Here is a 989392-nt window from a genome sequence, read left to right on the forward strand (position 1 = left end):
GTAATCGCTTGTGTTCTCTTCCAGATGCAGACGAGTCCCAATGAAGACTCAAACGAATGTCACATATAATTACAAACTATGTAGGAAAGTTAATCCAACAGCAAGAGAGTGTTTTTTTTAAACCTTATCAAGGAACAAGAGTGGCAGGATGTTTATAGTACTAATAACATAGATGATAAATATAATTCTGTCCTTAACACTTTTCTCATGCCCTTTGAGAGTTGCTTTCCATTAGAACATTCTAAACTGGGTACTAGCAGTAATAGGCAGCCCGGGTGGCTGACTAGTGGGATAAGGACATCATGTAGAACAAAGCAGCAACTATATCAAAAAGCTAGTAGTAGCCACAACCAAGCTACAGTACCCATTTACAAACAGGAAGGTGCTTAAAAATGTCATTAGGAAGGCAAAGAGTATGTGTTATGCAAATAGAATAACTAATTCACAGGGTAAAATTAAAACCATATGGTCAGTTGTGAAGGAAGTGTCTGGTCAGCAGCACAAGATCAACAATATGAAGTCAGTTTGTAGTAAAAGTATTTCTGTTACTGATAAATCAGATATATGTACAGTTTTTAAAACTCATTTTCTGAGCTTTGCTGGTGAATTAAATAAAACTGTAGTGAATACAGGGAATCATATAACTTCCTTGGCAAATGCCTTTCTGAGATTGATCTCTGTAATACTCCTCTGTGATACAGACAAGAGGGAGATTGAGTCAATAATTAAATCAATGAAGACTAAGGACTCTTATAGATATGATGGAGTACCAAGCAGAATATTAAAGTACTGTGCTGCACATGTTAGCCCTGTATTTAGCCATATTTGTAATTTTTCCTTTAGGAATGGTCAGTTTCCTAAACGATTAAAGTAAAGCCACTTTATAAAATGGGAGAAAGGGATAATGTAGACAATTTTAGACCTATTTCTATGTCATCAGTGTTTGCTAAAGTTATTGAAAAGGCTGTATATTTAAAGATACTTCATCATTTTATATTGCACTATTTGCTATCAAATGTACAGTTTGGCTGTACAAGTCATTTAACAACAGAAAATGCTGTATTCTCATTTCTCTGTGAGGTACTGGATGGGTGAAACAAAAGGTTTCAAACTCTAGGCATATTTTTTGATTTAACTAAGGCATTTGATTGTGTTGATTACAAAATATTGCTCCAGAAGTTGGACCATTATGGAATACAGGGAGTAGCTCACAATTGGTTCACCTCTTACTTTAGCAACAGACAGCAAAAGGTCATTATTCACAATGTTGAGAATGACTGTGATGTGGGGTCTGAGTGGGGTATGGTCAACTGGGAGATGCCCCAGGGATCAGTGTTGGGGCCACTCCTGTTCTTCATTTATATAAATGATATGCCCTCTAGTATTATGGGTAACTCTAAAATATGTGTTTGCTGATGACACTAGCATGTTAGTAAAGGATGTTGTGTGCAACATTGTCTCAGTTTCAAATAGTGCGGTTCATGACCTAAGTTCATGGCTTATAGAAAATAAACTAATGCTAAATCACAGTAAGACTCAGTTTTTACAGTTTCTAACACATGATTCAACAAAACCTGATGTTTTAATTTCACAGAATGAGCATATGATCAGTGAAACTGAACAGTTCAAATTTCTAGGTGTTCAGATAGATAGTAAACTGTCATGGAAAGCCCACAATCAGGATCTTCTTCAAAGACTTTAGCTGCCATTTTTACTATTTGAAAGATATCTGAAGTGAGTGATTGTTCGACATGAAAATTAGTCTACTTTGCTTATTTTCATTCGCTTATATCATAAGATATTATATTTTGGGGTAACTCTGCCCATTGAAAAAGGATATTTTTGGCTCAGAAACTGGCAGTTCAGGCAACAAGTGGTGTAAGTTCACAAACTTCTTGTTGACCCCTGTTCACGCTGGGTATTTTGACATTAGCGGAGATTGAGGCCTGGCGGATAACGAGAAGAGAGGATATACTGAAGGGCAAGTTCCCATCTCCGGAGTTCTGACAGGTTGGTGTTAGTCGGAAGTATCCAGATAACCCAGACGGTGAAACACTGTGCCAAGATGTGCTGGCCGTGCACCAAGGCATGTTTAGCCACAGGGTGATCCTCATTACCAACAAACACTGTCTGCCTGTGTCCATTCATGTGAATGGACAGTTTGTTGCTGGTCATTCCCACATAGAAAGCTTCACAGTGTAGGCAGGTCAGTTGGTAAATCACGTGGGTGCTTTCATACGTGGCTCTGCCTTTGATCGTGTTCACCTTCCGGGTTACAGGACTGGAGTAGGTGGTGGTGGGAGGGTACATGGGACAGGTTTTACACCGAGGGCGGTTACAAGGGTAGGAGCCAGAGGGTAGGGAAGGTGGTTTGAGGATTTCATAGGGAAGAACTAAGAGGTTACAAAGGTTAGGTGGACGGCGGAAAGAAACACTTGGTGGAGTGGGGAGGATTTCATGAAGGATGGATCTCATTTCAGGACAGGATTTGAGGAAGTCGTATCCCTGCTGGAGAGCCACATTCAGAGTCTGATCCAGTCCCGGAAAGTATCCTGTCACAAGTGGGGCACTTTTGGGGTTCTTCTGTGGGAGGTTCTGAGTTTGAGGAGATGAGGAAGTGGCTCTGGTTATTTGCTTCTGTACCAGGTCAGGAGGGTAGTTGCGGGATGCGAAAGCTGTTTTCAGGTTGTTTGTGTAATGGTTCAGGGATTCCGGACTGGAGCAGATTCGCTTGCCACGAAGACCTAGGCTGTAGGGAAGGGACCATTTGATGTGGAATGGGTGGCAGCTGTCATGATGGAGGTATTGTTGCTTGTTGGTGGGTTTGATGTGGACGGACGTGTGAAGCTGGCCATTGGACAGGTGGAGGTCAACGTCAAGGAAAGTGGCATGGGATTTGGAGTAGGACCAGGTGAATCTGATGGAACCAAAGGAGTTGAGGTTGGAGAGGAAATTCTGGAGTTCTTCTTCACTGTGGGTCCAGATCATGAAGATGTCATCAATAAATCTGTACCAAACTTTGGGTTGGCAGGCCTGGGTAACCAAGAAGGCTTCCTCTAAGTGACCCATGAATAGGTTGGCATACAGGGTGGCCATCCTGGTACCCATGGCTGTTCCCTTTAATTGTGTGCACACACACGTGTGTGTGTGTGTGTGTGTGTGTGTGTGCGCGTGTGCGTGAGAGTGTATGCCTGTCCTATTTTCCCCCTAAGGTAAGTCTTTCCGCTCCTGGGATTGGAATGACTCCTTACCCTCTCCCTTAAAAGCCACATCCTTTCGTCTTTCCCTCTCCTTCCCTCTTTCCTGATGAAGCAACCGCTGGTTGCGAAAGCTTGAATTTTGTGTGTATGTTTGTGTGTCTATCGACCTGCCAGCGCTTTCGTTTGGTAAGTCACATCATCTTTGTTTTTAGATATATTTTTCCCACGTGGAATGTTTCCCTCTATTATATTCATATCATTAATTTGAACCCAACAATTACGTTTGTTATTGTCACTGTTGCATTTCGAAATCTTTTCGGTCGTCTTATTTTCTCTTTCTGTTTTTGCCAGTAGTTTCACTTTGTTCTCACCTTCTCATTTTTACCGCAATCTATTATACAATTTTATCTCGCCTATATATACTCAATAATACGTAACCCACTTCCAAACCATAACCAAAAAAATTTTTTTCCGCTTTCAACACTACCGCTGCTATAAAATCCACCGTTTCTAGTTCACAAACAGTTCCTTTCACCTATTAAACAACCATTTCAGCTAGTTCTAATAACTTTCGCTTTATTTCCATTTCCGTTTTTCCCACATCACTGATAATGTTTAGCCGCTTCCCACAGGTTTTAACGTCATTATTTCTTCGTAAGACAATTGTTAGCCTCATTTTCATAATCTGCCACCACAAAACCACTCCTTTTAATACATTTACACGCAGTTTTTTCGAAATTTTCCCGAATTTCTCCACCCTTTAACGTGTTTTGGCGGCAACACAACCACCTAACCTTTGTGCACATCGTTGTCTACCAACCCAAGTTCACCACAGGATCAACATAGCCCAGCTTTAACCAACACTTTTCGCCTTTTTTCACACCAGATCTCCAGTGACTTTCTGGTTCACCTTTATCTCTCCCCATATATTTATATTTTCATTTTCATTTCAGCCTCATGTTACACTTTCCACCTTCTAATACCATGTCACCCTCACAACACCCCCACATCGACCCCATTAAGTTTTATTTACATTTCCTCCGCAAACATACCTTCGCCCTAGCCAGATTACGCTCGCATATTTTATTTTCTCAGGCTTGTCTGACATTTGGCATTACCCCCAAAGGCCTCACACTTAAAGTTCCCATCTCTGGCTGCAACCCTTCTTTCCATCAGTCCCTATAGCAGTTCCAAACTGAACAATCCATTGCCCTCACCCACCTAATCCTTCACCTACGCATCAACTCAGCCAATGAGCACACCCATCAACTCCTATCCTTAATAAAAGTCCTCAATCTTTTGTCTCCCACATCCACACCGGCTGTTCAGAGCATCCTCCTACAGGCCAACTGCAAATTAGAACAGCATGCCACCCTCCACCTCAAAAAGCTATCCAATCTCGTGGTTTCCAACTCCGGAAAGGCAACTCACTCACCCTTCACAACCTGTCCAGCAAACCTCAACCTCCTCTCATTGCACACAGACCCAGTCTCTCCCATCTACTCAATCTCCCAGTTCCAGCTCCACTCCCCCCAAAACCTCAAAATTCTAATCAACACAATCTGGAACCTCAACACCCTAATTCAGTAGTTAACCTTTCCTCCAAACCTCTCTCCCAATCCGAAACCTTTGTCCTATCCAAAGGCCTCACCTTCAGCCCTACTCCCAGGTTCAACCAAACAGCCCCCGTCAAAGATTTACTGTCCTACAGTCGTACTCTCTGCTGGAAATATCACTTTGCCACAAAGAAAAATGATCATAATCCTACTCCTAATGATCCAGCTCCCCAAGACACTATCCAAATTAAATCCTGCCTGGAACATTTCTGTCCTCCGTCATAGCGGGACCCACCTCCTCTTCCTCAAAATCACCCTCTCCAAACCTTCCAGGAATTTCTGACTTCCAGCCTTGCCTCTCAATCCTTAAAAAACCTTAATCCTACTCCCAACATCACCACTGCTGAAGCCCAGGCTATCCGTGATCTGAAGGCTGACCGATCCATCGTCATTCTTCCGGCGGACAAGGGTTCCACGACCATGGTACTTGATCGTCGGGAGTATGTGGCTGAGGGACTGCGTCAGCTTTCAGACAACACCACATACAAAGTTTGCCAAGGTAATCCCATTCCTGATGTCCAGGCGGAGCTTCAAGGAATCCTCAGAACCTTAGGCCCCCTACAAAACCTTTTACCTGACTCCATCAACCTCCTGACCCCACCGACACCCCGCACCCCTACCTTCCACCTTCTTCCTAAAATTCACAAACCCAATCATCCCGGCCGCCCCATTGTAGCTGGTTACCAAGCCCCCACAGAACGTATCTCTGCCTACGTAGATCAACACCTTCAACCCATTACATGCAGTCTCCCACCCTTAATCAAAGACACCAACCACTTTCTTGAACGCCTGGAATCCTTACCCAATCTGTTACCCCCGGAAACCATCCTTGTAACCATTGATGCCACTTCCTTATACACAAATATTCTGCACATCCAGGGCCTCGCTGCGATGGAGGACTTCCTTTCACGCCGATCACCTGCCACCCTACCTAAAACCTCTTTCTTCATTACCTTAGCCAGCTTCATCCTGACCCACAACTTCTTCACTTTTGAAGGCCAGACATACCAACAATTAAAGGGAACAGCCATGGGTACCAGGATGCCCCCCTCGTACACCAACCTATTCATGGGTCGCTTAGAGGAAGCCTTCTTGGTTACCCAGGCCTGCCAACCCAAAGTTTGGTACAGATTTATTGATGACATCTTCATGATCTGGACTCACAGTGAAGAAGAACTCCAGAATTTCCTCTCTGACCTCAACTCCTTTGGTTCCATCATATTCACTTGGTCTTACTCCAAATCCCATGCCACTTTCCTTGACATTGACCTCCATCTGTCCAATGGCCAGCTTCACACGTCCGTCCACATCAAACCCACCAACAAGCAACAGTACTTCCATTATGACAGCTGCCACCCATTCCACATCAAACGGTCCCTTCCCTACAGCCTAGGTCTTTGTGGCAAACGAATCTGCTCCGGAATCCCTAAACCATTACACAAACAACCTGAAAACAGCTTTCGCATCCCGCAACTACCCTATATCGGACTTCCTTAACTCTTGTGCAGAAAGGTGTGCAGTATACTGCTGCATCCATTTTAAATAAGCTACCACTCACATAAAAAAATCTTTGCAGAAATCCACATGCTTTCAAATTAAAACTGAAGAGTTTCTTCATGGGTCACTCCTATTCTGTCAAGGAATTCCTTGAAAAATTAAGCTGATTATTGTTGATTGAGTTTAATTAATCTTATGGACTGACTTTGTTTGGGTTCACAAACGTTTTATTTTTATCTGTTATTACTTTTATGTTGTAATTTCATGTACTGACATGTTCCATGACTTGGAGATTTGCTCCTCAATTTGGTCCTACAGATCTTGACGTGTAAATAAATAAATAAATAAATAAAACTAAGGAGGAGGAAAGTGCATGACCACAATCTAGCAGCCTACCTTCCCTCACACTTCTACCCTCCAATGTCTTCTTCCCCTCCACCCTGTTGCACCCCCCCAGAACACAATTATCCCTTAATATGGCTCTACTGCACACAATTAATATTTGTTCTTAAGCCACTTCATTTAACATTAAACATTAATTTCACACTATTAAAACACTATTTTGAATGCAAAATCCTATATAGTCAAGGCAGGAATTATCACCTGAAAATGTGGTTGTAATTCCATGAAACCAGTCATACAGCTGAATGTATTTTCCAAAATGCAGACTTTTTTTAATAATATGTGATTTTCCCTCCCCTGCAACATGGAAATTATTAGTCGTAAAGAAAAAATTAATAGGACATTTTTTATAGGAAATGTAGTTTATTTGTGTACTGAGAAACTGCTAGAATCCGCAGTTTTTGAGATACTGATGAAAGACATAAAATTGTGCCCCCACCTCCCAGCCTCATGTTCACACCCTACTGGTCTGCATTTTTAGAATGTTCTTCATGACACTCTCTTCTACTACTGCACAAAAATTGCCAACTGCATGGTTTTCCCACTAATCAATCTTTTTTGGTCTTTGTTAACTGGTGTAATTCTCTGCCAGTTTATCAATTACCTCTCATCGTGCCCTGAAATAAAAATTACCTACCCATTATTATTCCCACCCCTTCCACAGTGGTATTCTGCTGCCCACAAAACCTACTCAGTATTCTCGCTATCCATTGTCTCTCCAGTCACATCCTATATTCCCACCACCTGCCACAAAGGACAACTCCCCTTGTGACTCAGTATCGCCCAGGACTGGAGCAACTGAATCACATTCTCCATAAGGGTTTCATATACCTCTTGTCCTGTCCTGAAATGAGGAATATCTTAGCCACTACCCTTCCCACTCGTCCCACAGTGGTATTTAGCCACCCAAAAAACCTACACAATGTCCTTCTCTGTCACTACTCCAGCTTGCTCCCAATCTCTTGCCATATGGCTGATACCCCTGCAACAGGCCTATATGTAAGATCTGTTCCATAATCCTCCCACCAACATATACTCCAGTCCAGTCAAAAGCGTCTTCTGCTTGCTCAACAGCAAGGCTATGCGTGAAAGCGTTCATGTGATCTACAAATTAAGCTGCAACCACCGTGCTGCTTTATACATGACAAATAGCAGGCTGTCTGTTCATGTGAATGGCCACTGACAAATTGTGGCCAGAAGACAAACTGGACCACCTAGTTGCTGAACATGCTGGCCAATAGGTCGTGTCAAATACGCTGGCTGTTTTTCAAAAAATGGGATGGGTCATAAAGTTTTGTTTTGGTTAGCAGTCTCCAATTATATTTACAAGAAATTGCAATTACATTGTTTTGCTTGGTAAATAGCTACTTCAATTTCATGACATTTTGTGTAAATTCACAGCCAACTGTTTTTTTTAAGAACTACCTTCTTGTCATTATTTCTGTCTGTACTTCTGTTCTAAGAATAAGAATATATTATAAAATCAATAAACTCTTTTACATCACTCGTAATAGTTTTTAAACTATCAGTATTCATTTGCAGCAGAGTGTCTTTTTATTTATATTGTGTTGGCATAAAATCTGTGTCTAGAGAAAAGAAATATCGCTGCCCCAGTGGGCAGTGAGAGTAGTAACCTCTGTATGCTTGCAGTGATTACAAGAGTTATGTATATTGTGCTTAGCAATAAATAGTGTGGAAATCATATCTCTATGGTGTGTCATATTCTGCTATCACACCTCCAGTACCCCTTTTCCCACAGTGGGGACCCACATTGCGCCACAGTTTTGCTGTTAAGTCAAAAATCTACTGCTTTGGTTACACCACCAAGAATGCTGCCACTACAAATGTTACAATATCACTGTTTCTTAAGCAATGTCAAGAACATCTCTCAACAAGTTCTTGCAAATTCCAGAAACAAACCCTATGCAAAATTGCTAAATATCCGCCAAGGCTTGGACAATACTACAGTGCCACATAACATAGCAACAATTCCTTCATTGTTCACCACATCTTCGGACCAACCTCTCACCGCTGATGACATCAAGCAGTGAACTGTGCCAGGTGTAGTGTCGAATTTACCAGGTGACTTCACGATAAACATCTCAGATTTGACACCAAGTGAATCTATTCCTGGTGCTTCAGACAAAAGTTCTGCTGAAAATCACAAAAAACAATGGCTGCCTGCCTCCATAACAAATGGAAATCTAAGTGCCTTTGAACTTTGCACAGGACGAAACATCACGTGTTTCAGTGCTAGTGATTATGGGCACTCGCAATAATGACCTGAACCATATGGATACCTCCCGCAGTGCCATTACAGTTGAACAACAATGGCCAAACCATAACACTCCATTGATCTGGTTCATCACCCATCTGCCAACAGACTGTGGGATCAAGGTTTACATCAACTTTCAGTACCTGTACATTCCAATTTTCCAAATCTGATTCTGACTGTTGCAACTAAACGTGAGTTCTCCAAGAAAGAGTGTGACATCAGTCACAATGCAGCCATGCCAGCCATACTGGACATTACAATCAATTTGCTTCTGGTCCAGCACTATGATTCACATGTGGATCACCTGCATCCAGCACCAACACTAAGTATGGACTCTGAAAACGCATTTTTTACAACCTCACCTTGGCAAGATCAGATACCGTTGCCTCCTGGTTTGAATGACACCACAGGCATGTCAGCCACATCATGAATGACTGTACATCTGCAGGAACTCTATGAGACACTGCCTGTGCCACTGAATAATAAATGGACCATGCCTTCTTCTTTATGGGGCCATGACCTCATTGCACTCTCACATACATTTCCTGCTGTCTCAGACATCTGACATTTGGAAATTCATACCAACTGCATTGACCCTGGAACATCACTCACATGTACAGCCATTCTTCGAAAAACCACCCGAGTTCTACACACATCATTGTGTGATGCTAGTTGAGATGCATTTCCTGCCCATCTCGTGCTCTGATGCTCCTGCACTTACTGCGCCATGCCATAGCCGCCTTGCAATGGTGCCTTACAATCAATCCACAGATAGCCATCATACTGCCCACTACCATCCAAAACTACTGTTGTTCCGTGCAGATTCTTCCCCAACGTGGTTTGCCCTCAGTGAGTGTTTGATGATGGCCTGCAGCATCATTGGGGATGATGAGATGTTCGCCACTCTTCTTAACCATTCAGATAAAGTGTGGACCTTATTAGCGACTTGCTTTTGAATGTTCTAGCTTCTCATAAATACAAAACTGCCAAGACACTACTGTTACAACAACTAACATGCACGCCTGAGCAGCAGCTGCATCTCATCATCAATGAGACCACTTTGGACAATAGCATGCCGTCTTTACTCTGGTGCTGCCTGCGAATTCTACTTAGCCCAGCGCTCTTGACTGACCACATGTTATAAACACTTCAGCTCCTAAAACTGCCAGAGAACATCCAGACTGCAATGCTAGCACATGAGGTGGCACCTCTGGAGTTTAAACTTCGACTTGCTGACAGAATGCAGGTACTATCACAACACCGCATTCTAGTCAACAATCAATGGTACTATGATGCAGCCAGCACCCAGTGTACCTGCACTGAAACCAATTTTCCATGATCCTGGCCGAGCTGCCCTGACATTCTGTGCAGCCGCACACTGCCTGATGATGGCTGGACCAATCCAGACAAGGCTGTGCCCCCTGCCTCTACCATCCTGAGTGCCTTTCACGGCTCCAGCAGACAACAGACATTTATTGCAACAGTTGAATTGTTGCCTTCTGAGATGGCCACAGCCCCAACTGTGTGTATAAACAAAAGCTGCACTGACCAAGTGCATCACCTGCTTCCACACCCAACACACAACAATGCTACTGCTGGTTTTGCACCAGATGTGGCCAGGATGCACAGTGCTGTAGACAACCCTGCATCTACCCAGACTAGAACAGTTAATTAACAAGGTGCCCCTACACAACACAAAAAAACAGCACCAATGCAGTGTTTCAATGGGCAGACAGTTGCCGATTATTCGTCCATAACAGGCACCTGCACATGTATTTCCTCGTTGATACCAGGGCTGATGTGAGTGCTCCATTGCCTGCTCTAACACCTGCTGTTGCGCCTGCTATAATGTCACTGTCACTGCTGCAACTGTGCATGGCCAATGATACTGTAATTGCATCTGCTGAACTGCACACATCATGCTCGTCCTTGGAACAGATATGCAAATACCTTGGACATTTCTAGTGGCAGAGATGGTTGAACCAATTTCCTTGGGAATTTCCAACTACTGCCAGATTTAAATCACACCCTTCTATTATGACAGGATGACCAGCAGCTGATCCTTGATGTGGTCATACACTACCTTCCGACACAGTAACACACTCGGTGACACTGCCCATGCTCGACACACCACTCGGCCTTAAGTTACAAAGCAAAGCACTTTTCAACCAGCTATGCTTAAAGAGAGCCAAGTACTCATAATTACATCATGACAATGACATCACACACCTCAACAACTAACAACTATGGAGATGAATCCTGAACGCCACCACATCATTTCATGCAGCGTAACAACATCTTGATGACCTTCATCGTCTCAACACCAATCACTACCATGGTGCTGCTACTACACACACTTCTCAGGTTATCAATGCTTCACAATCCCCCACTCAAGTGTACTCCTGAGACAATGCCGTGTGACGTTAACAGCAACGGTGAATCACATCACGCCTCACTTCCTGGACTTACTCCATGCTCCCCCATTAGACCACGTACAATCTGTGCCATGCAGGACAGCACAGTCCACCACATCACAACCACACCAGGTCCCCCTGTCTGTCACCACCCGAATTATCTAGCTCCTCACAAACTAAAAGTGGCTTAAGCTGTGGTAGACAAACTTTTATGGGCTGGGCTAGTCAGGCCATCAGACAGTCTTTGGACCTCCCCAATTAAATTAGCTCCTAAAAAAACAGTACTTGGCGCCTGTGCGATGACTACCATTACCTCAACACTCATACAATCATTGTCAGCTGTCCTGTTCTGAAATTGTGGAATTTTTCACATTTGTTGGCTGAGGCAAAATTTTCAGCATTGTCAATAGCAAAGCGCATACCTGCAAATACTGATGGTGGCTGACGATATACCAAACACTTTGATAATGATGCCATTCAGTCTCTTTGAGTTCCTCTACATGCTGTACAGACTAAAACACAAGGCACAGATATAGCAAAGGTTTATTGATACTGTACTGTTCAATTTGTCTTTCTGTTCTATAAGACATTATAATCTTTTCACAAAGCGAGCAAGACCATAACGACTACCTTCATATCATCCATGATAGGCTAGCTTCTCATGGGGTCATGAAAAAAGTGACAAGTACCAACTTCGGCAACTGTCTGGGGTGCATCCTACTCCTGAGGAAACTGACCAGATACGCCTTCTCCCACCTCCCAAAAACTACCAAGAGCTGTGTAAGTTTTTGGGGGTCATAAATTTCTACAGGAACCAATTGGCACACACTGCTGAGACTTCACTATCATAACACTAGCAATGTGCTGCACGAACACATCTGGTACATGATGCCTCGATTGGACATCTGGTACGTGATGCCTCAATTGGACACCACAAATGCAGATGGCCTTTGACAAAGTAAAACAATGCCTGTTTCATGTCAGGACCCCCCGTCCCCTCCCCACCACCACCACCCATCGCCTAACGCACATCTAATTATCATGTACAATGCTATCGATTACACAATCGAGGTTGCTTTACAGCAAAAAGTTGGTGGACTTACTCAGCCACTCAGGTTTTTCCTCCCACGAACTTACCGACACCCAGAAAAAAATGGTCCCCATTGATCATGAACTATTAGCCATATGTGAAGCAGTTTGTCACTTTCAAGATGATGTTGAGGGAAGACCCCTTATTGTATATATAGACCATGATCCATTGGTAGATTCTACACCCAGGAGATTCTGCCACTTTGATTTCATAGCACGGTTCACTACTACGAACGATTCATCAAAGGTGCCAATAATATTGTGACAGACTATTTTTCCCTTATAGCAGATACCTCTGTCAGTTGGACTTCAATAGGATCCCAGATGCACAAGCGACAGCTGCTGATCTCCACAGCTTGTTTAACAAACCAGACACTGGACAACAATTGCAACAACACACGCTATCCAACATGACCAAACAAGACTGGTGTGGTGTTTTGAATTTACGGGTCTGATTAATCATCCAAGAGCCACACCACAGGACAATTTTTGACCTTCTTCACAACCTTGCACATCCGGGTGTGCACCCTATCTTATGCCTCATCATGGAATGATTTATCTGGCCTAACATTAAAAAGGGTTGTGCCACGTGGTCCAGGACTTGCATTCCATACGAGCAGGCAAAAACTGGCTGCCACGCTAGCCCCCCTTTGGTAAATTCCTGATTCCAAAAGGATGGTTTCAGCATGTCCACATTGACATCTTAGGGCCACTCCCTGAATCACATGGTTACCATTACATTCTGTCAGTGATAGATTGTGTGACACAATCCACAATTCCCAACATATCAGCAGAGACAGTAGCAGAAACATTTGTCAACAGTTGGACTGTCAGAGTCTGCTGCCTGTCCTCCTTAATATTGGACCAGAGTCAGCAGTTTGAATCCCAACTGCTCAGTGACATGTCATCTATGCAGATGCCATCAATTCCATACCACCACCTCCCATCCCCAATCCAATGGCCTAGTGGAACAGTGGCATTGGACGATGAAAGCTGCTCTCATGTGCCATTCAGAATCATGGGTGGAAGCCCTTCTATGAGTTCTCCTGAGCATTTGCACGGCACATAAAGATGACCTTGATGCATTGTTACACACCGCACACCAGAGGACTCACCTCCCTTTTTTTAGCAGATGGTACACTCATTGTCACTGCTCTGGCTTACACTGCTGCAGGCCCCACAACACTTCTTGTTGGCGCAACAATGCGAGGCAATGCCGCCAACATGCCTCCCTCTTCAAATACTGTTGCCAACCCAGCAACAACTAAAAACTACATCCTTATCTGTTAATGCTGCTGGCAGCAATGCATTAATCACACTGCCAATGTTACACTGTGGCCATGCCCTGTGTCCCCTGGCACACCTTGCTGACTACAATGTGTCTTCCATCGCATCCACTGTCACACACCTGTCTCCATCACTTCCGATAGATGACACCCCACTGTAGCCTCTCCTCACATGCTCTGCACTATGGGGATGGGGGTAGGGTGTCAGTGGTGGTGTAACACCTCTGACTGGAGAAAAGGAAGATTGCTGCCCCGGCAGGCAGTGAGAGCAGTACGCTCTTATGCTCGTAATGATTACACAAGTTACGTATATTGTGCTTAGCAATAAATAGTGTGGAAATTGTACCTCTATGGTGTGTCACTATCGTGCTATCACACCTCCAGTATCCCATTTCCCAAATATCATATGACTGTGACATTTTCTTTTCTTTCTTTTTCTAGGTGCAGTTAGTTTCTTTCACTTGCAAAATCTGAAAATTCGTAACCATGGCTAGTAAAAGGAAGAAAAGACTGGCAACCACCAGTCACATGAGTAATTTCATTGGAACTGGCTGAGAAATGCAGCCTTCTGAACTCCCAACTCTATGTGATGTTCTAAGATATGGGCTTCTGCTAAGAGAGCACAATGGAGAGAATGTCAGAAATTACCCAGCAGTAGTTCTTACAAAGGATAGTTATCCAAAGTGCTTGAAAAGTGGGGGCTAGCAAACAATTTTTGTGTGGTGCCAATTTTAGATTACAGAGTCACAGTCCTGAAGGACCAATTTTCTTCAAACTGGGCAGAGGAAAACTGGTAGTGAAAGAGACTTTTAAAGCAATGACCAAAAAGATCTTTGCATTCTCACATGCAAGTGTGAGATTAAGCTAAGTTCAGAATTTGAGGGTCTATGTCCAGATGGTGCTGACTGTAAACATGAAGTGCACATCTCCTGCTCTTGCACTAAGCAGTGTCCGTTGGTGACACATCAGGAGGGTAACATCTCACATATCTAGGATTGCCTGCTTTTATAGTTCACTTCTTCGGTTAGTCTTGTTAGTCTTGCTAGAATGGTTAGGATGTGTCTATGCAGTGTGCAAACGCAGGATCAGCAGGCCACAGTTCACGAACAGCTGAATGTGCTGTTGGGTACGGTCAATCACCTTTAGGCTGCTGTCTCAGAGTGTAGCAGTGGTGGAGAATCTGGCATGTTGCATAGGACATCTCACGTGCCATTTGTCTTTCCCATGGGCTCTGCTTCCAAGGTACCTCCTAGTGCACCTGACGCCGTGGATCTGCCCTCACTGAAGGGTGAGTGGTGGGTGGTAATGCATTCGCGTCACTTAAGGCAGAAGGCCAGTGTAAAGACTGGGTAAGACCAGGTGGATTTCCACCCTGTGAGTGGACAGGTGGCCACTCCTTCAGCAGGGTACGGGCAGGCACACGGGCAGAGGGATTTACTAGTTATTGGGAGCTCTGATGTTAGGAGCATTATGGAGCCCCCTAGGCAGATAGCATTCAGAGATGGAAAGAAAGCCAATGTGCACTCAGTATGTTTGCCAGGGGACCTCATCTGAGATATGGAGGCTCCTTGCCTATAGTTATTGAGCATGCAGGGTGCAGTCATCTGCATGTTATGGCTCACGTTGGCATCAACGACCCCTGTCTCATGGGTTCTGAGGCAATCCACTGTTTGTACAGGTGGCTGGCAGAGATGCTGAAGACTGCTACCCTTGCACATGTTGCAAGCAGAGCTCGCAATTTGGGGCATCATTTCCAGAGCTGATCAGGGTCCTTTGGTTTGGAACCGAATGGACAGTCTCAACCAAAGGCTGCAGATTTCTAGACCTGCATTATCATGTGGAGATTTGAAGGACTCCCCTTGATAGGTCGAGGGTGCACTACACAAAGGAAGCAGCTACTTGGCTAGCAGAGTACTTGTGGAGTGCACATGAGGGTTTATAGGCTAGGCAGTGATTAGAAGTGCTCTGATAAATTTTCACCAGTCGACTCATAGCAAGGGAAGTCATACAGCATTTTGAATAAAGACACTTTGCCTGTCACAATTTTATGAGTAAACTCTGAAAGTGTTCATAATAAGGTTCCCGAATTCACTGCCCTCCGGGGAAAGTCCTCACACTCAAATTATTCTTGGGACCAAGAGCTGGTTGGAACCTTAAGTGGAAAGTTCTGAGATATTTAGCAAGTCATGGAATGTATATCAGAAAGACAGATTAGAGGCTGTAGCAGCAGGACTGTTCATTGCAGTTCATAAAAATATTGCCTCTACTGAGGTCGAAGTTGAGTGACAGTGAAGTACTCTGGTCGCGATAACAAGTGTAGGTGAAACTAAGTTAATTGTTGGATGTTTTTACCAACCACCTAATTCTGCTGTGACAGTTCTAGAGTCATTCAGAAAGAGTATATGGTCAATAGTGCGCAAATACCCAGATGATGCTATACTAGTTGGAGGCAACTTTAACCTGCCAAGTATAAACTGGGATGTCTGTGGATACATTGCAGGGGGGGGGGGGGGGGGGGAGGGTACAGATGGGCAGTCATGTGAAATACTTTTGAACACATTTTCTGAACATTGTATTGAGCAGCTAGCTCAGAAAAAGGCTGAACCTTATTGACAATGTCAGTATAGAAACGGGGATTAGTGATAATGATGTCATTATAGCAACTATGATTACGAAAGTTAAGAAATCAGAGTGTTTCTGCTAGACAGAGCAGGTAATCAGTTGTTAGCATCTCACTTAGACAGTGAACTGACTTTCTCTAGTTCCAGTAAGATGGATGTATAGAAATTATGGGCAGAGTTTAAGCATGTTGTAAATTGTGGTCTGGAGAGTTATGTGCCTAGGAAATGGGTAAAAGATGAAAAAGAAGCACCGTGGTTTAATAGCAAAATTCAGCAGATGCTGAGGAAGCAGAGCCTGTTGCGCTCTTGGTACAAAAGGGAATGCATAAATGATGACAAGCAAAGGTTATTAGAGATATGTGCATCTGTAAAAAGATCTATGTGTGAAGCATACAACTACCACCACCACACCTTAGCAAAAGATCTGGCAGAGAACTCAAGAAAATTCTGGTCACATGTAACATTGCAAAGCAGGCCTGAGAATTCCATTCAGTCCCTTGTTGGCCAGTCTGATGTAGCAGTTGAAGATAACAAAACAAAAGCCGAAGTTTGAAATTTCACGTTCAAGAAATCGTTCACACAAGGGAATCATACATTTGACCATCAGATAGACTGCTGTATGGTCAACATAGTAATAAGCACACATGGTGTAGAGAAGCAACTGAAAGATCTGAACACAAATAAATCACCATGTCCAGATGGAATCGCAGTTCCATTTTACAAAGAGTACTCTGCAGTATTGGCCCCTTACCTAGCCTGCATTTATCATGAATCTCTCACCCAGCACAAAGTCCAAGTGACTGGAGGAAAGTGCAGGTGACTCCAGTATATAAGAAGGGTAAAAGAACAGACCCACAAAATTACAGACCAATATCCCTAACTTTGGTTTGATACAGGACCCTTGAACATATTCTCAGTTCGAATATAATAAATTCTCTTGAGACTAAAAAGCTTATGTCCACTAATCAGCATGGTTTTAGAAAGCATTGCTGATGTGAAACTCAGCTTGCCCTTTTCTTACATGATATCCTGAAAACTATGGATGAAGGGCAACAGGCAGATTCCATATTTCTAGATTTCCGGGAAGCATTTGACACAGTGTCCCACTGCAGGCCATTAACGAAGGTACAAGCATATGGAATACGTTCACAGATATGTGAATGGCTCAAAGACTTCTTCAATAATAGAGCCAAGTATGTTGTCTTGGACGGTGAGTGTTCATCAGAAATGAGGGTATCATCAGGAGAGCCCCAGGGAAGTGTTATAGGGCCGCTGTTGTTCTCTATATACCCTAAATGGTTTGGTGAATAGTGTGGGCAGCAATTTGTGGTTGTTTGCTGATGATGCCATGGTGTATGGTAAGGTGTTTAAGTTGTATGACTGTAGGAAAATACGCCGACTTAGAGAAAATTTCCAGTTGGTGTGATGAAAGGCAGCTAGCCCTAAATGTGGAAAAATGTAAGTTAATGTGGGTGAGTAGGAAGATCAAACTTGTAATGTTCAGATACAGCATTACTAGTGTCCTGCTTGACACAGTCGAGTCGTTTAAACATCTGGGCAGGGCTGTATGAGATGGAACGAGCATGTGAGAAATGTGGTAGGGAAGGCAAGTGGTCGACTTCTGTTTATTGGGAGAACTTTAGGAAACAGTGGTTCTTCTGTAAAGGAGACTGTATGTAGGACATTAGTGCAAGTTACTCTTTAGTACTGCTTGAGTGTTTGGGATCCATACCACGTTGGATTGAAGGAAGATATTGAAGCAATTCAGAGGCGGACTGCTAGATTTGTTAACGGTAGGTTCGAACAACACGTAAGTGTTACAGAGATGCTTTGTGAACTCAAATTAGAATCTGGAGGGAAGGTGATGTTCTTTTCAAGAAACACTATTGAGAAAATTTAGAGAACCGCCATTTGAAGCTGACTGCTGAACATTTCTACTACTGCCAACATATGTTGTTGTAAGGACCACAAAGATAAAATATGAGAAATTAGGGCTCATATGGAGGCATACAGAAAGTTGTTTTTCACTCAATCTATTTGTGAGTGGAACAGAAGGGGAAATGACAAGTAGTGGCACAGAGTACCCTCCACCACACACTGTATGGTGGCTTGCAGAGTATTGACATAGATGTAGATGTGGATATAAAGCTGCTGTCAAATAGCTAGTGTTTACTAAAGGTCAAAGAGAGAATGTTGGATCTGCTGGATAGCATCAAACTGTATAAATGTAGGCTTCCAACATGCAAAGTACAGAAATGGTGGTGTTAATAGTAAGGATCCAGATGGCACAGGCTGTGAAGTGGTCATTGAACTGAAACACACTGTGTTGGATAATATGGCATGTCATTTTAGAGGGCAAGAATAAAATTTTGTGATTTTTGTGAATGAAGGGGTCCAAAGATGTGCCTTTCAATGTTAACTTCCTAATCTGAAAGGTTTTTTATTGATAAACATTTGGCTTGGTAAATTTATGCTTGATTATTATTTGTATTGAAATTTTCAACAAAAGGGCATAAATTAATATAAACTCCAACAAAATTTGGTCAAAAAGTGGTTTAATGAACTCATACAATTTTCTTTACATTCTGTCTCTATTATTAAACACTGAAAACACATTGTAAAAAATGTAAAGAGCTTCAACCAACAACATTCATCAAATATTGCTTTGATTCATTCCAAGACATCATTCATCTGTCTGCTTCCTGGCATCTAATGTATCCTCATTTCACGTGAGTACGCAGTTTGCCAGAAGCTTCTGCTACTTGTTTCACACACCTCTCTATAGATTGTCCACGAAATGACAACTGTGAAATTTGCATTGGCTCCTGAACAAACTTTGTTATTTCTGATATTTTGAGTTTAAAAGTAAGTGGAAGTTCATATACTATTCCTGACCAGCTTATTATTTCCAAAAGTGAAGATGCATTTGGATTTACTGCGGGTGTCTTCCTAGGCTGAAAATATAGTTCTCTTTGTGTATCATCATTTTCATTTCCTCAGTTCAGTTATCTTCAGGACTCCTAAACTCCTTTATTCTCAGTCTACTGAACATAATATTGTCTGAAGCACCATTTCACTAAATGTGTAAACTGTGCTGAATGTTGCAGTGCTGGGAAAACAATATCTGCTACTGCCTTCTTTTGGGATTTGAGGAGCTTCAGTTGATAAAGAATATGGTGGGTTCCTTTCACCCAAAAGAATTTCAATTTGATTGTAAACCAGCAGGAATCATAAACACCAACAATACATTCCACAAGGAATTGTAACATCTTCATGCCAATGCCTTTAAGGTCATGTTTTGAAACACATGTGCAACAAATCCTATCTGCAGTTGCTAACCACTGAGAGTGGCTTACAGGACCAATTTCTAACTATCCCAGATCAGTCATAACCATGAGCCTGATCTGTAGAGAAATCTTTGACTATAGTCTCATTCAACAGAACCAAATGTTCTGGAATGGACATCCTGACAAATCAAAGATTGGTTTCAAGTTCTATTGCACTATCAAGCACGTTGCCAATCTTATCACTACACTTGTTGTTAGACAAAATTTTCCCCTCCAACTGTTTGATCAAGCTGTGTGAAGTTAGCTCATTAATATGACAAGCACAAATGAACCTCCTTCCTTGCTAGTCTTAAAATTAATTGAGTCATTACCAGTAGCCTGCAAACTTTTATCAATGCTGTTTTTCTTTAAAAAATTCACAAGATGGTTAACAATAATTTCAACTGATTTCCTTTTCATTAAGATTTTCTATGGAATAGAATGGAAAATATACCTTCCACCTGATTTTTTGCAAACACAATATTTGGAAATTGATGATTTATATTTTTGTTACAGAACTTTAGTGGAATTTTGGCATCCAGCAAAGAAGATACATTCAATCTTGCCCGTGTTGCATTGAGCATGAAATTCTTCATCAACCAATTTCATGACTTTTTCTTAGGCCCTTTTTACTTTATTGTCTCCTTCAGTCATTAATCCAGCATGAAAATACACAGCTGTACACCGACATCTTACTCAGTACCCAATACCCAATATTTTGTAGTGCAACATTTCAATATTGCACTTTATTATACTGCCTCATACTACAAGTAGAAGGTACACCAGAATCATCACATAGTATCTGCAAAGGATCTTCAGAACTTTCATCTTCAACATTTGTTGTCTCTTCATCCTCTTTGGAAAAAATAATTTCATTTGACTGTAATGTTAACTCTTCTTTCCTTTTCTTCTTCTTGTCAGAAGTTCTTCTTAATTCATCTTCTTGCCTCTTCTGCTTTTTGTCTTTTGTGCTCAGGAAGATCTGATAACCCAGTTTGATGCTTTCAATAATTTTTTTTCTGGATTTGTGACCGGATTGTCAATAACCCAGAAAAATTAATAAAATTTTTGCTGCAATACATCTTACATTCCCATAATCCCTCTGGCCTTATCCTTCATAATCCCTGTCCTCCACTTACCTAACCCCTTCCCTGCTCCCAGTCCAGCACAACACAGCTTTCCATCCCTGCCAACACACACACTAGCCCTTTTGCCTTCTCTACTTTCCACATTTTCCACTTCCCTCCACCCTCCCATTTTCCCAAACCTTCTGACTGCACCTAGCAGCCCCATGCTGTCTCCACCATGATGATGCATGCTCTCATTTAGAGAACGTCATTTTGATTTTTCTGTTTGTGTAAGTGCAGTTTTTGGAGGTAGTATTTGGATGACAGTAATAACAGTAGCAGGAAGTCATGCAGATTTTGGTGGCCTTGAAGTATTTGCAGACAAAGGTAATGCATGGAAGATGTTTAGGATATCAGAAAAAACAGGGTTATTTCAGAAGAATCCATGTGGGACAATAGTTATAGTCAAAACACTAACTAATCATACAAGGAAGAAGAGGGGGATAAATTGTGATACCTTTTTATTCTCTATACATACAAATGATCTGATGCACAGGCTGATCAGCAATATGTGACTGTGTGCTGATGGTACTGTGGTGTACAGAAAGTGTCATCATTGAGTGACTATAGTAGTGTACAAGATGACTTTGCCAAAGTTCTAGTTGGTATGATGAATGGCAGCTTGCTCTAAATTTAGAAAAAATGTAAATTAACGCACATGAGTATGAAAAAAAATCCCATAATGTTCAAATACAGCAATGGTAGTGTGCCACTTGACAGTCATGTCAATGAAAGAAATATCTAGGCATAGCAATGCAAAGCAGTATGAAATGAAATGAATACATAAGGGTGGTAGTAGGGGAGGCGTGTGGTCGACTTCAGTTTACTGGGAGAATTTTTGGAAAGTGTAGTTCACCTATAAAGGAGACAGGGTACAGAGCACTAGTATGACCCATTCTTGAGTATTGCTCAAGTGATTGGAATCCACATCAGGTTGGATTAGAAGAAGACAATGAAGATACTCAGAGGTGAGTCACTAGATTGGTTACTGATAGGTTTGATCAACATGTGATAGTATTATGGAGAAGCTTTGTGAACTCAAATGGGAGACCCTGGAGAGAAGATGGCTTTCTTTTCATGAAACACTGTTGAGAAAATTTAGAAAACTGGCATTTGAAGCTGTGTTCTGAATGATTCCACTGCCACCAATGTACATTTCACATAAGAACCATGAATGTAAGGTAGAAATTAGTGCTCATATGAAGGCATATAGATAGTCACTTTTCCCTCACAGGAAAGGAAACTACTAGTAGTGGTACAAGTTACCTTCCATTATGCACTGTATGGTGGCTTGCAGAATATGTATGTATAAGTAAGGGGGGGGGGGGGGAGGTGTACCCAAATAAAACAAAATAAAATTGCCATGGGCAGAGCTTATATGGTATACATTTCTACTGCTAGGTGTGCATAGTGCAACCCATTGTCGGTTCAGTCCCACCTTTGTTGTTGACCTTGCTTGTTCTGTTCATCTGCAGTGATTGTTTTAGCTAGTGCTGTTTTGTTCTTGTTTTGTTTTTTGTAATGGCAAGTTCAAGTGAACAACTTGTAGCTGTGGTATTTTGTTTTATACTCGGTAAAAATGCTACTGAAACTGTTTGAATGATGAAAACAGGTTACCAAGATGATGTTATGAGGAAAACTCAAGTGTACCAATGGTTTGTTCAATTTAAAAATGGCAACATGTTGACTGATGACAAACATCATTCTGGATGTCCATCAACTGCCTGAATCAATGAAAATACTGAAGAAATTCAAGAGCTTGTGCTCACAGGCCACAGACAGACAATTGGTCAACTTCCAGAGATCAGTGGGTTATCTTGCAACTTGGCCCAGCCTGATTTGTGGCAGACAGGACACTGGTTCTTCCACCAAGACAACACAACTGTACACTCAGCCATCTCTGTTAGACAGTTTTGGCTAAAATGGCATAGTTATGCTGTCCCAAGCACTTTACTCTCTGACCTGGCCCTGAAAGGACACTGATTTGGCAACAGTGAAGTAGTCAAGAAAAAAACGAGGGTGGAGTTGTCAGCCATTTCTAAAGATGACTGCAAAAAATGTTTCGAACAGTGAAAGCACTGGTGGGACAAATGTATTAGTTGCAGTAGAGAGTATTTTGAAGGGTACAAGGTTGTTTTGTAAACAATTTTAAAATATATAGCTTTGAAAAAATAGCATCCCAGGTACAGATTAGGCAAATTTGGTGACCAAGACATAAGTGTGAGTTTATTAACATGCACTGTCAAACATCTGTAGCAAAACTCTGGGCATGTGGGAAAGATGTTAATGTTCATATAAGTCATGATGCTTCAATTACTACCATGTATCTCATGGAACCTCTGGGAAAATGCCCCCACAACATAATACTTCTTCCACCAGCCTGCATCTGCAGCACAATGCCTGTTTCGAATAGCCATTTGCCTGGATGAAGGCATATGCAGACAGGACCGTCAAGTTACTGTAACAAGAAACTGAAGTTACACTTGACATTGTTGCTGGGTCAACATGGGAACACACAGATGTTGTCTGCTCCAGAACTGAGTATTCAAAAATGTGTGGTTCACAGTGGGTTCCTAAACACTTGGACCTGCATGAACATTGCACCCTGTCATCAGAACTACCACATATCGCCGAGTCTGCTTAGTGTATTCATCTCTTGGTCTCCCTCTGTGATTTTTACCATCCACGCTTCCCTCCAGTACTAAATTGGTGATATCTTGATGTCTCAGAACTTGGCCTAACAACCGATCCCTTCTTCTAGTCAAGCTCTGCCACAAATTTCTCTTCTTTCGAATTCTGTTCAATACCTCCTCATTAGCTATGTGATCTACCCATCTAATCTTCAGCATTCTTCTGTAGCACCACATTTCGAAAGCTTTTATTCTCTTCTTGTGTAAACTATTTATCGTCCACGTTTCACTTCAATACATGGCTACACTCCATGCAAATACTTTCAGAAACAACTTCCTGACACTTAAATCTATACTCGATATTAACAAATTTCTCTTCTTCGGAAATGCTTTCCTTGCCATCGCCAGTCTACATTTTACATCCTCTATACTTTGACCATCATCAGTTTTTTGCTCCCCAAGTAGCAATAAATATGAAGTGCTCCACAAGCAGGCGAGGGGGATTATTTACCGCATTTATAACTCGAGAGAACGCTGACCCATAAATCATCGAAGACCATCAGTATCCCTGTAAGTAACCCTTGCTATCATTTTAAGAAATGACAGGGGGATATATATATAGGGGATGGATATGTGTGTGTTTGCGCGAGTGTATACCCGTCCTTTTTTCCCCCTAAGGTAAGTCTTTCCGCTCCCAGGATTGGAATGACTCCTTACCCTCTCCCTTAAAACCCACATCCTTTCGTCTTTCCCTCTCCTTCCCTCTTTCCTGATGAGGCAACAGTTTGTTGCGAAAGCTTGAATTTTGTGTGTATGTTTGTGTTTGTTTGTGTGTCTGTTGACCTGCCAGCACTTTCATTTGGTAAGTCACATCATCTTTGTTTTTAGATATATTTTTCCTACGTGGAATGTTTCATATATATTGACGAATGATGCTTTTGATGAATTTATCCAGTTGCAGTCTTGAGAGTGAAGAGTGATTAGAGCACCAGAAAACCTCAGATTCTTTAAAGAATCGAACTTCCGTGTATAAAACAGCGTCAAATGTCTGATTAGTTTAAAAATGAGTTCATGTGTTAAACATTTAACACTAAGCAAGTAAATGACAAAAAATTTAGAAAATGATTGAAATTATGCTTATACATCCACATCTTCACCTACGTAGATTCGTACGGTTCATGGCAGAGGGTACCCTTTAGCATTCTAGTCACTTCCTTTCCTGTTCCACTCGCAAACGGAGTGAGGGAAAAACGACTGTCTATATGCCTCTGTGTGAGCACTGATTTCTCATATCTTATCTTTATGGTCCTTGTGCACAGTGCATGTTGGCAGCAGTAGACTTGTTTGGCAGTCAGCTCCAAACACCAGTTCTCTAAATTTTCTCAATAGTGTTTCTCAAAATGAATGTCACCTTCCCTCCAGGGATTCCCATTTGAATTCCTGATGCACCTCTGTAACACTTACATATAGTTTGAACCTACCGGTAATAAATCTAACAGCCCATCTCTAAGTTGCTTCAATGTCTTCCTTCAGTCCAAGCCAGTACAGATCTCAAACACTTGAGCAGTTCTCAAGAATAGGTCGCACTAGCGTTCTACATGTGGTCTCCTTTACAGGTGACCCACACTTTCCCAAAATCCTCCCAATAAACCGAAGTCGTTATTCCCAGATATTCAAATGACTTGATTGTGTCAAGCAGGACACTAGTAATACTGTACCCAAACATTACAAGTTTGTTCTTCCTAATAATACGAATTAACTTACATTTTTTTCTACATTTATAGAGCTAGCACCATTCATCGCGCCAACTAGAAATTTTGTCTAAGTAGTTTTGTATCTTCCTACAGTCACTCATGTTCGATACCATACTGTACACCACAGCATCATCAGCAAACAACCACAGATTGCTGCCCAACCTGCCAGCCAAATCATTTATGCATATAGAGAACAAAAGCAGTCCTATCGCTCTTCCCTGGAGCACCACTCCTGACAATACCCTCGTCTCTGATGAACACTTGCTCTTGATGACAACATGCTGGGTTCTATTCCTAAAGAAGTTTTCGAGCCACTCACATAACTGTGAACTTACGCCATACGCATGTTGCTTCGTGAACAGCCCGTAATGGGGCAGTGTGTCAAATGCTTTCCAGAAATCCAAAAATATGATAGCTGCCAGTTGCCCTTCATCAATATTTAACAGTATACTAGTGAGAAAAGGGCAGGCTGAGTTTCGCACAAACGATGTTTTCTTAAATCTTCCTAATTCATGGACAGAAACTTCTCAGTCTCAGGAAAGTTTATTATATTTGTACTGAGAATATGTTCAAGTGTTCTGTAACAAACCAAAGCTAGGGACATTGGTCTGTAATTTTGCGGGTCCGTTCTTTTACCCTTCTTATACACTGGTGTCACCTGGGCTTTTTTCCAGTCGCTTGGGACATTGTGTTGAGCGAGAGATTCGCATAAATTCAGGCTAGGTAAGGGGCCAATGCCCTAGAGTACTCTTCGTAAAATCGAATTGGGATTGCATCCGGACATGGCGATTTATTTGCTTTCAAACCTTTCAGTTGTTTCTCTACGCCAGGGATGCTTGTTGCCATGTCGTCCATACGGGAGTCTGTCTGATGGTCAAATGACGGTATGTTTATAAGATTCTCGTGTGTATACGATCTCTTGAACGTGAAATTTGAAACTTCGGCTTCCGTTTTGCTATCTTCGACAGCCACGACATACTGGTAAATAGGACTGAATGGAAGCCTTAGGCCCGCTTTGCGATTTTACTTAAGACCACAATTTCCTCGGGATCTCTGCCAGATATTTTGCTAAGGTATGACAGTGCTAGTTGTTGTATGCTTCGTGCATAAATCTTTTCACAGAAGCACGAATTTCAGCTAACCTTCGCCTAACGTCACTGTGCGTTCCCTATCGGAAAAAAAGGTTCAAATGGCTCTGAGCACTATGGGACTTAACTTCTTAGGTCATCAGCCCCCTAGAACTTAAAACTACTTCAACCTAACTAACCTAACGACATCACACACATCCATGCCCGAGGCATAAATAAATGAACTTGCGACCTTAGCGGTCGCGCGGTTCCAGACTGTAGCGCCTATTACCGCTCGGTGCCTCTTGAACTGAGAGTGCAATGGCCTCTGCCACTTCAGCATCCTCCGAATTTAAACCATCATGGATCTTTTCCATCCTTTATCCACTTACTAGACACACAATCCTCCACACAACGGTTTACAACCTGCTTAAACTTTTATCTATAATTTCTCTACATCCATCTTACTGGAACTAAGTGATGTCAGTTCACTGTCTAATGGCCGAGTGCACCAATCTCGATTAACAGTTAACTGCGGTTAAGTCGATATATAATCCTGTTCAGCGCAGTATTCTGGTGCACCAACATCGATCAAAGTTAAACACGGGAATCGACCGCGGTTATATTTAACCGGGGCTCTTTCCCGGTTTTCTCGACATAACCACGGTTTTGGAAGCATACGCTATTAAGATGGGGGCGCGTTTTGATGTTATGGATGGCATTGAGGAAGATTTGTTATACCTTGACCATTTAAATCGTGACCGAAATCGTGTTGGGGTGATTGTGGAAAGGGGAAACCCTTTTGAAGATTATGGTGACAGGAAGTTTGAAGAGAGATTTCGTCTGTCAAAAGAAACAGTGTGGTGGTTATTAAATCAAATGTTAGAATTTCCTACTGATCAGAATAACCCTGTTTCTCCGATAAACAGACTTTTGATTACTTTAAGGGCATATGCAACAGGTGCATTCAACATTCTTATTGGGGACAACAGTAATATACATCGTACAACAGCACAACGAATCATCAGTGATGTATCAGACATCATAGCATCACTGTCTCCTCGCTTTATAAAATTTCCAACAAGAGAAGAAGTGCGCTCTGTGATGTATGGTTTTAGTCAATTGGACCGATTTCCTGGCGTTCTTGGTACCTTGGATTGTACCCATATAAGAATTCAGTCTCCTGGAGGACATAATGCTGAACTTTTCCGCAATAGGAAATCATATTTTTCCTTTAACTGTCAAGCCATTAGTGATCACAATTTGTTAGTAAGGGATATTGTCGCTCGATGGCCGGGCTCTGTGCACGACAGTACCATATTTCTCAACTGCGCTCGCAGAGCTCAATTTGAAAACGGAGAAATACCACAAGGTCACTTATTGGGAGATAGTGGTTATGCGTGTAAATCCTACTTGTTAACTCCACTTCTAAATCCGCAAAATGAAGCAGAGCATCAGTATAACAGGTCTCATATTAAAACTAGAAACATTGTTGAGAGAAAATACGGCATGTGGAAGAGAAGATTTCCCATATTATCTGTAGGAATAAGATGTAATCCACAGGAAGCAATGTCAATCATTGTGGGTACAGCTGTCTTGCATAATATTGCGAGGAGTGCAAGCAGTGATGAACCACCAGAAGATCCTGAAATTTCTCGACTTTTAAATCAGTTAGGTACGTGATGAGAGAGGCCCCAACATTGAAGACAATGAAGAAGTGCTACCTGGACAGCAGATGTATCGTGATGATACATTACCTGGAAGAGCAGTTCGCCGTGCTATAATTAATGAACATTTCCGATAATCTAACATAAATCCAGACATTGTTCGTAATGAAAAATTATGATTATAGTTATGGGATTTTGCCGTATTTTCAATTTTTCAGATTATTTCAGTATGTAATCTATTTTGTTTCTGCTGTCTAGTGAACATAAAAGTACTCACTGAACTGGGTGTGTGATGCGAAATTTGAGGTTTTGTTATGCCAGGGACAGGATGTGCTGCCTACAGACAATTACCCAGCTGCTGCTTTTCTGAGATATTTTTTTAGTGTGGAACTGTTGCTAATTCATTATTAAAGATATATTTCTTGCATCACATTGGTTGTGAAAGCAATGCTGTACTCTGTTATTTATATACATGTTCAGTCTCTGGGTATGTACTTAAATTTGAGAACAAATGACTCCATTACATTTAGAGAGTGTGAGAGTAAAAGCGAGTGGAATAAAATATCCATTATATTTCTGTATTATGTTCACTATAGATCCTAAACATCTCTTAAATTTTCTACTGTAACAACAAATATGTGAATGTCCAACAGTTTTGCAATATTAAAAGAGCACATTCTTTATTATTAGAACCTTACAGTTTAGAGATTATTTTACTGCACTTCTCCTCATTAGTAATGCAGTCTTATCACCTAGATAAGCTTAAAATTGTGAATATGCAGTACACACATGGGCACAAAATAATCATTTGTGTAATAACATAAAGTGTCAGATTGGGATTGTTTATTTGTTAAATTGTTTCCATATTAATCACTACTCTTTATTTACAATATGATTTTCTTCAAACATAAGTGTGTGTGGCTATAAGGTTGTGCAAAGAATTGAATTACACTGTTAAATCTAGTCAGTCATGCGTGTAGCAGCACTTTACACAATATTATGCACAACTGTATGGCATTAAAAAAAAAAAAAAAAAAAAAAAAAAAAAAAAAAAAAAAAAAAAAAAAAAAAAACATGGAATTGTGTTTAGAAATTGCCACCAAAAACAAGTTCTCATTGCTACAAATGCAATGGAATGTTGTCAGCAATGTCTAATACTTTGGGGATCAGTGCAAGAGCAATAATTAGTTAAGGAGTGTGCTACTTCGGAAGATATGAAAGCAGAACTGTAATGCTGTGAGTTGACAGTACAAAGTGTCATACTTTAAGTTATTACTGAAAACTCCCTCCCTCACCCCGTCACTGATATTGATGCAGTTTTTTCACATATTTAATGCTCACCTGTAGAGAAAGGAATTCCTTGTCATTGCATAGTGCCACAGAAAAATGCCTCACTACAAATACAGTTGTGGCAGAAGTTATGGGTTGCCATTACAAACATTGGCAGGTGCAGAATATTGCTAAGAAAGCCACACATGCTATGACTACTATAGCAGAAACCAGTGACCCATCATTGGAATGCATTTCTGAAAATATCTTGCTACAAATTTTGCTGTGGTAAAAGTTATGGGCTGACATTGTGAACATTAACAGGTGTAGAGTATTGCTAGAGAAGCCACACAATGCTAATCTCACTACTGTCCATATTAGCAATGCATTATTCAATAATGCCTCTCTACAAATACTGTTATGATAAATGTTACAGGTTTCCACCACACACATTACCAACTGGTGTGGTTAGGAAAGCCACATATGCTATGCTTACTTTTGCAGAAAAGAGAACCCACCACAGCAATGTATTTCTCAACATGCCTCACTTCAAATTGTATTGTCATAAAAGATATAGGTTCCCATTATAAACATTACCTGGTGCAGAGTATTGCACGGAAAATGGCACACACAAAATTATGATTTGGAGCACTTTCCCTCATATTCTGGTACAAACAATGCAAAACATGATAACATTGGGCCTCATGTATATAACTGTTACAGCACGTATGTTCATTCCAAAGTTAGAGTAACAATGATGCTTTATTACTATTATTTTGTTTCATTAACAGTCTACCTCATTGTTAAGTCATTTAAGTAGAAATTGGCACCTGACGCTATGGCTGCAGGCCTGCAACTGACATGTATCTTACTTGTGTAAACTGCAGTGTTGCTAATCTGTTTTTATATATGAAGTAATTCTAATTTTAAGTGATTGGATGAAACTTAGTCCAGACCAAATAAGCTGTAAGCAGATATTAGACAGACAACAACTAGGATAGAAGCAGTATCACTAACAGGACAAACACAGAGAAACAATTCGAACTGAGAGACAACTTTAATAAATTAGACAAAATACAACATAGCACAAAAAATTAAAAAAAAATCACTGTCACAGGAAAAAAAAGTCACGTGTCACTGGCATTTTTCTTCTTCCAGTACTTCAGTTTTTCTTTCAGGGCCAGAATCTTTAAATTTTTTATCCTCAGCTCCCTTTGGTGCTCTGCCTTCATCATGAGTAATTGGGCCTCCAGTAGTTCCACTCTCTTCTTGCACACATTGTCAATCACTGTTCCCGAACCTGATGGCCTTGGTTTTGCAGGCATCCTGCGATGATTCCATGTATTTTTTGGCGTGCAAATGTTTTTATTCGGTCGATCAGGAGACTGTGAAACAGACTGCAACTGGGTGACATCCGCCAAAACATTATTTGGTGTCTCTTTACTTAATAATACGACAGGTGTGTGGGAAGTGCTAGGTTGTGTGCACTCTGCTAACTCGACAACTGAAGCAGGTGGCGTATTCTCACTGCACCGCACTTCACTGCTCTCCATGTTGACAACATCCACAATCATGCTGAACTGTGCATCGGAATCATATGCATTTGTTAACGGTTTCATTGAGGAACCAACAATTTCTAATAGTTTAGCCCGATCATGGATCGTGGTTTTTTGGGTAGGCTTCCCCCCACCTGTTTTATACAATTCCATCTTTTATTCTGCAAGGTCTTTTCGAAGTCTTCTTTTCATATTTTCATAACAGGTTTTCAGCCTGTCACAGGATCTTTTTGTCACACCTGAAATAAAATAAATGTAGTTTGTAGTACCATAAATTAATTCTTATATCATTTGCATTCATAAGTCCATTTTGCATTCTGAGGCTCTTAACTTATAACTGCAATAAACATCTAAGATCTGTATATGGATTTTGTGGAAATACAGAAGCGTACGGTGTAATAGGTCGGACGTGATCCAGTATGTGGTTACAGGTATGCACGCTAGGGGCGCTGGTGCATAGGCGTACGCTTTCGCGCATCGTGTAATACGGGCTTTACACCGTCCACGCGGGATATACCTAGTGCGCATGCGCAGCAGCAGACGATACGCGCGCGGAAAGAAAACATAAGTGTGTGCTGTCTTGTAAAGTCGTCCGATCTACCGCGAGCAACTCAGGAACGAGTGTATGATACACTGGATACTTTCAAATTATTTCTGTGAGCTCAAGGTTCGTATTTAATAAGAAATTGTTTTCTTTACCGTTATTTACTAAGTAATTGTTTTCTCTTATGTAGGTTACAACTGCTCTGAGTTACAGACTCACTATTTTTATGTTACGACACTTGATTACACTGGTATATGTATATCGAAATTTACATTTATACAGCATATTACACATGGAAGATCCACTTGTTTTTGAAGCTATTGCCCTGGCAGTGGCAGTAAATCTTCAGATTAGGGCAGAACGGCGACGAAAACGAAAAGCCAAGCCGTTGTTGGGTTCGACCCTGGCTGAAAAGAAGGGACGAAGGCAGGGGAATATATTCACTTTTAATGAAAGAACTGAGGCCCGAAGATCCGCAAGAATTTCGGAACTTCGTTAGGATGGACATGGTCTGTTTCGAGAAGCTGCTGTCTATAATAGAAGATAGAATCAAAAAGTGTGACACAGTCATGAGGGAGGCTATCTCACCTTCTCGAAGGTAAGAATTGTATGTTTATACGTTTTGTGATCATACCAACCAAGATGTCTCTTACAATTTCGTTACATGCCCTGTTACGTTGCAGGCTGGCTGTAACATTACGGTTCCTGGCGACTGGGGAATCTTTTAAGAGTCTGGCTTTCAGCCACAGAATTGCACAGCCTACCATTTCAAACGTTATTGTGGATGTATGCACTGCAAATTGCGAAACTTTAAAGGACCAATACCTAAAGGTACATTTGTGTTATTTTTTCGAATTTGGAAGATACATATGTGTGTATTTATATGTGCCATTCAGACAGTAATTAAGTATATAACATTACAGGCACCATCAACAGAAGAGTGGAATAAAATTGCCAAAGAATTTGATGAACTTTGGCAGTTCCCAAACTGCATTGGTAAGCCACAGAATTAAGTTACATAATATGGAGAAAATGTGACAATAATGAAATGTATTTAAAATGCTTTTAATGAAGTATATCAGACTCAGCTTTAGGCAGTTTTTTATCTCCCACACTGTAAGTCTATGTACTGCTATATAAAACTACTTACTTTTATTTTCAGGTGCAATGGATGGGAAACACACAGCATTTGCCCCACCACGAACTGCTGGCTCAACATACTTCAATTATAAAAAGTTCCACAGTGTTGTTTTACTAGCTATTGTGGACGCTAGGTATCGATTCTCTTTGATTGACATTGGGTGCAATGGAAGAGTGAGTGATGGTGGGGTGTATGCAAATAGCCTGATCAGCAGTGCACTTCGGGAAAACTGGTTGAAGGTACCACAGCAAAAATCACTTCCTGGCACAAACATTGAAGTGCCATATGTGATTCTTGCTGATGATGCCTTTCACCTGGAGCCATATATCATGAAACCTTATAGAGACTGCCAGAACCAGAACTCCAAACAGATTTTTAACTACAGATTGTCAAGAGGAAGGCGAGTAGTGGAAAACAGTTTCGGAATTCTGGCCAACCGCTTCAGAGTTCTTCTCAGTACAATGCGACTACCTGTTGAGAAAGTGGAATTAATTGTTCAGACTTTATGCATACTGCACAACTACTTGATTGAAGAGGCAGACACCACATATGTGACAGCTGCTGATACAGAAAACACAGACTTGTGCACCATAAACAATGGTTCCTGGCGAGGAGAGAAATCTCTCTCTAGCATACCCCAGCAGAGTGGAAATCGCACGTCACTGTGTGCCAGGGAAGTGCGCGAAAAATTTTGTGAATTCTTTAGTACAACAGGTTATGTTTCATGGCAGTGGGAAGCCGTTAAGAAGTACAACTTTTAGCAGTAATAATGTACAGAAGGCAATCTTTTATTTAAAAATGTCTCATCAATGTAATACAATGCCTTAACTTTAAAATCAATTACAGATTTCTTTATGTATGCCATCCATGATACATTTCATGACATTTAATTTCACGTCAGCCTTAATTGCTGGATTTTTTAATTTCTTCAATTAGCAGCAACATACTGACCAAACTTGTCATCTTCATTACTCCCACTAATTGAAACTCTAATGTCTCTTAAGACTGACAATGTTGAGGTGGCTAATTCATCCTCAGTGTCCTTCCTACGCCTCTTTCTGGCTGAAGCATAAGGCTGCTCACTTAGAGGTGATGGTGTTGACGCAGGTGTACTTCCCTCTGACAATTCCACAGTAAATATGTCTTGAGAGTACTGGAAATAGAAAACTGATACAGTATTGTGCTACATGCATATTACAATATCTAACATTAAAGTGGTTATGTAAACTACAGTGGTCTGTTTATAGTTCTCTGTGTAAAATATAAGTAATGTAAGTAACCTGTATGAAAGTGAAGTACTATTTTGTTGGAGCAAATATATACAATACAATCAAAGTGTTACATTCTTTTGGCCAAGAGAGCTTCATGGCTAATGAACTGTCATTGACATACATGAGAATACCGTTTATGCACTTACATTGCTGTTGTCATCTTCAATATATCCCTCATTTACTATGGTCTCTTCAGTAACTGTGGTCACCTCAGTATTCTGAAATAGTTGATGTGTTATTCACTTGTTGCAATTACTATTTACAACTTTTATTTAAATGTAGGTAAATACTTACACAAGGGTCATTGACAGTGGTCGTGCTACATGGATTTGATGAGAGTGACTGTGGTATCTGAAATATTAAAGGCCCATGTTAGTCTATAGCAGATTGTGAACCTCTCATAACACTGAAAAATACGAATACACATGGTAGTATTAAAGCTTGATTTGTTTTCCAAAATATCATTCACTAATATAAGCATATATACTACTTGAGCTGGAATATCCATCTACAACCTGAAATCAGAATAAGCTGTCTTACAGAAAGCAGAATTCCTACAAAGGAAGGCAACAAAATGTTTGTACTTACGATACGGCTTGGGATATTTGTCACTGTTTTCCTCGGTGTCACGTAGTCCTTCAAAAACTTCAAAGCATTGAACCACCACACAGCAGGCTCGTAAACTTCGCTTGCACCTGTACCACTATGCTCACTGGCTCTAATTTTTTTAAGCTCCCCACAAAAGTGCGACCGCAGAGACATGAATCGAGTTTTGCAGTCCTCATCTGTTGCGTTGGGCAAAAGTGCGCGAACTTTACTGCCTATCACTGCCAGTTTCTCTTTCCTGGCATTCTGAAATAAAGCAAGAGATGCAATGAAATCAAACATGAACTTTCGTAAGCTAAGGCATTGATATACGAATCGAAAATCATCGTGTAACATAATATGCATATTACTCAGAAATAAACGATGCCGACGTACCTTATTATGATATAGCGGGTCCTGCGGGTTGTACACTCTTTGACATAAAACTTGACCGGCGGCCGGCCGCTTCAGAGGCTAAGTCCGCGCCGATCGCGACATGGGACAAAAAAACTGGCCAACTCGCTAATTCTCTAAGTCCGGTTATCTGCACAATCTGGCAACACTGTAGACTGCGGCACTTCCTGGAGGAAAACTTGTCCCATGATAGAGAAACTCTAGGCTGATTACGCCTGTGGTCTAGCGGTAGCGTGCGTCGTTTCTATTCATAATGTCAGTGGATCGAGAGCAGCTGGCATAAAATATTTTTATAGCCTCTTCTGTCTGAATGCTGAAGACGTGAATGTAATGGTAGCGCAGATTCAATCTATTTTGCTTTGTGACACACCGATATCAAAATTTTATCCAGTAACGATTTTGCGGCAGATTTCCTGCAGACTGTCCTCCTCTGGACGCCGTATGCGGCAAAGCTCCGGGATCCATTTGCTGGCTACTGGCAGCGGCCGTGGCGACAGCAGCGGCGCTGCACTCCCCCGTTCTTTATCGAAAGCGCCTGCTACCGCTCATCGCTTTTGATGATTTAAAACGCTTTATTATTAAATGTTGCTCCACAGAAAATTTCTACAATTTCCATTCATGCTCAAAAGCAACGGAGACAGACGCCCTTATTAGTAGGCGGGTATTATATTACATTAATCGGCAAGAGCTGAGTATGGCCCGAAATTAATTTTATAGACTGGGACGAAATGAAACCACCTCACTACATTCGATAAATTTATAAATGCTTCATACCTCGTTTCTTTTCCTTTCAAACTCAATTATTTGTGCAACTTTTGGTCAATGTTTGGATGTTTTCGTCAAGCCAGAGTGAGCGTCTGTGGTGTAAAGTGTATTACAGTTCTTGTTTCATTCCTTATGGTAAGTCTATGCGATAAACTGTGTGAATACCTTGCAATGCATGCTCTGTAGCAGTGCAGGAACACTGCACATTTGGAGTTCATGAAGTATTTATTGTTGATCGGAAGTGATAGTTAAGGTCATCAGATTTAAACCAGAAAAATTTGTCGTTTTCAAGGTTTCAGAGAACGGAAAGGAATTGCTAACGCCGGTGTTAGAAAACGTCTACAGTTAAATGCTATTGCAAAAATTTAGAAGAAGGGAACTATATTAATGAACATGTGCACTTCATAAACAACCTTCTGACATGTTAGACCTATATGACGAACAAAGCTCAAATTTATATCGTTGACAGTCGGTTTGAATCTTTTCAGGGTCTATTTTACAGTGAAGCACCTTGGAATTTGCAAAGCAGAAATCCATGATATTAACTTAATTTACTAAGTCGAAACCGGACGAAGATTGATGTTTAAAGGCACTCTTCAGATTTCGCATAAGAAATTTTTACTAGCAGTTTGCAACTCCATTAATTAAAATGGAAAATAAAAGGTTGTAGTCAGCGGCTTCTACCGTGATTCGAACTGCTATGTCTTATAGTACAAGCACTGCAACGCACAAGGGAACCTCTGAGCTAACGACACACTGGCTGCCAGAGGCGGAATATAGTCACTGCGATGTTGCCTGAGCCTCAAAACGCAACCTTAAACACACGAACAGAGGAGGTGGAGATTACTGTTTTAACGTCCCGTCGACAACGATGTCATTAGAGACGGAGCACAAGCTCGGATTAGGGAAGGATGGGGAAGGAAATCGGCCGTGCCCTTCCTAAGGAACCATCCCGGCATTTGCCTGAAGCGATTTAGGGAAATCATTGAAAACCTAAATCAGGATGGCCGGGCGCGGGATTGCACCGTCGTCCTCCCGAATGCACACACAAACAGGTGTTACTTATGTAAAGAACGCCGTTCTTGGAGTCCAGAAATTAAATATACTTTCTAATTGTGTCATCTTGCAGTGGATTATATCGTACGAGTCTTCGATGTGGAAAACGAATGTCAAGTGAATTTAGCGAGGTAACGCCGACCTACACCCGGAAGTAAATGCACTATGAGAGTGTTGACAAATACTTGCTACGACGCTGCTATTTCTAGGTTCTCTGACGAGGCAGCTCTTCAGCGAAATGCTTGCCGTGATTCTCCGATACGGTTCTTCAGAGTGGAGACGCGCGCGCACGTTTGGTTTTTATGCGGCGTTCTCCCCTGATGGTTTCTGACGTCGCCTTGTGGGCTATTTATACATATGAGACATTCAATTATCATTAATCCAGAATCATACAAGTTTCAGCTTCCGGCGTGGAAGAAGGCTGTTGACGCCGACATTATATCATTTCAACGTAGGGAAAGCAAAACGGATCATTCAATGTTTCTCATTCAACATAAAGCATGTGAGATAATTTTCCGTAACGTTCATAATCATCTAAAAATACAAACGAAGTAAAAATACACCGGAAGCTTATTCGAATTGAATATAACGCTTTGCACCTCGATGTCGAATTTGTCCACTTGCAATCTTTTGCAGCATACACATAGAATGTCATGATTACCACGAGAATGAAGAAATATGTTGGTAAGGATGGAAGCAAGAAGAGACGCAGTCAACAAATATTCTATTCCTCATGGCATTCATTTCATTTGGCATGTAAGAAGAGGTAAAGCGGGAATTTACTTTCGTTAACACGAAAGATATGCCGCACATATTGATAACGAGGAAGTCTGCGTCTTCATACGTTTCCTCCTTGAAATGTGTATGCTCTATTATATACTAAGTAGCCCGATCATTGTTTCAGTAATGTTACCCTCTTGTTTGACCCCGTAACGATGAACAGATTCCAAATGCATGTCTCCCTTCCTGGGTTGTTTTTTGTGTTTTATTGCTTGGAATTCCTGAAGCAGACCACTGTGCCTTCCCCCCTCGTGGGTTAGGTCTCAAAACTAAACCGCTTTGTATCCAATGGCATAATTTATTCAGACAGCATCAGCATAAGACTATCAAACAAGGCCTTCCATTTACAGTTGCAGCACTCTAACCAGCACTGACCAAAGTGTAATCCACGGTCATGGTCCTAAATTATCAGCTGTCTGCTACTGTGGCAAAGTCCGTACTACACTTTCGATTCCGCAGCACCATTTTATCTGGTAACACTGTGTAGTTGCACAGTTGTGCTACCAGGTCTGTCCTCACACTGTCAACTTTATGTATGTCACTTCTCCTGCAGCGTAGATCACGAGGAGCCGAAGTAAATGAGTGTATTCTGCATGACGTAACATTCAGTATTCCCTTCTTTCATAGCCACTCTTCATGTGCATCGATACCAAATAGGAATGCGAAAATTCTTGCGCGTGAGAGAATGACAATAACAATCGTAACAAGAACAAGCAAATAATGAATGATGTTTATTCCAACGCAGAACGAGAATGGCTTTAAATATAAAAATCTGTATCTATATCTATATCCATATCTATTGATCTTTGAGTTGGCACAATGCAAATATATTCTTAGCATTTAGTTACTGAATTTAGTTCTGGATGTTTGCAGAGAAAAGGAAAAGTCGGTACTTCTCGCTAGTGTAATATAATGTGAACCAGCAACTACCCTTTCCTTAGAACACGACTCAAGCAGGTCCTCAAGTAGGTAGCAAGGCACTGCTGCATTCTGTTCCCTGACATTGCTCTGATGACGGTTAATGCAGATAGTTCCGATTATGAAATACAAAACGTATTGCAGGTTAGTTCCTAGGATAGTAACATTAAATTTGCGTTGTAGACGGCACATGAACGTGACGACTATCCATATTACTCATCAATATAAAAAGACAATATTTTGGGAATTTAGCAGGATTACTCAAAATGAATTCTGAAATTGGGTGACTGACTGCACAGGTGCTAAACGTCGTCAAGAGTATACGATGTCCTAATCGCATTAGGAATATGAAGATCGTCTTCGACAGCTCGCAACTTTCACATTGCTATCTCCACCCTACTCCAGACAGCCCTCGGTGGAGTTGCACTACGTTGCCGATGTTATGGAAGGCCTTCAAACCGACAACAGACCACATATTGAAAAATACAAGCGAATTGTCTTGCAGCGTAAGCTTATTGTAACTAATCTAAAAATTATTGGAGAGGAACATTGTCCTATTCAAAAAAAGTAAAATGTTACACACTGTTGACGTCAAACGGACATTATTTATGTCCTGTCTTGTGTCCTACTCATCTATAATATCAAGTGTACTATGAAAATGATTATATATAATGGATGATAGGGTAATGCATTGATACCAGATGGTGGGGGCCGGCCGGTGTGGCCGTGCGGTTCTAGGCGCTTCAGTCTGGAACCGCGTGACCGCTACGGTCGCAGGTTCGAATCCTGCCTCGGGCATGGATGTGAGTGATGTCCTTAGGTTAGTTAGGTTTAAGTAGTTCTAAGTTCTAGGGGACTGATGACCTTAGAAGTTAAGTCCCATAGTGCTCAGAGCCATTTGAACCATTTGAACTATTTAACACAAAATGACATTAAAAATTAAAGTCATTCACGAGCAGCTAGTTGAGAATATGTATGAACATTAAATGACACGACGAACTGAAATAATATGACGAAGAGTTCAGCGCTCACTGGGAATAGAGCCCCACACATATCGTTGTTGACTACACACAAAGAGACGTCAGCTACCGAATTTTTCTCCACCAGCTGCTCAGAATAGCATCTTGAACTTACAGTCATCTCGCAAATAGTTCTGTGTCTCACTGGGAGTTAAAAACGTCAGATATCGTTAGTGTTGACAACGAATGAAAATACATTAAAAATCAAAATTATTATCCACCAGCAGATAGGTGTTCTCCTGATAGAGCTTGATAATACATAATTAAAGCTTTAGTGCCGGGCCAGGATTCGATCCCATTCACGCGTAATATGTGAAGGTGTTGAGGAATCTGCAGTTTTGAACAAACAACAAATTGTAGCCGAACTGTATTGCCACGAAGGGATCAAATTCCGCGTTAAGGGCGATCTGAGTTGCATTCCCAGTTTAGAACCAATTTTATCGACATACAGAAGCTCAAATAAAAGATGGAATAAGTGCCCTGTGACCATACATAGCGTCACTTGAAATAAATAACTAGTATAAGAAAGGTTACTGGTGATAGAGTTTCTACATGTCGCCACTCCAGACTTTATTGTGGTTCAACCTACCGTCTACGTGTTAAAGAAGGAATATCATCTTTAATGTGAATTTTCAGACCACGCAGCCATTATATCTCCTTCACTTGGTGTAGCCAGGAGAGAATGGAATCTGTCTCTCCCTATCTAAAATCATTGACGGAAGTGGGAATCGAACCCAGACCATAGGTATAACAACCTACCATCCGTCCAACAGACCACGAAATCCTCTTCTCTGCGAGTCATTTTTCTATCGTAACGCAGTTGCGCCACACTGGATGAGAATTCTGACACACAGACTCCCTGTAGTAATTTGCAGCATGTTCAGTAAATTCATTTACTTGGTTGAGCGAATCACCATGAACTAGCTGCCTCGGCTACCCAGTGCATACATTCGACTATTTTGTAATCACAGAAATAAAATCACGTAACTGCCACCTACACACAACTGCCAACAGTGTAGGATGCAGAAGTTTAAATAGGAAGTGTTCCTTTCCACTTGAGCTATTCTATTGCGCTATCTGTTACTAGAAAACGTCGTTCAGTCCAAAAGAAAAGCTGTAACTGTTTGTCTCTCAGAAGTCAAGACCTGGCCATATGCATAATCTCACAGTGCTGTGGAATCCAAAAGTTCTGGAGGAATAGTTGCCGAGCTCTGGAGCTTATGTAGCTACGTGTCAGCTTGTAGCATAGATAAAATGTCGCGAGTTCGAATACATTCAGTGCTACATTTTTTAAAACGCAATTCTGCTCTCTGCTGAAGGTATCAATCTAATGGAACTTTGAACATAATTCCCTTCACTTCTCAACCCAAAGTAGTCGCATGTGGAAAAAGGGCTAATTACTGTGACATTTTGTTCTATTCAGGTTTAATAGACAGCAGGCAGCAGATGCATCTCGAAGATGTGCAGGGAGAGCGCATCGTGCCATAATATGTCAGAAAAGTATTTTCTACATTAGCCGTCGTGTGGTAGTGATATTTTATTCTTCTTCAAACTTTGTTTGACAGCTTTAACTCAGAACAAGTTTTCTACATGCATGTAATCAATAAACTGCATGTGCATTGTCAGACTGTCATAGGTAACATCAGAGAATTCGCATATATCGTTGATGATTAATTTCTCTCTCATGTTTACTATTGTTTTAACAACACTAAAGGAAACCTTACGAAAATTGTGCACTGTATTATAAGAAATGAAATAAAACTAACCATGATAACCTTACGACGAAAGTATCTGTACACAAGCATGCCTCTATCGACACGAATTAGTAAAATACTACTCACTTAGATTTTGATTGGGTCTGTGTTTAATTGGTATGCTGTGTCATACTCAAGAGGTATGCAAATGTGGCAATTCATAAATATAGTTACGTATTCCTAGAAACCCAAAATTCGCTTGGCAGCAGCGGAAGGAGGCCTTACCTGTTGTGCAGCATTGTAAGTTTTTCAACATTGCACTATGAGCTGAAAGCATTTTCTTGCGATTTCCTTATTGATGTTTGATCTGACTGCTTGTAGCTCTTTCACAGAAGGGATAAAAACGTTACAGTCAGTGAGACTGGAACTGCGAACCGTAACAGACGCTTTTTCACAGGTCAGCACGTTACCACAGAGCTGGCGAGGAGGTATGGGTCTCTGCTTCCTATTACGAGGGCAATAGGAACTCGAACTCGTAAACCGCTATTTGAAGGTCGAGATTAGTTGCGGTTTCCACCTGCAACGACTTTCCTGGGCTGAAAACCGTAAATTTTCAATCTTTTGTTAACCTTCAAGCGATAATAACTCAGATTATTCAATGGAAATGACAGGTAAAATCAAGTGAACTTTGAGGCTTAATTCCGTGCACACCAGGAAGTAACTCGTCGATCACAGAGTTGCCAAACATACGTTGCCTTGTTGCCAAATCTCAGTTACAGTACCAGCAGGAAGAAGACGAACCGATGTGATCCTACAGCGGTCTGGGAAGTGACCATAGCTGGTGTCTCCAAGTCGCGGCTGCTACGGCCTGGAATACGTAATGCGTCTGATTCGCTTTCTGTAACTAGGTTTAGGGACTGGAGCGTAGTTACTAATAATACTCAGAACTGACTGCAGACTGAGCATCATAAATCAGTAACTCTCATTGTTGTTTTTATATTTCTTTCGTAAGTGTACTCAAAACTAAGAAAGTCATTCACAGGCGTTTTCGTGCCTCGCCGATAGTCGAGCACAACATACAAATAAAAATAAAAAAGAATGTGTGTGTGTGTGTGTGTGTGTGTGTGTGTGTGTGTGTGTGTGTGTTTGTGAGAGAGAGAGAGAGAGAGAGAGAGAGAGAGAGATAAATAAAAAGCAATGAGAGAGAGTGTAAAAAATTGTTGTAAAGAAATTGAATCATGGTATTTAAAGAAATCTTTCATTAAAATGACATTTTCCACATCATTACGAAATGTCGTATTCATGATCTATGGAACAAGAGTTAATCTAATGTAATCTAATCTAATCTAATCACATCCTATTGATGATTAGCCATGAAGAGTCATGAATTACCGAAATTTTGGCCCATACCAGTAACCAAATCTAAACTTGAAGATAAAAGACGACAATTTTTGTAATAAATCGTGACTCCTATCAAGACCTGTTATCTAACCACGAAAAATGTCTGATATACCTCCATCCTGAAGTAACAAAGTGTGCATGCATTTAAAGATGAAGTGCATGATGTGAAGTTCTGTGACGGAGATACGAACCCAACACGTAATCCGGTTGTTAACTAAGAAAAATCAAATGTTACGTATCGGTTTTTCTTACGAGCCGCTAGGCGTCTGAATCTAAAATAAGGATACAAACTTTTGTGCCTAAGGGACAATCGAACTGCACACCTACCGTGCATCCACGAATATAGCTTAAGTATCAGTTGCTTACTCATGAACAGTAAGATGTGCGCGTGTTTGACCAGAAATAACGACACCTGTTGCGATTGTTGGAAACACATGAACAGACATTGTAATTGCGCGTTAATTTTCACTAGCAGGTGGGTGTGCACTTGATAAAGCTAGAAATGAAATTATGAATATTTTTGTACTGGATCAGGTTTCAGACCCACATACTTACCTTTGGAGGAGACCTAGAGAAGATTGCAGTCTTGGGAAAAGGAACGGAATGACTGAACTATACTGTTCCGAGAGATTCAGATCCTCGAAAGAGGAGATACGAATTCGAATCACAGTCCAGCACCAAATTTTTAAACGTCTCTAGTTCAATCAAGTACAAGTAAAATAAGAGCCCTGTCCCTTTAAATGGCTATCGGTTCATCAAATAAAATAAAATTTTCTAATGTAAGTAAGCTTACTGACGACTGTATTTCTGTTTACCATGACTTCCGCTGTGTCATTTCCCAACGTAAACCGGCTCTGCCCAGTTGGTAATGAAGGAACATGATGTTTAAATCGGATTCTGGATTATAACGTCTTTCTCTTGAGGTTACCACAGGTAAAATAAATCTGTTTGTGCCTCTTAAAAGTAAATGCCTGAATCCACGCATTGCACCTGTGATAGCTCGTTCCACCATACTATTGTGGCCACATTACCCAGCCCCAAGAGTGTGCTGTAACGGATGATGTGCTTAGCTTACAAAATTAGTCACGGTGGAAAAAATGCGAGTCTATTAAATGGTCAAGTAGAAGCAAGCTTCTGACGCAGAGATTATGCTATTCTCATGACAGCAGGATGTAAAGTCTCTTCTAGGCATCATAGGCTGGATGTGAAGCCATTTTGATTTTTCACAAATTCAGCAAATTTCTTAGTTCGAGAAAATCCACTGTGAAGTGTGAAGTTGCCGGATAATTCGATTATTACTGTTATTGTTAATATCATTTTATTCATACCGCTGCTGGAACACGACCGTAGTCTTCAGGTAAAACGCGAGACCAGCTAATATGACGTCTGGCGACAAAATTTTTATGGCCCCTTTCCTCTCGGTGCTGAAGTTATGAGTGTAATTCAAGCGAATCTACAATATCATATTAGCTGGTCTCGCGTTTTACCTCAAGACTACGGTCGTAGTCAAGAGTAATGTACTAAGACTGGAGTCAAGACTTCCTCTGGGAAGTGCCGCAGTCTACATGTTGCTAGATCGAGCATATTGCCAGACATAGAATTCTGAGAGGAGCACGATTGTATTGTCCACCTTACGTGAACGACTCGGCGGTCAATTTTTTGGTCTGAGACTGTATCTACAACACAATTTGCACGCTGAAGACCCAGAAGAATTTAAAAAAAAGTAGTTTATGAGAGCAGCGTTAACCATAGCGTTTGAAGTATTCATAGTATTGTATACGTGTGTGTAAACGCCTTCCAATGACCACTCAAGAAAGACAAGGATACACAGTCTAGCTCCAATATTATAAATACGCCTCAGTTTGTGGATGAACTCAGAGTTAGGATGATAATAAGTGTGAAAATTTAGCAGCACTGTACCCATTCGTGTTAAACTCGTTTTCAACCAATGATTCCCACAGCTACAGGGATACTACTTGTGATACCTCTTAGACAAAATACTTAAGCAGTGTTATCAGACGAAAAGATCAACCTGACACAAACTGTGGGAAGTTTGTTTTACAACCTTCGTACCTGGATATTCAGCTTTTTCCTATTTGAGATAAATGTGAACGTTGCTACTTAAGACGTTTTAAGCAGAAACTAAATTCCCTCAGCTTCGACAATGTTTAAAGAAATCGTCTTATTGGCACTAAATCGTGGTTTGTGAATTGTTTACCGGCCGTACTCTGCCGTATTTTGCCGGTTGGAAGGCAAAAGCTTGCTGACAAATTTCACACAGAAATTACTGTTACAGTTTACTTATGGAGCCAAATGAGTGAATTGCGTATTTTCCAGTGAGAAAGAGCACTGGCAAACAGTCTTCGCTACATTAGGTTATTTAAACTGGTGTCACTCTGAGCTAGAATTTATGGGCAGCGACTAAGTGTAAGGTCAACGTTTCGGATGCGAGTTTTGCGACTGTGAAATACTTTCCTACATTAAAGAAGCGAATATTAAATTTGAACTAATATTGCGAAAATTTTGTACTTGGACAGCTTACAATGAAAATACTTCTGTTTATTTCAAAGGGAAACAATAGATTTTCTAAAACACTGTCTGTCATACACAACTTGAAACAGGTCATGTCGACCAAATCATGTGGAAGAACTAACAGCAACGTATATCGGAAGGCTGTAAGATCTCTTGCCTTTTGGTTTGTCAGTACTCGATAGCCATTTCTAGGCGAAAGTAAATGAAGAAAGGCAGTGCGTTTTTGTTACCAAGTAACGTCTTCGTCAATTACTTTAGTTTTAAAGTAATCTGCGAGTAATTTCTGGTGTTTGATATTAACATGAAAAGGATTCCGTAGACAGGGAAAGAACCTGTTCTTGGGAAACTACATCTATAGTGACCAAAAGGCATTAAATGATGTTCAAGCACTTGTGTTACAGCAGCGGTATGAATAAAATGATATTAATAATAACAGTAATAATCGAATTATCCGGCAACTTCACACTTCACAGTGGATTTTCTCGAACTAAGAAATTTGCTGAATTTGTGAAAAATCAAAATGGCTTCACATCCAGCCTATGATGCCTAGAAGAGTCTTTACATCCTGCTGTCATGAGAATAGCATAATCTCTGCGTCAGAAGCTTGCTTCTACTTGACCATTTAATAGACTCGCATTTTTTCCACCGTGACTAATTTTGTAAGCTAAGCACATCATCCGTTACAGCACACTCTTGGGGCTGGGTAATGTGGCCACAATAGTATGGTGGAACGGGCTATCACAGGTGCAATGCGTGGATTCAGGCATTTACTTTTAAGAGGCACAAACAGATTTATTTTACCTGTGGTAACCTCAAGAGAAAGACGTTATAATCCAGAATCCGATTTAAACATCATGTTCCTTCATTACCAACTGGGCAGAGCCGGTTTACGTTGGGAAATGACACAGCGGAAGTCATGGTAAACAGAAATACAGTCGTCAGTAAGCTTACTTACATTAGAAAATTTTATTTTATTTGATGAACCGATAGCCATTTAAAGGGACAGGGCTCTTATTTTACTTGTACTTGATTGAACTAGAGACGTTTAAAAATTTGGTGCTGGACTGTGATTCGAATTCGTATCTCCTCTTTCGAGGATCTGAATCTCTCGGAACAGTATAGTTCAGTCATTCCGTTCCTTTTCCCAAGACTGCAATCTTCTCTAGGTCTCCTCCAAAGGTAAGTATGTGGGTCTGAAACCTGATCCAGTACAAAAATATTCATAATTTCATTTCTAGCTTTATCAAGTGCACACCCACCTGCTAGTGAAAATTAACGCGCAATTACAATGTCTGTTCATGTGTTTCCAACAATCGCAACAGGTGTCGTTATTTCTGGTCAAACACGCGCACATCTTACTGTTCATGAGTAAGCAACTGATACTTAAGCTATATTCGTGGATGCACGGTAGGTGTGCAGTTCGATTGTCCCTTAGGCACAAAAGTTTGTATCCTTATTTTAGATTCAGACGCCTAGCGGCTCGTAAGAAAAACCGATACGTAACATTTGATTTTTCTTAGTTAACAACCGGATTACGTGTTGGGTTCGTATCTCCGTCACAGAACTTCACATCATGCACTTCATCTTTAAATGCATGCACACTTTGTTACTTCAGGATGGAGGTATATCAGACATTTTTCGTGGTTAGATAACAGGTCTTGATAGGAGTCACGGTTTATTACAAAAATTGTCGTCTTTTATCTTCAAGTTTAGATTTGGTTACTGGTATGGGCCAAAATTTCGGTAATTCATGACTCTTCATGGCTAATCATCAATATGATGTGATTAGATTAGATTAGATTACATTAGATTAACTCTTGTTCCATAGATCATGAATACGACATTTCGTAATGATGTGGAAAATGTCATTTTAATGAAAGATTTCTTTAAATACCATGATTCAATTTCTTTACAACAATTTTTTACACTCTCTCTCATTGCTTTTTATTTATCTCTCTCTCTCTCTCTCTCTCTCTCTCTCTCTCTCTCTCTCTCTCTCTCTCTCACAAACACACACACACACACACACACACACACACACACACACACACACATTCTTTTTTATTTTTATTTGTATGTTGTGCTCGACTATCGGCGAGGCACGAAAACGCCTGTGAATGACTTTCTTAGTTTTGAGTACACTTACGAAAGAAATATAAAAACAACAATGAGAGTTACTGATTTATGATGCTCAGTCTGCAGTCAGTTCTGAGTATTATTAGTAACTACGCTCCAGTCCCTAAACCTAGTTACAGAAAGCGAATCAGACGCATTACGTATTCCAGGCCGTAGCAGCCGCGACTTGGAGACACCAGCTATGGTCACTTCCCAGACCGCTGTAGGATCACATCGGTTCGTCTTCTTCCTGCTGGTACTGTAACTGAGATTTGGCAACAAGGCAACGTATGTTTGGCAACTCTGTGATCGACGAGTTACTTCCTGGTGTGCACGGAATTAAGCCTCAAAGTTCACTTGATTTTACCTGTCATTTCCATTGAATAATCTGAGTTATTATCGCTTGAAGGTTAACAAAAGATTGAAAATTTACGGTTTTCAGCCCAGGAAAGTCGTTGCAGGTGGAAACCGCAACTAATCTCGACCTTCAAATAGCGGTTTACGAGTTCGAGTTCCTATTGCCCTCGTAATAGGAAGCAGAGACCCATACCTCCTCGCCAGCTCTGTGGTAACGTGCTGACCTGTGAAAAAGCGTCTGTTACGGTTCGCAGTTCCAGTCTCACTGACTGTAACGTTTTTATCCCTTCTGTGAAAGAGCTACAAGCAGTCAGATCAAACATCAATAAGGAAATCGCAAGAAAATGCTTTCAGCTCATAGTGCAATGTTGAAAAACTTACAATGCTGCACAACAGGTAAGGCCTCCTTCCGCTGCTGCCAAGCGAATTTTGGGTTTCTAGGAATACGTAACTATATTTATGAATTGCCACATTTGCATACCTCTTGAGTATGACACAGCATACCAATTAAACACAGACCCAATCAAAATCTAAGTGAGTAGTATTTTACTAATTCGTGTCGATAGAGGCATGCTTGTGTACAGATACTTTCGTCGTAAGGTTATCATGGTTAGTTTTATTTCATTTCTTATAATACAGTGCACAATTTTCGTAAGGTTTCCTTTAGTGTTGTTAAAACAATAGTAAACATGAGAGAGAAATTAATCATCAACGATATATGCGAATTCTCTGATGTTACCTATGACAGTCTGACAATGCACATGCAGTTTATTGATTACATGCATGTAGAAAACTTGTTCTGAGTTAAAGCTGTCAAACAAAGTTTGAAGAAGAATAAAATATCACTACCACACGACGGCTAATGTAGAAAATACTTTTCTGACATATTATGGCACGATGCGCTCTCCCTGCACATCTTCGAGATGCATCTGCTGCCTGCTGTCTATTAAACCTGAATAGAACAAAATGTCACAGTAATTAGCCCTTTTTCCACATGCGACTACTTTGGGTTGAGAAGTGAAGGGAATTATGTTCAAAGTTCCATTAGATTGATACCTTCAGCAGAGAGCAGAATTGCGTTTTAAAAAATGTAGCACTGAATGTATTCGAACTCGCGACATTTTATCTATGCTACAAGCTGACACGTAGCTACATAAGCTCCAGAGCTCGGCAACTATTCCTCCAGAACTTTTGGATTCCACAGCACTGTGAGATTATGCATATGGCCAGGTCTTGACTTCTGAGAGACAAACAGTTACAGCTTTTCTTTTGGACTGAACGACGTTTTCTAGTAACAGATAGCGCAATAGAATAGCTCAAGTGGAAAGGAACACTTCCTATTTAAACTTCTGCATCCTACACTGTTGGCAGTTGTGTGTAGGTGGCAGTTACGTGATTTTAGTTCTGTGATTACAAAATAGTCGAATGTATGCACTGGGTAGCCGAGGCAGCTAGTTCATGGTGATTCGCTCAACCAAGTAAATGAATTTACTGAACATGCTGCAAATTACTACAGGGAGTCTGTGTGTCAGAATTCTCATCCAGTGTGGCGCAACTGCGTTACGATAGAAAAATGACTCGCAGAGAAGAGGATTTCGTGGTCTGTTGGACGGATGGTAGGTTGTTATACCTATGGTCTGGGTTCGATTCCCACTTCCGTCAATGATTTTAGATAGGGAGAGACAGATTCCATTCTCTCCTGGCTACACCAAGTGAAGGAGATATAATGGCTGCGTGGTCTGAAAATTCACATTAAAGATGATATTCCTTCTTTAACACGTAGACGGTAGGTTGAACCACAATAAAGTCTGGAGTGGCGACATGTAGAAACTCTATCACCAGTAACCTTTCTTATACTAGTTATTTATTTCAAGTGACGCTATGTATGGTCACAGGGCACTTATTCCATCTTTTATTTGAGCTTCTGTATGTCGATAAAATTGGTTATAAACTGGGAATGCAACTCAGATCGCCCTTAACGCGGAATTTGATCCCTTCGTGGCAATACAGTTCGGCTACAATTTGTTGTTTGTTCAAAACTGCAGATTCCTCAACACCTTCACATATTACGCGTGAATGGGATCGAATCCTGGCCCGGCACTAAAGCTTTAATTATGTATTATCAAGCTCTATCAGGAGAACACCTATCTGCTGGTGGATAATAATTTTGATTTTTAATGTATTTTCATTCGTTGTCAACACTAACGATATCTGACGTTTTTAACTCCCAGTGAGACACAGAACTATTTGCGAGATGACTGTAAGTTCAAGATGCTATTCTGAGCAGCTGGTGGAGAAAAATTCGGTAGCTGACGTCTCTTTGTGTGTAGTCAACAACGATATGTGTGGGGCTCTATTCCCAGTGAGCGCTGAACTCTTCGTCATATTATTTCAGTTCGTCGTGTCATTTAATGTTCATACATATTCTCAACTAGCTGCTCGTGAATGACTTTAATTTTTAATGTCATTTTGTGTTAAATAGTTCAAATGGTTCAAATGGCTCTGAGCACTATGGGACTTAACTTCTAAGGTCATCAGTCCCCTAGAACTTAGAACTACTTAAACCTAACTAACCTAAGGACATCACTCACATCCATGCCCGAGGCAGGATTCGAACCTGCGACCGTAGCGGTCACGCGGTTCCAGACTGAAGCGCCTAGAACCGCACGGCCACACCGGCCGGCCCCCACCATCTGGTATCAATGCATTACCCTATCATCCATTATATATAATCATTTTCATAGTACACTTGATATTATAGATGAGTAGGACACAAGACAGGACATAAATAATGTCCGTTTGACGTCAACAGTGTGTAACATTTTACTTTTTTTGAATAGGACAATGTTCCTCTCCAATAATTTTTAGATTAGTTACAATAAGCTTACGCTGCAAGACAATTCGCTTGTATTTTTCAATATGTGGTCTGTTGTCGGTTTGAAGGCCTTCCATAACATCGGCAACGTAGTGCAACTCCACCGAGGGCTGTCTGGAGTAGGGTGGAGATAGCAATGTGAAAGTTGCGAGCTGTCGAAGACGATCTTCATATTCCTAATGCGATTAGGACATCGTATACTCTTGACGACGTTTAGCACCTGTGCAGTCAGTCACCCAATTTCAGAATTCATTTTGAGTAATCCTGCTAAATTCCCAAAATATTGTCTTTTTATATTGATGAGTAATATGGATAGTCGTCACGTTCATGTGCCGTCTACAACGCAAATTTAATGTTACTATCCTAGGAACTAACCTGCAATACGTTTTGTATTTCATAATCGGAACTATCTGCATTAACCGTCATCAGAGCAATGTCAGGGAACAGAATGCAGCAGTGCCTTGCTACCTACTTGAGGACCTGCTTGAGTCGTGTTCTAAGGAAAGGGTAGTTGCTGGTTCACATTATATTACACTAGCGAGAAGTACCGACTTTTCCTTTTCTCTGCAAACATCCAGAACTAAATTCAGTAACTAAATGCTAAGAATATATTTGCATTGTGCCAACTCAAAGATCAATAGATATGGATATAGATATAGATACAGATTTTTATATTTAAAGCCATTCTCGTTCTGCGTTGGAATAAACATCATTCATTATTTGCTTGTTCTTGTTACGATTGTTATTGTCATTCTCTCACGCGCAAGAATTTTCGCATTCCTATTTGGTATCGATGCACATGAAGAGTGGCTATGAAAGAAGGGAATACTGAATGTTACGTCATGCAGAATACACTCATTTACTTCGGCTCCTCGTGATCTACGCTGCAGGAGAAGTGACATACATAAAGTTGACAGTGTGAGGACAGACCTGGTAGCACAACTGTGCAACTACACAGTGTTACCAGATAAAATGGTGCTGCGGAATCGAAAGTGTAGTACGGACTTTGCCACAGTAGCAGACAGCTGATAATTTAGGACCATGACCGTGGATTACACTTTGGTCAGTGCTGGTTAGAGTGCTGCAACTGTAAATGGAAGGCCTTGTTTGATAGTCTTATGCTGATGCTGTCTGAATAAATTATGCCATTGGATACAAAGCGGTTTAGTTTTGAGACCTAACCCACGAGGGGGGAAGGCACAGTGGTCTGCTTCAGGAATTCCAAGCAATAAAACACAAAAAACAACCCAGGAAGGGAGACATGCATTTGGAATCTGTTCATCGTTACGGGGTCAAACAAGAGGGTAACATTACTGAAACAATGATCGGGCTACTTAGTATATAATAGAGCATACACATTTCAAGGAGGAAACGTATGAAGACGCAGACTTCCTCGTTATCAATATGTGCGGCATATCTTTCGTGTTAACGAAAGTAAATTCCCGCTTTACCTCTTCTTACGTGCCAAATGAAATGAATGCCATGAGGAATAGAATATTTGTTGACTGCGTCTCTTCTTGCTTCCATCCTTACCAACATATTTCTTCATTCTCGTGGTAATCATGACATTCTATGTGTATGCTGCAAAAGATTGCAAGTGGACAAATTCGACATCGAGGTGCAAAGCGTTATATTCAATTCGAATAAGCTTCCGGTGTATTTTTAGTTCGTTTGTATTTTTAGATGATTATGAACGTTACGGAAAATTATCTCACATGCTTTATGTTGAATGAGAAACATTGAATGATCCGTTTTGCTTTCCCTACGTTGAAATGATATAATGTCGGCGTCAACAGCCTTCTTCCACGCCGGAAGCTGAAACTTGTATGATTCTGGATTAATGATAATTGAATGTCTCATATGTATACATAGCCCACAAGGCGACGTCAGAAACCATCAGGGGAGAACGCCGCATAAAAACCAAACGTGCGCGCGCGTCTCCACTCTGAAGAACCGTATCGGAGAATCACGGCAAGCATTTCGCTGAAGAGCTGCCTCGTCAGAGAACCTAGAAATGGCAGCGTCGTAGCAAGTATTTGTCAACACTCTCATAGTGCATTTACTTCCGGGTGTAGGTCGGCGTTACCTCGCTAAATTCACTTGACAATCGTTTTCCACATCGAAGACTCGTACGATATAATCCACTGCAAGATGACACAATTAGAAAGTATATTTAATTTCTGGACTCCAAGAACGGCGTTCTTTACATAAGTAACACCTGTTTGTGTGTGCATTCGGGAGGACGACGGTGCAATCCCGCGCCCGGCCATCCTGATTTAGGTTTTCAATGATTTCCCTAAATCGCTTCAGGCAAATGCCGGGATGGTTCCTTAGGAAGGGCACGGCCGATTTCCTTCCCCATCCTTCCCTAATCCGAGCTTGTGCTCCGTCTCTAATGACATCGTTGTCGACGGGACGTTAAAACAGTAATCTCCACCTCCTCTGTTCGTGTGTTTAAGGTTGCGTTTTGAGGCTCAGGCAACATCGCAGTGACTATATTCCGCCTCTGGCAGCCAGTGTGTCGTTAGCTCAGAGGTTCCCTTGTGCGTTGCAGTGCTTGTACTATAAGACATAGCAGTTCGAATCACGGTAGAAGCCGCTGACTACAACCTTTTATTTTCCATTTTAATTAATGGAGTTGCAAACTGCTAGTAAAAATTTCTTATGCGAAATCTGAAGAGTGCCTTTAAACATCAATCTTCGTCCGGTGTCGACTTAGTAAATTAAGTTAATATCATGGATTTCTGCTTTGCAAATTCCAAGGTGCTTCACTGTAAAATAGACCCTGAAAAGATTCAAACCGACTGTCAACGATATAAATTTGAGCTTTGTTCATCATATAGGTCTAACATGTCAGAAGGTTGTTTATGAAGTGCACATGTTCATTAATATAGTTCCCTTCTTCTAAATTTTTGCAATAGCATTTAACTGTAGACGTTTTCTAACACCGGCGTTAGCAATTCCTTTCCGTTCTCTGAAACCTTGAAAACGACAAATTTTTCTGGTTTAAATCTGATGACCTTAACTATCACTTCCGATCAACAATAAATATTTCATGAACTCCAAATGTGCAGTGTTCCTGCACTGCTACAGAGCATGCATTGCAAGGTATTCACACAGTTTATCGCATAGACTTACCATAAGGAATGAAACAAGAACTGTAATACACTTTACACCACAGACGCTTACTCTGGCTTGACGAAAACATCCAAACATTGACCAAAAGTTGCACAAATAATTGAGTTTGAAAGGAAAAGAAACGAGGTATGAAGCATTTATAAATTTATAGAATGTAGTGAGGTGGTTTCATTTCGTCCCAGTCTATAAGATTAATTTCGGGCCATACTCAGCTCTTGCCGATTAATGTAATATAATACCCGCCTACTAATAAGGGCGTCTGTCTCCGTTGCTTTTGAGCGTGAATGGAAATTGTAGAAATTTTCTGTGGAGTAACATTTAATAATAAAGCGTTTTAAATCATCAAAAGCGATGAGCGGTAGCAGGCGCTTTCGATAAAGAATGGGGGAGTGCAGCGCCGCTGCTGTCGCCACGGCCGCTGCCAGTAGCCAGCAAATGGATCCCGGAGCTTTGCCGCATACGGCGTCCAGAGGAGGACAGTCTGCAGGAAATCTGCCGCAAAATCGTTACTGGATAAAATTTTGATATCGGTGTGTCACAAAGCGAAATAGATTGAATCTGCGCTACCATTACATTCACGTCTTCAGCATTCAGACAGAAGAGGCTATAAAAATATTTTACGCCAGCTGCTCTCGATCCACTGACATTATGAATAGAAACGACGCACGCTACCGCTAGACCACAGGCGTAATCAGCCTAGAGTTTCTCTATCATGGGACAAGTTTTCCTCCAGGAAGTGCCGCAGTCTACAGTGTTGCCAGATTGTGCAGATAACCGGACTTAGAGAATTAGCGAGTTGGCCAGTTTTTTTGTCCCATGTCGCGATCGGCGCGGACTTAGCCTCTGAAGCGGCCGGCCGCCGGTCAAGTTTTATGTCAAAGAGTGTACATACACTTTTCTTCGCTGTACGCCTGAATAAGGATGCTTAAAGCCTGTTTGTTCCATTCCATTTCTAGAATATGAAGCAATAAATAGAACAATAAGCGTTCACAAGCAGCTAGTGTAAAAGAAAGTCAACTGGCAAAAAAATACTATTTTTAACTGCATTTATGAAAACTTACTGAAAAAAATGTGGAAAAATCTCCAACACGAAAAACTGTAATTTGCCTCTACACACCCAACCATAAACAAACAACAAGCAGAAAGCACTGCGGTACCCGCTTCTGCGCATGCGCAAGTTTTGCAGCCTAGTGCGCATGCGCGGGTTGACGGGAATTTAGAACTGCTCTCTATTCCGGCGCGCGGATAATGTGTCTGCTAATTTTCGTAGTTTCACCCGTTCTACCGCTAGATGGCTGTCGCGACAGACCAGTACCGTTCGCGGCGGACCGTCGTGTAATACCGGCTTAAGATCGGAGGTTTCTGTTGACCCGATTTTGTTTACATATCAGTTCATTAAAAAGAAAGTGGTATAGGCATATATGAAGAATACGGCACAGGGCTAAGTGAGAAACGTATGTTCACAATTTTCAACATAAAAGCTTCCGTTAGTCACATAATATTTAGTTAACAGTAGCACGGCATTGGATTTTAAATTTAAAACTAACAAAACAATTCCAACCGTAAATGTGCATAGTCCTATCACGTATTTCAGTGGTACGCCAATAACAGTTTTAAATTTCAAACTAAAAGCCAGTGTGTCCCATATCCTACGCTTACGATGAACCTAGAAAAGTTATATATTTATGAGTAAACTTACCAGGAGTAGAATTAAATTGCGCCTCCACATGGGACCACATTGCCTGTTTTTTTTTTTAAGCTGCGGCCGTCGGTTTTCTTATTTTCAAGAACGGATTCATTTGCACCCAACAGTTCAAGAAGTACATCTATCTCGTATTTCGAGAAATTCGGTGTTCTTCTTTTATTCTCCATTATTCTCCAAAAAAGAAGCCAACAGATCAGAAACAGGTACCGAGGTACGTAAACACACTTCTGCTTGTCGACGGAAAAAACAGCAAAGATAGAACGTGGCACCAGCGATTATCTGTGCAATTTCTTGTTTACTAACAACTTTGCGTTGCCAGGGGACGTTCCATTGCAATGTAGAGAGTTAACCGCGGTCAAATGCACAGTTGGCTGACGACGGTTTGCTGACCAGCGATTAACGTTGGTGCACTGCAGAAACATTTTAAACGCGATTTACTTTTAACCATGATCGCGGGACCTTGGTTATCATGCTTTTTGACCGGGGTTGGTGCACTCGGCCATAAGTGAGATGCAAACAATTGGTTATCTACTCTATCTAGGAGAAACACTCCCCTAGCCTTCTTGACTGATTTATTAACTTGCGTAATCATGGTCGCTACCACGACGTCATAATTGCTAAACGCCGTTTCTATACTGACATTGTCGATACGGTCCAGCCTATTTGTAGCTACAAGGTCTAAGATATTTCCATTGCCTGTGGGCTGCCGAGCTGGCTCTCTGACTATACCCCCCACGATGAATCCACTGACATCTCAGCCTATACTCGATAGGTTAAAGTCGTCTCCAACTACTACTACATGGTCAGGTTATTTACGAGTTATTGACCGTAGACTTTATTTGAATCACTCTAGAACTGTCACAGCGGTATAGGGTGGTTAATAAAAATATCCAACTGTTAACTTTGTTTCACCTAACCTGTTATATGCGACCAGATAACTGTTATCTTGGTGCTAGTTGTTGCATGCTTCGCCAATAAATCTTTTCACAGAAACACAAATCTCAGCTAACCTTCGCCTGACGTCATTCTGCGTTCCCTTTTGAACTGAGATTGCAACAGCCTCTGCCTCTTCAGCATCCTCCGATATTAAACCATTGTGGATCTTTTCCATCCTTTATCCACTTACTAGACACATAATCCTCCTTCTCTTAATGAAACACTGAATACAATCTGCATAATTTCCGCTCCATTTAAACGAAACTAAGTTTTTCACGCATCTCAGTGTTTATGACGCCATATCTCCTGAATTATATGTCGTACAATGATATAATTTTGTAGGCACATTCAGTGGTGCTTGTGGGTACTGCCTGTAAACTGTGTCATGTATAGCATTGGTAGTAAAGAAATAATAAATTAAAACTATGTCTGATGTTGACTTTTGACTGCATGAACACTGAACATGTAGTAAGAGATAACTTTGCCACTTAGCATTTTGTGGGGTGCGTGAGCAAGGAAAAACTTTATTGGAAGTCACTAAGTGCTTTCATTCTCAAATTCTGGATGAATTAAGTCTGGATATATATGCGAGGTCTGTTATGCTACCTCAAGACCAAAACACACAATTTCTAAGTGTTATACTATTGTGTTAAACATTTAACATAAGATTATGCCTCTGAATGATTAGATTATATCAGCATTTTAAATTTATAAATTCGCTCAGTAATTGTGCGAAACAATGAAAATAAAATTTGTGTTGCCACTCTAAGCTGTTAGATAGGCACCCTAGAATTGGTATTGGGTTCAGCAATGCTCGCTTAGTAATATAGATGGAGAACACTCAGGAAAGCTTAACGGTCACAGATTTGGCCACTATGTCGTAAATTATAGTTGTTGTTGTTGTTGTTGTTGTGGTCTTCAGTCCTGAGACTGGTTTGATGCAGCTCTCCATGCTACTCTATCCTGTGCAAGCTTCTTCATCTCCCAGTACCTACTGCAACCTACATCCTTCTGAATCTGCTTAGTGTATTCATCTCTTGGTCTCCCCCTATGATTTTTACCCTCCACGCTGCCCTCCAATACTAAATTGGTGATCCCTTGATGCCTCAGAACATGTCCTACCAATCGATCCCTTCTTCTGGTCAAGTTGTGCCACAAACTTCTCTTCTCCCCAATCCTATTCAATACTTCCTCATTAGTTATGTGATCTACCCATCTAATCTTCAGCATTCTTCTGTAGCACCACATTTCAAAAGCTTCTATTCTCTTCTTGTCCAAACTATTTACCGTCCATGGTTCACTTCCATACATGGCTGCACTCCATACAAATACTTTCAGAAATAACTTCCTGACACTTAAATCTATACTCGATGTTAACAAATTTCTCTTCTTCAGAAACGCTTTCCTTGCCATTGCCAGTCTACATTTTATATCCTCTCTACTTCGACCATCATCAGTTATTTTGCTCCCCAAATAGCAAAACTCCTTTACTACTTTAAGTGTCTCATTTCCTAATCTAATAGCCTCAGCATCACCCGACTTAACTCGACTACATTCCATTATCCTCGTTTTGCTTTTGTTGATGTTCATCTTATATCCTCCCTTCAAGACATCATCCATTCAGTTCAACTGCTCTTCCAAGTCCTTTGCTGTCTCTGCCAGAATTACAATGTCATCGGCGAACCTCAAAGTTTTTATTTCTTCTCCATGGATTTTAATACCTACTCCAAATTTTTCTTTTGTTTCCTTTACTGCTTGCTCAATATAGAGATTGAATAACATCAGGGAGAGGCTACAACCCTGTCTTACTCCCTTCCCAACCACTGCTTCCCTTTCATGTCCCTCAACTCTTATAACTGCCATCTGGTTTCTGTACAAGTTGTAAATAGCCTTTCGCTCCCTGTATTTTACCCCTGCCACCTTTAGAATTTGAAAGAGAGTATTCCAGTCAACATTGTCAAAAGCTTTCTGTAAGTCTACAAATGCTAGAAACGTAGGTTTGCCTTTCCTTAATCTTTCTTCTAAGATAAGTCGTAAGGTCAGTATTGCCTCACGTGTTCCAGTATTTCTACGGAATCCAAACTGATCTTCCCCGAGGTCGGCTTCTACTAGTTTTTCCATTCGTCTGTAAAGAATTCGTCTTAGTATTTTGCAGCTGTGGCTTATTACACTGATTGTTCGGTAATTTTCACATCTGTCAACACCTGCTTTCTTTGGGATTGGAATTATTATATTCTTCTTGAAGTCTGAGGGTATTTCGCCTGTTTCATACATCTTGCTCACCAGATGGTAGAGTTTTGTCAAGACTGGCTCTCCCAAGGCCGTCAGTAGTTCCAATGGAATGTTGTCTACTCCGGGGGCCTTGTTTCGACTCAGGTCCTTCAGTGCTCTGTCAAACTCTTCACGCAGCACCGTATCTCCCATTTCATCTTCATCTACATCCTCTTCCATTTCCATTATATTGTCCTCAAGTGCATTGCCCTTGTATAGACCCTCTATATACTCCTTCCACCTTTCTGCTTTCCCTTCTTTGCTTAGAACTGGGTTTCCATCTGAGCTCTTGATGTTCATACATGTGGTTCTCTTATCTCCAAAGGTCTCTTTAATTTTCCTGTAGGCAGTATCTATCTAACTCCTAGTGAGATAAGCCTCTACATCCTTACATTTGTCCTCTAGCCATGCCTGCTTAGCCATTTTGCACTTCCTGTCGATCTCATTTTTGAGACGTTTGTATTCCTTTTTGCCTGCTTCATTTACTGCATTTTTATATTTTCTTCTTTCATCAATTAAATTCAATATTTCTTCTGTTACCCAAGGATTTCTATTAGCCCTCGTCTTTTTACCTACTTGATCCTCTGCTGCCTTCACTACTTCATCCCTCAGAGCTACCCATTCTTCTTCTACTGTATTTCTTTCCCCCATTCCTATCAATTGTTCCCTTATGCTCTCCCTGAAACTCTGTACAACCTCTGGTTCTTTCCGTTTATCCAGGTCCCATCTCCTTAAATTCCCACCTTTTTGCAGTTTCTTCAGTTTTAATCTACAGGTCATAACCAATAGATTGTGGTCAGAGTCCACATCTGCCCCTGGAAACGTCTTACAATTTAAAACTTGGTTCCTAAATCTCTGTCTTACCATTATATAATCTATCTGATACCTTTTAGTATCTCCAGGTTTCTTCCATGTATACAACCTTCTTTCATGATTCTTAAACCAAGTGTTAGTTATGATTATGTTGTGCTCTGTGCAAAATTCTACCAGGCAGCTTCCTCTTTCATTTCTGTCCCCCAATCCCTATTCACCTACTATGTTTCCTTCTCTCCCTCTTCCTACACTCGAATTCCAGTCACCCATGACTATTAAATTTTCGTCTCCCTTCACTATCTGAATAATTTCTTTTATTTCATCATACATTTCTTCAATTTCTTCGTCATCTGCAGAGCTAGTTGGCATATAAACTTGTACTACTGTAGTAGGTGTGGGCTTCATATCTATCTTGGCCACAATAATGCGTTCACTATGCTGTTTGTAGTAGCTTACCCGCATTCCTATTTTCCTATTCATTATTAAACCTACTCCTGCATTACCCCTATTTGATTTTGTGTTTATAACCCTGTAGTCACCTGACCACAAGTCTTGTTCCTCCTGCCACCGAACTTCACTAATTCCCACTATATCTAACTTTAACCTATCCATTTCCCTTTTTAAATTTTCTAACCTACCTGCCCGATTAAGGGATCTGACATTCCACGCTCCGATCCGTAGAACGCCAGTTTTCTTTCTCCTGATAACGACATCCTCTTGAGTAGTCCCCGCCCGGAGATCCGAATGGGGGACTATTTTACCTCCGGAATATTTTACCCAAGAGGACGCCATCATCATTTAATCATACAGTAAAGCTGCATGCCCTCGGGAAAAATTACAGCCATAGTTTCCCCTTGCTTTCAGCCGTTTGCAGTACCAGCACAGCAAAGCCGTTTTGGTTATTGTTACAAGGCCAGATCAGTCAACCATCCAGACTGTTGCCCTTGCAACTACTGAAAAGGCTGCTGCCCCTCTTCAGGAACCACACGTTTGTCTGGCCTCTCAACAGATACCCCTCCGTTGTGGTTGTACCTACGGTGCGGCTATCTGTATCGCTGAGGCACACAAGCCTCCCCACCAACGGCAAGGTCCATGGTTCATGGGGGGGAAATTATAGTTACGTCACTCATAAGAAGTGAATGTCTGCATATTTCTTATGATTCAATGACTTTGAACTCATGATGTCACTATCGTTATTAGTGATGTCATAATGTTTGTCAGTGGGAAATAAACACCCTTATTATCTCCATCACATCATAGCGCAGTATTCAAACTAAAAGAGCAAATGAAAATCCAAGATGGCAGAAATAGCCCAATTGAGTTAGTGGAAAAGATCAAATAAAACCTTCCCCCCTCTCCCTTACAAATCACTGTGCAGTATTCCTTATCTGTAACATGGCATTAAAAACCAAACATGGTGTAAATTACCCAATTGTGTTACTGGGAAATTTAAAACTCACTCCCTCTCTCTTCCCATCCTTATCTCCAGCCAATCATAGCGCAGTATTAAACATCCAAAATGATGGAAATAGACCAGCTGTATGCTTTATACCTCATGCCTACTGCCCTCTCCAACCAGAGTGCATTGTTATAAAATGCTCGCACTTGTGTTGATGGGAAATTAATGACCACTCCCCCTCCCCTCTTTATCTCATGCCAATCATAGTACAATACTGAACATCCAAGATTGCAGAAATAGCCCAATTGTGTTAGTGAGAAATTTAAAGAAACTCCAATTAGTTAGAGCATAGTACACAGAAGAGCCAAAGAAACCGGTACTCCTGCCTAATGTCATGCAAGGCCACCGTGAGCACTCAGATGTGCCTCAGCATGACGTGGCATGAACTTGACTCATGTCTGAAGTAGTGCTGGAGGGAACTGACTCCATGAATGCTGCAGCATTGTCCATAAATCCGTAAGAGTACGAGGGGTGGAGATATCTTCTGAATAGCACATTGCAAGGCATCCCAGGTATGTTCAATAATGTTCGTGTATGGGGAATTTTGTGGCCAGTGGAAGTGTTTAAACAGAGAAGAGTTTGCTGAACACACTCTGTAGAAATTCTGGACGTATGCAGTGTCGTATTGTCCTGCTGGAATTGCCCAAGTCCTTCAGAATGCACAAAGGACATGAATGGATGCAGGTGGTCAGACAGGATGCTTACATAGGTGTCACCTGTCAGAGCCATATGTAGATGTATCAGTGGTGCCATATCACTTCAACTGCACACACCCCAGATCATTACACACCCTCCACCAGTTTGAACACACTTATGCAGACATGAAAGGTCTTGAAAACCTGCCATCGTAGCAGCAGTAACCAACCACAGTGCTGTATTCTGCCTGCTTAAATATCTCTGTATTTGAGTACATCTGGCTACACAAGTTTCTTTGGCGCTTCAATGTATTAAAATGATGTGTAAAAATGGTGTTGAATTGGGTTATTTCCAAAACCCACATCACGTATTGCCCTTTCCCTCTCCTGTCCTTATCCACAGCCCACCAAAGAATCGAAAGTGATGGAAACAGAACAATTCTGCTTTTTACTGCGCACATCCCCTTCTTCCAACCAGTCAGTACATGGTATAAACATCATGCATAAAAATTGCGTTGAATTACATAATTTCTGATATACATATCAAATCACATCCTCTCATCCTCTTCCACTCCTTATGTCCATTCGCTCAAGGCGACAGAAACAAACCAACCGTGTTCTTCATGCCCCTCTTCTTTATCCTCTTTCCAACCAATCAAAGTATTGTATTAAAATGGTCTGTCAGAAACACAGTACAAGAAAATTGCGTATCCTCAACTTGGAAGTCAAAAATACGTTCATTATTTCACTGAAAGTCAAAGATATACGTTATTACTGACATAAAAACCTGTCAATTTATATTATTTACTTACAGACCATTTGTGTGCTTTATACCCATTTATGATCTCTTTCCAACCAATCAGACCATAATATTAAATTGATGTGCCAGACATACAGTAAAAAAAGAAAAAGAATGTAGCCCTCAACTTAAAACCAAAGATATATCCACTATTTCTGTGGAAGTTACTCACCTCTAACTTAATATTAAAGCGAAGTCATGGTGAAAGTTATTCATTATTTACCTGCAGATACATGTATTGGTGTAACATTAAAACCATGGGGGTAAAAAAAGAAGGGAGGTGGCATTACATCACAAACTTGAAGCTGATGTCTGCCATCTTAACAAGCCCAAAATATTAGGTTCATCACATTCATACCCTCACAGTTCACCAAGGTGATACTTCCCCATGACGTCAGTCTGACATTCGTGTATTACTAGAGCAAACACGCACTCAAGAACAGAAAAACGTTCTAAATTGCCTTCCTTACACTATGTTATTCATGTAACCTCTATAATTTTTAGTATTTATAACAGTCGTTGCTCACACAGGACAGAAATAATGAGCAAGAATCACTCATAAACAATAGTCTGCTGTGGTAATGTTCTGATCTACTTGATATGGTGGCAGGCCTCACCCACTCTGGATTCAAAACAGTGTACAGCACGAGCCTATAGTGCCATCTACCTTCTTTTTGTGCCTTCATGCTTAAAACGATTCCAAGTTCAAAAATATGTATTATGTAGGTAAGAAAGGTGTTTCTGTACGTCAAAAAATTCTGTATGCGCAATGTGCTCAATACTGAACTGGAGAGACTAGTCAAAGGCATCTTTGCCTAGAAAACCGTGACGCTCTTTGGTGGAGTCGCCATATTGTAACGGGAGATTAGTACTTCTTGTTGTACCTCTGCTTGTGACTTTAAAGTGATTCTGCTTCTTTTTTAACAAAGGGCTGTGTTGCATCCGGATGGAACAATCGATGGACAGCAGGAAGTGGTATTCAACTCTGTCTGTAAGTTACACATGCTTTAATATATGGTAAAAGAAATAGTGTTCGAGAAATTCAAATCCTGTAAAAATATGTCTAATAGAGCTGTGAAAGTAACGAGAAAATGTGTATCCGTATGTATTCGTTACTACAGACAACAATACCCGTTACAAACGTATCGTTACTCGTTACTTTCGTTAGCGATGGTATCGTATAACTCGTATGGAGTCCAGACACATCCATACGATTACATTTTGGTACTTTGGTGTATTTTTTTACTTGAATCAGTTTGAAGCAGGTTTAATGACTGAATAAAAACAAAAACCAGTAAATCTTGAATTATTTAATGTGGCAGCTAAAGACGATTTGTTGCAAATGCACTAGCAAAAACATAACAGTGCAATAATCAAAATAATATGTAGCTTATACAACAGACAGAAAATGTACAGAGAAATGTCTTACAGAAACCTTGGGTTCAAATTTAAAAATAAAATTTCTTCCATGGATTTCAGCTTCAGGGAACTCCGCCTATCAGACAATATTTGGCCTAACTTCGAGAATGCTCTTTCTGATGGTATTGAAGGAGCCATGACAGATAAATATTTTTGTGCTAAGCATGACGTCCAGCTCAGGATGGAGAAGTGTTCGCACCTGCCACCATTTTAAAGGACACTCATGCCTACTTAATAACTTTTCTTCCGTATATTGCCTCATTGAAATTATGCTGGTAACACATGATGTCATAGAGCTTGACGTTGTCTTAGCATCAAATTCTTTCTAAATTGAGACCTCTTTGTCAAAAGGAATGACTGATACAGACACGGGCAACTCTGCTTCAAATGGTGTTCTTGAATGAATATTTGTTTCCAATTCAGTTTCTAATGAGCTTTAGGCGAACTCGTGGGCAGATTCATCTTTAAAAGCAAGCCTCTTAAATCTTGGATCTAATAGGGACACTTTCGAAAGGATGTCTAGCACAGTTTTTAAACCAGTTATTAAATTCTGTCTTCAACTTAAATAGAAAGTTCTTTGCTGTTTCTGCACTTAAATTAGTATGAAAACTGTCAAATATCCCTGTTACAGTATCAGTGGCTGATAGCACCTTTGAAACAGACATTTGCGTTTGTGAGGACATTTCTTCTGTAAACTGTTTAAAAGGCCTTTAATTTTGATACCTTCTGGTAGAGCTAACCATTCAATTTCAAGGAGACTTTCAACATGATTGTGAAGATGTCCAAGCGCCGCTTCAAGGGGATCTTGTAGAGTAGAAATCATTCCCAGCATATCCAGTGTGCTGTTCCACCTAGTTGCAACGTCCATTTTCAGTTTTAAAGGCTTTCGTCCACGCCTGAGATTTTTTTAAAATAAAAATACTTAATTAAAATACGTAGATGTCAAGGTTAAAATCTGTACTTATCAAAATTAAAACAGTAAAATTATCATTTTTATATGATCTAAAAAACGTAGGGCGATTGATATATCTATGGTGCTGGTGTGAACTTGTCTTCCTCTACAATGTGGACTTGTTTTCCTCTAAGAATTAAGTATTTTTATTTTAAAAAATCTACTGAATACAGTATGTGCAAATGGAATGTAACAAACGTACCAGACGCCACCTGTCGGTAATAGTGTTATAATTAGTATAAATGACGTGCACTCTGCCAAACCAATTTTAAGTGAGGCAGCATGTGAAATTTGCTGGATTTGGATGGGTTACTCCTGTAACTGAAATATCAGGCACGTTCTGGTACATTTGATGTTGATTAGATAGGATGAAAAAGATTTGCTTCTGTGAAATAGTAAATTAGTATCATTATTGTTACAGATCTGAAGATGGTTCTGAATGACCCGAAACCGGTCATATGAATAAAAAAATTTGCAATCAAGACGGATTATAAGTAACATTATGAAATAGCATCTACTGCGCCGATGCGCGCGCATATCTTCCGAAAACGGTCGAGTAGAACCGAGCGCAAAGTACGGTACAGTAACGAGTAACGAAATTATGAGTAACGATTCGGTACTTCGTGTCTGCCAAAGTATTCGTTACTCAGTACTGACTTCATACAGTTTGCTACAGCTCTAATATCTAATATCTTTTAAGTTTTCCTCACTTGCATCCAGAACTTATAAAGAAATGGGTGCATGCAGTACGAAGGGAATACTGGACTACATCGAAACATAACGTCATTTGTAGCTCTCATTTTACAAACGACAGCTACATGTTTCGACCAGGAGCTGATGGGTAACTGCTGAAGGATGACGCTATACAACGTTTATTCAGTTTTCCAGGCCATTTGCAAGTGAAAAAACCGGAGGGGGCAACTTGTTCGGATAAACCATTAGTTTCTCACGTAAAACTAGCAATTACAATACAAATTGCTATTTATGTAGCTCTCTGAATTTGTGGTAGCTCGTAATTGTTGCTGACGGATAAAAATTCAAATGGCTCTAAGCACTATGGGACTTGACAGCTGAGGTCATCACTCCCCTAGATTTAGAACTACTTAAACCTAACTAACCTAAGGACATCACACACATCCATGCCCGAGGCAGGATTCGAACCTTTGACTGTAGAAACAGTGCGGTTCCAGACTGAAGTATCTAGAGCCACTCCCCAACAGCGGCTGGGAAGCTCATGGATACATCTAATTTCTTTCAGGAGATGAATGAGACAGAAACTACAAATATGTTGTGTGAATCCGATGGCATCATGCGTGTTCAGCTTGATGTCTCTCACTGAGTTGTGACCCTTAGGAAAAAAGGTGAGACGACTGCAGATGAATAGAATAGAATAAAAAGTTTACTGTCACATGACATTTCATATACAATCAGATGATTGGAACATAGGTGACTTGTCAGTTTAAAGCTACTTCTTATTGTAAGTATAATTACATATATTTTGTAATTTTAAGTACCACAAAATATTGAAAATAAAGTAAAATTAAGAAAATGTGCCTTTTCAGCATGACAGAATAAAATGTAGCATCAGGCACAGTTATTTGTGACAGTCAGTCATAAATTCTTTACATGGTAGTAATATAGATATTTTTTAAATGGTGTCCAAATCTTCTGGTTCATATTTTTTGAATTTGTCACAGACTTTATTTCCCAGCCTCATATCCATATAGCATGGTGTCTTCTCCAGCAGTTTTAGCCTACGAGTTGGTAACTTATACTGATATTTGTTTTTTTATTCATCATCTTGTTTATGCAGGTTATCCTCAAAATGTTATGGTTTTTATTTAGAAAACTTAATTCTCTCATAGATATAGAGGCCAGGAGCAGTAATAAGATCAAGGGCCTTGGACAGAGGTCTGCATGATTGTCATTTTTCTGCACCTGCCATGGCTGGAATGATTTTTTTTCTATAGCCTAAAGACTGTCTGTATGTTTGTTTTCTCTGATCCCCAAAAAATTGTACCATATCTAACCACAGATACAAAATAAGCATGATATACAACTTTTTGACTGGTATTTCTGTCTTACTGCTTATAACATTCATTGCAAATATTAGGCTATTTAAACAGTGACACATGGCATCTACATGATCTGTCCATGATAAATTCTTGTTCAGCATTACACCTAGAAATTTGGAACAGTTTGTGGCGCCAAGGTGATCGTCCTCATATGATATTTCTAGTATATCCTGTAAAGCTTATTTTGTGGTAAAGTTAATGATTTGTGTCTTCGCTAGATCGAATTTCACACCATTATTTCTCACCCAGGCCTCTATTTCAGCCAGAGTCTGCTGAAGCTGGCTAATTAAATTTTCACTTTCCTTGCAACAGACTATTGCTGTAGAGTCATCTGCATAAAGAACAGTGTCTGAATTTATGTTAGTTTACAGGTCATTTGTATAATACAAGAACAATATTGGCCCTAAGATAAATCCTTGTGGCACATCTTGTTCTGTCTTTCTCCAACTTGCGAAGAATCTCTTACCAGTTTCTTCTATTACTATTCTTTGTTTCCTATTTAATAGGTAAGATCTTAGCGAATTTTCACTAAAACCACATGCCTGTAGCTTGCAAAGTAAGAGTTTGCGATCCACTGTGTCAAAGGCTTTACTTAGGCCACAAAAGATGCCCAATACATTCATATTTTTATCTAGATTACTACTAATTTTTGTAATAAGTTCATTAATGGCTTGCACAGAGCAGTGTCTTCTTTGGAAACCATGCTGATTGTTCTGGATAACATTATGCCGATTATTATAGTTAACTATCCGGTTACATGCAGTTCTTTCAATTATTTTAGAAAATATTGATAACAATGAGATTGGTCGATAATTACTCACTTCATCATGTCTGCCTTTTTTGTAAATGGGTCATATTTCAGCATACTTCAGTCTATCAAGAAAACATCCGTCCTCAAAAGATTGATTCGTTATAAGGGACAGAGGATGAGCAATACTATGGGAGACTGCCTTTATTATATTTGTAGGAATTTCATCCCAGCCTACAGAATTTATATTCTTCAAGGACTTTATGATATCAGCTACTTCAGAATAGGATATATGGGTGCATTTAAATTTAGTGTTGTTACATAAACTGGAAACAGGTTACACGATTGGCAGTGAAAGTTCATCAGTTTTACATGGTTTTATGAAGTGGCTGTTAAAGACTTCACAGATTTGTGTAGTGTCCCGAACAGTCTCACCTTCAACCACCAGTTCAAGTTTCCATTGTCGGTCTTTCTTGATACCTATTTCATTCTTTACAATGGTCCATATTGCTTTAGACTTATTTTTAGCATTTGAAATGTAAATATTATTCGCCAATTTTTTGGCTTGTCTGACAATTTTATCAAAGATCTTCTTATATTTCCTTACATAATTTAAGAATTCTGGTGAAACACGTACGTTTCATATGAATTCAGTACCAACGATGGCGAGGCATGACAGAATCTCTGACCAGAGAGTTATTTATCGTTGCTAGTCTGCGCTTGACTGCGCGAGAGTTCAGTAGTGTGAGGCGAGTGGGCAGTTGAGAGTGGTTCAGTTGCGAGTTGCACTCTGTCGGCAGTAGTTGTAGCGAGTGGACGGTTGTACTGAGCGGGCGTCGGCATGGGTCGGCGGCATGCTCCTTTTGCATCTCTGGTCACGGTTCGGGACGAGGTATACTGTTTTAGAAGGTAATGAAGCAGCATTGCACTCAGCTAATAACATATGTTAATTGTAATTAATTTGTTCAAGAATTGCCCCAATAATAATTTTCTTATAAAGTAACTGTTTTAAACAAAAGATTCATATTTCCTATGCATTCCCTCCAAGAATCAAAATTAAACATGGGCCAGCATTGCACGGAGCTGTACCAAAAAGTAAGAGCAGATATAGATGCAGTTTTACTGAGGTAAGAATTTTGGTTTCTCTATTCAGGTTTAATTATTTCACAGGGCCGAAGGTCAGCGTTGCTGCCCTTATAAGATTTATCAGGTTAAATTATTGCTGTTCACATGCTACATTCAGTTGATGCTTCATTATTTAATTAATATTATTGTGGGTTTAATGAGCAATCTTCATTCTTTAACTTTTGTGTGGGGTTTACATTTTTGGGGCAATTATTATTCTGTAATTTTGCAATGAGGTTACGCTTGACTCAGTTTTATTATTCAATTTTGTGAGAAGACAACACTCGGCACATTTTCATTATCATTGACATTTATTTCTAATTTTTCATGGGGAGGTTACACTTTCTTAATCCTAGATAGGGCAATAGTTAAAGAGCTGTTTTGATAGATATAAAGGATAGTAGAAGAGAAGGCAGCAGTGCAGAAAACTAAAGATGAAACAGCAGTACTACAGCTCGGGGCCCTATGCACGCTACGGCACATATTCATTAAAGCGTAATGAATCCCCTGAGGTCTATTACGCGCTACAAATAAATTTCAGCTTTTGCGTTACAGGCAATGGCGGTAAAAATTCTAGTTTCTGTATTACACGCAATGCTGGTGAAAGTACAAAAATAAATTGTCGTATCCAGTTCAAAGCATGTACCTGTGCTCTGTCATTATTAAGTTTATTAGATTTTCTTATAGATAAAAATTGCTCGTAACCAACGTTATCATCTCTGAATTTGTGAACACGTTCATGTTTGTGTGAGAATCTATTTGTCTGTGTCATTTCAGATTTTAAGTTGCGTAGCTTCACGGATTTTAAGTCGCGTAGCTTTTCGGATTTTAAGTCGCGTAGTCTCTGTAAATTATCCAAATTACACTGGCTGTGTGAGTGTGACAAACACTCGCAAAGTGGCGTCTGCTGTGACGTATTATTAACTGAAATATTTTTCATCTCTGTTACTTATTGCTGTAATTTTCTACGTAATGTGTTATTAGACGAATCGATCTCATTAATTGTCTGCTGTAAATTTTGGAATTCAGGTGTTTGGTTAAACAAAATCGGTGCAGTATCGTCTGATTTGCTGTCATTATTACTTTCGATAACCTCAATACGACTGGCCAATTCATCATATTTTTCAGTCAGTATTTTTACCTGATCATCGGTTTTAGTGTCAGAGGCATTAATCTGTTTTTGTATTTTACGTGTGGTTTCGTTCAATTTTTTAACGTCAGCTTTGATGACATCGGAATCCTGTGTTAGTTCTAATTGTTCGAATCTGTCTGTCACTGTCTGAATATCTGCTGTGTGTATATCTGTTTTTGATTTAAGATCGGAAATTTCATCACGTAATTCTGTGTTCAAGTGTTCGATGGTATTAATTTCGTCGGACACTGTAGCAATATTGTTGTCTACGTTTGTTTTTGCTTTCGCGAACAATTTACGTTTGTCTTCTTGCCTCTGTGCTGTGATTGTTTCCATAACTTGTCATTTTACTTTATTCTGTTCCTGTATAAATTTACGGAAACGCGTATCACTGTTTTGTAGGTGAAGATTAAAACGCTCGTCAATTTGATTGTTCTGTTTTTCGAATTTCGCGTCTATCTTTGCATCCATTGTGCGCGAAAGTTCTGCTGTCATTACTTTAAACTCGTCACGTAATTGTGTTGCTTTTTCAGAGCATTGTTTACCGACTGCACTAATTTCGTCTCTAAGTGTTTCTGTTGTAGCTGTTTGCATATTCCTTAATTCTTGAGCAACAGATCTAATTTCCTCACTACTTTTCCTGGCACAAGCCTCAATTTCCTCGCGTAATTGTTCCTTAGTATCATGACACAGCACGGCAACGGCTCTAATCTGTTCACTAAGCTGTCTGGAATTGTTGTCTAATTTTTCATTTAACTGTTTGTTCTGTTCACTAAGTTGTTTGAAATTTTCCTTAAATTGTTTGTTATCTTCACTCTGTTGTTTGAAATTTTCACTAAATTGTTGTTTGAGATTCTCATTTTGTTGTTGTAGCAATCTTGCCATAATTTGTTCCAAGTCAAAATTAGCTTTTCTATTCTCTGTGTTGTTTAGTGGTGTACCTGCAATTGTCACGTTTTGTGTGACCATTTGGTCATTCTGTGATTCACAAAAAGGTTTGCTTATTGGATGTGTACTGTTAGAAACTACCTCGGAATTAAATAAATCCGACGCATTCTGATTACACTGTTCGTTTTCATTAAAAAACTTTGTCTGTTCGTCACGTGAATTTTGCAAACTGGTTGTGTTAAGCTGGGCAGCACTCATTGCAACAGAACGCCCCGCGTCATCAATTGTCGTCAAATTAACAGAGGACACAATTGAATTCGTCTGTTCATCACTAAGATCAAAATCACTATTAGTGGTCGGTACGTATTGATTGTCAGTAAACGGAGGATTGTCATAATTACACTGCGCGTCGCAAGTACTATCGGTCAAGTTGTTTAAGTCGACCATTTCACTCATTATACCTCGCGATGCACTCTTAACATTCTTTCGCAGCATTTTTACACTAGTCACAATTATTCACAAATGAGACAAAGACAATGCATAATCCAACAAATACAAGTACAACAAAGAGCAACGAATTGCCGATGATCTGTTAGAGAAAGTCACAAAATTAGTAAAAGCGTTGCGCCAAATTATATTTAGTAAATAACAGCAGATATCTGACTACTTATCAGAAGATTCTCGAAGAAATACGATCCTGGTCCGGATGTCGCCAAGTGTAACCTCCCCGTGAAAAATTAGAAATAAATGTCAATGATAATGAAAATGTGCCGAGTGTTGTCTTCTTACAAAATTGAATAATAAAAATGAGTCAAGCGTAACCTCCTTGCAAAATTACAGAATAATAATTGCCCAAAAATGTAAACTCCACACAAAAGTTAAAGAATGAAGATTGCTCATTAAACCCACAATAATATTAATTAAATAATGAAGCATCAACTGAATGTAACATGCGAACAGCAATAATTTAACCTGATAAATCTTATAAGGGCAGCAACGCTGACCTTCAGCCCTGTGAAATAATTAAACCTGAATAGAGAAACCAAAATTCTTACCTCAGTAAAACTGCATCTATATCTGCTCTTATTTTTTGGCACAGCTCCGTGCAACGCTGGCCCATGTTTAATTTTGATTCTAGGAGGGAATGCATAGGAAATATGATTTAACTTGAAATGAATCTTTTGTTTAAAACAGTTACTTTATAAGAAAATTATTATTGGGGCAATTCTTGAACAAATTAATTACAATTAACATATGTTATTAGCTGAGTGCAATGCTGCTTCATTACCTTCTAAGACAATATACCTTGTCCCGAACCGTGACCAGAGATGCAAAAGGAGCATGCCACCGACCCATGCCGACGCCCGCTCAGTACAACCGTCCACTCGCTACAACTACTGCCGACAGAGTGCAACTCGCAACTGAACCACTCTCTCTGCCCACTCGCCTCACACTACTGAACTCTCGCGCAGTCAAGCGCAGACTAGCAACGATAAATAACTCTCTGGTCAGAGATTCTGTCATGCCTCGCCATCGCTGGTACTGAATACATATGAAACGTATGCATTTCACTGGGTCTCAATTGCCTATCACCTCCATATGAAATTCTCTTTTCCTCATTCTCGAAATCTGAATACCCCTTTTTATCCATGAACCCTTCTTAGATGTGTCAGTTTTTATAGTTATAAAAGGAAGGCAATCACTTAACACCATCAAGAAGGTCTCCAGAAAGTTACAGAAATTTTCATTTACTTAGGACTTAGCAGTGAGGCTGATTTTATTGATGAATATTTCTATATTTTCTTTTCTAAAATTTCTAATTTTCTTATTTGTGTGCTTTGTGCTAACACAGGGTGCTTTGTGCTAACACAGGGTAATGGCACTAATAGAGCACTGTGGTCTGAGATTCATAAGCTTACTATACATTTTTCTGTTACTTAAGTGGGGTGAAAAAGAGGTGGAAACAATGGCAGAATTGATTAGAGTGTTGAAAAAAAGAAACTGTGTAAATGACAACCTGGAAAATGTTCTTTAGCAAAGTTTTAGTGGCTTTGCTTTAAACTTTAGAGTTACCTCATTGAACTCCTCCAACATTGGTGCAAAGAAGCAGTCCAGGCGATACAACAACTAACCAAACAATTTTCCCCCACCGTACATTTCTATGCTCCTAGGGCATTTAGATTTGTACATTCTTTGTTTCTTCATGGCTGGGTGTCATCACTAAATTCTGATCCTGAACAAGAGGTTTCTGTGTATCTAAAACATAATACCAGTGACAAACAGTATCTTAAAAATTGTGCACCTATTTTTGATAGTATGTTAATTAGGAAGCAGCTTATGTGCAACAACAACAAAAATGTGTATGCAGGTGTTGTTGATATGGGCAACAATGCGAATATAGATGCAGAAGAACTGGCTACTGAAGCTTTAATTTTTCAGATAGTGTCATATATCGAAAAGTTTAAGTGCCCAATTGTATATTTGTTTGTGAATAAACTGTCATCAGACGTAATGACTGAAATTGTCAGAGTTTTTATACCGAAACTGTTTTCTGTTGGTGTTCTTGTGAGGTCAGTAACATGTGATGGTGCTGCTTTCAACATTCGCACACTGAAAAATCTTGGGTGCTCACTGCAATCTGGAAAATTTTGCATGTTACTTCAAGCATCCTGCAAATGACAGTAATGTCATGCAATTCTTGATCCATGCCATTGCTGAAATTACTTTGTAATACTTTTGCTGTAAAGAAAATTATTAAGTGTGAAGCTGGAGATGTGTATTGGAACTTTATTTAGAATTTACAATCTCTGTAAGAGTGTGAATCTTTTAAATTTACCAATTCATCCCTTGGTTCACATGTGAATTTTTATAATAAGAAGTTGAATGTCTCTTTAGCAGACCAGACAGTGAGCTCCAGTATTGCTGATGCTATTGAATTTCTAGGCATTTCCCAGCACCCAGAGTTTCAGGACACCTCTGCCACTGTAGAATTAATCAGAAATATTGATAAACTGTTTGATCTGTGCAACTCTAGGACTGTTCATGCTAAGGGCTTTATACAATCATTGAGAGCTGAAAATGTAAATTATTGGACTGTATTTCTTTGTTCCGCAGAAAACGTCCTTCAAACGTTAAGGATTGATGGAGTATGCGCATTAGTACATGCACGAAAATAATTTGTCCTGGGATCTTTGATGTGCATACATAATGTTAGAAAACTCTCTCAGGAGTTACAGTTTCAGATACTGAACCTCAAAGTATTTTTTAACATACGTACTCTCACAAGATCGTACACAATTCTTTTTTCCTTGAATCAGACGTGGGTTTGGTTGGAACAATAATCCCACCACATTACAGCTCCACTCTGCTCTGAGAACAATGTTGCTCAAGAACAATGTTAGTGCAAGCGACGAGAGTAAAGTAGACGACATTGAGAAAGTGTGCTTTTTTTCACTGTTCATGAATTCATGTGACATAAGAAGCAAAGTGATAAGTTCACTGATGATAGTGCAGCTACTGCTTACTTCGAGGCTCTTGATACAATACTACTGAGTGAATATCAGGGTAATATCATTTATTCGACATCGGGATATGTTGTGAAAAAGATTATGCAAATGTTAAGATGTACTGAGTGCAACGAACTTATTACTGTTCCTTACATGTGCCCAAATGATCACACTTACTGCAAGACTCGTGTGGCAAATCCAGCTGCCTTTACTATAAAGATTGAGAGAGGTGGTTTACTTCACCCATCTGTAGCAGTCTTTAAAGTAGTGCAGCATACAGAAAAATGCTTTCGTTTTGCTCTAGTGAGATTTACCTTAAACTCGAACCACTTTTATTACAGGCTTATTGATTCTGTTTGTTTTTCTTTGGCGAACAAGCCAATGTATTCGGCAGAGTGCATTTGCTAATCCCTGCCATTGACTGTGAAGCCATGCAGGAGTCACAGGTAATACAACGTACTGCTACTGTGTACATTCAGATTACATTAAACGCTCACACAAAAATGCAGCAGCAACTACGCAGGGTAACTATTCCGGCATGAGGCAGAGGCTGGGGAAGCTAATTACATTTGCCATGTATGATGTGTGAATATACATGGTCGTTATAATTAAACTTTCTGTATTTAACATGTCATAACATGGAAACTAATTACCAATGATTACCAAGCTTGGTAGTACTAGTGTCCAGAGTATGGGGTGCATGATTTCCATGCATCACAGTGGCACTGTCCAGTTCCAACTATGGCCACCAGGTTCTGTGATCAGTCTTCATGATTCATAGTCTCTCAAACCTGACCAGTCATAGTGTGTCTGTTGATGTGTCAACATGGGCTTGGGCAAAAGGAAGCTATATCATCAAAACATCAATCATGCTGCAACTGCACTTCAAGAATATTGCTGGCTGAAAGGATTACAGAAGGGTCCTCTTTCTGCACCTGCTGTACAGACCATGATGAAATTCAAATGAACTGGAGAACTGGGCGTTGTTCCAGACAGAGGACGACGACCAGCTGCACCATAGGTGAATGATGGAATCGCTGTTGCTATGGCAGACAATGCTGCGTGCAATTCCTGACTGTCAGGCATAGAGCATGCTGTGTTATGACAGTTGAATGTGGTCCACCATATGGAAGGTGCTTCAAACCATTCTCAAATGGTATCTGTACAAGATCCATATCGTACAGCAGTACACATCACAGGCTACACAACAATGTGTTGACTTCACTCTCCACTTTCTCGCAAGGGTTGAAGTTGATGAAGGCTGGTCCCAGACAATCCTATGGGCAGATTAATCCCATTTTTCACTGACTGGTGAGGTGAACACACAGAATTGTGGAGTATGGGGATCTTCACCTCCAGTCACAGTGCATGAAGTTCTTCTGTATGGTGAACATGTCATTGAATGGTGTGGCTTCCTGGATAAATTCCTCATTAGCCCATTCTTTTTTGAAAAGGTTGGCGCTCAAGGCCCAAAAAATGTGCAGTGTGACTGGTCAGCATTACTGTGATATGCTTCGCCAGTATGTCATATGTGTCCTATGGAAGAGAGATGCATTGAACTCTAAAGTTTTCATCCAAGATGGGCCCCACAGCACGTTGCTGGTGAAGTTCACCTCCTTCTCCAGAACATATTTGGAAACGATCGAATCATCATCAACTGATCATTTCCAAATGCTTGGATGGCACAATCACTTGATCTCACTCCCTGTGATTTCTGGGTCTACCTGAAGGACAGGGTTTACCAAGAGAACATTCACCCATGAGCTGATCTGAAGCGCAGCACATCGAGAGAGATAGCCAGCATACCCATGGACATACTTCATTCCGTTATGCAGTAATGGTTCCAGTATGAAATAGTATGATGTACAGAAGTAACACATTAAAAGCATTTAAGTTGAATTGATTCTATATTATTTCTCTTCCCCATGTCCTTGACATTAATGCTACCAAGATTAGGTACTCGTACAGTAATTAGTTTCTGTGTTGTAATGTGTTAACTAGGAAAAGTTTAGTTATTACCACCCAGTGTACTAAGTGCAGCAAAACAATAAATAAAAAGTAAAATCTGGTGCTTACATTTTACTAATTTAACCACTTGCTTCCTTTCCCAAAATTCTTAGTTGTTAGAGTAACAACCAGTTAAGTGATTTGTGTTAACATTAAAGATGTTAGCAGCTGAAGATGGCAGCCCGTGTAAAAGTCTATCGTGTATCTCGTCAAAAAAGTGCCAATTTTGCTGGTAAAAAGGAAGTGTCTGCACAATATAAAGCTGATATATGGAAACTAAATCGTGTTTCTAAATTACAACTCATGATCAGTGAACTGAAAGTGGATATTAGTAAATTTACATTAGAAAAACGTGAGCTACTGTTAAAGCAGGAAACAACAAAATAAAACTCGACTTATTCGGATAAGTTGACAAAAGAAATGTGCATAAACAGTTCACAGAGTGTCGGAAATCAAGAAAAGTGTGGAAACAGCGTAAATTTAGTTCACAACAACAGCCGTGATATGTTATCTACGATAAATTACGAAAATTCCAAAAGTAAACAAACTGCTCTTGCATTGTCAAGAAGTAGTGTGTTTAGTAACTCCTGTAAAATAAATAACGACAGCTACAAGAAAGTTTTAAATACTGGAAAGATTTTATTTTCTATCTTATAGTCACGGACGACACTGCCCTAGTTTATTAAATCAGACACTTCCACCAAGATATTTTGCGACGTCCTTTATCAAACCAAACGCACAGTTGAAATATTATGTTAATAATATTGAAAAAAAGGTAAAGGACATCAGTAAATTTGACTGTGTTATTGTTCTGGTTGGAACATATGATGTAGAATCAGATCTCTACTCACAAAATCTACGAACACTAAAGTTATTCTATGTACAGTACCCTATAGACAGGGCAGACTAGAACGACAAAATATACAAAATGAACACGTTCTTGATGGAATATGTTGCCCAGTACAGTCATGCTAATGTACTGGATGTAAATCTGTTTTTAAGGAAGACTAATTATACAAAGCATGGGCTAAATTTGGTGCTGAAAGCGAAGGAAAAACTATGCAGAAACCTTGATTATTTAGTCATGATTGAGACCACCACACCGTCACTCATCTGTTTTAACTACTTGCAACAGGCACATCAGTCACTCAACGAAACTGTATGCTTACAATATGGGAAAATAACAGAAGTCGAATTCAAAAAATTAACAATAAATATGTATACTATGGAACGAACAAGTGACAAGGAAGCAGCACAGAAGACAGTATCACTACAGTATACGAAAATAACAGAAGAAGAAACCTAAAAGTTAACAGTAAATATGCCTTCAGTGGAACGAACAAATGGCAGGGAACCAGCACAGAAATCAATATCACCATGTAAAGAGACACGAGGAGGAAACTGTACCAGAGTGGACAGAAGTTAAAAACAGATCACGTTGAAGCACCAGGCAAAAGTTAGCATCCAAACAACACTGCAAAAGAAAACAACCAAGAAGAAATCCATGATCTCCAGGAGGTGAAAATCAGGTCAGAATCGAAAAGAACTCTTCAAAGAACTAACCAGGCAAGAAACATACCTCTCATAGAACTGAATAATTCTTTAACTCTCGTATATCATAATGTACAGGGCTTAACCCATAAGCTATATGGGTTAGAGGTCATTTGAATGGTTCATTGAAGGATATTTCTATCCTGTGTATGACTGAACTCTGGCTGCAAGAAATACAAAAATGAGCAGTTAGGATTTCAAACTTCCAGTTGATCAGCAGCTTTTGCAGGGAAACATACAGAGCGGGAGGAACATGTATATATGTAAGAACAGGTATTAAATCAAAGGAAATTAGGTTTGAAAATGTCTGCTATATTGAAAAAGATTTTGAATATTGTTCATGTGAACTAACCGATAGTAAAATTGTAATTCCATGTATATATAGATCCCCATCTGGCAATTTTGAAATGTTCTCTGAAAATTTGGAAAATCTTCTAAACTATCTAAATAGTCAGTCAAAATACATAACTATGCTTGGGGATTTCAATATTAATTTCAAAGACGACTGTAAAAAGGGCAAAAACTTGTTAATCTACTAAAAAAACACAATATGGACATTTGTGTAGAAGATACTACCAGACACAGCAGATAAAGTGAAAGTACTATAAACCTTACATTCATTGAAAAATCAAAATGTGGCTTTAAATCTGAGGTATTGGATACAGGTTTCTCTGATCATCAAGCAGTTAAATTCACTTTAGATAAATCTCATGAGAAAAGTGACAACAGGAGATATATTGAGAGAAGATTAATAATTGATGACAGCATTAGGATCTTTAATCTAATGTTAAAAAATATAAACTGGCACATGGAAAGCAATAGTTCTGTAGATATGAAATTCAACAAGTTCTTGTCAAATTATAAATATTGCTAGGTATTTCATTCCCTCTGAACAGAATGAAAATAAACAAAAATCAAATTCATGGATAACAAGTGAAATCAAAGAGTCATCAGAAAGTCTGAGAATGATATATAAGTCTGCAAAGCAAAATACTATCTTGAAACTATATGTCAAGTGTTATAGGAAAAAGCACAGGGAAGGTATAGTTGCTGCCAAAAGGAAATATAATGATTCATATATCAGAACAACAAATGAAATCTATGTGGAAAGTTATTCATAATCATACAGCAGAACATGAAAATGCAGTTATAAAATCACCATAAAACACAGAAATGAAATTGTTGATGATCCACTTCTAATAGTTAATATGTTTAATGACCTTTATATTAATGTAGCCAAAAAGCTGATCACCACTAAATATAAACCAAAGACAAAGATAACAAGTCCAATAAATGAAAGGACAATATACCTATATCCTGTAACATCCAAAGAATTACAAACGCCTATCAGCAAATTTAAAAGTAAAATGACCTGCGGATTTGATGGTACCCTGACAAAATTATTAAATATAATATTGATAATGTTGTCTCTCAACTTATGGACATAATCAATGACTCCTTTGAAACTGGTGTGTTTCCAAGTAAACTTAAGCAGTCAACAGTAACATCAGTTTATAAAAGTGGTGACAAGTTTGACATTAAAAATTTCAGACCACTATCATTATTATATGCATTTTCGAAAATAATTGAGAGAATAATGTATAACAGATTGCTAGACATCCTAAACAAAAATAAAATTTTTGTAAATGCACAGAATGGTTTCAGAATAAACAAATCCACACAAACAGCTCTCTTCAGTTTCTAAACTTGTTTACAAAGCTATTGAGGACAAGTAACTGATCTGTGGGTTGTTTTTGGACTTTTCCAAAGCGTTTGATCCTATAAATCATAATCTACAGCTGTTAAAACTGTATAATTATGGTGTCTATAGTATTTCCTACGAGTGAATCAAGTCATATTTAACTGATAGGAAACAAAGGGTACAAATTTCTCAAAAGAGAAATGTGTACCATTCTGAATATAAAAAAGTTAATTATGGGGTGACCCAGGGCTTGGTAATGGGACTACTGTTATTCTTGATTTTTATTAATGACCTACCTCAACAGTTTTCAACAGATGATACCATATTATTTGTTGATGTTACCAACTTCATTATAAAAGGGAATAATGATCATGAGATGCAGCCAAAAAATCGTCAAAACAGCAGAAGTGGCAGAAAAATGGTTTAGTTTTCAATGACAAGAAAACTGTATCGATGAACTTCAACCATATAGGGAACAAAAATAGGACCAATGTAATATTAACGCTATTGAATAGCCGAATTCAGCAAAAGAATCACATAAAATGTTTAGGATTACGAGTAGATGAGCATCTAAGATGGGGAAAACATGTAGAAATGCTTAACAAAAAATTAAACAAGTACTGTTACATATTAAGGGTGCTTAAAAATTGCTGCAATACAGCAACAGTTAAGTGCTTATCACACATACATGCGTAGTCTACTGAAGTATGGAATTGTGTTATGGGGAAATACCTCTTTTGCAAAGCAGTCTTTTAAGCTCCAAAAGAGAGCTGTAACATTAATAAAGTGATGTTGCTTACAGAGCACCATGTAGAGGTGTCTTTAAGGAATTAAAAATGATGAATTTACCAGCTATATTTATATTTGAAAGCATATGCTTCATTAAAAAGCCATCAAGTTTCAGCTTTGAATAGTGAGATCAACAATTATCAAGCAAGGAACAGGGACAACTATCACAGGAATGTGCACAGAAAATCAATATATCAGGAAAGTGCTGTTTACGAACCAAAATTTCTATACAGTGAATTGCCAGATGGCATAAAAAAATACCAAACAGTAATACATTCAAAAAAGAACTAAAAAGCCTGGTAATAAACAACAGCTTCTGCAGCATTAACGAAAACCTGGAATTTTGCTCAAATCTGTAGGTCTGCTTCATAACTCTCTAAACAAAAATTCATAATTATCAACCATTCCTAGATGAAACCAAACTTCTTTCATCCATTTATATATGTAATTATGCACCTAGCTTTTGTGCTGTTGTGTTACTATGCCTAGTTAACTAATGTACTGGTCTTTAACAGTTTTAGTAAAATCCACCTATGGGTTTTGCAAGCTTTTATTCTGTCTGCATCTATGCAAGCAGAATAATGTTTCGTACTGTTCTGTACTTGACAACTCCAATATCATGAACGTCATAATATAGGCACTAAATAACTAAATAAATAAATCAGTAACAAAGCAATCGTTTAGCAGTTTTGTTACCTAAAGATGGGTGCAGAACTTTTCTCGTTACACGCAGAGAGAAATGCACTTTGCTGCACATGTTATTGTGTGAAATTTCGCTTCATATCTGATGAAGTAGCTACAATACGAAATTTTTCGTATCAATATTTTGGTCATTTTATATCACTATGTAGTCTCGTCGCTCAGGAAATAGAATGAAAAGAGCGAAAGTAAAATATCTTTTGTGTAGAGGGAAGATTTTTGAGAGGTATAATTTGTCAGCAGCTTTAACGGCGCTACGGAAATTACGTATGTAAACACAGCAGAATAATTACGACTTTGATCTTCCACGGAAGGGATAGAAGGTAGAAAGCAACTGCAACAGGGAACTACAAAATAAACACATACAGCGTCATATAGTGTACATAAATGGTAATAGTATTTTTCCTATGTAGCAGAACAATGTGCAACCTTGCCTCGTCTTAACATGGCAACTGTGGCATCATGCGTCACTGCTTTGCTTCGTGTGGTATTGAGCTCACAGTGTACTCCTTACAAACACATGTGCTCACTGTATTTGATACGTCAAAGAAATAAGTACTATGCTTGTTAGACATGCCTGTGGCAAAGTTATCTTTTCTCTCTGTTACCTCTGTTAGAGTGAAGTGAAGATCAAAGTAAACATAATTCACCTACACATACATGATGTAACATTAAAACGATTCAAATGTCGAAGATATTCATTTATACATTGGGTACACACCCACCCACCCACCCATCCACACACACAATCTCTGTATTTCATACATCAAATTCTGTACAACCTATGTACAGTCTTAGACATAATAACTGCCCGCCGGCCGGCCGCCACAGAGACCAAGTCCGAGTCGTTCGCTTAAGGTGGCCAATAAAACCGACCGCCCCTGAGAATACTAAGACCGTCCATCTGCACGATCTGGCAACACTGCTAGATGCGGAAGTGTCAGGAGGAAGTGTTGTCTACTTTCGAGATGTAATTAAGTTGGGTGAGCCTGTGGTCTAGTGGTGCCGGCACGGTAGCTCAGCATGCTCGGTCAGAGGGTTAGCTACCCTCTGTAATAAAAACCTTAGTGAATGGATCAACAAAGAACGTGAACGGGTGTCATCGGACGCCCGCCCTGAACAAATTCACCAAACAATGTAGAACAAAATAAGATAAAAAAACTGGTAGTCGTCGCGACTTTTAAACTTATAGTTGCGTTCGCGTCCAACTGTAAATTTTTTTTTTTGTTACCACATTTCGGCCCTTGTCTAATGTTATGAGTCTGATTGAACATCGAAGACAATTCGCTTCACATTCTATCCACCAACAATAAGAAGTACATCCAGAAGCAATTCCACAGGCCAACACGTGGCTGCGTCGCGATCAGAACAGCTAATGCTGGAGCGTTTCCTCGCGCTGCAGCGGCTACCGGGCACCGGCCAGATGCCACTCGCCGCTTTAAATCCGGCACCGCCCAGGTGAACGCGGCGCGACGCTGCCAGTGTTATGTATCAACTGTCATTTTCGAATTCGAAGTTCTAGTTGTCACCTTGCAGTTAAGCACTGGATTTTGCATACTTGAAAATCATGATTTACCGTTAAACGTTGTAAAATTGAGTCGCATGTGGAAAAAGGTGTAACATCTGCAACACAAAATTTACTTTTGCTATAAGAGAGGGGTTAATGCAGAGGAGGCAGCTAGAAAGATTTGAGTTGTGTGTGTTGTGAGTGCTTTTGGGAAAAATACGCCAGAAAAAGATATTCTTGTTTCAACAAAGATCGTTCTGGCATGAATGATTTTCCACATTAAGGAAGTCTCGACTACTGATATATGTGATGGATTACCGTTTAATCACCATGCGACATTGCGTTCAACAGGGAAAGTTCAGAAGTCTGGTGTATGAGTACTGCATGCTCTTTCGAACAGAGTGACTATTATTTAACTTCGTCACGTCGATCATTGAGCATTCCTGTGCAGTACTGTTACTGGTGATGAGTTATGATGCCCTTATCGTTAACTTCCTAAGAAGAAATGAAAGGCTGAGCCCACCAAAGGACGTAAACTTGAGCAAAGAGTATTGTGAACATAATATTTTACATCTGATAGCTCCAAAAGTGTGTTTTGCGCTACGAATTCTGCCCCAAGGTGTGTGCATCACTGCTGGAATTTGTTGCCAACAACTGAGACACCTTTCGGTCGCAGTGTAAGAAAATAGGCCGACGAAACTACATCACATGTGGTAAGGCACTCTTGATTTGATAAACAAAACTGTCCAGGAGATTGATAGGAAAGTCATCTCTCAGGCACTTGTATTGATAGGGAAGTCCTCTCTCAATCAATTGTCCCTCTCATCATATACTCGTAAAATTTTACCTTTCCCACTCTTGATCGATCAACTGTCAAGGCAGTTCATTTCTAGACGAAAATACTCTTGAAACTATACTGGTTTAATGGCATCGCTAGGACCAGTAGATTTCTACAGGCATAGAATTTGTAAACTACTTTAGCATTGTCAGATTGTTTTAGATATTGTGAAAGAAAATCCTGCTGCTGATTAATTTCTCTTTGATGATCACTGTTCCGTTCAGTAAACTAATGGAAAACGCAGTTAAAATATTCACTGTAATAATACAAATTAAATTCATCTTACTACAGAAACATCACGACAGCAATCTATCTTAATAAAGCATTAAGTATCTGTAAGACAACTAACCCTATTTTAAGACGAATTAGTAGGATAATACCGTCCTTTGACTTCGAAAAATTCTGTATTTACATCATATCCTGTATCATTCACAAGTATTAGGAATATGTGGCAGTTCAAAGATAAAATTATGTATTCACAACAACAACAAATATGTCGGAAGGATACAAAAGTGACATTCTGAATTTTGCAGTACTGTAAGGTTTTCGTCCTGACACTAAGGGGTACTAAAATTAGCAAGACGAATTTTGCTCGAGCTTTGTCTTACGACTCCCTTATTGAGTTTGTATCTACCTGGGTGTAGCTCTGCTACAAAAGAATTATAAATCTGCCTTTCTGCGATTCTCGAAAGGCGAACGAAAGCAGCTTGCACCTGGTAGCCAAGCACGTTACCTGGGAACTGGCTTTTTCCTGAAGTGGGTAGACATAATTTTGAAGTTGAATTGTTGGCAAATGTCAGTCAGACATGTGCTGTTGGTGTAAATGTTTTGGTGTGATGAATTTGTGCCAATGATTTATCTATAGGTCTTTTCTGTCCCAAATAGAGAGTTGACATCGCCCTTTAGTATTTTCACGTCATCTTGATGAATTTGGCCCATGGTTTTTTCGAGTGTGTTCCAGAATTTTTCAACATTTTCGGTGTTTTTCATATTATTGGTATTGGTGGGGGAATGTGCATTGATGAATGTATATTTTTTATTAGGGCTCCGAATGAGCATACTCATAAGTCGATTGTTGTTGGGTGTGATTTCTTTGACAGAGTTGATGATAGATCTGTGTTCGAGAAATGCCATGCCAAAGATTGGTGCGCCTTTAGGTATCTTTGGTTGTGTTTTGCTCTTGAAGCTGCGATACTTTCCGTAATGCAAGGTTTCATTGTCAGTTAGTCTTGGTTCTTGAAGAACAAGGATGAGAATTTTTTGTCAGTCAATTTCTTATGTGAGATTATTTAGTTTTCGTTATGGAAAATGTATCGATGTTTGGTTTTCAAATGCATGTTTTCTGTTTGTAGGGAAATTTACCAGAGATCTCCGATATTCTCTGCTGTGCTAGCCTGGACTCCCCAGAATCCGAAAATCTAGCTGCCACCTCTCGACGGGCAGGTTGTGTACCACCTGTGGTAAAGTCAACGTGCTTGCACAGGTCATGTTTCCTTATGTTTCATTGGTTTAGCCTCTGTGATACCAGGACCGGACAGGACCAGAAGCCAGCCGAAGTGGCCATGCGGTTAAAGGCGCTGTAGTCTGGAACCGCAAGACCGCTACGATCGCAGGTTCGAATCCTGCCTCGGGCATGGATGTTTGTGATGTCCTTAGGTTAGTTAGGTTTAACTAGTTCTAAGTTCTAGGGGACTAATGACCTCAGCAGTTGAGTCCCATAGTGCTCAGAGCCATTTGAACCATTTGAACAGGACCAGAGGGTGTTGAATCCTTTGGAAGCAAATATTTTCAGCCGAGCTCTTTGAGCTAACAGACGGTGACCAGGGTACCAGTGATTTTCACTCAGACTTGTCTGGATTTTGGGTTCAACAGGTTGAGTAGCGGTTCAGGATTGTGTTAGTATTTGGCTTACCCCAAGTATTTGATTTCATCAATAGCACCCATATGTGGGAGGCTTTCCCTATCCGCCACATTGGATTATTAATATTATCATTTCTCTTTCCTGTCTCAGACGTTACGCCTGGTTAAAAATGGAAAGTGACGTGGACCTTGATCAAGCGTGATTTCCTTTTAACTGTATGGTATATGTAATTGAACATGTATCAATAATTACAGATTTCTGTAGTTGTATATATACGTTTGGATGTAGCTGTATTGCGTTGATGTACTGGTGGATATTGTGTGGTATGACTCCTGTAGTAGATAGTATAATTGGTATAATGTCAACTTTATCCTGATGCCACAGGTCCTTGACTTCCTCAGCCAGTTGGATGTATTTTTCAATTTTTTCTCCTGTTTTCTTCGTTATATTTGTTGTATTGGGTATGGATATTTCGATTAGTTGTGTTAATTCCTTCTTTTTATTGGTGAGCATGATGTCAGGTTTGTTATGTGGTGTTGTTTTATCTGTTATAATGGTTCTGTTCCAGTATAATTTGTATTCATCATTCTCCAGTATATTTTGTGGTGCATACATTGAAACACGTATGTTGTGAGGCGGCGATGGCGAGGCATTGCAGAGTCTCTGACCAGAGAGCCATTTATCGTGGTTAGTCTGCGCTTGACCGCGCGAGTGTTGCGAGCAGTACGCTAGTAGTCGTCGTGCAGTGCAGTCTGTCGATAGCAGTAGCTCAGTTCAGTTGCGTCCAGTATGTCGGTAGTAGCAGTCGAGTGCAGTTGTGTGTGAGGAGTCGGCGAGCGTCGACATGGCATTCTGGTCAAGATGCTGAATGAGGTATATTGTTAATGTAGGTAACCATCAGATAATGTAAAGTTTATTTATTGTAATTAATTTTCAACAAGTGCCCCAATAATAATTTTCATTTCAAAGCAATATTTTTAACAAAAAAAATCATTTAATTGAACCAACGATTTCCTTCCATTTCCCTTAAAGAAAAGTTTCAGTTAAATTTAAAAAAAAAAATATTATTTGCAATGCAGTTCCTCCAAGCCGTGGCCAACAATAAGAGCAGAAATTTGACATGCAGTTATACTGAGGTAAGAATTTAATTCTGATTTTTTGCACAGGGCCAAACACCGATATTTCGGTTTAATTGAGTTATCATTATCACTGAGATTTTCTTATCACTGAATTGACTTTCATTTTTTTTGTGAGGAACTTATACTTGGGTCAGATTGCTAATTTTTGTTTAATTGTCATTGTCAGTAGATTTCATTGTGGGAGGTTAGACTTGGCTCCCATTTATTATTATATTTTTTATTTAAATATTTCTGTGGGGACGATATTGCTTCTTGGCTCCATTTCTATTAAATATTGTTTTTAAAATTTCGGTGGGGAGGTTACACTTGGCGACACCCATTCCAGGATCGTATTTCGTTGAGAATCTTTTGAAAAACAATCAGATATCTGCTCTTATTTGCTTAGATATAATTAGAATTTGGCGCAACGCTTTTACTAATCTTGTGACTTTCTTTCTACAGGTCAACGGCAATTCGTTGCTCTGTTGTATTTGTGTGTTGCTTTTGCATTGTGCTTATTTGTTTTGTGAATAATTGACTATTGTAAAAATGCCGCGAAAGACTGTGAATAGTGTATCGCGAGGTATTGTGAACGAAATTACCGACTTAAACAACTTAACCGATATTAATTGTGACACGCAGTGTAATGATGACAATCCTGCGTTCACTAACAATCAGTGCATTCCAACCACTAGTGATGACTTTTATCTTAATGATGAACAAACGAACTCAATTGTCTCTTCTGTTAATTTGACGACAATTGATGACGCGGGACGCTCTATTGTAATGAGCGCTGCCCAGCGTAACACACCCGCTTTGGAAAATTCAAGTAACGTTCAGACAAATATTTCCAATGAAAATAGACAGTGTACTGAAAGTACGACGGATCTATTTAATTCCGAAATAATGTCTGACAGTGTACATCCGACTGACAAACCTTTTTCTAAATCTCAGAATAACCAAATGGTTACAGTAAGCGAGAGAGTTCCAGATCCACCACTAAACAGCACAGAGAGTATAAACGCTAAGTTTGGCTTTGAACAAATTATGGCAAGATTGCTACAACAACAAAGTGAAAATTTCAGACAACTTAGGGAAGATAACAAACACTTAAATGAAAAACTTGACAATAATAACGAAAATCTCAAACAACTTAGTGAACAGGTCAGACAACAAAATGAAAAATTAGACGACAATTCCAGACAGTTAAATGAAAAATTAGACGACAATTCCAGACAGCTTAGTGAACAAATTAGAGCCGTTGCCGCGCAGTGCCGTGACACTAAGGAACAGTTGCGCGTAGAAATTGAGGGTTGTTCAAAAAAAAGTAGCGAAGAAATTAGGTCTGTTGCTCAGGAATTAAGGGAAATGCAAACAGCTGCAACAGAAACACTCAGAGACGAAATTAGCGGAGTCGCTAAACAATGCTCTGAAAAGGCTACACAATTACGGGACGAGTTTAAAGTAATGACGGTAGAACTTTCGTGCACAATGGATGAAAAGATAGACGCGAAATTCGAGCAACAGAACTCTCAAATTGACGAACGCTTTAATCTTCACATACAAAACAGTGATACGCGTTTCCGCAAATTTATTCAGGATCAAAATAAAGTCAAACGTCAAGTCATGGAAACAATCACTGCTCAGAGACAAGAAGACAAACGTAAAATGTTTGCGAAGGCAAAAACGTATGTAGACAGTAATATTGCTACAGTGTCCGACGAAATTAATTCCATCAAACAATCGAACACAGAATTACGTGACGAAATTTCTGACCTTAAATTGAAAACGGACACATACACAACCGATTATCAAACAGTGACCGACAGACTCAAACAATTAGAACTAACACAGGATTCAGATGTCGTCAAAACTGACGTTAAAAAACTGAATGAAACTACTCGTAAATTGCAAAAACAGATTAATGCCTCTGACACTAAAACCGATGAGCAGGTAAAAATACTGACTGAAAAATGTGATGAATTGGCCAGTCGTATTGACGTTATGGAAAGTAGTAATGACAATAAGTCAGACGATACTGCACCGGTTTCATTTAACCAAATACCTGAATTTCAAAATTTACAGCAGACAATTAGTGAGATCGATTCGTCCAATAACACGTTGCGTAGAAAGTTATCGAGTTTACAACAAGAAGTAACAGAGATGAAAAGTATTTCAGTTAATAACACATCACAGCAGACGCCACTTTGCGAACCTCTGTCAGACTCGCGCAATGCGTATAATTTGGGTAATCTACAGAGAGTACGGGACTTTGATTCCGAACAACCACAGTTCAACAGATTCTCTTACAATCCTGAACCTGTTCCATCACACAGAGATGATAATTTCGATTACAAACATTTTCTGTCAGTGAGAAAGTTTAAAGTGTTTAAAAATGACAGAACACAGATTCACCCACTGGATTGGATACAACAGTTTAGCTTTGCTTTTCCACCGACTTGGCCTGTTACGCATAAACTTGAATTTATTTGTAGCTTTTTGGAAGGCGAACCGGCAACTCGTATGAGACCGATCGCGAGACAGTGCTATTCGGTAGAAGAGTTTCAGAATGCTTTTCTATCAGCGTACTGGTCGAAGACGACACAGCGCGGAATTGAAGATCAACTAATTAGCTTACCGAATTATGAGAACTTCAATTTCCCCAGCGTGACGCAATTTTTTGAGCACATGGTGCAACAAAACCAATACCTGAATGAACCGTACAGTGAATCTGCACTTATACAATTATGCATTTCCAAATTACCGCGGTCATTACGAGTGTCACTTCTAACGGGCCAGCAAAAAGAAAACATTTCAGCATTCAGGGATCTGTTGCAGCTTTTAGAAGTACAGCAATCTGATTATTCTTTTGTAAACAAAAATTTTTCTTATAATAACCAAGGTCAACAAACGTACAGCAATTATGATCAGACACGTAATTTTAATAGAAAAAGTAACAGACGATTTAGGAACGACAACTACCAAATCTTTAATAACAGCCAAAATTCAGATTATCAATATCGTCAAAATTTTCAGCAACAGGAAACACATTTTGGTAACAATAGACGTTTTCCACCACAACAGCATGAAAGTCAGCCGGTTGGGATACATAACCAACAATGTAATGCACAAGGTAAAAATGGAAATGTCGTGTGGCTAGGGCCTCCCGTCGGGTAGACCGTTCGCCTGGTGCAGGTCTTTCGATTTGACGCCACTTCGGCGACCTGCGTGTCGATGGGGATGAAATGATGATGATTAGGACAACACAACACCCAGTCCCTGAGCGGAGAAAATTTCCGACCCAGCCGGGAATCGAACCCGGGCCCTTAGGATTGACAGTCTGTCACGCTGACCACTCTGTTGTGTTGTCCTAATCATTATCATTTCATCCCCATCGACGCGCAGGTCGCCGAAATGGCGTCAAATCGAAAGACCTGCACCAGGCGAACGGTCTACCCGACGGGAGACTCTAGCCACACGACATTTCCATTTATACCACTCAGCTACCGGGGCGGACATGCACAAGGTCAACCAGGCTTTAATGTTCCGCCGCGTGCGCGTATAGTCACAGATCCAACAAATAGTAACGCACGGCAGCAAGGAAACAACTACGTACAGAGAAGACAGTATTTCAATTCCTATCGCAATGCACCGTATAGGAATGACTTTCACGACAGACGCAAAAACAATGAGCATAATTACCAACATACGTTTAATAACAGTCGGTCTTACCAGCGACAAAGTAATCAACAAGAACATATTCTCATGAATGAACCCGACAGTAGGTATCATCCAGAGCGTAATACGTCTGGAAGAAGTAATAGAACAGTTCAAATAGTAGAAATGCCACAGAATCCTCCTAATAATAATAACACGTCAGATAGAATCTGACTAGATACTACACAGGACGCATCTTCCAATAACACAAGCACTACCTTTGACACGCAAAATGTTGTTCACGAAAATGTAATTACTTTTGACGACATCAGAGACACTCTTTTGCAGGAAAGACCAGTTGTTCAGAAAACTATTTCACATCCTGTCATCGAAATTAAAATTGGTTCATCGAAATTTTCAGCAGTAATCGATTCCGGATCACCTATATCAGTAATAAATGAAGAAACTTTTAACGAGTGTAACAAAGAGAATACTTATCCGACATTACCTTTAGGCAAAACAAAAGTGAAGGGAGCAGTATCGAGTAAAGTAGACGTTAAATTACAGACGCATTTATCATTTTATATTGGAGGTCATACTTTCCACTCTAATTTTTGGATTGTTCCTTTATTGACAACAGACGTTATTTTAGGTACGAATTTTCTGGTACAACACGACGCAGTTATTGATTTTCAAAATTCTTATTTAATGTTAAAGGATGAAAATGTACAACTTGCTTTAGAATTTCAGCACTCACTATCTTCGGAAGAGCAAACAATTAACCGCACAGAGGTCATTTCCGCAACACGTGACATAGACTGTAATCCCCCATTGTTCACGGATACGTACGTACACAACTATAATACTCCAGACGAAGCTGACTACGACGTAATGCAATTGATTTCTGATAAGGTTAAAGAGAGCAGTGCAAATACAGACGACGAACGCACGCAGTTACACAAAATTCTTTTACAGCAAGCTCCAGTTTTTGACAATATCCCTGGTACTATGTCCGGATTTATGTATGAATTTCAAGTCAAACAGCACGACACATTTAAAGCAAAGCATTATCCCATTCCATATATCCACAGAGAACAGGTTAAAAAAGAGCTGCAGGATATGCTTGATCAAGGAATTATAGAACCGGCAGTTAGTCCGTACATAAACCCGCTACATATTGTTAAGAAGAAAGATGGCTCACTTCGCCTTGTACTTGATTCACGTCACATTAATGACATTATTATTAATGAAACAGATCGACCACAGACTTTAGAGGAACTTTTACAGAAATTTCATGGTACTGCTATTTATTCTACACTAGATTTGAAATCGGGATTTTGGCAAATTCAACTTCATCCGAATTGCAGAAAATATACAGCTTTTCTTTGTTTTGGCGATTGTTATCAGTTTTGCAAATTACCGTTAGGCTTAACTATTTCTTCTGCAGCTTTTATTCGCGGTTTGAACACTATACTTCCGACAGAACTTAAAGACAGAATTACGACGAATGTAGACGACATTCTTATTGCAGAAGCTAACTGGTCTGAACACAATGTGATTTTAGAACAACTGTTGCAAACTTTTCGTGAACAAGGACTTACAGTTAATCTTAGTAAATCGCACTTTGGCAAAACTTCCATAAAATTTCTTGGACACGTAATTTCAGCAGAAGGCATTGCACCTGATCCGGAAAAACTTCAAGCTCTACGTGACATTACTGTTCCTACGACGAAGAAGCAATTACGCAGGTTTTTGGGCTTAATTAACTTTTTTCGTAAATTTATTCATCACTCTGCTTTAGACACACCCTGATTATGCCAATTAACAGGTAAAAAAATTACGCAGCTTTTTGGGCTTAATTAACTTTTTTCGTAAATTTATTCATCACTCTGCTTTAGACATACCCAGATTATGCCAATTAACAGGTAAAAACAGTATTTGGTCTTGGGATAAGGAAGCACACTCTGAATTTGTGAACCTGAAACATGCTTTGTTGAATGCTCCACTTTTATCGCACCCAGATCTTACCAGAAATTTTTCTATTGCCACCGACAGTTCTAACACCGCTTTAGGCGTACACATTTCCCAGGAAATTGAAGAAGATGGTTCTACAGTAATTAAAAACATCGCATTTGCAAGCCGCATTCTGTCACCTGCTGAGCGAAATTATTCCGTTACAGAACTGGAAACATTATGTGTTGTATGGGCTTTCACGAGATTTAGGCACTTTCTTTATGGCAGACATACCACCGTTTACACAGACCACAGAGCGATACAATTTTTACTTTCGGCTAAATTCACTCACGACAGATTAAGCAGATGGAAACTTTATTTACAGGAATTTAATTTTACAATAGTTCACATTCCCGGCACACAAAATGTTATAGCAGACGCCTTCGACCATAGATACTAATAGACTGGGCAAACAGTGCAGCGGCTATACATCTGGCGTGGCTGGAACATAGAATCACGTGACTGTTGGGAGAACGTCGGCGGGAGTTCAAGGCAGCATTCTGATTCCTGATTTCACTTCCAGTATTTCTCAGTGGATTTCCAGCTAACTTCACCACATTAAATGTAGCTTATGTAAACACAGCTAGAAATGATAAATTATTGCGTAACCACTGTACAAATTTAGTTTTACAGCCATTACATCACAATGAACTTTGTGAACTGCTGAAACACTTTCGATGTTCGGCAATATATTCGCCGCGAATATTTCAGTGTTACCAATTATGAGATGCATTCTCTACTGACAATACGCGTTATGCACTGCATAAAATGTAAATATTGCGTGTGTGTGTTTTAGTGCCTTGGTTGTAGAAAGTGTTATAGACTTCATAAACCGGCATAAACAACGAAACCTGTAACGTAAACACACGTGTTCACATCGAATGTAACGAACTCAATTGTGTCGTTCACCCACAAAAAGTAAAGCAGTTCCATTTGAAAGCTCTTTTTTGGTTTAAATAGTTTGTTTCGTAGATGTATCAAATAAGATATCTACAAAATCAGTACCTACTTACATGAATACTTGTTCCACAGATCATGAATACGATACTTCACAATTTAATGAAAGGTAGACCTATCATTACATGACAATTCTTCCAATCACTTATTTATACCTAAAAAATCGTCTACTGAGTAGGAGCTGTCATTTATAGATTCTTTTAGTTTGATTTTAAATGCTGGTTGGCCATCTGTCAGGCTTTTAATGCTTTTTGGTAAATGACCAAAGATTTTTGTAGCAGCATATTATTTATCCCATACATTACAGCTTATTATCTGGAAACTAACATAGGCCATACAACAACCTTTTTGCAAATGGTATTCAGTATTTGTTTCTGATATTCGTATGTTTTGTAACTGGGAAGTACAAAATAAAACTAAACCCTGATGAGAAATCAAACCCCTAACTTGTTTTTGCAAATTGTTCTTTAAAATAATACCAGCATAACTCACCCCTTTTTGTACCAAAGTCAGATTTAATCCAGGATAGTAAAAATCATCCTTTCTTCTTATGTAGTAGCAATGCACACTGCCATTGCTTTTGGAGTGGGAAGGGTTATTGGTAATAAATATCTCTCTCTCTCTCTCACACACACACACACACACACAATATATATATATGTGTGTGGGGGGGGGGGGGGTTGCGAAAGCTTGAATTTTGTGTGTATGGTTGTGTGTCTATCGACATGCCAGCGCTTTCGTTTGGTAAGTCACATCATCTTTGTTTATACGTAAATTGGCGGTTTGAAGTGCTGTGTGTGTTTCCAGGCGCACATTGCTTCGAACAGATGTGTGTGTGCGCAGTAGGCTTGAAATCTTTTCGTGTCACTGGCTGTATCCACATCTGCCTGCGCCCTTCATCCTTTGGAAACCTATACGAAAGAGAAAAAGCAGCTTTGTAGCTTACCATTTCAAGAAATATATACGATTGCAATGTGCGCCTGGAAACACACACAGCACTTCAAACCGCCAATTTACGTAACTGTGGCGTTCTGGGTATGGATATGATACACACAATAGTTTATCAGTATTCAAGAAATGCCGCTAAATTATACTAATAATACTTACACGTGAAATTTAATGTTACTTCCCTTCACAAAACGCTCGGTACAACCATAAGCACAACAGGATACCACCATTGTTTTGCCAATAGTCACGTGGTATAGCAGTAGAGATGTTGGTGCCACGAAATATACGTCATGACCAGTCTACCAATATCTATGGTCGAAGGCAGACGCACTATCGCGTTCTCTGAGCAACAATCAGCAAGACGTAGCAACCAACTTCTGCAAAACAAATTTCAGTGTCATGTACATTCAGCAAGTTGCATTTGAAAACTTTATTTCATCGTCATTACAGGACATAGCACAAGAGCAAAATAAAGACAATGTGTGGAAAGAAATTAAACACCTTTGGCAAGATAAGAATAATGTTACGATTAGAAACCATTACACTGTACGCAATGACATTCTGTTTCGCCGCTCTCACCCTGACAGCAACAATTGGTTATTATGCATTCCTGACGAACTGGTTAACAAATTAATCTGGTACACTCATTTAAGTTACGCACATTACGGAGCAAAAAAATGTTTTCTTAAACTGAGACAGAACTGTTATTTTACCAACATCGAGAAACGTATACGACGAGTTTTAGCGTCTTGTAAAATTTGCCAGAAAGCTAAATCAGACACCACTTCACATATTCCTCCTTTATATCCCATTGTACCTGTTAAATTAAGACACATGGCCGCTGTAGACATTTTTGGTCCGATTCCGAGAACTAACAGAGGTTTTTGCTACATCTTTGTCGCTGTTGAGCTCACTTCAAAATTTGTTACTTTCACTCCATTACACAAAGCTACTGCTAAAACTGTTTCGAAAGCATTTGTAAAACATTTTCTATTTCATGTAGGGCATGTGATGAGAGTAATTTCTGACAATGGATCTCAATTTCGTTCTGGCATATGGACACGCATGTTACGAGCTAGAAACATTTCTCCGATTTACATATCCAAGTACCATGCTTCTTCGAACCCTTGTGAACGGTTAATGAAAGAAATTGGTAAGCTGTGCCGAATATACTGCCACAAAAGACATATTGATTGGGATACACACATACTCTCATTCCAAGATGTAATTAATTCCATTCCAAATGAATCCACTATGCTATCTCCGTCTGTTATATTGAAAAACGTTGAACCACCAAACAAAATTAAAGAATTAGTAAACTTCCCTAAATGTCGTCGACTAAGACACCACGAAATAATTGACATTGCGCTGAACAACATCAAACGTGCCGCAGAGCGCCGGAGAAGACAGCAAAAACAGGTTTGTACACGCCGCGACTTTCACGTTGGACAGAAAATATTAGTACGTACACACTATTTATCCAGTAAATTAAAAGGTAAGTGCAGTAAATTTGAACTTCTATACGCAGGTCCATATCGGATTCGCAGCATCCCTCACCCCAATGTTGTACACGTCGAAACTTTGAGAACCAGAAAATCGAAAGGCAACCACCATTGGTCAAATGTTAAACCCTTTATTGAATGAAGACACTGTGTGATTCAACACACTATGATGCCATTTACTAATGCAATTATATTCACCTGACTAATTACTGATGATTATCGTATTTTTTCTTGGCAAGTGCCCGGCAAGGTAAGGTTAGCAGGTCGTTTTTCTTGTTGTTACACATCAGACCGAGCACATTTTCCATTTTTTTTGTGTATATGATTGTACTCCAGTTTTGTTTGTATGTACTGTGAAATAGTTAAGATATAACACACACCAGTTGACTTTGACATTTGTTGCCCTATGACACCTCAAGATCGTGACTGTTTTACATTTTGCTGCTGCATTGTGATATTCTCTGTACATTTTTGCATCTGAACACTGTCAATGTCTTTGACATATTACGTTTTCTGTCATGTTATGCTGTATGGTTAATTATGTCACCATAAACCAGTCATTATTTAGTGGGTATATGATTTAAATGCAAGACATTAATCTTTGTTCATCAATTTCAGAAAGAAATGATGCTTGTAAGAAATAAATTCAACAGAAATGGGTATTTCACCTACGGAATAAACGAAAGAAGATGCAATAACTTTATGAGGAAGAGTAAATGGATCAGGATTAACAAGCATTAACAAGAATATACTATACTCATCGTAGGATAGCAGTCTTAACTAATTTTTTCTTTCAGAATACAAGGTGATTGATGCAGGCTGTCAGACAGAACTACACATCTTAGTTTTAGTGATGAAATATGCTAGAGATAAGGAATAGTTATATAATGAGTAATGAAGTGATTTTTTGCAGATGATAATGAATGCTGATGAATAATGATGAAGAATATGCTATTATGAATAATGAAGTTTTTCTTTACAGGTGATGATAATAATGAAGTTATGATAATATGGATAATAAAGTGATTGATAATGAAGTTTTTTCTTTACAGATGAGGATAATGTTGAAGTTATGTATTTGTGCTATGTAGTTGTTTAAGTATTTGTTGCATTTCGTTTTGACAGCAGGTGTTATATTGCATAGTAGGATGACGGAAAGTTTTGGAAAGGACAGCTATGGAACACATTTTTATACATATTTTACTACCTGTTAATTCGAAGTTCACTACTTTTCAGCATAGTGTGCGTTTCTTCTTTCAGGTCAATAATCCATTTTGTATTTTTTCCAGGACAAGCTTTTCATGATACTTACTAAACCTGTTACTTATTATACCTGTTCTAGTACTTGCATTTTTATTTTTTACCCATTTGTGTTTATCATTTATAAATGTGATCACATATACTGCCTTGTTACATAACCTTGCTACAGCTGACTCATGATGAATGACGTTACCTATCCTCATTTGCAGCAATAGGTCAAAAGCAAATAGTGTTATGCCTCAGCAATTAATTATCGATCCCAACGCAATGCATTGCTAACAAAAAAATGTATTACCAGTCCCAAATAGTGATACCAGTTTGAGAAAGTTCTGAGTAATGCTGATCAGCTCTGAATAGTATGTCACTTCAGTAATGACTTCTTAATGATACAAAAAAAATATATAAAATAATGCTTTGTAACTGGCCAAGGACTGCCACTGTTTATTGTAATGAGACTACTTATAATGGCCATGATTATTAATGCTATGACTGTAATTAACTGATTTTTAATAATGACTTCGTAATGATCTGAATAATACTGAATGAGGAACAATGTTTTATTGTAATGAGACTACTTATAATGCCCATGATTATTAATGCTATGACTGTAATTAACTGATTTTAATAATGACTTTGTAATGATCTGAATAATACTGAATGAGGAACAATGTTTTATTGTAATGAGACTACTTATAATGCCCATGATTATTAATGTTATGACTGTAATTAACTGATTTTTAATAATGACTTTGTAATGATCTGAATAATACTGAATGAGGAACAATGTTTTATTGTAATGAGACTACTTATAATGCCCATGATTATTAATGCTATGACTGTAATTAACTGATTTTAATAATGACTTCGTAATGATCTGAATAATACTGAATGAGGAACAATGTTTTATTGTAATGAGACTACTTATAATGCCCATGATTATTAATGCTATGACTGTAATTAACTGATTTTTAATAATGACTTTGTAATGATCTGAATAATACTGAATGATGAACAATGTTTTATTCTAGTCAATACTTGCTGGCCACTGAGTGCCAATAATTAATGTCACTCAATGAATTATGTTATTAATTATGCCATTAATTAGCTCTTGTTTTCAATGTTGAGTTTTCATGTTTTGGTAAATGGCAAATGAGTGCCAATAATTTGTAACACTCAATGTATTATGTTAATGCTAGGCCAATAATTGACTCTCCTTTTCAATTAAGACTTCTGATGAACATTATTCTGCATACTAAATATGCTTTGTAACTGGCCAAGGACTGCCACTGTTTATTGTAATACGATTACCCATGATGCCAATAATTTAATTTTATGAACATTATTCTGTAATACTAACTACGTGGTACAGAAATGTTCAATAACTAGGCTATGAATGCCGCAAACTACTACTGTAATTCTCAATATTATGTGACTTAATGTCCTTCACCTTATGAGCTAACTACCCTGAATTACTGCAATGTCGATTTGTCCTGTCCATCCTCATGATCATGGAGCACTATATTTGGTTTTTGCGCTAATTCTACGTTGGTGTGCCTTGTAAGAGCGTGATGTTGACATGACATGCTGTCCACCACCGTGAGCGATGAAGACGTTATTATGGTCCCACTGTTTGGTGTACCTAATGTACTGCCAAAATGAAAACATGGAACATTACTACGACAGTTCAGTGTCTTGGCTACGCTGATAAATTCTGATGGGAAAAGAACTTCAAATTGTGTCACTTGGTATTGTACTTCTGTGGAAAGATATGGACTTTCAGAACAGCTGTGTGCAATCTAAAGTGCTACAACCATGATGCAATCCTTCCCTTTCCTATCCTAATTCTTGTCACATAGTGAAAATAATTTTTTTGCTAACATCATTTATGTTCATGGGTTATACATTTTTTTCGATTCGCTGAACTCCAGTGCGAGTACACTTATGGCACTTGTCGACATGTTTTTTTGCCATTATGTTTATTTATTGCGAAAATGCTAAAGACATTTTTTCGATTTGTTCTGAAGTACAGTATATATACACTCTTGTCTTTTATATTGTATATACATTTTTATTTTAATGATATGTTCTGAACTACAGTGCATGTGCACTTAGGTTATGTGTTAATATGTTTTCTACTGAACTTCAGTGCCTGTGCACTTTTCTCATTTTTCAATATGATTTGTACTCATTCTGTATACCTTTTATGATTTCCTGATATGTTCAATACTTCAGTGCGTATGCACTTATGCCATTTGTTACTCATTGTATATACATTTCGTCATTTGCTGATATGTTCTCAACTCCAGTGCGAGTACACTCATGTCACTTATCAACATTATTTTCTGCCATTCTGTTTATTTGTTCTGAAAACGCTAAAGAATTTTTTCAGTGCGTGTGCACTCTGTTATCTGTCAAATAATTTGTATATACAGTTTTCTGATTTGCTAATATGTTTTGTACTCATATCTTGTCTTTGTCTGAAATGTTTTGTACTCGGTGCATGTGCACAACATTTAATTCATGTATTTAAATATTCTGTAAATTGTAAAAGTTCATTAATTAAATTCTCTGATATATTTTGTACTTGGTGCATGTGCACAACATTTAATTCATGTACTACATCTAAATATTCTGTAAATTGTAGAAGTTTATTAATTAAAGAAAAATTTTGCCGCGCTTGGCAAGTCCAAATGACTCACCATCGCTGCCAAATTTTTGCCCCCCCAGTGGAGGGTTATGAAACACGTATGTTGTGAGGCGGCGATGGCGAGGCATTGCAGAGTCTCTGACCAGAGAGCCATTTATCGTGGTTAGTCTGCGCTTGACCGCGCGAGTGTTGCGAGCAGTACGCTAGTAGTCGTCGTGCAGTGCAGTCTGTCGATAGCAGTAGCTCAGTTCAGTTGCGTCCAGTATGTCGGTAGTAGCAGTCGAGTGCAGTTGTGTGTGAGGAGTCGGCGAGCGTCGACATGGCATTCTGGTCAAGATGCTGAATGAGGTATATTGTTAATGTAGGTAACCATCAGATAATGTAAAGTTTATTTATTGTAATTAATTTTCAACAAGTGCCCCAATAATAATTTTCATTTCAAAGCAATATTTTTAACAAAAAAAATCATTTAATTGAACCAACGATTTCCTTCCATTTCCCTTAAAGAAAAGTTTCAGTTAAATTAAAAAAAAAAAAAAATATTATTTGCAATGCAGTTCCTCCAAGCCGTGGCCAACAATAAGAGCAGAAATTTGACATGCAGTTATACTGAGGTAAGAATTTAATTCTGATTTTTTGCACAGGGCCAAACACCGATATTTCGGTTTAATTGAGTTATCATTATCACTGAGATTTTCTTATCACTGAATTGACTTTCATTTTTTTTGTGAGGAACTTATACTTGGGTCAGATTGCTAATTTTTGTTTAATTGTCATTGTCAGTAGATTTCATTGCGGGAAGTTAGACTTGGCTCCCATTTATTATTATATTTTTTATTTAAATATTTCTGTGGGGACGATATTGCTTCTTGGCTCCATTTCTATTAAGTATTGTTTTTAAAATTTCGGTGGGGAGGTTACAACGTGTATGTGGGAACGTGTTGTTTTATTAGTTTATGTTGTATGGCAAGTTGTTGATGTATTATTTTTGCTACATTTTCATGTCTTCTGGGGTATTCTGTGTTTGCTAGTACTGTACATCCGCTTGTGATGTGATCTACTGTTTCTATTTGTTTGCAAAGTATGCATTTATCTGTTGTGGTATTGGGATCTTTAATAATACGCTTGCTGTAATATCTGGTGTTTATTGTTTGATCCTGTATTGCAATCATGAATCCTTCTGTCTCAATGTATATATTGTCTTTTCTTAGCCATGTGTTGGATGCGCCTTGATTGATGTGTGGCTGTGTTAGATGATATGGGTGCTTGCCATGTAGTGTTTTCTTTTTCCAATTTACTTTCTTCGTATCTGTTGATGTTATTTGATCTAAAGGGTTGTAGAAGTGGTTATGAAATTGCAATGGTGTAGCCGATGTATTTATATGAGTGATAGCTTTGTGTATTTTGCTAGTTTCTGCTCGTTCTATAAAGAATTTTCTTAAATTGTCTACCTGTCCATAATGTAGGTTTTTTATGTCGATAAATCCCCTTTCTCCTTCCTTTCTGCTTAATGTGAATCTTTCTGTTGCTGAATGTATGTGATGTATTCTATATTTGTGGCATTGTGATAGTGTAAGTGTATTGAGTGCTTCTAGGTCTGTGTTACTCCATTTCACTACTCCTAATGAGTAAGTCAATATTGGTATAGCATAAGTATTTATACCTTTTGTCTTGTTTCTTGCTGTCAATTCTGTTTTCAGTATTTCTGTTAGTCTTTGTCTGTATTTTTCTTTTAGTTCTTCTTTAATATTTGTATTATCTATTCCTATTTTTTGTCTGTATCCTAGATATTTATAGGCATCTGTTTTTTCTATCGATTATTATTATTATTATTATTATTATTATTATGTCATCAACAAATCCGATATGGTGAATTTTCCCTCCACTGAAATAGATGTGTATTGTTTGATTCAATATTTCCATCACATAAATATTGGTTATAATTACGTTACATAGCTGCTAGCAGATATAGTCCTCACTTTTTCTTAGACAGTTGCTACCAGTTACTCCATCAAAGGAATTTATTGTGGAGCATTGTTGCAATACAGACGTGCAAATTATCCGATTTCTGTAATTTCATTTCGATACCAGATCGTCTAATCGGATTCACCCAGTCAGTCTTAATGTGGGTAATTGACTTCGGCTCTCATCATATGAATATTTATCACGTACCTATGACAGGGCCTTTTCTATGGAAAATACTAATACAATGTGCTTATTACAAATATGTTATTTAAATATAAATATATGAAGTAACGAGATAACAGTTTATTTACAGGAGCAGAACCCCATCCATCAGAGCAGAGCAGTGCAAGATTGGTTTCAGGGCCATGAGAGGATAAAGCTGTTGCCATTTCTTCGACAATCACCGAACATCAACCAGATAGAGAATATGTGAGGAGAGGTAACAAGGTCATTGCCATGTGGACCTACAAATGCAAGCGACATTTGGACGAATATAGAAAACGTATAGTGGGAAGTAAACCATCACGCTACACTATCGACGACTTAATGAAATCAGTGCCCCTATGCCTTCGAGAAATCTTATGTAATGATGGGTGGGTTGGTTACTAAAAGTATAATCGTCCACAAAACCCATGTGGACAATTATCTGATAATCGATCAAGCTTTGCGTTGTCGCAGCTCTTTGGCATACAAGTTCATTTACTTTCAGTCTCCTCCTTACAATTCTTGAAATGCAAGGTAATTGAAAAATCTCATCCACTCGACGCCAACTGAGGAATTGATTGATGCATGTGTTGTTCAGTCGTCACCCCCACTGGAATCAATCACTGTTTGTGTGTGTGTGTGTGTTTTCGTGTTCACGCACAATCTGAATCAACACTATTAACATTAGAGAGACAACCAACAATAAAGATTGCGTCAAATATGAGTTACAAACAGAATTTTTACACAATCCACGTCCTGCATATTACGTTAACTGTGTAAGATGTATTAACTCCATAGTATCGTTAGCAGAGCCAGTGCGCTCTTGATGTCGAGGCTCGCGACCAAGTGCAGCGATTAGCAGTGCCCAATGCCGCCGCGATTTGTTTATACTGGCTGAGCGTGGACACTGCAGCAGACGCTTCGCCATAAACACAAAGAAATCACCTTGGCTCTGACTGCAGTGTGCGGACATCACTGCCTGCATGTTCTTGTAGGAAAAAACGTGAGACGCTACTCACAAGTGCCATGGAGGAATTGGAACGAATACCGTGTCATTAGTCATCAGAATATTAACCAGTGATGAAATGTCTGATCTGTTTGAATCCCAAGAAAATAGGAACCTTCTCACAAAGGAATGTGAGGTGATATCAAAATTTATCCAACATACAAAAATTAACTGCAGAGCTTTCATGCACGCATTAGTAGCACACAAGGAAATGTTATATCTTGGGAGCGTATTTCTTCTTCTCATATAAACGCCCTTGTTTTGGTATGAAGTGAGAAAATAAACACGAAAAACTAAAGTTCCTGAGAAGCATATAAGTCATTTGCTGTCCTCATATCATTGCTTTTGTTTTAGTATGAAGTAAAAAAAATAAACAGTCTAGGGTTCTGAAGCTAATATGACACCAGATTCTTATCATAGGCGCTGTCGGAAACACAAAAAGCTGGGGCTGTCCATTCTTTTGTCCAACAATCTGTTTCCTTTCATGCATTACTACCGCTCGAAGATTCGTATTTAAGGACTTGCGGGCATCAATTTCTTCAGAAGAATAAGCGTTATGTTATTGTGCTAATTACGGTATGGAAAAATGCAACAAAGACGAGTTCCCCTAGAGCAGTGAGGATATTTGCACATGTCAGTATTCAGCAGTGACTGCCAGCTGCCACAACACTTCACAGAAACCATGAGGCAGGCAACACAACTGTGCGTGCGCTTCAGACTTCATTCAGTAAGCCGTCAGGAGATGGATGGAAACGTCAAATTAACGTCGCTTTTCGAGTCGTACTCAATCCAGAATGAGGTGTTATTAAGGTAGTTGAGCGTTCTAGCAATTACACTTTGATAATTCGCACATGAGTATTCCGACAGCCAAAAGAACCTGTTAATGTGAAACCATCGGGAACTGCATTAATACGAGGGTTGTTTTTTAAGTAAGGGCCATCTTTTTTTTAAAAAAAGATAAATACTTTTGTAAAAAAACTTTTATTTTCTGATGCTACACACTTTTACCTATTTTTCTACATAGTTGCCTTGTTTATTTAAGCACTTGTCATACTGTACAACTAAGTTTTTAATTCCCTCTTCAAAGTATTCGGCCGCCTGCTCCGACTGCCAAGAGTTCATGGCCGCTTTCACTTCATCATCGTCATTGAAGCGGTGCCCACCAAGATGGTGTTTCACGTACCGGAAAAGGTGAAAATCGCTAGGAGCAAGGTCGGGGCTGTATGGTGCATGGTCCAAAACTTCCCAGCCAAAAGAATCAATCAAATCTCGAGTCTTTTGCGAGGTGTGAGGCCTAGCGTTATCATGCAGGAGCAAAACTCCTTTTGTCAGCATGCTGCTCCTTTTGTTTTGAATTGCTCTGTGGAGCTTCTTTAGAGTTGCACAGTAGGCATCTGAGTTGATTGTCGTTCCTCGTGGCATAAAGTCCACTTGCAAAACACCGCGCTGGTCCCAGAACACAGTTGCCATAATCTTGCGCTTTGACAGCGTCTGTTTGGCTTTGACCTTGACAGGTGAGGTTGTGTGTCGCCATTCCATTGATTGTCGCTTGCTTTCGGGAGTGATATGGGATACCCATGTTTCATCTCCAGTGACAATTTGACTCAACATGTCATCCTCTTCTTCCTCGTAAAAAGTCCAGTGAAGTGGCAAATCTCTTCTCTTTGTGGTTCCTCTGTGAGGAGTCTGGGTACCCACCGAGAACACAGTTTCTTAAAGTTTAGGTTTTCAGACACAATTTTGCACAAAACCGATCTTGAAACTTGTGGAAATTCCAAAGAAAGAGTGGAAATTGTGAATCTTCTGTCCTCACGAATCTTTGTTTCGACTGCAGCCACCAAATCATCAGTGATCACAGAGGGCCGGCCTGAGCGTTCTTCGTCATGGACCTTTTGATGGCTATTTTTAAACTCTCTAACCCATTGACGCACTTTACCTTCACTCATTGCATTCAAGCCATAAACTTCTGTTAACTGACGATGAATTTCTGCAGCTGATAGGCTTCTCGCGGTCAAAAAACGTATCACTGACCGTATCTCACACGCGGCGGGCGATTCAATAATCGTAAACATTATAAAGTAGCACAGCGATGCGTACACGTCAGCTACAGAGCTGCAACTTGCATTTAGTGTGAACGGGAAGGATGCCGGCAAGTGGCGCGGTGGCTTGTTGCGGAGTCCGCGCGAACTACGGGACTATACGCGCGAACGGCCCTTACTTAAAAAACAACCCTCGTATCAAACAGCAAGAACCTGAGACAATACGTGGACTCATCTCTACGCTGGGTAACCTATTACTGTTATTTAGGATTCTCTCCGTCCTAGGCGTAATGCAAATGGAACTTCACATTCATGAGGGGCTTTCCGCTATTATTGACAAACATCAGCAACTTGTAATCACTGCGAGATGCAACAGTGTGATGATAATGGTACAAGTTTTCAGTGTGTGTGGTGGTGTTGTGCTGTCAAGCTGCTTACAGTAACGTTGATGGTGGCGTACATAATTTAGCGCTGACTATCTACTTAAATAAAGATAGTGTGGTGGCGTCATCGCTTCTCTTTGTTTGGCATCAGCTTGAGTAATCCGATCTAACGAACATAGTACTCCATTCGCGAGCTGCTAATGGTACAGTATCATCTTGCGGGTCTTACATTAATTCTGCAGTGAATTGCTTAACAAATATTACCCTCAGCTTTGCAGTTAGAATGATTCATTACATGAGCACTCTATGTAGCACTTGGTTAAGTGATCAGTTCGCTGCAATCCTGCTTCTACTGTTCGTAAATACTTCTATACTGACCTTTCGTTATTTGACTAAATATGCGCTACAATATGATTCGCATGTATATGACATGGGTTAGCGCCGGCACAAAGCAATGACTAAGGATTGGATGCTGTTGAATCCCAGTTACATTGATGGCAAGACAAATGTTCGCAAATCACCTCTATTGCCTCAAAAAATAATTGCATCTTAAATATCGAAGGACCGACGTCGACACTGTCACAGCGTGTTGAAATACAGCAACGACGGCAGATGAAAATTTGTGATCGACCGGGCTTCGAACCTGGACTTCCTGCTTACTAGGCAGACGTGCTGACCAGTGCACTATTTTTTCCTTTTTTTAAGTTTGAGAAGATTTTCAGCACCAGGTAGGCGGAGGCAAAGAGGGTAGGGGTCGAAGATCCAAGGCCTGGCCACAATGCATCGCCCATACCTGTCACTGAGTAGCTGCGCTATTCCCATGTATTCCATGCTTGGTGCCATATATGCCTTAAATTGTAGAACAAAATTGAAGTAGTAATTAAGGTAAAACAAATTACAGATTGCCACTTCCAATGGCGTGCGTTCCTTGTAGAACATATCTCATAACAGGCAGAAGAGTGACGGAAAAATACATAACAAACATTCATTCAGAAACATATTCACAATTCAAATTGTTATGCACTGGATGCATATGAGGTCTGTAATGAAGCCATATACTTTTCAACAAATGAAAGAATTTTCGGAGCCGGTGGGGTTTTTCTAAATTAGAATAGTTCTGATTTTAGAACCAATATAAAAGAAGATTCCAGGAATAAAAACTGAAAGAATAGTATTCTGCTTCTAATCAATAAAACTGTCCACCTCCTTGTAGCCCACATAAAGCAATAGATGCAAAACTTTGGAACCATTCCTTATATTTGTTATTCTTCTTCAACTTAAAATGTTCTTCTGCAATATAAAACATGTACCCTTCTAAGTTCGAAGTTTTGTTTGTTAACATGTAAAACACAAACTGTCCCAGAAGCCACGAATAACTGTTATTCTTTGCGGATGGGTAACATTTCCAGTCGGGTTGTAAAGCTTCAGTTATTGGTATATGACTTTCTGCGGTTCTGTTGATAAGTTCTAATTTCTTCCTAGTCCAGTTCCAAATACTGATTCTATTTTCACCTAAGAACATGTGCGCTACAGTTTCTACAAGCCGACATTTGTTGCAGTATGGAGATGGTCTCAATTTGATTTTCCATAATCGTTCCGCTGTGGGTATGGTTTCATTTACAGCGTCGTACCATATGGCACTGACTCTAGTTGGTAGAATTTTATTGTTGAAATGTTTTCAGACGTTCATCCAGTTTTTACTGGTTAATTTACCTGAATTGGGTTATGAAGACAATGTCTGGTAATATAATCATAGACGGTTCTAGTGTTGGTTTGTGCTGGTGGAATTCTTATATAGCTCCAATCGACATAGTACTTTCTGACGTAATCTAGGATGGCATCTATATGTGCTACATTAACAGGAGCGTTCCTATCTCTAGGATCTAACGAGAGGAACAGAAGTTTCGTAATGCCTGTCTTAGTGGCGTGTATTAGTTTAAAAGCACGAGTCAGAAACAGTGCGTCACATATAGATTTAACGTATTTAATTCCAAGTTCTCCGTTTTGCCGCTGCAAAGTCGCCGTATGGAAGGATACTTTGAAGATATTTTGTTTCCACACATACCAACACGCTGCAGCTAGTATTTTATGTGAGGTGACCTGCAGTATCAGTAAGATTGCTGTGACATGATGTATTTTGCTAAGTATATATGTATTTATAAAATGAACTTTCTGCAGTCGGTCTAACGATCGCATGTCATGGCCCTTCAACAAGGCTCTGATGACATTAAGTTTCCGCTCCCAGTTGTTCGTATCCATGCGCTTGGGATTCGCCCATACCCACAATCCGAGTTGGAGTCTCTCTTCAGCTACATCTAACCAGTGTGCACCTATTGCACTATTGTAAGAAACGAGATGGAGTATTTTGGATTTAAAATTTTGTAAATTTGTGGTAAGATCTTATGGGACCATGCTGCTGAGTTCATCGGTCCCTAAGCCTACACACTACTTAATATAACATAAACAAACTTACGCTACGGACAACACACACAGACCCATGCCGGAGTGAGGACTCGAACCTCCGACGGTGGACACTATCGGGACACAGCAGTCAACCTCTGTGCAGCACCTATCTACACACGCTCCTCGTCAGACGCGGATTCCCATGCTAGCCGCATACCACATGCACGGTACCCCCCTCTCCCCCTCCCCCCCCACCCTGGCTATTATTCCACTCGCTCGCGGCCACACTGTACTCCCTCGAGGGTTAGGACGATGACGTGCGTCTAGCACTGACAACTTTCGATGACCCATCGAGACCTGAGTAATTATACAGGATGTTTCAGGAGGACTAGTAAATATTGTAGGAGATGGTAGTATAGACAAATTGCAAAAAAATGCCATATAACATGTGTCCAAAGTTTATTGAGTGCATATAACTGGGTTCAATGCATTTTCGTTTCGTATGTTGGTCCTTACAGGACCCAGTTGTCTACACTTCCTTGAAAATGAGCTTCCAGCGTTATTGGAAGAAGTTCCTTTGGCTACAAGAATGCGTATGTTCCTCCAGCATGACGGGGCTCCTGCACATTCTAGTAGTCAGGTGACACATTATCCAAACCTAACATTTCCTGGAAGATGGATCAGTAGATGTGGGCATTTTTCTTGGCCACCAAGGTCCCCGGTCCTTATCTGTTTGGATTTTTGCCTGCAGAGATGGTTAAAGGCAAAGTCTACAAAGAAAAAGTAAACCCAAGAGCCGATTTGATCGTTCGGATTATGAATTCTGCAGCCCTCATAAAAGAAAGCAAAGACGACCTCAGAAGAGCTATACGTGGTGTTCTCAAGAGAAGTCAAATGTGCATTGAAGTTGGTGGGGGAATTTTTGAAAATCAACTTTGAACATCCTCATTTGCCTTTGCTTTGAGTTTGTTAGGGTTAAGTACTAACAGCTGTATCTCTGTACTCAATATAAAGTGGACGCATTTACATGGAATTTTTTTATGCAATTCGTCTGTACTACCAACTGCTAAAATATCTACTATTCCTCCTGAAACACCCTGTGTATGGATATATGTGTGGTGTCTGTTCTTTCAGACAAGTCTGAAGATATTTAATTGGTTAACAAGGCTGTCTATTTCGATTCATAGTGTCTGTTCTTTCGGAAATGTCCGAAAGAAGACAGACACACACACACACACACACACACACACACACACATTTTTATCTTAATTGCTTTTCGGAAAATGTTTGGCAACTCGGTGATAGTGCTGGACTGGAGGTGCATCAACCTACTCATTTCACCAGATATAGTAGTAATTTTCTGAAAAATTCCTGTTTAATAAGTGACAGCGACAGTGTCTCATCGTTTACTTTGGCGGAGACCTGCTTCTTTCTACCGTAGCCTATACTACAGCAATGAGTGATTGTTCACATTCTTGATACCTTACTGGATGTGCTACTGCAACTGTAGCCAAAGATTCAAATCCGGGGGAAAAATATGTTTCAAGTCAGATGGTTTTGCTCCTCCCCTACTGTCAGAGAAAACGATCACAACGAACTTAAGTATAGGAATCCTACGAAACCCTCGCGTTTATACTGCGGTGGTGCACAGATGAAAAAAGATGTTCTTCACAATTATGAGATGACAGATGGAATTTGTCAGGTTCCACTAATTATGACTGCATTATTAATTTTTGGTTCACAGGCGCTTTCCTGCCGCATATTGTAACTGTTTTTTGAATGTCAGAGCTGGAAGAATACAGACATCAGATTTTTGCCATATGGAATATTCGATTTCACCTTAAGTCTTCACGTTTCGAGCAAAGGCAGAATATCCGTCAGAAAAGATGACGACAAGAAGCAAGGCCATGCCTGTCTTCAGATGGATGTGCCAATGACAGTGATCTCAGTAACAATATTGCACAACAGAGATACATTGCCAACTCAACCACTAAAGAAGCTCCAAAATTGTGAATCACGTCTGGTGAATACGCTTGCAAGGTTTCGGTCCGATTAAGACAGTAAAGAACAAATAATTGTCACAGTTATTAATTTATGGCATTTAGTTTGCACTCAGTGGATCGATGTATTACAAGTAGTTACACTCTAGCCACTAAAACTATTTACAGAAATGCGAATAAGACTCATTGACATATAATGAGGATATTGCCGCCCTTGCCACACACAACTTTGGGACGAAGCTATAGTCACTTACGAGGTCAATCACAGAACACATCAGCTGGTATCCTTCCTGGCAGTATAACTGAAACTTGGCAACAGTGCAGAATATGTTTCGCAACTCTATGACCGACGAGTTACTTCCTTGATGGCACGGAACTATCCTGTTAAATTCACTTGATATTATCGTGTCATTTCAATTGAATAATGTGAGTCATTTTCTCTTGAGATGTGACATAAGGGTATCAGTTAATCCTTTTGAGTCAACGAAAGTCATTCCACACGGGAAATACACCTACTCTCGTCTCTTATGTTGCGATTTATCTGCCATAACGGCTACTGGGCCAGTAAGTAAGTCAAAGACACCGCACCTATTCGCTAGCTCCTAGGTAACATGCTTTCCTGTCAGGTGCACGTTGCCTTTGTTCGCCTTTCGAGACTCACTGAGAGCCAGATTTTTAATTATTTTGTAGCAGAGCTACAAGCAGGCAGATACAAACTGAATAAGGGAATCTTAAGAAAACGCTCGTGCAAAATTCGTCTTGCTACTTTTAGTACCCCTTAGTGTCAGAGCAAAAACTTTACGGTACTGCAAAACTCGTAATGCCACTTTTATTTTCTTCTGACATATTTGTTGTGGTTGTGAATACATAATTTTATATATGATCTGCCACATTTCCATAATACTTGCGAATGATACAGGACATGAAGTAAACCCAGACATTTTCGAAGTCAAAAATCGGTAATATCCCACTGATGCGTGTTAAAATAGGCTCAATCGTGTTACAGATACTTAATGGAAACGAGCGTATGGCATCGTTGGCCGGGAGGCACCTACAGATACGTAATGCTTTATTAAGATAGACTGCTGTCGTGATGTTTTTGTAGTAAACTGAATTTGATTTGTATTAGTACAGTGAATATTTTAAATGCGTTTCCCATTAGTTTACTGAACGCAATAGTAGTCATCAAAGAGAAATTAATCAGCAGCAGAATTTTCTTTCACGATATCTAAAACAATCTGACAATGCTAAAGTATGATGTTTAAAGCTTTGCCGGCGTACTGATTGTTCCATAAAAACACGAGAGAACTGCCGGCTATCAGTAACGTCCTACCACAATATTTCGGCGCAGAGTCTTCTGGCCATCTTCAGGTAAGTGCCACTGTAATAGCACTGGCGAGTACGCTTTTTTTTCTTTATTGTATTTCAATTCCCCATCAGGGCGGGCTAGCGGCAGCATATGCGCTGCTCTTCAGCCGAAAGACATAGAACAAACAATAGAAGACATTTAAAAACAACAAAGGAGAGAATATGGTGAACATAGATATAAAAAAGGGGAACATCATGGAAGGCAATAGACAAAAAAACGGGGTGACTGTAAAATGGAGATAAAAAACTGTTTAAAAGTAGCACACACAAAAAGCCACACACTGCGACAATTAAAAGAACACAAGGCACAGTATGACTGGAGCATAGAAGGTATCAACGGATGGTATAGCACATAACAGACACTGACGGCGAACACAATTAAAATCACACCGCTTGACACACAGGAGAAACAGCACTAAACACAACACCGACGTGGCACACTGACGATGAACAAAACGGAGGATCTGCCAGGCACAAGGAGATGAGGGAGACTGGAAGAATGGAGGGAGGGAGGGGGGGAAGAGAGGGGGGAGATGGGCGGGGGTTGCGCTGAAGAGGACCAGGTAGGGAGGGATGTGGGAAGGAAAGAGGCAAGGATGGGGTGCAGGGTCTCAGGGGGGAGGGGGGGGAAGGAGGAAAATCCGCTCTGGGAGGAGGGGAGAGGAAAAAGGGGGTCCTGGGGAGGGGGGGGGACAAGGCCAGGTTATAGTTGGAAGGAAGGGTAGATGTCACGGCGAAGTTCATCATCCGGGAGGGGGAGGCGCTGGAAATTGCCCTGATGAAGGAGATGGAGGGTGTGGAGGTGGAGAGAGGGAGGGATACAGCGATAGAGGCGCGGCAATGGGCGGGGGGTGGAGATGAAGGATGAAAGCAGAGGGTGGGGGGGATCAAGCCTGCGGACAATGTAAAGGATGTGGAGATGTTGGAGGAAAAGGAGGAGGTGGGGGAAGGGGATCAGTTCATACAGGAGCCGTGTGGGGGAAGGAAGGCGGATACGGAAGGCAAGGCAGAGCGCATGGCGTTCAAGGATTTGGAGGGCCTTGTAAAAGCGGGTGGGGGTGGAGATCCAGGCAACGCTGGCATAACAGAGGATAGGATGGATGAGGGATTTGTAGGTGTGGAGGATGGTAGAAGGATGCAATGCCCATGTCCGGCCAGACAGGAGTTTCAGAAGGCGGAGGCGGGAATGGGCTTTCTGCTGGATGGTCTGGAGATGAGGGGTCCAGGTGAGGTGTCGGTCGAGGGTGAGGCCAAGGTGTCTCAGGGTGGGGGTGAGCTGGATGGGACAACCATAAAGGGTGAGATAGAAATCATGGAGGCGAAAGGAGCGAGTGGTGCGGCCTATGATGATTGCCTGGGTTTTGGAGGGGTTGAGACGAAGGAACCACTGGTTACACCAAGTGGTGAACTGGTTAAGGTGGGTTTGGAGGGTACGTTGGGAGGCGAGTACCCGCTGAACTCCGCTATTTAAAGCCGTACTGAGGTGACATTGCGCATGCGCTGCTCAGCGTATGCGTTCATAACAGCTCCGTGCGCTGCGCCTTGCGCCCTCCAAAGAGTAAGCTTGGCGTATCGATGTCAGGTCGATTTTCATCTTTATGCAGAGAACTACGTGGACTGCGAAGTTTCTCTATAACAGGATTCCAAGCAGAGTTTAGCTGATAACCGCTATCTCGATTGATGAGTGTCTCATTGTCACACAATCTTATTTCCACAGATTCATTGATAATCGAGCTCCAAAAGTTTGATGTATGGGCCAAAATTTTTGTGTCGTTGTAATTCATGGAATGGTCTGTGGAAATACAATGTTCGGCGATTGCGGACTTGGTGGGTTGGAGAAGGGGAGTATGCCGTTGGTGTTCCACAATGCGTTACAGCACAGTTCGTGTTGTTTACCCTATATATGATTTGCCGCATTCACACGGAATTTTGTGAACACCTGATTTACGCAGGCCCAGGTCGTCTTTAACGGCTCCCACCAGTGATGAAATTTTGGAAGGAGGGCGAAAGATGACTCTCACTTGATACTTTCTCAATATTCTGCCTATCTGTGAAGAAATATTCCCAATAAATGGTAGATAAGCAGTCGACCTGAAGGCCTCTTCATCTTCCTTGTTCCATCGTTTGTAGGTCTGCATCACTTTGTTCACTTGCCTAGGTGAAAATCCATTTTTCAGAAATACTTTTTGCAGGTGTTCCAGTTTCGCTTCAAGACTGTCGGCGTCAGGTTTAGTATGGGCATGGTGGATCAAGGTTTTGAGAACGCCCATTGTTTGTGAGGGATGGTGGCAACTAGTAGCTTGTAGATACAGATCTGTATGAGTGGGCTTTCGGTACACCGAGTGACCAAATGTGCAATCACTCTTCCGTCGCAGCAAGACGTCTAAAAATGGCAGACAACCATCTTTCTCTATCTCTATGGTAAACTTTATGTTTTCATGTATGGAGTTCATGTGACGTAAAAATTCTTGAAGACGGTCCAGACCATGAGGCCACACTATAAAAGTGTCGTCAACGTATCGCCAAAATATATAGCGGCGTTGCCAGATCGTGCAGATGGCCGGACTTAGCGTTGTCAGGGCCGGTCGGTTTTATTGGCCACCTTAAGTGAATGACTCGGACGACTTAGACTCTGTGGCGGCCGGCCGGCTGTCAGTTTTTATGTCTAAGACTGTGCATGTGTTCTCTCTGTATTTCATACATCAAATGATATACTCCTTCCAGATACGTGATCTGTCTCATGCAATGCCGGCCGGTGTGGCCGTGCGGTTCTAAGCGCGTCAGTTTGGAACCGCGTGACCGCTACGGTCGCAGGTTCGAATCCTGCCTCGGGCATGGATGTGTGTGATGTCCTTAGGTTAGTTAGGTTTAAGTAGTTCTAAGTTCTAGGGGACTGATGACCTCAGTAGTTAAGTCCCATAGTGCTCAGAGCCATTTTTTTTGTCTCATGCAATGCAGTGATTTTTCTCTGTAATGACCTCTCATACAAAAGTAATCATTTCTTCTCTATCACAAACATATTTCTGTCTTTCATTCAACAAACACTGTAGTCCTTCAATGCAAATAGAATCGTATGTGATTCTATCTCTTATGTATGAAAAACCTTAACCTTGTTTTTCATCATGCTCAGAGAAAAACTATGAATACTCTGATCTCTCCAACTTGTTTCATCAGAGACATGCATAGAATACACATATCGATACAGAATATGCTTGCTGTTAAGAGGCAGAGGAAGACTCAGTACAAAGGGAGTTATCTATGAATGGCTCTGCAATCCTGATGAGATGTAGTGCAGGTGACAGACATATAGACACTGTCTCTCAGCTCCACTGGGTTTTATCAGGATAAGTGAGTCATTCAGAAGAAATTCCTTCCACACAGAGGCTTCCTCTGTCTCATAACAGCAAGAGTTCACTGCACTGCGCTCGGTGATATTGAATGGAAACATAGTATGAGTTAGAAGGAAGGTAAACTCAAATACCAAAAAAATATGCTACATATGAAATTTATTATATTTTTTCGTTCATTGTTGGAACACACAAATGTTTTTGCACTATGTGAGCAATTAAAATGGATGACTGAATTTTGATCAATAAAGATACAGTTTACATTATTTACATTTTTACATTAAACTTTTTCTATACAAGATACAATTACAATGGATCATTAAATTTCCATCAATAATATAAGACAACACATTTAATAGATAAACCAAAATTGCCTTTTGTGATTTACACTCATACAGAATGCATGTTGGTTGGCTGGTTGCAGTCATAACATAGAGTCTCGTTTGTATTCCTGTCAGGTACATTTGCATAAGCCATATAGTATAGATTTGTGTGAACACTGCAGTTATAGTGAAGAATATTCAGAGTTTTGGCGATACAAAGGTGCATATTATATTGAGTGGTTTAATAAACATCTATATTAGTTTGCTGGGTGAATAAAGAATTCCCTGTTGAAGAACAAGCTGATAATTATTAGCACTGAAGAGGAATAAGTATTTCAAACAGTGGAAATCTGTCACATTTGCAAATAACACTGCACAAAAAAGATGTGAAACACAGGGATTAGATTTTGTGGTGCTGCACATGATAGCTGTTATGTAAATTATAAAGCCATTTTTATTGTAGCTGTTGTGTTTATAATCTGACATATTGTGACACATATTTAATGATCATCTACAACTGTAAACAAATGGAAGAAACAGCTGAAATAAATCCAGGCCATGTTGCTGTGATTGTGCACAATATGGAAAATAAACATTTACTAAATTTATGAGCATGGATAATTACAGCAACATAAAATTTAGGTTTATAGATTCCTTCAACTTTCTCACTGGAAAAATGCATCCATATTTGGAGCCTAAAGGGTTAAAAATAACTAATGTACATATCCCCTGTAGTGAGCAGTTTAATTTGTTCAACAGGAGAGGCATGTGTACCTGTGAGCATGTAACTGATGTTTCCTTTTTGTTGGAGGAATAATTAACGGTGAGTGGTGCCTCCAAAATCTTGCCCAGCAGTGAAATAGCAATCAAAGAACAGGATTATCAAAGAGCTTGCAAAATACACAGCTCATCTGAATGCAAGACTTTGGAAGACTACTCTAATTTATATTTAAAAACTATCGTCTTGTTTCTAGCAAATGTGTTTGTAAACTTTCGCACACTCTACTTTACCACACATGAAAAGATCCAGTCAACTATGTAACCTTAAAACACCACAACTCTGTGGATGATCATACATTTTTTTTACAAAGTTTGTTTTATTAGTTGTGCCGCAAGGCATAGCGGAGCAGTTTGAGGCGCCTTGTTATGGTCCATGCGGCTCCCCCAGTCAGAGGTTTGAGACCTCCCTCGGACATGGGTGTGTGTGTTGTCCATAGCGTAACTTAGTTTCAGTTAGAGTAAGTAGTGTGTAGGCTTAGGGACCGATGACCTCAGCAGTTTGGTCCCACAAATTTCCAAATTTATTAGTTCTGCTGAAAATTATTCTTGTAAATTTATTGTCAAGTTATAAATGCTATTTGCTATTTAAGAAAGAGAATACACATGGAATGTTAACATTTTGTAAGTAGACATGCTGGCCTAGTCAGGGGAAAGCTATCGTCAACGAGTATAAAAAATTGTAAATACATTATCGCTGGACGTGTGAGTGTGCCAAAAAAGTAGGAGTTCAGAGTCGTGACAAGACGATTGGTGTCCTTAGTTCTCTGCATTTCCTCGATGTGACTATGCAAAAATGCGGAGATAAAAAGTCTGTTTCTGAAGTGCAGAGCAGTGAAAACTGAAATGATTGTTTTGGCAGATGTTTAATATGACAAGCTATGTGTATGGCATTTATTGGGCACAGTACAAATGCAGCAAGAGTAATTCACATAACGTCACGAGTACTGTGGGCCCTTCTTATTGGCTATGGTATGGGAAGAAGATCAACCTGTGACCTATTTTACAGCTAAATGAAGCTACTCGACAATAGGAATCGACTGTATCTATTCTCGTGGAATCATGACTGTTTTCATTAGTATCGTCACGATTCCATGTTTAAAAATAGGTGTTACCTCACAAGCCCTGTGTTATATCATACTTCATAACCTCTGATTATGAAGTAGACAGCACTAGAATTTTAGCTCATTGTGGAACCTAGATATGATAGTGTTGTTATTGACATGTTAGTAGATTGTGTGAAACAGGCTGTTCTGTGATGATTAAATTGCTTAGAAAACTAGAAAGTAAGAATCTGCTGCTATTATGAATGTTAGTCTACTGGATTTACTTCATCAAGTAAGTGTGGCAGAAACTTTGCATGTGGCTAGGTAGAGAGGAGTTATGGAGCAAAAATGTCAAATGTCAGCGTGCAGACGGTTTTTGCTATCGATTTATTGGAGGAATCTTAGAAGATTCTCCACTAGGTGATGTTAGGAGGTTGTATTACAGGACAAGCTCTCTCGATTTGCTTTTTGTTTTATGGGACCTACCATAGTGTACAAAATAAAAATGTGCTTTTGAATTATAGTTCACTTTTGTTGAAAATAAAATGATTGTGTTTTTTCCAAGATGTGAGCGAATGGTGTGAATCGTTGTATTCTGAAACGTTATTTTACATGTCTGGAATGTATGTAATACATATGTGCATGACAATTTACTCATAGACACTGATTTAAATGCGAGGGTCACTCTCAAACCATATAATTTTGTCCACCAAAAAGAAAGGAATCATTTAACATAGAGTGTTTCTTTAGAGCTTAAATTCTGTCTTGTTCTTTACTCCAAAGAAAGTTTCGAAATAATGACGACACATTCTGCAGTGATCGGTAGTTGTTTCAGCTACCTAGTGAACTTTTTTTTCGTTTTTCGGCGTGGTGGATACATATAGGAGTCGTGCGATAAGTTAGTACATCTGTCAGAAGTATAGGACCAATCTCTGCAGTTTGGTCATCTGTAATCGGCTGCAGCACTGTAGTTTTCTTTTTTCGCTCTTTGAATGTGGCAAAATAACGGGTGGCATGGAGGGGGGGGGGGGGAGATGCAAATTGCACCCTGCAGTCGAACTTAAAATCTATACCGAGCTGGCCCATAAAAATAAAAGAAAATGGACTGCCGCTATTTTCGTGGAAAGCGGACATTTATTATCGTCGTGATTGTGCTTTCTTTTTTTAATAGATGTTGGCCTATAAGAGGTGTGTTCATGTTAAATACAAGTGTTCTTCGTGACACAACGGCGTGCGCTTGTGAGTGGAGCTCCTCGAGATGAGAGGACAGTGTGGAGGATGGTGCGGTGCAGCAGCAAGCTGCATTTTAGGCAAACAAGTCGCGCTTGGGGTTGCCATCATTTATCTCGCTTTGTCCCGTGGGTCGCCAGCGTTGTGACCTATTGTGCATGCCGTTAGCACAGACCAATCTCCTGGCCCACCCAGTCATGTGCTCTGCTGTGAACGCACTGGACTGAGGTCTCTGCTCCCAGACACAGCAGGGACTGCTGTCAGCATTATGACCCACCGATTACAAGAGCGAGTTTCTTTTTTTTCATGACAATTTCGATGTGAAATTAGCACAGTGAAGCATTTACCATCAACTGTGGTAGCATGTATTGGCTTTCTTGAATTTCTATTATGTGTATTGTAGGGTGATTGTTGAGCAATAAATACAGCGGGAGGCGTCTGTAGCGAACTCTGACTTCAAAGACTGATAGACACAGTCCTCAGCTTACAGGTAATACACTTATTAAACTCCTCTCTGTCCAGCACGAGCATCTCACCAGTTGAACATATTTCCTGCCAAAAATTAAGCTAGTACCTTCCACTCCAGCCTTTTTTCCCACCAGCTTGTAGGTGAAGGGATCATCCTGTGTAGAGTCTGAGTACAACTACCACTAGTTTCGAGAGGTATTGTGAATTTTTTTCCCCAGCAGGATAACACTAGTTGTATGGTATCGTCAATTTTTGAGCTATATTGCGATGTTAGGCGCTCCTTGTGTAGAATTATGCTTATGGTTGTGTAATTAGGACCACCCTTTGTGATTAATTACGTAATCAGGATCGATTTTTACTTTTGTTTCCCAACCAAAATAAATAAAGTACAATAATCTAACATTCCTCTCCTGCATCTGGATGGTTTCCATATGTTGGGGGAGAGGGCGGGCGGAGGGGGGGGGGGGGGGGGGTTGGACTTGGGCATTCCGCCCAAGAGGACTGGGCTTCGAATCCCAGAAAGAGCATCCAAAATTTTCAATTTTCATGCAATTCCCAGGTGGGGGTGGGGTGGGACGTCAGCAAAGCCTTGGGACAAAGAAACTCCCACTATTTTTGAATTTTGCTCTACATTTCGTCATTCCCAACGATAAGGTAAATGGGTGAGGGAGAGGGGGTGGGGAAGGGTCACAGCTGAGAACCCCCCATGTGCTGGCTGGGGTAAAAACATGACGCCATGTGGGGGTTGGGATTGGGATGGGGATGGGTGTCGGGGTGGGGATAAACAATTGATCAATTTTATTAATTTGTGTATCAATTTGATATAAAAATTGGGTTGATGCTGCCCTTATCCTACTACAGCTGTCACTTCAACAAAACGTCTCACCCCATCGATCTTGTGATGGTACCAGCTAATGATATTGCTGCATGTTCTCAATTCCTGTATCATTACTAAAACACCTCCCTCCACTACTTTGTGAGAGTCATATGCATGTGAACATATCGTGATCCCTGTTACACAGCCTACATCACGACACAAATACTATTTCTTAGTGCAGGAAATAGCTGTCAGCAGGGAGGAGGGGCAAAAACTACGTTCCTTAGCTGAAACACTTTAAAAATTCAACAAGATTTTATTACGATTTGCCATCTCCCTTTCTGTGGATGGAGTCAGAAAGTATTCTCACTTTCATGGTAAAAAGTCAGAGATTCAGTTGATACAAAGCCCTCCATTTCGAATCGAGCTCCCACTTCTTTGAACCTATAGGCTGAGGATCCTGAGCAAAATTCTGTATTGTCTCTCTTTATGCATCTTATAACTCTTCCTCTGTCTTTGAACAACCTTCTGTGCAACATTGTCTCCGATTTCATTTGAAACTGACCAATAGTAGAAGGGTACTATACCCACTACATTCGGTGTCTTGTGACGGTACAGAACAAGCTGTGTTACATGTAATCAATACACTTCAATATCTTGCTTTCAGAGTATAACACCTGTCCGAAACTTGTGCTGACTGGCACTGGTGATGCGGACTGCTTTTCGCATTCCAGTAATGTAACTGCCACTCTGCGAAGACTGTTCTGTACTAGTCTTACTCAAGTCAACCTGTAACATCGAAAATGCAGATAAAATACTTTCTGCACCATCCAAAATTTTTGCTGTTTAATATCCATTGATAACTTGTACTGTACTTCTAATTCTGAATCAGTAAGCTGTACTGCAGAAACTATATTTCATACATAATCGATGTAATAGTGTATTTATCACCTGGCTGATAAGTGATTGTAATTACAATGAAAATATTGTAAATAGCTAAGTGATAGCCAAGGGAACTTTATTTCAATATATCGGTAGCAACGACGAAATGGTAGTAGCTGTGCTGTTGTTTATCTTTGCGTATGGAGAGTCTCTCTCACGTTGTGAGCAGAGAAAAACCGAGCAGCTTGAGTCATGAAGGAGTGCAGAAGTGTTTGTTGGGCGCTCCCGCAGATACGGGGTGTATCTACGACCGCACCAGTGCGGGTACGACTAATTTGCTAACCCGAGAGTACTGTTGAGGACTGTAGGAGTGGACAGGTGGAAGAAGCTGCAGTTCTAGCTGTTCCCTGCCACATAATTATCCGTGGCTCCAGAGACGACTCGGGGTTCTCATCCAGCAGCAGCACCAGCGGCAGCCCAGCATTGTCATTGGCTACATTCTTCATCACCCGCACAGCTACAACATTCCAAGGCTCTTAACTGACAGATATAGTACTGTAGAGGCTTTATCCAGTAAAATTTCTTTCACAAAGTGTGACTAACTTGAAGAATAACATGCATTAGTTAAAACTTGTAGGGCACCTGTGTTGTCATTGTCATCAGACATTATTACCAGGCAGGGTTCATTTCCTTTCCATGGAGTCACCGAGGGTCTAAGAATATGAAAATTGGTTAACTATTTACTGCCAGTTATTTTGTGTTTGCCAATGATCAGTTTCAGCCTAAATTTTCTGCTTCAGTAACTGTTCATTCTTGTACTGCATAAGAGAGACTTAAAAATTTGCAGTTTGGACTGTTAACTTCATTCATTTAAATTAATGTAAAATTTCACTGGCAAAACTGATAACTAAATATACAGCACAAATTAATAATTCATTTATTCTGTATTTATCTTATTGAGTGATTTCTGCTGGCTTGGTATGTATTTTATTGATGTTATTTTAAAAGTAAAATCAGTTGCTCATTTGCTTAAAGTAAATTCAATTCAGTCTTTCAATAATCAAAAGTAAATTGCTTGCTTTTTCTAAGTTTTTCGTTATGTTACACCGAGGTTACTGAAAGTCATTCTTTTACATAACAAACTTTAAGTAAAGCCAGTCATTTATTTAAACAGTAAGTCCATTTAACTTTACATTCAAAATTTAGTATTTCAGAATAAGTAACTGCAAACTCAGTGCTTTCTGGTTCATTTATTTTCTCTTGAACTTTTGTGCTGAGGAAAAGTATGACAACCTTCTGTTGCATGCCAGTAATTGTATAAATTTCGTTGACAATACCTTTCTTAAGAATCTGCAGATTCATTGCCCTGGCAGGTTGGCGACCATTTAATTACCACCTTTCTGGATAATCAGTATTTTCTTTGTATTATCAGTAATTTTTGTAGCAAATATCATGTGGTACCCCTTTTCCCCAGTGTGCTTTTCATGAGCGATTGCATTATATTCCATCCATTTCAAAATTATCAGCAGTATTTAGCTAAGTTTAGAATAGATTCTTCCTTTGGAAGGGTCTGTTGTACACTTTCCTCCAACTAACTGGTGTTGTTTTGTTTCAGTAACGATAGCCTTACTCACTAGCCTTACTCATTGTAAAATTTCATTAGCCATATCCGATCATGGTCAGTTATATCACAACCCCGTAGGCTGATTAGGTGGGGGGAGTTTACAATCCATCCAATTACACACAATCTTTTAGATGGTTGCATGCTGAGGTGTTTGGCACTCCTTATTTGAGTATAGTAGTTATGAGCCTGATACATTTGGCAGTGTTGTGCTGATATAGTAGGCGATTAAGATGAAAAAGAAGGAAAAGAAAAAAATATTTGAATTATGCAAGATGGAGCCCCAGACAAAAGGATTTTGAAACATTTTACATAAATCACTTGTGCTGTCAATTCTGTAGAATTTTTGTTGTGTGTATTCCATACAAAGTAGGTGCTGGGAAGAGAGAAGCGATAGTAGAACATCAACACAAACATATAGCAGTGGTGATTCATGTGTGAAATAATGTGCAATACTGGGATAATTCTGTGAACAGAACACACTCTCTTTCACACACAATATTTCTGAAGCAGATGTATACACAGGGGTTGCAGTACCTCACAAACCCCAGTCTCTAACTTAGATCCAGTGCTGTTAGGAAAATGAAGACTCATTTTATGTCTAAGATGTGGCAGAGAAATAGAGTACTTTGCATACATCAGCGTTCATCTACAGGAGGGTACTGAAACAGGTTTTCTGTCGATGGACATGATTCATCACACATGTGTTGTAAGTCCTCTGCTGACTGCAGTATGGGGAGATTTGTTATTAACGATTGCAGATAGATGACACTCTAAGTCATACACAGAACACACAGTTGTATACTTCTCGTACGCATTATACCACACAACTGATGCACCCCAAGAGTACAATGGGAAAAAATGGATAAATGAGTGATAAAGCACCTGCAGCAACATCTCCCATGTGCAAAAAGGACTGATTTTCCTTGTTGTATACTAGAAGATTGTTTACTCACATGAGGAACACTAGTGGGCCTAAGGCTGAGCCTTGGGGAACCCCATACATGATTTCTTCCCAATCAAAATTACATCTTTGGACTACATTGGTTGAATTCCTGAATACAAATTCTTTTAGTTAGATATCAAATTATCTATTGATTTGCTATACTATCAGTCCCAAAAACTCCAATTTATCTAGGAGATTACTGTGATTCACAAAGTCAGTTGCCTTAGATAGGTCACAGAAAATAACAACAAGACAGATGCCAGCAGCATCAGTGTCTGCTACAGCAACGAGATGAGCAGCAAGAGTGTCCATCCTCTCAAAAGTGGATGACAGTCATTGTCCAGGTCATGCAGGTCAAGCCTTCTGCAGGCCTTTAGAGGGATGGTGACCTCCATGCCACGTCAGCATCGCGTCAGAAGTTGGCAGTGCACCTAGTAGCAGCAGCAACCTTCCAGTCAGACTCAAAGTTCCACAGACGTTCGAAGACAGCTAGGCCTGCTGAGGGTCGACCTCCATAGCCTCCACTCTCATTGGATAGTTGCAGCTGATACATGGTCAGAGACTACACAATGGGCAGTCGGCAGCGAAGCACTCAGCAATTAGTCGTTTGTTAGGAAGGTAGGGTATTCATGATGGTGCTTCCTGTGCACTCTGTGGTGATGGGGATGGCTCTGACATCATGTGTTCTGGTCTTCCTTCACTGCCAGTTCTCCTAGTGACCTCAGACTTTCGCAACTTCATCTTTCAGAAGCTCTTTTCTGCTGGCTTGACACCTGAATAGTTAATGTTGTCTTGTGTGCAGCGTTCCTTACAACGCTCTGCTTTGTCACTAGTATGACGGTATCTCTTGGCTTCCATGATGTCATTATTTTTGCTAGTAGATTTGGGGACTTCGTCATTCCCCAATGTTGTGATAACTTCCGTGTTTACCACAACTCGCTCAGCATTTCCCTCTTCTGATAGCTGCCAAGGTAGAACTTGGACGAAGTTTTCGTGTCTACTGGAGATATTATCCTGGGGTGTAATAAGTCTCTCTGGAAAAACGTCTTGAGTTAGTGATGCATAACATATTTACATATTTCAGGTAAGACCAGGCTTATCATATGCAGAAAAATCTTAAGTGTACCATTAGAAACACCACCGAAACCAGATGAGCTATTATTTTTACGAGAATGTACAATTTTCTTAATTTCAGAAGGAGATGTTGGTGATACATTCATCTGACTGAATTTTATGAGAGTTACTTTTTCAACATACAGTTGTCATTTTTCTCTTGAACTGCCCCTGTACTTTTTACTAAATTTAAGAAGTGGTTAAATATATTTGCTATCTGTAACTCATCATTTATAACCCCTCCACTCAGTTTAACAATGATATTATCCTGTTCTGTGGCTGGTTTCTCTATATTCCATATAGCCTTCAGTCTGTTGTCAGAATTAGTAAGTTCTGACATTATGTGCATGTTCCTTGGTTTATAATAACTTTCTTAGTAATTTTGACTGATATTCATAGTGCGCAACTACTGCTGGACCACTATTTGCTCTTGCCAACAGATACTTTCACGAGATACTTTAATCCCTCTATTGATTCATGTTTTTTTTGTTTTTTTGTATTTTTTTACATGCCTGTTTAATGTCGTTTCTGATTAGCTTATGTGGGAAGCTAATTTGAAATAGTGATATGAATTTATTATAGAATAGCTCAAATTTCTTTTTTTCTTAAAAACGTTTATCCTAGCGTCATTAATAATTCTGACTTATTTACTCTAAGGAGTATCCACACCATAAGCACTATGTTATTTATCCTAACTGTGTATCATGTCCAAGAGAGCATTTGTTACTGGATAAACATTTACTTCCTTGCTTTGAGCTTCACCCAAGGAAACATTATCAATTAGGTCCCTACTTTCTTTCTTTATCCACCAATTTTGGAAAATCGATTACTGAAATCAAATTATAGGATCCAAATAAGGTTTCCGCTTCATTTTTCCTATCAGATTCTTTTAGGAAATCTACAGAAAAGTCACCATAGGCTATTAAGTGCTTGCTACTGTCTCTGAGATAGCACAGCATTAAGTCCAGATTTCTCATAAACAGTTCAAAATTTGTCAGTGGGGATCTACATACAGTTACAATTAAAAGTGAACTGTATTTCAGTATTAATTCACAAGCACACACTTCTGTGGGCTGATCACTACAAAATCTACTTGTCTCAGTGTTTTTGAACTTGTGTTCTGTCTTAATATATGTAACCACTCCTCCTTTTCCCACATCAGTTCCGAATGAGCAAGTTGCTAGAGTGTAATCTTTTATATGTAACTTACACTGAAGTGACAAAAGTCATGGAATATCTCCAATATCGCGTCAGAGCTCCTTTTGCCCAGTGTAGCGCAGCAACTAGACATGGCATGGACTCAACAAGTTGTTGGAAGTCCGCTGAAGAAATACTGAGCCTTGCTGCCTCTGTAGTCATCTGTAATTGGGAAAGTGTTGCTGGTGCGGGAGTTAGTGCATGAATTGACCTCTCTATTACGTCCCATAAATGTTTGATGGGATTTATGTCAGGTGATCTGGATGACCATACCATTCGCTCTAATTGTACAGAATGTTCTTCAAATAAATCGCAAACAAATATGGCCTGAGATACTGGCTAAAAATGGTTCAAATGGCTCTGAGCATTATGGGACTTAACATCTTAGGTCATCAGTCCCCTTGAACTTAGAACTACTTAAACCTAACTAACCTAAGGACATCACACACATCCATGCCCGAGGCAGGATTCTAACTTGCAACCATAGCAGTCGCGCGGTTCCGGACTGCAGTGCCTAGAACCGCACGGCCACTGCAGCCGGCTGAGATACTGGACAGGGTCTATGATGTCAGAATCTAAGTTCCAGGATAGTGGCACTACTTTGTCTTAGGCAAAGGACGTTTGACTGCAGGTCTACGTTGCTAAGTTCGCCATCCAGAAAAAAATCACAGGACAGTTACAGTAGCACGCCGCCATAGAAAGCAAGCAGGGCCAGGCACATTGCTGCCGCAACCGTTTCACCAATGCTGTAGTATTCTCCTTACTGTGACTGAGTTCGCTACCACAAACCTTGGAAATAATATTAAATGTGTTGTATTCGCAACTGGTCGCTAGATGCTCCAGCAGACCATTTGGTCTCGCATACCTGGAGGTTTTCACCTACACTAGCCAGCGTCATATCGTACTGTCCAGAACGTGAGCAGATATATGTGCCTCCTATTCCTCCAATGTCTCTTTCTTCTCCACTGCCACTCCCACAAGTTTGGGCAGTGCTGTCAACCTGTGTGTTGCATAAGACATACAGCATAACCCACCCTGGAGTCGTGTCACACTCAACTGCTGGCAGTTCCATGCAGAGAGACATCTAATGCGAAATGGAATAGGCGGCCGCGGTGGCTGTGCGGTTCTAGGCGCTTCAGTCCGGAACCGCGCAACTGCTGCGGTCGCAGGTTCGAATCCTGCCTCGGGTATGGATGTGTGTGATGTCCTTAGGTTAGTTACGTTTAAGTAGTTCTAAGTTCTTGGGGACTGATGACCTCAGATCTTGAGTCCCACAGTGCTCAGACCCATTTCAACCATTTTTGAACGAAATGGAATATAGTGGCAATGGAAAAATAGTCCGATGATCTGAGTTAGGCTCTGAAGCCGAAAAAAGAGGTTGATGTACTAGGCCTGTGAAATCCGCCGCAAATTTGTTCATAATCCACTACAAATTTGTTCATGGAATGTGTTACAGTCACATTGCCAACATGACAGAGCCATACACACCTCCATGTCGCCATCCTCTAAGTTAAATTCTAAACTGTACAATCAAACAATGGGAGGGTGAGAGGCTTATGGACACACTCCTGTGTTGCCGCCCCAACTTATTGCCCTTCCCATGGTAACTGGTTGGAGGAGGAGGAGGATATTAGTGTTTAACGTCCCGTCGACAACGAGGTCATTAGAGACGGAGCGCAAGCTCGGGTGAGTGAAGGATGGGGAAGGAAATCGGCCGTGCCCTTTCAAAGGAACCATCCCGGCATTTGCCTGAAGCGATTTAGGGAAATCACGGAAAACCTAAATCAGGATGGCCGGAGACGGGATTGAACCGTCGTCCTCCCGAATGCGAGTCCAGTGTGCTAACCACTGCGCCACCTCGCTCGGTAGCTGGTTGGCTCTGGGCAGTAGTGCCTACCACAGTGCTTGGGCAATCAGTCTCAGCAGCATTAGTGGCAGAACAACTGAGAGAAAATTTGGAATACATTTCACATAAATTTTCTCAGCATGTTATAGTCTTAGGTGGAGATTTCAATTTACCAGATATAGACTGGGACACTCAGATGTTTAGGACAGGTGGTAGGGACAGAGCATCGAGTGACATTATACTGAGTGCACTATCCGGAAATTACCTCGAGCAATTAAACAGAGAACCGACTCGTGGAGATAACATCTTGGACCTACTGATAACAAACAGACCTGAACTTTTCGACTCTGTATGTACAGAACAGGGAATCAGTGATCATAAGGCCGTTGCAGCATCCCTGAATATGGAAGTTAATAGGAATATAAAAAAAAGGAGGAAGGTTTATCTGTTTAGCAAGAGTAATAGAAGGCAGATTTCAGACTACCTAACAGATCAAAACGAAAATTTCTGTTCCGACACTGACAATGTTGAGTGTTTATGGAAAAAGTTCAAGGCAATCGTAAAATGCGTTTTAGACAGGTACGTGCCGAGTAAAACTGTGAGGGACGGGAAAAACCCACCGTGGTACAACAACAAAGTTAGGAAACTACTGCGAAAGCAAAGAGAGCTCCACTCCAAGTTTAAACGCAGCCAAAACCTCTCTGACAAACAGAAGCTAAACGATGTCAAAGTTAGCGTAAGGAGGGCTATGCGTGAAGCGTTCATTGAATTCGAAAGTGAAATTCTATGTACCGACTTGACAGAAAATCCTAGGAAGTTCTGGTCTTATGTTAAATCAGTAAGTGACTCGAAACAGCATATCGAGACACTATGGGATGATGATGGCATTGAAACAGAGGATGACACGCGTAAAACTGAAATACTAAACACCTCTTTCCAAAGCTATTTCACAGAGGAAGACCGCACTGCAGTTCCTTCTCTAAATTCTCGCACAAACGAAAAAATGGCTGACATCGAAATAAGTGTCCAAGGAATAGAAAAGCAACTGGAATCACTCAATAGAGGAAAGTCCACTGGACCTGACGGGATACCAATTCGATTCTACACAGAGTACGCGAAAGAACTTGCCCCCCTTCTAACAGCCATGTACCGCAAGTCTCTAGAGGAACGGAAGGTTCCAAATGATTGGAAAAGAGCACAGATAGTCCCAGTCTTCAAGAAGGGTCGTCGAGCAGCTGCGCAAAACTATAGACCTATATCTCTTACGTCGATCTCTTGTAGAATTTTAGAACATGTTTTTTGCTCGCGTATCATGTCATTTCTGGAAACCCAGAATCTACTTTGTAGGAATCAACATGGATTCCGGAAACAGCGAACGTGTGAGACCCAACTCGCTTTATTTGTTCATGAGACCCAGAAAATATTAGATACAGGCTCCCAGGTAGATGCTGTTTTTCTTGACTTCCGGAAGGCGTTCAATACAGTTCCGAACTGTCGCCTGATAAACAAAGTAAGAGCCTATGGAATATCAGACCAGCTGTGTGGCTGGATTGAAGAGTTTTTAGCAAACAGAACACAGCATGTTGTCATCAATGGAGAGACGTCTACAGACGTTAAAGTAACCTCTGGCGTGCCACAGGGGAGTGTTATGGGACCATTGCTTTTCACAATATATATAAATAACTTAGTAGATAGTGTCGGAAGTTCCATGCGGCTTTTCGCGGATGATGCTGTAGTATACAGAGAAGTTGCAGCATTAGAAAATTGTAGCGAAATGCAGGAAGATCTGCAGCGGATAGGCACTTGGTGCAGGGAGTGGCAACTGACCCTTAACATAGACAAATGTAATGTATTGCGAATACATAGAAAGAAGGATCCTTTATTGTATGATTATATGATAGCGGAACAAACACTGGTAGCAGTTACTTCTGTAAAATATCTGGGAGTATGCGTGCGGAACGATTTGAAGTGCAATGATCATATAAAATTAATTGTTGGTAAGGCGGGTACCAGGTTGAGATTCATTGGGAGAGTGCTTAGAAAATGTAGTCCATCAACAAAGGAGGTGGCTTACAAAACACTCGTTCGACCCATACTTGAGTATTGCTCATCAGTGTGGGATCCGTACCAGATCGGTCTGACGGAGGAGATAGAGAAGATCCAAAGAAGAGCGGCGCGTTTCGTCGCAGGGTTATTTGGTAACCGTGATAGCGTTACGGAGATGTTTAATAAACTCAAGTGGCAGACTCTGCAAGAGAGGCGCTCTGCATCGCGGTGTAGCTTGCTCGCCAGGATTCGAGAGGGTGCGTTTCTGGATGAGGTATCGAATATATTGCTTCCCCCTACTTATACCTCCCGAGGAGATCACGAATGTAAAATTAGAGAGATTAGAGCGCGCACGGAGGCTTTCAGACAGTCGTTCTTCCCGCGAACCATACGCGACTGGAACAGGAAAGGGAGGTAATGACAGTGGCACGTAAAGTGCCCTCCGCCATCACCGTTGGGTGGCTTGCGGAGTATCAATGTAGATGTAGATGTAGATGTAGGGCCAGAAATTTCTGCATTGTCTATGAGCACAGGCCAGATAATGGCTTTATCACGCAAACAGGGCAGGAGAGAGAAAGTTACATGCATTCTTAAGTACATCGTCTCTGTACAATTCATGCAGCACGATGCTCTTCTGTCATCCTCTCCTTACACACGTACACAGGCCATTGGAGGTGCGGTCCCCACCAATGGTCGAGTTCGGGGCATCAATGCAGGTGTGGCCAGTAGGGTCTTCTCTGTATAAATGCCTTGTTGTGATGGAAATTTGGTATCTATTTGTATCTACAACACTCAATTTTTACGTATGTTGTACAGACAACACAATTTTCACGCCAATTGTAAGGTGCAATCAACAAAGAAGGAGCAGTATTATGCTTTTAACATGAATACGTTATCGAAAATACTGAACATTACGTTGAAAACAGGGAATTATCATGTTAAAATGTATCTGTGGGCTAGGACAAAGAATTGAGGTATAGGCATGTTCCATGCCTGTTTGAAATCATGCTGCATTTACTGGAGGGGAAGTTTGCCAAGGCTTTGTTTATGGTGAGGCGTCTGGGCGTTTATTTCACGAAACGATAATGCTAAACTTGACAGAACCTATTTAGAAAAAGTCAGCAAGTTCCACATAATATGTAGCCCTAGGCAGTGAAACTTTCAAAATCAGGGTGTAGAATATTATTGGTACTAGCGTCATCTAAGCTATTCCCTTTATAACATAACAGCGCCCCACTTCACATCAACCAGGATGAGTTCAAAACAATTTTTGGGCTGTGTTTGCTGGCGTTCTTTTCGCGATATGTTACTGAGATGGATTAAATTTTAAATTGACACAATCGACAGCTGCAAACAAGTAATGCTACCTCACATTTACCACGATTACAAACTGACCACTAACATCGATGCAGGAAGCAAGAACACAGCGTAACACAAAACCTCCTTTACTCATCCAATAGACATCCAAGCCTAATCACTCAACTTTGTGTATCTCTAACTGCTGGATATTTGAACATTCATGAAGCATTTGACAGTGCACAAAGAAATGTATTGTCTCAAAAGTTAAGCAAGCTAACAAAGTGTGTTCGAGAAACCTGCTTTGCATATTATAACAAGGACGTTAGTTTCAGAGACAAAATCATTGGTGCTAGATTAATAAATAATGTTTTTGTATGTCCATCTTTCTCGCAGGAGGTGTTTTATTTTATCACAATAATAAATAATGATCTACCACAGAGAGCAATGTGTAGTCTCATACTCCACATAATTTGTACACTATATCTCTACCACACTGAAGAGCCAAAGAAACTGGTACACCTGCCTAATATCGTGTAGGACTCCCACGAGCACGCAGAAGTGGCCGTGCGGTTCTAGGCGCTCGAGTCTGGATCCGCATGACCGCTACGGTCGCAGCTTCGAATCCTGCCTCGGGCATGGATGTATGTGATGTCCTTAGGTTAGTTAGGTTTAAGTAGTTCTAAGTTCTAGGGGACTGATGACCACAGATGATAAGTCCCATAATGCTCAGAGCCATTTGAACCATTTGAACGCAGAAGTGACGCTAGACGATGTGGCATGGACTCAACTAATGTTTGAAGTAGTACTGGAGAGAATTGACACCATGAATCCTGCAGGGTTGTCCTTAAATCCGTAAGAGTACGAGAGTGTGGAGATCTCTTCTGAACAGTACGTTGCAAGGCCCATATATGCTCAATAATGTTCTTGTCTGGGGAGTTTGGTGGCCAGCGAAAGTATTTAAACTCAGAAGAGTGTTCCTGGTGCCACTCTGTAGTAATTCTGAACGTGTGGGGTGTCGCATTGTCCTGCCAGAATTGCCTAAGTCCGTTGGAATGTAGAATGGAAATAAATGGATGCGTCAGCCGCTTGCCACACCAGAACTGTTGTGTTCTAGCTTGACCAGCTGCAAAGGTTACCTTTCCCTTTCGAAATCATAAGAGGAAGGATGAAATTCCCTGATTCATTTATAAAGATAGGCGCTGGTAGGTAACTATTATTTAAAATTGATATTAATTGATGGAAATCTGGTAATACCCAGCATAGACTCAATTTCTACTATTCTAAAAGATGTCAATAGAATAGCTATGAATCCACCCTATACCAATGTCACACATTATGACATTATTTGAAAAGGAAATTCTGATAACAAAAATATCTCCATTTTATGAATACAATTACTTGGCGAAAATGTAGCATTTATGTACAAGTCTGCTGGTTAACCTGGAGAAAAATCCTGTCTATAGTCACCCAAAAATGTATGGACAGATACACAAAAAAATGGCCACATTGTTACTTTATTTACAGCAATGAATCGATTCATCCCTTAAACAGCTACCTAGGATCTGCACCTTTCTGCTCACAGTCATTGGAGTGTAGAAAATAACAATTACTAGAAGAGGCCTAAATTTTTATTGCAGAATCATTTGCTGTTCTGGAAGCACTGAAGTGAACTATGGACATTGCTCGAAATAAAATTCTGAGAGTGGCGCATTTTACAACTGTATTATAGTTAATGACAACGAAAACTGTAGTGTATCTTCCAATAATGATACTATCTAGTCCATCAACTAGTATATTCAGTTAACAGAGATGGGAACCTCAACGAAATTATTTGTACAAATGCTGACTGTGGAATCGATACTATGAAGAAGTGTATGTATTTGCAAAAGTCGCTATATTAACAAGGATATATTTAAATAAAAAACTGTTTCACACAATTTTTATAACTCCATCAAATCTAGAAAGATGTACCGAGGCATTTACTGTCCAACAGCGCAAGACAAGATCCCATAGAATTCATGGTCCCAAAAACAATGACAACAGAAGAAACATAACCATATCAATGAGAATGAGTCTAGGGATAGAAAATTTCCCATTCATTTGTAATGTCTTGTGCTACATAGAACAGTGTACTGTCAGCAGAAATGAAACAATTGTCGAAGTAGACAGGGTATGTTCTCATGATTTATTGAGGATTCAGAAGGAAGAGCTAATGGTGAATCTAATAAACGAAAATGTACTGCTGCCTCAGTCCAGCAAAACTCTCTTGTAGTCATCAATAGTTGTCATGTATCTCCTAGAATTAAATATATCAACACAAGTTATTCATGTATTTAGTGTGTGTTATCAGGAAGTACCTCTTGTACATAGACAACAGTGCAAAAGCAATGAAAGAACACATCTTGATTACAGTGTTTATGGTGTGAAATTAAATGTTCGCAGTAGTTATCGTTTTCCTATTGTATAACTTCAGAGTACTAATTCACTGCATTTTGTTAACATTCAGCACCTTAATTAAACATGCTATTCTCAGAGTGAATTTTCTGTAAATGTCTACACAGATGATGGTTTTAAAGTATGCCAATAAAGAACTAATGGCATTATTGACATATCTGAACACAGTGACTCTACACACCCTAAAGGAAAAAATCGATGCATCTTGAAGGAAGCATCTGAACGGGATAGGAATTCCCATATGTGATGTAGATGCACAGACAAACAAATGATTACAGTTTCAGAGAAACTTTGATGCTTTATTCAAGAGAAAGTGGTTCACAAACTGAGCAGGTCAATAATGCATTGGTCCACCTCTGGTCCTTATGCAAGCAGTTATTCTGCTTAGCATTGATTGATAGAGTTGATGGATCTCCTTCTGAAGGATTTGTGCCAAATTCTAACCAATTGGCCTATTAGATGATCAAAATCCCAAGATGGTTGGAGGGTCCTGTCCTTAATGCTCCAAATGCTCTCAGTTGGGGAACATCCAGCAACCTTGATTGCCAAGGTAGGGTTTGGCAAACACAAAGACATGCAAAGGAAAGTCTCACCATGTGCCGATGGGAATTAATCGTGGCTTGCCGTGAAGGGCATAGAATATCACTGACATACCGCTGTATTGTGAGGGTGCCACAGAAGACAAGCAAAGTGGTACTGCTGTGAGAATTAATGCCGCCATAGACAATCACTGCTGGCTGTTGGGCTGTATGGTAGGCGACAATTAGCTTGGCATCCCACAGCTATCCAGGGCATCTGTAGACACAGCTTCACCTGTCACTGGGGCTCAGTTCCAAGAGAGATTGGTTCACTGATTTGGGGGAAGGGACCAAACAGCGAGGTCATCAGTTCCATCGGATGAGCGGAGGAGGGAAGGATGAGGAAGGAAGTTAGCGATGCCATTTCAAAGGAAGTGACTTAGGGAAATCACAGAAAACCTATGTCAGGATGGCCAGACACAGGTTTGAAGTGTCGTCCTTCCAAAGGAGAGTTTAGCGTGTAATCATTGCGCCACCACGCTCTGTCCAAGAGCGATTCATCACTGCAGAAATTCCAACTCCAGTCAATGAGATTCCAGACCAAAGACGTGTCTGGAGATGCCCCACACAGAGGAGGGACACCATACGGCCTGACAACCAGAGTGATAGTCTGAAGTGTCATTTCTTTTCGCATCAGGACCCCTTTGGATGTCCTCTGCAGCACCCTTAGAGCACAGCAGTACATCAGTGATATTCTACACCCTTCAAGGCAACCCATCTTGGGCTTACATTTCAGCAAGAATGCACATAGTGAAAGCTTCTGCTGTTTGTCTTCATGCGTAAGAAATCATACCTTGTCGAGCAAGATTGCTGGATATCAACTCATTTGAGAATGGGAGCATTATTGGCAGGGCCCTCGAACCATCTCGGGATTTTGATGATCTAACGCGCCAATTGAACAGAATTTGGTACAATATCCCTCAGGAGGAAATCCATCACCTTCATTGATCAATGCCAAGCAGAATAACTGTTTGCTTAAGGACCAGAGGTGTACTAATGCATTATTGATTTGCCAAGTTTGTGAAGCTTTTTCTCTTGAGCAAATTATCCAATTTTTCTGGAACTTATTATCATTTGTTTGACTGTAGCGTACATCAGAACTATCAATTTCCATACCATTCTGATAATTCCTTCATGGTGCATCTTTTTTTTTTGTCTTAAAAGTGTATTATATCAATTGTAGTCGACCCTATTTCCAAGAGTCACTTAATGGAATATTAGAATATTTTCATCAGCCATTTTAGACACATCTTTCGATCAGGAGTAAAAACTGTTCACATAATTAATTTCAAATCCTCATGGTGAGCAACCCATAGTGCAGAGGATGGCGATTCAAAAATGCGCGATCATGTTTGCTTTCTGCATGCCTCATCTGAAATGGCTTGAAAACTGGCCTCTAAGAAATTTAATATTTGTTTGAGTGACTTGCTGCACCTGTAAATGATAAAGGACTATTGTTTTATTACGTTTTTATGCCGTTTCAAACTGTTTACTAAGCTGTTAGAAACTTAAGAAACTAAAACAAAATAAATCAGTGACGGCAGCCAAAACATAATGAAGCTATTTATTCCTTTATTAGCACTCTGCCTCTTGCCTTACAAAATTGCCACTACCTAACACTTTGGACACGATGCATGATATACAGACCATGCAGTTAAATGCTGAACACGCAGTTATCCGTTTGTAAAGTGGAGTACTTCTGTGACTCGTTATTTTAACAGTGCTGTCTAAAGTCCCCAAACAGTCAGTTGGTTTGATAGCCATAGACAGTGAGATTCGAAGGTATGTGGGAAATCTTAAAGCGATTACTGTAATTTTTTGAAGTTTGTTCACATATATTGGAAATATGAAATTCTATGGAACTCCTATTTGTTGAGCTAACTGTTGGTGCTTTTGTCTTTCATTATAGTATTGGCCATGTTCTGGGTTCATTGTTTCTAAATAATTGGTACATACTTAGCTGTTGTTATCACTTACGAAAGTCCTGGACGCTAATGAATAAGATCAGTATCCGACGCAGCACTTTCAAGTGCGAATATTAGTACTGCAGTTTTAATGTAAACGCAGTTTTTAGTAACGTAAGTATGATAAATATGGATTACGAATTATTAACAGTTATGGTTTGTAGAAGAACAGATAGGAGCAACGTGGGGAAGTTAAGAACTGTAAATTTGCTGTCGAAATAAGTTATTTGTATTAGTAAATTGATATACTAGTTTTGATGTCGATTTCAGTGTCTGAATAAACTGTACATAGAGCATCGTGCTGTGATGGCCTGTATGTTTGCTGCTTCGAAGGAAAATTTTATGGTGTTCTGTATGTTTGCTGCTTCGAAGGAAAATATTTTCATAAGTAAAGTAATGTAAAAGTATTCGACGGTGAGAAGTAGGTTATTTTTCCATTGTTAAATTTCTTTTTTTTCGTCGCGTTCTGACCTAAGCGATGGGTTATATCTTTATGTGAGGTTAGTGCTTTGGACCGCTTCTGCTTCCTCTGGCCTTTCTACCCCCCTCGAGGTAAGAACGTGGAATGAGTTTCGTATTTAAAGGTAAACTTACCTGGGATAACAGTTAATGGTATTAGCAGTAATTGATTCACGCATTGATTATATTATAGTTTGTATGTTATTTGCCTTGCTGTTTTCTGACTGTAATTTTTGTTTACAGGTCACCGGCTTACCACAATTACACCACATGTTGTAAGCATTGGAACCAACGTCTACAAGTTTCACCAAAGAAAAGTAATTGCCGCGAATATGTAAGTAGAAAACCACCGGTTAACTTCTTTTGGACAGTGTAGTGTAACGAACCTAAAGTGTGCATTTTTTCATATGTTAAAGCTCTGTCACTATATCATAGAATTGGCACCACACTTTCACGCTTTTCGGTGTAACAGAACCCAAATTCAGGAACCTGTATAATATAATTGTCTGTCATGTAACTTTTATCCATTTTTGTGAAACGCTGGGTGCGCTACATTTCCGCATCTTGTGATTTTGCAGTTATGTATTTTAGGTTCCTTGCGTTTACTTTGCAGTTGTAGCTTTTATGACGAAAATGCAGTAATAAGGTGCAAACATAATCGGGCTTTGTTTGAAGTTTTCCATGCAGTTTTGCTGTGGAAGTATAAAGTTCTACCAAAACATATTCATCTAGAAAGATTCATTCATTGGGTATGAAATAGTCACTGACGGAGCGAATTACAAGGAACTGTTGGGGAATGCTATAGTTAATAATGCAATGAAATAGCAGTTGAAATTAAACCATGACCAATTTTTTAAAAAGGGAACAAAAAAATCGCTGAACAAAGGAAGAATGTTAATTTCCTGCATGCCACACTGCACATAACAAAATTCGTTAACATGGCTTTGTTAGCTCTGTTATGTTGTCATTGCCATCAATACGTTCCAGTATGATTTACAGTAGGTGTGAGGATGTGGCAACCCCCATTGCTCAGTTGAAACCACTACAATTGGCCACTGGAGAATTGTTGGGAAAACCATATCAAAATGGGTAAGGACAGGGAAGATGACGCAACACACCACTCTACATTAGACTAATCATCCATGTGGAAATAAATGATTGCCATGAAAGGCTACACTGATGCTTGATAGAATAATGGAATTAAGAGTATTTCATCATTGCATAATCTCAGTTAATGAGTATACAATTGTTGGACTTCATTGTAGATTGTGTTCTTTTATCTCCACTTAAAGCACTAGCATTATCAGTGTAAATTTTTTACATTGTTCTGGCCTTGTGGCTAATTCAGTTGGTAATAAAAGCAGAATCATTCTGTGGCCTATTCAGTTTCAGATGTAGCTTTAATTTAGGCAACTGACGTGCCCAAGGTATTGGCCCCACCACCCTACTTTGCCCCAGTAGTGGTTGTTGAATGAACTGTTTTGATTGTCACCATGAAAATCATCACCACCTTAAATTCTCAAATTGCCATCTCTAAAATGTGACTTTCAAACGTATGTATATTCCAGTCGTCAATAGCTGGTTTTTCCATAGTACAATTAGATTTTGTTTGTCACAAGAGTAATGGCCAGTAGAGTTGCTACTGGAGATTACAGAAAACATCAGATTGCCTCACTGTAGAGGACACAAGACTTCATCTTGATTGTTTCGTTGGTGTCCAATGGAAACTGAAATCCTAGTGGATCTGCCATTCAAAGTGATATTGACTTACCATACTCCATCTCCATTTTGCTTTATTTTTATGCCAAGGAAACTTCAGTGGTACCTGTTCTAAGAAAATCGTGCTGTAAAATGATCAGAAAGCAGTAATTTTGTCCCGTCACTACCAAATTTACTATACATAGGCCTAGTTGTCCGTAGTTGTGACAGCATATGCAGGGATTTGAAGCATTGTACTGCAAAACCAGCTTTCATCATTATTTCCATAAAAATTTGTTTCACAAAGTGGCTAGCATCCAGCGCATGTGGTCTATCGATTATTTATGATTCTGAAATGCATTGCTGTTGGTTTCTGAACAGATTTAATCACATTCTAAGTTGATGTTCAAATGTGTGCATCGTGTATGTGATGTCTCTGCGAGAGGAATATCCGTCACATCTAGAAATAAGCTTTTCTGCAGCCAAAAGGAATGGGGTCATACGAGCTGAGCGGAATAAAGCCGAATTGGTGAATGCCAATTGCTGTTTATATAGTTGACTGGGTTTGCGAAAGATAAGCGTTTTTATAATTACTAGCCAAATCCATAGATTCAGACTACGTGTGGAAATAAGTGACTAACAGTAATAACAGTTAAGAAATATTACATATTATCTTCTCGGTGTATCCAAGAGAATGAAATTTTGACAAAAAAAATACAATTGGCCAGACCGCCAGTTATACAGTCCCCGGCTAGCAACCGCTTAAGTTCTATTCTGGGAGCAGCGTGGAAAATGCATTGTATGAATACGTAATAACACTTTACCGGAGAATAAACATGGAATAACTAAACCGGTAGTTCTGTCAGGGTTTGTGAAGTTAACCAGAGAATAAGTTCTGGCACAGGCAGGAATAGTTACAGAATAAGTGATGACTTGATTGTTTGTTAGGCCGGTATTACACTATCAAATTTCTTTGTCAAAGATTTGATCAAAGAAGTGATCCAATATTCCGTCCAATATATTTGACAAAGATCTTTGACGTAGCGCTACAAGGGGTATTACACTGTCATCAAATTTTTCGTCAAAGTTCAAGATGGCTGACAACAACTTGTTATTAACCGCAGCAGTTCTATGTACTCCAATTGCATTGTGTGCACATGTGGAAAAGAAGTGGGGGGAGAAAATGGAACCATACATACGAGGTTGACAGTCTTAAAAGTCCTGGGATTACAACTTGATAATAAATTCAGTTGGGAGGAGCACACCACAGAACTGCAGAAACGCCTTAACAAATCTGTATTTGCAATTCGAGTGTTAGCAGACATAGGCAACATAAAAATGAAAAAGCTTGCATACTTTCATTCCATAATGTCTTATGGGATAATATTTTGGGGTAAATCTTGAAGTCAAACAAAAGTTTTCAAGGTCCAAAAGCATGTAATACGTATTATTTGTGGAGTAAATTCACGGACCTCCTGCAGAAACCTCTTCAAAGAACTGGGTACTTCAGATTCTTGCATTGGTACTGGGGGAAAATAAGAAAGAAAATGAAACTGTTGGCGGGCCAGAAGTACAGTGAGACTGTCGTTTGGACGTACGAGATTTGCAGCTTAGCTTTTTTTTTTTTTTTGTATTTCATGCCTAGATAACTTCCGTAGAGATATTGTTGCATGTGGATCATTATATGTAATGATTATTACAATACATGCAACGATATGTTTGTACAGTTATCTAGGCATGAGAAACAAACAACAAAAAACTATAACTCTCGTAGGCCCAAATGACAGTCTCACTATACTTCCGGCTCGCAGGTTAACTACTGCCTCTCAGTATATTTACTTCTTAATAAAATTTGTCGTAAATAATATACCACTTTTTCCAACAAACAACTCAGTTCATACATACAATACCAGGAACAAAAATGATCTGCACAAGGACTTAAAAACACTTACTGTTTTTCAAAAAGGGGTCCACTACTCAGGAACACTCATCTTCAATAATTTGCCAGGAAACATAAAAAATTTAGTTAGAAATAAAGATCAGTTTAAAAGGAGCCTGAAAAACTTACTACTGGCCAACTCCTTCTACTCCATTGGCGAAATTTTTAATAGAAACAAATGATGTATTTATTCATACTATTAGTATTTTTATTTCAGCTTTAAAAAAATCGACATGTTCCACATCCACGAGGATCTCCTCAGCACGGATCTATGGAACGAAAAACTAATCTAATCTGGGTGAAGCCGTGGGTTTTACGACGACACGATAAAAGCATTCAACAAAACTTGTTACGTGAGCTTACAGTGGAAGACGTCAAGTCGTACATCAATTACTTAAGAATGGATGAGCATACATTTCTGTATGTGCTCAATGAAGTGTATCCTCGTATCACAAAGCACAATTTTCACTTAAGAACTGCTACATCTTCAGAAGACAGGCTCACTATAACACTCAGATTCCTTGCTACAGGAGAGGGTTATGTTAGGTTAGGTCAGGTCAGGTTAGGTCTCCAATCTTCTTAATCTATTTTTTATTCAGGCTGCCTCACGTTGTAAAGCGCCTCATAAGCTTCAGACATCTCTATTAATTCTGTAGTTGTCGGCACACACCAATTGTATTTACCGGCAATGGTTATAAAAACACTACAGACGACAGAACGCTGCAGCGATGCTAGCGCTCCGCGTGGTAACATACCGCATTGCAGTGAACAGAAGACAAGCGATTTCTTTGATCAAATATACGGCCTCGGCCTAGATTTGATCAAATATTGGACGACATTTGTCAAAGATCCCTATTACACTATCAAATATCTTTGACAAAGATATTGGACAAAGATATTTGATAGTGTAATACCGGCCTTAGAACAGGGAAGAAGGAGAAATGGGGACACTGCACAAATTATGGAAGAATATGAACATTCCAAATTTACATTAAAATTTTGCGCTACTACTTTTTGATGTTGTGAAATGTGAAACTATTTTCTTACAAAGCATTTTGCTTGTAGTAGGCCTAATAGGCATTTGATTTTGGTACTTAATGAATTTTATTCTGATGTGTTAATAGAAATGACCATATGTGCCAAAACAGTTTCATTTATTTGATATGTGTTACAGTTGCTGCAATATTAGGCAAGCCTATTTCGTTTTATCTAGCAGACACATAATCAGATCAAGAAACTGGATCAGTTTAGGGTACTATTTATATTAACAGCTTTTTCAGTATTATAAGACGACAGTGTCCCCCAGCGGGTCCGGGGTAAGAATATGCCAGAGGTATTCCTGCCTGGAGTAAGAGGCGACTAAAAGGAGTTCCTCCCCCTCAAGGAGGTAGCTTGCACCTGCGTCCGGAGGAGGACGGTTCAACGTCTTACAGTTGTGGTCATTTTGGTTTTTCGCTTATTCTGGTTTCTTCCTTTGTTTCCTCTTTGTCTTTCTCCCTCTCTTACTGTCTTCCTTGCCTTCTTCTCCTTGTCCACCCTATGGTCTCCGCCTTGGCGTTTGAGACACTGTCCTTACTCTCCCTTTTTTCCTATTCTTCTTTCCTCCCTGAAGACCGACCCACACGTTCGCACGCGTAGCCGGTGACAGGGTAAAGTGTAATTCCCCACCCTGGGTAGACAAGTAGGGCCCCTGGTAAAGGCCAGGCCCGGGGAGGGGCGATTGCCCGAGCTGACACCTTCCGACCATGCCGATTGGTCCCTCCGTCCGTTTCTCAGGAGGTGTGACCTGAGGTGTAAACATTCACCTAAGGCGGGAGTGCCCTCTTAGAGGGTTTTCACAAGGAAGGAGCATGCCATCAGAGATGCTGGTAATCATGGGGGATTCATCCGCATTGGATTTTTCTTCTTCTTCTCTCTCGACTTCTGCCCAAAAACGGAAACTTGACCAGCCACCAGTGACAAAAGTACTGCCGCCTGCCCCAAAGTTCCTCGTAGTTTCTAGATCTGAGGACGGAAAGGATTTTTCATCTGTCAAACCTTTCGTTATTCAGAAGGGTGTAGATGCCATAGCTGGACCTGTCAAGTCTTGTACCAGGATGCGTAACGGTACCTTGTTGTTGGAAACTGAGAGTGCGTTTCAGGCACATAAACTCTTTTGGGCCACACTCCTGTACACGTTCCCTGTCCGGGTGGAGGCTCACCGCACTTTTCAAAGTGGTGTGGTATCTACTAGATCACTCGACGGATTGACTAATAAGGAGATTCAGTCTTTTCTCGCTGAGCAGGGCGTTACGCGCTGCTACCAGTGTCAGCGTTTTAACCACACCCGCCAGTCTTGTTCTAATGCGGCTAAATGCGTCACTTGTGGCAGGGATGTCCATGAGTGACTGTCCGCCTCCGTCTCCTCGTTGCGTGAACTGTCTTGTAGGGTGCCCATGCAGCGTCCTCTCGCGACTGTCCCATCTATAGGGATGAATGCTGTATACTGGATATTCGGGTCAAAGAGAAAGTGTCCACCTCGGCTGCTCGCGAGCTTTTTGCTAGTAGGAAGCCCACACTCCTCCCAGTGTGGAAATACAGTACCGTTCTCGCCTCTCCTCGGCCTACCGGGGAGGTATCGACGCAGACATGCAATCTGACCTTTGGCGCTACGGTCATCCGTTCGGCCAGGGCTAAGATCACCCAGTCAACGTCTCCTCTTCCTCCCGTCACCCCTAAGACACAAGCACCTTCATCAGCTTCTGCCAAGACTAAGATCCAGAAGTCAGATGCACGGGCCTTCAAGAAGGAACCGTCCCGTGAAGACTTCATACGTACCCTGAACTCCCAGCCATTGACCAGTACGTACTTCGACTAAATTACCTTCCAAGATGGCTCATAGGAAGAAAAGTTCTCCGTCTCTGCCACGGCGCGTTTCTTCTCCTGCGCCACCCAGCGGTTGCCGCCTCAGGCCGTCATCTGTTTCGCCTGACTGCACTGCTGGTAGCCAAACATCTGGCCGTTCACCGGCGGAGGAAGCTCCCCCTCTCGACCATCTTAACATGGTGGCCGACGAAACTATTGAAAAAATGGACGAGGACTCTCCACCTATTGATAGCGGCAGCAATGCTTGCTCGAAGCCAGGCCCTCAGCGGCCTTCGAGGTGACCCCTTCTTGCTTCTCCTTTTTCTTTTTCTTCTCATGATGGCACTTCTTCATTGGAATATTTGTGGCATTCGCTCCAACCGAGAGGACTTAAAGTTGCTGCTACGCTTCACTGTCAGGTCGTAGTAGCTCTCCAGAAAACGAAGCTACGCTCATGCGATCGTATTGACTTGGCACACTATACCTCTGTGCATTTTGACCTACCCCCTGTGGCAGGTATTCCGGCTCGTGGAGGGGCTATGTTGCTGGTCCGGGAAGATATCTACTATGATCACATCACATTGCACACTGATCTGCAGGCAGTTGCCATCCGAATTACTCTCCCCACTTCCACATTTTCCATTTGTACTGTTTACACTCCATCGTCGTCTGTCGCTTCTAGGGCAGACATGATGCAAATTATTGCTCAGCTACCTGCACCGTTTTTGTTGACTGGAGACTTCAATGCCCACCATCCCCTCTGGGGCTCTCCAGCATCCTGCCTGAGAGGCTCCCTGTTAGCGGACCTTTTCAACCACCTCAATCTTGTCTGCCTCAATACTGGTGCCCCTACTTTTCTTTCGGACACAACTCGCACCTATTCCCATTTAGACCTCTCTATATGTACTACCCAACTTGCAGGTCGGTTTGAGTGGTACGCTCTTTCTGATACATATTCGAGCTACAACTTCCCTTGTGTTATCCATCTCATGCATCATACCCCATCTCCATGCTCAACTAGTTGGAACATCTCCAAAGCAGACTGGGGGCTCTTCTCTTCCAGGGCGACATTTCAGGATCAAAACTTCGCAAGCTGCGATAGTCAGGTCGCACACCTCACGGAAGTCATTCTCACTGCTGCTGAATATTCCATCCCTCATACTACCTCTTCTCCACGTTGCGTACTGGTGCCCTGGTGGACAGCAGCTACACGTGCTCGTCGACGTGCTTTACGCACCTTTAAACACCACCCTATGATGGCGAATTGTAGTAATTATAAACGATTACCTGCGCAGTGTAGTTGTGTTATTGAAGAAAGCAAGAAAGCCAGCTGGGCTGCTTTCACAAGCTCCTTCAACAGTTTTACTCCTGTTGTCTGGGGGTAGCCTGTGCCAGCTAAGGTCCACTCACCAGTTTCTGGCTTGACGGTTGCGAATGACATACTTGTGGCCCCTGAGGAAGTCTCCAATGCCTTCGGCCGATTTTTCGCAGAGGTTTCGAGCTCCGCTCATTGCCACCCTGCCTTCCTCCCCCAAAAACAGGCAGAGGCGGCAAGGCCACCTAACTTCCGCTCCTCGAATCATGAAAGTTATAATGCGTCATTCACCATGCAGGAACTCGAAAGTGCACTTGCCCGGTCATGGTCCTCTGCTCTGGGGCCTGATTCTATTCATATTCAAATGCTGAAAAACCTTTCTCCTGTGGGTAAAGATTTTCTTCTTCATACTTATAGTCCCATCTGGATTGACGGTCATGTTCCCACATGCTGGTGCAAATCTATTGTTGTCCTGATTCCTAATCCAGGGGACAAGCACTTGCCTTCCAGTTATTGACCCATTTCCCTTACCAACTGTCTCTGTGAGGTGATAGAACGAATGGTTAACTCTCGTTCGGTTTGGCTGCTCGAATCTCAACGCCTACAATGTGGCTTTTGTAGGTGCCGCTCTGCTGTTGACCATCTGGTTACCTTGTCGACCTTCATTATTCATAACTTCTTGCGGAAGCGCCAGACAGTGCCTGTGCTCTTTGATTTGGAGAAGGCTTAAGACACCTGTTGGAGGGTGGGCATTCTCCGCACCATGCATACATGGGGCCTTCGCGGTCGCCTCCGTCTTTTTATTTGTGCGTTTTTAATGGATCGAAAGTTCAGGGTATGTGTGGGTTCTGTCCTGTCAGACACCTTTCGCCAGGAGAAGGGGTGCTACAGTGCTCAGTTTTGAGCGTCTTTTTCTACGCCATAGCAATCAATCCAATAATGGATTGCCTCCCAGCTGATGTATCAGGCTCCCTTTTCGTGGACGATTTTACCATCTACTGCAGCGTGCAGTGTACATGTTTCCTGGAGCGCTGCCTTCAGCTTGTATTGACAGTCTTTACTCCTGGAGTGTCGCCAATGGCTTCCATTTTTCTGCCGAGAAAACGGTCTGTATTAACTTCTGGCGCTACAAAGTTTCTCCCACTGTCCTTACATCGCAGTCCAGTTACTCTCCCATTCGTGGAAACATTTGCCAGGAAACTTAATTGGTCTCCACATGTCATATTTGGCTGCCTGTTGTATCCGTTCCCTAAATGTCCTCTGTGTTCTCAGCGGTATGCCGTGGGGAGCGGATCGAACCGTCCTACTTCGCCTATATCGGTCGATCGTCCGCTCAAAGCTGTATTATGGGAGCTTTGTATACTACTCTGCACGCCCGTCCATCCTACCCCGCCTCAACTCTATACAACATCAGGGGTTACGTCTTGCGATCCGAGTGTTCTATACTAGTCCCGTTGAGTCTTCGCGCTGAAGCCGGTGAATTGCCACTAACCTACCGGCGCGATATACTGCTTTGTCGGTATACCTGTCGGCTATTATCAATGCCCAAGCACCCGCCTTATCGTTCCTTTTCTGACGATTCTCTCGACCGTCAATACGGGTTGTATGTATCTGCCCTGCTACCCCCTGGAGTTCGCATTTGTCGCCTCTTTCAGCAACTTGATCTTCCACTCCCTGTAACCTTTAGAGTGGGCGAGAGCCAAACGCCAACTTGGCTCCAGGCTCAGGTTCACGTTCACCTTGACCTCAGCTTGCTCCCAAAGGAGGTTACCTAAGCTTCGGTATACCGCTCGCGGTTTGTTGAACTTCGTTCGAAGTTCATTAATATGATCTTCATTTATGCAGATGGCTCTAAGACCAATGACGGTGTCGGGTGTTCTTTTATTGTCGGGCACACGGTTTCAAATATTGGTTCCATGGCCATTATTCGGTCTTCACAGCTGAGCTATTTGCCCTCTATCAGGCTGTTCTTAACATCCATCGCCACCGACATTCTGCTTATGTCATCTGCTCTGATTGCCTGAGCGCCATCCAGAGCCTCAGTGATCCGTATTCGGTTCACCCTTTCGTGCACCGGATCCAACGCTCGCTTCAGCAGCTGGCGGACAGTGGTTCTCCGGTTACTTTTGTGTGGGTTCCTGGTCATGTCGGTATCCCTGGGAACGAAGCTGCAGATGCCGCAGCCAAGGCTGCGGTCCTCCAGCCTCGGACAGCTTCTTGTTGTGTGGCTTCATCTGATTTTAGCAGGGTCATTTGTCAGCGGATTTTATCGCTGTGGCATGCCAATTGATTTACACTTACTGAAAACAAGCTTCAGGCCTTGAAACCTCTCCCCACAGCTTGGACGACATCTTCACGCTCTTCTCGGCGGGAGGAGGTCGTTTTGGCCCGGTTAAGGATTGGGCACTGCCGGTTCAGCCACCGCCATCTGCTGACGGCTGCACCGGCGCCGTTCTGCCCATGTGGGCAATTGCTGACGGTACGCCACATTTTAACGTCCTGTCCGAATTTTAATACACCGCATTGATCTGGGCCTGCCATGTACTCTCGATGAAATTTTAGCGGATGACCCAGGAGCGGCTGCTCGCATTCTTCGTTTTATCCACTTGACAAACATGTCTAAGGACATTTGATTATGCTGTTTTCTTTTAATCCCTTGCCTGTTAATGTGCCTTTTATAGTGTTGTCCTTTTTAGTTGCTGTTTTAACGTTGTGCCTCGCGGTGCATTCATAATTTAGTCTGGGTGCTAATGACCACTGTAGTTGTGCACCCTAAAACAACAAAAAAGACCTTGTCTTTTCGTGTAGTAAAACATTTGATAAGTTTCCCAGAAAGGAAGGCACACCATGTAAAACTGTAGCAAGATTAGAAAGACAAAAATGCCAGGACTTCAGTATAGAAGAAATGTGTACTGTTTTGCTGCTTATCTCCTGTCTTTACTGATTTTATGTAACCAGTATTTAATGTTGTCACACACAACAGCAAGTTATTAGCTAAGAAGCAATAAAGAGTGCCCATTTTCTGAAGAGTTCTTGTTCTCTCGTGTACAAATAATCCCATCCAGTATTAGCTGAGGGTTTTTTTTTTAAAAAAAAAGGTGCTGGATGTAAAACCTGCAGACTGGGAGCAGGAGAGGAACCATGGGACATTTTAATTTCCACTGTTTTGAATGTAGTTTCATGGCATCCATTACAAAGTTGGCATTACACAGAGCGAAATACAGTGACATGCGATAGAAGAATGCTGTGTGAAGAGACTTGATAATGCTCTTTGGCACACTCAAGACCAAATAATGTCCTGTAGAAATAACACCACTGGTCAGAATGACGTCGGATTGCAATGGAATATTTCTGGAGAAGGGGAAAACTTAACGGCAGAAGAAAGGTGGTTACAAAAGGCAGCAATAGAAGGTGCTGTAATCATAATTTAATAGTGGTTGACTACAAATGACAAATGAATCGCACAACTATGCCTAAGGTGTATGTTTGACATTAAGCTAACTGTACTACTCAGTGTGCATGGGTGTACAGGTGTGATACTGTTAGTTACATACGCCCATCCCCCATGGCAAGGTCACAATCACATCGGATGGGAAAAATCGGTTTTTAATTGTCATGAGGCCAAAAACCACATAAAAAGCATAATTCAAATTGGAATATTAATTTCCGTGTGACTGGCACAAAAATTTTCAGTATGCTGTCCACCGTTTCGCACAAGAAGTTGAAATCGAGATACAGCATGTTCCACAGCTGATAAAGCGCGTCCGGGGTCATGTTCAGAATGTGTTGTGCAATGTTTGCCTTCAATGTAGCGAAGTTTGCAGTTGGGTGATAGCCCCACAGCCAGAAGTCACACAGATTAAGATCAGGTGATGGGACAGCCAAGCTGTAGGGAAATGGCGCTGACAATTCTATCATTTCTGAAACCACACTTCAGCAGCTGCTTAACTGGATTTGCAATGTGCAGAAGTGCACCATCTCACATAAAAATGATCCCATCAACACATTCACACTGTTGAAGAGCTGGAATGACATGGTTGTGCAGAAGAACGTCACAGCGCTTGCCAGTGACAGTACAGGTAACAGGACCGGAAGCATCTGTTCCTCAAAAAAATATGGCCCTATGATAAATGATGCTGTAAACCAGCACCACACAGACATTTTCAGGATGAAGTGGTACTGGTTGATTTGCGTGTGGATTTTCCTTTGTCCATATTTGACAATTGTGTCTTGACATATCCTGTCAGATGGAAGTGGGCTTTGTTTGTCCACAAAATCTTCCACGGCCAGTCAGTGTCCACTTCCATGCGAGCAAGAAATTCTAAAGCAAAGGTCTCTCTTTCTGGCAGGTCAACAGGGGGCAATTTGTGCACAGGGGTAATTTTGAATGGATACAAAGAAGGCTGTTTAATAGGATTTTATGCACCGTGCTGACGTGTATGTCCAATGTTCGGGCAATTCTCCGTGTACTACACGTTTGGACTCCACCACTTGTTTTCTCCTGCATTGCTGTGGTGACTGCTTCCCTATATTATGTTGTACAACAAAATAACCCCTCTTTTTGAATTTCCGAATCAGTTTCACCAGACCCATGGCAGTCATCAGACAAACACCTTTTTTTAAACCCTTAAGTGTCCGGAACTTCAGCAGAGTGCCATGTGCACAGTAATCATTCTTGTAATACAGTTTTACAAACAGAGCCCGATCCTGCATCGAGATTGTCGTGGCGAACATCAGACACGAGAGGAGGAAAAGCCATGTACCAGGCGTGTTAGACAAACTTCAGTGGGTCATGCACTTGACAGGTGTTTTCATTTGTGTGTTCAAATACGTAAAATGCTATTTTCACGCTTCCCCGCCCCCGTCATAAGTTTTCCCCCTTCTCCAATAATACTCTGTTGCAACTTGACGTCATTCTGACCAGTGGTGTTATTTCTACAGTGTTTTGAAAGCTTAACTTTAATTATAATCACCCTGTATATCAGACTCTTCAGAAAGATGTGCGCTACAAAATGAACATATTTTTGAAAAGTTAATTTTTTAAATTTTTGGTGACCTATCTCAAACGCTCGAGGGAGGGGGGGACGCCACCATCTAGTATTGCCCCGGTTTAGGAATATCGGGGACTTATGATGTACAGAGCAGTCTGAGTTGTAAAGGGGAGGTGGGTAGTCTCCACGTGACCCTTGTTAACATTTAGTGATATTTGTTTATCTCATGTCAAATGAACACAAAATGGATTTCTGTGGCCAGGAGCTATCAAGTGAATTAAAGTATATCCACATATTTACGGAAGGCTAAAATATGTTGTTAGTTTCAGATTTAATTTTATTTTCACCTCTCTGCAGTCGAGCATTAGTCGTCATGCAGAACAGTGAAGTTACTGTTGTCTGTATGCTAAAGAAATTTGGCTTTTATTAGTCTTTTCTGCTGAGGCAGTCAATGTATTTGAAACAAAGTGTTTATAATTCCACACTATTGGCATAGTTGTAACTATGCAGCATTTTAAGTGCACGTTTTCATTTTCCGCATGTATGGCATTATGCCATAATAAAGAACCGGACAAGAGATAATACAGTACTGGTACTCGAAGAAAATTTACATCCGAATCTGCACATATGAATATGCACTTAGCCGAATTGTGCATTTTAATATGGTTCACAAAATTTCTATGCTCTTGGAGTATCCTCTAAAGCCTTGTTTCTTTTATGACACAATATAAGATCCTTTAATGTTTTACACGGAAGAACAAATGGGCTTCCTGCATCATCATGGCTGTGGAAGCATGGTGACGCCTGTTATCTGGCGCATTGTGGTAACTGCTAAAATGAACCTATTTCGAACAGGTCACAGGAAAATATTGTGAATGTTTGTTTGAAAAGTGCTACTTCCAAAGTAAATTTCCTTATATGAAAGATGAACCTTGTGTGAGAATGTACAATGAATTTCTTAAATTAGTGTTTGACTCTTATTTAATAATAGTCTTTGAGGACAACCATTTAGAAGTATATGCAATTGCAGTCTTTCTTCGCGTATTCCACTGATGAATTCTTCTCGGGTTATCAGCTGAGTGGTGGCGTCTTGTCGCAACGTTTCAATGAGTTTCGTTCCCCCTCATCTTCTGGCAAAGATGATTGGTAGGAAACTCATTGAAATGTTGTGACAAGACGACGCCACCACTCAGCTGATAACCCGAGAAGAATTCATCAACCATTAAGAATTTCGAGCCCAGAAGGGCAGAAATGTCATCAAAAATGTTACTGGCACATTTATGCGATGTATCTTGAAGTGTAACATGCGCAAAAAAGATCATTATATGTGAAAGCTTAGCTTCTCATGCAGCTTATTTATCCCAGAGACCAATACTATATGTGAAAGCTTTTCTTTTCTTGTACCAGCACTATGTATTTTAATTTAAACCACTAACTTTTCTCGTTGGTGTGTTCGCGCTACTTAAGTGATGTTTCTATTGGCTGACTTCATCACGTGTCCCATGCTCTGAATATCTGCTGTCATCTGCTGGTGAGATCATGTGATGTGAGCTATGACTGGCTTACAAAAGCACATTGCAATCTCGATTTCAATGCTTTGGAAAGTAACTTGTTGCGTTTGGTGGAATTCGGATTTCTACTTTCTTGGTACAAAAATATGCAGTTTACATGTTGGTGCACATCAAAGATCTTTCCAAAATGTCCCCCCACCCCCTCCAGTTTAGTTTTCTGAGGTGCCGGGAAATTCTACACCGGTGTGTAAAACCATAACCATTCAAAGGATTGATAAAGTTTTGCAGTTCCGAGGAAACATATACTATCACTTAAAACAGAAAAACTGTTTTTCGCCGGGGACTTTTTTCCCCCTTGTCTACTTCTACACCTTGTCAGTGTATTAATTGTATGTATATTATTCCACATAAAGTGTCGATTATTAAAAACAGTGCTTAAACAACCAGTTATGGCTGGCATACAGCTCAGCTGAGAGGAAAGAAATCATGATTGTAGTATTCCCCGCTCCTCCCACTGGTCATTAATTTACCAGGAACTTAAGGACACTGTCCTCTTCACACCTGGAATAGCAAGGGAGTTTTTTTCAGTTTGGTGTAGCCATATGAATCACATCCTTCTTAACTTTCTGAGCTGCTAAGTTCAATATCAAACTTAGGATCACTGTAGCCATCCTCTTCTGTAAACATTGGCTAAACAGAACAGTGGATAGGATGAATGCTACAAGTTTTGTTGCAGAGTTTTCAAAGCTGCACACTGGAAAAATAATACGTAGTTGCAACCACTTCAACCAAAACACAGCAGCTGGGCTACAAATGTAGGACCACATGCTACCTTGTGGCTGAACACTTAACTATCAGTGCTGATACTGATATAAACAGGGTTTTATGTTTTTAGATCTGTTCTTAAGTGACTGCCTGATGGTCACGTAGGCTTTACATATGTTCATGGGGGACATATTGAACAGCACTCCTTGCCATATGGCTGCAGTGTTTTCACTGCAGAGCTGGCAGCCATATCCCGTGCTCTTTAGCACATGCGCTCATGCCCTGGTGAGTCATTTCTCCTATTTACTGACTCCTTGAGCAGCCTACAAGCTATTGACCAGTGCTACCCTCGCCGTACTTTGGTAGCATCCATTGAGGAGTCCATCTATGTCCTGGAACAAGGTTCTGTCGTTCGGTGGTGTTTGTGTGGATTCCAGGACATGTCGGAATCCCAGGCAACAAACTTGATGACAGGCTGGCCAAACAAGCTACATGGAAACCGCTCATGGAGATCGGCTTTTCTGCAACTGACCTGCATTCAGTACTACACTGCAAGGTTTAGCGGCTTTGGGAGACCGAATGGCATAACCTCAGTACACACAACAAACTGTGTGTCATTAAGGAGACTACAAATGTGTGGAAGTCTTCCATGTGGCCCTATCAGAGGGAATCAGTTGTCCTCTGCTGGCTCGGCATTAGCCACATGTGGCTAACGCATGGTTACCTTCTCCGTCGTCAGGACCCACCTCGGTGTTGCTCTGGCTCACAAATGACCGTTGTCCACTTGCTGTACTGCCCACTTTTAGCTGCTCTGCGGTGGACTTGACTTTCCCAACACCCTACCTTTCTTTATTGGGCAACAATGTCTCAGCAGCAGCTTTAGTTTTATGTTTTTTCGTCAGGGTGGGTTTTATCATTTGATCTAAGTTTTAGCGCATGTCCTATGTCCCTCTTGTGTCCTCCACCCTTGTGCTTTTAGGGTGGAGGTTTTAATGTGTTGCAGAGTGGCTGGCTTGTCCTTTTTATTCTCATGGTCAGCCAGCCATGGTAATCTGTTTTGTCATTTTAATCTCTTCGACTTGTTTCTTGCGTTTCAGTGGTTTTCTTCTCCCCTTTTGTCCATTTAAGTGTGTGTTGCCCTTCCGTCGTTTTTTATGGTTTTTCCTTTCTCTCTGTTTTGTGTTGTCAGTTCCGCTTGTCTTATTCTCACCCTTGTGACATTTTTATTTGGAACAAAGGACCGATGACCTAACAGGGGTCCCTTCCCGCCTCTTTTAAACCAACAATCCAACACACACTAAAACCACCTTACAAATTGACTTATTTAAACACTTCATATCCTCATTATCATTTTCATTAGCCACATTAGCTTGAGGTTCAGTTTAAACTGCCAATACACATGTGATTATGAAGTATTATTACTATGTACACAATGTGAAAACTATAATTATCAGCCCTAGATAACAGTCTGAGAGTGCAGAGCAACGTACTTCCGGCCCATGTGGAAATAAATATCTAAGAAATTGGTAAGACAGCTTTTCGTGAACGTTCATAACTACAGTGTGGGGGCTAGAGATATAGATGTAACAGGCTCGCAAAGGGATTAACAGATATCAGGAGCATGCATACATGCCACAATCTCAAAATTGATGACAGTGTGCTTTGGGCCCTTACGGTTCTCAGTGCCTCAGTTATCGAATAATAAAATGAGCTTGCAAAAAAATCTAATTTTTCCCCTGTACATCAGACTTGGGTATGTTTCAGAAATGTCCCATTTCTCCTTATGGAGATCAGTGTCCAAGAACTCATTAATTTCCAAGGTATTTTCTGCTTTGAGATTTAGTGCTCATGACAACCAAATAGACACATTATCTGTAAGTTACATTCTGTGGTAGCTATTTGCATTAATACTTTGTGAATTTTGCAGGTCTTTCCAAAGAAACGGGGGTGGCTATCGAGGGGGGAACAAATTTGAAGATCGCAGGGGGGGCAAAAACTTCCGGGGAAGAGATGACCAACTTGGTGGTGGACTAAGGAAACCAGCCTGGGATATGAGTATGCTTTCCCCAATAGCAAAGGATTTTTATGTCCCACACCCTAATGTGGCAAACAGGTAAGGTCATGTTCTTAACAATAGCATTTGTCTGTATTGATAGTTGGGAGCTGTAGATTAACTTGGTTTATAATTGTGTGTTTTTCGTCTTGGTTTGTCACTTGTTTTATTATGTGGTAACATTTATGTAATTTTCAGGAATAAGTTTGAAGTGGATGATTATAGACGATCAAAGGAAATAACAGTGAAGGGTATTGATGTCCCAAATCCCATTCAATATTTCGAGGAGTCAAATTTTCCTGATTATGTGATGGAAAGTATTAGGTATGTATTGGAAGAGCTCTCTCCGTGTGTGTGTGTGTGTGTGTGTGTGTGTGTGTGTGTGTGTGTGTGTGTGTGTGTGTGTGTGTTCGTGCCACCCTTTCACCACCTTTCTTCAAGAAGGGGTGTACATTTAACAGATCGGTCATGTACAAATTGCAAAAATCATTGAAAGAATATGGTTATAAAGTCATTCTAGTTTGCACAATAATTTCATTGTTCCTTGCTTGTCAAGACATTAGTATTTTATTTCTGCATTTAAGAATAACATGATCTACTGTGAAATATTAACAAACCAGAAAATTATATTTTTATTGGTTTATTTTCTCTGACAAGATTAGGAACTTGGGCCCTCTCTTAAATCTAACCATCTATTCTACATAGTTGACATTAGATTCATGTCATAAATGACATGTAATATTTGATATTAAATTTTGTAATTACTATAATGGAGGAGAAAGGAAAACATTTCCATTTTTCCATTTGTTCATGAGTACAACAAAGACAACTTAGGAAGGCAGTTTCCAACTAAGGATTGGCAGCAGTGGGCATGATATGAGTGAAAGAGGGAGTGAGAGGAGGAAGATGGTAATCAGTTACACATGGATAAGAATAATAAAGTGATTAACTTCTAGCTAGCTGTTCACAGGGCTGCTAGTTCAGCAACAACTGCTAAGGTAATGTGTTTAGATGCACCTTTTGTGCCATTCAGTATTGCCAAGTTGCACTTCCTATTCCATTCAATATCGCCAAATCACTCTACTATGGCTACTAGACAGTTGCAAACAATGCTTGCACCAAGGCACCAAGTAATTTAACAAATCTGATCAGTTTTCATTGTGTGCTATTTATCTATGAATGGCAAGTTTATTTTATGTCCCAGATGTTTGAAAGTTGTTGTGGAAGTGAGCAGAAGAGTGTGGTTGCTAAATAGAACATTCAGCCTTCTGCTTGCATTTTGTGTGGTCAGGCATGTAAGTTTTCACGCTCTGTGTGGGGAATATTTCAAGAAATTGAAACAATGGTATGACTCCTGCTGCCTCTTAATGAAGTGGAAAGAATTGTAGATGCTTTGAAGATTCATATAAGCACTGTCTTGAAATTTTGTAAGAAGAGACCCTCTGTGTAACAGTAATTGGCTGGTTCATTTCATCTACATACACAAATATTAAGAGAACACCCAAACATTAAAAAAAACCTGTGCATTGCTCACAATGAGGGAGAATTATTCAGTGGCAGTAAAACTTTTGTTTATGATTATCAGAGCTCTCGGTTTCAGGTACAAAAAATTAGTGCAAATATTGTCTTGAATGCTCGAACTTCTGTTTTTGTACTTATTTGTACCTGGTTTACAAATAGAGCAAAACAAGAAACTACCACAAGGATATGAATCGCTATAATTATCTGAAGTGTTTCAAGGGGCAAGTATTGGAAAACATAAAATTGGCCATCTATCATTGTAATGGATAATGCCACAGACCAGTATTTAAAAACAAAACTCCAAATATAGCAATTGAAAAAGTTGACATTGAATGGTTAAAATGTTAGTGTGAAAGTTCAGGGTAGTTGTGTAAGATTGTGAAACAAAATAAGCCACAGTTTCAACGATGTGTTGAGGAGGTGGCAAAAGAACACATTGCCAGCATTCTTTGGCTTCCACAATACCTCTGCCACTTCAACCCCATTGAAATGGTTTGGTCATAGATTTAGCACTCTGTGGCAACAAATAATAAAAGCTTCAGTGTGACAAAAATTTTGGAACTGTTTAAGAAATCAGTGGCCCAAGTAACACCAAAGAAGTTGAGTAATATTGTATGCTACACAGAAACAATTTTTGAACAAGTATAATAAGTGAGTGTAGAAAGTGTTATGGTAAATATGATTATATTCTTGGGCAATTCCATTGACTTTTCCACTAAACACAAATGACCTTGTCAAGGAAGGAAGTGACTTTGAACTAAGCACCATTTAGATTTTTCTAGTGTTTGTAGACATGATATTGGCATACAGCATGCACTATGTAGTGATTATTAAGCACTTGAGCAGTTTATTTTAATGTTTATTGTTGTATTTAAATGGATTCAGATCCAGTTAGCACTCCTTCTTGTCTCAAATACACAAACTAAATGTGAATTCTATTGATTTTTGTTAAAGAAGGTGCATGTTGTGTCTTTGTTACAATGTAAAAGTAGGACACCACCATCACTTTGTACACGCAAGTGACCAGGCCATAACAATATTGCAAAGCACCTGGATTATTGCATGTTAACAGAGAACTAGAGAAGTCAGTACATAAGAGCAGTCTCACTGTTTCTCGTTCCCTTTACCTTTCTTTGTTTCCCTTATTTTCAATGATCTGCTTCGGCATTTGAGGTTCCTCTTTTTCTTCTTCCACTCTGTGCCCTCCTGAAGCCCGTCCCATGCGTCTGACTTGTAACATATGACTTCACACCTAATTCCCAGCCACGGGTTGACAGGTATGGTTTGCACCCCCCTGGTACAGGCCAGACCCAAGGAGGGGGTATTGCCGTAGCTCCAACCTTCCCAAATTGGAGACTGGTCCCTCAGTCCAGGTGGTGTGTCCTGAGGTGTGAACAATCGCCTAAGGTGGGTGCACCCCCTTGTGACGGGGCCGCCAGTTGGAGGGAGCGCGCCATTGGAGATGCTGCAATAGTGGAGATTTTCTCGCAACGAGCCAACATCTATGAAACTTAAACGGAATGAGGCTAGTGATTCAAAGACCCTTCCAGCTGCACTACAGTTCCTCATGGTCTCACATACTGAAGATGGTCAGTCCTTCACCATGGTAAATCTGTTAGTTATTGAGAAAGGTGTTGTTGCAGTTGCCAGCCCTGTGAAATACTGCTCTTGTGTACGGAATGTCACTTTGCTTTTGGAGACTACTTCTGATTCTCAAGCACAACACCTGCCTGCCATCCCACTTCTCGACGTCTACCCTGTTCGTGTTGAGGCCCATAGAAGTTTTAAATTCTTCCCATGGTGTTATTTACACTAGGCTGCTCATTGGTCTGACAGAGGCCAAAATCCAGTCTTTCTTCTTTGATGAGCTGTCATGGCCATACACCGGGTTTTAAAAAAGGTAGATTCCTCCTTAGTGCCCACCTGCACTCTTTTTTTTTTTTCACCTTTGATAGAGTGGTGCTTCCGTCAAAGATCAAAGCAGGCTATGAAAGTATCACAGTCCGACCATACACTCTGAACGTGACGCACTGCTACCTGTTTCATTGTTTCAACCCCTAGAATGTTTTCTCGATACCCCACCGAATGTGTAACCTGTGGTAGGGATGCACATGAGGTTGATTGTCTGATGCCTCCTCCCCACTGTATCAACTGCTATGGTGGCCATGCTGCCTTCTCTCGGGATTGTCCTGTGTATTTTGATGAGCAGGCTGTCCAAAAGATCCGGGTAAAGGAACAAGTTACTTACCCAGTCTCTCGCAAGTTACTGGCTAGTAGCAAACCCTGCATTCTCCTGTCTAGCACCTATAGTTAAATTCGTTCCACAAAGATCATGGCCACGCAGACATGCGACCTCCAATTCAGCTCTGAGGTTGTGAAATCGCAGTGTGTCAAGGTAGTATTGCCATCCCCCTGCCCAGCTGTGCAACAAGTCGTCAAACTCTCGCCTCAAGGGGCAAAGCCAACAGCTACCCTACCGGCAGGAAAGGACAGAAGGGGTACTCCCGCGAAGACTTCTTACATCCCTCCAACCAAACACCCATGTCTTCCGCTGTTAACTGGAAAGGCTCAAAGAAGTCTATCAAAGGCAAACGATCTTCTGCTTCGCTGGAGACTCTCTTCGACGATGTTACCATGTGATACCTTAGCCCGGCCAGCCTCAGTGTCGCCAGTGCGCACCACCAACCGTTTCTTGGCATTAGACTCCACAGACCGACAGCGCTGCTTAGATGTTCCTAGTCAACCCATCTCCCTATCCTCAACTTCAAGCTGTTGCAGTTAGCTTTTTCCTTCCCCACTTGACTTTTCCCTCTTCCATTTATGTCCCTCCGTCATTAGATGTCACCAGGGCAGACTTCCTTCAGCTTATTGGGCAGCTACCTCCCCATTACAGCTACTTAGTGACTTTTAATGTCCATCATCCCCTTTGGGGGGTTCTCCAAGAACCTGTTGTAGAGGTGTCCCCAAAACTGATCTTAATCAGCTCAACCTCTTCTGCCCTTAACACTGGGGCACCCATGTTCCTTTCTGTCTCCTTGCACACCTATTCCCATTTGGACCTATCCTTCTGCACTGCCCAGCTTGCCAATCTTCTTGAGTGGTTCGTTTTTTGACACCTACTCAGGCGACCATTTCCCTTGAGCTCTCTGTTTGCTGACTCCTACCCCACCTGTGTGCACAACCAAATGGCAGCTTACAAAGACCGGCTGGCAGCTTTACTCCTCCCTGGCGACCTTCGATGAACAGGATTTCCCCAGTTGTGATGACAAGGTTACCCTTACTGCTGCAGAATGTTCCATTCCCTGCACTTTCTCTTTACCATGCTGTGTCCTGGTATCTTTGTGGATGGAGGTGTGCCGCGATGCAATTTGCGCACTGAGACATGCTCTCCTCATTTTTAACTGTCATCTTAAGATGGCAAACTGCATTCATTATAAACAGATGTGTGCGAAGTGCCATAGCGTTCTTTGGGATAGCAAAACAGCTAGCTGGATTTCATTCACTATTTCTTTCTACAGTTCCACCCCTTCCTCTGTCACATGGATCAGCCTCTGATGGCTCTCTAGGATTAAAGATCCATTTGCCAATTTCCAGCCTGACACTAGCAGATGATGTTATTGTGGACCCTATTGCTATCTTAAACACCTTGGGCTGCCATTTTGCGGAAATTTCATGCTCTTCCCTCTATCACCATGCCTTCATCGGAAACGAGTGGAGGAGGCTTGAACTGTACCCTTCTCTTCTGTTTGAATCGTGAATGCTACAATGCCGCCTTTACTAGAGCATTCTCTCAGTTCATCCTGCTCCTTCGCCGCTGGGACAGACGGTGTTGACATTCAGGTGTTGCAGCACCTTTTTCTTGTGGGCAAGCACTTTCTGATTAACACGTGCAACCATATCTGGGCAGACGGCCCATTTCCCGACCATCATACCCGTACCTACGCTGGTGAGGACAAAAACCTTCCTTCTAGCTACTGCCTGATCTCACCAGCTGTGTTTGCAAGGTGATGGAACGTATGATTCATGCCCAGCTGGTGTGGTGGTTAGTCTCAAAATTGTCTGCCCAGTGTGGATTTGGTGTGGCATTTCGCAGTTGACCTGTACTTAATTTGTCCCCATTTCATGAATGGTTTACTACGGAAATCTGACTGTGGTCATGTTTTTCTATTTGGAAAAGGCCTAAGACACCTGCTGGAGAAGTGGTATCCTCCATACTCTTTACATATGGGGCTTCCGTGGCCGCCTGACCTGTTTTTTTTTTCCTTCAGGAATTTTTAAAAGACAGAGTTTTCTAGGTGCATGTTGGTTCTGCCTTGTCGGGTATCTTTTCCAGGAAAACTGTGTGCCTCTCGGTTCTGTCCTGAGTGTTGTCCTCTTTGCTATCGTCATTAACCCTATAATGGCCTGTCTCCTGTCGAGCATCTCTGGCTCCTTTCTTTTTGACAATTTTGCCATCCATTGCACTTCTCCATGGACCTGTCTCACTGGGCGGCTTCTTCAGTTACGTCCTGATCATCTTTACTCCTGGAGCATCGACAACGGCTGTTGTTTTTCCACTGACAAAACGGTCTGTATGAATTCCTGGCGGCACAAATGGTTTCTCCGACCACCTTTACATCTTGGGCCCATTGCCGTTCTGTTCGTTTAAACTACACTATTCCTGGTGCTCAAGCTTGATAAGAAACTCTGGGTCCTCCCATGTGTCTTACTTGGCAGCCCGCTGTACACAGTCCCTCAGTGTCCCGCTTGTCCTCAATAGCACTTTCTGGGGTGCCAATTGAACCACCTACCTCCGGTTTTACCGGTCCCTTGTCTGTTAGAAACTCTAGACTATGGGTGCTTTGTTTATGCATTTGCATGTCCATCTCTTACGCAGTCTCAACACTATCCACCATCATGGCATCTGTTTGGCCACTGGTGCCTTTTGCACTAGTCTGGTTGAGAGTCTGTACGCTGAAGCTGCTGAACTACCAATGTCCTACTGCTGTGACTTTCTTCTCAGCAGGTATGTATGCTGTTTGTCTGCCATAACACGGCCACCCATCTTATGCTGCCCCCTTAGATGATTCCCTTGATCACCAGTGTTGAGCATGTCTCTCTCATCTGTTACCTCCTAGAGTCTACTTTCGGCATTTGCTTTGGCCGCTTAACTTCACACTGCCCTCAACTTTTCGGGTGGTTGTGAACCCTTCGCCATCTTGGCTTTGTGAAGTGGCCTGTGTTCACCGTGGCCATCATTTTCTTCTAAAGACACTACTCCTGCTTTGCTCTATCGCCTTCAGTTTCATGACCTTCGCATGGAATTTCGTGATAGTACACTGATGGCTCTCTGACTGACCGTGGTGTCGGGTGTGCCTTTATCATTGGCTCCCACGTCTTCAGATATCAGTTTCCGGCATACTGCTCAGTATTTACAGCCGAGCTCTTTGTCCTGTATCAGGCCACGGAGTACATCTAGCAACACAGTCTTTTCAATTGTGTCCTCTGCTCACTTTCTCAGTGCCCTTCAAAGCCTCTGTGTGTTGTACACCGCCCATCCGTTGGTGCAATGGGTCCAGGAAAACTGTCACGTGCCCACTCTTGTTGGATCTGCTGTGAAGTTTATAAGGGTTCCTGGTCGTGTCGGTCTGCCATGAATTGCTGACGCTGCTGTCAAGGCTGCAGTCCTCATACCTCAGCCCACTCGTTCCTGTATTCCTTAAGCCTCTACCAATGGCTTGAATGACCTCTTGGCCCTCCCACCCAAGTTTTAAGTGTCCGCCACTTCTTGATGGAATGTCCATTTTTCAATGGTTTACATTCCCGCTTGGATTTGCTATCTCGGTTATTGACCATTTTAGCTAATGACGCGCGGCCTGTCGACCACCTTTCACTTTTTGTCCATCAAAGCAATATGGCGAAGGCCATTTAATTTCTAGTTTTGGACCTCCATTTCTGTATGGTGTCCATTGTAGCCCTTTCTCCATGTCCCTGTTTTTAGCTGTCTTGTTTTGTCATTTTGGGATTGACATTTAGCTGTATTTTAACTCCTCCCTGTTTCCGTGTTCTACAGTTGTGACATGGGTACGTATGACCTCCGTTATTTTTGTGCTCTAAAACAAAACAAACAAAAACACACTGGAGAACAGAAATCACCCCTTCAACGTTCAGGTGTGCTTTTTATCACTTCCTTATTCTGTTCCAGATATAATAAAAAATTATGGAAAGTTACATGGTTGGTGTATAAATGAAAAAGAGCAAAAAGTGTAAATGAGGGATGATGGTGGCATTTGCTTTTCTGTTTGATAGAAGAAAATTGGCCACATACATTAATCTTTAGGAAAGTATTATAAAGGAGACAGAAATTGCAGCTTCTCCTTAAGTGTTTAAAGTGTGGGTCATGTGCAAGGTCACTCAAAATTTTTGTGTGTACTGTAGAGTATAGCGAATGTTTTACCTGCAACACATTCTCTTTCCATAATACTTTTTCTTCCAGCTCTTTTCTGGATGATAACCCTGACTAATCCAAACATGTACAGTAGGTACATCATTTTTGTCTATTGTCTGCAACTTGACAGTTGTCTGATAGCTATTAGCCATATTCACTGATTTTTGATTACCTCGGAACCTCCACCTTCCTAATGGGCCTACTGGATTGCAATGTAATTGACTGTGATCACGTGTGCGTGATTAAATTTTGCAATGCTTTAGGCTGTTACTGAAGGAAAATAATACTGTTTAGTAGTAGGAAGGATGTTTTGAAATTTACTTTATCAGATGTGCAAACAAGTCTTTAAAAACAGTTGTTGTATATATATTAATATGCAGAAAATAAATTCTGTGTTGTTAAAAGTAAACTGATAGTGTTCAGAGTGCTGCAGTGTGGGCTGGAGTAAGTCATAGGACACTGAAACATCATAGGTAATGTTCATTGATGGGTTCGTGGAGTATCTTGAAGAAATAATAAGTTTCACTTTCTGCCACCAAATGAAATATGCTACTGCAAAGTCAGAATGTCGAATGTTTCTATACCCTGTGCTCTTCGCCAATGAGGGATGTCTCCCTCCTAACACCCACCCGCGCGTGGGATTGCTGGTTGGCATGCGTCTAGCTACCCTCTGCTGGGATCTCCATTTGCACTCACTGGACTGCACCCCGTGTCTCTCCTCCTGTAACCCCCCTTGGATGGTCCCTAGACCACGGATTAGGACCGCTCTCTTGCAGGGTCCTAAGGTCTCTGTTGCTCCTATGGTTTACTGGCGTCTTGTATGTGCCATCCTTGCAGAGTTCTAGTGTGCCACCGTCTTTTACACTGATGGTTCCAAGACTACTGATAAGGTGGGATACGGTTTCACGTCTCCTACCAGATTCGAGCACCATTTGTTGCCAGGATTGTGTAGTGTATTTACAGGAGAGCTTCTAGTCATTTACAGGGCCCTCCTTTTTGTTCCTCACGCGTCCCTCCATAGAGTTTTAATTTGTTCTGACTCATGAGCAGCCTTCAGGCTGTCAATCGATGCTACTCTCGTCACCCCTTGGTCTCTGCCATCCATGACCTCTCTGCCCTTGAGCATGACGCCTGTTCTGTCATCTTTCTCTGGGTCCCGAGTCATGTGGGAATCCCAGGGAATGAATTGGCTCACTGTTTCGCTAGAGAAGCAGATACTGACCCTCCTTTTCCTTCCACGTTTCCAGCTGCAGATATGTGGATCTACGTCAAATCTCTTTGCCTAACAGTGTAATGCAGTCTGGAGCTCTACTGCTCATAGTAACAAACTCCACACAATCAAGGAGTCTACTGCAGTCTGCGGCACTTCTTTCCGCCCCTCTCAGGAGTCCACTGTTCTATGTCATTTACACTTTGGCCATACCTGGCTCGCCCATTGTTTCCTCCTATGTAATGTCCTGCCCCCACAATGTTGTGGTGCCAGACTGACGATATATCACATATTGGTGGCATGTCCCCTTCTTTCGACCCTTGGTGCTAGATATAGTCTTCCTGCTTCCTTAAATTTAATATTAGTGGACGATCCACAGATGGTTGCCCTGGTCCTCGGTTTCCTCCATGAACGTAGTTTTTATTTCCGGATATAAGGTTCTCCTTTAGGCTTGGAGCAGGGGCAGGTTGGTTGTGATTGGGACTCCTTCTGCAGTCTTCATGGTCTGTGACCCCCATGACCACCTCCCCTTTTTCCAGTTTATAGATTTGGTGTCAACTTTTATGATTATACTGTGTGTGTTTAATGATCATTCTTTTATAATTTGACTCCTCTGAGTGAATCCATTCATTTTTAGCACACCCTCTTATGCAACCCTTTTTGGAATCGTCGGACTGATGACCTTGGTCCCATACACTCTCAATCAATCAATCGATGTCGAATGTTTCCTTTTTTGGCGGTAGTCCTTTGTCACTTGGCTGTGTGTGTGTGTGTGTGTGTGTGTGTGTGTGTGTGTGTGTGTGTGTGTGTGTGTGTGTGTGTGTGTGTGTGTGTGTGTGTGTGTGAGAGAGAGAGAGAGAGAGAGAGAGAGAGAGAGAGAGAGAAGTGACTCTTGGTTTGTAAACACTTAGGAAGGTTGAAGTTGTCTGTGCAAAATGCAGTGAGTATTGAGAAGAAAGACCTTGCATACTGGTAAATTTGTTTTATCAGAATGGTGTCAATAGTAGAGCTCTTTCGTGGGGAATATTGCCGACGGAAACAGCTGGAAAAAAAAAAAAAAATAATTAGAGGGGCAGGAGTGAGAGGGCAGTTAAAATTGCTGTAGTTTCAGCAGATGATGCAGCACATGCTTCAAATTGTGGAGACGGTGGTAGAGTTGTCACAAGAATTCTCTCTCCTGTGGTCAACAGATCCAAAGGTTTTGGAGTGCAGAAGATTCAAAATATGCACCAAATGAAGCCCCGAGATAGGCTCCACAAATGCCTTCGTTGTCAGTCCATCTTTCTTAGAGAAGATGACAGTTCGGAGGCCTGTTACTTGTACAGTGGCATCTGTGTGTTATAAGGACCTCTTTGATCAACATGTGATCATAGCTTTGCAAGGACATGACTGTGTCCACATTTTCACGCAAGATGAGGTGACAACACGTGTTGGTTGCAAGATGAAACACTTGCTTTGAGAAACCTTTGGTAATTTTATCATCTCGTAGGCAATTTTGAGATGAATCCTTCCAGATTGCCCAACCTAAACTGTCACTTCTGGTTGTGAGGATATCTAAAGGATCATGCCTATCAGTGATGATCCAGACTGTTCTTGATCTGAAGGATGACATTGCTCCGATTACACAGGCTATGCTCCAAACAACTGGCTACTGTGCCCTGACAGATGCAGCATGTCGCTGAGTGAGATCATATTTAACAGGTGTTGTGACAATATACTAATAAATGTGCCAGAACCACCATTTATCATGTTTGATCATTTCTCCCATTTTCCTGCACCTGTACTACACTGGCTGCTGACAACACCACATTTTCATCTCCTCCTCCCCACCCCACTCACACTCCGGAAGCTCATAGAGCTTCATTAATGAAGATATCAGTGATGTTTGAGCTTCCCTCAATGTATACAGCCTGCATTGCAGCACTTGGAACATAGTTTAATTATAACCACCCAGTAGTTCATCTGGATATCCCCCTGCGGGTCCGGGGGTTAGAATAGGCCCGAGGTATTCCTGCCTGTCGTACGAGGCGACTAAAAGGAGTCCATCCCCCTCACGGGGGTAGTTAGCGCCTGCGTCCGGAGACGGACGGTTCCACGACCTATAATTGTGGTCTTTTTGGATTTTCACTTCTCGTTTTTTCCTTCCTTTTGTTGGTTCCTTTCTTTGCTCTTCTCCACCTCACTGTCTTCCTTACTCTTTCCCTTGACTTCTCCTTGCCTTCTTCTCCTTGCCTTCTTCTCCTTGCCTTCTTCTCCTTGCCTTCTTCTCCTTGCCTTCTTCTCCTTGCCTTCTTCTCCTTGCCTTCTTCTCCTTGCCTTCTTCTCCTTGCCTTCTTCTCCTTGCCTTCTTCTCCTTGCCTTCTTCTCCTTGCCTTCTTCTCCTTGCCTTCTTCTCCTTGCCTTCTTCTCCTTGCCTTCTTCTCCTTGCCTTCTTCTCCTTGCCTTCTTCTCCTTGCCTTCTTCTCCTTGCCTTCTTCTCCTTGCCTTCTTCTCCTTGCCTTCTTCTCCTTGCCTTCTTCTCCTTGCCTTCTTCTCCTTGCCTTCTTCTCCTTGCCTTCTTCTCCTTGCCTTCTTCTCCTTGCCTTCTTCTCCTTGCCTTCTCTGGTCTCCGCCTCGGCGTTTGAGACAGTCTGTCCTCTTTCTCCCTCTCTCTCTTCTTTTTCCTCTTCTTCCTTCCTCCCTGTGTGTGCCTGAAGGCCGACCCACGCGTTCGCACGCGTAGCCGGTGACGGGGTAACGAGTAATTCCCCGCCCTGGGTAGACATGTAAGGCACGCGCGTACCCCCTGGTAAAGGCCAGGCCCGGGGAGGGGTGATTGCCTGAGCTGATACCTTCTGACCATGCCGATTGGTCCCTCCGTCTGTTTCTCGGGAGGTGTGACCTGAGGTGTAAACATTCACCTAAGGCGGGAGTGCCCTCTGAGAGGGTCCCCACAAGGAAGGAGCGCGCCATCGGAGACGCTGGCAATCATGGGGGATTCCTCCGCAGTGGATTCTACTCCTTCGCTTTCGACTTCTGCCCAAAAACGGAAACGTGACCAGCCCCCAGTGACAAAAGTCCTACCGCCTGCCCCACAGTTCCTCGTCGTTTCTCGATCTGAGGACGGAAAGGATTTTTCCTCTGTCAACCCTTTCGTTATCCAGAAGGGCGTAGATGCCATAGCCGGATCTGTCAAATCTTGTACCAGGTTGCGTAACGGTACCTTATTACTAGAAACTGAGAGTGCCTTTCAGGCACAAAAACTGCTTCGGGCCACACTCCTGTACACGTTCCCTGTCCGGGTGGGGGCCCACCGAACTTTGAATTCGTCTCGTGGTGTAGTCTATACTAGCTCCCTCGACGGATTGACTGACGAGGAGATTCAATCTTTCCTCGCTGAGCAGGGCGTGGCGGCTGTCCATAGGGTCATGAAAAAGGTCAACAATGACCTTGTACCGACCCGGACACTTTTTTTGACCTTCGATAGTGTTAAGCTGCCATCGCGCATCAAGGCGGGCTACGAGGTTATTTCTGTTCGCCCCTATGTCCCGTCACCTACGCGCTGCTACCAGTGTCAGTGTTTCAATCACACTCGACAGTCTTGTTCCAATGCGGCTAAATGTGTCACTTGTGGCAGGGATGCCCATGAGGGTGACTGTCCACCTCCGTCTCCTCGTTGTGTGAACTGTCAGGGTGACCATGCCGCATCCTCCCGCGACTGTCCTGTCTATAAGGAAGAACGCTGTATCCAAGAAATTCGGGTCAAAGAGAAAGTGTCCACCTCGGCTGCTCGCAAGCTATTGGCTAGTAGAAAGCCCACGCTGCTCCCAGCGGGGAAATACAGTACTGTCCTCGCCTCTCCTCGGACTACCAGGGAGGTAGCAACCCAGACATGCGATTTGACCTTCAGCACCACGGTTGTCCGTTTGGCCAGTGCTAAGATCGCGCGGTCGACGTCTCCTCTTCCTCCCATCACCCCACGGACACCAGCCCCTTCATCAGCTTCTGCTAAGACGAAGACCCCGAAGTCAGATGCACGGGCCTTCAAGAAGGAACCATCCCGTGCAGACTTCCTACGTACCTCGACCTCCCAGCCTTCGACCGGTACTTCCACCAAACGTCCTTCCAAAAAGGCTCATAGGAAGCACAGTTCTCCTTCTCCGCCACGACGCGTTTCTTCTCCTGCGCCACCCAGCGGTTGCCGCCCCAGGCCGTCATCCGTTCCGCCTGGCCGCACCGCTGGTAGCCGTACATCTGGCCGTTCACCGGCGGAGGAAGCTTCCCCTCCCGGCCATCCTCCCGAGATGGCCGATGAACCTATAGACCCAATGGACGATGACTGTCCGCCTATTGATAGCGGCGGCAGTGCTCGCTCGAAGCCAGGCCCTCAGCGGCCTTCGAGGTGACCCCTTCTTTCATCTTCCTTTTCTTACGATGGCACTTATTCACTGGAATATTCGCAGCATTCGCTCCAACCGAGAGGACTTGAAGTTGCTGCTCCGCTTGCACCGTCTGCTCGTCGTAGCCCTCCAGGAAACGAAGCTACGCCCATGCGATCAAATTGCCTTGGCACACTACACCTCTGTGCGTTTTGACCTACCCCCTGTGGTAGGTATCCCAGCTCATGGAGGGGTTATGTTGCTTGTCCGGGATGATATTTACTACGATCCCATCACGTTGCACACCGGCCTGCAGGCAGTTGCCATCCGCATTACTCTCCCGACTTTTACGTTTTCCTTTTGTACCGTTTACACTCCGTCATCTGCCGTTACCAGGGCAGACATGATGCAACTTATTGCTCAGCTACCTGCACCATTTTTGTTAACTGGAGACTTCAATGCCCACCATCCCCTTTGGGGCTCTCCAGCATCCTGCCCGAGGGGCTCCTTGTTAGCAGACCTTTTCAACCTACTTTTCTTTCGGACACATCTCACACATATTCCCATTTAGACCTCTCTATATGTACTCCCCAACTTGCACGCCGGTTTGAGTGGTATGCACTTTCTGATACATATTCGAGTGACCACTTCCCGTGTGTTATCCATCTCCTGCAGCATACCCCCTCTCCGTGCTCCAAGGCAGACTGGGGGCTCTTCTCTTCCAGGGCGACCTTTCAGGATCAAACCTTCACAAGCTGTGATCGTCAGGTCGCACACCTCACGGAAGTCATTCTCGCTGCTGCTGAATATTCCATCCCTCACCCTACTTCTTCTCCACGTCGCGTACCGGTCCCCTGGTGGACCGCAGCATGTAGAGACGCTTTACGTGCTCGTCGACGTGCTTTACGCACATTTAAACGCCACCCTACAGTGGCGAATTGTATCACTTATAAACGATTACGTGCTCAGTGTCGTCGTATTATCAAAGAAAGCAAGAAAGCCAGCTGGGCTGCTTTCACAAGCACCTTCAACAGTTTTACTCCTTCTGTTGTCTGGGGTAGCCTGCACCGGCTATCTGGCACTAAAGTCCACTCACCAGTTTCTGGCTTGAAGGTCGCGAATGACGTCCTTGTGGCCCCTGAGGCTGTCTCCAATGCCTTCGGCCGCTTTTTCGCAGAGGTTTCGAGCTCCGCTCATTACCACCCTGCCTTCCTCCCCCGCAAACAGGCAGAGGAGGCTAGGCCACCTAACTTCCGCTCCTCGAATTGTGAAAGTTATAATGTCCCATTAACCATGCGGGAACTCGAAAACGCACTTGGCCGATCACGGTCCTCCGCTTCAGGGCCTGATTCTATTCATATTCAGATGCTGAAGAACCTTTCTCCTGCGGGTAAAGGTTTTCTTCTTCGTACATACAATCGCATCTGGATTGAGGGACATGTTCCCGCATGCTGGCGCGAGTCTATTGTTGTCCCGATTCCTAAGCCGGGGAAGGACAAGCACTTGGCTTCCAGTTATCGACCTATCTCGCTTACCAGCTGTGTCTGTAAAGTGATGGAGCGAATGGTTAACTCTCGATTGGTTTGGCTGCTCGAGTCTCGACGCCTACTTACCAATGTACAATGTGGATTTCGTAGGCGCCGCTCTGCTGTTGACCATCTGGTTACCTTGTCGACCTTCATTATGAATAACTTCTTGCGGAAGCGCCCGACCGCGGCTGTGTTCTTTGATTTGGAGAAGGCTTACGACACCTGTTGGAGGGCGGGCATTCTCCGCACCATGCATACATGGGGCCTTCGCGGACGCCTCCCTCTATTTATTCGTTCCTTTTTAATGGATCGACAGTTCAGGGTACGTGTGGGTTCTGTCCTGTCCGACACCTTTCGCCAGGAGAATGGGGTGCCACAGGGCTCAGTTTTGAGCGTCGCTCTCTTCGCCATCGCGATCAATCCAATAATGGATTGCCTCCTAGCTGATGTATCAGGCTTCCTTTTCGTGGACGATTTTACCATCTATTGCAGCGCGCAGTGTCCACGTGTCCTGAAGCGCTGTCTTCAGCGTTCTCTTGACCGCCTTTACTCCTGGAGTGTCGCCAATGGCTTCCGTTCTTCTGCCGAGAAGACGGTCTGTATTAACTTCTGGCGCTACAAAGAGTTTCTCCCACCGTCCTTACGACTCGGTCCCGTTGCTCTCCCAATCGTGGAGACAACAAAATTTTTAGGCCTTACATTTGACGGGAAACTTAGCTGGTCTCCACATGTGTCATATTTGGCCGCCCGTTGTACCCGTTCTTTAAATGTTCTCCGTGTTCTCAGTGGTATGTCGTGGGCAGCGGATCGAACCGTCCTACTTCGTCTACATCGGTCGATCGTCCACTCCAAGCTGGATTATGGGAGCTTCGTATACTCCTCTGCACGACCATCCATCTTACGCCGCCTCAACTCCATACAACATCGGGGTTTACGACTTGCGATCGGAGCATTTTATACTAGTCCCGTAGAGAGTCTTCATGCTGACGCTGGCGAATTGCCACTCACCTACCGGCGCGATATACTGCTTTGTCGGTATGCCTGTCGGCTACTGTCAATGCCCGACCATCCGTCTTATTGTTCCTTTTTTGACGACTCTCTTGACCGTCAATACGGGTTGTATGTCTCTGCCCTCCTACCCCCTGGAGTTCGCTTTCGTCGCCTCCTTCAACACCTTAATTTTTCACTCCCTGCAACCTTTCGAGTGGGCGAGAGCCACACGCCACCTTGGCTCCAGGCTCAGGTCCGCGTTCACCTTGACCTCAGCTCGCTCCCAAAAGAGGTTACCCCCGGTTCGGTCTACCACTCCCGTTTTTTGGAACTTCGTTCGAAGTTCATCGACATGACTTTCATTTATACAGATGGCTCTAAGACCAATGACGGGGTCGGGTGTTCCTTTATTGTCGGGGCACAAAGTTTCAAATACCGGCTCCATGGCCATTGTTCGGTCTTCACAGCTGAGCTCTTTGCCCTCTACCAGGCTGTTCTTTACATCTGCCGCCACCGACATTCTGCTTATGTCATCTGCTCCGATTCCCTGAGCGCCATCCAGAGCCTCAGTGATCCGTACCCGGTTCACCCTTTCGTACACCGGATCCAACGCTCTCTTCAGCAGCTGGTGGACGTCGGTTCTCCGGTTAGCTTTATGTGGGTTCCTGGCCATGTCGGTATCCCTGGAAACGAAGTTGCAGATGCCGCGGCCAAGGCTGCGGTCCTCCAGCCTCGGACGGCTTCTTGTTGTGTCCCTTCGTCCGATTTTAGCAGGGTCATTTGTCGGCGCATTTTATCGCTGTGGCATGCCGATTGGGCTGCACTTACAGACAACAAGCTTCGGGCCTTAAAACCTCTTCCCGTGGCTTGGACGTCGTCCTCACGCCCTTCTCGGCGGGAGGAGGTAGTTTTGGCCCGGTTAAGAATTGGACACTGCCGGTTCAGCCATTGCCATCTGCTGACGGCTGCGCCGGCGCCATTCTGCCCATGTGGGCACTTGCTGACGGTTAGACACATTTTAATGTCCTGTCCAGATTTTAACACACTGCGCCTAGATCTTAACCTGCCAAGTACTTTCGATGCCATTTTAGCGGATGACACACGAGCAGCTGCTCGTGTTCTTCGTTTTATCAATTTGACAAACCTCGCTAAGGACATTTGATGATGCTGTTTTTTAATCCTATGCCTGTCAGTCTGTCTTTTATCGTGTTTTCCCTTTTAGTTGTTGTTGTCAACTTGTGCCTCGCGGTGCAATCTTAGAGTAGTCAGGGCGCTAATGACCATTGAAGTTGTGCGCCCTAAAACCACAAAAAAAAAATCTGGATATAATTTGCTAAGAAATAGCACTTACGTGTTAATTTGAGTCGGAATAAACTTTTGAATGCAAATGTGAAATTTTCAAGTAATAACAAATGGCCATCTAGAAAGAACAGTCACACAGGAACTTTCATAGTTATGAACATTTGTCTTTATTAATTGATGCTTAATGTGGCTAAAAGGATGCCAGAGAACTGGCTTGTCAAGTTCAGAGGTCAGAGGAAGGCAGGTTGTACCGTGCACAGTGGGAAAGAGTTACATAAAACACTTCCAATGTTCAAACTAAGATGGTGCTTTGTCAGTTATAAAATGTTACTGTTGTCATTGCTCCCCATCAGATGTTTCTCACAATGTATGGTGCTATGGTTTTCATCTAAATGGAGGAAGAATAAATGTACATTCCTTTACAAACACCCAAAGAGCTGGAAATGTGTTGAAGTACACATCTTGTCATGTGGACTATGTGCCCTAAAAAGTGCTACAGTCCAGAATCTATTATGGTGAAAAATAAACATGAGATCTAATGCTACCACATCAGATGAAAACGAGTCATTCTGAATTGACTTAGTATAAGGAATAAAACGTTTACATATCAGATATTTGGAAACGAAAAGGGAAGCAAAAAATTTACTAGTGATGGGAAACTTAAATTTAATAGATGGAAAAGGAGACAATACGAAAGCATACCAGTTGAAGCAGATAAAAAAAATACAGATGTCTAAAAATGCAATTGAAAATGGACAACTGCAAGCACAAAACTAATGTGTACATGCATGACTTAAGTGCTGTGTAGTGATGTGTAAATTCTGTCAGGCGAGAAAGGACTTTGCCTGCTGTCAGATACATGGAATGGCTAGTGCCTTGAAAAGTTTGTATGATGTTCATCAGTGGAACTCAAAGGATGACTGGATGTAATGGAACTGAATTAGGTAGTGTAGAGAGCATTGAATTAGGAAATGACCCTGAAAGTAGTAGGTGTTTAACTGTAAAAAAGATTGAAATTAGCAAGCAAGAAAAGTTTATGAAAAGAGGAATATTTTATGTTTTAAGTCGTAGGAAGCCTTTTCTGACAGTATTTGTCTGGAGCATAGCCTTTTGTGGGGGGGGGGGGGGGGGGGTGAAATGTGGACAATAAACAATACAGACAAGAGGGAAAATGTTGATGTAGTGTCACAGAATACGAAAGACTAGTTAGACTTAATAATGTGGATATGCTTGGTTGAATAGGGAAGAAAATCATCCTTGTGAAAGTATTTATAATCATTTAAAATTTTAAGCATTTCTCTGTTGATTCATATACTTTGTTTTAGGATGCAGAATTTCTCTGAACCTACAGCTATTCAAGCTCAAGGATGGCCAATCGCAATGAGTGGGAAGAACATGGTAGGAATTGCAAGAACTGGTTCAGGAAAGACGTTGGCAGTAAGTGCAGATTCTCAAAATTTGGTATAAATATTAGTTGATGGTAGTTTGTGAGGTGTTGGATGATTTTTTTTTAAGTTAAAATTGAACAGAATAAATCTTGTTGATTGTACAAACATACTCCTTGCAAGTCACTGTACTGTAACTGTGAAGTGTAAAATGTGCTAATATTAGTGACTTAACGCCCATTTACATTCTCGTATTGAGCATAGTGGAAGGTGACTCTGCATGTGCCCATCTGTTTTATTATCTTGATCACAGAACTTAATGTCTCAGATTTAGATTCTTGAGTCAGTTCAGAGAGCCGTGATGAGTCCTCAGAACAATGCAGCTGACAAATGCTGTCTGATCTTGAATGTACAGGTGGGGTGCATATATCATTTGTCCTGTTATATTTCAATGAGGGACTATCACATTCCAAATAATAGAATTGCATACAATCAATGGCTCTCTTTTTCCCTTTGAGACTGTTAAAGCATTTCCATATTATGAAACAAATAGCCATAATGATACCAGCTCACTAGGCCACCTCTGCTCTTTGTGTTTTTCTCTGTCCAGATTTAAAATACTAATGCATTATTTCTCAAGAGCAGTCAGAATGCACAAATGCAGATTTTCTCTCTCTGCCTCACAACTTATATGTGGGGCTGATTAGTTGTTGACATTTTGCTTACCTTCATTTGCAACACATTTTACAACTTAAATATTCCTTAGATATTTAGTTTCAGTTGTGTTCTTTCCCTTGCATGTTCTGCATAATGTTACCTCAGTATAATTTTTACATGTGTAATTACAGGTTGTTGTTGTTAAAACTAGAACTAGTTCTATTACAATCTGTCAACTATAATATATTTCTTTACAGTACATCCTTCCAGCTGTTATACACATAAGTAATCAAGAACAACTAGCACGTGGAGATGGTCCCATTGCTCTTATTTTAGCACCAACCAGAGAACTTGCCCAACAGATTCAAACTGTTGCATCAAATTTTGGTGGCAGTGCTTTCATAAGGAATGCTTGCATTTTTGGCGGTGCTCCAAAACATCCACAGGTAAGACCTGTTATCCCTAAAGGATTTTCACATATCCTGTAAAATTTAGTTGTAAAATGTTTTGATGTGTTTTTCCCCCAATCAGGAACGTGCTCTTCAACGTGGTGTTGAAATTGCAATTGCGACCCCTGGTCGTTTGATTGACTTCCTCGAACGTGGGACTACAAACCTCAGACGTTGCACATACCTTGTTCTTGATGAGGCAGATAGAATGCTGGATATGGGATTTGAGCCGCAGATTCGCAAGATTGTTCAGCAAATCAGGGTAATGCACTAAATAATAAATTTTATATTTTCTCTCAGGATTTAAAACTAGAAAAAATTGACTTTTTAATGGATTGTATACACATAATTATCACCAAAGGAGTAACCACAGGAAATTTCACTGGAGATATATACATTTTGTTGTGTTGGTTGTATATGTTTGAACTGTCAAATTTCTTTCAGCTGTTACTGTTAATTTGGGGTAACTTCCTTTCGTGATCCTTAACGATTATTATTTCCTACACTACTTACTTGTACAAAATTGAGGAGAGAATGATTTTCCACGGAATTAGTTGTGCAATATTGTTTGCATGACCCATTTTGATAGTGTGGTTTCTTTCTGTTACATCTTTGTTGGCTAGTAAATCGCAGATACTGTGGTCAGCCTGCGGGTTCAGGGGTTACAATAAGCCCGAGGTATTCCTGCCTGTCGTAAGATGCGACTAAAAGGAGTCTCTCACATTTCGGCCTTCGTGATTGTCCCTCCCTGCTGCTCCTGCACAACCTCCTTCAGGAGCAATGCCCCTCCCCCAAACCATGGGGATGTCAGTCTCCACTTCACAGCTGGAGGAGCACAAGTCTTCTTCGGCTCCTCTTGCTAGGAAGGGATCCCTTGGGTCACTCCTTTCAGTGGTGTGACTGAGACTGAATGAGTGAAGCCCTCCCAGCCCGACAAACATAAGGAGCAGCAAGAGAAAACTTATAAAGAAAAAGACCCCCATTGCACCCGCACCACTGCCACCTACAAGCTCTTGTGTCTGAGGATGAGGTGGAGATTATGGCATCCGCTGAGGACGTAGATCTTGCTGGGCCCTCAGAGACAACGGATGTTGAACGGACAGGTACTCATCTGCTGGTAGCAGGTGATCGAGGTGTAGACTGCCTCATTGAGTGTTTCATGGCTTCTCAGTATCACGATCACGTAATTCTCCAGTGGAATTGCGGCGGTTTTTCCCCCACTTGGCTGAGCTACGGCAACTGTTAAGCTTCACACCTGATTTCTGCATTGTTCTCCAGGAAACATGGTTCCCGACAATGTGGACCCTTGCCCTCTGTGGCTATAAGCGATATTACAGAAACCGTAGTGACTATAATAGTGTCAGGTGGAGTTTGTATCTATGTCCTGAGCTATGTAGTGAATCTGTGACCCTTGAAACCTATCTTGAAGCTGTGGCTGTCAGGATAAGGACGATGCAGGAAATAACTGTCTGCAATGTATATTCTTCCTCCAGATGGTGCAGTACCCCCCCGAATGTATTGGCTGCGCAGTTTGATCAACTCCCATAAACCTTTCTTACTTTTGGGAGATTTTAATGCGCATAACCCCTTGTGTGGTGGCGCCATGCTTACTAGCCAAGGTAGGGAGGTCGGAAATTGATGATCCACTCACTCTAGTGGAGACATATCGATTTGTAGGGAGACATATCGGTTTGTAAGACTGGTTTTTGATGCCCGATTGATGTGGCTTCCTCACCTTCGTCAGCTTAAGCAGAAGTGCTGACAGCACGTCAGTGCCCTCCGCTGCACAGAGCATCACAAACTGGGGAACATCACTCTACGCCGCCTCAGCCTTACAGAGCCCTTGTTCAATCCCAGCTTGACTGTGGGAGTCTGGTTTACAGTTCAGTGGTGCCCCCAGTGTGATTTCTACTTGACCCAGTGCACCACTGTGGCATTCGCCTCGCGACAGGAACTTTCAGGACAAATCCTGTGATCAGTGTCCTGATGGAGGCAGGAGTCCCTCCATTGAAGGTTAGGCGTGCACAATTACTTGCCAGTTACGTTGCACACGTTCGTAGTTCTCCTGCGCATCCGAATCACCGTCTCCTTTTCCCAACCACAGCGTTGGCAGCCCCTTACCACCTCTCCTTGAGGTCCATTCATGTACACCTCCATGGTGAACACCTAGGCCACAGATGCTTCTGGGCCTTTCACATGGCCCTAAGGACTTCGTTAATCCTGCAGCTCTCTATCATTTCCTCTCGATTCTCGACGTGTATCGGGGCCATGAGGTGGTTTACACGGACGGCTCGGTGCCTGATGGTAACATAGGCTTTGCATAAGTTCATGGAGGACATATTGAACAGCACTCCTTGCCGTATGGCTGCAGTGTTTCCACTGCAGAGCTGGCGGCTATATATCGTGCTCTTTAGCACATGCGCTCATGGCCTGGTGAGTCATTTTTCCTGTTCACTGACTCCTTGAGCAGCCTACAAGCTATTGACCAGTGCTACCCTCGCCGTACTTTGGTAGCGTCCATTGAGGAGTCCATCTATGCCCTGGAACAGTTCTGTCGTTTGGTGGTGTTTGTGTGGATTCCAGGACATGTCGGAATACCAGGCAACAAACACTACGTTCAAACTCGCTAAAATCTTGATAACCTGCCATTGTAGCAGCAGTAACCAATGTAACAACTGTGCCAGACACTTATTGTCTTATATATGCGTTGCCAACTGCAGTGCCATATTCTGCCTGTTTACATCTCTCTGTATTTGAATGTGCATTCCTATAATGATGCTTCAGTGTGAATAGCAGCAATATGTTAATCTGTGTCAGGTAATAGGTTCCTATATAATTCTAATAATTTAATGCCTTAAATTTCGGCAAATAAACAATTAATGATTTCGTGAGCTCATTTGGTTGGTGCTATTAAGTTTTCTATGCAAGCTTGATAGTAAAGTCCTGTCATACAACCTACATGCTGGGTGCTGTGGTTACCATTAAAATATTATTTAATATGTTCACACTGGAATACAGTTCTGAAGTTTGATACCTGCGTACCCAAACTCATATGCACACCGTCTAATAAAAAATTTATTTGGAAAATATTCATTTTATGAATATAATTAATATGTTTGTAAAGCTTAGAAAAAACTGTGAACGGGGTCTGTCCTGAAAGTTCCTAGAATGAATTTTGTAAAAATCTTACTCAATATCAGTTTACAATCTTTTCTAAACTTTTCAAAGTATTCTCCCTTTGCTCCAGTGCACCAATTCCAATGCTTCACCCAAACATTGAAGGCACCCTGGAAGTTGGTTCTCCTTCAGTGCAGTTGTCACAGCTGCTTTTACTGCCTCCAGCATCCCATGCAGAGTTCCTTTCGGGGTTCTTTTGATCCTTGGGAACAAAAAGGAGCTTGTTCGTACCAGATCAGGGCTGTACGGTGGCTGGGGTATTGTTGCCACACCCGTCTTGACCAGCAGCTCGGAGGCGGTGTGGTGCGGCTTTATGCATTGTCATGGTGTGTGATCGAATTGTCATGAATTTCTTTCTAGACGTGTTGAACCCTGTTCAGCAACCGTTTGAGCACCTCTCTCTAAAATTCGCTATTGACTGTTTGTCATTGTTGCATGAATTCACTGTGAACCATCATTTCTGACAAAAAACACAATGAGCATTGCATTGATTAACAATTTGTTACCGAGCGAGGTGGCGCAGTGCTTAGACTCTGGACTCGTATTCGGGAGGACGATGGTTCAATCCTGCGTCCGGCCATCCTGATTTAGGTTTTCCGCGATTTCCCTAAATCGCTCCAGGCAAATGCTGGGATGGTTCCTTTGAAAGGGCATGGCCAACTTCCTTCCCCGTCCTTCCCTAATCTGCTGAGACCGATGACCTCACTGCCTGGTCCCCTTCCCAAAAGAACCCAACCCCACAATTTGTTCGTCCGTGCATTTTTTGGGTGAGGGCACTCCTTGGTGCACCACTTGTTGCTCTGTCGCTTTGTTTAGAGATCGTGCTTGGGAATCCATGTCTTGTACCATGTGGTCATTCTGTCTAAAAATTCTGGATCTGTTTCATAGTTGTGCAATTCCTGGTACTTCAACAAAAGCTGCTCCTTCACCTCACTCATCAGGACTTTTGGCACCATTTTCATGCCAACTTCACTCATCTGAAAATCTTCGGTTAAAATGCAGTGAAAGATGCTTTTGGGTATCCAACAGCCCACTGCAATTATCTGAACACTTAATCACCAGTCCTTGTCCACAATTGATGCACTTCTTGCAACAAGTCCTCTGTGATGTTGATGGGTATACTGAGTGGAATGTCTTGTGCCACATGAAAGTTGGGCTTTGTTTCATCGCCCTGTTACAGTAGGCCTTTCGAAGCATTTCAGGTGTCTCCACCCCGTTCCACCCCAGTTTTACACACAACTAGACTGCATAATGTTGCTCCAAAAACTGGTCCAATTTTTGTTCAGTTAGGATGTAGTGGTGGTAAGTTACTCTGGGACCAAACTTCTGAGGTCATCGGTCCCTATGAGGCTGTAGTAGATACCTCTGCAAAGAACATGACTCTGCCTCGACAACTGCCCACAGCTGACTAACATTTGCCTCTTTTCGAAGCTTAGATTCTCCACCAACTTTCCCTGCCTTCCAGTGTTGCCAACTACCAAAAATAATTCCGGGAACTTTAGGACCCCTGTACAACTATTCAAATTAAAGGTCTACAAGCCAGCCAGATACATTGGAACCTTGCTTAATGTGAAAAACAAATTGTAAAAAAAGTAACTTGATTAATGAGCGATGTTTCACATAAAGAGACGATGATTTAGTGTTAAGTCACCAGTCATTCGTGCACAGCAGGGGAAATGTTTAACAATATGGACACCTTTATTGTCAGCAACAGTATATGAACAATGTCTTTAGTATGTACTGCAGTGTGGGGTTAGCACTCTTTCAGCAATGATCTTAGTGCAGTTTGTTGTGAAACATTTTTTCTAATCTTGTTCATGTAGTTTTTTTGTGTGCAATTTTTAATAACTTTCCTAGAAATGTCCCAAAAATAAAGCCGCAAGATGAGGACTATACGAGAAAGTAAATGACCGTAGAAATGAAACACAAAAATCATTGAAAACCGGTAACATGGTGTGAGCATTGATGACTTAACACACACATACAGTCGGTCTACATCAGCTATTTGCATTACCCCCAAGAACAACAAGGTTAAGGAAACAGATGCTTGAAAAGGAAGAGGCAAGTGTATCTAAACAACAGTTCAATATTCTGGATGATGTCGAAAGGTTGCACCTTGTATGGATAAATGAAAAGAAATTGCAAGGCAACACTATTAACAAGAACATCATTTGTGAGAGGGCGAGAATGATTTTCTCCAACCTCATTAAGAAGATGCCAGGATCATCAGTGGTTGAAGTGTTTAAGGGAAGCTGTGGGTGGTTTGGGAAGAACCGGCATCCAGTGTTGACATGTTCTGAAGCAGCCAGCTCTTGACAAAAAGGCAGCAGAGATCATCATTAGCAACTTCAAGTTGCTTGTAGGTTCTCTAGATTATCTTCCACAGCAGGTTTTTGATTGTAGCAAGACAGGTCTTACCTGGAAAAAGATGCCAAAGTTTGCCTTAATAACATTAAAGTGCATTGCCCAGTCACAAACCAATGAAAGTATGTCTGACAATGCTATTCTGTGCCAATGTGGCAATTTGAAAATCTAAACTGCTGCTTGTTTACCATTCAGAAATTCATGAGCCTTCAAGAAGTGTAAAATCCAGAAGAGCAGGTTAAATGTGATGTGAAGGCCCATTAGGGCTTGGGTGACACATGATCTTTTTCGTGATTGGATCAGTGAAGTGTTCGTTCCCTATGTGAAAAAATACTTGGTTGAGATGAATCTGCCACTCCTTGTTTTGCTTGTTATGGATGACACTCCTCAGACTCCAAGCTTACAAAACCACTTTGTTGAAGAATTCCCTGCCTCCCTGCACATTGCGTTATTCCAGCCTATGGACCAGCAGATCATTTCTAACTTGATATGCCCTATATTGAAGCAGTCTTAGAGCTTTGCTTTGAGTTTGCTGAAGCTACGAATCTCACTCTGAGAGTTTTGGAAATATCACTTCAGCATTGTTTCCTGTGTCAAGATGATGGAAAAAGCATGGGAAGGGGATAGCAACAGACCTCTCACTTTTGCTTGGAAGAACCTTGGCCGCAGTGTGTTGTCAAATTGGACTGTGAGGCATTTGAGTCAGTATCTGTGAAGCCTGTTGTTAATGAGATTGTCGTTGGCCAAGAGCATGGGACTAGAAGTGGATAACAATGGTATTGATGAGCTTGTGGAAGATCACAGCCAAGAAATGACCACTGAAGAACATATGGAGTTGGCGTGTTTCACAGCAGGAAGTTGTAGAGTTCTTCAGATGGTGGTGGTGGTGGTGGTGGTGGTGGTGGTGGTGGTGGTGATGATGTAATAGCAAAGCAGCAATCTTCTGGTGCTGTAAGAGAAATGCTGAAATCATTAACACACCCCCCCCCCCCCCCCCCAAAAAAAAGTGGTTACAAATGATACAAATTTATTTGATGATAATGCTGTGTCATATTTTTGCCAAGTGTTGAAGTGTCGCAGAAACAAATTACTACAGATAGCTTCTTAAAGAAACTTGAGTATTATGAATAATAAATTACAAAATATGGTGTCTATAATTTTCTTTGAATAAATGGCATGAATAACAAAAAACTTAGTACTTTCTCTGCATGGAACGCATTATCGTATCACATTAACTTATACGGGATAAATTTTCACTTAATGAGTGTTTCATGCTAAGAGTAAGATTCTGGAATGGATTATGCTCATTATGCGAGGTTCCATTTTACTACTATTACCACCACCACCACCACCACCACCACCACTACAGCTGCAGTCACCATCAAAACCACCAGTTCACAAAACATCAGAACAAGAACCAGACCATAAGTTGATTTCACATGAATTGATCCCTATGGGATCACAATATAAAGTTTTTGATAGTAGCCCCAAATACTGAAAAGCATTTACTATTTCTGAATTCCTTAATTGCAGCCCTGTGATTTGGGGCCTTATGTGTAGTTTCATGTGTGTGAAGTCATTGCACAATAGTTTCGTGAAACTAATTGGATTTTTTTCCTCTCTTTTTAACTCAGCCTGATCGCCAGACCCCTCATGTGGTCAGCAACGTGGCCTAAAGAGGTGCGGAAAATGGCAGAAGATTTCCTGAAAGACTACATTCAGATCAATGTAGGATCTCTTGAACTTTGTGCAAATCATAATATTGAACAGATTGTGGATGTTTGTCAAGAACATGAGAAAGAAAATAAGTAAGTGTGTGTTATCTTAACTGTTGGTAGTTGGAGAAATGTTGCATTGTTACGAAAACTAAAATATCTTGAGTCATAGGTTTTCTTGTACATTGTCAGTTACATGAAATAACTGTTTGTGTTTGGTATTATTTTTGTGTACTTCCTACATAGACATGTGATGTAACACTACAGTCTAGTTAATGGAAAAACTATCTAGTGTTGCTGTAATGACAGTGTCTGAAGTAAATGGATGTGCACATTAATGAACAGAACTAAATGGTTTCCTCTTCACAGGTTGTGCCGTATCTTACAAGAAATTTCTAATGAAAGTGAGAACAAAACCATAATATTCGTGTCAACAAAAAAGAAAGCAGAAAACATAGCATACAATATAAGAAAATATGGGTATGTGTTTTGGGTTGTTTTGTTAATTAGAATAGTAGTTCAGTCTCCACTGTTATATTTGCAGCTGCTTTTACGATTCTTAAGTAAGACATGGAAAAAATTTAATTCCAGCATGCTGTTTTTTCCAGGTTTGAAGCTGTTTGCATGCATGGGGATAAGTCACAACAAGAAAGAGACTACATTTTAAAAGGTAATTTCACCAGTGCATTGTTTTGACTTTGAAAACATAAGTGAATGGATGAGGGTGTACAAGTTGATACAAAAGTTTAGGAACTGTGTTCGGTATTAGTGTGACACATTTGCTAATAAAATCTTGAGTTCACATACAGGGTGAATAAAAAGACACATAACTTTGGAATGGTATAGAAATTGAGGAACTTACGGAATCTTTAGCATACAACATAGTTTGATTCATGCAGGGCATCAGTACACAATTCCCCCACCAAGTGTATCAGAGTAGTGTACAGTTAAAATGGCTACTTTCACTCTTGTGCAGTGTGCTTCCAGTATCTTGTATCTCTTGAAAACAGGTTGATGAAGATACCATGGATGGGGTGATTTGCTATCAGCAAATTATTCACGTAAGTTCGAAATTTCTTCAATAATGGCTTCATAGGTCAGAGAATTGGCCTTGAAGGGCCAATCACCTGGATTTCTCTTACTGCCCAGACGTGATAACTGCAATTCTTTCTTTGGTGTCACATCAAAGACCATGTGCGTGTTCCTCCTCATCAGTTTAGCTGACCTGAAAAATCAAATGTATGCTCCTGTTGCACAAATTATGCCCAATTTGCTGCAGCGAGTGTGGGAAGAAATTTATTACCAGTGGGATGTTTACTGCATCACTAATTGTCATATCAAGCCACAATTACACTTTCACGTGAAACTTAAGGTTCTTTGCTACAAAATGACACACAAACTGATTTGGTAAGTTCTTGGTAAATTTCTATAAGATTTCAAAGTTCTAAGTCCTTTTAACTCACCCTGTACTTCTCGATTGGTTATTCTTGATGAATTGTGGAACTTCAAAAAATCCAGTGTACAGTATTATGGTGGGTGCTAAATTGATGACTAGGAATACAAATTTATAAGCATTGTTACATTAGGTGAAATAGTTCTGTTCTTTCATCTTTGATGCAAATTTTGGAGGAAGTTAGTGAAACCAAACATTTTGAGGATAAATTGTTTTAAGAGAATTCAGAGAATGGTACAGTGAGAGATACAGTGCATTGTCATAGGAAAATAAAATGTTAAAAACTATATTAAAATAAGAAACATTCAAATAATGCCATTAGATGCAGTGTAAATACTCACGTGCACGAGTTACGTGGACAGTACAGGTTGGTGTGGTTGAAACTTTCCAAGCAGGCAAATTTCTAGTGTTACTGCACAAAAGTGAAGATAGTGTGTTACAAATGTTGTCATCTGTCTAGCATCTTGTAAATGCACCCCCCCCCCCCCCCCCCCCCCACACACACACACACACACACACACACACACACACACACACACACACACACACACACACACACAAGGTGTCCACCTCACATGTCTACCATGTATAATCCACTTAGCTTTCTTCTTTTAACTTGCACAGTGTGTCATAAGTAATTTGTCTTTCTTTTTACTCTCCACCTTTACACTCCTAACTTTTCACCTCTCATCCATTGCAGTCCCCCAACAGTTAGGCTTTCTTCTCATCCTGTCCACTGTCTCGGACGACATGGGGTTCTGGGTGACTTTCATAACATCCCAATTTCCTAAACCTTGTCGGTCTCTTTCCTTCATTCCTCTTACTTCCTCTTCAACCTTTCTGCCAGGAGCAGCTCTGTTTCCGAGTCACTAGAAGAATTTATATTTCCTATGCCCACAATGTTAATTTGCACCCGATTTTGCGTCAACATATTTATAATTTTCCCGTGATTTATGCATTACGAAAAAATGTTAGTGGAGAAGATATGATGCTGGCGTAATTTTGGCCGTACTGTAGTGTTTACAAATATTAATTGGTTAAGTTTCTTGACACCAGGCCACTCTATTCAGTGGATTTGAATGAGTAAAAGTTTTAACAATTTGTGCCGCATCTCCTGCTGCTGCCAAGCTCTACATGGTGTGGTGGCTGATGTGAGTAACTAGGTTCGTTCGAATGAAGATATCATGACTACTCAACTATTTCCAAACGCTCTTTTGCTCAAATGCAATTTTGTGATTTTTGTGATCATCGTGACATCTTTGTCAAACCATATTTAGCTTGTTTTGGCGAATGGCCACATCGAACACTAGTTGACACTTTTGTCTTGCTTAAATGTTTCTAGTGTAAACGCAGTGCTGGCTATGTATTTTATTCATGCTGAGCTAAATGTGTTTCGAGAATTTTTTCTCGTTGTCAAGTGCATTATTTATGTATGTGTTTTTTGTGACTCAAGCTCACCTTTAATTCATCAGGTCTTTTGGTATTACCTTCCCCAGAGAGCAATAACAATTAAAAAAGTCAGATTTGAGTACCAGCAGAATATGGGCACATGTTCACTACACCTCCACTTTGTAATGCTCTTCAGTGTGTTATATGCTCGCATTGCAAAACCAAACTTACTTTTCAGGTGTTGTGGAACACTGTCTTTCTAATGAAGATGGTGTATAAGAGTTTGCAGAAAATACATTTTTTGTAAAAATGGGCTAAGATTAGCAATTTGTGGCATTTATACAAATATCAATTGGGCTTTAGAAAGAGGTAGGATGAAATGTTATATTCTAACGCCATTGGTTAAGTTGTTATATGCAAAGGTTAAAGTTAGTTTCACACTTCTGGAGATACAGAAAGCTAAACTTTTCATTTTTCAAGTGGCTATTTTTGTGACCCACTTCGCTTCAAATTTCCCATATGGAAATCACTAGGGAAATTAGGTTTCAAAAGATCGCCTAGTTATGTTTCCTTCTAGAAAAAAATTGCAGGAGACATTATATTTCAAAGTTGCTTAAAGCTAAAAGGATAAACTGTTGGAAGATGTGCTGTGGGGTCAAACAAATGACTATATCTCTGCAGATATTGAATTGGTGATCGTAAGACTTTGTGTGCCTGTTTTCAATTATCATTGGTAAACACAAAAATTCATGTGGAAATGTCTGGACCACTTGACATGGAAGGACCCCTGAGTTTCTCAGGTCAACGGTGGTAGAAGAAAAGTGTCACCACTCTCAGCCAAAAGGATAAATAGATCCTACAGTTAGTTTACTAAATTATCGATGTCCTGTAATATAAAGGAAATGCTCAGTTGAGCAGAGTTGGCAAATGGACCACCATTGTTGTGTTAGAGGTATCACTCTTCATGAATATGTGGTTAATTTTGATGCATTAACCATAAAAAATGTCTTGAACATTTTAATCCTTTGAGTCCCAGTGATACTAAAAAAATCTTAATTTTAAAAGTTTTCACTAAATTGGGGCCTATATTTTAGTAAACAATGAATAAAAGAAGAAATAGTACCTCAGTGTACTGCTAGACATCTGTCTTGGTGGTTTCATTGGAAAAACTTAAAAAAATCAATAAAATTGTTTCAGGCAGAAACCCATAGTACTCAAAGGTTAGTAGCTAGATAATCTGTCTTAGATGATATTGACTGTATAGTTATACTTGGCAGTGGATGTATGAATGTTACAGTTCCTTTCATTTGGGTTTCCGGAACATGCCTCAGTGACCTATATATTGAAGTGGCCCAGCGTGAAGTCACTTAGTGCAGCCTTGGGTTGCAACAGTTCATTGTGATGGGGTTGTAGGCTCTTAGCAGTTCTGGTCAAACATTTTGAGATATCATGTTAATATATTTCTAGTGCTGCAGCCATGTCCCTTTTGGTGTGTGACTTGGATGGCTCATGGTGTGCTTTGGTAGCTAGAGCATAGCCCATTAGCTGGCTTTAATGTGTGCAGTCAGGAATGCTGATGTTCAAGGGGCCTACTCAGCAGTGCATGCCACAGTTAGGAATGGTGTAGTTGCTCACAGAAGGCATCAGTGGTGTGGAGGTTTGCTGGAGTACGTGAAGGTGATGACAGCATCTGGACACAGAATAACCCCTGCGAATGAAGAAACATGGGACCAGGACACTTGCTTCAGTGTAGGAGGAGGGGATCGGCTGTACTGTCCCAGACTTACATCTGCTGCCCTCCAGGACTGGAGTCAGGCTGCTGTTGAAGTGAGCCTGGAGGCAGTCCAGCAGTAGGAAGGTGCAGAGTCTTGGGAGGATGGCTTGATGCTATAAGATGGACAGGCCTTGACAGAGGCCCATTACAGGTGGTGGCTGCTTGTTGAGCCATATTGCTCTGGTACCTTGTGTAGACATCTTGTCTTAGGGACTATAGAACTGTGAAGACTTCTGCTGAAATGACTGTTATTTATACGAGTTAGCTTATTTTTTGTGGTGAAGCACTGCTTCCAGCCACACATGGAATAACAAATCCATAGTTAAACAGTATTGAAGCTGCTTGGTCTGTCCTGCAGGAACTCTTCGTGCTGTGTTGAAAGACTTGGTGCTCGGCCTGCCTCAGCCTGCAATACATAAACCACCCTGTTGCTGCAGCTGGCTTGCCAAAGCCTTGGTGATTGCCAGCTACTTATAGCTTCTTAAACTGCTGTGACAGAGCTGCTATTTTTCACTGCAGTGGTGGAAAATGGTGCTACAATACCTCCATTGTTGAGAAGACGTGGTCCCGTGTGTCTAACTTGGACTGGTCTGCATCAAACCTGTGCACATATTTACGGCTTCAGCCACAAGGTTGAGGCTGTGCACTTACCCACCCTACAGCATTAGACCTCTGGATTGTCATTCATCTCTGTTATACAACTTATCTGAAATAGTACCTTAAAACTAAAACATCGAACCTTACGTTCGTTCTCACTAATAACCAATTGGTTCCTTGTAAAACTGTGCAACACGGTATACAACTACTAATTTTGCCCATATAGACCTGCCACCAAGGAAACTCCATGTGTCATTTAACTCTGCAGAAAAATGACTTGAAGGCCCCATGCACAGCACGATAGCATTAGAAGACTAGGAAACTATGAGAAACATATTTCTTGACAGTACCCACATTGCAGTGCATGCACACACCCGCGCCTCTATAGTTAATTCAGATTTCAAATTTTCACTTGATATCGGAGCTGGTACGGTGTGCGCAAAATGCCCTGGCAACTAGGTGCAGAGTTGGCTGAGGAAACGTGGAGAGTGGCAGTGATGGGGGTCGGTCAGAATGGCGTAGGGGAAATGCCAAGTGCTACAGGGAAGTGCTGTTCCCAACTGAACCTTATGCTCACACTCTTTGTAAATATTAAGTGGGGTACTTTCACGCCCACACTTGCATGATGACCATTCAAAAGGGTCTACTGTCACCGCTGCTTTCGTTATCTGAAACAAATTCCACTGAAAATGCAATGATTTATTTGTGCCTGACTTGTTAAGTATTCACAACTATCAAAGAAGCATCATGAGTGGTGAATTTTGAGTAAAGCACAAACATTTCTATCGTTGCCATATCAAAATTTGCCTTAGTTAATTGAGGTACTGAGGAAAACTAAAGTCAGTATCTTATGAAAAAGCACATCCCCTGCACAAAAAAGTGTGATATCTTCACATATGTTGTTCCAAAACCCATAGCATTTCTCATTTCACCAGCTGTCAATGGATTTTAAAAATTTCTTTCTTGAAAAAGTCTGTAGTTATTGTGATTATGCTGTAGATAATGAAGTTTTATATAACAAAATGGTAAAATACTCTTCTGTGTGTGCTATGATTTGCCAAAATCTCATTTCGATATCTGAAACCATTTATGAAATAAGAGGAATGGTGTGGATATTTTGCTCTGGCTTTATCGTGGGCACAGCGCAATCACAAATCAGCATGCTGCATAAGACCAATTTTCTTGATTGGTCTCCCCAAGTCTAAAGAAAAATTCAATGTCTTAGCTAAAATTCACATGCAACAACATATTACATAATAGGCACCAAACGCAAATTTTCATTACACACTTTTCCGAATTTCACACAGTGTGTCTTAATTTCACATAAATATCACAATAACTAGGAAAGTGAATTAAATAATGGGCGGCACATCATCATGAACCTGACATAAAGCCGTAAGTAAAGCAAAATGAATTTTTTTTACCAGGTAGTTTTCATAAAATTGTTTGAGAAAGATCGCAGAGTGTGAGCTTCAATTCTGTCATCGCTGACTTGCAAAAACATGGAAAAACGCTTATCAGCCTAACCTTCTGAACAAACGAACTCATCCAGCGCTTTGGACGAAAACTGGACACTGTGCATCAGCCTCTGTATCGTGCCTGAGCTATGGTTCTTTACAACGCTAAAAGTAAATGATGTTGCTACTCAAAAGTGGTCTTAATTTTGCCACTCATGAGATTGTCCCACCAGTCATTGAATTTCCAGATTTGACATCTTTAACTACGGAAAATGAGTAAACTAGACATGGGTCTGTTCTCCTGTTTTTCATCTTTTTTTACTTCTCTCTCTCTCTCTCTCTCTCTCTCTCTCCCTCCCTCCCCCCCTCTCCCTCCCCCTCCCCTTTGTTGCTTCCTCAAATCTCATCCATAATTCTTTGTCATATTCTGCAGTTGGGAAAAGCTATTCCCTTCTCCCTAACCTGAAGTGCGTACAGTCACTAAGACAACTTAAAATTGTCCGTACATATACCTCATCTGCTAAAATTTTCAGTACTTGCCCCATGACAGCTATCTGTGGTACTGAACACGACATGATTACCCTTTAACACACAAAAACAAACAAGGACAGTTAAATGTGCTACTACACTAACACTTCTCACTCAACAAAACAGCAAAGCAAAATCAAACTGTAAGGATACTTAACCTTAACACTGTCATCATACCTCTTATGTAACTTTCAACACTTGGGGAGGGGGGGGGGGGGGGGGAAGAGAGAGAGAGAGGAGAGAGAGAGAGAGAGAGCGCCACTAACTGTAAAGGTGACACATTAATTTGGTGACCGGCACAATTAAAGCACTTGCACATAAGCTTTCAGCCACTCCTCTCCACATTAAACCCACCAGTACTTGCAACAACACAGTACTTACATTCGGCACCAACAGCACTTGCATTTGGCATCTGTCATCCCTGTTCTACCAGAAAATCCTCCCACACAGCCTAGCTACCCAGCAGCCCACATATCTGCAGTGACAAGAAAGAAATCCGTTGTCCAGTATGCTGTGGGTCACACAGACATTTATCCACTAGATGTAGTCCACAAACAGATCTCTTGTGCGATTTTCCCCTCTCATCCCAATCCTCCCACCACCCACAAGAACCAGCATGAAGGAATGCCCCCCCCCCTCCTCCCCCCATCACCCTGGAGCAACTGAACCACAGCCTTCACCAGGACTTTGATTACCCATCATCGTGATCTGAAACGAGGAAAATACTACCCAAGATCCTTCCTACCCCTCCTAAAGTGGTGTTCATTGCCCAGTCATCATCATCATCGTCTTCATCATCATCTTAGTCAATCTCTATGCCACTCCCTATCCCAACCATTTGCCACAAGGATCATATCCTTTTGGAAGACCCAGGTGCAAGACGTAAAGACCCAGGTGCAAGACGTAACCATCTATCAGACCATAATTTGCTATTCCAGTCCTGTCACAGGTTTATACTGCCCCATTGAGGACAAGGCTGCCTGTGAAAGGAGCCATGTCATAGACAAGCTCTGCAGCTATCATTGCACAGCTTCTTATATTGGCATGATTACCACCTAACTGTTCATCAGGATGAACAACCACTGCCAAACTGTGGTCAAAGCAAAGTAGACCATCCTGTCAATATGCAACTGAACATAACACTTCATTTCAATGGCTGATTCACTACCCGAGCCATCTGGATCCTCCCCTCCACCACCAGTTTTTCTGAACTATACAAATAGGAGTTACCCTTACATTCTCCATTCCTATAATTATCTTGGCCTCAACTTACTCCTCATACTGTCCACACACCCTCCACCCAACAGTTTCCACCCCCCCCCCCCCCCCCCAACCCCGTGTCCTATCACCTCCTCCCCATTCCCATCTCCTACACTCTTTGTATGTCACTCTCCACCAAAGCATCTGCCCATCTTTACCCAATTCTCTCCTTTTTTGACTCAGTTTTTCCCCGCATCCTGTCCGACAACTTGATGCTGCACGTGTTGACATTCTAGTCCCTGCACACTCTGCCAGACAATATCCTCCCTCACCCCACCCATACACTGTTACCACTTCCTCTTCACAATCTCTCGTTTCATTTTATCTCAAGCTGCTGGAGTTGGCAGTCGTGTGTGTGAGGTGTGCTTGTTTTTCTCTTGAAGGCTGTGGCTGAAATCTTTATACTATAAGTGTCTTTTAATTGTGCCAGTCTGCAACTAGGCACGTTGTCTTTATGGTAAGTAACCGTCTCTCTCTTCCTGCTATGTCATTATTCCTATGTGGAGTTTTCGTTGCCTTACGTAACTTAACTACTCCACCTGATTATTGTCTGGTCATACTGCTTTATGCCCTGAAAAGTGTTGGTACTCCTGGACAGCATTCGACTTCGCCTTCTGATAGCTACACATAGCTAATACCTTACATACTCCTTGACAATGAGCCACACCACTTGCTCTTGATAACCCATAGTGCAAAACTAATTGTTATTTACATACACACAGACCTAGTTGACACATACTGAATGTAACAATTCATTTACATATTTGGGAGAAGACCCATTGACTCTCCACGGTACTCTGTGATACAAAACACACACAAAAAACTGCACTCAGCCCATAGCATTTTGACAAAACTGCAACCCTGCAGTAATTGTCATCTTCATCCACAGATGACAGTTGTAGGTTTTGTATGTCCCACTTGTCACCAACTGAAGTAGACCTGGGGTAAAGGACTGTTTCTGTGCAGGGCTTTATTGCAGTGGTGGGTTGGGGAGAGGGTACAGGCCAGTGCCAGCTCAGATAAACAGCAAAAGTCAAATATTTTAATAAAACCCGTGCAACTACTTGCAGCATCATGGTGCAGAAGCAAAGTACCATCTCAGTATGTGATGAGGATGGAACATTTTGCAAGATGGTGGCTGGCTTTTGACCAGAAGGCTATGATGTTAGTGTCAAGGAATGCTGGCACTGCAAGGTTGCTCAATGTTGTGTGGCCCAGTTGTGAACAGCACGCTTGTGTGTGGCGCCAGTTGTGTGGAAGACTTCCAGAGTACTTGCAAGGGATGACAGCATCTGGTAATCGATCTCTCCGCGAGTGACAGTGTGATGCAGAAGGATGAGGTGGTGTTCCATCCTGACCTCTATGCTGCCTTCAAGGGCAGGAGCCTTTCTGCTGCTGGAGTTAGCCTGGAGGCAGCCCACCTTTGGAGAGGCACCAAGTCCAAGGATGACGATTCGGTACTAGATGCTGTGGCAATGGAGGTTTAAACTTCTGGCAGCTGCTTGCTGACCCATACTGCACTGGGGCCTGATCCAGCCCTTACCTCATGGTAGGCAGTGGTGGACTGCTGATACCTCTTTTAAAATTGATATTCATTTATATGGGCTAGCAGCCCATTTGTTGTGTTGATGCACTGCTTCCAGCTTCGTTCAGGACAAATTCGTTGTGTGGCAATGTAGAAACTACTTTGCTTGTCATGCAAGAACCCTATCTTACTGCTGTGATGGCAAGATTGCACTGCTTGGCGTAGTCATCTTGCAATGTGTAAACAAGCATGTTGCTGCAACTGGCATGCCAACACATAGGCTACAAATGGCTGCCTACAAATGTGCACACATACACACAGACGGAGTTGTTGTTGGGGGACATGTTGTTGCCTATTGTTGTATATCATCTTATGATTAATGTGCTTTGGAGTCGGCAGCGATGAAACCTGTCCTCTTTTCCAAATATGAATAAGATTCTCTTAATTTGGCTTCGTGGTGGTGAGAATTTGCACAGCTTCTTAAAACCACCATATCCTCTCCAATGTAGAAATCAATTTGCATAGGCTATCATTTTTGTCCAGTTTAAAACTGCGTGTTTTGGTTGCTATGCTAGGTGATTTTTCATTTGATTTATGGTACGAAAATGATGCTGCATTCACCTGTCAAAATATCAGCGGTTGTTGAGGATGATACCTGGTTCTTAAGTTACTTGAATCTTTTCTTTAGTTACAGATACTTCCCATGTTAAAAATAACATAGGCTTTGCCTCACTGTTTTAGTGACTAGGTCACTGATGATATAAAAGTATACCTTTCTTTCATGTGTTTTCTGTTGCTGCTTGGCGAATTATTTTTTATCATCCAATTAAATTATTTTGACAAAAAAAAGTTTTGGAATAATATACATGTTTACACTCCAAGAAGAAACAATTTGAGGAAATAAGATTCATTTTGCATTCTGTAATGAACATAGGCATTTTTTTAGTCTGCGCCACAGCATGTCAACTAGTGAGGAATATAATGAGGTAAGGAACACTGGTTTGGCTGTTTGGAGCTCTGAAAAGTAAGGCATACTTGCAGAATGGTTTTGCTATTCTTTGGCTCAGTTCCATCCTAAAGATGTTTGTTGTCACATTAACTTCTAGTTTTTCCCATATGGCAAGGGCTTTACTGAACACATGCCAACTACAAGGGCCTTTCCATTTTCCTTCTGTCAAGAGTGTAGTGTTTGTCCATTTAGTGTTCATTCTAGCTGTATCCTTCCAGATTTTCTTGCTATGTAATTTTGGGTCATCTTGTTCATTCTATTGATTTTCTAGTTACATGGACATCACAATTCAACCTTCTCTTAAGTATGTGAACCATTCTATAAGTTTTTTGTAGATTTCCTTTTGCATTATTTACTACTAATTAGTTTTATGTTTCAGATTTCCGCAATGGAAGAGCATGTATCCTTGTTGCTACTGATGTTGCTGCACGTGGTCTAGGTAAGATATTGGCAGGCTACAACAATTTTTCGTAGTATTGGACTTTTTTACTTGCTTGATTTTAGTTTTATTGTTCTGACAGAGCCTTGGCTCTTACCCTTACGGCACAGTTTAGACAGGCAACGCAATATGCTGTGTGACTTAGGATAAGATGCAGAATCAATTTGCATTGGGAGTTGCGCATAGAAACATAGTTGTAGGGACTTCGTTAATCACACAGGGATGTCAACAATGAGACACAGACATATATCTGTCATATTGCCTGGTGCAATACAGAATGCTGGCCTCTCCATGCAACTTGTAAGACACACAGTGAGGGAAAAACCAGGTCAAACGATGTGGCTAAAAAAATTGTTTTAGGTAGGTAAAGCAAAGCCGCGTCAGTCTGTAGTTAGTGTTTCAGTACAACTTTTGCTTTCCATGTAAAAAAAGTGAAAAAAACTACTGTTTTGAGGCTTCCCTGCTATGCGGTATTTCTTATTCAATTTTTGAGGGACCTATTTGGTGGGAAAAGATGGTTTTCGTGTATCTTGTTACATGATAATGAACTGGTTTTTTCATTATTGCCCACAGTTATTGTTTAATTTTGCAGGTAAGTAAACCACCAGGTGTGTTTTAGAAACATATAGTAACTGGCCAGTTTGTTTGTTTGGGTTTTAAGACATAAGTTGGAGCATACGAACTATAGCATATATATTGAAATTGTCACTAGTGAGTTCACCACCCGCTGCAATGTCATTGATGGTGAATGGTTTCGCTTCAGTCCAGCATTGTTTATTCTGAATACTATTCAAGCTACATCATGTACTACTTAGCAAAACTGAACAGTTGTAGAAATACTACCCTAACTTTTATTTTGAAGTTTCTCATGCTGAGACCTCATAAGAAAGCTGAACTGTTTAAATTTATAGCACCGTATGGGAGCACCCAGTTCTTAACTTAAAGTTTTTTGAGCTTTAAATAATCCACAATAACATCCCTTGCAGATGAGCTTGTGATTTGTGCTGTCTTGTTGCTTGTCATGTGGTCAGTGGCATTGCATATCGTATCATCCCAGTGGAAATAGGAGTGTTGTGCCACACTACCTTTATTGCAGTCTGTTGAATAGCATATTGTATTGACACCACACCTAATAGTAATTTGGTATCACACTTGTAAATACTGACAGGTATTTGGTGCTTATTTTGTCTTGTGCTTGTAAGTCTGGAACTCTGTATTAATAGAAATAAGTTTTAATTTATGATGTTGTAGAGGTTACAGTATAGGATTATGAGCAGTTTGACTTGATCATTAAATTACCATTGGTTCTTTACCTTTTGATGCTTTATGGAACAAATCCTTCCTAATATCATGTTGGGTCTCCTTTTGCCCGGCGTAGTGCAGAAACTTCACATAGTCTAGACTCAATTAAGTCGTTGGAGGTTCCCTGTGGAAATACTGAGCCATGCTGCCTCTACAGCTGCCCCTAATTGCGAAAGTGTTGATAGTGCAGGATTTTGTGCACGAACTGACCTCTTGTTTAGGTCCCATAAATGTTTGATGAGATTCATGTTGGGCGATGTGGGTTGCCAAATCATTCTCTCGAATTGTCCAGAATGATCTTCAGACCAATAGTAAACAATTGTGGTATGGCACAGTCGTCCATAAAAATTCCATTGTTGAATGGTTGCAAATGATTCAAAGTAGTGGAACGTAACGATTTCCAGTCAGCGATTGTTTCAGTTGGACGAGAGGACCCAGTCCATTCCATGTAAACACAGCCTGCAGTGATGCAGCCAACACCAGCTTGCATAGTGTCTTATTGACAACTTGGGTCTACTGCTTTGTGGGGTCTGCGCCACACTAGAGCCCTACCATCAACTCTTCCCAATTGAAAACAGGACTCTTCTGACCAGGCTAGTTTTCCAGTAGTCTAGGGTCCAACAATATGGTAACAAGCCCAGGACAAGTGCTGTAGGTGATTTCATGCTGTTAGCCAAGGTATTCATGTTGGGCATCTGCTACAATAGCCCATAAACATCAAATTTCGCCACACTGTTGTAACGGATAAGTTTGTCGTACGTCCCACTTTGGTTTTTGCAGTTAATTCATGCAGTGTTGCTTGTTAGCACTGATAACTCTATGCAAACATTGCTGCTCTCAGGTGTTAAGTGAAGATGGTCAGCCAGTGTGTTGTATATGGTGAGAGGTAATGCTTGAAACTTGGTATTCTTGGCACTCTTGACACTGTGGATCTCTAAATATTGAATTCCATAATGGTTTCCAAAATGGAATGGCCCAGTGCTTTTACCTACAATGACCGTTCCATGTTCAAAGTCTGTTAATTCTGTCATGCAATCATAATCATAATCGAAAACCTTAGCACATGGATCACCAGAATACAGGCTCCGCCAATGCACTGCCCTATTATATATCATGTGTAAGCTGTACTCTGCCAGCTGTATATGTGCATATCGCTATCACATGACTTTTTTTCACATCAGTGGAAATGAATCGCATTGCAAGCAGTATGTGCAGCATCATAGTGTTTAACTTGTATATTTTCTTAAGGTAGGGAGAGCTAATCTTTGGATAATGTGGAAAGTAAAGTCTTTACTTTAGAGAATTAGTGCTGTTGCAATAGTTGAGGCAATTCACACTCGGCTAATGTAGCAACAACGGGTAAACTTTGCATTTTGTAACAGCTGCCACTCGAGAGTTTTGGTTAACATTGATGCTTTCATATGACTAAACAACTGTGATAGTTCAGCTCTTGAATCTTTCTTTTCTCTTCTGTTCTCAAAGTTGAAGAGTCTCTCAAATGGTCAGCAGTGCTAAAGAACTATCTGGAAGTTCTGTTGGGCCAGGGAAAGACTTACCTGCGGCAAAAGTGATGTATGAAAAGGTAGCTTTAAGAATGAACCTTCCTGACTTTCATCATCTTATCTGAACCCAAAGGGGAAATTCATACTGGGGAGTATGATAGCAGGGGTAGTGTCAGATGATACATACATAAAGATACAAAGGTCAGCTAGGTGGAAGTAAAGCTCTGGGGATGGCTAGCCAGTCGGTCTTGGTAGCTCAGTTGGTAGAGCATTTGCCTTTGAAAGGCAAAGGTCCCGAGTTACTGTTGTTCTGGCTCAGTTTTAATCAGCCAGGAAGTACCATGGAGTAAATTCCTTACAGATAGGTGCTAAATCAGGTTGCAGTCTATGAAAAAAAATTGTTTAAATATTGAGTTTATAGTATGTTATGACGAAAGGAGTCTTTCAAAAGAGAAAGAACATGACTAGAAGTGAGTCTTAAGGCTGCTGGCAAATTAATATCAGCTCAACGTGTATATTTTTAAGGCTAGGTAGTTCACCGTACAAATCCACAGTTCTTATGGGTGCAACTTGCAACAAGTACATCTAACATTTGTCTTTCAGTAAGAATGTGTTAATCACTGATTTTTCATTCCTTATGTGTTACAGTGAAGGAACTTCAGTCTTCATTTAAAATATGTACTACTTGAATTTTTTGCAGATGTTGATGGGATAAAATTTGTAATCAACTATGACTTTCCTAACTCATCAGAAGACTATATACACAGAATTGGACGAACTGGTCGCAGTCAGTCAACGGGAACGTCGTATGCGTTTTTCACAGCTAAAGATAGTCGTCAAGCTCGTGACTTGATATCGGTTCTTAAAGAAGCGAATCAAGAAATCAACCCTAAATTAGCTGAGATGGCACAGTTTGGAGGATGGAAAGGTTTGTTTTGAGACATTTGTGATGTAATTTTGTGTGGAATGTACTCCCTGTAATTGCATGATTTACACACAGAATTTTTTGTCTACTCTGAAGTATTAGTAGCAGTATATCCATTATATGCATGGAAAAGTAAAACTAGTATTTAGCCTTTTGAAGATACTAATAAGTCATTAAAAATCCGTATCTTAAGTTTGAAAAAAAAAAATTACATGACAGTGGAGTATTAATTACTTTTATAGGAGGCAACAACAAGTGGGGCTACAGCCGGGGGCGTGAGAATAGTTTTGGTTCAGCGAAGAATTCTCACAGACGATGGAATTAATGGTAACACAAATTATTTTTAAAAACTTAAAAGGGTTCATATTACAGTATATTGCTACTAACTATAATCTTACATGTTGCAGGTGTTGTATTGCAGAATCTACACCCATTTTACACTTATCAGTATTGAACGATCTGTGAATTTCTGCCTGTGCAGTCATAGACATGACAGTTAGATATATATGCATGACTTGCTTTCACTATTTATTTTGTAATAGTTCTTCAGTCTTGTATATCTGTGAATTTTTGGCTGTGTAGGAAGACACAATATCTGAGTTCCTTAATTCAGAAGCATTTGTTGTTTCATTCCATTTGCTACTGAAATAATGTAGCTATAATTCAGAGAAGTTTATTTTGTTGTGCACATTTTATGTGTTGGACATCTTCTTTATTATTCAAGGAAATGTGAAAGTAATAAACGTAAGTGAAACAGAAGCTGCTCTTCATTTTTTCATTCTAAGGATTACCTAGTGTCCTAAAAGATTATTCAGTTAAAGATATTAAATTTAACATTTAGGCCAGCTGAAGAATGAAGAGGACCTCCAGTGGAAAGAAATACTGTAAAACTGTGAGAAATGAGAAGATCAGTAAAGGCTTTGTGATAAAGTTGCATAAGCAGAAATATTTCAGGGAACACTCTCTCTCTCTCTCTCTCTCTCTCTCTCTCTCTCTCTCTCTCTCTCTCTCTCTCTCTCTCTCTCTCTCTCTAGCCTCATGAAGGCTGAGTACAGATCATATTGCAAACTTTGCCTCTGTGCAAACAGATTTACAAAAAGTTATGCTATTAACCAATTACAGGTAAGAAACGACGTTAATCATGAAAATGGGACCAAGAAAGCTGGAGTTAAAATATTGTAATCTAGTCAGACATTTTCAAAATTTGGAAATACATTTATTTTTGATAAAATATTCTACCAGATTTCATAAATATAACTAGTCTTCGTAGCAGATATGACATTTTACAATGAATGTCATATTCAGAGTTTTCAGGTTTAGAACCTAATTTCCCTTCAGTATCTCTTAAACGGGGACACAGTCGCGAGGGAACTCCCATAAGGACTCAATGCTACCAAACGTCAGGTACACTTGCTGAAGTAACTAATGGAGATAAAGACCTGAAACTTTTACAGTGTACAGCCGAAACATCATTCTCAAATCACATAAAAATGGTTAATGTATTTTATATATTTCATGAGTAATCATTTTTTTGTTCTATAAGACAAAAAATCAAAACTTTTCTAAACACCTTGGAGCTTGTAAATCTGTTCTTTCTATCACTACTGGTCTATTTTTTATCTAATTAATCATCATTGTATTAACAAGAGATACTGTAAGTCTGATGTCTGTAGCAGTTATAGTTTTTGAGAAAAGTGTACCAGAAGGTCAAAAAATGTGGTTTTGAGAAAAGTGGTATTAAAGTTTTACATGCAAGAAAGTAATGTACAATGTCATACACACACACTTTTAAAACATTCCAGGGCTATACTGTGGCTCAGCTTCTTGATCTTTATCTTCTTTTCATCCTTTCTTTGCTCTTCTGGCTATCCTGGCCTCCTTGGTAGCATTTCCTGCAGAATTATCAGCATAACGGATACGGTCCATGTCAATCTTTTCAGTCCCCTTTCAGTATTGACACCATCCTTTGTTCCCAAGAGTCGTAATGCATCAGTCTTCTTTGACACACCAGCATTGAAGCACATCACTGCATCATGAACACAAAATTTGTGTTTCTTTTCTAATGAAAACAGTTTTTGGTAGCCTTGTCCAAATGACAGAATTCAAACTTATATTTGGGTTTTGAGTTTTTCCATGGAGACACTTTTTCAAGAGCTGTTGTTGGCGAAGGTCTCTGAAAATGGGTTTCACAGCTAGCAGGATTTTTTCTGGAATTGAATGTTTGTGCTTATAGCTGGAAGATGTAGCTGGGTTGTTGAATTTGCACCAGCTGTCAGGTCCCCGTGGGCAAATGCTATGTTGTGGTTCCTCATCTGTTGAAATTTTATGAAAGAATATAGCCGAGATGGCTCTCCTCATTGCTTCTACATTGTTGCAGTTATTTCTAATGGCCATACCATAATAAGTCTGGATCCTGTCTATTTCAGCCTTTGTCAGGCCCTCTTTATCACCTAACTTTTTTCCTTACATAGCTTTAGAAGTCGTGATCCCATTCTTTTCTGTACATGTCCTATACATTCCAGTTTATTAATTTTGACTCTAGGTCCATAAGGTTTACCTTACTACCACTTTCTGATAAGCCTTACTGTCCCCGTCCCCGAGATAGTCTGTATAGAGGATACCTCTTAACTGCACAGACCTTTTGAAAATGTTAGCAACACCAGCCACTTCCATGCCTCCACTAGAACCATCATAGTCCTTTTTGCACACGTTGTATAGTGGGATTTTTGCTACAGATGTCACAGAACTTAATAATAATTTCAATATCCAGAACCTTCCCAGTACCAAAAGAAGTTGCTGACAAGGCCATTTAGGGATGTATGCCCATGTTTCTGCCAACTGCCATCAAAACCAGCAGAAATTTGCCTTGGGTCAGATTTCGTATCATTCAACTGAACTGCTTCTTTGGCTGCTTTCAGCATTGTAGGTTCACTTACCTCAGCTACAACTGCACCAATAGTCTTGTTGTAAACATCAAACTTCTTTGGAGGTGGAGGAATGTTCATCACTGCACAAAGAACAGCACCTGCCCTTCACCCTTTTCCAATAGATCCAAGTGCATACACTAATCTTAGATTGTTTTCATACAATCTTCTTGTTACGTGGGATGACATTGTATTGGTAGTACAGCTACATTCCAAACATGTCAAAACTAAATTACAAACAATTCCCTTGGTTTTCACCACATCTTCGTGCAAAGTAACGTTTCCACCACATTTTTTACAATTTGTGTGTTTTTCGATAAGTTCACATAATAACCTCATGGAGATCAGAATGTTTGTGTCAGTAACAACAGAAACACTGTTCACACCACATATTGCATTGTCACGCATTTGAGAGGCACTTGGAAAACCGGCAGCACCTAGAAGCTTCTTGCATGAAGCACTGACACTCGCACTGACTTCACTTTCAATATTATTTTCTGCCCTCTGTTCAAAACTAGCAGTTTCACAGTTTATTTTTACATATTTATTTCCACGAAACTTAGGCTTATATCCAAACTTCCTTATTCTACCCATTGTGTTATAATGTTTCACAAAATTAATACATTTGTATCACCAAAACGTAAACAACTAGGATGAAGAAACTGACAAACAACAGTCGACAATGCAGACAGGCTGCAAACATCAGAATGACAATTCTCTCTTGCAACCCAAATAAAAAGTATTTATATCCGTGGAACATAAATGATTGTTGTACTATAGTCAATGCTGATTACTGCGCAAGACACTGCAAAAATGGACGTGGCGCTAGTTACCATGCTTCAAGAACAAATTAATAACTTGGAATCTAATTATCAGATTTGTATGAAACAAACGGCATATTGTAGCCAAATAATTGGAGCATAGATTAAGACTAAAAAAAAACAAAAAAAGTTTGATTTTTTTTTTAGTCTGTTCGCGACTGTCCCCCCTTAAAGCAAATGTTGAGTGAAAGTCAACAAGTTAACAAAATCTCTATTAAAAAAAATTGTGGTGGGCATAAAGCTGGTATTGTTAGGGTTAAGGTTCACTATAAGTGACAACTTGTGTTCCATGCACCAGGCTGGCTCTTACAGAACTACAGCACAGTGACACAAGGTTGAATTTCACTCTCAGTGGATACATGTGCAGTGAACTTTGCATTACATATCAATATGGGTAAGAAATACATTGCATATGACGATGAACACTCCTGAAAACTACACAAGCTGGAGTTGGGAAGGGACTTGGACAAGTAATAGTGAACTGATTGAAGGAAAATATAATGTAAGGGTACTGGTGTAAAAAAGGGATGGGAAGACTCCTTGACACACATTATTGTGTCGATCACAGTGTGGTTTTCCTGAGGTGTAGATTTTACACCATTTCAATCTACTCAGTTGTTCCAGTTGAATAGAGAGCAAGGAAATTTAAAATAGCAAAACCTCTGGTCTCAACAGTACCATCACTTGAATTTCTGTGTCCTAAATCTCACAAACAGGTTGTGAACCATTACATATGATATTATCCAATCTGCTAAAGACATTATTCACATTAAGAAATAGCAGTGTGTTACAGTGATCTTATTAACTACAGAGACACAGCTATTAAATAACTTTTTTCAAATGAACCTGGAGACTTATTGTCCCACAATACTATTTTTAGTAGTGTTCTGGCACTTTGTGGATTGTGCATTAATTTGTAAATTATCAGCAAATACTTGAGTATTACAAATCATTGTTGACGCTTAAAACATTTACAAATTAATAATGCTGTGAAATATTTTTGAGCAGCATTAGTTAATGAACTCTGGCATATGTTTTAATATGCGTGATCTATACAGATTTTGATTCCACTCTTCAGATCTTCAGAAGGGCAACACACTTTCGGTGAAGCATTTTGCTGTTGAGAGAAACTTGGCTTTCTCAATAGCTAAGAAAAGAAAACATGGTGCATAGTTAGCTATAATGTAGATGATCTTTGTTTAGATTGTGCAGTTGTATAACCAACATGGAAGAGAGACCACCTTACCTCACCATGTGTAAGTAACACTCTACATATTTCACATTAACATACCACCATACCTTACAAAATTCCTATTTAAATGTGTAATATTATGTATTATGTCGTTAGTTGGTGTGTTGTATATCAAACAGACCAAATACTACTCGAGGGCATAGAAACGGACATAAAACAGTTTATCAGTATTACAGGAAACGAGTTCAAATTTCACAAAGTATTGGAAACTGAACGAGGCATTAATTGCTGGTGAGCCAGACATAACAAATGACTGATATCGTAGATCATCAGTTTCTGAATGCTGTGTATGGACACACAGAAGCCAAACTACTGACATTTCTCACAGAACAGTAATTCATAGATGCAAAATTTAATTTTTATTTTTCAATACTATTACTGATGTACTAGTGGAATCGTCTATTTGTACACTTAAACATACCTGTATGTTTGCTTTTTAGTCTGCTGAAATGGGCAAGTAGTGACAGTAGCTAACAAAAATACAAAAGATTGGGAGCTTTAAATGACTCATTTCTGGGTACACCTTGTTGGACCCTTGAGGGTGCCAAAACAACCCTCTCAAAAACACGTATACCCTCTTACCTGAAGCAAATACATATTAACCCATCACATCATTTGAGGTAACAGGGTGGCAATTCATCAGGAAAATCTTGGGGAATTTCATAAATTGAAGATTTAAAAAAATTTAGTATTTCAAAGTATGTTAATTAATGATACCAATATAATAGAAGGAAACATTCCACGTGGGAAAAATTATATATAAAAACAAAGATGAGGTGACTTACCGAACGAAAGCGCTGGAAGGTCGATAGACACACAAACAAACACAAACATACACACAAAATTCAAGCTTTCGCAACAAACTGTTGCCTCATCAGGAAAGAGGGAAGGAGAGGGGAAGACGAAAGGAAGTGGGTTTTAAGGGAGAGGGTTTTAAGGGAGAGGGTAAGGAGTCATTCCAATCCCGGGAGCGGAAAGACTTACCTTAGGGGGAAAAAAGGACAGGTATACACTCGCACACACGCACATATCCATCCACACATTCGGTAAGTCACCTCATCTTTGTTTTTATATATAAAGTATGTTAATTGTATGAATGTTATTCCATGTAAATTATCGATGTTTAAAAACTGCGGTCAAACTCTCCCATGTAGAAATGATTATGCGATGTACATCATGTAAAACAATTACCAGCTGTTACCGTATTTACTCGAATCTAAGCCGCACTCGAATCTAAGCTGCACCTGAAAAATGAGACTCGAAATCAAGGAAAAAAAAATTCCCGAATCTAAGCCGCACCTGAAATTTGAGACTCGAAATTCAAAGGGAGAGAAAAGTTTTAGGCCGCACCTCCAAATCGAAACAAAGTTGGTCCATTGTAATACGAGACACAATTTAGGTCGAATGAATGACGATACAGCTACAGTAGTTTGGTTCGAGTCGTAAGCTTAGCAATTAAGCTTTACCAGGTAGCCATTGCTATGCGTCAGGCGCTCCGTCCGTACTTATATGGGTACCCTTCCTTTTTCACATGCTTCGTCTGGTTTGAATCGATTGCTTATTTTGCTTTGATCTGATAAGTGCCGTTTTCTTTGTTATAGGTGTTCACGTCACTCTAAGCTGAAAATGCATTACTGTACTGTGTCGTGCATTGTTTGTCGCATTTTGATAGTGCGTGTTTACGGCCTGTCGCCGCTCGCGGCATGACTTGCTTTTGTGCTACCGCCGCTTTAAAAAAAAGAGGAATCGTCTCATTAGCGAAACAATGGCAAGAGACTGCTATTTGTTGTTACTTACACTTTCTTTGATAATGATCAACAAGAACCAAATAATAGACTGCGTATGATAGAACATGTTCTGAACGAGAGTTTAGCGAAAATTTTTCTCCGTTTGTAAATCTTTGCGGCTGCTTCTTTAGTACATCAAATTCTGCACAGAAATTAGTCATCTTACATTTAAAATCTAGTCAGTTGCCATGCTTCATTTCTGACTGTATCACTATTCAGCATAAAAATAATACGAATATAAACATGACTCGATACGTATATTCTTCCGCGTTTGCTGTTGTCTCTCTAGTTTCGTAGTTTATTAGGCAGACAGGATTTAAATGAGATAGCAGCAAACACGAAAGAATACATGGCAAAATGTTTATATTCGTATTATTCTTATGGTGAAGAGAATACTACATGTGATTCACATTTCATCAGGTTCCTATTAGCAACCATCTCTTCTCACAGGTAGGAAAAAACTCGGAACGTAGAGTTGCCCATATTGACAAACATCCCTAACAGTCTTGCCAGTCGGATTTTCGTAGTACATTGAAGTTCTGCTACATTCGAAGATGAACAATACGGAATTTGTATTTACTTCGTTGGATAATGTATGAAAATGCAGTGGTCGAAACTCGGGGCGGATAAAAAAAAGCTCGTCTTCTACCTTTTTTTTTAATTTATTTACTGATGCAGAGGTTTTGGAGCAGGTATTTATCTTTGTGCCCACAAAGCATGCTTGTGTAGTGCTACATATATTCGACAGCAGAAGTTAGTTGTGGCGGCACCTACCAACAGTTTTCAGAACTTCCGCTTGCTTTGCACTAGATTCTAAGCCGCAGGCGGTTTTTTGGATTATAAAAACCGGAAAAAAAGTGCGGCTTAGATTCAAGTAAATACGGTAGATTCCTTAATGATAAAAGCTAGGTGTTAAAGTGACATTGGCTAATATGGTTTGGAAAATATGCAGAGGGTACCAAAAGATAAAACTTTGTATGTCAGCCAATACACAATGCGAGGCAGGATGGCAACAAAATAGCACTTAGATAAAAGTGGAGAAACCAATATTTGGTACATCATGTAATTCTTGACTTACAGTTCAAGGTAAACACAAAATAATATGCGAAGATAATGTTGAAAAATGAAACTGAATGTGTCTGAGCAAGAAGGGTCTGCACAGAGTATGAGGCCACATATGTTAAGCATTTTGAGGCTGTGGGTCCCCACAAAAACAAAATTCTGAGTATGAAACTTCATTCTAAAATTCTGAGTAGTTGGCATCCAGCCCTCCACAAGCCCAGGAAAACTTAAATTTAATTAAGCACGACTCTCATATATGCATGATCAGTATGTGTCCTCCCTATAAAAAGCCTGTCATTTGAAACAAGAGACCAGTGATGCATGCCCTGACTATGAAACACTTTGACAATCACAAATAGCACTCGGTAAACAGACCCCATCACTTCTTGCTACATGCTTGGCATGACTGACTTACATGGAGGATTTTTGTTTTGTTGAGAATTTCATAACCTGTGTGATGTGTGCAGTGGTTCCAATAGAAACGTCTGTAATTGTTTGCAATACTGAAACTAGAGCTTCCGTCGGAGTAGAAATTGTTGGACTAGTTTCATTTTCAAAATATGTGATGTGGTCCTATTTTGAGCCCTGCTCCATAATAAGCTTTACAAAACAAAATTTGTAAGCTGTTCAGTGTTATTAGAATTACAAATGCAAGCAAAAGAATTGTGTGTGTGTGTGTGTGTGTGTGTGTGTGTGTGTGTGTGTGTGTGTGTGTGTGTGTGTGTGTGTGAGTGAGACACCCACACTACTGCAATGTTGTTGGTTTGATTCAGTAGTGGTTTGCCAGTCGGTGATTAGAGCAGGTCAAAATGGCAGACAGAACTGTGGATCATGCCAGTTGTGAAGTGCATGGTGTGGTTAGATTTTTGCTGACAAGTGGAACTTCGTCTGCTGAAATCCCTCCTGAGTTATGCCTGGTGTATGAACCTGAACCAATGAGTGACAAACAAGTTCGAGAATTTCAAAATGGCCATGTAAAAGTTGATGAACAGTGGAGTGTGAGGCCCAGTATTCAGACCAATGACATTGTCGATCAACTGAAACAAAAACTTTGAAGTGGTCTCACTAATGAATTCTAAAATGTTGCTCAAATCTCAATTTCCAGGGTTGTCCCTGAACAACTTGGATGTCAAATTGTGTGCGAGGTGGGTTCCAAAAATGCTCACTGATCAGTGCACAGGGCAAAGGATGTGTAGTGCATAACAGTCATTGGAGGACTATAGAAAAGGTGGAGATGATTTGTTTTCCCACGGTGTTACAGGTGACGAGATGTGAATATTGTACAACACAGAATTGAAACTGAACGCTAACCAAACTGAGATGTGTAATCCAAAATAAACACTGTGGGAAATTGTAATCTTCCATATAATCCTCCTCCATAACAAGGCATGCCCTCACACCAGTGCTGAAGCGAAGGAGAAGATTTAAGATTTTTTTTGGGAACATTTTGAGCATGCTTTGTACAGTCCCAACCTTGCACCAAGGACTGTTCCGCTTCTTGCATTTGGAAAAGTGGCTGGGTTTCAAAATAACAATGAACTCAAGACTGGCGTTAACAACTGGTTAACTTCCCAGGGCAGCCTTCTATGCAGTGAGGTTATAGAAGGTGGTGCAGTGTTACAGAAAGAGTTGGATGTGAATGGCAATTATGTGGAAAAGTAAAGTAGGTATGTAGTAAGATATTGCTGTGACTGAAAACCTTTACTCATGCGCTTATTGTTTTTAATGACCAAACTGACCATAGTTTTGGAATACACCTCGTAAAAGGTTGGGAAATTTGTAATTTAGAAAATTTGATTGCATAGAGTCTTGTATTGTGCATCTGTTCATTGAGTTAGAGACTCTACTTCTGTGCATAAAGAAGCCCATTCAGATGAACAGTTCCATACCAAGAGAGGCCATAGCATGCAGCTCACAAAAGGTGACATTATTTCTACCCCGAGATTAAATAAACACTCATGCCGAATTACATGTATCGATTTAATTGTAATATTGAAACTTATTTTGAAGATACATTCCTCCACCTGTAGCATAGGACTTGCATGCAAGCTACATGTTTGGTATCCAGTATTCGTTTTGAAGTATACAAGAAATATTTTCTGATTGCAGATTTAATAGTCAAATATAAGCTGTTTTTCCATGAATAATTTACAAATCTATACTTAATATATCTGCTTATATATATGACATGCTAAGTGTGTTACAACATCCACTCTTTCATCAAATGACTACATAATGGTAGTGCTGTAGGTAACGGGAGGGAGTTCTCTACTTTGCAGGCCACCTTATGGCGTGTACTTTAGTTCAACATCTTTTGTCCCCTCCCCGTTCAGTTGCGGAGGTGTGTGGAAGGAGCGACTATCAGTAAAGTTCTGTATGTGGTCATAATTTCTCTCACTTTATCACTGCTGTCATTTCATTAGGTGTATGTTGCAGGTACTACCGTATTTACTCGAATCTAAGCCGCACTCGAATCTAAGCCGCACCTGAGAAATGAGACTCGAAAAAAAAAAAAAAAAAAAAAAAAAAAAAAAAAAAAAAATCCCGAATCTAAGCCGCACCTGAAATTTGCGACTCGAAATTCAAGGGGAGAGAAAAGTTTTAGGCCGCACCTCCAAATCGAAACAAAGTTGGTCCATTGTAATATGAGACACAATTTACGTCGAATGAATGACGATATAGCGACAGTAGTTTGGTTCGAGTCGTAAGTTTAGCAGTTAAGCTTTACCAGGTAGCCATTGCTATGCGTCAGGCACTCCGTCCGTATTTATACGAGTACCCTTCCTTTTCACGTGCTCTGTCTGGTTTGAATACATTGCTTATTTTGCTTTGACCTGATAAGTGCTGTTTTCTTTGTTATAGGTGTTCACGTCATCCTAAGCTGAAAATGAATTACTGTACTGTGTCATGCATTGTTTGTCGCATTCTGATAGTGCGTGTTTACGGCCTGTCGCCGCTCGCAGCACGGCTTGCTTTTGTGCGCGCTACCGCCGCTTACAATTAAAAAGAGGGGGGAATCGTCTCATTAGCGAAACAATGGCAAGAGACTGCTATTTGTTGTTACTTACACTTTCTTTGATAATGATCAACAAGAACCAAATAATAGACTGCGTATGATAGAACATGTTCTGAAAGAGAGTTCGGCGAAAATTTTTCTCCGTTTGAAAATCTTTGCGGTCGCTTCTTTAGTACATCAAATTCTGCACAGAAATTAGAGTCATCTTAGATTTCAAAATCTAGTCAGTTGCCGTGCTTCATTTCTGACTGTATCACATTAGGCATAAGAATAATACGAATATAAACATGACACAATACGTATATTCTTCCGCGTTTGCTGTTGTCTCACTCTAGTTTCGTAGTTTATTAGGCAGACAGGATTTAAATGAGATAGCAGCAAACGCGAAAGAATACATGGCAAAATGTTTATATTTGATTATTCTTATGTTGAAGAGAATACTGCATGTGATTCACATTTCATCAGGTTCCTATTAGCAACCATCTCTTCTCACTGGTAGGAAAAAATTCAGAACGTAGAGTTGGCCATATTGACAAACATCCTAAACAGTCTTGTCAGTCGGATTTTCGTAGTACATTGAAATTCTGCTACATTCGAAGACGAACAATACGGAATTTGTATTTACTTCGTTGGATAATGTATGAAAATGCAGTGGTCGAAACTCGGGGCGGAGAAAAGACAAAGCTCGTCTTCCACCTTTCTTTCTTTTTTTTTTAATTTATTTACTGACGCAGAGGTTTTGGCGAAAGTATTTATCCTTGTGCCTACAAAGCATACCTGTGTAGCGCTACATATATTCGACAGCAGAAGTTATAGTTGTAGCGGCACCTACCAACATTTTTCAGAACTTCTGCTTGCTTTGCACTCGATTCTAAGCCGCAGGCGGCTTTTTGGATTACAAAAATCGGAAAAAAGTGCGGCTTAGATTCGAGTAAATACAGTAACACAAGGTCTCTTCAGAAAATTCCAGAACTTTGTCCACAAAATTTTTCTGCTTTGGAAATAAAAACGTGTCTACAGGGGTCAGGTCTGGAGAGGACAGAGGATGAGGCAGCACAGATAATTGATATTTTGTGCAATAGTCACACACCACCGAGGATGAATGTGCATATGTGTTATCATGATGCAAGAGCCATGAATTGTCTCACCGAACCTTTATTGTCCCATTGTGAAGGTTGAACCTTGGTCTCAACATCGTAACCGCAGACCCACATCTCATCGCCAGTTGTTTTCTTAAGGAATATATCATTCTCGTTTGCGCGATCCAAAAGCTCTTCACAGATTGTGAGGTGAGGGTCTTTCTGGTCTTGACTCGTGCTGTGGGATGAACTTGACACAACACGGTGCATCCCAAGATGCTATGTCAGGATTTCATGACATGATCCAATCAAAATGTTGTATTCTTCTGCAATCTCTCGGACAGTCAGTCTTCAATTGGCATGCACAGTTTTGTTGACGTTGCTGACATGAGAGTAGTTGTAGACATTGAAGGGATCCTGAATAAGGGTCTGGCCATTTTTAAATCGTATGAACCATTTGTAACTTCGAGTATGGCAGGCCTCCTGCACCATTTTGGTGTGTGTGTGTGTGTGTGAGAGAGAGAGAGAGAGAGGTAGGTAGGTAGGTTTTCTTGAGTTTCATACAAAATTTAAGGCAGATGATGCACTCCTCTAACACTGTCATCTTGAAATTCACAAACTGCGTCTCACAGTGTTCTTCTCAGTATGGCACTCATCAATAACTGACATATGACAATGAAACTTCTAGTAGTTACACATTAAATACAGGCATGTCAACTGCATTTCGCTCCAACACACCATTATGCAAAATTACAAACGTTACGGAATTTTTTGAATGGACCTTGTATGTTGCTTGACTCTGAAATATACCCTGGACTTGCATTCAGGAGGACAGCAATTCACATCCATGCCCGGCCATCCTAATTTAGGTTTTCCTTGATTTCCCTAAATCACTAAAAACAGATGCCGGGATGGTTCCTTTGAAAGGGCATCGCTGATTTCCTTCCTCATCTTTCCCTAATCCCGAGCTTGTACTCCATATCTAATGACACAAGTGTTGATTGGACGTTAATCACTAATCTCCCTACTTGAAATGTACTCACTCAGAATTTCAACTGTAAACCTTTTAGTAATGCACAGTGCTTATCTCATAGTGCCTGCCTGCCAAATGACAATAGAGGGATTCTTTATACTCAATGGATGAAAAAAAAAAATCAATAATGGTAGATATTACGTGGACAGGACCTGGAATAGTTTGGGTACTTCTGTTACAATTGAGCTAAATAACAGATACAAGGGGAGGAGCCTCATTCAGCTGTGAAAGAGAGTAGTGCAAGACCATTAATAAGAATTTAAGACACATGTTGGAAACAGTTTGGGCAAAAAAGAGTTGTCTACTGCTAGTAGTCATGGGAGGGTTGTAGACCAACAGCTACAGAAAAACTGGGGCCAGGGCACCATATAAAAAGTATTGTAAAATCAGGTAAGAACATATGAAGAGACATACTAGGGATCTGAATGAAGATGATAGGGGAAGCAGACAATAACTTCTTCAAGAAAAGAGAACACTATCAGGAGTGTCATGGAGAAGGTTGGTGCAACAACGTTATACACAAGTGTGGGCTTTGTTGAGGTTCTGCAGTGGAATGTTAAAATCTGTATGAATAAAGTCATCATTAAAGTTAACCAGGAATTCCACTGGGATGCTGTTAACTTCAGGTGCTGCTGTTGGTAGATAAGACTACACAAGATGTTGCCTATTCCTTAACAAGAGCGGGAACAATAGTTTAGCTGAACTGGTAGCAAATATGTGGGGCAGGGGCGAGGGGCAGCAGGAGTGCCACCAATGGTAGAATTCCTATGATTTGAGCTGTGAGAGGTAACACTACTTTAAATCCGCCATTCAGATAGCCTGCTTCAAAAGAGGTACACCTCAACGAACTTGCACACCTTAAAGAAACTAGTTTGAATAATCATACTGTTGTGTGTCAGAATGTTACAAGACTAAAAAACAAAGTTAATGAATTTTTGTGTTAACACAGTCTAGACTGTCAAAAGGAGGTTGATGCATTGTATGTCCAAACACCACGTAAATGCCAAACTACAAATTAGCAGCCCATTTCTGTAGAGAAAATATGGAGAAAGGAGTTAAGTATGTAAAAAAAATAGAGATCCTATTGGAATCTGGTTTTTGCTTTGATCAACAACTAGAAGCCTGTGCCTGCGAATTGTTGCTACCAAAAACATCATAATTATTACAGTATAAAGACCCTCATAGGGAACCATTCAAATACTTTTAGGAAAATTGGCATTATTATGCCACATAGCAGATGATAGTTGGTAAACATTTTGATAGGAATTTTCCGAAAGATTCAGAAGAAAGAAATGATTTAGAAATGTTATTTGACACTTACAATACTAGTTGTTGCGCTAATTTTCCCTACCACAGTTACAGAGGAAATCAGTCTACCAATAGACAACATTTTTGATGGTGAATACTTAAATCAGTGATATATCAAACAATGGAAAATCCAGGATGGAATGTAACAATATGAGAGAAGGAAAGTTGATACTCACCATATAGCGGAGATGCTGAGCCGTGATAGGCAGTGTAGTTTCAGCTCTCTGAGACTGCAGAGGTGTGTGTTTGACCATGATGCACAAGTAGCCATAAAAAATAACTATTCTGATTAGAGTGAGGTAGTATTATGGAAAATGGACAATGGGAAGTTTCAAGGCAGCCTTGCAGGAAGCTGATTGGTGAGTGTCTTATTTTGTGACAGGTGTTAGTTCCAAGTTAAGCATATTTATAGATGAGCTTCTATAAATCTTTAGTAATTTCTTTTTGAACAAAATGAAGTGTGACATTAATAAGACATAAAAAAAATCCCCTAATTATAAAAGGAATCAAAATAACATATGCAAGCAAATGGAAATCGTTAGGATAAACAGATAAGTAGGACTGATAACATATTACAGAGAATACTGTGTTACTTCAAGGAATGTGAAATTAACTATTCAAGCAATAACATTAAATTTATATGTATAATGTTTAATCCTGCCAGTGCATTCTTTTGTAGTGACTCAGTGAAAATAATAAAATTATGATCAGTTGACTATTTTTGACAAATTTATTTCTGTGATTTAGGACCAGAAAACCAAGGGCCACTGAGAAAGTAAAAAACATCCTACCATACCAAGATATTCTTTACTAATAAGGTAAATTCTGAATATACACATTTTGGCACATAATTTGTCTACGTTTCCACTTAGTTGTCTTCATAATCCATGAGCCACCTAACTGTATGTGTTAGTAGAGGATACTTGTGATACCACTAACAGATCCCCACCTACCCTATTCCATTCGCGAATGTGGTGTGGCAAGAATGATTGTCGGTAAGCCTTTGTATTAGCCCTGATTTGTTGAATTTTGTCACAGTGCTCATTTCAAAAGATGTATGTGGGAGGAAGCATTATGTTGTCCGATTCCTTCCAGAAATTGTTCTCTTGAAATTTCAATAGTAAACCTCCCTGTGTTGCACTATGTCTGTCTTGTAACTTCTGCCACTGGCATCTCTGTAATGCCCTTGTGCTGACAACCATCTTGTTACAAAACATGTCTTTCTTCGTTGGATCTTCTCTATGCCTTCTATCAGTCCTATCTGGTAAAGATGCTGTATTGACGAACAATACTCAGTTCTTTTTATAGAGGAGATTTAATTCACCAAAAATGTCATAAATCTTGGGCATAAAACACATTCCATAATTCTACAATAGATTGACATCAACAATACAGGCATATAATTATGTGCATCTGTCCCACAACTCTTCTCGAAAACAGGAATTATCTGCACTTTTCTCCAGTCTTTAGGTATCTTTCCCTGTTCCAGCTATCTACAGCTACCAGAAGGGGAGCAAGTTCTTTCATGTAATCCTTGTAGAATCATACAGGTATCTCATTTGGTCCTAATGCCTTTCCACTACTAAGAGATTGTAATTGCTTTTCCATTCTGCGATCAGTTATCTCAAAGGTGATTTTGACGTTGATGTGATGATTGAAAGGAGGGATCGTGTTACGATCCTCTGTGGTGAAACAATTTTGGAAGACTGAATTCAATATTTTGGCCTTCTCTCTGTTATCTTTAGTTTCGGCACCAGTATGGTCAATGAGTTAATGAAAAGAGGATTTTGAACTGCTTACTGAATTACACAAAACCAAAACCTCTTAGGATTTTTAGTCAGATCAGTTAATTTTACTTTCAAAGTCGCTGAACACCTCTTTCATTGCTCTCCTTACACTCATTTTCATTGTCGTACCTTGGCACCAGTTTCTGTATACCCTCTTCATACCATGTGGCTGCGTGGTTATTCAACCAGGACATGACGGCATACTTCAGATCTTCATCATTTGCAATGCATTCTCAAGATCCTTCAGTTTTTGGAAACAGGAACAAGTCTGATGACACCAAGTCTGTGCTGTAGGGCGTGCAGCAAGGCTTGTGTATGCCGGGCAGTATGCTAATGCACGTTGTTTACAACAGGATAATTTCACACGAGATGTGGTGGTTTCAGATAGTACGACAGAGATGTTCAAGGGTAGCACAGTATGCATCACTATTGATTGTTGTGTTGGGAGGCATGAAATCAGTGAGTAGGACCCCTTTGTAGTCCCAGAATACAGAAGTAACCAGTTTTTGAGTCGATGCAGTTTGTTTAAACTGAAGCAGTATTGTTCTAGATTAGCTCAAATATTGTGGTGTCTGAGATCTTGATGGTAATTGGTTTTCTTCCCGTATAACTAAAAGTATGCAGAGCATTATGTTAAGAAACTGGGGGAACGTACACAATGAAATAGTATCTTCAGAATGGGGAACAATCATTATAGATATACCATAGGAATCAATATTGGGTTCACCCTTGTTCTTGTTATGTATAGATTATCTTCCATCAAACAACAAAGAAATGAAAATAGTTCTCTTTGTCGACAGTGCAAGTATTGTAATCAAACTTAACTTCGAAATTTAAATAATATTTTCTTGAAAATAAATTACAGGTTCTCTGCAAACAGACTTTCACTGAGTTTATTTAAAACGTAATACATGTCAGTCAGTATTGCACAAGACCTGACCACACTGTTAGAAATAATGCATAGGGATATGTCAATAAACTCAACAAAATAATCAAGACTGCCACAAAATAAGCTTTTGACCAACAAGGTCTTTGTCAAAAATAGACAACAGGTGCACGTGCATGCGCTCACACACACACACACACACACACACACACACACACACACACACACACTGGCAGCTGAAGCCAGACTGGCCGAATATTTATTTTGTGAGAGAGTTTTCGTTGTGCCTATCTGCGACTCAACATCTCCACTATATGGTGAGTAGCAACTATCCTTTTCATAATATTGCTACACTCCAGTGATTCTTCCATTGAATGAAACAAAGTATTAATAATTCTTAAGCATTTATGTGAATAAGAACCTGAACTGGAAGTCTCATATTACAGATCATCTTAAAACATCTAAGCCCCAGATTACAGATAATATCAGATTTTGAAGATGAAAATTTAAGAAATTGAATTTCTTTTACTATTTTGTTTCTGTAATGTCTTATGGCATCATATACTGGTGTAACTTGTCAATGAGGAAAAAAGTGTTTGTTGCGCAGATACCATGTAAATGGTTGCATTTTTTTCTTTTTGCACTGAGAAAGTGTACTATAATTGTAAACCTAACTTACTCCACATACAGCGAGACGCGACAATGATGATGAACAGTAAGTGCAAATAACGAAATAACTGAGTCACAGTGCCTACAAGTATCAGATAAACTATACGCTAAATTATAGGCAAACCAATGCGGATACAATTTCGTGATCACTAATGGGACTGGAAAATAATTTTGATAAGCTGGGCATAATCTGTCTTCCACTTGCATAAGTTCTAAATATAGTCAAAGTTTGGTTTCAACTGTTGCAGGTCCAAATAGTGTGACCCTTTTAGATTTAAAATGATCCCACATATGTTCTTTCTTCTTTTGTTAGTTTACACTGTCAATGTTAAGGATTTTTATCATAAACACACATACAGTGTACTGTGATGATGCTTCTAGTCACTAAAACCCCATTTCTGTCACTTTTGCACTAAGAAAACTGGTAGTCAACTTGGGCAAAAAGGCTAGCTCACAACCCTGTAGATTGATCAGGGTTGTTCAGTGACACCGTAGAATATACTCCTTTCAGGCTACTCACTGAGAATCATTTTGGCTACACAAATATTTTTCACACCCTTACCAATCCCAAACAACTGTAAAAATCCCACCATGTCAACTATGTTCGCCCATTCCTATGTCAGTCCTAGCTTATGCACTGTATCAAATATCCCCCCAGTATTCTCAATAGTGCCACAGCTTTTTTTCCCAGTTTGACTTGTAGGATTGTCATGGGTGTGTGAATTTTCTGCTGTAAGGTCCATTTTTAATTCACTTTAAAGGATGGGGCATGATTTTTTCTAACCCTTTGGTTCCCAGTCCTCCCCTATGGTGTCATCACCACCTTGGTTCACCTAGGACTTCGCATTTCTCTATCTTGATTGACTGTCTTCTGCCAGATTTGCTTGTCTTCTTTTGACTATCTTGCTACCTTCTTGTTTATGCTTGTCCTTCTACCTTCAATTAATAATCTAGGTGCCTTTTACTTATGCCATGCTTATGGATGGGTGACCCCTACATTTGTTAGGTGTCTGGTATTATTGCTACGGCGGTCGAAATTGTTCCCCTTGTTCAGATTGTTCTTTGGTCTCAGGAGTATAGTAATGTATCCATGTTTCATCCACAGTGATGAAACGACACTTAAAGTCCTGCGGCTTCTTCCTGAACAGCTGCAAACCATCCTTGCAACACTTCACACAATTCCGTTTTTGGTCAAGCGAGAGCAATCGTGGGACCCATCTTGCGTATAGCTTTCTCATGTCCAAATGTTTATGTAAAATATTATGTACCCATTCATTTGAGATGCCCACAGTACTAGCAATCTCATGCACCTTAACTCTTCTGTCATTCATCACCATATCATGGATTTTATCAATGATTTCTGGAGTCTTAACTTCCACAGGGTGTCCAGAACGTTCAGCATCACTTGTGCCCCTATGGCCACTCCAAAAATTTTTAAACCACTTAAAAACTGTTCTAATCGAAGGTGCAGAGTCACCATAATGCTTATAAAGCTTCTCTTTAGTCTACTGAGGCATTTTGCCTTTCATAAAGTAATATTTAATCACCACACGAAATTCTTCTTCGTCCATTTTTTGACAATCACTCGACTTCCTTGATTGACACGAATGCCAAACACAAAGAAATAGACCAATATGGTTGAAACTTGGTGTGCGTTCTTTCCAAAGATGCTACTAACTAAACATGACCTTGATATGCACCGGCGGTGCCATCTCTCAGACTTTGCACGGACTTTTCAAACGCCCCTTGTATACTCCGCTAGCTACCAAGTGGTGTGTGGTGGAGGGTGATTAATTTTGCTTCTTTCCAGTTGTTGGGGAAGTGGCAATGCATTACACAGCAGTTAATGATTCAGGGGTTTAGTACCAGTGGCTTTTCAGGGAGGTGATTTGAGTGGGCATGGGAAATTTTATCTAACTCAGATGCTGACTTCTCTTTCTTTCTCCTGATGATATTTCTAATCTCTGTTGGGGTTATTTCTGGTTTATCTTCTGTCATCCGGTCGTGAAAGCTTTCATACTATTTCTGGTTTGTAAGTCTCTCTTTCATTTGTTTTTCAGGGCTTTAATGATGCGCCATTCATCTGGCTTCTGGAGGGTTATTTCAGTCATCATGCCCTCCCATTGTTCTTAACGTAATTCCATAAGGCAGTTTTGGGTTCTGTGAGTTAGTAGTTTCGTTTCTTGTCTGTCCTTGGAGTCTGTTCTTTGTCCTGGCTCTGTTCTTCTGGTGCCTTAGTTCCCTTAGCATGGATGGAAGTTCTTCCTTATGATCTTCTATGGTTGTTTTGGTGGCGATGTTTCGTCAGGCAGTTTGTATGGTGACGGGGCAGTTAATTTCGCCATCTGTTTAGTCTATTGTGGACAGATCTGTGTCTTTTCAGGTGTATTCTGTTAAGACGTCTTCTGTACTGGTTCTTGTGAGTAATGAATTTGGTTTTGGGGCGATTTGATGGAATCCGAGGTATAGTCGGAAAAAATATTGGCTGAGAGCTGTATATTTAAGTATTGATTTCCTATTAGATATTCTGTACATCAACAAGTTAGCAGCCTGCTTATCCCCAAGGAGAACAATGGGTTCACACCTAGTGATAACCACTTTGCCAAGTGGCACAATAAAGTTGTCTGATGGGTCCGTCATTCGGTTTCGTCACATATTGGATTTGTCTGGAACACTTCATGTCAATATCACCATTTACACACTTCTGCAAACACTAGCAACCAAGCAGATGTTGCATCAAAATTGCATGGTGAACTTAACCATTGCAGTTTTTGTTGGTAGTGCTGAGAGTTGATTATGTCAACATTTCCCCACACATGTCTCCGCCCACTGCAAAGACCGATATTGTCATTTAGATTTTTGTTCATTAGTTTCAGCAAGTATTTTTGAAGAACACTGATGTGAAGAAATAGCATACTACGTGTGTTAAAAATTTGTTTTTTAACGCAACTAGTGTGCTATTTCTTCACTTCGGATGTCTTATTCCATACACACCACCAGGCCTCCCTCCCCAGTGGAATCGTACTACTTCTTCGTGCCATCTATACTCGGTTCAGATAGTCAAAGAGAAAGACTGGATGTGATGAAAGCTCAAAAAGTAGTAAGACTCATTCACACAGTGAAAGTAAAATTATGTTCACCATAATTTCAAAAGAACATCTGGAAATATTTATTGAAAACTGTGAAAATAATATAATATAAAATAAGAATATTGGCACTCGATATTGCCATTTCAATATAGATTATTGGTGAAAAAACATCGCCAATGTATATTGATATTTTCTGGAAAAAATGTTGATACAGTGATATTTTATCAACAGCCCTAGCAGACAGCTCCCACAATCATGACTCTGTCATCTGTTTATTTCAAAGCATTATGTAAAGTTTTTGCTGTAGAAGGATTACCAGAAACAATTACCTTAGAAAATAGACTCTAATTTACCTCTCAGTTTCAAACATTTTGTAAAGGAAGTCTCATGTCTATTCCATTCCACCCTCCAAGCAATGGCAAACAGAGCATTAAGTTTCAATATTCAAAAACTAAAGTGCATAATCTTCATCAGACATGATTTTCACAATATTCTTGAGAATCTCTGGAATCATGCCAATAAACAGAAATCCAGTGTAGCTCATACCTGGGCTGCCTCTGTCATTCCTGGTTTCACTGACAGCACAGTGATGTTAGGTACTTAAGCAGTTACGCCTTGGCACTACAGTCTGATCTAGGTACACAGTCTGGAAAGATCATGGACTGCAATGACAGGGGAGAGACTGAGTACAAATTGATAATGGTAAATATTTATGTTTTTTAATTTATTTATAGCAGATTTTCATTTATGATTATTGTAGCTGAAGAAAGCAGTAATAAAAATCACTGTTTTAAAAGTCTTTGGAATGTTACATTCCCTCCCTCCAGTGATATGTTGACAGTATATGTTTGTAAAGTATTTGTGAAACAAAAAGTAGCAAATTGTAAACTAACATAATGTGAATAGATAAAAAATCTACCCACCCAGCAGCAGCAGCAGCAGCAGCAGCAGGGGTCAACACTTATGAAGGATATGGAAATGTACAAGGTTGTGGAGTCAGTGGCTCCATCTTCTGGGAGAAGGGCAACGAAGTGGGATGAAGGAAAATGACTGGCAAGGTTTAGGAAATGGGTCACATGTGTGTGAGATGCATTTGGGTGAGGGCGTGCATGTGTATGTTGACCATATCCAATGAAGGCCTTGTTGACCGAAAACTCAGTTTCTGACAGTCTTTTTGTAGTGCTTATCTGTGACTCGGTGTCACACCGTATGGTGAGTGGCAGCTATCCTTTTCATAATATCGTGATGTATTATATTATAATATTGTGAAAGATGACACACTGAGTTGAGTTGCAGACAGGCATATCAAAAAGACTGTTATACATTGATCTTTTGGTGAAAGCCTTCTACAGAAAAGAAGAAAACACGCATATTCACACAAACAAGAACACCTCATACACATGACTGCTATCTCCAACCAGAATGCAAATGTTGCATTGAACAAAAGCAGCAGGATGGGGAAGGGGGAATGATAAAAGGGTACTGGGGATGGGCGAGGGCAGAGGGTTCGCTGTCTGGCGGAGCATGCAGGGACTAGATGGTGACAGGACAAGGCTGTCAGGCACAGCATTGCTAGGGTGTGAGGGAGGAAGGAGCTGGGGGGAATGAGGAATGGGAAAGGGGAGGAGAAGAGAAGAAGAAAAGACCAATGGGTACATTGGTAGAGAGCATTGTGCAATAAGGGTGAGGGGACGTGAATTGGGAGGCGGTAATAGGACAGGGACGGAAACTGTTGGGTGGAGGGTGTGGGGACAATAGGTTACATTAGATTGAGGCCAGAATAATTTTGGCAGTGGAGAATGTGTTATAAGAGTAACTTCCATCTGTGCAGTTCAGAAGAGCTGGTGGTGGAGAGGAGGAAACAGATGGTCTGAGTTGTGACGCAGCCATTGAAATCAAGCATGTCATTTACAGTTGCATGTTGTGCCATGGGTGCTCAACTTTGTTCTTGGCCACAGTTTGACAGAGACCATTCATTCTGGTAAACAGCTGGTTGGTAGTCATACCAATATAAAAAGCTGTGTGATGATTGCAGCAGAGCTGGTACATGGCTGGGCTCCTTTCACAGGTGGCCTGGCCTGTGATGGGGTAGGATGTGCTGAATTGGTGGATTGGGTAGGTCTTACTCCTTTGTCTTCCACAGAATATGATCACTGTGGCAAGAGGTTGGGATTGGGAGGAGTATGGGATGGGCCACAATATTGTGGAGGTTGTTTGGGCAATGGAACACTACTTTAGGAGGGTCTTTGGTAGGATGACCCTCATTTCAATTCATGACAGATAGATCAGGTCTCTGATTATCTATCACCATGCCCTGAAATGAAGGACATGCTTCTCAACATCCTTCCCATCCCTCCTAAAGTGGTGATCTGTCACATACCCAACCTCCACAACATCCTAGTCCATCTGCATGCCAGTTTCAACGGTAAACCCATTGCCACAAGGATCATATTCCTGTGGAACAACCAGGTGCAGGATTTGCCCAGTCCACCCACTCAGCACTTCCTATTCCAGCCCTGTCAAAAACTTATCTTACCTCATCATGAGAGGCCAGGCTGCCTGTGAAAGCAGCCATGTCATATAGCATCTCTGCTGCAATCATTGCACAGCTTTTTATGTTGGTGTGACTACCAGCCAGGTGTCTACCAGGATAAATGGCTACTGCCAAACTGTGGCCAAGAGCAAAGTGGACCACAGTGTTGCTCAACAGGCACCTGAACATTTCAATGGCTGCTTCACAACCCAGACCGTCTGGATTCCTCTCCTCCATCACCGGCTTTTCAGAACTGTGCAGATGAGAGTTATCCTTACAATACATTCTCTGCACTAGAAATTAACCCAGCCTCAAGCTACAGGAACCTGCCGTCCAAAAACACTCCACCCAACGCTTTCCACCTCCTCTGTGCTATCATCTCCTCCCAATTCGCATCCCTCACGCTCACTGTGTGTCTCTCTCTCTGCCAATGCACTCATCAGTCTTTTCTCCTTCTCTGCTCTGCTCCTCTTCCACTCTACATTCCCCTCCTCCCTCCCTCTCTCCCCTAAAGCCTCCCAACACTGCACCTGGCAGCCTTATCTTGCTGCCATCTAGTCCCTGCATGCTCTGCCAGACAGTGCTCTTCTCTGCCCCCGCGCATACCCTGAAATCCCACCCTCTTCCCCACCCCACTCCAGATTGCTGCTTTTGTTCAATGCAACAGTTGCATTCTGGTTGGAGCAGCCACAGACAGCTGTCATGTATTATGAGGTGTGCTAGCTTGTGTGGATGTGTGTGTGTGTGTGTGTGTGTGTGTTTTCTTTTGTGAAGAAATCTTTGGCCAAAAGCTCAGCGTGTAGCAGGCTTTTTGTTGTTTCTGTCTGCAACTCAGCATGAGTAACAATTTATCCATTTTGTAACGTTGTCGATATCCTAAACAGAACTTTTCATTGTTTCATATTATAAGATGCTTTCAAACATTGATTATTTTCAGTGATACATTAGAAAATAAGATAGGCTAAGGGCAGTTAGTAGATTATATTTGTTGCCATACTGTAATCACCGTTGCAGACTTAATCATCTAACAATTAATTGAAAAAATTATAGCTTTGTCAGTGGTGGGCATGATAAGGCATCCTCTGAAATGTTACTAAATCTCTTCTCTGAAAACTACCTATAGCAGATAGTTAGGAACTCCAATCATGATGGTAATATATTGGATCTAGTGGCAACAAATAGACTTGGTCCCTTTGAGGATGTCCACATCTAAACTGGTATCAGTGACCACGACGCGTTTCTGACAACAATGATTACCAAAGTACAAAGGATAACTACAACAAGCAGAAAGATACATTTGTTCAATAAACTACATAAAAAATCAGTAGTGTCATATCTCAATGAAGAACTTGGAACTTTCAGCACAGGGTGTGAGCATCTAGAGGAACTGTGGCTCAAGTTTAAAAGAATAGTTGACCATGCACTGAATTGATGTGTACGTAATAGACCAATCCATAATGGGATGGAACCTCTATGGTGGACAGCCCGATGAAGAAACTTTCGAAGAAACAGAGATTACTTTATAATAGGTATAAAACAAAGCATATGGCTACAGATAGAGAAATACAGAATGAAACGTGATTGGCTGTCAAGAGAGAAATGCGTGATGGCTTCAGTGACTACCATAGGAGATTATTGTTAGCCCCTCTTTTAACTATAAGCTGTTGTAGATCCCTCAAACAAAAAAACCATGCCCAGTTCTAAGCAAAAAGTGCAGGTCACACTTGCCTATAAAAATGGTAGCAGAAGTGATCCATAAAACTAACATCCAATATCTTTGACACTGATTTGTTGTAGAATCTTGGAACATATTCTGAGCTCAAACATAATGAGATATCTTCAACAGAGTGACCTCTACAATACCAACCAGCATGGATTTAAAAAAATGATCATGTGAAACCAAATTTTCACTTTTCTCACATGACATACTGAAAGCTTTGGATCAAGGTTGATGCAGTATTTCTCGATTTCCAAAAAGCATTTGACTCTATACCACACCTATGCTTATTGCCAAAAGTGCAATCATATGGGGCATCAAGTGAAATATGTCACTGGATTGGGGACATTTGGAAGGGAGGATGCAGCATGTTATCTTGTCTGGAGAGTCATTGTCAGATGTAGAATAACTTCAGGTATGGCTCAGGGAAGTGTGTTGGGACCCTTGGTGTTCATGTTGTATAATAATTACCTTGCAGACAATATTAACAGTAACACCAGACTTTTTGAAGATGATGCAGTTATCTATAATGATGTACTATCTGAAAGAAGCTGCATAAGTATTCAGTCAGATCTTGATAAGATTTCAAAGTGCTGCAAAGATTTACAACTTGCTTTTAACATTCAGAAAAGTAAAACTGTGCACTTCATAAAATGAAAAAACGTAGTATCCTATGACTATAATATCAATGACTCACTGTTGGAATCAGCCAATTCTTATAAACACCCTGATATAACTCTTTGTAGGGATATGAAATGAAATGATCACACAGGCCCAGACGTGGGTAAAGCAGATGGTAGACTTCAGTTTATTGGTGGAATACTGGGGAAGTGCAAGCAGTCTACAAAGAAGACTGCTTACAAATAACTAATGTGACCCATCCTAGAATATTGCTCGTGTGTGTGAGACCCATATCAAATAGGAATAACAGGTGATATTCAAACTATATTGAGGACAGCATGAATGGTCACAGGTTTGTTTAATCTATCGGAGAGTGTCACAGAGATACTGAAGGAACTGAGCTGGCAGACTTTTGAAGACAGATGTAAAGTATCCCAAGAAAGTATATTAACAAAGTTTCAAGAACTGGCTTTAAATAACAACTCCAGGAATATACTACAACCCCCTACATATCATTCACATAGGGATTGTGAGGATAAGATTAGAATAATTACGGTACTGCATACACAGAGGCATTCAAACAATTAATCTTCTCACAATCCATGCGTGAATGGAATGGGCAGAAACAGTATTAACTCATACAATTAGACGTTCTTTCTGCCATGCACCTCATAGTAGTTTGCAGAGTAAAGATGTAGATGTAAACGGAAATTATGAAAATTTAGGAACTTGTGCATTAACAAAGGAGAGATTCTAACAAAAAAACAAACAAACAAGAAAGTTTTCTTAAAATTAATAAAGCAAAATAATACACTGCTAGAATAACTTGTTTTTGATTTGCATTAGAATATGATACTCACACAGCTGTGATTATCTTCTGTGAACTCAGTTTGGCAGGTAACGAAATGTTAAGAACAAATGCTGGTCTGGAAACCCAGTATTCTTCTCCAATGCAAACATGACATTCACTAGCTTAACATCATGAAAAATGTAATCAGCTACGTGATATTTAAAGACAAAGGTACATTCTGTCAATAATCTCATTCAAAATTACTTGTTTATTTTACATGCTTTAGTAAAAAAAATCATTTGATACTTAGAATTAATATCTGTTTATGGACTTCATAACTTCTGTATACTGTGTATGTCAATGACTATCAGTCTTCATTTGCTATTAGGAAAAGAAAAAAAGTCATAAAGTTTATAATTTTCAGTCGGAGTTATGCATTTTCTTACCCTGGTGGACTGTCCATGATGTAAAGCCTAATTACAAGATGTCAAGAGATTCCATGCAGTGGACTAATTATGAATAATAAAGTTCATGCATTTTAATTAATTATTTATTCCTGGTCATTATTTACTCCATCTCTGCATAGCTATGGGAAATATGCTTCAATTGTACACCACACATACTTTAGCCTCACTGTTTGTATGCATTTTTTCTTTAAAGTTTTTTTTTTTTTTTTTTTTTTTTTTTTTTTTTTTTTTTTTTTTTTGGGGGGGGGGGGGGGGGGGAATTAACTAGTTGAAAATGTCATCTAAAATGTACTGTAGCTTCATCTGGTGATCGGAGTAATCAAACAATATGAACTTGTTGACAATGTTGTAAATATTTATTTGCTCACAATTATTGCAATAACACTGGCTATTACATGAGTGCTTCTTTGTTTATGGGAGTACTACAAAAAAGTAACCAGCTTAAGAAAGTGTTAATGCTTCTCGAAAATACTTGGTTTTATTCTTTAGAAAATTACAGAACATATTTGTGGCCTTGAAGAAACTGCATCTGGTTTTTGCTGGGAAAATGTTACACTAAACAATCACACATGTTTAAAAATATACGTTTCAAAATGAAACTAACATTATTTTGAGGATCACTCCATCACTGGTTATTTGTAACAAAATTGTATATTAAATATTACATTAGAAAAGTCTATCTACTGCAAAACTGCAAACAGTACTCAGTACCTGCACAAAAACGTAGTCCATATAGCACAATAAAAACACACATTCTCATGGGAAAAATAGTTTTGTATATGAAGAGTCCAGAGGAAAAACTCGATAAGTTCAAAATTCCAAAATTTCTGTGTTTTTTTTTTTTTTTTTTTTTTCCTCCATAATTTAATAGACCAGCCAGTGTAGTTTTACGGAACTGGTCGAAAACCTGATGAGTCAAGAGATATTCTGATATCTTGTAAGCATGTGCAGGCGGAAAACATTATAAGTCCACGCAAAACAGGGATATCCTGAAAAGTCCAGAGAATGCACCGATAAAATTTTATGACTTAATGATCGTTGTTTTATCATTGTTTCCACATGCATTGTTGTGTATAAGTTGACCATTGTTGTTAGCTTTGTGGAATTTGTGGAGGAAGTTAGATTTAGCATTGTATTCTGTCAGTGTAAAATGAATAAAGAAGACAGTGATTCATCTACTTGCGAAGAAAATTATAGAATGTCATCAAAGAAGCTGACAAAGAAAAGGAAGAAATATGGTTGCATTAGAGATGCCTCCAAATGTTTAAGATTGCAGTCACATGAAACAGGAGTACCATGTAAGTGCAAATACAATTGTTTTGATATTGTCAGTGATGAAAATAAAAGGAATATTATTAATAACATGAACCACTTTCAAAATTATGATGAAATAAACCTCTATTTAAGTGATTTAATTACAGTGCTGCCTATACAGCGCAGGCATCCTAGAAGAGAAGTGGAGGAAGCAAAGTTTCGTGATGTATCATATAAATTCAGTGTTATATTACCATTAATGGAAGTGTACAAGAAGTACATGTGTGCAAGCAAGCATTTATGCCATTACATGGAATAAAGAAGGGCAAGGTAGATCATTTACTGAAGAAACTTAAATCTGGAGACCAACCTCTATGAGACAGCCGAGGGAAACACAGATCCCGCCCACAGGCTTTGAAAAATGAAACACGTGCAATAATAAGAGGGCACATTAAATCATTTAAAGGTCATAACAGCCACTACAGTTTGACAAAGTCAGAAAAAATTTACCTACCAGAGTCTTTGAATATTAAAAAAAAATGTTACATTCAAGGAGAAGTTTCAGGATCAGAACATGTCATATGAAACATACCACACTATATTCAACTCAGATTTCAATATAAGTTTTGGATATCCACGATCATCTGTTGAAAACAAAGTAAGGCTCCATTCCGAACTTTGATCCAGTGAAATAGCCCATGAATTGCATCTCAGAAAACAAAAAGTGTTCTATGACAGGAAAAAAGGGCAAAGATGGAATGTCAAAAAAATTCATCAAAGGTTGCAATTATGATGGATTATAGCAAAAACTTTCCTTGTCCAAATATAAAGACCCAAATGAAGTTTATTATAAATGACAGCCTTTTGTATTTATATTCAAAGTTCATGTTTTGGCAACAGGGGACAGCTATTTTTACATGTATCCAGAGAGCAAAGGTCGAAAAGGAGCAGACGAAGTTTCATTGTTCCTTTATCATTTTGTGCACAGTTTTCTAACTCCAGAAGTCGGACATCTGGGGATCTTCTGTGACTCCTGCGGAGGGCAAAACAAGAATGCCACTGTGTTCAGATTCCTTCACCATCTAGTCCATACAGAAAAACGATTGGACTATGTAAAGATGACATTCCTCATAAGAGGTCATTTGTACCTTGAATGTGATAAAAATATTGATATGATAGACCAAACTCAGGAATGTCAAATTCCAAAGGACTGGTGTCAGGTTTTTCAGAATTCACACACACATGCTTTGCCTTTTGTCATCATTGATGTTGAGGAGCAACCAGAGATAATCAAATGCTGGACAGAGCATCTGGATAATACAATATACAAGAAGAAACTCCCTTTCCAGTCCAGGCCAATAAGAGAATTGGAAGTCACATGACACCATGCAGCACTGGTTCGGTATAGAGGAAGCTACAATGGAGCATATGAGCAAGCTTCATTACTTCTTCGTGGAAAGAAAGGGCAAGATTCCAGCCTGAAAGATGGCGAGTTCAGCCTACCCTCTGCTAAATATGAAGGTATAGTATTTCTTTTACAACAGTATGATTTGAAAGTTTTATTTATTTATTGAAATAGTATTTTTTTAGTATTAGGCATACAGCTATTTAAATTAAGAGATTCTGATTTTTTTGCAGGTGATCTTAAAATATCTGCTGAGAAATACAGAGATTTACAAGACTTGAAAAGATTTTGCCATAGTGAAGTGCAAGTGTATTTTGATCATCTTTGGCATTAACCCACCATCGAAAAAGCGCAGGACCTTTTATAGAAGATTATTAAATGATTATATGAGATAATTTGTTGTAACATGAATTTGAAATCTTGTAGTTACCTGCAATATGTTATGAACTTGTCATAATTTTCCTCTGTATGACCTGCCTTCATAATAAAAATGCATCATATTATTGTAAATCTTATTCAGATGTGTATAATTTCAGAACTGCTCTCTCTCTGAAAGATATATTGAGGTCTAAAACAAAAATGAAGAATATAACTTGAGAAAGTAAAATTTTATGAGTCTTGAAACTTTAAATTTCATCTCCTGAAAAAAATAAGAATTGTGACTTATCAGGATTTTCCCCTGGACTCTTCATATGCTAAGTAAATAAATCAGTTACTGTTCTTCCATTTCCACACTTGGAGGTAGGGAATACCAAGGTATGATATACTTAGAAACATAAATATATGATATGTGCATAACAGTTCAGTCAGTTTGGCACTATTACATTCAAGTAATTTATGCTGCTAAATGCTTCAAGATGTTCAGTTTTTTATCAAGATTTTGTGATTTTCTTTGGTGAGCAATGACCACTGGCTGACTGTAGACGTCTCCCTTTCCTGGAATGTGTAGTTTTACGTTTCTTTTTTTTCTTTTTGGCAGTATCAGCTTGGTGTGAAGGTCCAGGTTCTGTATCAGAGCCAGATTGCAAAGCTTGTTGTGTGAGCTGTATAGTGCTATCTGAAGTTGGAATTTCTGTAAGTTTGTGGTATCTTTTCCACTTGAGACTTGTGTGACCCCTGTTGTCTGCATCTGTTGACTGCACATTACGTTGTTGATGGGAAGCAGAAGTGACATTCCTAGATGTATCAAATGATATTCCACCAGTTCTTTGTAATGCAACCAACTTCTTTGAACAGGAACGAAGCAGCATGTCATGAGCTGAGAGATGACCACTCCAATGAGTATCGAGAGTCCCATGACAACTGCATGGTAGAGCTGTCCAGAGCTTCTGGCGCAGTGTTGTACCAAGTTTCACTTGCACCTCGCTGGCAAGGTCACCTACTGTATTTTGCCAATAGCCTGGAGCAGCAGTTGCCCTGTAATTTAAGTACATAATTAATATAACTTTTTCTTATACATTAACATTCCCTATTTCACTTATTGAATTTTTCAGATCCCATCAACAAAAAGAACTTTCAGGAATATGGAATGCACTATGGTATAATTAACAAAAGGGAAACAACTCTTAAAATATTAATCTGTGTTTGGTGTTAACAACGAAACACCACTTTATGAAACACCACTTTATGGCTTATCACTTTACACTTATGTAAGGTAAATTTAGCCTAGTAAAGTAGAAGGACAGAATGTATTTCAAAGAAGCTGCTACTTCCTTGGCAGTGTGGCCTCAGTTGCCTGAGACTGCAGTCGGGTGTGTGAGTTGTGTTCCTGTGAGTGAGTGTGTGTGTGTGTGTGTGGTCTAATTTTGATGAAGGCCTTACTGGCCGAAAGCTATATTTGTGACAGTCTGTTTTTGTTGTGTCTATCTGTGACTCAGCATATCCGCTATATGGCAAATAGCAACTTTCCTTTTCACAATATTGTTACATTTCATCCTGGATTTTCCATTATTTGATTTCTGCTACTTCCTTAGTTATATTCAACAGCTGCAGCATATTGTCTACTGGTTAATGTAATACACTGCCAGACAAAAGAAGTGAATCAATCAGAAGGGGAGTAGAAAATGAAATGAAACTTGGCAGTTTGAGAAGATATGTGATGTTATTTCAATGATTGAATTATTGAGTTAAATTTGCAAAGAACTTGGCAGTATCAGCACACTTATCAGTATGATGCTGCGCCCCTCTAGCCTAGAGGCATGCATTAATTTAGGTGGGAAGGACATCATAAAGCTATTGTATCCACTGCTGATGCAAGCTGGCCTACGAGCTGTTGTAACTGGTTCTTGATATACTGGTTACTGGCACTTGGATGGAGTTGTTGCCCCACCTGGTCCCACACATATTCTACAGGGGAGAGATATGGGGATCTTGCTGATGACAGGCATAGCTCAACAACATGCAAAGAGATCACAGACATATGTGCCATACATGGATAAGCATTGTCCTGTTGAAAAATGACACAATGAAAAAGTCACATGAAAGGTACCGTATGAGGACACTGGATGTCTGTGATGTACCATTGTACCACCAACCATAACCTGAACTCTTATCCAATGGCTCACCTCACCATGAAGCCAACGGTAACACTGGTGTGCCCCTCCAAAAATCAGAGGAATGAGACCTCTCCTTAGGTCACCATTGTAATCACCGATGGTCATGGGGGGTAGTGCAGAAATTTGATTCATCACTGAACACAATCCAATGGCATTCATTCGGAGTCCACACTTTCAGCTCACAGAGCCACTCAAAATGCAGCCTTTTGCCTTGTGATATTAATAGCAGCCTACACGTGATGCTAATTCCCTAGTTAAACTGTTACTAACTAATTTCTAACCAATGGAGCAGGATGACAGAATACTGAAGGGAGTCCATGACTTGCTCTCAGATGGAAGGCACATATGCGAAGTTTTATGATATGTTTGGTGTGCAATGTGGTGCTCCTCCCTAGTGATGGTCAGATGCAGTTGACTGGAACCTTGATGACAAGTACGTCTGCCCTCACGTTCCCATGCTGTCCTACGTTGGGCCACTGTCACATCCAAATGCCCCATGAATTTGAATGACTTGACCAGCCTGTCAAATGGAGACCCACAACAATAAACCTTTCAAACTCACTCAGCTGCTGACTACACTGTCTCACATGAATATGCATAGTCTATCTCTCCTCCACAGTCATAACTCAACATTTGATGCTGTTCGTGCCCCATATATTCACTACCAGACCTAGTAACAATACGAAACATGAACAACAGCACTGTGCTCTGCTGGTCATTCTACCTGTTACAGAGAATAGCAACTCTAATCATTTACATATGCAGTGATTGTGTGTAGATGTTGACATCTGACCATGTCTTCTGGATGCCTCTGTTTTTTTGCATATCCATTTATCAAATAAATTACCTACATCAGTAACAAAACAAATTTTTTTACAAAACAGTAATACTCTCTGATTAGAACTGTTATTTCACATTTGTCATGTGGCATTACAGCAATACCACAGTGGTTGTTCAGCAGATCCAGGGAGTAGCCTGCCAACATGGGTAGTATGCATCAATGCTTGCTGCACCAGTGACAGTGAAATGGACTGCCCCAGCAGTGCCTGATGAGAGATTACAAGTGTAGTTCACATTACTTGAAAAATGCAACTGAACAGACAATTAATGAAGTGACTGCTAGCTCTCACTGGGAGAAGCATGTTCCAAGGTGTGAAGTGACAAATAACAAGTAATTTTAAACTAATTATATCTGTCATGAATAATTACAATGGATACTCCTACTTGTCATGTAGGTAACAGGAATTTTAAATCTTTGAATCTGGATAATCAGATTATTTGTAGTAATGAGATATGTTTTTAATTTTCTTTTGAATTGGTAGGAAATTCCCAACATCTTAGTTTATGTCAGATGAGAGCTTTTTGAATACCTTTTCAGCAGACTCCATAACCCCTAGACAAGGATGCAATGCCTACATAAAATTATTTTTATTTTTTTTATGCTAGTTGCAGTAGAACTGATACTAATTTTTATCATATCAAACAAAAACCATTAAGGCTTAAATTTTCAGTGAAATTCATGTAGGAATTGTTAATGAGGCCACTGCAAGGTGTGTATTTTATCATTTTACACAACATTCTTACTACAGTGCGATCCATGAACGATGGCAATTCACGCATGTTGAGGCATGGACGGGGACTGAGTTGTTGGTGATTCCAAGTGACAGTTGTGGTACGCACATGGGTGTGATTTCTACTTGAAGAGAGCATATGTCCTGGAAATTATGTCTCTCGCTTGCTTATGCAGAATTTATCACTTACCACCACTGTCAGCGATGACAGCTTGCAACAAATGGAACAGAAATTCACTAAACAATTTGCTGCAATCATGTTTAACGCTTGCATTAGCTATGGTATTCACAGCAGAGTGCTCAAAACGCTTCTGAATGTTCATTGGCTGTTGAAGAATGAATGACGCAGATGCAAAGAACAAGCCTAACTCAACAGCCATTGTTCGTGACTCCAACTATAATTGCTTCTTTATTGGATTTATTCATTCATTTATTCACACATCATCTCTCATTAACCAATCATGGAGCAGATCATTCAAGGATGTGAAGTGAGTCATACTGTACATAAATTAGCAGAAGCAACCACTATACGATACTTCTGTAAAGTATTCTAACAACCATTTAAGACTAATTTTAATTTACTCATGTTCATAATTCTGGAAATTATTTCAAGATTACTTTTTATAAGCAGAAAAGCAGCCACTCCTCATTCTCTTACGCTACTCAGACACTGCTTTCCTCTGTTACTTCATACTAAGAATTTAAGTAACTTTACTTGTTTCAGAGACAGCTATAGCTGTTTTTGTAACATAAAAGTTAAAAAAATATTTAAATGCAATTTACATCTCTGAGTCCAAATATTCTGATTAATTATAGAAGAAGTGCCTATTAAGGCGCTCTTTTGCTATGTTTTTGGACATCTGGGGATTTCTACTGTCTGATGTCTACCAGAAATCTATTATGGACTTGTACACCAAAATATTAACCTCCATTCTGAATACTAGACATAGTCCACTTGGAAATTATTTTTATTTCTAGTATTATGGTTGTAAGTTTCACAGTTCATCTTACATTCAGTCTTACATTAACCAGAATACTGTCGGGTAGTAAATGTATTGACACATAAGCTTAAGAATTACAAGATTACAGAAAAGGATTCTGCAAGATATTCGATTATCAACTTCACACGATATTCTCAATGAAAGATTCTCTAAAATGCCTGCTTTTCTGCCTTTAGATGGATTTCTCCTAAAAGCTATACCAGGGGACAGCATTGAGTGAAAGCACGCAATATGTGCTAACAATTTCATCCACAGGTAAACACAGTAAGAGAGATTTATAAGTGCAAGAAGGCTGAACTCATCTTTTTGATTAACATATCCACATGCTGGAGCTACCTCTATTTGTTATCCATCTTGATGCCTAGAAATTTTACACTTGGGGTTTTACTTAGCTTGCAGGGTGAGAAGCCATGATGGCACTTGAAAGAGGTGAGAATGGTGACAAAAATTTGAAAAAGGTGATGAAATTGTGATATAATATTTTAAAAAGATGGTATGAAGGTGACAAATTATTTCAGTAATCAAATATGGTGCAAACAAATTGTCTTAATTTGTTCCCTGCCAAAAAATACAGTTAACATGATGATAAATTTCTCTATTATGATTGCGGATAGTGTGTGGCCATTTTTTTCCTTCATACAAATTTATTAATACATGCAGGTTGTGGCACACCTCCTAGCTAGGGGCTCTCACCATCCTTGGTATCAGCTATTACTGTGGCCAAACAACCCACCTGAACCTGAGATCACATTATCAACTCAGGAAGATGCCACACTTTAGGGGCATTCATATAATCCACCAAAAATTAACTACCTTTAAGTAGCTGTTAAGCCCTGAAACAATTATCAGACTTGGACTAATCAAAAGAAAGCATAGGGAAATTGTAACTACCACAACTGCTTAAAATCACCAGTCTCAGAAGTTATATAAAATCCAAGAAAAAAGAAGCTCTAGTTTCATGTAAAGATTTTGTCCATTCAGCTTAAATAATTAGTCTCACCTAAGCTTCTTCAGTCATTCCCAATTAATGGAACAAACACGTCAATGGTTCTAGCTACAAGTCAGAAACACATAAATATGTCACAAATCTTCATATATTCTGAATCATTATAAGCAGTGGTTGCACCTGTCTCTGTGAAGTTGAATTAGATTCAATGTCATTCAGTTTTACAGAAGTCTAATTGTGGTGCCATGATCCTGCCTCTGTATGACACAAGCAAGAACTGAATCCACAGTTCATTTCATTGACAGCATCAACAAGTTAGGTAGACTACTAATTCTGTAACATTTTTCAGATCCATTAATCCATTAAAAATATCCCCAGACAGGATGCTTGTTGTCTTCTCAGCAATCTTTCTTCTTTTCAGTATTGTCACTGAACTGTCACATGTGGTTAGATGGTGTAATTAAACTGGGGCAGTTATCACAAGCAAACCGTCACAAGGTAAATTGGTACGCTACTGGCCATTAAAATTGCTACACCAAGAAGAAATGTAGATGATAAGCACGTATTCATTGGACAAATATATTATACTAGAACTGACATGTGATTTCATTTTCATGCAATGGTGCGTAGATCCTGAGAAATCAGTACCCAGAACAACCACCTCTGGCCGTAATAATGGCCTTGATACGCCTGGGCATTGAGTCAGACAGAGCTTGGATGGCATGTACAGGTACAGCTGCCCATGCAGCTTCAACACGATACCACAGTTCATCAAGAGTAGTGACTAGCGTATTGTGACGAACCAGTTGCTCGGCCACCATCGACCAGACATTTTCAATTGGTGAGAGATCTGGAGAATGTGCTCGCCAGGGCAGCAGTCGAACATTTTCTGTATCCAGAAAGGCCCATTTTCTGTATCCAGAAAGGCCCGTACAGGACCTGCAACATGCGGTCGTACATTATCCTGCTGAAATGGTGGGTTTCGCAGGGATTGAATGAAGGGTACAGCCACGGGTAGTAACACATCTGAAATGTAACATCCACTGTTCAAAGTGCCGTCAATGTGAACAAGAGGTGACGGAGACGTGTAACGAATGGCACCCCATACCATCACGCCGGGTGATACGCCAGGATGATGATGACAAATACATGCTTCCAATGTGCGTTCACCGCGATGTTGCCAAACATGGATGTGACCATCATGATGCTGTAAACAGAACCTGGATTCATCCGAAAAAAGAAAAAAAAAAAAAAAAGATGTTTCACCATTTGTGCATCCAGGTTCATCATTGAGTACACCATCACAGGCGCTCCTGTCTGTGATGCAGCGTCAAGGGTAACCGCAGCCATGGTCTCCGAGTTGATAGTCCATGCTGCTGCAAACATCATCAAACTGTTCGTGCAGATGGTTGTTGTCTTGCAAACGTCCCCATCTGTTGACTCAGGGATCAAGATGTGGCTGCACGATCTGTTATAGCCATGCAGATAAGATGCCTGTCATCTCGACTGCTAGTGATATGAGGCTGTTGGGATCCAGCACGGTGTTCTGTATTACCCTCCTGAACCCACCAATTCCATATTCTGCTAACAGTCATTGGATCTCGACCAATGCGAGCAGCAACGTCGCGATACAATAAACCGCAATCGTGATGGGCTACAATCTGACCTTTATGGAAGTCGGAAATGTGGTGGTACGCATTTCTCCTCCTTACACGAGGCATCACAATGACGTTTCACCAGGCAACGCCAGCAACTGCTGTTTGTATATGAGAAATCGGATGGAAAATTTCCTCATGTCAGCACATTGTAGGTGTCGGCACCAGCGCCAACCTTGTGTGAATGCTCTGAAAAGCTAATCATTTGCATATCACAGCATCTTCTTCCTGTCGGTTAAATTTCGCGTCTGTAGCACATCATCTTCATGGTGTAGCAATTTTAATGGCCAGTAGTGTAATTCAGTATCAGTAATTTGATACCGGTAATCATAATTCACAAGGAAAATCTACATCACATTTTTACAACTAATGACATTCTCCCTTCAGTACTGGAAAACGATCAATGAAATGGTTTTTGATTACTGATTCTTAGGGATCTTAGCAAGAAATGAAGTCATCATACTAGATTTTCTTTTTGCAAGATTTCTCCTAATGAGTTCCACCTCCTTTCCTTTCACTCTTTATCTACTTTCATGATATATGCACCCTCAATAATACCTTCGGCCAAATGCTTTCTCAGTTTAGCTGAAGCTTCAAAGTGATGTTCTTCTTGTGCCTCCTTAGACAACTGGCATATTTTTTTCCAGCACAGTTGCCTCATACTCAATTGATTTTTTCAAGTTATTCATCATATTAATATCCTATTGAAGATGCCTTTGGTTTTTTTCCGCTTTTTGCTTTTCTTCTACTTCAAGTTTTCTTTTTCCTCTCACATTCTTCCTGATAAGCAGTGTAATTGGTATGTGCTTGCTGTCCATACCTAATGAGCCATGAGTCAATGAGCACATAGTGAAAATGAGGGTCTTGTTCCAAAGCATGCAACACATTCAAAGTACTGTTTAAAAATCTTTCATTCATCGCTGCCTTGTCTTCCCCTAATGTGGGCTCAAAATGAAATATTTTCTCGCTATGTCCACATTTCTGTTGGACAAAGTGAGACAGGTCTCAAAATGTTTTGAAGAGTTTGGGTACTTTAACTCTATGGATTTCAAGTCTCTTTTTGACATGTGCTATTGCCAGTAATTGTCAATGTTTTTGATACGTGAAGCTGAGTTATATTTTTAAAACTGTAGAACTTTCCACTTGTCTAATAAGTAGTCTTGCTGGATGCCAAACAGTGTCATTTTTGCAACCTTTAACATGTCACTGTTGCTTCTACTCTTTATTCTTTCTTTGGGGCCTAAAAGATGAAATCTTTTCAGTGGAGCACTTGACAACCATGTCTTTTCCATCACGTTTACAAACTGTGATGTAATGTTTTTGGGCATTCTTTAGAAACCATAATTCATCACATTCTTCTAGTTTACTAAGCTCTTCAGCTACTTGCCTATTAACATTAGTTGTTCAAAAGACATACATTATCCAATGTAAAGAGTTCATTATGAAGAACTTCAGAAATACTCTCAAATTTTCTCAAAGCGGAACCTTCAAAATATGAACCAAGAAGATTTGGAGTATGCTTTTCCATAATTCAACTTATGTATCAAACTTGTTTGGCTTTAGAAACGTTGTATGAACTTATTGAATAGTCCTGCCAATGAAATTTTGAATAGAAATTCTGCTTTCATTGCTAGTTTTTTAAAGCATTCAAAATGACATTATAGGCTTTGGACTGAACAGTAGCAGAAAACTTTATTAGAGGTGTATGCTTACAAAAGTAATATTGTATACCATCTCACTGTTCCAAAATCCTGGTGGCTTGAAAGTCATAATGTAAGCCACCTTGTGGTTGCATCCTTGGAAACGTGTGATGTGGAATGTTAAACTTAGACTGAATTCCTTCAAATTCTTCCCAGTGAAAAGGCCAACTGCCAAAACAGCACTTAATATTGACCAGAAAATTTGGATGCTTCTTCACCTATACACTCCAAAGCTTTTACATGTGCATTATACACATATGATTGTTGCCAAGTTCTGATGTTGATAAGTTGTCTACCTAGTGTCTCCTGGACATCACTAGCTGAGAACATAAACACTTGTTTATTGATGATAGGTCCCACAGGCACTTATTTTAGGGACAAGTTGGCTTCATAAAGCACTTTGCATAATTTCTGATGTAATGTTTCACCATCTGCTTTGAAGATAAAGAAAGTTCTTAGACAATGTGTTGTATTGCAACACTTACTCTCTGACCAAAAGTAATGGTTTTATCTTTAACACTGGTAGTTTCATTAAAACTTAATTTTCAATCAGATGAATGTACTTCTTCTAACATGTTCCCCGAAATATGGTGTCAGTCCACCAGTTATTAGGTGTCTCATTTTATTCAACAAATGTGAAAAAGGTTCAGAAACACTATCAGGGAACATCGTTTTAAAAATGTTACAAATATCATTTGACAAATCCACAGAGTAATTGGAAATCCCTGGTTTCATTGTCCAAATCAATCCTGCAGTGATGACACTATCCTTGGTCCCTAACTTCCATATTGTAGGCACATGAACCAAAATAGAAGGTTGTTTCTGATATGCAAGTTCTGTCAGTAACTGATGTGGTCCACATTTAACTTTAAATTACACTTATGTTTTGTTGAGAGTGAGTTGTTAAAAACTGTCTGAAAATTAATAGCGCAAGAACACACACTGCAGAGTAGTTCACTTTCACTAACTTTTTTCCTCCATGCAGAGACTTTACTTTTCAATCTGTATATCTTTTCTAACCATTCACTACGGAATTTGCATTTTACCATCTCAAGGTTTATTTCTGAAACTGAACAAAGTACCACAGCAGCAGTTTCACTACTGCAGCAAAATAAAAATCTGGGACAAAAATAGTTGTAATAGAGCAATATTTGACACCGTTAACAGCTGTGCAAAATATGCAAAACACTAAAATACAAAAATAAAAAAAGGAACAATATTTCAGAAGCTCCTTGTGTTAGATTATTATAACTACCTTCATCATTAGAGTATCCCAAAAAGTTAAATGAATGAACATGGATGCAGAAACTTGGAAAAAAAGTAAATAGCTTATTTTCTTCCATAAAGAGCAAAGAAGGTTGAAAAAGGTGACAAAAATTTAAGAAGGTGATTACGTTTAAAAAAAATTAATTGAAGATGGGAGATGACTCCGCACCTTGAGCATGTGTCTACTGATCTCTAGTTATATAAATCATTTTTATGGTCCCATACCACAATCAGGAAAAACGAAACCCTTATAAGGTCACTTTGTTGTCTGTCTGTCTTTCTGCCCAATTGTTAAAAACTTTTTTTCCACACGAATGGGGAAAAGAATCACATTGAAATTTATGTCACACACTGAGGTCTACAGTCCCTGGGCAGAGTAAAAAACTGAAGCTTCTAAGCCACTGTAACCAAAAGATATGGCCATTTATGTCACATGTTTTGATACTTGCAAACCCACTTATCAAAAGCTATAGCATACTTTCTACTGGCCTAGAATAACAAACTTTGGTAATAAGGAAGCTGTCACAGCACAGATAAAGGGAAAAATCCAAAAATAGCTAATTTATGATTATCTCTCATGAAGAAAAATTTTGTCATTTGTTATATGATTGTCTGTCCATCTCTCTGTCAAGATCCCTTTTTCTCAGGAGTGGGTAGACATATATAGTCAAAATTCATGTACATGCTAAGACCTATGGTCCCATGGTGGCAAAATAAATGTAAATTTCTAAGTCATTTCAATCAAAAAATAAGTCCACTGATGTCACATATTTAGATACTTGCAGACTCACTCAACAAAACCTACAGGATACTTCTTGTTGGGCTAGAATAATGAAATTTGGAAAGAAAAAGTTTTCACAGTACAGGTAAACAAAGCCTGCCTGTTTAGCCGTATGATGTAACACACTGCTTTCCGGGCGGGAAGGCATGCCGGTCCCCAGCACGAATCTGCTCGGCAGATTAGTGTCGAGGTCTGGTGTGTCGGCTAGTCTATGGATGGTTTTTAAGGTGGTTTTCCACCTGCCTCGGTGAAAGCGGGCTGGTTCCCCTTATTCCACCTCAGTTACACTATGTCGGCAATTTCTGTGCAAACACTTTCTCCATGTACGCGTACACCATCATTACTCGACCACGCAAACATTGGGGTTACGCTCGTCTGGTGTGAGACGTTCCCGAGGGATGGGGGTGGGGTCACTGGGCTGGGCGGGCCGAACAATACAGGTAAACAAAAAAATCTGAAAATTATTAATTTGTAATTATCTGATATGAAAAGGCAGTCATTTGTTATTACACCACCTGTCTGTCTGCCCATGTGTTAAGATCCTTCCTTCTCAGGAACTGATTAGCATGTCAAGCTGATATTTAAATCACATAATAAGGGGTATGGTCCCTTGGTGGTGTATAACAGTTAAGCGTTTAAGTCAATGTAATCAAAAGATGCTGCCATTAATGTCACATATTTTGATATTCATAAATGCACTCATCATAACCTATAAGGTACCTCCTGTTAACCTTTAATCAGGAATGTTGGCAACATGCAAGGTCTTACATGATAAGTAAAGGAAAAGAATTTGAAAATTGTTAATATGTTATTTTATCACAGGAAAAAGTACTTTTCCTTGTCTTTGATTATTGTCTGTTTCTACCTCAATGCAGTAAAGAATATAACCATTTATGGTACATATTTTGATACCTTACCAGTATCAGTCCCCCTATGAACCATGGACCTTGCTGTTGGTGGAGAGGCTTGTGTGCCTCAGCGATACAGATAGCCATACTGTAGATGCAACCACAACCACATCTGTTGAGAGGCCAGCAGCTTTTTCAGTAGTTGATGGGGCAACAGTCTGGATGATTGACTGATCTGGACTTGTAACATTAACCAAAATGGCCTTTCTGTGCTGGTATTGCAAATGGCTGAAAGCAAGGGGAAACTACAGCTGTAATTTTTCCCGAGGGCATGCAGCTTTACTGTATGGTTAAATGATGATGGCGTCCTCTTGGGTAAAATATTCTGGAGGTAAAATAGTCTCTCATTCGGATCTCTGGGCGGGGACTATTCACGAAGACATCGTTATCAGAAGACAGAAAACTGGCATTCTACGGATCGGAGTGTGGAATGTCAGATCACTTAATTGGGCAGGTAGGTCAGAAAATTTAAAAACGGAAATGGATAGGTTAAAGTTAGATATAATGGGAATTAGTAAAGATCAGTGACAGCAGGAACAAGAGTTCTGGTCAGGTGAATACAGGATTATAAATACAATAGCAAATAGGGGTAATGCACAAATAGGTTTAATAATAAATAATAATTAAAAAAAAAGGAATGCGGGTAAGCTGCTATGAACAGCATACTGGACGCATTATTGTAGCCAAGATAGACACGAAGCCCACACCTACCACAGCAGTACATTTTTATATGCCAACTAGCTCATTTGTTATTGTCTGTTTCTACCTCAATGCAGTAAAAAGATATACCCATTTATGTCACATATTTTGATTTCTTACCAGTATTAATCTGCCCATGAACCATAGACCTTGCCGTTGGTGGGGAGGCTTGCATGCCACAGCAATACAGATAGCCATACCGTAGGTGCAACCACAACAGAGGGGTATCTGTTGAGAGGCCAGACAAACGTGTGGTTCCTGAAGAGGGGCAGCAACATTTTCAGTAGCTGCAGGGGCAACAGTCTGGATGATTGACTGATCTGGCTTTGTAACATTAACCAAAACAGCCATGCTGTGCTGGTACTGCAAATGGCTGAGAGCAAGGGGAAACTACAGCTGTCATTTTTCCCGAGGGCATGTAGCTTTACTGTTTGATTAAATGATGATGGCGTCCTCTTGGGTAAAATACTCTGTAGGTAAAATAGTCCCCCATTCAGATCTCCGGGCGGGGACTACTCAGGAGGACGTCATTATAGGAGAAAGAAAACTGGTGTTCTATGGATCAGAGAATGGAATGTCAGATCCCTTAATCGGGCAGGTAGGTTAGAAAATTTAAAAAGGGAAATGGATAGGTTAAAATTAGATATAGTGGGAATTAGTGAAGTTTGGTGCCAGGAGGAACAAGACTTCTGGTCAGGTGAATACAGGATTATAAATACAAAATCAAGTAGGGGTAATGCAGGAGTAGGTTTAATAATCAATAAAAAAAATAGGAATGTGGGTAAGCTACTATGGACAGCATAGTGAATGCATTATTGTAGCCATGATAGACATGAAGTCCACACCTACCACAGCAGACCAAGTTTATATGCCAACTAGCTCCGCAGATTATGAAGAGATTAATGAACTGTATGATGAGATAAAAGAAGTTATTCAGATAGTGAATAGGACGAAAATTTAATAGTCATGGGGGACTGGAATTCAATAGTAGGAAAAAGCAAGAGATGGGAAAGTAGTAGGTGAATATGGAATGGGGGTAAGGAATGAAAGAGGAAGCCACCCGGTAGAATTCTGCACAGAGCATAACATAATCATAGCTAACACTTGGTTCAAGAATCATGAAAGAAGGTTGTAATGCGGAAGAGGCCTGGAGACACCGGAAGGTTTCAGGTAGATTATATAATGGTAAGACAGAGATACAGGAACCAGGTTTTAAATTGTAAGACATTTCCAGGAGCTGATGTGGACTCTGACCAAACTCTATTGGTTATGACCTGTAGATTAAAACTGAAGAAACTGCAAAAAGGTGAGAATTTAAGAAGATGGGACCTGGATAAACTGAAAGAACCAGACGTTGTAGAGAGTTTCAGAAGGAGCATTAGGGAACGGTTGACAAGAACGGGGGAAAGAAATACAGTAGATGAAGAGTGGCTAGCTTTGAGAGCAAATAATGAAGGCAGCAGAGGATCAAGTAGGTAAAAAGGAGAGGGCTAGTAGTAATCCTTGGGTAACAGAAGAAATATTGAATTTAACAGATTAAAGGAGAAAATATAAAAATGCAGTAAGTGGAACAAAAAGGAATACAAACGTCTCAAAAATGAGATCAACAGGAAGTGCAAAATGGCTAAGCAGGGATGGCCGGAGGATAAATGTAACGATGTAGAGGCATATACCACTAGGGATAAAGAGAACCACTTGTATGAATATCAAGAGCTCAGATGGAAAACCAGTTCTACGCAAAGAAGGGAAAGCAGAGAAGTGGAAAGAGTATACAGAGGGTCTATACAAAGGCGATGTACTTAAGGACAATATTATGGAAATGGCAGAGGACGTAGTTGAAGATGAAATGGGAGATATGATGCTGAGTGAAGAGTTTGACAGAGTACTGAAAGACCAAAGTCAAAACAAGGCTCCAGGAGTAGACAACATTCCATTAGAATTACTTATAGCCTTGAGAGAGCCAGCTGTGACAAAACTCTACCATCTGGTGGGCAAGATGTATGAAACAGGTGAAATACCCTCAGACTTCAAGAAGAATATAATAATTCCAGTCCCACAGAAAGCAAGTGTTTACAGGTGTGAAAATTATCAAACTATCAGTTTAATAAGTCATGGTTGCAAAATACTAACACAAATTCTTTACAGACGAATGTAAAAACTATTAGAAGCTGACAATGGGGGAAGATCAGTTTTGATTCCATAGAAATGTTGGAACACGCAAGGCAATATTTACCCGACAATTTATCTTAGAAGATAGATTAAGAAAAGGCAAATTACATTTCTAGCATTTGTAGACTTAGAGAAAACTTTTGACAATTTTGAAGGTGTCAGGGGTCAAATACAGTGAGCGAAAGGCTATTTACAATTTGTACAGGAACCAGATGGCAGTTATAAGAGTCGAGGGGCATAAAAGGGAAGCAGTGGTTGGGAAGGGAGTGAGACAGCATTGTAGCCCATCCCTGATGTTATTCAATCTGTATATTGAGCAAGCAGTAAAGGAAACAAAAGAAAAATTTGGAGTAGGAATTAAAGTCCATTGAGAAGAAATAAAAACTTAGAGGTTTGTCAATGACAATGTAATTCTGTCAGAGACAGAAAAGGATTTGGAAGAGCAGTTGAATGGAATGGACAGTGTCTTGAAAGGAGGATATAAGATGAACATCAACAAAAGCAAAATGAGGTTAATGGAATGTAGTCAAATTAAATCGGGTGATGCTGAGGGAATTAGATTAGGAAATGAGACACTTGAAGTAGTAGATGAGGTTTGCTATTTAGGGAGGAGAATAAGTGATGATGGTCAAAGTAGAGAAGATATAAAATGCAGATCGGCAATGGCAAGGAAAGCCTTTCTGAAGAAGAGAAATTTCTTAATGCTGAATATAGATTTAAGTGTCAGGAAGTCGTTTCAGAAAGTATTTGTATGGAGTGTAGCCATGTATGGAAGTGAAACATGGACAATAAATAGTTTAGACAAGAAGAGAATAGAAGTGTTCAAAATGTGGTGCTACAGAAGAATGCTGAAGATTAAATGGGTAGATCATGTAACTAATGAGGAGGTACTGAATAGAATTGGGGAGAAGAGGAATTTGTAGTACAACGTGGCTAGAAGATGGGATAGGATGGTAGGACATATTCTGAGGCATCAAGAGCTCACCAATTTAGTACTGGAGGGCGGTGTGGAGAGTAAAAATCTTAGAGGCGAATACACTAAGTGGATTCAGAAGGATGTAGGTTGCAGTAGGTACTTGGAGTTGAAGAATCTGGCACAGGATAGAGTAGCATGGAGAGCTGCATCAAACCAGTTTCTGGCCTGAGGACCACAACAACATCAACTAATATCAATATTGATAGCAAATATAAATCATTGAAATTCTCATTCTTTGGGTGGATGAATCACCTATACAAATAATTAAGTATGTAAAGAACTCTTGGTATATGACTCCTCGTTGCACTTACGTGGATTATTATTTGTTTGGCATTGTGCAATATAAATAGTTAAGCAGTATGCTGTGGCCCAGTTGCTAGCCTGTTCCCTTATTTTCCTGGCTATGTCTGGTACAGAGATACAGGGCTGTTCATCAGTATATTGGTATGGTATCATCTGGTATAAAAGTTCCTGAAAATTCCTCCAAAGTCTTTCATAAATCATTTATGTAAATGGAGAACAGGAAGGCACCAAATGCTGAGCTTTATGGGATTCCATATTTGATAATACTCCACTATCAACAGTACAGTACCTTGTTATACATAGTATAATTTTTTAATGTGTCTCTCTGTTTTCCATTTTTTTGATTGGTTCAACCCATGTGATAACGTTTTAGTTTTGCTAGTTTAACATCCCCTTCAGCAGCCATCAAGATGGATACAGTTGAACCAGTGTGGGTACTGTAGTAGAATAGTGCAGAATGCTGTTATGGAGGGCATTGAATTGTTTTGTGTTTTTGTCTCTACTCATCTCTGGGTGGTGTTTGGACCCTCTGTTCCCACATGGATCAAAGAGCACATTCAGTTTCATTCTCCCTTCCAGGGTTTAGCTCCTTGGCTTTGCAGCCGAGCCACTGTCAGCTAACAGTGAGTGATTTTCCACTGTGTTTTCACACCCTGTGCAGATACAAAAGTGGCAGCAACATTCTTATGCATGTAACTATCTTCTTTCTCTCGTAGTACTACATTGTGGCCACCATGTGTGATGAAGCAAGCTGGGATCTCTTTACTTCCTCTCTTGTTTTCCTATCTGCCTCATTAAATTCATTTTATTTTCATTTTTGCCTAATTACCAATAACATAGATGAATGCAATCTGCATTTTCATGAGAGAGAAAGACTGGCCCTCAGTCTTAAGAAATATAGCATCAGGTCTAATCTTGTGTGTAGTTTTGTGCATGTAATTAATTTCCTAATTTATTTTGACTACTCCTAGTTAATATCTTTTATTATAGGGCAAAATCAGTAATTGTTTTGAGACTTAGATTCTATTGTTAACTTATGAACAAATATAAATTCTATAGCAATTATAAACATTTGGAAGAAGAACTACTAGGATTCTTGAAGTATTTACTTGGCTCCATTTGAAAACATATTAGCAAAGTCAGCCCTTATTTAATTCCAAAATAATTACCAGATTTGTCAAAAGTATTGTTTGCATAACTATATCTGTTAATTTCATTATCTAAACAAATAATTTGGCCTAACCTTTGTAGTAGAAGAAACTGTTAAAAAGAAGGAATTTTTCAATGTATTCAGTTAATTGAATGAGAACACCGAACAATGTATAGTTTCAGTGCCTATTATTGTGGGGATATATAAAGGATAGATTTTTGGTCCTAAGACAGTCCACGGCCAATTTTAGAGGGAAATTATGTACCATTTCAAGTAACAACAATGCATCAACTTAAGAGTGCAATTAATGTAACACAAATAGGCCATGTGTTAAAACAAAGACAGGGTCTGTTCAATTTATTTGAGAAATAGTGTCTCATGTACCTTATTATTCTGCAAGAACTGTGAAGTGTGTGGTTAGGTATTTACTGCTAAATAAATGTCGTGTGACTAGGGCCTCCTGTCGGGTAGACTGTTCATCAGGTGCAAGTCTTTCAATTTGACGCCACTTTGGCGACTTGCACTTCGATGTGGATGAAATGATGATGATTAGGACAACACAACACCCAGTCCCTGAGTGGAGAAAATCTCTGACCCAGCCAGGAATCGAACCTGGGCCCTTAGGATTGACATTCTGTTGTGCTGACCAGTCAGCTACCGGGGCGGACAGTATTTACTGCTCATAGATATTCAACAGCAAACTACTGTAGCAGTATTCTGATGCTTGCCTGCAACCTATTAATGAGGCTTAACATTTACCAATAGTGAACTGGCCATATAACTATGTAATATTGAGGGGGGGGGGAGGGGGGTTGTGAACAGTAAAAGTAAAGAAGTGCGAAACACAACTGTGCAACTGTCGGCTACATCATTTACAGTAGCCAGTGTTGAACTTCCACCCCCCATTTTCTAGCCAGTATAACAATGCAGTAAATCGGCATTGAGGACTATCAATAAGGAAATCAAGCAGGCGAACGTCACACATGGGCCCGGTATTTTAACAGTGCTAACAGTAACAGTTGCACTTCGAGGAGCAGCGACAAAGGTTGCAGCAAGAGCAAATGCAGGAACTGCTCCAATGGAATGCAGAACTGCTCCATACACATGTGTCAGGAACCTACAGAGCAGCCTTCTCTGCCACTGCCCCCTGACACTGACTTCAACAACTCTATGGAAAGATGCGAGAGTTACCTGCACTAGTTTTTGCTGTGTTACTGGGTGAGGCGAATCATTGATACATTTGAGAAGGCTGTCTTGTTATTGTCCAGCAGTGTAGGATTGTGTTAGTATGGTAATTTGCTGGCAGTATGTGATTGGGACCATAAGATTTATTATACACATTAACAAGTTAAACACAATTACATGAACTCTTGTACAATAAAGTCCACAGAATAAAGAAAAAGAGCATCCACAGCAATGTGGAAGATATTTACACAAGCAAGGCACAGGTTCTAAAAAAAATGGTTCAAATGGCTCTGAGCACTATGGGACTTAACTTCTGAGGTCATCAGTCCCCTAGAACTTAGAACTACTTAAACCTAACTAACCTAAGGACATCACACACATCCATGCCCGAGGCAGGATTCGAACCTGCGACCATAGCGGTCACGCGGTTCCAGACTGAAGCGCCTAGAACCGCATGGCCACACAGGCCGGCTGCACAGGTTCTAAATTATAGATCCTTCTTGGGGTGTGATGGTATTTCACTGTCTAACCTTTGAAGCCATAGAGCCTGAGTTTGGGACCATATATTCTGCCTCAGTTGTGGATACAATAAATGGATTACTAAAGGAATTAGAAAAAGTGCTCAAACTTGTAAATACCTAAACTCCATTAAAAAGGACAATAGTGATCCAGTTTTTTTTTCACTACTACAAAAACTACAAAAGGATCTACAGGAAAGTAATCAACACTGCAAAAAAATCAGCCAACAATAGGTTCATAAATTTAGCCAATAATAAAAGTAAAGCTACATGGGCTGTAGTGAAACAAGAAACAGGAACTGTGAAGCAGAGAGGTACAAGCACACAAATCAGGAACAAGGAAAACTTAAAAAGTAACCTGAAAGAATTAGCAAATTATGTGAATACCTACTTTAGCAGCATTGCAATGAACTTACACAAAATTTTTCCTAAAGGTGCTAATCAACCAATACAGAAGCATACAGCAAACTCAATGGTATTGCTTCCAACTACTGAGGAGGAAGTATGCAATGTTGTAAGGCAATTAAAGAACAAAAACTCTGCAGGTTTAGATGAAATTCCAATGTGTGTGCTGAAAAAATGCATAAACGGTATAAAAGCTCCACTAACAGAAATCATAAATGAATCCTTCAAAACTGGTTGCTTCCCTGACTATCTGAAGCATGCCAAAATTTTACCATTTCAAATGGTTCAAATGGCTCTGAGGACTATGCGACTTGACTTCTGAGGTCATCAGTCGCCTAGAACTTAGAACTAATTAAACCTAACTAACTAACCTAAGGACACCGCACACATCCATGCCCGAGGCAGGATTCGAACTTGTGACCGTAGCGGTCGCTCGGTTCCACACTGTAGCACCTAGAACCGCATGGCCACTCCGGCTGGCTTTACCAGTTCACAAGAAAGGTGTTGTAGAAAATGTTAAGAACTACAGACCAATAGCCCTATTGTCATGCTTTTACAAAGTAATAGAAACAATTGAAAAACAGGCTTATGAGCTATCTAAGTAAATTTAACCTCCTCTGCAATGACCAGCATGGTTTCAGGCCTGGTAGAGGTACAGAATCTGCAATAGCACAATTTACAAAAACAGTTTTAGAAGCACTAGGTGAGATCAGCTATGTGACTGGCCTTTCCTAGACCTGTCTAAGGCATTTGATACAGTTGACCACCAGAAGCTGTCGCATAAATTAGAGGCACTGGGAGTAGGGGAGTGGTTCTCAAATGGTTTCAAATGGTTCAAATGGCTCTGAGCACTATGGGACTCAACTGCTGAGGTCATTAGTCCCCTAGAACTTAGAACTAGTTAAACCTAACTAACCTAAGGACATCACAAACACCCATGCCCGAGGCAGGATTCGAACCTGCAACCGTAGCAGTCTTGTGGTTCCAGACTGCAGCGCCTTTAACTGCACGGCCACTTCGGCCGGCTCAAATGGTTTCGTTCATATCTAGAAAACAGAGTACAGTCAGTAGAGATCACACATGTCTCCAGTGGATCAAAGTACATTGAGAAACATATATCTGATCCACAATATATCAATATTGGTGTCCCTCAAGGAAGTGTACTAGGCCCTGTATTATTTCTGGTGTATATAAATGATTTCCCGCAACATTTCAGCCATGGAGAGAAGATATTTTTTGCAGATGACAGCAACATAGTAATCACCAGTAAGACACCAGCATAAATGTTGGAAAATTCTACTGAAGTGCTGCGGGATGTTCACAAATGGTCTCAGGAAAACATAGTAACTCTCAATGTAAAGAAAACAAATACAATATGCTTTAGAATGAACAGAAAACAGAGTCCCTTAAATTTAAAACTAGATAACATCTCCATAGATGATGTACATACAACATATATCTTAGGGTTGCTCACTGACAGCCAAATGAAGTGGCTATGAAACTCTTGAAAAAGATATCCACAAAATGTTATGCACTTAGAGTCCTTGTATCCACATGCAGTAGTGAATGTTTGAGATCTGTATAGTTTAGTTATGTTCATTCAGTAATCAGTTATGGTATTATTTTCTGGGGAAACAGTGCTCAGAATTTACAAACAGTATTTAAAATGCAAAAGAGAGCAGTAAGAATTATAACAAAAAGCAGTAAGTGTGCCCACTGCAGAGAACTTTTCAAAATGTTAGAAATTCTAACTGTTCCTTGTGAATTTATATTCCAAACCATGGTGTACATCAAGAAAAATATAGAAAATTATAACACAAATAGCAGTTTTCATAACTATAGTACAAGAACAAGTCACTGTCTTCACCTAGACAGGAAGAATAAACGTAAGACTCAAAATAGCTTGTTGTATGAAGGTGTAAAACTGCATAATAAATTGCGACAGAAAATAAAAGAAGCAGATAACATGTACCGCTTTAGGAAAAATCTTAAATTGTTTTTGCAGGAACACTGCTTTTACACTATAAGTGAATTCCTTAGTAGAAAATGATTGTAAATAGCTTTTGTTTCACAGTATGTTGATAAGGAGAAAAAAATGATTGAAAATAACTTATATGTCACAATGTTTAACTACATGTAACAAGAAACTGTATAAATATATGACTGTATGCAACTGACAACATCCATAAATTTTAAAATGTCCACGGATGGCTAAATAAATAAATAAAAAGGCTATGATTAGCTGTTTGTTACTCTGCTAGGATATTACTGCTCCTTGATATTTAAAAAGATAAATAGTTGTTGACTTCCTGTCTTCAGAATCTACAGCACAGTCTTCAACACAGCAAACTCTTATGTCACATTCTTCTGCTTTAGAAAACAATAGTTTCAAATTCTTGGTACCTTTTAGATATCTAACGATCCTTTTAACTGCTTTCCAGTGTGGCACACATGGATTTTTACAAAAATGGTTGACAATTCCTGTGAATAAGCTATATATGGCCTTGTTCCTAACTGAGCATACATTAAACTTCCTATTGCTTCATGATAGGGTATGTTCTTCATAGCTTCTTGCTTGTTCTGTTTTTGGACTTATATCATGAATGTGCACTTGGTTATTGTCATGTGGCTTAGATATAGGGTTACTCTCTTTCATATTAAATCTGTTCCGAATTTGCTCCACATAGTGTATCTGGTCTATCCTTAAATAACCTTCTTTGCAGTTCCTAGTAATTCATGTACCTAAAAAGTTTTTGAAAACTTCTTTCTCTTGTGAACTGTTACTGAAAATCAGCATATCATCCACATAAACAATGACTATTAAAATATCTAACCTTTAATTTTTGTAATAAACAGATGGATCAGCTGTCGATCTTTTGAAGTTTAGATTCAACAGTGGACTGTCTAATCTCAAGTTGAAACAGCATTCATCTTATTTTAATGCATATACTGCCTTTTTTAGTGTTTTAATACCAATATTTTTCACTGTCTTTGTGACCGGGTCTACTCCTGAAACTTTCACATTAATCTCTTCATTAAGTCACCTTGTAAGAAAACCATGACATTACTACATGATCATTGCATGTTGAGCAGCCATCTCAAATAAATATCTTAATGAGTTATATCTTATAACTGGTGCGTATGTTGTATAATAATCCAGTCCTTGCTTCTGAGCACAACCTTTTATTACTAGTTGTGCTCTATAGTGCCCATGTGGCCTTTCAGATCTTCCTTTGTTGTAAACACACATTTCATATATATGTATTGGTTTCTTATCTGAAGGTAAAAACAGCAGACTCTCGTGTGTGGTTCTCTTCATAAGACTTTAACTCTTCTTGCAGTGCTTTCAGCAAACTTTTTCAGCACTGTCTGACATCATTATTCTTGCAGTGACAACAAAGGATCAGTGTCTGTTGACTGTTTAGAGTGAAAAGTTATGAAGTCATGCAACTCTTTGACTTTGGAATTCTGGATGACTTTCTTATTGACTCAAGTTGCTGCGGTTGCTCAATTATTTGCATTGTCTGGACTTGATTTCTCACTGCAGATAGTATTCGTTGAAATACTATTTGATGTGATAGTCTCAGGTTCAGGTTCATTTCTTCTAATTCATTTGTTACTTCATTTTGCTTCTTTTCTGTCAGTGGAAGAAACAGTCAACTTGGTTCCTGTAACTCGGTTTCTTCTTTGTATTGTTTAGAAGAACTTTCATCAGAAATAACGTCCCTGGCTTCTATGATCCTCTGGCAAATAGGTTCAAAAATTCTGTATGGTTTTGATCCTTCACAGTATTATATTAAGATATATTCAATACGTTTTTGTCCCATTTTAGTTGCTTGGCTCTCGGAATGAGAACATAGGTCTTCCTTCAAAATATTTTGAGGTGTCGAAGATATGGCTCCTCGTCTGTCCAAGTTTCTTCTTGAGTCGTACTTTTTACTGCCTTAGTTGGAGATATGTTAATTAAGACTGCTTCTGACCAGAATTTATTTGGCAAATTTGCTCCAAAGAGCAAGCATCTTGCTTTTCTTACAATTTTACAGTCATAACACTCAGCTACCATGTTTTGTGCTAGTGTATATGATGCCATAATCTGATGTTGGGACCTTTCTTCTCTGTAAAAGTTAATCAAATTATCATTCACATATTGTACACCATTATCTGTATGCAGAGTCCAGATCTTTTTTTCCAGTTTTCCTTTCAACTAAATTTTTAAATTCTCAAATCAGCTGTTGTACTCAGTTTTTATTACTGAGAGTATGTATACGTACTTTCCTGGAATAGTCATCCATTACAGTAAGGAAGTATTTGGTCCTCCTTCAGTTGACCTAGTTTGTATTAGTCCACACAAACCTTAGTGAACTAGCTTGAGAATTTCCATGGATTTTGAATCAGATCTTGAAAAAGGAATTCTTGTTTGTTTGCTCTCTAAGCAAACTGCACATGGTGCATTAACTGCTTCCTCAAATAAAGTTCCACTAGCGAGGCCTCTGCGAAGTGCCTGTATAGCTCCAGAATACAGATGACTGAGTTTTTTATGCTACAAGTCTGCACTATTTGACCGTAATACTAATTTTGCTTCAAAAATTCAATCATATGGTTGGTGGAGTCTGTACATACCATTTGCTAATGACACATTGGTAACCACATTTTTGGTTGTGTTGAAAATTTGACAGCCTAGTGTGTTAAATGAAGTCAAATGACCTTTTTCTATTATTTTGCTAACAGATCGTAGATTTGTGGTTAGTTGAGGCACATAGAGAATATCCTCCACTTCAATTGTGCCTTTCTTGTTGCCCTTGAGAACATCTACAAATGAAGATCCTATGCCTTTTACAGGTAAGCTGTCATTAATTGCTATTACAAATTGCAATCCTATCACTGTTTTAACATTATTTTCATCAGATGGATATTTAGACATGAGTGCTGATGAGCCTGAATCTACATGCCATTCTGTCTGTGTGTCTTTACCTGCACCTGAACTTGAAAAGAACATCTGGTAGCTCACTGTCTTAGCCAAAGTTTTTCCATCATTTTTGATTTTGCTGTGGCAAACTTTTGCCAGATTCCCATACTTTTTATAACACTTGGGTCTCTTTTTGGAAGTAACAACATCATTCTTTTTCTTGTTCACTCACAGAGCAGTGCCTCTTGTCAATGGTTTATTAGAGGCATCTTGCAGTAATTTATTTTTTATGGAGTCTCCTGTGATTAGCAAGTTTGAATTTTCTGAACTCATACTAATAGGTTTACATTTATCAGGTGATTCTGAATGTAGGATACACCCAATCCATTCTTTTTTAATTTCAAAGCTCAAGTTATTTTATTTTTGTCAAGGAAAAATTATCTCTGACACATATTCTTCAATTGATGAACAATTTTCTAGTCTGGTTGTCAGCAGTGTCTTTGGTAAAACTATTCCTTGAAAGATGCCAGAATCTTTGTAGACTTGCATTAGCTTGTCCAGTGCTTCTTTAGGTGTAGACATATCTTGCACTGAACATATATCAATGGATGGATGAAGGGTATAATTTTGGTTCTTGCTGTACAAACTTTAGTTACATCCATTATTCTGATGCAATCCCAAAACTGTCCATGTTCCAGACATGTTCACACAGTGAACTGCCATGTACTGTGGTTTTCTTTTCCCATTAGTTTCTCAATTGGAGCCAGTGAATTGATATTTAGGGAAACCATTGTACCAGCTATTACATGGTTCAAATTTGCTGCATGCTATGCTAATATCCGCTAGCCAGTGATCTTGTATTTTTTATAGTATTATACTGAATTATACAGCATGAGCCAAAAGCATGTCAGCAGAGTAATTTGCTGGTGGTTTCTGATTAAGACTATAAGATTTATTATACACAATAACAAGTTAAAAACAGTTTTTTGAACTCTTGTACACTACAGTCCATGAAATAAAGAAAAATAGTGTACATAGCAATGCAATAGATATTTGCACAAGCAAGACACAGATTCTAAATTCTCACAGATTGTATGAAGTTTTGCAGTATTTGGAGTCCTCTACTGAGTCTGAGAAACTCAACTTGAGAAACTTTATTAGCTGCTCACACAGTATTTTGGTCATTTAAGTCATGTGGTGGTGGTGTGGTTACTGTCTAACTAGTACCACAAATGTCCCAGCTGGTCACAAGCAGTGTGGATGACTAACTTCCAAGTTCTCTTGTGCAAGTGTCAATCTGAGTGTCCCTAGTGTGCTACCTCCTATGCAGAGTCTCTAGTTATGGATGTGATAGTCCGGTTAACACCTGATCATGAGGTTCAAAGTAGGGCACTGCCTTTGTCCAATCCATCTTTAGATGATGATGCTAAGTTCTTGGAATCACATGAACTTATGGCAGTGACAAAGGAAATGCAGTGATGTCACAATACTGCCTGTGGGCTTGTCAGGTGTGAGTCAATCAAAGCGTTGTGCTCCCCAGCATCATTTTTATGACTCTCAGGATTTCTCCCCTTCCCTGCCTGTTTTTGATCAATGGGCAAGCTGGCAGTCCTGCCCCGATTGTCGTTTAGTGCAACTTCAACAGGCCTGCCCATATGTAGATGCCCTGTGTGTGCTATGCTGCAAAGCTGGCCATTTGGCAACAATTTTTGATTGTTGGAAAGTTACAGAACAGTTGTTGGAAGCCCCAGTGTTTTCCTTGGACTTCGAGGCTGTCTTTGAAACAACACCAGCATCACCCCAGTGTATTCTGCAAACAATGGTTAGTGGATGCGCAACCAATTGAGTTTCAGGTAGACATAAAGTGATAGTCAGCCTAATTAACTTCCTCCATTGTGACAGCCACTATATCTTAAAGTAAACAGTATATTTCTCTGAGAGGGCAATTCTCTGTTTCAGAACATTATAAAAATGTAGAATACATTATAAGAATGTAGAACAGCATCTAATGTTATTGTTCGTTAATTCACCATTGACGCAAAATATTTTTGGGTTGGATGCCTGCCAAGTTTTTGGCTTCCGAACGGTTCAGAAAGTACATTTAGTGTCTTACTTTGTCCCTTTCAAGATTTTGAGTCTCCATGCAGTTTTATGGCCAACTGTGGAAAGAAAATTTCAAGGCACATATCTCCCTTAAGCCATCAACAATACCTAAATTTTGTCACTCCTGCTCCATTCCTTTCACCATGCAAGGCAATTTGGAGTGTTGGCAGGACCCTGGTGTCGTTTATCCTATTTTGTCAAGTCAGTGGACCTCCCCTTGGTGGTGATTCAGAAGCCAAATGGTGCCTTGTGCCTTTGTGGCACAGACTCCTATCCAGTTCTGTGGCTGGAGGAGTTGTTGGCAAAGTTTTCAGGGAGTCGGTGTTTTTTATGCATTGATTTGCATCACCTGCCTTTGGAGTTTTGTCTACACCAGGAGTTTATCAGTGATACTTGGAGATGCTGATTCAGTACTTTCCCTGTTGCATACAACCTACACTGATGACTTCTGGGTCACAGCTCCACGTGAGAGGAGCATTTATGAAATCTGCAAGCAGTCGTTCAATGCCTTCTGGAGAAAAGCATCCATTGCAAACTGGAGAAATGTATTTTTCTATTCCCCAAAGGTGCACTTTTTGGGCCTTGTGCTTAGCAAATGTGGTCTTATCCCTACAGATAAGCAACTAAAAGGCATCATCATCTTGCTGTTACCCAAAAACTTGAAGCAGTTCTGATTGTTCTTGAGCAAAATTTCTTATTATGCATGTTTGCCACCCTCTTCATCGGTTTCACCAAAAGGGCATCAAATTCATGTGGTCTGCAAATTGTCAACAGGCTTTTCAGTCCCTCGAGCAGTGTTTGTGCTATGATCCCTGTTGCACTTCCTTTGCCAGGTAAATCATTAACCCTACCCATCAATACATGCCAGTATGGCATTGCTGCGTTTCTGTCACATCAGAATCCAGATAGCACCAAGTAATCCATCACTTATTCACCAAAGACACTTTCTGCTGCACAACAAAATTACTTGCAGTTGGAAAAAGATGCACAAACTATCACTTTTTGCATTCAAAAGTTTAATGTATTGTTGTATGGAGTTCCTGTTCATTACTGACTGTAAGCCACTGATTTCCTTATTCAGCTCTCGCTTGAAGTTACTAGTCTTGGAAAAATCTAACCAGTCCTTTTATATCCATGGCATTACTGAGAGGGACGTCCTAGCAATCATATCAGCACTTGTGGCTGGGATGACATTTCACCTAAACTGCTAAAGGAAAGCAGGGATGAATTAGTGAAACCCCTGACTCACTTGATAAATACCTCCCTCAGAAATGGAGTATTCCCTGACCTTTTGAAAATTACTGAAATTATACCAGTGCATAAAAAGGGATTAAAAACTGACACTAAAAACTACAGGCCAATATCATTAACCTCAGAACTAGGCAAATTGTTAGAGAGAGTAATACTAAATCAAGTTGAATCATATTTCACCAAACACAATCTGTTAAACAACCTACAACATGGATTTAGAAAAGAGCGATCTACTACAACAGCAGTAGCATCTTTTATTCATGAAATATTAAATAAGCTAGACAAAAGTGACAAGGTAATAGGCACTTTCCTAGATATGAGTAAAGCCTTTGATACTGTGAATCATACCATTCTTCTGTGTAAGCTAGAAGAGTACGGGTTGAGAGGACTAGCCTTGAAACTACTTACCTCCTATTTGAAAGACAGGAAACAGTGTGTAAAGCTAACTTATCAAAATAATGAACAGCTCCTAACAAACAAATCAAACTTCAAGACACTTCAATGTGATGTGCCTCAAGAAAGCATACTAGGGCCTTTTCTGTTCCTTGTATATGTAAATAACTTATTTGAACCCCAAAATTGCATGGTTGTAAGCTATGCTGATGACATATCCTTCATCAGCTGTGGCAGTGATATGCAGTCTGCAGCTAACAGTACCGAGATCAATTTCAATACTCTGTCTGCATACTTTACAGCAAACAAGCTTTTTGTAAATAAAGACAAAACGGTAATAATGAAGTTCATCCACAGTTATAATGCTGCCATAACTGATACTGTATTTACATCCCCATTGGGCCTGGCATATGCAAATTCACATAAATTTTTGGGCATCGTTGTTGATGAACACTTGTCATGGAAAGACCATGTAGATAATATTTGCAAGAAAATCAGTAGAAATGTGTATCTACTGAAACGGGTCTCGGCCTTCTTGGACCATGATTCTTTAAGCAAATATATTTTGGGTTAATTCATCCGCAGCTTCAGTATGGTATTGAGATATGGGGTGGTGCATCAGCAGTTCATATAGATAGACTTTTTAGATTACAAAAAAAGGCAGTAAGAATAATAGCCAAGGTAAAGAAGAGAGAGCCTTGTAGAGACATCTTTAGAAAATATAAAATTCTTACAGTGTACTCCATGTATATATTGCAGACAGTCATGTTCGTGAAACAAAATCCTGAATTTAATATGAGAAACAGTAATGTACACAACTATGATACACGGGGAAGGGAAAATTTTCATAGAATTGTGACCAATAAAAAGGCAACAGACCACAGCCCACACAGAATGCACTACCCTGTGAACTCAAGAAAGTAAATCTAAATATGCTAAAGAGTAGACTGAAGCAATTATTGATAGAGAAGTGTTGTTACTCTATAGAGGACTTTAAGTTGTAGTGCCATCTTGGAAAACAGTGTATATAGACAATGTCTCCGGTCTGTCCGTGGTATGAAAGAATGTAATTATACACTGTATTATGTGTACTGTACTATTATAAATATAAGCTAAATTGTGTTACACTATAGAGGAATCTACTTGTAGTGCCCTTTTGAAAAATAATGTGTACAGACATGTGTATGATCCATATGTTGTTATGAAAGAATGTAAATATTTTAGTGTATATGTGTAATGTAATCTAAATTTTCCTGACAATGTCCAAAAACTTTTTGTTATATGGACAGAAAATAAATAAATAAATGTTCAGCGTCTACTGCGAGAGTCTGCACCATTCATCAATTCTCTGCAGGTCGTTCTGGAAATTCTTACTATCTTCTGCCATTGCTACTTTGGTACAGACAACTGCATCATCTGCGAATAGCCTTTAAGAGCACCTGACACTTTCTACTATATCATTTATATTTATTGTAAACAGCAATGGTCCTATCATACTTCCCTGTGGTACCCCAGATATTATCTTTTCATCTGTCAATTTAGTTCCATTAAGAGCGACGTGTTGAGTTCTATCTGCAAGAAAGTCTTGAATCCAATCGCAGGTCTGCTCCGATACTCAATAAGCTTATATTTTTTTCATTAAATGGCAGTGTGGGACAGTGTCAAATGCCTTATTGAAATACAGGAACATGGCATCAATCTGAGCACCATTGTCCCCTGGGCTGTGGATCTCATGGAGGAACAGAGCAAGCTAAGTTTTGTAGGATCAGTGTTTGTGGAATCCATGTTGATTTTTATAGAGGAGATTATCATTTTCCAAGAACGTCATAATTCTTGAGTATAAAACATGTTCCATAATTCTACAACAGAAAGATGTTAGCGATATAGGCCTATAGGTGTGTGGATCTGTCTTCCGGCTTTTCTTAAAAACGATAATGACCTGCACTTTTTTCCAGTCATTAGGTACCTTTATCTACAATAAATTACTGCAAAAAAAGGGAGCAAGTTCTTTCACATAATCTTTATACAATCTTATAGGTATCTCATCTGGGCCTGAAGCCTTTCCGCTACTAAACAATTGTAGCTGCTTTCCAATTCCACAATCAGTTATCACAATATCTGCCATTTCGATGTTTGTATGATGATTGAAATGAGGGACAGTGTTACATGATCTTCCACGGTGAAACAACTTTAGAAGACCGAATTCAGTATTTTGGCCTTCTCTCTGTTATCTTCCATTTTGGTGCCAGTGTGGTCGCTGAGAGAATGAATAGATGGTTTTGACCCACTTACTGATTTTACATACAACCAAAATCTGTTAGGGTTTTTACTCAGGTCAGTTGATAACATCTTACTTTCTAAATCATTGAACGCTTCTCTCATTGCTCTCCTTACGCTCATTTTTGCTTCGTTCAGCTTTTGTTTGGTTGCTAGGTTTTTACTTCTCTTGAATGTTAGATGAAGTGCTCTTTGTTTATGTAATGATTTTCTAACATGGCTATTAAACCCATGGTGGATCTTCCTGATCCCTTAAAACCTTACTTGGAACATATTTGTCTAGGGCATGCCTTTGAATTTTTTCCATTTATTCTCTGCATCTTCTTCTTCATCGCCATTATTTGATGCTGACTGCTGAGATATTCTGAAATTTGTATCCTGTCACCCTTGCTGAGCAAATAAATCTTCCTACCTTTCTTAACGTTCCTTGTAGGACCCATTGTCATAGATGCTGTCACAGCTTTATGATCACTGATACCTCTACATTAACTGATTCGATAAGTTCAGGTCTGTTTGTTACCAGGAGGTCTACGACTTTACCCTCAAGAGTTGGTTCTCTATCTGCTCCAGGAAATTTTCGGACAAGACATCCAGAACAATGCCACACAATTCCCTGTCTCTGGCACTAGTTTTGATGGCATAACACTCCCAGTCTATAACTGGCAAGTTCAAGTCACCTCCTATTACAACGGCATGATCAGGAAAGTTACTAATGACATTCTGCAATTTCTGTCTGAAACGCTCTACAACTATAGATCCTGACCCAAGTGGTCTATAAAAGTATCTGATCACCATTTTTGACCGTTCTTTGATACTCAATTTCACCCAGATTAATTCACATTTATAATCCATGATAACCTTGTGAGAGTTTATTGAATTTTTTACTGCAATAAACATGCTGCCACCATTTGGCGGCTAGTGTAAAAATTCGTTGTGCGTGTCCGAGAAAAAGTGTGAATTTTGCCGTGAAAAAGAAAAATTGTGACAGTTGTAAGGATGAAATTACAAAGCTCAGCGAACGGGTGTCTAGTTTACAATTTATTATCAGTTCCTTGAAGATGGATATCAAGAAACTTAAAGAAGAAAAAAGTGAACGGAACATGAAAAACTCGCGCCATGAAGGTACGAATATGTCGGAGAACTGGACGGAAGTGAAGTACAAAAGACGCAAACAGATAATACAAGATACAGAAAACGGCGAAAGAAACATAAATATAGTGAACGAAAATTACTTTCAAGCTCTTTCGACTACGGATTGTGAAAGCGAAGTTAACAGTGCGAGTGTACCATGTGGAAAACCAAACGACTTTGTGAATAAGGTAAAACAGTTAAGTAAAAGATCATACGCGAAAGTGCTCACGAAAAATCTTCCACCGCTAAGCTGCTCTACTGAGACAATATCGACATGTGTTAGCAAAAAAGACATAATAAATAGTGCCAAACAAGACTTCGCTTATCGCAAAGATAGGCAGGAAACAGGCAATCTCGGAACAGCAAGTACCGGTAAAATTGAACTGCATGCCGACAGCCAAGGACGAAATACAGCCGCTGAATTTCGGCGTACAAGTAGTCAGAATTTTAGTTTTAACTGTACAATAAAACCAGGAGCAAAATTCAGTGCTGCTACGTCAATGAGTCAAGAAAAAATTTCCTCATTGAACAAAAAGGACTTTTCCATCTTCCTGGCGGGATCAAATGATATAGCTAGGAACGAAAAAAACGATCTCTTAATCTCGCTAAAAAGAAAACTGTATGAGCTGAGAGGAACAAATGTTATTGTTTTTTCAGTGCCACACCGTTACGACTTGATAGAATGGTCCTGTGTAAATAAAGAAATTGAAACAGCAAATAAAGAGATGCAAAATATTTGCAAGCGGTTTGAAAATGTAACATTTGTGAACATCAGCAATTTAGGGAAAAGATTTCACACAACACATGGTTCCCATCTAAATGTACTAGGAAAAAACGTAATAGTAACCAAAATTTTAGAACTTGTAAATAAAATCTCAAATGTGCAGTGTGATGATAGAAAAGTCATACCTCTCATGGACAGGAAGTGTGTGTATCCTGTAGAATCCAATGTGAAATCTGCTATCAGTAAAGCTACACCTCTCCAAGACAAACGTGAAATTTTATTAATGCAAGTGAACACTCCAAATGTTAATAATTCACAGAAAGGCATAGCAGTTATGGAACAACAAACACCAGAAATAAGTGAAACAGCAGCAGCACCATCATTATCAGCAGAAGCAGCAGCAGTAACAGAACCAACAACGACTGGAGCAGCAACACAGCAATGCTTAAGGAGGAGCCAAAGGAAAAATACGTCTGTGTCATTCAGTGATAATTTTTTATGGTTTCAAGCCAAGAAGAAAATAAAAATGTGAAAAACCAGCCTGCTAACTCACAGATAAGTCACAACAACATCCTATTTTTAAACATTCAGGGTCTTGAAAATAAAGTTGAAATTCTGGATGAGTCATTGCCACAGAATAAGTATTCTTTCTTATGTCTATCAGAACATTGGCTTAAACCAGAACAAATACAATACTATGTACCAGAAGGTTATAAATATGGAAACAGTTTTTGCAGATCTCAGTACCGTAATGGTGGTACTGTTATCTATGTTTCAAGTGAAATAGAGTGTAGAGAACTAGATCTTAGTTGGACATGTGTAGAGAAACACTTTGAAATTGTTGTTGTTGTTGTGGTCTTCAGTCCTGAGACTGGTTTGATGCAGCTCTCCATGCTACTCTATCCTGTGCAAGCTTTTTCATCTCCCAGTACCTACTGCAACCTACATCCTTCTGAATCTGCTTAGTGTATTCATCTCTTGGTCTCCCCCTACAATTTTTACCCTCCACGCTGCCCTCCAATACTAAATTGGTGATCCCTTGATGCCTCAGAACATGTCCTACCAACCGATCCCTTCTTCTGGTCAAGTTGTGCCACAAACTTCTCTTCTCCCCAATCCTATTCAATACTTTCTCATTAGTTATGTGATCTACCCATCTAATCTTCAGCATTCTTCTGTAGCACCACATTTCGAAAGCTTCTATTTTCTTCTTGTCCAAACTATTTATCGTCCATGTTTCACTTCCATACATGGCTACACTCCATACGAATACTTTCAGAAATGACTTCCTGACACTTAAATCAATACTGGATGTTAACAAATTTCTCTTCTTCAGAAACGCTTTCCTTGCCATTGCCAGCCTACATTTTATATCCTCTCTACTTCGACCATCATCAGTTATTTTGCTCCCCAAATAGCAAAACTCCTTTACTACTTTAAGTGCCTCATTTCCTAATCTAATTCCCTCAGCATCACCCGACTTAATTAGACTACATTCCATTATCCTTGTTTTGCTTTTGTTGATGTTCATCTTATATCCTCCTTTCAAGACACTGTCCATTCCATTCAACTGCTCTTCCAAGTCCTTTGCTGTCTCTGACAGAATTACAATGTCATCGGCGAACCTCAAAGTTTTTATTTCTTCTCCATGAATTTTAATACCTACTCCGAATTTTTCTTTTGTTTCCTTTACTGCTTGCTCAATATACAGATTGAGCAACGTCGGGGACAGGCTACAACCCTGTCTTACTCCCTTCCCAACCACGGCTTCCCTTTCATGTCCCTCGACTCTTATAACTGCCATCTGGTTTCTGTACAAATTGTAAATAGCCTTTCGCTCCCTGTATTTTACCCCTGCCACCTTTAGAATTTGAAAGAGAGTATTCCAGTCAACATTGTCAAAAGCTTTCTCTAAGTCTACAAATGCTAGAAACGTAGGTTTGCCTTTCCTTAATCTTTCTTCTAAGATAAGTCGTAAGGTCAGTATTGCCTCACGTGTTCCAGTGTTTCTACGGAATCCAAACTGATCTTCCCCGAGGTTGGCTTCTACTAGTTTTTCCATTCGTCTGTAAAGAATTCGCGTTAGTATTTTGTAGCTGTGACTTATAGCTTAATAAGTCACAGTTCGGTAATTTTCACATCTGTCAACACCTGCTTTCTTTGGGATTGGAATTATTATATTCTTCTTGAAGTCTGAGGGTATTTCGCCTGTTTCATACATCTTGCTCACCAGATGGTAGAGTTTTGTCAGGACTGGCTCTCCCACGGCCGTCAGTAGTTCCAATGGAATATTGTCTACTCCGGGGGCCTTGTTTCGACTCAGGTCTTTCAGTGCTCTGTCAAACTCTTCACGCAGTATCGTATCTCCCATTTCATCTTCATCTACATCCTCTTCCATTTCCATAATATTGTCCTCAAGTACATCGCCCTTGTATAGACCCTCTATATACTCCTTCCACCTTTCTGCTTTCCCTTCTTTGCTTAGAGCTGGGTTTCCATCTGAGCTCTTGATATTCATACAAGTGGTTCTCTTATCTCCCAAGGTCTCTTTAATTTTCCTGTAGGCGGTATCTATCTTACCCCTAGTGAGATAGGCCTCTACATCCTTACATTTGTCCTCTAGCCATCCCTGCTTGGCCATTTTGCACTTCCTGTCGATCTCATTTTTGAGACGTTTGTATTCCTTTTTGCCTGTTTCACTTACTGCATTTTTATATTTTCTCCTTTCATCAATTAAATTCAATATTTCTTCTGTTACCCAAGGATTTCTACTAGCCCTCGTCTTTTTACCTACTTGATCCTCTGCTGCCTTCACTACTTCATCCCTCAAAGCTACCCATTCTTCTTCTACTTTATTTATTTCCCCCATTCCTGTCAATTGCTCCCTTATGCTCTCCCTGAATCTCTGTACAACCTCTGGTTCTTTTAGTTTATCCAGGTCCCATCTCCTTAAATTCCCACCTTTTTGCAGTTTCTTCAGTTTTAATCTACAGGTCATAACCAATAGATTGTGGTCAGAGTCCACATCTGCCCCTGGAAATGTCTTACAATTTAAAACCTGGTTCCTAAATCTCTGTCTTACCATTATATAATCTATCTGATACCTTTTAGTATCTCCAGGGTTCTTCCATGTATACAACCTTCTTTTATGATTCTTAAACCAAGTGTTAGTTATGATTATGTTGTGCTCTGTGCAAAATTCTACCAGGCGGCTTCCTCTTTCATTTCTGTCCCCCAATCCATATTCACCTACTATGTTTCCTTCTCTCCCTTTTCCTACACTCGAATTCCAGTCACCCATGACTATTAAATTTTCGCCTCCCTTCACAATCTGAATAATTTCTTTTATTTCATCATACATTTCTTCAATTTCTTCGTCATCTGCAGAGCTAGTTGGCATATAAACTTGTACTACTGTAGTAGGTGTGGGCTTCGTATCTATCTTGGCCACAATAATGCGTTCACTATGCTGTTCGTAGTAGCTTACCCACATTCCTATTTTCCTAGTCATTATTAAACCTACTCCTGCAGTACCCCTATTTGATTTTGTGTTTATAACCCTGTAGTCACCTGACCAGAAGTCTTGTTCCTCCTGCCACCGAACTTCACTAATTCCCACTATATCTAACTTCAACCTATCCATTTCCCTTTTTAAATTTTCTAACCTACCTGCCCGATTAAGGGATCTGACATTCCACGCTCCGATCCGTAGAACGCCAGTTTTCTTTCTCCTGATAACAACATATTCCTGAGTAGTCCCCGCCCGGAGATCCGAATGGGGGACTATTTTACCTCCGGAATATTTTACCCAAGAGGACGCCATCATCATGTAATCATACAGTAAAGCTGCATGCCCTCGGGAAAAATTACGGCTGTAGTTTCCCCTTGCTTTCAGCCGTTCGCAGTACCAGCACAGCAAGGCCGTTTTGGTTATTGTTACAAGGCCAGATCAGTCAATCATCCAGACTGTTGCCCTTGCAACTACTGAAAAGGCTGCTGCCCCTCTTCAGGAACCACACGTTTGTCTGGCCTCTCAACAGATACCCCTCCGTTGTGGTTGCACCTACGGTACGGCTATCTGTATCGCTGAGGCACGCAAGCCTCCCCACCAACGGCAAGGTCCATGGTTCATGGGGAGGACTTTGAAATTACCGGGATCATATGTGATATAATGAAACTTATCATAGTATGTATCTACCATTCCCCTGACTCAGATGATAAAACTTTTTTAGATAATTTAGACAGTGTACACTGCTACATAACGAAATGGAAACAGTATGTAACTGTAATTGGGGGAGACTTTAATTCAAGCTTTGATGTAACATGTAACAAACCCAGCGTAAATAAGTTACTGAATATGCTAAGGCAGCACAACTTCCATCATGTAAATTCAGAACCAACAAGACTACAAGCGTGTTTGGATAATGCTTTTGTCAACTGTGCTCATGATATGTACTCCACCAAGGTAAAGGAGTTTGTTTTCTCAGACCACTCCATGTTAACAGTAAAGTTAAGACATTTTATAAAAGGGGATGAGAGCAAGGCTGGACAAAAGTTAACAAAATCTAATACCTTAATATTAACAAAACACAATCTCATAAAACTAACACACCAATTGAGCATAACAAACTGGGACAAATTATTTCAAAACTGTGATTCCAGTGCCCAAACAGTTTATGAAACATTCCACAATTACTTAACAGGTATTTTAAAAGCCCATCTTGTTCGAAAGAAATACCATAAAACAAGAATAGGTAAATTTTGGTACACCAAAGAACTGGAGAATCTAAAAAATAAGCTACTGCTGTTGAAGCGCCTTGCCAAAGTAAACAATTCTAATGAAATTAAGGATCTCGAAAAAATCACTAAGACACTGTATAAGAAAGAGTTGCAATTAGCGAAACTAAGATACAACACAAATGTCATAAAAAATAGTAAAAACCAATGCAAAACAGCCTGGTCAGTAATTAATACTGTTAAAGGTGAAGTCAGAAACTTCGACAAGACAGTCCCAATACCAGCAGATACATTCAATAAATATTTTGTAAGCTGTGCTGATGATATCAAAAAGCTGATCAGTAAACCAAATGTAACATGTATAGATTATCTGAAGAGAGCAAACCTAAATCATAATAGGGCTGGATCATCATTGAAACACTTCAAAGAGGTATGCCAACATGAAGTTCTTAAAATAGTCAAAGAAATGAAAAATTCGTACAGTACAGATATTTTTAATATGTCAAACAATCTATTGAAAGAAATCATACATTACATTGCAGCACCAACATATTCTATAAACCTGTGTCTCATAGAAGGGTTTTTTCCTGATCCTCTCAAACTATCCAAGGTAACTCCAGTCTTTAAGAAGGGTGTCAAATCAGATCCTGCAAACTACAGACCAATTTCACTAATTCCAGTACTAGGAAAAGTCTTTGAAGGCATAATATATAAGCAGATGTATGAGTACCTAGAACTAAATGGTATGTTAAGTGCATCACAGTTTGGTTACAGAAAAGGAAGGTCAGCTATACATGCCATAGAGCTCTTAGTCAGAGACATTCTAGCAGCATTTGAGGACCATGCGCACGCACAGGTAACCTTATGTGATCTGAGCAAAGCTTTTGACTGTGTTGACCACTCACTTCTGCTCTCTAAACTTGAGTACTATGGAATATGTGATAAAAGTTTAAAACTCATCAAATCATACCTCAATAAAAGGAACCAGGTGGTGAGTTCAGGAAGTCATCTGTCAAACATACTCGAGGTTCAACATGGAGTGCCACAGGGATCTAAATTGGGACCACTTCTTTTCCTTGTACACATAAATGACTTACCAGGAAATATAGATGTAAAGACATATATGTATGCTGATGACACAACTTTTCTATCTGTAAACCATGTACTTGATAACCTTGTAAGTGATATGAAATTGGCAAAAGAAAATGCGACATCATGGTTTAATGCCAATGGTCTGCTATTAAATGAGGAAAAGACCCAGAATATGTGGTTCAGTCTATCAAAGGCTACAAAAATAGAAAAACAAAAGGCAAAGTTTTTAGGTATTGTTCTTGACAACAGTCTAACATGGAACTCTCATGTTGATCACATAGTGGTTAGGTTGTCAAGAGTTATATATTTGTTGAAGAGACTGATGTGTTGTGTGACATTTGAGTACGTTAAGGACAGCGTACTTTGCCTTTTTTCAATCTGTTTTAAGGTATGGGTTAATACTCTGGGGAAACAGCAGAAAAATAAATGAAATTATGGTGATCCAGAAGAAAGCAATCAGAGTAATGGCTAAGGTAGATAATAGAACACATTGTAAACCATTGTTCACTAAATATAGAATTTTAACAGTAATTAATTTATATATTCTTGACAGTGTTAACTACATACTTGCTGAACTACCTAATTTAAGTGTAACAAATGAAAGACATGGCTACTATACAAGAACGTGTACTTCTCTGCTGTTGCCACAAAATAGATTAGCTAAAACTAACAATAGTCGTAAGTATATGGCAATTAAAATATATAGCAAATTGTCTAAAAATGGGTCAATCAAGCCTGACAAATTATTTAAAGACAATGTTCATAACTTCTTGTTAACTAATCCATTCTATTCATTAGAAGAAGTTTTAGAAATGCCCAATATCAACTTAAATATGTAAAATTTTTTTTTTTTGTAAAATTAATAGGTTAAGTGAACTGACGAAGTCTATTGCATGTAACAATGCTGAATGACTAATAAAGAATCTGATAAACATTTCAGTCTGAACTTAGGATTTCATTGGCATTGACGTCTGGTTTTAAGCACCTTTCTGTTCTCAATACTATCTGTGCATTATAATCTTCAGTAAGTGATACTAATTCTGGGACCTTTCCTTGGATGCTCCTGCAGTTTACTAAAATCATATTAATCTTTTCTATCTCTGATCTGCGAGGACCAAGATTCTTCGAGTTTGCTGTGGCTGATTTAACAGGCAAATTGTCTTTGCTCGCAAGGGAAGGGGTCTCTAACCTAAAAAAGCATGCCACAGGTACTCTGCTACCCTAGTAGCTGCTTCCTGCATGTAGTGCATGCCTGACCTATTAAGGAGAATCCTAAAATTCAGCACCCGATAGCAAGGTCGAGAAATTCGCATCCGATACCATTGCAGAGCTATCTGAACCACTGGTTTAGACCTTCCTCTCTGCTTCAAACCAGAGAACCATGAAAGCCCTGGGTGCAATGCTACAAATAGACAGCTTAGCCTGCACCCTACATGCATTGCTAGTTGCCTTCACCAAATCAGCCAGCCGCCGAAAGGAGCTGAGGGTGGCTTCAGAACCCAAGCAGCAGGCGTCATTTGTGTTGACATGTGCCACTACATGCTTTTGTTGTTCCTCACTGAAATGTGAATTGCACACAAAACCAATGTGTCAGATCTTTGTATTTCTGAGGAATTACTCTCACCCATTTTGAAAATTCTACTTAGTTTTTTGGAGGCCTAAAAATATTTGGCTTTAGTTTCTCTGCAGCTGAATCTGCAAGTTAGAACAAAAAACATGGAATTTTTTGTTCTTTTTCTTCTATAAATATGAGTAACTACAATTCTTAACACTACTTTATCATAGCAGCCTTCATCCCTTCAACGTTCACTCACAGTACCGTCAACAAACTCACTAAATAAGTGTAGACAAAAGCAAAAAATACCGTCTGATTACACCTCAACTTGAGTCTCAACCTACAGTGCTGCTCGCAGTTCGTGGGCATATGACCTCCCATATGCCACCTGTGTTAATGTGAGTGGAGTCAGCACACTTTCTCTTCTACTCGCTATGGTCATCGTTAACTTCAGCCACTGTCTCATATCTTCTTGCCTTAATATAGGCTATATACCCACTGCCATTATTAAAAACAGTTAGATGTAAACAAGATACATAAAATAAGAACAATGGTTAAAAAAAGGAACATAATTCTGAACCAGTAATCTAGAGCTTGTAGAAAATGAGGTCTGACATCATAAGGTTTTATCATTATTTAGTAAGATATAAAAATTGTAGATTACAAAAAAGAGAATAACTTTTCCCTGTACTGGAATTTTTAATGATAGGTTTTCTCAGGTGTCTCTACACTTAGTGATTTCAGGTGAAGACTTACTTTATGCTGTTTTATACTTTTTTTAGTGTTTCAGTTACTTGGTCATGGAATGAGTCCACACACACATACACACACACACACACACACACACACACACACAGGTCATAGAATGCTAATTAAAATAATAAAATACCTGTATAATGTCTACTTATTAATCATACAAAACATGCTTTAAATTTTCATTCAGAAAAAAAGCACATACCCCAACATCAATTTTGATTTTATATTCCAAAACCTGAGGTTTTCTTATATCAAATGTTATGCATAGGGACAGAAAGCAACTTACATGTCATCCCATTTTATGACCATCATGCAACAAAAGTGGTACACTGTCAGAAAAGAGTACATGTTCCAGGTTTCCTGCAGACACAGCTCCATTGTGGTATTGATAATTAGTGCATCACAGTGCGGGAATGAAATGGTGTAGCAAAGTTGAAGTATGTTGGAGGAGTGGGGAGGAGATTAGTGTTTAACGTTCCATCAACAACTGTGTCATTAGAGACAAAGCACAAGCTCAGGTTAAGGAAAGATGGAGAAGGAAAGCGGCCATGCCCTTTCAAAGGAATCACCCCAACATCTGCCATAAGCGATTTAGGAATATCGTGGAAAACCCCAAGCAAAATGGCCAGATGTGGGTTTGAACAGTCGTCCTCCCAAATGTGGGTCTAGTGTGCTAACAACTGTGCTAACCCACTTGGTGAAGTAGGTTGGACAGAAATATCTCTATGTCAAAAAAATCTAAATTACACACATATTCAGCATGAAATTCTAATGGTATGTGGACCAAATGCAATGTCGTTTCCAGCCGCAGTCAAATGGTGCCAACAATTTGTCCAAGGTCACGCAACTTGTGTGATGCTGATCAGGAAGTCCAGATCTTGCACCATGAAATTTCCATCTTTATGGCAATCTGAAAGAACATCTGAATGGAAAGAATTTCCCAATGATGAGGAAATTCACACAGCAGGTCCCAAATTGCTGTTATCCAGCAATACATTGTTGATATTCCTACCTGGAGTTTCCATTGTTTGATATGTAGGTATCTGTGTTTGTACATAAGTGTGATACACATGAAGGTGGTGTACTTAACACTGAATTGCAGCTACAGCCTTTAGCATTATTCCAAAACTTTGCACAGATTTTGAAAATGTTGATCATGCAAAACCAAACATACACTTTTCTCACATGACACACTGAAAGCTGGAAGTAAAAGTGGGTGTGCCCCAGGGAAGTATGTTGGGACTAATTGCTGTTCATGTTGTATATTGATGACCTTGTGGACAATATTAATAATAATCTCAGACTTTTTGTGGATGATGCAGTTATCTGTAATGCAGTACTATCTGAAAGAAGCTGCATAAATATTCAGTCACATCTTTATAAGATGTCAAAGTGGTGCAAAGACTGGCAACTTGCTTTAAATGTTCATGACTATAATATCAACGGGTCACAGTTGTAGTTGGCCCACTCATACAAACACCTGGCCCACTCATACAAACACCTGGGAGTAACATTTTGTACGGATATGAAATGCAATGATCACACAAGCTCAGTTTTGGGTAAAGCGGATGGTACACTTCAGTTTAGTGGTAGAATACTGTGGAAATGCAATCAATCTACAAAGGAGATTACTTACAAGCCACTTGTGTGATCCATTCTAAAATATTGCTCAAATGTGTGGGGCCCATACCAAATAGGACTAACAGGGAATATTGAATGTATACTGAGAAGGGCAGCGTGAATGGTCAATGGGGGAGTGTCACGGAGATGCTGAACAAAATGGTCCGGCAGACTCTTGAAGGTAGAATAAACTATCCCAAAAAAGCCTACTTACAAAATTTGAGAATTGGCATTAAATGTTGATTCTAGGAACATGCTACAGCTCGCTAAGTATCACTCCTGTAGGGGTCATGAGAACAAGATTAGATTACTTACAACACACACAGAGGCACGTAAAAAATCATTCTACCTGTGAATGTCATGGGGAGAAACCCTAATAATTGGTGCAGTGGGATGTACTGTCTGGCATGCACTTCAAATTGGTTCAGAGTATATATATATCAACGGAAATAAGGAATTTTTGAAAATATAATACAGTTGGATGGCTCTAAAAGCTTGCACATTTCATTAAACTCTAATGTGTTTTCTCCTGCCATTGCTTGGTGAGCAGATTTTTTTTCTCTATCCAATTACAGCACAGATGTAAATATTTTGTTGGCTATTCATTATATTTGAGGAGGAAATTTAAAAACAGAAAGCATTAATTACCAACAATCAACATAAAGCAGATCACACAGAAAACAGCAGAGAGGGAATGTGATTGAAACATGACAAAATGTGGTTTGTTGCACTCACCCACTGCTTACACTAAAGAGAATTCTCATCTGTTCATGTCTGCACCATTGTAAACCAAGCTTAAGTGAATAATTCATTAGAGCTCTTTGTTATTCACTTCTATTACTTGGTGCTTTTCCCACAAGTAGATACATGGTGAGATTATGTGTTTCTAAACTAAATTATTTCTTGTTATGGAAAATCTATGCACTAAAGAGAAAACAACATTATAAACAGGACTCATTTCGCTTATGAAGCAAATAATATTGTGTAGAAAAAGAGATCAGAAATCACACATTTCTGAACTTTTTCAGCAATTGAAACACTCTATTAAACTCACAGTTATTGACTAGTGGATTATAGCCTAACAGTTTAAGATAGTTTGACCGCGTACAACTAATAAAGACTGATCCGATTAATATTTGCATGGGAATTGTTTCATATCAAAACCAACAAATCTAATTAGGATCTCAGGTAGCAATAATTGTTACATACTTTGTTGTTAATATTCTATATCTTTTGTCTAAACAACCTGAATGAGGTAGTTACTCCCTTCGTCTGACAAAGTAATAATGGTTAACTCATCACAGGTTGCCTATTAATGTTGTCTCATGCCAACATTCTTCATGTGGCACTGAATACACAGTCCTCACTGTAATCTAAATCACAGGTGTCTGGCATGGTTGTTGCGTAATCACAGTGTTCAAATGAACACATAAACTCATCAAACAAATCACTCAGTTAACGCCATTTACATATTTTCTGGAGGTCAGGCCCACACACAGCCATTAAACAATTGTAAACACAGTTGGCCATCCTGCCAAAATCTGCCCTGCTCACTTAACAGCTAACAACTTACTTGCTCGCAGTCTCTACACTGACTACTCTCTAGTGCACTGGGTGCTTGACTATCGATAGTACCTACTGCGACCTGCGTGAGGCAAACATATATTGTTCACAGTACATAAGGGGCCGTTGACCCTTTATGCAATGTCCGAGGCACTTTGGACTCCTAAGAATCAAACATGACTGAATCTCATTTTTTCACACCCACCTACCATTTGTGCATGAGAGAATGTGAAGTTTGCGCTGATGTTCATCTGCTCAGTGTTAAAAATATGCATTTTCTTGTTAGTTATTATTTCAGGCAATATTTTGAGAAGAGTGGCACAACAGGGTAATATGTGATGCCCATTTTGAGGAGAAGTAATTCATGGACAGCAGGAAACAATGACTTGCATAAACAGCAATTCCTCTAAAATTTACACGTTGTAAGGTTTCTCATCAGTATGTGAGGGGTTCAGTGCTAAGACTACTCTGCCATCAATTGAACTGAAAGTGAGAACACCAAGGAGAACTTTCGGTACAGGTAGTCATCTTCTGGCAAAAGTAATGCAAAAAAGTGTGATGCATTTTCCGGACCTGAGAGAAATTATAGAAATTCCTGAAAGAAAAGTTGAAACTGTATGGCCTGTGATGACTGTGATACCAAAGGAAGTAAAAACTGCAACAAAATTCCCATAATGGACACATCTTTTCAAAAACATAACTTCCTACATGTCAAAAATTGAGGGTACCAGTAGAATGATGCATTGAAGAAGCTCAAATAATATTGCCCATATGTTTAGCAGTTTCTGGATCCCTTCAGATTATTCCAGAGCACTGGCTGAAATGCAGTGCAAGAGCAAATAATATAAGTATTCCTCTGTTAAGAAAAATCTACCTCTAATTTTCTTTTATAAATCTTCAGCAGCATATAGAAAAAGGGTATCATATTATCTGAGCTGCTTGGAATCAGATGATGGACTGGTGTCACAAAATTGCTACCAGGTTTTAACAAGGACAGATCAGAGATACTAGCACTTCTTAGTCTGGTCACAGCTCGCTCCCATGAAGGGTGCTGCTGCAGCCACCTCATGTGGGCTTGTTCACTGATGTGAGTGTGTGCTGGTAAACAACGTGACCCAACTTGTCAATCAGTCTCTCACTAATTCACCGATGCTTTAAGTACATAGCATTGTCCAGTAGAGTTTTGACCTTTTCTGTCTTATGTTTTAATTTTAATTGCTTCCTGGACTGTTTGTAAATGCTTTGCTATGCTCTGAACTTGTTTTTTGTTAGCTGTTTACTTGATGAGCTCTGCCATCATCAGCCTCAGGAATTGCCCGTTTGTTCCACCAGTCTCCTGCTACCAGCCAAAGCAGAAGAAACAGAGTGAATTCCAGATTCAACAGCAAATGCAACAACAACAACAACAGTAGCAGCAACAGCAACAATAGGAGTTCCAACATAGCATGAACAGCAGTGGAAATTCCAACAGCAACAGCAGAAACTGCTGTTACAACTGCTGCAAATTAACAACATTTGGAAGTTTCTGGTTCCTTGCGACCCCACCAGCATTCAGTTGCCCCAATATCATTTTGTTGCTTCAATATCCTTTGTTATTCCCTGCAAGGCAAGTCAAATAACTATTCCAGAATGACAGGCTGAGCTCTTACTGTCTTTTAATAATACATTGCATGAACTGGAGCAGAAACTGTGCCCACCCTCAGACACAAGAAGTTTAAGCTTTTCTGATGTTTGTGGCTTGTTGGTTGATTACTATGGTCACCAAACCCAGATACGAGGAGGAATACAAAATTTTTGGGGCTGGTGCTGCCATCTGGAAAGTAGGAGTAATAGATCTTTGACCTGCTAGGTGGCAAGAGCTGCATATCTGATGGGACAGTGTGCAGAGAGGCATTTACCTGGGAGGACGTGTTGTGTGTCCATAGTGATTTCCATAATATTCTAGGTTTGGTGTGTGGCTATTTATGATGGATCTGGACCTTCATCAGACCGCATCTGATGACCCAACCTTCTTGTCATGGGTTATCACCAGAGATGAGAGCTGGATTTACGGCTATAACCCAGAGAAAAAGCAACAATCATCCCAGTGGAAGAGCCTGGGCTCTCCAAGACCCAAAAAAGCGAGACAGATGGAGAGCAAAGTGAAGAGCATGATAGTCGTTTTCTCTGATACCAAGGGAATTGCGCACAAAGAATTCGTCGCACCCAACCAAACATTGAATTCTGCGTAGTACTGTGATGTTTTGCAAAGGCTCCTTGAAAATGTGTGGCAATGAGGGCCGGAACATTAGCATCAAGGGAACTGGCTGCTGCATCACGACAACGTACCCTGTCACACGTCCTTGCGCACCAGAACCTTTTTGGCAAAAAACAACATGGTGGTTGTACCCCACCCACTGTACTCATCAGACTTGGCACCTTGCAGCTTCATGCTATTTCCAAAACTAAAACTCAAGTTGAAAGGCCATCGGTTCAATACTCTAGAGAGGATTCCAGAAGCATCGCTGGTGGTGATAAACACAGGACTTCCAGAAAATGTTTGATCAGTGGCAGAAGCACTAGGACCAGTGTGTACATGCGGATGGGAACTACTTCGAGGGTGATGATGACCATTAGTCCAGATGGCAGCACCAAACCTGAAAATTTTGGATAGCACCTCATAGTTGCAACTAGGCTCATATTTAACCAATGTTTTAGCGATGTAAGCAAACATAAGGAGTTTGGCCTGTTGACTTGCAAGGTTTGGCACACAAGTGTGATTTTTCCTGTAAACAGTGTGGTGCATCATATGCAGACTCATTAATGTGTAATGTTATTAACCACCTTTCTCCTGACAGAGAAGTTAATGTGATGGCTTTGAGTCACTTGATCCAATCCTTAGCGATTTGCTAGTATTTTTTGAAGTTGTTATATGTTTTGATTGATTACAAAGTAATGCCTCAGCATAAAAATAGGAATAATATGTGTGCCCAGCCTTGCAAGTCAACAGCCCATGGCCCTTATATTTGCTTACATTGCTTATTAATGATAATAGTAATCAGTAAGTAATAGATAAGACAGAAAATTACACACACACACACACACACACACACACACACACACACACACACACACAATATTATACACCTATAGTGGAGAGGTTGAATCACAGACAGCCACAATAAAATACTACTAAACACTTATGCTTTCGACCAGAAGGCCTTCTTTGAAAATAGACAACAGATACACACACATTCACGCAAATGCATCTCACATACACAATTGTGGAAGAAGACCTTCTAGCTGAAAGCTTACGTGGTTAGTAGTCTTTTTGTTGTGCCTGTCTGTGACTCAACATGTTCATTATATGTTGTGTAGCAATCTATCCTTTTCATAATATTGCCACATTCCATCCCTTTGAATATATTATGTATCAGCACCAATATTAGTGAATTTATATATGAATGTGAATATGCTTTGGAGTGTCATCAGAGCATGTTACAGCTCTATCTCTGCCACAGTAATCATCTTTTAATTTTATGATTATTGTTAATCCTTTGTGTATGAGTGTGTACTTGAAAACAGTCTCGGAAGAACACCAGACTGCTAAGCCTCCTTTCATTGTGCATCTCCCCGTATCCATTGCTGAGGTGGAACTGGAAGCTACGCTGATCTGAGACTGATATGGTGTTGCATGTTCTGCCTCCTGCATCTCAGTGATCGTGGTTGCACATGCACATTCAGTGATGCAACACTCATATTCACATTTTCCATGATGTACTCACTAGCACTTTGTTATTCATGCTAATTCTCATTCAGTGATGTGCAGGATTGGAGGGGTTCTGTAGTTGCTATAATCTGATAAATTTGTCATTTTCATGCCGAGAAATGGTGTTAGCAACACTATTATTGTCCACCATTCATTATACTGTATTATGTAAGTTCATATCATGGTTGATTAGTCTCTACTGGTTCCCTAAATCCATCATAGGTGTCACAGTTAAACATAATGTGGTCAGATGTTCCCAAAGTCATTGTCTTTCCTGTTAAACCAGTACAGATAAACTGGATATGGGCTGTGTCCCACTAGGTAATGTACCATCCCCTTATTGGGGTTTACGTGGCCAAGTGATAGACATTCTCAAATGCCCATCAATAGTAGACTCTTTGAGAAAATGTAAATCTGTAACCTAGGCCACAGGAATTGCTAGCAAAATTGGCTGGTGGCCATTATTCTTAAAAGATAGATCTCTCTGATGCCTGCTTTCTGTTGACTTTATACGATCAGTCAAAACATGTTTTAGTGGTTAATACGCCATGTGGCACATATTGTTACAACAGTTGTCATTTGGGGCCACCAGAACCCCTGCAATATTTCAGAAATACTTTCAACAGCTCATCCAAGGTGCTCCAAGTGTGTTAATTATTTAGATGACTTGCTCATTACTGGGGCCATGCAGAAGCGGCATTTGCGCAACCTTTAGTTGTTGTTTAAGTGGCTCCAAGACCATGGTCTGCATTGTCACCCTTATGAATGTAGTTTCTTTGAGCTAAGTGTCAAGTACCTGCAACATACATTATGTAAAGAAGGGCTCTTAAGTACCTCAAAGAAGTACAGTTGTTTCTCAAATGAAATTATTATGCAAAGTTCATTCCAAATATGGCCCATATTTTCCACCTGCCTAATCAATTTCATAAGAAAGGTATTAAATTTATGTTGTTAGAGGTGTATCAGAAGGCTTTCTTCCAACTAAAAAGTACCTTAGGTCAGCCCCTTGTTCAGCAGTGTTCCATCACAGCAAACGCTTAATGCTTGTCATTGATGCATCAGATTGTGGCATTGGTGCCACGCAGTCTCACAAATATGCCAATAACACAGCATAGCCATTACATTTCCATTTAAAACATTAAATTTGGAACAGAGGAATTATTTTCAAATTGAGAAAGAGGCATTGGCTATCATATATGGCACAGATCACAGGGCTCTCATTTCACTGTTGGATTCCCATTTGAAACTTCCCAATAAGATCGTGCAATGGCTGCAGTGGTGGGCACTGTTAGCTAAGTATACCTACCAGATCCAATTGGCCCACCACACAGCACTCAAAATGGTGAAGCACTTTTCTGCTTCCCATGTGGCCCAGATGCAGAGTTTGACAGGCACAAGTGGAGTGTTTTACCTTAGGTGCAAATCAGTAACACACCCTCACTGAAATCCTTATTATGGAATGCAAAGTAGTAGCAGAATTATTCTGTGATCCAGTACACTGCAGGGTGTTGTCTGCTCTACAGTGGGTTTGGCCAGAGCACCTGCCTAAGGACACCAGCCTGGAAAGGTGGACCTATTTTTCATTATGACACAGGCTTAACATCATTGATGGGGTCATTTTCTTAGCTACGGATGATTTTGAATAACAAGAAGTAGTTCGCCCTACACTTCGTCCCCGTATACAAAGCCCCTCCACACTGCATATTGGGGAAATGTCAGAATGAAGCCAGTAGCATTGTGTCATGTGTATTGGCCTAGTGTTTATGCTGCCATAGAACACACTGTCTGGAACTATCAGCCCTGTATCCACAATCAAAGCAAGCACACTATTTCAACCCTTGGCAATGCCCTACCCATCCCCAGCAAAGACTCCATGTTGATTTTGCTGGACCATTCTAGGAGGCAATGTGGTCAATGCCCTCTCTAACGTTCCACATGTAACACATGTGGCTACCACTACCACAGCAGCTACTACCCATGCCCTGTCCATCATGTTTGCAATAGAGGAAGCACCCTCCACCCTGGATTCCTACAACAGCCCTCAATTCACAGCATCTGCATTTCAGGATTTTTGTAAATGTAACAGCACTGAGCAACTGACCACTGCCCCTTTCCGTCTCATGTCCAGTTTTGAAGCTGAGCAGATGATCAGAACCTTCAAAACAAAGATGTGCAAGATAATGAGAACTGACTCTGGGGAAGCACACACTAGTTTCCTCATCTCCTAGCAGTTCACCCCCATAAATGGATATAGTCTGGCCTAAATTTTATGTGGGTGCAGACCTTACACTATCTTTGACCTGCTCCACCTGACTGAGCAGGCCATTGCCCACACCCTCAGCAGTATTACTGCATGGGCTACCACAGCTGGGCTTGTACTTACAGGCATGACCCCAGCAGACCCAAGGCATCATTGTCAGCAAATGTTTGAGTCTGTGGCTAGCCAGGAGTGTCTGGTCAAACACTGCAATCAGCTCTAGCCACAGTGAGATATGCTGCTACCCTTTGCTCAGCTGCCAACTAGGCACAACCTATGCAAACATGCCACTGCAATCTTTGCCTTTCTGTTAGGCATTGGCAGGTACTCAATGTTTACCAGCGATGAGAGCCAACGGAGGTGGAACCACTTCCACCCCTTAAGCTACTACCAGCTTCTACCAACATTGGCAACACCTTCACAACATAATTGATAGAGGAGGAACATATTTGGGCTGTGGTGTCCATGGAGGCTGAACTGTTGTCCTCATGTACACCATGGCCAGCACCATCTCCCCTGCAGACTGGACCAAGCTGCGCCCCACAACCTGTAGATTGGCTGGGACTCCCCCAGCACTAGCATATGGATCAGCTGACCATATTGGGGAACTACCATGGGAGCCTTTGGTGAGGATTCTGGTACATCTTTCTCCTTCCTCAATGAAGACATCACAGGTTGAGTAATTTCCAACCTGACATGCGAATTAAAGAGGGCAGGGACTTAGTATCTGACACTGATTCAGATTTCTTGCTCAGCCTGAGTACCAAATTGGAGGACAGGTCAGAGAAGCTTGGGCTTCATACTACATCCATTTTGCTCCCATAGGGGTGCAGCCACAGCCATACCACATGAACCTGTCTACTGATCTGAGTGTACTGGTAAATACTACTGCCTGACTTGACAGTCAGCCTCTTGCTAATTCTCTGAAGTTGTCAGTACATGTCATTGATTAGCCGAGATTTTTCACCTTGCCTTTATTATGCTTCAATTTGGTTTGATCCCTGGACTATATGTACACTCATATTCAGAGAAAACAGAACGCTTTGGATGACTAGAGATAAGATGTTTATATTCACAGGACATCTACATTAGTATGTTCTGCAGAAATGATCAGCATTTGAACCATGTCAACCCGTGTGTTCAACGTCAACATCGTTATTGTGCCACAACACTACCTACCAGCAAAATGTGTCTGCAGCCCCTGTCATCACTGTAAACTGAAGATAATGCATCAATGTGACTTGAGCAGACACGCAAGGTGCCTCGCAGATGTACACATGATCTGTACTGTCAAATCACTGGGTTTGAAAGAGGGCACATTATTGGCATGAGAGAAAGTAATGCATCCATCTGGGAAATTGCTGCTCATGTGGGATGAAGTGTTTCAGCAGTGCAACAGGTGCGTGCAGAATGATTCATGGAAGGCCATCAAACACAATGAGATGAGTCAGGCCGCATAACCCACACCACCCACCTGAGAAGGTCCACGTCTCATCCAAATGGCACTGCAGGACAGATCTGCATCCTCCTCAGCTCTGGTGCAACAGTGGAGCAGTGTAACACATCACAGATGTGACAGTCCATCACCATTTATTACGGCATAGGTTACATGTGCATCATCCATTTCTCCGCCTATCTTTGACTAGTGTGCAGAAACTTGCTAGATGGCAATGGTGTACGGTACAATGTCACTGGAGACAGGAATTGCATCATACAGTGTTTTCAGAAGAATCCAGGTTCTATTTGTTTGAAAATGACAGCTGCATTTTGGTTCACTGCAGACAGGGGGAGCGGCATCACAGTGACTACATCTGCACAGTACATGCAGTACCAACTCAAGGTCTTACGGCATGGGGTGCTATTGGGTGCAAACATAAATCACAGTTGGTTGCATGTCCAGGGCACTGTGACTAGTGTGACCTATGTGAATGACATCCTGCAACCTATAGCCATACCCTTTTTGCAGTACACCCCGGATGCCATTTTTCACCAAGACAATGCACAACCACATATTGCTGTCAAACACATGGATTCTTGGTGTCATAGAATGTCAGCCTTTTGCCCTGGTTGGCCAGACCACCAGACTTGTTGCCAATCGAAAATGTATGGGATATTGTGAAATGACGGGTGCAGTGCTGTGACCCAATGAAAACCACCACAGATGAACTTTAGAACTAGGTGAATGCAGCATGGATGGCATTATCACAGGATGTCATTTGCACCTTATACACGACATTGCCATTGCACATGGAGCAAGTTACCAGGACTCATGTGCCTACTAGGCAACAGAAAGCGTGCTGAAATGAAATGTCGTGTGGCTAGGGCCTCCTGTCAGGTAGGCTGGTCGCCTGGTGCAGGTCTTTTGAGTTGACGCCACTTTGGTGACTTGCATGTTGATGGGCATGACAAGACGATGATGATGATGATCAGGACAACACAACACCCAGTCTCTGAATGGAGAAAATCTCCGACCCAGCCGGGAATCGATCTCAGGCCCCTTGGTATGACAGTCCGTCGCGCTGACCACTCAGCTATCGGGGCTGACCAGAACACATGCTGAGCCAAGGTGATTGAAATGCTAATCATTTCTGCAGAGCATATTAATGTACATGTCCTGTGAACATGAAAATCCTTTCTCTAGTTATTCAAGGTGTTATGTTTTTCCTGAACATGGGTATCATCATTGATCACAGGAACAGCCTGTCTCACCAGTCTCTGCGTTGCCACCAGTGCAAGTGATTCTAAACTGTGATATAATCAAGCCAGAATCATGTTCTGAAACCTTTGATAGTATTTGGTATTGGCATTTCATTTATAAGAAGAAAAGTTCATAAAAAACTATATTCTCTACAATTCATTAATTCATTTATATTACATGTAATGATGATAATTTGGAACCTTTAACTTGACTCTATAAATTTAGTTTTTACTCAGTTTTGCTAGATTATGTATCAATTAACTGAAAAAAGTCTTTGACAATAATGTAAATCATATGAACTTCTTTGCCTCAAATGTGATATTTTTACTACTTCTTGTTTGCATCTAGCAGGAAGTTGTTGTATAATGGAGTCACTTCACATTTGTGATGCAGTAGAAAGGAGACAGGTTTAGTTGGAACCAGTGGCTCCAAGGGCTCGTGATGTTTCACTTTCTCAGCCTGACATTTAAAGAGATGAAAATACATAAGTTACAAAAAAGGACATAGTTTACTTCATTTCATAGTTAGTGACTCACTGAACAATCATAATCCTGAAGCCAGTATATATTCCTAGCACAGTCAAGATCTGTCGACACAGTCATACACTGAGAAGAAGACGAGGAAAATTTCTAGACAATCAGCTAAGTAGAAAGTTATATTTAGTAAAGTGAATGTACCGTTCAGTGACTTTTCTTCAGAACAATGACAAAAGTGCATTCAGTGGATGTGTCATTGTATAGATGTTACTGAAGTGGCATGTTACATGCAGGTGCCTTGTCCTGGGATTTCATATTGTACAGCATGAAGAAATATTAGTCACTAACATATTTTTAAGATAACCTCAAAGAGATTTAAAATTTAAAACTGGAGTGGAAAAGAAACTAAAAAAACTTTTATCAACTGTGAACAATAGGACTGGAGAATAAAGACATGATGGCACATACAACAGTGAAACTTAAGTACATAACATCAATTTTCTCCTTTAATTGTTGCATCAAAGTAGGAAACAGAGACAGAAATGTTATTAGTTGTGATTCTCCTTTTTCAACTGAAATAGTTTTTTTGTAGATTTCCATTATCACTACAATGTTTCAAAATGGCACTAAACAGAGAGAAAAGTGGTTCAGTACATGACTTATTTGATGGGAACGATTAAGGTTAGTACTGAGTCAGAGTATGGAAAATACAGAGAAACCATCATTAGAACATTTTATGTTGGATATACAAACTTATTAGCTGAAACAAACAAACAAATTTTGGATAATACTGAGGCTATAAGTGAAATGGCTAGAAATGATGCTCATCTAAAAAGTGAAATGAACTGGCACAAAACAGTGGCTCTTCAAAGAATTAGTTTGCACAAAATGATGACACTCTGAACAATGATATAGCATGAAACAATAATGCTCCGCAAAACAAGTTAACACTAAACAGTGACATTTTAAAGAATGAGTTAGCAAAAAATGGTGATGTGATTAGAAATGCGTTAGGAAGTAGAACTTATGAGAACTGTGATGCTGGAGCTACGGAATGTAATATTATGAGTATGTGGTGAGTTATCTGTCCACTTAGGCCTTGTATTGGGGAGGGACAAATTTGTGGCACAGCTGAATGCTAGCAGACCCAGGGCACATACCATGCTCCAGCCAGCCTGGCTAGTTTGTGGTTTGCCGGCCAGCCATGTGCAGAAATGAGCAGCATCATCAGAAACGGGTAAATCCCAATGCTGTGAATCTGGATGGCTGTGACTCACATGGCCTTTCTGCAACAGATAATGCTCCAGGAAATGTTGGAGTGTTAGACAATCTTAAAGATGGATGTTAAAGCTCCCTGAACTTCAACAATAAGTCAGAGTTAAATTTTAATGCAAATCTGAGTACTTTGGCAATCCCAGAAGTATGAGGCACATCCAGTAACACAACAGTAACCCCAGTATCTTTAAAACAACAAAGTTAATATTACATAGTGAATAAATGTTTTCCCAATGACCCTCTGAATTAACAGCTTTTAATCAAACCATGTGATTTTAACAACTGGTATCTTAGGTGACAGCACTGCACTATAGCTAGCATACCTGAGAGCTATGTATCTGTTTTAGGTATTGATTAATGACATATTTTGTATCTTTTTCACTATGAAAATGTTTGTCAGAATGCACAGCAAATGAATAATGCGTGAATACCTCACATTTTATCATACTTGTGTGGTTATTTAATGAAAGGTTTACTATTTTGCCTGTAACTTTATTTAAATGTTGACTGCAAGTGTTACCAGACACCACAAATGGAAAGAGAACCAAACACTTCTGTCAAAAAAGCACAAATAATTGTTTAATCAATATTTAAGGACAATCTTCTGTCATTTATTGTGAGCAAATGAGCACACCTGTGCAAGAATGCTGGCTTATTTATTTATGAACTAACCATTACTTATATTTATTGCAAATGATCTGAGTGTAACTGAATGTTAACGACATTTCTTTATTTAAATATTGTTGTTATATATTAATTTTGTCTGGGAAGTGGTCAACTTGAATCAGATCATATCTGTAGAGTTTAAGGATGATGTATTTTGTTGGGGATGGCCTTCAGCTAACGGAAAAGCAGACAGTAGTGGAACACTATGGGAGTCAAGTGGAGGCTGGGATTTGTCAGAAGAACAAGTCATGGGAGTAATTCTAGACACATTATGTTAAGTTCTTGAAGAAGGCAGACACGCCTGTAGTAGCCTGCATGTCTTGGTCTTGTAAGTGATAGATTATGGGTGGTGAGTGGCCGCTGTCATACTTATTTCTGCCATACATACTTCTGAAGGGACTTATGTTTTGAAAGGTTTGGATGTGTTCCAGAGCAGGACTCTAACTTTTGCCGCTTGATTTATGCAACTGAGATTGACAGACTATGAGTAACTATTCTTTGTATAGTGTGTGTTAATTTGTGAATCATCATGTTGAACTCTGATCTGTTTCAAGCTACTGAATATTTCTTGTATTGTGATTACAAAACGGACTTCATTTTTGCATATCTTTGATGACTATTTAGTCTGTGGACTTTGCTACCATACTTGTAACACTTTCAATGTAGCTTTAATGGATTTGATAAAGGTATTTCTTAGTCTGAACTTTACTTGGATATTGCAAGACCATTTCCCATTTATTTGAAATGTTTTTCCTTGGATAAACATTATTCAACATAATTCTCTGTTTTCTACATCAACTACAGACGTTAGAATAGAAACCTTGTTATTAAATTATTCATTTTACTTTTACTTTGTATTTCTATTTATTTTATCAACTTGCAATTCTAGTCAATGCATAGACTATTTGACTTCAGGATCACAACTACATGTTATTAATTGCAGTGAATGAACTGCAGGGCATGAAAGCAGACATGCGTGTCTCAACCCTGTAACCACAGAAAGCTATTCTTCTTTAAACAAAGCCAGGCACAACCCAAGTACATGAAGTATGAGTAACTGCAGGTAAAGATAAAACTGGTTTGCCCATATGGAATGCTGTTTGGAAGAGTAACTACACAGCAGTAGCTGTTAGGAACCATTGCAGGACTCAAATTCTGTCATTCCAGGAAGAACTAAGTAACCAAATAATTACTATGCAAAACAAAGTAAGTGATTAAACTGCAGTCACAAGTTCTAAAATTGTAGAACTAGGCAACAGTGACACAATCACAGAAGCCAGTGTTCACTTCATTGATAAAAGAGTAATTAATTTGAAACTTAATTTGCAAAGTGAAATTTCAGAGGTTGAACTTAAATTGTCTAGCAAAGTTTTATCTATTAATAATAGTTCCAAAACAAAATTTTGTAATTTAAATGAAAAAAATTTGGTGTTGAAGTCAGTTTATGAAAAAGACACTGAATGTGGGAATACTATATCATAATTTGCTTGGTGTTCAAAAACAATTACATAATTTGCTTGAAGATGTATATGCAATAACATTTTTACTACAGGTTATAATGTTTTGAACAACACACCACTGAAAAGTTTTCCTGGTGATGGTAGTTTGCATTCTTTTGATTTCTTACAACACTGTAAAGATGATTTCATTTCAGACAATGCTGATAATCTTAAAATAAATTTGTGAAATGATGTTTGGGTGGGGAGGAATTATCTTGTACACATCAAACTTGTACACAAGATTTAAAATATCAAGCTTCTGAAAAGAGTTTCTTTGATAAAATTTGGTTAGAGTTGGAACAAGCTAGAATTAAAAATGAAATGCTTGATGAGCCAAGTTACAGAGGACACACAGGGGATGAGAAAGAATTCTGTGAAAATCAGTTAAAGAAACTTGTTCATTTGATTCGACCTTTTGATGACTTGACACAATCTGATACATCGCACAGAAGGTTACCTGGGAATGTTCAACAGCACCTGGCCAATCAATTGAACAATTTCTGAAATATGGAAATAAGGTGGATAGGGCATTAGAAAGAAATAACAGACAGGATTCAAACAAGAGGATGGGAGAAATTATGAGAATAATTACAAAAATCAAGAAAGGGGTCCACCAAAATATTTTTATAACAGGGGAAGACAATATAATGGGGAACCTGAAAGAAATTACAGAAACTGGAATAATAATCAGCATCCACCTCAACATTTCAGTCAAGGTGTTGAACTTAATAAACAGGTAAACTAATTGTTGTACCTCTGGATGTACACAATATGAGTGAAGAATAATGAGTTTAATACAGAGCCAATAATTCTGACAGATATTCTAACCAGAATAGCTCCCATCCCAGCAGGAGAGTAAGTACATAGGCATACCAAGTTAACAAAATTAAAGTGGATTAAGAATTTTGGGGTGATTTCTGACAAGACTGGTTAGTGAATAGAGTAGAATAAAAATTTAAAATCCTAATTATTAACTACAAGAAGGAGAACTAGAAAACTTTTACAATATGCTTATGGGAATTTTTTTTAATAAAACTGGTGATGGCAGTTACATATTTTTGAGATCTCTTCTGGAAGTGATGAAGTAGCAGAGGATGAACAGAGTAATAAACATGTGGTAGATGAAGATGTAGCTAGTATTTTTAATGTAAGCGATGTTCTTGACGAGGGAAGAATTAAGAGTAATTAAAATGAAGATGTAGATTATTTTGTTGGTTTAAAGAATAATTCATTGTATGAGGAAGAAGCAGAATTTATGTTATTTATTAAGTTGTGAGAGGTAAGTAAAAATGTAAGTGATGTAAAAGACGTGTCCAGTTCTGTCACAGGTACAATGTCAAATGATGTTCATAATTTAGTCACAGAAAGTGTTCAGAACAAATCTGTTTCTAAGTTATCTGATCAGTCTTCATTTCGGATTTTGTACTTAGTAACATGAGTTTTCTGTACAAAGTTTGTATAGATATTAGGAACAGCTACTTAGTGACTCAGTTTGCCAAAAATTAGCCATTTTGTCAGATGGTTCAAATGGCTCTGAGCACTATGGGACTTAACATCTGTGGTCATCAGTCCCCTAGAACTTAGAACTACTTAAATCTAACTAACCTAAGGACATCACACACATCCAAGCCCGAGGCAGGATTCGAACCTGCGACCGTAGCAGTCGCGCGGTTCCGGACTGAGCACCTAGAACCGCTAGACCACCGCAGCCGGCACCACTTTGTCCAAAAGAGTTCACCCTAACTGGTGGAATTGGAGGAGTGAAGATTTAACTGTGGCTTTGGGTAACTTCTGGAATGATAATTATAGTATGAATGGCAGTAATGTTCCTTGTTTAAATATTAATTGGACTAAGAAAGTAAGTAACTTAGCTAGAGGCAAGCACAAAGGCATTCAGAATAGCAAGGATATGGAATTCAGTGAAGTTGAAAAGGATTTTCTAGATGAGGACACTGATGTGACTATAGATGAGGAGATAAGCAATCCTTTTTCTTACTTAAAAATAGGGTGGTGTAAAGGAAAAGCATTACTTGGTTCAGGCATAATAACTGCAATATCAGAAACTCTGAGTAATGAATTTAGACACAATGCCAATAGTAGGGGTTATGATTAGAGGGATTACTGGTAGACAAAGCAAGCTGGTAAGAAATCACACATTACTGACATAACTGAGGGTGTAGAATTTGAATGTGGTTGTCTGATAATTCCAAAATTAAGTGAAGATTTTAGTTTGGGAACAGACTGGTTACACAAAGTTAATAGAGCTCTTGACTGGAAGAAAAAAATACAGTGTGTGACAGACAAGAATGGAACTATAATCAAAACAAAATTTATAAGGAAGGGAAAGGAGGATGCTTGTGTGAATATAAGTTGCCATTTGTGAAAGTGGGAAATCGTGTAGTAAAAGATAATAGAGAACAAGAAGCTGAAGAAGAAGAAGTGTTAATGAAAATTCTTAAGGAAAAATGAATCTGAAACTGTATGGCTGAATGATGACAAAGGAAGGAGCAAAAAGGTTTATTACTGAAATATGGGGACATACCTAGTGATATGCCAGATAATGAAAGAATTGAGAAAGTGTACTAAAGCTAAAACTCTATGAGCCACTTTTTTACAATAACATATAATAAACCAATTGCAAGGAGGACAGATGTTGAAAAGAAATTGAAAAAGACAGAAAGATAGAGATGATATAGCTGAGGGAAGTAACAGTGGTTTATAACAATCCTTTAGTAGTTGTGGCGCAACATGATGGAGATGCTAGACTTATGTTTAGGTTTAGATTCCAGACACCTGAATAAATTCATACATATAGGAAATATTGTTGTTGTTGTGGTCTTCAATCCAGAGACTGGTTTGATGCAGCTCTCCATGCTACCCTATCCTGTGCAAGCGTCTTCACCACCGAGTAGCTACTGCAGCCTACATCCTTCTTAATCTGCTTAGTCTATTCATCTCTTTGGTCTCCCTCTAGGATTTTTACCGTCCATGCTTCCCTGCAATACTAAATTGGTGATCCCTTGATACCTCAGAACATGTCCTACCAACTGATCCCTTCTTTTAGTCAGGTTGTGCCACAATGTTCTCTTCTCCCCAATTCTGTTCAGTACCACCTCATTAGTTACATGATCTAGCCATATAATTTTCAGCATTCTTCTGTAGCACCACATTTTGAAAGCTTCTATTCTCTTCTTGTCTAAACTATTTATCATCCATGTTTCACTTCCATACATGGCTACACTCCATAAAAATACTTTCAGAAATACTTCCTGACACTTAAATCTATACTCGATGTTAAGAAATTTCTCTTCTTCAGAAATACTTTCCTTGCCATTGCAAGCCTACATTTTATATTCTCTCTACTTTGACCATCATCAGTTGCTTTGCTCCCCAAATAGCAAAACTCATTTACTACTTTAAGTGCCTCATTTCCTTATCTAATTCCCTTAGCATCACCTGATTTAATTTGACTACATTCCCTTATTCTCATTTTGATTTTGTTGATGTTCATCTTATATCCTCCTTTCAAGGCACTGTCCATTCTATTCAACTGCTCTTCCAGGTCCTTTGCTGTCTCTACCAGAATTACAATGACATTGGCAAACCTCAAAGTTTTTATGTATTCTCCATGGGTTTTAATTCCTACTCCAAATTTGTCTTCTGTTTCCTTTACTGCTTGCTCAGATTGAATAACATCAGGGATAGGCTACAACCCTGTCTCATTCCCTTCCCAACCACTGTTTCCCTTTCATGCCCCTCGACTCTTATAACAGCCATCTGGTTCCTGTACAAATTGTAAATAGCCTTTCGCTCCCTGTCTTTGACCCCCTGACACCTTCAAAATTGTCAAAAGTTTTCTCTAAGTCTACAAATGCTAGAAATGTAATTTGCCTTTTCTTAATCTATCTTCTAAGATAAGATGTGGGGTCAGTATTGCCTTGCATGTTCCAACATTTCTATGGAATCAAAACCGATCTTCCCCCGAGGTCAGCTTCTACCAGTTTTTCCATTCGTCTGTAAAGAATTTGTGTTAGTATTTTGCTCCCATGACTTATTAAACTGATAGTCTGATAATTTTCACACCTTTCAACACTTTCTTTCTTTGGGATTGGAATTATTATATTCCCCTTGAGGTCTGAGGGTATTTCGCCTGTCTCATACATCTTGCTGACCAGATGATAGATTTTTGTCATGGCTGGCTCTCCCAAGGATATCAGCAGTTCTAGTGGAATGTTGTCTACTCCCGGAGCCTTGTTTTGACTTAGATCTTTCAGTGCTCTTTCAAATTCTTCACGCAGTATCGTATCTCCCATTTCATCTTCAACTACATCCTCTTCTATTTCCATAATATTGGCCTCAAGTACAGTGCCCGTGTATAGACCCTCTATATACTCCTTCCACCTTTCTGCTTTCCATTCTTTGCTTAGGATTGGTTTTCCATCTGAGCACTTGATATTCATACAGGTGGTTCTCTCTTCTTCGTAGGTCACTTTATTTTTCCTGTAGGCAGTATTTTTCTTACCCCTTCTGATATATGCCTCTACATCCTTAAATTTGACCACTAGCCATCCTTGCTTAACCATTTTGCACTTCCTGTCAATCTCATTTTTGAGTCATTTGTATTCCTTTTTGCCTGCTTCATTTACTGCATTTTTATATTTTCTCCTTTCATCAATTAAATTCAATATCTCTTTCATTACCCAAGGATTTCTACCAGCCCTTGTCTTTTTACTTACTTGATCATTTGCTGCCTTCACTATTTCATCTCTCAGATCTACCCATTCTTCTTCTACTGTGTTTCTTTCCGCTGAATTTGTCAATCATTCCCTAATGCTCTCTCTGAAACTCTCTACAACCTCTGGTTCTTTCAGTTTATCCACGTCCCATCTCCTTAAATTCCTACATTTTTGAAGTTCATAACCAATAAATTGTGGTCAGAGTCCACATCTGCCCCTGGAAATGTCTTACAAATTAAAACCTGGTTCCTAAATCTCTGTCTTACCATTATATAATCTACATGAAATCTTCCAGTGTCTCAATGCCTCTTCCAGGTATACAGCCTTCTTTCATGATTCTTAAACCAAGTGTTAGCTATGATTAAGTTATGCTCTGTACAAAATTCTCTTTCATTCCTTACCCCCATTACATGCCTATTACTTTTCCTTCTCTTCCTTTTCCTACTATCAAATTCCAGTCCCCAGATGATGATGATGATTTATGATGGAGGGCATTAAACAGCTAGGTTATCAACGCCCTAGCATTAATGTTATACCGAAGAGGATTTTCATAATCTATGTAAGGAGATCAATAAACTGGGAAACTACTTTTGATCCCACCACAGAAAATGTAAAGCAACCCCAAAAAGGTGATGTTCAGAAAAACCCGTAATAAAGCCGCAGCAAGACACAGCAGGATAACTAAATAAAATCATGGAGAAAATACCTGTAAAGATGCTGTTAAAAATGGACAAATAACCATGGCTGGACGACAACTTAGAAATAATACATGATCTAGCCACTCTGTGATACATTAAGATTGCACACAAAGTATTTTGGTAAGAATTCTGGACACCATACAAAATTTTAAGACATGAACAACACTTGTCTTGTTATCATTTAAAATATAGGGAAGATCCTGTTGGAGGCCCAGTTCAACCCTCAGGTCATCATATAATACACGCCCAGTTAAAAGATGTCTTACTGACAGCTGCACCCTGCATCTCTGACATAAGAGGAAGCCACGTGTCAATGGACAATGTCCCACTCTAAACCGGGTAAGGGCAACTTCTTCACACCATTGTGAGTGGAAGGAGGTGATTCATGATTGATGGAACTTAGTTTATAGTTCCTCACTTCCAGCCACTGGGACACCCACCAACATATGGCTTTCCTAGTCACAAATGAAGTGACAGGCCACAGAGGGACTGAACAGCAGGCAGGAGGAGGAAGGTAGAAGTGCCTTAGTAGCAGCATCAGTGAGTCCCCAGTCCCCCATGACTATGGTATTTTCATCTCCCTTAATTATGTGAATAGTTTCTTTCATTGTATCAAACATTTCCTCAATCTCTTCATCATCTGCGGAGCTAGTTGGCATATAAACTTGTATTGCTGTGGTAGATGTGGGCTTTGTGTCTATCTTGGCTACAATAATGTGTTCAGTTTGCTGTTCGTAGCAGCTTATCTGTGATCCTATTTTTTTTAATTCATTATTAAACCTACTCCTGCATTACCATTATTTGATTTAGTATTTATAACCCTGTATTCACCTGACCAGAAGTCTTGTTCCTCATGTCACAGAACTTTACGAATTCCCACTATATCTAACTTTAATCTATCCATTTCCCTTTTTAAATTTTCTAACTTACCTGCCCAATTATAGGATCTGACATTCCATGCTCCAATCCCTAGAATGCCACTTTTGTTTCTCCTGATAACAACATCCTCCTGAGTAGTCCCCACCCAGAGATCCGAATGGGGGACTCTTTTACTTACGAAATATTTTACCCAAGAGGATGCCATCATCATTTAACCACACAGTGAAGCTGCATGCCCTCAGGAAAAATTATGGCTGTAGTTTGTTTTCAGCTGTTCGCAGTACCAGCACAGCAAGGTAATTTTGGTTAATGTTACAAGACCAGATCAGTCAATCATTCAGACTGTTGCCCCTGCAACTACTGAAAAGGCTGTTGCCCCTCTTCAGGAACATAAGTTTGTCTGGCTGCTCAACAGATATCCCTCCATTGTGGTTGTACCTATGGAACAGCTTATCTGTATAGCTGAAGCACACAAGACTCCCCACCAACAGCAAGGGTTATGTGTGGGACAGGAATTGACCATCCTAAAAACATAAATGACTTATTATATAAGTCTGAGTACAGGGTGTCCATAATTAAAACACTGACTTAGGGTGTCCATAATTAAAGCACTGATTTCTAAATGCTGTGAGACTGGCACAAAACATGTTCAATATGCTGTCCACTATTATCTGCCACAATTGGAATTGAGAAACAGCATGTTCCACAATAGATCAGAGTAGAGTGACTTAGGAGTCATGTTAAGAATGAGTTGCTCAATAGGTGCCTTCAGTTCAACTATGTTCATAACTGGAGGACTGATCACATCTTTCAGATAACCCCACATTCAGAAGTCACATAGATTAAGATCAGATGATCTGGGTAGCCACGCTGTAAGGAAATGATGGCTGAAAATTCTAGCATTTCCAAAATGCCTCTGCAGCAGCTGCTTCACTGGCTATACACTGTGTGGAGGAGTGCAGGCTTGCATAAAACTGATACTACCCACATATCCATGCTGTTGAAGGGATGAAATGACATTGGTATGCAAAAGTCTCTCATAGTGTTTACCAGTGATGGTACAGGTAACAGAACCCCTAGGACTTAATCTCTTTGAAAAAATATGGCCCTATGATAAATGATGCTGTCAACCCACACCACACAGTTACCAGGTGATGTTTGTGTGTGATTTTTTGTTACCCATGTTCTGCAGTTCTGCATATTGACATGTTCTTCGAGATGGAAAGGTACTTTGGCTGCCCACACAATGTTCTGTGGACATTCACTGTCCACTTCCATATGAGCATATGTTTATGCACCATCCTCACACGTTTTGGTAGTTCCCCATGCACTGCATGTTTGCACACCACTGCTTGACCCCTCCTGCAATGCTGTAGCCACGTCATCAACTGGTGTCAGATCAATTGCTTTTCTCCCTTTCCACACTGCACTTTAAAAGAACTTGTCTTTTTGAATTTTGTAATCATTTTCTCCAGATCTTTAGCAGAATGTCTGTAACTTTTGCAGGGCTACTGGTGCACAGTCACTACAGAATTTCAGAAATATGTTACATTTTTTCAATGTAAACACTATCAGTACTGCATTATGCCCTTTGGTTCAAATGTCTCTGTGGCAGAATTCATGAGAGCCTTGTATCATGTTCTAGGTGTAGAATTGTCCTCTAAATTAATTATACATGTTGATGACATTTTGTTTTGTTGTCAGAGTTGGTATAAATATTATTTATTAGTAAAATGAATGTCTGATAAGTTGGGATAAAGAGAAATGACAATGAAAGTAGGTAAATATACATTTGTAGTTAATGAACTGAAATTCTTCAGACATTGCATCACTGAAAAACGTACATTGTGAAGTGTGACATGACATTTTTATGAAATGAATGAAAAGTGTTGGGACATCCCACTGTGGGAGATATTGTTGTGATATGTGCAGATGGGAGAACATGTTGAACCCATTATATCTTCAAGATGGGATGATGCATAACATTCTCCCCCTCCCCCCCACCTTCCATCCCGCCACACCCACCTGTTGTGTGGGGCTGCTTATTCCTTGGTGTCAGAGTTTGAAGGTGTTTAGAAAAGTAAAAAAGGTTGTGGCTACATTGGATGTTGTGACACATGAATGTCAAATGGGCTTGTGTAGAAACTACTTCTACTCCAAGCAACATCAGTTTCTAACAGATTTGTCAACCCACATTGCACATGCAATTGTGTATTAAGAGATATTTTCTAAAAGAAATTGTCAATATAGAAGGTTTAAAGTTCAGTTGTTCACCTAATTCAAATAGCTTGGAAGACAATTAATGCTCGCTTTCAGCACCCATCCACACACAAGGAGGCGAAGACCTGTGAAGGTGGCTACAATACGGTTAGGTGAAACTGTCTAGCAGAGCCACCTCAGCAAACATCAAGGAAGTTGGTCGTGAGAAATTTACTAAATAAATGTTCTGACATCGAACATACGAGTGTTATAGATTACACACAGGGACTGTAACACTGATACCATACCAGAAACCATCAACATTGAATTTCAATCACCAGGCTGACGATATTAAAGCCATTGCTGAGTTCCCAGTGCCCAGAAATAAGAAACACTTAAACTGATTCTTTGGCACATTTGTAGTTATTATAAAGTACATTAGTAATAAGAGTATAAATTCACCCTGTTTATGTAACTAACGGAGAATGAATTCTGTTTGAGTATGAGACAAGGAATGCCAACAAGCTTTTGATTCTATAAAAGATACTCTATGTAACTGCAACATTCTGTGTACACCATATTTATTATTACCATTTTGTTTATCTTGTACTGCTAGTGATAATGGATTTGGTGTATATTTGTTTCAAATAAAACTGGGAATGGGGAAGATAAACTTCAGACAATTGCTTTTCCACATAGAATGCTCCAGAAACATGAAAGTGTGGTGACTAAGGCAGGTGCACGGCTGGCAGCCGCGATCAGCTGATGGAATGCAAGTGTCAACAAGGTTCGCATGCCGGCTGTGAGGAGCACTTACATGTACTTACTACTTGCCATAGAGCATGAGCATTCCATGACTTTTAAATGATGTGCTACAATATAACCGTTCCATTGTTGATTTCACAAAACATTTCTGGGGAGTTCTACCCAAGATTTCTGTAACATTGCATTGGTTATTATTGTGTAACCACTGCCTATGTTGTGTGTTCTTTCCTGAGTGATCTTCAATAAAAACATGATAGACATAGAAGATGTACTTATTCCACAATAAGAATGTGATAGTTAGTTGCGAGCCTAACACCCAGTGGGAACGTGACATCTGGTGACCCCAGCATGATTGTGGCTAAGAAGATGATTCATCAGGACCAAGAAAGTAACATTCATTAGCTGAAACATGACAGATACACCAGAAACTCCCACAATTTCAAGACTGGCAGTATGACTACCACCATTCTGGCCTCACAATCCCGCACTATGGTTCACACAAGTCGAGGCGAGTTTTCTTTGTGCAGGTGTGAAGTCAGATTCCACCAAGTTTGCATTGGTAGTGAGCCAATTAGACCATCAATACACTGCCAAAGTACAGGATATTATAACTCTGTCGCTGAACACAGAGGCCTACACGAAACTCAAGATCAAGTTAATTCGGTGAGTATCTGCTTCACAGGAAGAGAGGGTACGGTAGGTTCTAACACAGGAGGTCATTGGAGACAAAAGACATTCCCAATACCTCCGTCACCAGAGGAGCAATGTCGATGCAGGCATGGTCCTGAATGCACTACTTCGTACATTATGGAGCAGGAGATTGCCAACTCAAGTGAAAGCCATCATCACGTCACAGACCAATATGCCGCTTGACGCCATAGCTGATCTTGCCAACTGTATTCAAGACACAATCGTGCTCACTTCCTATTCTGATCCGTTGATGGCATGTTCCAGTGTTTCGATGGGAACTAAACCCTACTACAATAGTGTTGCGAATAAAGTGGAAACACTTAACAAACAGCTGAACGAGAACTTATTAAGCAAGATCGTTGCCCTCAGTAGACAAATGAATGAATTGCTCGCTGACCGGAACATTAAAGGACAGTTCTGACGGAGATCCCGAAGCCAATCTTCATTGTGCGTGCACACCTCTGGTGATGCACCACCTACTAACATATGTTGGTATCACCAGTGATATGGAGAGCAGGCAAACAAATGTAATCTGCCTTGTGCATACGCCAGCAATACACATCACACAGAAGTAAACATACCAGGCAGATCTTCTGTACGTCTATTCGTATCGGACTGCAAGACAGGCTGAAAGTTTCTGATCGACACCGGATCTGACCTCAGCATTCTACCACGCGATAAGCTACATAAATACCATCCGGCCGCCGCATTTCAACTGTCGGCCGCTAATAATTCTGCAATCACGACTTATGAAGTACAGCATGTGGAACTAGATCTCGGACTGAGATGTTCTTTGGTGTGGAACTTTATAGTCGCAGACATGACGGAGCCTATCACTGGCGCAGATCTCGTGGCGCATTTCTGCCTGATGCCTGATGTTGCAAATGCTCGGCAGCTGGACACAGTCATAGGGCTGTTCACTGCTGGATTCCAGCGCCAAGCAGCAACTTATGATGCCAAGTCAATCCAGGCTGCAGACGACAGGTACTCTAAGCTGCTAGCATGGTTCCCTCCTCTCATGAGGCCTCCAGGGGCCCCACAAAAGGTATGACATGATTCAGTACATTACATTAATACGATTGCTGGCTCCCCAATTTCATGCAGACCCAGACGATTAGCTCCCAACTGGTATGCGATCGCTAAGGCAGAGTTTGATGCTGTGCTGGCCGAGGGCATTATCTGCCCGTCTAGTGGTGTGTGGTCGTCACCCTTGCATTTGGTGCCTCAAAAGAACGGCACATGGTGGCTGTGCGGCTACTACCGAGCCTTAAACGCGAGAACAATTCCTGATCACTATCCAGTGCCTCTCCTAAAAGACTACAATCAAGCATTGTGTGGCAAACAGATGTTTAGTGTGTTGGATTTTGCCAAAGCATACACACAAATTATAGTTGCTGAGAAAGATATCCCAAAGACACCAGCCATTACAAAGCATTTTGGCTTGTTCGAAAGCTTATTTATGACGTTTGGCCTGAGAAATGCTACACAAACATGGCAACAATTCGCTGGTTCTCTATTACAAAGGTTACCTTGTTGTTTTGCCTACCTAGATGACATACTCATCTTCACCAGAGGAACATGAACAGCATCTCATTGAAGTTTTTAAGCGCCTTGACAAGTACGGCATTGTTTTGTACATCACTAAGTGTGTGTTCGGACAACCGGAGATAACGTTTTTGGGTCACCTAATTTCTTCTGCAGGAGCGCACGTTTGCCAGAGAAAGTTAAAGCCATTTTGAATATTCCTCGCCCAGAGACAGCCAAAGAATTACGTAGATTCCTCAGAATCCTTAATTTATATCGCTGCCATCTGCCACATGCGGCAGAACTTCAAGAACCATTTGCAGCAGCGCTGGCCAGTCCCAGGACACCAGTGCAAGTCTGAATTGTTTACTCGGCTGAACAAGTTTTGTGGCACATCACATCACGTAACAATGAGTTATCATCCAGCCATCAATGGCATGGTTGAACGGTTGCACCGGTCCCTCAAAACTGCCCTAATGTGTCACAAATCAAAGTGGACCATGGCTCTTCCCTTAGTGCTACTCGGCCTCCGCAGCATAACTAAGTCAGACCTTGACGCATACCCTGCTGAGTAGGTCTATTGGGAATCCCTGCAGCTACCAGGCAAGTTTATTGATCCAGGTGTCTCACCGGGGGACTTATCACAGTCGTTCCAGTTTATAATCCAATTGCGGAATTGTATTTCACACATGCGACTGCATCCAGCATCACAACATGGGACACTACATACGTTTGTACATGAAAAGTTAAAGCACTGCAACCAAGTCATGCTACACAAAGACGGCATTAAACCAGTGCTCATGCCACCTTACACTGGGCCACACTGCATAATAACAAGATGGGACAAAATGATGGACATTATGGTGAATGGAAAAAAGAACACAATGTCAGTTGACTGAGTTAAACCTGCTTTTGCCTTGGAGGAAACTTTAGATGTGTACAGTTCCCTCCACCAACCGGTGTTTTCACCAGCTGATAATCCAGCACCTCACGCAGCTCCTTCAACGCAGACACAACGTACAATGCGGTCCGGGTGTCATTTGCATTTTTCCGGCCAGATTCAATGAGAATGTCTGAGCCAATTACCAACAACAGTGGCACTCCAGTCCCCCGTGGGGGGCTACTTGGTGACTAAGGTGGTCGCACTGCTGGCAGCCATGATCAGCTGATGGAACGCAAGTTTCAACGAGGTTCACATGCTGGCCGCAAGGTGCACTGACATATACTTACTCCTTGCCACAGCGCACAAGTGTTCCATGACTTTTAAATGATGTGCTACGATATAGTTGTTCCATTGTTGATTTCGCATAATGTTTCTGGGGAGTTCTACCCAAGTTTTCTGTAACATTCCATTGGTTATTACTGTGAAATCACTGCCTATGTTATGTGTTCTTTCTTGTGTGAGCTTCAATAACAACATGATAAACATAGAAGATGTACTTCTCCCACAATAAGAATGCGATAGTTGCAAGTCTAACGTACAGTGGGGACATGACAAAAGGACTTACACTGTAACTAAGAAAGAGCTGTTAGTTATACACTAGGATTTTACAAAAGTTAAAAAATACCTGTTAAGGGTTGGAACTATTGTGTATTCAGACTATAAGGCCTCAATTTAATTAAAAGAGTGCGAATTGTAAAAAGGCCGGCACTTCCAGTGCATTTTCCTGTTCCTTGATAAAGTTCATCTTCTGTGCAAGGGACTGAACACAGTCTGCATTGAAGCATACGATGAAAATCTGGCCTTTTCCATGTTGCTGTTGTGGTCTTCAGTCCTGAGACTGGTTTGATGCAGCTCTCCATGCTAATCTATCCTGTGCAAGCTCCTTCATCTCCCAGTACCTACTGCAACCTACATCCTTCTGAATCTGCTTAGTGTATTCATCTCTTGGTCTCCCTCTACAATTTTTACCCTCCACGCTGCCCTCCAATGCTAAATTTGTGATTCCTTGATGCCTCAAGACATGTCCTACCAACCGATCCCTTCTTCTAGTCGAGTTGTGCCACAAACTTCTCTTCTCCCCAATCCTATTCAATACCTCCTCATTAGTTATGTGATCTACCCACCTAATCTTCAACATACTTCTGTAGCACCACATTTCGAAAGCTTCTATTCTCTTCTTGTCCAAACTATTTATCGTCCATGTTTCACTTCCATACATGGCTACACTCCATACAAATACTTTCAGAAACGACTTCCTGACACTTAAATCTATACTCGATGTTAACAAATTTTTCTTCTTCAGAAACGCTTTCCTTGCCATTGCCAGTCTACATTTTATATCCTCTCTACTTCGACCATCATCAGTTATTTTGCTCCCCAAATAGCAAAACTCCTTTACTACTTTAAGTGTCTCATTTCCTAATCTAATTCCCTCAGCATCACCCGACTTAATTCGACTACATTCCATTATCCTTGTTTTGCTTGTGTTGATGCTCATCTTATATCCTCCTTTCAAGACACTGTCCATTCCGTTCAACTGCTCTTCCAAGTCCTTTGCTGTCTCTGACAGAATTACAATGTCATCGGCGAACCTCAAAGTTTTTATTTCTTCTCCCTGAATTTTAATACCTAATCCAAATTTTTCTTTTGTTTCCTTTACTGCTTGCTCAATATACAGATTGAATAACATCGGGGAGAGGCTACAACACTGTCTCACTCCCTTTCCAACCACTGCTTCCCTTTCATGCCCCTTGACTCTTATGCCGGCTGCTGGTGGCCGAGCGGTTCTGGTGCTACAGTCTGGAACCGCGCGACCGCTACGGTCGCAGGTTCGAATCCTGCCTCGGGCATGGATGTGTGTGTGTTGTCCTTAGGTTAGTTAGGTTTAAGTAGTTCTAAGTTCTAGGGGGCTTATGACCTCAGCAGTTGAGTCCCATAGTGCTCAGAGCCATTTGAACCCTTGACTCTTATAACTGCCATCTGGTTTCTGTACAAATTGTAAATAGCCTTTTGCTCCCTGTATTTTACCCCTGCCACCTTTAGAATTTGAAAGAGAGTATTCCAGTCAATAATTTCAAAAGCTTTCTCTAAGTCTACAAATGCTAGAAACGTAGGTTTGCCTTTCCTTAATCTTTCTTCTAAGATAAGTCGTAAGGTCAGTATTGCTTCACATGTTCCAACATTTCTACGGAATCCAAACTGATCTTCCCTGAGGTCGGCTTCTACCAGTTTTTCCATTCGTCTGTAAATAATTCGTGTTAGTATTTTGCAGCTGTGACTTATTAAACTGATAGTTCGGTAATTTTCACATCTGTCAACACCTGCTTTCTTTGGGATTGGAATTATTATATTCTTCTTGTAGTCTGAGGGTATTTTGCCTGTCTCGTACATCTTGCTCACCAGATGGTAGAGTTTTGTCAGGACTGGCTCTCCCATGGCCGTCAGGAGTTCTAATGGAATGTTGTCTACTCCTGGGGCCTTGTTTTGACTCTGGTCTTTCAGTGCTCTGTCAAACTCTTCACGCAGTATCGTATCTCCCATTTCATCTTCATCTACATCCTCTTCCATTTCCATAATATTGTCCTCAAGTACATCGCCCTTGTATAGACCCTCTATATACTCCTTCCACCTTTCTGCTTTCCCCTCTTTGCTTAGAACTGGGTTTCCATCTGAGCTCTTGATATTCATACAAGTGGCTCTCTTTTCTCCAAAGGTCTCTTTAATTTTCCTGTAGGCTGTATCTATCTTACCCCTTGTGAGATAAGCCTCTACATCCTTACATTTGCCCTCTAGCCATGCCTGCTTAGCCATTTTGCACTTCCTGTTGATCTCATTTTTGAGACGTTTGTATTCCTTTTTGTTTCATTTACTGCATTTTTATATTTTTTCCTTTCCTCAATTAAATTCAATATTTCTTCTGTTACCCAAGGATTTCTACTAGCCCTCGTCTTTTTACCTACTCGATCCTCTGCTGCCTTCACTACTTCATCCCTCAGAGCTACCCATTCGTTTTCTACTGTATTTCTTTCCCCCATTCCTGTCAATTGTTCCCTTATGCTCTCCCTGAAACTCTGAACAACCTCTGGTTTAGTCAGTTTATCCAGGTCCCATCTCCTTAAATTCCCACCTTTTTGCAATTTCTTCAGTTTTAATCTACAGTTCATAACCAATAGATTGTGGTCAGAGTCCACGTCTGCCCCTTGAAATGTCCTATAATTTAAAACCTGGTTCCTAAATCTCTGTCTTACCATTATGTAATCTATCTGATACCTTTTAGTATCTCCAGGATTCTTCCATGTATACAACCTTCTTTTATGATTCTTGAACCAAGTGTTAGCTATGATTAAGTTATGCTCTGTGCAAAATTCTAACAGACGGCTTCCTCTTTCATTTCTTAGCCCCAATCCATATTCACCTACTATGTTTCCTTCTCTCCCTTTTCCTACTGTCGAATTCCATTCACCCATGACTATTAAATTTTCGTCTCCTTTCACTACCTGAATAATTTCTTTAATTTCATCATACATTTCTTCAATTTCTTCGTCATCTGCAGAGCTAGTTGGCATATAAACTTGTACTACTGTGGTAGGCGTGGGCTTCGTGTCTATCTTGGCCACTATAATACGTTCACTATGCTGTTTGTAGTAGCTTACCCGCACTCCTATTTTTTTATTCATTATTAAACCTACTCCTGCATTTCACCTATTTGATTTTGTATTTATAACCCTGTATTCCAATCCCAAAGAAAGCAGGTGTTGACAGATGTGAAAATTACCGAACTATCAGCTTAATAAGTCACAGCTGCAAAATACTAACACGAATTCTTTACAGACGAATGGAAAAACTAGTAGAAGCCAACCTCGGGGAAGATCAGTTTGGATTCCGTAGAAACACTGGAACACGTGAGGCAATACTGACCTTACGACTTATCTTAGAAGAAAGATTAAGGAAAGGCAAACCTACGTTTCTAGCATTTGTAGACTTAGAGAAAGCTTTTGACAATGTTGACTGGATTACTCTCTTTCAAATTCTAAAGGTGGCAGGGGTAAAATACAGGGAGCGAAAGGCTATTTACAACTTGTACAGAAACCAGATGGCAGTTATAAGAGTCGAGGGACATGAAAGGGAAGCAGTGGTTGGGAAGGGAGTAAGACAGGGTTGTACCCTCTCCCCGATGTTGTTCAATCTGTATATTGAGCAAGCAGTAAAGGAAACAAAAGAAAAATTCGGAGTAGGTATTAAAATTCATGGAGAAGAAATAAAAACTTTGAGGTTCGCCGATGACATTGTAATTCTGTCAGAGACAGCAAAGGACTTGGAAGAGCAGTTGAACGGAATGGACAGTGTCTTGAAAGGAGGATATAAGATGAACATCAACAAAAGCAAAACAAGGATAATGGAATGTAGTCTAATTAAGTCGGGTGATGCTGAGGGAATTAGATTAGGAAATGAGGCACTTAAAGTAGTAAAGGAGTTTTGCTATTTGGGGAGCAAAATAACTGATGATGATCGAAGTAGAGAGGATATAAAATGTAGGCTGGCAATGGCAAGGAAAGCGTTTCTGAAGAAGAGAAATTTGTTAACATCGAGTATAGATTTAAGTGTCAGGAAGTCATTTCTGAAAGTATTCGTATGGAGTGTAGCCACGTATGGAAGTGAAACATGGACGATAAATAGTTTGGACAAGAAGAGAATAGAAGCTTTCGAAATGTGGTGCTACAGAAGAATGCTGAAGATTAGATGGGTAGATCACATAACTAATGAGAAAGTATTGAATAGGATTGAGGAGAAGAGAAGTTTGTGGCACAACTTGACCAGAAGAAGGGATCAGTTGGTAGGACATGTTCTGAGGCATCAAGGGATCACCAATTTAGTATTGGAGGGCAGCGTGGAGGGTAAAAATCGTAGAGGGAGACCAAGAGATGAATACACTAAGCAGATTCAGAAGGATGTAGGTTGCAGTAGGTACTGGGAGATGAAGGTGCTTGCACAGGATAGAGTAGCATGGAGAGCTGCATCAAACCAGTCTCAGGACTGAAGACCACAACAACAACAACAACAACACATTCACCTGACCAGAAGTCTTGCTCCTCCTGCCACCGAACTTCACTAATTCCCACTATATCTAACTTTAACCTATCCATTTCCCTTTTTAAATTTTCTAACCTACCTGCCCGATTAAGGGATCTGACATTCCACGCTCTGATCCGTAGAATGCCAGTTTTCTTTCTCCTGATAACGACGTTCTCGAGTAGTCCCCGCCCGGAGATCCGAATGGGGGACTATTTTATCTCCGGAATATTTTACCCAAGAAGACGCCATCATCATTTAACCATACAGTATAGCTGCATGCCCTCTGGAATGCCTTTTCCATAGCCACACTGAATTGCCTCATCTTGCCAAATTAACCTTTGATCTATCAAATCCAGATCTTGGTCTATTAAGGGATTTTCAAGTCATCCATTTGTCATCACAGCCAGAAAGTAGAATTTCTGGAACTCTTTTTCAGCCAGTAGCTGTATAGACATGCATAGTTGCAACCTAGCTTTTTCAGCAGTGGTTCTAAGTGGCATCAGTGTCCTAAGGAAACTACTCCTTCAGTCACTGTGGATGTGGTTTGCCCCCATAAAGAGAATGTATTCTCCCCATATCCACTTTCTTTCTTTCTTTCCTCATTCGCAGATGCATTCTCGTCTGCTCCACTTCCTTTCTTTCCTCATTCGCAGCTATTTTTCTTCCAACCGAAGATGTTGCTCTTCCCGCAAGATGGTAAAGTCATTCAGCTGGAGCAGATTTTAAACAATCTGTTATGAGTCTACAAGTGCTATTGAGAGCTATGTCTACCTATTTGGCACGTGCTAAATTATACCAAACTGCACATCCAAATTCTGTAACAGAATAGCATAATGTCATTGCAAAGGATCGTAGAATTTCAGGTTGACTACCTCATTGTGATCTGTCCAGTTATTGTAGACGATAATTCCTGGTGGAAATTTTTGACTTGCAATTCATGCAGTGCTGCTTGATAGTAAGAGATTTATCAATAGATATTTTGGGGTCTTGCAGTGTTCCAGTTTGTCAACTGACTGTTGTTGTGGGCTTCAGTACAGAAACTAGTTTGATGCAGCTCTCCATGCTGCCCTATCCTGTGCAGGCTTCTTCATCTCCAAGTACCTACTGCAACTTACATCCTTCCGAAACTGCTTAGTGTATACATCTCTTGGTCTCCCTCTATGATTTTTCCCATCAAGCTGCCCTCCAGTACTAAATTGGTGATCCCCTGATGCCTCAGAACATGTCCTACCAACCATCTCTTCTTCTAGTCAAGTTGTGTCACAAAGTTCTCTTCTCCCCATTTCTATTCAGTACCTCCTCATTAGTTATGTGATATACCCATCTAATCTTCAGCATTCTTCTGTAGCACCACATTTTGAAAGTTTCTATCCTCTTCTTGTCTAAACTGTTTATCACCCATGTTTCACTTCCATACATCGCTACACTCCATAAAAATACTTTCAGGAAAGTCTTTCTGATGTTTAAATCTATACTCGGTGTTAACAAATTTCTCTTCTTCTGAAATGCTTTCCTTGCAATTGCAAGCCTACATTTTATATTCTCTCTACTTCAACCATCATCAGTTGTTTCGCTCCCCAAATAGCAAAACTCATCTGCTACTTTAAGTGTTTCATTTCCTTATCTAATTCCCTCAGCATCACCTGATTTAAGTCAACTAAATTCCATTATTCTCATTTTGCTTTGTTGATGTTCATCTTATATCCTCCTTTCAAGACACTGCCCTCTCTGTTCAACTACTCTTCCAGGTCTTTTGCTGTCTCAGGCAGAGTTACAATGTGATTGGCAAACCTCAAAGTATTTATTTCTTCTCCATGGATTTTAATTCCTACTTCAAATTTGACTTTTGTTTCCTTCACTGCTTGCTCAGTATACAGATTGAATAATATCAGGGATATGCTGCATCCCTATCTCACTCCCTCCCCAACCACTGCTTCCCTTTCATGCCCCTCGACTCTTATAACTGCAATCTGGTTTCTGTACAAATTGTAAATAGCCTTTCACTCCCTGTATTTTACCCTGCCACCTTCAGAATTTGAAAGAAAGTATTCCAGTCAACACTGTCAAAAGCTTTCTTAAATCTACAAATGCTAGAAATGTAGATTTGCCTTTTCTTAATCTATCTTCTAAGATAAGACGTGGGGTCAGTACTGTCTCGCATGTTCCAACATTTCTACAGAATCCAAACTGATCTTCCTCGGGGTCAGCATCTACTAGTTTTTGCATTTGTCTGTAAGGAATTTATGTCAGTATTTTGCAGTCATGACTTATTAAACTGAAAGTTTGATAATTTTCACACCTGTCAACACTTACTTTCTTTGGGATTGGAATTATTATATTCTTCCTGAGGTCTGAGGGTATTTCACCTGTCTCATACATCTTGCTGAGCAGATGGTAGAGTTTTGTCATGGCTGGCTCTCCCAAGGATATCAATAGTTCTAACGGAATGTTGTCTACTCCTGGAGCCTTGTTTTGGCCTAGATCTTTCAGTGCTCTGTCAAACTCTTCACGCAGTATCATATCTCCCATTTCATCTTCATCTATGTCCACTTCCATTTCCATAATATTGCCCTCAAGTACATTGTCCTTGTATAGACCTTCTATACATTCCTTCCACCTTTCTGCCCTCTCTTCTTTGTATATGATTGGTTTTCCATCTGATCTCTTGATATTCATACAGGTGGTTCTCTCTTCTTCAAAGGTCACTCTATTTTTCCTGTAGGCAGTATCTATTTTACCCCTAGTGGTATATGCCTCTACGTCCTTGCATTTGTCCTCTTTCCATCCCTGCTTAGCCATTTTGCATTTCCTGTGAAACTCATTTTTGAGACGTTTGTATTACTTTTTGTCCGCTTCATTTAATGCATTTTTATATTTTCTCCTTTCATCAACTAAATTCAGTATCTCTTCTGTTACACATGGATTTCTACAAACCCTCATCTTTTTACCTACATGATCATCTGCTGCCTTCACTATTTCATCTCTCAAATCTACCCATTCTTCTTCTACTGTGTTTCTTTCCCCGGTTCTTGTCAATAATTCCCTAATGCTTTCTCTGAAACTCTCTACAACCTATGGTTCTTTCAGGTTATCCAGGACGCATCCCCTTAAATTCCCACCTTTTTGCAGTTTCTTCTGTTTTAATCTACAGACCATAACCAACAGATTGTGTTCAGAGGCCATATCTGCCCCTGAAATATTCTTACAGTTTAAGACCTGATTCCTAAAGCTCTGTCTTACCATTATAATCACATCAAAAAAAGTTTTGCATCACCTCAGTTCCAAAAGTTCCGGAACCTGTGCAGGAAATTGGAACAGAGATCAGCATAAACATCATTTCCGCCCTTTTTGTTGGTCATGAAAACCACACATTGCATATTGCACCACTATACAGTGAGACCTTCACAGGTGATGGTCCAGATTGCTGTACACACTGGTACCTCTAATACCCAGTAGCACATGCTCTTCCATTGATGCACACCTGTATTCATTGTGGCATACTTTCGACTAGTTCATCAAGGCACTGTTGGTCCAGATTGTCCCACTTCTCAATGGCAATTCAGTGTAGATCCCTCAGAGTGGTTGGTAGGTCACGTCATCCATAAACAGCCCTTTTCAATCTATGCCAGGCATGTTCGATAGGGTTCATGTCTGGAGAACATGCTGGCCACTCTAGTTGAGTGATGTGGAAGTCATTCACAAGATGTGCATGATGGGGCAGAAATTTTCATCCATGAAGACAAATGCCTTGCCAATATGCTGCCAATATGGTTGCACTATTGGTTGGAGGATGGCATTCATGTATTGTACAGCCATTATGGTGCCTACCAAGACACACCAGCGGCATACGTTGGCCCCACATAATGCCACCTCAAAAACTGAAGGGAACCTTCACCTTGCTTCACTCACTGGACAGTGTGTCTAAGGCATTCAGCCTGAGTGGATTGCCTCCAAACACATTCCAACGATTGTCTGGTAGAAGGCATATGCAACACTCAGTGGTGAAGAGAACGTGGTGCCAATCCTGAGCAGTTCATTCGGCATTTTGTTGGGCCCGTCTGTAGTGTGCTGCATGGTGTTGTGGTTGCAAAGATGGACCTTGCCATGGATGTTGGGAGTGAAATTGTGCATCATGCAGCCTACTGCACACAGCTGGAATTGTAACACGATGTCCTGTGGCTGCACGAAAAGCATTATTCAACATGGTGGTGTTGCTGTCAGGGCTTCTCCAAACCATAATCCGTAGGTAGCGGACATCCACTGCAGTAGCAGCCCTTGGGTGGCCAGAGTGAGGCACGTCATTGACAGTTCCTGTCTCTCTGTACCTCCTCCATGTCCGAACAACATTGCTTTTGTTCACTCCGAGATGCTTGAACAGTTCCCTTTAGCAAGCCATCCTGGCACAAAGTAACAATGTGGATGCAACTGAAATGCGATATTGACCGTCTAGGCATGGTTGAACTACAGACAACACAGGCCATGTACCTCCTTCCTGGTGGAATGGCTGGAACTAATAGGCTGTCAGACCCCCTCCGTCTAATAGGTGCTGCTTGTGCATGGTTGTTTATATCCTTAAGCAGGTTTAGTGATATCTCTGAACAGTCAAAGGGACTGTGTCTGTAACACAATATTCACAGTCAAAGTCTATCTTCAAGAGTTCTGGGAACCAGGGTGATGCAAAACTTTTTTGATGTGTGTGTAATCTGCCTGAAATCTTCCAGTGTCTCCAGGCCTCTTCCACATATACAACCTTCTTTCATGATTCTTAAACCAAGTGTTAGCTATAATTAAGTTATGCTCTGTGCAGAATTCTACCAGGCTGCTTCCTCTTTCATTCCTTAACCCCCAGTCCATATTTATCTACTGCTTTTCCTTCCCTTCCTTTTCCTACCATCGAATTCCAATCCTCCTTGACTGTTAACTTTTTGTCTCCATTATCTGAATAATTTCTTTTATCTCATCATACATTTCTTCAATTTCTTCATCATCTGCGGAGCTAGTTGGTGTTTAGACTTATACTACTGTGGTAGGTGTAGGCTCTGTGTCTATCTTGGCTACAATAATGCAATCACTATACTGTTCATAGTAGCTTACCCGCGCTCCTATTTTCTTTATTTATTATTAAATCTACTCCTGCATTACTATTATTTGATTTAGTATTTATAACCCTGTATTTACCTGACCAAAAGTCTTGTTCCTTGTGCCACAGAACTTCACTAATTCCCACTATATCTAACTTTAATCTATCCATTTCCCTTTTTAAATTTTCTAACCTACCTGCTCGATTAAGGGATCTGACATTCCATGCTCCGATCCATAGAATGCCAGTTTTGTTTCTCCTGATAACAATGTCCTCCTGAGTAGTCCCCGCCTGGAGATCCGAATGGGGGACTATTTTACCTCCAGAACGCTATCATCACTTAACCACACAGAAAGCTGCATGCCCTTGGGAAAAATTACAGCTGTAGTCTCCCCTTGCTTTGAGTCGTTCGCAGTACCAGCATAGCAAGGCCATTTTGGTTAATATTTACAAGGCCAGATCAATCAGTCATCCAGACTGTTGCCCCTGCAACTACTGAAAAGGCTGCTGCCCCTCTTCAGGAACCACACGTTTGTCTGGCCTCTCAACAGATACCCCTCTGTTGTGGTTGCATCTACGGTACAGCTATCTGTATCGCTGAGGCACGCAAGTCTCCCCACCAACGACTAGGTCCATGGTTCGTGGGTTCACTGACGACACTATCTTAAATTTTCAGCTAGTTTTCCTGATTCTAAAATGAAAAGCACACAGTTCTGTCTTTGTGGGATGTGGTTTACATTGGTGTGTGTCGTAGTGTCTGAAAAGCAGTTTAAGGGTATTTGTGGGGTGTAATCCACTGATTCAGAATCTGTGCTCTGCGTGGCCAGAGCAAGGTCATCAGCATACATGAAGGTTCTGCTATTGGGTGCTATGGGATGATCATTCATGTATATATTGAACAACAATTTCTGCAGATTGTCTACGCTGCGAGTCTGCAAAAGAGTGGTTATGAACCTAGTTGAGCTAAAATCTTTGTTCATGTTGTAGTCCTTGGCAAGTAATTGTTGGTGATTGACAAGAGTCATATGCTTCTGATATGAATGACAAATACCATTCCCAGTACCTAACGAGCTTCAAACCCATCTTCTATAAACTATGTGAGATTTAGCAGCTGTTCTGTACAGCTTTTGCCAGGTCTAAATCCAGATCGCTAAGGACAAAGTAATATTGTGATGGAGGAGGAAATTCAGGCTTGTGTATTTAAAATGGATTATAGATGACAAGGTAATTAGAGTCACCCGCAATGAAATTCATAGAAACCAGAATTGTATTATAATTGGTGATTAATGAAAAGTTGTTTTAATAAAAAGTATTGAGGAAAGGTTGACAAATTTACAAAATACACAGGGGGATTCTATTTAAAAGAACAAACTTAGACTCAGATCACTGAAATTGTGTTGGGCAGAATAGTGTATCGATAAACCTATTAGGTACTCTCATGGACTTCTTGGTGCCCTAAAATGCTCAAATAAACTACATGAAAATACACAGTTGCACATTACAGCAAAAAAGGTAGGAAAACAGAACTCATTCTGTAACAGATGTCGATGATTGAAGGTAAGTACCATAACTTGTCAGGGACATAAGCAAAACTTACTTTCAGAAAAAGCTGTGAGACTGGATGCCCTCAATTTGTATGGTCAGTTACCATGAACAAGCGCGGCAGTACTGTTTTATATTTATCATGGTAGATATATTTCCAAAGTACATCACGTTGGTAGAAATATTTTCAAAGTACATTAAGCCATATACTATTTGAAAAGCAACACGTAAAGCACAGATTTTTTTTTAAAAAAAAAAAAAAAAAAAAAAAAAAAAAAAAAAAAAAAAAAAAAAAAAACAGAAAAGGATTGTTTTACATATATACATATACTTGGAGCAATAATGTCTTATAATCAATGATAATTTGTATTGAAATCGTGGAAGTTGTGTACAGAAAGATAAGGAATAAAACACATTTAATATCTGCATATCACCCATCCAGTAATCTTGCAGTGAGATGTATGAGAGATATTGGCAGAATGTGCAGGAATTACTGCTGTCACAAATACTCATCTTCGATTGAGCATTTTGCCAATTTTAAGATGTGATGAACAGTTTGTGATATTGGTTGGTTGCTTGGTTTAAAGAGGGGAGAAGGGACCAAACTGCTAAGTCCTCAGTCCCTGTAATATTGGTCCACAGGTTCTTCACCACATGAATACTATTTGACATAAATCCAGCTAATCTTATCAATAGACTCATTGAATTTCCAGAGTGTAAATCTATTTCAGCAGATGAGAGAGAAGCCATTGTGAGAGAAACAATGAAATAACAAAGTGAAGCACAAAGAAAGAGACACCATACTAGGTATAAAATGACACAGTTGAAAGCAGGAGACTTGACTGGCAGCTGAGTTAAAGAATGTTTTTGATTTTTAGACAGATCCATTTGAGATATTGGAAAGCCCACAACCCAAAGCTAATGATTGGTTTATCTAGAAAGTTGCTTGGGGTAACTGAACTGAAATCATATATTCAGTATTTAAAGGGTTGTGTGTTACATGAACTTGGATTGTAAATTTTACTATTCTCTTAAAACTTTACACTTAAACTTTTGTCTCACATAAATACAGTTATTTTATTACTTTTTAATATGTTTGAATATTAGTGTAAAATTATATTGTTCCTCACTGCTTGAACTATGATTGATGTATAGATCTGTAACTTTTGTGATGTATAAAATGCAGAACTACATGTAATTGTACTCTTCTACTGTTCTTTAAGGAATACACAACTTCCATTGGTTTGAAACTTCATTTATCCTCCTCAACAAAGTAGTGTCACATAACGACCACTTATTCTTATCCTTTTCTGGCAATGCTTCTTGGTCCCAAATCTGATGATATCACCAAACTGGCCAACAAACTTTACCCTCCTTTTATTATTTCAGTTAAGTTATTGCACTTCATTATTTGTATGAGTAACAGATATGACGTTCACTCTAAAGATTACTCCCAGACCTACTGTTCTGTTTATATTATTCATACCTAAAAGCAGCTGAGAAAGTGCCCGAGAGAACTATTTCCCTCAATTCTGCACAGTTTTTTTCAACTCTCCTTGCTTACCCTTACACCATCCTCTTTCATGTACCTGCAGGTCTGCATCTCTTCCTTATTCTCTGGGTATTCCATTCCATTGCCTTCTTCTTGGAGAGTTTAATTTCGGTTTTATATCTGTCAGCCTCTGAGCTAATAAAACTATATCCTTCAGATGTTCATGGATTCCCCACTGGATTCCTCATCTCTTGCTTGCTGTGAATCTTCTCATAACTGAGTCAAGGACAAGTAGAAACAGCATTGGTGACAAAATACAACACAGCCAGACTCTGGTTGTTACTTCTTTTGGCCCTGTGAGATTCCTCTTGTACATATGTGGAATTCTTTTCTTTGCTCTATGATGGTCTTAAGAGTATTAAGAAGATCAACATAACTATGTTGTGCTCAAAAACTGGTGAAGGTCCTTCCTGCTTTATTTAATTCTTCATTTGTTGTCCTCAGTGTCGACATACTGGTTGCTACACTGGCTGAAAAATGGGTTGTGCAAGAACAACTACAGTCTAGTGTAAATGATGTAGCCGACAGATGCACAGTTGCATTTCACAGTCTTTTACTTTCACTATTCACAACCCCCCCCATCAATATTACACAGTTATATGGCCAGTGCACTATTGCTTAAACTTTCCATAAGCCTCATTAATAGTTTGCAGGCAAATGTCCACATACTGCTACAATAGTTTACTATTGAACATCTACGAACAGTAATAACCTAACTACAGAGTTCACTATTCTTGAGGTATGGAAAGGTATGTATGGAGCAGACACTGTCATTGTTTTTACACAAGACCTAATTGTTTAACACTTATTCCCCATTTAATTTGAGGCACTGTTATTGTTCTAACCAACACAAGTTTCTTGTCTGAAACTTGGCCGTGGACTGACTGTCTCGTGACCAAAAATTGGGCTCTTTGTATCATCACAATAATAGGTGCTGAAATTACACATTGTTTAATGTCAAATTCACAGAAATAACAATTAAGACTTAACTCATTTGATTAACTGAATACATCAAAAAATTGGTTCTTTTTAACAGTTTCTTCTACAACATGAGTTAGGCTGAATTATTGTTTAAATGATGCAATTAACATATATTGTTACACAAGCAATACCTTTGACAAACTGTTAATTACTTTGGAATTAATTAAGTGATGGCTTTGCTAACATGTTTTCAAACAGCCAAATAGATACTTTAAGATTACTAGCATTTTGTCTTTCAAATGTTTACAATTAGCACAGGATTTATATTTGTTTATATGTCAACAATAAAATTTAAGTTACAAAGCAATTAATGATTTCACCTTACAACAAAAGATGTTAACTAGGAATAGTCAAAATAAACTAGAAAATCAATTACATACATAAAACTAAGCACAAAATTAGATCTGGTGGTATAGTCTTTAAAACTGAGGGCCAACCTTTCTCTTTTAGGAAAATGCAGATTATATTCACATATGGTGATGGTAATTAGTTAAAATAAAAAAAATAAAAATAAAAAAACGAATTTAAGTGGGCAGGTGGCAAAACAAGAGGGTAAGTAAAATTATCCCAGCCTGCTTTGTCACAAGTTGAGTTTCATTTGAGTCTTTAACCCTATTTAAAATAATTCTGGCAAAGACCTTACTGGTCACTGACAGCAAAATAATACTGCACCAGTTGTTGCAATCTGACAATTTCTCTTTTTAGGGAGCTTTACCACAACTCATTTATCCACTTCTCTGGGAATTTGTCTCCAGGCTACATATGCTTATTTATTTATTTAAGGTATTTATTTGCTATGATCATATGCAGTACAATATACAAGATGATATGGTCAACTTGTTACAGAGAAAAATCTGAAAGTACTTGAAATAGAATGTTTTGCTTGGATTGCAGTGCAGAAATGAAAGAAGTTTGATGCCAAATCTTTGATGGGTTATATAGATGGGCATTCATTTATTGTCAGCCGAGATGTAAGATTCAGTGATGAAATATTACCACAATCATTGACAAGTGATGGTACCAAGTTAGTTATCATCTTAACTATGGATGGTTTTACACATGCAACAACATCTAATATGAACAATGAGGAAACCATAGGAGAAAATATTACAGGACTGGATCATTATGATCATGTTGAAGTGACTGAAGATGCAAATGACATCTCTTTCCATGGAGCTGAAAGTATAGATGGACATGGAGTTTTGAGAAATAGATAAATGATTAGAAGGCCAATACATTAAAAAGATGAACCTTAGCAACTAAAGATTATGAGGCCGAGGGAAATTCCAAATGTCTATGACGAAACAGTAAAGTTATCAGGTGCAGAAAATTGGAGAGCTGGACTGGATGAAGGAAAACATCACATCAAAAGTTTTATAAGAGGAAACTAGTTGATTTACCAGCCAGAAGGATAGCTATTTAAAACTGAAACAAAATTGAACATCAGCATCATCTGTTACAAGGCAAGATTAATTGTAAAAGCATTTTGTCACAGGCCAGAAGTTGATTTTTCTGAAACATTTAACACTGTGGTTAGATCTGAAACAATGAGAGCCCTTTTGTTTGTCGCTGTTCAATGAAATCGGAATTTTAAACAATTTAATGTTGAAATGGCATTCCTGAGTTCTATGTTAGAGGAAGACATTTTCAGGCTGATGATGGTACATGTCATGTGCAGATTGCTTTGAAGCTTGAACGGATTGAAGCAAGCAGCAAAATGTTGGTAAGAGTGCTTGAAAGAGCAGTGCTGATCCACATACATATTTTAATGAAAATTTAATCCTTTTATTTCATGTGGACGGTGGATTGATAATGGGACCTGATGAAATTGTTCATAGTTGCACAAAACATTTACAAGAAGAGTGTGATATTGTGGTAACCAAAGTGGATTGCTATTCAGGCCTTCAGTTCCAAAGATTTGAAAATTGTGTGAAGATTAATCAAACTATACATGCAAAAAGAGTGTTAGAAAGGTATGGTATGACTGATACCATTCCAATACCATTACAGATTAAACATGTATGCCTAATTTCAGTTTCAACACCAGCTACTGATACAGACACTAACTGAGAAATTATTGGTAGTCTCATGTATTTAACATTGGGAATATGTCCAGGTTAAATTTATGCTGTGAATGTTGCTTCAAGAGCACAAGATTCACCTACTGAGGCCCACTTTAAATTGATTAAATGAATTCTTTGTTATCTGAAAGGTACAACTGATTATAGAAGTCAATTGAGAAAAACAACGAGTTCTGCCGATGAAGCTTACAGTGATGCTTATCATACAGGTGAAACTATTGACTAGACATTCAACAAGCGGAGTTTTAAGAAAGTATTGTGGTAGACGAGTAATGTGGAAAAGTAAACTCCAAAAATGTGTGGCACAGTCATCAATGGAAGCTGAGTTCATTGCTGCAAGTGAAGCAAGTAAATCAGTAATGTGGCTGGATCACTTATTGAAGAAAATGAAAATTACTGAAGAAAGTTCAATTCCACCATTACCTATTGATGATCAAAATACTGTCAAAAAACAAAAGGCACTGGAGTCTATGAATGCTCTAAACATATTGAAACATATTAGCAGTATATACGACAGTCGTTCAATCAGAATCAATGTATAATATGTTTCAACACAAGCCCTGTAGCAGACATTTTTACTAAGGGTTTACCAGTGACGATGTCATCAAGAATGAAAACTTTGAGTGCAGTGACTTACTTTGAATCTCTGATTCAAAAATGAAATTTGAACATTGTGTGTGAGTCATGTAGACTGTATAAATTAAAATGTCATACAATGATTTAGCCAAAACTTTTTGCACTGAAATCAACATAAAATTGAATGACATGAAAAAACAAGTAAAGCATGAAGTACTTTCTGAAGTTAAAAGTAACATTACAGAGTTAAAACAGTAGGTAGATTCTTTTAACGACCATCATGATCAAGTAGAATAACACATAAGGAAAATCACAGATGCAAACACAAATATTGAAGCCACACAAAACCAGTTGTGTTTGGCAGAAAAAAGGTAACCACTGTCATTAACAAACTAAATAAAGACCATGAAGGTGTACTCCTAGCTGTAGAAGAGCTTACTTTAAGGGTAGCAACATTATAAGTTGACTTGGCATGTGCTAAGAAGGAGAGAGAGAAGATCAATTAAAATCTGAGTGATATTATTAGTCAAGCTGAAGCAGGTACATCAGATAAGGGTCATTACATTGCAGAGAAGTTAGTAAGAGATTGTAAGTTATACACAGATCTAGTAGAAAGGGCTATTCAGAAAAAAGAAAATGAAATTGTGAACAAGGTAAACATTAACCTACAAGTCACGGAAAATAGGATCCGCAGTCTTTTAGAAGAATATATTACCATATCTCAAAATATGTATGTAAACAATACACAGGCTACAGTGAACAAACCACAACCTGTTGGGTATTTATCCACAAACTGTTACAAGTCCTACAGCAGGTGTCAGTGACAGTTGTAGAGTACAAAATGTAAACATACCCTAACTCCTACACCTGAACAATTAACAACCGGAATTACAAGTAACTACAATAACAACATAAATCTGACTGAAAATGCCGCATGTCTATCAATTATTTTTGCAGAAAAAGGTTTGCTGAGACATTGACAGTTTCCTACATTCACTACCGAAGGTAAAAGAATGAATCCAGTACTATTTATCAGTGCTTTTTGTCTTGTATGTCCACACAACTGGACAGAAGCATAGGAAATCAGATTTTTTGTGGGATATACACAGGTGACGTTCTTTTATGGGCAACTGAAGTGGCTGAATGTGGCAGCACTTATATCAAATTTGAACAAGCTTTCCTCAGCAAATACTGGTCTGAGGAAGTGCAAGAAAGATTCAGATGCAAGGTTTTTAACCCTGCACCAGTCAATGGCAAATACGGTAGTCTACATGGATACTTTGAAAAGTACCTGAACAAGACGTGATACTGGATGAACACAATATCACAAGTAGACGTGGTAAAAATTTTGAAAGTCATTTACCATCGCACATTAGAGAAAAATTAGTCACAATGTCCGAGCACGACACTGAGTATTTTCTGTCAGTGCTTGATTTTATCGACTTAATCTATGAAGAAAGACCTGTACCCAATAGAGCAACAGAAAATCAGGCACAACAACAACACAGTTATGTAAATTGGTCAGTAAAATGTGATCTAAATACACAACAAGGATGGTACACACAGAAACAAAGTTACATACCCAGAGGTAAGGAATATGGTAACAGGAATGGAAAAAACAAACAATTTAAGACATTTTCAAAACAACAGAAGTAATTTCAATGCAGAAACGAATTACAATCCACCATCACAAGGCCCTATGCCGAACATGAACAGAAACAGTCAGCCGCAGCAGTGGCCGACTCATGGCAACAATGCCATGCTTTATGCTGTACTGCAGCCGATCTTTTGGCAGCAAAATAATGATGCAGCAGCTAACGACACAAATTGGCAAAGTACGCACAGTGCAACTAACTGAAATTACTCCAGGTAATGAATTAAGTCACACTACACGATCGGAAAACACCAACCGGTCATAGTTAAACCCCAGGCTACTGACCTCATCTCAGGGGCTGGGGGCATGCTTGTTCCAGATGCGAGAAGAAGAAGTAAAGAAGTGCCCAAGGTCGTCAGTCTTGCTAGTCACACATTATCAGAAGCAGAAAGACATTACTCTGTGTCAGAATTGGAAAGTTTAGCGGTAATATGGGCATTTAAAAAGTTTGAATATATCTTGTGGGGCAGTCACTGTCATTTCTTTTAACATGTAAACTATTACACCGTCGATTAGCTAGGTGGTGTCTATATTTACAAGAATTCAATTTCTAGATCATTTATATTAAAGGAAGTCAGGATGTTATTGCAGGTGACTTGTCCAGGTTACCACAAGGAGTAGAGGAGTTTGGTGAATTAACAGAGCAATATGCAGAACTCAGAACATTATTAATGCATGGTACAACACAACAGCCTGATTAGAATAAGTTCTGTAAGCAAATGAAAATTGTACAACAGCAAGATTGCAGATGGAGCAGAGTCATGCAAAACCTTAAGCAGGATGAAGATGGAAAGGTAAGTAAATGGTATCAGGAGTACAAGGGCGTTTTGTTTCATAGGAAACATGAAAAATCTGATCAATGGTGTGTGTATATTCCTGAAGATTATGTTGATGAGTTTATAAGACACACACACACATGAAGTATGGGGCCATTATGAAGGCAAATGTACTGTAAAAATCGCAACACTTCATTATTTTCCAAATTTGAGAAGGTGAGTCCTACAGCTATTAAGAAAATGTGAAATATGTCAAAAATCAAAACAGTCCAATGTGTCAAAATATACTGAACTGGTCCATATCCAAGACGTAAAGTAGTTGCACTATATGATATTTTCTCGAAACATATCAAAATGTAGCCCATTAAAAATGCAACAGCCACAAATATTAGAAAAAGAATTGAGGGGACTATTTGAGATGAGTAGGTAAACCATAGGTACTACTAACTGATAAAGCTTCATATTTCATTGGGCAAAAATGGAAACAATTTATGACCTCACATAGTATAAAGCACATATTAGTAAGCTTTTTTCACCCAGAAGCAAGACCAGTAGAATGAGTCTTTAAAGGATTTAACTGGTTTATAAGGACATAAACCCCTCACAAATACATCCGACGGCTAGAATATGGAACTACTTTCACGCAAGTTGTCAATAACCTTCCACATTCTTCAACAGGTTTCACACCTAACGAGTGCACAGCTCGTGGTCGTGTGGTAGCGTTCTCGCTTCCCGCGCCCAGGTTCGGTTCCCGGAGAGGTCAGGAATTTTCTCTGCCTCGTGATGACTGGGTGTTGTGTGATGCCCTTAGGTTAGTTAGGTTTAAGTAGTTCTAAGTTCTAGGGGACTGATGACCTCAGTCCCATAGTGCTCAGAGCCATTTGAACACCTAACAAATTGATGTTCTGGACAAAACAAACAAATGAGTGGGAGTCGCCCATACCGAAGGTACCCACTACAGAAATGACACTACAAGACAAAATGAAACAAGCCATGGTTACACTAGAAAACAGGGCTGAGTATAGAAAGAAAATTTATAATAAGAAACTGAAACAGGTTACACAAATTTTTGAAGAGTAACGAGTTCTCTTAGAGACGCACCCTAATTCGACAAAATTTGGCAAACTGAATAAGAAGTGGCAATTACTCTATTTAGGACCATATGTAATTTCCAAAATACCATACCCTGGGATGTACAGAGTAGTCTATGCGGAAACGGGGAGAGACAAAGGTCTCCACCATCACAAAGATATAAAAGCTTTTATAGCATGATGAAGCTAGGTACCATTTTTTCTTTCTATCACAAGACAATTGTACATAGTGTACATAACTCTAAGTGTAACTTTTCTCTTGGAGTGTATTTTAAGATAAAGTAATGTGTATAGGCATAAGTAATTCTTTTGATTTGTACATTGTAATATTATTGGGATTTCCGTAGTATGAAAGATGTGAGTACCCTTGGAAAGGCATTCACCTATCTTTATATTAAATGATAAACTTATGGAATGAGACATATTCTTTGAAAGACATTTGTTTTATACAATTTACGAACTGTAAAGATGCGCATCTAGCGCGGACGCTAATACATCGATTGCGCAGTCAAAGAAACATTTTAACAGAAGCTGAACTTCCGTTCCGCTTCGATCTAAATAAAAGAGGCCAGTAAAAAAACTTTGGTAGATCTTCAGATTTTAATGTACTTCTGCTTGTAATGTGAAAACGTGAAGAAGGTCGACTTTAAGCTAAAAAACGTGAGCGGTCTTGTCAGCGTGCAGACAACATTATTAATTAATAACATTCAAGTAATTTATGTTCGAAACTGTATATCGGCAAGTTATTGTTATCGAAGGTGTGTGCAAGAATTGGGGTCTAGTGCAGCAGGGGATACAACCCGTCGGCTTTGAACAATGACGTCACAAGTCGCCAGAGATCATGTATTACAAAGATGAAAGAGCTGAGGAGAATGTTGAGAAACAAAGGAATGCGAGAGAGATAAACATTGATCTTGTCAAAAACCGAGAAGCGATTCTTCTTAGTGTTGTAGCTCCCTTCAGTAGCTAATAAGTGTTTTTTGGCTTTTTAAAAAAAATCTCACGAGATATAATAAACTGATCCTACTTTATTAAGCAATATCTTGTCAAAAGCCGAGAAGCGATTCTTCTTAGTGTTGTAGATCCCTTCAGTAGCTGATAAGAGTTTTTTGGCTTTATTGATTAATAAAGTAGGATCAGTTTATTCTATCTCGTGAGATTTTTTTTAAAAAAGCCAAAAAACTCTTATCAGCTACTGTGAGATTTTTTTTAAAAAAAGCCAAAAACCACTTATCAGCTACTGCTAAAACATAACAGCAAAAGCTGTTATGTTTTAGTTTAGTTTTTTTATTGATTGCTTAATAAAGTAGGATCAGTTTATTCTATCTCGTGAGATTTTTTTTTAAAAGCCAAAAAACACTTATCAGCTACTGTGAGATTTTTTTTAAAAAAAACCAAAAACCACTTATCAGCTACTGAAGCATCTGTATCTTAGGATCAGGTTATTATTAAGTACCGGCCGAATAAAAAACAAACAATTAAGTTAATTAAATCACACATTTAATGATGTACCGAATATCAAGCGATCGCTTTTAGATTAACATCCAATTATTTTAATGATAGTGCTTATTAGAACACAGAACTGCTTTATTATCTATGCCTCGAAGTGAAGACATTAAGATCTATGACTAAGGAATGACGTCATTGTTCAAAGCCGACGGGTTGTATCCCCTGCTGCACTAGACCCAAGAATTGTTTTTAACGAAGGAGAAAAGTAAAGACTGTATATTGTGACAAAAACGTGAACATAGGAGCTAGCACAGGACAGGCTGAAATATGATCGCACCTACAGTTAGAAAAGTACTTATGTAAGTTATATTGTTTATAAATGAGCCCTAATTTGCTAGTGAGAATTGTTTGAATATATTTAGTGTTTACCAGATTTCTTATTCTGTTCTTTTCCTTTATACTTTTTTAACCTACATGCCATATTATTTTTATAAATGTCAAACAGCCTTTACTACAGCAGAGAATACTGCGGCACCCTGGTCGTAGACAGAAGGCCGCTCCTTGTCTTCTATACAACTCATAGCTGCCCCATTTATTAATGATTTCATTTGCAAATACAATTTTTTTTCTGTTCATTGTTATAGGTCCCTTAGGTAATTATAAAATTCATACTGATTACGTAAAGAAATCCGGGTTGTTCTTTTCCAAATAATAGAAGTCTTTGCGTAATCAAAAACTAGCCTCCTCCTGACAACGATCAGGAGCCGACCAGAAGACGGACGTCTTCGACCGCTTTCGTGTCTCCTGTGGCAAAGCTGTGCCAAACTGGGAACACGACATTCTAGTATGAAACACAGATTTAAATTGCAAGAATTGAAATATATTTAATATAATAATTTTTTTATCATATTAGATGTGGCGCCCGAACAGGGACTTGATAAAAAAATTTAATCTGTTCTGCTATTGTTTCATGACATCATCCGGTGGACATCGGGAAGCTGTAAAGGAAGTACTGAACGAAACCGAGGAAGTATTAATAAAAAAAAAAATTCGAAAAATAACAGCAGTGCGCAAAACGACTGATGTAAGTACGGTTTTCATTACGTATAAAATCTCGCGTCTTATATATATATATATATATATATTTTGCTGTTACTTATTTACGTAGTTAGAATTCATTTCTGATCATCTCTTGATGCAAAGTTTATTTGTTAGCATTATTAACGTCTTCATTGTTGCTACGGTTAAGAACACAAGATGGATGCCATAATAGCAGGATTAAGTGTCTAGTAGGTGTTTCTCACTTATTTTCAAAGTTAGGTGCCATCTTGTCTTCTACCCGGTATAGCTCTGTAATTGTCAGCTACCGCGGGTGACGTTTGACTATCAGGAAGCGTCGCAGCGTGCGCATCTGAGAGTTGACGATCGGCGTGCTGCGAAAGATTTCTTTGAGCTGTTACGTCACAAACTTGAAAATAAACATGGCAAATGACAAAGGAAAGCCGACAAACAGTGTGGATGACGGTGATGACACAGTTGTCAAGTCATACCCACTACGTTCGCGAACGGGAACAGGCAGACCCGATTCGCGAATGGAGAGAACGGCAGACGATGATGGTGTGCGTGACGTATCGTCACAGCAAGCGGGAGAAAATTCGATGGTTGAAATGATGAGAATTTTTTTTTTAAAGAAAGAGAACAGGAGAAACTGGAAAGGGAAGCTTATAAATTACAAATCAACGAGATAGACAAGAAAGGGAACAAAAAGAAAGGGAAAAGGAACGGGAGACAGCGAAAATGGTTTGATCTAAATACCACCATTGGTACAATGAAAAATCGGTTAGATAATATTGATGCCAACTTAGAGGCAAGAATAAGGACAGTCACGGTGGAATATACCTCGCAATTAAGTACTAAAGTTAATGAAAGGATAGAAGGTATTCTGCAGAAGGTAGATGCATGTGAGAGCACGATAGGTAACGTGCACAAAGACATCAAAGTACAAATCGAAAGTTGGCAGGCAGTTACAACGGAAGTTTCAAAAAAGTCTGCTGAGGTCGGAGCTCAAGTAAACAAGCTTGCAGACAATGTCATCACTCTGCAAGGCCAGGTCAATGACCTGACACAGGCGCTATCCGAAATTAAGATTGAAAAGAGAAAAAGAGGGTGAATGATGCTGCAGCAAACGTACGTTCCACGATAGGAAAAGAATTTGTAGAATGGGTCGAGACTAAGGAGCAGTACATAGAAAACAAGGTTCAACACGACTTAAAAGAAGCCGTTAAGTCAGCCACAGTTGAAGTTTTAGCTGCTCCAGGTACATCAGGAGATACCATTCTCATTGAATTAGGAGAGATTCGTAGAGTTTTTCACGGAGATCTTCCCGAGTGGAAGCGACACCTCACTGAGGAAATCGAGCAGTTGAAACAACAAGTCAATGATTTTCCCAATGACAATAGAAGTGAGTATTCACACTTGCTTTCGTCAGAACATGAATACAATAATAATCCCGTGTCTCGTGTAAAATTCTCTCTACTTGTACATGGTCACAGCAGTAAGAATCCGTTAGTACGCAACCAGAATGATCAAGTAGCTCTTGTCGAGCTCATGAAAGAAGAAAGCGTTCTCAAGCACCGCGTGTTCCAGCCTTTTCTGCCAGAGAAACGCAACATCCACCCAATGGTTTTTCTGAAGTCATTTAATGGTGTATTTCCTGAGAGCTGGGATGACAAGCAACGTATGCGCTTTATAGTAGGTTACATTCAACGAGAGGTTCTGATTGGGGAACAGAAGTAGTTGACAGATGTAATAATTACGCTGACTTCGAAAAACAATTTCTGAACAAATTCTGGAGTTCAGGCATACAACAACGACTTAGAAAGGGAGTATATAATGCTGAACCGTTTAACACGAGAAGTGCTGGTCTCCGTAGGTACTTCGAGAAATACTTGCGAAAAATACAATATTGGGACACGCCCATTTCCACGAAGGACGTAATTATGATCCTTAAGTCAAAGCTACCGGTATCAATCAGGGAGAAGTTAGTAAATGTCAGTGACGACGACACGGAGGCTTTTCTGTCAGTACTTGACAACCTTGACATGATTCAAGAAGACGTGCGTGCTAGTGCGCGGAGTAATTGTAATCTTGGCCTGCACACTACACAGCCGCACGGTGTAGGCGCAGACTCAGGTATGTCATACCAACCCAACAACAGTAAAGGACACGACGTTCCGTGTGATAATAACAACTACTATCGCCGTAACGGGAAGCAGAAACAAAAATTCCAGGATCAAAACAGGTACCACCCCATATACCAGAAAACACAACAGCAATACGGTAATTCACCAGTTAATTACAATGATCGCTATCACTACAATAGCGATCGCCAAGGCAATGATAATTTCAATGGAAAAGGACGTTGGATTAACACCAACAGTCAACAGCAGTATGGTAACCAGCCTAGATTCCAGCACTGTTCTCAAGGGAGAAATGCTCCAGATCGTTCCAAGCAATACAAACAACGGTACGCTCCAAACTTTAGGAATAGTCCTCCACCTTTTACTAACAATCAAGTTCAAAATCATGAACCTCAAAATTCTCGCATCTATTATGCCCGAGCAAACCCGCCAACACACACCATCTCGACTGAAATTCCGGCAAATAGCTCGCAACTTAGGTGGAATACGGAAGCAAACTTCGTACCGAGCGTACCGCCCGGTACTTCAAAAGTAATTGTGAGCGAAATTCAATCTAATGAACATACGGAAAACTAAAAGCAGCTTCTTTTTCTTGCCTCCTTGGGGAAGCTGCGGAACATGTTGGGGGCGATTTCATTAGAGTGCAAATCAACCTTATACGATATGACAATGATTGTGACTTACGAGATGACTTGCTGAAGGAGAATGACGTTTTGAATGGTGAGGATTTATGGGAAAACCAAGTTCAGGCATCCACTATGATTCATATTCATGATGTACCACTTGTCGCTATAATAGATACTGGTGCCAATATCAATGTTTTGTCTTTATGTGTATATAAGAAAGTGTGTTCTGTAGCAAAAGTTCTGTCATTGCCAGTACAAGGGTGTACCGTATCCGGAGCTGTAGGCTCTCTAGTTCAAAAGGTGACGCTACAAATTCATGTACCAGTGAGATTTGCATCAGACACCGTACCACGTACTTTTCTAGTTGTTAAAAATCTGTCAGTACCTTGCCCCCCTAGGAATGGAGTTTCTACGTAAGAATCGTGTCATCATAGATTTGTATGAAGGTACATGTACTCTCGGATGCAGTGATAAGAGTATAGTGATTCGACTTATGAGGACCAAAGTTAAGTTGTCCAGCCAAGAACATAAAGTAAAGCTCCGCAAGCTCACATCTCGGCAACAATGTTTCAATTATTTAGACGAGTCAGGAGATGCGGACGAAGACTTTGACTTATTACCGACACATGAAGAATTACTGACGAAGGCTAATGAATCTGAAGGATTAGGTGACCGACAAAGAAAGGGACTATACGACCTGCTGACACAATTTATCAATGTGTTTTCTAAGAAACCGGGAATCATAGCTAACTATGTATTCGACATGAAGGTTAAGCCCCACAGCACCTACTTAAAACCACCTATGCAGTTCCGCAATCCCGCAAGGAAGCAGTACGACAGGAAATCCGCAAAATATTAAACTGGAAAATAATTGAGCCCTCTGAATCTCCATATTCGAGCCCATATTGTCTATATTTAAACAGGACGGAAGTGTTAGGCTTGTTCTAGACATTAGGAACATCAACAAAATGATTGTTCCTGTGTGTACCCGACCGGAAGCATTGGAGGAGCAACTGCAAAGGTTTTATGGTATCAAATTTCTAACCTCCATCGACCTTCGAAGTAGCTATTGAAGTTGTTGCCATCTTCAAGGAAGTACACGATCTTTATCTTTGTGGGTCGGTCATATCAATTTCGTGTCGTACCCTTTGGCTTGAATATTAGTTCAGGTGTCTTTATTGCCGCACTTAACCATATCTTAGGTCATGATTTACTGGACAAAATAACTGTCTATGTCGATGATATCTTAGTAGCCTCGACTTCATGGGAGGAACATCTTGACTTGATCCGGAAAATCTTCGTGAGGTTTGCTAACTTTGGCGTTACTGCCAATTTACAGAAATCAAAGTTTGTAAAAAAGGAAGTAAAATTCCTTGGTCATATTATCTCTTCTGAGGGAATCTCTCCCGATCCTAACAAACTGTCTGCAATAAGGAACTTCCCTGTGCCCTGCACCAAAAGACAATTAAAAGGGTTTCTAGGGTTAACGGCTTTCTTTCGTCGCTTTATACCAAATCAACCCATTAACAGTCCAGTGTTGCACAATCTATTAAAGAAAAATGTTCATTGGGTATGGACCTCTGAATGTCAGCAAGCCTTTGACAAAATCAAACAAGCTCTTCTGAATAGCAATATCCTCAGTCATCCGGATATGAACTCCGAATTCTGCATTTCTTGTGACGCCTCATTTCAAGGCTTGGGCGCTTGTTTGTTCCAGCTAAAGAAAACTGGAGATAAAGAAGAGATTAGGATAGTTAGTTTCGCCAGTCGTGTGCTGACGGAGTGCGAGAGATCGTACTCTGTTACAGAGTTAGAAGGATTGGCAGTTGTATGGGCGTTCCGCCGTTTTAATTATTACATTTATGGCCATCCGATCAAAGTGTATTCCGACCATCAAGCTCTTAGCTTTCTCCTTTCGTGTAAGCTCTATCATCCGAGGCTTACTCGCTGGTGCCTATTTCTACAGGAGTACAATTTCGAAATTGTTTACGTGAAAGGCAAGAACAACGTCGTTGCAGATACACTGTCACGCATGCCGGAAGGTATGCCGGAGCCTACGGAACTTGTAGAACAGATTTCCAATCACAAGATACTCCTTATGAAAGATCCGTTGAATCGTAGTTATTTTCTACGTCTTTGCCGATAGATGGGTACTCTGCAAGAAAGTGACCGTAAATGGAAGAGAGTCAAACAGCTTCTACAAGACAACCCCAATCATCGTTTCTCGAAATTTTATAAATCACACAATGGTGTTTTATTTCATCGTACATCTATGTTGACGGAGCAATGGCGTGTTTGTATTCCTGAGGAGTACGTTGAATATCTCATATGGTACACTCACCTATCCTGGGGACATTATTGCCCCGAGAAGTGTAAAAGAAAGATTTCTGTCTATTGCTACGTACCCAATCTGCATAAGAGAATTCATAAACTGCTAAGCACTTGTTTAATTTGTCAGAAGGCAAAGCCCTTCAATCTTTCGAATGCCATACCTTTGAATCCTATCTACACTGAGCGTCCTAAGCAAATATGCGGGTCCACTTCCTAGAGGAAGAGGAGGTGCTAAGTACCTTGCTGTTTTGCTAGACCTCTTCACTAAGCACGTGCGTTTATACTTGATGAAGTCTTCCAGTGCAAAATCTTTAATAAGACGAATAGAAAAGGATTATTTTCCTCGTTTTGGTAAGCCGGAAACCATGTTGTCTGATAATGCTTCAAACTTCGTTGGAAAAGAGTGGAGACAAGTCTCTTGCCAATAATGGTATTAGACAGATTCTAATCTCAAGATTTAGACCGCAAAGTAACCCGACGGAACGAGTCTTCAAAGTATTTAATCGTTTTATTCGCACCTATGTACCGGACCAGCAAACACGGTGGGTCGATTTCGTTACTCCATTTGAAGAAATTGTGAATAATCTTCCGCACACTTCTACCGTTTTCACACCTTCAGAATTAATCTCCAGGCAAAAGGAAAGCAATGAATGGACTGATCCTATCCTCAAGATACAAGGTCCAGAAGTCAACCTAGATAATAAGTTAAGACAAGCCCTGATCTCTCTCACAACTCATGCCAATTTAAGGAAAAAGGCATTTGACAAGCATGTCAATAAAATTCTGTCGTATCGCCTGAACGAGCGTGTTCTTCTGAGGACACACTTCAAACCGCCTCTCATCTTACGTAAAAATCGTAAGTGGCAACACCTATACGAAGGACCGTTTGTTATAGTCCGGAAGCCAAATGTTGATTGTTACGTGTTGACAGATCCAGTTAGTGGACGAATAAAGGACTTTACCACCATGTAGACCTAAAGAAGTACCATGAAAAACATTAAAAAAATATATCATTTATTATGTTAAGCTGCAACTTGAAGCAAGAGTGTGATCTGTTTAGAAAGTATGTGAGTCAATAGCATGTACGCGTATTCTGCTGGTGACGTAATCATTTGAGTGAAGTGGACACAAAGTAATGTTGGAGCTTGAAAGATATGAAGCGATTGAAGAAGGTACTCTACGTATTTGGAAAATAAGATTTGCTTTAGTTTTAAGGTAGTTTTAAGTTTCTTGAGCAATAGAGGGCTGCAGTCGTTGAATTGAGTAAGGGATGTGCCCAAGTGCCACCTGCTGCTTTAGTTTTAAATTATGGCAAATCTCCTTTTTACCAAGTTTTCTTTAAATCCCTCATTCAGACCAGAATGTCCGTATATGTGAAGTATTAACGTAAGTTAAGCTTTCAAAGGATTGATATTTTAAGTCGCTAGAACCACGTATGATGCAAAACTGATACATTAATCTGTAGATTACACCGAGTATAAGCAGCAACATATAGTTAATGTGCAAAGAAACGAATAATGGTACTCGCAACTGGAGAGCAACTTTAATTTATTTATTACTATGAGTTAACCAGTTAAGAAATTTGAATTTATAATAAGAATTAGGTCCTGTATTGGAGAAACTTAGAGATACTATTCCTATGCCACGAGTCCTTCGATACTAAGATACCTAGTTGAGGACTGAGATAATCTGCTTATATTCTTCTGCTATGTCCGCATGCCGTGATTTTGGGATATATTTGAAGATGCTTTGGAAGCGGATTTGTGCGACATTTTAATACTGAAGTCAAGTTATGCCACGTGGATGACACTAAAAACGGTGGAGCCGAAGAATGAATTTGCTCAACTGATTATTTCACCTATTATCTATCTTCGTATCTTTCATTTCCTTGCACTATCCTATTGTAGTTTTCTTCTTTAGCATTCTTACCTTTCTACCCTACCCGGTAGGGGAAGAAATTTGGAAATTGGTTCAAAAGACTTGACGTGTGTATTAACGATCGTGGCTCGTTGGTTAATGCGTATCTGCAGTTACTTATCGAAACGTGATGTAAATCTGATTTGCTGTGAGCAAATGCATCCTAGGAAATATGAATAATTTTCTCGATTTCTGTTAGATGAAGTTTTGAATGTGAACTGTTCGGCACGCCAAAGTGGGTATATTTTACTGATTATTGATGTAACCGAGTAAATGACAAAAAAAGGCTGTTATAGAACAATAAGAAAAGGAAAAGAATCAGCTTTAAAATACATATAAAATCTAACGTGCTTCAGAATAGCAAACACGACTTTCGTCAGGTCTTGGACAGTAGTTAAAAAAAAAAAAAAAAAAAAAAAAAAAAAAAAAAAAAAAAAAACCTATGTATGTTTTGTAAATGATCCTTTTATGATAAGTAATTTTAGCATTACCTGTGCTACTCTGTAGTATAAAGACACCTATGTGGACAGATATGGACTGATGCGTGTGACTCATTGACAAAATGATGGACACGTGCGTAAAATCGTAATTTGACACATGTACGGGCACGAAAAACTAGTTATCTCTTGTGTGAATCAAAACTGTAATAAACTTATGGACACGAGTGATGCTCCGCGTGTGAAGTAGCATTACAAGTATTCTCACATTGCAACGACGATACAGTGACAATCAGTCAAAGGATAGACAATCTATTGTACTCACTGCAATAGGTGACAGTAGTCATTTTCATCGATGACTGTTCTTCGACGCTGGTGCAGTCAATTTACCGTCCAGGTTGACCATGTCACCTTGACGAGCTGCTCCAGTACCCATGATTAAACAAAATGCACAAGTTATAAAACGATTGGTAGCCACTGAACTAGCTGCCTCGTGCAGGACGCGGACTGCCAACGCTGTCAAACCGCCAGTTCGTTACCACGTGACTGTGAAGCACTGTGGCAACATTCAATGAATGCTCGCCGTCCCGTACTTCAACAATAAGCACTACTCTCCATAACGGGTGCGAGCGAGCTCCAGATTTGAGATGAAAATGGACATAAAAATAATAAAACGTTGATAAACTACGCACGATTTTACTATATTTAAATTCAAAGGACACAAATGATGACTTTTCCTTAACTATGAAAATTGCTTCGGCAATATTGCTAAATACATTGGTTAAGAAAGACCTGTACAAGACGAAACGTGTTTTGCTAATATTTGCTAACGAAAGAATATAAAACCTAGACACAAAAATGAATAATATATAATGTATATGTACATAGTCTATGTAGTAATTTTTATTGTCTTAAATTCTCACTCTATATTCCCTTAGATTAAGATGCTAGTTAATGAGCAAGTCCTAATACAGATTTTTTTTCTGTATTTTCATGTGCTGAAACACGAATTGGAATGAGATTAAGACAGCCACCAAACTGACTCATTCGTCATTGAACCAGTCATCAACTTTCCTGATTCCCGACATGACCCGATGGATCGTCGAGTCAAGAAATATCACTTCCCCCTTCACATAGTGAAATTCCCAGTGTTTTCCACCAGAATGTGAAAAGGTGATCCCCAGTTTTAGTGCATTGAAAAGTGAAAGGTGATGAAAGAATTCCCCTGTGAAAATCATCCGAGTTCATGAGAAATACTTCCAGCCACAAAGTGAAGAGTGACGTCGCTACGAGAAAGACTGTTAAAAGTTTTATGTTCTGTTCAAAATTGGCGGAAATGCACCAATACTGTCATCGAATTTGTTTTCTTGTCAATATTTATGTATATATGTATCTGTATGCGTATTTGATTTCTACTTGTATCTATGTTACTATTTCAATGTTTCTATTGATTGAACGAGAGTAATTCTTGTGAACAAAAAAAGGAACCTATGTTAAATCCTTGAACACTTATGATGGCATCATGCCACAGCCAAGTTTGTTAATGATCAAGCAACTGTGAGTAGCTTTGACGACTTGGTGTGAAACGTATATAATTCTATGTGTCTTATGTTTGTTTTGTTCCCTACAAGGAGAGATCCTTAAATAATTCATTCGCTAAGTACGTGAATCCAATAATACTACGACTGCGCGTGAGTCGTAACGATCTTTCAGAATCATTACTCCTCACGCGGGAAGCGATGTAATATTATTGGGATTTCCGTAGTATGAAAGCTGTGAGTACCCTTGGAAAGGCATTCACCCATCTTTATATTAAATGATAAACTTATGGAATGAGACATATTCTTTGAAAGACATTTGTTTTATATAATTTACGAACTGTAAAGATGCGCATCTAGCGCGGACGCTAATACATCGATTGCGCAGTCAAAGAAACATTTTAACAGGAGCTGAACTTACGTTCCGTTTCGAACTAAATAAAAGTTGACAGTAAAAAAACTTTGGTAGATCTTCAGATTTTAATGTACTTCTGCTTGTAATGTGAAAACGTGAAGAAGGTCGACTTTAAGCTAAAAACGTGAGCGGTTTGCCAGCGTGCAGACAACATTATTAATTAATAACATTCAAGTAATTTATGTTCGAAACTGTATATCGGCAAGTTATTGTTATCGAAGGTGTTGAACAGTGCAAGAATTGTCTTTAACGAAGGAGAAAAGTAATGATTGTATATTGTGACAAAAACGTGAACAGGGCAGGCTGAAATATGATCGCACCTACAGTTAGAAAAGTACTTATGTAAGTTATATTGTTTATAAATGAGCCCTAATTTGCTAGTGAGAATTGTTTGAATATATTTAGTGTTTACCAGATTTCTTATTCTGTTCTTTTCCTTTATACTTTTTTAACCTACATGCCATATTATTTTTATAAATGTCAAACAGCCTTTACTACAGCAGAGAATACTGCGGCATCCTGGTCGTAGACAGAAGGCCGCTCGCTCCTTGTCTTCTATACAACTCATAGCTGCCCCATTCATTAATGATTTCATTTGCAAATACAATCTTTTTTCTGTTCATTGTTATAGGTCCCTTAGGTAATTATAAAATTCATACTGATTACGTAAAGAAATCCGGGTTGTTCTTTTCCAAATAATAAAAGTCTTTGCATAATCAAAAACTAGCCTCCTTCTGACAACGATCAGGAGCCGACCAGAAGACGGACGTCTTCGACCGCTTTCGTGTCTCCTGTGGCAAAGCTGTGTCAAACTGGGAATACGACATTCTAGTATGAAACACAGATTTAAATTGCAAGAATTGAAATATATTTAATATAATAATTTTTTTTTTTAAAAAATCATACTAGAACATGTAGGCATAAAATTAACAGCAATGAGAAGTAATACACCGCTTCAAGCAAAGCGAAGTTATAAACAAAATTAGCTTATGGCTCAGCTGTCTGTGCTCAACAATATGTGCTGACATCAGTAGTAGGAGAAGAGACATTGACCTGTGTGCATGCATGACAGTCTGGCAGGAGGCACAACCAAATAGGAATGCAATATGTACAAGTACCTAACTTAAATACAAAGTAAACAGAAATACTAAGCAATTAGATCTACTGCCTAAGAACTAAGGAACCTATTGATTATGTACACAAAGATTTAATTAAATGCTAAGCTATATACAACATATTTACAAGCAAAAGGAAGCATTATGAAAAATTATACGAGATGTGTAAGCTAAGGACAAACGACAAAATACCATAAGAAATGACAAATATTTTTCTTTGCAGAGTAAATGATCATAATGGGTAACAGAATAAATGAATGTCTATGAATTTAAACAAAGTATGGAAATATCTGTGGATGGATGAAATGACCAAATGTATCAGTGGCCACCAAGCAACGTAATGAAATTAGTTTTAAGTTTTTTTTCTTTCAGCAATCAGTGCAGAAGAAAAGTATTGTATTTAGAGTAGGAGGTACCATATGAAGAAATGGGCCGTACCTTGAGTAAACAATTTAGTTGTAAGGATATTTATACAAAGGTCACAAGGCCGAAATTTTTATAAAGGTACAGACGGTGTTTAGAAAGGATAGATTGCATGCAACCGGTGGTGGAGTGTTCGTCGCTGTTAGTAGTAGTTTATCCTGTAGTGAAGTAGAAGTGGATAGTTCCTGTGAATTATTATGGGTGGAGGTTACACTCAACAACCGAACTAGGCTCCTTTTACCGACCTCCCGACTCAGCAGCATTAGTGGCAGAACAACTGAGAGAAAATTTGGAATACATTTCACATAAATTTTCTCAGCATGTTTTAGTCTTAGGTGGAGATTTCAATTTACCAGATATAGACTGGGACACTCAGATGTTTAGGACGGGTGGTAGGGACAGAGCATCAAGTGACATTATACTGGGTGCACTATCCGAAAATTACCTCGAGCAATTAAACAGAGAACCGACTCGTGGAGATAACATCTTGGACCTACTGATAACAAACAGACCCGAACTTTTCGACTCTGTATGTACAGAACAGGGAATCAGTGATCATAAGGCCGTTGCAGCATCCCTGAATATGGAAGTTAATAGGAATATAAAAAAAGGGAGGAAGGTTTATCTGTTTAGCAAGAGTAATAGAAGGCAGATTTCAGACTACCTAACAGATCAAAACGAAAATTTCTGTTCCGACACTGACAATGTTGAGTGTTTATGGAAAAAGTTCAAGGCAATCGTAAAATGCGTTTTAGACAGGTACGTGCCGAGTAAAACTGTGAGGGACGGGAAAAACCCACCGTGGTACAACAACAAAGTTAGGAAACTACTGCGAAAGCAAAGAGAGCTCCACTCCAAGTTTAAACGCAGCCAAAACCTCTCAGACAAACAGAAGCTAAACGATGTCAAAGTTAGCGTAAGGAGGGCTACGCGTGAAGCGTTCAGTGAATTCGAAAGTAAAATTCTATGTACCGACTTGACAGAAAATCCTAGGAAGTTCTGGTCTTACGTTAAATCAGTAAGTGGCTCGAAACAGCATATCCAGACACTACGGGATGATGATGGCATTGAAACAGAGGATGACACGCGTAAAGCTGAAATACTAAACACCTTTTTCCAAAGCTGTTTCACAGAGGAAGACCGCACTGCAGTTCCTTCTCTAAATCCTCGCACAAACGAAAAAATGGCTGACATCGAAATAAGTGTCCAAGGAATAGAAAAGCAACTGGAATCACTCAATAGAGGAAAGTCCACTGGACCTGACGGGATACCAATTCGATTCTGCACAGAGTACGCGAAAGAACTTGCCCCCCTTCTAACAGCCGTGTACCGCAAGTCTCTAGAGGAACGGAGGGTTCCAAATGATTGGAAAAGAGCACAGATAGTCCCAGTCTTCAAGAAGGGTCGTCGAGCAGATGCGCAAAACTATAGACCTATATCTCTGACGTCGATCTGTTGTAGAATTTTAGAACATGTTTTTTGCTCGAGTATCATGTCGTTTTTGGAAACCCAGAATCTACTATGTAGGAATCAACATGGATTCCGGAAACAGCGATCGTGTGAGACCCAACTCGCTTTATTTGTTCATGAGACCCAGAAAATATTAGATACAGGCTCCCAGGTAGATGCTATTTTTCTTGACTTCCGGAAGGCGTTCGATACAGTTCTGCACTGTCGCCTGATAAACAAAGTAAGAGCCTATGGAATATCAGACCAGCTGTGTGGCTGGATTGAAGAGTTTTTAGCAAACAGAACACAGCATGTTGTTATCAATGGAGAGACGTCTACAGACGTTAAAGTAACCTCTGGCGTGCCACAGGGGAGTGTTATGGGACCATTGCTTTTCACAATATATATAAATGACCTAGTAGATAGTGTCGGAAGTTCCATGCGGCTTTTCGCGGATGATGCTGTAGTATACAGAGAAGTTGCAGCATTAGAAAATTGTAGCGAAATGCAGGAAGATCTGCAGCGGATAGGCACTTGGTGCAGGGAGTGGCAACTGACCCTTAACATAGACAAATGTAATGTATTGCGAATACATAGAAAGAAGGATCCTTTATTGTATGATTATATGATAGCGGAACAAACACTGGTAGCAGTTACTCCTGTAAAATATCTGGGAGTATGCGTGCGGAACGATTTGAAGTGGAATGATCATATAAAATTAATTGTTGGTAAGGCGGGTACCAGGTTGAGATTCATTGGGAGAGTCCTTAGAAAATGTAGTCCATCAACAAAGGAGGTGGCTTACAAAACACTCGTTCGACCTATACTTGAGTATTGCTCATCAGTGTGGGATCCGTACCAGATCGGTCTGACGGAGGAGATAGAGAAGATCCAAAGAAGAGCGGCGCGTTTCGTCACAGGGTTATTTGGTAACCGTGATAGTGTTACGGAGATGTTTAATAAACTCAAGTGGCAGACTCTGCAAGAGAGGCGCTCTGCATCGCGGTGTAGCTTGCTCGCCAGGTTTCGAGAGGGTGCGTTTCTGGATGAGGTATCGAATATATTGCTTCCCCCTACTTATACCTCCCGAGGAGATCACGAATGTAAAATTAGAGAGATTAGAGCGCGCACGGAGGCTTTCAGACAGTCGTTCTTCCCGCGAACCATACGCGACTGGAACAGGAAAGGGAGGTAATGACAGTGGCACGTAAAGTGCCCTCCGCCACACACCGTTGGGTGGCTTGCGGAGTATAAATGTAGATGTAGATGTAGAAGGCAATGAAAAATAAAAATATGCATCATCACAGTATATCTCTGTGACATTTATCAGTACCTATTCACTGCAGAGTACACATAACCATTTAAGCATGTGATTTTACAAAAATCAATTAATTTTTATCATGTGATTCTTCAGTTTCTCAACCATTTAAGCATGTGATTTTACAAAAATCAATTAATTTTTATCATGTGATTCTTCAGTTTCTCCTGGTCTATTTGTTGCTCGAACAGTCCACGAACTGTGTCAGTGCACCTCACGATGGCGACATGTCTGATCGCCAAAATATTGTGCCCGTTGGACACTATGAACCGGCAGTATACCCGTGGACTGTTCGAGCAATTTTTATCATGTCACATGAAAGCTTGAATAATGACATTTCCAAGTATTCAAGAAAGATATATCTACGATGGTAAAAATGTCATATTTCACACTAAGCTACATGTGAGTTGAAGTAAATAGCACCAGCATAAGAAGAAACAACATGATACTGCGTGAATGATTTGTCAGTACACATTATTTCCATGAAACAAAAGTTCCTTAGCAACTAGTCCATGAGTGTACGAGTAGCATTTCCTCACAAATCCTTGAACCAGTAGATGAGTGTTTCCTTTCTTCCCTACCAAACAAAGGAGGTGGCGCCAAGCATACTTAGGCCAGCAATGCGTAATTTTTTAGTACTATTTCCATTGTTTTTCTCCCTGCTCTACCTAAGGAAAAAATGAGCTCCCATAAATGATAAAAGCCTATCTATAAAATGAAGCATAAATGTATCATATGCTTGTATTGTATCATGATAATGTGTATGTAATTAATTTGTGTATGTGATGTGAATGAAGAGAAGTTGAAGCTAAAAAACAAACTACAGCAACAGAACCCAGCTAAGGAAAATTTTATGACAGTTTAAAACTTAAGAAATTTATGTTTGTGGTATAAGTGATGGATGGAATGTCAGCCATAGGCTATCATGTTGTGTATATTGTTGTAACTCAACACTTGTAAGAATTTTCATTGGAAACCAAACTCCCCATGAAGAATGAATTTTAAAGACAAGTAATTTGTACTATGATTTGGACAGCTATATATGTGTCTTTCAACAAGTGGATAGTCAGGTGGGGTGACATGAACATGTGTTTGCAACGGAATAATTTCTGAGTATCATGGCTCACAACACTAGACACATTAACAAGTGAACTATAGTTGTTAGAGTCAGTACTTACCTCATCGACAGACACTGGTGGTTGGGGGTCTCTCCACTGATAACGCGAGTATGACAGGTAATAATGATGCCTGGGGTGTAAAAATGTAGATCTTCTGCCACAGTGTCAGATTTTGAACAATAAGCACACATCTGCTGTACCCAGAGTGAAGACAAATGCCACGGCAATTCTTCAATATGTGGTACTCAGGTGAAAGTGTGACACTCAATGTGAAATCAACACTAAAAAAATGAGTGCAACCACATGCGATTGTAGCTTCTAACATGTTGACTGTTAGCGTCTAGCTCTTAGTCGCCAAATCGGCCAGTGCACAAGTGTGAAACCCAGCAGCGAGACTGAAGCAAACTCAACATTATTGTGAGCATGCTAAATTCAAATATGTAATGGATTATCATATTATGTATATAACCTTTCAATTTCTTGTAGAATTCTAACGAACATAGGATAAGCTGGCATATGCATTCCATTAAATAAATGAGAAGCTGACAAATAAAGGGCATTGACCCCTATCGGCACATGTAAACATGTACAAGCAAAAAACACTGTACGTCTCCATACCATGTCAACATACAGAGTGTGTGTGTGTGTGTGTGTGTGGAGGGGGGGGGGGGGCAATTGTGTAGGTACATGATGAAAGACCCCCAGGTTATCATAATGTATCATAAGCCCACCCACACTGACTTATACCTTCAAGCCAGTAGCTGCCACCACCCGGCACAGAAGAATGGAGTCTTGAAAACATCAGTTCACAGGGCTCAAGATCTGTTGGATACGGAAAGTCTGGCCACAGAGATAGAACATCTACAGCTGGTGTTCAGCAGAAATGGATACTCCTCCACAGACATCCAAAGGGCACTTCGTCCTACCAGCCAACCACAGAGTACACAAAAGGAGACAGAGGAGATGAAGAAGGTGGCACCTGCCATATGCTGGACCCATTTCTGCAAAGATCAGCAGAATTCTTTCAAAATATGATATAAAGAGTATCTTCTGTCCACCCTCCAAAATTGGGACAATGCTAGGGAGTGTGAAGGACAAACTGGGGCTACGTAAACCAGGCATTTACAACATCCCGTGCCACTGTGGAAAGTCATACATTGGCCAGACAACCAGGACGGTGGACGTCAGGTGCAAAGAACACCAGAGGCAAACCAGACTCAGACAGGCAACAAAATCTGCCATAGCAGAGCACTGTCTGGAGCTTGGCCACTCAATGGACTACAAAAACACCAAAATTGCGACACAGGCGCCATGATTTTGGGACAGTGTCATAAAGGAGGCCATCGAGATCAAGGTCACAGACAACCTAATAAACCGAAACAGTGGTTACCAGCTCAGCTCGACGTGGAGGCCGGCTCTGGAGCTTATCAGGGCCCAACGAAATGAACCAAGAAACTCCTCAAGAAGTAGTAACACTGCAGGAGCAGTACCAGGTGGGCGCAGACCGCGAACGCCACTCCCAATGCAGGACGGGCCTCTGACAGCCGCCACGACCGCAGATGATGGACGATCCAAGCACGAACGACCGTCGGAGCACCATGGAAGTGCCAACACCTCAGGAGCAGCGCCAGGCGGGCGCGGACTGCGAACGGAGCACCCAACAAAGGACGGGCCTCAGAGAGCTGCCACAGATGGAGACCAAGTCGGGCGTGGACGTCTGAGGGAGCACCGGGGAAGAAACAACACCTTACAAGCAGCGCCAGTCGGGTGCGGACTGCAAACAGAGCCCCCAACACGATATGGGCCTCAGACAGCTGCCACAACTGCAGATGGTGGACTAGGCGGGCGCAGACGTCCGTCGTAGCACCAGGGAAGTGCCAACACCTCAGGAGCAGCACCAAGCGGGCACGGACCACAAACGGAATGACAAATGTGGGTCCGGCCCCAGACACGTGCCATGAGCACAGATGGTGGACGAGCCAGCCGAGGACGTCCGTGGGAGCACCAGGGAGGGGCCAAAACCTCAGGAGCAGCACCTTGCGGGCACGGACTGCGAACGGAATGCCCGACACAGGACAGGCCTCAGAGAGCTGCCACAGATGGCACCCAAGTCAGGCGCAGATGTCTGAGGGAGCACTGGGGAAGAGACAACACATTACAAGCAGCGCCAGGCGGGTGCGGACGGCAAAGAGAGCACCCAGTGCTCTCTGGGCATAAATACTGGATAAGATCCTCCAACACGGCAGTCTCAGGTAGCACCTGAAGAAGGCAACGAGTTAGGTGGCTGAAATATTGTGCCAGAGCAACACAAACATCTGGCAGTAGATCCAATTATTCCACATGTCAAGATCTCGCCAGGAAAGCCTGAAGAGTTACAACGAGGATTTTCTTATTTATGAAGTGTACTGGTGTACTTGAAGTCTGCTGCCTGCAACTGCAGTTGAAATGTAAGAGAAGAAGTCCGATAGCCTAAAATTTGTACAAGCACAGAACATTTCTAATAATACAATTGTTTTATCCTTTTAAATGTTTTTCACACTTAAATATTTTTTTATTTATATTACAACACACCCACCAGTGGATATCCTGCAGGGAGGGATCCTAGGGATGGGGTGGAAAGGTCATCTGTCTTCTTTCCTTCTTAGCTTCTAACATTTCCAATCTTATATTTTCTCTCTTACTTCTTCACCAGGGGCTCTATTCTATCCTCCCTCTTTCCCCATTCAATGGTTTCCACCACATGAGCTTTCCCTTGTCCATATAATTAATTAAACCTGTTTTCACACGACTGCCCAAGATGCAGCAGTACTGAAGTAGCCTCTGTATGTAGCAGTTTAATATTAACATCATAAAAAGAACTAACTTTTCCTTGATTGCAGATTGGAATGAATAATTGAAGTAATAAAATACAAAAGAGAAATAAAGACAAGATAGTAATGGAAAGGCTAAGAGTTTTAAATATAGGTACTGCAGTATATTTATTTATGAGTATTTACATTACATATTTGTGATAACATCATTTGTCTCAGTGGGGGAACATGTGGTGTAACACTCCAGTAGAGTGACATGTAACACTACAGCTACCCAGCCGACAAAGGACAGTTGTGATTGTTGAAACTATGTAATAGTTTGGTAGTTAATGTTGGAAAGCTGTTTTTGGGGTTTTGTCATCTATTTTGCATATAACACTTCCACTGTTTGACACTGCATGTCTTCAGGGTGGAGCAGCAATTGCAGTATTAACATAGGTTGTGGTACCTGCATGGGGCCTGTGTAATCTCTGTGAGTCAATGTCCCTGTTTGGAGCAGTGCAGTGCACCACCAAGAAAACACATGCATTGCGATGATGGTGAATGATGTCATGGGAAAACAGAAGACGTCTAGAGAACTGTCAAAAATCTCAGTAGTTGAATGTATGATCTCAAACGGTAAACATAAGCAGAATATGAGTTGCTAAAGAAAGACAACAAGTGACTGTCTACTGAGATGCAACAAAAGCATTTGTTGAAAGAAGAAGAATGTTGTATTTATTGACAGAAATTTTTAAATTGCTTGAAGATTCAAAAACTTCAACATGAGAATTACTGCAGTACCTAACGAGGTGGCACAGTGCTAGCACACTGGACTCGCATTCGGGAGGACGTCGGTTCAATCCCGCATCCGGCCATCATGATTTAGGTTTTCCGTGATTTCCTAAATCGCTCCCGGCAAATGCTGGGATGGTTCCTTTGAAAGGGCATGGCCAACTTCCTTCCCCATCCTTCCCTAATCTGATGAGACTGATGACCTCGCTGTTTGGTCTCTTCCCACAAACAACCAACCAATCAACCAATTACTGCAGTGATGACAAAGTCAAAAGAGCTGGTCCACTGTAGTCCACTAAGAAAGTTATTTAAGCTATTTTATAGGTGCAGAGCTTCCGAATTGCAAGACAACAAAAAATCTGAATTTGAGCACACAAATATTTAAAGGGGAATATTGCACTCTTTAGACAATGGAGCTGTATGTCTGTGAATGAGTTTTTTGCTACATAGCTCTGAGAAAGGATATTATCCAATAGATCAGCAACAATTTCTACCTCTGATATAAGTTTGTAGGCTTCCATTGCCAGTGTCAATTTGAACAAAATCTTTCTTTAGACTTTGTCTTAATTCTGTTTGTCTTAATTCTGTTGTGTTCAGAGCAGGATTTTCTATTCTGATGATGAAAACTGGTGGTGACTTCCTTTGTTTGCCTCCTCTGACAGCAGCAGACAACACATCGCACTCACCAAATATTGGCAGCCAGAGAAGTTCTCGTCAGTTAGTGTACCAGTGCTTTTGTCCAACACCCACACTGGTAACTTCCACCACAGGTAGCTCTTTGGCCATCATGCTTCCTGGGACCCACCAGTCTTTGTTCCAACTCTGATGAGGCAACACCTCCTGGCCATACTCCTGATAACTCATCTTGCACAATGCCATGTGGTTTGTGTCTTTAGTCACTATGCGTCACCAGAGTTTGTTCTACTGTTAAGGCTCTGCATTCAATCTCCATTACTGCAGTATCCTGCAACTCAATATCCCAGGCCTGAGGTACAAACACTTGCCAGTGAGCCTCCTGTTGGAGCCTTGAAGTAGCAGGTCCCACACTGTGTTTCGACTCAGTTTACCATAGCCTCATGTTTTGGAGCTTTAAAGACAAGATGTTGGCCTAGCACTGTCTCCAGTGCTCGGTTTACTTTGTGTCTGTTATTTTCGTTGTATCAGTTAGTCACACAATAAAGTCTGGGCCACTTTCATCTAAATCAACCCAGAGTTTCATTTCTACACCTGTAGGGTCATGCCAATCTAACCAAATGCCCCCTCTGCATGACTTCTAATATGTTACTTATTTTATCATTAGCATAAGGAAGAAAGCATGTCTTCACTGATGACCCACTCTAAAAAAAGCAAGACTTTCAGTACTGTAATATGCTGGTTCTACTCTATTTGTCGGGCATGCTCCACATGGTTGCGACTGCAGTTTGTTACTGCTAGGTTGCCAAGACACTATCACCACCCTCTGCCCCACCCCTTTTAATGCTCTCCTTCCATCTACCACTCTCTGAGCACACTACCCATATGCCCTAAGCTGATCACTACAAATTCTGGTACCACGCACTTGCACCAGTCACGGTTTTATTGTGCAGTCTACCAGAATATCTCCTTTTGCAGTAACACATGGTAGATATTTCACTGCTTGATCCACACTGCTTGTGTCCTGCTCACCCTCTTTTCTGAAATATTTTGTATTATTCTTCTCACAATTCTGCTACCACATGTCCCCACTACTTGAGCGGCCATGCCTGATGGACCTTTCACACAGCAGCCTCCCATCATCCCTTCCATCCCAGCGCCAACAAGCACTTTGGATATTTCAGAAGTCTGGCACAACTGGCAGAACTTCAGAACCATTTGAATTAGCTAACCAATGGGGTCACTGGTGAGCACCAGCCAACCCCACAGAACCACACACAGGTCTCACTGCAATCCATCTGCCCCCTTCAACCCTCAGCACTCACGCCTGTGCTTTTCTTCTATTGAGACAGTTGTTGCAGGCTGCCACTGATGCAGCAAGGTTTGGGATGGCTGTTGGCCAGCTTGATCTGACCACCACTACCCACGCACGGCTGGGATGTTATTTCACAACTGCCCCCCTCAGACAGATACACTAAGCTCAAACAGTGTTTCATTTCCAGCTCTGCACTTTCAGACTTGCATCAGACATGCTATTTGTTATCCTCTGAGCAGTGGAGTGACTTGTGCCCATCTCTTATTGCTGGATAATTTCTGAGAGCTTGTCAAGCTGCACATTCTTCCCAAAGGTCTGTTCCTCAATTGCTGCCTTATGCATCTATCCACTCCATCCAGATTTCCCTGGCCTCAGGTTAAATGAGGTAACTGTTACGGCTAATAAACAGTTTGAGTCTATAATGCCCCCACAGCAGCAGCTGCAATGCATTCCACTAGCTATCGCCCCATGTCTCGGACATGCAGCCACCAGTGGCTATTTGCCCATATCTCCTGCTCTATCTATCAACTCTCTGCATGTGACGTTTCTCACTTCCCCCACCACTGACAACCTCCCGTCCATTGCACATGCCCTCGACCTCTATCAGATTGCGACTTGTGCGAGCTCAAAAATAACATCACTGACCGCCAGAATCACCCACCTACACCTTCCCCACTCACTGTTGGGCACTGACAACTCCCCATCCTGGTGATGAAGGCACAGGCAAAAACAGCCGCCAACGATGCGGTTTCAGCCACCCCCTCTGACAACCACAGTGAATTTACTTCAGTTTGCTGGTACCACCAGAGATTCAGCAAGAATGCTACAAACTGTTGATCCCCTTGGTCTCAGTCCCCAAACTACAGCAGCCACCAGAAGGTGGCACAACCAGTTGCTGTATCATTTCACAACTGTTCATTCAAGACCTGAATGATACAATTCTCTAGTTCACTACCACATCAACACCATTCTAAGATATCCCTATTGCCCCACAAATGTCTTCCAAATCTAGGTCCTACCTTCACTCTCCTGATCACCACTGGCAACAACTAAGCTACTACTACTGGGCTAGTGCATAAGTTTATAGCATTTTTCCTTACATTTAATGAACACAACAGATACACATAACAGAGACTGTAGTCATCAATAATATATTTTCCTTCATTTTTTATAAGAGGTAACTTGTCAATTCTGTGACTGTAGAAATGATGTAGCTTTGAGGTGAGGAAGTCAGTGAGCCATGTTCGGAGTGCATTTTCATCCATAAAGGAAGTTTCTTGAAGGTTGTTCAATAGAGAGCAGAGCAAAAAATGTAAAAATCTGAGTGTGTAAGAAAATGTGAATAAGGTTGGTGTGGAATGACGTCCCAAACCAACTTGTGTATAGTGTTTTTTGTCAATCTAGCAGAACATGGATGGCCATTATGATGGAGTAGCATCACTTCATTGTTCTTGGATTGAATATGCAAAATGTCTCAGTTGTTGACAGTAAATATCTGCAGTAATGGCTCCACCTTGAGGAAGCAATTCATAGTACACCACACCATCACTGTTCCATCAAATGCATAACATTATCTTTTGTGGATGCACGCAGGTCTTTGTATGGGCAGTTGCTGTTGTTTTGGATTCAATCATAACTTTCTTTTCCTTATGTTAGCGTAAAGACACCATTTCTCATCACCAGTAATGATACAGAATAAGAATGGTCGGGTTGTTCATGAGCCAACTGATGATTAGCAACCAGAGGTGCACATAAGGCTGCCCTCTGACTTCTGTGATTTTGACTTACAGCATGCAGTACCCACACACCTGATTTTTGAACCTTTCCCACTGCATGTGGCTGTCACGCAGTGGTGAAATAATCACAGTTCATCACTTTTGCCAGTTCACAAGTACACTGATATGGATCATTGTGGATTAATGCATTTAAATGATCATCAAAAACCAAACGTCTTCCAGAATGTGGAGAGTCACTAATGTCAAAACATCTCCTTAAAATGAGAAAAACATTTTCTTGCCATGCTCTGTCCAATAGCATTATCCCCATACACAGTGCAAATGTTTCTGGCCCCTCCACTCCTGTCACCCTTCTATTCAACTCAGCCAGAAGAATATGTTGAAAATGTTTAAATTTCTCCACTTGACACTCTTTGTTCCAGTGTCCAAACCTTCACTCACTATCTCCAAATGACAAAATGTAAACTCAAACAGCAACAGTGAACTACAAATACAAATATACAAACAATAAATAAACCAACAGCAACCAGTATATCAGCATGCAAAACAAAAACACTACAGACTTATGCACCAACCTAATACTTGCAGAGTTCGTCCAACTTAGGCATTAATTGTGAACTCCTATGGAGTTTCACAGTTGCAAATGTTACCAATCCTATTATAATTGCTGATTTTCTTGGCCATTACCATCTTCCGGCTGACACAGCAAAGCGTCATTTAGTCAACAGTGCCTCCAGCAAGTCCATCTGCTGTAGCTCTTGTTATGCTTTATGTTTTGCTGTGAAACAGGTGGCATATTCAGGCCCATATGCTGAGCTCTTTATGAAATTTTCTCTTCTTAGCCAGCCTTCCAGTACCCAAAGAACATTCAGAAAGACACTGTGCATTACACTACCTCTGTACCCAGCCCCCATTTTTCCAGCATGCTTGCTCCCTGCCCTTTGACAAGTGCAAAATTGTGCAGAATCAGCTCAAAGAGCTACTTGCTATTGGCATACCTTACCCTTCCAAAAGCCATTGGGTTTCAGCTCTTAATATTGCCCCAAAGAAGGGTGGTTCTTGGCGTTTTTGTGGTTATTACCATAAGCTCAACACCTGCACCATTCATGACCGTTACATCATCCAAGTCCTATGCACTTTCAGTGATACCATTTTGGGAGCAACACTCTGCATGGAGATAGACTGTCCAAAAACTGCCAACCAATTCCCAGTTGCCCCAGAGGACAGTGAAAAAACAGCCATAATAATTCCTTTCTGCCTGTTCAAACATACTTTTATGAGAGAGAGATTATTGGGGGAAGAGACCAAACAGCGAGGTCATCGGTCTCATCGGATTAGGTGAGGAAGTTGGCCGTGCCCTTACAAAGGAACCATCCTGGCATTTGCCTGGAGCGATTTAGGGAAATCACGGAAAACCTAAATCAGGATGGCCGGACGCGGAATTGAACCGTCGTCCTCCCGAATGCGAGTCCAGTATGCTAACCACTGCGCCACCTCGCTCGGTATACTTTTATGACATTCGGCCTCTGCAACGCTGTACCAAACTGGTGGCGATTTTTATACAACAATCTCCAAGGTGCATCATGGTGTTTCCTCTATATAGATGATGTACTTATTTACCCCAGAGGCCCCAATGAAGACTGCCAACATCTCTGAGGAGTTTTTACATGTCTACATGAAGCTGGGGCGATCTGCAACCCCGCCAAATGCGTTTCTGGGGTGAGCGAGGTTGAGTTTCTCAGAGATTATCTACCTACCACTGGCTCCCACCCTCTCCCCAAGAAAGTACAGGCAGTAGCAGACCTTCCACAACCTACCACTCTCAAGGGCCTCAGGCATTTCATCAGCATGTTTAATTTTTTCTGACCGCACTTTGTGGAGGTATGAAGAAAGGCAAGAGACTGGCCTCGTGGACCTAGGCACTGACTGAGAGCTCTGAAAAGACAAAACAGAACTGCACTAACGCAGCCCTTTTGGCCCACCCCTACCCCACCAGCCTCTCCCCAGTCATTATTTGGCAGCCATTTGCTTGTTATTCTTCCAAGCATTCTGATCCACAATGCTGCTGGGACACACACAACTGTGAACTCCTCATGGTCTAAAAAGCCACTTGGTGCTTCTGACCTTCAGTCAAGGGATGCATTTTAACCATCTTTACAGACCACAGCCATGTCACTGCTGGATTTTGTAGGAAGAGGTTTAGATCAGATCTCCTCATGACAGTGCAGGCTACCAACATCTGGCATATCACCGGCAATGGTAGCATTTTGGCTGATTGTCTTAGCCAGTACTCAGCCATAACACAATGACTAGATTGCAATGCTCTAGCCATCACTCAAGATCAGACCCAGCCTCAATCTCCAATTAATCCCTCTACCTGTCTCTGACATATTATCTGGTGTGATGTGCACATAGAACCATTGCAGCCCAGCAGACCCATAAATCTCTCATGTCCCTTTCTCCCCCCCAGTCTTCTGAAAACCATCATTTGATTGCACTCACCATCTTGCACACTCTGGTGTCTGCACATTTGTCACCCTTATGAAACAGTGTTTCATCGGGTCAGGCATTCAGCATGACTGGACTTGAACCAGTATTCTGTGCCAGGACATGTAGGTCTGCTGACATGAACATGCCCCCATAATGACCTTTCCTTCCACACAGCACTGATTTGCACATACACATGTTGTTTGGCCAAAACTGTTGCTGCAGCCCTTTGTTTGGACTTGGGTGTCCTGTTGTGGATGTCCCCACCAAATCACTAACATTTTTGAGTTTCAGTTCACCTCCACGCTTTTCTGTGCTCTGGGGTCACCTGAGGTTGCACTAAACTATTTTTCATAAGGCTGTTCTACAAATTATGTAAATATTTAGACTCAGGTATGGAAATATCTTACTGATCACATGCCAAATCTGCCCCGTTGGCCGTGCTGTCTAATGCACAGCTTTCCGGGCGGGAAGGGGGCGCCTGATCCCCGGCACGAATCCGCCCGGTGGATTTGTGTTGAGGTCCGGTGAACTGGCCAGTCTGTGGATGGTTTTTAGGCAGTTTTCCATCTGCCTCGGTGAATGCGGGCTGGTTCTCCTTATTCCGCCTCAGTTACACTATGTCGGCGATTGCTGCGCAAACGAGTTCTCCATGTATGCATACACCACCATTACTCTACCACGCAAACATAGGGGTTACACTCTTCTGGTGTAAGACATTTCCTGGGGGGGGGGGGGGGGGGGCACCGGGGGCTGAACCGCATAATAACCCTGGGTTCGGTGTGGGGTGGTGGAGGGGTGAAGTGGACAGCAGTAGTTGTCGTTTCTAGGTCCCTGGTTAACATACAATACCATACAATCACATGCCAAGTAACAAAGTTTACTGCAAACTTTTCATGTTCTTTGAACATTATTGATATAGTCACATGACTTATTAAGGAATAGTACTAGATGGACAGCAACTACTAACTATAGTTGAAGGAGCAGCAGCTATTTTGAAGTAGCCGATGTGAGCACAAAATACAACACCACACCTTAGTGACAATTGTGGTATCCTGCCTCAGCAAGTTTGAAAGCCAGCCAGAAGGCACGGAACTTGATGACAGGCTCTAGGTGGTGCTGATAAAACTGTGAGCACTGGTATCACACTGCAATGCTGTCTATGGAGGCATGACCTTTTGGCCAACTTGACAGTGCTCATGGCCACCCTTTAAAGTTAGCTGCGCAGCTGCTCAGTCTTCATTTGTGATTTAACTGTCTCATTACACACAGTGCTTTTGGTTTCTGGATTCACTACATCTTAGGTTTTTGCTGTTGGTTTAATCACTGGACTTGTTATTCTGCCATGCTGTTTCGTTTGTCCTTCATCTTGTTGTCGTCTTCCTGTCAACACTCAGCAACTGGCGGCAGGTGCAGGTGCACCCGACTTTAATGCTCAAATGAATTTTAGTAATGCAGTCAAAAAAGAAGTCTGTGTAAAGTATAAACATGAATTCTCGAAATTTAGTGAACGCATTTCAAGTTTACATTTCGTTATTGATGGTCTAAGAAGAGAAAACCACAGCCTGAAGCTCGAAAATGTACAACTAAGAACTAAGGTAAACATGCTTTTACTCCAACAAGATAAAGTGGATAAATCGACAGAATGGAGGAAAGTCAACAACAAACGCAGATCACTGGGCGCTAATACTTCTCAAACAGTAAGTGACACAAACTTGGTGGACATAAATAAATTTGCTCCTAGTAACAGTGTATCAGTGACTGGTGCAGAATCAAAAATAAAATCGTGTGTTAAAGTCCCTAAAAGTGAAAGTTATCACAAGGAAGTTTCATTTGATAAGCCAAAGCCTATATCTTCACCAAATGAACATTCGAATTCTGACAACTACAAACTTTCTGCTCCAAATAAATCTATCTAACGTGTACACATTTTTGCGGACAGTCATGGTAGAGGCTTAGCAGATATCGTAAAAAACGATCTTAGCAACGCTGAAGTATGTGGAATTGTGAAACCCGGTCCAAAAATCGAGGAAGTATTATCGGGTTGCGATCCTGAGAGCATTAAAAACGACTATGTGATAATAATCGGTGGTGCAAACAATATAGCCTGTAATGAAGGCCACGGTGTGATACAAACGCTGGAAAAGAATTTCTTAGCGCTAAATCGCTCCAAGTTATTTGTTGTAAACATCCCAAAAAGACATGACTTGGAACCACAGTCATGTGTCAACGAAGCTATCTCGCAAACAAACTATAAATTGACAAAGACTTGCAATCGCTTTAATAACAGTGTTGTAGATGTAAGCAGTTTTAGAAGAGGGTTGTTTATAAAACATGGTAAATCCGGGCAGGAAAGAGAGCATTAGGTATTCTCCTAAAAACAGCAATGACAGAACAACTCAACTCTAAGAGATGCACTTCATATAAACAAACTACAATAGACAAATGATTTTCAAAAAAACAGGACAAGAGTGCATTCGTGAACTCGACAGTTAAGAATAACTTTTTAGGCAAAACCCTGTAACAGCCTCTGTAACGGATCAACTTGCAATCTTCCACCAAAATATTAGAGGCCTGTTAAATAAGCTAAACGAACTCTCAGTCAATGTGCAAGACAATGGAAGCATAGATCACACCCATGTACTATGCTTCACTGAGCATCACGCCTGCTCAGGGATGGAAAGGCTGGTAATACCTGACTACAACCTGACGTCTTCATACTGCAGAAACCAAAGAAAAGGTGGTGGTGTTGCAATTTTTGTTAAGAACAGTATCAATTGCAAAGAAATGTATCTTCAAAATTTTTGTTTAGAGCAACATTTTGAATCATGTGCCATTGAAATTTCTGTAAGTAATTCCACCCTATTAATTGTGGCAATTTATAGAGCACCTTCAGGAAATCTTGACCTCTTTTTGAAGCAGCTCGATTTGCTTTTGCTGCACTTATTCAACTATAAAAGAGATGTTGTACTACTTGGAGATTTCAACATCAACTTTCTTACACATAGTAGTGGGAAGACAGACCTAGAAAATCTGATGTACACCTACAACCTTCTGCCAGTAGTTAATTTTCCCACCAGAGTAACATCATATTCAAGCACACTAATTGACAACATTTTTGTAGACCAAGAGAAATTGGGCAGTATCAGCATTAGTAAAATAATAAAAGGTCTTTCTGACCATGATGGTCAAAGACTTACCATCAAAAATATAAATGTTTGTCAGAATAAAACTGAGCCAATGTGGAAGGTATTCAGGCCCATATATGTACTAACAATCAAAACATTCAAATCATGCTTCCACAATTTAAAATGGAGTCACATATATTCCGAAACAGATGTAAATTCCAAGTATAACCTGTTTAGTAAAGAAATTGCATCAATAATCCATTAAATTTTGGGCATGCAGCCGCGCAAATAAAATTTCTTCTGCTGATATTTCGGCCGCGTATCGTCCGGCCATCTTCAGAGCGAGTTCCAAGACTGACGACAAGGTGCCACACGTGGCCTTATATTCTCCACCGCGGCAGTACTGCGCATGCGGGTCACAGATGCTGCGCCGCCTGTGGCGAAGGCGTACGGGCATTCGATATGCTTATCGATGTTTGATCGGTGGCAGTGACACGGTGACGGCTTCTCTGCAATTTAATTACTCCAAGAGCCGGATTCCATGCTTTGTCCAGATTAAAACCATTGTCTCTGTTTATTAAATTGTTGGCTAATCGAATTTCTATGGCTTCCTTGAATACAGATTCCCAAAAAGAAGAGGTGGATGTTAAAATCTTCACATCACTGTAATTCATGGAATGACCCGTATCAATACAATGTTCGGCCACAGCTGACTTGTCTGGTTGTAATAAGCGTGTGTATCTTTGATGCTCCACACACCTCTCATGAACGGTGCGTGTTGTTTGACCTATGTATGACTGCTCACAATTTCCGCAAGGAATCTGGTACACACCCGCCTTACAAAGCAGTAAATTGTCCTTCACAGAGCCGAGTAAAGCCGCAATCTTCATGGGGGGCCGGAAGATCACCTTAACACAGTGTTTCTCAAGAATACGGCCTATCTTTGAAGAAAGAGCACCCACATAAGGCAGAAACGCCCTAGAACTGAAGAAATTACTATCTTCTTCCCCATCGCATTCCTTCTTTTTAGGTTTTACATCGAATGCTCTATGAATTTGTTGCGGAGAATATCCATTCGATTTAAAAATACTCTTGAGGTATGTTAGCTCTCCTTGTAAATTGTCTTCATCGGATATACAGTGCGCCCGATGCACTAAGGTCTTAAGGACACCCATGCTCTGAGAAGGGTGATGGCAGCTACTGGCATGAAGGTATAGATTTGTGTGCGTTGGTTTCCGATGTACGGCATGTCCTAATGTGCCATCACTTTTACGGCGAACGACAACATCCAGAAAGGGGAGGCAGCCGTCTTTTTCTATTTCGATAGTAAATTTAATGCTGGCATGGATGGAATTCAGATGCTCAAGAAATCGATGTAATTCATCCATACCATGGGGCCATACCACGAATGTGTCGTCCACGTACCTCCAGAAGACCGTAGGTTTAAAACATGCTGAGTCCAGTGCCTTGTCCTCGAAGTCTTCCATGAATAAATTAGCTACCAGAGGGGAGAGGGGGCTTCCCATGGCAACACCATCAATTTGCTCATAAAATTCACCATCAAACTGAAAATAAGATGATAAAAGCACATTTTCAAATAAGGCCGTGATGTTCTTATCAAAATGTTGGCTGATAAGAGCTAAAGAGTCCTTTAGAGGTACCTTGGTGTATAATGATACTACGTCAAAACTAACAAGAACATCCATACTATTTAGCCTGACATTGCTAAGTCTCTGAATAAAATCCATAGAATTACGAATGTGGTGACTACATTTTCCTACCAATGGTTTTAATAAGGAAGCTAAATATTTGGCAGAAAAATATGTTGGTGAACCAATAGTGCTCGTTATAGGTCTCATAGACAAGTCCTCTAGACGCTCATCCTTACCCATCTTGTGAACTTTAGGAAGACCATAAAATCTTGGTGGTACTGCACCTCGTACTTTTAAACTTCTTATGACTTCCTTCGGTAGTGATGAAGCATTCAGCAAGGCAGCAGTCCTTATTGTCATCTTGTTAGTAGGAAGATTAACAAAGATCCTACTAACAAGGTGACAATAAGGACTGCTGCCTTGCTGAATGCTTCATCACTACCGAAGGAAGTCATAAGAAGTTTAAAAGTACGAGGTGCAGTACCACCAAGATTTTATGGTCTTCCTAAAGTTCACAAGATGGGTAAGGATGAGCGTCTAGAGGACTTGTCTATGAGACCTATAACGAGCACTATTGGTTCACCAACATATTTTTCTGCCAAATATTTAGCTTCCTTATTAAAACCATTGGTAGGAAAATGTAGTCACCACATTCGTAATTCTATGGATTTTATTCAGAGACTTAGCAATGTCAGGCTAAATAGTATGGATGTTCTTGTTAGTTTTGACGTAGTATCATTATACACCAAGGTACCTCTAAAGGACTCTTTAGCTCTTATCAGCCAACATTTTGATAAGAACATCACGGCCTTATTTGAAAATGTGCTTTTATCATCTTATTTTCAGTTTGATGGTGAATTTTATGAGCAAATTGATGGTGTTGCCATGGGAAGCCCCCTCTCCCCTCTGGTAGCTAATTTATTCATGGAAGACTTCGAGGACAAGGCACTGGACTCAGTATGTTTTAAACCTACGGTCTTCTGGAGGTACGTGGACGACACATTCGTGGTATGGCCCCATGGTATGGATGAATTACATCGATTTCTTGAGCATCTGAATTCCATCCATGCCAGCATTAAATTTACTATCGAAATAGAAAAAGACGGCTGCCTCCCCTTTCTGGATGTTGTCGTTCGCCGTAAAAGTGATGGCACATTAGGACATGCCGTACATCGGAAACCAACGCACACAAATCTATACCTTCATGCCAGTAGCTGCCATCACCCTTCTCAGAGCATGGGTGTCCTTAAGACCTTAGTGCATCGGGCGCACTGTATATCCGATGAAGACAATTTACAAGGAGAGCTAACATACCTCAAGAGTATTTTTAAATCGAATGGATATTCTCCGCAACAAATTCATAGAGCATTCGATGTAAAACCTAAAAAGAAGGTATGCGATGGGGAAGAAGATAGTAATTTCTTCAGATCTAGGGCGTTTCTGCCTTATGTGGGTGCTCTTTCTTCAAAGATAGGCCGTATTCTTGAGAAACACTGTGTTAAGGTGATCTTCCGGCCCCCCATGAAGATTGCGGCTTTACTCGGCTCTGTGAAGGACAATTTACTGCTTTGTAAGGCGGGTGTGTACCAGATTCCTTGTGGAAATTGTGAGCAGTCATACATAGGTCAAACAACATGCACCGTTCATGAGAGGTGTGTGGAGCATCAAAGATACACACGCTTATTACAACCAGACAAGTCAGCTGTGGCCGAACATTGTATTGATATGGGTCATTCCATGAATTACAGTGATGTGAAGATTTTAACATCCACCTCTTCTTTTTGGGAATCTGTATTCAAGGAAGCCATAGAAATTCGATTAGCCAACAATTTAATAAACAGAGACAATGGTTTTAATCTGGACAAAGCATGGAATCCGGCTCTTGGAGTAATTAAATTGCAGAGAAGCCGTCACCGTGTCACCGCCACCGATCAAACATCGATAAGCATATCGAATGCCCGTACGCCTTCGCCACAGGCGGCGCAGCATCTGTGACCCGCATGCGCAGTACTGCCGCGGTGGAGAATATAAGGCCGCGCGTGGCACCTTGTCGTCAGTCTTGGAACTCGCTCTGAAGATGGCCGGACGATACGCGGCCGAAATATCAGCAGAAGAAATTTTATTTGCGCAGCTGCATGCCCGAAATTTAATGGATTATTCATTACGCCGCGAGAAGTTGAAAATGCACAAATTGCATCAATATTTGAAACCTCCTTCCCAAAAAAAGTTTATAGGTATGTAACAAAAGAAAACACAAAAAAAACCATGGATAACAAATGGGATTAGGACATTTTGCAAGCAAAAAAGAATTTTGTACATAACAGCAAAAGAATCAGGAAACCCCAGTCAAATAAATCATTATAAAAAGTATTGTAAAACTTTGAGTAAGGTAATCAAACTTTCAAAAAGCATATATTTTAGATCCAAAATCAACCAATCCAGTAATGAAATTAAAGCAATCTGGGACATAATAAGGAGCGAGACTGGTACGAACAGTGCCAGTAAACCAGTAGACATTGTGCTAAACATTGATGACAATACTATAAGCAACCAAGAGACTATTGTGAATGCATTTAATGACTACTTCATAAGTTCTGCAGAGCAAATAGGTTGCAATGGATCCTTAGAAAGTGCCATGGGTCTACTGAAGCACAGTTTTCCCATTCCAGTGAGCGAGATGAAGACATCCCCGATAACCAAATATGAGATTAAAAAAACCATTGCCTCATTAAAATGTAAGGGATCATCTGGTGTAGATAATATCTCCAGTAAGCTGCTAAAAACCTGCTCTGACCAATTAAACAAAGTATTAGCCCACATATTTAATGCCTCTATGTACCAGGGTGTTTTCCCAGAGGGCATGAAACTTGCTATAGTGAAGCCTCTCCACAAAAAGGGAGACACAACGCAAGTCTCAAACTATCGTCCAATCTCCCTCCTGTCCACTTTTGCTAAAGTCCTTGAGAAACTACTGCACTCCAGAATTGTAAGGTACCTAGAAAACTTTGGTATCATAAGTGATAGACAGTTTGGTTTCCAGAAAAGTATGTCCACAACTGAGGCCATATTTTCTTTCACAAATGATATACTGGAATCCCTAAATAATAAAATGAAGGCAGTTGGAATATTTTGTGATCTGTCCAAAGCCTTCGACTGTGTGGACCACAAAATACTGCTCAACAAAGCACGCCACTATGGAATCACTGTGGCACTGGGAAGCTGGCTAAAATTCTACCTCCAAAACAGGAAGCAGAAGGTAATTCTCAATGGGAGCAATAAAGTGGGAGAGCTAGTAGAGTCAGACTGGAGCACTGTACTCCATAGAGTACCCCAGGGATCCGTCCTTGGTCCGTTGCTGTTTCTGATATACGTAAATGACCTACCTTTATCATGCAATACATGCAAGTTCATCATGTTTGCTGATGACACCAGCATTTTGATTAGTAACAAACAGCTCACTGATCTAGAGGTTGATGCCAACAAATTACTTACAGTACTATTAACCTGGTTCCAAGTGAACTCGCTCACAGTAAACCTGAGCAAAACAAATTATATCCATTTCAGCATTGACCACAAACTCCCCCAGGAGATTACTGTTTTAAATAACAATAATCAGATAGAAAGGGTACACTGCACCACATTCTTAGGCCTCCACATAGACAATAGGCTCAACTGGGACCACCATGTCCTCGAGACTGTAAAAAGGCTGTCCTCAGCAATTTTTGCCTTTAGGACAATCTCACAATTTGGAGACATGGATGTCACGAAGTCCACATACTTTGCATACTTCCACTCCATTATGTGTTATAGCACCATCTTCTGGGGCAATTCACCCTCATCTAAAAAAATCTTCCTCATGCAGAAAAAAGTAGTTCGTATAATGTGCAGAGTACCCCCGAGAACCTCCTGCCGTACGCTCTTTAAAAAACTTGGAATACTTTCCACAACCTGCCAGTATATTTTTTCCCTAATGAGTTTCTTGGTTGACAATCCTGCCCACTATGAAACCAATGAAAGCTTCCATTATCACAATACAAGAAAGAAGGCTGACCTCCACTTTGAACTAAAAAGTTTAACTCATGTACAGAAAGGAGTGCATTACTCCAGTGTCAAAATATTTAAATTATTACCGAACTATATAAAAAGTCTACGTAGTAACAGTGCATCATTCAAAAACAATCTAAAGACATATTTAATCGAGAAAACGTTTTACTCACTTGATGAATACTTCAACAGAGAAAAGTAGTCTTTGTATGTATTTATATTTATTGTTGTTTGTTTATGTTCTTTTTTTTCCTATTTGTAACCATATACTTACTGTGACAAATGGGCTTTTGCAATGTGATAAACTTTGCATAATGTATTATTCCTATGACTATTTTAGTTCATTATTATTTTTGCAAGTCTTATGTAATTTATGTCTAGTTCTGCTCTTGTAAACTAATTGATACCATGGTCGGTGAACATATATTACTCAAGACGTTCTACATCCTAGCGTCATACACATAACAGGATCTATGGAATTTGTAGATAAATAAAAAAATTAAAAAAAACCTCACAGTTGATGCACTTGGCCATTTGGTCAGTTTCTGTGAGTTTTCATGTCGTTCCCAGTCTAGTCAGATTTTTCTCATAGTAACAATGTTAATACTCTGCACATAATTAGTTTGTCTAATTAATGATAGGATCTGTGGAACCCTATGAATAAATGAAGGAATGAGTGATCAGTGAATGAAAATACTTAATCAGATATTTTGTGCATCAATGCAGTGCACTGGACCACAAAGAACTTGTAAAACCGAAATTCACAAAATGTTCTACGTTCATTTTCTTTTGTCCTACACTTTCAATCTCTGCAAAGGGTTTCCTTGAATTAAATGTGAAATTTCTGCAGAGTGCTCCTGCAAAATGTAAATGTTCATTGCTGTAAATGTCACAGTTAATAAAATATTACTATCTATTACGCCATTAGGATTTAATGTGAAATCAAGTCAAACATGGAATAGCCCAGATTTTTTTATTAGTTGTGAGAGTGCTTCTCTGTAAACTAAATATGTCACACATCTTAGTGATACAATATGCATGGAGTTGGTTCATAAATGACTTTTTTCTTTTTTTTTCAACAAAGTGTGCTATAATAGGAACCACTTGTATCAAGAAATGTGGTAAGATTACAAAAGTTTGATTTAACTCAAAATCTGTATCTGCACTCACATCCTTGCAGGGGCTCAGTATGTAACATTAATAGGAAATCATTAAGAAGAATTGAGAACTTTTTGGGGAATGCTAAAAACACTGTTACAACACTTACATATTCCACAATAATTTCATATTGCCACATACTTTCTATGCTAAATACATGACGTCATTCATAATGAAATATTGGCTCATATCTTTCTTTCTGTGGTTTACTCATTCTTTCAGAGGTGGCTTCTGGTAGAATTATTTGGGTTTTCCAGTATAGATACAATAGTAGTAGCAAAGGTAAACGGTACCTTGAGACCAAGATGCAACATGCTGGGCATGTTACAGTAGGTCTTTACTTAGGCACTGATTATTAATGCCACAAGTTCAGATTCATTTCCCTTTTCAGCACATTGTTTCAACTTAAATTTATGTGATATGTTGGCACAAATGTTTATACTGAAGCCGAGTATCAAAACTCCAGTCACTTTCCTGGCTTGCTCAATCATTTGAGTCTCTATCTTTTACAGTCAGTATATTTATTTGTTCTAGAAGAGTACCTATGGAGTTTGAGAATGTAGAAAAAATGGAAAAGTTATACTGAAGCTGCAATTCATGAATTGTGATCTATTGGTTAGACTGACATCCTGGTTCATTCCCAATTTGCTTTAAAATAGTAATGTTTCACAAAAAATAGCTAATCACAGCCTATCTTCAAATTAAATGTTAACATCTAGCTCATCACATTCTAGAAAAATATTAGAACTGGAAAGTCATATTGACCATATAATAAGTAAATTATGCATGTTTGTACTTTCAGTGCATAAATTATCTAATGAAAAATAGCATACATATTCCATTTTTAATTGGTAACAAGATGAACATTTGCAGCAGGTTGGGGGTCCAATAATTGCTACTGAGTGGTGGGAGCCAAACTGGTGATTGCCAGGAGGCACTTGATTCTCACTTGGGGGAATACTGGTTTCATAAGATGCCTAGGGAGATAGAAACAGTTAATGATCAAACCAGTTTTTTATTATTTCATCTGATCTAGACAATTACATGGGTGCACCTTCATCTCTGGTGCAGTTTAGCACTTTTCCATAACATTGCCTGTCGGCAAAGAAGGCAAGGCAGGTGTAAAAACCAACCTGCAGCTTATGCTTGCTGCCAGAGACATGGAATGTTGAGCTTGGCATTGCTGACACACTGGAAGCAGCATCAGCAAGGATAGTCATGGCACTGTATCTGAACTGGAAGCCAGTAGAAAAACAGTGAGGGCACCTTACATTGTTACCAGAAGAGTCTTAGTGATGTGACAGCAAGTAGTTCCACCCAGGGAGGTGAACCATGCGGCACTGTATATGGATGCAGTGTTTCCCCAGTGCTACGGAGCTGGCTTGTCATACATTCACAGCAGATATGTCAGCAAGTGGGCTTGCGGCAACTGCAACAGGATGTTGGGTGCCAAGGAGCCTGGGTGATCTGCCAGCAGTTCATGATTCATGGCCTGTGATAGCAGTGGCAACTGTATCATGGTCACTGCATATTCCATGGCTGTGTCCAACCCAGGCTAGGTACAGCAACAAGCAACATTGCCCAGCTGTCTGGAATGATGATGGGCTGATCCTGAGGGTTTAAATACCACTGTCAGGTGCTAACCATGTGAAAGAAGCTGTGTTTCTGTGGCACACAGAAATGTTTCGAAGAGAGGCCAGTGTCCTGTGGCTGGCTGTCATCACACCCAAGGACGTTGAACTGCAAATACTTCCTGAAGGTTGGTCAGTGTGCCAGACCATTGAATCATGGTAGTCCAGCAGCATGGAAGTGCCTCGTTATTACTGCATCAGCAGGTCAATGATTGGGGCTGATGGAGACAGTTGAGAATGTCCTAGATTCAGTACTTGGCTGCTGCTGTGGCTCCTTCTGCTACACTTACAACTGGTGTTGATCCTTGATGAGTGTGACAAATAGACTGACACCATGTCTCCTGGTGTGTTGACCTCTAAGTCTGAACATGTCAGGGGATGTGCAGGCTGTGTGCCATTGCTGCAGCTACATTGTCAAGGAAAGTCTTGCAGACTGCATCTTGCCCCAGTGACAGAGAGCAAAGGAGTTTTCCATATGAAACTCAGCACAGTTGGGGATGGCTGCACTCAGTGCTGCAAGCTCTTAAAGGGGGCAGAGTTCTGAACTGCCTAAGTGCCTGAGTAATCAAATGGCAAGCAAAGGTTCGAGGCTCAGGGTGGTGGTGATGGCACCAGCATCAGCACTATGCTGACCAATATGGGCCGGATGTCATACAACTACCCAGCTGTTTGACAATGACAGGCTGGACACAGGCATTTTAAATGCAGCTGTCTGGTGCTGACTGTGGAAGCTGTTGTGTTTCTATGTCACTCAGGAGCGTCTCAAACAGGAGCCTGTGACCTGTTCTTGGCTGTTGCTGGATCATGGTGGATGGAACCATGGAAACTTCCTGTAGATTGGCCAGTGTCCCAGGCCATTGACTTGCTGTAGTCTGGCGCAGTAGTGCTTAGGTCCTGCTCTGTTGGTAGGTCAACAGCTGTAGCTGTTGTGATGTCCTAGATTTGGTACTCAGCTGCAGCTGTTGCTTGTTCCATTCTGCATTATACTGTGAGGAACATCAAGAAACATATTGTCCCTACTGAAGCTCCAAGCAGAAAGAAACACATATTGAGCCATATGTGTGACACATCCATAAGGAACTCACATAATCAATTATTTGCTGTATAAAGTGTAAGTAGAAATTCCATTACTCGTGTACTAATACTACAAATAGAGTGAAAAATTGGAAATGGATTCAGTATTTTCGTAATGCATATCACGATCTGGACCCTGTGAAAACCTGTGACTGTGAATGCGAAGAATTAAAGAAGGTGCTCAAAACTGTACAAGAGGAACTTATGAAGGTGAATTCAGTGATATGTACACTCACTAATGACTTACAGAGACAAGAATCGTGTAGTAAACATGTTTACAATAGTGTAGAAAAGGGACAAGTGAACATAAACAACAAACTGGAAGTGTCTGTACTAAATCATGATGTTCCACACAGAGTGTATAATGCTGAATAACGGAAACCAGTAGTACCACAATCAAAAATGAAAGCAAGTCTACAAGTGACTTCTTGGAAAAGCAATACATAGTCGCAGAAAAACAGTCACTAAGACAAAAACCGAAAATATACATTGCCTCTGATAGCCATGGCAGAAGTTGCACTGAAAACATAATAAATCTAGCTAGAAACAATTATGAAATTGAAGGAAAGGTAATGCCTGGAGCCCCAATGAGTGAGATACTTAAAAAATGCAGTGGCTTACATAAACTAAATAAAGAAGACTATGCTGTTATTTGGGCTGGTGCTAATGATGTGGCAAAAAATGAAACCAACATGGCACTTCATTCACTGCAAAAAGCACTGTCAGACCTACGAAATACAAACATGATAGTAGTGGGAGTTCCTCACAGAGATGACCTGGCTGACTGGTCTTGTGTAAATCAATAAATCAACAGCACAAATAGAAAATAAAAAAATAAATACCAGGCTCTCAAAATGCAAAATTCGTTAATACACCTAACAGCAAAGAGCTATATACCTTGCATGGGCTGCATCTAAATGCAACAGTCAAGGAACTTATGGCAAAATGGATTCTAGAGTTAGCGAACATGAAGAATAAGGATAACAAACTAAGGATTGAACTCAAGTGGAGGGGCACAACTGCAAATAATGAACAAATGACTGTAGCTTTAGCAAATAAACCAGCAGCATGTGCAGCTCAAAAGAAGATGTCCCACAAGCAGCCAATCCAGATATCAACTAAATAAAAAAATATTCCAAAGAGCCCTTTGGAAATGGAAACACAAATATGGACACTAAATAAACCTGCACTATGTATAGATGAAAATAAGACTTCCTACTAGCAGTCAATGCAGACGTCAGAAAGAAGAATAAATAGGAATCAATCACGAGCAAAGAAAATTCCAACATGCTGTGTACGTAGATCAACATGCAGAAAGAAGCCACTGCAGAGAAGTCAAGATTTTTGGTGGGATCAGGCATGCTGCAACACTACGTAAAAGAGACAGTGAAGATCAATGCTCAGGCAAGTACTACATCATCTTCTTACATTTTAACAAGCAACAAAGGAGACGTATCACTGGAGTAAAGAAAGTAACCAGACCTAATACTCCAAGCAACTGTGTGGGGACGAAGAGTCCCCAAATAAATATGGATAAAGACAAAATATTAACTTAGTTACAAATCGACATCTGTTGCATTAGAAATAAGATTTTAGAATTAGAACATCTTTGTAATGATTTGTTTGTGGACGTTATATGTATATCTGAACACCGGCTAACAATTGAGCAAGTAGACATATTTGTCCCTCAGGGGTATGTTGTGGCTGACATCATGTGTAGAAAGTAGAGAAAGAATGGTGGTGCAGGTATTTTTGTAAGAGAAGAAGTGAAATTTTCTAAAACTGATGTAACAACTTATAATTCAGACCTACATGCAGAGTTCAGTTGTGTTAAGCTGCTTGATGAAAACATGATAGTAGTTAGCCTATATAGAGCCCCAGATTGTGATGTTAACCTAGTTATTGAGAAATTTGAATTATAAATTTAAAAAAAATTTGAAATTTAAGACAAGAATTTATGTCTGTGGAGATTTCACTATTGAAATGGCTAACACAGACAAACAAGTCACAAAAATATTTTTGAATGTACTAAGATCATTAAACTTATACTGTACAAATAAGTGTCCTACTCATATGGATGCATGCTTGGACAACATTATAGTTAATTTCATTGAGGAAGATTTTAGAGTCACATTTGCAGGAGGACACTTTGCAGATCATGATCCTTTGCTCCTGACACTTTATAAGAGGCAGCCAATTAAAACTATCGAACATAACTCTGTACTGGTGAGAGGACAAAAAGAGGAGTACATTACACTGTTGATTGATAAGTTAAGGAAGGAAAAGTGGGGCTGGGTATACAAATGTCAACCAGGGAAATTGGTAACAGAAATAGCCTTTGATAACTTTTTTGAGAAATTTATAGAACTATGGTATTCTTGTTCTCTATTAACAAAAGCTAGAACTACAAGGAAACCTAAAAATAAAATGCTTAACTGGTTTACCACAGAACTTTCTGAAATTAGGAAAAACTTGCACACATTACACTGGATTTACAAGCATGCCTGTATTCACAGGACTGAGCAGAGAGAGAGAGAGAGAGTTTATAACTCGTATACTAAATCCAAAAAATTCTGCAGAACTAAGCTCCTCCTTGCAAAAAACTAGCATCTGAAAAGTGCATAGAAAGTGCTCCCAATAAATGCAAGGCAGCATGGCAAGGTCTCACTCCCAAACACACTCAAGTGCCTTTGATGGACCCTGAGGTACTAAATAACTTTTTTATTAATTTGGTTAAGGAAATAACAAACAGTATTAAAGAAAGAAGTTCTTCCACAACGGTCCTGCTGGCTACCCCTCTGCCCAATGACCATGTATTTTACTGGAATCCTACCACACCCACTGACATTTTAAAAACCGTTGCCAAATTTTCAAATTCAAAAAGTATGGATTGCTACTGGTTGTCCAATTACATTATTAAAAAAACAATACACTTAATATGCTCACCATTAGCCAGTATTTTCAATAAATGCTTAGAATTTGGAGTTTTTCCTAATACACTCAAGCTATCTAAAATCATCCCAGTTTATAAAAAGGGGAATAAAAAACTGTCTGAAAGCTATCGACCAATTTCAATTGTGCCTATATTGTCGAAAATATATGAGTCACTAATGCACAACCAGCTAAATACCTACTTTGAAGATTGTGTACTTTTTGCTGATGATACAATCTCTTTATTAAAGCTCAGAATGAGACTGACCTTAACAGGAAAATTGAAACAACAACAGTTGAAGCAAGTAAATGGTTCAGGGACAACAGTTTATTTGTGAATGAGAAAAAAACATTATGGATGAATTACAGACATGTTTCAAATAATGTGAAGCCCAATATAACTGTGAAGCTAGGCCAACAGAATATACTACAAACACCAAATACAAAATTCTTAGGAATTTGGTTAGATGAGCATCTTAAGTGGGACAAGCATATAGATGCGCTCAATAAAAAGTTAAGTAAATGTTGCTATGTATTTAGAATGATCAAAAAGTGCTGCAGTGATCAAACAGTATTGTGTACATATTATGCATTTATGCATAGTCTTTTGTGATATGGTGTCATATTTTGGGGCAATTCAAGTCAGGCAAAATGCTCCTTTATTATTCAAAAAAGAGTGATAAGAATCATAAAAGGAGCTGCACCTAGAGATACATGTAGGGAATTTTTCAAGGAATATAAAATCATGACTCTTCCATCCATTTACATCTATGAAAGTATATGCTTTCTGAAGTCTCACCCCCAGTTTTCTTCTTTAAACAGTGAGTTCCATGACTATACAACAAGACAGAGTAATGAATTTCACAGAGAAGTGCATAAGAAAGCCCTGTACAACAAGAGTGCAATGTACCACCCGAAAATTCTCTATAGTGCTCTTCCCTTAGAAATAAAAAGGATTCACAAGCTGAGCAGTTTTAAAAGTAACTCAAAAGAATGTTAATTAGTAATAGTTTTTACAGTGTTAGTGAATACATGAATTCTTCAGAAAGATAGCGTGCCTTCACCTATCTTATAAGTTACTCATATACAAACTTGTGTCGTGGGGTAGACCCTTTTATGTACACACAAAAATTAATTAATTTGTCAATATAGAGTGTTATAATCATTGTTTCTTGTTGCTGTCCATTATACACAGAATATATGTAACTTATTTGTGTCCTATATTGTTACAAATTTATATCATGTAAGCTATAATTGTTTTGCCCATATATTTAATTCAGATTGTTCACTGATATTTTTTGCATAATATATTGTTATTCATGTTTTTTCTGTATGTAACATATGACAAATTCCATATCATTGTACATGGTAAAACGGGTGTTCAATAAATCAATCAAATCAATCAATCAATCTTGGCTTACTTTGTAACTTTCAGTTTGGATTTCGCAAGGAAAAAAACACAACTGCTACTGTTTTAGAAATCATTGATTGAACATTATCTGCTGTTGAAAACAAAAACAAAGTATCACTTGTATTATGTGACTTAAGCAAGGCATTTGAATGCATTCCTGTTGACATCCTACTAAAAAAATTGGAATACTATCGGTTGCAAGAGAACACTTTAGCCATCATCACTTCTTACTTGAACAACAGGAAACAGTTCGTTTCAGTCAGGAATACGCATTCTTCTTTGCTCGAGATAGACACAGGTGTTCCCCAAGGATCTATCCTCGGACCCCTCTTTTTCATTGTTGCAATCAATGACCTGCCTTACAACATACCTCATCCTGTCATATGTTACACAGATGATACTACACTGTTTACTTCTCATCAGATCATCACTGAACTCAATCACATAACAAAAGAATCTCTTGACATAGCTTTGGACTGGTTTACTGCTAATAAACTCTTATGTACTCCAGATAAAACACAACAGCTCATAGTAGGCATGACAAAGGATATAGAAACTAAATATCAGTAAAACTTCTAGGTATTCACATTGACCCCAAACTTAATTGGCAAGAACATATCAATCATGTCTGCAAAAAGATATCTTGGGTATCATACCTCTTTTTGAAACTAAGGGACATGGTACACATGGATTACCTTCGAATGACATACTTTGAACTTTTCCAGTCACATATATCATATGGCCTTATTATATGGGGACATTCTCCCCATGTCGATAACATTTTAAAAATACAAAAGAAAGTTTTGCATGTAATTTGTAAGACAGGTCATTTGGAACATTGTCGTCCACTCTTCACCATGTTCAAAATACTTACAGTTGTATATAGATATACGTAGGCACAGGTTATCAATGACTGGAAATTCTCACAAAGTAAACCAACTCAGAATTTTCAATAGGTTACCAGTCTTTGTTCACACCATGGATATAATTAGTTTTAAACATAAGTAGTACAACTGGTTAACAGATCTCTCTTTCTATAATATTAAAGAATACTTTGCTTTACCAGATTATTATATTAACTTTTAAAAACTGTTACCTTTAATTGTATTATTATGTACTGCATAAACTTTGTAGAACTAATATTTAATGCTACACATTGTACTACTGTGCCCCGTATATACTTTATCTTGTATCAAATTGACGAAACCCATATCATTGTGAAATGATTCATAGTGAATAAAGATTCATGATTCTTTAGAAACTGTAATTATAAACAAATATCTACCTATATATATCAGTGAGTTTATTTTTTTCTATAATAAACTGGAGTTAGTCATAGAAAATCATTTCCATCCTTTATATAATACAAGAAATAAAGATAATTTATAAAAATAAACAAATAAAAAACTGATACTCAATGGAAAAATTTACAAAAGACAAACTGATAATTTGGGCAGGATGATGTTCATTGTTATCTCTGTTGAGCACACATAGCAGTCTGTTCTCAATAAAAAGCTGTTAGAATACTTCATCAGCTGTAATTTTATAGTAGTGTTTATATCACAACTTTCACTGTACTCAGTTCGAGCATTTCATTAATCATTACTCTGATAATTACTCAATACATAAACGGTAATAACGAGGAACAAAAAACTTTTATATGTTTGAGAGAATGAGGAAGTAGCACAAACATATGAACCTGTGTAATATGAAGAACAAGTCTATATTTATGAACATTCTATTAAATCTAGGAGAAAGAGGAATAACCACAATTTAATATATTATAGGAGTAACAGACAATAATTTTTAAACAATAAAATAAAGGAATACTTACACTAAATGTATTAAGGAACTATGCACTAATTTCAACATGAATTGAGGAATGACTGTACTATAAGGTAATCTTCTATTTTCATCTACTGTGTGAGAGAAACTACCTGAGAATGAATTTTGAAAATAATTTAATTTTTTGCAATATAGTCATAGTCTCCCTTACCTAGAAAGTGGTGGGCAACGTGCATGGTACGAGTTGTAGGTATGGATTCTTTTTTCCACAAATTGCTGTTCTTCAGTTACTGGGAAGTAAATGCAAACATGTATGGTTTTCTTAATAAAGCACTTATAATTAAATGATGGATTTTTTTTTAAAAAAAGAGTTATGACGTGTAAGAAAGGACAGATGAAGAGCAAACTAATCACAGTATGGAAAATGTGAATAAAATGTTGTACCTCAGATACATAGGAATGGATTCAAATAAATAAGACTTACAGAAGGGGGAAGCTTTCATGAATGCACAGAAAAAAGATACAAACCACTGAGAAACAGCCATAAGTTTGTATTCATTTTTTTAAAAAAATATTTATTACTCATGTTTCAGTAACTTCCATATTATGAACACATACTTCAAGCATAAAGAAATACACAAAACAGTCCAGGGAGGTAGAGGATGCCAATAAGTAATAGACTACTTTCTGGCCAATCAGAAAACAGCTTTGACATTCACAGATATGAGAGTACACTGGTGAGAAAAACTAAACAAAGATCATTAAATGCCCATGTCAACAGTAAACATTCAGACAGATTGTTGAAAATTAAGTATGATAAAAGTAGCAACAAAACCTAGCTGCTCAGACAAACTTCCATTAGAAAATCATCAAGGACTGTCTGAATACATATGATGATGAAAAAATGGAGGGCAAATATTTGCAACAAGAATAGGAGAATATCAAAACTTTAATAGGAAAAGTTGCCTCAGAAGCTACTGTACACAAAATTCAAAGGAAGAAAAGAAATACCAGAAATACTGTAATGATGATATACAGAGGTTAAGTAAAGAGAAAAAAAATGTTGCATACCTTAAATGGATAAAAAACAAGGCAACATAAAACAAAGACAAATACAAGAGACTAACAACAGAAATGAAGCAGCTATGCAGGTCAGTTAAACAGGAGAACCTGAGACAGATTCATATCTACATCTGCATGGATACTCTGAAAATCACATTTAAGTGCCTAGCAAAGGGTTTATTGAACCACTTTCACAATTCTCTATTATTCCAATCTCTTATAGCATGCAGAAAGAATGAACACCTATAGCTGTCTGTATGAGCCCTGATTTCTCTTATTTTATCATGATGATCATTTCTCCCTATGAAGGTTGGCACCAACAAAATATTTTCACATTCAGAGGAGAAAGTTTGTGATTGGAATTTCATGAAAAATGTCTTTGTTTTAATGATGTCCATCCTAAATCCTGCATCATTTCAGTGACACTCTCTCCCCTATTTCGTAATAATACAAAATGTGCTGCCCTTCTTTGAACTTTTCCGATGTGCTTCATCAGTCCTATCTGGTAAGGATCCCATAGTGCGCAGCAGTACTCTAAACGAGGATGGACAAGCATAGTGTAGGCAGACTCCTTAGTAAATCTGTTACATTTCCTAAGTGTCCTGCTAATAAAACGCAGTCATTGGTTAGCCTTCCCCACAACAGTGTTCCTTCAAATTTAAGTTGTTCGTAATTATAATTCCTACATATTTAGTTGAATTTATGGTCTTTAGATTTGACTGAATTATCATGTAACCAAAGTTTAATGGATTCCTTTTAGCACTCATATGGATGACCTCACACTTCTCATTATTTAGAGTCAATTGTCAATTTTCGCGCCATACAGACATATTTTCTATATCATTTTGCAATTTTTTTCATCTTCTGGTGTCTTTACTAGTCGATAAATGACAGCTTCATCTGCAAACAACCTAAGACAGCTGCTCAGATTGTCTCCCAAATTATTTATATAGATAAGGAAGAGGAAAGGGCCTATACACTACCTTGCAGAATGCCAGAAATCACTTCTGTTTTACTTGATGACTTTCCATCAATTACTACAAACTGTGACCTCTCTGACAGGAAATCATGAATACAGTCATATAACTGAGACAATATTCCATAGGCACGCAATTTCACTACAAGCCGCTTGTGTGCTACAGTTTCAAAAGCCTTCCAGAAATACGGAATCAATTCGAAATCCCTTGTCGATAACACTCAACACTTAATGCAAGTAAAGAACTAGATGTGTTTCACAAGAATGATATTTCCTAATCCATGTTGACAGTGTGTACATAGATTGTTTTCTTTGAGGTGCTTCATAATGTTCAAACACAATGTATGTTTGAAAATCCTGCTTATCCTTGCATATTGACATTAATGATATGGGCCTGTGATTTAGTGGATTACTCCTCTTACATTTCTTGAATATTGGTGTGACCTGTGCAACTTTCCATTCTTTGGGTACGGGTCTTTCATTAAGCGAACGGTTGTATGTGATTGTTTAAATATGGAGCTATTGCATCAGCATACTCTGATAGGAACCTAACTGGTATACAGTCTTGACCAGAAGACTTGCTTTACTACTCCGAGGATATCTACTTCTATGTTACTCATGTTGGCAGCTGTTCTTGATTTGAATTCTGGAATATTTACTTCATCTTCTTTCATGAAGGCATTTCAGATAGCTGTGTTTAGTAACTCTGCTTTGGCAGCACTGTCTTCAATAGTATCTCCATTGCTATCATGCACAAAATGCATTGATTGTGTCTTGCTGTTAGTATACTTCACGTACAACCAGAATCTCTTTGGATTTTCTGCCAGGTTTTGAGACAAAGTTTTGTTGTGGAAACTATTATAAGCATCTTGCATTGAAGTATATTTTGCATATGCTTAAATTTGACATGCTTTTTTTGTTGTTGTTTCTGCAATAATGTTTTGACCTGTTTTGTGTACCAAGGAGAATCAGCTCCATTGTTTGTTAATGTACTTGGTATAAACCTCTCAATTGCTGCCATTACTATTTCTTTGAATTCAAACTACATCTGGTTTACCCTTACATTGTTAATTTGGAAGGAGTGGAGATTGTCTGTCAGGAAAGCATCAAGTGAATTTTTATATGTTTTTTGAATAGATATATTTTTCGTTTATTTTTGGAGGATTTGGGGGTAACTATATTTAATCTTGCTATGACAACCCCATGTCCACTAATCCGTGTGTCTGTTTTGATGCTCATTATTAACTCAGGATTATTTGTTGCTAAGAGGTCAAGTGTGTTTTCACTATCGTACTATTCACATGGACTCATGAACTAACTGCTCAAAATAATGTTCAGAGAACACATGAGGCACAATTTTGAATGATGTTTTAAGTGTACCTCCAGAATTAAACACGTATTTTTGCCAACATATTGAGGGTAAATTAAAGTCATGACCAACTACAATCATATGAGTCAGGTACATGTTTGAAATCAAACTCAAGTTTTCTTTGAACCTTCAGCAGATGGGAGGTCAATAAAAGCATCCAATTTTTATTTTATTCTGAGTGCCAATGATGACCTTTGCGCATACTAACTCACAAGAACTATCTACTTCAATTTTGAAACATGATAAGCTACTTCTGACAGCAACAAAGATGCCACTACCCACTGTGTTTAGCCTGTCCTTTTGGAACACTGTTAGGTTTTTCGCAAAAATTTCAGCTTTAGCCAGCTTTCAGTACCTATAACATTTTGAGCATCAATGCTTTCTATTAGCACTTGGAGATCTGGTACTTTTCCAACACAGCTACAACAATTTACAACTGTAGTATCCTGTATCTACATTCTTCCTATGTTCAGCCTGCACCCTTTGTGATTGAAGCCCGTTTTGTATTTTCCTGAGACCCTCTCAACTAAAAAAAACCACCCAGTCCACACCACATATCCCCTGCTACCAGTGTAGCTCCCTCTTGCTTACAGTGGACTCCTGACCTATTCAGTGGAACCCAGAACCCAACCACCCTTCGGAACAAGTCAAGGAATCTGCAGTCCACATGGTTGCCGAACTGTCGGACCCTCTGATTCAGACCCTCTGCTCAGCTGTGTACCATAGGTCCGAAATTGGTCCTGTCGACTATGCTGCAAATGGTCAGCTCTGCTTTCATGTCACAAGCAAGACTGGCAGCCTTTATGACTTTTGTCAGCCGCTTGAAACCACAGAGAATCTCTTCTGATCTAAAGTGACACACATCATTGGTACCGACATGAGCCACCACCTGCAGTTGGCTGCACCCTGTGCTCTTCATGGCATCCAGAAGGACTCGTTCCACACCTGGAATGACTCCACCCAGTATGCACACGGAGTACACATAAGCTTTCTACCCCTTCTTTAGAACCATGTCCCTAAGGCACCCAAAATGCGCCTAATGTTGGAGCTCCCAACTATCAATAACCCCACCCTCTGTGATTGCCCAAATTTGCAGGCTGAGAGGTTTCCTCTAAAACAGAACAGGTGATGGCATCTGGCTGAGTGACAGTGTCGGCTACGGACACACCTGGAACCTGTTTGTCAGACTAACTGGGAGGCCTTATGTGTGGACCACTGGGAAGTCTTTCGCTGCCTTCTATGTCCTAGGGTGACCTCTCGCTTGACCATACGTGTGGGGTCAACCTCAGTGTGAGCTGTAACTGGGCTGGCTACTGGTGAGGACTGATTGGAGGACTCAATGTGCTGTACGTTTGTTGGATACCCATGGCTGGCCCACAACAGTGGTGTCCATCCACTGCAGCTTCAAGCTGTGTAACCAAAGCCATCACTGCCTGGAGCTGACACCGAAGTGTCACCAACTTGGGTTGCATCAACACACAACAATCACAGCCCATATTCATATTAAAGACCATAGTAAAATAAACTACCCAGGTAACAAACTATCGGCACAAGCTGCAGAACTCTACTGTAGATGCTGACGAAAACACAGAAACTGTGTCTAATAAATTAGATTAATATACAGAGACTCGAAAACCTAACTACCAAAGCACTCAGGTGAACTAAAAAATGTGCCCCTGATTAGGAACTTGTAATGTGTCACAAAATTGGTTTAGTTTCTGATGCAAACAAAAACATGAGAACCGAAACAGAAAACGATACTCATTGAATCAGGATCCAAAATATAATAAGATAATATTAACATGGACTGCTTAGACTACTATAAGAAGCTTTGGACAAAAGAGTATGAAGCAACTGTAAAGTTAGAAGAATCCACTGTAACACAAGGAGTGAAGGAAAAAGTAAGCAAACACAAAATGGAAATGACAGAATTAGAGGATGTGCTATGAAACAAGGATGCAGTTTGTTTTTGGTGCTTTTTAATGTCTATGCTGATTATATGTTGAGGCAAAGGATACATAAAAACAGAGTTTGACACCCATAATTTTAACCAACATAAATATCTAATGACAACACTCTTTGCTGATGACCAGCTTGATATAGTTAACATTGAGGACAATCTTCAAAATCTTGTTTATAAATTCAGTGTTACTGCTGAGAGTTATAACGTAGGAATCTTAACCTAAAAGGCAAAAATTGTGTATTTTAAAACTCAACACCCAACCCCAAGGAAATTTGTAATGAAGAAGCAGAAAACAGACAGAGTGACTGAATTCAACTTCTAGACCTACATCTACATATATACTCTGCAAACCACATGGATGTGCATGGCAGAGGGTCCATCCCATTGTACCAGTTATTAGTATTCTTCTCATTCCATTCATGTATGAAACACAGAAAGAATGATTGTGTAAACACCTTCGTGCAGGCTGTAGTTCATCCATGATCCCTACAGGAGTGATACGTAGGAGATTGTAGTATATTCCTAGAGTTGTCATTTGAAGCTAGTTCTCGTAACTATGTTATGAAAAGTATAGTTGCTAATCACCATATAGTGCAGATGCTGAGTTGTAGAGAGGCACAATGAACAGACTGTCGGAAAGTGAGCTTTTGGCCAACAAGGCCTTTATCAGAAATAGACAACACACACACACACACACACACACACACACACACACACACACACACACACACACACACACATTTCCACAGTCTCTGGCACCTGAAGCCAGACTGCGAGCAGCACCACATCATGGGAGAAGCAAACAGGAGGAGGTAAGGAGGAGGCTGAAGAGGGGAGAAGGAGAGTTACAGGGTAGAGGTGGGGGTTGATAAAGTGCTGCTGGTGAAAGCATGAAGGGACGAGGTGGAGACAGGGTAGGGCATTTGGTGTAGTTGGGGAGTTAGACAGAGGGTGGGGGAGAGAGGGAGAGTAAAGCAAATGGAGAGAAGTAAAATGACTGGGAATGTTGGTGGAACAGAGGACTGTGTAGTGCTGGACTGGGAACAGGAAAGGGGCTAGATGAGTAAGGATGGTGACTAATGAAGGTTGAGACCAAGAGAGTTATGGAATATAGGATATAAGGCAGGTAGCATTCCCACCTGTGCAATTCAGAAAAGATGGTGTTGGCGGGAAGTATCCACATGGCACAGGCTGTGAAGCAGTCATTAAAATGAAGAACATCATGTTGGGTGGGGTGCTCATCAACAGGTTGGTCCAGTTGTTTCTTGGCCACAGCTTGTCAGTGGCCATTCGAGTGGACAGACAGCTTGTTGGTTCTCATGTCCATGTAGAGCGCAGCGCAGTGGTTGCAGATGATCTTGTAGATCACATGACAGCTTTCGCAGGTAGGCCTGCCTTTGATGGCTGGGTGATATTTGTGACTGGAACGAAGAAGGTGGTGGTGGTAGGATGAATGTGACACGTCTTGTATCTAGTTGTCTTACTAAGATATTAAACATGAGGAAAGGTGTTGAGTGCAGCGGTTGTGCAAGGATGGACAAGGATATTGTTTAGGTTTGGTGGATGGTGGAATACCACTGTGGGAAGTTAGGGCTAGGATAGTGGGTAGGAGATTTCTCATTTCAGGGCACGGTATGTGATAGTAAAAACCCTGGCAGAGAATATAATTCAGTTGCTCCAGTCCTGAGTGGTACTGAATCACAAGGGGAATGCTCGTTTGTGGCTGGATGGTGGAACTTTGGGAGGTGGCGGTTGACTGGAAAGATAAGGCATGGGAGATCTGTTTTTGTATGTGGTTAGGAGGGTAATTACGGTCTGTAAAGGCCTCAGTGAGAACCTTGGTGTATTTTGGGAGGGACCACTCATCACTACAGATGCAGCAGCCATAGGTGGCTACATTGTATGGAAGGGATTTCTTGGTGTGGAATGGGTGGCAGCTGTTGGAATGGAGGTATGGCTAGTAGTTGGTAGGTTTCGTATGGACAGAGGTACTGATGTAACCATCTTTGAGGTGGAGGTCAACACTGAGGAAGGTGGCTAGTTGGGTTGAGTAGGACCAAGTGAAATGAATAGGGGGGAAATGTGTTGAGGTTCTGGAGGAATGTGGATAGGGTGTCCTCACCTTCAATCCAGATCACAAAGATGTCGTCAATGAATCTGAACCAGAGGAGGTGTTTGGGGTTCTTGATGTTTAGAAAGAATTCCTCTAGATGGCCCATGAACAGGTTGGCATAATATGGTGTCACATGGGTGCACATAGCCGTATCTGGATTCATTTGTAGGTAATGCGTACAAAGGAGAAGTAATTGTGGCCGAGGATATAGTTTGTCATGGTGACTAAGGAGGAGGAAGTTGGTTTGGAATCTGCTGGGTGTTGGGGGATGTTAGCATAAGGGGAGCTGGCATCAATAGTGGCAAGCAGAGCACCATATGGTGAAGGAACATGAACTGCGGAGAGTCGGTGGAGGAAATGGTTGGTATCTTTTATATAGAAGGGTAGGTTGTGGTTATAGGCTGAAGGAGTTGGTCTACAAGACCCAAGATTCTGTCAGTGGGGGACAGTATCTGGCATCCTTAGGTTGGCCAGTGGCCCTCTTCTGCCTGTGACTTGCGCCATGGAAACTGCTGAGTGCGCCCTCTCCGGCAGTTCTACGCCCCTGTGGCCTCTATTTGCCTTCACAACTGCTGGTATGCGTAGCTTACTGCTATTTGGCATGCACCTGGCTGTAACTAGTGCTCTGAATATTGTACAAAACTAACTTTCCCTATCCTAAACGGTGGTGCCACTACAAAATCTAGAAAAATGTTCATTAATATGGATAAGTAGGAAAAACGAACCTGTAATGTTTGGCTACAACATTAGTGCTGTCCTGCTCGACACAGTCATGTCATTTAAATATATGGGCATAACATTGCAAAGCAATATGAAATAGAACTACCATGTGAGGAGTGTAGTGGGGAAGGCAAATGGTTCACTGGGAGAATTTCAGAAAAGTGTAGTTGATGGAGACTCCATATAGGATGGTAGTGCAAGTTATTCATGAGTACTGCCTGAGTGTTTTGGACCTGCACCAGTTCGGATTAAAGTAAAACATTGAAGTAAGTTGGGGGTGGCTACTAGATTTATGATTTGGAGGTTTGAGTAACATTCAAGTGTTATGGAGATGCTTCAGGAACTGAAACAGGAATCCCTGGATGGAAGGCAATGTTCTTTTCGAGGAGCAGAATTGAGAAAATTTGGAGAACTGGCATTTGAAACTGACTGCAGAACAATCCTACTGCTACCAACATAAATTTCGCATGAAGGCCACAAAGATAAGATATGAGAAATTAGGGCTCATATGGAGGCATATAGACAGTTGTTTTTCCCTTGCTGTATCTATGAGTGGAGGAAAGGAAAGAACCAGTAGTGGTACAGGGTACTCTCCACCATGCACTGTATGGTGGCTTGCAGAGTACGTTACGTAGATGTAGATATAGATGTTCCTTTACATGCTCCTATGCTGTGCTAAAATGTTTCTGTTCCTTTATTGAGATATGACACTACTTTTTTTTTATTTTGATTATTGAGCATGTAAATGTTTCTTATTGTTTTATATGCCCTTTGTAGTTCGATAATTATTGTTGTCACAACTGCCTTATGGTCACTGACACCAGTTTTGATGTGGACACCTCAAGGAGGCCAGGTCAGTTTGTAGCCATTAAGATCTAATACATTTCCGTCATGAGTTATGTTCCAAACTATCTGTTCTATGTACTATTCAGAAAAGATATTTAGCAATGTTTCACAGGACATCTGTCTATTCCCACCACTAACAAAACTGTAATTTCCAAATTGATTGTTGGATGATTTAGGTCTGCACAGATGATTACAGTATGATTGGGGAACTTATGCACTAGTAAACAGTGTTTCTGGAAAGTTTTCAGTTACACCAGGAGGTGTGTCTAGTGGTCAATACAAGGATTGAGTTATAATTTTATGCCTAACCTGATACTAAGTTTTGACCAAATAATCTTGCATGCAGCTCCAATTTCTTTGTTAGTGGATTTGAGTTTCTTGTCTACTGTGACAAATACATCAACTCCATTTCCCATTAGCCTATCCTTTCGATATAATTTTCATATAGACTGCTCAAAGGTGGCCGTCATACACATAGATGTTCACTACAGTTAATATCATACCTTGGACACATTCATATTTCATTACCTAGTAATGTTTGTTAAATCATTAAATTCCTTTCTTACTGACATGTCAACTGAAGAAATGTATTCACAAAAATTAAACTACCACAAAGGCAAGGCACCTAATCATCGCTGCTTCACTTAATACTTAATACCTCTCATATTCACCATTACAAAAACCTCATTATACTTTGTTGCTGCATTACATCATCATATTTTGCCAGTTCACTGCCACATCATTATTCCATTTACCTCATTATGTTTTGTTGCTTCTTTACACATCCTTCTTCCTTACATAATCATTATATATCTAAATCTGTGCTTTGCTTTACTTGTGATAATGAGTCTAAAGAATGATGCCTCACAGCAACAAAAGTTTACCTTCCTGATGTATCAGACCAAATATTAATTACTGCAGGCAATATTTCACTTTAAAACAATACAATTTTCTTTACTCAATCCTGAATGGCTATACAAAAACAAATCTTCTTTTCATCTACATCTAAATGACTACCTTTCAATTCACACTTACATGCCTAATAGAGCCTTTGTTGAACCACTTTCAGACTCTTTCTCTTCCCTTCGATACTCGAAGAGCATGCAGGAAAAACAAACACTTAAGTCTTTCTGGGAAAGCTCTGATTTCTCATACATTTCACTCAGATGATTATTTCTCCCTATGTGGGTTGATATGAATAAAATTTTTCACATCCACAGGAGAAAGTTTTAGATTGAAATTTCATTGTTCAGTTAATCTTATTATAGGCAACATTACTTGTTTCGAGTTTCATTATTTTATCCTTAAAGATTACATACTGGTGCTGTACAGACTTCTAGTGCCTTTTCGTACTTATAGTTTTCTCTGTTTTTTTTCCACAGAAATTTCATTATTATTGAATCAAAAAATAAGGCAATATTCACTATACTGTGGTACAGCAGAACAGCTCAGCTTGGGAAGACAAAAAATTTCTAAGTTCGCTGGCCAAGCACTGTGTCCACAGGAGGGCCAGTGTGTAAACAACCTTGGCATGTGTCTTAAGTGAATATGCCAGGTGAGCAGGCTGGCAGAAACTGCAAGCTTAGCAAGGCAGTGTGTGACTGCGAGTAGCAAGGTAGTGTGTGACTACAAGTGATTCAGGAGGAAGTGTGCGACAGAGGCAGAGAGATAGGTGAGCCCCAGTGTGCGTCTGTAACATTATGCAAGAAGCACGATTCACTTCGCAACTTTATTTGCTCTGGGTTTGTCAAAAGGGCTAATGTACCGAAATGAATAATTAAGCAAATGTAACAGGGGCAAGACTGTTGATGGCTAGGAATAAAGGAAAATGGTTAAGTAATTACAAATGACATCTAATAGTGAAACCCTCCCCCAACAATAACAAATACACCTGATGAGAGGTCATTGGTCACTTGATCAGAAGGATTGATGGTGTTCACCTTGATCCCACTCAATACTTTGATTACTGTTAGGTAACAGTTTGTGCAAGATCATTCCAGTTCTCTGCTACTGTTGGGTGAGATGTCAAGAGCCATTTTTGAGACCAGAACAACAATTGCTGCTGATGAGCCATTCAGGAGACTGTCACCTTGACAATGAGCTGGGGCATAAGCTGCTGTAATGTCACAGCCTCCAAACCACCATCACATAGCTGGAGGGCAGGTCAGGATTGGCAGACAGCATGACATCATGCCAATGTAATCACCTGATGGCCTGTAGTGTTGGTCATCATGACAACCAACAGTACTGCAACATGCAGTGCCTAGCAGGATAATAGCGACAGGCATCACAGAATCTGATAACTCCACAATGTGGTGTGGGAAGGTGAGAGAAGCTGCGGAAATGACCGAACACTCCCGCATTCTCTGAGAGGTCCAGCCACAGGAACACAGCAGCACCCAGATGTGACAGGGTGCCCCAAGGACCTAGCAGAGTACAGAAGATGATTTCTGGATTGTAAAAAATAAACATGTCTCACAACTGAATCTTCAGTTAACGCATCTGCTGATGCGTCCAGGAACCTACTGACCATTCTGAACAGAGCAGGGGCACCAGCTGTGCATGCTGGCCCCAACCATACATAGCAGTCATGCTCTTGTAAACTCAGTTTCCTTCCCAATAATGTTGGTAGGTTTTTTTTTTTTTCGAAACATTAACTCACAAGTAGCAAAACCAGGAGACTCATTCTATTAGCTGTTTACTGTAGTCTAAAATTTTCTTTATATTATTGGCTCAAACTGTGTGCTTTTTACTATAATATGTATGGCACATCTCTTTCTTTACCCTTTCACTCATATCCTTGGGCAAAAAAATAAATGGAAATTTTTATGTGGTTAATTTTGTACATCCCCATAAGTTCCAGAAAAACTTTCTGGAAATAAACTGAAGTCAGTTGTCTGACAAAAGTGCTTTAGGTACCCCCTCATTGTGAAAACAATCTGTTTCTAATTTTTCTACAAGATTTCTGTTTTAGCCTTCTTTATTTGGTAAAGTATTACATACTTTTAGAAAGTGTCCAGTGCTACAAAAATGTGTTCACCTCTCCCGGTAACAGCAGGTAATGGTCCCAACGAGTCTATACCAATTAATTCCTTTGGCACACTGGAAAAGACAGAAGGTATTAAATGTTTTGATGGTACTGCAGTGGTCTTTACTCATGCACATTTATCACTTCTAGCTAATCTTTTATTGACTCCTCTTGACAAATTATTGAATATTACTACTCTGTGAATCTTAGCCACTATTTTCCTGGTCCTATCACTCTCATGTAGATAGTAAATTAATTTGTACATCTGTTACTCAGGGAAAAATAACTTCCAGTCTTGTTTATCTGCTGTCTTTCTCCTGAATAATAATCCCTTGTGGATAATGTAACAGCATTTTACTTTTGTATAACTATCAGAATTATAATATTTGGAAATTAATTTAAGGTTTTTACCATCACTTTGTACCCTTCATGTACTTTAAATGTGTCTAATTGAGTTCTCATATTTCAGCTCACTTATTTGAACCGCATTTATATCCTGACCATCATCATTTCTTTTCACTACGGGCATTCTAGAAAGACCATCAGTTATTTTCTTCTTACATTTTATGTATCTACAGATCAAACTGTGCAAATACAAAGCCCATTTGACCAATAAGGGTGTTTTGTCCGCACTACTGGGCGGGGGGTTTGGGAGGTGGAAACGGAAAGCTTTGTGGTCTGTGTAAACTATAGTTTTATGTTGTAATAATATCCTTCAAATTCTTGGAAACCAAAAACTATGGCCAGTGCTTCCAGTTCTGATACTTTTATTTTTTTATCAAGGTAATGTTAAGTTCTGCTGCAAAAGATATGGTTCTATGAGCCACTCTTTCATTTTTTTCTATTTACTGAAATATTCCAACATCCAAACCACAAAAATTTGAATCAATGTTCATGCAAAAACAAAGAAAGGTCTATGTTTTACAACTTGCTGTTAACTATTTCTCCCTTAAACATCTGAAAAGCCTCTCCACACTCTGTTGTCCAGTTCTGTATAATATATTTCATTTCCTTACTCAAACACGGATTGTTATATCGCAGGAAATTTTCCATAATATTTAAATAATCCAAACATTGCTTTAAGCTGTTTTCTAGTTTTAGATGTAGGGAAGTGTTTGGCTGCTTTCAGTTTTGCTGTATCAGGCTGTATTCCCATTTTATTAATTATAACAATGCAAATAATCAACTTTTGACAGTGTAAGGTAACTTGATAGACAAAAAATCTACCCACCAAGTGGTGGCAGGAGAACACACATATAAAAAAAAAAGGTTTTACATATGCAAACTGTCGGAGCTAGTGGCTCCTTCTTCTGGCAGAAGGGTTGACAGGGAAGGAAGAGAAGTGAAGGAAAAGGACTGGAGAGGTTTAGGAAAAGTGTAGAGTTTGGAAAAGTCATATAGAACCCCGAATCAGGAGAGACTTACCAGACGAGATGAGAAAGAAAGACATTTTTCCTTTTCACTCCATTCAGTAAGTCTCCCCTGAGTGTCTCTTTTGAGCTCTACCCTTTTCCTAAACCTCTCCAGTCCTTTTCCTTCACCCATCTTCCTTCCCCTTCAACCCTTCTGCCAGAAGAAGGTACCTTATATTATCCTTTCATTAATTAGGTGGTCTAAAAAAGATGTTTTCTTTCTTACGAATTCACGTTTACTCAGCTTTACCTCCATACCCCCTTCTCGAATAACTTTCAGTACTTGATCTAAAACCCTACATTCTTCCTGCCAGTCAGAACTAGTGACCAAACTGTCATCTACATAAACTGTTACTTTATTAAGTAACTTATTACCCAAGAATTTGTCTACAGCTTAGGTGAATACATTAACAAAAAAATTTAATCCAAAAGAGACCACAAAATATTGCTGGAAACTAGCTGTAGAGTAGAGGACCTGATCTCTTTAGCTATGCCAGAGTTTATATACCCACAGGTATTTTTGTAAAATTTCATCAATATTGACAGGTCTATCACTTTCCCTTAAAAACACTCTGACATTCCATTCTTTTTGACAACTACCATTAACAGATTGTTATATCTACTGTTAGACCTCCAATTAGTCCCCATTCCAGCATTTTCTCTCTTTCTTTCCTTGCAGCCTCTTTCTTTGAAAATGGAATAGCACATATCAGATTTTCTAGTGCCTATACATGCTTCTACTAGGGGGTGCAAAAACATTTTTGTAGTAAGAACACTTTTTGAAATATGTAAAACTTTGCCAAATAAATAAGGTTAACAAAAAACAGTTGTAGGAAAATTAGAAATTTAGCTTCAATTCATTTCCAAAACTTTTTTTTGCAATGTATGGGGATGACAAAACTAACACACACAAATTTCCACTTATTTTTTGCTCAGAGGTATCAACAAAGAGTAATGAAAGAGATCAATAGACTGTGTCACACATATTGTAGTAAAAAGAACACAACCTGGGCCAGTCATATAAACAAATTTTGAGAACATAAAAATAGCTAATAGGATGAGTCTACTAGTTTTGCTACTTGTGAGTTAACGTTTGGCAAAAAACTTACCATCATTATTGGGGAAAAAGCTTGAGTTTATAACTGTGAGTGAATTAACAAAGGATGAGAAAAATAGACCCTAAAAAGAAATGTTGAAGAAAGGTCTCCACAAAAGAAAAGGAGACATGACAATAAAACAAAACCAACTACTATCAAAATAGAGGATTTAGTACTTGTCAAAAGAAAAGAATGATCCAGTAGAATAAATGAACAGATCAGTAAATTTTTCAATGAGGACCAAGGCCCTTTTAAGGCAAGACTAGTTTTCCATGACAATGCTTATGTACTAGCATATCCTAAATTTAATGAAATATTTGATCTGAAAAACATTACTCAACTGAAACCATATTTCCAATCTACAAAATTTATAAAATTGCAGCCATTCTACCTTGAATCTCTTCTGAAATTGGGAGCCCATTACTTTGCAAGCACCATTGAGAAAGCTTCTGCAAGTAAATGAAGTAATTAGGTAGAGGGTTCACTGTTCTTTGATGAACACACTATGTAGCAAGTAGTGCCTTCCCCAGCTGGGTGAATGCATACTTCCCCTTCTCATTTGCTCATATCTACATCTTTCCTATCCATGTTTCTGTCCCATCTTATTTACTTTTCTCTCTTATCTAGAGTTCTACCCCCTAATCCTATGTTTTAACTGATTCTACCTTCACTAACATTTCGTTCTTTTGATAACTGTTCTTGTAGGTACATAGGTCCACTTATATGGATTATTTAAAGTCTGTAACCCCAAAAGCCTGTCTGCTTAAGATCTAATCCAACACCAATTTCTAGGCTCAATTCAAACAAGTTAATTTGCAATGCTGTAGTCCTCAACACACATGTAAATCATTCTTGTGCCCTTGAGTGATACATCCTTCATCGCATAATAACATTACACCCAAGCTATAAGAACACAAAATGCTTTTGAACACTCTACAAAACATTAATTTTTTGTTATTCAAGCATTTAGCTCCCTGTTGTTCTTATTATTTACCTATTCTACACCTAGTAGTGTCAATACATCTGGTTAGACATTCCTTTGTGAGGCATTCTGTATAAACCGTACTGATAGGTTCCTTGAAGAAAGACAGAAGTAGTAACTGGTGTGGCCTCATAGAAGAGGCTAATTTTTAAAAATAATATTTTTATATGCAGAGAAAACGTGTTCATGTAAGGAATTACGTGTGAGAGCGTGGAATTTATTTTATTTATCTTGTTACATGCTGCCTACAGGTTGTAAGAATCATGTGATCAGTTTTGTTATTTGCAATTCACATGTGTATAAATATGTACCAGGTGATCAAAAAGTCAGTATATCACTAAATGTCCGACAGATGGCGCTGGACAGCAAAATGTCAGTGTGTCAGTGACTGCACATGACAATCATGTATAAAAGTAACTGTAATGAGAGAGAGAATCAGATGCGCCAGCAGTCGCAGCATGTTGACGTTACCTGAAAGGCACTTTTAGTGAAGCTGTATTATCAGAAAGGGGAATGTGCTAGTTCAGCGTTATGATCCTATCAACATAGGAAGGGGATTCAAATGGGTAAAGGTCCGTTGAAAAATGCAGCTGTGGCGAGAATGATTTTGAAATTTGAAGCCACGGGTTGTTTAGACAATAGACCCTGTAGTGGCAGACTGAGCACAAGGCGTAATGCTGCTGAGACAGTTCAGAAAGAAATGGGGACTGTAGCGGATTCGTCTATGCATGAGGAAGTCAGCGCTCGTGCAGTCACATGTTGCACTGGCATTCCATACACTACTGTTTGGTTGGCACTTAGGTGTACCTTCCAATGCTATCCGTACAAAATCCATCGGCATCATGAACTGTTACCTGGCAATTTAGTGAAGCGGAGGGCATTTACAGTGTAGGTGTTTTAAAAGATGGCGGAAGATGACGATTGGTTGATTAATGTGTTGTGGACCGATGAAGCTCATTTCACGCTCCGAAGGTCTGTCAACGCCCATAGCTACAGAATTTTGGCTACCGAAAATCCTAGAACTGTTGTGGAACCTCCATTGCACGTCGAGAAAGTCATGGTATGGGTTGGATTTACCACATCTACTGTTATCGGGCCTTTTTTCTTCGAGGAAATGCGTGATTCTGGTTTTGTAACTGCTACCGTGACGGGTGAGAGGTACGCCAATATGTTACAGATTCGCATCATCCCCAGCCTGGCTGATAAACACCTGCTGGAACGTACAATGTTTATGCAGGATGGCACTTCACCCTATATTGCTAGGCGTGTGAAAGATCTCTTGCACGCGTCATTTGATGATGATTGTGTGCTCAGCTGCCACTTTTGTCATGCTTGGCCTCCCAGGTCCCCAGACCTCAGTCCGTGCAGTTATTGGCTTTGGGGTTACCTGAAGTCGCAAGTGTATCGTGATCGACCGACATCTCTAGGGATGCTGAAAGATAGCATCCGATGCCAATGCCTCTCCATAACTCTGGACATGCTTTACAGTGCTGTTCACAACATTATTCCTCAACTACAGCTACTGTTGAGGAATGATGGTGGACATATTGAGCACTTCCTGTAAGGAACATCATCTTTGCTTTGTCTTACTTTGTTATGCTACTTATTGCTATCCTGATCAGATGAAGCGCCATCTGTCGGACATTTTTTGAACTTTTGTTATCTTTTGGTTCTAATAACATCCCCTTGTCATTCTAAGCATGTGTGTCAATTTGAACCTCTCTATCTACATTATTCCATGATTTATTCAGTTTTCAAATTTATACTGACTTTTTGATTACCCGGTATTATGTCAGTATTTGCAGTATTTGAATGTTTGTGTATTATCCAAAACTAATATCACATACAGAAGATATCTGATACATATTGTGCAAACTACCTATCTTTCTGATTCAATAATAATGAAATTTCTGTGAGGGGGAAAAAAACAACCCAGAGAAAATGCACTAGATCTTTGTACACCACCAGCATATAGCCTTTCTGGCCAAAGTAATGAAAACTGAAATGAAGTGAGTAATGTTGCCTATAATACGATTAAATGAACAATGAAATTTCAAACTCTAACTTTCTCTTGTGAATGTGAAAAATTTTTATTGATGCCAACTAACATAGGGAGAAATGATCACAATAAAAATTAAGAGAAATTGGAGCTTGTATGGAAAGACTTAAGTGTATGTTTTTCCTGCACACTATTCTAATGTCTAATGGAAAAGAAATAGTCTGAAAGTGGTTTGATGATATCTCTCCAACACCAGGATTTGACAGCATACAATTGATACTCTATTTTTTCTGAACCAGGTGACACTCTTCATTACTATCACAATGAAAACCAGCCTACAACAAGGACACTCAAGGAGTAAAAGACTGAAATTACCATTCATAAACTTTTACATCGTTAGCCTTTAACAAAGATGAGTTAATTGAAAATTTACATGTAAACACTGAGTTAACAGCAACAAAAGGAAAGTTCACGAAGAAGATATGTAGAAGCATCTCAAATGTTACTTATTTAGACATGAACAGTGATCTCAGGGAATATGCCAGAAGACATGGTCTCCATAGAAATGTCAAAGGGAAGTGGGAAACATGAGATAGAAATCTTGGCAATGATAAAGGATGCAACTGGTATGAAGAACATCATGATCCCATTACCAGCAAAAATGAAATCAGAACAAAATATGTCAATGTAAAATTCAGGAGAAATAAGGACAGAGGCACCTAAATTGATGTCAATGGTGAGAATAGCTGTGTCATCCCCAACAGCATCAGTGGAAAGTACAGTCACAATGACTACAGAAGTGAAAGAAGCAGCAAAATCTCAGGGCAGCTTTACAACTACAAAGTAGTACTGACAACAGAAACATCAGCAGCTTCAGAGGAAGCAAGAAACCTACAAACAAAACATCCAGGATCATGTCTGTGTGCCACAGCATCTATCCCAGCAACAGAAGACCTCATTACATCTGAGAGCAAAAGCTCCACAGGAAAATAAACAACAACAGCACCAGAAAGTATCCAGAGAATGAGCCTGAAGCCCAGAAGAAGCACAATGAAATTATCATCTGAAACAGCAGTAGCAAGCATTCAGATAATGCAAATGAGACCAAGAAGAGTTGCATTACGGGATGAGCAATTTTTATGGTATTGTGTCAGAATGATAAGAAGTCTCCATTCTTCACAAGGAATAGGACTATTAATGTGTTGAAGGAAATTACATCTTGCTGAGTAGGTCCAACTACTAACAGATATAAAGTACTTACTATACTAAAAATCAGTACATCCAGCATTCGGAATAAGATACAGAATCAGCACATTACTGCAGCAGTAAAAAGTAGACTTGGTTTGTACATCAGAATACCAGCTAACTGAATCTGAAATGCCATATTTGTTCCTCAAGTATATGTTGTTGCAAGCATTATATACAGAAAACAGAAAAAATGGTAGAGTTGCAATTTTTGTCGAAGATAGTCTCAGATTCACAAAAGTTGATGTAATCCAAATGTGTTCCAAATTAGTGAATTCAGCTGCATAAAGTCGATAGACCAGAATATGGTAGTTCTAAGGCTTTATAGTTATCCAAATGGAACTGTAGAAATCTTTTTCAAAAATTAAATTTATTCCATACAAAAAAAAGTGCCACTAATAAAGAAGCCTGCTTAGATAATATTACTATTGACTTTTATAGTGAGATTTTTACTGTTAGTCATGCAGATTGATGTTTTTCTGGCCATGAATAATTATTCCTCATAATCTACAGGAAACAGTTATGTCACACCAATAATACCACCCATAGAAAAAAACATACTGCCATGGGTATGAAAGGTGAATTTGTTTCCTGTTAGACTTGAGTTCTGTATACATTATGAAAATGATAGTTGCTACTCACCACACAGCAGAGATGCTGAGTTGCAGATAGGTACAACAAAAAGACTGCCTGAAAGTGAGCTTTAGGCCAACAAGGACTTTGTCAAGATTAGACAACACACACACACACACACACACACACACACACACACACACACACACACACCACAGCCAAAGTTCCTTATCGTGAAGCGGTGGGATGTTTGATGTATTTGACTACAGTTTCCCATCTGGATAATATTGCTTTTGCAGTGAACAAAGTGGCTAGAGCCATGGAAGACCCTACAGTTGAAGACTGAAATCGAGAGACAAGAATTTTTAGGTACCTGAAGAATATGATGACTTGTGGAATTATTTACAAGAACAATGCAGTTTGTTTAACAGTCTCCAGTGATGCTGATTATGCTGTTGACAAGGACACAAGGCGTTCAACAACAGGTGTTGACACAACACTCTCCCATGGGGTTGTATCATGGACCAGTCAATTACAAAAGACATTGCAACATCCACTTTGGACATTGAGTGTTTTTTTCATATTTCTTATATGGAGGAAGTGTTACAATTGGAAATGAAAATTACAAAGTTCGTCATATCTGTTATGCTTTATACCTTTGGCATGTAAGACAAGTTGAATCTGTGCTGTGTAAAACTGTGTTTTACCTCTCTGTCTTTTATATGTTGGTGTTCGAGTATGTAATGAAACTGTTAGTTAGTCGTAAATAAATAATCTTAACAATTTTCTATGTAAAACTAATGTATGCCTTTATGTTGTAAAACTTTAATTAAAATTTGGGATTATTATTACTAATATTAATATTAATGTTAATTGTCCAAATTTTTATGAATAAGCAAGTGACGATAATGCCTTTTTGACAATTTTTAAGTTTGTAATTAATGTGAGAATAGGATCAGAACATAAAGAACAGGTATTAAATGCACTCCACACAAAATTATGACATATTCCAACACTTCATGATCCTTGTTATTGTGCTTTTCATTAGGCACATACTGTGGCTTGAGGTTCAGATAAAACTGCCTGTCCACTTCAAGTTTGAAATAAAGTAGTTTTATTAAATCTTTGTGTTTCAGGATTGATATTTTCTTTCCGCCTTCATGTTGGGCACTAGATTTTGCAAGCTTTTACAAACTATGGTGAGATGACAAACTGTGTTCTCCCTCAAATTGACTTTCAGAAAATGGTGGTCTCACAAGACTCTAGTGAAGAATATACTACTTTAAACAACAGTCCCAAGTAACCTGTTGAAAACTTCATCATTGCAAAGTATCTGAAAAATAGATTGTTACTAAGTACAGGGTGTGGGGCATGAACTTCCTTATTTGAAACATGTGCCACACTGCACCCATTACTGATTGTTGTGTGGGGTTCAGCACAATCAAAAGAGCAGCACCTAAAAGTTATTGTAAGGTTAGTTTAGTAGCAATCATGTAGTGTATGAGAGAGGAGTGTGTGTTTGGCATGGTAACTTATTTATCCAATGGTTGTACAGTCATCACTACCCAACGTGTATTCAGGGAACAGTTTAACATTGCTCCTGCAGGTCATGTTCCTGATCGAAAATAAAATGTTATGTGAGTGGTCACATTTATGGATACTTTTAGTGTGCAGAAAAAGAAACAGGACCACAGAAAATGCTGAGAAAGTAAGGCTGGTGATTCTGAATTCCCCCCAAGCAATCTGCATGCAAATGTGTAGCTGCTCATGCAATTTCTGGTCACACAGTGATATGAATTCATCATGAAGACTTGAAATTTCATTTTTACAGACTGGCAGTAGTGGATACACTTAACCCTTGTGATTTTGTTTATGACGAAATGCACGTGATCTTTGGATCAGAAATCCCCTTCATGATACCCTTGTGTTCTTCAGTGATGAGGCATGTTTTCATTTGTCTGGATGCATGAATAAACAAAACATGTGATAACGGAGTGGCACAAATTCCTGAGAACTTCAGGAGCAGCCCCTAATACATAATGTGTGACTGTTTGGTGTGTAGCATCCAAAACTGGCGTTACTGGCTCATGATTTTTCGAAGAGAGTGACAGGGCAGTTACAGTCATTTCTGAGTGTTATGTACAGATGACTGCTCTTGCGTGAACACTTCCATGACCATCTCATCCCTTTGAGAGCTAATCTACAGTGGTCAGCACACTCATCAGATTTAGCCCCCTGCAACTTTTTCTTATGAGGCTGCCTTAAATCCTTGGTGTATACCAATCGACCATGGACCCTGGGTGAACTGCAAAACAATATTCCTGCTGATATTGTTAACATAGACAGAGACACGCTGGAGAACACGGACCTAAACTTCCAATTTCGACTCTCCAAATGCATTGAACAGAATGGAGACCACCTCCAAGATATAATTTTTAAAACCTATTCAAATAAAACTTTAAATGTACCTCTGTGCAAATAAATGAAATTAAGCTGATATCTTCAACTCTTTTTTGTTTTACAATTTTTTAGAAAAGTAACTTCTTGTACCACACTCTGCACATCAAATTTTGGTTTTGGTAATGTTCTGAGATTCTCAGCAACCATTTTACAGCATACAAAAGATTTAGCTTGGCTTTCTTTCTGCACAAAGTGACATCAACCTTTAGGTAAGAAAACTGAAGTTGTTTTCCCCTACACTTTTTTTATTTCACTGAAGACATCAGCAAATGGCAGAAAAGTGTGGCAGGGAAATAAAAATTTGTAAGTTCACTCCTCAAATTGTTTAGACTGGATTAATGCAAGATGAATGAAGCAAAAGTGATGTTTTTATTTTGTTCAGGGCATGAGTGCAAATGCGTTAAGAACTTTCTTTTTTGCAATTTCCTTCATTACTTAAAATAAATAGGATGGTGTTTCATCACTCCCTCACAGTGCTACATTATCACTCCACACACATATGAAGGCAACACTGTCTGACCAGCTATGAATATCTATGTTACCCGTTCCTTTTCTGCTCTCTGAATTTTTTGCCATTCCTTTTCATGTCTTACATATTTTTTACCTTATTTTGCACCATTTCATTATTACAAACTTTAACCTCCATCTTCATCCCAAGACAAGCTGTATTGACAATCTGCTTCTTATCACAAAGTACTACTTGATGGATGACGTAGACACTAAGATATGTGGGCAATCAGAGATAACAAGTGAGCAATGCAGAGCAACAAAATCATGCTTTGTGCTTTGGACCCAGAGAATATAAAAAAATCGATGAGACAGCTTTTCATGAATATTCATGTATACAATGTAGGCATTCAGTACAGATAAAACTAGTTCACCATAAGATCAACAGATGTCAAGAGAATACATATATGTTATAATTGAAAATTGATGACAGGGTACTTTAGGCCCTTATGATTGTCAGTACTTCAATTGTAGTGTATGGCAAAAAAATAAAAAAAAATTATGCTGTATTTGTACTTTGCTGACACTGCTAATGCATATAAAATACATGTTATTGTGGTATCACATATTGATACCACCCCAAAGCATATCAAGGTTGGTAATGGAATGGTAAGTTTCCATCTGATGCCAACAGCAGTCGTGCAGTAAATGCAGCCCCAGCAGCTCTGCACTACGAGTGCCCTCTGCTGCCACAATATAGTATGGCAGGTGGCAGCCGCTCAGCCCATTTGCTCCTGGAGCCACTTCACTACAAGTCAAGTCTCCAACTCCCTTCATTTGTGCTTTACTACAGCGAGCCTCATTCTAGCTGACATTGAGATACCTGCACTCTGTGTCTTGCTGCATTATTTGTAATGAATCTTTGTATGCTTGGAGAAATACTAGTTAAGTAAGTCTTCTGTTTATTGTGTTAACTTGTTCACTAATCATTTCTGTTCCTGTCCAGCTTTCCTATGATGACAGTTGCCACACTGCTCTGTAGCCCTCCTCTCCTTATTGTTTTGTATGAAGTCATACATAACAAACATTGGCAATACGTACTACTACCTACATGTGGCTGTCTTCAAACTCCTTTCTTCCATTTCTTGGCTTTTGCTGTTCTTGCTTACCCAGTGTTTGCTTTGCTTGCGCTCTTTACATTCTGTGTTCCAAGCCTGCTGTGCTTGCAGCCCTTTTTGCTGTCTCTGTGCTGTTTTTACTGTTTGTCTTTGTGCACTGCTTGCTTGTTTTGTTATTTTGTGCATTGCTTAATTACTAATGCTAGTAAGCCACAATTGCCTGCTGTGTTGCCTGCAGTTAATCTAACTCAGTTTATTCAGTTTCAGAGTCAACAAATGGCACAACTGCTTGAGGTGATGAATCGCTTCATGATGGTGCAGATGACTTCAGATAAGATGCCAGATCCAACAGTAGTGCCAGCATCTCCACTACCTGTGTATGTGTGACCATTTCATGAGTTGATGAAGTGAAGAAAGACTGGGCAGAGTACCTTGCACAATACAAAGTTCACATCATAGGACATCAAGTACAACATACTGATGAACATTCTTATTTCTTGGCCACTGCAGGCATGACTGTTTACCACCTGTGCACAAAGTTGTCTCCCACTTAACGGCCTGAGTTGGTAGACTATGAGGACCTATTGCAGGCATTTCCAAAGTATTGTGAGGACAGGGTTCAAGCGGTGGCTGCCAATTACAAGTTCTTTAGGTCATGTAAGCAACAAGGACAAACATACCATCAGTGAGTGACTGATTGCAAGGCCTTAATAGACAGTGTAGATCCAAATGTGATTGTGGCAAATACTGCGATGATGCAATGGTTCATGATGCCATCACACACAATGTAGCAGACTCTCGAATTTGGAAACAGATTCCTAAATATGTGGACCCTTCCTTGCAACATGTTCTGTAGATTCTTAACTATTATGATTCCTGAAAAAGCACAGCAGACAGCTTTGAGGTAGTGGCTGTTTGTTCTGTTGATAGCTATGACAAACAGACCTCATTGGTGGATCGTAAACAGCATCCCGGCCAGCCACAGTTACAAGGCTCACATCAACATGTGTCACATCTGTCACATGGTGGGTGAAGTCATGCTGTTGCTGTAATACTGCACATGATCACCGATCTTGTCCCTCGCAGGAAGCAACCAACTCTTTTTGCGGCACACGAGGACATGTACAGTCTGTGTGCTTAGAGAAAGCATAAGGCACCCCCTTCTGCTACTCCTTCACACAAATCTAAAACACAATGAGTGTGCAGTGCATTTTCAAAGCCCCACAGAGTCGTTACTGCAAAACAACAGTGTAATAGCCTTTCAGGAAAGGGTTCCAACTCATCTGCAGCGCTATGTGAGGACAACAAATTTTTTGTGTCTCTTACTATTGTTGGATGATCAGTCCATTTGCAACATGACACTGGAGCTTCAGTGACTTTGCTCAACTATAGTAATTACAAATAACTTGGCAAACATAAAAAAATGTTGGCTGCGAGACCCCATCTGGGGAAGTTCGGCCACAAAAAAGTGCAAGTCTTATTTCAGTCAATGCCACATTGGGCGACTTGTGTGCCTGTGAAGAGGATGAAAGAATGATGAGGACAGCACAATACCCAGTCCCAAAGCGGAGAAAATCTCCAACCTGGCCAAGAACCGAACCTAGGCCCACTCCCATGTTACCCCCCCCCCCCCCCCCCCCCTCCCCAGCTAAACAGGTGGGCTTGGTAAACATAATTGTGCACATTGCACCATATACTGATGGTGTATAACCCTCAAGACATTCCTGTCTTAGGCTCTTGCTGCCTTCCTACAAAATTTCAAAATTTGACAAAAACATTGGGAGAAAGCAAGCTGGAATATTTCTACTTCCCCTCTTGTTTTGCCCTCTGCCTCCATAAAATTCATTTTTTCATGTCTGACTATAGTTCAATTCTTTTATCTTGGCAGCTCGCGCATGCCCACCCAGACGCGGGAGATTGCTGCGTTGCCAGTTGCACACGACGCACGCGCCAAGAGAAGCAGCACCATAGTATAGTATAGTTCACAAACTTAACGTTTAGGGGGGAGCACGCAGTTCATGAAGTAAAGCCACCATGGCCACATTAACGCTTTCGCTGCTACAGAGACGTGCTCCCCGCATTCCGCGCTGTGCGCGATATTTTCACTGCACTGCTCGCCTGTGCTGACACATGGTGTTCCGACTGCTTTGATACACTTATCATTGGATTCCACAAAAACTATTTGGCCCAAAAATTAGATTTTTACACGTTTTCTGGACTCATACCTTCCCCCCATAAATGACTTAATTTTGTTTCGATGTTTAACACAGTTGTTATGCAGCATTGCACAAAATTTTGAAGAGTTTGCAGAGGTAAAAGCCCATAGAGTATACTTTCCATATGGTCGATTTCAGTTGCCACAATGTTGAGAATGGAATGTGGACAAGATACCTAAATTTCATACCGAGCGAGGTGGCGCGGTGGCTAGCACACTGGACTCGCATTCGGGAGGCTGACGGTTCAATCCCGCATCTGGCCATCCTGATTTAGGTCTTCCGTGATTTCCCTAAATCGCTTCAGGCAAATGCCAGGATGGTTCCTTTGAAAGGGCACGGCCGACTTCCTTCCCTAATCCGATGAGATCGATGACCTCGCTGTCTGGTCTCCTTCCCCAAACAACCCAACCCCAACCTAAATTTCATATAAAATTTGATTGATTGAAGTGCTTTAAAATAAAGCCATACGCGCCCGGTGTAAATAAAACTTTTATTACAGTCGCAAAAGATGGAATATTTCTCAATATTACATACGACACCTATGTGGTACTTAAATTAAATGAGGTATTGTTACACAGTAAATTTTATATGAAATTTAGGTATCTTGTCCACATTTCATTCTCAACATTGTGGCAACTAAAATCGACCATACGGAAAGTATACGCTATGGACTTTTACCTCTGCAAACTCTTCAAAATTTCGTGCAATGGTTTACTACATTTAATGCTGCACAATAACTGTGTTGAACATCGAAACAAAATTAAGTCATTTATGGGGGGAAGGTATCAGTCAAGATGATGTGTAAAAATCTAATTTTTGGGCCAAATAGTTTTTGTGAAATCGAATGATACGTGTGTCAAAGTAGTGGGAACACCATGTGTCTGCACAGGCAAGCAGTGCAGTGATGACAAAGTCGCACACAGCGCTGAATGCGGGGAGCATGTGTCTGCAGCAGCGAAAGGGTTAATGCAGAGACAAAGCACTAGAAATTTCAAAAAAATTGCATTCAAATGAATAAAATTCGTGAGGTAAGACACTTCGATATTGTTTTTAAATAAAGAAAATATTATGCACCGCACAAGGTTTGAACTCTTCACCTTTCACTTACTAATTTTTTTTCCTTTTTTGTTTTATTTTTCCTTTGGTTTTTTTTTCTTTTTTTTTCTTTTTTTTCTTTTATTTTTTTATTTGTTTTTGTTTTGTTTTAATTAACCATAAAACTGGAACCGCATTATATTACTCAGTTACTCTCTTTCTGTAATTTTCCTCATTTTATTTCTTTTCTTTTTTTCTAATATGGTCTTATATAAACCAGTTTACAGGTCAGCACATAACAAAGGTAGACAAATATTTGCAGATTGGTTATTTTTCACCACCTGACACCAACTATATATCTAAACTTATTTTTGATATAACTGCATGTAAGACGCAAGAAAGAGATCAGTGTACGAATAATCAAAACTCAATTGCGAGACTAAATAGACAATTGATGCAAATAAGAGGGGCTCGGACACATCTTACAGTTGTTTCGCATATGCATGATGCAATGCAGATGATAAGAAATTGGCAAAATATTCATGGTGTTTATTACTATTTTTGATCTTAGACTATTTGTCCCAAATATGAGTCAAAAACGTGAGTCCATCGTGAATTTGCCGGTCGATGAGGGCGTAGACAGTATGGCCCAACAACCACACAGCAGTATTGTGTTTTGCACGCGGGAAATATTTAAAATCCGGTACAATGACACTATCAACAGAAATATGGGCCGGCGTAGTTAGCGTGATGAGAGCCACCATTAACTGGCAAGTCCTCCACACATCGGAAACAGCTTGACATTGCAGGTGGTGTTCTCTGGTGTCAAGCACACCACACCTGCCACAGTTGGGGGAGGCAAGAAGCTGAATGTCGGCTAAACGCTGATTGGTGGGCAGTGTGTTATTGACAAGTTTATACCACAACGCAGACACATCGGACGGCAGAATACTGCTATTGACATTTGACCACACTTGCTTCCAGTTTTCAGTAGGTAAGAGGACTTCCAATTTACTAAGGGGAGGTTGTCCCATCAATTCAATATAGAGTTGCCGTGCTGTCCTGTGTGGATCCGTGACTGTGTGGAGGACGTAGCTTCTATTTAGGATATACTCTCGTACAAAGGACATACGGTAAGGGATGTTGGCCACCGATACTGGGGCACTTTCATTCAATGCCTTAACCGGTACGCTACCGCAGCTCGCCCTATAACATAGGTCAATGAGGAGTCTAACACGTCACGCAAAATACTGACAAACACTGTTGGTATGACTACGAATTACTCACACTTCGTCAAAGTACAATAGGAAATAAATAATTACCGCTGTTCTCTATTGCGAAAAAGCGGTTCATGAGATTGATACAATCACCTTTCCTTGCTATCGCCTGAATTAGGAGTCTTATTGCTTGTTTGGTTTAATTAATTAATAGAATATGAAGCAAATGGTATAAAGAATGCTTTTTCCAAACTTTCTATAAAAGAAAGTCTGCTATCAAGACATTGCTTTTGTTCTATTACTTTATTTATGACTGAATGTTTCTAAAACTGAAGGCACTCTTCCGTGCTCTGCTCTGCAGTCGATATCTGGCAATGTCGTTCTCTGTTCATCGGCTGACTGTGTTTTGTGACGTCAGATGCGCAGAACAAACCTAAACTCGGCCACCAACATAAATGACGCGCACTTTAATTACCATTAACATACATGAGTATAATCTGCTTTTTCATAAAAGAGAAACATTGGCCCTCAGTCTTAAAGATTATACCACCAGATCTAATTTTGTGGTTAGCTTTATGTATGTAATTGATTTTCTAATTTATTTTGACTATTCCTAGTTAATATCTTTTGCTATAGGGTGAAATCAGTAACTGTTCCGTGACTTGAATTCTATTGTTGACTAGCAAACAAATATCAATTCTGTAATAATTATAAGCATATGGAAAAATAATCACTAGGATGCTTAATGTCTTCAAAAATGTGTTAGCAAAGCCAGCCCTTAATTAATTCCAAAGTAATTTCCAGTTTCATCAAAAGTAATGTTTGCATAACTATATCTGTTAGTTTCATGATTTAAACAAATAGTACGGCTTAACCCTTACAGTAGAAGAAACTGTTAAAAAGATGAAATTTTTCTATATATTCAGTTAACTGAATGAAGTATATTTCAGTTGCAATTTCTGTAACTTAAACATTGAACAATGTGTAATCTGAGTGCCTATTATTCTAATGCTATACAAAGGCCCAATTTTTGGACTCAAGTCAGTCAGTCCACAGCCGATTTTCAGATGAGGAATCTGTGCTGGTTAGAACAACAACAATGCATCAACTTAACAGTGGAATAAGTATAACATAATTAGGCCATGTGTTAAAACAATGACAGTGTCTGTTTGAAACATACTATATTATTCTGCAAGAATTGTGTGGTTAGGTTTTTTCTGCTCACAGATATTCAACAGCAAACTATTGTAGCAGTATGCTGATATATGCCTGAAAACTATTAATGAGGCTTATCAAAAGTTAAACAATAATGCACTGGCCATATTAACTGTGAATATTGGTGGATTGTGAACAGTGAAAGTAAAGAACTGTGCAATGCAATTGTGCACCTATCGGCTACATTATTTACTGTAGTCAGTCTTGAAATTCCATCCCCCATTTTTCAGCCAGTATCACGATGCAGTACATTGACACCGAGGACCATCAACAAAGAAATAAAGCACAACAGTGACATTCACAGTACTTTCCTCCCAAGACAGTGCTAATATTTTTGCTCTAGACTCTATTGATTTCTCTGGGTTAAGCATTCAGGGCAATATACTTTCTGTTTCTTTCTTTGATACTCAAGACAGTGTTGTTAAGTTATGAGCAGGATTTCAGGTTTTGTTTTCTGAGGTTTCAGGCAATGCCAGTAATTCTGCTGCCCATGTCACAACGAAGGATAATGCACAATTATCTTTTGTTAGAGCTTGTTCTGTCCCTCGGGCTCTTTGAGAACAGGTGGCTCTGGAACCTACTGCTTTGCAAGACAGTAAGGTCATAGCACCCATTACTGACAGTCATTGACAGTCATCCCTTGTCATGCCTGGAAGAATTGATTGATAAATTGGTTGCCAGTCAGTACTTTTCCAAAACTGATTTGCGTGATGCTTACTTGCTAATTCCTCTGGATGAGCAGTCACAACATGTCTTTGTTGTTAATAGTACTCTGGGTCTCTTCAAATTTTTGTAATTACCATTTGACAGTGCTTCCACATCTGCCATATTTCAGAATTTTCTGGAGCAGTTCACTTAAAAAGTTCCTATTTGATCAAATTGTTTGGATAACATCGCCATCTCAGGTCGCACTCCTGAAGAACACATTAGCAATCTTCACACACTCTTTCAAATGTTGGCTGCAGCTGCTCACAAATGTAAAAAAGATAAATGGATCAATATTGTGAAAAGTAAAGTTGCTACTCACCATACAGCGGAGGTGCTGAATCACAGATAGGCACAACAAAAAGATTGTCACAAATAAAGGTTTCGGCCAGTAAGGCCTTCGTCAAAATTAGACAACAAACACACGCATACACTCTCATGCAAATGCAACTCACACACTATGACTGCAGTCTCAGGCAACTGAGGCCACACTGTGAGCAGCAGCACCAGTGCATGTGGGGGTAAGGAGGAGGCTGGAGCAGGGAGGGGGAGGATCATAGAATAGAGGTGGCAGACAGTGACATGTAGTTGGGGAGTGTGTAGGGGTGAGGTGGAAAGAGGTTAGGGCAGCTATGTGCACTCAGGAGGTTAGACGGAGGACAGGAGAGAGGTGCGGGGAGTGATAGCAGAAAAGGAGAGAAGTAAAAAGACCGGGTACAATAAGAGGGCTGAATAGTGCTGGAATGGGAACAGAGTAGGGGCTGGATGAGAGAGGACAATGACTAACAAAGGTTGAGGGCAGGAGAGTTATGGGAAAATAAGATATACTGTAGGAAAAGTCCCACATGTGCAATTCAGAAAAGCTGGTGTTGGTGGAAAGGACCCACATGGCACAGGCTGTGAATCAGTCACTGAAATGAAGGATGTCATGTCTGGCAGCGTGCTCAGCAACAGGGTGATCCACTTGTTACTTGGCCACAGTTTTTTGATGGCCATTCATGTGGATAGACTGCTTGTTGGCTGTCGCATCCGCATAGAATATAACACAGTGGTTGCAGCTTTGCTTGTAGATCACATGACTGGTTTTACAGGTAGCCCTGCCATTTATGGGATAGGTAATGTTTGTGAGCAGACTGGAGTAGGTGGTAGTAGGAGGAGGTATAGGACAGGTCTTGCATCTAGGTCTATTACGGGGGTATGAGCCATGAAGTAAGGGATTGGGGTGAGGGGTTGTGTAGGGATGGATGAGTATATTGTATAGGTTCAGTGGACAGCGGAATACCACTGTTTAGGAGGGGTGTGAAGGATAATGGGAAGGGCATTTCTCATTTCAGGGCACAAATAGAGGTAGTCGAAACCCTGGCCAGGAAATGTAATTCAGTTACTCCAGTCCTGGATGGTACGGAGTTATGAGGGGAATGCTCCTCTGTGGCCAGATGGTGGGACTTTCTGAGGTACTTTGAGACTGGAAAGATAAGGCACGGGAGATTTTTTTTGTACAAAGTTGGGAGGATAATTACGGTTTGTGAAGGCTATAGTGAGACCCTTGGTATGTTTTGAGAGGAACAACTCCTCACTGCAGATGTGACAACCATGGGTGGCTAGGCTGTATGGAAGGGACTCCCTTTTACGAAACGGGTGGCAGCTATTGAAGTGAAGGTATTGCTGGTGGTTAGTAGGTCTGATATGGATGGAGAAACTGATGTAGCCATCTTTGAGGTGGTCAACATCCAGGAAGGTGGCTTGTTGGGATGATTAGGACCAGGTGAAGCAAATGGGGGAGAAGTTGTTGAGGATCTGGAGGAATGTGGATAGGGTGTTCTCACCCTTGATCCAAATTGCAAAGATGTCATCAATGAATCTTAACCAGGTGAAGGGGTTTAGGATTCTTAGTGTGTAGGAAGAATTTCTCTACATGTCCCATGAATAGGTTGGGATAGGATGGTGCCTTGCGGGTGCCCATAGCCGTACCCTGATTTGTTTGTAGGTAATGCCTCCAAGTGAGAAGTAATTGTGGGTGATGGTATAGTTGGTCGTGGTGACTAGAAAGGATGTTGTTGGTCTTGAACCCTTTGTATATTGGGAAAGGTAGTGTTCAATTTCAATAGCAGTAAGGCATTGGGCCTTGGGGATGTTAGCATAAAGGGAGCTGGCATCAATAGTGGCAGGCAGGGCACCGTATGGTAAAGAAACAGGAACTGTGGAGAGTCGGTGGAGGAAATGGTTGGTATCTTTTATATAGAAGGGTAGGTTCTGGGTAATAGGTTGAAGGTGTTGGTTTATGAGAGCAGAGATTCCCTCAGTGGGGTCAGTAACTGCCTGGAATGGGGTGTCCTGACTGGTTGGGTTTATGGGCTTAAAGGAGTATGTAGAAGGTGGGAGTGCGGGTAGTGGTAGGGGTGTGCAAAGAGGTGGACTCCATGGAGAGGTTCTGGAATGGGCCTAAGGATTTGAGGAGTGACTGGAGATCCTGCTGGATTTCTGGAATGGTGTCACTGTGGCAAGATTTGTAGGTGGATGTATCTGACAGCTGGCAGAGATGATGGACTGCGGTTCTTTCTGTGGATGTAAGGTTAGTTTAAATATTGAGGGATTTGGGGAATGATGGTGAGGCATGGTTTGAGGTTAAGCAATTCTGGAAAGTTAATAGAGGGTGATTTGGGGGCAGTGGGGTTGGGTCATGGTTGGTGGAATGGTGTCACTGTGGCAAGATTTGTAGGTGGATGTATCTGACAGCTGGCAGAGATGATGGACTGCGGTTCTTTCTGTGGATGTAAGGTTAGTTTAAATATTGAGGGATTTGGGGAATGATGGTGAGGCATGGTTTGAGGTTAAGAAATTCTGGAAAGTTAATAGAGGGTGATTTGGGGGCAGTGGGGGTGGGTCATGGTTGGATGGAGGAGTGAACTGAGTTAGGCAGGGTTCAACACTGGTCTTTGGTTGAGTCTGATTGGTAGGGTTGGTGGTGAAAAAGTGTTTCCACTGTAGGTACTGGGTAAAGGAAGGGAAGGTCTTTAACAAGTCCTGCATGATTGAATTTGGGAGTGGAACAAAAGGTGAGACCTTTGGAAATGATTGATATTTCTGTGAGGCTAAGGCTTCTGGAGGAAATGTTCATGACTGTGTTTCAGGTCTTGTTAGGTTCTGGATTCTGTGTGGTGGTGGGAGGGAGATTTTTTTTTTTTTTTTGGGGGGGGGGGTAAATATAGTAGGTCTGCAAGACAGGGATTGCAAGCTATGAGGGGACGTGGAGTAGGTTTGGATGTTGTTGTAGAGGTGGTGGACAGTGGTACTCCAGGGTGGGAGTAGGAAGTGAGCAGGGTGGAGAGCTTTTTGAGGTGGCATTGTGCATGTTGCTCTTGTTCCTGGAAGGCAAGAGTTTCAATGTGTGTTATGGGTTCCAGGAGTTTGGGATTGCATAACAGGAGAATTATGCGGATCGAACGAAGGTACTGCAAGGTGGTTTGGGCTTGGTTGGTATGGTTTTGCAGCACTATGTTGGTGGGGGCCAAGGACTGGCAGAATCTGAACAGGTGAGTGTAAATCATTGTGGAAGGGGGGAGGGGGGGGGGGTTGGCAGCTGGAGATAGGTAATTTGATGGTAAGGCCACTTGGCAGGATTCCATGAGCCAAGAAACAATGCAGGAAAAGTATGTGGGACTGGGTTCTGGTTGGGGATAAGGAAACTTTTCTGTACTGATGCTGATGGATGGAGCAAGGATCCATAATGGTGGAAGAAATGCAAAAAATTACATAAATAATGTAGAATTATGTCTGAAACTTTCAGAAAAACACCCTAATACATGTGAACAGAAGGATGAAAGGAAGGGAAAAGGGGGAAACAAGATGAAATGTGTGGCAGTTGACAGTGACAAAAGATGAAAACTCACTAAAATTGGTGATAAATCGCAATGAGATCAAAGAAAAATATAAAGAATATATAAATATATTTTACTGTGGGTAGCGGGTCTGAGGGTGGATAAGTATGAAGAATGGGGATGGCAGATGTGACTTGATGATGTTGAATTAGTGGGTGCAATCTGGGACAGCATGGAGAAAAAGTGAGGAGTGTGGAAGGGTTCATAGGATGAGATACAAGAGCGTGTGGTGCCAGAAAGGTGCAGGACATAACATGCAAAAATATGGGAGGGTGACCCATGGAGAGTGATCAGTTAGAAGGTATTATTAATGATATTGGCAGGAGTAATGTGGGACATAAGGTGCTGCACCAACAATCAGCATGGTCTCATGGCTGTCTGCTGTGAGTGGCTGAGATGGTTGATACAGGATGTTTTGTAAGTAGAGCGTGCAGTGCAGTTTGTAAGGTGACAAGAGAAACGCAGGAAAGAAGAGTAAGAAAGACAGACATTGAGCATAGTGATGCTATGGAAAACAGTAATAAAGGAAAATAGCACTGGGTTAGGATTGAAAAAAGACCATCAGGCGCAAATCAAACAATGGAAAATCCAGGATGGAATGGAACAATATTGTAAAAAGGAAAGCTGCTACTCACTGTACAGCAGAGATGCTGAGTCACAGCTATGCACAACAAAAAAACTGTCTCAAATAAACCTTTCAGCCAGTAAGGCCTTCATCAAAATTAGATGACAAACACACACATACACACTCACACAAATGCAACTCACACAAGACTGCAGTCTCAGGCTACTGAGGCCACACTTTAGGCAGCAGAACCAGTGCGTGATGGGAGTGGCAGCTGTGTGGGGGTAAGGTGGAGGCTGGGGTGGTGAGGAAGAAGGATATTAGGGTAGAGGTGGCGGACAGTGATTGCTGTTGGGGAATGTGCAGGAACAAGGTGAAAAGAGGGTAGGGCAGCTATGTGCAGTCGGGAGGTTAGTTAGATGGAGGGCAGAGAGAGATGGGGAGGGGGGGGGGGTGGATATCGGAAAAGGAGAGATGTAAGAAGACTGGGAGTGATGGAGGGCAGTGTAGTGCTGGAATGGGAACAGAGAAGGGGCTGGATGGGATAGGACAATGACTAATGAAGGTTGAGGCTACGAGGGTTATGAGAAAATTGGATATATTGTAGGGAACGTTCCCACCTGTGCAATTCAGAAAAGCTGGTGTTGGTGGGAAGGATCCATATGGAACAGGCTGTGAAGCAGTTACTGAAATGAAGGATGTCACGTTTGGCAGCATTCTCAGAAACTGGATGGGCCACTTGTTTCTTGGCCACAGTTTGTCAGTGGCCATTCATGTGGGCAGACAGCTTGTTGTTTGTCATGCCTACATTGAATGCAGCACAGTGGTTGCAGCTTAGCTCGTAGATCACATGTCTGGTTCCACAGGGAGCCCTGCCTTTGATGGGATAGGCGATGCTTGTAAGCGGACTGGAGTAGGTAGTCATGGGAGGGTGTGTAGGACAGATCTTGCATCTAGGTCTATTACAGGGGTATGACCCGTGAGTAAGGGGCTGGGAGTGGGGGTTGTGTAGGGATAGAGAAGTATATTGTATAGGTTCCGGGTACAGTGGAATACCACTGCGAGAGGGGTGTGAAGGATAGTGGGCAGGACATTCTTATTACAGAGCATGATGAGATGTAGTCAAAACTCCGATGGAGAATGTAATTCAGTTTTGCCAGTCCTTAACCAAGCCCAAAGCTCCTTGCAGTATCTCCTCTCCATCTGCAAAATTCACCTGCTACTCAATCCCTAATTCTTGGAACCCGTAACACACATTGAAACTCTTGCTGTTCGGGAACTAGAGCAACATGCACAATGCCACCTCAAAAAGCTCTCCATTCTGATTACTTCCTACTCCCACCTTGGTGTACCACTGTCCACAACTCTACAACAACCTCCATACCTCCTTCATGTCCCCTCACAGCTGACAAACCTTGTCTCACAAACCTACTACATTTACCTCATCCTCCAAAATTCCCTCCCACCACCACACAGAATCCAGGACGTAACCAGACCTGAAACACAGTCATGAACCTTTCCTCTAGAAGCCTTAGCCCCACAGAAATATCAGTCATTTCCAAAGGCCTAACCTTTTGCCCAACTCCCAAATTCAAATACGGCATGACTTATTAACGACCTTCTCTCCTTCTCCCGGTACCTACAGTAGAAATGCTTTTTCACCACCAACCCTACCAATCAGATTCAACCAAAGACCAATATTGAACCTTACCTAACTAAGTTCACTCCACCATCCAACTGTGACCCATCCTCACTGCCCCCAAATCACCCACTGTTAACTTTTCAGAATTTCTTAACCTCAAACCATACCTCACCATCATTCCCCAAATCCCTCAACATACAAACTAACCTCACATCTACAGAAAGAACTGCAGTCCACCATCTGAAAACTGATCCTGACCTTATAATCCTATTTGCAGATAAAGGCTCCACCACTGTTGTTTTGAACTGATAAGATTGTCTGGCAGAGGGTCTCCACCAGCTGTTACATACATCCACCTACAAAGCTTGCCACAGTGACCCCATTCCAGAAATCCAGTAGGATCTCCATTCACACCTCAAACCCTTACGACATCGTATAACCTCTCCCCAGAGTCCACGTCTCTGTGCACCTCTACCACTCCCCAGACTTCCACCTTCTACATGCTCCATAAATTCCATAAACCCAGCCACCCAGAACACTCCATTGTGGCCCGTTAGTGTGCCCCCACTGCTCTTGTAGACCAACACCTTCAAACTATTACCTGGAACCTATCCTCTTACATAAAAGATACCAACCACTTCCTTCACCACCTCTCCACAGTTCCTGCCCCTTTACCACACGGTGCCCTGCTTGTCACTATTGATGCCACCTCCCTTTACACTAACATCCCTAATACCCATGGCCTTACTGCTATTGAACACTATCTTTCCCAATGACCAACACATTCAAAACCAACAACCTCCTTCCTAGTCACCATGACCAGCTATATCCTCACCCACAATTACTTCTCCTTTGAAGGCATTACTTACAAACAAATCCATAGAATGGCTATGGGCACCCACATGGCACCATCCTAAGCCAACCTACTCATGGACCATCTAGAGGAATTCTTCCTAAACACCCAGAATCCTAAACCTTTCACCTGGTTCAGATTCACTAAAGAAATATTTGTGATTTGGATTGAAGGTGAGGTCACCCTATCCACATTCCTCCAGAACCTCAACAACTTCTCCCCCACTTGCTTCACCTGGTCCTAATCACCCCAACATGCCACCTTCCTGGATGTTGACCTCCACCTCCAAGATGGCTACGTCAGTGCCTCCGTCCATATCAGACCTACTAACCACCAGCAATACCTTCACTTTGACAGCTGCCACCTGTCCCACACCAAGAAACCCATTCCATACAGCCTAGACAACTATGATCACCACATCTGCAGTGATGAGTGGTGCTGAATTCTATGTGGGCATGACAGCCAACAGGTTGTCTGTCCGAATGAATAGGCATCAAAAAACTGTGTGTTTGACTCTGTTGCTGAGCATGCTGCCAAACATGGCATCCTTCATTTCAATGACTTCTTCCCGGCCTGTGCCATATGGATCTACATCTACATCTACATCTACATCCATACTCCGCAAGCCACCTGACGGTGTGTGGCGGTGGTACCTTGAGTACCAATATCGGTTCTCCCTTCTATTCCAGTCTCGTATTGTTCATGAAAAGAAGGATTGTCGGTATGCCTCTGTGTGGGCTCTCTCTGATTTTATCCTCATGGTCTCTTCGCGAGATATACGTAGGAGGGAGCAATATACTCCTTGACTCTTCGGTGAAGGTATGTTCTCGAAACTTTAACAAAAGCCCGTACCGAGCTACTGAGCGTTCTCCTGCAGAGTCTCCCACTGGAGTTTATCTATCATCTCCGTAACGCTTTCGCGATTACTAAATGATCCTGTAACGAAGCGTGCTGCTCTCCGTTGGATCTTCTCTATCTCTTCTATCAACCCTATCTGGTACGGATCCCACACTGCTGAGCAGTATTCAAGCAGTGGGCAAACAAGCATACTGTAACCAACTTCCTTTGTTTTCAGATTGCATTTCCTTAGGATTCTTCCAATGAATCTCAGTCTGGCATCTGCTTTACCAACGATCAACTTTATATGATCATTCCATTTTAAATCACTCCTAATGCGTACTCCCAGATAATTTATGAATTAACTGCTTCCATTTGCTGACCTGCTATTTTGTAGCAAAATGATAAGGGATCTATCTTTCTATGTATTCGCAGCACATTACACTTGTCTACATTGAGATTCAATTGCCATTCCCTGCACCATGCGTCAATTCGCTGCAGATCCTCCTGCATTTCAGTACAATTTTCCATTGTTACAACCTCTCGATACACCACAGCATCATCTGCAAAAAGCCTCAGTGAACTTTTGATGTCATCCACAAGGTCATTTATGTACGAGGGCGGTTCAGAATGTAACCTCCGATTGGTCACAGTGCGGGTTGTGGGGGGAGTAGCGACGCCATCTGTGCGTTCACGCACTCAACAGGTCAGTCGGCATCAAGCCGTGGTCGAGTGAACGTCGTACCTGCGCTAGTTTAGTTTTTGTGGCAGTTTGAAATGTGTGCTGCAATAGAAAACCCCGCCAAATGTGAAGTGCGTGCTGTCATAAAGTTTTTTACAGTCAAAGGATATTCTGCAGCAGCTATTCATCGTGAGCTTTGTGCCGTGTATGGACCAAGAGTTATGAGTGAAGGAGTTGTCCGTGAATGGGTACGTTTATTTAAAAGTGGACGAGAAAACGTTCATGATGAAGAGAGGAGTGGTAGACCATCATTGGTGACTGATGAACTCGTTCAGACAGTTGATGCAAAAGTTCGTGAAAATCGACGTTTCTCAATGTCGGAGTTGTCTACTGGTTTTCCACAGATTTCTAAGACTCTCTTGTACGAGATAGTGACAGCAAGATTGGGTTACCGTAAGTTCTGTGCACGATGGGTGCCCAAAATTCTTACCGACCACCACAAAACTCAAAGAATGGCCTCTGCATTAGACTTTCTGTCACGTTATGATGACGAAGGAGAACCATTGTTAAACAGAATCGTGACCGGTGACGAAACCTGGATTAAGTACGTGAACCCTGAGACAAAAGAACAATCAAAGATGTGGGCACATTCAAATTCGCCTACCAAACCAAGAAAAGCCTCGCAAGATTTTTCTGCCAGAAAACTGATGGCAACGGTGTTTTGGGATGTCAAAGGGGTGTTGTTGGTTGAATTCATGGAACGTGGTACGACCATTAATCAAGACGTGTACTGTGAAACAATAAAAAAGTTACGACGGGCTATACAGAACAAACGCCGTGGTATGCTGACTTCCGGTATCGTTTTTTTGCACGATAACGCCCATCCTCACTCTGCTTGCAGAACAACGGCCCTTCTTGAGTCCTTCAAGTGGGACGTTATCAACCATCCACCTTACAGCCCAGACCTGGCGCCAAGTGATTATCACCTCTTCATGCATTTGAAGAAATGGCTCGGGTCACAGCGGTTTGATGATGACGAAGGGCTCAAAGATGCGGTCACAGGCTGGCTCCAGGCACAAGCGGGTGATTTTTATGCAGAAGGAATTTCAAAGCTTGTGAAGAGATACGATAAGTGCCTCAATCGCTATGGAGACTATGTAGAAAAATAGTGCAAAGATGTAGTTGTAAGATGTATATATTAAAATATTTTTATTTAACTTGGTGTATTTTTTTAAATCAACCGGAGGTTACTTTCTGAACGGCCCTCGTATATTTTGAATAGCAACGGTCCTATGACACTCCTTCCCACTAACACCAGCTTTTCTGAATTGTGCAGGTGCGAACTTTCCCTACAGTATAGCCTACATTCCCATAACCTTCCTGCCCTCAACCTTCATTAGTCGTTGTCCTCTCTCATCCAGCCCCTTCTCTGTTCCCATTTATGCACTACACAGTCCTCATTCCTCCATTGCATCCAGTCATTTTACTTCTCTCCTTTTCTGATATCCCTCCCTTCCCCACCTCTCCACTGCCCTCCATCTAACCTTCTGGCTGCACATAGCTGCTGTACCCTCTTTCCACCTTGCCCCTGTGTGCTCCCCAACAGCCACTTCTATCGTACTATCCCTCCCCCTCCCCACCCCAGCCTTCAACTTACTCCACCCAGTTGCCACTCCCAACATGCACTGGTGCTGCTACTCGCAGTATGATCTTAGTTGCCTGAGACTGCAATCGTGTGTGCATGAGTTGTGTTTACATGAGTGTGTCTGTGTGTGTTTGTTGTCTATTTTGATGAAGGCCTTACTGACCGAAAGTTTTATTTGTGACAGTCTTTTTGTTGTGCCTATCAGTGACTAAGCATCTCTGCTATATGGTGAGTAGCAACTTTCCTTTTCACAATATTGTTACATTCCATCCTGGATTTTCCATTGTTTGAAAGATTAATGTATATTTTTTTCACTCTTAATTTCATTAATTAGGACATGTCATTTATAGCCTGGATGTTCATCCACTGCAAACACATTTGCTTGCTGTCCGTGACGTTCCACACCCACACAATATGTGGGTATTGCAATCTGTGTTACAGAAGCTTATGTGTTACATCTGATTAAGTTTAATGTTTCACTTAGTGATCAATCTCTTGTTCATTTGACCCAGCCAAACCTGTGGTCTTGGTTGTGGATGCTTCCTCTTACAGCATCAGTGTAGTTTTGTTGCACAAATTTGGTTCTGTTGACAGGCTGATTGCCTTTGCTTCAAAGTTGTTGAACAAACTTCAATGTAATTATTTGAAATTGAAAAGGAGGCTCTCACCGTTGTCTATGGTGTCACAAAGTTTCACCAGTATCTGTTTGGTGGAAACTTTTTGTTGGTTATTGACTGTAAACCTGTATAATCTTTGTTTAACCCTTCGCAGCCAGTTTCAATTCACACAGCACAGATGCTGCAATGGTGGGCTCTTCTTTTGTGAAATTACCAATATAAGATTGTGTATTGGCCCATTTCTTAGCACGCCAGTGCAGATGCCCTTTCACACCTCACTATTGGACCAGATTTGACACTCGATGATTTCTCTGCCTGTTGTTGCTACACTGATGCACAAGACACAGATATTTTGCATATCTTTCTCCTTACCAGAAAATTACCCAAGCCACAGCAGTGGCTTCTGATTTGAAGATTCTGTTGTGATATATCCACACTGGTCATCCATGCTCAGCCAGACAGATTTGTAGCTCTGTGGTTCACTGATATTTTGTCTATTGACGTGGCCTTGCAGTTCAGCAAGGTGTCTTTTTGTTTCACAGCAATATTGAGCAGTCATGTGTTGTGATTCCCCAGGCTCTCCAGCCTAATGTGCTTTGTTTGCTACATCAAAGTCATTGGGGCACACCAAAGAGCTGGTGCTACATCATTGTACTTGGCACAGTTCTAACACACAAACTGAACAGATGACTTCTCAGTGCCTAGCCTGTGCTGACCATCAGTCAGCTTCACCTCACCAGTTCTCTGAATGGCTCAAAGATCAAGCACCTTGGCAATGTTTACACTTGCATTTTATGGATCCTTACTGGAATACACATTGGATCATCACTGTTGATGCTTTCAGAAAATTTCCTTTCTTGGTTCCTATGCACTCCACTACAGATCATTTTAGAATCCACACCTTGTTGTCGATCTTTTGCCTCTAGGGACTGCCTGAAGCGACTGTGAGAGATAAGGGACATCAATTTGTTGCTGTCGAGTTTAAACAATTTTGCACTGCCTCCAACATAAACCACATCATGAGTGCACCATACCACCAGCAATACAACACCCAAGCTGAATGCTTTTTATGGACATTTAAGCAAAAGATAGACAAACTTCAAACCTCCAACCACAAGATCAAGCTCTGTTGCCATTCTTGTCTTCCTACCACTCCCAGCCATGCGACGGACACTCAGCAGTGGAGTTATTACGTGGATAGTGCCACCACACCTTGCTTCAGTTGCTGCACTTGCCCAGACAGGCAAAGTGTCACACTAATGAGTTGGTCTTTCATGGATTGTATTGTGGATGGAGGCACTGAAAGCGAGTCACCATTGTATGTTTTATTGGATGTTCTATGTTTTTCCTGCAGGGGCCAAGGGGATTGCTGAGATGCCACCCAAGTCAAACTCTTTCACATAAATTGCATGATCCTGCTGCAGGCTTTGTGCTTCCAGATTCCATGCCTGCCTGGACAGACTCCCATGGCCCCTGCGCCAATAGCGTCGGTTGCGGAGCTGATGGAAGTTGATGAGCGTCGGTTCCGGAGCTGATGGAAGTTGATGCCCTATCATGGTCATCGCCATCTCAACAGCCACCCTTGTCTGAGGATGGGCTGCTCTTCCTAGTGGCTGTCCCATGTACCACCTTGGGCCCTCTGCAGTCATTGAAATGCCTCTGTCTTCATTTGCTGCTCCACCTCTGGATGTGGGTGTGCACCCTCTGTCCAGTTTTTCTTGTGGTGTTTCCAGGCATGCTCAGGGTGTATACTAGTGTAAGGGCAGGAGCTCGGCATCAGCCTTAGTTTTGGCTCCCATCTCCTCATTGTCACCTGTACCCAGCCCTCCCACCCCATTGTCATTCGATTACCTATACCACCACACAGCGTATCAATGTTGGTAAAGGAATGGCAGATTTCTGTTTGAAATTGATATTGGTTGTATGGGATATGATGGACCACACCTACTATGAGTGCTCTCTGGTGCTGCAATAATAGGACGGCCGGCAGCAGTCACTTAGCCCACTTCCAGCTGAAGGCATTTCACTATGAGTTGTGTCTCACACTCCATCATTCATGTCTTACTACAGCAAGGCTTATCCTATTTGACATTGAGATAGCTGGACCCTGTTTGTAGCTACATTATTTGTAATGAGTCCTCATATGCTTGGAGAAATACAAGTAAAGTAAATTTTCTGTTCATTGTGTTAGCTGGTTCACTTCTGTTCCTGTACAGCTTTCCTATGCTGAAAACAGTTGCCACACCACTCTGTAGCCCACCTCTCCTTATCATTGTGTAAGAAGTCATAAGCAATAGTTACGAGGAGAAAATAAATTTGAAATTTATGTACTTATTTGTGTTTGACACAGCCATATTCAGTAACAAACTGTTATTATCAGATATTGGAAGAATTGTTTAATGTTCAGGATGCTGAATGTCAACATTAAGGAAGAAACTATCAATAAGAGCTGTCAGCATTGTAGGTCTGCGATTCGAACTTCCCATGATATAGCATTTTAGTTTTGGTACTTATATTTCAGTATGGGTATAATATTATTATTGGTATAAAATTGGTACCATCAGGTTACCATCTGCCTCTGTAGATGAGTGGCTGACTGCCAGTTGGTGGATCTGGGTTCAATTTCCAGTACTGCCATAGATTTTTCCTCAGTGGGAAGACTGATGTAGGATGCACTAAGCCTTGTAATGCCAACTGAGCAGCTATTTAACCAGTTAGTAAGGTTTACAAGGTCAATAAACCTGACATTAACAGGGAGAGAGGTGTACTGACCACATGTCCCTTCATACCACATCCAATTACGCCACTGGCTAAGTACGATATGGTGGGTGATTGGGCCCATCTAAGACCAGAAAGCAGAAACTTAGCTATCTTTACTTAGCATCAGTTGATTAGCAGAAGTGTACAGCTAAAAGCTTTATGAACTTACTCTCTACTACAAAGGGTTCTTCTTTAGGTGCAGCCATAAGTACACAAGACCATTTGGTAAAATGGAGAAACCCCACAACAGTTGCTGAATCAACAATATTTTATAGCATGTGTGACTGGTTTTGGAACACTTAAAGTTCCATGATCTGGTGTAAACAGTAATAATGGAAATATTGTATTACAAAACAATGGGTGGGGGGAGTGGGAGTGAGGGTGGGTGAGTGGCAGATGCGAGGGAATGTCTCAAGTTACTTTTAAAAAGTGTCAGATATGGACCTATACAATTAAAACTTCTAAAATAAAATAAATATGAGAGCAGGACATTACCAACAAAGTAAATCACTTAACCATCTGATGACATCCTCACCCCAATGTTGTCATGGAACAAAGCTCTGTGTCAAAAGAGTAACAAGGGATACCTAGAAAAATACCAAAAACCAGCACAACCAGACACTGAAAGTCACCAGAATCATAAAGCTGGTAAGACACAATAAAAACAGGAAGTGGAAACATATATTGTGTGGAATTACTTACAATAATTCCATAAAACTGTTCCCCCATGCCACTTCAACCGAGAACACAAACAAAAAACCTAAGTGTGAATACCGAAGGGATACATAACCCATAGAGCAGGCACAGTATGAATCGTTTAAGTGATCTCTACTACAAATGTTCAAATTTTTTTCATAATTCAGTCATTTGGTTTAAAGTTTGGGTATATTCTACACTCTCTCTCTGGAAATAATTAGACTGCCACATCTGTTTTTGTGATTTTGGCGGAAATGATTACCATAGAGATGGCCTTCTATGGAAATTAAGCAAAGTTATTGTCGATGAGCAAATCTACAGCTACACAAAACAAATTTACTGATTTGAGTAGTTTTGTAAGAATATTTGTAAGTTTAAACCTTTGTTTCTTATGCTATGTAGATTCTTGAAGAAACACAAAACTCTGATACTTTTTATGGGTGAAAAGCTTTTACTCGGTGTTTCTCCTGGGCACAGTCACATTGAATGGGGAGACATTGGAAGATGCATCAGTTTGTGCTCTTACTTGTGTTAAATCTGGATTCATCTTCAGGCAGGACACCAAAAATCATTGTGGATTTTGTGCTCCTAGTGATTCTTCTATTAACTTCTACTGTTGTTTCTGCTAACTGAGGGACATCTACTGCTTCTGATGTGTGTGTCAGTGATGTTTTAGCTGTTGGTTCTGCAACTGATGGCACAGATTTTACGATACTGATGATGCTGTTTCTGCTGCTGATGATACTGTGTACTCCATTTCTCCTAAAAAAATCTTCAGTTTCTTTCTTGTGTGTGGTTCTGCTTGTTGGAAGCTATCAATAAATGAGCAATTTGAGAAAGTACAGAGAGATCCCAAGATAGATATTGTACTGAAGAAACAACTCAGAAAGTACAGGAAGATCAAACAAAGTTTTCATAACAGCAATAATGTGCAAAGGGAAGGCTCTGAGCTTTTTGGAGTAAGGTTTGATTCTCAGATGTGAAACTATACTGACTATATAATAATGAGTTTTGTTCATCAAATTTGATGAAAATAGTAAATTAAGTGATTAACTACTTGTATTAAAAGAAAAGGAGGAAGTTAATACAGAGAATTTTAAACCTTTAGTATGTTGGGTCTACAGAATAGATCACAAACATCATTATCTTCAACTTCAGAAGTAATGGAAGAATTACTGTCCAAAACTTTGTTGAGAAGTGGGATGATAAGTAATCTTCCTGTAATGTCAATTTCAGGAGTTGAAGATATTGGAATTATAAGAACAGTAGGGAAATATGTTAAAGCAAAAATCTTGTGATGTTAAGTCCTGATATATATATAGTACCACTTGTTTCTAGTTAAGGGCTTAATGTTCCTATTTTATTAGAATCTGGTTGGTTATCAGTAAATAAAGTTCTGATAGAGTTAAATGATGGAAGAGTGAATTTTCTTCATGGTAATCATGGCAAGCAAGTGGAACCTGCTATGACGTCACACAGTCCAGCCAGAAGACTGATCATAGACACATCACTGTTGAGTGGTAGTAAGTGTACCATCCAACATCAAGCGGGTTTATAAAAGTCACATGACTTTTTAAGGCAATATATTTAAACCAAGAGACAAAGCATCAATTCTTAATGATACTGGGAATATCTTTTTCTCTATGACCTGGTGTAATAAAAGTTTTCCTCATAAATCAATAATTAAAAAACACAAGCCATTCTGCATTAACCTATATTCACTTCTAGTAGCAGTTAAGGAGACTGAAAAAGCCAAGATTGGATGAATGAAGAGATGGAATATTATTAGGGCTTTGTCAGCTGTTAGAACACTCCATACATGGAGCTTAAAAAACCAGATTGATCACATCATTTGGCATTAGACATAATGACTTTCAATAAAATGATTGAAACTGAGAGGGATAAACCACTTATAATAGATTATCTATTAGCTAGATTGTCAGGAGAAAAATATATTATAATGAGCCACCTAATAACACATTATTGGCAGGTGATGTCAAAAAATGGAATAAATAAATAAATAAACTGGGTCCTCAGAAGTACACAGCAGTTTTATTTGAAGGAAGAGGTTTGCAATTTTGAGTTTAAGTGTTTGAGAGTTTCATTAGTAAATGTTTCAGTTGGAATATGCATTCAAGTGATGGGCTAAGCTCTATATAAATGACGTGTGATGTAGTTATAATTTTTAAAAATTGGGAATAATATAGTTATACACTAAATAAGTTATTAATTATTTTGCATTCTCAAGGGATCATTTTACAATTATACAAAGCACAATTTGGAAGAGAAGAGGTAAAGTTTGGAGAACATATTGTAAATACTAAAGTACTAAAGGCATAACACCAGACCCATTAGATTAGAGGCAATCATTAACACATCCAGAACTGTAAAAGAGAAAGAGAGAGAGAGAGAGAGAGAGAGAGAGAGAGAGAGAGAGAGAGAGAGTTAAAATATTAAAATTATGTGCAGAAAAAAATTTTCACTCTGCAGCAGAATGTGTGCTAATTCAAAACTTCCTGGCAGATCAAAATGGCGTGACAGTCTGAAATTCCAACCTGGGAACTTTATCTTTCACAGGCAAGGCAAGTGCTCTATCAACTGAGCTACCCCAGCATGATTCATGACCCGTCATTGCAGATTTACTTCAGACATTATTTCATCTCCTACCTAGCAAACTTCAAAGAAGTTCTACAGCTTATCATGGAACACTAGCACTCCTGGAAGCCACAGCCTACGGATTGTTTCCAGAATGAATCTTCCCTCTGCAGTGTAGTGTGTGCTGAATTGAATCTTCCTGGCAGATTAAAACTGTATGCTGGATCAAGACATGACTCTGGGAACTTTCTTTCATGGCCAAGTGCTCTACTGACTGAGCTACCCAATCACCTCTTTTGACAGATCCTCATAGCTTTACTTCCTCCAGGATGTTGTCTCCTAACTTCCAAATGTCCACAGTCAGCCCTTAGTGCCTGGAGGTAATAGTAGCCACATGTGTGAGTGAGTTCTGCTTGTGTAAATGTGTGTATTTTCTGCATCTGATGGAGGACTTTGTCTGATAGATGAATATATATTGCCTACTTTTACACTGTGCCTGTCTGCAACTGAGTGCCTTCTCTACCGGGTGAGTAGCAGTCTACTGCTTCCATATCATTGTTATTTATTAGCTTAAAATACACACCTAAATATAGTATACTGCCCTGCTGTTCTTTTGTTATTAGTTTCCTTCTCAGTAATGGTTTGGCATGAAAACAAAGTCATTTGCCTCTTCCCAATATCAGTGAATGGTTATTGAAAACTATCATTGCCAATGGGTATGTGATAAAACACATTCACTTAGGAAAGTGACCAGACACAGCTACATCGTACGCCACACATGCTTCATTTTTTCCCCACACAGCATGTATTTCTACATACTGTGTCCATCAACAAGGACAAGACCATCAAATCCATTGCGGGAAGCCACCAGCAGCAGCCAACCAGACAGATACTGCAATAGAAGCATTTCTTACTTCTATCTCTTCTCTTCATTTTCTTCTTCTTTCATTTTTTTCAATCTCATATTTTCATAAGTTCCAGCGCTGGGAAGTAGTTTGTACACTTTTTGCCTAGTTAAGTGTCCTTCAGTAGTAGCTGTGTCTTGGTTGTGATATATTTTTCTTTGTTGTAGGATGGTAGTTCTCATTAGATTAACACCAATGTTAGTGCGATGTGCTGTCTTGTTGTTCTGCAAGTCAAAGCCATATCATCTATTGATGACTCACTGACTTACGCATAGCTAAGTTTGAAGTTGTTAGAAGCCAGTGAGGGTCCTCCAACACAGGAAATCAGAGACAAAATGCAGAGTGCAGTTGCAAGTAGTAGCGTTTAGGTTACTTGAAATAAACAGTAATAGAAGGCATATGTGAACTGGAAACACTCTGGGCAACTGCCACAGATTAGGATTTTCAGATCATAGAAGTAAATGATAACTTTATAAATCATCTAGATGCTGTTGTAAGGTGTGAGATTAGACAGTGGTTGCAAATAGGCACATCTTAGTATACGCAGCAAGCAGTATCCTTGCTCCTAAGAACAGCAACATCACTCGATATACGCAGGTTGGAGTGAGATGGGAAATCAGTATAACTGCTAGAACAGCAGTCCCTATTCTCAAGATAGAAGTCTACACCCTCCACCCTTACAGTGGGCCAAAGTGATGTACAACACTTATTAGCCATACTAGGAAGGGAAGTGACATTTAGCTTTCAGCTGAACACTGTTTTTATCAAACATGGAGTTTGTTGGTACACAAACCAGGCCAGGAACATCCATGTCTTCAGAGTAGGAGAAGCCATGTTGTTGGTGAAAAGCACCTTGGAGGTGCAAAGCCACAAATCAGATTGGCCAATGTCTGTAAAGTGATGGTGGATTGGCATGCCAGTTAAAGATAGGAAGAAACCATGAACCACCACAATCCTTTAAAAACTACAGATTTTCATATTAAGGAGAGTTCTCAGTCAGATCATTTGGACGCCAACTTCATGTCGCTCAAACCCAGCCTCAGGTAAGCTTTGATTCAAGTCTGTTTTCTCACTTGGAATCCTGCTCTCAAATGTTTGTACTTTATAATGCTGCAAGTGATTGCTACTTCTGTTAGCTCTCATCCTACAGACTTGGACACTAACTTATGTTATACTAACAGTCAAATCCCTTGCTTTTGCAATTGCTTACAAATATCCTTCAGTACAATAGTTAGTCAGAATGCTATGAACAAGTGACATTCAGACCATTGTCTCCTTATCGAGTCCCAAAATCCGCAACTGTCATAGTTTTCCTGTGGCAGTGTTCACCACTGACCAAAACAATCACCAGCCATCACTGTATTTGCTCCTAACCACTTGGATATTCCAAATTGACCTGAATCTCCCTTAAGTTCTAATACACTTCTTCTGTCTCATGTCAGGACAGGACAACCAGATTCTATTTCTGCATCATTTTCCTATGATGTTGTTCTCTCCACAGACATGTCTGCGTGGCAGGGTACCAGCAAGGTTACACTCTAACAAACAAACATATTTTGTGAAGCTTTTCTTTCACTGATATTGTTTTGTTAACTATTTTGTACCAGGGTGATCTTATATCACTTCCTAACACTTTGTTGTGCACATTGTTCCAGTCCTTAGAGGAATACTTTGCTCTCATATGGTTGACTTTTCCATTTTATTAATTAGCCACTATATTTGAGCAAAGGATTGATCTTGCAGTGTGACTGTTTCTGCCTGGAGGTAACTAGTTTTCAGCAGAAACACCATGCTGTGCTTCGCCTTGTAGTATATTGCCTCCAGATTTATTGGTACTGGGATACTGTCCACATTATAAGTCTTTATAGTCCCGCTCACACGCACTATGTATTTACAGCACAGATACATCATTCTCTGTATCAAAGTGCTTTCCATTTTGTTTCCACATTTGTTAGCCTGTTGTTGTTGTTGTTGTTGTTGTGGTCTTCAGTCCTGAGACTGGTTTGATGCAGCTCTCCACGCTACTCTATCCTGTGAAAGCTGCTTCATCTCCCAGTACATACTTCAGACTACATCCTTCTGAATCTGCTTAGTGTATTCATCTCGTGGTCTCCCTCTACAATTTTTACCCTCCACGCTGCCCTCCAATACTAAACTGGTGATCCCTTGATGCCTCAGAACATGTCCTATCAACCGATCCCTTCTTCTAGTCAAGTTGTGCCACAAACTCCTCTTCTCCCCAATTCTGTTCAATACCTCCTCATTAGTTATGTGATCTACCCGTCTAATCTTCAGCATTCTTCTGTAGCACCACATTTTGAAAGCTTCTATTCTCTTCTTGTCTAAACTATTTATTGTCCATGTTTCACTTCCATAAATGGCTACACTCCATAGAAATACTTTCAGAAATGACTTCCTGACACTTAAATCTATACTCGATGTTAACAAATTTCTCTTTTTCAGAAACGTTTTCCTGGCCACTGCCAGTCTAAGGTACCCATTCTGGAGGAAGAGCTATAACATTTATCATCAGATTGAAGATTTCCCCCGTCTTGACATAAACTGAGATGACAGAAGTTAGGGGATACCTCCTAATATAGTGTTGGGCTTCCTTTTTTCCAGATGTAGTGCAGCAACTTGATGTGGCATGAACTCAACAAGTCATTGGAAGTCTCCTGCAGAAATATTGTGCCATATTTCATCTATAGCCACCCAAAAATGCAAAAGTGTTCCTGGTGAACAATTTGTGCACAAACTGACCCCTTGATTACTTCCCATAAATGTTAGATGGGTGGCCAAATCATTCACTGAAACTGTCCAGAATATTCTTCAAATTAGTTACAAAGAATTGTGGTCTGGCAACATGGTGCATTGTCATCTTTAAAATTTCCATTACTGTTTTGGGACTTGAAGTCCATGAAAGGCTGCAAACAGTCTCGAAGTATCAAAACATAACCATTTCCAGTCAACAATTGGTTCAGTTGGACCAATCCATGTAAACACAGCACACACCATTATGGAGCCACCAACAGCTTGCATAATGCCCTGTTGACAACTTGGGTACATGACTTTGTGGTGTCTGCACTACACTTGAACCCTACCATCAGTTCTTACAATCTGAGATCAGGACTCAGCTGACCAGGCCATGGTTTCCCAGTTGTCTGCTGTCCAACAGAAATGATCAGGAGCCCAGGAGAGGCACTGCAGATGATTTCATGCTCTTGGCAAAGGCACTTGCTTAAGTCATTTGCTACCACAGTTCATTAATGAAAATTTCACTGCACTGTCCAACATATAAGTTCATTGTATGTTGCACATTGATTTCTGCCTTTGTTTCATGCAGTGATGTTTGTTAGCACTGAAAACTCTTATGCACATTCTGCTGTTCTTGGTCATTAAGTGAAGGCCTTCGGCTACCTCATTGTTTGTGGTGAGAGGCAGTGCTGGAAATATGGTATTCTCAGCACACTCTTGACACTGTGGATCTCAGAATACTGAATTCCCTAACAATTTTCAAAATTGAATATTCTATGCATTTGGCTCAAACTACCATTCTGCATTCAAATTCTGTTAATTCGCATCATGCAGCCATAATCATGCTGGAAACCTGTTCACATGAAACACAAGAGTACAAATGACAACTCTGCCAATGCCCAGCTCTTTTATAGCTAGTACCAGTATATGTGATACTACCACCATCTGCACATGCGCATATCACTATGCCCTGACTTTTGTTACCCAGTGTATTAGCCTACTGCAGCCATTATTTTCCTACCAACACTTTCTACCACTGGACATGTTGAGGGTGAGTTACTGTGAACAGTTCAGTGGTAGAGTTGTTCTCATTAGAATTAACAGCAAACAAACATGCAGAACAATAGGCCAGGTATACATACTGACCTCACAAGCAAAAGATGAAAGGATATAGAAAGTGTACGATGATACTGATGCATAATTCAGTGTGTAAAAGGAGGTGACAATCTAATAAACACGGGGCACTAGGACATTGTAATTAAAGAAGGAATAGAAAATGGAGTTATGCGGGTATAAGGGCTCAGTAGCAGTAGGAATGAGACAGGATACAAATTAATTGACATCTGCAATAAATTTCAATACAGTGTTCAAGAACTATAAGAGGAAGAGTTATACTTGGAAAAGGCCTGGAGGCATGGAAAGATAAGAAGTGGATTACATCACAGTCAGCCAGAGATTCTGAAATCAGGTACTGGATTTTAAGATATATCTAGAAGCAGATATAGACTCTGATCACAATTCAGTAGTGATGAAGAGTAGACTGAAATTTAAGAAAATCATCCAGAAGAATCAATGTGCAAAAAAGTGTGGTACTAAAGTACTGAGGAGTGATAAGATGTGTCTGATATTCTATAAAGCAATAATGATTACCACAGCAGACGTTTCAGGTGAAGAGAAATGGACATCTCTAAAAACAAAAATCACAGAAGTTGGACAGACAAACATGGATATAAGGAAGGTAGCCCTGAAGAAATCTAACAGAAGAAATAATTTATCTGATAAATGAAAGAAAGAAAATGTGAAGAAACTGAAACAGAAATGGTCATCATGAAAATTTATTCAGCATATAGAAAAGTCAAAATAACGTTAACTAAAATTAACAACATGGATGTCAACATCAAGAGTCCAATGGTAACTCCATTATCAAAGGCAAAGATGTGAGCACATTGGTGGAAAGTAACCTTAACTGTAGTTAACAACATGGATGTCAATACCAAGAGCCCAAAGGTAACTCCATTATCAAAGGCAAAGATGTGAGCAGATGGGTGGTAAGTGTACACTGAAGGCCTCTACAAGGGGAGGAAATGCCCGATGACACAGGAGAAGAAGAAATGGGTGTCAATTTGGAAAAATTATAGGACTGTATTAGCATCAATAGTGACACTAGCATTTGTACTCATGCTGCAGCTGCAATCAAAGATAATCTCAAGTTTGGGTATGCTTTGCTTTAATGGACTATTATTTAGCAAGTGTCATGGCTGTCTGGAGTTCATCTGCTGTGTATCACAGACTGACCACTATTGCACTTGATGTACAGCCTGAAGATATTGGGAGGATTAGCTCCACAATACTGCACAGATACTGTTATTTTGTTAACAATAATTTATTGTTAATTGTTTTTCTGGATTGATTACAGGAAGTTATCACAAATGGAATAAGACTTTTTAATTAGTAACACTGATTTTGACATTGTAATTCTGTCAGAGACAGCAAAGGACTTGAAAGAGCAGTTGAATGGAATGGACAGTGTCTTGAAAGGAGGATATAAGATGAACATCAACAAAAGCAAAACGAGGATAATGGAATGTAGTCAAATTAAATCAGGTGATGCTGAGGGGATTAGATTAGGAAATGAGACACTTAAAGTAGTAAAGGAGTTTTGCTATTTAGGGAGTAAAATAACTGATGATGGTCGAAGTAGAGAGGATATAAAATGTAGACCGGCAATGGCAAAGAAAGCGTTTCTGAAGAAGAGAAATTTGTTAACATCTAGTATAGATTTAAGTGTCAGGAAGTCGTTTCTGAAAGTATTTGTATGGAGTGTAGCCATATATGGAAGTGAAACATGGACGATAACCAGTTTGGACAAGAAGAGAATAGAAGCTTTCGAAATGTGGTGCTACAGAAGAATGCTGAAGATAGATCACGTAACTAATGAGGAGGTATTGAATAGGATTGGGGAGAAGAGAAGTTTGTGGCACAACTTGACTAGAAGAAGGGATTGGTTGGTAGGACATGTTTTGAGGCATCAAGGGATCACAAATTTAGCATTGGAGGGCAGCGTGGAGGGTAAAAATCGTAGAGGGAGACCAAGAGATCAATACACTAAGCAGATTCAGAAGGATGTAGGTTGCAGTAGGTACTGGGAGATGAAGAAGCTTGCACAGGATAGAGTAGCATGGAGAGCTGCATCAAACCAGTCTCAGGACTGAAGACCACAACAACAACAACACTGATTTTAGTAAAATTTAATATACATTAGGAAGAAAAGGTGACTATTTTTTATGCAGCAGCAATGAAAAAGAGATCACACTTACATCTTTTTCTGAGTTTTCTGCCTTTTCACAGAATGGACTGCACCTGCTATTGACAAAAGATTCAAGAAAGAAAACCAGTATAGGATGTACGATTCAAATTAGAATCTGACAGAGCCCTGGAAGACTTGGAATCAATAAAGGTGAAAGAATAGTAGCATCTCTTCATACTTTCTAAAATAATTGGGAAAAGTAACAACCAAATGACTATCCAAATCAGTGTGTAGAATCTATGATACAGGAGACTTACACCACTGAGTGTCATAAAAATATTATTTACACAATCCTGAAGACAAGAATTCCAGGTAAGTGTGAGAACTACCACACAATCAGCTTAACATCTCACGCAAGTTGCTGATAAGATTAACACACAGAAGAATGGAGAAGAAAATTGAGCATCTATCATATGATGATCAGTTTGGCATTTGGGAACACAAATGCAGCATAGATGCTGATCTGACATTGTGCCTGATAATGGAAACAAGGCTTAAGGAAAATCAAGACACATTCACAGAATTTGTCACCGAGAACAAGCATTTGACAATGTAAAATGGTGAAAGATGTTCAAAGTTCTGAGAAAAATAGGAGTTAGCTACAGGGAAAGATGCGCAATATACAATATGTACAAGAACCTGGAAAGAAAGATAAGAATAGAAGACTAAGAATGAAGCACTCAGTTCAAAAAAGGTGCAAGGCTCAGATGAACATTTCACCCCTGCTGTTCAGTATGAATGACAGAAATAAAACAAAGCTTCAAGAATGGGATCAAAATTTGGGGTGGAAGGATATCAATGATAAAATTTGCTGATGACATTTGGTATCTGCAGTGAAAGTGAAGAATAATTAAAGGACCAGCCAAATAAAATGAAAAGTATACTGAGTACAGATATGAACTGAGAGTAAACCAAAGAAAGGGAAAAGTAACGAGTAGTAGAAATGAATTAGTGACGCTTAATATAAAAATTGGTCACCATGAAGTAGACAAAATTAAGGAATTCTGCTACCATGGGAGCAAAATACCACATGATGGCCAAAGCAAGGGGTCAAATGCAGTATGTTAATACCAGGCACATGCCTTAATTTGAGAAATAAATATTTGAGAATTTACATTTGGAGCACAGCATTGTATGGTAGTGTATCATGGACCATGGGAAAACTCAAAAAGAAGGCAATCAAGGCTTTTGAGACGTAATGCTACTGAAGGATGTGAAAGAAAGAAAGATTTGCCTCTGGATATGGCTGACACATAGGTAAAGGCCATAAACATTAGGATTGATTACTTAAAAAGGGAGAAAAATAGAAGAAAAGTTGTGAACATGGTAGTCCAACACAATGCAAGGTGGGAGACGTAATTCTGATCGAGTTTGCAATTCCTGACAAGATTTTAAATTAAGCTTATTGAGTGTCTTTTTCTGTTTATAGTGGGATTTAATATGTTGTAGTTTATTAAGTTGGGGTATGTCCTATTTGGGAGAGGGTGGTACACTAATTCATTGTGCAAAATAAATTTGAACTTTTTTGATTTTCTGAGTAGTATTATAGATTTTTATACTTTAGATGGTGTTTAGCCACTCTTTTCTGTTATATGTAGTTATGCACTACACATTAGTGTCCTGTATCGCTACATGTGAGTGGCCATTGTTCCTTTATTTTATGTATTGTTCCATACAGGAATTTCCTTTATTGTTTTAAATATAAGTTAAGTGGATGGGCCTATATTTGGTTTTATCAACTGCATAATATAGTAGATTTGTTGGCTAAATGGAGCATCTAATGAGTCACTTCATTTTTACCCAGATTTAAATGTCGGGCTGAAGTTAGCATGAGCATTTCATAACTCTTCTTAGGATTCCCCTACTATGGTGTTGGAGCCTATTTTTTGTGCTTTGGAGAGCATGTCTATCAGTCTCCATTCTCCAGGATGGCCCATCAGTAGCCTCTCCCTGCAGAGAAGGTCCTATGGTGGGGGCAGGTATTAGTAACTGTCCCCTTTCCTTCTTCAGTTTTAACATTCCTGATCTTTTCCCCTTTCTTACTTCCCTTCCAGGGTACCATTTTATTGGAGGGAAAGAGAAAGAGAGGAAAGGCTTCCAAATTTAAATAGAAATTGAATTACAGCAATTTCACACTTCACCCTCTCCAATACAAGTATGTTTGCTGTTGTTCATACGCACGACATTTTGATTCTGCTTGTGTAGAACTTCAGGTTTTCTGTCATCCTCTCCTCTCTGTCCAGAGATATGCTCTTTCACTTCCTATCTTCTTATGTTACTTGGATGATATCACTGTGGATTTGACATTTTGACCTGATTTTTGCGGGTGTCAATTCAATTTTTATACTTTGTTTGTTATGGATCAGATATTGTATGATTCTCCTATTTAATTTTTTGTTATCTTTAACTCTATGACACACTAAAACATCTTTCTGGCCAACCTTTGTTCATTCACATCAAACACCCAAAGAATTCAAACTTTTACTTATACTTGGATCCATAACGCTTTTGGTATGTTTGTGAAAGTTCTCATTTTCCTCTTCTTCCATGTCACATCTGTCTTTTCTGTGGTCCTACTGTATTTTTCAACATTCTTTTCTTATCATCCACTTGTTGTAACTCACTAGTCTTCTTCAGTTTATGACGTTCTAAACTGTATGCTCTCAATTATTTCACTACCATACCTTTACAATTGATTTTGTCCTTGTAAACCAGGCACCACTTAAAATACCTATCCTGCATAAGCCAGTAGGCTATTTCTTATTCTCTGGTACTTTATTTATTTATCTCTCTATTGATCTATTGTGTTGAACTTACCTGAGGTGCTCAGTTGTTGACAGGGAATGACAGAGAATGATGCCAACTATCTGATGAATCCTTATTCAGAGCTACAGAGTACACAGGCACCTGCACAGTTGTATTGCCCTGGCTGACTGCATCGTGATAACACTGCAGCTCAACTGGGATGAGGGGTTGTATTGGGTGGAACAGGTGAGAGGAGAAAGGATGTGAGGAATGGGAAGGAGAATAGGGGAAGGGTGAACTGTGGCTGACAGGGAGAGACAGGAGATGAGGGGATAGGAATGTGGCACCTGTGAGCCATTTTGGTCACAGACAGGGGGAGTTGTGAACAATGGAAAATGAAATGTAAGAATGGATTGGAAGGGGGTTGTGTAGGCATAGAACAAAGGAAGAGGGAAGAGGAGGTGTGAGGTTGGTGAGGAACAGGGACTAGCTGAGATTGTGAGCAGGAGAATTATGGGATTGAATGGTCTGTAGTAAAAACAATTCCTGTCTATATAACTCAGAGAAGTTGGTGTTGGGGGCAAGGCTACAGATGGTATGGGATGTGCAGCAGCTACTGAAATCAGCATGTTGTGCTCAGCCATGTATGCCACTGAGTGCTCACAATTTGGCAGTGGCCTTTCATTTAGGTGGTCAGCTGGTTACCTGTCACATCCACATAAAATGTTGTGCCAAAATTACAGCACAGCTAGTATATGATCTAAATGCTTTTACAGATAGCCTTAGGCATTTGCATCACAGTCCATGGTAATCCATCATGTCTCCAGAAGTCAAAAATTCTTGCTGAAGCCAAAGATTTTATGGAACCAATCGTAATGGAATACTCCACTGACTTTCAATTTTGTAAACTTAGCTATACTGACCATACATTCAAATTTATTGCATGTATTACAGGATAGTATTTTCTCAAACTTCTTCTTACTTCTTGATAACAAAGAATATATTTTGTGAGATTATACATTCCTTGTCACTATCATCTGTCACATCCCTACACTTAAGTAGTTACTAGGACAGCTACATGAACATACATTTTTGCTGCACACTAGAACCTTACTGTATGTGTTTGGCTTCTGAGCTGGTAAAAAATTCTCCACTACAACAAAATATCAGTTTCAAGTTCCATCCCTCTGTGATGGACAGCACAGAAATGACATATGTATTTTGAGGTAAATGGTTACATAGTCTCACCATGCCTGTAGAATACAGATGACATTTTAAAGCTTAGAAACTAGTCATTAGAGAGGCATATGATGAAACGGATTCACATTTTGTGAATCTGGATACACAGCAGCTGTTTGAGACATATGAAATTTTCTGCCAGATCAGGAGTCAATCCTGGATTTCCTGCTAATTGTGAGCTGTCACATTAACCACTTCAGCTATCCAGGAACTCCTCTAGCATTGATCCAAACTTCTGTGTGTCACAGAGTCCACTACCACCATTATGTTCACTGCTGGTGATAGAATACATGTCTTTCCCTGTGTGTAAATCATGAAATGTGTGAGCATAATGGTGGTGGACTCTGTGATGTATGGAATTTTGGATCGGTGCCAGAGGCAAGCTCAGACAGCTGAAGTGGTTAAGGTGACCACTTGTGATAAGTCGCAAATCCAGATTCGAGTCCTGGTCTGACACAAATTTTCATGTGTTACAAACAGCTCATGTCAATCCAAATTCGCAAAATACAAATCCATTTGAGTATTTATCCCAGCTGCAATTGTCAGAACAGTGTCTCTACCTGAAGGCTTGCATGCATACCTGAAGGACATTGTAATGCGAAGATACAGACACTGTATACACACAGATATTGTAACCACCAATAAAGAGACATATAATCCAACCATGGATGTGTTGTAAGACCTTTTCTAATAAATCAAACTGTGTATTCAAATAAAGTTTTATGGTGCTTTATCTATTACTGTTTAACTGTATATTCTGTCTCAGGTATTGTCAGACACACAGCTGATGAGATGACTGCTGAAGTGGTATGAGAAAAGTTTACTAATATGATTAGGAAATTGGTTATTTCCTATATCTCTGCATGTTTATAGTATGTGGGCATGTTTTATAATCAAAAATAGTCCTACATCTATGTGATTTCATAATTAATTGCAAAGCCAACACACTATTTAAAATCATGAGATCTTGACAGTTGTTTTTACAGCAATCCTTTCAACAGATCTTTTATCAGAATGGTCTTGGAGAACATGATTGGAACACTTCCTTCCTGCATCAACATAAAAAATATTCTTTTATGTTTCCCTTAATAGAACAAGTACTATGGAAAGAAGAACTCCAGCATAGTTTCTTTTCTTGGGCTATTATTTGTTTCAATTCATTCCACTTATATGATTCCAAATGATATTTCATGGATGATTACTTATCAATACTAATTTTTATTTGAAATGAGAAAGTATTTATAACTGTGTTCCATGTTTTCACTCACCAGTTAATCTCTCTGTGATGTCCATGGCCATAGGTGTCTCACTTATCTGAAACTACAAATACATGTAAATAAGTTTCAAACAATGAAAAATCCAGGATGGAATAACAACAATGTTATGAAAAGGATAGATTGTTATTCACCATACAGAGGAGTTGCTAAGTTGCAGACAGGCACAACAAAATGACTGCTATACATTTAAGCTTTCAACCAAAAGGTCTCCTTCTAATGTAGAAACACAAATTTACATGCATGCATGTGCACACACGCACACACACACACACACACACACACACACACACACACACACACACACGACTACTGCCTCTGGCAGCTGAGGTGTGTGTGTGGCTTTAGAGGTCAGAGACAGTGGTGGTCTTGTGTGTGTGTGTGTGTGTGTGTGTGTGTGTGTGTGTGTGTGTGTGTGTGTGTGAGATGTATAGCAGCCTTTTTATTGTGCCTGTCTGCGAATCAAGATCTCTATATGGTGAGTAGCAATCTATCCTTTTCATTATATATTACTGTAAATGAGTTTCAACAGCCTCATGATTTTAGACAAGAGAATAGGAATTAAAATACCTGTGCAGGAGTTACAATTAGTTCTGGAGGCATATCAAGTCTTTCCCCATATTTGACAACTGTAATCAGAGAAAACTGCAGGTTAATTCTCTATTACTGTACTTAGATGCTGAATGGCATTTGTTAAACTATTTAAAATGTACCAAAGCATGTGAAAATGACACATACACTTAATATCTGAAGAGCTTTTGTTTTTGTTGCTAGATCGGTGACATGGTGAGCTTTCCTCACCAGAATCCATGTCAGTTGGAGGCTCACAGTAGTCACTTCCAGTATCACCTGCTGATAGATCAATAACAGTCTTATGAACCTGAAACAAAAATTAGTTTAGAATATTTCTGTAAGTGATGCGAGTGTATCCTCTTGACATAATCATATGCTAACAGCAACAGAGAGAGACTTATTTAATCAACATCTCAAGCAAAATATTTCAGGGAAATGAAATAAATGTCGAACAAAAACTGACTCAAGGAATATCTGAGCATAGTAAAGCAGTGATCAGAACTATTCTGTGTATGCTACATTATTTATCAGCTACTATTAATGCTTGTATGATATTAGCCTTTGATATTTAGCTCACTCTGAATTTAAATGAAATGTAAACAAATATCTTACTCAGAAGAAAGAAAATTGAAAATGCTGTGGCTGTATAATTCAATTACTATGTACCTGCTAGTCTACTTGGCGTGTAGAGCCTGACTTTTTGAACTACAGTATGTACCTTGAACAACATCAGCAAATTTTTGAACTATTAATGCTGTTTGCACACAAAATAACAGGTTGCAACACAATTAAAGGGCAAAAATGAAACAATTCATTCTAATATACCTTATCAATTTTATGTCAGTTTATTATTTTTGTATAGCAAAGAAACCAATGTTCCCTATACATTTTTATTACTCTGTTGAGAAAAAAATAATACTAACTGTGTAAGGTAACTAGTATTGATTAGTTTTTTGCAAGTGCTGAATACCCAAGTCCCCCCCCATGAACCATGGACTTTGCCGCTGGTGGGGAGGCTTGCGTGCCTCAACGATACAGATAGTCATACCATAGGTGCAACCACAACAGAGGGGTATCTGTTGAGAGGCCAGACAAATGTGTGGTTCCTGAAGAGGGGCAGTAGCCTTTTCAGTAGTTGCAGGGGCAACGGTCGGGATGATTGACTGATCTGGCCTTGTAACACTAACCAAAACGGCCTTGCTGCTTTGGTACTGTGAACGGCTGAAAGCAAGGGGAAGCTACAGCCATAATTTTCCCCAAAGGCAAGCAGCTTTACTGTATGATTAAACGATGATGGCATACTCTTGGGTAAAATATTCCGGAGGTAAAATAGTCCCCCATTCGGATCTCCGGGTGGGGACTACTCAAGAGGACATCGTTATCAGGAGAAAGAAAACTGGCGTTCTACAGATCGGAGCGTGGAATGTCAGATCCCTTAATTGGGCAGGTAGGTTAGAAAATTTAAAAAGGGAAATGGATAGGTTAAAGTTAGATATAGTGGGAATTAGTGCAGTTCGGTGGCAGGAGGAACAAGACTTTTGGTCAGGTGAATACAGGGCTATAAATACAAAATCAAATAGGGGTAGTGCAGGAGTAGGTTTAATAATGAATACAAAAATAGGAGTGCAGGTGAGCTACTACAAACAGCATAGTGAACGCATTATTGTGGCCAAGATAGACACGAAGCCCACGCGTACTACAGTAGTACAAGCTTATATACCAACAAGTTCTGCAGATGATGAAGAAATTGATGAAATGTATGATGAGATAAAAGAAATTACTCAGGTAGTGAAGGGGGATGAAAATTTAATAGTCATGGGTGACCGGAATTCGACAGTAGGAAAAGGAAGAGAAGGAAACGTAGTAGGTGAATATGGATTGGGGCTAAGAAATGAAAGAGGAAGCCACCTGGTACAATTTTGCACTGAGCATAACTTAATCATAGCTAACACTTGATTCAAGAATCATGAAAGAAGATTGTATACATGGAAGAACCGTGGAGATACTAAAAGGTTTCAGATAGATTATATAATGGTAAGATAGAGATTTAGGAACCAGATTTTAAATTGTAAAACATTTCCGGGGGCAGATGTGGACTCTGACCACAATTTATTGGTTATGAACTGTAGATTAAAACTGAAGAAACTGCAAAAAGGTGGGAATTTAAGGAGATGGGACCTGGATAAACTGAAAGAACCAGAGGTTGTACAGAGTTTCAGGGAGAGCATAAGGGAACAATTGACAGGAATGGGGGAAAGAAATACAGTAGAAGAAGAATGGGTAGCTTTGAGGAATGAAATAGTGAAGGCAGCAGAGGATCAAGTAGGTAAAAAGACGAGGGCTAGTAGAAATTCTTGAGTAACAGAAGAAATATTGAATTTAGTTGATGAAACGAGAAAATAATGAAACAGGCAAAAAGGAATACAAATGTCTCAAAAATGAGATCGATAGGAAGTGCAAAATGGCTAAGCAGGGATGGCTAGAGGAAAAATGCAAGGATGTAGAAGCTTATCTCACTAGGGATAAGATAAATATTGCCTACAGGAAAATTAAAGAGACCTTTGGAGAAAAGAGAAAGACTTATATGAATATCAAGAGCTCAGATGTAAACCCAGTTCTAAGCAAAGAAGGGAAAGCAGAAAGGTGGAAGGAGTGTATAGAGGGTCTATACAAGGGCGATGTTCTTGAGGACAATATTATGGAAATGGAAGAGGAGGTAGATGAAGATGAAATTGGAGATATGATACTGCATGAAGAGTTTGACAGAGCACTGAAAGACCTAAGTCGAGACAAGGCCCCGGGAGTAGACAACATTCCATCAGAACTACTGACAGCGTTGGGAGAGCCGGTCCTGACAAAACTCTACCATCTGGTGAGCAAGCTGTATGAGACAGTCCCTCAGACTTCAAGAAGAATATAATAATTCCAATCCCAAAGAAAGCAGGTGTTGACAGATGTGAAAATTACCGAACTATTAGTTTAATAAGTCACAGCTGCAAAATACTGACGCGAATTCTTTACAGACAAATGGAAAAACTGGTAGAAGCCGACCTTGGGGAAGATCAGTTTGGATTCCGTAGAAATGTTGGAACACGTGAGGCAATACTGACCTACGTTTGTGGCATTTGTAGACTTAGAGAAAGCTTTTGACAATGTTGACTGGAATACTCTCTTTCAAATTCTGAAGGTGGCAGGGGTAAAATACAGGGAGCAAAAGGCTATTTACAATTTGTACAGAAACCAGATGGCAGTTATAAGAGTCGAAGGACATGAAAGGGAAACTGTGGTTGGGAAGGGAGTGAGACAGGGTTGTAGCCTCTCCCCGATGGTATTCAATCTGTATATTGAGCAAGCAGTTAAGGAAACAAAAGAAAAGTTCGGAGTAGGTATTAAAATCCATGGAGAAGAAATTAAAACTTTGAGGTTCGTCGATGACATTGTAATTCTGTCAGAGACAGCAAAGGACTTGGAAGAGCAGTTGAACGGAATGGACAGTGTCTTGAAAGGAGGGTATAAGATGAACATCAACAAAAGCAAAATGAGGATAATGGAATGTAGTCGAATTAAGCCGGGTGATGCTGCGGGAATTAGATTAGGAAATGAGACACTTGAAGTTTTGCTATTTGGGGAGCAAAATAACTGATGATGGTCGAAGTAGAGAGGATATAAAATGTAGACTGGCAATGGCAAGGAAAGCGTTTCTGAAGAAGAGGAATTTGTTAACATCGAGTATTGATTTAAGTGTCAGGAAGTCATTTCTGAAAGTATTTGTGTGGAGTGTAGCCATGTATGGAAGTGAAACATGGACGATAAATAGTTTAGACAAGAAGAGAATAGAAGATTTCGAAATGTGGTGCTACAGAAGAATGCTGAAGATTAGATGGGTAGATCATGTAACTAATGAGGAGGTACTGAATCGAATTGGGGAGAAGAGGAGTTTGTGGCACAACTTGACTAGAAGAAGGGATCTGTTGGTAGGACATGTTCTGAGGCATCGAGGGATCACCAATTTAGCATTGGAGGGCAGCGTGGAGGGTAAAAATCGTAGAGGGAGACAAGAGATGAGTACACTATGCAGGTTCAGAAGGATGTAGGTAGCAGTAAGTACTGGGAGATGGAGAGGCTTGCACAGGATAGAGTGGCATGGAGAGCTGCATCAAACCAGTCTCAGGGCTGAAGACCACAACAACAACAACGAATACCCAAGCAGTTCACTCTTACACACAATTCATCACACTTTGGTACAGTGCTGGTCTCATCAGTAAATACCTACCTTCCTTGGGAGTATAGTAATACTGGATAGTTGTGGAAGCCAAGTAACAATTATGTTAATAGTAGATTCATTGACTATGTTTATATAGAGGTGTGGAAATCAAAGTTCAGTGGGGAAAGAGGGGGGGGGGGGGGGGGGGGGGGGAGGAGGCAAACAGACAGACCACTGCAAACTGATCCATTACATTATTATATCTCATGCAGGTATTATAGACTCCACCAGCAGACATCGGTTTTGTTAACCCAAATGTTTAACGATAACAGAAATCAATAAGACACTAAACAGCAGTAACTCTATGATAGCTCCCCTGAGTTATCATTGCAATCAGTCAGTTTGACATGATGTACTTCATGTGTAATTACATAATGTATACAATAAACAATACAATAGTATATTATATTACATTATAATATAGCTTATTGCATTAACTTTTAGAAGCCATGCTGGTGTAATTTGGTACACTGCCATGCTAGAAATGTATTCTATAATGTACTGACACTTGTTTATTTCATTATCTGTATATACTAGTACATCCTGTATGATGAAGCCAATATCATTGTAAAATAATCTATGGGGAATAAAATTCTTGATTCTTAAAACACCGAAATATGGACTAGTAATATCCTCTTATAAAAATGGAGATAAGCAAGCAATTGTAGACCTTCTCCTACCTTCCAATTTTCTAAAAATATTTTGAGAAGGTAATTTGCAACAGAATATTGAATCACTTTTCTAACAATAAACTTTTAACAACTTTCCACATTCATTCTATGAAGCATTTTCTACAAGAAAACAAAATATCATTTGACAAACTGACTTGTCACAGAAATAAAGAAAAAGTAACTTGTTTGAATTTTCTGCGACCTTGCCAAAGCCTTCTATTGTGCAAATCACAGAATCTTAATAGGGAAACCAAACTTTATCATATAAAAGGCACACTTCTTGAAGACATATCTTGGCAACAGAAAACAGAGGATCACATTAACATATAACATCACGAATATAAAATTATATGCAGTGTGAGGAAACATAAAATGTGGTGTCTTGCTTGGTTTCATACTAGGCCATGCCGTGTTCATGAGCTATATAATTGAGTCAACAAAGGTATTGGGAAACATTAAAAACTGAGGATACAATTATAGGCACCCAGTTGGATAACAAATTTAGGTGGCTCCAGCATATGCCTAAATTAACCAAATAGATCATTCCTATTTGATCTACTCTTGGAAGGCTCTCTCAATGTGATTTCCTATAGGAGATGTGAAAAGTATACTTTTCATACTTCCGTTCAAAAACATCTTTTGGCATAATCTTCTTGTACTGTGCAGCCATAAAAAGCTTAACAACCAATGAAATTCAGTTTAAGAGAAGTCTAAGGGATTTGTTGGTGGCCAACTCCTTCTACTCCATTGATGAATTTCTCAGTAAAACCAACTGATTTGTGTGCGTGTTTGTGTGTCTCTCTCTCTCTCTCTCTCTCTCTCTCTCTCTCTCTCTCTCTCTCTCTGTGTGTGTGTGTGTGTGTGTGTGTGTGTGTGTGTGTGTGTGTGTGTGTGTGCATGTGTGTAAGTACAATCTAACTTCTGCACTATTTCAAGTGCAGTAATGTGTTCATTTTAAATAAGTATTATAGTAGTTTATTACATGCTTATTACCTTATAAATAGATAAAAAACTTTTTTATTTTAAATTCAGAGCATTAGTATTTTAAAATGACTCTTTCACAGAGTGCTCATTAGAAAATTATGATCATTCCACTTGGGACCTGTGGAATGGTACATTAGCTTATTTGTAAATATTTTGTAAATATTATTTTGTAAACATTTGTCATGTATTGTTGTTTTTCTGACATGTTTTACATCCTGGAGGACCTTCTCACTACGGATAAAATGGAATGAAAGTAAATCTAATCTAATATAGGCTCTATAATCAAAACTCTTGCAGAAGCCTCTTCAGAGACATTGAGATTCTTAATCTTACGTGTTAATATATTTACCCCTTAACAGTATTTGTGGGTAATAATAGGAGTGATTTTAGATTTAACAACCATAATACTAGAAGTAAAAGCGATTTTATATTATTCATTCTAGGTGTTGAAAACAGCAAATGTATTTAAAATAAAGGATCATTTACATGGTAACTGTTTTGCTATTTGGGGAGCAAAATAACTGATTATGCTCGAAGTAGAGAGGATATAAAATGTAGACTGGCAATGGCAAGGAAAGCGTTTCTGAAGAAGAGGAATTTGGTAACATCGAGTATTGATTTAAGTGTCAGGAAGTCATTTCTGAAAGTATTTGTGTGGAGTGTAGCCATGTATGGAAGTGAAACATGGACGATAAATAGTTTAGACAAGAAGAGAATAGAAGATTTCGAAATGTGGTGCTACAGAAGAATGCTGAAGATTAGATGGGTAGATCACATAACTAATGAGGAGGTATTGAATCGAATTGGGGAGAAGAGGAGTTGTGGCACAACTTGACTAGAAGAAGGGATCTGTTGATAGGACATGTTCTGAGGCATCAAGGGATCACCAGTTTAGTACTGGAGGGCAGCGTGGAGGGTAAAAATCGTAGAAGGAGACCAAGAGCTGAATAAACTATGCATATTCAGAAGGATGTAGGTTGCAGTAAGTACTGGGAGATGAAGAGGCTTGCACAGGATAGAGTGGCATGGAGAGCTGCATCAAACCAGTCTCAGGACTGAAGACCACAATGACAACAAAAATAATAATAACAAATAATCTGGTTACAGTTTCCTTATAAACCACATACAATAGTAAAGTAATTTCCATGTGGACTTTGTGTTCCTGTCTAGGGTTCAGAATGGAAATTTATATTCTGGAACAAAAATGTTCACCAGATTGAACTCAATTTCTTATTCATTGGTGCGAGTGGTGGTGGTGGTGGTGGGGGGGGGGGGGGGGGGGGGGGGGAGGTAAAAGCTCTTGATAAAGAGCTCAATGCTGGCTGTTGCAAACCTATACATCTATCCAGCATTGCTTCAAGTTTAAAGCAACTTAAATGTGTATGAAACCAGAGAGAATATACATCTTCACATACGTAGACACAAAATGGACTTTGATTTTGAGATGTAGACTGACAAAGAATGCAAACTCACATAAAATAACATGTTTAAAACATTTGAAAAAACATCCAGTATCTGTTAGGCTCTTGCTCCGTAATACTTTCAAAGTTAAGATTTATGACTAGTTACTGAAACAACCATTTTATATGATACCAGAAATAAAATTCTTGAGATTAGTTTTTAAGAAATTCTCGGTAAAAATTGTAATTAATTGAATTTTTAGTGTCTCATGTTATTATGTAGTAAGTAGTCATTGTGAATAAGGCAAGAACGTTAGGGTTTAACACCCCTCCCCCCCCCCCCCCTCTCCCCCCCCTCCCTACAATGAATAAGGAACTGAGTTCAATCTGGAGGGTCATGAAATCCACATTGAAATTACGTCAAAATTGTGTGTGGTTTATAAGGAAACTGTAACCAATTTATTTGTTATTATTATTAGTTTAAAGTTCGCCCCCGGTAGCTAAGTGGTCAGCGCGACGGAATGTCAATCCTAGGGGCCCAGGTACAGTTCCTGGCTGGGTCGGAGATTTTCTCCGCTCAGGGACTGGGTGTTGTGTTGCCCTAATCATCATCATTTCATCCCCATCAATGCACAAGTCGCCAAATTGGTGACAAATCAAAAGACTTGCACCCGGCAAACGGTCTACCTGACGGGAAGCCCAAGTCACATGATATTTACATTTATTAGTTTGAAGGCTGTTGGTTAGGTTTTGAGCTGCTGCAAGCTAAGCATCAGATGGTAAGTATTTACAGTGACCTTACACAGGTCTACTATAAATGATTTATTTGTTTTCAGAGTTGTATAGTTTCCAAAATATTGCATGAACAAATGTGACTGATGCACAGCTAGAACAGTAAACTCACTGAGGTTGCATTGTGCCCACCAGTTAGCGTTACAAGTTCAGTGTCTTGACAGAATGACAACAAAGTAAGAAAAGAGTTTTATGTTTTGGACTATGCAAGAGGCTTATCTGTTGCTACTGTGAAGCATGCATTCTGAAGGATTTATGGAAAAGAATCTGCATATAAACAAAGCATTGTACATTGGTATCAACAGTTTGCGTACACATGAATGAGATTCGCCAGAGATTAATGTTTTTATGCAATGTTACAAAGTTGTATGGGCCATTTTCTTTTGTAAGAGGACTGTGATGAATACCACTCCCCCAGATGTGTTGCAGTTGTCGTTGTTTGCACAACTGACTACTGAATTAGAGAATTCCATCTTCGAACAAGATGGAGCATGTCCTCATTGGAACATTGATCTATGTCACTACCTATGAATGAACTTTTGCATTGTTGGATTTGATGTAGTGATGAAGATTATATGGCTCTGTTTCCTTGACCCCAGGTCACCTGGCCTAACGCCTTGTGAATTTTTCCTTTGGAGGTACATTATGGACCATGTTTGCATACCCCACTGCCAAAATAACTGGATCAGCTCAGAGAAAATACCAATGCTCCTGTGATGACCATTGGTAGGATGTTGCTGTATAAGGTATGGAACAAATTTGCCTACTGCTTGAACGTATGCTTTGTGACCAGAGGGGCACTCATAGAACATTTGTAGAGTGCAAAATGCAAACTTAGTGAGGTTACAGCTCAATTCATGCATCAGTCATATTTGTACCTGTAATACTAAGGAAAATACAGAGCTATGAAAAACAAATGATTCACTTATAGTAGCCCTGTATTTTGCACCATGCACAAATTAAAAATAAGCTCTTGTAAATACCCACCATCTGATAATGATCTTGCAGTGGTTGTTAAATCTAAAGTCACTCCTATTATTACCAACAAATACTGTTAAGGGGTAAATATATTAACACATAAGATTAAGAATCTCAGTGTCTCTGAAGAGCTTCTGCAAGAGTTTTGGTTATAGACCCTAGATGCACATTATGTGAAGATTATGCCAAAAGATGTTATGAAATGGAAGTATGAAAAATACACTTTTCACATCTCCTATAGGAAATCACATTGAGAGAGCTTTCCAAGAGCGGAGCAAGTAGGAATGATCTATTTGGTTAATTTAGGCATATGCTGGAGCCACCTAAATTTGCTATCCAACTGGATGCCCATAATTTTATCCTCAGTTTTTAATGTTTCCCAATACCTTTGTTGACTCAATTATATAGCTCATGAACAGGGGATGGCCTAGTATGAAACCAAGCAGGACACCACATTTTATGTTTCCTCACACTGCATATAATTTTATATTCATGATTTTATATGTTAATGTGAGCCTCTGTTTTCTGTTGCCAAGATATGTCTTCAAGAAGTGTGCCTTTTATATGATAAAGTTTGGTTTCACTATTAAGATTCTATGATTTGCACAATATATGGTTTTGGCAAAGTCACAGAAAATTCCAACAAGTTGCTTTCCTTTATTTCTGTGACAAGTCAGTTTGTCAAATGATATTTTGTTTACTTGTAGAGAATGCTTCATAGAATGAAAGTGAGAAGTTGTTAAAGTTTATTATCAGAAAAGTGATTCAATATTCTGTTGTAAATTAAATAAATTAACACACACAGCTTCCAATACAACTTCTAACTTTTCTTCTTAGTTCATGTCAAGGTTTGAGAGAACAGAATGCAAACCACATCATTTAAGTTATGCATGAGGTTTACAAGATAAAAAAAAGTAATCATTACCCAATGTAGTAGAGATAACAGGGGGCTATATGGTGCACCAGAAATTAAGGAGACCATACATGTGAATTAGACAAAGGTACTTTCAAATTCATGTGTTCAGAGGTCAGACAAATGTGTGGCTCCTGAAGAGGGGCAGCAGCCTCTTCAGTAGTTGCAGGGACAACAGTCTGGGTGATTGGGTGATCTGGCCTTGTAACTTCAGCCAACATGTTCTTGCTGTGCTGGTACTGTGAATGGCTGAGGGCAAGGGGAAAGTACAGCCATTATCAAGTCCTGCCATGGCTAATGGAGAGCGCATTTGGATGCCTGTGTGGTTGTGGGTGTGAATGTGTGTAATGTTGCTGGAAAAAAAGTCAGTGCTCGAAAGCTAGTCTGCATGCTGTTTTCTGTTATTTGTTGCAATGCTCCATGCATCAATTCCATATAGATGAGTGGTTGTCTTTACCCTATTCTATGTATGGCTCCGGCCAGGGATTTCCACTATTATTATACAAATTATTACTTGTTTCTCTGTAATGTCATTGTCACTGATTTTGACACTATGTGCAGGTGGCCACTTTTTCAAGGGAATCAGGAATAGGTAATTACATAATTTTTGGTATGGAAGATTTTCTTTTCTCTGGTAAAGACTTGTTGGTCACTGCAAGGCTGCTCCCACAGCTCATTGCTCAGTACAGGCCCATGCTACTGGCCTTGTAGAGTTCCCATGGTAGAAGACTGCTGACAAATGGACACCTACCAAATTTTCACCTAGAGCCCTCAACCAATGAGTGTGTGGGGGAATGATCACTTGGGGCCTCGACAGACAGAAGCAGAGTGCTGGGACCAGATGGGCTCACTCTCTCTGCAGTCATGTGCAATACGCATCTTCCATTAACTCTTTTAACAATAACAGTTCCTTCCAAATGCTTGGTATCTTTCCTAGGTGTGCTCTATGTACCCCTAATGAGAGCTCTATGTAGCCCTAATAATGCAATAAACCAGGCAATGTATTTCACGAGCTCGACTCCTCTCATCCTGTTCACTGGTGTCAGTGAAGTGGGAAAAAAACCCACCATTTGAGCCCAAAATCCTTATAATTTTGTGGCTAGGTGCCTACATGAGCCATATTCTCCTATGCAGCCTTAAGGTTGCATCTGTCTTTTGTCAGCCAACTTTGTGGGGACACACTCACATGCACCATGCAGGAGCACCTACCATGCCAGAGTCCCAGACAATGGACTAGCTTGTCACCATCACCAAGACACTGCTAGCCTATCTTGCTATGTTGAGTAGTGGCTATTAAAATGTGGACAGTCCATCATGCTGTACTGTCATGTTGCATGTGGATTGGCCCACAAAACCAGGCAGCCTACCATATGACCTTATTTGTGATCTGCAGAAGCAGTTACATAAGATCACTATTAAAAATATAGAGACAGAAAAGCAGTTTGGCCAGCTGTGAATGCTGTGCCAAAGTCAGATTCATAAGTTCAGGCCACCTCTCAGTGCCCTACAGAAACTGGAGCCAATACAGTTGCCTCACAATCCACTACTGAGAGCAGATTTCTGGCAGTTACATTCATCCATTCTTTCTCAGGGAGGATGTACTGAAAACATATGCACCTTCCTGCAAAAATGTTCATGATGTCTGTCGCATTTCCTTGTGGCCAGACAGCTTTCCATTGAATGTGGTGTGTTTGAAGTTATAAGGTGACATGCATACTTATGTGGAATCTGTGGATGCCTTTTATCTGTTGTATCAATCCCCAAATTGGCGGTGAAGCTAAAGTGGCATCATCTCCCACTTACATGAAGCAGTCCATTTAGCATTCCTGTGAGAGGAAGCAGGGTGATTTGTTTTGTGCAGTTCACACAATAGTGGTCTGGGTTGGGTATTTACAAATGACACAAATTGTGAACATTATAGGTGGACAGGTCATACAGCCTACAGATGCAGGGCTCCTTGCTGTCCAAGCTACAGTGAGATTAGACATTTGGGTATTAAATGTCCTCAGGCACCATGTAGAGCAAATAACAGCCATGACAGATTGCAGAATTACATAAGCAAAGGGGAAATTAATCAGGGAAATGGATAGAGGACAGGAACAGCCACCCCTCCACACCAACCAGTAGGAACTGTCAACCCCATTAATTTCTGTGGGTTACAAAACGTGGTAAGCATAATTGTGTATGGAAAGATACAAGCGAGGAAAGTAGGAATTTTGACTTTTATGAGTGCTGAAGTGAGTTTAATTCTTGCCCCCTAGTGATAAGTGGGGCTTAAAATGCTGCACCACTGACATATTAGCCTACTGTGGGCCAAAGTAATTAAGACTGAAGGTATGTACTATGTCAAGTTAGCAACTGGTGGGCAAATGTATGAGCTTGAGATGGAAGCACTGAGGAAGCAGTCATCCTGTTGTCATCCTGGGGAATGACTTTCTGCACCACTATGAGAGAGTGACTGATGACTGGTTGCATGCTGTTGTATTCAGTGATGCGATTCACCATTCAGTGAAAACAGTACCACACAGATATGATGAAACTTCAGGAAGGGGCCCATTTCCAAAAATTCCATAATATATGTATCTTAGTGTTAAAAGCCAACATCCCTGAAACTGTATGTGATGGACTGGAAGGGTTTTCTGGATGACAGCCAAAATATGAGAGCCTAAATGAACTATCTTTCTGGTTGACCCACTCACCCAGAATGAAGTTCTCAATAGATTTCAGTTCAACATGACATGAGGTCTTTGTAGGGCAGAAGCCATGGATAAGAAAGAAAGTGTCCCAGTTTACTTACATAACTTAGGATTGAAAGATGGTGTAATGACACGTGGAACTATAATGGCCAATATACAGGAGACAGCTAAAGAGGAGTTGCACCAACACAAGAAAAGCAATTTCGTAGAGAAGAGTTTGATATATAAAACATATATGTTTGAGGAAATGTAAGAAATGTTATTTGGCCTTAAATGTGGCAAAATACAGTGCCATGCCTCTTTACACCGCCTTCTTCTATCGCACATCACGGTATTTCACTCGGTGGAATTCAATCATGTACATTTTGCAATGGAAGCCATCTAACCTTTATTCAGGACAGTGGAAATTAAAATGTCCTAAGCCGCCTCTCCTGCTCCCAGTTGGCAGGTTTGACACTCTCCCCGCATACAATTAATACTGAGTGGGATTATTTGTGACAGAATCTTTTCCTCCCTAATCTTGCTACAGCTTTACATGGTGTGCTTTCCTTTCTGCAAAAGACTCTATTACCTCATTAAAGATTGTCAAAGATTTTGCGACTTGAAATATCAAACTACTGAATAAGCTGGTAATACAAATAGCACCCAAGACTGGTATGGTTTCTTGATTTGATTATGCCTTTTTTGTCACTGTCTGCTAGATAAAATGAAATAGAAATTGTAACACATGCTGTTTTGACACATATGGTCATTTTTATCTACCTCATCTACATAAATAATATGATTGAATATAATTCACAAAGTACCAATATCAAATAGCTATTATGCCTACTACAAGTAAAACATTTAATGTTAGGGAAATAGTTTCGCAATTCATTCATACACTCCAGTTTCTCAATCATGAGACAAAAAGTAGTAGTAGCAAAAAATTTTTATATAAATTTGGATTCGTCATATTACTTTAAATAATGTAGCTAACAGGTGCACAGTTGCATTTCACAGTAGTATACCTTCACTGTTCACAATCCCCCAATGCTACACAGTTATATATGGCCAGTGCACTATTGTTTTAACTTTCCATAAGCCTTATTAATAGTTTTCAGGTAAACCTCCACATACTATTACAATAGTTTACTATTGAACATCTACGAGCAGTAAAAACCTAACCACAAAGTTCACAGTTCTTGAAGAATAGAAAGGTACATATGGAGCAGACACTGTCATTGTTTTAACACATGGCCTAATTGCGTTGCACTTATTTCGTGGATGCATTGTTGTTGGTCTAACCAATACAGGTTCCTTGTCTGAAACTCAGCCATGGACTGACTGTCTCAGGACCAAAAATTGGCCCTTATATATCCTCACAATAATAGGTACTGAAACTTCACATTGTTTGATGTTTAATTTATAGAAATAACAATTAAGACTTAACTCATTAAATTAACCGAATACATCGAAAAATTCCATCTTTTTAACAGTTTCTTCCACTACAAGAGTTACGCCAAATTATTTGTTTAAATCATGAACTTAACAAATATAAGTATACAAACAATACTTTGGACAAAACTGTTAATTACTTTGGAATTCATTACGAGCTGGCTTTGCTAACATGTTTTCAAATAGAGCCAAATAGATCCTTTAAGAATACTATTAGTTTCCTCCAAATGTTTATAAATAGTACCGAATTTATATTTCTTTATAAGTCAACAATAGAATTTAAGTTGCGAAACAATTACTGATTTCATCCTATAACAAAATACAGTTATGAATAGTCAATATAAATTAGAAAATCAAAGCACAAAATTAGATCTGGTGTTATATTCTTTAAAACTAAGGGCCAATATTTCTCTTTTATGGAAATGCAGATTATATTCATGTATGTTAATGGTAATTAGTTAAAATTGAAAACATGAATCTTAAGGAGGCAGATGGAAAAACAAGAGGGGAAAGAAGAATATAAGAATATCCCAGCTTGATTTGTCACAATATGAACAATCAATAGACCAATGTACGCTGGATGTTAGGTGCTTTGTGAATCAAGGTTTTTTCTTCAAGAATATGAATTTAGTGCCAGTGCCACTGAAATTGCCTTCTGGGGCTAGATGCCTTGGACACCCCCCCCCCCCCCCCCCTTCCCCCAGCTCCAGGTCTGTAATAAAGAGAATTTCTAAAATATAATGGAAAATCTGGAATGGAATAACAATACTATGAAAACAGTAGACTGCCGCTCACCTTATAGAGGAGGCACAGTGAGGCTCATTGAAAAAAGACTAATAATTTCGTTTGCTGTTGGGCCAAGTCCTTCATCAGCTGTTGATGAAACAAAAGACATATACACTTTTGCATCTATGTCTACATCTACATCCATACTCCGCAAGCCACCTGACGGTGTGTGGCGGAGGGTACCCTGAGTACCTCTATCAGTTCTTCCTTCTATTCCAGTCTCATATTGTTCGTGGAAAGAAGGATTGTTGGCATGCTTCTGTATGGGCTCTAATCTCTCTGATTTTATCCTCATGGTCTCTTAGCGAGATATACGTAGGAGGGAGCAATATACTGCTTGACTCTTCGGTGAAGTTATGTTCTTGAAACTTTAACAACAGCCCATACCGAGCTACTGAGCGTCTCTCCTGCAGAGTCTTCCACTGGAATTTATCTATCATCTCCGTAACGCTTTCGCGATTACTAAATGATCCTGTAACGAAGGGCGCTGCTCTCCGTTGGATCTTCTCTATCTCTTCTATCAACCCTATCTGGTATGGATCCCACACTGCTGAGCAGTATTCAAGCAGTGGGCGAACAAGCGTACTGTAACCTACATCCTTTGTTTTCAGATTGCATTTCCTTAGGATTCTTCCAATGAATCTCAGTCTGGCATCTGCTTTACCAACGATCAACTTTATATGATCATTCCATTTTAAATCACTCCTAATGCATACTCCCAGATAATTTATGGAATTAACTGCTTCCAGTTGCTGACCTGCTATTTTGTAGCTAAATGATAAGGGATCTATCTTTCTATGTATTCGCAGGACATTACACTTGTCTGATGAAGGACTTGGTCCAATAGCTAATGATATCTCGCCTTTCTTCAATGTGCCCGTCTGCTACTCAGTGCCTCCTGTATATGGTGAGTAGCAATATATTCTTTTGATACTGGTGTTGAAACTTCTAAAATATGAAAGATACAAAGAATAGAAAAAATATACACCTTACAAAATTAAATTATACAATGGGTAATATGTACAATAACAAGGACAATGTCTAAAGTTTCTTAAAATAAAGCTCATTAATTATTCAACAAAACTGAAGTAGTTAACAAATAAATTTAAAGTTTCATTTATCTCTGATGGTGGAGAGATGACAGTTATTGCTTCATTGCCAAACAGAGGGAGCAGGACACTTTTATCAAGATTAAATCTAACTTTGGCACAGAAAGGGGTGAATTATACTGGCACTAAAGTCTTTGGTCACTTACCAAATAGTATCGAAAGTCTGACAGATAACCAACAAGTATTTAAGAAGAAGTTAAAAGAATTTGTGAATGACAACTCCTTCTACTCCATAGAGGAATTTTTAGATATAAATTAAGAAAAAAATTAAAAAAAAAAAATATATATACACTCCTGGAAATTGAAATAAGAACACCGTGAATTCATTGTCCCAGGAAGGGGAAACTTTATTGACACATTCCTGGGGTCAGATACATCACATGATCACACTGACAGAACCACAGGCACATAGACACAGGCAACAGAGCATGCACAATGTCGGCACTAGTATAGTGTATATCCACCTTTCGCAGCAATGCAGGCTGCTATTCTCCCATGGAGACGATCGTAGAGATGCTGGATGTAGTCCTGTGGAATGGCTTGCCATGCCATTTCCACCTGGCTCCTCAGTTGGACCAGCGTTCGTGCTGGACGTGCAGACCGCGTGAGACGACGCTTCATCCAGTCCCAAACATGCTCAATGGGGGACAGATCCGGAGATCTTGCTGGCCAGGGTAGTTGACTTACACCTTCTAGAGCACGTTGGGTGGCACGGGATACATGCGGACGTGCATTGTCCTGTTGGAACAGCAAGTTCCCTTGCCGGTCTAGGAATGGTAGAACGATGGGTTCGATGACGGTTTGGATGTACCGTGCACTATTCAGTGTCCCCTCGACGATCACCAGTGGTGTACGGCCAGTGTAGGAGATCGCTCCCCACACCATGATGCCGGGTGTTGGCCCTGTGTGCCTCGGTCGTATGCAGTCCTGATTGTGGCGCTCACCTGCACGGCGCCAAACACGCATACGACCATCATTGGCACCAAGGCAGAAGCGACTCCCATCGCTGAAGACGACACGTCTCCATTCGTCCCTCCATTCACGCCTGTCGCGACACCACTGGAGGCGGGCTGCACGATGTTGGGGCGTGAGCGGAAGACGGCCTAACGGTGTGCAGGACCGTAGCCCAGCTTCATGGAGACGGTTGCGAATGGTCCTCGCCGATACCCCAGGAGCAACAGTGTCCCTAATTTGCTGGGAAGTGGCGGTGCGGTCCCCTACGGCACTGCGTAGGATCCTACGGTCTTGGCGTGCATCCGTGCATCGCTGCGGTCCGGTACCAGGTTAACGGGCATGTGCACCTTCCGCCAACCACTGGCGACAACATCGATGTACTGTGGAGACCTCACGCCCCACGTGTTGAGCAATTCGGCGGTACGTCCACCCGGCCTCCCGCATGCCCACTATACGCCCTCGCTCAAAGTCCGTCAACTGCACATACGGTTCACGTCCACGCTGTCGTGGCATGCTACCAGCGTTAAAGACTGCGATGGAGCTCCGTATGCCACGGCAAACTGGCTGACACTGACGGCGGCGGTGCACAAATGCTGCGCAGCTAGCGCCATTCGACGGCCAACACCGCGGCTCCTGGTGTGTCCGCTGTGCCGTGCGTGTGATCATTGCTTGTACAGCCCTCTCGCAGTGTCCGGAGCAAGTATGGTGGGTCTGACACACCGGTGTCAATGTGTTCTTTTTTCCATTTCCAGGAGTGTATATATATAAAAAAATTTAAAAAAATAAAAAAAAATAAAAAAGTTGTTATATTAACTTAAGTATGTTGTTAAATTAACTTAATTATGTCATGTATTGGAAAATTTGACTCGTTCCACATCATTACGAAATATCGTATTCATGATCCATGGAACTAGTATTACTCTAATCTAATCAACCTTCCTTGCTGTAGGGTCTCCCTTCTTTAACACCACAAACACATGTGTCGCAGTGCAGTCTTGTCTAATATTTCACATTCTGAAGACCATTATCTTACATGCTTTCATGTATAACAGGGAATTTATTGTTTGGCACATGTGCATTAAACATTGGTTATGTAGAAAATATATGTCCAAATCCAAAATTATTCAAATAACATTCATTGTTACCACTTATAATGCACAGAAATTTACTGCTTCTAATGCAGAAAGACAACGTGGATCCTTTTAAAGTCAAATAAAGCACTGAAGATACACTCCAACACAAATTCTCCTCAGTCTAAGTAAAATGTAATGTACAAATATACATTGTGCTAGAATATTTTGGGATTACACAAGCAATAATCATGCTTCCTGGAACACCTGCATGCTACCTTTACATACATAGACACTCGCTGCTTCCCGCAGTACAAAACGTAATCAATCAATTACTTATAAAAGTGAAAAAATCTAATTATGTAGTAAAAATATCACCATACTCCTCTCTCTTGACATCTTCAAATTCAGAGTGTTTTGGGTAATGACGTAAGTTATTTGATTAATAAATGACAAAGTATGTTAGGGTAAGCCTTCAAATCTTTGGGCTCTACATTTCTGTCCTCTTGCTCAGGTACCAATCTAAATGTAATAAATTGAAGACTGGAGTCACCTTAGATAATATGAGGGGATCAGGAAAAACACACTCTGTAAGATACTAATTTGTGGAGTATAGTAATGGAGCAAGTCCTTAATTTCATCCTGTCCCCACAATGTCCCTGCATCTACCACAGGCAGTGCAAGCATCTACCTCCATTTCTACCCTGCTTTCCCTTCACCTCCCCATTCCATGAGTCTTCCACTCTCCCTCTATGCACCCCAGGTAGGTTATTGTTCATCTCAGACGGCCTTAGCATCTGGATATGACAGCAGGCATGTATGTATGAGTTGTGCTTTTGTGAATGTGTAGGTTTTTTGCTTCTGTTGAAAGACACAGTAAAAAGCTGAATATTTAGTCATTCTTTTTCATTGTGCCTGTCTGCAGCTTGATGCTTTCTTTGTGTGGTGATTATCAATCTACCCTTTCCATATTGTTATTCCTCCTTGACTTTGACTTTCCATTGTAAGATTTCATACATTCAAAGACAAACTTAAAATTTTTCTCAGGTAACAAACCATTATCTGCTCTAACATCTCTACTTTAATCCCCATCACAACATTAATTAGCAGTATCAACAAAAGCCACTGTTCCTTAATACTGAAATGCCCTTCAACAAGGTCTGGCACAATGGCCTAATTTATAAACAGTGCATTCTAGGCTTCTCTCCACACCTCATGACCAGCATCTGATTAGTACTAACAGACAGGAATTTAAGAGTGTAAATGAGAAGATAGCTATCCAACTCATTCACACCTGCAGTTGGAGTTGGTCCAGTGCTATTACCTCAGCAACATTCTATACCACTTACATGGCTCATATACCCAGTCCACCCACGCTGAATGAGGGTTTGGCCTTACAGCCAATGATACTGTGTTCTGATGCCTGGCAGTTTCCCACAACATGGCTAAACACTTCAAGGAATAGCTATTGAACCTAGAACATAAATGTCCAATCAATGTATAAAACTGAAGAATATCTGAAGTCAGCAGTTCTTGTTGCTCTGAACTCTGAAGTTATCAGTATATAATGTAGGGAATGAAAAGTTTTTGCAACTTTTACACAAATCAGCTTGCAGCTATGACAGTCAAGGATCTTGAAAGGGAGGCTGTCAATGAGATGGGGGTGAGACAGGTTTTCAGATTTTCCCTGATGTCATTAAATCTGCACATGGAGCAAGCAAAAATGGAAGTCAAACAGAAATTTGGGAGATGGTTAAAGTTCAGGATGAAGAACGAAATTTTTTGGTTTGTCAATGATATTGTATTTCTGACAGAGTTGGCAAAGGACTTGAAAGGCTAGTTGAAAGGAATGGCTAGTGTCTTGAAGGGAAGTTATGAGATAAACATCAATAGGAAAACAACAGTGACATAAGTAAAGAGGGTGTAAAATACAGACAGATAATAGGAAGAAAGGTTTTCCTGAAAAAGAGAAATATGTTAACAATGAATGTAAATTTAAGTGTTAGGAAGCCAGGTCCAAAATAATTTGTCTGTAGTGTAACCTCATATGAAAGTGAAATATGGATGATAACCTGTACACACAAGAAGAGAATAAAAAGTACTGAAATATAGTGATGCAGAAGAATGTTGAAGGTTACAAGATCAGGTACTAAATCTAAATTGTGAAAAAGAAGCCTTCATGGCAAAACTTTACCAAAAGAGGGAATAAACTAATAGGACACACTGTGAGACATCAAGGAACAGTTAATTTGGTAGTGGAGATATGTGGGGGGAGTAAAATACTGAAGAATGAGGGCAAGACTTGACTGCAGTAAGCACACTCAAAATGATGTATGTACCGTTAATTATAGAGAAATGAGGAGACTAGGGTTTAGAGTTGAATAAAACCAATCTTTGGACTGAAGACCACAAGAATGACATATAAGAAAGACTGATTACTCTCTTTAGGGTGCAGAGTGTTAATACCAATACACAGAAACATTAGGTCTATTGAGATTCAAAATTAATCCTAAAGGTTTTCAATATAGAAAGATAAAAAAGAAAAACCCAGGCTACTGTAGCAATGCAGCAATATATGAGAGAAACAGAGTAATTGACTACACTCCACCACCACCTCAAGTTGACCAGAACTCAGCTTCGATGAAGCAGCAGCACAAATACAGTTTATAGGGGAAAGTGCCTTCATATGGGAATATACGAACTCCAAGCACTAGCACTGTAAGTTTTTTGCTGGAGTGGAGATGTGTTACTGGATAAAGTTGTAATGAAGGAGGGTTGCCCACTGCTATCCTGGTTTGGTTTTACACTCTTTCAGTAACTTAATTAAGCAATGAACTTTTATATTTTTTTTATTTTCACTACTCAGATTCCGACTACAGATCCTGTGGCCATCAGCTTCATAGTACAGAATTCAGAAATAGTTTAATTAAAAAATTCCCCTAGTAAAATCTATTATTTCAGTACATTCTAATATCTATTCTGAAAGTAATGAGCTAATCAGTTTTATTAACAGTTATGGACAATGACGTATATTGTGCAATACATATTAAGTAAAATTGGAGTGAGCTACTAGATCAAATTCAGCTATAAGACTGCATCCAAAAGAAAGCCTAAATTTTATTGATTCCAGCAAAGTGTTTAAATTAATCTAAAGTCTGTTAGTTAAATAGATATTAAGACTTAAAATCTGTAGCCTGTATGACTTTCAGTGCCAATTGTGACCAAACTACTAAATAATTCTGAGATCTGTTTTGATACTTTTGCTACCTTTATTTTTCTACATAAAATAACTCCAGTCTCAACTTTGTAAGGGCATTAATTAAGAATTAAGTAAATTTGAATATGTAAAAATTATTGTTCAAAAGGGCTGCCGTGGTTGTAAGTCGGGAATTCCCACGGTGGATGCCTAAGTTAGTTCCGCGTATTTAAATTGATACAGCTCACTCATGTTATTTAAATAATAAAACCCAATAGTTAACTTAAAAACCAGTTAGAAAGGATTATTTTAACCCTGAGAAATTATAAACTATAATATATTAACAGAAACAGTCAAATATTCAAGCGCTCGTCTATATAAGGTCCGAGCTGGTGCAGCTCTAGTTAGTTCTCGGTCAGATTCTCTTGGAGCAAAAGTGCGGCAAGTTGGTTAATTTTTCGGTAATTGTAATTGTGAACTTTGTTAAAGACTGGAAGTTGTTGACCTACCTAATGTAACGATTAAGTGTAAGAGGCCTGGTCACATGAATATTGTGTGTGCGAGTGATAACAAATAAATCGCACTGTGGTTGACATAAATGTTCAACAATGAATACAATCTTGACTTTGGATTTTGGAAAACTCAACCTGGCTTCTTAATTTCAGTGTGATTTAGGTGAGACGGATGCAGTTACCGGGAAGATAATATTGAATAAATAAAGCAAGGTAGGTCGAGAATACTGCGCACTATCTACTGGGTGAGGAAATGTTTCAATACCGGTACCTCCGGTTGTGACGTGAACTAGTAAGAGGCACTAATAAAAGGACATGTCCCGGCACATTACATGTGGTGCCCTGGGTGAGGATACAGCCGGGCACGTTACATGTGGTGCCTCAGGTGAGGATACAGACCCGGCACGTTACATGTGGTGCCCCAGGTGAGGAGACATGTTATGACACGTTACATGTGGTGCCCCTTTGGCTGAGGATATCAAACTTATGAGCCTTAAGATTATATTTGGAAGACAGACTTTGAGTGAGAGTGAAATCAGTGGCAACAATGGCAGAAGTGAGAACCGTGCACGTATAACTACATCCGACGCAGTTTAAGAATAGCCGCAACAGTAGCAGCTAATCAACGCGACGAGTTTGCAGCAGCGGCGGCCATCATGGAAGCAGCAGCCAATCCACGCAAGCTGGACATAGCTGACCAGGGTCAGTGACAGCAGGTGCTGAATATGAATGGGAACAGCTTGACAGATCGCGAGTTTGCAGCAACAGCAGCAGTAGCAGACCACAGACATCATAAACAAGACACCGGCTGACAACAGACGGAGAAGACACCTGGAACCTTAAGGTATCGTACGAGATATATATATATTGTAACTTTCGTCGAAATGGAAAGTGAGGAAAACAAAGTAGTAGAGACTGAGCGAGTGGAAAACATTAGTGACATTGCGAGTGGAATGAAAGGGAGTGACACTTTAGAGAGTAGAAAAGAGACGACAGTGGGTATAGGTCAGAATTAAATTTGACCATAACTGACAGTGAAGTAAGTGGTATTCAGGACGAGGAAATTAAGGCTTCGTCCACTGAAATTAGAGACAAAGTGGGAAGAGAGGGGAGTAATGCTGATGGAAAGGACTTCAGTGAGGAAAAGAACACTGATAGTGGTGCTCAAAAGGTACAGGCTTCGTCAAATGAGAATAATTTACAAGATGTGCTCATGCAAATCATGGGGGCTGTGAATAATATGGGTAAGGATATAAGTAGTGAACTTAGAAATGAACTTGGTAAGGTGAGGAGTGATATGATTAGCATGGGTACCAGAATGACCATACTAGCTAATGACATGAAAAAGGAAGAAAGGAAGTTAGTCTCATTCAGGAAAAAGTGTCTGGATTAGAACAACATGTGAATGAAGTAGAAAAGAACTGTGATAACAATATGATAAAAGTAAGGGGAACAACATGTGAATGAAGTAGAAAAGAACTGTGATAATAATATGATAAAAGTAAGGGAAGAGACTGATAACAAACTTAAAGAAGTGGGTACTAATTGCGTTGAGGGGAGAAGGAAGTTATGTGAGGACTTTGTGAATACAGCACAGGATGTTGAGAAAAAGGGTAAGGCAGAAGTACAAGCAACTAGGAAATTTTGTGCTGATAATAGATCTAAAATTGAAAGCAAAATTGAGGATGTAAAGAGTGAACTAGATGTTAAGCTACTGAATGTAAACACTAGTGTAGAGTCTAAGTTAGCTGAAATGGAAAAGAAAGTGAAAACTGTAAAGCACAACTCGTGTAATAGTGTAAATAGTTCTTTTATTAGTTGTAAGAAATTCAGTAACTTTGGCCCATGCAAGGAAGAGAGCAGTGATGACTCCAGTGAAGATGAATTTTCAGGTGTAAATGAAAGTGAATATACTTTTACTGAAAGAGGATATGAGAAAATTAGGGACATTTTTCCAAAGCAAGATACAGAAAGTAGAACACGGAAAAAACTGAAGGAATTATTCAGTAATGTAACACAGGGGCATAATTTGCAGGAACCTCCAGATGATACTATACTGGGGCAAGCCTTAACAGATGTTTTGAAGGAGTGTGAATCACAGGAACAAAAAGTACCACCTGATGAAACAAAACGTTGGCAAGATCTGAATAGGTTAGTGAAAGATGTAGAAAATAGGAGGCCTAAAAAGCCACCAAATTTAAGTCACTGTTTATGAACCATAAAAGACTGCTTTGTTAATAAAGAGACTGGGGGCAGGACGTTGTATGTATATATACTGTTAATATAATGCATGACTTTAGTATTATTGTATCTGAGTGTTACCTGAAAGTGAATTATTGTTTTGTTGATCTTGAGGCCTGTGGCAGGTTGTTGCCTATTTACTGTAGTGTACTGTTTGACTTTGCTTAGCAACTGTTTATTTTCAATTGAATACTTATTGTTGCCAGTCTAATCATGAAGAGAGGGCCATTTAGTATGAGAAACTGGAAAGTTTTGTGAATAATGAAACTTATGGTAACTTTATGAAAGTGCTGTCATAGTATTTGTAATAGTATTTGGAAAAATAATTAGATAGAAAGCTGCAGAGGAGGAAATATGATTAATGATAAACTTTATTGATATTACCCATTTTTCTACTTGGCAAGTGCCCGTTGAGAATATCTTAGCTTGTCGATGTTCTTATCGTATAAGTTAGGCCATATAAATTTAATTTTCAGTTTGCTATTTATGTATGTATTAGTAATGATATTTGGTAACTGGTGGAATAGGAAGCTACAAAGGGTGGAAAGTGATTTGAAATAAGTTTTAAAAATATAACATGTATTGGAATTTGAATAGAAATGCTATGGATTACTTGGACAGCAATTATGTTTATTTTGGAACCTAGGAGGTAAAAAGCAAAATGGGAAAATGCAAATGAAAGTAAGAAAACACTTGCCTGAACATAGAGTAATAGCGTATCAGTGAACAGCAGCAATAATATTCTGAGGTTATAAAATAATATGAGAAATATAATGTCATTTTTTTCAAATATAATTAGAAGGAATATTGCTTATACTGTCAAGTGATGAAACAGAGTTGCATATATGGAGTATTAACAGAATGAAGTAAATGTCTTCAGGTGTGATAATAGTTTGAGGTTTCGGGCAAGAATAGTCAGTAATATGATGAGTATTGAAGTATATAAAGTGTGCAATAATGAAGTTCTGTATATAAAGTAAGTCAAAGATAAGTATGAAAAAGTGTGATTGTGAAGTGTCTTTCTTGTTATTAGAGGTTGAGTGAAGGCAGAGCGGGGGATTAGTTAATTAATTATTTAATGATGATAATGAGAATAATGAGAATAAGGAATATGAAGTCAATGAGTATGAAATAGTAAAATGAAGTAATGGTTAGGGAATAGTTAAGGATCCTGTGTCTGCTGTAATTAAAGTTTTAGTAGGGATACACTTCACATATTTACAGTTAACAGAGGAAAAAAGAGAGTATGGCACAACTGAAATATAGATAAACATAATGAGGAGTTAAGAACTAGAATACAATAGGTATTATGACACCTGGGTAAAGAAAGGCACAAATTGGTTCTCTGCTATAATCAATATGGCACTCCTAAGGAATTAATAATTAAAATGGCACCCGTTGAATCCAAATTACAAAAATATTTAGCATGTGACAAAGTATGTGTACTGCTGGTTAGACTCCATCATATCTTACCTCCTTTGAAAAAAAAAACATTAATTGGGAAACAATAAGTGGAGAACTTATACACTCCTGGAAATTGAAATAAGAACACCGTGAACTCATTGTCCCAGGAAGGGGAAACTTTATTGACACATTCCTGGGGTCAGATACATCACATGATCACACTGACAGAACCACAGGCACATAGACACAGGCAACAGTGCATGCACAATGTCGGCACTAGTACAGTGTATATCCACCTTTCGCAGCAATGCAGGCTGCTATTCTCCGATGGAGACGATCGTAGAGATGCTGGATGTAGTCCTGTGGAACGGCTTGCCATGCCATTTCCACCTCGCGCCTCAGTTGGACCAGCGTTCGTGCTGGACGTGCAGACCGCGTGAGACGACGCTTCATCCAGTCCCAAACATGCTCAATGGGGGACAGATCCGGAGATCTTGCTGGCCAGGTTAGTTGACTTACACCTTCTAGAGCACGTTGGGTGGCACGGGATACATGCGGACGTGCATTGTCCTGTTGGAACAGCAAGTTCCCTTGCCGGTCTAGGAATGGTAGAACGATGGGTTCGATGACGGTTTGGATGTACCGTGCACTATTCAGTGTCCCCTCGACGATCACCAGTGGTGTACGGCCAGTGTAGGAGATCGCTCCCCACACCATGATGCCGGGTGTTGGCCCTGTGTGCCTCGGTCGTATGCAGTCCTGATTGTGGCGCTCACCTGCACGGCGCCAAACACGCATACGACCATCATTGGCACCAAGGCAGAAGCGACTCTCATCGCTGAAGACGACACGTCTCCATTCGTCCCTCTATTCACGCCTGTCGCGACACCACTGGAGGCGGGCTGCACGATGTTGGGGCGTGAGCGGAAGACGGCCTAACGGTGTGCGGGACCGTAGCCCAGCTTCATGGAGATGGTTGCGAATGGTCCTCGCCGATACCCCAGGAGCAACAGTGTCCCTAATTTGCTGGGAAGTGGCGGTGCGGTCCCCTACGGCACTGCGTAGGATCCTACGGTCTTGGCGTGCATCCGTGCGTCGCTGCGGTCCGGTCCCAGGTCGACGGGCACGTGCACCTTCCGCTGACCACTGGCGACAACATCGATGTACTGTGGAGACCTCACGCCCCACGTGTTGAGCAATTCGGCGGTACGTCCACCCGGCCTCCCGCATGCCCACTATACGCCCTCGCTCAAAGTCCGTCAACTGCACATACGGTTCACGTCCACGCTGTCGCAGCATGCTACCAGTGTTAAAGACTGCGATGGAGCTCCGTATGCCACGACAAACTGGCTGACACTGACGGCGGCGGTGCACAAATGCTGCGCAGCTAGCGCCATTCGACGGCCAACACCACGGTTCCTGGTGTGTCCGCTGTGCCGTGCGTGTGATCATTGCTTGTACAGCCCTCTCGCAGTGTCCGGAGCAAGTATGGTGGGTCTGACACACCGGTGTCAATGTGTTCTTTTTTCCATTTCCAGGAGTGTATTAGAAACAGTTTCCATAAAAAGAAATGTTTTTTCATATGCAATGTTTATATAATACTATAACTTTATTGAAAGCTTTCAGGAAATCCTTGTTGATCTGCGGTACTAAATAGTGTTAAATATGTATCTGTGTGTTATCTTAGATAAGATTTTATATTATAATTTTAAAATGAATGACAGAAAGTTATTTATATATATATATATATATATATATATATATATATATATATATATATATATATATATATATATATATATATATATATATAAAAAAAAACAAAGATGAGGTGACTTACCGAACAAAAGCGCTGGCAGGTCGATAGACACACAAACAAACACAAACATACACACAAAATTCAAGCTTTCGCAACAAACTGTTGCCTCATCAGGAAAGAGGGAAGGAGAGGGGAAGACGAAAGGAAGTGGGTTTTAAAGGAGAGGGTAAGGAGTCATTCCAATCCCGGGAGCGGAAAGACTTACCTTAGGGGGAAAGAAGGACAGGTATACACTCGCACACACACACATATCCATCCACACCTACAGACACAAGCAGACATATTTAAAGACAAAGAGTTTGGGCAGAGATGTCAGTCGAGGCAGAAGTGTAGAGGCAAAGAAGTTGTTGAAAGACAGGTGAGGTATGAGTGGCGGCAACTTGAAATTAGCGGAGATTGAGGCCTGGCGGACGACGAGAAGAGAGGATATACTGAAGGGCAAATTCCCATCTCCGGAGTTCGGATAGGTTGGTGTTGGTGGGAAGTATCCAGATAACCCGGACGGTGTAACACTGTGCCAAGATGTGCTGGCCGTGCACCAAGGCATGTTTAGCCACAGGGTGATCCTCATTACCAACAAACACTGTCTGCCTGTGTCCATTCATGCGAATGGACAGTTTGTTGCTGGTCATTCCCACATAGAATGCGTCACAGTGTAGGCAGGTCAGTTGGTAAATCACGTGGGTGCTTTCACACGTGGCTCTGCCTTTGATCGTGTACACCTTCCGGGTTACAGGACTGGAGTAGGTGGTGGTGGGAGGGTGCATGGGACAGGTTTTACATCGGGGGCGGTTACAAGGATAGGAGCCAGAGGGTAGGGAAGGTGGTTTGGGGATTTCATAGGGATGAACTAACAGGTTACGAAGGTTAGGTGGACGGCGGAAAGACACTCTTGGCGGAGTGGGGAGGATTTCATGAAGGATGGATCTCATTTCAGGGCAGGATTTGAGGAAGTCGTATCCCTGCTGGAGAGTCACATTCAGAGTCTGGTCCAGTCCCGGAAAGTATCCTGTCACAAGTGGGGCACTTTCATTCTTCCGGCGGACAAGGGTTCCACGACCGTGGTACTTGATCGTCGGGAGTATGTGGCTGAGGGACTGCGTCAGCTTTCAGACAACACCACATACAAAGTTTGCCAAGGTAACCCCATTCCCGATGTCCAGGCGGAGCTTCAAGGAATCCTCAGAACCTTAGGCCCCCTGCAAAACCTTTCACCTGACTCCATCAACCTCCTGACCCCACCGACACCCCGCACCCCTACCTTCTACCTTCTTCCTAAAATCCACAAACCCAATCATCCCGGCCGCCCCATTGTAGCTGGTTACCAAGCCCCCACAGAACGTATCTCTGCCTACGTAGATCAACACCTTCAACCCATTACATGCAGTCTCCCATCCTTCATCAAGGACACCAACCACTTCCTCGAACGCCTGGAATCCTTACCCAGTCTGTTACCCCCGGAAACCATCCTTGTAACCATTGATGCCACGTCCTTATACACAAATATTCCGCACGTCCAGGGCCTCGCTGCGATGGAGCATTTCCTTTCACGCCGATCACCTGCCACCCTACCTAAAACCTCTTTCCTCATCACCTTAGCCAGCTTCATCCTGAAGCCACAACTTCTTCACTTTTGAAGGCCAGACATACCAACAATTAAAGGGAACAGCCATGGGTACCAGGATGGCCGCCTCGTACGCCAACCTATTCATGGGTCGCTTAGAGGAAGCCTTCTTGGTTACCCAAGTCTGCCAACCCAAAGTTTGGTACAGATTTATTGATGACATCTTCATGATCTGGACTCACAGTGAAGAAGAACTCCAGAATTTCCTCTCCAACCTCAACTCCTTTGGTTCCATCAGTTTCACCTGGTCCTACTCCAAATCCCATGCCACTTTCCTTGACGTTGACCTCCACCTGTCCAAAAGCCAACTTCACACGTCCGTCCACATCAAACCCACCAACAAGCAACAGTACCTCCATTATGACAGCTGCCACCCATTCCACATCAAACGGTCCCTTCCCTACAGCCTAGGTCTTCGTGGCAAACGAATCTGCTCCAGTCCGGAATCCCTGAATCATTACACCAACAACCTGAAAACAGCTTTTGCATCCCGCAACTACCCTCCCGACCTGGTACAGAAGCAAATAACCAGAGCCACTTCCTCGTCCCCTCAAACCCAGAATCCCCCACAGAAGAACCACAAAAGTGCCCCACTTGTGACAGGATACTTTCCGGGACTGGACCAGACTCTGAATGTGGCTCTCCAGCAGGGATACGACTTCCTCAAATCCTGCCCTGAAATGAGATCCATCCTTCATGAAATTCTCCCCACTCCGCCAAGAGTGTCTTTCCGCCGTCCACCTAACCTTCGTAACCTGTTAGTTCATCCCTATGAAATCCCCAAACCACCTTCCCTACCCTCTGGCTCCTATCCTTGTAACCGCCCCCGATGCAAAACCTGTCCCATGCACCCTCCCACCACCACCTACTCCAGTCCTGTAACCCGGAAGGTGTACACGATCAAAGGCAGAGCCACGTGTGAAAGCACCCACGTGATTTACCAACTGACCTGCCTACACTGTGACGCATTCTATGTGGGAATGACCAGCAACAAACTGTCCATTCGCATGAATGGACACAGGCAGACAGTGTTTGTTGGTAATGAGGATCACCCTGTGGCTAAACATGCCTTGGTGCACGGCCAGCACATCTTGGCACAGTGTTACACCGTCCGGGTTATCTGGATACTTCCCACCAACACCAACCTATCCGAACTCCGGAGATGGGAACTTGCCCTTCAGTATATCCTCTCTTCTCGTCGTCCGCCAGGCCTCAATCTCCGCTAATTTCAAGTTGCCGCCACTCATACCTCACCTGTCTTTCAACAACTTCTTTGCCTCTACACTTCTGCCTCGACTGACATCTCTGCCCAAACTCTTTGTCTTTAAATATGTCTGCTTGTGTCTGTATGTGTGGATGGATATGTGTGTGTGTGCGAGTGTATACCTGTCCTTCTTTCCCCCTAAGGTAAGTCTTTCCGCTCCCGGGATTGGAATGACTCCTTACCCTCTCCTTTAAAACCCACTTCCTTTCGTCTTCCCCTCTCCTTCCCTCTTTCCTGATGAGGCAACAGTTTGTTGCGAAAGCTTGAATTTTGTGTGTATGTTTGTGTTTGTTTGTGTGTCTATCGACCTGCCAGCGCTTTTGTTCGGTAAGTCACCTCATCTTTGTTTTTATATATAATTTTTCCCATGTGGAATGTTTCCTTCCATTATATATATATATATATATATATATATATATATATATATATATATATCTAAAAAAAAAGATGATGAAACTTACCAAACAAAAGCGCTGGCAGGTCGATAGACACACAAACAAACACAAACATACACACAAAATTCTAGCTTTCGCAACCAATGGTTGCCTCGTCAGGAAAGAGGGAAGGAGAAGGAAAGACAAAAGGATATGGGTTTAAAACCCATATCCTTTTGTCTTTCCTTCTCCTTCCCTCTTTCCTGACGAGGCAACCATTGGTTGCGAAAGCTAGAATTTTGTGTGTATGTTTGTGTTTGTTTGTGTGTCTATCGACCTGCCAGCGCTTTTGTTTGGTAAGTTTCATCATCTTTTTTTTTTTTTTTTTTTTTTTTTTTTTTTTTTTTTTTTTTAGATATATTTTTCCCACGTGGAATGTTTCCCTCTATTATATATATATATATATATATATATATATATATATATATATATATATATATATATGTCTGTATTTGTAATCAGTAATGTGGGGTTGAAAGAAGCAACAAAGCACCCTAGTGGTGAAAGGACAAGACTTCTGGTTAATAGGTAAATAATGGACACTACAGCAGTGATCTCAAGTGGAATGAGTTAGCTCAAGCGTGAGGAAGGACTCACCATGTGTTAATTCTTACTCTGTCTTTTTGAATAATATGTGTTATTTGATGACCAGTGCCTCCAGGGTTTTCTATTGAAATGTTTTAGTGTATGAAATGCTACGTGTGTGAAATGATGTTGGTATATATGTAACACCTGTATGTAAATTTTTTTTCCATGAAATTATCCAGATTCATATTTAAAAATATTCATCAGTATAATTCCATGGGGGGGGGGGGGGATTATGTAACGAAGCAGGGTTACACACTGCTATCCTGTTTTGGTTTTACACTCTTTCAGTAACTTAATTAAGCAATGAACTTTTATATTTTTTTATTTTCGCTACTCAGATTCCAATTACAGATTCTGTGGCCTTCAGCCTCATAGTACAGAATTCAGAAATAGTTTAAATAAAATTACCCTAGTAAAATCTATTATTTCAGTACATTCTAATATCTATTCTGAAAGATATGAGCTAATCAGTTTTATTGGAAATGCATACTATTAACAGTTATGGACGATGACGTATATTGTGCAATACATATTAAGTAAAATTGGAATGAGCTAATAGATCAAATTCAGCTATAAGACTGCATCCAAAAGAAAGCCTAAATTTTATTGATTCCAGCAAAGTGTTTAAATTAATCTAAAGTCTGTTAGTTAAATAGATATTAAGACTTAAAATCTGTAGCCTGTATGACTTTCAGTGCCAATTGTGACCAAACTACTAAATAATTCTGAGATCTGTTTTGATACTTTTGCTACCTTTATTTTTCTACATAAAATAACTCCAGTCTCAACTTTGTAAGGGCATTAATTAAGAATTAAGTAAATTTGAATATGTAAAAATTATTGTTCAAAAGGGCTGCCGTGGTTATAAGTCGGGAATTCCCACGGCGGATGCATAAGTTAGTTCCGCGTATACAGCTCACTCATGTTATTTAAATAATAAAACCCAATAGTTAACTTCAAAACCAGTTAGAAAGGATCATTTTAACCCTGGGAAATTATAAACTATAATATATTAACAGAAATAGTCAAATATTCAAGCGCTCGTCTATATAAGGTCCGAGCTGGTGCAGCTCTAGTTAGTTCTCGGTCAGATTCTCTTGGAGCAAAAGTGCGGCAAGTTGGTTAATTTTTCGGTAATTGTAATTGTGAACTTTGTTAAAGACTGGAAGTTGTTGACCTACCTAATGTGACGAATAAGTGTAAGAGGCCTGGTCACATGAATATTGTGTGTGCGAGTGATAACAAATAAATCACACTGTGGTTGATATAAATGTTCAACAATGAATACGATCTTGACTTTTGATTTTGGAAAACTTAACCTGGCTTCTTAATTTCAGTGTGATTTAGGTGAGACGGACGCAGCTACCCGGAAGACAATATTGAATAAGCAAAGCAAGGCAGGTCGAGAACACTGCGCACTATCTACCGGGCGAGGAAATGTTTCAATACCGGTACATACGGTTGTGACATGAACTTTAAGTGCACTAATAAACAAGGAAACAGCCTGGCATGTTACAAAGTCACCAAAAAATTTAGTTTTGCGACCTTAATACATAGGTTCTAAATAGTGAAAGACAAAGGCTACACAAAAAGTTTTCACGACATTATAAGGTCAAACAGTATCCAGTTCTATGAAAAATATCGAATAAGGTGCACAGACATGTCAGGCTGACTAATAGAGTGTGTTCTGCGAAATATTCTCACTGACAGAAAAAAAGTTCGGGTTGTGAGCACTGCTGCTGCAGACTACTGTGAGCACTGTTGTTGTAGACAATTTTGGGCAAACAATTAAACTGTGGGATGAGGTAAGGAATGAGGATAAAATAGTGACTGCATTTAGACAAAGTAAACTAAGAAATTTGCGTAAAATAAAATTTTAGCTAGAAAAAGAAACATGGAGTGATGTTTATATTGAGGACAGTATAGAAGAGAGATGGGAAACTGTCTGAGATATACAGGGCTCCTATAAATAATTAATTCATTTTCAAAGTTCTATACTTTCCAAAGTAGGCTATTACATGTACAAATATGACTGATACATGAACAGGACTGTAAACTCACAGAGTTTGCAATGTGCCTATCAGTCAGCATTATGAGTGCAGTGCAACAAAACGGTGACAAAGTTAGAAAAGAGTTATACGGTGTAGGGTATGTGAGATGTTTGTCTGTTACAACAGTGAAGAGTGCATTCAGAAGGAATTATGAAAAAGAACCACTATGTAAACTTGGGTGTTGGTATTGACACTGGTTGTCTCTATATACAGAAAAGTACTGGTTGACCAAGTGTACCAGATGCAGCTATGGAGAGGCTGAAGAAATGTTTCATATGCAGTCCAAAAAATTCAATGGTGTGTTCAAGCCACGAACTTGAAATACCACAGAAAAGTGTGCACAAGATTTTACAATGGCAGTTTCAAACTGTCCCACCTGGAATTTTACAGCCAGCACCTTTGATTTGCATAACAATACTGGAAACACTTGATGACGAACATTTCACCTCCAGTGACAGAGCAACGTAACATTTATATGGAAAGGATAACTGACACAATGTAAGAGCATGGGACACTGAAAATCCTCATGAGATTGTAGTGCATGAACAAGATTCACCGAAGATTAATATTTTTTGTGCAATGTTGCAGATGAAGTTGAATGAGCTGTTTTTCTTCTGTGAGAAGAGTTTGGCAAATACCTCTTCCCCAGATATGTTGTAGTTGTTTCCACAACTGACTGCTGATTCTGAAAATTTCTTCTTCGAATTAAATGGAACTCCCCTACATATCAGCATTGATGTTTGTTGCTAACTAAAGAATGAACTTCAGCATCATTGGATTGGTAGTGAAGAAGATGATGTGGCTCTGTTCCCTTGTGACTTTTTCCTCTGGAGGTACATAAGGATCAACTTTATACACCCATACTGACAAAAACTCTGGAACTGCTCAGAGAACACATCAGTGCTACTGTGATGCCCATTGACAGGATGTTACTGCATAAATATGGAAATAGCTTGACACATGCTTGGAAGCGTCTTGTAAAACCAGAGGTGCAGTCATAGACATTTGTAGAGAGCAAAACACAAACTTGGTGGGTTTATGGCTCTAACATGCATCAATTTTAATTTTATGTGTAATACTATGGAAAACAAATGAATCACATTAATGTAGGTTGCCAAAAAGTACACAGAACTGTTAGTGATAAATCAAACAAGAACTGGAACGCCATGGAAATTAAAGAAACCTAGAAATGAACTGAAAGAGCTATATGAAAATTACCAGAAAGATAGACAATAAGCCAGTCATAACGCTTAGAGGAGCAGGAATATGGCATATAATACAAAGATAAGAAAATCAAAAGTATGGCAGCAAACACTAGAAACAGATACTTTCCAAAAATCTATAAAATAATCTGGAATTGTACAGGGTATTCCAGTAGGAATAGTCAATAGCCAAGGTCATAATAGGAATGCTCATTTGTAGCAAAATACTTCATTTGGACATGTGCTCTATTCCAATTGGTTTATGAGATAGAGCACATTTACTATCACTTTTGTATGTTTTTCTTCAATAACTCAAAAACTACAGCCTCTAGCGAAACCATGTTTCATTACAAAATTAAACTACATTAAATTTCCTGCAAGAAAATTCTTATCCACTTTTTCTCTATGACTAATAGTTTGTGCAATGAGAGAGAGAGAGAGAGAGAGAGAGAGAGAGAGTGAGAGAGAGAGAGAGAGAGAGAGAGAGAGAGAGAATACTGAAAATCTCACGCAGTCCGTTTGCACTGTAACATACAAGGTCTGCCTAAAAAGTATCGAACCCTTGATTTTCCAGCGCAAAATACAGATGATAACATGTTGCCGCTGTACACTGTAAAGGAAGAGAGCTTTAGGCACATGCATGAATTTTGTACCCGCCTTCCAGCGCGTCAGTCACTGCCTGTCGGTCACTGATTCAGGTGCTCCACAATGTGTTCATCGGATTACCAATTCCCTCAAGATGACTTAATGTGTTGAGCAAAGATACTGCACCAAATTTTGTCAAAAGCTTAGCAATTCTCAAAGAAAAACAATTTGTAAGATTCAACAGGTGTTTGGAGGAGATGCAATGGGTGTAACACAAATTAAGGAGTCGTTCAACCAATTCAAAAATGGCCACACATCAGCAGAAAGTGACCAGCGTTCTGGCAGATCCCAAACTGCTTGGAGTACAGCTGTTGTTAAGAGGGTGCAAAATTTGGTGATGGCAGTTCGTCATTAAGCCATGTGGGAGACTGCCCAAGAGGTTGGAGTGAATAAAGATCCTGCACATGCAATTTTGCGTGGTGATTTGAACATGCACCGAATGCCTGAGAAATCTGTGCCCAAGTTGTTGTCACCAGAACAAAAAGACCCCTGTATTGATGTTGCACAGGACCTTTTGGACATCACCAACACCGATCCTGGGCTTCTGAACACCGTGATAACTGGAGATGAGTCATGGGTGTACGGGTACAATACAGAAACAAAAAGACAGTCATCACAATGGAAGCATCCCAAGTCTCCAAGGCCAAAGAACATGTGGCAGGTGTGAAGCAAAATCAAGGTGATGCTGACTGTCTTCTTTGATGTCCATTGTATTGTGTATCACAAAATGCACCGCAAGGACAAACAGTGACAAAGGAGTACTATCAAGATGTTCTTCAGTGACCCCACGATGCAGTTCAGCACAAAAGACCAGACATCTGGACGACGAAAAACTGGCAACTGCATCACAACAATGCCCCCGCACATTCATCCAACTTGATCCAAAATTTCTTTGCCAAACATGGCATTACAGCCATTCAACAACCTCCCTGCTCTCCAGACATGGCTCCTTGCGACTTATGATTGTTTCCAAAATTGATGACGCCACTGAAAGGATCCTGTTTTGAGAGTAGAGAAAAGATAATGTCGAACACGACAATGGAGCTGAAAACCATTCCAAAAGAAGACTTCCAGATGTGCTTCCAGCAGTGGAAGGATCGATGGGCTAAGTGGGTGCAAGCACAAGGGGCCTACTTTGAAGGGCATTAGGGTCCCAACCCCGTCTGCTATTCGAAATATTTTTTCTGGCCTAAGGTCGGACACTTTTTTAGATTAGATTAGATTAGTTTTTTGTTCCATAGGTCTGTGCTCCACCCCCCCCCCCTCCCCCCCATGAACCATGGACCTTGCCGTTGGTGGGGAGGCTTGCGTGCCTCAGCGATACAGATAGCCGTATCGTAGGTGCAACCACAACGGAGGGGTATCTGTTGAGAGGCCAGACAAACGTGTGGTTCCTGAAGAGGGGCAGCAGCCTTTTCAGTAGTTGCAAGGGCAACAGTCTGGATGATTGACTGATCTGGCCTTGTAACAATAACCAAAACGGCCTTGCTGTGCTGGTACTGCGAACGGCTGAAAGCAAGGGGAAACTACAGCCGTAATTTTTCCCGAGGGCATGCAGTTTTACTGTATGATTACATGATGATGGCGTCCTCTTGGGTAAAATATTCCGGAGGTAAAATAGTCCCCCATTCGGATCTCCTGGCGGGGACTACTCAAGAGGATGTCGTTATCAGGAGAAAGAAAACTGGCGTTCTACGGATCGGAGCGTGGAATGTCAGATCCCTTAATCGGGCAGGTAGGTTAGAAAATTTAAAAAGGGAAATGGATAGGTTGAAGTTAGATATAGTGGGAATTAGTGAAGTTCGGTGGCAGGAGGAACAAGACTTCTGGTCAGGTGACTACAGGGTTATAAACACAAAATCAAATAGGGGTAATGCAGGAGTAGGTTTAATAACGAATAGGAAAATAGGAATGCGGGTAAGCTACTACAAACAGCATAGTGAACGCATTATTGTGGCCAAGATAGATACGAAGCCCACGCCTACTACAGTAGTACAAGTTTATATGCCAACTAGCTCTGCAGATGACGAAGAAATTGAAGAAATGTATGATGAAATAAAAGAAATTATTCAGATAGTGAAGGGAGACGAAAATTTAATAGTCATGGGTGACTGGAATTCGAGTGTAGGAAAAAGGAGAGAAGGAAACATAGTAGGTGAATATGGATTGGGGGACAGAAATGAAAGAGGAAGCCGCCTGGTCGAATTTTGCACAGAGCACAACATAATCATAACTAACACTTGGTTTAAGAATTATGAAAGAAGGTTGTATACATGGAAGAACCCTGGAGATACTAAAAGGTATCAGATAGATTATATAATGGTAAGACAGAGATTTAGGAACCAGGTTTTAAATTGTAAGACATTTCCAGGGGCAGATGTGGACTCTGGCCACAATCTGTTGGTTATGACCTGTAGATTAAAACTGAAGAAACTGCAAAAAGGTGGGAATTTAAGGAGATGGGACCTGGATAAACTAAAAGAACCAGAGGTTGTACAGAGATTCAGGGAGAGCATAAGGGAGCAATTGACAGGAATGGGGGAAATACATACAGTAGAAGAAGAATGGGTAGCTTTGAGGGATGAAGTAGTGAAGGCAGCAGAGGATCAAGTAGGTAAAAAGACGAGGGCTAGTAGAAATCCTTGGGTAACAGAAGAAATATTGAATTTAATTGATGAAAGGAGAAAATATAAAAATGCAGTAAGTGAAACAGGCAAAAAGGAATACAAACGTCTCAAAAATGAGATCGACAGGAAGTGCAAAATGGCTAAGCAGGGATGGCTAGAGGACAAATGTAAGGATGTAGAGACCTATCTCACTAGGGGTAAGATAGATACCGCCTACAGGAAAATTAAAGAGACCTTTGGAGATAAGAGAACGACTTGTATGAATATCAAGAGCTCAGATGGAAACCCAGTTCTAAGCAAAGAAGGGAAAGCAGAAAGGTGGAAGGAGTATATAGAGGGTCTATACAAGGGCGATGTACTTGAGGACAATATTATGGAAATGGAAGAGGATGTAGATGAAGATAAAATGGGAGATATGATACTGCGTGAAGAGTTTGACAGAGCACTGAAAGACCTGAGTCGAAACAAGGCCCCCGGAGTAGACAATATTCCATTGGAACTACTGACGGCCGTGGGAGAGCCAGTCCTGACAAAACTCTACCATCTGGTGAGCAAGATGTACGAAACAGGCGAAATATCCTCAGACTTCAAGAAGAATATAATAATTCCAATCCCAAAGAAAGCAGGTGTTGACAGATGTGAAAATTACCGAACTATCAGCTTAATAAGTCACAGTTGCAAAATACTAACAGGAATTCTTTACAGACGAATGGAAAAACTAGTAGAAGCCAACCTCGGGGAAGATCAGTTTGGATTCCGTAGAAACACTGGAACACGTGAGGCAATACTGACCTTACGACTTATCTTAGAAGAAAGATTAAGGAAAGCAAACCTACGTTTCTAGCATTTGTAGACTTAGAGAAAGCTTTTGACAATGTTGACTGGAATACTCTCTTTCAAATTCTAAAGGTGGCAGGGGTAAAATACAGGGAGCGAAAGGTTATTTACAATTTGTACAGAAACCAGATGGCAGTTATAAGAGTCGAGGGACATGAAAGGGAAGCAATGGTTGGGAAGGGAGTAAGACAGCGTTGTAGCCTCTCCCCGATATTGTTCAATCTGTATATTGAGCGAGCAGTAAAGGAAACAAAAGAAAAATTCGGAGTAGGTATTAAAATTCATGGAGAAGAAATAAAAACTTTGAGGTTCGCTGATGACATTGTAATTCTGTCAGAGACAGCAAAGGACTTGGAAGAGCAGTTGAATGGAATGGACAGTGTCTTGAAAGGAGGGTATAAGATGAACATCAACAAAAGCAAAACAAGGATAATGGAATGTAGTCTAATTAAGTCGGGTGATGCGGAGGGAATTAGATTAGGAAATGAGGCACTTAAAGTAGTAAAGGAGTTTTGCTATTTGGGGAGCAAAATAACTGATGATGGTCGAAGTAGAGAGGATATAAAATGTAGGCTGGCAATGGCAAGGAAAGCGTTTCTGAAGAAGAGAAATTTGTTAACATCCAGTATTGATTTAAGTGTCAGGAAGTCATTTCTGAAAGTATTCATATGGAGTGTAGCCATGTATAGAAGTGAAACATGGACGATAAATAGTTTGGACAAGAAGAGAATAGAAGCTTTCGAAATGTGGTGCTACAGAAGAATGCTGAAGATTAGATGGGTAGATCACATAACTAATGAGGAAGTATTGAATAGGATTGGGGAGAAGAGAAGTTTGTGGCACAACTTGACCAGAAGAAGGGATCGGTTGGTAGGACATGTTCTGAGGCATCAAGGGATCACCAATTTAGTATTGGAGGGCAGCGTGGAGGGTAAAAATCGTAGAGGGAGACCAATAGATGAATACACTAAGCAGATTCAGAAGGATGTAGGTTGCAGTAGGTACTGGGAGATGAAAAAGCTTGCACAGGATAGAGTAGCATGGAGAGCTGCATCAAACCAGCCTCAGGACTGAAGACCACAACAACAACAACAGATCTGTGCTGAGGAGATCCTCGTGGATGTGGAACATGTCAATCCTTTTTTTTTATTTTTATTTTTTTATTTTTTTTTTTAAAGCTGAAATAACAATACTAATAGTATGAATATAAACAATACATCATTTGTTTCTATTAAAAAATTCGTCAATGGAGTAGAAGGAGTTGGCCACGAGTAAGTCTTTCAGGCTCCTTTTAAACTGATCTTTATTTGTAACTAAATTTTTTATGTTTGCTGGCAAATTATTGAAGATGAGTGTTCCTGAGTAGTGGACCCCTTTTTGAACTAAAGTAAGTGCTTTTAAGTCCTTGTGCAGATCATTTTTGTTCCTGGTATTGTATGTATGAACTGAGCTGTTTATTGGAAAAAGAGATATATTATTTAGGACAAATTTCATTAAGGAGTAAATATACTGAGAGGCAGTAGTTAGTATACCCAGTTCTTTGAAGAGGTTTCTACAGGACGTCCGTGAATTTACTCCACAAATAATACGTATTACACGCTTTTGGACTCTGAAAACTTTTGTTTGACTTGAAGAGTTACCCCAAAATATTATACCATATGACATTATGGAATGAAAGTAGGCAAAGTATGCAAGCTTTTTCATTTTTATGTTGCATATGTCTGGTAACACTTGAATTGCAAATACAGATTTGTAAAGGCGTTTCTGCAGTTCTGTGGTGTGCTCCTCCCAACTGAATTTATTATCAAGTTGTAATCCCAGGAATTTAAGACTGTCAAGCTCTTCTATCTGCTCTTCTTCATACTTTATGCATATAGTGGGAGGAAACCTCTTACAGGTTCTGAATTGCATATAGTGAGTCTTTTCGAAGTTTAATGTCAGTGAGTTGGCTTTAAACCATTTATTAATATCCATGAAAATATCATTAGCAGATCTTTCTAGAACTACACTCAACATACTATTTATTGCAATACTTGTGTCATCTGTAAACAAAACGAACTCTGCTTCTGGCAGTGTAACTTATGAGAGATCATTAATGTACACAAGAAAAGGCAATGGCCCCAAGATAGATTCTTGTGGGACACCACATGTAATTTCTTCCCATTCTGATGATGACTGATGACTTAATTCACTAGTCCCTTGCACTGACACCCTTTGTTTCCTATTAGCGAGGTATGACTTGAACCATTTCGCTGCACTGCCCGTGACACCATAGAATTCTAATTTATTTAAAAGGATATTGTGGTTCACACAATCGAATGCCTTTGACAAATCACAGAAAATACCTGCTGCTTGTAACTTGTTATTTAATGAATTAAGTACATTTTCACTGTAGGTGTAAATAGCCTTCTCTATATCAGAACCCTTCAGAAATCCAAACTGTGTTCTTGATAATATGTTATTTGTGGTCAGATGGTTGAGAAGCTGCCTGTACATTACTTTTTCTAAACTTTTTGAGAATGCTGGCAAAAGTGAAATTGGTCTGTAGTTTGATGGTATCTCTTTATCCCCTTTCTTGAATAGAGGCTTAACATCTGCATATTTTAGCCAGTCAGGAAATGTTCCAGTTATAACTGACTGGTTACACAAGTAATTTAGAATTGTACTAAACTCACAAGAACATGCCTTAATTAACTTTGTTGATATTTCATCGTCACCACTAGAATGCTTTGTTTTTAAAGATTTTATTATGGAAGTTATTTCTTTCGGTGAAGTGAGTGACATATCATGTACCTGAAGCTATTTGTAAAGACTAGTTTCAGATATTCAAGGGCATTATTTACTGATCCTGACAATCCCATTCTATCAGTAACGGATATAAAGCACTTGTTAAATAGATTTGCCACACTATGTCCATCAGTTACTAATGTGTCATCTACCCTTAGTGCTATTTGCTCCTGTTCCTTTCTGGTTCTACCAGTCTCGTCTTTCACTATATCCCATATTGTTTTTATTTTGTTCCCTGACATTGCTATCTTCTTCTCATAGTGCATTTGTTTAGATGTCTGAATTACTTTTTTTAATATTTTACAGTATTCCTTGTATTAGCTAAATCATCACCATTGGAGCTATTCTTGGTTGACAGATACATTTTCCTTTTTGACAGGCCTCATATGTAGTTTTTGTAGCCAATTTGAGGTAGTTCCCTACCCCGATAGACCAAAAGTGTCACATAACAAACTGTTTGTGTCAACTTCCTCTTTACTATTGTGGTACATTGTAAACAATGACAATGACTAAATCACACAGAGAATAAAGAAAAACACTCAGAATAGGGCATATGTTCATATGAAGGTTTTTTCTTCAAATTATTGTTCCTGTCATATCGCTGAACATTTACCATTGTTCCTGGGGCACCCTGCATAAAGAGGATACAAAAGAATCACATTTCTTAAAGAGTACAAATAAAATATGAACAAGCAGAGGAAGCAAGACAGATCTATGAGACGTGTGCAGTACCTTCAGTCAGAACTATGTAGGCATAGCTGAGAAATTATCAAACAAAACATAGTACTAACAAAGAGGATGAATAGTAGTGAAAGGATGCATGAGAGTTTATTCAGATTTCAAACATGATTTGGAAGTTTCAAAAAATATTAGAGAACTAAGAAACAAACTAACAAAGGAATTGGCTGGTATACCAGCAAACATGGGAAAATACTATACTAAATGTCTTATGAAGCCTCTGACATTTTTGGTAAATTTTGAAGTGAAGAATGGACTTTTCCCAAAATGCCGAAAGAGGGACAAGGTAGTACCATTATTTAAAAGAGAGCACAAAGAAGCCCCAAAAGAATACAGACTCATAACTATTGCACTATTTGGTCTAAAATAATAGAGACACATTAAGGATAGGATGACGAACTTCACAGAAAAATGAAACATATTAAATGAATCTTAGGTTGGCTTCAGAATGGTGAGATTCACAAAGACAGCAATGGCAAGTTTCATAACAAACAAAACTGAGGTGGTATGATCATAAGAAATTATCAAATGCATACTTTGACCTGGGGCCATACTGAGTTGATCCCCTGCCCTTAGCAGAACTGCCAGAGCAGGACTGCAGCCTCCCCCCTCCCTCCCCCTCCCCCCTCCCCCACCACCCAAAAAAAGGCCACAATTCTGCAATTTTTTCTACACAAATTCCAGAAATGTATAATGGAGATTTCATTAGCAAAAATGAGGTGTTACTGACTAATAAGGCTTACACAAACTATACAGTAGAAAAATATGGCACACAACAAACTATATGTATCATTGTAGTAAATAAATTACAAATCCCATCCTTGAAGCTTCCATAGCATTGCGCAAAGCCACACTCGTGGCCGCAACAAGAATCCATGCACTCTTGGTGGTGGTATGCCAGGCCATGTAGGCTCCAGACGCCACCATGTAGTAGGATTAGGAAAACTGCAGCTTATCAGCTTTAGCTAAACAAAGGTCCTCTTCCCCCTGTGAGCACTAACTGAATAAGGCGCCTAAAAAGCCAAATGAGGCCAACACACATGGGTAGCCAAGAAAAGGTGTATTACAAAATTCTTAATGGTGTTAAATTATTTTCTGTATCCCGTGAGTGTGGGTATGTTGAGTGTGGTGTCACCTCGTGTGTGCGCATGAATTGGCTGCCAGCTGTACCAGCATGGGTTGGCCACTGGACCTGGGCAGGCATGCATGTGGCGTTGTCTCCGCCACACCGTCTGCTGGCAACATCAGTTGCACTGTGTCTTGTGGAGTCCCGAGAGGCTATTTTCATGATAGTCCAGAGGTTATGAATAAAGCCATATTTTTGTGACTTGGATCAGTTTTGTGTATTACTTGGTTACTACACAACTGACGACAACTTTTGAATGGTTCCCAGGTGTGCAAACTTTAAGGGCAGTTTTATCAGGTTTATTCATTATGGACATGATGCTACCAGCCCTGACTGAACAGCTTATTTTGACAGCGACCACTTTGTCAGGTTCTATTAATGGACAGGGTACCATCCCACCAGTCCTCCAGCCACCTGCTTTTTGCTCCATATGGGTAACTTTCTTTTACCTTCTTGTACTTTCTGTTTTGTCCAGAACAGATGTTCTGCATTCCATAATTGCCGGGCTACTTGTAATGCTTGCCAGAAGAAAGGCCACATTCCTTCCTTGTGTCATTTGCCGAGAGGTCTCAGGATAGGGACATGCACATATATTGTGTGATTTCAATGGTTGTGACTTCTCTGAAGTTGTTAAGATTTTTTTTTTGCCATGTGCTCTGGCTACAGGTCAACACAGGTGCTGCAATGACATTACTAAATTCTTAAACCTATGTGAGTTTAGGCTCACCGTCATTAACACCTGTCAGACATAACCTGGTCAGTTATAACAAACAGAACATGGTGCTGTTGGGACAATTTATGACAACTGCCTCTTACAAATCAGTGGCTTGTTCCATTACATTTGTGGTGGGTTTGAGAACTTCTTCAGGATGGTCACATTTCAGACATTTGGGTTTTCTATAACTGATGCTGTTCACCTTGTGTCCAATCACATACTGTATTCTCAATTGGAGACAGTGTGTGAGGAGTTTTCAGACTTGTTCTGAAAGGAGTAGGGTGCGCTATGAATTTTTCTGCTCATATTTCTTTAAAATCCATGGCTCAGCCTAATTTTTGTCATGCACATCCTATTCCATTCACCCTGAAAGATACAGTGAAAACAGAGTTGGATAGACTTTAATCTCTAGGGGTAGTGCATCCTGTTATGGGTAGTAAATGGTTCTCTGCTAGTTGTAGTTTGGAACCATCAGGGAAATTTCCCCTCTGTGGCGACTTCAGTACTACCATCAATGTGGAGTTGATCGTTAATACACTCCTGGAAATGGAAAAAAGAACACATTGACACCGGTGTGTCAGACCCACCATACTTGCTCCGGACACTGCGAGAGGGCTGTACAAGCAATGATCACACGCACGGCACAGCGGACACACCAGGAACTGCGGTGTTGGCCGTCGAATGGCGCTAGCTGCGCAGCATTTGTGCACCGCCGCCGTCAGTGTCAGCCAGTTTGCCGTGGCATACGGAGCTCCATCGCAGTCTTTAACACTGGTAGCATGCCGCGACAGCATGGACGTGAACCGTATGTGCAGTTGACGGACTTTGAGCGAGGGCGTATAGTGGGTATGCGGGAGGCTGGTTGGACGTACCGCCGAATTGCTCAACACGTGGGGCGTGAGGTCTCCACAGTACATCGATGTTGTCGCCAGTGGTCGGCGGAAGGTGCACGTGCCCGTCGACCTGGGACCAGACCGCAGCGACGCACGGATGCACGCCAAGACCGTAGGATCCTACGCAGTGCCGTAGGGGACCGCACCGCCACTTCCCAGCAAATTAGGGACACTGTTGCTCCTGGGGTATCGGCGAGGACCATTCACAACCGTCTCCATGAAGCTGGGCTACGGTCCCGCACACCGTTAGGCCGTCTTCCGCTCATGCCCCAACATCGTGCAGCCCGCCTCCAGTGGTGTCGCGACAGGCGTGAATGGAGGGACGAATGGAGACGTGTCATCTTCAGCGATGAGAGTCGCTTCTGCCTTGGTGCCAATGATGGTCGTATGCGTGTTTGGCGCCGTGCAGGTGAGCGCCACAATCAGGACTGCATACGACCGAGGCACACAGGGCCAACACCCGGCATCATGGTGTGGGGAGCGATCTCCTACACTGGCCGTACACCACTGGTGATCGTCGAGGGGACACTGAATAGTGCACGGTACATCCAAACCGTCATCGAACCCATCGTTCTACCATTCCTAGACCGGCAAGGGAACTTGCTGTTCCAACAGGACAATGCATGTCCGCATGTATCCCGTGCCACCCAACGTGCTCTAGAAGGTGTAAGTCAACTACCCTGGCCAGCAAGATCTCCGGATCTGTCCCCCATTGAGCATGTTTGGGACTGGATGAAGCGTCGTCTCACGCGGTCTGCACGTCCAGCACGAACGCTGGTCCAACTGAGGAGCCAGGTGAAAATGGCATGGCAAGCCGTTCCACAGGACTACATCCAGCATCTCTACGATCGTCTCCATGGGAGAATAGCAGCCTGCATTGCTGCGAAAGGTGGATATATACTGTACTAGTGCCGACATTGTGCATGCTCTGTTGCCTGTGTCTATGTGCCTGTGGTTCTGTCAGTGTGATCATGTGATGTATCTGACCCCAGGAATGTGTCAATAAAGTTTCCCCTTCCTGGGACAATGAATTCACGGTGTTCTTATTTCAATTTCCAGGAGTGTACATATTATCTCCCATGCCAGGAACAACTGTTGGTAAAAATTCTGGGTGGCCAGTACTTCTCTAAAATTGATTTGTCTGAAGCCTACCTGCAGGTTTCTGTGGACGAATTGTCTTGGTAAGTCCTGGTTTTGAATACTCCTTTTGGTCTCTATCAACATTTGTGCCTTACCTTTGGAGTGACAAGTGCCTCTGCTATTTTTCAACGATTTTTAGATCAGTTGACTATGCATGTCCTGGGTTGCATTAATTATCTGGATGATACTGTCGTCATGGGCTCCTCCATGGCCAGTCACTTGCGGAATTTGTGCACCTTGTTTTCTGTTTTACTGTCCACAGCCTTACTCTGTAACCTTGCAAAATCTCAATTTTTTTCAACCTTCTATTGTTTATTTTGGGTTTGAGATCTCGTGGGATGGGGTTTGCCCTCTGCCAGACCACATCTCTACTGTTACGTCTATGCCTTGCCCCTCATCCACTAAGGAGCTTCAGGTCTTCTGAGGGAAGACAGTCTACTACCATAAATACCTGCCAGGGATGGCCACATTGGCACAGCTGTCGCATCCTTGTTACACAAGAATGTACCTTTTTCCTAGAGCCCGGATTGCGAAGGTGCTTTTCAGATGTTGAAATCTTAACTACTCTCAGCTCCTTGTTTAGCTACATTCTCTCTGAACCAGTATGTAGTTTTTGTGACTGACACCTCACAGTATTGCCTTGGATGTGTACTAGCACACCAATATGCCAACAGATCTGAACAACCTATTGCTTTTGCCTCTAAATCTCTCACTCTGGCCTAACAGCTTTATTCACAGGTGGAAAAGAGAGGCTCTTCCCATTATGTATGCGCTCTGGAAATTTCATGATTTTTATTTGGCTTCAAGTTTCACCTTATTACTGACCATTAACCATTGATTTCCTTTTTTAACCCTCACCCTTCCATGGCTGACAAGGCAGCAGCCCGCCTACAATGCTGGGTGCTGTTCTTGTCTTGCTACAATTATGAAATTAATTTTCAATCTATGACTAAACAAGCCAATGTGGTTGCCTTGCTCCATCTTCCTGTGGGTCTTGATCCTAACTTTTATCATGAAGAATTACTGGCCAGATATACTGCCAGGTTAGGCTCTGCCCCCTGCACAACTATTGTTCCTTGTGGTATCGGGTCTCTGTTTGTGCGGTGTTTCGCTGTTGTCCACTGAAGACCTCTCTCACACAGTAGTCATTCGCGATGCATTACAGTGCAAGCTTCTACACCTTTGTGCACTAAAATGTTAGCTAGGAGACACGTTTTTTGGCCAGGGATTGATGGAAAAATCGACCATTTTGTTGTGGCTTGTAAGCAGTGCGCCTGACAACAGGCTGCTCCCATGGCATCCCTATCTTGCTGGCCATCTCCCCACCAGCCATGGGAATGCATTCATGTAGACTTTACAGGTTCCTTCTTGAATTCCTATTGGCTCTTGGTTGTGGATGGATATACCCGGTTTCCTTACATTCTCCAGTGTGCATCGATGTCGGCTGACATCACAATTCATATGCTGTTGGAGGTTTTTTTCTACTGATGGGATGGCATGGTGGAATCACTAGGGCACTTACATTCAAGTTCCAAATCAACAAGTTGGTTGTGGATTTTCACTGGATGATGCCCTTCCCCACTTTTTGAGCAGTTATCACTTCATGCCTATGGGGGAGCAGTGCCCAGCTGAGCTGCTTCACAGCTGGCGGCGTCACATGCTCCTCCACTTTCTGTGGCCTGCACCGCATCCGCCGTGGTTGGGTTTGTCTGGCCAGGATTTCTGGTGTGGGCACAAGGGTTTGGTCACTGACCTTTTGCATACTGACCACTATTGTCAAACACCACAGACACTGTCTTTATGATGCCATTATGGCAGATTGGTTGGCAGTGTGCCATTTTGATCAGTTGCATCCCGCTCACTGCCAGTAGCTTCTGGTTCAGATGGGCGGCCCCTGTCAGCACAGCCCACCCCTTGCCCTCTGCCTTGAGCCCTTCATTGCCTGCTTTGGAGGTGCCCTGTCTCATTGGTTGTGTCCTCCACATGTGGTGCCCTGGGGTTCCAGCTTCCTGGTGCCAGGTGCTCGACCGTCTCTGGCCTCAGGTCCATTGCCCAGTCCACTGTTCCAGTCGGACTGCCTCCACCAGATCCCCCATCATCATCACCTTAGCCACTGTAACTGATGGAACCAACCTCATCTCCTCTGCACTGGGACCTGCCTGCTGATGACGATGCAGAGGTCAGGATGGCACCCTCCTCTCCAGTGCTGTTGTCGGATGCTGTACAAGCCCACCGCCCTCAGACATGTCCATGTCCCAGCATGTTTTAACCCTACGACCCAGTGCCCGCACTCCCCTGTCAGTACCAGCTGCCACTCCGTATCTGATGGATGTGTCTCTCATCAGGCTGTCAGCAACTGCTCCGTCGCCTGGGTGCCCACTTTGAATGAGAGAGAGGTGTGCTGTATCCTACTACTAGGACATATGAGTGTGAGTGTGCTGGGTGTGGTATCGCTGTGTGTGTGCATTTGAATCAGCCACCAACTGTAACAGTGCTTACGAATAAAGCCATAAACTGACTTCAATCAGTTTTATGTATTACTTAGTTACTACATTATTAATTGGAAATAAAAGAAAAGGGGCGATAATTTAGCATTGTGAACACATTCCTTTCCCTGAATTTGTTTTATTAAAATTTCACTTTCCATGTCCTTGCTCTGAGAGAAGAAAACTCACTGATTATGTCACTGATATCAAATTTAGCAGCTGTGTCCTATTCTGTTGACAAGACAGCTGAATTTGGGAGTCTTCTTCATCTATACTCGACATTACATAGTTTTTTATCACTGTTAACCCACTGAAACTGCACTGACAAGATGCTGTAGTCACTAGAATTGTTAAAAATATTCTCAAATTATGTTGATGTTTTGGCAAGCATCTTTTAATCCATATTATAAAAAAATCTAAATATCCAATTGCTTTTTGCCAGCTCTTTCTACTGGAATTACAGAGCTGCTATTTTATTAACTAGTTCAGCTATATCAATATTCCTGCTACATTTGGCATTTAAGGCACTGCCAACAGGAAATTAAAATTAGATGAAATGGTGTGTTATATGTGAGACATGTTTCTCTTTTAAGTTTTGACTCTACCAAATAGTTTGAAGCACTTTAGCCAGTTGAGAGGGGCATTAAAGGCACACAAATGCAAAATTTGTATACAAGCTGTCTCACAATTAGCAGTGAAAGCTGATGGAGCTGAAAGTATACAATAACAGAAGCCAAAAAGTACCAATAAACATGGATCCAGAAAGGAGCACTTTGGAAAGTAATTGCTATTGGGTCATTGTGAGCTGCCACACACTTCATTGTGAAGTATTGTCCTGGCTAGTACAAATGTACTGGAAATATAAGCTTTTCAGTAAAGACCCCATCTAATTGGGTTCAAATTTCACTCTAGGTCTACCTTAACAAGATATACAGTACTGCTTCAGCATGTTACATTTTGCAGTTTAGTACACTGGTACCTATTAAAGAAGGCATTCCATGTGCTGTCCTCACATCTGGATGCTATACTGCACCAGTCTCTGTAATGAGGCATGAATTCTTTCAAACACCCCTGCACCATCTAATAAATTTTAAGAATACTGTACAATTCACTGCTCCAGTTCTTTGTCTGTATCAATAACAGTGCTGTATACTTAACTTTTGGGGTGATCCTAGACAGAAAAGTTCAAAGGATTGAGGCCAGGTGACCTTGAAAATCAAAATACTGGCCCTACTTGACCCATTCATCTTGCACCATACTTGGACATTATATGTCATCTCATATTAGAACCAAAATGTGATGGAACTTCATTCCCCAATGAAATACTAGGTATGCTATACTGTGGATGAAATTCAAGCACAATTAGATGAAGACTTAATGGAAAAGTTTACATAAGCAGGCCAATATTTCATACTTAAGTCAGTGGCAGCTCATAAACACACATTCGCAGTTATCTCACAAATAGCACTTTTGCGGACTTATTTACTGGAAAAATTTGGGTTCTATTACTCTGAACTTTCTTACGTTGTCCCTAAGACATGTCTTTCTAAATTGGCACTGTCACATTAATTGAACCCATCTGGATTATATGAAAAGCGTGAACACTATCTTTCAGGTATGGAAGGGATGGTTATAATTATTAATAAAATGATGAAAAGTCTGCGGAAGGACACTAATGACTGATGAACTGGTTCCAACTCTAGTTTAAAAGCATTTACTCGAGTACTCTATTAGCATAAATTGGCAAAAGATAGATGCTTTCAGTCAAATAGGATAATTGCTTCAGCACCTACTCACCAATCTTCAGATCCTACAACTGCATAGTGAAGTAGCAGCACCAACTCAACAGAACTGTTGAACGCACAAAAAAGAGATAGATATTGCAATTTATAGTTTTATCTAAAACTGTTGTGTCTCTGTTTGAACATGCTACCCCTGAAACTACTACACAAACTTTCATGATGTTTCTGCAGGTGACTTGAACACAGCTTTGGGCAACATCCAGTTTTTATTTCATCACAACTCAGTTTTTTAAAAATAAATATGTAATTTAAAGTTTTAAGACTATGCCCATCTTAGTAGTTTGGATGTTTACCTTAGTGAAGGCTTAGTGCACCAAAGAACCAATAGATGGCACTGTCAGTTTCATAACACCAAGAAACCAATAGATGCTGAGATTAGATTATTTATTTATTTATTTGTTCATGTTCCATAGATCTAGTATGCAAAAGAATTGCATGGATATGGAACAAGTCACAACATAAATTAACACAGTAGCGTACTTGTATATGCTAACAAATGTAAATTGCAATGGGTGTATACGAAACAAAGTATGTTAATAGTTACAGGCTTAAGCATTTTATATGGTGATACAGAGATATAAAATGATAAAATAATAAATCACAATTTTCCATATTACAAACTATACATTAGCAGGAATTTGTTAGTGCCAGTTGCCTGAACATGAATTCCCATACTGGTGTAAGATGTATTAAGTTACAAAGTGGCAATAGCAAATATTACAAGTAAAATATTCCATCTAAGTTACAATGTTACATTAAAGAATTGGTTAAGAGAGTAAAACGTTTTTCCAGAAGATATTCCTTCAATTGACTCTTAAATTTTGGCATTTCACTGGTAAGATTTTTTATGTCAGATGGGAGTGCATTAAACACCTTTATGCTTGAGTAGTATACTCCCTTTTGTATCAGACTCAAGTTTTTTCTGTCAACATGAAAGTCATGTTTTGTTCTTGTGTCATAGTCATGATAAGATGTATTGGTTTTGTACATGTGTAGGTTCATAGCTGAAAAGCACATAAGGGATAAGATATATTGTGAGGTCATTGTTAATATTTTGTGTGTTTTAAAAAGATTTCTGCATGAATAATTCCTGTAACTCCACTTATAATTCAAATTGCTCTGTTCTGAGTTACAAATACTTTATTTGCCATTGGTTGGTTACCCCAGGATATTAAGCCATAGAATAACAATGAATGGAAGTAGCCTAAATAAGCAGCCTTAACAGCATCACTATTAGCAGTTGTTGCTATAGTACGTAGAGCATAAGTTGCTGAACTAAGTCTTTTTCTCAAGTCTAAAATATGGCAAGACCGATTTAACAGATTGTTAATGTGGAGGCCTAAAAATTTTGTTGAATAAACTTGATGTATATCTTGATCATTACAGCTTAGACTTATGTCATCTTGAACTTTGTGAGACCCATGGAAATGTATAAACTGGGTTTTAAAGTTAGGTCATGGAACACCAAGTTGGCAGATGATGCAATATCATTTTCAGGTGTTTTTTCAATTACAGGGGATGTATCATCTGTGAAAAGAGTAAATTGGTGGTAGCCTTAGAACAGTGAGGAAGGTCATTAATAAAAATAAGAAAGAGCAAAGGGCCAAGCACCGAACCTTGCGGTAAGCCTACACTAACTGTTCCCCAGCCAGATGAAGCTATTGAGCCATCTTCATGATTCAGCAATACCATCTGCTTTCTGTCAGTCACGTATGATCTGAGCCACATTCCCACTCTGTCAGTTAAACCATAATAGGCTGCTTTTGAAAGAAGGATTTCAGGGCTCACACAGTCAAAGGCTTTGGTTAAGTCGCAAAAAATACCAACTGAAGCCAATTTATTGTTCAGTGCTTCTAGAACATTATTAGTAAAGGAGAATATGGCATCATAAGTTGACAGGCCTGATTGGAAACCAAATTGGCATCGACTAAGAGCCTTGTGGAAATTCAGGTGTTCTACCTTTCTCCTATGCATCAGTTTCTCGAGAACTTTGGAGAAGCATGTTAAAAGGGATATAGGGCGGTAGTTAGAAGCATCAACAATGCTTTCACATCGGCATACTTCATTCTATCAGGGACAGTACCTTGTCGAAGGGATTCATTAAATATACGGCAAAGTATTACACAAATGGCATTATGACAATGTTTAAGTACCTTAGTGGAGATATTATCAAAGCCAGATGACATTTTGGTTTGCATTTTAGTGATGATCCTTTTCACTTCACTGACTGTAACTGGGGCTGTGAGCATTTGATTAATTTTGCACGGACAAGATCCTTTCAGAGGGTCCATAGCCTCGTTGACTGAACCCCTACAGCCAGTTTTCTCAGAAGCTGTTAGAAAGTGCTCATTTAAGACTGTTGCAACTGCATTTGTTTCTTTAATTAAATTACTGCACTGTCTTATTTCTACACTGGATACACCTCCTCTTTTTTTCCCAGCTCCCTTTTGATGACATGCCAGACGGTTTTTATTTTGTTGTTAGAGTTGCCTATTTCACTTTTAATACGTAAGGTTTTTGACCACTTTATAATTCTTTTTAGGGTTTTACAATATAATCTGTAGTGTTCTTTTATTGCAGGATCTTCAGAACATCTTTGTAACATATATAACCATTTCTATGTATTACATGAAATATTTATCCCTTTTGTAATCCAGGGTTTGATTGTGCAATTATGGGGCTAATTTTAATAATTTTAATGGTTTTCTTGTGAAATACTGTTTCAAAGAGGGACATGAATTCATCTGTGAACAGGTTGAATTTAATATTAACATTTCTTTCTTTGTGTATTGGGCTCCAGTCAGTCTGCTGCAAGAGCTGATTAGATTTACTTTCATTCCAATTTATCCATAGTGAGGAGGTCCTCCAGGATGTAGAACATGTCAGAAAAACAATAACACATAATAAATATTTACAACTGAAACAAATAAGCTAATGTATCTTCCACAGGTCCCATGTGGAATGATCATCATTTATTTTAATGAACACTATATGAAAGAATCATTTTACAAACACTCATTTACTAAGATCGCATTAATGCACTGAATTAAAAAAAAATGTTTTTATTTATTTATAAGGTAATAAACATATAATAGAACTACTACAATACTTATTTACAATGAACACATTACGGTACTGAAATGGTGCAGAAGTTCGATATATATATATATATATATATATATATATATATATATATATATATATATATATATATATATATATATATATATATATATATATATATAGACACACACACACACACACAGACACAGAAAACACACAAATCAGTTGGTTCTAATAAGAAATTCATCAATGGAGTAGAAGGAGTTGGCCACCAATAAATCCTTTAGGCTTCTCTTAAACTGAATTTCATTGGTTGTTAAGCTTTTTATGGCTGCTGGAAAGTTATTGAAAATGTATGTTCCCGAATAATGCACACCTTTTTGTACAAGAGTAAGTGAGTTTAAATCCCTGTGAAGATTATTCTTATTTCTAGTATACATTCCATGAATTGAACTGTTGGTTTGAAAAAGTTATATACTTTTAATGACAAAGTTCATTAAGGAATAAATATATTGGGAAGCAGTATTTAGTATCCCTAGTTCCCTAAACAGGCTTCTGCAGGACGTTCTTGAGTTCACACCACATATAACATTTATTACACGTTTTTGTGCCCAAAAAACTTTAGCTTGGGTTGATGAATTACCCCCAAAAATAATCCTATGTGACATTGTGGAATGAAAGTAAGCATAGTATGCCAGCTTTTTCATTTTTATATCCCCAATGTCTGTCACAATTCGTATTGCAAATAAAGATTTGTTAAGATGCTTCAGCCGTTCTGTGGTGTGCTCGTTCCAGTTGAATTTATTATCAAGCTGTATTCCCAAGAATTTCACACTGTCCTTTCCTTGTATTTGCTTGTCATCGTATCTTAGGCATATACTCATGTGACACTCCTTACAAGTTCTGAGCTGCATGTAGAGTGGTTTTTCAAAGTTTAGTGACAAAGAGTTGGCTAGGAACCAGTGATTAATGTCCACAAAAATTTTATTAGCGGATCTTTCTAAGACTACACTTCATTTGCTATTTATTGCAATGTTTGTATCATCGGCAAACAAAGCAAACTTGGCATCTGGTAATGTTACTGATGAAAGGTCATTGATATACAAAAGAAAGAGTAAGGGCCCTAAGATGGAACCTTGTGGGACGCCACATGTAATTAGTTCCCAGTTGGATGATGCCTGGTAGCTCTTTCCTAATAACACCCTTTGTTTCCTGCGAGAGATATAAGATTTGAACCATTTTGCAGCATTTCCTGTTACACCATAATATTGTAATTTACTTAAAAGAATATTGTGATTTGCACGGTCAAATGCCTTTGACAGATCACAAAATATACCAGTTGCCTGCAATTTTTTGTCTAATGAATTGAGTACATTTTCACTATAAGTGTAGATAGCCTTCTCAATATCAGAACCCTTTAGAAATCTGAACTGCGACTTTGATAGTATGTTATTTGTGATAAGATGGTTATAAAGCTGATTGTACATCACCTTTTCTAAAAAAATTTAGAATGCTGACCAAAGTGAAAATGGATGGAAATTTCTTTGTCTCCCTTCTTAAACAGTGGCTTGACTTCATCATATTTCAACCATTCAGGAAATAATCCATTGATATACAACTGGTTACACAAATAGCTTAATATGTCACTTAACTCAGAATCACATTCTTTAATTAACTGTGTTGATATTTCATCATACCCACTAGATGTTCTTAATTTGAAAGATTTTATGATGGACATTACTTCTGCTAGAGTAGTGAGGGTCAAATTCATATTATGGAAGTTACTTGAAATGTCTGGTCTGAGATATTTCACAGTAGCACCTATAGAAACTGACAACTCCATCTTTTCAGTATCAGTTAGAAAATGTTTGTTAAAAAGGTCTGCAACACTATACACATCTGTCACTAATGTATCATTAACTCTTAATGCTATTTGTCCCTCTTCATGTCTGGTTCTACCGGTCTCCTCCTTCACTATATCTCATATTGTCTTTATTTTGTTATCTAATATGACTTTTCCTTGTGATATATTTGTTTGATGTCCATATCACAGTCTTTAATTTTGTGCAGTGCTTCTTGTAATGTGCTGTAGCATCAACATCGGAACTGTTTCAGATTAACAGATACAGTTTTCTTTTTGTTTTACAAGATACCTCTATTCCTTGAGTAATCCATGGCGTTTTTGTAGACTTTGCTCTAACCTTGGTTAGTTTTGGGGGAAAACAGTGTTCAAATAAGGTAAGCACTTAATTAGCAAAAGTGTTATATTTTTCATTCATGCCCTGAGAACTGTAAACATCACTCCAGTGAATGTCTCTGAGGAGTGTGTGAAAATAATCAATTTTTGGCTTATTGATTATCCTCTTGAGCTCAGACTTAACAGATTTTATATCCTGTTCAGTGTTAACATTTAACAGAAGGAACTGCACGTCATGATCTGAGAGGCCATTGACTATTGATTTTGTAATATAATTTTGTTCATTGGACTTTTCTATAAAGATATTATCAATTGTTGTTTGTGAGAAATTGGTTATCCAAGTGGGGAACTTTACAGTGGGAATTAAGCTGAATGATAGTGTAACTAACTCAAATAAGTTCTTATTGGGAGAGTCTTTAAGGAAATCTACGTTGAAGTCACCAGCAACCGCTATTTCTCTGTTTGTGGTTGTTAAATGGGCCAGTACAGCTTCAAGGTGGTTTATGAAGAGATTAAAGTTACCTGCAGGTGCTCAATATACACTTAATATGGCATCTAATAACAGATACAAACTCAACAATAATATGCTTCGATGCTGATGTAATCTTTGCCAGGTCACACTCTATACTGTATACAGGATCTCTGTCAATACTATTACCTGGCCCACCCGCTATAACTACGTTGTCTTCCTTAGTGAAATCTTTGCAAAGTGATCCTAAAAACTCTGTCACCTGCTCTAGACCAGCACTAGGTTTTAAAAAAATTGGTGACCTGGTATTCTGATCCTAGTTCAAAATAGTTCAAATGGCTCTGAGCACTATCATCCTAGTTCATCCTGCAAAAGTTGGCCAACAGCTCTTCCCTGGGAACTAACTAACAACAACACTTTCTTTCTCTTTTCTGATTTCCCTACATTCTTACTTTTCATTTTGATGCTGAAAGTTTGTTGTGCCCTGTCTACACCTGCAACTGCTTGAGGTTCACCATCTTCTAACTGGAGCAACAGGTCAAATCTATTTTCCACATTCACCATGAAGCCGTCAGACAAAGTTCTACACCTGTTCCTCCTGTTGGCTGTTGCCACTTCCCACCTCTCTTTACCATTCTCCCTCCTTAACCTGTCAAGATCTCCCCTGGTCTTGTCTAACTCAGCCTGAAGGGTGGCAAGTTTCCCCTCCTGTTCTAGTACCTTCCTATCTCTACTACATATCCTACAAAACCACTGATGAGTCTCATTTACTTCCCCTATTCCCACGCCACTACAGTCACCCACATGGAAAAAACTATAGCACCTGTCATACCAAAGCCCCGACCGAATTATTCTACAGCAAGTCAAGCACTTTTCACTCGTGATAAATGTAATAGTTTAGTAAGAATAAGTCAGTTAAATAGTTAAGTTACAGATAAACACGAAAATATGATTCCACAAATTTGGCCTATACGCAACTGTATGTAAATGAAAACAATAGTGCAGAGTTTCTGAAACAACAACTTTAATTTTACACTACTTTCTGGAAATGTGAGTTAAATAATGAAGAGGTATGCTACAGGTAAATTGCTGAAGAGAGCAAAGGACAATTAAATGAAATTCTATAGATTTGCTGTGGCAAATTATTTTACCTTAGTGACAGATGAATGTTTTGAAGTCTACATGAATGACAGAATTATGCACCACAATCTTACCTGTACAAATAAATCAAAAATTTTTTTCCAGCAACTGTCAATAGCATCAATATACTTGGAGAAATGTGTGATACTTGGAGAAATGTGTGATGTTCTATCTTACAATAAATTTATCCACTACCACTTTCAATCATGGACTAGCTGCACAGTGGAAAAATATCTACTGTGATGACTTCACAAGCCATACATATTATTTAACCAGAAAAGTTTACACCACAGCTGACTTGAACATGTTAAAATGATACTTAACACCATAATATCTGCTTAAGGATTCAGAAAACATTGAAAACTGAAAAAACAGCAGTAAGTACACAGCATCATTGCTCAGGCATAACAACACCCAGTAGATTAACATACAAGTGTTGATCAAAAAAAGCTAGTATTTTACTTATCTTTTGTATAGGTAGGGCATCTATTTTTTTAAGATATGCATGTCGAAGGTAACAGACACCATATATATGTGCCAATGCAGCAAGAGCCAGATATCAAAGTTCTCCTATATAGGTTCCATTTTTACCAACTAATGTACAGAATCCCAAGAAGTGGTGGTAAGGAAATGACCTCCTTTAACTTCCATTGTGAAAAATGGGTGCATAGCCAGTAAAAAATAAACTTGTGAATTCTGTGGGAAAAAAATCTACTCTGACTTTCTAAAGGTAAACTACAGAGTATCTCAGGGTTTCGTATGGGACCTTTACTCTTTATTTTGTACACAAATGGCATGTCATCTGCTGTATGTACTGAAAACATGTGTAGCAACTCAGTAAAGGATCTTGAAATGAGAGCTAGTGAGGATATGCAAATGGCAGAAAGATATTTCAGAGAAAATAACATATTCATAATCAAAAAGAAAACAACAGACACTAAATTTCAAACAAACAGAACTAACAAACAAAGGATTTTATTCTTAGCATTAGGGACACAGTCCTAGAAGATGTGGACCATAATAACTTCTTATGAATAGAAATAAACAAACTTCTGATGGGAAAACCACCTTGACAAGATCTGCTCAAAAATAAGCTCAAATGTTTCTAATGAAGCAAATGCCCAAGTCAATACTTACAATGTATTATGGACTGATACTTCCACATGCATTTTATTGTGTAAAAATATGGAGAGAAGCAAAAGATGTACATATTAAGAGAATTTTAAACCTTCAAAAGAAAGCGATAAGATAAATAAGAAAACTAACACCTCAGGAATCCTGTAAAAATAAATTAAATAGTAAAAAATATTAACTGTCCCTAATTTGTGCATATATGAAAAAATTACCTGTTTAATGTTAATTTAAGTATCATCATTAAAAAGGGATGTCCGCGAACACAACTCAAGAACTAGGAAGAACAGCCATTTTCACAGCAAAAGGCTTAAAATAGCAGACAGAAAACTTGTAAATGCAGGGAGCTTATTTTATAACAGATTGCCACTAAACATATAGCGCATAAAAGAACTAACAGCCTTTACAAGCAAACTGATGGACCTTCTCGTCTCCAGATTTTGGTATAAGGCGAAGGAAGATTAGGCAGGAAAATGTAAATGAAATTGAGGGATGGTGCAAACACTTTTTTGTCAAAATTTTTTGGGTGTTACTCAAGTAGTATATTATCTTCACCTTTATTTTTACATTCAGCCTCAGACCATCATGACATTCTGTAATGTGATGGTGGTTGGTTCTTGTGTTATTGTGAGAGAGATGAGATGAGATGAGATGAGATGAGAGATGAGGTTCATAAGAAGGACAGAGAATTCCACAAGAAGAGACATCATAAGAAATGAAGACAGTAATTAGAACAGAAATATTTTCAATATAAATATACTGATGCATGAAAAAATTCTGAAGATAGGAGAAAACAACTCATAAGAATTACAGGTCACAGAATTCCCCAGAAGAACCTGAACTACAAGCCAAATGGGAAAAGAGATATTGGAAGACCCCAGAAAAGGAGGGAATGATTTTGCTTGTGAGTTTAGAACAGGTGATAGCCTAATCTGTGAAAGGAAGCTGATGATAATGATAGTGAGTTTTGTTTTTGTAAACTGTAAAGAACCATCAGGGTTTTTTCTGTATCAAACAGTATGCTGTGACATAAGAATTTGGTGCATTTGTTCTGTTTCCATGTAAATATTATGGCCATATCTCTATTATCAATAAAACTGTAAAACTGTCATTTGTGTTTGCTGTCTTTGAAAATGCTAATGTCAGATACTGCTACACAAATTTTCATGGGATTTTCACAGGTACCTTCACTGGAACTTGGGGCAATGTACAGTCTTTGTTTCACCAAAATTGGATCACAAGAGAAAAAAAAGTGGTTTAAAGCTTTATCTAACTATACCATGTCATCTGTTTGAACATGCTAATCTCCAAAAGTACAAGACGAATTATCAAGAGATTTTCACAGGTAACTAGACCGTGTGTTGTGGCAATGTATGCACTTTATTTATCAAAACTGGATCATTGCAAAAAAGAGATATTGTAACTGAAATTTTATCTAAACTTGGAGGCTGAGTTTAGTGCACGTGTTTAATCATCACTCCATACTACACCAAACAACCAATAGATGAAACTGTTACATTTTTTAAACTGAGTGACAGATGTATTTTTGGGAGTTTACATCAGTATCAAAATTGTGCTCACAATCTTAACTTAAGAACACAAACAAAAACTTAATTTACTTGGGTAGTGTATATGGATTTTCTGATTAAGCTTTTTGCATGAAATACTTAACAACTTTGATTTGCTTCTTTTGATAGGTTTTATTTACATTCTTTGGTAGTAAAAATGGTTTTATTAAGTTTGCTTTGTGATTTGGGTGCCTAGTCACTACACTATGAGTTCATTTTGTTTATGAATAGCAATGCCTAGAAAACAATCAAATCTTCCTGAACAAACCAGAAAGGCTAAACTATTGATGAATACGTATTCTCAAGAATCTGATGATGATCATGAGATGAGACTTGCTGTAGCTCATGAACATCAGGCTTTAACTCACCATTTGGAAACTTGTTCCAAGAGTGAAAGCAACGTAACTCTGATCAAGAGCCACATGAATGATATTGCTCCTCAGAATCCTTCACCATTAGTTTCTTGTGTCCAATGTAACATCATAGAAAAGGAAATTTTGATAGGAAGAGGTGAAGGTGAGTGAGTTTTTATAACACTGAATTCCATTTATTCCTATCAATTTTGCTTTAAATGTGAGCAATTTCTGCTGAGCTTATGTTATGCCCTGACTGTAAACAAAGCACAAGGCAGGCTTGGCGTGTTTTGGATGTGAGTCTGAGTCAGTTGCTTCTCACACAGACAGCTCTAAGTGGCTCTCTGTGTTAGTGAAGCAAACGAAGTCTATGTTCAAGTTCCCAATCATACTACTTCAAACATTGTATACAAAGAAGCTTTACAAGTTGAAAATAAATTTCACACATGCAAAGACTTGGAGATAGCAGTAAATAAGTACCTGGACAATGCTGGATTTCTCACCTAGTAAATATATGTGTTTTGGCTTTTACCTCTGCATGTTATGAAGCATGTAGCTATTGTACATACATTGGACAACAGTCATACAATGTGCATTGTCTATGAGTGAAAAATAAGTAAATACTAATATCTATTACCATTAATAATAGTTTTATCCACACAGTATCAATATGGCCATTTTTTTCTAGCTCTTTTATAACACAATATAAGAAATAACACTGAAATTAAAAATGTGAAGCACATCATGAGCATACGTTATGACTATGATATTTACACAGTCAAGCACATAAACTTTTTTCACCCACCTGAAGTACTTTTCTTTGAGGTGAAGGAGTTGTTTTCTCAGGAACTGATCTTTCCTAAGAACAGATATTATTATGAAATTAATGTAAAATTTTGTAGCAGATAAATCAAATATATTATTAATATTAATTTTATCTTACTTTGTTTGCTGTTTTGTGATGCTCTCGGTGAGGAAGGACAGGAGATGGAGGTGGTACTGACAATGACTGATAACACTCATCTGTGAATTCTTGTTTGTAATGCATCATTTCATCCTCAGAACAACTGCTTGTATCGCCCTCATCACTGAAAAAAAGACAAGAAAGAGTTTATGGAAAAATAATATTAAGAACGCAAGATATGGCTACAGTAGCATGTGCATCAACTCTCTAATTTGGTACCTTGAAACAGATATTTGTACATTGGTTCATCATGCTTCACAGATACCATTAAGAAAGAGACTGTCCACTGGACAAACAAGCCAAGATAAAAGTAACAAAAGACAAGAAACTCACAGAAACTTACTCTGTGCGTTGTATTAACAATGTAGTTCACTATACCTTTTACTGCTATTCATGATTATACCAAATAAATTCAATCAAGTCAATTAGAAAGGAAGCTGTTGCTGTGAAAAAAGCTACCATCTCCTCAGTCTTACCAAACAACTTTGCTTATTTCATATTAATAATTTATTATTTATTTGATTAAATCTGTGTTTTTATAAGAACATTGTTAGCTACATTTGTAAATACTGAGTCCTGTTTAAAGTAGGTTAAACACTTGTCATTTGGCTTTATAATGAACAGGTGTACCCTACCCATTTTATTTGACCTGACTGTGTTGTTATTTAGTTGTGATTTTTTTTAATGTATGAGCAAAACTTATTTAATGCTATGGCCAAGAACAAAGATCAAGACCAGCATGTCCAGGTTGACATCGGGCGGGAGGGGAACATATTTCACCAGGTGGCAGAGAATGGCGGAGGTCGTGTCGTGAGCACTGGATGAAGAGAAACACACAACGAACAGTGTATAATCGCACAGTATTATTGAGATGTCGTGGATTATGTCCGGGGGTGACAGGCATAAACATCTTGAGTGAGGGCACGTTCAAAACGGGGGGGGTGGGGGGAGGGGTGAGAAACCTCTCAACATCAACAGGGCAAAGCAGACGATGGTGGAGAGATCGAAGGGACCAGCGAAGGGGGTGGCGCGAGGGCGTGATCGTAGGTAAGCTCGATGTGGGGAGCATGTGGTCACTCGACGGAGTGTGTGAGACTGGAGTAGAGGGCGAGATCGGAAAGCTCAATGATTGGAACTGGAAGTCACTCGATGGAGTGAGTAAGTCCGACGTGGAGGGAGTGATCGGAGTGTCGCGAGCCACGACAGTGAGTGGCATGGTCATGGCCTGAAGGGGGGTAGAAGAAGGCTCGACATGAGCAGGCTAAAGTGTGTCGAGAGAGACTGTAACAGCTGAATCTTTCATCTCGATGTCATAGTTGTTGGCTGAGTGGCGGAGAACTCGGTATGGGCCAGTATAAGGAGGTTGGAGGGGACAGTGTCATCTCGGAACATGATGTATTCACAATTGTCCAGAGATTTCGGGACTTGAACCTTAGGGGGGGGGGGGGGGGGCCATGGCCGGCAGGCGGAGGGATATGGAGGTTGATGAAGTGGCGTCTGACGCAGTCCATGAAGGAAAGTAAGTCAGACTGAGAGAGAGAAATGGAAGGGCTCACGTGTTCGCCAGGGACAACAATGTTCTGGCCATATACAAACTCGGCTATTGTGCATTTGAGGTCTTCCTTATAAATCGCATGAATGTCGAGTAGCACAAGGGGAAGAGCCTCCATCCATAGAGAGTCGTGCCATTGAAGAGCAACATTGAAAGTGCGGTGCCAGCCCTCAACTGGCCCGTTACTTTGCGGGTGATATGCTGTGGTAAGGATGCGCCGAACAGGGCCGACTCAAATTGTCTGCCCTGGTCAGTCGTGATATTAGCTGGACATCCGAAATATGATACCCTTGACTTGACGAAAGCTCGAGCAACGGTTTCTGCCATAATATTGGGGAGGGGCACAGCCTCGACCCAGCGAGTTTTTCCGTCGATAGACAAGAGAACATAACAAAAGCTGTTAGAGGAGGAGACGGGGCCAACAATGTCAATATGAATATGCTGGAAACACCCAAAAGGGATCGAAAAGGCGCCGAGGGGGGGTGAAGTGTGCTTGTGTACTTTGCAGCGTTGGCACGCGACGCAGGAGCATGCCTATTTCTGGCAGTTCTTGTTGACATTTCTCCACACAAAGCGCTCCGCTACGAGGTGAGTGGATGCACAAACACCGGGGTGGGCTAAATTATGCAATGTGTTGAAGACAGCTCGATGGAGTGTGGTTGGGATGAGGGGGCATAATGTGCCCATACTGTCATCCCACCAGACGTCACCAGAAATGCCAGGGAAGGTGGTGCGGGCGAAGTGCAGTGAAGAAGTAGAGTCTGAAACCAGGTTTTGTGTTTCCTCATCGGCGGGTTGTAGGTTAGGCAGTTCAGAGAGGTCTAACAGTGAATGGATGGCATTGACTTATGAAAGGAAATCAGCAACTATATTGTCAGCACCCTTTATGTGTCTGACATCGGTGGTGAACTGAGATATGAAGCCCATGTATCTGAAGCGGCGAGGAGGCGGGTCAGCTGGCGGGTTTGTAATAGCTGCAGCTAGGGGTTTGTCATCCATTAAAAAATAGAAAGGGCATCTCTCAATGTCAGTCTTAAAATGCTTAATTGCTTCGTAGACCGAGAGCAACTCCCAGTCAAACGCGGAATATTTCCGTTGTGCATTGGTGAGCTTGCACGAGAAGAACTGCAGAGGCAGTATTGCTCACATCTGTGGTGACGAAAAGCAGTGCATTGGGATGAGGATGTGAGATGGTACAGGCCTTGATGACAAGAAGATTCTTGAGTCAGTCATAGCAGGGGTCCATGGAACGGGCCGAGATCCAGAAGTGTTGGTTCCTGCCAAGGCGTCTGTCAGTGGAGCCGAATCTCCGCAGCCTGAGGTAGATGTCGGCGATAATAATTAACTGTCCCCAGAAAGCACCAGACCTCTTTAATGACAAAGGTCTGGTTAGGTTTAGTATTATTTGTACTTTCTCAGGGGGTGGTGAAATGCCGTCGGCAGTGACCCGAAAACCAAGAAAAGTGACAGCGGGTTGACGTAGCTGCAATTTGTCCTGGTTGGTCTCAATGCCTGCAGCCGTGAGAGTGTTCATAAAAGTTTGCACATGTCAAATGTTGTCCTCGATGGAGGAGCTGAACACAAGAATGTCATCAAGATATGCAAAGCAGAATTTTAGATTGAATAGCACTTTGTTGATGAAGCGTTGCCAGGTCCGGGTTGCGTTTTTAAGACCGAAGGGCACGAATCGAAACTGAAATAGCCTGATTGGGGTGGTGCTTGCTGTCTTCTCAATGTCTTCAGGTGCCATGGGGATCTGGTGATAGGCCCATTTGCAATCAATGATAGAGAACGTGGTCGCACCTGTGAGGGAACTGGCAAAGTCGGCAATGTTGGGTACGGGGTAGGTGTCCATAATTGTTTATGCGTTTAGTCGACGGTAGTTTCCGCACATGCCCCATGACCTGTCTTTCTTGGGTGTCATATGTATGGGTGTAGAGCAGCTTCTGGCAGAGGGTTCAATGATGCCGGAGCTTAGTAGTTCAGAAATCTGATTTTTAAGGTCGGAGAGGCACTCGAAACATAGTCGACGTGGTTTACTGTAGATCAGGGGACCTGACATGAGGCGAAGCTTTTGAGCCATGTCGTTGGTGATGACGGAAATGTTCTGGGAGGGATGGGAGGCAGTTTGTTTACAATGCGTGGCGGGCAGGAGGCATGCAAGGCGTGGTCGTCGTGTTCAGAGCCACTGGGCGGATCCGACAGAAGCCGAGGCGACAAAGTGGCCCAGTAGTCAACGCGACAAGATGGCCGCCATCCCGAAGTAGTGTCACCGTGGTCTGATTGGTAAGCTCGGTAGAGCTCGTGAGACATAAGTGAGCCACTGTCTGAGGGCACGGCCTGTGGCAGCACGGTTGCAGCCTAACGCTTGGCGCCAGTGCACTGTTTGTGTTGTCAGTGGTGGTCGCACGGTGGCGTGCACGAGCTGAAGTTGCACAGTACGAGGTGCCGTCTGCAAGGGGCGGGGTAGGAGAAATCAGTTCGGGAACATTGACACTTGTCGCGCATGAGCACTTGTGTCCGGCCGAGTGTCAAACGGTGCCATGTTAGGAGGGTGTGGCCCTGTGGAACTGCCAGTACACGTTATGGCAGTCTTGATAGCACAGTTTCGAGGGGTAGCAGGAGGTAAACAAACAGAGGCTCAATTGCTGCATTGGAGAGCTGGAGCTGTGTTTTGTGGAGCCGGAGGGAGAGCTCGAAGTTTTCCTTGCATAGGCAAGCGACGTGTTCCAGATTGACAAGGCACTTGTGCGTGGTTTATTGTAACGTCGTTGACAGAGACGAGCATGTATGTATGGATGAGATGGGCCTGGACTGTTGTTCACGGTGGGGGTTGCTCGATGGAGCGCTGGGGAAGCGAGTCTTGGACAGATGATGAAACACGGTGTTATGCACTAGGACCGGTGAAAATCTGTAGTGTTGCAAGAAGTTAATGCCTATTATAGGTTTGTCACACCAAAAAAGTCCACTCAAGTTTGCAATTTGCGGAGAGTGAGAAGACGTGGGAAGTTGAACCCAAGCATTGTAGTGTAGTTGAATTCATGGCTTGCAGTGAAGTATGATGAGGGCAGATGTTCGACGATGCTAAGGATGTAGACAGCAGTGAAACATCGGCGCCTGTGTCCACTAGGAAAAGGTATCCCCACGAAATGTCTTTAATGTAAAGTTGTCCGCAATTATCCGGTCGTTCCCAGACAGAATGGAGCACTGGAGGGTGCCTGTCATGTTGTGCGCAGGAGGCGGCACCCAGACCTACCTGCGATTGGCATTTGGGAAGTAGCAGGGTGGTCTGCAGATGCGTGCCGCCTCACCAGACCGTGTGTGGAAGTAACAGTACGGGTAGAGCAGTTGCATTTCCTGCGGAAAGTTCGTTGCCAGTGGCAGTGCCCAAGGTTCGGTGGCCGCAGCAGGTTCGGTTGCAGGAGGGGGCATGACCATGGCGGAGCCGGTGGCGTCCCAGTTGCTTTTTTACTGCTTCCCGGAGTGAGCAGAATGGTCAGCACAGTACAGCCCCGGCCACATCCGGCCGCAGGGCGATGAGCCTGAACCTGAGACTTGTCAGGTAGGCAGCGGCTGGCAAAATGGAGCAGTGATGCATCGTGAAGCTTGTGAGCAACTGTCATTCTTGGCTCGACAGGTTCAGGAGACCTTTGAGCCAGAGCAAAGCGGATATGAGGAGATAGTTTATCTGATCAGATGGCGAGGACAGCTGTGTCAGAGAATACATCAGCGCTGACCTGGGCACGTAGCCGTCTCCAGAGCTGGAAAGGTTTGTCATTGCCTAATTGCTCATTGTGGAGCACTTGCTGTCTTGCTGCCTCAGTTGTGTGTGCAAAGCAATGTAGAACTGTCTTTTTGGCTAGAGTGTACCGGGTAGATGAGTCCGGGGCATTGACCGGGTCATCAATCAAATGCTCTTGGTCGTGCACGTGGTTGATGAGGCACAGATACCTGGTTCACTCGTCGAGTTTGTAATGGTCAAACAATTTGTTCACCATTTTGAACCAGGTTGTTGCTCTGTCGGGATTAAACGGTGGCAGTGTCGGTAAGCATTATAGAATGTTCAGAAGAACACGTTGAGTTGAGTTCGTCGGGGTACTGCCTGAATCAAGCTGTTGTTGCTGTAGTATTCCAGGAGAGTGTGCCTCCAGGGGATGTGGCAGCGACGGCTGTTTGGGTGGCAGCATGAAGGTGACACATTGTGGTTGAGCGCGATCCGTCACGACGTGGAAGGCCGACGCGGATGAGACACCGTAATGTGTCAATTGCAGTTGCGGAAGCCCAACACATTGTGGGTGTGTTCAGGTTGACGCATTGCAGAAGACCAACACGGATGAGGCACCGAGATGTACCAAGAATGGTAGCAGGAGCTCGACTGGTGCTGGCGTAGGGGCGAAAGGTGAGAAAAAGTTCAAAGTTTGAGAACGCGTGTTAGTCTGCGGAAAGCTCGATGTATGATCAGAGCCGGGGTCACCTGTGTTGCAGGGAGGCTGCAGAGGTGTGGGCTGTCCAGAAGCACATTGTGGGAAATGATGTCGATCGAGGAACGGAATGTGTGAATGTTCACTGTTCATAGTCACTCCTCTCAAAACAGTGTGCGGCTAAGGTGAATGTCATGGCACAAAATGCTGAGGTGTAGCAGTGGGACGGAGGTGGAGTTCTTGCACAGATAACAAGTTATTGTTCCTGTTGCAGTCAAAGGTACTGAAGTAGGAAGGCAGGTGCTGATGCTGAACTGAGGCAGGTGCGGGCGTGGTCGGATACTGAAGAGGTAGACCCATGAACGAAGCAGTTCTGGCCACATGGTAGGTATCTGCGTGGTACTGTATGGATTGCGGTGCAAATCATTGTCCTGGCGGTAGTAGGTTGTCCGACGAAGAATTGGAGGATTCGGCATTGGTCCCGAACTGCACAGAGACCCATAAGATGTAACTGCACAGTCGATGAGGGAGGACACATGTGGCAGGAACAAGGGCATTTGATAGCCAGAGTCATGCGCACTCCTAACCTCACTTATTGTTGCAGACTCGAAAACGTCCAGCGAAATTGGCGGAATCATTGAGTGAGAGGCATCGTGTTGCAGTCCTGGCGGGTGTACATTGCCCGCAACATGACACATGTCGATCACAAAATCTGGCATTAGGCGCTGGGCTGAAGTCATTGTTCGTATGCTGTGTCGATGTAATACATGCGAAAATAACTTACACATTGCTCGCGGACACAGTAAAACGGCGAAAATGAAAGACGTTATAACTCGGGGTCATCAGTGAAGAAGATTACCAGTTGGTTGCACCAATAATCACACCCATTTAGCAATAGTTCATTTATTAACCTTAACACATACAAGGATCACAAAGAACTGAACTGAACATGGCGGAACAGCCAAAGATAATACTTAGAGTCCAAAGATGAATGTATATTGATGTTAGTGTCGATTTCATCGGCGCCACAAACTCTTGACATATGTAACTTATGTTGACAAAACAGTGAGACTGAGTTACCAGCAAAGAACTTCAGAGGAAGAAAATATTCATTCATTAATTTGAAAAAAAGCACATGATATTATAACTGCAATGATATTATTAAACTGATCATTCAAATTTGTTCACTGCCACCACATAATAAGCTACACTTCGTGCTATTAGCTTATACATCCTTTGGTATGAAACATATGGCGCAATAATTATATCAATTCAGTAGTAATATTGATAAGTTTTGATAATAAGCAAATATCGCTGATACGATGCCATTTCATGTTTGGCTATAAGACTAAGACAAATATACATTTGACACACCATTGTTGTATATAGTATCAACACTACCTTACACAATGCTGCTACTACCCAGCACTGGGGAGGAAGACATTGGCATCATGCGAACGTTTAAGAGTACATTGTCCAGTGGTCTAGATGAGATTCCAATGTGTCAACCTAAAGACTGCACTAGCACCATAAAAGTGCCCCAGCAGATCTTATAAATGAGTCATTCACATCCAGTTGCTTCCCTTACCACCTAAAGCAGCCAAAAGTACTTTGCATCCCAAAACAATTCACACAGAAAGTACAGAGAACTAAAAAACAATTTTGCTATTGTCGTCTTTTACAAAAACAACACAAACTATTATGAAAAATAGACTTATGGATCATTTAAATAAATACTAACAGTTTGCTTTCAGGTTTGGGAGAGGAATAGAAGATGGTGCAGCAAAAACTGCAAAATTAGTTTCAGAAGCCTTGGACAAAGGAGAACACATAACAAGCATTTTCCTAGACCTCAATAAAACATTTGACAAAGTTTATCATGAAATACTTCTAAGTAAATTTAAAGAACTGGGATAAAGCAGATTGTAAAAGAGTGGTTTATGTCTTATCTAGCAAACAGAATGCAGAGGGTATAGATTTCAAAATTTCAACTGGCTCTGAATATCTTAACATTGGAGTCCCTCAAGCAAGTGTATTAGGCTCAATACTGCTTCTCATTTACACTGTTGACTTCCCACTGTGGGCCACACAACATGAAATTGTTACTGGCTGATGACAGCAATGTAATAATTACATGTGGGACATCAGAAGGGTTCAGGGTAAAAGCTGACAAGGTGCATATGGCAGTCCGCAGTTGGTCAACAAACAATAATATAGCTCTTACTATCAAATGATTACCACCATGAACATCCATATAAACAAAAAAGGTAATTCAACGAGAACATAATGTGACCATTTTAGCAATTTAGACGGAGATAATCTAAACAGCTAAGTGAAAAATCCATGTAATAAACAAGTTTATCGGTATAGTTTGTTACATGTTCTGTGGATCATTTTGCATGACAGATCATAATGATGTGGTATAAGTCATTTTACATTCACAATTTCTTCCCAAACACAAATTGAAATTCACTTTTTTTAAGTGTAAAGATGTGAATTAGTAATTCCTGCCCAACACCTTTTACACATTATAGTAATAGCAATTTCTCTATGGAATAGAAGGAGTTGTCAAGGAGAAATATTCTCAGTTTGTTATCAAAATTTACTTTGCTGTCTGTCAGACATCTTAGATCACCGGGTAAGAGATCAAAAGTTTTTGTTGCACCATGTGCACCCCTTTTTGTGCTACAGACGACTTTAATGTGAAATAATGAATGTAATTTTTCCTTCTGATATTGTAATTATGTACATCATTGTTCCTTTTGAGCTCCAGTACATTATTTACAATAAACTTCACGGAGGAATAAATCTGCTGTGAAGCAGCAGTCAGATTACTCAACTTCTTAAACAGACGTCTACAAGATAATCATGGGCGAGGACCACATATTAGTCTTACAGCATTTTTTTGCACAATAAAGACTTTCTTTTTTGAACTTTTTTGAAGGTGAGTTACCTCACAACATTATTCCATATGACATGCAAATGAAAACATGCAAAATATGTCAACTTACTGATTTGTCTCTCCCCAAGATTTGCAGTGTTTCTAAGCACAAATGTGGCTGAACTAAGTTGTTGTAGGGTTTACAAAATGTATCTTTTTCCAATTTAAATGCTCATCAATATGGACCCCTAAGAATTTTAAAGTTTCCACCCATTTATTATTTCCTTACTATGCGTTACACTTATCATAGGTGTAGTATTTCTAGTTGTGCACAAGTGAATTTGTTACATATATGACTTAATAAAAAAACTTTGGCTTCAAAATAAACTTCATGAAACCCACTAGAAAAACTGCACAGTCAACTACCTATATTGATAATATTCTAATATTCTAACAAATTATGTATATGAAGATGTTTATAAATTTTGCATGGATTTAGGAATCTCCAACCACTCTGCATTCTATGAACTACCAAAAATTAAGAAAGACATTTCATGTAACAAAAGCCATATTAAAAGGAAATTCAATAAAAAAATCAATTACATTTAGAAATAAGTTAAGAGAGTTTGAATGGCCTTATAGCAGCTGTATTTCTGGTGATACTAACTTTAACAATTTCGTAAATAGCTTCCTTGAAATATTTAATGAAACTTTTCCACTTAGAACTACATGCAACAAATTCACAAATAAACTTAAATAGATGACCAGGGAAATAAAAATTTCTAGTGGAAGGAAGAGGAAGCTTTGCAATGAACTGAAATATAATAAAACAGACATTTTACTGTGTGTGCTTGTCATTATAAAGCTATATTTAAAAAAGTAGTGAAAGCAGCCAAACAAATGGCAAACAAGAAGTTCATTGTACAACATAAAAGTAAAACAAAAGCAGTGTGGTCTGTTGTCAAATCAGAGTTGGGTGTTAGAGTTAATAGTAATGATATATCTTGGATTAAACTAGATGATAGCTTTATTGTAAATCTGGCTCAAATTTCAGAGTGTTTAAATGAATTCTTCATAAATGTGGCAAAGTCAGATGTTGATGTAGCAGAGTATCTGAGTAAAATAAATTCCTTTGTCATCCACCAAGAAGCTGAGTATCTTACGGGTTTTCAAAAAGTCACAATGAAGGATGTGGAAAATACTATATTATCATTAAAAAATAAAAACTCTGCTGGGTGGGATGGGAAACCCATTAAAGTGATTAAAACAGTGTGTGGCATAATAGCACCTCCTGTAACTAAAATATTCAACCAGTCTTTTGAACAGGTATGCTTTACCAGTGTTTTGAAGTATGCCAAACTCAGACCTCAGTTCAAAAAAGGGTAGGGGAAGATGTGGAAAACTATCGGCCTATTTCTATTCTTCCACTCCTGTCAAAAGTGTAAGAGAAAATAGCTGTAAACTAGGTCAAAAACTTTATTGTGAAAAATGATATTACTATATGTAACCAATTTGGATTTCAACCAGGAAAAACACTCTGTATGCAGTGAATAACTTTACTGAAAAGATAGCCAAATCACTGGATCAGAGGAGTTAAGTCACAGGTATCTTCTGTGATCTCACAAAAGCATTTGACTCCATGAACCATGACTTGCTTATCTACAAATTAGACAAATATAGGATTAAAGACAATGCTCTAAATTGGCTGACATAATACATACACAACATAAAACAAAGGTTAACAATCACCTCAGATGCAGTGAACTGTTATACTAAATGGAGTACAATATCCTGGGATTACAACTTGATAATAAATTCAGTTGGGAGGAGCACACCACAGAACTGCAGAAACGCCTTAACAAATCTGTATTTGCAATTCGAGTGTTAGCAGACGTAGGCAACATAAAAATGAAAAAGCTTGCATACTTTGCCTACTTTCATTCCATAATGTCGTACGGTATAATATTTTGGGGTAACTCTTCACGTCAAACAAAAGTTTTCAGAGTCCAAAAGCGTGTAATACGTATTATTTGTGGAGTAAATTCACAGACGTCATGTAGAAACCTCTTCAAAGAACTGGGTATACTAACCACTGCCTCTCAGTATATTTACTCCTTAATGAAATTTGTCCTAAATAATATATCTCTTTTTCCAACAAACAGCTCAGTTCATACATACAATACCAGGAACAAAAATGATCTGCACAAAGACTTAAAAGCAATTACTTTAGTTCAAAAAGGGGTCCACTACTGAGGAACACTCATCTTCAATAATTTGCCAGCAAACATAAAAAAATTAGTTACAAATAAAGATCAATTTAAAAGGAGCCTGAAAGACTTACTAGTGGCCAACTCCTTCTACTCCATAGACGAATTTTTTAATAGAAACAAATGATGTACTGTAAAAAAAATAAAAAATAAAAAAATAAAAAATAAAAGTTGACATGTTCTACATCCACGAGGATCTCCTCAGCATGGATCTATGGAACGAAAAACTAATCTAATCTAATCTATCTAATCACAAGTTGTGCCTCAAGGCTCCATTCTGGGGCCAATCCTGTTCCTATTTGTTGTAAATGACTTACCTATGAATATGAATTCCCATGAATATTAATTCTCAATCAGTTCTGTTTGCAGATGATACTCCTGTTTTAATTGAAGATGATGATGTAAAAAAAATTCTGAGCTCCATAATAAGTACACCTGATGCCTTAGAAAACTGAATCCAGTCAAATGGTTTGAAAGTGAATGTTGCAAAAACCCATAGTGAGTATACGAATAACTGCTTTTCATAGTTATTTTGAATCTGTCATTAGATATAGGATAATTTTCAAGTAGTGTATCTCGCATATTCAAACTGCAAAAGAAAACTGTCCGATACATGTGTACTGCACAGCAAACAGAGACTTGTTGCCCATTATTTCAGTAACTGCAAATGCTAACTGTTCTCTCCACATACATTTATGAATTTATAATCTTCCTACACAGCAGACAATTTGTGGAGAATCATTTCAGCCATATATTTATAACACAAGAAATAAAAATAATGTTATGCTACCCACACACAGGCTTAATTATATGCACAGACTCCACAGTATATGGGGATGACAATATACAGCAAGTTAATGTGCAAAAAATATTGAATATGAAGCCAGAAATTTTAAAAATGAGGTTACAGCAGATTCTGTGGGAGAAATGCTACTATTCAATAGAAGAATTCATAGAGGATGAAATGATCATTTGAACAAGCGGTAATTATGTGTTAGACTTTATTGTATGTGTGTATAACAAAATTGTATCATTATTATTATGCTGTCTGTTAACATCAGCTGTTCTTTGTTTATGGTGAAATTTTACCACAATTTGACATGTCTCCTGTACCTGAATCAAATGATTTAGATTATGTATGTTACAAGACAAATAAACCACAATTCACAATTCAGAACCCCATATGTGATTTCTCCCCTGTCAGAATTGTCTCTCTGGACTACATTGCTAGACTAAGTACAACCTTGTGCATTCTTTAGGTTCGATATGACATCATCCATTGGTTGGCAAATACCATCACTTCCATAAAATGTCAATTTATCTAGAAGAATATTGAAATTCACACAGTCAAATGTTTTAGAGAACTCACAGAAAGTGCCAATCAGCAATATTTTATTATTCAATGGCTGTAAAATTGGGTGTGTGAGTGTGTAAATGGCTTTCTCAGTAGAAACCCTTCTGAAACCCAAACTGTCAAACTGTGATTTGCTAAGGACACTATTGTCACTGTAGTGAGATATTATTCTAGAGTAAATCACCTTCTCAAAAGTTTTGGAAAATGATGTCAGCAGTGGAACAGGTCAGTACTTACTGAATCTCTCTTATCACCTTTCTTAAAGTGGGATTTAACAATGGCAAGTTTCAGTCTCTCTGGAAAAATTCCTTGAGTTACTGATGCATTACATACTTAAGATAAGACTGAGCTTATTACATGAGAACAAATTTTTAGTGCTCTGTTGGAAACACCATCAAAACCAGATGAACTTTTATTTTTGAGGGAGCATATAATTTTCTTAATTTTAGAAGGTGAAGTTGGTGACATATTCATATGATTGAAGTTTATGAAAATTAAATTTTCAGCATACTGCTATGATTTTGCTCAAGACTCAACTGTTTGTCCCAATGCTTTCCACTATATTTAAGAAATCTATTTGCTACCAGTGACTCATCATTAATAGCCCTTTCATTCAGTTCAGTAGTGAGGATGTCTTGTTTTGTGGCTGGTTGTCCTGTCTCTCATTTCACTACATTCCATGTACATTCCATGTACATTCCACGTAAGTTTGTTAACACAAGTACTGACTTCTAACATTATGTGCATGTTTCTTAATTTTTAATAACCTTTCTTAGTAATTCTGTGCAGTTTTTGTAGTGTGCAACTTCTGCAGGATCCCTACTTGTTCTTGCAAAAAAAAATTCCCTTTTCCTTTCACAAGATGCTATAATCGCTCTAGTGATCCATCATTTTTACATGTATGTTTCGTATCTTTCTGATTAGCTTATGAGGAAAGCTATTTTCAAATAATTTTATCATGGAAAACATTAAATCTTATGTTAGTGTTTGGTTCATTATAATTTACATCCTATGTTATCTCCTGTAAAATATGCTTAAAAATATTTGTACTGGAGTCAATAATTTGATTTCAACAGAGGAGTATCTATACCATAAGGCACTACAATATTTATTCTAACTAACTGTGCATCATAATCAGAGAGAACATTTGTTACTGAGTAAACAGTTTTTTCCTTGCTTTGAACTTTATCAAAGGAAACATCATCAATTAGGGTCCTACTGACTTTATACACCAGTGTTGGAAAGTTAATTATTGCGATCAGATTGCAGGATCCAAATAAGGTTTCCAAACCAGTTTTCCTATCAGAATCCCTTAGAAATTTACATTGCAGTCACAACAGACTATTAACTGCTTGCTGCTGTCTGATAGATCAGTAAGGAATCCAGATTTCACATAAATAGGTCAAAATATCCCAGTGGGGATCTGTATATGATTACAATTAAAAGTGAACTATTTTTCAGCATTAATTCACAAGCAAACACTTCTATGTGCTGATCACTACAAAATGTAATTGCCTCGATGTTTTTGAACTTGTGTTCTATCTTAACGTATATTAACAATTCCTCTGTCACCAGGCTAAGGCTAACTTTTGACTTAACAAAACTTGTGACGAGATACCCTGCTCTTAATTTGTCTTGTACCATCTGGCCTATACCCCTCCCATGACTACTACCTAGCAGCAAGACACTTTTCTTCCTAGTCTCTAAACTGAGTTTCTTTGCTAGAAGCCTGCTGCACCCTACTGTGACCTACTGTACCTCTTCCCCTCCTACTTCAGGTAACAAGTCAAATTTATTGGATACTGTTAGCTCAAATGTGGATGATGTTCAAGAGCTGATCCCCTTTTGCCAATTTGTTAGTTACCTTTACCTGGTATCCACATTTTGTCCCACGTTTGACTTCATTTACCACACTGCGCTTCTGGACAGCCTGTACCTACGCAGCCTCCCTGCAACACAGTTGGCCCCAGCTCTGATCATACGTCGAGCTTTCCGCGGACTAACACGCATTCTCAAATTCTGAACTTTTTCTCACCTGTCGCCCCCGCACCGGCTCCAGTCGAGCTTCCGCTACCGTTCTCAGCACATCTCGGTGCCTCATCTGCATCGTTCTTCTGAGACGCGGCAATCCAAACACACCCGCAACGTGTTGAGCTTCCGCAACCGCAATCGACACATTACGGTGTCTCACCCACGTCAGACTTCCGTGTCGTGACAGACCACGCTCAACCACAATGTGTCACCTCCACGCTGCCACCCGAACAGCCATCGCTGCCACATCCCCTGGAGGCACACTCTCCTGGAATACTACAGCAACAACAGCTTGATTCAGGCAGTACCCCGATGAACTCAACTCAACGTGTTCTTCTGAACATTCTATAATGCTTAAAGACACTGCCACCGTTTAATCCCGACAGAGCAACAACCTGGTTCAAAATGGTGAACAAAGTGTTTGACCATTACAAACTCGATGAGTCAACCAGGTATCTGTGCCTCATCACCCACCTGCATGACCAGGAGGATTTGATTGCTGACCTGGTCGACACCCCGGACTCAGCTACCCAGTACACTCTAGCCAAAAAGACAGTTCTACGCCAGCTTGCATGCTCAACTGAGGCAGCAATATGGCAAGTGCTCCACGTCAAGCAACTAGGCAACGACAAACCTTCCCAGCTCTGGAGACGGCTACGTGCCCTGGTCAGCGCCAATCTATTCTCGGACACAGCTCTCTTCGCCATCTGGTCAGATAAACTATCTCCTAAATCCGCTTTACTCTGGCTCAAAGGTCTCCTTAACCTGTCGAGCAAAGAATGACAATTGCTCACAAGCTACACGATGCATCACTGCTCTATTTTGCCAGGCCACTGCCTACCTGATAAGGCTCAGGTTCAGGCTCATAGCCCTGTGGGCAGACGCGGCCGGGGCCGTACTGGGCCGACTGCTCCACTCTCTCTGGGAAGCAGTAAAGGAGCAACTGGGTTGCCACTGGCTCAGCCCACGGTCTCACCCGCTCCTGCAACTGAACCTGCTGTGGCCACCGAACATCGGCCACCACCACTGGCAACAAACCTTCCGCAGGAAATGCAACTGCACTACCCGTACTGCTACTTCCGCACATGGTTTGGTGAGGTGGCACAGATCTGCAGACCACCCTGCTACTTCCCAAATGCCAATCGCAGGTAGGTCCGGGTGCCACCTCCTGCACACAACATGACAGACACCCCCCAATGCTCCATTCTGTTCGGGAACAATCAGATAATTGCGGACAACTTTACATTAAAGACATTTCGTCAGGATACCTTTTCCTAGTGGACACAGGCACCGGTGTTTCGCTGCTGCCTACGTCCTTAGCGTCGTTGAACATCTGCCCTCATTGTACTTCACTGCAAGCCATGAATTCAACTACACTACAATGCTCGGATTCAACTTCCCACGTCGCCTCACTCTCTGCAAACTGCAAACTCGAGTGGACTTATTTAGTGTGGAAATTTTACAAACCTATACTACACATTGACTTCTTGCGACACCACAAACTTTCACCAGACCCAGTGCAAAACACCATGTTTCATGATCCGTTCATCCGTCCAAGACTCACTTTGCCTGTCCTCCATCGAGCAATGCCCCCCTGCCCCCGTGACATATCGGTCTGGGCTCATCACATCCATACATGCTCATCTCTGTCGACGACTTTACAATAAACCACACACAAGTGCCTTGTCGAGCTTGAACACGTCGCTTGCCTACGCAAGGAAAACTTTGATCTCTCTCTCTGGCTCCACAAAACACAGCTCCAGCTCTCCAATGCAGCAAAGGAAGTACAGACATTACAGCAAGGACAAAGCAAGGTCAGTAAGTGTGCCGAATCTGCTTGCAATCCCAGCAATCGAGCCTCCGCAGGTCCACACCCTCATAACATGGCAGCATTTGGCACTCGGCCGGACACAAGTGCGCGTGTGTGATGAGCGTCATTAGTTCCCGAACTGACAGCTCCTTCCCCTCATGGACAGCACTTCAGACTATGCATCTTTGGCTCCTGCACGCTGCCATGCGACCACCACTGACAACAAAATCAGTGCACTCGCACCAAGCGTTTCGCCCGCGACCGTGCTTTACAGGCTGCGCCCTCGAAAAATGGACTCACTAACGGATCACAAGCTCTACCGAGCTCACCCAACCATGGTGACACTGCTTCGGGCCGGCAGCCATCTTGTCGCGTTGACTCCTGTTACACTTCGCCGCCTCGGCTCCCGTTGGATCCGCTGAGTGGTTCCATACACCACGACCATGCCTCACTTGCCCCAACCGCCGCACGTTGTAAACAAACTGCCTCCCGTGCCGCCGGCATCATTTCCGTCACCAAAAAGGCATGGCTCACAAGCTTCGCATCACGCCAGGTCCCCCGATCTCCAGTAAACCATGTCGACTTCATATTGAGCGCCTCTCCGACCTTAAAAATCAGATTTCTGAACTACTAATCTCTGGCGTCACTGAACCCTCTGCCAGTAGCTGGTCTACACCCATACATATGACACTCAAGAAAGACAGGTCCTGGCGCATGTGTGGAGATTACCATCGACTAAATGCACGAACAATAATGGACACCCACCCTATACCCAACATTGCCGACTTTACCAGTTCCCTCACAGGTGCGACCACGTTCTCTGTCATTGATTGCAAACGGGCCTACCACCAGATCCCTATGGCACCTGAAGACATCAGGAAGACTGCAATCACCACCCCGATCGGGTTATTTCAGTTTCGATTCATGCCCTTCAGTCTTAAAAACGCAACCCTGACCTGGCAACGCTTCATCAACAAAGTGCTATTTGACCTAAAATTCTGCTTTGCATATCTTGATGACATTCTTGTGTTCAGCTCCTCCGTCGAGGACAACATTCGACATGTGCAAACTGCTATGAACACACTTGCAGCAGCAGGCATCGAGACCATCCAAGACAAAGTGCAGCTACATCAACCCACTGTCACTTTTCTCGGTTTTCGGGTCTCTGCTGACGGCATTTCACCACCCGCTGAGAAAGTACAAATAATACTAAACCTACCGAGACCTTCATCATTCAAAGAGCTCCGGTGCTTTCTAGGGACAGTTAATTATTATCACTGACATCTACCTCAGGCTACGGAGATTCAGGCTCCACTGACAGACGCCTTGGCAGGCACCAACACTTCTGGATCTTGGCCCGTTCCATGGACTCCTGCTATGACTGACTCTTTCACTGCCCTCAAAAATCTTGTTGCCGAGGCCTGTACCATCGCGCATCCTCATCCCAATGCACAGCTTTTCATCACCACAGATGTGAGCGATGCTGCCATCGGCACTGTCCTTAGCCAGACAATCGATGGCCAAACTTCGTCTCTGCAGTTCTTCTCGCGCAAGCTCGTCAATGCACAATGGAAATATTCCGCGTTTGGCAGGGAGTTGTTCATGGTCTACGAAGCAATTAAGCATTTTAAGACTGACGTTGAGGGATGTCCTTTCTATGTTTTAATGGACCACAAACACCTGGCTCCGGCCATTACAAACCCGCCAGCTGACCCGCCTCCTCGCCGCTTCAGATACATGGGCTTCATATCTCAGATCACCACCGATGTCAGACACATAAAGGGTGCTGACAATATAGTTGCTGATTTCCTTTCACAAGTCGATGCCATCCATTCACTGTTAGACCTCTCTGAACTGCCTAACCTCCAACCCCGCTGATGAGGAAACACAAAACCTGATTTCAGACTCTACTTCTTCACTACACTTCATCTGCACCACCTTCTCTGGCATTTCTGGTGAAATCTGGTGCGATGACAGTATGGGTACATTATGCCCCCTCATCCCAACCAAGTTCCATCTAGCTGTCTTTAACACATTGCATAATTTAGCTCACCCCAGTGTTCGTGCGTCCGCCCACCTTGTAGCGCAGCGCTTTGTGTGGAGAAATGTCAAAAAGGACTGCCAGCAATGGGCACGCTCCTGCGTCGCTTGCCAATGCTGCAAAGTACACAAGCACACTTCACCCTCCCTCAGCGCTTTTTCGATCCCTTGTGGGCGTTTCCAGCATATTCACATTGACATTGTTGATCCTCTCTCTGCCTCTAACGGCTTTCCTTATGTTCTCTCGTCTATCGACCGAACAACTCGCTGGGTCGAGGCTGTCCCCCTCCTCAATATTATGGCAGAAACTGTTGCTTGAGCTTTTGTTAGTCATGGGTATCGCATTTCAGATGTCTAGCTATCATCATGACTGACCAGGGCAGACAATTTGAGTTGGCCCTGTTCAATGGGATTTGTAACATTAGCGGCGTCTGGCGTATCCGAACCACAGCATATCACCTGCAAAGTAATGAGCTAGTCGAGCACTGGCACGGCACTTTCAAGGCGGCTCTTTGATGCCGTGACTCTCTATGGATGGAGGCTCTTCCCCTTGTGCTACTCGGCATTCATGCTATCTGTAAGGAAGACCTCAAATGCTCAATAGCCGAGTTTGTATACGGCCAGAAAATTGTTCTCCCTGGTGAACTTGTGAGCCCTTCCACTTCTCTCCCTCAGTCTGACTTTGTGGACCATGTCAGACACCACTTCATCAACCTCCATATCCCTCCACCCGCCAGCCATTCCCACCCTAAGGTTCACGTCACGAAATCTCTGGACAATTGCGAGTACATCATGCTCCGAGATGACACTGTCTGTGCTCCCCTCCAACCTGCATATACCGGCCCATACCAAGTTCTCCTGTGCTCAGCCGACACCTATGACATCTGCATACCACATCTTATTTTCATTTTCATATGTGTGTACATTATTTACAAACAAATTGAAGAAGGTAGCCCCATAACACATCCTTGCGGTACACCATACTTCGTGCTACTAACTGCTGATCTGTTTCATGTTGTTAATGATTACATATTGCGAGCTGTTACTGAGATCTGATGTTATCCAGGCACCTGCTTGTCCACAAATATGACCATCGGTATTTTTTAGTTTCTTTAATAGGAATGAATGATTAATTTTGTCAAATGCTTTGGATAAGTCAAGAAAAATCCCAGACATTACTATCCAGCTGTCCAAGGCCTGTAGAATAAATTCTATTAATTATTCAGTTGCTGCTTCTTTTAATTTCCTTTTCTAGTATCTATTTGCTGTGCTGGAGTTAGTATTTTATGCTTTCCATGTAAGAAGTGAGTCTGTTGAGCATGAGCATTTCTAATATTTTGGAGAACTCTGATACTAAGTATCTTGGCCTGTAAGTTTCATGTCCCAATTTGAAGTTATATATTCACATATTGTACTGTTTTCATCACTTCTACATAATCTTTCACTAAGTATCAACACCTGCCTGTATTTTGATTTACTGTGAAATTTCGAACATTCAGGAGTGCCGCGATAAACTCGCGTTGTTATTGTCAATTGTAAGCTTAAATTTCATTGTGCTGTTTTAAAATTATTTGAGAAGAGGAGTCCTATTCTCATCAAAACATTCGTTCTCTAGTTTCATTATATAATTACATAAGAAATAGAGTAATTTTGAGAATGTTTGAATGCTTACAAAACTATATTTTTGTATGTTACTGGTATGAGTGTCTTGGCTACGTAACTTATCTCAAATTTAATTAGTGTTCGTGGTTCACAGTTACTGCAACAGAATATATCACCCCTGAATTTCACTGTATACCATCGCAAACAAACATGAATTTTTGAGAATTATAAAAGCTACAATTCTCCTTTGCACAATCTACAAGTAATTTGTGTAAATTGGTGTTTATCATTTTGTTACTGTAGCAGATATTCTAACATATTGTGCTATATCTAGTTTGCCCCTAAAGAGGAGTAGCCTTATATTCAGGGTGACAATTATTGAACTACACATATCAAAAAAATTCTTGCATCACCCCAGTTCATAGAACTCCTGAAGATAGACATTGACTGTGGATATTGTATCACAGACACAGTTTCTTAGACTGTTCAGAGATGTCACTAAACCCGCCCGAAAATGGAAACAACCATGCACGAGTATCATCTATTAGATGGAGGGGTTCCAACAGCTGATCAGTCCCAGTCATTCCACCAGGAAGGAGGTACATAGCTCCTGTTGTCCATAGTTCAACCATGCCTAGATAGTCAATACCACAGATCTATTGTGTCCGCATTCTTACTTTGTGCCAGAAGGGCCTCTAAAACAGCGAAGTGTCCAGGTGCTCTCGGAGTGAACCAAAGTGATGTTGTTCAGACATTGAGGAGATACAGAGAGACAGGAACTGTCGATGACATGCCTTGCTCATGCTGTCCAAGGGCTACTACTGCAACGGATGACTGATACCTATGGATTATGGCTCGGAAGAACCTTGACAGCAGATGTAATAGAAACAGCTGTAATAGAAACTAACATAGAAAGCATGGATAATTCAGGGGTTGATATAAACTGTAATAGGTTACAGTGTGAAAAACCATTGAAGTGTTTGGCCTTATGGTCTGAAAAGGAAGACAGGGAACAGTTGGTTAGCCATGTTAGAAGGAGAGGATAGTAACAACAAGGGTGGTTCGGATAGTGATTCATCAAGCAATAGTGATGCTAGTGAAGTAGATGAAATGTTTGAATTTGTGTATGATGAGAAAGATAATCTAATTAGCAAAGAGAGGATAATGGTTGAAGAAGTGAGTGATTAGGAAGATGCGTGTTTTGTAGGTGATGTAATTCAGGAACGGGATCATGCAATATGTCACTTGCCTGTAACAGATGATGTTTTTGGTGAATCAGATGATAGTTTTTCAAGCAGAAACATCAATGAGGATTTGTTATATGATGAGGACTCTGAAGATAATAATGATAGTAATTGGCATCGTATAGTTATGGCTATGTTACACGGTACACCCATAAAATGCTTGTTCGACAGTGGAAGTGAACTGAATGCAATATCTTAGATATTTTTTGTGTCAATTAAAGACAATAAAGAAGTGGTGGTCATGCTAGTATCTGGTACAAGAGTACTTGGTGCTACTGGAAAAGAGACTAAGCTGATTAAGCAGGAAGTGTTAGTTAGTTGGTTGTGCATTCCATTGATCAATCATACGGTACGGTAGCCGTTATGACGTGGAACATGTCAAGTGCACAAGAAATGTACACATGTAACAAGACTTTTTAATATATATATATTACAATACAGAGTTAAAGATTGATATTTCTATTATTTACCGCATTCCCTTAAATAGCACAATTGCATATACTGTATTTATAGATTTATTTATTCCTATTCAAGAATTCATCTATGGTACAGAAGGAGTTGTCAAGGAGATACGATGTCAATTTATTTTTGAAGCTATTACTGCTGTCTCTCAGACATTTTATTCATCTGGTAATTTGCTGAAAATTTTTATAACAGCATATTTTATGCAGTTCTGTGCCAAAGATAAGCTGAGTAAAGGATAGTGTAAGTCTTTCTCTTTTCTGGTATTATAATCATGAATGTCACTGTTGTTTTTAAACTGGTACATGCTGTTGAGAACAAATTACATTAGTGAGTAAATGTACTGTGAGGCTGTTGTAAGAATTCCCAATCTTTTAAAAAGATGCCTACAAGATGAGTGACTATGAACCCCGCACATTACTCTAACCACTTCCTTTTGAGCAGTGAATACTTTTTGCCTAAATGTTGAGTTACCCCAAAATATTATTCCGTATAACATCAGAGAGTGAAAGTATGCAAACTATGTTAGCTTACTAATTTCTATATCCTCAAAATTGGCAATTATTCTGATTTCAAAAGTTGCTGTACCTATTTACTTTAGAAGATCCGAAATATGAATTTTCCAATTAAGATTCTCATCTATATGTACACCCAAAAATTTAATATGTTCTACCTGTCTACTGACTTCTTGAGGTGCTATATTTATTGAAGGAACTGTACTTATTGCAGTAGGAAATTGGATGTACTGTGTTTTTTCAAAGTTTAGAGCAAGCCCATCTGCAGAAAACCAATTAATGACTTTTCCAAAGACCTTATTTGTATCATTTTCAATTGGAGATTCTTTTACTGGATTAATAATGATGCTTGTATCATCACCAAACAGTGTCAGTTTAGATTCCTGTTTCATATAGGAAGGGAGGTCGTTCACATATACCTAGAACAGAAGGTGACCCATGATTGAACCCTGTGGAACACCTTTCACCCCAGTTAGATGAAGTGGCAAACTCATTTAAATCACTTGACCCATATAAGGATACTTTTTGCTTCCTGTTCTGTAGGTATGGCTTAAACCAGTCATATGGTATTCCATTTATACCATAGAATTGTAAGTTCTCTAACATAATCTCATGGTTCGCACAATCAAATGCTTTGGACAAGTCACAGAAAATTCCTATTTAAAGACTCTGTTATGTGGACAGTGAAATTGTATGTTGCTGTCTCAGTGGAACAGCATTTTTGAAATCCGAACTGTGATTTACTAAGTATCCCATTACTATTGAGATGGTTAATCACTGAGTACATTACTTTCTCGAAGATTTTTGAAAATGCTGTAAACATGGATACTGGCCAATAATTATTGACATCTGTGGTGTCCCCCTTTTTGTAGAGAGGCCTGACAATGGCATATTTTAACCTGTCTGGGAAAATTCCTTGAGTTAGTGATGCATTACGTATGTGACTCAGAACATCTGTTGTAATTGCTCCACATTGTTTTAACATCTTATTAGAGATGTCATCTACTCCAACAGAACATTTATTTTTCAAAGATTTAATAATTTTACTTATTTCACAAGAGGTTGTTAGGTGGAACTTAATCTGACTATATATTTTCAAAACAGACTCTTCCATGTTCTGCCTGGCTTTTTCTTTTGAACCATTCTCACCAATTTTTTCTCCTACATTTAAGAAGTGGTTGTTAAATACATTAGTTACTTGTGTACTGTTGGTTAGGATGGTCTTGTTCTCTTTAATAGTAGTACTACCTATGCCAGTGGTTACTTTCCCTGTCACCCTTCTAACAACATTCCATATTGATTTGATTTTATTGCCGGAATTGTTAATTTCTTCTCTAACATACATATTTCTTGATTTCCTTACAACTTTTCTCAGTATGTTAAAATAATTTTTATAGTGTAAAACTACTTCTGGATCTTTACTAGTTCTTACTGTCTCATACAGTTTTCTTTTTCTTTCTGAAGACACTTTAATACCTGTAGTAATCCAAGGTTTCTTTGAAAAGTATGTAGTGTTACATTTAGTAATTTTCTTTGCGAAACAATGTTCAAAAAGGGATATAAATTTATCAAGAAATATGTTGCATTTATCATTAGCATTTGGCTCATTATATACATCTCCCCAATTAACATTTCTTAAGCTTTCTCTGAAGTGCTCTATAGATACTGGGTTGAGTAATGTCACACTTTTACTTAAAGGTTTCCAAACTGTACACCCTGTTAGGTTTTGTTAGTTAATCAGTTGTGCATCATGGTCTGACAATCCATTTACCACAGGGAAAGCATGTGTTTGTTTTACTTGCTCTTTCTGTACAAATACATTATCTATTAGCGTGCTACTGTCTTGAGCTATACGTGTAGGGAAATTGATCACTGATTCTAAGTTATATGTTGTTGATAACACTTCTAGTTCACTTTTCCTATCAGAATTACTTAGAAAGTTTACATTGAAATCACCACAGATTAATAACTTCTTCTTTTTGTCTGACAGACAGCATAATAGGGAGCCAAAAATTTTTGTGAACAGCTCCCAGTCTCCTAATGGGGACCTGTACACTGTTGCTAATATCAGTACTACATTATCTAGCTGAAGTTCACATGCACAGACCTCAAAGTGCTGATAAACACAAAATTTGGTTACTTCTACAGTTTTGCATTTATACCCATGTTTTATGAAAATGACAACTCCTCCTTTATCCATCCTAGATCTAAAAGTGTAAGATGCTAAATTATACCCACTTATACTGACACTATCCATGCCCACAGTTACATGGTGTTCAGACAGACAGAGTATATCAATCTCATTCTTATTTGTGAGTTCATCTAAACACACTAATAGCTCATCTACTTTATTTTTTATTCCCCTGATATTTTGATGAAGTAAGTTGATACTGCCCTTAGCTTTACCCCTATTTACTGTACATGAAGTTTCTTTAATTCTATTTATCTTGATTGTCATCGTCTGGAATTTGGCTTTAACCTAAAAAAAAAAAAAAAAAAAAACCTGTCTGCCTGGACCCATTAACCACAGGGATCACCCCTTGTGTGACTGTGGACCCCCTTACAGTTTCTGCCAATAGAGAAGCTAACTTATTTCCCCCCCCCCCCCCCCCCCCCCCCCCTCGTATTCAGGTGCAGTCCATGTGTAGTGTATCCCCACCTACCAATAGCATTTACTGGAACAGCATTTACTGGAACTGAGATTTTGCTGGTGTCTGGAGCATCCCATTCTGCTCAGTGTTAACATGCCTTAGAGCAGCGTTTACCCATGGCTGATCATGGCACTGAAAGACCTCCACAAACCTCACATTAGTGTGCTCAGTTTCTGCTCCTATTTTATCCAGGTCACTCCTAATACTGTATCTTGGATTCATAGCCAGGATGTTTCCTGCTCCCCCAACTATAATTACCTGATCTTCCTTCTCAAAGTAACTGCATAGCTGACCTAAGTTTTCTGTCCCTTGGCTAAGGCTAGCACTTGGTTTCACAAAACTTAAGACCTGGTACCCTGCCCCTAATTTCTCCTGAAGCTGCTGGCCCACACCCCTCCCATGACAGCTGCAGAATTCTTTTTTTCCTATTCTGATTTGATACCAACCTGTCTTTTTTCTTTAAGCTAATATTCTGATTCAACCTACTTTCAACTACAGGAAGTGTTGCTGTCTGTTGAAATTTGTAATCAATTACTTGAGTGTAGATTTCTGATGGTACCAGGACTCAGCTGAGATATGATTCTAGGGACAGAATTCTTGCATAAATGGAATGTGAATATAGATTTTGCTGCTGGTAAATTTAATTTTGTATGTAGTGGGAATAGATTTGAGATGAGTTTCATAGAGAAAATTATTGATGAAGAGAATAATGATTTGATTGTTCACTGAGATATCTGGCCAATTATAATGTAAATGGATTAGATGAAGGAGAGAAAATACCAAGGGAGATAGAAGAGAAAGTAAACAGTATTGAAGCTATAACTGAAGAGCAATGGGGGGAGGTGAGACAGGTGTTATGGAAAATAAAGAGGTGTTTTCAGATAGGCTGGGGTTAGTAAAAGACTTTGAATTCAAATTGTCTTTTAAAGAACACGAATCTTTCTTTGTCAAACCCTGTGCTATCCTGTTTGCATAAAAGGAAGCAGTGAGGAGAGAAATTCAGAGGATGTTACAGTGGGGAATAATCACAAGATCTAACAGTAGATACAACAATGGCTTAGTCCTAGTGAAAAAGAAGAACGGGGATGCGCGAGCAGTTTTAGATGTGAGGAAATTAAATGAGATAGTACTAAGAGAAAGTGATAGGCCTGCAAACATAGAGGAAATTCTACAAAAGTTTCATGGTACTAGATATTTGTCACCATTTGATGTAACATGTGGGTGTTGGAATATTAAATTGGATAAAGAGTCTAGACCTTATACAGCATTTTTGCATGAAGGTAAAAGTTACCAGTATTGTGTTGTGGCACTTAGGTTGATTTGTCTGTTTGTATTTTTATCAGGGCTCTTGATAAGATCTTAGGAGAGGAATTAAGTAATAAAATCACAGTGCATGTGGATGATATATAGATTGCTAATGCAGATTGGTTTGAGCATTTTAGAGTCTTGGATGAAGTGATGAAAGCAGTATATAAAGGGGGGGATGAAGTTGAGATTAAATAAGTCTGAATTTCTGAAGAAAAAGATAGTATTTTTAGGACGTGTGATTGATAAAAATGGGATTAGACAGAACCAACAAAGTTAAGGGCTATAGAAGATTTTGCAGCAACAGAGAATAAGAAGGATTTAAAATCAATGCTTGGATTATTTGGATTTTATAGGACGTACGTGTCAGACCAATCATATAATCACCCATGTTTAAGCAATTTGTTGAAGAAAAATGTTGTTTGGAACTGGATGCAAGAATGTGAGGAAGCATTAAGGAAACTAAAGAGGGAACTAGTGAATAGTAGAGTGTTGTTTCACCCTGATTTTTCTTTGGCATTCTGCATGAGCACTGATTCAAGTTATAGTGGTTTGGGGGTAGAAATTTTTCAACTAGTCAATACAGAGAAAGGGATTGAGTACAGGACAATAGCATTCCCAAGTATGACATTATAATCACATGAGAAGAACTACTATATTTCTAAATTGGGGGCCTTGGCCATTATATTTGGGATTCAGAAATTTGAATGCTGCTTGTTAGGCCACAAAACAGTGGTGTACACCGACCACAAAGCTTTGAGTTTTTTGCAGCAGTGTAGATTAAGACATCCTAGGTTAACCAGGTGGGCTTTGTATCTTCAGCAGTTTGAATTAGAAATAAAATATATAAAAGGAAAGGACAATACAGGGGCAGATGCCCTATCAAGAATGGCAATAGCTAACAGAGACAGTCACAATGATGGGAATTCAGAAGGTCGAGTCAAAAGGTATTATATTCAAGGGTTGAAAGATGAAAATGTAGTTAGAGAAGTCTGTCAAGAAATGAGGAGAGAACAAAATAAAGACCCACATTTGAGATTAGTAAAGCAATTGTACAATTCTGACAATGAACTGTAGGTGAAGGAATATTACACTATTCATAAGGGGGCATTATTCAGAAGGAAGACTTTAGATAAAGAAGAGTGGAAACTCTGTTTTCCAGAGCAGCATGTTGTCACTTTAACTGATATTCTGCATGAAAGATAGGGGCATTATGAGATGAGAAAAATAGTAGCTAAGTTACAGGGAATAGTACTATCTAAGTTACAGGGAATAGTACATTTCAATAATATGTAGAGAAGGGTCCGAGAAAGGTTGATCTGTTGTGATAAATCCCAGAAGGTGAAACCAGCCTCCGCACCAGCAAAAGGTCTTATGCACTCAGTGTTACATAGCCTGCGTTGACCTCCTAGGTCCCCTACCCACTTCAACAAGTGGTTGTAAGCATGTATTTGTTGTGCTAGATGCATTTTCAAAATATGCCAAATTCTATCCAATTAAAAGGACTAATTTAGAAAGTGATTACTTTCATAAAGTAGGGAATCCAAACTCATTGTTATCAGACAATGGTCCTCAGTTTGTCTCTGAGAGATTCATGCAATTTATGGGGACGCACAAGGTTAATAATAAAAAGATACTGACGTACTTTCCACAAGGAAATATGAGCGAGAGGGTAATGAAGGAAATAAACAGACTGTGTAGAACATACTGTAGCAAAAAGCATACGGCATGGGTGAATCATTTACCAAATTTTGAAAAGATAATTAACAATTTGTGGAATGAATCAACAGGGAATATTCCATGTGTACTAATGTTTGGTGAACAACCAAATAAAATTATATGGGAAAAAGTTGATTTTCCAATTACAGCTGTCATGGGTTAGGAGGAAATGATTAAAGAGGCTAGAGACATGATGAAGAAAAAGGCAGAGGAAAGAAAGAAAAGATATGACAAGGGAATTAAATTGACCAGTTTTAAAATTAATGACTTGGTTTTAGTAAAAGTGAAAGAGAAATGTACTAAAGTAAATAAAGAAATAAGGAAATTCTTGCACGTTTATCATGGTCCATTTAAAGTATCGAGAATAGCGCATGACAATGCCAATGACCTTGTGTACCCAAGGTCCGATAGATTGTTGGGGTTAAAGATTATAATAGATTTAAAACCATATGTTACTCCCATATGGCACATTAGGTCAGTGCCAGTCTAAAGAGAATATTTCAGGAAAATAGGAAACCCGAACTTTGGCGACAGGGTGACTGAGCAGACTCAGTTAGAGGAAAATGAATTGGTAGGGGGTACATCACTCTTTGATGCATAACCATGTGACGAATTGGTGCCTTCCATTAGCTGAGTGTTTGTCATGTTTCTTTTCTGATGCACTGTCTTGACTTCTATTTCTAAAATTCATGTTTTCTTCTATCTTAGTATAGTGTAATAAGTAATGAAAAATCTGTGTTATTGTGCTATGTTTTTGTGATTGTTGGAGGCTACAACTCTTCTGCTATACTGAAATGTATTAAAGTTTATATATGACTGCAACAAGGGGTGTTGGGACTGTGACAAAACTGACAGTGATTAATGTTATGCTGAAGAACCATAACTAGTGAAAATTAGTATATAATTGTTTTATTCATATAATTTAATGAGCTAGGCTGAATTTGTGGCTATTTTAGGTTAAGAATGTACTTTTGGAGGGTGTTATTATCACATTGAATTGTTGTAATTTACCATTCAATATATCAAAGAAATTAGAGAAGCAGGAGTGTTAGCTAAAGGTTTCTATTGTATTGCAATGATATGAAAACTTTAGTGAGTAAATGGAAGAATATTGACAGTCATAGTATGTAACAACATAAAAAGTATTGACTGTAAGAAGTTGAAGGTGATTCTTGTCCTGATTTAAGAGGAATATAAAATAAAGTGGTTTTGGAAAGTTATATTTGTTGGATTGATTACCAAATAGATGTAATGTTGCAGTATATTATTGTACAGTGATTAGGAAGATAATTGAGTATTATGGTGAAATGGAGTGATGTAAAGATGAGTTGAAGGAGCTATGGGATTTATTATGAAGTTGAATCAATGTGAAGTCTGATGTTACGATGATGTTGATTTTGATGAGGTTTGAGGATGAAGTATGAGTAAGGAATCTTCGAGAATTGTTATGCTGTTTATGAAGTTTGAGGTTATTGAGGAATTTGGTGAAAGAGTAATAAAGTTTATGTTTAGGGACTGTGTGTAATGAGGTATAGTAGGACACGTTTAATTGGTCATACGGAATAGACTGATAGTGTAACAGATATAATTTTGAGAATGCAATTAAGTAATCTGTGACAATAGGAAAGGTAAATCTGGTGGTGAGCTTATGGTGAAAATATGAATATGAAATAAGATGTGACTTGAACTGTGAACTAATTGATGCAGCCAGAGTTAAGTGATGGAACAACTTAAGCAGAGTCGGAACCTGAGTGAACAAACAGCAGCTAAAATTTTATAATAAATAATTATGTAATGGCCTTTAACTAGGGGTGACAGAATTTGAGGATTTTGTGGTTACAATAGTATTTAAGTTTGAAGGTGACAGGAATCAATTGTAGATTTACAGTAGCAATTTGTGAGTGTTATTTCTGTTTTGTGGGAGCATTTGGTTTAGGGGCTTCCACTTTCCTTAAAAGGAACATGTAATTTTCTTAATGTAAGTTTTGATTTTGCAGTGTGAATTATTATTAAGTATATGCAAGAGATATATGAAAATATTAATGTAGTGATATTCTCGTATTTTTAAGATCAAGTTTGAAATAAGTTATGAAGTAGTGTCTGATTGTATGTATTTATGTTTCCATGGAACACCATATTGAATGAAAGGAGCAGAGGAACTGTAGATAATGGAGGGTGGATAAAGGACCATAGAGTCTGCACACCATTAGGAGCCGTTCAGTTGTATTGTGCTCCTATGTTTTATAGAAGTTTTTGATAACAAATTGCTTGATGCTGATTTCCATCCTCTGCCACGTCATTTTTCGGACTGGAATCACCACATAACCATTCAACAAACAGGACTAGTAAGAATAATTTGTAAGTTTGATAGCTAAACATCTTCTGATGGCCTCTCTCTGATATGAAGCAAGAAATTCAAAATGTACCTAATCAGCCATTTCATCCACAAATCATCAGATTATCTAGACTGAGGAATTTAAAATGCCTTTTAGCTTCAGGCTAAATAGCAATGTTCATTCTAAACATACCTCTACAGCTATTATTCTGTGAGAATTATACATGTGGTCACATAGACATTAACCTTCAATATGAGATTTAAAAAACAACTATTTAATGTATGTGAGGAAGGCTCAGCATTTTCTAACACAGGAAGTTTCTTGATCATTTTACTTTGCTATAATTAACTTAAGTAAGCAAAAACAACATACAGTATTTTAACAATACTTAATTATTAATGCAATTTCTAGCTACTATCCCACTTTTCTAATGTATATCTCAATTTTTATGCCCTTCATGGCAGGAACTCGAAACACAATGAATGAATTAATTTATTTCACTTTCCAAATTGTGTTGGCTTAACTGTGGTCACTCTCAAGATGTTGCAGCCTTTTTCTTTCTTTACATATGTTTTAGCATACACTTCTGCTAATACTGCCCAATGATACTTCACTTCTACTCAATACTGTGGGCACTATATAATATGCAAAACAGTTAATTTAAAATTGTGTGACTGTATACTGTTATAACAGTTATTTTCAGCATTTACTAATTTATTTACGTGACATGATGAGTAATACCTTGAGTAATCTGAGAGTGTGATGTTAGTTGGCTCATCGGCACTGGAACCTTCCTTCATAAGGCGTGTTACAATTTTAACCCTGAGACGTTCCTTTATCGCAGCATTAACAATCTGCAAAGTTACACATTTATGTGATGAATTTTCTATTTACTGTATATTATCATTCATATAAGGCACTTCTTTATTTTTTGTCATGACAACTTATTTCAAAATGGCTAATTTCCTTTTTTCCTGTAATACATATATCACAACAAGCTGAATTCCTTACACATTACACAACTTTGTAGCATTTTTATGCATGTACATTATAAATGTGCCTGCAGTGCAGCTACCAAGTGAGCTACTTTACCATTTAAAGCACAGAAATGAGACTCGGCAGTTATCAAGTTAACTGACAAAATCATGAGAGGCAAGGAACAGTATGATACAACAGAATAATTGTTTTGAAGTAAAATATTACTCTTGTCAGCACTGCCAATTCTATGCAAATGCCACTGCTCTTAGTCGTTAGGTAAAGGCCATTGGCCACTGAATTGTCCATGACGAGGGGTAATGCCTCAGATTTGGTATTCTTGGCAAATTCTTGACACAAAGGATCTCAGACTATTCAATTCCCTAATGATTTTCAAAATGTAATGCATTGTGCATCTAGCTCCAACTTCCATTCCATATTCAAAGTCTGTTAATTCCTGTTGTGCAGCCTTAATGACATCGGAAACCTTTTCACATGAATCCCCTGAGTACAAATGACAGCTTCACCAATGCAGTGCCCTTTTATATCATGGTATATGATACTACTGCCATTTCTATATGTGCATAATACTGTCCCATGACTTCTGTCACCTCAGTGTGAATCACTGATTCAAATAACTTTAATGAATGATGTATTCCCAGCAAACACGGTAGTTAATATAAATGCAAGTTTGAACCAGCAATACAGTGTTAATATCAGTTAATAAAATGCCAGCAATTGTTTAAAGCCATAGGGACTGTTTCACAATATGATGGGAGGCCATTTCTTTATGAGTTGCAGCAAACCTTGTCATCTTTACTTTGAAGACTAGTATTCATTTAATCTATGTAACCTAGGCATTATGAGCTGAATTAGCTCATAATTAAGGATGTAGTCACCAAAACAGCACTAGTGGTGTCACCTGTGAAGGCAGCTTCAAGTAGAGCATGGTGCTCTGTCCTCATTCGCTGGACATTGCCAAAGAATCCTTGTTTGTTGTACCTGTCATCCAATATCTTGCCCACACAGTGGCAAGCTGCAGCGTCTGCAAACTTTCTGCTTTCTTCTGGCTCACAAAGTATGCCCTCTTGTGTCCATTCCACCACTTGCTGCCCACACAAAGAAACATCCTCATTCATCATCTTTTGCCGTACTTTTTTACGCTAATAGTTCAGGACACATTTCTCTTGATGAGATGTCCAGAACTGATGATATTCATCATCAATGATGAAATCCACTATAGTTGTAAAAATCATTTATCTCTAAAAAGGAAAGCAAAACCTGGTTTTAGGACCTGTGCCCCATCTTAATGTATATACTAAAATGAGTGTCCATAGAGGATACATAGTGAAGTTAAAATAACCTCAGTTATGCATCCTTTATGGACTCTCATTTTAATATGCATTTGAAGATGGGTCACAGGCCCTGAAACTGGATTGTGCATTACTTTTTAGAAATAAATAATTTTTACAACTGTAGTGGGTTTTAATGTTGATAATTAACATTGACCTCTCATGGTCGGGGTTCATACACATGTAGAATTTTTTTAAAGATGTCATATTCACTGTTGACTGTAGTAATTATTTACTTCTCTTTTTGTTTTATAAATAAAAAAACACCTTTTTTTGCTGCACTCTAGTATATTCCACACAGTTGCATTTCACCTTTTTTGCTTTAAGGCATCTTCAATGAGATCTAGAATGATACAGTTTTGTTTTCATATGTGTTGTCTACATATTGTGCCATTCTGGATACCACTGATGATGACTTAAAATGAAAAAGGCAGAACATGTCTGGGAGGAATAAAAGACAGTGCAGCCAAAAACGATGTTTTTTATTTAAAAAAAAAAAATCTGACTGTGCTTGTTGTGAGGGTGGCCATACAAACAAACTTGTTATTTATTTCTGTATTTGCAGTTTTGGCCTTTGGGCCATTTACAAGATGTACTGTAAAAGATTTTGCTTCATCACATGTCAGACTTTAAAATCCTCTGACATTTATACATGTCATCATCAAAAATAGGCCTTTCCACTGAAGTAATACAGTAATATCAGACACATGTGAAGCTCTGCACATCATGAAATGATGTAAATAATTTGTATGAGATACAGAGCTTGACATTTGTCTGATGTTACTATATTTCTACAGTGAAAACACCTATTTCTGATGATTACATGTAGCCATGTCAGAGAATTTCAGTCTGACATGTGCTGAAGCATCTTTTGCAGTACCACTTGAAAATGGGCCAAAGGCTGAAACAGAAATAGTGAAATAAATAATTTCTACAGTCAACAGAAAATATAAAATCATATATGAAGATAGTAACTATTCTCAAAAGAACAGATACCACTGATGACCATGCAGCTTCTCTAGAATAAATGATAATTAATTGAAACCCTCAGCTGTCAACAGCTGTTGTTGATATAACTTGATGGGGACAGCTGAAAATGTGTGCCCCAATTGGGACTCGAACCCGGGATCTCCTGCTTGCATGGCAGATGCTCTATCCATCTGAGCCACCTAGGACACAGATGAATAGTGCGACTGCAGAGACTTATCCCTTGCACGCTTCCCATTAGACCCACATTCTCAACTGTCCACAATCTACATACGTAATGTACCAAATACATATTTGCCCATCCACTCATTACTTGTGCACACTAAGGTGTCGATTCCGGTAAGAGTTTGGGCAACCTGTGCGCATTCACAGAGACAAAGGTCAATGACTGGGTAGCGTTCAACTATATATATGAATATAGTAACTGTTCTTGAAAGAACAGATACCATTGGCGACCGCGCAGCTTCTCTAGAATAAATTATAATTAATTGAAACCCTCAGCTGCCGACAGGTGTTGTTGATATACCTTGATGGGGCACAAATTTTCAGCTGTGAAGGGGATAAGTCCCTGCAGTCGCACTATTCATCTGTGTCCTCAGTGGCTCAGATGGACAGAGCATCTCCAATTTAAGCAGGAGATCCTGGGTTCTAGTACCAGTCAGGGCACACATTTTCAGCTGTCCCCATTGAGGTATATCAACAACACCTGTTGGCAGCTGAGGGTTTCAATTAATTATCATTTATTCTAGAGAAGCTGCACGGTCATCAGTGGTATCTGTTCTTTCAATAACAGTTACTATCTTCATATACATAGTTAAAGGCTACCCAGCCTTTGACCTTTGTCTGTGCGAATGTGCACAGGTTGCCCGAACTCTTATGGGAAGTCGGCACCTTAGTGTGCACGAGTAGTGAGTGGATGGGCAAATATCTATTAGGTACATTACGTATGTAGATTGTGGACAGTTGGGAGTGTAGGTCTCATGGGAAGCGTGCAGGGGATAAGTCCCTGCAGTCGCACTATTCATCTGTTTCCTCAGAGGCTCAGATGGATAGAGCACCTGCCATGCAAGCAGGAGATCCTGGGTCCGGATCCCGGTCGGGGCACACATTTTCAGCTGTCCCTATTGCAGTATATCAGTAACACCTGTGGGCAGCTGAGGGTTTCAATTAATTATCAAATGTGACATCCTTTGATAATTAATAGTTTAGATCCCTGCATGGTTCAGAATAGTACAAAAATTTGGTTTTTACTTTATTTGTCTCAAATAAAATGTTGAACTCTTATTTATTAATAAATATAACATTACAAGAGTTTATATAATAACTAAAAGATGTTTGCCTAAATTTTTATCTTCGGTTTTCCTCCAATAGAAGACTTCTTGTCTGATCTTTGTGACAATCACCCCACTAAGTTTGTTTGATTCATAAAAGACTCAAAATTATCCATCTCTGTACATTTTAACAGTATTGTACCATTTTTTGATAACTTTGGGGAAAAATATTATCTCAAAATATAGCAGACCCTACAGAATATTGAAATATGTATCCAGAGCAAGAAATCAAAGGTGGTATCATACATACTAATGGAGATGCTTTGTACAACAAACTACCTCATGCTTTCAGACTGCCATCGCCTTTGATTGACCTGTGTAAATCACACTTCATACTAAGGTGTATACTACAATGGTAAAAAACTGGATTCATGTTGTGTATTAAGGGTTGCAGTGGAACTTATGAGACATTATAATACTCCGTTCTCAGACACACACTACCCCTGGGCTTGAAAATGTTCATATGATGTTTTTTGTTGATAGGATAGCACATTTTGCATGTAGAGTCATCAAGTGGGGTAAGTTTATACACATCAAAACTGTTACATACAGTAAAACAACTGATTTTCAAATTATCATTTGAATGCAGTGACAAATACATCCACAAAACTCCAGTGCATGAACATCAATGAGGCTTTAAATATTCTGTTTTCTTCACTTCTGCAAGGAAATAAAAGTAATAAATGATTCTGATACATGCAGCCACATTACAATCTACATTATATAAACATTTTTAGACTTCACATGCATGATCCTAGACATGCATTCTTAAACACTTATTGGACTGCATAGGATGCTATGAATATCATTTGGGAAGACTGCTGTATTGCAGGTACTGACTGACAGATAAAGGTTAGTGGAACAGTATAAATCAGGACAGTATGCAAACTGAACTTCTGCTGTTTCCAAAATCACAGCTGGCAATTTACTGTTTCATAAAGTGCATGGTGCAAATTTTTTGTGTCTTCATGTAAAAAGAAGAAGCATTTGATGGCATTTAACAAATTTTCATAATGTGGACAAACAGTATTGTATTTAAGTCAGTAGATCCCTTCAAACAAAACTGTTTTCTGTGCTTCTCAGTACCAATTTTACTACCACATAGCAGAAAATTAGAAGCATTGACATTTGACAGGCACACATAACAGAAAGAAACTTCCTAGCTTTTGGAGTTATCACTTGATAAGCTAGAGTAAAATATATACAGAAAACACACACACACAAATGCATGCATGCACCTCTTCTGCCCCTTTATGGTTCTGTCTGGACTAACAGTACCAATGATTTGTTTCTCAGCTAGTGGACTGGTTGTGGTAGGGGCAGAGTTAGGTGAGGTGGATACAGGGAGAGGGAGAGGGAAGTGGGAGGTAGGGACAGGATCTGGGGATGGGTGGCTGGCAGTTCAGATGGAGGCAGTTAGTTAGTTGGTTAGCAGGCTAGGAATATGGGAGGAAGGGGTGGCAGGTATGTTATGCATGAATGCATGATTGTATGGGTTGGTGGAGAATGGCACACACTGAAGGTGACATGTAAATGTGAATTTTGGGTGGAAGGGGGAGGGAGGCAGGATGGAGGATTGGGAAACATTTGGGATGAGGGTGAAGGGACAGTGGGTTACCTGAGATTGATGCTAGCATGATTATGGAAGTGGAGGACGTGTTATAAGGATAACTCCAATCTGTACAATCAAGAGAAGCTGGTGGTGGAGGGGAGGATCCAGATGGCACAGATTGTGAAGCAGCAACTGAAAATGAGCATGCCCTACTCTGATGCATGTTGTGCCACTGGATGGTCAACCTTGTTCTTGGTAACAGTTTGGTGGTGGCCAATGATCCTGGTGGACAGCCGGTTGGTAGTCACACAAACAAAAGAACCCATGGAGTGTTTGCAGCAGTGCTGGTGTATGACATGGCTGCTTTAATAGTTGGGCCAGCCTCTGATACAGTTGAATAAGTCTGTCACTGGTCTGAAGTAGGAGGTGCTGGGTGGGTGGATTGTGCAGGTCCTGCATCTTGGTCTGCCACAGGGATATGATTCTTGTGGTAAAGGAGTCGGGAGTTGGGCAGGCAATGAAGCAACACTTTTGGAAAGGTGGGAAGGATCTTGGTAGGATGTTCCTCATTTCAGAGCAGGATGAGAGATAATCAAAGCCCTGACAAAGGACATGGTCAAGTTGTTCCAGTTGAGAGTGATACTGAGTGGTGAGGAGGGCAGTCCTTTGTAGTTTATTCTTGAGGTTGGTGGGAATACTGGGTGTGTGTGAAGATATGGCATGGGAAATTTATTTATTTACATTTCAAGTTCCGTAGGACCAAATTGAGGAGCAAATCTCCAAGGTCATGGAACATGTCACTACGTGAAATCACAAAATAAAAGGATTAACAGATAAAAATGAAATATTTATGAACCCCAAAAAAAGTCAATCCATAAGTTTAAGTAAACCCAATCAACTATATAACTAGAATCAGCTTAATTTTTAAAGGAACTCCTTGAGAGAATTGAAGGAGTGACCCATAAGGAAACTCTTCAGTTTTGATTTGAAAGTGCATGGATTACTACTAAGATTTTCGAATTCAAGTGGTAGCTTATTGAAAATGGATGCAGTAGTATACTGCACACCTTTATGCACAAGAGTTAAGGAAGTCTGATCCAAATGCAGGTTTGATATCTGCCAAGTATTAAGTGAGTGAAAGCTCCTTATTCTTGGGAAGAAGCAAATATTGTTAATAAGAAATGACAGTAAGGATTATATATATTGAGAGGCCAATGTAAAATACCCAGACTCATGAACAGGGGTCAACAAGAGGTTCATGAACTTACACCACTTATTGCCCAAACTGCCTGTTTTGGAGCCAAAAATATTCTTTTAGAATGGGAAGAGTTACCCCAAAATATAATACCATATGAAATAAGTGAATGACAATACACAAAGTAGACTAATATTCATGTCGAATGATCACTCACTTCAGACACTGTTCAAATAGTAAAAATTGCAGCATTAAGTATTTGAAAAAGATCCTGAACATGGGCTTTCCACGACAGTTTATGATCTATCTGAACACCTAGAAAATTGAGTTGTTCAGTTTCACTAACCATATGCCCTTTCATGAAATTAAAACATCAGGTTGTGTTGAATTGTGTGATAGAAACTGTAAAAGCTGAGTCTTACTGTCACTTAGTGTCAGTTTATTTTCCATAAGCCATGCACATAGGTCATGAACTGCACGATTTGAAACAGAGCCAATGTTGCACATAACATCCCTTACTACCAAACTAGTGTCATCAGCAAAAAGAAATATTTTAGAGTTACCTGCACTTACATAAATAAGGAACAGGAGTGGCTCCAACACTGATCCCTGGGGAACCCCCCACTTAACTGTACACCACTCAGACCCACATCGCAGCCATTCTCAACATAATGAATAATGACCTTTTGCTGTCTGTTGCTAAGGCAAGAGGTGAACCAATTGTGAGCTACTACCTGTATTCCGTAATGGTCCAACTTCTGGAGCAATATTTTGTGATCAACACAATCAAACACCTTAGTTAAATAAAAAAATATGCCTATTGGTCGAAACCTTTTGTTTTACCCATCCAGTACCTCACAGAGAAAAGAGAATATAGCATTTTCAGTTCTTAAATGACTGCTAAAGCCAAACTATAGGTTTGATAGCAAATCATGTGATATAAAACGATTAATTATCCTTACATACACAGCCTTTTCAATAACTTTAGCAAACACCAATGTTATTGAAAAAGGTCTAAAATTATCTACATTATCCCTTTCTCCCTTTTTATAAAGCAACTTCATTACTGAGTACTTTAATCGCTCAGGAAATTGACCATTCCTAAAAGAAAAGCTACAAATATGGCTAAATACAGGGCTAACATTTTCAGCACAGTATTTTAATATTCTGCTAGGTACTTTACTCCATCATAACCATGAGAATCGTTAGTCATCAGTGATTTAATTATCAACCCAATCTCCCCCTTGTCTATATCACAGAGTTATATGATTCCCTGCAAAAACTAAATTTTTATTTAATTCACCAGCAATGTTCAGAAAACGATTGTTAAATACTGTACATATATCCGATTTATCAGTAACAGAAATATTTTTACTACGACTGACTTTATATCGTCGACCTTCTGCTGCTGACCAGACACTTCCTTCTCAACTGACCATATGGTTTTAATTTTATTGTGTGAATTAGCTATTATATTTGCATATCACATGTTCTTTGCCTTCCTAATAACATTTTTAAGTACCTGACACTACTGTTTGTAATGGGCTACTGTAGCTTGATTGTGACTACTTCTAACATTTTGATATAATTTCTCCTTTGTTCTACATGATATTCTTATCCCACTTGTGAGCCACCCAGGCTGCCTACTACTGCTAGTACCCCATTTAGAATGTTCTTATGGAAAGACACTCTGAAAGAGCATGAGAAATGTGTTAAGGAAAGCATTATATTTATCATCTATGTTATTGGCACAATAAACATCCTGCCACTCTTGTTTCTTGACAAGGTTTAAAAAACTCTCTATTGCTGTTGGATTAACTTTCCTAGATAGTTAGTAATTATATGTGAAATTTGTTTGACTACAAAAGCCTTTCAGTGTTAAAATTTGTGCATCATGATCTGAAAGGCCATTCATCCTTTTACTAACAGAATGCCCATCTAGTAATGAAGAATGAATAAAAATATTGTCTATGGCTGTGCTACTGTTCCCCTGCACTCTAGTTGGAAGGAACACAGTCTGCATCAGATCATATTAATTTAGGAGATCTACCAACATCTTTTTTCTTGCATCATCATATACAAAATTTATATTGAAGTCACCACATGTAACTAATTTCTGGTACTTCCTACAAAGTGGATTAAGAATCCTCTCTAGCTTGAGCAGAAATGCTCTGAAGTCAGAGTTAGGGGACCTATAAACAACAACAATTAGAAGTTTAGTTTCACTACATTCAACTGCCCCTGCACAGCATTCAAATATCTGTTCAGTGCAGTGCCCTTATACATCTATGGACTCAAATGGAATACTGATTTTTTATGTACATAGCTGCTCCTCCACCCCGCAAGGAACTCCTTGAAAAACAGCAAGCTAATCTGTATTATGCTAAAGGAAGCCTCTGAATTGTCAAATTATTTAAGTGATACTCCGACATACCAATAATTTCAGATTCAACATCTATAAGAAGTTCACATACTTTATTTCTAATATCGCTTATATTTTGAAGAAATATGCTAGTTCCTTCTCTACTTGGAAACATGACATCCACTGAAAGTGAGCCCTTAGTTAGAGGGACTTCCTTGAAGCACGTATACCTATCAGCTGACTTCAATCTAAAAAAGGTGCAGCTCTAACACAAATTACTACAGGAATTTTTCTATGGGTGATCCCACCACCACCCACTACACTGTCACATAAAAGCTTTGCCAGCCTCACCTTCCCATACCTACTGAGGTGCAGCTCATGCCTAGTGAAACCTGATCTAGTGATAGACCCATCTGGCACCACTGAAATGTGACCCATGCCCTATGCCATCAGCACCCTCCCCAGCCCCATTTTAACACACCTAAAAGCCTCATTAAGATGAGGTCAATCATGACACTGAAACAGTTGCATGAAATGAACATTAGTGCCACCAGTTTGAGTAGTTATCTTTACCAGGTCACCACCTACGTCATATTCTCCATCCCTATCAAGACTGTTACCTGCTCCACCCACTATCACTATCTGATCCTCCTTCATAAAATTCCTACATAACTCCCCTATTCTGTCAGTCACCTGAGCCAACCCTGCACTAGGCTTCACAATGCTGGTGTCCTGGTACTCGCTCCCCAACACTTCCTGCAACTGCTGACCCACACCTCTACCATGTGAACTACCTAGCACCAGAACCTTTTTCTTTCTGTTAAACTTTTCAACTGACATAAGCCTCCTAACTGCTGAGGACTGCTGCATGTTCCCTACATCTGTTTGTGGCCTATTTTCAGGGTAATTAACTGCCTATGAAGACCTTTTCAAGGCCTTCAATACACTGGGCAAGTGCTTTCTCATTGCTGCAGATATATCTTTCATGAGTGGCATGGCTGTTTGGGAGGGTTTTTGGTGTGGAAAGGACTGCAGTGTGGAAAGGCAACTGTCAAAATGCAGGTACTGTGTGTTTCTGGTAGACAGAGGTGTGGATGGAGCGATCAGAGAGGTGGAGGTCAACATCCAGGGAGGTGGAACATTGGGTGTAGGAGGACAAGGTGATGCAGACAGGAGAGATGATTTTGAGATTGTGAAGGAATGTGGATAGGTTATCTTGGCCCTGTCCCAAGATCATGAAGATATCATCAATGAACTAGGGGTTGCAAGTTTTAGAACCCCATCATCAACCCATCACAGCACCCAAACATTGCTTAGCTAATCTTTTCAATATACTACGTCCTCCAAAACTCCTTCCAAACACTCCACAAAACCCAGAACTCAAGCAAACTCAAAACAATGTTGTTACCTTTCCCACCAAAAACCTCAGTCCCACAGAAGTTTCTGTTCTATCCAAAGCCCTCACCTTTAGCTGTACACCAGTGTTGGAGCCTTTGTCTGCTGGAAGGATGATTAGATCAGGATCTGCTTTCAGGTTGTTTATGGCTGTCCTTTCTTCTGCTAAAATGTTAGTGTTCTTAGGTAGGAACCTAGGGAAGTGTAATAAGACCAAGTTCAAGTTAAGTAATTCCTGGAACCTGGTCAGAGGTTGGGTAGGTGGAAGGGGAGGAAGGTCACAGTTGGATGGTAGCATGAACTGGGAGAGGGAAAGTTCAATGTTGGGGTTAGGTTGGCTTTTGTTGGAGGGATTGGTGGCAAAGAAGTACTTCCATTGTAGGGTTCAGGAGAAGGACTGTCGAACTTTGACATATCCAATGTGGTTAAACTTGTGCATTGGGCTAAAGGTGAAGGTTTGGGATAGGACTGAAACTTCTGTGGGACTAAAGTTTTTTCTAGGAAGGTTAGTAACAGTTTTTTGGTTTGATTAGGTTCTGGGTTTTGTGAAGTGTTGGGAGGGAGATTAGGAGGATGTGGTAAATTGAAGAGGGCAGCTACACAGGGTCTGGGTGTCCTGAGAGGGTGACCAGGGGTTCAAAAGCTCCACAACCTGTAGTCTGTTTCAGGTTCATTGATGATACTGTCATGATCTGTAATCAGGGCCAAGACACCCTATCCACATTCCTTCACAGCTTCAACACTTCTCTCATCCAGTTCACCTGGTCCTCCTCTACCCAGCACCACCTTCCTGGGCACTGACTTCCACCTCTCTGATTGCTCCATCCACACCTCTGTCCGCATTGCACCAACTAATCACCAAAAGTACCTTACAGTGTCAGCTACGATCCTTCCTGCACCAAAAGGTCCCTCCCATACAGCCTTTCCACTTACAGACAGGATATCTGCAGTGATGATGCTGAAGGCCTTACAAAGGCCTTCACAGATAGGCAATACCTGCCAAACCTAGTCCACAAACAGATTTCTCATGCCATATCTTCACATATCCTCAATCCCCCCCCAAATCCCAAGAACCAGCTACAAAGGAGTGCCCTATTCGTCACCCAGTATCACCCTCACCTGGAGCAGCTGAACCACATCCTCCGCCAAGGCTTTGATTATCTCCCATCCCACCATGAAATGAGGGTCATCCTACCCAAGATTTCTCCCACCCCTCCTAAAATGGTGTTCTGTTGCCCACCCAACCTACATAACATCCTACTCCATCCCGATGCCACACCCACTCCCTGCCCCTTACCACAGGAATCATATCCCTGTGGTAGACCACAGGCTTGCCCAATACACTCGGCCAGCACTTCCAACTCCAGTCCTGCCACAGGCTAATTCTATCCCATCACAGGTTGCGTCATTTGTGGAAGCAGCCATCCTATCCCATCACAAGTTGTGCCATCTGTGAAAGCAGCCATGTCACATACCAACCCTGCTGCAAATGCTGCACAGCTTTTTATGTTGGTACATCAACCTGCTGTCTACCAGAATAAACAGCCACTGCCAAACTGTTGCCAATAACAAAGTTCACCATCCAGTGGCACAACATGCAGCTGAGTACAAGACACCCACTTTCAATAGCTGCTTCAGAACCTAGGCCATCTGGTTCATCCCCTTCACCATCAGCTTCTCTGGACTATGCAGATTTATTTATCCTTACAACATATTGTCCAGTCCTGTAACTATCCAGGCCTCAATTTCAGGTAATCTACTGTCCCCACATCCTACACTCAACAGTTTCCCCTTCCTCTGTACTGTCAAACCTCCTTCACTTTATGTCCCCACATCACCTTCAGCATGGGCCACTCCACACCAACCACTAAAATTGTGCATTACACACCTAGCCCATGTATCTCCCACACCTCCCTCCTGCGTTCCTAGCTGGCAGACTGACTGCCTCTGAGCTGCTAACCACTCACCCCCATTTTCCATCCCTGCCTTCCTCTTCCTCTGTCCACCCTAATCAATAAAATCCCCACCACAACCAGTGCACCTATCAATAGCTCATCAAAGGATAACTCCAAAAACTAGCAAGTTTTCTTTCTTCTGTGTGTGCCTATCAAAAACTCAAAGCTTCTGTTTTTTAGTGTGTGTTATTCTTTAATCAAAAAGTACTTACATTCTACAAGAATTTTCCTACAACATTTACTGGCACATAATGTAGTTATTCTGAGTAATGCAATGAATACAGAGTTACATAAGTGCCACAAGCTTAAAGAATTTACTTATCTTAAATTAATTTTTTGTTTATTGATAAGTGTAATGTCTTTGACCAGAGCAGAAATGTGCATGGTAAATATTTTACTAAACAAAAAAAAATTATAAAATCAAATTTTAAGTTCTTGTTTAAAAATTAATGTGTAATTATTAAAGCTTCATTCCATGACAAACGGAACAATTTTTCAATTTCTTACCATTATGTTTTCACAAGGTAGCATGAATAACAATTATCCATGTTAGACTGCTAATGACTTAAACAGTTTTTTCAATGCTATAGTGATAATGCAAATAATAGTATTTCTCTATTTTTATGTCTTTTAATAAGTTAAAATATTTTTTTCCATACACATACTGATACTTTAAATACAGTTTTCATCCAGAAAATGGGTGAAATTTTAACACAACCGACAGCACAATACTCTATAACAAAATAAATTCTGCATGGTAGCACAACAGAAGAGATAATGTTCCAGTTTCACTATGTCCAAATTTCAACTCTGAGAGACTTACTATAAAGTATGCAATTTATTACTGATGTCCATCTGGAGTCAACATATATTACAATACCTGTCCTGGTTTACATTTTCTTCCTTGTCTCCTCACTTCTGTTCAGTCCTGTCTGTCAATCTATTTCTGCTGTACACACATGGTCTTTGCATCCTTCTTCCTATTGCCAGTCTTCTTGATTTGTCATCAGTAGTATCTTTCTCATTTTATTACACTATTATGCTATCATGTTTTTCCATCGTTTTCTTTGTTTCTTTTGGCAACTTGCTATTTATAATATATTATTGTTTCATATTTTAATCTTTCTGTGGACAGACAGTTTCTTCTTTTTTGAACTGTCATCTGTCTCCATGTTTTACTCTTTTATGTTCCTTTCCTAGTATTTTGTTTTCTCTGATTTACTGACTAACCTTTCACCACTTCTAATTTAAATTCTGCTTTATATGCAGAGAATGATAAAAATAAAAGTACAAATATCAATATTTTCAATGGGACAATAAATATGTGATAAGCAAGGTAATAAAATGAGTAAGGAGTGATGCAAAATAAACATACAATGACTGGAAATACCTCACTGTAATTAATGGCTTTAATCTGAAACTAACATTCATGAATCACCCTCAAAGAGTAAAACACTTGTTAACAAAATAGAAAAATTTTCTCTTTCTTCATTTGGTTGTGGTTTCTCTTCATTCATGCAAATACATTAATAATGTATAGACACACAAATGACATGTGATATCTGTATGGTATTTTATCTGAAAAGACAAAAATTATGGAAAGTTCTGGATGCGGATAATGAGTTATTTAGCAATAAAAAAGATGACTCACCAAAAGGCAGAAGTGCTGCATTGTCAACAGGTACACAAGCAAAAGGTGTAGAACTTTGATTTGCTAGCTTTTGGAAAGAAATTTCTTTCTCAAGATTGTAGGAGAAACATGCTCACAAACTCACACTCACTCACTCACTCACTCACTCACATGCACATGCATGTCTCTGTGCATTGTGCTCAGTTGAGTGCCAGCTCTTTCCTGGCCCACAGTGAGTGTACCAGGGTGAGGTGGCGGTGCAGGGTGGAGTGGGGTGAGGGATGGAGAGAGGCAAGAGGCAGGGAGGGGGTTGGGGTAAAGTGTCTAGCAGCTTGTGGGAGAGTGGGGACTCATCTGTGGGCTAGCTGGAGGTGCAGGTAGAGGGGGCAGATAGTAGGCAGCTCGGCACACGATTTCACAGACTAGGTTTTGAGATGGCACCAAACAACTAGCTGACACATACTGGGCGGGGGTACTGGGACAGGGGATGATGTGTGTATAGACAGACACACACACACACACACACACACACACACACACACACACACACAACACAACATACTGGGTAAGAGGGAGGGGGGACAGCGAGTTAGGTTTAGGCCAGGGAGGTTACAGGAACGAAGGGTGTGCTGTAAGGATAGCTCCCATTTGCGAATCTCAGAAAATTTGGAGTGGTGGGGAGGATCCAAATGCCATGGGTTGTGAAGCAGCAACTGCAATCTCGCATGTTATGCTCTGCTGCATGTTGTGGCACTGGGTTGTTCACCTTGTTTTTGGCAACAGTTTGGTGGTGGTCGTTCATTCTGATTGACAGCTGGTTGATTGTCATACCAATGTAAAATACTGTGCAGTGGGTGCAGCACAACTGGTATATAACATGACTGCTTTCATATGTGGCCTGGCCTCTGAGGGGTAGGATAAACCTGTGACAGGACTGGAGTAGGAGGTGCTGGGGGGATCATAGGGCAGGTCTTGCATCTGAGTCTCCCTTGTCAAGTAAGAGGTGCTGGGTGGGATCTTGCATCTGGGTCTCCTCTTGTGGAAGACCCAGCACCTCCTACTCTAGTCCTGTTGCAGGCTTATCCTAGCCATCAGAGGCTGGGCCATCTGTGAAAGCAGTCATGTTATACACCAGCTCAGCTACAATCATTGCACAGTGTTTTGCATTGGTATCACAACATACCAGCTGCCAAACAGAATGAATGGCCACTGCCAAGGTGAACCACTCAATGCCACAACATGCAGCAGAGCACAACATGCAAGATTCACAACACGTGGCATTTGGATCCTCCCCACCACCTCCAGCTTTTCTGAACTGCACAGGTGGGAGCTATCCTTATAGCACATCCTTTGCTCCTGTAACCACCCTAGCCTAAACCTGTGGTAAGTAGCTGCCCCCCCCCCCCCCCCACACCCATCCATCCAATAGTGTGTGTGTGTGTGTGTGTGTGTGTGTGTGTGTGTGTGTGTGTTTGTGTACATGTTTTTCCTACAAGCTTGAGAAAGGAATTTCATTCTGAAAGCTAGCAAAGCAAAGCTCTATATCTCTTGTTTGTGTACCTGCAGATGAGGCCTTTCGGTGAGTTGTCTCCCTTATTCCTAAATAACTTGTTAATACAAAAATTACAATATTCAAGATTTAACTGTTTGAATCACTACTTTCACAAACGCATCATGTAAACATTATAAACTAAATTGTAATCTGTAATAATCTGAAACACAAATAACAATTAACACAATGATCACAACTGCTGACCTGAGTGGTAATAAGTAGTAGTGTGTATTGAAAGTTAGAAGAAAACTCAACTCACAGAACCAAAATAGTTCCTTTAACATTCCAATAGCAAATGCCCTTAAAAGAGAATATGGAGAGCTAATGACTGGCAACTAAATAAATTATCAGGCAACAAGGCTTCCCTATCAGAATTGGTAAAATGTCTTTGAAACGTTTTGGCAAACAGTCTTCTCAGATACCAGAATAAAAATTTAACTCCACATCCATTTGTAAGTAGTAATGACAATTCCTGACAGATTAAAGGTAGATGCTTGACTTGGAATCAAACTGAGATACCTTCCTTTTGTGGTAAACACTATGCCAAGTGAACCAAACGACACTCCTTCAAGGTCTAACTGAGAATATCAGTCTTCCAACACTTGTCTTTTACTTTCCAAATTCTTTATTTATTTATTTATTTGTACCTACTTTGTTAAACTATCATGTGAAAAAAATGACAGAGAATGTCTCATTCACTAACGAGAGACTTTTCCTACACTGAACTTCTCCATACTGCAGCAAAGTGCAGCTTCTTGACAAATTAAAACAGTGTGTTTGACTTGAAATGTTGCCAATGATGCTGGTCTAATAAACAGATTTCTTCCATGAACAATTTCAGTCATGCCCAAAGCTTTTTTAAGAAGATGTATACTGCTGCAAACTTTCACATTTTTCACTCTGAATTTAAAAAAAAACTGTTGTTGTAGTCACTGTTGTGGTCTTCAGTTCCAAGACTAGTTTGATATAGCCCTCCACATTATTCTATCCTGTGCAAGTCTCTCCATTTCTGAATAACTACTGCAACTAACATTCATTTGAACCTGCTCACTGTATTCAACTCTTGATATCTCTCTCTCTCTACAGTGTTTCCTCCCACACTTTCCTCCAATACGAAAGTGATGATTTCTTGATGTCTCAGAATGTTCCTGTTAATCAAACCCATTTTTAATCAAGTTGTCCCTCAAATTTCTTTTCTCTATTTAATACCATCTCATTAATTATGTGATACATCCATCTAATCTTCAGCATTCTTTTGTAGCACCATATTTCAAATGTTTCCATTTTCTTTTTGTCTGAAATGCTTATTAACCATGCTTCCCTTTCTACAAAGTTACACTCTACACACAATAATTTCAGAAAAGATTTCCTAAAACATTAATTTCTATTCAGTGTCAGAAATTTCTCATGTTCATAAATGCTTTTCTTGCCATTGTCTGCCTGTATTTTATATCTTTCTACTTCAACGATCATCAGTTACTTTGCTGTCCGAATGGCAAAGCTCGTCAGCTACTTTTAGTGTCTAATTTCCTTGGCATCACCTAACTTAATTCAACTACATTCCAGTACCCTTGTTTTGCTTTTGTTGAGGTTCATCTTATATCTTCCTTTAAAGACACTATCCATTCAGTTCAACTTCTCTTCCAAGTCCTTTGCTGTCTCTGATAGGATTACTATGTCATTAACAAGTTTAAAGCTTTTATTTCTCCTACCTGAAGTTTCATATCCTTTCTGAATTTCCCTTTGTTTTCCTTTACTGCTTTCTCAATATACAAGGGCAACTCTCCAAAGGATCTTAATAATTCTGAGGGGATGTCATCTATTACAGAGGCCATATTTTGATTTGGATCTTTCAGTGCTTTGTCACATTTTTTTCGAAGTATTATATCTCCTATCTTATCTTCATCTACTTCCTTTTTCTTTCTATAATATTGTTTCAAAGTCCCTTTCCCTTGTATAGACACAGTATGTTATCTTGGATGGAGAGACATCATCAGATGTAGAAGTAATTTCAGATGCACCCCACAGAAGTGTGTGTAATCCTTGTTGTTCATGTTGTATATTAATGACCTTGCAGATAATATTAATAGTAATATCAGCCTTTTTGCAGATGATGTATTTATCTGTGATGAAGTACTGTTTGAAAGAAGCTGCATAACTATTCAGTCAGATCATCATAAGGTATCAAACTGGCACAAAAATTGACAACTTGCTTTAAATGTGCAAAAATGTCAAATTGTGCACTTCACAAAATGAAAAATGTAGTAGCCTATGAGAATAATATCAATGAGTTGCTGTTGGAATTGAGCAACTCATACATACACGTTGGTGTAACACTTTGTAGGGATGAAACGGAATGATCACATAGTATCAATCACGGGTAAAGCAGGTCACAGACTTCAGTTTATTGGTAGAATACTGGGGAAGTGCAATCAGTTACAAAGGAGATTACTTATTGGTAGTATGGCACCCATACCAAATAAGACTAACAGGGTATAATGAATGTATACAGAGAAGGGCAACACAAATGGTCACGGGTTTGTGAAGGAACTGAACTGAAAGATGATTAAAGACAGAAGTAATATCCAAAGTTTCAAGAACCTGCTTTAAATGATGACTCTAGGCAATTACTACACTCACCGATGTATCACTCACATAGAGATTGTGAGGATAAGATTAGAATAGTTATTGCATGTACAGAGGTATTCAAACAATAACTCTCCCCACACTCCATAAGTGAATAGAATGGGTAGAAACCCTGACAACTGGTACAATGGTACATACCCTCTGCCAAGCACCTCAAGGTGGTTTGCAGAGTATAGATGTATACGTAGATATTTAAATTTCTTCCACCTTTCAGCTTTCTCTTCTTTGCTTACTACTGGCTTGCCATTTGAGCTCTTGATATTCACATAGCTGCTTCCCTTTTCTCCAGAGGTCTCTTTAATATTCCTGTAGATGACATCTAGCTTTCCCATAGGTACACATGCTTCTATAGCCTTTCATTTATTCTCTAGCTAGTCCGGCTTAACCATTTTATACTCTCTACAAATTTAATTTTTTAGATGTCCGTATTCGCTTTTGTCTGTTCATTTGCTTCATTTTTATATATTACACTTTCATTAATAAAATTCAATGTGTACTGTAATATCCAGGTATTTTTACTAGGTCTTGCAATTTTAACTAATTGATTCACTGTTGCCTTCACTGTTTCACCTCTCAAATCTACCTGTTCGTCTTCTACCATATTCCTTAACTCCTTTTCAATCAATTGTTGCCTATTGTTTGCTTTAAAATTCTTAACAACCTCTGGTTCTTTCAACTTGTCCACGTCAATTTCCTTAATTTTCTACCTTTTGCAGTTTTTAGTTTTCACCTACATTATTATTATTATTATTTTTATTTTATTAATGATGTGATGGTTATACATCACTTTAGAAATACAACTGAAATAAGTACGTAGTTTACAAATTTATAAATTATTTACAAAATTGATCATATCTTCTGCAATGTCTGGTTCACAGGATACAATTTTTGAGATAACTCTTCAAAAATATGTCTAATGGTCTGTTTTTGAAAGCTACAGGTGCATTCTACAGTGATAATGTTTCCCCATCTGCATCATCTCCTGTGGTTATTCATGTCTTACAGGACAGATGAAGTTCCCATGGTTTATTATTGACTTAGAGGAAGCCATGGAGTTCTAGCACAGTGTTATTACACCAAAGCTTCATGGAGACTGAAGTTATGGTTCGCCAGGTTGCTAGCTGTTCTGAGTGAGGGATGTCTGGAGCAGAGCCTGATGATTTGGATAGCAGTTACGTCCTCATGAATTAGCAGCTGCTGGTTGTTGCAGATTTTCCTGTATTCCCTCAGACCGATATAAATTACATTGTGCAAATTGGTTCAGAGCAGGTAACAACAATACTGAGTGGATCCAAATTGTTTGATTTCACTGCACTTCTACAGCTTTGTGTGGCTACTGTTTATGCAGACAGGGCTAGAATATTCTGCCATTGAGTAGACAAGGTCAAGGGCAGACGATCATTATGTTGAAGCTGCAGTACCCCATGTTGTACCTTATAATTTTACCTGATGCATGACTTTTCCTACGGCTTCTAATCAGTCCTATTTCAGACTCTTTATCAGATTAATGACACTACTCCAATGGCTGAAGTTATCCTGGGCAAACTTTGTGGGTCTTCTTTGTAGTTACTCACGGTCTGATGTCAGATATGATTAGAATGGGTCCAACATAAAACTACGATACTGCAGTATTATGTAACGAAAACTTGCTACTCACCATACAGTGGAGATGCTGAGTCAAAGATCATATAAAACTTTTGGCCATTAAGACATTCATCAACAATAGACAACACACACAAACACACACACACACAAATGTAACTCACACATACGACTGCAGTCCCAGCCAACTGAACCCACACTCAGTTGTCTGAGACTGCAGTCGTGTGTGTGTGTGTGTGTGTGTGTGTGTGTGTGTGTGTGTGTGTGTGTGCAGTCTATTGTTGACAAAGGCCTTAACGGCCGAAAGATTTTTTTGTGGCAGTCTTTTTGTTGTGCCTATCTGTGACTCAGTATCTCCACTATATGGTGAGTAGCAACTTTCCTTTACATAATACTGTTACATTCCATCCTGGTTTTTCCATTGTTTGAATACTGCAGTATTACTGTTTTAATCTGCCAAGAGGTGACATTCAATCTCTTCCTTTGTTTTCATTTCACAGCCCACTAAAACACACATTACTTCCAAGAGGACCTTATTTGCCTTGAAATCGAAACTTCTAACATGTAAATCTCAATGCAGTTTACTATCATAAGTCACACTGGGTACTTAACATCAGTTCTCTCTGCAAGCAGTTGTCCTTCTAGATTGAGATCATATGTTGCTATGAACCTTCTGGTGTGGGAGCTGATGAAACAGCTCTTTTTAACACTAATTATTGTCCCATTATTATTAGTCCACTTGCCTATTTCATCAAAGCCCTCTGCAGAGTTTTGAAATCACCTAATTGTCTTATTTTCCAATAAACTATAACATATTCTGCAAATAGTCTAATATTTGATTAGACACCAGAGCCTTTATAGCATTTAAGAGCAAGTAAGTCCATCAAATATCCAGAACTGTAATTTGTCAAAAGAAAAAAAGGTGGGGTGGCAAGAGAGATTTATGTGATGCCACTCTTGTGTCCATTGTCATCAATGGGTGCACCACTGTTGGCAGACTTCTCTCTGCTACAACAGCAAGGGAAACTGCTACTACAACTTTCAAGCTGGCAGACAGTGGAACTACAAACATTTTAGTAGTGTCTTTGTGTATACTTCTCTTGTAACAAACAACCACATGTCCTGATTCAAGGTATGTGTCATGGCTGTGGGACCCTGCATGAGCAAGTGAACAACATATCTGTCTTATTGGGTGCTGGTCATATGTGGCTACAGAGAATCTGCATGTTGTTAGGTATGGCCACAGGAACCTATCAATTCCATATGCAAATTACGGTCATGGTATCATGAGCAGCAATATCACTGCATGACGAAAGCAGTCTCGAAAGACCACAACCCTGCCATCGTCAAATTCTGACATGCTGGTAGGTGGTTCTCCTTTTTACACAAGGCATAACGCAATCTACTCAAAACAAATGACACTTAAATCTGAGTTCTGAATGAGAGACCTGGTGTGTAATCTTCCCTCACATACAGAATGTTTATGGTGCTACTCCTACTTACTTTATACAATTGTGCTGAAATGTTTATCATCTGTATATTCAAGCATGTAGCCACTTTACAGAAATTTGATGCTTGCTGCATGCTACTTTTGTGGAGTGGCAATTTTAAAGGCCAGCAGTGTATATAACAAATAATAGTGGTCCAAGAATGTTACCCTGTGCCACCCTTTAAACTACACCACTTTCTCTGATAGCTCTTTCTCCACTTGCAAATGTAACTGCTTCATTTGGAAATCAGTATAGAATATGATACCAGGACTAAATTTCACAATAACTATTATTTTGAAACCTATAGTATTGCTTTCTTGTGAGAATGGTGTTTCATCATGCTGACTGGTGGATGTTAATGTAGTTTAATGTACACAATAGGTTTCTTACTTATTTTGAAATTCATGTGCATAAATATGTGAATTATAGTTGACTATAATATTTAGGTACTATACATCTCATTGTTTTAAGCAAATGAAACCTCATTTTCATATAAAAATAATGTTATAGAGAAAAAACTAAACTGTGTATGATCTTGTTACAACAAACAATTACTGAATATATGAGGGTATTTGTCAAAGGCCAGGAAATTTCATAAAATAAATGTAAGTTGTAACTGAAAAATAAGAAACACACATAATTTTAACACAAAATATCAAATTTAAGACCAACTGCAATACAATTAATCATAGAAAGAAATATGAGAAGATGTAGTATGTTTCATGCTTTGTAAAACTTTTATTAAACAAAATGCTTTTCTAATGATTAATTATTCTGAGATAATAGTTTAATAAATACTGCTGCATGGTGTGCGTCTATATCTTTTTGTCTTTGTCTGTGGGATTTTTGTTCACTTATGGCTATCCTATATGTGAAATAAATTTTGATATATTGAAAAAGTGTCTCAATTTACAAATTACCAATCCATGATCAATTAAAATATTTATTCAGATAAGTATTTTTTTAATGTTTTGTTAGACTGAATGTAATGTAGTCTCAGAAAGGGATGCTGTGCTAGTTTCACTTTGCAGTATCAGCAAAAAAGCATGTGCCTAGTGATTTTGCTTCATTTGGATATTTTGCATATTTAAACAGTTCATATTCATTAATGGCTAGTACCTCATTACCCCTACTCTCTGTTTCTGGTTTTTAGAAATACCTTCACCCATACCCACATCCTATCCATATCAGGAGCCCATGATGAGCCCTGCAAAAAGCTTGCTGACTACAGATGTTAAGCTGACTGACTTTCAATTCTCTCAATCATGTGGATTAAGCTACTCGTAAGTAGGAATCACAATGACTGCCTGAAAATTTCTAAATGATCAGGAAGAGAAAGAAACACACCAATATAACTCACTTAGGAATCAAACCAGTAGGGGGTGTAGGGAATCTAAAGCAAAATCAAGAAGCAAATGGTCACTGGAAGGATAGATTCATCATACAGAAAAGAAAAAAATAGCTTCAGGCAAAGTTAATCCTGTCATGCAGTTGTCTGCTGCAGTGGAGAGCTCTTAATGTTACATATTTGGCATTTTTAACTAGTCCTGAGGCTGCAAATATATGCATTCCACACCAGTGGATACTCCCTACTGGTGCTGTGCCTTGCAGCCTCATGACTGATTAAAAATGCCAAAGGAATGACATTAACAGCTGTGCACTGCAGTGGACAACCACACCACAAGATTAAAAACAAATGTATCAACATTAAGAGTGCAAAAGGAATTCCACTGTGAAATCCAGAGAACAGAGCAAATAGGTGGAGAAAGTACATTGAGGCTCTACAATGGGGAAGAAATGTCAAGTGACATGATAGAAAAGGAAGTGTACTGATATGGAAGACATAATTACAGCACAGTATAGAACAGTATTAGAATCAGAGTCTGACTGGTCCAAAGATTTGTGATTAAACAAGGCAGAAAGGATAGATAACATTCTTTTTGAATTTATAAATTCATTGGAGAAAGTTGCAACCAAACAATTATTTAAACAAGTATGTAGAATTTAAGAGACTGGAGATATATCAGTCACCTTTTGGAATTGGAAGAACATCACCCACACAATCCTGAAGATAGCAAAAGCAGATAAATATGAGATCTATCACAAAACCAACTTTATACTTGATGCACCAACATTGCTGTTAAGGAAAATACACAGAAGAACAGAAAAAGAAAACTGAGGACATGTTAGATGACAATTACTTTGGCTTTTGGGAAGATAAAAGTGCCTGAGAGGTAGATTTGACATTGTGGTTGATGACAGAGGGATGAATTAAGAAAAATTGAGACATTTTCATAGGACATATAGATGCAAAAAAGGCATTTGACAACTTAAAGTGGTGTAAGATGTTTCAGATTCTCAGAAAAATAGATATAACCTATAGTGGAAAAAAATAATATACCATATGTATAAGCAACAGGAAGGAACAATGAGAATGGAAGACCAAGAAGGAGTAAGATAGAGATGCAATCTTCCAGACCTACTGTCCAAACTGTACAGCAAAGAAGGAACAAGAGAAACAAATTAAAGGGTTAGCAGTTGGATTAAAATTCAGGATGGAATGACATCAACAACTGCCATCCTTAAAATCAAAAAGAATTGCAGGATCTGTTGACCGAATAGAACAGTATAACAAACACCTATTATGGACTGACTGTAATCCACAGAAAGACCAAAATATCAAGGGGTAGCAGAAATGTGATGAGCAATGGTGACACGATAGAAAAGGATGTGTACTGATATGGAAGACGTAATTACAACACAGTGTGGAACAGCATTAGAATCAGAGTTTGGCTGGTCCAAAGATTTGTGATTAAACAAGGCAGGAAGGATAGATAACATTCTTTTTGAATTTATAAATTCATTGGAGAAACACCAAAATTAGGGACCACACAGAAGACAAAATCAAGGAATTTTGTTACTTTGAAATCAAAATAACACCTGGTGGATGAAGCAAATAGATATAAGAAGCATATTAGCACATGTGCAGAGGCATATATCACTAGAAGAAGTATACTATCATGAAATGTAGGCCTAAATTTGATAAAGAAATTTCTGAGAATGTGCACCTGAGGCAAATCATTGCATGGGAATGAATCATGGACCATGGGAAAACAGGAAAAGAAGAGAAGTGCTTGAGATTTGGTGCTACAGAAGGGTACTAAAAATTGAGTGAACTAGTAAGACAAAAAATGAGGAGGTTCTCTACAGAATCAGTGAGGGAAGGAATCTGTGGAAAACACTGACTAGAATAAGAGACATCATGATAGGAGTGAGTTAAAACATCAGCAAATAACTTTCATGATAGTAGAAGGGGCTGTAGAGGGCACTAGCTGTAGGGGAAAAGAGACTGCAATATATCCAATAAACAATTGAAAACATTGGGTGTAAGTGCTACTCTGAGATGAAAAGGTTGGTTATTAGTATACTGACTGCACACTGCTCATACTTTTCTATTTTGATATCCATTGTTTTTGCCTCATATTGGTCAGTTGCCTAAAATTTCTCCACTTACATGGGTCACCTTGTAAGTTTTTATGAATAACCACTAGATAGGATATTATTATGTTTTAAAATGTGTCATTTGTTACTAATAAAATAATGGCAGAAAGTGCCCAAGTAGTTCATTTACAGGGAATGTTTATAGGAACAGAGTCAAGAAAAAATTTAAATTTTACATTAAACTTTTGTTGGATAATTTTTTAGGGTTTTCATAATGGACTAACTCAACAACAATGTTTCAAATAACTTTTTTCAAATTTGATAATCAATCACCTTCAGAAAAGAGTGTTTCGTGGGTTTTTAGAATTTGATCATGGTTATTGTTGTTCCAAAAAACATTGATGCTGTGTACAATATGATTGAAGAGGATCAGCATTTTGCTTATGTTATATAGAGGCATCCTTATGAGTGTCAAAGACTGCAGTACATTACTGGTGAAAAAGACATGTTCCCAATGACTTCCACACAATTTGATGAAAACCCAAACATGGGTTAGTATCAGATGGAGTAAGCAAAGGAGCTGAAACAGTTTGTCCAAGGAAATGAAAACTCCATATACAGAATCATAAGAGGAAACAAAAAAGTGAAGCACCCAGGAGACACAACCAGATGTCGATATAACTTCATACATGCACACCATAGGAAGATGGCCACCAGAGTGCAGTAGTGTTGTTCATGTGTAGTGTTTTTACCAGGACTGGCAGGTATACAAGCTGTGTGAACAGTGTTAAATGTTGATTTAGTGCTGTGAAGGACACTGAGATGCCACATACTTGTGTGAGACAGAGTTAGTAAGATATCTCATTGTGAGTCCTCATTTGGCAAGCTGGCAGAATCATGCAATATCTACATTTGTGGGGCAATTGGATGTGAGAGCAGCTATACATTGGGGATGTTTGTGAATGTGAGGGCAAGCATAGTAATTGTTAAGGTTTCTATCAACCACAATGGTTGTATTATGCACCAAGCACTACTGTAACTCTTTCACATCTATGCCAGCCATACAAGAAAAAGTAATGGACTTCTTGCAACATTCTGTGTCACCTTGCACCACAAGAAATTCCCAGACTAGTGAATTACTGTTCCAAGCATGAGCTGCTGTTAACACTGCAGGCACAGAGGCACAGAAGTGTAGCTCCTGATGTCATCATGTGGGAAGCCATTGGGTATGACTTCAAGCCATAGCTGGTAGTGACTGAGGGAACTCTGATGGCACAACTGTATGTCATGGATATCCTATGTCCTCATGTGTTATCTGTAATGTGATGGGATCATGGTGCATTTGCAAGAGGGCAACTGTTGACTGTATATGGCACATGTTTGTATGAATGGTCTACATGATTTTGAGGTACTCCCTAGGCCAGCGAGAACCCCAGATGTGTCGCCAACTGTATACGTACAGCATCAGCTCCAACATCAAGTCTGTCCCAGTGCACCATTCAGGATACCAGTAACACGTTACAACAGTTGTAGTCAACTTGTCTCAGGGGAGGATATAGCAGCTTTATGACACACTTCCCCTTAAATGAGTGCACACACCCACACCACAGGGCCTTTAACCCCATACTGAACAGCAGACACATGCTACTAAGTTCTTCGTAAATTTCACTCGATATTCTAACCACTCAAATAACATCTTATGTCCCGTCAACTCATGACGTTTTATTTTGTTTTTAATTTCCCCCTCCTAGTTAATCCACATGGTTTAGGGAATTAAAAATCAGTCAGTTTAACATCTGTGGTCACCAGCCTTTTTACAGAACATATATTGTTTCTCAGTTTTTCTGCTTATTTCTGCCAGTCATGCTAATACTTAATTTGGATTGATTGTTGCAACATTTCACACCTAAATTATTCATGTGAGTTTTTATTGCAGCAGTTTCTTTCTTTTCAGTCTTTATTATTGTATACTTTATATAAACAATGACAAGAATTTTAAGATAAGAGTTAATAACAAGATGTATGCTTTCAATAGTTTATTATTTGTTGTGTGAACCAATCAACTCATGATATAGTAAGCTTTTTAATAAGTTTACCTATGTAATAAAGACATGTCATAAGTTTATCAATGTAATATAAACTGTTTACATAGATTATGATCATAAACTTCACTAAATGTTTAATATTTCATTCAGTATTGTATTTATGTTTCCTGTTATTTTGTGCACTGTATTACATATTTATGGTTAATGTTTCATATGTTTGTGCCTACAGTCTCATGCATAAATGAATAAAATGTGTACAACACAAAACAATTTTTTTTAAAAAGGCAATAACAAATTAAACAAATTTTAAAAAATATAAAACAAAATAATAAAACCAATAAAAATAAAGATACGAAAAAATAAAACAGAAAACCTCCCATTGACATGTGACCTTGACGTGGTGGTAAGGCTTGTGTGCTCTGAGGACATAGTAGGCTGTACCGGACAGGTTCAACCAAATTATGCAGACTAACAATGCCCAACTACAGCAACATGGTTCTGGATCAGTTGTTGCCTGGGTCAACAAAAATCTACATTTGATGCCAAACTGTGGTGGTCTAATGTGGAAATTATGGTAGAGTAAAAGTTGGCAACCAGAATCAAAAATGCTCCTATCATAGCACAAAAAAGGTTGAATGTGTCTTGGGCAATATTAGGGATGTAAAAGAAGGGAACTAGCTTCACAACTTATCTGGAAGCTTGAAAGACATTTAAGTCAAAACATCTTGGCATATTGCACCTTTTTTATAAGTTACTCATGCTTCCCCTGCCTCTCTTCATTGCAAGGTGATGGCACACTTGCATCTTGTAATTTCTAGGCTATAGTCCTCATACCTGTGCTCAAAATACAGAAGATTCATCATACATAGTAAACAATATACAATATCATAAGACTGAAGGGCGTTTATGAAATAACTAAGTAAGTTTTTCTGGAGGGATAAATTTTGTGGGGGTGGATTTGTTCCTGGGGGGACACTAAAAGAATTTTTTGATTTCGGGTTGAAAGGGAATTAATTTTTCCCCAAGAGGACCATCTCTCCCCCAAACCCACCCCCTGTTACATGTATGGGATGTAAGAACAAATAGACACAAATTTATATGCGTATATAGAGCATTGGCAACAGGAAGTCTCTAAGAGTGGGGGTGCATCTATAATAGAAAATGTCCCAGAGTGGGAATGCAGGCATCCTAAACTTATACGCGTATATAGAGTGGGATGCATTGGCAACAGGAAGTCTCTAAGAGTGGGGGTGCATCTGTAATAGAAAATGTCCCAGAGTGGGAATGCAGGCATCCTAAACTTTAATGACACACTGAGTCATATTGCATGACACGATGGATGCCATGTGAGATGACACAATGGCATGTCTCATGTTATAAGACATGACATCGCGTATCATGTTACTTTACCTACATGATGCATCATATTACTTATCATAGGTACTAATACAAAGAAGTAAAAAAGAATGAATATGTTGAGAGTTTTGATTTAAATGTCTTTGAAGCTTCCAGCTAAGTCAAAAAGCTAGTTTGTGCAGTACATCATTGTTTCTTTTGAACTGCAGCAGATCATTTACAATAAACTTCAGGGAGGAATAAATCTACTGTGAGCAGTAGTCAGATTACCCAACTCCTTAAATACATGTCTACAAAATGATTGTGGATGAGAACCACATATTATTCTTACAGCATATTTTTGAGCAATGAAGACATTTTTTCTTAAAGATGAGGTGCCTCACTTATCATTGGTGTAGTACCCCTAGATGTGCAGAACTGAATATGTCATGTATTTCTAAAATTGAGGGTGAGACCATTTGCAGAAAACCAGTCAATGACATTTTTCAGAACATTGTTTACCATATTATTGCTGTGTGTATGCTTGGATTGCTTAAAATACAAGTGACTTCTGGGGAAAGAACTAATTCTGCTTGTTGTAAATGGAAGACCATTTACACATATGAGGAACAATAATGAACATAAGATTGAGCCTTGGAGAACCCCACAGATGATTTCTCCCCATTCAGAATTAAGTTGCCGGACTACATTGGTTGGATTACTAAGTACAACTTTCTGCATTCTTTTGGTTAGCTTATCCATGATTAGATTATGACATTATCCACTGGTTGACTATACCATGAATTCTATAAAACTTTCATTTATCTAGGAGAATATTGTGATTCACATGGTCAAATGCCTTAGATAGGTTGCGGAAAATATGAACCAGGGCTATTTTTGTTATGTAACGCTTCTAAAATTTGGTGGTTGAAAATGTAAATGGCATTCTCAGCAGAGCAGCTCTACTGAAATGCAAACTGTGATTTGCTGAGGATATTATTGTTGCTTGGGTGAAATACTATTCTAGAATTCATCACCTTCTCAAAAATTTAGGAAAATGATGTCAGCAGTGAAACATGAAACAAGTTGGTAGGTACTGACATATCTCCTATCATGTTTCTTAAAGAGGGGTTTGATAATGACATATTTCAATTTCTCTGGAAAAATGCCTAGAACTGGTGATGCATTACATATTTCCGATAAGGTGTGTTTTATTATATGGGAACAAGTCTTCAGTACCCTATTGGAAACACCATCAAAATCAGATGAGCTTTTATTTTTGAGAGAATATATAATTTCTTAATTTCAGAAGTAGAAGTTGATGATACATTTGTTCAACTGAATTTTATGAGAATTGCTTTTGCAACAGGCTGATCTGACTTTTCTCTTGAACTCTTTGGTTTTATGCTTTCTACTATGTTTAAGAAATGATTATTAAATAGATTTGCTATGTGTGATTCGCTGGTTGTCCTGTATCTCATTTCACTACATTCCATACAGCCTTACGCCTTATCGATTCCTGACATTATGTGCACATTCCCTGAATTTTTAATAGTTTTTCTTAGTACTTTTGAGTAGTTTTTGTAGTCTTCAACAACTGCAGGATTTCTGCCTTTTCTTGCGAACAGATATAATCCCCTTTTCCATTCACATGATGCTTTAGGCCCTCTAATGGTCCATGGTTTTTACGTGGCTGTTTCATGTCTTCTCCATATAGCTTATGCAGGAAGCTTATGTATCATGGAATAAATTAAATTTTATGCTAACATTTGGTTCATTACAAATTTCATCCCATGTCATCTATTCTTAGGAACATTTGTCCCTGGAGTCATAAATTATTCTGACTAACTTCCACTGAGAAAGAGTCATACTGTAAGGTGCTATCTTGTTTATCTTAACTGTGCAGCATGATCAGAGAGAACGTTTGTCACTACATACACAGTTATTTCCTTGCTTTGAGGTTCATGAAAGAAAACATTATCAGTTAGGTTCCCACTGTCTTTATCTGTCTGTGTTGGGACGTTAACTACCAAGATCGAATTGTGGGATTCAAATAAAGTTTCTAGATCTTTTTCCTATCTGATCCTTTAGAAAACCTACGCTGAAGTCACCACAAACTATTAACTGCTTCCTAATGTCTGATAGATAGCACAGTAAGGAACCCAGATTACTTATGAATAATTCAAAATTTCCCTGTGGGGACCTATATACAATTGCTATTAAAAGAGTAATGTTTTTCAGTATTAATTCAAAAGCACATACTTCTATGTGTTGAGCACTACAAAATCTACTTGTCTCAATGTTTCTGAATTTGTGTTTAGTCTTAGTACACATAACAACACCTCCTTTTCTCATATTAGTTCTGCATGAGTAGGCTGCTAGAGTGGAATCTTTTATATGTAACTTAGCTAACCCTGTGGTTTTGAGGTGCTCACATATCACAGGATGTCTATCTTTTCAGAGCTCTGTAAATTTTCCAAACAAATAAGAAGCTCTTTTACCTTATTACTCAGTCCTCTAACATCTTGATGAAGTAAACTAAACTTACTTTCCTGTGTGTTGCTAAGCATTTTGTGGGGCTCTTCAATGATTATACGACTCACAGCAATGTTAACTCAGGGCTGGTCATTTTGCTGTAGGGCTTCCACAAATCTCACATTTGTGTGTGCAGCTGCTAATCTTATTTCATCCACATATAGTGTAACATGGGGTTCTAAGTGATAACATGTTGCTCTTTCATCCTCCTAGGCCAACAAAGGATATCTGTGCAGGTTGAAAAATATAGTCTTAGGTAATTGTTAAATGTGGGACATCCCACTGTGCACACCTTCTTTTATGAATGTGCAGGTGAAGTGTAAGTCACATCAGTTCTGGACATCACCAAGGTGCAATGTGAGTAAACACCTCCACTTGCTGTGGCAGAGTGCTTGTTCTTTGGGTGTCACTGCTTGACAGTGCCTTGGAGGCCAAGGAGCAAAGCAGCACATGCAAGAATGTAAATGATTAAAAAAACAAGTGAAGTTTGGTTGCATAAAAATGTCATTCCCTGATCGGCAATATTAGGAAAAGGATAGATTGCTATTTACCACAAAAATAACCTGTTGGGTTGCACACAGGTACTACAAAAATACTGTTACACATTACTGCCTTCGGTCAATGCCTTCTTCATCGCCTACCACAACACACACACATGAAGAAGGCTTTGGCCAAAAGCTATAATGTATAACAGTCTTCTTGTTGTACATGTCAGCAACTCAAAGGGTCATCTTTAAGGTGAGTACCTAAATATCCTTTTCCTAAAACTGCTGATGAAGTTTCCACTGCTTCATTCTTTGCCTGAATGGAATTGCTGGAATAGAGCTTTAATCTGTTCAGACAGATAATGTAAACAATTTAGCATCAACTCTTCTGTATTTTATGTGAAATATTACCCTTGTACAGCCATCAAAGCTGATGTCAAAGCCACATATATGTTGTAATCTGTCATTGAGTTACGCAGTTAGATACAACTGTTCACTCACTACTGTAACTGAATCTGTACAAGGATAGCATTGTGCAAAAAATACAGAAGAGTTGGTGCTAAATTGTTTACATCATTGATTTCAACAGATTAATGCTCTATTCCAGCACCTACACAATGCGACAAGTTGAAGAGGTAAAGTGAAGATACATGCTACTGGGTGATGTACTGTTCACCAGGTATAACATTTCATTAACCAACACTCCAAAACATCTAATGTTGCTCCTTGGATTTGTCCATGAGTCAAGCATTGGCAGAGACGGGCAGCTTGCTGTGCAACTAATTAGGTGAGATGCAAACAGCACAGATTTGAGAATTTTTTAATCTGTTCTCTGAAGAACTGTAGTGACCCACTTCACTGTGTCTGTGCAGTGGTGTTTTAATTAAGTCAATATAGTTAGTAAATATTAAGTGTATATAGTGTCAGACACACTGTATGCCAGTCAGTACACACAAATTGAAGGTGTGGAAAGGAGAGACCATTTGTAATTTTTCAAGAAATCTGGATGAAAATAAGACAAGAAGTTACAATGTTGCTCTGAGCAACAAAAGTCACCAACGATGAAGATAATGATGGACTCATGCATGGCTGTCACCTAAAGAGATTTGATTAGCTAACAAGAAATAAGTTATTTTGTGCTCAAACTGAAGAAGCACTATTAAAAGTTGTGAAAAGAATACCTGCTGAACAAAGCAACAAGATCAAAAGTAATACATAGTAGTCTACTTAAGCAATCTCAGGCATGGGTATAAAGAAGAAATTTGTCAATCACACAGAAGAATTCTGAGTGGGGACTGTGAGTTTACAGTCACAGAAGCAATCTCTGGCAGCATCCCTGAGACAGCTGACCACCATGACTACAGTACAGCGTCGCTTCACAGAGAAGTGGCCAATTACGTGCTGAGTATACAGCAACTAATCGCTTTGCCCATGAGTCATGCATTGGCAGAGAAGGGCATCTTGCTGTGCAACTAATTAGATGAGATGTAGACAGCACAGACTTGAGAATATTTTAAATCTGTTCTATGAAGAACTGTAGTGACCCATTTCACTGTGTTTGTGCAGTGGTGTTTTAACTAACAAGGGGACCAGCAGAAGTGTAAACAATGGATTTTTATGGGTCTCAAATATATTGTAGTAAGACATGCCCTGAGTATGAGGCTATCCGCTTCTTTAGCAAGGAGCCTTGATTTACGAGAAAATTGATTTTGAAGTTCACTGTGTGCTGTAATACACATAATGTTAGCCACATTCTAACCAAGTGAGCATGGTGCACTGGTTAAGGTCTGCAGCTACCACACTGGAAGTACCATGTTTGTGTCCCTTCCATGCTTTTGCTTTTTTTAAAAAGCAGAATAGTCCAACGTTTTTCCATTTTATTTTACAGAATATCAACAAACAGTGTACATTGTATGAAATTATTAAGAAATATTCAATTTTGCAGTAGTAATTTAATTTTCACATCATTATTACTGTCTTTCAGGTGCATGGAGATTTAAGAGCGATACCAGAAAACATTGTTCATTTACATTCAAAAAGGTTTCTCTTTCATCCATTAACTTTGATGCATACCACACGTATTTGATCATATTCAAAAAAGCAGGTGCTCTGAATTGATGCAGAATTCAAATGGCTCTGAGCACTATGGGACTTAACATCTGTGGTCATCAGTCCCCTAGAACTTAGAACTACTTAAACCTAGCTAAAAGGACATCACACACATCCATGCCCGAGGCAGGATTCGAACCTGCAACCGTAGCAGTCTCGCGGTTCTGGACTGAGCACCTAGAACCACTAGACCACCGCGGCCGGTGCAGAATTAATGAGTGTAGTTTTATGGAATCATCCCTGGACATGACTGCTCCATTGGTCTTCAACAAATCGGGAGAGTTCTGAATTTTCTTTGTGAAAATTTTAACCTGTCGGTAAAAAGATATGTCACATGGCTGGCAAAGTGGTGTATACTTTGATGGGATAACTTTTACGGTGCAGGTCCACACTTTCCTTTCATCCACGAAGACGTGATCAAATATGGACAGATCAGTCTGCCCTCCCCACATATCAATGTATATAGAAATTTTTCCTATCCCACATATGGAAGAATCACAGATTTTAAAAAATACACCAGTTGTGTGAACTTCCCTGATTTTGTGCAGGATACAATTATGTTTTTAAATTTGAAGGTAAATTCATCCACTCTTTTCTGAACATTAGGGCCAAATTTTCGCAATGGTTCCTGCATACATAAAAAAAGTAAGGGATCATCTTTCCTAACACAGTGTTTTGCACTGTGTACACTCTTACCTTGTTTAAATCTTTTCTCTGCATGAGAACAGTTCTTGTCCCTTTCTCTGAGAGGGATCTATTGTACATCAATTGATACTGACAGTCTGTTTGATCGATGTTAAATTTACCAATAAGGATTTTCGTTTGGGTACAAAATTCTTCCACAGCTACTAATACTTCTCCTATCGTTGTACATTCTTTGGAACTGATGACTTTGTATCTTCCTTTGCCTGATTTTATGCTTTTGTTTAAATTATTCAACTCATACCGAGCTGTTAAGTTCTGGTTGTCACCTGCTCATGGAAGAAATTATATTATTATCACAAGCCATTCTCTTTCTTACAATGTATTTGACATATACTTTGATTTGATTTACTAGTTTCAAATTCTATATTGCTTTGACAGACCATTCATATATCTCACGATTGATAGTGTCCCATTTATCGCGTTGAATTCCACCTCATTTCACATCCTCTTTCCATTGATATAGCATTGATTTATGATTTAATCAAGAGATGCTGTGGGACTGCAAACTCTTGAGGCTCCATTACGGATGAGCTACTGCAAGAGTGACTGCTCGTTCTTTGTAGGATAGAGGCACATAACCTGCTGGTTCATGTGCAAATTCTTCGATGATGAAATTGGCATCTCCCTCTACTTCCATATACTGCTTTATATTATATCAATTCATCCACAAAAAAGAGAACATCCACATGAAAGTGAAACTTACTGCTTCATATACGTACACCTTGTCTGCTTCGTTCATGTTTATTAATTCATTGCCATCAATGATCTGTCTCTTGGCCAACAGATCTTGTATTGTGATACATATCTCATTGCCAATTGCAAATGAATTAGCAGAGATCGTGCTGGGTGGTGTGTTTGTGTTTGTTAGAAGATTTAAATAACGAAGCAACTTTTCGGCATATTTGATGGCGTTCAGTGATTTCACCTCTTGACTGTTCATTCAACTCCTCTACCTCTGATGTACACTATGTGTATCTGAATACCTGGCTGAAAATGGCTTACAAGTTCGTGGCACCCTCCACTGGTAATGCTAGAATTCAGTATAGTGTTGGCCCACCCTTAGCCTTGGTGACAGCTTCCAGTCTCACAGGCATCTCTTCAGTCAGGTGCTGGAAGGTTTCTTGGGGAATGGCAGCCCATTCCTACAAAGTGCTGCACTGAGGAGAGGTATCAATGTCGGTCAGTGAGGCCTGGCATGAAGCCAGCACTCCAAAACATCCCAAAGGTCAGGACTCTGTGCAGACCAGTCCATTACAGGGATGTTATTGTCATGTAACCACTCTGCCATAGGCCGTACATTATGAACAGGTCCTCGATCGCATTGAAAGATGCAATAGCCATCCCCGAATTGCTCTTCAACAATGGGAAGCAAGAAGGTTCTTAAAACATCAGCTGTGATAGTGTCACACAAAAAAACAAGGGGTGCAAGTCCCCTCCATGGAAAACTAGACCACAACATAACACCATCACCTCCAAATTTTACTGTTGGCACTACCCAGGCTGGCAGATGGCGTTCACTGGGCATTCACCACACCAACACCCTGCCATTGGATCGCCACATTGTGTATCATGATTCATCACTCCACACAACATTTTTCCACTGTTCAATCATCCAATGTTTATGCTCCTTACCCCAAGCGAGGCATTGTTTGGCATTTACCGGCATGATGTGTGGCTTACGAGCAGCCACTCGACCATGAAATCCAACCTTTCTCACATCCCGCCTAACAGTCATAGTACTTGCAGTGGATCCTGACGCAGTTTGGAATTCCTGTGTGATGGTCTGAACAGTTGTCTGCCTATTACACATTATGACCCTCTTCAACTCAGTCAACAGACGAGGTTGGCCTGTACGCTTTTGTGCTGTATGTGTCCCATCATGTTTCCACTTCACTATCACATTGGAAACAGTGGGTCTACAGATGTTTAGGAGTGTGAAAATCTTGCATACAGATGTATGACAAAAGTGACACCCAGTCACCTGACCACATTTAAAGTCTGCGAGTTTTGTGGAGCACCCCATTCTGCTCTCTCACAATGTCTAATGACTAGTGAGGTCGTTGATATGGAGTACCTGGCAGTAATTGTCAGCACAATGCACCCAATATGAAAAACTTATGTTTTTTGGGCTGTCTGGATACTTCTGATCACATAGTGTATCTTCTTTTGGCTGCACTTCTGTAGACACACTTGGGTCATCCATTTCACTATATTCTGTGAACATGCACGGCACTAACGACGTGTTGTGAGCAACAAATGTTGAAGACAAATGCAAACTAGTGGTTTAGGAGCTAGGTCACCACTGTTTGTTTGACCATGGCAATAAATGTTCTAAATACAAAGAGGACTGTCCATGCAAACTCTGTGTATTGTGAAATATAAAAAATATCGCTGTAGCCAAATAAATACACAGAGTTCACACGGGACATCTGTGAGGATAATCTGCTTTCTGTTTGACCAAGCCTACACAATTTAACCTTCTTAATAAGTTCACACAAAATTAATTGTTTGTTGATATTCTGTAAAATAAAATGGAAAAATGTCAGACTATTCTAATAAAAAAAAAAGCAAAAACACAGAAAGGTCCCGAACACAGTACCTCCAGCATGGTAGCTGTAGACCTTAACCATCGCACCACACTCACTTGGTTGGAACATGGCTATTGTTATGCATATTACAGCATGCAGTGAACTTCAAAATCAATTTTCTCAAAAATAAAGGCCCATTGCTAAAGGAGCAGATAGCCTGATACTCAGAGCATGTCCCTCTACAACATATCCAAGACCCATCAAAATCTGTTATTTACATTTCTGATGGTCCCCTTATCAGTCAATATAGTTAGGAGATATTAAGTGTATATACTGTCAGAGACACTGTACACCAGTCAGTACACACAAAATTGGTAGAAAATCTAGCAGTCGTATTAGATACATTTAAGGAAATGTCAAATAGTATTAAAACACGAAGTGAGTAATCAAAATCCACCAAAAACGAGTTTTCCAATAATATTAAAATTCAAGGAGAAACACAAGGCAAGGAGCTAAGAAACTTAAATACAAATTTTGTAAACTTAAAAACACAAAGGGAGGGAATAGGTACTAAAGTAAATAAAATCTCGGATATAGAGGAGACCTTATTAAATTTACCTAAGAAATTACAGCTTAAGATAGAGAAATATGGCAGTTTAGTACAAAACAAAGTTAATTAACAGTTTAAAGAGATAACTGTGAAACTGAAACAAATAGAAGAACTTACAAGCCAGGAATTCTATGATATACATACCCAAATCTCAGAGATGTGAGATTGGATTGAGGCAGCATAACAAAGTAAAGAATTTAGTGAAGTACGCAGTAGCCCAAATATATAGACTAGTTTGGAGGAGAACCTATAGGGATTAGTTGAATCAGAAGTGCAAAGGAATGTTGGGTCTGCTAGTGTTATCACCAAATCTTTGGGCAATATTGTAGTACACCAGAAGGAATTTTGGAAGCTTACACCAGATGGTCCTGTACAACCAGCTTTGCCTTTTCAAAACAATGGTGATGTTTTACAGAAGCTAAAAATTTAGCACAAACTTCAATGTGAGATGCATTTAATAGTTTCCAGAACAAAATTCTATCTTGAAATCACAGAAAATCCAAATCAATTCTGGTCATACACCAATGGCAAGACATAATCAATAACTTCTCACTGCATGATAGCAATGTAATCATACCAGTGTCCGTGCCACTAAAGCACTTTAACTAAATATGGTTTCCCAAAATTTCTTTGCCAGAGAAGATGAAGTAAATATTCCTGAATTTGAATCAAGAACTGCTGCCAAGATGAGAAATTTAGAAGTACATAACCTCAGTGTACCAACACTTCCTAAATGTAAGTCCCCTAGTCCAGCACGTATACCAATTAGATTCCTTTCAGGGTATGCTGATAGAATGGCTTTGTACTTAACAATCAGATATGGCCACTTGGTTGAGGAAATATTGGTACCTAAAGACTGGAAAATTACTTAGGTCAACCCAGTTATCAAGAAAGAAAATATGGATATTCTGACGAATTACAGAGCCCCTACCACTGACGCCAGTTTGCAGTATGATTTTGGAACATGTACTGTGTTTCAACATTGTTAATTACTTTGAAGAAAATAATCTGCTGACACAAAATCAACACAGATCCAGAAAAGTATCATTCTTGTGGAACACATCTAAAACTTTATTCTCACAAAGTAATGAGTACTATCAACAGGGGTCTCAAATTGATTCCACATCTCTACATTTCCTAAAGGCTTTTGACACCATTCCCTGCAAGGGGCTTGAGACATGGCAGTGGGCTGTTATAACAATGTGCACACTCAGGCTGATAATTAAACAAATTAAACACTTAAGCATAATAATTAAGAAAAGTAATTAGCTCAAAATCTTGTTCACTTTTGTGGTATTTTACTGCACTAAGAATGATGGAAACACCATAGTGGTTGGAGTATATATACTGGAGATTCTTGAGTTCTAATTCAGCAACCCTATGAGAATTTACTTACATGATGGAGTGAGTGCAAGGTGACAAGATCACACATTCAGGGGAAAATGCTGCTGGCAGTCCCCAATATTGCCAGTCAACATGGTGTATGAAACCAGTGGAGTCTAGAAAGGGTAGATGCAAGTGGAGTTCATGCATGGTAAACTTAAAATCATGGACAGAAAGAATCAGGAGAATGGGGTGGTGCACCATTTTAAGGAAACAGCTTGGCAGATGTTTACCAAGTCTCCCGCCATCATGACTGCACACCAAGGTTTGTATTGTACACGTACTGTACTACGAATGAGGTCTGAGTAAAGTCACACAGGTTATGAACTTTATGACGATTTTTCAAATATATTTCTGCTGGTGACAAATTGTTGAGGCTTAGTCACAAATAGTTAAAGAGCCTTTGGCAGGTTCAATAAGTCACTCCCAATTGTGAAGGTAGATTGAGCATAGCATACTGGCAAACTGTTAACTGTTCAAGTGTTGTGATTTATCATCGCTGATGACCGTTTGCTTGCAACTCAAAATTTGTGGAATTTATTAGCTTGGAGGAAATCTTATTAACTATTTACAGCTTTCCAAACTATCCTGGTGAGGTGTGATAAGCCCTGTGTGACAAACAGCATTAATTGCATCTCTCCAACACAGATAAGCTGTGTTGTGGCATTTAGAAAACATAGATTCTTATGTGAGTGAAGTTTCACCTTTGTATTGCTGGTATGGGGACACTTGTGTTTGAGCTGTCTCTGCAAATTCTGATACATGCCAGCTTCAATTTTGATTTCATGTAATTATGAATTTACAGCCACTTTCTTTCAAGACACTTAGCTCCACAATATAGTTCACTTCTACCTGAACTAGTTTCTCTTCATCCATAGTTAAATTCAAATTCCCCTAGTGTGGTTGCGTTGAAAACTTAAGAGGGCAGAATTCACATTTTTTGAGTGCAGCATACTGATGAGTAAGTTTGTCAGGTGGAAGAAGTGCAGGTGGCCTGCTGTACTGTCAGGTGTGTCAGTACTAAAATTTTGCTCTGTATCCCTGTAAACTGCCACCTACTGTAACAGAGAATAGTGCACAGCAGTACATTGTCAATTAGGATTTTAAATTCTGCATCCTCTCACTGTCAGCTGATGTATTTTTGTTGTGAGCAGCACCAACACAATTCTCAGATTCATAGTAAAAATTAATCTAGCCATGAGAGGACACTAGAAATGCTGTAATATGTTGCATCAACTGGTAGTAATTTGGAATAAAGCTGAATAAACAGTAAAGCACTGTCAAACAATGGAAAATCCAGGATGGAATGTAGCAATATTATGAAAAGGAAGGAAGTTGTTACTCACCATATAGCGGAGATACTGAGTTATAGCTAGGCACAACTAAAAGACTCTCTCAATTAAAGCTTTCAGCCATTAAGGCCTTCGTCAACAATAGACAAAACACACACACACACACACACACACACACACACACACACACACACACACATGCAAACACAACTCACACACACAAAACTGAAGTCTCTGGCAGCTGAAGTCACACTGTGAGCAGCAGCACCAGTGCATGATGGGAGTGTGACTGGGTGGAGGTAAGGAGGAGGCTGGGGGGAGGGTGGGGGTGGGGGGGGGGGGAGGGTAGGTGTAATATGGTGGGAGTGGTGAACAGTGAAATGCTGCAGGTTAGACGGGGCGGCAGAGAAGAGGTGGGGAGGAGGGAGACAGGAGTAGCACTAAAGGAGAAAAATAAAAAGACTGGGTGTGATGGTAGAATAATGGCTGTGGAGTGCTGGAATGGGAACAGGGAAAGGACTGGATGGGTGAGGACAGTGACTAACGAAGGCTGAGGTCAGGAGGGTTATGGGAACATAGGATGTATTGCAGGGAAAGTTCCCACCTGTGCAATTCAGAAAAGCAGGTGTTGGTGGGAAGGATCCGTATGCCACAGGCTATGAAGCAGTCATTGAAATGAAGGATATCGTGTGTGGCAGCATATTCAGCAACAAGTTGGTCCACTTGTTTCTTGGCCACAGTTTGTTTGTGGCGATTCATGTGGACAGACAGTTTGTTGGTTGTCACACCTACACAGAATGCAGCCAATGGTTGCAGCTTAGCTTGTTGATCACATGACTGGTTTCACAGGTATCCCTGCCTTTGATGGGATAGGTGATGTTAGTGACTGGATGGGAGTAGGTGGTGGTGGGTGGATGTATGGGACAGGTCTTCCATCTAGGTCTGTTACAGGGGTGTGAACCATGAAGTAAGGGATTGGGAGCAGAGGTTGTGTAAGGATGGATGAGTATATTGTGTAGGTTTGGGGGATGACGGAATACCACTGTGGGGGGCGTGGGAAGGATAGTGGGCACGACGTTTCTCACTTTAGGGCATGACAAGAGATAACAAAAACCCTGACAGAGAATGTAATTCAGTTGCTGCAGTTCTGGACCCTCCAAAATTCCCTACCACCACCATACAGAATCCAGAGCATAAACAGACCTGCAACACAGTCATGAAACTTTCCTACAGAAGCCTTAGCCCCACAGAAATATCAGTCCTTTCCAAAGGCCTCACCTTTGCCCCACTCCCACAAATCTGTGGTATGGCTATGCACCTGCATAGCACCATCCCGTGCCAAACTATTCATGTGCCATCTAGAGGAATCCTTCCTAAAAACCCAGAATCCTAAACCTCTCATCTGGTTCAGATTCACTGATGACATCTTTGCTATCTGGAGCGAGGGTGAGGAAACCCTATCCACAGGGTTCAGATTCATTGATGACATCTTTGCTATCTGGATCGAGGGTGAAGAGACTCTATCCAAATTCCTCCAGAACCTCAACAACTTCTCAACCATTTCCTTCACTTGGTCCTACACAACCCACCTTCCCAGATGTTGAACTCCACCTCAAAGATGGCTACATCAGTACCTCCGTCCATATCAAACCTACCAACCACCAGCAATATCTCCATTTCGACATCTGCTGCCCATGACGTACCAAGAAGTCCCTTCCGTAAAGCCATGCCACCTGTGGTAGTCACACCTGCAGTGACAAGCAGTCCCTCTCAAAATATAATGAGAGTTTCACTGGAGTCTTCACTGACCATAATTATCCATCCAACCTTGTACAAAAACAAATCTCCCTGCCTTATCTTTCCAGTCCCCCAGCATCTCCCAAAGTCCCACCATCTGGCCACAGAGGAGCAGTCCCCTCGTAACTCAGTAACATCCAGGACTGGAGCAATTGAATTACATTTCCTGCCAGGGTTTTGATTACATCTCATTGTGCTCTGAAATGAGAAATATCCTGACCACTACCCTTCCCAGCCCTCCCACATTGGTATTCCACTGTCCACCGAAACTGCACAATATACTTGTCCATCCTTAGATAACACCTGCTTCCAATCCCTTACCTCATGGCTCATACCTCTGTAATAGTCCTAGATGCAAGACCTGTCCCATACATCCTCCCACCACTACCTACTCCAGTCTGGTCATTAACATCACCTATCCCATCAAAAGCAGGGATACCTGTGAAACCAGTCATATTGTCTACAAGCAAAACTGCAACCATTGTGCTGCATTCTATGTAGGCATGACAACCAACAAGCTGTCTGTCCACATGAATGGCCACCATCAAACTGTGGCCAAGAAACAAATGGACCACCCTGTCACTGAACTCGCTGCCAATCACGATATCCTTCATTTCAATGACTGCTTCACAGCCTGTGCCATATAGATACTTCCCACCAACACCAGCGTTTCTGAATTGCACAGGTGGGAACTTTCCTTGCAGTACATCCTACGTGCCCGTAACCCTCCCAGCCTCAACCTTCATTAGTCACTGTCTTCACCCATCCAGCCCCTTCCCTGTTTCCTTTCCAGCACTACACAGTCATCATTCCATCATCACATCCAGTCTTTTTATTTCTCTCCTTATTCGCTACTGCTCCCCCCCCCCCCCCCCCCACCTCTCCCCTATCCTCCGTCTAGCCTGCAGCACTTCACTGTCTGCCACCCCCACCACACTATCCCTCCCCCTCCCTGCCCCAGCTTCCTCCTTACTCCCACCCAGTCGCCACTCCCAGCATGCACTGGTGCTGCACGCAGTGTGTGGTTTCAGTTGCCTGAGACTGCAGCCATGTGTTGTGTTGCATGAGTGTGTGTGTGTGAAAGTTTTATTTGTGACAGTCTTTTTGTCAGGTCTATTTGCGATTCACCATCTCTGCTATATGGAGAGTAGCAACCTTCTTTATCGTAATATTATTACAGTAAAGGACTGTTTTAGAATGGTGTGTCATGGTGCCAAAATTCATTACAGAAGGCTATGGAGTAATTAGTAATATGGTACATAGGTTTTGTCAGATATGCTCCAAGTTTAAGATAGGAATAAGCAAGACTCAAGTAAAACAGCCATGTTGGAGACGCATCCAGCTTTCAGCACCCTGCAAGTGTGTCTCTGCAGCCAAGGCGCAGCATCAACACACCACATCAGCATGGCAGTCAGCGCAGCAGGAGTCTACATGCCGACAGTTGCCACAACAGTCAAGCTCTCTCATATTCTTAACTAACTGTTGGGAACATTAATGCAAAATGTCATATCAAAGACCCAGCAGATACCCAGGTACTAGATGATCAACTAATTTCAGTGGGTGTTGCTAAGAAACAATTAATGACACAAGTTTTTACTCCAGATATGTACTCGACACAAGTAGTGTTTGATGAGGAGCAGAGAGTAGAATTTTCAATTACTGTAGAGTTAACACAAGTGAAAGTGGAACCATTAGAGATTAATTTGAGCAATTCAGTGATGACAGGCACTGGTGACACTCAGTTAATGACAGATGATACGGAAAAGCCAGGTGAAGTTGCAGGGGGAAAATGTTTTGCTGATTTCGCAAATTGCAATGCTAAGGGATCTCAAGATGGAACTCACTGAAAGCATAGGTTAACTAGTGCAGAGTTAAGTGGAAAAAAATAAATGACAATGTCCAAATTGGAATTGAGGAATCGAATGCCAATGTGGAAGCAGTAAATTCGCATGGATTAAAAATGGAAGTAAAGCACTGGTGAACAGTTTACAAAATATAAGTTGCCATTAGAAGTCCGCATCTCGTGGTCGTGCGGTAGCGTCCTCGCTTCCCACACCTGGGTTCCCGGGTTCGATTCCCGGTGGGGTCAGGGATTTTCTCTGCCTCGTGATGACTGGGTGTTATGTGCTGTCCTTAGGTTAGTTAGGTTTAAGTAGTTCTAAGTTCTAGGGGACTGATGACCTCAGATGTTAAGTCCCATAGTGCTCAGAGCCATTTGAACCATTTGCCATTAGAACACTAAGTGGAAACACAATAAAAAGAGATTGTTACAAGGTATATTCTACTGCTGTTGTGATGTGCACTAATTGTAACAAATGCCCCATAGAATCAGTATCAAAAATCTTGTAAACATTGGAAGAGATTCAGACTGGTTATCATGTCTTCATGGCATTGTTAGAGTTAAGACAAATAGAGTATGAAACTAAATTTAATGATGACTTTCTTGTATCCCAGTCCAATAATTTTGACAGCCAGTCAGAAGGCATGGTCACAGATGATAGCTGCTAGGTAGCTCCCCTACAGTCTCCAAGCTCTGCTGTTGGCACTACATGTGGGTCATGCCCACCACACTGTTCTGTTGATGCTCACAGTTGTCCTATAAAGTCAGCAGTCGAGGGGCTCAGATCACAGTCATGTTCTGACACTGCTCATGATTGTTTATCCATTCATCATCGGTCTGGTCGCTGATACTTGCCATGTTCTGGTATCTGATTTGGTTTTGCTCTCTGGTCTTGGCATTTTGCCATGCAGTGTGTGTTGTCAGTTGTCCCTGTTGTGTGTGCGTTCTTGTATCAGTGATCCCCCATTGATATCATCAGCCCATCAGCCGGTGCGCACGGTCTCGCTCGATTCCAGTTACTAGAATTGGTGATGAGGTAAAAGGGTAACAGTGCATTATGGACACTAAACTTGTGAAGCTCACAGAACAGCAACAGCAACAGCTGCTCCTGCAGCAGCAATTCAACAGCAGTTCCAACAGGAGTCCCAACAGCAAATGGACCTTCTGCATCTGGAAATTCAGCTTCTATTAGAAAGATTACAGTTATAGGTTCACAATCCATGTAGCATGTTGTCACCTCCCAGACAGAGTCTCACCCACCTACATTTCTGTCATTTTATGATACCAACAAGGAATGGGGCATGTATTTGCAGCAGCTGAAACAGCACTTCGCCACTTTTTAGGTTTCTGATGATACTCTCCAAGAGTTGTTCTTCCTTTCTTGGGCCTCCAGCGGATTGCATCGTCATTTCACCTGTGCCAACCTGTCTTCCAAAACCTCATATACTGACTCCCTTATTTGTGATGTAATGATACAACTGGCTCCAGATTCAGAATATCTGCAAGCTAGACAACCCTTTCTTGGATGACATACTGAAAATCATGCACTCTTTTGAGATCGTGCAGGCAGTAAATGAATGTCTTGAAACCCACCCCCAGGCTGCAGCAGTTCAGCAACCACCATGGACACTGAATTCTTGCAAGCCTTCTTCCCAATGGCGGCGTTATGATTCCTCACTTTCGGACATGTCAATGATCTCTCAGCAACCAGTCCTGCCCTATTGGCACACAGAGCATGGTCTAACTTCTTGTCCTGTCTGTTTTGTGATGCACCAACATGCAGACTGCCGTGATTGCTGGGCACACTGCACTCATTGTGGAAAGGATGGACATCTCCAAACTGTCTGCTGTCAGGCATCAGGTCAATCAGACCCACTCCTAACTTGTGCGTGAACTTCAGGCCATCATTCCCCAGGGCAATCCTTGTGCCCCCAAGTTATATACTGATCTCACCATCACTCGTCAGGATGTTCATTTTCAAGTTGTCATGGGAGCGACGGTTTCCCTGGTCAGTCTCCTGATAAGCACTCATCTGGGTTACCCAGCACTGGCCCCACCCTCTCGCAAGTCGACTCCCCTTAGAAGTCAGTTCACCACTAGGGCAACATACAAGGTGGTTAATGCTGTGTATTGTCGACAGTCATTCAGCTGGCAATATTTTCAGCCTGGATACTTTCTTGCTGTTTGGGTTCTCCATTATGGATGAAGTTCAGGTCACCTTGGACACAGTGCACTTACAGGAACTTGATGATATTTGTGCCTCTTTTGTGGCTCCGTTTGAGCCTGGCTTGAGGCGTGCCAGTAATTTTGAGGCATATATTTCTTTACGTCGAGATGCAGTGCCCTGTTTCTGTCGAGCATGTCCTCTTACAGCCTCCTAGTTCAAACTAGGTTGTCTTCACAATGCTAGGGTCATAGAACCAGCCAAAACTAGTGCTTGGGCCACACTCCTGTTCATGGTCCAGAAGCCATATGGCTCCCTCTGACTATGTGGAGATTTTAAGTTGACACTCTATGCCCAAGCTCTGGTGGAGATGTACCCCATACCACGTCAAGAGGACCTCCTCCCAAAGCTTGCTGTAGGTGAATGTTTTTCTAAAATATGTCTTGCTGATGCTTATTTAAAGATTCCACTAGATGAAGAATTGCAACACATTGTTTTCATCAATATACCTTTTGGCTTACACTAATACAAGTGTTTGTCTTTTTGGATTTCTCCTGCTCCAGTGAACTTCCAGTGATTCCTGGAACAGTTAACCATTTCCATACCAGCTTTTACCAATTACCTTTATGATTTAATTGTTATGGGTACTATGCCCCAAGACCACCTGTGTAGCCTGCATTCCCTCTGTAGTACATCATGTGATGCAGGGCTCAAATGCCATCTGCACAAATGCCAGTGTTTTCAGGAACAGGTGGGCTGCCTTGGCCACTTGCTCACCAAAGACAGGATCCAGTCCACTGATCATAATGTTTCCACTACTGACTCTCTATCATGTTCCCAAAACCTCCAGGAGTTACAGGCATTTTTGGGCAAAGTGAGTTAATATTCTAAGTCCATTCCACAGACAGCACACATTATGCATCCCCTCAACCAGTTGCAGAAGAAAGGCATTCCGTTTCAGTGGTCGGCAGGCCATGAGCAGGCCTTCACACAGCTGAAATGTATGTTACGCTCTGCACCCTGCCTTACCTCTTTTTCCCGTCATGCCCCCTTGTTTTGACTGTGGACACTTCTCCCTATGGCATTGGTGCAGTGCTAGCACACCATAATGATGATGGTACAGAGCAACTGATCGCCTATGCATCAAATACACTGATGCCTGCGCAACGCAATTACTCCCCAATTGAGAAAGAGACATTGGTGGTCATATGTGCTGCGAAGAAATTCCATGTGTACCTATTGTGGACCCGGTTTACCCTTGTTACAGACCATAAGCCATTAGTAGCACTCTTTGGGCCACACTCTTGGCTTCCAGAGTGGACAGCTCAGAGGCTCCAACTTTGGGCTCTTTTTCTTAGCTCCTACAATTGCACCACCAAGTACAAGTCTACTGCACAACATGCAAACACACATACCCTCTCACATTCACTATCAGGACCAAGCCCAGTATTTGACCAACTGGAGATCTCCATTTTCACTTTGATAAGGAATGACAACACACCTGGGATGGGTTTCCTATCGCTGCTACTCACACTGCAGCGGACATGTGCTATGACCCTATCTTTCAGGCTGTCATACACTATGTACTACAAGGATGGCCCACTTATTTTGCAAAGTTAATGATCTTCAGCTCTGAACCTGGGCTCACCTCTCTCATCAATTGTTCATCATCTCCAATGTGCTCCTGATGAATATCGAGACAGGTAAGCACAGCCCTGTCATCCCAACTACCTAACGCACTCACATCTTGGAACTTCTCCATCACAGGCACTGGAATATGTCATGGACAAAAGTCCTTGCCAGGTGACATGTCTACTGACCAGGATTGAACAAGGACATGGAGGATATGGTGTGCCACTGTCCTGCATGTGCTCAAAATCAAGCTGCTCCACTTCAGTCTTTTTGCGCCCTGGCCTACTCCCCATCGCCCTTGGGATTGCAGTCATCTCAACTTTGCTAGTCCCTTTGTTGGCACTATGTGGCTCACTGTCATAGATGCTTATTCAAACTACCCCTAAGCAGTCAGCATGATGTCCACTACAACTACCACTATGCAGTCAGAATGACGTCCACTGTCACAGCTGCCATACTCAATGCCCTTTTGTAGAGTGTCACCACTGAGGGGCTTCCTCACACCATCACAACTGGCAATGGACCCCAGTTCACAGCTACAGCCTTTGAACAGTTCTGCACCACCAATGGCATCAAAAATCCTTATAGCCCTATGTTTCATCCCTCCTCCAATGGTGAAGTGATGCAGATGTGTGCACATTTAAAAAAGAAATGTTGAAGGCCGTGGGTGCATCTACCGTAACAGCGGAAATCATGATGTTCCTGAGTGCCTATAGGCCCACTCCTATCCATGACCACTGTCCAGCAGAACTCCTCTATGGTCAACAGTCTCATATCCTCCTCCAACTCCTGGCACCCCAACCCAAGGAACCCCAGACCCGACATGGTGGACAATACCTTCCAGGTTCAGCTGTTTGGGCATGTCGCTATCAATCGAAATCCTCACAGATGCCAGCTATAGTAGTGAACACTAATGATGGTGCAGCACCTTATGACGATTGGCACCCCAAGAGGTTTGAAGCACTGGCACATAAACCAACTTCGTTCCTGCCTCCAGCCTGCACCTCCAGCAGTGGATCACTCTTGAGTCCCCGACCTCATATGTTCCTCTGCCTCACAGAGTACCATTTGTGTTCCAGTACATCATTGGCAGCTCCTGTGGGCACAGGTAAGGAGGTCGAGACATCACCACAGCTTCCATCTGCTCTGAGGATCATCCCCCACACTGCAGTTCCCCAGCACAGTGCCCACATCCCTTCTATCAGCTGGCAGCCTCCACTGATGGGACATGACCTGTTCACTTTCTATAACATTGCCTAGGGCACTTCAGGCTCTATGTGCCCATTTTGGGAGGGAGGGATGTGGTATCCCAGCCTGACAATTTTTACAACCCACCAGAAAGCATGGATGTAGATGACAGGAGCTAGGGAGCACCCCTATAATCTGCGAGTGCTGCTGTCACTGCCACAGTGCTATGCACAGGCCACACCCACTGCACCAGCTTATCAGCACTTAAATAAAGCTGGCAGCACAGGGGCTAAGACCACAGTCGTGTTTCGACAGTGCTAGTGATTGTTTATCCATTCATCCTCTCTCTGGTCACTGATAGTTGCTACGTCTTGGTATCCAGTTTGATTTTGCTCTGTGGTCTTGGTATTTTGCCTTGAGGTATGTGTTGTCAGTCATCCCTGTTGTGTGTGTCTGTGCTGTACTGGTGATTCCCCGTTGACACTATCAGCCCATTGGCTGGTGTGCCCCAGTCTTGCTTGATTCTGGTTACTAGAGAGTTAAGTAGCATTAGTAACAACTTATGTTTGGAACACAGTAATAATTTCAAGGGGCCTGTGAGAGATACAACTCAAGTGATGATCACAGAGCAAACAGCGCATGAATCACTTCAAAGAGGACAGGTTGTGCATAATAAGACACTGAACTCATCAATGATTAAAAATGAACAAGCAATCTGCAAAAATGAACAAGCAATGTCCAAGATGTAAAGATGGGGTGAACAGGCTTCATCGTGTGCTCCAGCGCATGCAGCATTCTTTCGCTGTATGAAATTTAATTGCTTAAATCTGCTTAGAAATGTGCATCCAAACTTGATCATACAGACATTCTTGGACATGTTGCACATATCCAGATTAGAGAAAAAACAGATTTCTTTTGTGATAGGCTATTTACAAGAGGACACTGTTAGATGGGTTAAAGAGGTGTCTAATACTTGTATTGATTTATCAAAGTGTAGTGACAAGTTTTTAAAAGAATATTGGTCTGAAGAGAGTCAAAGGGAGTTGTTGGTGGGTTTCTGGACTGATAACAAATATCAAGCAGATCATGGAACCTGAAGGAAACTTGTGAATTTTGGTGGAAGCAAATCAAATTTCTTGACTTGGGTATGGCTATCAAACTGTTAGCTGTGGGCAGAGAATAAATATTGCCATTAAAAATCTGTTGGGAATTGGTAGCTGCACCTAGGGGCAATTATGACCAATATATGAGGTTCACAGAATGAGTGGAACATTTGCATGGTAGCGACAGCAGCCAGCAAAGTGTGTCATGATGGAGGGAAGAGGGGAGGCTGATACAGCTTATGCATGACACTGTTCGCTCGTGTAATGGATGTGATAAGTGACAGAATATTGTGCACAGTGGAGAAGAAATGGAACATGACAATCAGACTCTTCATGATGACACATTAAACTAGACAATGTCTCAGTGAGGGACTGGCCGGAGGCATGGAAGTCTGAGATCCCATCACCTAATGAAACTCCAGAGCAGAATGGATACGGAATTCATATGAACATATAACAGACAGCAGAGGCCACAAGTGACGTTGGAGGCGAGGTGCAGGTGCTGATGGGGGTATTAGTACCAGGGCTAGCACGCCGTTGCATTTAGCAGGGATTGCGAGTAACTTGGGACAAGAAATGGGGAGAGGTGGCCTTGGACACTGTTGTCACAAAACGAATGAAGGGAGCACATGAAATAGCAGAAGGCACAACCAGAAAATGTGGTATGCTAAGGACTCTAACATAATAAAGAGGCCTGGAGGTGGGGATGTGTTTGGAATCGTGACATTACTTGAAGAACAAACATCAATGGCAGTGGAAACAGTAAACAATAGAGGTTCACTGAGACAGCAAATGGGGGATCTGTGGGGTTCAAAATTAGATATTCAAAACATCAGGAATGAAAATAGGCACAAAGAACAAACCAGTGAATTTGTACAAGCAGCAAAAATATGTAGAGCAGGAGTGCTGAGAGAGGAAAGCGGCATTAAGTTTTTGTTCAAGGAAAATTTGAAATACGTACAACCATAAAGGTTATATAAGAAGGAAATTGAGCTTTTGGACTCACAGGCTGAATGGGCCGAGGCCCAGAGCATGTGGGGACTGTTGCTTCATGACAGCCTGCTTAAAGGATTCCAACTGAACTGTTGCTTTGAGGCAGGATACTTAAACAAGCCCTGTGTGGCAATGACCATTAACTGCATCTCCTCAATACAGGTAATCTGTATTGTAGCATTTATAAAACATGCAAACAAGCCCAGGGAGCAGACAACATTCTGTTAGAACTGCTGATAGCCTTGGGACAGCCAGACATGACGAAACTCTTCCATGTACTGAAGAAGATGTTTGATACAGGCAAAATACCCTCGCACTTCAAGAAGAATGTAATAATTCCAATTCCAAAGAAAGTAGGTGCTAACAGATGTGACAACTGCCAAACTATCAGTTTGGTAAGTCATGGTTGCAAAATTCTAAGACAAATTCTTTACAAAAGAACGGAGAAACTGGTAGAAGCTGACCTGGGAAAAATTAGTTTCAATTCTGGAAAAATGTGGGAACACTCGAGGCAATAGTGAACATATGACTTCTCATAGAACTCAGGTTAAGGAAAGGAAAACCTATGTTTATAGCATTTGAAGACTTAGAAAAACTTTTGACAATGTTGACTGGAGTACTTTCTTTGAAATTTGGAAGGTAGCAGGAGTAAAATACAGCAAACAGAAGGTTATTTACAACTTGTACAAAAACCAGATGGAAGTTATAAGAGTCAAGAGGCATGAAAGGGAAGTAGTAGTTGAGAAAGAAATGAGACAGGGTTGTAGCCTATCCCTGATGTTATTTAATCTAGATGTTGAGCACACAGTAAAGAAAACAAATGAAAAATGTGGAATAGAAATTAAAGTACAGGGAGAAGAAATAAGAACTTCAAGGTTGGCAAATGACATTTTAATTCTGTCACAGACAGCAAAGAACTTGGAAGAGCAGTTGAATGAGATGGACAGGATCTTGAAAGCAGAATATAAGATTATGTCAAACAAAATCAAAACAAGGACAATGGAATGTAGGTGAATTAAATCATGTGATGCTGAGGGAATTAGATCAGAAAATGAGACACTTATAATAGTAGATGAGTTTTGCCATTTGGGCAACAAAATAACTGGTGATGGCCAAAGTAGAGAGGATATAAAATGTAGACTGCCAATGGAAAGAAAAGCATTTCAGAAGAAGAGAAATTTGTTATCAACAAATACAGATTTAAATGCCAGGAAGTATTTTCTGAAAGTAATGTATTTGTATGGAGTGTATCCACGTATGGAAAGAAGAGAATAAAAGCTTTAGAAATGTGGTACTACAGAAAAATGTTGAAGATTAGATGGGTAGATCTCATGACTACTCAGGAAGTACTGAATAGAACTGAAGAGCAGAGGTTTGTGGCATTGTGGCACAATCTGACTAGAAGAAGAGATTGATTGGTAGGACACATTTTGCGACATCAAGGGATCACCAGTTTAGTACTGGAGGAAAGTGTGGAGGGTTAAAAATCTTAGAGGGAGACCAAGAAATGATTTCAGTAAGCAGATTCAGAAGGATGTAGGTTGCAGTAGTTATTCGTAGATGAACAGGCTTGTACATGGTAGAGTAGCATGGAGAGCCGCATCAAACCAGTCTTTGGACTGAAGACTGCAACAACAACACTCTTATGTTAGTGAATTTTTGTGTGTGGCCTTTGCACCACTGGTGTCGGCACACTCATGTTTAAGACTGCTTTGAGAATTCTGATAAGCCCCACCTTTGATTTTGTTTTAATGTAATTATGAATGTACAACCACTTATTGTGAGGACACTGGGCTCCAAAATATAGTTCCCTTCTAGAAGAATTAGTTTCTCTTCATTTATAGTTATATGCAAACTCTCCAAGTGAGCTTGTGTTGAACACTTAAATATTCAGAATTCACATTTTTTGAGTGCAACATACTGATAGCTGCACTAGAGGGAAGGTCATGTAAGTTTTGTCAGGTGGATTAATTGCAGCTGGCCTGTAAGGATGCAGTAATGGCAAGTAGTTCAGTACCTAAATAGTGCTCTGAATCACTGTGAACTGCTACCTATTGTAACAGAGCATTATTTCCAACAGTACATAGTCAATTAGGGCTTGTCATTCTGTATTCTCACAGAGTCAGGCGATATATTTTAGTTGCGTTTGACCTTAACACAACTGTTAGATACACAGTAAAATTTAATCTGATCATGAGATGATACTGGAAATGTTGCATGTTTCTAACAAAATTACGTGGCTAAGGAGTATCACCTCATTTGTGCGACTGGATTCACGATTTCCTGTCAGAAAGGTCACAATTTGTAGTAACTGACAGACAGTCATCAAGTAAAACAGAACTGATATCTGGTATTCCCTAAGAAAGGGTTAAAGGCCTTCTGATGTTTCTAATCCATATAAATGACTTAGAGCAGAATCTGAGCAGCCTTCTTAGATTATTTGCACATGATGCTGTCATTTATCGTCTAGTTAAGTCATCAGAATATCAAAAGCAATTCTAGAATGATTTATACAAGATATCTGTATGGTGCAACAACAAGTGTGAGGACATCTACTTGAGTCCTAAAAGGAATCCATTAAATTTTGGTTACATGATAAATCACACAAATCTAAAAGTCAAATCAAACAATGAAAACTCCAGGTTGGAATAATGACAATATTAAGAGAAGGATAGATTGCTAACTGCCATATAGAGGGGATGTTAAGTTCACACAACAGAGACTGCTCAACATGCGAGATTTAGGCCAAAAGACCTTCCTCTAAAGTAGACAACACACACAAATTCACACAAGCACAACTCTCACACACATGACCACTGTCTCTGGCCACTGAAGCCAGTCTGCAAACAACTGCATGTGAAATGAGAAGCAGTCTGGCTGGTGGGGGTAATGAGGAGGCTGGGGTGGAAAGGGGGAGGGGTAGCAGGGTTGGGCTGGGGAACAGTTAAGTGCTGCTTGTGGGAGCATGCAGAAACATGGTGGTACCAGAAAGACAGTTTTTCAAGAAATTTTTCCCTATGCACATTCCTCCAATACCTCAACAATGCTTCACCATTCCCCCTCAAACCAACAAGCTACCTTCCCTAATGTTGATCTCCACCCCAAAGATGACTACATCAGTACTTCCATCCACATCAAACCTACCAACCCCCAACAATACCTCCACTTAGAAAACTGACACCCCTTCCATAACAAGAAGTTCCTTCCATACAGCCTAGACACCCATGGACATTGTAGCTGTAGTGATGAGCAGTGCTTCTCCAAATGTACCAAGGGTCTCACAGAGGCTATCATAGACCAAAATTACCCTCCTTATCTTGTATAGAAACAGATCTACCACGCCTTGTCTCTCCAGTCACCTACCACCTCCCACATTCCCACCATCCAGATATAAAGGAGAATTTCCTTGTGACTCAGTACCACCCAGGACTGTAGCAACTGAATCACATTTTCTGCCAGGGTTTTGACTGTCTCAGTCATACCCTGAAATGAGAAATATCCTACCCACTATCCTTTGCATTCTTCCCCCAGGAGTATTCCGCCACCCACCAAACCTGCACAATATCGTTGTCTGCCCTATTCCACCCCTGCCTCCAACCTCTTTCCTCACGCCTTATAACTCTGCAACAGACATAGATGCAAGACCTGTCCCACATGTCCACCCATCAATACCTACTCCAATCCACTCACAAACATCACTTACTCATCAAAGGCAGAGTTACCTGTGAAAGCAGCCATGCAATTTATAAACTAAACTGCAGCCTCTATGCTGCTTTCTACATGGTCGTCACAGTCAACAAGCTATCTGTCTGCATGAATAGCCACTGACAAATTGTGGCCAAGAGACAGGTGGGCAACCTGTTACTGAACATTCTGCCCAATATGATGTGCTTCAGTTCATTGACTGCTTCATAGCCTGCACCAACTGGATCCTTACTACCAACAGCAGCTTTTCTTAATTGCACTGCTGGGAAATCTCTCTATGGAATATTCTGCATTCCCAGACCTCAACCATCGCTAGTCCCTGGTCTCCAACTGTCTATCCTCTTCCCCGCTCCCACTCCAGTACTACACAGCCTTCTATTCTACAAACATACACACTAGTCTCTCTTTCCCCTTTTCTCCTCCTCTACTTCTGTATTTTTTCCCTGGCCTCTTTCTCTCCTTTCCCACTGCCCCTCTCCACCCAACCTCCCTACTGCACCTAGCTGCCCTACCCTGTCCCCATCATGTTCCTGCATGCTCCCACAAGCAACACTTTACCACCCTCACCCCTACCCTGCTATACCTGTCCCTCCCACCTCAGCCTCCTCCTTACCCCCTCAACCCAGAAGGTTTCTCTCATGATGCGCAGTTGCTTGCAGTCTGGTCTCAGTGGCCAGAGACAGTGGTCTTGTTTGTGCGAGTTGTGCTTTTGTGAATGTATGCATGTTGTCTATTCGCTTAAAGCTCAAATGTTTAGCAGTCTTTTGGTGGGCCTGTCTGCATCTCAATGTCTCCTCTACATGGTTTTTTAATGTCGTGTGATGAGGGCCTCCAGTCGGGTAGACCGCTCGCCTGGTGCAAGTCTTTCGATTTGATGCCACTTCGGCCACTTGCGCGTCAATGGGGACAAAATGACGATGATTAGGACAACACAACACCCATTCCCTGGACGGAGAAAATCTCCGACCCAGCCGGGAATCGAACCCGGGCCCTTAGGATTGACAGTCTGTCGCGCTGACCACTCAGCTACTGGGGGCAGACCTCTACATGGTGATTAGCAATCTATCCTTTTCATAATATTGTCAAATCTAAGGCTCTCAATGCAAATAAATACACATGAATAACAATTATGAACAACTTAAATGGGAACAATCACATAGTTAAAGTGGTGGGCAAGTCCAACCAAATACTGCATTTTATTCATAGAACACTTAGAAGATGCAACAAATGCACTAAACAGACTCTGGTAAGGGACCCTTAGCAGACAGAAATGACAGAGAATAACAAAAAAAGTTCAAAGAAGGGCAGCTAGTTTTTTATTATTGCAAAATAAGGGAGAGAGTGTCACAGATACAATATGTGATTTTGGGTGGCAACCATTGAAACAAAGGCCTGTTTCCCTGCGGCAACATCTTTTTGCAAAATTTCAATCTCCAAACTTCTCCTCTGAATGCAACAATATTTTGTTGATATGCATCTACATAGGCAGAGAATCTTGTAAATAAGCAATATCAGAGCTCATATGGAAAGATTTAAGGGTTCGTTTTTCCCATTTGCTGTTCAAAATGAAATGGTATAGAAACACAATGAAAGTTGTTCAATGAACCCTCTGCCAGGCACTTAAGTATGTATTGCAGAGCAGTCATATAGATGTAGATGCAGATGTAGAGAGTAAACTATGACTGAGAAAATGATGGCAATAAAATCTCTTTATAGCATTTCTTCTGACATCATATAGTTCAATGAATAGTTTCCTCTGTTCGCTTTAGCTTGCTTTATCAATAGAACTGTCACTTTCCACAGTTAAAAATCTTTGCTGCATTCTTGTATAAGGTACATTAAGTAAAACAATTTGGAAGCAGAAGAGGAAGAAAAAAAGAAAAACTGACAAAGAACTTGTTCAACTTCAGCATGTATGTAACGTGAACATAGAATCTGATACAACTGTCTTGTCAAAGAAATTCAGATATGAAGTTTTAGCATGAATAAAGAGAAATGTATGTCAGTGGAAGACACTTTACAGTAAAGTGAGGTGAAACAAAATTATAAAACTGATTGAAATTAGTATGTTTTCTATGTCATTGTGAAATTACACAACAAAGTAAAACATAATCTGACAGTAAAACTGATTTTATGCACTGCTTTCATTTTTAAATTACCCAGTTTTTCACAATTTTACTTCATATACCACATGCAAACTAGATAACTCACCTTGCTTGGTTCCTGGTCACAAAAATCCAACAATGTCTCACAAAAGTAACGACCCATCTGTTCATAATCTTGACTGTGGAAGTGAGTATCAGTACGGCTTCCGAGAGTTGAACCACCAAATGATGCCTCCATTGTATAGCTATTAGTAACTCCCATCATCCACACAACTACACGACCTGTTCCTTCCTTTGACCTTTGAATACGAAACTTGCAGTTCTCAAATGAGAACTGTTAAAAATGGTTTTGTAAAGATATGAATGTACTGCAAGTAATATTGTGCTATGGGAAGATTTCTAAAATATTACCTTATCAGCAGCATTCTTATGCAACATCAGAGGGAACACTTGTTCTTGCAGCCTTCTGTCCCCAATGCGTCTGCTTTCACATCCATACATAAATACATTGTGCTTTCGTGAGTGTGCATGAAGATCACAGTACATTTCAATTCCACATTCCTCAATCAGTCTAGTAATGAAGAAAGGTAATTGCAAATTTTGTAATTCAGAGTTATACTATGTAAGCAGAAAGCTCATGCTTCCCAATGACAAATAAATATGTTACTAGTTGTGCGGTGTCTAGATAGTGTCGTTGTTCCACAACTTTATACACTGTTATAGAAAGACTGCTGCAGTTGCTGATATAGTCTTTTTTTTTTTAAATCAACATTCAGTTTTTGGGCTTCACATCCAGGTCATTTTCAAGTAGATATTGTGTTGTGGTGAAGCGACATCAAGAATATATCAGCAACTGAAGTGGCTTGTCATTAATTAAATAAATGTGTAATAAATGAAGGTGAAAACAACTGCCACAACATTACATTCAAAGGAAACATTTTCTTATTTTCTTTGCTTGCAAATATTTTAAAAACAGTATCTAGATATCAGTGGGAGTTCTCTATTTATCATCCTTGATTCTACAAGTTTATGCATTTCATTCTGATCAGTTGGAGAGATTCAAATGAAAATCTTAGATATTTATTAAATGAAAACCATACACTGTTTGATAATTTTTTATGTGACCTACACTGTGCACAAAAAAATCTCTTGAAAACAAGACTCTAATTGCTATTTTTTACGCAAATGAATTGTGTCACACAACAAGAACTAACTTTTGCAACTGACACAAAAAAATGTATGTTACGCCAGAGAACAGAATTCCCCAATCAATATTTCTTTGATACTTAAAAGATAAGCATGATTTAATGAATATTTTTGAAGTGGATCTTTTTGTATCATTAAAATGATTATGGATATGACAATTTTTGAAGTTTATGATTTAAGTTAAACATATGTTCAACAAAATGATCAATCAGTGAGGAAAAAAAGCAGTAAAATATTTAGAAACAATATTTTTATTCATATACAAATAATGTTAGTTATGGCAGAAGGGATGGGACTGAGGTGACCCGAGAACTGATGATGGACACCAGGCTACTACCATGGTTAAATTATGTGGCAGTGGAAAGGGGATGGAGGTTCTTCTGGGAATCTGTGGCAGCTTGTTGATGCATTGGACTTGTTCTCCTCTGTACCCACATAAACACAGATATGAGGAATCAACAGGAAAGAAACACTATCCTGCAACAGTCTGCATCTGCTCTGAGTTTAGGTCAACACAAAAATGCAGCAGTGCCCGAGGAAATAACATAATTTTCCATAATATTGCATCCACCAAACAAACATAAGTTATACAGCAATTGCCTGAGCCACAGTAATACTAAAACTGGCTACATGAGAGATACACCAGACTCATGAGAAATCACATCCAGAAGTGTATGAGAATTGGGTAAAGAATAAAAACTCTATACTCCAGATTCTTGAGGGGAGATAGGGGTTGGGAGATGAGCAAGTGCCCTCACTTGCTGTTGATCTATTCTGGTGATATGTAAATTGGAATCCACCCGATACCAGTGGTGCACATCGGCCATTGAATATTCAAATGTAAAGGAGGACAGCAGTCAATTGCAGAAATCCATAATTTATTGCAGATCTATATTTAAACTACAACATAGTCATTATTGGTGCATTACCAGGAGAGTTATATAGGCACAAATAAATCAGAGCATAAACTTGAGACAACTGATATTAGCATCTATACATTTCTGCCATGTAAATGCCAGCATCAATTGTCTCAAGTTTACGCTCTGCCATGTTTGTGTCTATACTTCAGAGACTTACCCATTCTGTAAAGCAAGATAGGTGGCATTTTGTGACAGATCTGATGACATAATACAATTCTAATGCAGGTACAAATATTTTGGAAGACCATCAGCACATCTCTCTCACTAGTGGTAGCCAACTTATTTATACAGAGTTTCGAAGAGGAGGCACTTCAAGAGGCCGAATGGAAACCCGTATGTTTTTACCGATACGTGAACGACACGTTTGTCATCTTGCCCCACAGACCTGATCATTTGCAGACGGTTTTAGAACATCTAAATTCCGTCCACGACAACATACGGTTCACCATGGAGATCGAGAAGGAAGAGAAATTACCCTTTCTTGATGTACTCGTAGAGCAGAGATCAAATGGCACACTGGGTCATAGCGTGTACTGCTCAACGGGATGCTGAACACACTGGTTCATAGGGCATACTCGATATCGCATGACCAAAGTCTGCACAAAGAACTCAAACACCTAGAAAATGTGTTTCACAAGAACGAATACAGCAAACGACAGATTCAGACAGCCCTCAGACGATGGAAACACTGGCGAAATCCAGATGAAGAACAGTCTAAAGACGAGGAAACAAGCCTTGCCTTTCAACCGTATGCAGACAACGCAACATCAAAAATTGGGAGACTGCTAAAACAACACAAAATTGACATGGTCTTCCGACCACGATCCGAGATACGGGCCCTATTGGGGACAGTGAAAGACAGATTTGGCCACAAGAAAGTGGGTATATATAATATTCCATATGGTTGCAGCAAATAATACATTGGTCAACAATCCGAAGAGTCGAAGACCGCTGCAAAAAACACCAACACCACACACGCCTGGGCCAGCCCACCAAATCAGCACTGGCAGAACACTGCTTGGAAACTGGACACAACGCGAAATACAAAGAGATCAAGATTCTGGCACCTACCAGTTTCTACTAGCACAGCATCTTCAAGGAGGCCATTGAAATTCACGTAATGGACAGTCTCATAAACGGAGACACAGGTTTTCAACTAAGCAAGGGATGGCAACCATTACTTAACTCCATCAAGGAGTCACGCCACAAGCGGACACAAGGCCCTCCTATGACTGCCGTAGAGGACACTCCATGAGATTCTGCATCTTCCACCACCCGGCGCGACGCCAGGGTGGGCGCGAACCTGGGTCAACGCCCGCAAATGGATTGTTGACAGTCGCAATTGAAGCATCAGCACTCGCAAATGGAATGTCGACGGCCGCAACTGGAAGTTTGGTGGCTGCAATCAGACCGTCAGCGCAGGGAATTGAAGCCCGACTGACAATGAGCAGACATACCATTCCATCAGAACCACCTGATGATGGCGGAAAGGTTATTCGCTGAAATATTGTGGGACTTCAACGATCACATCCGGCTGGACACTTGAGAGCCCTGGAAACAACACCATCAGCACACTTCATTGTACGATGAGTTCCAAAGCAAACAAGTCCAACCTGTTCCCATGTTGACCCACAACATCATCATTTATGATTTTGGTGGTCACGGGATTATCAAGATTAGACTGTGAATCAACAGAAGTGTGTCGCCAATTCAGATGGATCACATCAATGGTTGTGTTCAGAAACACCATCATCCAAGTGAATGGATGCTTGAAGCATGCACCATGTCACTGCCACAAGCCTGGAGCAGATCAGCATCAGCCAAGTGAATGGCTGCTTGAAACATGCACCATGTCACTGCCAAAAACCTGGAGTGGAGCAGTGTTATGCTATGAGAGACATTCACATGGGCTTCCATGGAACCTGTGGTAATAATCAAAGGCACCATGACAACTGCGGACTACACAAGCATTAGGCCCTACTGCTGAATACCTGCATCCCTTAATGCTTGATGTACTCTTCAGTGGGTATACAATCTTCCAGCAGGACAATTGTCTGTGTCACAGGGTCAGAATCAAATTTCAGTGGTCAACTCATGTTGATTCATTAATCACCAGATTTGCCATACATGAACCAAATGGAACACATCTGGGATACTATTGAGCATCTGCTCTACATCCACAAACCACAGCTTTATAATTTAGGGGAATTGTACAACCTCTGTGTAGACATCTGGTGCCACATACCTTGAGAAACCTATCAAGGACTTATCAAAACTATCTTGTGCAGATTTGCTGCTATAGTGCTTTGCAAACATGGACCAACATGTTATTTAAGAATGTAGTCACATTGTTTTGATTCAGCACTGTATGTGCATATTGTGTTGCTGATGAGATATTCCATTCAAAACATAACATAATAGTGACAAGTGAAAAGTATAAAAAAATATTAAATTGTATTTACGTAATCCAACAACAACAGTAAACTAAGCAGTAGAAGCAAGGAACACACCAGAATTTACAGTGATCAACAGCTACAAATCACTAAGTGTTGCCTTGTTGGCAGTTTCCACAAGCAGGCCACTGACTGTACATTTAAAATATTTTGATACACATAATTACATATTATAATAAAGAGTTTTGTATACTGTTCACACAAACCAAATTGATACTTGGCATGATGGTTGATGGGAATGATCATAAATGGGAAGCGCCTTTATGGTTGCTGCCATCAGCCACCTCACTGAGTGTCAAATTAGTGTGTGCAGACAGTATCAAGTAACTTCCTCAGAGAATATCCCAGTGTACCTTAAATATGTGTCAAAGCACTCACCGTCTTATCATTAATTTTGTGTGCCATACTGGTGGGTATGTTTCTCTAATCACAGTCCTGTATTGACGATTTAAGTCACGCCCAGTAAGTGAACACCTATTGTTCCCAACAATCACTCCATCAGGATTCAACATCGGCACCAGTTTAAAAATAAATTTTTCCCTGAGCTCCTGAATTTGAGAGAAAAAACAATAATGCATTTATGTCATAATGAAACTGGAATAAATAACACGGTGTCAATGGTAACAGAAAAAGGGTACAAAATAATGAATTTCGAGATTTTGGTTTAAGATCAGAGACACTACACCAAGCTACTCATAAATGATATAGGTATGTTCTGTTTCTTTGAATGGGAGTTCACAGTGATTTATCACTGCAGCTGCAACCTGATTATTTTTGATTACTTTTTCTGTGCCCTTTTCTTTCTCCTACACTGTTTTTATATTTCAAAAACAGAATTTACCTACAATAATTTATTTTGCATTGTCATCAGCATCAGTATAGTACATTCAGAAATGAGCGGATTCATCTACATGAAGGAGTTTAATGAAGAACTTTCAAGGAAATGGAATGAGTCAAGCTAAATATTGAAAAGCAGAAGCAACTGATGACAAATACATTAATAATTAACTACAGTTAATTTTTGTGAATATTCAAAGTAAGTTTAGCATAGTAAAATTAACAGAAAATGAGACTTTGTCAGTTAAAGCATCTCCTCAAATAATGTAGTTGCATCAGTAACGCAATCAAAGTTTTTTAAAATGTCTTTTAAAGTCATTGGAACGTCATTCACTTATGTTAAAAACATAATCGGTACCAGTACTGAATTATGATATTATATTATTATTACCAAGACAGATATCACTAATCCCATTATATTTTCTTTTCCTTTTTTTCTTACTACTGCCAGCCTAAAGGGCTTTTAACTTCATTTGATAGTTTTTGCCTGCTCATCCATCCAAAATAATGAATTCACTATGCATTTTCTTCCAATCTTCTAACCATTTATTGTCAGTTTTTTTTAAGGCTCTCTATAAATCTCTAATTTGTTACTAGAGTTCCAAAGGGTAGAAAATTTATTACAATTTCTTTTGTTGAGTTTATGTCTTGTAAATCTTATCCAATTTCTTCTAAGCCACTGAGTTTGATCATCTTTGAATTAATAATAAAGGTAAGTCTCTTGGTGAATGTATTGTCATTTAATAAATATCTTCACAGAATTTCAAGCTTATCTTGTGCACAGTATTAGGGAGCTAATCTATCAGTGTGTAGAGGTCACACATGTTCTCCACTTCATGCAAATGTCAGTTTATTGTGTGGGGCCATATATTTTTGTAACAATTTCCCACCCCTGTTTTTCAGTTCCGCAACACCAAGAGCTATGTTCTCTAGAGCATATACTGCTCTCAGTGAAAGAACTGTCTTGTAATGTCACAAGTCGCTATTGTGCAATATTACTTTCTGGATGTAGTAGTTCCACATAATTTTAAATGTCTTTTGAAGTTCAATGGCTCTTCCTAACTTTGAGCTACTGTATTATTTTAGTGGAAATATGATCTTTCAGAGGAATCTGAAGAAAGATAGCTATAAAATTTTCTTCAGTAGAACTTTTCTGGTGTTTTGATACAAATTTTGCATGTAATAGTTTCTTGTAAGACATCCAGAGTCCTGCCTCTGTTGATGTCCTGTGCAATTTTTCTGTGGCATATTTAATTCTTCCATATCTTAGCAATAATTTTTAAATCATCAGCAATGGCTGAGCATTTAATGTTGACTCTGTATCCAGAATATCTTAGGTACATACATTTGATGTCTTTTTCCAGTCTGTTACAACACTGTGCAGAACTAAGTTAAACAGTAGGGAAAAGGGAAAGGGGGCTGAAATCATCTCCTTGTCAAACACCAAGGCCATTCAGTTTTGATGCAGCCTTTGGCAGATTCATAGATTCATTCTTTGAGCTTCATGTCCACTCCGAGATCTTCTGGAGTATCAAAAATAGTCTGTTTGTTGACAGCCATAGGCCTCTTTCATGACCACAAAGAAGGCAAGGAATGGCAGATCTTTCATTTCATCTCCATGTTATCTATCTGTTTGGCACATGATCAACCTTTCCTGAATCCTGCTTGTTAGTCATCAATCACATGATCAGTCAGTTCTTCCAAACAGTGCAACACTAGAAGCAGTCAATATGAGTCTGTTCAAAAAATTCTAGAACTTTGTCTCTAAAATCTTTCTATGCTTACCTTTTACTTATTGTGCATGGTCTCCTTCAAAATACTCTCCTCCACAATTGATACACTGCTCTCAACACTGTTTCCACTTCCGGAAGCAGTCATGGTAGCCGTCTGAAAACTTTTTTTTATCTCATCTATCATTGCAAATCTACTTCCTTGAATGGGATTTTCAATCTTGGGAAAAAAAAGTCTGCAAGTGCCGGGTCTTGAGAGTACAGAAGATGAGGCAGCATGGCGATTTTGTTTTTTGTGCAATAGTGACGCACCAACAAGAATGAAAATGGGGGTGTGTTATTGTGGTGCAAGAGCCATGAATTGTCTTGCCACATTTTAGGGTGTTTCCTTATCACGTTTTCTTGCAGTCATCACAACAAGTAGTACCATCAATTACTGGTTTGTCCCTGTGGCACGAATTCATGATGAACTAATCCCTCAAACTCAAAGAAAACTATCAGCATAGCTTTGACATTTGACCTGACCTGATGAACTTTTTTTGGTCTTGGAGAGCCTTTCTCAAGCCACTGTGAAGATTGAACCTTGGTATCAACATCACAACTGTAGATCCACATCTCATCACCGATTATGATTCTCTTAAGGAAAATCTTGTTCTCACTTGTGTGATCCAAAAACTCTTTACAGATTGTGAGGCGAATGTCTTTCTAGTTTTGATTCATGAGCCATGGAATGAACTTGGTGGCAACATGATGCATTCCAAGATGCTTCGACACGATTTCATAATATGATCCAACTGAAATATTACATTCTTCTGCAATATCTTGGACAGTCAGTCTTTGATTGACATGCACAATTTCATTGATGTTCCTTGGATGAGCATAATTGGTAGACGAACAAGTGGCATCTTTAACTTCCATGTGGACCATTCATAACACCAAGTATGGTTTAAGCACCCATCACCATAGGCTTCCTGCATCATTTGGTGTGTGTCTGCAAGTGTTTCCCTGTGGAGACACGTTGCTCCTCTAACTATATCATCTCAAAATTTGCAAACTGTGTGACACAATGTTCTACTAAATACAGCATTGAACAATAACTAACAGACATACAACAATCAAACTTCCAGAAGTTACACATTAAACACAGGCATGTGCAGGAATGCATACTACATTATGATCCAACACACCATCAGCATGAAATATGAATGTTCTGGAATTTTCTGAACATACCTCATACAAACAGTTTGAAATCTTGTCTATATAATGACAATATTTTTTCATAAGTTCTGTGACTTTAATTTGTTTTAACAGAGACTGTTTGGCAGAAATCAAAGACCTGTAACTACATTCATTGCTCTTTTTCTCACTGTATATCTAAAAACTCAATGGCCTTGCCCCACTGGTCACGCCAGTTCCCATCGGTTCTGTGACTTTAATTTGTTTTAGCAGAGACTGTTTGGCAGAAATCAAAGACCTGTAACTACATTCATTGCTCTTTTTCTCACTGTATATCTAAAATGTCAATGGCCTTGCCACACTGGTCACACCAGTTCCCATCAGATCACCGAAGTTAAGTGCTGTCAGGCTGGGCTAACACTTGGATGGGTGGCCATCCAGTCTGCCAAGCACTATTGGCAAGCGGGGTGCACTCAGCCCTTGTGAGGCAAACTGTGGAGCTACTTGACTGAGAAGCAGCGGCTCTGGTCTCGTAAACTGACATATGCCCGGGAGAGCAGTGCGCTGGCCACATTCCCCTTCACATCTGCATCCAGTGATGCCTGTGAGCTGAGGACGGTATGGCGACTGGTCTGTACCATTGGACTTTCATGGCCTGTTCGGGCGGAGTTTAGTTTAGTTAGTATATCTAAAACTCTGGCACCGCTCTTGGGTGATTTACACATATATGTAGCCTGAGAGTACTGGAACTGTTTAGGTGTGCTGCATGTCACAGGAGTGTGATGCTTCAATGTATGTTGAAGCTTTACCTATAGTGATTTGTTGTATATGAGTCATGGACAGATATTGAAAAGTTTTAAGACAAGGAATTAATGGGATACTTACATCTGCTGAAATTTTTAGTTCTACACATGCAACTACAATTATCATTTCTGAGACAGAAACTCATACATGGAGTGGAAGAAGCTGTCCAAAAGAAATGATTTTAAGCTAGATCTAAAACTTGATCTGCTACCTGCCAGACACTTTATGTTGTTGGGCAAATGATCAAAGATTTTTATTGCTGAATAATGTACTCCTTTTTGAGCAACTGACAGCTTCAATAACCGATAGGAAAGGTCATTTTTCCCTCTAGTGTTGTACATATGAGCATCACTTTTCTTCACAATTTGAGATGGGTTATTTGTAACGAATTTCATTAGCGAACATATGTACTCTGTTGTTGCAGTTAAAATATGTAACTCCTTCAAAAGGTGCCTACATGACATCCTTGGGTGAACACCACTAATTATTCTCACTGCTCTCTTTTGTGCAATAAATATTTTATGTCTAAGTGGTGAGTTACCACAGAAAACTATTCCATTTAACATTATTGAGTGGAAATATGCAAAGTACGTTAGGAGGCTGATCTGTTTATTACCAAGACTAGCGATTATATGAAGAGCGAAAGAAGCTGAACTTAGTTGTTTGAGAAGCTCAGTAATATGCTTCTTCCAGTTCAAGTTGTCATCAATGTGAACACCCAAAAATTTGGAGAAATCTACCCTGTTAACTGAGCCATGTTCATATGCTACATCAGTTGTTGGTATGACTCTATTTGGTGTACAGAACTGGATATAGTGAGTTTTTTTTTTTTTTTCAAAATTGAGGGAGAGTCAATTTTCTGAGAACCACCTAATAATTCTTTGAAAGACATCTTTAACAATATCTTCAATTGCTTTTTCTAATGACACTCCCTTGGAACATGCTCAAAGTTACTTTAGAATTTTAAGATTTCTCTCCATTAAATCAAGCATGACACACTATGCTCTGTTTGTCACTGATCACCTGTTCTACATTAAATGAGTCAAAAAGTTCAGGCCTGTTTGTAGTCAAGAGATCTAAGATGTTACCTTCATGAGTCAGTTCTCTGATTAACTGACTCACAGTAATTTTCAGAGAAGGCATTTAGAATGATTTCAACGATTCCCTCTCCCCACTACTTACTCTGATCATTTATGTCTTCCAGTCTGTAATCGGTAAGTTTAAATTTCCCTGTAATATGACACAATGACTAGAAAATTTATGTAGAACCATCTCCAAATTGAGTCTCAACAGTTCTGTCACTACTGTTCCTGGGAAAGGAGGCACATATGCATCTTACACTGTGACAATTATTGAACTACACGAAGAAGAAGAAAAAATAATAATAAAAATAAAAAATAAAGTAATTTCATTACAAACTGCGGCGTGCACACACTTCATTCAAAATATAAATGCAACTGTAGATCTTGGGATGAAGGTTATGACATGCTTGACATGCCTGTCATCCTTGGCGATGATGTGTCACAGATGAATAGAGAAATTTTGCATGTTACGCTGTAGTGTCAGAATATCGATGCTGTCTTCCTGAATGGCTGTTTTCAGCTCAGCAGTGGTTTTAGGGTTATTGCTGTACACCTTGTCTTTAATATAGCTCCACAAAAAGGAGCCACATGTTTGGATTGGGAGAATATGGATGCCCATGCCAGTGGTGTCTGGGTATCCCAGAGCCAGAATGCAGTCCCCAAAGTGCTCCTCCAGGACATGAAACACTCCTCTGCTTTGATGGGGTTGAGATCCACCTGGCATTAACCACATCTCATCGAAATCAAGTTCACTTTGGATAATGAGGATGAAATAATCTTCAAAACCTTCACGTAACATTTGGCAGTCATTGTGCCATCAAGGAATATCACACCGATTATTGGGCTTCCTCGCTAAACAAAACCATATTCACATCAAAGTCCTGTTCATCAATACCTGGGCAGCAGTGTTGCTGCAACACGATCACTGTTCCATGGCCCTGGGAATTAATGGCTGATAGGTTTGAATTTTGAATGGGAAGAGGTACAGGTCTTCAACAACAATTTGGTCCAGTGTCTCCCAGTTGATTCCCACCTACTGTACAGCTAGTCTGATCGATTTCCTGGGCCTGGTTTGAAACATGATGGCTGTCTTCTCATAGTTTCCAGGCATTTTCACCCTTTTTGGACAACTGACATTGCCAACAATGTCATCACAAACACTACACGTTCTCTCAAACTTGTGAATCAAATTCTTGATTGTTAGCACACTTGGGCTGGTTGTCTTCAGCTTGGATTCGGCTGCAGACTTCCTTTGAGCCACAGTTAGGCTGTTATTGCTCGCATAGTAGGCTTTCAAAAGTGCTATACACTCAGGCACACTGCACAGTGACATCTTCATGTGCAAATGGCCGACAATATAAAGGTGTGTGTGCATGGGGATACTAATTCCCATCATGCGCCAGGGCCAACAATGTAGTTTGAATGTCCTAATGCAAACTGTTCAGAAGTTATGATGATTTTATTTCATATAGTTCAATATTTGTCACCCTGCATTATCTTATTTGATCAAATTTTAATATGTATTTTCACCCATATTATTTCTTATACAGAATGCATATTAACCCCACTGGATATTATTGCATTATTTATGGCAATAGAAACACCTCCACCACTTGCATTCAGCCTGTATTTGGGATATACATTCCAAACCAGAATTAAGAATTTCATTGTTATTCGCACCTTGTTTCAGCCAGATTTCTGTCCCTCGCACTATGTGGGCTTTATTACCATTTATAAGTAAGACAATTTCTGGGTCTTTTTCATGAAAATTCTTGCGCTTAGCTAATACTATACCAAAATTTTCATTCTTCAGTGTGCTATGATAAATCAAGTGGGCTGATACTCTCCCCTCTTTGAAATCAAAACATAAGTTACTGAAAGTGGACAGTTACGAACAGTTTTCAGTTAGTTAGACCAGTTACTAGCAGAGTGACAGAAGTGACAGTTTCATATGATTTGACTTTAATAAACACTATGGTGGGAACACTAACAAAAAAATTCTGAACTGGAGAAATATGTTTTTCTTTTGTGATGAATACTAATAAACAAACATCACACAAAATTTTTGTGTATGTCACATCAGGTGCAGTTACTGTGTGCAGTCTGATCTCCATGGCCAGAGACAGTGCTCATGTAGCTATGATTTGTGCTTGTGTGAATGTGTGTGTGTGTTTTCTACTTCTGAAGAAGGCTTTTTGACCAAAAGCTCAAATGTATAGCAGTCTTTTTGCTGTGCCTGGCTGTGACTCAGTGTCTCCTCTATATGGTGTGTAACAACCCAATCTTTTCATAATAATGTCATTATTCCATCCTGGGTTTTCCATTGTTTAAAATTGTTGTTTCTTATTTATAATTTTAAAATCACCTCAAATAGTATATGAAGCCATGAACTTGCAACTATGGACAAATAATGACTACAAGATAATTATATTCACAGGAGTTTTAGATTTGAGAGTCTGCAGATGAGAGCTCCTGGATCACACCAAAAGAATATCCAAAGTAGATCTCAGCAGTTGTAATCAAAGATGACACATCAGTCTTAACTAAAAATGATGCCCTAGGAGAAAATTTCATATAGTCTGCAAAATATATTAAAGAACCTTGAAGCCTGCTTTCATCAAAATAATGTAAAACTGAATATTACAAAGGCTGTTTACAACTAAATTGCCAAAAATGATAGACATAAGAATAACTTGGGATGACCAGGAAATGACTGAAGCAAGCACGTCGAAGTTCCTAGGCATACATCTCAATAAATATATTGATTAAAAAGCAGATATAGATTGTTTATCAAATAAATCAAATTATTTACACTTTACAAAGTGTATATGATCTTACGGGTGGCAAAAAGATTATATAACACAGCTACTTTGAGTCAGTTACTCAATAAATATGATTTTCTAGGCAAACTCATCTGACATCACAAGGCTATTAATGATGCAGAAAAAAAAAGAAAAAAAACACATTCATTGAGCAGCAGAGACTCAAGAGAGGCTTGTGCTGTTTTATTTAAAAATGCCAAGAGTGCCTTCATTGCAAATATTATAACTTTATTTTCTTGTACAATGACAGCCACACACTCAAAATTTTCCATTTCAAGCACAACTACAACTTTCACTACACATAAAATTTCAGATTACTCTCACACCATTAAAAACTTTTCTAAAAATTAGAAATCATCTAAAAGGTAGAAATATATTTAATAGGAAGATTCAGTCTCTGAAAGCATTCGTCTCTAACATATTAACAGTCAAGTTCTACTATCCCACTGCAGAATGTATGGAGAACAAAGTTACTGTCTGAGATAAAAAATGGTACATTTATCTGTACACTGTTGTCATTATAAATGCAACTGTAAAATGCTGAATAACTTTTCATTGAAATTATTTATTGCTCAATACAGCAAATCAAATAATCTAAGAATTGTATTTTAAGTATTGAATATTTCTAGGAAAATACTACAAAATATGATATCTTAAATGACAAGTTTTTAGGAAAGTATATCACATGTATTGGGATCCATTTATAAGACACTATGTGACCTTTTCTAGAGTAGTGCTCCATTGTTTCAAGCCCTTATGATATAGGCATGACAGAAGACAATCAACAAACCAGGAGACTTTCTGTACTAGGCAACAATCCAACATTTCAAATGGTTCCATCATATATTGCTACAAGTGAACTGTAGGCATCAGCCAAAACTATTGTTTATGAAGGAGAAAATGATACAGTAATATGAGAAAAGCAGTCCTGTGTGCATGAAGTACATCAAATGAAAATACGGCCCAAAAATTCATGTGCATGTAGTATGAACATTAAAAACAATAATGTATCTTGCATTTCCAATAATCTCACAATGAATCAGACAGGCCAAAAATCTGTAGATAAATTTAAATGGAAGTCGGTAATGTTCTGTAAAAGGGAAGACAAGACAAAAACTAGGCAAGGGAACAAAATTGAATTTCTCAAAGTAGGCGAACTGCTGTTGGGTTATTCCGTGCCAAGTCATGGAAGGCACCTCATCTATGATCTAAGATTTGGATGAAATTTGGCTTATTTGTTCTCCCTATGGAGATAAGCAACCATACCAAGTTTTAGAATTTTATCTGCGTCTGTTTCAATTTTATGGCACTTCAAAGATTAAATGTATTGTTGTTTTTACCATTGTGACTGCACAAAATTACACTTGCTAACATTCTGAACACAAAAAAAGATTTTTAGTCACCATCTGAACAATGTGAAATCTGGAGTTTCTATACTCTATAATATATCGATTGTAGGATAAAATATCTTACAACTTTGCATATAACCATCAAGATGGGGAAAAAAATTACTCCTTACGCTTTTTATTTTATGAAAATTGAAGTTAGAGAGAGGAAAAAGGAAGGAAAGGAACCATTGGTATCAGCTGCATCAGGACTTTACGCAGAATGAGCAACAGTGAGTGAAAACATGTGCCAGGCCAGGATTCGAACCCGGGATTTCCAGCTTACTAGGCAGTCGCATTAACCACTGCATCATCTGGACACAATGTTTATTGCAAATGTGTGGACTATCTTGACATGCTCCCCAGCTGATTCACATTCCTACCTAGCATCACTTATCCTTGTGAATTTGCATTCACGCTGAAGATTGCCATCAGTGTGAATCAATTATATGAATTCGGGGTGACTGTTCTTTCTGACATGCCCAAAACAACAACCACCATGTATTCATATAATTGATTTGCCTTGATGGTTAATGAATTCACAACCTTCAGTGCCAATGCACAATTACATTCTGTCTCCTGTGGGAATCTAAAAATAGCGAGCATAGAGGACATGGATTGGGACTGCAGATGGGGCGTTTGAAAAGTCCATGCAAAGTCTGAGAGATGGCACCACTGGTGTCTATCAAGGTCATGTTTAGTTAGTAGCATCTTTGGAAAGAAAGCACACCAAGAGTCAGCCATATTGGTCTATTTCTTTGTGTTTGGCATTCATGTGAATCAAGGAAGTGAAGTGATTGTCAAAAAATGGACAAAAAAGAATTTCGTGTGGTGATTAAACATTACTTTATGAAAGGCAAAACGCCTCAGGAGACTAAAGAGAAGCTTGATAAACATTATAGTGACTCTGCACCTTCCATTAGAACAGCTTATAAGTGGTTTCAAAATTTTCAGAGTGGCCACATGGGCACAAGTGATGCTGGACGTTCTGGATGCCCTATGGAGATTATGATTCCAGAAATCATTGATAAAATCCATGATATGGTGATGGATGATAGAAGAGTTAAGGTGTGTGAGATTGCTAGTGCTGTGGGCATCTCGAATAAATGGGTACATAATATTTTGCATAAACATTAGGACATGAGAAAGCTATCCGCAAGATGGGTTCTGCGATTGCTCACCCTTGACCAAAAACGGAATCGTATGAAATGTTGCAAGGATGGTTTGCAGCTATTCAGGAAAAATCCACAGGACGTTAAGATCGTTTCGTCACTGTGGATGAAACATGGATACATTACTATACTCCTGAGACCAAACAACAATCTAAACAATAGGTTACCAAGGGAGAATCTGCACCAAAAAGGCGAAGACCATTCCTTCGGCTGGAAAGGTTATGGTGACTGTCTTTTGGGATTCGAAAGGCATAATTCTCATCAACTATCAGGAAAAGTGTAAAACTATTACAGGTAAATATTATTCATCATTATTGGACCGTTTGAAAATTGAGCTGCAAGAAAAACACCGGCAATTGGACCACAAAAAAGTTCTTTACCATCACGACAATGCACCAGCACACAATTCATCAGTTGTGGTCGCAAAATTAATGGAAATAGGATTCCAACTCGTTTCACATGCACCCTATTCTCCAGACTTGGCTCCCTCGAACTACTAGTTGTTCCACAATTTGAAGAAATGGCTGGTGGGACAAAGATTTTATTCAAACGAGGAGGTGATTGCAGCAACTAATAGCTATTTTGCAGATTTGGACAATTCCTATAATTCAGAAGGTATAACCAAATTAGAACAGCGTTGGATGAAGTGTATAAGTCGAAAAGGAGACTATGTTGAAAAATAAAAATAGTTTACCCCAAACACGTAAGTAGTATTTATTTTTGCACGGACTTTTCAATCGCCCTTCGTACATGGGAATGTTGGCTGGTCGAGGGGTGTACCGAGATACTCTGCACAATTGTCACAAACACTGTGTATGGTTGGCATAGAGGCTAACACCTAGTAAGCTGTAGATCCCAGGTTCGAATCCTGGTCCAGCACACATTTTCACTCGTCATCACTGAACCCGCATAATGTTTCGCTTCAGCAGAAACTCAATAGTTCCTTCCCCTTCCTTTCCTTTCTTCCCCCTCCACCTTCAATTGACATAAATGTATCACATTTGTATATTCTGCAGGGTGTCTATTCTTCAGACATGTTCAAAAGAACAGGCGCCACGCGTATTATCTTTTTATGAAAAATAAATAAATAAAAAGGATCACCATCACATTGATTTCACATAAAGGGAGAGCAAAAATCTTATTTTTTTGCAAAATAATTCTCAAAGTGTGGATAATCATTGGGAAAAATGAAATTACCAAGATTTTTGTTCATTTGTTAACTTAAATTTTTTAAAATACTGTTACCTGAGCCTGTCCCTTCTATGAGTTTAATCACTCAAAATTACTGTTAGGTCAATGGTAATTCATTCAGGACCATTGAAATTTCAATGGTTTCTTTTAATATCTCAAGAAAAAATTAAAAACTATTATTTGTTACAAAAACAAAAAAACAAAGGAAATAATTCCATTTGGATTATTTTGGAGTAAAAAGATGGGTGGGGGGTTCATTCTTTTCCCTTTATGTGATATTCATTGTAATGTTGAAACACATTTTTGGACAATAAATTACACAAATATAAATAATAAGGAAGGGCAAACCTACATTTCTAGCATTTGTAGACTTAGAGAAAGCTTTTGACAATGTTGACTGGAATACTCTCTTTCAAATTCTGAAGGTGGCAGGGGTAAAATACAGGGAGAGAAAGGCTATTTCCAATTTGTACAGAAAGCAGATGGCAGTTATAAGAGTCGAGGGACATGAAAGGGAAGCAGTGGTTGGGAAGGGAGTGAGACAGGGTTGTAGTCTCTCCCCGATGTTATTCAATATGTATATTGAGCAAGCAGTGAAGGAAACAAAAGAAAAATTCGGAGTAGGTATTAAAATCCATGGAGAAGAAATAAAAACTTTGAGGTTTGCCGATGACATCGTAATTCTGCCAGAGACAGCAAAAGACTTGGAAGAGCAGTTGAACGGAATGGATAGTGTCTTGAAACAAGGATATAAGATGAACATCAACAAAAGCAAAACGAGGATAATGGAATGTAGTCAAATTAAGTCGAGTGATGCTGAGGGAATTAGATTAGGAAATGAGACACTTAAAGTAGTAAAGGAGGTTTGCTATCTGGGGAGCAAAATAACTGATGATGGTCGAAGTAGAGAGGACATAAAATGTAGACTGGCAATGGCAAGGAAAGCGTTTCTGAAGAAGAGAAATTTGTTAACATCGAGTATAGATTTAAGTGTCAGGAAGTCATTTCTGAAAGTATTTGTATGGAGTGTAGCCATGTATGGAAGTGAAACATGGACGATAAATAGTTTAGACAAGAAGAGAATAGAAGCTTTCAAAATGTGGTGCTACAGAAGAATGCTGAAGATTAGATGGGTAGATCACATAGCTAATGAGGAAGTATTGAATAGGATTGGGGAGAAGAGAAGTTTGTGGCACAACTTGACCAGAAGAAGGGATCGGTTGGTAGGACATGTACTGAGGCATCAAGGGATCACCAATTTACTATTGGAGGGCAGTGTGGAGGGTAAAAATCGTAGGGGGAGACCAAGAGATGAATACACTAAGCAGATTCAGAAGGATGTAGGTTGCAGTAGTTACCGGGAGATGAAGAAGCACGGGATAGAGTAGCATGGAGAGCTGCATCAAACCAGTCTCAGGACTGAAGACCGCAACAACAATGATAAAATGGAGCTCTTCCAGGGTGGGGCAAGCAGTTTCCACACTCCTAGGCCACAGATTTGTTGTATCAAGTGCAACTGGAAACAGTGCCTCGGCACAGCAAGTGACCCATTAATAATAATAATGAATAGTCAGGGATGTGACAGCCACACCAGTCAACCAAGCAATATGGGACAGTGTGTATCTGCTACATGTTCAGGCATCCACTGCAGCACCTTCTGGTACTACCCAGTTCTCCTACTTGGACTTGGTACTTCTGCACTGATTGCAGCAGCTGCCAACTCCTGCCGTGGAGGGAAGCGGAATGAGACACAGGCAGCATGGCTGCCCACATTTCCATGCTGGTGGAGACACGTATACATCAAGCGTCATCATACACTGTGCCAAGTTTCACTAACAGAGGCTGACATGCCCAGCAAGTGATTTAGCAGTCTTGCTAGCTCCATCCATGAATGACCATGCTGACATCTACATCCACATGATTACTATGCAGTTCACAATTAAGAGCCACAGAGGGTTCATCAAACCATCTTCAAGCTATTTCTCTACCATATCACTCTTGACAAACAGCACACAGGAATAATGAACATTAAATCTTTCCATATAAGCTCTTTCTTCTCTTATTTTATTATGATGGTCATTTCTCCCTATGTATGAGATCCCATGGGACATCTTGCTGCAATGAAAAAACTCTTTGTTTTAATGATGGTTGCTACAATTCGCATATTGTATCTGTAGCACTCTCTCCCCTATTTCACAATAATACAAAATGAGCTGCCCTTCTTTGAATTTTTTCAGTGTCTGATACAGAACCCACACTGCACAGCACTACTCCAGAAGAAGACAGAAACACAAAATGTAGGCAGTCTCTTTAGTAGACTTGTTGCATTTTCTAAGTGTTCTGCCCATAAATCACAGTCTTTGGTTCATTTCTCCCACAACATTATCTATGTCATCATTCCAATTTAAGTCATTTTTAATTGGAATCCCAAAGTATTTAGTTGAGTTCACAAACTTTATATTTGTGTGCTTTAACATGTAACCAAAATTCAGTGGATTCATTTTAGTACTCATGTGGATGGCTTCAAATTTGTCTTTATTCAGCATCAAGTGTCACTTTCTGCACCATACAGATATCTTGTCTAAATAATTTTGCAGTTTGTTCTGATCATCCGATGACTCTACAAGGTGGCAAATGACAGCATCATCTGTAAAAAATCTAAGAAGGCTGCTCAGATTGTCTCCTAAATTGATTAAATTGATTATGCATATCACAAACAGCAGAGGGCCTACAACACTTCCTTGGGGAACACCAGATATTGCTTCTGTTTTACTCAATGACTTTCTGTCACTTATTATGAACAATGACCTTTCTGACTGCAGTCATATAGTGTGGATAACCACATACAAGATAACACTGTTGTGGAACATTCTGCACAACTAACCACCAGTGAGCTTAACAGCTGCTTCAGAACACATACCATTTGGATCCCCAACCTCTTTCTAGTGTTAAAGCTCCTCTGAAATGGCCATGTGGGAACTGTATCTAACACATTTTCTATTCTTGAGGTTCGTTTGGTTATCCATTGATAATCTCAACCCTTAACCCTTTCCTTCTTGTCATTTTCAGTCCTCATTTCTTCCTAACTTTGTGTTCCTCTTCTTGGCTTCTCTTCTCTCTCTGCCTCCTCTTCATACTCAACTCCCTCAGCTTTATGTCAGTTGGCAGGAGAAGTCTACATTTTATCACTGTCATCAAGAACCATCTGTGTTATCCTCTGCTACCTACCAGTACTTTCATACCCATTCCTTGCCTCCTGCCCCCCCCCCCCCCCTCCACTATCACAATCTTGTGGAGATTAGTGTCTAGGTATCTGTGTGTATGTGAACATCTATCTATATAATAGAAGGAAACATTCCACGTGGGAAAAATTATATATAAAAACAAAGATGAGGTGACTTACCGAACGAAAGCGCTGGCAGGTCGATAGACACACAAAATTCAAGCTTTCACAACAAACAGTTGGTCTTTAAATATGTCTGCTTGTGTCTGTATGTGTGGATGGATATGTGCGTGTTTGCGAGTGTATACCTGTCCTTTTTTCCTCCTAAGGTAAGTCTTTCCGCTCCTGGGATTGGAATGACTCCTTACCCTCTCCCTTAAAACCCACTTCCTTTCGTCTTCCCCTATCCTTCCCTCTTTCCTGATGAGGCAACAGTTTGTTGCGAAAGCTTGAATTTTGTGTGTATGTTTGTGTTTGTTTGTGTGTCTATCGACCTGCCAGTGCTTTCGTTCGGTAAGTCACCTCATCTTTGTTTTTATATACACTCCTGGAAATTGAAATAAGAACACCGTGAATTCATTGTCCCAGGAAGGGGAAACTTTATTGACACATTCCTGGGGTCAGATACATCACATGATCACACTGACAGAACCACAGGCACATAGACACAGGCAACAGAGCATGCACAATGTCGGAACTAGTACAGTGTATATCCACCTTTCGCAGCAATGCAGGCTGCTATTCTCCCATGGAGACGATCGTAGAGATGCTGGATGTAGTCCTGTGGAACGGCTTGCCATGCCATTTCCACCTGGTGCCTCAGTTGGACCAGCGTTCGTGCTGGACGTGCAGACCGCGTGAGACGACGCTTCATCCAGTCCCAAACATGCTCAATGGGGGACAGATCCGGAGATCTTGCTGGCCAGGGTAGTTGACTTACACCTTCTAGAGCACGTTGGGTGGCACGGGATACATGCGGACGTGCATTGTCCTGTTGGAACAGCAAGTTCCCTTGCCGGTCTAGGAATGGTAGAACGATGGGTTCGATGACGGTTTGGATGTACCGTGCACTATTCAGTGTCCCCTCGACGATCACCAGTGGTGTACGGCCAGTGTAGGAGATCGCTCCCCACACCATGATGCCGGGTGTTGCCCCTGTGTGCCTCGGTCGTATGCAGTCCTGATTGTGGCGGTCACCTGCACGGCGCCAAACACGCATACGACCATCATTGGCACCAAGGCAGAAGCGACTCTCATCGCTGAAGACGACACCTCTCCATTCGTCCCTCCATTCACGCCTGTCACTGGAGGCGGGCTGCACGATGTTGGGGCGTGAGCGGAAGACGGCCTAACGGTGTGCGGGACCGTAGCCCAGCTTCATGGAGACGGTTGCGAATGGTCCTCGCCGATACCCCAGGAGCAACAGTGTCCCTAATTTGCTGGGAAGTGGCGGTGCAGTCCCCTACAGCACTGCGTAGGATCCTACGGTCTTGGCGTGCATCCGTGCGTCGCTGCGGTCCAGTCCCAGGTCGACGGGCACGTGCACCTTCCGCCAACCACTGGCGACAACATCGATGTACTGTGGAGACCTCACGCCCCACGTGTTGAGCAATTCGGCGGTACGTCAACCTGGCCTCCCGCATGCCCACTATACGCCCTCGCTCAAAGTCCGTCAACTGCACATACGGTTCACGTCCACGCTGTCGCGGCATGCTACCAGTGTTAAAGACTGCGATGGAGCTCCATATGCCACGGCAAACTGGCTGACACTGACGGCGGCGGAGCACAAATGCTGCGCAGCTAGCGCCATTCGACGGCCAACACCGCGGTTCCTGGTGTGTCCGCTGTGCCATGCGTGTGATCATTGCTTGTACAGCCCTCTCGCAGTGTCCGGAGCAAGTATGGTGGGTCTGACACACCGGTGTCAATGTGTTCTTTTTTCCATTTCCAGGAGTGTATAATGAACATCTATCTAGAGTCATGTAGGATATGGGTGCTGAAAAGTACACTGTCACTAGAAGAGCAGCAAAATTTTGAAATCGGAACTAATTTTATGATCCTTTAAATTTGTCCACATGTCCCCCATCAGTTATTTATTTATGGTAAAGAATTTAAGAAGTAGTGGAAAAATATTCATGACGACATACACATTATAACAGACATCATATTGTTGCAAACCAAACTAACAGTCAACAAAATATTTAAAAATTTTAAGAATAACAGTCACCTTTGCTTGTCCACTATCGCCTGTCAAAAAGTCCATGAATCCTTTCATCATCCACGATGAAGGAGTCTCACCAGGATGAACACGTGCAGTTACTACAATTGCTTTCTTCTTCTGGAAAGAACACATTCAGACACTTTAGCTATTACCAGTTTATAAAGAGATAAAAGTAAACACAGAGGAAGTAAGAGTCATTTTAAGCTTTCTGCCAGCATTTATGAATGAGTACAGACATCCAAATTGGTAAGTTCTAGAGTGTGATCTACTGTCTCACTGCCCATGCTCATTTCCTACTATTTAAGTTACACAATCAAGTCATAAGATTAAGAGAAGAAATTACAGACAAACACATCACAAATGTGTGCTCTATTTAGTCTAATAATGATTTGAGCAAAACACTTGATAATCAGACCTTTGGATCTATAGATATCTGTATTTTAATTGAATGCTACCATTAGAATTCACTGTAATACATGACAGGAGCATCCGACCATCACGGAGCTCAGTGCTGCCTAGAGCCCGGTGAAATGTGACTCACACATGGTGGAGCTGGAGCAAATTGTACGGAAAGTTCTGGAGTCTTGAAGAAAGGATACTATGAGAAAAAGCTACAGCTCAGATGCAGTTTGTGGTGTCTGACACTCCATAGCAACAGGTGATTGGACTCACCTCAAGCACTAAAGGATAAGAGGAGCAAAAGAAGTTCGTAAGGAAAACTGTATTTATAAGGAGTGAGCATGATTGTAAAGTTATTTCAAAGTGTTACTAGAGAGTTCACACTGGACGAATCAGAGTACCATGTAATAACATCAAAAGTGTACATGTTATGAAAAGTGACAGCAGAGGACATTCTGATTTGAACAGCGTTGAAAAGGTACAGGTTAGGAAGTTGTGGGAGAATTTCAAATACACCAGTTTGGGCAAGAAGCTATGGTAACAATCAGAATGGTAAATTTATTATACAAAAGGTCATCTGAAATGAGTGGATGTCAGTAACATGCAACTGCATAAATAATAAATATTACCAGAATATTTAAGGAAAGTCACTAACCAGCCACAAGTGCTAGACAGACATGTATAGCTGCATTTAACCCTAGGTAAGTAATGAAAACAGACTAAGCAGCCGAAAGCACTAGAAATACATGTATCTTAGTGTTTAATCTTAAATGTACAGCCAGTTTTAGCGTTGTGACATGAAACAGACTGTGCAGCACATGAGCACCAGGTTAGAGTAGTAAATGATTAATGCACAAATATCTAAGGATAAAAGAAAGATGGAAATAAGAGCCTAGAAAGTGTGATTCTCATGAAGTCACACTGTTTCATTCCAATGATTTGAATCACCAAGGTCCTTTCCATCAGTTATTTTTATGATAATCTTTGTTAGCAGCTTGGAAAGAGTCAGGAAAGGCTTCCACTGTTTTCAAGATTCAGGCTCATAGAACTGCAACAGTATCATGTAAAAAAGTAGCCAGAACAAATAGATTGGGTCTAAACTTCAACAAACCACTGTCGTGTAAATCATTAGTTGGTGGCATTAAGCACCACTGCAGGGCTAAGTTCTGAGGTTTGTGAACCTAGCGTGCAGTTGAGTAAGAGATAAACCTTATGGGCAACTCACTGACATTGTCTGCAACAAGGAAGGAAGTGACACTGTCACATCACTACACAGAGCAGGATAACCTTCTTCTGTCCCGTATCTTTCAGCAGATCTTACTACTGAATGAAGCAACACAGGTGGAAAGCCACTATGAAACCATCTCCAAATGCAACAATCACTGTCACAGCCATGGGAGCAAGTTTTGTAGAGGTGTGTTGTAAGTGTAGTAGAATTTGAGATTTTGATTAGAGAGGAGTAAAAAACAAGTAAACAATGGTCTAGTATTAGGAAGTTGTGAAACGTCTTTATTGTTGTGTTTGTGTCTAGATATTAATTTTTTTTCAGATTATTTGTGTCTTTTTTTTCCTAGTGGAAATATGATTAAATTAATTTGATATGGATCTAAAAGGTCAGAAATAAAAGATGAGTTGGCAACAAGACCAACTCTTAGAGTCATTAGATTAGTGGTAATTGGTGTGAATCAAGTATTTGTGAGGCCTGTGGTTTTCATCTGTATCTCATAATACTAATATGCATATAACAACTAACAGCAAAAACCTAAAACATCAACTAATGTTGAGAGCTTCCTTTCCTACTCAGCAAAAAAGTACTTAGAGAGACACTAATATTTTAAGATGTGCTTAATTTTAATTGATGTTTGTGTATTCTTCTTCTTCTGTATCCGGATGCACCAATTACATCTCCCCTTCCCAGTAATTAGCAACATAGGTTGCTTTGTCATTGACTTTCAAAATATCGTCTTTAGTGCATGTTATAGACATACATGGGCAAATCAATAGGTGGTCCAAGTCCTGTATTGCTCCACATTCACACCTATCACTATCACTGTAGCACCATTTAAATAAGGTTGATATGCACCCAGTTACTCCAGTGTGCAGCCAGTTTAATGACCTCCAAGTTGTAAAAGTAGTTGAAATCCTGCAGATCCCTCCTCAAGTAGTTCCATTGTGGAGTGTGGCACCATTTCTTCCCAAAGAGATAGCCGCGTTACGATGGGCTTGGTGGCAAGTTTTTCAGTAGTTTCAATGAAACTCCCGCAGGATTTTAGCCGGACACGTTGTTTTCGGTGCATATGTATCGGGTGTCGAGGATCATTCATTTGTTTTGATCTTTCAATCATGGCTATGCCTATGATGGGATAAATTTTGTCTTTGGGAGTTGGTTTGAGGCATCCTATGGCAGTACGTACAGTTTTGTTTACGGTGACATCAACTTACTTAGTGTGAGCAGAGTTCCTCCAAACTGGCGCCACGTATTCCGCTGCTGAGATACTCAGCGCCAGACCCATCGTGCACAAAACGTGTGGTTGAGCTCCCCACGATGAACCTGTTAGCTTCTGCAGTATGTTGTTCCTGGCACAGACCTTTTTTATAGTGTTATGACAGTGCTGCTTAAAAGTAAGCACTCCGTCCAGTGTTACTCCCAGGTATTTAGGGATGTTTGTATGCTTCAGCTCTTCCCCTTGCCACATGACTCGGAGTTTCTGTTTGGCTTGTTTGTTCCTAAGATGGAAGGTGGATACTTGAGATTTGCTAGGGTTTGGTTTGAGATTATTGCCTTCGTAAGAGGTAGCAAGTTCTGTTAAAGCTCCTGTAAGATTCTCCTCCACTTGTTCAAAGGTTTTATCCTGTGTGGTCACTGCTGCATCATCGGCATAAATGAACATTCATGTCTGGTGGCTGATGGGAAAGTCATTCGTATAGATGTTAAATAATATTGGAGCAAGACACTACCATTTTTCTGTGTCCTCCATCAGCTGTTTTTAGATTGTAAGGTTACATAGTAGCGTTTGTTATGTAGCATGCATTGCACGAACATAGAAAGGGTGTAGTCCTTAGTGACATTATACACCTTCTGGGTAAGCAACTTTTGGTTAACTGTGTCATATGCGGCACTGAGATCCAGGAATGCGACCCTGGTTACTTCTCCTCTATGATAGCCATCTTCGATGTACTGTGTGAGATTAAGGATTTGGCCACAGCATGATTTTCCTGGTCAAAATCCAGCTTGTTCTTTAATGAGGGCTTTGTCCACATAATCAGCTATGCGTTTGAGTATCATTCGCTCCAGCACTTTAAATAGATGACAAAGTATTGAGACAGGCCGGAAATTTTTAGCTTCAGCTGGGTCTTTCCGTGGATTTAGTAACGCAACAACCTGAGCTTTCCTCCACAGTTTAGGAATTTGCATTGTTATAATACCATTATTCATTAGCTCTAGGATCTGTGCTTGTACTCTCGGTCCAAAATGTTTAATTTGCTCAGATCTCAGATCGTCGAGGTCAGCGGCCTTATTGTTTTTCAAATAGTTGATGGCGTCTTGTAGCTCCAGAATGAAGAACGGGCGAGCTAGGAAGCTAATCTCCTCGTTCAATTTTCTTTTGATTTTTCCATTCCTGATCTTTCTTTTAGTTTGTGTATTTGACAATGAGCTAAGTAAAGTTAGCCACTTACCTCAAAGGCAGAGCGATAAGTAGTCCGGACATTCCAGGTTAGAGGAGAAAAATGGAGATTGTTTTATTGTTTACCTTCCAGTAGCAATAATGGACCTGTGGTCTAGGGGTAGCCACTCTGACAAGTAAACAAAATATTCTGGGTCCCAGGTTTGTATCCAGCCATATCTTAAATTATGAATAAAAGTCTTGAGCAATGGCAGCTGAATACTTCTGGTATAAGCAGTCACCCTTGTTCTGCCAACAGCCATTCCAAAGATGGCAGAGGAGCAAACAGAGGTTCAGTGTATTCTCTTGCCCTTTGGGACAAGTGATGATCAGTGGTGTAAGGAGGAACAAGGCAATGGAAACTGCTGCATTAAAAGACACCTAATGTGCATCCACAGGACTTGTGGTCTATAACTGAAAAACTGTCATGATGATCTCTCCATTGGCAAAAGATTCTGGACTAGTTTCCCATTTGGCTCTCCAGGTAGGGACTGCCAAGGCAGAGTTGACCATTAGAAAAATATGGAAGAACCAATGCTGGGATAAAAGTCTACGAGTTCGAGTATGGAATGTCAGAAGTTCGAACATAGTATGAAAGTTAGAAAATCTGTAAAGGGAAATGAAAAAGCTCAATCTCATCATAGTGGCAGGTGGGACAGTGAAAGTGAAGTTAAATGGGAAGAAAAATAATTACTGGTAAAATGAAAATAAGGTAATATTGTCAGTAGCATAAAATGTTACAACAGGAGTAGGATTCATTATGAATAGGAAAGGAAGGAGGGCAAAGAGAGGACAACTGTGAACACTTCAGTAATAGGGTTGTTCTCATAAGATTTGACAGCAAACCAATGTTGATAATGGTAGTTCCGCTACACATGCCAATGTGCAAGCAGAAAATAAAGAGATACATTAAGTATATAAGGATATTAAACTGATAATTAAGTATATAAAGATAGATGAAAATCTAATAATCATGTGGGACTGGAATACGGTTGTCATGGAAGGAACAGGAGACAGTTTCATTAGAGAATATGGGCTTGGCAATAAGAACAAGAAGGATAAAGACCAACGGAGCCCTGCAATAAAGTTCAAATGGCAATAGCAAATACTACATTCAAGAATCACAAGAGGAGGTGGTATACTTGAAAAGACATGAGACATGGGAAGGTTCCAACTGGATTATATCATTATCAGACAGAGATTCTAAAATCAGATATTGGACTGTAAGGCACACCCAGGTGCAGATATAGACTCAGTTCACAATAAATGAAGAGTGGATTGAAGTTTAAGAGAGTCACCCAAAAGAATCAGCTTGGAAGCAAGTGGGATACGGAAGTGCTGGGAAGTGATGGGATGCATTTGGAGTTCTCTAACAACATGGATACTGTGACAAGGGTTATCTCAGTATGCAGTTCATTTGAAGAGGGGTGAACATCTCTAAAAATGGCAATCACAGATGTTGGACAGACAAACATAGGTACAACGACAGTAGCTGTGAAGAACCCTTGGGTAACAGAAGAAATACTTCAACTTATCAACAAAAGAAGTAAGTATAAAAAGTTGAGAAGAAGACAGGAATATAGCAATACAAATCCCTTAGGAATGAAATTTGGGAGAAGTGACTCAGCATATAAAAAAGTCAAAAGAAACTTCTGTGAAATAATAGTGAGGGTGATAACATTAAGAGTGCAAAGAGAATTTCACTGTTAAGCACAGAAGAGAGAGCACATAGGTGGAAAGATTGAGGAAAGACTCTTTCCTTCTAAACCCATTCAGTACGCCTCCCCTTACCTAGTGTTCGGCCACCTTTTCCATACTCTCCCCATTTCGTAACTTTGCCAATCCTTTTTCTTCATCCTCTTCCTTTCCCTTCACAGCACCAGCTAGAAGAAGGAGCTGCTGGCTCCACAAGCTTGCAAATGTCCTTAAACTTTATGTGTGTGTATTCTCCTGCTGTTGCTTGGGGAATAGATTTTTTTTATCTGTCCCATTACATGAGAATATCTTAACATTCCAATTGCTTGTGGATTTATTGCTGAGAGGACTGAAACCTTTCATGTGCTTAGTGTATTTAGACAACACCATTGTGCTTTCCACTTCTCTAGAGGAAATTGCACAATAACTAAGAGAGAAATTCAAACTCCGTCACCCCTGTTTTGGCATACATTGATATTAAGAAACCATTTTTACTCTCCCGTGATGTCAGTAATTTTGCAGTTGGATGTGTCCTTGCTCAAGATCAAGGAGAATTTGAACATCTTATTGGATATACATCTAGCAAGTTAAATCAAGGTGAGCTTAACTTTACACAACAGAGAAGGAGTTATTGCTTATACGAGAGAAAATTTACAGTTGTGATGCGTTATGCCACATTAATGTGATTGTTAAGCCTCAAGGATTTTACAACAATTGGCTGTTTATTCTGAAATCCTTTACAGAAAGAATTTTGCTCCAGTCACATGGTAGTACACAACAATACCACAGAGGAAAAAGGTAACCAATGTGTGAGTAGCCTCACTGTGCTAGTGACCTACATGCCAGCATAATATTAAAAGTTATGTACAGTCTTGCCTACTATGTGACCAAAGAGCACACTATATAAAACTAAAAATTCTTCTTCAAATACTTTCACATCCATTAAAAAATTTGACTTAGTTGCTTTCCCAATTCCAGGTCAAAGTAATAAATATGTTCTATCGATTATTGGTCACTTTTCCCATTTTTCGGTTATGGTTAGTCAGTTGATTTGGGGGAGGGGACCAAAGAGCAAGGTCATTGCTACAATCGGATTAGCGAAGGATGGAGAAGGAAATCAGCCATGCTCTTCCAAAGGAAGTGATTTAGGGTTATCCCAGGAAACCTCAATCAGCATGACCAGATGTGGGTTTGAACCGTTGGCCTTCCAAATGTGAGTCCAGTGTGCTAACCACTGCACCACCTTGCTCGGTTTTAGTTGTGGCTCCACTGGCAAATTTTCTGAATTTTCTGCTTGGAAACTCTAAACCTCTCCAGAAAGATCAAAGGAGAAAATTCTTATTATCAATTTCCACACAGGTTTCCAAGTTATTAATAATCAAGAAATGGTAATTACCCTCTTCTATGCAAAAGGTAATGTCCACATAAGGCATGTCCATAACCAATTCTCTAAATAATGCATTATGTGAATCAGAATCATACAAACTGGGACAGATTGCTCCCATACATTACATTACATTATACAAATCTACTGGCTGCATGGATGTAAAATGCATTCATCATTTGAATTAGGAAAGGTGCCCCCAGGTATTGTTGCTACTGTGGTAAAACAGCTGCCTCAATGCTTGAGGACCATCTGTAACAAATTTAGACCTACAATGTTGCTGCTGTTGCTAGGTAAGTTAAGTGGAGAAATGTCAGAATTCCAGATTATAAGCCTCGGCAATGGTTGTTGTTATGGAATCAGGCTACAAAAAAGGGAAAGATTAAAAAGTTCACCACTCTTCAGAAAATCCCTTAGAAATATTAAGACTGATCTCGGCAGTCAGTGCAGAGTTACAGCCACCACACCAAGTAGTTATGGTGCACTTTGACTGGTGTAACTTCACCAGGTATGACATGACAGTTATCTGCAGAAATCAGCCATGACAGCACCCAAGACACATAAAAGCCAGCCGCATTCCTGAAGATGTGCTCTAGTCAGCAGCCTGCCATTACACACCAGTATAATCTGTGACTGGAACCTTCATATCAGATTCATTTCAAGGACTGAGCAGCTACCAGGCTTGAGAGTGAATAGAATAAGACAGTTACTGTTAGCTGCCAAAATAACTTCTATTTCTAAAGTTACTTAATTTAATTTCCCAAATATATGGGTGTATTTTTGCAAATTCTTTGGGGGTAAGTTTACATTATTTATGTAATTTTTCGCATTTTTTCCAACACCATGGATCCTTGCTCTTTCCACCTGCATCAATACAGAAAAGTTTCCTTATCCCTAGCCAGAACCCAGTCCCACATACTGTTCCTGCATTGTTGCTTGGCTCATGGAATCCCCCCCCCCCCCCCCCAAATGGCTTTACCAGCAAATTACTCATCTCCGGCTGCCATCCCTCCTTCCACAATGACAATGACCTCCATGTGTTCAGATTCCACGAGTCCTTAGCCCTCACCAACACAGTCCTGCAAAACCATATCAACCAAGCCCACACTTCCTTGCAATACCTTCTCTCCATTCACAAGATTCTCCTGCTACGTAATCCCAAATTCCTGAAACCCATAGCACACTTTGGAACTCTTGCCCTCCATGAACTAGAGCAACATGTACAACATCACCTCAAAAAACTCTCCACCCTGCTCACTTCCTACTCCTGCTTTAGAGTACCACTGTCCACCACCCCTACAACAACTTCCAAACCTCCCTCACATACCCTCAGAGATGACAAACACTGTCTCGCAGACCTACTACATTTACCCACCCTCCAAAACTTCCTCCCACCATCACAAAGAATCCTGAACTTAAACAGCTCTGAAACACAGTCTTCAACCTTTCCTCCAGAAGCCTTAGCCCCACAGAAATATCAGCCCTCTCAAAGGAACTCACCTTTTACCCCACTCTCAAATTCAATCATACAGGACTTGTTAAAGACCTTCTCTCCTTCTCCTGGTCCCTACAGTGGAAACACTTTTTCGCCACCAACCCTACCAATCAGACTCAACTAAAGACCAAGGCTGAACCGTGCCTGACTCAGTTCGCTCCTCCATCCAATCGTGATCCACCCTCACTGCCCCCAAATCACCCCCTATTAACTTTCCAGAATTTCTTACCCTTTAGCCTAGTTTCACCACCACTCCCAAAATCCCTCAACATGCAAACTAACCTTATATCTGCAGAAAGAACTGTAGTCCACAATCTAAAAACTGATCCCGACATTACAATCCTACCTGCAGACAAAGGCTCCACCACTGTTGTTTTGAAACACAAGAATTACCTGGCAGAAGGATTCCACCAGCTGTCTGATACATCCATCTTACCATAGTGACTCCATCCCAGAAATCTAGCAGGATCTCCAGTTACTCCTGAAATCCTTAGGCCCATCCCAGAACTTCTCACCAAAATCCGTCTCTCTGCTCACCCCTACCACTCCCCACACTCCTACCTTCTACATGCTTCCTAAGGTCCTCAAACCCAACCATCCAGGACACCCCATTGTGGCCAGTTACTATGCCCCCACTGAGAGAATCTCTGCTCTTGTTGACCAACACCTTCAACCTATTATCTGAAACCTACCTTCTTACATAAAAGGTACGAACCACTTCATCCACCAACTCTCCACAGTCCCTGTCTCTTTACCATACCGTGCCCTGCTCATCAGTATTGATGCCACCTCCCTTTACACTAATATCCCTAGTGCTCATGGCCTTACCACTATTGAAAACTACCTTACCCAATGCTCGATGGATTCCAAACCAACAGCCTCCTTCCTAAGCACCCAGAATGCTAAACCCCTCACCCGGTTCAGATTCATTAATGACATCTTTGCGATCTGGATTGAGAGTGAGGACACCCTTTGTACATTCCTCCAGAACCTCAACAGCTTCTCCCACACTTGCTTCACATGGTCCTACTCGATTCAACAAGCCACCTTCTTAGATGTTGACCTCCACCTCATAGATGGCTACATCAGTCCCTCTGTCCATATCCAACCTACTAACCACCAGCAAAAGATCCACTTCAACTGCTGCCATCTGTTCCATACAGCATAGCCACCTGTGATCGTTGCTTTGGCAGTGATGGGCAGTCCCACTGAGGTCTTCACAGACTGTAATTATCCTCCCAACATTGTACAAAAACAAATCTCCCGTGCCTTTATCTTTCCAGTCTCCCACCACCTCTCAAAGTCTCGCCATCTGGCCACGGAGGAAAATTTGAAATATACTGAGGGACTCACTGAGGCCTTCACAGACTGTAATTATCCTCCCAACCTTGTGCAAAAACAAATCTCCCATGCCTTATCTTTCCAATCTCCCACTACCTACCATAGTCTCACCATCTGGCCACAGAGGAGTATTCCCTTCGTAACTCAGGACCACCCAGGATTGAAGTAACTGAATTACATTCTCCACGAGGGCTTCGACTACCTAACGTCATGCACTGAAATGATAAATGTCCTGCCCACTATCCTTCCCAGCCCTCCCATATTGTATTCTGCTCTCCACCGAACCTACAAAACATACTCTTCAACCCCTATGCAACTCCTGCTCCAAACCCCTTACCTCTTGGATCATGTCCCTATAATGGACCTACATGCAAGTCCTATCCCATACATCCTCCCACCATCACCTACTCATGTCCAATTACAAATATCACCTGTCCCATCAAAGGCAGGGCTACCTTAAAAACCAGTCATGTGACCTACAAGCTAAGCTGCAACAACTGTGCTGGATTGTATGTGGGCATGACAGCCAACAGGGTGTCTATCCGCATGAATGGTCACTGAACAACTGTGGCCAAGAAAGAAGTGGACCACCCTGTAGCTGAGCACACTGCCCAACACAACATCCTGCTTTTCAATGACTACTTCACTGCCTGTACCACATGGATCCTTGCTACCAACACCAGGTTTTTTGAACTGCACAGATGGGAACTCTCCCTGCAATTTACCCTATGTTCCTGTAACCCTCCTGGTCTCAACCTTCATTAATCATTGTCCTCACCCATCCAGCCACTTCCTTGTTCCCATTTCAGCACTACACAGCCCTCATTCCACCAATGCACCCACTCTTTTTACTTCTCTCCTTTTCCCCCCAACCCCTCCACCTCTCCCCTGCCCCTGTCTAACTTCCCAACTGCACCTAGCTACCCTACCCACTCTCCACCTTGTCCCTGCACACTCCCCAGTAGCATTTGACTGTCCCCCACCCCTACCCTACTATCCATCACCCTTCCCACCCCAGCCTCCTCCTTACTCCCACCTCGTCGCCACTCCTATCATGCACTGCTGCTGCTGCTCACAGTGCGGCTTCAGCTGCCAGAGACTTCAGTCATGTATGTGTAAGTTGTGTTTGCATGTGTGTGTGTGTGTGTGTGTGTGTGTGGTGTCTATTTTTGACACTGACACTGGCCTTGTTGGCCAAAAACTTATTTGTGACAGTCTTTTTGTTGTGCCTTCTGCGACTCAGCATCTCTGCTATATGGTGAGTAGCAACTTTCCTTTTCATAATACTGTTACATTCCATCCTGGATTTTATACTGTATATTTTCTTGTTTTCAACTGCAGAGCAGGAATAATATGTGACTGCTGTTTCTTATTGCAATTTTTTTGGCTGAATTCATTTTATGTATGTATGCTTCACTTAAAAGAGTGCTTTCCTGTGCCATAACCATACTGCCTGTAAATGCCTTGTTGACGTATGCAAGTGAAGGTTGTCACCATTGTGCTACTGTAGCTCATCCCAGGTCAGCTCTTCTGCTGTTGTTGTGCACTTTTCTACTACCATTAGCAGCCATCAACTTTTTTTTTGCCGTCAACTTTTTTTTGCCATCAACTTTTATTTCATTTTTGCATGTTTTATATCTGTCCTTTCAGCATTCTTGAAGCCTATTATCATCATTATTGATGAATTCTCTTCCTTCAAGGTTGCAGACTTGTGATGGAACAGGGACTAGTATCTGAGAATTGAACTGAGAACCCCTATTCCTCTTAATGCAAATCTTCCCGTAAACCAGTGGTAATTAGATTCTCATCACTTCTTCTTATCTTTTTGAGAGTTTTAATTTAGATTCTATGGCCCTGAATTCATATAGCTAAATGTTGTCTCTCATGTTAGTATTTCACTAATTAGCTCTTTAGAGATATTATGTAGATAATTAAGAATTTATTTCTTTGTTTTTACCCATACTACTGCCTCTGAGAGTTTTTTGCTGGAGTTCTGGTTCACCCAGGGAGAGAGGAGGAAGGGGGAGGGGGGAGAGCAGAGCAGATGGAAGAAGAGAAGGGGAAAAGTTCTGCCAGTGTGTTGGCGTGACAGAGGACATTTGAAGTACTGGAGTGGGATCAGAGCTGGGGATAGGTGTTAGTGGCTAGTGGAGATTTAGGCCAGGGGTTGTGGAAGTGAAGCATATGTTGTAGTGATATTTGTCGCCAATACATTTCAGAAAATATGGTGTTGTTAGGAAGCCAACAGCCTTGCTGCAGTGGTAACACCAGTTCCCGTCAGATCACCGAAGTTAAGTACTTTTGAGCTTAGCTACCACTTGGATGGGACAGCAGAGAGCTATTGGCAAATGGGGTGCACCCAGCCTTTGTGAGGCTTATTGTACCTTGTATGCCATCTAAAATGGATTTGCACTGTCTCGTATGTGTCTAGCAAATGTAAACAGATAATCTATTGTGTTTGTTTTTGGATCCTGTCTCGTGGGCCCCTACCACCATGGCACAGCGCATCCTCAGGTTGCGGATAGGGGATATGGCCTTCAGATATGAAGGGTAGCTGCGAATACAAAAAAATAAGCAGTCACGAACAGCCGGTGGGGAGCAGGTGATGGCGTGATGAACCATCCCCGTTTCTTCTTCTCTTACTATCAAATCTATTCATCAAGAATCAGCAACATTAATGGGCATGGGTCCCTTTGAAGTAAAATATTTCGGAGGTAAACTAGGTTCCCATTCGGATCTCCGGGCGGAACCTATTTCGAAGAGATTCAGGCCGAAAGGAACTTTCAGGTTGGGAACATGGAACGTTAAAAGTTTGAACAGGCCAGGAACATTCCAGACACTATTAGACAAATTAGATAGATATGATGTAGACATTACAGCTATTCAAGAAACTCGGTGGCAGGGGAAGGGCAGCATAAAGAGGGGTAACTATACATTTTTCTATGGAGGTGCGGAAGCTCACAGTTTCAGAACAGGTTTTGCAGTACAGAGAAAAGTGTTTCACGCAATCAGAGATATAAGGTTCCTTAGTGACCGACTATCAGTTATAGTGTTGTCTGGCAGGTGGAATAGACTAGTAGTAATTAATGTACACGCACCAACTGAGGACACTGAAGAGGTTGTTAAAGACGGCTTTTATGAAGAAGTAGATCAACTGTGGGATGAGTTCTCCTCGTATGATACAAAATTAATCATAGGTGATTTTAATGCGAAGGTAGGGAAGGAGGAAGCATTCTGGCCTACAATTGGGAAAGAAAGTTTACACAACATTTTGAATGATAATGGCACAAGGGTGGTTAATTTTGCTGTTTCAAAAGACATGTTTGTTGAGAGCACATATTTCAAAAGGAAGGACATTCATAAAGCAACTTGGGTCTCTCCGGATGGACACACCCGAAACCAAATTGATCATGTTCTTGTAGATCGGAGATGGCACACTAGTATAGAAAATGTTAGGACTTTCAGGGGAGCAGACTGCAATTTTGATCATTTTCTTGTAGTTGCCAAAGTTCATCAATGGCTATCTACAGCAACATCAAGGTGTCACACTGCAGAACTTGTTAGGTTCAACACTGACAAGCTAAATGATGAAAACTTTAGAAGAAGGTACATGACAGAAATTTCAAATAGGTTTGATGCTCTCAGGACACATGAAGATCAAGACGAGGATGTAAATAAACAGTGGATCATCGTAAGGAATAATATCAAAGAGGCAGCGAAGGTCACAATAGGTACAATTAAGACGAACAGGAGGAAACCGTGGTTTGATGAGGAGTGCAAGAAATTGGTAGAGGAAAGGAGAAAAGCACAATTAGATTGGGATAGAATGGGAGACAGAAAACGAGAGAAATTCTTGAACTTGAGAAGGGAAGTTAGTCGTAGGCTACGGGCAAAAAAGAGGGATTATTTGAACAATCAAATTACAAAAATGGAAACAAACAGTAAAACAAAAAAAAAAAAAAAAAAAAAAAATAGGGAACTTTACCTAGACATAAATGGGTATAGGAAGGGCTTCAGGGCTAGGACAAATGCACTTCGAGGGGATGCTGGGGGAATACTGACAGACCCCAGTGCTATATTAAGTAAATGGAGGGCGCATTTTGAGCATCTATTAAATGTACACCAGGAAGCAGGAAATGAGCAGGCATACGAAATACATACAGCAGAACCCCAGATACCTGAACCAACATTAAGGGAAGCAAGAGATGCAATCAACAAATTGAAAAACCATAAAGCACCAGGATCAGATTGCAAAACTGCAGAATTAGTTAAAAATGGGGGACAGAAATTGGTGGAAGTAGTTCACAAAGTGATAACTCAAGTATGGAACTCAGAGATGATACCTGAAGAGTGGCAGCAGTCCATTCTGATCCCTATTTTTAAGAAGTGTGACAAAATGGATTGTAGTAATTATAGAGGGATATCGCTATTACCAGTATGTTCCAAAATTTTCTCGAATATTCTGCTAAGCAGGCTTACACCATATGCAGATGAAATTGTGAGGGATTACCAAGCCGGATTTCAGAGGAACAGATCAACTATAGGCCAAATATTCACCCTGAGTCAAATTTTGGAAAAGAAATGGGAATACAATAAACCAGTTCATAATCTTTTCATAGATTTTACAAAAGCATATCATTCAGTATTGCAATCAAAATTGTACAGAATTCTTTTGGAACTTGGAATACCAAAGAAGTATGTTAGACTTATAGAAGCGAGTTTGAAAAACACAAAAGGTAGAGTACGCATGGGGAAATTGGAGTCAGAAGAATTTGTAATAAAGAACGGACTTAAGCAGGGAGATGCCCTGTCTCCGCTACTTTTTAATTTAGTCCTAGAATATATTGTACGAATAGCAGCAGATAATTCAGAGGGTGTGGAGTTAAATGGAAATATTAAGATATTAGGGTATGCAGATGATCTAAACATCATTAGCAATAGGAAAGAATCTGCAATAGCAAATGAGAATGCATTAATCAAGGCTAGTGAAGATGTAGGTCTAAGGATAAGTGAAGACAAAACTAAATACCTGGTTACTACTAGAATGCCAACAGCAGTAGATCAGGAGATGTTAAGAGTTGGAGACATGCAGTTTGAAAAAGTGAACACATTTAAGTATCTAGGCATGGACATCACTTCGAGAAATGAGATTGAATCCGAACTGAAGAAGAGATTATGGGTGGGAAATGAATGCTACTTTTCATTGAATAGATTACTTTCATCACGGATATTGTCTAGGAATTTAAAGATTAGAATATACAAAACTATTATTCTACCAGTTATGCTGTATGGGTGTGAGAGACCAAGCCATTTCGAGTATTTGAAAACAAAATTTTGAGGAAAATTTTCAGAGCAAAAAGGGATGACACTAGCGGAGAGTGGCGAAAACTGCATAATGAAGAGCTTCACGAACTCTATTCAAGCCCTGACATAATCAGTATTATTAAATCATGTAGGCTGCGATGGGCGGGTCACGTAGCTCGAATCGATGAGGGCAGAGCAGTGCGCAGAGTACTGGTAGGGCACCTAGAGGGAAAACATCCTGTGGGGAGACCATGGCATAGATGGGAGGACAATGTGAAGGCTGATTTAAGGAGCCTAGGTATTGAAGGTGAATGGAAGGAAATAGCCCATGACAGGGATAGGTGGCTAAAATATGTTGCTGCGGTAATGGACTCTCGAGTGTGGTATGACCAGAGAGTAAGTAAGTAAGTAAGTATGTATTTGGATCATACAACAAGCATCTGTGAGCAACATATATATGGACATGGCCTTTTAGACATGATGCTGTATGTTTTTAAATATTTAAGCAATGACAAACATTTGTAATGTGCTAAGTTTTATGTACTTGAAATCTTGTGCTTGAGGTCAGCATAAAATGAGCATCGTTTACTACCAAAAAATGTTTATGACCTGAAGATAACAGCTAAACTGTTAAAAGCGGTTGTCTTGAATAAAAAATATTTTTTGTGATTTTGGCTTTTAAATGGTTTCTAACAATTAAAACAGATCACCATTCAAAATTCGCATAGTGAAAAAATTCAGTCCGGCTGTAGGAGGGATGCGGAAGTCAGTGAGCATGATATTCCTCATCTCGGGGCACAATGACATATAGCTCCAGTCCTGGGTGGTACTGTGTCAGAACAGGAGTGCTCCTTTGTGGACAGACAATTGATATATGGGAGGTGCTACATTACTGGAGAGACAGGTAATGGGAGATCTGTTTCTGGACAAGGTTGGAAGGATAATTTTGGTATATTTGGAGAGTGACTGCTTGCCACTACAGATGCAATGACCATGGGTTGTTAAGCTGTATCGATGGGATTTGGTAAGGAATGGATGTCAGCTGTCAAAGTGTATGTGTTGCTGGTGGCTGGTAGATGGATGTGCAGATGCAGCTGCACTTAAGGAGGTCAATATCAAGGAAGGTGGGTTCAGTACGACCAAGACAGAGAAAGTGTTGAGGTTCTGGAGAAATATGGATAGGGTGTCCTTACCCTCAGTCCAGATAATGAAGATGTCATCAATGAATCTGAACCAGGTGAGAGATTTGGGATCCTGCATGATTAGAAATGTTTCCTCTAGATAGCCTATGAATAAGTTGGCATAGGATGGTGCCATGTGGGTGCCTATTGCTGAACCAGGGATTTGTATGTAGGTGATTCCCTCAAAGGAAAAGTAATTGCTGGAGAGGATACAGTTTGTCATGGTGAGGAGATAGAAGTTCTGTAGTCAGTTGGGTGTTGGGAAATGTAGTGTTTAATAGCGGCAAGGCCATGGGCATAGGGGATATTAGTATAGAGGGAATTGGCAATGATAGTAGTGAGCAGGGTGCCAAGTGCTAAAGAAACAGGAACCTTGGAGAGTCGGTGGAGGAAATGGTTGTGTCTTTTATGTAGGAGGGTAGGTTACAGGTAATAGTCTGAAGGTATTGGTCCATGAGAGCAAAGATTCCTATTGCTAATGATGTTTAGATCATCTGCATACCCTAATATCTTAATATTTCCATTTAAGTCCACACCCTCTGAATTATCTGCTGCCATTCGTACAATATAGTCTAGGACTAAATTAAAAAGTAGTGGAGACAGGGCATCTCCCTGCTTAAGTCCGTTCTTTATTACAAATTCTTCTGACTCCAATTTCCCCATGCGTACTCTACCTTTTGTGTTTTTCAAACTCACTTCTATAAGTCTAACATACTTCTCTGATATTCCAAGTTCCAAAAGAATTCTGAACAATTTTGATTGCACTACTGAATGATATGCTTTTATAAAATCTATGAAAAGATTATGAACTGGTTTATTGTATTCCCATTTCTTTTCCAAAATTTAATGCAGGGTGAATATTTGGTCTATAGTTGATCTGTTCCTCTGAAATCCGGCTTGGTAATCCCCCACAATTTCATCTGCATATGGTGTAAGCCTGCTTAGCAGAATATTCGAGAAAATTTTGGAAAGTACTGGTAATAGTGATATCCCTCTATAATTACTACAATCCATTTTGTCACACTTCTTAAAAATAGGGATCAGAATGGACTGCTGCCACTCTTCAGGTATCATCTCTGAGTTCCATACTTGAGTTATCACTTTGTGAACTACTTCCACCAATTTCTGTCCCCCATTTTTAAGTAATTCTGCAGTTATGCAATCTGATCCTGGTGCTTTATGGTTTTTCAATTTTTTGATTGCATCTCTTACTTCCCTTAACGTTGGCTCAGGTATCTGGGGTTCTGCTGTAGCTAGCCACAATAGAGCACACTGAGCGGGTGTGTTTATTGACTGTATGAAGCATGTAGAGGATAGGACTGGAGGGAATGACAAGGGTATGGAGAAAAACAGACCCAGGGGAGACATTCTGGGATGTATCTATGGATTTGAGGAGGGACTGGGCATCCTGCTGGATACCTGGAATGGGATCACTGTGGCAGGGTTTTTTGGTGGATGTAACTGACGGTTGATGCAGCCCTTCACCAGAAAATCCTAGTGGTTCATAATGTTCATAATAACAGAGGTGGAGCCTTTATCGGTAGGTAGGATTATAAGCTTAGGGTCAGGTTTTGTTCTGTGCATGTAAGGTTGGTTTCCCTGTTGGTGGATTTTGGGAATAATGGTGAGGCAAGATTCAAGATTAGGAAATTTTGAAAAGTTAACAGGCGGTGATTTGGGGGCAGTGGGGGTGGATCACACTTGAATGGAGGAGAAAACTGGGTCAGGCATCATTCACTGTTGATTTTGGACTGAGTATGATTGATAGAGTTGGTGGCAACAGAAGTGTTTCCGCAGTATGAATGGGGAAAAGGAGATTGCCTCTGAGAGTGAGACAAAAGTTAAGCCCTTCACAAAGGACTGATATTTTGTGAGTCTGAGACTTTTGGACGACTTGAGACTTTTGGAGGACAGTATGTTTAGGTTCTAGATTCTACATAATGGTGGGAGTGAGTTTCTGAGGGTGTGCTAAATGTAGTAGGTCTCCAAGGCACGGTTTGGTGGCTGTGGTGGAGAGATTTCATTGAAGCCCTAGTAGAGGTGGTGGATGGTGGTAGTCCAAGATGGGAGTACAATGTGAACAGGCTGGAGGTTTGTCTGAGGTAGTGGTGTGTTTGATGCTCTAGTTTCTGGATGGAAAGGGTCTCAATCTGAGAGAAGGGGTGCAGGATTTGGGGTTGCAAAGCAGGTGAATTCTACTGACAGGAATGAGGTTTGGACCTGATTTGTAGGGTTTTACAGGTCTAAGTTGGTGAGAGCTGTGGACTGATGGAACTTGAACAGGTAGAGGTCATTGTGGAAGGAGGGGTGGAGATGGATAATTTGATGTAAGGTCATTTTGGGTGATTCCATGAGTTAGGCAACAATACATTAACATTATGTGGGGCAGGGGATAGGAAAACTTTTCTGTTTTGGAACAGACTGTAGGAGCAAGAGTCTTCTTTCCCACCAATATATCTACTTCTCTCCTTCCTATTCTTTCTTCTTCCTATACCTGACCTCAGCACAGCCTTCCAATGTCACACCTAACAGCCCTAACCTGGCCCCACCAAGTACCTACATGCTCCGGCAAGCAGCACAAGCATCTTCCCCCTGCCATACCCTCCTACCCCTTGCCCGGCCGACTTTGTGCCTCTTCCACCACCTGTCATAGCAGACTGCATCTCTGTCAGATGCAGTTACAGTTAGTTTCTAGTGCTCTGGCACAGTAGCCATGCGTGTGTGAGTTGTGCTTGCATGAGTGTGTGCATGTGTTTCGTACAGCAGAAGAACAAGATATACATGTGAACATGAAGAAAGTTTCCCAGATTTTTACAATATTTCCCAGTTAAAAATACACTTTTTCCTGGATGAAAGTACATTTTTCCTATATTAAGTGACAATATACTTTCTCCCAGAGCTTTAAAGCTTATCAATGCTTTGAATGGTAAAGGTTTTAAACATCAGTGTAGAATATCTCAGCACTTTAGGAAACAAAAAACAAAAAATAGATAAATAAAAACCCGTTTTGGAAAAGTCTTTGAGGCACCTCAACAAGTGTACTGCATACCTTCCTATTATGAAATTATAAATACGAATTCGACCAAATACAGCATGGTAGCTTCTGAAGCACTGAAATTGTCATTGCACTGTGTGATATGCTTTTGTCAGCCAATCAGATCACATCACATGATCTTGCTAGCAAATGGCAGCAGATATTCAGAGCATATGACACATGATGTAGTCAGCCAATAGCAACATCACTGTGAATACACAAATAAGAAATGTTAATGGTTTAACTTAATATACAAACAGTATAGCTACCAGAAAAGCCAAGCTCTCACATGTAATAGTGATCTCCTTTAATGTGTATTATCCTTTAAGATATATCAAACAAAAATGCACCAGTTAAATTTTAAATAATGACATAAATGGCTGGTCTTCTGAACCGAAAATTTTTCTAAGTGACTGGTCCTCAAACATTACATTTTGAATGAGAGTCAAATGCTCTGTGATTTAATAAATGCATCACACTTTCTTACATGCATATAAACAGTTGTGACATAAGATTCAATGAAAGCAGTTTGTTGTTACAAAGTATTGCAGGGTCCTGCTCTTAAAGCCTTTGACACATTTTTCTGTTGGCAGATGCTTGTATGTGCACTGTGTTTTGTTGTTATAAAAATATAGCACAAGTTCTTTGCAGCTAAATTTTTATTTTGATGTTATTCTCTCATTGATGTTTTATTGCTGCAGTATTATTCTACAGTAGTGGGATGAAGTAAAATTCTTTTTAAGAGTATCAGTTCTTACCTGTCAAAATTACAAAAATTTAACTGGAAAAAAAATGAAAAATTCCTGAATTCCAAAAAATTCCTGTGTTTCTTCTGGATTTTTCTCAAATGAAAAAATTCCCACATTTTTCCTGGATTTCTTGGTTGTCCCAGGATGTACACAAGATGAAGAAGGACTTTATGCTAGAGCTGAAATATATCTCACAGTCTTTTCCATTGCGCCTGTCTGTGATACAATGGCTCTTCTATAAGGTAAATAATAATCTGGTTATAATAGAGGGAAACATTCCATGTAGGAAAAATATATCTAAAAACAATGATGATGTGACTTACCAAATGAAAGTGCTGGCAGGTCGACAGACACACAAACAAACACAAACATACACACAAAATTCAAGCTTTCGCAACAAACTGTTGCCTCATCAGGAAAGAGGGAAGGAGAGGGAAAGACGAAAGGAAGTGGGTTTTAAGGGAGAGGGTAAGGAGTCATTCCAATCCCGGGAGCGGAAAGACTTACCTTAGGGGGAAAAAAGGACGGGTATACACTCGCACACACACACGTATCCATCCACACATATACATATACCTGTATATGTGTGGATGGATACGTGAGTGTGTGCGAGTGTATACCCGTCCTTTTTTCCCCCTAAGGTAAGTCTTTCCGCTCCCGGGATTGGAATGACTCCTTACCCTCTCCCTTAAAACCCACTTCCTTTCGTCTTTCCCTCTCCTTCCCTCTTTCCTGATGAGGCAACAGTTTGTTGCGAAAGCTTGAATTTTGTGTGTATGTTTGTGTTTGTTTGTGTGTCTGTCGACCTGCCAGCACTTTCATTTGGTAAGTCACATCATCTTTGTTTGTAAATAATAATCTGTCATTTTCAATACTTGTGTTTCAACAGCTGCCATTCCTTCAGAACCAAAAAATTCCCTCCACACAGCCTAGCCACCATGGATGACATATCTGCAGAGATGTAAACTCCCATGCCCACTATAGGCAATACCTCCCAAACCACAAACAGATTTCCTGTGCCACATCTCCAACACCTCAATCCTCCAGAATCAGCTACAAAGGAGTGCCCCTCTTGTCACCTAGTATCACCTTGGGCTGGAACAACTGAACCATATCCTTTGCCAGGGCTTTGATTACCTCTCATCCTGCCCTGAAATGAGGGGCATCCTAAGCAGGATCCTTCCCACCCCTCCTAAAGCACTGTTTCATCACCCACCCAATCTCCACAAGATCCTAGTCCATCCCTAAGCAACTTCTGCTCCCAGCCCCTTCACCAGATATCATACTCTTGTAACAGACCAAGGTGCAAGACCTGCCTAATCCAACACCGAGCACCTTCTACACCACACCTGTCGTAGGATTATCCTACCAGTTCAAGGCCTAGCCACCTGTGAAAGCAGCCAAGTCATATATTGACTCTGCTGCAAGCACTGCACAGCTTTCTGTGTTGGTATGACTAACAACCAGCTGTCCTCCAGAATGTGTGGCCACCACCAAACTACTGTCAAGAAAATGTTCACAACCAGGTGACACAATGTACAGCTGAACACAACATGCTCAATTTCAATGGCTGCTTCACAACCTTACGCAACTGGATTCTTCTGTCCACCACTAGCTTCTCTGAACACAAGGATCATATTCGTGTTGCAGACCAAGGTGTGTGACAGTTCCAACTTGCCACCTCTTGATCCTGCATTCCTAGCTGGCATAACAGCCACATCCCTGCAAGTCACTAGCCACCCACCCCAGCCCCTCACCCTGGCTTTTGCCTCCCTCTCCCTCTATCCACCCTACCTGACACTTCCCCCACCACAACCGGTCCACCTGCTGAAAAATGGTATTGGCACTGTCACTCCAACTGGCACCATGTAGGGGAATAGGCATTTTGTGTATGTTGTGTGCATGTGTACACGCGCATGTGTGTGTGTGTGTTTGTGTGTATGGGTGTGTGTGTGCGTGTGTGCATGTGTGTGTGCAGCTCAGTGTTTCTGCTTTCAGTGATTGGTCCTCTTGGCTCCAAAAGATTTTCTTTCCGTACCACTGTTACTCCATCCTGAACTTTCCATTGTTTTATTATAATAAAAACTAGTATATTTAGATGAGGTCATGTTTTACAGTTTCCAGAAAGATATGACTTTTTACTTAACTTAGTTTTCATCATAGCAGTTCTCAACACATTAATATGTTGTTCTCTTCTTCTTAAAAACAATAAAATAAAATAAAAATTAGAGGAATTATTGTTAACTTCTAACATGTCTGAATCAACTAAAACCTCATGAAAGTTTCTAACTATATATTCTATAGCCCTGCCTGTATGATGATAATGCAGTAATTCCTCAGTTAGTGTGCACATACAAGTTATATGAGTTTTAGCTTATCTTCACTTATCCATCAGTATCAGTCTGGCAGTTACTCTGTCCAATCTGCTTCCTTTGTCACATCACCAAGCCACAGGCATGCTTACTGGAAGGCCGGTTACATAAATGTGTTTGTAAGCATTGTTTTCATGGCCCTCAAAAATTGTTTACTGTGAATATAACATCTTAAGGATTTTCATTTTTCTTTCAACATCCAAACAATCATAGCAAAATCAGCACAGCATGTAGAGCTTTGTGGATGGGGTGAGTGGGAGGTGTACAATGTATAATTATTAATAACTATTGTAAGAGTCTCTATATTTTAAATCCTCCCCCCAAAGTCGGGGCAGGGAAATGAGGGCTCACATGCCGTACTGCCACTGCTGATGCTGTGGTGTCAGCTCTGATGGTGTGGCACTTCCCAGGTGAGCAATGAACTTCCCCTAATCAAACACGTGAGATTTACCAATAGTGGGATTGGGAGACTGTTGCTCTCTCTGTTCCTGGCCTCGGGATGCGGTGGTCCAGTCTTGAGAAACTTAAGTTTTTCATCACATTCCCCTTATTTATGTCACTGTATAACTTTTTCCAATAAAACACTCTGATGTCAGTTATGCCTTCTTCTTATTTCCCCTGAATTCACAGCCTATCCTGTCACCTGCCGTCTTAGCTTGGCCATTCCATATTGTTCAATGATGGTTGTGAAGAAGGTGAAGAGTATTGACCACATTAAAGAAAAAACTATCTTCCCAAGATGCCATTGCCACCAAAGGTGGCAAAGGAAACAGTTTAGTGTTATTTAAGAAGTCAGAATATATACATATTTACTGAAAATGACTCTAAACATATGAATCCCATAGCACCAGGGCTGTATGGATTACCTAAGCTTTTCAAAGCAAGTATTACAATAAGGTCTGTAGTGTCTTCAGTTTCAGCATCTTGCCATAAATTAGCCAAAGAGTTGGAGTCACTACTTGAAACATAAACAAAATTTAAACCAAAATTTTGGAAAACCTAATTTATTTGCATTAGTCAAAAAAATTAAAATACCTATCTACTCCACCTACTGCTAAGCTAGTCTTATTTGATATCGGCATCTTATTTTCTAATATTGCTGTTGAAAGGCAACTGTAATTATGACAGAATTGATGTGTAAAATGAGAACAACTCCAATGAAGACTGACAATATAAGACTGCCAACTGAGACATGCTTAAGGCAAAATTATTTCCAATTTCATCATATTCTGTACTGTCAGTCAGATGGGTCAGCAATGTGGTCCCTTCTGAGCCCCTTATTAACAGAAATGTGGGTAGATTATTTTGGCCATACATTTTTAAATAAGGAGCCCTTGAATTCTAAAAACAGTATCACACCACTTAAGTGGATAATATACTGTTCTTGTGAACAGGCACCACCAGATAAACAATTTCTTCCAATATTTAAATTCACACCAAAGTAAAATTAAGTTTACCATAGAGTTGTAAGGGTGACTCAATTAACTTTTTAGTCCTTACCATTGATATAGAAAATAAAAATATTTATTTAAGATATACAGGAAAGTAACATCTACAGACACAGTAATGCCTGTCAATTACCAGCATCCTGTAACACACAAACATGCAGTGTTCACTACATGGTGCACCATCTGCTATCTAAACCATAAAACAATCAGATTTAGGAAATGTATTAAAATTAATTAAAGAAATTGCATACAGCAATGGTTATAGCCCTATCTTCACTCACAGCTCACTTAACAGAGAAAAAGTGTGAGGGTAACTTCACTTCTATAATCTCCTCAGATGGCATTATATTACACTTACAACAAATAGGCCCCTGTGCTATATATAGGGAGCACTTCTCAGGTACTAACCAGCAATCTAAAATCCAGGAAGTATACACATGTTTTCTATATCAGGAATGTTGTCCACATTCTGTTCCAGAGTGGAATTTATAGGATTTTCTGCAATTTGTATGGCTTATTATATGTAGCCCAACCAGGAAGGGCTGTAACTACTAGACTGACTGAACATTTAATGGTGTTGGAGACTGAAAAAGAAAAGATTCCACCTCTGCTGAACATGCTTAGAATAACAATATTAAATTTGATGTTCTTCATACAGCAAATAAACACAGGAGACTAACACTGCTTGAAAGTTTTGGAATAAATAAACAACATAAAGATCAAATAGAGTTCCATTATTCACTCTTGCTAAAGTAACAGTAGCCAACTGATATTTTTCTAACCGTATGATAATATGGTTGTTGTAAACAGTATAACTAATCCCCATCAACTTTCCACATTTTTTACCTGTTCACCACATTCACAAGTTGTTTCGTCCATAAGACATAATAATATATGCCAGTACTCACTTGTTTACTGTTTTGCCCTGTACATTCTCATACTTTTAATCTTTGAGTATAAAGATATATAAGGTATATTTATTCACAACTTCTTTGTGTATTTCATTACACATGTGGCATTTATATAGATATACATAGTTGTGAAAGGTCACATATCCTTTGAAAAACAATTTTTGAACAGCTATAAACTGTCTGTGATGTTCAGACCACCAGTTTAGTCTTAAGTTATCTGAGGATGGCCTAAAAAGTCAAAAGCCAGTTCACAATGAACTATAACATAATTATTATTGTGTAACTTCAATACCATCTGTGTCAGTTTTTGATACTTCGTGATTCTTAACATTTGACAACTCCATTAGTACAGTAAACTTGAAGTCCAACTATGTATTAGCTCATCCAGTCTTTTAAATACAGTAAGCTCAGGTGCCATAGAAATGGAGACATGCTCCATTAAAATGTTTTATGTAATACAATCAACAAGAATGCTATAGATAATGTAAATTGCAGTAATTAAGATTTTCATTATTCTGACCACTTTTATCAAGTGATAGAGCACATAAATTTAGATGTACCAAAAATAACAAAAGTTGTTCTGCAGAAATGAACTCTGAATAGATCAAACATTAATGGCTTTAAACACAAAGTAGTGGGGAAGAAATAGGATCCCTAGCAGCAGATAAAAAAGTCTACCAACAAATGGAAAAAAATTTTTATTGAAATCTAGAAGGTAGTGAAACACTGCCAAAATGGAAGTAATTCTAGACTGAAACGCCTGTCAAGCTAGATTAGCCTCAGGCAGAGTATACATGATATAAACCTGCTTTATAAAGTTATTACTCTGCAGATATTTAAGGAAAAATATGATCCGACAATGAAAACTTTTGAAACTGAATTTCCTAAAATACGAAATCAGATTAACAGCAAAGCAATAGAGCAATCTATCCAGGGAGCTAAATGACAAAAACCATAAAGGTCCCAAGAAGATGAATACAGTACCATTCAGCATAATGCATGATGGCAACATTCTGAAAAACCCCAATACTATGTGTAATATTTTTAATGACTATTTCACTTCTCTTACTATCTAACTACTCCATATTTTCAATGCACAAGTCTACATCCCATGTTATCTCACTCAATGTACTGACTGTCGACAAATAAACTCACAACCTTAATAAGAAATTAAATATAAACAAATGTTTTTGTCCACCTTTAGCTCAGACATCCTGTATTTTGTAACTTCTGTTAGACATTTTTGAATATCTTTAGCCCAGATGCCCAGTATTTTGTTACTTCTGCAATGCTCAGGAAACATCTCAGGGAGAAATGTGGTAGCGTCTCAATGATAATGGGAATGGGGGGCCTCACTACCCTGCTGAAAAATGACTTCGGAGGCATCTGTGAAACTGCATAGTTCACCAACATGTAGAGTTATGTGTGCTCTGTCACTGACACACATGACCTATGAGACTGAAGGCTGTTCATGAAACATTGAGGATCACATCTTGGAGATTGTCTCTATTGATTGGGTATTTACAAAACAAGGTAAAACAGTGAGTTCTTTCATTACAAGGTCTTGTTTGTGTATACTTCTAGCACAGACACCTTGTACATCAATGATCAGGGCCTGGAATTTAAAATGGGCTATTCACACCATACCAATGTAAATAATGTATACACCATCTTGGCAATGGAAACGGGCAGCTCCAAATTTCTGATTATGTATGTTGATGAAAATTTATGGTGAACTACCTACATTAATTTTGTATGTGGAAAAGTCAACAGTGGCATACTAGTATGTTTCCTTAGCCAGCTGGCAAAAATAGTTCCTAGTCAAACATTAAAAATGTTATACTTTGGAATGATTTACCCCTTTCTTAATTATGTGGTGGAACTAAGGGGCTGTGCAGCTGGTGTCCACTTAAAAATGGATTCAAAATAGGACTCACACAACAACCTGACAAACTTTACCCTTGTAGTAGAAGACTACTGGTGGAATGTAGATGCTTTAGGGGTAAAGGAGACCAGTCACCAAAGAGCAGCAGCATTAAGTTGTCGATGGCACACACAAAAAAGAAAGAAAACTTGCTAGCTTTCAGAGTAAATCCATTCTTGAGCTAGAGTAGACACACACACACACACACACACACACACACACACACACACACACACACACACGAACACACACCTATTCCCCGACAACATGTTGCTGGCTGCGCGCACACACACACACACACACACACACACACACACACGAACACACACCTATTCCCCGACAACCTGTTGCTGGCTGCGCACACAATTCCAGTGCTTCAGTTCGGCAAATGGACTAGTTAAGGATGGAAATTGTATTGGGTGGGGTGGGTACAGAGAGAGAGAGAGAGAGAGAGAGAGAGAGAGAGAGAGAGAGAGAGAGATAGAGGGGGGGGGGGGGGGCAAGAGGTAGGAAAAAGGCTCCCAGTTCAGAGAGAGGCAGCCAGTTTGCTGCCTAGGAAAGTGGAAGGAAGAGGTGGAAGATGTATGGACTAGACATGTGACACACAGGTGTTAGAGCTGGTGGGGAACAACACACACTGGGGGTGATATGGAGATGTGAATTGGAAGAGGATGCAGGATGGAGGAAGGGGAAACTGTTGATTGGAGGGCATGGAGAGAATCAGTTAACTGAGATTCAGGCCAGGATGATTACAGTAGGAAAGGGTGTGTTGCAAGGATAACCCTCATCTGTGTAGTTCAGAGAAGCTGGTGGTGGAAGGAATGATTCAGATGGCCTGGATTGTGAAACAGTCATTAAAATTGTTCATGTATAGTCAGTCTTAAGTTGTGCCACAGGATGGTCACCTTTGTTCTTGGCAACAGTTTCGCAGTGAACATTCATCCTGGTGGGCAGCTCATTGGTAGTCATACTGACACAAAAACTGTGCAGTGTATGCAGCAAAGGTGGTAATTGACATGGCTGCTTTCTGGGTGGGCTGGCCTCTGATAGGGTACAATAAGCCTGTGACAGTACTGGAGTAGGAAGTGCTGGATGGTGCACCCAGGTCTTCCTCAGGGATATGATCTCTGTGCAAGGGGTTGGGAGTGGTAGTGATGGATGGATGGACTAGGACATTGGGAAGTTTGGTTGTAGAGCATGGACCAGGTATAGCAAATAGGAGAGAGCTTGCTGAGTTTCTGAAGGAATGAGAATAGGGTCTCTTGGTCCTGAGTCCAGATCAGAAATATATCATCATCAACCTTCTTGATATCTTCATAAACTGGACTAAGGGCCAAGGCACTCTATCCTCAAGACACCCCTATCCCCATTCCTTCATAACATCGAACCTGCTCTGCAACATTCCTCACCTAGTCCTCCTGAACCCAAGAGTAGATTAGATTAGATTTACTTTCATTCCAATTGATCTGTAGTGAGGAGGTCCCTTAGGATGTAGAACATGTCAGAAAAACAACAATACATGACAAATATTTGCAACTAAAACAAATAAGCTAATGTACCATTCCACAGGTCCCAAGTGGAATGATTGTCATTTGTTAATTAACACTATATGAAAGAGACATTTTACAAATACTAATGCACTGAATTTAAAATAAAAAAGTTTTTATTTATTTATAAGGTAATAAATGTGTAATACAACTACTATAATACTTATTTACAAAGAACACATTACTGCACTGAAATTCATCAATGGAGTGGAAGGAGTTGGCCACCAATAAGTCCTTTAGGCTTCTCTTAAACTGAATTTCATTGGTTGTTAAGCTTTTTATGGCTGCTGGCAAGTTATTGAAAATGTGTGTTCCTGAACAATGCACACCTTTTTGTACAAGACTAAGTGACTTTAAATCCTTGTGAAGATTATTCTTATTTCTAGTATTGATTCCATGAACTGAGCAGTTGGTTTGAAAAAGTGATATATTTTTAATGAGAAATTGCATTAAGGAATAAATATATTGTGAAGCAGTAGTTAGTATCCCTAGTTCCCTAAACAGGATTTTGCAGGATGTTCTTGAGTTCACACCACATATAATTCTTACTGCTCATTTTTGTGCCCAGAAAACTTTAGCTTGGTTTGATGAATTACCCCAAAAAAAATCCCATATGACATTATGGAATGAAAGTAAGCATAGTATGCCAGCTTTTTTATTTTTATATCCCGACCCCTACGTCTGACACAATTCACATTGCAAATAGAGATTTGTTAAGACGCTTCAGCAGTTCTATTGTGTGCTCCTCCCAGTTGAATTATTATCAAGCTGTAATCCCAAGAATTTAACACTGTCCATTTCTTCTATCTGCTTGCCATTGTATGTTAGGCATATACTAGTGGGACACCCCTTACAAGTTCTGAACTGCATGTAGTGTGTTTTTTCAAAGCTTGGTGACAAAGTATTGACTAGGAAGCAGTGATTAATGTCTACAAATATTTTACTAGCCAATCTTTCTAAGACTACACTTGATTTGCTATTTATTGCAATGTTTGTATCATTGGCAAACAAAACGAATTTGGCATCTGGTAATGTTACTGATGAAAGGCCATTGATATACACAAGAAAAAGTAAGGGCCCCCAAAATGGAACCTTGTGGGATCCCACATGTAATTAGTTCCCAGTTGGATGATGCCTGATAGCTTGGTACATGTCTCTTTCCTAATAACACCCTTTGTTTCCTGCCAGAGATATAAGATTTGAACCATTTTGCAGCATTTCCTGTTACACTATAATATTCTTATTTACTGAAAAGGATATTGTGATTTACACAGTCAAATGCCTTTGACAGATCACAAAATATACCAGTTGCCTGCAATTTTTTGTTTAATGAATTAAACACATTTTCACTGTAAGTGTAGATAGCCTTCTCAATATCAGAACCCTTTAGAAATCCAAACTGTGACTTTGACAGTATGTTATTTGAGATAAGATGGTTATAAAGCCAATTGTACATTACTTTTTCTAAAATTTTTGAGAATGCTGGCAACAGTGAAATTGGAAGGAAATTTGATGCTATTTCTTTATCTCCCTTCTTAAACAGTGGCTTAACTTCAGCATATTTCAACCATTCAGGAAATATTCCACTGATAAACGACTGCTTACACAGATAGCTTAATATGTTACTTAGTTCAGAATCACAGTCTTTAATTAACTTTGTCGATATTTCATCATACCCATTAGATGTTTTTGATTTTAAAGATTATATGATGAACATTATTTCTGCTGGGGTAGTGAGGGTCAAATTCATATTATGGAAGTTACTTGAAATGTCTGGTCTGAGGTATTCCATAGCAGCATCTACCGAACCTGACAACCCCATCTTTTCAATAACAATTATAAAATGTTTGTTAAAAAAGTTCTGCAACACTATATACATCTGTCACCAATGTATCATTTACTCTTTATGCTATTTGTTCCTCTTCATGTCTGGTTCTACCGGTCTCCTCCTTCACTATATCCCATATTGTCTTTATTTTGTTATCTGATATGACTATCTTTTCCTTGTAATATATTTGCTTTGATATCTGTATTACAGTCTTTAATATTTTGCAGTATTTCTTGTAATGTGCTATAACATCAACATCGGGACTGTTTCGGATTGACAGATACAGTTTTCTTTTTGTTTTACAAGATACCCCTATTCCTTGAGTAATCCATGGCTTCTTTGTAGACTTTGCTCTAACCTTGGTAAGTGCAATCTTCCTGGATGTTGACCACCACCTCTGTGATGGTTTTCATCCCACACATCCATTAACATCAAATCCCAACAGTACTTGCATTTTCAACAGCTGTCATCGTATCGACAACAAAAAAAAATTCCTCTCATACAGACCTGAGCACCTATGGAGGACGTATGTCAGTGATGAGAACTCCTTTGACCACCATGTTTCATGTGGGGCCTTCACAGACAGCCCAATACCCCCTCCCCTCAAAACCTAATTCACATAACAGATTTCCTATGCCCATGTCCTGACACATTTCCAAACTTTTCCACCAACCCCAAGAATCAGCTACAAAGGAATGCCCCTCTTGTCATTCAGTATCACCTAAAATAGAAACAACTGAAACCACATCCTTCATCAGAGCTTTAATTATCTATCTTCATGTGCTGAAATTTGTTTATTTTTTTTGTTTGCTGTCCATATAACAATTAGTTTTTTGGACATTGTCGCAGATTTTAGCTCACATATACAAAGGTTTAGTTAACATTCGTAAGTGCACACTTTGATATAAATAGTGAAGGTTTTTATTGCAAAAACAAACTTATGCTATATGCACTGTTTACAGGAACTTAACGACATGAAAATATAAATTCATACACTTGATATCACCATGTGAAGATCAGAAACTCATCACTTTTTGTGTTACAATGTGTGGGGTGTATCACTCCAAAGTATATTTGTGTCAAGCTATTATGGTCCCAGAAAGGACTGAGAACCTTTCCAGTAGATACAGATTTTGTACTGATTTTCTTACAAATACGATTATATGTTCTTTCTGTAATAGGTGTTCATCAACAATTATACCCAAAAAATTTGTGTTTGTGTAACTAAGGGCCAATGGAGATATAAATAGGGGTTCTATTTATGTTCTGATTATAGCTAAGCATAAATTGTAGTGTCAGTGTCTTCTCTTTACTTATTTATGAGCAGCTTATTTGCAGTATGATAACTTGACAGAAAAATTATAAGTGATTTCATGACTGTTTTTGTAGTAGTTTGCATATCACTGTCCCATCTGACAAAAGAAGTGTCATTGTGTCATCAGCACAACTTACAACCTTGTAGTTTTTGGGGTTCAGTTACATCATTAACATACACAAGGCCCCCAATAGTGTCTTGTGGGTTGATTTGGTTGTTAGCAACTGTTCATTCCTTTTAGAAGTAAACTTGGCACACTATTTCCTTTCTTTCAAATAGGCTACCACTCTCATTCCAAATGCTTCTAATTTATGCAGTAGAACTGTATGATTCGCAGTATCAAAAGCTTTACTCATATTCAAATAGGTGCTTATTTATCTCCTTCATCTAGCTCCTTTAATATTTGATGTATAACAATTGCTACTGCTGTTACAACAGAGCTTCCCTTACTAAAACCATGTTGTAGATTGTTAAATACATTACGTTTGATGAAATACACCTCAAATTGATTTAATATTAATTTCTGTACAAATTTCTCAAGCTCTGAAGTTAATGAAATTGGCCTATAGGTTTTCATGTCAGTTCCTATTCACTTCTTATACACAGGTAGGATTTCAGTGATTTTTAAAAGATCATGGAATTCTCCATGACAGAGGAAGATATTTATTAAATGTGTCAGAGGTTTCACTCTCCTCTGCATTCCTTTAGCAGCTTAGGTGAAATGTCGTCCCAGCCACAAGACATTTTAGCTTGAAATTTTCAAATGACTGCTAGGAAGTCCCACTCAGTAATGACATGGATGAAAAAAGATTGGCTAGTTTTTGCAACATTTAAATTCGGTGCCCAGTCATGTGTTTCATTTGTACCAATTGTATTAAACATCTGTGTAAATTGCTCACACACTTCTTTTGGATCATTTGTTAAATCATCATTTTCTTTTCCTGTTGTGCTGGTCTGTTCATGAGATTGCTGTTTCCAACATTCTTTACACATTATTTTCCAGGCTGTTTTACTAACACAGGTTGAGTTACTTAATGACAGGCATTTTAATGAGCTTTAAGGTTAGTAAAGGAATATTTGTATTTCTTTCTGAGCAGTTTGTATTTTGTTAAACAGCACTGTAATTTAGTACCTCTGAAGAGTATGTAACAGTCTTTCATGTTCTCTCTCAGTTCAATGATTTCTGGAGGCAAAGTCTCAGCTTTGGGGTTAATAACTTTGTTCACTTGTTTTACTTGAGTAGTTTATACAAATTTTCCCATCTATCATTTACATTTGTTGCATTGTAAACTGGTTCCCATTTTTCATTACCTAATGCCCTCTTAAGTTTATTTTAATTAAATTTTCTTTTATACATTAACATATCACTTTTAGTTGCATCTACATTTCATACATCAATTTCCATACTAACGAATTTGTGGTCGGATATGTTGTTTTCAGTGATGGTTTTGTTTAGGTTCTCCTTTGTTATGTTTGTGAATATGTGGTCAACAAATGTCTGTCTTTCTACAGTAATTCTTGTACGCTCTGGGTTAATGTGAAAATAGCTATAACACTGAATGAAGTCAACTTAACACAAATAATTATTGCTTTTATTTAAAGAGTCTATGTTGATGTCTCCAAAAGAAAGTACATTTTTTTTACACTGATGTCTTCCCAGCAGGTCCTCCAGACCACTGAAAAATTCTCCAGTACTGCTTCTAGATGACTTATACAGAGCTGCTATAATCAGGCTGTTGTTCCCTAGTTTTACATTTACTGCTGGAGCCTCAAGAACCATTTCTTTACTCAGAACATCAATTCATTTGACTTTTTCACATGCTTTATCATTTCTGCTATAAATACCTACCCCTTCACTTTATGTATCCTTTTGCAGTACAAGTTTACAAGTTTGTAATTTCTTAGTCTGTGTCCACATGCTTGCTCTTCCTTGCAATCTAATTCACTCGCACAAAGAAATGTGATTTTGATTCATTTAGGTATACATCCAAATTCTCCATTTAATTCATTATATACTGAACATTCTGGTATGTAAGTAAATCCCCCCCTCCCTGAACCATGGACCTTGCCGTTGGTGGGGAGGCTTGCGTGCCTCAACGATACAGATAGCTGTACCGTAGGTGCAACCACAACAGAGGGGTATCTGTTGAGAGGCCAGATAAACGTGTGGTTCCTGAAGAGGGGCAGCAGCCTTTTCAGTAGTTGCAGGGGCAACAGTCTGGATGATTGACTCATCTGGCCCTGTAACACTAACCAAAATGGCCTTGCTGTTGTGGTAGCGCGAACGGCTGAAAGCAAGGGGAAACTACAGCCGTAATTTTTCCCGAGGGCATGCAGCTTTACTGTATGATTAAATGATGATGGTGTCCTCTTGGATAAAATATTCTGGAGGTAAAATAGTCCCCCATTCGGATCTCCGGGCAGGGATTACCCAAGAGGAAGTTGTTATCAGGAGAAAGAAAACTAGCGTTCTACGGATCGGAGCGTGGAATGTCAGATCCCTTAATTGGGCAGGTAGGTTAGAAAATTTACAAAGGGAAATGGATAGATTAAAGTTAGATAGAGTGGAAATTAGTGAAGTTCAGTAACAGGAGGAACAAGAATTTTGGTCAGATGAATACAGGATTATAAATACAAAATGAAATAGGGGATATGCAGGAGTAGGCTTAATAATGAATAAAAAAAATAGGAGTGTGGGTAAGCTAGCACAAACAGCATAGTGAACACATTATTGTGGCCAAGATAGACACAAAGTCCACGCCTACTACAGCAGCACAAGTTTATATGCCATCTAGCTCTGCAGATGATGAAGAAATTGATGAAATATATGATGAGATAAAAGAAATTATTCAGGTAGTGAAGGGAGAAGAAAAGTTAATAGTCATGGGTGACTGGCATTTGACAGTAGGAAAAGGAAGAGAAGGAAATGTAGTAGATGAATATGGATTGGGGCTAAGATATGAAAGAGGAAGCCACCTGGTAGAATTTTGCACAGAGCATAACTTAATCATAGCTAACACTTGATTCAAGAATCATGAAAGAAGGTTGTATACATGGAAGAACCCTGGAGATACTAGAAGGTTTCAGATAGATTATATAATGGTAAGACAGAGATTTGGGTACCAGATTTTAAATTTTAAGACATTTCCAGGGGGAGATGTGGACTCTGACCACAATCTACTGGTTATGAGCTGTAGATTAAAACTGAAGAAACTGCAAAAAGGTGGGAATTTAAGGAGATGGGACCTGGATAAACTGAAAGAACCAGAGGTTGTACAGAGTTTCAGGGAGAGCATACGGGAACAATTGACAGGAATGGGGGAAAGAAATACAGTACAAGAAGAATGGGTAGCTTTGAGGAATGAAATAGTGAAGGCTGCAGAGGGTCAAGTAGGTAAAAAGACGAGGGCTAGTAGAAATCCTTGGGTAACAGAAGAGATACTGAATTTAGTTGATGAAAGGAGAAAATACAAAAATGCAGTAAGTGAAGCAGGCAAAAAGGAACACAAAAGTCTCAAAAATGAGATATACAGGAAGTGCAAAATGGCTAAGCAGGGATGGCTAGAGGACAAATGTAAGGATGTAGAGGCTTATCTCACGAGGGGTAAGATAGATACAGCCAACAGGAAAATTAAAGAGACCTTTGGAGAAAAGAGAACCACTTGCATGAATATCAAGAGCTCCAATGGAAACCCAGTTCTAAGCAAAGAAGGGAAAGCAGAAAGGTGGAAGGATATATAGAGGGTCTATACAGGGTCGATGCTCTTGAGGACAATATTATGGAAATGGAAGAGGAGGTAGATGAAGATGAAACTGGAGATCTGATACTGCGTGAAGAGTTTGACGGAGCACTGAAAGACCTAAGTCGAAACAAGGCCCAGGAGTAGACAACATTCCATTAGTACTACTGACGGCCTTGGGAGAGCCAGTCCTGACAAAACTCTACCATCTGGTGAGCAAGATGTAGGAGACAGGCGAAATTCCCTCAGACTTCAAGAAGAATGTAATAATTCCAATCCCAAAGAAAGCAGGTGTTGACAGATGTGAAAATTACCGAACTATCAGTTTAATAAGTCACAGCTGCAAAATACTAACGCGAATTCTTTACAGATGAATGAAAAAAATGGTAGAAGCCAATCTTGGGGAAGATCAGTTTGGATTCTGTAGAAATGTTGGAACATGTGAGGCAATACTGACCTTATGACTTATCTTAGAAGAAAGATTAAGGAAAGACAAACCTACATTTCTAGCATTTGTAGACTTAGAGAAAGCATTTGACAATGTTGACTGGAATACTCTCTTTCAAATTCTGAAGGTGGCAGGGGTAAAATACAGGGAGCAAAAAGCTATTTACAATTTGTACAGAAAGCAGATGGCAGTTATAAGAGTTGAGGGACATGAATAGGAAGCAGTGGTTGAGAAGGGAGTGAGACAGGGTTGTAGCCTCTCCCCGATGCTATTCAATCTGTATATTGAGCAAGCAGTAAAGGATACAGAAGAAAAGTTTGGAGTAGGTATTAAAATCCATGGAGAAGAAATAAAAACTTTGAGGTTCATTGATGACATTGTAATTCTGTCGGAGACAGCAAAGGACTTGAAAGAGCAGTTGAACGGAATGGACAGTGTCTTGAAAGGAGGGTATAAGATGAACATGAACAAAAGCAAAACGAGGATAATGGAATGTAGTCGAATTAAATCGGGCGATGCTGAGGGAATTAGATTAGGAAATGAGACACTTAAAGTAGTAAAGGAGTTTTGCTATTTGGGGAGCAAAATAACTGATGATGGTCAAAGTAGAGAGGATATAAAATGTAGACTGGCAATGGCAAGGAAAGCGTTTCTGAAGAAGAGAAATTTGTTAACATCGAGTATTGAATTAAGTGTCAGGAAGTCGTTTCTGAAAGTATTTGTATGGAGTGTAGCCATGTATGGAAGTGAAACATGGACAATAAACAGTTTGGACAAGAAGAGAATAGAAGCTTTCGAAATGTGGTGCTACAGAATAATGCTGAAGATTAGATGGGTGGATCACATTACTAATGAGGAGGTATTGAATAGAATTGGGGAGAAGAGGAGTTTGTGGCATAACTTGACTAGAAGAAGGGATCGGTTGGTAGGACATGTTCTGAGGCATCAAGGGATCACCAATTTAGTACTGGAGGGCAGCGTGGAGGGTAAAAATCGTAGAGGGAGACCAAGAGATGAGTACACTAAGCAGATTCAGAAGGATGTAGGCTGCAGTAGGTACTGGGAGATGAAGAAGCTTGCACAGGATAGAGTAGCGTGGAGAGCTGCATCAAACCAGTCTCAGGACTGAAGACCACAACAGCAAAAACAACAACAACAACAACAACAAGTATTAAATTGGAATGTTTTACTTCAAAAAAGCATCCCTATTACTGTTGTGATTGGCAATTTTGTATAAGTCATCTTTCTCTGCAATAATTTTGCTTATTTTCTCACATAAAAGTTTCTTGCCTTCGAAATTTAGATGCATCTCATGTTTGGTATGTAGGCATTTGTCCATTTTACGTATATCCACGATTCTTCATTTTCCAAATGAAGCACACATCTGTTTGATTTTGATGTTATTTTTTCATATCTCCTTGTTGACATACGAGTTGCATATTAGGTCATGCCTATGAGGCAGCGTTGCAACTAGTTGCATTTTGACATTTGTTAGCTTTTAAGAACTTTTACAGGCTTGCTAAGCAATTTTTTGCCTCATTTCTTATGACATTGTTGGCACCAGCTATGTTCACAACATATTCATTTTTCACCATCCTTTTTTTCCTGTAGCTTGACACTGGTAAAATATTTCATACTTGCAACTGGTTTTACTATTCCCATTGCTTGTCTAGTAAAATACTTGACAGGTTTCTGACATGGTTGTCTGTTAAGAAAAGGACACTGTACCTTTTTTGTGACCGATGCTTGATTCTCTTGTCACTGTGTTTTGCTGTTGTTTAGTTTTCTCCACCCCTGTGTTGCTTATGAACTTCATTTCCATAACATTTCACACTTTCATGTTTGTCACTAACACTTGTTTCAGTAGTCATTGCAGAGTGATTATCATCAGCAAATGTATACAATTTTTGTGGTAATAATGGTTCACAACAGTCTACAGATGTCAGTTTTTTTTCATATTCAATTTGGAACAGTATGGCTAGGACCTGTGTGACATCATGCCCAAGATTCCCCCCCCCCCCCGCCCCATCCTAAAGTGGTATTCCGTCACTCACTCAACCTACACAATTCCTAGTCCACTCCTATATCACTAACATTTCCAACCCCTTGCCTGGCAATCATCACTGTGGAAAACCTAGGTGCAAGATCTGCCTGGATAACCTTCCAGCGCTTCCTTCTACAGTCTGTCACAGGCTTATCCTTCCCTTCAGAAGCTGCACCACTCAGAAAACAGCCATGTCATATACCAACTCTGATATAAACACTACACAGCTTTTTACATTTGCAAGACTACCAACAAGCTATTCACCAGGTTGAATGGCCACCACCAAACTATTACCACCAACAAAGTTGACCACTAAGCCCAACATGCCCAATTTCAATGGTTACTTCACAACCTCGCCCACGTGTAATCTTCTTCCCACCACCAGTTTTTTCTGAACTTCACAGATTGGAATTATCCTTGCAACAAATCCTTTCCCCCATAATTGTCCTGGCCTCAATCTCTGGTATCCAGCTTCGCCCACACTCTCCACCCAACAGTTTATCCTTTCTCCATCATATTACCCCCTGCCAATTCATGTCTTCATATCATCTTCAGTGTGAGCTGTTCCCCACTACTCTGACATCTGTGTATCACATGTCTAGCCTATGCACCTGCCAATCCTCCCTCCTGCATTCTTAGCCAGCAAACCTGCTGCCTCCCTCCAAGGCACTAGCCATTCATCACTAACCTCTCTTCTTGCCTCTACCCACCCCATCTGATGCAACTCCTAATCCAGCCTAGCCCATCTTCCAAACTGCAATGATAGAATTGTGCATCCAGTCGGTGCCATGGAGGGACATGGGTGTGTGAAAGCATGCATGTGTATGTATTTGTGTTCTAGCTCAAAAAAGGGTTTACTCTGAAAACTTGAGCAAGTTTCCTTTCTTTATTCTGTGTGTCTGTCAACAACTAGACACTCCTACTTTTTGATGAGGGGCTTCCTTTACTCCTACAGTATTTAGAAACTTTTTCATTGTGCAGAAAAGAGTAAATTACTCAGTAATGACAGTTTTCAGTGTTCTACATAGTGATATCAAGAGTCTTGCTCTTGATACACCAAAATCCACCAAGAGCAAATTGAAAGAATAATTGTTACAAAATACCTTCTATTCAATTAGTTATTTGTTTGGCAGAAATTAGTGCATACAGCAAGAAAATTGTGTTTCATTCAGTTGTAGGCAGACGATCCAAAAAGTAAAAACTATCAATATATCGTAATAAGCATATGGACGTAGTTATTGTATGACTGAGATGGGCCATTTAGTGCAAGGATAAATATATTTTTTGTCATAAAAGATGTAACTGATTTACAAATGTTTAGTTATTATTAATATCAATCTAATGTCTTGTCCTGTATATCTTGTTGTATTATGTACATTATTTATTTTTATTTATTATGATGTAACTTTAGCTGATATGATTATTACCTTGAAGCTGCAATATTGTACTCTACTGTATCCATTATTGTACATTTTATGGAAAATTCATGATTGTAAATATTGTAAAAACACTGACTTGATCCACATCCTAGAAATTCTAATGATACTGAGATCAAAAAATCTCACAATTTAACAAATATTATTTGGCCTCAAATATAACAAGTGTTTTTTTTATCTGAGCCAATGAAAACAACAAAAAATAGAAAGGAATATAATGGCGAGAATGGGTGGGCTACACATAATCCAGAGCTCCAAAACACAGAGACTTTCCACTGAATCAAATAATGAAGTATGGGGGAAAAACCAGAGAGTTATATTGTTACATCTATTATACACTCCTGGAAATGGAAAAAAGAACACATTGACACCGGTGTGTCAGACCCACCATACTTGCTCCGGACACTGCGAGAGGGCTGTACAAGCAATGATCACACGCATGGCACAGCGGACACACCAGGAACCGCGGTGTTGGCCGTCGAATGGCGCTAGCTGCGCAGCATTTGTGCACCGCCGCCGTCAGTGTCAGCCAGTTTGCCGTGGCATACGGAGCTCCATCGCAGTCTTTAACACTGGTAGCATGCCCGACAGCGTGGACATGAACCGTATGTGCAGTTGACGGACTTTGAGCGAGGGCGTATAGTGGGCATGCGGGAGGCCGGGTGGACGTACCGCCGAATTGCTCAACACGTGGGGCGTGAGGTCTCCACAGTACATCGATGTTGTCGCCAGTGGTCGGCGGAAGGTGCACGTGCCCGTCGACCTGGGACCGGATCGCAGCGACGCACGGATGCACGCCAAGACCGTGGGATCCTACGCAGTGCCGTAGGGGACCGCACCGCCACGTCCCAGCAAATTAGGGACACTGTTGCTCCTGGGGTATCGGCGAGGACCATTCGCAACCGTCTCCATGAAGCTGGGCTACGGTCCCGCACACCGTTAGGCCGTCTTCCGCTCACGCCCCAACATCGTGCAGCCCGCCTCCAGTGGTGTCGCGACAGGCGTGAATGGAGGGACGAATGGAGACGTGTCGTCTTCAGCGATGAGAGTCGCTTCTGCCTTGGTGCCAATGATGGTCGTATGCGTGTTTGGCGCCGTGCAGGTGAGCGCCACAATCAGGACTGCATACGACCGAGGCACACAGGGCCAACACCCGGCATCATGGTGTGGGGAACGATCTCCTACACTGGCCGTACACCACTGGTGATCGTCGAGGGGACACTGAATAGTGCACGGTACATCCAAACCGTCATCGAACCCATCGTTCTACCATTCCTAGACCGGCAAGGGAACTTGCTGTTCCAACAGGACAATGCACGTCCGCATGTATCCCGTGCCACCCAACGTGCTCTAGAAGGTGTAAGTCAACTACCCTGGCCAGCAAGATCTCCGGATCTGTCCCCCATTGAGCATGTTTGGGACTGGATGAAGCGTCGTCTCACGCGGTCTGCACGTCCAGCATGAACGCTGGTCCAACTGAGGCGCCAGGTGGAAATGGTATGGCAAGCCGTTCCACAGGACTACATCCAGCATCTCTACGATCCTCTCCATGGGAGAATAGCAGCCTGCATTGCTGCGAAAGGTGGATATACACTGTACTAGTGCCAACATTGTGCATGCTCTGTTGCCTGTGTCTATGTGCCTGTGGTTTTGTCAGTGTGATCATGTGATGTATCTGACCCCAGGAATGTGTCAATAAAGTTTCCCCTTCCTGGGACAATGAATTCACGGTGTTCTTATTTCAATTTCCAGGAGTGTATTTATGTCACATACTCCAATTTGTTATTAAATTAATATACACTTACCTTTGATTCTTCTCCATAAGATGGTGCTGTAATGGTTAAGTAATAAACATTATTTCCAGCCAGGGATCGGCACAATAACCTAAGTTTGCTGTATGTTGACTTTATTGGATGATTCTGTAAAAAATGAAAAAATTATGCTAAAAATCAATATGTATTTTATTATCTGGAGGGGCAATTTCAAACTTGATAGTTATGTAGATAGATGAAGGTTATCCTCAGAATTTTTAGTTTTAGGACAAACCTTCTATTGCACTGCAGTGCCACAGAATTTTGAATTAATTAAATGCTGTAACATGCCAGACATTTAAATAAATAAACAATGTTTCCTTATAAAATGGAAACATATTTGAAATGATTTACATTTAAATATCTGACTATGGTAGCTAACAACTGAACATGCTGTATTACATTATTTCTTAATGAACAATCTGAGAAGTATGTTTCAGCTTAACATTATTTTTCACTTATTGAAAGTAATACTTCACTTACATAATTATCTTGTTTATTAACTTAATTCAGCAACTGAAATGCACAGTGAACATATTTATCAGGACACTAATAGAAACAGATAACTGTCAGCAATAAAAAGCAGTTTAAAAAGTTCTGGACTGTTTAATCACCAGGGAAGTGAAAGACTGTATTTGGTGGTTTTCCCAGAAGTATAGTATAAAAAGGAAGATTGAAAAACTAGGGGGGAATGAAAGATCCCTTCAGCCAAAATTAGATAAGGCAGGGAGAGATGTGGGCATGTTAAGGATGGAGAGAGTGTGATGGAAAATATTATTCAACTTGAATAATATTATTCACTTATTCCTCACGAGCCAATAAAAGATGTCCATATAAAAACTCTGGATTGATGTATGAGCAGATTTAGAGAAAGGCAACTGAGCATCTCCACTGCAGTGAATGGGTTGCTTATGCTTTGGAATCGTGGCTTGGCCGTGTCTTAGAAATTAGGGAGTAGATTGGCAGGGGACAATGTCAATGCCTGACAAAAATTTGGAGAGACATAATGTAAAATGTCAGTCTGTTATAAGATTCTATTTGGGGATTTTGTTCTGGTCTACAAATTAATAAGAGATCTGTTCACCTAACATTGTAATTGTTATATATGTGCAATAAAATACAGAAAAGCATTTAGAAAGTGGTTACATCACTTCATAAAAACTTGTGCAGATCAGAACTCTGTTACAGCACTCAACCCTCTGCAGATGGTGAAGAAGTCAAGCAGCACAAATCAGTGGCACTATGTAGCAGGTCCACTGAATCAAGAAACTTCAAGAAAGGTGGCCATATGAACATAATTAAGGTAAACATTACTGTGATATCATCAGGATGACAAATCATTTGTGGAAGTATCATGCCATACTGACTTCATCCAGCTAAAGGAAAATGGATGTTACATTCCAAGAGATTTATGAAGTGCTTAAGGAAACAAAGAGAAAGTCACAGGACTTTTTCTAAAAGCCTTGAGGTAAATTTAGGAAACATGTTTGACCCACTGCTTCACTTATGAAATCAATAGGTATAGCTAGGACACAACAAACTGTTAGGAGATCTGAAAAGTAGGGATGCAGGAAAGCCATTATGTGAAAGAAATTTTGGTCGTTGTTAAAGTATATTTACAACAAATGATGATCATGAAAAAAGTATTTACTTTGAAAAAAACCACATATTCTCCCTCTTACACTAATCACCTGCTGATTTTGCGTACTAGTTGATTTGAAAAGTTACGTAGCTTGACTGTTTTCAGAGAACACTATCTGCTGTCTATTTACTGGAAAAGTTAAGAACCTGTATAATATGAACATTAGTATTACTAGAATTTACATCCCGAGTCCAAAAATTCTCATAAATTGTAGAAGGAGTGGCTAGTAATGCATGAAACTCTTTTACTTTATTTTCAAATTCTGACCTGGAGATTGCTTGCTCCCTTCCTGATGTCTGCTATCAACCTGTTATGCAGTTTTTGCAACTGCTATTTCATAAAGAAAATATTTTACTATGGAATATAAAGACATGCTGCTGGGATGAAAACTTCTGGGCAAATACAACTCAGTACTTCATTTTCAATAAGGAGACATTGTCAGAAGTGGAAGTAGTATTTAACATACTTCTAGGATGTCTAATAGGACAAGTATTAAGAAAAAATTTAATTTAGAAAGCCGTTGAAATTACAGGGGGACAGAATGGGTAGCATCAGGAGATCAAATGTTTACTAATGCTAATAGAAAACACTTCAAAGTAGAAAATATTAATCCTAGATTTCATAAATTATATTCTCAGTTTTCAGGGAGGAAAGATGAAGTGGTTGGAGATGGCTTGAAAAGGAGTGAGGGGCAAATCACTCAGATCACAAGTTGAGAGAGCTCCTGATGTACATATACTGAGTTGGAAGACAACGCAGTTCTTGGAGGCAATCAAGGGAAATGCAGTTGTGTACAGGATGTTTGTACAATGAGAAACTGTTGCAAACCTGCAAGAAAAACTTGTATGATCAACACTTGGTTCAACAAATATTAGCTGACCTTTGCAACATATAAAAATGTGTTGAAATGTATATGAGACAAGACTCATTGTTTGATTAAATTATCACTGATTTATTGGTGGAGTAAATAATGTCAAGTATTTAGGATTTCAATTCGTGATAAATTAAAACAGAATGAAAACACAAATCTAGTTTTGGGCAAGCAAATGCCAGACAGAGATTAATTTAAAGATTCCTGAGGAAGAGTAACTTACCCCTGGAAGAGGTTCCCTACACAAATCATCCAATAAATTCAGCAATTTAGCATCATTCTGGAACATGCTGCAGCAATCTAATCTGAACACTTGGTATTTAGACAACTGCTTCACAGTACATTTTTTCATTATGTCCTTTGCAGTAATTAATACTACTCTTTCCTCAAAAATAGTCCAGAGCATAAGTATAAAACTACAACTTTTACAAAGACTTAAAGGCTTAAAAATAGTACAGAAAGGATTCAGATATGTGGGTTCTATGTATTGAACAACCTTTCAGAGCACACTGAATGTCTCATGACTAACATGGTGGGCTACCTCTAATGACTACAATGTTAAACTCTCTTCAATATTCCTTTTTGGTAATGTGATGGAGTTCCAGATTAAATTAAACAAAATTCTGTAGTGCAGCTCCTACTACTTCAATTAAGAGAATCTTCACAGAAACTGGAAATCAGAAAGTATGCCTCCAAGAATGTAACCAAAGATCATCCACAGATGTATTTCTTATACAAATGACACAATGAGCTTATATGATGATTATCAGCTGTTGTGACTTCTCAAGTGACATGATCCAATCATAGTTTTTCAGTACATTTCAAGCATTTGATTCTGTGTATTTCTGCATTAGACACAGCATTTATTTGTCAAAAATGGGACAGAAAGCACAGATGACAGAGTCATCTACAAGTTATCAAGCAGAAGTGGTGGGATCTCCTCTCTCCTTTAGAATAGTCACAGCCAACCTTCTTCCAGAAGATGAAAAACTGGCACTCTCACACTTGGTTCCATTTCTAGCAATCAACTTTGTAGAGATATTCAACTTGACCTGCTGTGGTGGATGAGGTGAGGATTGACATAGACCAGAATCAGAATCCTTCTCCACTAATCCCACCTTGTTCACATGGTCTCCATCATCATCATCTTTACTTGTCTCTGGTACAAAATCCTCATCTTCATCACTGAAGTCAATTTCAAGTTCAACATTAGAATTCTCTTAGAGACCAACATTTTTTTTTCACCAGAAAGTTCACACATATGGAACATCATGAGTGATTGTATCAAATGCTTTTTATTAGTCTAGGAATATGCTCAGGGTATGTTCCTTCTTATCTAAGGCCTGTACCATTTCATACAAAAAAGAAAATGTTGCTGTTTTGGTTGAATGATATTTTCTAAAACTATGTAATTATTCTATTAGTGTATTATATTTATTTATGAAATTAGATGGTCTTTCATGTAAAAGCTTCTATAGAATTTTTGAAAATAGACAGTAGAGAAACCGGTCTATAGTTTAACACCCCTTTCTGGCTTCCTTTTTTGTGTAGTGGTTTCACTTTAACAATTTTTAAGCAAGTTGTAAAGTTTCCAGTTGAGATGGACAGGTATACAAGTTTTGTCAGTGGTTCAGAGATCAAGTCTACACATATTTTTACAACAAAATCTAGCATATTGTCTATTCCTAATGAGTAGTTGATTTTAGAAGCTTGATTTCTTGCTGTTCCTCTTGTATTCTAGCTGGCATGACAAATAATGTGTTATCTACTGATCAATGTTGATGTATGCAGGATGTTTATTGGTGAAATTTTGCTTGAACATGTTCCATCACATTCACAAAATAATGGTTAAACACATTAGTTACACTCTTTGGTTTGCTGATAGTTAATCCACAACATAGGAATAAAAAATGATTCTGTGATCTTTCATATTTTATTAATTGACTACACATTTTATTGACCAAGTCTCTGTTGAAACATATAACTCATACAAGTTAGCCACCAAAATATACAAATATTCATATGCAAGTCTTAATATGGGCCACCCAATCCAAAAATCTTCAGCTGCAGGTGAGCTCTTACACAACTAACATCTCCACTTGAGGGCATGGCTGCTCAAGCCAGACTTCACAAAATCCTCACTAGAGTACCAACTAATCCAGGAGATACATTGAGGAAGGAGGATGGGGAATACACAAAGATAGCACATGAGTCATTGGAACTGCTCCTCAAAACTCACTTTCCTCAATGTGCTATGGTGGATAACATAGACCAGAATGCAATCCCTGGTGGGATCTCAGGCACTCGAAGAGAGGACTGGGAATTGGCCAAGGAGTGCGTCGACTTCAATAAAATCCAATGGGCAGTGGGAACATTCCGACCATTCAAGTCACCTGGCCCAGATGGAATCTTTCCAGCTCTCCTGCAACAGGTAGGAGAGAATCTCGTAAGAATCCTATGCGGGGTATTCAGGGTCAGCCTAATAGCAGGGATCATTCCCAATGCATGGAGGGTAGAGGACGTTGTTTTTACTCCAAAGCCAGAGAGAACTGATCATACCAAGGCCAAGGACATGAGACCAATCTGTCTGTCCTCCTTCATTCTTAAAACATTGGAAAAACTGGTTAATGTAAATTTTGGAGAGAGGAGGCTAGTTAGGGCTCCTCTACATTCAAACCAACACACATATCAACCAGGTAAATCATGTGAGACAGCTCTCCATCAACTCATTGGGAGGGTGGAGGAAGCATTTCACTTTCAAGAAATAGCCCTCTGCATCTTCCTGGACATCGAGGGGACATTTTAGCAATACAACCTTCGATTCCATGGTTAGGGCAGCAGAGGTGCATGACCAAGGGACCACTATAAGTAGGTGGACTAGGGCCATGCTTCATGGAAGGAAGGTAGAGGCCATCATGATGAATGAAAATATGGTAATTAACCCCACTAGAGGTTGTTCACAAGGAGGAGTTTTGTCCTCTTTATTGTGGAATCTAGTGGTGAATGAACTCATTGCAGAACTAAATTCCAGACAATGCTTTTGATTGGTATACGCAGATGACCTTGTCTTAGTAATACCTGGCAAATTTACTGACACTGGTAGGAATATGGCACAAGGTGCATTGGACATTGTGCAAGATTGGTCCATTAAACAGGATCTAAGGGTTAATCCTAACAAGATGGTTGTGGTACCATTCACTAAGAAGCATATCCAACACTCAAGTTGGAATCTAAAGCTCTTCGATGAAACTCTACCTGTGAAGGGGATAGTGAAATAGCTAGGGGTAACCTTAGATGAGAAACTAATGTGGACCTCTCACATTAAGAGCATCTGCTCTGAGGTGGAAGGTACTCTAGTGAGTACCAGTGTGGCAAAAACTGGGGCCTAAGCCCCAAAGGAATGCACTGGATATACACCACGGTTGTTAGACCTAGGATCTCCTACAGGGTTGTAGTGTGGTGGAAGAAGGTAGAACAGCAGGTTGCAGGTAAGGAGCTTGTTAAGGTGCAGAGACTGGCCTGCTTAGCCATAACAGGGAGAATTAGCAGCACACCAACCACTGAGATGCAAGCCATGCTGGACATGCCTCCACAGACCTTTGGGTCAAGATGGAGGCAGCAGCTGGCGCATACAGACTGAAAACTGGTAAAAACTGGATTTCATTGGAATATCCAGAATCACACACTAAAATAGTGAGTGAGGTAAATATAGGAGAGGCTAGGGAAATGCTGGGTGACTATGTAATAACTCCCAATTGCTTTGACAAGCCTTACAATAAAATAATTAGAAGCAGGGAGCAGTGGGTAAAAACAGTTCGACACTGTACAGGGTACATAGTCTGGTTCACTGATGGATAGAAATCAGACCAAGGTGCTGGGGATGGGGTGTGCAGGTTTCAGCCAAGACTGGAGGGCATCATCTCTCTAGGAAAACTGGCCTTGGTATTTCAAGCTGAAATTACTGCAATCAGGGTGTGAGTGGAGGAGAATATGCATAGGTGCTACAAGGACTGTAGCATCTACATTTTTTCAGACAGCCAGGCAGCCCTGAAATCATTGGCAGCTCCTGCAACAAGATCTAAGATTGTTGCAGAATGTCACATGGCTCTGGTGGAGCTAGGGGGAAGCAACAGGTAAACCTAGTGTGGGTCCCTGGCCACTCAGGGATCAGTGGCGATGGACAAGCTGACAGATTGGCCAGGATGAGGGCAAAGGCTCCATTCATTGGACAGGAACCTGTCCTGACAATCACCAAGGCTGTGATCAAACTAGAACTATTGAACTGGCTTAGAAGACAGCACATAGAATACTGGACCAAGGTCTATAAACAAAAACATAGTAAGGTTATGATGCCAAAGCCGTATTCTAAAAGAAGCTCTGTAATCCTCGGCTTGAACAGGAAAGAGATTAAACTCATGGTTGGACTGATGACCAGCCATGGGAATTTCAAAAAACACCAACATACAATGGGTACAATGGAAGAAGGCCCTGACTGTAGGACCTGTGATGAGAGTGAAGAAACTACATCACGCTTAATCTTAGAATGCACAGCACTGGAGAGCAAGAGACACAGAATTTCTGGGACAACTAGACATGAAGAAATTATGTCGAACAAAAAACTGGTAAAGGGACTCCATGCATTTAAGGGCATTGGTTGGCTTTATTAGATATACAGGGAGCGATACTGCACAATAAATTCAGTTTTGGTGCAGGCAGTGGCGGGTTAGACAAAAGCTGTTTTAGCTTCCCTGCCACAATCAAATCAAATCAAATCAAACATCTCCATTCAATACGTGGCAATGTTATGAGCATGAATGCTCATGCTTCATCCTAGTAGTCCGCAGCTCGTGGTCGTGCGGTAGCATTCTCGCTTCCCGCACCCGGGTTCCCGGGTTCGATTCCCGGCGGGGTCAGGGATTTTCTCTGCCTCGTGATGACTGGGTGTTGTGTGATGTCCTTAGGTTAGTTAGGTTTAAGTAGTTCTAAGTTCTAGGGGACTGATGACCATAGATGTTAAGTCCCATAGTGCTCAGAGCCATTAGAACCTTTTTTATCTTAGTACTATTTCTCATCTGTAACATATGTAAATAAGAGCACCAAAACAGGAGGTATAGTGATTTAAATTAAGAGTGGCCAATCACAATTGTGACTTGATTGCTAGGAAGTCAATGAGAATGAGTTAAGCATAAGCACATTCATTTTTACGGAAAATATGGTGGCTGACATCACAGGGGTGCAGAGAGAGGGAAGGGCAACAGGAACACCACTGTTACGACTTGGAATTCTGGTGGCAAACAGGATGGATGGGTGTCAGCATTGCTAAAGCTAATCTCATAAATAACCTCTGTGTTTTGCTCTCAAACAGAGACAGAGCAAGTGAAGTAACTTGTGTGTAGGTTGTTCAATTTTATAACTGTGCATTAAAATTTCATTTAGACTATAGTGATGACAAAGGTATAGATGAATGTAATTCACTTTGCAAAGTTTATTCCCAGCAACAACACAGATGTTGTTGTACATAGTAAGTCAACCACTGAACTTGCTCTTGCACTTCTCTTTTGTGGCCAAGCAGAAGTCAAAGACAACCTGTCAGTTATGACCACTACTAATTTGAACTGTGGACATTTAATGGCACAGCACTGTGTAGGTCTGCATCATTCCTTTGGAAAAGATCCTGGCATTGGGTAGCGAAGACCCATGTGGCAAAAAGATCATTATACTTGTGAAAGCACAATTGGAACAAGCTTAATTGTCAGAAGTATTGTGTTGTGATATTTGTGAAACTTTATAACAAGTTTTCATAAAGGACAATCTGCCTCAAGTATATAATTCATTTTTATCAGAACTTCATTACTTCTTTTAGTAGCAGCAAACCTTAACTTCCACATATTCATCTTATGCTACTGTAGAGCGACAGAATTCACAGGGTGGCGAACACCACACTAGTGGCTGCACTGCAGGTTAAAACAGGTAGATCTCTTGTAAGAATGACAATGTAAGGTCTTATTTTGTTTTTTAGTCAACAAAGAGGTGTATGATGTTCTCCTCCAGAGAGCAAGCAATGATACAATGTTACAATTTGGTGCATTAAGCAGCCAGGAAACTGGAAAAAGGCATGCCAGAAATGACTCCCATATTTTACGGACTATAATACTTGCTTCTATCTGTGAAAATTTGCCACCAAAATTCAGGTGTGTCTTACACTCAAAATTCATATAAAATGTTGTCCAGTGTTTGATTTCAAATTCCTGCCAATCTCAAAAATGAGCATGTATTCAAAGCTGTGGGAAACCTTCCTCTATCTGGAACACTAGAATCAACTGGCAGCAGCAGTGCACTGATGCAACAAACATGAATTGTGGGGATTCAAATGGTTCAAATGGCTCTGAGCACTATGGGACTCAACTGCTGAGGTCATTAGTCCCCTAGAACTTAGAACTAGTTAAACCTAACTAACCTAAGGACATCACAAACATCCATGCCCGAGGCAGGATTCGAACCTGCGACCGTAGCGGTCTTGCGGTTCCAGACTGCAGCGCCTTTAACCGCACGGCCACTTTGGCCGGCAATTGTGGGGATTCACAAGCTTGCTAACACTCTCTCCTTCCCACCCCACCATCATCATAAGCCCAGTACACTATCTAGCTTATGACATGTCATTGCTGTCCACTGTGCCAGTGAACCTGAATTGAAAGTGATTTTTGTTACTAGTAATAGTAAAATATTTTTGCTTGTAGCTAGTTTCATAATAGAAAAAAATAAAAGGTATTCATATGATGTGGGCTATAAATTGAAAGTAATACCATATACAGAGGAACATAGAAAAGCAGCACTTGAGCAGCATTTCAACCCTCCGCCAACACAAAAAACCATTCACAATTGGCAGGCTAGTACAGAAGAACTGAAAAAACATTAGGAAGACCAAATATAAAGGGCTGAACACAAAATGGCCAAAGCTAGAAGATGATGATTTTCAGGGATTTTAAAGGTCAGTTCAGTTTTATAAAATAAGACGTTTTTTAGTCCGGCTTTTCACTCTGATAATAAAAATAGTAAAAATGTTATTTAAAAAATGCTTAACACTTAAGGTGTGTCTAATAGTCCTTAGTGTCTTATAGTCCATAAAATGCAGTAATTAGTCATCATAAAATAAGAAATGCGAAACAGAACTATTTTTCAGAAGAGTGAACCGCTATTTGACTTTGTATTACTATATGTATCTTCTGTACTAATCTAGATTTCAGCTTTTATGCCATTATCAGGTACAATGCTGGATGCTCACGTGTGTGTTGCGTGGAAGCAGCAGTGATCAAATGGCTGTTGCTGTATGTAGCCAACAGAACTGCATGCTATGCAAAAATATTTTCAGACAGAGGTGAGGTCAGAGCCATTGGGGAGCTGGCAGCTAGTGCCAAAGAGTTATGCAAAGGAAATGACAAGACCTAAAGGTGGGCCCTGAAGAGCAGAACAAATAAGAAAACGAAATCTGGCAGAGGCATGGTGGGTGAGGAAGCAGTGAAACAGTCGTCAAGGTGGGCACATTCAGCAGCAGCAGGAAGTGGCATATTGGAGAAGTCACCAAAAGCTAAGCTACAAAGTCTTGTACCAACTGTTGAGCAGCTTAGTAAGAGTAGAAATCAGAATGATGGGCAAGGTACAGCTGGCATTGAGGGGGAGGTCAAACTGAGTGCAAATTTTTTATAGGTGCTGATCTCCTGAGTTTGTATAGGTGTGAAGTAAACTTTGAATCCTGTGTACTGAAATTCCAAGTTCGTGGTAGAGAAGTAGTAGTCTCATATTTTAGCAGAATGAAATTGTGTAATAATTTCAAGGTGGCACAATATATGGCTGAAGGAAACAGTAAAGCAAGTGTGGTATTAGTGAAGCTTCATAGGATTAGTCATGATAAAGAGGCACTGAAGACATTTCAGAGCAAAATACAAGAGGGAGTATCAGAGTTTGAGAGGTTCAAGGCACATTCAGGATTTTGCTCAGCCAAAGAATAGGAAAGTATTGAGGGCTACGTTTGGAGTATTTGTGTTCTATAGGAGGTTTGTGACATTACAAAGCTTTAATAATCTAGCCCTGAGTCAGTTATAGAAAAATAATGTGCCCTGGAAGAGGTCAGAGCAAGTAGTGAATACATAAATCTGTTGCTTATGGCCCTAAAGATGAATGGTAGTGTAAGACTCATCCTGGATGCAAGGAAGTTAAATGAGATCAAGGAACAAGAGACAGGTAGGCACATGTCGAAAGATGAGTCATCCATCTATGTGACTTGTGGACGATGCAATATACAGTTAGCAAACTAGTCAAGGAAATATGCAACTTTCCTGTATGAAGGTCTCTGTTATCAATTTTGTGTTTAGCCATTCAGCCATAACATTTCCATGTTCCGGATTGAAGAGTTCCTAGATAACAGAACGCAGCATGTCATTCTCAATGGAGAGAAGTCTTCCAAAGTAAAAATGATTTCAGGTGTGCCACAGGGGAGTGTCATAGGACCGTTGCTATTCACAATATATATCAATGACCTTGTGGATAATATCAGAAGTTCACTGAGGCTTTTTGTGGATGATGCTGTAGTATATGGAGAGGTTGTAACACTGGAAAACTGTACTGAAATGCGGGAGGATCTGCGACGAATTGACCCATAGTGTAGGGAATGGCAATTGAATCTCAATGTAGACAAGTGTAATGTGCTGCGAATACATAAAAAGAAAGATCCTTTATCATTTAGCTACAATATAGCAGGTCAGCAACTGGAAGCAGTTAATTCCATAAATTATCTGGAAGTAGGCATTAGGAGTGATTTAAAATCGAATGACCATATAAAATTAATTGTGAGTAAAGCAGATGCCAGACTGAGATTCATTGGAAGAATCCTAAGGAAATGCAGTCCAAAAACAAAGGAAGTAGGTTACAGTACACTTGTTCACCCACTGCTTGAATACTGCTCACTGGTGTGGGATCCGTACCACATAGCGTTGATAGAAGAGATAGAGAAGATCCAACGGAGAGCAGCATGCTTCGTTACAGGATCATTTAGTAATCGCGAAAGCATTACGGAGATGATAGATAAACTCCAAAGCAGTATATTGCTCCCTCCTACGTATATCTCGCAAAGAGACCATGAGGATAAGATCAGAGAGATTAAAGCTCACACAGAGACATACAGACAATCTTTCTTTCCACGAACAATACGAGACTGGAATAGATGGGAGAACTGATAGAGGTAGTCAAGGTACACTCCGCCACACACCGTCAGGTGGCTTGTGGAGTATGGATGTAGATGTAGATGTGGGTATTTGTAAGAGCAATTTATCAGGTGTTTGGGCCTGAGCTGATGAACCAGCTAATGGTATATGTAGATGACACCTTAATAGCTACAGAGATGTGGGCAGAGCATTATGAATTGTTGCAGAGGGTACTGGTGCGCTATGCAGAATGGAGGTATAGAACTTAAATTTAGTAAGACAGACTGGGTTAATAAAATGATTAAATTTTTGGGTCATGTGATTGATAGCAAAGGTGTTCAACCATGAGGGGGAGTTCTTGGGCCCATTGAGGAATTTGCTCAGCCAAAGAAGAGGAAAGTGTTGACAGCTACGTTTGGAGTATTTGAGTCCTATAGGAGGTTTGTGACATCACAAACCCTTAATAATCCAGCCCTGAGTCAGTTACTTAAAGATAACACGCCCTGGAATTGGTCAGACAAATGTGATGCAGCTTTCCTGAAACCAAAAGCACAAGTCCTGGACTGCAAAATGTTATACCATTTGGATTTGAGTAGACCATTCTACATGTTATCAGGTACCTGCGGCTATGGACCTGGGGTAGAAATACATAAAAAAAGATAAAAAAAATGGTACACCACACAGGAGTTATACAAATTGGTCACAAATTGATATTCATACAGGTATCAACAGAAAATGGAAAATTGTATACTACGGCAGTCGATGGATGAATGTGTGATGCTGCATCACAGTTTCTCCATTCAGCTGGCAAGGAAAGTAAACAGGGGACATGTCAATACCAGGGTATAAAGCCTTTGCAAATTTCATTTTGCGTACTCAGGAGGACAGTAACTATGCCTTGCAGACTGCTGCATGAAAAATACATGCAGATGTCAGAATTTGAGAGAGGACATGTAGTTGGGCTCAAGAAACCAGATGGAGTAATTGCTGAGTCACTCTACATTTGAATAGGACACATGCCACTATTTGACAATGCTGGCATGAATGCGTGAACCATGGCAGAACACAGCTTCAAGAAGGAAGTGGTTGACCTAAAGAGATGACAGAATGTGAAGACTGAGGAATTGTCCGAGAGGCGCTCAGAGCCCCATATTCACCGTTGTCATCAATTCAATGTGCAACTGGCTCCAGGGACCATAAGCACTGTTAATAAGTGGCTCACAGAAAGGAGACTGTGCTTTTGGCACCCCCTGCACAGACTATAATTGACCTCTGTGCACCAATAAGACTGTTTGCAATGGTGTCAGGCACATTCGTCCTGAATCTCATTGACTGGAGTAGAATTGTTTTCAGCGACAAGTCCTGCTTTGAACTGAGCCCTGATGACTGGTGAAGACGTGTCTGGAGATACCAATCAGACTGTCAGCCCCCATTTGGCCTGAAAACCAGAAATGATGTTCTGGGGTGTCATTTCATTTCATAACAGGACCCTTTCGGTTGTCATATGCAGCAACTTTACAACACAGTGGTACGTCAGTGATATTCTACACCTCGCTTTGTTGCTTTTCATGCCTGAGCATCCTCGACTTTTGTTTCAACAACATAATGCCTGGCAAGAGTTCTTACTTATTGTCTTTGTGCTTGCCAAACCCTACCTTGGACAGTAAGGTCACTGGATCTCTCCCCAATTGAGAACATTTGGAATTTTATGGGCACAGCCCCCCAACCAGCTCGGGTTTTTGACAGTCTAAGGAGCCAGTTGGACAGAATCTGGCATAATATCCTGCAGGAGGGCATCCAACAACTCTATCAATCAATGTCAAGCAGGCTAATTGCTTGCATAAGTGCCAGAGGTGCACCAACACATTATTGACTTGTTCGATTTGTGCAGCTCTTTCTATTGAGTAAATCATCCATTTTTTTCTTAAATTTTAATCATCTGTTTGTGTATGTACATCATATCTACCAATCTCTGTCTCATCTGGATAATAATGCATTGTTGCAACAGACTGTGATGCACATTTAAATAAAGTATTTTGAATCGGGAATGCACTGCCATAGTCATTTTGATGCTGTCATTTACAGTTATTTAGAAATTGTGTCTTGAAAATAAGACCAATTTTACTATGGCCGAATTGACAGATTTTGTTATCGATGGGTATGTATGTTTTCTTCCATATTGTGTCAATAATTCTGATACTATTATCACAACATCTTAAAGGAATAAATTACATTACTTATAGAGTTCTGTTACTAGATAGATAGATAACCAGCAATCACAGGCCCTGCAGACCACACGCTGATTCCACTAATTGCCTCCATTCCTTCCTGTTTTGTGCCCGGTTCCTCCAGGTGTCTTCAATTCCCAGGGCTGCTAGGTCCTTTGCTAGGTCGTCCATCCAGTACTGCCTTGATCATCCAGGGGGTTGTTTGGTGTTTGGTTTCCCCTCTAGTGCCATCTTCGCCTGTCTTCCACCTGGCATACAGGCCACATGGCCCACCCATTGTATTCGTTTGCTCTTTATCTTTTGTAGGATAGTTGGTTGTCACATCAGAAAGTAGATTTCCGTGTTTTTCCTTCGCCTCCATTCTCTGTTATCAAAAACTGGTACCCATGTCTTCCTCATTACTCTTCTTTCAAATATTAATAGTTTTTCCTTTTCTTGCTTAGTCATGCTCCATGTTTCTGAACCATACATTACTGCTGGACATATCACTGTGTTGTAGATTTTCATCTTAGAGTTCACTGAGATCGATTTAGAGCCAAGTGTCTCTCTGAGGGAATGCATGCATTTCATTCCCACTGCTGTTCTTTCCTTGATGTCCATTTTTAGGTTGTTGTCTGTGGTAAACCAAGATCCCAAGTATTTGAACTGGTGTACTCTCTTGAACCTCTTGCCATCTGTCTCAAGAAATTCTTCCTGATCTTGCCTTCTTCCTAATTGCATGAACTCTGTTTTGTCTTGATTCACTTTGAGCCCTACCTCCTGTGCATAATTGTCCATCTTCTGGTACATTCCTTTCAACCCGTGCCTTCTGGCATGTTTTGTTGAACCACTTCCTCTTCTTCATTATCTTCTTTCTTCCCAATATATCCTCTGCTACACTTAGTACTGTGGACTTTATTTCTTTCCACCTTTCCTCCATGTTCTCTCTTGCTTCCAGGGTCTCTAGGACCGCCGGCACGGTAGCTCAGCGTGTTCGGTCAGAGGGTTAGCAGCCCTCTGTAATAAAAAAAACTGAGTTAATCAATCAACAACAAACCTAAACGCCTGTCTTACGACGTCTGCCCCGAGCAGATGCAACGGAAAAAAAAAGGACCTCAAAACGGTTTTTGATTTCTCCAGCATATTGCTCTTTAATGGCACTTTCTCGTAGTTTCTCAACATTCAAAGCAGGTTCTAGTGTCCCCTTCTTCCTATGTATGTAGGTGAACATGAGTTTAAGCCTGCACACAATGAGGAAGTGGTCTGATGCACAGTCAGCTCCTCTATACAACATGACGCCCATGACTCTATGGCTATAGTGCTAGTCCACCGAGATGTGATCTATCTGGTTGGTTCCCTTATGTATTCTCTTGTGTTTGAAGCAAGTCCAACTTACTCTCAGGTTCTTTGAGATAGCTAAGTTGATCATCCACTGTTACTATTGTTTCTCAATTTATTCAATGACGTTTTTAAAAGTCTTTCCAAAAGAACATCTGGGTAATATATTGTCATTTTATATTCACAGAAAACTATGTTAATTGTTGGAACTTCTGGACATTTTACAAACAAATGATGATGAAATACCATATAATGATATTACTGTATTACAAACTACACTAAGAGATCAAAAGGATCCGAACACCACCAGTAACATACATTTTTCATATTAGGTGCATTTTGGTGCCACCTACTGCCAGGTACTCTATATCAATGACCTCAGTAGTCATTAGCAGAGTGTGTACACGGCCAAGGGAAAAAAAATTCCCGGATGTCCTGGTTAAAAATACACTTTTTCCATGTTAAGTGACAGTATATTTTTCCTACGAACTGTAAAACTTATCAATACTTTGAATGGTTATGGTTTTATACATGGGCATAGAATTTCCCAGCACTTTAGAAAACGAAACTCAGGGAAAAAGACATGTTTTGGAAATATCTTTGATGTGCAGCAACATGTGCGCTGCGTATTTTCGTATTACGGAAGTATACATTGGAATTCCACCAAACACTTTCTGAATCATTGAAATCGAGGTTGCGATGTGCTTTTGTAAGCCAGTCATAGCTCATGTAACGTGATCTTGCCAGCTGATGACAGTGGATATTCAGAGCATAGGACACGTGATGTAGTCAGTCAACAGCAACATCACTGTTAAGTAGCACGAACACACAAACAGGGAAAGTTAATAGTTTAAATTAATATACACAGTGTTGCTACAAGAAAAGAAAAGCTTTCACATATAATATTGGTCCCTAAGGTTAATAAGCTGCAAGAGAAGCTAAGCTTTCACATATAATGTTGATCTTTTTTGCGCGTGTTACACTTTAAGATATATCACACAAATGTGCTAGTAAAATTTTTAATAATGACATAAATGTCTGAGCTTCAGGGTTCAAAATTCTTCTAAATGGGTCATCATCAAAGAGTTGATTTTTAAATGAGAGTCAAACGCTCTGTGATTTAAGCAATTTACGGTACAATCTCGCACTTAGTTCAACTTACGTAAAGGGACATTTACTTTGAAAGAAACGCCTTTCAAACCACCATTCACGATATTTTTAATAATGACATAAATGTCTGATCTTCAGGGTTCGAAATTATTCTAAATTGCTTGTCATTGAGGAGTTGATTTTTAAATGATAGTCAAACGCTCTGTGATTTAAGAAATTCATGGTACATTATCGCACATAGCTCAACTTACGAAAAAGAATATTTACTTTGAAAGTAACGCATTTAAAGCCACCATTCGCAATGTTTTCTCACAACCTGTTAGAAATAGGTTCGTTTCAGCAGTTGCCAGAGATCGGAGATAACAGGCGACACTGCGCTTTCGCAGCTACCATGATGTAGGAAGCCCGTATGTAGGAACGTGTAAAACATTGAAAGATGATACATTATGTCATAAAAGAAACAAGACATCAGTGGATACTCCAAGAGCATCAGAATTTCGTGAACCATATTAAAATGTGCACATTTAAAGTGTATACTTAAAGTGCACATTCGTATGTCCTGATTCCCAATGAAGTAGACCTTGACCTGATATTAGGCTCTTCAGCCAGGTTTTCGGGATGTAAATTTTCTTGGAGCACCAGTACTGTATTATATCATGTTTTGTTCTTTATTATGGCATAATGCCATACATGCTAGAAGAAGAAAACATGCACTTGAAATGCAGTGAACAGTTGAAACTAGCCAGTACTGTGGAATTAAACCTTTCATTTCAAACACATTGACTGCCTCTGTGGAAAAGATTAATAAAAGTCAAATTTCTTTAGGAAACAGACAAAAATAACTTCATTGTTCTGCAAGGTGATTAATGCTTGACTGTCAGAAAGGTGGAAATAAAATAAAATATTTAAATGCAAATATTTTTAGGTTAGGCTTTACCGTGACTGTTACCGACATTAAATGAAACAACAAGCTTACTGTTACCAGTAAGATGGCGCCGAATGAAAAGTGTAACGACACGTCTGTCTCTACCAAAAAGGAAAAAATCAGCGGTTCTACATGTAAGCAATGCAGAAAACGTGTGATAAAAGGAATCTTATGCGTAAAGTGCAATTTTGGCTTCATGAGAAGTGCGCAAAAGTGAACCTGAAATTCATTAGAGACGAAGTTCCGTGGACATGCACCGACTGTTTGCAGTGGGAAACATCAGAACTTGTAAGTACCATAAAGTCAAAAGAAGAAATAATTAAAGTGTTACAAAGTGATATCGGAACTCTCAAAAAAGAGATTCAGTCTCTGAAAGAAGAAAACGCAAAGCTAAAAAGTGAATCGGCAAGCTGCGTATGTGGAAACCCATTACAGAACAAAACAAACAAATGTGAGGACTCTTTTGTGCAAACTCCGTTCGCGAGCAAAAAAACAAAACCTTGAAAACTTAAATGTGCATATTCCCGCAAAAACAGTGGCAGAGAGCGAAACATGTGGAAATTCAATAAACTCGCGCGTGCAAACTCCGTTATTGGGAAGTAAACAAACCTGTGTAACCTCGCATATGCAAAGCCCAGTGAAAACAGTGGCGGAAAACGATTCGTGCGGTAAATCTGTAAGCAAATATAAGTGGAAAACTGTGACGTATAAGAAAAAAGATAAATGTGAAAGAAATCCAGCAAAACAGATCGACAAAAGTGATTTCTTTGTTATCGGTGATTCCATGTTAAAAAATGTAGTGGTTCCGAACTGTAAAGTCGATGTTCGCCCTGGAATCAGACCACAGCAGATTGTGAAACATTTCAACAACATTAGGAGCACGGAAAAATCCAACCAAAACAACAATGATTCCAACACAAATTTTAAAGGTGTGATAATTCACGTAGGGACAAACTCTATTAGAAGCAGCAGACAAGAAGAAATCATAAATGATATTCGTAATGTAATTCGGTCAGCCAAAGGTTTGTTTACAAGCTCCAGAATTGTTATCAACGGAATTCTACAAAGAAGATCGGTGAGTAATGCGTATACAAACAAAATAAACACCGGCATTAGGGAACAGTGCGACGAACTTGGTGTTGTATTTGTTGACCCAAATAAATTTCTCGACGACAAATGTCTGGGTAGGGATGGCCTGCACCTAAACAGACTAGGTGCAATGACTTTCAGTAAAATGCTCCTGGATTTATGTAAAATTATAAAAAATAAGGGAAACTAATACGGTCTGCAGGGGGTGACTATCAAAGAATAACATATGCAAACAAAAAACATGAATGTAATCGTAATAAGGAAGCAGTTGAACCAAAACAGAACGACATTATAACGAAAAAAAGTGGGAATGCAAATAGCGGTGGAAAAAATTACTTAACAGTTGTTCACCAAAATATATGTTCCCTAGCAAATAAGACCCAACAGCTAGAAGTGGAGCTGGAGTCTACAGAGTGCTCAGTTGTTTGTCTCACTGAGCATTGGTGCAATGAGGCTGAAATTAATCAGTTAGTCTTGCAGTCTTATAATTTAGCGTGTGCATACTGTAGGACCTCTATGAAGTGTGGAGGGTGTTGTATTTATGTAAAACAAAATTATCAGTATAAGACCAGAAGCGATTTATGTGTAATCAGTGAAGAGCAACATTTTGAACTGGCAGCAGTTGAAATCAGGGACCAATACAGGTGTAGGAATTTGATTATCTTATGTATATACAGATCTCCTAGTGGAGACTTCAATATCTTTTTCTCCAAACTTAATCATGTTCTTGACAAGATATCCACTCCAAAGAACCACATTCTCATATGTGGAGACCTAAATGTGGATAAACTGAATCCTGATTCTACATGGGACTCATTACAAAGTCTTGCTCAAAGTTTCAATTTAGTTCCAATGGTTAACAGTGCAACCAGAATAACAAAATACTCAAAGACAGCTGTTGATCAGGAATTAACAGATTTAGGCAAAGAAAACTGTGAGGTGGTGGTAGCAGAGCTAGGATTATCTGATCACTCAGCTCAAATCATTAATATAAAAGTGGCTCCAGAAGAAACAAAGAAAATGCATATTTACAGACGAATTTAAAAAAAAAAAAAAAATAGACATGAGTTTGCCAAACAGATAGCAGGACAAACATGGGACTCAGTATACTCAGAGGTAGATGCAAATGAAAAATTCAAAAATTTCATGACATTGTTTAAATTAAATTTTGAAGAAACATTTCCTAAAGTATTATGTCCACTACCAACAGCAGGAAAAAGCAAGTGGGTCACAAAAGGAATCAAAAAATCATCTGAAACACTAAAGTACCTGAGCTCCATTAAACACAGCCAAACTAATCCCGCTTTCTCACTCTTTTATAAAAGATATAGGAAAACATATAGGAAAATATTGTTTGCAGCAAAGAGAGCTCATAACTCAAAAATAGTGCACTCTGCTGAAAACAAAAATAAGGCAGTATGGAAGATTGTGAAGCAGGAAACTGGTACCAGGAAAATGAATCTGTCAAACTTGAAAATCAAAGAGGAAGGGACTCTAATAAAAGACCCAATATATTTGGCAAACTATATAAATGATTATTTTAGTAGCATAGGAATAAAATTACAGGAAAATTTTCTAACAGCCCCTCAGGTCAAAAAGCCAAATAATGGTGTATCACACTCAATGGTGTTATTCCCTACAACACAGGAAGAAGTCTATAAAGCAGTCAGCAAACTGAAAAACAAAAACTCAGCTGGTCTGGATGAAGTCCCCATTTTTATAATTAATGACTGTATCAAGAGCCTACTTCCACCTTTAGTTGATATTATAAATCAATCTTTCAAGCAGGGCTACTTTCCAGACTATTTAAGATATGCGAAATTACTACCTCTCTTCAAAAAAGGTGATGCAGGAATAATTGAAAATTATAGGCCAATTTCTCTACTATCATGCTTTGCAAAAATATTAGAAACTATTATGAAAGATAGGCTAATCAATTATTTAAATAAATACAACTTACTGTCTGTTGACCAGTTTGGATTTCGATCAGGGAAAAGCACAGAATCAGCAACAGCACACCTCACAAAACACATTCTAGAAGCATTAGATAAAGGGAACTACACAACAGGTATATTTCTTGATCTAACTAAAGCGTTTGATACAGTAGACCACAACATATTGTTAAATAAGTTAGATGAACTTGGAATTAGGGGACTTGTGAAAAAGTGGTTCCAGTCATATCTAAAAAATAGAAGACAGATAACTGAAATCTCACATATTTCAAGTTGCTCAAACTATATTGTAAAGTATACTTCAGACCCAAATTATGTAAATATAGGTGTCCCACAGGGTAGTGTCCTTGGCCCAGTACTATTCCTCATTTACATAAACGACTTCCCACAGAGCATCAAGCATGGACAAACAATATTGTTTGCAGATGACTCAAATGTTCTAATCAGTGACAAATCACCAGATGCACTAAAAGAAAAAGCCGAACAAACACTAAACAGTGTACGTGAGTGGGCATCCAACAATAAACTAACACTAAATCTTAAAAAAACAAATGCTGTTAACTTCTATGTCTGCAAAAAACCACACTTTAACAACTTTAAGTTAAACAATGAAACTATAGAATGTGTAGACTACACAAAATTTCTTGGTATGCATGTTGACAGTCAGTTAAAGTGGGAAGAACATATTAAAATACTTAGTAACAGAATCGCTACAGCATGCTATGCTCTGAGAATTCTGACTGCAGTTTGTGATACTACATGTGTCAGATCTGTATATTTTTCTTATATCCACTCTGTTATTACCTATGGAATAATATTTTGGGGAGTCAACAGTAAAAATATTAAAATAGTTTTCAAATTACAAAAAAGAGCAATTCGTATAATAACCAAGAGTGGCAGTAGGGCTCACTGCCTTGAACATTTCCAAAAGCTGGAAATCCTAACTGTCCCCTGTGAATACATTTTTCAAAGTGTTATGTATGTAAAAAAAAATATTGACTACTATATGAAAAATTCATTAGTACACAGCTATGAAACTAGAAACCAATTCAATCTGCATCTAGAGAGGAAAAATAAAGTTAAAACTCAGCAGAGCTTGTTCTACAATGCTGTTAAATTATATAATAAATTACCCCAAAAAATAAAAGATATTGACACAATCGGACAGTTCAAAACAAAACTAAAATTTTTTTTACTAAATAAAAGTTATTACGCAGTAACGGACTATCTGAATTAAAACATGTAGTGTAATTAAAGTAGCCTGCATTGTAATACATGAGGAAATAATTTTGATATGTAATCAAAAATTGTACAGTACTATAAGAAAATTACAAATTACACAAGGATATAAAACTAATTTAAGATACCTCAAAAATGTGTGTAAATACTAATTTTATGTGTATAATTGTAGGTATATTGTATTGTATATGATTTTGCTGACGAAATCCACACAATGTAAATTGTTACATGGATTAATAAAGAAATCAATCAATCAATCAGTCACCGTTTTATTTATTTCCATGACGCGTTTCGAAGGTTTAAACCTCCATCATCGGATGGATTTACATTAGTTAGTATTACATTTGTGTGTGTGTTGTGTTACGATTTTTGGAGGAACTTGTGGCACTGCCTACAGTGGTCACAGGTTCCTTTTGCTGTCGTAACACATCACATGTATACTGCCAGTATACTGTGTGGCATGTATACTGTGGCAGTATACAGCTTAACGGCTTATGCATCCAAGCTGCTGACAAGAATAATATACAGAAGAACAGAAAATAAAATTGAGGATGTGCCAGATGACAATCAGCTTGGTTTACGGAAAGGTAAAGGCACCAGAGAGGAAATTCCGATGTTGCAGTTGATAATGGAAGCAAGACTAAAAAAAATCAAGACATGTTCATCGGATTTGTCACACTGGAAAAGACATTTGACAATGTAAAATGGTGCAAGAGGTTTGAAATTCTGAGAAAAATAGTGATAAGCTATAGGGAGTGACATGTAATATGCAATATGTACAAGAGCTAAGAGGAAGTAATAAGAGTGAACAACCAACAGGAAACCACTTGTATTAAACATGGTGTTAGACAAGGATGTAGTCTTTTACCCCTACTATTCAATATGTACATCGAAGAAGCAATGATAGAAATAAAAGAAAATTTCAGGAGTGGAATTAAAATTTTAGGTAAAAGGATGTCAATGCCACGATTCGCTAATGACATTGCTATCCTGACTGACAGTGAAGAAATATACATGGACTGCTTGTGCACTCTGCTGCCGAGTACTGTGCACCTGTCTGGTTGGAAAGTGTACATGTGAAGAAGGTAGACACAAAACTGAATGACACAATGTGCTACATTACTGGTTCCATCAAATCAACCCCATACCACTGGTTACCTGTATTGAGTCACATCCCTCCAACTCGCTTAAGGCGGAAACAAGCTTTACTGAGGGAGATTAAGAAAATCTCTGCATCACCCTCTCTACCACTGCACCAGGAATTCTGTCATCTGTCACAGCAACGATTGCGATCAAGAAGACCAGCATGTGTTACTGCAGGACAACTAATCACAGGTAGTTTTGATGTAAATGGAAGCTGGAAGCATGAATGGTCAACAGAAACATTGGGAACATTGATCCCACAAAGAACCCAAAAGGTTTTGACCTACCGAGGAACCTCTGGTGTCGCCTCAACAGGTTAAGCACTGGACATGGTTGTTGTAGCTACTTCAGGTACAAATGGGGCTGGATCAGTTCACCAATGTGTGAATGTAATCAAGAAGAGCAGACAATTGAACATCTAGTCCAATGCTGTCCACTTCATTCATACCCTGGAATTCCCAAAACCTGTTCACTCTCACACCCAGCTTAATTAATTGGTTGAAAAACATGGGCTTTAAGGTTTAATCTTGTCTTATATCATATGTATATCGTATAAAATCACTCATCTTATATCAGCTGTATATTGTATAAAGTCACCATACAATTAAATAAATAAACATGAACTGCTGAATGCAATGAACGGTGTAATGAGTACAGAATATGGACTGAGAGTAAATCAAAAGACAAAGGTAATGAGAAGTAGTAGAAATGAGAATAGCAAGAAACTTAACATCAGGATTGATCATCACGAAGTAGATGAAGTTAAGGAATTCTGCTACCTAGGCAGTAAAATTACCAATGAAGGATGGAGCAAGGAGGACACCAAAAGCAGACTAGCAATGGCAAAAAGGGCATTCCTTGCCAAGAGAAGCCTACTAATGTCAAATATCGTTCTTAATTTGAGGAAGAAATTTCTGAGAATGTACGTGTGGAGTACAGCATTGCATGGCAGTGAGACATGGACTGTAAGAAAACCAGAACAGAAGAGAATCAAAGCATTTGAGATGTGGTGCTATAGACGAATGCTGAAAATTAGGTGAACTGATAGGGTAAGGAATGAGGAGGTTCTGCACAGAATAGGAGAGGAAGGGAATATGTGGAAAACACTGACAAGGAGAAGGGACAGGATGATAGGACATCTGTTAAGACATCAGGGAATGACTTCCATGGTACTAGAGGGAGATGTAGAGGGCAAAAACTGTAGAGGAAGACAGAGATTGAATACATCTGGCAAATAGTTGAGGACTTAGGTTGCAAGTGCTGCTCTGATATGGAGAGGATAGCACAGGAGAGCCAGAAGACTTTAAAAAGGGGGGGGGAGGCGGGCGGGGGGAGGAGAGGCAGCACGGCTCAATATTTCTGCAGGGGACCATGCCATGTCAAGCTGCTGCACTATGCCAGGAAAAGGAGGTCCAACGTGTTAGCTAGTGTGGATAGCTTCTGATACTTTTCTTGTAGATGTGTGTGACCAGTGCTTTCTTCCAGTCACTGAACATATTTTTTTAAATGGATCTATGGTGTATTATACTTAAAACAGCAGCTAATTCAGCTGCTAATTATGTACAGAATTTGAAAAGGGTCCAACAGGACTTAGCCTAGAGCCTTTTTTATTTTGAGAGATTTTAGCTGTTTCTAAAAACCACTGGCATTAATATCAATGTCATTCATCTTTTCAGTGGTGTGTGAAGCAAATTGTGGCAGTTCTTCTGTATCTTCCTCAGTAAAGGAACATTTGTAAATGGAGTTCACTATTTCTGCTTTTGCTTTGCTGCATCAATTTTAGTTCCTGTGTTATCCATGACTCTCGGCACAATGACTTTGGTGCTTTTGTATATGACCACAATAGAGAAGGCATTTAGAAATGTTTTGTACGCTGTTTTGTTATGCCCACCATTTATGGAACTATTACTATCTCAATCAATTATTTAAGCAGACTGCTGCTACATTTACCAGCTAATTCAGCTGCTAATTATGTACAGAATTTGAAAAGGGTCCAACAGGACTTAGCCTAGAGCCTTTTTTATTTTGAGAGATTTTAGCTGTTTCTAAAAACCACTGGCATTAATATCAATGTCATTCATCTTTTCAGTGGTGTGCGAAGCAAATTGTGGCAGTTCTTCTGTATCTTCCTCAGTAAAGGAACATTTGTAAATGGAGTTCACTATTTCTGCTTTTGCTTTGCTGCATCAATTTTAGTTCCTGTGTTATCCATGACTCTCGGCACAATGACTTTGGTGCTTTTGTGTATGACAATAGAGAAGGCATTTAGAAATGTTTTGTACGCTTTTTTGTTATGCCCACCATTTATGGAACTATTACTATCTCAATCAATTATTTAAGCAGACTGCTGCTACATTTACTCTCTTCTCGTCTGGAAAATGTACTTTGCTTTTAATTATAAGATTCATCTGTTTAGGCATCCTTTTTTTTCATAGAAGTTCTACACTTAGTACTGTTATGTGACTAGCACTGTATCTGAAGTTACATCTCATAGCCCTCTGTATAACTATATGCAACAGATGACGTAACACATTTGACTATGAGCGACCTTGCAAATAATAGTACTAAAAGTAGTCTACTTCTGTGAAGAAAAGACTCATCAAAAAAGTTGAACCTTATAGTTAAAAGCAAAATACACTGTCCAAACAAAAGCAAAATACACTTTCCAAACAAGAAGAGAGTCAACATGGCAGTGATCTGCTGCAAGAAAAAAATAAACACTGTTTTATGGAAAGGAAATTATGAAATATTTGGTGTTTTGAGCAAAATGCCACTTTAGCCAGGATTCTTGAGACCTCTGATAGCTACAGATCACATAATCAACAAGATAAATACCAGTGTGTTAGTGCTTTCCCAAAGGCAGTCACTTCAGATTCAGTTGGGAGAATATTTCATTATTAGCAGTTGGTCTTGAGAAAAAGGTTGCAGGACTTCAGATTCAGGCAGAAGAAAATTTCATCATTAGTATTCGATCATGAGCAACAGGTTACTGGAAGTTTCAGGTTGCCAAAGTGAAGGAGGTCACAGTGTGAAGGCATTTGGGCATAATTTCTTCAAAATTTTCTAATCTGGGAGCTATTTAAGAATGTTTACTTGACAGGATGACTGCTTCTGCAGCTCAATGCCAGCCAATTTGCTGGGCTAAGCGTAATACCCATGGTGAGAATTGCTGACAGATGAACACTTAGCAGTCTCCACCTGCACAACTTGACGAATGGGAGTGTGGGAAAAAATCCCATGAGACCTCATTAGACAGGAGCAAAATGCCGATTCCAGAACAGACGCTCTGTATACTACCATTTCCTATCCAGGCAGCCTGCAACCTCCTGCACTCTCCCTGCCTAATTCAGTTAGTTGTGTGGCCTTTCAGACAGTGATGTCTTCCCTGTGTGTACCCCATGTACTACCAACAATGAAATAAATCAGCCAACATATAAAACTAATTTCTTTGTTCTTTCTTAGAAACTACCCCTCCTGGATGCCCACATATAAGTCCTCCTCTCACCAACCTGAACAACTGGTATCAGAACTGGAACTGACCCACTTTTTGTCCAGAAACTACTTCTATTATTGTGGCCAGGTGATACAATATGCATGATGTCATGGTCGGACATAGAGTAATTGTGCAAGCAGCTCAGCTGTGGCCAGAATTCATCTGCGATGCTTTCGGGTGTGAGCCTGTTCATTATACTGGATGTATCGACTAACTAGAAGCTGGTCAGGAGCTGTGAGATGTGTTATAGTCATTGTGCCCAGGTGCCTGTGCCAAGATATAACCTTCCTGTCTACCATTCTGAGTAGCACGGAGAATGTTCTGGCTATGCTGTCATGCATTGGACTCATGCTGTCGTGTGGCCTTCCTGCATGGTGCACAGAAGCACAGCTCTGCGCTGCACACAATGCCACCACCACAGTTTTTCTGGCACCTAGCCATGTCAAGGGAAGAGAATCACCCACTAGCTCCTGGTGGTGCATCCATTCCGTGACTGGGTCTGTTGACCTTCTGCTGGATGACCAAATTGTCTGCACTAGGGGCACACTGTGTGCCACCAATCATGCTGAAGCCTCCAGGTCACCCATCTGTTGGTACAGCTGATCGATATGCACGTGCCTGTCCAGTATGAGGGTTCCACATTCAGTGCCATAACTCACCCCATGCCTCACGATCACAGCAGCCAGCCAATGCTGCCATCATGCAGGTGCCACATGCTTGAGACCCACAGATGTCCATATCTCAAGTCACCCTCTGTGAATCACCCTGCTGATGCACACTGCTGCCCATTGTCGGCTTGTTGCAGCTGCAGTGCTGACAAACTGGCCTCCAGAGCTTAATAAAAATTTTAACATTTGGTATCTTATTTTGCTCAGACAAATATTATGCCATTAATTTGATCTCTTGTGCCTGTAATATAACAGGATTGCCACAAGTTTCCCCAAGTGAAATGCCCTGATATTTCCCTGATTTCTGGACAAGTTTTAGCATTTTTCCCTGACAAATATTGAGACTGACTGATTGATTAATTGAGAGGGTTTATGGGACCAAACGGCAAGATCATAAGTCCCACGATTCCAAAGTTACTCACAGAAGAAAGTGGATGGATCCAATCAGGGGAGCCAAACGATAAAACAAGGGAGTTAAAACACACACAGTAAAAAGAACAACAGGTTAGACCAAACTAAAAGCAGGAAAAAAGAGTGGTCTTTCCATGAGGGAGTGGTCATGGGGTCCCAGACTGAGCAAATGTGAAGAGAGGTCCCAACCACAGCCGCATTGCCACTGCTCTAGGAGTAAAGCAAAGCCTTATATTTGGAAACAACCACTTTCATGGAGGAAACTGAGGACCAGTTCAACCATACATGAACTGTCTACTAATATCAAAATTAAGAAAGACTATACTTAGCACGAAGGGCCAAAAGAAGGGAACACTCCACCAATATGTGGCATACCGTCAGTCTGGCTCCACAATCATATTGTGGGGGTGGTTCGTTACACAGGAGGAAACAATGGCTGAGCCCAATATGACCAATGCATAGTCGGCATAAAGCAGTGGACTACTTCCAAGAGGAGTGGAAGGAAGAGCACACCAAAAGCGTATCAGTCTCCTCGATTGTGTGGAGTTTATTACTGAGAGCAGTAGCGCACCAGATGTCATTCCACTTTTGAGCAAAGAGAGATTTGACATAGATTTGCAATCATGAAAGGGAATGGAGGGTGAGTATCAGCTTATCTAGCCAAAGGGTCAGCCACTTCATTCCCTGGTGCCCACATGACTTGGGGCCCAGAGAATACCAACTGAGCTTGCGGCATGACCAAGGGAGGAGAGAAAGTCATGGATACCAGAGACCAAAGGATGACAAGAGCAGCAGGCTGTTCAATGAGTTGGTACATATTAAAACACCGTGGAGTGAGGCCTGAGTAACAAAATGGAAGACCCTGGTAATGGCTAGCAGCTCTGCTATGAACACACAACATGATACTGGAAATAAATGGTGTTCTAAGCCAGTAGGAGACATGAAAGTGTATCCTGCTTTATCTATTATCTTAGAACCATCAGTGTAGAAGATGGTAGCACCCCTGTAACTCTGCAAGGATGGAATGTACAAGACAACAGAAAACCACATAGGTGACAGAGACCTTACGACCCTGGAATAGGCCGGTCCTAATCTGTGGCTGAGGCACCATCCAAGGTGGGGGGCTGGGGTGGGGGTGGGGGGGGGGGTGGAGGAGGGGGCTGAGAGGAGGTACATGGGACAGATATCAATGAACGAAGATGGAGATACTGACAGAGGGAAGTGAGACACATTCAAAGCGGCAATCCCACCAGTGGGCAGTGATCAGGAGAGAGACGTCCCTCACTTGCAAAGAGGACAGAGTGCACAGGAAGGTCTGGGTATTTGTGTAAGAAAACAGGAGTTGGCTTCATTGTATTTGTAGAGGGGAAATTAAACCTGACGTCTATAATCTGGTCTGGACAAGACCAGAGCATGGTAAAGATGCAGAAGAGTAGCATGGTCTGCACCTTGATATGTGTGGGCCAGGAGCTGGAGAGCACTAAGCTTCCGCATGCATATAGTCCACAAGTGGCGAATATGGGGCAGCCATGTCAGTTTTTCATTTTAAAAAAAGGCCCAAGAAATGGGACTGTGCTGCAACATTTAGAACCTGGTAGCCTAAATACAGTTCTGTATCAGGATGTACTATGAACTGATGACAAAAATGCAAAACCTCCATTCTGGAGGTAGAAAATTGGAAACCAAGGGAGACAGCCTACGCAGAGGTCCATTGGATGGCATACTTGGAGCCGACACCCAGCAGGCACTAGTGGGAGTTGCACCAGATGCAAAAATTGTCAACATACAAGGCTGGGGTAACCTGAGGGCCAATAGAGGTAACAAGCCCATTGATGGCTATGAGGAAGAGTGTGACACTTAATACAGAACCCTGTGGGATACTGTTCTCCTGAATCCGAGGGGGTGCTGAGTGAAGTGCCAACTGAATCTGGAAGAGCCGGTGGGATAAAAATTCACAAATAGAAATTGGAAGTGGGCCATGAAAGTCCCAGTCACGGAAGGTAACTAAAATGCAATGGCGCCAAGCCATGTCATATGCCTTATGTAGATCAATGAAGAATGTGATAAGTTTTTGACAGTTAGTAAAAGCCTATCAGACTGCAGTTTCCAATCTGAGTAAATGGTGAGTTTGAGATCGTCCTTCCTGGAAGCCACACTGATATGGCAACAAAAGGCCCCATGATTCGAGTACCCAACATAATCGGAAGCTAACTATTGTTTCAAGCAATTTACAAAGTACATTCATCAGGCTAATTGGGCAGAAGCTGTCGAGAGAGGTTGGGTTCCTCTCAGGCTTATGGACAGGTATAACTATACTGTCTTGCCATTGTGAGGGGAAGGCATGTGTGAGTCAATTGTGGTTGAAGACCCTGAGTAGATATTGCCTTTTGTGTAGTGTCCAAGTGTTGAATCATCTGGTTGTGGACGGAACCTGCGCCTGGGGCTGTTCATGTAAAGAGGTACGGGCCTGCAAGAATTTCCATTCACTGAAGGATTCATTATAGGATTCAGCTTGGTGAGGGTTGAAACAGAAGGGGGGTCTGTTCAACTCTGTGTATCTGCTGGAGAAAGATGGCAGGACAGGGACACCAATACTATCACAAAGTGTGTCGTGAGGTGTTCTGCAAGGACCAATGGATCAGTGGACAGAACGCTTTGGAGGATAAGCCCGTTGACAGCTGACTATTGCTAGCAGCCCAGAAAGCTACAAAGCTTGGACCAAACCTGTGACAAAGAGCCATACATCACCAGTATTCCTTTTTACTCTCCTTGATAAGGTGACGAGTCTTAGCTTGGAGACACTTAAAAGTGAGGAAGTTGGTCTGTGAGGGGTGTTGTTTAAATCGTTGCAGTGCCCATTAGTCATCCTGGACAGTGACTGCTATATCCTTGGTCCACCATTGTACTGGTCAGTGATGAGGGAGACCTGTGGATAGGGAGACAACAGTGCCAGCAGCATGAAGAACAGTGGCAGAGATCCTCTGCACGACCGCGTCAATGCAATTATCATCGCAGGGTGACTAATGTAGGCAAGCCATGACAGCAGGGGAGGAGATCGTGAGATCAATAGCAGTAAAGGTGCCATGAGTGGTAATGAAGTGGATAGGGGAACCGTCATTGAGGAGACACAAATTAATGTCTGTAGTAAGTTGCTCAGATAGAAGACCCCTACCCGATAAAGTGGCACTCCCCACAGGGGGTGGTGGGCATTGAAGTCCCCAAGGAGGAGGTATGAAAGCAGGAGTTGCTGTATTAAGGCAGACAGTTCTGCATAAGGAAGTGGCCTACCTGGAGGGAGGTAGATACTGCAAATGGTGATTGCCAGAGTTGTCTGCACTCTAACCACTATTGCTTCCAGGTTGGTATGAAGGGGGATCCAGTCACTAATGAAAACAGTGTGAACCAAAGTGCAGACCTCTCCAGACACTACCGAGCGAGGTGGCGCAGTGGTTAGACACTGGACTCGCATTCGGGAGGACGACGGTTCAATCCCGCGTCCGGCCATCCTGATTTAGGTTTTCCGTGATTTCCCTAAATCGCTCCAGGCAAATGCCGGGATGGTTCCTTTGAAAGGGCACGGCCAACTTCCTTCCCCATCCTTCCCTAATCCGATGAGACCGATGACCTCGCTGTCTGGTCTCCTTCCGAAAACAACCCCCCAACTCTCCAGACACTATCCCGGGGTTGGCACAGTTCCAACAGAATGCCCAACACCACGAAATGTTAGAGAGTGGTCATCACAAAAGTGAGTTTCTTGAAGAGCAAGACAGAATGAAGAGAAGGAGGAAACAAGACATTGTATTTCCGGGAGATGGCAATAATATCTGTTGCAATTCCACTGGATTATTGTGTGGTGAGAATCAAGGTGAGACATGAGGAAGTTGACAGGAGGTCACATCAATTGGTCAGTGGTCATCACGAACAAGGATGTGGTGACATTCATAAACACTGGGTCTGATTCAGGATGAGGTAGAGGGGCAAAACTCTCAGGGAAGCCGGGAAAGCCTCGTCCTTTGACTTTCGCTGCTTCTTTTTCTCCCTCGGAGGGAGGGAGGAGGCGTTATCAGTAAGTTAATAGGTGGCAGTGATGTCAGGATCAGACAGAGTGAGTGGATTTGGAGCCCTCGGAGCATGGGTCTCTCCTCTGGCCCGAGGGTGCAAGCTTCCTGTCCTGAGAATGCTGGAGACGGGTGTTCTGAGATGGAGGCCCATCCCTAATAGGAGCCAGAGAAGAGGTCGTTTTCCCTGGTGAGGAGGGGGAGGAGAAGTAGTTCCTGGAGGGGATGGGACAGGAGCTGCCGAGGGTGAGGACAGAGAAGGGCAGCAGGATGGGGGTAAGGGACAGGGGTGAGGAGGGGAAGGCCTGACTGAGGCAGAGGTAAAGGAGAGATTTACAGGGTGAAGTCTGTCAAATTTCTGCTGGTCCTTAAAGTAGCTGAGACGGTCAAGGGTCTGTACTTCCTGAATACTTTTTTCCTTCATGTACACTGGACACTCTGGTTTGTGGGGAGACCGGCGGCCACAGCAGTTCACATAGTAAGGCAGTGGGGCGCAAGGGCTCCCCACATGAAGAGGGTGGTCACCAGTCTCCACAGATGGGAATGGCATCACATCACAAGGACATGTGGGCAAACTTGAGGCAATGGAAGCAACGCATGGGAGGTGGAATGTATGGTTTGACATCACATCTGTACACCATTACCTTGACCATCTCAAATGCCATGATGAAAGTGCCAGTGTCTACACAATGGTCCTTAGGGCCTTTCTGGAAATGCCAGATGAAATAAATGCCATGTCATTCCAGATTAGCCATAAAATCATCATTGAACTTGAGAAGAAGGACCCCATCGAAAATTACATCCTGTGTCATACTGAGTGACTTGTGAGGAGTGATAGCCACGGGGTTTTCTTCTAAGTGGTCGCACGCACTGAGGAAGGCTGGCTGACTGGCAGAAGTTGTCTTTATAACGAGAGAGCTAGATCTCATCTTGCTTAATGACTCAACTTCACCGAACTTGTCCTCAGTATGTTCCACAATGGAAAGGGGTTTGGCGGTGGCAAAAGTCTCCCTGTCGGTCCTGGTACAGACCAGGAACCGTGGAAAGGGTTTCGCCCCAAGCTGGCATGGCTGGCCCTCCTCCCAGTGTTTATCCAAGGAGGGTAAAGCTGTGGAGGCAGAAACAGGAACTGAGTCAGAACTACATTAAGGAAGAGATGTGGCTGCAGTAGAGCAGTGAGAGAGTTTAACACATATCATGTGCCAAATGTCTGCCCTGGTACCACCCACTCCGAACAGGGGCTCACCTTATGGTCACCACCCAGCCACAACAATGGCCACCTGGCAAGACGGTTGTTGCCAGGAGTTCTGATGCTGTGAAAAGATGGGCAACTACTTCTAGGCTTGCGCCAGGTGTTCACATCATGGGTACCAGAAGTGTGATCCCTGGTGTTGATCAGGGGGCTCAGCCAGATGGGTACATAACAGCCCCACCACACAGACTGGCTACCAAATTGGTGACCTAGCAAGGAGGCGAAAGGGCTTTGGCAGGAGGAGGAGAAGGGGGAAAAGGGAGAAGGAGAGGAGGAGGAGGAGGAGGGGGAAAAGGGTGAGGGAGAGGAGGAGGAGGGGGATAGAAACTCGTGCCAAAAACACTAGGGAGGGACTTCTCCCCCATCTGGCTCACACCACAGATTTCAAATTTGGAGATGGAGGTCAAACGCCTGAGGGAGGCCAAAAAAAGAAAAGCCAAAATGGAGGAGGAAAAGCAACCAACCAGAACCACAAGATGAAGCAAAGTCATGAGGATAGCCAGGCTGACATAAAGAAGAACACCAAGAGAAGGAAAGTAAGCGGCAAAGGGAAAGAAAGAAGGACAGGGAAGGGGAAGGAAGGGAAAGGGAAAGCAGCCCAGAAAAGAACAAAGGCTGCAATAGCTCAGGGACCCAAGCACACCACACATGTACCCACAAAAGAGCTGTTGGCCCCCTAGAGGGACAAATTTTGGGATCTCAATGGTACGTAAAGACATAAGTTGACAAAAAAAGGTAAGGACTTCTGTATTTCTAAACATGTGAGCAAAAATCTTAAGTACTAATACAAACATCTTTTCAATGAACTGTTTTTAGATGGAGAAAGCAAGCCAAATGGTATATACGAGGGCTGTTCAAAACGTAAGGTGACTTTTCAAATTGTGTGGCAATGTACATTCGATTATCAATCTTTTTTATGTTGGTACACATGTCTTGAACAAATGTTCACAGTTTCAAGTGTACAGTTGTTTTTGACAGATAGAAAGGTTAGATGTGTTTTAGTGTGCTCAGCAATTTTTAATTATTATAAAAAATGAGGCAAAGAATTAGCATCAAATTTTTGTGTGAAAAATGGAATCAAGAAGCACTCTAAAACAACTGAAATGTTGACAGTGACATACTGTGAGTCTGTTCTAAGTAAAAAAAAAGAATGTTTACAATTGGTACATGCTCTTCCAAGATGGCCGAGACGCTGCCAATCATGAACCTCACTCTGGACACACCAGCACATCAACAACAGATGATAGCATCGAAGCTTTCAAGGAAATTGCTTTGGAAAATCATCGAATTACCATAAGAGAAGTTGATGAGGATATTGGCATATCAATCAGTTCATGTCACCCATTTTTTTCAGATGTTTTGGGCATGAGATGTGTGTCAGTGAAGTTTGCTCCAAAACTTCTCAATTTTGATCAGAAGAACCTTCATATGAGCAATGCTCAGGAGCTCTTGAATGACATCAATGATGATCCTGATATATTCAAATGGGTCACAACTGGTGACAAAACATGTTATGTGACAGTCATGACAATGAAACCAAAGCCCAGATGTCCCAATGGAAGCATCATGGAGACCAAGACTGAAAAATGCATGCCAAGTTCGATCAAATGTCAGAGTTTAGCTTTTTCCAATTACTGTGGCTGTGGTGTAGTGCATCATGAATTTTTGCCCCAAGGTCATTTGGTCAATAAGGAGTATTACCCCAGGCAAATATGTAAGAAAATCAGCAAATGGGGGAAAAAATTTATAAAGTTTTGGAGGTATAGTAATAAGAAACAGAAAAGTTCCCCTTCATAGGGGGGGCACATCCCCCTTTTATCCCTTCCAAAATCAGTTTATAATGTGTTTTAAATTTATACGCAAAAAGGCTCATTTTCCAAACAGAGCTCTCATTAGTAAATATATTCCATGCAAAATTGTACACGAAAGAGATCTTGTGCATCTTTTCATTTATCCAAATGGTACTAGAAGTATAAGAATTAGAATGGAATTCTGTTAACATAATAGTTTGCACTTTTTCTTGCTTATTAAAGTATTTAAATGAAAAGCAGGATTAAGTGTGTGGAAATATATCGTAGCCTATATATTCTACGTAATATTTCTTTTGCAATAATTATTGCTGAAATCAGGAGTACGTGCCAACAATGAAAACACTAAGTTCCCCTTCCCATTCACTTAGTGCTCCCCTGCCACTACTGTCACTGCCGTTTCTTCCTACCCAGTGTCCAGTTCAGTTGAGTTAATGTAGTACACTGTCAAAAGTAGTGCCAGAGAGTTCTGTTTTTGTGATACTATTATCACTTTGTGGTGTTATGAAGCACTTCTTCTTAGTCTCATTTCTTCTGTCTAGACTGAGAAAACAATAATGCTGGACCCTACTATTTGTGATATCTGTGGTAAATCTTTTCGGAAGGAGAGACATCAGTAGTGATGAAGGGCTTGGAAACTCTGATATGTGTCAACAAGGATTGGAAGGATGGAGCTCATAATCTTCTACAGAACACTGGACTGACTGAAGTGCTTAAGGTATGTCGACATGAATATATTAAGGAATGTAATATCAGGAAACTAATTAATCAGAATGTTGCACAACCAGATGATAAAAGTTTGAGATCCTCTTCCTCTTATCTGACAATTTCAAAAAAAGACTGTTTCATGTGTGCTGAAAAGTGTGACATAGAGGCGGAAACAAAAAAATCACTCCACAAATGCCATAGAGTGTTTGAAGTTCACTCTTTAACTGTGAAACTATGCAGCTTGAGAAAGCAGAGAAACATGTTGATGATTTTGGTAGAAAGGTTGCCGAACACCTCATCAGTGTTTTGTGTTTAGTAGCCACAGAAGCCCATTATCATCAAGGTTGCTATGCTAAATTAGTGTCGAACCCTTCCTGTGTTCGAAAAAGAGGTCAACCTCAAGGTACCAACTTTGATGCTGCTTTTCAAGAATTATGAAAATTTATAGATAGTTAACTGCTCAATTTGTTACAGAAAGTTGATGAATGTCACCTAGAAGCAGAGACAAAGACTATTAAAACTCTGAAAAATAAACCGACTGAACACTTTGGTAATGGGGTCTTGTTTGCCACAATGTCAGAAAATCTCATAGTTGTATGTTTTTGTGGCAGTGGCCACAAACTTTTGAATCAATGGCACAATGAACAAGCTCTTACTGAAAAAAAAAAAAATGAGAGAAAAAGAATAGTATAAGCAGCAGCAGCTATCATCCATGAAGTTATAAGAATGACTCCTTACAGTATTGCCGATTAACCAGATATCAATGACTTGACAGAGAATGCTGAAGTTATGGTTCCTGACACTTCACACAAAATTTGTGAAGGGCATGGTTTTGTTATAAAAGAAAGGTAGTGAACAGTCCCCCTTAGAAAAATGTACAGCAGTATCCCATGTGATTGTGTCAGCTACCAGGCTTCATTCATTTACCTCCCCTCAGCAACTTGGTCTTGCACTGTACATGTTTCGTAAAGTGGGATCAAAAAACAGTGTTGAAATTGTCTCAAATATGGATTTCTGATCTTCATATAGCCCTGTGGCATTATATGAAGCTTCTGCCATTCAGTTTTGGAAACAAAATATTTCAGATGATTCATTTTCGCAGTTCATTTTCGATAAATCTGATTTCAATATTGCAACAAAGACAGGCAAAGTTAGATTCCATGCTAAAGGTGGAATCAGGTCTGTGACTCCTGGGAGAGAAACAGAACATCAGAAAGTAATGAAACTCTCTGTCATGCTGAGCTCTACTGAAACTGCAAGTGCCCAAAAAATTAGACTGCTAAGATCCTGAAGGCAGAATACAGTTGGAATTGAAGAAATTGTTCTGCAAAATGTCTACTCAGAACAATCATTCACTAAAGCAACAGTGCCTACCAATCATGATTTTACTTGGATGATGGAAATGATTTTACGGCTTTCCTTTCCTGTATGACAAGGATTTCTGGAGAAAATCACAACTGGAGAACCTCATATGCAATCAGATGTATTAGCGCTTCCATTCATCAACAACCTGCACAAAGATTATAGCGCTATTTTAACTGCTTTTACTTATGCCATAACAGAGAGTAAGAAGACCACTCTACATGAAAGCTAAAGATATAGTTGCAGTGGAGGCTAATGGAGGGAATGAGCTATTCACTAATGTACACTATGTGATCAAATGTATCCAGACACCCCCAAAAACATACGTTTTTCATATTAGGTGCATTGTTCTGCCACCTACTGCCAGGCACTCCATATCAGAGACCTCAGCAGTCATTAGACATTGTGAGAGAGCAGAATGGGGTGCTCCGTGGAACTCACAGACTTTCAATGTGGCCAGGTGACTGGGTGTCACTTGTGTCACATGTCTGTATGTGAGATTTCCACACTTCTGAACTTCCCTAGGTCCACTGTTTCCAATGTGATAGTGAAGTGGAAATGTGAAGGGACACATACAGCATAAAACTGTACAGGCCGACCTCATCTGTTGACTGACAGAGACCGACGACAGTTGAAGAGGGATGTAATGTGTAATAGGCAGACATCAATCCAGACCATCACACACACAAATTCCAAACTGCATCAGGATCCACTGCAAGAACTATAACAGTTAGGCAGGAAGTGAGAAAACTTGGATTTCATGGTTGAGCAGCTGCTCATAAGCCACATATCACGGCGGTAAATGCCAAACAACGCCTTGCTTTGTGTAAGGAGCATAAACACTGGATGATTGAACAGTGGGAAAATGTTGTGGGGAGTGACAAATCATGGCACACAATGTGGCCATCCGATGGCAGGGTGTGGATATGGCGAATGCCCGGTGAACATCATCTGCCAACATGTGTAGTGCCAACAGTAAAATTCAGAGGCTGTGGTGTTCTGGTGTGGTTGTATTTTTCACAGAGGGGCTTGTGCCCCTTGTTGTTTTACGTGGCACTGTCACAGCAAAGGCCTACATTGATGTTTTAAGCTCCTTCTTGCTTCCTACTGTTGAAGAGCAATTCAGGGTTGGCAACTGCATCTTTCAACACGATCGAGCACCTGTTCATAATGCACAGTCTGTGGAGGAGTGGTTATACAACAGGACTGGCCTGCACAATTTATTGACCTGAACTTTATAGAACACCTTTGGGATGTTCTGGAAAGCCAACTTCGTTGCCAGGGCTCACCGACCATCATCGATACCTCTCTTCAGTGCAGCACTCTTTGAAGAACTGCCATTCCACAAGAACCTTCCGGCACCTGATTGAACATATGCCTATGAGAATGGAAATTGTCATCAAGGCTAAGGGTGGGCCAACACCATATTGAATTCCAGCCTTACCAATGGAGGGCACCACGAACTTGTAAGTTACATTCTGCCAGGTGTCCAGATACTTTTGATCACATAGTGTAGTTATTCAATTAAGAGGCTTTCACTTGATAATATCTTTTCTAGGAGCAACAGGATTCTAGGGGCAATAGCATTCTTAATGAGAGACAGTGGACTCCCTCAACTGTTGGAGACTGTACATGCTGTATGCTCTCAGGTCACGCATACATGAGGGCAATTCAAGCTCACACTGCAGTCATGTGTGCTCTTTCCAATGGCAGTCACAGAGGAGGAAAAGCAACACATTAAAGACTGTATTTCTGATATGAGTAGAAATGGTGCATCTTTCAGCAATCTGGAAAAAGATCAAGTGATTCAAAAGCTGAAAAATAAATTTGTCAGCACAATGGATGATATTAAGAAAAGAGGGAAAACTTCCCAGTTATGAATACAAAATATTCAGCTTGTCATCTCGGCACTGCATTTCATCAAAGCAGAGTGTATGGGGAATTGGAAGCTCCATACAGAATGTGTGAGAGCTATGCTCCCAATATTCCATGCAACTGGACACTTTCCTTATGCTAAGGCATATCATTTGTACCCCCAGAACATAGAAAAATTGAAAGAAACCATGAAACCTGCAGAGTTTGATAAGTTCACCAAGGACAGCTTCTTCATGGTTTGATGCTCTGATAAGTATTGGTGTGGAGTATGAACCGACATGACAATAGAACAAATGCTTATGACAAACCTGAAGAGTGTTGGAGGTGTTTCACATCGAATATGTTTCACTGTTAGTGTGTTAAACCAATGGATTTGTGATATACCAATAGCCCATAACATATGTGAAGCTATGGAACAGTTCTGCAATTTACATTCAGTTTCGAGTGATCAACATGCTGAACTGAGGAGTGGGAGGATGGGAACTGACAAGGAAATTCACAGAAGATTTCAGCTATGTTTGCAACAACACACTGCAATTGCTTATAAGGAGCAACTGCATTCATTTGGGCGCTAATGACCATAGAAGTTTTGCGCCCTAAAACCAAAAACACAAACTGCATTCATTAGGATCTGGATTAGTAGCTTCTCAGGAAGTAAACTGCTATAAGGCTGTGTCTTGGTGAAAAAGCTCTTTGAATAACAGTTACTGTCTCACCAAAATTTGGTTTTCTGAAGCTTAAGCGATACAGCATGGTTAGGACAATGTGCTTGTCAACTGTTAAGCTCGAAAAAAATATAACTGAAGTGGATACAACTGAATTATTTCAGAGAATACTGCGCACATATCATTCACCTGACGACTTAAAGGATTGTTTCACGTATGAATTATCGAGTGTACCAATGTCACTGTTTGATAGCAGTGGATTGACAGGGAAAACCAAAAAGTTGTTACTGTACAATCTTTTCAATAAACTACATGAAAGGAATACTGACAATAATGAATCGAAGTTCTTTGCTATAGATGGAGGGTTTCTTATCCACCAAGTCGTGTGGCCTGAGAATGGAACTATTTGTATAAAACCTTACTAGCCTATATTCAGAGACGTGCTGTTGCTGTTGTATTTGATGGATATTCAAAAAGCCGTCTGAACATAAAAACTGTTGAACACCAAAGGCAAACGATGAAGCAGACCTCATGAGAAATTTTCTTTTCCTAGTAACCTCAGGAATAAGAAAATGATTATCACACAGCTTATGCAAAAACTAGACATTTTTGGTATTAAAACCAGGATTGTGGATGATGATGCAGATGTTAAAATTGTTGCAAAAGCAATAACTGCCTCAAAATTTTACCTGCGAGAGGTTATAGTGGGGTAACATGTAGATCTTGTGCTGCTTATCGTGCTTGCTTGGGATGACACAGACATAATCCTGATGAAGGAAGGTAAAGGTAGCATCAGAACAAGGTGTTAGAGTTTTAAAGATATACATAACTCCTCACTCGTTCATGAACGCAAGAATTCAATACTGTTTCTTCTGCAGTAAGTGGCTGTGACAGCACTTCAACCTCGTTTGGGAGAGGAAAGATGCTAGCTTTCCAACTATTCAACCATTATCCCCAGCTTCATAATATTCCACAGATATTCAATGATCCTGCTTCCTCTCCTGAAATCACTGCAAAAGCAGGAGAGGAATTTATACTCTCTCTCTACACAAAAACAGTAGATAATTCTGAGGATAACTTCAATGGCATTCAATTTCAATGTTTTAATGTACCTCTGGGTCAGGCAAACAATACTGTCATACTCTCTTGTTTGCCACCCACTACAGATGCAGGAAGCCTCCACTCTTACCGAGTTTACCTACTAGTCTAGTTATGGCTGGGAAACAACTTGGATCCCAAAAACTGGGGCTGGAGGGAATCAAACTCATACCTCTCCCCGATTCACATGAAACAACCACCTGCTTCAGAGAAAATACTGCTACTGATTTCATGTGGCTGCACTCAAAGTTGCGGAAGAAAGTGCGGAAATGGGAAGGCTGATCTATATTGCACAACAATGTGATAAAACTGTTGTAGACAAAGCTGCACTAATGTGCCTCACTGTGATTTGACACAAGATTTGGTTGATGGTTTTATGTTAAAAAAAATTTACAAGAATTTATTTGTTTGATAAGTCATTGTGGCTTTTCATTGTCTACATGCTGTACCTACGATCATAAATATATTACAGCAAAAGTAACTGTTGATTGGTTTTACAGAAATTCTTAATTTTCATGAAAAACAATTTTCATTCCAATAATTTAAGATGCATAAATCTAGAGTAAAAGGTTATAAAGCAAAATTGTTCCATATAAATAAAACTGTTTTCTAATTTCACTTTTTTTTACCTACAAATTTTAGCACTTATAAACTAATTACCTTGCTTAAACATGCATTTGATCTTCTCTGAGTAGAATTTCACCAGAAATATTTTCTGTCATGTAGATAATATCGTTAAATGGACCATTTTTTGTAAATTTTGGAGAAACGAAAATAAATTACATTGAGGTGTGGAGGAGGGAGTTATGCACCATTTGTGAGAAGCAATACACAAAAAACCTCCAGAATTGTGGAAAATCAATTCATAACTTTTGCATCTTGACAATGCACCTGCTCATTCATCATTCCTCGTGAGAGATTTTTTGGCCAAAAGCAACATGACAATCAAGCCTCAACCACCATGTTCACCATATTTGGCCCCCTGTGACTTTTTCCTGTTCCCAAAACTGAAGAGACCTACAAAAGGATGAAGATTTTCAACAATTGAGGAAATGAAAACTGCATCACTGGAAGTACTCAAGGCTGTACCAAAAAGTGCTTATGAGAAGTGCTTCGAGGATTGGAAGAAACATTGGCGCAGGTGTATTGTCTCTGAGGGGGATTACTCTGAAGGGAACAACAAGAATGTTGTTGTTGTTGTGGTCTTCAGTCCTGAGACTGGTTTGATGCAGCTCTCCATGCTACTCTATCCTGTGCAAGCTTCTTCATCTCCTAGTACCTACTGCAACCTACATCCCTCTGAATCTGCTTAGTGTATTCATCTCTTGGTCTTCCTCTACAATTTTTACCCTCCACGCTGCCCTCCAATACTAAATTGGTGATCCCTTAATGCCTCAGAACATGTCCTACCAACCGATCCCTTCTTCTAGTCAAGTTGTGCCACAAACTCCTCTCCTCCCCAATTCTATTCAATACCTCCTCATTAGTTATGTGATCTACCCATCTAATCTTCAGCATTCTTCTGCTGCACCACATTTCGAAAGCTTCTATTCTCTTCTTGTACAAACTATTTATCGTCCATGTTTCACTTCCATACATGGCTACACCCCATACAAATACTTTCAGAAACGACTTCCTGACACTTAAATCTATACTCGATGTTAACAAATTTCTCTTCTTCAGAAACGATTTCCTTGCCATTGCCAGTCTACATTTTATATTCTCTCTACTTCGACCATCATCAGTTATTTTGCTCCCCAAATAGCAAAACTCCTTTACTACTTTAGGTGTCTCATATCCTAATCTAATTCCCTCAGCATCACCCGACTTAATTGGATTACAGTCCATTATCCTCGTTTTGCTTTTGTTGATGTTCATCCTATATCCTCCTTTCAAGACACTATCCATTCCGTTCAACTGCTCTTCCAAGTCCTTTGCTGTCTCACAACAAGAATATTGATGATTAAATAAATATCTTTTCATAAAAATATAAAGTCACCTTACTTTATGAACACACCTTGTATGTTTCATTCAGACCACTGATGTTATTTTTATTTCAATAAAAGGAATCAAATTTGGTGACAAAAATACATATTTCATTGGAGTTGAAAGACAGATTTAACATATCTTCACTGATTTCAGAAATAACCTCAGAAAAAAATTGGCCTCTTGAAAGAAGTGTATAAGGCAGGTAAGTGTTGTGTAAACCAACACTATAGATGACTGCCAATAAAATGTTGGTTCTACTATGTTTGTTATTGTCAGTTATCACCTGCTGTGTTATATTTATTATTTCACAGGTATTGTGTTTCTTTGTTTTTTTTTTCATGAAATGCATGAGTACATATCATACAAACTGCCAGTGACTGCCACAGCCACAATTTTCTTCTTCTTATCATCCGTACCTTCTAATACATAAACAACTTTCAAAGTGCCAAAATGTACTAGAATAAATAAAATTCTACAAAGTGCCGCATTGTGCAATGCCTTTGCAGTGGGATGGTCACAATTCCTGAAATCCATTGCCAGTGACCTCTTGCCTGCCATGGAGCACCACAGTCTTCAGTCCAAGGATAAACCATGAAAATCTGACACATTATGTCATACACAAACAAACCTGACCTGCAAGTAGATCCGTGAGACTCGATCTGACAAGCAGGGCCTGCACATTAATGGGAAATGATGGGCTTCAGACTGGCAGGCCCAACCCATTAGAGATACCCACAGGAATGGCCTGCAGTTTTAGCCCATCATGAAAACCCACTGATGTCGCCAGCTATTCACATGTCCACAGACACCATGTTGATGAAATGAGACCACAGTGATCAATCCGTGCAACAGATAACATGCATGAATACTCTGAACATCAATGCTAATGAAGATAGGTATCAACTCACCATAAAGATGATCACTGAGCTGGAGACAGGCACTTAGGAAAGACAATCAACTCTCCCAACTAAATTTTTGGCCATAGCCTTTGTCAGAAAATGAGAGCACACACACATTCAAACAATCATTCAGACACAACTCATGCACACATGACAGCTGTCTCCAGCTGTGTGTGAACAGTCTCTGAGAATCAGATCCAACCAAACTATTCCTCACACTTCACTGCCTCTCGTTGGCAGCTGCTAGGTCAGCAGGAAGAAGTGGTGGCAGCACTGACTGCAAGCTGAGGGGAGTGGTAGAAAGGGAAGAAGCAACAAGAATGAGGGAGTAGGCAAGTGGCTCATGTACTCAACTGCACCCAGCTAGCAACAATGCGTGACATCTCAGTAAACAAATCACTTTGTCTATTGAGACAAAAAATGAGATTTTTTGTGTTTCTTTTCTTCAAATTTCCCTGATATTTCCGTGATATGCTTGAAATTCCCTGATTTCCTGAACTTGTAGCAATCCTCTATAAACATATAGTGAAACCAGAACCATTTTGCCAGAAGATCATAACATATCCCATGATAAATAAGGCCCAAGGCATAATTCTCTGCCTAACATTTTGTCTTCCACTGCTGGAGACATCATCAGAATCTTTAACGACTCAGAAAGCTGTTACAGATTCAAACAAGCTCAGCAAGCCAAACTACTTATATGTATCCATCCAGCATTTGGTTTGTGACATCATCAGACCATTGCCTACTAATCATTATTACACTTGGATGTACAGAGGCATTATAGAAATTCAAATCAGAAAAACAACTTTAACAGAAAAGAATAATGATTAAAATTAAATGAGCTGCAGGTTTTAGTGCTCAATAAAACAAACAGCACCCACTACATGCTCCAGAACAAACACTGGCATGACCCCATTATTGTAGGCAGTGGTCTGATGGTGTCATGAACTGACTGTTGTGTGAATACTTACAAACAGTTCAGCTTGCTGAACTTGTTTGAGACAGTAACTACGTCCTGAGTCATTAAAGTCATTGGAAGATGAAATGTTAGGTAGATTACTGCCTCTTGGGCTGCAGCCCTATGCCAATAAAACAAATATCAGCAATAAAGGCACTGAAAGGGTTCTCTGGCTGACAGTCAAAAATCTAAGAACCTGAAGGAACTGTCTTTTTGGTTGACTTGATATCTCAGAATGATATTCTTGACAGACTTCAGGTCCATGTAAAATGAAGCCTGTGTAAGGCAGAAACTGTGACCATGAAAATATGTGTCCCAGTGTGTTTAGACAATTTTGAAACAAGAGTTGTCATAATACCACAGGGTACTTTCCTGGCCTGTATAAAGAAGATATTTAATGAAGGTATACCTCCATTGGGAGGAGAAGAGTTTCAGATGAACATGAGACAAAGTCACTGCCGGTAAGGGAAGTCTGTTATTAATGCCACCCCCTAAAAATTGTTTGCAGGAAAATTTACTGGATATGACTGAGTCTGAGTGGAGTCTTTTGCATCCAGCCTTAGAGGAGAAGAAATATTTGCCATCTACTGATCTAGTCCAACCCAAAATTTTGACCAAAGATTTCAGACTGATAGCACAGAAATCTTAAAGAATTCTGTATCGCTTGTGGAAGAAAGTACGCAGCAACAGCTTGATGTAGGAAATGTACAACCATCTGCTAGTCCATGGGCTTCACCAATAGTGATTGTTCCCAAGAACTTTATTAAAGGTGAGAAGACATCACCTACGTGTGGACATGATGTCAATAAATAAAGTTACCATACCTAAAACATACCCTCTGCCCCATATTGATGAAACTTTGGATAGACTAGGGAAATGCATACTCTGCACCACTTTAGACATGAAACCAGGATATCATCATATTCTGAATATGTCCCAAAAGAGGCCAGAAACGGTTTTGTGGTGCCCTTTGAGTTACAGGAGTTCTGCAGACTTGTTATGACTGTTGAAGCTAGTGATGTGCTTGTTCTATTTAGATGGTGAAATCATTGTATCTCCAGAATAGTTCAGGAATGCCATGTTTGGTTAAGAAGCATAGTTTCAAGACTGCAAGGTGTGTATTTGAGCCTGAAATTGGAAAAATGTTCTTTTGTAGAACTGCAGACTCAACACCTGCAACATATCGTTAGCTCAGCTGGAGTAAAGCCAGATCTGTGACTGACAGAAGCAGTAGTCAACTTTCCTGCATCCACTATTATAAAGGAATTGCAAAGTTTTGAAGGATTGTGGAATTATTATTGTCCATTTTGTACAAAACTATGCCACTGTAAGTGAACCATCAACAAAGACTGTTAAGAATAGGATAGATTGTAACTCACCATACAGGGGAGATGTTGAGTCATGGAGAGGCACAGCAAAAAGACTGCTAAACAAGTAAGCTTTTGCACAAATGGCCTTCTTCTGAAGCAGACAAAAAATACACACACATACTGAAGCAAACAAAACCCACACACACTTGTCCACTCTCTTGGCCTTGTGGCCTGACTGTCTTTGCATGAATGTGGGTGTGTGTTCACTTCAGAAGACGGCCATTTGCCCAAAAGCTTAATTGTTTAGCAATCTTTTTGTTGTACTTGTCTCCCACTCCACGTGTCCACTATGTGATGATTAGCAATCTACCTTTTTCATAATCTTGGATTTTCCATTGTTAGATTAATGTATTAACAAAGTTATTGAAAGAAGGAGTAAGTTTTGAATGGACTTCAGAATGTGAGACTGTAATGTAAGAGGTCAATAGGTCAAAGATGTGTTAACAAGTTTATCTTTGTTAGTATATCCTGATCTCGAAAAACCATTCATATATTCATGCTAAACATCTGATTTTGCTATAGGTTGTATACTGAGTTAGGAACAAAAAGGCAAAGAAAATCCAAATGGTTGCACCTCTTGTCCACTCAGTAAGGTGGAAGTTAATTACAACATGACAGAGAAGGAATTGTTAGCCTTAGTGTTTGGAGTAAATTACTATTGTAGGAACTTCACAGTGTTAACTGAACATACTGGTCTTTTAGGGCTCCTGAATTTGAAAGACCACAGCAGTCACTTAATGGGCTGGGCACTGAAATTAAGTATTATTGTGAGGTACGTCATAAACTGTGAAAACTTTGTATGAAAACAGATGCATTAAACAGGAAGACAGATGTGGTGCAAGCAAGTGAGGTGCTTATCACTGAGCTGAAAGAGGCACAGAGAGAGGATGCTGATTGTCAGCAGTACGCCATCTTCCCAGATTTCATCACTGAAGATAATGTACTGTATTATAAGCCTCCTCTTGGGATCAGTTAATAATACTGAAAGCACTCCAGCCTCTTCTCATTTTTCAATACTATGAAAGCATCTAGGCCCACCAAAGCAACAAACAAACTACCTGTTACTGATTGTGAAATCTGCACTGTGATGTAGAGATGTATATATGTGCTTGCCCTCTGTGCATGCAAAGAATGCAACTTTCTTGGCCATGGATTCCATTGCAGATGTTGCCAGAAGATTTTATGTCATTTGATGTTGTGGGCTGAAATATTATGGGTCCTTACCCAGATACAACTGGAGAATAAATATATTGTGTCATTATTGATCATTTTTCTTGGTACCTGGGTTTGATGCCAGCTGCATGTATGATGGCAGAAACTGTAGCAAAGGCCTTTGTGAAGGATACTGATAATGGCATGTCAATATATCTACTTCCTGTTATGTTTCATTGGTAAAAATGAGCAACAATACAAAACCAATGATTCTACATCTACATCCATACTCCGCAAGCCACCTGACGGTGTGTGGCGGAGGGTACCTTGAGTACCTCTATTGGTTCTCCTTTCTATTCCAGTCTTGTATTGTTCGTGGAAAGAAGGATTGTCTGTATGCCTCTGCGTAGGCTCTAATCTCTCTGATTTTATCCTCATGGTCTCTTCATGAGATGTACGTAGGAGGGAGCAATATACTGTTTGACTCCTCGGTGAAGATGTTCTTGAAACTTCAACAAAAGCTCGTACTGAGCTACTGAGCATCTCTCCTGCAGAGTCTTCCACTGAAATTTATCTATCATCTCCATAACGCTTTTGCTAAATGATCCTGTAACGAAGTGCGCTGCTCTCCATGGGATCATCTCTATCTCTTCTATCAACCCTATCTGGTACAGATCCCACACTGGTGAGCAGTATTCAAGCAGTGGGCAAACAAGTGTTCTGTAACCTACTTCCTTTGTTTTTGGATTGCATTTCCTTAGGATTCTTCCAATGAATCTCAGTCTGGTATCTGCTTTACTGATGATCAACTTTATATGATAATTCCATTTTAAATCACTCCTAATGCCTACTCCCAGATAATTTATGGAATTAACTGCTTCCAGTTGCTGACCTGCTATATTGTAGCTAAATGATAAGGGATCTTTCTTTCTATGTATTCGCAGCACATTACACTTGTCTACATTGAGATTCAATTGCCATTCCCTGCACTGTGCACCAATTCGCTGCAGATCCTCCTGCATTTCAGTACAATTGTCCATTGTTACAACCTCTCGGTATACCACAGCATCATCCACAAAAGCCTCAGTGAACTTCTGATGTTATCCACAAGGTCATTTATGTATATTGTGAATAGCAACGGTCCTATGACACTCCACTGCAGCACACCTGAAATCACTCTTACTTCGGAAGACTTCTCTCCATTGAGAATGACATGCTGCGTTCTGTTATCTAGGAACTCTTCAATCCAATCACACAATTGGCCTGATAGTCCATATGCTCTTACTTTGTTCATTAAACAACTGTGGGGAACTGTATCAAATGCCTTGCGGAAGTCAAGAAACACGGCATCTACCTGGGAACCCATGTCTATGGCCCTCTGAGTCTCGTGGCGAATAGTGCGAGCTGGGTTTCACATGATCGTCTTTTTCGAAACCCATGCTGATTCCTACAGAGTAGATTTCATACCATACTCAGAGGAAGATGGACCTCCATTATGAATTAAAAAACTTAGTATTGTACACGAGCTTCCCAAATTCAAACAAAGCTCGAACACTATCTAATAAATAATTCCTTTCATCAGTTGATTGCATTAACTCTAATTCATTTTTTTCTTTTAATTAAATCTGATGTTCTCTTACGCATTATGATAGTTGGAATCGTTATTAACATAACTACGTCTTTTATGTAGCTATTAAGATCTACTTTTCTTTCAACTTTTTTAAGTGTAATTTTGTATATACCTATTATTGTCTATTTTATCTTATACATATATCTCCTGTTACAAGAGGGTTTTTTTATGTGTTCCTTTTGTATAATTGGTAATAATCTCACATGTCCTAAATCCAAGTGAATGTTTCATTGTATTGGATTTATGGGATCTAAATAAATAAATGATAATCAATTAGTAATACCTTTTGGAAGTCGCAATGCCATTTTCATAGACTAAGGGACAAATTACATGTCCACTTTATTTTTACAAGATGTAAACTATTATGGACTGAGATTCCAGAACAAAAATGGTCTATGCTGCAAAATTATTTAATATCAATTATACATTTCACCTTTTGGGACATCATCAGATTGTGTAAAAGTAGCTGGATATGTATCCCATCCATCATAAAGCCACATAAAATCGAAAATGAACATAAAAGTAACTGACTATGTAATCTACCCATCATAAAAACATATAAAATGCAAAGTAGACCTTGAGCAACCAAGACTGTTTTTATTCTGGAATAATTCAAAACTGGTTGCTGTAGCTCCCTGCCACAATGGAATGGTACAATTTTTAAATGACTTAAGAAATGGAAAACCACTCCCTTCCACCCCAAAGCCAATGAACATATTGAATGCTTTCGTAAAATCACTGTCTGCACACTGTCTCCTTACACGAATAAGAATGATTGGTATCATTACCTGCCATATATATTTTCTACATGTAACAGCAGAGTTCATGAGTCAACATGAAAAACTCCTTATGAGGTAGTGTATACCCTCTAGATGCTGATAGGGGAAGTGAACAGTTCAGCACAATGGCTTAAAACAGCTTGGTGCAAAGTTCAGTGAAATAATTATAAGACAAATTCAAAGCCCATTCAAAGAGGCAGTTGAAGGGGAATGTCAAACCAAGAATATGGGTCTTGTTGTGGAATCTGATAACTAGGAAATGGAAAATTGTGATGCTATCACCGTCCTACAAGGGGTTACACTAAATTACATGACTGACATTGCCCATTCATGCCTGAAATACAGTTTTCAGATTGCTCCATAATCATCCATTCTGAGAGATTTGTTACAACCCCCAAGCTCAAGGGTTGTAATATGTCAGAATGACCAACAGGTATGATTTGGGAGTGTGAGGTGACTCACACCAAGGTGTGCAGAGAAACATAGGCAAGCGTTTCACTGAGTTTATTACATCGAAGGCACTCAATGGGCCCTCTGCTGAACTCAGTGATGGAGCCGCACAGCGTGCGTGAATGGGTCGGTGCCAATGGCAATGCCAAAACCTGCAGCGTCAGCATCCAGTCACCCAGCCTTGCAGACATACTGCTCCTGCTCATGCCATGGCTAAGTGGTCACTGCGTGTGTTAGCTGTGCTCTTGGCCAGGAACACGGCTGACTGTTCCCTAAATGGCAACTTATGGATCCCATGTAGAGCACCAAAAGGAAGCAACTGACTGGCATCATTGTAGTGAGCATTAGCAGCTCCGACTATCCACCAAGTGCAGCTTGGTCAGTGACCGGGCAGCTCTGCACCCGGGAGGCTGCAAGTTCGCACCATGGCCCAGCCCTTGCAGAGGGCAGCTTGCGGTCTGCGGGTGATGTCATCCAGAGAGAGAACGCCAGCAGCCCTCTCACTCCTCACATCATTGCAACTCCAAGGTTTGGCACAGCCCACCACAGCTATGATGCATCCATGCAGTGGTGCTTGGAGGTAATTTCAGCAGACCAGTTGGCTGCTGATATCCATCACCAAAACGTCATCTTGGTTGGCCTGCAACTTAAAAAGTCATCATTCTCTCCTGTTCTAGGCACCGACAGAACTGCAATATGACTCCCTGATTTGAACCTCCAGGGCTCACATATTTATGTGTCTTTTCCCTATGCTTCTGATTTAGTTTCTCTAGAGGGGACATGTGGAGTGCTCATTAATAAATGCAACATCAGCTTTCCTCAGCTCACTTCAGCCCCTACACACAGGCCACTAGGTGGTGTTGTTAGCTGCAATGTATTGGTTCTTCACAGCATGTCAGTGCCCTGTGCTGTCCTGACTACTTCACATTTGTGTACAGTGCCCACTGGACCATGCCCTCCCGCCTGCAAGCGATATCATAAGCCTGCCTTGTAGACTTGTTTGCAAAATATCAACATTGCCCATGCCTGCCATCTGATGACCCAATCGATCCCTTACCTACTAACTTCCAGCCATAGCTGCATGAAATTTACAGGAATTCCCCAAATCCATGCCTGTACTTATTCATGGTGTAGCATACCTGCTGCCTTCTGGAAGATTTGCCCGGAATCTTTAATGTCGTGCTCCCACTCAACTACCTTGGCTTTAATAATTTATATATTGAGGACAGTATCTTGAATTTATCATGCAATACTTATGCTCATACTTTACTACTACCATGTACCCCTTATCACACCCTTATACACTAATTAAGACCTTAAAACAAATTGCTTCCCTGACCAATGCCAGTCAACCATTCTACTAGCAACTGGTATGTTGGCATATCCACAGCCTGTGCCCTCTTGCATCTTAGCCAGAAATACATTACACAAAAGCCTGCAAGAAACACACCACAACTGGTGGCCAATATGCTCACCACTATTGCTTTGTGCGTCTGTTCTTCCAAGAAATGGTGTACATGCTGCCACATTTGTTCCATTGAAGCTCCCCCTTGCTGGGACTCTATTAATCTGTCCAAGGACTGCAAAAGCTCTGAATTGTGTACGTCATTTAAATATGTTAAATTTTGAACAGGTAATACCCTCAGAGATCCTTCTGGCCAATACAACATAGTCCGCGACAATGTCATAATAGTTGAGCCTGTAAGCATAGCCAGAAGATGAAAGTCCAGCCCAACTACCTCACAAATCGTGCCCTTAATGATCACTCTGCTTTCCTGAAGCTTGAGTTTTCTCAACCCTGCCAGTCTGCCTTCTTTGTAGTACTTCAACCATACAGTCTCCAACATGAAAATGGAGTATAACTAATGTGTACCCACACTCTGGTAGCACGTTCAGGCTGGCAGAAGTGCCTTCCCATAACTTGTCCCATTTACTTTCCCCCAGACACAAGCTCGCTTTACATGTCTGCATATCAGTCCGTACTTGCCCACCTGGTCAGATCATGAATTACTCCGTCACCTCCTCCCTGCTTCTGAAGATGTACAATCCACAAAAATAATATCAGTAACAATGACATAAAACTAATAACTTCATACAAAATACAACAAATTTCCTTATGGCAATAAAAATACATACCTCTTGATGTACTAAACCAAAAACAAAAACACAAATTTGAATTATACAACTTATATATGTGACCATAACCTATACGGTGCATCATGCACCTTACATTTCTCAGCAATCTCAGGTTACTACTTTTTACCCTTTGTAAATTTCACCTCCTGCTTGGTTGCCGATAACTGTGGTATCCCCTCTACCATTCCTTTAAATGGTTTTATGCAACTGACGTGTAAATAGACATTTTTGTATGGAACTGTATGTTCACGTTCACTGGCGAGGTCATTTCCATGACCTGGTATGGTCCCAGTATAATGTAATAAAATAATGGAATAGATGATAATAAAATGTTGAAATGCATGGCTTTTTAAAATGTATTGAATTAATGAGATTAATTTTTCGGCATGAATGACAAGCACAATAAGCTGAGCTATGCCTGGAAATAAGTTCGTATTAGTTCATATTATTTTGCTGGGCGAAGTAGTTTCTTTCTCCACTGTAGATTTGTGCTTACCATTCTTTATAATGCTACATTTGATCACTGTGTTCACCTTTGAAGTCTTGACTGTGTTCCTATTAAGCTTATCGGATCTTCGTAATTTTCCAAAGTACACAGGTGGGCTTCAGTTCTTGTAATTATTGTACTATTTGAAATAACAACTCACACGACCTTTCTGTTAATAAAACAATACTGTATTTTTCTAAAAGGTGCATATATGAAACACATACTCCTCACTTATTCATAGTGACCCCAAAATGGCAGTCTACAATTACTCGCTAAAAATGGCATGCTTCCCACTCGTTCACTAGCTGAGCGCGAATCCTTTCATCCTCCTACTGGTACAAGAAAAAATCCTCTGTTTTTTAACAACTGAAAGTCAAAAAATACATGACAGTAGGCATAGGCTCTATGATGGGCTACCGTTTCATCTTCTCTCTTTTAAAGAAGACGAAAACATAAAGGAAATACAAAAGGTTTATCACACCAAGTACTTTGTTTCTGGCAAACTTCCTCACCGACTCACCATCTGGTCCTAGTTTGGGAATCAAAACATCAAAGGGGGATGGCATTTTCCTGCCAAACACCACCGCAAATGACGACAAGCCCACTGCAGTCTGAACCTTCGAATTATAAGCACACTGTACATAAGGTACACCGGCGACCCAACTGTTGAGCTTGGAACCTACGTAATAGCTCAAAATCTCTGCAATTGTCTTATGCACCTGTTCCATTCTCCCATTTGTCTGCAGATGAAACAGACTCATCTGTAACTTCCGTACACGCAACACGCAGCATATTTATTTCATTAAATCTGAGACAATATTTGTGCCTTGGTTTGTAATTATGGACTCAGGTACACCAAACATTAATATCCAGTTGTTTACTAATGCCTTTGCAACAGTACTACCTCATTGGTCTGGCATCAGCTCATTGCCAAAAATCATGAAAAATGATAGATAATAGTGAGAACATACCTATTTCCTGCTTGTGTTTTATTAATGGCCTGAGGACATCCAACCGTACCACAGAAAAAGACTGGACATCTCTAGTAACTTTGCAGTGGCACTTTCTGATGCATCATGTTGGCCCTCTGTGTGCATGGCACACAGTCCTTAACATACTGTTCCACATCACGCTTCCTGTTCCTCCATGAAAACTGCTTTGCTACACGTCTGTCTGTTGCACGTCGCCCACCATGAACTGACAACATATGGTCATGAGCTCATTGCAGAACTTCCTTCCGAAAACCCTCTGGAACCACCACACATGGTCCACACCTTGTTGTTCTACACAACAAGCCCTCGTGCATAATGAAATATGAATGTGACTTACACCACACCTGGCCTGCCTTATCCCTTGCCTGTGCCCATTGCCACTCTTCAACACTCTTCCCTAGCGTACTTAACATTGCTACTCCACGACTTAATGAATCTACATTTGCATGAGATCTCCCTGGCTTATGGATTACCTCAAATGCCAATTCACTAAGTTTAAGTGCCCTGAGTTAATCTACTAGATGAATCTTTCAAATCAAGCAACAGCATCAATGATCTTCGTGTGTCATGATGTTAAATTTGTCACCGTACAGATAACACTGAAAATATGTAATACCATATACGACCACCATCGCCTCTTTCTCCTTGGTTGAGTAGTTACAGTCCGCCTTGTTTAACTGCCTTGAAGCCTAAGTTATTAGATGTTCCTGACCTATCATCTGTCCCAAAGCCCAACTGTCTGCCTCATTTGAAGCATCACACGAAAGGATCAACTCTTTCTCAAAATCTGGAAAAACCAATACTGGATTTGAAACTAATATTTCTTTCAATTTTTCAAATGGCTCCTGACATTCATTCAACCAATTGAATCTCATCCCCTTCTTTAGTATCTTGTCCAAGGGTCTGGCTATTCTCACAAAGACCTTCACAAAGCATCTACGGCAATTACAGAGGATAATAAACAACTGTACCTGCTCAGTTGTTTCTGGTATTGGATAACTTTGAACTGCATCTGTGAGACTCAGTCTATACACCATGCTCACTAATCACATGCCCCAGATAGTTCACTTGAGTTTGCAAAAACTGAAACTTGTCCACAATTAACGTCAAACATACAATTCATAGTCTACTAAAGGCATCCTCCAAACATCTCACAAGCTCTAATAAATCCTCTGAATACACAACTATGTCATCGAGATCAAGTTTTTGGCTTTAATCCTCTCAGTACCCCATCTAACAACCGCTTAAAAGTTGCCAGTGTGTTCTTTAGTCCAAATGGCACCATTTGTATTGAAAATGTCCTGCTGGGATGGTAAATATTGTTTTTGTACCTATCTTCAGGCACCACCTCCAAATGATGGTATCCACTCCTGAGGTCCACTTTTGTCAAGAACCGACACTGACCCAGATTATCCTAAATTTCCATGATGTTTGGAATTGGAGTAGAATCTGAAATGGTTTGCACATTTAAATATCTGCAGTCACAGCAAAATCTGTATTTCTGTGTCACATCTGCCGACTTCTTTGGCATGATGACAATTTTTGCGCTCCATCTGTCACTTGGTTTTATGATACCATTCTGTAATTGTTGTTCAATAAATTCTTCTACCATTGGCTGTGGCTGCTTTGTTATATGGTATGGTTTTGTATAAACTGGTGCACCATCCCTTGTTGGTGTGTCATGTTGTGTCAGCAGGATTGCCGGTAACCCTCCGTTCGCACAAAATAAATCACTAAACCTCAACAACAAGTTCTCCATAGCCATTTGATCTCTGTCCTCCAAATAACTTACTTTCCCTTGTAACACTTTCATACAGATGGTTTGTTTGTGGCTTCCCTCTATGTTTGACCTCTCGAAGTCCTCATCCTCCAAGATTTCCAGAGTGGCTATTATTATACCCTTTGGCAGATTTACCTCCCCTGTGCCAAAGTAATCCACATTAACCAGAATTATCTGTCCCCCATTAACGTCACTCACCAACACTAAAATCCAGCAGAAAAAACAATGCAAACTATCCAACTCTTCGATGCTTAAGAGCGGTTCAACCGCATATAACGTTTGCCTCAGAAAATCGGTATCTACTGAAACCCACAGAAAATCGGTATCTACTGAAATGCACACTATCTTTCCCATACCTGATGGTATTTTATCCTGCTGATCGATCTTTACTGAAAATGTATGCAGCTTAGATGGTCTCACCTCCATATAAGTGAACCATGCACCATTGTCTCAGTTGCAACTGTTTCCTCCAGCTGAAACTAAGTCCCATTAAGTTCCACTATGTGTTGCAAACATTCAATCTTAGCATGAGGTTTGACGAGAAAGTCTAGCCCAAGAGTCACTGAACAACCTTCACCTATGGATGGCAGCATCTCCATGTGTGCAATGAACTTAGATTTCCTACCAAAAACTCCAGTTCTGCTGTACCCAATTCCACACTATTATTGCCAACCTCATGTAACCTATACTGTGGTGACTCCAGTCTCCTCTTTCCCATGAGGTCCAGACTGATAACGGACACATCTGCATCAGTGTCCACCACAGATCTCTGTTTCCTGTCAGTCACTATGCTACATTTCAACTGTGCACTAACTTGTGCCGTATTACGGTCTATCAGAACTTTGTTCCAATGGTTGAAGCAATCCCATTTGCATTTAATGTCTGCTTCCCTTGCCTGGTGCTTTCCACCCTTCCTACATCTACACTCAAATGCCCAGTGGCCCAATATGCCACACGTATAGCACTCTGGCTGCTTAAACTGCTTCCTTACATACCACTCCCAACCACATCTATAACACTTGAGTTCAGAAGTGACATGTGGTGGTCCACTCTCTGCTATGTAGGCACTTCCTCTGTTGCGATCCTAAGAGCTGCCTCTAAGTCCTCTGGGTTCTCCATAAGTGCCCTCCATGACATTTCAGCAGGTACACCACACAAAAAACATCCTGCTCTAATTTCTGCCTCCTGTAATAGCACTCTATTAGCTTCTGCATTCTGGATCTGTACACATGCCTTTGCATTTAGCTTATGGATTCCACAGACTCATTATCCTGCGTCGACATTGTACTTAATTTCTCCAAAAAAAATCATGCACTGTTCTGCTTTTGATACACCTGGTACAATCCAGTGCCTGGAATGTATGTGCTTTACTTAATGTCCTGTGGTAGACAAAATATGCTTTGGTGTCCCCTGCCAAATGAATATTAGCAACATAAAGGGTTATTTCATCTGACCACCCACATGCTTCCGCAGTGTCCCTAACATCATTAATGAAAACGGTCACATCTACATCTACATCTACATTTATACTCCACAAGCCACCCAACGGTGTGTGGCGGAGGGCACTTTACGTGCCACTGTCATTACCTCCCTTTCCTGTTCCATTCGCGTATGGTTCGCGGGAAGAACGACTGTCTGAAAGCCTCCGTGCGCGCTCTAATCTCTCTAATTTTACATTCATGATCTCCTCGGGAGGTATAAGTAGGGGGAAGCAATATATTCGATACCTCATCCAGAAACACACCCTCTCGAAACCTGGCGAGCAAGCTACACCGCGATGCAGAGCGCCTCTCTTGCAGAGTCTGCCACTTGAGTTTGTTAAACATCTCCGTAACGCTATCACGGTTACCAAATAACCCTGTGACGAAATGCGCCGCTCTTCTTTGGATCTTCTCTATTTCCTCTGTCAACCCGATCTGGTACGGATCCCACACTGATGAGCAATACTCAAGTATAGGTCGAACGAGTGTTTTGTAAGTCACCTACTTTGTTGATGGACTACATTTTCTAAGGACTCTCCCAATGAATCTCAACATGGTACCCGCCTTACCAACAATTAATTTTATATGATCGTTCCACTTCAAATCGTTCCGCACGCATACTCCCAGATATTTTACAGAAGTAACTGCTACCAGTGTTTGTTCCGCTATCATATAATCATACAATAAAGGATCCTTCTTTCTATGTATTTGCAATACATTACATTTGTCTATGTTACCAACAATTAATTTTATATGATATATATATTTTATATGATCGTTCCACTTCAAATCGTTCCGCACGCATACTCCCAGATATTTTACAGAAGTAACTGCTACCAGTGTTTGTTCCGCTATCATATAATCATACAATAAAGGATCCTTCTTTCTATGTATTCGCAATACATTACATTTGTCTATGTTAAGGGTCAGTTGATACTCCCTGCACCAAGTGCCTATCCGCTGCAGATCTTCCTGCATTTCGCTACAATTTTCTAATGCTGCAACTTCTCTGTATACTACAGCATCATCCGCGAAAAGCCGCATGGGACTTCCGACACTATCTACTAGGTCATTTATATATATTGTGAAAAGCAATGGTCCCATAACACTCCCCTGTGGCACGCCAGAGGTTACTTTAACATCTGTAGACGTCTCTCCAATGATAACAACATGCTGTGTTCTGTTTGCTAAAAACTCTTCAATCCAGCCACACAGCTGGTCTGATATTCCGTAGGCTCTGATATTCCGTAGGCTCACACCATTGTCTTGCCCAAGAAGGGATTAATCAGTGCAAGCACTGCCACATCATATGGAACAGAAGGCACTCTTAGTCCAGACTTACTCCCCTGTGACTCTCATTGTGGCTGAATTTGACTCTCTTTACAAGCCTCTAACTCACAATTAAGTTTGAAATTTCTCTCCTTCATGCTCTCAAACTGCTCTGTTAATGCCTTCCATTTGCCAAATTAAAGCAGCAACTGCATCTGAGGTAGTAGCACAAGTTTCCACCATTTTGTGTACTCTACTTCCACCATAATTCAACTGATTTTTCTTTTTCTTTCTTTTTTTTTTAAAAAAAAAAAAGAAAAAGAAAGACAGAACACAAACTACCATTTAACTATACAAAAAATGTAAGCACAAATTAATTTCTCCATCACAGCATCGACAGATGACCAGTATGCCAACATACAAATACACAGCAGCTACAGTTCTGGTTCATGGCAACCAGTGCCCAGACAAATTTCAATATGAACACCTCACTGGCACTAAATTATCATGTCCAACATTACCCCTACACAAAGTAACTCTAAGGATCTCATATCCTAGCTCATACAACTAACTCTGACAATGAGAGCAAACAAAAAATAACATAAGTAAACCCAAGACTCACTGCACTGCCTTGTGCTGAGCTGGTACCTACCACAAGTGCCACTGTCTTACTTACCACTCACTTAAACCAACTCTCTAACCAAAATATACTGTTGGACATCAGCGAATGCTTTCTAACACAATGTACTGCATTGGAAATTGAAGAACCCCTTCCTGACACCAAATGGTTACAATCCCCCTGAGCTCAAGGGTTTTAATATGTCAGAATGACTGAGAGCTATGATCTGGGAGAGACGGGTGACCCACACCGAAGTGTGCAGAGAAACACAGGCAAGTGTGTTGTTAACTTTATTACATCAAAGGAACACAATGACCATCTGCTGAACTTGGTGATGGCACCACACAGCATGCATGTGTGGGTCAGTGCCAATGCCGAAATCTGTAGTGCCAGCATCTGGTCACCCAGTGTTGCAGAAATAACACTCCTGTTCATGCCATGGCTAAGTGGCCGCTGCATGTGTTACCTGTACCCATGGCCGGAACATGACTGACTGCTCCCTCAACCACAACTTTGCACCTGGGATGCTGTGAGTGCTCACCTCAGCTCCAGCCCTGCAAACGGCACCTTGCAGTCCACTGGACGATGCCACCCAGAGGGTGGAGGCCAGAAGCGTTCTCGCCCCTCACACCATTATAGCTCCAAGGGGCCTTGCCACAGCTATGATGCATATATGCAGCAGAGGTTGGAGGTAGATTCAGTGGGATGGTTGGTTGCCAATATCCATCACCAAAAGGTTATCATAGTTGGCCTGCATTCTCTCCTGTTCTGCACATGGGCAGAATGGCCACACAACTGCCAGATTTGAGCCTCTGGGCTCACTTATTCATGTGCCTTTTCTCTATGCCTCTGATGTAGTTCCTCTGGTGGGGACAAATGGAGTGCTCTTTAAATAATTATGTCAGCTTTCTTCAGCCCACTTGGGCCCCTACACACAAGTCACTAGGTGCTGTTGTAAACATACGGGTTCTTCACACCATGTCAGTGCCCCATGCTGCCCTGATTACTTCACACTTGTATACAGTGCCTGCCTGGTCATGCCTCCCAGCCTACAAGTGGCATCGTAAACCTGCCTTGCAAGAAAGTTTGCAAAATATCAACATTGCCCGAGCCTGCCTTCTGATGAGCCAGTCAATCCCTTAACTACTACCTTCCAGCCATAGCTGCACAAAATTTACAAGAATTCCCAAATGCACACCTTTACTTATTCGTGGCGCAGTAGACTGAAACCTAATCACTGGCAAGGTGCACCACATTTGCCTGTCATATGTGCTGAACCACTATGGGACAGAACTAACATTGCAAAGTGTGTCCAGAAGAGAAAGAATCCTCCACCTCCAGTGTGATGTTTCAAACACCCCTATGCTTCATTGTCACATAACTGAACATCCCCCTTTCCAAACATTTGTCTGAAATCTTGGTCTAGTTCTGTCACTAAACTGATCACTATTCTCCATCTCCTTTAGCTCAAATGAGTCTATCTCTAGATGCAATGTGGCATCGTGTATCAGCCATGTAGGAATTTAAACACTCATAAACAAAGTTCCTGTTGTGATAACATGGGGGCTGAGTTTCCAGTGACATCTTTCTGCCCGCCTTACCTGACGTCTCCCTGCCCAGTATAATGGTCGACTATCATGCGGGTAGATACTGTGGCAGTCATATGAGTCAGCCAACACCCTGCAAAAACATGTGTGTGGCTGATAACTGCATACAGCCACATCATCAATCCACACCATTCTATATAATGATTATTTAGCATAATAATATTATGAGAAGGAAAGTTGCTACTCACCATATAGTGGATATGCTGAGTTGCAGATAGGCACAACAAAAAGACTCACAATTAAAGCTTTTGGAAATTTAAGGCCTTCACCAACAATAGACTCATACATGCACACACACACACACACACACACACACACACACACACACACACACACACACACACACACACTGACATGCTCACACAAATGCAACTCACCCACACGACTTGTGTGTGTGTGTGTGTGTGTGTGTGTGTGTGTGTGTGTGTGAGTCTATTGTTGACAAAGGCCTTAATGGCTGAAAACTTTAATTGTGAGAGTCTTTTTGTTGTGCCTATCTGCAACTCAGCATCTCTTCTACATGGTGAGTAACAACTTTCCTTCTCATAATATTGTTACATTCCATCCTGGATTTTCCATTGTTCTATTTAGTATAATATAATTTGTGGTCAATGTGGAAAGGATATCAGTGCCTGGAGTTATGGAGTGTCATGTGTAGAATTTCCTATCTCCACTTTCCATCTCCAGGATGAACTGAGAGAGTAAATTTTGTCCCTAAATAGAATTATAACTTTAAATAAATGGAAACAAGGGTTTGATCATCATCGTCTTACTTATCAGAGTTATCTCACTACCCAACAGGACTTTGTTGAATGGCACTGTCCAAAGGTCTTTGGGGTGAACTGTTGCATCCTTTGTCATGCACCAGTAAGTGCTAATGAATACATGAACCTGCATGATGGTGTCATACTACTGCTGTTGCAGGCAGGTGAAGGTGAATCACATGTTGGTCTATCTCATTCTTTTACAACTATGTATCCCCACTTGTTATCCTACCCTGAGACTTTTGATATGAATTCTCCATATAGTAGATAAATCAAAAACACAATATTGTGAATTGGTTCAGCAGTCAAGTGCTCCCTGCTCACATTAGCTGCAAGATGGAAGCCTGGTGCAGCAACACATGTGCCTCCTTATTCTCCTCTCTTCCGCAACGTGTATGAGTCGTGTACATGGAGTCCAGCACACCTCACAAGTTCCAACCTACACATTTTCCCCCCCCCCCTCCTGCCTACTGCACCCACTGCTCACCACAGGTTTCTAGTCATTCCATAATGTCCAGAATGTCCCAGCTGGTAGTACCTTGACTTGGTGCTATGCAAACAACTTCTGGGATATCATAATCATGTCTAGATACACTGGGGTGTATTTTCACCCTAGTTCTAAATTTGCTTTTCCAACATGCTAAATCTACTCTGTAACACATCACCTCGATAATCAATGGACATTGTCTAGCAACAATGATACTCTTGTGCCCTGATTACCAGACCTGTTAATGTGACAAAATTTGGTAATTTGCAGTTATTTCACACATTCTCTTAAGCTTGTTTCACCATAGCACATTACTACATAGTGCCATCCAAGGGGTGCAGTGGATACCTTTTTCTTCATTACATATTTGATTCTATTGCAGAAAATATATGTGCTATTGATGTTAGGGACAACTGCATATTCAATATCACCATTAGCAGATACTGAGATGGATACAGATGAGCTGGCATTGGTATCACAACAGAATAGTGCAGAACGCTGTTATGGAGGGCATGCATAAAGCATTGCGTCGGCAGACCCACTGACCCTGTCATTTACCGGCCAGAGGTAATAGCCCAGCCCAGCAGTTTGTATGCAGACATCAACTACCTCAGACATGGCCTTTGCTTCACGCCATGTTCTGTTTTCTGTTGCTTAGTTTATTCAGTAGCACAAACTGGTTGTAAGGTGTTTGCGCTATGCTCTTTTCTACAAGGTGTTTGGACTCTCAGCTCTCCAGCAGATTGATTCTGTGTCAAAACAGGTAAATTTTTTTCGATCTGATATTTTTTACTACACCCAAAAATAACCAGACTTTTTCACTAAAGTTAACTGAAGTTAGCAATATAGTTACTTACATGAAAAATCCAATGAGTTAGTACTTATATTTGGAGAAAGCTGTCTATACCATTTGAAAATAAAACATTCCCACTTTACAGGAAAGTATTTTAAACTATATAAAACTAATTATCTTCTGCAACAATTAAACTTGAAGTACTAGATCAGTACCATTTTCCACAGCAGATATCATTGAAACTAATGTTAGATTTTGGACTCTGACTACATAATTTTGCAACCTTAATTTTTATGTACTAATTAATTTATCAGTTAATAATTTCATAAGATTCAATCTCATTTGCAATACGGCATCTGTTCATGTAAATAAGGGGAATCACAATGCAGAAGAATAATAGTGTCCACATATTCTTATAAATGTGTATCCAGCAACATGAGTGCCCAAACAAAGTACATCCATACAACAACATCAAGCATGTTACTGAGGACAATTCAAGATGTCACCATTGTGGCTCAGGGCACTAGCCTTGTTGGTGCGCAGCAGAAGCATCATTCCTATGAGGTGCAGCTAGTGTGGACTTATCTGATTCTGCCACATCACGTGGCTCCAAACAATCCAAAACCAATTCAGCTGCCAGCTGGTACTTATGCCATCTGGTAGTAAACGCCAGATTGCCAACTAAGGAATGTTGCCCCAGGAGCTATACAGAGTATCCAACAGTCTTCATCCTTGCTATGCTGAGACTTGGCCTTTCAACACTCTGCCTTGCAGAATTTGGTATCTAGCTTTATTATTGTGTCTGTACTCACAAACTGTTGTCTTATCTTCTGGTCCTTAAGATATAGACTTCATCAGATACTCAGTGAACTAGACATTCTAGGTAAACTGTCTAGCTATTACTTATCCTACCAGTAAGGTTAAACTGAGACAGTTACTTTCAATGATACATTATTTTGGGTTCTTGTTAATTAATGCTTCAGGATGAAAAAGAGTGACTTTATGTTGTTACTGTTGAACCTATTGTTTCTTACCAAAGTGTATGTTCTTCTGCACCTAGCCCAGCATGTATCACTTTGCTTGGTAATGAATCTTCCCCACACACATAGTGTGCTTACATCAGATTTCTCTCTCAGTATGCAGACAGCCACAACAGACATGACTTACCAAGTACTATCACTTTTGCAAAACATGTGAGAGGCACAGCAACTGATGTTGGAAAAGATGGCATCAATAATCAATAATCACCCAAAGTTTCCAACAGAGTGTCTCACATTGATTCCAGGTATTCAGGGTGTCACCACTACTGTTCCCAATATTTGAGAGGAAAGCAGAACCATGAGCCCACCACACCTCCCATCTAGAACAGCATTTCATCACCCAAGGTATCTCAAGAGATACCCAGTAATATGCTTTTCTATTGGCTTAGGCAGGAGCTGATGTCTATTGCTTCTTGCAGCAGTTAAATCCAGAAGCAGAACTACATGCCTTTACCTATGAACATTTGAAAACATTTTTGTTACAATATTTTGATTTGTAAGTTTGTGTGGCAGCTTCCAGGCAAAAATTGTTTAGTCATCACAAATGGAACGGACAGTTCTACCAGGAGTGAAGAGTTCAACTGCAGGGACTTACCCTGTGTCACCATTTTCAGTGCACCAGTGCTAAGTGCAGACAGTCATATGCTCAACTGCTGGTTAGGGATATGATTCTAGTTCATTTCCCAGATGAGGGGCTCAGAAATGAGCTCTCAAATTAAATGTACCATCTTCAGCAACTTGCCTTCCACTCACTTGGGCTTTTGAGCAGTCAGTCCAGTCCTCAGTGACCCTGCTAGACCCATCACAGGCATTTGCCACCCACCTCACACCCAAGACCCAAACTCAGTCCCATCTCTCAAAGCTAATGTTTACATCAGCCAAGTCTCCCACTAAAAAAAAAAGACGCAGGTCACCGACACAACACAACAAAAAGTTACTGTTATGAAGCAATTTGCAGTGGTGCGGTTTCTTTCATCCATTACCTGCACCTACCTGTGAACTGATTGCAGCAGATCGGCGGTAGGGAAGCTGAGCAGAAACCTGCCATACTGCAACTCTCACTAGGCTGCATACAATGTAACTATTGGAAGAATCAGTAAAAGGTCTTAATTTTGAATGAAAAGTGGAAATACTGCCAAAACTTCAGTATATTCTGAACCTTGATAATTTACGTTCAGTGCCAAGCTCATGCTAATCTTAATACAGTCACACACAAAGTCTTTCATTCATGTTAGCAAGTTTATGGTAATGTATTTCCTGAAATCTGAACAGCTACTAAGCACGGATTGTTCTTAAATGAAAATGCTCGCCATACTATTAAGTTTATCGGTGTCTAATACACTAAAGTTTTTATTCACTGATCTGCTCAATATGCCATGCAGAATTACTGTCTTTATTCACACAAAAAATCAGTTAAAAAATCCATACTTTCTAACAAACACACCATAATAAATATGCCTTCACTTTAAAACACTTCTGGAACATGTAACACAACTAAAACTGGCAAATTATAACTTCCATTGGAGCTCATGCTACACATGACCGTACCATTGAATGGCTGTGCTCCAACTCCTTTAGACTGCTGTAAGCATTTGATATCTCCAAGAGAAAAGACACATGAAGAATACTCCATTCTCATGGGTCAGTTTTCTTTAAGGTCAATAGAAAAACATTATTCTCCCACTTTAGTCTGCACTTTTATGACTGACCAATCAACAAATAACACACTTTCGAACTGTACTTTTTCCCAAAATAAATATTTAACATTCTGATATTTTGTTTATACTTTACGCTATTAACTACTTTCATTTGCGCTCAAATTACCTTTCCCTTTAACATAAACTTACTTAACATATTATGATGCAGAATTCCCCGTCATACAACATTCATCAGCAGAACAATGATCCACATATTTACTTTATACCACATTCACACATCATTCACACTACTAAACGCATATACAAAACTGTACAAACATAAATAAACAAAAAAGCCTTTAAGAAATAAACAGAACAATTCAAGAAAACATTCTCTTGACCTGTTTCTTGAATGTCTCTGTGCACTACTTTCCTCTAGCAGATGAAAATTAGAACTACATATCGACTGAAACCGCTTCAGACCATCTGTCACTGTGCATGCATGAGAAATTTTCCAAATACACAGGATCTAGACAGGAGTGCTATAAGGTGTCACACCTCAAATTGTTTCAAAATGTATCACCACCAGCAGTGCTACTTTCACAGTGTGAAGTGCAAAGCCTGTGGTAAAACTGGAAATAAGGCAGAGGTTTGAAAGTCCACATTTAAAATGAACGTTGATAGTACTGATCTAAACACACTGGGGTCTAACTTAGATGAAGTGGACTACGTGAAAGGCCTGGATGTCATCCACATGCAGGCCATTCTGCCCATCTCCAATTGATTGTTGGAATTATAGATGGTAATCAACACTGTCCCTATCACCTTTCAAATAGATACTATCTCCTCCACCACCATCATTAACTGGGACACCTATAGGCACCTCGGTTTACTATCACTCCAAACCATCACAAAACAAATGAAGAGATACAGCAATAACACCGCTGAGATGAAGGGCCAATTCTGAGCTCAAATTAAGTCTAAAGCAGTATCCCTGTTGCCTAGTATTCTTGTCGTTGACTTAACGAGAGCCACAAACAACTTGAATTTAGATGTCTTTAATGTTTTGGATCCTGAAGTCGACGATTCAATAAACTGCATCTCACCTTTTGTGCCTTGTACTTATCATCATGAAACTTTTTTTGAAATATACCTCAGTTTTATCCCATCAGGCAACCTGCATCACTAACTCTGATGCACACATCACCTTGAAGCCCTTAGTGATGTCTATGTTTTTTAAGCCCAAAAATGTCCATTTCATATTATAGAATAAGCTTCACCTCAAGCTATGACTGCAAGAAGAAGAAATCCTGACCCCCAGGAGTCAAAGACAGTGGGATACTCCTGTTGAGGGAGTCAGAAAACAAGACTGACCTTCACGAATTTGTGGCATTTTTTAGGAAACAATACAACGCACAAACTATCATTGATGCCTATCCTGTCCCAAAGATAAAAGATGTGGCAAAACTTGACAGTGGCACACTATTTGCAAAAACTGACTTAAGTGAGGTCCTTTTACAACTACCTTTGGATGAGGCCTCCAGGCACATCTCAGTTATTCATACCAGATTTCGAATTTTCTAATACAATCATCTGCTGTTTGGCATTGCTAGTGCTCCAGCAATATTTCAATGATATTTGAAACACCTGATGGAAGGAGTTCTGGACACAACTTGTTATCTCGATGACATCCTCGTCACTGGTAGAAATGTGAAGTACCTTGCAGCAAATTTTGAAGCGTTATTCAGCATTCTCCAACAAGCCAACATGAAGTGTAGCAAAGACAAATGTTCTTTTTTTGTGCCAAAAGCTGAATATCTAGGGTTTGTTTTTGGTGCTTCATACCATGCAGAAGCAATAAAAAAACTGTCAGGTCCAAAGGCTACCAAACAACTAAAATAACTGTTTAGTCAGCTGAACTACTACTGGAAATTCATTTCCCATGCAGAGGCAATTGGCGAATCGCTCCATTAGCTACTTTGCAAAAATGTTAAATGGCATTGATTCTCTACTTGAGACAAGGGAATTTTGGGCTTATACAGTAACTGGCACTCCTCCTGCCAACATTCCTTGTGGCTTATGACCCTACAAAGTTACTGATTTGTGCAGTAGAAGTATCAGGCAATTGTTTTGGAGCCATTCTTCCTCACAAAGTCAAAAGGGTGGAATGCCCAACTGCATTTGCCTCAAAAACTCTGACACTTGAAATTACAGGCAAATGGAAAAACGGTTTTGGTCATTATATCTCTTCTCAAAAAGTTTCATGACTATATGTATGTCTGCATTTTGTTCTTTTAACAGATAATAACCCACTTCTGCCATTGCTTAACTCTCATGCTAACATACCTACCAAGACTGACCAGGGCCTGCAACAAAGAGCACTGTTTCTCCTTGGATACTGCTACATTGTTCAGTACCATTCAACAACAAAGCATATGAACATAGACACATCATCCAATCTCCTGGTGGGGTAGAATCCCAACTTTGATGCTGCATTGGAGTGCTGCTTCCATATGGAGTCAGAGTCAGAGGCTGCCTTCACACATTTGCCTATAGATACCATAACCACAGCTGGAGGTGACCAGAGGATCATGACCTTGACGATGTCCTCAAGTATGTGAAATGCCAGTGGCCAGTGGATTACAAACTCATCCATCATTCTGCGGTTCAGGCGTACAGGGTGTTGTAAGCATGAATTTTCTATGCTCGATAGTATCCTCTTGCTGGTCAGAGACAACAGTCACATGAGGGTCATGATACAATGCGCTCTCCAATGGCAGGTGCTGACGTCACTCCACCAGAATCACTGGGAATGATCATCACCAAAAGACTGACCAAACTACACTTTTTTTGAAGGGCCTAGACAAAGACATCAAACAAATGATTGCAGTTTGCCTGACATGCCAGAACGGACAACCCTGGCATACTGATATTTCCCATGGCCCAAAGCAATGACCCCTTGGTCCCAGATTCATGTGGATTTCACCAGGCCTTTTCTTGGCTCCTATTGGTTGATCCTGGTTAATGCTGTGATCAAATTTCCCTGTATGTCACAGATGCAATCAACTTAATTAGCAATAACAATACAAGCCTATTATACATTTTCTTCACTGAATGATTATCAGAAACTGTAGTAGCAGACAACAGGTCTCACTTCACATTGGCAGAATCACAATAATTTTTTGAAGAAAATGGCATCAATTTAAACCCTATGGCATTGTTCAATTTGGGTTCTAAATGCCTGATGGCAAAGTTCATCCACGCCTTTAAAACCCAGAAGGCAAATTTGCACTGGTATTGATGAGGCATTTATCTTGTTTTTCACCACCTATCGCTCCACATCACAGGACAGGCCAAGTCCAGCAGAAGAACTACACAATAATCCCAGCTCTCCACTGCCTATCCCTCCAATCATGCATGTCCACTCCAGCAGTCTCCCCACCATCATTATTCCCCTTGGGATGACATATGGGCAGTGGTGCCTTTCAGGGCCACCAAAAAGGGGTGACCATGCTCATCAACTGCCTCCTCGACAGGGCCGTGGTCAAAGTCCAACTCACACATTACGACTGCTCCACCAACAGCTCAATCAAGTGCAACCTTCACAAAGCTCATGTGACCACAAAATAGTTTTCCTCAATTTCTTTTCTAGATCTTCTCTACCCAAATGAAAGCCACCAACACCACCTGCATCACACTCTGGATCCAGTGTTTTCAGGAATCACAGATACCAGTCTCCCAGCCAAGACATCTCCATCTGCATTTGAGTACTCCTGGATAAAGCTGATTATTGTATGCTATGTCTGTAAACTAAAATCCTTACTTATTTCTCTGCTTAATGATTATGAATGACCACCAAGAGCCTATTATAATGGGAATAATCCCCCATTCTCACAAGTAGGTACAGCATTGTACTGAGTGGTTATAATTAAACTTTCACTGCTTGAGAAGGCTGCCATGACAAACAAACCGACATAGGACAATGAAATGTTGTAGAAACATTTTTAAGGACATCTGGGGGAAGGAAAAAAATCAAATAAACCATTGAAAGAAATGCATTTTAATTTCCACGTGAGAGGGTAACATTTGTTAACAGCATTCCTTGTTTATGTTCCAAGTTACAAACATTGCTCAATGTGCCAACCATCTACAGCCATGACAACTTTGAACAGCACTAGATATTGGTCTACTGCTGCCTGAAACAATGGTGGACTTTGGAATGTTCATCTATCATGATGCAACTTGTGCACTGCTAGATCACACATTGAATCCAGCATTCCTCAGCCATGGAGACAGTAACTTCTTCAACAATTTGTGGTGCAATTGGCTGTCACCCTCTCCCACAAGAAATTTCCAAATCATCAGTCAATTTGAACTTCCAAATCATGCTCTTCAACACCAGTGTGGAAAGATGACCTCTTCATATTTCTTTAATGTGTCAATACTCACGAAGAGTAGTGTCACTGTCGCTGCTATTTTGATAAAACTGCTTTATGAGTAAGGCCTTGCTCACTTTGTCCAGACCCATCCTTGATTAAATTTCAGACTTATTTGATTTGTCTTGTGGAGTGAGTAACAGTGATACTGTGAATTTGTATAATTAACTAGTTTTTGAGACCCTAAAGGCTCATCATCACTGGATGGAGGTTTTACAGAAACATTACTTTCTGGACTTCGAGCAGCTAGATGCTAATGTCATGATGTTGTGGTGACTGCACTGCCTCATGGAATCCATGACAAATTCAGTCAGATAATGTACATTGTAGCCATATTCACGCATGCATGCACACACCTACCCACTTATCCATCCACCCACCCACCCACACGCACACCCACACCCACACCCACCCACCCACACACACACACACACACATACACACACACACATAGTACACTAGTTTTTACAAGAAACACCTCCATCTGATAACGAGCCTCCAGCTTCTTGAAACAGTTAATGGTACAACAAATCATATCAAATCCTAAAATCTGACTAATTGCATTTGAGATCTACATAAGCTGTCACTGACTCAATATCTACCTTGGACTGTAGCTCGCATCATGTGCTTTCTATTCTTACCCAAACAATATTCTAAGTTCAAACAATGGAAAATCCAGGATATAATGTAACAATATTATGAAAAGGATAGTTGCTATTCACTATACAGTGGAGATGCTGAGTTGCAGATATGCAGAGCAAAAAAAAGACTGTCACAAAATAAGCTTTCAGTGAACAAGACCTCTGTCAAAATTAGAGGACAGACCCTCCCCCCCCCCCCCCCCCCCCCACACACACACACACATTACCACAGTCTCTGACAGCTGAAGCCAGACTACGAGCAGCAGCAGCAGCAGTGCCTGATGGGAGAGGCAACTGGGAGGGGGTAAGGGGGGGTGGGGTAGGGAAGGGGAAAGATAGCAGGGTAGGGGTGGGGGACAGTGAAGTGCTGCTGGGGAGCCTGCAGGGATGAGATGGAGAGAGGGTAGGGCAGCTAAGCACAGTCGGGAGGTTAGACGGAGGGCACGGAGGAGGGGGGTGGGGGGGGGGGGGGGGGGGGAGTGGAAAAGGAGAGAAGTAAAAAGACTGGATGCATTGATGGAATAAAGGGTTGTGTAGTGCTGGATTGGGAACATGGGAGGGCCTAAATGGGTGAGCAAAATGACTAACGAAGGTTGAGGCCAGGAGGGTTATGCGAACACGGGATAAACTGCAGGGAGAGTTCCGACCCCTGCAATTCAGAAAAGCTAGTGTTGGGGTGAAGGATCCATATGGCACAGGCTGTGAAGCAGTCACTGAAATGAAGAATTTCATATTTGGCAGCATACACAGCTACAGGGTGGTCCATTTGTTCCTTGGCCACAGTTTGTTGGTGGCCATTCATGTGGACAGACAGCTTGTTGGCGATCATGCCCACACAGAATGCAGCACAGTGGATGCAGCTTAGCTTGTAGATCACATGACTGGTTTTACAGGTAGCCCTGCCTTTGTGGGATAGATGATGTTCGTGACTGGACTGGGATAAGGTGTGGTAGGAGGATGTGTGGGACATATCATGCATGTAGGTCTATTACAAGGATATGAGCTGTGAGGTAAGGGTTTGGGAGCAGGTGTTGTGTAGAGATTGAAGAGTATATTTTGTAGGTTCGGTGGAAAGGGTGGAAAGGATTGTGGGCAGAACATTTCGTATTTCAGTGTATGACGAGAGGTAGTTGAAACCCTGGTTGAGAATGTAATTCAGTTGCTCCAGTCCTGAATGGTACTGAGTTACAAGGGGAATGCTCCCCTGTGGCTGAACTGTGAGACTTTGGGAGGTGGTGGCTGACTGGAAAGATATGGTACAGGAGATTTGTTTTTGTATAGGGTTGTAAGGATAATAATGGTCTGTAAAGGCTTCAGTGAGACCCTCAGTATACATTGAGAGAGACTACACATCACAGCAAATGTAATGGCCACAGTGGGTTAGGCTGTATGAAGGGACTTCTTGGTATGGAATGGGCGACTGCTGTCGAAGTGTAGGTATTGCTGGTGGTTAGTAGATGTTATATGGATGGAGGTAATGATGTAGCCATCTTTGAGGTGGACGTCAACATCTATGAAGGTGGTTTGTTGGGTTGAGCAGGACCAGATGAAGTGAATGGAGAAGAAGCTGTTGATGTTTTAGAGGAATGTGGATAGGGTGTCCTCACCCTTGATCCAGATTGCAAAGATGTCATCACCTGGTCCCACCCAACCCAACAAGCCACCTTCTTAGATATTGACCTCCACCTCAAAGATGGCTACATCAGTACCTCTGTCCATATCAAACCTACTAACCACCACCAATAGCTCCACTTCAACAGCAGCCATCCGTTCCATACCAAGAAGTTCCTTTCATACAGCCTAGCCACATGTGGCTGTTGCATCTGCTGTGATGAGTGATCCCTCTTCAAATATACCGAGGGTCTTACTGAGGCCTTCACAGACTGTAATTATCCCCTGAACCTTGTAAGAAAACAAATCTCCCTTACCTTATCTTTCTAGTCAGCCACCACCTCCCAAAGTCTTACTGTCCAGCCACAGATGAACTGTCCCCTAATAACTCAGTACCATCCAGGCCTGGAGCAACTGAACTAATTCTACGCCAGGGTCTTGACTACCTGTCTTCATGGCCTGAAATGAGAAATGTCCCTCTTCCCAACTCCTTGCCTCATGACTCACATCCTTGCATTCTTTGTAGGCTTGACAACCAACAAGCCGTCTGTGTGCATGAATGACCAATATGGATCCTTCCCACTAACACCAGCTTTTCTGAATTGTATGGGTGAGAACTATCCCTGCAACATATCCTATGTTCCTGTAACCATCCTGGCCTTAGTTTTAGTCAGTTATTGTCCGCACCCATCTAGACCCTTCCCTTTTCCCATTCCAGCACAACACAACCCTCTTTTCCACCAATGCACTCAGTCTTTTTACTTCTCTCATTTTCCGCAACTCTCCCTCTCTCCACCGCCCTCCATCTAACCTCCCAGCCACACCTAGCTGCTGTACCCTCTCTCCACCTCATCCCTGCATAATCTCCAGCAATACTTCACCACCACCCCCATCCTTACCCTACTATCCATCCCCCCACCCACCCCAGCCACCCACTTACCCCCTCCCAGTTGCCTCTGGCATCATGCACTGCTGCTGTTGCTCATAGTCTGGCTTCAGCTGCCAGAGACTGTAGTCATGTGTGCATGTGAGTTGTGTTTGCATATGTGTGTGTGTGTGTGTGTGTGTGTGTGTGTGTGTGTGTGTGTGTGCATCCGTTGTCTATTTTTTGACAAAGACCTTCTTGGCCGAAAGTTTATTTTGTGACAGTTTTTGTTGTGTCTATCTGGGACTCAGCATCTCTGCTATATGGTGAATATTCTAAATTCTTCATTTGTGTGGCTGGCCATTTTGTTCACAGTTGCTTCACAGTTTTTGAGGATATTTTAATTTCATCTTTGCAACTACAAGAAAATGATTGTTTTTGTCAACAATGTGTTTCATTTTATTGAAATAAAACATCATCAGTGATCTGTAAAGGAAAACATTAACAATTTGATTTGGTTTCTAGATTCATAAAGCAGTTCATTAGAAAACATGTTGACTTTTACTTACAGTATCTCATGCCCGGTTTTTTGCTTACATCAGAAAACGTTATCTGCTTGCAAGTTTTTGGGTTGTTTCTTTACTGTTATTTCTGCCCTAATCCCACACTGCTTTCCAGAACTGCACATTTCTTGTTAAACACAACACTAAATTGCACTATTACTATTTATTCGTATCTTTAAGGCTACAAATGTATCACGTGTTTTGTGCAGTGTTCAATTTTACTGCCAGTTTTTCTTTGATCTAAAACTGTTCTTTTTTCTGCTATTAAGTTAGGTGTATTATTCCATTTAATTATATTACTATGCATTTATATAATATGTAAGAAAAATGAAAGAGTAGTGATGTAATTAAAAATCTAAATTGTGAGCAGGAGGATAGGTGGATGGGGTGGGGTGGGGGGAGGCAAAATGAGTGAGGGTAGTGGGATGGTGAGAGAGTTGGAGGAGAAGGTCATAAGCAAGAGAGAAAATGATATGGGGAAGGGAGGGGGGCAGGGGGGAGGGGCAGGGGGAGTGATAGAGAGTCAGAGATGGAAAGGCTTTTTCCCCATCTTTCTTTGTGTAATTTTTTTTTAATTTTCCAATATTTATTTGGTCACTGCGTTATGGTTTATTGTGTGTTAATAGTTTGTGCATATGGAAGTTTTCCTGAAAATGGACGTGGTGTCTGTCTTTGCTGATTTTCCTGATGTTCATATGTTTTTCTATAGTGCTTGGTCTATGGTATTCTTGTTTAAGGTTACCCGCAAATGTTGAGTGGTTTGAACTGTATTTCCCTGCACTGAAATGCTCTTTATATCTTGCATCAAATGTCCTGCCAGCAACCCAAATACAGATTGGTTTCACAAGCCCTGCAACTGAGCTGGTAGATACCAGATCGTGTGTATGCATCTGGTTTTGATTTCACTTTACGGAGGTGCTTATTTATTGAATTATTTATTTTGAAGGCAATGTTTATCCCTTGTTTTTTGAACATATTATCTATTTTGTATATGAATGTGTTGTGCTAATTCCTTTTCCTCCATCTCTCTCTTCATAGGTGGAAAAAAATACTTTCCCATCTTTGACTCTCTGTCACTCTGTTCCCTCCTGCCATTTCATTTCATTTCATCTCTTGCTCCTCACCTTTTCCACCAACTCTCTCTTCGAACCACTACCTTGCTCTCACTGCTCACTCATCTTTGCCCTCTCCCCATCCCCCCCCATCCACTCAACACACCACACCCATCTAGCCCCCCTAATCACAATTTAGATTTTCAACTCCATCACCACTCCTTCTTTTCTCTTACATATTAAACAAATACACAGTAAATTAATTAAATGGAATAACACACATATGACAAACTGCAAAAAAAAAAAATTGTTTTAGATCAAAGAAAAAAAAATTGTTTTAGATCAAAGAAAAACTAGAGGTAAAGTTGGTACCACTACACAAAACATGCAATACGTTTTTAGCTAAAAAGGTAGAGATAAACGATAGCAGTGCTACTTAGTGTTGTGTTTAACATCAAAAGATGCATAGTTCTGCAAAGCAGTGTGGGATTAGGTTATAATCATTAATCAGTAGTGCCAAATGAAGAAATAACCAACCCACAAACCTGCAAGCAAATGGTATTTCCTGATATAATTGAAAAACTAGGCACGAAATAACATATGTAGAAATCGACATTTTTTGTAATGAAATGTTCTTCAATTTAGAAAGCAGGTCATGTTGTTAATAAGTTTCATTAAAGAGCAATGATGATGTTTTATTTGAATAAAATGAAACACATTTGGTAACAAAAACAAACATTTTCTTGTAGCTGCAAAGATGGAATTACAGTATCCTCAGTTTATTCAAAGTGGTGTCCTGCCCACCCTCCACCCTTCTATTTCCCACACCATCTTTCCCACACCAGCCTCCTGCAGCTAGGGAAGCTCTTTCTACAAAAGTGTTTTGATCCATTTTGTGTCCCTCGCTTTGTCTGCTCACTTCATTCCTTGTATCTGATTTCAGTGTATCCATTTCACCCAAGACAACTACTCATCACATTCAGGGTGTAGGCAAGAGTAGAAAGTGGTGTGGACTTGTAATTAACAAACGATACTCATGCTTAGGAAAAAGAAACCATATCGGTTTATTTGCTTGCTGCGGGAAGGGGGAGGGGGGTTGGACTACATGGTGAAGACTGACAGGAGGACAAGAGAAGATAACTCAAGTAGCCCCACACCCATCTCAATGAAGAAAGGAAAATGCCAAAGTAAAAAAGCTACGCCATTTAGCATTTGCTCTTGGCAGCAGCGTGCATTCCATCCTGGATTTTCCACTGTTTGACACATACATATTCTAAAGTCTAATATCTCATTGATGCAACCACTCTCTTCTGTCAACTGTTGTTTGTTTCAGTTCCATGTAATTGTCATAGCCTATCCTCTCCTCGATGTCTTCCAAATACTTTATCCTATGCCATTGTTTTCCTATCTTTCTTATCACTTGCCATTTAAGAAAATTAATAATGAAACTTTTGTGTCTGATGGCATGCTCAATAACTTTTCTTTTTATTTTTTCCATTTTGTTTTCGAATTTTTTTCTCTTCATTAGCATCTCTTATGATTTCCAAGTTGGTTTTTCTTTCCATCTAACCCTTTTTTTGTCATTTTCCACTATATACACATTTCAGCAGAATAAATTTGATTCCATTCCAATCTCACCATCACATCCACCGAGCATTGTACTCAATACAAATGATTTTGATAATGGTTTTCCAACATCTATATTTGTATATTGGCTCTCCAAAATGGTTTTCCTTAGTCGTAAATGGTTGTTTTGCCAATGGAATCATTCTCTTCATCACTATTAAGTACCGGTACCTGTTGTTATCTGCGATTACACTACTGAGACAAGAAAAATGTTTCAACTAATCAGTTTTGATGTCAATATATTTTTTACATTTGTTTTAATTTCTCCCATATTTTTCCATATCATGATTACTTTCAGTTTCTGTTTGTTTACCTCCAATTTCCATAGTTAAAGGATGTCTGACAGGCCTTGTAGAATTCTATTCATTTCTTTTTCGGAGTCAGCAACTACTACAATATCATCAGCAAAGTATATTCACATTCACACCATTGGCTTTTAATCCTTATTTTCTTCTTCATGATTTGTATCGCTTCCTCAATTAAATAAATACAGAGATAGAGGAAAGCCTTGTCAAATTCCTTTTCTGATTCTGGCCTTTTTCTTGACCTTATTGATGTTTATTTTTGTGCTTTGATTCTGATACAGTTGATTAATCATTCTTCTATCTTTCCAGTCTAGATCTACTTTTTCATAGCTCTAAAGAATACCTCCCAGTTCACATTCTAAAATGCTTTTTCTAAATCAATGAAGGGAAGAAAGTTCTTCTATTCATATCCATCCTTCTCTCCAATAGCACATAAGGCAAAACTGTTTCTCTTGTTCTCTGCCTCCTCTAAATCAGGAATAGTCTTCTCAAATATATTTATTTACTTCTCCTTTTATACTGCTCTTGACTATATAAATTAGTATTTCAGAGACATGTGACAACACTAACAGTGTTCTATAAATGGTGCACCCAACAGCATTTCCTATTTTAGATATTGTAGTGATTTGTAGTGTGTGAAGTCTTCTGTCATTATCTCTCTTCTGTATCAGTCATTTATTACTTTAAATAATTGGCCTTTCATGTTTTTCAGCACTGTCATCAATGCTGGTTTATTTTCCTTCTTTGAGATTCAGAAGGGGATGTTCCAGTCTCATGACTGGAGAATCTTGCATTTGTCATCCACACTCATTGATGCCTTCAATTACATTATTTTCATACTTAAAGTCCTTATGCAGTCAAAACATTACACAAATTTTCAATTACAGTTTGTTGCCCACTGACTCACAGACTCATACATACTGTCACACAAACTCATACATACAAATATGCTTGAGAGATTAAGGAACTAAGACAGCATCTAAACTGCTTCTGTGTGCCTCCATTATCATTGACAGCAACATACTTGTGCAAAATATTCTGACTGTAAATTCATAGTAAAACAATATGTTGTTCTCCAAAAAGAAAAGCCAGTAGTACTTTCCTCTAATAGAACTCAGCTGCTGTTTCTCTCACTGGGCTCCAAATGTTATTTCATAGCACTTAAGTTACAATAACACATAGCTGTCTTACCTGGAGTCTGATTAAATAGTCCTGCAGATCGGAGTATGTATATGGGTAGCAGTGTGCCATATAAACTAGGTCATTGTCATAAGGAAATTCTGTTGTGAATGTAAGTGTGTATGTAGGAGCCTGATCTTCTTCCCCATTTCTGAAAATTAAAGAGAACCGCTGATAGATTTTTAGCAGTTAATGAGTGACAAACGCAGTAGTTACTACTGAGATGTAACTCACACTGGATCATTCCTGAAATAAGTGATGTTGTCACCAAATCGTCTCCAACCAATGCCGTTTAATTGAGCATCTTTTGTAGAATACATGAGAGGTTTCATGCCTCCACTATAAAGACTATCTGCTTTTGAAAGATTTACTATTGAGAACCTAGATATTGTAAGGGTAAAATACTTATTTAATTTAAGTATTAAATTTTCTTACATAAGAAACAGAATAATGTTGCCAGTTGCACAATAACTTTATAATACTGTCTCTCACAAATAAACTAGATCACTATAGAAATACTCTGAACATTTTTACATATTTTCTGTGAAGCTGATTTATACAAAGTTATCAAAAACAGACTTTGTTCCTAAATTCAGTAACATACCTGTACATTATGCAGGATCGTGTATTCTCTATTCTGAAGTAGAACCATTGCATGTGTCTATTGGTATACAGGTCAGTACGAAGATAGAGCTCATAGTAAGTGTCTGTAATCTTCACCACTTTTGCTAAATTACCTGATTCAAAACGAGACTCAAATCGCAGTTCATCTGGATTCTCAACAGGACTTGCATCCATAAAGTATTTGCTACCTCCAACACTAGAGCGGCTAAACTGAAATGATGGCACAAGTCAAGTCTCTATGATAATATAAGAAAATACTGTATGAAACTGATATTAAAAAAGAATGAAATATAAAGAAGTGTTCAAGTGGATAACTACACTACTATATGATGCTTACATCAAATGAACCACTATGAAAAATGTTCTTTGAAATAAAATTGTAATCAGACAAAATGCACATAAAGAATAATTTTCATAAATAGGTTTTCTTTCATCAGGAAAAAGAGGGTAAACAAGGTGGAGGAAATTAGGCTAATCAAGGACTAAGTAGGAGAGTCATCCAAGAGAAATGATTGGTCAACATTTTTACCTATCTGGAATGTTAATTGGGAAACAAATATTTTTATTCTATATTCAAATAAAGAAAATGCAATCTGTTTGAGGAAACCAACACATTTGTCAGCTATCATGCCTACAGTTAGCTTCGAGAGTTGCGTTTTTATTTTTATATGACACAAAATATCATGAAGAAGAATAGGAAAATACTATAATATATATGACCTATTTCTACAGTTCACATTTAGCTTAAGTTACAACAAAATACCCACATTTTTTCTGTCTATACCTATAGAATATGACAACTGCATTCACTTACATAATTGACAGCACTCATGGGGTAGTACTGAAAGACAACTGTGCCAGACTCTTCTCCAATAGGTTTTGGTTGTACTTCCCTTCCTGTAGGCTGATAATATTGTTCCGGCATTGCAGGTACGTATTCAATATGCTGTACTCTTTCCTCTAATACCTGCACAATGACAAAATACCACAGATGATAACATGAAAAAACATCTGCGCCAAAAGTTATACAATTTATACTCATGTACAATTGAATTACTAACACGTATCATTAAGCAGTACAGTGACAGTTTCTTAATAATAATAATAATAATAATAATAATAGTAATAATAATATAATAAAATATTAATTTTCCATGATGTCTGTCTCATGTTGCTGCATAATTTTCATTGCCAGAAATCTTTTTTCTTGTTACTGCCCATCAGTATTTTATATTCTCTTATTATACTTGATCATCTTCAGTTATTCTGCTGCCCAAGTAATAAAACTCGTCTGCTACTTTAAGTGTCTCATTCACTAATCTAATTCTCTCTGCATTGCTTGATTTAATTCCTTTACCAAGTTTTAAATTCAATCCCTTTTCCAAATTTCTCCTTGATTTTTTTCACAGCTTGCTCAATGTACAAACCAATTAATGGCAGGGATAGGTTACAACCCTGTCTCACTCCCTTCTCAATTACTGCCCCCTTCATAGATCCCTTTCTTATTACAACCGCAGTTGGGTTTCTGTACAAGTTGTAGAGAATATTTCACTCCCTGTATTTTATTTCTGCTAGCTTTAGAATTTCAAAGAGAATATTCCACTCAACATTGTCACAAGGTTTCTGAAATCTACAAGTGCTATATATTTAGATTTGTCATTCTTAAGCCTGTTTTCTAAGATAACTTTTAAGGACAGTATTAGTTCGTGTATTCCTGTATTTCTCTGGAACTCAAACTAATCGTCCCTGAGGCAGGCTTCTACCAGTTTTTCTATTCTTTTATAAATAAATCATGTCCATATTTTCAACCACAACTTACTAAACTTAGGGTTCAGTAATATTCACATCTGCCCTCTGTGATATTAAAATTATTACATTGTCTTTGATGCCTGAGAGTATCTCACCTGTCCCATATATCTTGCATACAAGGTGGAATAGTTTTGTCACGAGTGGCTCTGCCAAGAATGTAAATAATTCTGAGGGAATGTAGTCTGTTCCAATGGTCTCGTTTCGACTTTCAGTGGTGTGTCACATATTTCTTGCATTATTGCATCCTGTTTTGCGTCTTCATCTGCTTCCACTTTCTTTTCTACAATATTGTCTTCAAGTTCATTTTCCCTGTAAAATCCTTCTATACATTCCTTTTGCCTTTCAGCCTTCCCTCTTTTACTTGTACTGGATTGCCATCTGAGGTCTTAAAATTCACACTGGTGCTTCATTCATTAACTTTTTTTGTAGGCAGTATCTATATTTCCCATAGTAATGCACACTTCTAAGCTTTTCATTTCTCCTCTAGGCTTTTCCACTATCCAGTTTTGCACTTTCTATCAATCTCAGTTTGTTGACATATGTATTCCCTTTGGCCAGCTTCAATTGCAGTATTTTTATATCATGTCCCTTCATCAGTTAAATTCAGTATCGCTTATGTTATGCAAGGATTTCTGTAGGGCCTTGTCTTTTCACCTATCTGATACTCTGCTATGTTCACTACCCCTTTTCCCACAGCTATCCATTAGTCATCCACTCTATTACTTTCCTCTGTCTCAGTCAATTACTGCCTAAAGATCCTTCTGATACTTTTCGCACCTTCCGTATCTTTCAATTTCTTCCGGGTGTATCTCCTTAATTTCCTACATTTCTCCAATTTATTCAGTTGTAATCTGCAGTTCATGACCAATATATTACATTCAGAGTCAACATCGCTTCCTGAAATGTTTTGCAGTTTTCAAATCTGGTTCTGAAAACTCTGTCTCACCATTGTATACTCTATCTGAGACCTTCCTGTGTTTCCAGCCTTTTCCAATTATATTACTGTCCTTCATGATTCTTAAACAAAGCTCTGTAAATGGTTAAAATGTGCTCTGCATAAAATTGTAACAGGTTCCTTCCTTTTTGATTTCTTTCCCCCAGTCCATGTTCTCATAATATTTTTCCTTCTCTTCTCCTTCCTCCAACAAATTCCAATCTCTAATCACAATAAAATTTTTGCACCCCTTACCTATCTAATATGTTCTTTTATCTCATCATAAAATCTGCCTTTCTCTTCATCATCTGCAGAACCACTGGGTGTAAAAATATGTACACTGTGGAGGGTGTTGTTTTTATATCTGTGTAGGCTACAATAATGCATTCACTCGGTCACTCTTAGTATCCCACTTAAATTTGTATTTTCTCATTCATTCTTAGACTTACTCCTACATGAGACTTTTGGATTTTCTGTTAAGAGACTAGGTTCATCAACCAGAGACTGTGGTCATGTATGTGAGAGTTGTGTTTGCATGACTGCATGTGTGTATGTTGTCTATTCTTGACAAAGGCCTAGTTGGGCAAAAGCTCACTTTCCAACAGTCTTTTTGTTGTGCATATGTGCGACTTAGCATCTCTGCTATATTGTAAGTAGCAACTATCCTTTTCATAATAACATTACATTCCATCCTGGATTTTTCACTGTTTTAAGAAATTACAAATAATATATATAGACTCCCTGAATGCAGTACTGACTATCTCAGTAATATCACTGGTTTGCTAGTGTTATCTTTATATGCCTGTTCTTTTTCACATGACACGTGCAACCTTTTGGTGCTAGTAAGTGGCACTCGTGGGTTGTAAATTGTCAGTATCAGCACTATCCAGAGAGTCCTAGAAGTTTGTAACGGGAATTTCCCAACACCCTGTACAATGATCATCAAGGAACAAGCTAAGCTGACAATACTTTTACTATAATTACTGAAGATCATCCTACATTCTGCATTATCCTACACACTCCAGGCTCAAGCTGAACATAAATGCAGTTGACATGTAGTCTGGAATAATTGTCGACTTCAATAATAATTTTTGAACTTTTTTTTAGTAGTTTAATAAGGGTTTAGACGACTACACCTAATTTTAATCTATGCATTTCTGTTTTTAAAATCTAATCTATTCAGCTGATTAAGGTATCTAACATTCCACATTTTGACCCACAGAATGTCAGTTTTTTTTTCTGATGACAACATCCTCCTGAAATGTCTTGGCTGGAGATCCAAATGGGGGATCATTTCATCGATAAAATATTTTACCTGAGAGGGTGCTACTATCAATAAGCCACACGGTAGTGCATGTCCATGGAAAATGTAGTGTCTTTGCACTTTCAGCCATATGTAGTAGCAACATAGCCTGGCAATGTTGGCAAATGTTACAACACCGTATCAGTCAATAATCCAGACTGCAGCAAACTTTTTTTATGGAAGACTTTGAACAGAGGTCACTCAAATAGGCTGAGCTTAAACTAAAGGTCTTCTGGTAATACGTACATAATAATTTTGTAATGTGGCACAAGAAGAGGAAGATTTGTCACAATTTTTATCATTTTAATTGAATTAAAAATATAATCCAATTTATGATGAAAAAGGAAAAATGTGGCAGTGTACTATTTTTACATGTCATAGTGTCTATTTAGATGTCTTAGTGAATATAATGACAATATGCAGCCAGTGTAAAAGTAAATCTTGCATCTCTATGAAAAAAACATAAATTTTGGTGGTACAAAGAAAGTGTGTGTAAATTGCAAGGATGAGATATCAGAGCTAATTGAATGTATATCCAGTTTATAGTTAACAATCAGCACTCTAAAAGTGGAAAAAAAAACTTCAGTCTGGAAAATATGAGACACTGATGAAGTGAGAAGACTTGGCATCCCTAGAGAAGTGGAAAATAGAGACAAAAGGAAATTAAATTAAGGAAGCAAAAGACCAAAAAACAAATGTGAAACTTTACTGCTTAAAAACTTCTTTAAGAGCTTTCTGCTGTGGATTCAGAAAACATCTCAGAGAAAGTTGAAAAGTTGGAAAATGAATACAAAAAAGTAAACAAAAAGTTACTCAATGAAACTAGGACAAACACGGAAAATACTTCACCAGAAAATTCCAAAAATAAGTGCACACACCAGTAATGCCACGGACATCTAGTATACAACCAAGGAAACTTCATCAAAAAATGAATTTTTAGAAAACTTGGAGACTGAAAGAAATTTAGAACATGTGCAACACAAAAATGACACTCATCTAATGAGATTCAGAACTTCAGATACTCTGAATGAAAAAAAATGTAAAATATGAAAAAATCTGAGTGTTAGGTCACACTCACAACCATGACCAAAGTTTAATTATTTAATTGTGTGTATTGGAAATTTTTTATTGCAGCTAATCTGTGATACTTTTTGTTTCATGCACCTGTCTTGTATTAATTCATGATTTCACTTCACTTAGAAAATATTTTATCGGTGAAGGTTTATCTGAATGTGGAAGTACTGCTGGTGAAAATGCTCACGACTATGAAAGGTAAATACATTGCTATTTGAAAACTTGCCTTTGCATAGCATTGACATCTTGATGAGTAGTAGTGGAGTAATTTAGACTAGTAATTAATTCAAGGCAATATTTTCGTAGTTAGTGCTAAGTAGTTAGAACAGTGTGAATTTCCCCAGTTATGTGTGTATTAATATTGATACAAAATAGATTTGTTGAGAGAGTTTATTGGGATTTTTGGTGACTGTACACCATAATTATCAGGATAGTATCAATGGCTATCATGTTCATACGGCAATGGTTAGGAGTAGAAGAGGAAGGAGGGATGCCGATAAATTTACAGATCTCAGATCACAAGAAAATTTAACAGATTTTGATGATATTGAAACAGACAGCAGTTAACAGAGTCAATAATCTTGATTCCTCAAACCCATAGTTTTATCCAATAAGGTTGAGGAACACAGAGATTCAGTTGCAAAATCAGACAGAATACCCATCTGGAAGATGGGTTCTGATCTGTTTACGGCTCTTCTAATAAGATTAGTCAAAAACAGGAAGAAAGGCCTAAGCGGTTACTCAATGAACTAGCACAGTAATGAGTTGGGTGAAATCAACACGATGTATGAAAGTTTACCAGCCTTAGTTGCTCAGTTAAAATTCGATGTTTCCAAGAGAGACAAACTCAGATTGTAAAGACTATCAAGTCAGTGACTGATAAATTGTTGCACCTTGAAGTAGAAACTGAGGAAAACATAGACAAATATCTAGTTGATCATAGTCGAAAGTGGAAAGATGAGATGTCCAAATGGATTGAAAACAACAATCTGAAATTAACACAAAAGTAAATTTGTAAGTAATAGATTTCAGCTATCAGTTGTCCTTCTGAAATTTTATTGGCAGATCTAGATTTCAGCTAGAAACTAGCCATTCTCAATGCACTATAATTTTTGATCAATGCATGTATTCAATGAACTGTGGATGCAGCCTGACCAACAGGCATTACATGCATTGATCAAAAATGATAGTGCATTGAGAATGGCTAGTTACTAGCTGAAATCTAGATCTGCCAATAAAATTTCAAAAGGACGACTGATAGCTGAAATCTATTATTTACAAGTCAATATAACAGTCACTGCTTGCAACAGCCTTCTGAATGGAAGGTAACCTGACAAAATTAAATTCCGAAATAGCTTCTGCTATTCAGTCAGCTAATAAAGATTCAGATAAGGATTCACAAGACATGATCAAAGATTTCAAAGCCGATTTCAGCAAATTAAAGACAAAGTAGTACTTGAACTTTCTAAATGGCAGGATGAAATTAACCGAAATACTGAATCACACAAAAGCGACATCTCAGTTAGTAACAGCAAATATCAGGGCATTTTTCTAACTAAGAGGAAGCCGAGCAAAAATGAATCACCTCAGTACATATACGGCAATGAGCATATTATGCTGAGACCTTATTTGCAAAGCACAGATGAGGCAAAAAGTTGCTATCTGTCCCTGTCATTATTAAAACTTGAACAGAGCATTATTAAAAATCGACAGTTCCAGACTTATTCTTCAGGGAAGGATATCCCACATCTAATGGCTTTCGTAACAAGTTTTAGGAACATCTTTCCATGACCATGGAATGAACATCATAAACTATAGTTTGTTGTGTTGCACATAATTGGCAATGCTGCCTTGTGGGCAAACGAAGTTGTGGATTTGAGTGACACATATGAAGATTTTGAATGCTGATTCATTGCCAAATTTCAGTCTGCTAGCAAACAAGAAAAGTTGAGAAAAGAGGTTTGTGGTTCTGACTGCTACAACCCCAAGAAAGGTAGCCTAGGGAAATATTTCTACAGCTACTTTAATAAAACACGGTATTGGGAGAAACCTATCTTACCTTGTGAAGTACTGCAAATATTGACAGCCAAGTTACTTGTCAATATTTGAATAAAATTGATTTACGTATCAAATACCAACCTTGAATACTTTTTGTCAATAGCTGACCTCCTTGATTTGAATCAAGTGGACCTCAAACAGATGAACAGGAAGGGGAATAATCAAAATTACGGTGAAAATTCTAGGAAAATAACCACAACCACAATAATGGACATGACCAGAATTGGAACAATAATAATTATAACTGATATAGAAATGGTCATGTAAATGGAACTTTGCCTATCAGCCAGCTCCAGCCGCTAATTTTAATCAGAACTTCCAGTCCTGTAACAACCAGAATTCAAACCAATACCAACAACACAACTGTAATAGCCACAAAAGAAAATATAATGGTAACCATAATAATGGAAATCACCACTCTGATAATCAAAACATGAAAAATCAGTGGCACCAAAATTGCAATCAAGGGTCTTGGCAGTCTCTGCTGCTGCTGTAACTACTGAACAGCATTTACAGATGCAACAACAGTTAAGTACCTCAAAATCTTGGTCACAAACCAGTCAGAGCGTATGCATACATTGGAAGACATTACAGAAGAATCTCTTAATGGACAGATCCATACAGAAAACTAAAAATGAGCAATCTTTGCCTTCTGAGGCTTGACACAGAGAATGAGGGATGCGATGATGAAAACCGAGTACTAATGTTGCGATATAACAAAGATATAGCAAAGATCTCAGAAAGTGTAAATCAGGCAAAGAGAATACAGTAAAGGCTATGATATTATTATAGATACTGGAGTTGCTACTTCCATGATTTTTTAAGAAGCTCAGTTTAAAAAGTAAGTGTAATGTTACTGGAGATTCTGGGGAGCAGTCACAGAGTGCAAAATTGTAAATACAGGTTGATGTTGTAATCCAGAAAGAAGTACTGAAAAGTACCTTCTTGGTATTGAATAAATAATTGGTTTCTTGTATTTTGAGATGGGATTTCCTGTGTGGGGGAACAACTATAATGGACATGAAGGCAGAAATATTAGTTTTAGAAAGTAAAGGTAACAGTATACTACTGGAACCTCACAATAAGTACTGCCAGCTAACTGACATAAAATGTGACAGTCAAGTGCTACTGAACACTGAAGCTGAATTTAGTTTGTATGATGCCCATAATCAGAAGGAGGTAGAGATTTCAGACCTTACAAGTATTAAAGAGATTGAATCCATGTATCTTATAATCCACGTATCTTATGGATGAACAACAAAAGGAACTTGGTAATCTGTTGAACAATTACAGTAAGGAATTTGGCAATAAGCCTGGTATTATAAAAGGTTACCTGTACCATACGGAGGTTTATCCCACAGCACCTTCTGTCAATCTTCTACCCTGTATCTTGGTTTAAAAAAGAAGCAATGACCAAAGAGATCCATAAAATGTTTGATTGGCAGATCATCAAACCATCAAATTCTTCATATATCAATCTATTACTCACCATGACCAAGACAGATGGTAGCATTCCCTTGGTTTTGCACACATGGGATATTAACAAAATAATTGTACCTGCCAGGATGTGACCAGAAAACTTAGAGATCTAATGTAGAATTCTACAGAATGGAATATTTCACCTCTGTGGATTTAAAATATTTGTACTGGCAGATCAAAAAGGTAAAGAATCTAGGATGTACACAGCTTCATCTTCTCTGGTAGATGCTATCTGTTTCGAGTATGCTGTCTGGTCTAAACACGAGCAGAGGCATTTTTATCACAGCTCTGGATACAGTATTGGCACCAGAGCTGCTTGATAAAGTTACTTTCTATGTAAATGATTTGCTAATTGACAAAGAAATGTGGGAAGAACACCCTGAATTACAAAAAAAAAAAAAAAAAAAAAAAAAAAAAAAGGATTTGAAAAGTTCATGGAATATGGGGTTACCACGAACATGAATGAAATCTAAATTTGGTAAGAATCAGATTAATTGTTCAGGTTATATTATAATACCATTATGAATAAAACCAGATCCTAATTAGTTGGATGCTATCAGGAATTTCCCACATTCCACAACAAGAAACAGCTAAAATCGCTTCTGGGCCTCGTATCGCTTTTCTGTAAATTCATGCCGAATCAGTTGTTGAACAATTGTTAAATTTACTATGGAAGAATAAGCCATGGTATTGGTCAGCACAATACGTGGAAGCATATGAACAAGTAAAAGCTTCCTTTGCAGAATCAGATATTTTGCGTCACCCATAAATGAATGAGGGTCTTTACTTGGCTGCTGATGTGTCACTAGCAGGATTTCATGCTTGCTTATTTCAAGTAACTAAAAATGACAATCAACAGGCAATCAGAATGATGGGCTTTGCCAGCTGGACTTTGTCCTACTGCAAGAGTGGTCATGCTGTAACAGAATTGGATGTACTTGCCATAAAATAGGCTTTGGAAAAATTTAACTGTTTCATGTATGGCAAATGGATTAAAGTGTTCTGTGACCACCAATCAGTAAGCTTTTTATTATTGTGTTGACTATTCCACACGAGGCTTGCCAGATAGGCATAGGTACTGCAAATTACAAATTAGAAGTAATCCATGTAAAAGGAAAGGACAATATTGTGGAAGATGCTCTTTCAAACCATCACAAAATCTAACTAAACTACAGGAAATAATAGAGCAGTCATCCAGTTTCAAAGTCTTACTAGTTAAAAATTCCCCATTTTGGCAACAGTACCTAAACATGTGTAGGAATGTGGGATATTTAGAAGATAAAGTCCTTAGTTGGGTAAAATTAAGGAAACTTTACTTCAAGACAATGATCCAGTTGCTCCAAGCAAGTACAAACTGTATGCTGATGTATTACTCTATGAAAGTAGTGATGTAGTTGAAGAGTTTACATCCCTTTGCAGTGTTTTTTAAGTTTCATTTGGTTTACTCATTATGTATGGTGACGCTGCAGATCTGAAAATTGTACAGCCAAAATACTTCAGCACTGTTATTACTCAACTTGAAGAGAAAGGTAACTACTGTATTACAAATTTGCATAACACGTCAATAGGCTAAACCTAGCAATAAATATTGTTGAATGCAGCTACATCCTATCATTCACACAAAACAATTACAACTGGAATCTTGTTATGTTGTTGGTGCATTGCCATCAGCCAGAAGTTGCATAAAATATATAGTAGCACTGTATGACTTATTTAATAAGTACTGGGTGATCAAAAAGTCAGTATAAATTTGAAAACTTAATAAACCAAGGAATGATGTAGATAGAGAATAAAAATTGATGCACATGCTTGGAATGACATGGGGTTTTATTAGGGGGGGAAAAAAAATACAAAGTGTTGCTAGATGCGTGAAAGATCTCTTGCACACGCCATTTGGTGATGATCGTGTGCTCAGCCCCCACTTTCATCACACTTGGCCTCCCAGGTCCCCAGACCTCAATCCGTGCGATTATTGGCTTTGGGGTGACCTGAAGTCGCAAGTGTATCGTGATCGACCGACATCTCTAGGGATGCTGAAAGACAACATCCGACGCCAATGCCTCACCATAACTCCGGACATGCTTTACAGTGCTGTTCACAACATTATTCCTTGACTACAGCTATTGTTGAGGAATGATGGTGGACATATTGAGCATTTCCTATAAAGAACATCATCTTTGCTTTGTCTTACTTTGCTATGCCAACTATTGCTACTCTGATCAGATGAAGCACCATCTGTCAGACATTTTTTGAATGTTCGCATTTTTTGGTTCTAATAAAACCCCATGTCATTCCAAGCATGTGTGCCAATTTGTACCTCTCTATCTACATTATTCCGTGATTTATTCAGTTTTCAAATTTATACTGACTTGTTGATCACCCGGTATATTAAGTTGTATCTAATAAGAGTTCCAACAGCTATGGCCATTAGTAGAAGGGTCATTCAAGATTATATCTTTGTATTCAGATGCAATCCTGAAGCAAGCCTCACTGAATGGATCTTTAGAGAATTAAATATGTTTATAAGATCTTATGCTGCAAAACAACAGTCTAAGTAGATCAGTTATGTAACAGGATTTGAAAGTGTTTTTAACAATGTACCTCATTCAGCCTCTAAACATATGACATTTGAGGTAATGTTTGATGAGGTGGAAAAGAATGAGTGGTTGGATCCACTTCCTGGAGTTCCTGAGCGAGCTGGTAACAAAGATGAACAAATATGCCACATTTAACAAGAACTGTGATGCAGAGCCAATAAGAGAAAATTGCAATATGATAAAAAATTAGGATGAACCATACAGTATAAAATAGGGGAGAAAATTCTTCTTAAAACCATCCTAAAGCACCAAAGCTCTCTATTCCAGACATTATGTCATTCAAGATATTTCTCACAAAGGAAGCTCTCTTACCCAGAAATGAGGAAAATAAAAGGCCTCTTTCCCCATAAGGACATTAAAAGATTTTACAAATAAAGTTGTTTGTTCCTTGTCCTGTGCATAGTGCAGATAGTAATGATGTAGTTTAAGCAAAAAGGGTTTTTTGTGTCAGTTGTTGTTAGATTTAAGTATATGTTCCTTGAAAAAGATTTTATGATGCATAGTACTTTTAGGTAATTAATTGTTTTTGATGTTCAAAAGCAGTAAAAAAATTCAGTGAAATTGATTTCCATGTGAAATTTTGGGAAGTTTTTGAGGTCTCTGTCCTTAGTTAAAGTTTGAATGCTTATGAACTGCTATCTCGCAGTTGTATATTTAGCTGCTACTACTTAAGTGAATTTTCAGCTGTAATCATGTTGCTTGCAATGATGATTAAATGTTCAATTTAAATTACAGTCTCATTTTGAAATAATAGTGATGGACATTTAATGAGTCTTCAGCTCTATAATTCGATATAATAATGAATTGTTTTAATGATTTTCATAACAAGCTGTCATCTCAACCATCAACTCGGTAATGAATTGTTTTAATGATTTTCAAAACAAGCTTAAAGCTCTGTAGAAAGCTGATAGATACGTAGATTAAATAGCCTCCAGCTATAACTTGATTTCATTTTTATTAACTGTTAATTAATGTTCCTCCAAAGCATGTAAGAGTAATTATATATTATTTCTAATATTCACAATGCATTACTGATCCAAGGGCACATGTGTTGCACAGACAAGAGTTATGTCTGTTGATGAGTGAAATATAAACTGACTATTTACTCACCAATGTGTTTAAAGTCAATAGAAGTCATTTGGACCTAACACATGTTTGAGATGAATATTTTCACTTAACTATATCAAAACTAGTGGTTTTGCTCACGGTATATTTTCTTATAATGGCTAACTGTGAATATTTGTGTCTGCTAAGCTCTTTACTAAACATGTTAACCTGTCATTGCTTATGCATACTCGACTTTTTCTGTACAGAAGCTGGTAACTTTAAATCAGTGTAATCAAATGGGACTATTTCTGCCATGAAACTATGAAATGACTCGCTGATATCCACCAATGCATAAATTGTGAAAGAAACTGTTCTTACTGTCATCACAACAATTCACAAGATTTTTAACTCATGGTTGTGCACAAGAACAAATCTCGGTGACATAAAGTAAAGGAACTGTAATCAGTGTTCCTGAAAAATGTATGAGACATGTTTTTACGAAAAACAGAAAGCAGTATATGGACTGTATAAATGATAAGACAAAATGTGAGATACTGTGTAAATCATGAAGTTCACATCTGGAATAACAGAAACTAATACATAACTCTACTTGTCAATATTTACAATAGTCTCATAACGTGTACAAATGTTTCATGTTCAGGCTACTGGAGTGCTGAAAGCTGTCTAAGAACTCGAGAAAATGATACTGATGGGCTCAGCTCTTAAACTGCCAGCCACAGCCCCAATGGGGTCATGCATCTGTGACCTCAATATTCCAGATCATCAGTCTCTAGCTGCCCAGAAGAAAGATCAAGACAGAACAAATAATGAAAATTGTAAAACAATGCATAAAAAAACTGAAAAATCCTGTATAATAATCTGAAATACTTGGAATATGTAAGGAGCATTTTTTAAGATCATACAGTATTAGAATGGAATATTTAATACCTAATAATAATTGAAATTTTATAGTGAGCAATCACCAGTAGACTCAAGTATGTGTTAAATGAGATCACTGAATATATGATGTTGTTATGGTGCCTTCGGGACTGAGGCCAGTGATACAATCATTCACTGCCCACAGTTTGGGCGGCAATGTAGCCAGCTTTGATGGCCTTAAGCCATAATTTTAATAAAACATAAACTTTAATTAGTTTAATTGCTATATTTAAGTATCAGTTATAAAAAATAAATGGAATATAATTCTAAGAAAATAGAGCAGTAAGAATACTCTAGATTAGAATTTGTTTGTTTGTATTAATCTATAAGTAATAGAGACAATAGCATCTCGGTCTCACTTTGTTCAGATCATTCTATTACCTCATTTCAGTTCGATCACCTTGTTTCCTCATTGAGTGTTCACTTTAGTTCAATGGTAGCTTATGTGAGCGATATGTATCTTGAGTTGTAAAACTATATTACACCAAAAGGATTGACTAACTTTTAATTTCTAAAAATATCCTACCTACATTATGAAGACATAATATGAGGAAAAGTTAACTAAGAGTGTCAGTTTAATTTAAAGTGCAATTCAAAACTGGTTTTGTGAAAAATCAGTTTAATTAACCTTGAATGATTCATTTGGAAACTGTATTGAGAAAAGATAACTGTAGGGATTGGAAAAAATTGCATTTTGCAATAAATGCAAAGTAGATGTACTGTAGATGAACTGTAATTGCATTGTATACTGCTGGAGGTCGAGCCTGAACTATGTTGTTAACAATACTCTGCTGACTTCAACAAACATGCACGGTAACCATACCCAAATAACTCGTGTTGTGCATTGCTTGTTTTCTTTTCTTACTTTGAAGTAAGTGAAGTTACTAATCCCAGTCCATCACAGATTTTGATCTTGACCCTTACAACACCGGAAGAGATCCTCGTGACAATGTGTCAGTTCTGCTGTAGGCTGCTATCCAGTGAAATTGTGGTGGAGTTTGTTTCCCCGCACTCCTCTTTTCCCTGGGCCAGTCAAAATTTGCATCTGTTTATGCTCACGGCCACCTGTGACAATAGCCTACAGCACTCACCCTCTGCGATATAGTGACATGAAAACAAAATCGGTAACGTTTTTCAATGGCGCCGAAATTCTTCCTCTACCATTAAAATCAAATTTCTGTACCCTCCGTTCTACTACTATGCTAAGTGCCTTGTCTGTTCTATCTGTAGCAATGTCAAGCATGGCTTGTAGGTATACGAAAGCCCACAAAAGGTCGAAATTAGTAATCTGCAGATTTTTTGATCATCAAATTGGGCAGGAAAAGACAAATAACATCCAGAAACACCTTATATCAGAGATGCACTCACTTAATTGGTGGGAAAATTCTGCTGTTTTTCAACAGAAGAATCATTTTTGATAGCTTAAATACAGGCAAATGAAGAAAAGAAAGGCCATTTCGGAAGAAAAAGTTGTTGAAGTTTTAGGAAAAGCAAACATTCCAGTCAAGAAGTTCCCAATCAACTTTTCTTTTAACAGTCAATTTCAAAGAACTAATAATTTGTAGCATGACAACTATTTAAATTTTTGCATCTAATCATTTACAAAGAAAATAGATCCAAATTTTGCAAAAAATTGGCGTGGATTTTGCCAAAAATATATGCTACATTTTCTGGTCCCTAACTACCAGCCTAACATCTCTGGTCACTGTAAAACGTAAGCATTTAAATCAATTTTGCTATGAAAATCAAACAATGGAAAATACAGGATGAAATGTAACATTATTGTGAAACAGACAACTTTGCTATGAAAAAGTAGTTTTGAAATATAACCGAAGAATATTACAGTTTGCTAGGTCCAAGACTATAAAACCAGACAATGAAAGACATTTTTTTATATTAATTTCTACCAATTCTATCAATGACATTTAGTTCATGATAAAGGTAAACTGTACTTTATCTGGATGTTGGATAGTTTTCTTTCTTCCACATCCCTGAGACACAATGGTGTGTGCTTCATAATAAAATCTACCACTAGAACTTAACAAGAAAGAAGACATGTAAGCTAATCAAACTTTTAATATGAGCATCAATAATAATAATAAAATAGCCAGGAAACACCAAATTAAATACAATAGTAATACAGATGTGAAAGCAAGTGCATTATCAGAAAGAATAGTCATATCAGATAAAAAGTAAAGACAATATGGGATATACTGAAGAAATAAACTGGAAGAACCAGAGATAAGAGGAGCACACAGCATTAAGATTATATCATACATGGGTAACACATGTGTGCAGTGTTGCTGAGCTTTTCAATAAGCACATCATAACTGTTACTGAAAAGATGGCACTGTCAGGTTCAGTAGATGCTGCCATGGAATATCTCAGACCAGTCACTACAAATAACTACAATAAGATGAGTATGACCCTCAGAACACCAGTCAGTAGGAGTAATGTTCAGCATAAAGTCCTTAAAATCAAAAATTCTAGTGGATATGATAATATATCAACAAAGCTGACTAAACAATGTGCCTCTCAGTTTAGTTACATTATAATTTATTTGTATAACCAGTCTCTCATGAGTGGATAATTTCCTGAATGGATGAAATATTTAGAAATTAACCCTTTGTATAAGAAAGGAGATAAATAAATACCATCAAACTCCAATCCAATCACTTTTGCCCTCATTCTCAAAAGTTTTAGTTAAGATAATATACAGTCATCTTCTTAACCATCTAACCACAAATAAGACATTACTAAAGACACAATTTGGATTTATAAAAGGTTCTGATATTGAGAAGGCTTACTACAAATACTGTGAGAACATAATTTATTAGACAATAAATTGCAGGCTACTTGGTATATTTTGTGATCTGTCAAATGCATTTGACTGTGCAAATCACAATAGTGCTTTAAGTAACTTTGAATATTACGTTGTAACAGGAAATGCTGCAAAATGGTTGAAATCCTACATCTCCAACAGAAAACAAAGTGGGTCAATGGGAAAGAGATGTGTATTAAGCTGTCAAGCATTATCCAACTGGAAACCAATAACAAGTGGTGTACCTCAAGGCTCCATCTTAAGGTCCTCACTTTTTCGGGTATATGTGAATGAACTTTCATAAATAACATTACCAGATGCCACATTTGTTTTGTTTGCAGATGCTACAAACATACCAATAAATAAAAAATCAAGTATAGCCATACAAAGGTCAACTAATAAAATTTGCAAGGACATTAATAAATGTTCCTAGTCAATAGTCTGCCACTAAACCTTGAAGAAAGATATTATAAGTAGTTCAGAACTTATAAAAGGTTTCTTGCCAGTATATGCCTAAAATATGATAACAAGCAGATAGAAGTTCACAGTGTTAAATTCTTTGGATTACAGCTTGCTAATAAATGTAACTGGGAGGCACATACCACAGAACTGCTGAAGTGCCTTAACAATCCTCTATTTTCTATGTGGATATTGTCAGATATAGGTGACATAAAAATTCAAAAGCTAGTGTACTATGCTTACTTTCATTCCATAATGTCATACAAAATTATTTTCTGGGGTAACTTATCAAGCCAAGCTAAAGTTTTCCAGCCCTAAAACATGCAACATGAATTATTTGTGGTATGAACTCAAGAATGTCCTGCAGAGGGCTGTTTAAGGAACTATGGATACTAGCTACTGCTTCCCAATATATTTGTTTCAAAATGAAATTTCTCATTAAAAATATATCTCTTTTCTTCAAACCAACAGCTCTGTTCATGGAATCAGTACTAGAAAGAAGAACAACTTCCATAAAGATTTAAAGTCACTTACTTTAGTCAGAAAGGTGTCCACTATTCAGAAATACAGATTTTCAATAACACACCAGAAGCTAAAAATTTTAACTAACAATAAAGTTCAGTTTGAGAAGAGTCTAAAGGATATGCTGGTGGCCAACTCCTTCTGTTCTATGAATGAATTGCTTAGCAGAACCTCTTGATGCATGCACATAATGTGAATATTGCATATAATCAAACTTCTCTACAAATTTTGTGCAGTAAGCTATCATGGTAAATACGTGCTGTAAAATGTTTCCCATTTTATTATTTTTTTATTTGATGATGTGTGGCTACAACAGACTAAGAATTAGCATACACATCTAAGTGTACCGAACATTTAATATTTGGTGACAAGTTTTACATCCTTTTAAATGTAAATATGTTTAAGATTTTGTCTGTTTTTGACTGAGTCCACATCCACAAGGACAGTTTCATTTGGCATGTGTGGAAAGTACATTAGCATATCTGTTCTTATTTTGTAAATATTTATTGTGTATTCTTGTTTTCTGATATTTTCCATATCCCAGAGGATCTTCTCACTCCTCACTCTACATGGCAGTACACTTTTCAAGAAAACAATCCTCACCTGTAAAAATATAAGGTTAATGAACAAAGCCTCACTGGAAACCTTTAAATATAAATTGTAGCAGATGGGCTGTGGCCTGGTATACAGGGTGGATGAGGTTCATGATAACTTTAATATGTTAGTAAATGAACTCTCATTCTTCTTTGAAGAGGGTTTTCCAAAAAAGTTTGTTAAAAACAATACTTCAGCATCTCTGGACCACAAGGGTAATTTAACAATCACGTAACACAAAGAGAGAAATTTACATTGCAATTAGAATGTCAAAGGACACACCAAAAATTGGCCATTGTAAAATGTATTGTAAGATCCAAAAGAAATTGAAACAAAAATCAAAAGCATTACATTATGAACAAGAAATTGACAACTCTAATAATAAAATTAAGACAATTTGTAATATTGTTTGGAGGGAGTTGTAGAAGAACAAAAGAACTTTAGAAGACTTCAAAATCAAACATGAAGGAAATCTTGTATGTGATCCTGAAAATGTAGCCAATATTTTTGACTAATTGTTATCAGTGTCAGAACAAATACCGTATGCAGCAATGGCTGTGTTACTCAAGCCATGAGTCTTACGCAAAATACTACTCCCACAAATATCAGTAAAATTCATATTGGCCCTATCACAATATCTGAAACTGAAAGAACAATCATGTCTCAGAAGAACAGAAATTCTGAAGTAGATAATATCTCCAACAATTTTCGAAACACTACTGTGCTTCTATAAGCAATGTACTTCGTGACATTTTTAATACATCCTTACTATAAGGAACTGTGCATTAAAGACTCAAATATGCTGTAGTGAAACCCCTGTTCAATTGTGTTTTTGAAGATACTAGTAAGGCTCACATAAACAAGAATTTTGGAACACCTAGATTTCCAAAATGGTCTGTCAACCAAGCAAGCAATCTATGCTTTTATAAACAAAATTCTAGAGTCTCTAAATGCCAAAATTGTGGCAACAGGATTGTAATTTATGAAAACCCTTTGACAGTGTGAATCATGAAATACTATAACAAAAAGCCAATCGTTTAGAAATAAGTGGTGTGTCAAATAGGTGGTTATAACCATACCTCAACGAGAGGGAGTAGAAAGTGGTATTAGTATAGATGATTTTTGTACTGGTTTGGCTCCATCAGAATGGAGGAGCATCAAATGTGGAGTGCCACAAGGAGCCATTCTTGGTCGTTCACAGTTCCTGATATTTATAAATGACATGCCAAACTGTACAAAGCTACAGTGAAATTTCATCAGTTTTTCACACAGCACCAACAATAATGATTGATCTTGCATGTGTGAAGATCCTTGAGGATCTGTTAACAATATTCTCATTGGTATAGTAAAATGGTTTAGTGTCAATGTCTCATTAAAATTCAATAAAACAATCTACATTCAGTTTACTGCCACTGGCAAAGCAGAGGAAGAGCTAATTATTAAGAAGATGAAATAGTAGTAATCTTAAAGTATTTATTTGGCTCTATTTGAAAACATGTTAGCAAAACCAGCCCTTCATTAATTCCATAGTAATTAACAGTTTTGTCAAAAGTATTGTTGGCACAATTATTTTTATTAATTTAATTATTTAAACAAATAATTCGGCCTAAACCTCATAGTAGAAGAAACTGTTTAAAAGACGCAATTTTTTGATGTATTCAGTTAATTTAATGAGTTAAGTTTTAATTGTAATTTCTGTAAATTTAACTTCGAACAATGTGTAGTTTCAGTACCGATTATTGTGATGATATATAAGGGCCCAATTTTTGGTCATGACACAGTCAGTCCACGGCCGAGTTTCAGACAAGTAACCTGTGCTGGTTAGAACAACAACAATGCTTCAAATTAATTGTGCAACAAGCATTAAACAATTAGGCCGTGTGTAAAAACAGTGACAGTGCCTGCTCCATGCGTACCTGATTATTCTTCAAGACCTGTGAACTTTGTGGTTAGGTTTTACTGCTCGTAGATGTTCAACAAGAAACTATTGTAGCAGTATGTGAAGTTTTGCCTGCTAACTAGTAATGAGGCTTATCGCAAGTTAAACAATAGTGCCCTGACCATATAACTGCAAGCTGGAATAATTTTACTTCCCCTTTTGTTTTGCTATCTGCCTACTTAAATTCGTTTTTCACTTTTAACTAATCACCACTAACAAACGTGAATATAATCTGCATTTTCATAAAAGAGAAAATCTGGCTCTCAGTTTTAAAGAATAAAACACCAGATCTAATTTTGTGCTTAGTTTTATGTATGTAATTTGAATTTATAAGTTATTTCCACTATTCCTAGTTAATACTTTCATTATAGGGTGAAATCAGTAATTGTTTCATAACCTAAATTCTATTGTTGACGTATAAACAAATATAAATTCTGTACTAGTTATAAACATTTGGAAGATGAAGTAGTAGTAATCTTAAATCATCTGTTTGGCTCTATTTGAAAACATGTTAGCAAAGCCAGCCCTCCATTAATTCCAAAGTATTTTATAGTTTTGCCAAAAGTATTGTTTCAGAACTATATTTGTTAATTTCATGATTTAAATAAATAATTCGGCCTAAACCTCATAGTAGAAGAAACTGTTAAAAAGATGCAATTTTTTGATGCATTCAGTTAATTTAATGAGTTAAGTTTTAATTGTAATGTCTGTAAATTTAACTTCGAACTAGTTTCAATACCAATTATTGTGATGATATATAAGGGCCCAATTTTTGGTCATGACAAAGTCAATCCATGGCAGAGTTACAAACAAGTAACCTATGCTGCTTAGAACAAGAACAATGCTTCAAATTAATTGTGGAACAAGCGTTAAACAATTAGGCTATGTGGAAAAACAGTGACAATGTCTGCTCCATGCGTACCTGATTATTCTTCAAGACCTGGGAACTTTGTGGTTAGGTTTTACTGCTCGTAGATGTTCAACAAGAAACTATTGTAGCAGTATGTGAAGTTTCACCTGCTAACTAGTAATGAGGCTTCTCGCAAGTTAAACAGTAGTGCACTGACCATGTAACTGTGTATTATTGGGGGTTTGTGAACAGTGAAATTAAAGTACTATGAAACACAACTGTGCATCTGTCAGCTACATAATTTACAGTAGTCAGTGTTGGAATTCACAACCCATATTTTTCGACAAGTGTAGCAATGCAGTACGTCGACACCGAGGACAATCAACAAACGAAGAATTAAAAGCAGGTGGGACCGCCACATGCCACACAGATAATAGAAAAGAGTTGTAGCAACGAAGTTCCTCAGTGTTATGACTGACTGCAGTGTAAACTAGTCTAATCATATAGTAAACTTTCATAAGAGACTCAGCTCAATTTTTACCTTATACATTATCTCTGAAATAGGGGACTTCATCATTAAGAAAGCATCATACTGTGGGTACTTCCATTCTCTAACAACACACAATATCAAATTATATTTTGGGGAGACCAGTCACTAGCAAAGGAAATATTCTTGGAACAAAAACATGTTGTAGGAATAATGAGTGATGTAGACTGTAGATGTAGTTGTACAAATCCTTCCCAGAAACTAAAATTTGATACTACTATTTCCCAAGAGAAAACATATGATACAGATGAGAAAGATTTGGTGACAGAAATTGGGTATCTGTATGTAGCATCTGTATGTGACAGCACACAACTTGAGAAAAATACAGTGCTTCCTACAGAGGCAAAAGAAGATTTGCTAGTGCAGGATACAAATCTACTACAAAAACAGCATAAGGCTCATAGTCATTTCATGCAGGAATGAACACCTACTACAGAAATGTAAGTAACAGACCACAGACCAGGGCAGATACGCCACAGATTTATGACAACACAGAGAATGTGATGCAACTCACTATACTGGAAGTGCCGAAGATGGTTGCTACAGTGTTAAGATATCTGGTAAGGAATATGCATCCATAAGGAGGGTGTATAACTTTCCCTACTCCTGATTTTGTAGACAGGACCTAGCTCAAAGCGAACACTCTACCAACAGAAGTGTAAAAACTGGATTGAAATAGGTTTCTACCAGGAGAAATGTATCATTCTCCATACATATGTTATACGATTACTTTGTGATGACACACAGTCCTATAGCATGGGATTACAGATGAGAATAACCAGACTGTTGAATATATAGCCAGCATCCTTAATGGAGGTAAAAATAGGACTGTTTAATGTCATGAGAAGTACAAGCGTGTCACATGAGACTAGAAAATGGCAAAGAGTTGTAGTTAGATGTATTGTGCCTCCAAGAACTATATACTAAGGCTGGAAATATCCGCAGTATGTATGTAACTGCCCAGATGGTCACCCAAGACCAATGTCTTATGGAAACAATAAAAGTATTCAACAAGGCCTTCACAGTGGTATTCAACAAAGCCTTCACAGTGATAAAAATATCACTGTATTGCACAGAATACATATTCTGTGTGGAAGGATTAACCGTAAAGGAAAGTTGCACCCTGGTTGCTATGTATTTTCAGTTTAGTGATGAGATTGATGAGTATCTGCTAAAGTTAAAGGATATTAGTCGCTTAGGAAGAATAAAGCCTCCTCTACACACCACTGATGCAAACATGAAGTCAGTATTGTAGCAAAGGTAGACTGGTGATTGTGGAAGACAACTAGAGGAAACTATGTTGGAAGTCAACAATAGCTACTGAATACATCTCACAATATGCCACCTTATGAAAGGAGGGTCAGACAAAGGTCAAATATAGACGTCACTTAGCAGATATGGCAGAAGCACACCATTTGAAAGGTTAGAAGGTTGAGAGTGTTATCACACAGAGTGATCACAATATCATACACTATACCATCACTGGAAGGCTCTTGGCTCTGAGCACTTTGGGACTTAACTGCTGAGGTTCACTGGAAGGGAAATCCAAGATACTATATAAAACATGCACATAAGACCCTCATTCTGACATCAAGGAGGCTAAATGGGAAGAACTCGGAAGAGTGTCTCAATGCCCAGGAAGTCCTTCACTGGGCGATGATGGAGACATTAAAGTGCAAGAACTGACAGCACCCATACATACTGCAATGGAGGTGTTGATACCAATCAGGAGGGATTCTTCTAGAGGAGTACCTTGCATCTGGACTGAGGCACTATAAAAATTAAGATGTGAAATAAGAAGAGCCAGGAAGCTATACCACAGCAGCATGACACAAGAAGAAAAAATCCGAGGGCTGCATAGTTATAGGCATGTTAAACAGCATTTTGAGGAAGAGTTATGGAAAACAAAAATGATACAATGGAAACAATTCATGGAGACTACCTTAGAAACCGGTCGCTTGGCAACTCAATACAAAAGAGTCAGCAAAAAAAATTCAATCATCAACAGTCTTGTGCACATTGTCCGCAGCTCGTGGTCTTGCGGTAGCGTTCTCGCTTCCCGCGCACGGGGTCCTGGGTTCGATTCCCGGCGGGGTCAGGGATTTTCTCTGCCTCGTGATGACTGGGCGTTGTGTGTCTTTCATCATCATTGACTCGCAAGTCACCGAAGTGGCGTCAACTAAAAAGGACTTGCAATACGGTGGCCGAACTTCCCTGCATGGGGCCTCCTGGCCAACAATGCCATACGCTCATTTCATTTCATTTGTGCACATTCAAATGAAATGATGGCACAGTAACAGAAAGTTGGGAACAGCCAGCCACCCTGCTAATAGAAACACTGCTTCCGATAGTGAAGAAGAAAATGAAACAGAAGATCAGCACAGATTACAATCTATGTTATAGGAAGACTATAGAAACAATAAGCTTGTTTATTCCTTTGCACAAGAAGAAATTAGGCAAATAATTTTCAGGCTGAAAAAGCAAAAAACCTCCAGGACTGGATTGGAACCTTGCCAAAGTAGTACAAGGCTTACGTGACTAAATAGATATCTATGTAAGTGAATTGTACAAGTGCCTCTTGGATGAAAGGTGCCTGCACAATGGAATAATGCCCAGGTAGTGACTATAAGTAAAGGGAAAGACAAGGATCTAATGATACCAAAGTCCTACAGACAGTTCTCTGAACATTCCTGATAAGATAGTTGGAAAACTATTAGGCAAAATATTACAAAATCACAGATTATTATAAGCAGTTACCACTCACCAGTACAGATTTAGAAGTGGCAAGTCAACTGAAGACACAAGTAATAAGGCAAACTCAGTAGCAATAGATACTGGTTTTACGTATGCTCTAGCAATGATGATCAATACTAATGATATTTTTGATAATTTATGGTGGCCGTGTTCCTTTGGTCACCATAGGGAGCTGGAGTGCTCAGAGGCACTGTACAAGTGACTGAGAGACTATTGCCATGGGAGGCAAGCAACTTCACTATGCCCGGAAAAGGAAATGATGAAGACCATAACAAAAGGCTGTCTGCAGGGGTCAATGTGTGTTCCAAAGCTTTCTGGGATGTAGCACTGGAATCCGCATTACAGAAGTAATATTAAAGTGGTGATGTAAGCAGACTGGTAGCATTTGCTAATGGTGTGCTGTTCACGGTAAGCAGAGACTAAAGAAAAATTATAAAAGATAAATGTAATGCAACACTCCATGAGCTCGAAGGATGGTGTAGAAGTGTCAAATTATCACTGGCATCTCACAAGAACATGTATCTCTTGCTGAAAGGAAATATAGTAAGAAATCCTAAGATAGAATTAAATGCTGTAACTATTAGAAGACTTGTAGTAACAAGGTGTCCACGGGTATTCATGGATAACTTTGCACACCAATAGAGTGGGCTTGCAGGAAAGGTACTAACATGATGAACAAAATTATAGACATTGCAAATAGGCACTTTCAGCTTCGCTTGAACACAATCAGAGCATATCTCAAATCTGTATTAGTATCAGTCATGGGATATGGTGTGAGCGTTTGGTCTCATAGATTGTAGCTTATGATGCCAGCTTCAGTAGTCAGTACATTTGAACATGGAGTGCTGTAAGATTGATGGGTGCCTACTGCACTATTCAAATGATGCATTGTTAGCAACTCTGGGAACATATGCACTGGATTTGAAAATTAAGGAAAATACAGCACTTTATTAGTTAAAGAAAGGAAATCAAATGGAAGTATGAAGGATACTTGGAATTGAGGCCAAAAAAGAAGTTAATAGGAGATCGCATACTGCAACTGTGGCAAAATGAATGGACCTCATCAGGCACTGGAAGGAGGACATACGAATTTCACCCTAACACTAGGGAGAGACTAAAAATGAGATTTCTCCAGCCATCGAGTGGACTGATGCAATACCCGACTCATCATGGCCCATATGCTACATACCTGTACAATATCAAAAGGCAGATTAATGACAGTTGCACCTGTGGCAATGTGAGCACTCAAGAGCACACATTGTAGGACTGTGTGCAGTATGAAGATGTACACTATGAGATCAAAAGTATCCGGACACCCCCAAAAACATTCATTTTTCATATTAGGTGCATTGCACTGCCACCTACTGCCAGGTACTCCATATCAGTGAAGTTAGTAATCATTAGACATTGTGAGAAAGCAGAATGAGGTGCTCCACAGAGCTCATGGACTTTGAACGTGGTCAGGTGATTGAGTGTCACTTGTGTCATATGTCCGTACATGAGATTTCCACACTCCTAAACATCCCTAGGTCCACTGTTTCTGATGTGATAGTGAAATAGAAACGTGAAGGGACACCTACAGCATGAAAGCATACAGGCTGACCTCATCTGTTGACTGACAGAGACTGCTGACAGTTGAAGATGGTTGTAATGTGTAATAGGCAGACATCTATCCAGACCATTACACAGGAATTCCAAACTGCATCAGGATCCACTGAAAGTACTATGACAGTTAGGAGGTAGGTGAGATAACTTGGATTTCATGGTCCAGCAGCTGCTCATAAGCCACAAATCACACTGGTAAATGCCAAACAACACCTCACTTGGTGTAAGGAGAGTAAACATTGGACGATTGAACAGCGGAAAACTGTTGTGTGGAGCGATGAATCATGGTACACAATGTGGCGATCCAATGGCAGGGTGTGGGTATGCCAAATGCCCAGTGAATGTCATCTGCCAGCGTGTGTAGCGCCAACAGTAAAATTCAGAGATGGTGGTGTTATGGTGTGACCATGTTTTTCATGGAGGGGGTTTGCACCCCTTGTTGTTTTGCGTGGCACTATCACAGCACCGGCCTACATTGATGTTTTAAGCACCTTCTTGCTTCCCGATGTTGAAGAGCAATTTGGGGATGGTGACTTCATCTTTCAACATGATCGAGCACCTGTTCATCATGCACGGCCTGTGGCGGAGTGGTTACATGACTGTAACATCCCTGTAATGGACTGGCCTGTACAGAGTCCTGACCTGGATCCTATAGAACACCTTTGGAATGTTTTGGAATGCCGACTTTGTGCCAGGCCTCACTGCAGCAGTCCATGAAGAATGGTCTGCATTCCCCAAGAAACCTTCCAGCATAGGATTGAATGTATGCCTGTGAGAGTGGAAGCTGTCATCAAGGCTAAGGGTGGGACAACATCATACTGAATTCCAGCATTACCAATGGAGGGTGCCACGAACTTGTAAGTCATTTTCATCCAGGTGTTCGGATACTTTTGATAACATTGTGTAGTGGGTAATGGTCAATAAACAATGCTGGATCCCTGAGAAACACTGAAGAACATGTCAACCTCTGGCATATTGGACAATACTGCAGCCACAGCATGCAGGAAGATCAAGGAAGACTTCACAAGGAACTGAGCCACACAGCAGTATATTACCATCCCAGTTAGATTAGATGCTCTACAGAGAGAGGGAAGACAACTGAGGTCAGTGACCAATGCATGAAATGGTTTTTCAAGAAATTAGATTGTGTTGGTGCAAGTGATGATGGAAGTGTGAATTTTAAGACATTACACTTGAACAAGGAATTTCTTCGAAAGTGGAAATGCCGCTGATGTGCTGCCCTAAGCCCAGGGAATCCAGCAGACAATGACTGTTGACTGAAGCAGTATCAGTGCAGATCCAGCAATGGAAACAAATATGAACAGTTTAGATGCACTCTAATAAGAGAACATAGACAGTATGTAAACTGTAGACCTAAAGTAGTATTGATGGTTGGTTGATTAATATTTATTTTAATTTATTTTATTTTTTCAGTGGTAAAAAATAACTCTAGTAGTAGTATTTTTCTAGAATTAGCGTCTTTTTTGATAAGTACAAGAAGCAAATAATTAATACATATGTTTATTACTATCCACACAAATGTCACTGTAAGCCCTATGTTGGCTTTCTAGATAACAGGATGTAATATGAAGAACAAATAAATGAAAAAAATATTTTTTCCCACTATAGTCGAACTTTGATTTTATGTTTTTCATGATTCTGTGCCATAAATTCATAGTCCCTGTGAAAACCTCATAAGAGCAATGCTGAAAATTGCCTGTATTACTTTTCTGCCTAGAAAGGTTTACTTGATTCTACTTTCTTACTCAATGTCTCACTTGATTTCAAACCGTTTTTTTCCTATTGACTTTTGATGAGACTGAACGAGTTATAAGTGACACAAAAGACTGAAAGTCGCACTGTGGGTGGTGGCAGAGTTAAGGGAGATTTTAGGCTGTTGTGGAGAGGGGAGTGTGAGAGAGAAAATGCTAACATAATCCATGACCAGCAATGCCAACACAACTTGCACCATTTAGGTTCACTGCACCATGATGACGGTCAAGTACGTTTCACACTACTTTTTGCAGGACTGACATAATGACAATGTGTTGGCGCTGTGTAGGTGACCAGGAATGAGGGTATCAGTTTGTCTAGAAAGTTGATCTTCATGGGTATGTTAGTGATGGGAGACTCTCAGTTATAGCACCAACATTCTATTTGTGGTTGCGCTACATGTGAAATATTTGTGACAAGGAAAAACATGAATTTTACTGCTGCTTGTTTCACTTACAGGAATGTAAGCTGCCTTCTTAGTTTCTGTCTAAATACACTCTCGGAAATCACCACACATTCAATAATAAAAAGGCCAATTTTTATTCCATTCTTCGTTCTCTAATCAGTCAGAAATGTTAAATACCACTGAATATTGCAGAATGGTTGAATGACAATCATAACAAAGTTCCACAAAGTGATAACAAATGCAAAGTTGAAAACAAAAATTAGCATGCAGTGACCTGTGAACCTATAAGCTCTATCTCAGCTAACCATGACATTATCAATTATTGTACAGCTTACTCATCTGAATTTTGTATTGTGCATTAGGTAGCATAAAATCTCTTGAAACCTTACATCACTGATGCTTTATTAATTGACATTTAATGGTAAGTGTGGCATATTTATGACATACTTTCAATGCACTGTTGCTCTGAAACTGTATGCTGTGCACGTATGTCACACACAATGAAGGAAACAAATAATTGAACTGCACACAGTTAACATATGGGTCATTCACAAGTGCTCACAAAAGTCAATAGTGGAAAACCCACTAGTGGTGTTACTACCGCAAAAAGTAGTGTGAAGTCTACTTGACCCAATTAAGCTGCCACTGGCTACAGAAGGAAAACACACACCCCTACACGTTAAATTCCAACACCTATCACAGTAATTCACAGTCTTCTGTTTAAATCACCATGCTCATCAAGTTTTGGTTCTTTCTGGCTGAATTCAAAGAAAAGATGTCTCAAAAATGTGTGTTTTGATATTTAATTTGTCGTTGTAGCATGTCAAAAAATAGCTCAATTAACTTGTACCCAGATACCAATTTCAATTTGTTGACAAGTTTTTACTTGCTGTTGTATAACTATGACTTTTTTAAGAATTGATGAAATTCATTATCATAAATTATTGTGTTAACATTGTACTGTACATTTAATTTCCTTCACTTATACAGATTTTATACAATGTATTAGTGAGGATTACATTTTTTATTATTTATGCCAATTATATATGTTTTGCTTGTGTTTTGGGGGTTTTAGTGTTTTCCTCAATTCTACATTTTCCACAATTTTGTATTTTTTAAGTCTGGACTACACAAAAGTGTAAAATAGGTATTTCACAGGACATAGTTTCACTTATGTGTATCATAAGTAAAACTATTGAGTTGTGTAAAAGAAATTTTGAATATCACGAATACAATATCAGGAGAAAGCATGATATTCACAATAAATGTAAAAATCTGACAAATGTGCATAAGGGTGGCCAAGATGCTGGTGCAAAAGTTTATAATGATCTCCCACCAGATATTAAATGCATGTTACACAACAATTCCACATTTAGGTACCCTATGAGGCAAGTTCTTCTGGAAAGGTCATTTTACAGTTTGGAAAATTTTCTTAGTCACAATGAAAAACCTCCTAGGACTCCAAACTCTGTGGCTGAAGTAATATAATGTAGGACTGAGCAATTACGTAGATACTCATGTAACATACATAGTTCATTTCAGTGGTTTTTTCCTTATTTTTCACTTGCTATATCTATGGTATAGTGTAATCAGTTATCTTATGACTTATTTATAATGTAACCATGATCTAATATTTCTTTTCAAACAATGGGAACTCCAGGAAGTAAAATCAACAATGTAGGAAAAGATGGATTTCTGCATCAGCCACAGCCTTCAGCAGTAAAGAGAGACACACACACACACACACACACACACACACACACACACACACACACACACAGACAAGCAAGCACACCTCATGCGCACACGACCGCCAACTCCAGCATCTCAGGCTAGAATGCAACATCACATGGGATGTAAGCAGTAATCTGGGGAGAGAGACAAACTCTGTCTGGTGGAGTGTGTGGGATTAGACTGCCAACAGGTACAACATCAGGAGATTGTGGGACAGTGATGTGGGAGAAAAAAGGAACAAAAAAGGAAAGGAGCGAGGAATCATGGGAGGTTGCATTTGCAGAGGGCTGCAAACAAAAACAAGGTGAGATACGAGAATGGGGAGGAGATTATAGGGCAGAGGGGGTGGAAACTGTTGGGTTGAGGGTGTGGAGTCAATATGTTACCATATGTTGAGGCCAGGGTTATTACAGGTGTGGAGAATGTATTATAAGGATAACTCTCAACTGCACAGTTCACAAAAGCTGGTGGTACAGGGAAGGATCCAGGTGATCTGGGTAGTGAAGCAGTCTTTGAAATCAAGAGTGCTATGTTCAGCTGCATGTTGAGCCACAGGGTGGTCTACTTTGCTCTAGGCCACAATTTGGTGATGGAAGTTCATCCTGATGAACAGCTGGTTGATGGTCATATCAATATAAAAAGCTGTGCGATGACTGGTAAATGACATGGCTGCTTTCACAGGTGGCCCAACCCCTGATGGGGTAGGATAAACCTGTGACACAACTGGAATAGCAAGTGCTGGATGGGTGGAGTGGGCAGGTTTTGCACCTAGGTCTTCCACATGGATATGATCCTTGTTGCAAGGGGTTGGAATTGGCAGTGGCGAAGGGATGGACTAGGATGTTGTGGAGGTTGAGTGGGCAACAGAACACTACTTTGGAAGGGGTGGGTAGTATATCAGGTAGGATGTCCCTCATTTCTGGACACAGTGATAGGTAATCAAAGCCCTGGCAAAGGATGTGGTTTAGTTGTTCCAGTCCACAGTGACACTGGGTGACGAATGGGACATTCCTTTGTGGCTGGTTTTTAGGGGCGATGGGAGGATTGCGGTTGTGAGGGGAAATGGCATGGGAGACCTGTTAGTGGACTAGGCCTTGGTGAGATCCTCAGCATACTGAGCAAAAGAGTTTTTGTCACTGCAGATACACTGTCCCTGGGTAGCCAGACTACATGGGAGGAATTTTTTGGTTTTAAAAGGATGGCAGTTGTCAAAATGCAGGTACTTTTGGTGGTTGGTGGGTTTAATATGGACAGATGTGCAGATGGAGCCATACGAGAAGAGAAGGTCAACATCTAGGAAGGTGGAACACTGGGCTGAGGAGAGCCACTTGAAGAGAAAGTGTTGAGGTTGTGAAGGAACAAAGATAGTGTGTCTTGGCCCTGCGCCCAGATCATGAAAATATCATCAATGAACCTGAACCAGATTAGGGGGTTGGTGTTTTGGGAGGCTAGAAAAGTCTCCTCTAGATGGCTCATAAAAATGTTAGCATAGGAGGATGCTATGTGGGTGTCCATGACTTTGGCGTGGATTTGTTCACATACCTTCCCTTCAAATGAGAAGTAGTTGTGGGTTAGGATAAAGATAGTAAGATATATGAGGAATGAGGTAGTGCATCTGGCATCTGAAGGACATTGGGAAAGGTAGTGTTCAACAGTGGTAATAAGATGGTGAGCATGAGGGATGTTGGTGTGTGGGTAGGTGGCATCAACAGCAACGAGTAGAGATCCAGGAGGTAAAGGGGGGGGGGGGGGGGGGGGATGGTGAAGAGCCGGTGAAGGAAGTAGTTAGTGTCTTTGGCATTGTAGGCTAGATTATGGGCAATTGGTAGTTAGTGTTGGTCAATGAGTACCAAAATTCTTTCAGTGATGATGATGATGATGAGGTCCCATACTCCGAGGAGCGTAGGGGACAATGCAGGAGACCCGCACCATCATACTAGGCAAGGTCCTAGTGGAGGTGGTTTGCCATTGCCTTTCCCTGACCATAATGAAGATCAATGATGATGATGAAGATGACACAACAACACCCAGTCATCTCGAGGCAGGGAAAATCCCTGACCCTGCCGGGAATCGAACCCGAGACCCCGTGCGCAGGAAGCGAGAACGCTACCGCAAGACCACCAGTGGGGCACAATAATCAGCCACAAAGGGGCATCCACGATTGTTGTGCTTATGGATTTTGGAGAGCATGTAGAAGGTAAGTGTGCAGGGTGAGGAGGGAAATGGATTCAAGGTAAATGGTCTGGGACGGTCCTAAGGCTTTAAGCAAGAATTGGAGTTTGTGTTGGACTTCTGGGAGGGGATCACTATGGCAAAGCTTATATGTGGAGGAGTCAGACAACTGGCGGATGCCTTCTGCCAGGTGGTCACTGTGATTCATAACAACAGTGGTGGAACCTTTGTCCGCAGACAGGATTGTTAGGTCAGGATTTGTTTTGAGGTTGTGGAGGACGTAGGACTGGTCTTTCTTCTAATGAAAGGTTGGTGTTCTGAGGAAGGGACCTGGGGAAGGATGATGGGGCCAAGTTGGGGTTTTCCCCCCACAACCACAATCTTCCCACCACCCCTAAAAACCAGCCACAAAGGAATATGGCCTTCATCACCCAGTACCACCCCAGACTGGAACAAATAAACCACATCCTTCAGCACAGATCTGATTACCTGTCATCATGCCCAGATATGAGGGACAACCTACCCAATACACTCCCCATCCCTCTAAAGTGATGCTCTGTCATCCACTCAACCTCCACAAAATCCTAGCTGTTCCTTCACCATTCCAAATCCCAACCTTTTGTCACAAAGATCACATCCCGGTGGAAGACCTAGGTGCAAAACGTGTCCTGTCCACCCAACCATCACTTGCTATTTCAGTCCTGTCACAGGCTTACCCTATCCCATGAGGGGACAGGCCACCTGTGAAAGCAGCCATGTCATTTACCAGCTTTGCTGCAATCATTTCACAGCTTTTTATATTGGTATGACTACCAACCAGCAGTCCACCAGGATGAACAGCTGTCACCAATCTATGGCCAAGAGCAAAGTAGACCACCCTGTGGCACAACATGCAGCTGAACGTAATGCTCTTAATTTCAAAGGCTGCTTCACTACCCAGGTCATGCGGATCCTTCCCTCTACCACCAGCTTTTCTGAACTGTGCAGATGAGAGTTATCCTTCAACACATTCTCCACTCCCGTAATTATCCTGGCCTCAACCTATGGTAACATACCATCCCCACAACCTCCATCCAACAGTTTCCACCCCCTCTGTCCTTTCAGCTGCTTCCTGTTCTCATCTCCCACCTTGTTTATTTGCATCTCTCTGCAAACACATCCGCCCATCTTTCCCCACTCCTCTCTCTTTTTGTTCCTTTTTTCTCCCTACCTCCCCACCCCACAACCTCCTGACGCTGCAACTGTTTGCAGTCTAATGCTGCACACTCTACTAGACTGTGTTTGTCTCTCTCCCCACCCGTAGACTACTATCCCTTCTCCTTCCACTTCCCCACCCCCTTCAGACTGCTGTTTGCATCCCATGTGATGTTGCATTTCGGTCTAAGATGCTGGAGTTGGCAATAATGTGTATGTGAGGTGTGCTTGCTTGTGTGTGTGTGTGTGTGTGTGTGTGTGTGTGTGTGTGTGTGTGTGTGTGTGAGTTTCTGTGGGACCAAACAACTGAGGTCATCGGTCCCTAGACTTACACACTACTTAAACTAAGTTATGCTAAGAACAACACACGTACTCATACCCGAGGAAGGACTCGAACTTCTGTCAGAAGGGGCCGTGCAATCCGTGACATGGTGCCTCAAGTGGCATGGCCATTACACGTGGCTGTGTGTATGTGTGTGAAAGTTGTGTGTGTCTCTCTCTTTATTGCCGAAGGCTGTGGCCAAAAGCTATATGTGACTGTCTTTTAATCATCCCTGTTTGCAACTTGATGTGTTTTCTATACAGTAAGTAGCAATCTATCTTTTCCTACATTGCTAATATTACTTTTGTCATTTTTGTACACTAAGTACTGATTGAATCAGAAAGCTCACACAGATTGTCATATTAAAAAAATGAACTGACAGATTCCATATCCTTGTCAGCTTATCATAGGTGGATCGATAGAGTAAGAAACAAATCAATAAATAAAGGAAAAAAATTAAATGGGTCATTAGGACATTCTGTTTACTATAAGTCCACACATAGAAACCTGTATCGGCAGACATCTAGCTGCCACTACCCTTCACACACTCTGAGTGTCCTTTAAATAATGGTGCATTGACAATCTGCGTTCAAGGGAAATGGGTATTCTTCACATAAGGTTAGAACAACTTAAGCAAGGAGCAAATGTAAAATGTTGCAAAATGAAGAGGATAAAGAGCTGTTCAGTTCCAGAGAATTCCTCTCATATTTGGACAAAATTCCATCTAAATTGGAGAATATCCTAAATGAACATTATGTAAAAGTTGTTGTCCAGCAATCCACATAGATTTGCAAGCTTCTTGGTGCAATAAAGGGTGATTTGCAATTGTGGAAGAGTGAAGTCTACAGAATAGCACAACAACGTGGCAAAACCTTCATAGTCAGACCACACACAGTACAAGAAAGGGACGTGGAGCATCAATGCCACACATGCCTTTCACAGCCAAGTAAATCAACCATAAGTAACCATTGTATATCCAGAGGATATTTTATGGGTTATTCTATCACAAAAATCTTGGGGATGATGAAATCCTTTTGTGATTCAAGTGTTATGAAATCTGTGAAACTACTTTTTGCAGAAGATCTCAACAACTGTGACAGTATTTTCAACTGAATGAGGTGTGTAATCCTTTGGAAATGATGTGTATTTAATCCAACCAATTAAATGTGAGGCAGGCAACTCCCATTACCTTATTATCACAAATATAGAATCATGGCTGCATCATAGGCGTACACGGATTCATCAACTTTCTCATCCGGCAAAAGATTTAATCTTCTTATTATTATAGATATACTGTAGCCCACCACAAACAGTGTGGTGGAATTGTTTTCACTTAATTAATACAGAAGGCATCAAGATTTGAAGCTACCATAATGTCTTCAGCTTACAAAATTACATGTGTCAAAATTGGAACCTAAGAACACGCAACCAAGTTAACTTTGTAGACCAGTTGTCCATATTTATGGAAAAGTGATTAGTTTCGCTTAATTGTCCATAATTCAAAAGTTAATAATTAATTAAGATTCAATTTCAAGGCACCATCCAAAAACCCTGATACGATGCATTCCTGCCGCAAGGCACAGCTATAAACAGTGGGACATGAGCCGAGAGCAATTAGCAGAAGTTCAGTTGCCAGCAGTTGTAAGTTACTTGTAGGTCAGTCAAACTGTGAATTCATGAGAGCACAGAATACATTAATTTTAATGGCAAAAGCTGATGTGAAATATTAGATGCAGGGATACTATAAGAACTGCAGAGAAATAAGTTAATGTAATGACAATGGTGGGCGAGCAAAGTTATTTAGTTAACTTTCAACTGTGGCCTTATATACAAACAAGCTGTGAACAGTTACTATCTGGCATCATTGAACAGTATATGATTTGTGAGAATAAACTGCCAATAGATAACAATGCTGTGCCCCATATTTTTAATAAACATGCCTGCAACTTCAAATCTGAACGCAATTCCAATTCCCAGAGAGCAACAGATGCAGAAGTTTAACACGATAAGAAACACACATCATAAATAAAAACATTTCACTTTGACCACCAGATTTTAACTGCATGGGTCCACAATTTGAGAGAGTGATCCCATGCAATAATACCATTATACATGCACCTGTACACCTCACATGGAGCAATTCAGCAGTGGTTACGGAACTTTATTGGGTTGGTCATGCATCCGAGACCTCAGTCCATGCCCCATCACACTAATTTTATCTATCAGCTTAGCAACATGCAGCAGCAATGTCCAGTGTAAAACTGACTTGCAGATGGCTGCCTGTCGTCAGTTAAAATTTCGTGGCAAGATGTCAATGTCATCAGACTGCAGAATCAAAACCTCATGGAATTACATCTTCTTAGAAGATGTGATGAATCTTAGTCTGGAATCTGCAAAAGGATACCAGTCAAAAAATTATACTAGTATCATATAACACCACCTCAAGCTTTGGTAACATCCACAATTCAGTGAGGAAGAGTCCACAAATTTCAAGTGTGCCACATCCAATTGAAGCTATTCATTGATGATTCGATCCTGTAGAGCCACCATATCCTGAGGATACTGACTGTTACATTTACAAATAGTTCCAGAAATTTTCTATAGGATTAAGATCCAGTGATTCAGAAGGATAGTCCAGGTGTGACATGGTGCCTCGGTGTTGATCAAACCAGGAGCATAAGTGTGCAGCACTGTGAAGATAGTGGTTGTCATCTTAAAATATGAGAGTGTCCACAGCATATTCATCACTAAGATATAGAAGGAAGAACAACACTCAGTAATCAAACACGTTGAATAAACATTCTAGTTCATGTTCACAGTAATCTAAATGAATGGACCCCAAATATTCACATAACCACATTGGCATGAACGGCTGAAAGCAAGGGGAAACTACAGCCGTAATTTTTCCCGAGGGCATGCAGCTTTACTGTATGATTACATGATGATGGCGTCCTCTTGGGTAAAATATTCCGGAGGTAAAATAGTCCCCCATTCGGATCTCCGGGCGGGGACTACTCAAGAGGATGTCGTTATCAGGAGAAAGAAAACTGGCATTCTACGGATCGGAGCGTGGAATGTCAGATCCCTTAATCGGGCAGGTAGGTTAGAAAATTTAAAAAGGGAAATGGATAGTTTGAAGTTAGATATAGTGGGAATTAGTGAAGTTCGGTGGCAGGAGGAACAAGACTTCTGGTCAGGTGACTACAGGGTTATAAACACAAAAGCAAATAGGGGTAATGCAGGAGTAGGTTTAATAATGAATAGGAAAATAGGAATGCGGGTAAGCTACTACAAACAGCATAGTGAACGCATTATTGTGGCCAAGATAGATACGAAGCCCACACCTACTACAGTAGTACAAGTTTATATGCCAACTAGCTCTGCAGATGACGGAGAAATTGAAGAAATGTATGATGAAATAAAAGAAATTATTCAGATTGTGAAGGGAGACGAAAATTTAATAGTCATGGGTGACTGGAATTCGAGTGTAGGAAAAGGGAGAGAAGGAAACATAGTAGGTGAATATGGATTGGGGGACAGAAATGAAAGAGGAAGCCGCCTTGTAGAATTTTGCACAGAGCACAACATAATCATAACTAACACTTGGTTTAAGAATCATGAAAGAAGGTTGTATACATGGAAGAACCCTGGAGATACTAAAAGGTATCAGATAGATTATATAATGGTAAGACAGAGATTTAGGAACCAGGTTTTAAATTGTAAGACATTTCCAGGGGCAGATGTGGACTCTGACCACAATCTATTGGTTATGACCTGTAGATTAAAACTGAAGAAACTGCAAAAAGGTGGGAATTTAAGGAGATGGGACCTGGATAAACTAAAAGAACCAGAGGTTGTACAGAGATTCAGGGAGAGCATAAGGGAGCAATTGACAGGAATGGGGGAAATAAATACAGTAGAAGAAGAATGGGTAGCTTTGAGGGATGAAGTAGTGAAGGCAGCAGAGGATCAAGTAGGTAAAAAGACGAGGGCTAGTAGAAATCCTTGGGTAACAGAAGAAATATTGAATTTAATTGATGAAAGGAGAAAATATAAAAATGCAGTAAGTGAAACAGGCAAAAAGGAATACAAACGTCTCAAAAATGAGATCGACAGGAAGTGCAAAATGGCTAAGCAGGGATGGCTAGAGGACAAATGTAAGGATGTAGAGGTCTATCTCACTAGGGGTAAGATAGATACCGCCTACAGGTAAATTAAAGAGACCTTTGGAGATAAGAGAACCACTTGTATGAATATCAAGAGCTCAGATGGAAACCGAGTTCTAAGCAAAGAAGGGAAAGCAGAAAGGTGGAAGGAGTATATAGAGGGTCTATACAAGGGCGATGTACTTGAGGACAATATTATGGAAATGGAAGAAGATGTAGATGAAGATGAAATGGGAGATATGATACTGCGTGAAGAGTTTGACAGAGCACTGAAAGACCTGAGTCGAAACAAGGCCCCCGGAGTAGACAATATTCCATTGGAACTACTGACGGCCGTGGGAGAGCCAGTCCTGACAAAACTCCACCATCTTGTGAGCAAGATGTATGAAACAGGCAAAATACCCTCAGACTTCAAGAAGAATATAATAATTCCAATCCCAAAGAAAGCAGGTGTTGACAGATGTGAAAATTACCGAATTATCAGATTAATAAGTCACAGCTGCAAAATACTAACACGAATTCTTTACAGACGAATGGAAAAACTAGTAGAAGCCAACCTCGGGGAAGATCAGTTTGGATTCCGTAGAAACACTGGAACACGTGAGGCAATACTGACCTTGCGACTTATCTTAGAAGAAAGATTAAGGAAAGGCAAACCTACGTTTCTAGTATTTGTAGACTTAGAGAAAGCTTTTGACAATGTTGACCGGAATACTCTCTTTCAAATTCTAAAGGTGGCAGGGGTAAAATACAGGGAGCGAAAGGCTATTTACAATTTGTACAGAGACCAGATGGCAGTTATAAGAGTCGAGGGACATGAAAGGGAAGCAGTGGTTGGGAAGGGAGTAAGACAGGGTTGTAGCCTCTCCCCGATGTTGTTCAATCTGTATATTGAGCAAGCAGTAAAGGAAACAAAAGAAAAATTCGGAGTAGGTATTAAAATTCATGGAGAAGAAATAAAAACTTTGAGGTTCGCCGATGACATTGTAATTCTGTCAGAGACAGCAAAGGACTTGGAAGAGCAGTTGAATGGAATGGACAGTGTCTTAAAAGATATAAGAGGAACATCTACAAAAGCAAAACAAGGATAATGGAATGTAGTCTAATTAAGTCGGGTGATGCTGAGGGAATTAGATTAGGAAATGAGGCACTTAAAGTAGTAAAGGAGTTTTGCTATTTGGGGAGCAAAATAACTGATGATGGTCGAAGTAGAGAGGATATAAAATGTAGGCTGGCAATGGCAAGGAAAGCGTTTCTGAAGAAGAGAAATTTGTTAACATCCAGTATTGATTTAAGTGTCAGGAAGTCATTTCTGAAAGTATTCGTATGGAGTGTAGCCATGTATGGAAGTGAAACATGGACAATAAATAGTTTGGACAAGAAGAGAATAGAAGCTTTCGAAATGTGGTGCTACAGAAGAATGCTGAAGATTAGATGGGTAGATCACATAACTAATGAGGAGGTATTGAATAGGATTGGGGAGAAGAGAAGTTTGTGGCACAACTTGACCAGAAGAAGGGATTGGTTGGTAGGACATGTTCTGAGGCATCAAGGGATCACCAATTTAGTATTGGAGGGCAGCGTGGAGGGTAAAAATTGTAGAGGGAGACCAAGAGATCAATACACTAAGCAGATTCAGAAGGATGTAGGTTGCAGTAGGTACTGGGAGATGAAAAAGCTTGCACAGGATAGAGTAGCATGGAGAGTTGCATCAAACCAGTCTCAGGACTGAAGACCAAAACAACAACAACATTGGCATGAACTACACCCTCCACGTACTTTGGGTTAAATGCCCTGATAGTTCACTGATGCATTACATGCCTTGCAAAATCGTTACTAATTAGACCACACTACACACCTCCAACTAGCTACTGTCCAGTTTCTGAGTTATTTGTCCTCTTCAACAAGTGCAGCTTTGCATGCTGCTATGATCAATGACTTTTTGTGAGGTATCTCAGTGCAAATGTCCACTGCAAAATGGTTGCTTTGTTATATTCACCCAGAAACCAATTGAGATGGCTCTGCATTGACTGACAGCAATAACTCAAATCAGGTTTGAAGCTGATCATCACTGACATGATATGAACCTTATCTCTGGTCCCTGTCAGTCATGATCTTTCTAGAGTCACTGTTCTTACATCATGACACATGGCTGCATGTGTTACATCATTCATTGTAGACACATTGGACTGTCCATGTTGATATATCAACAAATTAATCAACTTCATTCATGGTGTAGTCATGGTCACATCCAATCACAAAGGCTCCTTTCTTCCATTAGGTCACGTCTCCACATCGACCCATCTTACTGTGCTGATTCCATACAACTGAGTGATGCTTATGCACCACTTCACTGCCATGACTTACACCACTGGTGGGGGGTCTCGATACTGCCAGGCACCAGTTTTATACTATCTACAGTGCTCCAAACTCAATTTTGCACTCTTTTAGGAGAGGCACAAACATTCAATCTGGAGAGTTTATTATTTTCACAATTTTGTACTCCCTTCATAACTAATACATTTATCTCAGTTGTGACATGCAGAAAAAACTTAAGGAAGATTATTTAATCAAAATATGATGCAGTGATCAAAATATGATGCAGTGATGCCAAGCGCAAGCTGTGGCATTGATTTTGTCAAGACTGAGAAAATCAGAGTTACTATGATGAAAAACAGATCCATGTGTGTGTATATATATAAAATGTAAGAATGATTGCCTTTGTATATGCCAAATGAGTAAATTAAATAGAGAATATTGTCTCAGCTGTGTGACTAAATTCATGATGTGATAGGTCACAGTTTTTAATAAGGGATGGGAAGTCATCAAGTAAAACAGAAGTGATAGCTGCCATTTCCCAAGGAAAAGTTACAGGCACTCGGCTGTTCCCAATCTATAAACAATTTAGGAGACAATCTGGGCAGCCCTCTTAAATTGTTCATAGACAATTCTGTCATTTACTGTCTAGAAAAGTCATCAGAAAATCAAAACCAACTGCAAAATGATTTAGACATCATGTGCATATGGTGTGAAAAGAGGAATTGACTCTCAATAAGAAAAAGTTTGAGATCATACACATGAGTACTAAAAAAATCTGTTAGATTTCTGTTACATGATAAATCAAATAAATCTAAAGGCTGTCAATTCAACTAAATACCTAGGAATTAAAATTACAACAACTTAAATTGTAATTATCATGTAGATAATGTTGTGGGGAAGGCAAACAAAAGGCTGAATTTTATTGGAAGAGCACTCTGAAGATGCAACACCATCACTAATGAAACTTCCTGGCAGATTAAAACTGTATGCCCGACCGAGACTCGAACTCGGGACCTTTGCCTTTCGCGGGCAAGTGCTCTACCAACTGAGCTACCGAAGCACGACTCACGCATGGTTCTCACAGCTTCACTTCTGCCAGTATCTTGTCTCCTACCTTCCAAACTTTACAGAAGCTCTCCTGCAAACCTTGCACAACTAGCACTCCTGAAAGAAAGGATAAAGCGGAGACATGGTTTAGCCACAGCCTGGGGGATGTTTCCAGAATGAGATTTTCACTCTGCAGCAGAGTGTGCGCTGATATGAAACTTCTTGGCAGATTAAAACTGTGTGCCTGACCGAGACTTGAACTCGGGACCTTTGCTTTTCGCGGGCAAGTGCTCTACCATCTGAGCTACCGAAGCACGACTCACGCCCGGTTCTCACAGCTTTACTTCTGCCAGTCACTAATGATAATGCCTACATTATGCTTGTCCATCCTCTGCCAGAGTATTGCTGAGTGGTATGAGATCCTTACCAGATAGGAATGATGGAGGACATCAAAAATGCACAATAGAAGGGCAGCTCTTTTCATATTTCATGAAACAGGGGAGAGACTGTCATGGATATGATAAGTGCGTTGGGATAGCAATCATTAAAACAAAGGCACCTTTCGAAACTTCCTGGCAGATTAAAACTGTGTGCCCGACCGAGACTCGAACTCGGGACCTTTGCCTTTCGCGGGCAAGTGCTCTACCAACTGAGCTACCGAAGCACGACTCACGCCCGGTACCCACAGCTTTACTTCTGCCAGTACCTCGTCTCCTACCTTCCAAACTTTACAGAAGCTCTCCTGCGAACCATGCAGAACTAGCACTCCTGAAAGACAGGATATTGCGGAGACATGGCTTAGCCACAGCCTGGGGGATGTTTCCAGAATGAGATTTTAACTCTGCAGTGGAGTGTGCGCTGATATGAAACTTCCTGGCAGATTAAGACTGTGTGCCCGACCGAGACTCGAACTCGGGACCTTTGCCTTTCGCGGGCAAGTGCTCTACCAACTGAGCTACCGAAGCACGACTCACGCCCGGTACCCACAGCTTTACTTCTGCCAGTACCTCGTCTCCTACCTTCCAAACTTTACAGAAGCTCTCCTGCGAACCATGCAGAACTAGCACTCCTGAAAGAATGGATATTGCGGAGACATGGCTTAGCCACAGCCCGGGGGATGTTTCCAGAATGAGATTTTCACTCTGCAGCGGAGTGTGCGCTGATATGAAACTTCCTGGCAGATTAAAACTGTGTGCCCGACCGAGACTCGAACTCGGGACCTTTGCCTTTCGCGGGCAAGTGCTCTACCAACTGAGCTACCGAAGCACGACTCACGCCCGGTACCCACCGCTTTACTTCTGCCAGTACCTCGTCTCCTACCTTCCAAACTGGCAGAAGTAAAGCTGTGGGTACCGGGCGTGAGTCGTGCTTCAGTAGCTCAGTTGGTAGAGCACTTGCCCGCGAAAGGCAAAGGTCCGGAGTTCGAGTCTCGGTCGGGCACACAGTTTTAATCTGCCAGGAAGTTTCATATCAGCACACACTCCGCTGCAGAGTGAAAATCTCATTCTGGAAACATCCCCCGGGCTGTGGCTAAGCCATGTCTCCGCAATATCCTTTCTTTCAGGAGTGCTAGTTCTGCATGGTTCGCAGGAGAGCTTCTGTAAAGTTTGGAAGGTAGGAGACGAGGTACTGGCAGAAGTAAAGCTGTGGGTACCGGGCGTGAGTCGTGCTTCGGTAGCTCAGTTGGTAGAGCACTTGCCCGCAAAAGGCAAAGGTCCCGAGTTCGAGTCTCGGTCGGGCACACAGTTTTAATCTGCCAGGAAGTTTCATATCAGCGCACACTCCGCTGCAGAGTGAAAATCTCATACTGGAAACATCCCCCAGGCTGTGGCTAAGCCATGTCTCCGCAATATCCTTTCTTTCAGGAGTGCTAGTTCTTCATGGTTCGCAGGAGAGCTTCTGTAAAGTTTGGAAGGTAGGAGACGAGGTACTGGCAGAAGTAAAGCTGTGGGTACCGGGCGTGAGTCGTGCTTCGGTAGCTCAGTTGGTAGAGCACTTGCCCGCGAAAGGCAAAGGTCCCGAGTTCGAGTCTCGGTCGGGCACACAGTTTTAATCTGCCAGGAAGTTTCATATCAGCGCACACTCCGCTGCAGAGTGAAAATCTCATTCTGGAAACATACCCCAGGCTGTGGCTAAGCCATGTCTCCGCAATATCCTTTCTTTCAGGAGTGCTAGTTCTGCATGGTTTGCAGGAGAGCTTCTGTAAAGTTTGGAAGGTAGGAGATGAGGTACTGGCAGAAGTAATGCTGTGGGTACTGGGCGTGAGTCGTGCTTCGGTAGCTCAGTTGGTAGAGCACTTGCCCGCGAAAGGCAAAGGTCCCGAGTTCGAGTCTCGGTCGGGCACACAGTTTTAATCTGCCAGGAAGTTTCATATCAGCGCACACTCCGCTGCAGAGTGAAAATCTCATTCTGGAAACATCCCCCAGGCTGTGGCTAAGCCATGTCTCCGCAATATCCTTTCTTTCAGGAGTGCTAGTTCTGCATGGTTTGCAGGAGAGCTTCTGTAAAGTTTGGAAGGTAGGAGACGAGATACTGGCAGAAGTAAAGCTGTGGGTACCGGGCGTGAGTCGTGCTTCGGTAGCTCAGTTGGTAGAGCACTTGCCCGCGAAAGGCAAAGGTCCCGAGTTCGAGTCTCGGTCGGGCACACAGTTTTAATCTGCCAGGAAGTTTCATATCAGCGCACACTCCGCTGCAGAGTGAAAATCTCATTCTGGAAACATCCCCCAGGCTGTGGCTAAGCCATGTCTCCGCAATATCCTGTCTTTCAGGAGTGCTAGTTCTGCATGGTTCGCAGGAGAGCTTCTGTAAAGTTTGGAAGGTAGGAGATGAGGTACTGGCAGAAGTAAAGCTGTGGGTACCGGGCGTGAGTCGTGCTTCGGTAGCTCAGTTGGTAGAGCACTTGCCCGCGAAAGGCAAAGGTCCCGAGTTCGAGTCTCGGTCGGGCACACAGTTTTAATCTGCCAGGAAGTTTCATATCAGCGCACACTCCGCTGCAGAGTGAAAATCTCATTCTGGAAACATCCCCCAGGCTGTGGCTAAGCCATGTCTCCGCAATATCCTGTCTTTCAGGAGTGCTAGTTCTGCATGGTTCGCAGGAGAGCTTCTGTAAAGTTTGGAAGGTAGGAGACGAGGTACTGGCAGAAGTAAAGCTGTGGGTACCGGGCGTGAGTCGTGCTTCGGTAGCTCAGTTGGTAGAGCACTTGCCCGCGAAAGGCAAAGGTCCCGAGTTCGAGTCTCGGTCGGGCACACAGTTTTAATCTGCCAGGAAGTTTCATATCAGCGCACACTCCGCTGCAGAGTGAAAATCTCATTCTGAAAGGCACCTTTCATTTATGGTGAGATCTTTTCACAAAATTTCTTTCACCAACTTTCACTTTTTAATGAGAAAATATTTTATTGCCGTCAATCAAAAAAAAAAAAAAAGACATGAGCATCACAATAAAATAAGAATAAAATAAAAGAAATCTGAGCTTGTATGGAAAGATTTTAGTTTCATTTTCCCCGTGAGCTGTTACAGAGTGGAACAATAGGGAAATAGTCTAAAGGTGGTTGGAAGAACACTCTACTCAGCACTTAAGTATGAACTGCTGAGCAGTTGTACAGATATAGATGTCTCTAATTTGTAAACTTGATCAGACAGAATTCTTGATCTACTGGAGACAATAAATTAGTAAGCAACAATTACTTTACCACTTGAATATATTATTTGTGAAGAAGAGGTCACATATGTGCTATGAACTGAAGCTTACAGTCTAAGAAGAACACCATCACACTCAATAAACATTGCAGCATTATTGTACTGTTGCAACAATTGTGTAGAAAACTTCTCAGTGCCAAATTTACATCTACATCTATACTCAACAAACCACCGTGAAGTGAATGTCAGAGAGTATGACCCAAAAATGGAGGACGAATAACTGTTTCAATGCCTTTGTGCATGCAGTAATTATTCTAATCTTATCCTCATGATCCCTATGTGAGCGAGATACATAGGGGGTTGTAGTATACCCCTAGAGTAACAATTTAAAGCTAGTTCTTGAAACTTTGTTAACAAACATTCTCAGGATAGTCTACATCTATCTTCAAGAGTCTGCCAGTTCAGTTCCTTTAGTATTTCTGTGACACTCTCCCACAGACTAAACAAACCTGTAACTGTTCATGTTGCCCTTCTCTGTACATGTTCAACATCCCCTGATAGTCCTATCAGGTATGGGTCCCACACACTTGAGCAATATTCTAGGATGGGTTGCATGAGTGATTTGTAGACTGATTGCACTTCCTCAGTATTCTACCAATAAACCAAACTCTACCACCTGCTTTGCCCAAAATTGAATCTATGTGATCATTGTATTTCATATCCCTCCAAAGTGTTACATCCAGGTATTTGTGAGTTGGCTGATTCCAACCATGACTCTTGATAGTATAGTCATAGAATACAACATTTTTACCATTTTGTGAAGAATGGTAAAAACAAATTACAACTGTTCAACTGCATTCCATTTAAGCAAATGAAAAATATTACATGGGAGGTCAAATGTTGTAAAAAAACTATTTTAAATAGTTCAATAAACTATTTTCATACAAAAACAAAATCAAAAGATGAAACTCATGAATCATTAAAACAACCAAACTAATGGTACACAGGAATTGTTCAAAAAATGTACATACTTAATCTTGTTGTTTGTGAGTTTGTTGCAGATTAACCAATTTCTAAATATATAAGTTAAAGAATGAACGCTATAGGAATTTTGTGGTTTTCCTCATATTTTACCTGACATTCGGTTGGCCAGCGAGCAGCTTGCTGTGGACAGTCTAATTCTTTAGGCAAGGCAAACAGATCACGTGGTTCCTTCAACTTCGCAACTGGTCTCAGAGTCCTATTATCAGTGTTGATCTCCACTTGATTTGATTTCAGAGTGTTCTGTAGAAAGCTGCTGAGGTAACTTCCTATATTTTTTTAAAAACAGAATTTATTCAGTATGACTAAAATGTAATTTCATTTGGAATGACTTACTTTATATCACAACATGTATTTCAAAACAATAAAATGAACCATCATTTTAACTTCTGAAACTGAAATGCTCATTTCCTTGATTTCTAAAACCAACAGCCTACAAACTATGAGGTACAGGCAGTTTGTGACTAATCTTTTTTGCCCTTTTCTTCTATTGGCACCCTTGATTCAAGCTAGAAACCATAATACAGCATTTGGTATTTATTTCTTTGAAAAAACTACCCTCACAAACCGAGACTGAACTATTGTTGGAGGAACAGTGTGGGAATCACAAATATTTCTTACCAAAACATAATAAAATTTGGCACTGTTAGCGTGAGGCAATGTCAATAGAATGATGTTAGCTTTCCTGTAGTAGTAACAGATTTTCTAATTGCTAATGGGAAAGATTTTAGTAAAGTACAAAACAGGAACTTTTGAGTTCAAATTTAATCAATGCATTTCCCTAAAAGACACTTAAACAAAGCTTTCAGCCACAAACTTCATCAGCAAAAGAGAAACAGAGAAACACACACTATTCATACACACAGGCAAACACACCCCATGCACACATGACCATCAAGTCCAGCAGTTTGGGCCAGAATGTAACTATCACATGTGATGGAAGCAGCAATCTGGAGGAGGCAGGGAAGGTGAAGGGATAGTAGTATTTTCTCTTCCTTCCCCTTCATCTCTTCTCCTGGTTGATGGAGGCACTGGTTCCAGAAGTTTGCATAAGTAAAACCTTTTTTTATATGTGTGTTGTCCTGCTGCCACTTGGTGGTTAGATTTTTTATTTATGCAATTCCATTATATTAAGAAAAAATGTTTGTTTCATAAACAACTTCTTCTTATATTAGTGCACATGTGTGCACTTGTTTACAGTTACATGACAGCTTAAAACTCATTGTGGATACACAGTCTTTGATGTAAATAGTTCAATTAAGTTGAACTGTGTACTTCAAACAATGTGCATTCATGATGTATTTAGCTCATCATGTAAAGAAAAACAAGTGTCAGATGTCTACCGTTACGCAATTCAACATCACACAAGCATCAGTGCTATGTTGCATGTGTAGACATCCCCAGATAGACAAGATGTTTTTTAACTATTTTGTTTTTATTTATGACATACTGTTTTTACTTTTACTAAACCTGGGGGAACTGTGCTACATACCATCCACTATAATGTCAACATCGCATGTGTGATACAGTCATAATCAAACAGGATGTACAAAACAAGTTTTTTAAAGATCAGAAAATGACGGTCTTAACTGCTGAAGCCACTCAGTAGGAATAAATAGCATTGAGAGGGATCTTAGCTATTAAATTTTCTTCAAAGAAAATTCCATAATCATATTTTTGGCACACAGGAGACAAATCATTTGTATGAAGCTGCAGCTGATGAGTGGTAGCAGTATTTTAACATTAATGTAATACTGTATTGTCTACTTAATAAGATTAATGATAAATTTCACCAATTATGAACTCCTCTGAAGTCCAATATCATGCAGAAACTTCTTATTTAGAATTCTCTTTTCGTTCCAGATATATTTTAATCCACATTTTCTGGAGAGGAATGGGTCCGAGCCTACAATTTTAGACAATGAGTAGGGAGCATAAAATTATCTTAATTTTTGTTTCATGGATGTGGCCATCCTTCAGTAGTTCTTCTTTGCTGTGTATATGCTGAACATGATGATTTTCAAATGCACTGGGAGCACACTGCTGCCTGGTGCAGGTTTCTAAATAATGGGTGACATAATTCCCATGGATAGGATACAGCGGTAGCTCAGATGGTAGAGCAGTTGCCCGCGAAAGGCAAAGGTCCCGAGTTCGAGTCTCGGTCGGGCACATAATTTTAATCTGCCAGGAAGTTTCATATCAGCGCACACTCCGCTGCAGAGTGAAAAGCTCATCCTGGAAACAACCCCCAGGCTGTGGCTAAGCCATGTCTCCACTGTATCCTTTATTTCAGGAGTGCTAGTTCTGCAAGGTCTGCAGGAGAGCTTCTGTAAAGTTTGGAAGGTAGGAGACAAGATACTGGCAGAAGTAAAGCTGTGAGTACCGGGCGTGAGTCATGCTTCCGTAGCTCAGATGGTAGAGCACTTGCCCGCGAAAGGCAAAGGTCCCGAGTTCGAGTCTCAGTCGGGCACACAGTTTTAATCTGCCAGGAAGTTTCACATCAGCACACACTCTGCTGCAGAGTGAAAATCTCATTCTGGAAACATCTCCCAGGCTGTGGCTAAGCCATGTCTCCGCTGTATCCTTTCTTTCAGGAGTGCTAGTTCTGCAAGGTTTGCAGGAGAGCTTCTGTAAAGTTTGGAAGGTAGGAGACGAGATACTGGCAGAAGTAAAGCTGTGAGTACCAGGTGTGAGTCGTGCTTCGGTAGCTCAGATGGTAGAGCACTTGCCCGCGAAAGGCAAAGGTCCCGAGTTCGAGTCTCGGTCGGGCACACGGTTTTAATCTGCCAGGAAGTTTCATATCAGCGCACACTCCGCTGCAGAGTGAAAATCTCATTCTAGCCCTAGCTAGCTTTGAAACTGGTAATGCCTAGTTCTTTGGCTAAAGACAGTGCTTTAAGTTGGCACATTTCACTCATCACCGCGCATCCATATTGTTGTTTCTCATCTATATAATCACATAGCCTTTTCTCGAGGTCCGGATGCTCTGCTTTTTGGCCGCGAAATGCCCAGTGGTTACTATTAGTTTCTTGAAGCTGCATTTTATTTTTTCACCAGTCAGGAATACAACTCTCACTCATGTCATACTTGTCATACTTTCTTCCTGCTGCATGGTTTCCAATATTCTCGGCTTCTTCAATAATTTTCACGTTTTCTTTAGCAGTGTACAAGAGATAACGAGAACTTGTAGCCATAATTAACAAGTTTGAAGACATTAATACCTCACTCCTAATGTGCTACTGATGCATCACAGATGGAGGCCCCAACAATGCAATAGTATAAGGGATGTATTGTTGGAGGCGGAGCAGTACCAACAATGTTACGAATAATCCGCGCAACCCAGTTTTTTGTCATAAAATTCGGGAAAAAATATGCGCAGATTATTCGATTATATACGTTATTTGTTATGGCTTTAGGGCACAAAAACTTGAGTATATACGATATGCTTTCTTGGAAGAGATTGCATCTATCTGCAGCTGTCTGCCAGTTCAGTTATTTCTTATTTCTGTGACACTCTAACATGAGTGAAACAAAACTGAGATCATTTGTGCTGTCCTTCTCTGTAGATGCTCAGTATACCTGCTAGTCCTATTTGGTGCAGGCCTCAATAGGCATGAGAAATATTCGAAGATGAGTCAAACAAGTGTTTTGTAAACAACCTCCTTTGTAGACTGGTTGCATTTCCCGGGTATTCTACCAATGAACCAGTCTGGAATATTCTTTACCAACAACTTAGTCTATGGTAATTGATTCATTACATGTCCCAACATATTGTTACACCCCCCTCTCTGAACATCATATGACCACTGGTATAGAACTTTTAAGTGTTACAGGTGAGTGTTCATCGGAGGTGGAGGTATCATCTGGAGTACCCCAGGTAAGTGTGGTAGATTCGCTGTTGTTTTCTATCTACATAAATGATCTTTTAGATAGGGTAGATAGCAATGTGCAGCTGTTTGCTAATGATGCTGTGGTGTACGGGAAGGTGTCATCGTTGAGTGATAGTAGGAGGATACAAGATGACTTGGACAGGATTTGTGATTGGTGTAAAGAATGGCAGCTAACTCTAAATATAGATAAATGTAAATTAATGCAGATGAATAGGAAAAAGAATCCTGTAATGTTTGAACACTCCATTAGTAGTGTAGCGCTTGACACAGTCACATCAATTAAATATTTGGGGGTAACATTGCAGAACGATACGAAGTGGGACAAGCATGTAATGGCAGTTGTGGGGAAGGCGGATAGTCGTCTTCGGTTCATTGGTAGAATTTTGGGAAGATGTGGTTCATCTGTAAAGGAGACCGCTTATAAAATGCTAATACGACATATTCTTGAGTACTGCTTGAGCGTTTGGGATCCATATCTGGTCAGACTGAGGGAGGACATAGAAGCAATTCAGAGGCAGGCTGCTAGATTTGTTACTGGTACATTTGATCATCACGCAAGTGTTACGGAAATGCTTCAGGAACTCGGGTGGGAGTCTCTAGAGGAAAGGAGGCGTTCTTTTCGTGAATTGCTACTGAGGAAATTTAGAGAACCAGCATTTGAGGCTGACTGCAGTACAATTTTACTGCCGCCAACTAACATTTTGCGGAAAGACCACAAAGATAAGATAGGAGAGATTAGGGCTTGTGCAGAGGTGTATAGCCAGTCGTTTTTCCTTGTTCTGTTTGGGAGTGGAACAGGGAGAGAAGATGCTAGTTGTGATATGGGGTACCCTCCGCCACGCACCGTATGGTGGATTGTGGAGTATGTATGTCGATGTAGATGTAGATTTAGGTTAGCATTTCACTTTTGTAGAGCAGAAATGGAGAAAGGAGGAGTTGCCACATTCAACAGGAACTGTCATAAATGTAAGAACATACACATTCATAAATTTTGCCTAGAACAGCATATGAAAGCATGTGCAACAGAAGTAGAATTTCATAAAAAATCCTTCATAATATTAAGTGTATATCGAACACCTGCAAGTAACATTAATCTGATCATAAACTGCCTTGAAGCTGTACTGGCCCATTTAACAACCAAAAACAGAGAAATAGTGATTGCTGATGACTTCAATGTAGATTTCCATAAACACCCTCCCAATAAGAACTTATTTGAGTTAGTAACACTAACATTCAACTTAACTACCACTGTAAAGTTTCCAACTAGGGTAGCCAATTGCTCACAAACAGCCATTGATAATATCTGTATAGAAAAGTCCAATGAACAAAATTATATTACAAAACCAATAGTCAATGGCCCCTTAGATCCTGACATGCAGTTTCTTCAGTTAAATGTAAATACTCTACAGTTAAATCTGAACTCAAAGTTAAATTTGTTAAATCTGAACTCAAGAGGGTAATCAATAAGACATAAATTGATTATTTTAGGACACTCATCAGAGACATTCACTGGAGTGATGTTTATAGTGCTCATGGCATGAATGAAAAATGTAACACTTTTGCTAATAAAGTGCTTCTCTTATTTGAACACTGTTTTCCCCAAAAACGAAACCAAGGTTAGAGCAAAGTCTACAAAGAAGCCAAGGATTACTCAAGGAATAGAGGTATCTTGTAAAACAAAAAGAAAACTGTATCTGTCTATCCGAAACAGTTCTGATGTTGATGCTATAGCACATTACCAGAAATAGAGCAAAATATTAAAGACTGTAATACGGACATCAAAGCAAATATATTACAAGGTAAAGATAGTCATGTCAGATAACAAAATAAAGGCAATGTGAGATATAGTGAAGGAGGAGACCAGTAGAACAACACATGAAGAACAGCAAATAGCATTAAGAGTAAATGATACATCGGTGACAGATGTGTATAGTGTTGCAGAACTTTTTACATCTGTTACTGAAAAGATGGGGTTGTCAGGCTCTGTAGATGCTGCCATTCTCAAAAATTTTAGAAAAGATAATGTACAATCGGCTTTATAACCATCTTATCACAAATAACGTACTGTCAAAGTCGCAGTTCAGATTTCTAATGGGTTCTGATATTGAGAAGGCTATCTACACTTACAGTGAAAATGTACTTAATTCATTAGACAAAAAATTGCAGGCAACTGCTATATTTTGTGATCTGTCACAGGCATCTGACTGTATAAATCACAATATCCTTTTAAGTAAATTAAAATATTGTGGAGTAACAGGAAACACTGCAAAATGGTTCAAATTTTATATCTCTGGCAGGAAACAAAGGGTGTTTTAGGAAAGAGACATGTATTAAGTTATTAGGCATATATTAAGCTATCAGGCATCATACAACTGCGAACTAATTACATATGGGGTCCCACAAGGTTCCATCTTAGGGCCCTTACTTTTCTTGTCTGTGTCAATGACCTTTCATCAGCAACATTACCAGATGCTAAGTTTGTTTTGTTTGCCAATGATACAAACATTGCAATAAATAGCAAATCAAGTGTAGTTTTAGAAAGCAGCTAATAAAATATTTGTGGACATAACTAATCTTTGAATAAACACACTACATGCAGTTCAGAACTTGTGTGGGGTGTCCCACAAGTATATGCCTAACGTATGATGACAAGCAGATAGAAGAAGTGGACAGTGTTAAGTTCTTGGGATTACAGCTTGATAATAAACTCAACTGGGAGGAGCACACCACAGAACTGCTGACGCGTCTAAACAAATCTCTATTTGCAAGCAAATTCTGTCAGACATAGGGGATATAAAAATGAAAAATCTGGCATACTACACTTACTTTCACTCCATAATGTTTTATAGGATTATTTCTTGGGGTAATTCATCAAGCCAAGCTAAAGTTTTGCGGGCACAAAAACATGCAATAAGAGTTATATGTGGTGAGAACTCAAGAACGTCCTGCAGAAGCCTGTTTATGGAACTACAGATACTATCTACTGCTTCCCAATATATTTCTTCCTTAATGAAATTTGGCCAAGCGGTTCTAGGCGCTTCAGTCTGGAACCGCGTGACCGCGATGGTCGCAGGTTCAAATCCTGCCTCAGGCATGGATGTGTGTGATGTCCTTAGGTTAGTTAGGTTTAAGTAGTTCTAAGTTCTAGGGGACTGACGACCTCAGATGTTATGTCCCATAGTGCTCGGAGCTATTTGAACCATTTGAACCTTAATGAAATTTGTCATTAAAAATATATGACTTTTTCAAACCAACAGCTGAGTTCATGGAATCAATACTAGAAATAAGAATAATCTTCACAAGGATTTAAAGTCACATCACAGAACTGCAGGAACGCCTTAACAAATCTGTATTTGCAATTCGAGTGTTAGCAGACATAGACGACATAAAAATGAAAAAGCTTGCATACTTTGCCTACTTTCATTCCATAATGTCATATGGTATAATATTTTGGGGTAACTCTTCAAGTCAAACAAAAGTTTTCAGAGTCAAAAAGCGTGTAATACGTATTATTTGTGGAGTAAATTCACAGACGTCATGTAGAAACCTCTTCAAAGAACTGGGTATACTAATCGCTGCCTCTCAGTATATTTACTCCTTAATGAAATTTGTCCTAAATAATATATCTCTTTTTCCAACAAACAGCTCAGTTCATACATACAATAGCAGGAACAAAAATTATCTGCACAAAGACTTAAAAGCACTTACTTTAATTCAAAAAGGGGTCCACTACTCAGGAACACTCATCTTCAATAATTTGCCAGCAAACATAAAAAATTTAGTTACAAATAAAGATCAATTTAAAAGGAGCCTGAAAGACTTACTAGTGGCCAACTCCTTCTACTCCATAGACGATTTTTTTAATAGAAACAAATGATGGATTGTATACAGGATGATTCAAAAAGAATGCCACAACTTTAAAAATGTGTATTTAATGAAAGAAACATAATATAACCTCCTGTTATACATCATTACAAAGAGTATTTAAAAAGGTTTTTTTTTTCACTCAAAAACAAGTTCAGAGATGTTCAATATGGCCCCCTCCAGACACTCGAGCAATATCAACCTGATACTCCAACTCGTTCCACACTCTCTGTAGCATATCAGGCGTAACAGCTGCTGTTATTTCTCGTTTCAAATCATCAATGGTGGCTGGGAGAGGTGGCCGAAACACCATATCCTTAACATACCCCCATGAGAAAAAATCAGGGCTTCTTGGAGGCCAGTGATGAAGTGCTCTGTCACGGGCTGCCTGGCGGCCGATCCATCGCCTCGGGTAGTTGACGTTCAGGTAGTTACGGACAGATAAGTGCCAATGTGGTGGCGCTTTATCCTGCTGAAATATGAATTGTTGTGCTTCTTGTTCGAGCTGAGGGAACAGCCAATTCTCTAACATCTCCAGATACTGTAGTCCAGTTACAGTAGCACCTTCGAAGAAAAAGGGACCAAAAACTTTATTGGCTGAAATGGCACAGAAAACGTTCACCTTAGGCGAGTCACGTTCATACTGAGTTGTTTCCCGCGGATTCTCAGTGCCCCATATACAGACATTGTGACGGTTGACTTTCCCGTTAGTGTGGAAAGTTGCTTCATCACTAAACACAATCTTTGAAACGAAAGATTCATCTGTTTCCATTTGAGCAAGGATAAAATCACAGAAATCGATTCTTTTAATCTTATCAGCTGCAGACAGTGCTTGAACCAATTTCAGACGATAAGTTTCATAACCAACCTTTTTCGTAGGACTCTCCATACAGTTGATTGTGGAATTTGCAGCTCTCTGCTAGCTCTGTGAGTCGATTTTCCTGGGCTGCGAACAAATGCTTGCTGGATGCGTGCTACATTTTCATCACTCGTTCTTGGCCGTCCAGAACTTTTCCCTTTGCACAAACACCCATTCTCTGTAAACTGTTTATACCAATGTTTAATACACCACCTATCAGGAGGTTTAACACCATACTTCATTCGAAATGCACGCTGAACAACTGTCGTCGATTCACTTCTGCCGTACTCAATAACACAAAAAGCTTTCTGTTGAGCGGTCGCCATCTTAGCATCAACTGACGCTGACGCCTAGTCAACAGCGCCTCAAGCGAACAAATGTACAACTAAATGAAACTTTATAGCTCCCTTAATTCACCGACAGATAGTGCTTAGCTCTGCCTTTTGTCGTTGCAGAGTTTTAAATTCCTAAAGTTGTGGTATTCTTTTTGAATCACCCTGTATATTCATACTATTAGTATTGTTATTTCAGCTAAAAAAAAAATTTTTAAAAATTAAAAAAAAAAGTTGACATTTCCCACATCCACGAGGATCTCCTCAGCAAGGATCTATGGAACGAAAAACTAATCTAACCTAATCTAATCTAAAACTTACTCTTGTACACTTGCCAGTAGCCATAAAAAGCTTAAGATCCAATGAAATTCAGTTTAAGAGAAGGCTAAAGGATTTATTGGTGGCCAACTCCTTCTACTCCATTGATGAATTTCTCAGTAGAACCAACTGATTTTGTGGGTTATGTATATATTACAATCAATCTAACTTCTGCACTATTTCAGTGTGTTAATTGTAAATAAGTATTGTGGTAGTTATATTACATATTTACTACCTTATAAATAAGAAAACATTTTTTTTAAATTTTAAATTCAGTGCATTAATGCAATCTAGTAAATGTGTGTTATAAAAGTGTTCACTTAAAAAAAAAGGGGGGGGGGGTGAAAAAGAAGAAGAAGAAAGAAACATGATGATCATTCCACTTGGGACCTGTGGAATGTATATTAGCTTATTTGTTTTGTGGAATGTATATTAGCTTATTTGTTTTAGTTGTAAATATTTGTCATGTATTATTGGTTTTCTGACATGTTCTACAACCTGGAGGACTTCTTCACTATGGATCAATTGCAATGAAAGTAAATCTAATCTCTCTATGAGTTGACAAATTTCAACTGTGACACATTCATATTTCAGTCATACTATACTAGGTTGTTTCATGTAGTGCGCATTTTTATATTTCTGAACATTTAAAGTAATTTGCCAGTATTTGCGTCATTTTGAAAGCGATAAGACCTGTGTGAATATTTGTTTAGCTTTTGTAATACAGTACTTCATGATAGATAACTGGATCATCTGTGAAAATTCTGAAATTATTATTAATGCTGCCTAAAAGATCATTAACAGATAACAAGAAAAGCAAGGGCCCCTATCTAATGTAACAGACCAAGATTTGCTAACTGAAGAATATGATACACCTAATTACTACGCATCACAATACACTTGTACATTTCATTTTTTATAGCTAGTCTTTCAGTTCCTTCATAGTATTACACTAGAGCTATTCAGTCATTTTCACTTTTCTATAACTTTCTTGTATTTACATTCATTATTCTATAAATGGAATAAATAAGCTGCTGAATCAATAAAAGGGAAACATAAAACACTGAACTATTGAAGTTACATAACGCATCTACTTGTAATAAAAAGACATTACTTTTGAAAAAGTTACAATTATTTGAAGAATGGTAATACTAATTATTATTCTCATTTAACGGGTAACTTCTAAAGCCCAAAGCAAGTAAGAAAGAATCTAAATTAAGAGACTTAAAAAAATGTGAAAAGATTTGTGATTTCATAAAAAAAGGATAATGTTAATAAATATTGTTATTCTAATTCTAACAACTTAAAACTTCAAGTAAATTTTAACACAGATCATTTAGTAAAATCATTTCTGTTATGAAATTGTGTAAGTTTATTGTAAGTCGTAACAAAGAAGTAAGCACTATTCTGATTCTTAAAAGATTATTTAAGTTGCCAAAGCAGTGACTTCGTAAGTAGTTTTCAATCAATTTGATTTAGTTTTTGATCCTGTGTTATCGTAATGGGAAGTGGGAAGTGAAAAATCAGTAAATGAAAATCATAAAATTTGGGTAGTGGGAACATTGTTTCTAGTTATGTACGAATGAAAGACGTTTCCAAAACAGTCACCTAATGCTTCAGACAATTTAAAGAAGGAGAGAACCTTCACACAATGTGACCAATAATTTAAACAATATAGACATGTGAGGACTACAGTTTCTTTCTAGAGCAACAAAAAAGAAATAGTTGAATAAACAAAGGAACAGCCAAGGAAAAACAAGTCCAACTACACGCTGCTAGAAGGAAATCTCATAGAACCAAACAGGGGTCAAGTGTGTAGTGTGGCAGATATCATCACTTACTACATACTGACAATGTAAAATAATGATCATGTGTCACATGGAATTAATGTGTCAGTTGTCTGATAGTCTGTGGAGCAGTATTACCTAAAAATAAAATTATCTTCCCTTCCTCTCATATTTTTCAGAAGCAGTGAAGGCTTGTGAGGTACATACAGTTATATACAATATTGCAGTGCCTGTGTTGTTTAGAAGTATACTGCAGGGTTCCATAGGATATACAGAAAGGAACAGACTGGACACACATGGTTGACGACATACAGAAGTTAGGGTGTGGCCATGAGTCATGCACGCATAACCTAATGGTAATGGAAACGCTTGCAATAAGTGTGAAATGTGGGTTCAAGTCGCAGTCCAGCACATTTTCACCATCATCATTCCACTGCACATCTGATGGTAGTCCATATTTACAATTGCAAATACATTTTGTATATTTCATAATGGCTACAGTTGCCGCAGTGTCTGTTCCTTTGGACATGCATGCAAGTACGAAAAAACTTTGCAATGTACTTCTGAACAACACAGGTACAACAATATCATATTCATGTGCCAAACCGAGCAAGAGACCTTAAATTAAAATTTCTCCCCTGTACAGGAATGTACATAAATGATGAGTGAGTGCAGGTTGTAGGCACATAGTTGATGACATTTGGAAGTTTGGGTCTGGTCATGAGTCATGCTTGGATAGCCTAATGGTAAGGTGACCACTCGTGAAAAGGCAGCAACTGTTTATGGGTATTGGTCCAACACAAATTTTCATTGTCATTATTCCATTACACAGCCGATGGTTGTCCATTTTGCAAATGCAAATACATTTCATTTACTTACAGTTATGTTTTCTTCCTACCTTCACAAGGTACTGACAGAAGTAAAGATGTGAGGACAGGTCGTGAGTCATGCTTGGGTAGTTCGGACAGAAGAGCACTTGCCCACAAAAAGCAAAGGTCCCGAGTTCGAATCTTGGTCTGGCACACAGTTTTAATCTGCCAGGAAGTTTCCTATCAGCACACACTGTGCTGCAGAGTGAAAATTTCATTCTGGATCCATAGCATTTCTTGTTTCAACGGCTATTGACGGCCCTTAAAAATTGCGTTCTTTTATCAAAAATGTCTGTAGTTAGTGGAATAACAGAGCAGATAATTAAGTTTTGCACTATAACCATATCGCAAAATACTCTCCTATTTGCATGCTATTATTTGCCAAAATCTTGTTTCAGTATCTCAAACTGTTTATGAAATATGAGGAATTTTGTGGATATTTCAACTGGCTTTATTGCTGGCACAGCACAATGGCAAATGAGTGAGATATGTCAGATCAGTTTTCTCTCCAACCAATTCTAAAGAAAAATTCAATATGTTGGCTAAATTTCATACACTGCAGCATATTATGTAATATGCACCAAACGAAAAGTCACAGCAACATCTATTTTCCATTACAAACTTTTTTGAATTTCCACATAAAGATCTTATTTGCACATAAACATCACAATAACTGTGACCATTAATGAAATGATGGGTGTGCCATCATAAATCTGACATATAAAGCTATTAGTAAAGCAAAAAAGAACTTTTTTACTGAGTAGTTTCTGTAAAATCATTTTATAAAGATAGTTGGACAAAAACTGGTCACTGCGCATCAGCCATTATGTCCTGCACGGGCTTATATGAAAAGAATCTACGTAAATCTCTGCACCCTGTTCTATACTACTAGAAGCAAAACTGAGTCTTAGTCATACTGTATGGCAGCTGAAGCATTCTTCTGGGAATCTCTTATGTGAGTACACAAACAAAAAATCTTCTGATCCTGTGTTTGTATAGTGAAGTCTTTTACACTTTTATTAAGTAAGTGCTTATTTGCAGTTGTTAAGTGAGCTATTTGTGCAAAAAGGCTCAACAGTTGGAGCTGTCAGCTGTCTACCACACTGAAGAGCCTGTCCCTAGTGTAACAAGTGTCCACATGTATTTGACAAGTATACCATGAAGAGTCATTCCCATCATGAACTGTTTTACTAGGTACATATAAGTCCAGTGCACAGTCACCTTTGCTGTTAAACTGGAGACATAGATCCTCCACATACTCATATCCTGAGAAAATGTTAAAAGTTCATCATTAAGATGACACTACTGGTTTCTTTTATCTAGTTTACTGCACATATAAATCTTTCTACTTGTTTTAGTTGCCCTCTGCACTCTGGTAATCAGTGTTGCTACAATTGCCTCATGGTCACTGACACAAATTTCAATGTAGACTTTCTAAAGAGGTCAGATCTATTTATTGCCATTAAATCCAATATATTTCCATTATGTGTGCCATTCCAAACTCCCTGTTCTAGATAGTTTTCAGAGAAGGCATTTAGTGATGTTTTACAGGATGTCTTGTCACATCCACCACTAAAAAACTGTAATCACCACAACTGACTGTTAGACAGTTAATTAGGTTATAGTATGAGTGGGGAACTTATGAACTAGCAAACTGAGATTTTTTTTTGATAAGTTTCCATTTACATCTGGGGATGTCTCTTGAGGCCGATACAATGATTCTGTTATAAGTTTATACCCATCCCTAATACTGAGCCTTATCCAAATGATCACAGATGGAACTTCAATTTCTATCTTGGTGGATTTGAGTTTCTTGACTATTGAGACAAATACACTACTTCCATATCCCATTCACCTATCCTTTAGAAACATGTTTAAATTTTCCTGAAGAATCTTACTGCTCACAATTTCAGGTTTTAACCAGATTTCTGTACCCAGCATTATATGTTAGCTCCAATGCTGTTTAGGAACATTTCAAACTCTTGTATTTTGTTGTGAATGATTCAACAGGTAGCCACTAGGATTTTAATACTCTCACCTACGAAGAAAATCTCTACATATCTTACACTGATACTTCCCTGCACATTCATCACATTGGTAATCAGTGTGAAAAATATCAGGGTTCATTTCGTGTGGGATGTTGTAACATCTTTACAGAGATGCTCAACAAACTCCACACACACTACAAGAGAGGCTTTGTACATCATGGAGGGTTTTACTATTGAAATTTTGAGGCAGCACTTTCCAGTAAGACTGGGACAACACAGTACTTCTTTCAACATACATCTCATGAAATGACCACAACAAGAAAATCTGAGAAATCACTGCTAATACAGAGGCTTACTGACAGTCATTCTTCCCACATATTATTCACACAGAGAACAGGTAAGGGGGATCAGTTACTGGTACCAGAAGTACTCTCTGCCACACACCATTAGGTGGCTTTTGCAAATGCAGTGACTGTCACTACTGATACACATTCTCTTGAAGTTGGAGCTGATTCAGTAGCATACGAAGAGTTAGCAATTTGACATGCTGCAGACTACAGCAGTGCAGTGAAACAATCCAGGAGATTCTGCAAGTCTGACAGATCTAGAGCAGCTATCTCCAATAGCGCAAATGGTTTCAAGACTGTGGACAAAAACATTCACATCCTTGGCAAAAGCGTTCATGTAACCCAAGAAACACAGAAGTATACTAACAGTAGAAGGCATACAGTGTGAGCTAGCAGTAGGAACAAGAGTTTTAAGATGACCAAATCAGTCTTACTGCTGGTACTATTCACAGGAAGGCAAGATCAGGATTGGTACAGGTAATCAATGTTTTAAAGCTAACTGCAAGGCTTAGAGATGTTACCTGCAGTTAGGCTCTTTGGGAATGGATCACTGAAAAGAATAACTGCAAGGATGCAGTGGGTATATACAGGGTGATAAAAAAAAGTGTCAGATACTTTGAGAGGTGGTAGTACTCATCAAAGCATGAAAAGTAAGTCCAATATATAAGAATCCAGAAACGTATACTTTCCGAGATAAACACGTGTTTATAGGAGAAGCTGTGCAACACTTGGTTGCGGATATTAGTGCAGTTGTTGCATTTGTGCTCCATCAAATGTGTCAGCAGGGTATTATGATGTCTTACTCACAGTACTCTACTAACCATTAGGTGGTCTGCAGTCAGTTGCTTGGTTCAAGTCGTGTTGTTGGCTACATAAGTTTTCGTCGTGTTTGTGTACCTTATTGTACAGTATCATCAATCCAATGTATATCATGGTGTTTTACCTTCTTCCAAATGCAGATTCACTTCTGTGTTTATTGTTATTGTGCTGTCTGTATGTACAAATGGTGTCGTACATTTACATTTTCTCTTTTCCACCACTTGTTAGCAATGGAAGCAATGGAACAAGTGAAACTGCAAATATGATATGGGCATAGCCTGCAAGCCAATGCTCTCTACACTGAAAAATATCCACAGTGCAGACTGTGCTCTGATAAGCTGTTTGGCAGACTTTTCTGGCATCTGAGGGTCACAAGAACCCTCGCACCTCAGATGACTGACAGTGGAAGGCCCATACAGTCAGTCCGCACACCTGACATGGAAGAGTGTGTGCTACCTTCATGGAAGAAACCCCTGGGGGCAGTGTGTGACAATTAGCAGCATCAGAAGGTGTGTCTCACTCTCTTATCTGGAGGAGGGGGGGGGGGGGGGGGGGGGAGGGGGGAGTGGGTACTTCATGAACAATTGCTGTACCCATGTCATCTACTGCGTGTTCATGCCACACGGGCACAGGAGCATCATGGCAGATGGTGGTTCTGCCAATCTACTGTTCATATCCAAGACTTTATTTTCGAATAAGGCAGGATTCCAAAAGATGGTTTGTGAATTCCCATAACTAGCATGTATGGGCAGATGTAAATCCCCAAGCAATTCAGGAAAGAGGGAATCAACACCAATTCTCAATCAACATATGGGCAAGTGTACTTGGCAATAGATTAGTAGGGCCATACCGACTATCACAAAGGTTAAATGACATGCATTATCTAGACTTCTCATTGATGTATTGTCTATTTTGCTGGACGCTGTGCCATTGCAGTAAAGAATACAAATGTGATTCATGCATGACGGCACACCTGAACACTTTCATCACAATGTGCGCAAACATCTGATGCAGGTATTTCAGGATCATTGGATTGGGAAGGGGTGTTCCATACCTTGGCCTACTCATTCCCCAGACCTCAACTCCCTAAACTTTTGGTTTTGGTGACACTTGAAGGAATTGGTCCACCCCACGCCAATCAATAATGTGTGGACACTACAGGGTCACCACATCTTCAATGCGTGCCAGTAGGTACAACAACAACTGGGTATACTTCAAGTGGTGTGTTATTCCTTAGGTCGGAGAGCAGAGGGTGCATTGTCATGAATGGAAGCCACATTAATTGCCTCCTATAAACACGTGTTTATGTCAGACAGTATGCATTTCCGGACCCATGTTCATTCGATCTATTTTTTCTTGGACACACACACGCACACTCACACACACACACACACACACACACACACATATATATATATATATATATATATATATATATATATAGACACACACACACAAATGAAAGTGCTGGCAGGTCGACAGACACACAAACAAACACAAACATACACACAAAATTCAAGCTTTCGCAACAAACTGTTGCCTCATCAGGAAAGAGGGAAGGAGAGGGAAAGACGGAAGGATGTGGGTTTTAAGGGAGACACCAACCACTTTCTCGAACGCCTGGAATCCTTACCCAATCCGTTACCCCCAGAAACCATCCTTGTAACCATTGATGCCACTTCCTTATACACAAATATCCCGCATGTCCAGGGCCTCGCTGCGATGGAGCACTTCCTTTCACACCGATCACCTGCCACCCTACCTAAAACCTCTTTCCTCATTACCTTAGCCAGCTTCATCCTGACCCACAACTTCTTCACTTTTGAAGGCCAGACATACCAACAATTAAAGGGAACAGCCATGGGTACCAGGATGGCCCCTTCATACGCCAATCTATTCATGGGTCGCTTAGAGGAAGCTTTCTTGGTTACCCAGTCCTGCCAACCCAAAGTTTGGTACAGATTTATTGATGACATCTTCATGATCTGGACTCACAGTGAAGAAGAACTCCAGAATTTCCTCTCCAACCTCAACTCCTTTGGTTCCATCAGATTCACCTGGTCCTACTCAAAATCCCATGCCACTTTCCTTGATGTTGACCTCCACCTGTCCAATGGCCAGCTTCACACGTCCGTCCACATCAAACCCACCAACAAGCAACAGTACCTCCATTACGACAGCTGCCACCCATTCCACATCAAACGGTCCCCTTCCCTACAGCCTAGGTCTTCATGGCAAACGAATCTGCTCCAGTCCGGAATCCCTGAACCATTACACCAACAACCTGACAACAGCTTTCGCATCCCGCAACTACCCTCCCGACCTGGTACAGAAGCAAATAACCAGAGCCACTTCCTCATCCTCTCAAACCCAGAACCTCCCACAGAAGAACCACAAAAGTGCCCCACTTGTGACAGGATACTTTCCGGGACTGGATCAGATTCTGAATGTGGCTCTCCAGCAGGGATACGACTTCCTCAAATCCTGCCCTGAAATGAGATCCATCCTTCATGAAATCCTCCCCACTCCTCCAAGAGTGTCTTTCCGCCGTCCCCCTAACCTTCGTAACCTCTTAGTTCATCCCTATGAAATCCCCAAACCACCTTCCCTACCCTCTGGCTCCTACCCTTGTAACCGCCCCCAGTGTAAAACCTGTCCCATGCACCCTCCCACCACCACCTACTCCAGTCCTGTAACCCGGAAGGTGTACACGATCAAAGGCAGAGCCACGTGTGAAAGCACCCATGTGATTTACCAACTGACCTGCCTACACTGTGACACATTCTATGTGGGAATGACCAGCAAAAAACTGTCCATTCGCATGAATGGACACAGGCAGACAGTGTTTGTTGGTAATGAGGATCACTCTGTGGCTAAACATGCCTTGGTGCACGGCCAGCACATCTTGGCACAGTGTTACACCGTCCGGGTTATCTGGATACTTCCCACTAACACCAACCTATCCGATCTCTGGAGATGGGAACTTGCTCTTCAATATATCCTCTCTTCCCGTTATCCACCAGGCCTCAATCTCCGCTAATTTCAAGTTGCCGCCACTCATACCTCACCTGTCATCCAACAACATCTTTGCCTCTGCACCTCTGCCTCGACTGACATCTCTGCCCAAACACTTTGTCTTTAAATATGTCTGCTTGTGTCTGTATATGTGTGGATGGATATGTGTGTGTGTGCGAGTGTATACCCATCCTTTTTTCCCCCTAAGGTAAGTCTTTCCGCTCCTGGGATTGGAATGACTTCTTACCCTCTCCCTTAAAACCCACATCCTTCCGTCTTTCCCTCTCCTTCCCTCTTTCCTGATGAGGCAACAGTTTGTTGTGAAAGCTTGAATTTTGTGTGTATGTTTGTGTTTGTTTGTGTGTCTGTCGACCTGCCAGCACTTTCATTTGGTAAGTCACATCATCTTTGTTTTTAGATATATTTTTTTCCTACGTGGAATGTTTCCCTCTATTATATATATATATATATACTCTCTTTAGCCTTTTCCTCATGGCTATGCCAATATACATGTTTAACACGTATATTGCACATACCTCCTCCCACCTTCTGTTGATCCACCTCCTCCTCCCCCCCTCTGCCCATCTCCTCTTCTACCCCTCCCCGCCTCTCCTTCATTTCTCCTCCTCTCTCTCTGCCCCTGTCTCCTGTCATCTCTTCCTATCAATCTCTTCCTCCCCATCTCTCTCTATCCATTTTCTCTGCACCCTTTATCGCTCTCCTGCGTCCTCTCTCTGGCTATCCCCTCCCCCCCCCCCCCTCTCTCTTCATTCCAACTGCTGTCCCTCTCTGTGCATCCCCTATATCCTTTGCAGACTTACCCCACCTGTGCCCATCTGCATGTGTAGCCCATGCAAAACAGGTCAATTAAGCAAACTTATACTATTCCCACAATGTGCCTGTCATGCAGGGCAGCCTACACATCTTTGGCTTGAAAGCCATTTTTCGCCTCTGATGGGTAGACTCCCTGCAAAGCAGGTAAGGCAGGCTGATACTATTTGTACATAAGCTGCCTGTTGTGCTCAGCATCCTATACAGCAGGGGCTAAGAAAAAACACTTTTTTGCCCATATTTCTGCTTCTAGTGGAGTGCTGGAACTTGTGAAGTTACTGTTCATGTGCCCAATTTGGATGAAATTGATTGAGGAGTTTACGTGAAGATACTGGACATTCTGCTTTATATTCCCCATGGATTTGTTTGTATATGTGTTCAACACATATATTGTACAGATCTCCTCCTCCCCCTCTTTGTGCCCACCTCTTCCTTCTGCCATCTCTGTCCCACTCATCCTTCCATCTCTATCTGTCCATCTCCACCTCTCCAGTCTCTGTCTCTCCATCTCCTCCTTCCCCTCACTTTTTTCATCTCCTCTGCTCCCTATCTCTGATCCTTCCAGCTCCCTCTGTTCATATCTTTCTCTCCCTCTATCCATCTTCTCCGCTCTCTCTTCCCATCTCCTCCTTGCCCCTCTTCCCTTCCCACCTGCCCACTTCCCCTCTGCACATCCAAACTGCCTCCTACACCTCCCCCTCTAACCACTTTTCTGTCTATCTCCTTCCTCCCCCTCTCTCTGACCGACCAACTCCTCGACCCTCTCTCTGTCAATCTTCCTCACTCTGCCTATCTCATCTTCCTCCACTCTCCCTCTTTCTAATTTGTCCTCCCCACTCTTTAACTGTCTCATCCTCCCCCTCTCCCAAACCATCTCTCCTGGCCCCCCTCTCTCTCTATTCCCTCCTGTCCCCCTCTCCCTACATATCCCCTCCTGTCTCCTCTCTCTGTACATCCCCTGCTGCCTTTTCCACAAAACTTCATCTGCATTTGACACATAATTGCATACATCTCTTTCTCCACCTGTGTGTCCACCACCTCCTCCACATCTCTGTGGTTATTCTCCTCTCCTCCTCCTCCTCTCTCTATCCATCTCCTCCTGTCCCTCTCTTCCTGTCCATCTCTTATGTCCCCTCTCCCTATCCACCTCCTCCTCCCCACCTCTCTCTGTCCATCTCCTCCTCTCCCTCTCTCCCCATCAGTCCTCTCCTGCCCCTCCTGACTACTCTCTCTCTATCCATACCCTCCTCCATATATATCTCAAACTTCTTCCAGCTCTGTCAAATCTGCATGTGTAGCCCCTGCAAAATAGGTCAATAAAGCAGCTCAGTACTATTTCCGCAACACACCTACACAAACAGACATACATTACGCATATACATATCAGGCCTTTTCCCCAGGGCTTATGTCACACATAATGCACACATCACTTGTTCTATCTCCTCCTACCTCCTCTCTACCCGTCACCTCCTTACCTCCCTATCTGAGCATCTCCTCCTCCCACCTCTCAGCCTCCTCTTCCCTTCTTTCTGTCCATTTTGTCCATCAACCCCCCCCCCCCCTCTGTCCATCTTCTCCTCCTCCTTTCTCTCTGTATTAGCATCCCCTCCTGACCCCCTCACCCTATATACCCCATTCTGCCCAGTCTCTCCCTCCCCATCTCCTTGTGTCCCATCTCTCTCTCCATCTCTTCCTCTATCCATCTTATCCTTCTCCCAGGCATGCATCTCTGCAAGTGGAGTCCCAGCAAAAGAGACTTTTACTCCTCCCACGACATGACTCTTGTGTGGCACAGACTATATGCCACGGGCTTGGAAGCCCTTTTATTTCCACGATATGTAGGCCGGCATGCAAATCAGACCGCAACAGCAAGTCCAGCATTACTCCAATGCAATGCACCAGTTGTGCTGGCAGCCTACATGCCAGAGGTCAGAAAACCATTTCTTCATCTCGATTTTTGGGCTGCCCTGCAAAGCAGATTGAAACTATTCCCACACAACACACTCATTGTGCAGTGCAGACTACATGGCATGGGCTTAAAAACATGTATGTCTGTATCTCTGTAAATACTAAGAGTTAGAGTATTACAAACCCACCTGTGTCGGTCCTCTCGAGGCAAGGAGTTGGTTTATCACATGTGGCCCACTCCGGTCCAAGGGCCTGAGAAGAGTTCTTACAGACACATACATATGCTCAGCTTTAAATGTATAACAATACTTTTCCCCAAGGCTTCACCTGTGTACATGTATGTCACAACTAATGTTCCTCCTCCGCCCTCACTGCACATTACCTCCTCACCTCCCTTTCCCTCCATCCCCTCCTCCCACCTTTCAGCCCATGTCCTCTTCCCTGCTCTCCTTCTGTCCATCTCAGCTATCCCCCTCCCTCTGTCCCTCTCCTCCTCTTCCTCACTATCTGTCGTTACATCCCCTCCTGCTCTCTTGTTCACTATATATCCCATCCTACCCCCCTCTCCCTATCCATCCCCTCCTGCCCACCTCCCTCTCTCCATCTCCTCTATCCATCTCCTCTATCCATCTCACCCTTCTCCCTGGCATGCCCATTCACACATGTAGCCTTCAAAAAAGAGACTGACACAGCAGGCTGGTGCTATTCCCACAAAATGCCTCTTAGCAGTACACCCTGTATGCCGAGGGTTTTTCCCATGATGTGCAGGCTGCCATGCAAAGCAGGCCACTAAAGCAAGTCCGATGCTATTCCAACACAACACACTTGTTGTGCTGGGCAGCCTATGTGTCAGGTGCTGGAAAACCATTTCTTGACCAGGCTGTATTGCAGACAAGAAAAAATTCCCGGTTTTTTCCCAGTTAAAACTACACTTTTTCACTGGTGAAAATACACAATATACTGGTGAAAGTACATTTTTCTTCTGTGTTAAGTGACAATACACTTTCCCACAGAGCTGTAAAACTTACCAATCCTTTGAATGGTAAAGGTTTTATACACTGGCGCACAACTTCCTGGCAGTTTCGGAAATGAAACCCAGCAAAAGTAAGAAATCCTGAAAAGACCTTTGATACACACTGCATATCTTCCTATTATGGAAGTATAAATACAAATTCCAACAAATGCAGCATGATAGCTTCCGAAGCACAAAAACTGAGATTGCAATGTGCTTTTATCAGCCAATAATAGCTCATGTCATGTGATATCGCCAGCCATTGATGGCAGATATTCAGAGCGTAGGGCACACAATGTAGTCACCCAAGCAACATCACTGTTAAGTAATGTGAACACACAAAAAGGAAAAGTTAATGGTTTAAATTAATATACATACAGTATAGTTACAAGAAAAGCTAAGCTTTCACTTATAATATTGGTCATAATTTTTTTTAAGCAGCTGGATATTTCTGACAAGAACAATTATAAATTTCACTGCTGCACACCAAAAATTTTGTTGGTTACCTGGCTGAGTACATGTTCTGTCAAGCACTTTGACTTCATAGGAAAGCTAATTATGTATGAAATTGCTCACAAACTCACCATACCTAGATACTTTTTGCTATTATTATTAATTATTACATACTTTTTAATCTATGAAAGAACTAAAATTAATATGAAAAACTAACTTAAATGGATGATCTTCTGGGCCTGAAATTTTTCTAAGTTGCTGGTCCTCAAAGTTATGAATGAGACTCAAACACTCCATGATTTAAGAAATTCATCACACATTCTCACAGGTAACATAATTCATCTAGCATAAAATGAAATTTACTTTGAAAGTAACACCTTACAAACCACCGTTCACAATATTTTTCCGCAACCTGTTAGAAATGTAAGAAGTTGTGATGTTATGCTCATTGAAAGCAGCTTTTTGTTACAAGGTAGTGCATAGTTTTTGTCATAAAGCCTTTGACATATTTTGCTCTCAGCAGATGTTTATGTTTATTACTGCAGTAGCGGGCTAAAGTAAAATTTTTCATCAGAGTATCAGTTCCGTCAATCAAAATTACAAAAATTGTAACCTAAAATTAAACAATGAAAAATTCCTGGGATTCTAAAAAATTCCTAGGTTTTTCCCTGATGAAAAAAATTCCACTGCTTTTCCCAGATTTTCTGGTTGCCCGTGGACTTAGACACCCAGCTGATCCTGTTGTGTAAGCTGTCCTGCAAAACACACTGATAAAGCACGTTGATACTATTCCCACACAATACACCTGTCATGTAGGGCAACCTATATGGCAGGGGCCTAAAAAGCACATATGTTTGCATCTCCATAAATATTACAGCCACAGCATTATAAAACTCCCATGTTGGTCCTCTCAGGGCAAGAAGTTTGTATGTCAGATCCACAATCTGAAACAATGTGAAACAATAAATATCAGCCAAAATGAAATTAACTCCTCTAGAAAATAACTCTTCCTCAAAGTGGCAGCAAATGTGGCAGTCACGAGTAAACTATGAAATACCGATGCATTATAGTTATTTTTCCCACTTATTCTCTTTCTCCCAAATATGTGTAATAGCCTCTAAGTCACAGGACTACTGAAATGGTACAAAGGAAACACATTATGAAACATGTTTCTCTAGCAGTGTATCATTTGGCAGGATGGTGGTATGTTCTCTGAGTTTGGAGAAATAAATCTAGGAATATAACTTCCTTGAAAACTTTTTTGAAACACAAGAGGGGAATCCATGCCAGCTAATGTTGGGTGCGTAACTTTTACTTTCCTATTTCAGATAGGTGAATCCTGACACTGATGTACCTTAATAGTTACTGCAAATCATTCCTGATGTTCTAACTGATACTCTCAAATAAACCCATATATCAGGTTGTGAGGGAGAGAGATCTGATTTTACATGGAACTGAGAAGAAATCATCACTGAACATTCAATATATTTCTGTAATTTCACTGACATAATTATTTTCCAGTTTAAATTATTTGACATTTTTTTGTTACCCAGACAATAATTCCTTAGGCCCCATAGTTCTTTGATTTTATCTGTACATATTATCCTGCTATCACAGTTCATAAGTTTCAACTGTCAAATGTGAGTAATGAAATGCTGAGGGTACCTATTTTGCAATATGATATAAATGTAACAGTTGCATTATAAGGTTTCTGAAGAAATGCCAATACTTATGTGAAAACTGGAGTTTGAATCATGTGTCACAGATATACAAGAAATAATAGCCAACACCAAGTCTAGTTTTTGGATTCTCAACTTAAAACTTAGAGGCAGTTTTTGTTCCACTTTATATATAAGAAAATGCCTGGCAAACCATCAAGTTTCTAACTACCTTATCTGGAATACAGCTGACAATTCTAAGTTAAAAACTAAATTAATGTGATCCATACAGTAGAAACCAATTTAATTTCCTGACAAGTAGAAATTTTATTTCTTGATGAGCGGGCAGCTTCAGCAAATCTGATAATGCCTCAAGCAACCGATCCCACCAAGAAAGAGAATCACCAGGGATATGGAACAACCCAAGGTATAGATTAACAAAAGTGAAGCAAACTCTTTGAAAGTTAATCTGTACACTATATTAAGAATCAACAAGCAGTACACTGCCTAGCATGATTTCCGCTTAGGCCAGCTAAATGGAAGCAAGTCCATTAGAAGAAAAATATTACTTTGATCAAAAGCTGCTGTTTCTTCAGTTATATCAAATAACAGCTGTTTGTATCCTAAATTAAAGCTGTCATCAACCAAAAAGTTGATTTGAATTCATGTCCCTACTGGATGATGAAATGGCTTCACTTCCTCTGACTTTCAAAGTAACTTATCCTGCCAGTTGTTGGGGCACTTACAATTTAATGTAGAGTCCAAAACACCATGCAACTGGGCATTTTCAAATTAACAATAATGTCTGGAGGTGAAAGAAGTCATAATAGACAGATAAATATATTGGTAGCTTAATATTTACATCAATACGTGATTAGTTTCCAATGAAAATAATTACCTACACCTGTAACAAAAGAAAACTGATCAAATTGTACTATTATTTGTAATGGAATTTTCAACAGACAATGTTCCTTGCCAAATAGTTAACAGAAATAATCTATCTTTGAAGCTAGAAAAAACATAAATCAAAGGAGTAGCTAGTGAGTTAAGATTTTAATTTTCTTTTGAATTGGTAGGGATTCCCAATTTTCTCCTCCTTGTTGCATGTGAGCTTCTTGTATACCTTTGAACCAGAGTACACCATAAACAATGATAATCAAGTTTGCAGCAACTTATTTTTGTTATAAGCAATAAAAATTATCATGGAGTACATGTACCAGGAATAAAATCAACAGCTCTATTGGTGATTTTATGGGTACCTCAAGAGAATGTTATGAGATTGTAGCTGTTTACAATTTATCTTAATAATCTAGTCAGTAATATTGGAAGCTCAGGGTTATAGAAAGGTGGCAATGCCAGAAGACTGTGGCATTACATACAATCCACACTTGGTGCAGGGGCTGAGAATTGACCCTGAATGCAAATAACGTGTTACTTACACATAGGCCATGGAAATCTACTGTTTGATAAAAATATTGGCAACAAATCACTGGAAACAGCAGTACCTAGGATTAACCATCCAGAGTGAACCAAAATGGAATGACCACATAAGAGAACCAGTATAAAAAGCAATTGCCGAGCTGGGACATTGTGAAAATGTTAAGGAAATTTAATTCATCAATGAGAGAAGTGCCTTAGAAAACACTTGTTCAACCTATTCTTGAATATTGTTCACCAGTCTTTGATGCTTACCAAGCAGGATTAGTAGAAAAGTTACAGAAGATCCAATTAAGAGTGCAGCATTTCATCATGAAATTGCTTATTTGATATGAGAACATTACTGAGATGCCCAACAAACTCCAGTGGTAGATGCTACAAGAGAGGTGAGGGAATAGGATATACACTCCTGGAAATGGAAAAAAGAACACATTGACACCGGTGTGTCAGACCCACCATACTTGCTCCGGACACTGCGAGAGGGCTGTACAAGCAATGATCACACGCACGGCACAGCGGACACGCCAGGAACCGCGGTGTTGGCCGTCGAATGGCGCTAGCTGCGCAGCATTTGTGCACCGCCGCCGTCAGTGTCAGCCAGTTTGCCGTGGCATACGGAGCTCCATCGCAGTCTTTAACACTGGTAGCATGCCGCGACAGCGTGGACGTGAACCGTATGTGCAGTTGACGGACTTTGAGCGAGGGCGTATAGTGGGCATGCGGGAGTCCGGGTGGACGTACCGCCGAATTGCTCAACACGTGGGGCGTGAGGTCTCCACAGTACATCGATGTTGTCACCAGTGGTCGGCGGAAGGTGCACGTGCCCGTCGACCTGGGACCGGACCGCAGTGACACACGGATGCACGCCAAGACCGTAGGATCCTACGCAGTGCCGTAGGGGACCGCACCACCACTTCCCAGCAAATTAGGGACACTGTTGCTCCTGGGGTATCGGCGAGGACCATTCGCAACCGTCTCCATGAAGCTGGGCTACGGTCCCGCACACCGTTAGGCCGTCTTCCGCTCACGCCCCAACATCGTGCAGCCCGCCTCCAGTGGTGTCGCGACAGGCGTGAATGGAGGGACGAATGGAGACGTGTCGTCTTCAGCGATGAGAGTCGCTTCTGCCTTGGCGCCAATGATGGTCGTATGCGTGTTTGGCGCCGTGCAGGTGAGCGCCACAATCAGGACTGCATACGACCGAGGCACACAGGGCCAACACCCGGCATCATGGTGTGGGGAGCGATCTCCTACACTGGCCGTACACCACTGGTGATCGTCGAGAGGACACTGAATAGTGCACGGTACATCCAAACCGTCATCGAACCCATCGATCTACCATTCCTAGACCGGCAAGGGAACTTGCTGTTCCAACAGGACAATGCACGTCCGCATGTATCCCGTGCCACCCAACGTGCTCTAGAAGGTGTAAGTCAACTACCCTGGCCAGCAAGATCTCCGGATCTGTCCCCCATTGAGCATGTTTGGGACTGGATGAAGAGTCGTCTCACGCGGTCTGCACGTCCAGCACGAACGCTGGTCCAACTGAGGCGTCAGGTGGAAATGGCATGGCAAGCCGTTCCACAGGACTACATCCAGCATCTCTACGATCGTCTCCATGGGAGAATAGCAGCCTGCATTGCTGCGAAAGGTGGATATACACTGTACTAGTGCCGACATTGTGCATGCTCTGTTGCCTGTGTCTATGTGCCTGTGGTTCTGTCAGTGTGATCATGTGATGTATCTGACCACAGGAATGTGTCAATAAAGTTTCCCCTTCCTGGGACAATGAATTCAAGGTGTTCTTATTTCAGTTTCCAGGAGTGTAGTTGTAGGTAAACAACTATAATTCTCTCAGATATAGATTTATTAGCACTTCGCTTATACACAGATACAAGTCCGGAGGCTAACTGCTGTTAGCGGCCAACATCTTCCCAAAGCCCTCTCCTCAAAGATAACACACTTATACACTGAACAAATATCGATATTTATGGCACTCTATGCCACATAGCCCCCCCCCCTCCCCGCGCAGTATGGAGTATGTCCCTGTGAATGAGGAAAGGGGGGGGGGGGGGTGAGAAGTTAGGAAGGTAACATACAGTTCTTCCATGTCAATGTCAGGCGGAAGTGGTCGACTCGTAGGAGACCAGGGGGTGAAACCCAGTACGTCGACGGCAAAGTCAGCACAGCAAGCGACGCCAGTGGCTGAAGACAATGTACTGTCCTGGAGTGGAGGTGTAGCACTTCGTCAGCAGGCATGCGGAGAATCACCTTGCCAGAAGGCCTAACAAAGGCACGTAAATTGCCACACGCAGCACTTGTGCTCAATTTAAAGTGGTGCACCACACGAGTTTCTGCACTTCCTCCCTTAACATTGTCACATGTGAGTACCACACACACCGTATCGCCATCTACGACAACAGATAATTTATGTATGTCATCAGGGTGTACATGTGTTGTGAATTCTTGGGTGGCACCTGTATGAGCAATGGTAGGGAGGCAGGGAGGTGTGGGAAAGCCATGGCAGGGGGAAGCATCTGAGAAGAGGGGGGTGGCAGGTGCACTGGACTGTGCAGGCAACAACCTCGGGTGATCAGCTGATGGATGAGGGAGTGTGACCGAATGCAACGAGGAGCCAGCGTGGATTGAATGGCGTGACAAAGAGCTGTCACACGAAGATGGTAACACAATGGTAGAATCCGAGTGGTTGGCAGTTCGACTGCAAGGGCTGTGAGGAGTGAAACCTCAAAAAGATTGGCCACTAGAATTAGATGAACGCGGAGAAGAAGCAGTGCTCGGCAGAGAAGCACGCTGTGGAGAATCAGTACCCAAATGTATGGTATGAGAAGATGGATGGCCACTCGGAGCAGGAGTGAGAGAAATAGGGGCAGAATCAGGGAGGTTCACCTGAGGCTCAATGAAAGCTGGTTTCACTCGGTTGAGTGTGACTGTGGTTACAGAGTCTTTTATGAGGAGATCCATGTAATTCTCGGAGCGTTTGACAACCATGTAAGGACCTGTGTAGTGCAACTGAAGCAGGGCTCTGATTGAGTCGTCTCTGAGAAACACGTACTCACAAGAGTCTAGCGTGTGCGGTACGTACACGCGTGGGGGTGTATGAGTAGCCGGAGGTGGCGGCTGAATTTTGTTGCAGTGCAAGCGCACTCGCTCGAGAAGTGAAGGGAGTTCAGAGGGCCATGGAAGTGGGGTGGGAGTGACTAATTCTCCAGGCAAATTCAGAGGTTGGCAATACACAAACTCGGCTACGGAACCCTTGAGGTCTTCCTTGAAAGTTTCACGAAGGCCAAGAAGCACGAAGGGCAGTGCTTCTGTCCATAGTGAGTCATGGCAACACAAGGCAGACTTTAAGGTGCAATGCCATCGCTCGACAAGCCCATTGCTTTGGGGGTGGTATGGGGAAGTATGAATTTTGACAATACCACACATTTTACATAAGTCGGAGAAAACTGAAGACTCGAATTGTTGTCCCTGGTCAGTGGTGAGGTAAACAGGTGAGCCAAATCTAGAGATCCACGAATCTAAGAATGCTCAACTTACTGTCTCAGAGGTAATGTTCGGAATAGACACAGCCTCATCCCACCGAGTCATCCTGTCAATAGCTGTAAACAAGTAACGGGAACCCTCGGAGGGGGGCAAAGGGCCTACGAGGTCCACATGAACATGGTGAAACTGGCCTGACAGTTGGGCAAAACAGCCAAGGGGTGGGTAAGTGTGCCTGGAAACTTTGTTTTGTTGACACAACATGCATGCCCTGGCCCAAGACTGACAGTCATGGTGCATGTCTCTCCAGACAAACCGTTCAGATACCAGACGGGTTAAAGCTTTGACACCGGGGTGTGCTAATGTGTGTAATTTGTCAAAGACCTGGCGTTGAAGGGGCTTAGGAGTGAATGGCCACAACGTACCAGTCGATTCATCACACCACACTAAGCCAGATATGCCAGGGAAAGTAAAGTGTACCGGTTGGAGAGAGGAGCTGTGGTCCGAAATTAACTGCATGGTATCGGGGTCTGCCGATTGCAACTGAGGTAGGTCCGTTAAGTCAATTAAGGTTGTGACAGCACCAACACGCAAGAGAAAATCGGCAACCACATTGTTCACTCCTCGGATGTAGCGAATGTCATTTGTAAATTGCAAGATGTAAACGACGTGACGAAAGCGTCGTGGTAGCGGATCAGCCGCAGGATTTTTTATGGTAGGAACCAACAGCTTGTAATCGGTGAGCACATAGAAATCTCATCCCTCAACATCAGTTCTGAAGTGTCTTATGCCCTCATAAACTGCGAGTAATTCTCTGTCGAATGCTGAGTATTTCTTCTGTGCGTTGTTTAGCTTTTTTGAGAAAAACTGCAGGGGGGGGTATGTGTGACTTAGTACTGTGCCGACAGCATTGTCACTAGTGTCAGTAGTGATAAACATTGTGGCATATGCACGTGGGTGAGCAATAGTGGCAGCGGAGGCCAACAGCTGTTTGAGTTAGTTAAATGCCTTGTCCATGTCTGGTGTCTATGGGACCTGGCGGGTGCCAGAAGTTTGTGGGCCAGCGAGAGCATCTGTGAGAGGAGCCTGCACCGCAGAAGCGGCTGGCAAATGTTTATGGTATTAATTAACCGTTACGATGAACCTGCATAATTCCCTATAGGTCTGGGGGCGTGGCATCTCGAGAACAGGTTTGATCTTGTCCTGCGGTGGTGTCAGATCGTCCGACGACACAACATAACTTAGGAATGTGACGGATGGCTGGTGCAACTGAGTCTTTTTATTGTTCAGTTCAATACCAGCGGCTGCTAAAATATCTGTCATGACTTGAACACGCTCCTCACTCTGTTCCAAAGTAGAAGCAAAAACCAATATCTCATCCATGTATACGAAACAGAAGTCTAGATGGGATAAAGTTTGATTGATGAAACGCTGTCATGTTTGGGGGGCGTTTTTCAACCCAAACGGCATAAATTTGTATTGAAACAGCCTGAAGGGAGTGGTTATGGCAGCAACAACTAGAACTCTCTCCTATACAGATTTATTAGCACTTCGCTTCTACACAGATACAAGTCTGAAGGCTAACTGCCGTTAGCGGCCAACATCCTCCCAAAGCCCTCTCCTCAAAGATAGCACACTTATACACTGAACAAATATCGATATTTATGGCACTCTACACCACAGAGGCATTGGGCATCATGGAGAGGTTTTCTGCTTAAACTTTGAGAGTGTACATTCCACACAGGGTCATGCAATATATTACTTTCTCCCCCATAAGTCGTGTCAAATGATCATGATAACAAAACCAGAGAAATCAGAACTCACACAGAGCTTCGCCAACAATGATTCTTGCCACACCCCATTCATGAATGGAACAGGAAAGGGGGAAAAGACAGAGGCGCTAGAAGTGTCCTAGGTAATACTCTGTAAGGCTGCTTGCAGAGTACATATGTAGATGTAGAACTGAGTGTAAGAACTACATGACACTTCTTTACTCGCCATGGAATGCACAGAAACTGCCGAGGAAAACGTACTTGCTAACGCATTATTAACAGAAATGTCCAAAATATATGAAAACACTTGAAATTCTTACAAGTGATACTAATGTTTTGTCAGACATGCACTTACTGTGTATTAGTGAACACTGGCTAAAAGAGTCAGAATTACCTTATCAGTATATTCAAAACTTCAGATTAGTCCACCACTATTCTAGGGAAAATTACAAAGGCGGTGGAACTTGTATATACATAAGAAATACCATTAGCTGTGAACCTTTCCATCCCTGTGAAGTGTATTCCTTAGACAAAGACATTGAAATAGCTGGGGTAGTACTTTCCGACCTAAATATGTATATAATGTGTGTATATAGATCACCTAGTGGTAACTTTTCAGTCTTCCTCAGAAACTTTGCACTATTGCTAGAAAAAGCTTGTCACAACAACTCAAAAAATATATTAATATGTGGTGATCTTAACATTGATTTCCTTGAAGAATCTGCTCGAAAGTCTCAATTAGTAAATTTAATGATGTCATTCAACTTAAATATGAAAGTTATATGTCCTACGAGATTAAACAGCTGTCTTGATCAGGTTGCTACTAACACTGATTGCACTGTAAAAATTATAAATGTTGGTTTTTCAGATCACAGTGCACTAACAATATATTTTAATCCACCACTCAATGTACTCCCAACAGGAGAAACAGTTATTAAATGTAGAAGTTATAGTGATAGCAACATAAACAACTTTGTACTAACTTAGAGAAAGAAGACTGGAAAAGTGTATTTACTTCCTCAACAACAAATGAAAAATATGACAATTTTCTGCAGATATTTGAATATTACTTTAATTGCCACTTCCCAGAGAAAACAAAGACTATCACTAACCAAAAAACAGAATGCTTGGGTCACAAATTAAAAAATACTAGAAAAACTGATGAAGCACTGAATCAAAAAATATCTAAATGACCATAATTTACTAAACAGAAGTTAGCATGGCTTCCAATCACGTAAGAATACCAAAACAGCAGTAATGTGCAAACATGAACAAATAATCAAAAATCTAGAAAAAGATTATGTGTAGTAGGAGTAAATTTAGACCTCTCCAAAGCTTTTGACACTGTGAACCAGGACATTCCTTTAGAAAAATTGGAAGCGTTGGGTATACATGGGATAGGAAAAAAATGGTTTGAATCATACCTAAAAAACAGAACACAGGTTGTAGGACTGACATCAACTTACTCCAACCACAAAATAAATTCAGTATCAGAGGCAAAACATGTAGAAATAGGAGTACCACAAGGCAGCATCCTAGGGCTCATATTGTTTCTTGTCTATATAAATGATTTTCACACCTCAGATGATGCAGCCAAAGTAATAATATTTGCAGATGATACTAGTGTGATAATAAGTGCACCATAGCAATTGCTACCAAAAACTGCTGATAAAGTACTAAATTTCATCCACTCTTGGTTCAATGCAAACAGGTTGACATTGAATGTAAATAAAACAAATTATATGCAGTTTGGGAAAAGATGTCAAAATGTGAATCTCAATCTGGTGTGGGGTGACAAAGCCTTAGACAGAGTGACATCCACAAAATTTCTGGGGATTCATGTGTATGAAAACTTAAATTTTAATGACCACGTAACAAAACTTGCACAGAAACTTAAGTCAGCCTGTTTTGCCCTCAGAATTATTGCTAATGTTTGTACCTCAGAGGGTGCCAGGATGGCATATTTTGGCTATTTTCAATCTCTTGCCACATACGGAATAATATTTGGGGTTCCACAACAGGGCGCCTAAAACAAATTTTTTTGTTGCAGAAGAGGGCCATTCGAATAATAACTCACAGCCATCCAAAGACACACTGCAAACCCATATTCAAAAAGCTTAGAATTCTTACTATACCATCATTATACATATACAAATGCGTATTGTATGTCAGGACCCACATTGCAGATTTTCAGACAAATGCCGACTTTCATAACTACAATACCCGTAATAGCGTAGCACTCAATACTCAGCAAACAAAAAGAACGAATACACAAAGGCATGTGAGCCATATCGGTGCAAATCTGTACAATGCACTGCCCGTCAACATCAGGCAGTTAGAAGATGATTACAAATTTAAAACAGAATTTAAAAAGTTTCTAGTAAAACAATGTTTTTATTCTGTAAATGACTATGTAGGTCAATAAATTTTTTCTGATGATATTTATAAAGGCAAAATGGAAAATACTCTATCTGTACCTAATCATTCATTACCTAATCATTCATAACATTTACATACTTAAAGGACAGCTGTTGTGTGATGTAAATATATACTTAAGCAGTGTTGTGTATATAAGGACTTTCCGTTTAGGGAGGACAAAACTAAAGCCTTATGAAAAACAGACTATGCATTTAAAATAACAAGCAGGGATGTATATAGGCTATATTAATTTCATTGTATTATTATTAACTTCATTGTATTATTTTGTTTTGTACTTTTTTACGTATATATTGTTTGTGTCCCATTTCTTTGAAATGGCTTACATGTACCCTTGACAACATCCATACAATATTTATTGTCAACAGATGGATAAATAAAATAAATAAATAAAACTTCATCAGAAAAGATGAGGCTGCTGCACAGACTTAGCAAACTGGATAGTGGCAAATCCAAAGAGTTCAAGGTATACTATAAAAATTACAAAAACACATACAGGAGAGTTGACAAATGGGCTAAAAAGGTCATAATGATAAAACAATTAGGTGCTCTTCCAACAAATGTAAGACCATCTGGGGTATAGTAAATGAACAGACTGGTAGAAAGTTAAGGAGAGAGGATAAAATCACACTAAATATAGAAGGACAAAAGACTGAAAATGCACATAAAATTGCCAACAAATTCAACAGCTATTTTTCAGAAATTTCCACAAATCTCCTAAAAAACTCTTCAAATACTGTTCACTCTCCTCCCACAAATCTCCTGACTAATTCTCCAAACACTGCACACTCTTGTCTCAAAAATAATACTCCTCTGAACTCCTTTTTTCTATCTCCTACAACACCATATGAAATTGAAGATATTATTAAAAAAAGAGTCAAAAAGATTTATTCTGCAGGGCATGATTTGATACCCTGCTTCTTACTTCATAAGTGTTCAAATTACATCAGTGGACCCCTGTCAAATATCATAAATACCTCATTTCTAGAGGGAACATTTCCAAACCAGCTAAAACTTGCTAAAATTATACCTCTCTACAAGAAGGGAGAGAAAACGGACATGACAAACTATAGGCCAATTGCTATACTATCTGCCTTCTCAAAATATTTGAATACTGTATGTTAACTAGATTAGAAATATGTTTCAATTCTAACAACATAATAACATCTTCCCAATATGGATTTTGGAAAAATAGGACCACCACACATGCTCTGTATTCATTTCTAGAAAAGTGCTCAAGTTTCGTTGACCATAAACAACCTGCTGTCGGTATATTTCTTGAACAGTCCAAGGCCTTTGATGTGGTCGACCACAAGCTGCTGCTTATGAAACTCCATAAGAATGGGATTAGAGGTGTAGCCCACAATTGGTTCCATAGCTACGTTAGTCAAAGAAAGCAATATGTAGAAATAAGAAAATCAGAGACATTCAGGCACTGCAGGTCAGATATACTACGTACAACAAATGGCGTCCCTCAGGGATCTGTCCTTGGCCCTGTTCTTTTCATATTGTTCATAAATGATCTCCCAGAACACATACCAAATGCTAGCTCCTTTCTGTCTGCGGACGACACAAATACCCTGATAACCAGTAGAGGTGACAAATTGCAAGATGCAGTTAATGAAAGTACTTGTCATTTAGAATCGTGGTTTGAAGCAAATAGACTACTTATAAATACTCAAAAAAACTGTAAGTATGAACTACTAGACAAAATCTAACCCCCTTCAATGCAGTTATAGTTATTGGCAAAGATGACATTACGAACTGGTAGGACACCAAATTTCTTGGACTTACCATCAGTAACACATTAAACTGGAAACTACATATTGAGGCATTGTCACAAAAGGTTAGTAAAACCTGCTATCTATTACGATCATTAAAAGACACAGCCAGTGCAGATACCTTGAAGCTGGTGTACCATGCTCTGTTTGAGTCTGTCTTGAGCTATGGCCTAATCTTCTGGGGAAAGAGCTCTGATTCTCTCACAATTTTCAAGTTACAAAAACAAGTAGTAAGAATAATGAAATGTAAAAAAAGAACTGAACACTGTAAACCACTATTTCAACAGCTAAAAATCCTGCCACCGCCATGCCTCTATATATTGGAACTAGCTTGTTTTACAGTACAGCACTTGGACGCCCTCGACAGAAATGCAAACTGCCACACACATGACACCACAAACAAAACACAGTTACACATTATAGCCCACAACACAAAATTATATGTGAATGGGGTATGGGCATTAAAATATACAACCACCTCCCAACAGACATAAAAACAAGCAAAAACCCAAAAATAATGAGAATTAAATTAAAGGAATTGCTACTAAATCACTGTTTCTATTCCGTACATGACTTTCTTGAAACAAAATTTTAATTACTTGCAATAAGCTGTTTATTCAGTTGTACATGTTTCTACTTTGTAAGATAATTTAATTATTGTATCTTATCTATATTCTGTCTGAATCTCATATATGTATTCTGCTATGTGAACTATGTACCACAATATTTTAATTACTTGTAATAAGCTTTATATTCACTTGTAGATATTTCTACTTAGTAAGATAATTTAATTATTGTTTATTACTCATAATCTGTCTGTATCTCTTATATGTATTCTGCTATGTGCAGCATGCACGACCGTCATCTCTCATCACACACCACCTTTTTTTATATTTTGTCTATGTATCCTATATGTATTCTGCTATGTGAGTTATGTGCCACTACTGTCATCTCTCGTCATATACCATCTTAACATAATTTCTCAAATTGACTTGTCCTATATCATGATGTGCTTTGCTGTACAAATTGTATGATCTACAGGACCAATAATAAATCAAATCAAATCAAATCAATGGCTCTACAAGATGTGTGATTACCTACTTTACACAATATTTGTACTGCTCAAGTATAATGAATAAACACTTTATTTGCTTTAAGGTCATTACCTCAGGAGATAATTCTGTAAGATAACAGAGACAAAAACATAAAAAAAATCTAACATATTTGTTTTCAGGAGTACAGAATGAGAGATATTTCAAACAGAAAAATATTCTGAATTGAGCTTATTGATTAATTTATCAACCTATTGATTCCATTTTAATTTCAGGTGGACACAAAGAAAATTTACATATAGTGTTTCACTTAGTGTGTCACAATGGATGTCTGCTTCACAGCCAGCAGATCATTTTGTTTGCTTGAAACTGTATAAAATAAATCTTTGTGAGATTCAGACTTAACCCTTTATTTGGCAAAGTTGCTCTCAAGCAACATTATATTTGCCAATTGTTTGGAAAAATGTTGAGAGTTTGGTACTTGCAAGCAACGTTTAGGCTCTGATACACAATGATATTCTGTTGTCTTTAATGAAAATTTTCTGAATAGTGTGCATGCTTAGCAGGCACTGTGCAAGGTTATGCATGCATCAGTTACCAGTGTGTCTGTTCCTTTCAATTTTGTGACAATGTTTTTTCCTTGTGCAAACAAATGGCTTATAAAAGGAAAGAGAAAGTCTTGACGGTGAACACATTACTCCACTCCATTTTGGCCTCATGCTGCAACAGTGGTTCAATGTACAAAAAATAGACAACAGTCCATATAAGCAAGTGTTTTGTTAATAATGCTATGTTTCACATCTGAAGATGCAGTAATTTTTTGTACAAAGCTCTTCTCCCTTTCCTTACTGGTTCTGCAGTAGTGTGATATTAGCTTGCATCCAGCAAGATGCATCTATTCAATTTCAGTGATTCCCATGTGAAGTCCTAATAAGCTCAACACATCTGTTACCTTCCATTTGCCTTTTCAGTTTCTTGCATAGGTATTAGAAGTTCATCTCTTTTTATTACTGAGGCTTCTAGTGTTCAGTTTGTAGAGTTTTGTTTCATTAATTATTTTTTCAACTGCAACTAAATTTTTTTGCACATCTGTCTTTCAGATGATTTTACACTATACTGGGAACACATTAAGAATCACTGGCATAAGGTGGATAGTGCTTTGAGCAGACTGGATGCATCTGGTAATTAGCTGTGCAAATAGCCACTTACCAGAAGTGTTCACATGGAAAACATTATGGTGCTTGTGTACACTCTTCTCTCCACAACAATTTTCTAAATTCTGCAAAATCATCTTCCACAAAACAGTTCACTGAAGGTTTATCATACTGCCCAAAGAGTAAGACAATCTTTACACAGGTTTAAGGCAAATTGTCTGCAATTTGTCTGATACAGAATGAAATTTTCACTCCGTAGTAGAGTGATGATATGAAACTTCTTTGCAGGTTAAAATTATGTGTCAGATTGAGACTCGAACTCGGGACCTTTGCCTTTCGCAGACAAGTGTCCTGCCAACTGAGCTATAGCTTGGGGGATGTTTCCAGAATGAAATTTTCAGTCTGTAGTGGAGTGTACACTGAAATAAAACTTCCTGGCAGTTTAAAACTATGTGCTAGACCGAATTCGAGTCTCAGTCCAGCAAATGGTAACTAAAGTTAATAGAGTCTCGTTTTTATGCTCAGAAACAGACAAAAATACAGAGACAGCAATATTTTAAGCAAAGGCAATGCAGTCAGATACACAGAGAATGAATAATTGTAGTATGGCAACCCTGGGGTTGCCGATGGCAGTGATAGTCTGGAACAGGGAAGCTGATGTGAAGAAATGTGAATAGTGCCGACTTTTAACAATAAGCACATCAGCACTTACGGTCCAGCACTAACTTATCATACTTTTAATATAGCTAGTCTGTTGAAGGCTCATAGGACACAAGGTATTCTAAAATTATCCTTACAATCTTGATCAAGCTTATTTCAGACATGGGGATAGGTAAAAAGATGTGGTTTGTGGCACTATGTTCACATTCACCTAAACTGATTTTCTGTTTTGTTTTATTTTTTGTTTTTTCTTTTTCAGGTTAGTTATTGATTTAAATGGTCACCCCCAGCTCATAGCACAGTATGTGTAATGGTTGACAGAGGGCAAATCTGATACCCAGATGCAACACATCTTCTGGACACCTTACAGAAGCACACTATTGTCACATCCAACCATCTGACTGTGGTACATGAGGGATCCAGAAGTGCCATGAGGAGAAGAGGACGAGTTCCGGGCATCTAAGCATGAGTGATACGAATGTAGAACAGTTGCAACAGGAATTTATCTGGGGCCCAACCAAATCAATACGTCAAATGTCTCAACAGTTGCAGTAACCACCAACCATGGTGTACAGGGTGCTCCACAAGAGGCACAAGCTTCATGCCCACAAAGTGCAGCTGCTGCATGTGCTTCAATCTGATGATAGGCCAAAGCACAATGCTTTGCCATTCAGATTCTAAGTCACATTGATGGTGACCCAGACTGTATGAAAAATGTGATATTCATGAATGAAGCTTGCTTTCATGCGTCCCAGAAGATAAACAGACACAATATGAGCATCAATTGCTCTGAGAACCCCTAATTTAACATGGGAACAGTGCACAATAGTCCAGAGGTAAAGCTATGGTGTGATCTGCTTCATGACTGTGTTGGGGAATTGATTTTTCTTTTATTTTTTTTTTTCAAAGGTTTATCTGAATATGTTGGAACAGTTTGCACTTCCACACATTGAGGAACTTCACCTCAATATAATGCTACAGCAGGACAGTGCCCCTCCTCACTCGACCTCCACCATTGGTAAGGCTTTGGACATTATATTTTCAGGTTGCTGGATTAGGAGAGGAGGCCCTATTTCCTGGTCCCCAAAGCATCCAGACATAACCTCATCAGGCTGTTTACTTTGGGACTTAAAGAAAGCTGCTGTCTACCATACCGTACTGAGGGGTGTGCATGAACTGTGAGCTCACATCAAAGCAATGATTTCATATATTAATGAGGATACAACAGGCAGGACATGAGAAGAACTGGGATTCCTATCCCCGATGTTATTCAGTCTGTACACTGAGCAAGCAGTAAAGGAAACCGAAGAAAAACCTGGGGTAGAAATTAAAGTTCAGGGAGAAGAAATAAAAGCTCTGAGGTTTGCTGATGACATTGTAATACTGTCAGAGACAGTAAAGGACTTGGAAGAGCAGTTAAATGGAACAGACAGTGTCTTGGAAGGAGGATATAAGATGACCATCAATAAAAGCATGACAAGGATAATGGAATACAATCAAATTATGTCAGACAGTTCTGAAGGAATTAGATTAGGAAACGAGACACTCAAAGTAGTTGATGAGTTTTGCTATTTGGGCAGTAAAATAACGGGTGATGGCCAACATAGAGAGGATATAAAATGTAAACTGGCAATGGCAAGAAAAGTGTTTCTGAAGAAGAAAAATTTGTTAACATAGAATACAGATTTAAGTGGTAGGAAGTCTTTTGTAAAGGCATTTGTCTGCAGTGTAGCCACATATGGAAGTGAAACGTGGATGAGAAACAGTTTAGACAAGAGAGTAGAGGCTTTTGAAGTGTGGTGCTACAGAAGAATGCTGAATGGATAAAAATAATGAGAAAAGAAATTTGTGGCACAACCTGACAAGAAGAAGGGATTAGTTGATAGGACACATACTGAGTCATTATGGGATCTCGAATTTAGTACTGGAGTGAGGAGTGAGGTGTGTGGTGAAGGGGGGGGGGGGGGGAGACACAGTTAAAAATCATACAGGGGGACCAAGAGATGAATACGAATACAGTAAGCAGATTCAGAAGGATGTAGGTTGTAGCAGTTATTTGGAGGTGAAGAGGCTTGCACAGGCTAGAGTAGCACGGCAAGCAGCCTCACACCAGTGTTTGGACCAATGGTCAAAACAACACCATACTAATTTATGCAGATTACCAATTAATAATAAGATGATTGCATATGCAACCTGAGGTGCCACCTCATAATGTCAATATTAATTCTTGAACAAAAATGTTTGATGACCACTGATTAATGCCAACATGGAATTGTTTCTACCACCAAAGCATTCATTGAAACCCACAGACAAATGAAATGTAGCCTAGTAACAAATCTATAACTACAAAAGGTACTCAGAATAAAAGTCCAATAGGTGCAGAAAGAAATCTACCAAAACTACTCCCAGAAAAAGCAAAAAAATTGTGTCACAAATTTCTTTTCTCATCAGTTTTACATATGCTGTTGGTCCTCTTGGTGTTATTTCAAAAAAAATATTGCTCAGAAGCCAGTGGTAATGCAGACTGAAAACTATTTGGTGCTTTTTGGGGGAGAAAATGACATTTACATAAGAACAGGACCATGGCAGTAGGGAATCTTTTTTTTTATTTATTTATTTTTAAACCTTTGTGATTTGTATTGTACCAATGCAACAGATCATAGTGAATGCAAATGATATGATCTTCCTTGATGGCCCTGTGTAACCACAGAAATTACAGAATTTGAGAGTTACCTGGAAAGAATCTGTAGAAAATATAAAAATGTAACATTTATAGATGCAATTGGCCTAAACTGGGAACACCATTAAACACATTGCCTCCATATGAACTGTAGAGGCAAGAAATAGATAATGCTAAATATAGTTCACCATCAGCCATGTCATCCTCAGTCATCTGTGATCCCTTAAATAATAAAATACATAGCTGTTCCACTGAAAATGGAAGTCTGATTTGAACCATTAATGGTCACAAGTTAAACCAGTTAAAAGGCAAATCAAACTTAATAAACTGGAATAAATTAATCCTGCAGGATATGAAAGCAAACAAGTCTGCAGCCAAATCATTAAAGATTCTAATGAAATCTGTTCTTCATATCACTAGGATCATTGCAAGCAGAGCATCCTATTAAACCCAAAAGACTATGCAGCTAGTATAAAAATGATAACAAACTCAACCAAATGTACTCAGCAAAAGGGGATTATAAATCAGAAATCCAGTTACTTAAATGTAAAGTAAATGGTGAACACATTCTTAATGCACAAAACAAATGTAAGCTTGGATGGGAGGTCAATGAAACAGAAATAAACTCTGAAATGAAAGCGAGTGCTTTTCTGAAGCAACCAGATGTATTAAACACACTTTTTGGCAAGCCCTTCTCAGCCATCAAGTTAGAGAAAGATTTGAGCAAAGCTGAAGCACTACTGTCAATTATTGGTAATAATACAAACAATCAACAAAGCACCAGCAGACAATTACTCATCCATCCCATTTATCCCAGTAATAGCAAAGATAATCAAGTACTGTAAGCAACAAAAGATTGTCCAGAATGTTCAATGCAATAAATAACTCTGTTCGGCACAATAGGGATTCAAGCCTGGCAACTCTACTGTTAAAGCAGCTGAAAGCATTACGGTGAAAGTATATAACAATTATTTATGCCACACTACTTGATGTAAGTATAGCCTTTGAGACACTCTCATTTGAAATACTGACTAAAAAGTTATATTAGTATGGAAAAAGAGAGAATGCTCTTGACTTTATGCAGTCCTACCTTAGTGACAGGCAGCAGCTTATGTGTTCAGAGAATCAAACTCAGATTGTCTACCAGCTTTAACAGAAGTATCTCATGGCTCAGTTCTTCAACACTATTTTATTTATTATATATATAAATGATCTGCCCTTAGTATTGCTTTGTGAAATTGTGCTCTATGTAGACAGTGCTACACTAGTTGTACAGGAGAGAACCTGGATGGTCTACAGCTTAATGTAGCAACAAAAAAGACATATGCAGCACATGATTTAAGGCAAATTATACAAAAACTGAAGAATATTGTTCTATTGAAATGCACTGAAACAGGACAGTACCTCAGCAAAACTTCTTAGTTTTCATATTGACTAAAGGCTTGCATAACATACTCATACATACAAAATACGTAACAGACTCTCTCAGGTAGTGTCTATTGCACAAATAGAGAAGTTGCATCACCAAAATGTTCTTATTATATGTATACTTTACCTTCTTCCACTCACATCTGACATATAAAATTTTATCACAGAAAAATTCCAGTGATGCAAAAATAATATTTAAATGGTAGAAAAAGGATGTTACATGCACCATCAGAATCTTGTAGAAATTACTTTAAGGAATTTAATATGATGACAGTACCAAGTATAAATATTTGCAGTAGCCTGATCTATTTTAAGGAAAATATAAATCTATTTAATCTAATAAGCTCAGTACATCAGCATAACACAATAAATTTACATACAACTGCCATGCCATATACCATTTAGCAAAGATTCATGACCATTATAAACATCTTGCCATTGTGCTTTTTTAACACAGTCCTAAAAACTGGTCATACAGTGCGTGTGAATAAATTCCAAAGTAAAACTGAAAAATGGATTAAAAGTTAAGAATATCACACTGTGAAAGACTGTCATGAAAGTATACTTTATTATGATAAGCTATTTACAATAACAAAATGCAGTACTGTGCAATACACAAAGTTAAATATATCAATATATAAAATCAGATGTAATGTTTAATATATAGTGTGCAAACATAATGTATTATGTAACTGTATTAACTGATTATTGTAAATATATTTATGTAATGTGTAAAGTCTAATGTAGAAGTGGAAAATATATAATCTGTAAAATTTGACAGCAGCAATTAAACAGAAAATCCTCAAAGGTGAATAAATCTATTCTATTGTATTCTATTCTAAACTGTTGCCTGCACTCCTACTTTGAAACTTTCATTACATAACATCCATTTAATATGAATTACATCCAACAAAAATACCTTCTTGGTATTATTAACATTTTCAGCCTCACCCTGCATTTTTATGTTCTGTATTGTTAGGCTGCTAATAAACTTGTTGGGATGCGTGTATGCTTCTGTGTGCTATTAAGTAAGCACTGAAGCTATTAGAGTTAGCTACACTGAAGCTATCAGATTTGTAGCACTTACTGGGTTTTATCACTGATTTGGGAGGCTTTATGACCTAGCCCAAATGTTACTACCGCAAACCAAAGCTCACAATTCTGCTAATTCCTCTTGTGCTTTAGCCAAATACACTCAAATTTTCACAATTGCAGGAAACAAAACTACAATTTTATAAGGCAGAATGTTATGACTACTTTGTAAGTTATTGTTAATGAACATATCTAAATAATAATAATAATACGAAACATAAAATAAAGGTATTTTTGTTATTTCCAATTGTTACTCAATCTCAATAATAATAATAATATGTAACATATGGATATACACTCTTCATTCAAATAATTAAAATAATTTCCTATTTCATATTTTATTCTCCTTAACAATTGCTTCTATATCACAGAGAAATATTTGAACAGAAATCATTATTCTAATTTATATTCAAGTATTCCTCTGTGATAAACAAGGAATTGTAAAGGTGAATAAAATAGAAATTATTTTAATTATTTGAATGAATAGTGTATATTTGAGAGTTACGGGACCTAAAGGTCATAGTGGTTTCTATTTACAGAGTATCAGCTACAACTGAAGCTTTTCTCACCAAATTTCAGAGCCTGCTTAAAACCTCAATAATTAAAAAAAGAGAAACATTTTAATATCTGATGACTTTAATATTAATACCATAGCTGAAAGTAATGACACATAAACAACACTGACATAATAAATAACTTTAGCTTCAATATATACTTCATGCAAGCCACTACAGTAAATATACAGTCAGCGACCTGCACTGATAATATTTTAACACATTTTGTGTTTGAAGATATTTACAAATTTTGCTTGGATTTAGGAATCTCTGACCCCTTCTGGATTATCCACTGAACTAGCAAGAATAAACAGCATGATTTCAAGTTATGGAAGCTGTATAAAAGGAATTCTGATGAAAACAGTTCAGTAAAGTGATATTGAATGGCCTTTTGACTGCTGTATTTCAAGTAGTAGTGACTTTGAGAATTTTTAAGTAGCTTTCTTGAGATGTTTAATTAATGTTTTCCAGTTAAAAACATGTGTGAACAAATGACTGGTAAACGTAAGTGGATGACACAAGGTATGCAAATTTCTAGTGTCAGGAAGAGGTAACTCCACAATGAACTGAAATATGATAAAACTGCCATTTTACTGAGTATGTTAGATATTATAATTTTTTTAAAAAAAGGTGTGAAGACAGCCACAAAAATGCCAAACTATAAGTTGATTTTACAACCTAAAAGTAAGACAAAGACTGTATTGTCTGCTGCCAAATCACAATTCAGCATTGGAGTTAGTAGCCATGAAATATCTATGATTAATGTAGGTGATTGCCTTACTGTAAACCCAACTCCAAAATCAAAGTATTTAAATAGATTCCTCAAAAATATGGCTAGGTCAGATGTTGACATAGTAGGGTACCAGAGTGAAGTAAATCCCATTGGACACCATCCAAAAGCTGAGTATGTAACAGATTTTCAAAAACACTCAATAAAGGACGTGGAAAATGTTATATCATCAAAAAGTAATAATTCTGTTAGGTGGAATGGGATACATGCTGAATTTGGAACAAAGCGGGTGGATTCCTTCAAGCTGTTCCATTTTCTCTTCCTCCATCCCCAAACTATTATTATTATTATTATTTCATTATTTTATTACTACTGTTATTAATTTTATGTGTATGTGTAAATTCTGAGACATCTTCAATTTTGTCATTAATATAACATGTGCACAGAACCTAAAAATCTCAAATACTGACTCAGGGCTTATCCGACTTCATTAACTATTACATTCCTTTTGTTATCAGGAATAGAATGAGACAGTTAGTTCACCTAAAAACTGTACTAATTACTAAAATCTATGATTTTGAATTTCATTATCATTGTTCATGTTTAAACATATACCTCATTACTGACTTCCTGATAAAGAAGATGAAAAACTTATAGAAAAAATAAAGCATTGAGCAGCTAATGATGAAAATATGTAAGCGACTCTTGCACTCAATTAATTCCAGAGTAATTAACACCCATATTTAAAACGTTGTTGTTGTTGTTGTGGTCTTCAGACCAGAGACTGGTTTGATGCAGCTCTCCATGCTACTCTATCCTATGCAAGCTTCATCATTTCCAAGTATCTTCTGCAACCTACATCCTTCTGAATCTGCTTAGTGAATTCATCTCTTGGTCTCCCTCTACGATTTTTGCTCTCCGCGTTGCCCTCCAATACTAAATTGATGATCCCTTGATGCCTCAGAACATGTCCTATCAACCGATCCATTCTTCTAGTCAAGTTGTGCCACAAATTTCTCTTCTCTCCAATTCTATTCAGTACCTCCTCATTATTTAGGTGATCTACCCATCTAATCTTCAGCAGTCTTCTGTAGCACCACATTTCAAAAGCTGCTATTCTCTAAACTATTTATCGTCCATGTTTCACTTCCATACAGGGCTACACTCCATGCAAACACTTTCAGAAAATACTTCCTGACACTTAAATCTACACTTGATGTTAACATATTTCTCTTCTTCAGAAATGCTTTCCTTGCCATTGCCAGTCTACATTTTATATCCTCTCTACTTCGACCATCAGCATCAACAGACAAGAAAACTAGCTATGCTCAGCCAGACTATATTACGTTAGAACAAGGAGTTTGAAACTATCTCAGTTAAGTTGCTAAGTTTTTTGCTAATGAAGGTGTCTTTCTGTTCAGGTGTATTTTTGCTTCTGGTGAAGGTATATTTAGATATACTAAAACTGTGGTCACGGATTTCAATAAATCTTTATCTTGCAACTTTTTGGCTGTTACCATTTACAGCGGACATTCCATTATACTAGTTTTGATTTTCTTGATGTTCATCTTATATCCTCCTTTCAAGACACTATCCATTCCATTCAACTGCTCTTCCAGGTCCTTTGCTGCCTCTGAAGGAATTACAATGTCAGCGGCAAACCTCAAAGTCTTTAGTTCTTCTCCATGGATTTTAATTCCTATTCCAAATTTTCTTTTGTTTCCTTTACTGCTTGCTCAATATACTGATTGAATAACATCAGCGATAGGCTATACCCTATCTCACTTCCCAACCACTGCTTCTCTTTCATGCCCCTCAACTTGTATAACTGCCATCTGGTGTCTGTACAAATTGCACATAGCCTTTTGCTCCCTGTATTTCACCCCTACTACCTTCAGAATTTGAAAGAGAGTATTCCAGTCAACACTGTCAAAAGCTTTCTCTAAGTCTACAAATGATAGAAATGTAGGCTTGCCTTTCCTTGACCTACCTCCTAAGAAAAGTCATAGGGTCAGTCTTGCTTCATTTCTACGGAATTCAAACTGAACCTTTCTGAGGTCGGCTTCTACCAGTTTTTCCATTCGTCTGTAAAGAATTCATGTTAGTACTGTGCAGCCATGACTTATTAAACTGATAGTTCAGTAATTTTCATACCCGTCAATATCTGCTTTCTTTGGGGTTGGAATTATTGTATTCTTCTTGAAGTCTGAAGGTATTTCGCCTGTCTCATACATCTTGCTCACCAGATGGAAGAGTTTGTCATGGCTGGCTCTCCCAATGCTATCAGTAGTTCTAATGGAACGTTGTCTACTCGTGTGGCCTTGTTTTGACTTAGGTCTTTCAGTGCTCTGTCAAACTCTTCGTGCAATATCATATCTCCCATTTCATCTTCATCTACACCCTCTTCCATTTCCATAATATTGCCCTCAAGTACATTACACTTGTATAAATCCTCTATATGTTTTTCCACCTTTCTGCTTTCCCTACTTTGCTTAGAACTGGCTTTCCATCTGAGCTCTTGATATTCATACAGGTGGTTCTCTTTTCTCCAAAGGTCTCTTTAATTTTCCTGTAGGCAGTATCTACCTTACCCCTAGTGATATATGCCTCTACACCCTTACATTTGTGCACTAGCCATCCCCACCGACCCATTTTGCACTTCCTGTTGATCTCATTTTTGAGACGTTACTGAAATAGAATTCCATTTCTAGGCAAACTATGCAGCATAATTCAACAGAAATGATTACTGTATCTGAAAGTCTATGTTAAAATGAATCTCCTCAACTACTCATAAACATAAATCAAAGAGACAACTTCAGTTTTAATTACTGTCAACTTATGTTGAAAGCCATTTTTGTTCAGATGAAGTTCAGTTTGCAATGAGTCATGAAATGAGCCAGATCTCTGTCCAAAAATACAGAATAATATACTGCATATGATACAGTACAAATTACAAGTCAGAAATGTGGCACAAGCTATCTACGAGAGTCATTCAATAATTAAAGAGATAAATTGGTCTGGGGAAAAAACTGTTAGTAGGTCAAGTTCAGTACTTTTATGGCTTTTAGTTGGCATCACTGGGATGAGCCCTGATCAGCTGATGTATCAACATTGTTTTGTTTATAATATCAAAAATATATTTCAAGATGGTGAATCCGCTTGAAACATCCATTTTAGTTGAACAATGTTCTGTTATTCATTTTTTACTTGTTGAAGGCGAGAAACCAGTGAATCTATACTGTATAATGTCTAAAGTTTATGGTGAGGGTTGTATGAATCATGCAAATTTTTACAAGTGGAGAGAGCTTCAAAAATGGCTGCGACTCAATGACTGACGAACACCATTCTGGCTGGCCAGTTGCAGTTTCAGCTCCCTCACTTGAAACTCGAATTGATGACATTATTCGTGCCAACTGCCATGTGACTGTGGAAATGATAGTTGATGATGTTCAAGTTAGTACTGGTACAGTTCATAACATCATCTGTAACATGCTGAAGTACCGCAAAACTTGTGCAAGACGGGTCCTAACAGAGTTGATGTGGCTACACAAGGAAACAAGGTTGAGAGTGTGCACATAGCTAAAGGAATGTTATGAAAGAGAAGGTGAGCACTTCCTCAACAAAATTTTAGCTTGTGATAAAACTTGGGTTCACAATTATGAGCCACAATCAAAATGACAAAGCATGGAGTGGAAGCACACCACCTCACCTGTCAAGAAAAAATTCAAAACCCGAGCATCAGCACGAAAAGTCATGTTGAGGGTGTTTTGGGATGCTGAAGGTTCAGTTTTTTGTGATTATCTTGAAGAGCAGCATACAATGAACAGCCAATACTACTCGGATTTGCTTTTAAACAAGATGAAGCCAGTCATGAGATAGAGACATCATGGACCTCAGAGGGGAGGTGAGATTCTCCAGCGAGACAATGCACATCCTCATATTGCTCAAGTAACCTGTGAAACCATCAACAAAATGGGCTGAAAAGTACTACCTCATCCCCCTTACAGTCCTGATTTAGCACCTAGTGATTTCCATTTGTTTGGTGCAATGAAGGAGGCATTACATGGGAAGAGGTTCCAGACAACGAGGATGTGAAAAAGTTTGTGGGAAATTGGTTCAAACATCAAGATAAAGTGTTCTTTGCGGCTGGAATAAAAAAAGCTTGTAACCTATTGGAACAAGTGCATAAATGTTTAAGGGGATTATGTTGAAAAGTAGAAAAAGTATTGTTTTTTTTTAAATAAATGGTTTTTTTCTCTAGACCAAATTGTCTCTCTAATTATTAAATGACCCTTGTAAATTTCATGTCTGGAAGTTAATTCAGTCACTCAGTCATTATTTCCTAATGACTGACTATTAACTTGTAGTTATTCCCATGGACTATGACAAACTTCAATAATGATTATCACTCACTATGACAACAGAGCTAGGCTAAGAAAAGTGTTACTTACTGTGCATATCACTCTCTTGCTAATATTGACTATTAAATTTGAGAGACAGTGACTGTGCTAATTATTTGTTCACCAAACTTGAATTTTTATGAATATTTGCATTAGTATTAGGTTATTGCACTTGAACAATCATATTATAGAATGTAAACTGACTGTAGTATGTCGCTATTTGTTTTATCTGTCACATAATTAAAGTAAAGGAGACACAAACTGGTGATAAACAGTAGCTCATTCAGTGTTAAAATTCTAGTAAAGTGTTTGAACTGCAAATTTCTGGTGTAGCCTTCATTATTAGTAATATATTGGCTCCCCATCAACTTTTCAGCCAATTTTGACAGAGGCGCTGCTACTGAAAGCAAATTTGTACAGGAAATGGAAAGGCTATAAAGTGATTAAAGCACGGTACCACATAATAGCACATCCTTTAACACAAATTATCAACCAATCTTTCGAACAAGGATGTTTTCCTGATATGTTGAAGCATGCCGAAATCACATCTCTGCTCAAGAAAGGGTCAAGTGGAGACTTGGGAAACCATCACTCTATTTCTATTCTTCCAGCCCTGTCAAAAGTGCTAGAGAAAGTAAGCACAAACCAGCTACAAAATTTTATTGTAAAAAATGATACATTATGAGTAACCAATTTGGATTCCAGCAAGGAAAAATCACTCTGGATGCACTGGATAACTTTAGTGAGAAGATACGAAAGCATTGCCTCAGATGAGTAAAGTTACAGGCCTTTGACTCTGCAAACCATGCCTTGCTTATCTACAAATTACATAAATGTGGGATTAAGGGCAATGCTCTGAAATGGCTTACACCATACCTGCATAACAGAAAACAAAGGGTAATTATCATATGAATTGCAAAGAATTATTATTCTAAATGGAGTACAGGGTTGCAAGGTATGACTTAAGTTCCATTTTATGGCCAATCCTGCTCCTATTCTACATATATGACTTATCCATAAATATAAATTCCCCATCAGTTCTGAATACAAATGATACTTCGGTTTTAACTGAAGATTACAATGCAGAAAAAATCCTGAGTTGTATCATGAGCGAACTTCATATCCTAAAACCAGTTCCAGCCAAATAGGTTGAAACTGAATATTGAAAACAACCATAAGGTACCTTTCAAAACCAAGCATTCCAAATGAATGGTACTTAAAATACAACTTAACAATTAACTTATGAAAGAAGGTGATGTGATCAAATTTCTTAGACTAAATGAGGACACAAACTTAAGCTGGAATACAAATATTGGCTTCCCATCAAATTAATTAAGCAGTTTTATTGACATGAGTTCACGAAAAATAACACATCATTGTTATTTTGAGTTCGTTATTAGGTATGGCACAATTTTCTGGGATGTTCAAATAGTGTGTCACGAATATAGAAACTGCAGAAGAAAATTGTCAGATATATGTGTACTGTACAGCAAAGAGAATTTTGTCGGCCATAATTTTGCAAACTACAAAGTGGAACCGTTCCCTCCATATACATTTATGAAATTGTAATCTTCCTTCACAGCAGCCAAAAATTATTTGAAGCCGATCATTTTAACCATACATACAATACGAGAAATAAAAAGAATTTTATGCTACCCACATATAAACTGAAATTATATGCATGGGCTTGACAGTATATGAGGATGACAATATATAACAAATTAATGGGTAGGATATATTTAATATGAAGCCAGAATTCTAAAAAATAAGGCTACAGCAGATTCTGTGGAGAAATGGTAGAATAATCATAAAGGATGAAATGATAATCTGAGCAGCAGGGACGGGGCTGCTTAGTCTTAAGATTTATTAATTATATATATGAAACAAATTATATTACTGTATTTAAAAACAAAGATGATGTGACTTACCATACGAAAGCGCTGGCGGGTCGATAAAAACACAAACAAACACATACATACACACAAAATTCTAGCTTTCACAACCAACGGTTGCTTCGTCAGGAAAGAGGGAAGGAGAGGGAAAGACGAAAGGATGTGGGTTTTAAGGGAGAGGGTAAGGAGTCATTACAATCCCAGGAGCGGAAAGACTTACCTTAGGGGGAAAAAAGGACAGGTATACACTCACACACACACACATATCCATCTGCACATACACAGACACAAGCAGACTGTTATGATGCTGTTACTAAGATTGGTTGTTCAACGTTTATTGTGAAGTTTTAGCACAATTTTGACATGTCTCCTGTACCTAAATAAAATTATTTACATTATTTACATTATGAGACTAATAAACCACAATTAACAATTCAGAGACAACTTTAATCTACATTTGAAAATACATCTAGTATCTGTCAGACATATTATTTCTCTGGGCAGATTATCACACGAGTTTTATAGCTGTATATTGCACTTCTCTCTGTGCCAAAATTAGATTCCGTAGAGAGAAATGCATATAATTTCTGTTTCTAGTACTATATTGGTAAACACCTCTATCACTCTCAAACTACAATGGATTGTTCATAACAAAGTCCACATGTTTTTGTAAAAAAGAACAGTTTTTTCTTTACCTATCATAGTTCTAAGATGTGCCTAAATTACAACACATGTAACTGAGGTAATTCTTGGATTAGACAACACAGAGCCCATTTAAGACATTAAACAATGGAAACAACTTGTGGTCATAAAATAAAGTCAATCATACAACAGAAATTCATAATAAATTAAATGAGCCAGAAACATGGGTTCATCAGAATTACCTTCACAGTGTTCTTATGTCAGAAACATTACTGACAACAACTGACAGTTTGGTTCCCCTCTGAATTTATTTTTTATGAGAGTACCTTCATTTCACATGCAATCTGACTATAAATCTGTTTCAAAGCCCTTTCTTATTGACAAACGATTCAGATAAATGGATTATATCACAGTAAAATTTGCATTATATGCTAATATGAAACCATTTTCCGAGAGAAGAAAATGCATCCACTTACTGAAGCTGCATGTATATAACAGAGGAACAGTACATAACTTTGTTCGAAAGTTTTGTGTAAATAGCTATAGTATTCCCAATTATGGGTGCAAGATCTGTATTTACAAATATGAATGATTTAAAAAATGCTAACTGCTGCATTGATTTAGGCACATTTAGGAGCACAAATGACAACTCAATGACCCCCACCCCTCAATAAAAAAATATTAACTTAGCATTAAGACACAAAACTTAACAATTACCTCTCATCGCTCTTATAAATACAATCAAATATTGATAGAGCTTGTGTCTTGTACATATTACAGTGGTTGATTTCGCATTATGCTGTCCAAACATCCTAAGTCACAACTAGATAGGAGAAACATTAACATTAAACTCAAACTTGGTTTTTGGGTTGAGATTAAAAGTGAATAACAGTTTTTTCATTGCTTTAAACACAAAGATGTCCATTAACATTAAAACAGCACATACAAACTTTTACACAATACCTCTGAGTTAATAAATTTTCTGTAATTAAAGTATGAATTTTTAAAAGCATGTCTGTATTTTGGTTATCATAAAATATTAAGTAAAACTATATTCTTAGCAGTCAGTACATAAAAAGGTAGAGTAATCTGCCAAAAGGTAAGAAGGTAGAGTGGCATTAAACAGCATTTAAATTCACTGCATGCAAACTTATTTCTTTTGGGAAAATAATAAACTCAAGAGATAGTAGTCTGACAAGTAAAGTAACCAAAGATAGAGGAATATCACAAAATATTTATTGAACAGATACAAACTGAGTGATTAACGAAAATGAACATCTCCCAGTCACTACTTCACAAGTTATTTAACTGCATTCTTACCACAAATCACAATTAAATATAGTTTATTTTGTAATTTTACAATAAACAAAAACATTCTCATTGTCCCCGATACATTTTGCTTTTCCAGCTACTGCAAAATGTGAAAGACAGCAACAGTTTTACTCACCCTTCGAACAGATAGGGAACAGTGCTGCCTGCAGCTGTTTAACAAGAGCTCCTGAATCCATAGTCTGACAGCCTGAGAAGTAGCTGGGCCCGCCTGTGGGGCCCTCCGACTCCCCCACCTCACACTCACACTCATTTCCCCTCCCTGGTTGAAAAGTGTGACTCATTGTTGCTAGGGGAGTCGGGTTCTACACATCATTGCTCACAGTGCTGTGGCAACTGACCTGCGGCTGCATGCAGCTGCTTATGTAGAAAATAATGAAAGACTGCTTACAGTAAATGCAGTGCCATATGTATCCTCATCTTAAATGGTAGTACTAGACTCAGGTACTACTCCATGCATAGTCTGAAGTAGAGATTTCAAATGAAAGAATAAGTTAAACAAAAAAGTGAATATAATAAAGAAATATTGTACTTCACTTTCAAATCATAAATAAACACGAGTGTCATTTTTCCATCATCATTTCAACAACCATCTCACAAAATCCTAAGAAGTCAATGACACATCATTATGCTATGGAGAAGAATAATTTACAATATGATTCAACAACTGAAAAATTATTTTTAACACAGTCCACATCAAAGAGAAATGATAATAGGAATGTAGTGGGAAAACCTAGGTTTTCTGATTCAGTTATTATTGTCAAAAGTGCAACACTTTCACAAACTAGAACATTTAAAACTCTATTATACTTCAGAGGGTACAACATTCCTGTGTAATTTTGACCTCTATGAAAGGAAAGTGAAATAGCATAGAAGATAAGAAATAAAGTAAAATAAAAGGAAAATGAACATTCCCATTTTTACAATCTACTTTTAGTTGTTCTTTTCTAAGTTTCTACACTCGAAAGAGCAGGTATTTGAAGGTCACCTGACTTATCCACATTTTGCATATTTCAGAGAATGAGACAGATTAAGTCTACTTTTAAATATACTACAGCAAGCACTGTATGAACAGTCTCTCAACTGCATGAAATAATTTTTCAGTGTGAATTTTTAAGGATTTTTAACACTTAGAATGAATGTTGATACGAAATGCCATAGGTTTGTGAAGTGAGAACTTTAGCATATTTGAATTTTTTACTGTCTATAGGACAACATTTATGATAGGCTGGCCCAAAAGTATCAGTGAGCAATCATGAAGTGAAAACTGATGATCCTGAAAACCAAACATGTTGAAAATAAAGACAAAAAAAATTAAAAGGATTCTTTTGAGTGAGTTGCCAGAGACAAAAGGTTATGAAAAGCAGTAACAAAACTAGAGCCCACCAGCTAGTCACTTTCTGAATGTTGCTGAATGAACAATGTATCAGTTTCCTTCCTTCACCTTCGAAACAGTAAGTATTACAAGGGAATAAATGCCAACAAAGATAACCAAAATAAGTTACCAATCTGTTCTGAACAACATAAAACAAACTACAACTTACATCCTAAACATCCAGACGCTATACATGACCACTCTAGAGCAGTTGGGAAACATCTTGAAATAACCAGACAAAAATAAAATTAGAAATAAAATTATCAGTAGTTGACTGCATCACACTGGGAGATCAAGAAGACACTTTACACACTACAGCACAATCAACTGCATGCTCCGTTGCCAAATATTATGCTCCTGTGTGGGTTAGAAGCCATCATATCAGCAATATTAATGTCCAGCTAAATGAAGCAAAGAGAATTTTCACTAGCATGCTAAAATTCACACCAGTTCTCTGGCTTCATGTCTTCTCTAATACAACACCACCAGATTTCAGACAGCATAGGCAGTGGGCTAAGAATGACTAAGCAACACATGCTGGATCATTTCCTGGAAGCAATGTTTCTAGGAAATAGTCCAGTGTGTGTTGCTAACAGAATTCTTTCTTACTGTGCACATACCATGCTTTCATCATCTAGAAAGCCCAAAGGGAATCTCAACAGTCTCCACAAACATACTCCTTGTGATATAGAAAAGTGTTAGAGTTAATTGGACACTGTTGGACAAGGTCTGGTGAATTATAATTGACAAATGTACTGCCTACAGGCATGCAATTTCCAAGCTGTTATATTATTAACAAATTTGTAATAACAAGACTCCAAGGACTCTGGGCTGGCTTCATCAAGCCCTCCTCAAAGACCCATGTGTCAATCAATTCCATGGACATTGTGCCCTGATGGAACTGTAATATTAATAATATATCTAAATGTTAACTTGCTATAATTTCATACAAGCCTGCTAATATTTTCAAACATTTGGTTTATATCTATTTTTCTCACCAAAATAAAAAAAACAGTTATCAGTTGCACAAAAAAATTTTAATTTCACTTTGCTGGTTTGACCAGATTAATCTCTCATCCTCAAAAGTTCAATGCTGTATAGGCTTAAATCATAAGCAAGCCTATGTCAAAAAAGCATTGAATGAGATAGGCATCTTTCATTTTAGAAGAATAAACTCTTCCACATCACGAAATGCCTACAGTATATGGAACGAATAGTAACCAACAGACTGGAATGGTATACACACTGCAGCTGCTGAACAACAATTATGAACAAAATCTTATTTTTTTGTTTCACATGTGTCACATTTTGCTTTAAAAGTTTACAGTTTCAAGCTATTTGCTTACTGATGTCTTGAACACAGATATGAAGCAGTCCAAGAATAATTGTAAAACTGTGAGCAAAATGGCTCGCACCTCTTTATCTATCATCTCACAAACACTCCCACAAAATGTTAACCTGAAAAAAAAAAAAAAAAAAAGAAAGAAAAATGGGCTGTTGGATCCTTCTCCACCCATATGGTGAAGTTCAGGATACTGATGGCATCATTTCATGTTACTGTGGATTCATATCTGATTCTTATTATGTTTACCATTGTTCCTCATACAAATAACAATCTGGAGGCAGATTTGTGTATTTGTAACCCTTTGTTTACCAACAACACACAGCAGGAGAGAGAGCGAACAGGCAACTTCATCCTGCCTGAATTACGCCACAGAAGTTGTAAAAACATTTCACACACATGCTGGTGCAATCTTGGCCTTCTGTCAGTCCCATTAAGCACATATGAGGTAGTATAGAGAAGGATGAGCACATCTAAGATCCTTCTCCAACCAATCTCTATAAGTTGTGAATGGTTGTTGCATTCAGGGTGGGGGTGGGGGTATGAATTATCAAAACTTTTCAGTGCTTACATTCTTTTGGACAGTCCTTATTTTGATATCATTACAACTGATTTTGAAAAGAGATTTTACTTGCACAAATGGGATGGCTCTACTTTGATTACTCATTAGTACGCATGGCATACATTATAAATAAACACTCTCACAAAACCATCTGCCAAGGCTGGACATGATTTGAGGCACAGAATTAACATAATACATATGTGTAACTAATGACCAAACTGGTTATTCAATGGATATGTATGGAACTGTTTACCAAAACATATCTAATGATGAGTCTTAACCATACCTTTGGTCTGATAGCAATAAAAACTCTTTTTTAACAAATAATATCAGCAAGTTTCTTTAGCAGTACATATTTTTTAATTATCAGGAATTAGGTTGTGTGTTATAACAGTCATAATTACAGGTATATCATTTTTAAATACAATAGTACCATACATAATTACAAATTATCTGTTTTCAATTTACCTATACACATTTTAATTCTATCACACCATATACCTATTTCCAGTTTGTTGAATTTCGCATGAATTCACTGGCTGAATACAAAGGACTTTCTACACAGAATATTTTTATTGGTTGTTTAAATTTTTCAGGGTGATAATACAAAGTGGTAAACACTTTTACAGTTTTACTGCCATTAGCAGTGTTTTTTTCACATTCAGCTGCATTTTGTTGAGTAACACTTAACTTTATACAGTTTCTGGTAGCAGGGTTATGTATGTCTTCATTTTTATTAAAATTGTTCTTATTTTTCCAAGAAGAAAAACTGTAATTCATACATACACATACTGTAGAAAGAAAGAATTTTAAGTGTTTTGAATAGTGGTTTACAGCTGTCTGTTCTTCTTGGATTATTCATTCTTCTGATAATTACTTTTTGCAGTTTGAAGATTTTAACTGTATTACTCAACTGACCCCATACATATTTCTATGTCACAGGTCATGATAACATTAAAATATGAGAAATATACATTCACATAACATTATTTGCTACTTGTGGTTTAATGTTTCAGAGAACAAATATGACAGAACTTAGTTTGCTAGTAGTGTGGTCTTTCCACAGTAAACAGTTTTCTACAGTGAGCCATAAGAAATGTGCATTTTGAACTACATTCATACCTAGTGCTTGTAATTTTGAGGATTTCTCTATTTTACTTCTGTTACTGTTCCTGAAAAGTACTATTTAAGTTTTCTAATTACTGAGCATCAGCCTATTGGTTTCAAGCCACTGATTGACATTCCTGTTGTGGTATCCTGTAAATTAGTGTCAATGATTCTGCTAATGCTATCATCAGCAAAAAGAATCACTTCTCTTTTAGTATTTAGAGGTAGATAGTTTATAAATATCATTAACATCAGAATATCTAATATTCTACCCTGTGGTACACCTTGATTAATTTACTGAAATTCTGATAAATATTTCTTTTGTTTGGATTGTATTTCTACTGCTGCTTTTCTATTTTGCAGGTATGATTCAAAGTTACTGGGAGCAGTTCTTCCAGTCCCATAGTGTTCATGTTTCCTTATTCAAATGTCACGGCCAATTAAACCAAAAACTTTAGATAAGTCACAAAATATACAAAAAGGATTTGGCCTTGATATAGTCCCATTGAGATTATATTTATACATTCAAATGCACTTCTCATGTCAATTTTCCTTTCTGGAGCGCAAACTGTCAATCATTTATGATGGCATTTCTTTCCAAATACAACATAAATCTACTGTGTATTATTATTTCTACAACTTTTGAGAAAATGAGAAGCAAAGTAAATGGTCTGTACTTGTCAGAGCTCATAGGATTTCCTATTTTGTACCTAACCTCTTTTCATTTTATCTGGAAAATTTCCTTAATTTCCTTCAGACATGAATTAATTAAGTTGCAAAGACCTGTGACATCCCTGATGTTTATAATTCTAATAGTCAATGCAATAGCTTTTAACACATATATTCTTCAATATTCTGCATTTTTATGCCAAAGACACTTACTGTGGCTGTATGAGCCACCTAGCCACTACCACCTCCAGTATAACCTAACTTTAGCCAGCGAGTTTCCATATCTACATTTACACCTATATACATACTCCACAAGCCATGTACAATGCGTGGCGGAAGGTACCCTGCACCACTATTAGTTATTTCCTTTCCTGTTCCACTCCGCAACAGAGAGAGGGAAAAATGACTATCTTTATGCCTCCATACGAACCATAATTTGTCGTATCTTATCTCCGATGTCCTTACGTGCAGTGCATGTTGGGAGCAGTAGTGTCATTCTGGAGTCAGCTTCGAATGCTGGTTCTCTAAAGTTTCTCAATATCCTTGCTCACAAACAATGTTTCCTTCCCTCCAGGGATTACCATTTGAGTTCCCAAAGCATCTCCATAACACTTGCATGTTATTCAATCCTACTGGTAACTAATCTAGCAGCCCGCCTCTGAATTTCTTTTATATCTTCCTTTAATCCAATCTGGTATGCATCCCAAACACTCAAGCAGTGCTCAAGAATAGGTGACTCCAATGTAATACATGCGGTCTCCTTCACAGATGAATCAAACTTACTTGTGGCTTTGTCCACCAAAGCACCCAAACATGCCTGACTACATCGTGTGCTTACTAAATATTGGCAGACCACAAAAGCAAGCTGCTGATTTGTGTACACAGCAACATGTTGCTCCAGATTCCAGTGGGCTCCGCTAGAAGCAACAGTATCACCCAGCAGCAGCTCACACGTCAACTGTGGCCCTCCGAGCACATTACATTGCAAACACACATCACCTGACATCTCACAAATATCCTTCCACCATAATATTTCAGATGATGCATGACCGCTGCTCGAGAGCATTTGCTCATGCTCTGAGTTTTGTGTTAGCTATACTTTGGAGCCCATCTATTGGTAGCATTCACCAGCAGCAGTCCCAGTACAGCCGAAGATACTACTGGACATCAACCCAGTGCAGTGTAAGGCTGAAACTGGACATCGACCTAGATACTGGCCAGACACCGCCTTGGATGTTGTTGTCTGGCCGAGCCTGTCGGCAGCCTTGCAACCTGGCAGCTGTCAATGGTTTGAGCACAAGTTTCCCATCAGCTGCCAGCGCTCTGCCAACATCCTACCAGCCACCCTGCACCTGAGCGGAAATCACCTAGGATGTCGTCACCTGGCTGACCCCTTGGCACCCTCATGTCCCTACTCCACCTTTGTTTCAAACATTAATTTCCCATAAGCTGTCAGTGCACTGCCGAGGTTCCACCTGCCAGCCTTCGCCCCTACCAAGCTGGACATGGCCTAGGACCACGACTGGATGTCAGCCAATGAACCTCAAGCTGGGCTCCATTTGAAAGACTCTATCATTCTACCAGAAGTGACTATTCTTTTCTATTCCATGTCAGAACTGTGAACTGTTCAATAATGTGTTTGCCAATAAATATGTCACCCCCCCCCCCCCCCCCAAATTGTAACCTTGGAGCTGACTTTATTATGTGTTGTCCTTACCACGATGTAAAGACAAAAGACATAAAAAACAGTACTTCCGTATCTGCCATGTATTATGAGATATAATGAGCACCAAATATCATTCCCTTACCTTCGAATTACGTTAGTCTTCTCCATAATGATTAGAATTTACCCACTTTGAACAAACGGATCCCTGCCGCGAAGAAATCTTCAGTCTGTCCCTTTCTTCTCTCTCTTTTGTTGACTTCCACCAAATCCAACCTCTAAGGTTTTTCAGCCTCACCTGTCATATCTATTCACTGTTTTTTTCACTCTTCTTATTACACTGTTTGCCACATTACACTGTTTGCCACATTCAGTGATGCAATGGATAAAGCACTGGACTCACATTTAAAACGAATGTGGTCCACAGATATGTTTGTAGCATTCCAGAATTACATTTTCCAAAGTTTTCCTAAATCACTTAAGGTGAATACCAGGATGATTCTTCTGACCAAGACAAAACAAATTCCTGCCTTATCTTTGTCAAATGTGAGCTTGTCATCCATCTCTAATGACCTCTTTCTTGTGAGTGTGTTAAACCTTAATCTTCCTCCTTACTCCACTCTGAAGTATTTTATTACACATAAGGTTCAGGATAACTTTCCCACTTAATTTCAGTACAGGCTCCTTACACACAGAAATGTATGTGTTGCTCTTGGATATCAATTAATTTTGTATGTATGATTCTCTTACACTTCAGTTTATTAAGGTTCCAACTTCTTCAATATATCAATATTGTTTTCAATACACAATATAAGGTTTAACTGATTTATTTGAATGAATAATTTGGTTCATTTTGTTTTGATCCCCATGACCTCAGAAGAAACTGCAGAGTTCACAGAAACCCTTTTTCATATAAATGAAGAACTGTTTCAAATAATGTCTGTTCATTACTGAGTAATTAGTATTCTGCAAGGCTTAAAGTAATGATTTGTTATTTTCTAACACATTTTGTTGCTCGCATATTTTCTTTTGTGTAGATAGTTTTTGCCCAACTTAGGCCATCAGTAGTTCTTGCATTTTCCATTTTTACCCTAAGGAGGCCAAGTACTGGCAGTGGTAGTGATAACATTTTGTTGGTCACACTTTGAGGTTCACATATCATTTCAGACTTTATTCTCATAGATACCAACAATGCTGATGCAGTAATCTTAATATGGTTCTATTTAATTATAACGCCTAATTTATTTGTTTATTTCTGTAAAATAATACACACAGCATTTTTAACTGAGACAGCTTTCTTAGTTGAAACAACTTTATAACATGTACAGCAAATATTTAACTGGGGCATCAGAACAAGCTATCCATGAAAACTTCATAAGGTATGAATCACATCTACATTATTCAGAATTTAAAACTATCTGTATTATAGTAGTCAGGTTTATTGTGTAAGAAATGCATTCATTGCAATGACTTAGATGCCTACAATACACATGCTGGAAATCTATCCAGTAGCAAAATATATTTTGGATCGAAGTGAATCTGCAATGTCAGTGCTCAACAGCAATGTATGTATTCTGCATGGTGCTGTTTACTAAAAGTAATGAGTAACAGGTAGATTTTCAGTATTACCAAATGCTTAGTGTTCAGATTCATCACTTTTACAGATGTCTTGCATATCCTCATTCCATTTGTAGCCCTCATGGTGTCAAGCAAAAAGTATAGCAAAAGGATTTTGTTCATGGCTTGCATTATAAAATATTCATGGATGCAATTGATTTCACTTTAGCAGCTTGTATGTCAAGTGACTGAGATGTTAACTGTTTTGGTGACATTGGTTGTGATTTCGTGTTTTTGTTATTCATGATGATGATGAGAGGGGAGAATGTGAAACCACATGCCAGCAAATAGTCTACTGCTCTCAATTACCACCAACAAGTCAGCTGAAGTTCATGATTGCATCTGATTGATGGATTATCATCAACAGTGTCACATGTCCTCTTGCATTCAGACTCTAAGGAGAGGAAATGTCACAGAGTTCGCTGATCAATTCCCAATACCAAGCAAAATTCTGGTACAAAAATCTCTTTCACCATCACTTTGAGACAAAGGCCACTACATTAGCATATTCCTGTGCACTTGACAATGAAGGAAGATATGTTTAATGATGTGCAAACACAAAATTCCAAGATGTAACTGACACACAAATACACTCCTGGAAATTGAAATAAGAACACCGTGAATTCATTGTCCCAGGAAGGGGAAACTTTATTGACACATTCCTGGGGTCAGATACATCACATGATCACACTGACAGAACCACAGGCACATAGACACAGGCAACAGAGCATGCACAATGTCGGCACTGGTACAGTGTATATCCATCTTTCGCAGCAATGCAGGCTGCTACTCTCCCATGGAGACGATCGTAGAGATGCTGGATGTAGTCCTGTGGAACGGCTTGCCATGCCATTTCCACCTGGCGCCTCAGTTGGACCAGCGTTCGTGCTGGACGTGCAGACCGCGTGAGACGACTCTTCATCCAGTCCCAAACATGCTCAATGGGGGACAGATCCGGAGATCTTGCTGGCCAGGGTAGTTGACTTACACCTTCTAGAGCACGTTTGGTGGCACGGGATACATGCGGACGTGCATTGTCCTGTTGGAACAGCAAGTTCCCTTGCCGGTCTAGGAATGGTAGAACGATGGGTTCGATGACGGTTTGGATGTACCGTGCACTATTCAGTGTCCCCTCGACGATCACCAGTGGTGTACGGCCAGTGTAGGAGATCGCTCCCCACACCATGATGCCGGGTGTTGGCCCTGTGTGCCTCGGTCGTATGCAGTCCTGATTGTGGCGCTCACCTGCACGGCGCCAAACACGCATACGACCATCATTGGCACCAAGGCAGAAGCGACTCTCATCGCTGAAGACGACACGTCTCCATTCGTCCCTCCATTCACGCCTGTCGCGACACCACTGGAGGCGGGCTGCACGATGTTGGGGCGTGAGCGGAAGACGGCCTAACGGTGTGCGGGACCGTAGCCCAGCTTCATGGAGACGGTTGCGAATGGTCCTCGCCGATACCCCAGGAGCAACAGTGTCCCTAATTTGCTGGGAAGTGGCAGTGCGGTCCCCTACGGCACTGCGTAGGATCCTACGGTCTTGGCGTGCATCCGTGCGTCGCTGCGGTCCGGTCCCAGGTCGACGGGCACGTGCACCTTCCGCCGACCACTGGCGACAACATCGATGTACTGTGGAGACCTCACGCCCCACGTGTTGAGCAATTCGGCGGTACGTCCACCCGGCCTCCCGCATGCCCACTATACGCCCTCGCTCAAAGTCCGTCAACTGCACATACGGTTCACGTCCACGCTGTTGCGGCATGCTACCAGTGTTAAAGACTGCGATGGAGCTCCGTATGCCACGGCAAACTGGCTGACACTGACGGCGGCGGTGCACAAATGCTGCGCAGCTAGCGCCATTCGACGGCCAACACCGCGGTTCCTGGTGTGTCCGCTGTGCCGTGCGTGTGATCATTGCTTGTACAGCCCTCTCGCAGTGTCCGGAGCAAGTATGGTGGGTCTGACACACCGGTGTCAATGTGTTCTTTTTTCCATTTCCAGGAGTGTACATAGTGAGGATAGCACTGAAAGGAAAACATCATTTAAAACATGATCCCCATCATCATTAAATTCAACAACTTGAAACTGTTTGGAATAGAATGTTGTATGTGATAGTAAATTAACACATTATTAATTTTCGTATTATTGTCAAATTCACTTTAAAATGCACATAAGGCTGCTGCAACCGTGGCTGAAACGTTGGTTTTTGTACAGCAGCAGTAGTTTTATACATTATGACGTGGTGCCATACCCAGAAAACTTTTATGTCAACTAACAACACTAGCGGTTTTTTTTTCTTTTTTAAATTGTTGTTGTCTACCCATCTACATAAATGCATGAGTGTTTCTTCAGCTTTGTCCTTCACTACATTTGGTGGTATTTCACTGATTAGAATGTCATTGTCTTCAAACAATATGCTTTCACTGTGTTTGGCACTCTGCGGAAAATCATTGATATATATCAAGAAGAGTACCGGGCCAAGCACACTTCCTTGGGGGACTCCCAACATTAATGTATTCTGGGGCAGAAACATGTTTAACAGTATGACTGGAGTTTGTTTAAGAGATCTCTTCTCATTACACTCTGTTTTTTTGATATGAAATAAACCACTTACTTGTTACCCCTCTTATACCTAGGGCTTCCAGTTTATTTAAAAGAATGTTGTGGTCTACTGTATCAAAGGCTTTGCTGCTGTCAAGGAAAATGCCTGTTATATGATCTCCTTTATGTAGTGCTTCCAGAAGAACATTTGTAAAATGTGTGCTTTTACCATATCTGAACCCAAACTGTTCTTTACACAAGATTGTACTTTGTTAAGTACCCCACGGATCTAATTTTCATTATAGTCTCCATTATTTTGGAAAATGATGACAGTAAAGAGAAGGGCCTATAATTTTCGGGGTCTCCTTTCTTATGCAGGGCAGGACCTTTGCATGCTTTAGTGCCTCCGGGAAGCAACATGTTGTGAATGGTTCATTTATGAGGTTCGCTAAAGAATCCCAAATAGGAACGTATCATATTTGTATTATAACACATATTGGGTGTACCAACGCCTACAACTGGTGATGAAGAAGTTCACTAATCACTAACACAATGCTACTAGAGCAGAAAGCACCAGCCTGTAGTGTGCATCAGTGCTGATTTCATCGAAAAAGGGCTTGGACAGAACGAAGAAATTTCTTTTTTGCTGTTACTACAGGTGTATCAATAATCATACGACTACAGATGCATATCAATTCCTGAATATAACAGAAATCCTGGACAATCTTTGCAGTCTAGATGCTTTTCCATGACTGATCTGCAGAGTGGCTATCATCTGCTAGAAGCAGCACCAGAAGACTGACCAAAACTGGCAGTTACTGTTCCTTGGGCTCACTACCAATATTGACAAATACCATTTGGGTTCAAGAATATACCAGCAATGTTTTAACATTTACCAAATGGAGTGTTGGCCAACAGCCATGCCGCAGTGGTAACACCAGTTTCCATCATATCACCGAAGTTAAGCACTGTCGAGCTGGGCTAGCACTTGGATGGGTGATCATCCGGTCTGCCAAGCACTGTTGGCAAGTGGGGTGCACTCAGTCCTTGTGAGGTAAATTGAGGAGCTAATTGACTGAGAAGTAGCAGCTCTGCTCTTGTAAACTGACATACAGCCAGGAGAGCGGTGGCTGACCACATGCCCCTCCATATCCACATCCAGTGACGCCTGTTGGCTGAGGATGACATGGCAGCCAGTCAGTACCATTGGGCCTTCCTCAAGTCTTGTTCAGATGGAGAGAGAAAATGGAGTGTTGAGAGGATTAAAACCAAAGTAGTGTACAGTGTATATGGGCAATATCAGTTTTTGTAAACAAATGAAGATGCATGTGCATTGGTTGAGGGAGGTATTTAAGACATGAGACACAGCACACCTAACATTTAATGTAGAAAAGTCTCGCTTTAAGCTGTAAGAGATGAATTACTTAAGACATGTACTTAGTCATGAGGGGGATAAGGAAAGATCCTAGATTGGAAAACACAGTACAAAGTTTTCCGACACTTCAGACAGAAAAAGAGTTGCAATCATTTTTACGGTTAATGAATTATTATATGAAACTTGTACCAAAATTTGCAGAAATAGCACAACCTCTCAAGCACTTATTCAAAAAAGGTGTAAAATTCCACTGGACACTGGAATACAAAGGTGCATTTGAAAAGCTGAGACAATTATTACCAGTTAGTCTGCTGTACTGGTCTCACTGAAGTTCATATTAGTTCACATTATCATGTGATGCTACTAATGATGCACTTGTCTATTTGTTAAGTCAAGAAGTTGATGGAAAGGAACTTCCAGTTGCCTATGCACCACAAAAACTGAACAAAGTGAGAGGAACTACTCTGCTACAGAGGAAAAAATGCTGAGCCTCATATGTTGCATGACATACTTCTGCTATTATGCATATGGTAAAAATTTTAAGGCACTAGCAGATCTAGCAGTGTCAAAATGATTGTTGGGACTGAAGGATTCATCCATAAGGGGCAGTCGTACTCAGACACATGCCTCTTTGTCTAAAGCCAAACAACAGTCATGAGGGTTCCAAAAATATGGAAGTCACATGGTCACATGGGGAGAGATCAGGACTGTATGGCGGTTGTGTAAGGGCTTTCCAGTGAAGCTTCTGCAGCATAGTTGAAACAATCTGGACAAAATGTGGGCAGGCATTATCCTGCAACTGAATGATGTCATCTGTCAACATTCCTGGGTGTTTGGAGTTGATGGAGCACTTCTGTTTTCACAAAGTGTCTATGTACTGTTGTAAATTAATTTTAGTGCCATGTCCCAGAAAGTCAATGGGCATCCTTGCAATTTAAGAAAAGGATCATCATTGCTTTCCCAGAGCTGCTGAGCACAGCCTTAGATATTTTTGATGGGGCTGGATCTATGTGCTTCATTGTTGGCTCTGACACTTGTTCTCTGTCTCAGAATCATGGCATCATGTTTTATCTCCCACAAAAATACTTCATGGAAAACAATATTGTTTATCATGATACCATTCCATGCACCACAAGGATGTTTAAATTCTGTTCTACTTCTGCTCCTCTGTCAGAATGTGGGAAACCCACTGTGCACAGATTTTCTGGAACTTTAGACACTCTGTCATGATGGCATGAATCGTACTGTGAGTGAAGCCAGCCCAGCATAAGATTATTTATTTATTTATTTAGCTTATGGCATATAACACATCATATAGAAAAGACATAAAAATCATAAGACACAGAAATAAAGAGTAGTCACAGTGTGTAACATATAGTTGTAGATATAAAAGTGTTTAAAAATAGTGTATATAACAAACAAAAGTTCACAAACAAACATCCAGATTTGTGACATAGTCTATTGCACTTTCAGTCGCAGTCAGAAACTCATTGGGGTCTCCTGCAAAACATCTCAGAGGGCAATCTTCCACGATGTGACGAATCGTCTGCCGGTCCGCACCGCAGTCACATCTCGGGGTGGTGATTTTACCCCACCTGTGGAGGCTGTCTGCACGTCTGCCGTTATTTGTCCAAATTCGATTCAGGGTCGTCCAAGTTTTCCTTGGCAAATTGAATCCTGGTGGTTGGACATTGATGCATGGCATATTCTGTAGGTTTTGGGGCACAGATTCTCTCCACCGCATTTTCCAGAGGTTGCCATAATCCGGGTTGAGAGGAAGCGTATTTTTTGCCTTTTTTAAAGAGGGGTGTCTTGAGCGCAATCTGTTCATCTCCAGGGCAGGAACATCCTTATGGATTGGCAGTTTCTCGTTGTTCAGCACTTTTCCATACTCGCGTAAGAGAGCGTTCTCTCTGCGCAGGTCCGGTGGGGGAATGTTGCTCAGTATAGGTAGCCAGTGTAAAGGCGTTGGCTTTATTGTTCCTGTTATCATCCTCATTGTGTAGTTTAGTTGAGCATCGATCAAGCCTGTGTGTTTACTGTTTAGCCATACTGGTGCGGCATATTCTGCTGTTGTGTAGACAAGTCCCAGAGCCGAAGATCTCAGTACAGCCGCGGAAGAGCCCCATGTGGTCCCACATAGCTTCTGTATGATATTATTTCGAGTTTTAAGTTTTGCGGCTGTATTACGTAGGTGTTCCTTGAATGTTAGGGTACTGTCAAAGGTGACGCCTAGATATCTGGGGTAATTATTATGGTTTAGCTGCCTGTTTTCGAAATGAACGTTGAGCTTTCTTTTTGGCATTGTCGAGGTGAAAGCATGTCACCTCCGTTTTTGTCGCGTTTGGCCGTAATCTCCACCTTCGGAAGTAATCTCCCAGCTTTGTTAGATCCGCAGTTAATGTGTTTTCCATTGCCTCCATTGATCTGCCTCTTGCAGCTATTGCCCAGTCGTCGGCATATCCGAATTTTTGAGAAGTGGTTTCAGGTAAGTCAGATATGTAGAGGTTAAACATCAATGGCGCCAGAACAGAGCCTTGTGGTAAACCATTGTTGAGCTTCATTTGGTCACTTTTTAAGTCGCCCATTATGACTCTGAAACTTCTATCTGTGAGCATGTTATCAATGAGGTTGGCCAGCTTATTACATGGTGTGACCTGCAGCAACTTAAATATCAGGCCTTGTCGCCAAATGGTATCATAAGCGGCTGATAGGTCAATAAAGGCTACTGATGTTTTGAGTTTTTTCTTAAAGCTCGCCTCTATATGAGTTGCTAGGGAGAGGATCTGGTCGGTGCAACTGCGGTTGGGTCGAAAACCTGCCTGTTCATACGGTACCACTTCAAGAATTTTTCCGCTTATTCTATTGTAGATGATACGTTCCAACAGCTTATAGACACAGTTCAGCAGAGCGATATGGCGGTAGTTTTGGGGCATGTCATTAGGTTTGCCTGGCTTTAATATTGCTATAATCTTTGCTCGTTTAAGCTGGTGTGGGATATTACCCAATTCTAAAATATCTGATAAGAAGTTTGCGAGCCATGTTCTAGTATATTTTCCACAGTGAAGTAGGAATTCCGGGTGGATGCCATCAAAGCCGGGAGCCTTGCCACTTTTGATTTTTGACAAGGCTGCTGCAACTTCTTCCGCTGTGATAGGCTGGGAAAATTTGGAGGTAGGCGATGCCCTTTGTTTTAAGGATCTTAATTCACGTTTGACGGTCGTGGTGTGTGTTCTGTCCCTTGGTGCTCTTGAGGTTCTAAATATGTGTGCAGCCACATTGTTAGGGGTTATCGGGTGGGTGTCTTTTATTTTACGTTTACTGCCTCCCAGGTTACGGAGTAGGGTCCATGCTTGCCTACTGGATTTGGTGAAATCTAGATTCTCCACGGTGTCCATCCATTTTTCCTGTCGAGCTGCGTCTAAGCTGTGCAACAGTTCGTCCGCGATTTCTTGGTTGTTGGTTTCGGTAAATTCCTGGTACAGGTCTTCGCATCTCTCATTCCAGCCAGGGATGTACTCTTTCCGGTAGCCTCTGGGTACATTCCTCTTAGCCGTGGCGATGACTGCTCCCACAAATCTGTCATAGTTGTCCCTAGTCGGGGGTATCCAACCTAGACACTTGTCAAGGTTTTCTGCAAAGGAGGCCCAGTCTGCCTTCTGGAAATTCCATCGTGGGCGAGGAAAGGATTTTATGATTGGGATGTTAATTCCGACTTTTAAGATAACAGGGCAATGCTGGCTATGTGGGAAATCAGACAGGACTTCACGAGTTGCGGCTAGCGGTTGGTTGTTTTTGTTTTTAGTGACAAAACATAAATCAGGGTTATAATCTCGTCTCCATGCTGTTGATCAAAATGTTCCGTGGTCCTTGGCGTCGAAAATCTGGTGGGTGTTAGTCTCCTCACTCCAGCTTATCAGGGATTCACCGTTCTGGTCGTTTCATGCGTACTTCCGGTTCTCATGGTGACTATTAAAGTCTCCTACGTAGATAGCAGGGTGGGGATATTCTTGGAGTACTTCTGGAGGCCATGGACAGCCGGGAGGCTTATAGATGTTAACTATAGTGGTCTCGCCAATTTTGACAGCAACTTCATGTATGTTGTTGTCTGTAGATATCTTACACAGGGAAGCATTTTCTATCTTATTTTGTATGTAGGTTGCCACGCCGTAATTGCGGTGATAGGTGGCTCCCAGTATCTCGAATCCAGGGATTTTTCCTCTAGAGGCCAGCTGGTCTATGTTTTCCGCATGAGTCTCTTGTATCGCGACTACGTCGATTTTGTTCTGAGTGAGAACTCTGGAGAAATTCACATTTGCTCCTACTTATGCCTTCAATGTTTAGGTGGCAGACTCGGAGGCACGGTCCGAGTGCTCTAGTCAATTCTTCATCGTTCATTTGGTCGGTATCATTCATGATGTGTTTACCAGGAGATCCAGCACAGGATTATCTGGATTATCTGGTTGCCTTTAGTGCTAGTTCATTTAGCGTTACCCAGGGTGCACGTGTAGCATTCTACTACGGACGCGAACTAGCCTTACACCCTAGCATAAGGTGAATGTCTTCCACCATCTGCCATCAGTCGCTCCTGATGGCGGCAGCCACCGCAGCAATTACCATGTGCACATCAGGCTGAGTTAAGCTATCAATTTATTCCACTAACAAGGTTACTAGATACCAGTAAATCATTTGAAATGACTAGTATAGACGTTTTGGAACCTGTCATTCACATGCCAGCAGAAAACCACTATATTCTGACCACAATAGATCATTGTTCACATTATGTGGGAATGGTAGCTATCCTGAATCAAAAAGCTGACACAGTAGCACAGGAAATGGTGCATAATTCATCATTAAAATTCAATCTCCTGTAAACATTTATCATGGATCAATTTTATGTCTGAATTAATGAAGCAGCTGTGCCATCTGCTGCATATGCAAAAGCCCTTTAAATGTGTATGTGAATGGAAGAACAAAACATGTCCATTGAATGATGAGAAAAATGCTAAGCAACTATGTGAATAGCTATCACAATGATTGGGATGCCCTATTGTCATACACTGTCACAACGAAGATCCATGGAAGGATAGGCCTATCACTGTATGAAGTAGTGTGTGGCCACAAGATCCTTTTACTGTTTGAGATCATTAAAACTACAGTGAGGAAAAATAGTTATCCAGTGCACAATTTAATGAAGATCTTCTGGGAGGTGCAGAAGTGCATGTGAAAAGCCAATATCAAGGCCCTGAATGTCAGGAATGAATGGGGTAGCGCAGTGAGAAACAAGAGGAGTATATGAAGTGTTCAGTAGGAATTGGTATCAAGCCCTTACACCCCAAAGGGGAAAACAAAAAAATTCATCATCTGTTATCAAAGACCATTTCAAGCACCATTACTGGCGCCAATCCAAAAAACAGAGGGAAGAAAAAGGAAAGACAGTCTTCATCCACACCAGTTACATGCACATTACCATGTGTGTTAAGGCCATGGAGGTGATAGCTTATTAAGATTTCTGAGGTTTTATTAGGTGTATCAAGGTAACTGAGTGTTGCACAAATGATGAAGAAGTTCTTGGTATTTTGCTTGTGATATTAGACTGCAGGGTATTATGTGTAGATAGATTTCATTTTTGTGATAAGTTTAATGATTATTTAGAGGTTACTGTATGTGTGTTTTACTTGAATAGATTTCTCATGATAGGTATTGTAATTCAGGAGTTTGCTTGTGTTTTCAATGAATGTGAGATCTGCTACTGTTCTTGCCCAACAAACCTTTGGAAATATTACCTACTGGAAACCTGACCTTCCTGAACAATACTTTGGATCCTAACCTAATCAGTTCCCTGGATGAACTTCTAGCAGTGCAGAAAGGTCAAATTAGCATGGAGCAAATGTTTCAACATATAGAACAATATCGCAGCAGGTACCAACATAAAATCATGGTATTATAAGTTTCATGGTCAAGTACCATCTTGATTCTGATTCTCACTTGTGCAGCCTATAACTGTCTACGAGGGAAAACTGGCCACCCTCCTGAACTCTCTGTTCACCATATATGCACTGGAGCACTGTGTTATTTTGTGCCGAGCTGCCTGGTCCTCTCTGCATCATTAGAAATAGTGTCTTTTGATAATAAAACCAATCTGAGCAAGTACAAATACTAGCCCCACAGACCTAACAGTATCTGTTGGTAACCGCTGCCTGCACTGAAAAATTCTCCATGCTAGTGTCGACCCAAAGTGGTCTAGTCTCATCTTTAACTAGCCACTACTGTCATTAGCTGTTGGTCTATGGGTTGTGCATAAAACTGATGCTACTGTGGTCTCAACTGGCACCATCTGCCACAAGCTTCCTGCAGACTTACATCTGCAGACTTACATCAACAGATTCCTGGGAACTTCAGCAGGCTGCTGACACTGCATCTTTCACAGAGGCATCAGATTCAGGGTCCAGTGTGTCTTGCCTCTATGCTGCCACCAGGCACTATGAACCATGCCCATCAGCACCTGTCACTACCAGCTAGAATGTCCAATGCTGGGCCAGCTGTACTGCATCAGTGCCTGACACAGCACCACTGGGACATGGCTACAGCACGAGGCCACCGCACCACTGTGCTTTGCTGAGCAGAGCAATTACTGCTCCTGCCATGCATTTTGTTGGAATAGCCTCCATTATCCAGTGTCAACAACACCACCATGATGCCAACCACAGTCACTGTATGAATTTTGATGAATAAAATGTGTTGTTGATTCCCTTGCTCTTATGATTCCACTACAGCCAAGTAAATGGTTCTTTGCATCTACAATGCAGCCAACCACACTGGGACAACTTCCTGTTTCACATTGCCAGTAATGCTTGGACCATCCTGAGACCATAATGAATGCTGGAAAAACAACAGATATGCAGTTCAATGGAACTGAAAGTCAAATGACAGCAGCCTAAGAATTGAAGACTCAATTCTAAATGACGTGCACTAAGTACCTGGGTGTTGTTGATAGGCACAACATGAAAAAACTATAGAAATAAAGTCTGTTTAAAAATAGGTACAAGCATATTCCTATTGAAAATAAACTGTGCTGTTTTTTGACAGGGAATGCATATGTGTAATACAAGATGATTCCGGTGGCTTTTTCCACCACAAAGTCCCAATCAGCATACGAAACAGAGAGGGCATCAATTTTCATAAATAAATTAAACTATTATTTACAACTGTTGTGTCCACACTGTATTAAAGAGTGTATAGAATTTAGAGAATAAACCTTCACAATAAAATTATAAAGTATATAAATCAAAGTAGACACCTACACATTATATGGGTTTTTTTTCTGTGCAACAATATTTTTCTGCTGTTCTCTTTCTGTTTCATGCAGCCACAGAAACCAAATTCTGAGGAGGGCAGAAATGAAGAGCCACATAAGTGCTGAGAACATAGAAAAAAAATAATTTTCTGTGCCAAAGATTCATTAAAGAATAAAGCAGTTCATTTTTCCTTCTAGTGTTGTGATTCCAAATATCTCTGTTACTCTCTTTTGTGTCCTAGCATGATGGCAAGGGCACAGAAAGTAAACAGCAGTTCCCAATGATATCTGCATTGGTTTATTGCACAAGGTTAACAGTTATGACATATGGTACTACAATATAGAAAGTTCTTCCGGATCTAGTCTGGACCCAGTGTGGTACTGTGGGTAGGGTGCTGCTGGCACCTGGAGATGCTCCACTGTGCACAGTACGTGCCTGGTGATACGGTGCTCTGATGAGAGGTGCAGAATTGCCACCCAATGAGACTGGTAGCATCAGCAGCCCAATAAGCTGGTATTGGCACTGGCAGTTGTCGGCGCCATTGGCAAGGCAACACTTGATTAGCAGTGACCACCTGGGATGTGGTGAGGGTGATATTGCTCTGGGCAATGGCTGTGCCGACGGGTGTCAGCAATAATTGGGAGGTGGTGCTCAACCAGCATTGTCATCCAGGATGCAATAATGCCAACAGAGCACACTAGTGTATAGCCAATGAGCACAGGCATCGGGGACCAATGGCGGTGACACTTCGACTAATGCCAGCCCCAAGGACACAGCAATCCTGAGAGCCAGTGAGACAAATGATGAGGCTCTGACTGATGGGCCACAAGTGGCTGACATAATACTCCAGAGTGGGAGAATTGCCTGCCTGCTGGTGGTTGCATCGTGGCCTATTAAGGAAAGCAGACTGATATGTGCATAATCATGTGACTGGAATCACAGCATCACCATGGATTGTGCACATAAGAAATGTGTAGTCATATGACTGCAGATGAAGAAAATGGATCCACGATCACAGTGCCACTATTGGTGGTGTGCATGCAGCTGAGCTGCAAACTGGTGTTTCTGATGAGGAAAGACCTGCGGTCCAGCCCTAGACAACTCATAGGATGCGGGAGTAATGTTGGTGGTTGTAGTGGCTCACATATGGGCTGACTACAATATACCTCCTATCTTAGGAGGATATGGTGGGGCTATCTGAGCCAAAATAAAAAAAAGTGATGAGGGGAAGCAAACACATCTACAGGGCAGAAACAGGGCTCTGAGCGGGGCATGCACAAGAAGCATCAAAAATGCCTGATAAGGAAAGGCATGGGCTGGAAGAGATGCGGGGGCTGTGTGGAGCAAAGTCTCGACCAATGGCAGACATTCAAGATGTGACAGCTGTCCAGAAACACATTGTGTGCAGGAAAACACACAAAAGGAGGGCCAGGGAGGAGGGAGGGGCAGGGCAGGGGGAGGGGGGGGGGGGCATGCCCAAACCAGCAGAAAAATGTCACATGGTATGACAAGTGCACAGAGGAGCATGGGAAGTGCAACAATATAAGCTGCACCATCATAAAGAAAGACAGCACATGGTCCAGTCACCAACAAGAGAGGTGTGGGCCAGAAACATGCAATACACCGATTAGGGTAGACTACAGGTTTGAGCATGGAAGTGCTGAAGAGGACACAGTAGGCCTGAGAGAGCATGAGAGGGTCAATGGTGAGTTCTGTGACAGTTGGAGACAGCAAGGCAGCATTATCAGGGCTTCAGCAGCCGATGGGAGGCCTGAGCTCAACCATTAATGACTGCCACACATGCAACAGGGCTGGCTGAGTGTCTGCGGCTGATTGGAGACATGGACTCATCCATTGGCTGCCATCGGAGACATGAAGAGACCAGTAGATGATGGGAATGCTGAAATATTCCTTGTCACTAGCTGACACATCCATGCATGGTGGCAACAGCACAGGACAGTGGGAGCAGATGTGGCAATGTGCTCTGGATTGACAGCCACACCGGCAACTAGATAATCATGGTGGGGCTAGCCCATCTTGCTGTACACTTTCAGCTGCAGTTGGACAAGTTGCCAGGTGCAACCTCAATGATTAAGGCGCTTCTGGGTCGTCAAGCATTGGCACCTGATAGGAGCAGGACCTAAAATCAGCTGCTGGTGGGACAATGGGCGTGAGTTCCACAAGGCAGGCAGCAGTGGCAAGCAAGATGAGCCACGTGGGATCATATTCAGCAACTGCGCACACAACGAGGGTGTTGTGGTGGGGCTGGAACATATCATCATCACCTTTCGAGTGCTTGAATGGTGGTAAAGGCATAGGAAGTAAACAGCAGTTCCCAGAGCTATCTGCAATGGTTTATTTCACAAGATTAACAATACATGACATTTAGTATTACAATATAGAGAACTTTCTCCAGATCTGATGCGGATCCGGTTCAGGGCATTGGCTAGGGGCATATGCTCAGTGACTTGCACTACAGCAAGAGGGGCATGACTGGCACCCGACATTACTAGCAGTATCGGTAATCTGATGTGCCAGCGGTGGTGGTAGCAGGCATCAGTAGCCACTCATGAGGTGGCACTCAATCAGCAGTGACCACTTGGGATGTAGCAAGACCGACAGGCCAGCAGGGGCAGTGTTGCTTTGAATGATAGCAGTGCTGACGTGTCAGCAGTGGATGGGAGGCAGTACTTGAGCAATAGGGCTGCCTGGGCCATGATGACACCAACAGTGTGAGTGCTGGTGTAAAGCCAATGTGCCAGCAGACAACAGGAACCAAAGGGTGCGGCAGCTCTATACCAACAGCAAGCCCCAAGGATGCAGTGATACTGACAAGCCATCAAGACGGACAATGAGGCTCTGAGTGATCATCTGCAAATAGCTGGCATAGCTTCCAGGGCAGGAATACCATCTGCCTGCTGGTAGCCTTGTCATGGCCTGTAAAGGCAGGCAGACTGATATGCACGTAACAGTGACTATGATCACAGCATTGCCATGGATGAAGCATGCACAGATATGTGTAGTCATGTGATCACACATGAAGACACTGGTTCCACGATCACAGTGCCACTATTGGCAGTGGTGAGCAGTTGTGTGGCAAACTGACAAGGAAACACCAGTGCCACAGCCACTAGACAGCCTACAGGATGTGGTTGTGCTGGCCTGGCTAAGGGCCTGCTACAGTACACGCAAACTAAGATGTGTTGTTGATAATAAATTGCATAAGCGAATAACAGTACTGTGACTTTGCAAAAACAGACATAATATCTGATGGGATAGCAGCAATCAGTGATTGTACAATGTTACTTATAGTCCGTCTTGATTGCAAATTTTTTTTTATATTCATATGACCAGTTTCAGTTTCAGTTCACACGTGATGCAGCATGTGAAAGTTGCTGGATTTGGACGGGTTACTCCTGTAACTGAAATATCAGATCTGAAGATGGTTCTGGATGAACCAAAACCGGTCATATGAATAAAAAAAAAATTGCAATCAAGACGGATTATAAGTAACATTATACAGTACTGTGAGGTTATAGTTTTGTATTTCCAACTGCCTAAAGAGATGCCTGCAAACTACACATGAGTGAAATCAACACATAACTATAATTCCTTTCTTTTGTGCAATGAAGAGAGGAGTTTGCCCAGAAATTTAACCCAGAAGACATCAGTGAATGAAAATACACGAAATATGTTACATCATTCATTTCTGTATTCTCAAACTTGGGAACTATTTGAGTAGGAAAAGAAGCTGGACCTAACCTTTTAGCATGTTGACTACACAGATTTTACACTTTAAGTTTTCATCGTTATGCACACCTCACAAGTTAAAATTTTCTACCTTATTGGTACAATAGGTTAACAGCAGGAGTTTTATTTTTGTATGAAACTGGATGAGCTGTGTTGTTTCAAAGTTTAATGATAACTCATTAGTACAAAACTGGTCACTAATTTTCACTAAAACAGAATTTATTACTTCCTCAGTTGAAGCTTCTTTGCTTTGCTTCAGAACAGTGGCTGTATCATGTGCAAACAGGACTAATTCATATAAAATGGTAGATCATTAACTTAAAACAAGAACTGTATCTTGTGTGACTCCCCTTCTAACTTCTCCCCATGCACTTGATGTGGCATCCCTTTTTGTAATACTCAGACAGCTTACGGTAACTTTCTCCATTTCTCCATTCTATTACTCAAATAGCAACTAAACCAGACATGTGCTGAACTACATATTACATAAAAACTTAACTTCTATCGTAGAACATCAGGGCCGAGACAATCAGATGCCTTCATTAACTCACAGAAAATCTAAACTTGTTTTATTTTGTTACTTTGTGCTAATTCACTTCAAAAATAGTGTTTCATCTATATCTCCATCTACATACAGACTCTGCATGCCATCATACAGTGCATGGTAGAGGATACCCCAGTACCACTTCTAGTCCTATCCTTTCCTGTTCGACTTGCAAATAAAGCAAAAGAAAAATGACTACCTCTATGCCTCTGCATGGGCTATAATTTCTTGTATCTCATCTTCATGGTCCTTACGTGAATTTATGTTGGAAGCAGTAAAATCATTCTGCAGTCAGCTTCAAATGCCATTTCTCTAAATTTTCTCAATAGTGTTTCTCGAAGTCGCCTTCCCTCCAGGGATTCCTATTTGAGCTTCTGAATCATCTCTATAATGTTTGTGTGTTATCCGAACCTGCTGATATCAAATCTGTCTCTGAATTTTTTTAATGTCTTCCTTCAATCCAACTTGACACAGACCCCAAACACTACAGCAGAACTCAAGATTAAGTTGTATGCTTGTTCTATATGAGGTCTCCTTTACCGATGAACTAAACTTTCCCAGAGTTTTCTCAATATACAGAAGTTGACCATTCGCCTTTCCTATCACAATATTCACATGCTCATTACATTTCATACAGCTTTGCAATGATAAGCCCCCACATTTAAACGACATGACTTTGTCAAGCAGCACACTATTAATTCTGTCATTACAGGTTCATTTTTTGTACTCATCCATTTTAACTTAAATTTTTCTGCATTTAGAGCTAGCTATTGTTCATAATACCAACTACAAGTTTTGCCTAAGTCATCTTGTCTCCTCCTACAGTCACTCAACTTCAACATCTTCCCATACATTATGACGTCATCAGCAAACAGCCACAGACTGCTGCCCATCCTGTCCATCAGATCATTTATGAATACAAAAAATAATAGTGGTTCTATCACACATTCCTGGGGCAATCCTGACAATACCCTTGTCTCTGATGAACACTCAGCATCAAGGACAACTTACTTGATTCTATTACTTAAGAAGTTACCATTTTATAAAAAAATACATTAGTTCTTCATATAAATGTACAATTTTCCTATTCAGCTTGTAAAATTGTTCTCTATAAATTTTTCAATGGAATATTAGCATACTCCTAACAAAAATTGTAGAGCAATTACCTATCATTCTGAAAACTGAAATCTATGTTAAGGCATTTGTCCAGTAGCACATGAACTTGCAGAAGCTACATTTGCATATTCTTGATGTGGAAACAGCCCCAGAAAGTTGACCTGTCAAACATCCAGAAGTAGCTTCCACAAGTTAGTGCAAAGATTTTCCTGAAGCTTACTGCAATTACTTGTTGGGCTGTTTCTGGCAGTTGTAAATTTTTTGTACCATACACTCTGATGTTTAAGCTTGAATTTTTAAAGAGTCTGTGAAAAATTTGAAAGTTTGTCTGTGATGAGGGCTGTAATCACGCTTGAACTGGAAATTTTCAACTGTATTGTGATTGTTGTATAATAAATTGTGAAATTTAAAAAATTGCAAAGAATAATAATGAATTACATGAATCTTTTTTTCTGGGCAGTACACATCTTTCTAGAATCCACATAGGTAAAATCAGAAAAAATACTGTAAAAGCTACATTATTCAATTATTCTGCGCGTGCTTCCAACTTAAATTTTGACCTATAGACTTCATAACATTTGCTTCAGTGTTCTCATGATCACTATAAGTTACTTCTATGTCAAACAGTGGAAACTAAAGACAGGGATATCAACAATGTAGGAAAAGATAGATTGCTACTTACCGTAAAACAGGAAATACCAATCATTTTTGGTTGTTTTTTACTGATATTTCCCATGGCACTAAAACTATGTTTAAGTAATTTTCCACTTAAAATGCGTGACTCTTTCTTGTCCATTTGATAATAATAGAAAATTGAAACAAGTGAATACATTGCAAGTATGGGAAAGAAATTGCTGATCGGTGTTACCCCATGGTATGGAGTCATTCCAATCAGGGGTTTATTTTCCTTGATTATTGATGTTACACTTTCCCATAGGTTACAATGATCAAAATTTTACATTTTAAAAAAGTACAAACACTACTACAGTTACAAAATAAAAAAATAGGTCTAAACATTTAAATACATGAACAACAAAAATCACTTCTTCATGCATAATACCAGTTTTTTAAACCATAAGATTATTTAGGTCACAGAGTTAATACTTATTTTCAGCAAAGTTTCTTTCAACAGTTTAGGAAATACTAATTTCTGCATCACTCCTCTGTTGATTTTCTTCCACTCATCTAACACGCATCACCAAGTCATCTTTAAGGGGCAAAAGAATGCCACATCAAGAGGCTGTGAAGTTGCATCAGATTTGGAGGCAGAAGGACAAATCTAATGTCATATTCCTCACAAAGCTTGATGACACTTATCGCGAGGTGACTGGATAAGTTATCTCCAATCATATCTTGGGTCTCTGCAATTTCATGGCATAGGGCAACAAACTTTTCATCCACCATGATTCAAACATGTTAAGATCAAACCACCCACACAAATTCCTGTTGTAACCAACCCCATCAACACCTTCCTCAGTCCGAGTATCATACAGGTGCTTACTTCTGTAAACAGTAAATGGGGGAGTAACAATGTTCCATCTTCAGATGCTTCCATCATAACACTGATAGTAGTTTTAGATCTGTCTAAAATTCTCTCAGGATCTTTGATGCCTCTTTTGACAGGCACCTTCACATGTCCTGGGTCATCAGAAAAATTTGTTTCATTGTAGATAATTATATCACAGTCACAATCTCCATCCACCCTTTCCCTAAGATTATCGCAATATTCTGTTATGATCTCCCATGAAACAGCTGCTCTAACTCTATTCTGTTATGATCTCCCTTGAAACATCGGCTCTAACTCTTTTCATGTTCTCTCTGATTCTCAACATCAGTTCGGGGTTCTTCTCAGAAATGCATGAACCCACTGTAATCCTGGCTGATTGTCTTTAAGTTTTTCTATTTTCCCTGTGTGGTTAAGATCACAGTGTACAATGTTATGTACATCCATGTTTCCCAGTGGAAAATCCCACTTGGCACATACCAATAAACCTTCAACAATTATTTGCTCCTCTTCCCTGTCTAAAGCTGTTGGTGCACCCACTCGGTTTTTACACTTATTCTGTAACATATCATTATGGGTTGTGTATGATACAGAAAACTCTTCTGATGCCCTCCTGAGGCTCATTTTTCCCTGACACATAACCTTTAATGCATTTTCCACTGGAAATTGATTTGTATTTGCATCTTCCACCACACCCAAGCTTCTTGACGTACATTCTTGCTATGATCGTTATTACCCTGTAACAAGACAACTTTCCACATAAGGCTTTGTAACTTCACAACAGTATTACTTAGAAATTTATGTAAATGTTCATATGATACCTAACTAACTAAGGAATAGTTAACAATATTAACTTTCTCTATCTGTACAGCCCGCGAAGCTCTTCAACTAAAGTTTTCACTGTTAACATTCTTTACAAGCAACAAACTGTTTCCCACACCATTTACTGGCCAATTGTAGGTGACACCTGAGGGAATTCTTTGCATTCAGCTATGTAAACAATAATGTTACCTTTCTTAATATATCACGCACTGGCTCCAATACTATCACAATTTCGATGGAGAGCTCAACTTTCAAAATACAGGCCAAATAATCACTATTGCCCCACTATATTTGTATTGCCCCATTCTATGGTACTGTAAAGGCGACACACTACGTTGCAGGTAAGCACAATTAAAAGATGCTAACACATTAGCTTTCAGCCACAGCCTTCATCAGAAAAAGAGAAACACACACCATTCATTCACATGAGCAAGCACACCTAACACACACATGACTACCAGCTCCAGCAGCATGGCCCAAGCTGTTAGAGTTGGTAGTCATGTGTGTGTGAGGTGTGCCTCCTTGTGTAAATAAATGCTGTGTGTTTCTCTTGTTCTGACAAAGGCTGTGGCCAATAGCTTATGTGTAAATGTCTTTTAATTGTGCCTGTTTGCAACTTAGCAAGTTATCTTTACAGCCCATAGCAATCTATCTTTTCCTACATTGTTACTACTGTGTCAGTCATTTATGATGATATAGTTTCAAACTTCATCTTCTGCATCTCTGTTACATTTGTTTTCAGTTTATTTTGATGAAACTAAGGCTCAAAATCTTCTAAAGTCTCAGGACACTACCAACCATTTTCACATAAAATGAAGGGTCACTTGTGAATTAGACTGAATGTACATTGATCTTTGGTAGAAAAACATTTACATACAACAAGAACAGAGATGAATCCAGTATCAAACATTGCTAGACTCCATAAAATCTATTAGCCAATCAGAGAAGTAATTTGTTGGCCCTGATGTTATGAGCACTTTGTTCCCTAGCTGTGAAATATTAATCAAATCCCTGTAAAGCACTGTCCTTGATCCCATAACTCTGCATATTACAGATCAACAATCACCTTCCTCATTTCAGATCTGCATTGATCTTCTTAAGAAATAGCAAAATGTTACTCAAAAATTCTCTAAAATCATACTGAATCCATATTAAGCAGTCACAAAAGCAGATTTGCCATTCCACATGACTACACAAGAGTTTGGGAGGCAGCAAATATAATTACTTCTCCCTCTTTCTGAGTTATTCCAGTGGTGCAAAAACAAACCTATCATGTCTTGAGAAACATACACAAGAACAGAACTCCTACTATTGTATTTATTTTTGGTTCTTTGAACCAGAGGATCGATGATGTATGATCATTGTATGCCAGATATCATTAACAATGGGAACTTATTGAAAGAAATACATCCATCAAAATAGTAAAATGTTCAACTATGAAAATAATAACAACAATAAATGTAGAGAATATCAGCATTTAATTTAACAATGTAAGGAAAATATGGACTGCTACGCACCATAAAGATGACATGTTACATTGCAGATAGGCACTTTTGAAAGACACTCACACATTAGCTTTGGTCCCAACTGCCAGAGATGACGGTCATGTGCAAGTGAGGTGTTCTAGCTCGTGTGAACAAATGCATGTGTGTTTCTCTTTCTTTTTCTGACAAAGGCTGTGGTCAAAAGCTAATGTGTAAGTGTTTTTCAATTATGAATGATGGCAACTTAATGTGTCACCTTTACGCTAAGTGGCAATCTATCTTTTTCTTGCACTGTTGATATTCCAACCTGGGGTTTCCATTGTTTTAAAATTTTAATTTGTTTGTTAACAGGGAAAGGAAAGTCCATAGCACATCAGTAGGAACCATATCATTATTTACCTGAAAAATCTGTGATCAATCCAAATCATACTGGCTAGATTCAGCAGAAAAGTCTGAATCTCCTTTAAATAAATAGTTTGCCCTGTTTTTCAATTCTTTTAATTAGTACATTTCAGTAAATTACACTCTATCTGAAAGTTGATCCTTATGTGTCATACCAGAGAGAATAAAGTGCAGATAGTAACTATATGAAACAACTGCAAAGGACCAGAACACTGGTGATCCTTCAAAGTGCTCAGTATTTACTTACGTTTGCAAAGAGCTGCCTACTGGCAATGGTAACAAACAAGCACGAATTCCAGGCTTAAATTTAATATTTTGGGTATTTAATCGCTAATGTTAGCTTTGATTTTATGTCTAAAGTCCATCCGTGGAGCAAGAAAAGCAGTGAACTGCAAGCTGTAAGTTGTGAAGTTTAAAAATTTGTTTGGACTAGTTGTAAGTTGAATACCACAGGGTGTGGGTATTGACAAGGCTGCCACTGCTGGCTGCTTCTCATCCAAATGATTGGCAACAATTGCAGAATATGCAAGAAATGCAGAAAGCTTGAGAAAACTTGATGACTATTAGCCCCAAGTTACACAGTAATTGTAAGCAATAACCAATGGTTTGAAGTTGATTTATAACACTACACAGATATGTTTCATGATAATATACACTGACACTCAACTGCAGTCTTTTCCTCTGCAATGAATGGAAGTTTTCTTCTCCTTTATAAGACCCAAAAGATATGTTTTACAACAGCGTATATCGATGCTCAATTGTGGCCTTGTCCTATGAAATAAATGGAAATTTCACTCCCTCCTCCCAAGAAATGTCTACATTAGAATTAACAAAATAAAAGAATTATACAGGGTGTACATAATGTTTGGGAGCACTTTCAATTATTTATTGCACAAGAACCAAACATTGTACAGATATCATACATATGTATTTTGAAGAGAAATCCTGAAAGTTATTTTTTTCATGTGTACCACCACAGCGTTGTTTGTTAATTTTCCAATAGTCAGTGCTAGTCGCAAACATGGTGAGTTCAGGTGTGGAGCGAGCTTCCTGTGTGTTGGAGTTCAACAAAATGGGAAAGTGAACAGGCATAATTTTTGAATCTGTGGTACAAAGCATCCACATGAATGTATTGAATTTGAGCGTGATTTCCCAAAGGTAAATGTTTTTTGTGCCATGTCACACTGAAAACTGCACGTGCCATTCTTCTTCGCTCAGAGCACTGTCACTGGATATTCCTACTTGTATATGTTGCAGCAATGGATGATGCCTCAAATGCAATTGGACTCTCCGTTCATCTTTCAGCAAGATGGGGCTCCCCCCATTTTCATCGTGAAGTTTGTGGGTACCTGAACACGGAGCTGCTGCATAGATGGATCGGCCGTGCTACAGAATGGGCCAGATGTTTCATGAAATGGTCTCCCTGACCACAAATCTCACTCTGTGTGAGTTTTTTCTGTGGGGACAAATTAAAGATCTGGTGTATGTACCACCTCTACCACGTGATGTAGCAGAGCTCTGGGAGAGAATATGGTAAGCAACTGCCACAGTTGACGATGCCATGCTGGGGTGGGTATGACAAGATTTTGATTACCATATTGACATCTGCCGGGTCATTCATGGTTAGCATATCGAATGTTTGTAAAAAAAAACTTTCAGAGTTTCTCTTCAAAATGCAATATGTTTGACATCTGTAACACATTTAGTTCTTGTGCAATAAATAATTGAAAGTTTCCCGGACTTTATGTACACCCTGTACATTGACAATATCTTTCAATCAGTGCATTGGATAACACTTTTATGAGCAAAATAATGAAGTTGGATGACCGTTACAAGTTGAGTTTTATAAGAATATAGATTGCAATGTCTGATTGCTGGTCTTCTGACAATACATTAAAAGACATGAACAATTACTTCCAGAGTATCACAATTTTTTTCATTCAGTAGCCTAATCACTAAAAATATTGTACAACATGACAAAGTCATTATCTCAGTACATTTTCCCTGTAAATAAGAATTTTCGAATGAGTGAAATGTAAACTAATTAAAAGAGAGAACAAAATGTAGTTATATATAAATTTGATTGTGTCATATCACATGATATTATTGTTAGGAAACGTTCACAACATATGATGGAAAGTCCAGGATGGAATAATAACAATATTTTGAAAAGGATAGACTGTTACTCACCACACAGAGGAGGCAACATGTTGCAGACAGACGCAATTAAAATATTGCCTCTGTAGAGGAGGCATTGAGCTGTAGACAGGTACAATTAAAAACCTGTGAGGTCTGCAGCTCAATGCCTTCTCTATGTGATGAGTAGCAATCTTTCCTTTTCCTAATAGTGTCACTACATTTAATGAAAATTTTTGAAGTTTATTAATGAACAAGGTGTTAATTGTGAAAATTCAGTCTTCTTGTCAACAATATGAACTTCTTCAAGGACCACATCATACATTTGGTTTTTTTAAATGTATTTTACTTTCGTAATTGCTATACAGAGAGGAGCCTATTACATGACAGCCTACATTTACTATCAGCTTCTAGCATTAATGAAACATATACAAGCCAAGTAATATCTGTTCAAATTGAAATAATATTTTTTTTTTTTTTTTTTTTTTTTTTTTTTTTTTTTTTTTTAAGAAAAGTGGAGATCTTATGAGAAATTTATATTGGTAATCCGTTGTTGGATTTTTATGGTGAATAATTTTTTGAGCGTACTTGGTTATATATTGTCTCATTTGACTATGGATCCTTTACTCCATTGTTTCTATAGATCAGGATTACAATTAAAAACATACCAAAGGCAAAGCATGTGTATCACATTCCATAAGATGAATTAGGCCTGCTACAGTATTTGTAAATTATTAAGGCATGTGAAAAGTATGCACTAGCTAATCACATGCTTTGCTTGACAGTAAAGCAAAGCCAACATAATATTCATAAAGTAAAATATGAAGAGAATACAAAGAAGGAATGGCAATAGAAGGTGAAGGAACAAATGGAGGGTAATACTAATCATTTGGAGCCATGGATCAAGAGATAAGATGAAAAAATATATGAAATGACCATTAAAATATACAAGATTGAACATCCAGACAAGTAATATTAATAACAGATACCAAAGGAATCAAATAGAATGAGCAAATATATGACAGAATATAAGACAGCCTAGAGGGAGGAAGATAAAAAAAAAGATAATATAAGAGATCACTGAAGACCAAGCAAACCTCTTATGTCTCATTTTAATTATGTTTTGTCCATGCTCCTCTTGTTTACTCATCTACTTTACTTACAAGCATTACACATCCTGTGTCAGTTGTTGTTCTTTGTTTATGTTATGTACACCAGATGGCTGCCTTCACACTTCTTTCTTTTATGTTGATTAACATTACTATCTTGAGTTTTTCTTCCATACTAACTGAGTGTTCTGAAAGACTAAAATCCTTTTTTTGTAAATTCATCAGTTTTCTACAATTCTTGCCAAGTGAGGTGGTGCAATAGTTAAGACACTGGGGAGCACATGAATTCATTCACTTTTTCTTTCATTTGGGTTTTGTGTGGCACCCATAAATCATTTCAGATGAAGTCTGGAAGTTTCCTCCAATGTGAACATATGTAATTTCTTCAGGTCCTTATTCAACTAGCCCGGTGCTCCAACTTAAAAGACCCTAAAATTGACGACAAATTTAACTAACCTTTCTACAAAATTCTTTCCTTTCTTCTGTTCACCTTCCTCAGTTTTATTTTGTCTTGACTGTGAAAGGACATTATCTTTCTGGAAGTCCAAGATTTTATACCACTTAAAGGACATTATGTTTTTGGAAGTTCAAGATTTAATATCACTTAATGTATGATCTCTCAAGGCAACAGATGTCCGCCTAATTTTTCTTTAGAGCACAAATTTCTGTCTGAGCGGCATATGTGAGTAATTATGGTTACAGTAAAGCATAACATTCTATGAACAGATATAGTGGATTTGACAGTTACAATGATATGCTATTTTGTGTCAACTACCTAGAAAATTAGCATTTTTAGTAATCAGAGAAACACATTTTCTTTATTGGTCCTGTAAATTGTGTTTAGGTACATATTTTGCTCAAACGATGTAGGGCAAGTCAGGTTGGAACTGTATATACAACATCATACATATTGTTATTTTGAAAGGATAAATAATTAAAAATTATTCAATACATGTTGAATACTGATGACAAATTTAATATAATGAAATAAAATTATAGACTTATTAAGAATATTTGAGCAGTTACACCACACTTTTCTGGTACTCTAAAAACTCAGAAACAGAATAGAAGCAGTGGTCAAGCAAGTACCTTTCAGTTTCACTTTCAACTTTGGTAAATTTTGCATCTCTTTCAGATAGGATGGCATGTGACTGTACAGCATTATGCCAGCATGATACACTCCTCTCTTACAAATGTTTGACTTACTGTATTGACATGCAAGTAATGCTTCTGCCTAGTATCATGAGGGTGGTAATCACAGTTTTACTTGAAGATATTTCCATCTTTTAAAATACTTCCTTTTGTGAAATTTAATATTTCATACATATATAAGCAAGGAAGAGGCAGTATATTGAGATTTTTAAATATTGGTCTATGGGAGTCTCTGTACTTAGCATGGATTATTATTCTAACAATCTTTTTCTGTAGCATAAATGTTTTGTTTGTACCTAAAGAGTTCCCCCAAAAGATAATGCCATACATCAGCAGTGACTGAATACTGCCATGGTACATTGTGATCACAGACCCACAGCTCGTATTTTGTGCGAGGATTCTTACTGCGTATGTAAGTGTGTTTAGCTTTTTATTTACATGATTAAGATGTGTCTCCCATTTTAGGTTTTGCTGAATATTTTTGAAGCACAGTCTCATCACTAGGGGTTCTGATTCTATACAAATAAATCTACACTGCAGATAAAAATAAGTGAAAATGATATCTGTAAATGGTGTGACGTTTTCCTTTTTCATGCAACTACAAACGAGTTTTCTTTCACACTTACCACTAATATATACCAAAAGTGCACTGCTCGTATGCACTATCACTTAATATTAGAGACAAATAATGACTTAATATGATACAGATGTTTACATGTCCCTTAATTATGTAGTTCAATGCTGTTACTAAAGAGAAAAATATTTTAACAAAACATGTATTTGGAAGTGTTGCACTAATTTTGCATTTTCATGTAAGTGTATGAGTTCTGAAAAAAATCTGCATGCAATTCAAATGATTGTATCACAGTTGCATTTCACTCCTATATTAACTACAGAACTGGACAAGTAGAGTGAGTGCTCAAGTGTAACTAAAATAATCTGCTTATCTAGTGTTGAAAATAGTTGCAGTACTTAATTGGGCAACAAAGCCAAACTTCACCAGTAATATAACAAAAGTTACACAAATTCTCTACATCACATTGACAAAACAACTGTGAAAGGCTATAGTGTTCAGTAGCATGCTTTTTCAGCTTGGGCATGTAGATTCTTTCCTTTTTAATTTTGATAAAAAGACAAGAGATTTATCCACTTTGTAATGCAGTTATTCAAAATCTGGGTAAAAATCTATATTTCAATTACTTACCATGATGAAATAATAAACAAAGTAACTCTGATGTAAAATCACCATGTGGTCAGCATGTGACACATCGTAGAAGTATGATGCAGACTGAAAATTTTTATTAGTGTAATGTTTGTGCAATCTGCAGTTTACACACCTTTGACAATGCTTTGCAGTCTCGACATCGGAACACTAATCAGGCCCACAGTCACATGCAGGCCTGCCCCTACAGTCAGCCATCGTTCGACTACCTGTAATGCTCCAGTAGCACTGACAGCTGGAGCTACCGTTTGGCTCCACTGTCTCCACAGTAATCAATATTCTTGCAAGGAACTCAGCTCTCACGGAATGGGAGTGGCCCTAGGCTTGCTGTCTGCAACTTTCAGCATTGTTGTGTTGCCTGAAGTGGGAGTAATACAAAGTATTCAGTAGCTAACACTAGAATTTACTATCAAAATATATATATCTATGAAAAAACAAAAGCATATACAATATTATAGTACAAGGAACAGTTAAAGATAAAGAATAAGACTTTTCCAGCTATTTTCACTAATCAAATTATAAACTCCTCTCAATGACAGGCATAACCTCCAAATTTTTATCCTTGGGAATGTGTAGGACCAATTTCATTACTCAAAAGAATCATACTGTTGGAAAAATTCACACAACTTTATTGGATTCACTTGCAGAATTTTACAACAAATTTTTATTGTACAGCTTACAACAGATGTTTTCAAAATATCATCAGATATTATATTTCCTTAGCCAAAGAAAGCTGTTGTAAATGGAAGAAAATCACACATGCATCACAACATTCAGTTAATTTTCCCTCTTGACACGCATTGCTTTTAGTAATAAACCCTGCCTGCAAATTACATTTTGCACTGAATACTGAAATACACTACTTTTTCATTAAAAAAAAAAAAAAAAAAAAAAAAGGAACAGACACACACACACACACACACACACACACACACAGTGAAGTTAACATGAAACAACAAAATACAAGCATAGCAAATTTTAATTTTTGATGTGTGTAATTATCATTTTAATGAGTGTTGCATTAAATGTGACTTGTGACTGCAGGATATGGCAGTAATTAGTGCCACTTTCTTGTTATCCAACAACATGCTGATGGGGACTTAATGGTAAAGGAACACATTTTCAGTTTTCACAACAGTGAATGACAATCCTGCACTTTTCTCTGGAAGCCAAAATATAGAGCAGTATCATCCATGCGCTTATACATTAATTCAAATATCTACAGTTACTCTGATTGTGCACCATTCACATTAACATCAGGTTCTTCATACTATAGCTCATTCACATAACCTGTCTGAGATATAAAATTACAGACTGCTTCCTGACCATCAAAACTGCAACACTGGCAATGGACACTCTTTAAAAAGAAAATGCTGTGCAGTTTCTGGCTCTCAAGCTGAAGATATTCAATGCTAGAAAGTAGGTGCCACACCATGGCCTAAAATTTTTGTTACTTTTTTGCTTTATGTCATGTAATAATTATTATTAGAAATATGAACTCATACTATTGCTGTAAAAGGTTGGTTGTTTTGGGGAAGGAGACCAGACGGCGTGGTCATCGGTCTCATCGGATTAGGGAAGGATCGGGAAGCAAGTCAGCCATGCCCTTTCAGAGGAACCATACCGGCATTTGCCTGGAGTGATTTAAGGAAATCACGTATTGCTGTAAAAATTTCAAAAACTCTCACACATTAGGCCCTATTATTCTTTTATTGAGTATTTTTATTCTCAGTATTATTGCACCTTCTAAAAACTAACTTTCTACCATAAAGTGCACAAACTTTTTTGATTGTATTTTTATGTTGGTCCCTCAGATTACTTTCTGTAGAAGAGGCTATAAATTTGTATTGTCTATATAACTGTTTCATTTGAACCAGAGCTTAGTGCATTTTTCCATCAATCTATTATTAGAGACGCTCTTAGCACTTCATTTTTTTTCCTATATTGCCTAATGCTTGCTTCAGTATTATGACAGAAAGAAAATCAATGCTGGTACATGTACTACTTGCACACTCCAAGAAAACCCCATGCATAAATTATGAAAAGGAACATTAAGCTTTTTCTCCTTGTCTTACAGTGTTCATCTGACTTTTAGTGCTCATTCTGCTATTTTGGCACAGGTTCCAGCGCACTGCTTCCAAATTTTTGTTCTGAGAATGTGTAAGATGAATCTCATTACCCCAAAGGATCACACTCTTAGAAAAATTCACTCAACTTCATTGGCTTCACTTACAGAACCTTACAATAATTATTTTATTTATAATTTTTCTTCCAGAAGATAAAAAGTGGTGCTGTATGGCATTTGAAAATATTTGGTAACTCATAAGTCATGTTGTTATTGCTAACTAACTGAAAAAAGGCTTACTATCCCTTTCCAGGATACTGGTCATGCTTGGCATTACAAATCAAATTTTCATGTACTACATGTAACACTGGAACAATTACTGTTGCTCATGGGTAAAATAATTTTCATACATCATTTCACTGAATAGTTAGCTTGTGACCTACTTACATAACACAAGTTTGGGAATCAGAAAATTTCAAGAACAAAATTATCTGAATTCTAGAAGTGTACCTGCATATACAGATAACTTCAAAATGGAATTTTTAATTCTACACCAGTTATGTATCAGTAACAGAAGCCATTATAATAAGTTCACATAAATAATGGCAAGTTAGAACACAACAAAGCTGGTCTGTCATTTATCTGGGAGTCCTGCTTTAGCCATTGTTTGGCTCCTTGCCCAGTAACTGTTTTATTGGGGGCATATCAAACATCTTGAGACTTCTGAATAGTGTCAGATGTAGTCAGGATAAACTTTTCCTTGAACATTGTGCTCTCTAGTTATGTGTCAGTAGATGTCATGGTTTTATCCATAAAAAATTAAAAAATAAACTTGAATGCAGTAAACAGTCTGTTTTTGAGAATTCACTGTTATTGTAACAACTGATAATACTGCATACCCTCTCTTCATCTTTCTACAAGAAGGGTAGCTGGAGTGATCCACAAAACTGCTCTTTAATATCAGTGACATTCATCTCTTATAGAATCCTTACAACATGTTCTGAGTTCAAATGTAACAAGATATCTCATGCTGAATAATCTTACACATACCAATCAGCACAGATTCCAAGAACATCGGCTACAGGAAACTCAAATTGCACATTTCTCAGATGACATTCTGAAAGCCAGGGATCAAGGAAGTCAAATAGGTGCAGTACTTCTTGACTTCCTAAAAAACATTTGACTTATCACTACATCAATGCTATTAATAAATGTATGCTCATATGAGACATCAAATTAATTACATCAAATTGAATTTGTGACTGATTGAAGATTTCTTCAGAGGGAGGAGATGGCATGTTATCTTGGATGGGCAGTCATCAACAGATGTAGAATTTCAGGTAAATTTCAGGGAAGTGTGTCAGGACCCTTACTATTCATATTATATATTAATGACCTGACAGTCAATATTAATACTAACCTAACACTTTTTGAAGGTGATGCAGTCATCTATAATGAAGCATTATGTGATAATTACTGCACAAATATTCAGTCAGTTCTTGGTACGATTTCAGGGTCGTTCACAGACAGGCAACTTGCTTTAAATGTTCAGAAATGTAAAATGGCACACTTCATCAAACAAAAAACATACTATTAGTATCCTATGACTACCATATCAATGAATTACAATTGGAAGTAGTCAACTCATGCAAATATCTAGGTGTAACAGTTTGTGGGGGCATGAAATGTAACCATCTTAGGGTTCAATCATAGGTAAAGCAGGTGGTAGCCATCCAGTGCATGAGTATTCAAATGATGAAGAGCTATTAGAAGAGCAAATTCTTGCTGGAAGTTCAGACAAAGTTTATGAAACATCCAGAAGAAATCAAAAGGAAGTGTTAGTTGCATCTCAGAGAGCCAATCAAAACCATGGGAAAAACTGAAACCAACCAGCAGTATGACTTGTATGTCTTTGATTACTTAGTATGAAAAATAAACATTACCCTTGTGTTATTGAAAGTTTTATTGGAGATGACGCCATCTCTTGATAAAGTGGAAGTGGCCTTTAAATAAAGAGGTACTCTTTCACAAATGGGATGACATAGAGGTAAAACCTCTCAAAACAGTTAAGCAAAAGAGGCATTTTCTCAGTGTCACTATTGGTCGATGGTGGTGATTTTGTATTTTCCTGGTATAATCACTGATTTTTTAACGCACCAACATAGCCTACCTAATTAGGCATGGGTGATTCAGCCTAAGCTGAATCACGTCCAAAACTAAGTAATGCTAACACGGCTGTTTTCAATTGTATAGAGATTAATAACGTGTTGTTTACAATCCTGTGGTTATGGTTTAGACAATAACTAATTTCTACACATAAAAGAATGACATTTGCCTTCTGTGTACGCATGTAGTTCTCAGGGAGCAAAATAACACTTTTTCTTGACAAGAATACAGTAATACAGATACGCTTAGCAGTAAACGATATCCAAGACAACGAGTGGAAGACTAACTGAAATATATAAGCTAGTAGAAACTGCCAACCGTTGGGCAGGATCAAAACTCTTCCGATTTTTAACAAAAATAAAAAGGCAGGCCTGAATGTTTATTTATTTTTTTCTTTTTTTTCCGAGCTGGAGCAAAGCTGCACAGCTTTACTGTACCAGTACTGTAAGTTTAGTAATTGGATTTTAGTGGTAAAAAACATCAGTAAATTAGGAGTCGCTATTACTTTCATAAACATTTTATGTAGAAATGCATTTTCTTTTATTCCAGAAGTTTTAGAAAGGTTCATTTGCATTGACATGACAATGTCTTTCCGAAGCTTCTGTACAATGTTGGACCACAGTTGGGCTGTGAACTCAGCCTCCTTAATTTACTTCTCGGCTTCGAAAGAAGCATTACATGTGATTCATGATAAGATCGTTCGACGAGATAGGATGACAATAGTCTTTTATAGTGCCTAATTATCGTTCGTGTTGTGTAAATTTTTGTCATCTTGTAAAACACAATTTCAAGCAGTAATGTTAATGGCATCGTATATCCACGTATATTATGGTGTTTACGCATCTTTGTCTGTGCAAAACATGTAGCGCTGTTGCAGCTGAATAGCCAGAAGCGAAATTCGAGACTTGGGCTCTGTTCGGAACGCCTACTCAATCACTAAGTTATCATAATGCACTCGTTTCGGTTTTCGTCAACCTGTTTCCCAATACCGCTACTGATACTGGATTGGTCATGATTACGGCAGCAATAGAAATTAAACATACCTGTAGTAACTCGAATGTTAACAGGTTGATGTAAACAACCGTCAGTAATAGAGACTCAAATGTAGCATATGATCAGCGTGTTTTCCTTGAGCCATCACAGCACAGAAAACTGCGTTATTAGTAAACGTTGAAAATAGTAACACTAAGTGAAATAACTGGCATCGTTAGGCCCATATCTACGACAATTTACCACGCATGAGACATCCGGGTCACTAACGCTTAGTGCTTAAATGCTGCCGACACAAGCAGTTCACTAACACCACAGCAGACGGCAGACAATACTGCGTCAAGAACCACTGTACTGGTAATACGCATTGTTGAATGTCATGCGGGCGTGGATCTAAGGGGAGGGGCTGTCAAGAACCCCTCCCCCGATCCGCACCAAATTAGATCAACGCATGCATACTGTATGAAAACCCCTCCAAAGTGGCAAAGAATTTTGAAAATTGCAAGCTATGTTTCACAAAGGGTACTCTCCAGTTGCTTTCGTAAAGGCCTGCCTATATTTCAGGCGGAAGTGGTCCCCATTCATGGACTGATAGCACATGTTGTCAACGAATCCTACACAGTTCGTTTGAGTCCACAAGTAGAACCTGCACGCCAAAGGGAATTGAATTAAGACGAGACAGGAAGTGGAATACCCTCCGTTAAGAAAAACTCGCGGTGTTCGGAGTGTTCAGTAACAAACTCCTAGGACTTGTAGAATAGAGTCAGTAGAACTACATAGTATTTTTAACAGAAAGCCGTGTCCAGAAATGTCATGCAACGACGCTATAAGGCGTGAAAGTTATACACGCAGGCACCTGTACACATATGTACATACAGGATGATGCTACAAACTATCAAAGATGATGGAGAAGGAAAAATGTATCAGTTTGAGGTAAGGGTCCCTGTTGTATGAGGAAATCGTCCTGATACCTCTTACCTGGAATACATATACCGGTACTGTTGCTGCTAAGACTGTAGGGTAGGCAACAAAGAGGTGGTAGTACGGACCAAAAATAAAAAAAAGTCCAATAAACAAGGGATCTGAAATGCATACCTTAAGAGCTATCAACAATTGTTCAATGGAGGTGTGTTTCACACTAGCGTAGATGAATAAGTACTTATAGCTCCACAGTTATGCATTTTAGAGCCCGTGTTTGGTCCATGCTAAAACCTCTGAAAGTTGCATACCCTACATTCTTAGCAACAACACTACCAGTACATATATTCGACTGTCAGAGATATCAAAACGGTTTTCCATTATAACTTTCAATTTGTTCATTTCTCGTACTGGGACCCTTACCTCAAATTGATACATTTATCTTCCTCTATTATCCTTGGAAGTCTATAACATCATCAAGAAATCATCCTATACACATCAAAAAAAGTTTTCCGTCACCTCGGTTCCATGAATTCCGGAACCTGTACAGAAAATTGGAATAGAGATCAACATAAACATCATTTCCACCCTTTTTATTGCTCATGAAAACCACACATTGCATGTTGTACCACCATACAGCGAGGCCTTCAGAGGTGGTGGTCCAGATTGCTGTACGCATCAGTACCTCTAATACCCAGCACATCCTCTTGCATTCATGCTTGCCTGTATTCGCCATGGCATACTGTCCACAAGTTCATCAAGGCACTGTTGGTCCAGATTGTCTCACTCCTCAACAGTGATTCGGCGTAGATCCCTCAGAGTGGTTGGTGGGTCACGTCGTCCATAAACAGCCATTTTCAATGTATTCCAGGTGTGTTCGATAGGGATCATGTCTGGGGAACATGTTGGCCACTCTTTTCGAGCGATGTCGTTATTCTGAAGGAAGTCATTCACAAGATGTGCACAATGGGGGTGCGAATTGTCATCCATGAAGACGAATGCCTCGCTAATATGCTACCGATATGGTTGCACTATCGGTCAGAGGACGACATTCACCTATCGTACAGCCATTACGGCGCCTTCCATGACCACCAGCAGCTTAAGTCAGCCCCACATAATGCAATTCCAATACAGCAGGGAACCTCCACCGTGCTGCACTCGCTATACAGTGTGTCTAAGACATTCAGCCTGACTGGGTTGCCTGCAAAAACGTCTTCGATGATTGTCTGGTTGAAGGCATATGTGACACTCATCGGTGAAGAGAACGTTTATTTATTTATTTATTTATTTATTTATTTATTCTTTGCCCATGGACTCCAGCTGAAAATCCAGCTGAGAGTATTGGGTGTGTCATACAATAGCCTATTAACATCAAACTTGATTTCAATATATATATAAATGAAACAAATGATTAAACAGAAATAGTCCATAATCATACAAAGGTTTTACATGTTTCACATTATATGTACACACAAATCAAAAAAACATACAGAAATGATAATTTTTACAGGTACATTTCAGTAATGATATATTTAAACACATCTTAGTATTCACTCAAACTGTATATACATTTCTCTGTGAGATATAGTTTCAAATGATTTTTAAAACATTTTAGATCTGTTTCTTTTTTAATGATTTTGGGGAGTTTATTAAAAAACCTTTTGCCTGCTTCTTCTGGGGCAGTCATAGACAGTTTTAGATTTCTGTTTATCATGTAGTAATTTTCATTTCCTCTTGTACCGTGTTTGTGTACATCTTTATTTAGGAGGTGTTTATCACTTGACCTTACCACCATTATGCTTTGGTATATATACAGTGAATATACTGTCATAATATTATAGTGTACAAAAGCTTGCCTACAGGTCTGTCTTGGTGGTATTTTTGCAATGCATCTCACTGCCCTTTTCTGAATTGTGAATATTCTTTTTAGGTAGCCAGCTTGTGCATTTCCCCATACATGAACCGAATAAGACAAATGTGGGAAGACAAGTCCATAATACATTGATCTGAGGACTTTATCATCCACAGTCTTAGCTGTTTTATGCATGATGAAGATCTGTTTGTTTATCTTTTTACACAGTGCATCTATGTGCTCCCCCCATGCCAAATGTTTGTCTATTATAGTTCCTAGAAAATTTGTGCTGGTTACTTCTTTAATAGTGTTTCCATTTATATTAACATTTATATTATAATTTTCACTATGCTTGGTCTGAAATACTACATTCATTGTTTTAGACTGATTCATAAACAGGTTGTTTTGTGTTAAATATTTATTTGCATTTTCAATAGTCAGGAGTGCTTCCTTCTCAAGCTCCTCCTTTGTGTCAGCTGTGCAAATGATTGTTGTGTCATCAGCATACATTATAAGTTTCTGATTTATATAGTTAGGGAAGTCATTTACGTAGAGTATAAATAGTATTGGCCCAAGCACAGACCCTTGCGGCACACCGTGTTTAACTGTTTGTAATTCTGATATGTAGTTTGTTATGTTTCCCCCACTAGTATGTCTGATTTCTGTACATTGTTTCCTATTTGTAATGTATGATTTAAGTATGTCATAGCATTTTCCTCTAATTCCATACTGATATAATTTCATCATTAATTTTGAGTGGTTCACACAATCAAATGCCTTAGATAGGTCCATAAAAATCCCGCAAGTCTTTTGTTGCCTGTCAAGTAAATTAAGAATGTGCTCAATTATATCTGTTGATGCTGTTTTTGTTGACTTCCCTTCTCTGAAACCATGTTGTGATGAATGCAGTATACTGTACTTTGTTATAAAACTTACAATTCTATTCTTTATTATCATTTCATAGATTTTAGCAAATGTTGAGATCAATGATATTGGCCTGTAATTTCCTAATTCATCCCTGTTCCCTTTCTTAAATATTGGCTTCACTTTACTTACTTTCAGTGAATCTGGAAATATACCTTCTTCTATCGCAGCATTCAGCATGTGTGTCAATGGTTTTAATATACATTCTCTGCATTCCTTTATGAGATGTGATGTGACACCATCCAAGCCAGAAGAATGTTTTATTTTAAGTTGTTTTATTAGGTTTGACACTTCTGCATCTGTTGTAGGTATGAAAACCATAGTATGATTTGTATGTGGGGGGTTTAACAAGGTACTTACTGCATTTGTTTTATTTTGACTTATTAATTCGTCTGCTACAGTAATATAATATCTGTTAAAAGTATTGGCTACTTCTAGAGGGTTTGCGTTGCTTTTCCCACTCATCAGTGGGCAGATGTCCTCTGCCCGATTTGTTACTTTTCCTCTCTCTCCATTAATGAACGACCATAAACCTTTTGAGTAGTTCTTTCCCTTATCTATAGACATCCTGATGAATGATGCTTTAGTTTCTCTGATAAAACTACAGTACTCTTTCTTTTTTATTTTATACAATGCGTTGTAGGCCTCATTATTTTTTTGTTTGGAGAGGTCATAATACACTCTCAGATTATTTCTGGCATGGATTACTTCTCCAGTCACCCAGCTTTTCTTTTTTTGTTGCTGTTTGACAAGCCTTTTACTAACAGGACATGTAACATCATAATAATAATTGAATAAAGAATAAAACTGGTTCCATTTGGTGTTTGCATCTTTAGCTGCATATATTGTTTCCCAGTTTTCTGCCTCTAACATCTTTTTTAGCAGATTTATGTTATGTGGGTAGTTCTGTCTTCTCATCTCCCATATCTTCTGCACTGAATCACTAGTCTTTATATTTATGTCTATCATGATTGCAAAATGGTCTGCTAATGTGGAGTTTATTACCTGTGTGTCACAATAGCATGTAGGAATATTTGTTATTACATGATCAATAATAGTTTCACTATGCTTTGTTACTCTGGTTGGTTTATCTATTTTTATTTTTAGATTGTATATGCACAATAAGTCCAGTAGGGTCTTAGTATTGTCTGTATTTTTACTCGTGTCTATGTTCAGATCTCCTATAATGATCAAATAAGCATATGTTTTTGAGAGGTGTTGGATTATATCTTCCAGCTGTTCAAAGAAAGTTTTAATTATACCATTTGGTGATCGATACAAACCTAATACACAACATAAATTCCCAGCAATTTTAGTTTCCAGTGCTGTAGCTTCAAAGCTCAATTCTATAGCATATTTTGTTATATTTATGGCTTTAGTTGATTTATAGTTAGAAAAAATAGCAACCCCACCACCTTTATAGGAAGTTCTGCAAAAACTGGCTACTTTCACATAATTCTTCAAGTTGTACATTCCTATGTGATTTTCTTTTAGCCCATGTTCTGTAACTACTAGAATGTTTGGCCTATACTCCTGTAATATTACCTCTAGTTCCTCTGTTTTATTGTTTATGTATTGAACATTTTGGTGAAGTATTCTAACAGTTGGCTTTAAATGTAATAGTTCCCCTTCCTGTAATATACTAAGCAGTTCACTTGCTCCCTTTGCTTCTGGTACTATGCCGTGATTTTTTTCAGTTTGTGTCATTAAACCTGGAACGTATCTTTGTCCGGTGTTTATATTCCTCTCACTATTGTCACACTGGTATTTAAAATGGACAGTTTTACTTACATGCCAATCCTGTACGATCCATTCGGCATGTTGTTGTGCCCATCTGTAGCGCGCTGCATGGTGTCGTTGTTGCAAAGATGGACCTCATCACGGACATCGGGAGTGAAGTTGCGCATCATGCAGCTAATTGTGCACAGTTTGTGTCGTAGCACGACATCCTGTGGCTGCACGAAAAGTATCATTCAACATGGTGGAGTTGCTGTCAGGTTTCCCCCAAGCCATAATCCGTAGGTAGCGCTCATTCACTGCAGTAGTCGCCCTAGGGTGGCCTGAAGGAGGCATGTCATCGACAGTTCCTGTCTCTCTGTATCTCCTATGTCCGAACAACATCACTTTGGTTCACTTCAAGATGCCTGGACACTTCCTTTGTTGAGAGCCCTTCCTGTCACAAAGTAGCAATGCGGACGCGATCGAACCGCGGCATTGACCGTCTAGGCATGTTTGAACTACAGAAAACATGACCCGTGTACCTTCTCCCTGGTGGAATGACTGGAACTGATCGTCTGTCGGACCCCCTCCGTCTAATAGGCGCTGCTCAATGATGGTTGTTTACAGATTTGGGCGGGTTTAGTGACATCTCTGAACAGTCAAAGGGACCATGTCTTTGATACAATATCCACAGTCAACGTCTATCTTTAGGAGTTCTGGGAACCGGGGTGATGCCAAACTTTTTTTGATCTGTGTATATGTATACACTGATCAGCCAGAACATTTTGACCACTGCCCATCGCGACGTTGGATGCCGCCTGGTGTCGTTGCAGGCATGTGAGATGGTAACAAAAGTATGTAAGTGGAGCAGACACGGACAGGGGATTACCCTAGTGAAGACATGGGCTGCATTGGGGAAATATGTTGAGATTAGCTACTTTGACGAAGGGCAAATTATTATTAAACAGAGACTGTGAACGAGTGTCTCGAAAAAGACGAAGTTGGTCAAAAATTCAAGTGCTACTGTGGTGAGCATCTATGGAGAGAGATAGAAGGCCAGTGATACTGCCACTAGGCGCCAAATGTTTGAACATCCATGACTCTTCACAGAACGTGGAGTTCAGGGGCTTGTCTGCTCTGTAAAGAAGGATAGATGGTGATCTGTTGTATCTCTGCCGAAAGAGAACAATGCTGGTCCATGCACAAGTGACTCGGAGCATACCGTTCATTGTGCAAGCGTAATCCCAAAAGTAAGGTCTCCTATTTTTTTATAGGTACATAGACCTGTTTATTTCTACAATGGTTTACATCAGTTTACAGGTTGAACATTTAGCTATTTTTCGACATAATCACCATTTCTGTCGATGCATTTTTGTAGACTCTGTGGCAGTTTCTGCATGCCCATGTCATACCAGCTCGCCGCCATGCTGTTCAGAAAGTTATGAACCTCTTCTTTCACCTCGTCGTCGAAGCTGAATCGCTGGGACCACAATTAACACTGACAGATACTGTGAGACTCTGAAAAATACTCTAACGGGCAATTCAGAAGTGGAGAAGAGGAATGTTGAGCAAGGACGTACACATTCTCCATGACAACGTCCGCCCCGGTAGCTGAGTGGTCAGCGTGACAGACTGTCAATCCTAAGGGCCTGGGTTCGATTCCCGGCTGGGTCGGAGATTTTCTCCGCTCAGGGACTGGGTGTTGTGTTGTCCTAATCATCATCATTTCATCCCCATCGACGCGCAGGTCGCCGAAGTGGCGTCAAATCGAAAGACCTGCACCAGGCGAACGGTCTACCCGACGGGAGGCCCTAGCCACACGACATTTCCATTTTTCCATGACAACGCTCGCCCGCATATCGCTCGGCAAACCGTTGCTCTCCTGCAACAGTTTCAGTGGAACATAATCACCCACCCACCCTATAGTCCTGACTTGGCGCCCAGTGACTATCACCTGTTCCCTAGGTTAAAAGAACATTTGGCCGGAAAGCGATTCAGCTCCGACGACGAGGTGAAAGAAGACGTTCATAACTTTCTGAACAGCATCGCGGCGAGCTGGTATGACATGGGCATACAAAATCTGCCACAGCGTCTATAAAAATGCATCGACAGAAATGATGATTATGTCGAAAAATAGCTAAATGTTCAAGCTGTAAACTGATGTAAAACATTATAGAAATAAACAGGTCTATGTGCTTATAAAAAAATAGGAGGCCTTACTTTTGGGATTACCCTCGTACATTGTTGAAAGTGAAGCTCCGCAGCAGACCACCCTACGTGCTTGCATGTTGGCCCAACGACATCGTCAATTGCGACCGCAGTGAGCATGGGACCATCGGGATTCGACTATCGGTCAATGGATATATATCGGCTCTTTGGGTGAATCGCGTTTTTGCTACACTAGGTCGATGGTCGTCTCCACAAACTCCATCATTGAGGTGAGCGGCAGCTCGAAACGTGCAGCACACCACGGATGCATGCTGGTGGGAGCGGTATTATGCTATGGGAGACATTCTCTGCTCTTACCTGGGACATGTGGCAGTAAGCGAAAACACGCTGACAGTTGAGAACCATTTGCATTCCTTCATGCTCGATGTTTTCCCCAACAGCAATGTCATCTTTCAGTAGTATAATCAGCTGTGATTCGGAGCCAGAACCATGCCGTAGTGGTTTGAGGAGCATTATAGTGAACTCACATTGATGTCACGGCTACAAAATTCGCCTGACGTAAATCCAATGTGTTAAAAGAAAAGAAAAAATTCCTTGACGTCTATATTTATGTGCTGCTCCATGACTCTGCTGTCAATATCTTTATTCTTGGCTTGTGTGTAACTTCTATGTTTTTTCTTACAGTAAATGTGTTTTTTTTTCGTATCCAGGGTGTAATTACAAAGTTAATAAAATGTTTTCTTGCCTTTAAATAATATTTTTCATCAGGTTATGGGCCCAGTACACGTGTAAAGGCAAACAACACAGTTTAATTAAAACAATATTTGAAATGAGCCTATGTCTGTAAAGAAACATGACTGCTAGCGGCGATTATAAGGTCAGCATTGATAAGCTTGGAGGACCTGACGACTGGGCTAAATGGAAATGGCATATTTCTATGGTGCTACGTTCATATGGACTAGAAGACATTATTAACGGTACACGTGAACGTGTAGAGTTGCCGCAAGATGCGACAAGTGAACAAAAAGAAGCGTACGTGGAATGGCACAAGGACGACGCAAAGGCAGCAAGTCTTATAGCAAGTGCGCTAAGTAAACCTGTTGCAGAACTCGTCTTAACGTGCAAGAATGCTAAAGAAATCTGGGAAAAATTACGCGCCCGATTTGAACGTAGCAGTACTCAGCGTTTGAATATGTTGATTGAAACATTTTTCCGTGTTAAACGTGATGAATCGGAAGATATTAGTGCACATGTGGCCAAACTGCAAAAGTTATTTGTGGACCTGAACGATGAATTATCAAAACATGAAGAAAATACGCTATCTGAAAGAATCTTAAATGGTCGAATGTTGTCTACACTGGGAAAAGACTACGACAATTTTAAGGATCTCTGGGATATGATACCGACAGAAAAGCAAAGCTTGAATTTATTGATTGAAAAACTCTGTACTATTGAACTGCGTGAACAAGACGTTAACGGAAGTGCAGCTTTTGTCGTTTCTAAAACAAGAAAACGGCAAACAAGTAATCAGCAAGTAAAGATGACGAAGTCACAATTAAAACAGAAGTTTCCGTGTAATAAATGCAAACAATTAGGTCACTGGGCAGCAGAGTGTCCACAGAACACTCGTGAAAGCAATTAAAAGAAAAGAGAAGAAGCGAGACAGTGAACACGCTGCATTTACTTCATACACTATGGGTGTGTATACCAGTAATCACAGTGACCCAAATAAATGGTATTGCGACAGTGGCGCTACAAATCATATCACTCCCAACAAACAGTATTTTGTTTCGTATAGTGAATTTGATGTTCCTCAAGTAATTTCATTGGGAAAACAAAATGTGAAAATGTGTGCGTACGGTCAAGGAACAGTTTACATCCAAATCCGACGAAACAATAAATGGTACAATGCTAGAATGGACAATGTTTTATACGTCCCTGATGCAAGTGCTAATCTGTTCTCTGTGAGAGCCATTGCCTGCAGAGGCTACAGTACTAATTTTAGTTATAATAATGTCTGTGTTCGAAAACAAGTCAGTGGCAATATTGTTATGACAGGTTATGTGAAAAATGGACTTTATGTGTTGAACATGCGTGTTGTTAGAAATGCAAAAATGAATCGTATGAGCTTGATGACTTCATCCGAAACATTGCAAGTGTACCATGAAAGGTTTGGTCATCAGAATAAACAACATGTGAAGAATATTTTAAAAGGAATGAACATTAATGCTGTCAATATCTTTATTCTTGGCTTGTGTGTAACTTATGTGTTTTTTCTTACAGTAAATGTGTTTTTTTTTCGTATCCAGGGTGTAATTACAAAGTTAATAAAATGTTTTCTTGCCTTTAAATAATATTTTTCATCACAATGGAATCCTTCTGGGTCGCTATCAGGCGCCATCACTGCGTACGCAAATCGGTGGCCCGTTATTTACGCGATTTACATGACATGTAATGTCACATACCTCTACAAACGCACCAGCAAACTGTCGGATCGCTGATACGCAGTCAGTGATTTATTTCGTTCCAAACACGGACAAACAAGCTTTTAAGCAGGTGGTCATGAAGTTTTGGCTCATTAGTGTATACATTCACGGGCGCCTGTGCCTATAATTTTGACACTCCGTAGCGTCGTTGATGATATTTCCGGACACGGGTTTCTATTCAAAATATTATGTACTCACTCCCCTCAACAAGTCCTAGAATTTTGTACCGGCAGTTTCCCAACACCCTGTGTAACAGAAAAACCCTTTGGTTGTTACCTGTGGCACCCTTACAGCACAGCGGTATATCGATGATATGCTCCGGCTCGTTTTGCTGCCCTTCGTGACAAACCATCCTGAGCTTACATTTCAGCAAGACAATGCCCGCCCGCACGCAGCGAGAGTTTCTACTGATTTTCTTCGCGCCTGCCAAACCCTACCAAGAAAGCCTAATCTCTCCCCACTTGAGAACGTTTGGAGTATTATCGGCAGAGTCCTCCAACCAGCTCGGGATTTTGACGATCTAAAGCGCCAATTGGACAGAATTTGGCACTATATTCCTCAGGAGGACAACCAACAACTCTGTCAATCGATGCCATGCCGAATACCTGCTTGCATATGGCCAGAGGCGAACCAACGCGTTATTGATTTGCTCAGTTTGTGAATCTCTTTCTCTTACATAAATCATCCAGTTTTTCTGAAACTGTAATCACTTGTTTGTCAGCAAACGTAGAACACACCTACCGACTTCCGCCCCTTCTTCGTGGTGCGTCGCTTTTTTTATGTCTTAGAGTGTATTTTGGTGTTCTTTGAGAATAGTTATGGTCGCTACATTGCTCCCTTAGTACCTCTTGCTCGTTTCACTCCATGGCCTGTACCTCCTGCTAATTGACATAAAAAAGTTTTACAGACAGAACTTTCGTGTGTGTGTGTGTGTGTGTGTGTGTGCCTAATTGTGAGGATTATTACTGTTAAGACTGTGACCAAGCAGATCTAGACAACGGAGTGTTCAACGTAAATTTCTGATTTATACGTTGGGGTATGCAAAGCGCTGAAACGAAAGACGAATCAAATAATGTAATTCCACAACGCATTGAAAATATTTAAGTCGTGTTAAAAGTTTCTCTGAAAGACGAGTAATACACAACGGTCGGCTACTGAGTTTCTCAACCAGCGCGTTATCTGATTTCGTGATCATGTTTAAGTATCGCGTGACTACGAATAAAATGTCTGGATTCGAAGGAGGGGAATGAAAGGAAGCAAATTCTGCCGTCACATCGGCCACTTGCTGGTAAAGGGGGAAGCTGGACAAATTATTGTTGACGAGCGAGTTGCTTTCTATGTTTACAAGTTGCATTTATTGTGCAGATAGTATCTTGTGCCCATTTCATTTCTTTGTTCGTCTCAAAAATCTTCACAGGCAAAGGACATTTGTTTATAACTAACTGTAAAAGACACACATACACAAATATTCTTCAATAGAAAGAAAAGAAAGAATTTGGTGAAAGAAATTGCAGCATCCTGATTGAATGTAACTGGTTTACTACCAAAAGTAAATAAGACACAAATTGTGTGGTTCAGTCTATCAAAAGCTGCAAAAATAGAAAAACAAAATGTAAAACTTTTAGGTATTGCACTTGAAAATAAGCTAACATGGCATAGTTACCTAGAACAAGTACTGTAACAGGAAGGGTTAAGTACAAACTCGATGAACTACCAAATTTAAGTGTAACAAATCAAAGATATGATTATAAAACGAGAACCAATAATACCCTGCTCTTAAAACAAAACAGCCTAGCAAAAACAAACAATAGTCATACCTACATGGCAATCAAAGTTATATACTGTGTAAATTTGTCACAAGCATACCAATAAAATCACTCACGACAAAACTCCAGAACTTCTAGCTAGCAACCCTATTTTATTCTTTAGAGGAATGTTTAGAAATGCCAAATACCACAATGCAAATAATGTAAACAAGTATACGGTAAACTTAATAAGTAAGTAAACTGACGAAGCCTATCGCATGTACAAATGGTGAATGACTAACAAAGAATTTGAATCTGACTCCATGGAGCGCTGCTTTCCGCCCCTGTCGCCCTTTAACTGGGATCTTGTCTTCGTAATCCATGCAGGTGTGATACGTAGGGGATTACAGTACATTCCTAAATTATTTACTTAAAGCTGGTTCTTGAAACTTTATTAGTACGCTTTCATGGGATAGAGTGTGTCAATCTACAAGTGTCTGCCAGTTCAGGTTTCCCTGAACCGTCGTGACAGTGTCCAGTGGGTCAAGCAAAGCTATGACCATTCGTATACGTTCAATACCTATTGTTAATCCTGTTTAGAACGCGTCCCACTAGTTGAGCAATAGTGTGGGACGGGTAACAATCTCTTTTTTGGCCCTGATTATTTTTTCTAATTTCCTACCAATGAACCAAACTCTGCCACGTACTTTCTTCAGCCAAGGGAGCTGCTAAGTGGACATTGGAGTGGTAAGAAATGAAGAATGATTTAATACCACGCACACCGGACGCATGCACGAAGCCTGAAGTACTGGGGGCCCGAATACTCCTAATTTATACCATTATTTTAAACATCAAATTTGCTTGAAAACGTTGATTGAGATGATGTCGTTATCATTAAGTTTCAAAATGGAAACCAATAAAATTCGTTACAGGTTCATTTAGTAATCGCGAAAGCGTTACGGAGATGATAGATAAACTCCAGTGGAAGACTCTGCAAGAGAGACGCTCGGTAGCGCGGTACGGGCTTTTGTTGAAGTTTAGAGAACATACCTTCAGCGAGGAGCAGTATATTGCTCCCTCCTACGTATATCTCGCGAGGAGACCATGAGGATAAAATCAGAGAGATTAGAGCCCACACAGAGGCGTACCGACAATCTTTCTTTCCACGAACAATACGAGACTGGAATAGAAGGGAGAACCCATAGAGGTACTCAAGGTACCCTCCGCCACACGCCGTCAGGTGGCTTGCAGAGTATGGATGTAGATGTAGAACCAGGCGCCCGCTGCGAAGATAACGTCACTGAACAGTCGTTGAGGAGGCACTGTTGGTGGCCCCCTGGTTTATCCGGGCGGTCAGTTGCACAACAGATGCACGTCTATAAATCCATACAAATCTCCGCAGCCGTCGTTCACGCTTGTCATCTATAGCCCCTGGTGCATCATAGTTGCCACGGCGCCGGTTTTGATTAACTCTATTTTGCCATGCACGGTATACTTGTCCCATGGCGGCACGCGAACAGTTTACGAACTTCGAAATTTCGGAAATCTTTCCACCCTCGTCCCGAAAGCCAACGATCATGCCCTGTTGGACGTCAAATAGATCGCTCCGTTTCAGCATTACGACATCGATTGCATTTATTTTACGGATTTACTCCATCCCGTCTCGGCACCGCGCCCCCTCACCCCTCCCCCCCCCCCCCCCCACAAAAAACCTCTTTTATGTCCTTCACTACTAACGCTATCACCTGCCGATTGTGAGTGATTATTGCACGTCGACGTGAACATTGACTGGACCGTGTATACATTGACACATTTACATACTTCGACACATGTTGTTGTTGTTGTTGTTGTTGTGGTCTTCAGTCCTGAGACTGGTTTGATGCAGCTCTCCATGCTACTCTATCCTGAGCAATCTTCTTCATCTCCCAGTACCTACTGCAACCTACATCCTTCTGAATCTGCTTAGTGTATTCATCTCTTGGTCTCCCTCTACGATTTTTACCGCCCACGCTGCCCTCCAATACTAAATTGGTGATCCCTTGATGCCTCAGAACATGTCCTACCAATCGATCCCTTCTTCTAGTCAAGTTGTGCCACAAACTCCTCTTCTCCCCAATTCTTTTCAATATCTCCTCATTAGTTATGTGATCTACCCATCTAATCTTCAGCATTCTTCTGTAGCACCACATTTCGAAAGCTTCTATTCTCTTCTTGTCCAAAATATTTATCGTCCATGTTTCACTTCCATACATGGCTACACTCCATACAAATACTTTCAGAAACGGCTTCCTGACACTTAAATCTATACTAGATGTTAACAAATTTCTCTTCTTCAGAAACGGTTTCCTTGCCATTGCCAGTCTACATTTTATATCCTCTCTACTTCGACCATCATCATTTATTTTGCTCCCCAAATAGCAAAACTCCTGTACTACTTTAAGTGTCTCATTTCCTAATCTAATTCCCTCAGCATCACCCGACTGAATTCGATTACATTCCATTATCCTCTTTTTGCTTTTGTTGATGTTCATCTTATATCCCCCTTTCAAGACACGATCCATTCCGTTCAACTGCTCTTCCAAGTCCTTTGCTGTCTCTGACAGAATTACAATGTCATCGGCAAACCTCAAAGTTTTAATTTCTTCTCCATGGATTTTAATACCTACTCCGAATTTTTCTTTTGTTACAACAAATAAGTACGTATAATATAACGTTAAAACACAATCGTCTCCCAGTTACCGGAAGTTCACTTTACGCTACTTTACATAAAAATGCCAACATTTTTACGCTACACCTACAGCATACCAAAAAATTCAGTTTTTCATTTGCTAGTACAAAGAATTTCAAACGATAAAATAATTTTTGTACGCTCTTCCGCCGAATGAGGGAGCCTTTACAGGAGGGAAATGCCCGTTATACAGAGACAGCGCGTCATTAAGTTTTATTGGTGATAAAATGGCAACAAAAACGTGATCCTTGCGATGTACCAGAAACCTTGCCAAATGTTCACTACGTCAGTCAATATTACACAAATCAAAAAAAGTTTTGCAACACCCCGGTCCCCAGAACCCCTGAAGATAGACGTTGACTGTGCGTATTGTATCACAGACACAGTCCCTTTGACTGTTCAGAGATGTCACTAAACCCACCCAAAGATGTAAACAACCATGCATGAGCAGCGCCTATTAGGAGGAGGGGGTCCGACAGCCGATCAGTTCCAGTCATTCCACCAGGAAGGAGGTACACAGCTCGTGTTGTCTGTAGTTCAACCATGCCTAGACGGTCAATACCGCTGTTCGATCGCGTCCGCATTGTAACTTTGTGCCAGGAAGGGCTCTCAACAAGGAAAGTGTCCAGGCGTCTCGAAGTGAACGGAAATGGTTCAAATGGCTCTGAGCACTATGGGATTCAACTGCTGAGGTCATTAGTCCCCTAGAACTTAGAACTAGTTAAATCTAACTAACCTAAGGACATCACACACATCCATGCCCGAGGCAGGATTCGAACCTGCGACCGTAGCGGTCTTGCGGTTCCAGACTGCAGCGCCTTTAACCGCACGGCCACTTCGGCCGGCTCGAAGTGAACGAAAGCGATGTCGTTCGGACATGGAGGAGATACAGAGAGACATTTCTCTCTCAGGCCGCCCAAGGGCTACTACTGCAGTAGATGACCGATACCTACGATTTATGGCTCGGAAGAACCCTGACAGCAACGCTACCATGTTGAATAATGCTTTTTGTTCAGCCACAGGACGTCCTGTTACGACTCAAACTGTGCACAATAAGGCTGCATGATGCTCAACTTCACTCCCGGCGTCCATGGCGAGGTCCGTCGTTGCAACCACGACACCATGCAGCGTGGTACAGATGGTCCCAACAACATACCGAATGGATCGCTCTTGATTGGCATCACATTCTCTGCACTGATGAGTGTCGCATATGCCTTCAACCAGACAATCGTCAGAGACGTCTTTAGAGGCAACCCGGTCAGGCTGAATGCCTTTGACACACTGTCCAGCGAGAGAAGCAAGGTGGAGGTTCTCTGCTGTTTTGGAATGGCATTATGTGGCTGACGTAAGCCGCTGGTGGTGATGGAAGGCGCTGTAATGGCTGTACGATACGTGAATGCTACCCTCCGACCGATAGTGCAACCATATCGGCAGCATATTGGCGAGGCATTCGTCTTCATGGACGATAATTCGCACCCCCATCGTGCACATCTTGTGAATGGCTTCCTTCAGGATAACGACATCGCTCGAAAAGAGTGGCCAGAATGTTCTCGAGACATGAACCCTGTCGAACAAGCCTGAGATAGATTGAAAACGGCTATTTATGGACGATGTGACCCACCAACCACTCTGAGGGATCTACGCCGAATCACTGTAGAAAGTGAGACAATCAGGACCAACGGTGCCTTGATGAATTTGTGGATAGTATGCCACGACGAATTTAGGCATGCATCAATGTAAGAGGACGTGCTACTGAGTATTAAAGGTACCGGTATGTACAGCAATCTGTACCATCACCTCTGAAGGCCTCGCTGTATGGTGGTATAACATGCAATGTGTGGTTTTCATGAGTAATGAAAAGGTCGGAAATGATGTTTATGTTGATCTCTCTTTCAATTTTCTGTACAGGTTCCGGAACTCTCGGAACCGTGGTGACGCAACTCTTTTTTTGATGTGTGTACATTTACACCTCAGGCTGGATATTACGTGCGTGTTTTACTTACATATGTACAGTAACTTTGAATCTCTGGATACGGTAACGGATAATGATATCCAAAAGAGTTTCAGGGTTCCCCGAGTACATCGTCTTACGAACAAATGGCAAAACTTTTGTACGATTTACCATGAATAGGTTCAAATGGCTGTGAGCACTATGGGACTTAACATCTGTGGTCATCAGTCCCCTAGAACTTAGAACTATTTAAACCTAACCAACCGAAGGACATCACACACATCCATGCCCGAGGCAGGATTCGAACCTGCGACCGTAGCGGTCACGCGGTTCCAAACTGAAGCGCCTAGAACCGCACGGCCACACCTGTCGGCCCATGAATAGGTATTACAAATGAAGACATATCTAAAACTCTTGGTTTCTCGGGTGTATCTTGATAACGGATAAAGTTTTTCAAAAATGAGAAAACAGTGTTTCTAGATAAATGTCTACGGAATGTACAGTTAAAACTTGAGCCCATTCTACAGTTTTATATTTAGGAAGTTGCCGCCCACGGTGTAAACACGATTAAAATCAGGTTTTTGCGGTTTTCAGCCTAAGTACGGTAACTTTGAACCCCTGAATACGGCAACGGATAATGATACAGGAAAAAGTCTGAAGGTTCCTCGGGATCATCAACTTAAGCACATACGGTAAAAATTTTTGGCTATCTGTAATTGCACTGTAACCGCCTTGCTGGGGATAATAATTGTCAAATAAAAGTATATCAAAATAAAAGTCTTTACGAATATTAATCTTGAGAAACAAAGATGAAATAAAAGCTCTTGCAGTTGGACGTGGTAACTCAGATTGCTCAAAAAAATAAATAAATAAAATAAAATAAAATGACGAAAAAGTGGCGAGAACATAACTTCTTTTCGTTGATCCGCTGCAGATGATTCTTCCTGGAAATTTCGTAAATGATGATGGTCCAGAGAACACCATGGATTTTCTGGTAACGTGAAAAGTCAAAGGAACTTTTAGGTGTACACAAATTTATTTGACGTTACGTCACACAGTTCAACTCAAAATTTCACACTGTACTGGCTATCCCACGATGTCTCGCAGGTCTCGCCAGCACCTGCAGCATTGTAGCATATAGTAATTTCGTTAATTACAATCACAGAAGTAGTTCAAAAATTCAGAAAAGTTATCATTTGAAGAGTTCAATTGAAATACATGACACAGGTACAAAGTCAAGTAATAGTTGTCGGTTTCATGAAAAAATAAGTGAAATGGTTAATATAAACAATGCCGATTACATTTTTGCTAACCGCTGTGAAACTACATTATCCCAAGTATTTCGACCTTTCTTCCTGCTTGAAATAGGAGTACATTACTTTTTAGTGTAGACGAAATTTCAGTATATAATCCAATAGCCTAAACAAACACTTTATTTACACTAACTAGTTTCCTATTGCGTATTTCAGTAAGTATGAAGTAATTAGATGCCGTTATGTTAAACAATAGTTTAGCAAGATAACAGTATGACAAAAAGAGTTGTTACAGTTTTCAAACACTATCAAATATAGTAATATGGTACATCTTTTGTTATCCAACTGCTTGTAAATGCGAAGTCCTAACTGCAGTTAAACTAAGACAATACGTGTTCCTACCAGAGGATGGACGTAGTATTAGCCAGTACTTTGCCACGAAGTTGTTGAAAATCGTATTGCAGAGCTCAAAAGGCGAAATTACATGTATGAGTCCTACCTAGTGACTTAACAATTAATCAAGCGATCTCATGAATAATGGATGTTACGTTTCACCATGAATAAAAATTATAGAAGTGGTCATCCGCACAACCGGTACTTATAGTACCCCAAAATCGTGATTTTTCGGGTGTTTCTCGAGGACCGGCCATGAACAAATACTGCTTTCATAAGCCGTCTAAGGCCCACCCTAGACAACACCTAATGCAAAAGAATAAGCCGATTTGCTCAATTTGCCTGCGCCGGAGTAAGTGTGTGATATTTAAATTTTGACCTTGTACTGTAGGGTAGCTACAGTATATCCGTTCTTACGACAGCTATACAAATGGCTTCTAGGCCAAGATCTATCCGAAACATTTGACTTGACCCCTTATCTCTGTGATCAAGGGAATTTGAGATATTAATCCTGAAATATCATATTTTCTCGTGCGGATTTTGGAACATGCAATACAGGTACCGTGCACTGCCGCGAACGGACCGATGGGAGGGTTGGCACGTACGTCAGTCACACTGAGGATGTTTCTAGCAGAGGCCAGCTTAGGAGCACCCGACTTAAGTTAATAACAATGCACCTTCCTATACATTTTAACAAAATTTGGCTCAAGAAAGATTTCAATGGTTGCACTATTGACATTCAGCTCTATTGACTATTATACTACACTACTGGCCATTAAAATTGCTACACTACGAAGATGACGTGCTACAGACGCGAAATTTAACCGACAGGAAGAAGATGCTGTGATATGCAAATGATTAGCTTTTCCGAGTATTCATACAAGGTTCGCGCCGGTGGCGACACCTACAACGTGCTGACATCAGGAAAGATTCCAACCGATTTCTCATACACAAACAGCAGCTGACCAGCATTGCCTGGTGAAACGTTGTTGTCATGCTTCGTGTAAGGAGGAGAAATGTATACCATCACGTTTCCGACTTTGACAAAGGTCGGATTGTAGACTATCACGATTGCGGTTTATCGTTTCGCGACATTGCTACTCGCGTTGGTCGAGATCCAATGACTGTTTGCAGAATATGGAATCGGTGGGTTCAGGGGGGTAATACGGAACGCCGTGCTGGATCCCAAAGGCCTAGTATCACTACCAGTCGAAATGACAGACATCTTGTCCGCATGGCTGCACCGATCCCTCAGTCAACAGATGGGGACGTTTGCAAGACAACAACCATCTGCACGAACAGTTCGACGACGTTTGCAGCAGCATGGACTATCAGCTCGGAGACCATGGCTGCGGTTACCCTTGACGCTGCATCACGGACAGGAGCACCTGCAATGGTGTACTCAACGACGAACCTGGGGGCACGAATGGCAAAACGTCATTTTTTCGGATGAATCCAGGTTCTGTTTACAGCATCATGATGGTCGCATCCGTGTTTGGCGACATTGCGGTGAACCCACATTGGAAGCGTATCACCCGGCGTGATGGTATGGGGTGCCATTGGTTACACGTCTCGGTCACCTCTTGTTCGCATAGACGGCACTTAACACAGTGGACGTTACATTTCAGATGTGTTACGACCCGTGGCTCTACCCTTCATTTGATTCCTGCAAAACCCTACGTTTCAGCAGGATAATGCACGGCTGCATGTTGCAGGTCCTGTAAGGGCCTTCCTGGATACAGAAAATGTTCGACTGCTGCCCTGGCCAGCACATTCTCCAGATCTCCCACCAATTGAAAACGTCTGGTCAATGGTGGCCGAGCAACTGGCTCGTCACAATACGCCAGTGACTACTCTTGATGAACTGTGGTATCATGTTGAAGCTGCATGGGCACCTGTACCTATACACGCCATCCAAGTTCTGTTTGACTCAATGCCCAGGCGTATCAAGGCCGTTATTACGGCGAGAGGTGGTTGTTCTGGGTACTGATTTCTCAGGATCTATGCACCCAAATTGCGTGAAAATGTACTCACATGTCAGTTCTAGTATAATATATTTGTCCAATGAATAGCCATTTGTCATCTGCATTTCTTCTTGGTGTAGCAATTTTAATGGCCAGTAGTGTATTATACTACGGTAACTGGGCATTGGGATATGCGTCAAGAGAAAGTTGAGAAGAGTTCCTTACAAATCCGTTTGACTCATAGTCCAAACGTGAATGGGCATACCAGAAATAATTAACCTTTTTCACCTGCAGCCCATTTTCGGATATCTGTTAGTAGTGAAATTTTCTAACCAGCCGTCTGTTCCACAGTAATGGTTATTTATAAAGTAGGGAAGTAACTTTACTTTATAGAAATTTTATAAAGCAGAGCTACAGCAAACCGAAATATATAATAATAATTAGTATCAGTTCGTAGAATTTACTAGGGAAGTCAGTACTTTCAGTGCAATGATAATGAGGGAAGATCCTCAGCTTTAGGATGTGTTGTTTAAAAGAGAAGTTAATATCATATAAGAATGAGACATCGCTGCAGTTTATAAAAATTCGTAATTTAATGTGATGAACTGGGTATGATTTGAATTATGAAGGTGACAGACGAATGAGTGTTGTAAGTTGAAGATTACAGAGGACTCGTACTGCAAATCACTTCTGCGAATATTAACAAGAGCAAGTTTTCATAAGAAACAATGTGGAATGCTGAACGGTTGAAGGGAGAGGAAAGTGTAGAATGGGGCTGCGAAGAGATATTTTAATATGCAGAAAACAGCAAAAGGACAGTCGTATCGGCTTTCGTTGTGCTTACAACACGAGAGAGAGTGATTGCTGTATTATCCAGTTAGAGGTTTTTATAGTTGAATTATTCATACGTGTAGGATTTTGATAAGTTTTCACAGTAATCAGTCTTTATACAGGTAGAGATATAGTTTTGTTTCGTAATTGTACAAAATAGGAACTGGCCACGTTTCGGGTAATACTGATCTCATGATTATGTTAAACGCGGCCTTAAATAAGTTTGAGACAAATTAGGTGTAATCGTACTTAAAATGAAGAGAATGTGTGAGACACTCAAAGGCAATGTAGCATGTCACTTACTGTCACTACGACTTAAGAGGGTTGCCCTCTTTGAACGCATGAAAAATAGGTGATTTTCATGATTTTTTTCGAGTAAAACAAAAAGTAGTGCTAAATATGATGATATAGTTTTAATACTTTTGTCCTCAGGAAATCGTTTTTGTGTCACGCCAGACGCTCCCTGTAATAGTTGCATCTAGCGCCGGAACGTTGGCCATCGGCGGGAATTGTCGAAGCCCTCCTACAGGACCCGTACCAAAATAATTTTCTATAAGTCATGTTCAATACATTTTCTTTCAGTGTGTATGAGATAAGTGAAAAATATTAAGACCCAAAGCGGGCCGGTGTGGCCGTGCGGTTATAGGCGCTTCAGTCTGGAACCGCGTGACCGCTACGGTAGCAGGTTCGAATCCTGCCTCGGGCATGGATGTGTGTGATGTCCTTAGGTTAGTTAGGTTTAAGTAGTTGTAAGTTCTAGGGGACTGATGACTACAGATGTTAAGTCCCATAGTGCTCAGAGCCATTTGAACCATTAAGATCCAACAAAATGGTGACGAGTTGAAGAAAATGTCATTTTCCTCGCCCACAAAATCGAAACAAAACCGTGCACCGAAAACAGACTGTTAAAGATATCCCTCATAGACAAATCGATTTAGAATTCCTGAATCATATTCCGATCAAAATCGCAGTATGTGCAGTTCTCAAGTTATGTTACCCGCCAAAACGTAAAAAACGGCTTCGTAAAAGATCGCGTTTAAAGTTCTGGTTTGTATTTTTTGTAGTACTCACTACTCAGCGTTCCGTGGACCATACAGGAATTCGTCCAGATCCAAAAGATCATCCACCATCTTCTTAATCGCTATTGTGGTTCTGGGGGTCTCTTTATCAACTTGTCATCCGCTGCTCTGCTCCCTCGATATGCTTTTCGTCCGCTTTTGTGCAGGAGTTGTATCAGGCTAGTCCGATCTCAAGTTCGAGCAGGTTCATAATCTCTATAATGCCTGTCAGGCTGTCGTTGAAATTACGTGCTGTCGCACTGGCCGCGATGTCGGCTATTTTTTTTTTTTTTTTACCGCTATGAAGGTTTCACAAATTACCTTGTAACTCTAAAACAGAGTTTCCAGCGAACTTGGAACGAACGTTGCGATAAAGTAGACCCAGAAAACAATTCAAGCCAAAAAGCCATTTTTTTGAAATGTTCAAATGCAAGAAATTGTGGTGGCGCAAAAATTTGCATCATTCAAGTCGGAAGCTATGTAATACATCAGTTAGATGAGATGCTCAGCCGATCCTGGAGAATGTATAAGGCGGCAGACAGAATCCATGGCAACCAGATGTCAGCAAAAGGCAGGCCCTGAGCATCAGACTAAGCCACCAGGACCTGTTTGAAACTTGAGCCCGAGGCCGAGATGACAACGGCTATGAAGATATGTTTGGGCGAATAGACGTTCGCCTGTTGAGAAACTTACCACCCAGATGAACCAAGGGCTACCAACAGTGTCTCCTCAATGAATGTTCAGCGAACGTTGCTGCATATGGGCCTTCGCAGCAGGTGCCTGGTTCGTGCATCCATGGTGACTGCTGTTCATTGGCGATGAAGGCTGAAATTTGCAAGGACGTCAACTGAATGGTGACATGTGGCTTTTTCAGATGAATCACCCTTTATACTCGATCGGGCAGATGGCTGTTGGCGTGTACAGGGTGAAATATCTGAAAGCAAACACCCTGTAATAACAGTCGGAAGTGTCCAGGCCACTGTAAGGCACAATGGATCAACAAAAATATACATCTATCCTTGAGGACCATGTACATTCCTTCATGGAGTCCGTTTTTCCTTGGCATAATGGCATCTGTCAGGAGGACAAGGTAACACATCGCACTCCCCTGGCCACCGAAGTCCACAGATTTAATCGAGAATCAATGGGATCAAAACGGTCGGGCTGTTCGCGTCATGGATCCTCAACTGAGAAACCTAGTGCAGCTGGACACAGCACTGGAGTCGTCATTGCTCCACATCTCCGTAGGTACCTTCCAGAACCTCACTGACTCTCTTCCTGCATGTCTCGCAGTGGCCAGTAGTGCAAAAGGTTGTTATTCTGGCTTTCGACAGGTTGTAACATTAATGTGACTGGACAGCGTATGAGCATTTTTCGAATTACAGAGATGACAAACGGCCACGTCCACACACAGACGTCGACAAGAGAGGGAGGGTAAGAGCGAGCATCCCCACCCCTTGGCATCTGGAGTACACAGTTTTCATTCGCTACGGAATTCTCACGCACTGCTATAGTCCAGACAGCATAAGAAACTCCGTGATAGCTCACAGCACTGTTGACTCCCTTCCACTGTGGAGCGCTAACGGCTGCAGGCGAGAACAGTTGCCGTCTACAGAGCTGTGACAACATGGAGGTGCTGGCATAGAGACGTTTACAAAATTGCGTTACGGTATTGGTAAGGCTTGCAAAGCTGGAGCGCTAGTCCTCTGCACCTGTCAGGAATCAACTTATGCCGACTCAACTACAGAAGTGATTTCCCGCGATCCCCCTGAATCTCTCGTTTAGTCAGTTGTATAAGAATGAAGACGAGATACATGGAGAAAAGTTAATAAACTGTTTGTTATTTCAAAAGTAATCGCCATACAGTGTAGTGTAATATACCACTTTGGTAAGATAAAGTGTTTTACAAACATTTACCGAACCGACGAATGATGATCCGTAACATAAAAAATTTATTTAAGCAATGAATTAGTATAGTCTGATGTTCAGATGTGTTTATTTCTGTATGTTCATTCTGAAATGGATGGATGCAGCCTATTTGAAAGACAGGACGAGGGTAAGGATCTTACCACGTTCGTGGTACCTGTTGGTTGGGTGGGTTATTTAGTGTCATCAGATGCTGCCTTGAAGATATAATGCGAACCGTGGGAGAAGAATGGCCGTAACAATGACAGTGACGTACGGGGACAAGGTAAAACCTTTTATCGTTGTGTTCAATTGGAATCTGTTAACTAAGACAGACCAATTTGGACAGAGTCTATATCAATGTAATTATGACAATTTTGTTATGCTTGTCATGGTAAACAAGATTGTAATATACGATGTGTTGTTTATGAGAAGCGTCATATATATTTCTAGAATTTGGATCCTGTGCTGTACTCATAACTTCCAGAAACAACTGCAGCACTTCGAGAACCGAAGTCGAATTGGGAGATATTGGCAGTAGGGGGACAAAGAGAGCACAGCCCCACAGTGCATATTTGCCAAATTTATTGAAGCTGGCGGATCAAGATAGCATCTATAGATGTGGCAATGTCGCAATGTCGTCATAGTGTGAAGTTCAAATTTTTGCCGGAAAATACGTCAATTGGGCTACTTCCACTAACCTAACCCCCTCCCTCCTCCCCTACCCTCCCCCCAAAAATGACGGCAAGTTCCAATTGTGGCAGAAAGAAGGTCACCTCGGCTACCTCCACTAACCTAAGAAAAAGGCAGGGAAACACATATGTCACTTGGGCTACCTCCACTAACCTAAGTCATCCAACCACCAACTCTTCCTTGGAATTGTTGGGAAAAGGACTCAGCCTGTTCTGGGCTGCTGGATAGGATGGACGTAAGCCTTCATTTTGCATGCAGTGTTTATTTAAACAGTTTGAGTTGTCATAGGCAGTAGCTCCATCCAGTGTGTTCAGCATGAGGTCCAGAGTCCAACTGACCTAGTACACAGTACTGTCACTGGAGGGTGCCATGGTCCCATGGCGGTCTGGGGGGGGGGGGGGAATAGCAGGAAAATAACTCAGTCTGTGTCCAGCTGCTGGAGAGAGGAAGGAGTGTACTTTTATTTATTTTTTCAGTGGGAAGTTGGAACAATTTATTTATGGATGGATTTCACATAGTATATTTGTTATGCTGATACAAAACACTTGGCCTGGCGAGCTTGGGGTCAAAGTAAATAGCCTTCAGGCTTTAAACTACTCGTAAACCACCGAAATAATGCAGTACATTGATGTGCAGACGTGAAAACAACTCGTAAATTGCCAAAATAATGCATGTAAAACGATCTGCAGACACGTTCACTAATTGTAAACTGTCAAAATAATGCATTTCACAGCCCACAGACCTGCAAACTACTCGTACATCACCAAAATAATACATTGTACAGCCTATAGACTCGCAAAAAACTGGCAAATTGTCAAAATAGTGCTTGTAAAACGCTCTGCATACACGCTCACTAATTATAAACTGTCGAAATAATGCATTGCACAGCTCACAGACCTGTTGACAAAATAATGCAACAGACATATCACTATGCATAACATTGTCAAAAAATGATGCACAAATAACCCTCGAACAGCACTCTCACAACGTTTAAACAGCCGATGATGATGATGATTAGTGTTTTAGGGCGCACAACAATGAGGTTATCAGCGATCGTTAAACAGCCGAAAATAATGGCTTGCACAAACACTCATTGCATGTAAAATCGCTTTCAGACTATCGTTGAGACATTCGACAGTGATGTATCAGTGAACTGTTCCCTACAGAGGTCCAATGCGTGTACATGGTGGTGCGATCTGCCCTGCAAAGTGACCGTCAGCTGCCGGGTCTCACACAGGTGCCCATTTGTGTCCCGCAAGCATGAGGCGCTGGCATCCCTTTCATACCTGACGCCTGAAAAATTCCTGTTGAAACACGTGTTTACCTGGCCACTGCGGCTGATGCATAGCTGTGGTGCCGAGTGTGATGTTTGCATAGCGGCTCACCCTTGCAGGTGCACTAAAAGGTTCCCAGTGTTATACTGGCTTCACATGTCAATGTAAATAACAACCAAGTCTCCCTCAGGATGCATTATAGAAATCTGTTACAATGCTTCCCAGAATAATACAGGGTGCATTCTCCTTAGCAATCCTAACAGGACAGTGGTCCCACATCGAGACACCTCCAGCCACTTACATGTTTACCCAGCCACCATGCATACCTGCCAGTCCAGAGCAAGCCTAATTGCCAAGTAAGAGATGTCTGCGTAGCGACTCCCCCATGCAGGCGCGGCTAAAAGGTTGTCAGTATTATACTGATGTCTCATGTCTATGTAAATAGCAGCCAAGTCTCCATCTGGATGTACTATAGAAGTCTTTTGCAATGCTTCCCAGAATAACACAGGTTGCATTCTTCCTAGTGGTCCTAACAGGACAGCCCATCCATTACACATCAGTCCCTTCTCAGAATTCGTAAAGCGTTGCAGAAACAATTGTCACTTTTGTTGTTGTTGTAGGAGCTTTCGTGATGGCTGCTTGGAAATTCTTGTCCTAACAGGACCTGTTCACGAAAATAGCCCAGAATGACACTGACTGCATTCTCCCTGACAGTCCTAATGAGGCATTCTGTCCTGCTTTCAACAAATATCTCAGAAACGATAAACTTCTCACTGCTAAAAGCCTTCATCATGTATGTGCATACTTGCTAAACCACCGTTAATCATGAAAGCATTCTTGTTATTTGGAAAGAGAGATGATGGTCGCGCCAAGTCCTTCCAGAAATAGTGACTTTCCATAAAAGCTTCTTATTGACTGTCCATTCAAATGAAGCTCTCTCATTGGTCGCCTTGGTGCCTATATAAACCCACAGCCAACCTCCAGTGACCTCAGTCTGCTGCTGTCTGACTTGCGCATACCTCCATCTCTGTGTGCACGTGTGTTTCTTCTCCCCAAGGTGAAGAGAGGTAGCAGCAGCAACGATTCATAGTGCATTGGCAAGAGGTGCAGAGTTCTGGAGACAGGATTACCAAGTGAGTAAATAATTTGTATTTTGATTGTAAATTTTCGTGTGTATGTTAAATTCGCCTTATTCATTCCGTCTCCTTGTTATAGTATAAGTCCAGGATTTTATCTTGGAGTGTGAGGAGGGATGGAAGGGGTTGGACTATGGCAGACTCTCGAAGTCCAGTCCAGCCTCCTGTGGAGAGTTCACAGCCAGGATTGCCATGTGAGTATAATTTTCCTTGTAATTTGTTCTTGTATAGTAGCGATTAAAAATTTTCTTATTTCATACTTGTTTTTCGGTTTATATATCTTGTTTGTTGTTGTAAGCGAGACAGACCAATTGCTAGATGCCAATTCTGACGGGGACGATGAGATGCCTGAATGGGCTAGGCAAAGGTCCACTGAACTAGAGGACGAAGAAAGGCGCCATGATTTGTCCCTTTTAGATGATGATGATGACTTCTTTGAGGGTGTGGTGGAGTCACCCAATGAAGTGTTAATGCCTTGGAGCCAGAGTGAAAAAGGTAATTACTCAGTCTGATTTTAAGCTTGTGATCTTCAGAATTCTTTCTTTCACTGGGACAGCAGTGGGAAGCAATGCACTTAACTATTATTTTTTTATCTCTTCTTCCACAGCGGTCGCGCCATCACAGGGTGGCGCCAATACCGGTGGTGGCTCAATCTTCTTCCTCCCCAAAGAGCCGCCCAGTAAGGCACACATCGCCTATAAGGGCGCTGCTAGTCATTGCGAGGGAAGCCGCCGCCGTTACTCCAGAACCGCCGCTCTGCCGTCTGTGGGCCGAGCAACGATCCACCACCCCTCAAGTTACCAGGTCATGTCTGCAGCAGCAACAGCAACAACAGCATCGTGAACCATCACTGTAATCTGGCTGTGCCCATTGGTCTGACCCGCTAGCACCACAGAATGCTCCTCCATCATTATCATCATCATCATATCTGCCTCGTCACAATCAGCGTAAATGCAAGGTATTTGTGCCTTGGCGCATACCGACTTGCCCCTGCCCAGCGCCATCATCAGTGGGGTGGACGCAGAATAGCACTAATAGTAATAGAAAAGATCCTGTGGCTCGTGGCAGTTCTCTCTATCGCCCTTTTAGTGAAGGACATCAGGTCAGTGATACCATACTGCAGCTAAAATACTCGGTTATTGCAGATGCCTTTGAGGAGCATATCTCGTTCACAAGGATCGAGAACCTGACAGGAGGGTGCCGCAACCCTATTAGTTTTCTAAAGCCACGCCTCCCTGTCAGGGAAAAGGAGCTGCTCAAGGTTGTCAGTGAACCGCGGTATCCTGCCATTAAATGCAGTGCGGTGCTCTGCATTGAACTATCGCACGCCCTCCCCTCTTCCCCCCCCCCCCCCAAAAAAAAAGTTGATTCCGGTGTTGAAGAGACAACTCTTTAATATCTTTGGGGGGGGGGGGGGGGGGGGGAATGGCGAGATAACGCAGAGCATGTCAATCGCCGAGTGGTTTCGTAAATCCATCTTGAGTGCTATACTAGCCCGGTTTTCCAAGATGGAGGTCAGAGGGTCAGCTAAAGCACTCAGCCAAATACTACACCCGGACATCCATACACATGTTATGATGCGGCAAATGGAGGGTCAAGCTATATCAAGCTCCCTAATGGTGTAGCTAATAATCAGGCATGTATTAATGAGGAAAATAGAAAGGATCAGGCTTGTTTTGCGTGGTCAGTCCTGACTTGCAAAAGAAAGTATGATCATAGGGATCATCCTGAGCGTCCCAGTACATATCATGTAGGTGATAATCTTCGTGGGTCTTATAACGTTGGTGGTATCGCATTCCCCATCAAGATCCAGGACACACCTAAATTTGAGGCACAGAATACTGGAATATCGGTTCATGTTTATGAAGAGTCAGATGAGCAAGACAACCATATTGTCATCAGGCCCTTCCATTTCTCAAAATTTTCTGGTGAGCGTGAGCTGCCTGTAAACATGCTACTCTTCTCTGAAGGTGATAATTATCACTATGTTTGGATCAAAGACATATCCCAACTTCTTTCCGCCCAACTGAGTAACCATAATGGTAAACAGCATATTTGATTAAGGTGCCTCAATGCCTTTTTTCTCAGATAAGCTGTTAGCGGCACATCAAGTAGATTGCACTCCCAAGAACCCGGAGCGTGTTATTAAGCCCACTGAGAAAAACAAATTCATAACATTTAAGAATGCTCACCACCAGGAGCGATGCCCAATTGTAGTATACGCCAAGTTTGAATGCCTCCTCGCTCCTGTGATCCGCTGTGAAGGTGACCCTACAGCCTCACATACCACCTTTACAGAAAAACACGTACCATATGTGGCAGTATACCAAATTGTATCGTCCTGTGATTCCAGTCTAAACCGCTAAAAATCTTGCGTCGAGGATAATCCTGCGATTTGGTTGCTCACTGAGCTCGAAAAACTTTCATGGGAGGTTGATAAGCGTTACAGTGACAACGTTCCCATAACTAAATCGAAGGAAAACGAAGATTTGTATAACAACGCAGTTGATTGTCATATTTTGCAGGCTGCGTTAGACAGAAAAGTGGAAACTCCTCATAGGGACCACTGTCATCTAACGAGGAAGCTCCGTGGCGCAGCTTAAAATGCGTGCAATTTGAGGTACCAGCTACCAAGGCACATACCCGTTTTCTTTTATTATTTAAGCGGGTATGACGCTCACTTTCTAGTTGAGCTCTTGGTTGATTTCGGCTTGGAATAAGATCAGGTCAGTGTCCTACCTGAGAGTGTCGATAAATACATTTCATTCTCCAAACGAATTACACCAAGAAATACGCTCCGCTTCCTTGATATGCTACGTTTTATGGAGGCGCCACTCCAGAAACTCGTTGAAATTCTACATAAGAAGGAGATGCATATCACTCGAGCTACATTTCCTGATGAGGAAAAATTTCACCTTGTGACTAGGAAGGGGGTTTTCCCAGATGAGTATGTGGATAGTATGGCGGAACTCAAAGAAACCAGGCTACCTGAAATAACTGCATTCACCAGCAACTGTACAGGTGATGCCATAACGGATGAGTATGAGCATGCTGTGAATGTCAACATCACCACTTTAGGAGATTACGCACGGCTTTACATGGACACAGATGTCCGCTTGCTTGCAGACGTTTTCGATAAATTCCAGAGTCTATGCATGGCCACATAGTCTCTGGATCCCGCCTTTTATTACATGGCACCTGGTTTGTCTTGGGACGTAATGCTCAAGAAAACGAAGTGAGCATTGAATTATTGACTGATGCTGACATACTTCATTTCTTTGAGTGAGGGATCCGTGAGGCAAATAACCTGTAGATGGGTGACAGGTTCAATGCATCCCTTGATTCGAGTTACATAATGTACCTGGATAAATAATTTATACGGGCATGCTCTGCAACAATCACTGCCCATTATTGTGTTTCGATGGTGCCCGAAGACAAATGCAAGGGATTAGGTGGAAATATCGTGAGGGGTACGGCAGCTGATTCTGATGTAGGGTATGTGGTGGAGGCAGAACTCACATACCCTATTAGTTTGCATAATGCTCACGCCGATTTGCCACTGTGTCCAGAGCAACTAGTTCCATGAGGATGCTCCATGCCAAAACTCATGACAATGCTGGGGAATAAGCGGAGATAAATTATTCATTATCGTAATCTCCAGCAGTGTCTCAGCTGGAGTATGGAGCTGGTTAGAATCACCCAGGCTATCTCCTTCAAGCAGTCCCTCTGGTTGAAGGAATATATTGATTTGAATACGGGGCAGAGAGTTTCCGCAACATGTGACTTTGAGAAAGATTTTTGCAGACTAATAAATAATTCAATTTTCGGTAAAACAATGAAGAATTTGAGGAAACGACACGAGATTTCGATTAGAACCGAATAGGATGGGCGTTCTGGCGTAAGAAAATGCATTGCCAGACCAAATTTTAAATGGGTCACCATATTCAATAACAACTTTGTTGCTGTGGAGATGGCAAAGACTGCACTAGAGTTTATGAAACATATTTATGTGGGGATGTGCATACTAGACCTGTCCAAACTTCACATGTACCACTTTCATTATGAGTTTGCGAAAAGTCATTTCAAAGATCCTAAACTACTTTATATGCATACAGATAGCTTCATCTATAGGGTGAAGAACTGCGATCCATATGAAGTAATGAGGCACCACAGTAATTAATTCGACACGTTCTCATACATGGACGATAATCGTTATGATATCATTCCACAGAACAAGAAGGTTAGGTCTTATGAAGGACGAGGCGAATGGACTGCTGATTGTGGAGTTTGTAGGTCTACGCTCAAAAATGTATGCGTATCGCACACTGGATGGGCTGAGGGTGTGTGTCATATGGCATCGAGAGCCCTCTCTATTGAAGACTATTTGCGGTGGCTGTGCAGTGGTGTTTGCGGTGCTGCACCAAAACCACCGCATATGGTATGGTAGACCAGCATTCGATCGAGAAGACACGAGATGTACACTGTCCTGCAGTTTAAAATCGGCCTGTCGCCTCATGACGATGAAAGCGTCATTTGTGATGATGGGACCAAAAGTCTCCCATACTCACACTACTCAATTGTAGAGATAGAAGGAGTTGCGGACTCTGATTGAGTGAGAGAGAGAGAGAGAAGGAGAGAGAGTCTGCAGAGTAGTAATACGTATGGCCCTTTTATCATAGTGTAAGTAATTTTGTGTGTGTGTGTGTGTGTGTGTGTGTGTGTGTGTGTGTGTGTGAACGTCATATAAATATTTGTGTGTATACTCGACATACGTAGAGAGCATGTGCGGAAAAAAGGATAAAAAAGGAAAAATGTGTAGTACCATATATACACATCATGTGTGTAAAAGAAAAAAATCATAAAAAGGATAAAAAATATTAAAAAGCATAAACAGAAAAAAGAAAATATTTATTTGTCCATATATATATATATATATATATATGCACCATGTGTGTCTTGTCCCAGCCATCGAAGTCAGAATAGTTTTTAAGTGTATATATATCGCTCACAGTCCATCAGGATTATTGTAAAAGCAATGCTACTGCGGCTGTGGAATTTAGTTGCAGTAAAGAAAGTATCTCCACATTAGTTTTTAGCATAGATTTATAAAAAAATTTCCAACCAGTGTTACTGTTGTAGCGAGTAAGTTAAAAGTATTTCTGCATGGGAATAGCAGAGTCAATTTATACCTCAAGAATACTATATTGTACCTCAAAAACTACATTGTACCTCAAGAACTGTATTGTACCTCAAGAACTATATTGTCTTGGTGTGAACTAAACAAACAAAGAAAAAAAATTCGTCACCATACGTCTTTGTTGTTGTTGTTATTTACAAAAGACCTATTCCCTGTTGCATTATGTATACATACGTATATAAAGGTTGCGCAGGTCACAAATGACATTAGTTTTGCTGAAGATGAGTGCTATTAAGGAGGTGAAGTTCAAGTTGGAGGATAACAAAATATATATAATGGCTGCATGGAATTATGCCAATCGTGCAGCATGAATTGGGTTATGGGAGCAGGAGGCACGTGACCGTGTCTGCTTCCAAAGATATATAGCAGACATGTCTAAAATTATATCTCCTGTGCTTGAAGAAAACCACGGAATAGCAAGTGGTTAAAACTACATTGCCAAAGCGGTAATAGGGTTGAAAAAAAAAAGCACGAGGATGTGAGGTAAAAATTCATTTGTTTCTCATCCAACTTAAAAGCAATTTTACATTTTCATAAGCAGACACAGTAACACTATTTTCGCACATCTTCTTCTTCTTCTTACTGAGTCGATGGAGAGAAGGACACCTGTAGAATTCCAGGTCTTGAACAGCAGCAAACTTAAAGATTCGACACATCCATCAGATCTTCTCCTTCAACTTCATGTAGATGATGGTATCCGTGTGGTCGAATAATTGAAGCTGGTCACTGTGGATGAGCGGTTCCAGGCGCTTTAGTCCGGAACCACGTTGCTGCTATGGTCGCAGGTTCGAATCCTGCCACGAGCATAGATGTGTGTGATGTCCTTAGGTTAGTTAGATTTAAGTAGTTCTAAGTATAGGGAACTAATGTCCTGTGAATTATTATGGGTGGAGGTTACTCTCAACAACCGAGCTAGGTTAATAATTGGCTTCTTTTACCGACCTCCCGACTCAGCAGCATTAGTGGCAGAACAACTGAGAGAAAATTTGGAATACATTTCACATGAATTTTCTCAGCATGTTATAGTCTTGGGTGGAGATTTCAATTTACCAGATATAGACTGGGACACTCAGATGTTTAGGACGGGTGGTAGGGACAGAGCATCGAGTGACGTTATACTGAGTGCACTATCCGAAAATTACCTCGAGCAATTAAACAGAGAACCGACTCGTGGAGATAACATCTTGTACCTACTGATAACAAACAGACCCGAACTTTTCGACTCTGTATGTACAGAACAGGGAATCAGTGATCATAAGGCCGTTGCAGCATCCCTGAATATGGAAGTTAGTAGGAATATAAAAAAAGGGAGGAAGGTTTATCTGTTTAGCAAGAGTAATAGATGGCAGATTTCAGACTACCTAACAGATCAAAACGAAAATTTCTGTTCCGACACTGACAATGTTGAGTGTTTATGGAAAAAGTTCAAGACAATCGTAAAATGCGTTTTAGACAGGTACGTGCCGAGTAAAACTGTGAGGGACGGGAAAAACCCACCGTGGTACAACAACAAAGTTAGGAAACTACTGCGAAAGTAAAGAGAGCTCCACTCCAAGTTTAAACGCAGCCAAAACCTCTCAGACAAACAGAAGCTAAACGATGTCAAAGTTAGCGTAAGGAGGGCTATGCGTGAAGCGTTCAGTGAATTCGAAAGTAAAATTCTATGTACCGACTTGACAGAAAATCCTAGGAAGTTCTGGTCTTACGTTAAATCAGTAAGTGGCTCGAAACAGCATATCCAGACACTACGGGATGATGATGGCATTGAAACAGAGGATGACACGCGTAAAGCTGAAATACTAAACACCTTTTTCCAAAGCTGTTTCACAGAGGAAGACCGCACTGCAGTTCCTTCTCTAAATCCTCGCACAAACGAAAAAATGGCTGACATCGAAATAAGTGTCCAAGGAATAGAAAAGCAACTGGAATCACTCAATAGAGGAAAGTCCACTGGATGCCGAGCTATACGGAAGATACCGTCTACCTTCGCTTTATTGCTCACTAACAATGGACACGAAATTTGCTTCATTCGCTGTTTCTGGCAGCTCTACTGCTCCGAATTCATCGACACCGGCTACGGTTCCGTGTTCTCATTGCCTTCACGAATTAACCGTGTGGAATACAGAACAAGTTGGTTGTACGAAGTGATCTCACTAGATACAGCGACTGTGAGATAACAATGGCCATCATTGCAGTCTTTATTAGTGAACTTATAAGCCGACCAGTTTCGAAGACGATTTGCGTTTGTTTTTTTCGTGCAAACGGATATGGTGCCAACAAAGCCTTCCGCTTCTAGCTCGCTGCGATCGTCATCATTCAACGCAATTGCTTCGTTCCCACAACCGCCGTGCAACATTGACGTCATGTTCCAATGTGCGGCGAACGTCGGTCTCAGCACAAGTCATGACTTACTGCTAGTCGGCTCAGGCGGTACAACAGTTTCTGGCTTCACAGAACAGTGTAGCGCTCCTTCCATATTTCTGGCCTGATCAACTCACATTAAGGTTTGCAACAGCCGAGTGTGTATTCACTTCGCTAGGCGTTTGCGACGTTGATCTGCCACCTCGCTGAACACATGGAATAAATCAGTGACATTATTCTATCAGCGCCGGCCCACAAGAATACGACGCAGCCCCTGAGCAACAGGTGCGACAGGTGATTTACAATGAGCAGCTCACCAAGGGATCTTCACAGTTGTGGCCTCGATTGCGTTCGCTAGTGGACGCCGCTTTGGTGCCGGACCTGACGGTCTGAACATAAAGATCGTCAGATTCAAGCCTCAACTTCAGATCTCAAAGATCTTGGACGAGGCAGAGCCGTTAGACAAAAATCTTTCCCTAGTGGGCAGATTGCATTCGGTGACACAGCACAGACGGCTACCCTGTGTCCGACATTCAAGATTTCGCACATTCGCTCGTGGAAGCTACGATTTCTAGCGTGATCGACTGCCGCAAAGCTTATTGTCTTCTCCCAATGCACCCAGACGATATCGCTAAGTCGGCCATTATTATATCCCTCGCCTTTTCAAGTCCTTGATTGTGCGATATGAAATGAGAAACGCGGCGCAGACGTGCCAGAATTTTTTCGATGGAGTACTCTTCAAGACTAATGGGTGTTATACGCACCTTGAAGATTCTCCAGTCACGAACGGCATGTCGAACTCGTCCTCACAGCCCTCCATAACTCAGGTGTGATGATCGACGACGACAGAAGGCAAGTATGGATGCACAAACATAGTCTCAACACAGAGGAAATCAGATCAGTTCCAGACTGCGGTGAATTTGCCCGCCAGCTGCCGCCACAGGAAACTTATCACGACTTTCCAGTTCCTGGGCATCCTGAACTTCTGCCAACGACACTTACCTCACGCAGCACAAGTTCAGGCACCTCTGACGGATGCCCTAGCAGGCCCTCACACATAAGGGAAACGAAAACTAGTGTTGACAACAGACATGAAAATGGCCTTCGATTGCTCTAAGGAATATCATGAGACGGCAGTATCGCTTGCACATCCTATACCTGACGCTTATGTCAATATCACAACTGACGTCAGTGATTCAGCTGTCGAGGTGGTCTTTCAGCAAGAAGTGGTGGGTGCAACACAGTCCCTCAGGTCCCACAGGAAACTAACAGCATCCCAGACGAAATGGCCAGCATTCTACCATGAATTAGTTGCAGTATTCGAAGCCATATGATACTTTCGAGAAGATGTAGAAGGACGGCAGGTAATCTTTTACACCTACCACAAATTGCTGGCAGACGCCATCCGATCCGGCCGGAGTGGCCGAGCGGTTCTAGGCACTACAGTCTGGAACCGCGCGACCGCTACGGTCGCAGGTTCGAATCGTGCCTCGGGCATGGATGTGTGTGATGTCCTTAGGTTAGTTAGGTTTAAGTAGTTCTAAGTTCTAGGGGACTTATGACCTCAGCAGTTGAGTCCCATAGTGCTCAGAGCCATTTGAACCATTGTGAACGCCATCCGACACCCGTCAGTGACGGTCAACCCAGGCAGTTCCGCCATTTTGACCTAATTGCTCAATACTCAGCTGACATCCAGCAGCTGCAGGTGTTGGATAACATCATGGCTGACTGCCTTTCTCGAGTGAAGACTGTTTCCCCCATGTTGCTAATGAGCAAGAGTGGAACCCAACTGTTCAACATTTACTCACGGATGGTTCTTCCAACATCAAAACCGATTACTGAGTGCTCCCAGAATCGGAGGTCAGCGACCTTTGTCATGTACCACAACTCAAGATCCGATCGATCCTACACACGTGTATGTGGCGCAAACTCAACTTCAGGCACTCAGGTGTTCGATGGCAGCCCAGTTTTTCACTGAACGCTTTATCCTGCCAGGTGTCAGACGCAATTGCCATGAGCAGACACGTATGTGTCTGTTTTCAGTGAAGTGAGGCTGGGTGTCACGCACAGACACACCTCAGCAGTTTCCAAATACCATGTGGGCGCTTCCGCCATGTACATTTAAACTTCGTGGGACTTCTAATCAGAGTCAGGAGTCAGGAGGCTACAGATATATTCTCTCCATGGTTGACCGATTTTCACACTAGGTAGAAGCGGTTGCCCTGACAGATATCACGGCAGAATTCACGGTCAGAGGTTTCATAACAGTTTGGATAGCACCTTTTGGTTGCCTGGGTATTGTTACCACGGATCAGGAGCGCTACTTCGAATCGACACTTCTCACCACCCTCTGCAAATTTTGTGGCATCTCCTACCGTTGCACCACAGCATACGATCCCCAGAGTAACGACCTCACGGATCGATGGCACTGCACGATGAGAACAGTTGTCATGCGTCGCGGAAGCACATGGACCAGGCCCTTTCTGAGGGTGCTTCTTTGTGTCTGCACAGTGCTTAAAGACGACCTATGAGCCTTGCTTGTGGCGATGCTTTACAGCGAGAGGCTCACGCTACCTGCTGAATTTGTGTTAGCGACTCCTACTCCAGGCCCATCGGATCTTCCCAGTGTGGTACATTACATCAAAACCCATATTCGCAATTCACTGGCGTCTCCAAAACCATTCATACGCAAGAGAGTCGCTGATTGTGCACACATCATACTCCACACGACACTGTACGTCTGGTCTTAACAGTCTCTCTACAATGGACCATTCGAAGTGATAATATGCGGCAGCCAAACGTTCGATATTGATATCAACAGCAACCCTTTGATGGTCTCCATTAACAGCCTAAAACCAGCGTGGATCATCGTCGCCGAAGGAAATGCGAAGAGGAAGTTGACCTTGATACACCCCTACATGTTGCTGTTGTTGTGGTCTTCAGTCCTGAGACTGGTTTGATGCAGCTCTCCATGCTACTCTATCCTGTGCAAGCTTCTTCATCTCCCAGTACTTACTGCAACCTACATCCTTCTGAATCTGCTTAGTGTATTCATCTCTTGGTCTCCCTCTACGATTTTTACCCTCCACGCTGCCCTATAATACTAAATTGGTGATCCCTTGATGCCTCAGAACAAGTCCTACCAACCGATCCCTTCTTCTAGTCAAGTTGTGTCACAGGCTCCTCTTCTCCCCAATTCTATTCAATACCTCCTCATTAGTTATGTGATCTACCCATCTAATCTTCAGCATTCTTCTGTAGCACCGCATTTCGAAAGCTTCCATTCTCTTCCTGTCCAAACTATTCATTGTCCATGTTTCACTTGCATACATGGCTACACTCCATACAAATACTTTCAGAAACGATTTCCTGACACTTAAATCTATACTAGATGTTAACAAATTTCTCTTCTTCAGAAACGCTTTCCTTGCCATTGTCAGTCTACATTTTATATCCTCTCTACTTCGACAATCATCAGTTATTTTGCTCCCCAAATAGCAAAACTCCTTTACTACTTTAAGTGTTTCATTTCCTAATTTAATTCCTTCAGCATCACTCGAGTTAACACGACTACATTCCATTATCGTCGTTTTGCTTTTGTAGATGTTCCTCTTATATCTTTTAAGACACTGTCCATTCCGTTCAACTGCTCTTCCAAGTCCTTTGCTGTCTCTGACAGAATTACAACGTCATCGGCGAACCTCAAAGTTTTTATTTCTTCTCCATGGATTTTAATATATACTCCGAATTTTTCTTTTGTTTCCTTTACTGCTTGCTCAATATACAGATTGAATAACATAGGGGAGAGACTACAACCCTGTCTCACTCCCTTCCCAACCACTGCTTCCCTTTCATGTCCCTCAACTCTTATAACTGCCATCTGGTTTCTGTACAAATTGTAAATAGCCTTTCGCTCCCTGTATTTTACCCATGCCACCTTCAGAATTTGAAAGAGAGTATTCCGGTCAACATTGTCAAAAGCTTTCTCTAAGTCTACAGATGCTAGAAACACAGGTTTGTCTTTTCTTAATCTAGCTTCTAAGATACGTCGTAGGGTCAGTATTGCCTCACGTGTTCCAATATTTCTACGGAATCCGAACTGATCTTCCCCGAGGTCGGCTTCTACCAGTTTTTCCATCCGTCTGTAAAGAATTTGCGTTAGTATTTTGCAGTCGTGACTTACTAAATTTACAGTTCGGTAATTTTCACATCAGTCAACACCTGCTTTCTTTGGGATTGGTTTTATTATTGTCTTCTTGAAGTCTGAGGGTATTTCGCCTGTCTCGTACATCTTGCTCACCAGATGGTAGAGTTTTGTCAGGACTGGCTCTCCCAAGGCTGTCAATAGTTCTAATGGAATGTTGTCTACTCCTGGGGCCTTGTTTCGACTTAGGTCTTTCAGTGCTCTGTCAAACTCTTCACGCAAGTATCATATATCCTATTTCATCTTCATCTACATTCTCTTCTATTTCTATAATATTGTCCTCAAGAACATAGCCCTTGTATAGACCCTCTGTATATTCCTTCCACCTTTCTGCTTTCCCTTCTTTGCTTAGAACTGGGTTTCCATCTGAGCTCTTGATATTCATACAAGTGGTTCTCTTTTCTCCAAAAGTCTCTTTAATTTTCCTGTAGGCAATATCTACCTTACCCCTAGTGAGATAAGCCTCTACATCCTTACATTTGTACTCTCGCCATCCCTGCTTAGCCATTTTGCACTTCCTGTCGATCTCATTTTTGAGACGTTTGTATTACTTTTTGCCTGCTTCATTTAATGCATTTTTATATTTTCTCCGTTCATCAATTAAATTCAATATTTCTTCTGTCACCCAAGGATTTCTACTAGCCCTCGTCTTTTTACCTACTTGATCCTCTGCTGCCTTCAGTATTTCATCCCTCAGAGCTACCCATTCTTCTTCTACTGTATTTCTTTCCCCCATTCTTGTCAATTGTTCCCTAATGCTTTCCCTGAAACTCTGTACAACCTCTGGTTTAGTCAGTTTATCCAGGTCCCATCTCCTTAAATTCCCACTTTTTTGCAGTTTCTTCAGTTTTAATCTACGGGTCATAACCAATAGATTGTGGCCAGAGTCCACATCTGCCCCTGGAAATGTCTTGCAATTTAAAACCTGGTTCCTAAATCTCTGTTTTACCATTATACTCGTATAATTGATCTGAAACCTGTCAATATCTCCAGGCTTCTTCTATGTATACAACCTTCTTTTATGGTTCTTGAACCAAGTGTTAGCTATGATTAAGTTATGCTCTGTGCAAAATTCTACCAAGCGGCTTCCTCCTTCATTTCTTACACCCATTCCATATTCATCTACTACGTTGCCTTCTCTTCCTTTTCCCACTATCGAATTCCAGTCACCCCTGAGTATTAAATTTTCGTCTCCCTTCACTATCTGAATAATTTCTTTTATCTCACCATACATTTCTTCAATTTCTTCGTCATCTGCAGAGCTAGTTGGCATATAAACTTGTACTACTGTAGTAGGTGTGGGCGTCGTGTCTATCTTGGCCACAATCATGCGTTCACTATGCTGTTTGTAGTAGCTTACCCGTACTCCTATTTTTTTTATTCATTATTAAACCTACTCCTGCATTACCCCTATTTGATTTTGTATTTATAACCCGGTATTCACCTGACCAAAAGTCTTGTTTCTCCCGCCACCGAACTTCGCTAATTCCCACTATATCTAACTTTAACCTATCCATTTCCCTTTTTAAATTTGCCATCCTATCTGCCCGATTAAGGAATTTGGCATTCCACGCTCCGATCCATAGAACGCCAGTTTTCTTTCTCCTGATAACGACGTCTTCTTGAGTAGTCCCCGCCCGGAGATCCGAATGGGGGACTATTTTACCTCCGGAATATTTTACCCAAGAGGACGCCATCATCATTTACCATACAGTAAAGCTGCATGTCCTGGGGAAAAATTACGGCTATAGTTTCCCCTTGCTTTCAGCCGTTCGCAGTACCAGCACAGCTAGGCCGTTTTGGTTAGTGTTATAAGGCCAGATCAGTCAATCATCCAGACAGTTGCCCCTGCAACTACTGAAAAGGCTGCTGCCCCTCTTCAGGAACCACACGTCTGTCTGGTCTCTCAACAGATACCCTTCTGTTGTGGTTGCACCTATGGTACTGCTATCTGTATCGCTGAGGCACGCAAGCCTTCCCACCAATGGCAAGGTCTATGGTGCATATGGGGGGGGGGGAGACACACCCCTGCATAAGAAAGACAATTAATAAGTTATTAACAATAACAGGAGAATTTCTTTGACACCAGTTTTCCAAGATTATACTAAACAGAGTAGAAACGTCACCAGATGTTAATTGGGTGAATATGAAAATTGTTTGAGGGGGGGGGGGGGGGGCGGGGAGGGGGAAGGGAAGATCATGTTCCTAACAAATATATAATCTGAAGTCTATTATTTGCCACAGAGCAGTGAAATTAAAAGATGTTTTCAAAAGGCCATTGATTCCACTGACAGTAACAATAGATAAAATAAAACTATATGAGTAGAGTGAGGTTGATGCAACATTTAAGTTTCAAGCATATTTCGCGTGAGTGGGCCATAGAAAGACGTAAAACTCTCTTTAAAGATTTACGCGTAGAATATAATGGAAATTTAAGGAGTTATTTTCATATTGGAACAGTGCCCTACTGGGGCGGACCGTCGGCCCGTGGATACCGTGATGACCGGAAGTGTCGTGTGTTGTCAACATCTACATCTACATCTATATGTATACTCTGCAAACCACCGTGAAGTGCATGGCAGGGGGCACGCCCCATTCTACCAGCTATTAGGGTTTCTTCGCATTCCATCCACGTATGCAGCGCGGGAAGAATGATTGTTTGAATGCCTCTGTGCGTGCTGTAAGGTAATTAACATGCAACATGAACAGCAAAGACCACAACACACTTCCATGGGGTGCAACCGAAGTTACTCTCCATACAAGATAACTACCAAAAAGCCCTCAATGTAGTCACAGATTTCACTTGATATCCCATGTGATTGTACTTTTGACAATAAGAGTAGCTGTGGTACTGAGTCAAGTGCTTTTCGGAAACCAAGTAACACTGCATCTACTTGACTCCGTTGATAGAAAGCTTTCTGTATGTTTGATGAGAAAAGTGTGAGTTGGGTATCACATGATCGATGTTTTCGGAATGCACGCTGTATTCTCTTCGAGATACATCATTACGTTTGAGCCCAGAAGACTCTACAGCAAATCGATGTTCAGGTTATTTGACGGTAGTTTCGAGGTTAACTTCTACTATCCGTCTTGTAGACGGCCTTAACCTGTGCTTTCTTCCAATTACTGGGCACGTTTTTTTATTCGAGGAATCTAAGATAAATTATGGTTAGAAGAGAGGCTAACTCAGCAGCAGATTCTGTATAAAATCTGATAGAAATTCCATCGGGCACTGGACCTTTGTCCAGTTACAACGTCCAGTTGTTTCTCAACACCACTGACACTAATTCTTATTTCACTAATTTTTTCAGTGGTACAAGGATTAAACTGGGTCAATTATCCTGGTGTTTCTTTTGTAAAAGAACGTCTGAAAACAGAGTTAAGCGTTTCAGATTTTGTTTTCCAATTCTCAATTTCAGTTCCTGTTTTATTCGCTAGGGACTGGACACTATCTTTGATGTCTCTAAAAGCCTTTACATACGACCAGAATTTCTTTGTGTTTTGTGAAAGATCATTTGACAACATTCTGCTCTCTTGATAGCCTAAAAGTTTCATTCAGCATTTCTCTACCTATAGTCCTATTCTATATTTTACACCGATTATGCAGTAGTCTCTGTTTCTTTAGAAGTTTCTTTGCAGTGCCTGTATACCATGGAGGTTCCCTCCCATTATGAACGGTTCTACTGGGTATATATCTATCGAGTGCATTGACAACTATTCTTGTAAACTTGAGTCGTAGTTCCTGTACATGCTCCTACTCTGTGCTAAAGGTTTCAAGTTCCTCTTGAGATATGACACTACTGATTTTTTGTACAGTTCACTGAACATATATATGTATGGGGGTCTAAATACAGGGTGTGACAAAAAGGTAAAGCCGAACTTTCAGGAAACATTCCTCACACACAAATAAAGAAAAGAAGGTATGTGGACATGTGTCCGGAAACGCTTAATTTCCATGTTAGAGCTCATTTTAGTTTCGTCAGTATGTACTGTACTTCCTCTATTCACCGCCATTTGGCCCAATTGAAGGAAGGTAATGATGACTTCGGTGCTTGTGTTGACGTGCTCTACAGTACTAGCATCAAGCACATCAGTACGTAGCCTCACAGGTTAGTGTTCATGACGAACGTGGTTTTGCAGTCAGTGCAATGTTTACAAATGCGGAGTTGTCAGATGCCCATTTGATGTATGGATTAGCACGGGGCAACAGTCGTGGCGCGGTACGTTTGTATCGAGACAGATTTCCAGAACGAAGGTGTCCCGACAGGAAGACGTTCGAAGCAATGGATCGGCGTCTTAGGAAGCACGGAACATTCCAGCCTATGACTCCCGACTGGGGAAGACCTAGAACGACGAGGACACCTGCAATGGACAAGGCAATTCTTCGTGCAGTTGACGATAACCCTAATGTCAGCGTCAGAGAAGTTGCTGCTGTACAAGGTAACGTTGACCACGTCACAGTATGGAGAGTGCTACGGGAGAACCAGTTGTTTCCGTACCATGTACAGCGTGTGCAGGCACTATCAGCAGCTGATTGGCCTCCACGGGTACACTTTTGCGAATAGTTCATCCAACAATGTGTCAATCCCCATTTCAGTGCAAATGTTCTCTTTACGGATGAGGCTTCATTCCAACGTGATCAAATTGTACATTTTCACAATCAACATGTGTGGGCTGACGAGAATCCGCACGCAATTGTGCAATCCGTCATCAACACAGATTTTCTGTGAACTTTTGGGCAGGCATTGTTGGTGATGTCTTGATTGGGCCCCATGTTCTTCCACCTACGCTCAATGGAGCACGTTATCATGATTTCATACGGGATACTCTACCTGTGCTGCTAGAACATGTGCCTTTACAAGTACGACACAACATGTGGTTCATGCACCATGGAGCTCCTGCACATTTCAGTCGAAGTGTTCGTACGCTTCTCAGCAACAGATTCGGTGACCGATGGATTGGTAGAGGTGGGCCAATTCCATGACCTCCACGCTCTCCTGACCTCAACCCTCTTGACTTTCATTTGTGGGGGCATTTGAAAGCTCTCGTCTACGCAACCACGGTATCAAATGTAGAGACTCTTCGTGCTCGTATTGTGGACGGCTGTGATACAATACGCCATTCTCCAGGGCTGCATCAGCGCATCAGGGACTCCATGCGACGGAGGGTGGATGCATGTATCCTCGGTAACGGAGGACATTTTGAACTTTTCCTGTAACAGAGTGTTTGAAGTCACGCTGGTACGTTCTGTTGCTGTGTGTTTCCATTCCATGATTAATGTGATTTGAAGAGAAGTAATAAAATGAGCTCTAACATGGAAATTAAGCGTTTATGGACACATGTCCACATAACATATTTTCTTTCTTTGTGTGTGAGGAATGTTTCCTGAAAGTTTGGCCGTACCTTTTTGTAACACCCTGTATATCTATTGAGGTCTAATTGAAAAAGCTGCACCACAGAGTAGTACATAGGCGTGGACAATTTAATGCAGTACAGCTCTCGATCACCTATCACATCTATGGATTTGTGGTTAAACAGTAATTTCGTTTTGAATATTCTATCATATCCCAGTTCTGATAATAAAACGCCTCTGTTGTGTATTTTTGAAAGCAGAAGGCAGGGAAGGAAGTGGAGGAGAAGAAGGAGATGAATACCATGAGGAGAATGATGATGATGGTGATGAAGATGATGATTAAGTTCACGAAGAAGAGTTATAAAAGGAAACGGTATCAGAGACACGAGGTAAACTAGCAGCATCATTTTTAATAAGCCATTAAACAAAGTATGTGATATACTTTATACAGCATCGATTCGATCTGATAAAAAAAGTGTCAATGATTGATGATTCACCTATAGATATCGATGGAGATGATTCAGTAATCCACAGTGTTAAAAAACCAGGAATGAGAGATTAGATTACCTATTGTTTATAATTAAATCGAATAAAAAGAGTTGTACAGTGTGAGATCTTCAAAATCACACTAAAATTCTCATGGTTACCAATGCTTACGAATAGAACTGTTTCTCCTACATCATTTACAGCTGCCTGCAGAATGATTCTACTACCGGCAACATATATTTTGCATAAGTACCACAAAGATAACATAAGAGAAATTTGGGCCCATATGGAGGTATATAGACAGTCATTTTCCCCTTGCTCTATTTTAGAGTGGTACAGGAAAAGAAATGACTAGCAGTGATACAAGCTATCCTCTTCCACATACCATACGCTGGCTTGCGGAGTGTGTATGTGTAGATGTAGAGATGTAGATTGAGCAAAAATACTTTTCTGATCAGCCTGTCAGTGTCTGGAATTCATACATGTGTGTGTGTGTGTGTGTGTGTGTGTGTGTGTGTGTGTGTGAGAGAGAGAGAGAGAGAGGGGGGGGGGGGAGGGAGAGAAAGATACGAAATTTACTTACAAGGTGAATTTTATGTACAGTATTTGGCATAAATTTTTTTTGGTTAAGTGTAAAACAATCATTTATGAATAAATGTGTGTGTTTGTGTGTCTGTGTTTGTGTGTGTTGCTGATGAAGTTATGTTAAGATTACTGCTGACAAAACACATTGCTGCTCTCCTGTCCAAGCATATAGGCAACCTGTACTTGGGACGTCATGGGTATGTTACTATAGTTGAGCTGGCGTTAAGTTGATCCCTGACAGTTGACTGGGCTGAGCATTCTTGCTGCGCGGGTGTGCCTCAACCAATAACGTAAGGTGGTTTTGGAAACGTCTCTATGCCAGTCCCTCTGTTGCCACAGCCCTGTAGACGGCTACTATTTTCGCTGTAGCCATTAGTGCTTCACATCTAAAAGCTGGAAACAGTGCTACGAGCTATCATGGATCTACTTACGTCTTTGCCTGTAAGTGCAGTACGGTATTAAGCACATATACCAGGGCCGGCAGCCCCGTAACTGTACTACTCTAGTACCCACCTATTATGAAAGTTAACTGAGATTTGTGTGTCGTATCATGAGCCGAACTTGAACTCTCCCACACTAAAAAACAATCTTATGAATAAGGGCAGAGTTCCTTTAGAACTTACATGTGAGTTCAGTTAAACATCTCTAAAAGACCTCCAGATCTGTCAGCTAATGGCACAGTTTTTCAAGCAGAGCTTAGATATGAGACCAGATCTTCTTTATGGCAAGCAGAATAAGATGTTGGCGGGCTTAATTCTCCTGAGAAGATATCTGATACAAGGTGTGATGTCCTATCGTCTCGGTCATATGTATAATGCAATAAAAACTATTAATTTATACCATATCTGTGACCGAGACGATAGGAGATCAGGCCTTTAGTTGTAAAGTTAAAGAGCACCTGGAAGTGAAATTTGCTATTGGAGAGATGCAGTGCTGAATATCAAAACAGAATATTGAGCTGGACTTCAAGGAGCGAGAGTTGGACAGGAGAGACCCTGAGGTGCTATCTTGTTTTCGGTTCAACTGTTAGTTGTTATTTGCAGGAAACCCTATGGAATTATGTCAATGAGGAAGTTGAAACTTTTAGCTCAAGAGCGGAGCATATCGAAGAACTATGGCTCAACGTGAAATAGTTTACCATGCACAGGTTACATATATAACCTGCAACGGGATATACATGTAACATGTAAAAGAGTTCATGACGGGAGAGACCGTCCATGGTACATATTCACTGTAAAGAATTTCTAAAGAAATAGAGAGTACTTAATGATGCGTGTAAAACAAAACATAGGGATATAGATACGGAGATGATAAATGAAAAGAGTTTAGCTGTCAAGAGAGCAATGCCGGAAGCCTTCAGTGACTTCCGTATCACGATACTGTCGAAGGTTGTTTTACAAAACCCAAAGAAATTCTGGTCATACGTAAAGGTTGTTAGTGGCCGCAGTGTTAGTGTAGCGACGCTCGTGGACGGGACAGAGACTGAGATGGCGGGTAGCAAAGCAGACGCATATACAACTAAAATCATTAAAACTGAACAAATCTCCCGCTTGACAGAATATCAGATTTTATACTGAATTTGCGACTGAGTTAGCTCCTCTTTTAACTGAAATCTACGAAGATCCCTCGAACGAAAGGCGTGCCCAGTAATAGGAAGAAATCACAGCTCACATCCGTCTACAAGAAGATTGTTAGCACAAGTGATACATAAAACTGCCACCCAATATCCTTGACGTCTGTTTATTGTAGATTCTTGTAACATATTCTGAGTTCAAACGTAATGAGGTATGTCGAACAGAATGACAATCGTCATGCCAGTCAACATAGATTTCGAAAAGATCGATCACGTTAAAATCAACTCCCAATTTTCTCCGCCGATTTACTGAAATCTGGGCATCAAGGCAGTCAGGTACATGCAGTATTCCTCGATTTCCGAAAAGCATTCTGAGTGAGTACCATATCTACGCTTATTATTAGAGGTACGGTCTTATGTTTGGAAATTTGTTGGGACCCTTGTTGTTCATGTTGTATATTAATGACCTTCCAGACAACATTCATAGCAACCTCAGAGTATTCACAGATGATGCTGTTAGGATATAATGACGTACAGTCTGTAAGAAAGCTGCACAAATAATCAATCAGATCTTGATAAGATTTCAAAGTGGTGCAATGATTGGCAACTTGCTTTAAATGTTTAAAAATATGAAATTGTGCACTTCACAAAACGAAAAAAACATAATACCCTATAACGTCAATAACACACAGTTGGAATCGGTCAGTTCATAAAAATGCCTGGGGATAACAATTTGTAGGGTTATGAAATGGACTGATGACATAGGCTCAGTCGTAGGTAAAGCAGGTGGCAGACTTCGGTTCGTTGGTAGAATACTAGGGAAATGCTGCAAGACTACAAAGCACTCGTGGGATCCATCATATAATATTGCTCAAACGTGTGAGACCAAATAGGACTAACCAGGGACGTTGAATGGATAGATAAAAGGGCAGCACGAATGACCACAGGTTTGTTTGACCCAAGGGAGAGTGTCGCGAAGATGCTGAAAGACCGAGCTGGTACACGCTTGAAGATAGGCACAAACTAGTCCGTGAAAACCTACTTAGGCCCTAGTAAGTTTTAAGATCCAACTTTAAGTGGTGAATATTAGGAATATATTATAAGCCCTACATATCGGACCCATATGGATGACGAAAACAAGATTAGATTGATTACAGCGCACACAGAGATATTTAAGCAGTAAATCTTCCCGCGCTCAATACATAAATCGAACGGGAAAAAGTTCAAGTATCTAGTAGAATGGGACGCACCCTCTGCCATGCAATTCACAGTGTCTTGCAGAGTGTATATGTATATGTACGTGGAAGTGATGGTGTTTTCGAATGATTGTAGCAAATTTGTAAATTGCGAGTGGGTTGAATCAAATATTCGGTAGTGAGAGGAGACGTACTGGTAGCTTTCATACAGAAAAAAAAGTTTGCGACAAGGGAGAGCTAAGAGACATTGTGGAGATTGATAAGTGTACCGAACGTCTGCCTGAATGTTTTTCATGACGACGATAATTAGTAAAATATAATAACAAGAAACTGGTAAATCGCCATTTGTTCCCGCTGAATTTTAATGTTGCATATAGGTATTATGAATTTCTGAAATTATACGTCTATATTAGCTATGGCCCAATAACAGAAAAAAATCAATATAATTACAGATAACAGGAGTGTTTTTACCGTTAATGAGGTTTGAATTTTATTAATTTTGAATTTATGGTGAATGAAGAAGCATTTGGTGTTACCAAGACAGGAAATCGAACTGGTCGAAAGATTATCAGCCATCACCCTGTGATTCAGCAACTATCTGTGTAACTATGAATGCTGCAACGCTAAATGTTCGTCACGAACATGTTCAAACGATTCGTGAGAGTAATAGTGTGTCCAGTGACTTAACGGTTGAAACAAGTTTACTGTTGCCAGTTATAGTTTATTCAATATCCACGACGCGTTTCGTGGTTTAAACGCCTATCCTCGGGTGGATTTACGTGAATTAATGCGACATGCATCCAAAAAGTTTCAGAACTAGATTAACAGAAAATTGAGAAGAATTAAGATGGTGGTTTTAATGCTTTAGGTGCCCTACATTTTGACCATTCCTGTGAATTCCTGAATTTTGTCGTTTTGTGGTAGGTTTGTATTGATAACACCAACTCTCGCCACAAGCGATAATTTCTTTAAAGAAAATAACTGGCCACGTTTTGCAGTTCAGTCAAGTTGGACAGGCGTCTACGCGTAATTGCTTCTGTTCGGGAGACGACGTGTGTGACACGAACCTTGCACACAATTTTCTCATCTTCATAACATTCTGGATAATGTCTTGAACACTTGATTTAGAAATGTTGCTCCATTGCGATTTGTGACACAACAACGTTGACACACTACGGTCGCACGTCCACTGTTTAACATTGCCTGCTCACAACTGACAAGTCGAGTGCACATCTGTTGCTTACCATTGTTATTTTAAGCTGCGACCGTAGTTACCGCGTTGACCCAGCTTGTACGCTGCAAACCCTTTTGACGGACGGTGTACGTTTTATGTTTACAACTTTGTGTGAACCTGTGGCACTGTCTAGTAGAAGAAGACAGAAATAAAACACTAGTTTAGTAGGTCTTTGACTGCAGAGATGAACAAAAATATAAATGTGAAAATAAAAATATCTCCAGAGGCCATAGGTTCCTTCTTTACGAAGTGCATGTGATGTAATAATGTAACACGACAGAAAAAGGAGTATGCTATCACTGTAGGTACAATTTTAAGCTTCTCTTTTCTTCCAGTTGACTAGAAACACATTAAAAATATTGAGGCGCGTTGGTTCGTTCTGTTTTATTTTTTTTATTTTATTTTTTACATTCTTGCCTACTGGTGCGATCCGTCTTTGTCCAGTCGCCAAATGGCGCTTCGGTCGCCTGTTACAAGAGTCTTTGGTTGTAGTTCCTTGGGCAGCTTGTTTACGACGTTGGAGTAAAGCTCTGTGTCGGGAGCTATACACAGAGCTGTACATTGGAGTCTGTTAGCGCTAAAGTCTTATTGGTCGGCAGTACTTGGGCCTAATGTCGACGCAGCCGATTTACCATGCATTAAGACGTCATAGTTGCTGATATGGGTGTTTCAGAGCTGTTCATTTCCTAATGCCGCCTGTTCTCCCCTCCAGTGGTCACCAGTGGAGGTGCTCCGCTTCACTTATTTTATTTTTATAGTTAGATATAGTTTAGTTTTTTGTCAAAAAAAATCGAAACCATGTTCTGAGATAGTGTTTTGTTTCTCCACTAGACAGTGCCACAAGTTCCTCCAAAAAATAGTAACACAACACACGCGTCATACTAACAAATGTAAATCCACCTGATGATGGTGGTTGAAACCTTCGAAACACGTCGAGGAGATTAATAAACACTGACTGGTAACAGTAAACTTGTTGTTTCATTTAATGTCAATAACAGTCACAATAAAGCCTAACCTAAAATGTTCACATTTAAAATTAATATTTATTGTTTCAAATATGATTGACTGTAGTTGTTTGAGTGCTAGCGCTCAAGATTTGCCTGGTACCTTCTAAGCCACTTAAGTTAATATGTCTGAGAGTTATGTATGATTAAGAGGAGCCTGCAAGTGAGGGGGATATTCCTGGGAGAAGACATGAAAAAAGACAAAAAATCGCAGCTCTTATACAAAATGCAGGACTTTGAACTCTTTCATTTGTGAAAAAACAGAAATATTCTTAGGATCAAAAACAAGCTATTGGTAACACAGTCCCAAGAATAGTATTTTCCTTCTCTCGGGCATTGTCTTCGTAGTTCATCTTAGCATTAAGGAAGTTCATTATCATACTTTCTTTTTCCATTTGCATTCTTGTCAATTTCAGTTGCTCCAGTAGCACCAGCATGCGTAATTCCGTGGTGCTGAGCATGTTTCTTATCTGTTTCTGGGAAACATTTTGCTTTCTTCGAGGACGCTAGCCTGTATAAGAACTTGCTGCAGACGAGGAATTGCTTACTGTTTCTCTCTTTTTGCTTCCGAGAGTTGTGATTTCTCTAATAATCAGGATACGTTTCTGAGACCATGTTTTAAAACACTATTGTACTTTCTTCAAATATCGAGCTTTCATCTAAATCGGATGACACCTTTGACATGTCAAATGTGCTCACTAAGAAGAAATAAAGCGAAAGGAAGTCTTGCGGCTAACAAGTTAACGAGATCAGATGCCCAAACTTACACAAGAAAGGGTGCTGACAACGCAGACGAAGCAGATCGCTAGAAGCTTTTGCTTTTGTGTTAGAAGTAAGAGGTAGGATGAAAAGGTAAAGGTTATTTATACAGTCTGAAGCAAAACCTTTGTTTCTTCCTTTTTCTTGCGAGTAGATGCTCTGACTTCTACCTAAAGCTCCGAAGCTTGTGCTTCAGTTTTATTTGCACGGCGCAGTGCGTAGTACCACAATGAACAGCGAGTGAAACGTAGCAAATCAACATCACTGATAGAAAGGAGCTATCGTGTTTGGACGTGTCCTTCGATATTTAATCAACTATAAATGACTAGGTATGGCATACGTGAAGTAACTTACAGACTGTCTTCCTTGTGGAACTGAGGTCATTATCAAGGCTACAGACAGTGTCATATTATATTAACATTATGTCCCCTGGGGGTAAATAAATTAAATTTTTGTCCCATCTGCTTACGACATGACGTGCCACTAATCATATTGCGTTATTTAATATTTATTATTCAGGGTGATTCTTCTTAAAGTTTGAAAATCCCCGAAGCGACATAGAAGACGTTGACACAAGTAATTTAATATAACAAACATTGGGTCGCAAATGTAGGGAAATACCCCAAAAGGGGGTGACAAATGTTGAACATGTGACGTCATCAAATTACGTACACTACTGGCCATTAAAATTGCTACACCACGAAGATGACGTGCTACAGACGCGAAATTTAACCGAGAGGAAGAAGATGCTGTGATATGCAAATGATTGGCTTTTCAGAGGATTCACACAAGGTTGGCGCCGATGGCGACACCTAGAACGTGATGACATGAGGAAAGTTTCCAACCGATTTCTCATACACAAACAGCAGTTGACCGGCGTTGCCTGATGAAACGTTGTTGTGATGCCTCGTGTAAGGAGGAGAAATGCATACCATCACGTTTCCGACTTTGATAAAGGTCGGATTGTAGCCTATCGCGATTGCGGTTTATCGTATCGCGTTGGTCGAGATCCAATGACTGTTAGCAGAATATGGAATCGGTGGGTTCAGGAGGGTAATACGGAATGCCATACTGGATCCCAATGGCCTCGTATCACTAGCAGTCAAGATGGCAGGCATCTTATCCGCATGGCTGTAACGGATCGTACAGCCACGTCTCGATCCCTGAGTCAACAGATGGGGACGTTTGTAAGACATCAACCATCTGCACGAACAGTTCGACGACGCTTGCAGCAGCATGGATTATTAGCTCGGAGACCACGGCTGCGGTTACCCTTGACCCTGCGATGGTGTACTCAACGACGAACCTGGGTGCACCAATGGCAAAACGTCATTTTTTCGGATGAATCCAGGTTATATATACAGCATCATTATGGTCGCATCCATATTTGGCGACAACGCGGTGAACGCACATTGGAAGCGTGTATTCGTCATCGCCATACTGGCATATCACCCGCCGTGATGATATGGGGTGCCATTGGTTACACGTCTCGGTCACCTCTTGTTCGCATTGACGGCACTTTGAACAGTGGACGTTACATTTCAGATCTGTTAAGACCCGTGGCTCTACCCTTCATTCGATCCCTGCGAAACCCTACATTTCAGCAGGATAATGCACGACCGCATGTTGCAGGTCTTGTACGGGCCTTTCTGGATACAGAAAATGTTAGACTGCTGCCCTGGCCAGCACATTCGCCAGATCTCTCACCAACTGAAAATTCTGGTCAATGGTGGCCGAGCAACTGGCTCGTCACAATACGCCAGTCACTACTCTTGATGAACTGTGGTATCGTGTTGAAGCTGCATGGGCAGCTGTACCTGTACACGCCATCCAAGCTCTGTTTGACTCAATGTCCAGGCGTATCAAGGCCGTTATGACGGCCAGAGGTGGTTGTTTTGGGTACTGATTTCTCGGGATCTATGCACGCAAATTGCGTGAAAATGTAATCACTTGTCAGTTCTAGTATAATATATTTGTGCAATGAATACCCGTTTATCATCTGCATTTCTTCTTGGTGCAGCAATTTTAATGGCCAGTAGTGTACCTCGCCTCACGTGCAGCGGTTGGGGCTGTAGGTCCTGTCCTCGCAGGGAAGGGGCGGTTCTACACATTGCTGCACTAGGGTACCCTGCATTCATTCTTGCATAATCCGATGTGATATGGTAGTGCTCGTGGTAGTGGTAATACAAGACTACTATGAATTTGTCTTAATTATGAAAACAGAGTAGCCAAGTGCAGTGATGTGTAGCACTGCCCCCTATTTGTGAGAGTAGGATCGACAGCTCCAACCGCTACACATGCAGCGAGATACGTCATCCAGCGACGTGACATGTTCAACATTTGTCATTCGCTTTCTGAAAACTACCGGACCATGTGTCTAATATTAAATTACTTGTATTAGCATCATCTAAATAGTTTGGGGGGCTTCTGAACGTTAATAAGAATCACCCTGTATGTATAATCCACTAATCAAAGATACATGTGACCACTTGTTAGGTATATTAGTTTACACAGGTAACTGAGATAACAAAACTATTCATGATATTTGACCCTGAGAATTCAGTGTGTTGAGAATCTCTCGTCTGTTGCAATTACAATCTTTGAACGGTCTGGAATATTATAAAAGACGATCTTGATATATTCTTGAAGAAAATTTTCTGGCATAAGGGCTGTATGCGTGTTTGTAAATAATAAACAGCGATAGCTGAACGTCCCTTGTGGATAAGTACTCGATCACTGACATCATAAAGAGGTTTTGTGGGCGACATCTCAGGGTGTATGTGCAGGCCATGCAAGCACAATTAAATGTTGTTCTTCAAAGACTGCTCGTGGATTTCTCGCTGTCCTCGAGTACTATCCCGCTGAAATATGACATGTGGAGACATCTGAAGTTGGGATATTAGCTCGGGCTCTAAATTTATTTTGGTGTAGTGGTAGTGTTCAGATTACACTCAATATGTGGGAACTGAAATCACATGATGTATCCAACGGTACCCCAAGGCTTCACTTGGCGTTTGTATGCTCTTCCGCCTGCTCAATGGTCGACATAACGACACGCGTGTAACGTATCCAGCACGCAGCAGATGATATCGAAGTGTCTATGCAGACAAGTTCACATCCATTGCAGGGTTCCAGCGTCGAGCCAGCACGTGGATTATTCTGTATGGTCCGTTAAGACCATGATGGCAGGCACCCATTGGTTCCACAAACGCAATACGTTTCCAGCACTATGCCCTGTATGAGCCGAAATGTCAGCAAACTTAAACCTACATCAATCAACGTATATACTCGTCCTTCGCAAACCATTGTAAAATGGATGGTGGAGGGTATTTCATACCAATGTATACATAGAAGAAAGGGGACCTACATTTGTGGCATTTTTAGATCAAGAAAAAGCTTTTGTCAATGTTGAAAGAACACACTCTTTAAGACCAGACTGCAGTTGCAGTAGTTTAAGGATATGAGATAGAAGTTGTAGTTCAGAAGGGAATGAGAACGCTTGTAGCATGTCGTCCAAGTTATTCATTCTTTTCATTGAACAAGCAGTAAAGAAAACCAAAGCGAAATTTGGAAATGGGATTAGAGAGGAAGAAATAAAAATTTTGAGGTTTGCCAATGACATTGTAACTCTGTCGCAGATGGAAAAAGGATTTCGAATATAGTGGAATGGAATGGACATTGTCTTGAAAAGAGGTTATAAGATGAATAGCAGCAAAAGTAAACTCAGCGTAATGGAATACAATCGAATTAAAACAGAAGATGCTAAGGAAATTAGATTAGAACATGAGACACTAAAACTAATAAATGAGTCTTGCTATTTAGCGAGCAAAATAATTGACGATGGCCGATTTTTATTTGATTTGATTTGATTTATTTATTTATTTTGAGTCATCAGTCTTTTGACTGGTTTGATGCGGCACGCCACGAATACCTCTCCTGTGCCAGTCTCTTCATCTCAGAGTAGCACTTGCAACCTTCAAATAGAGGTAATGCAGGAGTAGATTTAATAATGAATTAAAAAATAGGAGTACGGGTAAGCTACTGCAAACAGCATAGTGAACGCATTATTGTGGCCAAGATAGACACGAAGCCCACGCCTACTACAGTAGTACAAGTTTATATGCCAACTAGCTCTGCAGATGATGAAGAAATTGATGAAATGTATGATGAGATAAATGAAATTATTCAGGTAGTGAAGGGAGACGAAAATTTAATAGTCATGGGTGACTGGAATTCGAGAGTAGGAAAAGGGAGAGAAGGAAACAGTAGGTGAATATGGATTGGGGCTAAGAAATGAAAGAGGAAGACGCCTGGCAGAATTTTGTGCAGAGCATAACTTAATCGTAGCTAACACTTGGTTCAAGAATCATGAAAGAAGGTTGTATACATGGAAGAACCCTGGAGATACTAGAAGGTTTCAGATAGATTATATAATGGTAAGACAGAGATTTAGGAACCAGATTTTAAATTGTAAGACATTTCCAGGGGCAGATGTGGACTCTGACCACAATCTATTGTTTATGACCTGTAGATTAAAACTGAAGAAACTGCAAAAAGGTGGGAATTTAAGGAGATTGGAGCTGGATAAACTGAAAGAACCAGAGGTTGTACAGAGTTTCAGGGTGACCATAAGGGAACAATTTAGAGGAATGGGGGAAAGAAATACAGTAGAAGAAGAATGGGTAGCTCTCAGGACCAAATAGGTTAAAAGACGAGGGCTAGTAGAAACCCTTGGGTAACAGAAGAAATATTTAATTTAACTGATGAACGGAAAAAATATAAAAATGCAGCAAATGAAGCAGGCAAAAAGGAATACAAACGTCTCAAAAATGAGATCGACAGGAAGTGCAAAATGGCTAAGCAGGGATGGCTAGAGGACAAATGTAAGGATGTAAAGGCTTTCACTAGGGGTAAGATAGATACTGCCTACAGCAAAATTAAAGAGACATTTGGAGAAAAGAGAACCACTTGTATGAATATCAAGAGCTCAGATGGAAACCCAGTTCTAAGCAAATAAGGGAAAGCAGAAAGGTGGAAGGAGTATATAGAGGGTCTATACAAGGGCTATGTTCTTGAGGACAATATTATAGAAATAGAAGAGAATGTAGATGAAGAAGAAACAGGAGATATGATACTGCGTGAAGAGTTTGACAGAGCACTGAAAGACCTAAGTCGAAACAAGGCCCCAGGAGTAGACAACATTCCATTAGAACTATTGACAGCCTTGGGAGAGCCAGTCCTGACAAAACTCTACCATCTGCTGAGCAAAATGTATGAGACAGGCGAAGTACCCTCAGACGTCAAGAAGAATATAATAATTCCAATCCCAAAGAAAACAGGTGTTAACAGATGTGAAAATTACCGAACTATCAGTTTAATAAGTCACGGCTGCAAAATACTAACGCGAATTCCTTACAGACTAATGGAAAAACTGGTAGAGGCCGACCTCGGCGAAGATCAGTTTGGATTCCGTAGAAATGTTGGAACACGTGAGGCAATACTGACCCTACGACTTACCTTAGAAGAAAGATTAAGAAAAGCAAACCTACGTTTCTAGTACTTGCAGACTTAGAGAAAGTTATTGACAATGTTGACTGGAATACTCTCTTACAAATTCTGAAGGTGGCAGGGGTAAAATAGAGGGAGCGAAAGGCTATTTACAATTTGTACAGAAACCAGATGGCAGTTATAAGAGTTGAGGGTTATGAAAGGGAAGCAGTGGTTGGGAAGGGAGTAAGACAGGGTTGCAGCCTATCCCCGATGTTATTCAATCTGTATATTGAGCAATCAATAAGGGAAACAAAACAAAAGTTCGGAGTAGGTATTAAAATCTATGGAGAAAGAACAAAAACTTTGAGGTTCGCCGATGACATCGTAATTCTGTCAGAAACAGCAATGGACTTGGAAGAGCAGTTGAACGGAATGGATCGTGTCCTGAAAGGAGGGTATAAGATGAACATCAACAAAAACAAAATGAGGATAATGGAATGTAGTCGAATTAAGTCGGGTGATGCTGAGGGAATTAGATTAGGAAATGAGGCACTTAAAGTAGTAAAGGAGTTTTGCAATTTGGGGAGCAAAATAACTGATGGTGGTCGAAGTAGAGAGGATATAAAATGTAGACTGGCAATGGCAAGGAAAGCATTTCTGAAGAAGAAAAATTTGTTAACATCGAGTATAGACTTAAATGTCAGGAAGTCGTTTCTGAAAGTATTTGTATGGAGTGTAGCCATGTATGGAAGTGAAACGTGGACGATAAATAGTTTAGACAAGAAGAGAATAGACGCTTTCGAAATGTGGTGCTACAGAAAAATGCTGAAGATTAGATGGGTAGATCACATAACTAATGAGGAGGTATTGAATAGAATTGGGGAGAAGAGGAGCTTGTGGCACAACTTGACTAGAAGAAGGGATCGGTTGGTAGGACATGTTCTGAGGCATCAAGGGATCACCAATTTAGTATTATAGGGCAGCGTGGAGGGTAAAAATCGGTGAGGGAGACTAAGAAATGAATACACTAAGCAGATTCAGAAGGATGTAGGTTGCAGTAAGTACTGGGAGATGAAGAAGCTTGCACAGCATAGAGTAGCACGGAGAGCTGCATCAAACCAGTCGCCGGCCGAAGTGGCCTTGCGGGCGGTTAAAGGCGCTGCAGTCTGGAACCGCACGGCCGCTACGGTCGCAGGTTCGAATCCTGCCTCGGGCATGGATGTTTGTGATTTCCTTAGGTTAGTTAGGTTTAACTAGTTCTAAGTTCTAGGGGACTAATGACATCAGCAGTTGAGTCCCATAGTGCTCAGAGCCATCAAACCAGTCGCAGGACTGAAGACCACAACAACAACAAGCTCCCTCTCGTAGCATGAAAGTCATTCACTAATGTCTAAATAGATGTCCTATCATCCTGTACCTTCTCCTTGTCAGTGTTTTCCACATATTACTTTCCTCTCCGATTCTACACAGAACCTCCTCATTCCTTACCTCATCAGTCGACCTAATTTTCAACATCTCTCTGTAGCACCACATCTCAAATGCTTCGATTCTCTTCTGTTCCGCTTTCACTACCTACAATACTGTGCTCCAAACACACATTCTCAGAAATTTCTCCTTCAAATTAAGGCCCATGTTTGGTACTAGTAGACTTCTCTTGGCCAGGAGTGCCCTTTTTTTTCAGTGCTAGTCTGTCTTTAATGTCCTCCTTGCTCCGTCCGTCATTGGTTATTTTGCTACCTAGGTAGTATAATTCCTATCCTTCATCTACTTCGTGACCATCAATCCTGGTGTAAACTTTCTCACTGTTCTCATTTCTGCTACTTCTTAATACTTTCGTCTTTAATAAATGAAAAGCTCCAGTTTGCTTTTGTTCTACAGTATTTTCCTCTTTCTTCGATTTACTCTCAATCCATAATCTGTTCTCATGGCCGAAATATAGAAGATATAAAATGCAGACTGGCAGTAGCAAGAAAGGCCTTCTGAAAAAGTGCACTTTTATAACATCGATTTTTTATAACATTTAAGTGTTAGCAACTATTTTCTCACGATATTTGTGTGGTGTGTAGCCTTGTACGAAAGCGAAACGTGGAAGGTAAATAGTTTAGAAAAATAGAGAATAGGAATTTTGGAATGTGATGGTTCAAAAGAATGTTGATGTCTGATCATGTCCGCAAAACACCTTTAACCTACATTTGGAAACACTTCTGCTCTCTGGCAGATTATTCGTGTTAATGGGCAAATTATCAAAGAATTTTATAGCTGAGTATTGTGCTGCTTTCTGTCGTAAAAATTAGATGCACAAGGGGGAAGAGCAGATCATTTTTTCCTTCTTGTATTGTGTATCAAACTGCAATGGATCGTTAACAACGAATTTCATCACTGAATACATTTACCGTAAGGCTGTGTTTAATATTCCCAATTGTTTAAATAAACTCCTGCAATGTGTAAATTTGTGAATTTCACATTAAATCCTATTTCGTTTGTTTTGTGCAATGAATGCATTTTGCCTAAGTGAAGAGTTACCCCAGAATGAGCCGAAACGTTAGAGAATCTACATCTGCGTCAACATATATACTGCGCAAACCACTGTACAGTGCGTGGTAGAGAGCACTTCATACCAATTTTATCGATAGCTCGAAGGAAAAGTACGTTTATAGCATTTTTGGATCTAGAAAAAGATTTTGCCAATGTTGATAGAAATACATTCAGTACAACCAGACTAATTTACTGATTTCTATGTCCCGAAAGTTGACAATTATTCTCATATCAAAAGCTGTTGTTGTTGTTGTGGTTTTCAGGCCGAAGACTGGTTTGATGCAGCTCTGCATGCAGCTCAATCATGCGCAAGCCTCTTGATCTCCGAATAACTGCTGCAACCTACATCCATTTGAACATGCTTTCTGTATTCATCTATTTGTCTCCATATACAATTTTTAGCGCCGACACTTCCCTCTAATACTGAATCGATAGTTCCTTGATGCCTCCGAGTGCACCTTATCAACTGATCTCTTCTTTTACCCAAGTTGTGCCACAAATTTCATTTCTCCTCATTCTGTTCAGTACCTCTTCATTAGTTAGGCGATCTACCCACCTAATCTTCAGCACTGTTCTGTAGCACCACATTTCAAAAGCTTGAGCTCTCTTCTTGTCTCATCTGTTTGACGTCCACATTTCGCTTACATACAAGGCTATTTCCCGAAAACAAAATTCCTAACACTTAAATTTATCTTCGATGGCTAAAGCAGCTGACCCTAAACGTTGTAAAAGGTCTGTTATATGGCTTCCCCAATTTAAGTTTTTTTTTCAATATGCATACCTAAGAACTTTAACTTTCTAACCCGTTTATCACTTATATTGGTAAATTACATTCATAGCAAGTGGGGTATTTTTTACAGTACAAAACAGGATAGGCTGTGTTTTTCCAGAGTTTAAAGTTTGTATGTGGAAACCATTGTATCAGATTAAGAGAAACGACATTTACTATTTTCTCTTTGGATGTTTCTTTAACGAGCTTCATAATAATGTTTGCATCATATCCAAAAAGACAAATTTTGCCTCCTGATTAAAATAAAATGGTATACCATTACCAAAGAACAAGAACAGTACTGGGTGTATGGTCGAACCCTGCAGAATGTCCGAGGCGATTTCCTCTCATGAAAAGGCTATTTGTATTACCCAGACATCCTAGTGTAAATCTCTGCGTCATGTTCCTTAAATAAGAACTAAATCAAGCATATATTGAATCATGTATCCAACAGAAACTTAATTTTTCTGAAAGACTATTGCGATTGACATAGCTTGACTAAAAGAAGCACTCGAGTGGCACGCCATATCCTGAGACGTCAAGGAATCGTCAGCTGGGCGATAGAGGGAAGTGTGAGAGGTAAAAATTGTAGAGGAAAACCGAAGCCTGACTATAGCAAGCAGATGCAAATTTATGTAAGTTGCAGCAGTAATGCAGAGCTGAAGAGGTTTGGACAGGATAGATTATCGTGGAAAGCTGCGTCAAACCAGGCCTCGGGCAGAGCAACAACAACAATAACGACAACATTTGTATAAGACCCAAAAGGCGCCCTAAGAAGCAAATGGTACAGGAACGCTATGTTATTATCTGAGAACCGTCACTTAAAACAGTTCCAAAGCCATGGCTCTTAAATTCATCTGAACCGACCGGCTGAAAGACAACAATAAAAGAACAAGGGGATGTTGTTGTGGTCTTCAGTCCTGAGACTGGTTTGATGCAGCTCTTCATGCTACTCTATCCTCTGCAAGCTTCTTCATCTCCCAGTACCTACTGCAGCCTACATCCTTCTGAATCTGCTTAGTGTATTCATCTCTTTGTCTCCCTCTACGATTTTTACCCTCCACGCTGCCCTCCAATACTAAATTGGTGATCCCTTGATGCCTCAGAACATGTCCTACCAACCGATCCCTTCTTCTGGTCAAGTTGTGTTACAAACTCCTCTTCTCCCCAATCCTATTCAATACTTCCTCATTAGTTATGTGATCTACCCATCTAACCTTCAGCATTCTTCTGTAGCACCACATTTCGAAAGCTTCTATTCTCTTCTTGTCTAAACTATTTATCGTTCATGTTTCACTTCCATACATGGCTACACTCCATACAAATACTTTCAGAAACGACTTCCTGACACTTAACTCTATACCCGATGTTAACAAATTTCTGTTCTTCAGAAACGCTTTCCTTCCCATTGCCAGTCTACATTTTATATCCTCTCTACTTCGACCATCATCAGTTATTTTGCTCCCCAAATAGCAAAACTCCTTTACTACTTTAAGTGCCTCATTTCCTAATCTAATTCCCTCAGCATCACCCGACTTAATTCGACTACATTCCATTATCCTCATTTTGCTTTTGTTGATGTTCATCTTATACCCTCCTTTCAAGACACTGTCCATTCCGTTCAACTGCTCTTCCAAGTCCATTTTGTCTCTGGCAGAATTATGATGTCATCGGCGAACCTCAAAGTTTTTGTTTCTTCTCCATAGATTTTAATACCTACTCCGAACATTTCTTTTGTTTCCTTTACTGCTCGCTCAATATACAGATTGAATAGCATTGGGGAGAGGCTACAACCATGTCTCACTCCCTTCCCAACCACTGTTTCCCTTTCATGTCCCTCGACTCTTATAACTGCCATCTGGTTTCTGTACAAATTGTAAATAGCCTTTCGCTCCCTGTATTTTACCCCTGCCACCTTCAGAATTTGAAAGAGAGTATTCCAGTCAACATTGTCAATAGCTTTCTCTAAGTCTACAAATGCTAAAAATTGACCACAATCTATTGGTTATGAACTGCAGATTAAAACTGAAGAAACTGCATAAAGGTGGGAATTTAAGGAGATGGGACCTGGATAAACTGACTAAACCAGAGGCTGTACAGAGTTTCAGGGACAGCATAAGGGAACAATTGACAGGAATGGGGGAAAGAAGTACAGTAGAAGAAGAATGGGTACCTTTGAGGAATGAAATAGTGAAGGCAGCAGAGGATCAAGTAGGTAAAAAGACGAGGGCTAGTAGAAATCCTTGGGTAACAGAAGAGATACTGATGAAAGGAGAAAATACAAAAATGCAGTAAGTGAAGCAGGCAAAAAGGAATACAAACGGCTCAAAAATGAGATCGACAGGAAAGAACAAGGCGATAAAAATACAACAATCCCAACTGCAAGCCGGCGTCCGAATTTCTCGCAAGACGATCTGACTCGCGGCGGCAGGATGAACGGCGACAGACATGGTGGTCGCCAGCTATCTCGCTAGAAGGGAAAGGCATAGTAAAAGTTCGATCTGAGTCGCCTCCCCCTGGCTTTATCGTAGCAGGGACGTCTCCACCTGGCACGACGGGCGCCTAGCCTATTGATCCTCGATTCGGACCCCCGCTCTTCCAGATGCTGATGAGCGGCGTGTTTCCGGGAGTTGGGCGGTGGCTCCCAGGGACTGGCGGCGATCGACCCAACACACGTGCGTGCGGCGCCGCCGACCACGTGGCAGGGAGCGGTCGGGCCGCCACTGCGGACAAATCGTCTGGCGTGCGCCTGTCTCGTAACCAGTAATGCGATTTGCAGATCTAATGAACAGTACGTCAGGCGAGCAGAGAGCAGCCGAAAGAACAATATTGCACGCGCAGACATCGTCAGTCGAGGAAGGCCTATTTTGCAGGTATCGAGGCACATCAGGTGCTGTACAAAAAGATCTTTTGTTTCCCCATGTTGTACCGCAAAAAGAAAAGTGCAATTTTAAACGGAACCTGGTCTCTCACCACATCTGTAATGTAAAATGACACATTTCGTCTAGCTGGTTACGCGTGTCCGAATATCATTCATGCAAAACTAGCAGCTTGGATCAGAAAGTTAAGAACAGAAATTAGCCTTCGACATCAATCTACGTGTTTTTTCCGCGGGACGTGGAGTAAAGCGCTGCAGAAGAAGTTTGGAGAACAATGACCAAATGATTCGTCTAACAGAGAATGCTTACAAACTACTTGCATTATCTGTAAGTTGACATTTCTTGAGGCTGCAGGATCCATTTCAGGCACGTCTAACAGGAGAAATCAAGCGTACACAACAGAAGGGAGTGGAGAGATGGCAGCCGGCCTGTGTGGCCGTGCGGTTCTAGGCGCTTCAGTCTGGAACCGCGTGACCGCTACGGTCGCAGGTTCGAATCCTGCCTCGGGCATGGATTTGTGTGATGTCCTTAGGTTAGTTAGGTTTAAGTAGTTTGAAGTTCTAGGGGACTGATGACCACACATGTGAAGTCCCTTAGTGCTCAGAGCCATTTGAACCATTTTTGGAGAGATGGCAGGATCTGTAACAGGTTTATTTATTTCCTGGAGAGTGTTGTGGAAAAGCTGAAAAGATCTTAACTGATAGTCGCTCGGAGAAGAACTAAGTTTCTTGTCATAACCTACACAGAAAATTCCGAGAATCGTCGGTCGTCAGATGTTCCGTTAAGAAGATCTGAAATAATCTGTGGTGTGTTTGTTATTGCAGATTATCTTATTTGCAGAGCGGTTTCTTCTAATAACTGCAGCTGTTAAGAACTGTAGATTCCCAACAATAAGGACGGATGACGCGCATTTTGAAGAACCTGGATCACAGGTGATCAACTTCGTTGTTTATCTACTACTCTTAGACAGCGTGGTAGCCCATATAGCACAGATTGATTTGCCCATGGTTTGTAAACGACGATGCACACGTAAACAAAAATTTGCATAGAAACGCCGCATCACTTTATAGTTTTCGTAGACATCGTTCGGTTGACTGTAATCGATTTTGGAAGTCATTGCCATAAAGCAGTTCGTGGCGCTAAATATGAAAAGAACGAAGTGCGTTGGAACTTACATATGTTCGTGGAACACTCCTTTGGCTGATGTAATTCGCATTTTCAAGCTGCCACGTAGTGGCAACGTATGTTACCACCGCTAAAATATTAGTTGCATGTCTTTCATCGGTTGATGCTGTTTTCCGTTGGCGTATTTTACTTTTCACACTTCCACTGTCTTGAAATTTTTTTAGAGAGTTTGCAAAGACAGACTGTCAGTGCATTGCCGAATTAGAAAACCTTTCAGCATACAACTACACCGCTGCTCTATCATTTTCCCGATTTTCACCCTTAAAAATACGTATCAACTTTTCTGACTGTCGTACACATTGTGGAAGTCTGAATCGCTCGCTCCACAAGTTGAATGTCCCGTCATGACACCATCAGAGCACAGGCTGATGGACGTCAATTGACAAGTACTGTCAAACACGTGTCCGGACATCCTGATTTAGGTTTTCTATTTTTTCCCTAAATCGCTTCAGGCAAATGGTTCCTTTGAAAGGGCACGGCCGATTTCCTTCCCCATCCTTCTCTACTCCGATGGGACCGATGACGTCGCTGTTTGGTCCTCTCCCACAGATCAATCTACCAACCTGAGACCAGATTGAACTGTCTGTCCCTTACAACTGGCTGGGTGAGTCAGCTCAAAGGTCGGAGGAAAGCAACAGCATACCATCTCCAACAGCACCATGCCTAGCAAAGGTCTGTGATGTTCAAAACAATCTTCGCACTGATGACTGCTTGCGCTTACAATGTTGAAACATGCATATGACACAAATGAAATTACAGCTCAAAGGTCGGAGGAAAGCAACAGCATACCATCTCCAACAGTACCATGCCTAGCAAAGGTCTGTGGTGTTCAAAACAATCTTCGCACTGATGACTGCTTGCGCTTACAATGTTGAAACATGAATATGACACAAATGAAATTAATTTTGTCATTTTTCCAAAAAAAAATCATAATTTTTCATATATTGGCTGTATTTAGATATTTGGTTATACAATTTTATTTCCATTTGATGTCATAGACATTAAAAATTTTTAATTATAACGGTTAAAATAATTTCAAAGAAAATATAACAGAAATGTAACTCATTTGTTATGTAAAATACTTTCTCTGACGTAGTCACAATCTTTGTCCTTCTTAGTAGAACTGTAGCTGGAAGTCGTATGATATTGACAGTTGTGAGACGTAGTTGTTGGTGCATAATGACATACTGAATGACTGTAATTTCATGACTGTACTTGAAAGTTTATTCAAATGATTCTGTGTGATGAAAACTGCGAGTATAGTTAGGTACGGCACTGTTTTAATCATTGTGGCTGACTATAATGAAAAAGTTTTCAATTTGAAGACAATATGGAAACATGAAAATTAGTGTGCGTAAAACGAAAACTGAATCAACAGGTGAATGCATTTTAACCACACGGTATTATTATCCAAAAAGCAAACCGTACGTCATAGAACCTAGAGGTAAATTATACTGTCGGCCAGCCACGTTTCCGTCGAGGAGCCATAAGTGGTGAAATGTTTATTGTCCCAACTTCTTTCTCTATAATTTTGGCTGTATTAAATTAGCGTTGTCATTCCTGAGAAAAGGGCAAATTTATTTAAATAACAATTTAAGAAATTTCTCAAGGTCCTCTTTTATCTCTTTTATGTATTAACGGAGGGGAGGGTCGTAACAAAATAAGATAGTGGTTTGCGACACAGTTGTCTTATTACTACTTGATCAAGTTCCACACACGTTACGCTTATGAATTCCGCTTCGAGCATACTTTCCAAGAACTGACAAGTAATGGGATAGCGATATGCACATATACAGATGGCAATAGTAACGCGTACACAAGGTATGAAAATGCAGTACGTTGTCGGAGCTGTCATTTGTATCCAGGTTTCCGACGTAATTATGGCCGCACGACAGCAATTAACAGACTCTGAACGCGGAATTATAGTTGGAGCTAGACACATGGGACATTACATTTCGGAAATCGTTAGGGAAGTCAATACGCCGAGATCCACAGTGTTAAGAGCGTGCTGAGAATACCAAATTTCAGGCATTACCTCTCACCACGGACAACGCATTGCCCGACAGTCTTCACTTAACGACCGGGTGCGTCAGCCTTTGCGTAGAGGTCGGTACTAATAGGCAAATGACACTACACTACATGAAATAACTGCAGAAAATTTGGGATGTACGACGAACGTATGCGTTAGGACAGTGTTGTGAAATTTGGCAGCGGAAGACCGATGCTGTTGCCTATGCTAGCGGCACGACATCGCCTGCAGCACCTCTCCCGGGTTCGTGACCACACGATTGGAAAACCGTGCCCTGGTCACATAGTCCCGATTTTAGTTGATGTTAGCTGCTGCTTGTGTTCGAGTGAGATGCAGACCCACAACGTCATGGACCCAAGTTAAAAACAAGACTCTGTGCAACCTGATGGTGGCTACAAGAAAGTGTGCACTGTGTTTACATGGAATGGGGTGGGTCCTCTAATCCAACTGAACCGATCATTGACTGGAAATGGTTATGTTGGGCTACTTGGACTTCGTGTTCCCAAACATTATGGAATTTTTATAGATAACAATGAGTCATGTCACTGGGCCACAATTGTTCTCAGTCAGTTTGACGAATAGTGTGAATAATTCGAGCGAATGATTTGGCCACCTAGATCGCCTGACATGAATCCCATTGAACATTTATAGGTCATAATCGAGAGACCAGTTCATACACAAAATCCTGGACCTGGAACTCTTTCACAATTATGGATGGCCATTGAAGCAGCACGGCTCCATGCCACATCGAATTGCTGCATTACACAGGGCAAAAGGAGATCCGACACGAATTAGGAGGTACTGCATAACCTTAATGTACACTACTGGCTATTAAAATTGCTACACCACGAAGATGACGTGCTACAGACGCGAAATTTTACCGACAGGATGAAGATGCTGTGATATGCAAATGATTAGCTTTTCAGAGCATTCACACAAGGTTGGCGCTTGTGGCGACACCTACAACGTGCTGACATGAGAAAAGTTTCCAACCGATTTCTCATGCACAAATAGCAGGTGACCGACGTTGCCTGGTGAAATGTTGTTGTGATGCCTCGTGTAAAGAGGAGAATGCGTACCGTCACGTTTCCGACTTTGATAAAGGTCGGATTGTAGCCTATCGCGATTGCGGTTTATCGTATCGCGACATTGCTGCTCGCGTTGGTCGAGATCCAATGATTGTTAGCAGAATATGGAATCGGTGGGTTCAGGAGGGTAATACGGAACGCCGTGCTGGATCCCAACGGCCTCCTATCACTAGCAGTCGAGATGACAGGCATCTTATCCGCATGGCTGTAACGGATCGCGCAGCCACGTGTCGATCCCTTAGTCAACAGATGGGGACGTTTGCAAGACAACAACCATCTGCACGTACAGTTCGACGACGTTTGCAGCACCATGGACTATCAGCTCGGAAACCATGGCTGCGGTTACACTTGACGCTGCATCACAGACATGAGTGCCTGCGATGCTGTTCTCAACGACGAACCTGGGTACACGAATGGCAAAACGTCATTTTTTCGGATGAATCCAGGTTCTGTTTACAGCATCATGATGGTCGCATCCGTGTTTGGCGACATCGCGGTGAATGCACATTGGAAGCGTGTATTCGTCATCGCCACACTGGCGTATCACCCGGCGTGATGGTATGGGGTGCCATTCGTTACACGTCTCGGTCACCTCTTGCTCGCATTGACGGCACTTTGAACTGTGGACGTTACATTTCAGATGTGTTACGGCCCGTGGCTCTACCCTCCATTCGATCCCTGCGAAACCCTACATTTCAGCAGGATAATGCACGACCGCATGTTGCAGGTCCTGTACAGGCCTTTCTGGATACAGAAAATGTTCGACTGCTGCCCTGGCTAGCACATTCTCCAGATCTCTCACCAATTGAAAACGTCTGGTCAATGGTGGCCGAGTAACTGGCTCATCACAATGCGCCAGTCACTACTCTTGATGAACTGTGGTATCGTGTTGAAGCTGCATGGGCAGCTGTACCTGTACACGTTAATACGGCCAGAGGTGGTTGTTCTGGGTACTGATTTCTCAGGATCTATGCACCCAAATTGAGTGAAGATGTAATCACATGTCAGTTCTAGTATAATATATTTGTCCAATGAATACCCATTTATCATCTGCCTTTCTTCTTGGTTTAGCAATTTTAATGGCCAGTAGTGTTTGTATGTTCCGGTCAACCTAAACATCCGTGGGAACTAGTTCACTGGCGATCACTCTTTTTTGGGAACTGTTCATTTTTACTCGTTCACCGTTCTTTGTTCTTGGTGTATGGCTCTTATGAAAAATTGAAAATTAGCAGCATAGGTGACTGAAGATGGAAGGCGCCAAGAGGTGGCACTTGTCTCCCCCTCCGGAGTACAGAGTTTTTATTCATAACAAAATTCTGACACACTTGTAATTTTCGTGATTCTGCAAAACCTCTCGTTTAGCGAACTGTAGCGTTATGTGGCTGATTGCAGGGAAATAATATACGGTGGCGCACGAATAACCGGCCCCGAGTACAAACTGCTCGCCAATTGTGCACGATTTGTTGACCGCTACGAGCAGAATAGATAAACATGTAATAATTAGACAGTGAAGAAATAACAAAGAAGCTAATGCAAACAACAACTTCGAAACAATAGATGACGATTGGTGGGAGACAATGAGCAGTCTAGTACTCGGGGCCGATTTTTCGTGTGCCACCCTGTACCACTGAAATAATACTGTAGAAGTTATATTCTCTTTACAAAATATGGCACCAGACACTCGATTATGGAGCACAGGCTTCATTCGGTTGTTAAGTCTTCCATAACAATGAACATGCTCTTTTACCTTGGATCAAAAAAAGACGGAAAATGGCCACTCGTGTGTGCCGTGCCACCTTCCTTTGCTTGTGTAATAACAAAAGAAACTTGCCTTTTTATAGGTATTTCTTCTGCTGTTTATTGAAATAGTGAAGTTCAAAAATGTGTGTGAAATCTTATGCGACTTAAATGCCAAGGTCATCAGTCTCTAGGCTTACACACTACTTAACCTAAATTATCCTAAGAACAAACACACACACCCCACTCGAACCTTCGCCGGGACCAGCCGCACAAATAGTGAAGTAAGCTGATATGCCGTTTGTTTACCTAAAAAGATGTATGTATTACGTGTCACTAATTTTTATGTAATTTACATAATTAAAAACCCATTTTAATTACCTGTCGTGGACGCTGAATAGAATACGAAAAGAACGAGAAGTTTAGAGTTCAAAAAAGGTTTGAAACAGATCTAGAATTGGCATGCGCAGCGAACGAAATGAATAACAACTCGATACTGAACTAAGTATGAGCAGTCGGCAGTGGAACTGCGACGAGTGGCCACGCGAAGAAGGATGAGTCCGGCCGAGCGAGACCGAGACAAGACGGGAGCGGGACCGAGGCAGGAACGGGACCGGCCGACATGCCGTTGCGGGAACGAGACCGGCCGTTTCCCGTTCCCGGGAACTGTAAGTAGAAAGCTGCGACCGAAGTGAATTATGAAAGACCGTTCGTTAGAATTCGTTCCGCTCATCATGATGAACCGTTCCTTTGGACCCGATAGTTCGCGTACGACCCATCTCTACAAGCGTTATACTCACGGACACACAGATGTCTGTGCAGTGCCACATTTTAAAACGTGTCTGTTGTTGAATTTGCATGCACAACGACCTGATTGGCTAACTTCAATGCTAAATAACTTGGAAAGGGCGCAACATATCGATTTTTTTTTCTTAACAGTTACTCCCCTGCAACACCCTTACCAGTTTTTCAGACTGTTTCTGACCACTGTGTATATTTGTATGTGTGTGTGTGTGTGTGTGTGTGTGTGTGTGTGTGTGTGTGTGGATGACTTTTTACTTCAATAAATGAAGAAAAGTATTATTGTTGCTAAGTTTATTGGCGTTTGCTTGTATGGCTGATGCCTACCTTGGCGTCATATCACTTATGCAATATGCCTGTATAAATGTACTGAGAAATTGCCTAAAGCCACAATTAGGTTGGCCGATGCACTCGCCAATAGGTCGTTGAAATGGTGTGCAGATTCGATCAGGCTCTAGCCAGACCCGGTCTGAAACACCGACTGAAACCTATAACCATTATGGATTGCAGGAACCTAGTCAGCAATATATACTCATATTTTTCTAAGTATTATTTTGCACTGCTGTAATATGTAAAACTGTTTGATAAAATATTATTTCACTAATCTCGACATAAGTTATTTACAAAAGAATGATAAGTTTTGGTTCTGGAAAAAAAAGTAGGAAAACGCGATACATTACTGACGCTACACAAGGGCGCTCATACCAAAGGGCAACGGGGGAGGTGAGGTGGGGGCGTTATCCTCAGGGAAAAGAATATATATATATATATATATATATATATATATATATATATATATATATATATATATATATATATATATATATATATTTTGCAGTCAGGTATTTTTTATTTTCAAGAAAATGGCGTAAAAATCGGTATTGCGCAGGTTTGTAATACCATCGAAACTAGAACGTTTTTTAGATATGCAGAGCTAAGAGACTAAGGCATATTAGAACTGCTACCGGGTCATGTATGACACTGTTATACATGAATCGTTTTACTGCATAGAGAGAAGTTACAGAACTTCTACACTGTTAATACGTGAAGAATCCACTGGTATAGTGCGTGCAAATTGCCGTTGGCGCTAGATGCGCAGTCAGCTGGGGAAGCCGGAGGGAGGTGGCGAAGTGGGTAGCACACTGGACTCGTATTCGGGAGGACAATGGTTCACTCCCGCGTCTGGCCATCCTGATTTAGGTTTTCAGCGATTTCCCTAAATCGCTCCATGCAAATGCCGGGATGGTTCCTTTGAAAGGGCGAGGCCGACTTCCTTCCCCGTTCTTCCCTAATCCGATGAGACTGATGACCTCGCTGTCTGGACTCCTCCCCCAAACAACCTCACCCAGCTGGGAAGCGTGGGGACATGTGAGGGGAGGGGGGAGTGTGTCGCTCAGAGCATTCACTGTAAGGGAAATGCCATTCTATAGTGAAGCCTACACTCACATCCTTGGTAAATATTAAGCGACATCCCTCCTTGCCCACACTTGCGTGGCGACCATTCAAAAAGATCTGTCGCCTCTTCTTTGGTTAGTATTTAAATAGAATTCCGCGAAAACGCAACTATTTATTTTCGCCTCGTTTGTTAACTATTTGTAACTTTCAGAGAAGAGTCACAAGTGTGGAATTTTGAGTAAAACCTACACATTTTTCTTGTTTCCATGTTAAAATTTGCTTCTTTTGCCAAAACTCAGCGGAGTTTACACAGTCTCACCTCACAAACATGGTATGCAGACGCAGTTGCGAGAGAATTCTGAAACAGTGGCTTATTAAGTTTATTAAATGAGGAACTGAGCAAAAGTAAGGTCAGCATCTTATGAAAAAGCACATCCTCGGTACAAAATAAACTTGTAATGACTTCACTTATGTTGGTCCAAAACCCATAGCATTTCTCGTTTTACCAGCTATCGATGGCCCTTAAAAACTACATTCTTTCATCGAAAGAGTGTTTAGTTAGTGGAATAATGCAGCAGATAATGAAGTTTTGCACAATAACCAAGCAGCAAAATGGTCTCCTCCTTGCGTGCTATCATTTGTCAAAATCTCATTTCAGTATTTCAAACCATTTATGAAATATGAGGAATGTTGTGGCGATTTCATTCTGGTTTTATCGCTCAGGTGGCCGATAGCAAATGAGTTGTTAGCCTACGTCAGATCAATTTTCTCGAGATTGTCGACAGATCTCCAACCAAGTTTAAAGAAAAATTCAATATGTTAGCTAAATTCCATACGCAGCAGCATATTATGTAATATGCACTAGATGCAAAATTTTTCATTGCAAACGTTTTAGAATTTCGCGCAGTATTTTACTTCCACGTCAATATCACAATAACTGTGACCATTAACTAAATGATCCGCACATCATAATGAACCTGACATATAAAGCTACAGATTAAGCAAAAATGAAGTTTTTGTACGAATAGTTGGTAAAATCGTTTGAGAAAGATTGTAGGGCGTATGCGTCAGTTCTGTCATTGCTGACTGGCTAGAAGGTGGAAAGTGCTTGTTGGCCTCCCCTTCTGAACAAACAAGCGAACTTGCTAAGCTCTTTTGAGGAAAATTGGTCGCTGCACGTTGACCACTGTATCCTGCGTGACCAGTGATCTCCATACTCCCTATGCGTGACCTATAATCTCTGCTTTTTTGCCCTCAAAAGATCCTCTTGCTGGAATGTCAGAGACACTGCGATGTCTTGAAGCTCTCGATATTCCCACAGCTACTTACAAGTCGATATTCGTCTTCCTAAATGTCAAAAATATTCCGTAACGCAAGGTCTAGCCCTCCCTCTCACCTCTACCCCCAGCCCCCACAAACAATCTTATGGCTGCCCTTGACACTACGACCTATTTTAGAAGAAAGGCAGCAGAAAGCCAAGCCCATGTTTATACCATTTGTAGATTTAGAAGAAACTTTTGACAATATTTGCAGGAATTCTGAAAAGAGTAGGGATAAAATACAGAGAGCGAAAGGCTATCTACTACTTGTAAAGAAACCAGATTGCTGTTACAGTCAAAGGACGTTAAACAGAAGCAGTAGTTGAGAAGGGAGTGAGTCAGGGTTGTGGCTGATGCCAGTATTATTCAACCTGCATACTGAACAGCAGGGAGTAGTGTTGCTGTGCAGTGGCATCACTTGTATGAAAAAGAAAGACAGGGTATTATAAAGGAATTATGTTTAAAACATTGTTTCCGAGTATGTGTTCTCTGGTTTGAAGAGGCGTGTTAAGTGTCGTACATTCTCCCAGTAGTTCTGTGAAGTTTTGAGCCAACTCCAGATTGGCGCTGTCTACCCTCGTAAGCACCATGTGGAAAGACTAGGGTGTTGTTTTCTACATGGTTCTTACAGCAAAAGTAGAGCCAAGATTGCTCCAACTAAGAGCTTACATTCGATCTGTTAATGACCATTAAAGCACAGAGCCCACAGGCGGACAATTCTGCTATCCAGCAACAATAGTAGAATACATTCCAGACTCAATCTAACTTTAATGCTGTTTTACTATCTTACTCATAGTTAACGCTAATGCATTTGGAAACTCAAATTATAGTTCAAATTAAATCAAATACATAAGTAATACACTTAAATATTCTTATAAATAAAAATATATGGTGGTACTGAATATACTTATGCCATTAGATTTTGAAACTAAGAGACATTACTTCAATATCTGTATAATTCACAGAAGCAGGGTTATTGACACAGAGCAAAAAACTAATTAATGTAGTCACCATGTGCTGAGCACCTATCTTCAAACCAATAGTCAAGTACCGGTACTTGTGTTTATGTTCATGTAATACTGTTCAGTCCAAAGACATTGTTATTCACCATGAGGTCAGATAATTAAAACAGTATAGTTGTGTGTAGTGTTTTTTAAGTGAAAATTCAGTTGTCTGTGGAAATTACAAACATGAACAAAGCAAGTGATTTATTAAAAACTCCATTTAGCAGCAAGATTCTCAATGATTTAATTCAGATAAAAAGACTGTGTAGACAACTCCTGAATCTGAATCTGCAGCAGGGAACAAAAAAACAATGCCATAAGTCCAAACTGAAAACTTACCAAAAGAACAAATGGATATTTGGATGGGAGGAAAGCAATGTTGTTTCTTGTTTCTCTTGTGTGTTATTTGGGGAAGATGTTTATTGGTATAAGACTGGAATAACTAATTTTGACCATATACAAATGAAAGTATATGAATCATCAAAGTGATGAGTGAACAACATTTTGAGTCTTTCATTTCTAGGCAAAGAAGTTCTGAATGATAACTCCTCCTACTAAATATGAAGTAGTAACAGTAAAAAAATATATATTGTGTAATGAAAACTTACATTAAACTGACATATTCCACATCATTACGAAATGTCGTATTCATGATCTATGAAACAAGTACCATATTAATGTAATGTAGCTAAAATTCAGGAGACGTTAGATTACCAATATAGGGATGCAGCTAACAGCCACAACAAACAAGTAGAAAGAATATATACATGTGTGTGATACATATATAATGTAATTGTAAACTTCATTAGTAGAATAAAATTGTAGATTTGGGCTCAGTTTTTTAAAATTATGCTTACTTTTTATAATGTAAAGAAAATCTTCCATTTCTTCAGGAAATATCTAATTTCTTCCATTTTAACATAAATATCCTGAGGTTTAACATGATCATATAATGAAGAATCAATCAGTTGACTACTTTCTCAATTAGTATCAAATTCTACTGCATTGTACCAATTTATGAGACTTAGCTCAAAATTTTTCTTGTTGCTTAAACCGGCAACCTCCACAGTTTTTAGTTCATAGAAAGATATAGGAACTTTACAATATTCCAGCGTATATTCTAATTGTACAACCTCATAACTTGGTTCATATTTAAGAACAGGTACATGAACTTCCACAGATTCTACTACAATTTGACCTTCTTTTGAAAGTGTATCGTTTATTTCAACTCTAGCACCATTGTAGCCAGCCCATCTATGAAGAGCATTTCCAGCATTGCAACTTCAAGTAAAAATTACAGTAAGATCCCCTTCCCATAACATTTCTTTATAGCACGTAAAGAAACCACCAGACATATTCAGTGAATAAAGCTCTTTATTTTCTTTACTCTTTACTTTGCCATTATTAAGTACATGTCCTTCCATACATAGGTTATCATTGAGAGATGAAGTCAAATACAACAAAATTGATGATGTAATGAAATGATGCCCTATTCCAGGCACAAAATGACTTCCTTTTTTTATAGTTATAAAACCAAATAGCTTTGACACATAATTATCGATTATTTTTTTAATAGATTTTCCATCATAAGTTGGATAATTTGTACCATCAGTTCCAATAATACTGAAGCTCATGTAAAACTGAACATGGTTAGTATGAAGCCATCCATCTTCTATATTTATGTTACTTTCTGCATCCTTGTTAGGGATATTTAGATTATTTTTTAATTTCTCATGCACAGGGTATGAGCAGAACTGATAGCTCTCAATGTTGTGCATGTAATAAGGATAAAATTTTATTATGACATTTGAAAAACAATTTTCACACAAGTCCGATTGAAGTCAATTAAATTATCATGTTTATCAGTGACAGTTATTTGTAATTCATGTATACTGCCAAAAATTGAAATAAGCACTGGGTAATGTGGTTCATGAATTATTGATATAACAAATTCAGCATTAGGCTTGAATGAAGAAATAATATTTGTTTCTTGATGAAAGTGATGAGCATGATTCACAAACATTCCATCAACTAAACTCAAATGGAAAAGTTTTAAGAACATTATTAGCAACATTTTTTTTTTAGCTTCAGTGGTTTGACCACTAAATCCAAGCACACTTCCAATACTATCTTTTATATGCATATGTAGTTTAACATTATTCTCAACAATAATTCCATTTTAATATTTCACCTGCTTTAATATGAATTTTTGGCTTTTTATATGAATAAATTTATTTATACTTTTTAAACTATATGGACATACAGGAATTTCTGTTGTCTCTCCATCACAACATAATTTATTATTTTTTGTTTAGTATGAGGAGTTAGAAACATTGTACACAAACCACATGGTGCAACATATTAAAATTTTCTGGTATAGATATAGTCAATCTGTTTTGAGAACAGATGACTTACCACTCAGTTGAAATAGGTGACTCAAGTAATACTAATAAGAATTTATTTAATTAAATGAAAATGACTCGGAACCAAAAATAAGAATTCCAGAGAAGGAAACAAAAAATAAACAGGTTATGTTTTAAACAAATTCTGTTTGATGTGCAATAATTGGACCAAGTGTATGTGAAGAAACATCATTAATGAGTGACAGTTATACTCTAGCATCAGGATGGTTGAACTGGAATACAATCAGTCACTTGTATGTTTACTCAAAACGTTTAAGTCAATCAAAATATCATGAATTTATACAAATGTGTAAAAAAGTGGAAGATAAAAGTAACAAGAAGATTACTACTTTCATTTAGTATAATGATGAAATTATACCAATAGATCAATGCCAAGAAAATCCACTAGTGCTATTACATGATTCTGTTCTTGAAAATAAAGATGTAGTTGGAGAATATTTTTGTAGATGAAGACATAAAGGAAAAGATTGTTTTTATTTACCTCAGGGATATTCTAAAACATCTAAACAATTAGAGTTAACTTCAACACACACAAATTTAAATTTAAATAACATTTAACATGAGTTTGTTGGTGGTGATTTAAACCTTAATCACAGTTGTGAGTACTTCTCATCTTTCTCATCCAACTACAGTCATGCGGTCCCATGGACCGCTTTCAGAAGCCGGGAAAAATATGTAAAAATCACCAATCTAGTGCTACTTTTTGAATTTAGTACTACACATTTATTCATCAATTATACATAAATGGTAACATATGCACAAAATATTGTTTCGGTGCTGTGAAAAAGACCTATTTATATTGAACTCTAAATTCTCATTGAAATTTACTGTGATGGACAAATATTAAAATATCTAAGGGTAGTTCATTACTTGAAACTTGGTTGTTGCAGGTTAATGTTGATCAACTACCATCAGTGTTAAAATTAACGAGTATTCTTGACAGTGAATTAAACAGAAAAAATCTGCACTACTGAAAGTGGCCACATTTCGCACCACCTTACATGCACTGCGGACACACCTTACAAGGGCATTCCAAACAAATTGGGACCTTGCACTTGCAACACAAATAACTTGTCTTTCTCTTCTTTATTGCGACATGACTTCCTTCCATCCCTATGTACAGGGCTATTACAAATGATTGAAGCGATTTCATAAATTCACTGTAGCTCCATTCATTGACATATGGTCGCGACACACTACAGATATGTAGAAAAACTCATAAAGTTTTGTTCGGCTGAAGCCGCACTTCAGATTTCTGCTGCCATAGTGCTCGAGATTGCAGTGAGACAAAATGGCAACAGGAGCCGAGAAAGCATATGTCGTGCTTGAAATGCACTCACATCAGTCAGTCATAACAGTGAAACGACACTTCAGGACGAAGTTCAACAAAGATCCACCAACTGCTATGTTATGCGCAGTTTAAAGCTTCTGGATGCCTCTGTAAGGGGAAATCAACGGGTCGGCCTGCAGTGAGCGAAGAAACGGTTGAACGCGTGCGGGCAAGTTTCACGCGTAGCCCGCGGAAGTCGACGAATAAAGCAAGCAGGGAGCTAAACGTACCACAGCCAACGGTTTGGAAAATCTTACGGAAAAGGCTAAAGCAGAAACCTTACCATTTACAATTGCTACAAGCCCTGACACCCGATGACAAAGTCAAACGCTTTGAATTTTCGGCACGTTTGCAACAGCTCATGGAAGAGGATGCGTTCAGTGCAAAACTTGTTTTCAGTGATGAAGCAACATTTTTTTATTAATGGTGAAGTGAACAGACACAATGTGTGAATCTGGGCGGTAGAGAATCCTCATGAATTCGTGCAGCAAATTCGCAATTCACCAAAAGTTAATGTGTTTTGTGCAATCTCACGGTTTAAAGTTTACGGCCCCTTTTTCTTCTGCGAAAAAAACGTTACAGGACACGTGTATCTGGACATGCTGGAAAATTGGCTCATGACACAACTGGAGACCGACAGCGCCGACTTCATCTTTCAACAGGATGGTGCTCCACCGCACTTCCATCATGATGTTTGGCATTTCTTAAACAGGAGATTGGAAAACCGATGGATCGGTCGTGGTGGAGATCATGATCAGCAATTCATGTCATGGTCTCCATGCTCTCCCGACTTAACCCCATGCGATTTCTTTCTGTGGGGGTTATGTGAAAGATTCAGTGTTTAAACCTCCTCTACCAAGAAACGTGCCAGAACTGCGAGCTCACATCAACGATGCTTTCGATCTCATTGATGGCGACATGCTGCGCCGAGTGTGGGAGGAACTTGATTATCGGCTTGATGTCTGCCGAATCACTAAAGGGGCACATATCGAACATTTGTGAATGCCTAAAAAAACTTTTTGAGTTTTTGTATGTGTGTGCAAAGCATTGTGAAAATATCTCAAATAATAAAGTTATAGTAGAGCTATGAAATCGCTTCAATCATTTGTAATAACCCTGTAGTTTGTCCTCCTTTTCCAGCTCTTCATGGAGATGTACTTCAGTTCCTAGAACTCGACCAATAGAAAATCTCAGTTCTCGTGCGAGGCGTTTATTCATTATCCTTTTGTGCAGTGAAGGTTCAATCAGTTCTTTCACTAGGTCTTTCATGAAGTTCGTCCTGGTAAACACAGTTCTTTCCTTGAATGACTGCTGAACAATATATGCATTGACAACACTCATGTCAAGAATACAGAAAAAACATGGCCATCGTCCAGCATTGTGTACGGCGACTTGAACAATATTTGGCACACTTTTTGTCTACAGTATCAGCACCACCCTTTGTCTTATCATAGTGGGCTATTATTACAGGTTTTTTACTTTCCACGTCATCTTCTATGGAGTGATGCATTGCTGATATAAGAATTACTGCTCTTCCTTTCATAGGCACATGTGAAATGAGTGTGATGTGTTTGGTTAATCCATACAGCGTTGTTCCAACTTCACGTCTTCGGGAAGGCAAGAAAGATGCTGGAATTTCCTTTCAGTTCTTCCGCATTGTTCCCACTGTGGTCAAACCATTTTTCCATAGCACATCTGCAAGTTTGATTGACACATACCAGTTATCAGCAGTAATGTTTCGGTTAGTATGTGCTATTGGCTTGCACAATCTGAGGACAGTCTGAGAGGGAACAGCATATTTCTTCTCATCTGGGGAAAGTCCTGCTCCATCAGTACCTTTTCCATAGTAGAGATAGGTGTTGAAGATGTAGTTAGTCCTGGAGTCATCGAGGCATTGAAGCTTCAGGCCGTACTTCGCCAGTTTGGATGGAATATATAGTCTGAATTTACAGTGACCTCAGAAACCAATTAGCATTTTATCAACTGTAGCATTAGCCCCAAGAATATGGGATCGCTGTGAATTTTTGTTGAATTTATGTAGCATGTTTGTTATGACAGCTGCTAGATCAGAAACCTTACGTAACTCCCTGTTATCAGAGTTGTCAAATCTCAGGCAGTTGAGAATTACAGCAAATCTTGCTAATGACACAATGATACAGAAAAAATCTCGGCCAGGCCCATCAGTACAAGAGAGAGAATATATGTCTTCGTTATTCGATTTGAATACTACAGTGTATATCAGAAGGCCGATGAAACTCTTCATTTCATACATTGTACAAGGTCTTACTTCTGTTCTCTCCATATTCATGTATTTTCCACAATTTTTTTCAAGTTTCTCATTTGTCCATGTGAGTATTTCGTTCAGAATATTATCACTGAAAATATAGCTCCAAGCAGTCAATGGGTCGATCTGTGATTGTCCCCTGAGAAGTATTTCCTAGCACGTTCCTCATCTTCATCACTATCTGATTCTCCTTCAGACCTTTCCTCATCACTTTACCTCTCACCAGACACACTGGATTCCGAATCATGTTCACTATGTATAAAATCACCATCCTCCACATCAGAAAAGTCAAAATCGGATATGTCGCTCCCGACTTCATCAATAATTCTTGAAAGTTTTCTTCAAAATTTGGATCGTCTGTTCTCACAAACGAAGGACCAGGGTTACCTGACATAGTTCCAAAGTTATTGTCACCGACAGATACAAAGAACAAAACAACCACAATGAAAAGGAAAAATGTTCAGTCAGTCACTGACTTACACTAACGCAATCGTGTGGAAGTTGTTTCAATGAAACAAAAGCAAACACAGCAATTGCAATAATGACTGCCATGGCAACAAGCAGCAGACTGAGAATAAGGAGGCTACTGGGCCGCCCAGTTCTTCCAGGTCAATAGCATTCCTAGAAACAGGGGTGTGAAAAGTAGCGCAGTCCCAGGGACTGCATGACTGTAGTTAAGGGTTAAAGTTTGACAATTTTAAAGAAATATGCAGTGAAAGTTAGAATCAGGATCAATTTTGACTTTTTACAATAGATAGGAGGCTTTTGATTATATAGTAGAATATGAAAATTAGAAAAAATTGGCAAACATTATATTAGTTGTTCATAGGCTAGTGGAGGAGTTAAATGTGGGCCAGATACATGTGACTGCTATTTTCTTATAAGTGTACAAGCAGGATACTTTGTTTTATTTTTTTTATAAATCCATCATAAATGTTAAACATTAAAAATAAATTTTATTTGTGTATTTTTCGCCTTAGTAAATGTTTTCAAAATACACCCCAGAGGTTGTTAAAAAACGTAAAGAAAAAGAAAAACACTGAAAATTTAAAAGGAGGATTTAAAAAATGGAAGAAACAACTAAGAATAGAATATAAAAAAATAATAAAGAAGATCACCCTGTTAAAAACCAGGAATTGAGGTTTCCATGATAATGTTCTGAAGGCAATTGCAAAATGTAGAGAGGTTGAAAAACAAATGGTTACATATCATAAAAAATTACCAGGACACTAAAGTCCACATTATGAGTGGTCTGATGATAACTCTGCTACATACGACTACACATTGTGTGAATCAGAAATACAGGCTGCACTGAAGAAATCTGAAGACCATCCACAAGTTCGACTACACACTGTGTGAATCTGAATTTCAAGCTGCAGTGAATAAATGTGAAGAAGAAAGAGATTAAAAATAAAGATGAAATTTAAAGAATGGAATAAGAAGAATATAGAGAATGCGGGTAATGTTAAAAAAAAAGTGAAAGAATGTTAAAGTGTATTAATCATAGTAAAGATAAAGTTTTTGGATTGAAATCTGTTGGTATGATTAAATATACTGTTAGTTTATCAGTAGAATTTGTGGGAGATAAATTAAGTATATTGGTGGAAAAGAATATGAAGCTACAGATGGATTAATGAAGCTGTTAACTAAAAAACAGATTACTGTGGGTGATATGGGTGACAAAATTTGATGCTGTTGATTTATCAAATTCTATAGATTCATTATTCAATTCAGGAGCATTATACACTGATAATAATAATTCTGAAAATAACATAAGATCAAGTAAAGGTAAAAAATAAAAAAGATAGTAAAAGAAATTGCTGAAAAATAATTTCCAAAAGCAAGACAACCACTTTCAAGTTCAGATTTTTCAGATGCAAAAAAGGGTGAAGGCTTAATAACAAATACACAGAAAAACCAACTGAATATATTTGGACAAATGATGTTAGTGATGTAATCGATAGATTAGCAGTTATTGATAGAGAAGAATTAGCTGAAAATTGAAATTACAAATGCTAACAAAAAAAATGTTGCATCATTATTATCAACAATTCAAAGGAATTCCATATTTTATTAGATTTTTGAATAACTTGCCACGTACATTCAGAAAAGTGAAAATTATGGAAGACATGAAGCAGATAAAGAAATTGCGTTAGCTGCAAAGGAAAGAATGCATGCTTCAGATGCATCAATTGGAGAAAAATTAGCGACTACAGCAGTTTAGAGGAATAATGTATGGAAAGAGAAAATTAGGAATGGGTATGGCCAAGACTGCTTCAGCTGTTGCTGGTACTGAACTTGATGATATTGGATGGGGACTATAAAAATACTGATTCTTGTAAAAAAAAAAAAATATCTATCTAAACAAATAACTTCAGCACTGATTATATTTTGCTACCAAGTGGCAAAAATAATACAAAATAAATTAAAATTCGTGTTGTAAAAAACAATTTTCGAATGTTGTTATGGTCTCCAGTCCTGAGACTGGTTTGATGCAGCTCTCCATGCTACTCTATCCTGTGCAAGCTTCATCATCTCCCAGTAGCTACTGCAGCCTACATCCTTCTGAATCTACTTAGTGTATACATCTCTCAGTCTCCCTCTACGATTTTTACCCTCCACACTGCCCTCCATTACTAAATTGGTGATCCCTTGATGCCTCAGAACATGTCCTACCAACCAATCGCTTTTTCTAAACAAGTTCTGCCACAAACTACTCTTCTCCCCAATTCTATTTAATACCTCCTCATTAGTTATGTCATCCACCCATCTAATCTTCAGCATTCTTTTGTACCCCCAATTTCGAAAGCTTCTATTCTCTTCTTGTCCAAACTATTTATGGTCCATGTTTCACTTCCATACATGGCTACACTCCATACAAATACTTTCAGAATCGACTTCTGGACACTTAAATCTATACTCGATGTTAACAAATTTCTCTTCTTCATAACCACTTTTGTTGCCAGTCTACATTTTATATCCTCTATACAGCCCTGTACAGCCCTGGCTACGTCACACGCAGTGCGCAGCAGGCTAAGTCACACAGCCATGAATGAAACCCACCCACCTCCCCAGGGGTCGTAACCCCTGCAACCCACAGAAGAGAGAGATGCTTCAGTAGCAAAACGCATTTACTACTGTAAGTATCTCATTTCCTAATGTAATTCCCTCAGCATCACCCGACTTAATTCAATTACATTCCATTATCCTCGTTTTGCTTTTGTTGATGTTCACCTTATATCCTCCTTTCAAGACACTGTCCATTCTGTTCAACTGCTCTTCCAAGTCCTTTGCTGTCTCTGACAGAATTACAATGTCATCAGCGAACCTCAACGTTTTTATTTCTTCTCCATGGACTTTAATACCTACTCCAAATTTTTCTTTTGTTTCTTTTGCGGACTGGCAAGACAGCCAATCCACTAGGAGGGGAGGCCGAAGGGCACGCGTTTAAGCTCACGCAGGATGGCGTGAGGTCTGGAACAGGACAAGGTCTTTATAGTAGCAAAAATAGTACGTAGCTTCTGAAATACTTAACTTTAATCCATAATTGGTGAACATCGGTCTGACGGTACATGCATCACAAGATAAATAGCAATTGATAATGCCACCTTGCTAGGTCGTAGCAAATGACGTAGCTGAAGGCTATGCTAACTATCGTCTCGGCAAATGAGAGCGTAATTTGTCAGTGAACCATCGCTAGCAAAGTCGGCTGTACAACTGGGGCGAGTGCTAGGAAGTCTCTCTAGACCTGCTGTGTGGCGGCGCTCGGTCTGCAATCACTGATAGTGGCGACACGCGGGTCCGACGTATACTAACGGACCACGGCCGATTTAAAGGCTACCACCTAGCAAGTGTGGTGTCTGGCGGTGACACCACAGTTTCCTTTACTGCTTGCTCAATATACAGATTGAATAACATCGGGGATAGGCTACAACCCTGTCTCACACCCTTCCCAACCACTGCTTCCCTTACATGTCCCTCGACTCTTATAACTGCCATCTGGTTTCTGTACAAATTGTAAACAGCCTTTTGCTCCCTGTATTTTACCCCTGCCACCTTCAGAATTTGAAAGAGAGTATTCCATTCAACATTGTCAAAAGCTTTCTCTAAGTCTACAAATGCTATTTTCTAAGATAAGTTGTAGGGTCAGTATTGCCTCACGTGTTCCAATATTTCTACGGAATCCAAACTGATCTTCCCCAAGGTTGGCTTCTACCAGTTTTTCCATTCGTCTGAAAAGAATTCGCATTAGTATTTTGCAGCCATCACTTATTAAACTGATAGTTCATTATTTTTCGCATCTGTCAACACCTGTTTTGCGATTGGAATTATTATATTCTTCTTGAAGTCTCAGGGTGTTTTGCCTGTCTCATACATCTTGCTCACCAGATGGACTGGCTCTCCTGAGGCTGTCAGGTGTTCTAAGGGAATGTTGTCTACTCCTGGGGCCTTGTTTCGACTTAGGTCTTTCAGTGCTCTGTCAAACTCTTCACACAATATCATATCTCCCATTTCATCTTCATCTACATCCTCTTCCATATCCATAATATTTTTCTCAAGTACATCACCCTTGTATAGACCCTCTATATACTCTTTCCACCTTTCTGCTTTCCCTTATTTGCTTAGAACTGGATTTCCATGTGAGCTCTTGATATTCATACGAGTGGTTCTCTTTTCTCCAAAGATCTCTTTAATTTTCCTGTAGGCAGTATCTATCTTACCCCTAGTGAGATAAGCCTCTACATCCTTACATTTGTCCGGTAGCCATTCCTGCTTAGCCATTTTGCACTTCCTGTTGATCTCATTTTTGAGATGTTTGTATTCCTTTTTGCCTGCTTCATTTACCACATTTTTATATTTTATGATTTCATCAATTAAATTCAATATTTCTTCTGTTACCCAAGGATTTCTACTAGCCTTCGTCTTTCTACCTACTTGATCCTCTGCTGCCTTCACTTCTTCATCCCTCAAAGCTATCCAGTCTTCTTCTACTGTATTTCTTTCCCCCATTCCTGTCAATTGTTCCCTTATGCTCTCCCTGAAACTCTGTACAACCTCTGGTTCTTTCAGTTTATCCAGGTCCCATCTCCTTAAATTCCCACCTTTTTGCACTTCCTCCAGTCTTTATCTACACTTCATAGCCAATAGATTGTGGTCAGAGTCAACATCTGCCCCTGGAAATGTCTTACAATTTAAAACCTGGTTCCTAAATCTCTGTCTTACCATATATAATCTATCTGATGCCTTCTAGTATCTACAGGCTTCTTCCATGCATAAAACCTTCTTTCATGTTCTTGAACCAAGTGTTATCTATGAATAAGGTATGCTCTGTGCAAAATTCTACCAGGCAGCTTTCTCTTTCATTTCTTACCCCCAATCCATATTCACCTACTATGTTTCCTTCTCTTCCTTTTCCTACTATCGAATTCCAGTCACCCATGACTATTAAATTTTCATTTCCCTTCACTATCTGAATAATTTCTTCTACCTCATCATACATTTCTTCCATTTCTTCGTCATCTGCAGAGCTAGTTGGCATATAAACTTGTACTACTGTAGTAGGCGTGGGCTTCGTGTCTATCTTGGCCACAATAAGGCATTCACTATGTTGTTTGTAGTAGCTTACCCACACTTCTATTTTTTTATTCATTGTTAAACCTACTCCTGCATTACCCCTATTTGATTTTGTATTTATAGCCCTGTATTTACCTGACCAAAAATCTTGTTCCTCCCACCACCGAACTTCACTAATCCCCACTATATCTAACTTTAACCTGTCCATTTCCCTTTTTAAATTTTTTTATCTACCTGCCCGATTGGTTAACCTGGGGGGGGGGGGGGAGTTATCGATATCTAACAATCTAACAAAAAAGAAAGAAAATTTAGGAGTAACAAAACATGAAGAGAATTTCTTCCTTTGTTACAGGCAGCGTTACCATATCTAGCAACTATTGGTTCACTAGATGTTGGAGCACCTGCTACTGCAAGAGGAGCAATGGAGAAGAAAAAGATAATAAGGAATTGGAAAAACAAAAAAGACATCATTTAGCAATGGAGAAGAAAACAACTGGAACAAAATACATATGTATCTTAATGCATTAAGCAATTCTGATACAGAAAAAATTTCTAAACAATCAAAATCAAATACTTTCAGGGTGTTTTTATGACTGATGCATTACTTAATAAAGCAAAAAAAAAAAAAAAAAAAAAAAAAAATAGAATATGGAGTAGTTACTTTATATACATCTGACCATTGTAGCACACACTGGATCTGTTGTTTTACGAAAAAAGATAAAAAAATTTGTATTTGATTCATTTGGAGAAAATGTACCTGAAGAATTGGTTAAATATCTTGGCTCAAGACAATTGTACTATAATAGACAATGAATGAAAAATTTTATTGAAGTAATTTGTGGCCATTTGTGTATTTTGTTTTAAGACTGATGCCAGATAATTATAAGTTTAGTGATACTTCAAGTTTAATAAGTAGACATTTTTGGAAATAAGGTGAAGCCTAAAGGCTGCATGATTAATGAGCAAATAAACTTAGAAACATAAAAAATGAATTAGGATCAATAGTAGAAAATTTAATTAAACAATTTTGTAGAGGATTATTTAAAATCTTTAAAGTAAATAAAAGATATATTGACTTTAAAGGTAGATGTTTAGTGGATCATATAAGTGGTTATGACACAGTTACCAAACAATATTTAGAAAATGAATTAGTATCAACTAAAGCAGACTTTAGTCTGCAACTAGATAATATTACTACAAAACCCGAACATACAGATATAATAACACAACTTAATAATCGTGTCACTACAACACATCTTAATGAAAAAATTACTCAGCTCCATAGTGATAACTATAGCACTATAATAAATTTCTTTGCAAAAAAGGAAATAGAAAAAGCTTTTACAGTTTATTTCTTAAAGTCAGATGAAATACAATACTTAAACCAGTCAAGTAATCTTCATGCTAGAAATATTAACATACACGTCTGGGTATGATATGAAATTCAAGATAATTTGGAGCAAATGTAAATGGTAACCTGGCACATACTGATTTTAAAACAGAAATAAAAAGATATAATGTTGATGAACTGCAAATTTTATATTCAACACAATATGATTTGTTCTATTGATTCATCCTGTTTCCAGATTGTGGGATACAGAACCATTACAGTAATTGTTTCAGCAAATACATGATTTATCGACAAAGGTTCTCGTAGTAGCTGCACTCTCTTGCTTCATGTCTTTTGTATCTTAAATGATCTAGAAATTCTGCTGTGTAATAGAAGCAATGATCCAATAAGAATGTCCTTTGGGTTTTACAAAAGAGTGAGAATGATGATATGTCTCTTACTTTATACAGAAGACTATTGTAAATCTGTGTAGTGCTGTTTACTGTGGAGCTTATATAGGCTGATGTCCTTATTGGCTGGACATGAAACTTTGCCTTTTGTCTTGTATCGTGTTCATGGATATTAAAATTTTCATTAACATCTTTTAAATTCTTTCTAATATGTTTACAGATTTCTGGAATATACATAAAGGGAAGAGGGAGAATTGATGACTTTTGAAAAGGAATCTGTTTGTCAAACATGTTGCATTGCTCTCACAGTTCTTTTTTGAGTTAATAAGATCACTGAACTAGGTGGTGTATTACCCTAGAATATAATTCCATACAGTAGGATGCTGTGGAATTGGGCAAAGTAGGCATTTCAAACAGTGCTATAACTTGCTTTGACATAGAGTAAACACAGACTTAACATGTTTTCTTTAGTGTTCCGTTAATTTTGTTTATATGCATGTGCCATTTGAAGTTGTTTTGAAGCCAAGCGCCTAAAAATTTTGTTACTGGAAAAGATGAAATTTTGTTGGAGTTTGTTACACTGGTGCAGCATGCATCACCTTTCAAACAGAAATTTAGGAATGTTGTTTTTTGTGTTTATCATAAGTTTATTCCCCTCAAACCATCTATTTAGCTGTTTTGTAGTCTTATTAACAGCTGATTGAAGCTGACTTTGGGTTTTCCCTGTAATTAGGATGCTTGTGTCATCTGTGAAAAAGTGTTTGTTTGTGACTCAGTGTACAGGTCTAGATCATTCATATATAGGGGAAAGAGGATTGGCCCAAGAATGGATGCCTAAGGGACTCCTTTCTTTAGAACTTCTGCATCTGAGAAGCATGTCCTCATGTTTTCCTTTAATTCATGTTTTATTTGTATTTTTTGTTTTCTGTTCATCAAGTACGAAGTGAACCATTTTACTGTAGTGCCTTTAATGCCATACACTTGGAGCTTCTCCAACAGTATGTTGTGGCCCAGTATGTGAAAGGCTTTACTTAAGTCTTAAAAAAATGCATTTTCTATAAAATCATAGATTGCACTGGTTGTTGATTTATTTTTCCTGAATCCATGCTGAGAATCAGTGAGACTTTTGTTTTTTCTAAGAATTTCATTAACATATTATACATTATTTTTTCTATGATTTTACTAAAGTCTGTTAATAATGAAACTGGTCTATAGTTTTCTATATTTCTTTTCTCTCCTTTCTTATGGATAGCAACCACTTTAGCAATTTTTAAACTGTCTGGAAATGTGCCTGTCAGAAAAGATGAATTTACTATATCTGCAAGAGGAAGTGAAATGTTTTTAATACATTGTTTTATGATGCACCATCAATCCCTGATGACATTTTCCTATGAACTGATGCAGTACTGATGATTTCATCTGGGGCTGTTCCATCAATGTAGATTGAAGAGGAACATGAGTGCACTTTGTTTTCCTGTTTCTTTCTAGTATCTGTTTTGTCACTGACTGTTAAATTATTGGTGATCTCTGCAAAGTAACATTTAAAAAGATTTGCGATGTGTTGGGGATCAGTTATACTCATGGTTAAGAAGGATATTTTAGGGGATACTTTATTTGCTTCCTTCTTTATGAGTTTCCATACTGCTTGGCTTTTATTTGCTGATTCTGTTATGAACTTAGCATTGGCTCATTTTTTTGCCTGTTGTTTCACTCTTCTGTAGATTTGAATGTATTCATGTATGTAACTGTTTAGAAGAAGGGTTAAATTATTGTTTTTCCTGTGTTTGAGTAATTCTCTTTTCCTTGCATGTGATATTTTGATACTTGTCATTATCCATAGCTTTGATTTTTTAGTTGTGCCTCTTATTTCTTGTGTTTTGAGGGGGAATGTATTTTCAAAGCAATCAATGAAGGTGCTAGAGAATTTCTCAAACTTCTTGTTGGTGTCACATATTTGCAAAACTTCTTCCCACCTTTCTCCTGATAAAAGGGAGTTGAATGTTTCTATATTGTGTGTATTAAACTGTCTTGCTGTTATAGTTCTTTTATAGTTCTGGTTCAGCAGTAAATAGCTTTGGATGGTGACAACTTGAGCTTCGTGATCACTAAGACTTGTACTTATACATTTTGCAGTACAAATTATATTCACAAATATCTGATCCAAGGCAGTAGCAGTAGTTTTTCTGATTTTTATTGGGATTGTTATAGTATGCTTTAAGTAGAAAGTATCTGTGAGCTTGAGCAATAGTTCTTTTCTTTTGCTGGTTCAATTAAAATCAGTGTTAAAGTCCCCACAAAGAACTATTGATTTTTTGTCTAGATGAAGACTGTTTAGTACATATTCATGCTTATTTAAAAATGAGTCAAAATTTCCATTTGGGAAGCAAAAGTACATGCTCCAGCTGTATTTTCCTCACTGACTTCAATGAGTGCCACTCAAAGTCTCTTTCTACACTGAAATGTTGAAACTTATTGATTGATTTATGTTTTAACCCATGCTTGAGGAAAATTGTGGTACCTCCATTTTTATAGCTGTTTCTACAGAAATAATTTGTAGCGTGTATCCTGGTATGGAGAAAGAGTCAATTTGGTCATTATTTAGCGAGTGTTCTGTAATAAACTTAAGTTCTCTATTTAGTAAGATCTCTACATCTAAAACTTTGTTTCTTATTGACTGAATAGTTTTATGGAAAAAACAGAAAGATGTTTGTTGCTGTAATTTATTTGTTTACCAGTGCTGGGATTTACATCCACATTTGAGATTCCTAAGGGCATTTTTGTTTTATCACTGACCTCATTCTTGCTTGGTAAGGATCTGTCCATAAAAATAAAAAAACCATCTGTGTGGGAGCCTGGAGTCTTCTCCTGCATTGATGGAGTTTGCTTTTTTTCTTCTGATGTGCTGTGCATCACTTCTGCATAACAGGGAGATGATTGCTGTTTTTGTGAACAGAGAAGATGTGATGATGCATCTGTTTTCTTTGATGCTGTATGTCTTCTCTCTGATTTCTTGACAACACATAAGTTTATTTTTGTCACAACAAGCTGGTTCCCTAGCTCATTTAGGTGTAGTCCAGCTCTAGCATGGAATCTACGTCCTGTACCACTCAGATCAATGGCTTCTATGTTTTCATATTGTGTGCATATTATCGAGAGTAGCATGTTTGCAGCACTTACCTCTCTGTTTATACATGACCACAATGATAGGTTGTATCGATATGGAATATTCATTACCAGAACATTTGTATAAGTCAAGTTTCCTAAAGACTTCTTTCATTCATCTGAAGCTTTTCGAATTTCATTTTTAAATACATCACTTGTTCCTCCAAAGAACACAATAAAATCATTATGAGTTTATCTGCCAACTTCAAAAAAATACAATAACTGATCACTTGAAATGAAAAGGGAAGATAGAATATTCATGTAACTAAATCTATCTGTTTTTTTAGACTCAAATGATATGGAAGAAACACTTCTGGTGTTTGAAGTGTAGAAAATTTACTGAAACACATAATCCTCAAAGAGTAACTACTAAAAAGAAAGAGAGAGGATGGAAGGAATTTGTACAATATGTAAAAATATAGAAAGTAAATCTGTTAAAAAATTTTTGTTGGTCATGGTCTGAATATTCATAAAAAATTATTAATGAACTATATAAACCCATGAGAAAAAATTTTAAAAGAAGAAATGTTGTTTCTTTTGGTATACATGATTTATGACAAGCTGATCTAGTGGAAGTGGATTCTGGAAACTTAAAAGGAATTTCAAAACTAAAGGATGGAAACATAAATTAACTGTGATCGATGTTTTTTAAAAATTTGATTAGGCTATTCTAGTTAAAGATAAAATACATTTACAAAAATGACAACTAAAGCAGTGGCAGGTGAAGCAGTCTTTGGACTGGACCCACTCATTAGGCTTTAGCAAGAATTTCTTACATCTTGTAACAGTTGTTGCTTAGTATATCCCTTACTTAACAAAAAGTAACTTCTGTAAAAATTAATATTCTGATTCAGTTCCTCATTCATTTTATTGTACAAGTTGATTGAATTTGGATTATATTCTGTTCTTATTATTTCTTCACAATTTGTATATGTATATGCAAGTACATGTAATCATATTTGAAACTTTCTTCTTTGATATCTAATCACTTAGCAATCATTTTATTCATTATCAAGTAGTCATAGGGTAACAAACATATTTTTCAAATCAGTATTTTGAGTTGGTACAATGATATGTGGTTTCATTTCTCTTATTTGTTCTAAAGCACTTCCTCTTCTCTCATCTTTTTAAGTTTTGAATGTCTTCTCTTCTTTTCTTTAGCACACACAATGCCATTTCTTTATCAGATTCTAAATCTAGTTCTTGTAAGTTACAATTGTTGATTGTAGGTTATATTGACCACATCTGATTGATGTTAAAACTTCATTGGTTACTCAGTCTTGGAATTGCTCAGTTTGTTCCATTTTTGATTTCATGTACAACAAAAAAACATGGTTCATTAACAAATACTGTATTATATTTTATTTTTCATTGAGGAACCAATTCATTTCCATAGATATTTTCAAAGTTTTTTGGTGTTTTTCTCTAGTATGGTCACAAATTCCTTTTCTTTTATTTTCATATTTCAGTGCTTCTGCAATGTTCTTAGTTTTAAACAATGGATTATTGTTTTTAAAAATTATCACAAGTACAGGGTGTACATAAAGTCAGGGAACAACTTAAATTATTTACTACACAAGAACTAAACATCGTACAGATGTCGTACATATTGCATTTTGCAGAGAAACTGTGAAAGTGTTTTTACAAACTATCAATATGTGAACCACGAGTGGCCCAGCAGACGTCAATACAGTAATCAAATTCTTGCCATACCCATCCCAGCATAGCATCTTTGACTACGGCAGTCGCTTCCCATATTCTCTCCCGGAGCTCTGCTACATCACATGGTAGAGGCAATACATAAACCAGATCTTTAATGTGTCCCCACAGAAAAAAGTCACATGGAGTGAGATCTGGTGGTCAGGGAGGCCATTTCATGAAACTGTTGTCCCCTTCTGTAGCATGGCCGATCCATCAATGCAGCAGCTCCATGTTCAGGTACCCATGAACTTCACGATGAAAAAGGGGTGGAGCTCCATCCTGCTGAAAGATGAACAGAGAGTCTGATGGCATTTGAGGCATCAGCCATTGCTGCAGCATGTCCAGGTAGGAATATCCAGAGACAGTGCTCTCAGCAAAGAAGAATGGCACATACACTTTTTGAGAAATTAGAGCCAATACAGAGGCCTACCAACAACCAATCTTCCCAAGCACTGTTTGCAAGTGGAACAGGGTTGGAGGGATCAGTTAGTGGCACCAAAAGTACCCTCCACCACACGCCATTAGGTGGCTTGCGGAGTATGATGTAGATGCAGATATAGATGTAGACATGACAAGGCACAAAAACCATTTACCTTTGGGGAATCACACTTAAATTCAATGCATTCGTGTGGATGCTTTGTACCCAAAATTCGACAATTATGCCTGTTCACTTTCCCATTAATGTGAAAAGTGGCTTCATTGCTAAAAATTAAGCAATCAACAATGTCATCCTCATACTCATTCAATTATTACATCTGCAGACAAAACTGAAAATGCTTGTCTTTATCATCGTCATTGAGCTTCTGCACTAGCTCCAATTTGAATGTTTTCATAGACAGCTTCTGTTGCAGGACTTTCCACGCTGTCACTGGAGCCATTTCACATTCATGGGATGAAATGGCACACCAATTTCTTTGGATTCATTATGAATGTCTCTCATACGTGCTCCACATTCAGTTCACTCACACTGGGATGTCCACTTCTCTTTACCGAGCTCAAGCTACCTGTTGTAATGAATTTATTGTGCCAGTGGTAAATGGCCTTCCTTGTTGGTGGCTTGTTACCATACTTGGCTCTAAACATCTGTTGAACAGCTATTGTTTTTTACGACTAGCACTGACTATCGGCAAATTACCAAACTAGGCTGTGGCCGTATACATGGAAAAAATTGTTCCCAGGCTTTATGTACATGCTGTACTTCTTTATTGTTATATATAATTCTGTTGTTGTTCTGAAATATATTCATTAAAGATGCCTCAGCATTAGATGTAATTGGAATTAGTTCCATTTAATAGAAAACAATTTTTATTGGATTTTTTATTTTTATTAACAATTTTTTTTATATATAAATGCATCATACAATACAGATGAGAAAATTAATACTTCCACATTTTATATCTGTATGTTATCCTGATGATGATGTATCCACATCCATAGATCAATTAACTGATGGGAAAGTGAATTATACAGTCTAAATGGAGAAGAAATATGTATTGTTTGTGTAAAAAAAAAAAAAAAACAGACAAGCATCAGCTAAAATTTGTAATCAATTGATTTTCAAGAAAGAGTAATCATCCAATGTGGAATTGTAAGAAGTTACTGTTAAAATTCAAGTTCATTTTTTTGTAGAAAACTTTTACAATCTCTTTTATGGGTAGTAAAGTCAATATTTTTTTCAGGATGTCAAAATTTTGCCTCCCTGAAAATCTTCATAAATGAAGTAAAAATATAGTTGTCAATACATTTTTTTTAATACTCTGAATTCTTCAGAGGATAAATTATCATATGCTGGAATATTATGTAGAAATATTAAGAGATAATTAGTTATTAATTTTTCTTTTCAAATATCTTTGAACCAGTGACAGTTAAAGCAGTCTTTAAGCTGCATCAAAATACCTAAATTTAGCAGATAGTTGTTCTTGTGAATAATATTTTAGATGATTCAGTATTAGATTTAACTGTAGTTTGTTCCCTTTAAAGAAAATAGTTTACATTAGGATAAAATATTTTTCATATATTCATACTCTAAAGCTAATGGATTATTATATTTTATTTTGGTATATTCTAGATTGTAATTATTCAGAGATTTAATTTTTCAGTGGCTGGTGTCACAGCCTTAATAAAATATTAAATATTATTACTAATCAACACATTCTTATTTCCACAAATACTAAACAGACAGTTTCATATGTTCCTTATAAAAAATAAATTTTATATATGGAGAACCTAAAATCAAGCAAATTAAAACCTGGAGCTAAACAACTAGGAATTAAAGGTTATTCTAAACTGGAAAACAACAACTTATTTAAATAATTCATCTTATGTGTAAAAATTTATATTTAGGACAATTATATGAATTGTATTTAACAAATGAAACATATGGGGTTATGCACTAAAGCACTAAAGAAACTGGTATGGGCATGCATACTCAGATACAGAGATACACAAAAAGGCAGAATACAGCACTGCAGTCAGCAATGCCTATATAAGACAACAAGTGTCAGGCACAGTTGTTAGACTGGTTAATGCTGCTACAGTGACAAGTTATCAACACTTAAGTGAGTTAAACATGTGTGCTATAGTCGGTGCATGAGTAATGGGAGACAGCATCGCTGAGGTAGCGATGAAATGGGGATTTTCCCATATGACCATTTCACGAGTGTACTGTGAATATCAGGAATCAGGTAAAACATCAACCCTCCGACATCGCTGCAGCCAGAAAAAGATCCTGTGAGAATGGGACCAATGGCAACTGAAGAGAATTGTTCAACATGACAGAAGTGCAACCACTCTGCAGAATGCTGCAGATTTTAATGCTGGGCCATCAACAAGTGTCAGCATCTGAACCATTCAACAAAACATAATCAATATGGGCTTTCAGAGCCAAAGGCCCACTCGTTTACCCTTGATAACTGCACGACACAAAGCTGTATGCCTCACCTGGGCATGTCAACAATGACATTGGACTGTTGATGACTTGAAACATGTTGCCTGGTCGGACAAGTCTCATTTCAAATTGTATCGAGCAGATGGACATTTACGGGTGTGTAGACAACCTTATAAATCTATGGACCCTGCATGTCAGTAGAGGACTGTTCAAGCTAATAGAGGCTCTGTAATGATGTGGTGAATGTGCAGTTAGAGTGATGTGGGATGCCTGTTATGTCCAGGTACAACTCTGACCAGTTACAAGTACGTAAGCATCCTGTCTCATCATCTGCATCCATTCAAGTCCATTGTGCATTCCGACGGACTTGGGCAATTCCAGCAGGACAATTCGATACCCCACATGTCCAGAATTGCTACAAAGTGTCTCCAGGAATCCTCTTCTGAGTTTAAACACTTCCACTGGCCACCAAGTTTCCCATACATGAGCATTATTGAGCATATCTGGGATATCTTGCAACATGCTGTTAAGAAGAGATCTCCACTCCCCTCAAACAGTTATGGACTTATGGACAGCCCTGTAGGAGCCATGGTGTCAGTTCCCTCCAGGACTAGTTCAGACATTAATTGAGTCCATGCCATGCCATATTAGGCAAGTGTGCCAGTTTCTTTGGCTCTTAAGTTTAGTTGTTGATAACATTAAAAAGAAAGTTCCATTTACTGAAGTTGACTGGATTGAGTCCATGCCATGCCATATTAGGCAAGTGTGCCAGTTTCTTTGGCTCTTAAGTGTAGTTGTTGACAACATTAAAAAGAAAAATCCATTTACTGAAGTTGGCTGGAAATATCTAATATTAAGATGTCATAAATTACCTGAAAACTTAATGAGGGAATTTAATGATAAAATAGATTGAGAAAATCTCTATCTAAACATCGTTATATGCCTGAAAAGTTCATAAGAGAATTTCAGGATAAAGTAAATTGCAATAAGATATCAACATATCAAAAATTATGTGAAGATTTTATTAGAGACTGTCAGGATAGAGTAAATTAGCAATATATATCAAGATGTCAAAACCTGACAAAAGACTTTATAAATTAATTTCAAGACAAAATAGACTGGTAAGGAATATCATACAGACAAAAACTATCTGAAAACTTCACAAGAGAATTTAAAGACAAATTATTTTGGAGTGTTGTATCAACTGAACAAAAATTATCTGAAGATTTTATTTGAGAATTGCAAGACACAATAATGGTGTCACCTATCATGTGGACAAGAACTGTCTGGAAATTTTATGAGAGAATATCAAGACAAATTAGACTGGAATGATATATCACTTGAACAAAAGTGACTGAATGGAATTTAAAGATATAGTTAACTGGATCAATTTTTTAAGGCGTAGAAGTTTATCTAATCATTCATACCAAAAATTAAAAAATTTTTATGAAATATTATCTATGACAGTAGAAGATAGTTCTATATGCTTAACTGATCAAAATCATCAATTTGAAAAAGCAAAATGTAATCATGTATTTCATTAAAAATGTGTTGATAAATGGTTAGTAAATCATTCTTCTTGTCCAGTATACAGAAGTGTTGTTAAAATATTTGCGGGATGAGAAATTATTACACCCGATTAAGTGACAGCTAAAGAAATGGCAACTGAAGCAGCCTTTGGGCTGTGCCCATTTTAAGACTGCATCAAAGACTAATTATATCATTAATAAATTGTTCTTGTGTGAAGTCATCCAAAATTATGAAATAATTGTGTCATAAAACAATTCTTAAAGTTTTGTTCATTCTTTGGTGTACATTTACTGAATTAGGATTACAATTAAGTCTTAACATTTCTTCACAATTTGGATGTCTAGCTTCAATTGTATGCAGTTGCCTTTTCGAACTTCTTGTTTGCGCTCTAATGAAATAATTGTTATATTAAAAGATTTCATCAAATAACTTTAAAAGAACAAAATTCAGTCTTAAATTCTGATCAGATGTTTGAGGAACAACATGAGGTAATAATAGAGGGTGTATCAGAAAAGAATCACTCAATTTGGCACATCTATATTTCTGAAGCTAATAAACATATACAATGAATTTTGATGAACAGGAAACTCGAAAAGTTTTTTTTTATACCTTTTCATAGGTGTTCAATATGCCCCCCTTGAAATGCACAGCATATGTCAATGTGGTATTCAAACTGTTCCTGCACTGCAGTGAGCATGTCTTGAGTTACAGCTTCAACTGCTGCTGTTATACAATATCTCAGTTCATTCATTGTTGTTGGTATCAGAGGCACATAAACAGTTGTTATACACCCTGCACACACAAACATGTGATGCACATTAGGTAGGATTCCATCATCCCACACTCACTTCTAAAATATCATTGTTTGGGACGGTAGAAGCCTGAGTGGTTCTAGAATTTATGCAGAAATTCGAAAACACTACATATCTCCCCCCTCCCCCCCCCCCCCCTTAGATCAGAAACACGATATTTTATACACATTCACTATGTAATTAATATCCATCATAAAAATATACTTTTCTTATACATGTTTATACACACATCTTTCACTTCAACAACAATTTTTTTTCTCTAGAACAATCTTTAGCTGAGTGTTTCTTTATTTTGTTCTTACTTTACTTTGAGATGCAGACATGTTCAGTCAGTGTCCCTAGTGTTTAGGAATTTTAAGAAATCCCTCCTTATTTTCAACCATTCACGTGTTCATGACACATGAGTAATCCACTTTCCGTTCTTATTTTTTGTACTACTTTTCCTTAGTGTATACTATTTTTACTATTTTTTGTAGTTTGGAGGAAACTTACATGAAACATAACAATGCTAGATGTAAATAGAATTCAAACTTTCCAGAATAATCCCTATAAAATTTGTGACTTTTGTCACGAGAGTGTCCCCTTCTCCTAGGATCAGTACCTATACCCTGCTTGAAAGTTGACCTTATGAGAGCACTTCCTCTTTCCATTCTGGTAGGTATGCCCCTTTATAATACATTCATATTTTTTAGGCCCCAGGTTGTCCTATCTCCATGTAGGTACACCTGACCTATATACTTAGCAAATGACGGGTACACCCCTCTTATCCTTTCTGAGTAGGCCTTGTGGTTCATTACCCTAGTATACATTTCTACGTATACTATAATTAAGCATTCTCAGGTAAAAATAAAAATCTATTTTAGACTTTGTATTCACTTTTTACTGCTTCATTTACTCCCTAGTGTCCGCCTCTATTTCTCAACTTCTATACTCTTAGTAGGTACTATGTCTATATATACTATTCAAGCCCCACTATCCTACAATTTGTCAGAGTATTTATTAAACTGACATTTCTAATGATCAGCATGACTAATGCCACTCCTTCTTCCTTTTTCTTTCTTTGCTCACGATTCTTTCTTGTCTATCTCCTACTCATTACTGCATTATAGTTACCCCGCAACTCTCATGCTTTTGTCTCCCTCTTTGCGCATGAGTAGTTTGCCACTTTTATTTCATTATATGCACCTCTTCATAGACACACACACACACACACACACACACACACACACAAAACTGCGTTTTTTTTAAACAGGAACCCCCATATTTTGTTACATATTCATGTGTGTGTGTTTATATATATATATATATATATATATATATATATATATATATATATATATATAAAAAACAAAGATGATGTGACTTACCAAATGAAAGTGCTGGCAGGTCGACAGACACACAAACAAACACAAACATACAGACAAAATTCAAGCTTTCGCAACAAACTGTTGCCTCATCAGGAAAGAGGGAAGGAGAGGGAAAGACAAAAGGATGTGGGTTTTAAGGGAGAGGGTAAGGAGTCATTCCAATCCCGGGAGAAGAAAGACTTACCTTAGGGGGAAAAAAGGACGGGTATACACTCGCACACACACACATATCCATCCACACATATACAGACACAAGCAGACATATTTAAAGACAAACTCTTTGTCTTTAAAGAGTTTGTCTTTAAATATGTCTGCTTGGGTCTGTATATGTGTGGATGGATATGTGTGTGTGTGCGAGTGTATACCCGTCCTTTTTTCCCCTTAAGGTAAGTCTTTCCGCTCCCGGGATTGGAATGACTCCTTACCCTCTCCCTTAAAACCCACATCCTTTTGTCTTTCCCTCTCCTTCCCTCTTTCCTGATGAGGCAACAGTTTGTTGCAAAAGCTTGAATTTTGTGTGTATGTTTGTGTTTGTTTGTGTGTCTGTCGACCTGCCAGCACTTTCATTTGGTAAGTCACATCATCTTTGTTTTTAGATATATTTTTCCTACGTGGAATGTTTCCCTCTATTATAACTTGTAATTTCTCCTCCTATCTTTTCTACGTAATTCTGTAGCTCTCAATTCGTTTGAGCAATCAATCATTCATGATAGGAAATACAGTCATAGCTCAGTCACCCAAAATGATTCTGAAATTTTACTTGTTAGAATGAAATCAGGCGATGATTCTTCTTCTCTGCAGGCTCGTACTTTGCGGCAGTCTGCTAATCTGTACAAATTAAATGCCTCGTAATTTTGGGAGCGTTGTATAATCAGTCGGGAAACCTCATATCAAGCGGATATTTGGCTTTGATGAAGTTTAACCTTCCGAAGAAGTAATGGAGCTCTTGGATTATTAAATGCAGGTTTGTATCCAGTCTTTCGGAAGTTCCCTTCTGATTAACTACTACGCAATATATCGATAAATATCATTAATTCTCATATTTCCAATACACACCTTTTATTTGAAGGAGCAATCTATATATATTTCCTCTTAATCGTACAGTTCGTATCAGTTATCTTCTGTGATAAATCTCAATAATCAGATTACAGTTCTTCCAAACCAAGCTCAGGCTAATCGGCACGAAGACAATCTCGGAAGGTCCCTTTCTTTTTTTCTAACAACCACCAGAGACAGTACTACAAAGAATACTTATGCGCTCATGGCATAGCAATTGTATGAGCTACTTTTCGCATGGATTCCGCGAGTATGAAGATAGAAAATTAGTAAACGGCATTCAAGGGTAGAATTGTATCTGAATAATTCATCGAATATAAAGAGATATTACAATTGCCCCTCGCAGCGAGCAAAGTTAATGATAATACACTTTGCGAGCTAACAGAAAAAAATTTGTTGGGTTGTTTATTCAAAAGAGGAATATTTTGAATTCGTAGAATTTTACTATAGATAGTATGGGTAACATGTTAAGACAATAAGTTACGAGAATACCTAAGCTGTAGCTTTTACATGTACCGGGGTATACCCGCATCCCAAGTACATAACCAGGGAAGATGTAGATTGGTGTAATTACGAGAAAGGTCTACCCATTTGGGAACTGGCCTTCGCAGGGAAACCCTGGAAAATCCGGAAGAATAGACCCCAGCTCAGGTATTAAAGAAGATAGGAAAGCCTAAATCCAGTAATTTTGAAATATATAGAAGCTCTATAGATTAGATCGAAGGAAAAGTGCCTCATAGCGAAAAAAAATTTTACAATATGGCTCAAAAAAACATTTTCAAAATTCTTCTTTTGACGATGTAGCCGGCGATCTCGTTGTGAAGTCGATGGAACAGGAACACTGGGTACGGACACCGGGTGGGTGACGTACAGCGTTTGGTGGATGCGGCACGGAGGACAGGCGATGGCTTATGGTACAGTATAGAAGCTGGTAACGTGCCGTAGAAACAGGAAGATGATCTCAGGAACAGATGGTCAGGTACGTGAACATGAAACAGGTTTAAAGTGGAATAAGAAAAGGTTCTGACTGAATAAATCCCTGGAAGAGAGTGGATTAAGGCAACAAAGTCCATATTTCATCGTTGAACTCAAAATCGGAGTGGATCCCTACATTCTTCCATCTGTACTAGACTGGAACATCCATCAGTCCTGACAATCGCGAATTTTTATATATATAGTCCTCAATACCAAGGTTGTTTTGCATTACAACTGCTGATTGTCCAAAACATTGCCATATAGACCATGGGCATTTAAATTTTGTTGTAGCTCATATCGAATGTATTCCTCTCAAAAAAATTTTTAATCTAATCTTCGTTTTGTTATAGTGCAGGTGGAAGTAGAGCATTGAATCTGTCCGAGGTTTGCTTTCAATTACGAAATTATGGATAAAATTAAGTTTACACCTGATGAAAAATTTTAAAAACAGGCATATGACACTGACTCCACAAAAGGAATAATTTGAAAAATTTTCATTATTTTTATAATTAATTGATTTATAGATCCACTTGCAAATAAATATCATTAATGATGACGTATGTTCATTTAACAAATCATCCACTCGTAGAATCTTCTTCATCCTCTCATGAACATTTATGGAAATATATTTCAACAATTATGTCCATAATATGAAACACACAAACTGCTATTCTTAAAAAGTTAATTAAAATTCTTAAATTAATTCTCCTGGTAAAGAAGGCATAATGAAAAATCTAAAAATTATAATAATTTTCTCTCGCGCAACCAGAGAGTTTCTTCAATTGTTTGCAACAGTGACATTATCGACTGTTGCTTCATTTCACAGTTCATTTGTTTTCTTGCGCGAACAGCGCACATCATACACACAGCGTATTTACCTACATATCTCACACTGTTCAAGTTTCACACGCAATTCTCACATAAGTGCCGTGTCTTGAGGAAATGTAGATGCACTTTCATTGTATATCACTGTGGCTTCTGCTCATAGTCCACACTTACAAACACTAGTAATTAACAAATTCTTCTACCTATCTTAAAAATTTTGTGCTAAACTATCACAGGAGTAATCTCACTGTCTCTTAACCTATCACAGGAGTAATCTCACTGTCTCTTAACCTAGCACAGGAGTAGTCTCACTGTCTCTTAACCTCTAGACAACATAAACTTCTTGATATTTATATACACATTCGACTCATAGTCAAATTCCACACTAAATTCTTCTCCATATTTGGTATCACAGATCTACGATCCTTCACTAAATTTCTTAATATCATTATGCGGGAATAATCCCTTTATCCTTTTTGATTTGGGATATGCCAACAAGTATGATCCAGGATTGGGTATATTTACAATAACATATGGTCCGGTATAAATAAGATTCCATTTCTTCATGTTCTTCATCAGTTTCGAGGAATGGATGTGTCACCTCAATAAAACCTTTTCTCCAAGATGAAACGTCTGAATCCGGTGAATCCGTTTATCATATGTCAATTTCCGTTGTATTGCCTTTTTAGTTAAATTGACAAGTGCGAGTCGAATCTTTTCCTCCCATTTTAAATTCTGGTCTTCATACTTTGGCAGATGGTTTATCCAGAAGTTCTTTTCAATCTGACTAAACATAAGCTCTGTTGGAGTAAAGTTAGTTGAGGTATGTGTCAGATTATTAAATATTTGTTCAAATTCTGACAAATAATCAGCCCATGATGTTTGTTTACTGTGACAGTATGTACGCATAAATCGGTTTAATTCTCGAAAAACTCGTTCTATTGGACTACCTTGTGGATGGTAACATGATGTCAAAATTTGTTGAATACCAAGTTGTGTTAGTGTTTGCTTCCATTTAAATCCAGTAAAAATTCTGGCATTATCTGTAATTATCGATTTCGGTAAACCTACATGCGGAAGATAGTCACGCACCAATCTCACTACAACAGCTCTGGCAGTACCACACTTTAATGGATATAGTTTTACATATTTTGTAAACACGTCAAAGAATCCAACAATGAATTTGACTCCTCCTCTTGATCGTGGGAGAGGGCCGCAGATATCACACGAAATTAACGCCCTTGGCTCTCGTGGAATAATTGAATGCAGAACATGCTTACTACCTCTATTATCCAGTTTTACCTTTTGACAGAGTAAACAGTTTTGTATTGTTTGGTGCACTTTTCTCCGAATATTCGGAAAATAACAGTATGCTACTATTTTATTGGCACATTTAATTACACCAAAATGTCCCCATGATAAGTGGGTAAACCAAATTAATTTTTCCTCATATTCCTTCAGGATACATACACACCACCGTGGATTGTTGTCCTTCCCACGTCTGAAGAATAATACTCCATTTACTAATTTATAATGATCTAAACCAGCCCTTGAATTTTGTTGTTCCTTTAGCTGAATTATCTTCTTCCATCGAGGGTCTTTTCGTTGTAAATTTCCCATATCTCTACAAAGATGTACATAATAAGTCTTGTAGATATTGTCCTGCAACAGTAATACTGGAAAATCCGAAGTATTTACTGATTCTATTTCCAGTGTTAAGCTTTCTGGGGATCTTGACAGCGCATCCACAATAATATTTTCTTTGCCAGACACATTAATAATTTTAAATTGGTACTGTTGTAGTGTCATTGTCCAACGTGACAGTCTAGGATGTAATAATTTACATGTTTGCAAAAAGGTTAGTGATTGATGGTCACAATACACAATCGTTTTCGAACCATATAAATAATAGCTAAACTTCTTGAATGCCCAGATAACCGCAAGTGCTTCAAGTTCTGTGGTCGTATAGGCTCTTTCACAGGGCGATAACACTCGACTAGCAAATGCTATCGGACAGAATGTTGGTACCCCTTTTATTTTCTTTATTTGGAAGAGACAAGCACCTAATCCAATATCCGATGAATCCGTGGACAGACAGAACTCACAATTAATATCAGGGTGATATAATAAGGATGCGTTAACGAGTTGGTCTTTAATGTCTCGAAAAGCTAGTTCACATTCTTCAGTCCATTGCCATGGCACATCCTTCCGTAGAAGCCAGTTTAATGCCTCAGAATTCATGGCTTGAGTCTTTATGAAACGACGGAAGAACGATGCCATACCTATAAATCCCTTCAGCTGTCTTTTATTCCGTGGTGATGGAAAATTGCGAATTGCACTTATCTTCTTCTCGGTAGGCAGGATACCTTTCGCATCTATCATATGTCCTAAGAACTTGATTTGTGGTAAAGCAAAATGAGACTTTTGTAAGTTTACTGTAATTCCGGTTTTCTTGAAAACAGCAAAAATCCTTTCCAAAATATGCAAATGCTCTTCCCATGTTTTCGTGGCTATTAATAAGTCGTCAACAAACACAGTTATACGACTACGCAATTCTGGTCCAAGAACATAATCCAACGCTGAAATAAATATTCCGGCACTAATATTAAGTCCGAACGGGACAACTCTAAATTGGTAACTTCTCCCAGCATAGATAAATGCGGTCTATTTCCTAGATTCTTCATCCATTTGGACCTGCCAGTACGAACTTCTCAAATCAACACTAGTTAAGTACGAAACATCCTGGAAATTTTGAATTAATTCATCTATATTTTCCGGATGAGTTCTTACAGGTACTATTATTTTATTAATCTCTTTCGCATCCAGAACTAATCTAACGTTACCTCCAGGTTTTGGGACGACTAAGAGCGGAGAACAATATGGACTAGTTGATGGCTCAATCAAGTTCCATTCTAACATTCTATTTATCTCCCTTTGAACAGATTGTTTTAAATGCCAGGGGATCGGGTAGTGCGTGTAACAGTAAGTCTGATGTGGCTTCACTCGTAGGTGACAAATATACCCTTTAATAATTCCTGGTTTCTCATCAAAAATCTCTTCATATGCCTCTAACAAATAATGAAGCTGCTGCCTTTGTTCTCCGGTAAGCTGATTTGATTCACTAGCTTTTATCATTGTTGTTTGGTTAAAGTCCTCCTGTTGTATCAAATCCTTTGAAAGCTCCTTCCAACGACCATTTGTAGTGTCAATTAATTGAATTATGGCACCGTGACAATATTTCTCATGCACCGTTTCCTTTCTATTTAAATCCAGTGCTATCTCTTCTCCATTTAATCTAAATTTAACATTCCTTCCAAAAAATCTATCTGACAATCGTACTCCTGCATACTCCCAATACCAAGATTACAGTCCACTAATAACTTCTCCACTACAAGGAACGCGCATTTTATTGCTACATTTCCCATTTTCATCTCTAATTGTGTTTGTATTTTGACATTGGGAGAGCGTGCTCCAACAGCTCCGATGATTTTGCAGTTCTGTACTGGCAAAATTGGTACCTTCTCCTTCCTAATAATTCTCCGAAAAAGAGCGCCTGAGATGACATTGGCGGAAGCGGCGGTGTCCAATATCACATTCATTGGAACTTCCTCTATTTCAACACATACTTCCGATACCGGAACACTCGATCTGTCATTATGACACGTTATTAATTCCTTTGTTAACTCTTCAGTCAACAGCTCACCATCATTATATCTTAACAATTGTAATTTTACTGTTTCGCCCCTAACAGATTCCCTGACCGCTCCTCTGGGGCACGATGCGGTCATGTTTAGTTTGACTGATTATTGGTCCGATTGGTATTTATCTCTTCAGCTACTTCAGTGATTATCGGTTGTTGTGGTGAATTCGGTCTATATTGTCTTGCTTGATTTGTGTAATTATTGTTGTTGTTTTGCTGGTGTTGGTAGAACTGTCCTGTGTTGCCATACATTGGATTATAACGATTAAAATTCCTACTGTTCCTAAAATAGCCCCTCGCTGCGCCATTATTAAAGTTTCCATTATGGTAATAATTATTGCTTGCATTTTGTCCATTGCTAAGTCTCCTCGGAGAGTGTAGTTGGTTATGATTATTGTTACTGCTACCATTACTGCCATTCCCACTCGATTTGCAGCTCGGTTACGCTTCCATTGCTCTTCTTTGATATGACATTTCTCTTGCCCTTTTATTGTCCTCCTCAATTATATCAATACGATCAAGTGTAGTCATAAATAAGTCTATATCCTTATCATTTATATATAACAGCTGATTCCTTATACTGGTGGGTAGTCTGGACTTGAGTATTCCAAGTATATCCAGCAAAGGAATCGGTACATCCCAATACAAAGATTTATTAATGTATTTCTCAAAATGTCTCTTTAGAGATCCTCTAGAAAATGAGAAAGGCTCAGGATATAATACTTCCTGCCTAAGTCTTTCTTGTATTCCAGCAGACCAATATTTTGCTAGAAAAGCCTGCTCAAATTCTTTGTAACATTTACAAGAAGATGTTTGTTCGGATGCCCACAGTGCTCCTGATCCTTGTATATATCCAGATACAAAACTAATCTTTTGCCATTCTGTCCAAGATCGTGGAAATAGACCTCTGAAACTTCGAATAAAGACTACAGGATGAACATTCTTTTTGTCAGGGTTAAAGATTTGAAATTGTCTCTGTTTAATCATCTTCTCCTCAACGGTACTACGATTCCAAAAATCATCCTGTTCGTACTTTTCCCTGTGGCTCTCCGTTATATCGAATCTAACTTGTGACGTTCCAGTTCTGTCTACATCGGATCTTGACGTGGACGGAATGTCACGCGCAGATTGAGAGTTTTGTTTCCTACTTCTCGCTGTTTCTAAATCCTGCTGTGAGAGATTTAGTGATCTTTCGATATTTTCTTTCCAACGCGAGAATTCTTTGCCAAGTTGTTCACGAACTTCCTTTAACCCTTTGTTGAAAAAATTCTCCTCGGAACTCTCCGAAATTGACTGTAGAGCTACTTTCACAGTTTCTTCTATCGTTTTCGAAGGAAAATTTTGCCGCTCTAATGTCATTTCTGAACACTTTCCCGCAAGTACATTCATTCTATGTTCCACTGTCGTCTGTTTTTCCTTCACTTTGTCAAACTGCTTCTTTAGATTATCTTGGGATTCTATAATTTCTGGTATCATATCTACGGAACACTGTATGTCCTCTTGAGCTTGTATTACTTGAGGAAACAGTTCTACTTGTTTTTGTATCGTGTCAATTTTGACGGATACATATTCAGTTAGTTCCACTTTTAATTTACTATTGTTTTCTTGGCATTGTTGGCGGACCTGCTCAATTCGAGCAATAGGATTCTGTTCGGTCCTTTCTGCCCGTCCCTTTATTTCCTGTGTCTGGGTATTTAATCTCTGATCTAATTCGGTAAAGGTTGCTCTTAACTGAATTTGTAATTCTGTTTGATTTTCGGCTAGTTGATTTTGGAGTTCATTTTGTATAACGGATAAGTCTCGTTTTACCTCCGCTTGGCCTTCGGCTAATAGAGACAACTGTTGCATAATAACAACTAATGTGTCAACAACAGCCTGATCAGCTGTTGTATGCATGTTTTCTGAACCAGCGGGATTATTTATATTGCTACCGCTAGCCACAAAAGTCTCAGAATTGCTATCCGTGGCCTCTGCTCCTGCGAAAACAGCTGAAGGCTGTTGCACTTCTCGTTGCTCATTCAATGACATTTTAAATGCCGCTCTAGTCAATACCATTAAATAACTGTCAATATCAGGTTCAAATCACTAAATACAGTTTCAAATTTACTGTCGTAGACACACTTAACTTTCAAATTACTTCACAGATGGTATAAAGTTCAATGTTCAGATATGAAAATCACACAATATACAGTTCTACAATCTAACTACTATCTGGAAAAAGTTCTTTCGAAATTGATTTCAAACTATTTTAACTACAGGATAAAAAAATTAGATTTCTCTGGCCTTGTTCTGTAGTCTCGGTGTTGTCCAATAGTAGACATCGTTTCTTGGTATCAGCAATCTTTTACTATGGGCACCGAATCTCTCTTCAGATTAGTTACCTCTCGTTCTCGTTGGTTTTCATGAAACAAAAAATACATATATTATATAACAATCCAAGAGAGTCCTGTCACACTGGCGCCACTGTAATTTTTCCTCCTATCTTTTCTACGTAATTCTGTAGCTCTCAATTCGTTCGAGCAATCAATCATTCATGATAGGAAATACAGTCATAGCTCAGTCACCCAAAATGATTCTGAAATTTTACTTGTTAGAATGAAATCAGGCGATGATTCTTCTTCTCTGCAGGCTCATGCTTTGCGGCAGTCTGCTAATCTGTACAAATTAAATGCCTCGTAATTTTGGGAGCGTTGTATAATCAGTCGGGAAACCTCATATCAAGCGGATATTTGGCTTTGATGAAGTTTAACCTTCCGAAGAAGTAATGGAGCTCTTGGATTATTAAATGCAGGTTCGTATCCAGTCTTTCGGAAGTTCCCTTCTGATTAACTACTACGCAATATATCGATAAATATCATTAATTCTCATATTTCCAATACACACCTTTTATTTGAAGGAGCAATCTATATATATTTCCTCTTAATCGTACAGTTCGTATCAGTTATCTTCTGTGATAAATCTCAATAATCAGATTACAGTTCTTCCAAACCAAGCTCAGGCTAATCGGCACGAAGACAATCTCAGAAGCTCCATTTCTTTTTTTCTAACAACCACCAGAGACAGTACTACAAAGAATACTTATGCGCTCATGGCATAGCAATTGTATGAGCTACTTTTCGCATGGATTCCGCGAGTATGAAGATAGAAAATTAGTAAACGGCATTCAAAGGTAGAATTGTATCTGAATAATTCATCGAATATAAAGAGATATATATAGCTGGCAGGTCGACAGACACACAAACAACCACAAACATACACACAAAATTCAAGCTTTCGCAACAAACTGTTGCCTCATCAGGAAAGAGGGAAGGAGAGGGAAAGACAAAAGGAAGTGGGTTGTAAGGGAGAGGGTAAGGAGTCATTCCAATCCCGGGAGCGGAAAGACTTACCTTAGGGGGAAAAAAGGACGGGTATACACTCGCGCACACACACACATATCCATCCACACACACACATATATATGGCAAAGATGTTGTTGAAATACAGGTGAAGTATGAGTGGCGGCACCTTGAAATTAGCGGAGGTTGAGGCCTGGCGGATAACGAGAAGAGAGGATATACTGAAGGGCAAGTTTCCATCTCCGGAGTTCTGACAGGTTGGTGTTAGTGGGAAGTATCCAGATACCCCGGATGGTGTAACACTGTGCCAAGATGTGCTGGCTGTGCACCAAGGCATGTTTAGCCACAGGGTGATCCTCATTACCAACAAACACTGTCTGCCTGTTATGTTATGGTATCACAGTTGTTTAATTATTCACCTCATATTATATTATCCATAAATATAATACTCTTTCCATTTTATTTTATGTCAATATCAATATCTTTCTTATTCTGTGATTCTCCTAAGTTTTTTTTATCTTGTAGTCGTATCCAGTTTTCTAAACACTATGATTATAGGATAGTTTAAGATGTTAGGAATAGATGACAGAATAGTTTAAGATTTTAAAGGAATTCGGGGCAGGAAAACTATTTTGGAAGAAACACTGAAAACAACTCAGTATCTGACGGTTGTCACTCTGCCCATTAACTCAGAATGTTAACATCCCTGGTGGAATATATGACTCCGCCTGGGTTCCATGGATGTGATATTAACTTCTCTTGTGCACTGGCAGACCAGTATTTCTCTTTATATTTCCTTTGGGAGTCTCCCCAAGAAGAAAAATTCTCAATATTCATGGTTCCTAATTCTGAGGTTTCTTCTAGAAGGTAACCCAGAGCAAATTCAATATTTTTAGAGTCTTCCCAATTTTTTGGCAAAGCTTGGTTAAACCTTTTCAAGAAATGTGTCAGATGTACATCTCCATTGTACTTAAATTTGGGGAATTGTCTGGATAACCCTGAATTAGCCCCCCATTGCAGATCAGTCATCACCTCACTAGTTAACACCATGTTAGGTGAAGTTACCCTTTTGTCTACTTTATCCTGGATAAATTTATCAAAAAACAAAGATGATGTTACTTACCAAACGAAAGCGCTGGCAGGTCGAAAGACACACAAACAAACACAAACATACACACAAAATTCAAGCTTTCGCAACAAACTGTTGCCTCATCAGGAAAGAGGGAAGGAGAGGGAAAGACAAAAGGATGTGGGTTTTAAGGGAGAAGGTAAGGAGTCATTCCAATCCCGGGAGCGGAAAGACTTACCTTAGGGGGAAAAAGGACGGGTATACACTCACACACACACACACACACACATGTCCATCCACACATATACAGACACAAGCAGACATATTTAAAGACAAAGAGTTTGGGCAGAGATGTCAGTCGAGGCGGAAGTGCAGAAGCAAAGATGTTGTTGAATGACAGGTGAGGTATGAGTGGCGGCAACTTGAAATTAGCAGAGATTGAGACCTGGTGGGTAACGGGGAGAGAGAATATATTGAAGAGCAAGTTCCCATCTCCAGAGGTCGGATAGGTTGCTGTTGGTGGGAAGTATCCAGATAACCCGGATGGTGTAACACTGTGCCAAGATGTGCTGGCCGTGCACCAAGACATGTTTAGCCACAGGGTGATCCTCATTACCAACAAACACTGTCTGCTTGTGTCCATTCATGCGAATGGACAGTTTGTTGCTGGTCATTCCCACATAGAATGCATCACAGTGTAGGCAGGTCAGTTGGTAAATCATGTGGGTGCTTTCACACGTGGCTCTGCCTTTGATCTTGTACACCTTCCGGGTTACAGGACTGGAGTGGGTGGTGGTGGGAGGGTGCATGGGACAGGTTTTACACCGGGGGCGGTTACAAGGATAGGAGCCAGAGGGTAAGGAAGGTGGTTTGGGGATTTCATAGGGATGAACTAACAGGTTACGAAGGTTAGGTGGACGGTGGAAAGACACTCTTGGAGGAGTGGGGAGGATTTAATGAAGGATGGATCTCATTTCAGGGCAGGATTTGAGGAAGTCGTATCCCTGCTGGAGAGCCACATTCAGAGTCTCGTCCAGTCCCGGAAAGTATCCTGTCACAAATGGGGCACTTTTGTGGTTCTTCTGTGGGAGGTTCTGGGTTTGAGGGGATGAGGAAGTGGCTCTGGTTATTTGCTTCTGTACCAGGTTGGGAGGGTAGTCACGGGATGTGAAAGCTGTTGTCAGGTTGTTGGTGTAATGGTTCAGGGATTCCGGACTGGAGCAGATTTGTTTGCCACGAAGACCTAGGCTTTAGGGAAGGGGCCATTTGATGTGGAATGGGTGGCAGCTGTCATAATGCAGGTACTGTTGCTTGTTGGTGGGTTTGATGTGGACGGACGTGTGAAGCTGGCCATTGGACAGATGGAGGTCAACGTCAAGGAAAGTGGCATGGGATTTGGAGTAGGACCAGGTGAATCTGATTGAACCAAAGGAGTTGAGGTTGGAGAGGAAATTCTGGAGTTCTTCTTCACTGTGAGACCAGATCATGAAGAAGTCATCAATAAATCTGTACCAAACTTTGGGTTGGCAGGCCTGGATAACCAAGAAGGCTTCCTCTAGGCAACCCATGAATAGGTTGGCGTACGAGGGGGCCATCCTGGTACTCATGGCTGTTCCCTTTAATTGTTGGTATGTCTGGCCTTCAAAAGTGAAGAAGTTGTGGGTCAGGATGAAGCTGGCTAAGGTAATGAGGAAAGAGGTTTTAGGTAGGGTGGCAGGTGATCGGCGTGAAAGGAAATGCTCCATCGCAGCAAGGCCCTGGACGTGTGGAATATTTGTGTATAAGGAAGTGGCATCGATGGTTACAAGGATGGTTTCCGGGGGTAACAGATTGGGTAAGGATTCCAGGCGTTCGAGAAAGTGGTTGGTGTCTTTGATGAAGGATGGGAGACTGCATGTAATGGGTTGAAGGTGTTGATCTACGTAGGCAGAGATACGTTCTGTGGGGGCTTAGTAACCAGCTACAATAGGGTGGCCGGGATGATTGGGTTTGTGAATTTTAGGAAGAAGGTAGAAGGTAGGGGTGCGGGGTGTCGGTGGTGTCAGGAGGTTGATGGAGACAGGTGAAATGTTTTGCAGGGGGCCTAAGGTTCTGAGGATTCCTTGAAGCTCCGCCTGGACATAAGGAATGGGATTACCTTGGCAAACTTTGTATGTGGTATTGTCTGAAAGCTGACACAGTCCCTCAGCCACATACTCTCGACGATCAAGTACCACGGTCGTGGAACCCTTGTCCGCCGGAAGAATGACGATGGATCGGTCAGCCCTCAGATCACGGATAGCCTGGGCTTCAGCAGTGGTGATGTTGGGAGTAGGATTAAGGTTTTTTAAGAAGGATTGAGATGCAAGGCTGGAAGTCAGAAATTCCTGGAAGGTTTGGAGAGGGTGATTTTGAGGAAGAGGAGGTGGGTCCTGCTGCGACGGAGGACGGAACTGTTCCAGGCAGGGTTCAATTTGGATAGTGTCCTGGGGAGTTGGATCATTGGGAGTAGGATTAGGATCATTTTTCTTCATGGCAAAGTGATATTTCCAGCAGAGAGTACGAGAGTAGGACAGTAAATCTTTGACGAGGGCTGTTTGGTTCAATCTGGGAGTGGGGCTGAAGGTGAGGCCTTTGGATAGGACAGAGGTTTCGGATTGGGAGAGAGGTTTGGAGGAAAGGTTAACTACTGAATTAGGGTGTTGTGGTTCCAGATTGTGTTGATTGGAATTTTGAGGTTTTGGAGGGAGTGGGACTGGAAGTGGGAGACTGAGTAGATGGGAGAGACTGGGTTTGTGTGCAATGAGAGGAGGTTGAGGTTTGCTGGAAAGGTTGTGAAGGGTGAGTGAGTTGCCTTTCCGGAGATGGGAAACCAGGAGATTGGATAGTTTCTTGAGGTGGAGGGTGGCATGCTGTTCTAATTTGCGGTTGGCCTGTAGGAGGATGCTCTGAACAGCCGGTGTGGATGTGGGAGAGGAAAGATTAAGGACTTTTATTAAGGACAGGAGTTGACGGGTGTGTTCATTGGCTAAGTTGATGTGTAGGTGAAGGATTAGGTGGGTGAGGGCAATGGATTGTTCAGTTTGGAACTGGTATAGGGACTGATGGAAGGAAGGGTTGCAGCCAGAGATGGGAACTTTAAGTGTGAGGCCTTTGGGGGTGATGCCAAATGTTAGACAAGCCTGAGAAAATAGAATATGGGAGCATAATCTGGCTAGGGCGAAGGCATGTTTGCGGAGGGAATGTAAATAAAACTTAATGGGGTCGTTGTGGGGGTGTTGTGAGGGTGACATGGTATTAGAAGGTGGAAAGTGTACCATGAGGCTGAAATGAAAATGAAAATAAAAATATATGGGGAGAGATAAAGGTGAACTGGAAAGTAACTGGAGATCTGGTGTGAAAAAGGCGAAAAGGTGTTGGTTACAGCTGGGCTATGTTGGACTTGGGTTGGTAGACAACGATGTGCACAAAGGTTAGGTAGTTGTGTTGCCGCCAAAACACGTTAAAGGACGGAGAAATTCGGGAAAATTTCGAAAAACTGCGTGTAATGTATTAAAAGGAGTGGTTTTGTGGTGGTAGATTATGAAAATGAGGCTAACAATTGTCTGACGAAGAAATAATGACGTTAAAACCTGTGGGAAGCGGCTAAAAATTATCAGTGATGTGGGAAAAATAGAAATGTAAATAACGCGAAATTTATTAGAAATAGCCGAAATGGTTGTTTAAAAGGTGAAAGTAACTGTTTGTGAACTAGAAACGGTGGATTTTATAGCAGCTGTAGTGTTGAAAGCGGCAAAAAAAAATTTTTTTTGGTTATGGTTTGGAAGTGGGTTACGTATTATTAAGTATATATAGGCGGGATAAAATTGTATAGCAGATTACGGTAAAAAGGAGAAGGTGAATACAAAGTGAAACTACTGGCAAAAACACAAAGAGAAAATAAGACGACAGAAAAGATTTCGAAATGCAACAGTGACAATAACAAACGTAATTGTTGGGTACAAATTAATGATATTAATATAATAGAGGGAAACAATCCACGTGGGAAAAATTTATCAAAGAACAAAGATGATGTTACTTACCAAACGAAAGTGCTGGCAGGTCGAAAGACACACAAACAAACACAAACATACACACAAAATTCAAGCTTTCGCAACAAACTGTTGCCTCATCAGGAAAGAGGGAAGGAGAGGGAAAGACGAAAGGATGTGGGTTTTAAGGGAGAGGGTAAGGAGTCATTCCAATCCCGGGAGCGGAAAGACTTGCCTTAGGGGGAAAAAAGGACAGATATACACTCGCACACACACACATATGGATCCGCACATACACAGACACAAGCAGACATATTTAAAGACAAAGAGTTTGGGCAGAGATGTCAGTCGAGGTGGAAGTGCAGAGGCAAAGATGTTATTGAATGACAGGTGAGGTATGAGTGGCAGCAACTTGAATTTAGCGGAGATTGAGACCTGGTGGGTAACGGGAAGAGAGGATATATTGAAGAGCAAGTTCCCATCTCCGGAGTTCGGATAGGTTGCTGTTGGTGGGAAGTATCCAGATAACCCGGACGGTGTAACACTGTGCCAAGATGTGCTGGCCGTGCACCAAGGCATGTTTAGCCACAGGGTGATCCTCATTACCAACAAACACTGTCTGCCTGTGCCCATTCATGCGAATGGACAGTTTGTTGCTGGTCATTCCCACATAGAATGCATCACAGTGTAGGCAGGTCAGTTGGTAAATCACGTGGGTGCTTTCACACGTGGCTCTGCCTTTTATCGTGTACACCTTCCGGGTTACAGGACTGGAGTAGGTGGTGGTGGGAGGGTGCATGGGACAGGTTTTACACCGGGGGCGGTTACAAGGATAGGAGCCAGAGATTTTTAGATTAGATTTACTTTCATTCCAATTGATCCGTAGTGAGGAGGTCCTCCAGGATGTGGAACATGTCAGAAAAACAACAATACATGACAAATATTTAAACTAAAACAAATAAGCTAATGTACCATTCCACAGGTCCCAAGTGGAATGATCGTCATTTTTTAATGAACACTAAGGGTCATTTTACAAATACTATTGCACTGAATTTAAAATAAAAAAGTTTTATATTTATTTATAAGGTAAGAAACATGTAATACAACTACTGTAATACTTATTTACAATGAACACATTACTGCACTGAAATGGTGCAGAAGTTAGATTATACTTACACACACACACACACACACACACACACACACACACACACACAAATTTTCAGTGAACACATTACTGCACTGAAATTGTGCAGAAGTTATGTTGTACTTATATACAAATCAGTTGGTTTTCCTCAGAAATTCATCAATGGAGTAGAAGGAGTTGGCCACCAATAAATCCTTTAGGCTTCTCTTAAACTGAATTTCATTGGTTGTTAAGCTTTTTATGGCTGCTGGCAAGTTATTGAAAATGTGTGTTCCTGAATAATGCACACCTTTTTGTACAAGACTAAGTGACTTTAAATCCTTGTGAAGATTATTCTTATTTCTAGTATTGATTCCATGAATTGAGCTGTTGGTTTGAAAAAGTGATATATTTTTAATGACAAATTTCATTAAGGAATAAATATATTGGGAAGCTGTAGTTAGTATCCCTAGTTCCCTAAACAGGCTTCTGCAGGATGTTCTTGAGTTCACACCACATATAATTCTTACTGCACGTTTTTGTGCCCGGAAAACTTTAGCTTGGCTTGATGAATTACCCCAAAAAATAATCCCATATGACATTATGGAATGAAAGTAAGCATAGTATGCCAGCTTTTTCATTTTTATATCCCCTATGTCTGACAAAATTCGCATTGCAAACAGAGATTTGTTAAGACGCTTCAGCAGTTCTGTGGTGTGCTCCTCCCAGTTGAATTTATTATCAAGCTGTAATCCCAAGAATTTAACACCGTCCACTTCTTCTATCTTCTTGTCATCATATGTTAGACATATACTCTTGGGACACCCCTTACAAGTTCTGAACTGCATGTAGTGTGTTTTTTCAAAGTTTAGTGACAAAGAATTGGCTAGGAACCAGTGATTAATGTCTACAAATATTTTATTGGCTGATCTTTCTAAGACTACACTTGATTTGCTATTTATTGCAATGTTTGTATCATCAGCAAACAAAACAAACTTGGCATCTGGTAATGTTACTGATGAAAGGTCATTGATATACACAAGAAAAAGTAAGGGCCCCAAAATGGAACCTTGTGGGACCCCACATGTAATTAGTTCCCAGTTGGATGATGCCTGATAGCTTGATACATGTCTCTTTCCTAATAACACCCTTTGTTTCCTGCCAGAGATATAAGATTTGAACCATTTTGCAGCATTTCCTGTTACACTATAATATTCTAGTTTACTTAAAAGGATATTGTGATTTACACAGTCAAATGCCTTTGACAGATCACAAAATATACCAGTTGCCTGCAATTTTTTGTCTAATGAATTAAGTACATTTTCACTGTAAGTGTAGATAGCCTTCTCAATATCAGAACCTTTTAGAAATCCAAACTGTGACTTTGACAGTATGTTATTTGAGATAAGATGGTTATAAAGACGACTGTACATTACTTTTTCGAAAATTTTTGAGAATGCTGGCAACAGTGAAATTGGACGGAAATTTGATGCTATTTCTTTATCTCCCTTCTTAAACAGTGGCTTAACTTCAGCATATTTCAGCCATTCGGGAAATATTCCACTGATAAACGACTGGTTACACAGATAGCTTAATATGTTACTTAGCTCAGAATCACATTCTTTAATTAACTTTGTTGATATTTCATCATACCCACTAGATGTTTTTGATTTTAAAGATTTTATGATGGACATTATTTCTGTTGGGGTAGTGAGGGTCAAATTCATATTATGGAAGTTACTTGAAATGTCTGGTCTAAGGTAATCCATAGCAGCATCTACCGAACCTGACAACCCCATCTTTTCAGTAACAGTTATAAAATGTTTGTTAAAAAGTTCTGCAACACTATACACATCTGTCACCAATGCATCATTTACTCTTAATGCTATTTGTTCCTCTTCATGTCTGGTTCTACCGGTCTCCTCCTTCACTATATCCCATATTGTCTTTATTTTGTTATCTGATATGACTATCTTTTCCTTGTAATATATTTGCTTTGACATCCGTATTACAGTCTTTAATATTTTGCAGTATTTCTTATAATGTGCTATAGCATCAACATTGGAAATGTTTCGGATTGACAGATACAGTTTTCTTTTTGTTTTACAAGATACCCCTATTCCTCGAGTAATCCATGGCTTCTTTGTAGACTTTGCTCTAACCTTGGTAAGTTTTGGGGGAAAGCAGTGTTCAAATAAGGTAAGCACTTTATTAGCAAAAATGTTATATTTTTCATTCATGCCATGAGCACTGTAAACATCAGTCCAGTGAATGTCTCTGAGGAGTGTCCTAAAATAATCAATTTTTGGCTTACTGATTACCCTCTTGAGCTCAGATTTAACAGATTTTATATCCTGTTCAGTATTAACATTTAACAGAAGGAACTGCATGTCATGGTCTGAGAGGCCATTGACTATTGGTTTTGTAATATAATTTTGTTCATTTGACTTTTCTATAAAGATATTATCAATGGCTGTTTGTGAGCAAGTGGTTATCCTAGTGGGGAACTTTACTGTGGGAATTAAGTTGAATGATAGTGTTACTAACTCAAATAGGTTCTTATTGGGAGAGTCTTTAAGGAAATCTACATTGAAATCACCAGCAACCACTATTTCTTTGTTTTTGGTTGTTAAATGGGCCAGTACAGCTTCAAGGTGGTTTACAAACAGATTAAAGTTACCTGCAGGTGCTCGATATACACTTAATATTATGAAAGATTTTTTGTGAAAATCTAATTCTGTTGCACATGCTTCCATATGCTGTTCTAGGCAAAATTTATGAATGTCTATGTTCTTAAATTTATGACAGTTCCTGATGAATGTGGCAACTCCTCCTTTCTCCATTTCTGATCTACAATAGTGAGATGCTAATCTAAACCCTGTAACACTTAAAAGTTCTATACCAGTGGTCACATGATGTTCAGAGAGGCAGATTATGTCAGCTGGGTTTGAAGACTCTAATTCATCTATGCAGATAGTTAATTCATTAATTTTATTTCTCAGTCCTCGAATATTTTGATGCAATAAAGATAGCTGACATTTCACATTGACTGACTTAAAATTGGATGGAGTTAAAATATCTGCTGACAGTTGAAAATTCTTAACCAATGGCTGTTTATGTTGATGTAATAAGCTGGAATTATGTTTTTTGATTTCTTTCTCAAACTGAAGGTTTGTCTCAGTTCTAACCTCTCTTAAAATTTGTTTTCTTTCTGTCCTCCCTACCCTAAAAAAGGGTCTTTTCTGAATCCTATAACCACTGGTATTTTACCACTCATGACAGTGCCTCCCCCCTTTAACTTTCCTGCTATTTCCCCAGCCAATTTACCCTTCCCCTTCCTGTTGAGGTGAAGGCCATGCCTAGTATAATCCCACCTACTGACAGAATCAACATGAACCACACCAATGTGTGACCCCGCACCCGACATGAGCAGCCGTTCCAGCTCCAAATTAACTCTCTTGACAGAAGAGTTCAAATGAGGTCGGTCATGGCGCCCAAGAACAGATACAAACTCAACACTGGTATGCCTTGATGCTGAAGCAATCTTCGCCAGGTCACACTCTATGCTGTACCCAGGATCTCTGTCAATACTGTTACCTGCCCCACCCACTATAACCACGGTGTCTTCCTTAGTGAAATCTTTGCAAAGTGATCCTAAATCCTCTGTCACCTGCTCCAGACCAGCACTAGGTTTAAAAAAATTGGTGACCTGGTATTCTGATCCTAGTTCATCCTGCAAGAGTTGGCCAACACCTCTTCCATGGGAACTACCTAACAACAACACTTTCTTTCTCTTTACTGATTTCCCTACATTCTTACTTTTCAATTTGCTGCTGAAAGTTTGTTGTGCCCTGTCTACACCTGTAACTGCTTGAGGCTCACCAGCTTCTAACTGAAGCAACAGGTCAAATCTATTTTCCACATTCACCATAAAGCTGTCAGACAAAGTTCTAGGCCTGTTCCTCCTGTTGCCTGTTGCCACTTCCCACCTCTCTTTACCCTTCTCCCTCCTTAACCTGTCAAGATCTCCCCTGGCCTTGTCTAACTCAGCCTGAAGGGCAGCAATTTTCCCCTCCTGTTCCAGTATCTTCCTATCTCTACTACAAATCCTACAAAACCACTGATGAGTCTCATTTACTTCCCCTATTCCCACGCCACTACAGTCACCCACATGGAAAAAACTACAGCACCCATCACACCAAAGCCCCGACCTAACAATTCTACGGCAAGTCAAGCACTTTTCACTCATGATAAACGTAATAATTTATTAAGAATAAGTCAGTTAAATTACAGATAAACACGAAAATATGGTTACACAAATTTGGCCTATACGCAACTGTGTGTAAACAAAAACAAATGTGCAAAGTTTCTGAAACAACAAGTTAAACTTTACGCTACTTTCCGGAAATGCTAGTTAAATAATGAAGAGGTACGCTAAGTTAAATTGCTGGAGAGAGCAAGGAACAACTAAACGAAATTCTATAGATTTGCTGCAGCAGAACGTAAACAGAAAATACGACTGTACGGTCTTTTCGCGTTTTCTGCTATATTACGTAATGAGAAATGAAACCTTTAATGGTACACTTAAACGGCACACTAATACACTTATTTACCACGTAATCAGTACTAATCTATGTGTTTTAGGGTAGGGTAGGGAAGGTGGTTTGGGGATTTCATAGGGATGAACTAACAGGTTACGAAGGTTAGGTGGACGGCGGAAAGACACTCTTGGAGGAGTGGGGAGGATTTAATGAAGGATGGATCTCATTTCAGGGCAGGATTTGAGGAAGTCGTATCCCTGCTGGAGAGCCACATTCAGAGTCTGGTCCAGTCGCAGAAAGTATCCTGTCACAAGTGGGGCACTTTTGTGGTTCTTGTGTGGGAGGTTCTGGGTTTGAGGGGATGAGGAAGTGGCTCTGGTTATTTGCTTCTGTACCAGGTCGGGAGGGTAGTTACGGGATGCGAAAGCTGTTGTCAGGTTGTTGGTGTAATGGTTCAGGGATTCCGGACTGGAGCAGATTTGTTTGCCACGAAGACCTAGGCTTTAGGGAAGGGGCCATTTGATGTGGAATGGGTGGCAGCTGTCATAATGCAGGTACTGTTGCTTGTTGGTTGGTTTGATGTGGACGGACATGTGAAGCTGGCCATTGGACAGATGGAGGTCAACGTCAAGGAAAGTGGCATGGGATTTGGAGTAGGACCAGGTGAATCTGATTGAACCAAAGGAGTTGAGGTTGGAGAGGAAATTCTGGAGTTCTTCTTCACTGTGAGTCCAGATCATGAAGATGTCATCAATAAATCTGTACCAAATTTTGGGTTGGCAGGCCTGGGTAACCAAGAAGGCTTCCTCTAGGCAACCCATGAATAGGTTGGCGTATGAGGGGGCCATCCTGGTACCCATGGCTGTTCCCTTTAATTGTTGGTATGTCTGGCCTTCAAAAGTGAAGAAGTTTAAGGCATTGAATTCAGTCTTTAAAGCATCCATGCCTTTGCATAGATTACTAAATTCTTTGCTTTGTGAGTCAACTTTGGTACTTAACAAACCTATATGTGCCACTTGACTACTTAAGGTTTCACTTTGGTTATTTAATTGAGAATGTACTGAGTCTAGTTCTTCACTTAGAGTCGCATTTTGAGCATTTAAATCTGCACTTTGGGCTTTGAATAAGTTTTCCTACCTTAGGCCAGTGTGGCACTTCTTTACTAACTCTCCTGCCTATAGCTGGCTCTTGAGTTTCCTTGACTTGTTGTATGTTATCCATATTCTTGCAAGCTTTAGATCTTGTAAACATTTAAGTAACTTTAAGTATGGTAACTACCCTAATAAAGTTCAATGAACGATTTGTACCACTTTGTACTAAAACAATGAAGTCCTGTTTTACGCTCACCTGGTGGAGAATTTGCACTGCATCAGTGAGGGGATGTGGAGGCAGGTCTGCACTGGTGAACTGCAACTGGTCCCGGAGGCGTCGGATGTTGGTTTCTGCGTCTGCATCCCCGTGATGTATATGAGAGCTCTCACTCCCTGCACTGGATCTTCTTAATTGAAGTGTTCTAGGCATATTTCTTCTTAGAGATACACACTGGAATCTCTTCTCTATTTCTCAATTCAAAATTTTGTTCCTTTTTATACTTAAGCATGTTCCGTTGTCTCATAGTAGATTCTTCGTCGTATTTGGTTTATTTGGTATGGCAACACACAACAGCTTATTCTGTTGTTTGGTCTTAGAATTCCTGTTTTTTCAGTCCTTTCTCACTGGTCACCAGGTTCTAATGGCTTTGGATGACAATTTAAGTTCAAAGTTAATATACTAACGTCCACTTCTTTTATGAGATGATTTACATGACATGCTCGGCCGACTTTCCTTGCTAGTAAGCCTGCTGCTGCAAACTCTCTTTCACTTTCTTCTCCAAAGTATGTTGTTAGGTACAGGAATTTCTTAAGACTCTCTCTACTTATAAAAATAAGTAGACATACCAATTTCATTTGCTTTAACTAACGATATATTTGAACTTCAGACAGATGCATTACAAATCTCACTCTTCATATAAATATATACTGCTTCATAAGGCTCACGTGTCTCCAAACATTAGAAACAAACTAATTTACATATAAAAGAAAAGTTGGCTTAAACACCATGTCCAGTCTCAATATAGACCCTAACACACGTCTTCCCTTCAAGAAGGCTAAGACAAAAGTTATTCCCCAGAGTACCTTCTCAACTGTTCCCATTATTATAACAATGGTCACTGACACAATTAGCACATCACATAGAAGCTCCATTGTTCTTCTCTACACTTTCAAGGAAATTTCCATGGATCGCCCAACAAGTACTTGTCGTTGCCATTGAACCGCCGCGCCTACATTCTTTTCGTGACTGAGTTTTAAACCTGTACACACAAACATGTGCCACACAGTAGGCAGGATTCAATCATCCCACACTCACTTCTAAAATATTGTGTGTTTGAGATGGTAGAAAGCTGAGTGGTTCTAGAATTTATGCAGAAATTCTCAAAACACTACAATATCTCAAATAACATAATGATTCTTCTTGATACACCCTGTATTTCAATTTCTCTGTGTATTTCTTGTACTATTTCTGAAGCATTATCAACTGAATCAGTTAACTGTTCTATACGTTCATCTCTAATTTTAATTCCATCATCTTTAATTTTATTTAAATTTTATAAGTGTGTTATTTGGCTTTGATGCATTTCTTTTATTTTAGATTCTCCATGTTCACAAATTGATGGCAGTACCTTGTTTGTAACCCATTTTTTTAAATGTTTGATTTCTTACTTTTGTGATTTTAAAATTAAAGAATAGAGGACACCTTCATTAATGAAAATAGTTGTTTTTCATTTCCTTCCAACACCTCCAACATGGAAGGGTTTAACATTTCTAATGTAACAGTATCTGTTTTGTCAAAATGTTTAAAGGCATTGTCTATTTTATTATAATTTGAAAGTTTAGTTACATCTTTAGCTATAAACCATTGTGTATTCTCTTCATCAATAATAACAAACACTCAGTTATTATTATATATGAGCTTGTTGTGGATGATGTCAGTGACTGACTCACAGTTAATAAAAATAATTTTTATTAGAAATATATATATTTTAATCTTATAATATTTTAAATGTATACAAATGGAGGTACTTCTATTATTGCTGTTTGCAAAAATAGTAGTAAGAAATAAAAAGGCCAAGGCAATGAAATATTTAAATGATTTAGGGAAAAACTCAAGTGTGTGATGATGTATTTAGAGCAGCATTAATGATATTTCAGGACACATGTGGTCTTGAAATAACTGATGAACTAATTGAAGTAACTTAAAATTTTATGCGTAAACCTAGATGTGGTGTAAAAGATATACATACTAACTATAGAACTAGTATATTACATAAATTGAAAAGGAAAAATGTAGAATGATATTATAAAGGTCAAACTAAAAAGATATTACAAGTAACAAAGGCAGCATTTTATTTATAGCAACAGTATATTGACATTCAGTTTCATGAAGCTAGCACTAATCCAGATATTTTAATTACAAATAAAAGACAAATGCATAGTTATGAAATATATGGTCACTCTTGTCCAAAGGATCTAGATGGAAAAGGTAATGTGTTAGGTCATGATTTTTTCCCAAATATGAATAGTAATCCAATGGAAATACATGAGTGATGAAGAGTTGTGGTACTTGGATATTTGTGGGAAACACCAAAAGATAAAATAAATCTATTTGAAGTTCTAGTTCATGAAATTGATCTTGCATCAGGTCTACAGCACACTGATGTTTATGGAGCAATAATGTATCCTTACTATAATGGCTTAAATTAAGAATTATTAATGCTAGTGAATGCTTGTATATTAAAGCAAGAGCAGTACAACCAACTATACCAAAAACTATACCAGTTATATGTCTGAATCAAACCAATGATGTAAGCCTCTTTATCACTTAATATTTGTGAATGGAGTGGTATATATTTTTTATCAGAAGTGGGTGTGAATAGGTATAGATATGAAATCACAATTAATAACTAAATGGTTAATGTTGTTATCTCAAGATTTACAAAAAAATAGATGGAATATATCAAAGACCCTGTGGTGTAGATGTGTTATTTGTTGATATGATATATATGCTGAATTTTCATACATTACAATTAATTTAAGGATAGCCTAAGTCAACATCTAGTATAGGATTATGTAAACAAATTTTTAACAAATGATGTAGTCAGCACATATACAGGAAGAACAATTATAATCATTACCAGTAACTTACTTTTCCATGTGGAAATAGATGAATGTGATTTTCTGTATAAAACATGACGAGTTATAACTTAGAGAATTTCCAGGAGTGCCTCCTGGAATGTATTCTGCATTTAGGTACATTAATGGAATATTGTATTTTTTTTCAAGAATGATACTTTCTATGAATATCGCAAATTCACAAAAAAGCAGTTAGCACTGGTAGAAGAGATCTATCACTATTTGGTATCATTTGACATTAATTCCAGAGGTAATGACTGTATTAAAAAATACAATAAAAAACTAGAAGCTATAAATTTTTAAATTTTCTAATAAAAAGTTTTCTACATAAATAGAAGACAAATTGCGTAAATATTGCAAAACTGAGAAGTCAATTGATAAGTTTACTTCACAGAGAAAAAGATGGTTATGGAATGATATGGGGGTGATGTATAAATGAATATCATATAACTAAAAACAAAGATGATGTGACTTACCAAATGAAAGCGCTGGCAGGTTGATAGACACACAAAAGAGTCAAAGATTTACTGTCCTACACTCGTACTCTCTGCTGGAAATATCACTTTGCCACAAAGAAAAATAAACCCACTTCCAAACCATGAATATCATATAAGTTTTACAATAGTAAAAGAATTCCTTGTGTTTGTGGAAAAAATGTTTCTGATTGATATTATAAAAATCACTTACAATGAATTCCTAATGAACATTTGAAAATATTGATGTGAATGAAAAATTACGAACAACAGACTGAGACCAATAACATACAAAAAAGTGTTGATCTTCAAGAAATCAAACATCAGATTTTTTTAACCCAAACCCATCACGTAAAAACAAACAACAAAAAATATAAAAGATGTACTGGAGGATATACCAAAACTAAGAAATTTGACTGAGCCTTATTTAAAATTCCATAATAATTTTTTTCATTGAATAATAAGTTAAAATGCATCAATTCACAACTGCCAAACTTCCTGATTATTGCAGAAGAAATAATTTAATTGGATACAGTAAATTAAATAAAGCTAATCTAATTATATTTATTAATAGACATCAGAGTAGAAATCTTTTTTTGTTTTGTTTTTGTTACTATCAAATACAGTAATAGACACTATACAGATCCTGTTGTATATAGAGTACCAAATTGTCATATAAAATTCATCAAATGTATGAAAGAAGAGGTTGAAGAAGTTGGAAGAATTTATTCTGAAACTGATGAAATGAGACCATTGACATCTGCAGAACAATCAAGACTTACAAGATCTAATATATGAATATTCTGTAGATGGCATTACACAAAAAAATAATAAAACAGTTCTCCATCACAATCATTTGACTGGAAAATATATAAATCCATTCTGTAATAATTGTAATCTAAAACCAAAAATTCTTAAGTTTTGTACCAATTTATTTCCATAATCTCTCATAATTGATTATCATTTGTTTGTAAAAGAACTTATTTATGATAGAAAGGATGTAGATTTAATACCAAATAATTAAGCCAGATACATTAGTTTAGGAAAGAAAACAGAAATTTTGAAATTGACATTTACTGACATGTTTAAATTCATGCCTTCAAGCCTTGATGACTTTCATTAAATTTGAAAAAAAGGTTTAAATGAAAAATACTAAAAAGTTTTTTCCAGAAAATCTATTCAATCTAGTAATTAAAAAAGACATCTACCCCCCCCCCCCAATGGTTATATGACTAGTTGGAAGAAATTTGAAGAAACACAGATTCCATCAAGAGAAGAATTTTACAATCAACTGAATGCCCATGTAATAAGTTATGAAGATTATAAACATGCAAAGTTAGTTTGGAAAAAATTTAATATCTAAAATCTTTATCTTAAAACTGATCTCTTGTTATTGGCTGATGTATTCAGAAATTTTAGAAACACATGTATGAAAACATGTGATTTAGATCCATCTTGTTATTATACAGTACCTGGTTTATCCTTGATGGGATGTTAAAAATGACTGATCAATCACTTGAATTTTTACCCAATTATGATATGATTTTATGGTTGAAACAGGAATAAGAGGTTATATATCCCAAAGTTGTAAAATATATGTTAAAGTGAATAGTAAATATATGGAAGATTATGATGTTAAAAATGTTTCAATTTATTTAGCATTTTTAGATGCAAATAATTTATACGGTTATGCTATGAGTCAATATTTACCATATGGTGGATTTGAATGGGAGACTCAAATAATACCAATTTTACAAAAAAAGTTAGATTTTGAATACTTTTGTAATTTGATATATATTTGAAGCAGATCTAGAGTATCCATAAGAATTGCATGGTTTATGTAAAGATTTACCACTTGCTCCAAAAATAAAATTGTGCCAGGAACTAAGGAAAGTAAGTCATTGACTATTCTGGAAGACAAGCACAATTATGTAGATCACTATAGAAATCTTAAAAAGTATCTGTCTCTAGGAATGAAGATAACAAAATTACAGAGAGTTTTAAAATTTAAACAATTTGAGAGGTTAAATAAATATATAGATTTGGACACAGTGCGGCATCAATAGTTCGTATCGACCACAAAACTTAGTATCTGTGAACTCTTAAGTGCTCTGTCGATCCTCCATCTTAACTTAACTTTAGTCAGTTCTTTGTTATACTTCATTCTGTACAGACACAGTGTCAAGTGTAAATATGTACGAGCTACAACACATTTGGGGATTAAGTTTTCTATATCCTGATTATTGATCCCGTTCCCATAGTGGTGACCCCACAGTTCGCTCTTGTTTCGCGTCTTCTGCACCATTGTTTATGCAACAGGTTATATGCACTATGCAAGGACCATGCCAAACAATGCCTTGTTCGAAGATGTCGAAGCACAACTCCGCTCACTGAGTTTCGTCGTTTCTTTGCCAGCGGCATATTCATCATTTATGCACAATGATTCACGTTCTCAACCAATGTGGTGTGCTAACCTCATTATTTTTTAACAGTCGACAACTATGCTGTTAGAGCGAACAATGGACTCAGGCTTCACGTCACTGGATTATACCCATCCAACAGTGAAATGTGAACTGAACAATATTTCGAATTGTGTCTCTTCAAATCGAGTGTTTCAAGAACAAAGTGATCTCCATTTAAACACGTGTTTTGCCACCAACCAGCATGCTACATCAGCTACTGTTGGGCCATGTGCAACGCTGCCATTACTACAAACCGCACTGGATCCGCTCTGTGCACGTGGTGTTCCAGTTGTGTCCAACTTACATGCACAATTCAGTGTTTTGCTTGACATGGGTCCCTTACTTCACCTCAGTGGCCTGTCACATGCACTACAGGCATGTTAAGCATCAGATAGTTTCCACGCTGGTAGCGTCCTCACCCCCCCCCCCCCCCTCCCACTTATGGGAGTCACAGTTTCCAGTCGCTCAACCACCTGCCAGAGCACCGCCTGTATCTGCCACACCGGTCTCTCACCCTGTTCCAGAAGCAGGTCATTTCCATACAGCGTTCTTCACTCACAGTCCAGTTTCCGGCCCCCCTCATGTGCCATCCATCCGCCTGTTTCCACGGTACTGTCCATGCCTGCCGTGCCATATTTTCGTGACACACAGTCAATTATGATAGCCGCTGCTACTATGGATTTGCTTGCCTGGTTTAAATCCGGGCCTACAGCGCCAGCCTCTGACTTAACCTCAGTTCAGCCGCTACCCCAGGAGACACCAAAGCCACCGTCGTCACCCCCTCCTGGCTACGTGCTGAAGCTACCGCCCTAAAACGAGGACAACCCGGCATTGTCGTTCACGCTCATTGAGCATCTGTTCGAGTTACAACATGTGTCTGAGGACAACTCAAAGTTTCTCTGCCTTGTCACAAGCCTCCATGACCACTCGGATTTGATTTGTGACCTGCTCTTTTCACCGCCGGCTGCATCAAAATATGAGTTTGCAAAGAAGACTATAATGGAACGACTAGCCAGCTCACCACAAGAGTTAATAATCAAGATTCTCTACAAGGAGCACCTGGGGGTACGCACCCCCTTACAAGTCTGGCACCACCTTCGATTGCTCGTGAATGAACATACCATGTCTGACGCCATGCTATGGGCTGTTTGGTATGCCAAGCTACCTAGCGATCTACAGGTCCATCTGTTACCACACTAGTTCAAGTCCATCAGCTCCCTCCTATGCATCGCTGACCAGTTGTATTCGCTGCTGCGGCAACATCAGCTGGTTCATTCCACACTGTTCATCGGCACAGCCACCCCTGCATACCAACCGTTGGCCGGCAGACGCAGGGCTCACTCTGCCTTCACCTCATCTGCTTCTCCTGGCAGCGTTGGTTCACTCTCTCTGCTGACTGAGCACTCCAGGATCGCCCAAGCACCCTACTCATCCTAAGACTCGGCGCCAGGACGTTAACCAATCTTATGTGCAGTTCTCAGTTTCTTCTATCACTGATGGAACGACACACAAGATAGATACCACTGCTGGCCCTCCTATTAGACATAAGGTCTGAAACCTCAACCCTATCAAGTTGGGCGCGGCCCAGCAGCAGATTAATGAACTTTTGGTGGCAGGTGTTCTGCAACCTTCAGACAGCAACTGGTCTTCACGAATCCATCTCATCCCCAAACACGACAGATCTTTCCGAATGTGCAGCGATTACAGATGCTTAAAGACTCGTACTGTCATGGACAATTACCCAGTGCTGAACATCAATGACTTCACTCATATGTCATTGGGCACCAAAATTTTCAGTGTTATTGACTTTAAACGAGCCTACCACCAGATTCCAGTGGCGCCGGAAGACACTCCTAAGATGGCTATTATCACACCGCTTGGTTTATTCCAGTACCACTTCATACTGTTTGGCCTAAAGAATGCAGAGCAAATGTGGCAACGTTTCATTGACTCTATCTTGTGACAGTTCGATTTTTGCTTTGCTTATCTAGTCGACATTCTTGTTTTCAGCAGCTCAGCAGAGGAACATGAAAATCATCTGTCTACGGTCCTCCAGACCTTGAACTCCAACAGTTTTGAGGTCAACAAAGACAAGTTTCAGTTGCACCAGGTGTCAGTCTCCTTGCTAGGTTACACTGCCTCCGCTGATGGAATACAGCCTCCCAAATCTCGTGTGCAGGCTATCACATCTCTGCCACCCCCAGCTACTTACAAAGAGCTATGCTGTTTCCTCAGCACCATCAATTACTATCGTCGCCATCTGCCTTCCGCCGCCACTGTTCAGACACCGCTGACAGACGCACTATCAGGAAAACAAACTTCCGGGATCAAACCCATCTCTTGGACTGCTCCGATGCTAGAGACCTTCAAGGCTCTGAAGACTTCTTTAGCTCACACTGTGACACTCGCCACCCCGACCCCTTGGCCGAGTTGTTCATCACTACGGACACCAGAGATGTTGTGGTGGGGGCAGTGTTGCAACAACACGAGGACGACACAGTTTCTCCCCTTCATTTCTTCTCCAAGAAACTAGCTATGGCTCAGAGAAAATATTCTGCATTCAATAGAGAGCTTCTTGTTGTTTATGAGGAAATCAAACATTTCTGCCCCGACGTCAAGGGATGTTCGTTTTTCGTCCTCACTGATCACAAACCACTGGCAGAAGCATTGTGCAAGCTACCTGAGGACCCACGTTGAGACGTTACCGCCACTTTGATGTGGTTTCTCAATTCAAAATGGACGTCTGTTACATCAAGGGTGCAGATAACATTGCTGCAGATTTCTTCTCATGGATCAGTATTGTTTCCCGCATCGTTGAGCTTTCCGATCTGGCCTCCATCCAGGCTTCTGATGAAGATTTTCAGGCTTTCGTACAAGACCCACAAACATCACCTGTATTCACAAAGGCTAAATTTCCTGGCATTTCCGACGAGGTGTGGTGTGATTCTTTGACCAGCACCCTATGCCCTTTGCTCCCACCTGGGTGGCGCCGGCAGGTTTTCAACGCTCTGCATAACCTAGCCCACCCGAGCGTTCGAGCCACCACACGTCTCATGTCAGAATGTTTTGTTTGGAAGAATAGGAAACAGGACTGTCAAACCTGGGCATGCAGCTGCGCTGCTTGCCAGCACAACAAGATCAGCCACCACACCTCCCCACCTCTGGGCAAGTTCGACATTCCCGCAGGACGATTCCGTCACGTACATATTGATCTCATTGGGCCTCTTCCTCCTTCAGAGGGCCATAGATATATCTTATCAACTATCGACCGTTTGTCTTGCTGGGTTGAGGCTGTCCCTCTCCCTAACATTACTGCCGAGATGGTAGCCAAGGCTTTCATTGGCTCGTGGATCACTCGCTTCTGGTGCCTGACCACTATCACCACCGATCAGGGTTGACAGTTCAAATCCTCCCTTTCCACCATCCTCTGTAATATCTGCAGTATTAAAAAAATACACATTACCACCTATTACCCACAAAGCAATGGATTGTTGGAGAGATGGCACCGCACCCTCAAGACGGCCCTTTGATGCCACGATTGTCTCTGGTCAGAAGCTCTCCCGTGGGTGCTACTTGGTCTACGCTTGACCTATAAACCCGACCTACAGGGGAATATATCTGAACTTGTTTTTGTCAAGAATCCGGTCCTACTGGGGGAGCTTATTCTTCCTCAGGTTAGGGAGGATCTTCCCCTCTCGCCAGATTTCATTAGCTGGGTGCACATGCATTATCAACAAACATGTTTGCACCCGACCATCAGTCACTCACTGCCCGAGACATATGTTCCCACGGCACTCTCTGACTGCTCCCATGTCATGTTGCGTGATGATGCAGTTAGGCAGCCTCTTCAACCTCCTTATCTTGGCCCCTACAAGGTCCTGCAGTGCGGGGACATGACTTTTGATATCATGTTTAAAGACCGCACACAACAGTTTCTCTTCATCGCCTGAAACTGGCTTTCGTCAACCCTGATGATCTCACAACACCACAGTCGGACTCTGCCGATGATCCATCCTTGATCAAGAATGAAGACATGCTCCCATCAACCTCACCGGACACCTCTTCCGCCGAAGACTCTTCACCAACATTCACTGGTTTCCCGACCTCACCCCGTTTCACCCTGTGCAGGTTTCACACCCTCACTTCCAATGTCGGAGACACACACACCTACTATCAGTTTGTCACCACACCGAGTGAACAACATTTCTATAGTGACATTCAACGACTGAGTGTTTGTTCTTTTGACAGATACCAAGGTCCTGCCATCGGACGGTCTCTTACATGTCAACATTGCTCACAACCTCACACTCCCGTGTGGGTGTTACCGAGCATCTCTACGCGCTTTCATTTCCATGGACGGCTCAATCCACTTAAGGGCCACACATGCCTCCACCATGCCATCGACCGCCCCGCCTGCTTACTCCCGGGCCGGCCACAGTGGCTGGCTGACTACGAAGTGGTCCTGCCTCTTGCCGTCTGCACAATCCACCTTGTTCGAGATGGAAGTGCCTGTGGTGTGCCTGCCTACGCACACGATTTCCACCTAAGTCAACGCCCACACACCCTCACCCTTGGACATCTCTAGTACTCCATACTGAAAGGGGGGGGGGGGTGGAGGGGCGGGCCTGTGTGGCCTCAATAGTTCCTATCAACCACGAAACTTAATATCTGTGAACTCTATGTGCTCTGACGAGTCTCCGCCTTAACTTTACTTTAGTCAGTTCTTTGTTATACTTCAATCTGTACGGATGCAGTATCAAGTGTAAATATATATGAGCGACGACATATATGGGAATTTAGTTTTCTATATCCCGATTACCGATTCCATTCCCATAACAGTAATGAGGATGAAAGTGAAGAATGATTTTGAAAAAGATTTCTATAAGTTAGTGAATAATTGTCTGTTTTGTAAGACAATGGAGAACATAAGAAATAGAGTAGCTGTAAAATTAGTTTTAGATGGAGATAAATGAGTTAAACTTGTAGTGAAGCCAGACTTCAAAGGAAGAACAACATTTAATGAAAATCTCACTGCTGTTCATATGAATAAAACAAAAATTGTGTTTAATAAGCCAATTTATATTGGAATGAGTATACTTGATTTAGATAAAGAAATGATGTATGATTTTACTATAATATTATGAAGTCAAAATATGGAGAAAACAGGAAAAAAAATAGAAAAATAAAAAAAAATGAGAAAGGAATTAACAAATGTGTTGTTAAAAATAAAATAAGTTTAGAAGATTATAAAGATAGAAGACAATACAGAACTATGAATTGAATACAAAGAATTAAACATGAAATTTATTCAGTCAAAGTAAATAAAAAGGCACTTAGCCCACATGATAAGATATATATTTCAGAAAATAAAGTAAAATGGACATTATCTGATCAAATAATGTGTGGTTTAAATTTTATTAATAAAAATTTTTACTATATAAATGGAGCCTCTACGAATAAGCTCAACAATGCTAACAATAATAATTTGATGAGCTAAAGTAAATAGTTTGTATTACATCACCTGGCTGTGAGTATTTGAATACTAGACATGGTGAAAAATTTGTATGGGGTTTGATAATAAATTTTACCAGACAGATATTTGAAATTAATTATTGGTTGGGATTTTCAGTTTCTTGAGGATGGAAGTAGTAATCTAAGATATAAAGGAATGAAAAAAATTTAGAAATAATGATAATGAATTTAATGGCCTAGAATTTCTTAATTTGAGAAATTTATTTTTTCCTATTCAAGAATTTCATAACAATAAGTATTGAAAAAGTGGATATCAAAATATATGTAAAAACAACAGTTCATATTAGCCTACGTCTGCTAAAAAGATAATAAATGGAATATATTTCCCTTATTTTCTTAAACTAAATTTTTTTCTGAAAAAGGGCATGCAGGAAAAAACATCCCCCTCATTTTTTTCTCTTAATTTTATACACATTTTATAATAAAATTTATATTTTTTAAAATTATTATATGAAAAAATTTGAGCCAGAAATGAAAACTTCGGACAGCAGAATAAAATTGTAGGTTTGGACTAATCTATTTAAACGTATGATAACTTTTTTTACAAGATGAAAAAAATTGAAGGGTTTTCTCTGGTGCTTTGGAACTGGCTCTCAGGAAATGTGATGAATCTGATGCATCTCAAAATAAGGGTTTTGTTCGTCAGGTAATTCAATTTAATGTGGAACAGGATAAAGATCTTCAAGTTCACCTCAGTCAAGCATCTTAGTTCAAAGGAATTTCTAAGACTGTTTAGACCAAACTACTGCAATGCCTATTGGTAGAGTGTGAGAATATTCAGTGTGATACACATTGCTGACGTGTGTCCCAAATCATGATTGGTGAAAGATGTGTCTCTGAATGTAATGATAATAATATATATTTAGTTATAAAAAATGGTTCAAATGGCTCTGAGCACTATGTGACTTAACTGCTGAGGTCATCAGTCACCTAGAACTTAGAACTTATTAAACCTAACTAACCTAAGGACATCACACACATCCACGCCCGAGGCAGGATTCGAACCTGCGACCGTAGCGGTCGCTCGGTTCCAGACTGTAGCGCCTAGAACCGCATGGCCATTCCAGCCAGCATTTAGTTATACCCACCTTGCTTACATTATTGGGACACTCCCTATTACCTGTTTATGAACATTGTCTAAGTGGTGACCCCAACAATTCACAATGACCACATACAAGGTAATTTTCAAATAGATACTACACAAGGACAATGTGACCCTCCGATAATTGTCATGTGCCAAAATTCACATGCCATGGTAATGCTGTCTGTTCTGGACAGTGCACTGAGTCTCAATCAATTCTTCAACATCAACTGTGTACGTGCTGTGCTTCAGCACTGAGGTCTGTCTTAGTGCAATAGTCCTGAACATGTTATTTATTTATTTAATTGTATGGCTAGGGCCCCCCATTGGGCAGACTGTTCGCCAAGTGCCCATCTTTCAATTTGATGCCACTTTGGTGACCTACAGTTGATGAGGCTGATAGGATGATGAAGATGATGATGATGATGAGGAAAGCACATCACCCAGTCCCTGGGTGGGGAAAATTCCCCGACCCAGCCGGGAATCAAACCCAGGCCCAGAGGACTGACAATTTGTCACACTGACCATTCAGCTACCGGGGCAGACGGCCCTGAACAAGTGAAAGCAACAGATGGTTTACTGTGGGATCTCACTGCCATTCCCATCTTGCAGAAACATGAGGTAACAGCTGAATGGCAGTCTTCCCTTTGCTTGTATTCAAATTAGTTGACCCCTATTTGACGCATTCCATGGACTGTGAGACAATTAGATCAAGAACATTCCAATAAACTCTGACAATGCAGTCATACCATTGGCAACAATGCTGGCAGTCATGTGCCACAGTATCAGCCCCAGAATGCTTTCTTCCTTGCTCTGGCCAAACCCAAGTGACTTTGTCCTACTGCTTCTGACTCTGACATCACTGCACCTGGCTGTAATTATGTCCTTCATGTGATGCTAACAAACACACACTTCCCCACCATCCCCACTGTGCTCACAGTGGGACAGAATATCCCAAACTGCACCATGCCTGACCCAGTGCAGAACATCACTGACCCTGTGTTGCTCACACAGCCATAATACACTGTTGACCTCACCTTGCTCAAGCCTATGTAGAACATTGTCAACCTTGTCACGCCCGCACAGCCATCAGAAGTGCTCAATCATGCCACATCTGAGCAGAGCCACTTCTGCCAGCATCATGCAACATATGTCACCATCACCGTTCAGCAGTGACATCCACGCAGCCAAAAAACCACACACTGAGCAACCATGCACCATGTGCCACTACATCACATCCACATGGAAGCAAACTGATGACAATGCCCATGACTGCTGTCTGTCTGGTGACTACTTGATAGTGTTCATAATTGGCTCACCAATCCGACAAGGCTAGTTACTGGGCTTCTCATAAGATTTTGCTACATATTCACTACAGTGGATGCATACCCATCGAATGGAACTTGTCCTGCACTTAAATGTGTTGCATGGATCATCTGTGTATTCCGTGCCACACATGGTTACTGGACTTTCACCCACTTCAAACCTGTCCTCACGACTGATCATACCATGTGTATTTCCAAGAATAGTGTTTTCAACCATGCCACCTGCCTCATTCCCTCCAACAAATCCCCTTTTGACAGGCATAAGAACTGCCTTCAACCCTCTACCACTTGATGGCTCTTCGACAAAGGACAAATCTACAGCACTACAAGTGCACAAGGCTGACAGATCATTGATCACAGTATGCAGATACATGACTCCTCACCTCACATTGACATTCTCTGTTAAAGACACCATAAAACCAGAACACAAGATGGTCTTTTTATGCTGGTTACACATCTAACCTGATGTTCAACATGCTGTGCACCTGCATATTGACATGAGGCTGCTGCATCCCAGGACCTGTCACCCTCATGCCTCCATCCCTGTCTTATACTTTGACCATTCAAGGCGAACAACAGAAAGACAATCATACATCTATGACATACCCAAGAATTGTGCCTCCTCAGATGCACCCCATACAAAGAACACAATGCTCCTATAATGTAATAAGGACATATCAACTGTCCTCAACTTGGCACACTAGCAGTTTACTGCCTTGATTCACAACTGTCATGATGACAAGAGTGGGATGGCACCTTGGAGCTGGTGTTTAGTCAAGGCTACAGAGTGGGATCAGTACCAAGTGCAAAAGATGTCGACATACAGCGAATGGTGACCAGTGATCTGGCAGAAATCATTAGCCCATTGATGGCACTGCAGATGAGTGTGACACTCAGCATGGAGTTCTGTGGAGTGTCATTCTCTTCTAACCATGGAAAGCTAAGAGAAGTACCAACTCTAACCCAGAACAGTCAGTGGGATAACAACTGATGAATAAAAATTTGTAGAGAGCCTTGAAATTCCCATTTGTGGAGGTAAATAAAATATGATGGCACCAGCCAATGTCACATACATTATGTAGGTCAACAAGGACTGTAATAATGTGTTGGCATTTAGAAAAAGCCTCCTGGACTGCTGTTTGCAACCTAGCCAGATGGTCAGTTGTGGATCATATCTCTTGGAAACCACACTGATAGGGGGATAAAAGTCCCCAAGATTCAAGAATCCATTACAAATGTCAGGCAGACAAGCTTTCAAGCATTTGCAAGATGTTCAGCAAGAGCTGATGTGTCAGTACAGAGACCATCCTGGAGAAAGAGGTCCAGTACAGATGTGGATCTATGGTGGTCCAGAAGACTACAGAGCTTGGCCCACACCTGGGATGAAGAGGCATACATGGCCAAGGACAAAACATAGTGCTCCCAGCATTCCTTCTTATTATGTTTAATTAGATAGTGAGCCTTAGCACAAAGTCACTCAAATGTAGTAAGGTTTGGTAAGGAAGCAGCAGTATCACTGGAAAGTGGTCACTGTCACAAAGATAGTCATTTAGTGATCAATGTAGCAAAGTCATGAGACTAGGGGAAGAGATCATTAGGATGATAGCTGAACTGATGCCATGGGTGGCAGTGAAGTGAGTAGGAGTACGATCAATGAGGAGACACAGACCATCATCACTGAGAAGCTGGTCAATTAAAAGGCTCCTAACAGATGAAGTGGTACTCCCCTCAGTCATTATGCACATTGAAGTCTTGAAGAAGGAGTAAAGGAGGAGAAAGTTGTTGGATTAAGGTAGTTGACTCAATTTAAGTATGTGGGCTGCCTGGAGGTAAGTAAACATTGCAAATAGTGATTGCTTAGACCTGCACCAGTATTGATTTCCATGTGGTACAAAGGGGAATCCACTCACTGACAATATCAGGGTGAACCAATGTACAGTCAGTCCCCTCTAGATGCCTTCTTGTGGCCAGCATGGTTCTGACAATGCACAATAACCACAGAGCATTGGGGAAGTTTGTCAGTAAAGTGTGTTCCTTGTAGAACAACACAAATTATGGAAGAAGAGAAAATAAAGTATTGTTGTTCTGGCAGGAGACAGTAATATCGATCTCAGTTTTACTGGATGATCATGGTATGGCTGTCCAGGTTAGTCACAAAAGAGCCAGCAGGACCAGTCATGCCCCAGGATCATTGCCTTTTACCAATAGGGACAGGACGATATTAAAGAGCATTGGTTCAGAATCTGACTGTGTGAGGGGACATGGCACTCTATGGTTACCAGAGTAGCCTTCTTCAAATTCTTCTTGTTCTTGTTCTTCTTCCTCTTCTTTGCCTTCTCCTCCTCCTCCTTCATAGCATTTTCTTACTGGGGCTTATCTCTCATGACTATGGGGACAGATAAAAAATGGGCTGTCCTGGGATCCACAGGCCACAGTTCATTCTGTTACTGACTGGTGTTGGGCCTCAGATGTGAGGGTTTCTGGAAAGGGAGCTCTGTCACTGGTACATGCCAAAGGAGGAAGCTGCTTCTCTGGCCAGGCAAGGTGCACTATTGGTTTGGCAAAAATTGAGGTAGTGGGTGTGATGACTAGCTTTTGCATAATTGGTCATCATATCAACAGGATGTAGGTGTACATATTTTTTTGTGCACCAATATATGACAGACAGTCAGAAGATTTGTATGCCTGTATTTTCTTTTCTTTCTTGAAGAGCGGGTGAATCGGTGAACAACTGACATTCTACATGGACCATCAGTATTCCATGGTGGACATGTTGATTTTGGTTTGACTGACGTCTCTGTCGAAGTTTGTGTCTTGGCTGACTGTCACTATTGTATACATTCTTTTCTGCACTATCCTCTCTGGCAACCACTTTGGAGAACTTCAGCTACAAGGACTGCTCAATCTACAATATTTTTATTGACAAACCTATGCATTTTCATGTGAGACATATATGTAAATTGTCAAAAGATGACTCTGTATCAGTATTTATATATGGTAGGGATATTTCAATTAAACTTAACTTTATCAGTAACTGTACTATGTATAATAGTATATACATTGCTAACATCAGCCGAATTCCATGTGCAATTGACATAAAAAACTGGTTGTTTACAAGGGAGTAAGCATCTGCAGTTGTCGCATTTTGGTCCACCATGCAGCAGTATAACATATGGCTAAAGTGTAAGCATTGGAAATACCTCAGATGTACTGGGACACAAGGTTTCATGTCACACATGTACCATGAATAACTTTTTCTGGGATAACATTGTCTTCAAAGGCTATGTCAGACAAAATGTATGCCTTGCTGCCTGAGATTATCCCAGATCTGGTTTGAACATAAGGTCTCTATGGACGGTGATTTCCTTGGACCGTATTTAAAGTTTTGTGTGAGGCAATGGTCACTAGCATGTCACCCAGAGAATCACATGGCTGAAGAGCTGTAGAACACACATAAGATAAGGCTTTAATCAACATTGATCCATTGTGCATTTTTTCCAGACTCAGATTGTCTAAATTTATCTTCAGTATGTTCCACAAAGAATAATGGCTTTGTCACAGTAAAAGTATCCCCATTTGTTCCAGTACATTTGATAAATTGTTTCACTCTAGGACATCTGGCTTGTTGCTCTTCCCATGGGGATCCAGAGTAAGGAAAGCAGTGGGGTTATAAATGTCTGCACTGAAATGTTTAGACCTCTCTGATGAGATAGCCAGATCAGAACAACCATTGTTTTTGTGTAGTATGATATCTTACATGTGTGAAACATCTGCCCTGATGCCACATACTCTATGGCTTTTGCCAGGAGTCCTGATACCTCCAGAAGACAGCAGCCTATGCATCAGCAGTGTGATGTCTGTGATGTCAGGGAGCTCAACAGAAAGGGTACGTAACAGCCCCACCATGTCAGATTGTCTACTGCCTTGGCTTTGAAGAGCATATATGAATCTACACAGGTATTGTGCACAAATGGTCTTTAAAAGTGCATGCAGCAGATGCTATTTAAGGTGTTTTTCCACTGTCAGTCCCCACTACAGAAAAAATTAGGAAACTGAAGGTCAAACACAGTAGAAAACCAAAAATTACTTCAGCCAAAATGTGATGTAAAGTAAATGAATGTATATTCCAGGAAAGGAAAGCAGAACCTAGGAAATAGCAGGATCAACATCAAAGGCTGTTGCCATGCGAAAGTGAGCAAAAGAAGGAAGGACAGTCAGAGATGAGAGACAGAAGCACAGAGAGCAAGTAGGCACCGCAATAGCTGAGGCCCTGTGCACACAATGGCAGTACTCATGTAAGAGTTGTCAGCTCCTGCAGGGAGAATTTTCAGTGTAGTGCCAATGTACATTATGGTTCATAATGCAAATGTCATCATTGGTAAATACAGTACACCACAGTAATTATGTTTCTGTTTGTCTGTATGAATGAGAATTTGAACTGGAGAAATCTTTTGGTTGATCTGAAATAGCTAAGCTAAAACTACTTAGCCATCTCACTCTGTAAGTTATTGGGACAACACAGATACAGTCTGCAGTAAAAGAAAAACCAAATCATTAAATTTATTTCCTTTGTGTGCTGGAGATCTCTGTGGGAAGCCAAACAGACTGAACAATGATCACTGGTAGCGAAAATATCTGTAATACACTAAATACTTTTATGTTTGTAGTAGATTTTCTTTCCATGTTCCCATGCATTTTATCAGTCATTTTACCATGTCTGTCTCCATTCCCCCCTCCTCCATTTTAAAGCAGTGATAGAAAGAGCACAGGACTTGATGCAGATAAAAAGTTAGAATTGAATCCATGGAGGATTGTATTTATTTCCCTTTAGGATGCTTGACAGCAATGTCATCAGTGCTATTCAGTGATAGTGTGATGCAGACAAATTCTTAACAATGTATGAAACAGTGAAATGAATTTAAGTTAGTAAAATCATATTTGTAAGAGGGAATATCATCATCACCAGCAGACATACATAAAATCATTGTTGTGTACTGTACTGAGTTTAAAGCAGTAAAGATGTGTGCTCCATGTTGCATACAGGATGGCCATCCAAAGGTGACGGATGTTTCATACACTTGCAGCAAGCAAGTCAACAAAACCCATTTAATTGTCTGTAATTACATGAATTTCTCAGTCCTTGATGAAGAATAATTGAGGCAAATTACTTCATTTGTACTGTATGAATACTGAGACATGACATTAAAAGTATTGCAGTCATATCATCACCTATTGTTTGATATTCTAATAGAGATTTTGCCCTAAGATCAACATCAGTACCATGTGCAGTGCAGTGTGTAGTTTTCAAATGAGGCAAATTTCCTCTTGACTGAGAATATAAAGAGGAATAATGTGCAGACACAATGTTTGAAAATTCAGTCATTGCTGTGAAAACAGAAAAAATATCTATTAGAACTTAACTCATTCTCTCCCATGATTATTATAATTGCTAACATTTGCCATGATATGACACATAATGTCATTTTAGCTGAGTAAAGTAATTGAATACCTGATGATTTTGCAGTATGTTAGCATACCAATAATTGTCTACTGTTTCCTCAAGGAGACTGTACACTAATCAGCCAGAACATCATGACCACTGATCTACTATTGGTACAAACCCATCCAGGCAATAGCAGCATCACATGGCAAGGAATGATTGCTAGTCAGATACACGCTTGATGCTTGTAGTACACTATGTCATCAAAAGTATGCAGACACCCCCAAAAATATGTGTTTTTATATTAGGTGCATTGTGCTGCCACCTACTGCCAGGTACTCCATATATCAGTGACCTCAGTAGTCATTAGACATCATAAGAGAGCAGAATGGGGCACTCTGTGGAACTCACAGATTTCAAACGTGGTCAGGTGATTAGGTGACACTTGTGTCATACGTCTGTATGCAAGATTTCCATGCTCCTAAACATCCCTAGGTCCACTGTTTCCAATGTAATAGTGAAGGGACACGTACAGCTCAAAAGTAAAAGGCCGACCTCGTCTGTTGACTGACAGAGACCGCCGACAGTTGAAGAGGGTCGTAATGTTTAATAGGTAGACATCTATCCAGACCATTACTCAGAAATTCCAAACTGCATCAGAATCCACTGCAAGTGCTGCGACAGTTAGGGGAGAGGTGAGAAAACTGGGATTTCATGGTCGAACGGCTGCTCATAAGTCACACATCATGCCGGTAAATGTCAAACAATGCATTGCTTGGTGTAAGGAGCTAAACATTTGACGATTGAACAGTGGGAAAACATTGTGTGGAGTGATGAATTACAGTACACAATGTGGCGATCTGATGGCAGGGTGTGGCACTATCACAGCACTTGCCTACATTGATGTTTGAAGCATCTTCTTGCTTCCCACTGCTGAAGAGCAATTTGCGGATGGCAATTACATCTTTTAGTATGATTACGCACCTGTTCATAATGCATGGCCTGTGGTGGAGTGGTTACACAACAACAACATCCCTGTAAAGGACTGGCCTGCACAGAGTCCTGACCTGAATCCTATAGAACACCTTTGGGATGTTTTGGAATCCTGACTTCATGCCATGCCTCACCGACCAACATCGATACCTCTCCTCAGTGGAGAATTCCATGAAGAATGGGCTCCCATTCCCCAAGAAACCTTCCAACACCTGATTTAATGTATGCCTGTGAGAGAGGAAGCTGTCATCAAAGCTAAGGGTGGGCCAAAACCATAATGAATTCCAGCATTACCAATGAAGGACACCACAAACTTACTTAATGACAGTATAGAGTGACCACATCCTTCTGCCTTTTGCTTTTGACAGACCATTTCTTAAGAGAAAGTTATAAACAAAGTGTCTTAATAAATTTAAATGCATGTATTATGCTAATAGAATATTTAAGTATTTAAGTTGTTGGTTAAACAAAAAATGCAAATGTGGAAGTCCCCCTTAGCCTTTTTTTTTAAGCACATAGTAAGGAATAAAAATTCAGATATGTATGTGGGTTTAATAGCTAAAAGATTCAGGCATCTTTCCCAGAACCATACCCTCAAAGTTATATTTATTTGTGTAGTTATATTAAGAAACAGCAGGAAAGTAGGCCAAATTAATTTCTTCTGCTCTTTTCTGAAACTTAACCATTTCTTTGTCTAGATAGGCTCGGAATTGTAAATCCATTGACAGACCACTTAATGAACTTGATACAGAAAGGTCTTAGATTCAGTATTATTCCATTTTTCTAACAACCAGAAAAATCTTAGCAAGAGGAACCAATAGTCTGATTTCCAAATCCATATCCAAAAGTCATACATCATGCTCAAATCCTGTGAAATTGGTAACATTGTACTACATGCACAATTCCCTGTAAAATAGTGTTATATGTGGCTTTTCCATTAGCAGGACTATTTCTTCTATTGAAGTATAGTGAAGGAGGTACAACAACATGGAGAATATCTGTCAAAGTAGAAGAGAGGAGCCTGGCAGTATGTGTGATTCAAAACTCAGTGTGCATTATGGATCTGTTTGTATGTTTGCAAGTTCAGTGTCATCTTTTTTTAAGAGATCCAGTTTGTTCTTGTCGGTGGGAGGGATATTGATGTTCACTTGTGACAGACAATCGGAGATGACACTATCACCCCTGCATATGTAGTAGCTGTCTGATATTGACTGATTGAGTCCATGTGCCTGAGTTGTCTGGGAGGGGGGTGGGGGGTGGGGGGGAGGGGGGGACATCTTTACCTAGGTTGTTGATGGCATTTGCAAGTGCCCAGTGATCAGTAAACATGATAAGCTCACACCCTTTAATATCATCACAGAAGTGTCCGACTGCCTCTTAGACTGCAAGGACCTCACAGTCGAAAGTTGGCCACTTGCACTGAGAAGATGACAGCTTTTTGCTGAAAGAAACTGAGGGCTCAGTGCTATTGTCAGTGTGTTGCTGCAGGACGGCACCTATCGGCGTGTCACTTGCATCGGTAGTGACTGAAATGAGTGTATCAGGTACTGGGTGTGCCAATGTCACAGTGTAGGCTAGATCCATCTTAAGAACATTGAAGGAATGGATCATTTCAACTGTCCAAGGTACTCTTGCCATGCCAGAAGTGTTTTTTTCAGTCAAACCATTGGTAAATGGGGCAGAGTGAGGCAGATGCTGGTAACAGAAGTTTATATGCCAATAAATCTCCACAGTTCATGGTAGTCAATGGGCAGTGCAAGATTATAAATGAACTCAACACAGTCGGATGTTGATCAGACACCTTCAGAAGCAACAGTACAGTCTAGGAAAGTAACACAGTCGCAAGTTAGTTGTGACTTTTCATGACTGATTTCAACACTGTTACCAAGGAATGTGACCTGAACTTGGACCAGATGCTGTTTATGTTCCATGACAGATGGGGGTAACGATCAGGTTGTCATCAGTGTAGGTGTATAAAAATGGCAGGTTGCATCAATAAATCGTTTTCAATAAGGGCCACGTTTTTGAGGCTGTAAGGCCTGAAAAGTACTCAAAAAACCAGAAAGGGGTGATGAGTGCTGTCTTAGGTATTTTGTCTCTGAACAAGGGAATTAGATGATAAGCTTTGGGGCAGTCAAGTACATTAAACACTCGCACACCATTGAGTAGCTATATGAAGTCCTGTATATGTGGGTTTGAGTAGTTGTTCATAATGGTGTGAGCGTTCAGGTCTCTGCAGGTCCCACACAAATGAAACGAACCATGTTTTTTTGAGGACAAGGCGCATGGTGGAACACCAGTTGCTGTCTGAGTGGTGGATAATGTCCAAATCTAGTAACTCTTTGACAGCGATTTTCACGTGATGTAGTTTTTTAGTGGTGAGGGGATGATTCTTATGGTGTATGGGGGGTTCCTCCATAGTACCGATTTCGTGAGGATTGTTAGTAATCAGTGCCCTGTGCACATCATGCATACTCATAGAAGTAGGGGTACAGTCAACATCCAAGAGGAGGGTGGACTGGGGAGAACCACTGAGAAGTGAAGTGCCATTAACCTTGGAGAGCTGTAGAGGTGGTGACTCCAAAAAGGGTGAGGGTGTGGTTGCAGGTGTGTTCAATGTGCCTGGTGCCTGCATGTCAGTGAATTGGTGTGGCATCTGATGAGCCCACAACAGCTGCTTGGATGCTGCATAGATCAACTGATGAAGTTTGGTGTTATGTGCACATAGAGCACTGGATGTGGAACACTCAATTGTTAGCTCAGCTGATCATGCGGTAAGACAAGCTGGCAATGTAGAGCACTTGGAGAGAGAGTGAAGGAAAGGATTATGTGTGTGTAATAGAGGGATTGCGAAGCCAAATGAGCATGGAATGAGAGAGCTGGAGGTGTGGTGGCGAGGAAGACTGAATGTTTTGTGATAAACTGCAATGTTTAAGAAAGTTTAAAATGTTTAAGAAAGATTGGTGACATGAGATGTCCAGACAAAAGTCTGTACCAGAAGTGAGGTGCACTTGAAGTCCTGTTGCATTGAGTACATAAGTGTTAAACGTGTTACCTGCGTATGATCTGAACTTACTCAGGGCTGTAACAGCAGGTGCTAATGTGATAGGCAATATGCAGGCCTCCATGCCTGTATCAAGCAGGAATCTTAAATTCATTGTGTGATCCAGTACATAGAAGCATCCACCTGGGTTGGTGGTGGTGTCCACCAACTGTTGCTTAATAAGGCACAGTGTGCTGTCATTGCAGAGTGGAATGTTTAAACTTGTCCAAGAGCAGAGGTTGGGTGCACACAGGGAGTGTGGCAGTTCCACACTGCATCCTCAAGCAAGAGTGAAAGCATCACAGGGTGTATGTGGAGTGGGGAGTGCACTGTACCATCTGTTGAGTTCTGTGTGGAGTCAGAGGACTGTTTGGGTGTGCTCTCAGTGGTTGCCAGAGGCGATCAAAGATCCCATGGAGGTAGTGCTTGGAGGCTGTCACCAAGTGGCTGAATATCTTATGGCTGTGATGCACATGCTCTTGCACAACTCCTGCCAACTGGGTGAACTGGAGGAGGGGGTGGGGGGAGGGGGTGGAGGGGGGGCGCAACAGTTGCCAACTTTATCCTCCAAGCAGATACCAAGGTAGGCAAGATTGTGTTGAAGAGGGGGGGGGGCACAGTTGCCAACTTTATCCTCCAAGCAGATGCCAAGGTAGGCAAGATTGTGTCGAAGAACGCTATAGGCCTGATCTATGAGATAAAGATTGGTCTCCAAGTGATCAGAGGCATGTTATAGGAGTTGTTGATGCAATTCATGTGGTAGTTTAACCGGTCTACAAAGTCTATAGTGCAGTATGAGGCATAAAGTCGGCATCTACTGAAGCTCATAGATGGCACCAGAGTTGAGACCAAGTCTGAAATTCAAGGCTTTCTTCATGAATGATGTGATGAATGGCCTCTGTCGGTGGGCGCAATACGAGTTCAACGATGTAGCTTGAGTGGCAGAGCAATGTTAGCTGCAACAGGCAGAAGACATTCTCTGTTGGTGCTGCACATTTTTCTAGATTTTTGACTGAGATAAACTCACTCTGGAGTGTTCTGCAGAAGTTGGTGCAGAAATAGCCAAGTAACAAATCTGAGCAATTTGCATGTTTATTGATATGAAAATGCCCTTGTTGGAACTTTCCTTTCTCCAAGACAGTGTTTCCAAGATTTGTATGCCAGTTGTAATTCTAGATTCACATATTTTGCTCTTCACATCGCTTCTGAATAATCTTCCGTTAACTGTATGAATACCTAATTGTATTGTGATATATTGTGAATTTTGAACATTTGCAAGTGCTCCAATAAACTCTTAGTGTTATCATCTATTGAAGGCTTCAATTTATTTGTGCTCTTTTAAATTTTTTGAGAACAGTAGGCCTATCTTCACTCAAAACAATCTTTCTCTAATTTCATTGTACAGTTACATGAGAAATAGGTAATGTTTGAGAATTTTCA

The 989392-nt window shown here is 39.9% G+C and overlaps 7 protein-coding genes and 2 non-coding genes across 10 annotated transcripts; 5 read left to right on the forward strand and 4 right to left on the reverse strand.

Moving 5' to 3' along the window:
• The first annotated feature begins 26591 nt into the window (after positions 1-26591).
• On the forward strand, positions 26592-28421 carry LOC124789947 (putative nuclease HARBI1). The gene has a single exon (XM_047257477.1). The coding sequence runs from the start codon at positions 26995-26997 to the stop codon at positions 27985-27987; it is 993 nt and encodes a 330-aa protein (XP_047113433.1). The 5' UTR covers positions 26592-26994; the 3' UTR covers positions 27988-28421.
• A 1875-nt stretch (positions 28422-30296) lies between these two features.
• On the reverse strand, positions 30297-31251 carry LOC124789938. Of its 2 annotated transcripts, none has more exons than XM_047257467.1 (2): positions 31189-31251; positions 30297-31035 (listed from the first exon to the last, which is right to left on the reverse strand). In XM_047257467.1, exon 2 carries the CDS (start codon positions 30947-30949, stop codon positions 30368-30370), a length of 582 nt encoding a protein of 193 aa, XP_047113423.1. In that variant the 5' UTR covers positions 30950-31035; positions 31189-31251; the 3' UTR covers positions 30297-30367. The 2 variants fall into 2 exon arrangements, with proteins under 2 accessions (XP_047113423.1, XP_047113422.1); XM_047257466.1 differs by having other exon boundaries at positions 30297-30965; positions 31021-31235.
• Positions 31252-31851: 600 nt separating this feature from the next.
• LOC124790078 (putative nuclease HARBI1) lies at positions 31852-33278 on the forward strand. The gene is made up of 3 exons (XM_047257645.1): positions 31852-32171; positions 32264-32336; positions 32503-33278. Exons 1-3 carry the CDS (start codon positions 31950-31952, stop codon positions 33240-33242), a joined length of 1035 nt encoding a protein of 344 aa, XP_047113601.1. The 5' UTR covers positions 31852-31949; the 3' UTR covers positions 33243-33278.
• A 101509-nt stretch (positions 33279-134787) lies between these two features.
• Positions 134788-194820, forward strand: LOC124788139 (ATP-dependent RNA helicase p62-like). Its single transcript, XM_047255282.1, is given in 15 exon segments — positions 134788-134826; positions 134945-135035; positions 151692-151877; positions 152016-152141; positions 170480-170591; positions 171454-171642; positions 171728-171907; positions 178821-178835; positions 178837-178994; positions 179271-179381; positions 179510-179571; positions 190273-190332; positions 193837-194064; positions 194304-194388; positions 194469-194820. Coding segments are annotated over 14 exon segments (1620 nt in total). The 5' UTR covers positions 134788-134807; the 3' UTR covers positions 194387-194388; positions 194469-194820.
• A 28174-nt stretch (positions 194821-222994) lies between these two features.
• Positions 222995-224032, forward strand: LOC124789501. The gene is made up of 2 exons (XM_047256884.1): positions 222995-223677; positions 223795-224032. The coding sequence occupies exon 1, from the start codon at positions 223074-223076 to the stop codon at positions 223536-223538; it is 465 nt and encodes a 154-aa protein (XP_047112840.1). The 5' UTR covers positions 222995-223073; the 3' UTR covers positions 223539-223677; positions 223795-224032.
• Positions 224033-224433: 401 nt separating this feature from the next.
• Positions 224434-804904, reverse strand: LOC124788990 (cytosolic carboxypeptidase Nna1). Its single transcript, XM_047256278.1, has 18 exons — positions 804844-804904; positions 752329-752504; positions 707908-708060; positions 707074-707303; positions 706704-706850; positions 706482-706620; positions 629753-629866; positions 588694-588804; positions 571423-571592; positions 566877-567036; positions 566572-566799; positions 510188-510279; positions 479236-479380; positions 479098-479151; positions 418352-418493; positions 418184-418242; positions 227059-227162; positions 224434-224977 (listed from the first exon to the last, which is right to left on the reverse strand). Exons 1-18 carry the CDS (start codon positions 804902-804904, stop codon positions 224434-224436), a joined length of 2829 nt encoding a protein of 942 aa, XP_047112234.1.
• Trnas-cga lies at positions 747497-747571 on the reverse strand. The gene has a single exon. It is a non-coding gene; the product is annotated as a tRNA-Ser (tRNA).
• On the forward strand, positions 749225-749299 carry Trnal-caa. The gene has a single exon. It is a non-coding gene; the product is annotated as a tRNA-Leu (tRNA).
• A 43386-nt stretch (positions 804905-848290) lies between the features above and the next one.
• Positions 848291-850143, reverse strand: LOC124788992. Its single transcript, XM_047256279.1, has 2 exons — positions 848449-850143; positions 848291-848329 (listed from the first exon to the last, which is right to left on the reverse strand). Exons 1-2 carry the CDS (start codon positions 850141-850143, stop codon positions 848291-848293), a joined length of 1734 nt encoding a protein of 577 aa, XP_047112235.1.
• Positions 850144-989392: the final 139249 nt, after the last annotated feature.

Source organism: Schistocerca piceifrons, chromosome 3 (genome assembly GCF_021461385.2).
Source record: "Schistocerca piceifrons isolate TAMUIC-IGC-003096 chromosome 3, iqSchPice1.1, whole genome shotgun sequence".
Taxonomy (NCBI): domain Eukaryota; kingdom Metazoa; phylum Arthropoda; class Insecta; order Orthoptera; family Acrididae; genus Schistocerca; species Schistocerca piceifrons.

Bases quoted from the DNA above. Each gene is read 5' to 3' on its own strand.
- LOC124789947 (XM_047257477.1), top strand. From the start codon at position 26,995: ATGGGGGCGCGTTTTGATGTTATGGATGGCATTGAGGAAGATTTGTTA.
- LOC124789938 (XM_047257467.1), bottom strand. From the start codon at position 30,949: ATGGAATTGTATAAAACAGGTGGGGGGAAGCCTACCCAAAAAACCACG.
- LOC124790078 (XM_047257645.1), top strand. From the start codon at position 31,950: ATGTTTATACGTTTTGTGATCATACCAACCAAGATGTCTCTTACAATT. The intron at 32,172-32,263 runs GTACATTTGTGT...ATAACATTACAG, and splicing joins TAAAGGACCAATACCTAAAG to GCACCATCAACAGAAGAGTG. The intron at 32,337-32,502 runs GTAAGCCACAGA...TTTTATTTTCAG, and splicing joins GCAGTTCCCAAACTGCATTG to GTGCAATGGATGGGAAACAC.
- LOC124789501 (XM_047256884.1), top strand. From the start codon at position 223,074: ATGTATCCAGAGAGCAAAGGTCGAAAAGGAGCAGACGAAGTTTCATTG.
- LOC124788990 (XM_047256278.1), bottom strand. From the start codon at position 804,904: ATGGATTCAGGAGCTCTTGTTAAACAGCTGCAGGCAGCACTGTTCCCT. The intron at 706,851-707,073 runs GTATGTTACTGA...TACAATATCTAG, and splicing joins CGATCCTGCATAATGTACAG to GTTCTCAATAGTAAATCTTT. The intron at 418,243-418,351 runs GTATGTGTCATT...CTCTGATTACAG, and splicing joins AAGCTCTTCAGATATTAAGT to TTGTCAAATATGGGGAAAGA.
- LOC124788992 (XM_047256279.1), bottom strand. From the start codon at position 850,143: ATGACACAAACTGAAAAAAATCACGGCATAGTACCAGAAGCAAAGGGA. The intron at 848,330-848,448 runs GTAAGTTTTATA...TTTACTTGACAG, and splicing joins TGATAATAAAGAATAGAATT to GCAACAAAAGACTTGCGGGA.